Source organism: Ursus americanus, chromosome 15, assembly GCF_024610735.1.
Source record: "Ursus americanus isolate L20-20 chromosome 15, mUrsAme1.1.p, whole genome shotgun sequence".
NCBI classification, from domain to species: domain Eukaryota; kingdom Metazoa; phylum Chordata; class Mammalia; order Carnivora; family Ursidae; genus Ursus; species Ursus americanus.
In genome coordinates, this window is record NC_142141.1 from 55,466,938 (window position 1) to 56,611,001 (window position 1,144,064).

General features: G+C 41.2%; 1 protein-coding gene across 2 annotated transcripts; it reads left to right on the forward strand.

Annotated features, from left to right (window-relative positions):
* The first annotated feature begins 80,550 nt into the window (after positions 1–80,550).
* CTNND2 (catenin delta 2) lies at positions 80,551–966,859 on the forward strand. 2 transcript variants are annotated; one of them, XM_087867974.1, is made up of 23 exons: positions 80,551–80,793; positions 227,312–227,448; positions 407,434–407,546; positions 557,939–557,973; positions 558,365–558,481; positions 573,702–573,874; positions 587,150–587,714; positions 607,584–607,778; positions 618,546–618,801; positions 720,725–720,857; positions 755,775–755,988; positions 798,798–798,981; positions 835,253–835,370; positions 840,398–840,583; positions 855,317–855,490; positions 867,644–867,718; positions 868,801–868,951; positions 918,238–918,448; positions 923,913–923,997; positions 948,298–948,424; positions 952,230–952,361; positions 958,118–958,191; positions 965,678–966,859. In XM_087867974.1, exons 1-23 carry the CDS (start codon positions 80,757–80,759, stop codon positions 965,936–965,938), a joined length of 3,753 nt encoding a protein of 1,250 aa, XP_087724100.1. In that variant the 5' UTR covers positions 80,551–80,756; the 3' UTR covers positions 965,939–966,859. The 2 variants fall into 2 exon arrangements, with proteins under 2 accessions (XP_087724100.1, XP_087724099.1); XM_087867973.1 differs by lacking the exons at positions 80,551–80,793; positions 227,312–227,448; positions 407,434–407,546; ... (2 more) ...; positions 573,702–573,874; positions 867,644–867,718 and having other exon boundaries at positions 587,438–587,714.
* The last annotated feature ends 177,205 nt before the right edge of the window (positions 966,860–1,144,064 follow it).

Sequence of the window (1,144,064 nt, forward strand, 5' to 3'; positions counted from 1 at the left end):
AAGATAGTCATTTGGAAATAGAATTATGTATGCATTGCCAGCTTCAATTACCATCAGAACAGCTGAATAAGTGGACACAAACAGTGAGTGAATTTAACTGCAGTTCCTTCCAGGGACAGAACTCAAAATTTAGAGTCAAAGGAAATGGGCTTACCTTGAACCGGAGCCACTCAGAACATGGACAATGATACAAATATCACTAATCTGAGAAGCAAGAGTTTGCCCAACTGTTAAAAGTAACTGCAATAATGCCTTCTTTCCTATCTCACAGCAGGAGTTCCCGGGCGTTTCAGGTAGGGAAAGTTTCCAAGGTAGTCGGCCATTTTGAATTTCTCTCTGGATCCCTGTCCCTATCTTCTGAGCACATTAGTTTATATCTCACTTCTGTTGATAATCAATTATGTTGCAATAATCTGTGAATGTTTTCTCTGTTTTCAGTATTTTGACACTTACCAGGACACATGACAAGTAACGTTTGTGCTTACGTTAGGACATATGCCATTTAAACTTCCCATCTAGGAAGCACTTCTATTCTGCCGATGCTGTTTTGTCAAAGCTGACAGCCACTTCAAGGATGGCCTCAGCTGCAGAATCACCTAGTTCAAGATTTTGGCCGTTATGCGCTGGTCCCTATCTGAAGACTTATGAGACAGGGCTATTAAGGCTGGACTATTTCATCCAACATGGAACAACTCTTGAGGCCATTGGAGCCTCAGAGACACCTGTGAGAGTGACCAAGCTTTCATCGGTGTTCAGGGCACCTTTACCTCTCCCTCTGCCCAAGCCTGCTTCCTTCCCTTGTCGTAGGTGATGTTGAACCTACAGGCACTCCCTAATAGGCATCTTACCCCCTTGCCAACTTCTTGGCTCAAGAACCTCTCTGGGGAGCCCTGCCTGAGGCACTGCTGCTTAGAAAACCTAAGTAGGCAAGGATAGCATTTTGGTCTTTTGGTCTTTTGGTCTTTTTTGTTGTTGTTGTTGCTTTAGGTTTGCATTTTTTTGTTTTGTTTTGTTTTCATTTATTTCCTTCCTCCTAGTAAATCCCCTCTAACAGTCTCTTTTAAAAGTATTCCAGTGAGTTGCCAATTTAGTTGATGGTTAAGCACTTCCCAAGAGTGCATTTTAATGAAGAGATTTTTGAAGATGTTGTTGACTTGACAACCCAAAGGAATGAAGCATAAATAATAGAAAAAAAAGAGATAGGGGACTAATATTTTGATCCACGCAACTTCTTAATATCAACTCTATTATGTCATAAAAGGAACATGTAAACACCAGGAAAACCAATGCTCAGGAGGTCTCTGACCTCAAAATTAACTTATGCAACCAACCAAGAGCAACGTAATAGAACGCACAGGAATACACCAAATGAGTCTATATTCATGGATCTACTTATCTATTCCCTAAGTATTTGGAAGGAATTACACCTAAAACCAGTCATTCACTAAACGCTTTACCACTCTAACCTCTTTCTGAAACATACTCATGAGGGTATTCTATGCTTTGTTTGGAAGTTTGACTGGATCATGGGTGAGAGAATGCTTGCCCACTTCCATCCTTCTCATCAACAGCCTTCCCAGAACGGTCACCAGTAATGACCAGAAATTCGACCATGGGGGCAAGTTACATGGTTCCCTAATTTGGCCTGTACCAAATGCCGCTTATATACTTTACAAACATCATATAAAAGTCACTTGAAGTTAAAATGATTTTGGATTTTTTTCAAGAGCTTTGTAAATATTTCCAGTACGTCTAACTTTCCCTTAAATTCAAATATGTTAAATTCTCCCTAACATCCCAACAGATCTTTTAAAATCCAATCCTGGGTAATCATGGATCAACCATAAAAAGAAAACTAACCCCAAACTAGTGTTTTGTTTTGATTATTAATTTATGAATTCAAGGCCATAGGAGTGGAGGGAAATTTAATTTATTTCTGTCACTGTTTGTTCTTTCTCTAAACAAGAACCACCTCCTCTTATATCGTTCCTTTCATCTTTTTACTTTTCCTTCTGTTCTCTCCTCCTTGGTCTTTTTGCTTCTTTCTTACCAGGCCACAGGTGCTGGGGAGTTGGTGGTATGGCAGAGCAGTTAAAATTTTTTTTTTCATAACCCAATATTTTCTTACACAGGTTGTGAATGAAAACACATGCCTGCCTTTCTTTCCATGTCCCAATTAACTACATATATTGTAAGTTCCTAATTCAATTAAGCAGAGCACAGGTGGGTCCTAAGTACAGGAAGAATCCCCAAAGATTTGCCTAATACTTAGCTTCACAAACAAGGTCAGTGGCATATTTCTTTGAAAAGGCCACTGGAAAATAAAAGAACTATAACTGGTAAATATACTTGAAATTATTTGTAAGCAGTGGTATCATGGTAGCGTAAAAGAAAAAAAAAATCACCCTCTGGGATGCCTGGGTGGCTTAGTTGGTTAAGCGTCTGCCTTCAGCTCAGGTCATGATCCCAGGGTCCTGGCATAGAGCTCCATGTCAGGCTCCTAGCTCGGCGGAGAGCCTGCTTCTCCAACTCTGCCTGCCTCTCCCTGGGCTTGTGTGCGCTCTCTCTCTCTCTCTCTCTCTCTGACAAATAAATAAATAAATAAAATCACCCTTTACTGAGGCTAACTTATAGTTCACAGGGTTGTATTTACAGCCTCTCTATAACGTATGATAAAACTCAAATACAGCAAATTCAGAGAAACTTTTCAACCATCTGACACCAGAATTATGTATATTATCTTTCCAGGAATATGATTAGTTTTATATTGTATTTTATTTATTTCTTGAGAATTCATGGACAATATTTAGTAATGAATTTAAATAACTTTGGGGATGTTAATAATGTAGACAAAAGCAACAGTGGAATATTTTATCACACAATCATGCGTGTACTTATGTATACTTTAGGTTTGTATCTTTAAGTAATATAGTTTAAAGTATTTAGGACTTGGTCTGTTATTTCAAACTGATATTTATCCAATTATTTTTACTAACAACAAATCATTTACCTTAGTGCAGAGTTAGCCCCAATGTGTTATAAGCTATCATAGAAATATGCTTTCTTTTTTAATATTTATTTTAAGTAATCTCTATACCAAATGTGGGGCAAAATATGCATTCTTTTTTAAGATTTTATTATTTATTTATTTATTTATTGAGAGAGAGAGAGAGAGAGAAGGGGTGGAGGGAGAGGGAAAGAGAGAGTTTCAAGCAGACTCTGCTCAAAGCTCGGAGCCCGATGTGGGGCTTGATCCCATGACCTGAGATCATGACCTGAGTCAGCATCAAGAGAGGGACACTCAACTGACTGAGCCACTCAGGCACCCCCAAATATGCTTCCTTTTTAAATAAAAATTACTCTTGAGAATAGTTAGTATGTCAGACACTACTGAACAGCATAATGAAAAAAAGCCAACGCTAGAAGGCCAAGGATTTTATATATAAACTCTCAACCTTAAAAATGTCTCTACCTCTTCATCCTTTTTTTTTTTCCCTACAGGCTCAAATATCCTCCTCAGTACAATTTAAAATTTTTAAATGCATAAAGTGAGCTCTAAGTTCCCTTGGTTGCTTCCAAAAATGTCATTATTCAGTGCACCATTTTAATCTATTTTAGGATATTCTAAATATCTATTGTTTTTCAGATCTATAAATAAAATATGGAAAGTAGACAGTTTGTATTCAGTGTGTTACATGATATCCATGAATACATACAGCTCTTCAGTGAAACACACGCTGGCTATCTGGAATAAAATGTTTATTATTATAAAAAATAGCAATGTTTCTTTTATTTTTATATTGAAAAGAATGTGTGATCAAGCAATAAAAATTCATTACATTTAACCACCTAATTTTTCATGCAATAACTGTTAAAACACTAAGCTTTTTATATTGGCTAGCATGTGAGTCAAAAATTTTTTGTTAAGTTCTTTGATATTCTTGAAAAACTATAAGTGGCATATATATAACTGACTGAAGCCACTTAACTTTCAAAAATATGTCTAACAGATGTTTTCAAAGAACGCATGCTATAAGCATTTTTCAATGTAAAAAAAGTGAAATATTTGCTTTCATGTGGCAAAAAAAGAACAAATTTATTAAATTATTCCACATCATACCATTTTTACTTGAAATGTCAAAATTCCAAGGAACAAGACAGATTTTTCCCCCTATGGTTATTTTATTTGCAGCTGATATACTAAAAATAATCAGTTGGACATACATAGCAAGAGGAAAGTATGTCATATATCATTAAAATAGTATTCTTAGTGAATTTAGGGATAGAATTATATTAATTTCATGGTTCTTAAAGTAACGTAAGTTCTACTAGTATAATATTTGTTGTTGAAGAAGTGAGTCTTATCTATTTCCAAGGTAAAAAAAAAAAAAAAGCATGGAAAAATTAATCCAAAATGTATTGAAGATATTTTTGAGGTTTTATTTTGGAAACAGAAACGATATCAAGCTGAATATACAAGCCCAGTAAAATCCAATGATAAATAACCAGCAGGTTGAATAAGCAAAATTACTGATATAATCATGAAACACATTTTTTATTGTTTTGTTTACTTTGTGTCTCCTGTTGCCCATTTACAATGTATATATTGCATGTAGTTTCCCTCTGCTCATGGATAAAACCTTGGCTGGGCCCCATGGCAATTATGTTCTTAGTTTGAAGAATAGTTCATTCTATGCTCACTTTCAGTCATTTAATATAGTCTATTCGGTAACCAGAAGGATCATTCCAACATATTAACAAGCACAGGGATAAAGGAAGCTCTGAGCCCTCTCCCATCCACCTCAGAAATCAGCCAGCTTCAGGCTGAAAGTCTTGGGAAATGGAAGGAAGTGGTCCATACTTGAAATCCTCTCCTCTTGTCTCTCCTCCTTCTTACACCCACCATCAGCTTTGTTCACCCTCAGCTTGGTCCTCAGGGGTCCACTCAGACCCCTGAAGATCTCTTGACCTGGATGGTTACATATTTAATCAAGTGACCATATCTCTATTCTTGGGTTGTCTAGAATATTCCACACTCACAATGTTATACCATCCTGTAAAATCCTCTACAAAGTCTTCAACCTGAGTGGGTTGCCAGAGTTCTCTGACCACTGTCCTTTCAGGAGACTCTATTTTACCAAATCTTAGCCATCACTATAGTCACTTCAGTTAACCCCATAAAAAGCTACCCCAATGGGTTTGAGAGGAGGGAAATGCAGGAAGCAGGAGAGTAGAGCTCATGGCACGGCTTCCTCTGAAGATCTCCTTACAAAATCCCCACTCTCCACCATTTAAAATTATATACACATAGAGAGAGAAAGAGAGGTGGATATATCATTATGTACTAAGTTTATTACTATGTAGCTATTATTATACTAAGTTTAATTTATATACACATACACACACTAAGTACAAGTGTTCAAGTGTCCTGGGACACTTTTTTATATAATATTCCCCCCATGATGATTTGTATCTCATACACTTTGGAGTCTAATATCTTTCTCATTTAACCCTAGCCAAAACTAAAGCAAGGAGACCACTTCTAACACACTGTATCAGTCACCTATTACTATAATAAAGCTGCATTAGAGACCACCACAAAACTATATAACTTAATATAATCATGTTCCCATTAATGCAAGTATGCTTTCTGGGGTTCGGCTGATTTTTGGCCAGGGCTCCTCAGGGCTTGGCTGTAAGCTCCAGGTAGATGCCAAGTCTGTTCCATGTGCCTCTCTCGTCTTCTTGGGACCAGCAGACCAGCTGGGGCATGTTCTTGGTATGACAACATACCAAAGTGCAGGAAAACCAGCCCAAATACTCAAAGCACATTTCAAGCCCTTGCTCATGCAGTGTTTTCTAACATTCAATTGGCCAAAAGAAGTCTGCATCAGGGAAATATCTCCACCTCTAATAGGAGGGACATCAAAGTCACATGGAAACATCTCCACCTCTAACAGGAGGGACATCAAAAGTCAATGGGGAAGAATGAAGTATTGTGGATGACAATTCAACTTACCAGTAGTCTCTGAAAGTTGTGATCAAGTCTTAAGTGTCAACTCAGCATTCACTGTCAGTTCAGTAATATTCATGGCTACTGTCTTCAGAGAAAATCAACTGTAGACATTAAGATACTCTACTACTATCTTCAGTTTCCCGTAATGCCGTCATTAGTGCAAATGAAAACGTTCTGCTCTAGAAATTACTCTGTTTCTACCTTGAATTCCATTTCCTCCCTTTCTCTTAAATGTTACTCTCTGCATGATGCACCAAAGCTAGCATGACCCTAAGAACTTGTGTTCAAATTTAATAAATTTCTTTGTTAATGTTCTACCTTGTAATGCAAGAACATAGCAGCTCTCAAATTCAGAATTTAATTAAAATTACTGTTGCCTGCATATAATTACTTTTTAGCCTCTAACCACTCACTATGATCCATTCAGGATACTGTATGTCTTTCCTACAAATCTTTTGTTTTCCTTGTACCTTTTATCCATATTTAATATGTACTATTTTAAGTCCTGGACTCAATCATTATGTTACCTCATGGCAATAATTTGGACCATCCTTTTTTTTCAGTTCAATTTTTAGGTGGAAATTAAAAATTCATTTAGTGTGAAGAAACAATACACTTCATCCTAGTTCCACAGGTATTTTGCAAATGTTTACTTTTGTAAATGTTTAGTTTGAAATAATTGTAGACTTACAAGAAGTTTGCAAAAATAGTACAGGGATTTCCTATATAACCTTTATTCGGATTCTTCTCATGCAACAGCTCGCATTCACGGCACAGTTTTTAAAAGAAGCAAACATTGATGCATTATTTCTTTTAAGATTTATTTATTTATTTCAGAGAGAGTACATGCCTGGGGGGTAGCAGGGAGTGGGCAGAGGGAGAGGGCAAGCAGACTCCCTGCTGAGTGTGAAGCCCACTTGGGGCTCAATCTAAGGACCCTGAGATCATGACCTGAGGCAAAACTAAGAGTCGGTTGCTTAAAGGACTGAGCCACCCAGACACCCCACACTGATAAATTATTAACTAAACTATTGACTTGATAAAGATTCCCCCAGTTTTCCACAAATGTCCTTTTTCTCTTCCACAATTCGAGGCAGGATATCACAATGCGTTTAGTTGTTTCTTCTGGGTCTTCTACAATCTGTGATAGTTCCTGATTCTTTCTTGTCTTTCAGAACCGTGACACCTTTGAAGAGTACAGATCAGGTCTTTTGTAAAATGTCCCTCAGTTTGGGTTTGTCCAGTGCTTTCTCATGATGAGACAGAGGTTATAGATTTGGGGAGAGAACATCACAGAAGTGATGTGTCCTCCTCATCACTTCATATTAGGAGTACATGATATTAACAAATCTTATTTCAGGTGATGTTAATATTGATCACGTGGTAAAGATAGTGTCTCCCAGTTCCACTGTAAAATTAATATTTTTTCCTTTCCATCTCCATTCACTAGAAATGGGTCACTAAGCCCAGTCCATACTCAGAGGGAGAGTAATTAAGCTCCACCTCCTGGAGGGAGGAATATCAAAGCATCTGTGACATGTATTAAAACCATCACAGAGGCGCTGAGGTGGCTTAGTCGGTTAAGCATCCAACTCTTGGTCTCAGCTCAGGTCATGATCTCAGGGTCATGTGATCAAGCCCCACGTTGGGTTACATGCTCACCTGCGAGTCTGCCTGAGGATTCCCTCTCTCCCACTCCCTCTGTCCCTCCTCCCTGCCCCTCTCTCAAATAAATAAAATCTTTTAAAAAATTCACAGTAAACAATAAATATTCGGGAGAAGATACCCTGAAACTATACAAATATTCTGTTTCTCCTTAAAAGTTAGCTTAATGATTTTAGCATTCATCAGTAGATCTTACCTGCTGCAATTGCTATTGTAATGTTCTCGTGACTATTTTTATTTCCCTTATTCCTTCTACATTCATTGACTGGAAATCTTTTGTAAGGAAGAGTTGTTCCTTCTCTCCTATTTATTTTTTTATTTATTCATTCAATCATTAATTTATGTCGGTACAGACTCATGAATATTTATTGCATTTTTTGGGTTAAAATCCAAATACTATCATTATGTAATTTGTCACTTAACTTGTTCCACATTTAGTCATTGACAGCTCTTTCAGGTCTTTTCTTATGTCCTTTGGACATGCCCATCTCTATTTTCTCTTTCCTTCCTTCCTTTTTTTTTTTTTTTTTTTAAAAAACACTTTCTTTCTTTCTGGTACCGCAAGACACTCCAGGCTCCTTTTGTACTCTCCCTGACTCGACTTATTTCTCCAAGAAGCTCTTCTCTCTTGAATTTAAGAATGGTCTTTAGAAACCAAAATCAGTGGACTCATTGTTAAACATGCTAGTATTATATAGAATAATTATTTTCACAAAATCATGACATTTCATTACTTTTATAGCCTGCTTGTTTTTCTTTTCCATTTCTTTCTCTTTGTCTCTGTACTACTCATTCTTCAATATTCTCCCCTGATATGTGATTCCAGAGCACACTAATACATCTTGTTAAAATAAAATAAAATGGAGACCAGGCTTGAAAATCCAAGCAAGCAAAACCATTTAAGGTATGTAAGCAAAACTATATCTAATTTATTTCATGAACATAAACAAAACTTAAGTCATTTTTTATAAATACCTATGGTAATCATAAAAGAAACTTAAGTCATTTTCCTAAGAAGATATACAATAATCATTTTTAACCAATGTCCCGCCATCTGGACACACCTATTGTAATAAGAAAATCATTGTAAAGGTTCAATAACTTCCTCATTTTCACTTTATGAGGTATCCTGTAATGTCATGCCTCTAAGTGTCAACTTAGTTTTGGATTTGAAGACCCCCCAGTTCGCCAACTGTTCTTTTATGTGCAATAAACCTTAGCAAATACAATGTTACTGATCTGGTTTTAATTTGTATTGTTTCTAGATTTTTGACAACCTTACTTTTGGATTTACTTTAATTTCTTCTGTCTAAAAATTCTGTACATTCTAAAGGGCTCATCCTTCCCTACATGTCTGCTTTTTTTCTCCGTAGTACCGATCTTAGAAAGCCTAGCCAATCTCACAGATGCACAATCCACCTATAATGTTGACCTCCTCCTGTTCCCAAATCGCCTATCAACTGATCCCTCCTTTCATGCCTTAGTTCGTTCAAGTATAATATTTTCCATATCCATCCTCATATGTCTTCAATAATACTCCATTTATTATCACTAGAATTGCCATGGTGATACAAAGGAAGGCTATCAAACAGTAGTTTGAAAGAGGGCCTTGCAAAGGATTTTTCTTTTCCTTCCGCTTCCTTTATATTCTTGCATGATGTCAGCTATCAATAAGAGAATAATAAATCTGCCTACAGCTGGATGAAAGCCTTCTCTCTATAACCTGGGTCTTCAAGAAAGCCATACATACTAGAAAGAAACAAAATCCTGGCATTGTTTCACATATAAATGTCACGTTAGTCAAGATATACATTCAAATACCACTTTACCAAAAATCCAAGCTAACAATGGTTTAAACTAGATAGAAATTTATCTGTCTCTTACATAAATTTTGAGATTCAGGATTTTCATATTTTTGGGTTTAGAACTTGGCTACTGGCTAAAAATTCTATATGGATATTCACTCAACCACTTCTTCCAGCCTGTAACGGTTATTTTCTATGTCTGAACTTTTATTTGGACTGCATTGTTTGCTCACTGGCAGAGAGGTATGCAAAATTAGCCTCATGGAATGTCATACTTGTCTTTCAGCAGCCATCCTACTTCTAATTTTCCACGTCAGTCCACCAACTAAAGAAATGCATGCTTCCCTACTGAACCAAGACACATAGCCCTTTAATAAATCCCAGGGTTTTTTCCCCATTGATCCCAGAAATTTTTGTTTGCTTGCTTGCCTAATTTTGTTTTTCCTATATTCTGAGCTGCCAATGGCCTTACCTTCCTCTCCAAAGATGTCCTGCTGCTTAAGGTAGCATATGAAATAGGAAGATAATGGTAATATTTTTCCCACCTATCCATTGGCCTTTATCATCTTCATATTAATAGTCAGAAAGATTTTCCCACTAAAAATGCTTTCTGTTTTTCTATATTTTGATGTACATTATGAGTCAAGGTATCATACAACAGGGATTAGATTTATGTAAAGATAATCTAGTGGAAAACATGGTTTACTTCTTACTTATGATCCTTTGTGGAATTTTAAACATTCAGCATTATTCAGTCCCTAATTGGATTAAACTAGAAATCATATTCATCTTCAGTTTGTCTCAAAACAAAACCATTTAGTTACATCTTTACTTTAATATTTTCTTTTTAAGTTTTACTTTCCATATTATTTTTTCATAAGCATCACTATGTCCTTAAACACCTGCATACATATCACTTTGGTTTTACTTTCCCAAATAAATAACAGAAGGTTTGAACCAGAGGGTCCATATATACATACATTTGCACTCGCTGCCTATCACCTCTTGCTTCTTCCCAAAGCTTATCAGGAGCTGCTCCACTGCGGTTGCACTACTAAGCTTGTCATGTGTCATTTTTCAGTTGCCTTTCATAATATGGCACCATTTTCTGTATTAACACTTAACTGTCAAGGTATTATGCAATATAATCAGATTCCTCCAACATAAAACTCTCACTTCAACATCCAATTTACAACAACAGTGTCAGATGGGGGGCCTGAGGCTTGGTCTGGAAAGAAAGAAAGAAAGAAAGAAAGAAAGAAAGAAAGAAAGAAAGAAAGAAAGAAAGAAAGAAAGAAAGAAAGAAGAAAGAAAGATGAAAATTAGACATCCTGTGTCCAGCTGTAGAATTAATGTACTTGTATTCCAAAGCCTATTTGGCAAAATATAATTATCTGTTAACACTTTCCAGGATCCCTCTGTCCATAGTCAAAGTCCAGTAGCATTCCAAGTTATCTCCAAAATGGAGGATTTAGATCAATCATCTGACAGTAATTTAAAGATGTTATTTTGCTCATTGGAATCTGCAAAGCCTATATAATCCATTCATATAATTACATAAGTCTACAATCACCATCAATTTATCGTTGTTTCAAAGCCATAAACACCTTTATATTATCATGCTTGGGTGGAAGATGTGGAATCATTTGGAAGAGCATTATAAGAAAGGTAGAATAAATCAGCTTGCCTCTGTAACATCTGCTTGTTGTCTTGGAAATTTCTCCCTAACTTCTACCTGTGATCTCCTAGCATTTAATGACCTTCACCACAAGCATCAAGGTCTTTCCAGGCACATAACACCAAATATTTTGAATCATCCCCATATCTAAAATTATCAGACCTAATGAATATTAAGGCTACATAGATCCTACATGAAATCATAGGGAGAGTACAAACACTACGAGAAAATAAGAATATAGGAAAACCACTTTCACACATATTAGATAAGGAAATACAAATTGATGTTCCCCTCTAATGGTTTAAAATCCTAGGAACCTTATACATTTAAACTTCTGAGGCTAAGACAGGACTCTCAGAAAAAATGCCACAATCCAATTAAACCATCGAATGCTGACTATTCTCAGAAATAATATAAGTCAATAATCTCACCGTCCAGGAGGAAATGACACAGAGGTGACATCCGATGGATGGTTTTCAGAGATTAGTAAAGTCAACTGGCAACACTTTAGCATATATATTAAAGTTCCATCTTACTCTTGATTGAGACAAAGAACAGATTTGGGGTTTTGTGGGACTTTTATCTAAAATAAAAACTCAGTGCAAGACATAGGAAAGAGAAAAAGTAGCCTCTGGAGAAGAGAAGTATAAAAATATAAAAAGGGGAGGGTTGGGTGGAAGCTTGTAAAAATGAATAGAGCAATGAAGCTAAGCAATAACACAGAAAGATGGTAAATTTTGATATATCATATTTTGGCCAGCAATGGAAGTCGGCTTACTGGGGAAGAGACAAAGATGGCCCTGGGGAGTAATAGAAGCAAAGAAGCGGAGAAAGAAAATATGCTGTGTATGGTCTCATAGTTTGGAATCTGAGTTTAATTTTTAAAAAGTCAGGTTTCATAAGACAGAGATGTACAAAAGCAAATAAAATTTTCTAACATACAATCGAGTGTATCTGAAACTCTGCTACTTTTGTTTTTTATTAAATCCGATCTTGAGTTAGATATTTAATTCCAGATTTCACTACACAATACAAATTTTTAAAGCAAAAAACAGTCCCCTCAGCATTTTCTGGAAGACTTAGGAAATGTATATGAAGGTACTGTGTGGTTATTCTTATTAATTGAATGTGGATGAATCTGAAGAGAAATTCATGACTGTATTATCCAATCACTCCGGTTCAGCACTAAGAAATAAAATCTGTGGAATTTCTTAATACAGAATAACCATCCTTAATGTTCAGATTGCCAATTGTCAATAGCTACACAACAGTAAGTGTACCTACCACTGCTGTTGCAATTCCTACATTCCTCACTTTTTTCATCTGCAAGCCCTATCATTATATGAGTTATTATTCGAGGTTTCATAATTGTTGAAAGTCAAATGTCATAATCCACGTTTGTACCTAACTATACACCAGGAGTATTATTCCATTTTGTAGTGACTTTATTTCCTTATCACCTATGTTCATTATCTATTGTTATATAGCAAATTACCATAAAATTTAGCAGCCCTAGAGCAACACGTATTTCTTATATCACAGTTTCTGTGAGTCAGGATTCTGGGCACAGGTGTTCTGGGTGCCACTGACTCCATTTTTCATTAGCCTGTAATTCGGGTGTCAGCCAGGGCTGCAGTCTCATCTGAAGATTCAACTGGTGGAGGATCCGCTTCGGAGCTCAGTCACATGGTTGTGGGTGACATTCATTATCTTTTGGGTTTTGGACTAAATGTCTTAGTTTGTCAGGCTGTTGACTGGATGTCTCCCTTGTGGTCTGTGGAGCACTACATAGGGAAGCTAACAACTGGCAACTGCCTTGCATCGGAGTAAGTAAGTAAACAAGAAAGAGAGAATTCAAAATGTCTCTTTATAACCTAACCTCAGAAGTAACATTCTTTTTTTTTTTTAACCATATTCTAATTGTTGCAAGTGAGTCACTGGGTCTAACTCACACTTGAGGGAAGGAGATTACACAAACACATGACAATCAAAAAATGGAGATCTCTGGGGGGCATCTTAGGGGTTACCTACCACATCACAGTTAACCACTGATTCCCCAATTCCATGTAATGGACAAAAACTGAAATGACTCCAATGACTTCGGCCTGTGTAACTTCCTTCCCTTTGAATATGGATATGATATGAGATAGCAATCCTGTGACTATGTTCCATGAAAGATTTGAATATAAAGAGGGAGATTATTGGCATGGACCTCTCAATCACATGAGCCCTTTTAAAGCAGAGAGTTTTCTCCATTTGGTGGGAGAAGAGGAAGTCAGAGAGAGTAGAAGTTTGGGAGAGACTCAAAGCAGAGGGGAGTACTTATTGTTGACTTTGAAGATGAAGGGGGCCACATAGAAAGGACAGAGAGCAGTCTCTAAGAACTGCAAGGAGCCCCAGGCTCACAGCCAGCAAGAAAGCAGGGATCTCAACCTTCTTGCTACAAGGAAATGATTTCCTTCAACAACCAGAATGAGCTTTGAAGCAGATATTCTCCAGAGCCTCCCAATGAGAACTTAACTCAGTCAACATTTTGATTTCAACCTTGAGATAGCCACAGAGCAGAGAACCAACTCACATGTGCCAGACTTTTGACTTGCAGACAATGAGATGATAAATGGGTCTTGCTGTAAGCCATTTCATTTGTGGTGATATGTTATGCAGCAACAGAAATTAATCTATCCACATAAAGAACGTTACCTCCCGCGGCAAGTTCTCCCTGAAGATTCTTGGGTGTTAAAATAATCTTATACAAATATAAGCATCTGTGTAGTAGTGTTGTCCTTTTGGATGCTTTTAACAGTAAGTATTACTGTTATACACATACACACACATATATATACACACATGAATATATAGTGTGTACACATATATGACAATATACTATAAATTATACAAATACATATATTTAATTATTTTTTTTATTTATCTCTAAGAATTGCTTGTTCATTTATTGCAGCTTGGCCATTCCCCCAAGTTCATAGCTAATAATCTAAATTAGTATTTCTCTAAGCTCTGTGGGTGGTTGACAACAAAGTCAAAAATATTTTCATAATAATACAAAGACTTTACTTGCTCTCTTCGCTCTCATTCTCTCACAGCAGAGTTTTCCAAAAGCTACATAAGGTGTGATGTCACAAGAGACTGAATGTAGAGGAAGCTATGACCGACTGTCCAGGTGTCTTCGATTATGGCAGGCATTGCAAAGATTTCCAAAATGAAAACAAACAAAAAAACAAAATGAAAATAATGCCACTCTTCTTGCTGTTATTTTTCATTTTGAAAAACAGTTCTTTTCTATAAAAATACTGTTTATCTGAACAATATTTTTGTAATGGGCTTACTATTATTTTTAAGTTTACTATTATTATTCAACTTTTTATCTGAATGGTTTATCTGAACAATTATTTTCGTAATGGGCTTACTATTATTTTTAAGTTTACTAATTTAACTTTTTTAATTAAAAAAATTTTTAAGATCTTTTTTTTTAATTTATTTTAGAGAGAGAGAGAGAACACAAGCCGGTGGGAGAGGGTCAGAGGGTTAGGAAGAGAGATAGGAAAAGGGAGAAGCAGACTCCTCACTGTTGGGGTTACTGTAGAGCATAAAACCAGCCATGATACCTGGCTTGCTAAAGTGTTACACAGAGGCCACTGAGAGCAAGGAAGGTTTTCAGAGAAGGGTGTAGGCCTTTGGAATGCCGAGGCCTACATGACCAGTCTGCCGTTGGAATGCCGAGGGGAGTCACCTTCCAAGCCCAAACCCTCACCCTGTGATTAAGAGAAGTAGGCATTGTCCTTTAGGCTATGTTTAATAGAACATGCCCAAATTAGCATATCATATTTTCCGGGTAAACGGATCCTCCCAGTTTCAGTAGGACCCCTTGTCAACATCATGTCCTTGAGGAACAGTGATAAAGGATTTGTGAGTATCTTGAAGGACCAATAAAAGCAGGAGCAAAGAAGAGAAAAGGGTCTTCACCTCTAAGCATTGACCCCCTTGCCTTCTACTCTCTTTCATGGCAAAGTTTGGAGTCATCTTTTACCCATTGGTACAGGGATTGCTGGCCATTCCCGGCACCCCACTGAGCAGGGATTCCCAAAGCAGGTCTCAATCTCAGGACCTTGGGATCATGATGAGAGCCAAAGGCAGACACTTAACAAACTGAGCCACCCAGGCACCCCCATAATTTAAATTTTTACATGAATTAATACATACTGCTTTTGATGTTTCCTCAATATTAACTGTTTATATGGTAAATATTGAGAGCTATAACACATTTAAATGAAAGCTCTTTGGGCTTTCCACAATTTTTAAAAGGGTAAAGAAATGCTGAGACAAAACATTTGAGAACACCTAATCTGCAACTTTCCTTTTTATAGGTGCTTTAATAGTTCACTGAGTGGATGAGCCACGTTTTGTATCATGAAAGGCTTAAGTTACATTCATGCAGCATGTCTGCAGTGAGGCAGAGGGAATTTAGCTCCATAGGGACCAAGAAAAATTAAAAACTATTCGAAGTATTAGACAATGTATTTTTAAATGTATGAGGTCAGTTGGGCAAAAAAATAAGACACTAACGCACTTACAATTTTAAGACAATACTCAAATATACCACATTAGTACTGTGATAAAATCTAGGTTATTTTATGTGGCAAAGACTAGAAAGAAAGTCTAGAAAAGTATTTGAGGAATTTTTAAAGACCGTTTAAGGTGGAAGTCTACATTATTGTCAACTCCTTATTCTCTTATTTCATCAACCTAAATATCTTTTCTTTCTTTTTGCATATTATCCTGCAAATTGTACCCATACTTGTCTTTATATCAGTTAAATTTTAAGAGAAATACACTTTAGACAGAAGGTTTTGGATGACATTCAAAAATAACATTTTTGTAAAGTTGCTTTGACAAATAATTAAATTTGAAATGTGTATTTAAGTTTCAGATGGGCAATTGCTGCCTCGCAGATTTTTTTAGGCCAATAAAACACAAGTAAATTGTACAGATGACAGATCTAAAAGTTCATAACTTTTTTCATCTAGGAGCCTATTGCAGATACAAGGAAAAGTGGTTGAAATATTTTTGAAGAGTGGTAACTTTTTCAGAACATGAGATTTTCAATTATTTTTCAAACTAAAATTCCACGTTTAAAGTTGAAAAAAGATACCAACAAGGTGTTTCCTGAGAATTTGAGTATATGAATTAGCTGCTCAAATCTGAGTAATCCATGAGCCAAACTTACATAACCCCCAAATAATGCTAGATTCCCAAGTTAACTTTTATATCAAATTACCCTTATCAAGGAAGATTATTGCCTTCTCATTGCGGGGAAATAAATGTGGAGCTGTTGTTCAAGGAATATAAAGTTTATGTTATGGAAGATGAGTAACTTCTAAATACCTGCTGTACAACATTGTGTTTTTGGTAACAACAGAGAACTTCACACTTAAAAATGTGTTGAGGGTAGATCTCATGTTTGTCTTATCCCATTAATTTTTTTTTTAATCAAGGCTACAGAGAAACTTTTTCTTTTCTTCTGTAAAGCAACCAAAGCATTTCTTTAGGAGTGTTAGGGATTGCAATCCGGAAGACACAAGACTGACCAAAATGGAAATTGAGCTCTGAATTGTGAGCAGGGAGTACAAGCTTATAAGGGCAAAATCTACAGGTTACGTAAGTTATTTTGAAAGAAATATGATTGGTGCTGGCAGAGTTTAAACTGATTATCTAATACACCATTGGCTACAGAGAAACTCTCTTAAACATACAAGAACATACGGAATTCTACACCCATGAGTACCTCTTGAGGAATCCACGAGATAAGGAGCTTCATTCAAACACGATGTAACAAAGAAACTTCAGCAAAAGGCCTAATAGTGAGCAATTTAATTTATATGTATATAAGATTAAAACAAAGTGGTATAGGGGCACCTGGGTGGCACAGCGGTTAAGCGTCTGCCTTCGGCTCAGGGCGTGATCCCGGTGTTCTGGGATCGAGCCCCACATCAGGCTCCTCCGCTATGAGCCTGCTTCTTCCTCTCCCACTCCCCCTGCTTGTGTTCCCTCTCTCGCTGGCTGTCTCTATCTCTGTCGAATAAATAAATAAAATCTCTAAAAATAAAATAAAATAAAACAAAGTGGTATAATAGTGGGAAACTAGCATAACATAGTTTCACATTGTGGCAAAGTAGTAATAATGGAATCAAAAATGAGAGCAGAAGTAAGGAAAAAAGAGGAAATAAAAATATGGTAATTGATTGTTGTACAAGAAACAGTGTTAAAGAATGTCATTAAATGCTGTTAACCCAGGTAGTAAAGCAGTAAAAAGCAAATAATTCTCAACTCATAGAGACAGAAACATAGCAAATATAACATAAGACCTATCTACTGAACACTATGTCCTTCTGAGTTCCTAGACCCAATTACAATGTGGGGGGAAGGAGTTGTCCCATACAGCACCAAGCAATTCTTAGACACCAGCAGGGTGCCTGAGAATTAAACCCACATCTGTCCAGAGGAAGCATCATATCCCACAGGTTAAGGGCTCAGTCCTACAAGACTGTGCCCTTCCTGGGTGTTATACACAACTAATGAATCGTCGAACTTTACATCGGAAACCGGTGATGTACTGTATGGTGACTAACATAATATAATAAAAAAAATTAAAATAGAAAAAAAAATCCTCATCTAAAAATAAAAAAAATTAAAAAAATTTAAAAAAAAAAAGACTGTGCCCTTCCCCTGCCCCACCCCATCTTCAGACACCAGTCACAAGCCCCTGGCTGTTACCTGTGCTTCTGACCTACCAGCTACAGACTGGAGGTTTCCACGGCCTCTTCCTTGGGTTCTCTTAGTTTGCTAGAGTGACTCATAGAACTCAGGGAAACATTTACTTACATTTACCAGTTTATTAAGAAATATGATAAAGGATATGAATCAAGAGCCAGATGAAGAGATGCAGGAGATACGTGGGACAGGTATGGGGAAAGGGCAAGGAGCTTTCATACTCTCACCAGGGTGCCATTCTATCCAGGTTCCACAGGTTCATCAACCCTGAGGCTCTCCAAACCCAGTCCTTTTGGGTTTTTATGAAGGCTTTCGTGCATAGGCATGATTGACTAAATCCTTGACCATTGGCTGATTCAATCCCTAGTCCCTCTTTCCTTCCCAGAGGTCATGGGTTGGGAACTGAAAATTCGAAACCTCTAATCACATCCTTGGTCCTCCTGGCAACCAGTCCCTATCCTTGGGTGGGGTCCAACAGTCAGTTTCATCAGTAACAAGACACCTGTATCACTTTCATGGCTCTGAAGCCATTTCAGAAACTATGAATGAAGACCAAATATACCTGAGAAATATGTTTTGGACATAAGAATGACCAAATATATATTTCTTATAAATCATTATATCACAACATGGAATTATAAAACATAATGACACAATTGAGGTGATGTATACACATCATACATATATATTTATAAAGGGGATCAATTCATCTATTAAAAGAAAAAAATTTCAATTTCTCTTACAAAGGAAGAGCTAACTATACTTGCTATATGCAAGAGACATACTTCAAACAAAATAGTTCAGAAAGGAATACAAAAGGTCATTATCTTACTCAATGGGGAAACGGTAGAGGCATTTCCACGAAGATCAAGAACAAGGCAAGAGTGTTTGTTATCACGACTACTATCTGACATTTTGCCGAAGATATTAACCATCACAGACAAGAGAAATTCATTAGAAGCATAAGAATCAACAATGGAGAAATAAAACTACTTCTATTTCCTGTTGTACAGTTAAAACTCAAGAGAAGACAACTCTAGAGAAGGAAAGATAAAACTAAATTAAAAGAAAAGAATTTAATAATGTAGCAGTTTATAAAAATTAACATATAGAAATCACTAGAAATCATAAATGCAAATAATAACCGGTTTGGAGATGTAAAGGTAGAGTTAACCCCATTGACAAAACCAAAAGGGGATATCGAAGTTAAGAAGAAATGTACAAAACATATGTAAGGAAAACTTTGACACATGCGAACAAGGATAAAAGTTGTAGAAGAGTATGGGTAGTTCTTGGATTGGATGTTTCAACATACTAAGGACAATAGTACTTTCTAAATTTCACACAATTCTGATAAAAACACTGCCCTTTGACAAATGCTGAAGTAATATTTATTGCGGGCAAAAACAGTGGATGCTAACATTAGTTGAGTTAAAGTATTATGAGAGTTGGAATATTTACATAGTCTCAAAGTATTTCTCCACAGATCTTTACTGATTAGAAAGAAAAAAACCCAATTTTGTTAGAGTGGTTAAACCTGACAGACATCATCAAGCAATAAAAGGTATTCAGTAATAAGTGACATTGTGTTCTTCCTGATATCATACCCTGAGAAGAGTACATATCATTTTGTGGCATTCATGCCAAAAATGCATCATCTGAATTTAATTATAAGAAACTATCAGACAAATGGAAATGGAGAGACATCCTACAATTAACCAATATTCTACAGACGTCAAGATCGTGAAAGACAAAAGTGCAGGATAGTTCACATTGAGAGACGTGAAGGAGAAAGGACAAGTAAATGCAAGACAAGATCCTTGATAAGAATCTGGACCAGTGAATGGATATAAGTGGATCAATGGTCGAAACTTGAATAAAATCTATAGCGGAGTTAGAAGCACTACGTCAAGGTTAACTTCCTAGTGTTATTAATTGTAGTATGGTTAGGCAAAATTTTTAACATTTGGGAAAACTGGGTGAAGGGTAGAAGGAAAGTCTTTGTAACTTTTTGTAAGTGTGAAATGATTTCAAAATAAGGAAGTTCGAAAATGTCCTTATTTTGAAAAAAAAATATATGATGAGGCTACAACAAATAAATGTGGAGCAAAGAGAAGAACAATGAAATGGAAACAAACTCAAACACATGGAAATTGAGAATATGAGGAAAATGCTATTCAAATCAGTGGGGAAATGATGATTTCGCGGTGTTTGGAAAATGCACACTTGCTGTTCAGAAAGGACAAAACCAGATCAGTTACTACAGGATTTAGATTTATAAAAATTAACCGTAATTACACAAAGTATTTATAAACGTGAAGTGAAGAAAGCCTTTCACAGCAGTACAGAAAATTAAAAATAAAACCAGAAAATATGGAAAGCAATCAACAAAAAATGAAAGACTACAAGAAAAAAAACTAGCAGCCAGATAGAAGGTAATACGAGACTACAGGCTATGAACAGGTAGATCATGGAAGAATTAAATGGCAAACCAATTTATGAAATGATGTCCAAATTCACTCATAGTTAAATAAGTGCAAATCAAACTAACTAAGCTGGTTTTAGGAATCAACCTAGCCAAGGTTAAAAATGACCATAAATCGAAGTGTAATTGAGGTGCTGGGAAACAGGCACTCTCTTACATGGCTGATTAATTTGTCAACAGGGGTGACCATTTTGGAGGACAATTTAACATTATCTAGCAGAATTATAAAAGCACATACTCGTTCTTTCAACAGTTTCCCTTCTAGGAACTTTTTGTCTATTCTCAACAGTACCCTAAGAATGTTTATTTCCTGAGAGCAGAAATTCCCTGGGCGAGGGATTCTGTCTATTCCCCGCCAAGGTCCTCGAAGAGCCTGGCACGTACTTTTTTGTTAAATCAATGAATCAGTCAATTGTAGCATTGCTTGTAAAGCAAATCTAAAAACAAGTGTTGAATAAATAATCTATACTTCATGCAACATCATACAAATATTTTGTTTTCTCCTTTAGTGGGAAAGATCTGTATGACTGATCTCCAAGATCTTCAAGTTAAAGGCAGAGCAGTATATTAACTATTTATTGAAAAAGCTTTACTCAATCGTGCGCCATCAATAACATTTCTTTTTATTGTTTCTCCAACCTCTAATGCGGGCTGCCTTCCCCCCGTGTTGGATTAAAACTCAAACAGGTTTTCATAACTTCTCCAGTCACTCGCAGATAATGAAAAGGCCTCAGGTCATTTGTGGACTAGCCACACTGTTGTTTCTGAATTAAAATCCCCACTCCAAAGTCCTACTGAGCTAATTCCACAATTTTTCCATTTGCAACTCCCTCTCTCTTCTGTCTGGAAGTCTTGGGAGTCTATGCAGCGAGGGGTTAGAGCAGCCCCAAAGCCTGCTCCCTCTCCTCTCCTCCCCACTTCACCTAAGGCGCCTGTGCCCTCCTTCTTTGCTGGAGCCGCCAGGAGGGAGGGAGGGAGGAGGGGCGAGGGGCAGACGCAGGTGCAAGCCCAGGCTGTGCCTGAACTTGGCAGGGGCCCCTGCAGCTCTCCTCTCCTGTCTTCCGGGAAGCTCCCTAGTGCTCGCCCGCACATGCGCAGGACCAACTCCCGCTCAGAGCTCCCTGGGTGCTCCTCCCCCTGCCAGTGAGTCTTATCCCTGGAAAAGCGCTTCTCCTGAAACATCTCCTCCCGCTCCTCATCTCCGCCTGGGGGTCCAAAGGGTCCATTACTTGCTTTGTCAAAGAGACTAATGAAACGCCTCATTGAATTAAATCTTCATATCCAGATAAAGTGCGAGAACGAAGAAGTTTATTTGGGGCGTTTCAAACCATCTGACATTAAAAGTGGTGTAGGACTTGCTTGTGTATTGCTGAAATACAGGAAGTCTCACTTAGATAAGTTCCTTTGAAGCCATTTTTCCTATTTCAGGCTCAGTCAGGTTAAAACAATTGTTAAATATAACATGTTTAGACAGTGCTGGCATTTGGGGTAAAAATCCATATAATAATAAAAGAATGGAGAAATGCTGTATTTTAGCTCTCCATTTATACTCTAAAATATAGGTTTTGCTTTTTAAATTAATAATAAGCACCATGCTTTATATAGCTTTATATTTTTATACATGGTATTTTGATAAGGGGTTTATAAAAATAAACACAAGCACATTTTATAATGCCAAACATTAAAATTTGGCATCCTGTCTAGTGGATATAGCTACAGACAGAAGTGTAGGATGGTGTATGTTAAAAAAAAAAAAATACTATTTTTAGCAGCACTGCAATAACAAACAAAAAAATATGTCTGAAACTCTTCCTTCTTCTGGATAATCCCAGCCTAGACTTAACTCTGATAGATCGTGTGTGTTCCCCTGGTGACAGGTGTGTAAGACTAAGTAGAGATTTACAATTTACTTACACTGAAATTTTTCTTTCATTTGTAGAACAGTCTTAACAACTAAGGGACAGATTCCATTAATTAATAAAAGGACTGATTGAATTTAGCAGCATAAAAATACATAGACCTAGGGTAAAGTATTTAGCAAAAGAGTCAAAATATAAAACAAAGTTAAGTAATTTACAGATTTTTTTAAATTTTATAATATTTTTCTATAAATTGCAAAATTTGTGCAATGAATATCTGTTACGTTATTCTAAGGATAACTTTTTCAAAGATTTATTTGATAGCTAATGTATAAGGAATAATGAAGTGGGCATAAGACCAACACTCATGCACCTTGAAGAAAAATATTACTAGGTAAAAAAGTAAAACCATTGCAAAGTATTTTCTTCATATTTTGTTGCTATTGATTTAATACTAACTTTTAATTTTTTAAAAGTAATCCCTACACCCAATGTGAGACTCAAACTTGCAACCCCGAGATCAAGAGTTGCATGCTCTATGGACTGAGCCAGCCAAAAGCCCCTAAAATTAACTTTTAATTTTAATTGGCTCTCGTGTGTTAATGTAAAATGTTCTTCCTATATAAATGTAATGTAGAACTCCTATTTCTAGCAAAGTGTCTGTCAGGTGACATATCCAGAAAATCCTTTCCAGAAAAACCCTGTCCTGAAATGCTGGATGATATGTTCAAACATGATTTTAGCTGCAGAGCTAAGAAAGTAGAAGAAATTATCATGTACCAAAAATGCATAGGAATTAGATACAGGAAGTGGGAATCTGAGGGTGATGTCCCTGCACCCATTCTGTGACTTCATAATTAAAAGGCTGGAACTCAGGTGCCTCCAAATGTAGGTGACATATCTTTGGGTATGCAAAATGAGGACTTAGAATTGGAACCCCCAAAAGTTGTTCTCTTAGGAAACTATATACCTCAATGAAAGGACGGGTTATAAGAAGAAAAAGAAGTCAACCGTCCAGAAAAGGAGATAAGACTTTTTTTTTTTTTTTTTTTTTTACCTCTAGGTAGAAAAACGAAATAGAATCCTTGAGATTTCCTTGCCATATGCAAGTGCTCACACCGGTCTTAACACCTAATGCAAAGCCCTTTGTGCTTAGACAGCCAAACGGGCCTCTTGGAGGAACACGTTCTAGTGTGGCCATACAGGGTTCCTATGGATGAAACTCCAGTGAAAGTAAGATCACAATAAAAAAAATGAAATGCAAAATGTGGAAAATGTTTTCAAAAATAAAAGTGAAAAACGTTTTTAAAAAATACTGCCTGGGGCGCCTGGGTGGCTCAGTTGTTAAGCGTATGCCTTCGGCTCAGGTCATGATTCTAGGGTCCTGGGATCGAGCCCCACATCGGGCTCCCTGCTCAGTGGGAAGCCTGCTTCTCCCTCTCCCACTCCCTCTGCTTGTGTTCCTTCTCTCGCTGTGTCTCTCTCTGTCAAATAAATAAAAATAAATAAATAAAAATAATAAAAATAAAAAATACTACCTTATTTGAGTTGAAAAAAATTGAGCAAATGTTTGCTATGACCCACAAGTCATTCCAGCATCAACTCTAAGGGTGAAAGTCCAAAGTCTCATCTGAATATCATCAAAATCAGGGACACCTGACTGGCTCAGTTGGTAGTTTGCAACCTTTGATCTCAGGGTTGTGAGTTCCAGCCCCACGTTGGGCACGGGGCTTACTTAAAAATAAATATCTTAATCAGATATGGGTGAGACCCCAGGTGTTATTCATCCTGGGGCAAAATTACTCTTCGTGAACCTATGAAAACGGACAAGTTAGATGCTTCTAAACACAGATGCAGGATAGACCTTCCCATTCCAAAAGGGAGAAATAGGAAAGAAGGAAGGGACTGTGGGTTCTAAGCAAGTCCAAAATCTAGCAAGGCAAATGCCATTGGATCTCAAGGCTCAAGAATAAACCTGTTTGGTTCAGCGTCTGTCCTACAGGCCCTCCGAGGTGGCAGCAACCCCCCATGGTTCTATGTAACCATCCAGACCCTTCACCTCAACAACGTGCCTCCCTGTGTCTCTCTGTGAGGGCCTTGTCCCTGAGGCACTGGGTGAGGACTTCCCGGCTCCCCATATCCCAAATCCAGAGAGGCAGTCCCACCCTTTTAAACCAAGGAGGCACTAGCCCTCCCCACCGGACCCGTGCTGGGACTAGTCTGATTATCCATGAACCCACTTACACATCGTTCTTGCATTTTCCCAAGGAATAGTGCATTTCACAACCAAGTAGATTCGGTCCTGCCATGTAGAATCCAAGAAGTCCAACAGCCTGCCTTCATTTTGTCCCACTTGCTCTGCGCCTTTAAGTCAAAGGGGCAGTGTCTCTGCTGGTATAATCTCATCTTTATTTCTGGCTTCTGCTGGGAACAACATAAAACTAAGGAGGGATAAAAGTTCAGACGCAATACATTTAAAACTTGAAAATACCCATTATCACCGCTTCTATTCAGGACTATTCTTAAGATGCAAAGAAATGGAATTAGAGGGAAAAATGGAATGAAATAAAAGTGAGGAAAATGAAACTGGAGCAACATATTACCATCATTTGTGGATGCTTGACTATAAAACTGTCTACACAGAAACTGCAAAAGTTTCTAAAAATAATAAGATAATTGAGCAAGGCTGTTGGTTAAAAGATATATATGCTTAAAGTAATAGCAGGTTATGCTATTCCAGGTCATGAAAACCTGGAAGAAAAATTAGAAAAGTATAATTTAATTTTTTAGAACAAATATAGAGATAATTTTTAAAGATTTATTTTGAGAGAGAGAAAGAGAGAGGGTGCAAGTGGGGGGGAGGGCAAAGGGAGAGGGAGAGAAAGAATCCTAAGCAGACTCCCCACTGAGCATGGAGTACAATTTGGGGGTTCAATCTCATGACCCCGAGATAATGACTTGAGCTGAAATCAAGAGTTAGACGCTCAACCGACTGAGCCACCCGGGTGCCCCTAAAAATAATTATTAAATGCCACTTACAAAAAACATAAAATAACTATGAATAAACATAACAAAAGGTCTGCATGCATTTTATGGAGATAAATCACACATTTTAAAAGTACTAACATGAGCACCTGGGTGGCTCAGTGGGTTGAGCTTCTGAATCTTGGTTTCCACTTAGGTCATGATCTCAGGGTCCTGGAATCGAGCCCCACATCAGGCTCTGCCCTCAGTGGGGAGTCTGCTTGAGGATTCTCTCTCTCTGCCTCTGCCCCTACCCAACCCCCCACTCCTGTGCACGACTCTCTATCATGAATAAATAAATCTTTCAAAAAATAAAAGTACTAACTTGAAAGGTTGCCATATGCACAGATTGGGATACTAACATCTGTAAGATACCAGCCAAGCACAAATCAATTCATAATTATAGACAAACTTCTGAAAAAATTAGGATATGGATAATATTTTTATGGCCTTTAGATAGGAAATGTTTTTTTTTAAAGAACTCACAGGCAAAACATGAACAATAACAATAAAATTAAAAACATCTTTGCCTAAAAAGATGTCTTTTTTTTTTAAAGATTTTATTTATTTATTTGACAGAGATAGAGACAGCCAGCGAGAGAGGGAACACAAGTAGGGGGAGTGGGAGAGGAAGAAGCAGGCTCATAGCAGAGGAGCCTGATGTGGGGCTCGATCTCATAACGCCAAGATCACGCCCTGAGCCAAAGGCAGACGCTTAACCGCTGTGACACCCAGGCGCCCCTAAAAAGACGTCTTTAAGCAATGTAAAAATGTAGCCTGCTTCTAAGAGCGCCTGACTCCGGGCTTCCAAACAAGGCCAGGTTTGGCCACCCTCTGCTGACAAAATCCAAAGGCAGGGCAACGAGTGGTGGCAAAACAAGAAAGGAATTTATCTCCATAAGGTCAACACCAACAAATAACATCAGGAAGATGGCCCAAGTGTGGAAAATACTTGCAGGTTTATATAAGGAAAATGAGGAGCAAAAGTGGGTGGGTCCGTGCAAGTAGGCAGAGAAGGTTAAATGGATCATTGTGTTGGAGTCAATCACAGAAGGAGTCTTGCCGGCTCTGGGCAGACCCTGTTGCTTGAGGGATAGTTTCTGTTGCCATCAGGGGATGCTTTGCCCACAGGGTCTTCTACCTGAGCTGAGGCCCAGCTGGAAAGGAGAACCCAACTGGAAAGTCCAAGGTCAAAATGGAGGCAGCCAAAGTCCTCTTTCATAAAGGGAACTTTCAGACTAAAATATTCATAATGTACTTCAACAAATAATTTATTTCTCAAAATAATAAAGAACTCCTAAACAGAAAAATAAACAATCCAATAGAAAAAAAAATAGACAAAATATTCATCAATTCACAGAGAGGAAATTCAAATGACTGATAAACATTTGAAAAGTAGTTCCATCCCTCAGTAACCAAAGACGAGCAAGTCCAAACTAGAGAAACATAATAATTTAATGCTAAATAGATTGCCAAAGATTCCATGTGTTAGTGAGGATATAAGCAATGCGATCTCTATGTCAACTGTTGGGAGTATTAATTGGTACATGATCTTTGAGGGCCAATTTGACAATATCTAGAAATTTAAAAATGCTTATACACAATAACCTCAGGAATTCTAAGACATTGGTATGACCTAAAGAATCTCTCAGTCATGTAAACAAATGACATGTATACAAATGCTCATAACAGCTTCGCTTGTCTTTGGAAAATATCAGAATCAATATTAGTGCTCATCAGCAGGTGAATAGGTAATAAAATATTCTTGCAAAATAATAACATACGCTGAAAGTTAATATATTACAGCCACATGCACTCACATGAATAAATATAACTTGAGAGGTAAAACAGTAGAATACAGGAAAAAATATATAAAGCTTTAAGATATGCAAAAAATAAATGTACATATGAAAAACTAACACCAAATGTAGGAACCGGTTATCTGTAAGGAGAGAGAAGAACTTCAACTGTCACATAATGTTTAATTCTCAAGTTGGGCCTGAATTATTTCAAACTATAACTCAACAGAAGTAAAGATAATGCAACCTACATAAAATTAAAATTTAATAGACGATTGAACTTCTTTCTAAATATATAGAATACATGCAAGAATTTAAAGTTCTTTGAAATAGATAACCTTAAGGCGTCACTTTGTCTTCAGATATAAAAATGTTGTAGAACTCACCAAAATTTTAATCATTATTGTTATTTTCTTCCAACAGAAGCCGTGATCGCTCATCTTTTTTCCACGGATATTCAGGTATCAAAAGAGCAAAATGACTTCACTGTGAACACTACGGAACATGACTGAAATCAGGCTCTACTCTCGCTTCCTGGAAAGTAAATAAAACGCCCCATGATTTTGACAATTGCAAAATGGGAATTATGCATTCCTGGAAACCAATAAATGATTACAAATTAGAGCCATTTTTGTATGCAAAGTAATATAATTGGGTATAATTTTTATAAATTTAAATTAACATCTATGAATTATGTAAATACTGATTATTTACGCACTAGCTAAATTTGAAGTTTAAAGTAACACGTGAGAGAAAAACCTTTAAGATATTAATTAAATGACATAATATTCTCCTGAAAGTCCATTTATGGTTTTTCAGCCAAATATGGTAAATAGAAAGCTGTTGCTTTAAAATCAATAAAACAAGGAGGCCTGTGTGGCTCAAATTGTTAAGTCTGCCTTCAGCTCAGGTCATGATCTTAGTGTCCTGGGATTGAGTCCCCTGGCAGGCTCCCTGCTCAGCAGAGGTCTGCTTCTCCCTCTCCCTCTGCTCCTCCCCCTGTTCTCTCTCACATTCTCTCTCTCAAATAAATAAAATATTTTTAAAAATAAGTAAATAAAATAAAACCAACAAAACACCAATAAAATGATGAAATTATTCCTAATGAGTAATTCAGCAGTAAGTATGGTCAGAGAGTATGCAAACTAGTAAATCATTGACTTCACTTTTAAGTGCATACATGACATTTTCTTAGATTAGTAAAGAGAGATGAGAATCACCTTACAGTAGATGTTGTTATAAACTGTTATGGATTTACTGTTATAGTCTATTTTATTACTACAGTTTATTCTCAGTTTCAAATAATTTTAAAAACACTTGAAATAATTTTGGTATCTTTACTTTTACTTTTGCAATAAAATATTTATGATTCCAAATTTATTCATGTAGCATTTACAATATCCTATTTAAAACAGTTTATTAATTCAATTTTTTTAAATTATTTTTAAAACGCAGGGAGCCAAGAAGACCTCTCCTTTTTCTGGACTTTAGTCATATACTTCCAAGTGATTTGTTGATGAAGTGTCTGCAGGTAATGAGAAGTAGCTGGGTATAATATTCTTAGTATAACACTTTCTTTTCCTAAGAAAGTGGGGTGGGCACATTAATATTAGCTGAGGTTATATGCAGGACAAAGGCTTTAAGCAAAACATGGAAATAAGCTATTTAATGATAAATAAGATGCTGTACAATGAAAATCAAGGAGTATTATCTATTAAATGCAATAATATTTTTCATGAAGTAGAAACTTTAGGAAATATAAAAAGGTAACATAAAGAGGCAAGACACATTTGTATCATTTCTATAGGACAAACTATGGGCAAAAACAACCCATATCAAGTAATTAATTAGGCAAGCCTCATTGATGTATACATACTAACGACTATTTGTGTTCATCTGTACCACTTCCTAGCAATTACCCATGAAACATTTTAAAAGCTTATCAGTTATTAAGCCAAAACCAATACTTCATTATGTTCTTCAATAAAGTAGGAAACTTAAAAAATGTGAAAAATTAATTACTGTGCCACTTAGAGATTTTTTTAAATGTGAGTGAAGGAACTCTAAGGCCAAAGGGACAAATCACATTTAATGATGAAGACATTACCTCTTAGAAATGATGGAATATCAACAAAGAAGTGCTCAGAGTATTAGGGCCCAAAATGCATTCATTTCTTGGTAAAAGTGAATTAAAATAACTCAAGCATTTAAGTTTAAAAGTTAGATGCTGAGGGACGCCTGGGTGGCTCAGTTGGTTAAGCATCTGAGTCTTTTGATTTTGGCTCAGGTCATGATCTCAGGGTTGTGAGATGGAGCCCCGAGTCAGGGTCTGTGCTGGGCTTGGCACCTGCTTAAGACTCTCTCTCCCTCTGCCTCTCCCCTCTTTCCCTGCTTGTGCGCACACGCGCTCTCTCTCTGTCTCTTAAAAATAAAAGTTAGAAGCAGAACTCAACTAAACCTGAGAAAAATGTAAGGAATGAATTAGTAAAGATTAAAGCAGAAAGTGGTAGAAAAATAAATTTTTTTTAGTACGAACAATACAAAATTCCAATGGTTATTTCTTTGAAATCAAACAATAAAATAGATAACTAATCAAAAACTTTTCCAGAAGAAAAACAAACATAAATTCACATATTATAGTCAGAGTCTTGTGTAAAAATGGATTCAAGAAACATAAATTAAAATCAAAAAGCTACATTCAACAATGCACTTTTTACTCTAAAAAATTATATGAACAAGTTAGTTTATTCCAGGAAGGCAGAGGTAGCTAAACATTTAGCAATCTGTTAATGCAATTCATCCTAATAACACATTAAATAGAAAAAAACTCATGAAAATAATCATAATAAAACCCCCATAAGAGGTGCGGAAATTACTCAGAAAGACTCAACACACATTTATGAGAAGTTGCAAACTAAGAAACTAAGAAACTTCCTTATGACAATAAGTATATTCATCAAAATCTATAGCCAGCACTGTCCTTAATGGGAAAATGTTGGAAGCATTTTATTTTGAAGTCAGGACCAAAACAATGGGGGAGCACTCTGGCCAAAGTATAACCATGAGAAGATAATAAAGACTAGCCTGTACAATAACATTTTAAAATTGATAAAATATTGGAGGCTAGAGAGAAAAAAAATAAAACCATCACCATTAAGAGAAAATATGTTTATTTAGGAGTGTGTTAGAGGCGAACTGAATCAATCCTATGCTTCAATGCTGTTGCTGGTTACGAGATCGATATATAACAATAGGTAGTGTTTGATGAATCAACTGTGACAATTAGAAAATTTGTTTAATAAAATAAAAATCTCGGGGCACCTGGGTGGCGCAGTCGTTAAGCATCTGCCTTCGGCTCAGGGCGTGATCCCGGAGTCCTGGGATCGAGCCCCACATCAGGCTCCTCCACTGGGAGCCTGCTTCTTCCTTTCCCACTCCCCCTGCTTGTGTTCCCTCTCTCGCTGGCTGTCTCTCTCTGTCAAATAAATAAATAAAATCTTTAAAAAAATAAAATAAAATAAAATAAAATAAAAATCTCATTCCTACAGCAACATAAAATAGAAGGTACCTAAGTGTACATCTTAACAAATGATGAATAAAACTCCCATGGAAGAAATTATTAAGGCCAAGTATAAATACAGATGAATTTGATATCAAAATTTGTACTATTCTATGATCTTAGAATTAGAAAATGTCTATTTAAAAAAATCAGACTGCACTCCTTGAGCGAGTTTGTATTGTAGCTTTTTGCTGCTGGTATCAAAACATTTTAATTGTGTTTGCTCTTAGAAAATCAAGTATGTGCTAAGATTGAAAAAAGTAGTACTCCAAAGGGAACAGGTTAGATATTGTCTAATTATAGTCAATATACAAATTTAAATAAGAAGTATGTTATTTAATTTATAAGTGGCATAGCTAAAGGACCTTAAAAGCAGCCCAGGGGCACTTGGGTGGCTCAGTTGGTTAAGTGTCTGACTGCTGCTCAGGTCATGATCTTGGTTGGGGTCCTGGGATCAAGCCCCATGTCAGGCTCTCTGTTCAGTGGGGACTCTGCTTCTCCCTCTCCCTTTGCCCCACCTCCTGCTGCCCCCGTTCATGTTCTCTCGTGTTCTCTCTCTCAAATAAATGAATAAAATATTTTTTTTTAAAAAAAGAAAAGAAAACAGCCCAAAGACTGCAAAATGTTTCCTGCTGACAGGCAAGCCCACAAGCACTAATTTCTGTTGTCTTTCTGACTCTATTCCAGCATATTCCTAGATCAGACTGACATCTTTCATGATGCTGGGTAATCTCCAGCATACAAGTTGTGTGTTCACAATTCTGTACTCTTTATTTTAATGTTTCTTCTTTGCTTTTTTTTTTTTTTTTTTTTTTTAACGAAGTTCCAAAACCATAGATTTTCCCAGGTTATGGCTTGCTGTGGACTTGGCTACTGCTCTGCAGGGCTTCACAAACCTCTCTGAAAAAAAAAAACCCCACTCTCTCCAAATTGAATTCCACACTTAATGAGCAGAACTTCACTGGTCCTAAGTACTTAGGCTTTAGATATGATGTTCACAGAAAATATATAGTGTGGTTTTATGCATTGGTTTAAAAGCACAGGGTTCAAAGGTAGCCAGTTTGGAGGGGACAAGGCTTCAGATGGGTCATTTCACTCCAGGTCAACAAATATTTGTGGAGTGCTTCCTGAAGGAAACAAGTAAAAAATTCTTCACCTCAGCTGAGTGTCATTTTAAAATACATTACCTTAGAGTCGCCATTGATTTTTGTTCATTTAATTATTTTTTAAAATATTTATGTGTTCACATTTCATTGAAACCAAGGTGTGCTTATTTATAAAACGACATTTTGCTGCTACAGAAAGAACTTGTGCATACAGAACTGTGACTTTTTTTAAGTAAGCTTAATGCCCAACATGGGGCTTGTGACCTGGAGATCAAGAGTCCATGCTCCACCACCTGAGCCAGCCAGGTGCCCTGGAACTGTGATAGCCTTAAGTCAAAAGTCAACTTGAACTAAAATCATGTATTATGGAATTAAAATATCTAAAGTAGAGTCAATTCCAATATTGCCATTCATATCCTCCCCCCTCTGGATGATTAAGATATTCAGAGCTCTGAGTTCAACTAAGGGAAGCTTTGGAGGGGAAACAGGACAGATGAAATCCCATGAGGCTCCTTCACCAATGGGACTTGCTGAGGTCTGCAAACCATTCCCCTAGGAGATCCTTCTCGAGAAAATTGCTTCTCATTCGCTATTCCTGGTATCCCTTGCAAAATTTTTTATCCAAATAAAGAGAAATAAATGCTCTAGTTGACTGGCTAATCCTAAACAGTAAGGAACAACAGAAACTGAAATAAATGAACTATAAAGAAAAAAAAAGTAGTATGTATGTGGTTTCAGACCCCTGACATCTCCAGTTTTTAACAGTCCTTTAAATGTTTTAATGAAAATAAGGAAACTTTTCGCTGGAAATGGGGTGTCTACAGTTTTATACACTTGCAATTCTATGAAAAACAAAATGCATGATTTTAGACTAAAATCTAATATAAATTAGAAAACAAAGTTTGTATGGATATACATTTATTTACATATGTGAATACTAATACAGCTCTCTACGCCAAGGGATCATAAACATTTAATGTGTGGTAAGCCAGGGGATTTTCAAATGATTTAAAACCAATTTTGAATATCTTTGAAAAGAATAGTCTTTAAAGTTAGAGTGTTTTTCTTATTGTTTGTAGAAGAGAACAAATTCACTCTTCACCATTGTGGAGTCTAAATTTTTTAACAAAGAATTCTCTCAAACACTAACTCTTTTAAAAAATGTTCAGAATGGTGAATATTCAAAATAGTCCAGAAAGAGTTGGGATAATTGACTTTTAAATTTACATAAATGACTTTTTAAGATTCCTTTGGCATCTTCCCCTGGTAATGCCTTACTGTGCTTGCACCCTAAGTAATACATTGATGTCGACTTGTACAAGAGTTCCTTAGTTTCGAATGCTCTTGCTCAAAGTTTACAAATGACATAATGGCTTCACTAATTCTTTTTATGTTCAGTTTTCCTAATCATGTAAATATCATTTTTTTAATTGAAGTATAATTGACATATAACACCGTATTAGTTTCAGGTGTACATGATTCATTATTTGTATATATTGTGGAATGATCACCACAATAAGTCTAGTTAACATCAGTCATCATATATTGTTACAAAATTTTTTTCTTATAATGACAACTTTTAAGATTTGCTGTCTTAGCAACTTTCAAATATGTGAAACAGTGTTATTAACTATAGTCCCCATTGTGTACATTTCCTTCCCATGACTTATTTCTTTTGTAACTGGAAGTTTGTACTGTTTGACCCCTGTACCCATTTCACCCCCCACCCACTCCCACCTTTGGCAACCACTAATTTGTTCTCTGTACCTCTGAGCTTGGTTTTTTGTTTGTTTATTTGGGGGGGGGTGTTCTTGTTGTATAGATTCCACATAGAAGTGAGATCATACAGTATTTGTCTTTCTCTGATGAGTTATTTCACTTAGCTTAGTGCCCTTAAGGTCCATCCATGTCGTCACACACGGCAAGTTTTCTTTATTTTTTATGGCTGAAAGTATCCCCTTGTATACCTACCACATCTTTATCCATTCATCCATCAAGGGACAGTTAGGTTGCTTCCATATCTTAGCTATTATAGGGGAGCATATATCTTTTTGAATTGGTGTTTTTGTTTTCTTCGGATAATACCCAGCAGTGGAATTGCTGGATCATAAGGTAGTTCTATTTTTAATTTTTTAAAAAAAGATTCTATTTATTTATTTATTTATTTAGAAAATGCGAGCAGGGGGAGGGGCCAGAGGCAGAGGTTTTGGGAGAGAGAGAATCTCAAGCCGACTCATGCTGAGCACAGAGCCCAATGTGGGGCTCCATCTCACGGCCCCAAGATCATGACCTGAGCCCCAACCAAGAGTCAGACGCTTAACTGACTGAACCACCCAGGAGCCCCCTATTTTTAGTTTTTTGAGGTTTTCCATAGGGGCTGCACCAATTTTCCACCAACAGTGCGCAAGTGCTTTCTTTGCGCACAGCCCTGCCAGCGCTTATTCCTTATCTTTTTGATGATAGCGATTCTGACAGGTGTCAGGTGATATCTCACTGTGGTTTTGATCTGCCTTCCCCGATGATCACTGATATTGAGCATCTTTCATATTATCTGTTGGCCAGCTATAACTCTGCTTTGGAAAAGTGTCTACTCAGATCCTGCATATTATTTTTGAAGCTGTGAAAAATAAAACTTCTTAAATAATTTATTATCTTTTCACAGATAACCTATAAAAATAATGAGAGCTAAGGGCACATAAAACATGCATACCTCACACATAGATTTGACTGACTGATATTTACTCTATTGGTTTTATAGTCCTCTGATCTGATTTTTAATTTAGAGATAATTTTGGTTTTCTCAAGAAAAGAAAGAAATGAACAATATTCTCTTGAGATCATCTGATACCTATGATCTATTGCATTTTATCTGGTATGTGTGACCTTTTTATTATAGCAGCAGGAAAATGTTGTAAGGTATTTTCATGGATCATATATCTTAAAAATCAGAACATTCGTATGCCAGAAATAGTGACACGGCCCTCCATAGCACAATCCAATGGAGTTCTCTGTGGCTTGGAAACATCACAATGATACGAAACTCATTCAAAGGGAAGCTTATAGGTATCTGGAATATTAATTTAAAACTATTATAATCAAATTGAAGGTATATTAAATAGCGATGAAATACTATATTTCTAGTTGATTCTGAAGCAGATGAGTCCTGTGAAAATTCAGGGAAGAATCTTCACAGAATCTTAGCATGAAGGAAAAAAAGTTTCATTCGCATTATCTTAAAAAACGGTGCTTTATCTCAGTAATCTTTTATTTTATGGACCATTTATGAATCCTCTCATGTCTGTACAGAATCATATCAATATAGGGGCGCCTGGGTGGCACAGCGGTTAAGCGTCTGCCTTCGGCTCAGGGCGTGATCCCGGTGTTCCGGGATCGAGCCCCACATCAGGCTCTTCCGCTATGAGCCTGCTTCTTCCTCTCCCACTCCCCCTGCTTGTGTTCCCTCTCTCACTGGCTGTCTCTATCTCTGTCGAATAAATAAATAAAATCTTTAAAAAAAAAAAAAAGAATCATATCAATATAAACCTGGGATTTTTAAACAATAAAATACTAAAGCCATAACATTATTAACAAAGACAGTAACAATTCTACTTTTAAAACATGATATTCTGTAACTTGGTCAAATTAAAATGGTATAATAAAGGCTACAGACAGGTATTCTTATTTTAATGAGAGCACTTTTTGCATAACAACAGGATAGAGACAGGTATAGGAGTAAACAGACATGATTCTGATGGATAAGCTGAGATGTAAATTGAGAAATATAAAATGAATAGAATATAAGCTCTGTGAAGAGGTTAGTCACATCTCTTAAAATGTGAAGTAATGGTATGTTTTGATGATATTAAGAAAAAGATAGTTTTAATAAGCAGACATCTCTAATAAAAAATAGCAAAACTGTGTTAACGGAGCACCTATCAAGCATTCTAAAATGATAACAATTTTACTTTGGTTAGCTATCTGGAACAACGAAGTGACATGTTCCGTCATCTCCTAACAGGATGCTGGTGGTCCGATCCCTAAAACCACACTTCGGATCCACATCTGTACTGCCCAGTTGCTTGGGGTACACAGACATTATGTGACTGGCCAGCAACTATGAAAATCAACTCAAAAACAGAAATCAATTTTTTGAAATACAGAAAGGCATGCCTTCCAGAAAGTATGCTGCTTCAATGATTGTGAGTAAATTGATCTTTTTTTCCACTGTGAAAAACCAGCTTAAATCCAGGCTTTTCTCTAAGGATGCTATCATGAGAAATGTACTTCTCTTTTTTTTTTAAGTACATATTTTAAGCCAATCTGGAAAAAAATTTTTAAGTGTAAAACCTCCATCAGTTCAAGTATATAATTTTCTCGATAATTTCATTCAAATCTAAACCTTAAAAATATTCTTCTCACAAGGTATTTTTAAGGTGAAGTTTCAAAGAAAAAGTTGGGGGGGAACTATCCACAAGAGCATAAAACTTAGATTTTTAGTGTTTTCCCTCATGCTTCTTTTGCAGGAAGGAATGAAGTAGAGGTGGTGGAGTGTTGTTTTTCTGTTGAGAGCTCAGGTATGAGATTTATATATTTGTTTCCTTCCTTTGAGCAGTAGCGATAGAAGGAAAGCTATCGAAAAAAAACTCTTCGTGCAGGGTTTCATGGGAGAGAATTTAATCTGAGTACCAGATAGCATCAGGCTTGCACGTGTCTGACATCTCTGCACCAGGTTCTTTTTAAGTAATCTCCCTTTCCGTTTCAATGAAATTTGGCATCCAGCCCTACACGCCCCTTATTATGAAAGGGGGGGTGGTAAGTGAAAAGCATTTTCCCACCTAATTAGATGCCAAAGGTGAAATCACCAAAATAAAGCAAATCCTGACTTCCATGCAGAAAAAATGACATTTTCAGGTGAATTTTGTGATATTTAGACTCCCATTCTCCATAAAATTAACACTGTACACGCAAATCATGGATTGGGGTTGTTTACTTTTCGGTGAATTATCTAAGTTCTGATGTTTTCCCTTATAAAAATGTGTGAACATTAGCAGTATTGGAATTTTATCTTTAATAATATTTGCAGGAAAAAATATTTAAATTCCCTGATCTCTTACGAGGGAGGAAATAACACAATGGAAATGGATCCATCTCACGGCCCATATATAAAATACATGAATGACTTTCAGAAATGACTCTAACTAAATGTTTCTAACATTTTAAATGGGGCCCCTAAACAGAAAATGTTCTTTATCGGCAAAGACAAGTATTTCTCTGATATTTGTTTAAAAACACTTTTTACTGGTTTATTTCAACAGCAGGTTGAAGTTTCCTAAAAAACATCCTTTCAACTAATGATGAAACCTAGTTAATTATTTGCTATCAGCTCTGATTGTTTATTAAGACACATACTAAAAGGGTTTCTGGACCCAATTTCAACACTAGTGTTGGGGAGACTTCCGCACACCAACAAGCAGTTCTTGGACACTAGCTCGGTGTCCTACAATTTAAGTCGATCCTGACACTCTCTACCCAGAGATGGCATCAAAGCCCACAGATAAAGGGCTCATTCCTGCAAGACTGCCCTTCGTGCACTTTGGATTCCCGATCCCAAATGCACATTGTCAACTGTGCTTCTGACAGAATGGCTATGGATTGGAGGGTCCCGAGACACCCTCCTTGAGTTTAATTAATTTGCTAGAGCGGCTCACAGAACTCAGAGAAATATTCTATTTACTAGATTATTGGTTTATTATAAAAGGCTAGAACTCAGAAACAGCCAGCTGGAGGAGATGCACAGGGTGAGGTCTGGGGAAAGGGCATACAGCTTCCATGACCTTTCTGAACACGCCACTCCCCCCAGAACGCCACATCTTCACCAACCTGGAAACGCTCCAAACTCTTCCTTTTTAATGAAGGTTTCATTACATAGATATGATTGATTAAATTGATTGATTAACTGGAGGTGATTGATTCAACTTCCAGCCCCTCTCTCCTCCCCAGACGTCAGGAGGTTGGGACTGAAGTTTGCAACTCTGTAACCACTTGGTTGGCTCTCCGGGCAACCAGCCCCTATCTGCCTAAGTTACCTCATTAACATATCAAAAGACGCGCTGATTGCTCTCAACCATCAGGAGATTCCAAGGGTTTTGGGAACTGTGAGCCAGGGACTATGGACAAAGACCAAATACGTCTTTCTGATAAATCACAATATCGCATGTACATATATTCACACATAAACACCACAGATGTTGCCCTCAAAATAATTTAAAACCATCATTTTATTGATAGGAAAACTGAAGCATACGAGACATTAAGTGACTTGAACTTGCATCCACAAGATAGCTGCTCACAGAGATTGAAATACAGTTCTAGTACAATGTTTGCTTTACCGTTCCAGGATAAAATATGGCCTACCAATGCAATACTTGCTAGTTTGGCAAGTGTCAACTGATAAGTATCAGTGAGAATAATCACAATAATTTGTTTTATGCTGTTTATCTTTTATAAGGTAAACTATATCACAAACATCCTTGAAATGAAAATGTAGATGGTCTAATGTCAGAGATGGAAAAAATAAGACAGGGAAAAATTACAGGAAAAGGAAAGCAAACAACTAAGGATTCAAGTAAGAATTACAACTTAAATCTCTTGAAAAGAAATTTAATTCTGAGCTTCCTATAAAATAGTGTCACTGTCTATAAAATTATTTTTTTAATATCGCCACTATGAAAGAAACTCATTTGCCAGCTTTGCTTTCCATGGATCGTACCATTGTTTTATTAAGGCTTCATACAATAATAGATGCAAGGACCATTAAAATAAACATTGCTTCTGTCTCATTAATTTGTTTGATAACTCCTTTTATGCATATCAGACTATGTGACCTTTCTTTAAAATGAAATTTTAAGTGTGTGAACCATACTGACCCCTTTCACAAATACTGGCATGACATTAATGGAATTAATGGGATTGTTCCGTGGTATTATTATCATTGTTCCAGAGTATTCATACAGCAGCACATTAAGACAAGAGGTTACAGAGATCTAAAAATAATAGTCAGCAATCAGTACAAAACCATATTTAGATTCCCAGGTGTAACGCAGCAATATCTTCTGAATCCAATTCCTGAAGGGGTAGGACACATTTACAGCAATTAAACAACACTCCCTTTTATCTCATGAAAGGGTGAAAATCTATTTTCGCAATCAGCTGCAATTATTGGTCCATTATCCTATTTTCCCTCTGAGGATTGTTCATGATCTTAGACCTTTAAACACATGAGCTCCCAACACTTCAGCCGTAAGGGAATAGCTATCCCCGTGTAAAGACAGCTCAGCAATGGCCAGTGGTGAAATAAAGATAGAGCTCTCAAGACAGGTTGCCTCAGAATATTCAAGCAAATATGTAAAATTAGTAAAACCATTCTGAAAATGCACACCATCAGATATATGAGCAAACACGTACTGATTATATCAGTAGAAGACGTATTCTGGAAAGTCGTGAGAGAAACGGTAAGAGTTCAGATTTGATAATCCACGCATAGAAAATACAGGGAGTGCCTATTATGTGCAAAGCATTACTGTGTACTGGGGCTGCAGTAGCCTCAAAGTTAAATGCAGAACTCTACCCGCCAAGAGATTTAGTGAGGAGGTCCGACAGGTAATGACTTCAAGGTGAGATGTGATTAACGTCCTATAAGTGGGGCAAACCATGCTGGACAGTTATAGCCACTTAAATCACTCCTGGCCGGAGTAGCCAGGGAACATTTAATAAAAAAAGGAACATTTCATCTGACTTTTATCCTTTCTGGGGGAATCTCAAAGATATCTGGACAGGTAAAATTTATGCCAATGTATTTTCTGATCCAGGGCAGGGTGGAAAGGCATCCCTAAGACTTGTACGCTTCTCTGTTCCAGGCTATTATGAAAAAGTATTGAGACATTAATCTTAAGAAGGTTGCATAGCTACAATTCTCAAGCCAATAGGTGTATGATGGTAAATAACATGGTATCCTTTGGTGGACAGAGGCCAAAAGATTGTTCTGTCCTCCTGATATGCTGTATTATTTGACCCATCTTGGGACAAAGGTGAGAATGATTGCTTGAACCATTTCTTACCTCTAGGAAAAGTGATGACATTTTTCATGAAATAAATTGAGCCATTTGGGTAAATGCTGTCTGGGTTCATGTGAGTCATAGCTATTTCCACATTTCCTGAAATGTAATCCCACTGGTTAAAAATTCCCAAGATGGAAAAACAATCCCAGATATCACAGCTATACATTTTGTGTTTACCCAAGAGCTTCCTCTCCAGATATTGATCCAACTGGCTTCTCATGTCTCCCTTGAGCCAGCAGCGTTCAAAATCATTACAGGGCACAGTAACAATGGTTTACAGCACACATGAGAAAGCAAGCGTTGTTAGGAAGACTAAAAATTCTCTTATTTTCATGGTAATATCAAGCTTGCCCATTTGTTTTTCCAAGGAATATTCTGGTTAATCAAGGTTTACTGGAAGAAACCTTTGCAACATTAACTTCTTATTAAAATAAAGAAGAAAGAAGATGGGGCCAATCTTGCTTATGTATTTTGTTTATATCAAAGTAGAACACAGATCTCATCCGAAAAACTCTAAAGTGATAACTTAAAAGCTCTTCCTTACAATATTCTCCCCAGTAAACAAGTTTTTACGCCATTCTTGAACTTAGGTCAGGAAGAAACATGTTTTTTTAGATCCTGCTTCAGTCTCTTTCCATCACTACAGAGTTAACGTTATTTTTACAAAGACTTTAATTACTAATGTTTATCACATTTAGTGCAAAATATTTCGATTTCAGTCACATGTTCAAATTATTGTACCACCTAATTTATACTTTATTCTTCACAGTTTATTGTGGAGTTTTTGTTTTGTTTTGTTTTGTTTTTTCTATACTCATTTCAGTACTTTAGAAGGACACAGTGCAAGGGGGGAGAAATAAGGGATTCATTCAGTGATAATCAAAATTTTCTGTTACCTTACTAGAGTAACCTGCTCATTATGACTGAACATCAAAAATTTTCCTGAAGTTTCTTCCTCTCACAAGCATCGTGTTTTCCCCTTTTCTTGTGTAGAAATTCCTATCATGCATTCAGTATTCATTTCAAATTCAAACTCTGTTCCATATCTTTATAGAAATTAACTACTATTTAAAAAAAAGAAATTAACTACTGTGATACCAGAGCATATAATTTTGCCACAATCATAACATTTATCAAAGTTTAATTTGGCACTATCACTGCATTTTTAATTATTTCTACATATCTACTAATGTTTATTGACTCAATTATTCATTTTGTGTTGTTTAACAAATACCATTCATTATTCCAAATTCTGTAAAGCAGAAAAAATGAGTCAGAAATGGATATGGTTCTCATAAATCTGTCTGTTCAACAAGAAAGATGGGACATGTACGTCGGTATCTTTCATGTGGAGCTGAGCATTTAAATTAACAAGGGAGGCCCAGGTTAAGAATTATAGGAGCTAGTAAATAGGAAAAAGGAAGTATTAGGTGATAATGTAGAGTACACCGTACCACAGAGCTAGAAAGTTTGGGCTTTACTCTGTATAATAAAAGAAATAAGTGAAGGTTTTCAACAGAAGAGTTAAATGATCAGATCTCGCGTTAAGGAAAGTTTACCTACTGGCAATGGTTACATTGAATCAGATTGAACGGCTGGGATGTGGGAGAGCGCTCTCCTACCTGAAATTGGAAAGAAGAAGAAACAGATTTAAGATTTATTTTAAACGTAGGCTTAGTTGCACCCAGGCGCTGACTGATGGCAGTATGGGAGGTAGGAGTAGGAATCCATGGTGCCCCCACATTTTGGGAACTGAATGACTGAAAGATTTGGAAAAGGAATCAGACATGCAAGAAAAGAAACCTGGAAAAGAAGGCAATTTCATCCAAATTTTAGGAGATGTGTATACATTTCCACCACAATAGATAAGCAAGAATTTAAAATTTATGTAGAGAGATGTGAAATCATGCTATAAGGAGACTTTGAATGATATATATAGAAAGAAAGACGAAGTAGACCAAAGATACCCTTCCTGTCGAGGGGAATTACTACAAGGGAATTTATAGCAAGTTACGGTTACCCCTGGACTGAACTCCTGGATATCAGGGATGCATAATACTGACTTTTGAGAGGTCTTTATTCGCCAGACTTTCCAAACATATTTATGATATTTGATTATTCCTCAATCTGTGCCAAGAATTTTATATATGTTGTTAAAGGGCAAATTAAGAGGAGTCAATGCATGCTTCAGAAATTTCAGCTCCAGGGGCGCCTGGGTGGCACAGTGGTTAAGCGTCTGCCTTCGGCTCAGGGAGTGATCCCGGCATTATGGGATCGAGCCCCACATCAGGCTCCTCTGCTATGAGCCTGCTTCTTCCTCTCCCACTCCCCCTGCTTGTGTTCCCTCTCTCACTGGCTGTCTCTATCTCTGTCAAATAAATAAAATAAAATCTTTTAAAAAAAAAATTTCTGCTCCAATATTTGCTTATTTCTTTGCAACGAAACTTACTTTCTTTGTAACATAATATCTTTATGATAACTTTACTCATAATGATGATTGAGAGGCTAATTATACAAATGGACGGTGGCCAGACCGTGTATGACGACAGAACTCTGAGTCACAAACTCTACAGAAATCTGTTCAGAAAGCCAAACACCAAGTCCTGCAGCATTAGACCCAGAGAGAGCAGACTTTGGTCACTGACTACTAGCTTTTTCTTGTGCCTGCTTCCAACTTGGGACCAACTAGAGAAAGCCAGATATATTCCCCAGCGAATCATAGAAGATGCCCCACTTCTAGTTAACCTGCCTCCAGCTTCCCCATGCCAACCATCTCCAATTAGAGCATACCTGACTTCTTTCTTTTTTTCATTATACATCTTTCCCACGCCCCTTCCTGCCCTTGAATTTCTGCCAAATCCAAGTGATAGTGGCTGACTCTTTGCTCCAGCAAGCTCTGAATAAATAGCTTATTTCTTTGCTTTTTGTTTGTCCTTTTTTTTTTTTTTTCATTTGGGTGGACTTTGTTTATTTCTGGGGCTTTCCTGGAGAAATGATCTGCACTGCTTATCCTTGGCCCCCAGCCTTCAAGGAGGTGTAGGACCCATAGAATCTCTTTGTGCCTTGCTATTTATGGTTTGTCAAGTCTGTACCAATATGGTAGGTCAGCACCAGGTCTGTAGTCTGCTCTCTTTGTGTTGAGCTCTTCAACTATTCTCAAGGTACCTGCATATATTATAACCAAAGAGACAGGAATAAAGATGGTCCTACCAGTAGGAAAAAAAAAAGAAAGGGGCATCAACAATATTGTTATCCATCACTTCCTCGTGGTATCTAACCCAAATATCATCAATTTCTTTTGAACCACTTATTTCATTAAAGTGGATTGTGCCTTTTTCAATGCGCCTATGTATCAGTCCCATGAAGACCTTTTTGGCTTCACTGGGCAAGGATAACAATGTACCAGGATAATTATGTTCCATGGGTTCGCTAAAGGCCCCTCTTATTTTTCCCAGGTCTGCAATCAAGACATAAGAGATCTAAATTTCCTTTGTGATTCAGTTCTGGTACAATATGTAGACGGTCTCCCACTATGTTGAAAGAAAAAAGAAGCCTGGAAAAAGGATGCCATTTACTTGGTCTCAGCCTTAGATGAAAAAGAAAATAAAGTTGCAAAAGATAAATCACAGTTTGACCAATTTTACAGTCCATGATTTAGGTGATGACCTATCTATGGAGAAAAAAAAATTCCGTTTTGATAGGATAAAGACTACTCACACTTCTTCAACACTTACAAAAGGAGAAGTGGGAGGATTTCTAGGCTTATCTAGATATTGCAGACAGTGGGAGCCAATGGTTTTCTGAGGCTGCAATACCTCTTTATGAACTAAGTCCTCAGTAAGAGTACCTCTGCTTTGGGACCCAAACATGAACAGGTCTCCCGGGAACTGAAGAAGTTTCTTCAAAGGTTTCCTAACTACAAAACACTTTTTTTGGTCTATTTGTGCATGACTGATTTCGACAAGCTTTTTTTCCCTTTTGGTGGTTTATGGGAACCATCAAAAACTCATCACTTACTATAGCCTTACCTTTAACTCAGTTGCGAAGGCTTATCCTTCTTGTATTAGGGGAATAGCTGCCAAGGGAAAATTTGCTCATAATTCTTGTGAACTAGTTCTAGGCTCCACACTTGACCCCATGGTTGTCAGACGACTGACGGAGAACATACAACACTTTTCAGCTAGCTAATTAGCTCTGTAAGATTGTGTTACTTCCTCCCTCTCACCTGGCTCTTCACCTGGACGATACCCTGAATCCCTCCCCTGTCTGAAGAAGAGGAACCTGGGGATTATTTTACATCAGTTAAGGAACTTTGGGTACCTCAATCAGCTGTGTTAGAAATTCCCATTGGGAACCCTGACCTAATATTATGTGTTGATGGATCATGCCTCACAATTGAAACTGAAGGTAATCAAGCAGGATATGCTATCTCTAACTTAAGCTGCCCTTTGGGATATAGACCTCTACCTGAACGCAGCCCAGATGGCAGAACTTACTGCACTCACTAGAGTTTCTCAACGAGCCAAAGTCTGGAAGGTCCACATACATACTGATAAGCAAGTATGCTTTTGGAAGCAAAAGTGTTTCTCCTTAGCTAGAGCCCCCTTCATATATAAAATGGTCTGCAAGTTAAGGAACTTTCATGCATTCCTACTTCTAGAAAGCAGACTAGTAGAAAGCTACAAACCGATGTAAAAGGTAACACGGACACTAAAAGAAATTCTCTAGCAGATCACTGCACCAAATAGGTAGTCTTAACCAAGGTTATCTTTTTTTTTTTTTTTTTTTTGAGAGACAGGGCATGAGCAGGGGGGAGAGGGAGAGGAAGAAGGAGAAGCAGACTCCCCACTGAGCAGGGAGCCTGATGTGGGGCTCCATCCCAGAACTCTGGGATCATGACCTGAGCAGAAGGCAGACGCTTAACTGACTGAGCCACCCAGGTGCCCCCAGCCAAGTTTATTCTATATAAAACCTCAAAGGATAAATCTCTGGAGGGATTCAAAGGGGTCATTATAAAACGCAATGCTTAATCTCTGACTTTGCAAAGGAACAATTGAAGCCATCTGGTTGTACCCTGTACTCAGATAATTTCTGGCTTTCCCAAGATAGATGCTTCGTAGCATCAGATGATTTTAAATGGATATGAACTAAATGTCTCCATGAAACTGCTCATGGTGTGGACAAATTGATTACCATCTTAAATCAATGTTAGTGGAGAAACTTTAGAAAGACAGCTGAGGTTATTTTCATGGCATGTGTCACCAGGCGACAATGTAACTCTAAAGGCAACAGACACACGGCCAGGAACCAAAGATTTGAGGTCCCTTTATACACCTTCCAGTGGATTTTTATTCAAGTTCTATTCTCTGTGGGAGAATATGTGTAAATATAAGAATATGTTTTAGCAATTATAGATCTATTTTCAGGATTGGTTGAAAATTTTCATTTCTGAAGATCTACAGCTATTATAGTTACTAAAAAGCTGCTGGATTTTGTTTCCAACCAGAGGCATGCCAACTTTTACATCACCTGACTGAGACACACACTTCATAGGACCCATTATAAAAGAACTCTGTGAGGCCTGAGCACTTTCTCGAAAATGACACTGCCTTTATTTCCCACAATCTTCTGAAAAGGTTGAAAGAACAGGTTATATCCTTACGTTAGAACTGGCAACACTTACAGAAACCCTTGAACCTCCTTGTCCAAAGGAAATCCCATTAGCCTTTACTGCCACATGTCTCACTTTCTTGGAGTCGCATCAGTTATCTCCCCATGAATTGGTAACTAGAAGGCCTGTGTCCTCAGGGATTTCACCTACAATACTAGACTCTTTCCTGCTGCATGAAGACATGGCAGAATACTGCAAGGGACTCATGTACTATACCCAGCCCAATCAACCAACATCATGTCACCTTTCCCTCAAATCTTCCTAAAGAGCCTCATCATAATCTTCAACCATAAGATTTCACAGATTGGAAGAGACATCAAACAAAAATTTTCTTAGAACTCATTGAAAGGAATCTTTGAACACCTTCAAATGGATTTTACCCACCTTCTGTTCTCTATGGGATTTGAATTTGTTTTAGTAGTTGTATCTTTTCTTTTTGCCCCCCACCATTATACCCCTTCCTCCTGGGTTCTGCCACCCCTCATTCCCCACTCCCTTTCCAGGTTTCATTCCCCTGACCAGTCAGCTCTTGCCTTTTTTTCTAAGTTCACTACATCTCTGACTTCTCATCCTAGCCCAGGTAGTGCTGCCTAGAGGGGGAGGAGCTGGGATTGAAGCCCAGCCTGTCACTCTTAGTTATTATGTACTGTCAGGTACTGTCTAGAAATACAGCACTGAAATTCCAGGGAGTCAGTCCTTAAGTTCACATATCACAATTAAAGAATCAATTTGGAATTCCTTACAACTGGGAGACTATTCAAATACGGGATCCCACACTGAAGATGCTCAGAGATCACTGCCCTCAATTTTAGACTACTGGATGAGCCAGCCGTCACCATGATAAAATTGCCTCTGAGGAATTCTGGTCTCATCAAATGAGGCCACAGGGAATTACAGCTGATGACATTTCCACTTGCACCTCCATGGACAAATGACTTTAAACAAATCTATCTATAACCAGAAAAAGAGCAAATTATTACAATCCATTTATTTACCCTTACTTGTCATCCCAAAGACACTAACGGAGATCCAAATCTGTAACCCAGCTAACGTAAGGCCTTGGTTCTGACCTTGTATCATAAATGTCTTTTGTCCTGGGTATCTGTGTGCCCCTACCGAATACTATTTCCTTTGTGTCCAAAATGCCTGGACCGATTTTTCTCAGACTAACACCTCCTGCACTTAGGATAGCATTTCAACATTTGTCTGTACACAGAGACACTAAATCCATAAATAACCAAGGCTGGAAAATTCAGCTCAGACATGAGTTGCAAAATAAGGCCATTTTTGATTATTCAGGAACTCTACCTGGGAGAAATACTGATTCATCGTTTATGTGAATGATCAGAGCAGTATTCCCAGTGGGGGGTGGGAGTGATACACATAGAAAAGACTAGGAAATGTATTACTAACTTTGGCAAACGTTATTGACGATGACACTTTTTGCCATAGATGGAATACAGATCAGTCTCAACTTGTTGGCAGAAGTCATGATAGACAATTACGTTGCTCTAGAGTTCTTGTTGGCTAGTCATTCATGGTGGCATCTGTGCCATTGCTGATGTTTTTGTTGTGTTTGGATCAATGAAACAGGAGAGGTAAACAGGCCGTACATCACTTTAAAGAAAATACCTTTGGGCCCTCTAAAGTTGATCCTCATGCCCTATAAGATTTGTTCTCTTGGTCTGGGTGAGGCAACTGTTGCTACTGGTTCCAAAGCATCTTACAGAGAATGGTGTCTGTTCCTATTTTTGTCATAGTGGTCAGAATGCTGATCTGTTGCATTCTATCCCAGAATCTTAAGTTCTTCTGTGTAGTTGCTCTCTCAACAGGTGATCACCATGATGATATAACAACAGAAAGGTCAAGCAAATCTCAAAATACAGTTGACTGAGGAGACACCTGCACAGCCCATACACAGTAAAGATCTAGATCTTTAGCCTGCCCTGAACTGGCCAACTGGTTGTAAGCTAAAGGAAGTAACCTAAAGGGAAGGCTGAGATTTGAACACGCAAATGAATATTTGACTATACCAATAAACAGTGACAGTTCCCTATATAACACTAGCCCTCTGACCCACCACCTCTGGAGCTACCAGCCCAGGAAACCAAACCATTCCCTTTGAAGCACTTAGCCCAGAACAGTCAGGATATGTTCAATACTTCCAGCTTCCCTACTGTTTCCCTCCATTTCTAACTCAGAGTCAATCACTTCTAGTTCACTGGCCTCCAGCTTCACCCTGCCCACACCTCCAATCAGAACACACCTGAACTCTCCCCCTACTTCTCTATGGCTTTCCCATGTCCATCTCTAACTCTGAATCTCCACCAAAGGCAGCATATGTACCATGGGGCAGGCATCATTTTATGCACTGAATTAGTCTAGACCCTCTGAGAAGCAGGTGACAGAATGGAGTTAGATATGTAGGAGATTGATTGGGGGAAACACCTATGCAGGAAAATAGCAAGAGAGCTGGAGCTGGCTGGGAGAGTTCTCAGACAGTGCCACTGGTCTGGCCTCTGGGAAGGAAGGCAAGAAGCCAGAAGACCAGAAAGAAGGATGCAAAGGAGGGAGGGAGGGAGCGACAAAGGGGGGGAAGAAAAGAGGGACAGAAGATTAAGAATATGCCAAGCTTGTAGTTCTAGAAAACTTAGTCTTGAAACAGTGGCCTTCCATATTCCTGCCAGGAGGAGCCCCCCTGTGGGAAGCGTAACCTCAGAGTGAATGCATTTTGGATTTCAGACTGCAGCGGCTTGGGCTGTTGGCCAATGATACTCCACAAGGCAGGAAATCCAAGTGGCTTGTTATGGGCTGAATCATGTCCTGACAAAATTCGTGTTGAATTTCCAATCCCCAGAACTTGAAATGTAACTGTGTTTGGAAACAGTGCATTTAAAAAGATAATTAAATTTGGATGAGGTCAATAGGATGAGGCCCTAATCCCATGCAACTAGTGTCCCTATATGAAAAAGAAGAGACACTTGGGGATGCCGCATGCTCAGGGGGACAATGATATCGGAACACAGGGAGAAGGTGACTGTCTGCAAGCAAGCAGAGATTCGCAGGAGAGACCCAACTTGTTGACACCTTCATCTTAGACTTCCAGTCTCCAAAACCGTGAGAAACAAATTTCTGTAGTCTAAGCCGCTCAGACTGTGCTATTCTGTTACGGCAGCCCTAGCGAACTAACACAAGGTGCGTTTTCAGGATTGCCACAAACCCTATAAAATGTGGGTGTGTTGGCAAGGCTGTGGAGAACAGAAACCCTCATGCACTGCTGGTGGGAGTGCAGATCAGTCCAGCCGCTATGGAAGACAGTATGGAGGTTCCTCCGAAAGTTAAAAATATACCCTATGATCCAGCAATTGCACTAATGGATATTTACCCAAAAATTAAAAAAACACTAATTCAAAGGGATACATGCATCCCTAAGTTTGTTGCAAAATGATTTGTAACAGCCAAATTATGGAAGCAGCCTGTGTCCATTGATAGATGAATAAAGATGTGGTATGTATATACAATGGAATATTATTTAGCCATTAAAAAGAATGAAATCCTGCCATTTGCAACTACATGGATGGAGCTAGAGAAAAACAAAACAAGTCAGAGAAAGACAAATACCATATGATTTCACTCATATGTGGAATTTGAGAAACAAAACAAATGAGCAAAGGAGAAAAAGAGAGAAAGAAAGAGAAACCAAGAAACAGACTCTTAACTCTAGAGAACATGCTGATGGTTACCAGGGGGGAGAAGGGGAGGGGATGGGGGAAAGAGGCAATGGGGATTACGGAGTGCACTTTTCATGATGAGTACCGGGTGACGTATGGGAGTGTGGAATCACGATATTGTACCCCTGAAGTTAATATAACACTGTATGTTAACTATACTGGAATTAAAATAAAAAACTTAATTAAGGAAAAGAAAGGGAGAAAATGTGTGTGTGGTTGTGCATGAGTCTGTGTATATGTGAATGTATGTGTGTGTAGATATTCATTTCATCCTCACAAGCCCCTATGAGATAGTTACTATTATTATCCTCCTTTCTGAGGCAAAGATAGCTTAAATTTGTCCCACTTCATGCTGCTCATAACTGGTGAGAAGATTTGCACCCAAACAGTCTGGCTCCAGAGTCCTCTCAAGCATATGGCACTGTGCTTAATGTCACTGCATTAAATCTCCAAACCCCAGCATCCCTCCTCCTTATATTTTATGCTCTGTATAACTAACTATAGGTACTCTTATTTTTCTGCAATTAATTTTTTTGGAAAAATTTAGGATATAAATAACAAATAAATGATTCTTTTTTAAAACTTTTAAAAATTTTTTAATCATATGAAAAACCTGAAATATTAAAACTAAATTATTTGATTTAGCAGGCCAGTTTGGTTCACTTCCATGCTAATCGGCATACACATGAAGGTATTGATTTATTGCATTACCAATGCATATCCGTTCCATGCCTCTTTTTGTGTGCTACTCAAGAAGTCTTTATTCTGTTTAGATCCCTCACATTTCAAAATATAAAATAGTATAAAATTTATAATTGTATATATTTGTATATAATATATTTATTTTAATATCTTGTAAAATTCATTAAATTAAATTTATATAATTTATATATAATACACAATATAAAATTAGGTATAATTTATAATATACAGATAATATAAAAATTAATGTCACGTTAATTTCCTTTGCTTCAACCATGTTTCTCCTGCTAGGAGCTAAAGCAGCTAGTGGTTTGACTATTTGTACTTCTCCAGCATTTATTCTAATCACAGACCTTAGGCTTTTATAAGATGCTGCAGCAAAAAGACACTACACTGGAAGCAGGCCCCCAAAGTTCTCTCACTAACTACCTTCTCTTTCAAAAAACATTTTAAAATATTTTATTTATTTATTTGAGAGAGAGAGTGAGAGAGAGCATGAGCAGGGGGAGGGGGAGGGGCAGGGGCAGAGGGAGAAGCAGGCTCCCGCTGAGCTGGATCCCAGGACCCCAGGATCATGACCTGAGCTGAAGTTTATTAAAATGAACTTGTCCCTTGCTAGTGATCCAGTGGGCATTATTATAGGTATAAATTTTTGCCATTCATTGTTCACTGGTGTCAAAGATTGCTTGATTGACTGAGCCACCCGGGCACCCCTAAGTACCTTCTTGTCTCTGGGAAAATTCCATCCTTCTCTAGGCCTCAATTTTTTTTTTTCATCTGTAAAATGAAGAACTGGGGATAACAGGGCCTTAACACAACACAAATGATGGGCCTAAGCCAGAACAACACCTTCCCAACCGATGCTACCAGCACATTTTCCTACGAACTTTCTATCACTTGACAACCTGTAATTCTCACTGCTGACCCACTCATTAGGCTTTTGCAACTTACACAACTATCTTGGTTTAAACAGGAAAAGATGAGCTCTTTACCAAGGATTTCAAAAGAGCAGGGGCTTCAGTCAGCACAGAAAGCTCGTACAAAGGAAAAATGACTCTCAGGTGAATATTTCCTAATTAGGTATTAAAGATAAGGGGGAGTCAGACACATTTCTGCCAAAAAAAAAAAAATCCAAAAAGCCCTAGCGTCATGATATTTGAAAACTATTGTCTCTATAGTAATAAACTAATTTTAAATATGGATTTATAACATAATTATCATGTCGATATTACAATTTTATTTATTAAAATATACTTGTACCTTGCTAGTGATCCAATGGGCATTATTATAGGTATAAATTTTTACCATTCATTGTTCACTAGTGTTAAAGATTACAGAAACTGCTTCTGAAAGGTTCTGTGTCACTTAGTGCTCATTTTTAGTTATTGTGACTACTTTACCAATGTATATTGGAACAATAAAACTGCATAAAACCTAAAAATAAATTTCACGTGAAAAAAAAACTCTACTTAAAAACTGTCATAGTTTTATAAACCTTGGTTTAGTATCCATGTTAATAATAAACGTCTGTATCAAATATTTCCTTTGCTTTTAGTAATCACATTTGCTATAGAATTGAGAGCAAAAGTACAATACTAACTCATTTACGATTTGTTCCAAGTGTTCCTGTTGATTGCGTTTCTTTCCGTGGTAATTTACACTGTACCGTGGTAAAATAAAAAGATACTAAAATTCAGCAGCTTTTCTTTTTCTGGTTGGATTTTTTTCAACTAACCCAAAAGCATAATTAAATCCATTTAAAAAATATTTCCTCACACAATAATTTTTAAAACGTGAAATGTGATCTAATTTTCATTTTTTATCAAGTTCAAATATATGAATGCAAAGTATGATCTTCCAGATTTTCACCAAGTTTTGATCATCTGGAAATCCTTATTCCCAAGCTAATTTATATGGATGGGCTATAAAAGGTGATAAACACATTAGGATCTGGTAAATAATTCCTTGATAATGACACAATAATGTTATTGATAATTTGTGTACAACTTAATGTGCACTTACCATAAAGCACTGTTTAAAGTGTTCCACTCATCGAATCCTCCTACCATGATGCGATGAGGTAATACTAATGTTATTCTCTAAAAATTGAGAACACTAAGGTCCAGCAAGAATTTTTTTAGTAAGTTGCCTGTGGTCATGCAGCTGGTCTACATAGTGGAGCCCAGATTTTGACCTGGGTAATAGTAGAATTAAAGATGACACTTGATGTCTCTATTGTGAAGCCTATTTACCTGTATGATTTAATTTGAGCCTCACAAAAACATGTAAGTTAGATGAGGTATTACAAAAATCAGGAATGTTAGGTTCAGTTTGAATAAGTTTGTTACTCACAGGTATTAAAAGGCTCATTGAGAATTGCAACATCTGGCATCTCTTGGATTAGTTCATTCTAGTTTATTTTAGGTTCAAAAGAAAGATCCTGATGAAATGGGATTAGCAAAACTGGCATTGGTTTCAACACTTGCTTAATGGCTCCAGCGTCCTTAAGGCTTTCAGATCTCCAAAACTCGTTTAATCTCTCCATTATTTAAAATCCACATACAGGGGTGCCTGGGTGGCTCAGTCCGTTGAAGCATCTGCCTTCGGCTCAGGTCATGATCCCAGAGTTCTGGGATGGAACCCCACGTCAGGCTCCCTGCTCAGTGAGGAGTCTGTTTCTCCCTCTGCCCTTCCCCCAGCTAGTGTTCACTGTCTCTGTCATATGAATAAATAAAAATCTTTACTAAAAAATAAATAAAAGACACACACACACACACACACACACACACACACACACACACACATACACTTGGATCTTTTCTGAAGTTACTTTCCAGTTGCAAACACTTTTTATTTGTATTAAAAGTGTAATCTATCTTTATAAATAGTAACAAAGTCACCGTATAATTTCTGATTATGCCAACGAAGCAAATAATTTAATTTTTCTTTGAATTATTGAATATTAATACATGTTGTTTGCTTTAAATAGCACCTGTTACAGAAGAAACACAAAATATAATTGAATCGCCGTATTAAATTCCTACAAGTGTGCTGTGATGCTTTCGATTTCAACATAAACATCTCCTGACACAGGAACAGAATTTTTCTTTTAATTATAAGTTGCCCATTTGCTCTCCCATCAGTTCAGGAGAATCATTAACCCTAGTGTAATCGTAGCTTATAGAGATAATTTCAAAATTTTGGTTTGTAATTCCCTCATTATAATAGTTGATGTAAAGCCACAGTGGTTTCCAGTTTTGTATCACAGCTTCTTTATACACCACCTTTCATTCTGTTTCTCAGAGACCTATGTTAGAAATGCCCAACTGCCTCTTGCTGGGGAGAAGGTGTTGTCCCTGGGGACACAGCTCCGGTGAGCACAGATCAATCAAGGCTGCATTTGGGAGGACCTAGATCTCTATCTTAAGAATGTTCTAGAAGATGCTCTTTGGAAAATGCAGACATAGAAAGGAAGGGGTAATTTAAGGGAATAGATACCAATCCTGTTTTCCTATAGGCCCATTGAGTTGTACCTTTGCAGCCAGGGTGTTATACTATATACATACATTTTCTTAAGATTTATTTATTTGTTTTAGAGAACTGCCAAGCACAGAGCCCTATGTGGGGCTCGATCCCACAACCCTGAGATTGTGACCTGGGCCAAAATCAAGAGTTGGATGCTTAACTGACTGACAGGTGCCTCTATCCTATTTTTGTAAACAGCTTTATTGAGATATAATTGACAAACTATAAAATATACCCATTACAGTATACAATTCCATGGTTTTCAATATATAACAAACATTTCATTCACCTCAAAAAGAAACCCTGTAGCAGTCACTTTGCCCTCATTGCCCTTCCCTACACCCAAGTTTCCTCTTTAGGCAGCTAGTAATCTAACTTCTTTCTTTCTGGATTTCCCTATTTTTTCCATTTTAAATAAAGGGAATCATACAACATGTGGTCTTGCTTGTCTGGCTTGTTTCTCCTAACACGTTTTCGTGATTTGTCCATGTTGTAACATGTACCAACACTTCATTCCCTTTTACTGCTGAATAATATTCTGTTGTATGTATATACTACATTTTGTTTGTCGGTCAATAGGTATTGGGTATTTCCACTTTTTAGTTATTATGAAAAATACTACTAAGAATATTTCTCTCCAGGTTTTTGTGTAGACACATACTTGCATTTCTCTTGGATACCCAAGAGTTGGTGCCCTTTCCTAGAGTCCTAGGCCTCTGGATTGAGTTGCTAGGTCATCTGGTATTACATGTGAGACATGTATGAGTGTGTATGTCTCTGTATGTGTGTGTATACCATGTGTTGGGGAGTGGTACCCAGGGGTGTAATGGGTTGTCTTATGAGATAACAGGAGTAGAAGAGAAATCAATGGAATTAAATATAAATATAGTCATATACGTTAACAACAAATGTGTTTCTTTGATGTTCCTTTACACCCAAACTAGACTTACACGCTGGGCATTAATAGTTTGTGATATTTTTTTAAAATATTAAGTTAAAAGCATAATTCCTAACTTCCGTTGCCTAAACAATATCTCTACTTTAAATTCCACTTATTCCTCACTTTAATGAAAATAACAACTTCGTGACATTGAAGTCTTTCTTATTCTCTTATACTATACATGTGTTTGGTATTCAACAACAATTATGCCATTGTTTCCTTTGCCAGCTCACAATTCATTCTTGCTCACATGCATCAGTGTTTGAGAAAGAGCAGCCTGCCAACTGACTGTGTAAGATGAACTGGAATCATATCAGAATCCATTCGCTCCAGAGCAGGCATGGCACAGCAAAGCTTAGGAAGGAGAACGCACCTCACCCGAGAGCTTGTCTATCAGCGGTTGCCAAGACTCACTTAGAGAGTACTGTCTGCTGAGGACAGAGAATACTTGGAGACCAGAGAGTGGTTAAATTGTGGATGAGGAATTAGCTAAGGTACATTAATATGTTAGTAAATTCCCCACATCAGACAGCAGGTCAATAAATAAATTATATAACAATCCCATTCAATTTAAATTGCGAGCAACAATAGGCAGGTTTTTAAATGATATGTTTCTTTAAATCCTTTCACTTACCTGTTAGTGGAAAATGCAAATCCAAGTCACTGATGCTTTTAACTTAGCTTCCTGTCTCTTAGGGTGTTCTGCAAAACTCCATTTCTGTTCACCACCCACTTTGACTCTATTTTCCTACTTCAACCCCCAATTCATGTTTTCCTAGTTATTGTTACATAATATAGGAAAGGAATTCATGAATTCTAAGTATGAGAAAATTCCTTCTACTTGAAAAAAGGGGACTGATATTTGCCCCATAAGTGAGAGATTATTGGTCCAATTGCTCAATTATTCTGATTATTCTGAAAGAAACCTGTTTTATTGGCTCTGACTGCCATAATAAAATCACACAGGTTGGGTGCTTCAACGACAGAAACATATCTTCTTAAATTCTGGAGGCTGGGAATCTCAAATCATGGTCCAGAGACGTTGGTTTCTGGTGAGTCTTTTCCTGGCTTATGGACAGCCGCTTTCTTGCTGTGTCCTCTCCTGGCCTTTCCATTGGTCAGGTGTCGGTGTGCACCTATGAGAGAGAGATTGGAGAGAACTCTCTAGTGTCTCCTCCTTTTATAAGAACATGGATCCCATCAGTTCAAGACCCTTACCCATGACCTCATCTAACCTTAATTACCCCCCAAGACCCAATCTCTAATTACCATCGCATGGGGTTAGGGCCTCAACATATGAATGGGGGGAGGGGCACAGATCAATCCATAACAAAATGCAAGAAGTTTTGGGTCATTATATATAAACCAAAATTGTGAATTTTCATTTTCATTGATCACAAAATATCAGACAAATATAGTAGCCATCTACACATTCTAACTGTGTGCTGATTATCTAATTAAGGAGACTTCCACACATGCTGATACAGTAGTATTCATAAACCCACATCAGGCTTTACTGGTAACCTAATTTTTAAAACCAAGATCGTAGGCATAGTTCAATGAAAATAAAATAAATTGATTTCCAACAGGTCATATGATAGAATTGAAAAAAATCTTCTTTTGCATATTTTGGGTTCCACATCAGATATGTTTGAGTAGGTTTAAGAGGGAGATTATTAGGACTACATCAAACTAAAAAGCTTCTCAACAGCAAAAGAAACAACCAACAAAATGAAAGGGCAACCTGTAGAATGGGAGAAAGTATTTGTAAGCCATCTATCTGGCAATATTCAAAATATATTAAGGAACTCATACAACTCAATAGTAAAACAAAACAAAACAAAACAAAAAAACCCCAAATAACTCAACTGAAAAATGAGCAAAAGACCTGAATAGACATTTTTCCAAAGAAGACATATAAAAGGTATGTGAGAAGGTACTTAACGTCACTAATCATCAGGCAAATGCAAATCAACCACCATGAGTTATCACCTCATACCTGTTAAAACAGCTATTATCAAAAAGACCAGAAATAACAAGTGTTGGTGAGGGTGTGGAGAAAAGGGAACCCAGTGTACTACTGGTGGGAATGTAATTTGGTGCAGTCACTGTGGAAATTAGTATGGAGTTTCCTTAAAAAATTAAAAATGGAAATACCATATGACCCAGGAATCCCACTCTAGGTATATATGCAAAGGAAAGAAAATCAAGATCTCAAAGAGATTATCTGCATTCCCATATTCATCGCAGTATTATTCACCAAGATATGGAATAGCCAAGATATGGAAATAACCTAAGTGTCCAATGATAGACAAATGGATAAAGAAAATGTGTGTATATATATATATATATATATATATATATATATATATATATATAATACTATTCAGCCACGAAAATGAAGGAAATCCTGCCATTTGTGACAATATGGATGAACATGGAGAACATTATACTGAGTGAAATCAGCCAGACACAGAAAGGCAACTATTGCATTATCTCACTTACATGTGGGAGCTAGAAAAGTCAAACTCGTAGAACCAGAGAATAGAATGGTGGTTGGCAGGGGCTAAGGGGTGAGGAAATGGGGAGATACTGGTCAAACGGCATAAACTTTCAGTGATAAGGTAAATAAGTTCTCGGGATCCAACGTGGAGCATATTATGTATAGTTAGTATTGTGTATTTGAAATTTCCCACCACAGTGGATCTTACGTGTTCTCACCAAACAAAGAAAAGTAACTATGTGAGTTGGTGGATGGGTTAATGTAATCTTAATAATCATAAATGTAACATAATGTATACATATTAAATCATCAAGTTGTTCACTTTACGTACATACAAGTATTATTTGCCAGTATCTCAAGAAAACTGGAATAAATAAATAAGACGAAGGTATTTCCATGAGTATCATTAATTTTGAATTTTTAAAATAAATAATATGTTAGCCCTGCCAGACTGCTATTTATGAAGTCCACAATTATTCCACATTTTTTATGTATGAAGTATATGCATTCTTAGTTGTTTTGTACATTGCTATTGTTCAGAATTGTAATCAATGTGTTCTTATTTTGCTTTTTAAATGGTGGGCAATGATGGAGTGCCTGGGTGGCTCACTGGGTTAAGCATCTGCCTTCAGCTCAGGTCATGATATCTGTGTCCTGAGATGGAACCCTGCCTTGGGCTCCCTGCTCAGCAGGGAGCCTGCTTTTCCCTTTCCCTCTGCCCCTCCCCCTGCTCTCTCTCTCTCTCTCAAATAAAAAATAAATAAATAAATAAATAAATAAAGTCTTTTAAAAAATAAATGATGGGCAATGAAAATGACCATTCGAAATATCTGCCTTGTGGAAAACAGTATTTGCAAAGATAAATCATATCTGATACGGAGAAAATCTCTACTCAATTGCTGCTTGATAATCAAGACAAAGTGGCTTTCGTGAAGCTGTCAGCAATATTCAGAAATATCTGTTTATGCATGCACTTTCCTTTTTTCAGCAAATTTAGACCACTTACTATTTACAGAACTTCTGGTGATATTTTGGTTTTTGAATATGATGTAGATGCATGAAATTTCAGGCTGAAATTTGTATTATTAACAGCAAATCACTATTATTTTCATAATAACCTTCTACCGTCATGACCACATTTTAAATTTTTGCATAATCTTTTCAACTGATGGCAGATTTAATTCAACATGTGACCCCTATTATTCAATGGCGGATCTATATCAATAACGGGAGATCTGTCAGTATTGGTGTGGCATTCTTAAAGCGTACTCACACTTATCTAATTTTTTAAATTAAAAAGAAGTTATAATTAAAGTATAACCTTGGGTCTGAGGTTTCTTCCTAACTTTTGACCTTGGACAAATAACTGTCTTCTTTAGGTTTCAGATGCAAAATAATGGAGTTTACCCAAATGATTTATAATGTCCTTTTTAGATAAGATATTCTAGGATAATGACGTGAAATTAAAAACTAATTTTCTTTAGGCAACAAACATTTTAATCAGACTGATAAAAAATATGTTTAATGGCAATCCTGACAAAAAAGTGATTTTTAATTCAACCCCTCTTCCCTTTCAAAAAAAAAAAAATCATAAACACAATCGCTTAACCACACACACATATACTGGATTTAATAAAAATGTCAGTCTAAAACAAAAAAAGAGTAAAGTTTGATCTGAAACACGCTTGCAATGTCTCTGTCCTGCCTCTTGTGGTGTGAACAGGAACGGGGGAGGGGTGAAGCTCCAAGAGCTCCCCTGTTATCAGCCTTAGGTAAGAGGCTTGGAGTGAGCTTCGGATAGCTTTCTTGTTTGGCAACTTAAGATATTTTTAAATAAGTATATCTTTACATGGGATTTTGCCTAAATGCAGTGGAAAAAATGGATGGCACTATTTCTCTCATGGGGGTGCTGTCAGAGGATCCCCTGAGAAACGTGCTTAAAACAGCACAGGGTCAGGCACACAGCAAATGCACCCTCAAGTGGGTTCTTCTCGTCGCTATGGTCAGTGTATTTTCCAAAACGGCCACAAAAATAATTGATTCTATCCCACAGCTCTTGTTAGGGTTGGACAGGCACTTCCCGCCACAGAAAACAGCCAAGAGAGAGACAATTATCATATGATTTCTCTCATCTATGGAACATAAGAACTAGGAAGATCGGTAGGGGAAGAAAGGGATAAAGAAAGGGATAAAGAAAGGGGGGGTAATCAGAAGGGGGAATGAAGCATGAGAGACTATGGACTCTGAGAAACAAACTGAGGGCTTCAGAGGGGCGGGGGGTGGGGGAATGGGATAGACTGGTGATGGGTAGTAAGGAGGGCATGTATTGCATGGTGCACTGGGTGATATACGCAACTAATGAATCATCGAAATTTACATCAGAAACCAGGGATGTACTGTATGGTGACTAACATAATATAATAAAAAAACATTAAAAAAAAAAAAAAGAAAAAAAGAAAACAGCCAAGAGCGGTCTGTTTCCTCTTCCTAAAACTTCTTCTAACTCCCCAGACCTTGGCAGGTCAGCGGAAGTGATGCCACTTTCCCTCTGATGCAAGGTCATTCAAGAGCACAGCCCCGCCCTGCCCTCCCTCGCGCATGCGCACTCTCCCTTCTTCCAGGCTCTCCGTCAGAGAACCAGCCACCGTCGTGTGAGGAAACCCAAACCACGCGGAGGGAGGAGGTGGAGATGTTCGAGGTGTGCGTGCCAGCCAACAGCCAGTGTCAAACCTGAGTGAATAAGTCTCACACTGTCCCAGCTCCAGCATTTACTTCTTCCATCAGAGACTTCACGCCTGGAGCACAGATGAGCGGTCCTCCTGTGTCCCCTCCACTTCGTCACCTGCAGAAACTGTACCAGGTCAGTAAAGGATTACTGTTGTTTTAAGCCACAAAAGATTGTGACAAGTAGCTCTATAGAAAGAGAGAACTAATACAACCGATTTTATTTTCTAAAGTGATAAAACTTTTCAAATGGACAATTCCCCATCCCCCCGACACCACTGCCACTTAATACACGTCGACTGACTTGAATTAGAGCAATTTTCATTTCCCAAGCAGAGATTAGAGTGTCCTCCCTCCACTGCGACCGGATAAAACTCTGGCTCTAATAGTGGGTCCCAAAAGGGGGCGTAAACATAGGCAGGCTATAATAAGACAACTAAAGTCATAATGTAAGTGTCTTATATTTTTTGTCAAAGGTCATTGGAAACACATCTTATGAAAATCATGTTATTATTTCTCTGGAAATTGTAATTGGTGCAAAAAACACTGAATATATATGGTTCATTTCTCCTATTTTTTGGGGGGGGTGCATCCTTCCTGAGCCTCACCCAGTACCCCTGTAACCACCCGAGACCACGCAGAGTGGGATCCACTTTGTAACAAAGGGGGTGCAGGAATAGGGCCGTTTCCATGGGATTGACCGGGCTTTATCGCATTCCTCACCCCGGAGGTGACTGGTCAGATGGACTGATGGAGTGGCTTGGTAGAGGCCCCGCTGGCGTGCCAGCTCTGAGGTGGTATGTCCCAAGGATGGGTGCTCTTCTCCCAGGACATGGTCTAGACTGTGAGTCAAAAGCTTTTATATACTGCTGCGTCCCTAGGAAGAAGAAAACATGGGTCGGGAATCAAGGATTGAAAACGGGGTAATCTCAGCTCTCAAATTGCGCTTTCTGTCCTTGTAATGCTGGGCTCTTCAGGTTTAGAAACCCTGGTCCCCAAGAGGGAACTCTCCCACTAGGAGCCACAGCCAGCTGTCACTGTCTCCGGGTTCTTTGGGGACGAAGGGAAATGTATTAATTTCCTCACTTTGCCATGGCAAATTACCGAAAACCACAGAAAAGTAGCCTCTCACAATTCTGGAGTCTAGAAGTTGATCAGGGTTTCTGCAGGGCCTTGCTTCCTCTGAAAGCTCTAGGGAACAATCTCTCCTTCCCTCTTCCAGCTTCTGATGGCTCCATGAAATGCTTACGTTGCAACTGCATCTTGCTGACTCTCCCTCTGTCTTCCCGTGGCCACCTTTCTTGTGCATGTGTGGGTGTCCTTTCCTCTTATAAGGGCAATAGCCATGGGATTTAGGACCCACACTAACCCGGTCTGACCTCACCTTAAGTTAATTGCTTACATTTGCAAAGACTCTAATTCCAACTAAAGTCTCATTCTCAGTTTTCAGACAGATGTGAATCCTTGGGGGACACTGTTCACCCACTGCAAGGAGTCACTATTGTGACAGGGGCCATTGACTTTGTTAGCAGAGTTAGCAGATGGGTTACACACCCAAACTAGGAGTAACATAATAGTAATTAGAAAATCCCGAAATATGTAAGCTGTGGTTTTAGTACTATGTTGTGAATATTGATATTTTCTCAAATATGTTTAACTCTTCTTTTTTTTCTATTAAGATATAATTTACACTCAGTAAAATTAATTTGGGGGGTACAGATCTATGAGTTTTCATACAGTCATTTGGAAAAATTTGTTAGCTCAAAGAGGAATCTAACTTCCAGGATTATATAGGAGCACAACTCTGTCCTAAATCACCTTAGTAACCCATATGGTGTTTACTCTGGCGGCACATAATATTTCAAGACAGGAGGCTCATATTTCATATTGGTGAAGACTGCAAAAGCCATTTTCCAAATTACAGAGAATTGGTGTTAAAAACTGCATCCGCACATGGAGTCAAGCTTCCAGATAATCCTGCCTCCAAGATAAGGGATAGCGTTACAAGTTCCCCTTCTACGTTAGCAGAACGATGAGTTTGGATGTCATAAATACACTCCCCTTTGCTCACAAACGGGAACTTTGTCAACAAGTTGCCTGACCCCAATATCTTCAAAATAATGTGTTTATACTCTGGTACTGGTCATATTAGAGATGTGCCCACTGTCTTCAGTGTAGCCTGGAAACAAAAACCCCTTCCAATGCAAAGCGCTAGAACCAGTTCACCCAGAAGTTAGTCTTAGAGGCATTTAGTCTTACAAGTAGCCGCTCTACTTAGCCACAGTCTAAGCAATATTTCTTTGCTCTATGATTATTCATAGGGGCCAGAGATGAGTAAGGTTTAAAGAGAGAAGTTTCAGGATGCCTGGGTGGCTCAGTCAGTTAAGCATTTGCCTTTGGCTCAGGTCATGATCCTGGGGTCCTGGGATTGAGTCCCATATCAGGCTCCTTGCTCAGTGGGGAGCCTCCTCACTCTGCTTGTGTTCTCTCTCTTTCTCCCTCTCTCTGACAAATAAAATCTTTAAAAAAAATTTAAAGAGTGAAGTTTCTTTAAAACAATTTTGTAGAAAAAAGTGTGAGGAGAGTGTTACTAGAGAATGCATAGGCTTTTTTTTTTCCCTCTTTCAACTCTGAAAATCCAGAGTTTTATTTTTCAAGCCCAAAAGAGAAATGACACAAAACAATACAAAAGAACAAGGTCATGTTTCAAAGTCCTGCTGGCTGAGAAGTGGAAAATCTACCACCCACGTGCCTAATTATCCTGAGTATTATACCCCTACTCCCAACAATGCCATAAGGCACTAAATGCAACACTGTACACAAATTCCTCATTACCCTCACTCAACAAGTATAGGTAGGAAGTTTATTACTGCATTCAGGGACTCTTCTGGTTTCCAGGAACACAAACATAAAAGGATGGAGCATATTGCTAAGAATATTAAATGTATATATTTAAAAATTAGTTAACATTTTTAATTTTTAAAATTAACAAACAGGATTTTCCTGAAGATAGCAAGAAACACTTTGCGAAGGAAAAAAAAAAAAATAGAACTTTGTCCTGGATCCTAAGGAAATGGGAGTATTGGCCCAGACAACCAAATCAGGAGGAGCAGATCAAGTTGAGGAAGGACATTCTATACAAAGAGAAATGATGACAAAGAACAGGAGAAATTGTGACCCTGTAATGCAAAATCTTTTTTTTTTTAAGATTTTATTTATTTATTTGACACACAGAGAGAGTACAAGCAAGGGGAGAAGCAGGCAGAGGGAGAAGCAGGCTCCCCACCCAGCAGGGAGCCCACTGTGGGGCTTCCTGGGATCATGATCTGAGCCGAAGGCAGATGCTTTACCCACTGAGCCACCCAGATGCCCCTGTAATGCAAAATCTGATAGGAAAATCTTACAGAGAACATCATACTTAATGGCAAAAACTTAGAAGTTTTGCAATTCAGTGCAATGAGATTCAAAAAAGATGTCTACGAATTCAAAAGGGAAGACACCAAACTGTGATTATTTGTTAACAATACAATTGACTACTTAGAAAGTCCAAAGGAAAGATCCACAAGCAACTATTAGAACTAATTAGAGAATTTAGGCAGGGTACTCTTCCCTGCTGTTACTGTGTGATCCGTGGTTGTTGGTAACGTTCTCTTTTCTAATTTGGATCCTCCTCTAGTTCACTGTCTTCCCTCAGCACATTACCTGATCGCTAAAAGCTCAATTTTCCCCTATAGAGTTCTATTTGGATATCACCATTACTCTAACTTTCTGTACATCATGTAACCATTTGTGGGATTTATGAATCCATTTTTCTCTTACATAAAAGTGAAATTACCATGCCCCAAATTATAAAGATATGTGCGTCATTACTTGACTTCCCCAACAGTTTCTACTTTGTCTCTTGTGCCAAATAGCATTTGTTAATGGGGTTCTCAGTAGGAACCATTGCTCTGCAAATCTGCATTTCACTGCAAATGGAGAAGGAAACACACTGAGTCAAGATTCAGCTTGACAGAACTGAAGCAAATATCCGCTTCCCATTGGGCAGTGCTGTCCTACTCCCAACAGAATCTGTTCTAAATCCCATGGGTTAATCAGAATGTTTCAATTGGGTGAATGAAGGATCGGCTTCAAAACAATCCATGTGGGGAACATTCTTACATAAAAAATCACATCCAGTTTCCATCATCCAGAGATGCCCTGCCTTGTTTCAGGGGTCCCAAACTGTGCTGTGCATGAAGTTCAGAACATCTTGTTCTTTCTTTAGGGTTTAGTGACCTATGTGGAGAGAACATAATTAGATCTCTGTGCAATATATTCTCACATATGCTATATTAGTTCACTAGGGCTGCCATCACCAACTACTACAGACTGGGGGACTTAAACAACAGATATGTGTTTTCTCATAGTTCTAGAGGCTGGAAGTCTGAGATCAAGATGCCAGCAAAGTTGTATTCTTCCCAGACCTCTCTCCCTGGCTTGTAGATGGTCATCTTCTCCCTGTGTCTTCACATGGTGTCTTCCCTTTGTGTATGTCTGTGTTCTAATCTCTTCTTCTTATAAGGACCTCAGTCATATTGGATTGGGGCCCATCTTAATGACCTCATTTTAACTTTAATTACCTCTTTAAAGATCCTGTGTCCAAATACAGCCACATTCTGAAGTGCTGGGTTTAGGACTTCAACATATGAATTTGTAGGGTTGGGGGGGTACAGCACAATTCAGTCCATACCATACACCAAGCATCCCCCAAAAGTCTTGTATTGTACATGAACTTATCACAGACTGTCATCATGTTGACTGATTCCTATACATTCTGTACACTTCATTTTCCAATCTGCTGGATGTTTCCAGGTGTGTTTTGCTCACGATCTGGAAGAGAATGAACAGTGATTACTTATTAGACTATTCCCAGCCTATTCCCAAGGTACAATGAATATATCATAAGTATTTGCATTGAAGGTGGTCCTCAATGATCATTCATCACTGTCCATCCAGATTAGCTGAATTGAATTTGTCTTCATTTCAAAGTTTGGTGTTTTGGAGGCATTTTAATTCAGATGAATCACCGTATGAATTGGTTATATTTTTATACCTATATCTATTTATCCTGATAAGAAATGAAAGGAATGAAGTGAAAGCAGTCTTAGTGCTGGTTTCCCATGCCCCCAGGGTGATGCAGTATTGGCAATATCACCTGCACACAGGAACTTCCAAGTTATGAAACCCAGAACACATATAGGCAGCTATCCTACCACATCTCTCCAGAAAGAAAGAGACAGACTCTGGCTTTAGAATGTAAATAGTGTCTAGGAAGAAGAGGAGAAAGTCTCTAACTTGGAAAGTAAGCAGATAACTCTGGGACAATACAAAATCACTAATTTCTAAATCATGTTTTCCATTCAACCATCCTTTAAGCCAGGTCACCAGTAACTTTTGTTCAGAAAGCCTTGATTGTGTAGAAATATGTAGATTCTTGGAGAATTGTTTCCTAGTGGTAATGCTTCCCCATGTACCATCAGCCCCAGACAATGATTGGAAATATCATAAGGTCCCAAAGGAACATCACCTTACCGAACCCATAGCAGGATTCCAGCACCTTTGCTGCCACAATTCGGTCAGTTTAGTTTATGTTCTTTCCCCCACAGAAGGAAGAGTTTTCAGGTCTAACCTACTGCTGCAACACAAGGAATAGATGAAATACGGCCACTGTCTTAGTTGGGACTACTATAACAAATTACTATAGTTCAGAGAGAGCTTAAAAATAAACATTCTTCACACTTCCTTTGCCTGGAAGTCCAGGATCAGGATGCCAGCATATTTGTGTACCTGGTGAGTGTCCTCTTCCTGGTTTATGGATGACTGTCTTCTCACTGTGTCCTCATACAGCAGGAGAGAGCTAACTAGCTCTGTGGCTTCTTCTTATGAGAACCTTAATTCCATTCAGAAGGGTAAAATCTGAAACTTGCCCCCATATATGGAAGGCGGGAAAAACCAAAGAAAAAGGCAGACCAGTCCAGATGGGTGGGTGACAGGTTTAACAAGCAAATTAACTTACATACGATGCCTGTCTCGGGGCCACAGGACAAGCAGATCTCCACACTTGCTCACCAGAAGCTTAAAGTTTATATACAGGCCTTAGCTGTGTTTGGTTATGTATTCAGTCCATATGGTCATAACAACATGCTCGCTCCAGGATGCATCTTTGAAACAGCTCCTAGTGTAGGAACGGTGGGCAGAGCTTACATTCCAAGACGGGAGAAGATAGGGAACCTCTAATTGCTAAGTCCAGCTCATGGGTCAACCAGTGGCCATCTCCTCTCAATGACCTCCCCCTTTCCATGACCTGAATACTGTTCCTTATTTCACCCCTGGCTGCCACAGCGGCTTTTTCGCCATTTTAAAAAAAAGATTTTATTTATTTATTTGAGAGAGAGAGAGCGAGCTAGAGAGCACGAGTGGGGGGAGGGGCAGGGGAGAAGCAGACTCCTGGCTGAACATGGAGCCCAACATAGGGCTCAATCCCAGGACCCTGAGATCATGACCTGAGCCAAAGTCAGATGCTTCACCGACTGAGCCACCCAGGTGCCCCTTGTCATTCCTTACATTTGCTATGAATGCTCTTCCTCAAGGCTTGACTGTTGCCACGCTCTCGGCTTCTAGGCAGATACACATACGCTGATACAAAGCTTTTTCTCTGACTGTATTTAAATCTGCATTCCAATGGCACCTACTAAGAGAAGTGTCTCCTGAATACTCCTTCAAAAGCAGTACTCTTTTCATCTTTCGCACCATTTCCTTCTCTGTTTTTCCTCAGAGACCTTATCATTTACAAACTGGTGATATCATATAGAAAAATGAATTTCTGTGTTAACTGTCTTTCTCTCCCTCCAAAATATCCATTCTATGAGGGAACTAATATTGCTGTATCCTCAGTTTCTAGAACATGACCTGTCACTGCATAGTAACTATCTGATGAGCTGATGAATGAATGAGTGAATTAATGGTCCAAGGAAATGAAATTTGGGAGTGATGGCTGAGAGACAAATAAGCCCCCCGAGTGTCATTGCAAGCAATTGGTAGGTGGTAGCCAACTTGAACAAACCCAGAATTAGTAAAAGAGGGCCTTATTTAGAAACACAGAGGCGAACACACTAAAAATAGATGAAGGAAATACACTGTTTGGTATATTAGGCACACTGAATCTAAATTTAAAATGTAGGCTCAAAAACTTTTTAATGAATTAAGGAAATTAAAATTCCAACAAAGTTTTACCCAGAAATACGAAGTTTCTAAGAAAAAGTCATATTAATGACCTATTGTTAAATTTTGATGAAGTTTTTAAAAGATTTTAGCTTTAAATAAAGTGGACTGAATTATGGAGTGACTGGATGGCTCAGTCGGTTGGGAGACCAAGTTTTGATTTAGGCTCAGGTCACCATCTCAGGATGTGGGATTGAGCCCTGCATTCCGCTCTGCGCTCAGCACAGCATCTGTTTGGGATTCTCTCTCTCCCTCTCCATCTGCCCCACCCCCTCTTGTGCTTTCTCTAAATAAGTAAATAAAGAAATATATAAAATCTTTTAAAAGAATAAATAAAGTGGACAAAATTAAATAAGCACAAGCACAATTTGGTCGAATATTCCCGTGTTAGAACAGTAGTCACTATAGATTTATTAAAGCTGATAAAACTTAAGCTTTTTCCAAGAGTTTAGTATACTGATAGTTAAACAATGCTGATAAACAAAGGTAATTTATGATTAATGAGAAAGAATCAAAACAATTGAAAAGAGTGAGAACTACAAAACCTAATGTATACATGTCAACCTGAAAAGTCTCTTAAAAATTGGTATAAATTAATGAATTTTATTAAATTTATTTTATTAAATTTAATTAATTTAATAAATTAATTAAAAAATAATATTAAAACTAATTTAAAAATAATGTTATAGGAGGGTTTGATTGTGTTAAGCTGAAAATTCCAGAGGAGTACACTGAATTATGAGAGAGTGACAATTAATGAGAAGCCAAGTCACCAGCAAGCTTGGATTTTAGGTGGTGGCCAGAGATGGCAGGGCTGAGAGTCACCACCAAGATAACTCTACATAGGGTTCCGGGTGGTGTCAGAGGTCTGATGGGCACAGCAGACTGTAATTGGTGCTTAATTTTCATGTCCAGTGATATGAGGATGAAGTTAGCTTTCCAGGAAGGTGGGGCATTAGATTAGCTGGAGTCACTGACGTTCCTCTCTGAAGAGGCTAGTGGTAGCTTCCAATAGTTAGGAAGTCCAACCTTCCCTTCCAGGCACTGGAAGGAAATTTCACTATACAGATCGAATGGACAACAAGCAACTGGTTCCATGAACACTTATACTCTAAGGACTGGGAGCAGTGAATGCAGCCCTCATACAGGGGGATCACTGTGCAGGATCTGTGGCCGTCCAAGCAAGGAACTCGTTTGTGCCATTGTTTTAACCTAACGAAAGGACTTTGCATTTCTCTTCACTGAATTTCACTATGTTAATTTTAGAACACTGTGCTCATGATCTGAAATAGGTTTTGAGACTCCCTCCTTTACCTTCCAGTTATCTGACTTTCTTTCCTCGCATGGCCAACCTGATATTACGCTCTCTGTGCCTTCACTTAAATTTATCAGCTTCAAGTATCCAACAAGGCAAGGCCACTTACAAATCACCAAGAGGCCTCTTTTCAGGTTGACTAAACAACCCTACAAGTCCGTTTCACAGCAAAATTCAACTGCTCAGTATCTTTCATACTTTTTTTTGGTCTGGAGGTGGTTTGCAAAACATTTTATTCTATGTCCTGCAAAAAGAAGGGTAGAAAAGTCCTAAGGAAGCTGCCTGATCTCTACTAGTGCAAGGACTCTGTTACAAAAGGAGGTAGGGATCATGATTTTCAATGTATGTGTGTATGTGTGTGCACACGTGCATGTAGCATGAAAGTGAAGGCACCAAGTAACCGATAGAGATAAGCTCTTGCTTGGAGAGGGCTAAATAAGGTCAGAGGTCAGGGTCATTCAGTCTGGGGCAGGAGGTACTACCTCTTGAGATACCTGAGACTGTCATGGCATCTTAATGCATTAACATTTATATTATCACTCTGAGTTTTCATCAACTGGGTTTCCCATGCTCTGCTTAATAAAAAGAAAATAGGTCTTTCAACCATTTTGCATAACATAGATGAAGTTGGGAATGTTTTTCAATATCTTGACATATATTGCAAACTAACCACTAAAAATGTTATAATATGCAGTTCATTCTCATTTCTCCATATTAACCTACACTGAATAGTAAGTGAAGAAGACTTAGCAAATTTGATAGGGGAATATTGGCCTTGCAAAGCTGTTTTAATTGTTATGTATATCATTATGAAATTCATCTTTATGATTATATTTTTCATATTATATGTATTTACATATTTACATGTAGGTATTATAAAGATTTCATAATCACACACGATCAATATAAAATTAATCAATATATAGCTTGTTCATAAGTTAAGAAGAATAAAGTAATAAACATGCATCTACCCACCAACCAGCTTAGGAACTGTGACCTGAGAAAAGGCCACAAGAGCTCCGTGGGCAAACCAGTAGGCCCCATCTGGGATCCCTTCCTGGTGGTACACACTGACTTACCTAGGGCACCATTCAGTTTAAGGATGCCACTTGCCCTATAATCAATTTCCATATATGCTTTTTTCCCTAAAATTTATATCCCCCATAACAAGACTATGATATCAGAAGAGATTTTTCTTCTCTGTGCTGTTTCCAAATTCCCACCTTCACCAACCTTACAACAAAAGGCATATCATGCATTCAGTTCTTTTTATCATCGTGAAATATCCCCCTTTATCTCAGCAAATTCTCTTTGTCTTGAAGTTTTTTTGAATCTGAAATTAATATCGATACTCCAGCATTCTTTTATTTACCTTTGGCTTGATAGATCTCTTTCCATCCTTTAATTTTGGTACATTTGTGTCTTTATATTTAGCCTCCAGTAGGCTAAATACCTAATGTGCTTTTTTATTATATTCTGAAAATTTCAGATAATATTTTAAGGAGACACTGAGTTACATTATTTTTCCTCAAAAAGAATTGAGTTTTATGTTGGCAGACAGTAAAGTACCAAAGGAATACATTGATCTGTCAGGCCTTGTTTTAGGCTTTCTTTAAAGAAAGCTATTAAAGTTTTGTGTTTTTGTTTTCCCTGTATTTCTAGGTTGTGGCCATCAGCCCTAAAGTGTGGCTAGCTTTTCGTTTTAGTTTTCTAGGGCTGCTACACAAAATCCCACAGACTGGATGGTTTAAACAACAGACATTTTTTTCCTCATTTTTTCCTTCTTGGAGGCTGGAAGTCCAACATCAAGGTGTCAGAAGGGTAGGTTTCTCTGAGGTCTCTCTCCTCGGTTTGCAGTTGGCCATCTTCTCACTGTGTCCTCACATGGCCTTTTCTCTGGGTGCACCCATGCCTGGTGACTCTTTCTCTTCCTATAAGGACACCAGTCCTATTGGATTAGGGTCCCATCCCTATGACCTCATTTAATCTTCATCATTTCTTTAAAGGCTCTGTCTTTAAAAACAGTTACACTGAGGGTTAGAGTTTCAACATATGAATTTTGATGGAACACAATTCAGTTTACACAGTCTTGCCAGATGGCCTTTCTGAGATATCGACTCAGTCTTTGACTTGTTCGTAAGGATTCTCCACTCTGGCTGGGCCTGACCACCAAACTCTCCATAGCATTGAGCATGTTCCAGAACTGCTCAGCCCCCTGCCTCCCAGTAGTTATTCTCTGCCTTGTTTCTTGTGTCATGGTGGAGACCTAAGGGGGATCTCTATGTTAACTTCTGAATTTCCCTCTCCATGGCTCCTTCTTCTCCAGTACCTTCTCTCCTAAATCCCAGTCACCTTAGTAACCCTAAACTCTAATCTCTTCCTTCTCTGTCTAGTAAAACTACTGTTCTTTCTTGCATTCTATATAAATGCACCATAACCCAGAAACGTTCCCAGGGAGAAAGCCTACATAAAATTAGGCATCCTTTGTGTGCCTCCTCTCTCTCAAGGATAATAGCTTTACATTGGATGCTGTCCAGCGGCTGCAACTTGTTGTGTTTCTTATATTTTGTACATGGCGTAATAGATTTTATAGATATTTTAAAAACTGTTTTAGTTGTATGTCACAGGTTTTGATATATATGTTGTTTATCATTTATGCAAAAATAATTCAACTTTCTTAAGTAGATTTATTTTGAAACAGTATAAAGTTCCTAACAAGGTGAATTTTCTATTCCTTTTTAGTTATTTATTGTTATTATTATTTTTAGAGATGCAGAGAGAGAGAGAGAGGAGGGGAGAGGGGCAGAGGGAGAAAGAATATTTTAAGCAGTCTCCATTCCTAGTGTGGAGTCCACCGCAGGGCTCAATCCCACAGCCCTGAGATCATGACCTGAGCTGAAATCAAGAGTTGGATGCTTAACTGACTGAGCCATCCAGGTGCCCCTAGTTTTTCATTTCTGATTTAATTCCACTATTGTCTGAGAATTTACTCTGAATAACTCCAATCATTTCAAACTTGCTATGGTTTGCTTTATTATCCAGCATACGGTTGGCTGTGTCAAATGTTAACCAGTGCACTCAATATTTTGTGTATAATGGGTTAAATGACGCTTACTATTAAAATTAACTTCCGTTATATTTTTAAATTCTGTAATTCTCAGTGGATTATTTCTCATAGAGTTCAATTCTCAGGCAAATTTCTCCAACCTCTTTTTTTTTTTCCTATCTCTTCCTACACTCTTTAACTCTCTTGAACATATTAGTATTACTTCCAGTATGTTAAGCATATGCTAATTCCAATATCTGGATTACCTGTAGGTCTATTCCTATTATATATTTGTTGGTTGGCTATTGGTCATTTGTTCCTATCCCTGCATAACAAATTTTATGTTGGACTCTGCACATTAAAGAATTGTGGAAGCTTGCCTGAAAGGGTTCACTTTTTCCTGTTAGGTACATAGATGACCTGGTTATCTCTAATCCAGACAAGGACTTAGCTGAATTGAGCTGAGGCCATAGTATTGACAAATGTCCATCTACCTTTGTTTTCCCCAGCTCTTAGGGAATAAGCTTCTAGGGATTTTTACTGAGAACCTGATGAGTTTCCTAAGGCCACTATCTTAGGAAGGTCCTGAATGCAAATGCTTTTCTTCTCTGTATAGCAAGACCATTAAAATTATATTCTGATTTTCAGAGGCTTTTTGCTTAGCTTTTTAGCCCTGTGCAGCTTCAGAAATTAGCAAAATTTTGAAAGGAAAACGAGCCATGTGTCAGGCTCAGTTCTCTGCTTCTCCCTTCTCACTGGAATCTTGCTCAAGTTTCAATTTGAAGCCCTATGAGACCAACAAAACCTCTACTGGCATCTGTCTCAAACAGTGGCCCTCTGCCCAGGAAGAGAGTCAAAACTCAGCCTCTTTCCTTGCATCCAAAATTGGCAAAGGTTCCCAGGGAAGAGGAGATACACAGCATTAGTTCAAGGTCCACATCCTCTTCTGTCTGGAATCTTGGCTCCTCTAGTCCTTTTTGCTTCCGCAGGTTTCTGATACTTTAGAGAAATATTTTTGTTTATTGTTTAAGAATTCTAATTATTTTTAGCAGAAGCGTTGGGCTGCCAAAAGCTATTCCATTCTACCCAGAAATAGGAGTCTGGTCTACTTTTCAATTGAGATGTTTATAATGTCAAATAATTTGAGAAAACAATCTTCATTAAACCTGTATTTATCATGGGAGAATTTATGTAATAACAGCCAAAATGTATAAAATGGAAAATTGGCTGTATAAAGAATGATCTAACCTTAGAAAAGGAGGTGTAGTCATGAAAAGTGGAATGGGAAAATCACAGAAATATAATTCTAACTGAATAAGAGGATGTATTTTTATGGATTATAATTAAACCAAACTATTCTGGTTCTGGGTGATGAGATCATATTTTTTCCCCATAAATTCCTGCATTTTCTAATTTATTTATGATTGAGAATTTGTTACTTTTACAATAAGCAAAACTAAATGTTCGTCCAAATATTTACACAAACATAATGTTCAATTATTTGGAAGCTCCCTGAAGAAGTCCTCATTCCTGACACTATTGAAAAGATGAAAATAAAATGAATGTGATTGCAAGAAACACAAAATATAGCTTGCCATGTACATATTCCATGTACACGGAAAAAACCAGAGGAGATAGAAGTTATTTGATAATGTTAATATCAATGGATAAGTTGTGTGGGACAGCCATACAAGGTAAACAGCATACTTCATAAAACAGTACGCTTTACAAAGCATGTAAATAAGTATGTCATCGTGAAATACAGCAGATAGGAAAGCCACTTGACGTGGTGTGGATGCTATGTGTCTGTGAATTCCCAAAAACTCAGTGAAAACAGTCATCAGAACCAGTGTACAAAGTGAAGATCAGTGTAAACTCTCGTCATTAGTCTGTAAGATATAATTATTTGCATATGAAAGTAATTTGTTGATGCTTCTTAGGAAAAAATGAATACAGAAAGTATTCATTGGCAATGTGGTATTGCCTCTGTGTCTTGATAACTGAATAAGATATGCACAATCAGATAATACGAGAGCTAAAACACAGAAGAAAGAGGGCGTTTTAATGTCATCACTGATATTAACTGTAAGTTGCGAATTGCTTACTATGTGCCAGGCATGGTGCCATTCTTTTTTTTTTTTTTAACCATAGATTGATTCACGATTTCTTACAACAGTCTGAAAGGAAAGATTTTGCTTATTTTATTTTATTTCCCATTTTGCTTAAGAAAATGGGAAATTTAAGAATTTTATTTATTTGAGGGAAAGAATGAACGAGAGAGACAGACAGAGAGAGAGAGAGTGAGCATGAGTGCAGGCAGAGGGAGAGGAAGAAGATGACTTCCCACGGAGCAAGGAGCCCAATGTGGTACTCGATTCCAGGACCCTGGGATCATGACCTGAGCCGAAGGCAGACACTTAACTGACTGAGCCACCCGTGCACCCTGGAAATTTAAGTGTTTTAATAAGCAAATTGATTTCAGAATGTATACCCTGTACAGCCTTGAGAGGAACATTAGACTGAGTGGAAATGAGTTATTCACTTTGGAGATAGTATAAAAGTCAGCAGTCACATAGGGAGAATGCAAAGCTTTGAACTGATTTCATTTATCAGTCAGTGATGATACAAGTCTCCTCTTGTATTGTTCACTGATTTATCTTCTAGTATAGATGATTTTAGAGCATGTTCATGTACTCATTTCATTAAAAAAAATTAATTTTCATAGAATATATGCTGTGAGGGAACTAAAGCGACACAGCTGTAGTAAGCAGAGGGGAGCGATTATAGACAAACCAAGAATCAGAGATTGTGTTTGGCTGCACGTAATAGAAACCAGCTTCTAAGGCTTGACCAAATACAGGTTAATTTTTATCCCATAATAAGCTCAGGGAGCACAAATCCCAAGCTGTTGGTGCAGTGGTTCCAGGAAACTCTCAGTATCCTGGGCGCCTTCTGTCTTGTGTTCCATTGGTGGCTCTTATTTTCATGGACAGTTCCTATTTGCAATATGGCAGGTCCAAGTCCAGCCTGCAGTGTGCATTTCAGAGCATAGGAAGAAGGAAGGAGCAAGCAGTAGTGGAGACCACACCTTTCACAAAAGCAAGCCATGCTCTGAAGCCTTCATCAAACCCTCATGTTTGTCTGACAGATTACACATAGCAGCAAGAGAAGCTGGGAAGTCAGTGTTTTATAGCTGTTCACGTGTTGCTTGGGACAAAATTTGGGTCTTGTACAAAAGGAAGATAGGGAGGATAGACATTGGAATGGCAATCAGCAGTGATTTGGGCTTTAATCAAAAACTTTTCAGCTTAATCATAAGAGTGAATTGAGAAAGTAGTGGATAAATGAATCTGAAAAGCCAAATCAAAGTTCTAAAGCAAAACAGCACAATAAGCTGGTGATACGGACAAATATTTATAATTAAGGGAAGAAGCTCAGCCTGAGTATGTAAGACTGAGGAAAAAAATCAGCATTAATCTGTAGATTCATCCTATGTGTGCAGACAGATTTTGAGACCTGCATATGTGATTAATTATTATTTTTTACAGGCTACCTGATTCTAAAGACTTGGCTATGGGATCCAAACTTTTGTTACTAAAACCAGGTTTTCTTCTTGGAGCTACAGTATAAGTGATCATAATATTGATTTTCTTAAGTGAATCATTTAGGTACTTCATTCTTAAACCTACTGAAACCCCATGCCTCACTTTTATAACAAATAGCATGTAATGCCCACTTTGCTATCCTGAGAAGAGGTTTAACTGGTTTTTGAGGACCTATACTGTACCCAACCTAAATATAAAGCAGAAATAAAAGGAAAGTTATTTGAAATAAAAGATTATGTTTTCCTTCTTGGTAAGGAAGAAAACCTTGCCCCTGTATGTAGGTAGCATCACTGTGATGGTAATGACTATAACAACAGACTGATACAGGAGTGTTGTTTTGGTGACTTGTTGCTCTGAATTTTGTGAACAAGCCTTGGTCAATTTCTGATCAAAACAATGCTAAATCTTTCTGTAATTTATATCTTCATGGCATTTCCATGCAAAAATGCTTCTTGTAAAATGTAAAATGGAGTAATGTTGCAGGCTTACATACTCTGAACAGGCTCTTAATACCCGCAGATGACTGTGGCACCTTCAAAAGACATGAAGGATACAGGCAGAATGTTTAGAATGCATGGCTCGCGGCCACTAAATGTTAATGACAATAAGAAAAGATACCCTTTCACACATTTCTAAAAATACTTCCTGAGAAGGCAGTAATGATTCCATTAAGAATCACTAGCCTAGATGTTTGGTGTAAAAACTGAAATTTTGTTGATGAATTTAATACTAAATCAGCTCTGCCTTAAAATTTATCTAGAAAGACTGGATGCATTTGATAAGAACTCCCCTGTTCCATACTTTGGATCTCATTTTATGCAGTTGCTTCTTCCTATTCCTGTCTATAGGCCTCAAGCCAATTAATGTGAGGAGTCAGTTTCTTCATTCACTAGGAGAAACTCATTAAATCTATAAACATTGCTGATACGTTAAGTCGTAGCATAAAGTTTATTTCTCCTTGTTGCTAATACTTGTTATCAAGAGTCTGTGCCCAGCTCCATCATTTGATGTGTTCTTTCTGTACTTGCAATTTGTCAATGCCTGTCGACTTAGACTTCTGACCCACTGTCCATTTCTGATCAATAATGCTTGACTTTTTCTTTGCCTGACCAGTCTATGTAGAATTTAGATGTTTTGGTACCAGCTCGTGACTTTTGATACAGGTAGGGGCCTTCACTGGACACCTCACTGTTCCCCGACTCCTTAATTTGGTCTGACTCCTGCTTCTATTGTGTCTCCATAAACTCCAGCTGTCACCAAACATACCCTCTGTGTCCCTCTCCTTGCTGTGCTTCAGCATTTAGGGCCTGTCCCCTCACCATGCTACCTCTGTCCTGACATAAAAAAACTAAATCCCTTGAAGAGGCAAAAACCAATGAGAAAACATTGAGGAAAAGGAACCGAACAAAAGAATCATCAATACCCTAAAGCATACAGACAACCAGAAAGAAATAACAATATTTGGGTGTGGTTACCTCCTCAGTGTGCTTCCTCTTCTCTTATCCCATGACCCCAAATTATAAATTCCCCGAGGAGAGGGATCTGTCATTTTGTCTGTTGTTTGCTATTGCGTCTCCAAATTTTGCCTGGTGTCTGGACCACAGTAGACATTAAAACATCTGCTGATCAATGAATGAATAAATGACTAGTAATATCATCATGAGTGGCAGCAGTAGTAAAAAGTAGTTTGTGTGAAAGTGGGAAGTTGCCAGTCAAGTCGTGAAATGACCCACACGTTGATCTTAACTAAAACGGTTAAATCGAATCAGTTAACTACTTTGAAAGCCTTTAAAAACAGAGTTGTCCAGTAACAAATGCATATTTTTCATGATCAGCAACAGGCAGTGTTTACTAGCCCCTTAAATATGTATATATCATGTATACAATGGCATTACTTCTTTTTAATTTTTTTTTATTTTTAAAGATTTTACTTATTTATTTTTCAGAGAGAGAGAGAGAGAGCAGGAGCAGGGGGAGCGGCAGGTATAGGGAGAAGCAGGCTCCCCGCTGAGCAAGGAGCCCTTGCAGGACTTGATCCCAGAACCCTGGGATCCATCGGAGCAGAAGGAAGAGGCTCAACCAACAGAGCCACTCCGGTGTCCCATAATGACATTACTTCTAAAGAAATTCTAAAGAATTTTTGATTTAAAATTTAAATTGTAAATTTTAAAAGACTGTCATACTTTCCCTATTTAAATTCCGGACAGCAACAGCAATCACTCACATAGTTTAATTTTCCAGCTTAAAAAATTTCCATTTGTTGGGGCGCCTGGGTGGCACAGCGGTTAAGCGTCTGCCTTCGGCTCAGGGCGTGATCCCGGCGATCTGGGATCGAGCCCCACATCAGGCTCCTCTGCTATGAGCCTGCTTCTTCCTCTCCCACTCCCCCTGCTTGTGTTCCCTCTCTCGCTGTCTGTCTCTGTCTCTGTTGAATAAATAAATAAAATCTTGAAAAAAAAATTTCCATTTGTTTAGCAATGGGCAATTCACTTTAAAAAATAACAGGAATATTATCTTTCTATTTGAACCTCAACAACAAAATATAGTGCTATATTTAAATTGCTTTGAATCAAAACATTTCACTCTCCTAAAATTGGCATACTTTGAACTATAAAATATAATATGTGCATTTATAAAAACATTTTGAATTATTGGGTTTCATGCTTAAAAATTAAGTAAAAGTTCCATATAAAAACATATTTGTAACAAATTTTGATAAGTGATTTGAAAAATCAAGAGATACTTAGTATTTAGTATTTACTTAGTATCAAGCACTTAGTATTTAGATATGATTTCTGTATCCTATAACTCTTTTGATACATAAACAGAAAAAAACACAATAAAGATTTCTCATTTAGTGTTGAGTGCTGTAATTTGAAAATAATAAGCTAATAATTTTCTGGTCTCCTAGTGAATTGGGAATTCAGAATGTTCCTTTGTAGGGAACTTTCAGAAGCAGGAGGCAAAAGATGGCAGCAGTGAGTCGTTCCAAGATCTAACACCACACATGATGATTTTACTTTGTATTTCGGTATTATCTAATTGTGCATTTAATAACATCTTAAGTTACAAATTATTTTAGGTGAATAGAAATCATAAATGTTCCAGTGAAATTTGGCACAGAGCAAAGCAAAGTAGTTCAGGGCATCACTGCCCTTCTTAAATGCCCACCTCACCCACGCTCTAGAGATGTTTATCGGGACTGCCTGTGGGGCATCTCCAAAGATTACAGCTAGTGAAAAGGGTTTGCCACTCCTCATTTCCAAAATAACTGTAAGAAACTTTAGAAAATTATTTTCTTAGATCTATATAGGCATAAGAGACACATATATTTCCCATGGATAATAACAATGCACGTACTTCAAATTTAATGCAAAGTGTAACTAACCTCCCCTGAACATCTCCCCCACCATGACTTCTGAATAAAAAGATGTAAAGAGGAAGAGGAGGGCATGTAAAAAAACAAAAATAAAAACAAAAAAACAGCCCCCCCCCCAAAATCTGACCGAGGATAAGGTGAGACCAGAGCATCCTTTAAAATATAATGTGGCCTAATGGATACAGGGCTGCTAATTTGTCTTGTAGCAAGTACTCCACAGTAATTGAACTGCCTTTCTGAGGACTAGAATAAAAAATATAGTTTAACACGTGCTGAAAAATGGCCTTGCAGTGTCTTCTCTCACAGGGATCAGGAGTATTTAATACGGAGCCGGCTTTAAAACTTGAAGCCAGGCCGGAGCACTACTTTTGGGGGTGACATCAATCCTGTATGTGCACCTCCAGCCCTGCGGTAGGAAGATTAAAAATGAACATTTGCACTGTTGTCAAAAGTCCTTGGCTTAATACGCTGTTCCCTGCATTTATTTCTACCTATTTAACCTGTCTAAAAGTTTTTTTCCTTTGCTTGTACTTCAAATTATAGTTTAACATACTCCAGAGTATAACAGAGAATAGCCCCGGATAAATACTCAAGTCATTTAACTTTCTTGGATAATCTCTTCTGACACAAAAGAGAAGCACTTTGTTAGGAAGAATCATAAGCCCCCAAATCCCTCTGATTACAGTTTCCTGTATCCTTTCATGCTCATCTCTGTCTCAGAAACCATTTCCGGGGAGGGGTGGAGTGGAGATCACAACCTCAGACAGTCTGGGATCTACAGGGTCGGGGATAGTGACGGGAGCATTTGCCCCTGGCCCGGGGCAGGTGCACTCCCCCTCCCATGTCTTCGGAATACACTAGGGGAGAGAGCCGTCATGATTTCTCAAACAGAGGGACGCGGGTGAAGGCCCAGAGGACTTCCTTGGCACATGACATGGGTCTTGTTTTCTAACAATTCTTTCACCGTTCACTATGGTGATTCTGCTTGCTTTATTTCACAGCAAGAGAGGCATAGAGAAGTCTCAATGGAGTCAATGAGCTGTCAAACCACGAGGTGATAACAAAACCAATCTGAAAGTGGAGACAGCAATGCAGGATCTATAGGAAAAGTGTGCAGAAGGAACAGGTGGAGGTTTCCATTCTAGCCTGGGGAAGGGGGAGGAGGGGGAAGAGAAGGTGCAAACGTGCAGAAGTAGGAAGACACAGGATGGGGCGCAAGAGGAGAAGAACTTGTCGTCTATCCAAGTTCCAGACTGGATAAAGGTCCTTCTTGCAGTAAGTTTACATACATTCCAGATTAAAAACCAGAGGAACTTTAAGAAGAAAGCCTCTTCATTTGCGGAAAACATGTTTAATCTAAGTACTGGAGGTGACCAAAACTGGACTGGCGCTGTAGGGAAGATCGCAGATGGGTGTCCTGCCTTCCCCTCTCTAGAACTACAGGATTTCAGACCATCCACCTCCACCCAGTAGCCTGCACATTCAGCCTGCCCCCTGCTCCCCCCAACGCACACCCAAGCTGTTCTAGAACCCCCTCCACCCCTGCCCCTTTGTTTGCAGGCTGACATCTGCCCCATCACAATAAACTGTCAGCTTCTTGCATGTGAACGAAGGAACCGGCCCAACCCGGGGTTCCAGGCCTTTCCCGGGTCCCTTCCAGGTTTGCCTGGTTGCGAGCATCCACCCATCTCGAGGCCAGGCAGTGCGTTCCCAAGGATGCTCGGCCCTCTCCCAACCCGCGGCCTCCTCCCCTCTCCCCTGCTGCTGCTGCTGCCGCGAAAACCAGGAGAAGTGGAATGCGCACGGCGAAGCGCCGCGCGGTTGCGGCGGCACTGGGCATGCTCGGCACCCAGGGCAGGTTTGGGCGGCGGGGCGGACGCTTCCTCACTAGCCGGGCGCCCGAGCCGGCCGCTGAGGCATAGGTGGAGGCTGAGGCTGCCGCGCGCCGCGGGAGGAGCCTCGCCTTCGGCGGCGGCGGCGGCGGCGGCGGCGGCACAGGTGGCGCGGGCCGCGCGCGGGGCGCAGCACGCGAGCGCTCGGCGCCGGGCGCCGCGGCGGCCCCAGGCTCGCGCCCGCGGCGGCAGCCGGCCGAGCGGAGCGGCGGGCGCGGCGGCGGCGGCGGCGGCGGCGCCCGGAGCCCCGAGGAGCCTGGAGGAGCCCGGAGCCCGTGGAGCCCGTGGAGCCCGCGGAGCCCGCGGAGCCGGGCAGGGGGCGCTGCGCTCGCCGCGCTCGGAGGGGCCGCCAGGCCGGGCACCGCGCACTCGCGTCGGGAGCCGCCTCTCCCCCGCGGCGCTCGCCCGTGCTCCCCGCCAGCATCGCCTGTCCCGCGGCCGCGCTCAGACAACAAAAGCGGAAGATGCTGCAGTTGGACAAGGTCAGGACCTTGCCCTGAAGCCGGGCGGCGGCGCGCACGCCTTTTCCCGGACTGAGGAGCTGTCGCTGGTAGCGGGTGCATGTTCTCCAGGAAGCAGTCGGGCGCCGCGCCGTTGGGTGAGTTGCTTTCGCTGGGCTGCTGGGGCCAGGCGCATCCTCCTCGTCGGCGCTGTCCTCCTCGTCCTCCTCCTCCTCGCCGCCGGTGGGGGTTGGTCCTCTGCTCCCGGCCGGCTGGCGGCTACTGCGCGGTCCTGCCAGCCGGGGGAGGACCGCGATCGCGCCCCGTCCCCTCTCGGAAGACAGCTCTGCTTGGAATGGGGACCGGGTTAGTGCCTTTCTTGGAGCGGTTAGCAAGTGGCTTCTTGCGTGCTCCCCCTCCCTGCCACCCCTCTTCCCCGGAGGAAGCGTATATAGGGCAACACCAACAATACTGCTCCCCGCCACCTTCAAGAACATACCCGTTGCCTTCATGACGTCCCTAATATACAGAGAAGACGGGGTGGGGGTGGGGAGGACTTTCCTCTAGTCTTTTGCCCTTATGTTCAATGTCATTACGATGTTTGGCTAGAAGAAAATGGAAATACTTAGTCATATGCGTCCATGGCCGTTTCTTCTGTCTCCCGCTGCTTGCCAGACCCAGAGCCCCTTTGGTCTATATTTAGCGGTTTCAGAGGAAGCCTTTTCAGCTCGATTCACAGGTTTCGGGGGCTTCTGCGTCCTGACAATAGATAGCGAGGCTCTGGAAAGCGCCTCCTGAAACCCAGGTTTGGAACGCTGTGCATGTGTGTGGGAGATTGCGATGCGATATTTGGGTGATGGGTAATTAATGGCTGAAAGCAAAGCTGCTTTTCTTTTTCGCCGACCTTCCTCTTATTATGGTGTGTAATGTGTTTTCATCGATTGCTGCTCAGCTGCTTCGAGCCACTACGTTCAGAATTAAATCACTGGAGAGGTGGTGCAGCCTCCCTGGTCGTGTGGTAGGAAAACAGTCTTAGCGATTTTTGGGGGGTGTGTATATGTGTGTGTGTATGTGTGTGTGTGTGTGTGTGTTTCCAACAAAGAACAGCTACTTCCAAAATGTCTAAAGTTGTGTTGAGATGTAAATGGAGGGGAAGTGAAGGGTGTGGAAATACGGAAAAAGAGGGGCAGGTTGTGGTTCCAAGATGTTTTGTTCCCCTTGTGTGCTTTGGTTGAACTGATCTGATTTGCTTTGGCCCTGAAAGGTGTTGTTAACATGCATGCCTAATGTTATCAAGCAAATAGGTTGGTGTAGAAAAGGAATATGTTGTAAGCATACTGTCGGGCCTGACATGCATCGATTTTTCACTTTTTGGAACTATGTGACCAATATTTTAAGATGCTTGCAATTTTCTGCAACGACTTCCATGAAAATAGGGAGGTGGTCAAACTACCCAAGAGTTCTCTCATTGTGCATCTTTCCATCAGAAGCTTGGCGTCCGGTGGTAGTCCAGTTCATCTTTTTGCAGTTAGTAATTCACCTACAGGATTAAAAGGCTTTCAAGCTGCACCACTTCTAAAATCCCATGGAGAAGTGTTTGATATGACTCATGTAGAATTACAGGGATGAACCTGTGCATGATTTTGGGGGCTCATGCTGTGAGAATGAACAGGCATCCTCAAATAGGGACTGGATGCTCTAAACTGCCCTAAATTCTTTGCCATATGCAGAATCCATTTTTAATGTTTCGGGGGAAATGGTGAGTGGCATCGTTACGGCTCTGCGGGTCACAGGATCTCAGGACTTGAATGAAGATGCTTGCATTTGGAGTTAGATGGTGAAATTTGGGGGGCCTGTAATTACACAAGTAACAAGTCTCAGCGTTGCAGGAAGACTAGCAAGCTCTCTAGGGCTTGAGTTAACCGAACAGTGTGATTAACTCTACCTGTATTGTGTTAGTTGCACCTTATTCACAATTAGAAAACTTTCCAAGAGTGCTTTGAACACACTGTTGTGCTCCCTGCATTGTTTTAATATAAAATTTCTTTGAAAAAGAATCAATAAGTGAGGTAGATGTTCCTTTCTCTTTTTTCTCCCTTTTGAGTCTACTGTTCGGTTTTAAACATGACTCTTAAAGGACGAGTAGTTATTGTTCTGTGCTTATGTGTGAGCGCAGAGAGCAGCCGAAGAGCATGAGCAAAACTATATGGGTTGTATATGTGAGTTTTGTGTTATATTGTGGATTGAAAGTGATAGTACCTGATTGAATGGCAATTGTAGTAAGTACATGAGGTTGTTGCTCTAATAAAATTGTCATAGTCTTGCGGAAAGGAGTTATTTAATTTGGTGAATGTTTGTGTAGTTGTACAACCTAATCATTATAGATGTCACTAATGTTTTCATTGTTTGTAATAAAAGTCATGCACTGTCAAATTACGATATTTCCATCAACTTCACATCTTCCACAGGAGAACACAAGCCAAGTTTTTCTCCCAGTGAAATGGTTCATCAGGGAGAAAATGAAATTCAAATGAAATTAGTTGGAAAATGCAATTTATAGTTTTGTTAAATAATTTCTAAGGATAATGTCACTTTCATAATGACCTTTGAAATTAAAAATGAAGTTATCGTATTCTCAAATATAACATTACTTTTGACATATAATTGAAAATGCAGTGCTCTCCTGAAAATATTATAGAACTTGTTACTTCCCGTGGTGCTTTATCAAAGTTCTCTTTTATAGGTATGCATTTATGTGGGATTGTTGGTGAGTTCTCTAGAGTAATTTCATCAGGTTTTCCTTATGTAGGAAAACAGTAAAACTACATTTAAAACCATTTATTATAATTTGTCCATAAAGTCAGGTATTCTTTGTATGGACCATTGTATCTCGTTGTAACAAGCCAGTTGGACTAAAGTGGGAACTGTTGCATTGTGAACTGCCAAAAATGTTTTTTTTCCTTTTCTTTTTCTAGCCACAGAAGATTTGAACACCCATTTATGATTGTTTCTCTGTAGGAACATTATTTTTACTTCTGTAGTGGGGAATTAGTGAGGCTAGTCTACTCTTCCTGAAAGGTGTTTTTTTTTAATAAAGATTTTTATTTTAGAAGATGCCACATAGTTGAGAGATTTAAAGTGGACCACTGAATTCAGAGAGTGAATTACCTCTGAATGAGCATTGAGAGCATGAATACCAAGAGAAGTCAGGCAGATATTTTTAAATTCAGGACTGCTATGGAAGGTGTGGTACAAGGGGTCTTTGCTGGCTGATTCACAGGTCAGAAATACGTTTTCCAGCCACATTCTTTGATTGGCTTCCATGATGGCTTTCATCATCCATATTCCAAAGGTGTTCTCAGGACTTTGATGGCTTTGTGATAAGTGTTATGTGGATGTGGGCGAAAAGTTACTTTGAGTGGGAACAGTTCACGATACTTGTTGCTGGCTTCAGGTTTATCTGATTATATGCCAAAGCAACAGCTTTTTGTATTAATGTAAAATATTAAATGTGTCATAGATAAATAGTTTCTATCACATTGTCTGCCAGTCTAGCCCCCTGATTTTTTTTTTAAAGATTTATTTATTTATTTATTTATTCAACAGAGACAGAGACAGCCAGCAGGAGAGGGAACACAAGCAGGGGGAGTGGGAGAGGAAGAAGCAGGCTCATAGTGGAGGAGCCTGATGTGGGGCTCGATTCCATAACGCCGGGATCACGCCCTGAGCCGAAGGCAGACGCTTAACCGCTGTGCCACCCAGGCGCCCCCAGTCTAGCCCCCTGATTAATACACTGCCTGGTTGGGTTTCATGAATCTAATTATGTTCACAAACAGTACCTCTAACACAGGAAATTCACAGAAATATTTTATCACACTGTGCTTTTAGTCCATTAAAAATATTAAGACTCATAACAAAAATGTGTAGTGATGACCCTTCCAGTTGTTTATCTTTTGATCACATAGCTGTTAAGTATGATCTCAAGGTCCATATCACAGTTAATTGATTTGTAGGAAACGTCTCAGCTATATTAGGATATTGGAGTTACACTCTATATCAATTAGTTTCTGACAAATTGCAAACAGTACTTCCTAGAAGCTTTTCATCTTAGACACATATTCGCATGTATCCCTTGGTGAGGTTCCTGAAAAGTTATCTGTAAAATGAATTACATCTATTGAAACTTACTATTATGTTATTGTCATTTCATGTCAGAAATATATTTCTAGAGGAAACAGTTGGGCTCCGACCTATAATGAATATGTGTGTGTGTGTGTGTGTATGTGTGTGTGTAATACATATCCTGTATATTATATGTAAAATGCATGCCTAAATAATTAAATATGTTTATATTATAGTGTAATGCTATTTGGGATTCTCCTTTGCGTAGGTGTAGATAGAGATGTGGAGAGAGTGCTAGCTTTGGGTGGATCCCAGCTCTGTCTCTTTGTAGCTGTGTCCTTGGCCATTTATATGATACTTAGAATTTCGCTCAGTTTTTTTTTTCCAGCTGTACAATGGGTACAAAAGGAAAGGACAGAACATCTGAAGAGATTGATTTCAGGATAAAGTAACTAAGAGCATAAATGGCTTGTAAATTATAAACATTTATACAAACACAGGAGATACATATCTGCATATTAAGAGGGATACTTATGCTTCATTTATGTATTACTAAATATGTTATATAGGCCTCCACCCTCTCTAACAAAGGCTAGTAATGGATATATTCTCTCCCTACTCCTAGTGTAATATTACTTTATTATGTAGATTTGCATATAAAGTATATCAGGTTTTCTAGTCTGCAACATACCAGTCCTTTACATATTAAAATATATATTAGTTAAGCTAAAAGAGAAGTAAATTATATCTCTCAGCACCATTATTAAAAAAAAAAAAAGATTCTAGGGGCACCTGGGTGGCTCAGTCGGTTAAGTGTCTGCCTTTGGGTCATGTCATGATCCCATGGTCCTAGGATGGAGCCCCGCATTGAGCCCCACATCGAGCCCTGCACTGGGCTCCCTACTCAACAGGGAGCCTGCTTCTCCCTCCTCTCCCTCTGCTTCTCCCCCCAGCTTGTGCTCTTTCTCTCTCTTGCTCACTCTCTCTCTTTCTCAAATAAATAAATAAAATCTCAAAAATATTGAAAAGATTCTAATCAGAGTCAGAAATTATAAAACTTTGATATTCTCTATTAGTGTTATTCACCTGATTAATATCACATTTTCTACAAGATTCATACAAAGAATATTATAGACAGTGGAAGAAACATGACTTCCCTTTTGATGAGGTCACATTTTAAAACATGTGCTCTGTTGGGAACCACAGGGCGTGAATCCCATCGTAATATCATTGTAACAAAAAAGAAACCTTAAAAGGCTAAATTTATTATGTAAAGAGAAGACCCAATCCCTCCATTAAAATCAACTTTTTGAAATAAAAGTGTGTGCACTGGTACCTTTTTGACAATAAATGGTGATTTTCACTTGTTACCTCACTCTGAGTACCTTCGGTCAGGTGCCCAGCTCCTCCGGGTTTGGTCATGCCCAGCTCCTACAAAGGAGAACCGTGATCTTTAGCAACATAATTTTTACAAAAATAGTGTTTGGATATATCTTAGAATATGTTACAGAATGTGACCTGTGTAACAAGAGACTAATTTATCTTAAGTCAGAAAAACATTTTGACAATAAATACGGTTATTTATATTCAAATTTATGTGTTGTTGTGGGAACTGCCAATTATAAGTCACCAGAGTAAAATACATGTTATAATAAAAGACCTTTCTGTTTTTTGGCTCAAAGTAAGTGGTGAGCCAATTATGTTTGGTTAAATAAATATAAGTGTCAAAATTTCTACAAATTTTGCATGATAACGTATTACTAAATGGGATGCTTAATTTGTTTAATTCTGTCATTGAAATTAGCTAATACATTTATCCTGCATAGGTAAGGGCTAGAGTTTTCTCATTAATAACATTTTTTTGCTTAATAGATGCGATTATCACAGCTGTCTTTAGAAAACTGATACATAGGTATAAATTAAGAAAAATGCATTTTGTACACATGTTTTATATAGCTTATTCTGGTTTTGGAGGTTTCAAGTAATCTTACAGTGCTTATTATAATCTTTCTTCCTTTAAATATGCAACAACATAAATCACAAAAAAGGCATACATTTATATTAAACTATAAAATGTGCCAAAATGTGGATTTTTGGTGTCCTTAGGAAACACAATAAATATCATCCCAGAACCCTTATAGTTTCTGAAAAAAGTTGGTATTTTGAAAAAAAAAAAAAAAAAGTAAAGAAGCAGCCACCATGGGTGAAATAATATTGATTAGATGTAGCTTGATGTCATGCCAGATGACATCCCAGGACCTTGGCCTTCTCCCTTCCTCTCTCCCCACAGGGACAGAGCTGTCTCTAAGCTCTAGAGCCTAGCCTTGCCTTTCTGCAGGAAGGTAGATCTCTGGAGGAAGAAGGAAGGAACTAGCCAAGATGTTTCCTTTATTTTTCAGAATCAGAGAAAGCGAAGGGTTGAAGAGAGGCCAAAGTGCTACATGAATTAAGTTCCCTTTACCTGGAAAAATATCAGAAGTAGGCAAGAAGTGTTCCTCATTGACGTGGTTTATAAAGAATGTTGGCTGTAGAATTCTGGATATAATAGCTTCCACAGTATTTTGCTTAGAAGTTGAGCTCTTTAAATATTTTATGGTATTTTGACACTATATCAGGAATTATCAGGGGAGTGTCTAATGCCCTGGCTGATTTATAGAGAGTGTGGTCCATGAAATTCAGCTGATTTATGTATTGCCAACTTTAAAATAACTCATTCTCCGTGTTGCCTCCCTACTCTCTACGTTAGACATTGACTGCCAATAATTGGATGGCCTTGTAAGTGGTGAGAATTGGGCATAAAAGGGACAGTGTCATAATCTGACTTCCCAAACCATATATAAATAATGATCCGTGCAAGCTGTTATCTACAGCACTTTCTACCTCAGTGTAGATAATTAGAGGTTGGTTGGCATTTAATGTTTTAACTTTGAATAGGAGCAAAAATGGACACAGTCAAGAAAGAAGAAAAAAGTGAATTTCTAAGTAAACGTGATGTTTTATTTGACTCCGAGCATGACTGCTCAACCTTAAAAAAGCTCACTTCTTAAAATAAATTTCATTCTTCTCTCTCAAATATTTTGTTTGGACTCTCAAACATTAGAGTAAGCTAGCAGTCATTACCTTCAGAAATGCAATAATTTAATTTCCAGGAAGAGCAACTTCTTTGGCAGCAAACCAAGTCTTCCAAATACAGAAAAGCCAAAATTCATCTCTTGTCTCTAACACAGTCCTCACTGGTGCTGACTCTGGTGTGTTTTTGTTTGTTTGTTTGTTTTTTGTTTCTTTGGAGTTTTTTTGTTTTTGTTTTTGTTTTTTTGAGTCACTGGATAAGGAGGTGGAGAAGAGCTCCAGAAAAGCAGAAAGGTGAAATGGGCATCATCTGAAAAGTCTGAGACAGTAGAAATCATGTCATGTTTACCCAGGTCATGGAAGGTGGTGCAGGAAGCCTGGGACTTGTAGTGTGTAGATCAGGCTGTTTGGTTTGAGTTGGGTTGCAAAGGCGAAATAACGTTAAGTCCACCATAGTGCATAAATATATTATGACATCTCTATCCAAAGGAACATACAGTTAGGACTTATCTCTTCCAAGAAAGTAGGAAGTGTTCATGATACTGGAGGTTACAAAGGTTAAGCAGAAAACTATATTGAATATGATACCCAGCACACATACCCATACACGCACCCATACAAACACAAGAACATAGTGTTAATGACAAGGTTTCAAGTGTTTTGCTCTTTGTGTATTATCTGCCCACCAAATACATAATTGTGTGTTACGTGATACAACATTACACAGAAAAAAAAGCATGCCTCTAAATTTTGAGAAGAATATTATATTTTTGCTTTGGGATAAATTTCATTACTTAAATTAGCTGAATGCCTGACTGAAATTAACAACATACATCCTTTGAGTGTATATTGTATATATCCTATTCAGTGCTACAGCTAGATTTTCTCTGTTTTTAAATTTAAGAGATGTATTGAGTAGGTTTAGCAAGTTGGTGTCTTCTTGAGAACTGCACAGCATATTAGTGAAATATTTTCTCTTTCCTGAATAATGTTTTATTCTTTTTTTGTTTTCAAAAGTAATGCACGATCATTAAAAATTTGAAAATACAGGAATGATGAAAGGAAGCTAAAGTTCATGCATGATCTCAAGTCTCAGAAATGACTCTATTTTTAGTAGAAATGCTAAGCCATATACATTTTTTTAAATTTAGAAGATACCTCATATTCTGTTTTGTTACTGTTTAACATGTAAAGTGGCTTTTTTCATATAATTTGTATTCATTTTTAGTGTCTGTTTTCCATACCTTTATGTAACATCATTTACTTAAATAACTTCCTATTTTGGGAGATTGATGGCATTTTCATTTTTAGGTGGGATATATGATGCTGTAATTAAAGCTAAGTAGTTTTCATCAGACTATTTTCTGTAGATTACTTCATAGACCTGGATGTTTTCAAGGCTGTTGATAATGTTGTCAGTTTGTCCTGCAGAGAGGTTACATAATTTACATTTCTTTCCGAAAGAGAGGAGTGTACCAATTTCCCAGTGATTTCAACAACTGGGTATTATAATTAAAAAAAAGACAAAACCCAGGCATTCCATTCCAGTTAGGGGGAAAGTTGTGTTTTCCTGTGATTTAATTTTCTTCTCCGTGAATATGGCTGAGGTTAAATATTACATAAGTTTATAATGCACTCATAATTCTTTTGTGAATTGTCTCTTTGTATCTTCTGCCTGTTTCTCAGTTGGTTTATGCCTCATTTCTTTTTGATTTCTATTATTTGTCTAAGGTAGTTATATTACCCTTTGCTATGCTTGATCAGTTTATTTCTCATTTTATTCTTATTTTTAAAACATAATTCTAAAGCTTATAGTTAAATGTATTCCTTTTTCCTGGGGGGAGGGAGGGCCTTCTTTAAGGGAGCATTCTTTTGTTCCCTGATTTTCTGTGTCTCAGTAGTAAATATGGCAATGGAGCAAATGGTGGTGGGAGTATTTAATAGTTGTATCCTGACTTGATTGAGTTCATATCTCAACTTTTCCTTTTTTTTTTTTTTTTTTTTTTAGCAAGTGGGTAAGTTACTATTGAGTGTCAATATTGATAAAGGGGAGATAATTCCTGTGTTTTCAGGTTGTTTTGAAGGTGGATTAAGAGACTGTGGATCTTGGAGTGCCTGGGAAGGGCTCAGTCAGGTAAGCCTCCGACTCTTGGTTTCAGCTCAGGTCATGATTTCAGGGTGGCGATATTGAGCCCCGTGTCAGGCTCCGTTTTTAGCATGGAGTCTGCTTGAGATTCTTTCCCTCTCCCTCCACCTCTGCCCCTTACCCCACTTGCACATGTGCATGCCCTTTCTCTCTAAAATAAATAAATCTTAAAAAAAAAAAAAAAAAAGAGAAACTATGGATCTTACCTACATAGCAGAGAACGTAGTGTATTTGTGAACCTCAAACACCTTAGCTACTTCTACTGTTAAGTCATGAAGATGACATATCTTATTTTGGCCTTTGCTTTCTCCACATGAAACATAATTATACACCTGCACAGGCTCAGGGACCTATGTGTGACAGGCCAGCTGTTTGCCACACTCTGGGGCTCACAGGTGGAAGCTCTGTGCGTGTACTATAGTCAGCCTCCGTGTGGCCTCGAGGAAGTATGTTTCAAGTTGTTTGGGAAGAGTAAGTTAGGATGTCATTCTTAGGCAAATATATGATTTTCTGTTTCACAGATCCAATATAGATATATATATATATATATATATTTCTTTTTTAAAAAGATTATTTATTTTAGAGAGAGAGAAGAGAGAGAGCACAGGGGGAGGGACAGAGGGAGAAGAGAGAGAGAGAATTCTCAAGCACATTCCCCACTCAGCACAGAGCTCCATGCAGGGCTTCATCTCAGGACACTGAGATTATGACCTGAGCCGAAATCAAGAGTCAGATGGTTAACTGACTGAGCCACCCAGGTGCCCCCATACATATATTTCTATATCATATCCTATGTGTACCCCCTAGGTACATCGTGTACCTATGTCTCTGGTCCATGGATCACATGGGACCATGCATCTCTCCACCCCCACTCCATACTGGTCATCTGTCTTTTTATCATTGATCCTTAAATCCTAGGACAATAATTGGTGCATAGTAAATACTCCGTTAATCATTATGGACCATGTGTACATTCTTGTTTTCATTGTCAAAACTGGTTCATGAACGAGGGCTTGTTTGGTTGCATTTTGGGTACTGGGCACTGTGGCATTCTGGAGGGAACACTGAATTAGGATTCTGAATTCTGGGATCCAAATCACGAAATCATTTGCTTTCTCTTGTGACCTTGTACCTGGACCTGTTTTGTCATTTGCTTGTTAGGATCAATCAACATTTACAGTATTTTTGTGATTGTGATATGATAATAAATGTAAAAATTCTTTGGGAAGCATTGTCGTAACAGGCATTTAAGTATAAAATAGATTCCCTGAAATTTGTGGTGTGCTTCAAAAGCAAGGTTTTTTGTTTTGTTTTGTTTTGTTTTGTTTTTTTGATAAGCTGGAGTCAAAAGATTTTCTTGTCTGTAAAACTAAATCTCTGACCTCCATTATTAATATGGTTATGAAATGCTCAATCCCCTAATGGTTGTAAAGATACTGCTACATTCCATGCCATTGGGTATCTCTTAGAGGAGGAGTTCTCTTTTATCCATCACTGGAAGTAATTCCTATTATTTCCTTATACCACTTCAAAAATTGTGTCATACCAAATTGGCTCAAAAAAAGTTCTCTCTCTTTTTTTTTTGCACAGATATGTGCTGCTTAAAAGAGTAGTAAAAATGAAGCCCTATTGTTCCTCTGGGATTGAAGTCTGTAGAAATGTCCCCAGAATATTATTTTTTCTCCTGGTGGGCTGCCGAGTCTGGCGCCTGGAAGGCTTTATCAGAACAGTTTTAGAAGTGTGAACTGTAGCTGGCTTCCATTTTTTGAGCATATTTCCTTAAATACTTTTGAACAAAATTTCAGAGAATTCTTATCACTCTAACTGTAGGCTGCCAATAGGAAGAAATCGTGTGTAAAGTTATGAAAAAAGCTTTAATTTGTTCCCTATTCTCAAAACTTTTGAAGGAAGTGCAGAAGGGAAGTTCGTATCCCCTCAGTGAGTGTGTTACACAGTGAGGAATAAAGTTTTAGGGACTCAAGCAGAGATGTTAATCATGGTATTGCTTGTGCTTATAGCAATTTCAGAGACAGTTCTATTTTTTTTTTTTAATTTAGCTTAGGGCAGGCTGTGTAATGAATTGTACAATTATTCTGTGTTTCTTGTTGTAGCAGTTGAGAGGTTCATGGGGTGCTCGTAGCTTGTACATGTGAACCCCTGAGGGGCAAGAGGATTTGGGGCAAGAGGAACCTGACCCTTGGGGAAAGTGACTCTTAGGTGACATCCCTCCTTGGTCCACAAATATGGATGGTGGAGACAGAAGACTGTGTTCTGGTGACTCTGATAGAGGGGTAAGGGGTTAGTAACGCCTGAGAAGAAGTGTGGAGATTTTAAGAAGTGAGAGGGAGCAGGAAGCTTAAACTAGTTTTGGCAACAGGATGTTTTGATGGGCTGGCCAGCTGGTCATTGATGAATCCTTTCAGTCAACAAACTGGGCTGAGTATGAATCGCGAAGAAGCAATATGTTTTAAAGAGTAGCAAATGGCAGGCTCCTCCAGGGCCAGACGATCGCCCCCGCCCCCCACCTTGGAGGGGATGAGCCATTTTCTCCGGTTGAAGAGCTGATGCTGCATCTGCCCTGTTCCGACTTGGATTTCGAGCTCAGGTTGCCACACCCCCTGATTTCCTGTCACTTCTCTGAAATCCTTCCCTCCCTTCTGTGTGCCAACTCTGTTAAAATGCATTCTGTAATTGCGACTAAGACTCAAGATCTTTCAGTACCAAACATAAATACTTTACATTTTCACAGTGAAATAATACGAGTTTATGTGGCTTCCCGGTGGCTTGTCAGAATATGCATTTTCTACCAGTGGTTATACCTCCAGAATGGCAGGTGAGCGCTGCAAGTGGGAGAGAGCAGGGTGACAGCCTGATGAAGTGCTATCTTGCGTTGAACAGGGTGTGGGAGGAAATATAAGCAAAGCTATTCCTTTGAGCTTTGTAGCATGTTAGTCATTACAAGTGCTTCCCCATATTTTATCTTTTGAAAGTATGGCTGAGAATTTTGAAAACAATGTAACAGATTTTGGAACCAATAGTAGATTTTGTCATTTTTTGCTTGTTCTCCGAAGCTCCTTAGGTGACATTCATTGGAGTTTGAGTATACATGCTGTTCCTTGCAGTTTTTTACCATGTGAGCTAATTGAGATGTGGCAGATTCAGGATTTGGTGGCCAGGAGAGTTTTTATTTTTTATTTTTTTTTTAGCTCGACCCGAAGAAGATGCTTTTGAACTCAGTTATTTTCAGTTTCTTTCACCGTTCTTCATGCTTACACAGCTATGTTTGGTGCCCTTGCTTGTTCTTCTTCTTACTTTTTAGAGCGAATCGCTTTGTGGACTGTGAGGGATAACGCTGTTTCCTGTTTGGTGTACCTGATTAGTTTTCAATATGTATGCCCATGATTTACATTAAAAGGCTGCCTGTATACTGTAGGCGTAATTTCAGTGTTTCTGCTTCATAGTTTTCCCTGTTACCCATGTGTTTACCGCTCATGAATCTTTGAAGATGGGTATCATTAGGTGTTTGGGAAAAGGTAGGACTGCTTCTCCGTGCATTATGAGGCAGGACAGTGCAGGCAGGTGGGTCATCCTGGTGTATGCAGGTGGCGCCCAACCCTTGGCACTGATTCTGGTCGCGCGTGGAAAAAGTGTGCCGTCATCATGTTAAGAAGCTAAGCTGCACGTGCATATTAAGCTAAAAAATTCAGATGCAGTGTGAGGTTTCGGGTGTTGTGATACGCAGACGTGTACGGTATTACAGAGGATATCGTGATGTCCGAATTCGTGAAGCTGCTTGTGGTGCAGCAGGAGGAGATGGTGGAACATTTTGACAGCGGGTCTGTAGGCTGCTCTGCAGCCCTGAGTATGCACCATGGCGTACATATTACCTAAGTACAAATGTAAGAACATGCCACGTTCCTCTCCATCATAGAAGTTAGGGAAAATGTCCAATGGCTTGTCTGATGTGATGGGGGAAGGACTTCACTAAATGAAAAGACTACACAGGCAGTCTTTGCCCAGGCTGCCATAACAAAATACCGTGAACTGAAGGGCTTAAACAATACACATTTATTTCTCACGCTCCTGGAGGCTGGAAGCCCAAGCTCAAGATGCCTGCTGATTCGGTTCCTGTGAGAGCTCTCTTCCTGGCTTGTAGATGACCGCTGTCTTTCTGGGTCTTCACATGGCATTTCCTTGTGCATGTATCTTTCTGTCTTCCTCTTCTCATAAGATCTCTAATCCCTCCAGGAGGACTCATGTCATGACCTAATCTAACTCAATTACCTCCAAAGCCCCAGCTCTAAATATCATCACGTTAAAAGAGTAGGCCTTCAACATATGCATTTTGTGGGGACCCAAACTTTCTATCCGTAACAGTGACCACAGGGTAAAACCAGCAAGGTCCCAGTGCCCAGGAAGGACCACCTCTGATGGTAGATTTGGGGTGTTTGATAATGAAATAGTCTCTAAGTGAATGGGAATCACTGACTGTTAATCGGGGTCATTATTTAAAGTCTGGTAAAGGATTTTTTTTTAGTTCACTTTAAGTGTTTTTCTTTGATTTATAAATTACAGAATGTGACACATGGAACAGTATGCTAGATAGAATACCTGGATACAAATTTGCATATTTACTAACATACGGCATTCCAAAAGTCTTTTTTATAATATTTTAAAAAATTACATGGATGGTCCTCACCTTGGTTGAACCTTTCACTTTTATCATCTTCACTCTTAAAAATGCTGATCCCAGGGGCGCCTGGGTGGCACAGCGGTTAGGCATCTGCCTTCGGCTCAGGGCGTGATTCCCGGCGTTGTGGGATCGAGCCCCACGTCGGGCTCCTCCACTATGAGCCTGCTTCTTCCTCTCCCACTCCCCCTGCTTGTGTTCCCTCTCTCGCTGGCTGTCTCTATCTCTGTCGAATAAATAAATAAAAATCTTAAAAAAAAAAAAATGCTGATCCCAGCCCCTATCACCTCTCACCAAGATTTCTGTAGCAGGCCGCTGGCTGGCCACCCTGCCTTTCCTGTGCTTCTTTGAAGTACATCACCATGGTCACCTGAGTGGCTCAGTCGGTTAAGCATCTGCCTTCAGCTCAGGTCATGATCCCGGGGTCCTGGGATCAATCCTGTTGGGCTCCCTGTTGAACGGGGAGTCTGCTTCTCCCTCTCCCTTTGCCTCCCGCTCCCCCTGCTTATGCTCTCTCTCAAATAAATAAATACAGTCTTTTAAAAAAATACATAAATGAAGTTCATCTCCACAGCAGCCGGAGAGCTCCCTCTGTATCCACTCGCATCTTGCCTTTTTGCTTAGAACCCTGGCAATGATACACAGAAAAAAGTTCAACTCCTTCCTATAGTAACTCACCTACATCCTCTCCCACTGGTTTATTGGGCGACAGCCCCTTGGGCTATCTTGCTGTCTGTAGTACACATCTCTCTAAAGCTGATCCTCTCTCAAGTTTCTCACCTAATACTTACCCTGTTTTATTTTCTTCCCAACATGTAAGAGAATAGGAAATCATCTCATTTATTTATCAGTTTGCAAGTTTATTTTCCCGTCTTCCCCTATTAGAATGAAACCTCTTTGAAGGTTGGTCATTAAAAAGACTTTGAAATTCATCCTGTACTGATCTAGTAAAAGTAGGAACTCACCAGGATTAATGCCTACCTGGCTTCAAGTAGATATCTTATGCAGGGTAAATTTTTAATATGCAATAATCATTGAATCATATCACGGATAGATGTTGAAATGGGAAGACAAGAGAGAAGACAGATCATCTATCACTGAATGAATGTCAGAGACCAATATGATGATTAGTTAGGAAGAGCTGATGTGTTTCCATGTGCGGATCTAATACAATGCTTTCACCTACCAGGTCAGCTGTCATATGATTTCCTGGCTTTCTCTGTTTTTCAAAGGCAGATTATCTCCTAGTAAATGGAATATAAATATGCCAGGAATTTTGTGGCAGGAGGACATTTACTTTTTCATGGAACAATATTCATCTTAAAGCAGAGAATATGAAACACGGAAATGTTTAGATAGAGGAGAACTATCAGGATATTCGTTTGTCAAGACATTATCTTAGGGGAAAGTATTGATGAATGTAGGCAAAAATGGGAAAAATGATCATATATGATTATCAGAAGTAGATTTGTTTTCTTGTGGTGCCTGGGTGGCTCAGTCGGTTAAGCGTCTGCCTTGATTCAGGTCATGGTCCTGGGATCCTGCAATCCAGTCCCACGTCAGCCTCTCAGCTCAGTGGGGAGCCTGCTTCTCCCTCTCCCCCCTGCTCATGCTCTCTCTCTCTCTCTCTCTCACTGTCTCTCTCTTTTTTTTCAAATAAATAAAATCTTTAAAAGTAGATGTATTTTCTCAGGGTGAATTTATATTACATTCCCCATTATATGTAAATTGAAGATACTACCTATGATTTGGAATATTGTCAACTGAGAGAAAAGTAAATTAAATTATGAAGACATTATCTAAATGTTACTCTTGGCATAAGCCCTTGAATGATATATGTTGGAAATTTTATGACTTTTTTACTAAAGAATACATGTTAAAATGTCATGAATATGAATTTTTTAAAGCTGCTACATATTAAAATATCAGAAGCCAATTTATGTGACTTCAAGAGTGATAATTTCATAATTGCGTATTTACTCTTATTTCATCTCATATAGGAAATGTCTGTACCTTGGAGTTATTAACAGAAAAATAAGTTTTTACTTTTATAAACTTTCGTGTCTCATGTTTGGACCCTGCTACCACAAAATCCCCTTTTTATTTAAATTAGCTATGCCTTTAGTCAAATTATAATTTTGAAAATATAAAGCCTCCACATAGAAAATTAGCTTAAAGTTATTAAAGTAGGGTCATCAGATTGAGGAGGTTCCTCTTAACTAACAAGAGTATTTTAAAGTTTTTTTTTTTAATGTTTAAATTGTTGCTACCCACTTAAGCAAAAATATGGATTCAGTTGTTTCTTATTGTATTGGCTACTTATGTCTGCACGTTTAGCTTTTGAATCTGTCTGTAAATCATGTCTGAAAGTAACTGACACGGTTTAGCCTTGGAGAGCAGTTTGGGGGTTTGTAACCAAAAAGGTGTCATCTGCGTGCTTGCCTAGATACTGGTCTCCTCTGGAGCTCAGTGGAAGTGGCATTCCGGCTCCTTCTTACATGTTTACCTGTGGACATTCAGCATGCTAATAATTTCAGCTTTTCGTTTTGAGTCTTATTCAGGGAGAGAAATGGTACCTTCACCTGATTGTTTACACGCCTTGAGAAGGGTTTTATTTATGAGTCATCCTGGGAAGTCCAGGCCTACATTGCCATATCCTTGAGAGTATTGGGTAGAACCATGTGAAATTGCTGATGTGCAACTTTCTTTGACCTCCAAAAATGGCAATTTAAACCTAACCATTAATCTCCTTAATTGAGGAGCTAATTAATAATTGCAAAATAACATGTATACTTTTTTCCTCTGCCATTCACCATTTAGTAGGTTAATAACAAATAAGAGATTCAAATTCTCTTGTGTTTTCAAGTACTAGGGGAGATGTGCCAACACTTGGGTCATAGGGGAAACCACTGATTGGATTAAAGTTGGCAGGGCTGGAAAGAATTAACTTAAATCCCGGAGAAATTTACAGAACCGTCAGCGGGTGTGTTTGGCCCTGGGGAGTGGGATACAGGCTGTCACTTTCTGCCTTAGACAGTTACTGTTATCTTCATCAGCGATTGTACCTCCTCTGGGTTTTTTGTTGTTCTTGTTGTTTTTATTTTGGTTGTTGTTTTGTTCAGGCTAGCTCTAAGCTTGTAGTTTTGGATTTTAAGCTATATAGGATTTATTTTTTTATAACATAAGTTAATGTTCTAATATTTTCATGAGACTCTTTTCGAAGTTTCAATGATTTTTTGTTCTTGAACTTTAAAATGTCATATGATCATTCTAAATTATGTTAGAATTCATGTAAAAATGCCGTTGATTTATATAATTGAAGCTCCTGAGTCTTGTCCAAATGTTTACTTCAAACTGGATATGCTGGTAATACTAAATTGAGGGCATTAAAATATAATTTAGTTTCCAAGAATATAAGTAAGCAATTTATAAAAATTGTCAATTAAAAAAATCCATCTTATACACTTGGTATGATGGCTTGAAAATGGCTCTTGATGTTTGTGACTTCATTCCTAAAACCTACAGTCCCAGTCTAATCATGTGAGAAACATCAGGCAAATCCCAAATGAGGGACATTGTACAAAATATCTAGTTCAGTTTTCTTTAGAACTTTCAAGGTCATCAAAAACAGGGAAAATCTGAGACAATGGTCAGAGCCAGGAGGAGCCCAGGGAGACATTAGACTAAACTTGGTATGGTGTCCCGGATGGGATCCTGGAATAGTAAAAGGATGTTAGGGAAAAATTAAGTAAATCTGAATAAAGTATAGGCTTTCGTTAATAATAATGTATCAATACTGGCTAATTAGTTGTAACAAATATACTAATGTAAGATAATCATAATAGGGGAAATCAGGTGTGGATGGTATATGGGAATTCTTCCTACTGTCTTTGCAATTTTTTTGTAAACCTAAAATGATCCTAAAACAAAATGGTTGTTTTTCAAATCTAATTTTTAACACTGTAAGTTTTTAAAATGCCTGCTCAAAGATTTCAGTAAAGAATGATTTTTTTGATTTTAATAGGCTTGGACGATGTCCTAATATTTTGAAATTGTTATTCAGATTGATTTATTAACTATGAAATAGTAAATCACAAAATATTTTTTATCATCTATGTTGTGGATTTATGGTTAAGGTGAGGGAATTTCTCAAAATTACAGAAAAAATAAAAAAGAAAACTTTTTATTTGATAACGGCTTACAGTCATGTGATATGGGTAACACAAATTGGCAAAATTTCTTGCTTAATGTATTTTGTTTAGTTTATGGCTTTTATAGGAGCTAAGGGCATTGTCATCATTTGTTTTGAAAATATTTTAACAAATGAAGATATTTTAACAAATATTTTAATAGGGAATCTTTGCTTCCTTCCATTTACAAAACCAGGAACAAATATAATTAGTATTCATTTTATGAATTGTCTTAGTGATAACTTAAATGCCTGTCCCTGGTCATTTTACCCAACGTACACAATCTCTAGGATGTACCTATTTACCTAGAGTTAGAGTTGCCAGATTTACCAAGTGAAAATACAGGGTGCCTAGTAAAATACAGATTGCAGATAATCAGTAGTTTTGTTTTGTTTTGTTTTCAGTATAAGTATATCCTAAATATTGCATGGGACACACTTATACTAAAAAACCCTGTTGTTTTTCTGCTGTTCAGATTCAGCTGGACCTACCCATGCGGAATCTGTTGGTCATGATAAGACTTGCAATTCTCTTGCTTTAGTAATATTAACTATAATAATTATCATAGTTCTTGAGTCTTTAATATATGTTTCAGACTCCCAACACTTTCCTTGTGATAGAAGGTCTTCTTTTGGGTTTGCTAATTCTTCAACGTCACTATCTTTTTCTTTCTTTCTTTCTTTCTTTCTTTCTTTCTTTCTTTCTTTCTTTCTTTCTTTCTTTCTGTGAGAGCGTGCAAGAGAGAGTGCACACACGAGTTGGTGGGGAGGGGCAGAAGGAGAGGGAGAGAAAGAATCCTAAGCAGGCTCCATGCTCAGTGCAGAGCCTGACATGAGGCTGGATCTCACAACCCTGAGATCATGACCTGAGCTGAAATCAGGAGTTGGTTGCTTAATTGACTGAGCCACCCAGGTACCCCTCAAGGTCACTATCTTAAATCCACTTTCCTGTGCTAAGCCTTTTAGTCTAAACTTTACCCCAAAGTGAACTCTTATAGAACTTTTGTTTTCATTCACTATGGAATATTTCATATTTTGTCCTTTATAGTAATCACCTGCTAACTTGTCAGACCATGACCTTGAAGAGAGAATCTGTCATAATCCCCTAGACACCTCATACAGATGAGCATAATGTATTAAAATTTTTATGATTGCATAAGGAGATTGTGTATTCATCAGGATAAAGTCAGTTATGCTGCTTTAACAGATAGCACCCAAATTTCAGCAGCTTAAAAAGAGTAAAAGTTGGTACATCTTCAGCAAGGGTTGGTGAAAGGTGAGAATGGAGGCTTGTATAATCCTGGGTACTCCGGGACCCAGGCCAATGGATCCGGCGTCTTGGTGAATTCTTCCATGATCATAGAGGTAGGGAAAGGGGAGTGGAAAATTGAGTCATCTGTCACTCAGTTCTATATCATCAGGCAGAGTGAGTTATGTGGACATGCTCAAGTTTCAGCAATGAGGGAAGCCAGTCCTACCATATGCCCTGAGGACAGGGAGAATCGGGATATTGGTGAACAGCCCTAAATACAGCATAGAAAAAATTATCGGCCGAGTATTTGAAGGAGAGTTGGACAGCTTAGAAATACTTCAATTTTAGGAGTTATTCATGAGCCTACAGCTTTTATTGGTGAAACAAGTTTTGCTTCAGAATTCTTTTTTTTTTCTTTTTTTTAAAGATTTTATTTATTTGACAGAGACAGCGAGAAAGGGAACACAAGCAGGTGGAGTGGGAGAGGGAGAAGCAGGCTTCCCGCTGAGCAGGGAGCCTGATGTGGGGCTCCATCCCAGGACCCTGGGATCATGACCCGAGCCGAAGGCAGACACTTCACGACTGAGCCACCCAGGCGCCCCTGCTTCAGAATTCTTGTACATAAAATAGGAACTGAGGGATTTGTATTAAAGGAAGAAAAAAAATGTCAAAGTCTCATTAATGGCACAGAATAGGGCATGAGTCATGATTGGGGATAAATGTTATGATAATGTGTTCAAATGAGAAGGTAGCACACTCCAAAGTGGCCTTGCTGTTTTTCAGTATTTCCACAAAAATGAACTTTTCTGGAAATGCTATTCCCAGATGTTAAGAGAAGACAGATCAAACTTTTCCTATCTACACATACATATGCACATGCACATATATATGTATGTATATGCAAATGTATGTATATATAGTTTTTTAAAAATAAACTTGCAGACCTGATTTTTACATTTCATTTTGGTGGGAACATCGGAGACAGTTGCCAGTTTCAAATGTCTCTCGTTCTCATCTCCGTTTGTTTTCTGTTGTGTACTGCCGCCCGGTCATTTCCCCGGGCCCTCCTGCCCTTGCTGACGCGTCTGTCTGTCCCGCGGACCCCAGGAGTCGGCGGCGGTGTGGTCAGGTTCCGCAGCTCCACTTGGCTCACGTCTGGCGCTCCCCTCGGTGTGCGGCACCGTCTCCATGGAAACCGCAGGCTGCTGGGCGGGCAGCTCGGCGGGGCCGGGTGGCTGGAGCTGGCAGAGGCAATCAAAGAGGGAGGAGGCCTTGAGGAGCCCTGGAAAAAGCTTCCAGTGTAATTGCGAAGACAGGACCGAAAAATGTTATTAATTTGAGGCATCCAGGCTCGTGGCGAAACTCCCAGGGGGCCCCATCTCTGCTCACACCTTGCGGAAGTGTGCTGCCACGTGCACTGGCTTCGGGCTCCCGTGGGCTGGGGTTCTCTGTCGGGGTCTGAGAAAATTTGAGGAGGACCACGGGAGGCTCAGTGTTGGGCAGGGGCTCACACGGAGCGGACTGCTCTGGCTCTTATGAAATAAGAATTTGGGAAAGATGTAGACACCGAATGTCCTGGTCAGTGGTTTTCAGGCTGCAGGCTTCAGCTCAGGGTTCTGCAAATAAGTTCTAGTCACTTTTGCAGATTCTCAAGCGTCGGAGGAGTTTTCTGGTGGAATGGTACTATTTGAGATCTGGGTGGTAGAACACTGCCAAACATTTGCTGCTTCTGTCTTCTCGAAGCATCGCTCTATCCTGAAGATGGGAAGTAAACAGAAGTACAAATTCCTTCTGTTTCTTGGGTTGCAGTGAATCCTGCCCTCCTTGGACCTGACCTTTTCTCGGGGGAGCTCATCCCCGAGACAAATGAGCAACCTTTTACAAGAAATAGGCGTAGTGGTGTGGAGAGAGAACACAGAAGACAGAGAGGAAATTCTTTAGGGAAGAGAACTGAGGAAAATATGTAATATTTATAATAGTTTTTATAACTCTGTTATACCACGTTTATTAATACACATCGATGTAGTTTTTCAAGTATAAAATGAAAATTCAGAAAAAATGTAATTGCATTTTTGAGTGTCTCTTACTGTTTCCAAAATTTCTGTTTCTTTGTGTGTGCCTCTGTGTGTATGTAGAGGCCAGGGATGCTGCTAAGCATTCTGCAAGGCACAGGACATAACAAAGAACTACCTGGCCCCAAAAGGTCAGTAGTTCTGAGATTGAGAAATAGTGGCCTTGAGGGAGAGGAGAAGGCAGTGCCACCAGGATCCAAGGCCTGATTTCCCAGAGGGAGAGGACTATCCAGCAGGACGTAGAGCCATGGAGGCGATGTAGCCTCTGTCAGAGAGGCTGCTGGAGACAAGAGCAAGGAAGTGATATTCTGTCTCTTCCCTCCTTCCTTCCATTCAGCCTCTTGGCAGGGCCTCCCAATGGCTGAACTCAGCTGCAGAGAACACTGCCTGCAGGGCACGGCGGTGCTGGACAGAGTCAGGAAGGCAGAGGGGTGATTCTGAGGGCACAGGGGAGGAGCCAGCCTGCAATTCCTGTAATTCCCAATATTAACTGATGGAGGAGAGACCAGTGATCATTTCAATCAGTGTTTAAAAAATATCACATTTCAGGGGCGCCTGGGTGGCACAGCGGTTAAGCGTCTGCCTTTGGCTCAGGGCGTGATCCCGGCGTTATGGGATCGAGCCCCACATCAGGCTCCTCCGCTATGAGCCTGCTTCTTCCTCTCCCACTTCCCCTGCTTGTGTTCCCTCTCTCGCTGGCTGTCTCTCTCTGTCAAATAAATAAATAAATCTTTAAAAAAAAAATCACATTTCAAAACTAGGTCATAATTAACAATCTTTAGTAAACTAAGAATTAGGGAACATTCTTAACCTTAAATAATACTGAAATCCTAGGTTTATAGTACCATTTTAATCACAAAAACAAAAGAATCTTTGCTCTCACCACTTCTTAGACCTCAGATATCACAATAAGACAGGAAAAGAGAAAAGAAGCAAGGGATTAGAAAAGAAGAGGAAACATTTAAAAGTTATTTGCAGATAATATGAATGTTTAGATACAAGTTCCAAAGGATTCTGAGGATTAACTATCAAAACTACAAAGCTATTTCAGCAAGTTTTCTGAGTAAAATACCAGCATGTTAAATATGGCTTATTTCTTTCATGCTTGATTTATGGTGATAATTCAGATTACTTGTAAAAGTTAACTGTGAGACACCATAATAAACTTTAGAAATGTTTGTAACTCATTGCCAGTTAAAATGGAAAAAGTGTGAAGTAAAACAATGCTAGCTTTGAACGCTCGTTCAAATCATAGCATTATTTTTTTTTTTTAAGATTTTTATTTATTTATTTAACAGAGATAGAGACAGCCAGCGAGAGAGGGAACACAGCAGGGGGAGTGGGAGAGGAAGAAGCAGGCTCATAGTGGAGGAGCCTGATGTGGGGCTCGATCCCATAACACTGGGATCACGCCCTGAGCCGAAGGCAGACGCTTAACCGTTGTGCCACCCAGGCGCCCCAAAACCATAGCATTATTAAAAGCTCATGAATATATGGTGTGTTTTTCAGATCACCTTTTATTCAAATCAGGACTATTTCTCTCAGCTTCACTTTCCATGCGAAGTTATCTTTCTATTTTGTTTAAGTCTTCATTTACATTTTAACATATATATGTGTGTATGTATGTACACACACATACACACATAGTTTGTTGAAGGAATATGATTATATTGATTTTAGCTCTGTGATGAAATGTTAACCTTTTAGACCTTTAAATGGATTCTTCCCTATGAAATGCATTTGTAATTCGAGTTACCTTGTTGAAAGGTTATATATGCAATCTATAAATTCATAAATCCATATATTTATAAATATATCATTATACACATGACATAGTCTTTCTATTCTTTCAGGGAAATAGAAAGAGCAAACTCTTGCCTGTCTTGTCTTCTGTTTCTCTATAGGAATAGCACTGAGTTAAATATTTTATATAATGTTATTCATGATATGGCTGTTATAAAAATGGAGAATTTATATACTTTAAGATTTGGTCTGTTTAATTTTTTATCAAGAATGCTCCCTTAGGACCATTGTGGAAGCAAAAACATACCTGACGGAGAGCCAGCATTTGGCTTTGATGATCTTGATTGCTTTTCTTGCTAATGTTCGTGGATTGGAAACTCAGTGTGCTAGTGATTCTAGTAAAACCCAAAGTCTGTTCAGTTAGCTAATCCCAAGTGCTGAGGTGCTTTGGCCGCATTTTTTCCCTGCGAAACTTTGAGGATTTTTGGTTGAGTTATGTATTCTTAGAGCCAGAGCCATAAGAAGGGGGTTAGGAAGTGAAAATTGAGGCTTCAGGGTAAAGGGTGTATTCGTGAAGCTGGAGAACTAGATACAACAATAGGCTAATAGCTAATGTCTATCGAGTGTTTGAAACTCAGTAGAACATAGGTTTCTATCAGAATGATTTAACAATGTGGAAACCTTTGTTCCTAAATGGGTAAAGACTTAACAGTTCTGTAGGAAAATTATGTCCAAATTACCGAAATAGAAGATCAAGCCATGAATAGTGTAAGAGGTTAAAAATACTTTGTTTTCCACTTGTGCAAACCCCTTTGGGATTAGATAATTTATAATATTTTCGAATTTGTTTGAAAGTATCTACTTAGTCACCAGCACAGACATATTTTTTCATATCTAACTTAAAAGGTGTCTGGGTTATACTTTACTTTGAAAACAAATGATGGGATTTACCTCGATTTAGTACAGGTTATCTGGGTGAGGGATTGTGGTGCTAATTTCCTAGAGTAAATGTTACTACACTTCACTGGCTCAATGACATATGATATTAATACCATGTTTTCGTGCATTCTGGAGATTTTGATAAGTTTCTCACACAGAGGTCATAAGAATGAGAGAATTTTATCATTAAAGCTTGCTGTTTTAACTGAGAAATAGGGTAGGGCTTTAGTGTATAGCTAATGAATTCCAAAGTTTGCTTGCTCCCCCTTCCTCTTAAAGCAAGTCTGTAAAAGTGCTCAACATTCTATTTACCACTGACTAGCAGAGCTTGAAAATCTGTGTCAGTCATGATATGACTGTCATGAAAATGGAGAATTTATACATTTGTACACAAAATGACAACTGAACCAAACTTGTGATCCTTTTCCCACAAGTAGGGAAAAAATACTGAAGTTGTTCTCTTTGGGACCCAGATATCATCAGCAAAAATGAAAATGCGAGAACTCTGATTTTTACAATTTAGAAGAAAATAGCACTGTCAGATGAAATGAGAAATGGGGGGATCTTTTATGTAGTTCTTATACTTTGGCTATGAAAGGGTTTCCCTGCAAAGAGAAGAGTCTTGTGTTGTTACAACATGCTGGGGAGTGCAGAGGCAAGGTAGAATGTAAGATAACTGACCTGGTTAACAGCATGCGCCTTGAATGTTAGCAAACATGAAGGTAATAGCTTGTAAAGAACACGTGAGATGTAGAAAAGAAAATAATTTTCATATACATCAGAATTTAAAACAATGCGTTAAATTCTTGTTTAAGAATTTAATCCGAATAACAAATTTCAGACTAGTTATCAAATTTAAGACTAGCTATCAAGTTTAAGACTCATTACTATGACCTGAATATTAAATTTAACCTGAATATCAAATTTAAGACCAGTTACTGTTACCATAGTTTTCCCCCCCACATATAACACACACACACACACACACACACACTCTTAAAAATAATAAAACACCTTCATATTCTTAAATCTAAATTAGTGAAATATTTCTCTAGAAATCTGCAAATGAGTAGCTTTAAAAAAGGAAGACTATCTTAAGTCTGTGTAAGTTTTTCCATCTCCTACGCTCCTACAAGGGGACTTGGAGGGGGTAAGAGTGGATGTGCTCCTGTGGGCGCTCTATTGCCTGTAGTTCTTCCTTGCCACCAGTGGGGGCGTCTCACCTGCTGGGCCTTCTAGGGATGGAACAAGTTTTGTTGAAGGCAAATACTCCACACAAGGCTGTCAAACTGCTCTCCTTCTCCTTCTCCTCACCTTCATCTTGAGCAGGTGTAACAGGGGTAGCCTCTGTTCCCTATCCTTGCCGAGTTGCTGGAAGTTGGGGAGTGGCTGGCTGTGGCCTCCAGTCCAAGTGGACCCTTCAGCTGTGGCAGCGGTGAAGCAGGAGCTGTATTTTTCGTTCTATCCAAGTCTTTCTTAATTGGTTCAGAATGGGGAGGTAACTTACATGCAACATGTTTATATTGACTTTAGCTTTGTGATAGAGTGGTAAATTCATAGTCAGTAAAATCTCTGGTGAGCCAATTTGCCTTGAAAGATAAATATATAGGGGTTAGCGAGAGGAAGCCTCAGCACCCCCAGGATGCAGCTCTGTCCATGACTTGACTGGGAGCAGATACACTATAGTTCACCTCCTGCTGGCTACTGGTTGGTTTGGTTTGGAAAAGATGGCCACATTTTAGAGTAAGCGTTTCCGTCTTAAAGTGGCAATTCAGGGCATTTCAGGCAGTATCATGATACTGAGTAACTTTTAATAGTTGTGCATGAGTGTCCTCAGCTATAAACACTGTAAACATCTTGGAACTACCTTTTGCTTTTTTTGTTATTGCCTAGGAGTTTTGGACAGATATGTGAGACTGTTGAATAACTATTTTGGCATGAATAGATTTCTGTAGGAAATATTCAGAAATGATCAAATCAGACTGTACTACTTCTTTCCCCACCCTCACCCAAAATGTTTAATCATTTCTCCTTCCCTATAACAGAATGGGAATTTTCCAGTGAAAACTCTTACTTAGCATGGTTGTCTCTTATTTTTAGCTAATCTTAGTGCTCAAAGTGAATTGTGAAGAGTTGCTGCGTTTTAAATTCCTAAGATATTAAGAACATCACGAGGAGGAACCACATAGTCTGTGGAAATCATGTAGACACACACAAGTAGAGCCTCTAGAGGGTGCCAGAAAGTCTTCAGTACAGTTGATGAGATAAACTGTCAGTTAAGTTTCTAAAGATTTCATCATTTTTTTCTTTTTTTTAAAGAAATAGTTGTAAATCTGATACTCCTGAAAGGAAATTAGACAGTAAACAGAAAGAAGGGAATCCATGAAATGAGCCCATATTGAATTCATTTTGTGTAGGTTTGCTTCAAAGTCATAAAGGGAATGAGCTATTTGGAGGTTTTGAATGTAAATGTCACAGTCATGAATCCAACACTACAATCAAATGACTAACTTAGTCTTGTCCTATCACTTTATAGTGTCACATCCACTTTACTCACGGGTTTGAGAATAGAGGCTATTATTTGGCCATAAAACTTTAGAGATACTTGTTTGACATTGACAAGTTTAGTTAATTGTTTCAAATTACTGTGGGCTTAACTCTGCTTGTGCATTACATGCACTATTAATATTTTTGATACAAAGGGAAGAACATTTTTAATGTTGGAATATTTCTTTCCCCCGAGTTTTCAAATCTCCTTTTCCTTCTTGGCAAGAATGCTTTGAGTGTGGTGATGAATGTTCAGTTTCTGGCCACCCAACATTTTCGTTTTAATATTGGCTACAAATAATCTGTGGGAACTTGGGCATCACATTCAACTTTTTGGGGGCCTCACATCCCTTTTGTCTAAAACGGTGCTTTTGGCTGCCTCCAACATGAGGGGCTATTTACAGTCTTTATTTTATTATTACAAATGTAGGACTTTTGATGTGCCAGGCATCATTTGTAGTCATTCACGTAATTAACTCCTTGAATCCCACTAACAACCTATGAGGTAGGCACTATGTTTATCCATTTTAGAGATGAAGAACTGGAGGCAGACGCTATAGAAACATAAGAGGTGGTGTTTTAGTTTGAGCTGCTGTAACAAAACTACCACAGACTGTGTGGATGAAGCAATAGACATTTATTTCTCACAGTTCTGAAGGCTGGGAAGGTAAGTGCTTGATGAGAGCCAGTTTCCTGGTTCATAGATGGTTATCTTTTTGCTGTGTCCTCACATGGCAGGAGGGGTTTGGGAGCTCTCTGGGGTTTCTTTATAAGCCCCTCCATGAGGCCTCCACCTTCATGGCCTGATCACCCCCCAAAAGTCCTACCTCCACATACCATCACATTGAGGGTTAGGATTTCAACAGATGCATTTCGAAGGGGATGCAAACTTTTAGTGCATTGTCAGTGACTTAGATGGAAACCTCATTCTTGATTCTCCACTGAGGGTTCATTTCCCACTAATGGATGATAGGGAGTTCTGTCCTGATCAGTCAATAGTAAATTCTCCCTCTGTACCTGACTCGGAATTTGTGGGTTTCCCTCTTGGCACCAGCTTCCATTTTCCTGCCAGTTCTTGCATGAGCATGTCCTGGGACCAGCTCTGCACGACTGGGTTGAGTCAGCACAGGGGGAGGTAGCAAGAGGCAGAGAAAAACATCTTCTGCTCCTCATAGAGATGTGGAGGTGACAGATTTTTCTTGCTCTGCCTTGAAAAAGCAAGCTTAGCACACTTCATGCATTTTTAGCACTTCTTTTTTTACAGGGAATTGAGCTCTGGCAACTTTTGTTTATCATCAAGTTTTTTTAAGTCAGGGACCTTTGCAAAAGCATCTTCCTTCTCAGCAGCTCGGGGTCTCCAGAATTTCTGCCTGCACAGAGAGGTCATGAGTACCGCTGTCTTCCCATCTTCACGGAGAGAAATGAGCACCGAGGAGGGTCAGCTTTCACATGGAGCAGGGTGTCTCCACCGCAGCACCGTTGTTACCATGAGCCGGGTAACTCTTCATTGTGGGGGTGTCCTGGGCACTGTAGGATGCTGGGTAGCAGCGCTGGCCTTACCCACTAGATGCCACTAGTACCCCACCCTGCCGTTGTGACAAACAGTAATATCTCTAGAGCTTGCTACATGTCTCCTGGGGTGGAGGCACCACCCATGGATGAGAACCAAGATGCAGATTAATGGGGCTTCCAGTGGACCCACCCCCACACTCCTTAGCAGCCCCATGCTCTCCCGCTGCTCCCCGCCATGAGGCTGTTAACACTGGGTGCAGCAGATTCCAACATGGCCACCTCTCCTATTACAATCACCCTGCGTCTATTTGCCAGGTGGTTTTGTAGCCCATCAGGGTCTCCCCAGTGTTCTCAGGGTGCAGACATCTTGAGGTTTTTATCCCCAAAATGATTAGCTGTTCTGTCAGAAAATGAAACCAATTTCCTGCTTCCTTATTTTTTTTCTCATTTTGTTCCTCATACCTCAGTGCCCCTCTTCAGGCACTAGAAAAGGAAGTAGGCTTGTATTGGACCCAAATTCCTTTGTCTCTTTACCCTCAGGTGCACCTGTTGGGCAAGATACTTTTTAAAGGTACTTTTCTATTGTGGCAAAATATGTATAACATAAAATCTATCTTTTTAAATATTTTTAAATGTATAGTTAAGTGGCATCATGTATATTCACAGTGTTGTAGGACTATCTTAACTATCCGTTTCCAGAACTTTTCATCCTCCCAAGTAGAAGTTATGGACCCATGAAACAATAATTCCCTCTGCCCTCCCCGTGCCTCCCTCTCCCCGCCAGCCATGGGCAATCATCATTCAACTTTCTGTCTCTGTGAATTTGGCTATTCTGGATACCTCCTATAAATGGATTCATACAGTGTTTGTCCCATCGTGTCTGACTTATTTCATTTCATGTGATGGTTTCCAGTTCATCCATGCTGTGGCATGCATGAGAAATCCGTAGGTGAATAACATTCCATTGCATATATGGACGATATCTTGTTTATACATTCATCTGTTGATGGACACTTGGGTTGTTTGCACGTTTTGGCTGTGGGGAATAATGCTGCTGTGAACATGGGTGTATCTCCTTGAGTCCTTGCTTTTAGTTATTTGGGTATATGCCAGGAGTGGAATTGTTGGATCATATAGCAATTTTAACTTTTTGAGGAATTGCTGTACTGTTTAACGTAGTAGCTGTACCATTTTACAGCATTGTATGAGAGTTACAATCCTCACCAACACTTACTGCCCATTTTTAAAAATTATAGCCATCCTAATGGATATGAAGTGGTCTCTCATTGTGGTTTTGATTTGCATCTCCCCAATAACTAATGATATTGACCATCTTTTCCTGTGTTTCTTGGCCATTTGTATAGCTTCTTTTAGAGAAATGTTTATTCAGGTCTTTTCCCATTTTTGAATTTTGTTGTCATCATTACTAGATTGGATACTTCTAAAGAACAGATAAATTCCATGATCTTGATTCTGGATATCTCATCATTTAACATTAGAGGCCATTAGTTTGCTTCATTCAGTCTATATGGATTTCATCTCGTATTGGAAGGTATCATGACACTCAGACTGGCAGCTCTGTCCCGTCTGAGTGTTTCCCACCTGAGACTGCTCTGAAGTGGGAATCCCCACCAAAACCCGATTACAGTGGGGGCACACGAGGGCTTGACGAGCAGTCCAGCTTCAGGGCTTCTTGGTGGCCAACGTGATCATAAAGCAGCACTCCAGAGAGAGTGGCCACAGGCCAGCGATACCTGCTGCTCATGCTTCACTTCTGACTGTGGCCGTGCCTGCGCTTGGCATCTGGCCTTTGTTTAGATGGGGGGGCTTCTACCTGCATTCCCACTCCCCTTGAACCCAGTTGTCTGTGATGGTGTGCACCACAGCATGATAAACCTTGACATGAGTCATACTTTCCATTTTATGGTGAAAACTGAACTAAAATAGGAGTCACCCTAATCATTTCTCATAAATATGTGGGTGGAGGGGTTCTCAAATGGAGGAACCCAATAAAGCTGGAAATCCTGTGAGAATGGAGGCAGCCCTTATGATATCAACAAGAAGAAAAGGATAGTGATGGCGAAGTGACTCATGAGAGGTCGCATGTGATCCTGAGTCTCAGAGCCAGTCCCCACCTCGGGACTGTGTCCGTGCTGCTGCTCCTTCTGCACCGCTGGTGTTTCTGGGTTGATTATAGATGGCACGGAGGCCCTGCATATGGTGCCCGTCCCGTGGTGGTTGGGGAAAAGAATCTGATGGGGGTAGACCATGAAACAAGAAATTTTAGATGTCCAGCACTGCGTAGCATATATATTCTTACAATTTATAAAGAGTAGATTATCTTCTGTCACCACAGTATAAGTTGGCATTTTAATAGGTATACCGATTGCTCTGTGAAGATTCGTGTTTTAGGATCACGGCTCTGCTCCTGATTTTCTGGGTGATTCGGGGGTCTGTGTCTGACTCTTTGAGACCTGCACAGGTACTACTGTTGAATGAATGAGTACATGGGGAGTCTCTCTGTCTGTCACTAAGGGCAAAAGTGATTGGTCTTTCAAGTTACCCCCCCGCTCTAATACAAAGTAATTCTAAGTGTGATGATTGTTTATGTAGATCATTAACCTTCATGTTTCTTGCAGTGTGACAGAGCATCCTGTTAATGGAACAGAATTGGCATCTCCCTAGAGGAGTGAGAGAAAATCTTTTTTTTTTTTTTTTTTAAGATTTATTTATTTATTTGAGAGAGAGAGCAAGAGCATGAGCAGGGGGAGGGGCAGAGGGGGAGAAAGAATCTCAGGCAGACTCCCCACTGAGTGCGGAGCTCAACGCAGGGCGGGGCTTGATCTCAGGTCCCTGAGATCATGACCTGAGCCAAAATCAAGAGTCGGACGCTCAACTGACTGAGCCACCCAGGCACCCCTGAGAGAGAGAAAATCTTAAACAACTCATTAAAGTTCTGATTGGCTGATTATAATAATCTGAGATGTTCCTCTTCATCTGTAATGTTTTCTGTGATTTTGTATTTTCTTTCCCCGAATAAAAACAAAAACAGCAATTATTTCTTGCCTCAAATAATTATTGGACTTTTTCCTGAAATCAGTACAAAGTATGAGCAAAGGGCAATTTTCCTGGCTAGAATCAACATGATATAAAATTAGCACTGCAGTCTCTAGCAAGTTCATTCTTCTGCGGAATAACTCAACTTGTTGAAACTATCCCTGGCTTGACCATATATTTTGCATGAGCCAACCAGCTGGATATTCTAGGCAAGGTCATTATGCCTTGGCAGTCCAGAAGGCATTAAAAAGAGAGCTTAAATCAGAATCGTGGTATCACATACAGACTTGTGATATTAAAACGAAGCTGGGTAGAGAAAATATAATGCCCTATCATCCATTTGTCACAATGATAGATGTGGTTGCAGATATCCAGAAAAATTGTTACAGCTTATCTACTGCTCCTGATAAGGTGTCAGGGAGGCAGAGACTTAGAATGAGTTCATGATGCCTGGAATCATGTATTGATCGGGACCACACAGAATAGCACGCAGTTATTGATCATTCTAAAGATTCTAAGAGAGGCCTAACGGCACGTGATTTCTCTCTCCCCCTGTGCATTTTTCATGAGTGGTAGTATAACTTGCTATTAGGCCAACACAGGAAATACTATTCCATTGTGGCAAAAGCTTTTCTATTTGTCCACAGGCAAAATGCAGTAGATGTCCATGGTAAACATGTATTTACCACTTAGAATGTGCCAAGCACTGTGCTGGACACTTACATATAAAATCTCCTTAAATTCTCCCAGTGGGTCTCTGAGATGATTTTGCTTTTTAATTTCCTGTGTCATAGAGGTCAGCTAGGGCCTCTTGATTCTCATATATGATTAACTTTGGCCCATATCCCCATTTAATGGCCATCGAGATACGGGCATCTTCCACTATGCAGTTCCTGTAAATTCCAGATAGGTCAGCGGCTCGGGCTTCGCTGTAAGCCAAGCCCTGTGTCCTCGTATGCTGTATCAGTTATAGCTGACTGTGTTAGTTTTCTGTTGCTCTTGTAGCAAATTACCATAACTTTAGTGGCTTAAAGCAACACAGATCCATTCTCTTACAGTTGCAGAGGTTAGAAGTCCAACATGGGTCTTGCTGGGCTACAATGAAGGTGTCAGCCAGGCTTTGTTTCTTTCTGCAAGCTCTAGGGGAGAATCTATTTCTTACTTTTTCTGGCTTTTCGAGGCTGCCCACATTCCTCGGCTTGTGTCCTCTTGTCCCAGCTTCAGAGCCAGCGATGACAGCAGGCTGAGTCCTCACATCACTCACCTTTGACTTCCTTTCCTGCTTCTTTGCTCCTTTTTCAGGACCTTGGTGATTACTTTGAGATGATCCAGGATAATTTCCCTATTTCTGGATCAGCTGATTAGCAACCTTAATTGTCTACAACTTTAACTCTTTTTTTTTTTTTTTTTGCATGCGACATAAAATATTCACAGGTTCCAGGGATTAGGATGTAGACATCTCTGAGGGTTTTTGTTCTGTCTCCCACAGTGATTTAACCTGGGAGTGAAAATCGAACTCCATTGGTGGCCTCTATTAATAAGCCATTTATCTTAATTATAACAGGAGTTTATTTGGTTTGTTGAAGGCTAAAGAAGTTGAAGATTACACCCCTGTCTTCCTCTTTCTCTTTTTCCCTTTTTGGTTTTATTAATAAATTACCCTCCTTTTTCAAAGCAGATAGTTTTTTGCATCTCAGCTCCTGGAAATCTCTTTAGCCTAGTAGCAGCTGAGCTACAAAACAAAACAAAACAAAATAAAATTAAAAAAAATAAAAATAAAGGAAGTTCAGAACAATAGAGAACCTGTCCAGACAGAAACATTATGAATGTGCTTTTTGCCATCTCCTGTTCATCCATTTTTCAGATTAACAACCACAACTGGGCCTGGACAGATTAGTGATGCACAATAGACCAGTGGTTCTGATCTGGGGATGATTTTGCCCCCAGAGGATACTCAGTACTGACTGGAGACATTTTGCTTGTCACAGCTAGGAGATGGGGCAGTGATGTTACAGGCATCTGGTTTGTAGAGTCCAGGGATGCTACTCGATCCTTCCACCCACAGGAGAGCCACTACAATAAAGAGTTACCTGATCCATACTGTTAGCGGTCCTGTGGTTGAGGAACTCTACGGGAGACTGTATGGCTACACAGGGGATCCGGGAAGGCCCCCTGAGTGCCAGTCCAGCTCTGCCAGGCAGCTGTGGTTCCAGCAAAGAAAGATGACGCTTTGTATAAACTTCTGATTTTTCTTAGTTGCAAGATTATTGCATTTGTTTGAAATGAATCATGTTCAGGGGATTTGGAAATATCCAGAATGCAATGTTTTGCCTATGTTTGGTGTGGCTCCCAGATTTCTTGGTAGTATGATGATGATTTCTATGAAATAGCTGCAATAGATGTTTCTTAGAAGAGCAGCATTGTTTGTCTGCCTTTAAAGTTAAATGACTATTTGTCTCTCTGAATTAAACCTTCTTTCCTTGAATTAGAGGTCAATGAGGGCCCTCGCTGGTGGGGGCCCTGGGTCAGCTCTTGGAGCCATACCTCTCATGTGGGAGGAGTGTCTTTCTGTGAATGGTGAAGACAAATGAAGTCACGGAATAATTAGGAAGTGGAAATGCTGACCTGAGCAATGCAATAAAAAAATAGCCAATATTCACGATCCGTTTATGGTGAACCTAGAGAGAAGGCCCAAAGCAAGGAAAGAACTGAAAAATGTTTTAGGTTGACCATAAGGTAAACCTTAGGTAAGTGGATATTAGCCTTAGTTATACTTCTGCTGATCTCAAATATCTTTCATACCTATTTTGAAGAGAATGTTGAAGGGAAGTCTAGAATTTAGAGGTATAAAACCATCCCATTGTCTCAGACAAGCATAAATCTGATTATCTTTCATTGTGTATTTTCTTTTATATAATATGCTGCCTTCAAAAATATGATCATGATATTCTCATATTCAGTTTGGACAGAAGTGTTGCTTTGATAGAAGAAGCAAAGTATGGACGGAGATGACAGTGTTGTTCTTATTATGTACTTACAGCACATTAGTATTTACCTAGCAATTGTTAGGTTGAGCTTCCAGTGCTCAGATTTTGTTATTTTTGTAAAAATCAGCACTAAAAAGGGAGAGCCTTTCTCCCCTCCTGCTTTGTTCATGTAACACATACATGAGAACTGTTGTTCTAATAATTGAATTTACTGCTGGAAGTTATTAATAATTTCATTGTCCTAGTAGCATCCTTCCATGTCATGTTCTTACCAATCAAAAATAATTGGTTTGGAAGCTAGGGAAGCTATTGTGTGTGGGATCCTGTTGTGATATATCTGGCCCCATAATTTGATTTATGCCCGTTGAGTAAAATCCTTTGAGATCTATAACCCTCAAGTTGTGAAAGAAAATGTTTTCAAGATGTATCATTTATGCTAGGAAACAGCAATTGTTTCGCAGTCCCAAGAATTTTATTGACTATCTCGTTGCATAACAATGTGCTGGGTACTTTGGGGAATGTGTGTGAATATCAATATATGATTTGTTCTCTTTAAGAGAAAGAGTTCAGCTCTATTAGGAAGACATGATTTACACGTGAACATTTTCATATAAGTTCAAGGGTTAAATGAAATATGAGAAAATAGATGTGATCAGGTTGCATTGCTGAAATGGGGAGTGCTGGGTACTATGGAGTCTCCCAGTCATATCTGAGCTGTCCCGCAGAGTCTTAAAGTCTCACTAATTTTTATGCTTTATTTTAGCCCTAGTCTTTCTATTGAATGGATACAGAAGACCTTTTATTTTTTTATTATTTTTTATTATTTTTTAAAGATTTTATTTATTTATTTGACAGAGAGAGAGATAGCCAGTGAGAGAGGGAACACAAGCAGGGGGAGCGGGCGAGGGAGAAGCAGGCTCCCAGCAGAGGAGCCTGATGTGGGGCTCAATCCCAGAATGCTGGGATCAGGCCCTGAGCCGAAGGCAGACGCTTAAGGACTGAGCCACCTAGGTGCCCCAGAAGACCTTTTATTTTTATCTTATGCATATTCACTCTGTGTCATTCATATTTCATTTTGATATTTAATACTGCCCTTGCTTGTATCACCTTACATTTATTCAAAAATGGATTAGCAATAAATAGAAAGGAGTTTGAGAATCATCAGGAAGCAAAAAATGGAAGAGTTGGTTACATGTCAAAGGAAATAGGTTAAAGTATAAGCAAGGTACAGTGTTCTAATGATCATGATAAAATGAAGACTCCTTTTTGAGGAAAGGGTGGAGAGTAAGAAGAGGAGGCGGCAGTAAAATGAGTTTTTTTTTTAGTGACTCTTCAAAATGTCAACTAATTAGGATTTTAAGGTAGTGTGCTAAAACTTCTCTTTTGTACTAATTTTTAAAAAGATACATTTATTTTTTTCTTTGAGAGAGAGAAGGAGAGAGAGAGAGAGTGCACAAGTGGGGAGAGGAGCAGAGGGGAAGGGTCAAGCAGACTCCCCACTGAGCGGGGAGGCCAATGGGGGCCTATCCCAGACCCCGAGATCATGACCTGAGTTGAAGTCGGATGTTTAACTGACTGAGCCACCCAGGCAGCCCTCTTTTGTACTAATGTTAAGAAATTTCTTCAGTTTCCTAATGCCCTACTTTACCAATGTACTTTTGGGGTGAGCTCTTTGAAGAGATGGAATATAAGTTTACTTCAAAACCATAGTGCCTTCACAGTAGGAAAAGGTCACGTTAGTGACTACTTGGACAAATTCCATTATTTGAAAGGAAACCTCTTCAAAATGTAACCAACAGTCCTTGAAATACCATAGCAATCATGAATTACCTTAGCAAATAAAAAGTACTTTCCTATTCACTAGTTTATATTGGCTAAAATAGAACAGTCTTTGAGAAAAGTTTTATAACGATTAGTCCATAGTTTTATGATATAAATGTGGATATTTGGTTGTATCAGCAGTTAGAAGAAATCTTAATTTTTATTTTCTGTTTAATCCCATTTCACCTAAATATAAGAAGTGATAAATGCTATGAGAAAACATAGAACAAGGCCAAAGGATTTTTGGGTATTAAAAGATAGGGTGCATTATCTTAAATTCTAAATAGGGTAGTCAAGGTAGCCTACATGAGAAGGTATCACGTGATCTGAAGTTTCAGGAAGGTGGGGAGATGGGCTGTGTGGATATCAGGGTGAATGAAAATCAAGGAGATAGTTAATGAGGTCCCTAGGTGTGAGAATGCCTAATGTCCTCAGAGGCTAACAAGGAGGCCAATTGTGACTGTAGACAGGAAGGATAAATCATAGGAAATGTAGTCATGACATCAGACTGGCATTGGAGAGACCAATCCAGTGATTTTATAGACCACCATGAGTACACTTTGGCTTCCACTGTGCGAGTTTGGAGAAGAGAAGTGATATGATTCAGTTTACATTTTGAAAGAATTCTCTGATTGCCCTGCAAAATTGTGTGCGGGCGGGGTTGGAAGCAGGGAGCTCAGGTAGGAGGCTCTTGTGGGATCCAGACAAGAGATGTGGACGATGGTATAGAGATGGGGAGAGAAGTGATCATATTTGGGATATGGTCTGAAAGTCAGAGGATTTGCTGGCCAGTTGAACAAGGGTATAAGAAACAGAGGGATTATAAATGACGCATCAACTGGAAGGATAGGTGGAGTTGCCATCTAGTGGAAGGGGAGAGAGGGAAATTGGCAGGGGGGAAGGTCAGTAGATCACTTTTGTTATGTTATTGTGTTGTGTGATGACATGTTGTGTGGCAGCAGTGTATCAGACATCTTGGTGGAGGTGTCTCGTGGGGAGTAGATTATAGAAGTCTGGAGTGGAGCGTGGAGGTCTGAGTGGGAACCAAAAGTGAAGCATGAAAGCATGTAGTTGGTAATATTTTGTAGGTATAGAAGTAGACTTCATGTATGTTGAGAATGTGTGTTGAGAATGTGTGTGTGTGTGTGTGTGTGTGTGTGTGTGTGTGTGTGTGTGGTTTTCTGTTCAAGTAGTTTTCTGTGGTTTACAGCTTAGAGGGCAGTAACAGTAAGAATGTTCCAGTACCTTTTAGAATACTGTTCTTAAACAATGCTAATTAGATTGTGATTTGGAATAGAGCGATTTCTGAAGAATCTTTATTCTTTAGCAACAAAAAAAAAACCCTCGTGTTTTTTGGAGAGAAAAATTCTACTGTGGTAGTAAAATGTAAATGATAATTTAGGCAGACTCGTCACCATGCTTTGTACTTAAATACTTATAGAGATGTCATGTTTTATGTGAGATCTTGGATTAATGGGGATTTTCCAGTCTTCTTCAAGAACCATGCATTTAGATGCCACATCACAGTCGCTGAGGTCACTGCTTGAAGTAAAATAAATTAAAAGTTCTAATTGGTTTCCAAATTACTTGGTTTAGCCTCTTTATAAATGTGTTATAAAATAAATTACAGCACTTGTTACAAAAATAAATAACCAACCAACCTCTGGTTTCCATGGGATGTAATTGTTACACGCAGTGAAGTTATGTGTATGTTTTTTGCTTTTTCCTATTTTGTAACTGGAACACATCTTCTGTGCATTATGGAATTTTAGATGCAATTACCAGAAATCCAATTAAGATGCTAGAACAGTAAAATTTACAGATGAGCTTAAAAGTACTTAGCGCTAATAGGGAATTAGTTATAAACCTCTGTGTTAAACATTACTGATCATGTATCTTTTGAAATGTTACCAAGTATGATATTAAAACCATGGCATTCACAATTGAGCTCTAAAATGTACTAAAAAGGAGTTATCCAACAAATGTGATTACAGAATTGATTAGCGGTGAAAATATTACTAAATCTGTAAAAAGTAGTTTCGTAGCAGGAAGTGCGAGTGTTATTTTGCTTAAGACTATGTAGCACTTCTTACCAGAAGAATTGAACATGAGATTAAAATAGCTGTATAGCTAGTAAGTCTTGGTTACAAACCATTCTTATTTAAAAAAATCTTTTTGTGTTATTACAAATACACCCTCTATACATTCACGGTCACTAAGGATTCAAAAGCATCACCATGCTCTATAATACTTAATTCACTTGCTAGTTAATTCCACTGTGAGTGAGCAAGTATAATAGAGTAAGAACACTGCTTTAAAAAAAAAAAAAAGCTTTAGAGCCAGAATTGTTTGCAAGAGGTAGCAATTTTTTCATTCTCAGTCCTTGTGCAATTTCTATTTTCATGGGAAATTGAAGTGGAAATGCTGAGATGCTGCTAGAATCACCGTTGCTCTGACGTTTCCTGGCGGATTAGAAACCCAGGACATACAAAGCAGAGTCCAGGTTTTGAACTTCACCTTTACTGTCCAGTAAAATTGTTTGAGTTTTTACATCGTTTATTGTGGCATAATCTGATTGAACCATAAATATTTTTAGAGACTTAACCCGGTCAGTTGTGATTTATATGGTGAACCAATGTATGGTTGACATTTGTGTAAACAGAGCAACAATTCAAACTAGATTGTTTTTTTTTTTTTTCTTATTGTGGTAGTTCCTTATACATATGGTGAATAAAGGACTTGGGGAAAATCTGTTTGCCTATTTCTGGTAGTCTCTACACTGTGCTTATGCTGTGGTAAAAGTTGGTATTGAGGACAGAGTGCTTAATACAAAATACATATGCCACCTGTCCTTGTGGCGCTTGGTAGGGGGAGGCAGATGTGTTTATGAGAAACAGCTGGGAAAGAAGCAGGGATGGACAGTTCTGGGGAGAGCATGTGCGAAGACTCCAAGAGAAAACTTGGACCCTTCCCTGAATTGAAAGAAGGCCAGTGAGAAGCAGGAAGGTGACCAACAGAGCCCTCCAGGGCTGTGTAGAGATTCAGGAGGGCCAGGTTGTGCCAGACCCTGTTTTCTCCTAAGAACTGGGAATTTACTCTTCCTGAAGTATCTTCATGATCACTGGGTCTGGTGGTGGAAGGAAGGGTGTGTTAATTACTGTCGGCTTTGTTGTTGTTTAGTATTATTTTGTTTTGTTCTGTCTTTCCAGACCACTTGTTTTCTGGGGGTCTGCATGTGGATCTTAGCTAGTGTGGCGTTAGTGCGAGTTGCGGGACCACGAGCCATGTGTTAATTGTGACACCTGTGGCACAGAAATGAACTGCGTGACTCATTTGCAGGAAAGAGAAGTCAGTGGTTAAAGGAAAAGGAAGATTCCATACAGGGAAGGAGCTCGGGCCGTGTCTTAGCAGACCGTCCTGAAGGAGACACTGTTGCCGTGGATCAGAGTCTGAGTCTAGAGTCAGGTTGGGAATGCCATGGATCAGAGTCTGAGTCTAGAATCAGGTTGGGTTCCCAGCCTGTTAGCTTTGCAACCTTGGAGACGGCCTTCACTGTGAAACATCACAGAGCCTACTTCATTAGATTTTTCTAATAAATGAGATAATACATGTAAAGCTCTTAACCCTGGGGTGGCGTACCTAAGCTTATTGAAATTATTAGCTCTCCTTGTTGCTCCTACTACTTTTATTATTTGATTAAGTTGGTAACAAGAAGGGTGGACAGGCACAGAATAATTAATGCCTTGGAGCTAAGAATATGCATCCATGATAAATAGATCAGTAAGCGGGATTCACGGTTCATGTAGAGCAATACTAGTACATAAGATCAGAAAAATAGGATGAATATTAATATTTAATTGCTTACGTCATAACCTTATACTTGCAGACAGCGATTCTGGGTTTATTCACTCAACAAACACTTCATGTTCTCAATGTCACCCAACCCTCTGCTCCCTTACCGCCCCCCCCGCCCCGCCCCAATCAACTGGGCATTCAACCGTCTGTAGAATTGTGGGGATTTCTTTGTGTATATCTGTAATGACATCCTTATAAGGAGATATTCAATAGAATCAACCATGCCATCTGTTTATATGTTGTTATTAGAGTTGAGAGTTGTTCTTGTAAATGCCTAAGAAGGCTTTTGAGGACTGTATTGGTAACTAAGAAGATCAAATGAAACATGGAGACAAGCGTGAGGAACAAGCATGAGCAAGTCTAGTATAAAGCTGAGTTTGAGCCACGTAGTCTGTGATTTTTTTCCATCACAATCATTTGGAGGGAATAAGTCCAGCCAGCAAGAACACGCTGTAAGGAGTCCCAGACTAGCTGTGGGCCCCTAAAACAGGTGTTCCCGGAGAACCCACAATGTGCATTTTTCCAGCAGGAAAGCTCTCTCCCCCTTTCAGCACTGTGCTGACCGCCAACAACAGGCCTTGTCAGCCTTTCCTGGTTCCTGGTTGGAAGATTTGTGTTGAAATCGTAGTGTGTTACATTGCGTCTTCCTCCTTTTCCTATATGCTCATGTACTATCTCAAAACACATAAGAGGGCAGACAGGCATAATATCTCTTATATGGAGATGATATTTTTTCATTAATAGCACAGGTAGTGATTAAATAGTCACATTTGTAGCTTAGCTCAAATTTATTGAATATGACACTAAGTAGGTTAACCCATACTTAAAGTATATTAACTCTTCTGCTCATTGACCCCAAAGATCAAAGATACCCTTAGGAGTCAAGAGCTTTTTACATTCTTCTGGGTCCAGATGACAAGATTTGCATTATTCATTAGAACATACGTATTAAACTGGTTGGCAGAGGGTAGCCGGATTGTATTATTCTCCCTGGCAATTCTGTGTACTAGGAAGAGCATCCTCACCGTGGTCGACAAGGACACGGGCCCTTTGACAGCTGCGTGCCAGCCACACTCAGCATTTCCTTGTTTCACACAGACCAGGTGTGCCTCAGTGCCTTTGAATGTGACACATGTTCCCCCACAAACATCTTTGACAGAATCTTGTGCCAGGATAGGGCAGGCCTGTCCTTATCATCTTGGGCTCTACGCCATTGGAAGACTCATTTCTGTATGTGTTTTCTTGTAAGAGATTTCATCATATGAGAGTGGAGAACACCGACATGAAAACCGATGCTTTTAATATTTAGAATGAGCTTTAGTATTTAGGAATTTAGCCCTGATGTCTGTAGTACGGGAGTCTTTTTTTAAGTATAACTCTCAAGTGAAGGATGTGAAATTTTAAAAACGCACATTCTCACATCAACGAATCTTTACTCACTGATTTCAACTCTATAAGTAGATTGGGAATTTGATAAATTTGAGAATAAATAGTCTTACATAATATGAAAGGGATTTCCATCATCATGTTTACGTTTTGGTTTGACCCTCTAAAGTGCTGTGATTTTGATTTTGTTCCTTGTGCTGGTAACTTGCCATATAAAGCTCAGATGTACTGCAGTCCAGACATACCTTCTAAGTATGTTATGCGTAGCTCTGCTTCAGCCACATTATCAGTAAATGCATCATATCCCATGCCACGTACGAGTGAAAGGGAGGTATATTTTAGGGTGTACTTCTTTCAACCTGGGACTGTATTTGACTCACCCAGTAATTCATTCTGCAGATCTAGTCACTGCTACTCTTTTAAGCTCTATCCTAACTATGCTTTGCAATTTTTACTCCCATCTCCTGCTCCTCCCCTGTCTTCTCCGGGCGGGTTGCCTGCTCTTCCAGGCTCTCTTTGGCCTCTTTCCTCTCTGGGACTCAAATTGCTGCTGACTATCATCCAGAGCCAGGTTTGGGGGATGTAGAGAAATACGGCCTTTCTCAAAACCTCAATTAATGTACAGAGAAGGTAATAAAGACCAGTTCCTCAGGGCGACACTCAAGTCCCAATTACGTGTCCAGCCTCCTCCCCAGCAACATCCCTTGTTACATCCTTTCCTCCCGCCATCCCTGTCCAACTGCTGCCATTATCATTCCCTGTGTGCTTATCTTCTAGAATGGGGCTCACTTCTTCCTTATTTGTCACAGCAGGAGCTACATTTGGCTTCGTATTTTTCTTTGTCTTCCTGGGTCTGAATACCTCATAATATGACACACTCCTGGGGGTTGAGGTCCGTGTGTTCTCTGTGTCTCTCCTGGGTTCCAGCATGGTGGCTGACGCATCGCTGTTGCTGGGTAGATCCTTGTGAGTTGAAAGATCTTGTGTGTTGCCAAACCAAACGCTATTTCTCAGTGAACACTGTATTCACTCAGTGTTATCTGAAGATATTTTCTTGCAGCCAAACACTGTGAATTCATCACTTAGCCAAAGCATTGAAGAGTCAAGTGCGATTTTCTGTCCAGGGAGTTGATGGCTGAAGATAGTGGTTCTCTGACTTTGGCTCATGCCCCCAGCATCTGGGGGCTTGTTATAATTCAGATTGCTGGGTCCGGACCCACAGTTTCTGATTCAGTTGATTGGGGCTGACGCTCAAGAACGTCTATGTCTGACATGTTCCCAGGGGATGTGCCGAGTCAACTGAGTCAGAGAATGCGCACTCTGTGGAAAACCTCAATGTTCAAGTGAAATATTAGCATTGAATTGTGTATATTTCGGAGACCCCTTTGCTTTTAGGTTTTGTCTTTCCACCTAATGAGAGAAGGGCTTCCCTACTGCCTTTCCACTGGCCTTCACTTCATTGGCTGGGAATTTGCTTTAATCTGCTGGAGCCGTATATCGAACTGTGTTTTGTTGGTTTGCCTACGCTTGGTTGCCCAAAAGAATTTCTGGTGCTCACAGGTTGTTCCTGTGTCCTCCAGGTAGTAGCTCGTTTAATTCTCACAGTAAACCTTGGGTTTGTCTTCATTTTTCTGATGCGAGGCGGTTAGGCAGTTGGTATGAGGCCATATACACAGTGACGGTGGGCAAACCAGGGGTCGAACCTGAAAAGTCTGGCTCCAGAGCGCAGGCACTTCGCCACTGTCCTTGGGTCTCTCTCTAGGTGTTAAACAAAAACAAAAACAAAAACAAAAACAAAAACAAAACAAAACCAAAAAACTGCCTTCTCCACATATCCTTTTGGTATCTCCAGTTAGTCCCTGGTTTAAGATTGCCTTCTGGGCATCTTAGGATTTTTTATACTTGAATGGGAAAACCTTAGTAACCATCACTCTTTAAGGGCCTGTGTCTTAATCAGATATAGTTTGGTCTGTGAGTACAGCTGCACATTACAATTACAGTATATTTTTATCACTTGCTTTATAGAAAATGACAGCACACTGCAAATGGCCCAGTTCAGAAGGGAATAGTGTGGGTCCTCTTATCATATGATCTTGCACTTCTGATTTTATAGTTTTACATTCATCATCATGTTTGGTCTAAAGCATAAAAGCAACAACAAGAAGCCATGAGACATTATCCTGATTTTATAGAGAAGGAACTGAATCTCAGGGAGGTTGAAGACATTCTTCCAGACCAAGTTGCAAGAATGGGATCCAGGCTCAGCTAGATTTTTGAGTATTCTTTTGTTCAACAAGTGTTTACTGAGCCTCTTGTTTGAGCTAGGCGTTCTTCTAGGTGCGTAGAATATATTAGCAAACAAAATACAGAGACAGCTGTTACTGTGGTGTTTATACCATGTTGCTGGGAGACAACAATAAGCAGTGAACATAAATGAGTAAATTTATTGTATGTTAGAAGCTGACAAGTGCTGTGGAAAACAAAAGAAAAGTAAAGCAAGGCAGGGAAGAAAGGAGAGCAGGAAGAGGATGTCATTGAAATTTTACACTGGGTAGTTAGGCAGAGGGGCAGTTAAGGAAGAAGTAGAGGAGGTGAGTGAGTTACCCATGGACCTGGCTGGGAGAAGACTGGTCCAGGGACAGAGAGCCATGGGGGGGGGGGGACAAAGGGCCCCATAGGGGAGTGGGTTTTAGGAATGGCCAGAAGGACGATATGGCCATGGGGAGAATAACAGGGGAATACTTTAGAGAACTGATGCTCACGCAGATTTTCTAGGGCTCCATATGCCATTGAAGGTGTTGAGCTAAGGAGTGAAATAATCTGATATAGACCTAGTCTGGTACTCTGTTAAAAATAGACTGTAGCAATCTACAGTGGAGACTGTATCAAGCCAAGTGAGTGATGATGGGTGCTCAGACTAAGGAGAGAGAACAGTGTAGGTGTGAGAGGGGACCAGCTAGATATGCCCAGGAAGTTGAGGCAGCTGGATTACCTGATGGATTGGGTGTAAGGTGGGAGAGGAAAAACTGAGTCAGGGGTGATTCCCAGGACTTTTGACCTGAACAACTGTGAAACATGGAGTTGGCATCAAATGAGAAACAGAAGAATGTGGGTGGAGCATATTTGAGAGGTAGATAAGCTTAAGAGATCAGTTTTGAGTTCCCTTTGGATGCTTCTTGGCATCCAAATGTCAGTGTTGCAAAAGGCGGGGGGGTGGGGGGCTAGGCGTGGGGTCCTGGCTGGATATGGTGACTTGAGATTCTTCAGCATCTGTTGCTATTTAAAGCCCTCAGGATGATCCCCAAGGAGGTGAGTGTAATAAAGAAGAGGATATAGGACCGCTGAGCCCTGGTACAGGTCTTAGGGGGTCAGGGAGAGGAGGTAATGAATGCCAATGAAGTAGGAGGAAAACCAGCAGAGTATGATGTCCATGAAGCCAGATAAGAAGATTGGTCAAAACTTTGCTGGTAAAGAAACCTGAAAACGCTGTAAAGAAGGCACGGCTGAGAATTGCCATGAGTTTAGCAAAGGGATGGTCACTGGGAACCCTACCAAAGCAGGTTTAGTGGAGTGACAGGAGCAAGACCAGCATGGGGTATCTCCTGTAAAATGGGAGACTCTGGGAGAGGTTGGGGAACAAGTAGATCCTTCAAGAAGTTGACTCAGTTCTCAATTTTGAGGTGCTTTGATTAGGTTTCCTACGTTGGAAAGTGTTTTGATGATGTTCAATAGAAAAACAAGTTCAAAAAGGAAAAAAGTTCAAAAAGAAAAAAAAAGACTTTGCAAGAAAGACGTAGAGAAACAGGTGAGACAAAGACACTCACAGTGGAAAGAAAGGAGACATGGCAGGGACTCTCAGAGAGATTTCCTCCTACTTCACTGTCATCTGTGAGAGCGCACGAGTTAAGGGCAGACGCATGATCAAATCTGTTCCCTGTTTATTTCCAGCTGCCTCTTTTCCTTATAATGAGTAATTAATTGGGTCTTCTGTGAACAAGTAATCACAATGCATGTTTTGAGCCCTCCATTACGTCTCTTACCCGCCCGTGTTGCAGAGGTATCCCATGAGCTGTTTCCAGAGAGGGTCAGTGCAACTCCAAGATCTAGGAAAGATGTTTTCAAACTCCATGGAAGCAAAAATTTTGAAGGTTTTGAAATTTATATGTACAGTATCTTTTCACTAAGTGTACATTTTTGAACTCTGTCATGTTTGTATCACCCCAGGGTATGTAGAACTTCTCCTGTAGCTTCTCTGAGCTGTGATACTGTTGCAGGCTCCTTCAGGACAGGGAGCGCTCAGCCCTGTTCTCTGCACAATCCTGTATACCTGGAAATGCCCCATGTTTACTCAAAGAAGTTTCTCGTACGGGCTTCTCAGTTGTCTGTTGATTCTTGTTCTTGTTCTGTATTGCCATTAGACCATCACTTAGTGTCAAGGGAGGAAAATAATGGTTCGAAATTGTACGGATCGAGCATTGTCTATTACTGTTCAACAAGGATCCCATTATTTTTTTTCCTAACTTAAAGAATGCACTTTTCTTTTTAATGCCTTTTGGACTTTTATAATCATAATCCTTTGATTATAATGAATGGCTTTACAGGGAGCAATATTGACGTTAGTTGCTGGGTGACATTCTTGGGCTGAGCCCCGGGGCCATTGCCCTTGGTGGGCACTGCAAAATATGTAGTTAATGACTGAAAGCTAATGGATCAAAGAGGTAAAGGAAAGGGGGAACAAACAACGAATAACTTTGGATACAATTAAGGAGGGAGCAAGGTCAAGGTATGCAAGCTGGAGAGGGAGAACAGAGAGGGGGAGGGAAAGAAAGCTTATGCCTGACTTGAGGTGGGAGAAGACATGCTGTGACTGTCTGACTAGAAATTGTACTCACTCAAAATATTTTACTTGTCCTTTCTGGAAATCATGGAATGCATTCAACTGCCCTCTGTCCTAAGCAATTATGTACCACTGATTAAAATACAAATAAATTTTTCTGGTTAGGCTTTTGGGTATAAAGACTTAGATTTTTGAGTTTACTTTTATGATCAGCACCCTATGAAACATACTGTGTTTACCGAAATCACAAATGGAGCTGTCCACTGCCAAAATGAAGACTTGGCAGCAACATGTAGGCCAAGCAAACTCCCAGAAATATAAACACTATTGCTAGTTGATTCAGTCCTACAAGCAGAATACAGCACTTCTATGAGGAGGTCCTGGTTAGACTCTGTTGAATGACTTTAAAAGTGGGATCACCACACAGGCTTCGTGTTGATTAGCAAGGCAGCAGAAAGCCAACTGCGCCTGTTGACTTTGGATGGATGACGCCAATTACCATCAGGCCCCAGAGTACAGTTAGGAAGTTCCTTAACGAAATAACTAGAGCTGAGGAAACAGAGCACCATTTCTTTCAATCATGTAGAGTAAAGACTTTTCTTCTCCTGAAAGGTAGAGTTTAAGCCAAAATCTTTTTGATGGCATTTAAATATTGTAATAAATCTGCTCCATGATAAACCATGTGTACAGATATTTGTTGTATTTTATCCTTAAAGATGTGCATTGTCATTCGTAAATGTATTCGGGTTCTCCTGAGAAACAACACACACATACATACACACACACAAACACACACACACACACACACACAGTTGACCCTTGAACAACATGGGGGTTTGGGGCACTGACCCCCTCGCAGTCAGAAATTCACATAGTGTGTTGATGTGGGTGATAAATTTATTTTCCTAAACAGCATCATCAAACACACTGTACTGATGCTATTAATTTGAATCTTACTTATTGTGGTTTATTTTATAATTTTATTTTTATTTTTATTTTTTTTTAAAGATTTTATTTATTTATTTGACAGAGATAGAGACAGCCAGCAAGAGAGGGAACACAAGCAGGGGGAGTGGGAGAGGAAGAAGCAGGCTCATAGCAGAGGAGCCTGATGCGGGGCTCGATCCCATAACGCTGGGATCACGCCCTGAGCCGAAGGCAGATGTTTAACCGCTGTGCCACCCAGGCGCCCCTATTTTATAATTTTAAAATTTATATCCATAATTGCTGTAAATTTAAGAACAGATAGACTAGTTGTGTATCATTGTGTTTAGGCAAGTTTACAATAAATGTGTTTAAAATTGGAGGTCATTTTTTTTGTTTTTTTTTTGTTTTTGAAGACATGCCATTTTAGACTATGTCATGTTTTCTTCTCTCATCGAACCTAACAGAGTTTGAACACAAAGGAGCAGTTTGGTGAATAGTTTACCATTCATTTTTGACCAAAAGAAATTAAAGATAGAAAGTACAGAAGGCAGAATTTTGCCTTGCACAGGATGAAATCTGTGAAAATTATGTGTAGAAGTATAGAAAAGTTCTTATCACTAGAAGAACCTTAAATTGTCTTTGGTATCTTAAAATATATTAGCGATAAGCATTAACTAATGGAATTCTTCACAATAGCCTACTTTTAAGATAATATTGTTATTGAAAGTTTTTTTTTTAATACATCACAGTGTAATGCACAAGTATTTCATTGAGGAAGGTATCTGTGGATTTGTTGGCATAGTTACGCTTTTCATTTAAAAGCTTCAGTAACTGCTTCCACATTGTTTATTTCTGATTACCCCTTAAAGACACAGCAACTTTGCCTTTTGCACAGCATGAGGCAAACATTTGATAAATTGTTCTTTGAAATGTTAAAATTTTTTTGTCATTGGACTTGTATTTTTCCTCAAGCTGACAACATATGGCGTATTTCTAATTTTTCTACTAGGATTTCTTTTTTAGTGACTGACATACTTGATTTAAAAAAAATCACAAAATTCTTCAAGTAGAAATGGTAAAAAAAATAGTAGCTTTTTATATGAACCTATTTCCAGTTTAGTTTTTAGCATTTGATTAAGCATGTTCACCTGTCTGCCACTGTATTTTAAATTGTACTTTCCTGTATTAGCCATTCATTCATTCATTAAACAAATCATTGTGGTTTATGGCCATAATGTTGCTAGACTGTATTTTAGGTACTGGGGAATGTGTCAATGTACAAAATGAAGTTTCTTTTTTCAGAAGCCTTTATGTTCTAGATGTTCTCATTTAATTTAGTTGATCATCTGTTTGTGCTTATCTAAATATAGACCAGATGCAATTTTTAGGGATCTAAACATTAAGTATAGAGAGAAACACCCCTTAAATTTTTTCTTGCCTTTCATATTCTGTTGAATTTATCCATATTTAAATTTTCCATATTTATTTGTAAGTGTCAAGTCGTAGGTTGTGTTGGTTACTGTATCAGTTTGTATTAGTCTTATAGGGCTGCTGTAACAATTTATACAGACTGGGTGGCTTACATAACAAATTTATGATCTCACGCTCCTGGAGGCTAGAAGTCTGAGATCCAGGTGTTCTGAGGGCTGTGAGGGAGAATCTTCCACACCTCTTCTAACTTCTGTGGTTGCTAGCCATCTTTGGCTTTCCTTTGCTTCTACTGCATCACCCTCATAGCTGCCTTCACTGTCACGTGACGTTCTCTGTGTATGCATGCCTTTTCTAATGGAGTTCCATTTTGAAGGACACCAGTCACATTGCATTCGAGGCTCACCCTACTCCAGTATGACCTCGTCTTAACTAATTACATCTGCAATGACCTTATTTCCATATAAGGTCACATTCTGAGGTACTGAAGGTTAGGATATCAATGTAGGAATTTGGAGGGGGGAAGATGCAGTTCTATCCCTAACAGTCACCATGGAGTGGATGAGAACTTTTTATTTATCAAACAAATATTTATTATATACCTACTAAATTGTAGCATTGTGGTACAGATAAGCAGTGCAGCAGTTATTTTTTGTTTTTTTAAGGCCCTGATTTTATAAAGCTGACTGGCAAGTCATAATTACAGTAGTAGTAAGACCAGTGTCGATGTCCCTGGTAATTTCATGTACTAAAAGTTGGAACAGAAAGCTGGTTTCCATCTTGGAACTGCTCTCCTAATATAGCAGTGACTCCTTTGCAAATCCTTAGCCATCAGACCATTGGAGAGTCAGGTTTTTGCCATGCCCCATTAGGTGACCCAGTTCTGGGCACATTCCAGCTCTGGTTTGCCAAGGCAATAGCTCCCTGGGCACTCAGTCAGGTGAAGGATAGCTCCCTCATCCCACCTGCCTGCTCTTACTTACAGTAAGCCTTGTGACATGCAAATTTGACTCTGATGCTTACCATGCAGCTTGAGTGAGACACTAGTAAGACTTACCATACATGAGGTTTAGTGGTGAAAAAGTAGATTCCTGGGTGAATATAATGATTAATAAGAAAAAGGACTTAGCGCTTGAGATTTTTTTTTTTTTAAAGAACCATCAATGCATCAAAAAGCTGGCAACAGGATAAACATGGGATCTCTAAAATAGCTGAGATTAAAGTAAACAACAGGTGCTCCATGAATCCATCAGTTCCACAATTAAAAACAAAGTGATATAGACATGCTAGGTTATGCTACTTTATGCTAAAACCGATTTCCCAATTTTCAGAATGAGTGAAATAATTATAGCTGGGAGATTGCTTTCATTTTAATGGGAATCTGCAAATGCAAATCCTTATTTGCTTCAGGAGTTGCATTATTAGACTTTAAAATCTGGCAAGGAATGTTTGTGTGCGTGTGTGTGTGTGTGTGTGTGTGTGTGTGTGTTTCAATCCATTCCTTAGGAAGATTCATAATGCATTCAAGATAGATGGCTTTATAAATTTTAAAAAGTCTTTGGGGAACTGTTACACATCCTTCCTAGAAATTTGTATTAAAATATTTCTATAAGGATGTTCTTAAATATCATCTAGGTTTTATTTGGATAAATGTGGGTTTTCTCTGGTTAAATAGGAAGTCTTATTCCCCCCCCCCCCCCCATTTACATTGAAATATGGAAAGTTAGAGCCAGGAGGAGAATGGCAGGACAACATCAATGCACTCATTAAGCTCTGAGCAAATGAAAATCTCAGTAATTTGACCATGATGAGAACTAGGACTCAAATGGAATTCTCTAGATTCTAAATCTAAATGAGACAGCAGTGTATGAACCACTTTGGGTTATAGATATTTCATAATTTGAAGTTAGATCAAACTGCTATTCTTCAGATTATTTGTGTCAGATCAAATAATACATTCCTCTTTTTTTCCCTTCAAAAACCTTTGAAAAAACCCTTGAATAAATTTACTTTTTGAGATTTCATTCATCCATGTAGGGCGAGAGTCCATCTCTTAGGACCACAAATAATCATTTAGCATTTTTAATGGACATCTGGAAGATGAACTACTTAGAACTAGTGAAATGTGAACCCCAGGTTTACATTGGCATCAAGATCAGATAGTTATTTTCTTCGCTATTATCCGCAATATCATAATGGTGAGATAGATATTTTTTGCTAACCTCTGTTGTCAGTCTTGATTATATGTTGTTGGGATCAGTAGTATGGACACAGAAACTTCACTTACTTATTTTTTCCTTTTGCAATACTGACGCAGGCTGGCTGGATAGCTTGACAGTCTCAACGTGGCGGTATTTGTTCTAATAGATGATGTGTAATTTGTCCATGAAGACATTTAGCAAGGGTAAGTGGCATCTTCAGGAAAGTGTTCATCTGCAATCAGGGATGTCATTTCTTTTGCTCATGTTATTGCCTGGACTTCCACCCCACCAATCATTCTCTAAAGAGAAAATAAAATGAACTGCTGTAATTTTTCTCTGGAAAAAAGAGAGAGTGTATTGGGAACTGCTCATGAAACAATGTTTTTTGATAGGTAGTTAGGTTTTCTTATTTCTTTTTCTACGCCATATTTTCAGATTCTTTTGTAAGACAAGAAATGCAACCTTTTCATGACTCTCAGATTCAGTGATGAATCTATGGGGGTGCTGACATTCCCTATTGGGCATTTTGGAAAACGAGAAGATTCTTTGCCAGCCCTTGATCATATAACAACATTAAAGCCTGGTTGTAATCCTTGGTTTCAGATTGAGCCAAATTAATATTTCTCACATACAGTGGTGCTCCACGTTTTGAAGAGAACTACCTGCCTATTCAGGTTGTCGCTAAAGAAGTACTGTCCAGTAGAAATAAAATGGGAGCCACACAGGCAATTTAAAATTTTTCCAGTAGCCATGTTAAAAAAATGCAAGTAGAAACAGATGAAATTAATTTTGAATTTGAATTAAACCAACACATCCAACGTATTATTTCAATATATTAAATATAAACAACTATTAAAGAGATACTTCGCTGTCTTTTTTTTTTTTAAACTAAGTTTTTGCATGCAGGGGTGTATTTTACACTTAAAGACCAGCTTCATTTTTACTGCTGAATACATACCGCTGACTAGTAGCTGCCAGGTAATGGATAGCACGTTCTGAACTAAACATTCCCAGTGCTTTTGAATAATCTTGATAGTTTTAGAGGTTTAAGCCTGTCCTCTGTCATGATCTAACTGGTCTACATCTTATTAATGGTATTCTTACACGGCTGGTATGGTCTCTCTAGGCTAGACTGGAGACTCACTTGGTCTGACCTGGTTAAGAGCCTGGGGTGGTGCGTGCAGAATCACCTGGGGATCTTTTTAATCTCCAGAGTCTGATTGTGAACATCTGGAGTGGATCCCAAGAGTCTGCATTTCTAACCAGCTACGAGGTACTGATGATATATAGCTGGTCCAGAGACCACATTCTGAGTGGCAGGAGCCTTGGGTGAGTGTTTGGTGGAACCTGTTATTATTGGTTATTCCAACTTACACTTGTTACTTCTAAAATTTGTAAGATTTTCTTTGTGTATATTGGCACCAAGCTTCTTCATGCCCTCTTGTTCACTTGTTTTGCTAATCCTTGGTATAGAATTTTGCGTTTGTACTGCTATATTTTACTAGATTCAGCCCATCAAACTGGGCTTAAGAGGTCACTGTGGATCCTAGATCTTTGATTGATGCATTCAGAATCACCCCCTCCTTTTACTAATCCCTGTTCCTGATACCATTTACTCAGTATCATTCTTCATGTCATTAAAAAAACCCAAAAAAACCCAAAGTCAGGGTCTAAATTGAAATTGATTTCATGAATTGGTATTTTTCAGGTTATGAGAGTTTGGGCAGTAAATAGTTTACCAAATTAGATATCTCTGTCTGGTTAACAAGATAAACCAATGTGGAATCTTCAAAAGTCCTTGGCGGTGTTCAGAAATATGTTGTCTATGGTGTTTCTTCAATAAATGGTGCTGGGAAAACTGGATAGTCACATGCAAAAGAATGAAACGGGGCCACTGTCTTTCACCATACATAAAAATTAACTCGAAATAGATTGAAGACTTGAATATAAGGCTGGAAACAATAAAACTCTTAGAAGAAAACACAGGTGGTAAGCTCCTTGATATCAGTCATGGCGATGATTTTTTTGAATTTGACTCCAAAAGCAAAGGCAACAAAAACAAAAATAAACAAATGGGACTATGTGAAAAGCTTCTGCACAGCAAAAGAATTGGTGAGCAAAATGAAAAGGCAATCTACTGAATGGGAGAAAATATTCGCAAATTGCATATCTGAAAAAGGGTTAGTTTCCAAAATATATAAAGAACTCCTACAAATCAACAGCAAAAAAGTCCCAAACAGTACAATTAAACAATGGGCAGAAGATCTGAATAGACATTTTTCCAAAGAAGAATACGAATGGCCAGCAGGTACGTGAAAAGATACTCAACATCACTAATCATCAGGAAAATGCAAATCAAAACTACGATGAGATATTATCTCACATCTATTAGATTGGCTGTTATCAAAAAGACAACAAGTGTTGATGAGGGTACGGAGCAACGGGAACCCTGTGCACGGTTGGTGGGAATGTAAATTGGTACAGCCACCATGGATAACATTATGGAAGTTTTTTAAAAAATTAAAAATAGAACTATCATATGATCCAGTAATTCTACTACTGGGTACCCAAAGAAAATGAAAACACTGATTTGAAAAGATAACATGCGCTCCTATGTTTATTCCAGCATTATTTACAATAACCAAGATGGAAGCAACCTAGGTGTCTGTTGATGGATGAATGGTTAAAGAAGATGTGGTACCTATATACAACGGAATATTATTGAGCTATAAAATTTGAATATTTGGTATTTGTGACAGTATTTTTGGGCCTTGAGGGCATTATGCTAAGCGACATAAGTCAGAGAAAGAGAAAGACGGTATGACCTCACTTATATGTGGAATCTAAAAAAAAAACCCAAAACACCCCCAAACCAAGCTTGCAATACAGAGAACAGGTTGATGATTGCCAGAAGTGAGGGATTGGAGGTGGGTAAATGAGTGAAGGGAGTCAAAAGGTATAAGCTTCTAGTTATAAGTAGGTCATAGGATGTAAAAAAAAAAAAAGAAGAAATATTATGTCTATTGAATTAGAGTATTTACTCTTTGAACACCCTTCTTAGATGAAAAAAAAAAGAGAGCAGACCTTGCTTCTAGAGGGGAAAGATTCATAAGGGAATGCAACATGGCGATAGATTGATATCGTGGTTCCACTGGAATGAGGGGGTCTTCAGTTTAGCCAGTGGCGTAAACTCGTCACTGTAAGGCTTACTTCTGAATAAAAGGTCTCTGAGTCGTAGAACTTCAGAGTTTGAAGGTGCATTAAGTGCCATTCTAGGCCAATCTCTAATTTTACAGGTCAGGAAACTTGGACATGAAGAAGGTATGTGATTTGTCCAGGGAAAGCAGCCAGTGTCAAGTCAAGCCGTAATGTGTAATGTCAGCTCTGCTGAAATGTCACCACCCCAAGGAGGCCTCTCCTGCCAGGGTCTCTACTCAGCGTGCCCTGATTCATTTCCTTTTTTAGCCACTATGACTTCACTTTGCTCTTTGTTCTGTCTTCCTCAGTCTCTAGAATGGAAGCTCCAAGAGGATAGGCATTTGTTGTTTTCTTTTGTCCTGGAGTCTACCACATGGTGTCTGGTCAGAAAATATTTTTTACTGATTTAATCAATTCAAGGCTTAAATTCAGTGACCTGTATTCTGGGTTTAATTCATTCTTTCACGGCAGTATCTTCCGGGGCTCGTGGATGGGGTGTGCAGTGTCTCATTAGTCTCTTCTTGTTATTTCGTCTGGGATGAATTAATGCTAATCTGGGAGTCAGATGTCCTATCAGGCTGATGGTCATGCTGACACTTGATAAGGAACTGGCATGGGAAGAGAGGGGTTTCTAAAATGAGCTAGCAAGAAGTGAGAGGGTGAAGTTTGCAGGTTGGAAGGTTATTTCACCTTTTCTTCCATTGTTGTTTGTTGTGAGGAGCTGAAGTGATTCTGTGAGTGTTTGTAGAAAATTGGGTGATTTCTGGAGTAGGGTTCTCAGATCTAAAGTTGAGAGGGTGTCATTGACCTTACAGGTTTGTAGTGAGAATTCAATGAAATCACATATTTCAGGTACTCAGGATGGTGCTTAAAATAAGGTTTGTTATATTAATACCATTAACGCGAAAACATCTTAAATATTTCTCTAGGACGGTGAAAACATTTTTAAGGTTTGTCAATGGCTGCCTGCTGGGATACATATGTACATTTAAAAAGCGAACTGTCTAAATAATTTTAATCCGTAGCACATGGACAACCAGACAGATTTTGGGTGGTTCTTGTTTTAAAGTTGAATACATTTTTTCCTGACATTCCCTCCCATTAAATCTGTCATTTCCCCTTGTGCCCACATCCTACTGAAAATTAACCTCAGAATATTACCTCTGAAGATGCTTTACCCAAAACAGTGTGGCTTCCTAGGCACAGGCACCCGTGATTTTTAAATAAGATGAAGTGACACCGAATTATTTTGATGGGTCCAGTTTGCAACATTTGAGTCCAGATGTTCAAGTCTTTAAAAGTGAGTCCAAATTAGAGAATCATCTGCCCACTTAGTGTTTGTTTCATTGGAAAATATCAAGCATGTAGAGCGTATTTAGTGTTTTGATTATTCAAGTCAGTAGGCCTCACATTCTTTGGATGCAGTGCACAGATAAGAAATAAAATCATCTAGTAACCTGAGATAATTAATTTCAAGGGACACATATCCTTTCATAATGCATTTTAAAAATGATCTTCCACTCACGGTAGTAAACAATGAATATTTCATGAGGAAACATTACTTATGATTTTTAAGCAAGTTTTGTTGAGAGATTTTTTGTATTGATCCAGTTGGTGTTTGGGAAAAACATGCATTGTGTATCTGCGAGTTGTGGTTTTTTTTTTTTTAAGGTTGTTTAGAGTTCTGTTTGTCTCAGCAGAATACTTACATGTAGTTAAAATTTTTTCCTATTAATCAAAAATATTGCAGTAACTTTTGTAACTTTTTTAAGAATAAAAATATCAGATTTTTCAGTGATTAGTTTTCCCAGTAGAGATTATGTAAAGTGGAAGACTTCCGTATTCAGAGAGTGATAACTTATATTTAAAATTCCTCTCTTTCCCAAATGTCCATTGACTGATGAATGGCTAATACATATATATATTTGTTATATATATATATTTATGATTCTATATATGTGATATATATACATAATGGAATATTACTCAGCCATCAAAAAAGTGAAATCTTGCCATTTGCAACGATGTGGGTGGAGCTAGAGTATATTATCCTAAGCGAAACAAGTCAGTCAGAGAAAGACAAATATTTAAGACACAAAACAGATGAACATAGGGGAAGGGAAAGAAAAATAAAATAAGATAAAAACAGAGAGGGAGGCAAACATAAGAGACTCTTAACTATAGAGAATAAACGGAGGGTTGCTGGAGGGGAGGTGGGTAGGGGATGGGCTAGATGGGTGATGGGTATTCAGGAGGGCACTTGGTGTGATGAGTACTGGGTTTTGTATGTAAATGATAAGTCACTAAATTCTACTGAAACCAAAATTGCACTACATGTTAACTAACCAGAATTTAAATAAAAACTTGAAACAAACTAGTAAACATAAGTAAATAAGTAAAATTTGTCTTTTTGTGGTAGTTTTAAAACATATCCACAAATTTAGTTATCTTTCTCGTGAACAGAGACTGGCTTTAGTAACTCAATTGTAACAAATATGTTGCAGCAAACTCGTCACTACCTAGGCTAGGTCATAAAGAGCCTAGCACTTTCCATAGGCTCTCTGTGTCTCTCTGTCTCTCTTTCTTTTCTTTCACTCCCTGGAGCCACCCACCTTTGGAGGCCTGAGCCTGCATGTTAGAAATCTGACTGCCCTGAAGGCAGCATCTTGGAGAGACCTCATGAACAGGCCACATAGATTGAGAAAGGTGCCCTGGGAGTCCAAATATTCCAGATCCTAGCTGTCCCGTCCCAGACATCAGATCTGTGAGAGGCTGCTAGACACAGTCACTCAAGATCTGACAGCAACCCCCTCTAAGAACCTGAATGAACCCCACCTAGTTGAACCCAAGTAATCCTTGGAGCCATGATAGATAGAAATAATTTAAAAAACCATCACTGATTTATACCACTTAGTCTGGAGTAGTTTTTTTTTTTTTTTTTAAAGATTTTATTTATTTATTCGACAGAGATAGAGACAGCCAGCGAGAGAGGGAACACAAGCGGGGGGAGTGGGAGAGGAAGAAGCAGGCTCATAGCGGAAGAGCCTGACGTGGGGCTCGATCCCATAACGCCGGGATCACGCCCTGAGCCGAAGGCAGACACTTAACCGCCACACCACCCAGGCGCCCCTGGAGTAGTTTTTTGCATAGAAATGGACAACTCTGGAACACTGTTTTCTGAAAGGTTCTCATGATGAACCTGAGTTTGGTGACCACAAGTCAAGAAATCCAAAATGGGAATGTGGTCCAAGCCCCACCCTTCCGTGCTCCTAAGCAACCACACTGACTCTTGGAAGGAAGGACTTCACTTCTGTAGGCGATTCGATACTAGATCGCCATGATATTGGATCTTCCTTTATACTTTTATATGTAAATATTCTGGACTGAATTAAATCACATCTTTTAATATTATATCATTCTATTACCTTATTTCTGTAATATTAATTGGATTGTAACTTTTACATTTGAGTTAGAGTAGGATTTTCTTATTTTTAAATTTTAAATTTTAAGATGCACTATTCAGTGCTAATGTGAAGGAAAGATGCCGACAAACATTTTCGAAATGCAGATTTTAAGGCATAATCCAATATCAAAGACATTAAAAGGTGAAAAAATGTATCTCATAAATGGATGCAAGATCATATTTAATATTGATACTCTCATTCCAGCAAAGAATATTAAAAATAAACAAAATTTCAAGATAGGCTCAGGATGTGAGGCATGAGTTGGGTCAGTCTGTTCTAGGGCCTGATATTTATTCTATAACATAGGACTTAACTAGTCATTTACTCTAAACTTTCTGAAGCAGCTGAATCATAGCACCCCAGATCCATCTCAGGCTCTTTCAGATGTCCCCATGTATCAGAATCTTTGCTGGAAGAGCTAATAAATCATAAAAAAAAAAAAAAAAAAAGGCCGATGTTTCATGTAGAGGGCCCACGTCTCTGCATTTTCACCACATCCCCTGCTGACTCTGATACACACCTGTTTGAGAACCGTTACTCTGGGACAGGTTTTCCTTCATATTAGGCAGAGAAAATGCAAAATAAGCATGCCTGTGCCTTCAAATTCCTGCAAGGACAGCTAGGGGAATCTAAAAATGTGGAGCTGGCAGAAAAGGAATCCCAGGAAGCATGAGTGAATCTCAGGAATTACGGTGTCGCGGGAAGTCAAGGCCTGAGTTGTGGAGAATCACGAAGCTCCTCTATGAGGAGAGGAGGATGTAGGAGACCCGAGGCCCCATCTGGGGTGGTGGGAAGCACAGGTTCTCCTGAGGAGGGAACATGAGGACACAAGGGTGAGGAAGCACCAGGAGCATGAGTGGGTGTTGTTTTCAGGGCAGAAGCTGTGTGTAAAAGGGATTGTCCCCCACTCGGTGAGGGACCGGGGTCAGGAAGTGCCTGGAGGAAGCCCGGGCTGAAGGCGGTGAGAGCAGATCACAGATGGTGGCCATTGTAAGGCCCAAGGGTAGAGGGCCTGGAGTTATTACTTAGAGCAAAAGTACATACATTGGATGGTTTTCAGAATTGATTTCTTCTCAAACTATGACCCAAAATGCCAGTGGCCAACTGGACTCTGAGGATATTCTTGATCAGAAATTGTGTACGTGATTTTCTCACACTAGGACGTGTTCTTGAGTCTTGGAGCTGAAAAAAACAGATTCAAGGAAAGATGAAAAACACTTTGAGAAAAGCAGAAACAAAAACTTCCTACTTCTTGTCCAGAGTATCTGATTGGTCTCCAGAGATCCTTGTACTATAAAAAAGCTGAGGAAACATGGGCAGATCCAGTTACGAAAAACCCAGCAGCGAGGTCAGTGGTGTAAGCGTTCGGCTCAGCGTTGAGATTCCAGATTGCCACATCTTCTAGTGACCAGTCTTCCCTCCCTTCTCATCTGCAGGTTGAAACAAAACATAAATAACCTAATTTGCTAAAAGTTCCATAAAAGCATGGAGGTCATGAGGTGTTATCAGTTTTGTTCCTCAAATATTGATCACTGGAAACAATGTCCCTACTGCATATTTACAATTTAAAAAGCATTTTAGAAAGAAGCCAGTCTTAAAAGGTTACCTATTGTTTGGCTCCATTTATGTGGTACTTATGAGAGGATAAAACTGTGACAGAGAGCAGGTCAGCGGGCGCCGGTGGTTAAGGGTGAGAGAGAAGGGGGTTCAACAAAGGGACAAGGGCATTTATTGGGGGCGGATATGTTCTTTGTCTTTACTGTGAGTGCTGGAGGCTACACAAATTTGTACATGTGTTAGGATTTATAGAACTGTACATAAAAGTTAATTTTACTGCCTGTTAATTTTAAAAAATGTGAAACCTAAAAGGGAGAAGACGGACTAATGGCAAAAGTTACACAAAAAACTTATGCTACAGAGGGGGATAAGGATGCCTCAGGGGAAACGCACAACAGTGAATTTCCAAAGTTCGCTGAAATGACAAAAACAGTGTATTGTGTGTGTGTAGAATACATACGTATATATATTGCACGTACATATATACACATATGTGTATATGTATGTATAGTTGAATTACAGCTGATAAAAAGGAACGTGACTTCTGAAAGTGAAAAGTGTACAGTCCTTATCATGTAAAGAAACATAACACTTCTGACATGATCACCTGCTCCAGAAGAGATACCGTTCATATGTTGTGGAAGAATGAGTCTGTGGCATGAAATCCGCTGTATTCGGTGGTAAACAATCTTACAAAAATTCTTCACTAATGAAGAGGGACAATACAAGGTGTAAGTGTTGCAGAAATTCTAGCAACCGGTTCTGGTGTTACTTCTACGTAAGTCCATAAGCTATTCTTCACGGGTTTCTATCTTAAATATTAGATTAGCTTAATGTAATTTAAATGAGCCCCTGTTAGATATTCTGTCAGAACAATTGGCTGGAAATGAATTATTTTAAACAGGTAAATTAATTTATCTTCCAGGGGTGGTGGTGTCTTTTCATTATTATCAATTACTGATTTTAAATTGCCATCTATTATGTTTAGTGGGCCCTGTGTATTGAGCGACTCTGTGAGTGGGACAGGCTCGCTGGAGGGCGAGGAAGTTTGGTGGCGGGGGTGTGAAGGATGACGGGGACACTGTGCATAGGGTAGGATAAGCCCAGAGCCCAGCCCAGAGAAGGTGCTCAGTACTTTCTCGTTCCTCTTCCTCTCCTCATCCATCTATGCTAAACTGCCCTTTAGTTCTGTTTCCTACGCGGGAGCTTGCCTGAAAAGGGGGCAAGGTGAAAGACCTGTGAAATGAGATTGGGGAGGTCTTGCCACCTGTATCTGTTGTTCTGGTTTCCAGTGTGGAGGTCAGAATTTCTTTCCCTGTGATGTAATGAGAGGCCACTCACAATGATATCCAACCCAAGGCTGTGAAGGATACAGGGGTTCATGTATTCCAGTTTCACTGAGGCCTTTCTGGTCTCTTGTCTTATATTTGGAAATCAACACTGGACAGTTACTCGTTTTGGCTTCTCGTGTTATCCAGGGAAGGAAAATGAGAAGGCACAGGAGAAATCGATAGATACCGGGGCTCGCAGGTGCTGTAGGTAAAGGTAGACAACAGGCGACGTGGGAGAGAGAGAAGCAGAGGGAGAGATCATGGTGTTATTTTGTAAAGCATTTATTTTCAAATGGATAGGTTTACTAAGGCGGCTGTCTTAATATTTTTGCAAGCATTTTGCTGGTGCAGATATTAAGATTGTTAGTGTTTTGTCACTGTGCCTTATTTTATTCCCCGCAGTCTTCTTTTTCTTAGATTTTACCTCAGGCTACTCCCTGGCTGCTCCGAGAGCAAACCGTGCCCTTCCCTCCTCCAGGCTTCCCTGTGTCTCCCATACATGTTTAGTTTGTGCTGATAGTCCTTTTGATCTTTCATGTGATGAATATTTTTTAAAATTCAAGTTGTTTTTCAGGGTGCATTGAGGATGTGGTATATAACATACATACAATAAAACTCGTATTTTAGGTTTAAATCCAGGGAGTTTTGACAAATGTGTACAGTCTTTTTCTTTTTTTTAAGACTTTATTTATTTGTCAGAGAGGGGGAGAACACAAATGAGGAATAGCAGGCAGAGGGAGAAGCAGACTCCCCACGGAGCAGGGAGCCTGATGCGAGACTTGATCCCAGGATCCTGAGATCATGACCTGAGCCGAAGGCAGACGCTTAACCGACTGAGCCACCCAGGTGCCCCAGAGTGTGTACGTTCTTACTGTATATGCACTCTTAGGAGAAGTCATCAAGTCTTTAATTATTAAAAGTGATTTTAGCTATAGGCTTTTTTCTAGATCTTTGTTAGGTTGAGATTGTCCCCCTCTATTCTTAGTCTGCAAAAAACTTTTATTATGATGTTGAATTTGGTCAAGTGCTTTTTCATCATCTGCTTCCTGCAGGTGGTAGGATGGAGGGTTACCTTTTCTCTCCCTCCTCAAAGAGACACTTTTTGTTTCTATTACTGGTATCTACCACCCTCCCGTCCAACCTGGAGTGAAAGCATTTGCTGATCTTCCTGCAGTGCTTTTGCTTCCTATGTGAAAAAAATCTGGGGATAAGGGCTGTGTTGTATGCCTATCGATTGAATTTTTAACTGTGATACTAAGGACATTTATGGAGTGACTTCCCACTGGCAGAAACCATACTTATGTATAACTCATTTCCGTTCAAGCCTGGATGGATTCTGAGGGACCTGGTGACAGGAGCATCTGTTTAATAAATATTTCTTTATTTAAAAATTACCAATATTTATGAATATGTTTTCTGAAATTCCAAATTTTATATATATATATATATATGTATATATATATATATATATATATATATATATATATATGTTTTCTAAAATTCTGTCTCTATATAATTGTGACATTATACAAATTTTGTAAGACTGTTAAAACTTACAATGAGACGTATTTATAACCTGAGCATTCCTTTTTCCCTCTAAGGGCAGTGTAACTTCTTCCTTGAAGTTAGGCAGCTTCTTTCCCTTCCTTATCTGTTCTGAACTCTCCACCAAGCTAACCTGATGTATTTTATGCTTCTCTGATGCTGCAGGTTTAAACACCTTTCAGGTACTTCCCTATCAACAAAATCAGTGTTTTAAAAATTTATCATTTTAAGCATTATTTAAACCATTTAGTCTTACTTGCTGTACTTAGAGATAACAATTATAACTCACCAATTAGCTATCTAAAACAGGCAGACAAACAATACAAACAAAAAACTCACTAATGCCTTTCTGTCAATGTGTCAAGTAGAGGGATTCTATATTTAGCTTGTTTTGCTGAATATCCAGGTTGGAATACGAATGCTTGATGGCTTAGTAATTTTCTTTTTGATGATACCAAAATTTATTTAAATTGCCAGTACTGTTTTTATTATTTTGCTATTGATGTTATTGCGAAAAGTGCTTAGGGTATGAAACTGTCTTTATTTGACTTTGCTTAACTTTATGTTCATGTGTGTATCCAGTAAAGAGATCTGTGATGAGGATGCTGGTGAAGAGCATAGCATTTTTGATATTTGGAATTTTGTATTTAGAAGTGCCTCGCATGATGTATTACACTTTTCATGTAAGCATTTCCCTGGACATCATTCTTAATTTCTACCAAAGATTGAATTTTTGATGTACGGTCATATAATACGGCACTAAAGTAGGACCAAATAGCCTAGAAACCTTTTATATATTATTATGAATTATGCCTTCATCCAAATTTATCACTGGTATGGAAATATTATTCTACCTTATGAAATTTTTATCATGTAAATATATAACTTTAATTTGGTTAATGAAAATGAGCCATATAATGGCTAAAAAAATTCAGTGGTTTTATAATGACTGGTGTTTATACTTTTGTTTTTATTCTCTTCCAATATGGAAATATCCTCAGTGATTAATAATCTGGGTAGGCTGCTAGTGTGTTTCAGTAACCGTGGCTGAAATGCTTTAGAAATAAGCTAAAAAATAAATAATTAGTTATTTTCTTTGAAAATATTTGAGAACAAAATTGAGTCAATAAAATTCCTGACTGTAATAATCCCCCTAATGTAACTCAACCCAAACTCAAAAACACAGTAATTGGGGAAAATTGCATGCTTCATTAGTGGTTTCCCTTAATGTGATCTTTTCATCTTCCTTTTGTAGGGCACTAAACATCAAAGTTTGAAATCTTCACCGTGTGTAGCTCTTTAATCCTTCTCATATTAATCAGTGTTTTACTTCTGAACATAATCCCCATTAATTTAGTTCAATATATATTTGGATTGTTGATACAAATATTAAAATTATGCTTAGGATATGGATTCATGGAAATTAGAATTAAATATAATTATCAGTAGTTAGAATAATTGAATCGTTTTAACAGCAGTATTGCATGTATCATTATCTATTGTTTTATAACAAAAAATGCAAAACTTAGCAGGTTACAGCAATATGCATTCATCATCTTATAGTTTCTGTGGGTAAGGAATTGGTCATGGCTTAGATGGGCCCTCTGTTTCCTAGTCTTTCACAAAACATGAATCATGATCTGCAGTTTCATCTGAAGGGTTGACTGGGGAAGGATGAACATCCATTCTCAAGCACTAGTTCTTCATAACATTGAGTTCCTTGCAAGTGTCAGATTGAGGTCTTCATATCCTCATTGGCTTTTGGCCAGTGACTTCCCTCAGTTCCTTGACATGTTGGCCTTTCCAGTCGTGCAAGCAAAGAAGCAGTAGAGAGTCTACCAGCAATACGAATTCACAATCTTTAACCTACTCATGGAAATGACATTCTATCCATGTTGTCTGTTTTTGGTTAGAGGAAAGTTACTCATAGGACAGGAATTACACAAGGCCATGAATACTAGGGTGTGGGGCCCATCATAGAGGCTTCCTACTAAATTGAAATTAATCATTTGTTACACAACCCAGATATTGTTTGAATCTTTTGTTAGACTGTAATTCTTTATTCTAGAATTAAGTTGCTTTGAATAATTTGAAAATCAAACTCAGTTCATCACTTTTTTTTATGATGTCACCAGAATTTGTTCTCAGCCAAATTTCTTCTCAATTCAAATTGTACCATAATTTATGACATCCTTCCAAGACATAGTGTTAGAAATACAGACCTAGACAGTTGTTAGGAACTTAATGGAAGCTGTATAACATAGAGGTCAAGGTATGATTTTATTCATATTCTGTTTCTGCCAGTTACTACACATCTCTGAGACTCATTTCTTCTTTTTGGAATGGAGATAACAGTGCCATCCTGTTTGCTAGTTTTAAAAGTTTACATAAAATAATAAATATAAAGCACTTAATGTACACATTAGGTGCTACATGAATGGGCTTTATCAGTAATATACATATCATTACTTGAAGAATGAGGAATTCTTCCTATTGAGGAAAAACTATTAGCTCACCATTAGTAAACTCAACTTGTTTTCTTATTTTGGGTCACTTGGTTTATTTAAACTTGTATTTAAGTGAAAATAGAATTTAAATGACTATTAGCTACTGAATTGTGGTCTACAAAGGAGCCATGTTTTATGGAGAAGCTTCCATAGATCAAATCACTACGGTCATATATTCAAATTTAATGTTGTTAAAATTTCCACACTATCCAAAGTGATCTACAGTTTCAGTGCAGTCCCTATAAGAATCCCAGTTGCATTTTTTTGCAAACACAGAAGAAAATCCTGCAGTTTGTCTGGGACCACAAAAGACTCTGAACAGCCAAAGGAATCTTGAGAAGAAAGGCAAAAGAGGGAAGCATCACATTACCGATTTCAAACTACTTTACAAAACTATAGTAATCAGAACAGTATGGTACTGGCATAGAAACAGATGAATAGACCAACGGAGCAAAATAGACAGCCCAGAAACAAACTCACACTTACAAAGTCAACTAATCTTTGACAGAAGTGTCAAGAATACACAACAGGGGAAAGATAGTCTCTTCAATAAAAGGTGATAGGAAAAGTGGATATCTGCATGCAAAAGAGTAAAATTGGACCTTGTCTTACACCCTATGCAAAGATCAACTCAAATGGATCAAAGACTTTAGGACTGAAACCGTAAAACTCCTAGAAGAAAACATAGGGAGGAAGCTTTTTGACATTGACTTGACAATGACTTTTTGCATGTGACACAAAAACGCATGCAACCCAAGCAAAAATAAACAAGTGGGACTATATCACTCTAAAAGGTTTTGTTCAGCAAAGGAAACCATTAACAAAATGAAAGGACAACCATATATCTAATAGGGAGCTAATAGCCAAAATGTATAAGGAGCTCATCAACTCAGTACCAAAACAAACAAACAAACAAACAAACAAACAAAACACAAAAAAACAAACTTGATTAAAAAATGGTTAAGCACCTGAATATACATTTTTGCCACAGGTATATGAAAAGATGCTTGAAATCACTAATTATCAGAGGAATGCAGATCAAAACCACAATGTGACATAACCTCCCATCTGTTAAGATTACACCTGTTATTATCAAAAAGTCAAAAGGAAACAGGTGTTGGTGAGGATGTGGAGAAGGGAAACCTCTGTTCACAGTTGCTGGGATTGTAATTTGGCACAGCCACTATGGGAAGCAGTATCAGGGGTTCTCAAAAAACTAAAAATGAAACTACCATGTGATCTAACTGTTCCACTTCTGGTTACATAGGCAAAGGAAATGAAATCAGTACCTTGGAGAGATATCTTCACCCTCATGTTCATTGCAGCATTATTCACACTAAGATAAGGAAACAAGAAGTCTCCATCAGCAGATGAGTAAAGAAGATGTGGAAAAAATGTACATACACACATAATTAAATATTACTAAGTCTTAAAAAATAGAGGAGTCTTGCCATTTGTAGCAACATGGATGAATGTAGAGAACGTTATGCTAAGTGAAGGAATCCAGGCACAGAAATTCAAGTGTATGATCTCACTTACGTGTGGAATCTAAAAAAGTTGAACTCAGAGAAACTGAGAATAGAACCGTGGTTACCAGAGGCTGGCTGGCAGGAGGGAGAGATGCAGGGACGCTCGTCAGAGGCTACCAACATTCAGTTACAAGATGAGTAACTTCGGGAGATGTATGTATATAGTATGGTGACTATAGTTAATAAAAATGTATACTTGAAAGTTGCAAGTAGATCTTAATGTGTTTTTACCACACACACACAAAAAGGAAGCATATATAGAAAAAGAGATGGTTTAGTTTAGACATAATCTTTTCTAAAATTTGTTACTGTTACTGGAGACAAAACAAAATAATAAAGCAACTCACAATAAAGAAAAAGTAAATTGTGGGTATTAAGTACCTATATTCACTATATATTGAAATACTTGTCAACTAGTGTTTAATGCTAGTTACACCATCGAGTAGAACTTAGTATTTCTTTATGGTTCTTTCTTAGGTAACAGTTACATAAAATGGCATGAATAAACTTAAGTGTCCCATTCAGTAAGTTCTCTCTCTCTCTCTCTCTCTCTTTAAGATTTTTAAGTAATCTCTACACCCAACGTGGGGCTCGAACCCACAACCCTGAGATCGGGATTCTCCTAGGCTCCCCCAATTGAATAAATTGTGACAAATGAATTTTAGGCCTTTAGTTTATATGTTACATTTTTTAAAAATCAATATGAAAATAATAGAGAACAGTATTTTGACAACTGGCCAAAATTATATTATCCACAAAGAATCTCCTATGACTTAAAGGTATAAATAGAGATTTGATTTTCATAGTATGTGGAAAACATTGTTAGAGAATATCACAGACACTAGTATTTTGCCCAGTACATGGTGGTTTATTTGTGAATTGTAAATCCCTCTGAAAGCTTAATTTACCATGGAGGATAATTTCTGTTACTGTGGTAATCCTGGGGCTGTCAGACTTTATTGCCAAATAGCTCATGAATGAACTGAACTTGGAGTTAGTGCAAGTTCAGAGAGTGAGCATCTTTTAAAACCCCCCTCACCCAATGCCTGAAGTTTTGAGTAATTTCCTCAACTTGTGTAATAGAAATACAGCAACTATTGAAGTGAATGCCCCAGTCACGGAAGACTTTATATCAAAGTAGCACATTGATTTAGAGGCCATGTAGAAAAAATCCAAATGGGAGCAATTCTATAAATTGGGAAAGTAAATCCTGTATGTAGGGAAGATGCCCAGGAGAATGTCATTTGAATATCTGAAGCCCTTTAGGAGCACATCTAGTTGGGACTGCTGTCCTTATACTAATTTTCCTTGGTGCTTTGTAAATAAAGGCTGTGCTATTAATTTTGGGACAAAACAAATGTCATATGGATAATATTTTACAGGTACAAAAGTAACACATTTTAATTTCTTTAATTTTCTTTTTATTGAGGGGAAGGGCAGAGGAGAGGGAGAGAGAGAATCTTAAGCACACAGGGCTCAGTCTCAATGACCCATGAGATCATAACCTGAGATGAAATCAAGATTCGGGCGCTTAACTGACTGAGGCACCCAGGCGCCCCTCCTTATGAATTCTTTGCTTCACCTCTCCCCACTCCTCAGTATGTCTTCGGGAAGACTCTAATGGACAAGAAAGTAGTAAAAACTTATTAGTTGCTGCCTCATAGCTGTAGAACCCTGAACATTCCTGGATCCACTAGACTCCGTTCCCCAAAGGTATCAGGAAAGAAAATTACTTGAGGTTTTGTAGTTCTTTTTCTTCCATTAAGAAAATAAAGACAAGTTTTGGTTTCTTTTAAATTCTATATTCCTTCCCCCCCCCTCATATTCACAAAGCCTGGTTTAACACGATTAGTTAGCTAGTATTTATTGAACTCCTACTGTATAGACGTTGTTTGAATAGGATCTCTGAGTAACGCACAGCCCTTGCCCACAACCAGCCAACCATCTATGAGGAGAGAAAAAACTTAAGCTCCTTTATAAGCCTCTGCACAAGTTCTAAAAAGAAAAATAGGTCTTGGGAACAAATTGTATCTCCTTCCCTCTGCTCATCACCTCCTCGTCTGTAGTTACCGCTGAGGAGAGAAAACACGCTGTACCAAGTCTCTGGCATCTTGATTTGTAAGTTGACCATGTGTGTACTCACGGTTAGTTTTAGCTGGCATATGAGCTTTCCCTAGCTGATGTGTCTGATACACACACACACGTACACACACATACATACACACTCACACACATTCTTTGGTACACTCATTTTGTTAAATTTGCTTTTTCTAGTACTTTCTTGCCACTTCAACCCAACAGGACTTTGAGGTTAAGAATGCAGATGCTGCACCCAGTTGGCTTGGTTCATATGAGATCCCCCCACTTTCTAGCTGTGGCAACTGAACACTGGCTCGTGGGACTCACATAGTTGAAGGATTTAATAAATTCCGTTAGTGAATTAATGAATTCGTCGGTATCCCTGTGTTAATGCTAAAGCCCTTGCAATCATGTCTAGACACATCATCATCAATACATTTCCTTATCTCCATCTATTCACCCTTCCCTCCCTCCTACTTTTTCATGATTGTTAATTGATTTGCATGTTGTTTAATTTGTCAGCATGGGTTTAAGAACCATGATCACCTACCAAATTTATGATGCTCCTGTCCTCGGGAAGGAAACATCATGTACAGTTTTGATACTGGATGGAGGAAAAGTGGAAAAAAGAAAGTCCCATAATATATACCTTTCCTTAATCAAATTTTGAAACTCTCCCGAGAATTCTTTGAATGAAGTTATAGTTTAGTCTGTGTCCTCAATTTCTGTATTCAGATTATATGCTTCTTCCCAAGCATTAATTTTCTTATGTTATAGTAGTGTTTTTAAGTGAAAAGAATGTGTTTCCACTGCCATGCTACATAAGGCCCTAGCCCTGTTTGAGCTGAATCGTGGTATCCAGCATAGAGCAAGTGCCTCTCCATAGCCTCTGCCCTCCAGCATGTCCTGTGGAATCCCCTGACCTCTCTGTGGAGACACAGCATGGAGATTCCCAATCCCTTTCATAGAGAAGGTGTCTGATTTTATTTTATTTTATTTTTAAAAAAATTTAAAAGATTTTATTTATTTATTTGACAGAGCAAGAGAGTACAAGCAGGGGGAGTGGCAGAGGGAAAAGGAGAAGCACACTCCCCACTGAGCAGGGAGCCTGATGTGGGGCTTGATCCCAGGACCCAAGGATCATGACCTGAGCCGAAGGCAGGCGCTTAACTGACTGAGACGCCCAGGTGCCCCAGAAACTCTCTGATTCTAATAACCACACACAATTTTCATGTTTTAATTCCAGCTTGATTCTGATTTTCCATCATAGCTACAGGTCAAATCTCCCCCCTCCCCTGACCAATGGGATGGAGCTGTGTTAGTGAATCACCAGCCCAGCTGTCTCCTCACTCTGTGCCCTTTGCTTCTGCAGTGCTGGGCTACTGGGAGAAGGCCTTAGGGGCAGAGCAGTTGTATTAATGCCGGCTTGCTGCAGGCGTCTGGAACGGCCAGCATCCCAAATGCTAGTTCTGCATGAACCCCTGACCCCTGTAGTTTTCATGCGTGACATACTCTTGAACTCCTGAGATTCTCTCCTCTCGCTAAGCTGCTCCTGTGCACAGAAAACCCTTGGGCACATCTTATTTCTGTAGTCTCCTTGCCCCAGCACTCAGCCTGTGGGGCAAGATGCCACCGAAAGGCTCGGGCTCAGTTAACTTTTGTGTTCTTCAGGAAGCTGATGGGAACTTCACACTGAACTTTTCTCACCAAAGAAAAGATGAACAGACTTAGAATCTAGTCTTGCGCTCTCTCCTTACCCGGCCCGTGATGGCTGCTCCACGCTGTATATGTTTTCAGATTTCTCCAGACACGGGGCATGTGCCAACCCCCAGGTGCCTGTGTGGCCCCTAGGCCCTCAGAGCACTCTGTACGGGAGTACCAGAGTGGACTCTTGGGCTGATGCGGCTCAGCTGGCCAGCAGGGGGCAATGAGAAGCTGGCTCTCCTCCTCTCAGACACTCCCTTCATCTCAGTGGCTGTCTTGGAGACCCCATCAGTGAGTGGCATGAAGGGTAGGACGGGAGACTTCCTCTCTGCTCTCCCAAAGCTAGGACACGCCATCCCCTAGCTAGTCTTGGAGGAGGCTGATGGCAGTTCTTTTCAGCTGCTCTCCTTAGAAAACCTGCTCTGAGCTTCTGCTGAAACGCCCAGAGAGCAGGAAGAGCTCTGTTCTTTGTCCTGTGTATTAACAAATTGCCGGCACAAGCCCCGTTACCTGTATGACATACTTGATTTGGTTTTAACTAACATTTAATGTTAATTTTAATTCATTGGTACAGAAACTTCACATTTTTCTATGGTTTTGAATTAATTTAAATTACATTTTCATTTTCATTTCATTCATGGCAACGTTCATGTCATTTCTACATCTGGCTGTATATCACTCCTTCGTGATATCTGTCCTCTCTTAATGAACGTTCATTTTGTAGGGATTTGGGTTTTTGTATATAACTCACAGGCATAATTCCTTTAGCAAGTAGGATCCTGGCATCCACAAAATTCTCATTAATGACAATCCTACAAAATGAGAGAAAAGCTTAAAAATGAGTTCTTAAATAATGTTTATTTTTTATAATATAACTCTGCTATTAAATCTGCCCTGGTCCATTATAACGTAGCTCCGCTTGATCATAATAGTGGAAACACCAACTCACTTATCTTGTTTAGAAATCTTAAATATAAATCTACATCATAATCTCACAACCAAAATTATAGTAATATTGCTGCTATACTTTCATCTGGTATTTTATTTTCTTTTGATCAAGTGGAGAACACTCTATATTTGGGCTGCATTGAAGACTCCTTTTTAGAATGAGACCTGGGGATTTCTAGCAAGATCCTTGACATTTGCCCATTAAAACTACAGCTTGGATATGATTCAAAGTAGCTTAGCCTCACCCAGCGGTAGCTCGTCATTTGCTGCGTAGCTTCCTCTTTCCACCTGGCCGAGTGCCATTTACTTTCCTTTTCCGCAGGTGCTATGCAGTTCTCCATCCCATGAGCCTACAGTGCTGTCACTATTGCTTGCAAACTTTAAGATAAATTTTAGACAAATCTGTCTTACTGTCCTAGAACTATTTAAATTAGCCGTCCGTTATAGCGTTAGTACATCTATCAGTGATATCCCACCCACGTGGACTTGAACTGCCGTCATCTGCCACGTCTTTTAATTAAATGCGTGTCCACTGGGAACTCAGTGTTCTGCAACGTCAAGATGTCTTCACGCTTACATATGAGATTTCTGGTTGCTCTCCGTAGATACGCAGTAACGCATTCTATTTCAAAGCATAGACACATTTTACACACTTTGTAAAATTTGCGTTGGCATGATTTTAAGTGTTTTAGGTAGCACCTATTTGAACTTTGAAATAGTTGACTTTCATCAGTGTTAAAATGACATACGCTGGCATCGTAGATATACAAAATAAATAAAACTCATAGATGATGAAAAAAATTCGGATACATAACAAGCATAAATTTAAAAAATCAAAAATTATAACAATAGCATGATTCTATTAATAATTTTATGGTAGCTGTAATAGATTACACTTCTCAAATAATTATTCAAATTATTACTGGATTTACCTGGAGCAATGAATAAGTTTGCCCATCAGTTACTTGTGGGAAAGCATGCAAATTATAGCTTCATTTTAAAGCCTTGTTAACATTTTGATTAGAACACTTATTTAAATGTTTGTTCTAAAACAGATGTGGACTATTCTAGAAAGTGGGTGCTGACATAAAATGAAGTGTATGTATCACCAAAAATATCAGTTGCTAGGGAGGTATTTGGATAGGCATGTCAGTTCATACAAGACCCAATTAAGAGCAGAACTAGTTGAATATACTTCTGTAACAAGTGGTAGGGGATGAGAGTTATTCAAGCTATTAAAATGATAAATTAAAGAGGGCACTTCAGATTGTAAAGACATTCCAGGGTTTGGGTGGCTAAGGAAGAGCTATGCTATTTCATTTTACTCTAGAAGAATGTAGTACAAATGAGATCCTAAAAAAGCCCAATTATGTGGCTTTATTAAGATATACATTCGAGTGTGTGTGTATTCTTTTTCTTTTTTTTCCAGCGGGTAGATAGCAGTTCAGGTTGCTTTGGCCTGGTAAGCAGGAAAAACTTCACCCAGAATTAAGTAATCCTAGGAATTTATTGTTTGACATACCTGAAAAGTCTACTGGCATTGTGGGTTCCAAGCACGGTTTGAACAGGGCTCCAAAACATGTCTATGTGATTGCCTCCACTTTTCCTCTTCTAAGAGGAAGCTTGATTCCAGGCATCTTCTCTTATCATAAAGCAAAGGGTACAACAGTTCCGAATGTCACATTTCCAAATCTATCTACTGGAGAAAGGAATCTTCTTTTTCTTGACTACCAAACAAAAGTCCTGAGCTTTGCTTTTATTTTTCTAGCTTAGGTTTTGCCCACATGTGAGTTGTTGACTGAGGTCAGTGGAATGACCTGCTTGGATTAGCTTTGACCTGGGTTACTGACCAGTTACCACCCCAGGTTTTGTCACAGTGTGGCGATCAAGTCAGTTCATCACAAAAGCCATGGCCCCCGAAAAATGTACTAGGAAAGGAATAAGTGCTGGAGAGAACCCTATAGTGTCTGCTCATGGGAAACAGGAAATAGGAAGCTGGAAAGGTAAATAGGGGCCATGTCATGTCAGCCTCAGAGTATGTTCCAGGCTTACAGTTATGGAAGGACAGGAGGGATTTGGTCTATTTCCACATCAACCTCTAAACTAAAGAATATGTTTTTCACAGAATTAAGAAACATTCTAATAGAACCTAAGAATAGAAATCAGGCTGGAATTGCTGCAAGGATTGCAAATACAGAGTAATGATAATGACATGCAGTTCTAATTAATGTAATTAATTTGATTCCTGCCCCTCAGGTGCCTTCTCATCTTTATTTGGATGCTAGTGATCTCAGGGAGGACATCTTGATCCACTCCATTTAAGAGAGCACCATCTCACCCAGCAAGTCCAATTCACTTTCTCTGCTTGGTTTCTCCTACACAGCTGGACATCTCTAATGTACTAGTTTATTTCAGTGTTTAGTGTTCATTTCTCTCTTGTAGAAGATATGCTCCACAGAGGGTAGGGACTGTTTTGAACATTTAGTTGTAATAGTGCTTCCATTTGGTAAGTGTCTAATAAATACATCGAGTATAGATCGCTGCATTACCACGTAGCCCTTTATTATGTTGCAGTAGCACTTCAGGTTTATGGGGATGGCCATTTTCCTAAAATTTTTAAAGAAGATAATGAAATAGAAAACCACCCACGAATCTTTCTGACGATGCCACGTCTGATGCTGTTCCTAATCTAAGACATACCAACTTCTTCTGTCCATCCAAGGACAGTATGTTAATTGACTCTGGCCGCTGTAACAAAATACCACAGACTGGGGGGCTTAAATGAGAGAAATTTATTTTGTCAAAGTTCTGGAGGCTGGAAGTGCAAGATCAAGGTTTTGGTCAACTCAGTTCCTGGTGAGGACTCTCTTCCTGACTTGCAGATGGCCACCTTCTTGCTAGTCCTCACATGGCCCTTCCTCAGTGCATGGGAGCTCAGAGAGAGAGAGAGAGAGAGAGAGAGAGAGCATGCACATGTGAGCTTCCTGTCTGGTATCTCTCCTATTAGGGATACTGATCCTATCAGGCCAGGGCCCCATGCTTAGAACCTCATTTAACCTTAATTACTTCTTTCTTTCCTCTAAATACAGCCACCCTGGGTTAGGGATCAACATATAAATTTGGGATGGAGAGTTGAGAGGCACAAACAGTCCATAACAGACAGCTTACGTTTGGATCCAGTGTCTAGAAAGAAACTGGGCTATCAAGCCTTAAATTATATGTGATTTTACTAATCAAACCCTCTCATTATTCAAATGGGAGAATTTATGAATACTTTATCTTTAAATGCCAAAATGAAAATAGATCAGAAGCTTAATTGACTTTTTAGCACTTAAGCAATGCATAATATAAAACTAGGACTCAGTTGGACCCTGTCTAATACAAATTGAAATTGGGTCGATCTAGTTTTTAAAAGCACAAAATGGAAGCATTTGCCACCTTACATCTTGACTTATGCAAAGAGAACTTCTGATAGCCTATTACATTTGTTTGTGTTAATACATCATCTTATTTCATGACAGTCTTTACAAAAAAAAGTCTAGTCAAGGATCAGTCAGTTGTGCTAATATGTGCAGTCAGGATGGCAATAAAATAGCCAAATCCTATCAGCAATTCTACTGACCCATTATACCTAGCATTGGCGATGGCGTTGTAAGTTCCCCAAGCAGTATTTAACTACCTTCTCTGTAGTTAATACCATCTACTCAGTTGTCAGTTAAGCCTTGTGCGGTGGAGAGAGCATGGCATGTGGAGTTGGAAGGCCAGGGTCAGATTTTAGCTCAGCTGTCAGCTGTGTGAGGACATTTGTACATGTGGTTCAGTTTCTTCCACATCTCAGACCCCAAGGGTGCCCGGTTCCTAGGAAATCCAACAAGTTATTTGTTGGCTGAATATAAAATCCTCATATATTTCTAATAATGTTTTTCAACATTTTTTTTAAGGATTTTATTTATTTATTTGACAGAGATAGAGACAGCCAGCGAGAGAGGGAACACAAGCAGGGGGAGTGGGAGAGAAAGAAGCAGGCTCCTAGCGGAGGAGCCTGATGTGGGGCTCGATCCCAGAACGCTGGGATCACGCCCTGAGCCGAAGGCAGACACTTAACCGCTGTGCCACCCAGGCGCCCCTCTAGTAATGTTTTTTAAATGCAAACTTTTCATTTTTAAGATGATTTCTTATGGCTTAATGTAATCTAACAGCACACATTATGGTCGAGTTCAGATGATCCATATAAAATAGAATGCTGTGGATACAGATCTAAGAGCCATTTTCACCACTGCATGTCACAAAGCATGTCTTTGTTTAAAAATAGGTCCTGCAGTACTGACTCCAGGTGTTGGCTAATTTACCCTAGGATTTTAGGCTCACATTTAAAGTGGTATGACAGTACTTAATTAGCTGATTTAAGAGGTTCATTGCTTTTCATTTTAATCAATAGCATACCGGTATACACACATACACCCACGTACACACACCAGTAATTTGGTTGCTCTCCAAATTACAATCATGCCTTATAATAAGCGTTAGAAACAAAGTTGTTTTTCACGTTAATGATTTTTCTGACACAACACAATTGATGTAATTGCAAATTATATTTTATAGTAAATAAAAAAATGCTCATTTTAAATTTAGAAATCAACATTTGTTAAAAGTAGCAATCCACATTTAAAAATTTAATGCGATGCACATTTAATTTTCAAAACATTGCTTCAGGCAGTGGCTTGACATTTCTTATAATTTATCAGATTGCTTTTCAAAATTAAGCTAAAAATTAATTTACTATAGTAAATCCTTGAAAAAATTATGAATATCATCCCAAACTCCACAGCCATCCTTAATGAGGGCCTTTTTTTCTTTTTCATCTCAGTGTCATGCTTATTCTTAATTGCTTTTTAAGCTTATGTCATAATCTTAGCAATTTAACTCAAATTAACATGATAGCTCAGATGGCAGCTTTAGCAAATGCTCAGGAAATGTACATAATACCATTTAAAACTAGAGTGCTGGATACTAGATAGGGATTTTCTGTACAAAACATACTATATTATATGCAAATATTTCATATGGTAAGGAATATGAAGTTCCACTTGGGTGCATATTGTGTTGCATTTGGTTCTTATATTTAGGATACCAAATTTCTCTGGGCCCATGATTTTCTCGATACTTAAAAAGTAGGGTACTGTCAGGTTCCATGCTTTTGCTTCAGAGACTGAGACTTTCTTTGATCATTTACTGGGTCGTTGATGCCGGTGTTTATAGCTGATATTATTTCTTAAGTTCTACCCTTCCATTGACAACTAGTGCAAGGTCTCTCCTCCTGCCCTGCCCTGATGACATTGACTTCCCTCATAGCCTGAGCTCTTCAACCATCATTGATTGTACTGTGCATTTGATAAAAGATGCCATTGTTTACAGTTGTTTTTGGTTGTCCCCAACTGAATTGTGAGCCTTCAGTGAGCTGTGACCCATTCCTGTATGTTGGTATAGAACTGATTTGGTGATGACGACGAAATGTCAGTTGAAGTTGGAGACCTGAGTCTATCCTGTCTCACTTACTTGTGCCTCCTTTCCCTGGCATAAGATATGCATTTCTACCATGGCTCACTCTTATCACTTGTTAGGCTCATGCTTTAATGGTATCCAAAGGAATTGAGTCAATTCAGTGATAAGTAATGAAATTAGGAGCATGTTCCTTGATTTTTGAAATAACCTTCTCAGTATAGAGTCTAAGATGATTAAGTTTGAATCCTGCTAGTTTATTGTGTGACACACATGTCCTTTTAGAATTTAGACTGTCCTGAAAATTCATGTGATTGTGTTATGTATGGCTTCCCATCACTTGAAAGTGATGTGATTCCATGGAATGCTGGAGTCAGTGGATAGCTCATTTAGAATTCAGTTGTGATAAGAGGCTTAAAATAAGGTTGCCACAGTTAAAAACCTGGTCATGGAAACCAACCTCCAGATTTCCTGTCTTATCACCGCAAGTTTGTGCTTTCACGGTTTGCATAAACATTTAGAAATTAGCTCAGTTCTCAACCTGCACCATTCCCAGGGAGTTAAATTCTGGAAATCCTCCTTCCATGAAAACCACAGATTGAAGTGTTCCCAAGCAGTCTCAGTGGTGATAATTCCAACAGCTTTCCCTTATTGGACTTGGGCCATTAGTGGCTCAAGTTAATTCCCTTTGAATCTTTTCGGATGTTTTATTGGTAGTCGTCAATACTCTCCTTTCCACTTTCAGTGTCTTTTGTAGTAATACATATAATGCAATTTGTAACCACTGAGCTTCTGGTCATGTAAATGTTGTGACAAAAATATGCTTTGTATTTTAGTACAAATCAGTTCTGCTGAAATGTTTATAAACCATGGTCCAGTGGATCCAAGTTCTGATGGGTTGGAATAAATCACTGAAGAAGGGTGAAATCATTTTAAGAAATCTCAGTATCAGATTTGGCATGTGTAGGTGAACGTTCAAGGGCCAACTAGTCTGATGAGTGAAAGTTCTCAATATCTTCCCTGTAATTTGGAGATGCACAAGGCTCTGAAAACTAAAGGTTCTTTCATGTGTTCATGGAAAAGTCATCAGGGACAACATCTCATGTGGACTGATACACAGTCAAATACAGCCATTTTTTATCCTACTTAATGCAAATACTCACATTCTGGCTCAGAAATATCAACAGGTTTGGTTATGAGTACCACTCTAGACCTTGCTGGGAGTGGTAGATAAAAATGGTAGATGCATGTTTCTAAAGCCAAAAGCAAATGGAAACACATCCAATTCCAAGGATACAGATAACCACCTGGGGAGCCTGTAAAAGAAGAAGGTTAGTAATGGGTTCTGCTAAGAAAATGATGGCGTTGTGATGAGGCGTACGAACTGTTGCTGTGGTTAGGGAAATGCAGAGATGTTGGTTCCTGTTGCTAGCTCTGCAGGGAATGGCTGTGATTTAGATTTTCCTTAGTGTTAGTGCCTACAATAGAGAGGTGAAAGAAACCAGTGCAGGGGAGTCTGCGGCGGTGGACATACCAGTGAGGAAGGGAAGATATTCAGGAAAAACGTGCCTAATTGTAACAGAAAGCAACTTCTGGTAGCACTGAAAAGTGCCACACAACAGTTGGCACGAAACTGTTTGAAGGCCCAGAGCTGCAGAAAAGTCCTGAGAGGATCCCATTCTGAATTGGAGAATTCCCAGTGAGAGTTAGGGTTAGTTTAAGCAGTGATTGATCTTAGTACTTATTGCTGTGTTGTTATTGCCAGTTTATATCTCTGTGCCCCGCTAGACCGTAAACTCTGAGCGTAGTGGTTTCCATCTCTGTTGTTGAGGGAGGGGTTCTCAGCTCCTGGCACGTGGCCTGCCAGGTGGTGGGTGTTCAGGAAATGCTTGGAAATAAGTGAATGAAGTATGTTAAGTTATGCTCCGGTAACTGGAAGTCTGCACATTATGTTTTAAATCTCTGATGTTTAATGTGGTGCAGTTGTGTAGGGAAAGGGAGAAGAGTGGCCACACGTGCTTCTAGAATCCCTTGGACAGAGAGGTGGGATTTATTTTCAGACTGCAGGGCTTATGCAGGCCCATCTAAATTCTCATATGGCATGGGACCCCACATCTGATGCGAATTTCTGTTGTAAGGAGCCACTATCACTAATGGAATATTTCCTATTTTTCTTTTGTGCCAAAGTGAAACGTAAGGGTGAGAACCACTGTGGAAACCAGCATATAACCTACTCAGACACAACCGTGAATAATGCAAGTTAATTTATAGGTTTAGCAGTTTTAATAATAATGGCTGTGTTAATATGTATTTGATAGGAAAAACATGGCATGCATTTCCCTTTGGTTAAGTAAGCCCATGGGAGTACACAGACAGTACCGCCATGCCTTTGTTCCCGGGTCTCGGTGCATGCCAATTGCAGACCGAGTCGCAAGGGGAAACATAAAATGTTTTACATTTGGCTTTGCGCACGCAAATCTATAATGATCACACGGTTGACAATTTTAAAGTTACATTAGAGATGAAGCCTGTGTTTTCCTGGATTTCCAATCAATTCTCCATGTAGATCACAACTCTGAACTGTATATCCTCATTCCTCTGGACTTGGTAACCTCAGTACCATATTTGTTGAAGTAATACTGGGCAACATTGATGGCAGTCTTTTTTTTTTTTTTTTTTTTTGAGCACTCCTTTATTTTCTGGCACTACAAGATGCTCCAGGCTCATCTTCTACCGTCCCGGCCACAGTCCTTAGAATCAGCCATGTCTCCAGAGAGCCCCCATTCCTTTTATAGGAGAGTGGTGTCTGCTCAGTGCTCCTGGGGTACCCTTGTTTTAGGCCCTTTCTGCTGACTGGGCAAGAAAGTATATGTGTGTATACTGAGTGTTTATACCTATCTATAAATGTTTCCATATGTAACAGTCTGTATCGACATGAAATGATACATTAGCTCCCTTTTTGTCTACAGCCCTACTCCTTTACCATCCAGATCATTCTACTTCCTCTCCTTGCTTATGTGTAACTTCCCACTCCAAATATGAGAAATCCTCCAAACCATCTGCTGTCCATTTACTTAATTGTTCAATTACAGTTTACATTTACAGCAGGAGCAGAATTGTTAGCCTGTAGCCCTGCGGAAAACAACAGCTAGATTACAATGCTTCCGGGCAATTGATTTTCCCTTTAGTCCTACAGTCTCCACTCACTTCCAAAGTTACTTAGGTCACCGTGTCTTTACCCTGCTGCCTTCAGTGAGAGTATTCCACAGCTATGACACTGGTAGATTGCTTTGTCACATTCAGCATTCTGCTCTTAGATTCCCTCATCTCCTAAATGAGTTTTAAACTTCGCATACACTGAGCATCCCTCTTGTGCTGTAAAGTTCTGTGAGTTTTGAAAAATGAATATTATCACATCTCCATCATCATAGTTTCATAGAGAAACTGCTTTAAAATATCCCCTGCGTTGCACTGTTTAGCTCTGTTTTCCTTCCTCAGAACCCTTGGCAACCACTGATTTCTTTACCATCCCTATAGTTTTCCTTTTTCCGAATATCATATACAGATCTTCCTCAACTTATGATGGGGTCACATTCCGATAAACCCATCATAAGTTCAAAATATCCTAACTTGAAAATGGATTAAATATGCCTAACCTACAGAACACCACAGCTTAGCCTATCCTACCTTAAACATGCTCAGAATACTTCCATTACCTTACAGTTGGGCAAGAGCATCGGACGCAAAACCTGTATTGTAACAAATTCTGGCTATGTCATGTAACTTACTGAACACTCTACTGAAAGTGAAAAGGAGAATCGTTGGTCGGATGCTGGTGGTTGTCAGTTTATCAGTTGTTGACCCTCGTGATCACATGGCTGGCTTGCTGCCGCTGCCCAGCATCATGTTAGCTTGGGAAACGATCAAAATTCCAAATTCAAAGTATGTTTTCTCCTGAATCCGTATTGCTTTTGCACCATTGTAAAGTGTAAAAATTGTAAGTCAAACCATCATAAGTCGGGACCGTCGGTATTTAGAATCAAAGTATGTAGCCTTTTCAGACTGGCTTTTTTCCTGTAACAATAGGCATTTAAGATTCAGCCATCTCTTTTCATGGCGTCGTAGCTCATTTCTTTGTATAGCTGAATAATAGTTCATTCTGCGGATACCCTAGTTTGTTTATTCGTTCACCTCCTGAAGGAAACTTTGGTTGCTTCCAGTTCTAGTAACAATGAATGAGGCCGCTATAAACATTCACATGCAGCTTTACTGAGATTTGGCTGACATATAACCTCTTCTAAATTTAATGTGTACAATGTGATGATTGGCCATGTTTTAAACATTCACATGCAGGTTTCCTCCCAGCTCTACTGAGATACAGTTGCCATAAAACATCATATAAATTGAATGTATACAATGTGTTGATTGGCCATGTTTTCAAATATTCTACCTAGGTAACTAGGAATGTAATTGCTGGATAGTATAGGAAGACTGTATGTAGCTGCCAAATTGTCTTCCAAAGTGGCTGAACTATTTTACATTCCCATCAGCAATGAATGAGAGTTAGGTGGTTCTGTATCTCTAAAAGTAATTGGTATTTATTATTTTTGAAGCCATTCTAATAGAAGTATAGTCACATCTCATTTTTGTTTTAATTTGTTATGTATTTTTTAAAAGGAGCAATGGCATCTATCTAGGAGTCCCTGAATCAGAATCTTGGCCAGTCTTACCCCAGAAAGTATGAAGACTTTGAAGAAGTGGAGAGCTCATAAGAATCTTTGGCATAAAAATTAGCAGTTAAAGTGTAGCTATATATATATATATATATATATATATATATATATATATATATATATTATAGACTAGATTGGAGCAGAAAAAAAATGTGTAAGAAAAAACCAACAGCAATATAGCGGGATCAGATATGGGGAAGGGTGGACGCTGGCAGTAAAACGATAAATTCTAGGAGGACTGGTATAAAATTGTAGGAGTCCTGAGATCTCTGTGTCACAGAAACAGGTTGTAGAATGGGAAATAAACTCGTCTCATATTAGAAGGACACTGGACAGTGACAGCCATCAATGCCCTGGAAAATGAGCTGTGGGAGTCACATGCTACAGAAAAGGGTCATTTCCATAATGTTTCACTAGCCTTCAGGTGGGTGGCTCTTTCTCTCACCCCGCAACTGTGGAGTCACCAAGAAGTCCTGCTGAGCCCACCTCTGAAATACCACTCAGCACCCATCCCGTAACTTGATGATGACAACAGCTTGTTTACTCAGTCTTGTACTTTTTAGGTCCTTTTCCCCATTGGAACCAAAATAACCTTTCAAAAACACAAAGTCTAGTTACTCAGTGGCTCTTTGTTCTGTGAATGTTGGGATGTGTTAATTTGACTAAAAGCCTTGTGTGAACTCATAGCCTTCTTTATAAACTTTTTGTGTATCAGAATTCCATCTTCCTTCTCTTTATGGTCTAAGTATCTTGAAGTGTGTCAAGGTCCCTCGTATTTGGTGCTTCAGGGTAAATCAAGGCCATTATACTACAAGTTTTTGAGAGCAAAGGTTATATTTGATATGTAATTACCCATACCAAAGACTCAAAGGTTGCTAGTTGAATGAATACGTATTTGATAAAGTAATATTCATTATAATACAATTAATAATAAAAAGTAAAATCATCCAAGTACCTAATCACATGAAGTTGCTGAATAAGTTAGGCTAGAGCCATTTAGTGGACTACTGTGTACTATTAAAATTATATTTGGGTTGTATCCAACTTGGTAAAGTATATACACTTTAACAAAACAATAAATAAAGCTATTTATATAGTATTCTAGTATCAGACACATATGGATATAGAGGTGAATTTGGAAAAAAAGTGTTAAACATTGACAGATTCACATCTCATGAGGGTCAGGATTATTTTCCTTTTTGTGCTTCCTCTGTATTTTCCAATAGTCTATAATTAATCATGGAATTGCTTATTTTTTCAAAATTTGTTATAAAATACATTTTCATTATTTAGAACACTAAGTTCAGCTCAAAATAACCGATTATGGTCTAGTGATTTGATATCATCGGATTGCTTTTAACTTTGACAACAGGAAAGTACTAGTTTGGAATGAAAGTTCCGCTTCTAAATATACAATACAGTTAAGGGTATATAAGCAGATGTGAAAACCAAAAAAGCCAAAAAATAATTGCTGCCTATGGAGATAACCCAATTATATACCTGGAATGTGCCAGCCACTCTCATTTCAAATGCTTTTAGATACATTGTCCCCCCCCAGAGCCTTGCAAAAATGGAAGGTATAATTGCTGAATTATCATAGGTACAGCTAGCACTGAATTTAGACATCTCTGTACCTGCTCAAATTAGGTTGTTCGCAACTGAGCAAAAGCCCGGGTTTTGTTATGAAACTCAGAGCCGAAAACAGATGTGAGATTTCGAAGAGATCCAAAAGCAACTGTATCATCGATTCAATGCTTTGTACTTAGTAAATGCAGTTATCGCTGTTCCTCACCCTAGGTGAGCAAGAGTTCGCTCATTATTACATTTGTTCTGTGTTGGCTCCGAAAATAAAACCACTGTGCAAACTGATACAAAAGCTCCATGCTTAACTGGTACCTATCAGCTACCAAGACATTTTGCCAGTGTGCTGTTTAGCTCAGGGAATGACAACAAAGAAAGAATGTGTTCGTTTTGGAAGATAAAATAGTAAAGGGTAATTATGGAAGAACACCCTTGAAAGTGTCTAAACCATATATTATTCCTGTAGGAAATTAGCTTCTTAAATACCTTCTTTCTTTTTAGCGCCGGTAGATACAAAGAACACCATCATGAAAAACAGTCACAAAGCACTTCTTCCTCATTAGGTAATTAGTGTGTTACTCCTAGTCAATAACTGTATTTTCTGAGAGTCAGGAAAGTACAAGAAGGGAATTCCAAAATGTGTTTTATGATTGATAAATACTACAAAGTGGCTACTACTTTATCTCTGAGCTATAAATATAATACATAATTTTAAACAAGAACGATCAGGCTTCCTCTTAGGTGAAGGTATTATGACAATGTTCTTCTGCTGTTTCTGCCTGATTATCTCAGTTTATCCCATTTTTATCAATCGTTTCATATATTGAAGAAGAGTCAAGTGAAAATACTATTATAAAATCTTCTTTAGGTGCCTGAGGCTAATGCCATTTTGTTCACCGTAACCCAGATACAGCAGAGTGTCTGGCACACAGTAGGACCACAGCAAGTGTCTGATGCATGGATGAATAAACTGAGGAAATTATGCTGGTCAGTTTCTTCTTATTAGTTCTGCTAATTAGATCATCAAGCTCAATAAAGTCCTTAATATGTATTATGTGATCCCGTGATTACAATACTTACTGTGTCCTATCCAGATTGAATTTTGAAGTGTATGTCTCCAGGTGTTTTATGTCGTTAAGATTTTGAACCACACAGAGAGTATCCAGTATTAGAGCCCAGGTATCTTTATGCCATACCACATTGAATCATCTTTGCTTTCAGCTCTGCTCAAGAATTCAATATTCGCTAATAGGTGGCTACATAGGGAGAGCCCAGACTGATACTGTGTTATGTGAGTAATTATTTGAAGATTTAAATTCCATTTGACATTTACTCAGCATCTATTATGTATCAAGCTTTTCTCACCTACTTTATATCATTAAGTCATCTCAGTAGCCCATGAAGTTGATATTATTACTCAAATTTTGGGGAACACATTACTGAGGATAAGAAAAATGAATTCAGTTGACTTACTAAGTAGCCGAGTGTGCAGCCAGTCCAACATTCTTTAATATCAAACTCTACCACCCTGGTCTGTCCCTCTTGGAAGTAATTTAAAATGGAATTTGAGGTAGTAAAAAATGTATGCAGTGTTTTGATATGAGTCTGAATCCCTGATTTGCTGTTCATTCTATGACTTCGAGTAAATTACATAAGCTTTCTCAACCTCATTTTCTTCGTCTCAAACCATACCTTGACTGGCACAATTCAAGTGTCACATAAGTAGCATCTGTTACTATCTATACTGTTAGGATATTGTTTCTTGATAAAGTATCACTGGCACGTAAACAACATTATCAGTGTTGTTTATGATCATGTCATAAACATAACATAATCCCGGGGTCCTGGGATCTAGCTCCACGTGGGGCTCCCTGCTCAGTGGGGACCCTGCTTCTCCCTCTCCCTCTGCTGCTCCCTCTGCTTGTGCTCGCTCATGCTTTCTCTTTCTCTGTCAAATAAATAAATAAAATCTTAAAAAAAAGAAATTAAAGATAGCAACACAGAACGGGAAGCTAAATCAATGAAGTAGAAGATAAAATCATCATGCACCTGGAAAATATGGGGAAACATTAAAGAAATAGAACAAGTATGTGACAGATGATGTAGGATCCAAAGGGAAAAGCACAGAAGTCTAAACTGGATATACTGGTTTCCAAAGTGACAGAACATATGTCACATACTAAATTGCTAAATATTTCCCAGGCGAAAAGAGGAATTGAGTTTTCAATTGGAGAGGCATTATAGAGTCCTAAGGAAAAAAAAAAAAACCACAAATCAGTACAAAGAGAATTTTTCATAAAATTTACAAACATTAGGAGAACATTAGTATATGGTGTAAACTGGAAAGTGTGCAGTGTGCATAAATCAACTATTTTGATTATTTTCCCTACTAACTGAAAGGTGATATATATATATATATACATACATATATATAAATTATTAGTATATATTATGTATTTCACTAAGTAATATATACACATATAAGAGTATATATAAGTATGTATACATACATATATATTTACATATATGTATATATATACACATTCCAATATTATTTTACTGATGTTATAAAAATGAAAAATTTACCTAAATGTTTCTCCACAGATTCAGGACCACTTTTATCCTTGAGTGGAAGGCTGTGGTGTTGCTGTGGAAATGTAGGAATGATGACAATGAGTGATCTGGGCTGCTTTTACGAAGACACCATTCATTATATAAGCATCTGGGGGCACAAGTGAAATACTTCACAAACAAAACCAAACCATAATTTAGTAATACCTTAAATGTTAATGCTCAACAGTAAGTCCGTCTCATAAGGAAAAAAAAGGTGAACATTCAGTGTGCTACCCTGATGGACTGAATGCTTGTGTCCTCCCAGAATGCCTGTGTTGGAACCCTGTTTCCCCAGTGTGATGGTATGTGGAGGTGCGGCCTTTGGGCGGTGGTTGGGATTAGATGGCGTCCTGGGACAGAGCCCTCTGGAAGGATTGGTGTCTCTAAGAGAGATCTTAACTGCTCTTTGCTCTCCGCCATGTGAGGAAACAGCGGAGAACCTAGAAGCCAGGAAGCAGGCTCTCTCCGGACATCTGCTGCCACCAGGTTCTGGGACTTCCAGCCTCCGTGAGAAGTGAATGTTTGCTTAAGCCCCTCTGTCTGTGGTATTTCGTTCCGGGGCCAGAACTGACTCAGACAGTCACTGGAAGGGGTTTGATGGCGGCATAAAACAAGCACACAACTTCTTCTGCAGGGTCCGCTGTGAAGTCGTGTGACTTAGTAGAGGTGTTATCTGTGAAGGAAGGAAAGACAGCTCATTCATAGTGACTAAAGTGTGAAGTAATTGGTAAGAAACTTTAATCCAGTGGGACGTGTGATCTACCTCAAGAAAACTAAAATTTTATTTGAAAATATGTGTGTCCTTTTTTTGTTTTGCTGGTGATCATACTATCTGTACCTGTATGTGGGTACACTGTACTCCAGTTATGTGTCTTGGAGAAAAGCTGTAATGTCGTGCTCAGGAAATATTTCTTGACCGCATGAATGACGGCTCTGAAGCAAGGTCCGTCTCTCCAGTGAATGACATTTCGGTCTCAGACTGCGTGGGTTCATTCACCTCTGAATTCCTTGGAACACATTTACTTGTGGCACACATTGAGTTCATTCAAGAACGAGTTATTGTCGTTGCTGTTAAAGTATCCTCAATAATAATGACAAAACTATAAGTACCCGTGTTTAGGATAGTGAAACAAAATGGAGATCTCACATATTTAAATCTTAAAACATGAATTGCATTGAAACCTAGGCTTGCTTTTTAGGGAAGAATTGCATCTTTACTATGAATGTAATCACCTTGAAATGTGCAATAATAGTTTCAATGTGTAGAGTGCTAAGTTCCTTAGGGAACAGTGATAAAACTAAAATGGATGAGGGGAGGCTAACCAACTCAGATTTGAACGCTGCTGTTTATATTTTAGGAGAAAGTTTGTCTTCAGTGTTTTAATAGTATATCAGTTTTAACAAACTTTTTTGAACATAAACTTCTTTTTCTGTGGCAATGTGTTTCTAAAATAAAAGCAAGTTTGAAAATATGCTGTCCAACTTTTCAGAAGTATCTACCATAAATTGAAGACTACTTCTGTTGGATTTTATTTAAGAAAAGTTGCTTTTGTTTATCTATTTTCTTTTTTTAAGATTTTTAAAATTTTAATTCCAGTGTAATTAACATACAGTGTTATAGTATTTTCAGGTGTACAATATAGTGATTCTGCAGTTTCATATATTACTCAGTGCTCATCATGATAAGTGTACTTTTTTTTTTTAAAGATTTATTTATTATTTTAGAGAGTGAGTGAGAATGTGAGTGAGGAAGGGGAGAGGGAGACAGAGAATCCTGAAGCAGACTCCACAATGAGCGTGCAACCCGACGGGGTGGGGGGTGCTTGATCCCAGGACCCTGAGATAATGACCTGAGCTGAAACCAAGAGTTAGACGCCCTAACTGACTGTGCCACCCAGGTGCCCTGTGGTAAGTGTACTCTTAATCCCCTTCACCTATTTCACCCATCCCCCTACCCACTTCCCTTCTGATAACCTTCTGATGATTCTCTGTAGTTGAGAGTCCATTTTTTTTGGTTTGTCTCTCTCTTTTTGTTTTCTTTGTTTTATTTTTAAAATTCCGCATATGAGTAAGATCAAATGGTGTTTGTCTTTCTCTGACTGACTTATTTCACTTAGCATTATCCTCTCTAGATCCTTCTATGCTGCTGGAAACAGGAAGTTTCATTCTTTTTTATAGCTGAATAATGTTCCATTGTGTGTGTGTGTGTGTATGTGTGTGTGTGTGTGTGTGTGTGTGTGTGTTTGTGTGTGTATTTACCACATTTCTGTCTCCATTTACCTATTGATGGACACTTGGGCTGCTTCCATTGTTTGGCTATTGTTGATAATCCTGCAGTAAGCAAAGGGGTGCATCTCTCTCTTCTAATTAGTGCTTTCTATTTCTTTGGATAAATACCCAGTAGTGCAATTACTGGATCATATGGTAGTTCTGTCTTTAATTTTTTGAGGAACCTCCATATTGTCTTCCACAATGGCTGCACCAATTTGCATTTCCACCAGCAGGGCAAGAGGGTTCCTTTTTCTCCACATTCTCGCCATCACTTGTTGTTTCTTGAGTTTTTTATTTTAGCCATTCTGACAGGTGTGACATGATATTTCATTGTGGTTTTGATTTATATTTCCCTGATGATGAGTGATGTTGAACATCTTTTCATGTGTCTGTTGGCCATCTGGATGTCATCTTTGAAGACATGTCTGTTCATGTCTTTTGCCCATTTTTAATTGGATTATTTGTTTTTTGGATGTTGAGTTGTATTAAGTTCTTTATATATTTTGGATTCTAACCTCTTATAAAGTATGTCATTTGTAAGTGTCTTCTCCCAGTCAGTAGGTTGTTTCCTTTGCTGTATAGAAGCTTTTTATTTTGATGGAGTCCCAATAGTTTATTTTATTTTTTATTTTTTTATTGTTGTAATTTATTTATTTGTTTGTTTTTACTTTTAACAATTATTTACATATACTGTATTATTTGTTTCAGGGGTACAGGTCTGTGATTCATCAATCTTATACAATACACAGTGCTCACCACAACACATACCCTCCCCAACGTCCATCACCCAGCCACCGCATCCCTCCTACTCCCCTCCACTCCAGCAACCCTCAGTTTGTTTCCTGAGATTAAGAGTCTCTTATGGTTTGTCTCTTATGGTTTTGTCTTGTTTCATTTTTTCCTCTCTTCCCCTATGATCCTCTGCCCTGTTTCTCAAATTCTACAAATCAGTGAGATCATGTAATTGTCTTTCTCTGATTGACTTATTTTGCTTAGCATAATACCCTCTAGTTCCATCCACGTTGTTGCAAATGGCAAATTTCATTTTTTTGATAGCTTTATTTTTTTAAAGATTTTATTGATTGATTGATTGATTGATTTGGAAGAGAGGAGGGAGAGGCAGAGGGGAGGGGGAGGGGGAGAGAATCCCAAGCTAGTTCTCCACTGAGTGCAGAGCCTGATGTGGGGCTCGATCTCATGACCCTGAGATCAAGACCTGAGCTGAAACCAAGAGTCAGACAAGCCACCCAGGCACCCCACTCAATAGTTTATTTTTGCTTTTGTTTCCCTTGCTTCAGGAATCATATCTAGAAAGATGTTGCTACCGCCTGTTTTCTCTTCTTAGGATTTTTATGGTTTTAGGTCTCACATTTAGGACTTTAATCTATTTTGAGCATATTTTTCATATGGTGTCAGAAAGTAGTCCAGTTTCATTCTTTTGCATGTAGCTGTCCAGTTTTCCCAGCACCATTTGTGGAAGAAACTGTCTTTTCCCCTTTGCATTTTCTTGCCTCCTTTGTAGAAGATTAATTGACCATGTATCTGTGAGTTTATTTCTGGACATTCTATTCTGTTCCATTGATCTTTGTGTCTGTTTATGTGCCAGTATGATACTGTTTTGATTACTATAGTTTTGTAATATAACTTGAAGTCTGAAATTGTGATACCTCCTGCTTTGCTTTTCTTTTTCAAGATTGCTTTGACTATTCAGGCAGGGTCTTTTTTGGTTCTGTACAAATTTTTGAGTTGTTTTTTCTAGATCTGTGAAAAAATGTTATTGGTATTTTGGTAGGGATTGCATTAAATATGTAGATTGCTCTGGGTAGTATAGACATTTTAACAATATTTGTTCTTCCAATCCATGAGCATGGAATGTCATATTTTTAACTTGATCTCTTCCTCTGAGCTATTCTCTAAAATCCTATACTTTAAAATAAATAGCTTATCCACATTCTTCTGGGTGAATAATTTATACGCTAGCCTGCTCATTTGCCATTTGAATCTCCATACAAATTTCTGTGGCTCATACCTGTCAGTGATATTCTAATTAGTGCACATATTTAAGATGAATTGTATGAAAATATTGAATCATAAGCATAACTTCCTATTTAATTTAATATTTTAGGATAATATATTTCATAATTTATATTACCTAGAAATGCTCCCTTGTAATGGTTTTACATTATTATTCAAATTTACAAATAAATGGTAGTACATTGAAAATTTTACAGATGAGTGAATTGAGGTTTATAGAGGTTAATTTACTCAACACTCAGCAAGGAAAAAAATATTGGAAAAGCAAGAATCAACCTCAGGTATTTCCGATTTTTGAGACAGCACTCTTATCTATGAATGAAACTGCCTGTTACCTCCTTTAAATTCTGCAGATTAAAATAGCAAGTATTGATACTGTCAGAGATACGAATATATTCTAACTGATTTATACTATATTTTAAATGCTGCACTGAATGTATTCAGTATGTTTTATGCAGAACCTTTTAAAGCAAAACTTTTCTGCTGAATACTTATTGCAGAAAGATGTTTGCAACCATATAAATCCTCTGTGTTTGTAGAAAATGTAATTGAAACAGGTGATGTGAGTTTACACACACACACACACACACACACACATACATCCAGAGACTAGTGATTTTCACAGGAACAGAAGGATTCTAACATACAAGAAAATAGTTCCCAGTAAAAGAAAGTAGCAATTAAAATATTTAAAGAAGTAAGTTAATGTCTGCATTGTTTTCTGGAAGTTCTAGTGGGGAATGTGGTTCCTGCCTTTTCCAGCTCCTAGATGCTGCCCACATTTTCAATGGCTTCTTGTCGCTTTTGGATAAAATCACATCCACTTCAAGCACGGTAAATCTTGCTTCCAGACTTCCATTCCTTCCCTGTGGTTTGTGTCCTCACCTGTTAGTTTGGTGACTCTATTGTTCTCTTCAGAGTTCAGCTTAAATGTCATTTCCTCCAGAGACCTTCTTTGGCTCTTTAAATAAAGATGATCTTTGCATTCGTTACCTCTGTCTAATTTCCCAGAATGGTGGGCATTAGGTTTATGTGGGCACCCCTGGATCACAGCCCATGGGGCATTGTCTAGCACAGTGGGATCACCCTGTCTTTGCTTCAAAATTGAATGAGCTAATGAAATAATAGTGAACATTTATCTTCCTTGAAGAGTATTTGGTTTGTTTGTTTTCACCCAGTTGAATGAGTTTGTGAAAGAAGGAAGTAAAAAATACGTGAGAAAATATGAGACTGCTGAAATATATGAAATATCGTGGTTGGAAAGAGAATAATAGTGAATTTGTTTTCTCTGGGGCTAAAGACATGAGTTTTCCGGCGTTGAGCCTACTAATAATGAATACAGACGTTCAAGCCATTACACATGCAAAAGGGCACCCAAGTAGATATTCTTTACCCAGAAAGACTTGGCGGCCACACAGAGAGGGAAAACCCACCTGCTTGGGTCCTAACATTTATTTCCTTTCCTCTCAATCATGAATACATTGGAGAAAAATCTAATTTTGTAAATGACTGATATTTATAATTCTTGCTCTCCCTACTGGTTTACAATTCATCATCTTCCTGTTTATCCTGTTGAAAAATCAGCATCCCTTGTGGACAAAGATGTTAAAGTATGGTTCCATACCGTAATTAATTCTAAATACTTTAAGATATTCTGAACAGAGATGAGTCTACAGATGACAAAGCAAACCAAAGAGAGAAATACATCCTAACACAGCAAGACTCGAGTCCTCTGGCATACTTTCATTGATCTAGGCTCCTCTGATCTGTTTTAGCACGTAACATCCGTACTTTGTATCCATAGCTGTTGTATTTCCGGTTCACAAACTATTTTTTTCTGTTTAGCTCAGTTACTAAAATCTCAACAGGCTGATTAAAAATATATATAAATGCAATGGATATATTAAAATGCAGCGAGAAGTGATAGTGCTTAATAACTTTGAGGACTGTATTTGACTTGTTTGCTCATTCCTATTTGAGAAGGAAAACTCTTTGGCAAACAGAATTAATATTGAAAACTTGACTGTGAATAAAGAGGGGTGGGGTCTCTGGTGGACTCATGAAACCACAGTCTCCCAAAGGTGGGATCACCTCGGGGTATTGAGTTCTGCAAATGGGAGGACAGGCTTCCCTGTGGTCCGCCAGTGAGGGTGGAGGATATAAAACAATAAGCGTCACACCTTTTATTATATTTCTGATCTGTCAATTTAAAATAAGTATTGGCGTCAAGGTGAAGCTAATACTGTTTCAATGAAAACTTCCTCCTGGGAAGTAAAATCTAGGAATAACCCTAGTGTTTGAAGAAAAAGATTTGCAAGTAATTTTATAGGATTGTGGAGCCAATGGGATTGGCTGATGGGTTGAACACTCTTGGTTTGTTAGGCCACTGGAGCAAAGTATCACATACTAGGTGATTTCAAACAACAGACATTTATATTCTCACAGTTTTGGAAGCTAGACGTCTAAAATCCAGGTGTCACCAGGGCTGTGCTTCCTCTGAAGTATCAGGGAAGGATCTATTCCAGGCTTCTCTCCCAGCTTCTGGTAGTGCCTTGGCTGGTGGCAGAATTATTCCAGTATTCACATGGCATTGTGCCTCTGTGTGTGTGTGTGTGTGTGTGTGTGTGTGTGTGTGTGTGTGTGTATGTGTGTGTGTCTGTGTTCACTTTCCCCTTTTTGTAAGGACCCCAGTCACATTGGATTGAAGGCTCATGCTACTCCAGTACGACCTCATCTTCACTCGGTATATCTGCACTTGGCCCTTTCCCAGATAAGGCCACGTTCTGAGATATTGGGGGTGAGGAATTCAACATCTGAATTTTGGAGAGGGTTACAATTTAACCCATAACCAGTACTGTGTGTGAAATAAGAGTCAAGAGTGAGTCTGGGTTTTTCGGACTGGGCAACTAGAAGAATGGAATTTGCCATTCATGTGAAAGGAGAGACTGAGAGGAGCAGTGGATGGGCAAAATTGGATGTGGGCCTTGTAAAGATAGGTTTCGATGAGCCCTTGGTGAAGAGTGTATGTTCAGATTGGGGATCAAGTGTCCCATACACCAATAAGACAAGAAATCACAAAATTGTGATTTTTCTAATTTTCTGTCTCAGGAAATTTATATCAGTAACTCATTGTGTGGAAAAAAATATATGTTGATTGCATAAAATAAGTTTTAACTCTCCAAAGCATTTATAATTTTCCTTAACGTGCATCATGGGTTAATCATGATATGTATTAAAGAGTTCTGCAAATGTGGACTTTTTTCTCCCTCTAAATAAATGTAGCTCATGCATTTTATCCCTGAGTTAGTTTATCATTTCAAGTCTTGGTTGGCAAGAGTTCATTGGCTGTGAATGGGATCTGGCCAGGAAGCTTTCCTTAGGGAATGAGGAAATGGAAGCACAAAAGAAGTATTGTGCACTGCTAGAATATTCTTCTTTTAAGAGGACATTGCTGTTTTATTGGTGGAAGTAACCATGGAATTTGATAATTAAAAGAAAGAATAAGCAAAATTCCAGGCGACAAGAAGTGAGAATTTTATAAAAAGCCATGTCAAGCATGAATAATATCTCGAATACTCAATTCATTGGCCTTGATATGCTTCTTCTTAGACCCCTGCTGTAATTATATTTAAATTTCTGAAAGCTTTCACGCTTGTACAAAAATATACAGGGAAGAAGTGTCTCAGGACTTTCTCTCTCTCTTAGAGTCACATACCCTGCGCTAATAAAATATTCATGTTTTCATTGAGTTAACCGATACTTTTGAATTATTTGAAAATGGAAAGCAAAATACATGCCAGAACTAATTTGATGGTACCAGGTTTGTGCTAATAATCATTAATGATGGATTTTTTAATAGACACACATTTAGACAATTAAAAAATATGTGCATATATGTTTTAAAGAAAATTGAGTCTTGGTATTTGAATCAATCGGCACTCCTCTACAATTTTTGAGGGTAGAACAGTGCAATAATGATTATCAGTTCTTCCTAACTATGCAATTAGAGCATTGAGTTTGGCAGGAATGTCTCTCATTTAAATTGATTATCATTGGAGAATAAACACTTTGAGACTGCATGGTCCGGAGAAAACTGATGGTGAGAAATTCTGGTTTCATTCCCAGTTTTAGAATTGCTCCATCATATGACTCGGAGAGCAAGTCAATTAATTCTATTTGTAGAATGTCAAATGCAGTCACTCACTTTCTTGGCATGCAGTGCACATCTTTGATCCCGTTTGACCAGACTGAAACCAGCATGACTGCATTTGCTTCTCTAGAGTGGCTGATCAGATACACTAATGATCAATTTAGCTTTCGTCATCAATTATAAAATGGGGAGCGATGAGGAAGATGAAATTCTGCAGGTTGAGATGGGCACTATCCAAGAAATTCCAGATCGGAAACTTTGGCAGTAATGAATTGATAGGACAAATGGGAGTTACAAGGCAAGGGAGTCTCAGTGCCCGAGATCCTTTCTCATGTACCATGTTTGTGGCAAAGTTATATTGGAGATTATGACGTGTTTAGGGTTACCATGCCCCAGAAAGTTGTGTTTCTTTGGCAGTGTTAAACACATCATCAAATATATTCTAGCTGTTAAAGTTGTACCTGTTACCCAGTGAATTAATGAGCATCTGATACAATTTTAGTTACTCTTGACTACAGTTCACCATATGGCATAAATGGCTGTATTCTCTGCCCCCTTCTAGACATTTCCCCCTTTGCTCTGCTTAATGCACTGGTCAGATCATGTTCCTATTTTTGTCCTAGCTCAGATCACATTTGACTTAAAATCAGCATTTTCTTGTTGTTGGTGCTGTGCCATCTTCCTCTTGATTTAGTCCACTGTCAGCCTGAATTTCCAAGTCATTCCCTGATTCTGATCCACAAGACGCCCGTGGGGTACCATTACCAAGTAATTGCAGCTACGTGGCTTAAAACAACGGAAGTTTATTATCTTAGAGTTCTACAGGCTGGAAGTCTGTAAATACAGGTTTTGGCAAAGGCTCCCTCGGAAGTTCTAAAGTAGGATCCTTTCTTGTCTCTCACAGCTTCTGGTAGCCCCAGGTGTTCCTTGGCCATAGACGCATCACTCTAGTTTCTGTCTCTGGCATCTGGTATTCTCTCTGTGTGCTGTGGTTTTCACATCACCTTTCCTCTTTTTATAAGGATGCCAGTCATATTGGATTAAAAGCCCCCCTTACTCCAGTGTCCTTATCTTAGCTAATTATATCTGCAAATATCCTATTTCTAAATAAGGCCACATTCACAAGTACTGGAAGGGATAAGTTCCCAACATATTCGTTGTGAGGTGCACAATTCAACCCAGAAAAATTGCCTACTTGGGCTGTTGGCCCTACCACATGGTTTTCATTCCCTCCACCACCCTAGGATCTAAATCTATTTTCTGGCACCAATTTATTCTCATAAGACTACCAGGAAGCTTTCTTTCATGAGTGATATTTGTGCATTCCTGTGTCAACCCTATGCATCACTCGACATGCAAAGATAGAGACTGAAATATTCAAAGAAAAATGTCTATTTTTGTCAACATTCATCAAAAAAAAAAGACTGTCATTATTTATAGAAAGCCTTGTATATATCAGATCCTCCATGAGCATTAACTATTCAGCCCTTATAGTGGCATGCAGAAAAGGTATATCCATCCACTTTACAGAGGAGAACATGGATCTCAATTCACATAGTAATAGACCACATCAGATTGGACTCAAAAAATGGTGCTCATTTTGCAACTTGTGACATTGCCATTCAAACCAGAGGGCTTCAGGACTGCATATTAAAATGTTCTTTGAACAGGCAGTGATAAGCATATGGTGGGCACTAAGTGGGTGAAACATAATCTGGGTGGGGGAGAATGAGAAGGCCGACCAGCCAGTAACAATGTAACTTAAGTTGGTTAACCAAAGAAAAATTATTTTTAAAAAATTTAATTTTATATAAGCAATATGGGACCCCAGTACCCACACCAGAAATGGAAAACAGTAAATGAAATTACAGCTCAGCTTCACTTTTAAGCATTTGGAGCAAATCCTAAATAAAATTCAATCATATAAGTATAATATAATCGTACAAAAGTGAGTTTTATTTCAGATATGCAAAGATGGCTGACCATTAAAAAGCTAATTAATGAAACCTAGTATATTAATATTAATCATAAGAAAAGCCTATGGCCATCTCCACAGATGCCCAAAATATACTTGAAAAAGTACCCTAACATAATTAAAAGAGAATTCTCTTACAGCTTTCAATTATGGATTGAATAAGTCACAGGAATAAAAGGCCCAGCATAGGGAATATAGTCAATGATATGGTACAAACATTGTGTGACAGCAGATAGTACTACACTTGGGGTAGGGGTAACATACCGTACAGAGATGTTGAATCACTATGTTGTACACCTGAAACGAGTGTAACATTGTCTGTCACCTATGCTTAAATAAAAAAATTAAAAATAAATACAAATTCCTAAAAAAAAAATCTCTTAGCAGAACATAGAAGGGACAGACATTCTTTAATTTCTCAAGGAGTTACCAATAAGAAGTATCATATTTTGGAGTGCCCTATTAAAAACACTTCCATTAAAATCTGGAATTTTTTGCCTTATTTCACCTGAAATATTCAAAATTATACTTGAGATATTAAGCAATCCTAAACACAGGGGATAAAAGAGGGGAAGAAACAAGAAACATGCCATTATTTGTAGACTTCACAATTATACCCCCAAAATACACAAGTGAATAACTGGCCAGCTGTTATAACTCATAGACTGAGTCTATTAAGATATCCAGATCCAATCTCAAAACACAAAAAGCCATAGCTTTCCTGTATACCAGCCATAAATGGCTAGAAAATATGAAAAGAAATGCAATGCATTTGCAAAAGAAATGACTAGAAAATATGAAATGCAAAAGAAATGACTAGAAAATATGAAAAGAAATGCAACCCCATCTATAAAAGCAATAAAATGATAAAGATACCCATCTGTAAAAGCAATAAAATGATAAAGATACATAGAGTAAAATTCTAACAAAAATATGCAAAAAAATATTTTGGATGAAAAATACTAAATTTTATACAAGCTCAAAATGACCAGAGGAAAAAGAGACATGTATTGAGCTCACGAATGAGAATGTTTCACTATTGAAGCCTTGCATATGAAGGAAAGAATGCCTCCCAATATATACATTTAATGCTCTTCCGTTCAAAAACTTCAATAAGATTTTTCAGGAGTGGCAAAAAATTGATTCAGAAAATCACATATAAATAAAACAATGCAAGACAATTACCAGGATCATTATAATAATAATAAGACAGCATACACAAGCACTATGTTTTTTTTTAACATGAATTACCTTAAGTTCTTAAAGCAATAATATAAGTACTAGAAATAGACTCCTACATGTATGAGAATTTCATATTTACGAAGGATAGACAGAAGAGACTTATCAGTTAGTGCTATTGTGTGAATGTTGTAAATGACGTAAAATTAAATTTCTATCTGCACACCATAAACAAAATCTGAGTTGAATAAAGGTCTAGATGTTTTAAGAGTCTAAAAGTTAGGTAAAGTTATGGAAGCGTTTATTAACTTTGCATTTAATGTCTTTCTGGGCAACAAAATGAAGTTTGAGAAATTTGACGATATTATTCCTTAAATCTTCTGGAGAAAAAAAGTCTTCATAGCTAAGGTTAAACATCAAGGGATGGGGCGCGTGGGTGCCTCAGTTCATTAAGCATCCAACTCTTGATTTCGGCTCAGGTCATGATCTCAGGGTTGTGGGATCAAGCCCCATGTCAGGCTCCACGCTCAAGGGAGGAGTCTGTTGGAGATTCTCTTTCTCTCCTTCTGCCCCTCTCCCTGCCTGTGTGCACTCATGCACTCTCTTTCTCGCTCTCTAAAATAAATAAATAAATCTTAAAAAAAAAGTTAAGGGATATGCACATTAAAGCAACAGTGAGATACCACTACACATCTATTAGAATGGCCAAACCGAAAATATTGTAACCCCAAATTGTGACGAAAATATAGAACAGGAACTCTCTTTTATTGCTGTTGGGAATGCAAAATGGTACAGCCACTTTGGAAGACAGTTTGGTGGTTTCTTACCAAACTCAATATGCTCTTACCATAGGATCCAACAACTGTGCTCCTTGATGTTTACACAAAGGAGATGAAAATTATGCCCATGCAAAAACCTGCATGCAGTTATTTGTAGCAGTTTCGTTCATAATTGCCAAAACTCGGAAGCAACCAAGATGTCCTTCAGTAGGTGAATGGATAAACTGTGTCCATCCAGACAATGCAACATTATTGAACACTAAAAAGAAATTGAGCTATTGAGCCATAAAAAGACATGGAGTGAGTGTAAATGCATATTGCTAAGTGAAAGAAGCCAATCTGAAAAGGCAACATACTGTATAATTCCAACTCTGATGTTATGGAAAAGACAAACTATGGGGACAGTAAAAAGATCAGTGATTGCCAGGGGGACAGTGATGGGGGGGAATGAATAAGTGGAGCATTGAGGACTCAAAAGTCAGTGAAAATACTCTGTATGATATGATAACAATGGGTACATATAATTATATATTGGTCAGAACCCAGTGAATTTATAACACCAAGAGTGAACCATAAGGTCAACTATGGACTTTGGGTGATTATGGTGTGTCAATCTAGATTCCACCATTGTAATAAATGTACTACTTTGGTGGGGGATCTTAATGGGGGATATGGTTGTATAGGGCAGGAAGTATATGGGAAATCTCTATACGTTTCTCTCACTTTTACTGTGAACCTAAAACTGCTCTAAGGAAGTAAATTTTTTATATATAAAAAAAGCTAATGGAAGTACATACTTACAAAAGCAAAGAATAAATACCATGAATATGTAAAGAACTCCCATGAGTGAATTTTCAGAAGTCAGATATACTAATAAAACATCATAAAATGTGAAGAGGAAAGGAAAAGAAAACACAAATGAACAGTACACACAAGAAGAGATGTTCAACCTTGCTTACATTCATAAAGTACAAATTAGAAGGATATACAGTTTTCCAGGCATCGAGTTGGCATTAATTAATGTTGGATGATATAAAGATTAGCTTTAAGTGTGGGAACTCTGGGACTCAAAGTGCAGAATAGCCATTTGGAAGGGCACTTTGGCAATATTATTTTAAATTTCAGGTTTGTGGGGGTGCCTGGGTGGTGCAGTCAGTTGAGCATGGGACTCTTGGTTTCAGCTTAGGTTGTGATCTCAGGGTTGTGAGATCCAGCCCTGCTTTGGCTTCACACTCAATGTTGATTCTCCTTAGGACTCTCTCTCCCTCTCTTTCTGCCCCTCCCCTCCCCACTCTCTCTTTCTCTCTTTCTAAAATAAATACATCTTTAAGAAAATAAATTTGACGTTTGCATTGCTCATCCTCCAGCAATTTCCTAGGTCAATGATTCTAAAAGTGTATCTCCGCTCTGGTAGCATCATTATCACCTGGGACTCTGTTAGAAATGCACTGTTTCTGGCTTTCAGCAGGTCTTCCAGGTGATCCAGATGTCAAAATTTGACAACCACTCTTGTGACCATTATTAGGAATATAAGGGATGACAGAACCATGTGATGGCATACTGTGCTGCAATTAAGAAAATATGGGGTAGATCTATATGCCTTGCCACACCAAGATATATTGTTGTCAACATGCAAGCTACCGAGCAGGACATGGAGGTCAGCCATTTATGTAAGTGGTTCAGATAAGACTTGAATCTTATCTGAAATGATTCCACGTGTTACAAAAGAAAAAGTATTACGTACGAGATATGCACATTAAAATGGACAACTACAAAAGGCCTTACTGAGAATGACTAGCCAGTGTAGACCAAATAGAACCATCATTGCCATCTGGGCCATGTCGTCATGATTTCTAAATTGGGCTATGCCCATACCATAAAGTACATGTTGGGCTTTTGGAGAATATATTAACTATACTGCTTAAATGTGCAGTTTTTATACCCCCAAACCAGAAAAAATAGAAGTTTATTAGTTTTAATTATGGATTGACGCAGGGGCCTTTGCTTGTCCTGTACATCCGATGGCTTGTGGAATTGATAGTGCGCATAGAACCTGAAGGAGTTTGAATTCTTTAATGCAATAATGTGCCTCACTGATTGTACATTGCCTTCAATTTATTCAGTTTAAATGGTGTCATAGAACGTGTTCTTTTATTATTACTGAAACTTGGTGATACTTTGTAGTGGCTGCTAGGGTTAAAAAAATTATTGCAGATAAATGTCAACAGGTTAAACTATCACTAATGGAGAAAGTTGCAAACTTCAAATAATGGAATAAAAAGGTTTCAAATTTTCCTCAAGTTTCCTGTGATGACAGGTGGCTGTCCACAGTATGCTACATATTTGAAAACATATTTGAAAAGAAAACACATTTTAAAAAGTGGGTAAGGGTTGCCTTTAAAAGTGAAGAGCAAGTTAATGCTTTTATAAATGAATTATGCTCTAGAAAGAGCGTTTTGAATGTTTGAAAGAGCTTAGAATGTGCAATTAACCATTACGTGATTTTGTTGCTAAAATCATGTAAGCCTTTGTGTATTTTTTTTCTATGTTTGCTTACTTAACAAATCCTGAAAAATGAATGTTCTAAACATTTTTGATTACTCAAACAATTTTATTGGAATTTGGACCCATTTGCTTCAAAATACTAACATGAAACAGCTAGACAATTGGATGACAGGAGCGGCAATAAAAATTACTACCTCAAGTTTAGCAAAATATTCCTTAATAATAATTAACTTTGGTCAACTACAAATGTAGTTTATCAAGCAGATGCAAAAAGGAGCACCCCATTTCTGACTGCTGCACGGTTTCCTCCTTCTTTGCTGTTCAACTCTTTCTCTGCTACCCTCTTTGAAGATAAGCCCTATAATTCTGTGTTTAGTCTTCCAAAAGCTGCCTTTTACTTTCCTAGCCTATCCTACTCATGCGTCTATCATTTTGGATGACTTTATGGAAGTTGTAGAAAGGGCATTGCTGTCCTGTGTGTAAGTCTAGTTCAAGGAGCTGACACAACAACCATGGTCACCTCTTAGGACTTCAGAACATCTTGTTTCCTGTGCATTTGCTATAGAATGCAATAATCATTTTTTCATGAAGCTTATTTCATTCAGATTTTCAACAAATACAAATACCTAAGATGAACAAAATATAATTCTGTCGAAGAACTGGTGAACTAGGGAGAAAACAGTTAATACAAAACGGTAGACAACTGATGGGGAAAGCCTGGGATCATATGGCTTGTCTGACCAGCCAGGAGGAGAAAGGAATTAAGGAACATTTTCAGCAGAAGTAATATTGGCCAGGAGGAAACAGAGGACATTCTAGGAATAAGCAAAGGCAGGAAAATGTAAAACAGTACAGTTTTAAGGGAAAATTACTACACTTTGCTTTGCTATGTTAGAAAGTCTGTCAGCAGCTGATGAAGCCTCTTGGTTTTAGGAAATTTTTTATTACTAAATCATAAATTTATGGTTCTCAGCCCTGGCTATGCATCAAAATTGTCTGGGACCCAACCCCAAGACTACTGAATCAGTACTTTAGGTTGGGAGCTCAGGCAGTAGATTTTTTTTTTTTTTAACAAGATCAGTTAATTTTGAGGGGCTGAGAAATTTTTGTATAAAGTGTCTGTATTTAATATTCTTTTAATGTTGCGAGACCTTCCTATAGTGCACTATGTTTATCTATTTCAGTAAGTAATCTGCTGCACTGAACAGAGTACTAAGGGTTCTTAGCACTGTCTTGAGCATAAAGTTATAAGGCTAATTTAATGTGGAGGAATAACATTAGTAACCAGATTGTGGAAATTCTGAATACCGTGCTAAGTTATTTAAAATTTAAGTTAGTTAAAAAAGTGGATGATTGTTGAGCAAAACCAACTACAGTTAAAAATCAGATGTGGCCCGTGGAATACTCTCCATGATAGATCACATGGTAGGTCAGAAAACAAGTCTCATAAATTCAAAAATGTTGAAATCATATCAAGCATCTTTTCTAACCACAGTGTTATAAAACTAGAAATCAAAATTATATGAAGAAAACTGGAAAAACCACAAATGCATGGATATTAAACAGCATGCTACTGGACACAAGTGGGTTATTGGAGAAATCAAAGGATAAATTAAAAAAAAAATACCTAGAGACAAGTGAAAATAGGAATCCAACATAGTGGAATCTGTGGGATGCAGCAAATATGGTTCTAAGAGGGACATTATTAGCAATACAGGCCTACCTCCAGAATTAAGAAAAATCTCAAAAACTCTAACTTTACACTTAAACTAAAAAAAGAAGGGAAAAACCTGAAGCTTAAATTTATTAGAAGGAAGGAAATAATAAAGATCAGAGTGGAAATAAATGAAATCAAGACTAAAAAGACAATAGAAAAGATCAGTGAGACCAAGAGCTAGTTTTTTGAAAAGATAAACAAAATTGACAAATGTTTAGCTCGATTCACCAAAGGAAAAAGAAAAGGTTCAAGTAAATAAAATCAGAAAAGAAAGAGAAGTTACAACTGATACCACAGAAATACAAAGGATTTTAAAAGACTAATATGAACAATTATATGCCAACAATTGGACAATCTAGAAGAAATGGATAAATTCCTAAAAATGTACAATCTGTACAAGGCTGAATCATGAAGAAATAGAAAGTCTGAATAGACCGATTACTACTAAAGGAGATTGAATCAGCAATCAAAAACCCCTAACAAACAAAAGTCCAGGACCAGATGGCTTCATTGGTGAATTCTACCAAACATTCAGAGAAGATTTAACACCTGTACTCAAACTATTCCAAAAAATGGAAGAAGAGGGAATGCTTCTAAACTCATTTTATGAGTCCAGTTTTAACCCTTATACCAAAACCAGACAAAAACACAACACAAAAAGGAAGGAAATTATAGGCCAATATCCTTGATTAGCATAAATGTAAAAATCCTCAACAAGGTATTAGCAAACTCAACAGTACATTAAAAGGATTGTATACCCCACGATCAAGTGGGATTCATATCAGGGATGGAAGGATGGTTTATTTCTGCAAATCAATCAATATAATATACCATATTAACAAAAGGAATGATCATCTCAACAGATGCAGAAAAAGCATTTGACAAAATTTGAAATCCATTAATGATAAAAACTCTCAACAAAATAGGTATAGAGGGAAGTTACCTCAACATAATAAAAACCATATATGACAAACCCACAGCTAATATCATACTCAAGGGTGAAAAGCTGAAAGCTTTTCCTCTAAGATCAGGAACAAGGCAAGGATGCCCACTCACCACTTTTTTTCTGTTGGAAGTCCTAGGCAGAACAATTAGGCAAGAAAAAGAAATAAAAGACATTCACATTGGAAAGGAAGAGGTAAAACTGTCACTATTTACAGATGACATGTTACTGTGTATAGAAAACCCTGAAGACAACCAAAAAAACTGTTAGAACTAACAATGAATTCAGTAAAGAAGACACAAACAGACATTGCTCCAAAGAAGACATCCAGATGGCCAACAGACAAGTGAAAAGATATCCAACATCACTTATCATCAGGGGAATACAAAATGAATATACAAAAGTCTGTTGTGTTCTGATACACTAATAGCAAAATATTTAAGAGAAATCAAGGAAACAATACCATATTCAATTGCATCAAAAAGAATAAAATATCTAGGATAAATTTAAGAAGGTGAAAGACTTGTACACTGGAAACTATGAGACATTGATGAAAGTAACTGAAGAAGACACAAATAAATGGAAAGATATTCCTTGCTCATAGATTGGAAAATTAATACTGTTAAGATGTCTATACTACCGAAAGCAATCTATACATTCAAAGGTATCCCTATCAAACTTCCAATGGCATTTTTCACATAGCAGAACAAATGAATAAAAAATTTGCTTGAAACCACAAAGATCCCAAATAGACAAAGCAATCTTGAGAAAGAAGAACGAAGTTAGAGGAACCATGCTCTCAGATTTCAAACTATGATACAAAGCTATACTAATCAAAACAGTATGGTGTTGACATATGCTCAATTAGTTGTGACAAAGAAGCCAAGAATACAAAATGAGGAGAAGTCTCTTCAATAAATGGTGCTGAGAATATTGGGCAGCTACAAGGAAAAGAATGAAACTGGACCACTGTCTTACACCACCTACAAAAATTAACTTAAAATTGATTAAAGGCTTGAATGTAAGACCTGAAATGATAAAACTCCTAGAAGAAAACTTAGGCTGTAAACTTATCAGTCTCAGTGATGTTTTGTTTTGCATCTGACTCCAAAGGCAAGGGCAACAAAAGCAAAAAGAAACAAATGGAAGTATATCAAACTAAAAAGCTTCTCATAGTGAAGGAAATCAACAAAATGAAAAGGCAACTTACAGCTGTGAGTTCCTTTCTGGGTTTTCCGTTTTGTTCTATTGATGTGTGTGTTTTTTTTTGAGGCAGTACCACACTATTCTGATCACTACAGCTTTGTAATAAAATTCGAAGTTCAGAATTGTGATGCCTCCAGCTTTACTTTTCTTTTTCAGAGCTCCTTTGGCTATTCCTTTGTGGTTCCGAACAAATCTTAGGATTGTTTGTTCTAGCTCTAGCTGAAAAATGTTCTTGGTATTTTGATAGGGGTGACATTAAGCGTGTGGATTGCTTTGGGTAGTATAGACATTTTGATAATATTTGTTCTTCCAACCCATGAGCATGGAATATTTTTCCATTTCTTTGTGTTATCTTCAGTTTTTTTCATCAGCGTTTTATAGTTGATTAATCTTTGACAAAGCAGGAAAGAACATCCAATGGGAAAAAGAGAGTCTCTTCAACAAATCATGTTGGGAAATTGGACAGCAATATGCAAAAGAATGAAACTGGACCATGTTCTTATACCAAACAAAAAAATAAATTCAAAATGGATTGAAGACCTAAATGTGAGACTTGAAATCATAAAAATCCTAGAGGAGAAGACAGGCAGTATAGTAACCTCTTTGACATCTCCATAGCAACTTCTTTCTAGACAGGTCTCCTGAGGCAAAGGAAACAACAGCAAAAACAAACTGTTGGGACTTCATCAAAATAAAAAGCTTCTACACAGCAAAGGAAGCAATCAACAAAACTAAAAGGCAACCTAGGGAGTGGTAGAAGATATTTGCAAATGACATATGTGATAAACGATTAGTATCTAAAATATATAATGAACTTCTAAAACTCAACACTCAAAAAATGAATAATCCAGTTAAACATGGGCAGAAGACACAAACAGACATTGCTCCAAAGAAGACATCCAGATGGCCAACAGACAAGTGAAAAGATATCCAACATCACTTATCATCAGGGGAATACAACTCTAACTACAATGAGATATCACCTCATGCCTGTCAGAATGGCTAAAGTCAACAACACAAGAAACAACAGGTGTTGGAGAGGATGTGGCAAAAGAGAAACCCTCTTGTACTAGTGGTTGGAATGCAAACTTCTGCAGCCACTCTGGAAAACAGTATGGAGTTTCCTCAAAAAGTTAAAAATAGAGCTACCCTATGACCCAACAATTTCCCTACTAGGTGTTTACCCAAAGAATACAAAAATAATAATTCAAAGGGATGCATGCACCCCAGTGTATATAGCCACATTACCTACAATAGCAAATTATGGAAACAACCCAAGTGCCCATCAACTGATGAATGGATAAGGAAGAGGCGGTATATATACACAATGGAATATTATTCAGCCATAAAAAAGAATGAAATCCTGACATTTGCAATGACATGGATGGAGCTAGAGAGCATAATGCTAAGCAAAATAAGTCAGAGAAAGACAAACACCATATGATTTCAAACAAAGGTATAAAAGAACAGAGTGGAGGCAAACCAGGGAATAGACTCTTAACTGTAGAGAACAAAGTGATGGTTACCAAAGGGGACGTGGATAGAGGGAATGGGTAAAATAAGTGATTATTTCATTTGTTGTGGTAAGCACCAGGTGTTGTATGGAAGTGTTGAATCATTATATTGTACACCTGAAACTAATATTACACTGTATGTTAAGTAACTTCAATTTAAATAAAAACTTAAAAAGAGAAAAGGCAACTAACTGAATGGGAGAAGGTATCTGTAGGTCATATGTCAATAGGGGGTTAATATTCAAAATATATAAGGAATACTTACAACCTAAGTAAAAAAACAAACAATTTAATTAAACAATGAGTGGAGGATCTGAATAGACGTTTTTCCAGTGAGCAAATACAGATAGCCAATAGGCACATGAAAAGGTGCTCAACATCCCTAATCATCAGGAAAATGTAAATCAAAATCACAAAGGGATCACCTTATACCTGTCAGAGGGGCTAGTATCAAATGGTAAGTTATAACAAGTGTTGGTGAGGATGTGGAGAAAAGGGAATCCTTGTGTACTGTTGGTGAAAATATAAGTTGGAGTAGCCACCATGGAAAGCAGTATGGAGGATCCTCATTCACTTAATTCTACACCCGAAAGTAATTTACACTGTATGTTAACTAACTGGAATTAAAAAAAAAAAATTAAAGAAAAACGAAAAAATATCCCACCTAAAAACTATTGTATGATCCAGTAATTCCACTCCTTGGTATCTATTAAGAAAAATGAAAATGGTAATTCAAAAAGACTTATGTACCCCTATGGTCATTGCAATGTTATTTATATTAGCTAAGGTATGGAAACAATGTAAGTGTTCATGGATGGACGAATGGATAAAGAAGAGGTGGTATATATATATACGGTGGAAAATTACTCAGCCATCAAAAAGGATGAAATCTTTTTGCAATGACGTGGTTGGATCTAGAAGGTATTATGTTAAGTGAAATAAGTCACAGAAAGACAAATACCACATGATTTCACTTGTATTTGGAATCTAAAAAACAGAACTGAGAAAAACCAGACTCAGAAATAAAGAGAGCAGATTATTGACAGGCAGAACAGAGGTGAACAGGGAAGTGGGGGGATGGGTATAGCAAGAAGTACAAACTCTCAGTCATAAAATAAAAAGCCAAAGGGATGTAATGTGTAGCATAGGAAATATAATCAATAATATTGTGTAAACTTCATATGGTGACAGATGGTAACTAGACTTATTGAAGTTATCATTTCACAATGTATACAAAGGTCAAGTACACCTAGAACTAATGTAATATTGTATGTCAACTATACTTCAATTAAAAAAAATTAGATGTGGCCATCAGGTAATGACTGCAGCTTTGAAATCTTCTGAAAAATACTTTTAAATATGGTTTGAACAAGAGAAATACCACTGCATTTTCAGCATATCTTCTTCAAAAGCAGTGATCTTGAAGTTGTACACGTGAGTACCTACTGTATATTTTTTTGGAAATCAGTCATTAATCAGAGCCCTGTCAATACATATTAAATCTTTATAGTTCAGTGTGAAAGTATATTAAAGATTGAGCACATTCTCAGTAGGAGTGGCAAGTGGAAATCCTCCCCCAACAAAATACAACTGCATTATAGGATTTGCTTTCACTTTTTTTTATTGAAACTCAAAAGATTGCTGCAAAAAATAATCTTCCTTGAAATAATCTTTCTTAACCCATCTTAAAACTAGTGTCCCTATTGTTCAGGCATGCATACACATGCTTGCACCCACATATGCACACATACACTGAGAACCCTTTATTATGTGGTGGGAATTTGCGCTAAATCCAATGATTTCTAATATAAACAGTCAAAAATTTTAAATGGAGTTTCAATGATCCTTTCTGTTAATTAAAAACCTTAAAATGCTCCAAATCCAGCCTACTAAGAAGTAAAAAGTAAACTTCACAAATGCTCTGCATAATTAGATCGTTTACAGATGAGGTTAGAAATGGCATAACTGGGGAACCTGTTTCTTATTGTGGCTATGGTGGCTAAATGGTGGCATATAAATGAGTCCCTAGAAAAGTGGCTGGAATAAATGAGTAAATAGTGTTTAATAAATCATGAATTGTGGTTATTAGTATTGTTGCAGTTATTTTACTTATGATTTATGTTCATCCTCAAATCTTTTTCTAAGTTGGTATTATGCCTGAAAACATTTAGCATGTCTTCATTATGGACAGACTTTTTAATCTAGGTGTACATATGCATAACAGTTTCGCTTAGTTCTATTTAACCAGAACAGTATGTAAAGATACTGTTGTTGAAGTTAAGAAAAAAATACTAGTATTAATAAAGACTTGCATTTTAAAAAAATTTCAAGGTCTTTAATAACTTGCTTATTGTTCCATAGTCCATAAGACCTATATCTGGCCCCTGGGATCATTCCATCCCTAACATTCTACAAATTGATAGGTGATTTCAGCTCTGGAGGAAATCTACGTTGCTGCTCTGATTGTGACTTTATTGTCTAAGCTATCTTTGTGGCAGCCAAGTATTATGAGGTTGAAGATTCTCTTCCTCTGGCATTTTCATGATCTGACTTCTGGCTCCTGACTTTATTCTAATACTTAGGATAAGTATTAGAGACAGTGACACTCTTGTGCAATAATAAACCAAATCTTGGGTAAAGCCTAAAAATATCACTGAGAATCACAGGCTCAGCATATTGGTTAGCACACTGTGAGAACTTTGGACAATTGAAGACAAATGTTAATGCACGAAAGTTATTAAGGAGAATATGCCCAACTTGGAGAGAGATTTTGAGGAGAAGTTCTTCATTTTTTACTTTAGTCCAAAATAAACTAACTTTCAGTAATGGTACTAGGATAGTATTATTTTTATTTATTAAGCACTGAAAAGTCAGGTTATTTTTACATGATTTTTTAATATTACACATTTTCCATTTCTGTTATTTTTCCATTGTTTCTGACTTCCATGAACATTTGTTTGATGTCCTATATGTTTCTGAGTGTGTCAACTCTTTTTTTAAAGTGTTTCTTTTATTTTCAGTTAGTTAACATACAGTGTTATATTAGTTTCAGGATACATTATAGTGATTCAACACTTCAGTTCATCACCCGGCGTTCATTATGACAAGTGCGCCGCCTTAATCCCAATGACCCATTTCCCCCATTTCCCCACCCACCTCCCCTCTGGTAACCATCAGTTTGTTCTCTACAGTTAAGAATCTGTTCCTTGGTTTGCCTCCACTCTGTTCTTTTATACCTTTGTTTCTTAAATTCCACATATGACTGAAATCATATGGTGTTTGTCTTTCTCTGACTAATTTTGCTTGTTAGCATTATACTGTCTAGCTCCATCCATGTCATTGCAAATGGTAAGATTTCATCTTTCTTTATTGCTGAATAACGTTCCATTGTGTATATATACTGCATCTTCCTCATCCATTCATCAGTTGATGGGCACTTGGGTTGTTTCCATAATTTGCTGTTGTAGATAATGTGGCTATATACATTGGGGTGCATGCATCCCTTTGGATTAGTATTTTTGTATTCTTTGGGTAAATACCTAGTAGTGCAATTGCTAGGTCATAGCATACCTCTGGTTTTAACTTTCTGAGGAAACTCCATACCGTTTTTCAGAGTGGTTGCACTAGTTTGCATTCCCACCAAGAGTGCAAGAGGGTTCTCCTTTCTCCACATCCTTACCGACACCTGTTGTTTCTTGTGTTGTTGACTTTAGCCATTCTGACAGGTGTGAGGTGATATCTCATTGTAGTTTAGAGTTGTATTCCCCTGACGATGAGTGATGTTGGATATCTTTTCGTGTGTCTCTTGGCCATATGGATGTCTTCTTTGGAGAATGTCAGTTCATGTCTTCTGTCCATTGTCAACTCTTGTCATCATTTCGCCATAGGTTATGTCATTTTCAACAAGGCAACAGTAAATGTTACAGTATCAACTCCATATTTGTCCATTGATCCCCAGAGAAAGTCTACCTGTTCCCCAGTGATGTCTGCAAGCTGTTCTGCACAGCATCAGATTTGTGGATGTGGTATGTAGTCCATCTACTGAATATGGCTGTGATGCCCTGCTGTCTAAGGGGCCTTGCAAGCCTCCTCCCTTGCGCTTCCAGCTTCTTCGCTGGTGTTCTCTCCCCCAGGGTGCCATGGAGAGCCATCACCCAGGAAGTCCTAGGACTGGGATGATGACACTGGTGCTCAAGGTCTTCACTCCCCCTGGTGGCCCTGGGAAGGAAACTAGGAATCCCCTGAGCAGTAGGGCAGAATATTGTTTTTTTAGAAATGAAGCAGAAGACATAATTGCAGGTGGCAAATGGGAAGAGCTGCCAAGATGAAATAATAGTGCATATTTGGCAGTTACTAGTAGAGATCATGACCGGGACTGCAGTATACTTAATATGTGTGTGCAGTGGGGGAGAAACTTCTTTGTCTGGCTGTCTTTTGCCACAGGGAGGCATAGCAACTAGACTTCTTGTGACTTCTCTCAGCTGCCTCTCTCTGTCCCCTTGGGCGACTGGGGAGCCTGGGAGAAGGAACTGAGCACGTGGATCCCACATCTCTCTTCCATTTGGGATCTGCCTCTGCTGGCTCTGCGTCATCATTCATCAAGTTTGCCCAAGGCAGCCTCCATTGTTCTGGCTGCATGTGCGCTTCAGCGTTAGCCTTCCTTCTGGCCCACAACTGTAAGCCACATTCTCCAAAGTCCACTAGACTAGCACCAAGTGAATTTTTTGTGTCCATTTTCCAGAATCTTGCATCAATCTCTTCCTTGGTTCTAAAGTTAGGCATTAAGCAGAAACATGATTTCCTTAGCCCCCTAAATTATTAACATCATAGGTATTGGGGGATTGGGTGTAATCAGAAGAGGGATCAGCACGTAGAAGAGAAATAAACTCCTAATATCATAATGGAGTGTGATAACAAAGTATTGAAGATACTGAGCTTTTCATGGTGAACCTGGATAATCCAAAGGTAAGGGGGGGGAGGTGGGGGAAGGTTAAATTAGGCCCAAGCAAATGATTCTTTTTGAAATGTGTCTGGTGGTATGTAACCATTATGAAAATAGTCCAGCAGTAGGTAATAAAGCATGAAAATTTATATGGAAAACACACATATACATATGCTTGATTTTATGTCTCCATGCGAACATAGGGTGCACTTGATAGAGAGTTTAGATGACTCTGCCACAGTCATTTTATTTACCTCATGAGTGGATGATTTAGGTTTGGTCTTCAATGTCATTAGTTTATAAATTTTTTTTTCATAATCACTGGTAGCCTAACGCTGCACTTGTAGTGCCTGAGTCAGTCCCCTCGATTCGTCTCGTCACGTAGGCATTTTATCATCCCACATCATTATGAGAAGAAGACCGGTGAGTGCGGTATAAGAAGGTATTTTGAGGGAGAGAAAGACCACAGTCCTATAACTTATATTACAGTATATTATTGTAATCAATTTATTTTATTACTACTTGTTGTTAATTTCTTACTGCATTAATTTGTAAATTAAACTTTATGGGAGGTATGTATGTATAATAAAAAAAAAACATAGCATGTGTAGGGTTCAATACCGCTGTGGTTTCAGGCATCCAGTGGGGGTCATGGAACATATCGCCCATGGATAAGGGGGACTACTGTAGTACATTCTGTTGAACAGCAAGCGTTTAGAAAGTAGATAGAGATGTGTGTACTAATTCCATGGCATATGATCAGATGTGATCATTCTGATACATTGAGTGTCATTCAGTGGGGAGAAATTCAAAGGAAAAAATTGCAAATAATTTTTTTTTTAAGCACGGATGAGAAATCGGTTGTAAACCTGTGGAAATTATTGTGTAAATTATCTGTTAAATTTTAGAGAAAAGGAGATGTTTGCTCTTATATGCCTCTCTTCATTTCAAAACCCATCTTAACATAGATTATGTTCAGAAAGCACCCTGCAGTTTTATCAAATATTGCTCCAATTGTAAAATTTACTGCAAAAAGAGGAAGTGCAATGAAAAGCAAAAGTGAAACCTTGGGGAAGAGAGGGGTTCTCAGCAGTGGATTATAAGCTGCCTGAGGGTAGGGCTCAGTATCAATCATTTCTCCTCATTCCTCAGGATCCTCTGTAGTTGGTTGTGGCTTTGGTTAAACTGTCAATACTCAGGAAGTGATCACGGTAAGGAATTGGTGCATTAGAATGATGTAGTGGAAAAAGGCAGCCTGAAACTGGAAAGGCAAAGGACTTTTTAAATTCAGCTGGGCTGCAGTTCAACAATGGTTCTACTGAGTTTCCTCCCCTGTAAATGGGATTAGTGTTCTCTGTCTTACCTGCTTGCTGGGAAGGTTGAGATAGTGTTCATAAAACACCTAGTGACGGCGATAACAGGTGAATATTGACCTACTTCTCCTCTTCCACACCTGTATTGAAAACTGTTATTATCAGTGTATTTAGTTAAAAAAAGAAGTAGTTGGCTTGCAACAAGATTAAGGAGGTTATAACATTTAAATTTGAATGAAATGGTGAGCCGTTTCTTGGTTAAAGAAATTCTTGTAGAAATCCGTGGCTTCAGGTACCTCGCCGTCCTTGTTCTCCTCCTAGTCAGAAATGACTGGCCAGCTTGTGGGGGGCTCCTCAAGTCATTGGTGACAGGGCTAGCCTGTCTTCTCGAAGTGCTGGCCTTGGTGAAGTCATAGGGAAGGAAGGCACCACCTGCTTTAAACACCTCTGGTTTCAACTTTTTGTGCCACCTTTATTGCTCCATGAAAAGCCCATGCCGTCCATATGCCTCCCCTTGTTGGATGCATTCATAGATTGTGTGTATAACTGGGGGTAGATGTGCTTGGTGGGATCTTCTCTGGACTTGGGGATGGAGATCCATGGATTCACTCACATTCTACCTTCACAGGTTTGCTAGTTGTGGGCTCTCTCATAGCCTCAGCACTCCCCAAGTGAGAGGGCTGGGGGAGGATGCATAGTGGCTTTGGGGGCAGAGCAGTGTGACCAGAGGCAATCCCTCCTGTCTTCTCTAGGCAGAGGGCAGCCCGAGGGAAGACTGGAGGGTGTTCCCTTTCTGAGATCATGACAATCACTGGCAGCGTTGGGGAGTGCTAGCACACAGTGGAGAACCACATCTCCTTCCCCAGGCTTGCTGAAGGTCACTGTGGGGAAGAAGTGTGGTAGATGGCTGGCATTGCATTGAATTTCTGGTTTCCGGGGGGTATGAAAGATAGGTCCAGCCTGTGCCTTGGGGCTCCAAATTGTGCTGCGAGTGGCCGATTAGGTGGGAGCTCTCAGTTCCCCGGTGGACCCTGTGGTGTTATGTTCCCAAGTGTGTGACTTGAAGGTCTAGAAGGTGTCATCTGGAGGACTTGGCCCTGACTCCAAGGGTCTGCTGTTGCCAAAGGCAGATGCTCTGTTCTGAGCACTTCTCACATGGCACAGGAGAGCTTTATCTTTCCCAGGGCTTAATGAGTGAGGTCCCTTTCCAGGAAGGAGACATCACACTCAACAGGGAAAGTCACAAGAAGGCCCCCCTTTTTCTTTATCCTTCTTTATCCTTTCCCAAATCCTAAAGAGAAAAAGAGAGATGAAATGGGTTATAGGGTGCAGCCTCCACCCTTCATATACCAGAGAGAGGGAGGTTGACTTGAGGATGATGTTGAAGCCTTAAAATCGACAAGTATTAAGTCCTATTAAGTGAAATCAGAGTGTTGTATTAACGAAAAGTCACTAAATGTTTAATAAATTTAGACTAAGCTATTTTTAAGGAAATCAGCTACCCAGCAGGAATGGGAAGATTGACAAGTCACAGCAGGTAGAAGTTACTGGAAAAAATAAAACTGTTCCATATTGAAACATCAAGTGGTGATTCCTCATATAACCAGAGAAGATATTTTAAGTCCAGGAGAAGCTGTGATAACAGCTGACCTCCATCTAAGTGACTTGTCAGGTCTACCAACTCATAACTGATGTTATAACCCGTATTACATATGGACTGATGCCAGCAGCTTCCTGGGGGCTGGCTCTCTGCGAGGCTGCCTACCATTCTTCCCCGAGGGCTTGTTTGTCCTGTTGGGTTACCATGAATAGGTAATTTAGCTAAACAGCATATAAACCAATGGAACAGGAAGGCAAAGTGAAAGCCATTGTTTCCGTGAGAGCTACCATAAATGCTGGAAGGTGAGACTATAGAGAGAGCTGTTGGATTAGGGTGTGTGAGAAGGCAAAAAGAAGTATGGTAAAAAAAATCATACGGGTCCAGAATTGGTCTGCACTCAATCTGTTTCACAGTTTTGATGTTTAATTTCCCACACCTCTTACAATTAACTAAAATGTGAGCTCCTAGAGGATGCACCTTGCAACACAGACCATGCGTGAGGATTATGTTGCCTTTTTGTTTTTTTTAAGATTTATTTATTTATTTATTTATTTATTTCAGAGAGAGAGAGTGAGCATGGGGGAAGGTGCAGAGGGAAAGAGAGGGAGAGAGTCTCCAGCAGACGCCCCCACTGAGTCCAGGGCTCCATCTCCGACCCTGAGATCATGACCTGAGCCTAAGTCAGGAGTCGGATGCTTAACCAGTTGAGCCACCCAGACGCCCCAATGATGTTGCCTTCTGATCTGAGGTTCAGACTCCAAAAGGGCCTTTCCTTCCATGAAAAGATGGGAGATTGAGTGTATATCATGTTGTAAGCTTAAAAAAGAAATTAAAGGATGTATCAAAATCAGTCATTTTTTTGCTTTAACTGATTTTTTGTATTTTTAGCTTTTTTTTTTTTTAGTAAACTGTATTTTAGAACACTTTTAGATTTACAGAACCGTGAGAATACAGTACTGAGAGTTTCCATACACTTTACACTCAATTTTTCCTATTATTAACATCTTACATTCCTATATTTCATTTGTCACAATCAATGAACCAATATTGGTACATTATTACTAACTAAAGTTCATTATTTATTCAGAGTTCTTCAGTTTTTTTCCTAATGTTGCATTTATGTTTTGGGGTCCCATCCAGGATATCATATTACATATAGTAGTTCTGTCTCCCAGTCTCCTCTTGGCAGTGCAGTTTCTCTGACTTTCCTTATTTTTGATGACCACCGATGACCGTGACAGTTTTGAGGAGTGCTGGTCAGGTATTTTTTAGAATGTCCCTCCATTGGGGTTTTTCTGAAGTTTTTATCTTGATTCAACTGAGGTTATGGGGTTTGGAAGGAAGACCACAGATGAAGTGCCATTCCCATTAAGGTTACTTCCTGTCAACATGACTTATCTCTAATGTTGATTTTGATCCCTTGGCTGATGTTGCTGTGCAGAATCACCTGGAGAATTCACTGAACATTCACATTCTTGGCCTAGAGATTTTTTTTTTTTTAAGATTTATTTATTTGAGAGAGAGAGAGAGTGAGAGAGTGCAGGGGCAGAGGCAGAGGGAGAGAGAGAATCTCAAGCAGACTCTGAACTGAGTGTTGAGCCCGATGTGGGGCTCAATCTCACAACCCCAAGATCATGACCCGAGCTTAAACCAAACCAGATGCTTAACCGACTGAGCCACCCAGGCACCCTTGGGCCTGGAGATTTTGATTCCAAAATTAAAAGATATCATTTGACAGCTGGTTGGTTAAAATAGTGCAGGTAACCACCATTAAGATCTTTGAACTCTGAAATTCTTTTAATTCTAGGACCTCCTTAAAACCAAATATCAGGTGCTAAAACTTAATTTATCGTGTGGACCAGTAGTTCTCAAATACTTAGGTACATCAGAATCAGAATCATCTGGGAGAGCTAGTAAAGAGTGCACAAGAGCCTGAGGTCATTGAGAAAGGCAGGGCTTGTTTTTCACCAAGGTTTTAAGGAGAATTCTGAAACAATTGACGTTTGAGAACGAGAATAAAAATGTTGGATGCAGGAACCTTTTGCTGTAGAGGATTCCTGTTTTGTTTTTTGTTTTTTGTCTTATCAAGCATCGAATTCTGATTTCAGGCATAGTCACTAATACATGTGAGAGAAGCCTGTCCTTCCTCAGTTTTTGTGGTTACTCCTATCTCAGATTCAGCAGTGAAGCTTTGACTAAACCATGGCCAATGAACCAACTCCATTTTCCTGGTCTCAGAACTTGATGCAGGGCTGGAAACATGAACCAAGTTAATCTCATTAACTGAAGAGAAGCAAATGAATGGGAAATAGGAATATAAACATTGCATCTCACAGATTCTGTGCTTTGAACGTTGATGTATGAAATGCCAAGGTAAACTTGACTCAAGAAGTGTTTTGTAATCAATAGTCAATGAACTGATTATCTAGTTATGGGCAAAATGCCATCTTTGGGTTAATGATAGATGGCTGTTGTTAGAGTAATTGTGTACAAAGGCCCTGTTTATTGAAGAGAAAGGTGATTCATGTGTAGCTGAGAGGCGAATTCACATGCCAAGAGATGTTTCTTGACATTTTGCTCATGTGAAGGTCAATTATGGTAATTTATTTGAACAATTCATTGAGTATATTAAAACAAAGTAATTGAAAGTGAAGATGTGCTTATACAATTAAGTTTTTGAAACAAAATTATAGCACACCTATGTATGTCATGAGTGTTACATGTTTATTGAGACTTACTTAATGAAGGAGAATGCTTTTTAACAAATAAGCATCCCTGGATTATCCTTTTTGACCATGTAGATTTTATATACTGTTTTTATTGGAAGCACCGATAGCTAGTAATATAACTTACCTAATTTTTTATTATGGAATGCCTTCTAGTTCTCAATTATTCCATTATTTTGATCATTATCATTAAGGACTTAAAACTACAGAATGTTTAAAAATTAAAAAAATTTTATCTTCTGATGTTCAAGATTATGACTCCCCACCCCCACTTTTTAAGGACACATGCAGTTTTTTCCCCCCTACATGATTACCTCGGGAATATGTCCCTGGGATAAAGCATCATGTCATAGCTACAATCAGGTATGTTTTGTGGGGAAGTCTCAGTTCAGTCACTCATCAGCTGTTAGTGAGGTTGATTATGTTAACTCATCTTTCTAAGTCACAGTTTTCCCATCTATGAAATGATTGGGATTTTTGATACTACATTTCTGATTCTGTGGATAAAAATAATACACGAATAAGCCTATCACATAGTGTATGTTCAAATTATGCTGGCTGTTTTCGAGTCTCATAGGCTGCATCTGTTACTTTTCCCCAACTCTGTTTCTGCAGAAACATTTGCATGCTCAGCAGAGGCTTGTGATTTGGAATTAAGTGAACAGAAAATATTCTCTAAAATACATTGTCAGTAGAATGGAAGGTGACCATTTCAAGTCCCCGTGTTTTCAACTGCCTTTTTCTTGCTAACTGGCTGACGAGGGGGATGTTTTCCCTCTGTGCTCTGTCCTGCGTCTTCATGACCACAGCAAAACCAGGATGTGGGTACCCTTCCCACTGCCCAGGTATATTTGTTTCCTAAGGTGGCTAGAACAAATTACCACAAACTGAGAGGCTTACAGCGGTAGAAATGTGTTTTCTCTCAGTTCTGTCGGCTAGAAGTCCTAAATGAATGTATCAGAAGGGCCAGGCATTCTCCCTCTGAAGACTCTAGGGAGACACCTTCCTGACCCTTCCTGCATTTTTGGTTGCTTGTAATCCTTGGCATTCCTTGGCTCGTGGCAGCATACTGCAGTGTCTGCCTCCATCATTGCATGGCTTTCTTCTCTCTCTGTGTGTCTGTGTCCACGTTTTCCTTTAATTAAGGACACCAGTCATTGGATTAGCTCCCACCTCAATCCAATATGACCTCATCTAAACTTGATTATATATGCAAAGACCTGGGGCGCCTGGGTGGCTCAGTTGGTTAAGCATCTGACTCTTGATTTTGGCTCAGGTCATGATCTCAGGGTCATGAGTTTGAGCCCGGCATCGGGCTCCATGCTCAGTGGGGAGTCTGCTTGAAGTTCTCTCTCCCTCTCCCTCTGGTAACTCCCTCTCTCTTTCTCTCTCTCTGTCTCAAAATAAATAAATAAGTCTTTAAAAGAATATATGCAAAGCCCTTATTTATAGATGTCACATTCACAGGTTCCAGGTTGACATAACTTTTGGGGGCTGCTACTCAAGACAGTACACCAAGGCTTCAGGCACATGCTCCATCCCTAGTCCCTTCTGGAACCAGGGCTTCTCACATGAGAACAACCCATGGCCCTCCATGACATTCGGTAGGAATGGACAAGGCCAAGCTCTACTTGTGATATTATCCGTATCAACTTATTAGGGAAAATATCACAAGCTGTAAATCTTCCATGGGGCAATATTCTCCACGAGGGAGTGATATCAAATAGGAAGAGGATCGGGGAAGGTGCAATGGAAGGACGCTCATAACAGGTATCAGGTGCTCACCGGTATGATGATCTAAACCCTCCTGTGTGATTGATCTCATCTCAAGATGGTACTTGGTGTTCTCTCAGTTTTATGGATGAGAAAGTGGATGTTTAAGTTACATGACTTCCCCAAGGTCCTACAGATAATACGTGGCACAGGAGAATTTATGTTCAGTTTTCTCCAACTCAAACGTCCAAGTTCCTTCCTGTTTTCCAAGGATTTAGGATATGTATATATTTTTTCTCTTTTAATTGCCCACTGAATTTCTGTCATCTTTTGTTATGTGAAGTTGAAATGGTGGAATAATTCCTGAAAAGACAATGTGGGGAAAACAACATTTTTCTCCACTGTTTAAAGTGGTATTTGGTACTCACGCACGTCCTCCTCATCCTCTTTCTTCTGCTGTCTTTGATATAGGCCCTTTCTGACTACTACCTAAAAGTCAGACAAGATGTGCATTTTAAAGGACAGAAGGCAAGCTTGAATGGCTTTGGATGTAAGAAATGAGTTGCTGGTAGGGGTGCCTGGGTAGTTCAGTCAGTTAAGCATCTGCCTTCGGCTCAGGTCATGATCCCAGGGTCCAGGGATCGAGCCCCATGTTGGGCTCCCTGCTCAGCGGGGAGTCTGCTTCCCCTTCTCCCTTTACCACTGCCCCCTGCTCGTGCTCTCTCTCTCTCTCTCTCTCTCTCTTGCTCACTGTCTCAAATAAATAAATAAAATCTTAAAAAAAAAAAAGAGTTTAAAAAAAAAGAAGTGAGGTGCTGGTGATTGAGTTTCCAGCTAAACAATGTTGTAGTCAGAAAAGCTCAGCATTTGAAGTTCATTGTTAAGGACCATCTCTTCTATATTCAGAAAAAGAGTGTAAGGTAGCACAAAATAGACTAGTATTCTACAGCTGAAAAAATACATTCCTTCAATCAAGACTGAGATATATATTATTTCCACTTTGCAAGTGACAATATATGTGATTACTCATCAGTATGGCCCGTGTATAAACGAGTGATTCAGGGAAATGATGACATTGTTTTGTTCTGTCTCTACAAAAGAGCAAATTGATTTAGACTTGAAGTATATTCCAATGAACTGTTCTGTGTATTTATTGAATAATAAATGACACAGTATCATTAAGGTTTATTCAGTTGTTTTTTTTTTTAACTATTACTTACATTTCCTTCTGTTCAATAGTTTTGATAACCAGTTTCAATCCTGTAGATTAATGCACTATCTCTTCTTGCTTGACAACATATTCAGTATTTTATCTCCTCTAACAAACTGTTTGGAACAGCAAATGCAAAACTGAAAAGATAATGCCTATGGATCAACCCTATTGTTCATTCTCGTAGTATTAAAAAAAAAAGAATTTAATGGCTTCTACATAATGATTTCCTTTTAAAATTGATTGGGTATAAATTTGCATGTTTTTCCTCTGGTCCTTTATTAGGTCCTCATATGTGAAAACTAGCTGTAAAGCAAAACAAAATTGTCAGAGCTCTGTCCTTAAACAGCATGTGGGGCTAAGGCTAAGCTTGGCATAACTAATTCTGCATTGCAATAGTTTTTATCAATTTTTTAAAAAGATTTTATTTATTTATTTGACAGAGAGACAGCCAGTGAGAGAGGGAACACAAGCAGGGGGAGTGGGAGAGGAAGAAGCAGGCTCATAGCAGAGGAGCCTGATGTGGGGCTCGATCCCACAACGCCGGCATCACGCCCTGAGCTGAAGGAAGACGCTTAACCACTGTGCCACCCAGGCACCCCTGCAATAGTTTTTAAATCACATGGCTATGTTATTCATAAGATAAAAATTAACCATTTTGAGTAATATTAGTAGTGCACGACATAGGAAACCTAAAAAGAACTGAATTTTACTGCTTGAAAAAAATTATTATATTTGTGTGGACTTAACAGACATATTTAAATGTACACTTGGATGCATCGTTTTTCCTATTACGTTCTAAAATGAGTGTGTAAACGCTAACGAGATGATCGAGAGAAAGGGGGTGGTGTTCAGTGGCCGCCACTGCTATTTGGGGTCGATTTCATGGTGGGCAATCACTGTTGGGCACAGAAGCTCCCCTGTGATACTCTGAATCCAATGTGGCACTCATGCCAGAGAGTCTGATAGAGGATGATGACTTGGGTCATCTTATATTCAGCTCATTGAGGCAAGGGTACATCTTCCTTAACCGGTCCACTGTGTAATTTATTTCAGATTCTGTAACTGTGGCAAATTTGAGTTATGATAAGTCATTCTGAGAACATCTGTTGAAAGAGGTAGAAGATGAATTCATGAATGTATTTTGCCGCCTTGCTCCATAGTCTAATAAAATATTTTAAAATTCTGCTGCAGATTTCTAGGCGCTCCAATTCCTGATTTAACAGAACTTTGCTGTTATCTGTTGGGCTTTGTGCGACATTTCATTTAACCAAAGGATTCAGTGGCCAAAAGATCAGACAACTGTGTCTGCTCTTCTGAAATTAAAAAGAACTTACCACCTTTTAAAAGAAAAGGACCGCTGTGTGTTTAATCTGTATTTTACTCTTTAAGGCAGATTTCTTTACCATGTAGTTTATATACCTCTTTGAGAATTTTATGTAAGTTTGAGACTTCTTAGTAAAATTTACAAATGCATAGGTATGCAGATTTTCAGAGACAATTAAAAATATTCAAAGTTTACTGTAAGCCCTGGGACCCCAAGTTAAGAACTCTTATCTAAATTTTATGTTGTTATTATTATTATTATCATTAATTCTACCACCAGAAAACCAAAACAAAAAGCCCTGCCACTTGACTTTATATTCGTTATCAAAATGAATTCAATAGAGATATAATTTTAAGTCTAAAAATAAAGCTTTAGAAATAATTAAGAGAATGTTGGTATTTATCAAAGGCAGAAATCACAAAAAGAGTCAAAGATTGAATAAAGATTAAAACTTCAAATTTCTAGGGCAACCCTCTTGGATCCCCTCCCTCCTTGGGAGCTTTGTACTATCACTTTGTTATTGCTCAGTAAACCTTGCGTTGCTGCCCACCAACCCCCCCAAAAAAAACCCAACCAAACAAAAAAGCTTCAAATTTCTATATAGCAAAATCCTTGTGAAATGTACTGTCTATGACAGATAGGAAAAAAATAACTTGCTGCATAAATATGCTAGTTAGAAAGTTCATCTTTCTCCAATATAAGGAGCAATCTATAGGAAAATGAGTGTCATGGTAGTAGAAAAATGGGGAAAGACCATGAATGTGCAAACAATAAAATAATAAATAAAAATGTTCAAGAAAATGTTCATTTGCCCTAGTATTTAAAGCATAATGTAACTATTTGTTCTCCAGATCAGCAGACTTGACCAAAAAACCCTGGGTTCCCAGCATGGCATTCTGATATGCCCCCCGAGCCCATACATCGAACAACCTGCCTAGAGTGAAATTTTTCAGTATGTTTCAAAAGCCCTGAAATGGTACATGGCCTGAGGCAGTAATCCCATCTCAAATAATTTATTTAAAAAAATGGACAAGAAAGCAAAGGTTTCTGTAGAACCTCTTCTAATAGTGGAAAATTGGAGACAGTTTAAATATTCCATAAAGCAGATGGAGTAGGTAATTACAATACGTTAGTTCATTAGATATGATTGAGTCATTGCAATGACACTGCTTCCAATGATTACTAATATAGAAGGGGGTCAGGAAAAGATACCAACTGAAGACTGCACGTTACAGAGTAACTGTAGAATTTTGTTTTTGTGTAGTTGTAAACAATATCAGATATATATCTCAACATACTAATATTGGTTTTCTTTACATGGTGTTATTTTAAGTATTTTAACTCGATATTCTTTAAAATTACATTGCTTATTTGCATTTTCTGTTTTCTCTTGTCCTGTGCTAATGGGATTGTTTTTAAAGTTTAATTTTAAATTTAATTCGAATTCTAAAAAATAATGCCAAAGATGTGTATGTATGAAAAGTGTGTTCTTTCCAAGACGATAAGAAGTTCAGACCCCTTTCCTTTTTATATTGTAAAGCTTTTAATGATGTGATTCATATATGTGATTTTATATATCATATATATGTATCATGTATATATAGTGATTTTATGAGTATATTAGTAGGGAAATTTGATTAGAATCCAGCTCATACACGTTTAAGAAAAGAACAGGTTCTTGTTTTGTTTTTTGAGGAGACAGCTGGGTCTCCCATTATCCAAGAGGAGGAATGTGACTTTCTCAGGAAACTAATGAAACGAGTCTCCTCTCTGCTCCTTTTTGGGTACTTGCCGTGTTCTCTCTTTGTCTCTTTCTTATTCTTTCTCTCTCTCTCTGTCTCCCCCCATCTTTCTCTCCATTTCTCTGCCTGTCTGGTCTACGTGATGGGAAACTCAAGCACTCAGTACTCTCAGGCTGTACAGTCTTAGAGCTACTGCCGTTGGAGAAAGATCGGGTAACCCCTTGGGCACCAAATCTACAATCCCAGGTCGGGCTGTGTCTGTGGCAGCATGGGTCAGATGCCCGCGGCCAGACAGTTGGCTTTGGGGAAGGATGCAGCACGGTCCAAGAAGAACCTGTCAGCTTCCTCCCCCTCCCTGTGGATCACAGTTGCACACACGAGCGGTTCCTTGATTATTGGGGAAAATTACACCAAATTAAAAATGTGTATCCACCATATTGAGCAGTCTTTTTGTTATTTATTTATTTTTTGCAGAACAGCTGACAGACTAAATCTGAATCTTCACTGGATTTCAAGATCCTTATATGTTCCAATTATGTTTTATTTTGTGTAGTATTTGTTCAGTACCGAACATTCAGATTTAGATTAAGTAATAAGTTGCACTTAACATTCCACACATACTAATTCTGTGTTTTGAAAAATATGAAGTCCAGGATTCAGTGCATCTCTGTCTCCCTAAGTCTGGATGCTGGCGAGGAGCTCTGTAGCACCAGGCAGGCTCTGTTTCCTTCTGCCTAATATGGGACTGTGGCTTCTCCTCTCCAAAGACTTCATCAGCTCTGAAAGAGTAAGGTGTTCTGAACAATTTATTTAACCTGTGGTGGTAGTTTACTTGAACAGTTCTTGCAGGCTGATGACGTTCTTTAAAGTTTTTAGCTATTTACAATTTCATAATCTTCCTCCGAGTTCCAGCAGAATATAGTCCTAAAAATATACAGAAAGTTATTAAACCTGGAATTAGACTGCCAACATATTTTCAAATCGAATGTTTAATTTCATAATTGGGAAATGATACATCTGTCTGGAGAAAATCAGTGGGGTTGGAAAACAAATTATGTGTCGACAGTGTTGGTACAGAGAAATTATACATATTTATGAATGGCCAAATCATCTTATTACTGGAATTTGAAAATATAATTATCAATCATTTATGAGGTAACGATCTCAACTGAATGCCTTATCCTGGGGCATGTATTCTAGTTGTGTGTGAATTGACACATATATACTATTCGTGTGCAGTATCTCTAGCTTCCATCTCATTTAATATTTAAATTTTTATTAATGGAATTCAGATTCTAGGGAAATAAGTGTCTACTTCAGTGCTACAGCAAGTAGATACTATGTGAAATGATGAGTAAAATAAATTTCCACTTTACGTTTTAGAAGAATGCTATGCTTAATAGTATTTTAATATTTATGGGTAATGTACACTTTAAGTACATTGTGTGATTTGTTCAGAGACCATATTAAACAGATCCTTTAAGGATTTAGTTTTGCCGTCATGAATGTGAAAGGACTGTCTTCTGTTAATATGTTGTTATTGTAGTTCATTATAAATATAAGTGTATTATCCATGTCGTTTTATTTTCACACTCTTGGGATCGGATGACATCAGCCTTCAGAAAGATACTCTGTAGGTACCACCACTGCCCCCCACAAAGTCGCCGTGGAGACAGCCTCACTGCAGTTTCTGTGTCTGGGTTTTTGAGGCGAGGTGCAGGGCAGGAGGTTCCTTCAGGGACCCAGGCCTGGATCCCTGAAGGAATCCCAGAATTTATAAATCAGATTTCTGGTGTGCTGCCTGGAATTGTACATTGTTACCAAAGTCCCCTGTGACTCTGCTGCATACGGACATTTGAGACCCCCTGACTGTATTCAGAGGGGAAATGCATCCATTATATAATGTATGAAAGTGAAAGCACAGAAAATGCTCTTTCTTCCCCTTTAAGAGAAATTGACTTTATTATGTTAGCTGAGTGAGCACTTTCTGGAGAAACATAAATCTGGACATAATAACTCCATGCAACATTCTATCACTGAAAGCTCTGAATGTTGGGAAGACAGAAAGGACGCAGGCAGGATCCTAAAGAAAAGGGAGTCAGGGCTTTTAGGGATAGTCTGTTTCTCTTGGGAGCATCTCAGTGATTCCTCTCTGGCACTGGTTTGTCCTCACCAGTGATTGCAGATAGTTTTTGTCCATCAACTGGAGACAGTGTGTGTTTGCAAGATGCAGGTTGGTGCGTGCTGCTGAGAACTCTAAATGCGTAGCCAGGCAGCCAGAATTTGAGGTCTAGCTTAGTCTCGCACTGGTTATGTGAACTTTGGAAATTCTTAGGACCCCAGATCCCTGGCTCTTTACTAACATTCTGATTGAGAAGGAGGATTCTGGGTGGCCCTCGCGGGCCATGATTTAGTATAGTACATGCATAATATAGTACAGTTGTTGTTAGACAGGCAATAGACTAAGAGACCACAGAAAACCTAGTTCGTTGAGTTTTGTGGAGCTTCGTGCAAGAGCTTTTTCATGCTTCATACTATAACTAGGAAAAAAATTGGTATGACAAGTCACGTCAACCTCCATTTTGGGTTATTAGTAGAAACGAAGGAATCTGTAATTTCAACCTAGGGTTTTTGTATTTTAGTTAAGAATTTAGTGAAACATTATTGGAATGTTCTTCTAATTGACCAATAAAACTATGGGTTATTATGCATAATATCTGTATCTGTTATATGTTTTTCTCTTTTCTTAATTAGACAAATATTATCCAAAGAATGTACAATGAAGTAGGTGGGGGTACAGCAACAAAGACACACACAGTGTGGTTTAGCAGATGTTTGCCAAGTGAGCTTGCTTCACTCTGCCTTTGGCACGCCTACCAAAGTGATCATCGGTGCCTGGGCAGTGGGAAACTAGTGCAGACTCAGGGAGAATTGTACTTTATGGCAAGCTGCCTTGATTTGCATCCTCTAGGAATCCATTTTCAGTATTACATAAAGAGAGGCTAAAACCATCTTGGAGGTTTACCAAAAGACAGTAAGATAAAAACGGGCATTCATCTGACTCACTCTGCAGTGGAGATATAATTCTTATTTGTGGCTCACTTCTAAATCATCTCTTGACTGTAGCATATACCCAGTAGTCTTTTGTCTTAGAGGCAGAGGTGCTCAGGCACAAGCTCGGCATTTTTGGAAGCACAGTTGGAGAAATTCACTGGGTCTCTATGAACAGACAGAGACACAAAGCGCACACACACACTCTCGCACCTACAATCTTATGGCATTTTAGGAATTAACAGTTATCGTGTAGCCATTGGTTTTCCTGCCATCAAAATAGTTTTGAAATAGTGGCGGTGTTGGGGCTGCCATATACAGCTGCACAGGGTGTACACTGTACAACTCTAGGGGATGCTGTTCATCTACATCTGTGCTTCTCAGATATGCTTGTAGTCTTGTTACAGTGCTGATTTCATTCGGTTTCGCATGGTAGCTGGTGCTGCAGGAGTACTGACTACATGAGTAGTGAGCACCCAGGTAACAGTGTGGATGATAACCGACAGAGTTGCATGGCGGGGCAGCCCTAGGGCTGAGCTAGGCTTGCAGTGAGACTCCACACTCCTGGCCACAGCTGCATGCTACAGAGATTGGTCAATTTCTTGGTGTTCTCACTGCTGGTGCACATTACTGTGAACATTTCTAATTAATAAACATTGCCCTAAAATACAGGGTAGGTTTGAGATTTTATGTTACCATAATTTAAAAAGCAAGGAGAGAAGTAGAATTTATAGCACATCAGTCCATGGGTGACAGGACTAAACAGCTTTCCCCCATGATTTGTACGGGGCTCCCAACAGCATCCTGGTCTGAACTGAGGGTCAGGTAAATGGCCCCCAGGCTTCCCACTCTGAACATCAAGGAGCTCTGGGCCACTACTACTAATATCACTGTAAGTTGCATTATCCCCCCTATGCAATGCTTTCCAGTCCTTCTCCCTATGGGATGTGCATTCTTTAGCCAGCCAATGACATATTGAATACACAAGTATCTGTAAATAATTGGTTACTGGAATGTGGTTTAGTTATTCAAAGTAAGTGTAATGGAGAAATAAAAATCATGTATAAGTTGGGCTCTCATGATAGGAGTGAAATAGTTAAAATGCCTGGGAATATACGCTGTGGGATTTCCTAAAATTGAATCTTTATAGTGCTGGCTTCATGATAAATCTTTTTTTTTTTTTTGAGACTTTTAAAATTTATTTGACACAGAAAGAGAAGGAGAGAGCTAGCACAAGCAGGGGGAGTGGCAGGCAGGGGAGAAGCAGGCTCCCCTCTGAGCAAGGAGCCTGATGTGGGGCTTGATCCTAGGACCCTGGGATGATGACCTGAACCGGAGGCAGTTGCTTAATCGACTGAGCTTCCCAGGTGCCCCCCTGGTACATCTTTTTGAAAATCCAAGCCTTTGTTTCTGTCTTCTGTGATGACTCTAGTTATTAAGAAATTGTGTAAAATCTGCCATGTGTAATGGATCTATTCTGATACAGTGACTAGATAGCACTTTACTATTTGAGTTAATTGTTTTTAATGGAAACATTTTAATAACTGACTGTTAATAAATTATTTAAATCATTATCTGACCATAAGTAGTTTCAACTCATTTTGAAAAAACCCATGTCCGTCAAATGGGCTTCTTGGTGTTGATTCCTGGAACCTCCCATCTTTCGCCTTCTCTCCATCTCATTCAAACCCCTCATATACACAGATGGCTGCAAGAGTCTTCTAACTGGGCTCTGTTACAATCCTACACATTTTGTTAATATAATAATCTTCAGGCTGCCTTTAGCATACAGTTTTCAAAAGATTGGAATCCGACCTCGAAGTTCATCACCCCATGTATAAGAGCCTCTAAGTCACTGCCAGGTTCTTTAAGATATCTACAGAGTGCAAGCTCAGAATTGTGGACCCCAGAGCCTCTGGGGCCTGGACTTTGCTTTCTTTCCAGTCATATCTTCTACGATTCTTTTCTGTGGGCCCTCACTCCACTCTTCTGACCGCGTTGGCAGCTTGGAAACTTGCTATATGTATGACTGCCCTAGACCAGCATGCATGCTCCCCACGACTGGAGCTCCGTCCTCTCCACCCTCACTCAACCTGACTTCTGTCTGTCCTGCAGGACTCAGTGTCGTGTTCCCCAGGCATGCACTTGACCTTGCCATCCTGCCTAGCCCTGTCAGAATATTTGTCTCACTGCAGTGACTGTCTCTCTATTCAGCTGCCACCACTTAGGACCATAGAACTCCAAGATCTTTTGACTTTGCTTCTGTGCCTGCTATTCGCTATGCTCCGTGCATAGAATAGGGGCTTCATGAACACTGGCTGCATGAGTAAATTGGAGGGAAGGAGGGAGGGAGGAAGAAAGGAAGGAGGAAAGAAGGAAGGGGGGAAGGAAGGAGGGAGGGGTGGGAGGAAGGGAGGAAGGAGGGATAGAAGTGAGGAGGGGGAGAGGGAGGAGGGAGAGAAGGAAGGGCCCTACCTGAAGAGAGATTTAGTGACTCACTTCTGGAGGATGGATCTTACAATATTCACAGTGACCAAAAGAATCTTGACAAGCTTACAGTCTTGGTTTGTGCCAGTTAGATGAGATTCCTTGTTTTTTATCATATATTAGTGTAAATATAACTTTTATTTACGTGAATTGCATCTGTAATGTTGGCTACTAGATTGGAAGCACTTTGTGTACAAACTGCTTTTCTTGTTGACTTCTTGACCCTCAGTGCCTAGCACAGTGTCTGGCCCTTGGAAAATAAATTTGCCATAGCAGAGTCCACCAGTTGTATTGCTACAACCAGGTTAAGTAGCTGACTGAATGAAATGTATCAGTTGGGATCATTGATTGCAAGTCAAAGAACCACTGATTTACTTTAAAGGGAAGAGGCATTTGTTCGAACTGTGTGAGACGCTCCTAAATGAAAAAGGAGACTTCAGAAAGCCAGGGTTTACGAAGGTCAGGATCCGGGAGAACTCCAGGAATAAAAGCACCAGGGACTAGTACACAGTGACTTTGGAGTGTCCCCAGTGACAGCATAAAGTTCAACTCTTTTCTATCCTTGGTTCTACCCCAAGAGGAGCCCATTAGCTTAGAGACATTCCCACAATTGGCCAGAAAAGCGTATGGTATGTTAGCTTCCTATGGCTGCTGGAACAAATTACCACACATTTCATGGCTGGAAACAACACAAATGTAATATTCTATAATTCTGGAGGTCAAGAGTCTCAAATGGAGGTGTTGATAGAGCCCCATTTCTTCTGGAGGCTCCTAGAGGAGAATCCATTTCCTTGCCTTCTCTACTTCTGGAAGCTACCCACATCCCATGCCTTGTGGCCCCTTTCCATCCTCAAAGCCAGCGAGCACATCATTCCATCTTCTTCTATTGTCATCTCTCTTCTTTGACTCTCACTTTCTTGCCTCTCTCTTCCACTAGTAAGTATCCTTGTGCTTACACTGGACTCACCAAGGTAATGCAGGATAATCTGCCCAATCAAGGGCAGCTAAGTAGCCACCAGACATCCATTTGCACAGATCCCCTTTGCCATGTAACATAACATACTCACAAGTTCGGGGGAATTGGAATGTGGACCACTTTGGTGGCCATTATTTCGCTTACCATGGATGGGAACCCTTCATTGTGAATCCAGGAAATTTTGTGCAACCTAAGATGGATAATTCCCTCCAGGAAAATCAAGGTTCAGTTAATAAAAGCAGAGAGAAGGGCTAACGAGACAAAGACAACAGATTTTCATTACATGTGTTGAAGATCATTATGTGTTTATTTTTAACACCAAAAAGTACATTCTAAGGATGTCTCTCCTTGCACTGAGGATGTTTAAAGTTAGATGAGTAAATTTGCCTTTATGAAATGATTGAAAGAGCATTCAAGTAAGTCATTGCCCTCTTCTTTATTCCTCACTTTGGAAGCTTTTGTACAGCCAGTTGGCTAAATTTGGCAGACAATTACAGCTAAGTCAGCATTTCTTCTGTTTCTTCTACAAAAACATTGCTCTAGTCATTTGACCCATAGATTGTTGGGACATTAATAAGCCAAATAACTTGCACAGAATGGCCACCATCCTACAATGAAATAGCCTAAAGGATTTTTAATCAGTTTACTTCTTTCCATAGGATTGCCTTGGCTTGGGTAATTGGGCAGAACATAATAGCTCTAGAAAGTGTGTTTCTCTCATTTCTGTTGCCTTTTATGAGCCTTTACTAATAGCCAGTGGAAAGGGCTTCTGTACCCTAAGTTAAGAACAGTTGTCCAGGCATAATTCCATTGATGAATACTCTTCCTTTTGCAAATTCAGATCTGTGATTTCAGATTCACAGATAAGCAGGAGAAAACATGACACAGGGCAGTGCTTGGAGTTGACTGGCCCAAAAGAAGATGTACTTTCTCTATGGACTTGCTCTTGGTCATTCCGAGACCGCTGAACTTGTAATTTCTGATACCCTACATTAAACTCACAAGGTCGTTGCAAAGTACAAGAATAAAAGCAAGCAAAGGAGAAATATGTTTGAATACTGTCATTTATGTTAAAGCAAGCTGTCATTTGGAAATAGTAATGCACCTTTATTTTTTCTTCCATTTACTTTTTGAAATAATTCTTTTTTGGATCATTTCATGTCTTGGATAAGCAAATGTTTCATATTACGCTTACGAGGGTTGTATCGTGCCAGGTACTTCCTTTTGGTTCATTGTGCAAGAGTGGAAGATTGGGAGCTTGCTCTGGACATTACAGTATGTATCTAATAGCCAAAACTTATGGTTTCATTCTCTGCTCTATTAAAGTCTCAGGGTCTGACCTTGAAAATGTTACTTAATTTCTATATGCCTCATTACTCTCCCATTTATAAAATGTATCTGCAAAGAGTCCTTGCTCTCCCTTGGGCTACTTCCTCAAGGGCTGCTCCTGTGCCTCTGTACTTTCCGCTGCGTGCCAAGAAGGACATGTAGAATGGATATCCTTATTGCAGAGGGCTCTAGAATTGAGGCAGTGAAATCCAGATTTCACCGAGCTATCCCAACAAAGACAAGTATATTTTTTTTTCACTTTTAAAGGGGCAATTTATCGTCCTCATAACAGCAACAAAAAATTAAACATATTAGAAGTCACATATGCATGCGGATACCACTGTTTTTCCTGTTATTGAGTTGACCAGTACCACTTAACTCTCTTTGTGATTCAGTCCCTTGATTTCCAGTTCCCACATTTTTCTAATCATGGTAGAGTCCAGTTGTCCAAATTTGCCTATAATGTTAAGTTATGTGGTCAGTTTGAATTTTAAATTGGAGGATCTTGGTGACCAGTATCAGCTACACTTTGTGTGTGTGTGTGTGTGTGTGTGTGTGTGTGTGTGTATAAAACTCTGTCTGTTGAAGACCTTGGTTTTAGATCCTGTGCGTGTTTAGATAGCAGCTTCACGAGGTTTCTCCAGCCCAGAACAGCTTGTGTTCAGAAGAGGCTCATCATCTATTCTGAGGTGGTTTTTTCCTAAATTGTTATATCATGACTCTAATAGCTTGACCTTAGGTATCTGTGCGGTATGATGCAAATTCAAATATATAAAATTAAAGTTCCATACTTAATTTTCAGTTTTTTCTAGTTACCTATACAGTGATTAAAGCATAACTTGGTATTGTATACTGTTAAAAATAAGATATACAAATTAATTTTTTAAAAGATTTTATTTACTTATTTGTCAGAAAGAGAGAGTGAGCCCAAGCAAGGGGAGTGGCAGGCAGAGGGAGAGGGAGAAGCAAGGAGCCCGATGCGGGTCTCGATCCTAGGACCCGGGATCATGACCTGAGCCGAAGGCAGAGGCTTAACTGACTGAGCCACCCAGGCATCCCTACAAATTAGTTTTTGATTAATGTTTTGTTCAATTCATTCAATATATCAATGGAACTTTAATCCTGTGTTCAAAGTTCAGAGAGGTTTTTTTTTTTTAACAGTTAATTGAGAGACATTTTTTCTCGATTGTGCAAATTATATGTGTGGTACACAGAAATTAGATAATGATTTTCCAATAAGATGATGTGTAGATTTGTTATTCTAAATTGAAATTCAGTCACTTGTATAATTTAAATTTAGCATCGTGCTTAGAGTATTTACTGTTTCATAAAAGCGGTCTATCAGTCTGCATTGCCTCATGCGGATGCCAGGAACAGGCATAAAGTCACAAGGGAACAGAGGCGGAACCCATGTGAAACAAAAGGTTCTTTCAAAACCCGGCATCGTTTTCTTTGGTGGAATTCCTGACATCATCAAGTCTCAGTAGCCACTTATTTCTTAATTAAGTTAATAAATGACTAATTGATCCAGTAAGTAAATGATTCCAGGCAAAGCAAATGCTCATACAATGTAAAGACCAGCTAAATAATCACATAACAGACAGGATAGGTTAAGAATGATCAACTTACTTACTACTCATTCACTCATTCATTCATTCATTCATTTACTCATTCAACAAATAAGTACTGAGACACTGGTTGGTAAAAACTCTTAATCAACAGATTGAGAAGAGTCCGTAAAGAGAAGTCATTTAAAATACGGAATCAGTTTTTTTAAAACTATTTAAAACTATTAATTTGGTTTCAAGTTAATTGTACCAGTGTTCACTAGCCTTACAGAACCTGGGTCATTGATTTAAAAATGGGTCTGCTCATCAGAGTGCCAAGAAAATATTCGTTTAGAGCCCTGCCTATCCCTAGACTCTCTTCCTTGCATCCTCCATGATTTCCTTTTTTTCATTTCTTTAAAGTGAGTAAGGAACCTAAGACATCTGTGAAGCATTTTGAAGAAACAAATCCTCTGTGTACTTATAATTTATCCCTAGCCCTTTATAATTATCTCATCCATAATTAATCACATAACCCTTTAAAATGGGTTACCATGGGGCGCCTGGTTGGCTCAGTCGGTTAAGTGTCTGCCTTTGGCTCAGGTCATGATCCTGGGGTCCTGGCTGGGATCCAGCCCCACATCAGGCTCCCTGTTCAGCAGGGAGTCTGCTGTCTTTTCCCTCTGCCCCTCCCCCATGCTCATGCTTTTTCTTTCTCTCTCTCAAATAAATAAATAAAATCTTAAAAAAAAAAGAAAAAAGGATTACCATAAAGGAGTTTCACCAAAGTGTTAAAAAACCAAAAATTTATTCTTCATGCAGTTATATCTCCTTGATTTACATATATTTATTTAAATAATATAATTACAAGTTAAACTGGTGTGAATGGATTTGGAGACAACTTAGCTAGCTTCTGGTGAGGGAAGGAGGGCTTTGTAGAGTGGGCAGATGACCATAGATTCAGTGGGAGCCAGTCAGGTAGGGTTATGAAATAAAGCCACTTACAGAAGCTTCTAGAACTAGCATGCTGGGCATTGTGCTAGGCACTGGGACACCACAAGAAGTCTTCTGAAGACATTCTTACTTATAAACTTCCACTCTTGACAGCAAAGATCCACATTTTATTTATTTTTGTGTTCTTATTTTTTTATTGAGGTATAATTAACATACAGTGTTGCATTAATTTCAGGTATACAACATAATGGTTCAACCATTCTATCCCATACTCCGTGCTTACCCCATAAGAATAGTCATAGCTGTTACTAGACAAGGCTGTTACAGTGTTCTTGACTGTATTCTCTATGCTGCACCTTTCATCTCTGTGACTTATTTATGTTGTAACTGGGGGTTTGTACCTCTTAATCCCCTTTATCTATTTCACCCCCCACCTACCTCCCCTCTGGCAACCACCAGTTTGTTCTCTGTGTTTAAGAGTCTGGTTTTTTTTTTTTTTTTTTTTTTTGGTCTCTTTTTTCTTTGTTTGTTCATTTGTTTTGTTTCTTAAATTTTACTTGAGTGAAATCATATGGCATTTATGTTTCTCTGACTTATTTCACTTAGCATTATATCCTGTAGGTCCATCCATGTTGTTGCAGATGGCAAGATCTCACTCTTTTCCATGGCTGAATAATATTCCATTGTGTATATTTACCACATAAAGATCAACACTTTAGATCCAACTTTTATTTTCATTATTTTCCCCATGACTCCTATTCCTCCTCCTATTAATCTTTTGCATCCAATACTCAATGCTTAATACTGAGCCTGGCCCACACTTTGGTAAGTGAATTATTTTTAAATTAATCAATTATTTTCTAAAATAGTATCAGTATTAAAAGGTGTTCTATAGATTAGCAGCACATAGTGATTGAGAACCATAGGCTGTATGCCTTTAAACAATAGTTCTTCCCTTGTTACTTAGGGGAGGTTCACCTCTCTGGACCTCAGTTTCATTATCTGCAAAATGGGGATAATAAGTGCAGCGCAGTTGTTGTGTTAGTTGTGTTAGTAATGGTGAAGAGCTTAGAAGAGTACATAGTAAGTACACAATTAATATTATTATATTGTCTTGTAAAAAATATTTGTTCAGTTGTAACTTAAATTTTCAAATATACCGCCATAGCTAATACCTAATTTGTTACAACCATATATTCATAGATACTATTCTTCTGTATAACTGTGAGGACAGGTATGACACTGCTACTCATTTTTTATTGTTGTTTCATCTAAGAAATACTTGATTGTGGGAAAGGTAAATATAAGAGAACATTTAGGATTTTTCTAACCAAAATTTATATACTTAAACAGTGTTTGGATATTTGGGATTTTTATCAAATATGTTGATTTATCTTTGACTATTATTTTCTTAAGTTCCTTGAACATTTGTATAAAAAAGATTCAATCTCAAGTGCTTTTTACTGTGCTTTTAATAATCCCTGCAGGTTGCTGAGATTTTGTTTTTGTTTTTTGTTTTTTTTTTTAAAGATTTATTCATTTATTTATTTATTTAGGGAGCAAGCGGGGGGAGGGCAGGAGGAGGAGGAAAGACAGAATCTCAAGCAGGCTCTGCACTGAGCATGGAGCCCAACACAGGGCTCGATTCAGGACCCTGAGATCATGACTTGAGCTGAAACCAACGTCGGTGTCTTAACCAATTGAGCCCTCCAGGTGCCCCACTAAGGTTTTTACATTAGAGAGATCTTTAAACCTTTTTTCCCCTTTAAAAAAAAAAATATCCTTAACAAATTGAAATTTCATCTTTTAGAGGTCACGAAAGCTCGTCAACAAAATAGAGACATAAAAAGTAGATATAATTCAGTTTACTTTTGGACCTCTCCTTCCAGAAAGATCAATAACAATACCAAAATACTGCTTCCTACTTAATTGGCAGAAATTTTATTTTTCTGTTTGGACACAAAGCCACAATTTCTTTTTATAGGAGTTATGCTTATTTTCTTTAAATTTATTTATGTATTTGAACTCTTATAATTGGCTATTTTATAACTAAATATTAAAATATTTGACCTCTTGTTAAGGAACAACTTGTGTATTAGAGAGTGATGCCTGCTGATTGTGGGAGATGTTGTAAATATTTAGAAAAAGGAGAAAGAAGAAAGTGGGAGGTGGGAAGCCCAATGTTGGAAAGAGATTTTTCTCAAACTTAGAATAATCTAATTGTGAAAGAAATTATTTTATAAAATAAAGTAGAAACATGATACAAATGAACTTTAAAATGATAAATATTATTTTTAGATCAGAAATATGATATTATAAACAGACCCATTTACTCATGTCTGAGATTTAAAATATGATATAATTGTGTAGAATAACTGGAAACATTGAGAAGTTTCTTTTTCATACAGCTTTGCTGTAAATTGCCTTTGGAGATCCAAATAAGCTTGATCTCCTAGAGGATGATGGACTTCACAACACAGGAAAAAGATGTTGGCATCATGATGACTTAGAAAGAGGGCTCCCTCTCTCTAAGATCTCAAAAGTAATTAGTGTCTTACTGACAAAGCCTAAGGATTTATGTAAAATTACCAAAAAAAAAAAATCTTTCCTGAAACACATGAGTGTTGTTTTGTAATCAGATTTGCAATGTCAAAGAACTATTACATTCAGACACTGAGAATCCCGAGGTCTCATCAAAATAATATATGTCAGATATTTGGTTGCAAATCCTTGACCACTGTTGACTTTTGTTTTCTGAGACTTGGTTTGCTATTTTTATTTTTTCCAAGTCTCATTGTTGTCCACTTGTAAAATGAAGTTATTAGTAATTACTTTTTCTATTTGATGGATTAGAATATTTTTATTTACAATTGCAGTAAAATGAGTAAAGTGCTGTAAGGAAAGCATAACACCCACTTGACAAGTCATAGAAAGATGACTTGCGTTTCTCTGTGGTTGGAATCAGCTTGTCTGATGGATTCTTTTTTTTTTTTTTTTTAAGATTTTATTTATTTATTTAGATAGCAGGCGAGAGACAGCATGAGCAGGGGGAAGAGGCAGAGGGAGAGGGAGAAGCAAGCTCCCCACTGAGCAGAGAGCCAGACATTGGGCTCAGTCCTAGGACCCTGGGACCATGACCTGAGCCGAAGGCAGATGCTTAACCGACTGAGCCACCCAGGCGCCCCCTGTCTGATGGGTTCTATAGTTTAAAATGTCATTTGATGGACATAGGAACTGAAACACATTTTTCCAAAGAAGACAGACAAATGGCCAACAGGTACATGAAAAGGTGCCAGCATCACTAGTCATCAGGGAAATGCATATCAAAACCTCACATCTGTTAGAATCATCATCAAAAAGACAAGAGATAACAAGTGTTGGCAAAGATGTGGAGAAAAGGGAACCTTTATGTGCTGTTGGTTGGAATGTAAATTGGTGCAGCCACTATGGAAAACATTATGGAAGTTTTTCAAAAGATTAAAAATAGAACTACCATATGACCCAGCAGTTCCACTTCTGAGTATATATCGAAAGAAAATGAAAATAGGATCTTGAAGAGACATCACTCCCACGTTCACTGCAGCATAACTTACAGTAGCCAAGATGTGGAAACAACCTAGGTGTCCATCAACGGACACTTGGATGAGTGGATAGAGAAAATGTGGTGTGTGTGTGTATGTGTATGTGTGTTGTGTGTGTGTGTGTGTGTGTGTGTGTGTGTGTAAAATATTACTCAGCCATGAGATAGAAGGGAATCCTGCAATTTGTGACGACATGGATAAACCTTGAAGACATTTAAGTGAAATAGGTTAGACAGAGAAAGACAGTTATGATACACTATCACCTATATGTAGAATCAAAAAATGCTTAACTCACAGAAACTAGTAAAACAGAAAACAAATTGGCAAAAATCAGAGCTAGGGATTGATATCACCTTTTCATAATATCCAGTCATTTATCTATTTAAGATTATTTATTGATCACATACCAACATATTTGAACTCCCAACATGTATTTAATATATATATATAATAATATATATATATCTTATTTTTTGGAATATATGTATTTTTTGGAATATATTTAGAGAGATATAAAGAGAGATTCTTTGCTATATAACCTTCACAAATACAATGAAAGCTCTTTACACACATGATTTAGATATATTTTCTAAGCAAAGCTTTACCTTTTTCTTGAAGTGTGTGTTGTAGTAAGCTAATTGTATCACTTAAAATGTCAAAATTTATGTGTGCATAAAAATATCAGCATATCTTGATAACTATCAAAAATTATTATGGCTCTATTTAGTTTTTGCCTTATGTATGTTTTTCTTGTAAGTCTAGTAGAGAGATTTATTTCAAAGATTTCTAAGTCTGCAATAGCAACTGGGGTTGTGTAGGAGTAGCTGAAACTCTGTTCTAGAATTAAATTTAAAACACTGATGGGCAGTTTCCCTGCTTCGATGGATTAAACATGTTTTCTAGGGAGTGCAGATACTTACAGTGCAAGATTTTGTCCTTGACTGCCCATTGATAGTAATTCTGGAAAAAAAATATTTGTGGTTGAGGTCTCCTATCTTGAGAAGTTGTCAAGTGGCAGATACGTGTTTGGAATCAATATAAGGGCAAATTGCCATAATTTGAATGGACACTTTCAAGTACGATGGAGTGAGAACATGTTACAGGCCAGTGTGTGGCTGGCATTTGGGGACTTTTGGTTTAATAGATTGTGACAATCTGTGTTGGTCGTTCACAGTAGTAAAATTGTTGTGGACTGGCTTGAGATCATGATTTTTTTTTGGTACCGGGTTTTTATCCTGTCACTCTGTGATTAGGTAGGAGAACATAAAATGGAAACCTGCATATTTGTTTCAAGTATTGTTAGGGAGAATGTTTGAGGAGGCACACTTTTTCACTTGCAGGCTTAGATGCTGTTGTTTGGCATCTTGCAAAGACACAATGTCAGAGATGCTGGTGAGGCTTTAGAAGCTGTGTGAAGGGGGACTCCAGTGCCTGGGGCATTTGGCCGTGACAGCGTGTTCTGGGCAGTCACTGTGTGTGACCAGCACTGTACTGGGAGCGGGGCTAAGCATGCTGCTTTGAAGTTTCAGCCAGAAGAATAGTCAGGCTACCGCTGAGCCTCTATTATTGAATGTTTTAGAACTTTTCCTCCTATTCAGGGAGAGCCAACATTTAAGGTATTGTGCCTGTTTCAGTTTCTCTTCAGCTTACTGTTACTGTGATGGATCTGTAATTACAGAATCTCAGACTTTATTTCTCTGGCATAAGGAGAAATGTCCCTCTAGCTTAGCAAACCCATGAAATCGGCTGGTGAAAACAGCCTTGTCGTGTCTGGGGAGCTAGGATGGTTATTGATTTCAGAAGTGGGTCACTTTTTTTTTAGTGATGATGAGCCCTGAAACTTTATATTGTTTTTGTCATCATCAATAATTTCATCCAGATACATTCCCGCTGTAAAAGTAGACAGAGGTAGGATTAGTAGAAATACGTATGTATGTTGACTACTTTAATATTATATGTTACCCATAGTCATTACTTGGACTATTTCTATTTTCATGGTCCCACACCTTCATTTCTTCTTCTCTGCAGTCTTTTTAAACAACTTGACAATATCACTCCCTTCCTCCTCAGTGTTGCCTTTGTAACGGGAACCCTCCTCAGACAGTGCATTTATCATGATGAGCTCTAATGATTATACGTCTTCCGGGATTTAAAAACCTTTTAATGTTTTTGAAATTGGGATGCTTCTTAATGTGACCGTTGCTCCCCTTTTTCTTTAAGCCATTTGGGATGGATTTTCTGCCACTTGGAAATGAAAGCATTATTAAGTCCCAACAGCAGAGCAGCCACCCCCGTGCCCTCCCTCTTGGTGTTTCCAGGCTCGCCCCTGATGCTCCCTGAACGCCAGCCCGGTGCTGCCTTTCCTGCCCTCCTCACCTCACTTTATAGATTTATTCTGATTCTTTCTCTCTGCCAGTAACCCTCTGCCTTTCCAAAGTCGGCGGGTCAAGCCACTGTCTTCTCTCAGCTTTTCCCTTCATGCAGGTTTGGGCGCCCTGATTGCAGTCGAGGAACCTGTGAGATCCCACTATTTTTTTTTTTTTATATCATTGTGCAATGTGATATTTTATTTACTGGATTCATGCTTTCATTTTAAAACAATCATAATTTTAAAAGAAGAGCACATTTCAATTTTTAAAGACAATGTTCACATTAAGATATTTCACGTATGAACTAAAATTTACACTTAACAAAAACATGGTACCCCAGGTTTACTAATGTCATTGTTTCACATTTCACTATTAGCAGCGTACCCATCGGGATCGGACCTTGGCTCTGGGTGGTCACAGTACACGCCCCTGTTCCACCTCAGGCTGTAAGCGTGGCCGGGGCAGGAGGGGCAACTCCTCACTGTCCTCTGCTGGCTCCTTTTCCAGAAGCACCACCTTTTCAGTACTTCTTAAAGATGGATATATTATTGATATAGTGTCATATATAATGTCATAATGTCACCGATGAAAATGCCTGAGATCATGCTTTAGGAGACAGGAGTGTGAGACACCGAGAAGACCCTCTTCTGTCCTCACTGTCCCCATATTGTCAGCTGCTTACACATCTGTGCCGAGCATGAGCGCTGCTGTCCCCTCCTGCTCTGTAGTCTCTACAGAAGCTTCCTCTTTATTTTCAGACACAGTTTATGTCACTAAGAATAACATTCAGGTGGGCCTTACGTCTGTGATGATGTTTAGGTTGGTCCCATCCTCCTCGGCAATTAATGGCTCACGGAACAGCACGAGGTGGATTTCCTGGCTTTCCATGTTATGTTCAACTTTCTACCACTCCCTCTTCTCTCAACACATGAGTAGAACAGTCATCCCCTTGTGTTCGACATGGGACTCTAACACTCAGATCCCGCATCTCTCCACCCAGTCATCATATCTTCCACCATAGCCACAAGTGACCTGGTGTCTCTGATTCTGTGAATAACATCTCTTGTCTCACCGCCAAACTATCAGGTAGAATTGGACATGCGTCTGCCTCCTGGCTTTGCCTTGTACTTGTGTATTCTGAATATGGCTTGCATGGTGCTTTCCATAAATATTGCCAGATGCTGTTTGTAAGTTGTGAGTTGCAAGCATCAAGTTCCAGAAAGTCTCAGATCCTACTTGATTGATGCCTCTACCCAGGAAGCCAGGAACCCAAGGGTATACATTCTCTGGCATTCGACTGAGGCCAAGCCATACAGTATTCCTCATAAGGTTTCAAAAAAGCAGCTTTCTCGAGTTGAAATTAAAAGGTGTCATAACAAATACCATTCAGAGAAATGCTCCTAATGCAAAGCCCATTTTAGTTAATGTTACATGCTCTACTAAGCGACCATTATTGATTTTACACTCACAGTTCGTATATTACCTCAACAAATATTTATTAACTGGCTGCTCTCTATTAGATAGTGAGCTAGATGTGGGGAATTGAACATAGACTGAGACAGATTGAGTTTTTGCTCTAATGATATTGAGTTTTGATGGCTATTAATTATTATATTCTAATATATTGTCCTAATATATTATTAGGACAAGCTGTAATTTTAAATTTCTCTTTAAAAGGAAGAAGCACGATGGATATACTTTTATGTGTGAAGAGTGCATCTGGGAGACAACAATGCTGTGCCTATTTCTCTGTGCCTATTTTTCTGCCTATTGAGTTGGGTTTTGATATTCATGACATCTTAGTTGCAAATACTGAATTGCAATTTTGGTGCAGAGTGATTACACAACTGAGGTGTTCACTACACTATTGTGTTTTTCATGTCACTAATTTATACGAATCTATGCATTCTCTGTGACCAATATTAATAATATGCTTATGCTTCTTCAGTTTTACATGATCATAATCTTACACATATCACCTGTGGAGTGAGTGGAAGGTTATAAAAATCCCATATGTTCAATTATATTCAACGTTAGAATATCAAATTGGATACATAAATGTGTGTGTGTGTAAATGCATGATTGCATATCTAAATGTGACAGTAATATTTGGAGTATTCTAATGACCAGTTTCTTTACTCACTTGGGTGCAACCATAATGGAAAATTATGAAAGTGATGCCTAATGATGAGGTAAAGCTAAAAGTCAGTCTATTGTACTAATATATTTGTGTTTTAGCACATAGGATCAAGAACAGGGAGGGGCACTGTCTTGAAGAGGATAGACACATGAGGGAAGTAAATAACTTTAGATGTGGCCACACACACGTGGAGTTTGTTAGTTTGGTGTGAGAGTCAAGGAAGTTAATGTCTTAGAGTCTTAAGTTGAAGCCATTGGCGAAAGCTAAAGGAAGATGAGAAGAGTTCTAGAAGTTTCTAGCACCTCTAAAGTGAAAGATAAAAAGGGACCTGCCTAAAGAAAAGGAAAAGGGGAAAAAAGATGTGATAAGCAGTGTTTAGAAGTCCTCAATATTTACATTGCCTAATTCATGTCAGAGTGTAGTTTCTGACTTGAGCTCGGCTCAGCTGCCTAGATGTTAACAGCAAAGAAGAGTAGTCACAGATAGGTGTGTTTTGGGTTGTAAGTTTGCATGTCAGATCATCTTCAATCACCTGAAATATATTTTACTCACAGTGTCAACATTTTGGCTAATGGCCAGTCACTCAGACCAAACCCTGGAATCATCTGGACTCTTCTCTTTTTGTCTCACTACCACATGCAACCTATCAGTAATCCTGACAGTTCGCTTCAAAATATGTTTATAATCGGACCCCTTCTCATGATCTACTGCCAAGGACTAAAGATGCAGATGAAAGATTACATCAAGGAATTGACTGTTGGGTGCAGATCAATAGAACTTTCTGCAATGATGAAAATTTTCTACATTTTTACTATCCAGTACAGTCACCACTGGCCACGTATGGCCATTGAGCACTTGAGATGTGAACTAATAAACTGGCTTTTTAATGTTACTGAGATTTACATAGCCATATGTTGCTAGAGGCTACCATATTAGACAGTGCAAGTCTAGCTAGTGGAATACTTATTGAATCCCACAGTGTGCAAGGGATTTGGAGATCCTGGAATTTGAAGTAGGTGGGACCTGCTTACCTGGGAGAAGAAAGAAACAGGTCTCTGTGACAACATAGCATGAGGGCCTGGGAGTGATGAAATGAGAAGACACTTGACAGGATAAGAGGTCATGGGTTACAGATTGGGGGCGGGCAGCTCAAGAGGAGCAAAGACCTCATCACAGCCAAAGGAGCTTATCACTGAACCAGAGAGGAGGACATCAAATTAATGGTGGTATAAGAATGCTACGTGGGTCATTGAATTGAATGAGTGTATGACACCAGCGTCCATCAGTTAATTTTTTGAAGATGACCATATCTGATGTCAAAGTCTATTGGTTTGCAAACTGGTCTCCATACTCAGAGGGCAGGGAGAGACTGAAGAAAGAAGCAGACACTCTAGACTGGTAGGTGGCGGGTTGGCAAGTGAACTTATTTACAAGACTCATCTTGGGTGGCTACAGGACAAGTAGATTTCTGCAGCCAGTGGCCAGAATCTTAAAAGTTTATATAGGCCTTGACCAGGTTCAGTCACATACCCAGTATGAATAACCCCGACGCCACATTTCTACCTCAAGGCTATATTCTTAGAGCAGTTTCTGGGAGGGGGAAGGGCAAGCAGACGCACATCCCAAGGACAGAGGAGGGAGTAGGGAGCCTCCAGTGGCCCCAGGTCTAGCTCCAGGGTTAACCAATCGTCATGTCTTCTTGATGACCTCCTCCAATAAAGTTATCCATTGCTGGGCAGAAGTGGCTAAAGAAGGAACAAATTTGAATCATAAAATATAAAATAAGATTTGCACTTTCATTTTGTGGGATGGAGGTCAATAAAATAGAGCATTGAATGAAGTTCTTGAATTGGGAGCAAGAGAGTTTGGCCTTTTAAAGTGCACATAAGATTTTAACATGTTACCAAGTATAATGTAAGTTTACAGTGATTCATGTTGGGGAAATAAACGTTTAGAGTATTCATGAAATCTTATCACATATGGACATAAGAGTTCAAATTGAGAAGGACACTCTGTATATGGGGGCTACCTGCCTTTGCTATTATCATCATCCTGGCCAACTTTCCTGAATTTCTTATTGCATCATCTGTGAAAGTACTAGGGACGTCCTTTAGATAGCATTCTGTCCCTCTGGCTTACTTCACATCAGTGGGGCACAACCCTCTTGTAAGCTTTGATTTATCCAGATTGCTGATTTGCAGCAGCACGGGCCTTTCTCTGACAGCTGTGGTTCATCCCAGATGCACGTGTCAACAGAGCACTGGACGTGATGGTACCGCCCTGCTACCATCAGTTCCCAGGCTCCCCCATAGTCGCCTCACGGGGGAATAAGAGACGGAAGCTGAGACTAATCCAGCCCTGCTTGTATTAGTCTTCCCAGACTGCCACAGTAAGATGCCACAGACAGAGGGGCTTAAACAGCAGAAACGTCTTTTCTCACAGTTCTGTAGGTCAGAAGTTCAAGATCAAAGTGCTGGCTTGGTATGTTTTTGGTGAGAACACTCTTTTTGGCGGCTAGCTTCTCTCGGTGTCCTCACAGGATGGAGAGAAGGAGCTCTGGTCTTTTCCTCTTTTTGTAAGGACAAGAGTCCCTCCCTTATAAACCCTGCCCTAATACCCACATTTAACCTTAATTACCTCCCTAAAAGCCGCATGTCCCAATGCAGGCACATCGGGCATTAGGGCTTCAGCATATGGATTTGGGGTGGGGTTGGGATCACAGATGGGTAGGAGTCCGTATAGCTGCTCATGCATGTGAGGGTGTCGAACAGTATGGTTTGTCGTTTTGTATTTTCTGGACACAGAACTCGTAATTACCAAGTCAAAATTTCAGTGCAGGAATTAGCAGACTAGCATTCCGCTAGCACTAGAAAGACTTCATACCCAGTAGTTGCATAAAGAGAATGAAGAGGTGTTGTATGTGAGAATCTGTAGGAAAATGTCCACTGTACTCATTGCCAAAGGGAACCCATATCAAAGGGATGAATTTTTCTGTATCAAATTGGTAAAAGCAGAAGAGAATAATAAAGGCCAATGTTGTTAACATGGCGGGGAGGGGCCACGACCACGGCAGTGCTGGTGGGCAGCTCTGCTGCAGGGGAGGGGACGTGCCCACGGCGGTGCTGGTGGGCAGCTCTGTTGCACCAGCCTGGAGGCAGGGACATGTGTTTGGGCTCTCAAAAGTCTGAAACAGGCACCATTCCTGCTTCCATCAACACCACCTCTAGGAACTTACCTATGGAAAATGTCACAGTAAAAATGGGATAAAAATGACAAATAAAAGATATGTAAATTTGGTGCATTATGAATGCTAAGTATTCATTACATTTTTAGGAAATGCGCTGCCCAGGTGAGCACTTCATTACATTTTTAAACTGTAGAATAATTTTTGTTGACGTAAGAAATAGTTCATGATGCAGACGCCTGGGGGGCTCAGTAGGTCGAGCATCTGCCTTCCGCTCAGGTCGTGATCTCAGGGTCCTGGAGTTGAGCCCCCATCGGGCTCCCTGCTTAGTGGGGAGTCTGCTTCTCCCTCTGCCCCCCCCCAACTCATGTGCATGCTTTCTCTCTCAAATAAAAAAAAATAGTTCACGATATGTTGCTGAACAGAAATTAAAAAAAAAAATCAAAAAGCACTACATTAGTAGTACTCCATTATGTAAATCTCATTATACAGAGTGAGTGAAATCAGAAAAAAAAAAATCAAGTCCTATACCAATCCTATCAAGAAACCTATACCAAATCCTATCAAGAAACCTATACCAAAATACCGAAGTAAATATACTTATCTGGGATGCCAGAATTACTGAAGATTGCTCTTCCTTTGTTCTTTTTTTTTTCCTTTTGTCTCCCTACATTTTCCAGGTTTCCTGGATTTAACACAGATTAACTACTAATTTTAGTGGATTAGTTCTCATTAAAACTAAAGTGCTTGGCCATTTACTGCAAAGTCAGAAGGCTTACAGCTCTTTACACTTAGCATGCGGCAGCCCACGGCTTGCTTCTGGTGGCTTCACGTGGTGCTCCTTCTTTTTCTTCTTTTTTAGTGCTGGGAGCTTAGAGGATCGGCAGTGGAGGTTGGGCCGTCTTAGCCATTCACACACAGGGATGGCCAGTGGTTGAATTAAGTCTGGATGTGAAAAATTATGAGCCATGAAAATTATTCCAAGTCATTTCCATTCAGGCCCAGAGGTTGTCTTGAGTAGCCTTAGCTCCGTACCGTGGGCTAAGCTGGAAGGTTTCACTTTTGTTCTGAATTGCTATAAGGAGAAAGGGGGGTAGATAAGCAGACTTACTTATTCCGTATAGTGTGTGGGTCAGAGTTGTCCAGTGCCCAAGGATATACCTAGATTCATTGCTTATTAAATCCCATATTTTATTATGATAGGTTTCTCTCATACATTTAAGAGTAGCATTTTATAAAAATTGGTGTATAGACTAGCATTTATGAGGCAGCAGCCCAGATTATGGGAAATAGGCCAACACATCAAAGGACTCTAAAATAGAAATAAAAAGGGAGAAAACCTGAGTTCTAGGCCCCATTATATAAATACCTTTGGGACTGTAGACAATTTCTTTGTCAAAAAACAGGTTGGCAATCATACTAGTCCAGAACCTGGATTCACATGGGCCCAATAAAATTTAGAAAACATGAAAGTGAAAATAATGATTTAAAACATGCAAGACTCCTCCTTTCTCGGCCTCAGGCTGTCCTTGTGTAGAGTCCCCTTTGGAAGCCACTGACATAGATACAAGTGGAGATGGAGGGTTGGGGAGGGGAGTGACATCGCACCCAAGAGCTGCCATTTCCTTTCTTCTTGCTTTCTGCCCTTGTCCCCTTCCCCCCACCTCTCAAACCTTTCCTAATTAGAAGGGCTTGGCTTTCAGGCTATGTTACCTGGGCACAATGTTTGTTGATCTGTTTATGTAAATCCTTATAATTATGAGGCTCCATCAAATAGTACATACGAAAGCAAGTGGAATACGAAACTGTACTTTATTCTTCTCTTCCCAACCCCACCACCTTCATTATTTCAATCATTTCATCCTGTTGGTATCCATCACCTAAAATACCTTCTGCTCTTTAGCCAGGGTTGCATTTTGCTAGACTATGTTTACTTTGATCTTTTTTCTTTGCTCACATCCTGATGACTAATATTGTTTTCCCAAGCCCTCCTATAAGTTCTCTTTGTAACACATGTATCATTCCAATGCTACTCTAATCCTTATTGGTAATATTATTTTAAAAATTTACTTAAAAAATGAAGACAAAACTAAGTTTCAGTGTACAACGAGAAAATTAGGTGACACATCTTGTCATATACTTGAAGAACAATTCTGGAATAGAACCCTTTTCAGTCAGCGTAGCCCTAAATTATTAACTATTAACAAATGTATCAGAGCACTTAGAGTCCTATGGAAGTTATATTGCTCACTGTAAAACCCAGGCTGCCCAGTTACAGTATAATAGGAAATACTTTTTTTTTTTTTTAAAGATTTTATTTATTTATTCGACAGGATAGAGACAGCCAGCGAGAGAGGGAACACAAGCAGGGGGAGTGGGAGAGGAAGAAGCAGGCTCCTAGCTGAGGAGCCTGATGTGGGGCTCGATCCCATAACACCGGAATCACGCCCTGAGCTGAAGGCAGACGCTTAACCGCTGTGCCACCCAGGCGCCCCAGGAAATACTTTTTAATATTCACATAACACTGATTCCTGGAGGGACACGTAATATGATAGCTTTAGGCAAGAAAACAATCTTTGTTTATTCCCAGACTTTTATATGAATAGTGATTTTGTAGAGCCCTGGTAAAAATTGTCTTTGCTTAATTATTATTTCCCCTGCTGATAAGCATCTCTAGGTAATATATGTAACAAGTACTTTGGTATTACTTGTTTGAGAAAGATAATAGGAAAAAAATAACTTTTAGGATGCTCTTTTCAAGTTGTACCTGTGTGTCCATTTATGAATTGGGCTGAAGCAAAATGGTAGTTCAACTGGCTTCTTTTTTTTAGACTCAGTATTTCTTCATTTCTTTACTCTTTCTTATTATCTTACTTGCCTTTTGCTTCTTATTATCTCTCCTTCCACTTAACTCAAATGCAAAACATGCAGTTGTGAGTATATCCTGGAATTTGGTTGGGGTGGTAGAGGAGAAACCATTCCCTTTACTTGTATTCTTTCCCGTTCTATAATGATGTCATGTGCTTTCTCTGTAGTTCATAATTTTCATTTTTTCCAAAGGGTACTGCTTAAAGTTGCCTGATGGTTATGTCTGTGTACAGTGGCCACATCCTATCACATTAAGCATGTCCTTTTGCATTGCAGGAGCTATGCCTGTCCCAGACCAGCCTTCGTCAACCTCAGAGAAGACCAGCTCCCTGAGCCCTGGCCTGACCACCTCCAATGGGGATGGCTCTGAAACGGAAACCACCTCCGCCATCCTGGCCTCGGTCAAAGAACAGGTAGAAACATTCCACTTTTGTGACCTACTTATGGGAACATATTAGAAATTGTTCTTTCAGATGAACAACGATGACTCAGTGACATTGAAAGAAAATCATGATTTTCTAGCAGAATGTTGGTATTTATTATAAAAATATTAAAATGGGATTATAGTTGCTTTTGACTTTATGTTTTTATTCATGATTTAGCCAGTTTTCCTTGAAAAAATATTCCACTGGGGGGGGGAAAAACTTTAAAATTCCCAGCTGGGTGAAGTTTTGGTAGATTTGGTGATGGACCTGACATTTAATACTGTTATATGCATGAGGCCAAATAATTGGTCTTTAGGAAATATAAAGTCTAAAAAAAGAAAAGAAAATATAAAGTCTAATCAACAATCAAAATATATTCCCAAGTATAAAAAATTAGTATGGTGACAGCAGATGAATACTGTGTTAGGTCGAAGCAAATTGGTCTTTCTACTGTTTCTGAAATGGACCTGGAAGAAGGCATTTTAGAATTTTCCCTATAAAATGAATTACAATCTGAATGATTCTTTCTCCAGCATTCCTTTTCCTTTAAATGGCTAAGTAAATAAAATCTGAAGTCGTAGATTTAAAAAATTATTTCTTAAAAGTCATGTGTTTTGTAACGAAAAGGTGGTAAGTAATCAAAGAAAGCTGGAAAATCAAGATTTTTTTTCACTTCTTTTAGCATGTGCCAAAATATAAATCATAATTTTAAAAAAGTTGAGAAAGCGTCCTGTGTTTGGGTTACATGATTCGAGGGAGGCTGAATACGCAAAAGAAGTCAGTGGTCCAGCTCTCAATAGAGTAGCTGAGGGAAGATCCATTGACAGAAGGGATCAATGATGCTATCAGTCAGACCTGTGTCACCGGGGCAGGAAGTGTGCTGCTAAGTAGGTACACAGAGGAAAGTTGAATAGATTAATGGATAATCTGGTTTGTGAAAATGGTCAGTAAGTAGGGAATTGGGTTGAGGCACAGGCTGTATTGCTGGATTAGTTTGCTTCTGAAAGCCCACCCCTGAGTTTGCTGATTATTTTGGAGGGGGAATAGAAGAAAGGAACAAAGATTCATGTCAGTTCCCATAATCAAGTTATCGTTTTGTGAAAGCTTGTTTATGTCATGGTTTCTTATTCGTATATCTAGAAGTCTTGCTGAGCCACTAACTTTAGAGTATGGACAAAATATAAAACAGAAGGAGTAAATTTAACAAGAAAATGACAGGACTTGTCTGATGAAAACTGTAACATTTTATCAAAAGACATAAAGTAATTAAGAATAAAGAACAAGGCGTTCTATGATCCTATGTAGAAAAAAACCTTGGTTATCGTAATAATATTACTCTCTCCCAAATTAAGATATAAACTTGAGGCTGTTGTAATAAGACCTTGTGGCTGATTGTTTCCTTGGCAAACTGGATCAAACAAAATAGATCATATTGGAAACGTAAATATATGGGAGTTACAAGGAAATTTTAATAGAGAGGTTTGATCTTACCAAACATTCTCATCACTGTAGTGTCCAGTTGGTCTAAAATGGAAAGAATGTTCTCTCTGTAGGACATGACTGAGGGTTCAGAATCACAAGGACATATTCAACGTAAAATAGTAGAAAAAATAGGCCAAGAGAAAATATGTGCCAAAATATGACAAAGTGTTGATATAGTTAATATATTAATGCTTCCTAATGTTGATGAGAAAAAAAGAAAGAAACAAAATAGCAGAATAGAAAACTAAGCAAAAAATGTGAACAGGAGTTCACAGAAGAAAAATGCAAAAAAACCCAATGACTATATGGAAATGTTTTCCACTCTACTGTAGTAATCAGGGTTATAAAATTCAAGATGAATATATGATTTTCTTTAATCTATCACATAGACAAACATTAAAAAATAGTATATGTTATAATCTAGCTAAGGTTAAGGTTTAAGGAAATTCATAATCTTTATCACTCCATACGGGAATATGCAATGCCGTAATCTTTGTTTAAAATGATATGTTGCTGTGAATTGGCATGTACAGTGTTCAGTAACCTTTGGTTAGTCATGCTTAGCATATGTAGTATAGAAATGGGTGATCTAGACCATAAGATTTTATGTATATGGATGTTTATTGCAGAATTATCTGGGATAGTAAAAAAGTCGAACAATATTCATTGATGAAGAATTGAAAAAAAGATATATCTTTCATATAAAACTATATCCTTCTTATGTAGTTATTAATAAAAATGAGTTAGAGCTATATATTACACCTTTGAAAAATCCATGAGGATTTTAGAAAGGAAATGTCATAGCATTATATTATCCTGTTTTTAAAAGACAATAATAAATATTTTGTGTTGTTTACAATGTTTATGAACATCTAGAAAAGTGCAGGAGGAAATAAATCAAGCTGTTAACATTGGGTACTGTACATGTGTACAATTAGATGGAGGTAGGCAGAGAATTTAGAGGCTAGGGAAGACAATCCAAAATGGGAGAAAGAACTGGGAGACTGGAATAGATACTGTTGGATTTGGATAATAGGAAATACCACTTGAGCTGAGATAGTGATGTCTGGATAAGCTACTTACAGCAAAAATACATTACTGTAAATAAAATGGCCTCTCCAAATCCTTGATGAGGATTTAATAAAAATCTACCGTGAAGAGTTTTTTCTAATAATCAAAATAGGTCAATTGTCCATTTTTGGATGGCAAAGGAGAGATTCCTTGTGGCTGGTAATGTGAGCAGGCATGAAAGTCTGTCCGGGAAGGTGAGTAGAGCAGCTTGAAGCACCTTCATTAGAGGCTCAGGCATCAGGTCCTGCGCACAGCATCTGCCCATGTGGCAAAATCAACAAGCAGCAAGGTCGCTGGGCTTCCTTGGGGTAGCCTGCTGCAGACAAGCAATTTTTTCCTTCACTGGGGATTTTTGTCATAAACTATTCTTAAGGTTTCCATCATCTCTTTTCCTGAGGTCTAGACTATTATCTGTGGGGCTAAAGCTAAGATAAATGTATTTGAAAAAAAAATTAGCCGAGATGAAAGAAAAGCGACTTTGAAAGTTAGTATCTTTTATGATTTTTAATAATTATGTACATAATATATTTATAAATTTTTTCATTTGAATATTGCTTGCCTGGTCCTCTTTAGGTACTAATGAGAAGTAGCTTTTTTTGACTAAAAATTCTGTTTAAGTTAGAGAATTTCAAGGAAGAAATTTTATGGCATTACTCTTATGTGTTACCCTAGTCCTGTCTCCTTGGACACCAGTTCTGTGGGAGAGAAGTCATTCTTTATCAGAGGAGGCATATAATCTGAGCTAACTGCCAAGTAATAGGTTGCATAATTTATTTACTCATTCATTAAATGTATTGAACACTTTATATATGCAAAGTACAATAAAGGGTAATAAAGAAAGTACACGTATAAAGAAAACTCATTTTGACAGTTTATTGAAATAAAATGTTACTGAGACTAAAAACGTAAGTTTTTAGGAAGGCAGTTAACATTGCATAGAAATAAATTCTGGTTTATAACCATAGAATGAGTTTAAGTCATGACAAGCCCTAAGTCATGAAACACGTCCACATGACATGTATGGCATGACTGAGATATTTGTAAACTGAGTCCTAGAGTCCTTGAACCCAGCAGCCATGGATTGCTCAATGAAAAGATGTTCATTGATTTTTTTTTCTTTGTTCTAATTTGCCATCTTGATTGCTTTTTAACTGGTGACATTTACACTTCTATATCAGCAGAAATAGAACCTTGATTTATGTTATACTCTGTGGGTAATTTTCTGTATTTCAGACATATCTGTCTCATTAGTTTCAGATGTAGAAGTTACCAAGTTTTTCTATGGGGCATTAAGAGAGAAGAACCTAATTCCTTTTTCCTCTCCTGTGAGTGTCCTTCACCAGAAGAGGAGGGGAGGATGGAGGTCCGGCATATGATGACTCTGGTCATGTGATTTGGATAAATAAGAGGAATGATTGACAACCATTCGTTACACACAGCAGCCCATAAGGTGGGGTGGCTTAAAGGGGTAAGAATGGTGAAGGGATTCTATTTTAAGGATGGGAGATATCCCTATGATGATGCCAATGGCCCATAGAAAGATAAATTAATGATGCTCGAGAAGGAGGGAATAATTTCAGGGAGAAAAGTCACTGGGTAGATGAGAGTGAGTGAGATCCAGTGTATCAGTGGAGAGAGTGGCTTTTGGAACAAAGACAGTTCATCTATGAGAATGGGAGAGAGGCAAAGTACATGGTCTTAGGTCCACCAATGGCTTGGCGTTAGAAACTGTGGTATCTCTTCCCCTCTTATCAGATGGACATGGTCCACCTGTTTGAGTTGGACCTATTAGGAGTCTGTGGTGAGCTGGGCTGAGCAGAGGTGGAGGGGGGAGGCATCGGAGGTGAGGGTTGGAAGACAGTGGTTATATGATGGATCTTGGAATTGAAATGGAGTGGAAGTAGGTAAAAGAAAAATTGGTAACGACAGTGCATTCGCAGTGTGTATCAATAGTGATAGCTTGGGAGCTTTGTGCTTAAAATCCAGAATTTAAAAGTAATATTGTTATTGTTGAGACCTAGGTGTTATGACTCTGGGAGATGATATCAAAATGAGAAAACAGAGAGAAACCTTGTTGACTCTGTGAAAGCTGATGGCGAGTGATGATGATGCCACAACGTTGGTGATGAGCAGTGACAGCTCTCCAGTTGTCCTTGGTGGAGAGGGGGGCTCGCTGTTGCCACATGCCTGTGAGAGGACACTGATGTTGGCTTGTGGGTGGTTTGGGACTAGTCATCCTGATCTTCACCTCTGTGTCTTCATTGTTTTTAACTGTTACGATGTTGGTCTATACTTTTAGACAGGGATTTACATTCTCTCACATTATGTAATCTTTGTCTTTGTATTTTGTCTTAAATCAACATGGTGCTACTTTGCTCTTAAGAAAACCATGACTTTCCTAAAAATATATTTATTTCACAACAGTATTTCTTTCCCTTCAGTTGACCATTGTTTGGTTTGATCATCACATATTTCCAAAGTTGGCATCTAAACAATCTTCTCGTGTAAGTTAGAAAAATTACGGGGCATTTTAAAAGACCTTTAGAACTCATATAGTTTACTGATGTTTATAAATTATTATGGCCCAGATAAATATGCTTTTTTGTAATAATTCTACCAGCAAAGCAAATTTGTTTATTTATTTTTATTTAAATTCAATTAGCCCACATGTAGAACATCATTAATTTCAGATGTAGTGTTCAATAATTCATCAGTTACGTATAACACCTACTGCTCATCACATCATGTGCCCTCCTAGTGCCCATCACCCTATTACTCCATCCCCCCACCCACCTCCCCTCCAGCAACCCTCAGTTTGTTTCTTATGATTAAGAGTCTCTCATAGTTTGTTTCCCTCTGATTTCTTCCCATTCAGTTTTCCCTCCCTTCCCCTATGGTCCTCTGCACTGTTTCTTATATTCCACATATGAGTGAGACCATGTATTTGTCTTTCTCTGATTGACTTATTTCACTCAGCGTAATACCCTCCAGTTCCATCCACATCATTGTAAATGGTAAGTATTCATCCTTTCTGATGGCTGAGTAATATTCCATTGTGTGTGTGTGTGTGTGTGTGTGTGTGTGTGTATACATACATATCACATCTTTATCCATTCATCTGTTGATGGACATCTCAGCTCTTTCCATAGTTTGGCTATCGTGGACATTGCTGCTATAAACGTTGAGGTGCATGTGCCTATTCGGATCATTACATTTGTATCTTTGGGGTAAATTCTTAGTAGTGCAATTGCTGAGTTGTAGGGAGCTCTATTTTTAACTTCTTGAGAAACCTCATACTGTGTCCCAGAGTGGCTGTACCAGCTTGCCTTCCTACTAACAGTGTAAGAGGGCTCCCCTTTCTCTGCATCCTTTCCAAACTGTGCTGTTTCCTGACTTGTTAATTTTAGCCATTCTTACTGGTGTGAGGTAATATCTTATTGTGGTTTTGATTTGTATTTCCCTGATGCCGTTTGGATGTCTTCTTTGAAGAAATGTCTGTTCATGTCTTCTGCCCATTTCTTTCTTTCTTTTTTTTTTTTTTTAAGATTTTATTTATTTATTTGAGAGAGAGACAGCCAGCGAGAGAGGGAACACAAGCAGGGGGAGTGGGAGAGGAAGAAGCAGGCTCCCAGTGGAGCAGGGAGCCCGATGTGGGGCTTGATCACGCCCTGAGCTGAATTTCTGCCCATTTCTTGACTGGATTATTTGTTTTTTGGGTGTTGAGCTTGATAAGTTCTTTATAGATCTTGGATACTAGCTCTTATCTGATAGGTCATTCTTAAATATCTTCTCCCATTCCATAGGCTGCCTTTTAGTATTGTTGGCAGTTTCCTTTGCTGTGCAGAAGCTTTTTCTTGATGAAGTCCCCATAGTTCATTTTTGCTTTTGTTTCCTTTGCCTTTGGAGACATGTGTAGCAAGAAGTTGCCATGGCTGAGTTTGAAGAGGTTGCTGTCTGTGTTGTCCTCTAGGATTTTGATGGATTCCTGTCTCACATTTAGGTATTTCAACAATTATGAGTTTATCTTTGTGTATGGTGTAAGAAAACGGTCCAGTTTCATTCTTCTTGCATATGGCTGTCCAGTTTTCCCAGCACCATTTGTTGAAGAGGCTGTACTTTTTCCATTGGATATTCTTTCCTGCTTTGTCAAAGATTAGTTGACCAGAGAGTTGAGGGTCCATTTCTGGGTTTCTCTATTCTGTTCCATTGATCTATGTGTCTGTTTTTGTGCCAGTACCATACTGTCTTGATGATTACAGCTTTGTAATATAGCTTGCAGTCCAGCATTGTGATGCCACCAGCTTTGGTTTTCTTTTTCAACATTCCTCTGGCTATTGGAGGTCTTTTCTGGTTCCATACAAATTTTAGGTTTATTTGTTCTAGCTCTGTGAAAAATGTCAGTGGTATTTTGATAGGGACTGCATTGAATGTGTAGATTGCTCTGTGTAGCATAGACATTTTAACAGTATTTATTCTTCTAATCCATGAGCATGGACAGTTTTTCCATTTCTTTGTGTCTTCCTTAATTTTTTCTCTAAGTGTTCTGTAGTTTTTAGAGTACAGATCCTTTACCTCTTTGGTTAGGTTTATTCCTAGGTATCTTATTACTTTTGGTGCTATTGTAAATGGATTCAATTCCTTAATTTCTCTTTCCTCTGTCTTAGTGTATAGAAATGCAACTAATCTCTGTGCATTGATTTTATATCCTGCCACATTGCTGAATTGCTATATGAGTTCTAGCAATTTTGGGGTGGTTTGTTCAGGTTTTCTGTTTTCTGTTTCTTCCTGTTTCAGTTTTGGTAGTTTATAAGTTTCTAGGAATGCATCCATTTCTTCAGATTGCCTAATTTGTTGGTATATAGTTGCTCATAATATGTTCTTAAAATTGTTTGCATTTCCTTGGTGATGATTGTGATCTCTCCTATTTCATTCATGATTTTATTAATTTGGGTCCACAAAGTACATTTAATAATGAATGCATTAAATATAAATTTCTAGGTATATAACAGTATATGCAAATGTATCATTTCATTGTATTTATCAGGTAGTGTTTATCAAATGCCAACTACATGCATAGAACTGTGTTTCCCTGGGCGACAGATACACAGATTTGAAGTTTACCTTCAACTATTTAGCAATGAAGTTGTAAATAGAAAACAAACTTAAATAAAAAGGTATAAAATATTTTTAAAAATTGTAGATGAAATTAAAAGAAAACTCTCCAGTTACTTTACTTAAAAACTCAAAGTGCTATATATTGATAGAAACATTCCTTAAGTTGTCAGTATTTATAACCCTAGACACTCTGTTGCTACCATAACTTCTCTTGTTCTCTACATTCCACAAGGATTGCAGTCAGGTTCTTGATTTTAGAGGAATTTTTTAGTACCATTATTTAAACTATCAATGATTTCTAGGTAGTAAAATAGAAGTTTTCTTGCTTTTAATCACTTCTGTTATTATACTTAATAGAGGAAAATAGGAGTAAAGGCATTTCTGAGCTCCCACTATGGGCAAAACTACTGCACAGAGTACTTTACATATGTTATATCATATGAAAACGTTAAGAAAGCATTTTAAAAAATTCGTCTTATATAAAATCTAAAGAAATCTTGATGTTTTACATCAACTCATGGTGAAGATAGTGTACATTTATTTTTATGTAGCTTCTACAAAATTTATAATGTTTAAATTCCATTAGCTCTGTATAAAAATAATATGATTGGAAAGGAGCACATTATAAAATGCTCCTTTAATTAGTCTTCTTCCAGGGTAACATATCATTGCCATATCTTTCAGCATTATTAGTGTTACTGTAATGTGCAACAATAGTTTCTGATAACACAATGTGGAAAATGACCTATAACTATTAATCACTTTCCAAACTATGTCTTGGAAAAGCATTTCATGAAAGTAATGACAAAATTATCAGCCATGAAAAAGAGGAAATTAAAACACCTTTAGGAAAGGTCAAGAAGATAGGGAAGGATTATCTTCAAAGACTAGTGAACTTTATATTCATTTAGTCAGAGAAAAAAGAATTATATTTATCATAGTGCCACAAGTTGAACTCTTTCCATATATTAAAATTAAAATGAGAATTGCTTGTTTGATGATTTTTAATATATTTCTTGACATAAATCCTTGAATTTATTTTTTTTTTTTCATGAAAAAAAGCACATATTTTTCCCTTGCTTTCATTGTGAGAACATGTGGGAACTGTGGTGGCCTTTTTCAAGAGGTGGCCTGAGGTATAAAGGTGCAAGCTAGGAGTCTGTGGAACTGGGTTCTGGTAGAAGGTGTGATTTAGAACAAGAAAGGGCAGATCTTGGAGTCCACAAGAATCAGAAAGCCTTGTAGATATCCCATATACTGACAGGGTGCTGATAGACTGACCAAACTGGGTGTTTAGACTTGCAACAAGGCAAAGAAAGAAATCAAGTGGTGTCTGTAGAACCATGGCGCTCCAAGTAGGAAAGATAGGGAATGGTCAGGAGGCAGCAGACTGACTGAACCCGCTGGGTTTGAAGCTGGTCTGTTTCTTTGTGTGTTCTGAATCTTTCGTACCACAAAAGTGATGGCTGAAGCTAGAAATAGAGGAGAAACAAGGGTTCTAAACCACTCGTGCAAGATCTTGGAATTAGTGCTAGGAGTTGTAGTGATGAGCGAAGAATACTGGAAGTGTGGATGGATCATCTCCCTCCCTTCCACCCCCCACCCCCGCCGTGCTTCTTCATGTGTGTTCTGTTCTTGCCTGTAAGTTATTTTGAATTTTTTCCTAAAACTTAATTTTCCCTTAAAATTTGACTTTGTAACTCTTCTCAAGATACATGTATACGTATCCACCTTTTTAATCACCCCATACTCTGTTCCAAGAATTAATTCACTTGGATGCTGTCTGTTCTCTTCCCTTTGAAGCTGTTAGGAGTTGGGTTTTTTTAGGGACTGGAGGCTATGATGAGAAAAATGGACTTAGCTTTTATATGCTGAATTAGGAGATAAGCTTTTAATATGTGTGGTTTTGTAACATGACATTAGAGTCCATTTCTAATGCATCTTTTATATTCAGCATTAGAATTCATTGCTAAATATTCATATATGAAATCAATTTCTTTTAAATATTATATTAAACATTAATATTATGTTATTAAATATTATACATGATATTAAATGTTGTTATTCTTTTGAATATATTTTAAAAATTTCTATGAATTTTCCAGTACAAAGTAATTCATACACATTGTGAAAAGGTTTAAAAACTCAGTAAGGAGTGAAGATAAAAATTTTATTTGAGGGGCGCCTGGGTGGCTCAGTCGTTAAGCCCCTGCCTTCGGCCCAGGGCGTGATCCCAGGGTCCTGGGATCGAGCCCCACATACGGCTCCCTGCTCCGCTGGGAGCCTGCTTCTTCCTCTCCCACTCCCCCTGCTGGTGTTCCCTCTCTCGCTGGCTGTCTCTCTCTCTCTCAAATGAATAAATAAAATCTTTAAAAAATTATGAAAAAAATTTTAATTGAGAATAGTATGGCAGCTAGAGGTTGTTGCAAATATTTGGGAAGAGTTCCTTCTAAGATTTTTATATGAATACATAATTATTTGTACAAAATTTTTATTTTCCTTTATAAATATTTTGTAGTTCTTTTATACTTAATACTCTATCAAGAGTATTTTTTCATATCACTGTTATATAAAAACCTTTCTCTAATGGCTATGTAAGTAGATACACTGGGAGTTATTTAGTATTATAATTTTATTGAACTTTTGCATCTTTGTCAATCTCTTAGGTTGATTGAATTTTCTCAGAATGAAACATAAATGACATGTCATACTTCCCTGTACATAAATCATTGGGTCTACTTTGACAGATGTTGCCTGGAGCGAAGTTTTGAGAAGGAATTTAAAGACCCTTACAAACTCACTGGGAAAATATGTCATAATTAGTTACTGTTAAGAGCCACAGGCAGGACATATGAAGTAGGAGCTCCAGGGGTATAATAGTCCACACCCTTGCACAGGGTTTGCACAGAGTAGGAAATTGACAAGTAGAATATCCTAGAGGGTATAAATGGGGGAAACATGTTCAGTATTCAAAACAATTAAACCGAATATGGTAGAGATAGTGAAGATAACATATGAAATATGATAGGACAGAGGTAACATTATTAAATAGTATCTCAAAAGAACAGAAATGGTTTTAAAAGTGTTAGATATTAAATTTCTTTAAAATGTACATATTTTTATAAAATATACATGACCTATTTCTATAAACTATGTAAAACTTATTTCATCAGATATACAATTAAAAATGACTATGTATCTAGTAATTATTTTCTTCAATATCTTTGGTTTATGACCAAAGAAACTCAACCTTTAAAAAAATATTTAGTTTACTTACCTAAAGCCATATAAGAAATTGCCATGGAAGTGAAATGAGAAAATGAGCTTGTTTTATTCTGAATCCAGTGCTCTTTTCACTAAACTACACTCTCTCATAATTTAGGTATAATAATAGGCTTCAGTATATTGTCTAATATATTTCCCAAGAGAAACATTTCTCTATGAACAAGGTTTGCTGAGACCAAGTTAAATGATGCCCCTGCCTGTGTAGCCCTTTATTTAACTAGGAAAAGAGAGGCAGATAAGTTCATACCAAATTGATCTTCAATTTAATTTTGAAATCTGAAGGAATCATTAATGAGACTTTGAACAAAAAGAATTCTAGGAACTTACACAGCTCATTGATAGTTGATGTCTGTAGAATAAATGTGGGAGGAAAGCGGCACTGTGAGCCGACTGCCACAACATTGTTTTCATTGGATGTTCTGTTTCCGAGAGTCGTTGGTGTGGCTGGAAGTTCTCTCCAGCATGCATCAGCGACACAGGTAAACAAGCCCGCAACAGCCCATGGATCATGTTCAAGCTGCGGTCACTCACAGCAGTCATTAAAGTTATGTTCCAGTTCATGTCCCGGCCTCTAAATGAGCTGGTGCTATGGCCTGCTGCCGTAAAAAAAAAAAAAAAAAAAAAAAAAAAAAAAAAAAATGTCAAGACCAGCATCTTCCTCTTTGACTGATGTCAAGTTCTGACTTTCCATTCTGCTCAGGGGCTCCAGAAGTAGCTGGACCACTTATAGTTACTAGGAGACAGAAGGACTCAATATTAACAAGACCAAAACAAAAGTCCCTTTGGACAGGTCATCCTGAGCATTTAGTAGCCAATACTAAGTGGCTGCATTCACCCCCTCAATAGATTTAGTTATCTAATGGGGTGCATTTTGCAGCTCTGCATCCCGGAAGTTCTGCTAGATGAAGAAGTTATGTTCAAAACTGAAACTTAGAATTATGTAAAATTCAATCCAAGATTCTTTCATAATTGTAGGCCAGTCTGTTCTATTTTGGGAAGTAGAACTCTGAGGTGTCAACCAAGGGTGTTTAACTTTTTTGAGTTGATTCAGAGCTTTTAGAGTTCCCTTGGAGCCCTATAGGTTAACACTCATACCCACCACCTCTACCTGGATGAAATATCAGCTTCGTACTGAGCCCACCCATTAGCTAATAGAGACACTTTTAAAAAATGATGCCACATACTCCAAATACTTGTCAGAGACCTGCAGTTACCTGCTATAGACTTCCTGTCAAAAGCTAGAGGCAATTTATTCTTAAAATTAATAATCTAGAGTGTAAATTCTTTCTACTTTGGGAACTCTGCCCGTATCAGGAACAGCATCTCAGCCCTCCCTGGGAATGCCTTCCAAAAACATTTGGCTTTAATAACACTGCAGTAATGTGATGACTCTGCCTTTATGGAGACCCAAGATAAGAAATTAGCGTCCTGGGAGCTTTTCTGGACTGTGTGGAAAGCTGATACTGGAAACCCTTCCCACGCTGTTGTCACTTGATTTAATGTAAATGAAATACTTTAGTACTACATGCATGCTCCTACTATCATAATAATGATGATAATAATGACAGTGATAATTACTAAAAATTATAGTTCTTTTTCTGAAAAACACCTAATTAATTAATTTATCGAATAGGCTTGTGGCTGGGTCCCCCGTCCTTACTGTTGCATTGCTGGCCCCCAGAACAGGGCCAGACATAGAGGAGGAGTTCAAAGCATTTGTGTTGAGGGGACGAGTTCACTAATGAACTTAATTGTGTTTTTCTGTTCTGTTTCAGCTGAAAAGCGAATGCTTTGCTTAATCGTCATAAAAGGCTTTAGCTGTGTGGTACAAAGGTCTCATCTCCAATGCTGCATTGATCATAGTCCTTTTACCGTTATTTTCATGGTCATGTGGGATCCGTGTCTTCCCCTTGAGCTACCTGCATATCATTTCAGAATTAGCCATTTACTTTGTTGAATCCCAGGTTCCCAAATTGCAATTTCCTCTAAAAACAACCCAAATTGAGACTCATTAGATCAAGCGGAATGTCATATATTCAGTTGAAGATGAGGGATATTAACTTAAACATATCCTTCATTAATAAAATGTACAGATGTTGTTTTTTCTTGAGCTAGAGTGTGTACCTTACTTTAGCCAAGGACAAAACAAAACACTCCCTATTAGTACATGAATCTGCATGTCCACCTACAAAAACACAAATATCCAATTTCTTTTGCTTATGTGCAGCTAGCCCAAATTTAATCATTTAAAAAAAATTTCATTTCCTCTAATGATTTTTTTTCAATGATTTTTAATTGTTCTTTGAAAACATACTTTTCCCAAGTTTCAAGCAGTTCGACTGTGCTTATTATTATTTGCTTATCTTGTTTTCCTTTGTGTTTGGGAGGTTTTCCACATGTTTGTAGTTGGTGAAACTTTTAATATTGTAATATTAAAAATCTAATTATGATGGATTTTGAAGTTTTCCTGTAGTTGCTTTTCATTTGTATGTTTGTTTAATGGTGGTGTGCCATATGTGTTTTATATTTGTGTGGTGGTTTTTGCTGTTGTTGGCTTTTTTTTACATTTTAGCGTAAGATAGATCTTGAGCATATTTATGTGGAAGTTTCTGGAGACATGGAGAGCTTACTTCTCCATGACTGTATAAAACAATAATTCCAGCCTTATCTACAGGTTACAGGAAATAGAGTGTTCCTATAAAAATGTAAGGATTTCTGTTGAATAATTATAAGTGCTATTGTAGCAAATCCTGTAATATGTCCCCCAGCTCATTTGAGGGAGTCCACCTGAGCTGGGGTGGGGTGAGAACAAAGGGAGAGGGAGGGGGAGGAATCTCAGGCAGACTGTGCTCTGAGTGTAGAGCTCCATGCAGGGCCTGATCCCAGGACACCAAGATCCAGGCCTGAGCTGAAATTAAGCATCTGTCTCAGCCGACTGAGCCACCAGGCACCCCTAAGCAAGTTATTTTTGTTAGAAATGTGGACCCAATATAAACATTGCTGCTTGGTGGATTGGAACAGGTGAATTTTGGCAATATGTTTACCCTAATAGTCACTGTGGCAGCTTATTTATTTTTTTAAGATTTATTTATTTGAGAGAGAGAGAGAGAGAAAATGGGACAGAAGGGCAGAGGGAGAGGGAGAGAATCCTCAAGCGGACTCCCCTCTGAGCATGGAGCCAGACATGGGGCTCAATCCCAGGACCCTGAGATCATGACCTGAGCTGAAATCAAGAGTCGGATGCTTATCCAACTGAGCCGCCCAGGCGCCCCTGTGGAGATTGCTTTGTTGAAAAGTGGCTACAGCGTTATTTCCTATCTCCTGACCTTCTTTGTTCTGATGTGAATGGGACACTTCCCTGTTAATAGGTGGGTTCTGTAATTCCCTCTCCCTCACTTTAGGGAGTGACTGTGGGCGAGTGACACCATATGACTTTTGAGACTTAGGCATGACAGGCAGTGTATCTTCTCTTTGGTTCTCTTGCCGTACTCATTCTTAGAAACCAGCCACACGAAGTAAAAGTGGAGAGACGCTCAGTCCATGGGCACCATCTGAACTCCCAGCTGACGCCAGTATCAACTTGCCAGTTGAGCCATTGGTGGTCCCCAGTCAAGTGGCCCCAAATGATGCCATATAGGACAAAGACAGTTGGTTCCCACTGATGATTGGAGATTGATGACCAAGATAAATATTGTTGTAGTTCTAAGCTGGTAAGTTTCCAAGTGGTTTGCTACACAGCAGTGGGTAACTGACTCATGCTTATAAAAACTCAGTTGTCTTAGACCATTTCTGTACCTTAATCTACTTCTAAGTCTTGTGATTCTATACATCCTGAAGTTACTCTTACAAAATCAGCTTATTGAAATATAATTCATGTGCCATACACTTCACCCATTTCAGTGGTTTTCAGTATATTTATTCAGAGTTGTGCAACCATGTGCACAACCTAATTTTGATACACTTTTTTCCCCTCAGAAAGAAATCCTGCACCCTTTCACAGTCGTTCCTCATTTCCCCCAAACCTCACAGCCCTGGGAGACAACTAATCTACTTTCTATCTCTATAGATTTTTCTATTCTGACTATTTCATATAAACAAAATCGTAAGTGTGTATGGTGTTTTGTGAATGACTTTTTTCACTTACCATGTTTCAAGTTTCATCCATGTTACGGTATACATCATTTCATTCCTTTTTATTTCCAAATGATATACCATTGTATGGATGTATCTCATTTCATTTATCTATTCCTCTATTGGTGGCCTTTGAGGTTGTTTCTGCTTTTTGGTTATTGAGAATAATGTTGTTATGACTAGTTGTATTTATTTTTGCATGTTTGTATTTCTCTTGGGGAAACACCTAGGAATGGAAATGCTAGGTCATATGATGACTCCAGGCTCAGCATTCTAAGGAACTGCCAAACTATTTTGCAAAGAGTCTGCACCTCTTAGGGTTACAGTGTCTTCACATCCTTGTTCTTGTATGTCTTTTTTACTCTAGTCATCCTCATGGGCTCAGGTAACTTTTTGAAATGAACTGCTAGGACTAATGACACATGCCAAAACATTCTGTAGCAGATAGAGAATAAATTTCAAAATATTTGAATATTATATTTAAAAATACTTAGCAGTGTGTTTATGCAATAGACAAAATAATCTCCTAAACACAAGTTGTCATAAGCCCCACCATTCCTGGGATAGCATACCAAGACCTGTGAAGAGTCTAGAAGCCAAGTTGTGTGAGTGTCAGGTAGAAGAGCCATTGATGTTTGGTTTGTGGACTGTGGTGGTAGGGTAGGATGGGAAGGAGGGTGGGAAGACTTGCCTTGAAATATTTGTTATGGAGAAGGAGAAAACTTCTATTAGGTATTATTCAACTGAGAAGAGAATAGGATAAAGGATCAAAATTTGGGGGTGGCAGCTTTCAGTTTTGTGTCAGAAATGATTCTTAGTTGCAAACTTAGGCAACTTTAAGCTGAAAAGGGATAACTCAATGATTTAAGTAACTTAAAATATTTGGAAGGTCCAAAGCGTCAGGCTTGGGGTTCCTATTGCTAAGGTTAATGACCAGTTTTGTTGTAAGACTACCTTGGGGATGGGTTCAAAAGGTGGACGTTTTCAAACATGGAAGAAATGTTCTCAGTGATGCTGGCACATGACAAATTTTGGAAAGTACCAAAAAGTATAAATAATTACTTCTTTCTGTCTCCAGGAAATTCAATAACAATGATCAGTGGTAGACCTTTTGACCAGTGGGTGGCAGCACAGAAATGTACCATGGCTGTGTATAAATGGACTGGTATCTCATGCCTGCAGCCTTGGATGGGACTGGGGGGACTTTTTCTGCCAGCTTCCTTCATTGCCTTTACATAGGATGCCCTAAATATATTATTCTTTTTCTGACTAGGATATGAAACTGAGATATGGCAATCCTAGGATACTAGCATATGAAAAAGTTGGAAAGGCTATGTACTGTTAACATTACCTAACAACAATAAAAAAATAAATAAAAATCAGAGCTGCCCCAAAATTCAAAGAAAGAAATAGTGAATTTTTAGTCATTAGAATTAAGGAGAATCTGAATGAATATCTGTCAGGGTCTCACATTGGATAAAAAGTTTAACTAGATGAACTCAGGTCTCCTCCAGATATTAAATATCTTTGAAGTTTGGTGTTCAACTTGTTAGTAAATAAAATCTATTATTAATATTCCATCACTAAAGATAAATATTGCAAATTATTTTTTTAAATATTGGCATAGTTTAAATACATGCAGATTTTTTATTCCTACCGAGAGTCCTTTCTCAGTTGTCTGAGATGTTAATAGTTTCTAAGTATTTGGTGTCTGTCAACGGACTATTATTATGAGCATTAGAAACTATTGCCTTCATAATGAGTCCAGTTAAAGACTGGAGCGAAGATATTTGATGAACCTTTGATAATTTGGGGAAAAGGCAGTAGGCATTACCAGACTGAAAATGTTTCTTCCAGTTTCAAGGACAAGTTAAATTTTCAGAGCTTCTGCCATGGCCCAAGGTAAACTAGTAGTGGCTCCTGAAGGTAAAGTGGGTCATCTTGTTTTAAGCATTTATTCATAAGTGGATATGGAATTTGGGCCAATATTTGGTATGATGGGAAAAGTGATGTTTGGCATCAGTAGATTTGATTCAAATTCCTCTAGCATTTTCTTATTGAATACCCTCAGTTAAGGTATATAATATCTCTCCAAAACTAAGGTTGATTATCTACTAAAATGAAGAGAGTTATATCCCAAAGTTATGATGGAATGTATGCAAATTATAACACAAATGATACAAATATGTTAGTTAATAAATTTATCATCCCATGGATATCTATGCTCCTTACTTAGTTTATATTAGCCTGGTGACTTGTTCTTCACCAGTCTTTCTTTGACAATTAAATATATATGCAATCTCAAACTTTGAATGAATTCATGAAACCCATAAGTAAATTTGGGATTTTCTGTGGTTATTTATGAACTTGTCAGAGAAGACGATACTTGGCTGAGGAAAAACAATAACAAATAAGCCTTTAGAGTTTTACTTATTATCAGATTATTACATGTGATGTTGTATAAATGTAATGCTGGAGAGAGTGTGAGAGGTTTTTTGCAGCTCCTGATTACACTTAATTATGTTAAATCTTAACTTTTAGGAGACTATATATAGATCATTTTTCTCTGTCACTTTTCGTCATAATTAAACTCTTTATAAAGCAATAAAAAACAAATTGGTCTAGAACTCTTGAAAATCAGGTCATTTGTATTTCCGTGTTTTAAAATCTTCTGAAACCACAGGCATGCAGGCATGGCCCGGCACAGGTCAATGTCTGATATCAAGGAGTCTGGGTTAAATCAAAGAAAGCAAGCTGTGTTTCTCATCTTGGTCTGCTCCTGAGTCAATTGTTGTAATTGAGAGAAGAGAGAGGTCTTTCGTGTAGAAGTAGAAGCTTAGGGCCAAAGATTACTTAGAAGAACATTAGGCCCCAGGGTTCGCATAAATCTTGGGACAGTTGGGATTCTCACAAAATGAAATAGGAGACTCCCGGTAGTCCTAATTAAAATTCAAGGACATTAGCCACTGTTTGAATTATGTTATGAAGAGTGCTTCTGTGTCCCTTTGATGTGTCCTCCTTTTGTGTACTATAGGAAGGGCCTTCCATAATGCCTGGAATATGGAAGCTACTTATTGTGCAGTGGTTATTTTAAAAATGAAATTATTTTGTCAATTAATCATATGACTAACAGTAGTAATAAATTTCATTCTTAACCATGAAAGTTGATTTGCTTGTATAAAATCCGTTCCAGGAGTTCTGATGTTTTATTGCTATCAGACTATTTTATGTAAGTGAAAGGAACCCACCCATTTTATTCAAATATTTGGAATATTTAAAAAAGTGTTAATAGTTAATGAAATTTACTTTATGCGTTTTCAAAAAATCTCTATTTGTTAACAAAACTCATACTATTAAGACTCTAGTACTTTCCAATTTCATAACTGGTGGTGATTTAACTTTAAGTTGAATGAATGAATGAATGGTTAAATAAATAACAATGGTTAGGGTTGTATGTAGAGAGAAAATAATAAGATGAAGTTTAATATATTTAGATAGAGTAAAAATTGCAAGCTCATGATATGAATATTTCAGTAGCAATAATCCCTCACATTTAATTATAAAATACTTTAACCCAAGTAAATTATCTTCTTTATTCATACTAATGTGATATGTCTGGGTATTTGCTTGAATTTTACCTTTTTATACTGTGTACATAAAGGAATGAGTGAGAAATTGCATTTTCACCTTGTTAACTTTCCTCATTTATGATTCCATTATTTAAACTAATTAGCTATGTGCATGACTAAATTGCTATTCTTTTTGTTGCTTAGAATTTACATTTTTTTAAGCATTATGACTTTATAATGGTGCAGTGTCACTTCAGGCCTGGGATAAAGGAATCTAGAAGTATACTACAGGAGATGAGACACCTTGGGGGTCCTGCTAGGCTCACTCTAAGCCCCCACTGTGTGTACAGTCCCAGATACCTAATGTTTGTGCTGTCCACGGAGGATTGATGGCTTTGGAGTGGTGACTTGAATGGATGTGTACACATCAGCACATTTCCCCGGGTCTTTTTGTCCTAGCAATACATATTGAGTAGAGTCTGATGGTCTAACAGGAAATTTGCATAATTGGTGGCCTTGTTTTCTGACCCGTGAAGAAAGAAAGCCAGAATGCTTGGTTCAATTTCTTGAAAAATTCAGTGAGATATTTCAAGGTCATTCCAATAAATCACTTTTTTTTTTTTTTTTTTTTGTCATTGTTGCTTGCATAAACTCATTCTCTTTGAGTTTCTGTCACTTACAACCCAATGAATCCTGGCTAAATCATGTATTTGGGAATTGATGGGTAAACTTTTTAAAGGCAGGCTCATAGTTTTTTGTTTTTTGTTTTCACTATCATGCCATATATAACATGGTTTTAAAAGACTATTTATGAGTTGAAGCATTCCAGAATGTTGACTTCTGGCAAGACCTCTAAGAACTGAATTCCTAGTAAAAAGCAGAGTAGAGAAATCTACTCTCCACATGCAGCTGTGATTTGGACAACCCTCTTTAGTTGGTCAAAGGACATTTTCCTTAGGTGAAAAGACAGGATCGATCAACAGGAGAGTTCTTGAATTAGCTATTTAAGTCAGCTACTTGTGAATACTTGGGGGAAAAAAAAAAGTCATCACAAGGAGCCAGTCAAGGTTCACTTGCAGTAAAGCTTCCAGTATGCCTTGTTTTTAATTTTTCTTTTTTTGAAAAAGTAGATTGCCATAGAGAGAAGAGCAGTGACAGTCTGAAGATGTATTGCTTCATGATGTCAATAAAGCCTTCGGCAGTCTCTTGTGCTATTCTTATGTAAAATGAGGAAAGGAGGAGTCTGTGCATAATAATAAACTGTTAGAGAGTTTTGGATGTTAAATTGGGCCCTTTCTTTTTGTTTAAAAAGAAAAAAATCAGTCTGCCTGGACTTAACAGCAGTGGAGGGAAATTCAGTTAAGACAGAAATTCTGTCTCCCCAAAGCTTAAGATACCTTATTTTTACATGGCTACTGTTCTTGCTCCTACTTGTGATAATGGTAATAGTAATAGCTAAGACTTACATGCCATGATTAATACTAGTGAGTTTTTATTCTTTATCTTCTCGAATCCTTGCAATTTACATGTGAGGAAGATTATATTATCCACATGTTAAGAGGAAGATGAGACCATGAATGATTTTGAAACTTGCTCAGGGTCTGTTATATTTCAAAGAGGGATTCGAACTAAATTGCCTTGCCTTTGAAGCAGGTTCATTTGCATACTGCCCTATAAATGTACATAAATGAAGTAGGTGATCAAGGCAACAATGTTATGCTTTGTCATTTGCCTGAGTAAGGTATTAGAGAATCCGAAAGAGAGAAATTCAGGCAAGGATCTTTAGAAAAATTCAGGGGTTTTCATTAAAAACTGTCATTATTCTAGGAAGATAAAAACATTTAGAGACTTGTTGACGCATTTGTTTCTTTGTCTGGAAGATTGATTCCAGTCAGTTTTTGCTGGGGTTTCAAACCTTTTTCATATTGTGTCAATTTTAGCTCCACAAAGGACACTCCTCCAGTCAAATCCATTCACTTTGTTTTCGGATACAGTCACAAGAAAAATCTTTCAAGTTCTCCTTAAAAATAAATTAAGCCATCACTCACAGCAAACATGACCTCCCCACATAAGGAAGTTAAATACAGAGGGTAATTTACAATTAAGCTAATATTTAACTTGCTGTCAGAGCTATAGCCTTTTTACAGATTGAAGTATTTGAGTGGGTGTAGCTCAGAATCCCCACGGTGCCCCTGGGTCTCCTCTGCCCTGCCTCCAGGAGAGCAGGTGGAGATGGCAAGGTTCAGTGTTAATGATTGAGTTCATTAAACCATTTATTTCAGTCATAAAACCTATCCAAATTTGCTTGTAATTCGTACCCTAAGAAAGATGTGGAATCGTACCTCTATGTTAAATTGTATTTCTCCCCATGGAAATGGAACTGATTTTTAAATACTCCAATGATACTGAGGTGGTTGGTATAGAAGCCTCATCTTCCCAATGGAAGTAGTAAGAGATGAACTGCTTCATGTATGTGCACGTTTGTATTTCTTACGCATCGAGACACGAAATATCTCCACAAAGAATAAATAATTTGAAAGCCAACTTTTCCAGTAAACAGTAGTAATAATAATAACAACAAATGGTGTTGGTGAAATTGTTCATTCTAATTCATTTCTCTCATCCTAAAATAAGAAAATAAAGTACTAACTATGTTTACTCTTTCTGTCTGGTCACAGCCAATATTATTTTTCAGAGAAAGACAAAAATATCTGAAGTTCTCATTTGTCTCTTCTGTCCAATTAGCAACACTATGTACACACTATTTTTGTAACAAATGGGATAATCACTTTATTTATCTTCAGTATGATTCCTAGGCTCATATAGAAGAATTTATTATCCAGAAATAACCCTACTTTCATATGCTCCTGTTCACTACCATTTCCCCAGTTTCCCCATATAATTAATAAAAAAATGATCTTATACAAACTTTCCTTCTCAAACTAGTATTTTTTTAAGCCTGTTTTATTTTTTTTTAATTTTTTTATAATGATATTTTTTTATTATATTGTTAGTCACCATACAGTACATCCCCAGTTTTTGATGTTAAGTTCCATGATTCATTAGTTGCGTATAACACTCAGTGCACCATGCAATACGTGCCCTCCTTACTACCCATCACCAGCCTATCCCATCCCCCCCCCGAAGCCCTCAGTTTGTTTCCGAGAGTCCGTAGTCTCTCGTGGTTCATTCCCCCTTCTGTTTACCCCCCTTTCTTCTTCCCTTTCTTCTCCTACCTATCTTCCTACCTCTTATGTTCAATAAATGAGTGAAACCATATGATAATTGTCTTTCTCTGCTTGACTTATTTCGTTAAGCCTGTTTTAAACCATTAAATATGATAATTGTGGGAAGTTCCTATATTCCAATTTCCAGAGTGAATGTTTAGTGTTACTTTATTCTGTTTGCTATATGCAGAAGCAATCCTTATTTCCCAAATTTATAAAAATATTATTCAAATTATATCCGTTTACTCAGCATCATTGGAAAATGAGTTTGAAATAAATGAGAATACATTTATTTAGAGTTTGACCTTTATTCACACTGTATATTTTTATTTAAATTATCTTTACAAAGTTTTGTTTTTTTTTTAAGAGAGGGATAGGAGGGGCAGAGGGAGAAGGAGAGAGAGAATCCCAAGCAGTTTCCATGCTCAGTGCAGAGCCCAGCGTGGGGCTTGATCTCATGACCCTCAGATCATGACCTGAGCCAAAATCAAGAGTCAGATGCTTTAACTGACTAGGCCACACAGGCATCCCTATAAAGTTATTTTTATCCTAATATTGCTCTGTCTTTTAGCAAATTAAGAATGAACACTAAAAACCTTTCAATGTTTTCTTGATATCTTGGTGTTGTTACTGGGAGTGCTCAATTTTTTGAGTTTCATCGGTAAGTATAGAAGAGGGCTATGAAACTTTGGAGAGATGGGCCTGTATCTCAGGAAGATCTCTCGGAGTTGCTTTGTTGAAAAATTCCTGAACGCTTTTTTTTTTTTTTTAATTATCTACCATTTTGCCGTGTGTGTGTGTGTATAGTGAAAAAAGATATATATAGTGAAAACATTTAGCCATGTGAGCTTCAGGTCCCTGAAACTTTCCGAAGTGGTAATTGCAGAATAAAAGGTCAAAGCAATTTCCTCCCAGGTGATTTAATAAAAGTGATAGTTTGTATGTGTATAGTTCTTTACAGTTTACAGACAACCTCTGCAAACATTGGTAGGCTCTTGCACTACATGATATGGTTGGCAGGGGACATTTAGCTCATCTTCCTCTACAGGTGAAGAAACTGGAGAAGCACAGGGCTTACGCATCTTCTCCAACAGTGCAGAAAATACAAGCTCCAGATCCAAGATGAGAAGTTAGTGTTTGGATTCCTAGTAATAATAATATTCACTAAGAATCATGGAGGGCTTGTCCTGAGCCAGGTACCTGTGTGACATACATTATTGTAGTCCTCTCCACAAGGAAGCATCCAGAGTCATAATGCCCATCTGACACAGGAATAAGCTGAGGTTTAATGAGGTAAGTTAACTGGCCTAATGCCAAGTGGCTAGTATGTGGCAAAGCAGGAATGCTTAAGATGTAAAGGTTCTCCATAACTGAAAGCGTTGTAAAATATATTTTGTTACATTATTTAACCTCTCTATTCTTCAGTTTCCTTATCTGTTAGAGTTAATAATACAGCCCACCTCATAGGGTTGTGAGAATTTTGAAGTTAATATATGAAAAGAACTTAAAACAGTGCATGATATATAATAAACACAAAGTAACTACTAGCTTTTTAAAAAAATATTTTATTTATTTATTTATTTGAGAGAGAGAGAGAGAGATAGCATGAGGAGAGGAGAAAGGCAGAGGGAGAGGGAGAAGCAGGCTCACCTGCTGAGCAGGGAGCCCGATGCAGGGCTTGATCGCAGGACCCTTGGATCATGACCTGGGCCGAAGGCAGACACTTAACCAACTGAGCCACCCAGGCACCCCAATATTAGCTATTATTTTTATGTGATATTAGCGTAAGAATATCTGCTTATTTTTTTTTTTTATTTAAAAGGCAATAGTGAAGCCTGAACATTTATGTAATATTCCTTGGTATTGAACCAACTGAAATTGACAGATATGTTTCCATATGTAAGTTTCATGTAATAAAAGTATCCTACAGGTTAAAATTAGGACTTTGCCAGTGAAACTAAAGCCAGTGTCATCAAAATAGGACTAGGCGTTGGTAAGAAGAATGTGAATCTCAGTGATACCCCTTTAAGAACTAAGTCAGTAAGAAAGACATTGGAAGAAAAAGAGTACTCTCTGTACAAATAATGTGGAATAAGAGGGGATTAAAGCTTGTTTTCCTTATTATGTTTGTTTAAAGCTAAGAGACAAGGAATCAGATTGCACTGTATTTTGTTTTTCCGTGACAAAGAATAAGAGTAATTTAGCAAAACTTTAATGCTCATACTTGGCTCAGCTCTAGCCTTCTCCTGTCCGCTGATGCAGCTGCTGTGGTGGTCCTGTCCTGAACTTCACCTGTAGTTGCTGAAGGAGGGAGCAGGCTAGGGCATCTAGCAAAAAGACTAGGTACATAGAGTTAAAGTTTATGATTGATCATCATCAGTTCCTCTTTCCCAGATCTACCCTGGAGGAATTCTATTTATAAGTCCATGCAGGAGAAAGTGTAGACACCTTTCGTGTTGTTTTTGCTATGTGTGAGATCACTTCACAGGAAAACTGTTTCAGGCTCTTTCACAACTACTTAACCATCAACTCCATTTTTAAAATAACTTCCAGGAAGTATCTAGCTTTTCCCATAGACAGTTCTGGATTCATATCTCAAAGCTGGAGAATAAATTCTTTAGAATGGTTGAAGTCTCTACCCAGTTAATATTAGACTTAACCCCTATAATCTCTTCTGATTTATTGGGCTGGGATTTTGAGAAGATCAGCTGAGGAGCTTTGTAAGAAACATGCTGATTGATATCATTTGTTGTATCACATAGGAAAAAGGATAGCAAGTTAAGCCTTCAAGAGGGTCTTGAGAAATTTATTTTTTTCATTCAACCATCTATAGATTCATCCAATCAACAAACCTGTATCGAGCTATTGTATGCCAGAACTGCAAAGATGAATGAAAAATTGTGCCTCTTCAAGAAGTTTAAATAGTTGAGCAGGAAAGATTGTAATGACTGACAACACCGTGGGATGAAAAACTCTGAGAAATGGGTTATATGATAGCATAGAAAGGGGATTGTGAGACTTAGCCTGGATGGGTGGGGAGGAGAGAGTGCCATCATGGAATCTGAGTCTTGAAGATATAGTAGAAGCAAAAAGTAAATGTGGACAAGGAACAAAGCAGCCCACATACCTCCCTAAATTGTTTCCCCTTTAGTCACCATAGAGATCATAAAGATTGGGGTTTCTTTTGTATGGGTTTGCTGAAATCAAAGAAATAATCCTAAAAATACTATTTGAAAGAAGGTTTATTACTTTTACCTGTAAGTGAACCTGTTATAACAATAAAGCCATGCCTGTCCCTGATGGATAATGTCCCCTTGAAGTAGAATCGGTTGACTATGAAGTTTCCCCCAAATAACCCTCTCTTCTTGTCATGATCTAGTCATTAAGGTTGCAGTGTCTGGCCTTCAGAATAGAGGCAGTGAAGCGAGCTCACAGATTGGTGATCTAAGGATAAAATCCATAGCCCCTAGAGAGCAAGCAGTCCGTCTGAAGTTGCCAGCAGGAATGGTGGAGTTTGCTCTTGGCATCAGGGAATTTCTGGGACAGGCGATGCCACCATGGTGTCATGGGGACCAGAGAGATACAATTACCCAGGGATAGAGGGCTTGGGATCACTCTTCCATTTTTGTATCTTAGTTTTCTGGGCCATCCTCTCTATCACTCCAACTTGAAAATTGGGCCACTTCCCTGGTAATAGAAAAAGAAAGTGGGTTCAAACAGAAGGAATTTTGATTTTGTTTTGTAGACAGTGAAAAATCATGTTTAGAAGTGTTGATGGCGGTGATGGTGGCAGTCATTGGTTTTAAAGCAGGGAGATGCTATATAATCAGATTATCCTTTAGGAAAACCATGACCCCAGCAGCTTTGTTGAGAATCATATCAAGAGGTCAAGAGCTTTCACAAAGCTCCAGGAGAGAGAAAATGATAGTCTAACCAAAGGAGGTAGCCTGGGGGATGGAAAGGGATGTGAGAGAGCTGAAGGCATCAGGATTTGGTCACTAGTTCGATGTGGACAGTCACAGGCAGGAGTTAGGGCATCCTTCTAGATTAAACCTTCATGTGATTTAGGAAATGGAGACAAAGCAAAGCTGTTCGAAATCCAAATTAATTGTTCTTGGATCTGTAAAGCCTCTCCAAGGAGTAATCATCTCTCCTTTGCCAACACCTCTCTTGGGACCCTTAGCACTTTTAACTGGTCTGGTATTAGAGTTATCTGTGTATCTCTTCCTCCTAACTAAAGTGAAAGATCCCTATGGGTTTCGCTTAATCCCTAAAATGAAAATGTTTTTATATTCCATATATCACAGAATACATAACACTCACGGATTTTGAGTGAAACATTATATGCATTTTTGTAAATAACCTCTTGGTAATAATCTACCAATATGATATTTTTGGTATCTCCACTTATTTTTATTGAAGTGAGCATATTTTTTATTTTTAAAATAACTTAGATGACAGTTTCATTATAGGATGTTTTGACTAACAAAACATGATTTAAAATACTAAAATATCATTCCTTATAAAATCTTTCTATATTAAAAAGAACCCATCTTATTCTTACATTATTTGCATTCTTTTTACATAACCTGACTATTTTGTCTACCATTTCAAACACGATGGAAACAACTCTCTCTATGCTGCACCTTTTGCTTTCTGCATAACTTTTAACTTTGTACATTGTTTCTACAGTTCACCGTATGTTCTTAGTAAGCAGGAAAAAAATAAATTAAAATCACTCAGAAAGTGCTTGGCATTATTGTGTACAATTTTAGAAGACGGTATTAGTTCATCATCTTATTTTATCTGACGTTTTGACAAGTGTCTTAGCAGATCAGAGAAAAGAGAGGCTTTTACATGATTAAATTATACTAAGAAACACACACAGTATGTCACAGTGCAGTTGAGAATTTTCCCAGAATCAGTACTCATTGAAGAAGAGATAATTCACATCTCTGTATAACTGGGCCTGGGAGTTATCTCTAACTGCTAATGTCCTAAAAGAGTAATGACCGTAAAAGCATTCTGAACTTGTAACGTCTCTGCCAGACACTGCAGATTGGCCAAGTTCAACCACCTTCTCCCTTCCCTACTTCTGCTATAAAAACAGAAAAGCTGAATTTTATCTTCCAGCCTCTTCTGTAGCCAGGTGTGCCCTACGGCACAGATCTGATAAAGAAAAGCTAAAACCTACTGAGTTTTTGAGACAGTGCTTGCTTTCCTGAAAGTGGTTGATGCTCTGCCCTTCCCCGTCATCCTCACCTCAAATGTAGACCAATGCCTTGAATTACAATAGCAGCTCATGGTCCTTAGCTGGCCCGCAACACGCACAGGATAGGGAAGCATCCAGAAAGACGGAGCCTGAGTCTTGAACATCCTTGAACCACACCACAGAAGTCCTGGACCAAACACCTCCAGATTGATCATGCAAGAAAAATAAACCTCTAGCTTCTAGACATCGTTACTCAGATTGTACAGATGGACGCATCCTAACAAATACAAGATGATGTGAATAAGAGTCACGTGAGTATTGTAATTATTAGAAGTACTCAAATCTCTGTAATGTCTGGAGAGAGCCACAATTAAACCCTTGCAGCAGGATGTAATCTTTTCTTAAAGCCTTTCACTGTGGGAGACTTTTCCGCCTCCTTTGGTAATGTTTAATGGCTTTCTTTCCTTAATAAGCGGAGGCACATTTTATATTATTCTAAAAATGAAATACAGCTGATTATGTTCCACGTGCTGTTTTCCCATTTCACCACTGATGAATCTACGCAGCTGTTTCTTAGGTTAAACAAAAAATGATCATTTAAAACATATTTTTAATCATGTTAATGTATTTCCTCTGGACATATATGAGTTATTATTTATTATCATAATTAATGTCCTCCTAGCAAAATACAAAACTTTAGAGTTAGAAAGTTCTTAGACGTATTTATTTCTGTCTTTTTGCTTCCCCTTCTCCAATAGTTTATATACTTCAAAGTACCTATGATTGTCTACTTGTCTTTTCTTGGGGAGTCAGTGCCAAAGTGATCAAAGGTGAATCATCTAATCACATGATGTCTCATTTTCAATAAAAAATTAATTCATATTGTAGAGATGCTGAGGATTCAGGAGTTCTAGCTCTGAATTTAGAAATATTATATTAAAACTCTAACTCACTTTTATTCATGTAGATCTGTTAATATAAAATATAAACAATAAATTGTGATATTGTAGAAAAGGGGAAAACTTATTTTCTTTAATTATTTTGTACCAACGTTTACAACTGCCACACTTAGCAAAAGCAGTAGGTAGGTTTTGTAATAAGCTTCAACGTTTACAAAGTTCTTTCCCATAAATTGACTCCTTATGTCCTCACAGTAGCCTTATATCCATTTTCCAAATTAAAAACTGCTCCGGGGCGCCGGAGTGGCTCAGTCAGTTAAGCATCACCTTTCAGCTCAGGTCATGATCCCAGGGTCCTGATCGAGTCCCGCAACGGGCTCCCTGCTCAGCGGGGAGTCTGCTTCTCCCTCTGCCCTCCTCTCTGCTTGTGTTCCCTTTCTCACTGTGTCTCTCACTCTCTTTCTCAAATAAATAAATAAATAAATAAAACCTTTAAAATAAAATAAAATAAAAACTGTGACTCAAACAAGTTAAATGATTTGCCCAAAAATAAATCACAGAACTCATAACTGACAGATTCCAGTATCTGTACTTTTTTTTAACAGTGTTACTGACTATGCTTACTGTGTTTTACACCTGATCCTAGGCATTATATATCTTATATCTGAAAATTTGTGTTCTTTTACCAGCCTCTCTTTTCCCCACCTCCAAGCCTCTGGTTAACTTTTCCACTCTCCATTTCTATGAGTTAGAAGTTTGGGTTTAAAAAAAAAAATTCCTTGTATAAGTGATCCCATGCAGTATTTGTTTTTCTTTGTCTGGCTTATTTCATGTAGCATAATGCCCTGAAGGTCCATGGTGTTGCAAATGGCAGGACTTCCCTATTTCTCATGACCGTCAACCCGGTAGTTGCACCCTTTAGCCTATCCCTTCAACAGAGATGAGCTTCAAGTTGTTTTTCCACAATGGAGATGAATTTGCTGGTCTGGCCAGTTCTCTTGCCAAAGCTCCCTGGTAACGACAGCTTCTATCAGAGCTTGGTGGCTACCACAGGGCTGAGGCTCTGCAGCTCCTCCTGCAGGTGGACAGAGAAATGTTGAGAGCATCGGCTACAGCCTGTGATGTGGGTCCACTGGCACCTGCTCAGGCTTGCAGAGCCTCTAGGGCAACATCTGGAGCACCAGGCCCCCTGTAGTCAGGCCTCACAAGTTTGGCTGGAGGCTGGTGGTATTTTCATCTCTTAATCCCTGTCCTGCACAGGCCCAGGACTTTTCACTCAGCCAGCTCACAGGGTGGGGATTCTCAGCGCCAACGAGAGTGCAACTCTTGCCCTCTAACAAGGTCCCGGGGTGAGGATGCAATGGCCCAGGCCCCTCGCTGCGCAGAGAGACAGGCTTGCATAGAGCACCGGAAAGCCAAACCTATGAGCTGTCTCTTTACTTTTCATATGTAGAAATGAAGGCTTCAGGAGTTTAAGGAAAGTCAAACAGTGAGAGTTTTCTACAATGATAGCATTTGAAGACCTTAACGGCTTTTAGGAAGATTTTCTTCTATTTCTTTTTCCTTTCCTTTCCTTTCCTTTCCTTTCCTTTCCTTTCCTTTCCTTTCCTTTCCTTTCCTTTCCTTTCCTTTCCTTTCCTCTCCTCTCCTCTCCTCTCCTCTCCTCTCCTCTCCTTTCCTTCTCGTTTCATTTCTTCTTTCTTTCTTTCTTTCTTTCTTTCTTTCTTTCTTTCTTTCTTTCTTTCTTTCTTTCTTTCTTTCTTCTTCTTCTTCTTCTTCTTCTTCTTCTTCTTCTTCTTCTTCTTCTCTTTCTTCTTCTCCTCCTCCTCCTCCTCCTCCTCCTCCTTCTTCTTCTCCCCCCCCTTCTTCTTCATTTCTTTTCTTTTCTCTTCTTTTCTTTCTTTCTTTCTTTCTTTCTTTCTTTCTTTCTTTCGGGAGGTCCCTTTTCAATTCATAGACTTTGTAATCGTAAATTGTTGCTAGTCTAAAATACTGGCTTATAAAATGAGATTCTATCATAGGATGAGTGGGGAAAAATATTAAAACTTGTATTTATATTTAGGTTTAATCTTGAAAATAATTGAACTTCTTCCGTTTACTATATACAGTGGCAGTCACTTGTCCTTTGTTCCTGGTTTGGGGCAGTGGTCCACATTTGAGGCGGACGTAAAGAAAGGAGAAAGGGATATCCTACTGTACTACAGAGACAGGAAAGGTAAAAATACATTTTCTAGATTCCTTTTCATTTAGACTTTGAATTTGTTTGAGGTTTTTACCAGTTGGATTGCTTACTTGAGATGAAGACGGCAGAAGTGAGATGGGGGCCATCCTTTTGCCTTTGTGTGGGGATTGGGAGATTTTCTGCAGGCCGTCATTAGGTTTACGTGCATCAAGAGGAGGAGAAGTCTAGCAGGCCGGATCTGTTTCTGAAGTCATGAGTCGTCACAGGTGACAGTGGTGGGATGCCTGCTTTTCACCTTCTTACTATAGTGGCTTCCCTAGTGAGCAAGTTCAGAAATCAAAAGAAACTAGTTATCAGTCCATGCAACAACTGGATGAATCTCAAAAGCATTATGGTACATGAAAGAAGACACACATACAAAGCTACATAATATGTGATTCCACTTACAAGGCATTCACAAAAGATAAACTATGGACAAAAATCATATTATTGGATATCTGGGAGTCAGGGGACATATGACAAGGGGGCAGGAAGATACTCCTTGGAGGAATGAAAGTATTCTATATCTTGATTGTGGTGGTACTTATACAACTCTGTACATTTCTCAAAGAAAATTTTTAGATTTTATACCTAAGAAGGGTGAATTTTGTCAAAAATTCTTAAATTTTATGCTAAGAAGGGTGAATTTTACTGAATGTAAATTTTACCTCAGTAAACATGACTTTTAAAAAATGTTTGGAGAACACAGGTCTTAAAAAATACTTCTCATCCCTATTCCCTGCCCTGCCCATGTTTAATCACCATGAATCAAGTCACACTAATGGACATGGTCTTAGGGTTTCACTTTTATTTTGGTTTTGATCATACACATGATTTCACAGTTTCTGTGGGTCAGAAGTCCAGACATAGGTTAGCTGGGTCCTCTGCTTAGGATTCCACATGGCTGCAGTCAGAGTGTGGGCTGAGTTGGGCTCTCATCTGAAGGCTCAACTGAGGAAGAACTTGCTTTTGTTCAGTCAGGTTATTAACAGGATTCATTTCCTTGCACCTGAGAGTCTGAGGGCCCAGGCTACTTACTGGTTAGAGGCTGGAGGCTGCTCTCAGCTCTTAGAGCCCACCCGTGGTTCCTTGAGATTTCACACAGTCCCTAGCCATGTGGGCTGTCCCATTGCAGCTGCTTATCTCATCAAGCCAGCCAGGAGTCTCTCAAGTGAATCTGTTAACAAGATAGACTCTTAAATAATATAGTGTGAACACATGACTTTACTTTGCCATATTCTGCTGGTTAGAAGCAAGTCACAGGTCCTGCCCATGCTCAACAGGGTAGGATTACACAAAAGTGTGGGCACCAGGAGACAGACCTCATGATGGGCACCCTAAAGTCTGCTCATTACAGTCAGGGGAGACTAGTGAGTGTTCACTAGTTACCATAGAGGATTAGTTCTGGGCATGATGGAAGTGGTTGGGAAATGGGGGAAGGTGGGAGTAGGAGCTGGGGCAGGAGCAGGGAAGTGCTGAGCACATGAGGATGAGTGTTTAGCAGGGGATGGATAGGGTAAAGGTTCAAGTTTGACACCACATTTCAGTATTTTCCTGGAGAGATGTTTACTCTCTCCAGAGACCACCTCAACTCAGATTTTTTTTTGTTTAATGGTATTTTAAGAGAATCAAAATGTACCTAGATAAATAAAAAAGTAGAAAGTAGAAGTTTCACATTTCTTCTTCTATCTCACAACTCAGATATATACTGGTTAGATTTTCAGATATCTCATCCCAGATATTACAGTATTTATATGCCTACACATGCATATATTTTTACACAAATGGGATCTGGCTACATATGGTTTTATAGCTTATTAAATTATTTCTCTCCTGTGCCTTTTTGCTTTTTCCATTTTATATTACTTAGTCTTTTCTTTTTCTGATAATTATTCTTTGGATAGGATCTGGCCCATGATTAGTTCAAGAATGGCACTGGGTGGTGGAAGTAGTGTTGGCTATGTACTGCTCAGACACATTCTCCATACACAATCCGTAGCATCCTTGGATGGGAGGCTAGGGAACTGACCATCCTGGCAGAGGGGCAGTGTGGTATTTGCTTCTCGTAGGCATTGATTATTTATTTGAGGACGATTTATTCCTTTACCATTGACAAATGCCAGCTCTTCAAATGCTCGCAGCTATTTTCTCTCTTCTCCCCTCTGGCTTCATCTCTAGACAATTTCTCTAGATTAATTGCAGAAAATGGATCATTCAGTGATACACTGAGGATTCTCTCATTTAATTCCAGAGAAATCTGCCTTTTGCTTGAGCTCTGGAGAGAGACACACTGGCTTTGTGTATTCTCAGTTGAGGTTCATTAGGTTTGCATTTTTACGAAATTTTCCATTTTTATTATATGTGGTTATATTAATTGTCTCCCTTCATTTTCATCAGGTTGCACAGTAAAGGGGCCAAGTAAATAAATATATTTTTTTAAAGGCAGCTTTCCTCCTTTTCCTAACTCTGAGCCTCAACTTAAACCACAACGGCAATATCATAGGCAGTCTGGACAGAAGGTTGCCAAAGGAACAAGCTGAACGTATATTCATTTCAATGTGAGCTTAAGTGCATTTGTATTAAAGGTTAGGACATATCCATTAGAGCTGATACAAATGGACTCCTCGAGGAGCAACACCTTCAGTTCCAAGCCTAAATGACCCCCACTAATGTTTGCTGTCTTCTGGGAACCAGAGTTTGAGCTGTGTCCCTGAAGTTCAGGGCCTGGATCTAGGATCCCTCTGTGTGACTGAGGTGCCTTCAACTCCCTACCATGTGAGAACGCAGATGAACTCACTCATATTTTCCTCAGACCCATGTTAAAGTTAACCATCTGCTACTCTCTGTCATCTATCTCTTGACCTAAGTGAAAAATGGTATGTGTCACTTTAGTTCTCATTAGGTAAGCATCTGTACTCTGAGAAGACTTCTTAATTAATCTTCATGAAGTGAATGTCAGCCAAGGCCATGTATGGAATTGTTCTGAAGTGTGAGCTGTCTTCACACCTTTGTAGGTGGTCCTTTGAGGTCAAGCCTGAACAAGATTGATAGGAGGAATGCTATTGAGGCTTCTTAGATAATTAATTTCAAAGGAGTTTGACTACATCTAGTCTTCTGGTCTTTGCTATTAAAACAGCATGTTCAAATTTCTGATTCAAAAGTCTTTTCCTTTCTTCTTTTATATCTTCCTCATGAAAGATGCAAAAATTGTAGGATTGTGGCCTAGGGATGGCTTGAGATGAAGAGTCCGGTACATGTACTAAGACACTATATATTGTCTTTTAAGATTCCATGACAACCCCTCAGACAAGACATGATTCTTTTAATTTTCTCCTTTGAGAATAATATTCCTTTGCTACTACTTAACTATTTCAGTCACTAATTGGTTCTGAACAAAGACACTTGGGTCTGATGATCAACATAAATTCTGCATATTTATTCTGAATTCTGATTCTTTGGCAAATATACAAGATATCGAGATAAATAATTGAATCCAATCTTTAAAAAAAATTACCTGTATCAGACCTGGAAGACTGAACGTCATATTTATTTATTTATTTACTTCCTCAATACTCCTATGAAATTATCTGTCTGCTCCCTGAGGGTGGAGACTATGTTTTATTCTACTCTAAATCCTTGAGACAACTAGAGCAATACCTTGAGTATAGCATTTGCTCAGTAAACATTAGAATGAGACTTATTATATTATTTCTGGATACACTTGATGTTGGTAGGAGATGGCACTCTACAGTGACAACACAGATTTGCGTGGGTAGTCGGTGAGTGCCTCTGGGTTACACTCTGACTCTACAAAACCCATCCATTTAAGGGCAAGATGGGAGTGTGTTGCTCTCAGTAAATAGAATTATTCCGGTACCTCATGAATTTCCTGACTGTAAAGAAACTGTTTTCCCGATGGAAAAATGCACCAAATAAATCAAACCTCTGTGGTTATCATCTCCTGATTCGAAGTTACCAAAACTGTAGCCTGTATAAATATATACACACACACACACACACACACACACACACACACACACACACACTTTGGACTATGTTAAGATTTTTTTTTAAAATTAGTTGCCAACTACATATTTTTTATATCTTTTGAAAATTCGTAAGGTTCACACTACATTCTTGGGAAGGATCAACTCGAGCTGCGTAGCTCTTACCACTTTGGATGGAGCTTGCAGATTTTATGTAATTCCAGTTCCAGCCAGCCCCTTACGCTCGTGTGCATTTCTTACCTGAACCCGTAAGAATTTGCTGTTGTGGTTCCTGAATGCTTTATCCTAGAATTTCCCTGTGCAGGTTTCTCCTGTTGCCATGTTTTGGGGGTAACATTGAAGCATCTGTGTGTCAGGGTAACTGGTTACTAAATGCTTTATCCTAGAATTTCCCTGTGCAGGTTTCTCCTGTTGCCATGTTTTGGGGGTAACATTGAAGCATCTGTGTGTCAGGGTAACTGGTTACTAAAGTTGACCTGATCAGGTACCCAGGCTCTTCTCCAAGTTAAGTAGGGAACTTGGCTCTCTGGCCCAGTGTGGGGTCCTGAAGTCAGGACTGGTTTGCATTTGCAGAGATTAGATCAAGGAGAAATGGAAGAAACATCCCAGGAAAAGGGGGACTTGGTACCTCTGAGTAGAGAGAAAGAAACTGAGTTAACAACCTCATTGTTTTGGAGGAGTACTGAATGCAAGGTCCCACATATAAAGGGATTGTATTCACATTTAGGTGAAAGAGCCAGACAAGGCCTTTCCCTCAGCTTTCCACATCCAGGAGCCAATTTAACAGTCTTCGACCTTTGGAAACTGCTTGAGGGACGGTGACATCCTATCGTCTTTGCAATTGTGTGTGGAAGGAGGAAGGGAAGAAGGGCAATGTGGGTGGGTCAGTAGCACTAAATGATGTGGAAGAAGAACAGAAGTGGGTCAAGGAGAATGACTGGTCTTAATATGTGGCATTTTCTTGGCAGGAGACACAATGAAAGAAGCACTCTCTGAATACTTCTGTCATGCATTCCATGTAACTCTTGGGCTGTGGATTAGGGAAGCTGCCATCTGTATGTAGGCTTGATACTGATTTTAAATAGTATCCATCAAAACAGGGAAATCAGTTAGGAAGTACAGTCAGACATCAGGGGATTGATAGCTGTATTAGTTATCCCCTACCACAGTAACCATGTGTAACAACGACCACAAAACCTCAGTGGTATACAACAAGAAGCATTTATTGTCTGCAGCACTGAGGTGGTTAGCTCGGTTCTGCTTATGGGGACTGTACTCAAGCACATGTCTGGGTGCAGCTGGATGTCACTCAGGGCAACTGGGCACCCAGGTTCTACTCACTGTGCTTTATTATTTCATAGGCTAGTCCTTGCTTATCCTCATAGCAATGTTGAGGCTCAAGAGAGGACAAACCCAACAGTGGAAGTGCTTCTCAAGCCTTTGCTTGTGTCATGTGTGCCATTACTAATTACGTGGCCAAGCCCAGAGACCCAGTGGGAGGGCACTGCAAAATTAATTCTCATTAAACTCTTGTGGAATTAAGCCATTAAAATTTTTAGGGTATTTTTACTGCAGCATAACCCAGCATAACCCTTTAATGGGAAAATCATTAAGTATTTACTCAGTATTATTTTTGCACCACGGATGAAAAATTACACAGATGACAAATACTTATGGTCATATATTTCTCAAGGATCTATACACAATCACATATAAAACTTATCAATAATAATTCTATATTTACTAGTATAGTTTCAACAGTTGAGCTCAAAGTTAAATAAACAGAAATATCCAATACACAGAAATTCCTTGAGATGTTTATATAATCACTTTGTGCAAGATGTCTATTGACTGATTTTGATATTATCATTAGGCTGTCAATAAAGTTCAGTTTGGATTTATCTATACTTCACAAACTTTTATCTTGTGCGTTCAGCTATCAGTACCCTGTATCTACCCAGCAGGTTGGTTGAAATGCAGCCATTGTCATTGATATCCATTGATGATGGAATTCTTTACATGGGAGGTTCCTAGATGTTGGCATTGTCCTGGGAGCTCTTCTTAGGAGATTTCCTCATGGGAACTTAGGTCCTATTAAAGGAATAGAAACTGAGAAGCTCTGCTGTACCTTCACATAAAGAGGAGAAATCTTTACCCATGGCCCACGATGTTTTTAAAAGCCCCCTTTCAGACTTTTGACAATGCAGTTAGACACCACAGAAAATTATCCATGCAGAATGGTCTCAGTTCATCACAGAATATTTAACCAAAATGAATACTTGTTTAATAAAACAACTGCCATTTGGTAGTGTATGACATCAGCGAAACAAAGATCTTTTTAGAGTAGTGCTGAATTTGCACATTCGGTTTTCACCATCTTCCTAAGTATTCTCTAAGCAGAATAAGTTGACAGCGAAGCCCTGATCCTCTCATTTCAAGATCACTTGTTTTAAAAAGACCTTTCTCTCTCTTTAGCTCAGTTGTTCAACTGGACTCTTATTTTGTGATCTTTTCTTCATCTTTCTGGCACTGTTGCATTTTCTAGAAATTCCTGAGGTCTGAGAATAATCTTTCAGCTCAACCAGTACCTCTGTTGACCCTTGGCCCCAGCGAGTAGATAGGTAACAGAAAAAAGAATGCTGGTCCAAGAGGATGCCACAAAATCCAACCGTGGAGTGCATACTGAAAGCTCACAGATGTGCGTCACTGTGTGGTGGATTTTCACCATAGGCTGTCTTCCAGTTACACTTAATAAACCAAATAGAGGTTTGGCTCTTTATGTCATTCATCCCATAGCAGTAATCTCCTGAAGGTCAGGGGACATCCTTTTAATAATTAAGTCTTCGAATCAAAACTTAACTTTCAGTACATATTGATATGATGTTAAACACACACACACACACACACACACACACACACACACACACACACACATTTTAAGACCCAACACATAAGTGGTTTGGATTTGAACAAAACCTCCAGGATCAGTAAAATGGAGTTTCTACAAAGCACTCAACTCCCTCTGCTATAAAAGAATGAGGTTGTACCAAAAAGGGAAATCACTGTAGGAATTTGATTAAACTTACAGTCTGGTGTATTGTACTCATTTCATGCTCACTCTTATAATTTCTAACTTTGCGAAGAACTAATTAAAATTTTGCTTAAGCAAATATTTTCATTTTGGAAAGAAGCTCATGGACCATACATTTGTCCATGTGGCAAGAATTTAAAGAGATAGCAATAAGAGTAAGAGGAAGTGGTCCAAAGTATTTTTTTGGAGACGACTCTTTCTCTTTTTGTCCCTTAAATATTCCTTTCATCTTGGCCCTTTTCTGTTCCTCTCATTGTATCTTTAAGAAATGTTACCTCTCCCCCTGTTTTCACTTAACATTGCTGAAAATCTGCAAAAGTTTGGCCCAAAACTCTCTTCAGTGATTTAGACTTTTTCACTCAATTGCTCATGCCCCAAGAACATCCTAAACTTAGCACACCTGTAATTAATCTCATTTCCCCCTTGTCCCCAACCTCCTCTTGTTGTCCTCACTGTAAGTCCTTAGATGACTCAGACATCCTCCCGATTCTCAAGCAGAAGGCCCAGGGCCATGCTGCATTTGTTCCTTCATTGCACACAGCCAGTGAGTTACTGATTCTTCCTTCTTATCTGCCCCCCTCCATCCCTCCCTCCACTTAGTTCATGCTTCTGTGACTCCTTACTCTCTACTTTGTTTTTCAGTGGGCTCTTGGCCTCTACTCTGATTTGTTCCAACCTATCCATAGAATGACAGTGATGTTTCTGAAATGTAAACCTGACCCTACTGTCTCAGTGCATAATATAATATAATGTAATATAATATTATTAATATAATATAATATAATATTATTAATATAATATTATTAATATAATATAATATAATTTAATAGACTATTCCACAGATACTCATTTGACAAATATTGACATAATTAGTGGCAAGTTTTAAAAGGTTGGTTTTTTTTAAAAAAAGAATAATTATATACTTCCAAATCATGCATGGGTCAAAGAAGAAATCTCAAGAGAAATTTTAAAATACTTTTAACTAAATGAAAATGAAAACAATGTACTGTACTTTATGGGATGCAGTGAAAACAGTGCTCAGAGGGAAATTTATAGCATTGAATGCAACTATTATGCATATATGTATATTATGCATGTAATGATCTAAAATCAATGATCTAAGTTTCAAATTTGGAAGATATAAAAAGAAGAGCAAAATAAATCAAAGTAAGCAGAAGTAAAAGAGTAGTAAGAATTAGAACAGAAATCAATGAAATTAAAAACAGGAAATCAATAGAGAAAATCAGTGAACCAAAAACTAGTTCTTTGAAAGACAATAAAATGGATAAGCCTCTAGTCAGGCTAAGATAAGAAGTGAGAGGACACGAATTACTAATAACAGAAATGAAAGAAGGGACATCACTGTAGATCCCATGGAAATTGAAAGGATTATAAAGGAATACTATGAACAACTTGATGCCTACAAATTTGATAACCTGGTTAAAATGACACACAATCTGCTAAAACTTGCACAAAAAGAGAAAGATCATCTGAGTAGGCATATATCTATTAAAGAATTCAATCAATAACTAAGAACATTCCAAAACAGAATGTCCCAGGCCTGTAAGGGTTCACTGGTGAATTCCAGTGAACACTTAAAGGAAGAATTTATAGTAATTCTCTACAATCTCTTCCAGAGGATGGAAGCAGATAGAATACTGTGTAAATCATTCTGTTAGGCCAGCATTATGCAAATGCCATAACCAGACAAAGACATTCCAAGAAAACTACAGAGCAGTATCTCTCATGAGCATAGATGCAAAAATCCTCAACAAAATGTTAGCAAATTGCATCCCAAAAAGTATATAAAGAATTATATACTATGAACAAGTCTGCAAAGCTGGTTCAATATTTAAAAATTAATTAATGTAATTCATCATGTCAACAGGCTAAAAAAGAAAAGTTACACGATAATATCAATATATGCAGAAAAGTGTTTGACAAAATCCAAAATCCATTCATGGTAAGAACTACCAGTAAATTAGGAATAGAAGAAAACTTTCTCAAATTGATAAAGACTATCTACAAAAAAATCTACAGCTCACATTGTACTTAATGGTGAGAAACTTGAAGCTTCTTCAAGATAACTTAAAGCTTCCTTGTTCCTCGTGGAAGGGCGGTCCTGGTCACCACGCAGTTTCAATATCATGTTGGAAGTTCTTGCTAATGCAATAAGTCAAGAAAAGGAAATACGAGCAATACAGATTGCTAAGGAAAAGACAGAACTGTCTTTATTCAAGGATGACATAATCCTCTCTATAGAAAATTCAAAGGACCCTACAAAAACATTCTGAAACTAGTAAGTGATTACAGCAAGGCTGCAGCGTACAACATTTAATGTACAAAAGTCAGTTGCTTTCCTATACACTAACAATAAACATGTGGACTTCGATATTGAAAACACAATACCATTTATATTAGCATCTGGGAAAAATAGAATTTATTTATTTATACCTAAGTATAAAATTTATACTTAGGTATAAATCTAAGACAATATGTACAAGATCTCTATGAGGAAAACTACAAACTGATGAACAGAATCAGAGAAGAACTAAATAAATGGAGAGATATTACATGTTTATGGATAGGAAAACTCAGTATCATTAAGATGTCAGTTCTTCCCAAATTGACGCGTAGATTCAGTACAATCCTCATCAAAATCCCAACAAGTTATTTTGTGGATAGCAATGAACCGATTCTAAAGTGTGTATGGAGAGGCAAAAGATAAGAATAGCCAACACAATATTAAAGAACAAACTTAGACTGCCATACTTGACTTCAAGACTTACTATAAAACTACAGTAATCAAGATGGGATGGTATTCGTGAAAAAATAGACAAATCAATGGAACAGAATAGAGAGTCCAGAAATACGCCCTCATAAAAATAGTCAGTTGATCTTTGTCAAAAGAGTAAAGGCATCACCGTGGAGCAAAGACAATCTCTTCGACAAATGGCACTGGAATAACTGGACATGCCAAAGGATGAATCTAGATACAAACCTTACACCCTTCACAAAAAATAACTTAAAATGGATTATAGACCTAAATGTAAAATGCAAAACTATAAAGTTCCTAGAAGGTAACATAGGAGAAAGCTCAGATGACCTTGGGTATACAATGGCTTTCTAGATACAAAACCAAAGACATGATCCATGAAAGAAATCATTGATCAGGTGAACTTCATTAAAACTTAAAACTTCTGCTCTGCAAAGGACAATATCAAAAGAATTTGAAGACAAGCCATAGACTGGGAGAAAATATTTGCAGAAGACATACCTGATGAAGGACTGTTTTCCAAAATACATGAAGAACTCTTAAAACTCAACAATAAGAGGGGCGCCTGGGTGGCACAGCGGTTAAGCGTCTGCCTTCGGCTCAGGGCGTGATCCCGGCGTTCTGGGATCGAGCCCCACATCAGGCTCCTCCACTATGAGCCTGCTTCTTCCTCTCCCACTCCCGCTGCTTGTGTTCCCTCTCTCGCTGGCTGTCTCTATCTCTGTCGAATAAATAAATAAAATCTTTAAAAAAAAAAAAAACAAAACTCAACAATAAGAGAACAAACAATCCAATTAAAAAATGCACCAAAGACCTTAACAGACACCTGTTTTTCATACAAAGAAGATATGTAAATGGCAAATAAGCGTATGAAAAGATGCTGCACATGATATGTCATCAGAGAAATGCAAATTGAAATAACAAGATACCACTACCCCCCAGGTAGAATGCACCAGTTCTGGAACTCTGACAAAACTGACAAGAATGTGAAACAGCAGGAGCTCTCAGACATTGTTGGTGGGAATGCAAAATGGTGCTGCCACTTTGGAATACATTTTGGTGTTTTCTTACTAAACTAAACATACTCTTACCATAGGATCCAGCAATCACACTCCCTGGTATTTATCCAAAAGAGTTGAAAATTTAAGCCCTTACAGAAAACTGCACATGGATGTTTATAGCAGCTTTAGTCATAATTGCCAAAACTTGGAAGCAACCAAGCTGTCCTTCGGTAGGTGAATGGACACATGGACTGTGATTCATCCAGACAATGGAATCTCATTCAGCTCGGAAAAAAGAACTGAGTTATCAAGCCTTGGAAAGACATGGAGGAAGCTTTAATATTGCTAAGTGAAAGAAGCCAGTCTGAAAGGTTACACACCACATGATTGAACTATGTAACATTCTGGAAAAAGTAAAACAATGTAGACGATAAAAAGGTTGTCTGGAGCAGAGGTCAGGGAGAGTTAACTAGTTAGTACAGAGGCCGTTAGGGTAGTGAAAAATACTCTGTACGATAATATTATAATGGTTACTGTTTTTCCAAACCTATAGAAAAACCCAAGGGTGAACTATATAGTGTAAACTATGGAGTTTGGGTGATTATGATGTGTCAGTGGAGGCCCATCTTCGGCAGAAAGAAAATGTTCCATTTTGGTGAGTGATATTAATGATGAAGGAAGATATGCATGTATGGGGGCCAGGGGGTTACGGTAAATCTACGGATCTCTCTACTTTGTTGTAAGTCTAAAATTACTCTCAAAAAATAAAGTCTTAAACAATACAAAGTAAAAGAATAATTAGCTAGCTAGCAAGATATAATTATGTGCATGCATATTATATATATATATACACACACAGACATATATATGTAGTTAGCTAAACCATAAATTGTAATATATTTTAATCACATTTTATAATAGTGCAGAATAATACTGTGGCAAAAGATAAAAGATGGGAAATATATCTATTGATATAAATTATGCTTAAATAATTATAGCATTTATAGTTTCGAATGAATGATAGAATATATTTATAAATTCTCTAAAACTTTAGTTTTCCAAAAATAAATAACCTGCATAATAGATTCTATTTGACAGTTCTTATTTTAAACTTTATTGTGATACTAGCTCCATTGTTTTTGTGATGTATTAAATGAATTTATGTCTCGCTCAGTAGGCTAAGAAAGAGAAATTTGTTCATATTAAAATCCTGTCCCTTATTCATTTCCAGGGCTCCTTGGAGAGGGAGGTGTAACCTCAAGACAAAAAAGAAGTGTGTGATTTAGTTTAGAATTATGCATTACTTTAATATGAGAAATACAATTATTTATCCTCAGCATCAAGTAGATTTCATGGAGGGTTAGGTCATGGAGCATTGCTTGGGAGGTTTTACACTGTTTCTTAAATATGTTCTGGTGGTTTCTTTCTAACCTCAGCATTTATCCTTTATCCTGGTTTAAACTCTTGTTTATGATCTTCTGCTTACCTCACCTTTTACGCTCTCGTCCCCAACCCTCATTATCAGTTTCTACATAGCAACCAAGAGGCATTTAAAAATATGTGTGTCTCCTGCTTTCAACCCTCCCGTGACTTTCCATTGTCTGAGAATAAAAGGGGAGCTCCTAACCATGGCGTTCCATGTTTCAGGGTATCAGTTTCCTTTCAGTTACAGGACAGAGAAGGATCCTTCCAGACTAGGCTGTCAGAAGAGCTCTGTTTGGAATGCTTGCCTTTTTGTCATGGATGATTGCCTCCCAGCCCTCGGGCTTCCGTTTAAATTACCCCTGCTGGAACAGGCCTTCCCTGGCAGCCCAGCGAAGTCACCCCACTCCCCACCCCAAAACTACTCCACCATACTTGAAAAGTGCAGAGATTAAGATCACAGACTCTGGCTTCAAATTACCTGTGTTAAAACCTAAAACTCCCACTTTAAGGTTGTATTGTATCAGGAGATTCTGTAATCCCTCTGGCTTTCAGTTTCCTCATGTGAAAGGAGGGGATCATATCAGAGTTATCTGATAAGGTTGAGGTTTTTAAAGGGTTGAGATAATGTCAGGCACTGAGGACAGTGCCTGGCACAGAGAAATCCTTATGTTAGTGATTATTACAGTACATTGTTACAGTCTTATAAAATAGAAAAGAATTTTTAATGCATTTTAATTGCTTATTTTTTATTCCCTCTTCTCTAATAACAAGGCAGGAACTATATCTGCCTTTTTTCCACTACTATGTTCCCAGCTATTCCTGGCACATAGGAGAACATCAGCAAGTATTTATTGAAGAGCTGTGAATTGGGATCAGACTTTTGCAAATTAAATTAAACCATATTGCTGAGGCTCAACTTTTTTTTTTGGGGGGGGGGGAATGGTAGGCAGTGGAATGGCAGCCACTAATAGTTAAAACTGGGCAAGACTTAGCCCCTTCCTGACAACCTCTATATAACAGCTTAAAGTGAAAGCAGTTCTCAGAACAAATTCTGCCAGGCCTGCAGCATTCATAAGGCAAACATTGATCCTTAAGCAGATACAAAAGATGTATCCAGCTGTCTGTGAGATCAGACGGAATCCTTTCAGGCAGGGCTGATCTTCAGCTAATACGCACGGTTACAACCATATTGGTTGTTAAATACTAGTCCTTCCTGCTGCTTGGTGTATAATTCCTATCCAGATTCCCAGAGTGCCTCTGACCTTCTCTAGGATCCGCAGGAGCTCAAACTGAATGCCCCCACAAAAGGTTAAAAGCTGGCTGTGTATACCACTAGTTTTACCCATGAACACTCATTCTGATTCAAATTACTGAAAATAGCTCCTGTGAATCAGATATAAGGATAGCTCAAACTCCGGCAGTAGCATCCCTTCAGAGGGAGGGGCTTCTCATGGGAAAGGAAGTTGACCAGTCCTGGAGCATGAGGTCCTCATTAGTGCATTTGACTAAATTTGCACTGTGGCTTATTCTAGGAACCTGCAAACCATAGCCCCTGGGCCAGACCTGGCTGCTGCCTGTTTGCCTATGGCCTGTGGGTAGAGAATGCTTGTTTACATTTTTAAGTGATTGGGGGGAAAAAAAACAAAAGAAGAATAATATTCTGTGACATGAAAATTTTGTAAAATTCAGATTTTAGCATCTATCAATAAACTTCTGTTGGAACACAGAACGTTCATGTTTGGGCATTGTGTATCACAGCTTTGGCATTGCTGTAGTGGAGATGAGTAGGTGGGATGGAGACATTGTGACCCAGAAATCTAAAAATACTTTCTGTTGTCCCTTTACAGAGTTTGTTGATCCTGGCTTAACCTAGCAAATGGGCTATCTGTGCTCAATAATTCAACATATACTATAGCTATCTATAAAAAGTATAAAAATACTAGGGGCGCCTGGGTGGCTCAGGCAGTTAAGTGTCTGACTCTTGATTTCGGCTCAGGTCATGATCTCAGGATCCTGGGATCAAGCCCCACGTTGGGCTCCCCACTCAGCGGGGAGTCTGCTTGTCTCCCTCTGCCACTCCCCTAGCTGGAGAGGATCACACTCTCTCTCTAAAATAAACAAATTTAAAAAAATATGAAAATATTTATAATAAATATTGCAAAAGGTTAAATGATTCAGCCATTACAGGTAATATGAACTGTTTTATATTCAGTGACACTGGACAATATTCATATATTATATGTTTAAAAACAACTCAAAACTATATAATAATACAATTTTAATATTTGATACATGTATATATAATATTGCATAGGTTTATTATGAGAAAGAAATGGAGCAGATTAAGGGCTTATAGAAAACAGTATTTTACTCCTCTGTATTTATTGCCTAAATAAACCTATATTTATCCTAAATAAGCTTGCATCAGTTTTAAAATAATAAGACTATATAATAATATAGAACATCAGACTGATGCCAAAGCCAAGCAAAAGGACGTTTGCATAGTCTTCTTCATTAGTGAAGTAAACATGAATGTGTCATAGTTAAGGACCGAAAATATTTGTTATTCTCAAGAGATAGGAAAGCATCATTATAATATATAAATAAGACCGTGTCTCTTCATCGCTTGTTATTTATCCATTCCATTATAAAAGAAGAAAAGAGAAGTGGTGGGTACTCTGTCCCTGGTTCTTAGTGATTCATAGAAAGTAATTCTACTCTTGAGCGTCTAAGGAATGAGATGTAAACCAATACACAGGACATAGTGCTGTCAAGACAAAGAAATCTTTTCCCCTCATTGCTTGCCACCGAACAATAGCTTGGGTGGATTATGATAGGGTATTAATCTCCTCTAAGGCCAATTGCTAGATATTTGTCTTGAACAATAAGCATGTGACAGGATTTGACAGAATTGGCATTTTTAATAACATACTACTTAAGCCAACTCTGTGCGACCCTCTTCTTCTGGGCTGCCTCTTCCTGATCTGACCTTTTTATGATTATAACCTCCTATAGCTCCAAATTGAAGCCAGTGATTTTCTATCAACTTTCTATTTACTCAACCTCATCTAACACATTTCAGTTTCTTCTAACTGTTCTGCAACCCAATACCATTCATTTAAGGCCAGGCCTTTGTAAGTAGCATCTTTCAAAATGACGTGCTCTGTACAGTATCTTTTGAATGACTGCTCCACCAGCTACATTTAAGATGGTAAGAAAAGTTGTGAGGTTCTTAGTCCTGTGGTGTGTTTGGTTTCCACTGGACTGAAAATCCCCGAAAACGTGCTCATTTTCCTATTCGGCAAGCTGTGATTGAGAAAAACAGTATTCAGGACACTGTCGAACAAAGCGGGGTGGGGGGGGGAGGGGGAAGAGATCCAAAATTATAAAGTGTAATCCTTATAGGAGTATCTTATGTTTCCTGTTAGATTTACGGTCAATCCTTATTACTTGCAGATTCCATATTTGTGAATATGGCTACGTGTGGAAGTTTATTAGTAACTCCCAAATCAGTGTTCACGTGTCTTTTGCAGTCATTCATGGAACTTGCCGCAGACGGGCGCGTGACTTTACCTCCCTGACATGCGCATCCCCAGCTGGGCTCAAGCAACGCAGCACACTGCCCTCTCGTCCCAGCTGTCCTACGGTGAACAGGGGTCCTTTTTGCAGTCTATTTAGTGCCCTTTTCTTCACTTCTGTGCTTCTCTGTGTGTGATTTTGCTGCTTAAAATGGCCCCCAGGCCTAGTGCCGAAGTGCTGTCTGATGTTCCTCAGTGCAAGGCTATCCTGTGTCTTATTGCGAAAATACGTGTGCTGGAAAAGCTTCAATCAGGCATGAGTTATGGTGCTGTTGGTCGTGAGTTTGATGTTAATGCATTGACCATTCATGTTAAATAAGGTGTCTTTAAACAGAAACACACATGAAGTTGTATACTGATAGGTTGATGAAAATGTGTGGCCAGAGGCTCACAGGTACCATACCCTTTCCTTCCTTAGGAGTAATGCTTCATGGTTTGCTAATGCAGTGCTCGTGTTGACTTCGCAGAACATAGCTAAGAGTGGGCATCTACTGTGTTATGTGTGGGCGGGCACTTAAGTTTAGAGAGAGTTCTTAGAGTACTTATTGATAATAACAGTCATTCATTCAACAGTTTGTTACTGAAAATTTCTGCGTGTTTTTACTGATCAAAAGACACAAACATTCCTGCCCTCAGTGAACTTGCATTTCAGTTCATGTTTATTGATTTCTAAAGGCCTGTGCCACGTGCTTCATGTGAATCATGGAATCTCTTTAACAGTATTGTCAAGTGGGTAGTTTAAGCCCCGTCTTAAAGAAATGAAGGTGTAATTCAAATGATTTTAAATAAGTTGCCCAAGATAAAAGCGTATCTCCTCAAACAGGGTTTCAAACCCAAGCTGACTTGATCTATATAGTCTCTTAAATACTACGCTACTGTCATTATTTATTTTTAAATGACCTAACACAGTGTCCTGAGAATACAGTCATAGAAAACCCACAGGACTACTGAATACTTACGGTTCACGTATTAAATGCTACAGAACAGCAGTTTTTCAGATTCAGTGATGTAGGTGAATATTACATCATGGTTCTAATTTTGTTTTGCCTTTGGTAGATTCTTTGTCAGCTTGCTCTTCTTTGGAAATTGGAATTAACTTTTAAAAATATTCATGGTTTCTGGACTCCTGTGAGTGTGCATATAAGCAGTGTGTGAAAATAGTCAAGCCAGCCATTTTTAGGATAAACCTTGAAGAGGGAGGGAGATTTTTTACTGGAGTTTTAGGGCGATATGAAGAAAGGATTTTATCAAGCATCTCACGGTTACATTCTGAAAATCTTGTTTCAACATCGGCCTAGTTTTCCAAATTTCGCTAGTAGCGTTTGTCATCTCAGCTTCATTGTCTTTTGTTCCTGACATCTCCCAGGCCTCTCTGGAACTGTTGCATATCCTTGGGACCCTCCTCAGTCCTTATGGCCTCTTGCCAACGTTTGGTTTGTTGGCTACCTGGTAAGACGGTCTAGACAGACAGATTTCAGCAGAGCTGATCTGTGTAGCAGCAATCTCATTGCGCCTCTGGCTGGTTTCATTTGAACACACTATCCTTCACCAATCTTCTTGCAGTTCTGGTTTTACATTTTTAAGATTTTATTTGTTTATTTGAGAGAGAGAGAGAGCATTAGTGGGAGGAGGAGCAGAGGGAGAGGGAGAGAGAATCTCAGGCAGACTCCCCTCTGAGTGTGGAGTCCAACATGGGGCTCCATCTCACGACCCTGAGATCATGACCTGAGCCAAAACCAAGAGTTGGACGCTTAACCAGCTGAGCCACCTAGACGCCCCTCAGGTTTTATGTTTTTAAGATGGCTTAGGAATTGCATTTTCTTATTTTAAAAAATAATTAAAATTTTGGTGGAAATTTTAGAAAAAAAAGTAAAGTAAGGGAGAAAAAGTTAAAATCTCGAGTAATTACATGCTCAACATTTGACAAGATTAAAATTCAAAAATATATTGCAGCCATGTTTCCAAATCATTAAATATTCATCTTCTAAGACATGGTGAAGCAGAAAAATATACTTGTGTTTTTTTGAGATATTGGGTAGAATGAACATTTTTTTAACCAAAGTTTCACCGTATACTTTTTAAAATTATTATTAGCTACATCAACTTTAGATTGTGGAGAACCACTTTATTTATTTTATTTATTTATTTATTTATTTTTAAAAAAGATTTTATTTATTTATTCGACAGAGATAGAGACAGCCAGCGAGAGAGGGAACACAAGTAGGGGGAGTGGGAGAGGAAGAAGCAGGCTCACAGCAAAGGAGCCTGATGTGGGGCTCGATCCCATAACGCTAGAATCACGCCCTGAGCTGAAGGCAGACGCTTAACCGCTGTGCCACCCAGGCGCCCCGTGGAGAACCACTTTAAAGTAAATGTTAACATAGAGTGTGGAAAAGAGCACTGAGAGCATTTAAAAAATATAGTTGCATGATTGGGAACCAAAATATTTCTTACCTTTTTCATTATATGCTTAAAGTTTCCTTCAGAAACAATAAAACTTGTATCTGAACTGTGTATCTTTAAGATAAAAGACACTTCTCAAAACATTGATGCTTCTGTTGAGGGTTTGTGTGTTTGAGGAAACTATACTTTTCAAAACTCACACTAAGGACCACATTCTGTGATGTGTTAGCTAAACATACCATTTCCTTGCTGATATTTACTTTATGCACACTCCTTTGTCCTTATCCTGTGAAGACCCCCTGTCCCATGGATTATAAAAATATATATATCAAAACAATGCAGCTGTTGTTATGGTCAGAATCCTTACATATTGTTAACTAAAGGGTACTTTTTCTTTCCAGCATGTTTTCAGGTTAGTAAGCTGCGATTGTTCTATGTGGAGTTACTAATTTCGTATTAACCCATAGTGCATAGAGCAGTGTTTTTTGTTTGTTTGTTAAAGATTTTATTTATTTATTTGACAGAGAGAGACAGCGAGAGAGGGAACCAGGCAGTGGGGAGCTGGAGAGGGAGAAGCAGGCTCCCCGCTGAGCAGGTTGCCTGATGTGGGGCTGGATCCCAAGATGCTAGGATCAGGACCTGAGCCGTAGGCAGAGCCACCCAGGTGCTCCTAGAGCAGTGTTTTATGTCACAATTATAAATAATCAAGCGTAGTGTTTTGGAAAGGGATTACAGAATTGAGGGCACAGATTCCTTTCTTTCTTTTTTTTTTTTTTTTTTTGAAGATTTTATTTTTTCGACATAGAGACAGCCAGCGAGAGAGGGAACACAAGCAGGAGGAGTGGGAGAGGAAGAAGCAGGCTCATAGCAGAGGAGCCTGATGTGGGGGCCCGATCCCATAACGTCAGGATCACACCCTGAGCCGAAGGCAGATGCTTAACCGCTGTGCCACCCAGGCGCCCCAAGGGCACAGATTTCTTAAGGCAGAGCCCCTCTTGCTGGAGTGAGTGAGCTATTTGTGCTTTCGTACTTGGTTTCACTTCTCCGTGTTACCGTAAAAATGGAGCAATACAGGAGAACCATGCAGTTTTCCATAAATGGGCTTCCTTATTCATTTGTAACCTTTTCTGACAGATTTTTTGAACGTTTAGTTGTACTTTTAAGCTTGCTGTGTTGCTGCGTAAATATTTGTCAACAGTTACACGATTTGGAGCTGACACATCGGATTCCGTTCTCTTCCAGCTCACTCCTGGCACTGGTTTTTATTTCCCCATCAAAGTGCAATTTTCTTTGACTTTGGCATTTTCATTTAAGTCATTTTACAATTGCGGCAATTTGAAAATTGCCCCGTTTGGAATGATAATCTTTTAAAACTTACACTCCGGTTATAAATTTCCCGCTGAGGTGCGAGTGGTGCTAAATATTTTCACAATTTTGTGTGGGAAGGAAGAAAAATGGCGATTCGCTCACATTGTTCGTTTGCTATCCTAGGCTCAAGCCAGGGATTGTAACTCTGCTGTGACAAAGTAACTTCACTATATTACAGTATGCACACTGTTGGAAAGAGATGATAGGATCAGTCATTCTCATAGTAAGTTGGAGGAAATAAATTTCCTTCCTTTAGCTTTCCAGATAATTTGATGGAACTCTTCCCTTATTTCTTTATGATCACAAACTCTTACAGCTTCTGCTTGTCAAATGTTATGATATCACCATAATAAAAATGTAGAAATGGTATTGCTGAATAACATACCTGTTAAGACTATTTTGGTAATACAGTGATTATTAGCTACATGAAATTGTGGCACATTATATGCGGGGGGAAAAAGTAGGTCTCACTGTTTTCTACAATGACATTCACAAATTGATATATTTACTCAAAGGCAACATTAAGATATGAATGGGAGTGGAGTATATTTCTGGTTTTAGGTGTTCATAGTTATTTAGATGGTAGAAAAAATCTTTAGTTTGTATTTTATAATAAACTAAAAACTTAGTAAAATATCACAATTTTTAAAAAAGATTTTATTTGTTTATTTAAGGGGGGAGGGGCAGAGGGGAAGGGAGAGGGACAAGCAGACTCCCCACTGGGGATGGAGCCCATGAGGGGCTCTGATCTCAGGACCCTGAGATCATGACCTGAGCTAAAATCAAGAGTCAGGTGTTTAACTGACTGAGCTACCCAGACACCCCAAATATCACATAATTTTAAGACAACATCATCCACAAATATACAGGGAGAGAGATTTTTATTAACTCTGACCTTCATGGGACACGTCATTGTTTTTAATATTCTACCATATAATTCATCCACTCTTTAGCATAGACGCTGTCATCCCCACTTTACAGATAAATAGGCATGTTCCAGAATCTCATAGGTAGTAGATATAGAGTGTCTCTTGGATCTGAGCCCCATGTTCATTAGCCTTTCATGGGTGCAACGGCTGCTCTGTGTTATACTACAGACGGTCCTGCTATGGACATGTTACAAGCTGATGAAAATACAATATAATAAAATGGAGAATAGACACTGCTGGTCGTAACTTTGGTGTGAATACTGTTCTTTCGAGTCTTCTTGGGAGCTCCTGGCAGCACCTCTTGTTTTGTGGTCCTCACGGTCTCCTGCATCCAAAGAGTGCGTCCGTCTTTGATCAGTGAGTGCAGGATGGACTTTCTTCCTGGTGACAGTCTCCCCTGCCCCCACCCCCAGGACAAGCCTTGCTTCGTCATCTCAGCCTGTTGTCGGGGTTTTTGTGCCTCACCTCAGCTCGCCCTTCTGCTGTGACGCTCTGCCAATGGCGTCCCTGGGCTTAAGAAGCTGCGCTGTTCCCTTAAAGGCTCAGGGCCCCCCTCACAGGTCGGGCTTCCTGAGATACAGGACTGAGTCCACCATCGGCTGCTTGTTTTGGGGAGGGGGCTCAATTTTCCTATTTGGAGAATGGAGATACTTAAATAGGAAAAGCACGGGGTTATTTTTGAGACAGATTTAAATCATGCATGCAAGAATTTTGAAAATTATAAGAGGAAATAATTTTAGCAGAGTAGTCTAGAGTCTCTGAACCTCATTGCTGATCAAGCTGAAAATTCAAACATGATGACGGAAGGGAGACATATGCTTGTTTTCCATCTCTGTCTTCCGAATCTTCTACAGTGTAACCACGTCACTATGGCATCGACACTTTTCATGGGTCTTCTGAAAGTGCATTGCTTATTTCATTTCTTTCTTGAAGTTAATTCATTCTTTGTTGAACTGTCCCTGCATGCTTGTGCGCACCCCACAAATCACTGGGGATACTTGTGCAGCGGGGAGGGCTGCCGTAGTAAGTGCCATGGAGGAGGTACCGGTGCCCCATGAGAGCAGAGACAACGGACTTCCCTCCCAGCCTGGAAGATTGGGCTAAACCTTCCCAGAATGATTAAGTGATCATATCTGGCAGTAGAGTAAAAACGGCATCCGTAACATGGCCCTCAAACCACAGCATGCCCCGCGTGACCACAGCCTTTCTATCTGATTTCATTCTGACACTCACCCAGGCACGCTGGGCTTCAGTCTTGCTGGTGTGCCTGCCACTACCCAAACTTGCCAGCCACATGCCCACTCCGGGTCTTTGCTTTGCTCTCTTCTCCGCTCGAATGCTCTTCCCCAGGCATCCATGTGGCTCACCTTCTTGTTTCCTTCATGTCTCTGATCAGAGGCCACTTTCTCCATCTTCCCTGCCTGCTCCACTTAAAATAACACCCCTAGCTAGCCCTATTTTGCTTTTCTTCATGGGAGTTTTTACTTCCAGACTATCTGGAAGTAAAATATCTATCTTCACTGGAGTATGTGCTTTGTGGGTACCTCCCCACACTGTTAACAGAGTTCACAGGGTGAAGTATAATGCGTTCTTAGCTCTTCAGAATAGGGACCTACAGTATTACCAGTGCATGGGCCAAGCACCGTGTGGACAGCTTTATGTGCATTCTCTCATTTGATCCTTAGAACTGAGCTGTGAGCTAGGTCTAATTACCTCCTTCATGTTGCAGCAGAAACTACAGCTCTCAGAGGCACAGTACCTTGCCCACGCCGCAGCTGGTGAGCAGTAGAAGTGGGTTTTGAATCTTAGTAGACTGCTGCTAGAACCCGTATGCTGAGTCTTTACCCTTGAATCTAGAAAGGAAAGAGAACATGTCATATTTGGGGCGCTGCTACAGCTCACTGTGATCAGGGTGGTGAGTGGGTAGGGTGCCAGGAATTGAGACTGGTGAAGCAGCAGGAGGAGGCCCTTTGTCGGCTTCGTGACGCAGTCTGGTTTTTATACGTGACAGTTATTGAAGGATGCTAAGCAGGGGGTGATGTGATCAGACTTGTGTTTTAGGAAGATCACTCCGACTGGCTACAGAATGAAGAATAAATCAGTGTTGCATTTGGGAAGCCAGTTTGGAGGTTATCAGAGTAGCTAGGCAAAAACGTGACAAAAAACTTGAGCAAGTAAATGGCAGTGAAAATGGAGTGAGAAGTTGGAAGACAAAATGGACTGCCATGTGTAAAGTAAGTATGCAGGGCAGGTGGGAGAGTCTTGGATGGCACATTTCTAGGACGGATGGGAGATGAGAGGCGCCACTTTCTTACCTTACCTTACTAAGTCTTCTGCTTTCTTTATATTAAAAAAATAAAAATGTACATTACTAGATTATATATGTTATTATATAATGCTTAATATTATATATATATGTGTGTGTGTGTGTATATATATATATTACTATAATAAACCATGTTGTGAAATCTGTGAGTGTGCTAATTTTGGAAGATATCACCCTTACACAGTTCACTAGCTACAGCTGCGTCTTGAGGAGGAGCCAGAGATAGTGGCTCTGTGAATCCTGTCTGGAGCTCACAAATGCTCCCGGGAGAGCCCTTTGAATATGGCACACACAAAAATAAATTTAGTTTATTCATTAGTGATGGTATCATCATTATTATTACACATGTAATAGCACACCCTCCTTCTCTGCCACCTGTCTGTGAACAGCTCACCCCTCCCTAAGACTGTTTCCCTAATTCTGCCTGGAAAAGAAAGATCTCTGAATGGGAAGGCACACTGTTGACAGTAACAACGCAGTGGCCTGATGTTGGCAAGTTCTTTTGCTTTGCCTGGTAAAGTTACCCACAATCTCTTATTATATACCTTGTATTATATTTTACAGAAGAATTCTCCAAAGTGCAAGCCTTTGCGTAATTAATTCTTTTTTTTGGTTAAGCTCCTTTACATAATGGATGTAAATGTTAAGGGGACTTCTTTTTAGGGAGGGTGGGGATTTAAGGATAAACACTTTTGATCTTCATTACCTTATTGCATCTTCAAACTAAGGAAAATAACCCCAGTGAAGATTTGATGTGTGGGAATTACATGAGATAATGTTTATAGAGTTTCTCGGAACAGAGATCAATAATATTGCAAGTGTTCTTCAAATAGCAGTTAATAGTAATAGGATTGATATCATCATTAAAATGATTATTGTATTATTTATTGATGTAATGTAACCCAGAAAACCTTTCAGGGTCTGCATGCAAAGCTTGCTGTCTTCTAGAGTTTTTATATTAGGAAGTAAAAGGTTGAATTTAAGAATAGGATCTTTGTTTAGTCAGTTAAGGCATAGTTAGAATTTATTTGAATAATCTAAAACCCAGAGCCTATGTTGTACCAACTAGGAGGCCATTATGCTCCTTGTCTGATAGTTTATATGTGATCAAATATGACCTAGCACTTGAGTAACCAGAAAGCTCAAGTAATTATAAATCTTTTGTAACAAAATTATGAGGGATGAGATTGTGAGCTGTCCATGTGTTTATTATGATAGCTGCCATTTTTATTTCATTTTTTATGAAATTGAACCAGTTTGGGCTACCCATATGTTCCTCCGGTCACTTTGGTCCCTGTGCCCGTCCACTTCATACATATACTTCATCGGCTCTCTTTGTTTGTTACGTGACTCCAAGTTTAGTGAAAAAAAATGTCTGAGGGGGTCGGCATGGTATTGATACTCCTATATACTGTCCTCTGGTTTTTGTAAAAATCTGCTTTTCTAAAAATAATAATCCACTTACGTGAAACCATACGGAATTGCTGAACTACAGTGTTTTAGACCCGCAGAATCTCACTTTTATTAGATTCCATCACTAATAAGATGACGGCAATAAGTTACACACATTAGTCTAATGATGGTTTCATGAGAGTGAGCAGTTGGTGATCAGTTAATAGGGAACAGGGAGGACGGAGTGGCTCATTCTCTCTTCCTCCTTGCTGAACTATAGATAGTAGCAAATATTTTTAAAAAAGGAAATTCAGGGGGTTTCAGAAATGTGGAAAATCTTCCTCTCTGTAAGGCAATTCAATAAGATGATTCACATAAAAATCTTGAAAAGCACAGGTAAGGTGCCTTACCAGATTGATGCTTTGAGCACACGGTAATGAGAGGAACAACCAATGGATCGTGTTAAGAGTACTACAGTAAAAAAGTACTATGGTACCATCATACTCTGCAACATCACAACTTTTGTCGCACATCTTGATTGTATTTTGTCTGGACATTTATGATAAGCCTAACACATTGTTTCTTCTTTTTTGTCTTTATGTAGTTTGTTAGGTTGCCTACTAGGGGTTCTTCTCCAGTCTTCATTCTGTCCTTTGGTTCTGGTGTCCCACTTAGCAAAATCAAAACTGCGACTGTATAAACAAGTTGTTAGCTACTCCTCCTGACATCCTTGGTCAGTCTAGTAATCATTAACTGTGGTTTTGAAAGCGATCTCAGCCTTTCTGGGGGGAAGATCCTTCTACCTGTCTATGCATTCGAGTTCTCCTGACATCACACACAGATTCTAAGATAACAATGTCTCTCTGAAAATGGGATTGCCGTGAAAAGCCCTTCACTACCTGGGATGTATTCCTTAGTGTTCTGAACACAGGTCGGTGTGAAACAATCAAAGAAACAAACACAAAAACAAAGGCAATATTCCTTTTCCTTTGCCTGTTCTTTTCCCCAGAGGTGGCAGAGCTGCAGAGACCCTTTAAACATTCTCTTCCCTGAATCATGCAGTCCTAGCACTTTGACTGTCATTACATGTGAGACCCCCTGAGAGCACAGAGTTTATTTCCCCCAAGCCCTTCATGTTACACTTGAGGAAATGGAGGCAGACGCAGGAAGTAATGATTGGGGCTTTGACCTAGAGTCATTCCAATCTGTCGCTCAGTCATCATGATGGAAATACACCGTCATGCTGCCAGGAGCTCTGTACGTTGTTTCTCCATGGGGTCTCAGCAGAGATTTCTAGTTTACCCTAGGTGATTTCAAGCTTTTTGAAGGAGAGAGATGGGAAGTTCACTGCAGCTGGTTAGGGCGATCTGTCTCCTGCACCATTCTAGCTGTGACACTTCCACTTCCTGGCATGTATTTACCCTGAATGAAAAATTGAAGAAGGTACATGCTTATTTTCCCTTTGAGCACTCTATAAAGAATAGCCTTGTAGAAAAGAAAGGAAGAATACTAATTATTGGCAAAGTATTGTGTAAATGCAAAGCAGTCTTCAATAATTTGAGGACTGCTAAATTAGGTTTTGCTATGAACCATTAAAAAGATAAACATGGGCTTTGGAAAAAAAGAAAAACATTGTCTTTATACTGGATTTTAAATATTCTACTGATGATTTTATCATGGATTATAAATTAGTGACCAAGGAGAAAGTAAATCTCAGGAGTACATGAAGCCCGTTCATGTTCTACAGCTTGATAAATGGTTCGTACAATGCTCATAATATTTAAAATTGTTTCAGTGAATTTTTTTTATCATCTCTTTAGAGTTCACATTTTTAAAGATTTTATGAATTTATTTGAGAGAGAGAGAGAGCAGGGGGAAGGGCAGAGGGTGAGGGGGAAACAGGTTCCCCCTGAGTAGGCAGCCTGACAAGGGGCCCGATCCCACGACCCTGAGATGGTGACCTGAGCCGAAGGCAGACACTTAACTGACTGAGCCACCCAGGGGCCCCAGAGTTCACATTTTGACATGAAAACTTGATATTCTATTTAATACATTGTATTTAAAAGAATTTTTAAATGTCTTGAATCTCCATTATGTGTCTGTGGATTTCTAAGTGATACACAGCGAAGGTTAATTAAGGTATGTTAGAAACTAGTTAGATGACCCATAAGCACGCGACAAGTTAGCATTGCGAACTAAACCATAGGACATCATACGGTGACATTATAAATCAAAGCATGATTGATTGGCAAATAAATGATGTGGGAATGTGTTTTGAATTGTGTTGTGTGGCTGTGTATTCTGGTTTGAGAAATTTACTAGTACTCCTTATTTAATCATTACGTTTTCTACACATTTTCTCTGTAATTTTTTTTTTTTTAAAGATTTTATTTATTTATTTGACAGAGACAGCCAGCCAGAGAGGGAACACAAGCAGGGGGAGTGGGAGAGGAAGAAGCAGGCTCATAGCGGAAGAGCCTGATGTGGGGCTCGATCCCATAACGCCGGGATCACGCCCTGAGCCGAAGGCAGACGCTTAACCGCTGTGCCACCCAGGCGCCCCAATTTTCTCTGTAAATTTTAATGCCCCCTCCCTTTCTTTTCTTCCTCACTTGTAGGTGTTCATTTCTGTGATATTTCAAGTTGGTGGGGTTGTGTTGGTGGTTACTTTTGAATCCTATTCTGAACATCAGACTATCTGTCAGCATATTGAGGTTCTTAGTCTGGTTATTTGTTGTATTTCTGTCCAAGAACAAGGACCGTTTGTCTTACCTACACTTAGCACAGTTCTGGTGCATTTTAGCTGTTCAGTAATTTCAGTGGTGCCTCTGAGTACAGGGCCTGTCTCCTTATAGTGTTCACCTTCTGTTTATTGTGAAATGGGTTAGGATTTCCATAACACCGAAGTTGTTGACCTTAGTAAATATAAAAAAAGGATTATTGAGAAAGAAATTAAAGGAGGACCCTTATTTTTTCTGTGACTCTTACACACACATACACACACACACACACACACACACACACGAAAATCTTTCCAGTATACATCCCATGGGATCTTCTTATTTTGAACGTGTTCACCATCCAGAGTAGACATGCTCACATTTTTATGGGTATATCCAGATGTCACTGGTATCATATGCAAATGGTTCTGAGTCAGTTGTGTTTGGATCATTCACGGAATATTGCATGTTGGGGTGCAAGGGCAGCCGCAACACCTGGGCCTGTCTCTGTCGTCTTTCCCCATCTGTTGGTTCTGATAAATATTGTCCCCAGCCTGGTAGAAGAGCCCAGGGCTTCAGGTGCAGAGAGTAGCTTTCATCTGAAGATCTGACTGTCTAGGAGGAGAAATCAGAACTGCCATATGCTGAGCCCGAGTGCAGCCTCTGCGTGTCTCCTCCACAGAAACCACAGAGAATTCAGATGCGACACGACTTTGTGCTATGACTCAGTGACAGGAAGTCACAGTTAGGCCTATGTGCTGTTCCCAGGTACCTGGGGGAGAACAGGCAGAGTACTTACCTGCACAGGAGGATAGCAAGCTGTTTCAGTGATTTCAGATGTAGACAGCTTGTCTGTTTCCTACTAAATTGTGATAATTACTTCAAATGGTGGCCATGGGAATGCTGCTGAGAAAAATTAACCCCTTCCTGATAGGTCAGTAGATTTTCATAACAGGTAATTAGTACCCTTGCAGGTAGCTGGCAAGATCAGCCTTTCTGATGAGCTTAAGCTGACTTGTTTTAAGGAATTATGCATCAAATTATAACATGTATCTACGTGGAATGGTCAATGGTAATTACCTTGTGATAAATGACTCTATCATTATGATTACTGCGTAGTCATGAAAAATGTTGGCTTGTTCAAATAAATCAGTCTTATGTTTTCTGTTGCATTTATTTTTCCTTCATTAACTTTCCCTGTTGGAAATGGAAGGAGAATGTTCTGTTTCCTGAAGAGCCGGGATTGCTTAGGGAGTCCTTTAGCAGTTGCAGGGCAGAAGCACCGTGGAAGGGGAGGTAGCAAGATCAGGTTTGTTTAAGAAACCAAAGCGGTTCTGTATGATCTGCCTTCTGTGTGGAATCTTAGAAAGACAGACACACAGAAACAGAGGCTATGGTGGTGGTTGCCAGGGGCAGTGGGGTGGGGGGAAATGGGAGATATCGGTCCAAAGGCACAAACGTCCAATTCTAAGATGAAGAAGTTCTGGGGATCTATTGTACAGCATAGTAATTACAGTTAATCATACTGTACTGCACATTTGAAAGGTGCTAAGAGAGTAGATCTTGAATGTTCTCATCACAAAAAAGAAAAGGTAATTATGTGATGGGAAGCAGATGTGAGCTAAAGCTATGAAGGTAATCGTTTTGCAATACATGAATGTATCCAGTCAACACATCGGACAAACCTTAAACTTATACCATGTCATAAGTCAGTTATTTCTCAGTAAAGTTAGGGGGAGAGGGAAAGAAGCCAAGCCAAGAAAGAAAAAGGCCACCAAAAAAGGCAGGACTTCCAAGTCGGTGCTTCTGATGCAAGCTTTTGATTAAAAAAATAAAAAGTAAAGTTTTTATTAAGGTCTGAAGTCTGCAATGACTTAGATTCATTCATCTGAGTACTTCCTGATGTCAGCCATGGACATGGTTCCCTTCTTGTTTTACTTCATCTGCAGACTCTCTTCTATACTATCGGACACTCCATCCTTCTTGAAAAACTTTCCTTGTTGAGTACGAGTAATTCTTTTTCTCTGCCTTTCCTCTTCCCCTCTGGCTCTTCCCTCTGTTTCCTTGGCCGGCTTATTCTTCCCAACCCAACTTCCAAACGTGGAATGAACTGCACAAGGTTCAGCGGGAGGCTTTGTTTGCACCTTATCCTGCCCTTCCGAGATGAGCGCATTCATGTCCTTCCCTGACGTCTCTCAGTTGCATCAACAGCCCGGCCTTTCCTACCTCCTTTAAATCTTTACTGTTTCACAGGCACCTCAAACTCAATGTGTCCAAAACTGAACATGTGGTGTTCTCTCCAAAACCTGGTCCTCCTTGAGCACTGGCCTTGTTAGTGCATGGTATCTCTACCTCCCCAATTATAAAAGCTAAAAAGATGGGAGTCATTCTTGGAACCTTCTCTTTGCTTGCTCTGCATGGCCAATGGTGAGCAAGGCTGTTGGTTTTGCCCATGGCATCTCTTGAATATGCCCACGCTCACCATCTCTATAGCCACCACGCTCGTCTGTGCCATCAATTTGCCCTGTCCTCCTGGAGTTTGACACCCCTCCCTGTTGGACATCCCCACATCCACTCTTGCTTTCTTCCCCATTTTCCTTGTAGGAGCCTCAGTACTTTGGTTGTTTGAAGTGCATGTTGTACCTATTTTAAGGGTCTCTTAACCAGACAACTCTGTTGTGCTGTCCTGTGAAATGTGGGGTGCTTGCATCATCCCTGGCCCCTACCCATGAGACCGGGGTCAGTAGCACCCCACCCCTACAGTTGTGACAACCCAAAATGTCTCTATTCCACCAAATGCCCTAGGTCAGGGAGGGACGGCATGGGAGGAATTGTGGTAAAATCACTCTAGTTGAAACCACTGCTCTAGGAGTAAAGAAAAAAGCCTAGGCACAACCCTAGTTTCTTGCATTATGTAATCCCTGCCTTGGCACCTCAAACTTATTTCCTGCTACCCCCTCACTTTTCCCGCCCTGGCCTCCTCACTGTTGCATGGCACACCATGGTCTTTACGTCTCAAGATGTTTCCTTGGCTGTTTCCTTTGCCTGGACCCTTCTCCCTCACTCTCCCACCTCCATTTTTTTGCCTTAGGAATTCCCATGTTTCTTTCACACCACACTTTAAACACTGCTTCCTCCCTCCAAAATAAACTTTCTCTGACCTCCAGAATAAGTCCTGTACCCTTCATTGCCCTTCACAGGTAATTGTGTTTTCTACAAATTGAAGATTTGTGGCAGCCCTGTGTCTAGCAAGTCTGTTGATGCCATTTTTCCAACAGCATTTGCTCACTTCATGTCTCTGCATCACATTTTAGTAATCCTTGTGATATTTTACACTTTTTCATTATTATTGTATTGGTTATGGTCATCTGTGATCAGCATTAGAAGGCACTGGAAGCTCAAATGATCGTTAGCACTTTTTAGCAACAAAGTATTTTGTATTTAAGGTACATTTTTAAGGGATACCTGGGTGACTCAGTCAGTTAAGTGTCTGCCTTCGGCTCAGGTCATGATCCCAGGGTCCTGGGATTGTGTCCCACGTTGGGCTCCTTGCTCAGTGGGGAGCCTCTTTCTCCCTCTGCCTGCTTCTCCCCCTGCTTGTGCTTGCATTCTCTCTCTCTCCCTCTTTGGCAAATAAATAAATAAAATCTTTTTTTAAAAAAGGTACATTTTTTTAAAAAGACATAATGGTATTGCACAGTTAATAGACTATAGTATAGGATAAACATAACTTTTATGGGAAACCAAAAAATTCATTTGTCTTGCTTTATTGCAATATTTGCTTTATTGTGGTGGTCTGGATCCAAACCCATGATATCTCCAAGGTATGCCTGGATTGGGATTATACTCTTTTATGAACCCTGTAATTGTACTTAAGAACATTCACCACAATGTAATTAAATTATTATATCGCTGTTGAATTTCTACCTCCCTCACTGGAATGCAGGATCTATGAGGGCAGGACCTGGTCTTTCCTGTTTCACCAGTGCCCGGAACACCATGTGTTAGAAATATGATGAGGTAGAATTCAATCAATCATTATCAAGTGTGGTAGACCGAATAGCCATCCCCTGACTCCGCCAGGGTAGCCACATCCTCGTGCTCAGAACCATGAATATTACTTTATATGGCAAAAGAAGCTTTACAGATGTGATTAAGGATCTTGAGCTAGGAGATTATCCTAGATTATCTGGATTATCACAGCATGTGTTTATAAGGGGGAGGCAGGGGAGATCTGAAAGAAGAAGGCATGTGCTGGTGGAAGGAACACACTACACTGCTGGCGGGAGAGACAGGAAGGGCCGTGAGCCAAGGAGTGCAGGTGACCTTTAGAAACAAGAAAGGCAAGGAGATAGAGCCACCTCTAGAGCCTGGAGGAACCAGCCCTGCTGGTACTTGGACATTAGCTCACTGAAACTGATGCGGGCTAATAGCCTCCAGCACTTAGACTATGGTAAGCCACCATGGTAATTTATGACAGCAGCAACAGCACATAATGCATCAAGCAAGGCAGAATTTCTAGCCATGACGTGATCTATAGAGAGAAGATAGTTTTTGGATCAAAGACCTCATAATCTAAAAGTAAAAAATATGCATAATTATAGGACGAGATAAATGGATCATAATTGAGGTACAAAGAATGTGCTGTTCTGGTGCAAAGGAAGAAATTGCGATATCCTGTTAGATCAAAAACGGCTTATTAGAATGTTTGCCATTTAAAGGGGGCATAGAAGGACACATGGTGTTTGGATGCACAGAGCTGATTTGAGGGAAATTCAGGCAACAGAAAGAGCTCGCGTGAGGGAGGGATGACGGAAAGTGTGAAATGCCTTTGGGAAAAGGCCTAGTTTACCGTGAGTGTTGAATGCACTGGAATCAATTGAAATTAGCCCAGTGATCTGAGTTTGGTAAGGTAGGCTGGGACAGATGACAAAGGATCTTGACTGACAGCTAGGTAGTTATTCACATTGTTCGGTAGTCCGAGAAACATCACCCAAGTGTTTGACCAGGAAATGAGATGATGGAGCTCTGCTTTGACAGTAAACCTCGATGCATGGTGTAGTGTGCACTTGTTTAGAGAGAGGTTGGAGGCAGAAAACCAAAGTAGGTGTTTTATCAGTCTCTAGGTTAGAGATAACTAGACCACGAAGAAGGGTGGTAGCAGAGAATAAAAACCAAAGGAGCATCTTAGAAATGATTTGGAAGTAGGAACCACAACAGGGTAAAGGAAGGTTAGGGTTTAAGGAGGTGGTATGCGGGGGTCCTGAACAGATCTGGGCGCAGAAAGTAGAGAGGCTGCTGAGTATGGGGATCATCAGATTAGCCCCTTTGATTGTAGCCAATACACAATTATTTTAGAGTCGAGACCTAAAACTTTGGGTTGTCCTTAAAGTTATTAGGGCCTGAGAGAGGGAGATCCCACCTGGATGAGAAGTCCCTGACTTCATTGCAGACTTTTTACAGAAATACCTGCTAATAATATGATCCAGCATCATGGACCTAACGATGGTATGAAAATGAGACTGCAGTTCATTACAGTTCTTTAATTGTGACACGAACGAAAAGTAGCATCAGTGTTAATTCCTGTGCTTCCGGCTTCGTAGGGCTTAGCACGAGGCCTGGCCCATACTAGGTACTGAACAAATACTATCTATGTTGATGGAAAAAAATAATTTGTAGTAGAAATATAGTATTTGTGCCACCTCTTTGTGTGGTTCTGTTGGGATGTTGACTCCAGGGTACGGAGCTGACTCCTGAGTAGCCAGGCCAGGACCTCATCTCCCTGACCAAAGGGTTTAGTTCCTGGGTGGGCATCATTCTGGGAAAGGCCACTCAGACCCCTCCACGGAGTGTGATACAAGGATGCTGAAGACCCAGATTCCCTCTGAGATAGACGAAATGTTTGGATACTCTGCAAAATTCGTATGTTGAAACCTAAGCCTCAGTGTGATAGTATTTGGAGGGGGAGCCTTTGGGAGGTGAGTGGGCCATGAGATGGAGCCCTGGTGAATGGAATTAGTGCCCCTGGAAGAGTCTCCACAGGGAGCCCTCACCCCTTCCATCATGTGAGGACCCAGTGAGAAGGCGCCAGCCTTGAAGCAGGAAGAGGGCTCTCACCAGAGCCTGACCTTGCGGACATCTTGACCTTGGACGTCCCAGACTCCAGAACCGTGAGAAATGAATTTATGTTGTTTTTAAACCACCCAGTCTCTTCCTCCGGGATGGCAAACTTTTAGAATGATGTGATCGCAGAAGCATTGGGGAGCATCTTGCTGCTGTGTGCAGTATATATGGAATAGATGTATCTGTCAGCGTGTCCAGCACAGGCCAGTCAGGGGAAGAAACAGTAGGCAGGTTGTGGGGAAGGAGGAGGACCACACCCACATGTCTGTCCTGGAGCCAGCCATGCCGGTAACTGGTGGAGTCTGGGCTTCCCATTTATGTGAACCAGTAAATATTACATTCTTCTTGGGGCAGCTGGGTGGCTCAGTTGGTGAAGCATCTGCCTTCAGCTCAGGTCACGATCGCTGGGTCCTGGGATCCAGCTGCACGTGGGGCTCCCTGCTCAGCAGGGAGTCTGCTTCTCCCTCTTCCTGCTGCTCCACCCGCTTGTGCTCTCTCTCTCTCTGGCAAATAAATAAATAAAATCTTAATTTTTTTTTTTTACTTTCTTCTTTAATGTAAGCTATAACTTGCCATAGTCTTTAAGATAGTGTTACTTTTAACTATTTTCATAATCTGCACGGTTTGCATTATTTTAGCCAGATTAATTTGTGGGGCAGTTGCTAAGGACACGAAAGCTCATGTTAAATGTAATCCACTTGCTCCTATCAGTGGTCAGCAGTGCTAGAGGGCTTTGCCTTAATAATATTTAATTTCCTAACCGAGGCTGATGATTGTTACAGCATTAACAAATCCTGCTTATTTCGTTGCGGCCCCCTGAGCGGTCCAGATGAAGGATTGCGGGTCGGGGAGTTTTATTTTAACTCAGCTCAGCAGGGTTCCATAAGCTCTTGCCAATTCTCTTATTGTAAAATACAGTTGTGAGGTTCGGAAGTCACCACTCAGAAAACCCAGTCTCCTCTTGATGGACACTGGATTTGTTAAACTGCAGCTGTTTGATTCGTAAGTGAACGCACATCCCTGCGAGTGGGAGGGAACTCCAGGCTGGCCTACAGAGGGTTGGTCTGATACACTCATTTTCTAAAATATCCATCCAGATTATTTTCCTGATAGTGAAGGGAATTGTGACATTACAGATTTGCTCAGGTAATGTGTACGTGCTTATTGTCAAAGTTCTGATGTGATATTTGTTACTCTCCAAGGGTCTGTGGTACAGTGGATATTCTTCCTGCTCGGATGAAGAAATCTTTCTCCTTAGTTTATTACTTATTTCTGGGATGTTGGACCAGAGTAATATTTTGAAAGGGTAGAAAATAAGGACAGAAATCCATTTGGAAAATCAGTAAGACCCTTGACGTGTCCTGCTCCACGCTTCCTGGTTCAGATTAATTTGACCTTTGCTCCAGATCTGGACTTCTTGTTAGAAAGGTCAGTAATGTCATTGGACAAGCACCTCCGAAATTTACGTGTTTTGTGAGGAAACTTCACCTGTGATCCAAACAGAATTTACTTATATGTTCTCTTTCACATTTGTGAACAACAGCAACAGAAGGAAAACACACACACACACACACACACACACGCACACACACAACCAAACTTGAATACAAGGATTTTCATGAGACCATATGTAGATTTTTTAATTGTCCACATTTCTTAAATACATTATTATACATCAGAGTTCTAAATATTCTACTCAAAGCCATTTCCTTTTCTGCCTCTTGATGTGTCTTCGTATTAAGCTCTGCTTCTAGGGAATGGCAGTCACTATATGGTCTGTGGGATGTTGCTCTACGGAAACCACTGCCAACCGAAAAGCAAGCGCAGAATCAGTTAGACAAGCTGGTAGAGAAACAAAGATCTGTTTACACTGGAAGCAACTAACTGAGCACCAAGTTTTGAATTATCTTTTAGAGAGAAAGAGATAATTTTGAGAAAGTGAAATGTCTGGTAAGCTTAGTATCATTTTCAGGTTATATATTAATTTACACAAAAGGGAACCAGATTCAGTATTAATCGGAGTAGTACATTTCATAAGAAATGTTTTGGGATGTAGAATCAGAAGTCGAGAAGAGCAGAAGAGTAGCCAATTGGTAGAAAACTATTAATAGAAAACTTTGAGAACATAAAATACAATGTATCTGTACCGAAGGAGACTGGCTCCAGAGCCTTCTAATGCTAAGATGAAAGTTCTATGAAGGAATGATGAAATAGGCACAGATTCATTTGGCATTAAATGTTTTTTCAGGTCCTAAAAACCAAAGCTGGTTGGGAGAGACTTGAAAGATGTAGACCTTGTTTCCTTTCACTTTTGTGAGCATGCCAGGACTATTTGGACAGTTCAGTATTCTAATTGCTGTCCTAAAACTTTGGAGATTTACATCACTCATAAATACCCATCCATTCTCAGATTGTGGCTTCTCACTGATGATCTAATCACATCATTTCTTCCCTCTCTCCTCCTGACCTCCTGTCTCCCATAAATTGGGCTCTAAACCTGCAGGATTGATGTTGCTGAGAATGTGGAAAACATTTATTTTGCCACCGTGTTTTATGAGTCTCTAAGAATTCCCCGCCTCTTTTCTCAGTGACTGTGACCCACTTGAGAGGAACACAGCAATGGTGACAATATTAAGCCATGATGTACACTTCCTTGCCACATCATATAAAGCCTGTCTCTTTAGAAAGCAAGCTGCTGTTTAAAGCTGTCATTATACCTGAAAGGCAATAGAGGAAAAAGGGGAAATTGTATGGAATCACTTGAAAAATGTATGTATATGTAGGATTGCCATTCTTTTAAAAAAAATTCATATTTAGTAGATTTACGTGTATTTAATGCACAGGGAGAAGTTTTGGTTGTTGCTACATCAACAATCTCTTAAAAATCAGTCTCATTAAAAATCTCATTAAAAATCAGGGTCACCTATGATTTGGACTGACATGCAAAATGCAAGGGAGGAAGGGAGAAAACGAATACAAAGAGATACAAATTGGAGGGGTATGATTACGCAGAGGGGGGAGAGAAAGATGGGGCTCTGGAGGACCAAGGACTGGTATCTCCACTTGTGCTCTGACCGCTGGTTTCCCTCCCTTCTGTCTGTCCCACTCCCTTGGATCCAAGATGTCTGTACTTGCCTGGCGAACACAGGCTCTATTTAGATAAGTCTTTCTTGGCCATGCCAGTGAATGCTTCCAAAATGGGATAACAAAATTAAAACAGGGGCTGGGGTGGGTACTGTGAAAAGTTTCTATCCTGCTACACTTCATTTTACCTGATTGGTTTATTTCCCATTTCAAGTAGGAGTGTGGCCGATCAAGTGCTCCTCCTCCCCCTTCTTTTTTTAGTAAATGCTATATTTCCTTCAGTTCTCTGTTGTACAGAATAGTTCCATCTGCAGTCTTACTTTGAATATTTGAATCAACTCAAAAATTCTGCTTTCCCTATAAAGAACTTAATGAAACTTGACCCATGTTTTATCAAAGAGACCCCTTTGAAAAACTCAGTATAATTTTTAAAGCTAATGGATTGTTTCATTAAGAAAAACAAGCTCTACGTATTATTTCACTTTAAAATCTCCTTTACTTTATATTTGGTATTCAAAAGACACCCAAAGAGTCAACGCCTAGACTAACCAGACTGTATAATTGGAACTTAAAGAGTCATTTACTCGTTTTAATTTACAGATGACTTTTTCTGGTAATTGGATGCTCATATCCGTTTCTCAAACTTCTGAAACAAATATGGATTCATTTTTTAATGAGAATGAATATACTCAGGTCTGGTCAGTATGGTTTAAATTGAATTGCTCTTCCCCAGATCTTGAACTTATTCAGTCTTAATTATGGTCTGGGGGAGATATGTGAAGCAAAAACCTCACCCCTGAGCCAGCACCCAGGACACTTCACTTACCCTTTCCGTGGCTCTGATTTAGAATTTGTGTTGATCAGTGATAGAGCCTCCGACTAACATCAAACCATATATATATTTTTTTCAGTTTTATGTCCCATTATCTCTCTATTTGAAGTTATGAATAATGTCCTGCCTAAAGTATCACTTTCCTTTTAATGTAAATATCAGCTAAATTCCTGATATTGAAAAAGTAAATCAGCATGCTAATATCAACTGGAATTCTTGATGCTTCTGGCTGGAGGCTCTGACAAAACTTCTAGAACAATAAAACACAGCCTTCAGAATAAGATTTTAAAATATGAGAAAAAGAAGATTAAACTCCATTCCCAAATGTAAAGCAACAGCATCCCAAGTTAATTTTAACTCATAAAAACGAAAGCATCTGCATAATTATTTACTGTAATTTGAAATAAGTCTTTGCTCAACGTTTGAAGCAACTTTAAAAAAAAAAAAAAGACTGCAAAGCCCCAAATACGTATTTGTAATAGAGTGGCATTTATATCTGTATCTCTATATATAGTGAGAACTGTATCTATAAACAGAGAGATAAATATATAGAGATAACTACAGGCAGTAAAGAGCAAGTAGCTTCTTCTCTCCTGCTGCTTCCTACTTCAGTGGGAAAATCAAGTTGATCCTACCTTGGACTGCATAAATTCCAGATTTTCTGGAAAATTTGGAAGGAGTGATGTGCTCTCAAAACAGAAGTTCTAGGCTTCCTGATTGTATAACCTGAGAATATTGAAGGAAGCAACTAACAGGTTAGAGGAGATTCAGCTTTCTTGGCATCCCAGATTTGTGGACTTCATTTCAGTTTCATAGAAATCCGATTCTCTCAGTTTGAAGGGAAGAAGAATTCATGCACTTTACATTACAAAAGAGTAGTTAAGGCTCTTCAGTGCTTTCCTTCTTTTGTACGGCAGGAGCAGGCCTTGCAACAGTCTCTGTCTCTGCTGCTCAGATGCAAAAGAGAACAATTTCAATAATGAGGCACAATTAGCTCCATTTTATGATTGCGTTACAGTGCACTTTTATTTTTACCCAAACATATTCCTCCAACTTAATCTGGGAAAAACTCTGTTTATTTTGTAATCTCTGACTATTGAAATAATTCCACTTACGAAAAATCTTTATAAAACTTCCTCTCCGAAGAGTAGAAGGGTATGGTGATCTTTCTAGGCAAAAGCAGTTCTTAGTCTTTGTCTCTTTTTTAAAGTACTTGTTCCATTCTGGGCCTCTTAAAGTTTGTCTTCCCCTCTGAGCTGATAAAAGCCCACTGATTCTGGATGTTCCTTCTAGAAAGACATAGCCCTAGACCAGGGTGCATAGTTTAGCCAATGTAGTTAGGGTCAGATTTCAGTCTCTAATTACCTATTCTTCCATTTGCTTTCTTGGCAGTGCACGAACTGTGCAGCTGGACCTGGAGGCAATAATTTTATCTCAGGTTGCAATTTGTGTACCTGCCTTAATCTCCCTAAACCTTAGGTTTGAGACTTACCTCTGGTCTTTCATCTCTTTCCTTCTATAGTACAAATTCAGTGTTTGAAGTAAATTTAACAATCATATGGTCACTGCATACAGGTTTGGTGAAGAGCTCAGATCTTTAGAAATTGTTTATATTTCTTTGCTGATAACACGTGTGATTTCTAAGTGGTGATTATCTAAGACTGTATGCTGTATTTTGTTTTCTTCTGATGTATTTCAGCTGTTAAATCTTCAGCATGACACCGTATTTGTGAAGCAGGAGGGTAACTGGTCCATGTGGAAGGACAAAGCAAAGGGATTGAGCCAAGGTTAGGCAGTGAGGTTGAGGGGATTGACTGCCAAGAGTCCTCTTGTCGCTTAGCTGGTCCCGGAATACACTTTTTACTCAGTTCTCAATTTCGCATCAGTATTAAGATAGAGAAAAGAAGAAGCTGATATTTTTTTATTTAACATATATGCAGTTATATAATCTTTCATTATGGAACATTAAAAGTATTCAGGTAATAGCCACATAATAACACATACAGCATTAAAATATAAAACCCTTATAACTCTGGAAAAGAAAGAAAGCGCTTATATCACTTAGTCTACTTTCCCCTCAAACAAAATACCTAAGGACAGCAAAATTGTGTTTGTGGAGGTGTAGTAAGAATTACACACAGGTCTCAGGAGTTCTCTGTTTATTAAGTGACTGGCTGTATGCTCTGCGGAACAGTCTGTATCAACCTGTACAATAATTCTTTAATTATTGTAATTAAAGAATGTCATTATCCCTGTTGTAGCAATGACGCAGTTCGGAATGGCTTGCTCACCATCTCATAGCTGCTAAGTGGTGAAGCTGAGATTCACAGGCTAAGATCCCAGCCAGTTCACATACTCATTATCATCTCTGTAAGCCACATAATGTCACTATTGAGCCCTAGACTGAGATATCTTATACACTGTTGGAAATATAAACTCAATGATGACATTAGTATTTAAGAGGAAATCTGGTTGGGGTCATTCATTTCCAGTTCACCCTCACACTCATCTAAAGAGGGCCAGCCCCTTGCATAGTAGAAAACCAGGTGACATCAAATATAAACATCTCAGTGATTTCTCAACCATGGGAACCATTCCTTTAACTGGGGTTTTTCCTTTAAAGCAGTGATGTCGCAATGCAATTAATTTGCTTTCAGTCCAGTTACATATTTAATCCTACAATGAAGAGCGACTTCATAATTCATTCCCTGAACAAGATCTTTTGGAGCAGTTCATTCTGTGGAGAATGGGAAACTAAGTTGTCAATTCCGGTTTTGCCCGATAAGTATCCATGGGGGGAAATAGCAAGTCAAATGAATTAGAGCTGATTATTTGGTTGAAAATGATCTCAGCCATCTGAGACCCAGGAAATGAGCAAATGCTTTTCAGTGATAATTTTTGTTAATTCATTCATGAGTTTATGTTGTGAAATTTAAGGGAAGGTATCTATCTTTATTTTTTAAACATTTCCTTAACACAGTCATGAGAGTTTTTTTTTTTTTAATTTTTCTCCAAGTATGACAAAGAAGTGATCTTTTTCAAACACTGTTTTGATAATGATATGTACATAAGTATTTGATAGGCATGACATTTTGAATAAAGATACTAATGTTAGCAACTGATTTCTATTATTAAGGAAGAGCATTTTCATTAGCAACTTCAACTGAGGCCGCATCTCAATGAATTTCAAGACTAAACCTTTTTAATTAACTACTCTGTAGCTTTGAGATGTGTTGGCAGCTAATGGAATTTGAAGAAGGAATGGCATCTGGTCTTGAGATGGTTTCTACCGTCTTGGCTCACTAAGAAATGCTCCTTTGGAATGCTGCCAGTCAAATCCTTTCTACCATCATTAAAATTAATTCCACAAACTAATATAATTCAAGGACATAATAATTTAAGTTATTTAATGTTATTAGCCATGAATATACTGGTAAAATAAAGAGTATTTTTAAATATTATTATTCTACATATCTATCTATTATCTTATTATTATTTTCTTATTCTTCCTTAGTCAAATTCTGACTCCTTTTCTAGATTATTTTTTTAGAAATAAACTTTGATTTACACAGAGTCTTTGAATTGAATATACATGTTTTAAGGTGTGCAAGTTGAAAACTCAGCTTTATTAGTCTCCCATTTCTAAATATGGCACTAGAATATACTATTTTAGGATGGTAATTAATTAAGAATTTTTATCCTGTGTTAATTAAAAATACATTTTATACATACACACATGTAATATTAATTCACAGTGTTATGAACACATCTTATTTCAATGGTTTTCCTGATTGTCATTGTAAAGAAAAAGACCATTTTATTTTCCAGGAATAGATATCTTTTCTTCCACTAATATCTTCACCCTACCTGTTAAGCAACTCACTTGCTAATTTGACTCTATTTTCCATTGCATATATTGACAGGTTATATATATATTAAAATATCAGTTGCAAATGGGAATGGAAATGCAATTTCAAGTTGGATATTTTCTTTTTGCTGGGAAAATGTGATTTTCTTTTCATTATAGATTAGTCTACAGATAGAGAACATTAGGGTAGTGGAGAATATTAGGATAATCTAATTTTTTAAAGTTTATATTTCAAATCAATCATGTAGACACATTTTCTATAATGTCATGATCATTCTATTTCCAGAAAGTCCAAATACATGGAAGGCCATCTGCGATGACTTGAGGGGTGCTGTGTTTGAGTCTTGCCTTAGTTAAGAACCAAATTTGAGGCATTTCTTTAAAATGAAAATCTTAAAAATAGCTAAGTACCATTTGGTGCCTTCCTCACTTCTATAACTCCCATTAACTCATGCCTTAATAAAATCTTAACATAATGCTCCAGTGTTTTCCTTCTCAGGTGAGTCTAGACTGGAAATATTTTGGCTAATTTATTTGTTTGGTGATGGCTTTTATCTAAGCAATTGTCTAGTAATCATGTTTAGGCCTGTAGGATGGATTAAAATAAAAGCCTTAATTTGCTTTTCTTATTATCTACATCAGTTAGAAGGACTTACCTTTCTCTCTGAACTTATTTCTGTCTCCAGAAAGTAATAAGAAAAGAACAAGTATGTTTTTTTTTTTCATCTCTGAACTAGAAATCTAAAATCCTTTCTTATTTGGTCTTTCTAATCAGAAGGAAGTAATTGCTTTCTAAAGAGAGGGGAAACAGCTCTCTTTCCATTTTTAGTATCCATAACGACTGACTTTCTTAATGGCCTGGCAAAGAAAAGTTTGCTGGCAAATTTAGATATGTACTTTTATAAAACTCTCCTGTTTGCATATTTTTCACAACACATAAAAATAATTTTGAAGTGGGAGGTGGTCCAAGATGGCCACACGGAAGAGCCTGAACTCCCTTCCACCCATGGACACACCAAATTTACAGCTACATATGGAATAGTTCCCACTGAAAAATAACTTAAAACTGGACTAACAGCTTCTACAACAAGGTATAAAAAAGCCTGTATGGAGACAGGTAGGAGAGACAGGGTTGTGGTCCTGCCGAAAGCCCCACCCCCATGCAGTGACACACAATAGGGAGGGATGTCATGAATCCTGAACTTCCCCTTAAGGAGTGAGGGGTTTATGCCCCACATCAGGCACCCCGGCCCTTGAGATCTGCATGAGAGAGATGAGGCCCCCAAAACATCTGGCTTTGGAAACCAGTGGGGCTCACACCAGGAGTTCTGGGGGGCTGTGGGGATCTGAAGTATTCCTTTTCAGGTGCGTTCATATGGGCTCATTTCTCTCAGGACACAGCACAAAGGCAGCAGTTTGAGAGGTGACTGGATTATATGTGAAGGAGATTCATTTGCTAATCTGAAAGCATCTTTGTAAGGGGCAGGGACCAGCTGGGACTTTCTTCAGAGACAGAGGGGCTGGTGAGTGCCATTTTTACACTCTCCCTTCACCTTTCTAGCACAGGTGGGTGGGCATGGACAGAAACTTACTAAAGCAATGGGCATGCCCCTCCCCCAACACTCTTTTACATGGTCAAAGCTGAGGGAGTACCGCACCTGCAATGTACACCATGAGCCTTGCTAGGATAAGATTCAGGTTTATCACCCATCCAGATGCTCCAGAGTCACTCTAAGGAACTATAGGCAGGGAAGTGCCGTCTTGTGCTCTACCTTGGCCTCACTACAGCTCACTGGTAATTCCCAGAAAGATGTTTATACACTCGTCCAAAGCCCTGATTCTTGCTGCTATCTCCCAGGCAACACATCCAGATCTCGTCTGGAGGTCTGCAGGGTCTACAGCTGTGGTTCCATGGGACTATATATATTTACATACGTTAAAAGCTGCTGCCTGAGAATCTGGCTTCCAATCAGCCTGAAATCTAGGTACTGACTGAGGTCACTCCCTTTGGAACAATGACACGTCTTGGCACATTCTCAATAATTGGGGCCTATCAAGCATAAATCAAGACCACTTAGAGAATCCCACAGTTTTGAGAGACAATCAAGAGCTAGAGCAAGGTTGAACAATGAAGTTCATCTGCTACACAAGACCATTTCTTCACAGCTGGGAAAGGTAGCTGTTTCACCTAGTACATAGAAGCAAACACAGAGTCAGGTAAAATGAGGAAGCAAAGGAATATGTTCCAAATGAAAGACAAAACCTCATAAAAAGACCTTAATGAAACAGAGATAAGTAATTTACCTGACGAAGAGTTCAAAATAAGGTCTCAGAGAACTCCAGAGAAGAATGGATGAAAATGAGGATAAGTTCAGCAAAGAGATAAAAACTGTGAGAAAGTACCAATCAGAAGTCACAGAGGTGAGGTGTACAGTAGCTATACTGAAAAATACACTAGAGCGGTTTAACAGCACACTTGATAACACAGAAGAACAGATCAGTGACCTGAAAAGAGAAGGCAATGGAACTCACCCAAACAGAACAGAAAAAAGAAAAAAGTAATTGTAAAAAGTGAAGATAGCTTAAGATACCTAGGAGAACAGACCAGCAGAACTACATTCTCATTATAGGGGTCCCAAAAGGAGAAGAGAAAGAAAAGGGGACCGGCAATTTACTTGAAGAAATAATGGTTGAAGACGTTCTCAACCTGGGGAAGGAAACAGACATACAGGTCCAGACAGCACAAGAGAGTTCTAAATAAAATGAACCCAAGAGATCCACACTAAGATACATTATAATTAAAATGTCAAAATTTAAATATGAAGATAGAATCTTGAAAAAAGCAGGAAGAGAAAAACAACTTCTTATATGTAAAGGGAAACCCCTAAGACTATCAGCTGATTTTTCAGCAGAAACTTTGTAGGCCAAAAAGGAGTAGCATGATATAGTCCAAGTTCTGAAAGGAAAAAAAGGAAACAAAAAACTTCCAAACAAGAATACTCGACCTCGCAAAGCTGTTATTCAGAATTGAAGGAGAGTTAAAGACAATTATCATATAGTTTCACTCATATGTGGAATATAAAACAGGGCAGAGGACCGTAGGGGAAGGGAGGAAAAACAAATGGGAAGTCATCAGAGAGGGAGACAAACCACGAGAGACTCTTAACTCTAGGAAACACACTGAGGGTTGCTGGAGAGGAGGTGGATAGGGGGATGGGGCGACTGCGTGATGGGCATTAAGGAGGACATGTGATGTGATGAGCACTGGGTGTTATACGCAACTAATAATTTATTGAACACTACGCCTGAAACTAATGATGTACTGTCAGTTGGCTAATTGAATTTAAATTAAAAAGAGTTTTTCAGACAAGCAAAATCAAAAGGGAGTTCATCACCACTTAACTGGCCTTATAGGAAATGTTAAAGGGACTTCTTTAAGCAGAAAAGAAAAGGTACTAACTAGTAACAAAGAAACATGTAAAAGTAAATATCTTACTGATAAAGGTGAATGTATAGTAGAGGTGGTAGGTGAACCACTTCTAAAAGCAGAATGTATGGACACTATCAAATCATAAAATCAGGCCTGACTCTGGAGTGTTTTCTAACCGCAATTACCAATTCTCTGATTCTCTGGATACCAACTGGGTATTCAGTAATTCAGTTCTGACACTAACAACCCAGAGTTAACATAGACCCCATCAATTAAAGACTCAGTCCAACAAGTCTGCTCCTTACTTCAGATGCCATTTGCAAGCCCCAGGAGCCACCTGTACTGCTGGCCAACCAGCTATAAATTAGGGGTTCCCACAACCCCCTTCCCAGATCTCATAATTTGCTAGAATGACTCACAAAAATCAGGAAAATGCTTTTTTTTTTTCTCCAAACTGTTACTGGTTTGATATAAAGGATACAACTCAGGAACAGCCCAATGGAAGAGATGAGTAGGGCAAGGTATGAGAGGAGGAGTGAAGGGCTTTCATGCCCTCCCAGCCTGCATCAACTTCCCAGCATCTCAATATGTTCACCACCCCAGAAGCTTTCTGAGCCCCATCGTTTAGGGCTTCAGAGGGTTTTGTTGAGGTTTCATTACATAGGCATCATTGACTAAATCATTGGCTGTTGTTGATTAACTCAATCTTTGGCACCTCTCCCGTGCTCCATTCCCCCCACCCCCATGTAGGGAACTGGGGCTAAAATTCCAAGCTCCTAATCAAGGCTTAGTCTTTCTGGTAACCAGCCACCATCCTGAAGGTATCTAGAACCTGCCCATGGGTTGCTTCATTAGAACAGTAGACACTTCTATCACCCTTATCACACAAGAGGTTCCAAAGGTTTTAGGAACTCTGTGCCAGGAACCACATGGAGAGAATCAAGATCTTCTGATTGGCAATTCAACTCTCTGTTGGAGAAAGTTAACGCAATTTATTGGGACACAACATAACTCACTTCCTACAATGAATCATCAAAAAGAGAAAAAGATAGAAATATGGAAGATTAAATCCAACCTTATTAAGAATTATGTTAAGTGTAAGCGGACTAAACATTCTATTTTAAGGGCAGAAATTGTCATATTGGGTAAAAACAAGACTGAACTACAAGAGCTATGCTTGAACTATCATGTCAGAGATATTTTGAAAAAAAAACTGAGAAAGTTATGTAATACAAACAATAAGCATAAAAAAGCTGGTGTCAGGTCACTTGTTTAAATAATTGTTTAATTATTGACAAAGTAGACTTTGAAGAAATAAGAATTAATAGAGATAAAGGATACTTTTACATAGATACAGAAAGATTTAGCAATCTTAATGTGTATATGCACAATAACAGAACTTCAAAATACATGAAACAAAAACTGATAGAACTAAAAGGAGAAATAGAAAACATAGTTGCAGATTTCAATACCCCTTTCCCCGTAACTAATACAAATAAATGAAAACTCAGTATGCATCTTGAAGGTTTGAACAAGGCATGTGGTTTTGTTGTAAAAGCAATATATCAATGAAACACGATGAAGTTGAGAAATCCGCTCTACCTTCATAGTCAATTGATTTTCAAAAAAGACACCAAAGTATTTTGATGAGGACAGGAAAATCTGTGATAAATGGAAGAGGAAAAATTGGATATTTGTATAGGAAAAAATCTGACTTGATCATACCTCACACAATACCCAAAAATTAACACAAGGTGAATAATAGATTGAAATGAAAAAAACTAATAGTGTAAGGTTTTTGTAGCTTTTCCATGATTTTCCTAACAGTGTTTTTAATATGTGTATGTAAAAAATTAATAAAATCTAGGGGCACCTGGGTGGCTCAGTCAGTTAAGTGTCCAGCTGGTGCTTTTGGCTCAGATCATGGTCTCAGGCTCATAAAATCAGCTTTGTATAGGGCTCTGCGCTGGGCATGGACCCTGGACGTGCAGTGTACTTAAGATTCTTTCTCCTCCTCTCCCTCTGCTGTTCCCTCTAACTCTCTCTCGCACTGTCTCTCTCTCTCAAAAAAAAAAAAAAAAAATCTAAACTGGCTTTTTAAAAATTTATCTATTAGGGCTCTTCTGTTCTCTATAAGAAATCCTTTCCTATGATAAGATTATTCTCTTATGATAAGGATAATACAGCAACTGGACTTTTCATAGATTACAAGTTGGAGTCTAAATGGCATAACCATTTTGAAGAAAACTTTGGTAATTTGTAATAAACTTAACCATACATCTACCATATGGCCCAGTGATTCTACTCTGAGATATTTACCCAGGAGAAGTGGAAACATAGGACTAAAAAGATAGTGGTACCAGCATGTCACAGTAACCTTATAATAATAACCCCTGGCTGAAAAGAACAAAAATACCTGTGATAGATAAACCAATACATTGTGGTAGAGCCATAGAATGGAGGATTGCCCATCAATTAAAAATACACACTTCTGAAACATACAACAACATGAATGAATCTAAAAAATCATTTTGCTGAGCAAAAGATCCTGGACACAATTTATTTATGATTCCATTGTATGACGTTTGAAAGCAAGCACAACTATATCATAGTGACAGAACTTAGTCGTTAAGGGTTATATGCAAAGGGGCATGAGGATACTTCTAGAGGTGATAGAAATGTTCTCTATTTTGATTCAAGTGTGAATTACCTGGTTGTATGTATTTAACAACTGATCAAATTGTATACTTAAGATACGTGCATTTCACTTTAGGGAAATTTTATCTCAGATTTAAAAAAAAAATCTACTTCAATAAATTCACTTTGACCTGTAAAAAAAACAAAGAAATGAGAAAAAATACCTTTGAACTTCCCTTCTCTGCATTTTTGTCTTATTCCTTTTAATTTGTTTTCTCCCATTTAAATTTTACCAGTCTTCCAAGCCCACTTCGGATGCCCGCTTTGGGAATTACCCTAGATCTAGATGTGTGCATTCATGTAACTCTCAGGAATCGTTGTGCCTTACAGCTGTTTGTGTGAGTGATATATCTGCAAATGTGAATGTACACTAGTTCAGGCACGTAATATACCTGCTATTCAAGAGAAAATGATTAAACCAGTCCTTGTGTTCAGAGTTGTAGAATTTAAGAAGAAAAAATACTGTCTTAGTCTTTAAGTCTGTTTTCATTTTGAATGATTCTGTTCAGTGAATGAATCTATTATTAGAATTTAATCCTCGACATTCATTTGACAAACATGGAAATATTACCTATTATACTCAGTAAAATGTTCCCAGGCCATAAGAATAACAAAGAACTTATGCAACTCAACACCAAAAAACCCAAACAATTTGATTAAAAAATGGGCAGAAGACATGAATAGACATTTTTCCAAAGTACAGACGGCCAACATACACATGAAAAGATGCTCAGCATCACTAATCATCAGGGAAACGCAAATTAAAACCACAGTGAGTTATCACCTCATACCTGTCAGAACGGCTAAAATCAAAAAGACAAGAAACAACAAGTGTTGGCAAGGATGTGGAGAGAAAGGAACCCTCATGCACTGTTGTGAAAATGTGGGTTGGTACAGCCACTAGGAAAAACAGGATGGAGGTTCCTCAGAGAATTAAAAATAGAAATATCATGTGATCGAATAGTTCCACTACTGGGTAATTACCGAAAGAAAATGAAAACAGTAATTCAAAAAGATACATGTACCTCTGTGTTTATTGCAGCATTATTTACAATAGCTACAATATGGAAGCAACACAAGTATCCATCAATAGATAAATATATATCACATCTTTATCCATTCATCTATTGATGAATTATAGTGGAAGATTAATCAGCCCAAAAGGGATGAGATCTTGTCATTTGTGATAATATCGAGGGGCCTGGAGAGTATTATGCTAAGTGAAATAAATGAGATAGCAAAAGAAAAATACCATATGATTTCACTTGTATGTGGGATCTAAAAAACAAATGAATAAACAAACAAAAAGCAGAATCAGACCAATAAATACAGAGAACAAGTTGATGGTTGCTAGAGGGAAAGGAGGTTGGGGATGGGTAAAATGAGTGATGGGGATGCAGGCTTTCACTTATGGAATAAAAGGTTCATTATATGGATTATAGTCAGTGATATTGTCACAGTGCTGTATGGTGACAGAGAGCAGCTACACTTGTGGCGAGCATAGTATAGAGATGTCGAATCACTATGTTGTACACCTGAAAGGTAGTGTACACCTGAAACTAGTGTAACATTGTGTGTCAACTATACTCAAATAAAAAATTTCAAAAAAAAAAAAAAAGAACAATGATGTCTGATAAAATTCGGCTCATGACTTTATGGCACTCACAGTTAATGTTCAAGTCAAACAACTGAATAAATAACTTTAAAAAATCCAGACTAGTGTCAAATGATGCGTAAGATTAAAAGAAGCAGAATGGGAGAAAGTTCTGGTTGAGGTGGATGGGTGGGGGGCTTTAGGTGAGACCTTATAACCTTAAGGGCCTTACAGTATTGCCGAGATTCCATTGTTTGACATGTAGAAATGACAGTTGCATGTGGTTCAAGCTAATACCTGTGAGAAAGGTGTTTCCGGCAAGAGGATATATGGAAAGACCCCAAGGAAAAGAAAGTGTGATGCATTCAAGGAATGGAAAATTTAGTTCTGTTCCAGTAAGGCTAAACCATGGGGTGAGAGCAGAAACTAGAACAAAATACAGAGTCAAAACCAATGAGAAGAAACAAATGTTAGAGAAAGAGAGAGAGAAAACCCCTGAAAGTTCAGGCCCCAGCATAAGCTATGATGGCTGTACTCAAAGCTTCATTTGGCCTTTGCATGTCTCGAGCTTGGTATTTTGGAGATGCCACTACACCCGTTTAGGGAGAATCCCCTGAACAGGCATCACGAGTCCTCGTTCCTACGTTCCTTGATCCAGTTCTCATTCCAGTCGTGGAGGTATTTACTGGCTGGTGCTCTTGCGGTAATATACATGCTAACACTTGAAAGCTACAATGCACTAAAAATTTGAGAATTGTGCCTGGATATCTGTAATCCACACCTAAACTTCTACAGGAATTAAGGATCCAGTCTAATAGCATGTGCTATATTAGGAATATTTGCAAAAAAAAGAAAATAGCCTACCATTTGTATACTATCTACTGAAATGAATTTTAATATTTTTTACTGAAATGTTAAGTGATTCCTAAATGCTCATCATTTTATAATATCTAATTTATTATAGCTGAGTTCTTTTTGGTTATCCTTTATAAACTAAATAAAAATGTGACTTGTTTTTATTACACAAAGCCTCAGTTTATAAAATTTCAATTTCTATACTCGTTTTTGAAACACCAGGCAATAATGCCAAATGTCAGGAAATGTATTCATATGGCGCGGTGTAAATTTTTAATTCACTAATTTGTCACTTCCTCCTGTCAGCCATCAGCCATCATTTATGGACAGTTTACAAGCTAAGTGCTTGGAGCCAGAGGGCTTAAGTGACGTCAAGACATTGGCTGTAATGTTTTTAGGACCTTGACAAAGATGAAGGATGTCAGGGTTTTTCAGTTTAGTCAGTTTCCCACCGAATATAGCAATATAGGATAGACTAGGGAGACAGGAAATAAGGGCTCTCCAATAATGGATTCTGTTTTTTTGTTGGTTGTCAGTAAGTTGACTTGACTCCTTCCGATCCAGACTAGAATGGCAAATGAACTCAGAATGAACCATCGCCATCAAGCTAGTGTAATATCCATGATGTTCGGACAAGCTTTTCTTGATGCATATTTATTTGTTTCCTCTTTTTGCTATTCGTCTTGACCTACGCTTCCAGTCATCATACTCTTTGTCATCTGTGGAAGGTTAGTTAGACCAATTTCATGTGGTGAAGGCGTGTGTCAGTGTGAACATCCGTACCTGCGAAAATATTTTCAGTAAATAGGAAATATTTTCAGTAAATAGGTGTTATTTTCACTTGATGAACAGATATAATAAGATTCACAATCTTTATAAAACTTGAAGAGGAAGTTTACTATAATTTGTGGTTATAGACCAGAAAATAAATGTTGCATAATGAATAAATAAAAGATGGATAATAATTTTTTGAAGAAATAAAAATTTTACTTTAGTCATAAAAATAAACGTTCTCCTGGATGATGATTCTGAGATGATTTTCACCTACTTTAAAGAGAACTATAAACATCTATATGACAAAAGTCATAGAGTTAATAAGAAACAACCCAGGTTTTTATGTCACTTAAAATGTAAAGCATTAAACTTATGAGTATTTGAATTTTATGTGCAAGAGGCTTATCAAAAGGACTTTTAAAATATTTTGATTAGTATGGCAATGAAAATAAAGGCATTTAAAATGTACTTGTGAAAAAAATATACTAATCTGAAAAAAGGCTTTTTGTATTGTCAGTCTTTAGACTGATTATCACTGTGTGTGACTAAATGTCAGAATCACAAACACTATTTAAACTTTTGCCAAAGTCTGAGACACTTTAAAATTAAGGCACACCGTTATTTTCTGTACCACTAAGAGAGACAAGATGAAAGGAAGAAAGAAGGAATGAAGGAGAAAAGAAAACAAAGAAAGAAAGGGAAATAGGAAAGTGGGGTAGGAGGGAAGGAGAGAGGGAGGAAAGGAGAAAGAAAGAGGGGAGAGAAAGAGAGGAAGGAAAGGAAGGAAGGAAGGAAAAGAAAAGAGAAAAGACTAGGACACAAAGATTTTTTTGTTACTTAATTTTTTTTCATTTTATATCTATTGGAAAATCTCTTTTAGACTCCTCTAGATACACATTTTTCATTATCATGTCACACACTCTTAAAAAACGGAAGGCATTATTGCACGTTCTTAAAAAATGAAAGTCCCGCTTCAATAAGTTGGTTAAGTATTCCCAAAACTTTTCCACAGTCTTTCTCTTCTGACTCACTTTTGATGGTGTGTCATCAGCATCTCTGTTTTCCACACACTACCGTCCTCAGTGACACACAAGTGGTGAGCACTCAGAATCTTTTTAAGAAGTGTTTCACAGTTGCCCGGGTGATTATCTTTTGAGCTGTTGTGACACATTCTGCAAGTTTTGTTTTCTTGATCTCACCAGAATATGTCACTGGAAGGTTTTCAGACAACAGTCAGAACTGCTATTCCTTCCTCAAAGTCCTTCAAGAGCTCTTAGAGTGAAACAGAGGGGCCACTTTCCCACATGTGCTGGACTTGAGAATAGCACCATGACCACCGTCTGCCTAAAAGGGATTGTAAGAAGCTGCTGTCTCTAAGAGACATTCTGATTTTGGAGAGCTTAGAATCTGAAGAAGTGAGGTTAGAATCTGAAGAAGTGTGCATCTCAGAATCATTGGAATGAACTACTTTCTCCCTCTTCTGTTTGTCGCTGTGATTATATATTTAAATTCAGAGATGGTAGTGGTTTATCTTAGGAGGCTCTGCTTTAAAGTTCATTTGGGTAGGAGAGAGATGGAAGGCTTTTCCATCTGTAGGTTTCCACAGTTTATGGGTCAGTAGGGGTAAAAATTAGCCTTTGAAATGAGGCGCTGGTGGCTTCCCTGGCCATTAGAGCACGATGTAGGTTTGGAAGAACCTCTGTGGTGACTGAGACAAGGAATCCAGAACACAAAACACCTTTAACAAATCCTCTGAAGACCAAAACTGGGGTTGTGTAGTGGCTCTTGTCCACATTAGTATGGATTATTTCTGTGGCAGTGCCCTCAGAGAGTATAGAAGCAGAGATGGTGTAGGGTTGACTAATCAAAGGTGGAGGTTTTCACCAGCAAGTGCAGAAGGAAAGTCTGAAGTCCCACACTCCTTTTACTTCTTGAATGTTTAATATTGTTATTGCAAAGGGTAACATCGCACACAGAATTAGGGAAAGAGCAGACACATAAAACTACTTATTGATTATATTTCTGTGTAACATGTATATGGATTAAAACTGAGCAGGGGTGCGTAAATGCAGATTAGAAAGATCCAGATTCATCTTGCTTGAAATGTTGATCTTCTTTGGCTGCAATACTCTTCGTGCCAATTCATAGGTGTTTGTCTTTTCTGTAATTACACCTAAGTTCTACAGTCCTGAAAAAGATTTGGAGTGGAATGATTCAGAGCTACTTTAAAAACAAATGATTTTTTTTTAAACTGAATCAAAGAGGAACCTGCTACAGATACAACCTTTATAATGCCGATACAAAAATAAGTCAAAGATCCTTGACTCAGTACCTCCCATATTCAAAACCAAATGAGTGTGTGTCATCATTGAAAGAACAAAAAAACAAAACCCAGAAACTTAGAAACCTTGGAACCACATTAGCAGCCATTTCAATTACTGAAACCACAAGTGTGTGTAATGTTTACTTCCTGGGTAACCATACATGAAATGTATAAAAGCTGCTTAGGGTTGCTTCTAGTGCTTTTGGATTGATCTCATTTGATTCCTAAGCCCTGAATGAAAATAATCAATGGGTATAGCAAAGCTTTCTGCCATTTGAATTGTGATTTATTTCAATAAAAAATACGTGACCTTGAACTGAATGATGCATGTCTTTCTTAAAAGTACCAATTAGTATAATTTATTATGGAATGCTTTTAAGTGAACTTGGAAGGATTAATCATGACAGAGATAAGAGGCATAAACCCTCCCTCACACTTCTCCTTTTATTTACAAAATACAAATTGTGCATCCATAGTGTGGCAAACAGAGCCCTACTGGGTGATATGTAGCTGTCTTCTCAATTGAATGGGTAGCATTCTTTTGCAGAACATTGGCGGGGGTGGGGGGGGCTGTTGTACTCTTCCATAATAAAATGTCCGGGGAATGAAATCAGTAACTGACTGAATGTAAGACTCTCAGTGCCTAGTGTTTCCTTAACAGGTTAGACAGTACCCACCTGATTAACAACAACAACAAAAAAAAGCAGGAGCTCTCTTACTAGAGGCATCCCCACTGAAATGGAATATAAGACAGGTATAGGTATGCCTAATACAGAATCTAGTTAAAATTGTTCAGGAAAAAAATTGTTCAGGAACTGCCAACCAAAGCATTTTTTAAAAAAGAATATAAAATGATAAATTTTGGATATAGAGAAACAAAATCTAGATTTATTTTGATGACTTTCCTAAATAATCTAGGATAATTAACTGATTTATCACTGGGATTTATCACTTTTCAACAGGATAGCAAGATAATATACAAAACCCAATGAATGCTTTCCTGTACACTAGCAATAGCAAAATACAAACGGAATGAGAAAAGTCCCCAGTCACAAATATCAGTGGTATATGAAGAGGTAAAATATACTTTATCTGTGACTTGAGCAATAGTTGAAAGCTTAGTGATCAGAAGTCTTGGGTTCTGGAACCAAGAAAGTATAGTAAAAATACCAGCTTTGCCACTCAGCAGCTATGTGATATGAAGTCACTTAATTTAAAAAGACATCGCTGTGCTTTCATTCCCTCTCTGTGAAATGAAAATGGTAACAATAAAGTTAATGCCATAGGGTCATGGTGAGAATTAAATTCATTAATATTTGTAAAGCATTCGAATAGGTGCCTATAATGTAGTAACTACTCTATTAGTTATATTAACAGTATAAATTTTAAGGAAGAACATAAATAATTGGATAAAGAATGATCATAATACTGAATAGGAAGACTTAGTATTCAACACTGTCAGTTCTCCCCAAATGAATATGTCAATTTAATCTAAATCTGAGCCCAATTTCCACAAGAGTTTATACAAAAGAAGCGAGGCACTGTAATCATACAGGACACATATTTTAGAATCAGTTGACATGGGTTCCTTATTTAATGGTTCCAATTTCATTCTTCTAATCTATAAAGCAAATGTAATAATAAAATATACCTCATTTGATTAAATGTGATTATCCGTGTCAATAAAGCCTTTATACAGTGCCTGACTCATAAACAGCAAGCTACGAGTAATAGTGAGCTGTTGTGTCCAGTATGTTAGGGAAATAAAGATTTTGCAAAAAAAAATAATGGCACAGGAGTAGCAAAGTGTTTGTTTTGTTGTTGTTGTCGTTGTTTTTAATAAGAGGAAGTGGGGAGAGGGGTGATAACTCAGGGAGATTATTCTCCTAGACATGAAAATGTGTTAGCCTTCCAGGGCAATTAGAACTGTGTGGCACAGGTTAAACAGTGAAAAAGTGAATGGAACTGAGGGTAAAAACAGAAGGCAGTGATTAATACACGGTGGCATTGCTTTATATCAGTACTCCTTTAAGCATTTTACATGTAAATTAACCACAGAAAGTAGTGACTATTGTTACCCTGAGTTACAGAGGCACAGGGGTTAAGTGACCTGCCCAGGGTGTATCGAGTGTCAGAGTGGGATTAGACCTGGGCATCTGGTCCTGGAATCCACACTCCTCTTTGAGGCACTAGGAGATTTTATTGTTTAGTAGAGTCGAAATTTTTAATCGTTGGAGAATATTTGAAGAGTTCAATAATTAGTGCCAGGATAACTAACCAACTGGAAAATAAATATATCAATATAGGTATGTCTAATGATTAAATGATTATCATGTAACAATATATGTGTAGACTAAAACTATATATAAAATGTAGCTATATAGAGAGAGAATGTAACTGTCTATGTACAATGTGACTGTAGAATGTAGCTATATGTGGAATATAACTATATATAGTTATATATAGTTTTATATATATAGTTACATTCTAGGAACACAAATTCCAGATCAATAAATGATTTCAAAAGGCTTAAATACATGTAAATAAACTTGGGGGGGGTAATCCTAGGGAAGACTTTCAAAGTGTGGCAAGGGGTTAAACTGAACCCAGATGGACCTGTAGATTACTTTTCTCTGAAAACTGGATAGGTCAGTGGCTTCATCGGCATCAATTAGCAAGAATTGATAACCTTGGAGAAAGTGGCTTTTGAAGAAGATATTTGAGCAACCATCCCTAAAAAGTGACAGCTGAGATATGGAGATTAACAGGGCAGGTCAAAACAACCCAGCTTTTGTGGCCTATATTTAGAGAGAGAACCCAGGCAGAACTTAATTCTATTCTGTTCAGTTCATCTCAGTGATATGCACACCTGCTGTGTGCACTGTTCAGTGTTGTAAATACAGTAGTGGAAAAAATTAGTGTTTTCTCTGTCCTCATGGGGCCGTTTACAGTCAACTGAGAAAGACTGAAAATTGTATAGGAAAGTATAATACAGTGTGCTAAGTGTTATAAGAGAAGTCCAGGGTGCTGTAGGATAAGAAGGGCACTTAATCTAGATTTTGCACTTGTAGAAGGCTTCCCATAGAAAACAGTATCTAGGATAAGATCTAAGAGTTAAGTTAGAGGGGCACCTGGGTGGCACAGCTGGTTAAGCATCCGACTCTTGGTTTTGGCTTAGGTCTTGATCTTAGGGTCCTGAAATTGAGTCCAGCATCAGGCTGTGCACTCTGCATGGAGTCTGCACTGAGCATGGAGTCTGCTTGAGATCTCTCTCCCACTCCCTCTGTTCTTCCTGCTTGTGCTCTCTCTCTCCAAAATAAATAAATCTTTTTTTTTTTTAAGCTGAGATATAGCCAAGAACATCTGCTGCTATTACTATGTCTGTTCATGAGCAGAACTCTATTTTATCCAAGCATTGAAGATAGAGACCTGGATTTCTAAGGAAATAGGAAAATAATCAGATATATGGGCTGAGAATCAGGAGTAAGATCTTGGCTGCAGGTGTGGAACTGAGGTATCATCAAGTAAGCAAACAGTGATGGAAAACATGAAAAAAATTGTCAAGGGACAGAGTGTAGAGCTAACACAGGTCCTACTGCAGCACCCTGGGGATTACCAATAGTAATAGGTGTTAAAACATAAAATTCAACTGAGAAAATCTTAAAGATCTTATTGGCTTTATTCAACAGTTCGTGAATTAGGTACCATCCTACCTAAAAGATAGGAAGGAGCTCTAATGAGCTGCACAAAATGGAGGCTTTTTATAGGCAGTAGGAAGGGGGACAAAGAAATTGCTGGCACAGAGTGGATTGTTTTAGGCAAGGTCACCTTGCTTTGGACAAGCACAGGGATCTGTCAGGTGGATTATCTCACTGGTGCTAACCAGAACATTCTAGACTCACTGATTAAGCTTCCATTTCTGGGAGAGACCCAAACTTCAATTAAGTTAGGTATTAACTCTCAGTTTAGCGATGTGGGCTTCGCACAAGTGACTCCATTTTGGGTCTGCTGTTTCTTTTTTAATATGGGACAGAGAAACCTAGACAATGATGTGAGAAAAGGGGAAAATCATATTAGGAGAACACTGGGAAAGTGGGTGTCATGGAAACCAGTGGAAGAGGATCTCATTTGTACAGGGCAGCTGACATGTGATCATCCCTGACAAACATGGCTGGTGTGAAGGCTGTCAGCACAGTGGTTTACGAAGGAGCCAGACGACAGCGGCCAGAGCAGTTGGTGGGCTGGGTGACTAGAGAAGTAGAAGGACGGTAGGTGGAGTTGGGGTTGGACTCTGTGAGCATGCCTTCTCAGAATAGTAATCTGTTCAGTCAGGCTATTTTTCCAGCAGAAATCATGTTGTTGGAACTCATACATGAAGTCGGCAGATAGTGTAATTGGATTTTTTGCCAGACTAGTAATGAAAGGAGAATTGACAAAGGAGTTGGGGGTACTTGAGAAAAGTCAGCTGAGTTTTTTTTTTTTTTTTTTTTTTTTTTTTTTTTTTTAATACAGCCTGGGGTCTAGCTAAGGAAGAACAAGTGTGAATAGCACTAGAGTTTGCTGGATGAGCAGAAAAGGTGATGGGCCAGGGACAGTAGTCATGGGTCAAATGCCCCATAAATACAAGAAGAGTTTTATTAGACAGAATGTACTGGCGGTTCTGGATAAATAGAAGGCTGAAAGGGAACAGAACACAGAAGAGGAGAAGGCTCTTTATGAGAATCCTCTAGAGACTTTGTGGCCTGTGCACACTCTGCTGCTTCAGTGTCCTGGAAACATTGTGAGGCATACTGGGGAGAAGAGGAGGTGAATGCCCCATGTGCTTGAGGCTTGAAGATTCCCCGTGTCAACGGTTTTGTGAATGTGGAGGGCCAGCCCCCTGGAGCAGTTTGCACTTTTGCAGTTGGGGGTTGTGACTGAGGTAGGAGGCCAGGCAGCTTCGGGAGACTCACTGTCCTCAGACGTCCTCAAGACGGCTGCGTCAGAAAGCTTGGTCCTCTCACCTGCTCAGGAAGCAGAAGATAGAGAAGAGGATTCTTCCTTAGCAGAATAGGAACAAAAAGACAAATTGAACAAAATATTGTAAAATATTGAATAAGCAATATTGGGTCCTAAGAAGTGGAAAACTAGGAATTTCCGTGCATTTTTGGCAGAAAGTTAATTGAAGAGAATTTGGAAGTATGAATCAGAATTTTAAAATTAACATATGAGTAGAGCCATTGATGGGAACTTAATTCTAAGGAAACATTCAGGCAAGAGGACAGTGCCACATACTGAAGAAGGTGTGTTTCAGGGTCTATCATGGTGAGGTGGTGAAAGGCCCTAGCTCTAGCAGCTGCGCCTTCTGAATCTGGATCTCAGCTTTGCTATTATTCTTGATGACTTTGGGCAATTTCTTTACATCTCATTTCAATGATCTGTAAAATGGGTGGACTGAGAATGACTACTTAGAAAGTTGTGAGGGGGGCTGTGATGATACCGGTAAAGCTGAACACAGAAACTGGACATAACATGGTGAATGCTCAGTCTACGTTAATCAGGCTAAAAAGGTGAGAGGGAGAGGATAGGAAGTGAGAAAAACGTAAGGACAAGGACAGGAGGAGAATAAGATAAATCTCAGCCAGCTGGTGAAATAAAATATAGTGTGTCTCTACAATGGAAAACTGTGCCGCCGTTAAGAGTTGCATTCTGTGTTTACGCATATTGACAAGAACAACTGTGGAAGAGAGGTTCTTTCCCCCACCATTTCAGTTTATTTATCATATAAACACTGCTTTTATTTTGAAATTGCAGTCCATCAGCACTAATTTTTTTCTTTGTTTTTTTTTTATCTTTTTAAATCAATTGACCGATGTATAATTTACACGCAGTAAAATGACATATTTTTTGTGTTATTTGTTTCTTTACTTTTTAAAAAATTGTGGTATAGTTGCCATATAGCATTATGTTGTTTCAGGTGTGCAATGTAATGATTTGATGTTTGTACATATTGCAAAACGATCACCACAATAAGCCTAGTTAACATCCATCACCACACATAGTTACAGTTTTTTTCTTGTGATGAAAACTTTTAAGATCTACTTTTCTTAGCAACTTTCAAGTATGCAGTACAGTTATATAAACTATAGTCACCATGCTGGACATTACTTCCCCAGGACTTCTTTATTTTATAACTGGAAATTTATACCTTTTTAAAAAAATATTTTATTTATTTATTGAAGAGAGAGAGCATGTATGCACATGAGCTGGGGAGGGGGAGTGGGAGTGGAGGGGGAGGGAGAAGCAGACTCCCCGCTGAGCAGGGACTCAGACTCTGGGCTCCATCCCTGGACCCTGAGATGATCACCTGGGCCAACGGCAGGCACTTAACCGACTGAGCCACCCAGGGGCCCCTGGAATTTGTACCTTTTGACTTCCATTTTTCCCACACACCCCCCACCGCTGCCTCTCACAAGAACCAGTCTGTCCTCTGTATCTATGAGCTTGTTTTTCTTAGAAACCATGTATAAGTGAGATCATACTATTATTGTCTTTCTCTCTCTGACTTATTTCACTTAGCATAATGCCCTCAAGTTCCACCCATGTTGTTGCAAATGGAAAGATTTCATTCTTTTTTATAGTTGAATTATATTTCATTGTGTTATATGTGTGTGTGTTGGAACATATATTCCAGTATTATATATGGAATATCATTTATATATTCCATGATGCATATATTCATATTATATATGTATACATGTATGATATGTAATATATATGATATGGCACATATATAGTATGTTATGTGTATATACACACACATTCACACACATGCACACACATACCACATTTTCTTTATCCATTCATCCACCAACGGACATTTAGATTGTTTCCGTGTCTTGGCTATTATAAATAATACTGGAATGAAAGTGCGGGGGGTGCTTTATCTTTTCTACTTAGTGTTTTCATTTTCTTAGGATAAATATCTAGAAGTAGGTTTGCTGGATCATATGGTAGTTCTACTTTTAATTTGTGGAGCAGTGTCCATACTGTTTTCCATCATAGTTGCACCAATTTATATTCCAGTTTGACACTATTTACACAATCGTATGAAAAGGTTCCCTTTTCTCTACATCCTTGCCAATGCTTCTCTCTTGTCTTGGTACTAGCCATCCAGACAGGTGTGAGATGATAGCTCATTGTGGTTTTGACTTACATTTCCCTGACAATTAATGAACATTTTTTTCATTTGTTGAACATCTTTTCATGTGCGTTCTTTGAATGTATCTTCTTTGGAAATGTCTATTCAGATCTTCCGCCCATTTCTAAATCAGATTGTTTGTTTTTTTGCTATTGAATTGTATGAGTTCCTTATATATTTTAGGTATTAATCTCTTGTTTCACATATGATTTACAAATATTTTCTCTCATTCAGGAGGATGCTTTTTCAGTTTGTTGATGGCTTCCTTTGCTGTGCAGAAGCTTCTTAGTTTGATGTAGTCCCACTTGTTTGTTTTTGCTTTTGTTGCCTTTGCTTTTGGTGTAAAATCCCCCCAACCCCCCCCAAAAAAAATCATCACGAAGATTGATGTTAGGAGGTGAGGCTTTTAAAAAAAAAAAAAATTTTGTAAAACAAGTTTTACAAAAGCCGATAATAAAACTAAATAAATAGCATGATATCATTTTTTAAGTTTTTATTTAAATTCTAGTTAGTTAATATACAGTGTAATATTAGTTTCAGGTGTACAATATAGTGATTCAGCACTTCCATAGATCACCTGGTGCTCATCAAAAGTGCCTGCCTTCATCCCTGTCACCTAGTTCCCCCATGTCCCCTGCCACCGTCCCCCTGGTAACCATCAGTGTGTTCTCTATAGCTAAGCGTCTGTTTCTTGCTTTGTCTCTCTCTTTCTCTTTCTCTTATTTTTTTCCCCTTTGCTTGTTTGTTTTGTTTCTTAAATTCCACATATGAGTGAAATCGCGTGGTTTTTTATTTCTGACTGACATACCATTTTTTAATTTGAAAATTAATTTTTATGAAATATTAAATATAAATACAAATGAAGTTGTCCACTGTGTTTTTTCAAGCGATGTAATGCTTATTTTCCTTTTAATATTTTTTATTTTTCTGACTATTTTACAGTAAGAAGGTAATACTTGGAATAATCAGTAAGCTCAAGAAATTTTTATTTTCCTTTTTTTAAAGGAAACACCTAAAAGTGCACAAATAATACAGAAAATGTGTCTGAAAGTGTTATTAACTCTTAATTATTGCACCAAAAGAGAGTCCCATTTTGCTTAAAGGCTATAATGATTATTGCTGTATTCAACTATCTAAGTAAATAAAGGTTAATGTATGGATTAATTTATCATAAAAAACTACAGAAAATGATTTTAATGTCTTGTCTTTTAAAAAGTGCTTTGACAGTGAACAGAATTTCTGGTATAATAGTTTTGTGTTATATAACCTGTTTTGTATTCCATTGGGTCATAATATAATAAATATGTGGAAGGAATCATTATAACTTAAAGCTTTTATATCAGAAAAAATAAATAGTTCGCTACTTGCTGGTTCAAAAACACGTCTACTAAGTTTCTGCCATCAAACAAAATTACTTCTCTCGTGTCTGTATTCAAAAAAGTATCCATTCAAATGTGTTTAGTACTTATTCTCAGTTTGATTCATAGGCGTCGAGCATCAGTTGTCTAATTTTATGCATGAAAGGGCAAAGTCATCGATCGATCCTGTGGTGGACAATTGTGATTGATTTCCTCTGTCATTATGCTTTTGTAAAACCAGAATTTAAAAAAAAACACATTGCTGGATATCATTCACATGATTTGTTACTGTAGGTAGAAATAACAATTCCAGTTGTTTGCCTAAAACCCCTCTAGCTACTGAAAGCAAGAAAACAGATCAGTTTATTGCCATAAACACAGATCAGGTGACAGCGTGGTCCCTGTGTCCTGCTTCTGGCATGAGGGCTCCTATCAGGCTCCCACTGTCTGTTATCTATGCTGTTTTCACTTTTTCTTATTGATCCATTTATTGATTCAGCTATTAATGAAACTTTCCCACTGTGGCCAAAAGTAATGAAGTCAGCCTCCAGACTAAGTGATTTTATTGTACTTCGTGCACTGAATATTTGGGAAAGGAAAGCAAGGGCTTGCTTCCAGTCATTGGCCTACCTGGTGTATTTGACAACTGAAACGGGTCATTTTTTTAGCATTTCCTTCTCTGTGCAAAAAGTTATCTTCAATAATAATTATGAAGTCAAATGGATATAATGATTTAAAGAAGAAATGGAAATGAAATTTTCTTTGTACTTTGTATGTATATTCAGGCTGGTAAAAACAAATATTACAGTAGAAAAAAGAAATAGCAATAGCTCAGTATTTCTTAGTACTTTAGAACAATTTGGGGAAAAAATTAGAGGACATGTTGGCGGCTCCCTTGGTTAAGCGTCCGACTCTTGATCTCAGCTCAGGTCTTAATCTCAGGGTTGTGAGTTCCAGCCCCAAATTGAGTTCCATGCTGGGTGTGGAGCCTACTTAAAAAATAATAATAAAAAAATAATAAAAATGTTCTCCATTAAAAAAATTACTTTTTGGTGTGTCACAGTGATGAACAGCATTACAGTTTAATAAGAAGTTACAATTATTTAAGAATAACAATTGAAGGGGGTGCCTGGGTGGCACAGTCGGTTAAGTGGCTGGTGGCTTCAGCTCAGGTCGTGATCTTAGGGTCGTGAGATCGAGCACAGTACGGAGTCTGCCTGAGATTCTCTCTCCCTCTCCCTCTGCCCCTCATGCTTGTGCTCCCTCTCTCTCTTTCTCACCCTCTCGCTCTCAAATAAATATAAAAAGAAATAACAATTTAAACATTTTCTATTGTAAAGTGGTTAGTGAAAACAAGTAAAATACTACATGTATGACCTGAAATCTTCACACACGCACAAAACATTACACCTTGTGGTTTGCAATCTGCTTTGCTCTTTTAAATTTGAATTACGAGTAAAATACAAAGTGCTGCCGAATGTAACTCGATCAGTTTCTTTGCCATTATGGTAACTGAACCGTCCTGAATGAGTCCAAAGGCAGGACTGTGGGTTCCATAAGGTGTGGGAGATACAGCCTTCACCCAACGCAAGTTCAGACCGTCTGGACCCTGACAAAATTCCTCTTGAGATGAAAGCACGTAGCTGAGTCTGCAGATTTTAAGGTTTTGTTTTGTTTTGTTTTGTTTTAAATTTTATTTATTTATTTGACAGAGAGAGTGAGAGAGCACAGCAGGGGGAGCAGTAGAAGGAGAGGGAGAAGCAGGCTCCCCACTGAGCAGGCAGGAGGTCTGATGAGGGGCTCCGTCCCAGGTCCCCGGGATCATGACCTGAGCCAAAGACAGACGCCCAACCATCTGAGCCACCCAGGCGCCCCAGGTTTTAAGGGTTGACTGTATGTCAGGAAGTACACAGATTACACGTGATGAAAATTTTACAATTATTTAGAACTTAGACCAACAGAAAATTTAGGGGTTGAGTATTTTATCTGTGATGTTGTGTGGAGTTGCTGGCATGTGTTATAAAAGAAAAGCAGACTGAATTCCAGCTATCTTATCATTAAATTCCCCAGGGACAAAGCATATCCTTATTGCCAGTGCCCAAGTGCTTTGCCTGAAGTGCCCCAACCATGGGCACCCTGCTTCCTCCCTCGTTATACCAGGCAGTGGCATCTGGCCCCTGGTCACCTCTTGGTCTTCACCTCCCAGCCCTCCTCCTCACTCACTGTACCTAATTCCACCACCTGCCCTGTACACATGAGTGCAGACCAGTTTTGTTCTACCTCAGGGCCTTTGCACTGCTCCTTCCTCTTCCTGGAAAGCACATCCCTCAGAAGCCCACAGAGCTGGCTCCCTCACCTCTTCCAACTCCTTGTTCCATGCCACCTTCCCAAGGACACCTACTTGGACCATCCTGCTGACATGTGCAACCTCACTGTCTCTCACACTCTGCTCTTCTTGTTTAAAATACATGATTGGCAACTTCCAAGAGAATATATAATTTGCTTATTTATTGCAGTAATTATTAATTATTTTCTGCCTCCTGCTGCTAGAATCTAAGTTCCACAAGGGCAGGGGGTTTTATATGTTTTCATTGCTGATGTAGTCCAAACATCTGGGCAGGATTGACACAAAGTAAGTGCTCAATCAGTATTTGTTTTTAAAGATTTTATTTATTCATTTGAGAGAGAGAGACAGAGAGAGCACAAGCAGGTAGAAGGGCAGAGGGAGAAGGAGAAGCAGACTCCCTGCTGAGCTGGGAGCCCAATGTGGGGCTCGATCCCAGGACCTGGAGATCATGACCTGAGCCAAAGGCAGACGCTTAACCCACTGAGCCACCCAGGTGCCCCTCAATCGTATTTGTTGAATGGCTTCACCTAAATGTTTTACTCTGTGGCATTGGGGCACAACGTTGCTTCCACAACTTTGTGCCTTTTTTTCACTGTTAAGAAACCATTTCTTTGATTTTACACGCCAAGCCCAACAGGTACAACTTAATATCCACTGAGAACAGCAAACAACGGTTATCACCTTAAGCCTTACGGGAGAAGGACGCGAGTATGTTATGCAGCATCAAGAAGAGGCTTTGGGGAATGTGATGGAATCAATGAACAGCATTATCATTTTTAAAGACATAAATTGTTTCATATTACCTAAATGAATTCTTTCGATAACCTTGTGAGCAAGGCAAAAATAAAGATTTCCTTTTGCTCTTGTTCTGACAAGGAGACAGATGCTGCAAGAGATGAAGTGCCTTTCTGATGGGAGCGACATGGGCCCTGATAGCAGAATGGACAGTGTAGTGCTAGTTCCCTTGTTCCTAGACCAGTAATGTTTCCAGTGTATGAATTTCCCTCTTGCGCTACAAACATTAAAGCAAAATGTCGGAGAGAACTAAAGTGCACCTATCTGATGATTCCGTGCTGTTAGGGAAACAAAACCATTCTATAATTTCACATGGGATCATGAGAGGTGATCACCTTTGCCAAAATTCTGTACTCAGGGTGGCCTTGAGAACATGCATGGCAACCTTTAGGAAAGCCTCTCCCCAACACCTAGAACTCACCATTGTGAGTTCATAGTAAACCCTTGAATTTTTTTTTTTAATTTTTGTTTTTGTTTTTTGTTGTTGACATTGTTCTTCAATGAATGCCACACTAAGTAAATATGGCTCTTTCGTTTATCCCTCCATTGATCAGCAGAATTGATTGGGCCCATTATCCCTTAATCGCACCATTGATTGGCAGAGGTGATGGGGCTCATTATTTCTTCGAAGCTCTGTCCAACAGAATGACTTGGATAAACTGAAATGACCGTTTTTTCCCAGTGATATTGGGGTGCCTGGGTGGCTCAGTCGGCGGAGCGCCTGCCTTTGGCTCAGGTCATGATCCTGGGACCCTGGGATCGAGCCCTGTGTCGGACTCCCTGCTCAGTGGGAAGTCTGCTTCTCCCTCTGCCCTTCTCCCTCTCCCTGTCATTTTCACCCTCTCTCTCTCTCTGTCTCTCAAATAAATAAAGTCTTAAAAGTAAATAAAAATAAAAATGTAAATATTACATATAACAATAGTAACTGCTGGCAGGACAGTGCCATATTATGTAATGTCTGTAAGCCCCTGTGCTCTGTTTTTCACGTGTCACATGCCTGGTGTCACATTCTTCACAAGTGTTTGAAGAGGAAGGCACAGCTCTTCCCAGCATGGTCATGGGGATGGGAGGCATGGGGAATTTGTAGGCCTTATTAAGTTAGGGGGGGTGAATCCAGATATGCATGACTCCAAATCCTGTCTCTTCACTATTAATCACAATTAGAAAGTGACATTTCTTTCCTTGATAACGTAACACTATATCTATTTCTAGATATCTACATAGCAACATTAGATGCCAGGGCTTCGAACTCAGTCTGTTGCAACCCCAAGGCTTGTTAACTGCTAAGGAGATGTTTGTGGTTTTGCAAGGCTGTCCACACTATGGCAATTCTATTCATTAAGGGAATCTTAAATAACTTTTAATATAATTAGTGAGGAAAAGAGAACAGTCTGTGACTCCACATAATTTATGTGCATAATAAAGTCACCAGTGACATTGAATTACTTATGTTTTTTTTTTCTTTCCGTTTCACAATTTGTTCCCAAAAAGTGCTTGTTAAAGCACTTTTTTTTTCTTATTGCATATCACAGGAAGTGTTGCATCGCTAAAGCAGTCAGATAACGTGAGGGAAGCATGTATTTTTTTAATAAGATTCCTGAATGAAGAGAACTCATCTTTAGGCTCAAACGTTGTCCTTTCAACATACAACAGTGCCCGAGAGATTTTTCTGGATTTTTTTCAAGATTTTTGTGTGTAAGAAATTCCCTCTGCGAAGTTCTGCTTGGGCATGGACTTGGCAATGTTTTTCCCTTGCTGAGGTTCTATGGGATTCCAGTCAGACTCCCATTGTCAAAACAGGCTGTGGGCTTTGCCTTTTGTTGAAGCCAAGTGTGTCTCAGGGAATAACTAATTCAAGACTGTATTGAGAGAGGTCTGAACTTTAATCAGTTCCTCCTTAGTTCCTATGCTGAGAGAAGTAAAATGTGTTCTGTGAAAACTTAGACCTATTAAAGGCTCTGAGGAAAAATAGATCCCGTAGTGAAATTATTTGGAGAAATGATATATACGATAGCCTTTTCTGGGAGATTCTTAAGGTGCATTATCCTGTTAGAGGTTCCAGTGCCCTCAAGTGTTCTTTATATAGAGTTTTCCATATTATTGAGCAATGGATTTTTTTTTTTTTGTATGTAACAATATAATATCCAGTGGAATTACTGGTAATAACAGTAATATTGAAGTAGAGACAGGATGCTGGAACTGTGAGCCTGTTATTAAGTTAGGGGTATTCTTTTGGGCTATAAGATAGATGATATTTTAGAACATGCCAGGATTGTCTAAGTGTTACGTAATCTGTGCTTCTCAAATTTGACGGTCTACCCGAATCACCTGGCCACCTTGGTACAGATCGATGGGGCTCAGGTTTCTAACAAGCTCCTGGAAGAGGCCAAAGCTGTCAGAGACAACAGTCTCAATAACAAGAATTTAGATCAAGGTTCTTGCCCTCAGCACTATTGATATTTTAGACGGGATAATTCTTTGTGGTGCTTGGTGTCCTGTGCATTATAGGAAGTCCGGAAGCATTGTTGGCTTCTGTCCATTTGATGACTGTGTGGCTAGCTAGCACCTCCCCACTCCAGTCCTGGCAACTGGAAATGTCTCTAGACGTTGCAAATGTCCCTTGGAGGCCGAATCACCTTTCTGGAAAACCAATGACTAAAACGGTTTATATTGAGACGTTCTGTCTCTTTGGTTTTCCAAGTATTCCTTCTCACTTCTGGCCTAAACCAGAAGAATATTTAAATTTTCATAGGTCAGGGAAATTTTTCCTTATTCTCATAAAGCAGTGGGAAACTAGCCTTCTTCCCAAGTTGGAGCAGTGGGAGCCCATGCTTCTATTCAGTTATAGGACTACTTGGTGTGCACTTGTCGACTTTTTCCAGGGAGCATTTTTATGATTCAAAGGGACTTTCAAGAACCAGAGAACATAATGAGTACCAGACAATTTAAGGGCTTGTGCAGAGCTGAGGAGGAGAATTCAGACACCCAGTCTATTACTGGAGTAGCAGTGATTTCTTAGACTAATACTAATGCTTTTGGCTAATTTTTTAAGCAAAAGTAAAATTAAGGCATAAAAAAAGATGAGCAAACATAAAAGAAAATACCTAAAGCAAGTGTTGCTAGCTTTCTGAGGAGCTGACTTTTCTAGTGAAAGAGCCCTGCGCAGAATGTTTGGGAATGGATCACTCGGTCTGGGGGCATGTGCATTCTAGCTTCGCAGAGAAGAACATGCTAGAACCAGGCCTGGACATGAGCCAGTAATCTCCTGGAGGGCAGCTAGTAACAAGAAACCTGCACCCCCTCATCTGGATCAACTAATCTAAAGTTCTAAGAATGTTTTAACAAAACTTAAATAAATCTGAAACTAATTCATTTGACCAAAAAAAAAAAAAAAAGAAAAGAGGTCATTATCTTTTCTCATTAAATTCAAAGACTTTGGAGACTAGTTCTTTACATAGATTTTACATTTGACTTGTTGTAAGGTATTATTTTTCTTAAGCAGATTAAACCTGTATCCAAGTTACGTTACTTGTCTGAGCCCCAGTGGTCTTACCTGTAAGGGAGGCTGTAGATGAGATGATCTGTAAGTATCCCTCGGTTTCAGGATAACATGTGTCAGTAATTCTGTAATAGGTTCTGAATGGAGGAAGGAGAAACCTGAGTGGGTGTGAAAACTAAATCATAAATAATAATTTTTAAAAACAAAAATGTGTATATGTTGCAAGCAGTTATTATTCGGTGAATAGATTGGCTGGTTTTTAAGGTATATCATTTTTTTACGTTATTAAAATATAAAAGTCATGATAATTTTCAAAATAAGGACTGAGACTCAGTGAGTTAGAAATTGACACTGCCAGACACTTTGTGCATGCCCGTGTCCTTCTCCGTAACATTGTTCGGAGACTAACGAGGTGGAATTGTATACGAAGATATTTTGATAAACGAATAAGAGGCAGTTCAAATGCGAGCAACTTGTCATAAACAATTTTGCAGAAAAGTCATTGGGAGAAAATTACATGCGAGGTATTGATTTGCATATTCTCAAGATGAAAATATTTCTAGAGTTTGAGCAAAAGCCAGTCTCTCCATTACTTTGGGGCATTTGTAGTTTTTTCAAAGAGGCTATTACCAAGATGGTGTTTTAGTACCACTCTTTACTCATGACTTACATGTTCTGTTAAAATGGTTCGTTGACAAGAACTCTGTTTAACACACTTTATATTAGTTAAATAAAACTCAGTGGGAATTTAGAAATAGAATTAAGTGTGCCTGGGTGGCTTAGTTGATTGAATGTCCAGCTCTTGATTGCAGCTCAGGTCATGATCTCGGGGTTCTGGGATTGAGCCCCGCCTCTGGCACTGTGCTAAGTGGGGAGTGTGCTTCTCTCTCTCTTTCCATCTGCCCCTCCCCTGGCTCCCTCGATCTCACTTGCTCTCAAATAAATAAATCTTTAAAAAAAAAAAAGAAGGGGTGCCTGGGTGGCCCAGTCCTTTAAGTGTCTGCCTTTGGCTCAGGTCATGATCCCAGGGTTCTGGGATCGAGTCCCACATCCCCACCTCTGGCTCCTTGCTGAGCAGGGAATCTGCTTCTTCCTCTGCCTGGCGCTCTCCCTGCTTGTGCTCCCCCCCACCCCCGACAAATAAATAAAATCTTGAAAAAAATAAAAAATATATTAAAATTAAAAAAAAAAAGAACTAGACAGAATTAACTAAATGTTTTCCTGGGTCATGATTGCATTTCGAAGGTGTTATTTCGGTTTTAAAACTTTATAGCCACCAAATGAAAGGCTGTCTTATTATTCTGAAATTGCTGCTTATTTGCGCTAATAACTCCTTTTTTTTTTGTACTGGATCATGATATTATTTATTCCTACGACAATCCACCTGTACCTTGGAACCCAGAGAAATAAATTCTACATGCAGAGAAGCCCATGTGAAGAATTGCCTCCAACTTCCAAACGGAAGGTCATTGCTTGATATTTATGTGGTCTCCGGTGCTCGCTCTTCATGCCCCATTCAACGCCAGCGTGCACGTCTTCAGCTTACTCTCTGCGCATACTGAGAAATAGATCTGCTCCAAATGGTTGCGCTCCAGCTGGTTGCCAAGATGACACACTTTATAATGTTTCAGACGTGTCTTCCAGACTCGAACATTGGACCTGATTTTCTTTGATTAACAGTGTTCCACTTTCTCAGGCAGTAGGGGTAGCTTGCCAAGTTGTACCGGAAGATGGGAAATAATCAAGAGGGAGTAGAAATACTCACTGCAAGTTGCCCGCGCTATCTTAAAGGCCTGTTATTGGTGCGTATTTGCCATTTGTACAACTTCTCCCACCCCAAGTCTATATTCTTTTTTTAGTAAAAGGCTTGTTTCTATAATTACTGAGGACTTCAAGTCTCTGCTATAACCAGGATCTGGATGGATATAGCAAAGCACGGGCCTCCTTCACAAAATTTATCCCAGAATAGGACCAAGGGGAAGACAAAGCTGGTATTTTCTGTAGAAGGATCCTGGGGCAAGAATAGGTTTGAGATTGGCAGTAATTACAGCTATAAAATATTCTGTTGTTTTTTAAAGTAGGCTCCACACCCAAGGTGGGACTTGAACTCATGACCTTGAGATGTAGAGTCACGTGCTCTACGGACAAAGTGAGCCAGGTACTCCAGCTCTAAACTATTCCACAGCCATCTTATAAACAGGTTGACTTTGTGTGTGTGTATGCGGTGTTTAATTTCTATTGGAAGTATAATATACATACTAAGTAGGTTATTTTCAAAGGATTATCTGTACTGTTCAATTAAGAGGCAGGTTTTTCTCATTTTTCTTCTATCCCCTTGAAAACTCACTGAAGTGACAGCAGAGTCATGAATGAATGGGGATTCAGCTCCTAATGCTGGAAGGCTTCAGAACACGAGAAATTGAACCCATTCCTAGAAGACTACAAATTAATGTGAGAGCTTTAATTTTATGATATGACGTAGAGGGAAGAGAAAGTCATATTCCGTGCAGAATGAAGCTGGCATGGAGGGGCAGCGGGCGGGGGGGTGAAGGCTGATCAGTTGGCAGGACCCAGAGAAGCTTCAGTCCTGGGAGGCGTGTCTGCAAAGCCAGACTGACAGGAGGCCTGAAATCACGCAGTTTAAAAAAACAGGAACAGAAACAAACAAACGAACAAAAGTAGCCAATCTACATTATGAGAAAAAGAGTATCCTCTTTCCTGTGAGGGATGCAAGGGTCTGATTTCCTATAGTACAGTTATATAAACAAAACAATCAAAGGTAGAAGTAACACGTGCATATGGAGTGTTGAGCTGTGACTGGGAAATTGTGGCAATTCTGAAAAAGAATCTGGAGCAACGTGGAAGGCCATGGAAGTTAATAGAAATATCTAATCCCTAACATGACTTCAGAAATTATGAATTTCTCTTTTCCAATCATAACTTATCTCCTAAAGCTCCCATGAGATTATTTCAGGAAATAATAAACAGAATTCCTGGTGAGACTTATATCTCTCCTCCATATCCTATCCCCCCCCCCCCCCCCGCCCCGCTCCCCTCACACTGAGGAGATGAACCTACGACTCCACCTTCTCACTTTTCGGTCCAGTCATCACCCTCTCAGCGACTGTGCCATCTTCTCTCTGAAGACAACATTTTACCACACTACTCCCACATTCCTTTCTGTTCCATATTCTTGTGACTCTTGCTTCATAACCTATTTTCCTTCTCAAAGTTTTAATAACTGTCTACCCCTTCCGTATTTTTTGCATAAAAACATGCCCAAATCATTCCGTCATTTTAAATTTGCAAGGGGAAAAAATCATTTATTTTTTTCCTTTTTCAAACTGTCCCTTCCTTGCTGTCACCACCACGTGTCTTGAAAGGATGCTGGGTACTCTTCATCTCTAATTCCTCATTTCCTATTGATCTTTTAACCTATTGGCTCTGTCTTCTGCCCACACACAACATGACGTTGAAATTGCTCAAAAGGCTCATGAGCTCCAGGCTGCCAAAAGAATAGCGTCTTTGTTTATTCTCCCTTTCCCAAGATTCCTCTCATTTCCATCATTGGCCCATTTTCTTCCAGTTTTCCCTTAAATATCAAAACTGCCCTGTATTTCCACCCTGAACTCTTGTCACTTGTCACATACTTTCAGGGCCATTTCATTTTATCCTGTGTTCAACTACCACCTACTTAAAATAGTAAAATATTCAACTTTCCTGATCTGTCTTTCAAAATTCAGTGTGAGATTGCATAGAAAAGGCAACCTGTTGAGAACTCAGATTCTCTTGCGAGGAATCCCTGGTTGGTCATCTCTCCTCCCTCCAGAAAAAGAGTTCGAGAAGAAACACAGGAGCTCGTATATGCCCTTCACATCTCCATGGAACCGAAGGGAAAGATGCTTCCCTGGTTTCTGCTCCCCAGAGTCCTGAAATGTGAATTCACAAGAGAATCAATTGTGAAGTTTCTGATTCACAAGAGAATCAATTGTGAAGTTTCACAGCCCACCTGCTCTGTGCTTGTGTGAGTGTGGTCCTCCTCCGGTTCCACTGAGGCTAAAAAAGTGCATTGGAAAAATATGGTGCTAGGTACACCCAGACTTTCTTTAAAAAGGTAAAATTGTCTCCTGGCAAGTGTATGGTTTCTTGAAGGTAGAGAAGCTTGATCCTTTGGATCCCAGGAGTTAGGAAAGGAAGCATGGAAACTGTGTGGGGATAGAAGCACGAGCCTGATTCTATCTATCAGCAGGATGTTGGACTAAGAACATAACGGATTTCACAGGGCACTCCCAGGGCATGGCACCCTGTCCCTTACAAGCTCTCAGCATCTGCCAGCTTGCATGAAGACGTTTCTTAGGTTGCTGGATGTGCCATGATGACCAGGACAAAGGGGATAGCCATCTTTCCACTATCATGGTGAAATTGTTCATGTGCTTTACATATGACTACCCACTTTCAATGACAGCCTCATAAAGAAACATCTTTCTCTTCCCCTACACCTGCTCAAGGAGAAAGATCAGATATAATAAGCAGACTGACTACAGGGGCGCCTGGGTGGCTCAGCTGGTTAGGCGTCCAATTCTTGATTTTGGCTCAGGTCATGATCTCAGGGTCCTGAGTTTGAGCCCCACATCCAGCTCCACACTGAAGATTCTCTCTTCCTCTCCCTCGCCCCTGCCCCACTCACACATGCATGCTCTCTCAAATAAACAAACAAACAAATCAAAAAAAAAAAAAAAAAGAAGATAGACTACAGCCCTATCTACTGAAAGTCACAGAGCCTCAGATCCAGCCCTCATTAAAGGAAAGAAATTGATTCTCAATGAAGATTTTTAAAAAACGGACAAAACATTAATGGACAGAACTTAAGGTGAAAGAGACTGTTTTTAATAAGCCAACATAACCGGACAGTTGTGTAATAAGACTAAAATTCTTTAAGAAAGTCTGTTAGCTAACAGAAAAGTGTTTTATAAGGAATTCCAGTGCTAACCATAAATGTACAGGTTTGTTTCTGGGCTTACAGTTCTGTTCCACTGCTCTGTATTTCTAGCAAGTTAGTCTCTCCACTACTGGAAGTGGGATATTGAAGTCTTCAACAAATATTGCCATCTTTTCTGTCTGCCTTCAATTCTGTGTTTTTTCTTTGTGTTTTTTGAGGAGCTCTGCTGTTAGCTACATGTATTTTTGGAAATTTTGTATCTTCCAGATGAACTGACCCTTCCTCATTAAAAATGTCCTGCTTTATCTCTAGTAACCTTTATTGTTGAAAGCCTATTTTGTCTGATACTAAGATTGCCTCTCCAGGTTCTCTCTTTTTTACCTGTTTGCACAGCATACCTTTTTCCCATCCACTTGCTTTCAATCTATTTATATCTTTCAATCAAAGAGTGTCCCTCTAGGCAGCATATAGTTGGATCTTGTTTTTATCTTCTCCAGTATGATCATCTTTGCCTTTTGATTGGATTGCACTTCATATATATTCAGTGTGTTATAGTTGAATCGATGTCCAATGCGCTTTTTGTTTTGGTTTGATTTCTGTGTGTCTCATGTTTTTTTTTTTCTTCCCCACCCTTCTGTTCATCTTCTCCACTTCTTCATGCAGTAAGTGAATGAATATTTCCTAATGTAACGTTTTAATTCCTGTAATGATTTTCTCACTACTTATTTATGTATTTATTTTTAAAGATTTTATTTATTTGAGAAAGAGAGAGCAAGAGAGAGAGCACAAGTAGGGGTGTGGGGGAGAGAGAGAAGCAGACTCCCCACTGAGCAGGGAGCCTGACATGGGGCTCCATCCCAGGACCCTGGGGATCACAACCTGAGCTGAATGGAGATGCTTAACCGACTGAGCCACCCAGGTGTCCCCTTACTACTTTCTTAAAAGTTATTTTCTTAGTGGTTGCTATAGAGTCCAAATATACATATTAACTTACGAGATTTATACTGACTTAATTCCAGTGAGTTGTAGAAAAGCTATTCTTATAGAGCTTATTTCCCTCTTCCTATTTTTTGTGCTGATATTGTTAATGTGTTACATCTATCTACATTCCACCACCAAACCAACGATATATTGTTATACATATACTTTATACAATTTGTGTCTTTAGAAGAAAAGAGAGAATGAATATGCTTACAGAATTTGTCATATTAATCTTTTTTTAAAACAATTTTTGGTTCTCTTTATTTGCTTCTGAGTATTCGATATTCCATCTAGTGTCATTTCTTACTATAATAATGCTTTCCTCCCATCTTCTTCCTTTGTGCTGTTTTTGTCAAATAGACTATATTTATGTATGCTATATATTAGCAATATTGCAATGATATACATATTGTTTTATGCAGTCGCTTTTAAAGTCAATTAAAAGAACAAGGGGGAAGAAATAAGCATTTATGCTTTTACAAGTACATAATTACCTTGACTGGTGATCTTCAGTTTTTTCATTTTGATTCAGATTAACGTCCAGTGTCACCTACTCTCATCCTGAAGAATTTTCCTTAGTATTTCTTGCAAGGTGGGTGTGCTGGCAACAAATCTCTCAGTTTTTGTTTGAGAATGTATGTATTTCATTTTCAGCTTTGAAAGGTGGTTTTGCTGAATATAAGATACTTGGTTGCAAGTTTATTTTTCTTTCCGTATTTGGAATATTTCATCTCACTGCTTTCTTGCTTCCATTGTTTCAGGTGAGAAGTCAACTGTTAATGTTATTGGTGTTTCCTTGTAAATGGGGAGTCATGTTTCTCTTGCTGTTTTCAAGACTTCTCACTGTCTTCATCTTTTAACATTACAACTAAGATGTGTCTGGCTGTGAATCTCCTTGGGTTTATCAAGATTCTTGGATTTATAGATTAATGTTTTCCATTGAATTTTAAAAAGTTTAAAATAATTATTTGTTTGATATTTTTTTCTATTTCATTTTATCTTTCCCGTCCTTCTGGTACTGCCTTTACATGTATGATGGAATGCATAATGGCGTTCCCCAGTTCTCTGAGGTTCTGTCCATATTTCTCCATTCTTTCTTCTCCTGAATCTTGGGTTGTGTCATTTTTATTGGTCTGTCTTCAAGTTTATTGCATCTTACTTCTGCCAGCTCTGATCTACCATGGATCCCCTCTAGTGAATCTTTGATTTCAGTGGCTGTACTTTGCAACTCAAGAATTTACACTTGGTCCTTTTTGATAATTTCTATCTATTGATATTCTGTATTTGATTAGTCATTAGTCATACATTCCTTTTATTCTTTAATCGTGGTTTCCTTTAGTTCTTTGAGTATATTTGTACCAGCTGCTTTGAAATCTCTGTCTGCAAAATCTACCATCTGGACTCTTTCAGCTGCAGTTTTCCAGTATCTGCTTTTTTTGTTCTTTGTATGGTTCCCTGTTTCTTTGTATGTCTCATAACTTTTCTGTTGAAAACTTGACATTTTAAGGAATATATTTCAGCTGTTTTGGATACTGCACCCTCTCCCCACCCCCAACCCCACGCACCTAAGTTTGTTGTTTCTTTTGTTTGCTTGTTTATTTCTTTAGTAACTTGGTTGGACTATTTCGGAGAAGTTTGTTTTCCCTATTTAGCATCTCATGTTGTTCCTTAGAGGCTGCATCCATAGACATGCACATTTCACCCTCACATTGTGGTCCACTGTCTTTGATCTCCCTAGACTTTGAGATTTGCTCCAACCCCAGGAAGTGTCTTCATAGCTGTCTCTTTCCTGGATTCTCTCTGGAAAACTTCAAGCTGGTCTACCACTTTAACTGCCAGCCTTCTCTTAATTGCTCACCACCAAGTTCTTCATTGTTTTCAGTAAACCCTTAGGCTTGAACTTCTCCATGCTCTGTTTCAAATATAGTCAGTCCCTTTAGGGAGAACACTGGAGCTCTCTTGTTCTTATACCTGCTTCTCCCTTGGTGCAGAACATCTGCACCAAAGCTCTGGAGGTGGGGTCAGGAGAATGGACAACTTCTGGAGTGATGCTGCTGCTCTATGAAAGGAGCACTAAGCTGGGATGGTAAGTCGTGGTCTTCTCAGCCTGCCTCTCCCAGGATGGAACCTCCTTCTTACAAGTGAGCTGGGACAGGCCAGTCAGAGCCACACATAGGCAGCTTGCTCCAGCTGGGATAGAGCTTCTGCCCTACAAATTGAACTGGGTGAGGGAAGACAGCTCCAGACACCTCGGTCACATTTGCCTGAGATAGAGCTTCTGCGAGATACAGGTGCAGGGATAAATAACGCCGATACTTCCCTCTTCCTAAGAAGAAACTATAGCCTTGGACTTGAAGGTGATGAGAGAGGGAATCCTGTCTTTGTGCCCCAAGCATTCAGAGTAGAGCTTCCGTCACACTTACCTGCAAGGAGGGGAGCGTGCTGTGGTTCAGATGCCACAGAGTCTTTTCTTACTAAGATTTAGTTGATGATCTTGAGTAAATGTTTCTCCATTTGTGATACGCCTTTAAGACAGTTTCCAGAGACTTTAAATGGTTGCTGATTTTTAAAAATCCTTCTCACCACTTGTGTTTGTTTCACTGGGGAAGGGGCTCCTGGAGTTCTTCATTCTTCTATTCTTAGAAGTGCTTCTCTACCACAGTCCAGTTTTACAATCTCCATTACCCTAAAATGTTCCCTCATGCCCTTTTCCAGTTACTTCCTGTTCCCAACTTCAGTTTTAGGGAATCGCTAATCTGCTTTCTGACTCTATAACTTTGCCTTTCCTAAACAGGTCATAAAAATGGCATCATACCATATGTCATCTTTTGCCTCTGGCCTCTATCATTTGTCATAATACTTTTGGGAGTCATCCAAGTTTTAGCATGTATCGATAGTTCATTCCTTTTAATTGCTGACTAGTATTCCATTGTATAGATATTCCACATTTTGTTTACCCATTTGCCAGTTAATGAACATTTATATTGTTTCCAGTTTTGGTTTATTATGAATAATGCTTCTGTGAACATTTGCATGCACATCTTAGTGTAGACATAAATTTTCATTTTTCATGGGTATGTTCATAGAAATGTAATTTCTGGGTATGGTGAGTTTATGTTTAATTTTTAAGAAACTGCCAAACTGTTTTCCAAAATGACTGTATCATTCTGCATTCGCACAAGCAGTGTATGAATGTTACAGTTTTTCCACATCCCAGATAACGTTTGTCATTATCTGTCTTCATCACAGCCATTCTGGGAAGTATGTAATGTTGCCTCATTTTAAAATTGTGATAATGAAATGGATACTTTAATGCCCCGAAGTAAAGTCTTTTACATTTTTGAAAACTATAGTAGATATCCTCTAAAGATATGAAGAAACTAAATTTGGTCTAACTGGGAAATTGGCATAATTGTAAGTTACCAGTATGATCTTAAGTGATATTACATATAATATCATTTAAATAATAATATGTACTAAAAATGATGTACCATTCTCTTCAAGATCACACAAAGAAATATTTCAATTAAATGTTCTGTAATGTTTAGACATAGGAGAGTATCTTTTTACCCTTACATAAAATTGATTCTTATGAACATATTTGGGCAATACCATTTTAGAAATACCACTTTTGTTTGATGAAGTGTATCTAATTCTCTTAGCTCATATTTTATTAAATTGCTCATCTTAAACATGTTATATTAGTAGGTATTAATTTAACTTAAAATTTCTTTGTCCTGTATTGGTTTTGCTTTTAATTTTTAAATAACCTATTTGGGAATGAAGGATATTTTTCTTTTTTTTTTTTTAAAGATTTTATTTATTTATTTGACAGAGAGAGACAGCCAGCGAGAGAGCGAACACAAGCAGGGGGAGTGGGAGAGGAAGAAGCAGGCTCCTAGAGGAGGAGCCTGATGTGGGACTCGATCCCAGGACGCTGGGATCACGCCTTGAGCCAAAGGCAGACGCTTAACGACTGTGCCACCCAGGCGCCCCTGAAGGATATTTTTCTATAGCTTCAGTTGGTCTACATACAATCTTATGTTTGACACAGGCATGAAGGTGAATGCATGAGGAAAACCTACCTTCTAGGAAATTTGTCTAGAAATAGAGACAGGAAATAACCTTTTTTTTTCACTAAAATTTTTATTTGGGTGATTTTTATAGGCTCTTAAAATTTTTAGAGCTTAAACAGACCTTCAACATCATCTTGTCCATTCCTTTATTTTAGAAATGAGAAAACTGTGACTTGGCATCAGATTTTAGTTGTAAGAAACCTTGAACCTTATACAGCTTCCTCTTATATTAAAAATAAGTGTTTATGCTTCAGTGTAAGCATGGTGAACAGAGTCTTTACCCATGGTAATATGTGGATGCCTTGGTGGTAACCTAATAATGCGTTCCTTCATCTAGTTAGAATATTGTCAAGAACTTAATGTTTCCATTTGCTGTTGTAAAATATAGACTGGAATGTTTTAAAATTAAATATCTTATCTTCAATATATAATTAAAATAGTAAGGCCTCTCTTTACCATGTAATAAGATCAGTTTCATAGTAATAAACCTATGTATACTTATTCAGGAAAATACAGACAGATCATTGCTGCAGAGGATTCCAGAAAGATCTCCATGAATATATGTGACTTTGATATGTGATCAAAGTAGTATAACTTGCAAGGAAACTTGACTTACTATGAGTAGAACATATAAAACTTCCGATGTTTTAAAGACTAATTGTGAGAGAAAATCCTATAAAATTATAGGATAGAATGTTGGAGAATAGCTTAATGATGTCAGGATAGGAAATGCTTTCTTGAACAACCTAAAAAAAAAGTACAAATCATTAGAGAAACAATAAGACTGCATCAGAATTAATATTTCTTTTTTTAAGACTATTTTTTTTTTTATTTTTAGAGAGAGAGAGCATGCAAGTAGGGGGAAGGGGCAGAGGGAGAGAATCTTTCAAGCAGACTCCCCGCTGAACGAGGAGGCCCATATGGAGCCCGATGTGGGGCACGATCCCATAGCCCATGAGATCATGACCTGAGCCAAATCCAAGAATCAGATGCTTAACCAACTGAGCCACCTGGGCACCCCGGAATTAGTATTTCTATTCAATGAAGGACAATGTGGGAAGGTTAAGAGATGTATGAGATAGGTGATTGGGAGAACACGTGATTATTTACCAGAAGAGAATTAATATCTAGAATATATAAGGAAATGATATAAATACAATTTTATTTATTTTTTAAGATTTTATTTATTTATTTATTTATTTGAGAGAGATCAGGAGAGAGAGCAGAGAGCACAAGCATGGAGGGGGTGGAGAGGGGCAGAGGGAAAGAGAGAAGCGGACACCCCGCTGAGCAAGAAGCCTGTTGTGGGGCTCAATCCCAGGACCCCAGGATCCTGACTTGAGCTGAAGGCAGATGCTTAACCAACTGAGCCACTCTGGTGCCCCTGAATAAAATTTTAGATGGAAGAGTTTATTCTAGTAGAGAAATGGACAAAACGAGTCACCAAACAAGTTGCAGAAGTAGAAACTGGAAAACTTTGTTAGTAATTTGGGCATGTAATTTAAGAAAAAGATTACCAGTCAGTTTTGCAAAAGTCACGTGCTACCAAGTGCCATCAAGAGTTTGGGAAACAGAATCCCACCTGCAGTCCTGGCCGGTGGTTGTGTTGGTCACTCCCTCCAGAAGCCAGGGGTCTGAATTGGATTCCATGCATGTCACCAGCGTCTTGCACTCCACCCTCAAGTACATTACCAGGAACATTCTCCTGGATCACAAGGAGAGGTTTGGAGAGATCCCTGGGAATGGATTAGCCAAGTGTGATATATGGAGAGCTCTGCGTGAGCCCAGAGTAATGAATTAAATCTCTATACAAGCACAGGGACTCAGAAGCATAATGTTGGGTGAAAAAGGGAAACAATTAGAATTAAAAGACACAATACATCTTTTTAAAAGATACACATATAAGTAGATAACCACATGGAGAATGGATTAGAAGAACTATATTAAATATCCTTCTGTGAGTTACTATGAGGGAACAAGGATTGAACTGAGACGAAGGGGAAGATGACCAGAGCAAACACACACACACACAAAAGCAAACATCACAAAAAGAGCGACCTTTCATAGACCAACAAGAAGACTGTAACTGGGGGGAAAATCACACAGATGCATTTCCATTTTTTCTTCTATAAAAAAATGAGGTTAACTTTTGATTCAATTTAAGTAGCTTTTTCAACAGTTAAGTTAAGGCATTGCATATCATAGCCTGTTTGATTTGGGGACCAACCGTCTATTCAAACATATATGATAAAGTATATATTGAAAGTTGAGTGAGTGTTCAGATGTAAACAGTGCATGCCTACAAATACACCATACAATGGATAACGCTGTGAATGAGCAAAAACAGCCAGTAATTCCTTGGTGCTTGGTCACTATGTTATGATATCCCCTAGTTGCTGCTAGCTTTTACTTGGTAAGTTCAAACTGTTCTGTTTTAGAGGTGGAAATGCGTTTATAATTTCTAAACGAATACCATTATCATTTTTAGTGATGTGAGCACCCTGGAGAATTTTAACAAGATGCGGGAGGCTTCAGAACCACCTGTGGAGAACAGCTGTTGGACTGTGTACCCAGCAGATCTGTCCCATCGCCTTCTGTGCCTTTATTGGCTTCAGGCTTATTGACTCTCATATGAATTTTTCACTTTTCCAGGTTAGGTGGTGGATGTATAAAGTTCAGCAATTCAAACAAATGTTTGATACGCATTTTTTAAAAATATTGACATTGAGTTTTCAAATCATAGTTTTTGCATTTTCATTTATTCTGCTAACTAGGGGATTGGTGGCTACAGAACTGTAGATCCTTAGAGTGGGAAAGGAAGTTTGGGGTCACCTGGTCAAATTGCCAGCCAGGGGTCTCACACTATGGCATTTTACATATTATTTGTGTTACCTTGGGCAGGTTGCTTAAGCCATCCCAGTTCCAAGTGCCACATCTTCTAATTGCAGATTCTGATATTGCTACATATGCTGTCTTACGAGGATTGAGCTAAGTGATACTCGTAAAGTGCTTAGCCCTCAGCTGATGCTGACCAACTGCTCCATGAATCTTTCCCATTAATTGTGGTCTTCTCTTCATGTTATAATATTAAAGCTTCAGTGTCATGATCCTGGACTGTAAAATATTTTAATCTAAAACTGTTCTTTTTTATTTATCCTGATGAAATGTCATCTTTGAGGATTTAACAGTCATTGTCGCAGCATGGTGAAAACTCATTGATTTCTTCTGTCATCCAAGTAATACCCACCCCTATCGAAATCAGAAATTAAATTAGGAAGTCACCTGGATGCTGTAAGCTAACTCCCTGTCATTTGAAATTGTAAATACTCTTTCCATGTTCTCATTAAGTATCTACCTCTGTCTACTGTTACCCATAGTAAACTTTCTTCATTTTGTCTACGGGACTTCATCTACAGCTCTCATCAAGTATTTATTGATACTTTAATGCAGGCCAAACATTACGTCATCTTACAGATCACATTCTAGTAGAGGAGGCTGGTGTTCAAACAAATTGTTAAAAGCCCTGTGATTCACACTTAATAAAAGGGCACAGTAGAGAACATCTGTTCCATGGAGCCACAGAACAGCTGCAGGTGGCTCTACCTGGATTAACTAGGGTCTGCTTTGCAGTGTTGGTGACATCTGGAGAGGTCTTGAAGAATAATTAGAAATGATGAGAGTTGGAAAGGCATTCCAGGATACTACGAATAGTCTTCACAGATGCCTGACCAATGTCCAGAAGCATTGCTTTCACACAGTTCCCTAGTTCTTCCAGAGCTAATAAATCTATCAAAAAGACAAAAGATCTGCCTTATGGGACTTGCTCTTCATGACCCAATTTTGGAGCCTAGCGATCACCAGTAATTTTTCAAATGCTTTCCAAACACCTCTGCAAATTAACCCAAATTTTATTCACTGTCTCTCCTCTACCTGGAAGCTAAAAATAGATGAAACAGGTTCCTAGCTTGGCAGAAATAGTGAAGGAGCCTGCAATACACCAAATAGGAGAAAGAACACCTGGACATAGTTTTTTTTTTTTAAACTTAGATTAAAGCACCAGTGGGTTCTTCAGTGGTTGTGTGTGTGTGTGTGTGTGTGTGTGTGTGTGGTGTGTGTAAAGCTCATACTTCTTTCCTATTTGCGTGAAAACCTTAAGGCAGAGTCTAGAGCAAATGAAAAGCATGCGCCAGTGTATTTTTGTGAGTGGTAAACATGATGTCATAGGCTCCTGTATCTGAGGTAGTGTTGATCCTGCTGCCTTTGCTACTCTGAAGAGAGAACATTAATTACACAGTGGCGGCCACCAGAGACAAAGTCAGAGAGTCTAGCAAAACTGAAAACGCATTCTAAGACCCAACCACTTAACAACTTGTTAAGTGACTTAAACACCCTGACTCTTCAATTTGTGTTGGTTGATGGAATATAATTTTGTAATTAGCAATGTGTACATTCCTAATATGAAGGTGTTTTATATCATCTCAATGAATTATGTAAATGCCTTACCTGTAAGATTACATTTTAGTTTTTACCTCATGACTAAATATCACACATGCTGCACTGTTCACTTTTAAGACCATGCAATTAAAAACTTTAAATAAGGTGGTCAGGAGGCCACAGCAAGCAATCAGCCTGAAATATGCAGTCAAGTGACATAAGAGGTAAACACTGCTGAGTGCTTGGGGGAAGATAGACAAGTTGGTATTGCCATGTAACAAAGGATGTGGGTGGAAGAGATGTCCCTTTGCTGTGCTTGGGAAGCTCCATAACCATTCTTGGATTTTAGCTGGGTTGCATTTCCATTATGGACTCAAGGTTTATTTCGTATTAGGTATCTGATACACTAGCACTTTGTACTCAGTCTTTTAAAGAGACTGATAATATCATTCTATACTAGTTAGCAGAATATTTTTAAAAAAATTAGATCCTTTGGCTTCACATTGTTCTGTATTACTAGATTTTGGCTTTGCGCTCATGTTTTTTTCTGACTTCTGACACCTGTGACTTGCACAGGGGTGAGTCTGGGTGATTCCTAGGTGGTCAACATACTTGCATTCGTCTCTTTCCATGCTATACCTGGACTGTAAATCTGGGGCTAATTACTTCAAAGAGACTGGTTCCTAGTCCGCTAGTACTTTTATTTTTCCCTTGTATTCTCTATTGCTGAAAGAAGCTGCACTGACTTTTTGTATTGCTCTCCTTTCTTTGGCCGTCGCAGAATTTCGATGATCATGTCAGTGTTCACACAAATGACAGTGTTTTACTTGGAATGTATTCAGCTGCATTCCTTGTACTCCTCTGGGGGGAAGGTGTATTTAGAGTGAAAAGAATATGCTTGTAATGTTAGGGCTTAAAAATTAATTTATAGTCTGTATCTAAACTCTTAGCAAACATGCAATTTAATTTTTTTGTTTGCTTTATGGAGGTACAATTAACACATCATAAAACTGCCTAATTTTGAAAGTATAATTCCATGAGTTTTTAACTCATGTATTCAGTTCTGTAACCACCACCCCAAGCTGGATAGGAAACCTTGCCATCATTCTGAAAAGTTTCCTTGTGCCCATTGGCGGCAGGAGTCCCGTCTGCCTTCACCCTCTCGCCCCTGGCAACCATTGATCTGTTTTCTGTCACTCTACTTGTGTCCTTCCTGGAATTTCATATACATGGACTCAGAGAGTATTTGATCTTTTGTGTCTTATTTCTTTTAGTTAGCATAATACCTCTACATTACTGAGTATCTCAGTGTTGTATTCTTTTTTTTATAGTATTTTATTGTATTTATTTATTCAGCCACAAGATGTGTCCATTTTTTGTGAATTATGGATAATGAAGCTGTTAGGAATATTTAAGTACAAGTTTTCATCCCCTTGGGTGGACACCCAGAGGTAGAGTGCCTGTGCCATATGCTAAGTGTTTTTTGTTTTTGTTTTTGTTTTTGTTTTTTAGGAATCCACCAAACTGATTTCTAACATGACTCTCCCTCCTTGCTTTCCCTCTGGTAGTCTGGGAGCTCCAGTTGCTCCAAATCCTTAGTGGCACTTGGTCTTACCAAACTTCTCCATTTTTTAGCAATTCTAGAGATTTGTTAGGGTATCTCACTGTGGTCTTAATGTAAATGTTACAAATGTTACCATTTGTTTAGTGACTACATATGTTGTGAATCGTCTAATATGCATCTTCTGTACATTTTATTTTTTAAGGCGCTCATTCAGATAATTTGCTCATCTTTTTAATCAAGTTGTTCTGATGTTCTTACTGAGTCATGAGAGTTGTTTTTATATTTTGGAGACAAGTCCTATAGTACATGTGTGTTCCAATGTGTGGCACCCCTTTTCAATTGTTTAAGTGTTTTTTGAAGGGCAAAAGATGGTAATTTTGATGAATTTCAACATATGCTTAATTTTGTTGTATATTTCATGTGTATATGTCATTTTATTTTTTTAAGGTTTTTATTTATTTATGAGAGAGAAAGAGAGAGAGAGGTCAGGGGAGCAGAGGGAGAGAGACCAGGGGACTCTGCACTGAGCATGGAGCCTGTTGTGGGGTTTGATCTCACGACTCTGAGATCATCACCTGAGCCGAAACCAAGAGTCAGATGTTTAACTGACTGAGCCAGCCAGGCACCCCTGTATATGTCATTTTAAAGAAATCTTTGTCTAACCCATTGTCACAAAGATTTTCTCATATTTTCCTGTAGATGCTTTATAATTTTTGGTTTTACATTAAGTCTATGATTCATTTCAAATTAACTTTTTTAAATGGTGTAAAATACAGTAGAGATTTATTATTTTCCTTTTTTTTAATTTTTGAATATGGTTACTTAGTTGTTCTAGCACCATTTATTAGAAAGAGTATCTTTTCCCCATTGAATGGGATTGACCCCTTTGCAACAACTGACTGTGTGTATGTGGTCCAAGTTTTACATTAACATGTTTTCCCCAATCATTTAAAAAAATTTTTTTTAGTTTTATTTATTTTTGAATTTCAGTTCAATTGCCAACGTACAGTACATCATTAGATTTTGATGTAGTGTTCAGTGATTCATTAATTGCGTATAATACCCGGTACTCATACCACATCACATCACGTGTCCTCCTTAATGCCCATCACCCAGTTACCCCATCCCCCCACCCACCTCCCTTTCCATAACCCTCAGTTTGTTTCCCCAGAGTCAAGAGTCTCTCAGGATTTGTCTTCCCCAATCATTCTAACAAGAAAGTTGGTAGAATGAATTTTTGAGGCCCAAGTCCCTTCCCTATGAAGACTAAAAGCAACACATAAAGGACAAACTGATTCATAGCTGTTTTGTAAAATGTCACTGATTAAATATTTTTATCGCCTTTTATGTTCTAACAGTTTCAGCCACGTGGCCATTTCTCTGCATGCTACATACAATCCATTTTTGCTGAAGTTTATTGTAATTTTGGTTTTTTGTTGTTGCTGTTGTTATTGCTGGATTTTTTGCTTTTGTTTCATAGTTGGATGCTTCTAAAATACAAACCATAAGTTGTAGTAGTTCATGCAGCTTCAACTATAGTACCTGGCATATAGTAGACTCTAAATAAATATCTGTTGAATGAGTGCACGATTGATAGATACAATTTTAATTACATTGTCCAATTTCACTTTGGAACTTTTTTGGTAAAAGTTTGGAACACCCAAACTTTGGGAGGAGGCAAAAGAGCTGTCGTGAAATTCTCATCATTAACTTTCCTTAACTGGAAAAGAATCATTATATTTTCTTTTCTTTTTCTAACATCTTATAAACCAAAATCACACAAAAAATACTTTTTAAAAAACATTCTTAATAATTTTTCCTGAATATTGCTTTTGCATTCAAGTCTCCCGTTAGTTTTGTATTTGAAATTAAATCTGTTTAAGAAAATAATATCTGAAATTAAACCTCTTTAACAAAATACAACCTACACAGTATATTTTGACTACTTATTGTCGGTGAATAAAATGACACCATTGTCACCAGCTATTAAAAGGAATTCCATGTTGTTTTATGGGAATGAAAACAGCAGGATCATTCAATATTTTTACTCTTCCCTAGAGAAGCATTTTACATTTGTGCCTTTTCCTTCTCAATAAGCCAGTTGATGTGAGCTGTTTCTTTAGAATAAAATAGATAACCAGGAGCTCCCATATGGCTGAATGTTCAGTCTTGGTAAAGACGTAACCTTTTTCTTAAGAATTGTTAACAATGTATTCTTCCATACCATTCCTACCTAATTGATCACAAAATTATATTCCAAATATATATGCTTTTTGTTATACCTTATTATATTTTCTTTCAGTCTCCTGAGCTCCAGGGTTTGTTTGTTTGTTTGTTTGTTTGTTTGTTTGTTTTGTTTTGGTATTCATTCTTAATTTCTCAATTCTTTTTTTTTTTTTTTTTAAAGATTTTATTTATTTATGTGACAGAGAGACAGCCAGCGAGAGAGGGAACACAGCAGGGGGAGTGGGAGAGGAAGAAGCAGGCTCCCAGCGGAGGAGCCCGATGTGGGACTCGATCCCGGTACGCCGGGATCACGCCCTGAGCCGAAGGCAGACGCCTTAACGACTGCGCTACCCAGGCGCCCCTAATTTCTCAATTCTTAATTCCTATCGTAACTCTCGTCCATATTATCCCTGCACACATGGGCACAGACACACATGCACACACGCACGTGTGCGCGCACACACACACACACACACACAAGTATACATGGTTTTGCAGCACGAGAACTAACTAATACAGTTCTAAACTGGTGGAAGGAGGCAACATATTCGCTCCTTCTCATCTTTTAAAACTCAGTTTAAATGCTAACTCCTCAAAAAACTTTGCTAAAATAAATCCTCTTCTTATTCTACATCACAGTGACTTAATGACTTTCTCCCTAAAGTTATTCAAATGTGTGATTTTGAAACTGTACTTAGTTTTTTTTTTTTAAGATTTTATTTATTTATTTTAGAGAGAGCAAGGGAAAGAGAATGGGAGAGCACAGAGGGGGAGTGAGAGGCAGAGAGAGAGGGAGAAGCAGGCTCCCCGCTGAGCAGAGAGCCTGACAGGACCCTGAGATCATGACCTGAGCCAAAGGCAGACACTTAGCTGAGCCACCCAGGTGCCCTTTAAAACTGTATTTAATTGTTTTTTTTTTTAAGTTTTTTTTTTTTTAAGATTTTATTCATTTATTTGACAAAGAGACAGCCAGCGAGAGAGGGAACACAAGCAGGGGGAGTGGGAGAGGACGAAGCAGGCTCCCAGCGGAGGAGCCTGATGTGGGGCTTGATCCCAGAACGCTGGGATCATGCCCTGAGCCCAAGGCAGAGGCTTAAGGACTGTGCCACCCAAGCGCCCCTGTATTTAATTGTTAATCTGTTTCTTCCAATAAAATGTAAACTTCCTGAAGGTAAGGACCATTTGTCCTTCTTGCTTTGTTATCCCCATGGTACAGAATTGTGCCAAACACATTTAGAGGTTTAATAAGCATTAATGAATGAAATTAAAAACAGAGACGTGTGAGCTTTCTGAATGTTAGCATCCCTGTCTCCAAAAAGGAAAGCATGATAGAGTCATTCTGAGGATCCAAGGGGATCATACCTACAAACCCTCAGCACGGTATCTGACACATAGCAAGTACTCAGTGCGTGTAAAGTCACATGCCCTTTTCACTTCTTTACTTCTGTAATGAAATAAAAATAATCCAGTGCACATTCATGAATGCATGTTTGCCCTAATTTGATATTTTCCCCTATAAAGTAAAAAGCAGTCTGCTCAGAGGTCAAAAGTCTCATTCACTGTATGGAAGAAGGAATATTTCCACTGGCAAATTTTCAGAGACCAACAGGGTAATTTACATTTTCTTATTCTCATTCAGTGGGAGCAATTTGCCAGCTAATATTCTCCTTATGATGCCAAAAATAAACCTGTCATTTTGTTAATGTTACTTTGAAGGACATAATTGTAGTAGACTAAAAATTTCAACAATGAGGGGAAAAAAGGTTTTAAGAAGTGGAAATCTTACATGTTTTGGAGTAGAATGCCTGTTTTAATCATGTGGAAGCTAATGTGAAAGGTATCAGTGTTATTTACTAGTTTGCTTTTATCTCTTCAGAGGTTTTTTTTTTTTTTTCTCGCTTGATATAACTGTCTCAACTCCATTTTGAAGGACAGAATATAAATAAATGTTTCAGAAGATACTGTTGTATGAAGGTGGGAAAGTTTTCAGAGCCATGCTTTTGTGGGGACAGTTTTGCCTCTGTCAAGGCCATGTTTTTCTAGAAAGCACTGGAAAGAGCCATAGGCAGTATTCCCATTTTAGCCATTTTAACTGCAGGGTCAATTCAATCAATTGTGCCATTTAGAATGATTGGAATAAAACCATATCAACAGAAACTTCAGTTTATGAGCTGTCATGAATACAACTGACATCTCTATTTTAGACAAGGACTCTTTTCAAGAAAATAGTCAAGTATCTTATTATTATGGTAACTACAAAATTTGTTAGATGTATTTGCTTTCTGTTAATGTTTTATTTTAAGCTGGCTAGTCTTTTATCCCCAATCAGTGATATAGTCATCATGTTTTATGTTGGTAAGAAAATAAGTTCATTTAATTTTGGTCTTCATTTAAGGTAAATCTTTGATTGGGAAACAGAATCTATTCAATATAAATTCCTAAAAAAAAAATCATAATTTTAAAGCATATTTAGAGCTTGAGGAACAAGTTACATATTCCTTGGCAGGATTTTATGTTGGGTAATAATTGATAAATCTGTAAGAAGATAACAGGTGTTCTTTTCTCTTTTCACTAAGTGAGCATGATGATGTAAACCCAGTATTTGAGGCCACATTACTCCTATTTAAAGACTATTGGATTTTAAAATATCCCTTTGAAAAATTAGAATTTAGTTTTATTTTTAAATGATGATGAATAGTTCATTTTAAAAGGATTACATTTTGTTTGTAGAATATATGTGCAAGCCACAACGGCTTTGGGATAAGGGATGGGAAGGTGCTTAAAGGTGGTTATGGAACAAGCCAGCTGTGGCAGGAAGAGCTTAATATACATATAATCAACTTGAAATTTTTATGTAACAGATTTTTTCCACTGCCAAAATATAATTACCAGCAGTTATCCACACACACACACACACACACACACACACACACACACACATATCACAAAATTATTTTCTAAAGAAGTGCAAATACGGTAGTCTGAAATCTGATATTTATTTTATATAATTTCCTAAATATCGATTTTACATGTTTGCATATAGTAGAATTAGCTTAGAAAGATACATGTGGCTGTACATATATATGAATGTGTGTATGTATACATGCATGTAGACACACATCCATGGGGACTTGAATAAATGACAGTGAACCAGGACCTAGAGCTGGCCTTCACCCCTGGCATGGGGCATTATCAAGTGGACCAAATATTGGCTAACAGTCGTGTTTTCTATAGCCACAAACAGCTACATTGGGGCCATACTGGGATTAATAATTAATAAAACTGGAGCCCCAAATGCTGGCTTTCTGCATCAGGAAATGCCAGCAGAGCCACCAGGCTGCATGTCATCTGGTATTAGGAAAAGCAACTTTGGGGTCCAGATTCAGAGGGTCTGGGATGTCGCAGGTTACAAACACGGGACTTTGCAACAGATACTAAGACATGGGCCCAGTGACCTATTGTTTTAAAGTGTGGGTTTTATTATTATTCAGGTATGATGAGTTCAACAGATCAGGAGTTGCCTGTCACTGAAAAGATACTCACACTTAAGATAGTTTTGCGGAGGAGGGCGTGTTCCATGACTTGCCTTGCAGGTAAAGGCCAGGATCTGTCAGGAGGCAGATGGAGCAGCAGGTAAATGTGAGCAAGAGCCTTTGTTGTGGTTTCTGTGGTGAGGAACCAGGGAGTCAGGGTATGAGCCTGATTGCCTAGCTTCTAGAATAAAGTCAGTGGGCTTTGGGGTGCAGGGGCTGTCCCAGATTGTCTGGTTTGAGGCTCTGGGGTAACTAAGGCAAAAGAATTTCAGACCTGAGTAAGAGAGCCTAATAGAAGAGGTGGTTGGGTGTGTGGACCCAGGACTAGTCAACTTTCCTATGAAAGGCACAGTCCAGGGAGAGTCATTTACCATCTCTAGGAACTGGCTGGCCCTGGGAGAGGCAGTCTCTCCAGGCTCTGAAAGGTGCCAAGATGTCAAAACATCAAATTACAGAAAATAAAAAGACCCAGTTAATTCACCAGTGATCCGTAATACTCTCAGGAAGAATAACAATAATGTAGAAGCTACTATTTTCAAAGATTTTATTTGAGATTTATGAAATTTAAAAAAAAAATCTAGAAATGCGAAGTACCATTGATTAAACTTTTTGTTGTTGTTGTTGACATTAAAATGCATTTGATACATTATTGTAATCATTTCTTGGAAGCGTATTTAAAAACAAATATAAAGCTCAATGTTTGGCCTAAAAGTCAAATTAATATAAAACGAAAATGAGTTATGCCACCAAATAGAGTGCACCAACAAAAAATGAGTCCTGTGTTGTAAGACAGTATAGAAATGTAAGACGTTGGGAAGGGTGGTATGATGAGCCTTCAAAATTCAAAGATAAGGTGAGTCATGTGATTTCTCTTCTGTGAAATACCCAAATCACCACCGATTTGGATGCCCATTCCTTGAGTACCAACAGATGGCACCAGCCGTTAATGGAGAAGGATTGTGATTCTAGCTAAGGGAAAGATTAGAAGTTCCCAGCTGCTTGTGCAGCATTAAAAATGTGGATATTCTGAATAGCATTCTTTTTCTATACCTGCTTCAGCCAAAATGCTTACACCTTCTGTTTGGAATGTTTGCCTACACTTCTCTGCCATCATGGAAACAAGTGCAGAAATTTAAAATATATTAATTATGACCCACATCGAGAGGGCAGACAGGTTCTGATCAGCAGAGACTCTTGTGCATGAGATTAAAGAAAGGTAAATGAAGAACCCACCAGGACCACAAATGAGCTGTAGTTTCGGACCACACACAGGGCAGGGCAAAGGAAGGAAAATACACTGAGAATGTATTTTGAATTCTTTTCATTTTTCAGATTAAGTTTGTAGTGCTTATAAATACAAGCCATACCCCAGAAAACTCCAGAAAGAAAATATTGGCTTTTTAAAAAATGCTTGTCTATTAATTTTGCCAAATTCTTACTTGGATTTAAACATCTCCTGAAGTTACATAGTTGACTAAGAAGAAGTTGGAGGGAAGCATAATATAGTTTCCGGTTAATCAATAATATGTTCACTAGAATTGATTTTACTTTTAGCAAAAAATAAATAAATAATAATAATAATAACAATTGATTGGTAAAATAATGTACTGCTAAAATGAGGGTACAGATGATGCCAAATATATGTGGAGGCTCATCCAATTCCTGAAAGCATGTTTGGGTGGTAGTTGTCATGTTCCTCTTAACTAGAACAGGCTAGAATGAGTTGATCATTAAGAAATGATTTACCTGTTGTAAATGGTGCTACTGATCAAGATGGTTTTCTTGTTAATAACATCTCAGATGGTCAGAATATGGAAAAAGTGAGAGATTTAAGTAGTGTTTCTACCAAATTATATGCATTATTCCTTAAGATCAAAATCTATGAGGGGCGTGTGTGAATGTAGATATATGATGACTGCTGCATTGTGAGCATAATTCCTGGAAACAATTCGTAGTATACCGTCAACAAGGTGTTAAGGAGAGAAGTGACTAAAAGCTTCTAACCTTTTGAATCTAAACATGACCCACACTAACACGAGGCTGTGTATCATGTTATTAATGATGGTAAATGTGAGTGATTGCACGTATCTTTGTGGAAACTTTAATGTGTTGATTCTGGGTGCTTCTCCTTGACTCTGTAGTATATTACGTAGTGTCTTTGTATTCAGAAATTCTTAATTCAGAAGCACATCTAGGTCCCAGGGTTTTGCATAAGGGATTGTTGAGCTGTGATTGGTGGAGAATGCTTTAACATTTTTCAAATGATATGAAATGAACATCAAAACCTAAGTACCTGGTGTAGTCAGATATGAATAGGAAAAAGAAAGCCTGATAGGCAGGGTGCCTGGGTGCCTCAGTCAGTTAAGAGTCTGCCTTCAGCTCAAGTCAGGATCCCAGCATCCTGGGATCAAGCCCTGCATTGGGCTCCCTGCTCAGCGGGGAGTCTCCTTCTCCCTCCCCTTGCTCTTGTGGTCTTGCTTGTGCTCTCTCTCTCCCTCTCAAATAAATAAATAAATAAATAAATAAATAAATAAATAAATAAATAAAATCTTAAAAAAAATAACACTGACAGGCTAAAGTAGAGAGGAACAGGAAAGAAAATGGAGATATAGGGTAGGTTTAAAAGTCTTACATATGTGCAAAACAAAGGAGCAGAAACTTTTAGCAGACTTAAAAGGAGATATATTAGTCACCGTTTTATAGTCTATTACTGTTACGTAAGTTCTGCTAACATCAGTTTTCCCATCCATAAAAAGTCACATCTACTCTACCAGTCTGAGTTGTTTCTAGGTGCCAAGGGATAGAAACTTTTGTCTAGTATAATAAGTTAATGGTTCTATACCTCACCTCCCTTTCTAGAAAATTTACAATGTCCACAGCATATTCATGGTTCTGAGAATCATATAATGAAGACCTTTATTTAACTTTGACCCAGTATGTACTGGAATTATTTCCCTATACCACTTATGGAAATATTATTCTCTAGCAGACAGTTTGGGAAATGGCTCACATTCCTTAGCCAGCACACACAAGAACTAAGGTCAAGAGTCATATTTTATTCATATTCATATTAATGTGCTCCTGGTCCTAAAAACAAACAAACAAACAAACAAACAAAAAAACTAGCATAACATCAGCACCGTAAATGTTTGTTGAGTGATTGCATGAAAAATATTCTTGTCAAAGTACACATTTCAGTATACATACTCCATAAATGATGAATGAATGATAGATGAGCTAAGAAATGGCAGCATAGACAGCAAAAGATGAATCAAGTTTAGGGACTGTGATATAAACCACCTTGTGGGTGTTAGATGAGATGAGAATGAATCCGGCTAGTGAGAAATGCCCAGGAATGTCTCTGCAGGGGTGAGGAATAATGAAGATGGTGTCACTAGAGGTAAATGAAGGGTTATATTTGACAGACCCTCTTGAACTTGGAAATAAATGTAGGAGACAAATGAATGAGAAGAGTCAAAGCTAACATCATGGTTTTTAGCCTGGGTGACAAGAAGAATGTAATGTTATGAACCAGGATAGGGAAGCTAGAAATAGGAGCATTTGTGTAAGGACAAAACACATTGCTATGAATATCATTTTTAGTAACCCCTTGGTTATCCATGGAGGTAGTAGATGACTGGAAATATATTTCTGGGATTTTATAGAAAATTGGGGACAAGAAATGATCAGAAGGCTGATACACATAGATATGACTGATGATGCTTTGGGAACAGACAAAATAATGGGAAAAAATGTGTGAAGAAGAATCAGTTCTTGTAAGCACTCTCAGAAGAATGCCTGCGTTTAAAGGCAAGCAGGAAGGGATAAGAAGATTGGCAAAAAGAAGTAGCATAGAGGTAGAAAGTAGGATAGTATTAATATCAGGGCCAAGGCGTATGAACTGTGTCTAGAAGGATGAGTCATCAACAGTTAGGTACTGCAGACACGAAGTGTCTAAGAAGACAGCCACACTTGGGAATTAGGAAACCATTGGTCATGTTCGACAAAGGGTTTCTGTAGAGTAGCAGTGGTAGAAACTTGCAGTGGACTAAGATAGGGATGGACAAGAGGGATAGAAGGAAAGATTTTGAGATGCTTGGCAAAAGTTGTAGTGGAAAGTGTTTTGACAAAAAAACCAAACAAAAAGCATCACATTAAAGATAACTGTAAAAAGTGAGCATTTTTATAGAGAGAGAAGGGTCCACTGGTGAGCATGCAATTAGAAATGAAAGAAAAGATAGGGTTAATTCAGTAAGCCCGGAGGCCAGCAGAAATGTGAGCACAATCCAGAGAGAGGGAGGAAAAACTTTGGGCTGTAGGAGGAAAGGAAGGGGGCTGTCTGAAGACTCAGGTGGATTTTGAAATGCAGGGAAGTAAATTGTTGCTGAGTTGATCATCTGTTGAAAGTAGATGTGAGTTTGTAGAGGGTAGGGGTTGGGGAGGTAGTTAGACCTCCAAGAGACTGGAGGTGCTCCTCAAACCCTTCAGAAAGAGTCCCAGCTCAGGGTCTTTGGTAGGCTGGACTAGGTACCTAAGAAGTTCTTCCTGGTGATGTCTGCAAGGTTGTCTCTTTCCTCCAGGATGTTGGTACCTCTTCCCATCAACCGCATGGCTCTCTGTCATAGGACAGGAGGTCAGTGGTCTCACGATTAGCTTGCACAGCTATGTGTTACCAGATATATTTTTGTTTAAAATGAGTTTAATATGCCCTACTAAAAAGAAAAGCAACTAGCAATCAGAACATACATTTTCCAGTTACTGCCCTGTCCCCAACTCATGTGACTTTTTTTTGTATTATTTGTTAATTTCTCTGGGTCTCAGTTTTCCTCATTTACTCCAGTTTGGAATTTTTAAAATATTTTCCTGAGAAATATCTTTGTCATTTCTAATTTCAGTATTTAAAAATTTATAGTCATGGGGCATCTGGGTATCTCACTCGGTTAAGTGTCTGCCTTTAGCTCAGGTCATGATCTCAGGGTCCTGGGATCCAGCCCGGTGTTGGGGGCTCCCTGCTGAGCAGGGAGTCTGCTTCTCCTTCTGCCTCTCCCCCTGCACGTGCTCTCTTTCTCTCTCTGAAATAAATAAATAAAATCTTTAAAAAAACTTATAGTCATGCTAAAGTGCTTTTTTGATGAGTAACCTTACATTATTTTTAAGAATAGAGAGTATTTTAAATATTAATCCAATTAGGACTAGAAAATGCTTTCTATTGAGTGCCTTCTTGTTTTTTTTTTATTGTTCTAGTTAAATATATATCTAACAATTTAGTATGTTAAATATAACAAATATAGTTATGCTGTGAGAAATAGATTTGATCTCTTATACATGTGTTTAATGAACATTAACTATATTTGAATTCTTGTTCAGATCCTACTGTATTCTAGTAAATGGTGTAAGTAGTGAGAGAAGCACATATACGTGACATTGCCCATTCTAATTGCCTGTGTATAGTTATACTCATAAATTCTCCCTATGACCCGGTGAGCCAGGTATTATCCTCCCTCTAGAGATGAGGAAATGGAGGACAGAGAGGTTATAGAATTTTCCAACGTCACACTGATATTAGTGCCAGACCTGTTCTGGTTCCCTCATCTGAACTTTCAACCCCATGTTACTGCCACCCCACAAAATGATGAAACACAGATTTAGATACCTGTGTGCTGTGTCTAGCTGTACTTCATTGAATTCACTTCCCTTAGACTATTCCATGATGTAACAGTACCACAGATCCCTCCAGCTTCTCTTGTTGGGCATTTGGGTTGCTTCCAAGTTTTTGCTATTATGAATAGTACTACCAAGAAGAGTCTTGTATATGTCTCTGGCTTTACATGTTTCCAAGAGTTTTTCTTCATTATATGTTCGGGAGTCAGAGTTCATCTTAAGAAGTTAATGCCTAATTGTTTTCCAGAGTGGCTGTATAAATCGTATGCCTATCAGCAACAGAAGAGCTTCTGTTGATTCTCGTGTTCTGCATCACTTGGGTTTCTTAATCTTGACTGAAGTGGAAATCATTCATTCGATGGGAAAAAGGGAAGCAGTGTTTGGTACAGAGGAAAAATAGAGCCTTAGTGTCAACAGAATTTTCTATTTGAAATCTTGGTCCTTCAGACTCACCGGAAGTCATAGCTCATGCACAATTTTTAACCTTTCCGAACGTCATTATGTACTTTTGTAAATTAAAGATATTTTATTTACTCTGTTAAACATAGTCACTGCATAATAGGCAATCAGTATAAATTCACTAAAAATGTGAGTGGCATGCAAATAATCAGAAGGATAATTGTACACACAGTATGAAGGAATTTACCTCCAAAGTAATTACTGTGTCCTCTACAACAAACATATGGGAAAAAAAGGTACGTCATCAAGCAAGAAATAATCTAAACTTTTTATCAACGTAGTCAAACTTTTCAACTGGCATGCATTTTGTTTTTGTCTCCAAAAATTCATGTGTATTTAAAGTACAGCCTGGTAAGCCGCTGTAGATGCAAAGATGAACAAGACTTGAAGGGATTGATAAATCCAGTGAAGTGGAAACGGGGATCCTGTTGGTGAGTCAGAGAAAGAGGTGGGGCAGCAAAAGTGTTGATACCCTGGGTAGTTGATAGGAAGACAGATGGCACTGACTGTTGTGGAAACACAGATGAAGGTCTAACCTAATCCTCTCACCCTCCCCAGTCTGTGAAGAATAGGGGAGCTGGTGGGAAAGAGGTGATGGGAACTAAGACTTCCATGTCAGGTATGGTATTTTTGAATCCCCAGGTTGGATCTCAGATTCATCTCACTACTCAGCTCCTAGCATTCTTTTCTCTTCTGGATTCTGTATACCATGGCGGTCTTCATGATTTTTTCTTATCATTATGAAGGAAGCATCAGGGTTTACTTATATTTTTCACAGATGTCATTAAGAAATTTTAATAAGGACTTTTAAAAGATTATTTTAATTTAAGCTTCAAGGAATGACATAGACATACACAAGCGAATGTCTACACAATTATGGGAAAGAACCAAGTTGATCCATAATTTCATCCCTTGTATGAGCTACTTTAAACAGGACAATTGCTATGTGAATGCCATGTTGACATTTAAATAAAAACAACTCCAAAGCAAAATGGATTTTGATTAAGAAAACTTGACATTGACAAAAATTTATTAGAAAATATCAGGTTGGTACCATGCTGCACATGTATCTCATTGATAGCGTCATTGAGTTCAGAGGCAAAAAGGTGTGCTCAGAAAACTGATGTTAAACCCAGGATGGAAATTCTGTGACTCTGTTAAATATGGGACTTAATGTTAAGTTTTTGTTAATGTACCCTTAGAGAATGCTGAAAGTTTTTTTGTATTTGTTTTGTTTTTAGAAATAGGAAGAGCCTTAGTTTTATTAAGCATTATAACCTCTTTAAAGCCATGCTTTCTATGAATAATTACCCTTTATGTTCAAATTTACTATATAACATGTTCCTTGAAGAAATAGAAATATGAGTAGCTGGGATTCAGCGTATCTTGACATAAATCTGCTTTTTTAGGTCATTAGTAATTTAAATATATTTTAGGGATACTGAATTGTTTAATATTTTTAAAAGATGATTATTATTTCTGGAAATTTTTGGTTTCTATAAAGACAAAATTTCGAATTCAGAAGGATTGAGTAATAATATGCTAAAAGATAAGATTTATATTTAAACAAAAAGTTTTATTTTCAAGTGTTCATTTTATAAAATCGCATCTCTTAATGCCCAAGGTTAACACCATTTAAGTGATAGAACAGAATACTCACTCTCTGGGATTTGGGATTTCCTACCATGAGTGTTCTTATGTACACATTGTTAGATATGAAGCTCTGTATCTCCACTTTTTGTGACTTTCCCTTGTAATCTAGGCTTGGAGAACTCCTACTATTGGGACCTATGTCAATAGAAATAAAAAGGGTATGTTTTTCCTTTAATGTCAGATATTCCTTGATCACTTATTTGTGTTAAGAACACAACTAGGAATAAGATACAATCCTTGCCCTCAAAGAGCTCCGAGTTTGGAGGGGACTGTCAGTTAGAGACAAATGTTTATCATACAGTGGAGTGAGAGTCGCAATGGAACATCTGCCTCGTGAGCCTGAGGTGATCCCTTTCCTTGGGAGGACGAAGGAAGTCTCCTTACAGCAGCTAACCCTTGAAATAGACAAGAGCTAACATTTGCCAAACTGGCAAGGGGAGTGGCTTGTTAAAGGGTTCCAGTTGAAGGAACTGAACCTGCAGAGGCCTGCAAAGCAGGACTGAGTGTTCTTGTGAGTGATGTGTCATCGTGGAGACATGCTAGGTACTTACGATCTGGGCGCTGGACAGGACACGGGAAGAGAAGAGCTGGTCGAGGTGTCCACCTCATCTGTTCTGGGTTCAAGAACACCTTTATCCTCGTATCCTGATACACACTGTATGAAATGGAGGTGCTATGGGATCGTTGAGTGTGACAGTCAAGAAAGAGTTTTTGAGAGGTTTTACGGTGCATGACGACAGGACCCATGAGCAGTAAGAGCTGCACTTTTGCTGTACAAAGCTGGTGGTTATATGCTCAGTGCTCAAGCAGGGGGGGATGTGCGGGGAGTATTAGATCATAAATGTTTTCTTCAAATTTCTACTCATAGAACTACTTTCATAGGATTTCTCTGATGCTTTTCCTTCAGCTTGATATTAACTAGGGGTGAGATGGACAGGCCCTTTAAGAATGTAGCCACCAGTACATATTTGATCCTTATCAAAATTATGCAGGCTATAGGTCAGCCTTCTGGGCTAAAGGTGAACATTTTTCTGCTTCTGTCCCTCATCAGAAGTACATAGACTCCGTGATTAAGTGCAGGCTAACAATGTTAGTCCTAAATCTTGCTTAAAATGAAGCTTTGAAAGGGGATAGAATTGACCGATTTTGTTGTTAGAGAGGATTTTTCTACCAACTTAGACCCTAGATTTGTATCCTAACTCTCAGGTTCAATTTCTAGTCCATCTCTAATCTATGTGCCTTAAATGTCTTGTTTCAGACAGGAACTTCCTTTTGTAGCTTGCAATAGCATTTTCCCTTAACATGTATGCCGCTAAAGCTCAAGGAGGGAAGAATATAGCAAGATCTGTGCTGTCATTCATATTAAAAACATGAATTTAGGGGCGCCTGGGTGGCTCAGATGGTTAAGCGTCTGCCTTCGTCTCAGGTCATGATCCCAGGGTCCTGGGATCGAGCCCTGTGTATGGCTCCCTGCTCAATGGGGAGCCTGCTTCTCCCTCTCCCTCTGCTGTTCCCCCTGCTTGTGCTCTCTCATTCTCTCTGTCAAATAAATAAATAAATCTTAAAAAAAAAAAACATGAATTTATCATACTTCTTTGAGATATATAGAACTCTGGATGATCAACCTATTTCTGCTCTGATTGATTCAGGCAGCATTTATGATAGTAATATTCTATTGCTCAAAAGTTACAAACCCATCAGCTAGAACCCAAAGGGTTTGCTTTAATAAGCAGAGGAAGGAAAGTGTCTTATTGGGGGATGGGTACCCTGGGCTGAGAGTAAAAAGATGGCTCTCTGGCATTAAGATTTAGTGATTTATAACCCCAGGAAACTCAACTTCTTTGGGCGTGTTTCTCTTCTCTGAAATGGGAACGCGATTGCAATCCCAAGTGCTTCATGGGGTTGTGAGGAATATCACATCTGACGATCACCAGCTTGTCTTGTAAAGTGTTTTGGAATGTTCAGCTATTCTTATAACTAAAATTTTCAACTCATCTTTTCAACTCAACAGTTTGAAGTCTTTAGTATTTTAAAATATACTGTACAAAACAAGAATGAAGCTTTGGAATATCATTTCCTTGAAATGTTTGTTCCTCCCAACCTAAACAAGGCATTGGGGTTTTGCCTAGGATCCACCTCGGGTTGGCTGGCCATTACTCAGCTCCACTCCAGTTATGGCCTAGCAACTTCGGTGCGGGCATTTAGAGGGAACTGTGTATGGAGAGCTAACATAGGACTTTGTGTCCAGAACTAGCCATAAAACTCTTTGTCATCAGCACTTCTGTTGTTACCATAAATCAACATAACAAATACTAGGACTAAAACCAAATTGCTGTCAAATAAATCAGTTGTAAATTTTTCCTCCTGTTTAAAGGAGGTCATTGTGTAGGTTACAAGATTCTCAAAGTGATTTTGTTAGGAAGAAATTGTAATGATAAAAGGTTAGTAAGAGTCCGGCCAAATGTAGGAAGGTTATTATGACTAGGTTGTGAGGTCAAGATCCTACCCCTGAGGGTGAGGGTGGGGGTCTCTCAGTTCAAGCCTCCCCTCAGAAGTTGGCTTCAAACTTAAGGACACCTGGGTCCAGGCCAGGTTTTGTCTAGACACATCTTCTCCGACTCGAACACAGCTAGACCCACAGACAAGGCTTTCCTTCCTCTCGTTTCACTGGTCAGTGTGGGGCACTACCTATCTCTGCTGGATCAAAAAATAAGTTTTGAAATTTTGTCCATTATTGGTATTATAAAATAGACTTTCATTCTCCCAAAAGTTCAAGTGATGTTATTCTCCCATTAGGATGTCAGTGAGGGATTAATAATTCTCACTCAGGTAAGACCATCATAGTGACAGAGGGTCAACTGAGATCCACTGATTTGGAAAGAAATGCATCTCTTAAAGAGCACACACTAGAAAAAAAAATAGCTGTAACCTTAGTCCATCTGTTCAAAATATTTGGAATATTCATCCAAATGGGAAAACCGTTCATATTTTGTGAAAAGTAAACAGAAACTAAACTATAATGATTTACTGGGGGAGACAGACAATAAACATGCAGGCAAAAACAACCACCAAAGATAAAAAATAAATAAGTAATACGTATAATTTCAGGTCATGGTCTGTGGTATGAAGAAAATCAAACACACGGGGCAACAAAATGAAGTGTGACAAGGGAACAGCTAGTCAAATTTAGCTGAGCAGAGCCTTTTCTGGATAAGCAACGCATTTGTGCTAAGGCTCAGAGGAAGAGAAGGAAACAGCCAGGTGAGGGCCTGGGGAAAGAACGGTCCAGGCTAATGGAATGGCTTCAGGGGTCTGAGGAAGAACAATGCCACATTTTTAGAGCTTAGCCAAAAAATGGAATGGTGGAAGCAGATAAGTCAGGAAAGTAGACAATTTGCAGGTTCTCTATGAATGGGCTCAAATCCAGGTTCTCTTATGAATGAGATGATGGTGATGGTGGTGATGATGATGATGATTTCATGGGAAGACCATTGGAAAATTTTAAGCAAAGGAATGAAATGGTGTAATTAAAAATTGGAAAAACTCTGGATGCTCTGGAAAATAAGATTCTGGAGGCAATGGGGGAGGGGGCAAGAAGAGAAAGAGGGAAACCAAGAGAGATGCTGTTGCAGGTATGCAGACTAGAGATGATGGAGTGGGTGACATCATTAGGGATGATGTGAAGTGAAGGAGTTCAAGGTACAGATTGCAGGAGAAGACAACCAACAAAAACTCACCGATGTCTTTTCATGGGGTATAGGGAAAAGAGACTGGTCCAGAATCTCTTCTATGTTTTTCTCCCCAGGGACTGGGTTGATGATGGTCCCATTTACAGAGATGAGGAAGGATTGGGAGTGAGGGGATGGGGATAATGGGAGAAATAAAAAAGTTTTCTTCTGGGCTGTGAATTTAGAGAAATCTGGTGAATGAATACCCAGTGGAAATGGGAAGTAGGTAGTTGACTAGATGTGTCTAGAGCTCAGTGGGGAGGGCAGAGCTGGAGATCAAAGCATTGGGAATCATCAGCCTATAGATGATGTTTAATGCCTTGGGCCTGGGTGCGATAACATGGTATTAATTCGCTCTTTCCAGTCATGTTGTTTTCTGGGTTTTTATGAATCACAGTTTTTCAGAATTTACCCAGGACTCTTCATAGCTTCCATTGCTCTGGGTGGGTTCAGGTTTTATTTAGCATAATACATTAAGCTGGCAGCTTCTATTTCTAGGTTTGTTGCAAATTGTTGATAAAATTCGCAAGTGCTGTATTTTATGAGTATTTTTTCCCTGGGTTCTTTTTTTTTACGGTTGTTAATGAGCTTGAGAATTTCTTATACTGCATAGTGTCAACTTTAAGCACAATTCTTGCATGGGACCTCATTATGTTTACATTTCTGCTTATAACAGAAGGCATGCTCCTTTTAAAGTTGGAGGAGATTTGATACCTGCTGTGTTCATAGACTTTCAGCCCAAGTTTTGAGTTTCTTCCACTTGGGACCTTGACAGTTTGACATTTTTAACAGGTCTAAGTTAAATAAAAGAGTATTTGAATAAATACAAAAAATATCATGGAGAAGTGGGCTCATAACTAAGACTTTTGAGCACCTTTCTATCCATAATTTTTCACAGAGGATTAATATTCAAATACTTGTAATTTGTGGCAATTGAGTTGCAATCAATGTTAATATCTAATAAAAGAAATTTTAACTTCTAAGTGAATTTATATGTGTTTGTTGATTTTTAAAAAATGGAATGATTATAATTGTATGATTGCTGTTGCAATTATTATAATAGATCATTTTTCCTGGACATATTTTCATCTATTTTATTTTAAAAGGGGTGGTAAAATATTATATATGCCAGCTATGGAAACCATACTGCTCAAAATATATCTGTACAGTTGCCTGGGGCCAACTCCACAATGTTATGTATGTGTGACTTAGTTAGGGCTGCTGTAACACAGGACCACAAACTGGGTGGCTTAAACAACAAAAATTTATTGTCTGTTCTGGCGGCTAAAAGTTGACAGTCAAGGTATTAGTTCCTTCTGAGGCTGTGAGAGAGAACCTGTGCTGTGTTCTCTCCTGGCTCCTGGTGGTTTGCCAGAAATCTTTGGTGTTCCCTGGCTTGTGCAAGCATCATCCTAATCTCTGCCTTTGGTCTTCAGTGATGTTCTCCTGCTGTGCATGTCTCTGTCCAAATTTGCCCTTTTTATAAGGACCACAGTCATTTTGGATTGGGGACCACCACACAGGCTTCATTTTAACTTGTTTAGATCTCTAAAGATCCTATCTCCAATTATAGTCACATTCACATGCTGGGATTAGGATGCCAGTATGTCTTTTGGGGGGAGCAGGGTTTAATTCAACCCATAAAAGTATGTGACCTTCTTTCCTTCCTAACATTCCTAATTTTCCTTAGACATTGTTAATGAACAAATCCTGAGGATGTTCTGACTCTTTCTGTGTATATCCCTAGGGCACATGTGTAGCCCCATTTATACGTTTAGGACACGTTTATGAAGCCAGTTTACATCTCTGGCCCTGACCACTTCTCTGAGCTCCAAATTTGTATTTCTACCTGCCTACTTGTCACCTCCAACTGGACGAATGACAGATACCTCAAGCTTAAGATGTTCAAAACAAAATTTTTGTTTTCTGTCCCCTCCTCAAATGCTCTTACATCATTCTTTTCCAACTCAGTAAATGATCCCTCCATTCCCCTTCTCTGTCCGAAGAGCTGAGTCATCCTTACATGTCCCTCTTCTTTATTGCCATCTAATATGTGTTCCATTGCTGTTTTCGTTTCCTATTGCCGTGGTAACAAATTACCACAACTTAATAGCTTAAAACCATGCAAATTTATTTTTCTCACTGTCTCAGAAGTCTGACACAGGTCTCATTGGGCTAAAATCAAGGTGTCAGCAGGGCTGCATTCCTTCCTGGAGGTCCTGGGGGAGACTCTGCTTCCCAGTTTATTTCTGTTGTTGGCTAAATTCAGTTCCATGTGGTTTGTGGGGTTGAGGTTTTCATTTCTTTGCTGGTGGCTGCCTGTAATTTTCAGCATCCGGCGTCCACTAGTGTTCCTTGACTCAGGCCTTCCTCCTCCATCCTCAAAGCCAGCAGCGGTGCCCTTGAATCTCTCTGACCTCCTTTTCTGCCTCCTCTCTTGCTTCTTCTGCCTTATCTCTCAGACCCAATCCAGAGAAAATTCTGGGCTTTTAGGGGCTCATGTGATTAAGTTGAGCCAACCTGGATAATCCAGAATAGTCTGTGTATTTTTAGGTCAACTCATGTATAACCTTAAGTCCCTCTTCAAAGTTCCTCCAAAATAGAACTTAGTTGAAGGTTGGATTGAATAATCAGGGCACAGGAATTGGGGGCGGGGGGGTGGGTGTCTACCACTTGTCCTGTTAGCTCCACTTCAGGACATTTTTGCTTTTCTTCCTCTACTACTACCACCATATTCCCAGCTACCGTTACTGTTCCTGGATTGTTACCACGTTGTCCTCACTCGATACCCCACATGATTTGTATGGATCATCGTCTATCAAATCCAAACAGGATTATTTCTTTGTAGCTTGTGTTGTTCAAGGTAGTTTTGCCTTAAATTTAGCATAATATATTAATATAATATATTAAATCTTTTTAGCATATTATATTAGATCTTTTTTAAAGAAATACTTGTCAGATAAGGTCACTTACATCCCTCCAATGCCTTTCTTTAGAATCAAACGCAAACCTTAAAATGGTTTTACAAGTCCCTGTTTATTCCTGTGAAGGCCTGATCACTTCATCGGACAATTTTATTTTCTTCATCGCACTTACCACTGCAAGAAGCCATCTTTTTCATTTATTGTGGATGTTAATAGTCTGTGACTCTTCATGAGAATGTAAGACCCAGTCTGTTTTCTTCAGCATCGAGTCTTCAGCTCTGAGAATATATTGACACTATGGTCATTCTCAACGTTTCTGTCCCTGTACAATTTAAATTGCTTTCTTATGTATACATTTATTCCATAGCATGTGCCTGTCTGTTCTGAGGGTGTCACTATGCTTGGTACCCTCTTATCTGAATAGCGAAAGGAACTCCTCTTGATGAGATCTTCCTCTAGACACCATGAGGAATATATTAGACAAGCCCTCAACCCCCCCAAAACTTGTGGCTTTAATCTCATTGTATTTCTATAACCTTTCATTGAACTACAGTGAACAAATCCTATTCTAGTTTTATAAATAAAGGAATGTCATTTAAGACAAATTGAGTAATGGAGGAAACCTGGTGCTTAACTAGAACTCCAAGCTGTTGATCCATATTCCTTTCTGAATCATACCAGCATTGGGATTTATCCCAATTTCTTGAAGCACCTGTAAATAAATTAATTATTCAACATTTGTTTCCAAAAGTGAATATATATCATTTTGGTGTTGCTGTTTAATGTTTCTCTTTGGCACTTTCATCACCATCAGACATTGAATTATACAAATGATAATGTGAGGCCATGTGACAGAAAACTTTTCCAGGGCAATAAGGAAGGGAAGTTGGAAAGAGGAGATGATGTGCTGAAGGGTACGGAGTCAGCATCTAAGGCTCCTCATTCCTTTCTCTACTTCACTAGGACCCTAAGAGGAAGCAGGGATGTATTTCTTTCTCTTTGGGACCCAAACCTGACTGTGGCTTCTCCACTTCCCATTCTACATTTCCTAATCCCTGGAAGAACAAATGTAGGACTCCAAGCTAAGAAGCTGACCAAAATGCTCATGAAAATCTCCCTGTCATCCCTCCGTGGGTATACATGGGATTATAAATGCTTCACTTCATTTCCTGCTCGATGTGATAATACTAAGTGACTATTTTAATCAGGCCCTCTCTAGGATTGGGGACATGAATGTTTAATTGGGGTCCAGGTAATACTAGTGCATTGCACCCATCTGGAGAAGGTTAGCCCCAGATTTTCTAGGGGAGAGAGGAGGAACTAAGATTTGGAAAGCCAGAGAACATCAGAGCAGGGGGCAGGAGAATAAAGACTCTATGCCGAAGAGGGGAGGAAGCTTGCAAAACTGGGACTAACAAGCTACAAGGAAGACTCAAAGCTTGAGAGCAGACTTGTGGAGCCCTTGCTCCACCGTATACCAGCTTGATGCCCACCACAGTCCCTCCCATTCTCGAATCCTCTCATCTTGAAGAGAGGAAAATAGCATTTAGTTGCAGTGGTGAAAGTAGTTGTTGATATAGGTAAAGAATTTTGCAAGGTCTCTAGGTCCTGGTTACCGTCCAGCTCATGGTAACAACTGGAGCATTTATAAATTTCCCAGGCCAGTGGGATGGCCGTGAAGACCTGGAGCACAAATTGCTGCAGCTGAATGCTACATACATGAATCACTGCCTTTATTTCAAAATCCAACCCAGCACAAATCACATTTTAGCAACTGACTTCAGTGGTAAAAAGAGAACCAGCCTATGAATGTGAATGCTCGCCAAACATGCAATAGTGAATTTCTGTGTTCTCATTTCTACCCTCTATGTGAAATAGTAAATTAGCAAATAACTTTAAAGCTTCAGGATATGATTTAATACTGTACATTTATCAGTTACAAAGGAAAATGCTAATTAGTCCGTCAGGTCATGACTAAATTCTTACTGTATGTACACCACTACAGGAATAAGTAAATCGATTTGTTTAAAAGAAATAAAATTGCACTTCTGGAAGAAGCAGGAGCAGATACCAGATGGATAATGAGTGTTTCCACAGTAATGGTAGACTGTAAGCTTGGTGAGGGTGGGGGTACGTCTAATCTATTTTCCTGCCTCTCAGAATAGTGCTCAGAACAAAAAAGCCATTTAATAACTACTCATTACATGAATGAATGAACAGTGAATGAATGAATGATAAAATAAGACTGCTCAAATTAATAATTTGTTGGACTATATAATAGATTTCTCTGCAGTATTTATCTGTCATATATTCAACTTCTGTCCGTCTACAGTGCCTTTTACTTTTAGGGAAAATCATCGTCCTGGATTTTACATTTTACATTACCATAACATGATACTAAACACAAGTGTAGCACCTCTGTAATTAGCCATTTACTCTGGACTCTTCTGGGGCCTCCAGTCCTTCCCAGCAGGTCTGTGGCAGGATAATCTTGGCTACTTAAGACCACGCTGGGTTTTTCAGGAGTCCTAGTGCTCTGTATGAAGTCCTGACAGTAACGCCAAGAAGGGATAGTAAAACTGAAACATACCAACTGCTGTAACTATAATATTTCAAATTGTATGTGGGTAAAGGAATCATGTTTGTTTCATGGTGTGTTCTTGTATTTAACAAGATAGATACTTAGACTCTGTTTTGGAAACTAGAATTGACAACTTTCATATTTGCAAAAGTAGGCAGCCACCTTATTAATATGTTAAATGAAGGCAAGAGTGTGTTCAATAGGTTTGTGAAACTGTGGCATTTATGCTTATATCCTGATGGTGAGTTCATGTTAGGTTTTCGAGGTGAAGTCATTCAGGGTCAACAGTCTGTTCCGTAGTTATTAAGATGCCCGTTGTGAAGTGCCCTCTTTGAAATGCTTCTTTACTCTGAAATAGGGTAGAGAATGTCCCAAGAAGCATCTCTACTTTTAAATGAACAAATGACTAATTTATATCATATTTATCAAAATATTTTAGTAAGTCATCTCAATGTGTTGTAATGTACTGGATTTATCCCCTCATTGATTCTAGGCTGCCACTGGCACAGGAGAATTCTAGAAGGATTGCTTCAATCTACCACTAATACATTAATTTTATTAGCTTGAAAAATGAAAAGCGGTATGCTAGATTGTTGGTTTTGTTGTTGTTGTTGTTGTTACTGTTAGTATTTAAAGAGAAAGTGAAACTGTCTCTTGGTTTCTGTCTCTTTCAAACCGGAATGTTGTAAGGTTACTCCATTAGTGCCCTCACTGGCCCAGCATGTCCATCTGGACAGACACTGGGTGAGATGCTCCAGTCTCCATGGCCAGAGGGCAGTGCCCTTGTTTCTTGCTGTGACTGCCAAGGAGGTGTTTGAATCATGCTGTCGAATGTCATCGTGTTTATTATGCACACTGACACACGTCCACCGGGAACTTGTCTGAAAAGAAATCCTCATTCGTGTTGCTTTGGATTCTCAAATCTTTCCAGATGACAGAAGTCATGGAGTTATTCTTGGTGCCAATGATGACAAAAAATATTCTCTAATATATTTCTACCTATACTTTCCTAATTATGATAATATTAATATTGAAGCTGTGATGTAATGTTATGAACCATTTGCATTGTTAAAATTAAATTATGATGGCGTATTTTATAAGAATAAAATAGATCAAAAAAGAAATTCTATCATTAATTTCCAGAGGAAGAGAAATTGAATCTCATGGTGCTTTACATCCCTTTATTATGAAGGGACTTAATTATTACACCCTTAGAGGAAAGTTCCTGCCTGCCGAAGCCTTAGGAATAAAGGATAGTACAGAAGGAGTAGGTCACTGTTTGCCATTGACAGAACCTTCTAGAGAGTTGGGGGTTAGGGGAGAATGGAGGTGAAGGGTTCAGGTGAATGTTTTGAAACATAGCACTAAGTGCTTTCTTTACCGAAGTATATTTTAATATGTGCCTGAGCACTTTTTTATAATTAGCTTGGTGAGTTAACTTCCCAAATAAGAACTTTGATATAAATTAGCTTTCTGTTATTAAATTCACAGTATCTTTCTGGTTTTAGATATTAATATCTAATTGAAAGATTATTAAGATCAAAAGTGATAATTTATGGAGCGCCATTTTGTAGACTATAAGGCAATAGATGTTTATGTGGTTATCATTATGATATATTTTCTCATTTAGGAAAGTATGAGTTATTAAAACCTTAATGAGTTGTGAGAAGTGAACAAACAAATATTAACAATTAAATCTAATAAAATAATTTCAATAACCTTACAATGACTAAGGGTTTTCAAACAGATCAAAGTAGAATTTAGAGATCTACATTTTATTTTTTAATGAGCTGAATTAAATCTGTTCGAATTATTTATTGCTTATTATGTTGCCTCTTCCTTTCAGGGACATTTTCTGCAGAAGAAAATAAAATTCATCTCTAGCAATATACCATTTTCCGTAGTATTGTAGGAAAGATTCTCTGCCAAAAAAAGTTGAGGAGTGTATCTGGTAATGCCAATTAGGTCACAAACAGAAAAAGAAAAGTGAAAATTATTGCTGTGGAAAAAAGAAGCAAAATAGTTGTGATACTAGGGTTTCCTGTCGTTCTCAAGTAATGTCTTGCTCAACATTACGTGCATATGAAATGTATGTACGCGTGTTCTTGTTCACCATCTGGCCATGGATAGTCACGTGTTCCTCAGTCGTTCTTTCATGTCAGAGATGAGATAATCTACAATATTTCTACACACTGTACAACTCTAGAGAAATGTGTCCTTGCTGCTTTACACAAGTTGAATTGTATTTGTTGGATTTAGAATTCTTTACGTCTTTTCATTTACTTCAGCTGTTTGTCTGCAAGCTCTCAGTCTGTCCAAGAGACAGGCGTTCACGGATGCCTTCACAATGTTGTTCCTAGTGCATTTTTATCACCAATACTCTCATTACCTTCGACTTCTGTGCTATTACTGCTGAGTTAATTGCTGACATTTCCTTCCAGATCAAACCTTTCATTACCAACATCATTGTCTGGAAATGTTCTGCCCAATAATTTTGAAATACAATTTCCTGCGCTCGTCTTCATTTGAAAAGATATGCACATGTATTGGTTCAGTTGTCGACATAATTTCTCAAGTTAGGAAAATAAAACACACAGTGTACTTAATATATCTGTAGAAAATATTCAGTACTTTTATACATGGTTAGATTTTTTTAATAATTTCAGGGTGCCTCAAACATTGCTTAAAATTTAGGTGGCAGCAAATGCTTTTCACATGTTGATTTAAAATACACACACACACACACACACACACACACACACAACAGTATTGTGCCCACATACTGTTATTTAATGTAGATAGTAATCCTCTAAGTAGATAAATACTTCAGTGATTGTCTTGGACATCCAACAATGCCAGGGAGGAAAATAGAGATGGGAGATAGAAGACTGGAAGTTTGAGCCACATATTTCAGTTACGAGTCTTTTTTTTTTTTTTTTTTCAGATGCATATTTACATCTGTGCTTCAGAATTGGATAACAAACATTTATGGTCCTAGTGTTTGAGATTTCCTGAAAGTAGTTACAGTGATGCATTTTTGAGCTATGTCTTAACTTCAGAATTCAGTAGCATGTACTTCAAGTATCAGTTTGACGGTAATAGAATGTCATCAGAATATCAGAAGAAATTTGTACCTCTGAGGTCCCTGGTATGCAGTGAGTCTCAATAAATTGGATAACCATATCCAGGTGTCATTTCTCACCACCACAATAATAAACCCTGTGCCCTATGAACCTTAGTGGAAAGTCTACATTATATTTCTTTTATTTATTTCTTTTTGTATTTCTTTTAAAAAAAGGAAAGATTTATTTATTTGAGAGAGGAGAGAGAGCATAAGTGGGGGGAGTGGCAGAGTGAGAAGCAGAGTCCCCACTGAGCGGGGAGCCCGAAGCAGGACTCGATCCTGGGACCCTGAGATCATGATCTGAGCTGAAGGTGGACGCTTAACCAACTGAACCACCCAGGTGCCCCTAAACTATATTTCATTAATCCCTTTTCCGTTACCCAGATTCATCACTGAATTGTACTCCCAGGCATAAATCTCACCTTTGGTACACATTGTCCTCATAGATAAGTAGAATTTCCAACCATTTTGGATTTTAGGAACTAGTGGAAATAAAACAACAAAAAAAATCCTTTGTGAGCCATGCATATCACATATGGGGGAAAAAGCTGTGTTTGGTAATAACTACTGTTGACAAGTTCAAGATTTCATATATTGGGGATACCGAAAAATCAAAAAATGGCATTAAATTAGTATATTTAAACATGCTGATACCTACAAAAAAGTTACAGAAGACACAAACTCCCCCAAGATCTATTAAGTTAACTTTTTTTTAACATTATTTCTATCGGTTTCCTAGGAAATATCACTGTGTCTTCATGATCTACTAAAGAAGATTGTTCCATACATTTTTGCTGTCGTTATAGGCACTGTACTTATTTTTGATGTTTATGAGCCAATCCTTAATGGATATTAACTTGCACTTATTGGTAAAACGTTTTGGGTAAGTCCTGTACTTTTCATAAATTACCATGGTGATTGAAGATATGTTTCTTCAGCTCTTGGTCTTCAATTCATGTGTTGAAAGTCTGTAAATAATAGAAGATTCCTCTCTCCCCTCAACTTGCAAACCTCCCTATAGGAGTCTTATTAAAGGGGGGAAGTGATATGTGTTTCCTTTTATTTAAGGAAGTACAACTAATTCATTCAAATGTAAGCAGATAAGGATTTTCTTTTAAAGATTTATTTATTTATTTTTAGAGAGAGAGAGAGAGAGTGGGGAGGAGGGGGCAGTGGGCAAGAGAGAATCCCAAGTAGACCCTGTGCTGAGTGCAGAGCCCAGCACAGGTCTTCATCTTACAACTGAGATCATGACCTGAGCTGAAATCAAAAGTCAGATGCTTAACAGGCTGAGCCACCCAGACACCCCAAGCAGATAAAAATTTTTTAAATTACTATATACAATATCAGCCTTAACAACGTTTGAAATGACAGGCAAAACCATAGTTGGTGAAGGATTACTTAGTAGGTAGACTAGACTGGGGGCAGCTCTGGAGTGCTGGCTCCCCTAGGAACCTGGCTGAATTTTAGGAAACGTGTTTCTCATCAAAACTTCCTTCCTTGGTAGGGAGTAGGGGTGGATGATCCAATTCTTCATTGCTGTGCAAACCCCGAAGAACGTGATGACGCGATGGCCTTTACACGTGACTCCAGAGGACAGACTTGTAAAGGATGACGGGGATCTCTAGTAGTTAAGAACACAAGTTCCTTTTTCTTTTTTTTTTTAAGATTTATTTATTCATTTTAGAGTGAGAGAGAGAGAGCGCACACATGTGAGCAGGGAGAGGGGCAGACTCCCCGCTGAGTGGGGAGATTGGATCCCAGGACCCTGAGATCATGACCTGAGCCAAAATCAAGAGTTGGACGCCTAACCGAGCAAGCCACACAAGCACCCCAAGAACACGAGTTCTGAAGTTAAACTGCTTACATTCATTTATCTTCCGATATCTGTTCACGGATTCACGGCTCCCCACCTCGTACCTCAATACTCAGCGCTGGAGACGTTTGTTTGTAGAGATCCAGATGTATCTTCCTGCATCTCAGGCTGATTTCGTGGGTGTTCGTGGTAGATATCCAGCTCGATTCAGGGGACCAGCTGAAAAAAAGGGTCCTCTACTCCTCCGCCACCTTTTCCCCCTCCTCTGCTTCTATTTTTAACTTTTTGAGGAACCTCCATACTGTTTTCCAGAGTGCTAAGCTGCTTACATTCAAATACAGATTCTATTACTTAAAATCTCTGTGATTTGTGGCATATTACTTAGTCTCTTAATCTCTCTCCTGGTCTTTATTATTATTTATTTTTATTATGTTATGTTAGTCGCCATACAGTACATCACTAGTTTTTGATGTAGTGTTCCATGATTCATTGTTTGCGTATAATACCCAGTGCTCCATGCAATACGTGCCCTCCTTAATACCCATCACCGGGCTAGCCCATCCCTCCGCCCCCCTCCCCTCTGAAGCCCTCAGTTTGTTTACCACAGTCCATAGTCTCTCATGGTTCCTCTCCTTCTCTGATTCCCCCCTTCACTCTTCCCTTCCTTCTCCTAATGTCCTCCCTGCTATTCCTTCTGTTCCACAAAAAAGTGAAACCATATGATAATTGTCTTTCTCTGCTTGACTTATTTCACTTAGCATAATCTCCTCCAGTTCCATCCATGTTGATGCAAATGGTGAGCATTCATCCTTTCTGATGGCTGAGTAATATTGCATTGTATATATGGACCACATCGTCTTTATCCATTCATCCGTTGGTCTTTAAAATGAGATAGTAACTTGCTCCATTTGACTTTGTGCAGAAACAATGGCAAAATTCCACTCTGTGCTTAAGCTGCTGATTTTGTCCAAACAGAAAGCCAGCTGTTCCCTATCACATGAGCGTATGGACAAAGGCAGTTCCAGGGGTGCTGAAAGTGAGTTCTTGTTAGCCAGGGGTGAGTTACCTACCCAATAAAATGTCAGCTCTTCTTATCCTCATTATTATTTTTTTTAAGGTTCCACAGTCCAATTGTGGATTGAGGGAAGCATATTTTTGGAGGCCACATTTTGAACTTAGAATAAGAACAAGAGAACATAACATAAATCTACAGAGCTAGGTGAGCCTCGGTTTTTCATCCAGTCCATTGGATGACAAGAAGCTTTGAAAATGCCAGGGAATCATTTCATGCCAGATGGGTTGCCGTTATGAAGAGAGCAACCTGGAATTTAGGAACTTTGCAAAGCTTATAGGTATCCTAACACACTTACTTCAAAAAATGCCGTACCCTTTCTAGAACCAGCTGTTGTAGCATACAGTCAAGGCCTTCTTTGTTTGGATCTCAGTATTTGGGCGATGCTCAGAAATAGAGACGTATTCAAAACATCTTGTAGAAAAGTCTTCAGAATTCTCAAAAGACAGTGTATTATTTCAACAAATGATAAGGCACTAATCCTATTGTGGTATAGGATGTTACAATATCTTCAAGCAAAGTCCTTTCAGCAACGATCAGTCTGGACTTGTTTCGGCCGGCTTCCTACCCTGCTCCACACACACCCAACCCCACCATAGGACGAACAGCGAGCTGAGAGGTTGTTCTTCGTGAAGAAATGGAGCATAAAATACACTACAGTTCGTGAAAGATTGCCGATCAGATATTTAAATGCTGCTCTCAGTTAAAACAACAACAACAACAAAAAGCTGACAAGCAAACAAAAAGCTCAAAGAGGACCTAGCATCCTAGAATTACAGGAATTTCATCACATTGAGCCTCTATGTCCCTGTGTAATCCCCGTCTCGGTGACAGAGCCCTGGCCTTTGTATCTTAACTTTCCAAGACACAAGTTAAATCTTAAGTTAGAGGACAGAATGTTCCAGGCTACATATAAGAAAGTGTGCTAATACTCAGGGAGAATATATACTACAGGGAATAATTATACCAAAATATTTATATAATTCTGATTTGATATGTTGAAATGTATAGTTTCAAGAATTTACTCATTTGTTTTAAATGTACTCCTCCAATGTCTTTGAACCTTAGTATTTTTCTTTTTTTTTTTTTTTGCAAAGAAATATTTCTAAAGTGTTCTCTTTGGGTAACGTCTTAGCCAAACACATTGTGGGAAGAACTTAAAATGCTTAGTCATGCGCGTTTTCTTGTTGGTATTCCTTAGGCCCCTCAGCCTTGGGCAATGACGTAATACCCAAGTCGGCCCAAGAAACAGGGCCCACTCTGTTTTGACAGAGTATTATTCATGATCACCACTTTACATAAATGTTGGAGAATATCGAATAAAGACGGAAGCTAATTATGCAAAAAATCGTAACAAATGCTACTCTTAATACTGGGAGATTAAGATACAACACTCTTAGTCCTCAGATAAATTGAGTTATTTCTTAGAAAAGAATGTCTTAAATATGTGCTTGAGATATGGTCAAGAGTAAAACATCATAGACATTGTCTGTTCTGCCATAAAGAAACTCTTCTTTGTAATTTAAAATGTTGCCTTCTGCAAGGGGTGTGTGTGTGTGTGTGTGTGTGTGTGTGTGTGTCAGAGAAAGCGAGAGACTGCTTTAAAAATGGGAACTCTACATTTAAAAGTGAGAATTCTGTGTTTATTAATATTACTTGGAAAGTGCATGTATTCATAGTAAAACTGGTACGTTGTGGCATTTTAGGAGTACTCTATAGAACGGATGTGTTTCTCCCTCTAATTAATTAATGCATTAAAAATCGAGTTCTAAATTCATTCTTTCGGAGTCATTGCAGTTGTGCATTGGGTAACTGGGGATTCCTGTCTCCAAGCTTTGTGTATGCCCAAAATATAAATTCACATGAATTTCATGGACTGATAGTTGGACGGCATTAAGAATGCCAAGGGGCTTGCTGAACCTTTACCGGATGGTCAACTGCGCATCCTATTTGAGAAACCAAGAGTGCTTTGAATATAGTGAAATTAATTTCATGCCAGGGTAGAGCGCTGCCTCTGAAAATCCTCTGGTCTTCTTAATCCCTCATTGCATGAGCTCTAATTTAAGGCATAGAGTGAAGGAAGGCATGTGATTTGTCCAGTGTTAAAGGTCCCAAATAAGAGGGTTATATCCTAGTTGGGCAAATAAGCACCACAATATCTTTTATTAAGGGCATTTAGTGTATATAGCCTACATTCCTAGTGTCAGAGTTCAAATTTACCCTGATTTGCAATCATGAGCTAGTGTGTGATGTCATGCGTTTCCAGCCTTTAGTACCCAGTGTCCTACTTCTGAGTGTGTCTGACACCAGGTAGCAATGGTTGAGCAGCGGCAGGGAGCACAGGCTTTCAATTTTATCCAAGTAGCTGTCACCACCAAGGCCCTAGGCAAAAGTCCAGCATTGTTTGTTTGACTTGCTTCCTCTTTCTTTTCTCTTCATTCCCTAACACGTCCTGCAATCCATTCTGGCCATGGGCTGCGGCGATAACTGCAGACTACAAATGAAAAAAAGCTGAACTGGCTCTAAAAATATTACTCCTTGCAACTATTTAATTGCCAAAGAATCTTCGTGCTAAAGCCTCACCATGGCAGACTCAGTAATTTGGCTGTCAATCATTTGTAATTTTATACCTTAGAGTCTGGAGGGATAATAAGTAGAATTACGGAGTTTTATACTGGAATGCTGATTCCGAGAAAATAAAAAGCCAAAATGGCAGGAAAGAGTCAAGTCTTTAAAAAAAAAAATCTCTTCTAAAGATAGTTTTATTAAAAGTATAAAACTGTTCATATTACACTTATTTGGAAATCACTACAAAATCCATCACTTGCTTATAATGTTAAAACTTTCCTCTATTAATTAGTGCTACTTATTCTTTTATCTTGCTGTCAGTGTTAGTAGGCAGAAGTGGCCAGAACATTAAAATTCTCAGAGTATTTTCATGCAGTTTCTCTCTTTTTGGCCCAAGAAATTAGATCATTTGTGTAGAAGGGCACAACATAGTGAATTATTTTAAAACTGATGATGCCGCACCAAACAGTGATTCCTTCTTCATTCTTTAGTTCTACTTTTATTTTGTAAGACTTAAAAAGTTTTTATTTTCACTTAAAATAAATTGGTAAGAATATTGCTGAAAACCTCTGAGTTTGAAATGGTATTTTTTTTTTTTTAGAAACTCAAAAACAGTAGTAGGTAAATATGTTACTGTTTTCATTCATGCCTAATATCTAGGATGGAAAATGATTTAGGACTTTATTTTTTAAGAATAATATACATTCGGAAAAGTGCATGCTTAGGGGCGCCTAGGTGGCTCAGTCATTAAGCGTCTGCCTTCGGCTCAGGGCGTGATCCTGGAGTCCTGGGATCGAGCCCCACATCAGGCTCCTTTGCTGGGAGCCTGCTTCTTCCTCTCCCACTCCCCCTGCTTGTGTTCCCTCTCTCGCTGGCTGTCTCTGTCTCTGTCAAATAAATAAATAAAATCTTTAAAAAAAAAAGTGCATGCTTAATGAAGTACGACTTGCTCAAGATCATGTGTATAAGACTCAGCTGTACGCTGTGTTTGGTTATTGGTTTATTTTTTTGCCGAGTAGTATCTCATTGTGCATAGATATCATGCTCCATGTATCCTTGTTCCTGGGCATGTCAGTAGTGACCATTTGGGGCTGACCTGAATATTGCTAGTGTGAGCATCATAGCAGATGTCTCTGGTGTAGGTATGTGCACCTTTCTGTTGAGTGCATGCCTAGCAGTAGGATTTCTGAGACCTGGAGGATCCACGTGAAGAGCTGTAGAAGAGATTGAAAACCATCAAATTAGTTTTACCATTTTCTAGTTCCACGCACAGTCTGTGAAAGTTCTGATAACACCTGATATTTGTCGGTATTTGGCATCTTGTCACCTCTCTTTTTTCATTTTAACCATTCTAATGAGTGTGTATTGGCATCCCATGGAGATCTTAAATTTGCATATCCCTTACGAGTAATAAAGTCGATCATCTTTTTATGTGTTTGTTGCCTGTGTGGACAGCCTCTTTTGTGAAGTGCTTGTTTACGTATTTTGACCTTCTTGATACTGGGTTGCCTATCATGTCCGGCATTTTGGACTTTGGTTGATGATACAGATATATACACAGACACACATAAGGAATGAGGATATTTTTTTCCCACTAGTGTCTCTTCACTTTCTTGATGGCGTCTTGATAAGTAGGATTTCCCAATTTCACTATGGCCCAATTTACGCCTTTTTAATTCCCCTTACAGTTGGCACTTTTTGCATCCTGCTTAAGAAAGCCTTGGTTTCTTTAAGGCCATGCATGTGTTCTGTATTTTACTCTCAAAGCTTTACTGTTTAATCTTTCACATCTAGACTGATGCTCCAAATGTCATTGATTCTGTGTATTTTTTGAGATGGAGTCAAGGTGCATTTTTCACCAGAGAGATACCCAGGGGAAAGCACCATCTTCCCACTGTGTGGCAGTTCCATGGTTCTCATAAATTAGGTGTAAGTGTGATTTGGTGTCATAATTCTCTCCTGATCGACGTTCTGTTGGATTCTTCTTATATTAAGGATGCCCTGTGGTCTTAACTACTACCACTTTGTAATGTGCCCTCCTGTCTGCAGGTTCAGTCTCTAGATTTGTTTCTTTCCTTCAAAACCACTTGCTCTGCTTGGCCCTCTGCGTTTTCATGTAAATTTCAGAATCCACTATCCATTATTTCAGTGCCTCCCAGCCCAGAAAAAAAAAAAAAAAACAGTAGGCCCAGATTTGGATTAGAATATTATTTAACCTATCACTTAATCCGAGGAAGTTGAAATCTTTGCAATATTAAATCTGCCAACCATAGCATGGTGTATTTCTGTAACACCATCATTTGGGTCTGCTTTAATTTCAATAGTGTTGTGTAGTGTTTAGTGAGAAGGTCTTATATCACCTTCACATGGATTTATTCGTAAGTATTGGATGTTTTTCTGTGTTATTTGTAAATGTAATTGTTATCTTAATTTCTTTATTGCTGATATCAGAAAGAAAATTGATGTTTTTGTGTATTGGCTTTTTGTTTTTACTTTATTGCTGAACACCTTCAGTGCAATGTTAAATAAAAGTGATGATAGCAGTGAATACTATCTCTAAGAAGTTTTCAATATTTAACTCTGATTGTAATGAGGTAGGTTTTTTTTCATTATCCAATTGAAGGGATTCCTCTCTATGCCTAGTTTGCAAAGATTGCTTTTTAAATTATGAATACTGTTGAATTTTGTGAAAGACACATATTTAGGCCTTTTTAGGATTTAGTTTAAACTATTAATTACAGATATTCCACAATGTTCAGTTTATTTTGTTTCTTTTCTGGAAACAGTAAAAATCAACCAAAAATGCAATAAATTCCACTTACAATAGCAGTAGGAACAGAATGGCCACAAACTCATATAAAGAAGGGACACAAAATGTAGCTATCACTTTTCAGATACCATACATTGTACAAATTTCTGTTTAAAAAAAGAAGGAGGAAGGACGGAAATTTGGAAGGGTAGGAAGGAAGAAGAGAAGGAGGGAAGAAGCAACAGCCATGACTCAGAGATCTTCCCTGGAACACTGAGCTCTGAAGACATGAGGGGGCATAGAGAAACAGGAAGCCCCATGGAGGACAAGCTCCAACAAGAGAGAATCATGTTGAAATCGGAGATGTTACAAGCATGGCATCTTTAACCTTCACTTCACTCATACTCTGCACCCCTCTCCTCCTCAGTCTGTGATTAAGCAAAAGCCAAGGCAAGGTGACATTGTGGTAATTCCCAAGGAAGTAATAAACTGAAGAGTTTAAATATAAGACAGTGGATTGACATTATCACAAAAAAAGTAAGAAACAAATCAGAAAGAGGAGAAAACAACATACCAGCAATATAACAAAATGCAGAGAAAGTGTAACTCCAGGAAAATTAAATTACCCCCAAGTAATATAAGAGAACATTAGGCATATTCTTTTTTATAGCCTGAAGATAGTGAGAATCATGAAAAAAAAAAATGAAAACAAAGAAATGATAAGACAAAGAAGTCAGGAAAGGAATCATAAGAGTAGGCAACACTGATGGAAAAATAGCAAAAAGTAAAGCCATCGCTTAAATGAAACCTCATTCAAGTCATGAAGAAGCATCAATATTGCAGAAATAAAGAGGACTGGTATGAGGAAATAAAACAGAAGAGAGGGGAAAACAAAAGCAACAAGAAAGAAGGTGATAGATGTGAAAGAGAGAAAACTGGAAACTAACGTGGGTGGTGGTGATTCTTGCCCGGAGAACTCTTCTCTTAAAAGAGAGTAATGCTAGTCTGCTTTTAATTCTCTTGTTCAGTTTTCAGTGTCAGAAGGTATCTGAATGATTTATTCGTAAGAATTGTATAACCATCTAAGTGGGGCCATGAGTTGTGCAAGTCAGGGTGCATTCTCATGGAAAATGAAGGTCAACCGTGCTTCTGGAGGCACCAGGAACACCCAATTTTGGGAGAATGATGCCCCCAGGAGGTTTGGGTATTTGCCTATGTTGCAGGCAACAGAAAATCTCATCAAATATGTACTCACAGAAAATATGGGCATCCATGGAGCCATCCTTGCAAACTGTGTTAAAGACAACATTGAGTCAACCAAGACTTAGATCAAGGTGCGTGATTTAGGTCTAGACATACAACTGTATTAAAAGAGATTGGTGTGGGGAGGCTGTAGGATAAGAACTGCCCTTTATAAAAGTAGGTACTGTTTGAATTTTTAATAAGCTTAACCTGTTATGAAAATAATCAAAACCTAATTTTTAAAAGTCACCTTGTTTAGTTCTTATTTAAGCTAACACCAAAAACGATCCTTTTCAAATGAGGACTCCCAGCATTTCCTTTCAACATCATCAAGTATTATCCTAACAATTATAGTTGTATATTGTTTTAGAATTGAAGAAAGTACTTCTTCAATAGAATAACATCTTGTTAATACAGTACCTCATTACATCGGGGTGCTATCTCACTGTTTTAAATAATGTGCCCTAGATCATCTAATTATAAAATATAGACCTAGGGTCCATTGGACACACAGCTGATAAAAATGTGTTTAAAATACATGGAAATCATGGCTAAAGTAGAATCAAGTGAAAGACTCTAAGGAGTTTTTTGAGGTAGTGTAATGGCTGGGGTGGGTAGGGGTGGATATTAGCATATAAAATTTAACTTTAAAGTCAGCATCTGGACAAATTCTCTTCGTAAGCCTTCGGGTTTGCTAGAGTTTGCCATATTTTATAATTCTTTTGAATTTCAATCTCCTTTCAAAAATAAAATAATTTGAATAAACTTATGTTTTTCAAACTGTCCCTTTTGAAATAAAAACTAGACCAGCTTTGAGTATGAACTCTAAGCAATCTTGAATCTATCTCTTGCCTTTGAATTCACCAAGGAAACAAAGTCTAGATTCAGTCTGAGACTAATTTTATGATTCTACGGGTTCTTCTTTCTTTTCTTTTCTTTCTTTTTTTTTTTTTTTCCTTTAATGTTGAGGTACGGATAGCTAAGGATCCAGATACGATTTAGGGCAAAGGAATGGAAGATCAGAAAACTAGAATTTGCTAGGCAGGCTAGTGGGAGGGTCCTTTTGTGATGAAATGTTGCATAAATAATGCCGATGGGGGTCTAAATTCACTGTTGCCATGGAGACCTTTGTGCCTGGCTGAACTCAATTCTTTTCTCTTTTAAGAAGGCTACCACTAGGCTGTGTTGTCTGTGATGTGTCTTGCTTTGCTTTCTCTTAAACTGTTTGCGAGTGAAAGAAGAAATTAAACTATGATTATTTGGCATCCTGACTTTTTCGACACCATTCTTCTGCTCCCTTCGTGATTTTTGAGCTCCTCTGGGGTTCCTTTTCGCCCTGTTTCTGGGAGGGAGGAGCAGGTGTGGGAGTGCCTGGAACCCCTGCACCGCTGCCGGGAAGGAGGGAAAAGTAACCCCTCATCTTTGTGACTAGTCCACTTGTTGGCCTGGACTACAGTTTTGAAGTATTTAAGGACCATTTGTTTCCAAAGGTAAAAAGAAAAAAGTGAAAACGGAACGTGTTTATTTTTTAAATGCTTTCGTTATTGATGTTGCTTGCGTGATGATTTTTGCTGAAGTTTTAAAACTGCAGGTTGAGAGTTATGTGTGGACAACATGGGTAGAATTTATTTCTGGCCTCATGGTTGCCAGTCAGTTTATTTCGTGTATTAATGTTGAAATTGTAAAAGCCAAATGACTGAATTCAACAGAACGCAGTTGTAGGGATCCATGTGCCGTTTTTCTATCAGCTAACCATTATAACTGCTTAATAATTGTTTTGAGTAAAACTTGGTGTGTTATAGATACACCCTTTAGATTTCGTGAAAGTTATGATTAGCCATGTAATTACAAAAGCCATTTGTAATTGAGAATTAAGTAATTAAAAGTTGACTTGGAAATTGTGGGCCACTCTTTTTCCCCTCTTTGGCACACAATTAAATAGAGAACCTCACTCAGAAAGAAATTAGGCGTAAAAATCACCCAGCCAGTGTCGCTATGTAAAGTAACTAAAAATTCAGTGTATTGGATGGCTAACTTGTTGCATTGCATTTCCTGTCTTAACAGAGTATTTGGTTCTCAGTGATGAGCTTTGTATTAGAACTGGAATACAATAATTGCATGTTTTGATCATCCTAAATGGTGTAAAATGGGATGCACAAATCCCATAATTATAGAAAACCTTTACCATGTAAGTATTTCCAGATTGCTTTTATTCACATAACTCAATGAGAAAATCATTGAGCAAAATTTACAATGACTTTGTAGATTTCACCTCTTTTGCCACTAGAGTTTGGAAAATATTTTTTTACTCAATAGGTGAAAGAACAAATTGATTTCAGAAAGCCAGGGGATTTCACAGATAGCAGTCTGTGGGAATTGTGTGTTAGATTGCTATATATTTATGAGATAGGCGTACACTATAGAATTGTGAGTAAAGTAAAATGGAATGAGGACTCAGAGTATTTAGGTTTTTATCTTTAGTGTTTTCAAATGGATGATAAGAGCAACAGAATGATTTCCAACTTAATTGTGACAATCACAAGATAGAATTTCTACCTGGTCAATATTATTTGAAATTTGAATGAATTTGTAACTCAGATGCTGAGGGCAAATAATGACCAAGTTGACATAAAGAAATTATTTATTTTTATCAGGAGCATGTTATAGCACATCTTTTAATATTTTAATTAACTCACATGGGTATGTTTTATTTTAGAGAAGCTAACAAAGATTTGAAGACTTGAATGTACTCTGGGGGTACCTCTTAGTAAATATTTCATTTCAATTAATTAAAGGTAAAATTTATTTTGATTATATTAAGGCTAAGAAATCTTTTCATTTTTAAGTTATGGATGCAAACCTCCAGGGTATCCATTGAGAATAGCTACTGAAGAAAACTTTGACCTTTGAAAGTGTTTTCCATGCCTTCATCATTGTTTAATAACACTGTCTAAATGTAAAGGTGAATGACCATGAAGCTTTACTTTGGGATACAGTGTCTAGGCACTCACCCTTTGTGGAACATTGCTGTCGTGGATTCAAGAGACATTAAGTCTTCAAACTATAGGGCACAGTATTTGCAAGTGACCCAAATAGTTTTTAAATAAATAACAAGTTAACTAACTCCATGGCGTGATTGCCTGTTATCTCACATTGCTGAGTATAAATATTTATATGGGAAGAAAATTTAAACTATTTTTAAATTTATCTTTTAATCCAGGTATTTATATGATGTGAATTCATCTGACAACGTACTAAATTGGGTTCTTCAGATGCTATCCTAAGGCATAAGCAGAGATCAAACAAAATGTGATTTAAAAGAAAGATGCATTTTGAGGATATTCAAAGGCCAACTTGCAAAATCTTTCCTGGACTATTTTACTCATAAGTTTTGTGCACATAATTAAGAAGAGTTTTAATTGTGAAAAAAAATATATATGTATACACTTACCCAGGCAATTCCAGGTTTGGCCCAACTCAGGATTATATTGATAGGTTACAAAATTATAGCTAATACATTTAACCAAAAGTTCCAGTTAAAATGGTTTAGGAACAAAGCTTTGTGTTTGTGTTTCTACAAGAAGCTTATTAACATGTGAATTCTGATTTAGAGGTCTTTGTAATTCTTGTATCTTGCTGTACCTTATATTCAGCAAATCCTTGTTGAGGCCCTCCTATGTACTAAATATTGTATGCCATGTACAGAAATGGAAGGAGGTATTCCCTGGAGTCCGTGACCTAAAAAATCTGGTGGGGATGCCGATGTGAGAACTCCTAACTATAATGCAGTAAAACACCTGCTTTAATGGAGTCATGGCCAAGGAGAGCATGCCACAGCGCTGTACTTTATACAGTGCTTTAAAATACGGTAATTCATCCTCCCAACCTGAGAGGAAGGAAGGTTAAGTGACTTGCATGATGTAACTGTTGGAATGACTGTTAAGGATAATTTCTAAATAGTAGCCAGAGAATTCCTTTGAAAACATAAATGCCATCATGTCACTACTCTATGCAGAGTCAAAGTCAAAGGCCATGGCAGTCTCTGAAGCCCCTCAGTGATGTGCCCCCTAGCACCCCTGTCTCTCCCACATTTCATAAATCTTCCATCTTGCCCACTTTGCTCTAGCGTAGAAGACGCTTTACTCCCAGTGCGTGGCCTTTGCATTTGGCACTTTTCTCTGCTGAAAACAGTGCAGCAGCCCCCCATCCCGTATCCAGCCCAGATATACACACAACCCCTGCCCCTTTTGTCCCTCCTGCAGAGGTCACCTTTTCAATGAATCCGGTCTCGACAACCATATTTAAATTGCCTCCCCATCTTCTTTTCCTGAATTATTTTTCTCCAGTGCTCTGAGTAATCCACTGGTCCATCTTGTTCAATGTCCATTTTCTCCACCAGAATGTAAACTCTACGAGGGCAGGGATTTTTGTCTGTTTTATTTTTATTAATGCATTCCCAGCACCTAGACCCATGCTTGCCTTATTTATTGAATGAAAAAATGAAGAACTAAATATAGATTTCCCGGTGCCAAATACACAGTGTTCTACTTTGTTGTTGTTTTTGCAGATTGTAAAAATAAAGTGGAAGATATTCGAATTTACCACTGGCAACCCATTATTCTAGCATAAGTGTGAGAGAAAGTGGTCAGACATGAGAGGTGGGTTCATAATTGCTAATGTACCAACACTCAGCCAAGTATCACAGAAAAGGTGTTGAGAATTTCCCTTCTAAGGCATGGTCAGTGGCGTCAGATAGATTCTTAGTGAGAAAGCCTAGGGTGGTCTCCTGCTCTTGCCACCCTCTAGCTGTGGAAATTTGACCAGTGCCTTTGGCTTCCGTGGCCATCTGTTGCTTCCACTATAAACGGTATGGCTGCTACTCCAGCTGTCTCTAAGGTTCTGTGATTTATCTGCATATGCTCCGAAGTATTTTGTAAGGAACACACAAAGAATTATACACAATCTCTAAAATCTTATATCATGTATTTCTTTGTGTTTGTAATGTTCATTAACATGAGAAAAAAGATCCAGTGGCCTGGATTATTTATGTGATCATATTCAGTCAGCGGTTCTGTTAAATAAAGTTCTACCTAAAAATCAAAATACGTTTTCGGGATCCTAGGAATTGGCCATCGATATTAATTATGCCCATGGTGGTGTCTCATACAGTGGCCATCCCTAACGCGGGGTCATCTGGAAAGCATCACAACAGTGAGCATGTATTTGCCATTTGTGCATCCGATCACCCGCCTCTATACCGTCAAGTTGTTCCTACATTTGACAAGTTTAATTAAACTTAGCACTTGTGGTTTTAAAAATAAACTTTGCAAGCTCTAAGAATTTAATAAACACTACAGTGCAGCTAATTACATAGTAACCTTCTCCAGTGTGCAAATATTTTTTTTAAAATGTGAGAGTTACTTCCTCGAGGAATAAAAGTGTTGAGTTAGTCTGTGGCTTCCAATAGTACTGGCTCATTTTTAAAGAAGAAAAGCTAATTATAAGCGTTGGTCAACTGTCTCCTTGTTTCTGTACAAGGCAAATAGATCGTTAGAACCTTTCTGTATCCCTTAAGCCTCAGCTGCTGGTTGTGTGTAGGGTGTAACATTTGGCTCCACAGTCCTCCAATGAGAGTAATTCCAAACAGGATTATTTGTTGCCTGGCTTCCACATTATTCACACATCCCTTCTTTGTGAATTTCAGCTGCTTCAGTTCATTAGATGCCCTCATGCTCTTCTGAACCAACTTCTGGCAATTTTCATCATCATTAATAGAGTTTCTGTGAGAGATACTATATTCAGCGTTGAAATGGAAGGGCAATTAAACGTGGGTGTTAAGGTTGAGGCTTAACTGCACCCACATTATCATGCAGCACTTCTGCCAGAAAATAGAAACCATAAATGTGGAGGTGAAGGTGACAAAGACTTATAGAGGGACACTTTGAGTGAGCTGTGGGGCTGTGTCTACATACATAAGCCCATGGGTTGTTGGGCCATTTGGTTTGTTGGCCCTTGTGTTGCTGTGGACTGGACATTAGTTTGTGGACTCTGGCATATTCTGGCATGTATTTGGCAAATGTAGTGCACAAATATTGGCCAAATGTCATACATTTCCCTTTTAGGGACTTACCTAATCTCTAGGTGTATGGAATTATATAGGAACTTTGAATTCTTTCATTTCAAAATGTATAAACCTGGGGCACCTAGGAGGCTCAGTCGGTTAAACATCTGACTCTTGATTTCAGCTTAGGTCGTGATCTCAGGGTCGTGAGATTGAGCCCTGTATGGGGCTCCACGCTCAGTCGGAGGTCTGCTCGAGATTCTGTCTCTCCCTCTCTCTCTTCCCCTCCCCCCGCTCATGAGCTCACGCTCGCTCTCTCTCTCTTTCAAATAAATAAATATTTAAAGAAATAAAAATAAAAATTTAAAAACCTGGGGCACCTGGGCGGCTCAGTCAGTTGAGTGTCTGACTCTTAAGTTTCGGCTCAGGACATGATCTCAAGGTCCTGTGATCAAGCCAGCCACAGGCTCCGCACTCAGTGGGAAGTCTGCTTGAGGATTCTCTCCCTCTTCCTCTGCTCGTGTACACTCGTGTACACTCTCTCCCTCTTTCTCTCTCTCAAATAAATAAATAAGTCTTTAAAAATAAAAAATAAAAATTCATAAACCTGGAGCAGAGAAGATTAGCTAAGGTGGGTTTTTCTCTCTCTCTCTCTCTCAAATAAATAAATCTTTAAAATAAAAAATTAAATTTATTAAAAATTTATTTAAAGATTTATAAAAATAAGTTATTGCTCTGAAATAATAACTGATACACTTATTGCACAGCTAGTATTTGCTTATAACATCTCGTTAAATCCTCGCAAAGGCCCTGTATGTTAGATACTGTCCCTGGCCTGTACAGGGACTCTACAGCTCCCTCCCCTTCAGACTTCGTCCAATGGCACTGTTCAGTTTAACCATCTCACTTAGATTCTGGAGAACCTGTGTAGATTTTTGCCTGTTTGTAGATACCCCCTCCCTGCATTGCATATCTCTCCTTGTTTTTCTTCACTTTTCACCTCTAGCCATGTGCTCCATGCTGTTCTCCCTTTTACTATAAACGGTTGGACCCGCTAATCAGCATGTTCTTATTTAGAATCCTGCAGGGCACAGAGCTCAGGGATTGGTAATGGGGTGCTAGGGGTACCTCTATCAGAATCAGCTTGAACGCATGTTATAAATGCAGCTTCTTGACTCAGAGTCTCAGAGGCGGGGTTGTACATCTGCAATTCTAAGAGGGCCCGTAGAAGACTGCTGGACCCAGGGGCATTTGAGAACCACCTGTCTGATCTTACAGATGAGGAAACTGGCTGTGAGTGAGGAGGTGGGGGTGGGAAGACAAGTTCAAGGTGGAGCTGAGAGTTCTCTGCCCAGAATTGGGGGCAGGATAGAGATTGGGGCAGTCCCATCTGCCACAGTGGAAACTCATGTGGGTTCAAAGTGATAAAAGATTGGAGGGGTCAGTGGTATCTGGTTGATCTCAATCTTGTATTTTTCCAGGCCTACTCTCTGCCATGCTGTGTTCATGTATGCATATGGCGGGGGTAGACAGATGGAGGGGGAAGGACTGTTAGCCTGGTCTGGTGATGTCCTCCCCATTCCTCAGTGTCCTTCCTTCTCCCCTCGCCGTTGTGTGGCTCAGTTGATTGTGCAGCCTTGTGACTCCATGCGGTAAGTCTGTGGATGCTGCTATTTCCAGAGCATCTCCTAAGGATGTTTTAAATGACATGGCATAACATAGTTATTAATACAGCACCATCGGCTGAGCTGCTCCTACTTGCCAGTCCCTGTCCTCAGGTCTAGGAATAAGGAGATGCGAATCCACTGCTTTCATGGAGCTGCCGTGCTAGTCGGGCCCAGAGGATATACATCAATGACCGTCACTGCTCTCACTCCTCCTTTCAAAAGAACTACAGTGTGGGAGTAGAGTCCCTTATGGTGACCTAGAGGCTCTGCCTATCCCATGAGACCCGCCAAGTTTATCCCGGGCAGTGCTCCATGAGACCTTTCTCTTTACTCTTGTTTTTAAAAGGAAGCCAGGCCAATGACTTTCTTACCATCCTTGTCTACAGGTGATGTTGATGTTTGGGGCAATTTTGAGAATATGGGCTTTCAGTGGAGACAGAATTCTTAATGTATTTAATCAGATGTGAAACAGGCCTCTTAGCTGTGGGGTAGCGGGAAAATATATGGGCTTGGGGGCCAGAGGCTGAGTTTTATATGCCAGCCCCAGGGCACTCCAATTGTAGGATTCTAAGGAAACATGGGCATACTTTGTGCATAACTTTCTCTCCCAGAAGAGTGACCTTCATCACTGTGACACAGGAGTGATGGGATGTCATTCATGAAGCATAACTTCGTATGGTAACTTCCTTTTCTGTCTGTGGAACACCATTTCACTGGCTCGAGATGATGAGCGGGTATTCCTGGACTGTAAGCGTTTAGTTATTTTTGGTAATGTGTTATTCATTTTAGAACAATATGGATGTTCCCAGCTTTTGAAGGCAGAATTCTAAAGGGCTTTCAAGTGAGGAGGTGACTGCGTCACCCTGAGCCATGCAGCCGATGGTCAGAACGTCCAGGCCTGGCGCGGCTGCCCTGTGCATGGTGGGGTCACTGGAGAGTCGGTCAGCCTGAGTGTGCTGCCAAAGGTGGTGTTAGGTGACTGCCACTGCCCAACCCTTTCTTTTGCTTTCTTTTTCTGTTGTTGCTTTTGGCTTTTGGTTTGTTTGTTTGTTTACTTCTTTATTGGGATATATTTTTTTAGAAAGAGCATTGGAGTGGAATCAGCTCCAACTCTGGTATTGATTTTATTTCATTTTCTTTCCTTTCCCTGGTGTGTCCCCAAAGGGCTGTGAAGCTGCTTCCTCTACTTACTTAATCCCTCTGCACCTGAGTTTCCTTACCTGTAAAATTAAAGGCTTCAGCTCTGTGATCCCTTCCAAATGAATAGGATTTTATTATCTCTCCTATTGGGGTTTCCTGGTGCCAAGGTTAGGGGTACAGCTTTTAGCTGGGGAGCAGAGAAGATTAGCTAAGGTGGGCTCTCATCTGGGTCCCTGGCCTAGCCTGTGTGTGTCTTCACCCAGGGGTCTCCAGCCTTTGCTAATTTTACTCCTCTAATCAGTTAGACTTCTTTTGAGCAAGAACATCCATTATGTGTCCATTTATTTGTACATGATACAAATGTACTACTGTACCAAAGTTCATATGTTAGAAAACATGATAAAATTCTCATTGAGGTGAGAGAGGTGAGAACAGGAATTTGAAACATAAGGTCATACCTGTACTTCCCCTACCCCGGGGAATTGCCTTGTGCACCCCACTTCAGAGAAGCGTTGCCACGACTGAGCTGCACAGCTCAGTGGTGGCAGGAAGCTAACAAGCATTCAAATTCAAAAGGTGAGATATGAGAAATGGGAACATTTGTTCCTAGCTCAGCCTTCTGTCCTTGTAGTAACCCCCTCCCCCATCTTGATTACAACCAGATTTGAGGTCATTGATAAAGATGATCATACAGTCACGAATCATTGTTCCTAATTCGTAAATGAGCACATAATTACCTCCAGGCATTCTGCGGATAGGGAGCCAATCAGGCAAGGTTGACATCACAGTGCATTGCATCTAGGTACTGGAAGACAGTCCAAGGCTTATGTTGATCTTTGTATGCCAATGACAGGTACCAGGTATGCGCTTATATATCCCTTTGGATAGTTATCAACGGGAAAGGAGACTGTGGTGGAAAAGCACTGAGCTATGTACTTTCTTTTCAAAAACTATAATCAAAGGATTGGACTGGGCTAATGTCTTCAGAGCAAGCTATAGAATTTGCAGGTTTTCAAGGATAATAAAATACACATACATTTGGTACAGAATTAGATGTCAAGAAAAGTCTAAAATCCTGAAAAAAAAAAGGAGATAAAACAAAAAGTTGAAAATTTGGGAGGCATGTCTATTCTTGTCTATAGGCTCAAAGGTAGCAAATGCAGAGATCTATCATGTATGAACATCTGGTTTTGCAGCAGTGTAGGACAAAAGTACTAAAGGTTTAGTTGAATTCAAATTTCAAATAAGGAAACTATTTGACAAAGTTACAAAAGCTTATGCAATCTTATGTTATATTAATGGAAATTCTATGTAATTTGTAAATAAGCACATAATTAAGATAGAACGAGAATAGGGAATTAGATTATTCACTTAAGTATGTATTCATCCAGTACATAAAACTCAATGGACGTAACCTGACTATATTTTGAATGTCTATTCCCTTAACTTAACAACCAGCTAACTATGGGCAATCTATTCTTCTTTTTCCTCATCTGTAGAACAGAAAATAATCGTCATTATAATAGTGATATTTTTAATATTATTAGGAGTAGTATTTCCTAGATGCCTAAAAGATAGTCACTCTACTGTGGGAAGAGAACGAGGACGTTGCTTTTCCAGGAAAACAATGGCCTAAGTTTATCAAAATGGGAAGGTTCTCCATGCCTCCTTTAGTAGGATATAATTCATTTTTCTTAACTAAATACAAGTTCTGCAGTATTTATTAAATACACAGGTTTTGTTGACTGTTTAATTTCTGACTGGACTATTGCTTTTCCACTTGAATAGCAAGGGGAAAATGTTTGGGAGAAAATTGGACTAATATGTACGAAACAGCTGCTGGAATCATAGCGGCTTGCTGCCTGGCTCTGCAAGCCAGGGAGGCTGGTATTCATTAGCTCTGCCCTCTCTATCAGGTAAAAACTGCAGCTGATGGAAATTACAGTCCCCAGTTTCAGGGGACACAAGGATAATTTGGCTGTTCCTAAAAAGGCATAAACAAAATATTGGCTAAGCACAGACAGATGTTAAGGTTATACTCTGTACATGAATTCATGTACTTGAATTCACTTTAATGGAGTTGAGCTTATGGTGTAAGATCTTGCAGCTCATTATAACTAAGTTGTTATGGGCTGCTAATTTGCTAGAAGCTGCTGTATCATGAGCTAGCCCAACTGCCTTGATGGGTCTCCTGGTAGTTAATATGGATTAAATGTGAATCTTTTATTTTTTCCCCTGTGGTCTCACATAATGATATTAGCTTGTCTACAGTGTGACAAATTCAGTGTACCAGGAGCATCTGGTACACTATTCTTTATGACTGAAAATAAGCCTGCAAACTTGATAACACACATCCATTAAGACACTTCCCCATATTGGGAAGATGTGGAAGGATGATGACCATGGAACGGATTTATTGGTCACAGTTCATTTTGCGCCAGCGTATATAAACTATCTCAGCAGTGGTACATTCATCCATGCTATGTTTCTACAAGTTCCTGCTTGATTATCAGGATGTAAATATGGATATATTCCTTGTTAGACTGAACTTAATTTGTTCCCAGCAGAGGAATTTCAAAAAGGAGAAAAAAATTAAAGGAAAAGAAACTCAAGTTTTACAGCTTAAAGATAGGTTTAAACGCAGTCTTTTGAAGTTGATCTGGGAATGGACCACACTGAAATGTTCAAGTCATGAAGCTACTTTAGTAAAAAGGGTATTTTTTTTAATCGAATGCATACTATTGTAAGAAATGAGAAGTAGAATCAGATCCTGTTGTGCCGTTTGGATTGAAACAGTTAATATAAGAATATTCATGTTTTGAATATGTCACTACCTAAGCAGTGAGGAAATGTGAAACAAAGAGTTGACATACAGATGCATATTATGTAACTTACCAAGAGTAGGGAAGACCATTGGACTAGCTGCTCCTGTGTTATTATCTCTGCTTTTGCACTAGCTGAGTAATCTTGAATTATTCACTTAACCTCTCTGATTGCTAGTTCCCTCCTCTACGCAAAAGGATTATATTTCATATCCTATATTCTTCACTGGGACATTTGAAGATAAAATAATTAGAGTAACAATACAGCTGTTATTATCCAAAGAGTAAAACCGTTATACTATTATATTAGAGTACAATTATAATAATAACTCCCTCTTACCTATGTGAGCCCTCTGGTAACCTCAAGCCCCTCAGTCAGTGGTAGATGTGGCATTAGCAATTAAAAACCACTCTGGAGGCAATGGAGGTACACACACACACACACACACGCAAAATCACCCGAAAGAAATGTCAACAATATAAATGAAGCAGAAGAGAAATGAGACTATTTCGTTGGTTGTAGGAGCCAATAGCTGAGTGTGTCCACAGTGCCAGAGGACTTTACTGTCCCCACCTAATTACAACAAAGCTCTGCGGTAGACAGGGACATTTAAGGACAGGCAAACAAACATCCTAGCAGGGCAATGTCCTTGTAATGTGTAGAATAGGATCCATGTTAACACTAAAGACCTTCGGCTTTCGAAAAACAGTTCAATGGTATTAATTATTTTCTTATCAAATGAATTCAGTAACATTTCAAAGGGTCTCTTAGTTAGAGTATGGAAAGAGATGAAGTGATGCATCATGTTGAATGAATGAGGAAAGTCAGGATCATTGTTGAATATTAACCTGTTACTAAAGTCAAAACTTCCGGTGTAATTTGCCTGGTATTCTATCTGGTCCCACATTCCAGTCAAACTGCACTCTAATTACTCCCTGAAACACTTACACACAGTCAATATATGTGTAATTCCATAATTTAAATCATGCTGTTTCTTGCATTTGTGATGCTTTTCCTCTACCTTTTTACATGGCCAAATAGTAACCTCTCATTGCCCACCTCAAGTGCCACCTTACGCATGTACCATTATCCTTGAATTCCTTCTCCCCACCCTCTCCCATCTTCCCTAACCGGATGTTGCCTTTGAAATTCATTTGTATCCATCTCATCACAATTTAGCATTTTACTTTGTATTCTAGTTAGCGATGCACAGATTTTAACTCTTTTGCTGGACTTAAAGCTATAAAAAAGATCTCTATTAGGGTTCTCCAGAGAAATAGAAGCAACAGGATATATAGAGCTATATAGAAAGAGATTTATCATGAGGTCAGAAGGCAGTGATTGGAGGAGCTCAAAAGTACTACAATCTGCCATTGGCAAGCTAGAGGTCCCTGAAAGCTGATGGTGTAGTTGCAGTCCAAACTCAGAGACCTGAGAATGGGGAGTCCATGATGTAAGTTCTGGTTCAAGTCCGAAAGTCTAGACAACCAGGAATGCCAGTTCCTGAGGGCAAGAGAAGATGGATGTCTCCTACAGAGAGAAAAACTTTGCCCTTCCTCCACCTTTTGTTCTATTCAAGCTCTCAGTTGATTGGATGATGCCCACAGCATTGGTAAGAGTGATCATCTTAGTCTACTAAGAGTCAAATGCCAAACTCCTCCAGAAACACCTTTACAGACATCTTAAGAAATAATGTTTACAGTGATCTTAAGAAATAATGTTTACCAGAAATAATGTTTACCATCCCTTAGCCCAGTCAGGTTGACAGATAAAGTTAACCATCACAGGGTCCATACCTGAACTAATTTTGTACCCGTGTCTTTCCTATCTTTGTCATCCAGCACCTTGCAGAATGCTTTGCCCATAAATATCAGCTGCCCTACTGTTACTTTATTCATTCATTCCATAAGTACTTACTTGGCACCTACTGTGCGGGTGGTATTAGAGATTTGGATGAAAAAGGTAGCTCTGTTTTTGCCTTGGAATTTAACATCATAAAAATAGAAACTCCAAAACAATTGAGACTTGTGGTTCGCTGGCAGGCAGGTAAGTATTGGTGGCTCAATCCCCATCTATGGTTGGTGTTAGTGAGAAGGCGGTATTACTTTTGCATTTCATTTATGTACCACAGAAATCTGATACCATAGTACTGAAAAGATACTAAGCAGCAGTTTTGCCATACTATTTGGGACAAATTTGTATTTCCAGGGATCAAGAGAACTCCCTGGAATGTTGGAGCCACTGAAGAGATTTAAGACATCTCCTAGTCCTGAAATACTGATAGGCACTCAGCTCAAAGAGCTACCACTAAAATTCACTTGAGAATTTTATGTTAGGAAGATGGTAAATCATGGGAAAATGGATTATTCTACCATGTAAATGTCATAGCATAACAGTACGTGAAAATGCCAATTTTATATTTGAGGGTTTTTTATGTAAATTTTTTAGTTTGGCAGGAGAACTTTGGGGGCTAAGCCAATAGAAAGCAAGAATCTCCTGAAGCTTTTCTCAAAATCAGAGAGGGATTTGCTCTGAAAAGTAATACATTCTTTTCTTGGTGGCCAAGCAAAAGGAATAATATCTTTGAACATGGGAGTAACTAGGTGGCAATTAGCATACAAATTGTTTAATTATAATTAAACACGAGTAAAATTTGGAAGAAAATGAGGGGAGAGGATTCAGTTTTTGTTAATTATTTTAGGTTATGTGTGTAATTTCAAATTAATAATACTCTGTGTTTGTGTAAACAACAAAAACATATGAATAGAGACCACCAATCAGATTATCTCAACACAGTCAATTCCTCAAATTAATATCAAAACTTAATAGAGAAATCATGATGCTTGTGGCAATAAATATTTCCTTTAATGTTATAGAATGTTGAGCCAATGAAAGATTAAATGTTAAAAACTATTAATTTTTATTCTTAGGAAATAAGGAGTCACTGAAAGGTTCTAAGTACATGAATAACAGAATCACATTCGTTAATTTTTTTAAGGATGACTTTTGGCTGTATTATGGAGAACAAATTGAAAGCAGGTATGAACAGGGGCAGACACTTTAATTAGGAAAATGAGTTCAGGTCTCCAGGCAAGAGATACTGGTAGTTAGAATTGGAGTGCTGACAGTGGAGATAATGGACAGATTGGAGAGGTAGAATTGGTGGTTACAACCCTGCTCTCAATTCCAGTGTGCATTTTCCTCCCACACTAAGCAATTATCTGATACCACCTGGGTATCCTGCAATTCTGACACTGTCTACCTGGAGATAGCATCAAATCCCACAAGTTAAGGACTCAGTCCTACAAGATTGCCCCTCTCCCCTGCCACATGCACACTTAGATGCCAATGGCAAGTCCAGGTTGTCACCTGTGCTTCTAACCAACTGACCAGCTATAGACTGGGTTTAGTTATTTTCCTAGAGCTGCTCACAGAACTCAGAGAGGCATTTAACTCACTAGATTACTGGCTGATTATAAAAAGATATAACTAAGGAACAGCCACACAGGGCAAGGTATGGGGAAAGGGCTCAGAGCTTCCATGTTCTCTTTGAGTGCATCCCTCTCTCCAAATTTCCACATGTTCACCAACATGGAAGCTCTTTAACCCCATCATTCGGGGGTTTTATGGAGGCTTCATTACGTAGGCACAATTGATCAAGTCATTGACCATTGATGATTAAACTCAATCTCCAGCCCCTCTTCCTTTTCTGGAGGCCCCGGGGTATGGGACTGAAAATTCCAACCCTCAAATTACATTGTTGGTTCTCCTGGCAACCAACTTCCATCTTTTGGTGTAGTTCAAAAGTCATTTCATTAGCATAACAAAAGAAACCATGCCATTCTTACCACTTAGGAAATGTCAAGGGTCTTAGTAGCTCTGTGACAGAAATGGGGTTGAAAAGCAAATTATATTATTATAAATTACAATATCACAGTGATTTAATGATTTATTGTGTATATCTGGAGTGGACAAAGTTCAGAATCAGAAACACATTTGGGGATTAGGTAACTTGAGTAAATGATAGTATTGTTGACCGAGATAAGAAAACAACAGAGTGAGAATAGGTTTGCAGGTTGTCTGTGATGTCAGTTTTGGACATGAACCTCTGGGTTTTCCAGAATGGATGTCAGTGGCCAGTTGTATATACACCATTATGGATTACTGAAGCTGTGGGGATTAATTGGGAGATTATTTAGAGAAAGTCTAAGAAGATAGAAATCTTTAAAAATCTCAGTGAGAATAGTAGTTTAAGAGAGTAGGAGACATCCATAGAGAATAAGGGCAGCTAGAGAGGTGGGAAGAAAAGCAGGAGAGGGATGTTTTGAAAACCATAAAAAGAATTTGTTTCGGGGGCCCTTGGGTTTTTCAGTCAGTTAAGCATCTGCCTTTGGCTCAGGTCGTGATCTCAGGGTCCTGGGATTGAGCCCCGTGTTGGGCTCTCTTCTCCCTCTGCCCCTCCCCACTGCTCTCATTCTCTCTCACTCGCTCTCTCAAATAAATAAAATCTTAAAAAAAAAAAAAAGAATTTGTTTCAGGAAGAAAGGAGAAGCCAACGAAGTAAAATACTAACAATAGGTCAGTTAAATACTGATGGCGTATGGTGATGAGCTCATCAGAATTATTCCGCTGCTATGAATATTTAGCTATTTAAATTTCCACAAAAGCATCAAGTGAGAAAAGGTAAATGTTGGCCCTTTGTCACTCAGACATTTCTGTTCTAAATAGAATTATTACTATAAATCTTACTCTGTAATTCAAGTTAGTTATACAAAAGACATAAAATATGAGAGAGAGCAAGCACAATTCATGGAAAAATATCACAGAAATTTTACATTGGAAGTACCACAAAAGTAATTTAACCTCATCTTTTACATTTTGTCAGATGCCTTAGTGAGTTGGCTCTATGCCTATACACTTTCTCATATTGACCCAAACTATATTTTTTGAGGTCATACATTAAGTCATCCATCCATCCATCCATCCATCCATCCATCCATCACCAGGAAGGTGATGATGTGAAGGAATGGCCCTTGCCATCAAGACATGTATGTGCTAAGAGAGAAAGCAAACATGTAATTAAGTGAATTCAATAAAGCATTGTTGTGCTATGAGAGTGGTGGTCATTTCTTGTTATGTGCTGGGAGTGAGCTTGAGGCCAGGAATGTACTCATATAGAACAGATGGTAATGAAATAAATCAGTGTTGAGATTCAACACCATAAAACTGAAAGGCAAAACCATTTTTCCTAAACTTAAGTACAGGGGAAGAGTAGGGAGGAGGAAATGGATATTTGGAGCAATGGGCACAGAGCGAGCACATGCAAAGTCCATTTGAGGGAATGCAAGTCATTGATCTTGGCAGAGCCTAGAGTTTTGGTACTTCCTCTTTCACCCTTTAAATACTGGAAGTCTGCTTTCTTCACTGTGGTGTAAACATAGGCAAGGACATTAGAGTATAACTTTTCACCATCCTCATTGCCCTCACTGGGTATATCTGAGTTTCACAGTGGCTCTCTTTAGAAGTTAAGGATCATTATTAGAAGGAAATATTTCAGTTGTAGTGTTAACTTGAACAGTACAATGAGGATAATTCTTCCAATGGTTGGACATAATAATTCCAATATTTTATTTCTAGGAAGGCAAGGAAAACTAAAAGAGCATAAAATGATAAGCTGTAGTCACTCCTCACTGAGGAAGTTTGTGTTGTTCCTGATTTTGTAGCCTCCATTAAAACAGTGAGAACAAATAATCCTAGATTTTTGAGGCAGTGGAGTTCTGAACAGTTAGAGCTGGCCTTTGAGTTCTACTCCCATCTAATCTTTGGGGAAGCTACTTAATATCTTTAAGGTTGAGGTGTCTCAGACAATAAAATGCCTTATTGGATCAGTGTGAGGAATGAATAATTAATGCTTATAAAGCACTTAACAGAGTATGATACATGGAGAGTAAATACTTAAAATATTGAGTGCTGTTTTTATGTGCGACTCTCATAAATAGAACGGTCATTCCCAAGCAGATATGGGCATAAAAATCACTAGTAGAAACTTTTCAAAGTGTACATGGCAGGGCCCCATTACTTACAAATTTTTATTCTGTAGCTCTGGGTTATGTACCAGACATTAAAAAATTCTAGGGGTTCCTGGGTGGCTCACTTGTTTGGTTAAGTGTCTCTTTCTTGATTTTGGCTCAGGTCATGAGGTAGAGCCCCATGTTGGGCACCGTGCTGAGTGTGGAGCCTACTTAAGATTCTCTCTCTCCCTCTGCTCCTCCCCCTGCTTACAGGCACATGCTCTCTCTCTCAAAAAAAAAAAAAAATTCTAGAAATTATCATGATCTAGTTAAGAGTCACCAGTATAATACATCACCCATTTTTTTATGAATCCCAGTGGATTTTTACATCATTTTAAACTACCAAGAACTATGACCTTCTTTATTTCATGGAGCCCTGTCATGTAGATAAATTAAGTAAACTGTAGTAAACATGCTTTATTTGAATAACAAAGCATTTGGTAAAATAAAATGTTAAGACAAAGCCGGTAGAATTCTATAGATTGAAGGAGTTGGTCAGAAAGAGGTGTTTCTTTATATTTTTATTTTATTGCAACTGTTCTGGAAAGATGCCTATGATTCTGCTTCGGGTGCTGATTCCTGTCATCTGCTGTCTTGCTAGGTGACCCAGAATGACACCGTGGTTGTTTAAAACACTAATCTGTCAGTTCTGTAAACTTTCGCGGACAGCTCTTTGCCATAGTTTTCTACTCATCAGTGAGGTCTACACAGCCGTACAGTTGACATTGATTTGTTCCATTCCATCCTGACATCATGGCTTTGTTCTTTCCAGATTTGTTGGACACTTTGCTGTAGGCTTCCTATCATTACCCTGTCATTTGTGCCACCTTCCCTTCGATTTGGCTTCAGAACATGTTTCAATGGGATGAAATTCACATTGCCAGGAGTTTGTGGGTATGAAGTCAACTCATTCATGTGAAATGGGAATTAAAAGTGCCGTGGAAAAAAGGTCACCTAGGATTATCTGATAGCACAAATTCTTGATGGAGGCAGAGACGGGAGATACTAGGAAGCAAAAACTCATCTACACGCTGGAAAACTGGCCAGGGGACAGAAAAATACCATCCTGGAAATTACTGCATCTTAGAGCCCGAAAGGAGAGAGCAGTGACCTCCCCTTCTCTCATTTTATATAGAACTAGAATGATTGTGTTGGTGTTGGTGCTTCTGAGAACCAGGTCTTAGAAACAAGTGTGGTATATGGTTATGCCTGGGGGAAAGCTGGAGGACCAATTGGTACAACTTACAATACTCTTGCTTAGGGCCTTCAACAGATGTTATGTAGAAAGGCCAAGGGCATTTTAGGCTCACTCTTACTCTAGTTTGTACTCCTTTGCTCTGAGGTTTCGAATTTCTTTTAGAAAAAGGAACTGACATCCAAGTAAAGAAGGTAATTTGAACTCTGCGTTAATATCTGCTCCCTCGCCAAAATGGCAATGAGACTTTTTAAAAAGGATAACCCCATAAACTTAGAGAATGGGTAAATAAAGAACTATATTTCACCATGTTTGAATGGCTATCAACTCGGAATTACTTCATGTACCATTGAAGAAAGCAACAGTGCTTCTAATTAAACTATAACATACTATCAAATGTAAGTCATCCCAATTTAACAGAGAGTAACCCAGAGGCATTAAAATGTGAAAAATTTTAGAACTGATCAGTCTTAGAACTGATAAAATATGGTACAGAGACAAAGTGTGGTAAATCACTTATCATAGCTAAGAAAATAAGTTGTAAGCAGTAAGAGAAGAAAAAAGCATAGGCTATTTTATAAGGACTCTTGCAGAGGTTGGTAGGAGTGGGGATATGGGGCATGAAGTATGTAGCTATACACACAGGAGATTGTTTGCAAATCTGTTTAAATATTAGTCAACCACCAGACCCCTGCACCGCTCCCCCCCCAACACTGGCAAAGACTAGAAGTGTATTATCCAGAGGTGATGAAATTAGAATCTCTTAACTCAGGGGTATAAGGAAGAGCATTAAAGTGGGTATTGAAAGTTGGCAGGGGGAGTAAGTGAAATTTTACATACTAAATTTTGAACCTCTCCCCTTTACCCTGCCCCCAGCCTCTACACCTACACAGTTTTCAGAACAGGGGCAACCACATTCATACTCAAAGCTGGAGCTTGAGAGAGCCTTCTATGGGAGTTGTGCATGGACATGCCCAGTGATTCTCCTAGAAGAGCACAGCTAACCAGCTCTATTCACCTGGAGTCTGATCAGCTCTCTGAACTCCCACTCAAATAGAAGAAGCTTGCTGGGGAACTTGATAGGTTCAAAAGCCTATAACATGAAAGACTCTAAAACAAACTGAAAATCATCATAAAATAGGAACTATGCAAAGAGAAGAAAACATAACATTAACATCATGGAGAGAGAAAAAAAGACAATTTTACATAACATACATACTGGATGATAATTAAAAGGAATATTCAGAGAACGAAAAAGTAGGTCTTAGAAATTTAAAGTATAATAACATGAATGGACCAACCACTTGTTAGAGACCTATATAATTAAATTGAGGAATCTTTCTAGAAAGTAAAAGCAAAACATAAAGAAATGGGAAACTGGAAGAGGAATAGATTTAAATAAGAAACCCAGGCAACTGATGTAGATCTTAACATCTGAAGAGTTTTAAAAAAAACAGCAACAAGAAAAATTTTTTTTAAAAAGGAGAAAAGCATGAAAAATTTTTCAATAGAATTGCCTAGAACTGAACAATGTAAGTTTCTGTATTGAAAGGTCCCACTAAAGGTTCTGAAAATGTCTAAAAATAGATTTAGATCAAGACATATCACAATAGAATTTTAGAACGCTAGGGACCAAGAAAAGGTACACTTTTTCTGGGGAGAAGTGAAAGCAGATTTCACACAAAAAAATAATAAAAATTCAGAATGTTTCACACTTTTCAACAGCAACACCTGGAAGGCAGGAGATAATGAAGCACAAGCTTAAAACTCTAAGGGAAAATTATTTCCAACCTAGAATTCTCTACTTCTTTTTTTTTTTTTTTTTTTACAATTTTTATTTTGTTAGTTAGAATTCTCTACTTCTACATACTTCTATAACCAGCCTTAGAACTAAGTTTGAGAGTAGAATAAAAACATAGCAGATATGTGAGGTCTCAAAACCTGCCTCCCACTCTTTCTCTCTGGAAAGGCATTTTCTACCAGAAAAGGAAATAAAGTAGGAAAATGAAGAAAGCAGCAGGTCTGGAAAGAGGGAACCACATAAGAAAAGGACAAAGGAAATCCCCAGCATGGAGTTGAAGGGAGAGTCCAGGATGATAACTGTGTAAATGGGCCAGGCTAGAGCAGGTTGGAAGGCGCCAGAAGAGATTTCTTCAGTGGATAGAACTGATATATTATTTCCTGTGTTTGATTTACTGAGAGAAGTTTATATCAATCAAGGGAAGTTTTTGGTTGGATTCATGTTAAGTACATAGGCAGCTGAACAAATAAACAACAGTGACAAAAAAGACAAAAAAAGACAAATAAAAAACAGTGACCAAAAAAAGCCATTCATTTAGAGGAAAAAAATGTTGTATATTGATGTTAAAAAAGTCATGGTATGAACCACATACATTGTGATATTGTTCTACTGGACATCAAAGTTTAGCTGTATGGGGGACACGGGGGGGAGATGGGAGAAGTGTCTACGCACGATGGCAGATACGGAAATGGAGCGAAATCCTCATCTTCTGCAATGGGAAATCAATTGATGATGCCTGTAACTGAAAACTTAAGAAATAATAATATTAGAGAGTTAACGGAGATATGGATATACAAATCAGAAAAAGGAGTTAAAAGTGCTTGCCTCGGAAGAAGAGAAAATTTGAAAAACAGTGCTGCTGTTTTTCAAATAAACTTGGCAGATATTTTACCCATTTCAATTTGTATATGTACATATTGATTTAAAAACAGAAATGACAATTATTTTCCCTTATACAGCTAGAAATATAGGTGGCCATTAGATTCTCTTTCTATATATAATTTTTAGTTTATATATTTTATATATTTATGCATTATCTAATACATAAATATATATTATATGTATAATTATATATATTTATTATGTATAAAATGTATAATTATATATAATACATAAATAAATATATTTTATATATGTATAAAATCAGGGAGGAGCTGATTAGAAGGATAAAAAGCAAAACAAAGAAAATTTAAATGAAAGAAACATCACTTAGATAAACCTTTAACAGCTCTTTCAAGTAAGGATTGCACATTTTTATTACAATTGATGAGCCTACTGAGTTCTAAGAATAGCACTATGATGGAGACATTTCACAGAACTGCTGATTTTTTTGAAGTCCTCTGGAAGTTTTCTTACATTCACTTGTGATCATAAAATACATTCTTAGAGAAAAATTGTTTTGTGACATTCGGTTTGGCCATTTCATTCCAGGAAGCTTGATGCCAGGATCTTGGGTCATTTATTCATCAACATTTACCTAGTTCCAATGTATATCAGACATTTTGCTCACAGATAAAATGATGACTTAGGACCTAGTTCCTTCCTTAAGAAATTCACAGTCTAGGAGGGATGCAAACCCTTGAAGAGATCATCATAATAAAATACATAAAGGATAAGAACAAAAATATAAATGGATTATTATTGCATCACAAGTAATAGCATTATACACTCTTGACAAGTGGAGATTGGAGCAGCTGGCCATTAAAGGGAGGTGGACCTGTTGCTCATTTATAGGTTTTCTGTTCTCATCTAGGTTGACCTAGCGGGCCTTCTTTGAGGCCTCATTTAGGAGAATGCTGGAGCCTTCACTACCATGATCAGACCTTTCAAATCCCATCGCGTTTCTGCTCCTCACCTTCATGCCTACCACTCTTCTGTTACATACTTGAGACTACTCAGGACTGCCATTTTGTGTCTGGGTAGGTGCTGGTCCTCTCTAGTTTTTACCTCTACAGGAGAAGAGGTTGACAAAGAAGTCTTGATGGCTGAGCCTATGTAGTCTACACAGTCTCAGGGTATGTCCTGAGTCCATGTTCCCACTTCATGTGGCTAGTATGATCATTTTGAATCTTTAGTCATTGGATTCTAGCAATCAGATCTACTCTGTAGAATATGTCTTCCACTGCCTAGAAACTTATCCATCTTCTCCGTTCTCCACATCTGTCCAATCTCTTCCATCTTCTCATATTACTAAAATTAATGGTAAATCCATATTTACTAAATTCACTATTCAGTCTAAACTTTTCTACTTCCTCAAATCTAGCTTGTATAGTCCCAACTGATGCTATGGTACAATGTTAAGTGAATTATTTATTGATGGAATTGATAAAACTCTGAGTATATGATTTCTGATTTCAGTTTTCACACTGAGTTAGCTAAGCCCCCTTGAGAGTCTTTATATGCTTTTATCCTTTTAAAAATATTTAATAAACTACATTTAATTAAGCTGAATTAATTATTAATTATTAATTTAGGCTCTTTAGGAAAAAGTTATAAAACTATATGATAATTTTTCTTATAATCCTAGTGTGTTATGTGACTCAACGATGTGCTATTCTAAGAGTGAATATCCTTTAGATCTGGCTCTTGGTAAATTTTAATAAGCTTTGGTATCATATATCTGCTACTGTTATAAGACTTTATCTCTAAAACAAAATAATTTCTACAGAGTGGGGAGATTTAGGTTCTCTAACACTACTTTGCTTTTTCTTCAAACTTCCTTTACCAAAGGATGTCTTCTTTAATCCACACCCTATTGTTAATTCCCACAAAATCCCAATTTCTCTGGGTAGTTTCTGAATCACATTTTTGGGTACAATTTTACTTAAGCATAATTGATATTTAAAAAAACTGCCTATATTTAATAGACACAGTTTGATGGGTTTGAACATATGTGTACACCCATGATAACCATCACCACAATGAAGGTGATAAACATATCCATCGCCTCCAAAAGTTTGGGTCTCTTTTATTTATTTATTCATTTTTTTGGTGATAAGAACACTTAATATGGGATATACCATCTTAACAAATTTTTAAGTGTACAACACTATAGGCATCATATTGCACAGTAGATCGCTAGAACTTGTTCATCTTGTATAACTGAAACTTCATACCCATTGAACAACAGCTCCGTATTTTCCCCATTCCCTAGCCCCTGGCAACCACCATTCTGTTTTCTGCTTGACTCTTGCACACACCTCATATAAATGGAGTCCTATGCTTTTTCTCCTCTGTACCTGACTTCTTTGACTTAGTATAATGTCTTCTAGGTCGATTCATGTTGTTGCAAATGGTGCAGATTCCTTCTTTTCTAAGGGTAAATAATATTTCTTTGTAGGTATCTGCCATATTTTCTTTATCCAGTTGTCTGTTGTACATTTAAATGGTTTGCATGTGTTGGCTATTGTGAATACTGCTGCAAAAGGGGTGTCTGGGTATCTCAGCCAGATAAGTATCTGACTCTTGATTTCAGCTCAGTTCATAATCTCAGGGCTGTGAGGTCGAGTCCCACATTGGGCTCCACACTGGCACCTGCTTGGGATTCTCTCCTTCCCTCTCCCTCCGCCTCACCCTCTCCACCCTCTCCCTCTTAAAAAAAAAAAAATAGTGCTGCCGTGAACGTGAGTGCAGATACCTCTTCTAGATCCTGATTTTAGTTCTTCTGGATATATACCCAGGAGTGGGATTCCTAGATCATATGGTAATTCTATTTTTAATATTTTGAAGAACCTCCATACTGTTTTACATAGTGGCTGCAGCAATTTACATTCATACCCACAGCATACAGGCATTTGATTTCTCTACATCCTTGCCAATACTTACCTTTTGTCTTCTTTGAGAATAGCCATTCTAACACGTGTGAGGTGATATCTCATTATGGTTTTGATGTGTATTTCCTTGATTAGTGATATTGAGTACCTTTTTGTATACCTATTGGCCATTTATATATCCTCCTTGGAGAAATGTCAATTCAAGTACTTTGTCCATTTTTTTTTTTCTACTGAGTTGTATGAGATCCCTATGTATTTTGGAAATTAACACCTTTAAATATTTTCTCCCATTCTATAGGTTGCCTTTTCACTCAGTTGGCTTTTTCCTCTGCTAGAAGGAATGGAAGCTTTTCAGTGTGATGTAGTCCTGCTTGTCTATTTTTGCTTTTGTTTCCTGTACTTTTGGTGCCATCACTTTTTAGATCCTGATTTACATCACCACTTCTGCACTGAAACTGCCCAGGAGAACACCATGCTAGTGGTCTTTGTCCCCACATTATTCTTTTATTTATTCTTTTATTTATTTATTTATTTATTTATTTATTTATTTATTTAGGCTTCTTTTGTTCCTTCTACACTCCAAATCCAAAACCTTCAAAGATCTTCTTTACTCTTTTTTTTTTAAGATTTATTTATTTATTTGAAAGAGAGAACACACATGCAGTGGGGGAACAGCAGAGAGAGGGGGAAAGAGTCTCAAGCAGACTCCACACTGAGTGCAGAGCCGGACACGGGACTCGATCTCATGACTCCAAAATCATGACTTGAGCTGAAACCAAGAGTCAGACACTCAACCAGCTGCGCCACCCAGGCACCCATTTCTTCACTCTTCTTATCTTTCATTAAAGTCTCTCCTTCACTGAATTAATTTAATAACATATATTCACTTTCAACCAGTCTACAAATTTCACTAAATATATCCACATAGTTTTATTTTTCCAGTTGATTTCTTGAGTACCCCACTTGGCCTTATTAGCAACATTTCTCTCATGAATATTCTTCTACCTCAAAGTCTCTAAGAAACCCAGGGAATTATTCAATCCTGAGAGGTCTGTCATCCCTCCAAATGTCAGACTGAGTAAGAACTGGAGAATGTCGTCTTTCCACCTGCACCACAGTTTAAGTAGCCCCAGTGGAGTGGAAGCTCATTCGTTGTTGTGATGATGCCCTAGATGGTTCTGTGGATGCTGTTAGGCCATATACGCGTCTCTGAGTTTGAGAACAGTTGCAGCTCTTCTAGCTCCCAATTCTAAGGTCAGTTTCTAATTCCAGGCATAAAAACCACACTAGGCCCAGCTCCGGTCCTGAGAGTTCTCAACCCTAGTGATATGCTATGACGAGATCAGCTTCCCCATGAGCTTTTAGGCCCTTGAGTTGGAGTAAAGTAGAAAATGACTGTAATGTGAACAAAAAGCAGAAGACATTTCAGAACTTGGTCTCTAAAGTTTGAAGAAATAAAAATTATTTAAATAACAAGTCTTAACACGAATATGAATGAAATTCATAGTTTATATTGGCATCACATGCCCTCTTTGTTAATGGACTGCTATGGCCTCTAAAACAAAAGAATTGAATATACAAGGAAGATTTAGTCCATCCAATATTCATTAGCTTCTTTAATGTTACCCCTTCTCTCTGTCCAGATCTCCTAAACAACATCCTTTGTCTCATTCTCTTTGTTGCTCTTGAAGGAAGAATTTCTTTCTTGGCCAAGGCTAAGCCTTTCATCTTAATATTTTCGTTAGGTAAGGAAGAAAAAAAAAAAAACCAACAGAACTTAGGAAATAGCAGTGTTATGATGTATACACAGGGCAATGCATGTACAGCACTTAGCTCTGTGCAGACACATATATTTAACAGATATTTATTGAGCACCTACTATGTGTCAGGACTGCTCTAGATACTAGATACATTGGCAACACAGCAGGAAAAATTTCTGCCTTATATATGGTCCTAGAAATTATGCATGCAATAGTGAGTACTCAATAAAAAATTGTTTCCAATTTTATTTTTAGGTTTTATGTTGTTATATTAATAAAACATAGGATTTTAGATGAAGAAGAGAAACTTCCTTGCTCCTTGAGGACCTTGACATTTACTATGTATTCCTTAGCAAAGCACAGGGGGAAATTCACTAATTACTTTCTTGGATCATATACACGATGACAAAGTAAACATTTATTGAATGGACATTTTAAAAAGGCAACATATTGATACCCATTTTCTTAATAAAGAAAATGTCAGTTCAGTTGAAAAGTCATCATGTAAATAAAACAAACAAGTCACCCAAAGATAGCCATTTGTTTTTAATCCTATAACAGTGAACAACATTGAAGAGAACATGTAAAAGCTTAAGTATTTGCCTGGTTAATAGTTCATTTAATATGAGTTTTAAATATGGCAGAAAGTATGCTTTTACACATCAAGCACAGAGGAAAATTGTTAATTCTTAAAAACCTTCCAGCTTTCAGCTAAGATAGAGGAACAGAGCCTAGCAATACCTTCCCATCTGAAACAACAACACATACAGACAATATGAAATACGGCTTTCAAGATTCTGAGCTTTAAGTAGTAAAGAAAGGTGGTTCCTAAGAGACACAAAGCAAATAAGGTGAGCCTACAATTTCCCCAGCTACAACAGTGTAGAAAAGGGGACCCGCAGAGTCCAGGGGACTCCCTGCACTGGGGAGACCAGCACTGACAGTCCAGGGAGGTAAAAGGGACTAGAATTTGTGGGGCAAAATAGAAGAAGGGTGATCACTGCTCAGAAGGAGAACCCTGGAGATCTACGAGGATCCACTTGAGCTCTTCAACTGAGACCTGAACAGCCTGTGGTTTGTAAGGAAACCACCAGGGGGCAGGGAAAGAACCATTTGAAAGAATGGAAGGAAATAGTACCAACCAGGGGACAGAAACAGGTGCCCAAACCTACCAGCCAAACTGGGAAACCCAGAGTCCATTGGTCATTGAGTACTTAGAAGGATCTACCTAGGTAAAGTAGAGTAATTAGCCCTGGGCTAAATGCTGTTCTGTCTCCACTATCAAATCTGAAATGCAAGACTCAAGTATATCAGATTGCATCCAAGTAACTGTGCCCTGGAACAGAGCTTAAGATATCTGTAGGAATATGAAGAGAATAATAAGAATAATAAGAGCACAATAAGGTAAAATTCAAAATGTTTTATGTTCAACCAAGGATCACCATACATGAGGAGGAGCAGAAATAGGGCCCATACGGAGGGGAAAAGTCAGTCGGTTGAAACTGACCCAGATGCTAGCATTAGCTAATCAGGACATTAAAACAGTTTTTTTTTTTTTTTTAAATGTGTATTCCCTGTGTTCATGAAGTTGGAGACACTAGGTGTAACTTCTAGAGATGTTTGATTCATCAATGTCTGAGATAAAAACATACTCAACAAGATTAATGGTGGATTAGACATTGCAGAGGAAAAGATTAACTCGACACCAGTGGACACTATTCAAAATGAAACACAGAGGGAGAAAAAAAGAATCTTAAAAGTGGGAAAAGAATCCATGAGCTGTGGGGCTATTCCAAGTGGCCTAATATATATGTAATTATAGTCACGGAAAGAGGGGAGTTAGTGGGGAAACGATTCAAGCAATTAATGACTAAAAGCTTTCCAGATTTGATGGAAACTAAATCCACAGATCCAGGAAGCCCAGTGAACCCCAAGCATAAGAAACATGAGTAAAAGTACAGCAAGGAACTTTATAATCAAGTTGTGCAGTGCCAGTGTTAAACAGAAAATCTTAAAAGGAGGCAGAGAAAAAAGACACTGTGTAGACAAAGAAACAAACACGTAAGTACCATAGTTTTTTGTCAGAAACAAATGCAAAATGTCTTGCAAAAATGAGGGCAAAATAAAGTGTTGTGAGGTATGTAAAGCTGAGAGAATTCATCACCAAAAGAAACCACATTCCAAGAAACATTAGAGGGAGTCTCTCAGACAGAAGAATGATGCCAGATGCAAATAGAGATCTACACAAGGTGATGAGGAGCATGAAAATTGAGACTGTGTTTGGAAGGCAGCTTGCATGAGAAAGAATCTCCTGGCACCTCCCTCCATAACTCGGATGTGGAGGAAACATGCAGTGAGGCCACCGCCTTACACAGGCACACTCAAGGGCAGTGTCTGTCCTCGCAGAAGCTTAAGGTCTGTGATTCGTGACCCAGATTGTGCACTGTCTCACCGTATTGCACAAATAACAGGCACAAATTGTGCTACTTATAACAGGTGCATATATGCGACTAGTGAAAATACTTTAGGTACTACACGTAATGAATTTCCGTCTACCTATGAGGAATTCTCTATGATCTTTAAAGATTATGTTTTTAAGGTGATACCAATCCAAAGGTGGATAGCTTGGTTTTCTGTTATGACAGATTCGAGATAAAAGATATTATAAAGCCTGGAAATGAAAATCTTCTAGAACTTGCATAGTTTTGTGGAAAGAACTGCCCCCCCCCCCCCAAAGGCAGTAGAACGTTCTGGGAGAAGAAGCAGAGGTTAGGTGTACAACATGCGTTCTGGCAGAGGTCTTGGTACTTGTTCCTTACAGATAATCTTTGCTGTCCTTCAGAATATGTAAGAATAAAGATGTGAACTCCCATAACATGCTTCCTTAGTTTTAGCACTTTAAAGGAAACAGTTGAGCTCTCATTTGTAGCATGTTTCCTTTTTTTAATATTTTATTTTTTTATTAGAGAGGGAGAGAGGGAGCACGAGTGGGGGGAGGAGCAGAGGGAGAGGGAGAAGCAGACTCCCCGCTGAGCAGAGAGCCTGAAGAGGGGCTCCGTCCTGGGACCCTGGGATCATGACCTGAGCTGAAGGCAGATGCTTAACTGACTGAGCCACCCAGGCGCCCCTTGAAATGTGTTTCTTACTTAGTTCCTCAAAATACTGTTGACAGAAAAGAAATCTGCTCTTGTGGAAGAGAGCAAGGGGATTTTTAATATATGTGGAAGACATACCAGATCCTACTTTTTAAAGGTATCACCCAAGAGTGTCTCAGGGTAGCAAATACAATAAACTCCTCTTTCCTGGGAAGACAAATCTCTGCAATGTTGGGAGTTTTCATTCTCCCACACTGACCTGTATTTTCAGTATTTTCCAGCATTTTTGTTTTCCCATACCCAAACCTAACTGTGCAGATAATTTATTTTTTTAAAGAAATCAAATGTAATTTGATTATGTTGTAAGAACTTCTTCTGAACTTTTTAGTTCAAATACATGCTTTGCTATAATTACATTTATTAAAAAACTTAAGTGCATGGGAAAATAAAACCAAAAGATTAAAATGTGGTACAAACGTCCTATAATTGGAACAGTAAGATACTTGACATACTGATTGAGTTATTTTTCATTAAAGTTGATCCTTTAACCGTGGATTTCAGGCAGATTTGTAGAAGCATTCTTCATTGGTTTAATTGGGGCTTTTTTTTTTTTTTTAAGGCGATACAGCAAATATCTCAAAGGATATTCACTTAGTAATTAGGCTATAAAGGATCAGTATCATTCTCATTTGGCTGGAATTTAAAGCCTACAGAAGTATAAGTTTAAGCATGATTTCTCTTCAGTCTACAATATGTAATAAGTAATATTAGGGTCGAATTAGTACAGAGAAGCAGCTAGAAGGCCAATAGGGAATAAACACAGTACTCCAAATGATAGAAAAACGCTTTCTTTTAACATTTTACTGACTGTTAAAATTTTAATGGCAGGAGAATTAATAGCTGTTGGGTGCTGGCTATCTGCCAAACAATAGCTCAGGCTCATTTGTCATGGTCAGTGTCTCATTGAATCCTCACCCCAACTCTAGGAAAAAAGTATTGTCAACCCATTTTACAGATGATGAAGCTGATATTTAGAAAGATCAAATAACTTATCGCAGGCCCTGCATCCAGTGGGCCCCAGGACTATGATACAAACTCAGGTCTGTCTGAACCGCAAATCCTTCTTTGATTTCACAACGACATCCCCTGCTTTGCACATCTGACATCTTGGCAAATCTCATTTTTTCCCCTTGACCATCATGTCATTTTGATATGAATTCCACTTTGCAAATAGATGATAGAATTAATCTTTTTGGTGGCTTTATTTCAGGAATTACAGTTTGAGAGACTGACCCGAGAGCTGGAGGCAGAACGCCAGATCGTCGCCAGCCAACTGGAGCGATGCAAGCTTGGATCGGAGACGGGCAGTATGAGCAGCATCAGGTACCGGGCAGAATGCCTCCTTACACTTCTGTGCTTGGAGCTGCCGGGGAAAGTAAACTGCGGTGTTTATCTTCTCCTTACAAACCTGGCAGGGGAATTGGACCATTCAGTGAGACGTTGGAAGGGAATTGTAACCAATCTGATTTAAGATGTTCCAAAGGTGTCCGAAATGGCCTGATTTGTACTATTTACAAAATTAGCACCGCCCCGAATGCAAATTATGCATAATTTTACACAAAGGAAGGCTTTGCATTGAGTCAACTCTCTGGAAATCAGGAGATGACATATCGCAGTCTCTCAGTTTGGTTTTTGTTTTGTTTTGTTTTTTGTTTTTTTTGTTTTTTACTGATCCAGAGTGGCCGGTTCCTGAAGTGAGAGAACATTTCAGTGTAGCCTCTATTGTTTGCTAACATGTGATGCTAAGTTGCAAAATCGCACCTCAGATATCAACCACACATGCAATGCTCCTGTGTAAAAATATTTCAAATTCATAGGTAGAATAATTGTTCAATTAGGGGTTCGTGTGAGGTTCTGAAATGTTTAAAAACAAAACATAGTCACTTGACCATGAAATAAATTATCCACCGTAGGGCCATGTTTTCATGTTTAAAAATATGTGTGTGTATGTGTGTGTGTGTATGAATATGAGTATGTGATGTGTGTGTGTGTGAAAGAAACAAAGTTCTATAAGACAGCTTTCATCTCTCAGTAATGCACTGTACTTTCCTATTACCTTGTGCTACAATGTGTTTTTGAGATTCTGCATTTTTAGGGAGGTGTCTTCATTAAGGAAACAATTCCTGTGGCAAGTCCACACCAACATTATAGTGACTTAATACAGAGCTGCTTGTGTCTCATTCATGCAACAGGTAGAGGCAGTGGGTGCTAGTCAGGGGGCTGCTTCTCTGCTTTCCTACAATTTAAAGGACCCAGCGTTCTCTCTTGAGAGTCTGCCATCCCCTATGACCTCATTGTCAATTGCATTGTCAATTGCATCACTGCCCACAATCCATTGGTGAAAACCAATCTCGTGGCCTCTCATAGAGGGAAGTTGGGCAGGATTCCTCCTCCTGGTGCCTACAGCCACTCTGCTCAGATAGGAGCGTGAGTCTGGTGATCTCTTAGCCACCTGCTGTGACAAAAGAATTAAAACGTCCTTGTTTCTATTGCTCTAAAATATTTTATCCTTGTAAGAGTACATTTGTAGTCAGAATGTTTCCTGTTCGAGTCATTTGCTATCAGTCTTTTAACATTGTTCTTTTTTGTTGTTGTTTAACAATGGTAAATCTACATGGATATCATTGTACTCTTGTTAGACTAGTTTACTTGGATGGAATATCATTTTCTATTGCAAAACATTATCTTGGGCCTGTGGGAGCATAGCCACCTCTGCATCAAAGTACCTAGGTTATAAGTAGCTGCAAATAGGTACATTGTGATTCCTCAAACAGACTTGCCAAACACCCAAATTAACCAAAGCAGAATGGACCCCCAAAAAAGAAAAGTGAATTGTGTTTACTTGAAATTGTTTTCAGAAGGTTGAGTGGTTGAAGATGATGAGACTAAGGTAAGAAGAAAAATAATGTTTATAAACGTGTATTTGATACAGTATATGTGGTTGTACATATTTGAAGAGCTTTTTTTTTTCCTTCTTCAAATTTTTATTTAAATTCTAGTTAGTTAACATATAGTGAAATACTGCCTTCAGGAGTAGAATTCAGTGATTCATCACTTACATATAACACCCAGTGCTCATCACAAGTGCGCTCCCTCACTATATGTTGGCTAATTGAACATACATTTTTTTTTGAAGAAAAAGTATTAATAATTTGTAATAACCAAATTGCAGCTACATTTTGGAACAAAAACTGTGCAAATCGTGTCTTGAATTCTTTTGTACTCCAAGGCACAGATTATACATCTTTTCCCCCCCCGAATCTTTTTTTTATTTGAAGAGCTTTTCGTTAAAGGTGGGTCTTTTTTTCTACTTCCTGAGAAGCTAAGACTGTCAGGTTCCTAGGTCCATACACACCACTGAATTGACATCTGTTTTAGTTTGAAACTCATTGATTCACTATTGGTCAGATTACCTTTTCAATTCGTATTTCTGCCTTTCTATGTGATATTTTTGCATACTGGACATCTTTTATTTCATTTCATCCCCCCACCAGCCCCAGATAGGCACAGGTCTAGTGGACCATGTTGTATCCCGTGCCTCAATTCCCAGCTTCTGATTGGATCAGAAACAGATAATCTGATTCCTTCAGTGGCCAACCTGTAAGAAATCAGTCTTACTCTTGAGAATGTGAAGTAAGTGGCCCCAAATCGGTGACATCTGATGGGAGGTAGTGGGGGATGGTGGCTGTGTGGGTTATGAGCCAGTGGAGGGATCTGTGGTGACAGAAAGTAGTCCCACAGAGAGACCATATTGTTCCTGAAAGGCAAACAAACGTTTCAGAGGTTGCATCAATGAGACTACATTTCCAATTCCTAAAAACTTTCTGCCTCCCTCATTTGATTTGATTGAATTGATTTCTTTTCTTAGGTCCAAGGTAGCTTGAATGGAACACCTGTTGAAATACCGAAGTAGACAGAAAAATTATCCCCTGACAACTTTTGATTCTTTATACTATATCCTGTATCCCTGGCTCTTAGCCCATGATACACAATCAATAATCCTGTGTAAAAAATGTATTAAATGGTAGTGTTAAGTGCAGATGACACTACCTAATTATTTCTCCTTGCCAGATAGCTATGTAATGTCAGTTTTCGTTAAGCCTGATTATTTTGTATATTGGAAATCTCTAATGTATGAATCTGCACTTGAATATTTACTGACAATTCACTGGGGGAAAGTCTAATACATAACTTCCACTGTTCCTTTTTATCATAACCTAGTTGTTAGCTCGGCTTCAGAAAAGCTCCTTTGGAAATTCAAGTCTTTATTAAGCACGATAGACTAACCTAGTTAGCACATCAAAAAGAATATTTTTTTTTAAATTTAAAAATAGAATATAAACAATTTGTTTGAAAAAGGAGAACAGGTAAAGAAGTCTTTGATAATTTAGATGTTGTTTCCTACTTCTTAGGGATACTAGGGAGGGGTAAGAGAATTCTTAGAGGAAATGAAACAAAATCAAGTATCTTTCAGGCTTTTTATGTAAGTGGTAAAAATGACTAGTAAATACAGTTTGGTATTTTCCTGCCTTTTATTGATGATAGGAAATTCTCCATCTGATTCCTAAGACCTTCTTCCTGCTCATCACATTGATAGTTGAAACTCTTTGAAAAACTTTTATTAGTATGCATTCGTACCATTCAACATTATAGTAGTCAATCGAAGGATGCAGGAGAACACTGAGAAGTTAGAGAAGGGGAGGCTGGAGCTAATCTGTTGTTAGAGCTCGTCAGCTCCTGCTTCTAGGCAGCCAGGGCATAAGTAGCTACAGATAGGAACATGGTGATCTCTCCAACTCTTCACAGACTTTGCTAACCATCCACATGGGTACCGAAGCTTCCAGAATTCAGATCAATGAGCGGTTAAGTATTATTATTCTTCTACAGAGGAATTATTGCTGCTTCTTACTGCAACTACAGATCCACCATGTGTGTACCTTATATCCTTCCTGTCTTGACTTTCCTCACTGTTTCCAGCCCAATCCTTTCCTAGCTGTTGGAACCTGCTCTCTTCCCATGAGAGTTTGGTTCCATCCTTTCTCCCTGATTCCTCAGAACCAGCCAGACCTGAGTCAGGAACATTACTTGTACAGATGATACCCTTTATTTGGGGTCATGATCAAATCCCCTTTGCTAGTAGCTTACTCTCACCCCCTGGCCAGCTGTGATTACTTGGCTCATGCCCATCCTTCGGGTCACGGCCTGTCAGTGATCTTGGTCTGGCAGCCCTATGAGCCATCCATTCCCTATGAGGCTGGGGGCCATGCATTGCTCTTCTCAGTCCCATGGTCTAGGGACTTGCATATACCTATGCCCTTGCCATATTCTCCACAGGCTGTAGTAACAACATATTAGCGCATCCTTCTGCCTGCGGTCTGCCCAAGTCTGTCCCTCATGTGGGGTGTGATTGAGCTGCTTAATACATAGATCAGAACCATGTCCCTGAAGGACTCTCTCCCACTTCCAGAAACACACCAGTCTTTCCCATCTCAGGGCTCTGACCATGTTATCCCTTCTATCTAGAATGTCTTCCTTCTTTCACCTGGTCACCTCCTCCTGTGGAAACAGTTACCCAGTGAGGGCTCACATCCTTCTAAATGTCTTCTTGATCAGTCCAAATTGGCCCACGTGTCCCCTATTTGGGGGTCATTAGAACTTATCAAAGCACTGGGGATAAGACTGTATTGACCCTTCTAGGAGTTCCCTGCCACAGAATGTTTAACCTTCACTCAGAGAATGTGTGGGGATTTTCTTGAGTACTACTGAAAATTTAAGACATCAAAATAGATGATTAATCATATTCCTGATTCCCATGGGCAGCAAGAATATGATGGGGGAGATCTTGAGCTCAAATCACAGTTGGACCTATGTTATGGACTCTTAGAAACCTGACTGTCGGAAACCATGATGATGATGATGGTGGTGATGATTTACAATGATCTAGAGCTCAGAAACAAAGTAAGTCAAAAATCCAAAACTAGATAGATTTGACATGTAAGAAATTCTCCACTGCTGGCTTTAAAGATGGAAGAGCTATGTGACTGGCAATGCCCATGACTTCTAGGTGCTAAGAATGATCCCTGACTGACAGCATCAAGAAGAGGATCTCAGTGCTAAAACCAAAAGGAATCAAATTCAGCTCATAGCTTGAATGAACTTGAAGCAGATTATTCCCTAGAACCTCAGCAAAGGAAAGTGGCCCAGCAGAAACTTGTATGACCCTGAACAGAGAACCCAACCATACCACACACCTGAATTTTACAAAACTTACAAAAATGTTAGCTAAAAAATAGACATTATTTTAAGCTGCTTAGTTGGGGATAATCAGTTATACAGTAATTGAAAAATATACAAGGCCTTTCAAGTGGTTGTGCTACATGTATATTACAATAAGCTGAATTATGAATGTTTTTAGAAAAAATAAGTCTTATTCTGTGCCTGTCAGTATTTCATTCAAAAGTTTAATGTGTATAGCCCATTTTATTTTAATTTTTTTTTGCATACATGTATGCATTTGGATTCACCTGTGAAAATAATCTGTGGCTTTGATTCTAAGAAGTAGAGGTGTTTGAATGTGGGGTCATTATTTACTGTGGAATAGGACTCCCAAATAAACCAATCATCGTTAGCCTCACCATTTTCATAATCTAGATACCCAAGACTCTGATTGGAGTTATGTAAATGTAAAAAGACAGAATGTCATACATATAAAAATTGCTTGCTCCATATGAGAAAATGCTCTTTCTTCCCCATAGATGAACTTTTGAATTTCTTGCAAACAAGTTTTCACGAAAGCCTGCCATTTTTTGGAGAGTAGATGCAAAAGGAATTAATGTTGTACATGTTACCAAAGGTCATTCTCTTTATTAACTAACTCCTGTGAGCTGAAATGCCAACAATTCTATAAATGGAGTCTAAAAATCTTGTCCACACTTACAAAGAAGTCAGGCTTATTTTAGAGAAAATGCTGATTTCTGGTTAAATTAGTTAGAGGTGAAGAAACATTAGTCAAGTAGTCACATACCTTTTGTCAGAATGAAATGTATTTATTTAAAAGCATGATCCCTGAATTTTCTTAAGGAAATAAATCATATATGAATATAATTATAAGCAAAATGTGCATTTTTTGTTATCCTGCAGGATATGATATTTAAATAAGTAGTTCCATTTATAGTTTTAAGATAAAGAAGGAATAAATTTGCCAAAATATTTCATTTTGGAAATCATATAGCTTAAATAATTAAATAATTACTTTAAAATGTTTTTCAAATGAATTTTTTTATTATGTAGATATTTCTACATATACACATATTCCCAAAGGAAGTCATTTAGGCCAACATAAAAATCACTCAAAGCCATAGGATTCTAGATTCTTAACACTGGTGAATACATGTTTGCTAGCAGGGGGGAAAATAATAATATTGAATCACTTTTAAGTGTTTTTTTTAGAATTTTATTTTTTCATTAAATATCATTTGTGTTAGTTTCCATACTAGGAAATAAGCATTTCTCACGTGGCCGAAGTACCACTCCTCCAATAAAGTCTGGTGATTTATTTGAACAGGACATTTAATTTATTGAGTTGGTAATCAGAATTAGCATTTCAGTGGTATTTTCTAATTTTTTAGAATATCTTCCTCATATGAAAAGAGAAAAAAATACAGGGACTATAGACATATTTTTGAGGTTTTTCTTTTTCATTGGTAATTTCTTAAAAACAAAAAAGTATTTTTCTGTTTCCTTCCAAACTAAATTCCAGAGCAGAAATCTACCTCGAAAATGCTCCCAATTTTCTCAAGTTCCTTTGTGAACCCTGTACTTTTCTTAATCCTTGTACTACCATCTTTCCCCTTAACCTATTTTTTCCCCAATTTCCTAGCCTTGCCTTTTAATGCTAACATTATTCCTTTAGGATTTCCTATTATAGTCTCTTTTCCCCCCCCTAAATAAATTAAGAAGAATATTCTAGACCACTTTCTGTGCCCTCAGGAATCACCTCCATGCAGTACCATCACATTTCTGCTCAGGTCTCTACTCCAGAAAGGGCAGAACATTTACAGTTGTTGCTCGTTTAACGGGGAAGCACTTACCCCTCTTTTTCTCTTAGTTGGCAGCCCTCTGAGCCTTTCCCATTCTTGCCTAGAGTCCAAGTTCACTATGCTGAGCCACCTCCAGACAGTCCCCAGTGTCCTGTGAATTCCTGATCTTGTACGACAATTTACAAGGTGAATTAAAGCTACTGCCTCCTCCTCACCTGCACTGAGACTTTGCTGAGCCTTCTCAGCCACGAGAAGTAGAAGGAGGTGCTGTTCTTCCTCGTTCCTCCACTAGCCTCTAAGTAATTCCTGAAGGGCAAGGGCTGGGAGGATATGCCAAGGCCTTGGCCAGCACGTCTAACCCGTCAGTCAATACTGAATGAAGAAGTGAATGAGAGGATATGTAGTATTTCTCTTACTGTTCTTATTTTCATTGCTCTTGTTTTGGAAAAATCATCAGTCTTATTAATCTGTAAGGATTTCTATTTCTGTATATTCCAAAATACACACACACACACACACACACACACACACACACACACACATATCAAATGGTTTATATTATTCTGACCATACCAGATCAGAATATCACATTTCAGTATTCATTCTAGCTGGTTTTCACATTAAAATAGTACGCTGTACTCTAGGGCCTTTGGGTTTGATGTACTCTATGCATGGTGTTAGGGTTGACTTAGTCTCATGCTTTTACTCTGATCTCAGGAAGATGATGGTAACAGTGATAACTTTAATAATATTAATGGTAGTATTTGTTGAGCAGTTTTTATAGACCAGGCATGGAAATGATTTACATAGATGATGCTATTTACTTTGAGTTAACCCTATGAGGTAAGTCTTAGGATATCTTTTTGTAAATAACAACACTGAGATTCAGAGAGGGAAATTCACTTTCCCAACATCCAATAGCCAGGACCAGACACTGATTTTTGAACCCAGGTATCTTTACTCCCCAAGTACACATGTTAATACACCTCACTGTTATTCAGTCTTAAATTATGTTATAAATTATGTTGTTATTCAGTCTTAAATTATGTTATGAATTATGCATGTTGTAAATAACTATCCAAATGTCTCCAGTCCATTTCATCCTAGGGATACAAACATTTTGGACTGATTTTGTGCTTATTTTTTCTCTACCCCCCACCCCCACCCCCGTGATTACAGCTATTTTGAATTCGTTCATCTGAATATATTTTTGAGATTCATTCTTACACAAATGAGGTAAAGAGTGTTAATCGTATATGTTATTATTGCTTTTAATCGTATCCAGACTGTTTAGCATTCTCTTGCAAATTGCCAATGGACAAATTATACTAATATTTATGTTTATAAAATGCTAGTTATATTGTCTTAGTCTTTCAGGCTGCTCTAACAGAATACTATAGATTGAGTAGCTTATAAACACCATAAATTTATTTCTCATGCTTCTGGAGGCTGGGAAATCCAAGGTCAAGGGCACTAGCAAATTTGGTATCTGATGAGGACCTGCTTGTTGGTTCATAGCTTTCTTTGTGCTGTGTCCTCACTTGGCAGCAGGGGTGGGGGGGCTCTCTGAGGCCTCCTTTATAAAGACATGAATTCCATTCATGAAAGCTCCACCCCATAACCTAATCACATCCCAGAGGCCCCACCTCCAAATACCATCACAGCGAGGATTAGATTTCAACATATAACATGAAATTGGGAGGGACATGAACATTCAGTCTATAGCACATACTAAACACGGTTTTCTAGATTTCTGTGGGATAACAAATAGCCGGCTATCCTGAGGATTTAATAGAAACAGTTCCGTACATAATATTTATAATTATTTACTATATTTCTTATAGCAACTACCATATTTAACACTTTTGAATCAGTTTTAAAGCCTGACTTCTTTCCAAAATGACATATCAAAAAATGAATATTAATTTTACATCTAAAAACAATATCCCAGGAGTGCCTGGGTGGCTCAGTTGGTTAAGCATCTGCCTTCGGATTAGGTCATGATCCCAGGGTTCCGGGGTCCTGGGATCCTTGGGTTGGGCTCCCTGCTCAGTGGAGACTCTGCTTCTGCCTCTCCCTCTGCCCTTCCCCTTCTCTCTCTTTCTCTCTCTCAATAAATAAAGTCTTTAAAAACAAGAACAATATACCAAATTTTATTTAGAGGTTTTGCATTGTAAAAGATATTTTGGGAAAAAGAATTAATTTTAAAATTTAATATTCTGATTGGTATAGAACTGGAACTATTTATAAATTTAGTCTAGAATATTCTTTGTATTTTCTATCATCCTTAGCATTTTTTTAACTCATGAATCTGAAAGGTGAAATTGGTAGTTTCATAGTTTAGAGCTAAATTTCATCATTGTGTTTTTAGATACTGCCTAGGTTTGCTAATTTCTTTGAATTTCATGTTTTTAAAAATCTACAATAGTGGGGCTAACGCTTTTCGGTAGTTTTGCGAAGGTTAATGAGAAATGTAAGTAAATGAGAAATGTAAGTAAAACAACATCACTTCGCACATTGTTACTAGCAAATCCTATATATTTTTCCTTCTTGATGAATAAGCAGGTAAACTTTTTTGTTGAGTCTCTTTCCTAATTCTTCTACCAAAGCTAGTAGAATGTTCCTCGCACTATAGGCCAAAGCAATGTGTCAGGCTAGCACCACATTTGTCTCCTTCATTTCATAGACTAGACAGCCACACAGAGATTGACATGATGGAGTGGAAGAAACCTTTCACACGGCGCACTTACTATGTCTCTGCACCTAGTGCTGGAGCTGGGGCTGAGACTTTGGATATTGTTTGGCTGTAAAATGAAGAGCAATAATGCAGTGATTACACGTGGGACAGGAAATGTTCAATAAATTAAGATCTAGAAGCCAGTGACTTTTTGAATGGATATTTTTCAGACAGGGAGCAGCGAGAGATGAATGCATTGACCAAAATGTGCAAGCTGAGTACTTTCTCTGGTTGTGTAAATATGATGAGAAGTAGGAGGGCCTGTTGATGAAGGTATTGGTGTGTCCTTCTGCCTTTGCTCAGATGCTGTGTTCAAGAGCTTTTACCAACGTTTTTTATATTTATATTGGTTTATGCTCTTTTCAGAGGATTGGAAACCAATGATATTTCAGGTGACAAAACAACAATGCACATTTGATTCACTTAAGAAGAAGGAAGTTCAGTGGTCATCACTGGGATGGCAGCAGCTCGCTGCACACCATGAACATTGTATGTTCAGATTTTTAGGATGGAAAGGCAGTGGAGAGATAGCAGGAAAAGTGTTGTAGTGTGTGTGAGGAGATCGATGGTCTTGGCACCAACACACTCAAGAGTTGCCTCAGGGCAAGTCATTTGGGTTTTCTGGGCCTCCGTTTCCTCACCTGTGAAATAGGAGACATTGGGTTTGTTCCTCCTTTTCACTCTTGTGCTCTTCATCTCATTGGCACCTTTCATTGTGGGTGGTGAGTCACATCGGACTGTTTTAAGATGGTGACATTATGTGAACTTGGATAACAAATCTAATTAAGTAATGAGGATAGCAAGATGTTACCAGATAGACTTGGTGCTTCAGAGGAAGGCAGATAGATGTCTGTATGTCCATCTAAATAATTTTTTCATTATAAGAATTTCCAGTTAGGCCAAGGCATTGATTTTATATTTGGGAAAGCACAGTCTAAAAGAAATGTGTCCATATGTAATGTATAAACTGCCTCAGATGCTCTCGATGTTTTCTAGTTTGGCTAAAACCTGGGGTGAAACTATGGAATTAGAACAGAGTGTCTCACACTGAGAGGGCATGGGGAGTGGGCCTTTTAAGAAATAATCACTGGTCCCATGGAAAAAAGTGCTTATGAGGTAATTCTTTTTTTTTTTTTTTTAAGATTTTATTTATTTATTTGACAGAAATAGAGACAGCCAGTGAGAGAGGGAACACAAACAGGGGGAGTGGGAGAGGGAGAGCAGGTTCCCAGCAGAGGAGCCTGATGTGGGGCTCGATCCCATAACGCCGGGATCATGCCCTGAGCTGAAGGCAGGCGCTTAACCGCTGTGCCACCCAGGCGCCCCCTTATGAGGTAATTCTAAGGGCCTAACAAGTTAGTAAGTGCTCCTTGTGCTTCAAATATGAGTAAGACAAGGCTCTCGGCCTCCAGGGGTTTACTCTCAAATACAAAGGCATATAAGCAGGTGAAACATGATAAGATATGTTGGTGCTGTGAAGAGAACAGGAGGTAGCTGTGGGGATAGTTTTACAGTGTAGGAAGAATGTGAAACGGTGGCTGGAAATAAAATCAGGTAAAGGCACTGGTCAGAGGTAAAGTGCAACATCAGAAAGTCAGGAGTGTGAACTTGGAATCCGTGTGGTTGGAGTAGTGAGGCCATGGCCTAGATGGGTGTTGGATGAGGATGCCAGACTGAATGACCATTCTGTGAGTGGTCGTATAGGTCAGGGTAGAGACTATAGGTTGAGTTGTCAGCATGGAAGACAGCTTTGTCCAAGGAAGTGATCGCATCATCTTTGGTTCTGCCAGCTGCATGGAGAACGGTTTGAAGCCTGTGGAGGCTGACGATAGCAGCACGAGTTAGAGATGACTTGTCCGGGAGATAAGTCATGAAACTTAATCCAAGGTCATGAGCACATATAGCGATGTCAGAGTTGGGAGGGTCTGGGGACTCACTTGTGTTGTCAAAGGAGACAGAATAGAATTGTGAAATTATTATTATTTTTTTTTTAATGTAAACATTTGGTAGGCTAAACCAATGCTGAGCTTAGCTTCTATTGCGAGCACTGCCCATTTTCAACAAGGATTCTTTGATTTTTTTATTTCATGGACTGTGAATGTATTCTAATTCCCCTTTATCCAGGAGAAACTATCATAGAATTTTAAATTTAAGAGATTGCTGTGTTAGCAGCAGGCAGCAAAGATGTTGCCTATTTGTTGACAGTAAAGCTGCTTTCATAAGCCCCAGTCTTCTCAAACATCTGTGTGGTTAGTACCTCAAGAGCTGAGGAAGTTTAAAAATTGTTACACATTGTGGCTTAGTCTTATGCACTTATTTGAGAATGTAACTCTCAGCAAGATTTTATTGAAAAGATCTGTCTAAGGAATTGACTGCCATCTTTACTCAACATTTAGCAATTAACCTTTTCTCTCTAATGTGTGAGTGACGGGACCCACCTGTTGAGACTCTGTCATTTTGACACTCTTCATTTACGGTGAAGAGTTTCATTCTGTCTTTTGAAACCCATGTGTTCCTGTCATATCGTAAATGCCCAATAAACATTGAAGCTCTCATTGAAGCAGGTGGCCTAGGGTGGTGGTTCACGCCATGGAGTTTGGAACCAGTAAGGTTTGGATTTGGATCTCAGCTCTGTCTATAGCGACCTGTGTGACATTGGAAATGTCCTCTAGACACTCCATGTCTCTATATGTAAACCGGGGAGAATAATACTTAGAAGTTTGTAGTAAGGATTAAATATGAAAATGTGTTTAAAGCAAATAGTGTAGTGTTTGTCACTGAACGAGTATTCAATATGTGAGGGCTCGTTCTCTTCTTATTAATTTATTAATTTACATAAGTATTGCAGTTACGACTCACTTGTCACATACACAAATAAGAAATGTCCTCGTTTTTATAGAGAAATGTTATTTGTTTATACCTTCTCTTCTTTTTCGTTTATTTAGGGGGCGATTATGATGATACCAAATTCACTGCAAACAGTATTCTAACAATTGTCAGTCTCTGCCAGGGAACACCACGGTAAAGTGATGTTCTTACATTAATGTGCGAGTGATATGTATGTGATAATATGACCATAATGCACTGAGATATCACACTGCTCAGGACATAGCCTCATCACCATTGGAGACTGTATTTGCCCTCAGGTGGACAGTTGCTCAAGGTCACTGTAATTTTGAGCACCTGTGTTCTACTATTTATGAACTTTGCTTAATACCTTTGTAACCTAGTACAAGAAGAGATGAAGGTGAGAATAGAAAAAATCCTTGATGTTACCTAAACACTGGAATTGTTAGCATTTTATTAAAGCATTGAGGGTCTTTAAGGGATTGTGGAAGCTAATGGTGTCCCTCTGAGACATGTGTCTGAAAGCTGAAATCTGTCTGTCTGGTTGCTAATTCAGAGAAGAATTGCCCATGGCCATGTGGGTAGGTTGCTAGAGTCAACAAAATAAGGACAACTGTATAGGGACATGAATTTGTGAAGTTGTCTGTTATGAAAGAATGGAGCTCATGATCTCATTCCATCCATCCATTCATCCATCCTTCCATTCATTACACATAAATTGTGGACCTAATGTATGTCACACAATGTAATAGACACTAAGAGTATAGCCCTGGATGAGGAGAGCAAATTGCCTGTTGTCAGATAGCCTCCCGTCTTCATACTGCCTGAAGGATGTAACTTTACTTGGTAGGGAGAATAACCAGATCATGCCTGGTTAAAATTGCTCTCCTTAGTGTCTGTAACAAAATGTGTATCAAACTCGCCTTTATGTGCGCGATCGACCATTTAACACTAGGATAGCACAGCAAATGCAAGATCCAAATTCAAGAGAGAGAATTAAGTTTGCTCGATTCTATTTAAATTACTCTTTGGGGTGGGGGATGCAGAGGTGTATTTGAAGCTTAGGCCTGACCATTTCAAACCCTTATTATATTTGGATAATGAAATAGCATTCCAGAGGGAGAAAATTAATCAGAACTTCATTTCGTGTGCAATTCACAGAGTCAGAACAAAGGAATAATAAACTAATGGAGAAATAAAGCTCCATAGAATATTTTAAAGTTTTTAAATAAATATTAAAAACTTCAAAAAAGGGAATTTTAAGAAATAAGATATAAAGGAACTGGTAGTGTTTCTGTCAAGGGATTTGATTCGTCATTTTTCACAGAAGTTTTAACTTGGATTATTATTCCCAGGGAGAATTCTTTCATTTTCAGTGAGAAAAGTTAAAAAAAAAAAAAAAACTAAATAAAACTCTGAGATGCTAATTGAGCACAATGATAAGATACTTCCAAATGAAAGTATTCGGTTAAAATGGACTGATGGCCTATTTTTAAATAGTTATCATTTATTTTATTTTTTTACAGATTTATTCATTTATTTGGTACAGAGAAAATGAGCATGTGTGAGCAGAGGGAGGGGCGGGGGGGGGAGTTCCAGAGTAGACTACCCGTTGAGTGGGGAGCCCAACACAGGGCTTGATCCCAGAACCCTGAGATCATGGCCTGAGCTGAAATCAAGAGTCGGCCACTTAACCGACTGAGCCACCCAGGTGCCCGAAAAGTTACCGATTTATTAACAGAACTTTAGTTATGAAATGAAGTTTTTTGAGATTGTTATTGTTATACAGATATAATTTTCAGAAACAAATCTTATATTTCAAGATAGTGGCATTTATGGGTATAATGAAATATATGATATATAGAACCAGAGAATATGTGGTATTTTTACGTGCACGATTTAAAGAATGCCGCAGCTCTCTCCTGAGGAAATAGAAACTGACCAGTAGTTGATGAAGACTCTTCTCGCCCCTTCTCTTATTACTTCTCTCTCTATCTCAGAGAGAAACACTTGACTGCATTTTGTGTTTAGTCATTCCCTTGGATTTCTTTATATTTTCCCATGTGTATGCATCCAAATATGCAAAATGTTATTTGGCTTGCTTGTTTTTGATTCTTCCATAAGTATATTACCTATTTTTTGCAACTTGCCTTTTTTACTCAATCATTGTTCAGATTTATCCCTGTTGATATGGGTGCTTGTGATATATATACTATTTTCACTGATGCCTCCTAATTCATCATGTGAATATGCTGTAATTCATTTATCCTTTCTCTTAAGGAGAACATTGACAGGGTTTGCAAGTTTTGCTTTTAGAAACATACGGCTTGGGACATAATTACATGGACTCCTAGTGTAGGGATGCAAGTGTTTCTCTCGGTCGTGCACAGAGAGCAGCGGGTGCTTGTAGGGTTTGAACATCTTCAAATCCCTCTGTACTGCCAAAGAGCTTTGAGAATTTACATTCCCATCAGCAACGAATGATCCATTGCTCCATTTACTCAGCAAAACTTGCTGTTTCCCAAGTTTTTCTTTGTCCTGCTGTTGCAGATGTGGTGGGTTTGAAGTTTCCATCTTCCTGACTTCTGCACTGATAGAACTTTTCACACATTTATTAGCTGGTCATGTTTATTCTTCCATTAAATGTATATCCGTGTCTTTTGTACATTCTTCTAATGGTGGTTTTCCTTTTTCTTAGTTACTGTAATTTTCAGTATATTTAGATATTCATCTTTTGTTAGTCAAATGTGTTACAACCAAGTCCTCCCAGATTGTATTTTTTCGCTTCCTTCTGGTGTCCTCTGGTGAACAGAAGGGCTTGCTTAGTGTAGTTAGTTTGATGACTGTGTTTTAGGATTCATGCTTTTTGGAATCTTGTTTAAGGAATCTTACCTGCTGAAGCAACATTAAAATAATTCCCTGTGTTTTATTTTAATAATTCTAAAGTTCTACCTTTTCACATGAAAGCCTTTAATTCGTTTGTAGCTGATTTTTTTTTGACATGACAGACAGTAGAAATTTGATTTTCTTTTTTTCCATGTAAATAACTAATTGTCTCAATACCTGCTATTAAGTAGAATGTCATTTGTCCCATAACTTACTGTGTCATCTCTGTCATGTGTCAAATCTTCACATATGTATGGTCTACTTCTGGGAAGTTGGGGGAGAATTACAGCTGTATTATTTTGAGTCTTCCTGTCCGTGAACTTGCTGTCAATCCATTTTATTTACCGTCTTTCAATGACATTTATGCGTGTCTTCTTAAAGGCCTCACACTGTTCTTTATTTCATTCGTTCTTAGGCTCTTTAGAGTTTTTGTCGCTCTTGGAAATGTTATCTTTTTTATAGAGTGCATCTGCTAAGAATTTCTTTTTTATATGGAAGTGCAATTGATTTTTATATACTGATCGAATACTAAGAAAACTCGCTAAAGTCTTTTAAGTACTTCTGTAATTTGTTTGTAGATTCCTTGTGGGTTTTTATATGAGTAATCTGTGAAGATTACTGTATTTTGTCTTCCTTTAAAATCTTTTAACTTTCACTTTGTTTTGTTTTCTTTTTGTATTGGTAAAAAGTGGGGGAGAGTAGGCAGCCTTTTTTATTTGATGGGATTCCTTTAATCTCTATCACTATAAGAACTGCTGCAGGGTTTTTTTTTTTTTTTAAATAACAACTTTATTGAAATATAACCCATATTCCATTCAGTTCACTCATTGGAAGTGTAAGATTTCATGGCTTTAGGATATTTATAGTCTTGCAACCATTGCCACAATCAGTTTTCAAACGTTTTCATCACCCCCGAAAGCTCCCCAGCTTTACAAATTTCTGGACATGCCATATAAATGGAATCATCCAATATGAAATCTTTTACAATTGGCACTTTTAGTTAGCGTAATACTGTCAGAGTCTATCTATGCTGTACCATGTATCAGTACTTCATTTTTTTTATTGCCCAAGAAGAGTCGGTTGTATGGATATTACACATTTTCTTCATTAATCAGTTGTTGGACATTTAAATCACGTCCTTTTGGGTATATTACAAATGGTGTTGCTATGAACATTCATGTACAAGTTTTTAGGTGCACGTATGTTTTTTAAACTTCTCTTGGGTATATAGCTATGAATGAAATTGCTGTGTTCTTCTGTTTAATGTAGTTTTTTTAATAGACTCATTTTATCTATCTAAGTTCATTCCTTTTCATTCCTAATTTGCTAAGTGTTTCGTTGTAAAGAACTATTAAGTTTTAACTGTTATGGTTACCAATACTGCATTCCTTTTTGTTGCTGAGTATTATCCCTTTGTATGAATATGTCACCATTTGTGTATTCATTCACCTGTTGCTGGAGATTGGGATTGTTTATAGTTTTTGCTATTTACAAATGAAGCTGCTATGAACAATTCTTATATACAAGTCTTTATATGACATATACTTTCTTTTCATTTAGAGAAATTCATGTAGAATGGCTGGGTCCTATAGCAGATAAATATTTTACTTTTCAAGAGAATGCCAAACTATTTCCAGAGTAGTTGTTCTGTTTCTAATCCTATCAACAACATATGAGAGTTCTATTACTCTATTTCTGATATGCTAATTTAAGCTGTATTATCACTTCTGTAAGTTCAGTTTGTCCTTACTTAGATTTGTCTTGGAATACTGGATGATCTCTTCTAAGTATTAGTTGCAAAGTCCCCTTTATATCTTTAAACATATTAAACATTCTTGCTTTTATTTTCTGAGTCTGACAATTCCATTATCTTCATTCTTTGTGAATTGTATTCTGCTTAGTGTTTCCCATGAATCTGGCTCACGGGGACTTATTTTCTCTTGTGTTTGATTCTTCTGACTGTGGGTTTATGTTCCCAGCAGCTCCTATGTGTGAATTATTTAAAGTCTGAGGTTAAAGTGTGGTCTTCCGAGGAAGGTGTGTCATTTCTTCTGCCAAGTGTGGGAACCCCTACTGACATAAGACCACCTCAAACCAAATTATCGCCCTGGGTTTGGGGAGAGCATCATACGTAATAAAAACAGCATTAAACACCTGTGAGTGAAGATGCTTCTGTTTTGTAATGCTCACCGTTCTTTATGTTTAGATTGAGCTGATCAAACATGCACGCCATACTTGTTTTGATAGCTTCATTCCAACCTGTGGCTTTAAATCGCAGTGGTTGACATCGTCCATCGTTTTATCAGTGCATGAGCAAAACACAACAAACTAAAACAAAGCAAGATGGGACAATAACAAATCCTCAGGCTCTTTAGTTATTACAAGCATGAATTGTACAAGTAATAGAGGGCTGGATTTTAGTTGTAAATATTCAGTTAAAAGAAATACCTTCTGCCCGAAACCCCATTGGCCTGTTTTGTCTTCTTTACATCAGAGAAAGCTTATCTATGTGGAGAACACTTACCTTGAGTGGAAAGCCCATCTCATCACCTTTCTCATCAACTCCTTTATATTTCAATGTAAAGAAGCATTTTTACAAGCCTGGAATGTGTACAGGCTTAATCTACATAGAAAAGGGAAAGAGGACCCTGCCCATTTGGGGCTGTCACTGAATAGTTTCCAAAGTTAGACCTGAAGAGAACTCAGTGATTCTGACAGCAGTTGACTGTATAGTCTCATCGGCAAAAGGTGATTCCCCTTACTCGCAGTACCTGCTTGTAGCCCCAGAGCACAGGGGAGGTGTGTGTCTATTTATCAAGTTCTGCAGGTGCCAGATAATTACGTGTCTTGCTTATCCTGAATTTTGATGTGAAAATCCAATGTTCATAAATGAGAGTGCTGGAATTCAGGAATAAGCACAGGGAGGTTCTGTGCCCCACCCCAAATGTTTTGCCTCTCTTTCCCCTTGCAGTTGATTTTGCAGGACCCACATAAATCAGAGGGAGGGTGATGCTTTCTTATATTCCTATAGATAAGGCTTTGTGATATTCTAGAAGGGGCGTGGGGTTTGAGTCACAGACATTCGAAGAGTAAAAATCGAAGGCATGTCTTTTGTAAGTTTATTGATAAGTTGCCTGAAGTAAGGGTTATATAAGTGACTTTTTCATTTCTTTTGCAAGTATAATTATAAAAACTTGATGGGATTATATGCCTTCTTAAGTATATTATTAAATACATAACCATTTCACTATCTTCCCATTATTTAAAGAAGGTAGTGCATGCAAAAGCATTTTTAAATAGTGAATCACAATGTAAATGAAAGTTGTTAGGGATAGCAATAAAACATTTTGCCTAGCTAGCGGCTCTGTATCACCAACTTATGCGGGCAGCGGTAACAATCAAATCATGTATCTTAAAACTAAACCAAATCAATGCTCAAAATTCTCATTCTGAGCATTTACTCAGAAAAGAAGCAGGAAAATCTGGAATGTTAGTTAAACGAATGTTTGAAATAATGAATAAGTAGAGTCAATTACCCATCTATTTCCCTGTCCCTCAGTCAAAGGTGGTTTTCACCAGACAGTGTGTCTCTGCAGCACTATACAGGGCGAGGACTTAGAATTTGACACAATTCATTATTGGTTGGATTTACTGATTCTGAGACAGGAGGGTATCCTCTTGGGTTTCCTCTGAGGCAGCCTCTGACAGCTCATGCTCTCAGCTGACAGAGCCATTGAAACACAGCACGCATTCTTTAACAGAGGGGCAAAAATGCTTTTCTGTTGGGGAGGGCCAAAAAAAGGTAGATATTATAGTGGCTTATTGTCCTCCAAAGGCTACAAAACACAACCAGTTATATGGTATATCTATGGTCCTAAAATTTCAGTGGGTGGGTTGGAGGGACAGTTGGTGGAAAGGTCTAGAAAGACTTCTTAGGGTGTTGATAAATGACAAAAACTGGACAGATATGGCTCATGAGGGTCTGGAGATTTGTCTCATATGAAACTCAGCTGCTGGGGCCTGATATCCATTTGGGTTCATGTACCCTGAGAAATGTTTACTGTAGTCAAATAAAGAATCGGTTGAGCGTAGGGGGCATATCCAAATGCCCTCATCCATGGTAGGAGAACCATTTCCTGCCCCTTATTTCTAGCTCTTCTAGAAAAGTGTAAACATATTTGTAATTCTCTAAGGTTAGAAGCTTAGTTACACTTTTTCCCTGACCCGGAAACTCTTGTCATGAAGTCTCAGGCACTAAGTTTAATTTGGCAAATATGTCCTATTCCTTGATGTCGTCTCATGATGGTGGCCAAAGTTTGAAGAAATAAAAGAAACAGGAATGGTGATACTTTCCTGATTAGGCGTAACAACCTTGGGAAAGAACTTCTACTTTGAATAACTTTTCTTTACTGTTATTTACCATTAGCCCAGATGACTGCAGATAGTAGTTTAGTGTGGCCCAGGAGTGTTTTATGTTAGTGGTTCTCGGGCCTGGCTGTGCTATTAGAATCACTGCGAAGCTTTTAAAAACACTGGCTCCAGGGCCCCAACCTCAGGGAGTCTGATTTCATTGGTCTGGGAAGGAGTCTCGGGATCCATAGCTTTGGAGGTGCCCCAGCTGAAACCACAGGAGACCGGCGACATGGGTCCCTGCTCTTGTTCTGAAGCAGCCTCGCCCCTTCGTTGATGACGTCACTGCTATGCACATTGCTCTTTGGATCAGACCAGCAGCTTCCTGTTCTGTGATTGAGCTCTCAGTATCCCCATGAAAGGGCTAGACCCGGAGTCTGCAAGAAATTCTTTGCAGCATTTGTCGTTTTGAAATAATGCAGTAATAATAATAATAATAGTACCTCCTATCCATTCAACCCTTGCCTGTTCTGAGCACTTACTGTTAACTTATTTCATTCTCATACCAAACCATGAGGCAAGGATAAGGTATTATTATTACCATTTGCAAGCAGGGGTAAACCAGTAGGGAAAATTACATTGGATTTAAACATGGGCATTACGACCGCAGGTCTGGGTCATAATCGTTTTCTTCTCTTCTGAGATTCTCAATGACTCTTGCAAATCATTATAAAGCTCTTACTTAACAAGGAGCAAGGGGATCTGCAAGGCACAAAGCTGAAGGGAAGGGGTGCAGCCCTAAGGAAGACCTACACTCCACAGCCTAATGGCGAGGTATGCGTCCTAAAGTGGTAAGCTGGCGACTTAAAAGTGCTCGGAAGAGGGACTTTGGCCAAGGGAGAAATTTCTTGTAGCTAAAGTGAGCGGCAGGACTGCAGACATGGAAAGCAGTTCATTGTAAACTGGAGCCACGTTATATAGGGAGTAGATTTGGAGCAATATTAGGTCGAACATAGGAAATTGCTATTAACTAGCCACTTGACCTACAGCCATAACAATTGTACGCAGTTCAGTCTATGAGCGAGTGATCTTGGTCGAGAGACTAGCAAGTCCCAGTGTCGGGAATGTCCCTGCAGATGTTGATGTGATAGGATTGGCTGGAGAAGGGCTGTGAATTCCACTGGCCATTGGCATCATCCATGACTTGCTAATTTTTTCAGCATTACAGGGAGGCCATTCTTGCAGTTGAATGACTTGCTTGTCTAGACGGTGAATCTATACTGACGGTGTCCCAAACAGCAATAGCACAAAGTGACTCAGATATCACTAAGCCGCTTGTAAAGAACAAGTTAAAAGAGGTGGTCAGAAGAGGATGGAGACAATGCTTCCTTAGGGCTGAGTGCCTGCTACTGCCAGGAGTGTGGGAAGGACTTACAGAACTGAACCAGTGAAGGCAGGACACGGGCTGGGCCCTCTTTCCCAAGGCAGCGGTCACCAGGGAGGGGTAAGGACTCAAGCATGGGTACACTCTACCGTCAGCCAGAGTAACATCGAAGTGAGCGAACAGTTTTTACAGGTCCATAATGTTTGAAGAATCTCGCATCTCACATCTGCCCTGTGCACACCTGCAGAGCAGGGATCCACACGTTCCCATCTTGGAATCCCCCCACAACCGAACAGAGGACACCAAGGGGCACTGTAGTCTTGTGAGTTGAATTGACCTGAAGTATACGTCTGCCCTGAACTATGCATCTAGGAAGCAACAATTAATGTTAAAAACAATATAATTAATCTTAATAGTAACTCTAGGGTTTAAAAAAATCGGAGTGGACATGCTACACATCATTTCTATAAGAATTATTCGTGACTTCCTGGTTCCATTTAGCTGACATTATAGACAGCCAGGTGAATACCGTATTAGCCTCCTGGAAAGCTATCGAGGATTGTTCCGAAGAGCTTTGTCATTAAAGATAACATCCTGTGCATTTCTGGAGAGCTCTACAAAACAGAATGCGCAGGCCTAAGTGTTCCCAGCCAGTCTGGTTAGGAAAGGCTTTTCACAAAAAGTAACTAACGAGACACCAAGAAATAGATTACTTACATTTCTCTTCATTAAGCATCTATATCTCAAGTAGAATGTCACAAAGATAGAATATATGGAATAATGTTGCTCAGCTGCCACGTGACTGGTTTTCTTCGGATCCAGAAAGTGTTGGGAAAACAGCAGAAGCAGCACCATTAATGGCAGCGATTAATCTTTGAAATTAAGATCAGGGAAAAAAATTATTATAATAAATCTCTTTGCCCTGTTTATACGGCATTCCTTCCTTTGATATGCTAAGAATACTAATAAGGCTAGTGGCCTTTGGTTAAATGAGCAAACCATTAGGTTGATAAAAGTGTTTGAACGGAGTTTAAGTTGGATGAGCATTGCTTGTTGATGGCAAATTATTACACAATAGGCATAATTTGTCTGCTTTGCTGAGGGCCCTGAGAAGATCCAGTGCACTTTTATTCCTTTCCCTGTTACATTAAAATCCTGACTTCTAGAAGATTCTGATTTAATGGGAGACTAATCCTAATGCTTGTTGAAATCAAGGCTGTGGTGAGTCCGTTAATCCCGAGGAAGGAATGGGTGTCTGGACCCACTGCTAATTTGCTGCTTGGAATAAACCAGAACAAGGATGGGTAATCTGCTCCAGAATGGTTCTCATGCAGGAAGAGTTTCTCTGGATTCAGTCCAAATGGTAGATGGGCTCTTGAGTTGCTTTAGAATATTCTAGGGACATTATGGATGAATATAGATAAATTGGCGATTAATGAGCTCAACAGCATTTCTGATCCCACACTCTATAATATTATTTTCCAGGAGAATGTAATGAAGAAATATTTTTAAAAGCTTATGAATATATATTTTAAACAGTTTGCTTTTTCTTTATTTTTATGTAGGATGTTAAGATACACTTTCCATAATCGGGTTTACTAAAGTTAATACCATGCTTTAAGTACATATCCCACCCTTGTTCTCGCTCTTGGGATGAGTACCTCCTTCTGAATCCCACCCTGGAAGGGAGTGTCCATTCCACCAACCTAAGTGTAAATATTATCACTTGATCATTACTTTCCTTTTCCATGTCAAAACAAAATAAAAAGGAAATAACACTTTCAGGGTAACTATTTACTTTGTAGGGTGCTAATGCCCAACTCAAAAGAATCATCTACTGTCTGAGAAGGAGTAGATTTTCAACACTATGAGGTGTACAATGTATGTACATTCTATTCAATGCCATAATGCTTTTTGATGAAAATAAAAATTTTAATGCCAATATTTGCTCTTAATTTGGTATGGAGTTACACCAAAAAAGGATAATTTCAGTATTATTTTTTAGATACTTATTAATCTAAGGACATACTTTGTTTTACAATGCCTAAGTGTCATAACTACCATTAAAGATAATTGGGTCATCCCTAAGTAGTGCTTGATAGCTGTTACCCAGCCTTTCCCTCACCACCTCAAATTAATTAATGCCTAAAACAAGGCAGAAAACCATTGGAAATGCATATCAATTAAAAGGGTGTGATCTCTTCTGCCTTTATCCCTGTGGTTTGCAATCTTGAGACTGCATCAGAATGACCTGGAGAGCTGATTAAAGACTGATTGCTCCGCCCACCCTTCAGTTTCTGATTCAGTGGATCTCAGATCAGGTCTAAGAATTCGTATTTCTAAGTTCCCAGCTGATGCCAATACTGTGGGTCTGGGAGCCACAGTCTGAGAACCACTCCTTTAAATTATTAAATGTATTTTAAAATAATAAGGGCTGATATTTATTATAAGAGTGTTACTATGGATCAAGGGCTCTTGAAACATTTTACATATAGAATTGCATTTCATTATTACAGCAAGACCACCCACAAAGTTCTGGTTTTAGCCCCGTTTTACTTGATGGTGGGGAAATGAAGGTCACAGAGTGCAGGATGCTTTTCTAAGTCACCCAACCAGTAAGTAGCAGACCTGGCATTTGAACCCAGGAATGCAGGTCCAGAGCTCATGCTTGTAATACCTGGAGAAAAATGCCTTTGTAATTCAACCCTTTTATATATTTTACTAATTGTGTAATTTTCCCACTCTACATTTTTCGTATGTCACCAATTATATTTTTCTGACATGTGTCAAGCATGGAAATACCATTTTTATAATATTCTGTGAGCCTACAGACAGTAATGCTTTTCGTTTTCTTTCAATCTATAAATATTCAAGGAATAAACAAGGAAAAAAAGCTGCTTTTCACAAGATTACACTTGTAGAAAATGCTCGTGTTATAATGGAGAAGAAAGAAAGCAGGGCAAGAAAGTTCACACTCAGCATGATGCTACCTATAGGGAAAAATATGTATAGGAAACAAACAAATTTGAGAAGAAAACATACCATAGTGCTGACATACACACTATAGAGTGTTATACGATATTTAGGGATTTGGAAGCACATTTTATACCATATTGTAGGCCGATTCTTGGACAAGGCAGTATAGTTTAGCAAATCATTTTATTAGAATTCCTTTTGCATTTTAAATTAGTGCAAAGTAACTAATGTTCCATAAGAAGTAAATATAGTTGTTCATTATTATTATTATTATTATTATTATTAATTACTTGCTTCAGTAAAAGAACAGAGAGAACGGATTGTCACAGAAGTCTTTGAGGAAAAGCTAGCTTATGAGTTTCTTAGAATATTGAGCTCACGAGCAGGTCCCCATACTTCAATTCATTTTATTTTGATAATGACCTTCTAAAGAAGGTATCACTCCCGTTTTTGGACAAGGAGCCTGAGACTCAGATTTTAAATGGATGTTAGAACCCGTGGTGGAGAACCAGTCCTGGGATCTCTGCCTCCTATCCTAGGAGATACACTGTTACCCAAATCTCTAAGCGAATGGGACTCTAGTGCCTACAAAAAAACTGGGGAAACCATGGATGTCCACGGTTATATGCAAAAACCTTGGGATTTTCAATTTTTCCTAAGATGTTCAATACTCATCGAATTAATTAAGGAAGATGAAATGGTTTGCAAACTAGAAACAATGGGAAGGTGAAGGGAAATGTTGTTTTTGCATTCCTGCCATTTGAGACAAAAGGGTGACTGTTGATTGGGAGCAAGGTGCTAAGGGAGAGGACTGTTTGGGTAAAATGATCCTGTAAAGTTCTCCGCTGTGCTGTAGCCAGCATGCTGTGAATGCATTCATTCTTCCTAACAGTATGAAGTCCTGGAGTTCTCTGTAATGATGTGCAGAACTCCCCTCTCTACAGTCCAGATTGCTAAACCCTTGCTTCTCAAATGAAGGTGCCAGGCCCAGGAATATCTTTCCTTGGGAGCTTATTAGATCCATAGAGTCTCAAATCTGGGGTAATGTGAACACACAGCAGAGTTTGAGAGAAGCTGCCATTGATAACACTCAGGTCTCCATGAAGCCAGAGTAGTAGAGCTGCCTTGGGTGAGGGTGTTGATGTTGGAAGGTGAGGCCTTTGCTCAGTAGAGGAAGTTCACGCCCACTAGGGAGAGGGGAGTTGTGCTGGGTGTCAGGGCTTAACCAGGGCTGTGCTTCTCTGCCTCCTGGCTGCAGCTGGACCTCTGTGGTGTGGTCAAGGCCAAAGAGTGCTCACCGCCTTAGGTCCCGCTGGCTTTTGCTCATGCGTCCCAATGGATCTGCTGGGAAAACATGTTCTCCCTGTGGCAGCTGTGGGCTACCCAGTCCTACCCCACGTGGAAGAAGTCACCAAGGCCAAGTCCCACTGTGACACCCACCCTGAGTGTGATTTATGAGGCCATCATTAACTGATGGCTCAGAAATATGAGCACGCCTTAGCATGTGTTCCATGTTAAAGATGCTTATCTGTGTAGGCATTAAAAATCTTACATTTGATGCAAAAAATAATGTAAATTCAATATTTTTAGAAAAGATAGGTGACCTCTTATGCACATGAATGTGAGCTCTTCTTGACTCCTCTTAGCTCCCAGTGTCTTTGTGAACTTGGATTTCCACCTTTCCTCTTCTCAGCCCCCTGGGGCTGCCACTTCTTGTAAACACTAGTGGCTGGTGTTAAAGTTTCTACTAATTGCCTTATCATTTCATAAAGAGGCATTAATTGCTAGCATAATTTCCTCTTTTCCTCTGAATTGCATACTCCTTTTATGCAAAATGACTACTTCAAATGCTTTTCCATCCCCCTTCTTCTTCTTTTTTTTTTTTTTCCTATCTGTGGAGAAAAACAGCAAACCTTGGGTGGCTGGAGGAAATCTTTTGCTTCAGCATCAGACTCTCTTGATAACCTAAAAATTTATTTTGTGAAATATTCCTTGAAGTTTTTTTCTTGAGCTAGATATCCATTTTCCTCAAGCCCCTTCTTGATTTTTTTTTTTTTTTGCTATTGTGGGACTCTAGAAATTATTTGAAATGATAGAATGAAATATTTTTATATGTGATTACTTTTCTTCCCATTAATTTTACCACTTTCTTTTGTTTTTATAATAATTTTTTATTATGTTATGTTAGTCACCATACAGTATATCTTTGGTTTTTGATGTAATATTCCATGATTCATTATTTGCTTATAACACCCAGTGCACCATGCAATATGTGCCCTCCTTAATACCCATCACCGGCCTATCCCAGTCCCCCACCCCCCTCCCCTCTGTAGCCCTCAGTTTGTTTCCCAGAGTCCATAGTCCCTCATGGTTCATTCCCCCTTCCGTTTACACCCCCTCTTCATTCTTCCCTTCCTTCTCCTACCGATCTCCCTGCTATTTCTTATGTTCCATAAATGAGTAAAAACATATGATAATTGTCTTTCTCTGCTTGACTTATTTCACTTAGCATAATCTCCTCCAGTCCCGTCCACGTTGCTGCAAATGTTGGGTAATCGTTCTTTCTGATGGCTGAGTAATATTCCATTGTATATATGGACACATCTTTATTCATTCGTCTGTTGAAGGGCATCTCGGCTCCTTCCACAATTTAGCTATTGTGGACAATGCTGCTATGAATGTTGGGGTGCATATGGCCCTTCTCTTCACTACGTCTGTATCTTTGGGGTAAATACCCAGTAATTTCACCACTTTCATACCATGATTTAAATTTTTCTGTTCTCTGTAGACTACTCACCTCAACTCACATATGCATGTAGAACACATACAACGTGCCACACATCACATGCACACACACGCCACATACACCCCACACACACCCCATACCACTTATTTCCACAGCCTCTACAGCAAGGACTATGCCTGTTTTATTCATGTATTTTCAGTACCTGGCAAGGTGGATTCTCTATAGTAGATGCTCAGTAGCTTAATGAAAGTTTGATTTATAATTCAAAGGTCTTTACATCCTTTTGATTAAAAGAGTCTTTTAACATTTTGAAATTGGAATTGTCTTGTTGAATGCTATCTCAAAAACAGTTGGAGATTAAAAATCTTGTTTTTCTAATAAATGCTAATCCTTCAGGTTGGGTTCCTTGGGAGGCTGACTCCAATATGAAGAGTAACATGCAAGAGGGATACTGGGGGTGCTCTTGGGGTCAGCACTGCAGAAGGGAAGGGAAGGGAAGAGTAGGGAAGGAAAAAGGACTGCACAGAAGGAAAAGTTGGCTGTGATGCAGTCATGACAAAGGCCCCCGTCAACCTAGGGGGAGCTGTAGGGCTTACTTGGGGCAAGAGGGCTGAACCCTATATCCCCATGGTCAACCAGTCAGGGGATGTAGACTGCTCCAGGGAGGGAGCTGGACTCCAGTTGAGCCGCTCCACTGGGTGGCTGACGTGGAGGGCTATCTGGCAGCTGCATTCCCAGCAGTTGGGGGAATAGAATGGGTCCTTCCTGAGGGACATCTGGGCAGAGCATCACAGCACCCACTACAGTTAGTTGTGTTTTACAGTAATGTCACTGAGCTTTATTTAGCAGACCAAATCAGTGATCAAAATCACCATTAAATGATATTAATTGTAATCTTTGGTGAAAACAGCATAATATGAAGTTCTAGGTCCAGAACATCAACTGTGTAAAATATTCATAGAAAAAAAGACTGGAAAAGCCTTTCTCAAAATGATAAATGTTGGGGTGACTGACTGGCTCAGTCAGTAGGGCATGTGACTCTTGATCTCGAGGTCATGAGTTCGAGTCCCATATTGGGTGCAGAGATTACTTAAAAAAAACTGTTAAACAAAACGATGAATGTTGTCTTTGCTTGGTTTTTATTTTATTCTTTATTCTTTTCTGAGTTATCCCAGTTTAATAATTAATGTTTATCACTTTATGGTTAAAAAAATCCATCTGGTAATGGCTCACCCGGACTTTTTGAGTTCACCTGCCGTCCCCCACTTCCTCATCCCTGCCTACCTAGATTTGATTAGTTTATTTAGTCCCCACTCTTGTTGTCTTTATTCTCACACTTGACATGTTACCATGGCCCTATTCCCATTTTCCGTGGCCAGCCTTGCTCTTTTGGAGACAATTGTACCATTCACCTTAGCCTGACCCCACTGGATTAGACCCTTCTTTTTAAAAGCAGAATGTGCTGTTCCAACAAGGTGCCAGCATTTTCTATCCCTACTCCTCCTGCGGCTGGAGTAAGCTAGTAATGATGGTTATGTCTGCAAGATGTTATTTTCATTGAAAGCCATGTGTTGTATTGTCTGTAGACTCATTTATTTTAAAGGTACTTCAGTGTAAGCAGGGTGCTGATTGTGTGTGTTTGCAGGTTAACTTAATTTTTCACCCTAAGTTTGGGTAATTAGCAGTTAGGAACCCCAGTCAGGAGTGCCTGATCTAGGAACAGTCACTGGGCCCTCCAAATATGGGTACCAAGACCCATACTAATGGGTTTTGCCAATAGAAAAGGGTTGCTGGAAACATGTAGTCATGGATGAGATGAAGAAGGTCAAGATACACCCTCTACTCCTTTGTGACTGGGGTGTCATGTTCTGGAAAGTCCTTCACTGTAGAACTTGGATTGCAGGGCTCAGGGCTTGAGGTCTGAAGCCCTGTGGGTCCCATACCTCCGAGCTTCTGAGGATTCTGTCTCTTGGGCTCACTTGGAGAATGGCTGTCCCTGCTGTGCGATGCTGCTGTGTCTGTCTTGCAGTGAATCTCTCTCTCCTGGGATGTGCTGGCCCCTGGGCCTGAAAGCAAAGAAAGGGGACTCTCCCAAGCCACAAACACAAGCTGTGTGACTTTTGTGTCTGCTGGGCAATTGATACTTGAATCTGAAGCCAAATCGGGTCTAAAACTGGATTACGTTAAACCACGTGATATGTGTAGGGACAGATTTATTGATCTCCCACCCATTTCTAAACATCTGAGGGTACTGATATTTATCAGAATCTCTCAGTCTTTCAATTGGTATATTCGGTTTGTATTTAGATATCATGAGCCATTCTGGAATTCCCATCTCACATTTCCTTCCAGGCTTGAATTGTACACACTGCTTTGATAAAGAAAACTTTGTGGTGGGCACCTAGGAAGTTAAAACTAAAAGAACTACTGTATTCTAGAAGAATCTAGGATGCCCATTTAGTAGAAACATTTTGGTATCTAAAACAAAGCTGAGTACAGGGTGCAGTGTAGCTTTAAGTATAACTTTAAAAAGGAGAATTACAGCAGATAGTATGTAATTTTCAAGATAAATTACTATTTCTAAATAATATAGGAATGATGGAGTTATCAGAACAAAAGGATTTTGATAATTATGTTCTAGATACCTAAATGCATATTGTTCTGAGTAATTTTAAAGACAATAAACCAAAGCAAGATCTTTCAAATCTGCGATTTTAGATTGTTTGAAAATACTATTAATCTCTTTACAACCCTTTTTTATGAAAATATTTCTAAATCTATTTGAAATTTTGCTCTGAATAAAGCCTAAGCTATCTGCATAATCTTGGGTTAACTCAGAAGTCCCCATTGGTATTCATGGTTCTGCTATAGGTCTGGTAAATCCATTGCATGCTTAGTATTTAGGAGACTACAAAACCAGCTTCCAAACTAAGCTTTATTTGATTATGCTCCCATGAGGATATTGCTTTTTATTGAATCATTTTTTTTCTCTGTAAGTTTCTCTTGAGCACCAAGGCAGAGTTAAAAATAGATCAGACTTGGCTGGAATTATGTAGAACCATAGTGTGTATTTCTTATTTATGAACTAGAGAAGAATTTCCCTTCTTTTTTGTCTCCTTTTTTTGAATATCTACAAATGAAATGCACTTCATTGAAAGAAGGCTCTGGCCTTTACGGAGCATTTGCTTTTTGAACAGAAATGAGATAGTCAGTTTACTAGCATTCTTAAACATAACAGTCTCTCCTTTAAAAAAAATCTGTTTTTACACACCTGATTGAACATTCAGGCTAAGCATCATTCCCTCATTTGGTGGTATGTACATAATTAACATTCCCACTTTCCCTTGGAAAGGCCCAAGAATGGAAATGAATGGAAACAAGTCAAGCCTTGATTTCCATCTGCTTCGGGACATGGTGAGGCAACCCTTACTTCTATGACCAGACATCCTTATTTATGCATTGCCATTTACTGCAAGCATCTCTCTGCCAGAATTAGCACAGTGTGAGCCCCGGGTTTCTCTTCTCAAATATTTTCATCACTTCTCTGATGTCAGCACAGGTCTGTTGCGTCCCTCCTGTCCAGGGATCAGAAACCCAGTTGTGTCCCTGGAAGCCAGCGACATAAGCTGCCAAACCCAGACAGCTCTGTTTGGTCCTAGTGATGTAGTTTTGGAATGTAGGTGAGGTTTGGTGGGGTGAGGTCTGGAGCCAATGGCCAAGAACGAATTCTTGAGACGTTTTTGGTGCAAAATGGTGATTTTATTAAAGCACAGGGACAGGACCTGTGGGCAGAACGAGCTGCTGCCCACGGTTGTGAGGAGCAATTGATTATATACTATGGGGTTGGGGAAGGTAAGGAAAAAGGAAGGTGTCCAAAAGGACTTTTATAAGGAAGACCCTCAGGATACTGGAGGCCTTGCTATTATTAAGCTAAGGTTGTTTTTCCCTCTAGCAAAACACTAACATTAAGATAGTTGGAAGTTTCCTGGAGCAGTGTTACACATGTCCCACCCAGGAGTTGGGGGGATGGGGAGGTTGCAGGGTGTCAGCTTGTACTTTGTCCCCAGCTAGCCTTCTGCTCCCTCATCACTAGCAGCCACTGAGGCCACCTCGGTGGCCTGATGATAAGAAGCTTCCTAATGTCCCCACCAATCTCAGGGCAGATCAGGATTAATAAGAAGCAACACCTGCCACACCCGAGTGTCATCTCCTACATGGCAAGTATGTCCATGCTCACTTCCTCTGTGGTCCTAGTTGAGACTGTGCCCCCGATTCAGGGTGGAAATGGCCATCTTGCCTGATGCAGGCTCGGAATGAGTTGGCAGGGTTTGGCATCAGTGTGGACATTGGGGACAGAGTTCCATGGGGGCTCTGGCCCTTCTCAGAAATCCCTATCACCAGCCATACATCCGTCACATCCTTTTTGGTGGTTTCTGAGGGACCTTGATCCCCACTCTAGTCTGACTGTCCCACTCCCTCCAATATATTTCAGTTACTTTGGCTTTCTAAAATCTCCAAACATGGAGGACTAACTCCTGAATATCATCAGAAATTTCATTTTTTAAATGAACTGTTGTGAATGACAACTGTTCATTTCATGGGTTGCTGTGTTTCATTTGATGAACCCAAAGTAAGTATACAGATGAAAAGCTGGCAAATTACTCTTTACAAGCATGGCTTTGAGAGGTGGAGAATAATCTGTGTGTTCCAGAAAGCCTCTGTGCATACAGCCCAAGGCAGGCTTGGCTTGAATTTACCATGATGTCTCCTTGATGGATGATGTTGTCATTTGACACCGAGTACAATTACAGGAGTAACAATACATTCATTCTTCCTGAGCCCTGGATGAGATGCCTGGGTTTAGAGACCAATTGTGAAAATGATAGTGATTGATAAGTCCCCTGGGAGCTATTACATGTGCCTTTCTTTGTATGTATGCCCATACTTTTTTTTTTTAACCAAATCTGTTAATATCACTGCATTATGATATCATTCTAGTTTATTTACTTTTTAGAGAAATCTGTTTACATCTATTTAGGAAAATGCATCTTGGTACCCAAGTCATAAACTGTTGCAGCTGTCCACATGACACCCTAGGGCACCTGTTAGGACGACATTCATACTGCAAATGTTGATTGTGCTTTTCTGTGCCCACTGTTCCCCTAAGTGCCTAGGGAAACACAAAGCATAAGATCACCCTCTCTTCTTTAAGAGAATACAGTGAAATTTAAAAGACAAGCTTATATGAAATGTTAAATATAGTGACATGGTAGCTTAGAAGAGTGTCATCCAGTGACAGAGTTCTTGGTGAGAAACAATAACTGATGGAACAAATTAAAATGTCCCACAGATGCATATTGGAGTGTCGTAGAAGGAGATGTTGGTGGAATGGCCAGTGACTCCCATCTGTGCTTCTATTGATCTTAAGTGAAACATGCAAGAAGAAAGTTGATCTTTAGAAACTGGAAATTTAGGGAATTAGCTGAAGTAAGACAAGGTCAAAGAGACTTGGAGGTGGGTGGCAAGGAGGGCGAGAGCCAAGGGCAGGAGCCAAGGGCACACTTGCAGGCGTCCTTTTCATGTTCTAGTTGAGACTGGGCAGGTGTTGTGCAACGTCACCCTTGTCCATTTCTAGAACATTCTCCTCTTATAAAACTGAAGCTCTGTGCCCAAGAGATAATAACTCCCCATTCCCATCTCCCGTAGCCCATAGTAATCTCTATTCTACCTTCAGTCTCTATGAATTTGACTCTTCTTGGTTCCTCATGTAAATGGAATCATATAATGATTCTTCTTTATTCCTTCTGTGACTGACTTATTTCACCTGTTTCACTTAGCATATCTTCAAGGTTCATCCGTGGTTGGAGCATATATCAGAATAGCATTCAGGATTAATAATATTCCATCCCATGGATAAACCGCATTTTGTTTATCCATCTACCTGTTGGTGGGTGTTTGGGTTGTTTCCACCTTTTGGCTGCTGTGAGTAATATCGCTGTGAACATGGGTTCACGAGTATCAGAGTCTCTGCTTTCCTTTTTTTTTTTTTTTTTTTTTGAGTATATCTAGAAGTGGAAATTGCTAGTTCAAGTGATTGTTGTTGTTTTTTTAAAGATTTATTTGTTTGAGAGAGAGAGAGAGAGCGCGAGCGAGCATGGGGAGGGGCAGAGGGAGAGGGAGAAGGAAACTCCAGCAGACTCCATGCTGACTGTGGAGCCCCGTGGGAGTCTCGATTTCACAACCTGGAGATCATGACCTGAGCCAAAACCGAGAGTCGGTCGCCCAACCGACTGTGCCGCCCAAGCGCCCCTCAAATTGTTATTTCTGTGTTTAACTTTGTACCTTAGTTTTCTTATGTATGAAACAGGGATAATCATAGTTCCTGATGAGCAGAGCTGTTTTTGAGGATTGACTGCTGGTGTATATGAAGGGTTGAGCTCTGTTCAGAGAGGAGGGAATATGGCAAGCTAGAGGTAAATGCTGGCTGGTTGATTTCACCTGAAAGCACAGCCTTGTGCACCTGTGTGGTGAATGGCTCAAGGTGAGATCTGAACATCAGCACTTTTCCCAGCAAAGCAGCATGCAGCTGCTGGTAGTTTGGGACAAATCTTTGGAGACACCTGCAGCTCATGGCAGTAGTGTTCTCGCTCTAGCTTTTGATCTTTCCTGTCCCTCACAGGGAGGTGATGGAATTTTGGATAACCTTTTCTATAAAGCCTGGGATCTTAAATCAAAGTTTCTAAATTGAACCTCTTCCTGAATTCTATGGGAAAAATCAAATATGATTATATGTTTTTAATTTGGAAATGTTATTCCTAGTACAAAAAGACAGTGTATCCATTTGTGCTGTCTGGAGATTGAACTCTGAAATACCGCATGTGTTGTTGGCAAGAGCCGCCTCGTGAAGAGGGGGGGATATCCGGAGAAGCAGTTCCCTGTCGGTAATTCAGCAATTACTGAGAATTGATAATCCAGTAGCCAATTCACATTGGTAATTGTGCTCTAAGTACTACAACTTGGGCTAAGTTTGAAAAATCTCCTTTGATACAAAATTCTATCACCAATGTTTGACTATAACCAAAAAGCACTAACGCCCTCACTAATGTATCTCTCACGAGGATGTTAGGCCCATCGATGTGTTCCTCAATCTCACCGGGAAAAGGTCATCTTATAATAAACACAAAAACCACTTTTAGCTTCGTTAGACATCCTGCTTTTTTCTAAATTATAATCAGTTACACATCCTGTTTAAATTTCTGTGTCAAATAATATCATTCAGAGAATTCTGAGCATTGTAAGGCATGCATCAAGGAACACAGCATAGGAAGGATTCAGGTAAAAAGTCACCATTGCAGTCTCGTTTCTCGTTCGTCTGCTCCCTTCCCAGGATGGGAAACAAAGATAGGTTTGCAAAGTGAATTAATTATGCATACCTAATTTGACATATGGTACAAGTTCTAGTGTGTTGTCATCAGAGAACGTCTATACTACGTTTATTATGTTATGGGCAGTAATTCTGCTGAAATGTGTAGGTGCTTTGTTGAGAAAAGAAAAAAAAAGCCTTTTTTAAGGGAGAGAAACTTGTTGAGAAAGAGACAGAAGCTATTCTCCCCCCATTTTTCTCTAGCACTTCTCTGCAAATTGCCGAAAATCCTCTGTAGGGGCTTTGTGGGAGAAAAACACTACTCGCAGGGTTCTCCATGCCTGCCATGTCACTGTTGGCTCCCTCCCACTAACGCAGCAAGGACTGGAGGGTCCTTTCCCTGGCCCTCTAGACCCAGAACAACAGTAAAAATCCTGTTTGCTGATGCTTGAAATTCTGTGAGCCAGAGAACAAAAGCTTTGCATTCCACAACTCACAACGAGAATACTTTTGGTTTAATGCCTTCTTGTGATTGTATGGAAGTCAGGGTGGAATAAGTCAAGAAAACCATTAAAATGACTTGGTTTTGTTAGGAAGTGAAAGGGCAGGCGTTGTGACTGAGTGCCTGGACTAGAGGGGGGTCAGGCAGAGGGAGCGTGGGAAGGTGGAGACCAGGAGTGGGGTTCCTGCAGGGTGAGAAGCCAGGGCAGGGAAGGGATTAGAGATTCCAGCACAGGGCTTTTCAGCTTCTCCTGTCTGTCATCTTTACCTTCATCTGAGACAGTTACCAAAGGAGCTGGCCCTTCAAGGGTTTAAAGTTTCTGCCCATCATGATGGGTGAGGATCACTTTTTAACCATGGTTGAACTTGTATAACCAGGGGATTAATTTGCTGGAGAATCACTGTGACAACAGCATAGATAAGCACAGGACTCAGGGGTGTGGGTGCAGGCCTGGGCTGCTCTCAGAGGATGTGCCTGTTGAAAAGGGAAATGTGCGGTGCAGGCAATCTGTGTCCTCCATTCACAACAAGGAGAGGCAGCGCGTGCTGCCCTTGTCCAAGGAGAGCCGATCTAGAGCTGGAGTACGGACCTAGCCACGAGAAGGGTGGATGGGATTTGGATTTGTGAAGAGGAAGCATTCCAGCCAGATAATGGAGAAAGAGAGGCAGAGAGAGGGGGAGGGAGACCGACAGATAGAAGGAGAAAGAGGGAGGGAGAGAGGAGAGAAAGAGGCAGACAGAAAGACAGAGAGCAGGTGGGCAGTGGGGATGGAGGTGGAGAGAGTCCATAGACACACAGATGCAGGAGGCCTTCCATGCATCAGATCTTTTCAGATACCCATAAATGGACCAGTCCATTCTTCTCATTATAGCCACTTGGTAGGTGACCTGGGATTGTCACTGGTTCCTCTCTTAAGATATGTGGACTCCAGGCTGTGGTTCTCTGCACCTGAACCATGAAATCTGTGATTAGCTGAGAAATGCCCTTTTGTACGTTTGGAATTATCTTGAAATACAGTGTTGAAATATAAATAGAGGATTGAAGTGTCCTGTGTTGGGTACTAAGGTTTAGGATCATTAATTGTCGAGGGATTGATGGTTATGTAATTAAATCTCCATACAGATACTCTATACATTTATGTCTACTGGGAAATTATTTTTCAAAGGCAAGAAACAACTCCAAAATAGAAACCATAAATAAACCCCTTAAAAATAATCTTATGTCATTTGAAAGTAACACCATTCAGATACTGTAGAATGATTCGCTTTAGAGCTGGAACAAGTCTTGGAGAAAACGTCGTGTTATCCTTCATAATTGTATTGTATATTTAGTTTTGAACAGGACTAATATTTGTGGATTAAGTGTGAAATGAGTACCAGTTGTGGAATTCTTTTAATCTACATATTCATAGCAAGTGACGTGGGGAAGCCAGGTCACTGCATATCATCATGCCAAATAGTTCCAATGTAACTTTTTCATATTAGAAAGATTGGAGAGTATATACTGAAGATGTCCTAGGTTTCCCACAGAAACTTGATTTTAAAAGGAATTAAAATGTATGTGTGTTTCTCTACAAAAATGTGTGTGTGAGTAGCTTCCAGAGATAGTATTTATCGTATTGAATTCTTAACGCTGAGAAATTTCTGCCTGCACCTTTATCATCCAAGAATGGTGCAGGTGTCTGTGGAGTAACAGGATTTCATTAGTCCTGAATAATGCAGGCTGATACCTGCTCTGACTCTGTCTGCCATCTTGTCTTGAGTAGGTGATGATGGGAATGATCTGGAAGTACTGGTTTATGGTATCTTTGGACTGCGTGAGAGGCTCATTCACATGGAGAAGGAGTTGGCTGGCTGCAGCGAATCCTCATTGTGAGTGCTGATTTGATATTGTCTCCCTGCAGATAGAGCCTGGATAGAATGTTGAATTCTAAGATGGAAAAGAGAGTTGATTGTAGCCTGTGGCAAATGCTTCCAGAGGGTGATAGTAGCAAAACACCAGATTGTAATGATGGTGTTATTATTGGAAACAGGGAGTTTTATAACTGGAAGGTCACGGACAGGTTTTAGAAGAAAACTAATTCCTGGATATGAGGCGACTTGTCCAAAATCATGAAGTCAAGATTCTACAGCTGGATTCCTAGAACTTCCTATCTAGGGCCCTTTCCCTTCAACCACATAGTTCAGAGATTGAGTAATAAATTATTACCTCCCTCAGTCTGTCACGCAAATTTTATAATCTTTATTCCAACACACACAGAGTCAAAACTCTGAGTGACAATAATAAAGAGACAACTCTTTAACACTTACCTATCTGTTTAATATTTAATATTTTTTAAATTTTCACAGTCTTGATGCCAGAATTACGAGCCAGCGGTCACACAGTGTGCCTGCTTGATTTGAGATGGATCTCTTCCTTCACTGTGTTTTAACATTGCCATGTAAGCTCACCTCATACAACTGGACAGACTACAGGTTACAGCAGCGTCCTTTATACATGAAATCAGTTATCAGTAAAGGGCAAGAAAGGAGACTTTATAAATTATTCTTATTGGGAGTGGATCTGGTGTCACTTGTCGTTGTAATGGAATATGTAGCTTTCCGCATCATTCCTTAATGGAGGTTTCACATTGGCTACGCACCATTCATTCAGTGAGATCCATTGTGTTTGCTGTCCCCAATACTATGCCCGGCCTCAGAAGGGATGCAACATGATCTTTGCCTCAGTGGAACTACAAAAGGGGATGAATCATGACCAACACTCAGGATACATTTACTGTATACCTAATTTCTTCCATATAGTGTCTCAACCAGAATACTAATAATGTGTGGCAGGCTATTTTGAAGAATGCTAAAGAAGTTCACAGTAAGTGTTGATGAAGTGTGTATTGGATGGTGGGACGCCTAGGCGGTGCAGTCAGTTAAGCATCCGACCCCTGATTTCAGCTCAGTTCGTGATCTCAGGGTCATGGGATCGAACCCCGCTTCCGGCTCCATGCTCAGCAGGCGGTCTGCTTGAGATTCTCTCTCCTTCTCCCTCTGCCCCTCCTGCTCGTGCTCTCTCCCTCTTGTTCTCTAAAATAAATAAATAAATCTTAAAAAGAAAAGAAAAGAGAAAAGAAAATACGTGTTGAGTGGTGCTGGCAGAGAGGATGATGATGGCCATGCATTGAGCGTTTACTATAAGTTAAGCACTGTTCTAAATACCTGACCTGGATTCTTTCAGTCATCTTCAGAAAAACTCTATTCCTTTGTAAGAAGGACAGGGAAGAAACAGAGGCTTAGGTAGATTAAATAAATTGCTCAAGCAAATCAAGGAAGGCTCAGTTAGAGAGAAGAGTCTTCTGGTAGGCACCTTGATATTAAGATAGGATTTATTTGACTTTGGGATTGCTGAGGGGCGGTGCAAAATTAAAAGTGCTGTTGGAAGGTAAATAACATTAAAAAATATATGGCCCTTTTAATTTTGAAGAAAAGCTTTTGTGTTATTTTTTCTGGAATGCCCAATTTTCCTTTGACATAAATATTTAGTATATTTCAAAGTGGCAGTAAATACATCATTTGCTTAAACATTCAAAGTAGCATACTTCTACTTCTCCATGAATTGACATAGAAAATACAGAAAATAGGAAAACAATGAAAATTACATTAAGTAAACTATAAACCAGATAGCACAGAGTTATAATTCCTTTTCCTTTATTTCTTTGGGTTGATATAATCACGCCATTCCATGGTGAAATGTACATCGTTATCATCATTAGCATTTCTCCTAAACAGAAATCCTGACTATATTAAGTCTGTTTATCGCAAACTGCTAGGTGCTGAGCTCTGGCATGTGGTAGATGAAATAGCTCAGCTTCCCCACCAAAGCTGCTGAGGATCAGCTGGAGATCAGGGCTGCCCATCTGACTAGGGAAAGCCGAAGGCATGGTGGTTGATGAATTGAACCAGGATGAAGCCAGTCAAAACTAGAAGGGCCACAAATTTAGGTCAGTCGACACGGCATCAGCCAGGATTCAAAGGAAATTAAATAAGGCCTCAGAGAGTCCTCTGGGTGACAAGTTGCTGTGACTGAAATCGAGGCCCAGTGCTAAACTGTAGGCTTCTCAGAAACACCTGTAAAAGGGATGCTGCTACTGTGGGCTGGATCACTTTCAGCTCACTTTGCCTCTGTGAATTTTGGCATCCCTGCTGGATGACAGAATGGTCAAATCCAGCATGATTTAGTTGTCCCGTGCAGGATTTATAGTCATAGGGAGCATCACCTCGTCCTACTCTTTAATTAAGGTTAACCCTAGGATTCAGTAGGGACAGGGCCATGATAATACTTGGAGTCAACAATTCTGACGTAGATTGGCCTACAAAGTGGAATGCAGTGGGATGCAAAGTGAGGACAGCCACCTAAGCTTTCTCAGCAAAGGTCATCCGTCCATGATGGTTCCTTATGCTGGCAGGTCACAGTTTCCCCAGGAAGGGGGATTAAAGTTTATGCCTGTACCATACTCTCTTCCTTCCTTTCTTCCTTCCTGCCTTCAGTGTATCCATTCATCCACCCAACCTTCTATCCAGAAAACATTTATTACATCCTTTCCTTGTGACTCATGGTGCTTATGTACTGGTGCGGGGAGACAATAAACCAATAAGCAAGGAAATAAAATCCAGATAATTTCCAACAGTGTCTCGTGTCTACCTCTGAAAGGACAGGTGCAGAAGCCAAGGTGCCAGTGGCCTAGGACTGTAGCACTCTCATATTTAGCAGTGGAGCAGAAGGAAGGAGCCTACAAAAGAGAATGAAAAGTAAACCATAAGAGCCTTTAAGTCACAACTGCGAAGAAGAGAGGATTTCGAGGAATCTGTCAGTCATGTTCAGTACTGCTTTGAAGATGTGTATGATAAATCAAGACTAGTAACTGTTGGATATGCCAACATGAAGTCCTTAGGACCTGGTCAAGATCAATTTCAGTGAGATGGGGAGCATGAGAAAGTCCAAGAATGGTACCCAAAGCGATGGAGTCTTTTTGAAAAACTTTGCTGTAGAAAGAAGTAGTAAATGGTTGCCGTTAAGAACGGACTAATCAAATGTGTGGTCTATAAAATTATGCTGAGTTGAATTCTGGCTCCACTGTTGATGAACCATGGTGCAATGGCCTGGTTGCCTAGCCTGACCCAGCCTCAGTTACTTCATCCACACAATGATTTTAATAAGGCCTATTAAGGAAGGATGCATGGAGCTAAATATTTTCTTTTTTCTTTTAATTACATTTGCATGTGTGTTTAGAGGTAGAGAAAGGGGCACAGAGAAAAAAAGCAAGAAGAAACACCAGTAGATGTTTTGGGGGTGACATTATATTATCTTAAAATTACTTAAGTAACACATAATTAGCATTACCCTATATTAGAGAGAAGACTTCTAGACATATTGAGAATTACCTTAACTGGATTTTATATGCAAGTAATTGCCCTCTGTAAAGGTGATGTCAAGGCTTGACTTATTTATATTTCTTCTTAGATTTATTAGTTAAGTATATATCTTAGAGTAGTTAAAGTAGATGTAAAATTATGGAAGATCAAATTAAGCCAGTGATTTACGGGCTAAGAGAATAATCGTGTGATCTGAGTGTATTTTGTTCTGGGAATTTGGCAGTGTGCACTTGCCATGTTTCGTATGGAACTTACACATGGCATACGTGTTGCATATACAGAAACTAGAACTTCCTGATATTGGGAATGTTGAAATTCCTTTCGATATTGGAAAGTAATTACGGTAATGTACTTTCCCAAGAAATGTGTATTTCATATTAAGTTTCACTTTAGGTTGTAGTCACGATGTAAATGTGGCCCACTGCGATAGTAACTACCATTAACAAGAGGAGTTACTGTGTTTATGTAAGAGGACAATGCCCCTAAATCAATCATGTTTTAAATTAATTTAAATTAATAGCATCTTTTTGAGATAGGAATAGTAAAAGAAAATCCCCACTTTTCACATGCCAAGTTTAGGTTCCTTGGTGTGATCGTTTGGTGGTAGGACACATGATTAAAAGCAAGGCCCTCTGACAATCAGCGTGGTACTTCCATCTCTAGTGAGGCATCTGCATAATTACATTGATACTGTGCAAGCAGGAAAATGTCAAACACAGCTCACAACATTGTGCAAGTAGTTAGTCTTCATTCTAAATGCTTTCTAATGGCAGCCAAAACATCGCTGGCTCCACTTACACAGTTTTTCAATGACCAGAAAATGAGTGTTTTAGCTCTAGCCATTCCTCCATGCCAAAGTGGAGGTGCGTCTGTGGCTGTTAAGAGGATTTTTAAATAAGAACTTTACTGAGATTAAGTTCACATACCATAAAATCTGTGCTTAAAAATGTATGTTTCACTGAGTTTTAGCATAACCCCACAGTTGTGTAATTATCACCATGAATATTAGAACATCTTCATTAACCCCCAAAGAAACGCTGGACCTATTACTTTTCACTCCTCCTTCTCTTTTCCTCCCACCCTTGGCACCCAGAGCTACTTTGGGTCTCTATGTATTTGCCTGTTCTGAACCTTTCATATAAATGGAATCATACGATATGTGATCTTTTGTAACCAGCTTCTTTAACTTAGCATAATGTTTTCAAAATTCATTTATTTTGTACACATATGGGTGGTACTTCCTTCCTGTTTATGGCTGAATAATATTCCATCAGGTGGCTAGACCACATCTTGTTACCTGTTCATCAGGTGATGGACATTTCATTGGTTTCCACTTTTTGGCTATTCTGAGTAATGCTATAGGAACATTCCTCCAAGTTGTATGTGGGGGTGTGCTTTCATTTATCATGGAATAGCCTGAGGACTAGAATTGTTGGATCATATGCTAACTCTATATTGAATAATTTGAGGACCTGCCAGACAGTTTTCCAAAGTGAAAGCACCCTTTTATATTCTAAGGAGCAATATAGGAGGAGGGTTCAAGAGTCTCAACATTCTTGCCAACACTTGTTAGTATCTGTCTTTTGATTTTATTTTAGCCATTTTGGTAGGTATGAAGCGATGTCTCATGGTGGTTTTGACTTGTGTTTCCTGAATGACAAACAGTGTTGAGGAACTCTTCATTGGCTTATTGGCCGTTTGTACACCTTTTCTGTAGTAATGTCTACTTCGATTTATGTCCAGTTTTCAGTTGGGTGGTCTTCATATTATTGAGTTGCAAATGTTTCCTCCCACTTTAGGGTTTGTTATTTCGCATTCTTAGTGGAGTCCTTTGAGGCACACAAATTTTTAATTTTGGCCAGGTCTAATTATCCAGTTTACTTTTGGTTGCTTATATGTTGGATGTCATATGTAAGAAACCATTTCCTAATCCAAAGTCATGAAGAGTTATTCCTGCATTTTCTTCTAAAAGTTACATAATTTTAACTGTTACATGTAGGTCTATGATCTATTGTGTGTTAATTTTTGCTCGTGTGAAGTAGAGGTCCAACTGCATCCTTTTGCATGTGGCTATCCTGTTGTCCAAAGACCTCTTTTTCTATTAATTTGCATGTCTACCCTTATATCAGTATGCCATTGTTATGATTACTGCAGCCTTTTAGAAATTTAGAAGTTGGGAAGTATGAATTCTCCACGTTGTTCTTTTTTTATGACTGTTTGACTATTCTGTGTCTTTGTTTTTTCGTTGTGAATTTTAGGATCAGCTTATGGATTTCTGCAAAAAAGAAAAAAAAAACAGCTGAGGTTGTGTTGTATCTGGTGATTAATTTTGGGAGTACTGTCATCTTAACGATATTAAAATTTCCATTCTGTAAACATGGAGTGTATTTGCGTTTATTTTTATCTTCTTTGGTTTCCTTCAACAGTTTTTTTTTTTTCATTTTCAGTTTTGCCTTTCTTTTGCTGTACTTATTCCTATTTTTTGATGCTGTTATAAGTGAGATTTTGTTCTTAACCTCATTTTCAAATCATCCGTTGCTACTGTGTAGAAATGCAGGTGATTTTTGTGTATAGATCATGTGTTCTGCAACCTTGCTGGACTTGATTATCAGTTCTAGAAGTGGTTTTGTAGATTCCTAGATTTTCTTGATGCAAGATCATACCATCTGTGAACACCTTATTTCTTCCTTTCTAATCTAGATCTCTTTTATTTCTTTCTCTCACCTAATTTCCCTGGCCATGACCTTCATTACCATGTTGAGTAGAAGCAGTAATAGTGGACATCCTTGTCTTATTCCTGATTTTAGGGACGATTTAAGATGTGATTACTTATAATGATATATATTGGTGGAGACTCTAAAAATTCAGTTACTCTTGCTCACTTTGCTTAATAATAATGAAATTATTGTACTTCATAAGTTAAGTAAATATTTTTGACTTGAGTCAGACTAGTAACTAGTTTTCTATAAACTATACTAACAGATTTCATTATAGATTCTGTAAGTATTTTACAACCCTTTAACTAAAAATTTTACCTTTGAATATTTATATTTCCCATGTAATTAACACATGCACTTCTGCTGAAATTCACACATGAGTGTTATTTTAAAGCCCAATGTGGTGCCATGTTCATAAAAAGACGAATTTTGTAGTGCTGTAAGAATTACGTAATTGCATATTTGTGTTTTGCTTTTATGTCCAGAATCACAAGATAAAAGAAAATCCAAGATATGTTATGATATAGAACATAGTATAACTAAACCTAGTTTGACCCTTGATAATAAACGTCTTGAAACTTCTTAACCAATCCACTAAACCAGTCCATACACTTCTATGTGCTGCCTAGTGAACTGGAGCCCCTGCTGGTTAAGATGCATCATACACTGAATTTCCATTGGAGACTCTATTCCTCTCTCTTCTAATTTTTCACATTGCATTACTATGGTCTTGTCAGCAGAAAGAGGATAGGAGCTTCATTTTGTCTCAGGGTTTCACATCATTAACCTTCCAGTGTCACTTTTATTATATGAGGGAAATAAATGGACTAGTATTTGAGGAAAAGCACCGCAGTATTCCCCGTGCTGAGAACACACTTTCAGAGTGTGATCACCGTGATGCTTCTGCATCCCTGTCATTAGGGAATTGGTTTTGTTGGTGTGAATTAATGAGATGCACAATTTTGTTTGTTTGTTTGTTTGCCCTGCTCTTAAGGAAACTTGATTGATTTCTTTTCATATTATGTGACACAAGCCTTAGAACACATTCTTTTCATTGCTGCAATGCAAGAAGTATTTGGATGAATTCCATAGAAATATCATTGCATACGATTTTTTGAGGAGCGTGTGTGTGCATTTGCAACTCATGCAGAAGGAAGGTCGGAGTCTAAGCAAATGGGTACTTTAGATGTTTGTTTTAATATTTCCTGTGCCTATGCCTAAAATGCCAACTTCTGTGCGTAACTGTCACTGTACATTCATGCGGCATTGCTTTTTGAGGTCACACTGTGACATTTAAAGATGAGGAAATTTTTGTATTGTAGACAGTTGAAAGGACACAGTAAAAGAAGCTTGACAGCTGATCATCCTTGAAATGTGTTATGCAATTATATAGAGAGAAAACGATTTTTAAATATTTGTATTGTATTCATACTCTTAAACATGTTAGTAACTCAAAATCCATCATGTGAATACAGCCAGCTGTCAGGGAAAGAACACAACTACCTTCTTTCCAGAACAAGACGTATGTATACAACAACATTTTTAAAGGCTGAATTACCTTGCATCTATAGCCATGTAGTAGGTTTTATCTCAAATCTTTTCAAATGTATCAATCAAAACTATTAGAGCTAAATACTGGTTCATTTCTTAAGTTATTTCTTTATTGTCAGTGGTGCAAATGGAATTGCTGCATCAATGGCATGTTTGTCTTTAGTGAGTTTGATACCTGTACGTAATTTCTATTGTCTTACAATTTATTTGTTAATATATCTCTCTCCCTTTTTTAGATGATTGAGTCATGTGTCTCTGGACCAAGCAAAATAGATGGTATGGACTTAATAAATGTCCAGTGAATGGTTCCACTTATAGTTAGACACATTTGGAAATTAAGATATACCCAATGAAATTAAAAAAAACTATAGAACTGGGGCACCTGGATGGCTCAGTCGGTTAAGCAGCTGATTCTTGGGTTCAGCTAAGGTCGTGATTTCAGGGTCATGGGATCAAACCCCACATCCGGCTCCTGTCCCACATCTGGCTCTGCACTCAGCAGGGAGTCTTCTTGTGGGTTCCCTCTCTCCGTCTGCCCCTCTCCCCACTCATGCATTCTATCTCTTTCTCTCTCTCAAGTAAATAAATCTTTAAGAAAAAGAAACTATAAAACTGAATTGCTAGAAAATCAAACCCAGAAAGATGTTTCAATCATTGGTACCTATTCAGTGATCACACATTTTTACTCATCTTCTGTCTTTTCTCTAATAGAGATGGTTTCTGGTTTAATTGTGAAAATTATAACTTTTAAGTGAAATGGTGAGATGCAGAAAAATGGAGTGCAGGTAAGTATCTAAGATAGGAGCCCAAGAATGTAAGTAAATGCTAATCCTTTCTGCATCACACTGACCAGACATTTTGCAGCCTATTTTCTGAAATAGATGTGAAAAGATTCAGAAATAGCAGACACGTTGAAATAGCCCATGTTGTCAAGGATTTCACTGTTTGTTGTTAGTTGGGACCAGTTTGTAGAACAAGCGTGGTGTCAGGTCATGAATTCAGGTGCATGGGTTCGGGCCCGTGGGTCCTTATAGAGAGAAAAGGAGAAGAAAGAGAGGGCGTTTTTGTGGACTTCTCGGACCCATAGCCGCATAAGAGATGAGGTGAGGCATGCACACGGCTGGAGTGTAACCCCGTGGGCTAGATTCTCCTGACACGAGTCTGCATGTGTTGCACGTGCCCCCTCCTGGATGCCTGGCAGCCCGGGTTCCTGTGCGGACCAGCAGCTTGGTGAAGAAAAGCAGCCATGAAAATGAAGTAGACCATGATCAGAAGTGGATGAGGTAGTGCAGCCTTCAGTGTGTTCTGGAAAGGAGGATGCACGAGTTTTACGGTGCAAAGAAGGAATGAAGTCAAGAAAAGAAGAACTTGGAATTTATATGAAAAGACTATAGCTTTCTGCAGTTGAGAGAACACACGGTTTGTTTTTCCCTCCCACCGCCTTGGGTGAAAGCCAACGACGTCATTAATGAGCTGAACCGCCCGTGTTGTCTCACACATTCTCATCATCATGCTGCCAGAAGAAACCAAGGACTGGAAGAGAGCTGTACTCCATCCCCGTGGGGCCCTCTGTAAATCAGTGGTAATCACTTCCCATGCCAATAGCGTGACCTGGGTGCAGGGTGTGAGGCCACCTGGAAAGGGTGATTAAAGGCAAAGGAGAGCCATGCATCACGTCAATAAAATTGAATCTTGAAGGATGAGTAAAGTGTGTCAAATACAGAACAGAGGAAGTGACTTTGGGTCCATGTGATATTGACAGAAACACATGAAAGCCAGCGTGGGTGGAGGTAAAGAAGCACGGGGATTTATGCCAGTGAACTGATAGCAGTCAAGGTCCAAAGACACTTATTTTACCTTTGCTCTTTGGGAAAATCGGCAAAATTTTAGCCTTTAAAAAAAATAATAATGGAGATACTAACTGCCTAGATTTGATTTAGGGCAATACTTTTGGCTAAAATGTGTAGAGGCAGGTTTGGGGGAAGAGGGACTAAGGGCAGACTTTATAGGATCGGGGGGTAGATTGCCATATAACCCACAGGGCCCAATTCAAATGTGGTGTGTGTGGTTAGAAAATTATTAGGACTTTCCAGATGGCAATGGAAGAGCATTAAACCAAGCATAGGATTCTATGCACCTGCATGGGGTCATGCATCCTTGAAGCCCTGGTTGGGGAGTAAGTGAGAGGTGAGATAAATCCAGGATACTTCTGTGCTTAGTTTAAATGTAAGGCATCATCATCGTTCCATAAAAGAGAACTGAATTCAGAAAGAAAATCTGCTTAAAGAGGATGTAAAATATATTTGCCTTGATGATTTTGAGCTGACTTCAAAAACATTCCTTGGTAATGTCCAGGGGCATTCAGAAGTATGAGTCTGGAGCTCAGAAGTGAGGTGAAATTTTAAGGTAAAGGGCTGTTAGCAATATAGAGGTGATATATGATACTGTCATGAAAACCGTGTGGAATGAAAATAAATGTGACCAAGGGCAGAAGCTTATGGGACACCGGAGTTCTAAATGGGGGAGGATTTCTTAGATGTCCCCCCCCCCAGTATTCCAGCCTCAAGCCCAGTTCTTAGGATGCAAAGGGGAAATTAATGGACAGGAGAAAAATGGAAGATGAAATAATTATTTGGGACAAGACTCAGGTATCCACTGCATTTCTAGAAATTAGATGATCCATCCATTAACTGGCCGCAAATGGGCTTGTTCATCAACCCCTGACTTTGGAAGAAATTTAAGTAAATGGGAATTCCTTGAAGCAGGGATTTTATCTTGGCTCTCCACTCACATCCATCCTTGGGGCCATCACTCACCTTTGCCAGCCGATACTTCCTCCTTAATACAACTTTGGCAGTAGCGTAGGAGTCCTGCCATCTCGAATCTTCTAGCCAGACTTGGCTGTAGCTCAATTATTCTAATTTCCTGACACATCCTGTGTTAAAACTTTGGTTTTGATCTTTGCCTACTACAGATAGAAACCAAATAGAATGATATGTCTGTGACTCATTAAATGTTAGATATTTTTTTCTTAAGAAAGTGAAATGACCTTTAACATTTTCTGAGAAAACATGACAGAAAGGCTGCGAGTAATGACTCCTTTGAAGAATAACTCCAATCAGCTCTCAGCAAGACAACGTGAAATGCCACAGGGCTTTCACTGAGCAAGGCCTTATTATCATAAAGTTCAGATTCTTGGACAGAGCACCACATTATCAAAGTTTCTTGTGTTGTCGCGTAGAGACTCTGCCACGTGTTCCTCTTTCAGGGTAAGATGATGAAAGCTGGAGACAGAATTTCTAGTCAAATACATTTTAATATGAGGCTATTTACTTTTTCCTTCCTTTGAGTTCTGTTTCTTACATAGCTTTTAATACCAGTCACAAGTACTATGTACAATAGAGAGAGTCCTAGTAGTAATTAATGAAAGAAAAGTACAAATGAAGGTTATCCAATTACATAAACATGACCACAGGTAAAGTTGTCATAACCGATACCTAAACAAACACAATTCATCTCTTCAAACAGTTATTTAGACAAGTGCTTCATAAACTCAGAATCATAGGATCCGAGGATCTTGCTAGAAGCTGATTTGGAGTGACTGGTTTAGGGATGGAACCTGAGATACAGCATTTTTAACCAGCTCTTTGGTGATTCCCATGTTCTCATCAATGACTGCGCAAAAGTAGCAAAGATTTCGGTCCTAGGGGAAAAATGCAGGACTTTTTTTTTTTTTTTAATTCTCTTTTTGGTAACTTACGAAGCTTTGATTCTGTTCCTAAAAATTACAGTAAGCATTTCTGGTTTGGTAGGAAGGGAAACCCTCTCTAGAGAAGGTGAAAAATTTAAACACACTCCCCAGTAACACCTGTTTGGAATGATAACTATATCTGTGCAAAAATTTAAATGTGTTTTTGCCTAAATAAGTGTAAAGGGATTATTAGATCTACTTTGATGATTTTTCCTACTTCAGAGATTACATTAAAAAAAATAGAACACTATTTTCTAATGTTAAAGGATAAACCAAAGCATATTAAGAAATTTAAAAGTTTGAGTAAAAATCCATTCCAGTAGGGCAGCACCAAAACAGAAGTGGTTAGTAATACTCCACTGATGTCAGCCAGTGGGAAGGAATAAAGATTATCAATTGGCTATAGCTTAAGGCTTTGTTGGCTGTTTGTGATTGGTTGTCCTTATGTTTTGATTTGAGAACCTTGAAGCATTTACAGGCTTGGGTTTTGGTTGGCTCGTGTAAGCCACCATGGCATTCAAGATTAGTCAAATGCCACCTCAGCCTAATGCCCTCCTTGTTTAATTAATTGAACACCTATTTATTTACCTTATATTTTATTTAGATATCTTTGTGGCCCCTTTTCCCTGCTGCTCAGTTTCTCCACCCTGTAATTATAAATATTTCTACCCTGGAATTATATTCTCCTGCTTCCAAGCTCCTCTTTCAGGGTCTAGTTTTTAAGCCTCAAACTTTCATTATTTTTCCCCATTACTTACTTTCTTTTCTTTCTTTTCCCCGAAGTCTACTCTTAGATGGGAGGAACGGGATAAAAATAAAGCTGTTTTGAGCTAGATAAATGTTATAAAATATCCTATGGAATGGCTTTTTAAATAGTTTTGATGTGGGTTTTTTTTTAATAGTTCCAGAATGTGTGTAATTTCTGGCATCCTCTCTCTGTTTTATAAGCACCTTTTATAAAGTCTAAATGCTTGTATTTACAGAGAATCATTCCCATTAGCCAATAAAACTCACATCTGTTCACTGATGTGATGCCTTAGGGAAACCAACAGAATACCGGCCTTTTGGAGTTACTGGAAACGTTGGTCTTTCTTATTAACAGTTACTTGATCTTCATAGTGACCTTTTATATTTTAAAGTAGCCAGTTGATTTTTGTCTTTAAAGAAAGTCAAAGGTATAAAAAGTTACCTAGGTCAAAAGCCAGTCATATTAATGTCACATTAAAGTCACACCCAAAAATGATATTTCTAGTGATTCTCTTCAGTTCTAATAATATTACCTGTTCCGTAGTTTTAATGACAACTTGGAAGCTGTGCTGCATCCTGGAGAAACTTTTTATGTACACTTATTTTTCTTTTGTAACTCAAAGTGGTTTTTTTTTTATTTCTGTATGAATATTAAGACTTTTTCAGAGTGCAACATAAAAGAGATTTTTTTCACTTGATAATGTGTTGATATACCGTGTTTGGGGCCACGTTAAAGAAAACCAGTTTTCTCCTTTGCATTATCATAGTGGAAGCAGGAGGGAAACAGTTTTCTCTCCAGCTCTCCATCTGTTGTTTCAACCTGAGGTCCCAGGACCCTGGTGATTGTTTGTTTACCAGACCATCAACATAAGTGCAAAGAGAAAAGCCAGGTCCCACATCAGCCTAAAGCTTTGTATTTAAATGTATATGTAGAAGAGAGAACTTTAGCTACAAAACAGACTTGTAGGTTGTCCCTTAGAAAAGGAAATGTTTATAAGCATAGTTTTTCTGGCCAGAGAAACCAGGCATTTCCAGTAGCAGAATTATTTCCCTAAAATAACTGCTCAGAGACAGTAAATATTTTTTCACATACTTAAGATAATTCTAAGTCCTAACAGCCATGATATAAAATTGAGGACCTCAAGACAAAGAGATACAGTAAATAATGTCACCTTTCTCTGTAGCTAATGCTGACAGAATGGAATTCCACTGTGTTATGTGTCCAGAGCATCCTACCATTTAAGACTTACCGTATCCTTACTTGCTGGAGGTCAGGTCCCCTAAGTACTCCTGAGCATTGCACCTGGGACCTCCCTGTCTTGGCTGTGGAACATGTCCTCCAGTGCTGGCCCTTGGACTCCTCTTGTCCCCAGGCCTCTGCTGCTGCTGATAATGCCTGGAAATGTGTCATCTGGGCAACTCCAGCTTGTGGGCAGAGCCCTCATTATCAAGTTCCCACAGTACTGATTGTTATAAAGTGTTGGGAAATCCCATGAGGAAAGGGCACACACCCTTTCCAGGCTTCTGGCTGGCTGGGAGCCCATGCTAGGCTTCTCGGCAGCCTTGTAGGATGGAGGAGGGGGAATGCACCATGTGCCTTTCTAACACTCCCCTGAGCCCATGTGGCCCCTATGCCAATGAGGAAGGAGGAATCCCTTCCCCACACGAAAACTCAGTTCCTTTTCTGTCTCTTTTGGATGGAGGTAGGACATTCACTTCCTTGAGTGAATCCTCTGCCCACTCTACAAGGTACATTCTGGATGCCGTAGCCTAGATGGAAGTGTCTCAGTCCATTTGGGCCACTGGAACAAAGCACCACAGACCATCTGACTTACAAAAAGCAGGAATTCATTGCTCACGGTTTTGAAGGCTCAAAGTCCAAGATCAGAGAGCCGTCATAGTTGGGTTCTGGTGAGAGGCCTCTTCTGGTTCATAGATGGCCATCTTTTGTTTTATCCTCATGGCAGAGAGAGGGGGCGTTAGTACCCTGGGGTCTCCTTATAAGGGCACTAATCCCATTCAGGAGGGCTCCACCCTCTTGGTCTAATTCACCTCTCAGAGACCCCCCTCAAAGACTGTCACACTGGCGGGTTAAGATTTCAGCATATGAATCTGGGAGAGACATAAACGTTCAGTCCATTGCAAAGACTGTCACAATACCCAGAGGGATTTTCATTGGGCTTATCTTTGTCTTAACCTCATGGGACTCCAACTATCTAAGACTGGTTATGTGGACCAAACTCAGTCCAATTTCTAGTTATAGGTTTTTGTTTAATGAGAGTTAAGGAGAGAATCAGGCCACCCCTGGTATCCGCTCACCCCGTACCCCCAACCCAGATTTTTTGAGAACTGGAGCAATTATGGACATCTGTCAAACACAGGCATATACCTCTGCACAGGTATCATCCAACTCAAAATACTTCCAGTCCATATTACTAAATGACATGTAAAGTCCTAGGCTCAAGCACTTGCAGGGTTCATACCTGCCTAGCACCTGCGTGACTGAAAGGGCTCCCCAAAGCTTGTACCACTCAAAGAGGGAAGCCCACCACAAAGTCAAATTTCATTTGTCAGTCATTATAAAATGCGGGACCTTCCATACTTAACACAGCACCATTCCAGGTTGGAATATTTTGAGACCCCTTCCCCAACAGAACCTCCATCATGATATTAGTCATAGCAGGAAAAGGACTGCTTCTCCCATAGGTCCCCAGTGTGTTCCCCAAATATGAATCAGCCATTTGGGGGGTTCTGGAACAATTGTCAGGATACAGAATAAGCAGTTATTTTCCAACTTGAAGTGCAGTCATTTAGATGGAATCAAGCCCTTCATTTTTCAGGTAGTCATTTCACAGACATTTCAGTGCTGATGAGTCTGTAGTGGGGATTTTGATCACAGCAGAAGATAAACGGCATTAAAATAGAAGTAGTTTTTATCCTGTATGCACTCAGGTGTCTCGGGGGTGGAGAGTCAGATGATTAATGCATAATGAGGTGATGAATACTAAAATAAAGGTGTGCAATAAAGCACGATGAGAGGAGCCTGAGAGTAGGTTGGAGACGGCTTTGGAAGACTCTTGTGTGAGGTGAGTGTTAAAAGGTCATAGGTCTCTGGCAGCAACCTGCAGACTTCATAGCACGTTGGTATCCATGAAGAGAATGGCAGGAAATGGAGAATCTACCCATCATATATACGTACGTGCATATCCATATACTCTAATCATGTACTGAATATTTTCTGAACCATGGACACAAATGAAAGACCATTCTTCTGCAGGGATCTCTTTGTAATGAGACTTTTGACACTTCTTGTCTACATGGCTTTTGGTAAGCAAATAATCTCAGCATTGCTTACTTTTTTCTTCTCAGAGTGGCTTTCTCATCCAGTTGTCCTATGTTGTATATGAAAGGGAGACCGTGCTCAAACGGCAGGCTGTTGATTTTTCTCACCAGAAACTTATATCATGTTAGTGGATTCCAGGTGTCTGTTAAGGAAAGAATATCAAGTTCTGGGAGAGAATTTGGTCTCTGGAAATTTGGATTAACAGTTTGCTTGTCCTACGAGTGCAGTATGTGGAGGCAAGGGGCTACATCTAAAGGGAAAGTCAAATTAAACTGCCAGGTGGCCATCTCTAGACTAAGTACCTAAAGGACTTACACAGAAAAAAACTATTGCAAACCCAGTAGGACTGAAAGTCGTAAGACAGTGGATGCTCCAAGTGGAGAGATGGAAGGACATGAGCTAATTCTCTAATAGGCACTGCTTCATGACTTTTGCCCAGAACAGGAATATGTGAGTAATCTAGTACAAAATGAGCCTAAGTCAACCTTATTGGAAGTCTGATCTTGATTTTTCAGCAAAAGGTTTATTTAAATTACAATAGGTATATAATACATAATAAATGAGCCAGTGTTGGCTAACAACTTTTGGGAGTATTTCCTGCCACACATTTTACAACACATTTCAAAATGCCATTACTCATAATTACATTTATATATAGTAGGATCCATTCATCCATTTATTCATTTATTTTTTACCCATCCACCACTGTGTTAAGTAAAATCAAGATAAGTAAAATCTGCAATGAGAATGCAGTTTATTAGATAGATAAGTCTATATAGCTATGTATTTTCTCATATAGATTTTTTTAAAGATTAATTTATTTGAGAGAGAGAGTGCAAGAGCGGAGGGAGAGGCAGAGGGAGAGGAAGAGACAGTCTCAAGCAGACTCTATACTGAGCTGGCAGCCCAGCTCCACGGGGCTTGATCCCATGACCTGAGCTGAAATCACGAGTTGGCGGCTTACCCCACTGAACCACCCAGGCACCCCTCCTGATATTTCTACTTGTAAAACTACTTTGGAAAAATTTCTGTGGTGCTTATCATTCAGCTTGATATTAACTCACATAGATATTTTTATATATTAATAAAGATACAATTATTATTAAACATAGAAAATACATCTTTTATGATAATTGTGAGAAAAGATCATGGAAAGATAGAGAACAAAGCTCTCAATTCCCAAAAAATTTATTAGGGAGAACATCAGGAAAGTGACACATCTTGAAATATAATTAGGACTTTCATGGTCAGAAATGGAAGCAAAGTCTGTTCTACGCCAAGGGAACGCAATGACTGGAGTACTGTAGATGTGGGAAGGAGCCACATGCAGGGCCTCACAGGTACCTGCCTGCATTGGGGTGAGGTCAGATCATTTGGTGCTTAGAAGCCTGGATTTGATTCTTCAGTGTGTGAAGAGCCACCAAAAGTTTCTGAGCCATTTAAAGACATTATTATGTAGGAACATAATTGGCAACCGTGTAAGGATATTTCAGAAGCAAAGGGGAACTATGATGGGCCAGTACTCTACAAGGCAGTCCAGGTACAATATCCCAGTGAGGGGCCAACTGCAGGGGTACAGATGAAAGACGATGAGAGGCCAAAGTAGGTCGGTGACTATGTGAAAATAAGGAACACAGCTTAGCTTTAAGATTTAATTTTTAGATATTGCGGGGGAGGTTGGGAAGGATTTGGCAACTGATTGGACGTGAGGATTGTTTCAGAAGTAGAAAATGACTCAGAAATTGATTGCTGGTCTCAGTAACTAAAGCTGTGGTCACTTTGTCACTGAAGTAGGGCACAGAGGAGGAGAAACGCTTTTTGAATTTAAGGTAATGGATTAAGTTTTGGCCAAATTAAAGGTGACATCAGTGAGGTGGCATCTAATGAGCAGTTTAACAGAGCTACGATATATGGAGGGTTTACTTCGAGCGGGGCACTTTGCCAAGCCCTCGACATGCCTTGTATTTATAACATAATGTTTACCATTTTTTATCATCTCTGATATTTTATCATTCATTTCTGGGTCCTAGATAATGGAAGAGAGTCTTAGTTGAGTAACTTTCCCTGAGCCACGCAACTTGCTAGAGTTGGAGCCAAAGTCTGACCTTGTAGCCCATCCCATTGGCTATTGCCCTATGCTAGCCCACAGTATGTACATTTGGAGCCTGGAGAGAAGTCAGGGCTAACAATGTAGAATTAAAAGTGAGCCATTTATTCACAGCCTTTTTCGGGTCCCTGCCAGCAGCCATGTGTGGTGCTCTGAGCTGGGAACACCCAGACACCACTGGCACCACCCTAAAAGTGTGAGGTGAAGTAAGAGGCGTGAATCAAAGACTTGTGAGCAAAAGGAAGAGAAGAGGATAAAGCAAAGCATCTTGGCAAGTTGGGTCAACAAAGCCATCACTGAAAAAGAGGGAAAACAAATAGTCAGGAAAACAGGAGGAATACCCAATCCAGAAAGCACAGGAAACAAGGGAAAATGGCAGGTGTCTATTAGTACTCCAGAAAATAACTTGATGAAAGAAGATTGTGAGAAGCTGTTGAGTTTTAATTTGGCGGTGTTTACTCTCATGGACTGCAGCCTATAGTGACTTTTTGAGGCCTGAGAAATAATAGACTAACATACTTAAGAATTCCAGGCATGAACAACAACAAAAACAAAACAAAACAAAACAAAAAAAAACAGATACAGGAGGACAGCTTAAGGAAGAAGTCAAATTGAGAAGAGGATTTTGTTTTGTTTTCTGCCTCAAGTTTTTGTTTTATTTTGTTTCACTTTTGTTTTCCTTTTGTTTTCTGACTCTACAACCTGAGGGAAGGGGACAGTACGACAATGGACGAGCTCTATTCTTACAAAGTCAGCAATGGGGAGTAGATGGCCAGGCAACCAAAAAGCTGGTTCAAACAGAAATGATAAATAGGACACATGCAAACATTGAACATTTTATTTTAACATGAACTGTGTAAATGTTGATTTCATTGCTAACTTTTTGCTGAAGAGCCAGACCTTCACTTCACATGTGGGCCTGCTTTTTGCATTTCCTCACCACATGTCCTTAGAAATTGCACCCCCTAATACAGCATCTGCCTCTCCAGCTCTGCTTTCTTTAAAGAGAAGGGGACTTAGAGTTACTTGAATATAGAGACTTTCTTGACTGTTTTTTTTTAAATTCTTTCCATCTTCTGCCGTTTCCTTTCTCACAAGTAATTCAACAGTTTTTGATAATGCTCTTCCAGAACATTAGACCTAGTTTTCATTAAATCATCAACACTTTCCTAAAGTATTCTTTCAAACTATTCCAAAAAAAAAAAAAAATTAGAAGAGATAGCAAAAATTCCAGATTCATTCTCTGAGGCCAGCATTACACTGATACCAAAACCAGATAAAGACACCACAAAAAAAGAGAACTATAGTCCAATATCTCTGATAAACATAGATGCAAAAATCCTGAACAAAATACTAACAAAGTGAATCCAATAATAAATTATAAAAAATCATTCACCAGTCAGCTGGGATTTATTCCTGGGATACAAGCATGGCTCAGTATTCCCAAATCAGTCAATATGATACATTGCATCACTAAGAGAAAGGATAAAAACCATATGATCATTTCAATAGATGCAGAAAAAGCACTTGACAAAGTACAACATCAATTCATGATAAAAATGTCAACCAAGTAGATTTAGAGGGAACATACCTCAATGTCATAAAAACTAATAAAAACTATGAAAAACTCACAATGTACATCATACTCAATGGTGAAAAACTGAGAGCTTTTCTCCTAAGGTCAAGAACAAGAAAAGGATGTCCACTCTCACCGCTTCCATTCAAAATAGTACTGGAAGTTGTAGCCACAGCAATCAGACAAGAGAAATAAAAGGCATCCAAATTGGTAAAGAAGAAGTAAAACTTTTATTATTTGCAGATAACTTGATAATATGTATAGAAAACCTGACAGACTCTGCCAGAAAACTAGTAGAACTGATAAATGAATTCAGTAAATTTGCAGGATACGAAACCAGTGCACAGAAATCTGTTGCATTTTTGTACACTAATTATGAGACAGCAGATAGAGAAATTAAGGTAACAATCCCATTTATGATTGTACCAAAAATAATAGAGTGCCTAGGAATAAACGTAACCAAAGAGGTGAAAGACCTATACTCTAAAAACTATAAAACATTGATGAAAGGAATTGAAGATGACACAAAGAAATGGAAAGACGTTCTGTGTTCATGGATTAGAAGAATGAATATTATTAAAATGTCTTTACTACCCAAATCAATCTACACATTTAATGCAACCCCTATCAAAATACCAACAGCATTTTCACAGACCTGGGACATACCATCCTAAAATTTGTATGGAACCACAAAAGACCCCGACTAGCCACAGCACTCTTGAAAACACACGCACACACACACAAACACACACAAAACTGGAGACATCACCATTCCAGACTTCAAGTTATGTTACAAAGTGTAGTAATCAAAACACTATGGTACTGGCACAAAAAATAGACACCTAGATCAATAGAACGGAGTAGTAAACCTAGAAATAAACCCACAATTATATGGTCAATTAATCTACAACAAAGGAGACAAGAATATCCAATGGGAAAAGGATAGTCTCTTCAGCAAAAGGGGTACGGGAAAAACTGGACAGCAACATGCAAAAGAATGAAACTGGACCACTTTCTTACGCCATGCACAAATATAAATTCAAAATGAATTAAAGACCTAAATGTGAGGCCTGAAACCATAAAAATCCTAGCAGAGAGCAAAGGCAGTGATGTCTCTGACATGGGATGTAGCAACATTTTTCTAGATATATCTCCCGAGGCAAGGGAAACAAAAGCAAAAATAATCTATGGAGACTACATCAAAATTAAAAGCTTCTCCACAACAAAGGAAACAATCAACAAAACTAAAAGGCAGCCTATGAAATGGGAGAAGATGTTTGCAAATGACATATCTGATTGAGGGTTATCATCCAATACATTTAAAGAACTGTTATAACTCAACACCTAAAAAACACATAATCCAAATTAAAAGGCATAAGACTTGAACAGACATTTTTCCAAAGAAGACATCCAGGTGACCAATAGATGCATCAAAAGATGTCCAACATCACTCATCATCAGGAAAATGCAGATAAAAACCACAATGAAATATCACCTCACACTGTTTAGAATGGCAAAATTAAAATACACAAGAAACAACAAATGTTGGGGAGGTTCTAGAGTGATAGGAATCCTCACGCACTGTTGGTGGGAATGCAAACTGGTGCAGCCACGATGGAAAATGGAGGTTCCTCAAAAAGTTAAAAAGAGAACTACCCTATGATCCAGTAATCACACTACTGGGTATTTACCCCCCAAAATACAAAAACACTAAGTCGAAGGGATACATGCACTCCTATTTTTATTGCAGAATTATTTACAATAACCAAATTATTATAGCAACCCAGATATCCATCAATAGATAAATGGATAAAGAAGGTGCGGTATAAATATATGCAATGGAATATTACTCAGCCATAAAAAGAATGAAATCTTGCTATTTGCAATGACTTGGATAGAGCTAGAGAGCATAATGCTAAGCAAAATAAGTCAGAGAAAGACAAATACAGTATGATGTCACTCATATGTGGAATTTAAGAACAAAACAAATGAGCAAAGGAATAAAAAAACAGAGAGGAAGACAAACCAAGAAACGGACTCTTAACTGAGAGAACAAACTGATGGTTGCCAGAGCAGTGGAGGGTGGGAGGATGGGTAAAATAGGTGAAGGGGATTAAGAGTACACGTATCGTGATGAGCACTGACTAATGTATAGAATTGTTGAATTACTATATTATACACCTAAACTAATAGAACACTGCACATTAACTATACTGGAATTAAAATTTAAAGTTTAATAAAAAAATAATAAAAAAGAAAACGTAAAGAAAAAAAAGGGAAGAAATGACTATATTGGCTCTGTTATGTGGACAGTGAGATAGCCCATAGGATAGAAATAGCAATCTGGTGTTAGAAAGGAATCCAGAGCTGCTGTCTGGAGACTTTTAAGAAATTACCCTCTTGCAGGTAAGTGGGAGATGCATGGTGTAGTGGAGGACGTTCAGCAGCAGCAATGAAGACAACAGAGGAAGCCCTGTGCTTCATGATGAAGTTGCAGGGCCAGAACCTTGATCAGAGCAAGGGCAATCAGAAGAAAATAACACCAGCTGATTTCAGCAGAAGAGGACTGTCAGGTCACCAGTACCTAAAAACAAAGATGGGCAGGTTGATAGGCAAGATGAAAATGACAGAGAGGATGAGGAAATGGGCCAGGAGGGTGACGATTTGAGTTGATCTCTTAGGAGTCTCAAAGGACCAACCCACAAATAGCAACAAAGTCGCCTGACTTTCCAGTCACCATCTTTGGCCCCATTAGATCCAACAATACTAAAAGAGAGCTCATTAGTCAGAAACAGTTCATAAATGACAAATTCAGGAAAATCTGTTATGAATTATAGTTCCTAGTGTTTTTCAAAGTTCGACCCAAACTGTGCTAGAGATATTTAGAATAGCATCATTGCATGAGGTCCCCTCTTCTATCAGAAATAGTTTAATGTGGACAAAGTTGGGCTTGGTGTAAGGAACTTAAGGTGTTTTTGTTTTTGTTTTTGTTTTTAAGTTATCTGAATAATTTGGAGTAATCAGCTCAATCCTGGAGAACACTGGTAGTTGCCTCCCTTCTTCCTTGTTGATAAATCCAGATTTTCTTCAGATGTTTACCCTTCTATGTGCTCATGGAAAAGAGTAAACCTCAGCGGGTTTATGGGTTTAGTACAATTATGATAACTGTTCCTCTGCAACATGTGACTGTATCCTGCTTTCTGGGGTGAGGAGTTTTGGAAAGAGTTTCCCTTGCTAATACAAAGAAGATCACTAGAGGCCAGCTCTTCATTCTCCAGACATTGTGAATCAACATGAGATGCCTGGAACTCAGGCAGCCATCTGGTATACAAGAGAATAGAGGCCTAAAAACCAAGTTAATATGCTCAACAAAGCATGCTGAAATTCCATCTTTTTGAGCCTGAATCCTGAATGATTTGTGTGAGATGGAGAATCATTCTGTAACTGTATTTCTGTTTTAGTAATAGGAGTCATATTTTTATTGGCTTTGTTATCATTACAACCATCTCAGTTAATACAAGAGGAAAACACTGAAAACACACACACACACATGACACAAGTCTCTTTCCGAAGAAATATTTCACTAGTTATAGGATGACTCAAAACTATCCCAGCCACCAGGGAGGACACGGACTATGTGGCTTATGGTAGCAGAGTGGAGGGAGATGGGAGAGAAAGGGCTCTTTGGACTATGGACTACAGGGTGAAAAGAAGGCCGGGTGTGGCCCCTGAGGGTGGGAAATGAGTCTATTTTTAAAGGAAGCCCACTCAAGAGACTTGCCAGGAGCAGGACACCTCAGCCAAGAAGGCTTCAGGGGCACTGTCAGATGTAAGGCCGGGCTTGGGGGTGGATCTTAGTGGGGGAACAGTGGGGAGATGTTGCCCAGTCCCCACATCTAAGACAGTGGCCCTCAGATGTTCTCTGGGAAACATCTCTCCCACGGGGGAAGGAATCAGCTGCCAATAGCCATCTCCATGGGAGAACATCAAGGCAGGGCCCCCACATTGGTCCTCAAGTCAAACTCTCCCCACTGCGGAGCTCACCCCCCTCCCACCCTCATGGACCCTGAAGGGATGGGAAGCCCTGACCAGTAAGTTTGGGGTGTGAAGGGAAAGAGATGCAAGGTGGGGAAATCAAAGAGGTGTCAAACACACCTCACTTTACTACAGGAGTCTCCCCAACTGAGGCCAGTCCTCACTTGGGAAGGGACTTGATGCAATTTTTTTTTATATATTTAGGAATTCGGACCCTTGAAAGAGACTGGACATTTTAATTGGTGAAATTATCTTGCTTTTATGATAATAGTGACCAAAGGACTTCTAAAATTATGATCTGAAGAGGAAGAATAGGAAGAGGAAGAAGACAGAGGAGGAGGGATAAGGGAAGGAGGAGGAGGCAGAAGAGGAGGAGGGAAGAGCTAACCTGCCAATGATTTTATCCAAGAAATGGATAAGAAGGTGGGGGTCGATGAAAGAGTCAAATGCTCCATTTGCACTCTTGTAGTTCTTTGATTCGCATGTGCAAGTTACAGATAGTACCCAAAATTTTGGTTCAGCTTCCAGAGAATGTCCATTATAAATATAATGGTTCTCTTTTCCTTCTCATTCATATCTTTTATGCCTTGATAATTATCTCTTAGGATGAGGTAATAGTAAAGTCATTTAAATGGAAATACTGATTTAATTCAGGCAAAATCCTTTCTCTGTGAGTGATTTCCATGTTGCACTACTCTCCGAATGGTAACCACTCCCAAGATCAGAGACTGGAAAAGGAGCTAAAGGAGAAAATACTTAGGTTTAGATATTTTTTTTCCTACTTCCTATTCATTATAACATCCTTATTTCTTCCAAAAATAGTCATCAAAAGGCAAGTACAAGGCATTTGTGGAAGGTGTAAGCATAGATAAGCCAGTTTACAAAAAGAAAAATAATGCCCGCTCCAACTGCAAAAATATGTTGAGTTCGTGAACTCTCTGGCTTGCCTAGTGTTTGGGTGAATGCTTTTTGTGTTTTCACCCTCATGACTAAAGCTGTCTTTGTGTGAGTTTAATAAAACTGCACAGACCTGTTGCTTTTGAATAAAAACAATATTGTAAGTCTTAGGTATCTCCGTATATGCCATTTGAATCCCTAATAAAGATGCATTTTTATTTGCTTATATTTGAAAGCATATTACCACATCGTTGACAGCTTATGAAATTCACCCAAAATAAAAAAGCAAAAGTTTAAGGTAATAATATGAAAACCTCAAAGATGTCACCGGTGACAATTGGGGCCACGTAGGCAATTGATCTTTCAACTGAGGCAGTATTCCCAAGCTAAGTGTAGTAGCCAAAAGATACAAAGAGCTTACAGTCATAGTAGTATATACCAAGGAACTAAAACTTGCAAGTCTTATTAAACATGAAAATATTTCTTACCTTGTTCAGACACTTAATAGTACAGGAGTTATGATGGGCTGTAATCGCCCTGCATGGCATATGCATTTGCAGGCTGTCTTTGTGTGATTGCTGGAGGGAGAGATGGCAGTCTGAAGATGCTGAGGGGACAGATGCAGTCTGACCCCTATGGAGTCATCAATACTCCCTGGCTGCAATTTTTAGCCTTATTTCTAATGCCATGTACAGTTTCATTCATTGATACTGTTTCTAATGTGAATGTCATAATCTCGATGACAATGAAATTTCTGTGCGCTAACAATGGACATCATGAAAACTTTCATTAGAGCTCAGATTTGATGTCAAAGTCCAAATCGACACTGGCCTTTGCATTTCCGGTACTCCATTCATTTTATTTCTGTGGTGTGAAATAACTCTTGGCGTCCATTTCTGACCACAAAATTTCTACCTGTATTTCCAGGTTCTCTCTTTCATGATGTATTCTCTATCACACTTTTGGGGGGGAGGGTTGAGAACATGGTAGAAGGGTTTCAGGAGTTGGCAAGGGTGGAAGACAGATTTAGTCAAGGCTCTACAAAGCCCCATGCGGATGATCTATTTGCTGACGGGGGACTCAGAGTTTCTGGGCTTTTTGTGCTGACTGATGTGAATAGGGTTGGAAGCACACAGAGTTACCCCTGAGGGTTTTCAAGATAGATGATGGTAGTGAGGCAGACATGCAGGTGTGAAGGGTGTGAAAAGCAACGATAGAAGGTCTTGTGTGTGTGTGCGTATGTGTGTGTCTTATTGAATACACACATAATTTATTTATATACCATGTATTTCTTATTTAGAAGTGATTCGTAGACATGAATGGTCTTCAGCGCTCAGCGTGATGGCTAAGTACCGAGCCTCGCCATTGCTTACATTCCACAACCAGCACCGCTGATAGTGAATCCCTGCGCCTGTCTCCCATTTCCCAACTCAAAGCAACTGTTGGCTAGAGCTAAACATGGATTATGGGTTTTATAGGATTCCATTCCCCCCGCTAGACTGAGTTTAGTTTCTTTGAAGAAACTTGTCATTTGGTTCGGCACAAAAGAAAAATGGGCAAGCACCTAAAAATATGCCTGGCACATAGTAGCTGCATAATATTTGTTGAATTGGATTGAACCTAGGAGTGTAATAGTGCCTTTCAAATTATGATAAAAGGCCCTTTTAGTGTTCAGAGACAGGGCTTTAGTAACTTCTGCTTTGGGCAAGCTTGGGTGGTCCTTAGTCAGGTAGGAGACGTGGCAGTCACTCTCCATTGGCCAGGAGTGGGAGCTCTTGCCAAGGACACAAAGAGCCCTCAAGTGTCATTCTCTTCTGGGGCAGGAGGGGTTTTATCTGGAGAGAATCAATCTTGGAAGCTCCCACCTTGTCCTTGGAGCACATGAAGCTCTGGGGCTTCCCCTCAACTCTCAGGAATGGGTTGAAGAAGGATTCAAAGAAGCAAGTCTGTTGGGGACAAGAGCTGTGCCTTTTCAGGTTTTCTCTAGTGTTAGCTGAGCTTGTAACCATAGTGATTTCACAAGTTGTTTAATGGAAGATAATCCCTTTCTTCCTTAAGTGACTGCTAGAGTAGTCTCTCCTTTCTAGGAGTTTCCAAATATGCTTGAGAGGCACAAAAAGTTGAAAAAGACAAGAAAATTCATTAGAACAGATGTTACAAGACAGTTGTTGATTAATTGCAAATTAAGAGGCGCTGACTGCTGACATGCCTGTGTTCTGCCTAATGCTACTCTCACATCAGGGTTCATTAGGGTTTGTCTATAAAATAATAATAATAATAACAACAACAATCATCATCATCATCATCATCATCATCATCATCTTTCGTTTTTTTCCCAGTAGCAAATTTTGACTCTGCCTGGAAGAGTACCAAAAAAATAAATAAATAAAATAAGTCTATTTATGATCTTCAGATAAAATTATCTACTCCCAGATACATAACATTGCATATTTCACGGTCTGGTGTGCAGTACATATTTTAGAATATGTAGCTACTGGAATGAGCAGCTCCGGTCAGTATGTGCAGTGAGAGACTGTGACAATTACATGGAATATTCATTTGCCCTGCAACCACGAGATGTGAAGTCGACTGAGATGTTTATTTCATCTTGCTAAGCTGTTATGTTTTGAGTCTTCAGCTTTTTGACTAGTTATTTTTGTTATTGTTGTTCATTTGTTTTTGATTATCAGTTTTTGAGTACCAGATAAGAACAAAATGCTCTAGAAGCTGAAATTTTCTGTGATGGTGAATAGGAAAGAGAATTCTTATTCCTTTGCCAATACAGAGAATGTCTTGGTTTATGTTGTGAAGGGTTGTAGAGGATCTGTTTACCTTAATGTTGAAATTGAGTATATATTTTAATGACTGATGTACTGTTATTTTGAATGATACATGAAATTTTTTTCAGTTCAGCTTCAACCAATATTTAGGACCTTGCCCATTTGTTAGGGTTTGTGCTAGATGCTTCCATGCATATTGTCTCGGTGCAGGATTTAGCATATGCTTTATTACAGCCTGCCTGCTATTTAGAAAAGGAACAAATGCTGGAAAAGGAGAGTCTCTTTATCAAAACAGCCTTGTTCCTTAGAAGAGAAATAAATCAGTGAAATAATGAAACAGCTCATATTATAGAACAGATGAGGGAAGGTCAGATTGAAAGATAAAAATATGTCTTCCATTGATCCTGCTCTTCATGGAATGAGGGGATTCTCAGAGACTCTTGCTGATTTTTACATTAAACATAATAGAACAAAAAGAAAGATCACCTTTCTCGATTTCTCCAATTTTAGGGCAGCATAAGCTGGAGGAACAAATTCATTGATAGTATAAGGGGATTATTGTCCAAACCCAGAATGTGGAAGACTTTTTTTCTTCAAGAAAAAAAAATTAAAAAAAAAAAAAAACCTCCTTTTAGAAACAAATCAATAAAAGGATAATTCAGGAAGGGACTATTAAATAGAAGAGACTTTAGAGATATAAAAGGCAAATTAAGTATGCACACTTTTTAGATCCTGATTTAAACAAACCAACTGTAAAAATAATTTTTTTTCAAGGTAAGAGAAGTTTTAATACGGATTTGGTAAATGAAATGAAGGATTTTTACTAATTGACCTGGGAATATCTGCTAATTAGGATAATGGCATGTCTTTATCATGTAGGGATGTGCGTTGCAATTTTCATGGATGAAATAGTAGGACACCTTGGATTTATTTTAAAATACTTCAGCCAAATAAGTGAGGGAGGAGGAGAAGATGAAACAGGGTGGCCAAAATATTGAGTGATTGAGAACAGCATGATGGATATAGTGAAGCCCTGGAAACTCCTCTTTAAATGCATATGAAAGTTGGAAATAAACCAGAAGCAAGCTGATACACGGGAATCCTGCAGTAACCCAGCCTCTCACCTTGCTTTTGGCCACCACTAGCCTGCAAGGCAGTGGGCAATTAGATGCATAAGACAGAGATAATGATTCTCATCTGGAATGAGGACAAGATCAGAGCTGTTGTTCTGAAGATGGGTTTGAGAATGATCTGCAGCCCCTGTATGAATATACCAGATTTTGATTTGACATTTTTTTCTGGCGAGATATTTCATAGATTTCACTAGATCCTCGAAGGTATTCGTGACCCACAAAATTTGAGATACAGTAGATTGTAGGAGTTCTGAAGCCTGTGTCAGCTCTAAACCTTATAAACCCATCTATCTAAGAACAAGATATTTAATTGTGCTATTTTAAGAACTTCCTGCACGGTGGAAAGGACTCTACATTTCACGAAGTCTGCATTTTAATGTATTTAAATTCTTAGGCTCTGAACATTTAAGAGCCATCAGATGCATTAAAGAAAAAAAATCACATCGAGGTCTTACACTGGTTGAACCATTAACACAATGGCCAAATCTATCAATGCAATTTTCTCTCTTTTAGATACCTTTCAATGTCATCCCAGAGTCTATGTAGTAAAACCTCACTGTTAAAAGATCTGCTTAAAAAAAATCCTTAAGAAGTGTGAAGCATTATAGGAACATAAAAATCCCCCACCTATACACAAGGGAGCGATGTAATCGCTTTAAGTGTCAGCATCTTACTGGCTGAAAAGAAAGAAACGTGCTAGGTGAAGTCTGAGATTTCCCTAAGCTGGAAACTGAGATCATGCATGTGCTAGCTGCTCGGTGCGTTTCTTTTATGCCAGTGCATGTTATTGGTGCTATTCTACCTTTTTTTTAATAAAATAATCTTGCAATAAAATAATGGGTTTATGGGTTTATCATGAAGCCTAGAGCAGCGCAGTCCGTAGCAGCAGCCTGGCTTAATTCAATTACAAAGTCATGGCCCAACCAGCCATCATGCAGTGTTGTTAGCATTAACACTGCGGTTCACATGCTGTGTAGGCTCCTAGCCATAACATTATTTGCCTGGTCCTTCTTGCTATTGTCCAGCCTGGTGATGAGCCAGAGTAGAACACACCTGAGCATGCCCGTGTGCGTGTGCATGCGTGTGTGTGTGTGTTCGCAAGTGTGTAAGTGCATGTTTTTTGGGATGAGGGCAGTAAAGAGAGCTATTTTTAGTGTTAAAACTTTGCATTAGCTGGAGCTGCAACAAAATTGCCTAATAACCCCCCCCCCCAAATCAGTAACCTATCACACCAAGCATTTATTTACATACTCAGAGTTGTGCCCATCACTCATGAACGAGGGTTTGTCAGTTCCTGGCTGGGTGGCCCTGATTTGTGCAGTTTGCTGGCTGGGCTTCCCTCCAGGCTACAGACAGGGCTCAGATCACTTCACCGTGCTGCCATTCTGGGTAGAGGAAGAAGGGGCATGGACCTCTCCCGGTGGACAGCCAGCACCTCCGATGCTCACGTCACTTACACTCCCTTCCTTGTGGCTGCATCAGGTTGCCTGGCCAAGCCCCAGGTCTGTGGGGCACAGAAGCCTATTCTACCACAGTGGGGAGGGGAGGAGCACAGATTAGCTGAAAGATAATCCAGTGTGTCCCAAAGCCATTTCTTTATAATATTATACAAGTGTATTATTTTCTTGCTCAATTCGTGGGTTATTTCTGACTTAGAAACACTAGATTTATGGGTGAGTCATGCATACAAATCAGTGCCCAATAGATAAAGCCCGTGGATCCAGTGTGGGTCACCTATCTTTTATTTCCTAATATAAAATTCTTCTTCCCTTTCACAATACTCCTTATCTCAGCTTTGCCTCTTTTGATTTTTCTCTTTTTTTTTAGGGGGGGTGGGGTGGGGGTGGGGAAAGGGGTTGGGGGGCAGAGGGAAAGAAAACTTATTAAGCGTGCTCCACATCCAGTGTGGAGCCAGCACAGGGCTCAGTCTCAGGACCCTGAGATGATGACCTGAGCTGAAATCAAGAGTCGGATAATTAGCCGAGGCGCCCCTCAGCCCTGCCTCTTTTTGCAAACTCTCCCCGTTACTCTTCATTCACTCTCCATCTCCCAGTCGGTCTTTCAGTTCTCCAAAAAGCACCAAGCTTTTTGGTGCCTCGGGGCCTTTGCTCATACTGTTCCCACCACTCTACCCATGATTCTTTGCCTCACAGAAGTCTACTTATCTTTCTTATCTCATCTTAAGCATTGCTCCCAAAGTGGTCTTCACTGACCACCCAATCTACTATGACCCCAGAATGGGTGCTCAGAATACTCTGCACCTTCCTTTGTAGCCTGTAATCATTTCTGTTTACATAGCTCTTTTGTGATCATACCCACCTTTCCCATTAGACCTTAAGTGTCATTGATGCAGAAGTGACATCTTTGCTGCCCATTTCGTTCAAGGACCCAGCCTGGAATTCAGGAAGAGAGCTGTCAAATGAATGATTGAGAACAGACTCCTGGAGTGGGGGATTCCTCTTTTCAAATGTACTGAGTTTGTATGTTTGGAGACACACAGACAGACCAGTATGAGTATGAACCCCAGCTGGAATGGCTACCTAGACTTTTGTCCTTCCACATGTGACCCTGTGAGCACGACATGGCACTCCCTCACTCTGACCTCTGGTTTGAGGAGTGGTGGAGTGGTGCATGCAAAGCTCCTGGCCCAATGGGAGAGGCAGTCAAATCCAGGAGCCCAGGAGGGGACGCTGTCTTTGTCTTCCCCTGAGTATGGAGTCAGGACCTCGCTCATTCCCTATCCCCAGCATTGTAGAACCACGGTCACACCTCCTGCGTCGTGTAATCAAACAGTGAGTGCACGGAGGTGCCAGAGGAAAGCGATATTACGAGTGGAGTGCGGAACTAGGGGTCGTGTATAACACTGTTTCTATGGGAAAACGAATTTGGGATTCAAAACCACTGGCTGAGTAAAGGGCTTTCAGAAAGTAGTGCATGAACAGAGGCTTCTATTCATGATACGCTCCCCTTGATTGATAATAACGAGGGAATTCTCTGCCCTCCCTGGTGACAGAGTCCTCTCCCAAGTCCATCAGGTAGGCATGCAGTATTTCAGCCAAGTTCCCGACCTGGGGACCAGGATGGGAGGACCTCTGAAAACCCTGACTGCATTTTCTGGTGGAATGCAGCAGAACCAGCAGCTGCTTGCGCCCAGACAGCCCTGCTGTCTGCACCACCAGCCCAAAGAACAGCTCTGATTGTCCCAGCCCCGGGAAGAAATCTTACAATAAAACACGGACCTGAATCAACCCTAGGATAAAAACCAATGTGTTCTCAGTGTAACATTTCTTACCATGAGCGCTTTGATCACAGGGGTGGGGTTGATGGTTGGGGTTGGGGTTGGGGGGTGCACAGTATGTATCTGGTACAGAAGACAGCGATATCTGGCCCGCTTGTTTTGCGGTCTGTTCATTCCCGATAGTCCTGAGGTTCACACATGGACTTGCATGGTCCCCACTGTTTTTCCTAACATATAGCAACAGTAGATAAATAAATTTTAAAAACAGCCTGGGCAGAATATCCGTGGTGCTTCTCCAGGTAAGGAGGTGTCAGTGGGGAGGCATTCTGGGGCTTGTTTCATGTAGCACTCTCAGTGCAGAATAACCATGATACAGCCTGCCGGGGACGTAAACTAACGAGGAAGAGTCCGTGCGGCAGGATATGGGTGAGGAGGGGAGTTATAATAGCATCATAGGAAATGGCTTAAGACACTACTGGCCTTGTGTTGCCCTTTCGGGGGAAGCATCTTTGGGACCCCAGGGCCATGGGAGCCATGGCCTAGATGTGGGGAGTCAGGGAGCAAAGGAGGAGCTGGGGGACAGGCTCTTTGTGTCCCCTCAGTCACCTGGAAGGCAGAGCGGAGTCAGAACTTGGGTGAGTTCCTGTGGCAAAACTCACTTAAATCTCCGTTTCCTTGAGTCCTTTGGAATTAGTCTGTTGCTTATAAGGCTGGGCCCTCTTCCTTTAAACTGCCCGTGCATTTTAGAAACTCTTTAATTTAAATCTTTGGCATGGGAAGTGATTGACTTGAATAAATAATTAGTTTAAAGGGATGGAAGAAATTCTGTGAATATCAGTGATGCTACTGAATATCCCTGAAGACAACTGTCCAGTTTGTAAAGTGAAATAATTGGCATTTAGTATACCACGAATAATATTCCAATTTGTTCAAATATTTTGATAAATTAAAGATAATCATTTGACTCAAGAAAGATTTCCAATTTCGAGACAGAGTCAGTTAAATGAAGTTGTTATAAAAGCATGAGGCCTACTCTTATTATAATTATTGATCAGACAACAACTGCAGTTACTACAGTTGGTAAATTATTTTCTTAAGGGTGTCTGTTCCTTCAGCCCAAAGGCAAATTAATTTTGGGGGAATGAAAGAAATTTTAAAGAGCTATACGAAAAGCAGAGAAGAGAAACTTAGCCCCTACTGTATTTAGAGAGTGAAATTAGTAAAAAGTTACTCACAAATGTGATAAATAATCAATGATGAGATGGGACATGAGTCTAAATAGAGTACTGAGAACAGAACATTTAAGAAGACATCTTTTCTGCTCCTTTGTTCATTGGATTAAAATTACTTTTTATTGCCTCGATTGCTATCATAGGCATAGTATTAATTTGTCTGAACCTCAGTAAACACAGACCATTTCTCCCTTTCTGAAATGGATCTTTTCTACTGTTATGTTAATGTTTGAAAAAATTATTTCATATCAGTGAATCTTCCTGAGACCTACCAAAGGTAGTGGGAGCCATCCAAATGAGAAGTACTGACATAATGAAGTTGCTTCTGATGCCAGTGTGTTTACAGTCTGTCGTTAAGCATTCCGCGTGACAGCGAGCTTTCAGAAATGAGTGCGTGCTTCTTGGAAGAGCAACCAAAAGGTGGCAGCACCTCTTTGAAAATTATTTATATTATTTCATATCAACATTTTTTTTGAATACTACTCATACATAGTTGAGCCGAGTTATAATAGGAATTTATAGATCAGAAAGCCCCCTTCCATTGCAAAAAAAGATAAATGCAGTAATAGCTATTGATAAAATGGGGCTTCAGAAAATGTTCGTTTCCAATGAAGACTGGTATTTATCTTTAACCAAATGGTCCATCATGTGTGGATTATGTAGTAACATACATTCCTTCTTCAGAGTCAGAAAATCTTCATGGGGTGACCTAATCATGAGGAATGACTGTGTTAGTTATCCACTGGAAAATTTAGAATCTTATCAGGATATTATGAAAGTTAATATATTCTTAAGAATCACAGATAGGGGGCGCCTGGGTGGCTCAGTTGGTTAAGTATCTGCCTTTGGCTCAGGTCATGATCCCAGGGTCTGGGGTCCTGGAATCAGATTGAGCCTTGGATCAGGCTCCCTGCTCAGGGGAGCCTGCTTCTCCCTTGCCCCTTCCCCCTCTTCCACCAACCCACACCACTTGTGCTCTCTCTCTCTCAAATAAATAAAATCTTTAGGGGAAAAAAAAAAAAAAAGAATCGCAAGTAGGTCTTTTATTCCTGAGGGGAGGGACACCGAATTAACAATTCTTTAAATATTTTTCCTTAAGCACAAATTCTACCAGAGTTTTTCATAAAAGAATTTTAATCACTGCGATACTGACACCCCCTCAATGTCAAGCTTAAAATTGTTTTTCAAAATAATTCAGACATTCATAATTCTAAATTAACCCAGCTACAAATCTGTTTATCCTAGATTAACCTTTTTCAGATCCTTAACCTTTCTCATATACTGAAAACTTAGAGAAAATTAGCAAAGCCAAATCCAGAATTTTTCTTAAAACAATAGTTTGCTTCTCTGTAATAAGACATTATGTAAAACCTCATTGATTCACATAAAATAAAGTCTGAGGATTAGCATTCTGTTTAATGGAATTTTATTACTCTGGAGTCCTTATAGTTAACTTAAATTAGGCTAAGCAACAGCCCCTATCAAAATTTTGCTTTGATATATAAGTTATAGATAAATATAAATGACTTTAGACAATTCAATTGTCAGGTCCATTAAAGCAGCAGTGCTGTACTTTTCTGTGTTTTGCACAGATGTATAAGACTGAAGATGCCATTCTCTGTAAGATCACAATAAATTCTAACATCAGGATGTCACTTTAAGGAATTAAATGACAAAAAATGTATAGCTCCAAGAGGCCTTGAAGATCAGAGGTTTTCACTTCTGTTTAAAGGTTAGAGATTTTCACATGTTTCCATCTCCGATTTCTAGTGACACCTTCTTCAGAAGTCTAGTTTAAAACTCAGCCCAGAGAGGTGAAGTTCTAGTTGCTTGCTGGGTGGGTAGGCTGTGGTCTCCCTCCCTCCCTGTGCAGCCGGGTCACCCTGGGATGGGAAACCAGGGCCTCTGAAGACCTCAGGCTCAAAGGCACTGACTAGTCCTTCCCTTTGTTTTCCAAATGGCACATCAGGATGCAAATGATTCAAAGCCATGGAAGTCACTAATTAAAACCCAGTAATTGTAAGAATAATTGTGTGAGTAAAAGCATATCTCTCATGTCATTGTACTGTATTTTATGTTAATCCATTACTTTTTTTTAACAAAAAAAAGGGCAGGTAGGAGAAAGTCTAGATATAGATACCTGAGAATCAGTTCCCAGAAGATATATATATATATATATATATATATATATATATATATATATATATATATATAGTCATACTTATATATGCATGTATACATTTTCTGTTATTTACACAGACGTACAAATATGTGTAAAGCACACCTCCATGCATCAGATGAAACTTTCCTAGCACTGAGACAGTAAGAAATGAAGAATGGACAGCATTCTCCAAAGGGAAGAATACTAGTCTAGAAGCTAGTTGGAGGTAAATAGCCAACTGGTATACCCAGTTTCCATTTCACACATAAAGATACTCAACAGCTTATTTCATGATTCCTCACATTGCAAAGGTTATGATCATTTTTGACAGCTGTCCTTGTTCTTTTTGAAAATATTTTTGCTAAGCAAGTTCTCATGCATGAAATAGCAGTGTTTTGGTGACAGCAGAGTGTCTAGAGAGAACCAAATGTTCAACGGTAATTAGAAAGAGTGCATCACAAGTAGTCGCTGAGCTCCTGGATTCCATCTCAAATATGTTATTTAAAACACCGACTGCTTGGAAATCAGACTTGTCACTTTAGCATCTTTCCATTTGGACATCAGCAACTGCTCCAAGGGTCCCCCACTCTGTCAGGGAACCAGAGTGCTTGCAAAGAGGAAGGTGTTAATGTGATGACGTTTTGAGAGCGCCTTCCATCTTTCCAGAGCAGCATCTGTTCTTTCTAGGACGTTCTGCATTTCCGTCTTCCTAGGAGGCAGGGCAGGGTGAAGATTGTGGACTCTGAAGCCACAGTGCCTGGGTTGGAATGCCAGCTCTGCTCCCTCCTGGTTCTGTGAATCCAGATAAGCTGTTAGACCTCTCAATGACTTAGCTTTCCCATCCATACATTGAGGCTGGTCTTAATAATGGTGCCTGCCTCCTGGTGTGTTGGAGAGGACTGAATGGCACAGTCTAGGGAAAGCACTTGAAATAGTGCCTGATGCACACTCTGTGCTATTTAACCGCTTGCACTTCTTATAATAAATGGTCCGTCCCATTGCACATTCCAAATCCTGCCATTTACGTGAAAATGGAGTCCTCATAGTATCAGAGCAGGTGGGTCCTAGGTAGAAATCATCGTCATAACTGTGTAGCACTGTGGAATTTAAAAAGTTTTAGGCTTTTAAACAAATTCACTTTTTCTAGCTTTTCAAAAATCAAGTAATTAATAGTCACATTCATCTTACTTGTTGATTTTTTAATGGTTACAGTTTCCATCATAAGCAGTGTCTCTTTTTTATGTGTTCTTTTGCATGTTTTATTTCAGGGAGGGAATTTACTAGAAATTATTCAAGACTTGTGATTAACTGTGGTCATGTCTCCTGGTATGTTTATTAACATTTAAGAATGTGAGGTTGCAGATTATCTAAGCAATGAAAATAATTTTTTTAACTCTGTGTGTGTGTGTGTGTGTGTGTGCGTGTGTGTGTGTGTGTGTGTGAGTGTCCATATATGTATATGTTCTATTTTGTTTGATTCTAAAGCTACCATTTGTTGTCAGGCACAAGAATTGGAATAGAAAACTCAAAATGAAAAGGCTTGAGATACTTATGTATTCTTCATTAAATTTGTCTGGCATTTCTTTTAGATCTTTTGGTTAGTACCTAGTCCATACTTGCCCAAGAGTAAATATGTGATAAATGTGCATTTAATTTCAAACGCTAGGAAAGAAATGAATATGATGGAAGCTAAATCTGTATTTTGTATTAACGTATATGGTTTATAAAGAGCACATAAAAGATAAAACTCAACATATTTCTCAAAATATATTATCATTTTTAATACGTGAAGCACAGTTGGGCAGTTTTCCCATTCTTCCTGAATATCTAGCCTCAAAAATGCATGTGCGTCGTTATTTTTTCATCTGGGAATTTTGAAACCCTCGTAGACTAGAGGTTTTGAAAATGCTGTTGCAAGCTCTGTGTAGCAAAAAGTCAAATACTAACACAACAAAGACAGGAAGGGAGGTTCTAACCAGAGGTATAGCTTCCGCTTTGTAGCTTGAGCTCCCCAGAACCACCAGCAGCATGAAAATTCCCATCTGGGATTTTATGACCTTCAGTGTGGGCTGGGGTTGATACTGGGCTGGCTGGGGAGCACTTTCTAGAAAATGAATCTGAGCCATTACTAGAGCAGGTGGAGCCAGGAGGCATTGGCATCCACACGATAAACCTAGAGCGGGGTTTGCAGAGACTGCCTTCTGTGTGTTCACTGTGTTGTCATTTCATACACAGCTGGGCCTGCAGATGATGAAAACGCTTTCCTAATAACAAATCTAGTACAAAAAACTATAAGTAAAGCGAATAACAATGGAATGTGTGTTAGGACACCTCGGTGAGCAAGCACAGAGAATAAATTTATGCGAATGTAAAAGTTGTGTGGGCAGCTGTGTGCCAATCACTTCATTATTGCTCATTAACTTTGTTCTTCTCTGCATATTTGGTTACATTATCCAGAACGCATCTCCCAACCCGTTCTGTTTTCATTTCACTCAAAGGAAGTAAAACTGTGTGTTGAAAAGCTCCTCTATTCACATGTTTATCCCTATTCAGTGATTTTCAGAGCACATTTATTGAATTTATAAAAGGAAGATGAGTTGACAGCATAAGAAATTCAAATGGATTGCCCAGTCTGGCCACATTTTTATAGCCTATACATTTTATCTAGAGAAATGACAAAGAAGAAGTATCGCTAGAGTTTAAAGGAAAAAGGTACAGGGGGGACTGGAGTAGACACTTCAGCCAACGGGACGGAAAGATGGCAAGTAAGCCCATGGGGGAACATCCAACATCATTAACCATTGGGGGAGATGCCATTGAGAACCATAATGAGATACCACTGCACACTTACCAGAATGGCTAAAACTTAATAACATTTTTTAAGCACTCTTGCAGTACTGGGTTCTGGTGAGAATCCAGCGGATCCAGAACTCTTAGACACTATAGAAAGGAATACAAAATGCTACAGACTCTGGAAAACGGTTTGTCAGTTTCTTATAATGTTAAACATATGCATTCCATAAGACCCGTTATCAGATTTCTGGGCATTTACCCTAGAGACTTGAAAATGTATGTTTATACCAAAACTATATATGACTGTTCTTGCCAACTCTATTTGTAATAGTCAAAAGCTGGAAACAACCCAAATGCCTTTAAGTGGGTAAATACCTAAACTTCAATGGTAGTAATCCACAGGAGGAAATACTCCTCAGCAGTAAAAATAGAACCATTGATACATGTAGCAACTTCAGTGAATCCAAAGACATTGCAGAGTGAGAAAAAGCCAGGTGGAAAAGATTACAAGTGTATAACTGTTTGCATAACATTCTCCAAAGACAAAGTCCTGAAGATGGAAAACAGATCAGTGACAACCAGGGGTTATGGGTAGGGGGAAGGAGTGGGTGAAGAGATTTCATGAGGAAGGGTTTTAGGATGATGGAGCTGTTCTGTATCCAGATGACATGAATCTATCTGTCTGCTCAAATTCACAAAACTATACACCACAAGAAAAAAAAAATCCTAATTTTATTGTATGGTAGTTAAAAAAAATTATTTTAAGTAAGCCCTGCCCCCGACACGGGGCTCGAACTCCTGACCTTGAGATCAAGAGTTGCAGGTTCTACTGACTGAGCCAGCCAGGCACCCCTTTAAAAATATTTTTAAAAATTGTGGTTAGCATATTTCTGTCTAAGCTGTTTAAAAGCTAATGTCACATATGGAAAAGGTCAAATCAAGGGCAGTTTCAGAAACTTTAAAATAGGTAATGAAATTATATTTTTGATAACATGTTCTTTATCATCTTTGTGAGAGAATAGCTACATCTCAGACATGGCTTTCTAAGTGGCGGGGGTGGGGTGGTGCCATATGGGATGGTTGCAGGTGGCTCATGGATGAGCATTTTTATTTTAACAGTTATATATTTATTTCCGTAGGTAAAGGCATAAGTAACATGTCAGACCCATAATCTCATGGATAGTGTGATTTAAGAGTCACTAAATGTAAAAGTGGTGGAATAATTTAAACCCATTGTGTGTGTGTGTGTGTGTGTGTGTGTGTGTGTGTGTGTGTGTGTTCAAAGATAGCCAAGAAAATTGGCTGAAATCTAAGAAATACTGAGCAGCGCATTATTTTTTTGGCAACTGGCCTTTTAGATCATATGTAGTAGAAAAGAAAAGGTTATAAGGAAGTGACCGTATAGTCAGATTTTGTAGTTACAGTAAAATAGTACTTTGTTTCTGAAAAAAGAAGAAGATGTTATCCTGAGTATTCCTGTTGTTCAAAAGCAATTGTTTGTGTCTGTGTCAGGGTGTGTTTTAAAGGCAAACTCTAAGTGCAAACTCTAAAGCACCTACTTTTACATTTGACAAAATAAAAACTAACAGTATAGGTAAGAAGGAATTCAAATAAATGTTTTGCCTCGGTTTTATCTATCTTAAATTATTTCTGACATAACCATTTATATCCTCTATTCCATGTGCGGTCATGGATATTTCAATAAAGAAAATAAACTCTGATTAACATACAAGTGAATAAAAATGTTTAACTGGTTTCATATTTTCACTGAACCAAGTAAAGAATTACTTTTATGGGAACATAGTATGGACATTAAAATAATTGAGCAATTTTACATGTTATCCAAAGCTTCAGGTTATTACTTCAATTGCTTCCAAATAAACTATGAGTATTATAAACTATATTTAGAATTACTAATAAGCAACAAGTAGGAAAAAAATAACAAGTTGATTATTTATATTCAATTTTAAATTATTTGGTACATAGCTTTGGTAAGATTTTCTCAAATTAGAGATGGCAAAATACAGTTTCAGGGTACCTGGGTGGCACAGTGAGTTAAGCCTCGGACTTGTGATTTCGGCTCAGGTCATGATCTCAGGGTCTTGGGATCGAGCCTCAGGTTGGCCTCCACACTCAGTGAGGAGTCTGCTTGGGATTCTCTCTCTCTCAAAAATAAATAAATAAATCTTTAAAGGATAGTTTCACATGGCAATCATATTAAGAGACTAAGTCTGGTATTACTGGGGAAGGACTGATGATGGTTCTTGAATTGCTCTTTTCTCAATCATTCTCTCCTTTATCACCCCCCATCCTCTTTTTTCCTCCTTGCTCCCTCAGGTTCCTCCTCATTTTCTCTCCTTTCCCTTCTTCTGTCCTTCCCTCTTTCCTTCTCTTTTGCCCTTCCTTTATTTCTTTCCTCCTTCTCCCTACCTTCTTTCTTTGCTTCCTAGGCAAGGAATTTCTGGATCAGAAAGTATACGCACTTTTTTTTTCTCTTCGGTGTTTACTGACACATTGATTTCCCAAAAGGTTCTGCCAACTTAACCCAATATTATGTGAGTGCCCACCCTCTGCCATGCAGGGGAATGCTATCAATCAAGGATACCTCATTCATAGATAAACTTGCATTTCCCTGATCACTACCCAGACTGAGCATGTTTTCTTCTTCTCTAAGGAATTTCTAACTCTTCTTTAGTGAGTTGCCTGATTATATGTTTTGACCGTCATTATACTTGGCATATGGCTTTTGCTTCTTGATTGACTGGGCTTCTTTCTGCACTATTTTTATTAACTGTCAGTTATATACTTTGCAAAAAATTTTTAGTCTTTTGTATTTTAAATTGTTTTTGTTCTCCTTGGATTTAGCAAAATCTTAATTTACTCTGCTTTATAACATCTGCCTTTGCATCTTGCTTAGGAAGACCTTGCCCAATGTAAGATTATAAAATAAAAATAATGGGCTCATATTTCTTCTACTGCTTTCGTAGTTACTTATTTTCTTGTTTGGGGCTATTTTCAGTATCATATGCGACAGAGATCCATGTTTCATTTTGTTTTGTTTTCCCAAAATGAGTATATAACATTCCTAACATTTTATTTACTAAGTAATATTATTTACTAAATGCTCACATGCTATGGGTTCTTTTGTTCCCATGGTTATGTCCCCATTAATGTGTATGTCTACATCTGTATTAGTAACAAGCTGCCTGAGTTATTGTCATTTGTGACTATAATTTAATTGATAGGGCTTTTTTGTTTTCTTCAAAACTGAGTTTGCTGAGGTTTGCAGTTACTGTTTCCGATGAATTTAGACTTGACTTTTCAAGTAAAGAAAGGCTCCAAATAGAGTTTTAGGAGATTGCATTGAATATATATATTCTAGTAAGAAGTGGTATTTAAAAAAATATTATCTCTTTCTATTTAGGAATATAATTTATTTTCTAATTGTATGAAATGTTTCCTTTTTGTTTTTTTCTACTTCATTGAAATATTATAGTCTAACTGTATATTTCTTACTTATACCTTTCTGTTACATCTATTTCTAGACATTGTATAATTTATACTACGGTAAACCCATCCCCCACACCCAGTAATGTGCATTAAGTTGTGTTTTTGCCAACATACAGAAAATCTATTGATTTACTGTATATGTCGTATAACCTACCATTAAACTGACTTTTTTTCTTTTTGGAGAGATAGTAATTAAAGTTTTTTTCAGTTGATACGTTTGACTCTTCTAGGTATGTGATAAACTCAAGTGTAAACAGCAAGGGTTTTGTATCTTTTTTCTTTTTAAAAATTTTAATTCCCATATAGTCAACATGCAGTGTTATATTTGTATTTTTCATATTATACCTCTTTTAGAAAGACCCTCTAAGAGAGGGCTAGATACCCCCGGTGAAGGTCAAGGTTGCTGACTCTGTGCACACACTTTTAGTTTACATTGCGCTTTTCATTTTATAAACTGCTCCATTTGGTTTGCTACTATTTGAACTAGAATCTTTGTTCTTCACAAATACTTTTTATTTGTCTGGTTTTTGTGAGTTCTTGCTTGCTCCATATAATACATGTGGATATTCTCTATCATTCTCTATGCTCTGGAATATTTAAAACAACAGAATATAATATGTAGAATTACCATGGATAAATAAAGTATCCGAGATAGGAAATTTCTCAGTAAACTGGAAAGTAATGGTTAGGAGCAAGCATATAGTCTGGAAGCAAATCAGGGTTTAAATTTCAAGTCTGCCATTGACTCCAATTTGATCTTGTACAGTTTACCTACTTACTCTCTAAGTGTAGGTCTCTAAAGTGCAGATCACAAATATATATAATTTCTTGAACTGCTCTCATGTATCTCTTTGGTAGCACATCCCCTAACACGTGAATAGGCTGACCTGCTATTCCACATCCATCAATTTTAATGTTCCGAATTAGATTATAAGAATCTTGAGCATTTTATATTTATTTTGAATCCCCTGAAACTTGTAACCTGCAGAGGCGGCAGGCAGTACATTGTCTGATTAATTGAATTTCAGAACTGTCTTACTCTTTTTCTTCTCACTTATTTCTCAGGTTATGATTCTTAATTTTGCTGGCACGGTACATTTTATTCATTTGCCAAACATCAGTAGACTCTGGGGAACTCTACTATACTAACCAAAATCAGGAAGCTAATCTTTAACCCATAGCTCAAATGCCTTAAATTTTGCCTCCTAGAAACGGAGAGTATATTTGTCACCAAATTCTTTATCCTCGTTCAAAGATGATCATTTTAGAGGGTCATGTAAGAAAAATTAATAAAAAAATTGCTTTGTGAAGATGAATCTCAAAAACAATGCCAGGGTGCCTGGGTGGCACAGCAGTTAGGCGTCTGCCTTCGGCTCAGGGCGTGATCCCGGCGTTATGGGATCGAGCCCCACATCAGGCTCCTCCGCTGTGAGCCTGCTTCTTCCTCTCCCACTCCCCCTGCTTGTGTTCCCTCTCTCGCTGGCTGTCTCTATCTCTGTCAAATAAATAAATAAAATCTTTAAAAAAAAAAAGAAAGAAAAGACAAAAACAATGCCAAATCAAACATGAGGACAGGACATAGTTGGTCTTAAGTGACATCATCTTGGCCTGTTAGGCGTCCATGGACTGCTGTCCCCAGGGTATAGATTCTGGCTTTCACGTGACTAACTGTTAGCTCCCTTTGGATACAGCACATTCCTATGGAAGACTGACCCTTCCTTATTTGTCAGCTTTCTGTTTCTAGATTCTGTCTTACATTAAATGCAACACACATTTACTAGCTCCTACAGAGGCTTTGTACTCCTGCCTCGGGTCTCTGTGAGCCAAATGACCAGTCTAGACCCAGTGTCAACTCTGCACAACACCATGGGACAGATTGTGAAGTTTGTCAGGAGTGCTGATGGGGCATGTTGCCACAGAGACACAACTCCTGGTGGGAGCTTCAAATACTGAGTGAGAGTTCACAGGCTGAACAGTAGAGGAAGTGAATGCAGAAGAGCAGAGTCAAAGCCGAGGAGGCACACAAGGACCTGGTGTGTCTGTGGAACATGGAGTGGGCCTCGGTTGGCTACTAGAACATGGAGAGTGTGGTTGAGATGCAACCGGAAATCTGTCTGCAGAGAGCCAGTTGGGGAAGCCACCATGTTGACACAGACTGATTCTGGTCTCTCATTCTACACCTGTCTGTAACTACCATTCTCAATTCCTCTGCCTTGAGTTACTAGTATTAATCCAGTTTTCCTTCCCCTGGGTCAGTCTGCCAGTGAAAGGTCCATTCTGGTCCATTTCTTTCTTCTGAGACTCTCTCCTGCCTCTCTTTCTGGTCTTCGAGTATACTCGTAAGAGTTGACTTTCCTTTAACCTTTGTTGCGTGCTTTCAGTGTTCTGCGTGAGAAACCATTCATTCGCCAGACATTTACTGAGAATTGACTCGGCCAAGAACATGCATTGCTGAACCATAAGAGCAAGACCCCTACTCTTGAGGAGCTTAGGGGGAACCACCAGCATCATGCCTGAGCGAAGGAGGACAGGTAGAAAGCAAGAGAATGATGTCGGGCATGGAAAATCAGGGGTTACATGCTCCATCTAACGACACACGAATTCTCTTTTTAAAACACCAAACAGCACAATGAGCCACGTCTTCCAGTTGGGTCCACTCCAATTTTAAATGCCATCTGTTCTCTGCCAACTGCCAAATGTCTGTCTCCAGCTCAGATTCTCCCTTGAACTCCAAATAGCCCAGAGTTTTCATTTGAACTCCGCATTCCCTGAACTCCAAGCTGCGAACTCTCGTGGCGGCCTGGATGTCTCCTAGGACTCTCACCATTCCCAAAAGGGAATGTTCCATGTCACCCATCGCAAACCTGTTCTTTCTGCACCATCTTCTCCCAGCTAGAGAATAACAGTTCCATACTTGCAGCTGCTCAGAGATGAAAACTCAGGTGTTATCTTTGACTCTTACTTTTTATCACATCTAGTGTTTAATTTATTAAACCCATTGGCTCTAACTTCAAAAATTATCCAGAATTCAGATCATTCTTTCTGCTTACCTGCTACCATCTTTCTGCCAGCTGCCACTGTCCTCCACCTGTTTCCATCTTTGTTCCTGAGCAAACTTATTACACTAACAGCCAGAGGAGCCTAGAAACATTAATTCAAACTATTTCACTCCTCTGACCAACATCTCTCTATGGTTTCTCATCTCAGGGAAAAGTCCATGACCTTACAATGGCGTAAAGGATCCTTATACACAATTCTGCTTTCTCCCTCCGCCCATTGCCATCTGACCTCCTCCATCTCTCCTCCCTGGCCCTGCCTCCATCCCTCTTCCCATCTTCCCCCACCTGCAGATAATCCATCTTCCAGCCAGGCTCCAGCATCAGGACTTCACACTTGCTAGAACTTTCTCCCCAACCCTCTACTTTTCCACTCACCCTCTCACCTTTTTCAGGTCCTTCTTCAAATATCACCTTCTCACTGAGACTTTTTTTTAATAACCTACCAATCTAAGGTGACACTGGCCCACCCCAGGCCATCTCTACCTTCTCCCACATCCCTGTTTCATTTTCCTCTCTAGCCCTTCTCTGTCTGACTCACTCACTGTCTGCTCTAGTGATATATCTACTTCTCGACAGTCTTTTCTCACTGCAGTGTTAGCGCCTTGAGGGCAGGGATTTTTCCTCTTATTCATTGCTTAGTTCACAGCACCTAGATTAGTGTCTGACACGTAAAAGGCACTCAGTTATTCTATGCTTGATGAATGAGTAAATGAATGCATATGGGAAACTTTGTTTTCATTGAATCGTAAATATTCTTGGGGTGGGTGCTCAGAATACTTTATCATTCAAATGTTGTGTGTAGGGGGGTGCATTTCACAAAGGGGCCTTCTTGCTCCCTATACTCCTGTCCACAGAGACATAACATATTGGGGGGAGGAAACCTCAGACTGAGAAGCTGCCAGAGGGATAGGACCTATAGCAGTAGGCAGAGGAAGGGCCCCGGGAAACCACACAAGGCTGATTCCTGCTGTTTTGAGGACATTATTATAGAGGCCAGAGCGGAACCAAGTGCACGAATGAGTCTATGCTTCAGGGACGGGAGGGAGTTCAACTTCTTAATTAATACCTTTTGAACCCCTATAAAGCCATGTTCCTCAAACCCGGGAAACTAGAGGCAGGGGTCAGCCACTGCCCCCACCCATTGAGGCTGTGTGCTGTTATTTACCCCTTATAGTCAAAAGACTGTGCAAAGGAATTCACAAAGAAATGACATAATTAAAATCTTTCCAAACAGTGCATTCTGTGGCTCACACAGGCTGCTTTATGTCAGTGATTCTAATGCCTGATTTTCATCTCCCTCAGCCAAGTGACTGTGCAACTTGTCTGTCTATGGCTGCAGAAAGTAATGCATTTTATAACCCAACCCTGTCTGCATAAATGTGACTGTTAAAACATAGAGGAGTCAGGCTTCCTATGTTTGAAGCACCCAGATAATTCCTATTTTGCTCCTTTTATTTTCTTACTACTATTTTCTTAATTCTGGCTGACAACCAGGATTAGGGTAAGGCATGTCAGGAACTACCCAAAGGCATTGGAACTTAAGGGGTGGGGAACAAAAGTCACAGTTAATCAAGACAAATACTATTTTAAGGCAATATTTGTAAAAATCCAAAATAAGGTGGGGGGCCTGGGTGGCTCAGTTGGTTAAGCATTAGACTCTTCATCTCAGCTCAGGTCCTGATCTCAGGGTTGTGAGTTCCAGCCCCACATCGGGCTCCACACTGGGAGTAGAGCCTACTTTAAAAAAAAAAAAAAAGTCCAAATTAAGGCAGAGAAGCCATGATCAATAACATATGGAGATTTTAAATAAAAACAGGCAGTCACATGTTCGACAACCCTGCATTAGAGTGCACCTTTACGTTACGGTGTCCTTGACAGTCAGCCACGCATATCATCTCTGGTAGGTTTATGAGGGTTGACAATGGCATGCAAATTAGGAAGCATGGGGCTTTATAGTCATGCTTTTTCACTGCAGAACTTTTTTCTAAAGGTTTTATTTACTTATTTATTTATTTGAGAGCTAGAGTGAGAGAGCACAAGCAGGGGGAGCGTCAGAGGGAGAAGGAGAAGCAGGCTCCCCTCCAAGCGGGGAACCTGATGTGGGACTTGATCCCACGTCCCTGAGATCATGACGTGAACCAAAGGCAGATGCTTAACCAACTGAGCCACCCAGGCACCCCCACTGAGGCACTTGTATTAACTTCTACCAGTTGGTTCAAAATATGGGAGTATATCCTGAAAAGTGGATCCAGGGGCACATTTCTCCTTTTGCCTCAGACTCCAGCATGACTCAGCACAACACTGCTGGTTGACTTGTCTCTCCCTTTGTTCCCCTTTCTATTAGTTGGAAAAATAACAGCCCTAGTCCATCGCCTGCCTTCCTAGAGTGTGTGGCTTCTGCCAGTGTGGAGAGTTCACCTGACATCAAGAGCTTCCCCTCCCACCGGTCTTCTGGACCACCTACCCCACTCACGTGCATGGGGCTCTGTGTAACTCCTTCTCTTCCAAGTTGTTTTTTATATGATTAATCTATCTAACTATACATACATATAAACACACACATTCACACATACTTTTGAATCACAGAGAAGGCATATTTTATTTTAGGTTTAGTTAACAGAACCACGTCTACGTAGTTCCATCAGAATGAAGAGCTATTACTGAATCAGCATTAGACATAACACACTGAGAGTCTGAAGGGAGTTAATCTGAGCACCTAACTTACATCAGGGGAGTAGCATGTGGGAGAAGAAAGCTTGATAGTCAGTTCCTTGAACTGACAGCATGGGAGATGCAAACTTAAGATGGTTTTCACTTTGCTGGTGGAAATCTTAAACCATGAAGAGATGACAGCCCTACCCAAGGCTGCTCAGAGACGCATCAGTGAATTAAAATTCCACGTTTGTTTCTTGCTCTATATTTCGTGTCATAGAATATCCTCTAGTGTTGTTGTTGTTGTTGTTGTTTTTGAAGATTTTATTTGTTCATTTGACAGAGAGAGAGAGCACGCACAAGCAGGTGGAGCAGCAGGGGAGGGAGAAGCGGGCTCTCTGCTGAGCAGGGAGCCCAATGTGGGGCTTGATCCCCTTAACCGACTGAGCCACCCAGCGCCCAATCCTTCAGTGTTTTTTAAATGCTGTCATTGTTAAGTTTATGAGGACAGCAGTGAGATTCGAAGCGAGGTAGACATGGAGCATAGGGTTTCTTCCATCCAGCATCTCCTGGCTGTGGATCTAACCATGCGTGCCTTTCTTGATGTTCAGATTTCGGCTTAGCAGATCTGCTGTGTTAAGCAGTTCCATATTCACAGTTAATTGCAGTAGTGATGACTGCCGTTGCTTTCGGGGAGCCGGAGTACTCAAGAGACCAGTGCGAACTACATGGGACTGGAGAGTAAAGTGCAAAATTATCGTAGGCCATTGCGAAGTTCAGCCCGCCCAGGGGAACACTGGCATAGACCTTTGGGAAGTAATCAGGCAGCAACAATGTGCCCGATTTAAGAAGATCTTAAAAGAAAAGCTGTTTTCTCTGGTTCAAATAAATGGACAGATGTGGCTGGTATGATGTGTTTTGACAAAGTGCTCCAAAGACACGGTGCTTAAAAGGCTGAAGAGCCACTGCTCCAGCAATTTCCATCTTCTCAGGGCCATGCTGCCAGATTTTTCACAGCTCTCACCCGGGGAAGGAAAGGAGTTCATGAAGGTGCAGGGGACATGGACACGTCCAGAGCCGTGAGTAAAGTAGAGGATTTTACATTCAATCAGCTGTGTGCTGATAACCAGCTTGGTAAAATAGAGATCGAATTCAGAGTCCCCATGCACAGCAACTGCAGTGGGCCCATGATGAAATGAATACAGATGGATAAAATAGGGTGGGAGAAATTGAGAAGAAACCACAGTCTTCTATGAAGTAGAAGAAAACAGAATATGCACACTGGCATTCATATATCCCTAGTGTGAGAGTCTAGGATGAGCAGGAAATGAAAAATAATTCTAGTAGACTTATTAAGAACAAACAAGTTAACTTTTACCGAATATATATATATATATATATATATATATATATATATTCACACACACACACACACACACACACATATATATATATATATATATATATATATACATATATTCTTTTTTTTTTTTCCCTGAGTTAATCTGAGTTAATTCTACTACCCCAGACTGGATGATTTAATATAATGTCTCACGATTTGACAGGAATCATATTTATTTGCTTGATTTAAATTCCCCCAAATCAGACAGATAGCACAAGAGTAGAGGGGCCAATTGCCAGTGGTTCTTTATCTTACCCATATTTTCTTTTTTGTTCCCACTTAAATTTTCTAAGGAAAAGTGAAAGGCATTGAAAGGCATAACCTAGTGAGAAGAAATTCCTCACAAACCATTGTAACCATAGTGGAAAGATAAACTTGGTATTGTCAAGAGAAGTAATGTGAATTCAAACCATCAACATTTTTCCTTACCCAAGGAAAAATGTCTACCTTCTGAAGAGGTGTCTGTCTACTCTAAGATTACCCCTCTTAGACTTGTCAAATTGTTACACTAACAGCAACAACAATACTTGCCTTTCAAAGAACAGGTCCTGCAGAGTTGAGAGTGAAAAATGGTTCACAGGAGTTAATTATCATAATTGTGGCATAAATCATGACCTGCTAATAAAACAATGAGATATAAAAGATCTGCTTGTAAAGCTGTGAGACAGAACCCGCACAAGACTCATTCAATACAGTCTCATTCTTCTTGACATTCAACTTACTCCAGCCAAGTCAGAAAAAATATCACTGAAGGCCAGTTATTTCCTTAGTCAACTATTCTTCAGTGTGACTTTCCCAATGTTCTTTGTTAAGATACCCTTACATAAAAAGAGGGAAGTTTCATCTCAGACCTTTCAGAGTTAACTAAGACCCATTCTGATCCTGTACAATATTGTAGTTTAGTTGGCAGGACAAGGCAAATGCAGAAATAATTCTAATAATACAACTATTACTTCAACAGTACACAACTTTCTAGTGTTATCTTTTTTTTTTTTTTTAAACTATAGTGGTAAAACCTTACACTTTACTAGGTTTCTGAAGTAAATTGGGCTATCCATTCATTTAATCCTAACAATGACCATGTGAGTTTAGTATCTATCTCTTGCTCTACCCAGAAACAACACCCTCTGGGCATATTCCTATCATGGGTAGGAGGTAGATGTTATTATTCACAGAGAAAGAAATTTGGGAGAAGCTGTGACTAGAAAGTTCATTGGCTATGTGGAAATGTGGGTTTTTGAATATATGAAGATGGAATGGAATAAGCCGGCTTTGTGTTTGTTTTTGCCTCCATCTGGCCGTGGGATCACTGGAGACTTTCCTTACCCATCTGAACCCTCTACTGGCTCACCCGAGAAACATGAATAATAATACCTTCCTTGCATTATCATTGAAAAGCTTTGAGTACAGTCGTGCATGGAACTCACACATCATGTTGCCTGGCACCCAGTAAATGGTCCAAGCAGTAGCTCTTATTGGTAATTATAGCTGAGCATGGAATGGTCAAGTGGGAATTTAAAGATATCCTGAAACTCTGGAAAGTCATTAATAATGTAAGACTATTGATAGAGTTACAAGTCCTTAAGTGGATTTTCCAAGTTAATTAGTTTCCTGAATCATCTGGTTTGAGTCCATCCAGGTCAAGCCACATAAAGTCATCTATTTCTTTCCTTTATGTGAATATAGGACATAAGATGCCCAAAACAATTCTGCGTTTAAATATAGAAAGTGGGAGAATATAAAGGTTTCACTGTGCCAGTCTCTGCTTTCGCGTATCCGTTGACTCTCTGCGCCATATTACAAATTCCACTGCACAGATTTCTGTGTCTCAGGTTCTCAGTTTGCCTTGCTGGCATTGGGAATCTTAACACATCAAAGTTTGGCCGTTCCTTCTGTCTTGATTGGGGTTCACTCTCTATAGTGTGCTTCCCCTAAATTTCTGAAAAATTCTAACCAAGCATTATGCACATCCAAATAAGGCACATAAGAAATACCATTGAACCCAAACTGGACATTTTTAGGCCCTCATTTGTTCTCTTTTAGGTTCTAGAGTGGATAGAAGGCAGTAAGAATTAGGCATGCAGCCTCTTGAGTATCTGGAATTTAACTTCTGGCAATACGGTTTCTTGAGCAAATTTTGACAAGTCATTTAGCCACTTGGTCTTATGGGAACAAAAAGGAAAAGCAAAAAACAACTGTTGTCAATTCTAAGTTCTCATTTTCTGCCAATATCCAGGCTACATATGTGAGACAGAGCTCAGGAGGTAAATTGGCTTCTTTGCGGTGTGAAGGGAGAATGGTGGTAATACCTGAAACTTGGCGAGATTTATAACCTCCACCTTAAAGACTTTCCATAGACGCCTACTGGTGGTTCTGAAAATTCCCTTTGTGGAGACAGCATAGCTTTGCTGATTGTACCTCAGCTTTGCTGGGCAAATGCAAAAATGGATGGCAGCTAGTTGGCACAGAAGCGTGGCTCTAGCACATGGAGCTGGTGAGAGAACACTTCAAGGGTACTCTGGAAGGTAATTTGTAGTAATGAGGACAAGACCTGGAAAACAGCTATAGGCAACTTGTTGAACTAGCGGAACTCAATCTCAGGGGCTCAGTTTGAACACATATAATGACTTCAAGACCGAGAAATCGCTGTTATCATGGTCTTCAAAGATGTCATAAGAAAAAATTATTTTTCCATCCAGTATTCACAGCAGTGCTTCAAACCAATCCATGATTTTTTTAGCAGACATATGCCAGGGTGCCTTCTATGTTGGTGCCCTCTAGGAAAACCTGGAGTCCCCACCTCTCTTTTGATAGCTGTCCAGGTTCCAAGACCAAGGTCAAGTCCTACCTCCTCCGAGGTGCTTTTTTGATTCTCACCTCTTCACCAGTTTCTGTCTTTTTCTGTTTGGGCTGCTGTAACACCCATCGAGTGGGTGGCTTATGAACAACAGAAATTTATTTCTCACGGTTCTGGAGGCTCTTAGTCTGAGATCAGGGTGTCAGGATGGTATGATTCTGGTGACAGCCGTCTTTGACATTGCAGGGAGTGGGTCAATATATGAATCTGGGGATGGACACAAGCATTCAGTCCATAACATTGAAGCAACTATTACCTTCTCTTCTTTCTGGACTCTCCTAGTATTATTTTTGAAACTTGATTCTTAGTGTTATAAAAATATTTTTTGAATGATGATATTTAAGTGCCTTTATGTGCCTCCTAAGAGATTGGAACATTGTTGGTAAATCTTGCTCATTTGGGGGAGATGGGAGAGGAAGACACAATACCTTGCCCAGTGCATGGAGTAGGAGCTAATAATTAATTGAATTGTTAAATAAATAAATAATAATTATCTAAACAAATAACCGATTGAAGTGTTTTTGGTTTTTTTTATGATATGTTAGTCACCATACAGTACATCATTAGTTTTTGATGTAGTGTTCCATGATTTGTTGTCTATAAACATACCACCCTGAACACACCCGATCTCATCCGATCTCGGAAGCGAAGCAGGGTCGGGCCTGGTTAGTACTTGGAAGGGAGACCGATTGAAGTCTTAACGATACAAACCATGCGGGATTGTTGTTGTTTTTCTAGTTTCACAGAATGTAAAAACCTACAGTTGTAAAGGTTCGGAGTTTTTCTATAGGCAAATGTCAGTGTAAATCAAATGATCATACGTGCATATCTTGTTTGTCTTCCCTGGACTCCAAGCAGCATGGATGCTTTTCTTAATGCTCTTGTTCGTTACTTACCAAGGAAGAAAGAGCTCTTGAATTCCAGTCAGACTTGGTCACGTGTGTGTGCAGAAGCTTAAACCAAATCTATGAGAGATCAGGGGTGTGTCCCAGCCTGTCACTGCACTAGGACCAGCACAATACTTTGCACCAGCAAGCCCACTGGAACAGCAGAGACTCTTATGAAATACTCTGACCTCCAGCCTTGCCCTGTTACTCACAGTTGTCCTTGTGAACTTTCTCTTCACTTCTTGATTCAGTCATTGGTCTTTTCATGGTATTTTGACTGTGTAGATATCTGCTGCATCCTCTCCACTGTGCTCCAGCACAGGGTTTTAACTGTCCCTTGCTATAAATGTCTTCTCTGGAGTGCTGATGAAGCTATCCGCAGCCCCTCCACCCCACACCCCTCACCAACCCCTACCACCTGTACTTGAGCATAGCAGTGAATTCTTCTCAAGGCAGTGAGAGCAAACTTGCTTGGGCTCTGTTCTTTGCTCTGGAAACCACTGGCAATGCCACTCCATCCAGAACTTAGTATCCCCTTCTCAAATGATAGGATGCCCTTGGGATGCCAGGTGTTGCTTATATTGTTATTACTTGGTCTAGAGAAAGCTTATTATTTACAATAAACCATGTGGACATTCAATGCCAGACTGAGCTAGAAGATGCTACAAGTCACATTTGCTTCTTATTGATTTTGCATTCGCTCTCTTCCCCCCTTCCCTGCCAATGGCTTGCTTCTGTTGGATGCCATAAAATCTTTGAGAATGTAATTGTCATCTCTTCCTCTTAAGTCCTCTACTCAAAAGATCTGGCTATAATATGAATCCCATTACTTTATTTCTTGAATTCTGGCAATCTGTTCTGTATTTTCTCCTGGAGATTTTGACTTGCTACTAAATTTTGAGTATAAGCGACAGTGCTAAAACTTAATCAGTAAAAGTCTCCTGTCTTCATTGAGACTAGGAAACATTTTGGTTTTATCCATTTCACTCTCTGTGCTGAACTTAATGTCACATACTTGCTGGTCATTCTAACACCTTCACACTGTACATATTTCCGAATTAGAAAATAGACTATAATATAAAAATCAGTAGCAGCCCTAACTATCTGTAAGAACCCATTAGAAAATTTAACAGTATAAGATCTCAAATTCATTAGCAGCAAAACTGTAACATTCTTGGAAGTTCTTTCCAACAAATGCTTGGAATCTAAATGCAGAAATTTACAAAAGCAATACACACGAACACTGAAAAGATGTAAGTTCTCCCAAAATACATTTACAGGTTAATACAATTCCAGTTAAAGAAACAATTCATTAGAGATGAGTCAAGAATATAGGAAAGAAAGATTAATCTAAGGTTTATCTGGAAAAATGAATGGGTGAAACTAAAAAAATTAAGTAAAAGTGTAATGAGAGGTAAAATTTCCCTTCATTATAATTGCAAAAAACTAAAATAATTAGAACTGCATGGTACTGGTGCCAAGAATATTATACAAAGCAATGGCAAAGCATGAGATAATTCTATTGAAAGATACTGCTGGTTATCCATCTATTGTAAAGTAAGGATTAGCATGTTAGTAAGGGTTCTGTTAAGTTCAGTGTTTTCCAGCAATCATAAGGATTAAATGAGAATCTACCCTAAAAAAAAATTGAGGATGAATAAGTCCTTATGTAAAAGGAGACCCTCACACAGTGACACTTTTGTTTTGACTGCACTTAATTTTAAAAGCAAGAAAATAAACAGGATTTAGGGATACCTTTGGACAATATAATGTTTGCCTCTGAAAATAACTTGAAGGCTGAATTATTTTATATATGGTAACAGGAAGGACAAGTGCCGTTGTCAGCCTGTATTATGGACAAAATGGAACCAGACATATAGACTTATTCACCTTAACAATTTTAATATTTAAATAGTACCAAATTCGAGTATCTTGTGGCTTTACTTTGGAACTACTTCTGTATTCGACCTAATTCCTATTCTTCTTGACAGTGATATTTATTGTTGTTGGCATTGGTAAGTCCTACTTGGAAATTAAGTCTTTACAATGACAGGAAGTTCCCATATCAATTTTTCTCAGAATGATTTTGGCACGATATTTAATGGACCAGTTTTTGGCCTTATAGAATGAACTGTCTGAGCTTTTAAAAGTCACAGTCAATATGTGTCTGTCAGATAGAGAGGGACACACTAATTAGTAGCATGTGCTCTCGATTTGTTTAGCATTTACTGTCGGTAAATACCTTTATCAAAAGCAATATTCTCTTCCTGGAATGTGTTATTTACAGACGTTGATAACATCACTAACTGTGTTTTAAAGACAGTAGGAAGGGAAGGCATTCTGAGTATAATCAGTTTCTCCTTAAAGAAAAAAATGGAAGAAACTTTTTAATGCAGTAGAGAAGCATTCCAATGTGTTTAACTTCATTTCCTAGACTAGAAAAATATGTATTAAGATGTTATAAAAAGAAAATAGAAAACTAAATTAAAATACATTAAAATTATCGATTTTGTACCAAGTAGTAGTTAAAATAGAAGGATTTGGAGCCTGAGAAATCTGGGTCGAAGCTTGGTTCTGCCCTCCTAGTCATGTAATTGGGGGGATTTTTTTTGACCCAGCCCAATCTCAGTTATTAGGAAAATCAGTATCTGCCACATCGGAATGATATGAGCCATAAGTGAACTTAAGCATCCCTCCAAGTGCTTAGGATAGGGCTTTGCAAAAACTTTCAGCCCTGACTACCAGGGAGCTATTATTATTTTCATGCTTTCTTTCAGATAAAGACAGTGAATTTCTTATTTCCCCTGTGGAGTGTTCCATCTATGCTAACTGTCACAAAGTCACCAGGACCAGCTGAGGCTATGAGATACTTTGTTCTCTAGTCCATAGTTTAGGAGTTGGACAAATAATAATTCCTAATCATTGAAGTAGACACCTCATAGTTGCACCTTGCTTCTCCCCATAGTCCTAACCAGGACTACAGCATAATAATAGAAGCACAGGCTTCATCTTTAGATATCCTGGGATCAAAGCCTTACCTTCCCACTTATTTATTAGCTGTGCACATTTGGACAAGCTTCCAATTTTTGTCTATACACTCAAGGGTAATCTGGGCTACTTCCTTGGCTACATGGAAGGTGTGCAATAAATGTTAGGCAATTCTGTTGTTTTATTGTGCCCCATAAGATGAGGAAACCATAGCTCTGATGGGCGAGGTAACCTGCCAGTGGTCATGCAGCTCGTCAGTGGTAAAGATTTAACCCAGATGTCTGAGGTCAGAATCTTTGCCCTTTCCTCTTTGCTTCTCAAACTTTCCTGGTTCAGTGTTGAAGGGAGGTCAGGGTGCTTGAACTTGCAGTGAGTTAAGCAGTTGAATTAAAGGGCATAATTGGGAAGGATCCACAAGGAGGTTGCATCTTGAAAGACAAGTAAAGTATGGATATAAGGATAAGGGAAAAACATAAGCCCATTTTACTATAACTTATATAAGTACATCTTTTATTAGAACCTGCATTGACTGTGATGAATATTCATGACAGATAACCCAACAAACAAACTTTAGAATTCAATATCAGACCTGGATTCTTAAGGGAAGTAATGTATTTGGTGGTCTTGGCATCATGAGTCACAGGCTAGAAAATGAGTAGTGTAGTGCATGATGTTGAAAATTGGCTCACTACATGGGGAAAAATTAGTTTCATCTCAATATCAAGTCCTATAATTTCATAATCTGGATAGTATTTTGATGACTATGAAGAAGATAAGTATTTCTCAAACAAGATACCCAAAGGCCAAAGCATGAGTAGAGAATTTGATGTATGAGACTACATCAAAATAAAAGATTACTAGTTTAAGTCAGGACATTATAAACAAAGGTGACAGCTGGGACAAGGTAAATTGTAACATGTAAAACTGATGTAAAGATTCACACAAAGAAGTTTCATACAGCCACTAGAAGGGCAAAAAATAACACACACACACACACACACACACACACACACACACACACACACCAAAATAAAAATGGACCAAGGTTATGATGAGACTCTTCACAATAGGAGGAAAATATATGCCAAGACCTGTAAAATAAATTAAGTCTTACTAATTGTCGTGGTTGATTTTATGTGTCAACTTGACTGGCCATGGGCTACAGGAACCCTGATACACCAAGAATCAGAAATGCAAATTAAAATGAGAAGGATAGTCCACTTTATACCTATCAACATGGGGAACGTTCAGAAGTCAAATAATATGAAATCCTGTCAAGGAGATGGGCAAAGAGGTAGTCACAGCCCATGAAAACAGGTGCAGCCACTCGGAAGCCAGATTACAGATAGTCCCAGCCACCCAGCGTATCCAGCTGTGGGTATATACAAAAGAGAAGTTCCCCCCACGGAACCATAAAGAGACTCATGCCAGGCATTAACTCCAGCATTTGGTGTGGACTCAGTAGCTGGAAGCATTCTAGGTCCCATTATTTGAATTGTGGATGAAAGAAAATATAGTTGATGTGCCCAAAGGACTGCTCAGCAGTGACCAGAATGTTCTCAAAACATAATGTTGTTTTAAAAAAGGTTTTTTAAGGGTATTATAGCATGCATGTGTTTTTAGAATTGTTTGTGCAAAAATACCACCTTTTATCTAATAAACAAGATGAATAGGATGGTTATATGTTTAATATATTAGAGTGTGTGGGGTTAGCTGTGGCAGGGATGTATGCGGGGATAGAGGAGAAGGGAAAAAAATAATGAAATAGAATGAAACAAAAGAGGGACCTTGCCGAAAGCCTTCTTAAGGGTATGCCATGAATCAACGTGTGAGCTATACAGGTCAGTGCACCAGGAGTCCTGAAAGGGGGAAAAAAACAAACAAACATTGCCTCGGCCAGGTGGTCAAGGTGAAATTCTACAGTGCTGTCATGACAATACCCTTTTTATGATGGGATGAACTTGCCACTTTACCTCTGTGGTCTTCCTCTCCAAATGCATAATCCCAGTCTTACCATGAGAAAAGTAAGTCCAATCCTAATAATGGGATATTCTGTAAAATGTCTGACTACCACTCAGGAAAACTGTCAGAGTCATCAAAGACAAAAAAAAGTCTGTGAAAGTGTCCAAGAAGAGCTTAAGGAGATGTGACAACTAACTGTAGAGTCCTGGTGGATAGGTTCCTGGGGCAGAAAAAGGACATTAGATACAAACTAAAGAAATCTTAATAAATTATGGCCCTTAGCTAGTGGTAGTGTACCAGCATTGGTTTAATAATTGTGATAAATATGCCACACTAATATAAAATGTTTATGTAAGGGGGAAACTGAATGTGGGTATATGGAAGCTCTCTATACTATTTTCCTAGTTTTTCTGTAAAGCTGAAATTATTCTAAAGTACATAGTCTAATAAATTAGTGGGGGCAAGATTAGAGTAGGATAATAGAATTATTATATGCTGTACTCAGCAAGTTGGAATATATTTTCATTGTCCTTGGGAGACTATGAAGAGTTGAGTCGTAAAATATGAATTCCAGAAGCCCTCTGAAGACTCATGTGCAGAAGGAGCAGTAGATCCAGTAAGTGACTTTAGAAAGCTAGGTGAGGTACGGCTGAGTGCCTGGACCAAGGCAACAGCAGCAGAATGAGTAAGAGGCAGGAGGCAAGACCATAAAGCATTGAAGTTAATAGCACTTAATCCCTGATTAAATGGGGTGGGTTGATGGAAGGAGGGAAAAGTCTCCCCTGGTAGTTTTCAAGTTGAAAATGGAATGTTGGGAAACATTGACAAAAGAAGAGAAAATGGTCTAAGGATGTATTTACACCACCAACAAAAACCATCTGGTGAGAAGTCCTGCTTGAACTCTGCAAAGGTAGAGAATATCTCACAGAACTGGACTGTGGGTTTTCTGGTCTTAACCAGACAGTACTTAGAAGCTGCATTTTGTCAGCTGCTGTGATGTGATCGTTTCTGTTTGTAATGAGCAGTGTCAGTTGATTGACTGGCTCCTCTGAAAATGCATCCAGGTTTCCGTCCCCTGTTGCTCCCATAAATGCAGTGGCTTTACACCTTTCTGTGCTGAAAGTGAATTAAAAGGATCTTGGGTGTAGTATGCTTGCTTGAGTATCGATTTATCCAACTTCCAGCAACATGGCTGACTGAGCTGATGTCGACCGGCCTTCTTTCTGCATACTAGAAACGCTTAGAAATCATCAATAAAATATGACCCAAAAATTAATACATAGCTTATCTCCAAGGAAAGAAAGGGATATCTCCTGTCCCCAGATATGGAGAAATCAAAGCCAGTGGAACTTCAAATCAAGGCTCTGAGTTTAAGATTCAGATAGAAACCGAGAGGGAAGAGGACCAGATGATAACAGGCTGAATATGTGTCCCCCGCCCCAGAGTCACATGTTGAAACCCAACGCTCTATAATGGTACTTGGAGGTGGGGTCTTTGGGGGGTGATTAGGTCATGAGTGTGGAGCCTTATGAATGGGATTAGTGCCCTTATACAAGAGACCCCAGAGAGCACCCTCATCTCCTCTGCCAGGTGAGGCTACAATGAGAAGGTGGCAGTCTTACAAGCCAAGACGAGGGTTCTCACCAGAATCCAGCCATCCTGGTACCCTGATCTCAGACTTTCTAGCCTTCAGAACTGTGAGAAGTAATTTTCTGTTGTTTATAAACAACCGGTCTATAACGCTTTGTTAGAGAAGTCCAGACAGGGCACCTGGGTGGCTCAGTTGGTTGGGCGACTGCCTTCGGCTTGGGTTGTGATCCCGGGGTCCTGGGATCGATTCCCACGTCAGGTTCCCCCTGCTGTGCAGGGAGCCTACTTCTCCCTCTCCCTCTGCCTGCCACTCTCCCTACTTGTGCTCTCTCTGTCAAATAAATAAATGAAATCTTAAGAAAAGAGAGAGAGAAAGAAGTCCAGACAGACTAAGATACCCACCCAGGGAGAAGGATGCCATTTTAGCCTGGATGAGGAGGGAGCTGGAACATCTCGGCACAATGCCTGGAGACCCAAAGTCTAGCCCGATCTGTGGAAAGAGCTAGAAACTCTCTGGCCACTGGTTTGCAATCAACAGAGTGGCCTGCCCACCTACGAGACTTGGGAAGACACTCTCCCAAACTCTAGACTTGTTGGAGGGTAGCATCTGAATTTACACCCTTTGTGTCATGCGGAAACCCCAGCTGAAAAGAGTAAACTGAAGAGCTTGTCCAGAGCCCTTAGGTCCCAGCAAGACAGTATAACACTTCTCTGGAGGGCCCTTCCACAACGCAGATCATGCAAGACTCTCACAGGAAGAAAAGAGGAAGTGCTGTTGAACGTGAGCTCAGAGTTAAAAATGTCAAGTGACAAGACAAATGAGTCACCGTGAAGAAGTCAGGTATTTCAACAAACAGAATGATTAGCAATCCAGGAATTTGAGTTACTAGAGCAAACTTAAAGAAACAATAAAATAAGAAAGTATAAAAATTGAAAAAGGACCACATAGAATGTCTAGAAATGAGCAAATATAATCACTAAAATTAAAGCCTCATAGGAATGTTTGAGTGACCCCAGTATTGTCAATACACCCATTGGACATTTCAGAATAGCGGTCAAGGGCATGACAAACATCTTGGAAACTGCATCTGGACACTTATTTGAACATTTGCTGATTTTTGATGAATTGCTGCTTCCTGGGTTTATACCCTGGAGCTGTTGAGATGGTTGCATGCTTTCCCCAAATTTTTATCCTGAGTTTGTGTTGATTGGAAAGTACCTCATAATCTCCTCATTCATTTATTCATTTTTATTGAATAAATTGGACATATAACATTGTGTAAGTTTAAAGCATACTGGGGGTTACTTTGGTACATGTATATATTGTAACATAATTGCCCATATAGGGATATTTATCACATTACACAATTATAGCACAATATTCTTGAGTACATTCATTACACTGTGCATTAGATCTCCATGGCTTACTTACCACTTGTTACAAGTTTGTACCCTTAAACACCATACTCTTAACCCCAACCCTCTATTCCCTGGTAAAATCACCATTGTATTCTTTTTTTTTTTTTCTTTCCTTAACCAGTTTATCTTTGTCTTTGATAGATTCCATGTATAAATGAAAAGTACTGCCTTTCTCTGTCTTCGTTTTCTTGCTTATTATAATGTGCTCAAGGTCCATTCATATCGTCACAAATGGAAGGCTATCCTCTTGTCTCATACCTAATATTCTGTACTGGATATGTACCACATCTTTTTTATCCATTCATCCATTAATGGGCATTTGGGTTTTTCCCATATCTTAGCTAATGTGACAAATGTAGGAATGCAGATACCTCATTGAAATCCTGTTTTCATTTGCTCCGGGTATATATCCAGGAGTGGGGCTGCTGGATCGTATGGTAGATCTATTTTTCATGTTGTAAGAAACCTCCATACTGTTTTTCCATAGTTGGTTGGACCATCTTACATTCCCACCAACAATAGGTAAGGGTTCTCTTTTCACCACGTGCTTGCCTGCACCCGTATAATCTCCCCTTTTAAGTCCAAAGTGTCATAAGTAGACTTACTGTTCATCTTAATGAATTTCCATTTTATGATTACACAGTGAAAAATCACTTCTCTCCTCTCACCTTTTTCTCCATTGGCTAGAAGACCTGACTGATATTTAGGAACTCTGATTCCAAAGGATCCCATAACCTCCCAGGTTGCCATAAGTCCCTTTTATGGACTGGGGACTGCCTTGCTCCCCGGATACTTGGCACCCTGGAAATATAACAGGACTAGTTTTCCGTTATCATTACCTGTGCTGTGAGTCTTATTCTCCCTGCTGCTTTTGCCATTTCTTGGTGTGGATTAGAATAATGATCCCAGCTTGGCATTTTACACTGAAACATTTTTAACTCTCTAATATGAATTAATAAAAGAAGACAGTGAAACTAACAAATACATTAGTAAAAAGAGGAAGAATAGCATAGTATCACTAAATGCTAACACACACTTTTTATCCTATTCTTTTTGTAAAGTAAATTTAAAGGCAGGTGGTACTTACTCACCTTTATGCCCCATAAAAGTACTATGCATATGTTAGATGTTTAAAGGCATTTACTAAAAGTTTTAAATACTTCTGCATATCTAAAAAAAATGGTATGTTAGTTGCACAATACAGCTAATTTGTCAGAATCGTTTTAAGGGTTTCTTCCTTAAATACTAAGATTAAATCCCCAGTAATCACTGCTCAAATAACATTAAAATTTCTTTAAGTAAAAAGATATTACCAGGAGCCAAACACATATTTTTTTTAAAAATCTAGTAAAAAGTACTTGTTCATTTAGTCTACTTACTTATTTTTTATACATACATAACACAGAGAAAACAAACAAAATTATATTTCAAAACCCAGAACATGTTAAAAAAATTTATGCTCATAAATATTCTGGGCAGCGTCAGGGTTGACACAATATCCACTCATCCCAGACATACCACAAATGTCAGGACCTTGGACATGTACTAAGACTAGCACCAACATGGAAGAAGGAGAAGGGGCATCTCAGGGTCAGCTCATTTGAAATCAAGCCAAGCCAAGCAGAAACCACCCCAAAAGAAGAAGGTGGGGGATGAAGAGGTCACATGGTCGATCTGGCCTATCATGTCCAGAGTAGGGGCAGGAAAGCCTGGGAGAGTCTGGCTCTCCTCGCTCTCTCGCTGGAGTCCGCAGCCTGTGCTGAGTCCGTGGACACTTGCTGCACATCTGGGCAACGGTGTGGGCACCAGCCTCCTGGATCAGCTTCCATGCTCTTTGCATGGCATCAGTGAGTCTCCTTGTGAGCAATGCTGCTGTTGGTCCTGGACAGCAGGACCCCATCCTGGGTTCTGTACCCCTGCTGTGTCCAGCCCTTGCTTCTAGACCACACTCAGGATACCTGGTACCCTGAAAAGATCGACATGGCACAGTTCTCTTTCATTGTTAATTCTACCTGTGTAACTTTCTGCTCCTGTACACTCACGTGCAGGAACCCGACCACATAGAACATCATTTCCCCCCAAAGGAGCTTGTCACAAAGAATCACTTGGGTGCGAGGGGGGAGGGAAAGTGCATGAGAAGGCACCAGTAACTTTCATACCGATGGGCTTACAGAACCACTGCTAAGAGGGGCGTTGGACGTGCTGTCATCTCCTCAGTGTCTCAGGAGTCTGGGGATAGGTATTCTCTTCAGCAAGTGATTCTTGTCATTGTTAGAGGCTTTTTTTTTTTTTTTAAGGACTTCAAGTTAGGACAAAAAGGGGTAGCTGACAATATTTAAAATTTTGGAAAAGGAGAAGAGAGAAGATTATTTATTGTTCTTAGTATTTTTTTACACTGGAGTCCGTAGACTTTCCTTTAAATGTGATGTGTACTAACCTAATGTTGATTTGATTGTAGAATTTGGCAGACACTAGCTAGTATGTTTTGCCGTATTTTCTTCCATTTTTTTCCAAAGACAGTAGATCTGAAGGAACTCAGTCAACTGACAGATGAGTTTCAAGATACTCATAGAAGGTCTGGAACTCAAGGGGAATCAGTAGCTCAGAAAAATGAGCTACCTTCCAGATGAATGGCTGTAGGAGAGAGCAGTTGGTTTTTGAACATTGTTTTATCTTTTTAAATTAGAAAATAGAAGTTCCAAAAATTCCGTTTTTAGTTGTACTCCTCATCTGTTTCCATAAAGTCTGCCATTCGGGAAGCTTTTCCAAGAATGGCCATCGGCACCTGAGGGTTGAAGTTGACTCCTGTCTCTGACTGCTCTCTGCATGAATAAGCCACCATGGCCGTGGCAGCACCCACGTTTTTATAATAAAATTCCAAGGAATAGTAAAAAAAAACTCCAGATGGATTTGGTCATCTTCTCGCCAGTATTTTTGGAGAGGCTAAACTGGACCAGCCTGCTAAATTTATTTAATCACCTTAATTGGTTTTAATATTTTTAGGGCCCGAACCATTTTGGAAGGGGAAACAGGTGTTGCATGATGGCTCTGAGGTTTTCAGGAGCTGCTGCAGAAATAACGACACGTCCGGAACCACACAGTCAAACGTGATCTTCCTTCGAGTCAGTGTGGCAAAAATAAAGGTGACAGGAAAGCTGTCTCACTTTTGTCTGCTTAGTCCTTTCGTTTCAAAATTGGGACACAGATCCTATGAGAATGCCCAGGTGCACGGTTGCTGCATTTATCATGGTTCAGATTTTTAGCATTTGCTAAAACATGCAAATTCATCTGCAGTCATTGAAAGCAACCTATTAACTGTGAAAGTAACAACATGGACCTGGAAGAGAATGCAAAAAAAGAAGGAAAGAAAGAAAGAAAGAAAGAAAGAAAGAAAGAAAGAAAGAAAGAAAGAAAGAAAGAAAGAAAGAAAGGAAGGAAGGAAGGAAGGAAGGAAGGAAGGAAGGAAGGAAGGAAGGAAGGAAGGAAGGAAGGAAGGAAGGAAGGAAGGAAGGAAAGAAAGAAAGAAAGAAAGAAAGAAAGAAAGAAAGAAAGAAAGAAAGAAAGAAAGAAAGAAAGAAAGGAAGAGTCCAGTTTTGGATATTTTGCACTATTTCAAGAAAAACTCTGAAATAGTGAAAGACTGAGAATTTTTGGAAAATATTTTTTTTAAAGATTTTATTTATTCATTTGACAGAGATAGAGACAGCCAGAGAGAGAGGGAACAGAAGCAGGGGGAGTGGGAGAGGAAGAAGCAGGCTCATAGCGGAGGAGCCTGATGTGGGGCTTGATCCCAGAACGCTGGGATCATGCCCTGAGCCGAAGGCAGACGCTTAACGACTGCGCCACCCAGGCGCCCTGTGGAAAATATTTTAATACGCTTAAAGGGAAAAGTTAAGGCATATTGATCACAATGTGAGCAGTAATTTTGTGAGAATGTAAAATGTTTTCAGTCACTTTTAACATCCTTATTTAAGAAAGATGTGTCTTTCAAAAGACAAAAAAACAGTAACGATGATCATGAAGTCTAAAGAAACAGCTGGGGGAGGGAAAGAAGAGAGAAGTATCTTTCCAGTTTGGAGACACAGGGCACACAGGGAGAAATCATTTGGGGATCTCCACCTGTACTCAAGGGTAACTAGAGAAGGAGTTTCCTCTTTCCGTTTGTTAGGTATTTGTAGTAAGATGGCCACAATGACTGACTGACTTTGTTAAAACCATGATTGAATATTTGCAGCATTTTAGTTAATAAAGTATGTGTGTCCATCTCAGCTCTTTCATCTCTTAAACCCCTTATTTCTACCCACCAGCCAATCCTGTCCCCTTCCCATCATCATCTAGCGGGATCACTTCGCATCACCTCCTTACCTAACTGGCCCACCGCCCTATCACACCACCCTATGACCTTCTGATGCTCAGCCGTTCCCTGGGGTGCTCTCTCCCCTGGGGGACATTGAAGATGCTCTTTCCTCTGCCAGGACTCCCTTTCCGTATCTCATCACCTGCTCCCTCTTAACACCTGCTTGTTGAAGACTTCCCAATACTTTATTTAGAACCGAACCCTTACCCTACCTATCCCTGCTTCCTCTTTCTCACCTTCCAACTTACTATACATTTACTAACTTATTTATTCCATCAAAGGTCCTCTCTCAACTACAGAAGTAGGAATTTTTGTCCGTTTGGTTAACCACCAAATTTCCCTAAACATACATAGAGGCCTAAGTACTTGGAGGGAATCGATAAATAGCTGGTGAATGAAATAGCCAGTGTATTTACAATTTAGTTTTTTAATCATATCATTTAGATGTAATCTCAGAAGTGAATTTTAGGTCTTAGTCACCACTAGCGAACAAAAGTTAAATCAACATAACTAATTAAAATTGCTTCTAAATGAACACATTATGCCAGTCTCTGTAGAACTTGCCTCACTGATCAGTTGAGAATGGAAAAGAAAGCCAGAAATCTGTCTGTCTCATTTACAGATAAAATCGCTTTCCCAACTGCCAAAGCTTAGCTGGACCTATAGTTCATGCACACTTGCCTCCCCTGCTTTCTAATTCATTAATAATAATAATAATATAATAGAAATTGAGTCAGTTTGCTTTTTGTATGACATAAAAAGGTCTTTAAAATATATTTTTTATTGAAAACACACCCAGTTATGCTTTTTTCGGGTATCTGGTACAACTATGACAAAGGGTTTTGTGCTCTAACTGAATCCTGGCAAAGAGTCAGTCAAAAGTTGAGCAAGTGGACGGCGATGCCAGCAAGTGCTTTCTCCTCTTACCCTGCTAGGACTGAGTCACCACAAGTGGTTCCTCAGAACACATACCTGGGAACCAAGTTCCCATTACACACATGTTCATAAGCCTGAAGTCTCTGGTGTACATTTTTTATTAAGAACACAAGTGAAAGATAGAAAAATGGTTGTACGAAAAACCAGAACACCTAAAGAATAAACAATTAGCCCTCCTTATGGATTTATAGGTATTTACTGCACAATTTAAGAGATGGATAGATGGATGGCTGGGCAGATAGGTAGATAGAAAGACATACAGATTGTCTTACCTCAGTATACACTTTAAGTGTACATTTTCAACTTTTGTGCATAATTTACATGAGAAATAGCCCTAACAGTGTACCATATACCAAAAATAGGATTATTATTTGAATATGTTTTCTAACTTGGCCAGAAGCAATATAACATAATTACAGTACACTTGAAATGAAATGTTGAAGCGGGAGCACTTAAATTGGCAAAGCTATTATGTTGAACTTGTGCGATTAATCTCGGAGAGGAATGGCAAACAGATTTTTAATGAGTTTTAAATGTAAGACTAAGATTGATGGATAGTCCGCACTTGGTATCAAGGCTGAGGATTGTGCAAATGCAGGGAAGGGAGGCATCCGTGCGAAGTCCACATGGCACAGAGGCAGTTTCTGGGCTTTCCCAGCTGCCCAGAAGTTGTGTTGTGTTGTCCTTTTGCTTGTTTCTTTACACTGTGGCCGTTTATTTGCTGTAGACCAAAGTTAAGAAGCATATAGGTTGGAATTGTAGCAGCTCATATCTTTGTTGACATCTTTAATTATTTAAACAAAACACTGTACGACATAAAAGTTACTTTTCAAGACGCCGATGATAAAGTTTATTTCCCATTTATATTTGTAACTTTACTTCTAAATTTTTTTAAACATTTTATTTATTTGAGAGAGAGAGAGAGCACAAGCTGGGGTGGGGGGAGGAGCAGAGGGAGAGGGAGAAGCAGACTCCCCGCTGAGCAGGGAGCACTATGCGGGACTCAATCCCAGGACCTTGGGGTCATGACCTGAGCCAAAGGCAGACGCTTAACTGACTGAGCCACCTAGGTGCCCCTATTTCTTAATTTTTTTTTGGTTTTCAGGTTTTGTGCTGATATTTTTTCTCATTGTACCTATTTCAATCCAGCTTATTATTCTGAAGAAAAAATGTCAGTAGAATATCTTTTCCGTCAGTGTTCTGATAATACCCTAAAACTGAAGTCTAAGGTCACACATGGTGAGCAAGTGTCCACTGCCACGGCAGGAGATGCGCCGTGAAGAACAGGGACGCCAAGTGAGACCAAGGCCAGAACTCAAGGTGAGGAGCAATGTCCGGCAGGTAGTTGTGCTTTTCAGTAGATCAAATCAAAAGCCAGTGCCAAGAAGCCAGGCCATCCCTGAAAGGTCACCCGAGTCCTCTGCCTGCGAGGTCACTGAAAGTGAGGTATAAATAGCCTTGAATTTAAAAGTAGAGCTGTGATCTCTCTAATCCTCAGCTCTTTGCTCTGCGCCAGGAATTACACTCTCAACTTTGAGTGAGCATACGCAACTTGCAGAAGTGAGTTCAGATATGTCCCTGGATTGTAGGGAAAAGGCGGGCGTTTGTTCGTCAGCAAGGCCAAATCCCAGTGGCCCTCCGTGGAGATCTCAAACCCCCTGCTACGATCTGAGTGTTGGTGCCCCTCCTCCCCCAAATTCATATGTTGGAATTTTAACTCCCAGTGTGATGGTATGAGGAGGTGAGGCCTTTGGGAGGTGATTAGCTGGGGAAGGTGGAGCCTTCATGATGGGGTCAGTGCTCTTATAAGAGATCCACAGAGGTCCTTCCCCCCCCCCACCCCGCCATGTGAGCATACAAGAGAGGTCTGTGACCCAGCAGTCCCGGCACTCTGGTCACATACTTCCAGCCTCCAGAACCGGGAGAAATACACGTTTGTTGTTTATAAGCCCCCCACTCTGTGGTTTTGTGTTATAGCGGCCCAAAGGGGCCTAAGACCCCCAGAGCCGTCTCAGCCCCTGGCGTGCTTTGTCCCCTCTGCCCTTATTTTCTTCTGTCTCTTTCGTTCAATTCAGACCACAGGGCTCCATATAATCTGGGTGTCAGATAATATCACTTTTTAATGATAAAAAAAAATTATATTGTTGAATTTGTAAGCTTTACCCAGCATTTACATGGGTGCTACACAGTATCTCTTAGAAGCAATGTGTTGGTCCTTACTTCTTTCGGATCTAAAATTATTTTGTCCCAAACCTTAAGTGCAAACTTTTGAATTGTTTAAAATGTCACTCTGTTGTTTCCTTGTCTATGAGAAACGTTGGCTCAATGATCCATTCCAGCTTTGAAATGCAGTGGTTTTATAATGCTTGCTCGTTGGAACGAGAACATGTTCAGGATGAGTTCGGTCAGTCCTATCGAGGGGCAGGGGTAACTGACGCCCGGTGACATTGACCTCTTGTCTCTGGGCTTAGTTCACACCAAGGAAAAGTCAATCACAGAGTTCTTGCAGCTAGATCAGCTAGAGATACACCTTGTTCTAATAGCTGTGAAGTTGATACACAATCTCTCACTCTGGACCTCCTTCCCACCTGGCCTGTTTCTCATTCCGTGGGTCTATTTTCACATTTAGTCTCTGTTTCCTGTAGAACAGGGTTGGGGCTGAGGTTGGGACTGTTGTACCTTGTGTGTTCTCTGTACATATTCAAGTGCACACGCAGATAAGGTCTGACGATGCTTCACTTATTTATCCGTGTTTATCTGCTCAACGCATATTTATTTAGTGATACTTTTGTTCCACACACTTCCAGGGGCATGAGATTCAGCAGTAAACAAAACAAGCAAAGTCTGTGCCTTGAGGAAGTTCACACCCAGTGAGGGGAGAAAGAAAATGGGGAACCATAAAAAAACAATAGAACAGAACAAGGGGGGAAAGATTGAAGGGATGGATGCCATTTTATATATAAAATAGTCAGCTGAGGTAAAATGTTATTTGTACAGAGCCATCAGGAAGAAGGAATGAGCCCTGTCTGAGGACAAAGTACTAAGGGTAGCAAGTGCAAAGGCCCTGAGGCACTTGAAGGAGAGCAGCCTGCAGGAATGGCCTGAAGGAGGGGGCAGATCCAGGAATAGGTAGAAAAATGCAGAGGAGCCACCTTTGGGGGTAGAATGGTAGTCAATTAATGGGAACAGCATAGTGGAAAACGACAGAAAGTGCAGGTTTGGGGTTCTTACACACAAACAAATGTCTGAGTACTAAAATATGAGTGAAATCTCATATGTCAACATTCAAGTTATTCTAGTATAAATCAAATTCAGAAATTGGCTGGACAATTAAAGAAACATAACAAATATTAGACATAAACTCAAAGCTTTGTTCTCTGCATTATTTTCCACTGAATTTCTTCATTAGGTCGTCTATTTTCTATTCCTTCCTGGGGTATGATCTCCTGGGGTTATTGTTTCCTGGGGTAGCCCTATGCTCTCAATGAGGTGGGAGACCGTTAGCACAGTGCATGAGGAATGCCGTGGTCTCACCTGTGTTGGAGGCAAAGCCTCCATTTATAGAAAGGACTGTTGGAGGCAGAATGTACCAGAAGCAAGACCATTAAATCTGTTGTCAAAAGGGCTCAAGAGCTCTGTCCATTCCAGTTGGGTGATCTTGTCAAAATGATGGGTAAACATTGTTTGAGAACAGTTCAGCTTCATCAAAATTCTAAGCATGAATTTTGCAGTGTAAGAATCGTACTTTATCAGATTGCTGGAGGTGTTGACCATTGGACCTTTTATTAGTACACAGACCAAAGGGTCTGTGCGAGGTGAGGAAGGAATGCAGGTTCTGAATTCATTTGCAGGTACGTGCAACGTGATACCAGCCTAAATGTGTACGTAAAATCATAAAATACTGAACTGAGATACGGCAGTGACTAAATACACCTGGCAAGTGTAAGCATAATGTCTTCCAGGTAGGCTAAAAATTACGTTCAAACGGTTTTATTGTCATTTGTTGTGAAGTTTTAAAGGAGCTATCTTGTAATATCTTTCTGCAAGTTTGGGAATTCGCAGTCTGTGGAGAAGAGGTGCTTTTTTCTGTCTGGTAGAGAAATAAAAGAACTATCTGGAAACATTTTCCTTTCTGAGGGCTGAGGTAGTTAGCGGTGTATGCTGATGAAGCCCGTGAAAGTCGGGCAATGTTAAGTCTATCACCTTATTCATTTTGCTCTTCTTGGCTTTTAGAAAAAGGATGAGTATCTCTATCTTTAATTTATTGTAGTCGGTCGGGTGCAGCAGTACCTTTCCCTCGACTGCCACCAAGTAGCATTTACCGTGCTGGGGTGTTAGCCCTGAAGGCACTACTTTTTCTACATGAAGTGGAGAATTTGAGACTGACGCACCGTTTATAGAGATAAGATCGAAATGACAATCCAGGACCCTGCTTGTCCTGTTTGAAAGACAGAGCTCTTTTTACCCCCAGCAGCATTGTTTTACTCAAGAGTTTAAACTTTGTAACTCTTTAACCTGTGTGGTAACACAACAATAATGAAAACAAAACTTGAAATAGCCAGCTGGGACCTGTGTCAAGTCCTCTACTGAGCAGGGTCCATGTAGTTTCATTTAATTCCCACCTTATTTATTTCTTCCTTATCACAAATCTGTGAGTGATTTGTGAGCACGACCATCCAGTCTTTACAGATGAATTCAAGGAGATGGAGTGGTGAAGGGGGATCGTCTGCTAGTCGTCTGGGTGAAGAGCTAGTTTTAGGAATGAGGAACCCAGAGTTTTTGCATTTCGCATATGAATCACTCATTCCAAAGGATCTGGGCAAAATGGGAGTTTCTAGAATTGCTCACTCTGGTAAAGGTCTTCTCTCTCATCCTTTGCTTTATCTTCTCCACAGTGACAATCTCAAGTCCGATCTCAGAGATTTGGGGGAAGATAAGATGAAAATAAGATAAATGAAAGTTGGGAAGAGGAGGATCGGCGTTTAACAGTTAGACCCACCGCTTTGCAGCAGGACTTCCAGGAGATTTCAGTATGTTAATGTGCTTTCTGAATCACCAAGAGGAAAGTAGAAGCTCTGGTGTTTTCCAAATGCACATGGCCACATCAGGGAGCACCTGTTCTTGTCCTGCAGTGCCCTGTTTCTCCTCCTGGTCCCAGTCAGAGAAATAATGAACTAGAGAGGCAGGATGCACTCCCTCTCTCTCTCTCTCTCTCTCTCTCTCTCTCTCTCTCTGGTTCCTTCCCAGTCTGTTCACTGTTTCTGCTGGGAAACTGGAAGTTTTCATCAAGGGTATTTCACATTCACAGATCTGCCTGGAGGTCCCACACCAGGCTCCTTGGGTGGGGGTGCGTGTTAGGACAACTCACCTCTGCTCATATTCTCTGGGATCACGGTGTTCCCAGTTTTCTTCTATCAGTCAGAGTCCCACAGCTATTTGGGACTTTGCTCCCATCCCGATACATATAAACTCCATCTGTGCCTCTCTCCGGGCATCCACGTTGGGTTATGGAATAGCTCTGACAGGAGTCACTCAAAGGGTTTCCACAGAGATGCTCTGCCATTCTCTCAAAAGTCCACAGTCACATTTTTGAGCTTTGAAGTAATCAAATTCTCAGGGATTTTTTTGAGTTAAACGCATTAGTGAAGACTGGAGAGAATGAAGGTCAAAAGTTGAAGGACTTAATCAGATGCTATTTATTAAGTCCTAAATGAATGTCAGACTCTTTGGCTTTTTACATGTATTAACTCATTTAATCTGAACAGCTCTTTGGGGACCATTCTCTTCCCATGATGTGAAAATTTGCCCTGCTAGTAAATTACAGAAGTGGAAATTGGCCAAAGTCCAGGGGCCAGATTCTAGAGCCCATGCGAGTAACGCTCTGCTGTTTTGTCTCTCATCAGTTAGTATGATTGTTGAGTGTCTAAGGGAGTTGGGAACAAAAGGGGTCACAGTCAGATAACAGTGGACTCCAGTGGGCAGCCAAAATGGAACGGAAGCAGGCATCCCAGCACTGGAGACAGACAAGGAGCCATGTTTTTGGGTCTTGGGGTGACCTAGAATGATGACAAGAATCTGGTAGGGATGCTATGAAACCGTGTCCTGTGAACAAATAGAAAGGCAGCCAAAAATGCCTGCATTTGGGGAATAGGCAAGCGCCACCCTAAGGAGGTACAGATATATTACCTCTTCTCTACCAATGAGGAATCAGTGAGCATTCCATGTCTTAAGAAGACCGTGTGGAAAGAATGCCAGCTGTGGAGTCAGGAGTCCTGGCCCCACCACTCTTTTGTGACCTTGGACAAATGTTGTCACCTCTTTTGATCTTAAAAATGTGGATGATCCTACAGAGGATGTCATGAATTAATGTGATGACATGGCAGTTGTCATGCAAATATAATGTGGTGAATTAATATTGTTTCCCCATTGTGCAGCTGCTATATATAGCAATTCTGCTTCTAGAAACTTTGTTTTGAGATTAACTGTGTAAAATTGTTCCTAGACCTTTAACCCTGGATAATATTTTTGGAAAAGATGAATTGCAATAACATTTTTAAATAACATATTTGAAGCTGCCTTCCCAGGTATTGGGGTTGAAATGTACAAGTGTACAACGAAGTGTGTAAGAAGCATTTGCTCTACTCACATGGGATCTAGCTGTCTGCTGGGTCTCAGCACTTAATGTCTAGGCACTGGTGTAAGATTATAATCTGTGCAGAATTTCCTGTGGCTATGAATAGAATACTCAAAAAAAAAAAATAACTTGAGAGATTCGCTAAAACGAGTCTCTATTACAACCACACCCTATCTTACACAACAAGCCTGCAGAGCAAGCATACTTCTACACATGGGTAAAACCAACACTGTCTCCTTGAAGCAGAGAGGAAAACCAAACACAATCCCTCCCTTGGGGCACATCAAGAAGTTGCAGAACCCATTAAAATCCATTGCCTAGATGATTGAATTAGATTCTAGATGAGGGATGGCAATCAGTGTGCATTTGCCCAAGTGGGTAAAGACTGAAATGTGATTTGCAGTTTTGGCTGGGCAAAGACTCATTCATAAGAGTAGATGAAAGTTCCCTTGCCTTTAATTGTATTAATTTAGTAGCATTCATTCTCTTGCAATATGAAGGATTCCATTTTTAATAAACAAACAAACTTCTCATTGCCAGTGGGGAAGATTTATGCCAACCAAATGTAAGAGCATAGGTAGTCTTGTGTTGTTTCTGAGAGGTTCCTAAACAAGCTGTCTTGGTTTTGATGGAAAGCAAAATGTTAAACACCTATTACATGTGATCACTTTAATTCTGAGCAGAACAAACCTTCCTTGATAAGCATTAGTTACCATTACTTAAAGTAAAAAGTCATCCTTTTCCATGCCCTTCTTTGCTCTCCTGCTAGAAATGTGTGATCACTTCTTGAATGACAAAATGATTGATTTTTAAACCAACACATCAAAAACTGAAAGGCAAAAAGGAGGAAGGGGGAGGGAATGAGACCCACAGAACTTTCTAAGCTGTCTCAGAAAAGAGACTTTAAAGGTCACCTCCTGCCATTTAATTTGAAAATCCCAGTGGATGCTTGGAAATCTACATCAAGACAAGCTCATCGTGAGAGAGTAGGGGTGTGCCAGCTCTGTGTGAGGCATCGTGCTTCACACAAATATACGGGGTTTGGGTAAACTGTTTTCACTAACGGGAGGACCGTGGTTACAACATGTGTGTCCCACGATAAGGTAAACTGGAAAAAATTAGAAGGGGGTCCAGAAAACTGTTTTTTATCTTTACATCTGGCAAAACAAACAAGGTTCTTTGCATGATGCTTTACCTTGAAAGCAAACAGAAAATAATACTGATTTTATCTTCCTTCCCTTCTTCCTCTCAGTAAAGCAACTTTTACGATCCACTTCAATTCCATATTTTAGTCCTACACTTGGCCTTTTTTACTACCCACGTTTGAATCGTTCCTGTCTACCCTGTTTAGCTTAGACCTGGAACAAGTTCAGTACTTCCAACTTCAATGTCATGATGCAAAATGGGAATTAAGTTATTTGCCAACGTTCAGTTTCCTAATACAGATGGTCCCCACCTTACGATGGTTTGATTTACAGGTTTTTTAATGGTATGAAAGCAATACACATTCAGTAGAAACCATACTTTGAATTTTGATTTGGATCTTTTCTTAGGCACACGATATGCAGTCTGATCCTCTCTTGTGATGCAGCCCCCAGTCGGCCACGCAGTCACAGAGAGCCACAGTCTATACACTGACAATCAACTGTCCCCACACAACCATTCTGTTTTTTCACTTTCAACAAACTACATGATATAGTCAACACTTTGTTATAAAACAGGCTTCCTGTGCGATGATATTGCCCGACGGCAGACTAATGTTAGTGTTCTGAGCCCATTTAAGGTAGATAGGCTAAGCTACGGCGTTCAGTAGGTTAAGTGTATTAAAATGCATTTTCCTCTTCTATTTTCAACTTATGCTGGGTTTATCAGGATGTAACCCCATCACAAATTGAGCAAGATCTGTACTCAGAAATTTTGCGTTTGTAACAAAGAATCCAAAAGACTACTCTTCTCAAAAAAAAAAAGGAAAAAATCAGACACACACACACGCACACACACACAAAATCCACAAAACTTTCTGTTCTAGATTTTCTGCTACATTGGATCTTAAGAGTCCATAGTATGGAGAAATCAGAAGATTTTTGTAAACCAAGGTTACATCTGATTTGAACATAAAGAAAATTGATTTAGAACATACAGAAGCAAAACAAATATTATGCTAACCATATTTTGTTAAGTTTTTGTCAGTAGAATCCTAATGTCATCTAAGAAGTGTTACAGAGAGTACAGGATAACCTGTATGGAGAGGAACAGAGTAAATAAGTTGCTAGTAAACAGTTACTTGGGGGTGGGGGGGCGCCTGGGTGGCTCAATCGGTTAAGTGTCCAACTCGATTTCAGCTCAGGTCATGATCTCAGGGTCATGAGATCGAGCTCCAGTGCCGGGATCTGCGCTGGGCATGGAACCTGCTTAGATTCTCTCTCTCTCCCCCTCTGCCTCTCCTCCCCACCCCACTTGTGCGTGCTCTCTCTCTCTCAAAATAATTAATTAAAAAATAAATGAATGAATAAACAGTTAATTTAGCCCCTGGCTCCTTTTCAATGTGTTGAAGCCTATGAAGTGTTAATGATTATAAGGTGAATTTCTATTTATTACAGTGCCCCCAGAAGCACATGAACCTCAATTCTCCATAAAACAATCCTATTTCCATTTATTAAAGAAAGTTATGTGTCATCCTATAGAAGATGACTTTCAAGCAGAGTAATATAATCCAGCAGAAACCACTACAGTGGTCCTCAGACGGAAGAGTACAAGTGTGCAAGGAGAGAGAAAAAGGAAATTGTGTTATATCTTTACCTAATGAAAAACAAAACGCTTAAATTGCACAAATGCAATTTTGAATTATTTAAAGATTTTATTTGAGAGGGGGGAGAGAGAGAGCAGGAGCAGAGGGAGGGGCAGAGGGCAAGGGACAAGCAGACTCCCCACTGAGCAGGGATCCCAACACCCACCTCTATCCAAGGAACCTGAGATCATGACCTGAGCCGAAGTCAGACGCTTAACTAACTGAGCCACCCAGGCAACCCCTTGAACTTGTTTTTAATAAGGTGTTCCTTTTTGAGGGGGGAAATAAATATACCGTGGCTGGAAATACTGAGTTATGTATTCCTTCGGTGCCATCCTAGAACCAGAATAGAGCCTTGCCTGGATGGAAAACTCTTCTATTTGTCATAAGTAAGTCTTATGTTCCCTGATACTCTGAGTCTAATCTTTGTGGTTCAAACTCCATATAATTTACAATAAGCAATGACGAATTAGCCAGTGATGAAAACATTGCAGGGTGAGGGGAAAGAAACTGCTGTCAGGTCTCAGTAAACCTAGAAATGGCATCGTTTCACCTTCTTCCAGTGTCCTTTCTCCAAAGAGAGCTCGGATGTTTGCCAAAACCATTGGGGCAGCTTATAGTGCTGGCGATGCTGATGTCAGTCTTGAGAAGACAGTTTTTAGTGTTGGAAATCAGCCTTTGATATGAGCTATCACAGACACCAGCACGTTGACTCATGACGGTGTTGAAGGCTTATTAGTCGAGTACTTGTGTCTGTTGTAAGTAAGAAATGGCATTTTTAGGAGAGAGGCACAGTGGGGAGGGCAGAAGTTTTGATGTCACTGGCATCTTGTTTTAAACTACAGTTTCCTTTATCACTTTCTAGCTCCGTAGCCTTTGGCAAGTCCCTTCAGGTCCCTAGCCTATAAAGTGGGGATGATGTCGCCTGCGCTTCAGGGTCATTGACAGAGTTGCAGTTGCATCTGTAAAAGCACCTGAACCAGGCAGGGACTCATCACTGCTGGCTGTTGATGAGTAGGAGACACTCGTGCAGATTTTTTCTCCAGGAATTTCTTTCTTCAACCCGAAGTTGATCAGTGTAATACACATATATTAGGATGGAGTTCAAACATGTGCAGCTCAAACAAATACATGCACATAGTCTGTGTATTTTAAACCACAGAATTCTTCAGATTTTCAGGTAAATGAGCTACTTCAAAAGAAGTTCAGTTTTCTCCTTTCAGCTTCCTTTTTTTTTTCTTCCTGAAGCCAACTGATACTGTGAGCATTTACTGGATACAGGTCAACATGCTTGTTGGCGTAACAGGCTACAGAAAATGAAAAGATAGCATGAATAGGACTTTGAATAATCTCATGTCATCATGAACATCTAGATATTTATTGCTTTTCTAAAAAAAAAAAATAGATTTTTTTGGTCATGCTATCTGTTACTGGAATCCAAAACAAAGTTGAAGTTTCCTTAGAGTTGAGCTGTAGAAAGTGAATTTCCTGGGGGAAGGAGCAACTTTACAATGATTTACCAGCTCCTCCCTAATTATCAGTATTTCCAGTCACATATATATATGTTTTTGGAATTCTGGAGTAAAATTATTAAAATGATATGACCTAAAATAATTGCATGTCTGAAAAACTTGAGACTCCCTGGCATTTTTAAAAGGTTAAATCACATTAGTTTTTTGTGTAGGGGATTTTTTTTAAGAAAAATCATAACTTAAAAAAAAAGAAAAATAAAAATCATAACTTTTAAAAAAATTTTGGGATACATTTTTCCAAAGCAACTCAGTTTCCCTTTGTAGAGCATGAAATGCATTTCTATTTACCAATATATTCTCTTCATTAATTCTGAGACTTGCGGTAAAACTGTATCAGCCATAATAGTTGAAAGACTAGGATAAAAAAAAAAAAGAGCAAATATTGAATTCCATTTGCTCTTTTTATTGATGTTCTACAGCCTGGCCTTTCATCCTGTCTGTGCCTGCGTTGGGTGCTTAGCCCAGAGGCACGCAATAGCTCTTATCCATGCAAACATGCAACATCACTAAAATAAGCTAATCCATTATTTTTAAAGTTTCTTCCTGAAGCATGCTTAGCTTTAGAATTTACAATTATGCCTGAAATTATCCTTGTAATCACCGTGGAAAGTATCACAATTGGGACAAACAACAGAGGAAAGCAATCTTTGGAATACTGTGACTGCCAGTTGTATTTATTTGCGTATAAATAACTAAAGGATAATGCTAAGTGGAAAGATATGCCATTAGACTTATTTTTTTAATGGAAGAATGTGTTATTCACATGTATGATTTAATCCGAATAAGTCTTAATCAATTTTCTGTTTCAGATTTAAAATAGGCATATTATGGGATTTAGGCAAAACATATTAGATCTCTAATGTGAGCATTATATAAAAATGAGTTGAAAATGTCTTTCATTAGAAATAATACACCATTAGAATTTAGTAACTTAGTCTGATGCCATTGTAATATTACCATCCCTAAGATAATTGTGATGGAAACTTTTCAAAGAGTACAAGGCCTGTATGTGTCTTTGGCGTGCACAGTGGGAGAAGAATTACGCTGTACTGGGATGTTTCTAAAGCCCTCAATTCTAGTGATAGCTCTGCAACAAAGGAGGGTGATGTTGGGAAGATATAACACCTCCAGCCTTCAACTCTTATATTAAATGTGGCTTTTGTATTAGATGAGCGAAAATACCTTTTTTTTTTTGTTTGTTTGGATCAGGTTAAAAGCTTATATACTTTAAAGCTATGACTCTTACACTTAAGGCAGATTTCTAATCCAGAAATGTGTTGGTATCCCATGCACAAACCTAATCTGTATCGTAAAAGAGACTGTGGTCCTAAAGTTAGTATTTTTGTCCTTTTTTATTAAGCTTCTATAAACCCCAGAGTTTTTGCAACAATAAAGTATTCTTTGTATTAGAGACCACTCTTCTATTTTTTTCTAATGTCTACCCTGTATGACAACTTGTAGCAATGAGAATAGTCTATTAAGACAAATGTTAGGTATTTGAAAAAAGAATAATGGATAATTAGTGTGTTTAATATAGGAAGAGTACTTAAAAATAATTGCAGAAAAATACAAAAACCTAATGGAAAAGTGTGCAAAGGACATGAACATGTAATCACCATGAGAAGAGTAAATATTTATAAGAGAAATACAAATGGGTCAAATTCTTAAAAATCAAAGAAACCAAAATTCAAAGAAGTGTTATGGACTGAATGTTTGTGTCCCTCAAAACTTACAGATTGCAATCCTGACTCCAGTGGGATGGTGCTGGGAGGTGGAGCCTTTGGGAGGTGATTAGGTCATGAAGGGAGAGCCCACATGGAAGGGATCAGTACCCTTAAGAAAGGGACCTCAGAGCTCTTGCTTTCTCTCTGCCAACTAAGGCTGTAAGAGGTCCCTCCGCACCCGAACCAGATCATGCTGGCACTGCAGTTTTTGATTTCCAGCCTCCAGAACTGTGAAAAGTAAATTTCGATTGTTCATCCACCATCCAGCCCTTATATTCTGTTTTAGCAGTCCAGATTGAGACAAGAAGATATACCAGTCTTACCTACAAAATTGAGAAATACATACTTTAAAATACCCAGTGCTAGCTTGGGTGCAGTGACCCCCCCATAACATTCATAAACTATAGGCGAGGAGAGAAAATTGTCTCAATTTTTCTTCCAAAAAAGTGGCACTATGTACAGGACCCTTAAAAATGGTTACAACCACTGACCATTTCATTCAGTTTGCAGAAATCAATTCGAAATGGATTTATATTTTAAAAATATATAAAGCCATCCCTCCAATAAAAGGTGAATAGGTAAAAAATTACAATGCATCCATTGATTAGAGCATTATGCAACCATTAATTTTTAATGTGATGATATAGGAAAAAATGTTGATAATAATGTTAAGGGACAGTACCACATATGCCAATTATAATACACTCATGAAAAACAGGCTCTCTCTACTTAGGTTGTATATTAATATAATTTTATATTTATATTTTTTAGCTGTGAAATACGGTTAATTTTTATCTTATCTATAAACTTAACTGTTCCTAAAATTTTAACAATAACGTACATTGAGTTGATAATCTGAAGAAAGGACAAAGCCTGAACAGAATTCCCTCTCTAATATCGATAAATGTTGGAAGACATTTATTTGCCCCCCCAATATGAAAGAACTTGTCCATAAAATGGCTGCTTTGGAACATATTTTTAAATTTGAATCAGTCTCTTTCCAGAAAGACATGTTTTGTCTCAAAGGTTTGATAATTCAAGGCCCCATGAAGAAGCCCGCTGTGCACTGGGTGTTAGCGGAGCAAACCAGAGGGTCTGCTGGCTTCGCTTCCCTGTACTAACGTATTGGTTGAATAGAAGTGATAATTGACGATATGCCTCTCTCCAGCAGTGTCAGTTGTTTTGAAGAGCTTTTAATGTTGCCCATTGACACCATCGCTGGAAGCACGACTGTCTGTTACAGAGCATGACAGTGCAGCCCAACACTTTAGTTCTAGAATGTTGTAGGGTAATAAGCAGAATAACGTCTTCTGTACATTTTATGACAGGACCTGGCAGTCCCATGTTTGACTGGTCCAGGTGACATATATAGTGACCCAAAGAAATATCTTGACAGTGAGATTTATAATACATGTCACAGACATGTAAGAAGCAACATTATAAAAATGGTATGTAGATTGAGAGAGGTGCTGAAGCCAAGAACTGCAGAAGGCAAGGAATGTAAGCATGATGAGACGTACCGTTCAGTGTAGACAAACCAGCCCTTTGTTCAGTCTGAGAAGGGATTTTCTATAACTTTATGTCATACTATCTAGCAACTGTAAAGGTAATGAATGCCTTGGAATGGCATTATATTCAGTGGATCCAACAGAAGCTATCTTATGTTCAGTCAGCATTTACCAAGTGTCAGTGTGCCAGATGGGGTCGTAGATATTGGGGATATGGCAGTGAACAACACAGAAACTGTCTTTATCTCTTCATCAAAATAAAAAGCTTCTGCACAGCAAAGGAAACAAAGCTAAAAGGCAGCTTACGGAATGGGAGAAGATATTTGCAAATGACAATATGTCAAAGAGTTAGTACCCAAAATATATAAAGAACGTATAAAACTTGACACCCAAAAAATACATAATCCAATTAAAAAATGGACAACTTGAACATTTTTCCAAAGAAGATGGCCAACAGACACATGAAAAGATGCTCAACATCACTGATCGTCAGGGAAATACAAATCAGAACTACAATGAGATATCACCTTCACCTGTCAGAATGGCTAAAATCAACAACATAGGAAACAATAGGTGTTGGGAAGGATGTGGAGAAAAAGGAACCTTCTTGCACTATTGGTAGGAATGCAAACTGGTGCAGCCACTCTGGAAAACAGTGTGGAGTTTCCTCAAAGAGTTAAAAATAAAACCATCCTCCAATCCAACAATTGCACTACTAGGACCCCCCAATATACAAAAATACTAGTTCAAAGGGATACATGTACACCAATGTGTATAGCGGCGTTATCTACAATAGCCAAAGTATGGAAGCAGCCCAAGTGTCCATCAACTGATGAATGGGATATGGAAGAAGTGGTATACAAATGCGATGGAATATTACTCGGCCATAAAAAGGAATGGAAGCTTGCCATTTGCAACAACATGGATTGAGCTAAAGAGTTTTATGCTAAGTGAAATAATTCAGTCAGAGAAAGACAAATACGGCCTGATTTCACTCATGTAGAATCTGAGAAACAAAACAAACAAGCAAAGGGAAAAAGAGAGAGAGAGACAAACCAAGAAAGAGACTCTTAACCCTAGAGAACAAACTGAGGGTTACCAGAGAGGAGGTGGGTGGAGGGATGAGTGAAATAGGTGATGGGGATGAAGGAGGGCATTTGTGGTGATGAGCACTGGGCATTGTATGGAAGTGTTGAATCACTATACTGTATACCTGAAACTAATATTACACTGTATGTTAACTAACTGGAGTTTAAAAAAACTTAAAAAGAAACTGTCTTTACTCTTGAGGAAAGTGTATTATAGTAAGAGTTACAGTTAATAAAATAATACAGCAATAAATAATATAATTTATTATAATAATGTTATTAATGAATTAGTATAATTTCATATAGAACCATGGAACATCTAAAAAAAGAATAATAACAATAGCGCATCAGTTAGGATGCTTTCAGCTGCAGGTAACAGGGAAACCAACACAACAAATGAATATCTCACTTTCTTGAAGTGACCATCCTGGCTTATTGTGACTCAGTGGAGTCATTAGGGACCAGGTGATTTCAGAGTCTGCTTTTGTGTTCCCTGCTGTCTTTATCCTCTCAGTACACAACCCCCACTTCCACAGATACTCAGATGGCTTCTAGCTTCTACAAGGCTGCCTGCTATTTAACCACCTTAGATTCCTGATGAGGGCTGATTCAACTCTTGTTGGCATCACAATGGTCAATAACAATGCGGTTTTGGCTGGAATGCAATAGCCACCTGAGCTCATTGACAAAGCCTAACGGTGCTGAATTCTTCTGTGAATTCACTATTCATTTGAAACAGTTGATCAATTAATTTGCTTTCAAGTACAAGGACAATGAAATGCTCATGAGACAAAAGCTTAGGTTTCTCTCGTAAGTAATCATATCATATCTGTAAGTAACCTTAAAATAAAGATGTGTATTTTTATAACAGTATCAAGACCAGTTGGTCTCACCATAAGCAGTAACAAGGAATTGTTTGTCTCTTTTTTTTTAATGTTTTTTTATTACATTATGTTAGTCACCATACAGTACATCCCTGGTTTCTGATGCAAGGTTCCATGATTCATTAGTTGCGTATAACACCCAGTGCACCATGCAATACGTGCCCTCCTTACTACCCATCACCAGTCTATCCCATTCCCCCACCCCCCTCCCCTCTGAAGCCCTCAGTTTGTTTCTCAGAGTCCATAGTCTCCCATGCTTCACTCCCCCTTCTGATTACCCCCCTTTCTTTATCCCTTTCTTCCCCTACCGATCTTCCTAGTTCTTATGTTCCATAGATAAGAGAAATCATATGATAATTGTCTTTCTCTGCTTGACTTATTTCACTTAGCCTATCTCCTCCAGTGCCGTCCATGTTGCAGCAAATGTTGAGAAATCGTTCTTTCTGATAGCTGAGTAATATTCCATTGTATATATGGACCACAGCTTCTTAATCCAGTCGTCTGTTGAAGGGCATCTCGTTTCCTTCCATGATTTAGCTATTGTGGATAATGCTGCTATGAACATTGGGGTGCATATGGCCCTTTTCTTCACTACATCTGTATCTTTGGGGTAAATACCCAGTATTGCAATGGTTGGGTCATAGGGTAGCTCAATTTTTAACTTTTTAAGGGACCTCCACACTGTTTTCCAGAGTGGCTGTACCAACTTGCATTCCCACCAACAATGTAGGAGGGATCCCCTTTCTCCACATCCTCTCCAGCAATTGCTGTTTCCTGCCTTGTTGATTTTTGCCATTCTGACTGGCGTAAGGTGGTATCTTAGTGTGGTTTTGATTTGAATTTCCCTGATGGCTAATGATTTTGAACGTTTTTTCATATGTCTGTTAGCCATTTGTATGTCCTCATTGGAAAAGTGTCTGTTCATATCTTCTGCCCATTTTATGATTTGTTTATTTGTTTCTTGTGTATTGAGTTTGAGAAGTTCTTTGTAGATCTTGGATACCAGACTTGTATCTGTAGCATCATTTGCAAATATATTCTCCCATTCTGTGAGCTGCCTCTTAGTTTTTTTGATTGTTTCCTTGGCTGTGCAGAAGCTTTTTATTTTGATGAAGTCCCAAATGTTCATTTTATCTTTTGTTTCTCTTGCCTTTGGAGATGTGTCATGAAAAAGGTTGCTTTGGCCGATGTCGTAGAGGTTGTTGCCTATGTTGTCCTCCAGGATTTTGATGGATTCCTGTCTCACATCGAGGTCTTTCATCCATTTGGAGTTTATCTTTATGTATGGTGTGAGAGAGTGGTCAAGTTTCATTCTTTTGCATGTAGCTGTCCAATTTTCCCAGCACCATTTATTGAAGAGACTGTCTTTTTTCCACTGGATGTTTTTTCCTGCTTTATCAAAGATCAGTTGCCCAAAGAGGGTCCATTTCTGGGTTCTCTATTCTGTTCCATTGGTCTGTGTGTCTGTTTTTGTGCCAGTACCATGCTGTCTTTGTGATCACAGCTTTGTAGTACAGCTCGAAATCTGGCATTGTGATGCCCCCAGCTTTGTTTTTCCTTTTCAACAGTTCCTTGGCGATTTGGGGCCTTTTCTGGTTCCATACAAATTTAAGGACTATTTGTTCCAGTTCCTTGAAAAATGTCATCGGTATTTTGATCGGGATAGCATTGAAAGTGTAGATTGCTCTGGGCAGCATGGACATTTTAACTATGTTAATTCTTCCAATCCTTGAGCATGGAATATTTTTCCATCTTTTTGTGTCTTCCTCAATGTCTTTCAAGAGTGATTTATAGTTTCTAGAATATAGATCCTTTACGTCTCTGGTTAAGTTAATTCCAAGGTAACATATGGTTTTTGGTGCTGTTGTAAATGGGATGGATTCCCTAATTTCTCTTTTTCTGAATCTGTTTGTGTTTTGATTAGAATTAACTTTCAGTGAAACGTTTAGATACCTAGACGATTGTCTTTCTTTGGGATTTATTAGCATCAGAACCCAAGTTCAAGGATTAAAAATTATGTTTTAGGCAAGATAAAAGTGTTTTTTACCTTTCAATGATGTGTTAGTATATGAAGTAAGAACTTAATTAAATTAGATTCTTTTACTTGCGTTTTTATAGTAGTACTTGTATCACTCCTAATTCTTTAACTTAACAAAAACAAAAACAAAGCAAAATTAAACACACTAATAAAATGCTAGCAAAGCAGTCAACCTAACCTCTCTGAAGGGATTGAAATTTCATAATATGGTCTTTCTTCTGTTTTTCTTGGCTCATGGTTAAGGATGGATGTAGCCTATCTGTTGCCTACTGATTTTTTTAAAAAAAAATTAACGAAATTTTAAAATAATTTTAACTAATCATTTAATAACTTTCACACATAAATCCATAAACTGAGTGTTCAAACTGATGGTATTCTAGTTCCCATATCAATCATTATTAGAGTACTGCATTGTTGTTAGCTATTATAAATCATTTGGTATAAACAATTCCAACAGCAGTAACAATTGAACAGCATGGTTTCTCTCTGACTGTGCACAGTTAAGATAAGTTTGCTATTTTGTGATTCCATCACCTTTTTTTAAAGATTTATTTTTATTTATTTATTTAAGAGAGAGAGAGTGCGCTCTCGAAGCAGGGGGAGGGGCAAAGGTAGAGGGATAGCGAATCTCAAGCAGACTCCCCAGAGCGGGGCTGGATCTCAAGACCCTGGGATCGTGACCTGAGCTGAAATCAAGAGTGAAGCTTAACCAACTGAGCCACCCAGGTGCCCCTCCATCACCTTTTTTTTTTCTAAGATTTTATTTATTTATTTGACAGAGAGGCAGCGAGAGAGGGAACACAAGCAGGGGGAGTGGGAGAGGGAGAAGCAGGCTTCCCACTGAGCAGGGAGCCTGATGAGGGGCTTGATCCCAGAACGTGGGCATCATGACCTGAGCCACCCAGGTGCCCCCAGGTGCCCCCCCTCCATCCCCTTTTATACCACCGTTAAGAAGATTCTGCCTCCTTCTTCCCTGGCTTCATCGTCAAGAAAATGGAATGTGATACAGTTGTGTATATCAGACCCTCTCTAAGCGGCTTACTTAGTTAATATGAATAACTAGTGCATCATACAGTCATGATTCCTGGAATGCAGTCACTAGCAATTTTATTTTGTTCTCACTGTTCAGTGGGAGAACTCTTTCCTTGGCCCCTGTTTTTAAGATAGCCCTTGTCAGCCAAGTGTCTGGTGAAAATATCAGCGCACTTCTCTTTGGGTTGATAGCAGCCATCTGCCCCGAGTACCCTTCACCCAGTCAGCAGCCAGGGACAGGCCACTGGTCTCCAGTGCAGCAGTGAGAAAGCACAGCACCGAGCCCCAGGGCTCTGCTCCAATATTCACACTGCTTCTTCTCAGTGACTGGGGCCCAAGCCATACTGGTGGTTAACTTTTTTGAATATTTGGATAATAAATGTTTTTAAAAGTTACTTTAATCTTTAAAACTTAATCTCATTTGATACTTGTAATATTGACTCTCATAATAGTCAAAACTTCATTCACAATCAGAGCTATTTACTCTCCTTCTAGGCAAGGTGTTCTGTAGGAAGGGTTTTCTCCTGGCTGTCTGGGAAGGGAGTGATGGAGCCCTGCAGAGGTGTCTATGGTACGTGTGTGATGCGTGTGTGCAATTGGGTGGGGGACCAGGGAGGAAGGGACACCAAGGAGCTGAGAAATGCAGGAAGGTCTCACACAGCTGGTTCCCAACATCGCACCCAGCACCCCCACTGCATTTGCAATTCCCATGTGGCAGGTGATGCTCTCCTGCAACCTTTGGTCTCTCTCTGTGGAGGTCTGCCTGTCGAGATGCCTCTCATCCCTGACTCACTCTCTTATAACCCACGTCAGGCCCAAGGAATCCACATCTCTTTCCCAACCAGCCCTGAAGTGCAGCTCAACTCCTATGCAGTCACCTCTCCTTCAGACCCTCCGTCAGCAGACAGACAGCCTGCCTCTTGCCCTTTTTAGCTTTTCCAGTTCAAAGTTAGATTATGAGTCTCTTGTTTACCCTTGAATAGTCTCTGTAGGCTTGAGGCATGCAGAAGCATCTTCTAGAAGGACTCTGAGCATGGCAGATCGTATGCTGGCTCATAAAGCTTTTACCCGTAGCACACAACACCCCCTACTCAATGCCATTGGCCAAACAATGTTACATGATGATCTTAACCATGTTGGGTATGAAATCCCAATCCTCTCATGTGCCTGAGAGGAGGACTGGAATACTTGTTAGCATCATAATGATTGCAAGTCACAGAACTGGGGCCATTCAAAATTTGCATCGAAGTTTGTACCTCACTTTGGTATCTGATTCCTGCCATTTTATGTCCGTGCCCAAATGTCCATTTAAATACTGTTACATTTACATTTAATTGTAGAAGACTGCATTTCAAACTGACATTTTATTTCAGAAAATTGGTTTTCTTGGTTTTATTTATAAAATTTATTTATAAATTTGTTTATAAAACTGCCTAACAAATAACCTATGTGTATTGTAGAAAACTCACTTTCTTGTTTCCAATTCTGTCTTCCAGAACTTCTGCCTTACCAACCCTGTTTGATTATTTTGCCAAAATCCTCTCCCCAACCTCAAGGGCCCCATATGTGGGCCTTTACTAATATTGTGGGGTTTTTTTTTCCCCTGTTGTTTCACCTGCGTTCGATCCTATTATTTGGTTATTTTTTTTTAAAGATTTTATTTATTTATTTGACAGAGTTAGAGACAGCCAGGGAGAGAGGGAACACAAGCAGGGGGAGTGGGAGAGGAAGAAGCAGGCTCATAGCGGAGGAGCCTGATGTGGGGCTCGATCCCATAACGCCGGGATCACGCCCTGAGCCGAAGGCAGACACTTAACCACTGTGCCACCCAGGCGTCCCTATTATTTGGTTATTATCAACATAGGGATCTTAGGAATGGAAGAAGAAAAGCAAACAGAGCCTGTGTGGCAAAGCCAGGCTGTCTGTCCCTGCAGAGCACCTAGAAGAAGCCTCTTTGGGACCCCAGTACCCTCACTGGTATAAGGGAAGGGGAGTCAGTCTGCCATTTAGTTTCTCTTATGCGTTCAGCTGTTCCCCCCCCCCCCCGCCCCAACGATATGTTGAAGTCCTAACCCCCAGAAACCGTGTGTCACCGTATTTGGAAATAGGATCTTTGCAGATGTAAACAAGTTAGGATGAGGTCATACTCCATAGGGCAGGCCATAATCCAACATGTGTGATGTGTTTATTGAGAAGAGGAACATTTGGACACAGAGACACGGAGAAGAAAATGCTGTGTGGTGACAGGAGGCAGAGATCGAAGTGATATCTCTATGAGCTGAAGAATGCCCAGGATTGCCAGCAACCACCAGAAACTTAGAGGAAAAGAGATAGGATCCCCCTCTAGAGTCTTCAGGGAGAACTTGGTCCTTCTGACACCTTGACTTAAGACTTTCAACCTCCAGAACTCTGAGAAAATACATTTCTATTGTTATAAGCCACCCAGTTTGTGGCTTATAACAGCCACATCAGCCCAAGGAAACAGTTCCTCTTAGCTTTATAGCGCAAACAGACCCTCACACTCAGAGTTGAAGGTGCTTCTTGGCCCTGAGCACATCCCTGCGGGGCAGTTCTTCACATAGTTCCCACCCCCTGGTCCCTGTCCCTGAGTACCAGAGCGGTCCACGGGAGCTCAGGGCAGATCACGGCTTTGCCCATGCTTTCCTCTCCCCAAGTCCCAGAGAACAAGAGCAAGGGCCCTATAAGATAACTACTGTTCCAGATACATGGACTGACCCCAACTTACACTTCCTTATTTCCTCATTGCTCTCGGCACAGACACTGGTGCCTGGTGCAGCTGAATTTAGTATGTGCTGAGCATTTCATCGAGCAGTGGTTTAGAGAATTGCTTTGTCTATATGAGGATCCACAATTCTCTCCTCTTATTTGCTTGAGTCATTTAAGGCAATTGTGGGAAAAATCATGTTTTTGTGAACATTTTTCAGTGTATATAGTTCTGAAGGAGAGAAAATGCTTTGTGTATTCTCCACATCAATCCCAAAAGTTAGCAGGTGATCCTAGTTCTCCTATAGCCCAGTAATTTATTTAGGACCCATATCACTTCCACAGTGCATTAGACCAGTTGTTGAGTTGTCTGTTACCTACTTGGAAGTATCTTAATTCTCCTGAAGTCTGGCATTAAGTCAATGTCAGGGTAGACCAGTTAGCTTTTTCTAGTTACTATTTCCGAGCTGAGTTAAACAAAGCCAAAATTCTGCACAGCAGTGATAGAGAGTAATTAATCACTTTATTTATCCATATGTGTAAATGAAATCATGCCATTGTTAAGCGGCCAATAAACAGTTGGTGTCAGTGTGGAATAAAGGAATTAAGTAGAAGGAAACTAATGTTTATCCAATGCATACTTTTTATTATACCCAGCCAATAAGGTTGATATTTGTAATTCTATCTCAGAAAAGAAATCTGAAACTCACAGCATGTTTAAAAATCTTACTCAAGTTATTTCTTACACTGTTGAGAAAGAACAGATTGAATTTGAACCTGATTTTATATGATTTCAAATGAAAAATGCTTCCTCTGGAGTAAAGTTTTCTCATTGTTTTGAGTGTTGGTAAACGTCACGTTTGGTTTAGTTTATCTTAGAGTTAAGAGTATATAACTTAAGTGAATGTAAAAGCAAGTAACAAAATACAAATCAAAATAGAGGAAAATAAAGATAGAAATTTGGAAGAGAATTTTTAACTAGAAAATCTTAATTCATCGGTATCTTCCTACACGTGCTTATATAAAGGTGCATATACATATATTTGGCGACTGAAGTCAAAGTCTGGAATTGCTGTTTTAAAACGTAAGTGGCCTGCATTGTACACCAATGCCCTCGTACCCATGCATTTTCCCTGGGTCACGTCAGTGGTTTTCATCAGGTGTACTTGTGATAAAATGTAGCTATAAACCAGTTAACTCTTTGGATATATATTTCGGGTGTATATTGTGATTGCAGTCCCATGAGATGGAATGTATCCCCCCCCCCATCATGCTGATTCTTCTCTTAAACTTCAGGAATGATTTAAGTTCAAAGCCAGAACACAACACATCTGAATTTACCCTATATTGGCCTCTTGGGCACCGAGAAAGCCTTCAGCAAAGCAAAGCACATTTCCCAAAACTGCTTGGGGTGCTCACAATAAGAAAATCTTTGAGTTTCTTCAAACTCACTCTTCCTTCTTCTGTAGAGGGTAAATGAATAATTTTTTAGCTAACATGTCATGTTTCCAATCAGTATTGACACAGTAGATTTTCTGTGCTTATTTGTTCGGTGTTGATACTAGTTGTGTTTTCATAATATTGAGCCACTAAGCCAAATCTTCAGGAAACTAATTAGATAACGCTTTTGTGTTTGCACAAGGAATTCTGATTTGTCAATCTATCTGATATATACCTGTATCTGTATCTATATACTTTTTGTTTTTAACAAAAAAATGAATTAGAGAAAAAATATCAATGCCCAACTTTTTAATAACATACATACATTCTGTTTCTCCATTATAAGTAGCAGAAATACTAGTACCTGTATAAAATGTATCTGTTTGGTAGATATGTAATATGTTTTTCATGGTTTTTTTCTTGGCAGATATAGTGGAGTATTGCATGGATATCTTTTCATTAAGATAAAGAAAGATTGGGGTGCCTGGGTGGCTCAGATCATGATCTCGGGGTCCTGGGATCAAGCCCCACATTGGGCTCCTTGCTCACTGGGCAGGCTGCTTCTCCCTCTCCCTCTGCCTGCTACTCCCCCCACTGCTTGTGTGCTCTCTCTTGCTCACTCTCTCTCTCCCAAATAAATAAAATCTTAAAAAAAATGAATATGTAAAAATGTAAAAAATAAATCAATAAAAAATATATAAAGTATAAAATAAAAAAATAATATATGCAATGAAACGTTCACAATGATTGTCCTTGACTTACAGGACTGAAAGTGATTTTATTTATTTATTTTTTTTTTACCTTTACTGAACTTTCTAACTTTTTACCATACATATGTAGTACTTTTATTTCTTTTTAAAAGATCTTAAGTAGTAATCAAAAAGAACCTGGATTAGAAGGTACATAAAAGAATGTCATCCCTGACAAGTTTGGGAAAAAACTAGATTAAAAACCGCATGGGCCTATTTGCTACTGCAATTTTTATGTCAGATATTTAAAGATGAAAAAAAGCATAAGGTAATTAGGGCCCAGAATTATGCTAATGGAAGCACATATTGAAGAAAATATCTTGTTAATAGTCATATTAACTGATGATTAAGGGAGAAGACAGTTTGACTGATAGACTTCCCTCTAGACAAGATAATGGAGCTGAGCTAATGCCCAGCAAAGTCCCTGAGTTCAGTTCGAGATGACTCCCATCCCTTGTTGGAGATTTCAACAATTTTCCTTGTTTTAATTGTAAATACAGTGAACTCAATAATAAAATGGCTTGCCGAGTAGTTTTCACATTTGTATCAACTGTTTTATGCAACTGAAATTATACATTGCCAGATTATACATGGTTGAAAGGAAAATTCTAAAATGTCCCTAGTTTATTCGTTATTAATGCTATGACAGATTTCAGTAACAAAATTAATTACCAGACATGATCCTAATGTATTTTTTAAACTTCACCTCAAAGCAAAACTACCATCCTTAAAAAAAAAAAAAAAAGTCAGTGTAATTACAATACATGATGTTTTCAGTTCTTCAGATGAACAAAAACATTCTTCTGAATCCAAAACTCTCTGTTTCTAACAACTATGGATATTTTCTATAAAGTTTATCTTTTCATGAAAAACAATCATGGGCCATTATATTCTCCCTTTACAGGATTCTATAGGCATTGTATTTGTTTGCATATGAATGTGCTCAGCACATAAAAGCTAAAGTATAGTTTGACAAGTTTGTAGATAATAGAGCTTCGAGAATAAATTTATCCATACTATCTGGAAGTTAAATTTTGATTTTTGGAGGGAATATACCTGTGTATATTTTCCTAAGGTGTGCTTTATCATAAATACGTAAAAATGTACATATTGGCTCTCTAACATTGAATATCAGTACCTGTATTTTATAATGTTGGTATTGTGAGCATTTCCAAATACTAGTTGCAAATCAAAATATGCTTTAGCGTTCTCACTTTCTGATTACAAGGCTAGGTTATTTCTCTGTAGTTCTCGTTTGGGGATTCCCAACGGTCAACATGTTCTCATCCAATAATAGTACATAAGAACTTGGAAAAACATCTTATTTGCTCAGAGCTTTTCATAGGAGTTCCAATATTCCCAAGGTAAATTGCCTGTCTTATTAAATAGTTGTTAAAACCTGTGCAGTAGGATCATAACATATCACAGTTAAAGTTCTGTGCCGCCAGGTGACTAAGAAAGTAGAAATTGAGCTTGAGAAGAATAAAAACCTACACAATTTATTTTTCAGTTTGAGATAAGATGCAGAATTGGCTGCAGAGAATTTTGATGCAGTGGACAGCGCTTCTCCATCTACTAGAACACTTGCCAAGTCTCTCCTTAGGACGCATTAAAATTAACGAGAGAATACGTAGAAATGAAGGGGAATATGTTACATTGAGGAAATCATCATCTAAATACTATTTTTACTTGAATATCAACAACGGAATCTTTGAAATACTGGTTTGCTGAGAACAGTATGTTTTATGGCAGTTGTCCTGGTCTAACTGTTGATAGACCCCCCCCTCTAATCTTTCTCTCAAAAAATGTCCCAGTTTGCACCATAAATTAAACTATTTATGGGAAATCATTCACTCTTCATTTACCCCACCTTCTTCCATGGAGCCTATGAACAAGATCTTAAAGAAATAAAAGGGAAAGAGTGTTTGACTTCTGCTTTTTGGCTAAGGAGCGTGCCACAGAGCTTTTAGCTAACTCATGGACAGAACTCATGGACCGTCTCTGCAACCAGTACAGTCTGTGGGAATTCCCTACCCCCGCCATCCCCAAGGAATCCTCTGTGCAGTCCAAGACAGTCCCTAAGAAATGATTTGATGCCACTTTAAGTGTATGGAACGGTGGCGGAATAAACATCATATGGCTTCACTTTGAGGTTCAGCAGTATGAACATATGGGGCTGGTCGCAGAGACCCAAGAAACCCGTGCCTTGCATCTCAGGCTTGCCTAGCACAGGAATTGAGACCTCGTATGGGGCTGGTGGCTTTTTCTACCAGGTCAGTTCCATATGTGGAAGAGGCCTGTCTGCCGCTAGTTGTAGATACACACCAATCATGGTGGTGTGATTTACACCTCAATATCATCACTGGATATTTCATGTGAAACTGTTTTAAGTCCTTGAACATGTGTAACTTTTAGGAGCAATCACTGTTTAGCAGCTATGTTCATTTCCTCTGGGGAAAGGAATCAACGATAAAGAGAAGAATTACGTGTAGATTATACTTTCATAAAAAAGGCATATCCCTTAAGCAGGACCATGTGTTGTATCTCTTATAAAAAGTTAAAATTGAAGCATGTCTCTTGGAAAGAACTAAATCATGTTTTATTAGACTTTGATTAAATCATCTGATCTCAACTAGGCTGTGTAGTAAGGACGTCGGTGATAATGCAAAGAAATCGTTCATCTTGTATGTGAGACTATCCAAACATTCTCCCTTTCTAAACTATAGATCACTAAGATTAACTGTTGTGTTCAATCTTGGTAGTTTGCTGCTTCTTACATTCTTTAAACCATATAACTCAGAATCCTTTATCCAGGGTGATTGTGAAATTAGGTACACATTTTTAACATAGGACCATATGTTTTTCTCAACACCGTGTGTAGTTCATACATGAGAACTTAGAAACTCCCTAACTCCTCCTGGAGCCTTTCCCAGACAGCGTACCCTATCCACCCATGTCGATTCTATATTCACAATGGCGCCTGCTTGTGTGTTTGTCCCCTGAATCCCCAGCCTCCAAAAGAGTACCCGGGACATTGTGGACACTCATACATATTTGTGGATTAAATGAATGAACGAATGAAATGGAAAAAGAAAACCAAAAACATAATTGAAAGTACTTTTGTAGTTGTATATTCTGCATGAGATTGCCTTTACCAAACCGAGAGCCCCTTGAGGATGAAGACTCCATTCTCCCAGTTTCACCCCAGTCCAACCATAGGCGGCTGGCTATTTTTGTGTACCTTTGAGATCTTCTTAATGTTCTTCCCCAGCCAAAACTCATTAGCATCAGTTATGGCTGAACTATGGGGTCTTCCTGTGTTGTCACACACACTGCACACACACTCTGGATTGTGGAGTTGAGACACTGCATAGCAGCTTGCGCTGAACCTACAGGGAGCCACACAGGTGCCGTGTTGGAGATCTACTACCTCCGACAAGGCTGCACTGAGATACTTGTGTGAAGGTGCCTGCGGGACAGTCTTCCCACCATCTTCTTTAATCAGGCCATTCTATGACTCAGAAACCTCCAATGGCACCCAAGTTCTTCCAGAATAAATGCCAAATACTGACACTTAAGATCACTCACAGGTCGGCTCCAGCTTATCATCTGGGACCATCTCCTACTACACCCCATCTTTTCCTTCTAGAAGATACCTCCTTTGCTTCAGGCTTACCAGCATATGGTCTTTGCTACCCTTGGGTTCACACGCATCTCTTTATTTACCCCCGAACTCTCTTTCCCACTGCACCCAACCCCAAATCACAGTCCCACTATTTGTTTTTCAAAATCCCCCTCAGCCGGTGCAGTCTGGCTCCCACACCATGCCGCCTTTGGCTATTTCCGTGGTCTCCTCCTCCACAGGTGGTCCTTCCCAACACTGTGCTTCCCATGCCCCGTGTCTTAGACTTGGTGCCCACCGCAAGCCAGTCCTCACCACTGAATCCAGTGCACCTCAAGGGCAGGACTGCCAGTTGTCCTCACCTCTCTCCAGTGCCTGGCACAGTGGGATGCGCAGATGAGGACGTGGAGGTGGGGCCGGATGATCATGAATCTCTTGAGTCCCCTCGATTTCTTCTGCAAAAAGTGGAGAATTGCTGTCATGAATGCACAGGGCTCCCGAAACCCAGAGTTCAATAAAACAAACATAAGCAGTTTATGGCTCAGTCTTCAAAGGGCCAAAATACATAATAATTCAGCCAGTTTGCTCTTGCATACGTTGATAAGTGCATTGTTGGGTTTTTAGGGTGCTTCAGGATTGCCAGTTGGCACTCCAGAACATTTCTTACGAAGTGGTGGGTTTGTTTTAAAATATTAGGAAAATACGTCTCAAACGTGCATAGGTTTAGTGTAATAGGCTGACCCATATTTCTAGATATCCATCATTTCCATTTGTAATTTAACATTTGAAGGTATGACTAATGAGCTAAAATAAAATACAATGTCAGTTAATTGAGATACTGTAGGTATTTAATTTGTATTACTTTTATCTTTCAATTTATAAGGGAGTCGATACCAGGAAACTAAAAGAGCTTAAAAGCAATCTGTGTCATTTGTGTCATTTTGAAAGTGTCCACAAAAAACAAGGGGTGAGATTTTGTCAAATTCCATTTTCTAAATAAGATAGCTTATATTGTAATCTTTGATCTGAGATAAAGGGACAGATGGTTTGCAAATGTTTCATTCTTTTTTATGAACTCATCAAACCTAAAGACAATTTAGTGAACACTTTTGGAGAGGGACTGACCATTGCAATCTGCTGAGTTCTAGATAAATGAAAAAGTAGGTATAGGTAAAAAATATTTTAAAATGCTGTGCACAATGAGTCACAAGGCCATGTTAGTAAATATAATCTGTATAATCTGATATTTCCTCTCTCCCAATACAAAATGCATTTGTCAGTTTTGACATGGTACATCAGATTCTGGGTTTAGTCCTTCTAAGTGAGGCATTGCTCTAATAAACATGCCTGACTGGAGATTATTTGCTTTTCCTTGGTTACTTCCAGGGATGGAGAACTTCCTCTCTCTCTCTCTGGAAATAAAATTCAACTTAGATCACTCTAATTATAGAAAGGTCTTTATAATGAGTGAATTTTTTCTCCCATTCACCTGTTGCCAATTGGTCCTGTAGCTACAAGTCACAAGCAGTGTAAATTCCTAAAGGCTGGGAACTGTGTCTTGGAAGTGCTTGACTTTCCCACCTCACGAGCACCCACAAGGATCTCAAGAAAGAGAGTGAGTCTTCTCTCATCTGCACAGTATTTGAAGGCACTGAGCTCTATCCTGCAGACTTCTCTGTCCTGCTCCCGTTCTCTCAACACCCGTCCCATGATACACTCATAACTTGGTTCATCTTTGTCATTATGCAGGGATACCAAAATCCCCCTTAGTAAGCACTCAAGGAGCCAAGAAATGCACTGCCAGTGAATTTGAGAGCAAGACCGCTCTCCAAAGCAAACCTGGGTCGAAAAACAGTCCTGTAAAAAATTCTTCCATCCCTAAAGTTATTTGAATTACAGGACTTGAAAGAAATAAGGTTGATTGACATACTAGTTGAATGTATGATCTGAAAGCAATATGCACACTATAAATACTGTGAAATCTGTGATGTGGGGTCGCACAGTAATTCAATTATGAGTACCCTTCCAATAGAACAGGAGTTGGCAAACTACAGGCTGAGGGCCAAATCTGGCTTGCTGCCTGTTTTTGTAAATAAAGTTTAATGGGAACCCAGCCGGGAGCGTTGGTTCGGGGGCTGTCTGCAACAGCCCCTGCACTAGGTAGTGAATCACAGGTGAGTAACTGCAATGGAGACCTTGTTGCCCACAGAGTCAAAAACAGCTGCCCTTTACAGAAAAAGTTTGCCAACCCCTAAATAGAAGATCAGCCAAAATAGACCTTGTAACACCAAATAGCTCAGGTATTTCTGCAGTAAAATAAATACTCCATTTTAGGTGCGTATTGGAAAAAAGACAATCTCAAGCATGTTGTCAGTTATCAGTTGTGTATATGTTACCCCTGTACATGTTGTATTTTCTATACAGTTACCCAGTTTGAGCAGGATATCTACGCTCCTGACTTAGGAAATTCTCATTTTCCATTCACATGTAAAGACAACATTTTTGAGCCAGGTATATGAAATGCATTCTTTTCCCAATTGCTAATGCTCTAAGTAATTGTTTTCCAGCATTTAATTATGAAAAAAATTAAACACACAGGGCACCTAAGTGGCTCAGTAGGTTAAGTGTCTGACTCTTCATTTCTGCTCAGGTCATGTTCTCAGGGACGTGAGATCGAGCCCCATGTCGGGGAGCCTGCTTGAGATTCTCTCTCTAAAAAAAAAAAAGAAAAAGAAAAGAAAAAGAAAAAAATTAAACAGACAGGAAAGTTGAAAGAATTTTCCAGTGAACATCCATATGCCCACCACCTACCTCCTACCACTAACAGTTTGATACACTTGATTAATCACATATGTATCCATCTATGTGCGGCTTTAGTGTATGCTATTTGTTACATTACAAATGCTATTTGTTATATAACAAATGTTATTTGTTGATGCTTTCAAAAAAAAAAAAAATCACAGACACTATACCACCCTCCCAGATACTTCAGCATGCATATCAATAACTAGAGTTTAATATTTATTTCCAGCTCCTATTTTTTCCCTTGGAAGTACAACTTAAATACAGGGAAATGCACAAATCTCAAATGCACCACTCAATAGATTTTAATAAAGGAACAAAAATGGATAACCCAAACCTCCCACCACCCCAGGAAGCTGATCTGTGCCCTTCCCTGCATACCTCACCCCTACTCTCTCACAGGCAGCTACTGTTGTTTTGGGCTTTTCTACGAAAAACTAGTTTTGCCTGCTTGAGAATTCCATATTAAATGGAACCAAGACTATGTGTCATTTGCTGTATTTTTTTCATTGAACATAAAGCTTTTGGATTCATCATGCTTTTGACTATGTGAATGGGCTTTTTGTTCACCATTTAGCAGCATCCTTGTGTAAATACAACACAGATTACTTACCCATTCTCCTGTTGGCGAGCATTTAGGCTCTTTCCAGTTTGGGGCTTTTATAAATAAAGCTGCTAAGAACATTCTTGTACAAATCTTTTTGTATATGTATGTTTTGTATTTCTGGGTAAATTATCTAGGATTGATATCACTGGATCATTGAATAGGTGTGTGTTTAGTTTTATAAGAAGCTGCCTGAGTTGCTAGAGTGACACGCTCTTCCAGCTGAGCCAGCCAGGCGCCCCCCAAATATCACCATTTAGTTTAAATTGTGCTCCCCACCCCCATCCCTCCATTTCACCACCACCAAGGGAAGAAGTATTTCTCTGGCTGAATTACATTCTGCAGAGCTTAGCTGTAGTGTTGTCTAGAGATGTTTAACTGACTTAAATAAGTTATTGATTTTTATCTTTCTTTCATCTTTAGTTCCTGTTAGAAACCTGCCATGTCAATATTCCCATGGGATTCTCCTCCATTCTCCTATTCAGTTGTCTCCCATCATTTCTTGCAAGATCAGGGTCAAATCACGTTTCTACCCAGATATCTTTCTTGGTGAAATTCACCTCGTTTTTTTTTTTTACAAAGCCTTTGGCATCTTATGCCCAGTTTATGCTAGCTTGTAACACTTTCTGTGTCACCTACTATTAATTTATAGTTTTACACAACATTTCCATGGTAAACTGTATTTGTTCTCAAAGTAGCAGGCCCTAAACATTTTACTTCTTCTTAAACCTCAACTCCAGAAACTCATGGTTTGGAGCATAGCTAGTGTGTATTCACTTTAATTCATTGAAGAATGAAATAAAATAGAAGATTAATTTACCCAGGATACAACAAAGCAGGTAGTTAAATGTTTCACACTGTGTTTCTTTTTTCAATATTTATTTATTCTAGAGAGAGAGCGAGAGCGCAAGAGAGCTGGGAGGGGGGCAGAAGGAGGGAGAGAGAATCCTAAAGTAGACTCCCCGGTGAGCACATAGCCAGAAACAGGGCTCAGTCCCAGGACTCCCGAGATCATGAGCTGAGCTGAAAGTTACAAAGCATCATTTTAATGATTCTGCTGCATTTTCATGGTCTAAGCAGGTCATGGCCAGTCCAGAATCAAGGGAAGGGGGAGAAAGAGACCCCTCCCCCTCAGTGAATGAAGTGGCAGAATTTGTGGCTAACTGTGATCCATCACATAAATTCCTGGCATAAGTATATCCAGTTGAACTTGCTAGACTTCTTTAACAAGGATTAACTGCTACATTGGCACTGCAGGGTATTATTTTAAGAGCTAAGGGCTCGCCGTCTCTGTGGACTTACAGTACTTGTTAGCTGAATTCCTCTCGAGAGCTCTTTGTCATTTTTACCTCAGCCTGCAGAGCACAGGCTTGGGGGAGACATGCAATGTAACACCTTCCACCAAAAGAGTGTTCAGGAAAAGAAGAAGAAATTCTGTAAAAATCTTTTCCAAAATGACATAATGTCAGTAAAGAAGAGCTGCCTAATACTATTTTACGTTATATAAAGCTGTTTCTACTGACCAATTCTCAATAGATACTGTATGTTTATTATTACTTTTTCAAGTAAAGAGGATATCTTAAGGACCCAGGCACGTTATACTGCTCAATCCCAATGGAATGTACAGCCCAAATTTATGGCATGACAGGGTAGAGTTTTTGACTTGAATCTTTGGAAAGGAGAAGAAAAGTATGAGCCCTATACTTACTTTATTTTAAATTCCAGTTAGTTAACATACAGTGCTGTATTAGTGTCAGGGGTACAATATAGTGATTCAACACTTCCATGCATCACCCAGTGCTCGTCACAACAAGTGTACGCACTCATCCCCATCACCTGTCTCACCCATCCCCCCCCCCGGTGACCTTCAGTTTGTTCTCTAGAGTTAAGAGTCCATTTCTTGATGTTTCTATTTTTTCCCTTTGCTTGTTGGTTTTTTTAAAGTCCACGTGTGTGTGAAATCATAAGGTATTTGTCTTTCTCTGACTGACTTATTTTGCTTAGCACAATACTCTCTAGTTCCGTCCATGTTGTTGCAAATGGCAAGATTTCATTCTAAAATTTACATTTTCCTATGTGATCCCTAAGGTAAAATACTGGCATTTCTGCTCTCTATTCTCACAAAATACTGTCTTAACTTCCAAATTAGGACAGAAAGAAGGTTGTTGCTGTCGGTGGTCGTGGTGGCATGGGGTGTGTTTGTGAATGCCTGTGTGTATGTGTTTGTGAATGCGTGTGTGTATGGATGTGTGCACACACGTGTATGTATACCGATGTTAATGGGAAAGGAGGTCTAAGTAGATGATGGCAAAATAAAGAAACATATTTTCCTCAGTTTTCTAAATTGACGTTCTGAGTCTAGCTTGCCTAGTCACTTTGGGCAAAAGCAAGTCATTTCCCAGGGTAGTGCATTAATTAAATAAAATTCTAAGTTTGGGAGAATTTGATTTTTTGGTATTTTCTTATATTTTGAATGTCAAAAAAGAGGAAAGGAAGTATGATTTTTATTCTTGTTTTGACTTTCAGCCTGTATGAAAAAAATCAAATTGCCCTTACTTAAACTATTATTTTTTCACTACTTATACAATAAAACAAGACAAGGGTGGTGTCTGGGTGGCTCAGTTGGTTAAGCGTCCAACTCTTGATCTCAGCTCAGGTTATGATCTCAGGGTTGTGAGATCGAGCCCAACCCCCCCACCGCCCTCAGACTGGGCATGGAGCCTGCTGAAGATTCTCTCTGTCCTCTGTCCTGTCCTCCCCTCATGCTCTGACATGCTCTCCCTCTCTCTCTCTCTGTATCTCAAAAAAAAAAAAAAAAAAAGGCAGGAGAAGTATGTCTTCCTGATTCTGGAGGAATCGGTTTCTTATATTTTATCCTCCATTCCAACATTTTACTTCTTTTTCTATTTTTTATATTAACTCATAATAGTAAAAAAGAAAAAAAAAAAAGGTCACTTTACTTTCCAGTGGTGAATATACAGATAAACACCACCAGTTACAAATATAAAAAATTACATTTGTTTTTCTGGTGATTTCTTTCTGAATAGGAAAAGAAAATGAAGAAAATTTCTACTCTGATTGGGGTGTCATTTTCCTCTGCATTGAAAATGACCCATGCAGGGACACCTGGGTGGCACAGCGGTTAAGCGTCTGCCTTCGGCTCAGGGCATGATCCCGGCGTTATGGGATCAAGCCCCACGTCAGGCTCCTCCGATATAAGCCTGCTTCTTCCTCTCCCACTCCCCCTGCTTGTGTTCCCTCTCTCGCTGGCTGTCTCTATCTCTGTCTAATAAATAAATAAAATCTTTAAAAAAAAAAAAGAAAAGAAAATGACCCATGCAGGGGTGTGATCACCCATTTTCTGGACTCTCATCATTTCACTTTTTAAAAAAGATTTTGTGTATTTATTTATTCATTTGAGAGAGTGCACACATGAGCAGGGGGAGGGAGAGGAAGAGAGAAAGAATTCCAAGCAGACTCCACGCTGAGTACTGCGCTTGATCTCACAACCCTGAGATCATGACCTGAGCTGAAACCAAGAGTCAGATGCTTAACTGACTGAACCACCCAGGTGCCCCTCATCATTTCACTTTTTTAATTCTTTTGGAAAAATCTATACAAAATGCCAAGGTCTAGTTTCTGTGTTGCATTTTCTGCAAGAGGGGATCATTAGAGTAATTTATCAGGGGCTCATATGACTTAGAAATGGGTCCAATAGGAGCTAAACCAACACCACCAACTCATTTCATTTAGACCATTAAGCACATTAGGTGATGAAGATTTTGTCAGTTCCTCTCTAGCCAGATTAAATCAACAAATTAAAAATGAAGGATGTCTTCACTGCCTATGAATTTCCTGAACTTCTCCATCAAGGCTCCCTCTGGAGTCCTGATTTGCCCTATTGCCTTAAACCAACATGGAGGCCTCAGAACAGGAACATGCTAATGACAACTGCCACTGATGAGTTCTGATTTATCGGTGTATAATTGTCCCCAATTAGAAACCACTAGGAACACATCATAGAACATTTATAAGTGAAAACAGTGTTTCATTTTACAGGAAGCTTGAGTGCATGAAATATGATCATAGGCTTAATTAAGAAGAGGAAAATTAGTTTGTTCAAGTCCATAGGATGAGCAGTATTTAACAATTAAAAAAAGAAATTCTTGTATAGTGGTATAAGATATAGGGCTACTTGAAAATGATAGATTTTCCCTACTCCCACAGAGGAATGATTTTCCCCACTGTGGCCTTCTCCCGAATCCAGATATATACTGTACTTAAGAAAAAAAAAATAGTAATATGTAAATTTAGGTACACAAAAATATAATTAAAGCTTCATTGCTTTTATAAGAAGATTTGTCATGGTGCACCATTAAATGATACATGCTTTGATAATTTCATATATAGGGTAAGTGATAGCCGCTGATTGGTGGGTGTTTTTATTCCAATCGAGGTTGTACAAATCAAAACACTTGGTAAATTACTTTATTCCACTGATGTTTTATGATCGAAGTATAATAAAAGAGTTTTAGTCCCTTTTTGTCACAGTGCAATTCTAAAGAAGAGAAAATTCAGTGAAACAAATAAAGGGACACCTAGAATATGAAGTGGACGTCTTGGCTTGGCCTGACTATGCTGATCTTCATTTATGAACAAGTATTTGATGAATGCTAGGCAGAGAGTTTTATACTGTGGAATACGGAGATGAATACTGTTCGGTTTCTTGTCCTCCAGGAGCTCACAGTCTGGCAAAGTATTAAAAACAAGTAATTAGGGGCGCCTGGGTGGCTCAGTCAGTTAAGCATCTGCCTTCAGCTCAGATCATGATCCTGGGGGTCCTGGGATCGAGCCCCACGTCGGGCTCCCTCATCAGGATTGGCTGATATTGTTTGTGCCTAGGACCTTCATGGGTATTTTCCTTTAATCCCCACAATAGCAAATGGTGGTAGCTCACGTTTAGAGCCAGTTATATAATTTTGCAACAATCGGTGCAGAGTGAAAACACAGAGTTTGTTGTTTAAAAATCAGGGAGTGGAATGTCATGAAAGGTACTAAAAAGATAACTAAAGCTTTTTCCTTTCTCCCATGCATTCACAAGCTCTCTCTCTCTCCTTGTCATGCTGTGTTTAATTTACTATGTAATGTCATTCTAAGTAAAGAAAAATTAAAATTTTAAACTATTGGCACAAATTTTACCATGTTTAGTGCACAATGCCAGATTTAAATGCAAATATAGGAGCGCTGAATTTGTATGCAGAATCACTGAAATGGTACAATTCATATTTCATAGCCCATACGTGCGTACGTCCTTCGTTCTTAGCAGATCAGTGGAAACTCTGCACACATTTACCTGGCTTTTTTTTCACTTTTCAACATGCACACATTCTACCAACATTGTTCTACTGAAGAGTAAGGAAGGACTGAAAGGAAATAGAACTGTGGGTTGCCGTATCTTTTCCTTTCCTTCTAGGTCATCATTTTCAGCATAAATAGTTGGCAGACATAGGAGAGTAACATGAGTAAGAAAGGGTGTAATAGGGTTCCATGATTGTTCGTGGTTCTTAGAACCTTCTTCCTTCAAAACAAGTTCTGGTTCGAAGGGTAAGCATGGCCTTTTGGGGAAGTCAGCACTCCTGCTTACTCAGTCATAAACATAGCATGCTGACCTGGGACTCACCTTGAGTCTTACTTAACTCCCACACACATCATGGGTCCAACAGGGCATTGCAAGCGTTGTGTGACTGAGGCAGCCCAGAACAGAACGATACACACATTGTGTGTATCCACTCCACTCGTGCGTGTTCCAGTGTTCCACTTGCAAAACACAGGTTCAAAGATAGGAGGCCCTCTGAGTGTGGGACAGTTGTAATTTGGGGCAATAGCAAGGTCTTATGCCCATGAAGCCCACCCTGGTAATGTTATCTCAGTACCTAGGAGGAGACTGAGGTTACAGAGGGATGTGACTTCGCATGTTCCCCTCGGGCTATGGAGAATCTGTGGTGGTAGTGGTGGTAACGAAAAAGTTACTCGGTGACATTTGTGAAAGAACAATATGGCGGACTTTATGTGGGGGGGTGCTGCTATAGTGGGGTGTTGCAGTAGGGGAGAAAGACGGCACCCGACTCCGAATACTACAAGGAAAAATGGGAATTTAAAGCCAAGGAGCAGGGTGGGGGTCACTGGATACAAAGTTACTCAGAGGCTCCATCAGGAGCAAGTGGGTTGGGGGGGGGGGGGGATTCTGCCTAACTGACTTAACAAGATTCATGCTGAAGGCAGGCCAGGTGAGCAGACATCACCTGGGGGATGATAGAGGATGGAGAACCAATCAGATATGGAGGGTCGTCAGACATCAAGCGTGGGGGATTCTGGTTAACCTGACTCAGCAGGACTCTTGCTAGAACAAGACGCTGCAGGGATAGTCGTGAGAGCCCACAGCTGGACCTAGTCAAAAAGAGCGCTCACAGGAGCCTAACTGAAGTCTGATCAAGGAGAGAATCTCTGTCGATGGGAAGCCACACCTGTCCTTCAGCCACGGAGCTCTTTATCGCACCAGGAAAGAGAACACGAAAAGCTCCAACTATAGCAACTGCAAAGGGAGTGGGTTTCGAGGCACGTTTACAATGGAGAACGGATAGGTAGGTGCTAAGGATCTCAAAAACGATTTGGGGGAAGATACGCTTTAAATATCTTAAGAACATTAATAGATACTTCAGTTCGTGGATTTTAAAATGGTTTTATACATTTGGCAGGCAGTACAATTGTTTGGTGAGCTCTCACATTCAAAACTCATTCTTTCTTAAAAAGAAGACTCAGGACAAATAAAGGCGCCCTGTGACGGGAAGATAGGGAGAAGACGGGGAGGCTGATCCAGCTTTTCGGTTTCAAACATCAGATAGTAAGTGCTGGAAGGAAGGCTACTTTTAATGTATGATTTTTCCCCCCTACTACCATAAATATGGAAAGCAACAGACAGATGTAACCAAGGAAACCAATTTTCAGGAGTCGGGATAGTGGGTAGGGGCTTGCGGAAGCAGACTGGCACTGGGGCGGCTCCCCTGTGAATTAGCAGGAGGAGCGGGAGCATGTCTGCCAGGTGCAAGCCCAACTTTAATGAATATGCTTCCAGAGAGCCAATGAGTTGTATCATGTGAAGTCTCTTGGACTCACATAGAATGCATTCAGACTTGTATTTTGCTCTCGTACTGTAAGCCAAAATACCATTTTTAATTTTCCCCCAAAACATATGGCAATGGAAACGAATACAGGGGCCTGATGAGCAGGGAGCTTAGATATAATGGATGAATTTTCATTCAGAAGCAGCACACTCCCTTGCATCTGATTGGCATTGGGCAGTATGATTGGTATATTATGCTCCAGGGATAATGCCTTCATTCACAGAACAAAGCAGGAAAGAGCCCAGGGCAGAGTCACTTGAGTTCTGCCTACCGAGAATGAAGAACAAAAAGGATAATCAGAAGTTCACAGTGGTTTCTTTTTTTCCCCTTATTTCTTCCTTCTGTCTTTGTTCCATCCTTCCATTCCCTTTACTCCAGTCTTCCCAATGTTCTTTGAATTCTAATTTAATTACTATATGGGAATAAATGAATGGCATATTGTATGTAGAGAAAACAGTTCAGGGAAAAGAAAAGAAAGCAACCAAACCCTACCCCACTATTTTTTTAACCTTTTTATTTTGAAATGATTATAGATTCATGGCAGTCATAAAATAAAATACACAGAGACGTGTCCTGTAACTTCTCCCAGTTCCCCTCAGCAGCAACATCAGGGGTGTAACTGTGTGGAACGATATCACAGCCAGGAAACTGACATGGGTACAATCCCAGACTTTCCCTGTCTTACCTGCACTCCTGTCTCTCTGTGTGCGTGTGTGTGTGTGTGTGTGTGTGTGTGTCTGTTTAGTTCAGTGCAGTCTTATCCCATAGGAGCTTTGTGTAATCACCACCACCACAAGATGCAGGGTGATTCCAGCCCCAGAAGGTTTCCTCTTACCCCTTTGTAGTCATACCCACTCTCACCCCCCATCCCAGAGCCCTGGTAACCACAGATTTAGTCTCTAGTTTTATAATTTTGTTATTTCAAGAATGTTATTCATCTTTTTCACTCAGTGTAATTCCCTTGAGATACCTCCAAACTGCTATTTGATACAGCTATCAATAATCCATTTCTTTAAATCGCTGCATTCTTCCCCTTGGTATGGATGTATTAGCGTGTTGAACCATTCACCTGTTGCAGAACAATTGGTTGTTTCTAGTTTGGGGCATTTATGAATAAACTATCAACATTTGTGTACCCATTAAACATTTAAACTGAACCTTCAAATGGTTTTAAAACCCACTGCTGCTCCTAAGGAAGTAAAGACCTGTAATACCATGAGAGTTGTTCACGAACGTTACCTGATTTCTGCTCTGTAAGGACATTGTAATTGAAACTTATTTTTACAAATCATCTGTTGCTACTTGAAGACAGAAAACAAAAGATCAGACTTCTCTTTTCTGTGAGACAGGCAATGGTTATTTGCATAAATTTCCATTAAATACCTAAGAGGTGTTAGCTTCACTTATATTAATAAAATCATATCACTTTCAGTCAAACTCAATACTCAGGGTTTGACATATCTGTAATAGACAACACACTTACGAAGCAAGAACAGATGAAAGAAAAGCTGGAGCAAATCAGTGCATTTTATTTATTTTTTTAAGATTTTATTTATTTGACAGAGAGAGAGCACAAGCAGAGGGAGTGGCAGGCAGAGGGAAACTCCCCGCTGAGCAGGGAACCTGCTGTGGGGCTCGATCCCAGGGTCCTGGGATCATGACCTGAGCAGAAGGCAGATGCTTAACCAACTGAGCCACCCAGGCGTCCCAAATCAGTGCCGTTTAGAGGAACAGAGGTGTGAGGGACACCCTCACACACAGTCTCACACATGATCCCAAGAAGCTAGAAAAACATAAACTTGACCTCTCCTTTTGTCCAGAGATGTCCCCAATGCTAAGGAGCTCCCTTCACTGAGGAGGACCCTAACAACAGAGGTAATTCTGGGAGATTGTATGCAAAAGACTGAAATGTGGAACATGTGAGGACCTTCAGATACGTACCACCTCTGTCAGCAAACAAACCCACTACTCTTCTCTTCTCCTGCCTAAGAAACCGGTTATGAATGATCACACTGCAAAATGCAGTTGAGCCCTCTATTCACTCTCAAGATGCAGAAGTGAAGCCTTCAGATTCACCGAAGGTCGAACCATGAGTTTCGAGGAACACCAAAGGGGATTATTAGTATAACACTGTAGAATGCACTAGTATACACTTAACACATAAACTGTATGAGCGATTCAGTTGCTGGTAGTTTGGGAGGCATTTCCAGATATTGTAAGATCCCAGAGTTATTTAACAGTGTCCCTGGTCATCTCCACTGCAATTTCCTGCATCCTGGCTTATGGAATGCTCACAGACAAAAATATTACAATACCTTTATTGTCTAACGTGGCTGGCATTCAGGAATTTTGCTTCAACTCCTGCAAAATTCTGATGTGCTAGTATAAGCATTTAAAAAACTGCCTAGCTCACGCATGAGAAATCTCCCAGAAAACTGTAGAGGGGGATATATAACGTGAGAATGTTCTAGTTTATAATGTACCAATTGTTCCTTTTTCTAATATAGAATTTCATACACAATCTGTCTCCTGTAATATAGCTACAGTTTACTCCCAAGCTAGAAAACCATTCGAAGAAGAGAAACTTGAAAGTATGTTTTTCCCAGGGTAAGAGCCTGACTTTGTGTAGATAGCGGGTTTACGGTGTTGAGCGGAGGGCTAATTCTTTGCGGTTGCTAGAAACCGGAGTATGTATTTTGAAGGAATTAAAACCAAACAGAATTTACATTAGTTCCCTGTTGTGTAGCTCTGGCTGGCCAGCACACAAACTGGACATTGTCGCGGGACTCTGTGACAAGCGTTGCGACCGTGTGTCCAGGCTACGGCGTGGGAGCTGCTCCCAGTTGTTCAGATAATTTGTCAGTCCCCAACTCCAGCAAAATTAACTTAAGAATGTGAATGTCCCCTGCCTCAAACTAAAAAGAAATTAATAATAGCAATTTGGGTCTGATTTATTTTCTTCCAAGGTTTTAAATATAACAAATGGACTTTAAATTTTGATTTTTTTTTTTTTTTTTTTTTTTTTTTACTACGGCAAGAACAGGAGGAGGTGCGAGCAGAGAGAGGCATTTGTGCAGAACTGATGGGCAGATTTATGGTTTAAAAGTGAATCATCTTTCTGTGGAAATCACAGACTGCCTCTCTTTCTCTACACTGTTAGTGTAGAAAAAAACAGAAGGTGGACAATTTAAATTGTGCAAAGCTTATCCCATACGGGTGTGATGGTATTTACTGGTCCCCAGCATGGACAAGTTGAATTTCATACGGTGGACCTATCGAACTTTCAAGTCTGAGTTGGCTATGCTCTCTCAGCCCATGTGATAATGAGAGCTTACTTTTTTTTTTTTTTTTAATGACTCCTATGCTCCCGCACTGTTCTGTGGGTTTTCATACATGAGTTTTCATGAGGTCCCTATGGGAAATTCTAGTAAATCTCCATTTTATAAATGGGGAAACTGAGGCTTAAAGAGATTAAGTGCCATGCTCCAGGTCCTATGCACCTGTGTGCAGCAACGCCTCGAGCACACTTTTTCATGTGATAATTCTCCCAGCTTTGAGTGCTGGTTTCCCACACCCCTATCGGACTAAAGTCCCGAGGAGCTGACACGCGTTCTCTGTTCTGTATACCCAAAGCTCCGTGAGCACTCACCCAGAATGTGTGGTGACTTTGTTTCCATTTTCTCCAGGACTGGCTGTGATCAACAGCCTAGGCAGAGACACCACTACGCCTGGGTATTTTCTTAATGCCCACTGTTCTCATTTCCCCATGTCTGTCCCCCATCCTGACCCTCCCATGACAGACTGCAGTGGGCTCCAAAGGATACAATAGAGTAAGCCATAACTTACAAGCCATAAAAACCATTCTAGCAATAAATACATGATAGAATAAGAGGTGATTCCATATTTGCCCAAGACGTGCCAGGCGCTGATCACCTGATGAATAAATCACTTGATACAAACTACTTTATTGAAGTCTCCTGGTTTGGGAGCTCTGTGGTCCTCTGGCTATCCATTGTAGTCCTATAAACATTTTTATAATAGCTGTGAAATTATATTTCTAATGAGAATAGGTAAAGCAGAAAGAGGATATAGGACCTAAGGAAGAAAGAAACATGCCAACTGCATGGAGGAGAGATTAGGACATTCATTTGGGAATATACCACGGACACATACAGAGACCACAACGCAGTAGAGTGAAGGGAAGTCCGTTTCACAGGAAGTTCTGGGGGAAGCAGAGTTACTCACCAATCCTACCGAATACGGTCTGGGTACAGGGCACTGACCTAAAAGGGCAGCAGCTGCCTCCCGCCCGGCTCCGCGGACTGCCCCTTCCCAAATATTCTTACTGAATATGTTACATTTCCACAGGAATTGGGACTTTTGACCAAGGTTACTTTGTCTTGCAAACCAGTGCCCGTTCTTGTGATGTGGTTGCATGTGAAGCTGTGTACGGAGAAGTGTTTTATGGTAGAGTACAATTTTAGGTCACACAGACATCATAAACGCAAGGCCCTTGGTTTCCACAGGCGACAGTCAAATATTAGTCCAGAAGCCGTTTACTTCGCGCTAGTTTCTCTGGCTTCTGTTTCAGTGACATTGCTTAACTTGAAAGCAAGCTAACATCAACAGCAAAAAACACCTCGTAGTTCCTTACCTTTATTTCATTTTGAATCATATTGTGAGCAGTCATATGCCACATGATACAGTGTAGAGATTGATGGTCTGGGCATCTGAAAGCTGGAAAAGAAAATCAGAAAAGATGTTTGTGCCGATTCATGACGGACAGAGAAGCTCTGGTACTGCTTTGCTTGGTATCTTTTCCTGACATTAAGCAAACTCTCTGAACTTTCATATATTTATTTATTTATTAGAAGTAGCCTGGAGGTGGATAAGGAAACTATCATGCTGGAAATGATGAGGGTGAAAATCACTTCTCAAGGATCTCAGAGGTTATTCTTCGGTTTAAACTAGTTTTTCCCCCGACATCATGCCCGCAGAACTTGAAAGTTATTGGTTGCTTACTTGAAATGTTTAAGCTTATATCAAAACAGCAAAAGGGATCCTGTCACTTTTATCAGCTAGACAATGGAGACAAAAGCAATTACAGCTCTGAATCCATTATTTCCCTCTCTGATTTGGACTTACATGTTTCAGATTTTTTTTTTTGCATTATTTGAATTTCAACTCTGAGTGATTCAAACAATGATGGGGATATTATGCAGAACTGAGTGATAAGGATTTACCTAAGCGTTTAACTAAACATAATTCTAAATGTAAGAATCATGTTTTCCTATTCCAAGTGCCTAAGGCATTCCGAAAGTAACGTGAACATTTTCACTCATTTTTCATGCAGTAAAACATTAAGGATAAAAGAGAAATCCCCTCTTTACCCCTTCTCAGGCATTTCTTTCTTTCTTCCTCAGAGCCTAGTACTATCATGAATTTTGGTGTCACTTTTTAATCTATGTTTATATGATTTCCCTTGATAGATAGTTGAGAAACTAGTTTAAACTAAAAAACTAACCTTTGTATATATATGTGTGTGTATAGATACACAATATTGTTTAGTCGGTGTTTTTAAAGTTCACATAATTGGGATCATGCAGTACATATGTGAAATTTGCATTTTCCCCTCTTAATTTTGCTTTTGAGAACTACCTGTGTTGATACGTTATGTATTTGGCTGATTTGTTTTAACTCCTGAGTAGTGTTGATCCCATATATATGTCCTGTACGTATGCAATCACATTATTGTATTTGTCCATTCCCTGTTACTACCTCTTAGGTTGTTGCCGTGGCTTTGCTACTGCCAACAGGTAGGCATGAACAGTCTCGTCCAGGTATCCCGGGCACAGGTGTGCACATTTCCCTGGAAGCTTTGCCTACAAGCAGACTACTGAGTGATTGGGCGTCTGCATATAAAAGCATTACCCCGTATTGCCTATCTGCTCACCCAAGGGACTGATGTACGCTTTCACCTGCAATGTACGAGAGTTTCTTATTTCCCCACCTCCTTCCCAACACAGAATACTGTCAGACTGTGTAATCGTTAGACAGCCTGTGGAGTATAAAGAACTGCCTTGTGTTTAGCTTATATTCTTTCAATGGCTAATAGGTTTGGGTATCTTTTAATATATTCAGTGACCATACATTCTTGATTTTTTTTCTTCTGTGCATCAGCTATATGTGTATTGACCTCTCTTCTATTTGACCTTTTAATCTTTATCTTAAAATGATTTGTAGCAGTAATTTTAATGTTCCGGGAGCTAACCTTTTGTAAGTTATACGCACTGCAAATATCTTCTCCCAGGGCATGGCTTATTTTTTCAACTTGGTTTATGGCTTTGTGTTTATGTTTTTGTCTTTATCACATAGGAGTTTAATTTTGATGTCGTCAAATGTGTGAATAGAATGGTAGTTTGGGATGTGGCCCCTAGAACAGGATACCCAGGCTCATAATCCTGCCTCTACTGCTTGCTGGAGGTGGGACCTCCAGCAAGTTCTTGAACATCTTTTTACCTCAGTCTCATTATCTGTAAAATGGGGAAATAGTACTTGTCTCAAAATTGTTGTCATGAAAGTTAACTATAAATCAGTTAGAATATTGCCTGGTTTAAAGTGAGAGCTATCTAAGTATTGGCTATTGGGATTTGTGCTTTAAAAAAAAAAAGATTGTATTTATTTACTTAGAGAGAGAGAGCAGGTGAGAGAGAGAACACTAGCCGGGGAGAGGAGAAGAGGCAGAGGGAGAAGCAGACTCCCTGCTGAGCAGGGAGCCCAGTGCAAGGCTCGATCCCAGGACCCTGAGATCATGACCTGAGCCAAAGGCAGACATTTGACCAGCCGAGGCACCCAGGTGCCCCAGGATTTGTGCTTCTAATATATTGTTTTAAAAACTCTTTCCTAGCAGTACTGATTTATGTACATATTTATGTATTTGTTTGAAAGTTTAATGTTAGGTAGTCTTTATTATAAATATGTATTTTGCTCATAATAATTGGGTTCTGGAACTTGTACATAGTTATATTTAAATACATACCGACTAATCTAAATTACATCTCTATTTTATTGAATTTAATTCTTTACAGATTACTTCTATTTCAAGAAACAGCATGTTGGTAGTAAAGCAAACTTTATTTTCTAAAATTTAACATGCATGGGAGTTACAACTGCTTCAAAAATAACTTTTATATTATACTAAATTGAATGATATAAGTGGGAGAAAGTTCACCATGAGTAATTCCTAAACAGCTGGAAGGAGAATGTGTGGGATACAGGCATCATCTGTGTTTATTGGATGAGTAAATAGTTTGGATGCTTTTTTAAAGAGCCTCCACCCAAAAGCAGTTTTTAAGAGAAGGGATCAAGTGTATGAGATACACAATTGCATAGAATCCCCTAACAGAGCGAGTAAAGTGTGCGCTTAATGGAAATAAAATCCAAACCAGGTTTCTCTTGGGACTTCTGTTTTCTGTGATCAGTCATACTTTTAATGCATTTTAACTGTGCTAAGGGAGTCAGGAAAACTTTTAAATGATTAATGCTCTTTATCTGGCCAAAAGGAAGGTTCCTCTGCTTTGAGAGGATAGTTTCATATTCACTGTGAATGGTATTCTTTCAGTTGTAATACAAAGTGTCTCTTCTTGTTTCTGTTGCATCATAAAACTGAAACCCTTTTGAAAGAGATGAGCAAAAAGTAAATATTATATAAAACTGGGGTGTGTCGTCTTACACATAAAATCACCCGTTATTGTAGATGAGCAGATACAGCTCGCAGGATGAGTAAAAGCTGTCACACCACCTTATTTGTGTTAGAGTGACCCCAGACATTTTCTCCCTGTGCAACACTGTGGAAATGAGAGGCAGAGAAGCAAGAAACACCTTACAACCTCAAATACTGCCACATTTCTGTATTACTCGCTGTGACATTTATTCTACAGAAACAAACCCCCCTCCAACTCCAGAGTTTTCACACAATAGTGCTCTATTTCTCACTCATGCTGTGTCTTCTCGGGGCTGGCAGAAATCTTCCTCCCTCCTACTCGGGACCCGTCTCAGCGAGGATCGGGAGAGAGAGAGCGTGAGGATCTCATGCCTGCCCTTCTGCACTTGGGGCAGGAAGTGGCACTTGTCACTTCCTCTCACAGGCTTTCACATGGCCCCGTCTATGTGTAGGGGGGCGTGAAGTGAGCTGTACAGTGTGCCTGCAAGGAGAGGAGTGGCGAGGGCAGCGTCTTTCATCGATTTCCTCTTATTGCTTCAGGTGGGAAGTCACTTGAGGGTGTTTCCCTCCATGACTTTTTATTGTGAGCGAGGCATATGAGCTTTGGAGTGGGACAGGTTAGTGGGACAGGTAAGTCCTGTTGAGCTCCTTAGGATCCCTGTGGTCAAGTTATTTAACACCAATAACCCTTTATTCACCATCTATCAAAAGAGCATTGTGGTTGACAGGAACTAGCAGAGCCAAGGTATACAGTAAGTACTCAGTGAAGGGCTGTGCTGGCCAAAGGAATGTAGCAGCATAGGGATAGTAGTAAATCCTGGAGGGTGTAACAAGAGACCGTTTGTATTGTATCAGAAAAATATTGTATCCGTTTCCTGGGGCTGCCATAGCAAATTATCACAGCTGAGTGGTTGAAAACAAAAGACATGTATTCTCTCACAGTGTTGGAGGCTAGAAGTTCAGAATCAAGGTGTCAGCAGAGCTGTTTCCTGTGAAGGTTCAGGGGAGGGGGGGATCATTCTTTATTTCTTCCAGGTTCTGATGGTTCCAGAACTTCTTTAATGGCTCCAGGCATTCCTTGGCTTATAGATGCAGAAATCCAGTCTCTGTTTCCACTATCCTATAACCTTCTCTTCTGTGTCTTCCTCCATTTCTATCTCTTAGAAGGACAGTTATCATGGGATTTAGGATGATCTCATCTGAAGACCTTTAACTTAATTACATCTGCAAAAATGCTTTTTCCAATAAGAGGCCACACACACTTTCTAGAGATTTAATGTGATCATATCTTTGGGGGGTGAGGGGCACCATTCAACCTACAACAAATACGAAAGCATTTTTATTCCTATTTAAAATGCCACTTACTAACTGACCATGCATGCAATTCTTAAACGATTGACATTAGGATTACATTTCTGTTTTAAGTGTGAAACTTTGTAGTTCCATATTACCACTCTATAGCACATACTTCTTTGAAACAAGAAGAAGTTGCGTTGGATTGAATTCGTAAAGTTATCATTTCATGTATCAATTGTGTCTATAGTTTTCACCATTGTGAAACCATTTCCCAGTTTCCCAAAACGGATGGGTTGAGGAGCAAGATACCCTGTAAAAGTCACGTGTCCCTTAAAGGACTATCCTTGCGTTCACGTATATCAATCACAGCTTTTTTGAACGCTGATTTATACCAGAATTCTCTTTCCCTTGTCCCTCTGTAAATGAATTCAGAAGCCATCTCTGAGGTACAGATTAAAGGTCTAAAACCCACTCGCTGTTATGCAACTGATGAGCTATTCATAGAAGCCGCTTGATCAGAGTAAAGGTTTTAGTGACGTAAGTGTAGAAAATCATTCTCAAAATGATACCTGTCAGTAACTGGCGTCTAGGTTTCTTACCAATACTGACATATAAAAAAGGGACATGTGGAAAGTATTTGCATATCTAATGAAAGAGTTATGGATATTTAGAAATTTTAAATTTATTTATCTATTTAATAAATCGTTCAAAAGTAACCTCTGTTGCTTCCATAGGTGAACTCTGTTAGTGTCTTTGGCGTATCGTGTATATGAACAACCCTTTCTACCTAGGTCATCTTATAAGATGTATTTGTAAAGTGAGAATTTGGGAACTGTATATTCAGTTGGTGGTAAAGTGTTATAATTTTTAAATTACTTAATTTAAAGTAATAATCAGCTGAAAGGAACTGCTCGTGTGATATGTCTGGAAGAAGGTATAGATTTTTTTGTATCTTTTTAATGAAAAAGGAGGCTTTATCTTTCCCAGACTACCTGACAAAGTCTGCATGAAACTAGTCAGCCTCATACTTTAAAATAACTGAAATTGTGCAGAACTTCATCCATGTAGAAGCTATTGTAAGGGATGAATATAATGGGTTGGGCTTTGTTAAAAAAAAAAAAGGAGCTATTCTCTGAAAATTACAGGAGAGTGTCCATTTATTACATGCTAGTATCTGTGATTCAAAAGAGATATACATCAAATGGATTAAAGTTAAGATTGCATCAGAACAGAATCTGTTTTCTCAGTTTAAATAAATACATACATACATACATACATACATACATACATACATAAATAAATAAGACACACCATGGAACCAGTAGTGCATTGCTACTCTAATGCACCTGTGTCTTATAGTCTAGGGTCCTTGGTTTTGATCCAGTGCATTATACCTGTGTATTCTCTTTTTTGCAGTTCAGCGGAAGAGCAGTTTCACTGGCAATCACAAGGTAAGGTACAACTTCCTGATGAAGCTTACACTTATTTCTACATTGTATCTTTATGATTAGTTTCATTGTGAACTTTAGAAAAAGACTGATAAAAATGGACATGATAGCACCACGACACTAAAATGAAATGATTTTGTGATAGCTCATGATTTCCTGAGAGTTAAATTCTCTCAATTCCCTAGAAACTTTTATGTTTTTCATGGATACATGGAGTTGGCTGGCCTTGGCTTTTGCTACTGGTTGACCAAGAATTACAATGTGAAATCTAATAAGAACTTCATGGAGGTAATATCTTTGGTTAGGATACTCTTTCATTATTAAAGAGTAGCCTAAAGCTTTAATAATAACAGTATCATGGGTTTATTCATCACTTGGAAATGTTGTATTTCAGATGGTCAAAAAGACATCGAAGACGAACTTACAACGGGTCTTGAACTGGTGGACTCCTGTATTAGATCACTGCAGGAATCAGGAATACTTGACCCACAGGATTATTCAACAGGTGAAAGTAAGTCACATGACAGTTATACTTGAACATAATTAAAATATAAGAGTATTCTTTATTCTCATATAATTAACGCAATGAGTCATATCTAATAGGACCTCAGCCTGTGTTTATACTTGTCTTATCTGTTTCACTCCACTCTCCTCTAATTCCTTCCCACATTACCCCACCCCAACTCACATTAGATCACAAGCTCTCTTACTCAGTAATTGGCATCTAGATTTCTCACCAATTTTCTAATATCCTTTTTGGCATCTATCTAGATTATCACACTGAACGAACTCAGCATATATTTGTTTAATCAATACAGTGTCTGCTTTAAAATTAACTGTACATGCATTACTTATACAGATCATTTTTGGTAGGGATCTTAAACAGTATGACAATTATATAACAAAATAGGAAAATTCAATATACTATATGCGGTACTAAATACTTAGTATAATGCTATAGTACTATGCAGTGACCCCTTATATTTCTGTATGTAGCCATCTTGCATTGCATATTAACCTCAGCAGAATATTTAAAAATTTCTTCATCTCCTCCTAATTATATATTTTTCAAGCATAGTGGTTGAGGCTTAGGAATAAAAGTGCTATGAATTGAAACGAGCTTCGCTTTAATAAATCATAAAATTCTCTTGACTTAGTTTAATAAAATCCCACAAAAAGCCAAAAATTAAATCATTAAAACATATATCACCCTGGTAATTTCTACATCAGAAATCATTGGAGCATTTTATTTCTTCATTTAAAAAAAATAAAATTTCCCTGAATACCCAGGAAGGTTTGTTATTTAAAAGGAAGATATAAGAATAAGATAGCATTCTGATCTTGAAACCATTAAATGTACACATTAGTTCACTTTCTCTACAATTTTTATAATACCACTACTTAGGAAAATATCATCACGAATATCGAGGTATATTTAAACCCATAGGCATCCCCTCAATAAACTTCTAAAATAAGATGCATGATTTGTAGTATCATTGTCCTCTGTATTTTATATTTAAAAATGTAGAATTATTACTTCTCTTTCAGAGTCAAGAAATGTATCTCCCTTACAGGGGTGGTTGCAGTTAGAATTATATTTAATTAATATTTGAGACACAGGTACTCACTTTGTTCGAGTAAGGAAAGCAGAGAAAAAATAAAATGTGTCTTGGGGAGGAGATGTTAGATACCACATTTTTCATATAATAATAGAGAAACATATTCTATTGTGAGTTTAGGAGAGGGGATAACCTTCAATACCCAGAAGGTACAGGAAAAAGTAAAACAAGAGGCAAACCAGTTAATGTAGAAGGGATGAACCAGGTGTATCAACCAGCACTCCAGGTGAGGACACTGAATTCTATGAAAAGAATAAAAATTAAAGTTTGTAATAAACGAAGCTAAAATAATTATGTGATGTTTATAAGGGACACACTTATATTAATGAAATAAATGTTGGAGTTAAAGGAGCAAAGTAGCAACAGCAAATACAACAAACACAAAGTGCGATCGGGAAGAATCTGTGAGATGAAGTGGAATTTAATGCAGAAGCCCTAAGCAGGGTCGAAGAGGAATTATCTCAGTGAAAATGTCTTGACTTATGAAGATGCAGTACACTCATGCTAACAAAGTGAACAGGCTGCACCAAACAAAATAGTGAAAGGATGTTAAAACAAAAATTATTAAGAATGAAAGGAGAAATTGATAAAAAATACTATTCCGGACATGTCAATGCACATGTCTCAGAATCAGACAGAATACTAGAAGAAAAAGATGCATAAAATTGGAATAAATAATTAATAAGCCAATGTAATAAACCTATCTAAAAAGTTAAATCCATTGAATGATAATATTTATTTGTTGTATATGTCCAGGGAATATTTATATAACTTGATCAGCTGTTAGACAGTAAAGAGAATCCCCAAAATTGAGAAGTGTAGAAAGGTCACATTCTTTAATAATAATCCAGTAAAATTAAAGGTAAATAAAACGATAAAATATATTCACATTAAAATTAAGAAACGTGCATTTGGATCTTCTGAGTAAAAATAGCGATAAAATAGAAAATCACATACTATTTAAAAGGCAAATAAAGTAGCAATATTTTATAATGAGAACATAGGGGTATGGGGAAAAAACTGCACTCAGAATAAACCTAACTTCATTATTAAAAACAAAGACAAGGTAAAGGAATGTTGTACTCATTTTGGTGAAACTGTAAAGAGAGCTAAATAAATCAAAAGAAACTAGAAGATGGGAATAATAAAAGTAATGTGGAGATAAAGTAATATAAAACAAAATAGTAGAAGAGATAAAGTGGTAGAAGGAATAAATCCATGAACTTTTAAATAACTTCAAATCAACTAATAATCCTGAGCTTTCCTAATTGAGACACTCTTGCACGTGAGAGAAATGGATGGATTTTTAGTGTTCACTTTTGTTTTCCTGTAATATGTGTTCAAAAGTTATCTACAAAAGATACAGGAAAGTTAAATACTCCAGTCGGGGCTTTTTTGGAATGTATTTGACAATTGCTGAATTTTTGTCTTTCAGTAAGATTAGTTACATCGTGTTATTATGTACTGGATTATCTTTTTGAAATTTATAGGATTTTAGTTGATTGTTTTTCTTGCATGCCCCTGCCTCCTTGTTTGAGATAGGAAAAGTAACAAAACAGACAGACAAACAAAAAACAGGTGACAAAACCACCACCCAGAAGTTTTATGCCAAAGGATCTAAACCACAGTGAAATGTGCAATATTGTTATTCTTATGATACATTTGTTCTTACCATTTCAGTCACTTTGAGACTGAACTAATTAAGTAAAATTTAGATTAATTTAAAAATACTGAGTAGGTAACTATCATTTTAGGGATCAGTTATGACTAATTTTAATTGTTGAGAAGGTCATAAAAGTCTCAGTTGCTTTTGTGTCAGGGTCCATCTGGGAAATAGATTCTACTCCAAAGAGTTATACTGAAGAGAAGTGAATTCCGGGACTATTTACAAAGGAGAGGGCAAGATTACGGGAAGAAACAATGTTTGGGGAGGGAGAAGAGTAGCAGCAACAGAGGGAAGCCCTTACCACAATCGTCCTGAAGGAAGAATCCAGGGAGTAGTACCAGCAGAGTCCTGGCAGGAGCAGAAGAGTAAATACCCTAACCTCTCTCCTCCTGCCTTCTGATGCTTCCTATTGGCCAAATCTGATCATAAGCCAAAGAGCAAGGGACCCCCGTGAGACAGTCTACGAGACGAGAAGGGCAGAGAATTATGGGGAGCAAAGCATATAATCAGCACAACATCCCATTAGTAGTAGAAGAGCATACCATGTTTATGCTCCTGTTTTATAAACTTAGCACATAGATAGGTAGTGACTTTTTGACACATTTCATATGATGAGGGCAAGCCCATCAGATTCCGATAGTCCCTTGTTTTGGTGATTACTCGATGGGTTCCTTACCGGAACCGACATGAAATAGCTGAAGTGAAATTGAACCTGACACACTGCCCTTGAGAGCCAGTCTCTTAGTCCTCGCTCAAAACAGCACTAAATACAGTCTAGAACCAGCTTGAAAGAGCACTGAAATGACACCCAGTCTCAACCCCCAAGCACACAGTGTTTCATTTGCTGTGTTTAAAAGCTTTTGTTATTTTTCTTTCCAAGGTCTGATTAAAATAAATTTGAGTCTTAGTAAATCCATCCTCTTGACCCTGAGGCAAGCAGTAACTGCTCTACTATACTGACTAGAGTGTCATGTACTTATCAGGGTTTTCTACCACTTTGCATTTTTTAAAAAGTGCTATCCTAAACAGTATGTAAATCGCGTGTACAACCTTTGCCACCCTGCCACTTTTTCATGACTGTCGGCTGTGTAATTTCAGGTCTAACAAATATGTGTCACAGAGTCACTGGGAGAATTGCTATTGCTTTACTGGGGGGAAAAAGAAAAAGTTACTGATAGAAGCTTGGGGCCATTAGGTTCTCACATAATGTACAGCTTGACTTGAACTGCCTTGGACTAAGTACCTTATTCAATCCACGCATCTCCGGATATAGAAACTCAGAGATAAGGGTGATTATATCGTATCCAAAAATTAAGAAAAATATTTGCCAGTCAAAATCAGAAATAGAATGGACAACTTGGGAGAAAATGACATGGCTATAGATAGTGTTAATTTGCTAAAATATTGTATTTGGAAATAGTAAGTATTTCTATCTGTAGCCTATAGACAAATTAAAATTCCACCATATTCGAGAAAATCCCAGCATTCAGGAGGAAAAACAAAAAAAACAATTTAGGAGCTTAATATATTCTGAATGTTATTGTAAAGAAAGAATGTTATTCCGAGTTTTCAAATCAGAACATATTCAAAAAATCAGGAATCAGTCTTGTACGTTACTATTCTGAGCAGATAGACTCCAAATAGAATAATCGTATGTAGTTGGACAGAGGTGAATATATTATTTACTGTTGATTTACAGTCTGTCATTTTTATTTAATTGCTGTGATTATACTTAATTGTTATGTAGTGAGAAAATTGTTGAGGGATCAAGTTATTAAGATGCTGTGGAATATAACTCCATATATTCTTAGGCAGAAATAATAATAAAGGTGAGAGACATCCTTATGAAATGAATATTTTCATAATTCCTAGTAAGCATGGCACCAAAGGATGCCAACGTGGTTTAGGATTATAAGGTTTTTATAATAATTAAAATAATCAAAATGATAAGTATATTGATCATGTGGCTTGCAATATTGATATGCTCCGGGAAGAAGAACTGGTTTATTTTATTTTCTGTTATGGCAGAAAACAGTCCTTAGTTAAACCCAATGTAGAGCCTCTGGCTAGGGGTAAAAGGTAGCCCATCCCATTCTTGGAGTCAGAAGACCTGGATTTAAGTCCTGGTGCTCCCCCCACTCTACCTGTGGTTGAGGACTGTCACCTGGACTCTGGAGACCCCAAGTCTTTTCCTGGAAATGCATTTATTCAAGTTAGTTGAGTTCATCCTTGGATTGCTCATTTCCTGTGAAATCACTTCATCGTATGCCTTTAGATTTTGAAATGCAAATGAGACAATCTCCTTTCCAGAAGTTTGTCAGGGTTCCAAGTCTGAAGTTGTCCTTAGATACTACATGCATCCATTTGTTTCCTTTCAAAATTCACTCACACTCACTTTCTCCACTACCTTTGGCGTTGTAGGGCCAATAGGGAGTTAACAATAGCAGAAATGGAAGATACGTGCAAGAGTCAAGGGAAAACACCCAGGTGGCACACAGGACATAGTAATACCCTCCTAGAAGCTATAATTCAATTTCTCTTCCAGATGCCACCTCTACCTGGTTTTCAACTAATGTTCAATTTATTTTTCTTTGATTTCTTTCTATCATATAGATGTTTAAAAGGCATATCTTTTCCAAAGAAGCAAATGTAGGAAGTAAAGGGATAGACAAAGGCATAAAGTACCAAGGGTTCCTTCTCCGTCCCTGAAGCAAGGCAGAACATGATGCAGATTTCTCATAAAAATATCATTCACAGGGCACCTGGGTGGCTCAGTCGGTTAAGCATCCAACTCTTGATTTCAGTTCAGGTCTTGACCTCAGGGTTGTGAGTTCCAGCTCCACGTTGGGCTCTGGGCTGTGTGTGGAGCCTACTTAAATAAAACAAAGCAAAACAAAACACAAAACAAACAAAAACCCCATCATCTCCACCTGTAGTAGCATGTCCTGGGATCAAGCACGAAGTTTAAAGCCTGATGGGAATTTTTAGTTAAAAAATAAATAAATAAGTTGGGTTTTGAAACTGTCAAAGCACCACAGGTGCCCAGAACACAAATGTGAAGATGAAAGTGAGGAACGTATCAGAACTCGCATGAGTGTGAGAAAAAGTAGAGAGGCTGGGAGCTCCCTGAGAGAGTCAGAGCAAACACACTTTTGCTCAGGGGACAGTGCAAGAAGGAGTATCCTGGGAATACTTTGTGGAGACGCCTTGTGGGATTCCCCCAGAAGTTAAAACATTAACGCTGCCCAAGATCGAGTCACTTCTACAGCAACTGATGCAATCAACTCTTAATACACTGGGTTTTTATTGCACCACTACAGGCACAGGTGGGTGTTACAGTCCTTCATTTTTAAATGTATGTATTAAATACTCATTAATAGCACAGAGAGTCTCTGCCTTTGTGGCATTTACACATTTAGTCAGAGAGGGCTGAAATCAATCTGAATTCTACAAGGTACAAGGTCAAGTACATAATTGCTATCAGTAATGACAAAGTCAGTAGGAGGTGGAGTAGAATAAGGTTCTCAACATGTACTTGGGAATCCTGGGGGGTCCTGAGACCCTTTCAGGGGGCCTGCAAAGGCATCAATTTTCACAATAATCCTACGATGTTACTTGCCTTTCCACACTCATTCTCACATATGAGGATGAAAGAGTCTCACAGAAGCAGAGTCAGCAGAGCTTTCCAGAAGCTGCATGTTGCGTGATGGCGTCATTGCCATCTGGTTTTAAACATTTTTCATTTTTAAAGCAGTAAGTAGCTTTCTGTATGACCCATACAAATAAAAGCTCTTTTTGGTCCTCGGTGATTTTTAAGAGCATGAAAGTGCTATGAGAACTCTAATTTTGGGAGAATATTTCAAGGGGCCAGGAAGACCTCCATGTGAGAAGATACTGGATCAGGGACCTGAACAAAATGTACAGCACGTCATGCAGATTTCTAAGGAAAAGTCTGTAATTTGTGGCAAATGAAATGCTGGTTCTTTAAGTTAATATATTCCACAAATAAATTACAGTGTTTTCAAGATTTAAGCTTTTATATTTTGTTTTCTTCTGAACTGATTTTTCTGTTTCTTTTCACAATTATTGATAATAAGAAATATGAATCTATTATCTTTAGACAATTAATTTATGAAGAAATATGAATAATGCTTTTCCTCTCTGTGCTACATTAATTTTTTAAATGGTAAATAGTCTGAAGATAAAACTTTACAAGGAAATAGTTGGAAATTGTAATGAGCTATAAAAAATACTGTTCTGTGATTATAACATCATGTAAAGTCCCATGCATAATAAAATTCTTGAGCTATACATTTTAAACAGAAGTTATACATTTGAAGTTCATTTTGTGATAAATGTCATTTTGTTCATTTCCCTCTATTGTATACAGCTGTAAAGAAACTGAGTTATTGCATAGTGTGAATGCAGTAATGACCTTCTATTTATCCATATACAATAGTCAAACTTGAAAAAGCCTACTAATTAAGCCAGTAGCACTGGTTGAATCTAAATCTTTAAGCTTAAAAACTAAATGAGTACTGCTCTAATCCTGGGACCACTAGAGTTTTAATTTTTACATAAAGCATTACACATTGAAAGCAGGTGACCAGACAAAATTGATATTCTGTAGACAGACTTAGAAATGAAGGATAGAAACACCCCTGCCTGTAAAACAGCCACATCACTCGGAGCTGTCTTGCATAACAAGCCTCTCAAGCTTTTTCCCTCGGTTAATTTTAGGAATGGTGGATGGACTTAACCACTATTTTCAGCAAAATTCCTCAGTGAAACTCCTACTTACAAGCTTTTAAAGTTAGTAATGAAGATTAGAAGAAAATAACCAGTTTAACATCACTAGCCACCTCTTAGTCCAAGTAAGTTTAAACTGATAAATGTATCCAGAAGCCATAAAGAAGAAATGGCCACTATAAATGAAAGTGATTAGTAGTAGTTTAATGTAAACAAAAGTCAAGGGGCGCTTGGGTGTCTCAGTGACTTAAGCTACTGACTCTTCGTTTTGGCTCAGGTCCTGATCTCATGCATTGTGAGATCGAGCCGCGTGTTGGGTTCCATGCTCAATGGGGAGTCTGCTTGAAGATACTTTCCCTCTGCCCATCCCCCCACTTGCTCTCTCTCTCTCTCAAATAAATAAATATTTTAAAAATGAATAAACAAAAGTCAATATTTTTACTCTTGCAGTTAGATATGACTAAAGTGCTTTGAGCTTATTAAAATCAATTTGGTAATCTGACAGCTTTTCTCATTGACCACTTTTCTCATTGATTTTGTGATCTTTAGCAGCCCATTTGTATATGTATATATAATTTCCACCAACTACTTTCTTTATTCTAATGCAATATTTTCTGTAAGAAAAAGATTTTCTGTTTATTTAATGTTGCTCTAAAAATTTACTCTCATTTAAAGCATAATAATACTTAACCTTCAATTTTATTTATTTATTTATTTATTTATTTATTTATTTATTTATTTATTTTAGAGAGAGTGTGTGCATAATGGTGGGTGGGAAGAGGCAAAGGGGGAGCGAGAGAATCTCAAGCAGTCTCCATGCCCAGTGCAGAGCCTGATGCAGGGCTGGATCTCACCACCCTGAGATCATGACCTGAGCCGAAATCAAGAGTGAGATGCTTAACCAACTGAGCCACCCAGGCGCCCCAACCTTCAAATCATTCTTAAAAAAAAAAAAAAAAGAAGGTTTTATTTATTTATTTGTCAGACAGAGAGAGAGCACAAGCAGGGAGAGCAGCAGGCAGAGGGAGAGCAGGCTCCCTGAGGAGCAAGGAGTCCGATGTGGGACTCGATCCCTGGGATCATGACCTGTGTCAAAGGCAGCTGCTTAACTGACTGAGCCACCCAGGTGTCCCAACCTTCAAATCGTTCTTAACCTTCCACAGAGACTGGATAGCAAGAACATGGAAACGAATGCAGATTGCGTCAGTTACAGATGCATGTGAATCTTGTTGGCGTTATTTTTCATGGTCTACGTAAAGATAAGTTTCTATATCATTCTGACAGAATCAATTTAACCTAAGAGTAAATGTTTCTAAATTTCCAGACAAATGTACGTTTAAACAAAGCTGCCAGTCAGGAGTCCAGTCCTGAAAGTGTCCCTCAGTTTGTATGTTTATTATTCCTTTGATAATCCTGAATTAACAGCCTCAACAAAACATTCATGGAGTCCCTGTTGGAGGCATTGCCTAATTCTAATAGGGCATTTTTGTTAGTAGCACTTTTTTCTTTAATGGTAAAAATGATCCTTTGGAATTAAATCAATAGCTTAACTACCCCCTTAGAGTCCCTGTCTTATTCTTGCTGCTTCAGCCCCCACTATTGGCAATTTTGGTAGCTACACCTTGTCCTAAAATTTCACTTACATAGAATCAAACTTTGGTCTTGGAAATTATGTAAGACCTAGGAAGATTAAGTTTGTCAGGTGATATTTGAGCCAATATTAAAATCAAGCCCTTTCTAACTACATAAATCCCCACCATCTCCTCCAGCTCTGTAATTTGAAAAGCCAGCCCATCTTTCCCCAAAACATCAAGGCTGCAACACACACCAATTTTTCTTTGGGAATGCCACATCATTGGGAGTTTCTGCTTTCCCATGCTCATTTGTGGCTATTCATTGGGTTCTAGGACAGGTGCTCAACTAAAGCAGACCAGAATTAGCAAGTCCCAGGAAATCACCTAAACACTTGTAGAAAGAGAAGGCATGTGCCTGATTATGACCACGGGGTCCTGTCTGCGGGGTTTTCCTGGAGGACTTACTCTGCACTGTGGGAACCTCCCCAGCTCCCCCTGCAGAGCTGCCAATCAACAGTGCAGTCATTTGGACTTTCCTTCATTCTTGCCCACTTAGTCACTAAGTCCCCGTGAGCTTTTCTTTTAAAATGTCTCTTAACTGTGCACCTTTCTCCCCCTTTCTAAAGTAGCCACCAGTTAAGATTTCCTCAATTACCATGGGTTTCCTTTCTCTGCGCGCTGTAGGAAATCCCTGGTCCTAGTCTCTCCAGTATCTGAATAGAGTCCTGCTGCCTTCATTGTAAATATTTAGAATTCTGCTTCCATCCTATTGCCCTCCTTCTGGAGAACTGTTGTGTAATATTTACAAATCTCTGTTAAAGCATTCAAATTCCTCAGAGTCTGGTCTGTTCAGAGGGTTAAAGCAGCATGGTGGGGGTAAGGTGAATTTTCTTTGAGCTCTCAGGCATCAGGTCAGGCTGCGTGGAGGAGGTGACATTTAAATGGCTCTTTAAGAATGAGTTTTGAGGTTGACAGAGAAAGGAAATTCAGGCTGAGGGGACAGAGAGAACTTCTGCTTTATCATCTTTTGGCTCTGACAACTAGGTTTTGTTTGGTTTTGTTTTTAATTTTAAGCAGGCCATTTTAATGATCTATCCCTCGAATGTCTCATTTGTAAAATGAAAGCTCACGAGGTGTTGAAGGAAAACGTTAAGTGATATATGGGGCAGTACTGTAATAAGGTTTTCAGGATAAACAAATCCCAATCAAGATTTTATTATGATCAGACCATGTGGCTATGTAATTAGATAATTAGATACTAATACTGAAAACTGACATTTGTAAAGCAGTTTATATTTTTCCAAGCACTTTCACATCCATTATCTCATTAGGTGCTCAAATTTGCCAAGATAAAAATCTGTAGAGGCAGAATGATGGAGTGTGGTTTAGAACGCACGCTCTGAAGCCAGATGCCTTGCTTGCACGCAGCCCGTTGTGTGGTCTCAGTTGGTGCAACCCTCAGTCTCACTGACATAAAGGGGGATGGTGGTACCTTCTTCACTGGGTCTTTGTGAAGATGCGGTGAGCTAACAATATCAGCTGCTCTGGACGGTTCCTGGAAGTTCGCAAGTACTCAGTAAAGGTCAGCTGGTACTATCGGTGCTTCAGCATTCTCATCATGTCCCTTCGTAAACATGGAGGTCTACTGAGTTCTAGTCCGGATTCTTTTCCACCACCCCATTGGCATGCTTGTGGCCTGCATAATGACATAGCAATGCCACATTGTAGGCCTTTGGCCTTTTCTATGTTACTGCAAAGTGTGTAGTTGAATGAAGGTTCACTATTTTCTGAGACCGATATTTAGCTAAAGCAGGCAAGAATTAGCAATTCCAGAAGTCTCTCTAAACCTGTGCCAACAGCATAAGAATGTATCATCATGAAAACTCTAGAATTTCTAGCTCAGTTAAGAAGAAACAGATGATATATTATAGTGTATACACTGATACGACCTGTAAGTGAGTCTGAATTTTTATGTACAAAATCAGCCTTTCAAGCTTTCTACCTGCTGAGGCTAATCTCTGTCCCACTGATGGTGGACAGCGAGCTTCCCCAGCCAACACCCAGAGTCCCTAAGGAGAGGTTCATTGGAGAAGTACCCCAGTCTAAAGCATAAAGATTTCTCCTGCAAACAAATTAGCTTCTCTTTACGGGAGAATTTTTGGTCTGTGTATAGGACTTAATGCTGCTTGGATGGCAAACAGCAGGGACTCCTGGATTTGGGGATAGAAGATGAGGATCCGAGTCTCATCTTCATTTTTCCAAGTGTGTGACACAGCCTCTCCACACCTCTGTTTGAATTTCTGAAAAATCATTAAAAAGACTCAAGGACACTTTTTTTCTCAGATTGCTCTGTGGTCTCTAGTCAGTTGATGAACTTGAAGACAGTGAGATATTACTGAGATACTGGCATTACACTCAAGATACATTGCTTCAAGTATCTTTCTAGGATCCATGGCTGGTTTTGTGTCCCTCAACTCTGTAGTTCCCTTCGATTTCTCCCCTCTGTCCAGCTGGGACTATTGTGTCTTGATCAGATCAAGGACACATACTGTCTTGAATTTTATCTGTTTATCAGATGATGGTTTCACCTCTTCTTCCTGGCCCTGGACTGAGTCCTGTTGAGCAGATCCCCGGGCTCAGCTTTGAGGACTGTTCCATGATGGGGAAGATCTAGAATGGGCAGAGAAATCACAGTGAATGCCCTGAAGGCATACACACACCAGAGGGTAACTGTTGCTTTCTGTGACTTAATAGGACATGGTGATCCACTGTTGCTCATAGTTCAGGTTTCTTTTGGAACAATTAATTACGCTAAAGGCAACGTTCCATTTCCCTTGGTGGAATTTTAAAGCCCAGTCTCTTCTCTCCACAACTTAAGAAACCCTCTTACAGCATCCTCAACCCCCAGCAGATAGGCTTCATATCCTCACGACTGTGGTCTAATATTACCTCTAGCCCAAGCCTCTAGCCAAGACTTGATGGAAAGTCAAAAGTTCTGGAGGAAAAACAATCATAATTTAAAGCCCAAGACTATAAATGCTTTCAAAACCTCTGGAAAATTTGTATTTTCTACCTCAATGCACAGTAATGTTAATAAAGGTAATCAAGAGTTAGTTATATGTAAATTTTACTTCCATTATAAAGTAATTAAGGATTATCCTATAATTTTAACCTTTTTCATATTCTCATATAGCTTTGCTCTCTAAAATTCTAATGAATAAATGCTATTCATTTGAAACCTAGTGAGCAATGGAAATCTTTCTACAAGGCACGTAGTGTTTCGGCTATTGTCCTGTTTCGCCCTTGCCAGGTGATATGTCAGTGCTGTCACATTATGATACATTGCTCATTGTTGCAATTACCTTTGTCAGACTGCATCTAGGTTTCATGCTTGAGATGTGTGAACGAAGTAATGAGATAGAGAATCTCGGTTTGTTTTCGTTGAGTATTGATCAAATACATGACTGATTGTATAAAAGATGAGCAGATCTGATTATTTCATGATGTATATTTCAGGAGCACATAAATCACATTTTTAATTGAAATCCCTTTGAAAAGGAACTTTAAATTGCTACCTTAAGATCCTGCATGGAAAGCATTTGTAGATTTCTGGTGATAATTTTATGAATCTATTCGGAATTTACAGAATTGTTGGACTTGCTGACTACAGAGGCAAGAAAGTTCATCAAAGCAGAGTCATGCAGTCTTCTTAAAAGACAAGTAACCAGGACACATGGTTCTCTTGCTTTATAGATTATGTCCAACTATTGGGGTATCTGGGTGGCTCAGTTGGTTAAGCATCTGCCTTCGGCTCAGGTCATGATCCCAGGGTCCTGGGATGGAGGCCCACATGGGCTCCCTACTCAGCGGGGAGCCTGCTTCTCCCTCTTCCTCTGCCCCTCCCCCTGCTCCTGTGCGTGCTCTCTTTCTCACTCTTTCTCTTGCTGTCTCTCAAATAAATAAATAAAATCTTTTTCAAAAATTGTGTCCAACTATTTACAGGAAATTAAAGATTTTGCTTTATTTTATTTCATTTTACTGACATTTCCAAAGATCTGTGCACTCTTGTATCTGTTTCAACGTTTACCGCCCTGGAGATGCACTATCATGGGGGAGGGGGCATGGCCAAGGAAAGCCATTAACTCAGGGTAGAAAGAAGTACCCAAAGGAAATCTCAGCAGGAAGGTGCCCATTGTCAGGTAGAGTGGTGACCATTGACTTTAAAGGGCCTTTGCTCTTTCACCAGAACTCACTCTCCTCTGCTGAGCTGTGATCATTAGTAGGGTAGTGACCAAGGAGAAAGCCTTTGGCCACAATTTATTGCTGGTCCCCCAGTACCTCCCTCTTCTTCCTCCTCCTTGCAATTAGTCGCCACCTCCCCCTGCCCCCATCACCCCGGCTCCTCTTCCTTCCACAAGCTCTCCTATATCTCAGCCTGCCCCTCACCTGGGCCTCTTGACTCTGTCTCTGTGCCTTAAAGTCTCCCGAGCAGCAGTGGGGACAATATGTTCCTGGCATCCACAATGAAACTTTAACTGCACTCCCCATAGAGACATCGTATTTCTGGTGATTAGGCCTATAATACCATCAGTATGGATTAAACGATTTTTTGCAGGCTATTGCAAACTTCACCATCTGGTATATACTGTTTGCTTGGGACTCTATTTTCTAAATTACAAGAAAAAGGATTACAATTGTACTTTTGTTATGCCCTTCATGATGAAATTGGGACTGGATGGGAACATTTTTATATCCTTGCTTGACTTTTTTCCAGATTTCAAAATAGCCAATCTTACCTGTATTGGTTAATTGGCTTATTATTCAATATCCAAGGGTGAGAATGTATGTTTGCATTGTTCAGAAGTCTCACTAGGGAATTAAAGGGAAGGTGGGGGGAAGTTCTTAAATGGCAAATGTTATAGGAACTGATGCTTTTTAAGGAAGACACAATATTTTTATACAAAAAAGAAAAGGCCATTGCATGTCGGATCTGTGGTTTCATTTGAAAGAAAGTCATGTTGTAGTCTTGAAAAGAAAGAAGTAAGGAACCTGAAATTTGCCCACATTTATTAGAAATGATACTACAGTCTAAAACAGCCAACAAGGGAAATTAAGGACGGGGTAATGATAATACCATAGTCTATGTGTATATAATTATGCTCTTTCAAAAAAGAAGTGACTGTACTATGGTTAAGAGAGCTTGGGTTGCCAAATCCTTCCCGCCCAACTTCCTCTACTCACCCCAGACCCCTCTCAAGCCACACAATGAAAAATAACAAGTGCATACACTCTACCTACTTCTTGGAACTCCCAGAGTGAGTCGGAAATGTGATTAAAGAAATTTGCTTAAAAAGACAATGGACAAACTCTTGCAAGGATCCCATCGAAGCAGGATGGAAGAAAATAAGGCAGAGTCTCTTATACAAAATATAATTAAATAATAAGGCCAGGCACTGATTCTCATTTCTCCATCACTTGTAATATCAGCCACATTAACAGCACCAATTTTAACACTGTGTCTTCTCATTGTTCTACTGTGCACTGCTGTGATGGCAAAGATAACCAGCCGTCGGGTATCATGTGAGATCAGGGTGAATTCTACATTGTTTGAAGACCTATTAATATTTTAAACACTGTCCACCCTTCAGGCATTGAGGTATTACATCACTAGACAATACAATTTGCCACTGATGGCAAGGTTTCGAGTGTTTTAGCGTCCTGATAATTAAGTAGGAGATATAATTATATTAACACAATTAACATGAACCGAAAGATAGACTTTTAAATTATTTCAAATGTTTCTGATATTGTGTAATCCAAAAATAACTACTTGATTAACTAATTTGTCTCAAAAGAAATGTCTCTATGTAGGTCAAGATGAGATCATTTGGGAAAAAAAAAAAAAAAACTACTCTGTTTGAGAACTTTTAAACCGCCAAAAAAAAAAAATCTCATTTAAGAGCCAGAGTCGAATTATATGGTCATTTTAGTTCTCAAAATTCAAAGCATAGATGGCTGGAATCGTGTGCGTGTGATAATTCTAGGCTACTCTCAATAAATAATACATGTCATTTCTGCTTCAGTGAGGCCATCACTTACAGCTCTAAATGACTTTCAATGCAGGGCCCAGCCTGCTCTCCCAGAGTGCACTTCAGCTCAATTCCAAACCTGAAGGGTCCTTCCAGTATCCGGCCAGCTACCATAGCAACCAGACCCTGGCCCTGAGTGAGACAGCCCCTTCGCAGCTCCCCGCCCGCGGCTCGCAAGCCCGAGGTGCGGGCCAGACCTTCAGCCAGGTACGTGTGGGGATGGGCGCCTCTGCTGTGTTGGTCCCTGGGCTCCGGGGGACAGGTGGGGAGCAGGGCTGTGAGCCGGCTGTGGTGTTCCCTCCTGCCTTTCTTAGGCATGCCCCATAACTTAGGAAAGATGCCTTCAGGGCTGTGAGCGTAGGAAATGAATAATAAAATAGGATTATCGAGTAACAGTGAATTGTAGATCTTTTCTTGAGGGATGTCTGTGAGTCACTCGTGCTCTATCCACTTTGTACATACTGATCTCCGTGAACGTGTGTCTCGTTACTCTTTCTGTGTCTCTGTGTGACATAAATATGACATACATTCTGAGTATGTGGGGACACCTGGAACAAATTTTTTTCTCCTAAAAATAAAATAAAAAGCATGAAATCATTCTTTGGGCTTCATCGTATCGAGGAACAGAGTGTCAATGCATAACCAAGCACACAGAACTCTTCTGAAGATAACTGAGATGGGTTTAGAAGTAGTTATTACACTTTGTCAAGTGTGATTTTGAAATGTGCCTCTAATTGTTTCTTTAAAGCATGCACTTACTCCTGTGGTTTCAGAGCAGAGATTTATCAGGTGCAGTGAAGATCAGCTCTTGGTAAAAAGAAGTAGCTACTAAGCTGATTTTTTTTTCCAAGAAAGATGTAAATGTTGCTTACGTGCTAATTTGGGCGTGCAGGTTATATCGGATCGACCCACCTGAATTAATATATTGATTGGAGGGCTATCTTGTTTTTTAAGCTACTTTGAATTTACTTTAATCTCTGTGTTTTTGCTCCTGGAATGAAGGACCCACAACCCTGAAAGTACCCCTATCAGCTGATGAGCTTCATTTCATACTTTCTGCACGAATGCACAGTACCTCTCCTGGGAACCCTTCCCTAGCCACTCTGTCCATCCTGGGCTCCTGTAACAACCAAACCCACCCATCTCTGTCACCAGTTTATTGTGACCATGCATCCAAGAATCTTTCCACCTCAACTAAAAGCTATTTGAGGGCAGGACTGTTTTTATCTTTTATTAGCAGCTCCTAGCCATCCCCACGGCCCCCAAGAAATGTCTGTAGACAGGTAGGAGGCCAGGTGAGCTAGCGTGGCATAGCACAGTCACCGTGAGATGCTTACTTTATGTGACATGGACACAAGTGAAGCAGAAACGGAAAGGTCTCAGTGCATTTCAATTATTAAATTGTCTCGGCAGCGTACTAAAAATATGAGTACCTTCTTCAAGCAACACTCTTGTCCATCTGAGGCTTTGTGATGCCAAGCTATAAGATATGTGAATGAAAGGGAGTGATAAATAAACCAGTCCACAGAGAAGAATGGCCTGTTCCCCTGTTGTGGTCCAGTCTGGCCCCTGGTTCAGGTGGTGCATCTGTATGGATGGAGAATGGGGGTGTGTGGTGCTTGAGAGGGCTGGTCCCTGAAGTCACTGAGGGCAGCTCACATACACAGAGGCGACCCCTGGGACTCTACTGTTTCCCAGGTCCGGGATCACTGTTCTTTAAAAGCACTGGTCTGTTCTACCTCCCTTCAAGAAATGTGAAACGATAGGTATAAAAACTTAAGCATAAAAACTAAAACTGGTCTTTAATTTATTAGAAAAAAATCGTATGTACAAATATACATGCATTTATCATAAACACAAAATAGTCTTTATTGTTTCATTACAGAAGAACATTATATGATGTTTGAAATATTGGGTGTTATTAGCATAGGAAATATTAGAATTTTTTAAAATCTAATTTTAGTTTATTAAAAGATGAAATGGAAGTTGTATGATTTCATTCGGTAGGTTTAGATTTTTTTTCTCTCAAAAGCATCCCATTCTTGAAAGGAAATATTTTTCTTCTTGCATCGATACTGACTCTTGGACCATGAGACAATGATTGTATAGAACAGGCACGATTTTGAATTCTTTGGAAGCACACAAGTGGATTATAGTTCTTTTATCCTTATATCTGGCAATACTTCTAGGTCCAAGAGACCACATTCAGAAAGAAGGAATATTTTATATTCAAATTAACCTATGAAAGCTACGATTTTAACTTTTACCAGTCTCCTAGAACCTCTAAGACATATAAGTAGTAAAACAATAAAGTTCTACCTTTAAAAAAAAAAAATCTTGAACTCACTTATTACTCTTGTGTGGCTTTTTTTTTTTCATAAATATCTAAGACCCCTGTAATTTGAGTTGAAAACATTGAATCAATTTTTTAAAAAAATCTGTGTTCCCATAGCCGAGCACCATGGAAAATAGAAATCTCAATACAATATGAAAAATCAGTTAACTTACCAACTCATCTGTGAGCATCTTATAAGCTCAATTTACACGTAGCTATGTAATGACTAGCTGTTAGAGCAAAGCTTTCTTATAAAATTAATAGCTACCATTTATTGAGCATGCAGAAGTGATCTGTTTTACATGCATCCTCTTATTTAATCCCCACAACAGGGCTGTAGTAGGATCTACACTTTAAAGATGGAGAGACTCAAGCTCAGCGCATCTAGAGACATTGTCACACACCATGTTAAGGCAGCAGTAGTGAAAATGGGCACAGAATCTTGACTGAATTGAAGTCTAATGATTCCAGCAGTGTTTCATATGTTTCCTTTTATTATTGACCATTTCAATTAAATTCATCAGCAGCTAGAATCTATTACCAGGTCTATAAATGTGGACAAGCAATATGGCAGTTTATCTACTTCCATGTTGTAGGAGTTCTTCTTGGAGCTAATTCTGTCATCTTCTAATTAACATGGGAATAAAATGGTAGAAGCTCAGAATGACAGGACGGGGCCTCTCGTTAAAAGTCTGTATTAAAGTTTAATCAGAAGGTGCAACAAAGTTGTAAAGATATCAAAGCTATGTATTTGAAGTCATCAGAGTTAATAGTTTGAAGACATCCATAAATGTTCACATTCAAGGTGATAACTTAAGTTTGAGGTAGAAGTGACCAGCATGCTCGCTTACCCTGGCGGGTGACTGCGTGGAGAAGTCTGAGCGTTCAAAGCGGGGGTTGTTCTAATCCACTCGAACAGGATTGAGGCTGTTGGCGAATATCTAAATCCTATTTATTTTAGTAAGTGGTGGGTCTTGGTACCATGATTTACTTGCAGCTTTCACGTGCTGCTGTATGAAAGACATGTTTTATTGAACACCCCATAGGGCTTGGGACTTCCAAATAATGTCGGAGAAGGGTTGAACAAGTAAACCAGTATTTTTATTTTGCATTTATACCTTGAAAGTAGGGAGGCCGCATCCCATTCCAATAACATCTCCTTTGTTCGGATCATCTTGGGAATCCCTCTATTCCAGTGGTTTTGCTGAGTCCAGTGACACTTTGTTTTCAACATTCCGAGTGTTGTGAAAGGTCATTTCTTCAAGGCTGGATTAATTTTTAGAATACCTTATAGTTAGAAAGTGCCAAAAGGGCTAGTGAAGTTCAGATTATTGCCAACAGATGCCAGATCAAGTTAATAAGGTCAATAATCAATCAACACAAAAATATTTTTTTTTAGTCTAAAAACTATGTGTAATTCTAAAGTAAAGCAAATGGTGTTCTGTCTGGCTCATAAATCATGTCAGAATGCAGTTTCAAAGGAGTATCATGCGTGTTCAAAGATTCTAATTTCAATTAAAAAAAAGCCTCTAGTTTATTCAGTATAATACATGTTTGTGGGGTGATCACTACCAGCTCTCCAGTAGGCCCTGACAATAAATGCAAAACTTACAATGGCCCCATCATATCAGTCTGCAGGCGAAACTATGAGGCACAAAAGGTGCAATAAAATAGTAAGTCTCTGGTGTTACCCGAACTAAAATCCTTGAAAGTCATTCTCCCCAGACTATAGGTTGAGTTCACGGGGCTGGAAGACTCAGAAGGTAATACCCTTCCCATCAGACCCCAAGGTCTTTCTGGGAAGTAACATGAGCCAATGTATGGCTCTTCGTTCCCTCACCCTACAGGCTCCGCACCCCAGCCTCAAAGTCTGTGTAGATCACCCCTCCTTCTCTTCCTCCTTCTCCCCGCCTTCTCCCTCCAAGTTCACCTTGGCCTTTGTGTGACTCTCGTGAGGTCCCCCAGTCCAAATAGAGCTGCTTTTCCAGATACATCTGTGTATCTGTGGGTTATTCTTTAATGCGTCCAAGATGCTTTGTGTGCCTGTTGCATGGCACGAGCTGTCATGTGTTCGGGATGAAAAAGTAAAGAAAAGAGATGCAGTCCCCATCCACAAGGAACATAATTTCTAGCAGCAGCCGGGAGAACTCAGGAGATCGACAGCGGGAATAAGTAAATTAGTTTGTGAGAAAGTGATCGTTTCTATGAGGAGGATAGGATGCAGACCAGGGTAAGCAGGATCCAATGTACGGGCTGGGGTGTGGCCTGTGGGGCCTTGTGCATAAGGTGACAGCTGGGAAAGACCTGATGGCAGAGAGAAGGGCAGCTAGTTGTAAAGCTGTTGTGGGGACAGCAAAGGCAGTGGCTTCCAGACGAGGCAGCCTGGTGTGTTGACAGATAAGCAGGGAGGCCAAGGTGGCTGAAGAGAGTGCAGGAGTCTCGAAGGGGTGGGAAACCCAGTGGATTATTGTGAGGATCTCGTCTTTCACTCGAGGAGGCACGGCATGGCCTGACTTAGGGGTTGAAATCATCATTGTGTCATATCACAGATAACACCCTATAGTTAGCTGCTTATGAGTTGCTTCCCGTCAGGTGGCCTTGCTGCAGGAGCAGAATCCAGACACCGTTGATCTCCTATCGCAAGGAACTGGCCCAAGGTTCACCAAGTGTTCCACAGGCTGCTGCCACCCCAGCCTTATTCTGTAGAATCCTACTGCCAAAGTTGTGGGTAGGGAGCAGATCGAGAAGCTGGCACTCCTGCAGGCTTTGTCTGCTTCTGCTCACATAACATGTCCTATAGATTGTGTGAAGCTGAATGTAAGACTTTGGGAATAGAGGAATCACTCTAGACATGTTGGACTCTCCCCACATCCACATATAAAGTAGTCTCACCAAGCATTTCTTCCCTCAAAGAAACAAAATATGCAAGAGATACGAAAGGATGCCCCTGTATATGGGGCACTGGCAGGAGCCTACAGTTTTAAAACCACTCTCTTACGTCCTTCAGCAGCATGGAAGTAAGTATGTACACATTTATAGTCCTAGAAAAATGCCTGCTTGCTACCAGAAATGAAGAATTGGATGACAGATTTGCAAAATAAAACTGGACAACCGTGGATAGCCTAGAAAAGCAGTAAGCTTTTTCAGAAGCTTTTTGATCTGGCCTACTTCTTTAATGTGACACTGACTTTTAGGTCTTAAAAGTGCTCATTTAGACTATGTCATAATTGTAAATATATCATCTGCTCACTGGTGCCCATGGCCGGGTGTTCGTTGAATTTGGAGCGTCACTTACTGGTGCAGTTTCACGCCAGGTCAATGTGAAGGTCAAGGGGGTGGAGAGCTCTGTGGATGGTGTATCAGTGGACAGAGACCCACATGGTGCAAAGGAGGAGCACATCCCCAAGAAACACCTATGTATTGGTTGAATGAAAAGGGTCGTATGGACAGCTGGGGTGACATCATTCCGGTTTGCTTAGTTATGAGTGAAGTTGTTGTTTGGTAATACTTAGGAAAGGAAAAGTCACCAGTGAACTTGGACAAAACACAAAATCACAGGGATGTACTTAGTCTAGAGTATATATACAGTATGTAGCACTTAGAGGAGAAACACACCATTTTATATACTTTCCTTTGCATGTTTGTGGGAAACGGGCGGTTCATTTGTTTTTAAGATCGTTTTCAGACAACCGCCTATTGGAAATCCTTTCCATTAGTCTACTTTAAAACCTTTCCCCTCGGTTTTCTGTTTCCAGTATAAATATATATAATCGGGCTTCAGTAATTGAAACATCTCTCATTGAAGGGAGGGTCTGCATGTGTTGTACTATGGCAATGCTTCCTCTAAGCAAGTATTTGGCTTCTTGGAGTAAATACTGAATGAACCTCTTGCTGAGATAAAAGTTTTTTGTAGTATATTTTTGCCTAGGCTTAGTTTTTTGGAAAAAGTTGCCACCCAGAATCCATCCTCATATATTCTTTAAGATAAATTTATATAATACATGTCATTATTTTCTTTTTTGTTTTCTGTTTTCTTTTTCTGTTCCCCCCCCCCATTCTTTTTTAAAAGAATTTATTTATTTATTTGAGAGAGAGAGAAGGTGTGTGAGTGGCAGGGGGAGGAGCAGAGGGAGAGGAAGAAAGAGAATATCAAGCAGGCTCTGTACTGAGCGGGGAGCCCAATGCAGGGCTCAATGTCAGGACCCTGAGATCATGACCTGAGCTGAAATCAAGAGTAGGACACTTAACCGACTGAGCCATCCAAGCACCCCTGCATTGGTAGAGCCTTTTAATGGCCATATGAAATACTCTTCTGAATATTTATTGATAATAACCCTAATCATAACTTTATTAAAGGGAGGACAGAGGGAGGAAAAACAACCACCAGGATGCAAAAAATCCATACCACCCAGTTTGTACTAGTGACTGGGAAACCCTGGGAAAATAGGTCCACTAGCACCTTCTCGCTACAGTGACGGTGCTGATAGGTTTGCAAGAGCACCTGCTTGCTTGCACTCTCTCTCTCTCTATCTAATTGTGGGACCCTCCTGCAAAAAGAAAGCAGTGGGGGTGGTCTCCATTTTTATCTCAAAGATTATAGCTTTGTGGCCCTTTGCGTTGTTCTCTTCTGGGGAAGGAACTCCTTCCAAACTCCTTGGTTTTTCAATTAAGTTTACTTCTGGGCACTACCTTTCATTGTTAGTACAAGGTCACCGCCAGGTGAACCCTGCCGTTCTGGCCTCATCCAGCAGTGATGACTCCAGGGACAGTGTGAACTGTGAATGGAAGCTGTATCTTTATGTTTCATGTTAGTTTTTTACCAAAACCAGTGCTCCTCGGGGGAATGGCTAGACAGGGCTCTTAATGATTTTATTTGGCTATTTCCAAAATCAAGCCTTCCTCACAGCACAAAGATTTTCTACCTTGGGACCTATTTTAAAGAGTGGCATTCCTTGTAAAGTTAACTTCAAAAGAGAAGATACCAAAATTGGGGGAGCAATGGTTGTAGTGTTCAAGCAAGTGCATTTCATCCCAGGGAGTAAATTCAGGGGCACAACATTTATTTGGGAATGTAGATTCGTTTTAATTGTGCTGTACTATAGGACCATTTCAGACAAAACCTAAATGAGATTGTTTTGCATTCAGAGGCATGGTTTCTTCTCATTTCCAAGCTGTGAGGGTCAATGGCTTTGTCCATCTGAGTGTGCAGCGTTACCCTAGGAAAGTTCTACATGCTCTCAGATGTTTTCATCAACACCGCGTAGCCAGTATTTCTAAATCACATTACCAGCTTGTCCTGGTTTAGAAATGTATTTCTTCAAAGATGTCATCTTAAAGGCACGTCCTGTTTCTTAGTATTTAAAAGCTATTCAGGCTTCTTAACTCATCAAACAAGTATTCTTCAGCCATTGCTTTTATTTTCTTAGTTGCATTCCCTCAAACAGCTGCCCACCCCCTTGCTCATCCAACCAGTGTCATCTCCCTGTGTTGCTGCCCCCGTGCCCGGCCTGGCTCGCCCTGTTGCCTCTGCCTTCCTTTGAAACACCCTCCAGCTTTGCCTCTCGGGACGTTGTTTGGGCCCGGGACCTCCTTAGCCACCACCACCAGGAATATCTGTAACATGAACTCTTCGCCTCACCAGTCTGATGGTAATCCCGGGAAAATGAAAGCGATGGAGACAGCTGGTGAGGTAACAGACAGCTGACCCCAAGTCCTCAGGCTCCCTCGGGGAAGCCATGGAACAGGGAGTCCAGTTCCCCATTCCTGACAGCGTCGGCCTGGCTGCCCAACATTCTGGGCAAAGATTCCTCCTGACCCAGCGTTAGGGGCCTTGCTGACAATTCCAGGAAGCTTGGCAGGTCTAAATGCATCCTCCCGAGGACTGCCCATGAATCATGGACCTGCTTTATAAAATGTGGTTTTGACCACGGTGACACGGCTGACTCATGATCCGAAGTCAAGATTCCTTAGACAGCCCGGCTGTCAAGTCTTTTCTTAACTGGCTGAACCAGGGTTTGTTGTCGTGTTTTGTTTTTTGTTTTGTTTTGTTTTGTTTGCACCGCCCAGTCTCCAAAGAATGAGGGTTAAATAAGTTTCTGAGTTTGGAGAATGTTTTCCCCATGTCACCCCATCCCCATCCCTACTCCCTTTACAGAAGATAAAATGCGAAGGGCTGAGGAAGCAGCTCTGCTCTGTGTCGAGGCCAGTGCCACATTCTGGTCCAAGAGCACCATATTTTCAGGGGCTCAGACTTCCAGAAAAGAACAATGTCATCATTGTAGGCCTGGTATTATTCTGTACCAATTCTGAGAGATCTCCAAAATAATGTCAAGGTAAAATATTTCGCCCAAGAGGATTGCAGAGAGGCTTTGTGCGTGGGCCGTAGCAGGTGCTACTTAATGGCTTATTGAGTTAATGCGTTAATGCATGGATCTGGAATACTGCTGGTTAGTGTGTATTGGGAATAATGTAAATATTGCCAAAACTCCAATTTTAACATTCTTTGCACTACACTTTGAAAATGCCTTCTCCCCTTAAACACTTTCATAAAGTAGCACTCCACAATTACACAGAGGCCTCGGTGCACGCATATATATACATAAACTCATGCAAACATACCATATACAAATCACTACAGTATATTCTAAATCTGCCCCATCTGAAACTTATATGTAAACTATTATGCAGATGAAATACCTAATTTATAAGAGCTTTGATAAGTTATGTGTATTGTTCATGTCTCATTTTTTTAAAAAATCTGTACTTTTTTTTTTTTTACTTGAGATATAATGTACATAAAGTATCCATGGGAACTGGAAGTAATGTTTCATTTTTCTCTTGATGAACTTCCATGAAGAGAAGCAAGGAAGGAAAGACGTTTAGTGTACATCAAACTCAGCCTATTGGAAACTTTTTAATTAGAGTGTCTGTCTACTTCCTTGTTAATTTCACATAGGTGGGCGTCCTATTTTGGAGGGGGTAGGAAAACCTAAGTAGCCCTTTGGGTTGGTCTGCTCCAAAGAGCTGAGAATGAAAACACCAACAGAAATTGTCCTTCTCAAAGGACAGGACAGTATTGGGGCACAATCTGCTCCAAGTATGTAGAAATTTTTATATTATTTTAAGGGTCTCATCGTAAAAAGATTATTTCAATTCTTATTGCATTTCCAAATATCCTTAGGGAAGAAGGTATAATAGTCATTAGTTTTTTGTTGATGTTGCTGTTTTGGTTTTTTAAGGGAAGTTTTGGAACTCTACCTTTAAAATAGGATTTACAGTTTCATAGTGTTAACATACTTTTAAGGTAGGATTGAGCTTCTATGACAGTAAAGTAGGTGACATTCTATGCATGTTAAATTCTGTTTATATTATTTTTAACCCAGTGACCTAGGTAGTAATAAACCTAGGTCTGAGGCACGGATTTTGTATGAATAGAATTACGTAAGGGAACAAAACATAACCACAAGAGTGGAAACAAGCTCCCCAAAGACTACTGCTTTTGTTTAATTGATGCTAAAAAAAACAGAGTTCTGTGTGTAACCAAAAAATCATTCGTAGGCCCTTATGACATAATCCTTAGCCATCCGAATGGAGCCTAACACCCCTGGATTATTTATTGAAAACTGCAGAGGGGCTTCTGTCATAGTCCAGTAAGGTGGGCCACCAGCTACATTTGCCTATTTAAGTTCAAAATAATTAAAAACTAAGTATGTCTTAAAATCCAGTGCCAATTTTAAGTTACCCAAGAGCCTCCTGTGTCTAGTGGCTACCATATTGGGCAGTGCAGATACAAAACATGTCTAACGTGAACAATACCAATCTTAAAGAGCATATAAAATTTTATTTCTTATGTTTTAATTTTTTTCATGTAAAAAATGGCAAAATTTCACCAAGATCCTACAATATTTAAAAGATTTTTGAATTGGCTGCTAGAGCCTGTCAAAATACCTGGAGCCAGATATGGCAGTACTCAAAACTTCCACAGAGTTGGGGACCATTTAAGGAATCTTTCAAGACAATAATACTTAGCACTTAGTGCCCCTGAGCCTAGACGTTCCAGCAGATTGAAAGGGAAATTAAATGTGTGCAAGTGTGTTCAGGGTTTTCCTGGGACCCACATCATTCTAATGTTTAAATCCTAGAGTTCTATGTGCATTGTTTTAATTCATATCATTATACTTTAGTATTTGTTTTATTAAAAATTATGCAACTTGGCAGTGGCATCATTAAAGCCACATAGGGTTATTATTAATGGTACATATCCAAGACATAACACAAAGTATTTGTTCTGTTATAAGCAGGGGACCCTCCTTAGAGCCTCTGGGGTTCTTTCTCCTCCTGCTTCTGTGGGAAAGGTTTAGAGAAAATTCCCGTCGTAGGCTTTTCTGCCAGTTGTCAGCTGGGTTCTGCACAGCTGAATGTAGCTCAGGGCCCAGGAGAGCTTCAGAAGAAAAGTGAAGGAAGAAGGTCCCTGTCTACAGCCTTAGTAGTGGTTCTCATATCAGTGGCATCTGCCTCCCCTGGAAGATTGTTAGAAATGCAGGCTCTCAGGCTCCCTCCAGACCCTGGAATCAGAATCTCTTCTAGATCGGGGCTTGTCAAGTAGCAAGCACCATAATCACCTTTAGAAATTGTTAAAACAGCTCCCTGGGCCCCTGTCCCAGAATCTCCGATTCAGTTAGGATGGGCTGATGCTGATTTCGGGCAGGGACCACACTTGGAAAGCCAGTGCTGGAGGGATAACTTGTTCTCCTATGTGGTTGCACATTGGAATCACCTGGAGAGCTTCCTAAAAGCCTGCTGCTCGAGTCCCACCTCCGGAGAGTGTGTGAATGGCTAGGGTATAGCCTAGATACTAAGATTTTTTTAAAAATCTCCTCCACTGATGATAATACACAGTCAGGTTCAAGAAGCCCAGCCTATACATCTCATGCTCAGAACTTCTAATGGGGTAGAAGCAAAATTGGAAGTAAGCAGCACCCTTCTGACTCTGGATGATGCCGGAATAAATCTTGGGGCTCAGGATGAGCTCACGGGTTCTATAGAGCTTCTCCACCATCCTCCACACATAAATCCCCCCACCCCCATTGCCAGACTTGGGACCAGCTTTATTAACTATTCCTTTATTCTGCAAATATCCATGGTATCTCTACTATGAATCAGGTCTTGCTCTAATGTCTGGAGACACCTTATTGAACAAAGGATTGGCGTTTACATTTCAGTCCTACTGTTAAATTCAAAATAATTACTCAGTGGTGTTGAAGGAAGACTAGAGCTGGATGGTAAAGTGGTGAATACAGATTTTATTCAGGGGGAAAAACTATAGTAGAGGAAAAGAGACCTTGGTAATGAACTAGGCGCAATCTGTACTTCAACAAGGGAAAGTGGGATTTAAGGCCAAGGAGCAGGGTGGAGTCAGTGGGCAGAAAATTGCTAAGGGGAAACATCAGGGGGAAGGGGGCTCTGACTAAACCTGCCTCACAGGATTCTTGCTGGAGGCAAGCCCCACGCTGAGAAGGCACCTGATGGGTGGTGGGGCACAAGGAACCAGATGGGACATGCAGGGTGATCCGCCACGGAGCGTGGGGGCTTCTGGCTAAACCGACTCAGCAGGATTCTTGCTAAAACTGGGCAATGCAGAGATGAAGACAGAAACTCCCCAAACCAGGGGCTGATTGAGAAGAGGGTTCAGAGGAGCCTGAGTAGAGTTTGGTCAAGGAGCAAATCTTTGTCAGTGGACTGACAGAAAATATACATCAATAGGTAAAATACATACGTCACATATGAATGCACACCCACGCATACACACACAGTGTCTTTTGACAAACCTTATCTCCTCTCATCCCACTGCCCTTAATAAAGGATTTTGATTTTACTCAAATAACTTCCTCAGACCTTCCCATGAACCTGACAACCAGATAACATTTGGAATGCTATGTGTGTGCGATGGAGGTGCCCAGGCTGTTATTTGCCAATTGCCATTCCAAAACCCGCGGAGACGCAGCACTGAAACTTTTAATGGATGGCATCTGCTGACTGTCTCCCCCCTTCTCTCCATCTTACCTACTTCCTCCTTCCCACTCAGTTCCCACCCCCAACTTCAAAACCTTCCTTCCCAGTTTTTCTCTCTCTGCACACAATCCTACCCCCTTTTCACACCAGCCTGCTCTCAAAAACCTTTCTGCTCCTCCGGGAAAGCCTGGAAGATCCCAGACCTCCTGCCCAGAAGTGGTTGACAATGTAGTGTTTTCATTCGAATGCAAATTTGTCTCTGGACAAGATTCAAGGAAAGTGCTTTCCCCTCCAATGGTCTCCCCAGCTCCACCCCAGCCCTTGTTGTCTTTTGTGTTCTTGTAAGTAAATGAGAGGCAACTGGCTTTCAATTTGAAGGCACAGCTGCAGGGGGCTCTTAAAAGCCAGCTAGAGAAAGAGAGATGCTGAAAGATTTGTTGCCCAGCCTTAAAATCTAGAAAAGGGAGGCTTTTTTAGTCTTTCATTTTCAATTGCTCTGATTCCTCTAGAAATGCTTTATTTATTTATTTATTTTAATGCTGAAAGACCAAGGGTGTTTATTTTGACTTAATATTTTTCCCTTTTAACTTTTCTGGTCCAAAAAGAAGAATCTACATAATAGCAACAGAATAAACTCTGAGAAGTATGTTTATTCTTGATGTTCTCCAGATAAGTATGCAACTTCGCCAATTTGGAGGTAGAAACTGTATCCAGTGAATGACCCTGGGGGTGGGGGATTTAGTGCCTTGATCTCTCATCAGAACGAAGGGATCCTGATTGCATTCAAGTAGATCCTGATGGCCCTGTTGGGTGGCCTTTTAAAATCTTGATGTGACTAATGCGATGCCTCTGCTATTCCAGAAACATCTTAGATATGTAAGCAGAACCCTGTCCCACTCCCAGCCGTGATTCCCACCCCCCCGTCGGCCGGCCTTTGCCGGCCAGTTGTCCCTCCTGGCGGAAAAGACGGTGCCCGAGAAGATCGAGGGGCGTCCCGATCTCCCGCGCAGTGCCGCTCGGCGGGCCGCTGAGCGCCCGAGTTTCCCTCCCTCGCCGGGGGCCGGGCCGCGCGGGGAGGGGGGGCCCCTTGCTTCCCGCTGGCTAAGCGCGCGTGTTCTCTCCTCTCCCGCGCACAGGGCACCACGAGCCGCGCGGCGCACCTGGCGGGGCCCGAGCCCGCGCCGCCGCCGCCGCCGCCGCCGCGAGAGCCGTTCGCGCCCAGCCTGGGCAGCGCCTTCCACCTGCCGGACGCGCCGCCCGCCGCCGCCGCCGCCGCGCTCTACTACTCCAGCTCCACGCTGCCTGCGCCGCCGCGCGGGGGCTCCCCGCTGGCCGCGCCGCAGGGCGGCTCGCCCACCAAGCTGCAGCGCGGCGGCTCGGCCCCCGAGGGCGCCGCCTACGCCGCGCCGCGCGGCTCCTCGCCCAAACAGTCGCCCAGCCGCCTGGCCAAGTCCTACAGCACCAGCTCGCCCATCAACATCGTCGTGTCCTCGGCCGGCCTGTCCCCGATCCGCGTGACCTCGCCCCCCACCGTGCAGTCCACCATCTCCTCCTCGCCCATCCACCAGCTGAGCTCCACCATCGGCACGTACGCCACCCTGTCGCCCACCAAGCGCCTGGTCCACGCGTCCGAGCAGTACAGCAAGCACTCGCAGGAGCTGTATGCCACGGCCACCCTCCAGAGGCCGGGCAGCCTGGCAGGTAACCGGCTCGCTGTGCACTTTCCGCGGCTCCGCCCGGGGGGACAACCTGGGCGCTTTGTAGGGGAGCGTGCAGGACGGAGCAGACCGCTGGCCTTGAGCAGAACTCAAGCTGGGCGTGTCTGTGGGCCAGTGTGAAGCATCTGCAGGAGGCAGAGAAAGCCGGGGCGTCCCTAGGCTACGTTAGTGTCTAAACTAAAATATGCCAGTTACTTCTTTGGGAAGTAATGCAGTCTCTCAAACAAATGTCTCTCCATCAGTCTCTCTCTCTCTCTCTCTCTCTCTCTCACAATTTCTCTCTCCCTCTCTCTCTCTCTCCCGAATCTGAAAACTAAGACATCCATAAAATTAAGTCAAATTTAATAAAGAACCACACAGACCTGTTGATGATATCCTGAAAAAGAGCAAAGCAAATAAAAAGTGCACAATCTCTATGATCAGCTATAGTTACCTACATTTCCTTGTAGAAAAATGTGAGATTTTCCCAAAGCTGCCATTCAATTTACATAGATTTCCATAGTAGTGAAAAAGTAACCAATGTTTAATTGCCTTGAATTGTTGCTATGTTGTTATGGCTCTAATTTATTCAAATTTTTTAATATTATGTCTAAATTTAGTTGCTGAGAAAAGGACTCCCCCCTACCCATCTCATTTACATAGATTCCAACAATGGGGAAAAAATAATGAGTAATGAAGTCCCTTGACTTTGTTACCTGCTTATTATAGGGACAGAGGGGTTGGGCTAGACTGGGTTTGTGATAAGAAACCTGCTTTTCTCTGCCAATTCAGAGGAGATGACATTTCTATGGTCGTTATGCCCATTAAAGACCAGGCTGAGCTGGTGATTCTCTGCTGGTAGCACCATCTGTTCAGCTTAAACAGACACTGTGATTGAAAGACTAATGTTTTGTCTCCTAAAGCACCTGACAACGAACCCAGATTTATTGTTGATTTTTTTTCCTCATATGAAAGTATTTGGTAATTGTGTCACTCTAGTAACAGATGCTGGGCTCATATGTTTCCTTTCTTGACATAAATAGATGACTGTGAAGATAAATAGGATTTAAAAAAAAAAAAAAAGGAACTTGTTGCATACAAGAGGCAGGTGTCCAAGGGCTGCTTTAATTCAGCACAGTAATTGCCAGTGTGGACTGGCCTGGGATAGCAGGATGCAAGCTTGAATTCCACTGCCCCCAAATTATGCTGGCTGTGTTTACTGAAATGAAAATATTCTCTCTCATTCTTTTTAAGAGAATTTTGGAGGTAGCTGATCATGAATGCCAACCCAGGGGCTGTGCAGTTCACAGTCTGGATGGCAGAGGTGGCCAGGAGACTTACATGGAAACTTTGTGTACATAAGTTTGGAAACTTTGTTTTATGCATTTGTGAAGTAAGTTACTAGGTCAGCCAAGGAGTGGGGAATCAGCTGCAGAGCTTGTAGGGGACTCAAACCCCTCCTCCTTGCCCTTCTCAGCCGCCACAGGGGGAGGAGCCTGAGATCCAGAGAGCCCTATGGCTTGCCAACAGCCATTTCATTTCCTGTGCAAACCTGGGGAAACAAACCAAGAGCTTAGCTTCCAGCTCTTTCTCCTGCTAATTATATGTCCTAAACGTGTGCTTGCTCTACTCAATTGTTTTAGTGAAAATAGGGATTATCAGTCTGTTGGAGGGTTTGAGAGTGTGAGTGGGGCAGAAGGAGAGCCTTGCTGCTCTTTATATCACTGAATTTAGGAAGAGGTTTTAAAAGTAAATATGTGGTGAAAATTCCTTACTCTCTGTAAAATCTTGAGAGAGTGTCTCTGAGGGTTTGATGTGGGGTGCGTGTGTGTGTTTGGGGGTAGGGAGGTGTTGGCCAGAGAGAGGAGCACTTCCCCTGAAATCCACACAATTCCATGTGCCTTCTCTTGCCTCTGCACTTCCAGCTGTTCCTCAAATTTTTCTGACCATATTTCATCATGTTACCTGGTAGGAAAAAAAAAAAATCAATGTGCCACTGATGATTCTTAATTTTAGAGCTACAATGAACACTTTAATGGTTGAATTATTTGCTCAAAATGCATGCTTTTAAATATTCATTTAAAGATTTTTCTCATGCAAATTGCTGCTGGTGAATTTTGAGTTTAAAATTACTCTATAACTCTGCATAAATACTTCAGTGGCATAAGATCATATTCCCCATTTAGAAATTAGAAGACTATGGCCTGGGAAAGGTATGGGGACAGACTCTAACATTTGCAAGAGATCAGAAATAGTGGAGCTTCGGGACGCCATACCTAATCTGTGTGCTTGGTACCATTCCAGGCGTCGTAAAGTTTGGAGCCACCTGGTTTGCTAATTGAAAGCACAATTAAAGTCAAGACTGAAAAATAGCTTTTGGATTTTCAGGGTTGTGACTTTGGAGATTTGTCACTGATAACTGCGAAGTACAAATATGGGCTAGGGAGTGACTTTCACTATTGAATGAGTTAATTCATTCAATAATTATTAAGCACTTCTTATGTTCCCACACTGATACAGACCCTGGGGATACAGCAGTGATCAATATCAACCAAAATCCCTGGCCTCGTTTCAAATGGAGAAGACAGAAAATCAGCAAGATAAATGGTTTTGGCATGGCCAGGGAAAGCTCTAATTAGAAGGTGACTTTTGAGTCAGTCATGAAGGAAGTGAGGGATCGGACCATATTCATATCTGGGGTGCTGCGTGCCAAACAGGAGTAGCAAGTTCGAAGGCTGGTAAATGGGGGTATGTCTGAGATGTTTGCAGAACAGCAAGGAGTCCACTGGGGGTGGATCAGAGAGAAGGAGGGCAAGGAAATGACATGAGGTCAGCAAGGTGAGCAGCCAGGTAGGGGTGAATGGGAGAGCCTCGTAAGTCTTGATGAGCACTTGAGGTGGCCGGCTGGGCCAAATCAATGGGAGCCATTGAGGATTTGAGCTGAGGAGTGACACAGCTGACTTCTTTGTAACAGGGTCTCTCAGGCTGCTGTGTGGAGAATACATCGTAGGGGATCGTGAGCAAAAGCCAGAGTATCAGTAGGGAGGTTATTGCAGTAATCTAAGCAAGAGAGGGTTATGGCTTGGGTCAGGATGGCGACAATGGAGATTATAAAAAGTAGTGTAGTTCTGGATGCTTACAGATGGTGGAGCTGACGGGATTGTCTCACAGACCCAACACCCAGAAGAACTGACTCCCTAAGGGCTGAGGTGGGGTCAGCTGCAGAGAAGTCTAGTCGGATTCGAGGCAGTGCTAGCAAATATTAAGATCTTGGTTTGAACATGCACTGTCTTTCCATCAGACTCAAAATACACGTGAACTTAGACAATTGGATCCATAGGTCAGGGTTCAGGGGTGAAGCCCAGGCTAGAGGTCAAAACGAGGGAGTCATAAGCAGGTGGATGGTATTTAAGACCATGAAGCTAGAAGAGATCACCTAGGAAGTGAGTGTAGAGAGAAGAGGTCCAAGGACAGAGTGCTGATTCCCCCCACAGATGTAAAGGTCTTGGAGTTGAGAAGAAGGCAGCAAAAGAAAGAGATAACCAGAAGTGTAGATTGGTGGCATTTCTGAGAAGCCAAGAGAAGAGCATGTCTCCAGGTAGAAGATCAAGATACTATGTCTAGAGCAATTAAGAAGTCAAGGCAAAGGAAGACTGTTCAGTGACATCGTGGAACAGTTGCAGTGAAGGGTGATGGGGGAATCCTGCTGAAGTCAGGGGGTGGTCCACAAAACAAGGGGAGGAGGAAAACAGGAGACTAAAAATGTGCAGAATGTTTCCAAGCAGTTTTTATTGCTTAGCTACAGTCATCTCCAGAGAGTCAAAGTTCTGTCTGAGGATTTCAAGCCATCAGTTGTAGCGGGCACTTGGTAAAGAACATTCCTGGACATTTTCCACTAGGTCTTCCCAGTGGCCAAACTTTGTAAAGTATAGCCAGGAATCTGGGAGTTCAGCTCTCTGGGAAAACAGCAAATTCAGATTAAACCTAGAAAAGTGTGATTTCTCAGGTGTTAGGTCATCAGGATCTGAAGACCTCTTAGAATGTTTTCTTTCTACCTCCTCCTCCTACTCTTTCTTGGTCTCTTTCCATCATATAATGGTGCCTGAGTAGAAACCCAGCTCTGCCTTGTCCAAGGTCCCTAATGTTAGGTGCGTTACAGACCTTCTTGAAATTGTTCTGTCATCTGGGGGCTCACAATAGTATCTATCTATTTGTATAATTTAGACATAAATAAGATAACGTGTATAAACTACTAGCACATTTCCTGGCTCGGTAAAAGTTAATTCATTGTATTTAATAATCCCAGTGTACTAACTGGGATGTGTATGGGAGAAGTCCTTCGTTTTTGCTTCAGACACAAAGGAGATGTTTTGAGTCTGAAAACGTATCAGTGTTTGTGTTGGACAGAGATGAGGGAGAGATCATCTTTGCCCTCCAGAGACCCAGTTTCAGAACAGACATGTGAGTGGACATCTTAACCCCCGTGCTGGGATCCCGTAGATTTTGCTTCTGTGGGAACATCCTGCAGGGGCAGCTTGCAGTGCTGTCAGATGTGTGCGTGGACGCCTCCGCGATGTGGTGGCCCCAGGGCCGGGTGGTGCGGATGGAACTAGTGAGGAATGGTAGCTGGAACCAAGGGCAAAGGTAGAGAAGCTGGGGAGTGAGGGGTGGAGAGTGTGATGGGTAGTGACTGCCTGCACATCAGGGTTTCCTGAGCCAGAAATGGATGGTAGAGGTGGTGAAGTTGACTGGGGGGGGGGGGGGGTAGAGAGCAGATGCGTAGTAAAGGGCGTGTAATTTCATCCCTCCAGCAGACAGCTGACATGATCCTGTTTGCATGTTAAAAACTCCATTCTGGGGACTGAGTGGAGGATAGATTTATAAGAAGAAACAGGCAGGGAAACACCTGGGAAGGCATTGGAATAGCCCATCCCTGCTTCCCAGGGCTAGTTGTTGAAACTCCTCCTGCCCCCGCCACACACACACACACACACACACTTTTTTTGCAATATGACTGGCAATTATGATTTCTAACTGGTAAAGGAAGAAAGCTAAATAAATGGCATAACTAGTCCTTACATTTTTCTCTTGACAGATAGGTTGCTTATTTTTTTTTCTTTTTTAGAGTTTAGAAGGTAAATTTATTCATTTTGTGCATGATGAATAAAATTATGTTTTAAAAACGCCATACTGCAGGACAGAGCGTTTGCTCCATGCCGGGCATAGTGCCAGACATCCTGCAAACTGCATCTCGTAGAGTTTCCAACAACTTAAGGAGGTAGGTGTGATGTTTGCTGCATCCTACAGATTTGGAAACTGAGGCTTCTCAGTGAGAAGTTCCTTGCCCAGAGTTAGTTGGCTGGAGTGACAGGATGTGATTTGAACGTAGATCACTTTGAGTCCAGCTTCTCTATCCTTTCAAACGTACATGATATAGGGATAGAGGCAGTATATTTTTGTTAATGAAGAAAAACACCAAGAATATAGAGATACAGTACCAGTTTTTAACTTATTTAAGTAACTAGTGATTTTGAAGAAAGCAAAAACATCTCAAAAATGTGTCAATATCCCATTGAATATGACTTTACCAGTACGTATTTTTTGTTCACTTTTGTAAAGGAAACAGCATGATCCTTTCATTTTCTGCTTTAGAGCAAAATTAATCCTATTAAAAGGAGAAATCTGAGTTGTAAATAGGTATTAAAGTTAAGTCAAACATCAGAAGCTTATTTCCAGGCAAAAATGAAATGAATTAAAGGCAGATTCTTAACCAATGACTACAGTCAATATTGGCTTCATGTGGACAAGAATTTGGTCAAGGCGTGTCCATCTTTAACCTCTGCCAAGTGGACTTAAACTCAGCATTTAGAGTGTATCACATACTAGAAATCCCCAGTTCCACATATTTGGTGATTTCAACTCCATTCTTTGACTTGTTAATGCTTCCAGGTGCACCTGTTATAAGAAAGAAAGAAGCCCCACCTAATCCCATATAAAAGCTTTGCAGTCTCTGCTGTCCGGTTCTCAAAAGAAACATGAACTCTACTCAAATAATGAGCGAGTTTGTTTAACACACAACACTGGGGATGTGGGCCTAATGCAACACGATATCTGTCTGCCACTCTCCTTTCAATTGCATTTCCCAAAGGTGATCTTTCCCTGCCAGTGGACAAACACTCAATCAGTTTTTGTGAACTTCTGCTCACCCTTAAGTAAAACAAAAATTTCTAGTTTAGATTTACTAATTCGAATGTGATCAGCCTGTGATATCAGTCAACACTTCAATCTTCTTTCAAAGGCGGCCTAGGCTGATTTTTCAACCAACGCTTCTAGGGGGGGTTGGAACTAGACCTCCCTGGGATCTCCTCCCAGGCCGCAGAAGTTCCATAGCATTCCTGGCTGGCCATGCCCCACAGGCCCAGCTTCTTCTTCAGAAGTTCTTGCTCTCAGAGCTCAGTCCTGGTCCAGGCTGTGTTCTAGATCAGCATATAATATAGTCTCTCTCCTGTATGTGGCATTCTGGCATCCTGCACCCCAGCGGCCAGTCCCTACACACCAACCCTCCCCTGCTTCTGCCAACAAAGTGATTGTTCTGTCAGCCATTTGCCTAGGATTCTGGAACCTCATTTTCAAAGCAGGGAGCTCACATCCAAGTGGTCCATGGAAACCCAGTCTCCAGGCTTTCCCTCCAAGAGGGCAGAGACTAAAATGTCTTCAGCAAAGCTCCTCTGTACTCGTTGACCCCCGCCTCCATCTTCCTACAGCCCAGGATGCACAGAAATGGTGATCAGACGTCCTCTGTAAAGTCACTCTTACATTGGTGTCTGATTTCTGTCTACTTTATGGCCATGCCAAACTCACGTCCAGGAGACTGTCATTGTCCATTACAGGAAGTGAGTGGCTGAATCGGGAACTAAATGTTTAGGATGCTAGGTGCCCAAAAGGCCTACCTGTTGCCCTTTTTGTTGATCCACAGAAGTTTCCCTTCCTGCCTCATGGCAGCCTTGCTAGTTAAAAATGGAGCAAACAGGTCTTTTTTGTACCTTTGTAGGAAAGTGACAGATTTATGTAGAATTCTATCAAAGCTGTTCCAGTATCACTGACGCTTATATGATTTTGATCATGCTTCAATTTAACTAGGAAAACGTAAATTAAAAAATGAAAGTGTATCTTGGACAGTGGTTCAAGATAGCATATTCTATCCACGCATTTGCCTCCCCTCTGTCCAGATCCTCAGAAAAATAAAGTGTAGAATTACAGTAGGTAAGCCATTAAAGAGACAACACAGAGGCCAGTGTGTGTGTGGGGGGGGGGGTCTCATCAAAAACCAGTGATAAATTTTCCAGAAAGCAAAATAGATCAGACTGATGAGCAGTTAAAACACAGAATTTTCTCCCAAGAATCTGCTCTGTCAGCCTGGTGGAGGTGGAGTGTTTAGTGAATTCTTGGACAGTCTCAGTTGTCAGAGTTGAGCTGGGGACTGGGGAGAGACATGGGGCTAAAGATAGAGAGATTCATTGGAAGTCGGTGCTTGACACAACTTTAAGTCAGCTTCTCCCTCCCACTCACGTACTCTCTCTGCTACCAAGATGGCGGCCCTGTGGGCCAGTGCCTACTCCAAAGTGAAGAACCCGAGTGGTCTCCTGAAGAAACTGAACAAACTGAGAAAGTTAGACTCTAGTTTGGCTGCCGGTGGCCTAGACAGAGTTTACATCACACAGCATGTGGGTGGTATGCTGGAACAGGGCCAGGGCTGCCCTCACCCTCTCATCCTCAAGGGAGAATGCCAGCCCATATACCCCACCTCCCCGTCATAAATTCTAACTCAGATTTATTTAGTGGGAAATACTTTCATTTATGTTGTAGTAGGAGAAAGGACTGTCAGGTTTTTCTTTCTCAAATATGATAAATTAATAGGGATTACTGAGGAATTGGGGAGAATTAGTGAGATGAAAAAAAATAGAAAAATGAACCGTCTCTCAGAAGAAACACATAATTTACAGAATAAAAGAGATTAAAGGAAACAAGGAAAAACTTTAGAGTCAGTACTGAGAAGGATTTAAGAAGATCTTGTGTTTATTAAATAAGAGCTGGGTGATACATGAGAGGATCAAAGAACAAGAAAATCTTTATAGGCTGTAAAAAGATCACTACCCAAATAAAAAATTTGATAGAGCGAGTGGGAACTAGTCAAGGAAATCGAGTACTCAGAAGGTTGCCATATAGGGAAGCAGACAGAAACTCTGAGAATAATGCAATAATCATGCATACAAGACACATCCAAGAAATCTAACACATTATTGAAGTCCCAGAAAGAGAATGGAGGGAAGCAAGCCACCAGAGAAGTAATATGGCCACAAGTCCTCAGAGCTGAGGGACCTGTACCTTTATAGGAAATGCCCCATGCTCGGAATAGGACATTTCCACATTCTGTACTGTGAAATTTCAGAGCACCAACATGAAGACCCTAAGACCACCGGAGAGAAATAAAACAGATGCCTCCTGATTTTCAGGAGCAGTATGGGGGGGGGGGGTGAAGAACAATCAGGTGATGCACTCAAAGTTCTAGGGGAAAGTTATTTTTAACCTAAAATCTATACCTAGCCAAATTAGCCGTATAAAGGCAGAATCAAATATTTTCAGTCTTGCTGGTACTGATAAAATGGATTTCCTATGCCCCCTTTCCTAGAAAGTTACAGCACTCGGTGGCTGTGTCCAAGGTGAATACGGGCATAAAACAGGAGGAAAACATGGTACCCAGGAAAGAGTGTATCCTGACCAGCAGGATGGTGCAGAGAAGTCTTAGGGAGAAAAGATAGCTGGGCAGTAAGCTAGAAAACAAGGAAAGGTGCGACTCACCACATAAATGCTGACAGTCATGAATGTTGGCATAAGTCCCAAGGAGTCTGGGTAATTTTAATATCTAAGGGCTGAACAAGTAAAAGAATGAGTAACAATAATGAGTTTAATTGCAGATGAGGAAAAAAGAATCGTTCTTGCATTGCTTTGAGTTCCACAAATACAGAAGACAATGGTTAAGAGCATGGTTGAGGCCAAACACATGGATGCATCTGTTACTAGCTTGGTTCCATCGGTTACTTGCTCAGTTACCTTAGACAGTTGAGTTCAATCAGCAAGTCTTTACCGAGCACCTGTTCTGTGCTGGGTGTTCTTCTAGGTGGTGGACACGCACCTGTGAGCACTAGAGGCCAACGCCCCTGTCTTCTTGGAGGTATGGTCTAATGTGAGTAGGATATTCTATAGTAAGAAGAGCCGTGGGGAGGAAGAGTAGGGATGTCAGAGGGTGGGGCAACCAGGAAGCTCTCCTGTCTCCATAGATAGGGTGTCTGTTGAGCAAACACTTGAAGCAAGGAGATGGGAAGCTACGTACATATCGGGGAGGAATGGCCCAGGCAGAGAAGATAGCCAGTGCAAAGGTCCTGAGGTGAAATCATGCTTGGCCTGTTTGGGGAACAAAATGGGCCTCCTCTGAGATTGTGTATCCTGTCGTGGGGATAACAATACGGTGACAATTATACAAGACATTACAAAGATCATATAAGATGGAGAACCTTCCTATCAATTGTTCATTAGCATGCCCACCTTAAAATGGCTCAGTAAATTATAACCATTATTACTGTGGAGAATCATGGCATCAACCAAGCTCTGCTGGAATGTCAGATGTAAATAAGATGGAGGTGAGAACTCCTGGGGTCTTGTTGGGCTGGAAGGAGGGTGGTGGTGACATGAGTTCTGAAGTAGGTTATAATACTGTGTAGTTGTGATAGGAGCTATGAGAGAGGCCCAAGGGCTGGAGCATCCCAAAAGGGGAGGCACATCCAGATGGGAAGATTAGGAAACCATTCTTGGTGGAGGCAGAGATCAGGTTTAACAAAATACCGCTGTGACAGGTGCAAAGAGGAGAAGAGGCATATAGCTTGGGAGGGGAGGGTCCCATATGAGTTATGAATTAGCCATCCAGTGGTGCCACGAGTCCTGGTGGCTTTCAGATCACGCTTGGGGCACTGACAGTGTGCTGGTTGCACATAGTCCAGGGTCTGCTCTCCTGAAATCACTCTGAGAAGGTATGACCACATTGGGGAGACACTGGGGAGCTAGGTACAGCTTTCCTGAGAAGGATTTCTTTATCCCACATTTTTTAAAAAAAATATTATTTTTTTAAAGATTTTATTTACTTATTTGAGAGAGAAAAAGCAGGAGCAGGGGGAGGGGCACAGGGAGAAGTAGGCTCCCCGCTGAGTAGGGAGCCCTATGCGGCGCTGGATCCCAGGACCCTGAGATCATGTCCTGAGCAGGAGGCAGACGCTTTACCGACTGAGCCACACCCCCCCCCCCGGTGTCCCTCGCTTCTATTTTTTTAAATAAGGGGTCATAAGACATTTTTTGAAAGCATCAATTCTCTGAATGGCCCTGTAAGCTTCTTTTCACTTGGGGTCAAGGATCCCAGAAGCCTGCGTGTGAATATTTGAGACATTAGGGATTGGAGGTAGGGTGAGGGAGTGTGAGATATTTGAGGAGAAGTGGATTAAAATGGGACCAGTTCTGTACCACCCCCACCCACACCCCCTAAATGAGCCAACTCACAGGCAATTCCCTTTTCCCTCTGAGAACCAGGCCAGGTCATGTGCAGCCAGATGTTTTGCTGGTCTTGAACGCTGAGAACCCGTCTGGTTTCCTCAGTGCTGCAGATCAGATAGGCGGCAAGTAGGAACAGGTGTCTACTGGGAAACTGCTTTTAGATACAATATGCCGTCAGGGAAGGAAATGACAGAATGCGAGGAGAGACGTGGAGACGCACATAGTAATTAGGTCTGGAAGCCAGACTGTACTTGTACCGTTCGCTCCTGCGCTGCTGAGCTATTGACCACACTGGCTGTGTTTTCCTGGCTGGGTCCCTAGCACGCAGCAATGGGGAAAGCCTGGTGATGTACGACCCGGGATGTGGGTTTCTCCCACTCTTCAGGCTCTGCACTGGTGAAGTTAAAGTCAACAGGGCATTGGAGGTAAAATATCCCTGGGTCTGTTTTCATTGATTACCCCTTGTAGGTCACAAGTGTTGGTTAATTTGAGCAAACGGGCGTCTGGCCTTGCCACTCACTTTACATGCGGGCATCAGTTCAATGGTGGTGGTGAACTGCAAGCTCTACCGTAATAAATACGATGCTGTTAAATATTTATTTTCTTTTTATTTAAGCAACAGAGATTATGTGGAGACCAGCTATTTTAGTAGATGTACAAATAACCTTAAATAATTAATAATGTAAAATCTCTCAAAATGCAGTCCATTTGCAGCCCAGGCTACGTCAGAATCCCTCCTGCCACTGTATCATTAACCAAGGTGCATTTTGTAGTTTTTCAAAATTTGTCATATATTTACTTCATATATATATGTTATAATACATACAATTTTTGATTATTGTATTTTGCATATTATATAAATATGACAAAAATTACTATACACGCATTTATATATGTATGTATTCATATACATATATGTATGTATTTTATATATACATATAAAATTTTGCATTTCTTGTGGAATAACTAGCATGAACTATCTGAAATCTCTAAAGGCTAATCCCAGATGGGTCTATAGGTATCTATTGTGGTCCTGTGTATTGCCAAAGAACTGATTTTGATAGAAAGCAGAAAGTATCTTGAATTATCTTGCGATCCAGGCAGAGCGTTTGAGTAGTGGGCATATGGGCTCCCTGAGGGAAGCTAATGAGACCCCTGCATATTTCAGAACTCCTCCCTCTTCTAGTAGGTATTCAACAAATACATTTTTTTAAGATTTTAGTTTTAAGTAATCTCTACACCCAACATGGGGCTCGAACTTAGAACCAAAGATCAAGAGTTGCCCGCTCTACCCCGACTGAGCCAGCCAGGCGCCCTTCAACAGATATTTTTGGCTGACCACTGTAGAGCTAGTTATGGGTGCATATGTTACATCCCATTGATAACCAGAAGTCATCCTTAGCAAGACGAGAGGAACACAGAGAGATACCAGGTTCTCCTTAGGATGAGTGAACCATTAAAACTACCAATAGCTGCCAGAAAGACGCAGTTCGCTGCATATTGATCATCTGTAAGATAAAGTGTCTGCTTCCTCACCTCTGAGTTTCCCAATTCTTTAGAAAGTGGCTATTTCTTGTGGAGGCATATTTTTTGGGTTTTGGTTGCAGCATTCCCAGAGGCATGGACAGCAACCCATGGGATGTCACAGCTAGCAGCTCTTTGTGTGTAGCCCTAGAGAAGAGATCATAAAATAGATAATGTCTATTCTGTGGTGTCTGTGTACTGAGGACCTGCCCCGGATCCTGCAGGGAGAGACGTGGCAGCAAAGGGAACCCAAAGAAAACCATTAATTGTTTTGGTTGAGTGGACTTTAGCGGTCCCTCAAATTTCTGCTTGCTGTGTAAATATCTCCAAATGATCTGATAAGGTTGATTTTTCCTGTTGGGCGTCCTAAAGGCACCTGGGCACATAGGTGCTATGCCATTACAGAGGTCCCATGCCCATTGAACCTCAAATGATGTCTGCATTTCCAGATATTTCTGACTTCAGCCTTTGAACTCTCCAAATGATCTGATAAGGTTGATTTTTCCTGTTGGGCGTCCTAAAGGCACCTGGGCACATAGGTGCTATGCCATTACAGAGGTCCCATGCCCATTGAACCTCAAATGATGTCTGCATTTCCAGATATTTCTGACTTCAGCCTTTGAACTCTCAGAGAATGGACTGACAATGCGATAAAGTCAAAACCTCCCTTACAAGATAAGCTTCCCTTTAATAATTGATGCAGAAAAGGGAAGTCTGTATACATTTGTCTTTAGAATGAAGAAAATACACACACACGCGCACACACACACGTACTTGGTACTCAGTCAGGTCTTATGCTCAGCTTGTTGGAAGCGTATAATACTACAGTCCCCTCCATGGCTGAGCCAGTTAGTTGGTTATTGTTGACATGACCACAAACACCCCCCATCACCTTGACAGCCTTCTAGCAAATAAGTAGTATTTGTTTCGCACTGCACGAGTCAGCACAGATCGATCTCTATACTGGAAAAGCATCACCTACGTCACAACTGAGCCATACGAATTGGTGGTTTAGTAGTAACTTCTTTGGATAAAGAGAATGGATGAAAAATGGGGTGGGGGAATTATAACTACACATAGGTCTCATCAGAGGTGCCTTGTATGAGGGAATTAATGTTTTAATAAATGTAACTGGTATTCCAGTGATAATTATGCATATATAATGTAGTTACTAATTGGATTCTAAAACACACAAATACAATTATTAAAGCCTTTAACCAGAAAAGAATCAAGGAAAAATTTTAATCCTTCTCAAAACTGTTTATTACCAACAGAATGTCTCTTCTCAAACTCTTTTTTTACATGCTAAATATTATGCCGAGTAAAATGATGAAAATTTAAGAAAGTGTTGATATAAGGAATTTATAATATGTAAATATAGAGCATGAGTAATCTGTGAAGCAGTTTACTTGCATTTCCCCCCCGTAAATTATGTTGAAAGTCAATGGTATCCTCTTCTGGAATTATCAGCAGAGCCTCTCTGTGGGTGTTAGTAAGATATATAAAGGAGTAGGAGAATGATACAGGGAGAATACATTTTAACTTTGCATTAGAAAAGCTAAATAATTTCTGAAAAGGAATTTGTACAGCTTATCTGTGGCGTGGCTAATACAGTCTGATTTTTAAAGAGGCCTGTGTTTGAGATGCTGGAAGCGGAACATCGTAGTTCATATATATTGCAAAATATTTAAACTGCTTAATGAAGAAAACTACTTAAGCCCACTTTTGTCTGATAAAGCCTTTCTCTTTGTCTATACATCGAGAATTCCACCCATGCCCTTCGATGGACACCTACAACAAAAATGAAAACTCAGCCTCACTTCTGAAGACTTCTGGTCTTTTGAAGCCAGAGTTAGTCTGTCCTGCTTTGCATCTCAACAACAAAAAGATGGATCAGGAGCACCTTGTTCTGGCTTCTCTCCATAGAAATATCCATAATTATCCATAGTAATTAGGTCCTGAAGCCAGACCACAGATGCACTGTTCATGTAGTGCACTGATGGGGTATTGAGAAGCAGCTGTCGAGAAATAAAATGGCACTCATTGAATTTTATCCGCCTTGTTGATAGAGAAGAGAATCTATGTGAATATGAGACTGGCCATTAAAAACTCTGGTAAAGTGACTAATTAATAAAGCACCAAATCATGGATTTCTCTGCATCACTAGTTAATTGGGACAATAAGATAGTGGTAAGCCTGGCTTCTGGTCCGGTCCACCCAGAAGACAGCTGCCAAAGCTGCTCTCAGGGCAGGGATAGAGTTAGACGCAAATTTTAAATAGGAAACCCCTCCTGGGTAAAAATTAACATTCGCCGATCAAACTTGTTTACAAATTAATGTCAGAAGACTTTAATTACAAGTCTGAAGTCAAATTATGTTACCCTTCTGTACAAAGATATTACAATTCACAGTTGACCCCTGCTAATTTCTTAGCAGCTCCGTGTCGGCTGAGAAGGACTTGAGGTGTCCGGGTCTAGTGTTTCTGGGAGTCATCAGCTGCTTCGGGACTGTCTCTTATTTGGATGGTTGTGGTTATAGTGAAGTTATTTTCAGAAAGATTCCTAAGTGTTCACAGGGTATGTGATTGTCACTGCAAGGACCCCACCCTCACCTGCGGTAGAAAATCAGGCAAGCCCCAGCCCCGTGTTCCTTCCCAGAAATCACACTGCATCGAACCCAAAGACATTTTCCGGAGACCCACAGAAACAAGAGGATTGGGAGAGGCTGGAAATGCCCTGCAGTCTACGCATGTCTACAGTCTGTAAATGGGGGGGGGGGGGGTACTTCCCAACAGGAGGTTAATTGCAGTGCAGTGAATAGCCCACCTGAGACACAAACTGTCTTGTACTCTTTCTATTCGCAAAGGTAGTTCTGCCTTCCTGCAAAGTTCAGAAACTGCACCTCCCTCCCCCCACATTCAAGAATGGGTATTTCTGTGAATGTTTTTAATCTCCAGCCTTAGGGGCTCTGCTGAGCACCAGACCTTGACAGGTACTCCCCCAGACCCCGAATCTGGCCCCAAATCTACCAGCCCTGACCATAACCATCCAGAGCTAGATCTCTTCTCAGAGATACCTGGAGAGTGTTTGAGCTCCTCTGTTCCCTGGGCCCACCCCCTCAGGTCCTAATTCAGTAGTTGGGAGTGGCTCCCCAGCATCAGTACTGTTAAAAAGGCTTCCAGGTGAATGCTGCGTATGTCCTCCCAGGGTTGAGAAGCACTGAGCTGAACCCTTACACAGGTGTACGCTGCGGCTGTGCAGGGAATCGAGACACCTCCTTCCCCAGAATCCACCTCGAAGCAGAACAATAGCAGCAAACACATTCCAGTCCACCCAGGTCCAAAAAGTCTGCCCTCTACAGGAAAGATGGTTTTTTCCCTAGAAGCTAGCCTGCTCACAAAGGCTCTTACAGGCCTCTTAGTGTCTGGGCCTTGGGCACCTAGAGCTAAGATCAGTGGCTCTGCGGCAGCCCGTGTGTGGAAGCCTGACCCCTAGGCCAAGGCAACCCAAGGCAGCCAGTATGATGCCCACATGCGGAGGCCAGCACAGCCGCACGCAGAAGCCAGGTTCCAGGGCGCCCGCTGAGGCCCCATCAGCATGGCCAGCATCTGGCTACAGCTTTGGCCTGCACCTTCGCTGAAGCACTCATGCTTGCTTCATAAGGCAGGGAGAAATAAGGAATCCATATGTCTGTCTCCAGGGCTCCAGAAGAATGCCAAAGTTGAAGTCCTCTCGCCACCAAGATATGTGTCCGGCTAACCCAGTACGCCCTGGCTTCTCAAAGGATGGTCTCTGGACCAGCAACACCAACATTGCCAGAGAACTTGTGAAAAATGCAGAACCTCAGGCCCTCCCCCACACCTGCTGAGTCAGAACTGAAATTTTAATCAGAGACTCATGCCAATGATGTTGGGAGAAGCCCTGAAATTAATGGCTAGTTCATTTGGAGCTGTTCGCCTACCCTGGCAGAAACCTAGAGCAGATAAGGAGGACAGGTGCCCAGCCACCCTGTTTAGCTAGTGTGTTCACTAGTATTGGTCCCCACCTTAGACAAGTGTGTTTCTGCAGGCTCTTCTTTAACTCGGAGTGGGGTGTGAGTTTTGCTCTAATGCACTGTCCACTTCACGGCAGACGCAGAAGCCACAACTGCAAATAAACAGAGAAACGGTCCATCCTAAGAATGCAAAGATATCAGACAGTACTCAATTATACCCCGTGACCACTGTCTCGCTACTTTCCACATGCCTGCCTGTCACAAGAGGAATTGGACAAAAGAAGCCTGTTTTTCTAACAGCTCGGGAAGAAATGCTCACGGTTAGAGAGGAAAATCCAAGAATGAGGGACACCTGCTGTTTGTTATAGGGGACCAGATCCCATGGGCACACGTATTGCTGCTTCCTGGCCAAGTGATTTTCACTTCTAAGTTCTTCTCCGTGAAAGGTATTGGAGTCCCAGTAGATGACAGTATTTGGTAAAAGGTGTGGTGAGGTTTCGTAATTACATTAAGTCATATTGGAAAGCTCATCATAAAGTGACAGGAGCAAATTCTATGTTTTGTACCGTGTCAGAGACTGCAGGAGCATTCCAGTTATTTGTGATAGCAGCAGAGCTCCCGTACTATGTGAAAATCTAGGATTTATGAAGTCGATGAAACCGGAGGGCATTTTCCAAAGCTTTCCAAAACAGACTTTTCAGAGGATCGACTTATATCATCAGATGGCCCTCTTACGTTGAAATTATTAGGCTCCAGCAATTCAGCAGAAAACTTCATAAGGCCAGAGAAAGAGCCGTACTGGAGAAAGACCCAGTGTTTCTCAGAGGGAACCAGCAGCAGGAGCACAGGCCCTCTGTAGGAGATTCATTTCGTGATATTTATAGAAGTGATTTTATTAGTACCTACTTAATCTATCTTGTCTTTAAAAAGAAACACAGTTAGTGTATGGACCCTTATGAGTTCAGATGACAATTGGTCATAAGAACTGAATGGGTTTCTTTTTAACTCAAAATTTCATAATCCCAGCAACCACATCTTTGCTGAAATGCCAGATGAGCCAAAAGAACTTTCTTGACCACCTTATCAACACAGTATCCCCCCACCAGCACTCTGTCTGCTCTCCCCTTACCCAACTTCACTTTTCTTCAGCACCGTTATCTCTGTACTTACTTGAATGTGATGACTTAATTTCAAGACCAGGGACCTTGTTTGGCTTAAGCACCCTGGTGTCCTCAACTTCTTGAAGTTGCCCAGACACCCAGCAAATATGTGTTGAATGAATGAATCTATTGATTAGTCAGGATTAACTGGTGCATGGAAACAACACATATAAAATGCAGCATGTAGAAATGTATTTGCACATCAGTCTCGAAGTGATAAATGTTTCATATTGCTGGTCAGAAGGAAAATAGTGCCGCCAGACTCTGACCCAAGGAAGGTGTGGTGTGGAGGAATGAGACAAAGCCCTTTCAGCGTCGTGATCATCTCCCGGGTCAAGGACTCTCTACAGATCTGTTGCTGGCTTTCTCCTGGATTAGCAAATGTTTGTTAGCTTTAATTTGCAGGCTTAATTTATGCTATATCCCTTTCTAAAAAGGCACCTCTTCTTGGACATTTCAATCTTTCTCTCCCTCTTGGACTTCATTCCTGCAATCTTTGCAGTCATCCATTAAAAAGCAGCACTAAGGTAGACGTCACGATTCTTGCTCCTTGCCTAGGACCCTTGGTCATTAATGTCTGATTCGTGATTCTAGTACAGAGTTCCTCATGTGCACGTAATGCTTGTAGAGAAGATTTCCACACGGCCCTTAGATCATGTCACCCTTCAGAAGATCATCGTGTCCTCTTGTTGCTCGTTGTTGGGTGTTTTTAGAGACTTAGAGTCATGGAATGGTGATAAAGTTACAGTAAATCTACCAGTGATGGATAACTTTCATTTAACTCTACAAGATTTGAATATAGACTGTTTCCTTGCTTTTACACTTGTAAGTCCTTGGCAATATTATCAAAGCCTCCAGAAGAAGGAAGAATTGACAGCAGGAACTCAAGGCATACCGTACTTAAATATATTCCTGGAAAATATGAACATGAGATAATATTCAGTGTTATGTTGGCATTTGATAAATCAGATGCAATGAACCTAATTATGCAAAACAGTTATTTTGAATCTATCATTCATCTGAACGCTGTCTAAATCAGAACTTATTTAATTACTAGGAAAGGGAAAAGTAAGGAACTCGCTTGCTCTATTCCTTCCCTTTCCTCAAAACACTGAGTAATTTTTATTAACACTGAATTCGTAGAATTCCCAGCACTATCTCTGTCATTCAGAAATGCTCCATTTTGTTTACTTAAATTTAAAACAACCTGTATAAAATATTCCGGTGAAACGGATTTATCTGCCAGCAATTTCAGAACTTTCGAATGGGTTTTTCCTCAGAGATTCTAGATGAGAGTATTAAAATCCTTGGGGTCACCTGATCCTGAAGAAGGAGGGCAGTCACTGAGCATTGAAGAATTTGGCTCTAACGTGGCCCCCAGGGAAGCCTTGGACCAGCAGACAGAGCTAGAGCTGCCCCCAAAATACCACCCAAATCAAGGAATTCCAAAAGCCCGTTGCTTTAGGCTGGAATGGAAAGCTCCGAATAAGGGCCGTTCCGAGACAGCTGACAGTTAAATCCCAGCATGCCATGTGGGACTCAGCTTGGAAGATGAGCTGAAGGGTCGGTCTTTCCTAGCGTCAGCTGTTAGCCGTGTTCGGTTCTCGTGTGTTCTCCGCTCACCGTCATTAGGTAACCGTCTCTCCTTGCTGCCCCGCATCCCTCCTGGTCCCTCGGTGTCCTCCCCCCAGCTGCCCCAGGGCAGACGAGTCTCCTGGCACTTCGGCTCCTGTGATTTTGACTGTACCTCGGGTGAAATACTGGCTCTCAGCCAACTCTTCTGTGTATCAGGTCGACCTCTTAGCCCTCACGGAATGCTCTGTGCCCATGTGTGCAGAGGCTCCCTGGTCCCCAGCATTGCCTCGAAGCCACACCTCGCCCCATACGATGCAACAAAATGACACAAGGATTTACAAATTAAATCAGGTAGCGACGGCCATTTGTACCTTTTGCAGAGGAGGCTGACCTAACTGCAGGTGCTTCGATTTGGAGGAGGGTGAGAGTAAAAGAAAATGTGACTTGAAAGTCTGTTTCTTTAAAATCTGCTTGTCTCAGGGATTTCGGCCGTGGTAGGTCCGGACATTTCAGTTCATGCCTTGTCCAGGAAGAAACTGCTGACGAGAAGGAATTCTGCTTCACTTTTCAGGAACAACATCAAGATGGCTTGCCATCGCGGCTTATGCATTTGCTCCTCATCTTAAATAGTCATTTCTGTGGCAGACTTTAAGGTGCAGGGACACTGGGATAATAAGAGGTTTTTAGGTCTGACTTGTCTGCGCAGTTCCTTTGGTGAGGAAGCCAGCCGCGTTGGTTCGGCTGAGAAAAAGGATGCCTCCCTGGCCCCGTGCAGGGTGGGCTTATCTCAGAATCACGATCGTCCTTACAGGGAGATCAGGTTCGGGAGCTGAGCAAGGCAGCTGGGTGACGCCAATAAGCCGATTAGCTCGACATATTGCTGCCATTTCATGTCATTCATTTGATTTTCTGCAGATTTCAACATTTCTGTGCAAAAGAAACAAATTCAAATATGGCTTTGATAAAGCAAGTTCTGTTTGGATGTCAGTCGGGGCTCAGTGTCGCCTGTTAATTTCTTTCAGCTGGGTCCCGGGCCTCGTATAGCAGCCAGCACGGCCACCTGGGCCCCGAGCTGCGGGCTCTGCAGTCCCCCGAGCACCACATAGACCCCATCTATGAGGACCGCGTCTATCAGAAGCCCCCTATGAGGAGTCTCAGCCAGAGCCAGGGGGACCCTCTGCCACCAGCGCACACGGGCACTTACCGCACGAGCACAGGTGTGTATTCACCATACCCCTCGGTGGCCTGTCCGTAGTGGGGGGGGGGGGCTGCTTGGGACCCCATGAAAGGGCTGTGTGTGTGTGTGCGTGTCCATCTGTGTCCTCTCTGCTCACAAGCGTTAGGGCCTGCTTCTGTCGTTAACGTCTGGGATGATAATGAGAGAAACCAAGTATGACTCATTTAGCTACCTGAGGAAATTTTAAATGGAAGAAGTTTAATGGGGTTGTAAGCTTATGTTGTCGAACAGGCAAATTGAAAGAAGGAGTGCTAATTTTTTGTCTGTCATCATTCACATATTTAATGAACATAAGTTCTCCAACAAAGCATCGTCATTATACAGGACATAAAAGGCACGCGCCTTATGCGGCTAAATGTTCTTTAACGAGAGCCTACCTACTTGGCAAACTTGGGGAAACCGTGTTCACTAAACACGAAGCATGTCTTGTAGGGCAAACTGAGAATTTACTTCAGAGACACTATCAGATTGAATCAGATGAAATTATTATTTAAAGGTCGAATATCGACAGTTGCATATGATTCGATCAACCACAGAGCCCTCCTGGGTTAAAAACATATTTTGAATTGAACACAGCCACAGGCTGCATGAAGAAAGGCAAGTGTTTTCCAGAGTATGTAGCCATTTAAAAAATAACTGGTCAAATGTCATGATTAAATGTGCTAGAGAGCATTCATCTAACTACAAAATTGATATAATTAAGATGTTGAGAACTACATTTATTATAAAGCCTCCCAATGCTAAGTAAACTTAGAAAATATGATGCTGCTGGCTTGCACACAACAGAGCTCTGTCCCTCACTTCAGATGACCCATGTTACCCTCCAACAGGGCCTCAGGCGTGGGAAAACTGAATCCCTGGTCCAGAACTTGGCACACGCCTCCCTGCATCTTCAGACCGTGGTAACTTCCAGTTACCAGGAAGTAGAGCATAGCAATTTTGTTAACTGCATTATGATACTAAATTACACGTTTTGAAATCCAGGCCAGCGAAGTTGCTTTTACGGCTGATTATTGATATGTACATATCAGTATTTTACTGCATCATAAGAAGAAAGGCACAAAATGCTTTCTTTTATTTGACATCATAAATGCCATCCAATGTTAATAATATGTATCTTGGTTCAGATGCAAAGGAATACCCATTTATTCTTCTGTCAGAATTCTCTCATCATCAGCCTGCTAGAACCACTCCTGTCTGAGGCTGGGCTATTCTAACGTTGCGTTGGTCGCATACTAGGAACCAACAGAATTTTATTTCCACGCACCCCTTATGAGAGACAAAGATACCCTTGGTGACAACAGAAGGAATTATGTTGATTCTCTGTCCTGTATTCATAGGCTCTTAGAATTCTCTTTTCTTAATGCGCTTCTGGCGGGTTCATAAAAATTTATCTACACTAAGAAAAAAATACTTCACTCTTCTATGTCAGATTAAAGACAGGGGAAGATGTTCACACTTCAAAAACCAGTGAAAACAAAACAAAACACAACTGGTATTTTCTCTGAGCCAGGGGTCTGCAAACTCTAGCTCTGGGCCAAATACAGATGGCCACCTATTTGAATACTGCTCATGAGCTAAAAATAATTATTACATTTTTAACCGGTTTATAGATAAAAGATGGATGTTTTCTGATATGTAGATGTTACATGAAATGCACATTTCGGTGTCTGTAAATAAAGTTACTGGACTCCAGCCACACCCATTTGTCCCATATCCTTTCTAGCTGCTTCCAGGCTAGCAGCTCAGGGGTAGTTATGGCAGAGACCATATGGTTGGTAAAGCTGAGAACGTTTGCTTTCTGGCCCTTTCTGGAAAAGTTTGCCGACCCCTGCTCTAAGCCGTCAGCAGAGCACCATGCTGAATGAAAGAACCAGGGTTTCATCCTTCCAGTGAGGTAAGGCAGCAGTGTCCTCTGAGTGCATCGGAGAAGAAAACCTGTTTGCCTGCGTTTTCTCAGTAACAGGAATCTCTGCCGTGGCAGAGAGCTGCTGAGGTTGTGACATCCAGATGTCCAAGATCCCATCCCAACCTGCCCTTTTGAACTTGAGGCACTTTTGAGGGATCTGCTGATTTATGCAATAATACGGAAATTTCCAGAAGTGCATGGATGGTCTTGTGGGATGACAGGTGGGAAGAAACCACCTCTCTCCAGCTCCTAAGTGTAAAGCCACAAGTTCTCTCTCCCCTGCACCTGCTCAGGTTACTCTCTGCTTCAACACTTAATTTATTTTATTTCAAATCCTTACACTTTCTTAGCTAACCCTGCAACCCCAGCAACTGTCTCTATCAGAACCCACATGTTCAAGAAAATGCCTTTAATATGGGTATATATCCTTTCCTTATAAATTATATATGCGTTAGACAATATTATTAAATTATATTTAGTACTAAAGTCAGAATTAAAAATTAATATCAAGGAACATTCTAAGATTGCTTTCCCATACTCGGGAGGCCATTTTTCACATCTTGTATTGTACACACTCCACACTCAAGTCCTCTGATGTAGAACTTTAAGAGGCTTCCAGGGCCAGAGCCAATACCCCAGTTTCTTGGGAGGAGAGGACAGGTTCTTATAGGGCCTGTTAGACTTGAATATTAAGGGCCACTGACTTCTGGCTCATTCGTGGGTGAGGTGGTTTGAGCAGCCAGTCTCATGTCTCACCCCTCGGGTAGCAGGACACTGGCTGGAGTTCCTTCAGTTTGACCCCTCAAGCACATCCAGATGATACTTCAAGGAGAGTAAGCCAAGGGGACTGAAGGTCAGTTGCTCTTGTTCAAGCAGTCTACACTCAGGAATGAAGACAAATGGACTTGCCCAAAAAATTAGGGAATTACAAGATGGTGCCCTAGTATCGAGCAGATGAGACAGGAAGACAAAAGCATGGCTTTCGGGGGTTGTTCCAACTGCTTTGAATGTATTTACAGATCCTGAGAACCACCCCTTAAAGGAGGTACTGATAAGAGGCTCACTTTACAGGACTGAGGCACAGAGTTGTTGAGTCCTCTTCTCAAGGTCACACAGGTTGTGCAGAGCCAGTCTTCAAACCTTCACACGCAGGCAGTCCTGCCCTGAATCCTGGGCTCTTCTTAACAGTCTTTTTGGTTGACACTGTATTTGTGAAAGTCATCATTTAAAAAGAAGATAAATACCCATCCATGTTCATCATGGTTTTTGTATCCTGTCAGTCAGGTAGTATCTGTTGAAGACTCACCATGTGCTAAATGCACTGGCAGAGCCAAAGAAGCTTCTGTCTACTCCTTGTCCTCAAGCACATTCAGGCTCCTCTCATGATAGGGCAGGAACATATGGAAAATTAACTGGCAATGGAAGGTAATATCTTAAGGGTTGGTACATTCCAGATAAAGCTGAAGACAAAGTATTAACAAAAACACTAAACAACACATAATATCTTTTCATTCCCAGATAACCCCTAACCCCTGATTGGGTCATCCATAATCCCCCCACCGCCCACCCTGGCCCAAGGCCACCTTCCTCTGTTTCTCGGCAGGAGGGAGAGGCTTGGCAGGTGCCTGTTCTTCATCCATAGCCACCCTTGGTCATTCAGTGCTGCAGCTGTGCTCCCTGCTGGCTCTGGTTCCTGGGCACTGCTCTCAGCTCCGTGGCCACTCTCCTCTCCCTGCCCTGCTTCGCCCTGTGCTGACCCTGTCCCTGTGTCTCCCTTACCCCAAACACCACGAAGGCTGTCCTGAGTAATAGACTGTTCTAGAGCTGAGAGATACACAGGGAGATGACCTCATGGAGACAATGAGAACACAGCTGTAGACATGAAGCTGAGACATGTCAAAGCTTCTAAACTTCCCCACCAAAGGGGGTTGGGGGATTCCTTAGTTAGCTTTTCCCCTCGGACTCAGCCTGCCACCATCCTCATCCATCCTCCTCTCTGCCTGCCTTCTCCATGTCTCCTGGGCTGTCATAGTAGGCCACTCAGCCCTATTACTTACTGGGAAGACTATTTAAAATCTCAGACACCAACTCAGATGAGGACCACGATCTACCTTTGGGTATGCAAGAAGGTCCTCTAGGCTTTCCCAAACCAAGAAGCTACCTGACCATACTGTGAGAGGTCTTACACACATGTACTTATGTACATGTTAGGGAATCAGGGTGCTAAAATCCTACTTCTCACCTCTCTCCTGCTCCAGGCTGTGAAAGGTGGAACATACAGACAAGGTTTGCTACTCAGCACTGGAAATCAATAGTAATTTATTCCACTGAGCGGTCACTCTGTTGGCCTGGGCTGGGCCAGGGAACATGCTCCGAAGAGGGTCTTCTGCCCCCCACACTGACATTTCATGCTCCTGCACCCCAGCCTTTGTAAGACAAGAACCGCAGACCTTTTCCCCCACCCAGTTCCAACAGAAGAGAGCAGGCTCTGAGGATGGCCGCTGGCCTTCCTGGGCCCGGATATGCTCTTAGTAGGAGGGCAGAGGGCGAGCAGAGCAGCTGCTCGTGTGCCCGAGGACAAGATTGAGAGAAAACCCAGCACCGTGGCCCCGGAGATCTGCCAGCTGCAGAGAAGGTAAAAGAGTGGTGTCTGCTCCAGGGGCTCCCCAGAGAGCATCCCTCGCCAGACATTTCCAGAGCCAGGAAATGAGGGAGGGGGGCCACATCAGTGTTCACTCCGTGTGCAGGGAGGCGAAACTGTGTAAACTATAGCAGAAAAGGCAGGCCAGTGAGTCTGATGGTGGCACGAATATCCCCACCTGCTTTTACAGGACATCCCCCCAACATCTGACGCAGCTTTACTTTCTTGCATGATGAAAATTTAAAGAGGCACACTTTTAACTTGGATGTCTGTTTAAATAAAACATACCTTTCATCTGGGATAAGGCTTGTCAAAACCAGAGCTTATGTAAGAAGAAGTACAGCCAGACAAGGAATATGCGATCTTCGTGGATTTGCTGTTGATAAAGTCTATTAAGCAGAAACTAAGTAACATGAATTTTTATTTCAAACTCAAACATACCAATAACTGTCAAGTTAGGAATCACGTGATTAACCCAAATGCTTGACTCTGACACTTCCTCCCCCAAGAAAAACCCGTCTTTCTAAATTAAGGGAAATGGCCAATGTTTGCTGTACTGATAGTCATATGAATTCACTTTGGGATAAATGTGTTTCTAAGTGAGTGGAGAAAACAAGCTTTCTGTAACGAATCTGTCAGCTTGTAAGAAAGAATGAATTATCAAAAGTATGCTGCAAGGAGAAAATCTGCCAAATATTTTTGAGGTTGACAAATACCACAACAGAAAAAGAAAAAAAATGTGATGAAAATATTTGCACATGTGGAGAAAGTATTCCTAAAAAACTGAATTCTCTGCAGTAGTCGCCAGTGCTTAATAAAGTTATAGAGGCATTTCATCGAACCTTCATATTCACAAAATTTTACTACTGTTATTCAATAACATATAGATAACATTTTCAATTAAAACCATTTGACTCCACAAAAACGTGGAATATTAGCATTTATTCTTAAATGCTGTTACTTCGAACTGTAAAAATGATTGCTTCCCATTAGAGCAAGTCAAATTAGATCTTCCATAACCTCTTGGTTTTTTGGTTTTGTTTTGTTTTTTTTTTAACTTTTTTTTCAAGTCTAGAAAGTCAGGGGCACATTATTCCCCAATTGGAAATTTTTAATGAACCCAATGATAAATATCATCTTAAAACTGAGAAGAGCTTCCAGATGCTTCCTTGTACCAAGTCACCTGAAGCGGTGTTAATAGAAAGTCTAATTAAGCTTAGCCGAAGGAAGGCAGTGTGTTCGCTAGTAGAAACAGTTCATTGTCAAAATCCAGAAACATCAACATCCACACCGATAATAATGATTCTGTTACTACTAAAAATCCTGCAATTCCTCTCCCCACAAAGGTAATAATAGATGAAGTCAAACAATTATGTTACTAAATGAGCTGAGTAATATATAGAAGTGTTGAATCACTGTATCGTACACCTGAAACTCATATAATGCTGCGTGTGAACTATACTGGAATTAAAATGGAAACAAAAAGAGGACGTTAAATTTACCCTGGAATATTTCCCCACCAAGTTTAGCACAGATCAGCCTGTGCAGAGTGCAGAAAATTGGAAGATGTTTACAATTCAATTCTAGATAATAATACTGCTGGGAATATAGTGGATTGAGTGCCAAGGGCTCCTCATCCCTAAAATAAGAGTCGAACTCTCTTTTGGAGAGTTCATGGCCACGGTCTTGAACCTGTTGTCACCTAAGCCATCCTTACCATCTGAGCTTGCAGAGGAAATATTGTTTAATTAGCTTACTGTGTGCTTATTTTTTCTTTATATAACAGGTATAAACGTAGTTTATGTTTTCATATTTCTGTATATACAAATATATAGAAAAGCAAAGATTAAATAATACAAAGACAAAAATGAGTGTTTTTTTTTCTTTTTAGGTGAACCCTACTTTATATCCCCCCTCAACTTTGTTCATGTGCCAGATTCTTATATTTTATTCTGTTCTCTTTTTTTGATTGTCAGTAAAGAATGGATGTAATCATCCATCGTCATCAAAGTAGAATGCCTGATTTATTAAAAAGGATCCCTCTTTCAAGCAAATATAACACATAAAACATCTTTGTCCTCCCCTTTGTACAGTAGACCTTTATTTGTGTAGCTCTAAAGAAAACAGATAATTTCGTGAACAGCATAGATGTCAGCTGAAGTATCAAGTCAGCTGCTGAAGGGGCTGCGTTTAAAATCTCCCCAAAGAGACCAGCAGCATGGTTCGTTGAGCTCTAAGGGCTTATTGAGTGGAGAAGGGGCTGTTTGCAGAGCAGGTGAGGAGAGAGGGGGCTGTTTAAAGAGCTGATGAAGCGCCTTCCACCGCAATGTTTGCTGTGGGAAGGTTCCGTGGAATAGAGCCATCCTGTAACGCGGTGATGTGGTCAGCTGAGCTCTAAAGCTCGAATAAGAGAAAATGTGTAACCAGACAGAAATTCAGGAAACGTCGCGTTAAAGGGAAGTCTTTAATAATGTGACCAGTATCCGCTTATCCAAACTAATGGATAGCCGTGGTTTGCATGAGCCCCACTGAGGGCACAAAGGGAGAATTTAATGTATGATGTTTAAGTCATTTTTCTGTCCCACACTTAAAAAGATAGAAGGCATTGCATTATTACGCTACTGATGGCTCGTCTGAGATCTGTTAGGTTCTCACACATTTTCTTCAAGACGATCCCATGACCTGCACTTAAATATAGGGTAGTTTTCTGCCCATTTGTATTGCTACTTTACATTATTTTCATTGCCCTGACCAGTCTCAATTTGGCAGGACCAATTTGAATTCTAATTTGATATTCTGAAATTCTCATCAGGTATCCCACTTAGAGTGACTTAAAAGTTTAAACTGTGGATTCAGGAATGATACTTCTGAAGGGCCATTTATCAAGTGCCGCAAATACGACTGTGATTTTCTAGTAAGATCTTTTTGGAAGTTGTTCCCCCATCTTAGATTGCATAGTCCACTCTCTTTTTTGTTAATGTAGTGATAGCAATGATTAAACCAAGATTCAAAACACTTTAAAATTAGGATAACTATAGGTATCCCTATTCTTTGATTTTTCTAGAAATGAACAAAGTTAGATTTTTCTGTGTAAATAATATTTCTCAATATTTTTCCGCATATCCCAGTAAATTCATCTTAATGAGAAATGGTGTAAATTAACACCAGTTTTTAACATTTTTTTCAGTTTAATATTCATGTTGATTCCTATTATAAATCCACCTATCCTCTGTGCCTTTAGTAGACATTTCCCTTAATTTTAAGCCTCTCATAAATTTTCTCACCATGTAAGTACTTCATTAACATGCATTTTGAAGTTTTAAACCTTGGCCCAGTTTTTGCTGGTTAAAAGTATAAACTCTGGAAGCAGGGTGCAAGGGCTTGAATCCTTTCTCTAATTCCATACCAGGCAAACTCAGGCAAGTTACATAATCTTTCTGTGCCTCAGTTTCCCCTCTGTGAAGTGTGAATGACACGTTCATTCTCATATAGGGTCACTGGAGGAAAAAAAGCCCTCGCAGGAGCTCTAAACTCCGATACCCGGTGGCAAGGGTATTCACCCCAGTGCAGTGTGGACAGTCTCTTTTTCTAATGTTAGTTGATTTCAGTATTGTTAATGGTAAAAATAGCAATAGCTCCTTTGGTCAGCAGTTTGTACATATGAGATGTTTAATGCCTCTCATGTCTTTAAAGCAAATAATGATCCCATGAGGCCGTTTTGTTCTTTTCGTGCCACAGTCAGGAAGCTGGAGCTTACAAAGCTCAGTAACTCACTCGTCTGATCCCAAGAACTGCCCACAAGGCCTGGATGTGAACCCCATACTCTAACTGCAGAAGCCAAGCTCTGAATACATTTCATGACACTGACCCCAAACCGGCCAAAGGGAAGCACACAGATGAGCCTCCACTGTTCATAAACTCACCTCCACCTTTTCTTTCTCCTCCTGTACTGAGATGGTGCCTTCCTGTTTCTGCTTGATAAACTGCATCTCACACCCGCTCTCCCATTTGAATCTAGTGTCCTTAGTCTTCGCTGCTGGGAGTGTCTTTGTTAAACAACTCTCATAATATCCTCTTTCAATCTAAGGTCCCTTGAGAGATTTTTGGCATGGCTAGTCAGGTCGTTCACCTTACCTACAGACTATTTTTTTAACAAGTTTTTTTTGTTGTTGTTGTTTTGTTTTGTTTTAGATTTCAGTATTGTTTCCTGATCTGTGCTATGTTGTCCTCTTTTCTTGTTCATCATTGTACTTATTGTATTTATGATCGTATAGAAAAGGATTTGTTTTCTGATATGAAGAACCATTTTCAGCAAGCTTAAATGTAGATATTACTTTCCTGAAGGAAAAAAAAATGCATTTATCTGGAAAATGTCAGGTGTATTTAGTTTTCCCCTTTTGCCCTGGATTTGCTGCCTAGCTTGTCACAACTCTTCTAGAAAATGAAATTTTGTTTGCCTCTGTGCGTTTGTTCTTCCAAAAGCAAGGTTATGCCTGGCCTGAATTTTCAGCCCTTGTCACCATAATATAAAGTACATTGTGCGTAAATTTTTAAGACAGGAATTTTAATTACACATATTTGTAATATTTTGGAGAAACTATAACTCCTTCAGAAATTGCAAAAAAGATGTAAGACACATTTTCTTTTTCCAAACTTAATGTTCTTAGTCTCATCTGATCATTTTGAAACTTAATCCATGAGGACAACCGTCATCATTTCAAAGGCTGTGCCTCAGTATTTACATACATTTGTTGCTTAGAAAGTTTTTCTTGAAGTTTTTTCTGCTCTTCACCTTGCGACAGTGGCTCTTCTCCTAACTTGGATTATTGTAAGGTTAAGTATTACAGTTCACTGGAAATGAGAAGCCTTGAACTCTTAACTAAAACTCAGTTCTCGGCCTGACAATGTTTTCCTCCAGTTCACTTCACAACTCTTTTGTCATTTGACACACTTTCCTTAATGTCTTTTAAAAATTGTTTGCTCAGTGTGACATCATTTTTTGTGTGTTTGATTTGGCATATGTCCCCTAATGTGAGAGAGGACAAAATAAGTTCTGTCATCCACTAATAATAAGCGTTCAGGAAGTCAGAGTTGAGAGGTATGATTTCTAATCGAAACCTTATTCCACACAGAGCCCCCACCGTGTAAATGGTTGCATCCAGACCCTGTCTATTTTGGATCTATTCTGATCTGCAGCGCCCGAAAGTAATCGTACTTTCTAGGATTGGTCAGGGCTCAGAATTGTTGCAGCAATTAATAACTGGTCACATTCTGTTAACATGAAAAATGTTCTTTCCATTGTATATGTTCATTAAACCTTAGACGTCAAATATTTTTGAGAACCAGATAAAAAGAATGCCATTAAACAAACTGAAAAGAATCCACGCAGCAAGCAGAATTGAAATTCAGTTTGGAGCTAGTCAAACTGACTTTAGTAACTGGTGCACAAAATCTTCTCAAAACTATGCAGACATTTTGAAATGATGCAGATACTTCTGGAAAAGCCAAGCTGGCTCATTAGTTTGTCTGTGCTGCACTTGGGCTGGTCTTCACCTTCTCCCACACGCCTGTCCTTCCGCACAGCTTTAGTTGAAGAAGAGGCCTATGAAAATCTTGGGGGAGTTGCTTTCCAGGAGCAAGAGCAGTCCAGTGTTTAATGCCCCAGGACTAACTGTGGAAATAGGAGACTTGCCTCTCTCTCCCTCCACCCCCACACGTGCATTTTCTTTTTCCTTTTATTCGGGAAAATTAACTACGTTAACTAACTTTGTTTTACACTCTTAATAAAATTAGTGTAACATCACCTGAACGAACACTTCTGGATTTTCTCCACTTGAACAGTAAAGAACCAACTATCCATGATTCCTCATAAAAGATTCCCTATGGATCCTCTGCGTTTGGGTTTTACACGGAGTTTACATGTGAGATTAACAAAACTTCTCATTGGTAAACAGTCAACATGCAACAAGCATTTCCCCCTATGGCTGAACGGCTTATTTCTGGAATAGCATGCTAATTATCATGATACTGGATAACATTGAATGTATTGGTTCAGATATGACAGATTATTTTTTTATTCTTCTGAACCCCCCTTTTTTTTTTCTTATGTGTGTAATTTTCCCCCTGCCTAGACCTGGTTAACCGTTTCTGTGAGCAGGTCCTCAATTTTTTACTTTGTCCCTACTTTCCTGTCGTAGCCCCATCTTCCCCCGGTGTCGACTCCATCCCCTTGCAGCGCACAGGCAGCCAGCATGGTCCGCAGAACGCCGCCACGGCCACCTTCCAGAGGGCCAGCTACGCCGCAGGCCCTGCCTCCAACTACGCCGATCCCTACCGACAGCTGCAGTATTGTCCGTCCGTCGAGTCTCCCTACAGCAAATCCGGCCCTGCCCTCCCGCCCGAAGGCACCTTGGCCAGATCCCCGTCCATCGATAGCATTCAGAAAGATCCCAGGTGGGTACCAGACCTTTTCTTTTCCAAACCATGGCACTGTTATGGCGTTTTTTTCATGGATGTCACGTTGTTGTATTGGTGTCACTGGCTGAGTATTAAAGGGTTGATTTCAGGTTGGGTTTTATAGTCTTTGGTGTGGAGTATGGGCATTGATCAGGGACCTCCTGTGTCTTCTGTGGTTCAGCAGCAAATAATAATCCTTTGATCAGAACATCAGCAGGTGCCTGAGAGAGATATCACTATTTCCTAAGATCAGTGCAGCTCTCTTTTGTACAGTGGAAACTGAGAATTTGGGGATTACGTCACTTGACCTCAGATGTCTCGGTCTAGGTGCTCTCTTGTCTCAGTAGGACCATGCTTTGTCGCCATGCATACATCTTTCTCCGTATCAGAGTGCAAAGTGGTACCTCTTCCAGGTTATGCCAAAAATTGAAAATTTAGAAAATCCAACTACCTTTATTTTTCTGTGTCTGAAAGTAAACATTAGGTTGAAGTAGTTCGGGTGTTGATAAAAAACTTGGGCATAATGTGTCAATGAAATTCTTACCGAGCTGTGTTTCTCTTTGCTTTCTTTTTTCCAGCAGTGGCGAGAAATTTAGTGGCGCTCTGCTTCTGAAGTTAGAATTGGTTAAATGATGTTTTATTCATAGCCGTTTGATTTATGCTGATAGCGTCCCATAAATCTATATCTGCATCTGTGAATATTATAGATATGTCAGATTTTTTGGTATTTCTTTATAGAGGGGCATGTCACTTGGCTCTGGGAGTATACTTAAAATTCGTCTCAAGGAATTTTCTCTGATAGAGCACACAAGTGCATAGGTACTGTATTGAAGGGTTTCATAGATTCTTTTGTGAAAAGAAATCACTCCTACAAACATAAAAGGCCGAAAGGGACCATTTTATGGTATTTTCTGAGGTAGGTACTTTAGCACTATTCAAACTGGCTTGGAGGGTCCATGTTAAATATTATATTTAGTGGAACCTCCATTATTATAAGAATAACTTGTAACAAATACTCACTGTTAACTACTAGAAATAAGAAGTATACCTATGTTTACATTGTGCAATGTCCGCCTATCCAGGTTTTCAGTTTCAAAGTTCCTGAAATCTGCCCCAAATCCTTAAGTACTTCCGGCTTACGTAGATAGAATGTTCTTCAGGTAACAGCTCAGAACTCTCTATTTTTAAGTAATTTTTCTCGACGTGCTACTGAAATCGTACAGAAATAGAAGAATAGTAAACTCAGGAAACGTTAAATAGAAAAATACATACTAGAATTGGCATTGCTGTATTTAACTTTGTATATTTAAATTAGGATAAACATTTTATCTCCGCTGGAAAGATCTTACATTTTCATAATAGGGGAATTTGGCTTAGGAAGAAACCAGGTTTATTTCTCTAGACACAGCTTAGCCCCTTTATTTTTTACTGTATATTAAATGCATTTTATTTTATTATATCGCGTATCCTTTCCATTTCATATTACTGTCATTTTTATAAGCTTTTTTCTTCTTTGAGTGTGTTTTCATAGCTCTCTTACCTTTTTAAGTTAATTACATCACTTATATTTACTGTGTGCCCACTATCAAAAAAAAAAAAAAAAACGGTAATAGTAGTAAGAAATGTTATCGTAAATAAGAGAATATTGGCTACTGATTTTTTGTATGTGTAAAATACATATGCAAGTCATTGCGTTATATGAATTACAATTTCACTGTTACTTTCAGGAGTGCTAGTCCTTAGCCTTAAATATGTGTTAAATCTGAAAAAAATCATACCACCATCCTAAGCCCAGAAATCCAACAAAATGGAACCATATCTAGAACCAGAACTGTATTGTTGTGACTTAATTAATACAAAAGGAACTAATCCTCTAGCATCATGAAAAATGGATGGAGTTGAAAATACAATAATGCCCTAAGAGTTCTCTTAAAATGAAGAAATATGCCAAAGTGTTCAGATTTAATTGACAAACATTTCAAATATATAATTCAAATCCAAAATCTAATGCTTCTTTTATGGCAAGATTTTTGAGTCTTCCTTTGAATAATGAATTTTTATTGTTATCAGGTGACTATTACCAGAACTAATAGGTTTAACCTCTGGGGTTCAAAATGTTTATTTTGGCGTTGTGGCTTATGAGTAACACCTTTTCAGTCTTTACACTTCTTTCAGGCTTCAATTTTTAAAGAGAATTTGTTGAAGTTTTGTTTATCATTAAATACCAGACCATCTAAGCCTCTGCTGTTCCCAACATATGTTTATACCACATTATAATTCTCAAAGCACTTTGACTTACATCTTTGATGTAATTCTCCTTGGAGGAAGGGAACTGATAGGTTTAGTGCCTTAAATAAATGGAGAATTGGAGTGATAAATGACACGGAAGATCGCATTGCTGGCGGGTGGGTGCGTGGGCTCGAATCCATACTCAGGACATGGCAGCCTGTATTCGCATGAACATTTTTATTTTTTTATAAAAACGAAAAGGAAAATGAAGGAATAGACTCCCATCTTTTATGATTTTTTTTCAGAAGGTGAGTGAATGGTAGTACAGGCGTTTGTGTGTGGGACTTTGGAATGATAAAGGAAATGATACCAGTTCCTCGCTCTGCTGATTGCATATTGGAGGTGTGGTCTTTGTCTTGCTTTTCATGTCTTTGGCTCTCTTGTCTAATACCTGCCTTAGGCATCTTACTGCAGGTCAATATGTTTTCTCTATGGAAGAGTTTTAGTATTACTCAATGAGATGCTTTCTAGAGGGTAGTGTATTTTAACATAAGAATTTGAGATCAACAAGATAGCCCCAATTCAGTCATTAGACTTGAAACCAGAGACTTCATTAGCTCTTAAATCTCTAAGCCACAAGATGCAAAAAATTGGTTCCAACGGCTTGGATTTTTCTAGCTTGTTTGGCTCAGTCATATACAGGGGTAAAACTTCGGTCTTTTTGCTTTTAGGCTGCCCCCATGGTGTGCTCCAAGAAAGAATGCATAGAAACCATTTTACACAGAGAGATGATAAAATCTAATTTTCATTTTAAAGTCAGCAACCACTGAGGAAGTTTACGTACATATACCTATACATATTATATATAAATTTTGCACATTTGCCGAGGAGTTTTTATTTTTTAATTGCATGTTATTTTCCATAGAATGTGAACCTCTTGAAGATTGTTGACACGGCTAATATATTTTCAGTGCTACACCAAATACTGAATTTTATATACTATTGTTTTTAGACATCTAGGTCAAATATAAATCTTAACATCAAATTATATGAAAGAGGTTTCAGTGATGTTGGGAGTGAGAAGTCATAGCATCCTTATTTTGAATCTGATTGATGAAATAACTAGAAGAAACATAAAGCAAGACCTAGGTACCTGGGTGTATGGAAAGTACTATAAGGGGCACCTGGGTGGCTCAGTCAGTTGAGCATCGGACTCTTGATTTCTGCTCAGGTCATGATCTCTGGGTTCTGGGTTCGAGCCCTGTGTTGGGTTCCACACTCAGTGCAGAATCTATTTGGGATTTTCTCTCTCCCCTTCTCCCTCTGCCCCTCCTCCTCCTTGCACCCACGCTCTCTCTGAGTAAGTAAATAAATAAATAAAATCTCTAAAAAAATAAAAATAAAAAAATGAAGGTACTATACATGTTCTTGACTATGAAAGGAAAGTTATGGCTTAGACTTTTACCGACAGAACGTCATGTGGGTTGTAGATTGTAGCAAGAATAGCATCTTTTAATCATGTGTTTAATCCCTTTTCGAGCTATTGTAATTCCTGATGTGCACTCTCTTCAGCGATTTTGCAAACATGCTAAACGAGTCCACCCTATTGCAAACATGGTTTAAAGTTAAATTCTGTCTTCTTTTTGTTATTCAACATAACAGAAATAAATACAGTGGCGTGTCTTTAATGCTGAATTGGGGCCGATTTGCAACTGCGTGTCCGTTGGTCCCATCAGATTTGTAGTCCACACAGTTGTTTCGTTTCAAGTCACAATATTGGAAAAATAATATAAAAATACACATTGTCTAAGGAATTATGTAGTGCATTTCTACTATATTTTATCTGCTATTCCCAGATATTACTAAAGTTATTTTACTATTGGATGTTATATTAGTTAATATTACTAAGTAATGGTGCTTACAAATACCTCATCAGTGAGTAAACCCAGGGTAAGAATGTTTTCCAGTTACTGTCTCTTCACTGCCCACTGCAAAACCAACGTATAGCATACTGTGAACGAATACTCAGGAAACAAAATAGACCACAACAATGCTTTATAAAAGGTGAAGATTTGAAAAAATATCTTCAAAATCTTTATTAAAGTTCAAAGCATTATTAGGTCACTTAAGTAACATAGCTGAAGGGTTTACAGTAAAACAGTTACATGGTGTTTTCCATTGCCCAGTTCTCTTGAATGGTGGCATCTCTGGGGAGCTTGGTTTTCACTTCGAATGCTCAATAATCATTTATTTAACTGGGGGAAGATACAGCATTCCCAATTTAAAGACCATCAGAGTGTAAAGAGCACTTGGAAGCCATTTATCCAGTTAGGCTAAAAGCAAGCCTAACAATTGGCTTGAATGCCTCTAGCCACAGGCCACTCACCATCTCTTGAAAGCATCTTATGAATTCTTTGAGTAATTCAAGCCCTGTAAATTAATTTATATTGATATAGAATCTGCATCTTTTCTAAGCTCATGCTCTGATCTTGTTTTTGACCTTTGAAATCACATGAGAATATGCTGCCCCTTTTCCCAAGGACACCCCTGAGGCCAGTTCCGTCCCCTCCACAGTGTGCAGGCCCCCGTCCCTGTGCTAGCTGCATCCTTTCCCTGTGCAGTCGTTTCTGGGGCCCTCCTCTGGGAGTCGTGCCATGGCCTTGCTAGCTGTCGCCTGCATCACCAGAAGTGCAGGAAGGGAGCAAGTGTTCCCTTGGGACAGCCGATGTTCCTAGTACGTTTTCTTGAAAGTGAGATGAGAATGATGCTGGTGACAGTGATAACAATGATGTTAAAAATAATATATTTTATACTCAGCGTTAAACGTTTTTTGGTATTTATTTTATCTAAGCTTTTATTTAAATTCCAGTTAGTTAACATGCAGTGTACTGTTAGTGTCAGGGGTACAATATAGTGATTCAACACTTCCACACAACTCCCAGCGCTCATCACGACAAGTGCCCTCCTTCCTCCCCATCACCTACTTGCTCATCCCCCCACCCACGTCCCTTCTGGTGACCATCTGTTTGCTCTGTATGGTTAAGAATCTGTTTCTTGGTTTGCCTCTCTCTCTTTCTTTTTTCCCTTTGCTCATTTCTTTTATTTCTTGAGTTCCACACAAGTGAAACATATGGTATTTGTCTTTCTCTGACTGACTTATTTTGCTTGGCATAACACCCTCTAGCTCTATCCATGTCCTTGCAAATGGAAAGATTTTACTTTTTCTGGCTGAGTAGTATTCCTCTGTGTGTGTGTGTGTGTGTGTGTGTGTGTGTGTGTGTGTACACACATGTATATACACCACATCTTTTTTTATCCATTCATCAGTCGATGGACACTTGGGCTGCTTCCATAATTTTGCTATTATAGATAATGCTGCTATAAACATCAGGGCACGTGTATCCTTTTGAGTCAGTATTTTTGTATTCTTTGAATAAATACTTAGTAGTACAATTACTGGATCATAGGGTAGTTCTATTTTTAACTTTTTGAGGAAACTCCATACTGTTTTCCAGAGTGGCTGCACCAGTTTGCATTCCCACCAACAGTGCAATAGGGTTCTCCTTTCTCCACATCCTCGCCAACACCTGTTGTTTCTTGTGTTGTTGGTTTTAGCCATTCTGACCAGTGGGAGGTGATATCTCTTTGTAGATTGGATTTGCATTTCCCTGATGATCAGTGATGTTTAGCATCTTTTCGTGTGTCTGTTGACCATCTGGATATCTTTTTTGAAGAAATGTCTGTTCATGTCTTCTGCCCATTTTATAATTTATAATTAGATTAGTCATTTTTGGGGTGTTGAGTTTTATAAGTTCCTTATACGCTTTGTATACTGCAAGTATCTTCAGATATGTCACTGCAAATACCAGACATGTCATTTGCAAATATCTTCTTCCATTCCATAGGCTGCCTTTTAGTTTTGTTGATTGTTTCCTTCACTGTGCAGAAGCTTTTTATTTGGATGAAGTCCCAATAGATTGCTTTTGCTTTTGTTTCTCTTGCCTCAGGAACATAGCTAGAAAGAAGTTACTATGGCCGATGTCAAAGAAGGGCCTGTGTGTTCTCTTCTAGGATTTTTATGGTTTTAGGTCTCACATTTAGGTCTTTAATCCATTTGAATTTGTGTGGTGTAAGAAAGTGGTCCAGTTTCATTCTTCTGCATGTTGCTGTCCAGTTCTCCCAACACCATTTGTTGAAGAGACTTTTTCCCATTGCATATTCTTTCCTGTTTTATTGAAGATTAATTGACCATAAAACAGAATTAAACTTTTTAATACTCATTGTTTAATTTAATTCTCCCTAAATCCCTGTGACATGAATCTTTATAGTGCCCATTTTACATATGGGGAAAGTAAGGCTCAGAGAGCTAGAAATTGAATCCATATCTGTCCAAATTCGAATACTATGTTTATAACCACGATGAATATTGATACCAGTTTTAACTTTACAATGAAATAAAATGCAGTCTTTTCACACGTGAGTTCTGCAAATCTACGAATTAATTATCCTTACCTTGAATTTTTAATTTTCTTTTTAACTTAAGTGAGGGCCTTTACTTTCACTTCTTGTTCAGTGATTCCATTATTCAATACTTCAGAAATCTCTGGGTTCCAGTATAATTACTATAACACACTCCTCCATGTCACTTGGAAATATGGAAGACATATATGGATGTCCTCAGCAAAGTTTTACCAAGACATGGCTGGAGCTGGCCCAAGGGCAGAACCTTGTAGCTCTCATTCCTTGGACCCGGGTCCATCTGAAGGCACCTGTGTTCTAGGTGACTTTCCACTGGAATATTCTAGGATGAGCTCTGTAGGTGTGGGGACAGCATGAAAACAGCTTCATTTTTTAAGGAGCTTTCAAAGTTACATGAGAGAGAGAGGTATATCCAGAAATGACTGCAGTGCCCTGGGTAAATAAGACAGACACAATTAAAGAAGCGTGAAGGAGAAACTGAGTGTTTGGCTCAAACCTTGAGCAAGAGGTGATATTACATAAATGTAGCAGGAAGTTTTGAGATAGAGAAAACAACTGGAAAGAAAAGAGGGCTAGTGATGGAGGGGCAGGGCCTGGGTGGGTTGGGGTATAAAGTCTCCACAGCAAAGCTATCTCTGAGTATTCCCATCTACCCACCCAATCAGAGTGGGATATTAGCTTGCACCCCATATGTGGATTTGTAAAGTATAAATACAGTGTACGAATTTCCTGTGGCTGCCTTAACAAAGTGTCACAAACTGAGTGGCTTACACCAACAAAATTCATTCGCGCATGACACTGGAGGCCAGAAGTCCAAAACCAAGGTGTTGGCGTAGGTCCCCAGGCTCCAGGGGACAGTCCAGCAACTTGTGGCCCCTGCTGTCCCATGGATTGTGGCAGTATCCCTCCAGTCTCTGCCCCAGTCCTCACACACGGTCTTCCCTCTCTCCCAGCCTCCTCTGCATTTCCTGTAAGGACACCAGTCATTGTATTTAGGGCCCACGCCGGTCCAGTGTGGCCTCATCCTAATTACATCCTCCAAAACCCTATTCTCAGATAAAGTCACATTCTGAGCTTCTGAATAGACAGGGATTCTGGAGGACACTTTTCAACCAACTACACATGCTTTAGTATACATTTATACGATTTACACTAAAATAGTTGTACACTAAAGATAGAACTTAAGACAGGCTATGTTAAAGATAAAAGCTTTTAGGTTGGTTTATGGTTTTAATCATAAAGACATTTTCTTCAGGAAGAGCGATATGGCTGAATATGTAAGGTCTGAGCGTATGATCTCTGTTGTTATGGGTGCTGATGGCTGGTGTTCACCACTCCAGGGACAGATAGATGGGTGAGCTGAGCCATTTTCTCGGCTTTGGGGCATGCTTGAATTATTAGTGCACCTTGTTCATGTTGTGAGAGTTAGTTTCAAGCCAGATAATAAAATCCAAAACTTCACATGGGCCAGCACACCCAACAGCAGCAAGGGGCCCTGAAGAAGGTGCTGGAATAAGCAAGGGTGTCACCGTCAGCCCTGCCACGGTATAGCTTCCAATGAAAGACACACCATCATTGACTGTAGCTCCAGTGAGAGGACCAATCCCTAGTAAATATGATAGTTCATTTTATTTTGTTTGGTTAAATAAATGAGTAGAAATTCGTGAGAGATTCTTAATGCCAGGAAAGAAACTGAGGGTTGCTGGAGGGGAGGTGGGTGGGGGGATGGGGGATGGGCATTAAGGGGGGCACAGGATGTGATGAGCGCTGGGTGTTATATGCCACTGATGGAGGATTGAACTCTACCTCTGTAACTTACGATGTACTCTATGTTGGCTAATTGAATACTTTTTAAAAAATAGAAATTCAGATGTTCTCCCCTCTCAGCCCCGTGGATGATCTCATGTAGCCTTGCGGTGCGGACTCTCACCCCAGACGGGATAGTGGGGGGGAGGTCTGGGTGAACGGCAGCCCACACGGGGAAAGGGATTCGCAGCAGATTGCGATTCTGGGAGTCGTGCTCATGTGCTCTGTCCTCAGCGTCCGTGTCCGTAAAACAAAAATGACCAAAGAACCTTCCTCGTGAAGTTGGGAGATGAAATGTGTTAAGACTCTAATGTTGGAGGAATATTTCCTCACGAGGGGAAGGGCCCATTGTCAGCCGCCTCAGTAAGTCTGTCTCCGTGCTGCAGCCCCTCCCCACCCCCCTGGCCCTCCACCCCCTACCCCGTCATCAGGACACCCGAGGATGGAGTCAGAGCCCTGGGAAACACGGCTGAAGGCAGAGAGGCCAGGGCTGTCTGGTTGGAAGGACAGAGAGGCCTAGGCGCTGGGAGGCCAGCGTGGGAGGGCGTCTGCTGAGCCCAGAGGGAGGAGGCAGGGTCATTGGGAGCCCAGTCCTTGTGGCAGGAAACAAAATTGGAAGATGGAAGGGAAGATTTCACTGCAAAAGAATTTTTTTTGTTTGTTTTACAAAAGCCTCCTTTTCGGGATTCCTTTTATCAGTTTAAAGGAAAGCAATGTGCTCGCACAATACTTGCCTGTGCCAGTATTGATTCCCCACAGCCCAGAATACTCATTCTGCCTCCTGTCTTAAAAATCACTTGTAGGAGTAAACAACTGCATTTTTAAAATAGCAGCTCGTTTCTAATACTACACCCCCGCCTCCTTTATAGCGAAGCACATTCCGGCCAGGGTCCTGCATGGCCTTCCGCGGTAAAGAGGGTTGGAACATCGTCAGTCGTGACTGATGAGTGGCCTCACGCAGTGTGCTAACGAGTTCATCCTTAGCAGATAGACCATCAGTTGCGGGATGGAAGTCTCTGTGCTTCTCTGGTGTACAGGCTTGACTCTTGAGAACCAACCTCATCTTTCCCCTCCTTCCATGTGCTTTTGGTGAAACAGACTCTGCCCCAAGTTCAAAGAAGAGCATGCAGCCCACACCCTGCTGTGAGAGCTGACGGCCTGTAGGGCCCCCACCGCTAGCAAGGCCTCCAGGTGTGTGGACAAGTTGGAGGAACCCATCTCTCTAAAGCGGGCTATTTGCATTCTGGGCTTTCCTACCTCATTTGGGTCAAAAAGCCAAACCCAAGCTAGCTAGAGCCAACAAACAGGAGCAAAAGCTATTATACACGTTCTTCTTCTCTGTGAAGTTCCCTGCCCCCTACCCAGTCTCTCTGTGATGGGAGGAGCCCTGGTCAGGGAAGAGAAACCAATAGAATTCAGAGTGATGGAATTAGCTGAGCAGGTCAATCATTTCTCAAGGACTGTTATCTTCCAGGGGGAATCCTGATACTCCTGGGTATGCTTCATACATTACGTATCTGGGCATACATAGATAGTGTGTATGTCTATAGACACAAGTAGATATGATTTATGTGTGTGTATATACACACACATAGTACATGTGTATATACACAAATTATCTATTTATTGGCTCTGCACACATTTATCCAGAGATAAGACCTACAAAATTTACATAAACACACACCATTATTAATGTGACAAAAAACACACAGTAACAAGGTACTGATTTTCCTTCTTATGGATCTGTGGGTCTGTTCTCTCAGCCGTGTGTTTTGCTTTTATTTTGTTTTATCACTTTTTTTTGTCATTCTAAAAATATTCTATTCTTTAAATCAAACACTGTTGATAGAGTGTTAAAAATGAAAAATATAAATTCACAAAACCAGAGAAACTCAGGATTTGTTTCCCTTGCAGAAATATGGGTCTATCAGAGTAGCTATGAGAACTTTGAAAAACACATGCTGGTTGTTTGGTTATGTATTTAATAGGCATGCACATGGCTATGGCCAACCTCTTGGAATTAGGCACCGTTTAAAGCACTCTATGCTTCTCAGAGAATTCGACTAGTTCTTAATTAAATGAACTCTTTTTTTTTTTTAATCTTCGACTTACACTGCCATAACTATGCAAAGCCTATTCACTTTTAGCATATCTCAATTAATCAATCCTCAAGCCTTCCTTGTTGATTCCACTGCACGCAAAATCTGAAATCCCCTTTGGTCATTTCACGTACAAACCAGTTTTAATATTTTTCTTGAAGTCATAAGTCACCTTTCTTCACCATCTGACTTTAAACATTTAATTGAGGACAAAAAGGGAGCATTCAAAACTTTGATTGTCTTACAAGACACGTGGTAGTTGTCTGTCAGTTTGTAACTAATGAGAATTAATTTTCGTTGCTTCTTGAGATATTTTGCAGCTAATAGCACTCATTAATTTGGAGGCGCTGACATCGATAGAGATAAAATTAGCATTTTATAGTAAGAAAGATACATTTTAAGCCGAATTTTCCACTGCTCATGATACATTCCAGCTTGACAAATCTAGTAACTTAAATCCTTTCATCTACCGATGATCGTGTTCAACTGTCTTAAATGGGTTCCTGTGCCAAGTTATGTTCTAGAGTCGAAGTAATTCTATTACGAAGCGTAGGAGGATAAGGAGGAGGAAGAACAGGAAGAGATGGAGGAGAAGAAAGAAACCGAGTGGGAAATCAGAAGGAAATGCTCTTGCAATACAGAATATTTTATGTACTAAAGTGCATTTCATTGAGTGAGATGAAACTTGTATCCTCACTTAAAATTTCATCCTAAAACATGGCCCCTGGGCCACCAGTTTTGGGGTCCTCTTTACAGATGAACCCACTATACCAAGAAAACTCTGACTGTGTTTGATAGCTGGGCCATTTGCAGAGCAGCCCCTAAAGCGAGGGCCTCAGTCTACCGTCAGCTGCTTTATACCGAAGGATGCCACAGTGAGACCCCAGGATGTTTCCTGTAGACTTCGAAACCCGGCTCAGTGATTCCCAGCATTTTTGGAATTCATACACTAGTTCATGTCAGAAGACATGTGGGTACCACCTTAGGGTGGCCAGTCTTTTACTTTGTATCTTCCAGCCACGGCTTAATACATAGGAAAAGCCAGCAAGGAATAGCCTCAGAATTCAGGACAGTGTTTTCAGTCAAATAAAAGGGACCTTATTAAAAAAAAAAAAGCAAAGTTGATTTGTAAATACATGTTTGTAATCATTGGCTTAGAAGCCACAGTGAGAAAGAAATCACTTCTCTGAACATGTGAGCAGTATGAAATCAGCTCAAGATACTCATGGACCTCCCAGTGAATGTAGAACAGAAATCCTGGCTCTTTACCTTACATTGCCTATATGTACTTTTCTGAATATGTTTGCTGAATAAATGAATGACTAGACTTATGGTATTTTTTCTGAATATTTTCAAATATTTCAAAGCAGCAATAGTATTCTAAAATCTTAATCATTTCTGAAAAATCTCCATATACCTAGCACCGTCTCTGGAAAGAACAGAAATAAGGTTTGTGGTAACCAGTGTCCGGTCACCCCCGTTTCCTGGTTGTGCACACCATTGTGTGGTCCCCTCCCCACACTGAATCCGAGCTGGTCTGTGTGACCGGCAGAATACCACAGGAGTGACAGTGTGTGACTTCTGTGGGTAGGGAAGCCCGTTCAATATCCTGAGGCACTGAAGCAGCCCTGTGGAGAGGCCCCCGTGGCGGGGAGCCAACCTGCCCGCCGTGTGAGTGAGCCACCTTCCAAACAGATCCGCCAGTGCCCATCATGCCTTTGGGTCCTCCAGCTTAGATCCCAGACATTGTGGAGCAGGGACCCATCACGCCTGCTGTTCCCTGCCTTGAACTCCTGACAAAGAAAGCGTGAGATAATAACGATTCTCATTTTCAGCCACTGAATTGTGGGATGATTCGTTACGCCTAATGGGGCTGGTCATCTCACCAAAGTTAGCTTTCCTCCCAGTATCTCCTGCGAAACTCCCTTTCGCCCTTTCTGGTTGAAGAGAAAGAAGCCAGGGGCACCTGGGTGGCTCAGTCAGATAAGCATTTGCCTTTGGCTCAGGTCATGATCTCGGGGCCTGGGATCAAGCCATGAGTCTTGCTCCCTGCCCAGCGAGGAGTCTTGCTTCTTCTCCCTTCTCCCTTCCCCCTCTCGTGCTCTCGCTCTCTCTCAAATAAATAAAATCTTTAAAAGAAAAAGGAAAGAGCCAAAAAGTGGAAACAACCCAAACATCCATTAACAGATGAATGGATACACAAAATGTCATAACTACACATGCAGCGGAATATTATTCAGCCTTAAAAAAAAAGAAATTCTGGGGCGCCTGGGTGGCACAGCGGTTAATCGTCTGCCTTCGGCTCAGGGCGTGATCCCGGCGTTATGGGATCGAGCCCCACATCAGGCTCCTCTGCTATGAGCCTGTTTCTTCCTCTCCCACTCCCCCTGCTTGTGTTCCCTCTCTCACTGGCTGTCTCTATCTCTGTCGAATAAATAAATAAAATATTAAAAAAAAAAAAGAAAGAAATTCTGCCACATACTACAAACTGGATGAACCTTGAAGACATCCTGCTGAGTAAGCCAGTCACAAACGGACAAATACTGTATAATCCCACTTAGAGGAGGTACTCAGAGTACTCAAAATAATAGAGACAGAAATTAGAGTAATGGTTACCAGGGGTTAGGAGGAAGGGGACATGGGGAGTTAATGTTTTGGTTTGGAATGATAAGGAACATTCTGGAGATGGACCATGGTGATGGTTGCAGAGCAATGTGAATGTATTTCCCGCCCGTTAACTCTGTACTTAAAGTGATTGAAGTGGTTAATTACATCTATACTTTACCACAATAAAAAGAACAGAAAGGAAAGGAAGAAAGGGAAGAGCCCCTAGAGGCTGTGCAGACACTGCTTCTGATATCTGGAAACTAAGGCAGCAAATGGGGGCCACGGGGAGGGAGACAGAGCAGGAGAGGCCCCGTGGATCGTGAGCATGACTGCTTTCAAAACAGTGCCTTTCAGGGCGCCTGTGTGGCTCAGTCAGCTCAGCGTCCCAACTCTTGAGTTCGGCTCAGGTCATGATCTCAGGGTCCTAGGATTGATGGAGCCCTGTGACCCAGCTCCCCACTCAGCAGGGAGTCTGCTTGAGATTCTCTCTCTCTCCCTCTGCCCTCCTCCTGCTCCTGCACACACTCTCTCTCTCTCTCTCTCTCTCTCTCTTTTAAATAAATAAATTAATTAATTAATAAGTAAGTAATCTTTAAAGCAAAACAAAACAAACAAAAAACCCGGTGCCCTCCACTACTTTATGGGCTCTCAAACCCATTTTTTAAATTTATTTATTTATTTTTTTTTTTATTTAAATTCAATTAACCAACACATAGTACATCATTAGTTTCAGATGTAGTGTTCAACAGTTCATCGGTTGGGTATAACACCCAGCTCATCACATCACGTGCCCCCCTTAATGCCCATCTCCCAGTTACCCCATCTCCCCACTCTCCTCCCCTTCAGCAATGCTCGGTTTGTTTCCTAGAGTTAAGAGTCTCTCATGGTTTGTCTACCTTTCTGATTTCTTCCCATTCAGTTTTCCCTCCTTTCCCTTATGGTCCTCTGCACTGTTTTTTATATTCTACATTTGAGTGAAACCATATGATAGTTGTCTTTCTCCAGTTGACTTATTTCACTTAGCGTAGTCCCCTCCAGTTCCACCCACGTCAATGTAAATGGTAGGTATTCATCCTTTCTGATGGCTGAGGAATATTCCATCGTATATATATAGCCCATCTTCTTTATCCATTTTCCCAAGCCCATTTTTAAATGGAACACACGCAACATCCTTATCCCATTTATTATTTGCCAAATATGTTACCTATGTAAGATATTTAATCTGTCCACATTTTCTTCTGATTAAATAAAATAAATATTACCTAATATATTAGCTATAAGACTTGGTTAAAATAATGAATATGAAGTAGCTTTTTCAATTAGCCGACACAGTATTATTCCAGAGAATAAAAATAATTGTCAATATAATTTGAGAAATAATACCTTATGGTGATCAGTTTTAAATATTTTTGTTCATTTTTTCTTACATTCAGCAAATATCTATTGAGTACCAACAGCCAGCCAGGCAGCGTTCCGGACACTAGAAACTTGTGGATAGGAGATGAGATGGCAATATTAACTAAGAAATAAGTAGGAGATTATCTTATTTAAAATCATATAAACTTAAACTAAATCAAATTTAAATGAAAACTATCTGCTACTTTTTATTAAAAATTGCCCTTAGTAACTGATTATACAAGCTACCACATAATTCTATTGTAATAACCTCAGACACTCCCACTGTGCTTTTTGCTTTCAGAGCCCAAGTTCTATTTCACGACTTCTGCTGGGGTTAATTTCCCCTCACACTGAAAATGAAAGCAGGAACTCATACTCAAAGGCCCTAAATCAGGAAGCTTTCAACCAACGTAAAGAAAGCAGACAGGGAAAAAGCATCCTGTTTCTCCCAAGAACCAATGGTATTCCTGTCCCTATCTCTCTTTGACAAAGAAGTCTGCTATATTTCAAGCCAGGCTATTTTATATTAGAAAAGAACTCATTAAGATAAGTGGCAATTAACATCTACGCTGCAATAAAAGGGCTTCTGACATTAAAGAAGAAAATACAAAACATGGGCTCTTTTAGATAAACTGAAATGTTTCTGCAGGGGGCCGTACAATTTATTTGCTGTGCTTTGTTTTGAAGATGACGAGAACATTAACAGATTCAAGTTTACTATAAATCAGCTTGAAAATAACAGGCAATATTGGTGATATTGTAGAAGTGGCCATCAGGAAGAACGCACAAGCGCTGGGTCTGTCTGCTCCTCAGGGCACGGAGCACGAACATGCACGCACACGTGCACACACACACACACACACACACACACACATTGGACCTGTTCTGTTTAAGTAACTGCGAATCCTTAATGACTATAGATTTCCACTGCTCCCCGTTAGAAAGGAGAGGAGTTCCTGTTTGATGATCCCATACTTGCTTGCATGCAACCTATAACAGGACCCTTCCGTACATCGTCATGGAATGTGCCTATCGTCCAAGCCGCCTACTGAAGCGCATGCAACATTAGCTCATTCACTGCAGTAAGAACGTACAAATTGCATGAATAAGAATGCACTCTGGTTATCTCGGTCAATAGGAGCTTGTTGTAAGTTTCCAGAGGGGTATGGAAGAGACAGGAAGCTGTTTCAACAGGCTCAGCCAGCCAGGTCTCATTGAGAAACAGATCACGGTGGTGGATACAAAAGCTGCTTTGGGGCCGTAGCAGGAACTCTGAGCAGGGCGCTGAGAAGTGTTTGCTGGGCCCTCGCACAGAGCTTTGCGGTGTGGGATCTTTCTTCCCCTGTCTCCGCTTCCCCCGACCTCTTTTCTCCTCTCCTTCATGACTCAGGACTGACTGCCAGGGCTGCTCATGCCCCAGCTTCTGCACTTCTGCCCATCTTCTCTCTGCATCTCTCTCCAATTGTGTGTCACTCAGCAGTGCCTTGAATTCAGACTTGCTCAGGAGAGTTGTTTTAGGCTGAAGTGGGCGCCCCCCCCCCACCAAGTCAAATGTTGAAGTCCCAACCCCTCAGTAGCTCAGAATGTAACCACACTGGAGAGAGAAGTTCATTGAAGAGATGATTACGTTAAAGGGAGCCATCAGGATGAGGTCCTAATCCAGTATGACTCGTGTCCTTCTAAGAACAAGGACCATGTGAGGATGGAGTGAGGAGGTACCATCTGCAAGCCAAAGAGAGAGAAGCCTTGGGGGAGACCAAACCTTCCAGCACCTCGATCTTGGATTTCTAGTTTCCAGAACCGTAAGAAAAGAAATGTTCAGGCTGTGGTATGTAGTTATGGCAGTCCAAGCGGACTAATGCAAGAGGTTATGTTTGGAGCCACGAGTGGGTGTCCAGGATAAAACGTGCTGGACAGAGCTCACACGAACGGGGCAGATGAGGCCACCCCTCGAGGCAGAACTGCCTTTGGGTCAGTGGGAATCCCAGTGGCGTCCATCTGTGCTGGGACTCTACAATAACCTACACACGTGTGTCCTCAAAGGAGGGCCTTAGGGGTGTGATAGCTGCTGTCAGCCCAGAGTTTGGCCAATCATTTTGCCTATGTAGGTGTACCTTTTCCGTAGGTGAGTTTTGTAGAATCTTTCGAATATAACTTGCAAGTCAACAAATGTGTTTATCTCCTCTAAATTTGAACAGGTTTGTGTAGATTACAGAAAATGAGATTCCAAAAGAAAAGAGTAGTTTCACTAGTTTTACACATAAATCATTAAACATATGAATAGATTAACGTGATATAATAAATAACTAGTGCTTTGATAAATTGGACATACCCACTCGTGAAAATGGAGTCATTTCTACAAATTGAGAATCACTGTCTTTTCTATTCCATTTCTTTAGTTTTCAGATCATTGAAATAAAGTATTCGGTCTACCACACTCTGAATTTTACATTAAAATATATTCATATTTTAAAAATTGCCAACACTAGAATAACCAGAACTTCAGCTTTCTAGCACCTTCTATAGAGCTTTGCCATCTAACGTGTGGTCCAGGACCTTGATGCTGGTTGGAAGTGCACATACCACAGAGGAATCTGCATTTTAATAAGACACCAAGATGATTTCCATGCATATTAAGATCTGCATCACTAATCTGTAGTGAGAAACTTCTCGCAAATACCATGCCTAGTTTATTGCAGAAATTAGAAATCAAGCTATGACATTAAGGTGCTAATCATATTTGACCTTGCAAATGTGCTTTTTATTATATTGTAATCTTAGTGGCATGATAGGATCATTTGACTTTTGCAGACTCGAGTTTTCTGGTATTTGCTCAAAAGTCTGAATTTAGGAACGCAGGTGGTCAATACAGTTGACAATGTGATCGGCAAAATGTAAATTCACTTTCGCAATGTCGCAGTATAGATTTGTGAAAATACCATCTACTTCTTGAAGTTCCCCACCAGGATCGATTCCCTTTATTTTTATTATTACAGTAATTGTATTACATCTTTAGTATTCTGCAACTTTCTTTTATTCCCATAATATGTCTTGGTGATCCTTTCTGTCCGAATGTATAGACTGACTTTATTCACTTCACCACCACATCTAAGTGTAAGATGTAACACGACTTACGTTGTCATTGCCCCATGGATTGTTTTCACGAGCTCTTTTCAGGGAGCGGTTTTCTTTGGTCGTTTATTATCCGCGCATTGGAATTTATGAGAGGCTGCTGCTCCCTTTAAAACATCAACATTTTCAGTTTGTCTTTCAAAGATAATCAACATTTCTGCCCCTTCCCCAACCATAGCCGGATCCCGTAATGTCTCCTTTTTCTCCTACCGAACCTGTCTCAGCTAGCAGAGGTCCTCGGAAAAGATCGTGCCACAATTGTTCAGACTTGCTCAGCGCCTATTCTTTCCCCTCCCTTTGCCCTTGACCTCCATCAGATCTAACGCAATACTCAGCCACATCTGATCCCTGACTCACTTCAGTGGATGCATCCCCTTCCAGCCCGCGACCCCTCTGCATATTCGTAGGCCCTTCGTGCTCTGTCATGAGCCAGGAACAGCTTTGATGGTGTCTTTGTGAGGGGTCCATACAAACCAGGTGGGCACGCCTCGGTACGCTCAGCCTTGCACACCTCTCCGGCACAGGGACTGATGCAAGATCATTCTCTGTGGCCAGAGCGCATCCCAGAGAATGCCTCCACATCACTTTGCAGCGTGGAGCTCCTAGAAATGCAGAGCCCCTGACCTCCTGACCAGAATCTTCACTTTAACAAGCCATCAGTGATGCAGGTCATATTAAAGTTTCAGGAGCCCTGATCAGAAGGTCAGTGTCATCCAGCCACTTTCTTTCTGCCTCATTAAGAAAAGGCCTTAATATTTCTTACATATGGTTGCAGAGGCTGCACCCCAATGAAGAATCTGGAGTTTAGCTGTTAGAGAGCTTGGGGCTCTGGAGGGTGGGGCCACACAGCTAATCGGGGCCCTTGGGAGGGAGGAGAGAGAAAGGGAGATTCACCTAGAAAGAGGCAGTAGTTCCATCTCTCTTGTCATGATGCTTTCTGAGCTTCAGAATAGGAGTCGTATCCCCCAGTTCTGGGCCATTGCTTTCAGGCTGAGGTGACGTGTCCATGGGGTGAGTTCACCGAGCATTCCAAGGCAACCAATTTCAAGACACTCACTTTTCGCCAACATCTATCTGCTCTTCACCCATTCTCCCTTGCACTCTCCCTCTCATGGTTTCTCATCACTTTCTTAACAAATAAAGGCCAAACCTTCCCCTCATTCGGAGCCTCACGGCTCATTTCTGTGAACAAGGTTTCTCCATCCTTGCATCTATAAAAGCCAACAGTAGAAAGATTGGTACTGACCTGTCTCATTCTAGCAAAAAAATATTCATTTGTGGATTCATAAACTACTTTTTAAAACCCCACATCCATCTCATTAAGGGTTGCATTTCCAAAAAAGTTATGTTTCATGTTTAGTAACAACCTATCAGATTTTGTACGCATTAATAATCCTTTGTTTGGTCAGTTGTGTACTAACAACACCCATGGTGACTCAGAGCCAAAGAAGAAATTCATAGTTAGATCTTCATGGTCATAGAAAATAAAGGATATAAGGATATCTGGGTAGCGTGGATGTGTTTATGTGCTGTTTCAATGAAATATCAAGGCGCTGTCTTTTAATGTCCGATAGATGGTTCTTTTGAAGGGAAAGACCACAGAGGTTCCTTCAACAACGGAGGGCGCTTCATAATCTAAATTTTATTGGGTCAAGCCCAGAGCCTTTCATTAAGCCTGCAAAGGAAAATAAAACTTCTGAAGACTTCCATTAGGCTTGACCTCTGAACCAGTTTCTCAGAAGAAAGGAAATGCCTAGTGTCGGCTCTTGTTAAACACCAGTCCAGGCAAAGAGGGTGAGTTCTTGTGCTTCAGACTTTGATTTCCATTTAAGCCTTTCACTCTTTAGAAAAAAAGGATAATGTGTTAGGTTGAAAGCTGGAAAAATTAAACTTGGCCCCGAGTTTTCTGAGAAATCAGCACCCATTCCCTAGCGAATTTCAGAAGCAAACTATTTTAGCCACAAAACAAATGGTTTCTTTCAATTAATACACAGCAAATGAGGGTGTCTGGAGTTCTTTTCAAACAATGGGCCAACTATACTTCCCCCATCCTGTTACCCATTCCGCGGGCACAGCAGTGGCCGGCTGCCCTCAGGCTGAGAAGCGTGGGGCATTGCATCTTTTCAAGAAAGCCAGAATTCTCCCCTGCCAGTAACCTGATGTGCCCCCAACCCTGTTAGGATAGACAACCATTTGAGTTTTCTCATCATTATGAGAAAAAGAGAAGCATAGGGAAATATTCTCAAATCCTTCCTAGACTGTTAGTGCTGGTAGAGAGAATGTTTTCTTTATGTGATCGTTGCAATTGATGGGAAAAGTCTCTTTGGTAAGTTTCAACAACAAAAAAGAGCATATGATTACTTTTTAATATATGCCCTATAAGGTTTTCCATACTCCGTGTCACATCGCAGAGAATGACAAGCGGGCTATTGACTTGGAAAAGGTTTGACCCACGTAGGGCGTGTAGGATTTCAACCTAATGGGGAAGATTACCTGTGAAACGGTTCCAGCATTAGTCTTGCTGCTCTTCCGGATCATTTTCATTTTGCATAAATAGCAGCATAAGAAAAGGATCCCCTGAACTTGTCCAGAGTCCCTCCTGCCCCTACTGGGAGGTTTAGCCTCCTCCAGACCCTGTGTCAGTCTAGTCCAAAGTCAGAAAATACCTAAGACAGTGCTGCTCGTATTCCAAGGACCCAGCATCTTGCTGGTGCACCTGTCACCTAGGACCTGGCCTTCTCTGCATTGCCCGTTTCCATCTTATCCCCTCCTTCCAAAAACCAGATGATGGCATGCTTCCCTGGGCCTGAGCCACACCTTGAAAACACACCAGCACAACTCAGCACCCCTAAGGCAAGGTGCTTATGCTGCTCGGGTGTCATTCTTTCCTGGGGGCTGGAATCCTGTCCTTGGCTAGGACCTTGATCCTTGCTGGTCAGGATTCTGTGCTGTACTTCCTGGATAGTTTTTGTCCCAGGCACCTCGAAAGCCTCGTGTTTCACCTCTAAACACCCAAAATCTGTTCTGCTTCCTTGAGTCTGCACCCTATGCAGCCTTCCACTTCCTAAGCTAAAAACTTCAGCACAGTCTTCAAATCGTCCTCCTCCTCTTCTTCCTCCTCCGCGTCCTTCTCACAAATGACAACACTGGCCATGAACTTCATCTCTGAAATATTTCTAGACTTCCTGGTCCACCTGCACTGCCTTCCCTTTAACACAGACGCTTGCCTCACCTGGAAAGTTGCGAAGGCTTTCACATGCTCCCACTGACCCCAGCTCCCTCAGTTCGAGGCATCCTCCCCCTGCCACCGGAAACACGCAGTCCAGCATACTGCCATTACATGAGGTGACATGCCCTCACTGCATGCCTTTTTCACATGCTCGTCTCTTGACTGTAATGTTCCTTCCCCTTTTTTCCTTTTTTTTTCCTTTTTTTCTTTTTTTTTTACTTCTGGAAGATTCAAATCAGCCTTCCAATTTTAAGTATAATCTCTTTTGCCTCTCTCTGTGCTCCCCCTGGAGGGTCTGCCAAAATTTGCAGATGTGTCTGAGGGAAGGGAGAGAGGAAAAGGAAAGAGAAAAACCCACAGCCTACAGGATTTGAGAAATCTTGAAGCACAAAAAAAATGTTCCAGAGGAACGGAGACTTGGCAAATGCCCGTTTTTTACACAAACACACACAAAATTTGATTCTAGAGACAAGAGATCAATATGCTTGAGATTTCTCTTTTAGGGAAAACATTCAGGAAAATATTAAGAATGTTGGTCAGAAGGGGTGACTGGGTGGCTCAGTCAGTGAAGTGTCTGCCTTCAGCTCAGGTCATGATCCCAGGGTCTTGGGACGGAGTCCTCCCTCAGGTTCCTTACTCAACTGAGAGCCTGCTTCTCCCTCTGCTCCTCCCCCTGCCCATGCCATGCGCTCTCTCTCTTTCTCTCTCTCTCTCTTTCTCTCAAATAAATAAATAAAGTCTTAAAAAAAAGAATGTTGGTCAGCACACTGAAAAGACAGACCATTAAAAACCGTCATATTTTTACTGAGATTGCGTGATGACAAGCTAATATAATTTAGGTTTCTAATGAAGTAATTTGATTCAAACATTAGGAGATGTTCATAGGTATGCCATATGTTTATTTCAAAAAAGCCCTTGAAAAAGTTTTTTATGTGTAAGAAAAAGTGTACAGGAGGCATAAACTAGTGGTTACCGAGTGTGATCATTCAAGAGTCTACATTATATTCTTTAAATTACCGTGGTCTCTGCTAAGAATTCACTTCTTGCCACTGTCTGGGTCCATTTGTAATGGTACAGGCAAGTTTATAGTTTCTTTTGTACGTCACTTTCATCAGCCTTTTATCTGACAACACTCGTAATTTTTAACAGTAGAACAATATAGAGAAATTGTGATTCTCTTCTCTAAATTCACCATGGTTTCCCAGGCATGGGGAGTTTGAGAGGACTTTCAAGAACCAAATGCTCACAGTCCAAGCTGACAAGAAAGACCTTTGTGCAACAGTTATTTCTCGTACAGAAGAAAAACCGAGTGGTCATTTAAAAATATTTGAATCTGAAGATAATTTTCTTTATTGTCTCACATCTTTTAAAACTCTCTTAAAGATAACCACAAAGCAAACACAAAGCACAAAGTATTTGGATGAACCACAGGAAATGAATGTATCAACCATGAACCTTATTCATGGCTCTCTGGAAGTTGCCAGGATGTGAGGTTTTCTTTCTGGAGGGTGAGTTCAGAAACAGTGAGGACGGATTCATTCTAAATCCTCCCAGAATGGCGCCCCATGGAGGGAAGGGTAAGCGTGGTCAATTACCTGTTGTCTGTTTCTTTCTGATGGCAGAGTGATTAGTTAGCTCACTAGTTTGCCTTCATGGATCATGTGACTCATTGACTTTCGAGATGCTTTGAATTTAAGAGTCAGTGTGTGAAAAAGAAATCAGAAATGAATCACGGGTGCTAAAGTGGTATCTCACATATCGGTGAAATAAACTACACCCCAGACACAAGCTGTTGACTTAGGATCACCCCTGCCCACAAAACTACAGACTGTGTTGCTTTGTGCCCTCTAATTTCTAACTGTACAGGTTTCTCTTTAGCAGAAAACTCTGTAGCCTTCTCTTAGTGCAGAAGAGTAGGTACATACACAGAGTAGGTTCACAGAGGACCTTTTTGAAAGTATTTAATTCACTTAAAAAAATACATACATGCCCTTTGTTAGCAGCCAAAGGAGAAGACTCATACTTTGATAGAAACTTATTTTGACTTTGAATATAAATTTTGTTTTCTACCGTGCACATTTTTAAGTCTCTTGTAGTAAAATACCTTTTTATCCTATAGCTGTCAAAATGAAAAGAGCGAACATAGTAAATGCGTTCAAGAGGCCACTCAAAATACGTATCATTGAGCAATTCCATAAAATATTGAAAACATTAATCACCCCAATGTAACTTTGCTGCTTTTATATATACACAAATGACACTTCAACGAAACTCTCATGTGGGATAATGCATTTATGTCTGTCGCCAATCTTTTTGGAAGCAATTCACAAGTGCTTATTATATAATATTATTATGCAACTGTGCCTTCATTGTGTCAAGAGATTCTCTGCAGCAGATACTGTGATAACATTAAAATTACAGAGATGAGTAAGATGTATCCACATCTTCAAGAAACTTCGGGATGTCTGTGGGAAATGACAGGTCTGCAGCTTCAGTCCTGTAATACATGCTGTGAAAATGCTAAGCACGGATGCTCTGGGAGTTTGAGCAGGAGCGTTAATGAGCAAGGGGGTGGGGAAGACATTCTGGAGCTAACTGCATGAGGAAGGACGATTCCTAAGTCAGGCTCATGATGAATTTCACTCCAAAAGTATGATGCAGGTAGGGAACAGAAGTTATCTAGGATGGGAGATGCAGATGTGTGGAGGGGAGGGGCAGGACAGGACACCACCAGGGGGCGCAGTGTGTGTGTGTGTGTGTGTGTGTGTGTGTGTGTGTGTGTGTGAGAGAGAGAGAGAGAGAGAGAGAGAGAGAGAGAGAGATACTGTGCCCGGCTCAGAAGGGCCTGTAGCTGGGGGAGGCAAGATTTCTTGTGTCTCCAATCAAGGCCACAGAGGGTGGGGAAATGGGGTTGGAATCAGGAAGCTGGCCTCTGCTTTAGGATCAGACAAGGGAGGACAGTGCTGTGAGCCAACCTTCCATGTTTAGAATCTCTTGACCAATGACCGCATCCTGCCCCAGTGCTTGTGTGTGGGGGGGGAGGGGGCGTCTGTATTTCTGCACCATCTTGGAAGCAAGGCAATCTGTGACCTCATGCTTCCCATCATTTCCCTTTCAACTGTATTCCTTTCCAGGTTTTACGAACTTCTCACAATCCAAGCTTCCCATTTTTATTACATCATTATCAAAATGTCTTGTGTCGATCAGGCCGTAATTTTGGATGTCTTTTGCAGTGATTACAGGACTTTCTTAAACGGCAGTAGGTACAGGCATGATGGAAAAGGATGTAATGTTGGCAGTAAATCGCAGCTGCTTGTCTCTGGCTTGACGACTGTTGCTTAAGCCTTTAAAGATGTGTCCAGAAGTCGCTGTCCCCTGGGCAAAGCAGGGAGGTGGACTGGACGATGCGCGGGCCGGCCATCACAGTGTCGAGCACAGTGGACCCTCTGTAGAGTGTAATGCTGGTTGGGTGTAACAGCCTTTATTATCACACACGACGTCGGCGAGTGACAAAAATGGAAGAGTAAATACCTTTTTAATGCAGCAACAGACATTATAGAAAATCATAATTTTAAAAATATTAACCATTTTTATGCCAACTTTTCTGAGAGCTCAAACTGTTTGAATTCTCTTTTGCTCGGTGGTGGGCCCGTTACCATTTTAGTTTCCTGTTACATGTATTAGAAAGATAACGAAATTGATTTTTAGGATGCATTGCTGATCCCTGCATTTATTTGAGGGGGGAAAAAAGGGATCGTAGATATGAATTTTCACATGGAAGATATAATTTACTGCATGAGACTCAGAAGACATCTTCATTTCATCAGGCTAAAAGATAGATTGCATAAAACTATGTTAAATTCTGTTTCTTTCATCTTCAGAACCGATGCCACTTTTCAGAATTTTTGAAGATCAAAGAGTATCGTTTTTAGGTTCACCTCGAGATACTTTTCCATTTCATTTCTTGGGCCGATTAAACGTTCGGTGTTGTGTACTGTCTTTTCCACCCACGCAGGTTGTTTAAAGTCGTAGCTCAGTCACTAGTTTATATGAGGGCAACAATATTTAGATAAAGAAAAAACCTAGCAAAAAAAAAAACAAAACAAACAAACACCAAAGCGACTTCTCTTATGGGGGCAGAAGTGAAATATATTAATATTCCCCCCAAAACTCTTTTCCTGCCCAAACCTGTCAACTGAATTTACAAAACCAAAGAAAAAAGAGTTTCAGAAAATGTATTTGAACATGAATGTAGCTTCCTTTTGAAATTTGCTTCTCTTGTACGTGGACCGTACCAGTTGAAGGAGATTTAGCAACGCCTGTGACTGAGGGCCTTGAATATCAACTCCATGCAGAACACTGCAAGCCATTTGTTTTGTTTACATTTTTATTATGTTAGTCACCATACGGTACATCCTTAGTTTTTGATGTAGTGTTCCATGATTCATCGTTTGCGTATAACACCCAGTGCTCCATGCAATATGTGCCCTCCTTACTGCCCTTCACTGGGCTAGCTCATCCCTTACCCCCCCTCCCCTCTGAAACCCTCAGTTTGTTTCCCAGAGTCCATAGTCCCTCATGGTTCATTCCCCCTTCTGTTTACCCCCCCCTTCATTCTTCCCTTCCTTCTCCTACTGATCTCCCTGCTATTTCTTCTGTTCCACAAATAAGTGAAACCATATGATAATTGTCTTTCTCTGCTTGACTTATTTCACTTAGTATAATCTCCTCCAGTCCCGTCCATGTTACTGCAAATGTTGGGTATTCGTTCTTTCTGATGGCTTAGTAATATTCCATTGTATATATGGACCACATCTTCTTATTCCATTCGTCTGTTGAAGGGCATCTCAGCTCCTTCCACAGTTTGGCTATTGTGGACAATGCTGCTATGAACATTGTGGTGCATATGGCCCTTCTCTTTGCTACGTCTGTATCTTTGTGGTAAATACCGAGTAGTGCAGCTGCTGGGTCATAGGGTAGCTCTATTTTTAACTTTTTGAGGGACCTCCACACTGTTTTCCAAAGTGGCTGTACCAGCTAGTGCAAGCCATTTGAATGTGAACAGTGCTCTGAAGGATCAGGTCAGCATGTGTCCGTGTGCGTGTGTGTGTGTGTGTGTGTGCACGTTTGTGTGTGTGGCTTCTGTTTAGTGGGGCTGCAGACCCGCCGGCTTTGTGGAAATAAGACACGTACTACCCAGGTTGGAGTAAAATACAATATCCCAAAATATTCCGATCATCAATTGAAGAAAATCCAAATAATAAGAAATGAAATAGAACTGTGGACTTATTCTGTGATTTGTCACACAAAAATAATTTGCAAAGGGCTTGGTAGGATTACTTTTAAATGTCATGTCCATTGAAAATACATTTTAATTTATAAAGATTTATTTTGCATACTCTTAAAAGTATGGTTTATCACACAGAATCAGGGTGTAAGTCTTTAACTTTCGTATTTGACAGCATCAACCACGGACCTGGCATTGTTCCAGGTATTGGAAAATAGACACAGTTTCTGTTCTGCTGGAGTTCTTACACAGTAGTCTGGGGAAAGCGACATTAAACAAAGAAATACAAGTAGAGAGAATGTTCTGAGGGAAATAAACTGAGATCAGGAGGTTGAGAGCGAAGAGGTTTGCTACTTCACACGAGGTGGTAGGGGAAAGCCTTTCTGTGGAAGCGGTGTTTGAATAGAGGCCCAAATAAAAGGTGATATCATCCAGCAGGTATCTGAGAAAAGAGTCTTTGAGCTGGAGGGACAGGGAGTGCAAGAGTCCTGAGGCACAAACCTGGTTGGTGGATATGAACTAAAGTTTATTGAAGGAGGAACCATAGGATTTGCCGAAGAATTGAATTTGGGGCTTTAGAGAAAGGGAGAAGGCAAGGACGATTGGGGTGGTTTTTGTCCTGAGTGGCTGAGAAGAACAAGGGTTTTACTTGCTGAGATGGGAAATTCCAGGAGATCTGTGGGTTGGGAGGCAGGGGCAACGGAGAGGTAGAAGCAATTTAGGGCTTGTGCATTTTGAGATACTTCTTTATATCTAAGTGGAGTTGGGAAATTGGAGCTCAGGGGATAGGTTGGACAGAGAGAGAAAATATGGGGAGTCATCAGCATGTAAATCCGAAAAGACTAGAGACTCTCCTGGCAAACAGGGGAAGAGCCAGCTCTCAGCTTATAAAAGTTTTGAGGAGAAGAGAATCCAAACAAGAAAACCCCGAGGAGGTGCCCAAGGTGAAGGAGGAGACCCAGGAGAGTGCTGTATTCTGGAAGGCAAGAGAAGAAAAGTAGCTAAGGGAAGAGGAAGTAATCCTGAGTGCCACATGCTGCTGGTGGGACCAGTATGATGAGGACCAAGAATCAGCTGTTTGATTCGTTGTCGTTGTTGTTGTTTGTTTTCTTTTTTTTTTCTTTATTTTTTATTATGATTTTTTATCATACTTTTTTTAAAAAAGATTTATTTAGTTATTTAGTTATTTGAGAGAGAGAGAGAGCCAGAAAGAGAGGGAACACAAGCAGGGGGAGTGGGAGAGGAAGAAGCAGGCTCCCAGAGGAGCCTGATGCAGGGCTCGATCCCAGAACGCCGGGATCACACCCTGAGCCGAAGGCAGACGCTCAACGCTCAACGACCGAGCCACCCACGCGCCCCTATCGTACTTTTTTTATTATGATAAAAAAAACGTTTGATTTTGCAGCATGCGGGGGAGGGGGTTGCTCGGGGTGCTAAGACTCTCATTTCTTGGATTCATCAAAATATAGGTAAGGAACACAGGCATCAAGTAAAGATAAAATCCAGAGAGACAGTGGAGTGTGTGGCTGAGAGTATGTGAGCCACCTTGGTGCAGTCCTCAGCTCATCTGGGTCCTGCCTGGCACGATCTTGGACTGGTCATTTCATCTCTTTGTGATTCGGTTCTGTCAAATATAAAATGAGAATAATAACAGCTCTTACTTCATTATGATCCCTTATAGGATTTTTGTGTGGAGTATTGAAGTTAATATATGCAAAGTACTTAAAACAGTGCCTGGCATTATATAGGTGTTTGCTGTAATTATTGATATTATTACCATTATGGGCATTTCTAGGAATTCTGCTCTAAAGGAGGGCAAAGAAAAGGAAATGGGACAATACCTACAGGGAGGCATGGGGTCAAGAGTGTTCATATGTCTGTGTGTGTGTGTTTTCTTGCTGTGTTTTATTGCAGGTAAGATATTTTACAGCATGTTTTAATGCTGGTGGGAATACCCCCAGAAGAAGGATTAAAAATTAGCAGTGCAAGAGAGAGAGGGGATAATTGTAGGTATGGTTCTTGCATATGGGAGAAGGGATGTATTTGTGGAATCAAAGGAAACTGGGATACTTTATCCATTTTAATGAAAGAAAAAGCAGAGTTCATGGGTATAGACACAGTAGGGTTGGAAAATCTGTTGAAGAGAAGGAGACTGCTTTTATTCTCTCATTGAGAAAAAAAGCCAGGTTTTCAGCTGAGCCTGAGAAGGGGGTCTAGGAATCTGGGTGATCAAAGAACAGGGGGGTGCATGAACTGGAGAACAGATGGGAGAAAAAAGAGGAAAAGTTGAAAAGCTATGTATTTTCATTGCTCAGCTATAAAAATCTATTTTTCTGAATAGATCTCCCTGAATTTTCTGTGTTTCCTATAAATATGTATCTTTGTATATTTATATATTAAAAATACTTTTAATTGAAAATAGTATTATAATTTCTCACTCTTCGAGGTTGTGCTAACAATGAGAATTCTAAGATAAAAACTGCCTTGATAACCATTTTTGTGATGAAAGTGAAATGCAAAAAAAAAAAAGTAGTATATAATTATTTATAAATTAATATTTTAGAATCATGGAGTATAAAATAATTTAAGGTTTCCACTAATCTCTAAATTGTATTGTCTTGAAACTAGTAAAATGATAAGAAAAAGCTATACTCCTCTATTAAAGAGATTGCCATGTGGGATCATCCATTTATCTGCTCTACTTTTTAATAGTTCAATGTGGTATAAAGAGGACCATGATTTTGAAAGCATTAAACTGATGTATCTCATTCCTGGTGAACACTCAGCTATTAGAGATTCCTGTTTTTACTTAGGGTTCTCATTGTGATCACAACCGACCAGAGAAACTGGGAAATTAGAATTAATAATTATTTGTGTTAATACATTAAAATATGTGACATCTAGTTAAAGTCAGATTTCAGATAAATGGTCAATTGCATTTAGTATTGTATGATCCATGCAATATTTTGGACATACTTATAGTAGAAATCAATCCATTGTTTATCTGAAATTCACATTTAACTGGGTATCCTGTCCTGTCCTTTTATCTGGCAGCCCTGCCAGGCACACACTGGTTGCCTCCTCCCCTAGGACGGCCAAGACATTTGTTTCTGCAGGGGCAGACAGGGACCCGGAACGAGGAGATCATTGCTCAGCCTTAAGTGTCAAATGGGCATTTAAAAATGGTTAGTGGCTTTGGCTATGCCAGCAAGATTCTTTGCTTTTAAAAAGCCAGGCTGTGATGTAGGTGGGCAAAGAAGACTCGTGGGGTCCCCAAACCACAGTTTGGAGACAGACCAGAGAGCAGGCAGGAATCCGGAGAGAACCCAAGAGCGGATTTCCTGAATTTCCAAAAGAAGTGTGAGGATGGAGCAGGAATCAGAAAGTTGAGAGATTCAGAGGGGATGAGTCTGAAGTTTGCTTGCTGTTTGCTCCCCCCATGAAAGTGCCCAGGAGGCTCCACCCCCCGAGATTCAGCCAGGGTGGGTAAGAGTTGAGACATGAAAACCCCAGGAAGGGATTGGTGGCTGCTTCCATGTGGAATTCTGGGGGTGGGGGGGAGGGGGGACCCAAGCCACTGAGTAGGAAATCTGCATGGCAGCAAGGAACCTCCACTTCCCCTCAGCCTACAGGACTTCCAGATGTTTCCACAGCATTCCTGCAGAAGGGCCAGAGTATCAGAGGCTTGGAAGAGGGCCTCAGGACCAGGAAGACTGAGAAGGGTGTGGACCTTATTGCTTAGAGCCTTGGACTGCCCTTGACCTGAGCACTGTGGAGCTCAGGGGGCCATGCCGAGGCCAGCAAGACATTAGCCCTGCTTCCTGCCAATGACCCAGGTTCTGCTCGGGGAGAAGATGCTCTGAACAACGTGAGGACTTTCCTCTTGGGGACAGGGTTGACTCTAAGAGAAAAAGCACTAGACTCTGAACAAGATGGAAGAAAGTTTCAGGCCCAACAAATCGAAGCCCTGGGACAAATGGGAGCTTGTTTAGAGGGAAAAGGGAGTCAAGTTTCTGCACCAAGGATCACAGTGTGTAGATTTCAACTGCCGTAGTAGCATGTGATAAGGACACAGGAGCTGCAAACCACAGGGGCTAACAGGACGCCGTCACTCTCCACCGAGGAGGTGGGGGGAAGTTGATGGTATTGGTGTTTTGAAATGGAGGTGAAATTCACTTATCAAATACTCCAAGTCTGTGAAAAAGGCAAGTTGTCCTGGGTAGTGTGGGAGGATTTTGAGAGAGAGAGAGAGAGAGAGAGAGAGAGTGTGTGTGTGTGTGTGTGTGTGTGTGTGTCTCACAGGGTTGGAGGGGCATGGCAGGGACCCTGCTGGGACCAGTCACAGGGGAAAGTCAGAGAGACCGCGAGGACAGGGCAGCCTGGGCCCTGTGGATGCTGCTTTCCACTTCGAAGAGCAGCAGGCTTTGCTTGTGAAGGTAAAGGCTGACTCGGCAGGTGTTATGAGCGAGGACTGACAGAATCAGACCTGAGTTGTAGGAAGATTACAGTGATTATAACGTGTAGGACGGAGTGAAGAGATGGATCCAGGAGCTGTCACAAAAGATGACTTTGGGGTTTTCAACCTGAGAAAACAATGTTATAAATAGAAGCAATGAAGGCAGAAGGAGAAATTAAGTTTGAGGGGAAGATAAGGATTCGCTTTAGATGTGTCAAATATGACGGAGTGATCCAGTCAATCAACGAAGATGTTTTGAACACCCCTAGGCACTGGGCCTGGCTTGGTGCTGGGGTTGTAGTGACAAGGCAGTCACAGTGTTTGGACTCTGCTGGAACAGGAGCCCCAATAGGCGTTAGCTTGATTTATTTTGGCCCAGCCACTTCCCGACACAAGTCTTAGCCCATTGGAGGGCTCAAATATTTGTTAATGAAGAGACATACGAACAGACTGGTCCATCCAAATGGAAAGGTCTAAGCAATTACAAATGTTGCCTGGATTGGCATCAGTATTAATCACTTCTGATTACCTTTGCTTTGAATGAAGCTACACTTATCTTTCAAAGTAAAAGTGAGACCAACACATATTTTCAAAAGTAACATAGGCTTCACATTGCATGCAGTCCATCACTCATTTTAAGTTTGTAATGAAAGGATCCTGGGGACAAGAGCGTCTACGTTCCCTAAATAAGGATTAGCAAACTACAAACTACAGGTCAGGTCCAGCCCACAACCTGTTCTTTAAATAAAGTTTTATTGTAACACAGCGACGCTCATTTGTGTGTGTATTGCCCCCAGACAACAGAGGAAGGAGTAATTGTGAGAGACTGCATTGCAAAGCCTAAGATGTTTATGGTCTGGCACTTTAAAGAAAGTTTGCTGACCCCTGCTTCTAAACCAATATGTGATAAGTTATGGGTAGGTTTGTAAACGCAGTAGATTGACAGCTTTCTTTAAAAAAGAAAGTGTGATTGTAATCTAAGCAGAGGGTAATGTTGCTTAGGCATACAATTTAAAACGCTAATTACACATCTGTACGGTAATTAAAACAAGGCTTTTAATAAGCAGCACTCTGAATCCGGTGTAATGAATGTACTTAAAAGGAATACATTTTCTTTATTCTGAAAAATCTTCTATAATTCACATTTTTTTTATATATATAAGCAAACCAAACTACTGATGTCTTCTATGGAATCATGATTCTTTTCCCCTAGAAAATTGTTCGGTGAGCTCTAGTTAAAATGAGCATAAAATGATCCCCTTAAACAACGAATTAATATAGTGCAAATTGTTGTCAGTAAGAACATACTTAAAAATATAGACAATACTCAACTAGTTGAGCTTTGAGCTTCCCTCAGCCCTTTGGCCCCTTTTCTTTCTTTCTTTTTTTCTTTTTTCTTTTTTTTTTTTTTTTTTTTTTTTTTTTGACAACAGGTCTGTTCCAAAAGTTGGTCTCACATAGTCTGTCTCATGCTGGGGATAAGAGGGCTTCCCTTCCAGCAGGTTGCCCCGACCAGTTGGCCCCTTTCTTTCGTGTTCCATGCTCATGAACACACACACGCACACACTTGCACACACACAGACACATGTAGACACAGCCCTTTTGAGGTTTGGGTGTGATCAGGGCCGTAGGCCTTTCATCTCTCACTTCATTACTGACCCAAAAGCAGAGGGGAAAAGGCATAAAAACACTCTGAGTGTAGGACGTGGAAAGAATTACTCTAGCCGTGAAGACTAATTTGATCCAGGGCCTTGATAGAGAACTCTGGAAGGCGGTTCAGAAAAGGAGCTTCGAGATCCCCCCTTTGAGCAAAGTAGCCTCATTTGACGAGCAGGAGGCCTCCTCAGGGGACAGCGGTCACGTCCATGTGCGTCTCCCAGTCCATCGCTCAAAACTCTGCTCCCAGGCTGCAGAGGTGAGCCCACACTCAGACCATGAGCCTTCTCCTGGAGTGACCCCCAAAAGCGAAACAGGTTCCCAGTGAAGGTGGCAGTCTTTCGTTTCAAGGCAGAATGTGGGAGTTGTCACTAAGGACGGAAGACTGGACAGTGTGAATTGAAGATCAAACTTGGTTCCCCATGTCTTTCATTTGGCACAAAGCAAGTCAAAACTTTTGAGGTGTTTTGGCATTTTGACTCAGGGATGTGGTGAAAGATCAAAGCGTCGTGCAGTGCTGTGCATGCATGTGGGTAGAAAAGCACACCTTCCGGGGCCCAAGGTGAACCTGTGCGTTCTGAGAAGATAGCAGATCAAGAAAGCTAAATTCTTCTGTTTCCAAGGCAACTGAATGACAAATAGCTTGAGTCTTAATCCAATAGATGAGATGATGATTCTGGTACATTTTCAATTAGAAAATGACTATAAGAAAACAGACATCCCTGAATCTGCCCCATGCTGGCCCAAGGAGCCTATTTTCCTAATAGCCTTGCTAAAAGATGCCCTAACAACATTGATGGAACATTGATTCAGCCTCTGATCTGTTGCAGAAAATGAGGGCAGGAAAAATAGAGAACACGATAACTATATGCATTGCGTTCTCACACTCATTTTATGGGACTGGTTGCAATGTCCCAGTGCCTTTCTTCATCAGTTTATATACTCTTGAGAAAATATGCTGCTGGACGAAAGAGGAGACTGGCGGATCAGAACGGCTCCAGATCAGATATTTCCACCCAGCCTTGAAGGGTGAGTAGGCTTGGACGGGAAAGAGGAGGGACTGCAGTCCCAGCAGACAGGGAGTGAGAGAGATGGGTGGCGGTGGTGGCAAAGGGCTGCTTTGAGGAGGGCTACATGACTAACTGTGGTGTGGCCGTGACAGGGGAGAACTGGGAAGCTGGAGGACATTGCTGAGGTTTGAGAGATCATCACTCTAGGAAATGTGGCTGTTATCTTGCAGGCAGGGTGATAACGGTCACATTTTAGAAGTAGAAATCCAGCAGCTTGGGTAAAAGGAGGAGATGAGGCAAAGAGGCCATTCTTTAATTCACATGCGCCTATCAATCGAGAACGTTCCTTTGTTCAGCTCTCCCCTCCAGCTATCGCTTGAATCTGTTCACCTCCACGTCAGCTAGCATCACCGCCCCCCATACCTGTACCCCTGTGACAGCCTCCTAGCCGCACTTCCGGGCTCATCCCCTTCTCCCCCATTCTTCTCACAGCAGACAGAATATGTATTTTTCAGTTACAGAAGTCAGCATGCCCCTCACCCATCCATCCATTGTAGTCTTCCCATTACATTTAAGATCAGGTCTCATCTCTCCCCTCGTGTCGCATACCCCTAACTACTGTGCACTGGGGGCCAGCCCAGGGTCTTCTCTCAGTGCCCTGACTGGGTCAGCGGGGGGCCACCTAATGGCCTTCCCACAGACACAGTCCTCTGCCTTAGACACACTCCCTCTCTCTCACTTGTCCAACCCTACTCATCTCTCTGCGTGCACAGAACCATGTTCCTGACCCTCACCACCCCCTGCCCATCTTAATTGGATTCTTTATTAAAAGGCCCCCGGCACGTGTAACCTTTCCTTCTTGATACTTAGCATAGTTTGTAAATGTGCATTAGGTGTGCGTGTGCTTGTTGATGTGGGACAGTCTACGGCATCTCTATTCCAAACGTGTGTCCCCAGCTCATGGCAGATCCTGAGGAACACTAGTGGAAGAAGGGAGAGTGGGAGAGAGGCCGCTGAGCGTGGGGAGATGCATAAATCACCAACAAGGGATTCCATAGTCTGTGATAAAGGAGCAGGCTCGACCAGGAGGGCACACGGAGCGCTCCCTGAGGGCGGGCGTGCAGGAGGTGACACGGGGGCTTCGTGAGAAGCTGATACAGTATTAGCCGCACAGCTGGAGCCACCACCCTCCACTCCGGAAGTAAGGAGGGAGTGAAGGAGGGAGAAGGGGCCAAGCACCGGGGTCAGAAGGCAGGATGGGGAACTGTGATGGCATCCTGGCTCCGCTCCTTCCTTGCTGCGTGATCCCGGAGCATGCACTCAAGTGCTGTGTGCGCCGGGCTCCTCCTCTGTCAGGTAGAGATGGTGATGGCAGTACCTGCCTCGTCGTGCGGTCATGAAGGTGAAGGAAGGTCGCGCTGGAAAGTTGCTCGGAACAGTGCCTTGTCTGTGAAAAGAGCTATATCCGTGTGTTAGATCATCAGCTCTGGGAGGGAGCAAAGATGTGAGGGAGGGAGGTGGCCAGGGCGCGCAAACACGGAGACCACTGCTGAGCGGTAGCTGGGTACACTATGCTGAGACTCATTCATTCATTCATTCATTCACTTGGCAAACCCATAGCCCCAGCATACTGCAAGGAACTGGGGTTCCCAAACTCAAACTCAGTTCTTATCCTCACCATTCGGGCTGGTGGGGAATGCACGGGGCGTCCAGCAGATGGAGGGAAGGGCTGGAGGCAGGAATCATGTTGAAAAAGAGGATCTGATTTCTGACCTCAGTGAACAGGAGGAGACACATTCACCTGCCAAGAGCGGAATGGACTAAGGTCGGGGGGGCGGCTGGAAGAAAAGGGGTGATGGGCCTGTTGACAAGGAGTGAGGGGTAGTTTTAGAGCTGCGGCTCCTGCCCCTCCCTTGCAAGGAACCCTCCCCCCCACCACTACTCCTTGCCACTGTTCTCATTGTAAGTAAATATCCCTGCCAAAAACCTAGTCTTGTATTTGCAGTTTCATATTTTTATAGAGGAACCCAAAATTACTATATAAGTTTAGATCCACAAAATCTTTGATTTATCTGGAGATGAGAATGTACAGCCTTGAGGGACTAGAGGGGGAAGACCAGCCTGTGTGGCCAGGAGTGGGGTGTGTGGGGCATCTGACCGTGTTTGTGTGTGCACATGCATGTGGGAGAAAGGCCGATTAAAAAAATCCAAAATTGCCTGTTCAACATTTCACAAAGTATTTTAGTAAAGTATTAATCCTCAACGAGAGTAGATCGGGTACCATTATCTCTATTACCTCATTCAGTCCTGCCAACAACCCATGAAAAAGAGTCATTTTATCATCCTCATTTTCTAGAAGGAGAAAACTGTGGCTCCAGCAGATGGCTGACTTGCCCAGGGCCACAGAGCCAGTGGGAGGAATTCTGGAATTCGTGGAGGCCATCGGCTTCCCGAGCCCACACCCATCGTCACCATGCTGGGCTGTCCTTCCTGGGTTTGCAGAGCAAACCGTACCAACAAGATTGAATAATTAGGAATTAACTTATCCTGAGGTCAAGAGTAGGGCAGACCGTCCCCAACCTATAATGGTCTGACTCAATGATTTTTCGACTTTATGATGGTAGGAAAGCAAGACCCATTCAGAAGTAAAATACTTCAGATTCTGGATTTGGATTTTTTCCCAGGCTAGCACTGCGCGGGACGATGCTCTCTCGTGATGCTGGGCCCTGTAGCACAGCTGGCAGTCAGCCACAAGGTCACCGAGGTCAACAGCCCCCACACCGGCAACCTTCTGTCCCCACACAACCATTCTGTTTTTCAGCCTCAGTTCAGTATTCAATAAATTACACGAGATAGTCAACACTTTATTACAAAATAGACTTTCTGTTAAAGGATTTTGCCCAATCAATGTAAGGCTAATGTAAGTGTTCTGAGAACATTGAAAGTAGGCTGGGCTAAGCTGCAGTGTCCAGTAGGTTAGGTGTATTAAACACGTTTTCAATTTACAGTACTTTCAATTTATGATGGGTTTATCACGATGTAACCGCACCATAAGTATAGCTGAAGTCTTTTTACCCACACCAGTCCCAATTTATATCCCTAATACCAAACTAAAGCTCAGGTCAGCTGTATTTTTGAAAAGCTGCTGAATACCAGATACTATACTAAGCATTGCATGGAAAAGAAAGGAAGTTTCTGGAACATTCCCATGGCTTCAAGGTGTTCACCGTCTTGAAGAGAGGACGGAAATGAAACATAGTAACCTGTACCACCTGCTGAAAATTGAGTGATTAAGACATCACGTTCAACCAGGGCTCAAAGTAGCCATCCCTGCAGGTGTGGACACACAAAGACGACTCCATGGGGCAGAGAAGGGGAGGGACAGGGGTTTCTGGAGAGAAAGGGCATCTGGAATGGACTTCCTGACTCCTTTCTACATTGTTGAAACCCGCCAGCTGATGCCTCATGAAGCAGGTGACATAAGCTGGGCGTGTTTACCTACTTCATTTGCCCAGATTTTCCACCCTGCTGCTATCAATAGTCCGAAGCAGCTTCCCAGAGCTGGGATGCGGAGGCCACATTCGCGCTGGCATGGTGACCCTTTAGCATGGTATCTAACCCGCTGTCAGGAGGGAGCAGGTGGGAAATCACTGGAGCACCTGGGAAGCCTTGCTTTCCTCTGCTGCCTTTCTCTCAAGTATCCTGAAGCCGGTGAGCTTCTTGTTCCCACATTTAGTATTTGTAGGGTTTGTCATGCGGCTCTAGCATTGCCCCTAAGAAGTCTGTGCACCCTCTGGACATCCCGTGGCCCCATATAAATAGGACTGTGCAGTGTATGAAAACAATGCCTTTTGTTGAAACAAGCACTCATACCTCCAGGATTTCAACCAAGGGGAGCTCCCGGGGGGAGAAGAGCCACCTCCAGGTAGTGGTTTTTCGTCTGATTAGGGGTGACGGTCATACCTGGCTGCTGGGAAGATACCACTTACCCTGAGAAATATAGCCCCGTCCCTTCACCCTCTCAGAATAGAGGAGATGAGCCACTCTTTGGGGAAGATGTTTTCCCAAAATGACAGGAAACAGATACTGACTAATTACAAAGCAAAAGCCAGGCACACAGTCTAGGAAAGTCAATTTAGTGTAGATTTCTGATTCAACAATAATCCGATTTCCCATACAAGTCCCAGCCACAAATGCTGTATGGATCCAGCTCCCACGTTCCTACTTAGGATATTCCCTGCCCTCCTCTGATTTGACCAGTTTGCCTGGGGACACGTTCCGTCATTCAAATTGAAGCCAAGACAAACTGGAATATAGCAGATCAGTAAAGGGTCAATGTGTTCCAAGAGAAGTGTCATTTGCATAGAGAGATGATAGAAAAATCTAGGACAGTTGAGTTTCCAAAATGGAATCCTTGCTTTTTCCCTGGGGTATGAGGGGGCAGAAAAGGGTAAGGCTTCCAATGGACATGGATGTGATTTGAATACAAAAAGTGTACATTTTAGAATTAAAACAAAAGTGTTATAACCCATTCCCTGTCCGTCTGCAAACTGTCCTTTATATTACAGTGCTGAGCAAAGAGTAAGGGTTTAGAAGTGTCATTTCTTCTGTCTCAATGACTCTTAAGAGAAAAAAAGTGCTTTATATTTTTTGAGGTGTTGAAGAAGAGCAAGAAGAGGGAAAAATCATAAAGTTTGAGGAATTCCTTTAAAAACAAGCCGCTTGTGGTTGTTTGTGTTAAATTTTTTAAATGGTTGTTTGTGTTAAATTTTTTAAATGAGACAAACGCTTCATGGTCCTCAGTCCCCGCATAATCTTGCAACTACACGCTGAGGAATCCATTGTGTTTCTTTCCCAGTTCATGTTGGTCACTCCAGTTGAGAGGACTGACGTGGTGTCTGTTTGCTGGACCCCAGCTAAAGGAACAGGTGTGGGAAGTCCATATACTAAGATGTGAGTTCCTGTTGAGTTGTTTTCTTCTCCTGAGGCTTCAGCATCTTTTGCACTCCGACCTCATGGGGAGACTGCCCTGCTGACCCGTCTGAGGACAGAGTCCCTTCTTGCTCTCCATCTCTAGGCCTGCCCCTTTGTGGGGATGGGACAGGAGTTGGGCGTCTCAGAAAAGGAGCTGCCCAGCAGAGAGTGGGGTGGTGCTAGGGCTGCCAGATAAAATTCTGGACATCCGTTAAATTTGAATTTCAGGTAAACAATGGACAGGACATGCTTCCTTGGTTTGTGTGGTATTGGGAATTAAAAAACTCACGTTCTGTCTCAATTCTGCTACTTGAAGCTTTGTGATTCACCTTGTTAAGCCCCATCTACTTCAACTGCAAAATGGGGGTGATGGTATCAAGGTCTTAGCTTGTTAAGATCAAATATATGACAAGAGCTTGGAATATGCTTGCAAATGATAAATACACAAATGGTAGCGAAGCTTTTCTAAGTTGAACATTGAAATGGTACATTTAGGCAAAACACTGCAGGAAGTCCAAACCCTAGGAATGGGTGGGTAAACAAAACATAGTGAGCCCTTGAACAACATGGGTCTACTTCCAGGCAGATTTTTTTTTTTTCGATAAACACAGTACGGGACTATAAATGTATTTTCCTTGTGATTTCCTCAATAACATTTTCTCTAGCTTCCTTTATTGTGAGAATACAGTATATGATAAATATACAAAGTATGTGTTCATTGATTGTTTATGTGATGGGTAAGGCTTCTAGTCAACAGTAGGCCATTCGTAGTTAAGTTTCTGGTTAAGTCAGAACTGACGCATGGATTTTCAGTGGCGGAGGTTGGCACCCCTAGCCCCAACATTGTTCAAGGTTCAACTGTAGATAATAAGTTAAGAAAAGAGACAAGTGGAAAGACAAGTGAAAGAGTTGACTGGGAGCCGGCTTACACGCATCGCTATCATTTTGTTCACTAATAAAACAATTCACTGAAAAGACTCCTTAATTCAAATCCAGGGTGAGCACATACACATTTGTACCACGAGAGTTTCTGTGCACTGGTGATAGGAAGATGACCCAAGTAAATACATTCACCAAGTGGATTCTAGGAAGTGACCAAACACCGGGCAGTGTTCTAAAGTGTTAACCAAATACAACTCATTTTAATTCTCACAAAACTCTGTGAAGTATATCCTTAGCTCCATTTCACAGCTAAGAAAACTGAGGCCCAGATGTATGTGTAACCAACCGGCTGAGCATCATCCAGACATTGTGTGGTGAAGCTTGGGTTCAAGGTTGCAGTCCACGTCCTGAAGCACATCATCTGTGCTCACTGTGCCCATAGTGCTAAGCAAGGGAAAAGTTCCTTTTAGGGAACATGTTGGTAGAGACAGCTGCCAGAAACCAGGATCATAGAATTAATAGGACTAGCTCAATGAGAGATGTAACTAAATGAGTGATGATCCAATTATTTAGACATTTTTCTTTTAAAGCAAAGCATGAAGGGTTCAGGAGAAAAGGAATTCTATTTTCCAGACATACACATTCATTTCCAAGCTTCAGCGTCAAATTGTGAAACAAAAGACAGCCATCCATTTCCTGAGGATTTCGTTATAATTTAAAAATTGTCACACTTGGGGCAAGGTATGAAGTTTTGATGACTGGGTGTGGTTACAGTAGCCTAGTTCTTTATGTAAAATTTGCTGACTTTGAAATGTAGTGTCATTGGAGAAAGTGAAGAAAGGGAGCACTGTAGGGCTATGCCCACTGCCGATGTATTTTATTAGCGAACTTGTCCAGCATGTAAGGTGCTAACTGGTATCGTAACATGAGGACAAGGGAGTTTTCATTTACTCTCAATTATCACTGTGAATTTTGAGGTGAGAATAACTGAAAATGTGATCCTTGGGACATTTGTTAGATGATGGCAGGTGGAATAAATTTCTGCATCTTGGGGTAAAATCCAAATTCATGCCTACTTGGGCCTGTCAATCCCTCATCCCTGCCCCTCCCACTCAAATCCTCTGGGACAGCAGTTCTCAAACTCCTTGGTCTCCCATCCTCCTCTCACATGCTAGTTACAGAAGATCTCAGAGCTTCTGTCTATATGAGTTACATCTATCCATACTGACTGTATCGATGCTACAATTGAAAAGTGCTTAAAAATTTAATTTAGTATATTCATGAAGAGTTACTTTTAAAGTCATAATAACAAACCCATTACCTATTGATATAGATATTTCATTTGAAATAACCATTTTGATCATAGCTACACTTGTGAGCTTAGCTTAAAGTATCAGCTTATCCAGTCACTGTGTTGTACACCTGAAACTAATGAAACTGTGTGTCAAATAGACTTCAATTAAAATGATAAAAATAGAATAACTGTTTTTCCAAATACAGCATTCTTTTATAACTTTGCAGATCTCTCATGTCTGGCTTAATGGAAGACAACTGCATTCTCATATCTGCTTCTTTGTTCAGCCTGTTGTAAAACATTTTGTTTGAAGTATATGAAGAAAATCTGGCCTCATACACATATGTCATTGGAAAAGGAAGGAGGAGTATTTTCATAGCTTTTTGGATAATTGTGGATATTCTTTCATATGACACAAAACTGTGAGTCGTAGTTTCTTAAAGCTTAGTTGAAATAACTTAAAAATACAGCAGTGAACTTTCTGAGGTGTGTTGCTTAAAATCCATGGCTCTGTCTGAGTAGATTTTGAATGCTTTGAATAGATCTTTTACCCTCGTGTGATGCTGGCATATATTGTGCTGAGTTACGCAGATATTCTGCCTGTTGATATATTTCATTAGATGATATATTTTTATATTCACGCTATAAAGTCAGATTTGTCAGTGTCACCAACAGTCTCATCAGAAAGTCTTCAAGTACCGGGGGATTTTTAAATGCAAGTTTTCCCATCTTCTCATGTTTTTCATAAAGTTGAAACTTTATCACTGGCAGCAAATAGTGTCAGTCATTTTCCTAAAAGTGAGAAGCTCACTTTGCCCACCGTTGTCCTTAAGAAAATGCCTGCAAATACCCAAGCCTCAATGACCACAGTTTGTCTGTCAGTCTTTTTTTTTTTAAGATTTTATTTATTTGAGAGTGTGGGGGGGGGGGCGGAGAGAGCACAAGCGGGGGGAGAGGCAGAGGCAGAGGGAGAAGCAGGCTCCCTATTGAGCAAGGAGCCCGATGTAGGACTAGATCCCAGGACTCCAGGATCATGACCTGAGCTGAAGGCAGACGCTTAACCAACTGAGCCGCCCGGGCGCCCCTGTCTGTCAGTCTTTCAGGTAAAATTTGTGCCCCATGAAAAGGCAGGTAGTTCATTTCACAACTCAACACACACACACAAGTACTCTCCCAGGAGAAGCCTGGAAGACGTAAGTGCTTTATGTGTGTTTTCATTTTATCACCTAGAATATTAAGAAGATGGGCAATCAAGGGCCAAGCTTTAGTAAAATTAATAATTTTTACTGCTAGGTCAAGGACATTCTTAATTGGAACTGGCCTTTTTTTTTTTTTTTTTTAATTGTGAGTGTGTGACAGTAAAGAATATACTGCCTGGGGAAGCAGTTGGATCTCACTGTCTTGATTCCTTCTAAGACCCCAGCAGTTTTAACCCCCACTGCTCCCGCCACTTCAGTGCCCGGGTCAGCCAAGTTGAAAGCACAGATAACATCTTAGTATCTTTACGAAAATCATCTTAACCATGTGGATGTCTGGAAGGAGTCCAGCGGTGCCTGGACCAGACTTTAAGAGCTGCTGCTCTAGATTAGCCCTGGTCTGTGCTGTTCCATGGCTACTTTGGGTACAAGGAGAATTTTATAGAACAATTCACAACGCTGCCCTAGGAAAAAAAGAAAATACATATATATATATATGTATATATATATATGTATTTTTTTTTTTTACAAATACCACACATTTCTTTGAGTGTAGTGTGTACCTTTGCTTAATGCTTAAGGAAAATGGCAGTTATGTTCTGTGTTCAGTTTACGTAATTCCTCTTTGAATAGCAGGGAAATGTTTGAGCTGTCGGTTGCTTTTTCACTCGGTTGCACACTACATATTAAGAATAAATACAAACTTTGAAATGTTTTCAGAATTTAATTTTTTATTTTTGCACAGTGTGGTCTACAACTTTAGTTTCTTGGAGCAATAGTAATACTTTGTTTGAATTATAAAATAAATAGTACAAAATGTGCAGCCAAGCATGTTAGATTTGTTTATGAGTCATTTTATTTTAAATAACACATCTGATAAGTTAGATAAAAACAAGGTCCTTCAGGACTTTTTGTAAACGGTCTCGTCTAAAATAAAATGAATTATTTTATTCAAGTTTCTCTTTCCATCGAGTGTGCCTTAATGGGTATTTTGAACTCCTGCGGCACACAGCAATTGTGTGAGAGCCAACTGTGTGACCTCGTCCCAGCCTGCAAAGGTGTCAGAACAGACCCTTCAGAAGAAATGAGTAGAGTGGTCATGAACTTGGGTTTTAGGATCACAGACATTTTGGGTTGCGCTGCTGTTTATTATCTGGGTGACCTTGGACTTAAGTATTTAATTTTTTAAGGCTTCGTTTTCACAGCTTTAACATGGGGTAATACCGGTATGAACCCCTAACTCCAGATGACTCCATAGCTACTCTGAGCATTCAGTGACTATGGGTCTGATAAGGGTTTTAGCCCCTTAGCTGGTCCTTGGCTTATGAGTTTACTCAGGCTGCCAGAACTAAGGACCACTAACTGAGTGGCTTGTCCAGTAGAAATACAGTGTCTCACAGTTCCGGAGGCTAGAAGTCTGCAGTCAAGGTGTCGGCAAGGTCCTGCTCGTCCTGAAGGTACTCAGCGAGGATCTGCGGCAGGTGTCTCAAGGAGTTCTGGGAGTTCCTGGGCTTGTGACAGCAAACCCCAAACTGCACGTGGCGTTCTCCCTGTTTTGCAACTGCCCCATTATTAGAAGGACCCCAGTCATTTGGGGTGAGAGGCCCACCCTGCTCCAGGATGACCTCGTCTTAACTAATCATGTTTGCAATGCCTCTGTTTCCCATAAAGGCACCTTCTGAAGACCTGGGGGTTAGGATTTCAACATCTGCATTTTGGAGGGATACAACTCAACCCATAACATTTAGCCAACCCTCAATACATGTAAGATTTTTTTCTGTTGTTGTTTTCTTGTTATGTTCCATGCAAACATAATTTGTTTAAATGGCGAGTAGGAGAAGGTGGAACTGATTCTCAGGTTTCTGGTTCGGACGGCTGGATAGACAGGCCATGCTGCCATGAACCAAGATAGCAACTGAGAAGGAGGAGCATGGTTTGTGCTGGGTGTGGGGAGGAGGCAGGGTGTGCTTTTTTTTTTTTTTATTTATGGAAAGTTTGTATATGTGGTTGGTGTATCAAGCAAAAATTGTGAACTCAAACATGGGGATGAAGATACAGTTTTGCCAGTCATCAGAAAACAAACGTTCTGTCTGTATATTACATACACATGCGTGTCTTCATCCCACACACATTTATCAGCTGCTGTTTTGTACCAGGTGTTCAGGTAATTTTGTCCCAACTTATCGGGGATTTAGGAGGTTTGGGAAGCTGACAAGTCACAAAACTAGAGATGCTTTTTTGGGGAAAAAATGAATAGACTCGTCTGACAGCAGCCACAAGGAAATTCAAGAGACTCATGTAGAGACAGGTTGGAGCCAGGTAGAGGAGGACCAGGGTTTTTTTAAGTTTAATATTTGTTTTTCCTAAAGGCAGTGGGAAACTGTTGAGGGCTTTGAGCAGAAAATCGGCATGTGCTAGGTGATGTTTGAGGAAGACTAATCTGGAAATAACTGTGTAGTGGACTGGAAGCGGTGGGCATTGGCACGGGGAACTCAGAAGATGAGCTTCACCCACAAGAAGGGTAAAACTTGGAGCCAGGGGATAGGAGAAAATCCGTGGAGGAAATCATGATGCTGTGTGGGGACAACATAACAGGGAGAGGACAGTCACCATTTACTACAAGATTTGTAGCCTAGGACAGTGGGAAAATACAGTATGTCTGAAGAAAAAAAGGGAAATTGGGGGGGGGATTGGGGGGAAGAAGTGGCTCTCAGGGTTAGACAGCTCGTCTCAGCTGACAGCAGGTGCCAGTGGAGGAATCTTGAGACAGGGGTGAACCCAGGTCAGGAGCAGTGGCAGAGTGTCAGGAGAGCACGTGACACCAGCCAGGAAACATTGCTGTGCCCCGCAGATGGTTAATCCCCGCTTACTTTATCTTAGCGGCTCTGCAGGTATCCTGCTTCTCTCTTCCCAGTAGCTTAATCTGTCAAGACTCTCATACAGGTGAAATGTTAATGCCCTAGGACTCTGCTAAAATCAACAGTTTAATTAAACTTCACAAAACCAGCTGCCGTCCCATGTCCCTTGTTAGGGGCCCCGTGTATTCTGCTTTGCTCTGTTAAGTTAAAGAAACAACTAAGATTGCTTTCTGTTAAAACCATGAGGATCTTTTTTAAAAGACCCAGATTCTGATTCATGTCTTAATGTAAAAGAGGGATCTGAGCATGAGACTCAGACCAAAGCACCAGGTTGACTTGAGAGATCATGCAGAAGGACTGATAATGGGGAAAACAGATGCTCTCAATGAAAGATATCCTTTTATATAATCCTTTTATAGGTGTTTAAAGGTCCTCTTTGAAGTTAACGATAGTTGCATTCAGGATTATTTATTCATCTGACTCCGTGAAATTAGAGGTGTTTATTCATAGGAGGTCATTCGTATATGGATGAAACATTCTCAGCATGAAAGTGACGGTTATTGAAAGGAATAAAAACATGGTGGACGTAGAAATGGTGAAAGGCAAGCAGTGAATGTTCTCGTTGGCTGGAAGGCGAGTGCAGAGTGCGCTGTCTGTGACTGTGTGAGCAGATCGCAGGTGCTGAAAAGATACAACCACGTGTGTCTTCAGTGTAGCTCTTCTTGCGGAATGAGCTCCCTGCTACACAGCTCACGTGTAGTTCTCAACAAAATTAAAAACCTACTTGGTTTTCCTATAGCTTAAAACATAGCTTAAGAGACATGGGATGCCCAACCAGCTCTGTGGGTAAAGTACTCAACTCGATCTCAGGGTTGTGAGTTCAAGGGCTATGTTGGTGTAGAGCTCACTTAAAACACACACACACACACACACACACACACACACACACACACAATTTAAGAGACAGGATGCAAATTTAAGTTTCTTAAAGAGACTTATTTTGCAACAGTGAGTCATTGCTCTGCGTGGGGGGAAAATTGCTACAAATTAATATTATGGATATAAAAAGGAAGATATGCTCAAGAGCATGCACTTGACCTCCCTGAGCTCAGGTGTCCAAAGTAGTAGCTCCTTTCCTTCTGAAAAGTCATGTTTCTCCGTACTCTCTCCATGTGGCTTTAATGGGAATGGCCATTTTCTGAGGCCACGTGGTCATGGTGATTTTCCAGAGGTGACCCCTCGTACCGTGCTCTGGAGACAGTGACCGCACCAGGATGCAGCACCTCACCCGGGCAGAGCCCCTGAGAGCCCTTCCCTGACCCTTTCAGTCTCGGAACCAAAGAGGATGGTCTGCTTTTATCTCTGGTGGTGAAGGATGAGGGGCTGGAGCCCAGAGTGGCCTTGGCAGACATGAGAGAAGCAGAGACAGGAGCAGGAGAGAGGGGCCCTTGGGCTCCTTCTGAGCCTGCTCTTCGTAGGTTATGGACATGCAGGGGCTCTGGTGGAGCTGCTGTTGTTCGCTTGTTGCTTTTTCGCATATTATTTTCACTTGGATCTGTACTCGTGAGATAGAGCACTGTTCTTTTTTTTTTTTTTTTTTTTTAAGATTTTATTTATTTATTTGACAGAGAGAGAGAGACACACAGCCAGAGAGAGAGGGAACACCAGCAGGGGGAGTGGGAGAGGAAGAAGCAGGCTCATAGCGGAGGAGCCCGACGTGGGGCTCGATCCCAGAATGCCGGGATCACGCCCTGAGCCGAAGGCAGACGCTTAATGACTAAGCCACCCAGGCGCCCCGACAGAGCACTGTTCTGATGGCGAGGAATTGCTCCATTGTCAGTAGACTGTGGATTACTTCCCCAGTCCTCCACTGTTACTCTGTTAGCCACCTTTAATTTGATAATATGCAGTCTAATTAGAAAATGCAGAATGTTTTCATCTGGGCTACTAAATAGTTGCTCTTTCACGGAGAAATAGCATCAGAGCCTGAGGTCAGGATATGGGCATCTATGACCCTCTGAGGGAAAATAGAAGAGGCAGAATAGATTTTGTACCTGTCATGGACGTTCGATGATCCCTTGCAGGGCGGGGTCAGGTACTGTGTTCGGTGCTCTGCATACTAAGAAGAATAAAACAGGTTCTGTCTTGAGGCCCCCGGAGCCGTGGAAATAAATGACAGCCGAGGGGGATACACTGGAGCTGAGACTGGTGGCTTGTGTGCAGCTACACAAGGGGACCATTAAGTACAAAGGCGTGTGGTTACTTGTGGGGCCGTAGAGCAAGGAAAATGTGGTGTAAGGAGCAGAACTGACGAGTGGAAGGAAAAAAGCTTCACGTCTATAAGGGATAAAGAAATGGAATTAAAGCTATAGCCCTGCAACTATTTTGACTTTTAATTTGTATTCCAATTCTGAATATGAAAGTATAATATTACTGAAAAGATATACAACATCGTAGTAAACGTTTTCTGGAAAAAAATAACAGGACACACCATCTTTTACTTAAATTGCATCTTCTGTTAATGACTCTCATAGGATCTGACACTTTATCATGAACCTGACGTAGAATCATGGAAGTCTCTGAGAGGGGGGAGGTTTTCCGCCCTCATTCATCTCTACTTCATTATTTTACCCCGTAAGATAGGGAGACGCAGAGAGGGGGTTTAGGTTCTCCAAGTTCCCATGAGGGCTGGTGTAGACTAGTGATTTTTAAACTGCAGATTTTAACCTAGTAAGTAAGGGTCTTGAAATCAGTTTTGTGAAACACAGTGAGTGTTGAGAGAGAGAGAATATGGCAGAATGGGAGTGTCAGATTGTATCCCATGTAGGAAGAATGAAGTTTTATGACCCTTTTGTTCATTTATATATCCAGTAACGATCTAGTAAATACAGATAAACATATGTGTATGCATGCACATGCCTGTGTCTCTGACTGACAAATAAAATGTGTTTTTTACCCTAGGTTGCCTCAAAAGGGGTGGGGAAAAAAAATGGCAGCCAGGTGCTGTAGCCAGAGTCCCAATGGAACTGTGGTCAACTGACCACTCAGCTGCTTGGCAGACATCAGGACTCTCAGGAGTCCAGGCTGATGTTCAGTCCACGGTGAACCCTCACCCCCTTCAGGCTGGCATCTCCTTACCTCACAGGCTCTGATTTACCCTGCTTCCTTGACGGGGCCCATCCTTTCTTCTCCTCTGTGAGCACCCTCCTTCCGCCTTGCAACCTTGCGGATTCTTTGATGGTCTTTCCTCTCTAGCTCTGTCCTAAGTTTGGACCCCTAATAGCAGAACCTGAGACAAGAATTTGGGTGCAGGTGGTGCCTTTACGAGGTGATCCCAGAAAGCAGAGAGTGAGACAAGGAAGGGGGAAAGGCTAGCCTAAGGGTCCATCATCAAGGTCACTACCAAAGGCGTGGAGTGAGGGCTTGATCTGCTGGTCGTTCTCAGCAGCATGAGCAGTGCCTGCCCTTGTGGTCCGGTGTGGGGGTGGGTGTCTGTTTACCACCATCTTCCAACGGCTGCAGGTTGCCTGGGGAGCATTAACTTCCTGCACTTCTGGGCTGTGTGTGTACTTCTGGCAAGGTGCCTGGCGTGGTTTTGCTCAAGGCCCTCGGCAGCAAGCTCCAAGATCACGGCAGCTGCTCACGTGTTCCTCTGAGCTCATGGGAAATGTCCCCTGCAGCAGCGGCTGAAATCAGCGGTGGCCATGAGGCACGAAAACGCTTCTGTTATGCCCCCATGGCACCCAGAATGTCTGTCACACAACTGGGACTTGGGTGCTTTCGACCCTAGTAAAAATGAGAACGACCAGAGGACGATCAGGATAGGATCCTGAGTCCTAACAGCCTGTTCCTTCTGCTGCCCCCTCCTACCACCACTGCAAATTCTGGTTTACAGATTTTTTGGCATATTCTTCTTTCGTTAGACTAATTTGTCTGCTCTTCCCTCGAGTGCCCTTGCTTCATAGTATAGGAAACTGTATTTACAAGTGAAAATTATTTGTTTTCTACACAGAGAAGCCATTCTTTCTATCTCATTTGAATTATTTATTTTTCTTTGAAGAATGCTGAACATAAAGGTTCATTTACATCCCCAGCTTCTCGCAACTGATCACTTCAGGAATCCAGTGGTAAAGGCAGCCTGGAAATTATGTGCGCTGCTGACAGGCAGGATAAAGCACCAGGAGCGCCAGTCCCTCGTACAGAGGAGGCCCGTGCTCAGATGGGCTTTCCCAGGGCACTCATACATCAGCCTGTCTCCCGAAAGGAGGACTCAGACACAAGTGTTTTCGTAAATGTATGAAGATTTAGTGCCTCAGAATCTGCCTCTGTTCTTGATTAGGTTTTAACGTTTTCTTCTTCCCCTGGCAGAATTCAGAGGTGCAAAATCCTACTTACAGACTTTTCAGATTTGTAAGCAAATATGTGCCGGGCAGAGCTGTCCAGAGCTCACTTTTTAAACACAGATGGGTTTACTACTTGTATACATATAATGGAGAAGCGGGGGAGTTTGGTTACCCCTGTGAACCTTCATGTTTCTTGGGACTCATGACAAGCTGATGTCTTACCCTGATTTCTGCCGTGGATGTAAAAAGAAGCATTTGGCCATCCACTGGCATCCCCAATCATCCAAACCAGGGTTCTGTTTTGGAGAAGCCAGCCACTCTTCTCGTTCCCTTTTCTTCCTGCACCATGAAGATGACAGTTTAGGAGCCTGAAACCAGGTGTCACTTCTCTGGACCCAGGGGCCATCCCTGCCTTACTGTGCCCGGCAGGCAGCATCGTACTCTAAGGCAGGGTCTGTGTCTCATTTAGTGGTGTCCCCAGAACCCAGCACAGGGCAGGCAAGTAACAGGGATGTTTCTTTCCACTTTCAGCAGCGGGTGAAGTCAGAGCATCCTTGACATTCCCAAGTCACCCTTCTACCTTACAGCACAGACGCTGCTATAGTTTTATATTTGCTTTTATTGTATGATCACACGTAATCAACCTGAAATATGATGGTGTCCAAATTGCCCTATCCACTTTTCCATAGTCCCTTTAAAAAGCTAATTTTCAACCCTCAGTCCCTTCCTGCCTTCCAGGCTGTTTCATTTCCATAATGAATATCAATTAGCTTACCTTTATGGTGCCTTAAATACTAGGCTACCTCCATTAATTTGTCCAGTGCTTACGGCAGACGGAACTAGGTATGTCAAAAGATCCATACACCACCAAGCCCACTGCATAGGTTCATGATAAAGTTAATATGTATCTGATGGCTGCCAGCCTATATAATAATTAACACACGTGCACTCACACAACACACAAAGAAAGACTGATTTACATCACAAGGATTTTAATTAGAATTTTATTAACATAATTGACATGGTGTTAAAATTAATTAACAATTGTTTTTCCCAAGTCATCTTTAAAGACATTACTTGAAGGCAAACTAGAAAATATTTTATGAGCTGTTTCTGTACAAAAGAAGAACGTGAATATAGATGATTTTCAATATATCAGTGTCATTTAGTGTTTGTATTTCTTTTGGAATCCCGATTTCATAGGACCTTAAATATAGAGCAGGCGGTCCCCATGCCACATCACCTTAAAATATTGGTATAATACTTTATGCAAAAAGAGAAATAACCTGCAGCCATGGATCTGCCAACAGTAGCCTAATAACTTTGAATGCATTGAATTATTTGTCATACCTGAGTGATGTCTGACATGGTCCACAAATCAGTACAGCATATTTTTCTCTAATTCATAATGAAAAAACACATTGTAAATTTTAATACACATCAGAATGTAAATTATTTTCTGTTGCAAAATAAAAATAAAAAATGACATCCCGGGAAAGTGGGTAATTTGCATTTATTGTATCAACTGACTGATAAGGAGTTTTTATTCTGATATAACACTTCTGTATAGTCTTCAGAACTGGTCCAGTGATTCAAATTATAATTGAGGAAAATCAACTCTTCTTATGCTAGAAAACGAAGCATATTCACATTCTTAAAAAATGAAACTCGCTTTAAATGTAACTCTCAGAATTGTCTAAGTCTGTCCCCCAGCACTTTTTGCACGTTAATATGACTTTTTAAACTATTCCTGACAAGCGCTGTCTTTAAGCACACTGCCAGCTAAGCAGGGCGCCATCTTGCACAGATCTAGTCATGTCATTCACACCTATGTGTGCCCATTTACTGCTTTGTGCATTTTAAGCATTTACATCTTCAACATTTCTCTATGTCAGTCTTCTTCAAAGAAACAGAAGCAACAGGATGTATGGAGAAAGAGAGAAGGACTTTTTATTTTAGGAACTGGTTCATGCATTTGTAAAGTGTTGCCAAGACCCAAATCTGCAGGATCAGCCTGGAGATTCTGTAGGTTGGAGACCCGAGAAAGAGTTGCAGCTTGAGTCTGGAGGTAGTCAGCTGGCTTAAGTCCCTCTTCTTCCCAAAATGTCAGTCTTTTTTTTCTTTTTTTTTTAAATTATGTTAGTCACCATACAGTACATCATTAGTTTTTTCCTGTAGTGTTCCATGATTCATTGTTTGCATGTAACACCCAGTGCTCGATGCAATACCTGCCCTCCTTAATACCCATCACTGGGCTAGCCCATCCCCCTACCCCTCCTCCCCTCTAAAACCCTCTGTTTGTTTCCAGGAGTCCACTGTCTCTCGTGGTTTGTCTTCCCCTCTGATTTCCCCCCCCTTCATTTTTCCCTTCCCTCTCCTAATGTCCTCCCTGCTATTCCTTATGTTCCACAAATAAGTGAAACCATATGATAATTGTCTTTCTCTGCTTGACTTATTTTACTGAGCATAATCTCCTCCAGTTCCATCTGTGTTGATGCAAATGTTGGGTAATCATTAGCCATCAGAGAAATTCAAATCAAAACCACGTTGAGATACCACCTTACGCCAGTTAGAATGGCAAAAAATGACAAGGCAAGAAATAACAAATTTTGGAGAGGTTGTGGAGAAAGTGAAATCCTCTTACACTGTTGGTGGGAATGCAAGTAGGTACAGCCACTTTGGAAAACAGTGTGGAGGAGGTTCCTCAAAAAATTTAAAATAGAGCTACCCTATGACCCAGCAATAGCACTACTGGGTATTTATCCCAAAAGTCAGTCTTTTTAATTACTCCTTCAGTTGATCAGATGAGCCCCAGACACATTATGAAGAACAGTCTGCTTTACTCATTGTCTCCTGGCTTAAATATTAATCCCACACACACACACACAAAATACTTTCACAGAAACATCTAGAATAATATTTGACCAAATATTTGACTATCCTGGAGTAGCCAAGTTAACACATGAAATTAGCCAACAGCACCATATTACATCAGTGTGGATATAGTTGTAGATACAGATCCACTTGAAACTTCCTTTTTTGATTTGACACTGTTATTGTGATTTATCCACATGGATATATGTATGCGTATTTCATGCATTTTCTTTGCTTTGTAGTATTTCACCACATGCATAGACCACGATGCATTTATCCATTCTTTGATAGATATTTGGATGGTTTCCATACTCTTCTTGGTGGACACTTAACAAGTAATGACTGTCCTTGCCTGTGTGTCCTTGGATAAACATGGGGTGTTAAAATCGCTGGGCCAGAGAGATGTGCATCTTCAAATTTAAGAGTTACATTTTATTTGTTGTCTAAAATGGTTGTGCCAATTTTCACTCCTGCTCTCAGTTTACAGCAGTTCTTGTTTCATCCCACATGTGCCAACTCTTGCTTTTGTCAGCCTTTTAAATCTTTGCTGCCTTGATGGGTCTGTTTCAGTTTACATTTTTCCAGTTATCCCCGAAGTCTAGCATGTGTTCAGAATTGTCAGTTGTCTGTGTATTGCTTGTTTATATACTTTCCCATTTTACTCTTGGATTACTTGTGAGGATGCTGGAATCAGGCCAGCTGTTCAGATTTAATCTTTATTATCTGTTGTTTATTGAATCTTCAAAATAAGACTAATACAGTTATCTACTTTGTTAGAACTGTTGTAAATCCTTAATAAATTAATATATATAAAGTACTTAAAGGGGGGTGGTTCAATAAATGAAAGCCATGATTAATATATAGAGGAGATATTTATACGTTCTTGATGTTATCTAGATTCTAACATATTCTTCCAATCTGTGACATGTGTTTTTATTTTTTTTATACTTTTAAATTTTAAGGTAATTCAGATTTTGTTCTTTATATATTCTTTTTAAGAGATCATACCCTTTGCTAAATTCATAGTATCATCCTCCTTTATTTTCTTATTAGGATATTTAAGATTTAACCCTTCAGATTTGTTCTCTAATGTATCTCGATCTTGTTGGGTATGGTGTGAGGTAGGGATCTAACTTTTCTTTCACATGAATATCCCTTGCTAGAAAAACATTTTTTCTGCACCTTTGCCTCTTTAATTCATAATATTACTTTTGCCTTTATGATGTGCCATCATTATCTATCTGCCTCCACCTATGATGTCTTATACACACTTAAGTTAAGGTGATTTAAAAATCACCTTGGGTTTAATATATCTGTGGAGGTCCAGCCACCCCATTCCCAAAAATACACCCCTGCCTGTTTTCAATCTTCAGCTACCTTCTTCACTCCTGTGAGGGGGAGGAAAGGCCCCAGGGCTCATAGAAGCCGAGGAGGACTCAGGTTGGAAGGGGAGAGGGAGATGGAGCAAGGAAGGGGGGCTCTCTTTCATTTAGTTCTCATGCTGACATGCCAGCTTGTTGCATGTCAGACCCCAGCCTGTTGTCTGAAGGGAAGAGCAGAAAAACCCCTGCTGTTTAGGTCCCTAAACTTAAAGGGGGGGAGGGGGGAGAAAATGCAGGCTAGCACCTCACACTAGCATCCATATACTCCTGGTATTCTCCTCTAGCTTTTCCCAGAACTCTTCTCCCGGTCCAGAGTTCTGGTGTCCTCCCTCCCACCTTGAAGGCAGCCTGCATTCCTCCCACTCCTGCGGCTCTTGGTAACTTCTCTAAACCAGGCTTGTGTTTGATTTGCAAAGCCAAGTTTTTCTTTAAGATTCCAAATTTAAGAGTTGGGCCTTTTTTTTTTTTTCCTGTCAGAGCTCTTCTTCCAACAAACACACTACACCTTGACTGTCAGGCTAGTGTCTTTACTTCAAAAACTCCTCTTTGAAACCCAAAGCAGGTTGTGAGCATACATTGCACAAAGGATGTGAAGTGTGCTCTTCCTTAATACTCTAAGTACCTACCTTCCAATATTTCCTAATATCAGGGATGGCCAATGCAAATTACCCTAAAATTAAATAATAATGACACTCATAAGAATATATTGCAAGGGGGGAAAAAGGCATGCTAGAAGAGTATTAGAAACAATACAGATTTCATTTAATAAAGGAATCAGACTAAAAAAATTATTACACATTATGTGCTTTCCAATTCTAATTCTTACAAGCTAATTCTCAGATAGCATCTTCTGATTTAATCCACGTGGACCAACAGCTACTTTACACCTCGGTAGTTGTGTTTAGGCCCAATTTAATTTTTCCTTCCAGCCACATGCATTAACAATAGAAGGAAATACCAGCGTGAATAGTCATTCCTTTTTCAGAGTCATATTGTGAAGTTCAGAGGAGAGAGCCGGGTGAAGCCCGGAACTGCAGAATCACTCGGCAGATAGAAGGCATTCCTCCCTGATTGAGCGGGGGGCCTCAGGAGGTTGTACAGGTGTGGGTGTTGAATAAGTATATGGTGCCTGTGAGCTTTGGCCCTCCTCCGTTCTTGTTCAGGAAGGCTTTTAGGCTGGGGTCTGTCAAAGGGAACCAGGGCTGGACTGTAGTCAAAGCAGTCCAGCTTTTATCCAGAAAGGATTGTAATAGGGGAAGAGAGGCCCGAGTGTAGAACGTGGCTCCATTCTAAGTGCAGCCTAGACAAGTGGGGATTATGGCCAAGGAGTGGGGCTGAGGTCGGGGGACAGAAGGTCACTAAGAGCAGGAACCTAGGGTAGGGAGCTTCCTGCCAAACTGACTCGGCGGGAGTCTTGCGGAGGTCAGCCAGGGTGCTCAAATCTCACCTGGGAGGGGGGTAGAGAGGAGGAATTTCATTAGGTATCAAGGGTGGGGTGTTCTCTCCAAACTGACGGCAGGCTTCTTGCCAAAACTGGACTCAGCCAGGACGAAAGCCAAGATCAAGGCCTGCCTGAGAAAGGACTCAGAGAAGACGGACTTGAGTTCCGTCAAGGAGAGTCTCTGTCAGTCCTCAGACGCTTGTGACAGAAAGGCAGCCCAGTTCTAGTTTCTGCTGTCACCCCGCCTCAGCCAGCCGGTGAGAGAGGCAGCGTTCCCACCAAGGGCGCGCGTGCGCCTGTCTGCTGGGGCCTGAGTGTGAGACCTGCCCTGTGCGACCTCACAGAGGCTGGCACACCCACGAGGCCTGCTCCCTATCTGGCCAGCACCCCACCCCTACCCCCGTGGCTCCAATCATCCCCCCCCAGGGCACACCCCTGTGGCCCCACCAACCCCCTTGACCCACACCCCACCGTGTCCCACCCCCCACCTTGTGGCTGACACTGCACAGCCCACACCACCCCCACCCCCTGCCTGCACCACACCCCCTCGACCCGCACCCCCTCTTTGGCACGTGTGCCCTCAGCCAGCCCTGGTGGTAAAGGCTCTGCACTGCCTCTTCCTACCATCAAACAGTACGAAGGGCAAACCATGTACCACGTGCTCTCCACGAGGCCGAAGAATTCCCACACCAGCTGACTGTCAGACACCCCCCACTAGCATTGCCCACAGTGGGGGAGAGAGGGGGCCCAGGCCCAGCTTCTGCGCTCTGCTCTGTGGTGGGAGCCTGTGGGGTTTTCTTCCATGTTAGAGGAAGAGTTCTATGGTGCAGCGTCCTAATAGCCTACATCCCCAAAACTTCACTGGAGACCAATCAGACAAGGAACACAGCGCCATACTAATCAGAAGTGAACAGGTGCATGAGGCCAGTATTGTATAACTGCCAGGTTAGTCTGAGGAATTCATTTTCCTTAGTTTGGTAGAAATCAACTCAGTACTGAATTTTTTAATATGTGATTTAATTATTTTCTTCATCTTCGTCATCGTCTTCTTCTTTTAAAGAAATCACTAAATAGCCTCAGATGTAGTTCTTTAAATTGGCCTCTTTATTTTGAGTTACAAATTTATTGGTACCCTTCTCCCCTTTTTCTCCCATGTTTACAGTGTCGGGAAGCAGGTACTCCTCTTTGTTTACTAACACTCTTTATTACAAAAGGCAATACCAAGAGTTTCTTTATCTGTGCGCTAGGCACGGCCAAGCTGTTACAGTTCCAGTGTAGGAGGGAAACAAAATCCATACTGCATCTTTATTAAAAACACAGGGTTTTTCTAAAAGCCAACTAATGGATTAAGCAGTCTGGTTAAAAATTGCTCAGAATTTCTCAAGTAAACGTAGTTAAGAATAAGGGCTGTTATAAGAGCAAATAACAGTTGTAAAAGTAGCAGCATTTGGGGAAGATTTTAAGGCTGGCTAGCTTTTGAGGACTCAATTATTAGGTGAGCTTGTTGGGTTGTCTCTAGGGCCTTAAGTGATTGCTCTTTGATCTTGAAAAGATCTGACGAAAAGGGAGTGCTAGATGGGGCCAAGATTTAACATGGTTTTCTGAGTTCCAAATAACAGTTCCCTGCAAAGATAAGTTACATGTGGATGGCACAGTAGCAGAGACATGAAGTGTTGTTAAAGGTTGTGGGTAAACCTGTATAACAAAGATGAAATAGTAATAATTTGTGAGTATTAAATTTACTCATGGTTCATTGTTATATAAATATTAAACGCAAGACTTGGGTTTACTTATGAAAGCCTAGTTTTTATACCAATTAATTGATTTAAGAAAGAGATGGAAATCGTATCCACCTGGGTGACCTAAGTCAATGTTAATTCCTAGCAGTTATACCTTAACAGTGTGCGTGTCTGAGTGCTCACCGCCAGGGCTGCCATCGCTCCTCTATAAACAGAGGCCACAACAATCATCTGGGGGCTTGGAGCCTATCAGAACCACTTTTTAAAAGATGATTTTAAAAAGGGTGCTTTGCGAAGGGACACATGATTCTCTGGACCATACCAACCCTCAGATCAGATATTTCTTTCAAGTGGGAGAAGGTATCAATGCACAACCCTTTTGAGTCTCCCTGCTATGTATACCTTCTTTGGTCCTTTAAAAACCAGTATTTTTAGGGCAGCGAAATTAGTTTGTATAAAACCGTAATGGTGGTTACATGTCATTATACGTTTGTCCAACCCCACAGACTATATATAACCAAGAGTGAACCATTTTTTTTTAAAGATTCTATTTAATTCTTAGAGAGAGGGAGAGAGAGAGTATGTGTGTGCACAAGCAGAGGGAGTGGGAGAGGGAAAAGCAGACTCCCCACTGAGCAGGGAGCCCGGCACAGGGCTTGATCCCAGGACCCCAGGACCACAACCCAAGCCGAAGGCAGACACCTAACCAACTGAGCCACCCAGGTTCCCCAACCAAGAGTGAACCCTAATGTAAACTGTGGACTTTGAGTGATTATGGTGTCCCGGGATAGGTTCATCATTTGTAATAAATGTATCACTCTCGTGGGGGTGTTCATAATGCTATGCATGTGTGGGGGCAGGGACTACAGAGGAAATTTCTGTACCTTCTACTCAATTTTGCTACAAACCTAAAACTGCTCTAAAAAATTAAGTCTCTTTAAAAAATCAGTATTTGTTTAGCAACTGCTTCATGCCAGTCCCTCCTCTGGGTGCTGGGGTAGAAAGGTTAGAATCCTCAGGCAAGAGGCCTGAATTGCCTCCTTTTGTGCTCACAAGAATGTGGACTGATGATAGTGTTAGGCACTGAGATCCTTAGCCCATAACCCTCTCACGCACATCGAGTGTCCAGCTGACGACCAGCCACACCAGCTTACCAGCTGTGACAGTGAACCACCTTGAGATTCTCCAACCCAGCCAAGTCTCCCCACATTATACAGCCTGGAGCAGAGGGGAGCTGTCCCTGCTGAGCCCTGCCCATTTAGGATTTGTGAGCACAATAAGTGATTGTCATTTTAAGCTAGTAAGTTTTGGAACAGGTTCTTAGGCTGAATGTGTACCCATAAAATTCATGTTTTGAAGCCTTCACTCCCGGTTCCTCAGAATGCGACTGTATTTTGAACATAGGGTCTTTAAAAGGGTGATTAAGTTTAAATGAGGTCATTAGGTGGGTCCTAATCCAATATGACTAGTGTCCTTATAAGAGGATATTTGAACACAAGAGAGGCACCAGGGATGTGCATGCATGAAGGAATGGCCGTGTGAGGACACAGCAAGAGGTCAACCATCTGCAAGCCAAGGAGAGGGGCCTCAGAAGAAACCAACCCTGCTGACACCTTGATCTTGGTACTTTCAGCCTCTGGAACCATGAGGAAACTGTTGTGTAAGCCATCCAGTCTGTAGTATTTTGTTATGGCAGCCCTTACAGACTAATACTCATGATTGCAAAACAGATCCAGTCTCCAGGTGTTGACTTTATTCTTAGAATCCTTCAAGTTTTCGCTATTGGCCATTCATCTCCTCTTGCCTCATAGAATACTTCATCCTAGGATGGTCTGGTTTTGGTAACACTAACATCTTTCATGGGGATAACAGTGTCAGTCAGTTAAAAGAACATTTTATAAAAGCTGATGGATGTCATGAACTTCTCCTAACACATGGCTTACCCAGGCCTCTTTCAGTCTGCAGTGTAAACATACATGACCTTTCCTTTTACTCTCTAGCTTATCTTCTCTGGAATTTACTGGGCTTGTGTAATTATTTCTGAAAGGTGAAGAAAACATTTCCCCCAAGGAGCAAAGAGCTGCTATTACAAGGCCAAAAAGATAAAATGTTTGATACAGTGGTTTTTTTGGGGGGGTGGTTGCAGTTGACTAGCTACAAGTCCACTAATTCTGATTTATCTCGGTGATTTTGTGTGTGGCGGATATGTTACCTGCTATTTCAAAGAAGATAAATCCTCTTCTTTTTTTTTTGTTTTTTGTTTTTGCTTTTCTCTTCTTTTACCATCACTTTTTGGACAATGCCAAGCTGTTGCACCTGCTCCCACCTGGGTCAGGAGTGAGCCTTTCTCCACCCACTGCTATCCACATCCCTTCCCTGTTCGCTCATTGTTGTATCTAGGGAGCTAAGACACACCGTTGAAGGGGTTAAGGGTGGGAGGAAGAGACTGGGCTGGTTAATTTCACAGAGCGTAATTTTCAGGGAAAAACTGGGGAAAGATGAAGCCCAAGGGACACAACCGAAAGCATCTGGTGATTGCAGTGGACGGTGTAAGAGATATGGGCAAGTAGGCACTTTATTGCTATGGACTGAATCGTGCCTCCCCAGAATTCATGTGTTGAAGCCCTAACCTCCTCCAAGTGACTGTATTTGGAGATCGAGCCTTTGAACAGGTGATTAGGTTAAAAGAGTTTAGTAGGGTGAAGCCCTGATCTGATAGACCAGGTGTTCTTTAAAAGAGCAAGAGATTTCAGAGCTTGCTCTCTCTCTCTCTCTCTCTCTCTCTCTCTGCCTTGTGAGATCACAGCAGGAAGGCAGCTGTCTGCAAGTCAGGAAAAGAGCTCTCTCCAAAACCCAATCATGCTGGTGCCTGATCTTGGACTTGTAGCCTCCAGAACTGTGACAGATTATGTCTGTTGTTTAAGTCACCACGACCAGGGTGCTTTGTTATGGCAGCTGGAACACACTAATGAATATCTGGCCTGCCTTGGGTGAATCAGTATTAGTCCTTGCTGGCCAATGTTCCTTTCTATTTGCAATAAGAGATGGGTGCATTGTAAGTATTCTGAAATTCACAATGAATTCTGATGAGAAAGGAAAAAGCAGGGGCGCCTGGGTGGCTCAGTCATTAAGCATCTGCCTTCGTCTCAGGGCGTGATCCCGGAGTTCTGGGATCGAGCCCCACATCAGGCTTCTCCGCTGGGAGCCTGCTTCCTCCTCTCCCACTCCCCCTGCCTGTGTTCCCTCTCTCGCTGGCTGTCTCTCTCTCTGTCAAATAAATAAATAAAATCTTAAAAAAAAAGAAAAGAAAAAGAACTTAATTACATCATTGAGGGCATCAGACTTTAAATTGAGTGTGGTTGAGGCACGGACTTTGACTCTTCTCCAAGTGAGATGAGAAAGCATCGCAGGGGTTAAGCACAGTAGCGGCAGGGTCTTACTTAGCTCTGAGGTGAATCGCTCTGGTTGCCTTCTTGAAAGTGGACTCAGGGGGCAAGATTCAAAGCAGGGAGACGAGTAGGAAGGCTGTTGCAGTAATCTGGGATAGAGGATGGTGGCTTGGCCAGTGTGGTACAGGGGCGGAAGTAATGTGTGGTCAGACTACAGACATATTTTGCAGGCGGAGGTGGCAGAGTTCATTGACAGGTCAGTGTAGGCGCTCAGCCCACGGTACCGCAAGATGGAGTAGTCGTTAATTGAGATAACAAAGGTAGTAAGAGGAATAGTTCTGGAGGTGATGTCACAGCTGCAGTTTGGTCATGTTAAGTTTGAAACATCGTAGACATCTGAGCGGAGAACCATAGGGGCTCCGGTAGCCAATTCAGGAAGACGGCACAGTACAAACCAACAGGCATTTGTACGTAGACTCAAGCAACCTTATGTTCTCATATAACCAAGACAGTTTGATGTCTGCCTTTTTCCCCAGTGTAATCATCTACATCCCCCCACTCCAGTCTTAGAAGTGTCCCAGTTTTGACCCCAAATTATATCATCACCTTAGTCTGCACCCTAGTGTGAATGAAGTCATGGGACAGGTTGTGAGTGGGTGAAGGTGAGTGCCATCATTTAGGAGACAAACAATGAGAGAGAACTGGCTCAGGAAACAGAAGGTGTCTGTGAGCAGAATAGCAGCAGAGGACGGACCCCCAGAAGCCACATAGACCTCTTGAGAACGTAGATCGGTGTAGGAACGTCCCCGACACAGGCCTCGGCCTCTTCTCTGTCCATCTTCACTCATTTCCCTGGTGCTCTCACTCAGACTCAAGGCTTTAATCACCGTCTGCATTACGGTGACTGGTGTGCATTTATCCCGGGCATCCTCACTGGCTTCCTTACTTCAGCCATGCTCCTGTCCCTGGCCCCTCTCTTTCTACCAAGTCCCCTCCTCGTCCAAGTCCCCCCAGAAAATAGCTTTTATATTAGCACGCCTTTCCCCATCTCATCTCCCTGCTCATTCCCTTGAACACTCAGGACAACCGAGTGTACTTATGTCTTTCCTGTTGCTTGGTCCATCACAGAATGCAAGCTCCATGGAGGAAGGACTTCTTTCTTTGTCCCATGCCGGCACATCTAGGTGCTCCATGACTGTTTGTTGAATGGATGAATGGCAGAAAAGGAAATAGGCCCCGTGAGCACTCAGAGGCAGGAGGGAGCTGAAGATAGTTTGGAGACAGACACTCAAGAGGGGAAGCTCGTCAGTGTTGCCAAGAGGTTGAGTAGAATGACAACTGAGAAGCAGCACTGGCTTCATATGTCGCCTGTGACCACCAGCAGACATGTCCAGGGCCAGTGGCACAGAGACACCTGAGCTCACGGGAAGCTTGGTGCAGGATGCGGGACCTTCTTGAGAAAATGCTGGTGCAGAACAGAGGCATTGAAGTGGAGGTGAAGTTGGTAAGAAAAGAGACAGAGAAGGGAGAGCAGTGGCTTTGCAGCACAAAAGAGGATGTGAGAGCTTGCTAAGAGGGAGAAGAGTTTCAGCAGCATTGGGAGTCTCAGAAAGAGGGCATGCCTGAGAGCCAGTGTCCCCCCATCAGGAGCCTGGAAACAGAGGGGACCAGGACAGCCTCACCACACCTAAAGCAGCATCTGGAAGCTGCCCCATGTAGTTTCTGGAACCAAAGGTGTTCTGCAGTCCTTTTGTTTTTTTTAATTAACAAATGCAAAGAGAATGTTTTCTCTTCCAAGTCATTACTTACTCTTCTTTAAAGAAAGACATCATAAAATCAGAAAAAAACAGTGATTTCTGTTCTTAATAGTTTTAAAGGCTTCCATTTTCTTAAATGCTAGAGAACCAGAATTTCTTTTGAGCTGTGCTTAGATTGTGCTTTTAGGATTATTTTTTTAAATCTTTGCTCTCATTGGTCTAGAAAGGAAAACAAAAAGCAAGGGGGCACTTTCAAGTTGTTCTTACATTAAAGAGGATTTTCATCCCGCTTTTCTCTTCCTCCTCAAAAACATAGTGTGTTAATATCCTAGGGCTGCCGTAACAAATTGCCACAAAATCTGTGGCTTAAAGTTACACAGTCTTTCCTCTTACCTTGTGGGGGCCAGAGATCTGAAACCAAGGTGTCAGAGGGGCTGCACTCCCTCCGAGGGCTCTTGGGGCGGATCCTTCCTGCCTTTTCCAGCTCCTGGTAGCCCCAGGTATTCCTTGGTTTGTGGCTGCATCACTCCCAGCTCTGCCCCATCTTCTTGTGTCTTCCCCTGTGTATCTTTGTGTCCACATTCCCCTTCGTTCCTCTTATAAGGACACTAGTCCTTAGATTGAGGGCCCAAGATCATCCAAGATGATTTCATCTTGAGACTCTAAGTTGAATTACATCTGCAAAGACCCTATTTCAGATAACATCACATTCACTTGAAAATATATAAAATATATAATATATAATAATTAATTATAATATAATATGTATAATATAAGTTAGGGGACCACTTTGCAACCCACTGCATGTAGTTTTGTAATTTGGGATGGGATTTATTTTCGGGGCCTGTCATTATTTTGTGTTCTGGAAAGTCACTTCACTTAAAATAATTATATAAATAAATAAAGTTGTTTGTGTTTCAAAGAAACAATGGAGACCATTCTTTAATTGTATTTTTTAGATCATGCACAAGTAATGGATGACTTGGGAATTAAAATCAGATATTCAGCAATCTACAAATTGTATGTTTCTCTTGCTGACATTAAATCGACTAGAAAACACAATTAGTAAAATGTCTTTTGAAGAAATACATTTAGTTCAGTGCATTCCCTCATGGATCGGCACAAAATAGAATCCTGATTAATTTGAAGTCATGTCAAACTTTAATTCTAGTTGTTTGAAATGATTGTTTCCCTTGAATATAGAGCTGTAGGAGTTTATGAATAAGCGAGGAACAGAGAAAAGTTGAAGATATGGGTGTAAGGCAGGAAAATGATGTTCGTGAAGCATCTAACTCGATTAAAACCCTGGAATCTCATTGGAATCAAGGGAATTCATTCATTAGTAGACCAGCCCAGACGGATGGATTAGATATTACCTGTCTTATAGTTGAAGGCACTGAGAAGCAGGACACGCGCATAAAAAAAAGTGCAGCACACAGCTAAGAATCGGTGGAGGCAGAATTTGAACCCAGTGCCTTTGTCCCACCCATGTCTCATTATGTTCATCTTACTGGCTTGCAACGTGAAAATAGAGCAAGAGTCAGGAGCCTGGCTCTGCTGATTTCACCACTAAACCCGCGTTAATCCTGAGCACTGGTCAGGGGCTAGTTCTGCACTAAGAGCCAGGGTTTAGGGACACCTGCTTCAATTAGTGGAGCATGCGACTCTCGATCTCGGGGTCATGAGTTTGAGCCCCATATTGGGCATAGAGATTACTTAAAAATAAGAACCAGGGTTTGAATCTTTCTTCTGCTGCTTGCTAGCGGCATGACCTGGGGTCACTTACTTGTGCCTTTGTGCCTCAGTTTCCCCATCTATAAAGTGGGGATAATATTAGCATCTACCTCATAGCATTTTGTGAGGATTAAATGGAGGGATTTATACATAAAGCACTTGCTGAGGTGCTTACGAAGCCCAGTGGAGGAGACCTGCTCCTACCCTCGTCTCACCCTGTGTGAGACATTTATTTGTGTAGCTGGACTTCTGTACTCTCCCCCAGCCCTACGCCATAATGAGATTGCTGATGGTGCTGAAATGCCCCACAAAGGCCAATGCCGCTTAAGCCCAAAAGTCGTATTTTGTTTTCCCCCAATAGAAAGATTTTTGAAATGTGCATTAGCTATATAGGCAAAGAAATTTTTGTTTGGTTTGGTTTTTTAGATTTTCTTGTACATCTATGGTTCTAGCTTTGCCTCATGCTTTGTCCTTGAAATGAAATTCTTTGTTAAACAGAAATAATCTTTGCTTGGAAAAGAAAAAAAAAACCACTATTTCCATCAGAGGCTTAAGAGCAACAGTGAGCTATAACTTTTATTCAAGGAGAAAATAATCATTATTAGACTTGATTATTTGAGCTTCTAATCTATTTCCAGATAGATCGTATATTATTTAATCTATGTGGCAAGAGCATGTTAAATAAACCTTGTTCCGGGGAAATTCTTAACATGCTTTATTACTGTCTTTGTTTTTTAATGAGGCGGCTTTTTGTGGGAATTGTTTTATTTCTTTCTGCATATTTGTTTTCTAATTAGTCTCCAAAATATGTTTGCAATTTGATACTGAACATTTTTTTTTCTACCTTGGGCATGTCTAACATTTTTACTGATGAATGCTCTTTATTTCACTGTGTGTTCACCTGAAGTGGGGATTTAATAAGCTAGTAGTTTCATGAGAAAACGTTATTATTTATAGCTAGAGCAGACATACAGTCAACACAAATTTCGTGTGTGTGTGTGTGTGTGTGTATATATATACAAATTTCATGTGTGTGTGTGTATATATATATATATACACACACATTTTTTAAGTAGCCTCCACACCTATTGTGGATCCTGTGCGGGGCTTAACCTCATGACCCTGAGATCATGACCTGAGCTGAAATCAAGAGCCAGATGCTTAACCGACGGAGCCACCCAGGCACCCCAACAGAAATTTTAAAAGGGCCCAAAGCAGTCATACACACTGCCCCACATTAACCCAAAGGCTTTAAGAACAAGGCTTTGGTTAATATTTGTTTTATGAAAATTAAGCAAGATTTCCAAAAATTTGTAAAATATTGTCTAGCGGGTAAGTAAAACCATCAGTGATTATACAGGAAGGTGACCTTGGCTCATCTCCCAGTTAACTTGAGAACTAGTGATGAGCACTGATGGGGATTATGGTTGCCTAAGCACGGTCTACAGAGAAGTATTATGGGAAAGGAGAGAGGAGAAGCAGGGGTGGTCAAGCAGGGAGGTAAATCATGGTAAAAGTGAAAAGCAGAAGACATCAGTATTCCCCAGAAAATCTGTGTATTCATCCAAACTATGTTTTTCTCATGCTAAATTTGAAAGTCTCAATACCCAAAAGGGCAAAACCGCTTTTTTAGGGAAACTCACTGTGTATCAGAGTGGAGTAAAACTTATTTTCCTAGTGGAAAATATACACAGAGAGCTAAACCGTGCTGCGTTGTGTCAACCTAAAAACAAATGAGGGCTTCTTAAATGTAATAGATTCAAGGTTTTGCAGTAATACCGTTTATCTGTGCCCAAAAGTGGCGGTTACTCAGAACACAGTAACTGTTGCCGGGAAGACAGGAGCTACTCATTTTACTGAGAGATGCTTATTAAGTCGAATGTCTCCCACTACAGCTCGGCGTACCTTCCCATCATACCGCAGGAATGAGGTAAAAAGCAATTTCATTGAATGAAAAGCCCAATTTTCCACTGAGCTTATGGCTCTTAATAAAATAAAAAGCAAAGTTATTTTTAACAAAGGCATCTGAGCTTCCTTGGCGAAGGAGAGGGACTCCTCGTCGGAGGAGCAGCTCTCCCTGGAATCATGGGGACAGTTTTGCACCTGGAGCAAGGAGGGAGACTCCTGTAGGTAACTGTCAATCACACACCTGCTGGGTATATCACCTGCGTGTTCCCCTGGTCACCAGAATGTGGTTAGGGTTGCAGCCAGATGTCTACCTGAGCTGACAGGTGTCCATATTGATAATTATAGCAATTTAAAAATGATGCTTTAATGAATGCATGGGTTGGCAAACCTCTGTAAAGGGTTATATGGTAAATGTTTTAGGCTTTGTGAGCAAAAGGCAGTTACTGAATATTATGAAGCTACTACAAAATTATTATTAATGAAGTCTAAAATACAATAATCAAACATTAATAATGTTTATAATATGGGCTTTTCAGAAGAATGAGGTCATTTAGGAGAGACAACATTTTGCCTAATTTAGGTTCAAAGTTAGTGTTCCCTATCATCAAGTCTATTGTAAATGTTCATTTGTAAAAATCATTTTTACCTTACAAGCCATACAAAAGCAGAAGGTGGCCGCGATTTGGCCCAGAGGCTGACCCTGCTCTAATATGTTATTGATTTTATGTGTTCACGTGTATAATTCGAGTATTCTTCCCTGAAATACAAAGATAGATTCTTTACCTAAATATGTTTTAGTGAGGTAGCCCTTTGAGTCAGTGATTAAAATGAATTTCTATGATATTTTTATGAGATGCATTCTGTCTCATAGATAGAATTCAGGCATCTGTGGCCTGACTGGATCAGCACAATTTTATTTTCGAGCTGGGACCACCCATGAGTGAGTAGTAAAATCAATTGAGAGCATTTTGACCAGCAACTAAAAGAATGACTAGAATAGAATAGAATAGAATAGAATAGAATAGAATAGAATAGAATAGAATAGAATAGAATAGAATAATTACAATTCCTATAGTAAGGAAAGTTCGGTTTGCGGTTTTGGAAAAGGAGTGCCAGATTTGTGTGTGTGTGTGTGTGCGTGCACGTGGGCATGCACGTGGGTGTGCATATGTATATATGATTTTATTTATTTGTTGGAGAGAGCACGAGCAGGGGGGAAGGGCAGAGAGAGAGGGAGAAGCAGCTCCTAGTTGAGCAGGAAGCCCAACGTGGGGCTCGATCCCAGGACCCTGGGATCATGACCTGAGACAAAGGCAGACGCTTAACTGACTGGGCCACCCAGGCGCCCGTTTATAATATATTTTTAAGATGTATGCAAACCACTGACAAGTATTTACCTTTTCCAAAATAACATGTTAAAAAAAGAAAATAAAATCTCCTAGATGCTGACAGAACATTATCAAACACCCCCAGCTATCAGATGCTAATGAATTACATCGTCATTGATGGGTATAAAATATTTTGAGTGTCTGTGGAGTACTGTTTTCCACTGTAGATGGTGAATGATCAGATGAAGAAATAGTATATTTCTGTCAGGAAAATAATCTCACATTGCTGTGAGTATTTTCTGAATTAACGCACAAATTTTAGCGCAAAAACAATCTAAACTCTTTCTCTGTTTGTCAGGAATTGATATTTTAAAAATTATAACCACTTATCTTTTTTTAATTTTTTTTATTATGTTCAGTTAGCCAACGTACAGTACATCATTAGTTTTTGTTGTAGTGTTCAACGATTCATTAGTTGCGTGTAACATCCGGTGCTCATCCCATCGCAGGCCCTCCGTAATACCCATCACCCGGTTACCCTCTCCCCCCACCTCTCTCCCCTCTGAAACCCTCAGTTTGTTTCCCAGAGTCCAGAGTCTCTCATGGTTTGTCTCCCTGTCTGATTTCTTCCCATTCAGTTTTCCCTCCCTTCCCCTATGGTCCTCCCTGCTATTCCTTATGTTCCACATATGAGTGAAACCATATGATAATTGTCTTTCTCTGCTTGACTTATTTCACTTAGCATAATCTCCTCCAGTTCCATCCATGTCAGTGTAAATGGTGGGTATTCATCCTTTCTGATGGCTGAGTAATATTCCATTGTATATATGGACCACATCTTCTTTATCCATTCGTCTGTTGAAGGTCATCTCGGCTCCTTCCACAGTTTGGCTATTGTGGACATTGCTGCTATGAACATTGGGGTGCATGTGCCCCTTCCTGTCACTACATCTGTATCTTTGGGATAAATACCCAGTAGTGCAATTGCGGGGTCATAGGGTAGCTTATCTTTATTAATAAATGGAAATTATAGCTGTAAAGAAAATAATTTTTATAATATTTTAGCTTACATTCTGAAAACAGCTTAGGCACTGGTTGTATTTACACAATTTATCTCCTTCCCTTAAGTAAAAGTTGTTTTCTTCTTATGTTGAGTGGCATGGTTCATATCTCAGAATGAAGTCTTTTTTCTCTGTCTCTGTATTTCAACCTCTCATTCACTTCTCGTTCAGCCAGCCATTGGTAAGGACACACCTGGTAATTGGACCCAAAGGTGCAGATGACATGAGATGCTCAAAGGGACAGCATCATCCTTCCCCAGGGATAATCTAAGCCAACTGTTCCCTCTTTATTTGAGCATAAAGTATTTCAGAAGGGCAGTAGACCCACCTGAGAATGGAGTTGAGCGTCCAGATGGAAGTGGACAATATTATCAGTATCACTGTTACCCTCATTATCTTCACATGGATCTGAAAAGTAGATCATATGTATGGAGAAAATGAAAGGGGGAAATGTTGAGTAAAGCAGGAATTTAAATAAAACAATAAAAAGACCCTTTCCCCCCAGCCTAATTTTAGCCTTTAAAGCTAATTTTATGCAAAGTGTCAAATAATTCATATTTGATATGCAAAATTTTATATGTGATAAGTGAGTATGCATGATTATCTGGCTCTCTTATATTAATGTATACACATACATATGTACACGTACTTGCATATACATACGTAATTCTGTGTACATACGTGTATAAATACATAAATTTTGTTATATACATATAAAATTTTTTAGACTGCAGATTGTGGCACCTTAGTGGATAGTGGATACTTTTGTTGGTCAAGAGCTGTGTTTTGAAAATAATTTAATGGAGTAGAACAGAGTAGAATAGAACAGAAAAGAACATCTATCAAAAGGCATCAACCTTAGTAAGGACAGCTTTCTTTCCCTCTTAATTATACATACATTTATGTGTGTCCTTGGGTCTGTGCGAACTGAATTGCAGTAGAAATATTTCGTATGGAGGCTCATTGCTAAAAATTTTTGAAAAAAATGGTGCTAAAGTCATAGTGACAGCAATGCCTCGCATGTTCCTTTCGTTCTTGTAGATATTTTATATTTTATTGCCAAGTGCCAGAGCATTATAATTAGTAGATTACTTCCTGGAAATGCATCATACAATCTAATTGAGATAAATATTTTTATGTTTGGTTCCACATGGCATTCACACAAACTATTACTTGGTTAGCTTTTTCTATCTGCTGGTTATTGTAGCTTTCTTATCTGCTATTTTAAGCTTTCTTGCAGTAAGGAGGCTGAGAATTGGATTGCCATCATCCAATAATGCCAACCAAAGAAAGTCTAGAAGTGTAATATTAGGCACTGATTTAGGGAGAAAAGAACTTGATCCCTCTCTGATACGGCTTTGAATGGCACCATATGTTAAAGCAGGGATCCTGTATTTTTTATGAACATTACATAATCTATTGTCTCCCTGTTGAATAAAAATCCAGCCAGCCAGAAATCTGACACTGCAAAAACATGAGAATGCTCACAGTTCAAATGTCACAGTGGCTGGATTTTTTTTTTTTTTTTTTTTTACCATATCGTTTTCCTTGAATGTATACAAAGAGAGGGCTTGTAAAAATACAGTAATGCACCTGACACGTTGCAAAGTTGTTATGTGTGGTATTTCACCAGTTGTTGTTAGCTAATATATACTAACTACATGTAAATGCATTACTTCCTCTGTGGGTCTCTGGATATATAAATTAGTAGTTGATTGCTAGAACTTTAGAAATAATGTAGTGGCGAAAATCCTAACCGTACTTGCACTTTTGTTGTTTTTAAGCAAAATTAAAAAGAGCCCCATATTAAGGAAGTTCTTTTAGTGGGAACAAATTCTAGTACATTCCAGCATTCATGGAAGGTAAACTCAAAATTGAGGGTTTAGATACAAATTTTATTCACGTTCATCATGAAGAATTTGTGGCTTGAAATTCAGAAGGGGAGAAATATAATGTTTGTGAATGCCCATGTTTTCCAAACATGGCAACTTTTGAAAAATAATTGTTATGAGATTAACATTCCCAAGATTAACATAATCATGCAGTTCAAGGGTCCATGGTCTGTAATTTACAATCACTAGTATAGTTTTTGTATTCTGTAGTTCATAAGTAGACATCTAACTTTTTGAACATTTCTGCCCTTTGGTTTATGTTCTGTGAGTGTAAATATTGATGATGTCCTGCGTATTCTGAGGGGAGGGCTTACTCCTGTAAAAATCATTCTGCAAGGTTCCAAAGTGCAAGTCTAGAGAGGAACTCTGGCAGCAATTTCAAAAAGAGGCACATTTTTTGTAAGTATTTACATTTATGCCAAACATATATTGTGAACTTCATGGATGTATAGTCATTGTTAAGATCAGAGCATCAGTTTCTTTGTATTAAGCATACAAATCCATGTCAATTCCTTTAAGCCTCTTACAATACCAGGAGCTAAATATGCACTGTGATTCAGTTAAATATGAGGTATGGACACAATGTATATTTAGGTTGAAATTCTTAAGTAAAGAAACAGTGTGCTCTTTTCAAAATGAAAACTATCTATTTTGGCCAAGATCAATGAATCGGAGAAAACACTTTTCCAACTTTCCCTTTATAGCACACAATAGATTTCAAATTTTGCAGACTTAAGGGCCCCAAGGTGTTATAAAGTCGTTTTCTTCTATCTGTCAAGGCTTGGGAACAAGGAAAGGTGAATGAATCAGCATCGCTTGCTGGGATGGGCATCATTCTAAGCCTAAGCCCTTTCCCTGCCATACCTCCTTCACTCCTCTGCATCCCTGTGGACCAGATGCTAGTATGTCCCCACTTTGCAGGTGCATAAACTAAGTCCCTGAACCTTGCTCATGGTCTCACAGCCATTAAGAGAGGGCCTGAGCTCAACCCAAGGCAGGTTGCCTTCAGAGGTCATACTCTCAGCTATGATGTATTTTTTAATGAAACGTTTTGATAAAAGAAAAGGCACAGAGTGAGCAATAATGCCGTGATCAAAATGGAGACAGGTCAGTTCTGTTAACTAGCGTCCCGTACGTCTGCAGACACCCATGAGAATACTACTGGAAAAGGTTTGCAACGGTATGAAGGTGGAAAAGAGTCGATATGCACCTTACTCACTGTTATGGAAATCCTATTTCAAAAAAAGAAAGTAACCCATAATTTTGAAGAAATCAGTAGAAATCTAAGTAGTCACACAAGACATATGACCTCTAAGTGGTTGAAAACTGGCACTATGGAGAAATGCGTATCGTGACAATCTAAATGAGCCTTCATTAAATAAGTTTTATTCCGTTCCGTGTAAATAGTGTGATGATGCTCTGCATGTCTTCATTGTTAGTGTCAAGTTGTACCTTTGGTGACAGAGAGAATTGATTAGGGACTTTACTGAAAGGACTCTAAGCTCACTCAGAATTTGTTTTGCTTTAAGTTTCTGATATACATCTGAAGAAGGAAATATGGAAATATTTGAGATAGGAGAAACACATCCTGTGTCTCATGGAATACCCGAAGTTTCCAGAAAGACACTGGTGTCAGGCATGTCTAAAAGCCCCCACTTCATGCGGGGTCCCTGAGTCCTGCACCTGTCATTGGTGGGAGCACGTCATGAGCAGCGTTTTCTTGGTTTTCGCGGCCATCGCTTTGATCCATCTGCTTCCTTTATGGTTATCTTATGTTTTTCTGCCCAACAGCGGCCATTTCTCACACCCCTCATGGCTCATCTTCTTATCCCTTGTGTGATGCTGTCACTTCCCTCTCCAGGTTGCAAACTCAGAACAAGCAAATACCTCCGAATAACAAACAGAAACAGTGAAGGGCTTGCTTGGTTAAAATATTAAACCAAAAACATGGGCAGACCTTTCTCGTGAAGTCATCGTAATGGTTAGATGTTTATGCAAAACAGAATGAGCTACTAAAACTGAAGATTTTCCTTTAAATCAGATCATTTTTGTTATTATCAGGGCAGATTTGCAATACTTGCAAAATGTGTCTAGTCCCATTAAATCACACCATTAAGTATTTGCCATTTCGGTGCCAGACCAGTAGGATGGTTCTCTCTCACTGTTAATTGGTCTCCCACAAGGGAGCTCTGGAGGAGGGTCCTCGTTACTTAAGATCTTTCAAGTTAGTAAAAAAATCTCTAAAAGGTTTCATCTGTCGGTGTCCCAGTTAATCACTAATGACATCTAGTGGTGGCAGGATTTGAGGCACCCAAGTGGCCATCCCCTGAGGATAGAGATCCCAGATAAACTGGAGAGATGTTTTCACACCTCATGCTAGACATTTGCAGACTAATGAGGTCAACCCCCCAGCACCACATGGCACCGTTGACCTATCACCCGGCCCTCGGTAATTACGGAGGGTGAGCCCCCTGCTGCTCGTGCCCTCCCTGGACAGTGGGGGAGTGGGAGCTTTCATGACGTGGTTTCCCTAGGAGGCATGCCCTTTCCAATATGCTCATTCATCGAAGGTAGACTTCAGATCATCTGCGTGCATTTGTGGCAATTCATGAGTAGGAGGCATTTGTCTCTCCTTGTGGTGCTCCCTGGAAGAGTTTCGACATGGGAAGCCAACCCATAATGGCAGCTTCTTTATTGAAATATGTGCAGTGGAAATTTATGCTAATTAAGCTGGAGTGTAATTATAGAGTAGAAAGATTCTTTGCAGGCTGAATTGCATTGTTGTAGATAAATGTGCATTAACTTAATAGTGTGCAGCTAATTATGAAAAGTAAAGGAGGGGAAGAGAGGTGATCAGTTACGCGATGTTTTAGAGATGCCGCTATCCCAGGCGAACTCTCCCATTAAAGCCCAGGTAACCCGGCGATGAGAATTCTTCTGCCATTTGTTTTGGATTTTCAATACCACAATTAAAATAGCCACCGGTGACTAATTAACCCATTTAACTCTATTTGTCTGTGGCATTTATTACAGCAGAGTTAAATGCAGTGACACTCTGCAGCTTTATGTCCTATTCCAAGCATATTCGTGGAGTTAATTCTTTATTCTTTATTTATGCTTTTGTGTGCATTTATAATAATTATGAAAATGAGGCAGGGATCCATCGTCCCAATGTGATTTGCCATGCTCAACTAAAGCTGCATCCTGGGAAATAAATTCTTTTCACTTAGAATTAAAATAAGTTCAAGTGGTAGTCATGGGTCTTTTGTTCCAAAGCTATCAGCTCAAACAGTCTGAGAGAGACCACTGTGATGCTGTGGTTACGTGAAGAAAAAGTTGGTCATTTAATTCTCTCAGCTACGAATTTCTGACGTCTAGCAGTAAGGCGGGTTTCCTGTGTCCATTCCTCAGTGCCCCTGAAACAGCTAAATGAGAGGCACCTTTTATAAACACGGAGAATCCATTCAGTGATGCGGATTTTTTCAGTGACTTTCAGAAAATTTGGTGTCCATGTGTCTTCTGAGCAGAATGGCTTGACAGCCACTTGAACCAGAGAGTTCAGAAAAGTAAAGACCCAGCAAAGCCTGAGAATTAAAAGGTCTTTACAGAGGGTATGAGTGTCTACTAAAGGGGGGGGGGGGCTCATGTTCTGGGACATCACACCTCACTGTTTCTTCTGTGTTTCCAAGAAACTTTTAAAAAACCGCTTTAATTGCATTTTTTAAGCTAGAAAACCAGCGAAAATGTGGAGATATGCATCAAGCTTTTCTGATTCCTTAAACTTCTGTTTTCTCCTTTTTCTCATTTACATTACGGCGGTGGTCTTACATGTGGATCGTTTGAGACACAGCCAATAACCCTGAATTTTACGTGGGAATTCCTTAAATCTTTTCATACATATCTGTCCTTCAGAACATTTATAGCTATTTCTTTTTTGACTTAAATAAATTCTTGCTTCTAATATGTTGCTACATTTCTTTTGCCAGGATAGTATTTGTATCAGAAAGTTTCCTGAAGCTCATTATTTAATTGATACTCTTTTGAGGAAAGCATGAAGTTGTTCTTGCTGTGAGAAGAGACAGTTTTGCCAAACGATTACGAACCTGATTTCTGCAGACTTGGTCCCAGGTTGGAACGCCAGCAACTTTCCACCAGATGTTTAACTTTTAGCCTCAGTTCCCTCACCTGTGCACTAAGTGAAAACCTCGTTATCTTTCTTAAAGAGGTACAGCAGCAGTCAGCAAACTATAGCCCACAGGCCAAATGTAGCCCACCAACAAGTTTTGTAAATAAAGTTTTATTGAAACATAGCCACGCCCATTTTTTACTTTTGTTCTGTGGCTGCTTTTGCACTACAGTGGCAGAATTAAGTCGTTCCAACAGACACTATGTAGCCAGAGAAGCCGAAAATATTTATTTTCTGTCCCTTAACAGAATTTGCTGAGCCCTAGATTAGAATGTTAAATTTGTATATTTGTATATAAAACATATAAAACACACATGTATATAATATAGGACCTGTATATGTGTGCACATATACCTGTGTAGTATGTATATAAAGGTTTTAGCATAATGCTGACACCTTGCAAGCATTCAAGATCTATTGACAATTTTAAATATTACAATTTTGTTAAATCCAGTTTTACGTCATTGTTAGAAAATTAGCTGTGAAGAAGATATTAGATGAGATAGCGTTAGGCCTTCAAATTAATCACAACTGAAATATTTTTCTTTCAAAGTATTTTCTAAAGTAAAGACTTTGTTTATAATTTAAGCAGATGTTGATTATAAGAATATATATCATGGCACTTTTAAAAATGTATTAATTTCCTAGAGCTGCCATAAAAAAAATTATCATCAATTTAGTGGCTTGAAACGAACTTATTTTCTCAAAGTTCTCGAGGCTAGAAGGCCAAGAGCAAGGTGGCAGCAGAGCCAAGCTTTCTCCAAAGGCTCTGGGGAGGATCCTTCCTTGCTTCTTCTTAGCTTCTGGTAGTTACAGCCCTTGGCATTTCTTGGCTTATAGACACAGCCACTCTATTTCCTGTCCCTGTGTCCATCTTCACATGGTCTTCTCTCTGTCACTATCTCTGTGTCCAGATTTCTCTGTTATAAGAACACCAGTCATTGGATTAGAGCTCACTGTCATCCAGTCTGAACTCATAATTGTATGACATCTGCAGAGACCTTATTTCCAAATAAGGTCACATTCATAGGTTCTGGGGGTGAAGACATCAGTGTATCTTACCAACATATCTTGTCAAAAAATATATTTTCGGGGACCCCATATATTATAATATCAAGTATTTTCAACCATAATATCAAGTAACTATCCATTGGAAAATTGATACTTACCCTTCTATTTCAGAATATATTTGAGATCAAAACAAATGATTGAAATAAATATTTCAATCAGTCATTTTAATGACTGGAACTGAGAATAAAAAGACTGATCAAAATGCTATGAGTAGCACATTTTTTAAAGGAACACGTATGTGTATTGTTTCAAAGTAAACAGGGTTTCAGGTGACAGGCCGCCAGAGAGAACGTGATTTCAGGCAGATGGTAGACAGACCCCGTCCAGGTCAAGGGAGACCTTACCCACTCCACCGGAGGTGGTCCCGCCACACCTGGGACACTGTGTCCAGCAGCTGGCAGTCCCTGGGAGAGACATGTGCACACACTGAAGCGTGTTCAGCGGATGAGGCTAATAGTCACAATCAAGCCCGGTGAGGAACCCCTGGTAGTTGGTGCAAGCAGATATGAGGAGTGTGGGCTGGGCGCAAGGACAGAGGCACAAGTAATTGTAAAGGTCTGAATCCAAGGCTCGTATTGGAAAATACAAAGAAATATTTTAAAAGCAACTCATGATGCTACCATCGATAATACTCTTGACACGTTCGTTTATTCTCCCAGGCTTTTAAGATGCTCTCCGTTTTCCTGTCCATTCTTTCTTTGTTGTCTCTCATCGCGCCCGCCCTCCTTCACACACGACGCACTTACACTCACATTGTGATCCTATTTCCCGCAGAGATTCGTATCTCGTTTTTTTCCCACTGAATATCTGTTTATGAACGTCTTTCCACGCTATTAATTCTGTCGTCTAAACCTAATTTTTAATGACTTTATTCTGCTCTCTAGATCTAGCATTCTGTAACCATTCGTTTTGAAGGCTGAGTTTTAAACACGAAATGAGAAATCATAGAAAAGATATTTTCAATGTCTTGTAAGGTTTCAGAAGTCAGGGTCAAAGCTAGATGGGTTGAGACGCAGATGTGGAGTCAGTGTGAAAAGGAACAGGACAGTCATCGTCAAACAGAAGGGGGCCTGCTGGGAAATGGATTCGCTGGTCACACGCACATATTTAAAATTCCACAACCTGGGTTCACATATCGGGTGAAGGTTGGACTGCTCGGCCATCAAGGTTTCTTTCTGGAATGGTCCGTTTTTGTAGGAGCCACGAGAAATTCCTTCTGAAGTGTGGCAGGCTGTATGCAAATACATTAGATGAGTCTGACAGGAAAGTCATTTTTCCAGAAACAGGTTTCCTAAAACCTATGTTGTTGAAAGGAATAGAGAAGGAATCCCGAAAAGCAGCCTGTAATGGTCAAGTGCACCTGTGAAACTGGGTGGCTTTCCTAAATGTACTTGATTTAGCTAGTTTATACATGGGATACCTTCTAACACACCTGATTTCTTGGTTAACTTGGGCCTTTGATGTAAGACTTTCATGTTAAATAGTTGTCTACTGTTGCTGGTGTGGGGAGTCACTGAGTTGTTTTAAGGCCTGTCATCCTAGTATTTCAACTTCAGGTTGACTTTCAGGAGGGAAAATTGTGTGCCCATTTACTTGCAGATAAAGCTACAAAATCCAGTGGATTCCACACCACTCTCCCTTTCCTTTCCATTTACCAATGCTAGTTGTGGGCTGGAACGAGCAAAGCCCACAGGAGGCTCCCAGCTTTCTACCTAGGCCTCAGGGCCTCCGGAGCCCAGAGGATTCGCCCTTGGGGAGTCCTGCTGTCCAGAGATAGGGGAAACAAATATCTCTGGGTTTGTTCAGCAGGGTCCTGAGAGGCTGTTAATATCTGAGATGAAAGCCAAATAAAAATGCTAAGTGATTCTGTCCTTGGGAGAGTTCACTGCCTTTTCAGCCGGTGGATTTTGTAACTATGTATTTGTCAGTCTCCATTGCACCCCCCCCCCCCCCGGAGGACACTGGGTAGCTTGTCAGCTCCTCAGCACAGTGTCAGCCTGCAATAAATACCAGAGTATTCTGGCAGCAGCAGGTTCCGGTGGGGGAACTCCCAGAATATGAAGAAGCTCACGCCCGCCCCCTTTTCCTACTTTGGGGCAAAACCAAGAGACCTGGTCTGCATACATAAAAAGCCAGGAGAGAACACATACCCATAACCCTGTTTCTTTCTTCTTTTTTTAAAATTTATTTAAGAGAGTGAGCACACACACGCATACACACACACACACACACGCATACACACACACAAATGGAGGGAGGGGCAGAGGGAGAGGGAGAAGGAGACTCCTCGCTGAGCAGGGGACTGAGGTGGGGGGCTAGATCCCAGGATTCCAAGGTCATGACCTGAGCCAACTAAGCCACCCAAGCACCCCCCCCCCCAATATCCTGTTTCTAATGTGTAATGGGTCACTTTGCCTCTGTATAGAGCCTTCATTTTAAATAATTTTTCATTTTTTTGTCATAGAGAAAGAAACCACCTTGAATCCCTTCTGGGCCAAGGTGAAGTATAAGTACATACATGCACATGCATGATTGTGGCTGTGTGTCCTACTGAAAACGTCCACCCCTGCCTGTATCAACTCGCATACAGAGCAAGACCCATCTCTCCAAGGTGTGTGAGCCGGTGACAGTTCAACTATTTAGAGTCCTGGTCTTGGGCTAGTTGTAATTAGAGAAATGTCAGAATTGATTTAATAACCTTTGCACAGATTAATTCTTTGCCTACTAACTCATCCGTTACACTTTTCGGTAACACCAAATTTAATGTTACTTCCTTAATGGTGGCCAGCAACGTAATAATCTTTGTCACCTTTCCTTTTTTCAGATTATTGACTGCCCCCCTTTTATGTAAGAATCCAAATTACATGATGTTTGGAAATATTTTTATATTTAAAACAAATTATTGTATCGATTCTCATAGGGTTTTCGCTTAAGACCTTGTGTTTTTTAACATTATAAATTATAATGCGTAATCAGGTTATACATTGTGGTGGGAACTTGTTATTTAATAGCATCTTATGGACCAGACCTTCCAAAGAGGTCTAACTACCAGGAAGTATCACTTTGTACTTTTAACCTCTGCTTGAGTGAGTCTGTTTAAAACACATTTGTATTCTTGCTCTGTTTTCTTTTCATTCAGATCTTTGTTTTCTGCTCTTCACTCCTAACGATGGCACTTCAAATGGTAAATATTAGACATGAACATGTCTCCCAAGGAAGGGCTGTCTCGTCTTGCAATGATATAGCCCAATGTAGCAAAGGGCCAGAGAGTGGCACGAATAAGGGAGGTAGTATTTACAGTATCTCTATTTGGGGGCAATTTCCAAGTGGCTTAAAGGGTGTGTGTTTTGTATTCTTTTATGAGATATTTATTCATATGTGGCCACAAGAGGAAACAGAGGAGAGGCTCAGGAAAACAAAGTTTATTATACTCACAGGTCTGAGGGACAGGAGGCTTGGTACCCCATGGGGGGAGGGGAGCATGTGGGAGAAACCAGAAGGTCAAGAGGCAGAAGATGTGGGCGGAGCGTAGCACTTAGGCTGTGGCCTTTGTTAGAAAACGAAATTCAGCCAACTAAATTCAAAGATTCAATTGGCTTTCTTAAACAATTCATGAATTGGGTGGCATCCCCCAGCAAACAGAAAGGAGCTCCCAGGAGCTGTCCGAAATGGAAGGATTTTATAGGCAGAACAGGGTGCAACAATTAGCAAAAGAAAAGAAAGGATTGTATCAGACAAGGTCAGCTTCCCCATGGGGAAGTTCCGGGGTCTCATTGGGTGGATTGCCTCATCGTCCCTTGGAGGATAGGGAGGGCCCATGTGACAGATTACCTCATTCGTGCTGACCAGAAATTCCTCTCACCTGTTAGGACTGCATGTCTGGGAGAAGTCCAAACTGCAGTTAGGTTAGATACCAAGCCCCAGGTTGGTGACTCTATTTTGGAGCTGTGGGGTTTTTTCTTAACACCTTTATTGAGGTTTCTGTGAGAAAGTTAAGCAGGGTAGGGTGAACAGTTTACAGGACTAGTTTGAACAACTCCGGTGGGTTCTAAGCTTCTGGCTGCCTGGTACCTGGCCCTGGGATGATGAGGTAGAGGAATGCTGCCCTAAAATTAATATCCTGGGGTAGACAGCCCAGATAGAGGAGGTATGGCCTTGGACTGGTTAGTTTGCCTATCAAAGCCACGCTCCAGTCTCCGCCATTTGCTTTCTCTAAGAATGGGCTAGCTTCACAGGAAGGAGCAGTCTCTCCCCAACCAGAAAGGTTGAAATCTTAACATCATAATATACAGAAAAATTCTTGAATATGCAGTACAATGCGTTTACCCCTTTTAAAATATTAGTGAAAAACATCAGAGGTGAGCTCCCTGTTCTGCCCACAGTCTTAATGCAGATGAGTTAGAACCATTCAACACTGCCCTGGGGGTCTTAACAACAGTGTCTCAAAATGGTTCTTCGAAGACCTTTTGTTCCTGTCTGGTGGGAAAGAATTTAACAAAATCACTGAGTCATTTGGACACATTGCTTTCTCCATAGTTTGAAAATTCTTGTTGGGTGGGTGTTTTCATTAATTAGTGTGAAGAGTGTCCTTGGTTGAAACACATACAGGGGCCTTAGAAACAATGTAGCAAAGCTATTCCTTCAGGCTGTAGTTCTCTGTTCCCCTACAACCATCACCTCAAAATGTACTAGCTTCAAACAGCAATGTATCATAACGTGTTGGTTCTCTGGGCCCTTGGGGCTTGGCCGGGTCATCCTCCCTTGGTGTCTGCACAGGATGTGTAAGAGGTTGGCAGGACTGCAGTGAATGTGATGGCCTTACAGAACTGGACATTGTAGGGGAGGAAAAATAATGTTCCCTCTACCCTTCTGAGTTATTGGCTGACACACCCCTCCCACCCCATAATAAAAGATAGATTAACAAGAGAAAAACAAACAAGTGTATTAACATGTATACTCATAGGAGATGCCCGGGAAAACTAACTCCCCAAGATGGCCCAAGCCCCAGTCTCACCTGCTATGTCCAGCTGAGGACAAGGAGAGATGAGTGGTGTGGGGAGAAGAGCCTGGGAAGCTGTGGGAGGGTACGAGGAAGAGCATGCTAAGCAACGGGAAGGTTTGTGCTGTGGGTTTAAGTCCCTGTCTTCTCTGTTGGTAATTGTCTTGTAATTTACAATCATCCTCTCTTCCTGGTACAGAGAGGGAGACTTACAAAGGGGAACTTCCCTTCTAAATGTAAATTTCCTTCACAAAAGGGTAACTTCTGCTCTTGTTTTCCGACCTTCTCCAGCATCTGTGGTTGCTCCAGAATAATCAGCTCAAGTCATCCTTATGCCAAGGAGGCCTATTCTGGGGCCTCTGAGATGGTGCGGCCTCGTGCAGGCCGTTGGCGGTGGTCACCAGCCGGAAGCTCAGCTGGGGCAGGTGACCCGAACACCTGCTCCGTGTGGCCGAGGTCCAAGGGGGACAGTCACAGAGTAAATGTCCCATGAGACTGAGGAGAAAACTGCAAGGCTTCTGTGAGTGCAGGCAAATCACTCAGCCCAGCCAGATTCATGGGGAGGGACTCCACTCTTGATGAGAGGAGTAGGTGTGAGGACTGGGCAGGAAAGGAGCTGGAAGCTTCTTACATATATATGTATATGCATATATGTGTATGTATGTATGTAAGTTTGTATATACAGGTATATGTATACATATATGTATACACACTGAAGAGAGATTTTCAGAAATTGTCTCCTGCGAATGCGGGGGTTAGCGAGTCTCCAGTCTGTAGGACAGGCTAGTAGGCTGGACTCTCAGGCAGGAGTTGATGCTGCAGCTCTGAGACGGAATTTCTTTTGGAAAGCTCACATTTACTCTTATGGGCTTTCAACTGCTTGGATGAGGCCTATTTACATTTGGAAGGTAAATCTGCTTTCCTTAAAGTCGGCGGGATTGTCCGTGTTAACCACATCTACACAGTACCTCAAGGCAACACCTAGGTTAGTGTTTGGTCAAATAACTGGGTGCTGTTGCCTCATCGAGCTGACATCTAAAACTAACCATCACAACGTCTGTAAAGAGGATGCACTGGTTCATAGAGCAGCGATACATGAAGAAGGGGAGAGACACCCAACAGTCTTCTCGTTGGCCGATCTTTTGTATGCAGAGGGAAATCAGAAGCAGAAAAGGAATAAATGGAAAGATTATAGAGAACATAGAGAATATTTCTGTTTAAATACACCTTGGTCAAAACTTCAGAAAATATCAAAATAGGAATGCTTTTAAATATGACCTAAAATTCTTGGGGTTGTTTTATTATGTTTCTAACTTCCCAAACTTTAGAAGCATGACTGCTCTTTATCCTGGTCATGGTGAAGATGATCTTCCTTCTTTCTACCTTTCCGCAGATGCAGTGACTTCAAAGCTGAAAAAATAACTGAATGGTTTTTATAAACTCTTCAATTTAAAAAAAAAAGTGGGGGGGGGGCGCATGAGCACACGCATGTGAAAGTGAAAAGAGCAAAGTGAAACTTACCGTGATGGGGTCACTTTATCTCCACAAGGAATTAGTGATTACCAGATTCTCTTGCCTTGGAGGAGGAATTGCTGCCTTTTTCAGTTTCTCTAAGGTTTTCCTGTGTGACCTTGAATAATTTGACTCCCCACCTGGTGCCTGAGCATACGCTTGTTGTGCAGTGTTGACGAGTTAATGTTTTAAGGGGGTTTGGGGTGACCAGATGGAAGCCGCTGTGTTTCCGAGGAGAAGGGAAAGGAGAGCAGGGTCCAAGCCAGCCCCTCCAAATGCTCTCGCTCTGCCAGCTCTCCAGCCCCTCCTCCGCACTGCATGTCTGTCACCTGCCTAGCCTGTGGACCTTGTTACGATGCAGCATATGCCGGGTTCCCTGATGGGAAGGGTTTTGCACCGCTCTGATGTCTGGGGCTTATTAGAGAAAAATCTATTAAGCCTGAGGTATGAGGCTGGCTTCCTGCCGTCACGGTGCTCGTGGAAGCAGCTCTGAGAAATCTAAGTTTGACTGAGACACCAGATCAGTTGAAGAGCATTATTCACCCCAGGAATATAAGGACTGAAAATGCTCCACCAGCTCTATTCTGTGATAGAAGAGCATCTGGCAGGGTAATAGGAGAATGACGAAGATGTTAAAATACATGAGAAGAGTTATTTCGTACAGGGATTCCCAGATACCTCTTCTTGCAAATGTGTGCACGGTCTGCAGAGTGACGTGCAGGGAGCCAGCATAGAATCGTCATCCATTCTCCCAACGGTTTTATCGAGCACAGTTTTATCAACTTGCCGTAGAAGGCTTGCCAGCCAGCAGTCTGCACTAGGGTGGCTAATGAACTTCTGGAATATTCCACTCCGCCCACCACCAGGTTGCACATGGTCCTCTGTGCTTCATGCCGGGCTGACAGCTCTTCAGCCACTTAGGTGCCTGTCGCACAGGTAACAAGTGGGAACCACTCTGCACCCTCGCCACTCTTTCCTTCATGCTCACAATTCTAGACCACAACTCACGGGAATCCTATCAAGGAAACCTACCCGCCTTCTGGCAGCATTATCAGCAGCAAAGGAGTCGGCAGAGCCCATGTGATCCGACCAAAGAACATCTGTTTCCCTGTAATCTTTCTTGGCACCATCAGAAACAGTTCCCCCAGCAGTAGTTCTCAACAGGGAAGGGTATTTGGCTCCCTACCCCCTGGGGATATTGAGTCATATCTGGAGACATTTTTTGGTGGTCACAACTGGAAGGGGGATGCAATTGGTATCTAGTTGTTAGAGGCCAGAGATGTTGCTAAACATCTTAATAGTTTGGGGAGAAGCCCCCCTTTTTTCCAACCAAGAATTATCCAAAATGTCCTTAGCCCCAGGATTGAGAGACCCTGCTTTACTTGTGTGTCTTTTCCCTCTGAACTCCACCCTCAGTCTCCTACATGGAAGCTTCTAGGACCATTATTCACTGGGGTGAATAATGCTTCATTGACACTCAGTAAATACTCAGTGAACAAATGAGTGAATGAATAGGGTCAGGGAGGGATGGTAGGCAAGAGAGCAAATAACTATTAAGTTAGCACTTATGTGATATTTGCATAAACAGTGTGTGCTTTCTGTCATTGTTACTGCTTTTATCTTTGAGATGTTTTTATCCTGGAATATTTTCATTTGTTCACTGAGTACCTGACAATAAAAAAGCCAGTGTGCTAACCGCCAGGAGCGTTAGAATGAGTTGAACATGGCATGACTCCTGCCCCCTGGAGTTTACTTCCCCAGTGGAGAAAACCATCATTAACCGATTAAACAGATACGTGTAAAATTTCAGTGGGACCTGTGCCACAGAGTCTGCTTGCTTGCCACAAAAGAGGCCTGAGAAATTTCCATAGTGCCAAGAACTAGACAGCGTTTTCTCCAGAATGTGGTGCCCCACAGACGGTATCTTGAATATCTGTGTTAACATACCAGTATCATCTATGGATATTATCAACTACTTTGTCATCGGGAAAGAGCTTTTACAGGTCCTAATTCTTAAGCAGAAGAGTATTTCCCAGCAGATGGGAAATGACCCACATTAGCAATGGAGGAAGTGCCAGACCCATGTAGGGACCTACACACAGTGCAGAGGGAGGAGGGAGGAGGCAGGGGCCAGGATACGGGGTCCGTCGTAGAGCACAGGTCCGTGAGGGACAGAGTGCAATGGAGAATTTCTAGAAGGTCAGTAAGACATTCTAGTTTGCTTTAGAAGCATCATAGCAGCAGCGATGTGCAGGATAAACTGGAGGTGTTGGTTTCTCCAGCCTGGAGTGAGAGAGCCCATTAGGAAATATCACAGTTTTCAAAGCAAGAGCTAATGAGTCTGTGGAGACGGGACTGCCTTGGAATTTGAGTTTACAGTTCCCGTGTCTGATTGCGTGTGACATGGTGAGGAGAGAGGAAGGAACTTAAATATCATTCTTTTATTTGCAGTGTTATTTTTTGCCAACAGCTATTGAAGAAGCGGTCCCTTATAAATATTTGTGTTCTCCCGAGATGACAGTGCCCATCCTTCCCTCCACCAGCATCCTCCCAGATTGGGTCACCTTTATGTTCATGCATTTGAGAGAAAATGAGACAAGATTGAATTTTTCTTTATGTTCTAATATGGTGATTTTCGTTCCAAGAGTCTTTTCCCAAAAATATTTGATACCACCACAACTGTGCAACGGACACGAAAAATGCCAGGATCCGAAGATGCTTCTCTGTCACTCACTTGCCTGGCTAAAGTTCTGGTGGGGTTGTTTGCGCAACCAGCAAATACAGATTCTCCTTTCTGGGAATGATGTTCTGCAGTAGGAGGAGGCCCACCTGTAGCGGAAAGGACCTGGGAGTCCTTGCTGCGGTGGGACGAGGGCACGTTCCCCAGAAAGTAAGGTTGTGTTTCATCCCCTCCCCCCATTGCTAATCCAGGCCCTCTTTCCCCTCTTCTGCTTAACCATCAAGGAAGTACTAAATCACACGCTAAGCAGTAAATTAAAGTCTCAGATGTAGCAGAGACTCAGAACAGAAATAAGTCAGAGGCATATCTAGAAGAACTCACAGATGACACGTACGTGAGAGGGGGTGAAGGGAAGGTGTTTAAACCGTAAACCTCTAGCTCCAGTGTCATCCAGAATAAAGAATTTACCAAACTCAACAACCAAAAAACAAATAATGCAGTCAAGAAACGGGCAGAATACAAATTTTAAAGGACAACAGCAACCCAAGCCACTTGACACGACTGTGTGAAATGAAGATACTCAGCTGAGTCGGCAGTGTTTCTCACCTCGAGTAGTGCCTTCTGTACTTTCTATCTGGACTTCCAAAATGTGTGTAATATTTTAACCAATCATAATTATTTTCAAACCTGCAAAGGGGGATGATGCCTGCTTTTCCTAACTCAGGAAATATTTTATAGATCTTAAACACTTCTACTTGAAGTTAAAAAAAAAACAAAACAAAACTGGCCCTAATCTTCTGCTTTCTTATTTTTGTATCCACCCGCATAAAATGAATCTGAATGGTCTCATAGCTTGAAGAAATACGCACTTCCCATGACCTTAGTGAAAGAAAGCCTTCCTTGAGATCTTGCCTCTGAGAAGTCTACACCTCTGATACTTAGAAGTCAAATACTCCCTGGAGAGCACCAGAAAGTTCAAGTGTGTTCAGTTCTGTTATGGCAAAGAGTGTTCTATGCACTATGTATGGTTAAATTCCTCCTTTGTGCTCACACGGATTCCGCCTTCCTTACCCAACCCTGAGAAGCACAGCCACGGATGGGATGGGCTCTGCTTCATGCAGCTAGCCCAGGGTATGGACTCACTGAAACCAAGGTGACCCTCAGGCTTCCTTCCAACAAACTGGGCAAGTCTCTCAAGCTCTCTGAACCTCGGTCTCTTCACCTGTAAAGTAGAGATAATCATGGGCCCTGCCTCACAGAGTCATGGGGAAGAAAACTTAATTGACCACCAACATTTATTGAGCAGCGACTAAGGCTTATCACTCTGTGTTAAAGCTGGGTGATGTATGTACATTTTAAAAATCCAGTCAAGATTTTAGCCTATTAGATTTATACAGGCATTATTTTCTGAATTCACTCAATGGAAGGCATTTTTCTGGTCATTATGGGGGATCTTGATAGAAAATACCAAATAGTTTTGGGACAAGGTAATATATGACACCAATAAATACAAATGAATGTAGTATGAATACACTGAGGGTATTATATCAGACCTTGTTTAAAGAAAATACCTGTTTTTAATTCCAACCAGCAGATTTTGATTGGCATAGCAAATCCCTGTGGGAAACTTTAAACAGGAAAACACTAAGGTTAGAAGAATAATACAAATTAGGAAAATGTTTTCTATCTGGAAGGTGTTATTTATTGCACTTCAAGCAGCATAAATCTTTGCAGACATAAACCTCCAGACGGCCTATTGTATTTGACATCATCGTCATTAATTGAATGAATCCCATGGGACTTGCAAAAGCCAGAGGAATGCAGAGCGTAACACGTTTGGAAGGAATTTGGAGGAATGGGCCCCATGTGGGGCCAAGTAAAATTTAGAGACCAGGTCATGAAAGAAAAGGATTGTGTTTAAGAACTGGTGGAGAGCAGTGATCTTTCTCCAGGAAAGACCTTTCCTTTTCTGTCCCACCTGGCTCTGGGTTCTGGAATCCTTGGAATGAGGCTGCCTGAAGCCGTAAATGGACAAAAGCATAAGAGAGATGTTTGCTTAAACATAACGTCATTGCTTTACAAAAGTCAGTCGCATAAAATGTCTCTGTGTCTCCTTGATAATTTTCAAATGATACGAGTCTTGATTTAAAGAAAGAAAGCCATTGCCATTGAAACATACATAATCAACATGGGGTTGGTCCTAAAGTAAATGAATTTTACCTTCTTCTAATGAAATTTCCGAGGGATAGACATGCATTCTAACTTCTAGTTGTTTGTAAAAATAATAACGAGAAATGTTTGGTTAGGGGCGCCTGGGTGGCACAGCGGTTAAGCGTCTGCCTTCGGCTCAGGGCGTGATCACGGCGTTATGGGATCGAGCCCCACATCAGGCCCCACATCATAAAAAAAAAAAAAAAAGAAAGAAATGTTTGGTTAGACAGGGCAACAGCTTGGTTAGGAGGGTGGGTTTCATTTTTTTTTTTTTAAAGATTTTATTTATTTATTCGACAGAGATAGAGACAGCCAGCGAGAGAGGGAACACAAGCAGGGGGAGTGGGAGAGGAAGAAGCAGGCTCATAGCGGAAGAGCCTGATGTGGGGCTCGATCCCATAACGCCGGGATCACGCCCTGAGCCGAAGGCAGACGCTTAACTGCTGTGCCACCCAGGCGCCCCTAGGAGGGTGGGTTTCAAAGTGAGTCTGCCTACATTTAATTCTGGATCCATCACTTGATTGTCTCTGGGATCTCGGGAAAGTTGCTAAAGCTTTTTGCGCCACAACTGCTGCAGCTATAAAATAGGGGATCTAATGGTACCGCCCAGATGGGAATATGGTGGGTATGAAGTGGGTAAGGCACCCAGAGCTGTGGGGGGCACACAGGGCTCGCTCACTAAATGGGAGCTCTTGCCAGGCTGACTTCTGCTTGTACAAACCAAAGTCCGTGCTATGGTAAAGTCACGTAAGGAGATATTCTCCCAGATTATTAATCTATGATTGTCTCCAGAAGTAGTGGATAAAGTTTATCTCTGTACAATCTCTGATTACTCCAGGGCAGGTAAGTCTAGAGTGCCTGTTACGTTCATCTGAGAACGGTCTTCAAGTCAAGAACTTGTTTGCTTTCTGTGGCTCTCCTGTTTCTCACGGGACCTCTCTCTCTGCAATCGAAGTCCATAGAGCCCAACACACCCTAGGGAAAAGGTTGGAAGTGGGTATGAAGGAGGTCCCTTAAAATCAAGTTCAAGAAGGAAACCCTTGGGGCTCCTGGGTGGCACAGCGGTTAAGCGTCTGCCTTCGGCTCAGGGCGTGATCCCGGCGTTGTGGGATTGAGCCCCACATCGGGCTCCTCTGCTGGGAGCCTGCTTCTTCCTCTCCCACTCCCCCTGCTTGTGTTCCCTCTCTCGCTGGCTGTCTCTATCTCTGTCGAATAAATAAAATCTTAAAAAAAAAAAAAAAAAAGGAAACCCTTAACAGTCATTTCAGACAGTGAAGGGCATGCCGAATATAATAAGCGTTTCCAGTAACGTCCTTGCCACCAAAGTGGTATTTTTGTCAGGAGCATCGCATCCCGTTGTACTCTATTCTTGCTAAGGTAAAAAAGAGAGAGAGAGAGAGAGAGAAAGCAAGCTTAAATGTTGGTATCTTCCCCAAATTCTGTTGTAAGCATTTTTTTAAATACGTAAGGAATGCTGTGATTTTGGTCTTTAAAAGTCCTAAAAAAATACATTTCAAAACATTTACAAAAAGAAAAGCTGTTACAGAAGAGGAAGAACATTTTCCCAAATGACAAGTGTTTATTCACTGAACTTAACTACTGTGTCTCTTCGTTGAAATTCTGAGTTGAAATCTTACAAGATAAAACTTGCGGCCAGAGCAGTGGCAAGGACCATTCATTTACCGCTGCTCCCACACCACGTTCCAAGGTGGCCCAGGACGACAGGGCAAACTCAGGGGCTCCTCCCGCTAGTTTCCATTTTCAAGAGAAATAAACCATCTGTCAGACACCAAGAGAAGCATGAGCTTGAATTGGTTCAGTTTCAAAACTGAATTGTGTCACATTCCTTTTGATGACGTCATAACCGTGCAGACCTGGGTTTTCAGAGCATTGGCTTATAAAAAGCAAGCAACATGTGGAAATCAGCTTTGAGAGGAACTGAAGGCCCTGGCGTCTGATTCTGAGGTTGGGGAAGCTGAGCTGCGCCCCAGAGGCATTAGCTGGTTAGGGCATGGACAGTTCTGAAGTTGTTCGGACTTGGCCACTTGATAAATGGAGCTGTCAGGCATTTCTTTTGGCCCGGGGGCACCATGAGCAACTTACAGAGGACCCCGCGGGCCAGCAAGGCTTGGGAGCGTCTACAGTTATATGAAGTCAGGCTCTGCCCGGTTTTTGTATTCAGTCCCTTCCCACAAAGGAAAAATAAATGTGCTCAACAATTAGATATTAAATTAGCATTCTTTAAGATCCAAATGATTTGTTTCCTTGTGGCTTCAGTTCACAGCTGTGGATAGAACTTAAAACGTTCTGCTAGTGAATAAAGAAATACTTAATGAAGAAATCATAATTCTTAATTAGCGAAAAAGATAAAAAGAAATGTTATGCACTTTTATTATTTGCATAAATAAGACTATACTTCTCTGCCACTTGCTCTTTTTTCCAGTAATCAGACATATTCCATCAGCCTTGTCGGCCATCCTGCCCGTTAAATTATAAAAGTCTATGGCAGCAGTAACAGAAAGTATCTTTAAACTCATTGCAAACTTTTCAGTTAATTTTCACATTAATCACAGCCGTTCTACTGAGAGGTAGACAGACACAGAGGTAATAAAAGCCGAGTCTAAGACTTTATCAATGGATAGAAATTAAAGGTAATGGGACACTGTTATCTGGAAATGAATAGCGTCTTTTTTTTTTTTTTTAAATGATGGCACTTTTAACAAGAGGCTTGCTAATGCATTCAGTTGCACAGATATGGAATCTTCCAGGATAATGGCAGACAACTGACCTGTCCATACCTTTTTACCCATGATCTGCGGGGACTACTAATAAATACCCATTGTTAGCTATCTTATTCAAAATGAGGGGTAAAAATATATATATCCCCTCCACATTTTATATTTAGAAAAATCCAGACACAAAAGTAATGTGAAATATGGTAAAAGAAAATGCCTGTGCAGGGAATTCCTTTGCATTTAATGTCTAGTGATGAGGGATACTTATGAATGGCCGCTAGGACATAGCACTTCTCTTTTTCTAGTATTAAGACTGTGCCCAAGTAATCATAGCTTCTTTATACTTCCTTTAAGGGCAAATTGAAACAAACCTAGCTACGTGTGTTTGGGTTGTTTTGTGACATAGTCACTAGTGACTGTTTAGAGTTGTCTCCTTTGTTTTTTCCTTCTCTGGCAGCTAAACAGCAACTATACTCAAAAGCTTTCCTCCCATTCCTGATGCATTTCAGTAGCAACAACAACAGAAAAATTCCAAGAGATGTAACCCACGAACTCATTCATCAGTGCTTACTTTCGAGTGTCAGACTTGCTGTCTCTGAGATTTTAAAATAACCAACCCAAGTATACAAAAAAAAGGGGGGGGGGTAGACAGAATGTAGCTTCATGGGGACAAAATACAACTGGCTCCTTCTCTTCTCTTCTCTTCTCTTCTCTTCTCTTCTCTTCTCTTCTCTTTTCTCTTCTCACTTGTGGTTCTGGTATCACATTGACAGAGTTTAACAACACTGCTTTAACCCCCAGAATGCCGCTTCTCCAGAGGCAGAAGGGAACGTTGATCTCTGGCACGTTCCCTTCCCTTTCTGAGGCCCCGTGAGTCTCCTGACTGGGCAGCCCCAGGCTGGGTGGCCAAGAAGGAGAAGAGCAGCCCCTGGCAGCCAGGAGCTGGCCCGGCACCCACAGCTGGCCTCGGTGTTCTTTTGAGCATAAACAATGTCACAGAACGTCAGCATCACACAAGACCTCTCTGACAATGGTGGGTCAAAACAGAATGAAGACCCCTCCACAGTCACGTCTGAACTCAGACAAAACATGAACGTTGTCCACATCACAAAACTGATGGAAACAGCCACCTGTCCAGGCTGATGGCGATGACTGCTCTTTCTTCACTAATCACAGTTGGAGCCTTGCTTTAGTCTTCCCTCCTAGATCTTAAGAATCTCGAAGATACCGAGTTGCATCCCGGCAACAGCCAATCCAGAACCAGGCCCTGCCCCCGAAGTGCCTAACACAAGTCCAGATTCCATAAGTCTGCTCAAATACCATCTTATTAAAATACCCCACAGTTCCATGGGGGTGGGGGGTTCTTTCTTGTTGTTAGGAGCAACGAGGTCAGTTTTGTTCAACCCCAGGTGTGGTCCTGATGGTCTTGGTTGGATTGCATTGACATAGCTAATGACATGCTTTTTAAAGTTTACCCTTCTTGGAGCACCTGGCTGGCTCAGTCAGTACAGCATGTGACTCTTGATCATGGGACTGTGAGTTTGAACCCCTCATTGGTTGTAGAGATTTTTTAAAATTAATTAATTCACTTTTTTTTTAAAAAAAAAAAAAGCTTTCCCTTCTTGAATACCATCCCCTTCTACTATATGACACTGTGCTTCTCAGGAAATTAATCTATAAGGCCATTAGAATAAGTGTTCTCTTCCTTCTTAAATAACATCCTTTCTCTATTAGGTAATTCTACTCCCACATTATTGCCCACTACAAGTCATGGCAGAAATCAAGGTTTGGAACTAGAGTCCGCGTGCGTTGCAGAGCAGACTGAGGGAGGAGATATTTTTTAGTGTAACTTTGAATGTAACTTTGAATAAGCTACGAGCCTTGATGATTGACCACCAGGTTCCATGCACTAATCCACTTGTGACCTTTGTCAAGTCACTAAATAGTCTGACCTGAGTTTCTGAGTCTATACAATAAGCATGGGAAATGCTAGATAAAGTCCCTTCCAATTAAATGCATATATAAAAATTTTGGAAATTATGAGGCATCATTATGATTTTTCATGATGGTATAATTATTTAGTAAAAAGTTAGTAATAATTATTTCTGCCATCCTTTGGCTTGATTGAATCCAGCACTATCCAAAAGGAAAGAACCAACTAGATTGGCTTTAAATGCTGCTCTGGCTTTTTTTTTCCCCCTCTAGAGAGAGGAAGAGGAGGAGGAGGGAGAAAGGGAGAGGGAGAATCCCAAGCAGGCTCCACACTCACCTGATGTGGGACTTGACCTCACAACCCTGAGATCATAACTTGAGACAGAATCAAGAATTGGACACTAACTGACTGAGCCACCCAAGCGCCCCAGTTCTGGCATTTTTTGAATAATATCTTTTATTTGGTATACGGTTCTTGCTTATTTAGAATCTGTCTTCTCAGCTAAAGTATAAGCAGTTTGAGGTCAGGACTCAATATTCGTATCCCCAAGACCTAGAACTTTTCCTGATTCATGAAAAGCCTTCTCAAATACTCCTAGAAGGAGACAATGCACGGGTGCTCTTTTCAGATGATTTGTTACTTCATTTTAAAGAGTATCTTCAAACATCTTTCTCACCTGCTACCTCTTCTGAACCAAATTTTGTTAGATTCTATTGAGATTTTCTTTAAAGGAGGCATCTCTGTTCAGTGTTACCTGAAATAAATTGAGTTGTCATTCTTTGGAGGACTAAAATAAGGTGACAAAAGATGAAATTGCATGTGTGAAACACGCTACCAACATTTGCAGGACCAACACCAACGAAGGATATCACTAGATACCAACCCTGGACCCTGCTTAGCAATCAGCCCTCCAGTACAGCCTCACAGCTTACATTCCGAAGACACCGCGACAGGTGCTGAGGACAGTTTCTCACTTCCGCAGACAGGGAACTTAGCGTGCAGTCTTTGGAGACGGTGTTCTTGCTTTTAAAATGTGTTTACCTGTGTAATTATGGCTTTTATCAGAAGTTCGGAAGTTTTCATAAAAGGAATCATTAAAAGCTCTTTTTTTAAAGATTTTTTTTGACAGCGAACTGTCAGATGATATCATTACCTAATTTATAAGAAAGCGTGTTCCATTCTGTAATTTATACGCAGTATATTTCTAGGCCATTTTTAATTTTATTTCATATTAAGTTTCTTTTAATACACACACATATAATAGAACTTTCTGGGGGTGATCAAGGCCTTTTGGCTTTTTCTCAAATTCCTAATCTAATCGTGAGGCAAAATCCTGATCTCTGCCGCTATTGACAAAGTAAACACTGTTGCTCTAGAATCCTAGAATCTTGCACCCCTCGCCTGGATTGTGGGCATCAGATCCCTCCCTCTGTTCCCACTGAAGGGTCACAGGTCCAGGTGATTTTTCTACAAAGCACCACAGACTGTTAATTTTAAAATGGGTACATAGGCATAGAATATAAACATTTTCCATAAAGTCGTTATGGCTTACAAGGAATAGTTTATGGGTACTAATTTGTCCTTTGTTCCCTTGGGCTATTACCACCAAGCACAGCCTTTAGAATTTCCAGGGCAACTAAATGCTTATATGTAGGAAGTTGATTTTTCATTGTTGAACATATTTTATTGAAAAAGTCTAGTTGTATTAATAGATAAAAAATAGTATTTTGAATTTTATTGATACTGAAAGGTATTACAGTATAATTGATAATATTCTTTGCCATCTAACAGATTTTTAGAATATTGAGGCCCTCAATAGAAGCAGAAATTCACTGGTACTTAAAATACATGAGATTTAAATTGATAAATAATAGCATAAATTTTTGCTAATCATTTTTCATTGTTTTTCCCCCTTGGTCCTAATCAACTGAACTCTGAGAAAAAGCTCATTGCTTGGCTAAGATTTATTTAAGGCACCCAGGACCTATAATAGTTGGGAAATGAGCCATTTCCTCATGATTTTATTGTTTCTGTGTCTCCGCTCCAGCAGCCAGTAGGAAACTTGCTAGTTGAAATTGCTTGTCCTTATTCTGAAATCATACATGCCAGTGCCCCAACGTGGGTCCTAGCCTGGCCAGTCCACCCTGTTGTCCCCAGGCAGGGCATGATGGATGAGGTGACCTGTTAACGGGAGCACTGGCGGGAGGAGGGCTGATCGTGGTGATCCACAGGGCATCTCTTGCCCTCACACTCCGTACACCACCCATCATGACACGCTGCTGACCCAGCCTCCAGCTTGCATCCAGACTCCCTCCAGGGCTCAGCACCATCACCCTCACCAGGGTCCCTGCAAGAACTGTTTCCTGCTCCATCCTGCCCCCTAGAGTCTGTTCTCAACCCTGCAGCCAGAGGGACCTCTTGTAAACTCCGCTTCATCAATGTATAATTTATGTATGAGAAACACGCCATTTTAGGCCTGTAGTTTCTAAGTGACAGATGTATACATCCATGTAACCATTGCCAAAGTGATCCTCTAAAAATGTGAATCCGATCACAGTGTTCTGATGGTTCCCATGTCTCTCAGAGCGGAAGCCAAGGGCCTGCTGTGACTGATAAATCCTGTATAATCTGGGCCCCCAATGCCTCTCTCAGCATGGCCCCAGGACCCCCTCCACTTCACGCACTGGCCTTCTCACTGCTTGTCTGACACGCCACGCACATTCCTGCCTCAGGGTCTTGTCCCTATTCTCCTTTTCTGGAACATTCCTCCACCTAGCACCACCTCCAGGTCTATGCTCCAGGGTCACCTTCTCAGGGAGCTGTTCCATAGCCACAGTATTTACAATAACAACCCCCACGTAGCCCGTGGGTTGTAGCGTGGGTGTGAGTGCACGTACACCAGAATTGCCTGTGTTTGCTTTATTTTTCCTGTTACGCTTGTGTGAGTCCTGTGGTTGCCGTAACAAAATACAACAAACAAGGTGGCTGAAAACAGCAGAAATTAATTCTCTAATATTTGAGGAGATCAGAAGTCAGGTCAAGGTGTCAGCAGCGTTGGCTCCTTCCAGAGGGTCTGAAGGAGAAACTGTTCATGCCTCCTTGCTTCCCGTGGCTGCAGGCAACCCTTGACACCCCCAGCTTGTAGCCACATCACTCCAGTCCCTGCCTCTGTCGGCACATTGCTTTCTGCTCCTGTGTCTCTCTGTGTCCTCTTATGTGTCGTATAAGGACCCCATCATTGGATTTAAGTCCCGTCCTCATCCACTAGTATCTCATCTTGATCCTTAATTACATTCCGAAGTCCCAAGTGGACATGGATTGTTGAGGGGTCACTGTTTAACCCAGCACATGCTTAACACTATCTGACAAATAATATATTTTGTGCTTTTAGTAGTAATTTGGCAATCACCATTAGAAAGTTGTTCCCCGAGGATGGGAACTTCCGCTGTGTTCAGTACTGAGTCTCCGACAGGTGCACGGTGGCCACTCAGCGAACCTTGACTGGAGGAGCGAGTGGTTTATAGCTGAATCCTTGGACAAAGCAGGAAGCCAGGCAGCCTGCAGGAATATGGTGAGAAGTGAAGGCTGTTCGTCCTAACAGAAATAAGCCGCGGGCCAGAGAGGCAGCAGGTTCAGATAGATAACCAGGAGCTGCTGGTTGGTCGGTCAGAGTGAGTCATAGATGAGTTGACCCGATCATCAGCCATCACAGGGAGGACTCCCAGAGGCAGGAGTTGGGAGGTGGAGCCTCTTGGGACAATCTGAGCAGCTCCCCGCACCTCCCTGGAGTCTGTCCAGTGGTCTCTTGTCAGCTTCTAAAGGCCATGTCTGCAGCTGTTTCCTGTGGCTCTTCTAACAAACTAACACAGGGTTAACGAAGTACAGTAACACACATTGATCCTCTCGCGGAGCTGAAAGCCAGAAGTCTGAAATCAGGTTCCCTGGGCTATAATCAGCCTGTCAGTGGGACCACGCTGCCTCCAGAGGTTCTAGGGGGAAAGCCTTGTCCTTGCCTTTTCCAGCTCCTAGAACTGCGTTCCTTACATTTCTTGGCTCATGGCCCCTTCCTCCATCTTCAAAGACAGCAACATAGCCTCTTATTTCAGTGGTATGTTGCCTTCTTAGTCTATGCAAAGTCCATGTTGCCAAATAAAGTAACATTCGCAGGCTGCTGGGATTAGAACCTGGGTACCTTTGGGGCCTTCATTCAGCCTACCACGGTATCCTCACCAGAGACCAGCCACAGATAGAGAGTCCCAGATTCTTCCTTCCTGATTTCCCAGGGCAGAAAGTGGTGGGATTCTGTGCTTTCACTTAACTAACAGGAATGGCCCCGGTTCTCTCCTGTTAATTTCTCTGCCGATGGCAGGGCTACTTGTAAGGAAAGTCACGTTTGAAACAAGTATACGGACCTTACGCTCGTAACATTTGAATTCTTTCTCTTTTTTGTACTTGATTTTTCGTTTGTTTTATCGTATCATCATAGATGATTTGGGCGAGTTGCCCCAATAGTTTGTGAAAAGGGAGGGCATAATTAGTGGCGCAGATTTTAGATAAAAAGGGGATCATCCCCAGGAGAGAAGCCCTGGCTGGGTGGTCCCTGAGGGCATCTAGTCCCTGTGAGCTGAACACGTCTACAAGCTGTACCATGGCTGCTCCATCTGGAGAGAAGTCGAGACATCATGGCTGAGTGAATTAATGCTTATGATGCAGTTTGGGGAATTACATGCTCCCAAAATGTAAAACTTCGAGAGGGCCATTTGTTCCTAAAAACTAAAACAATTAAGCTTGTTTTCTAGACAGTCCTAATTCCAATACTGCTGTTTATATAAAAGCAAAGATGTGTAGTTTAAATACGATAAACCCCGTAGGGCAGCTTTTGGTTTGGGCCGTAAAATATCCAGGAATGAGAATGAAGGCTCTAGTGCTTCCATGTATTTCTCACTGGGTAAGCTCTCCTTCGTCAGCAAGAGTTAAAATATCTCTGTTTTGCCATTAAAATTTCCATCTATCTAACATTCTTACGAGCACCAACCCTGCATCCCCAACTTTATCAGCCAGACCAAATCGAAAACAAAACAGCTCACCTCATGGCTTTGGGTGCAAAAGTTAAAGCCAAAAGGGTCTTTAAAACTTTTCGTGAGAGTTCAAAAGTTTATAAATGGTGGAGATTTTCATACCTTTAAGTAATGTCCATACAGCCCTGCTCACACGAAAATTATCAAGGCTGCAGTGAAAGTGAGCGATGTCCGTCCAACACAGAGTCAGATCAAATCTTGAATTCCCAAAGACTCTGGTTGTCCTGGGGCTCTTTTCAGTGCAGAAGTAAACTTGATAAAATGTTGTGACAGTGCATGCAGCCTCCGGTCTCTGTGCCAGCCCTAACGTAGTAACAGGTTTCAAACTGTTTGCTATTTAGCTCTGAGCGGAGCGCTTATAATTTTAACAACTCAGATAGTCCATATAAGAGTGAGGATTTTGTCACAATATTGTTGGTCTATGTGACAAGCTTTAATGGAGAAAAGGTTACATTTGCATATTCTCCAGTTGCATTAACATTTCTAAAGTGAAGCCCAGTCACAAAGGAGAGAGAGTTAGGAGTTCGCTCTGGTAGAAAATGGTAGATAGTTCTTATTTCTTGTTCTCTTCTTCCTCTAGTTATATATAATACTGGACGTTTCTCAAGGGTCCACAATTCGTGCCCGACATTGGTTCATATATATTATTTCTGATCATCCTACCAATACTCGAAGGTTGGAATTATTATCTCATTATGAGAGATGGGCTCAATGAACCTTTACTCCAAAGAAAGAACATGCCAGCCAATGGAGACTCTGCAGCAAACCAGACACAGAGGGGAGGAGCCCGAGGCTGCAGAAAGGGTTCATGGTAGAGCAGGATTGGAACCAACTCTGACCGCAGCCAAAGAACCTTTGCCCACCAGGGTACTCTGCCACTGGAGGGGAATAGGGGGAAAAAAATCGTTTCCAAATGGCACATTTTCATTAACAATTTTTACTGTAAGCCAAAGCTGTGTCTCTCTTTACACTTACGTTCCTTCGTGTAAGTATCATGTCCAATATCAATAAACACATCAGTAAATGGTTAGTTTTAAAAAACTCAATGGTATTATATAAATTTTCAAAATACAGACATATTTCCTTTAGCGCAATCTTAGGGTAACAATCTCTAGTATATATCCAGCTCTTAATGCCTTACCAACCACTTTCACATTTATTATTTCACGTGTCATCTAAAAACATATCCCATGAAATAGGTGGTACTGTTTGCTATATTCGATCCCTGGAAGCCAAGACCAGCAAACACTGGGGGATTATGCTGTATTTATTTATGGGCTAGAAGGGGGGGAAGCCAGATGTTCATGTTCTAAACACTTACCCAGTTAATTTTGACACCACATCCTGTGTCCATTCTACTAAAATAATCAAGGAATGAGAGACTTATCACATGCTTACTCAACACCAGGGATCAGATCCAGTTCATGGCTCTAATGGCAGTTTGGGGACAGATCATTCTGTGTTGCAGAGGACCGTCCTGTGCACTCTAGCATGTTGGGTCTCGTTCCTAGCTTCTCCCCGCTGGACGCCAGGAGCACCTTCCAACCCAAAATGTCTCCAGGCATTGCTGCACGTCCCCTGTGGACACTGTTTTAAACATATTTATTTTTGAGACATTGTGTAAAAAAAAAAAATCCCCCTTTTGGACATTATTTCAAGGCAATGATTGCAGCAGGCATAGTGATCTGGTTACATTTATCTATTTGAAAGCAGACAGCGAGAGTCTGATTTTGGCTGTACTACTTAAGTTCGTACCATCTGTAAGTCAAATTTCCTCCTCTGTAAAATGAAAATAAACCACATAAGGCTACTTAAGGATTAAAGACTTAAAGTGTGTGAACAGGGAACCATGGCAACTGACGTTTAGTGCACTCACATTATTACTTAAGGTGATTTTTCTGGCTGTTCTGTAAACCCAAACAAATCTAAATTCTCTTAATTTCTTTTTCACAATCCCGACTACAGACCAGAACCAGAATTTTTGTAGTTGAATGAAAGGCCCTTCATGATCTCATCCCAGACTTGCTTTCCAGCCCTGTCTCCACCATCACTTCTCCCAGGCAGCCCTCCTTCCCACAGCCTGTTTTTTAACCATTCCCCAGCCAGGCTGAGCACACACCTTTCCCAAATCCGCCAACCCCTCCATGACCTCATGTCTCCACCCGCACCGTTCCTTCATTGGTATTTGTCTTTTCCAGAACTTCTTTGTCTTGTGAGCTGTTCCTTCTCCTTAAGATCAAGACCTTATGTGAAGAAAGCATATCATATACCAAATTCTGGCCCTCATGAGAAGGACATTTTATTTCCTCAGGGCCCCTAGTCCTTCCTCTGGAGTCTATCTCCATGCACAACAAAAAAATACAACAGTCTCCTCTGAGTGAAGCAAAACCGTTCCAGAAGAAGAGACTTCAATATAAATCATCCCCCAGACTTTAGCGGGGGGGTCGGGAGGTTGCTCCTTTAACATCTCTCTCGTGAAATTGAGGAAAGCATTTGAAAACATTAGCATCCTCTTCGATGGTACCCGCTGCTGTGGCTGAGGCTGGGGAATGCCAGTTAGAAGAAACCAGAAGCAAACGCCTGGACACACTGTCCACTCCAGCCCAATTCCCGGAAAGCTGGTTTAGGCTGGAAAACATCAGGTCGTCTTAAACACTAACTTACTGTTGTCTTCAGTCTTAAACCTGGATTTCTGAGCTCTCTGACGCCCTTTCACTCGGTCCCAGAGTACCCCCTGGGACTCCACTTTCACATGATCAGGACACAGCGGCTCCAGGAATTTCTTCACGCTGTAGGAAAAATCATTGTCCCCATGGAGCTTATAAGAGAGAGAGTATGGGGCGGTGGGGATGGGGGAATAAATAATAGTCATAAAAGCAATGGAAGAGAATTTCAGACAGTCTTAAGTATTGTGGATAAAATAGGGCAGTGGGTAAGATGACTCAGGGAGTCAGGCTTTCTTGTCTGGAAGCTTCCAGGAGCTGCCCTCCAAGACATATGAACTGAGACCTAATAGAGAGAAGACAATACCATGCAAAGTCCTGAGGGTGAAGCCTCCCCAAAAGGACCAGGATCTTGAGATGGGGACAGGAGTCCTGTTTTCAATAGGAAGGAAGCAGTTCGTGGAGGTTGGTGCAGGCAGCTCAGAAACAGGGAAGAGTCCTCGGCGTGGGCCTCCCAAGCCCAGTGGAGGAGTTGGCTGTTTTCCTAGGTGCAGTAGGAAGCTGCTGGAGGGTTTAAGATACAGAGTTATAAGATTGATGCATAGAAAAGACTGCTCAGATTGGCAGCATGGAGAACGACTCTGTGAGTGGAGGTGGAGGTGTGGCAGAGAAGGGGAGAATATTCCAGAATGACCATTTGGCCAGAGAAACGACCTCAGTAGAACAGAGGAAACATTTTCCCTGCCAAGATGCTTTCTTCACTCATTCCTTCGTGCCTTCCTTCTTTCAAAGCACATTTATGTAATGTTTATTATGTACCAGGGATATTGTACGTGCTGGTTAGCAAACATGGCCAGAAAGTTGTGGCTTGGCCTCCCAGAGCTTACCACATGTGGAGAGGGAGGTGGTCATGGGTCACAGTCCACAATGCAGTGGACGCACTCCCCCTAGGACCACGGGATGGGACTCACAGAGGGCTTTGCTGAGGAAATCCCAAAGAACCCAAGGCTCTGCATATGAGTGAGAGGCCCCTGGGCCAGGACCATTCCAGGTGGCAGGAGCAGAGGTGGGAGAGAGCAGGGCCGAGCTGTCAGCCAGTGTGGCCAGTGCAGGGGGCCCAGGGAGGCCGTGGGACACAAGGCTGGAGAGGTGTTGCTGGCGAGCCATGGACTATCCCGGTCTTTACGCCAAGGACAGTAGGAACCAGTGAAGGGTTTTAAGCAATGAAGTGGTACAATTAGGTTTGTGTTTGTGCCTATTTAGATGCCTCAGGGAGGAAGAAGGGTGGGTGGGAGGTGGCTTGGTCAGCTGGGTGAAAGGTGCAGAAAAGGTCTGGGGAGAGAGTAATGGGGTAGAGAGGATATCTGGGATTCCAGAGGTTTCAAGGGGAGGCTGACAACAGCCTTTCTTTTGACCAAGAGTGAAGAGCTTGGATCCCTCCTGGACTCATGATGCCTTAGAGAGTGCACCTGTTGTGAGTTTGGGCTGTGTGTGTGCGTACGTGCACACGTGTACATACAGGCACCCACACAAACGAACCCATGTGAGTGCATCTGTGCAGAATTCCTAAGACTGTTCCCCTAGAGATCTTTTTCAAAAGACGTATTGATATATGCCATATAAGCCTAATAGAGCAGTCACTAGCTGGTTAATTATATAGGCTGAATTTAATTCTTTACTAATCACTTTCCGATAGCACAGGCTCACCTGACTTCATCTTAGCCATCGAGGGTCTATATGACACTGCTAATCTTGATTTATAGGTGTTCTGTAGATTTCTATTTTATGTGAACAAAGAACAGAATTTTAGTTGGCTGCTATTATAAGCAGAGGGACTGTGCTCCCTTGATGTTGCTGAGGTGGTTTAGAATCATGCAAGAGAAGGAACTTAAACTAAGAAGAGAAAGAGGCTTCCTGTGTTTCGATCCCTAATTGTTTTTCAGTTTGATCACATAGCAGAGCATTTCAGTAGTTTGCTGACTGTCAGCAGTCACTTACGGATATTTTGTAGCAGAGATATTACTGTACTCTGTGTCCTTTTTGAGAATATGTGTGGCTGTCTAAAATGTTATGTAAATTTATTAAATACTTAATGCACAGTCCATCAAATGCTTTCTCTTAAAAACTGAGCCAATTCAAAAGGAGTCCTACTGCATATTGTCTTCAGAGCCCACAAAGGGAGTGCTAACATGTTCCAAGGTTTGCTTGACAACCTCTACTAGTTGTGATAAAGGGAAGATAAAGAGAACAGGTTAGAATCTACGAGGACACTTTCAACCTTTGTCTGTTCCTTCTCTGCCCCATTTTTCATGACTGCTCTTCTCAGATGACAGCACCGACCTGGTACCAACAGGGTGTATGCTTTTGAGTTGTTTTTCCAGGAGTAGAGTGGTTATTGTAAAGCCACCTCATTTCTCTTCACCCTATCCGTTGGATAAATAGTACCCTTTCGTGGCATGTGGGGTCAAGTTTTTATCTGTGGTCTCAGAGGTTGCTTTTTTATTTCTCTGTTAAAAATTGGTTCCCTGCTACAGGAATAGAATCCATACAGCTGGCCCTGTTAGCTCCGTGTTCTAGCTGGTTGAGCTGATTGATTTCATAAAACAATATCCATTTGCATAATGGTACAATCAATCTTGTGTTTGGGGGTGGACTTAAATGTCTCAGAGCATATTTGCTAAAATGAAATAAACAACCAGCTTCTTGGAGTATCTCAGATGTGAAAAGGGGATTACAGAAGAAAACTGTGCAATGCAAAAAACTGCTTATTAACATTGTATGAATAAACCTAACTCTTTAATTTCCTTTTATAAAGTCTTCGTGTTGCTCTCCGTTTATCCCCAGAGAATCGTTTAGGGAATCTGTGTATTTTTCAAGAAGAGATTATGATAACAGTAGCAACAATACCAATCATAAAAATAATAAAAATGGTGTCAAGTCCTATCACAGCGTTTCAGATTGGAGCCATCCAGTTATATTTTCTCTGGTCTGATAATTTAGCTAAACGCTGTACCTGGAGCAGACCATTGAAAAAATACATTAGAAAACCAATGTGACCTTATAAATTCTCCACTTAAGCCCAAATCAAAAATGTATATATTCATAAAATCATGTGACACTTGAGGTCATTTTTTGGTAATCTTTCTAAATGTGTAAATTCAGTTGATGCATTTAAGATTATCTATATATATTCTGCATACGATAGTATGTGTATACACAGATTCACTTCCAAGCCATCTACTTAGGAAGGCCTTTCCAGTGCTTTTCAGTGGATATGTGTGTAAGAAGACCAGAACCGTCATTTGTGAAATAGTTTCATGTAAACCCTTAAGTGCATTTCGTAAATAGGTTATCGGTGTGTTGACACCGTGGGATGATTTCTCTCATGTCCTCCTGCCTTCCTCTTGTTCAGAGAATTCGGATGGAGAGACCCGGAACTGCCGGAGGTGATTCAGATGCTCCAACACCAGTTTCCTTCGGTCCAGTCCAACGCTGCAGCCTACCTACAGCACCTCTGTTTTGGAGACAATAAAATTAAAGCTGAGGTAAGCACTCCTTGGATTCTGAAGGGCCTGGTGGCAGATTCATCACCCCTGAGGTCTGTAGTATATGTTGAAAGGGGAAAGAAATAAAAAAACTCAAGCTGTGTGTCCAAAGTTTAGCTCCATATTTAAGACTGAAATGGCACTTTCTCTCTAATTAATTGGCATGCATATGCATATAGTCTTCTTTTTTAATATTTGAGTGCTGAGGAGTAGGTGACCAAAGGTCCCTGCTAGTGTTAACACTAGACTTTTCATGGGACTTGCCTTCCTCCTCCCAATTCCATCTCTGGAGTTATCTCTGCCTCGAAATCTTCAAGAAATACAAAGCATCTTACTTTACAAAATCACTCCAATCAACCTATGGTATCATCTGTCCTTCCTGGAAAACTCACTTCTAGGGTGAGAACTTTAGGCAATAAACAAGTTCTGTGCTATAATCAAGGATTTTGAGCCATTTACAAAATTACCAGTGAATGTAATACGGATATGTGTGGACCATGAAAGAGCATATTGTCTGTGTCCATTATGTAAACAATGTTAGCGTGCTGTGGTTCTTGGAATATTTTGTATATACATTTTGCTGCGTGATATTTCTGGAAAAGCACAGTGGTCAGCATAGCTCACTCTGATTTTTTTTAGACCAGGGACAAGTGTTTGCATATAGGCTGCTGAGTAATCAAATTTTTAAAAAAGATTTGATAAGCTATAAAGAGTCATCTCCATTGCATGGAAGTAATTTTGAGGATGAGTTGAAATTAGTTTAAGAGTGGAAAGAAGAATTTTGGAGATATAATTGCAATTTATTATAAATGTTGCTTGCTTGCACTGGGATAGATATAGCCTAGCAGCTTTTCATCATTTCTTTCTGTCTTCCACTGGGACTCAAAGGACTTATCAGAAAAGTCACATGTCTTTGTGGATTGAATATAGGACAGTGGTTTTCAGCCAGGTGCTATTTTGCCTCCCAAGAGACAGCTGACAACATCTGGAGACATCTGTGGGTGTCACGATTGGAGAGGGCTGTGGTGGTGCCATCAGCGTGTAGTGGGCAGGGTTAGGGCTGCTGAGAACACCCTGAAATTCACATGCACAGGGCAGCACCCGCAACAAAGAATCATCCAGTCCCAAAGGTCAACGGTGCCAACATTGAGATAAAGACAAATATTGTTTATCTAAGATACGTTTAAAAGGTCAGACAATACTACTAAAATTACATTAAATGATCTAAAAATAAATTAAAGTTATGTGGCTTCTGTCCCAAATGGAAATTATCTCAATCCTTCTATGCCTTTAATAGAAAACAAAAGAGCCACTCAAAATGCTGGACAGATTTCTGATTAGGGGATTACGTACCACCGTTTTTGCAAGGTTTCAACTTTGACGGCTTCTTTAAAGGCCAAGGAAGCATTTGATTCCATTGTTAGCATAAGGTTGGATCCAGAGTATTGTGATACCCCCACAAAAGTGGGATCGTGGTTCTGAAGTGAAGACTGATGCCACCACACATACACCCAGAAAGTACAAAAACGTGGATAACTCACATAATGAGCTTCTTGGGATGGTCAGCGCGGCTCCGGAGCAGGACCGAAAATGGCTTTAGAGCAGGAAAGGAAGTCAGTCAGCTTGGGTTTTTATGGTGATTATGGTAATTATGGGGTGGAGCCAGGGTGAGGTTCTCACGTGTGGACAGGGGCTGGTGTGATTTGAACTTCCTGCGATGCCACGGAAGCATCAGGCTTTCTTATCACCTGCTCAGATGTGGGCAGAAAGGGAGAGGGAGGCTTGAAAGTTGCCAGAAGCCAAACATCTAAAAAGAGTCTGAATCTTTATTATAAAGAGTCCTGTAGTCAGTACAGCCAGTGCAAAGGTCGTTGCCCTGGGCAGTGTGAAGCCACTGGCCCCACAGGCTCTGTCTAGAGGATCCTTGGACTAACCTTGAAGCCTCTCAGTGGCAGTGACACCCAGCGATGGGCTGTGGACTTGGGTGTGGACTTGGGTGTGGCCGCATCAGAAGCGCCCCGCGTCCCAGGGCAGACAAGAGGAGGTGCGGTTGGTTGGGGGGGAATCGGTGACGGGCCCAGAGTCCCTGTCAGACGGAGGCTGGTGCTGCTGTCCTGCTCTCACCAGCTGTGCCTCCTCCAACAAGCTGATTGTCCTCTCAGTCCTTAAAATAGAGCTGCTGATACCTCCATTGTGGAGTCTTTGTGGGGACTAAACAACTTAATGCATGCAAACTGCTTAGTGCTCACATACTCATTCCCTCATTCCTGTTCTTTTTTGGGTCAAGAACACAGAACATTCGAGTTACTTTGTATCTTTTTTATGTTCATCTTAAGTTCCTTTCTTTTACTTTATTTAAAATACCAGTTACTGTATTGTATGTCTGTGTGTGCACAAGGGCTTATTTTTCTGAACTCCTTCACCGGGGGTGTCCTCGAGGCTGCCTGTGTCCTCTCACTGCCTGCAGATTCTTCCAGCAGTCGGCACGTAGCACAGTGGCTCATCTCATAGACATCCGTCCTCCACTGCACACACCCCACTCCACCCCACCCCACCCCAGGTTCCAGGTGCGGCCAGGACCTCATGGGAATGTTGTCCTGGTTCTTGGGAGTCTGGGATTAGAAAAAGGGGAAGAATGGTGTAGGACTGAGGGCACCTCCTGATACCACATTGATAAAATGAGACCAAAGTTGGCAAAGGTAAGCTGAAGGGACAGGGATGGTGCACACGCCTAAAGTTTTTTATTTGGGAGAGAGAGGGGGAGAGAAAGCAGGAGAGGACTGGGGGATGGGGAAGAGAGAGAGGCAGACTCCCTGCTGAGCAAGGAGCCCGATGTGGGGCTTGATTCTGGGACCCTGGGATCATGACCTAAGCTGATGGCACAGACTTAACCGACTGAACCACCCCAACACCCCACACATGCCTAAATAAAACACCGAGTGAGCCACCTGAAGTTTTCCTTTCTTGCTCCTTCAGTCACATGGGGAGCACACGTGTGTACACACACACACACACACTCACGCTTATACACACATAACCTCTGATAGGGACTTGGCACAGTTGTGTCTTGAGTTCTCGTCCTAACTCAGAGCCCAAACCATTAGTAATGGTTCTCCCTTCGTGACGGATGGCTGCCTGTCATGTTTTCATACACAGGTATTGATTTTTGTAATTACCTGTTGTTCAAATACTAATCCTGCAGGCGCTCGCCTTTCCAACGTACTCCGGCTCCTAGCCTTTCGATTGCATTTTACTGAATTGATTTAGCTCTTCAGTCTACATTTCACTATTGGTATTGACTTTGCTCACACAATGGATAGACCATTGAACAAAAGGCAGAATTAAATCTCCTCTATGTGGAAGGTCATAAATCATGCCTTTCTACATTCCTTATTACGGTGCTTTGTACGGTTTTCATGTAATGAAGCTAAGAAATTCAGCTCTGTTCCAAATGATGCCTGATCTCATAGGTACGAAGTTGAGAATTCATGTCCATAAATCAGCAGGTGAAAGCCCCTTCCCTAACTTTTCCTCCTGGTCTGGTGAACGTGGATTTGCAGCAGGCTCCAAGGAGCAGGTGGAGCTAGGAGGAGAGACCTGGGGTGGACAGTTGGCAGTGACTGAGGTGTCTGCGGACACGGGGTGCCCGGACCCAGGCCAGAATAGTCAGTTACAAATGAGACAGGAGGGTTTTCCACGAAGAGCTCAGAGCCAGACTGAGATGCGATCAGAACAGGAGCAGTTGAGGAACCACTGAAGAGGCCTGGCGAGGGGAACGGGTCAGGATAGGGTCTGGGCTCTTGCTGCAAACACGCCGAGGTTGTGCAGCTCATTCTCACGGACCCAACGAGCATCTGCTACTTCGGCGTCCTCCTGCTGTAGGGCAGAGGCACCAGTGGCACCGACGGGAGTCAGTAATATCTGAGCTATGTCTGCTACCACGCTGTCTCCTAGATGGGTGGGAAAGTCACAATAAATTGAGCTTTACATAATCTACAGACTTGTTAGACATGAAAAAATTTGGAGGGAAAAAAAACAAACCTCGAAACACTCAAAAACAAGACAAAACAAAATAAAACTTGCTCACATGTATGTACCATCAGCATCATTTGAGAAGTGCCTACATGATGATAATCTTTTAGTATTTTTCATAAGTCCTTTTCTTCATTCCTTCTGGGAATTCCTCAGTTAAGAATTTTAAATATATCCATTGACTTGGGGATAATCCCAGGTGCCTCTCATGGGTTGTAATGCGTTGAGTTTATTTATGTTCCCCCTCGTGCTTTATGCCCCGTTCTGCCCGTGCTCACGTTAGGGGAGGCACACGGGTGGGCACCCCATACTCACCCATGAACAATCATACAGCAGCGTTCAAGATCATATGTCTCCTGGAAATTTTTTTTAAAAAAAGTATTTTCACAGTTTCAAGTGAGAAAGAAGATTCTTCTTAAAATTCAAAAACTTTAGCTGTTTTGATTTACTTTATAATAAACGTGTAACGGGGGCGGCTGGGTGGCTCATTCAGTTAAGTGTCTGCCTTTGGCTTAGGTCATGATCCCGGGGTCCTGGGATCAAGCCCTGTGTCCAGCTCCCTGCTCAGCGGGGAGCCTTCTCCTCTCTCTCCCTCTGCCCCCCCACCCTGCTTGTGCTCTCTATCGCACACTCTCTCTCTCTCTCAAATAAATAAAATCTTTTAAAGAAAATAAACTAAGAAATGACATTTAATGGAAGTTTAAAATTAATTGAATAAAAATTTAAATTTTAAAATAATTTTTAAATGCATTTTCTTTTAAGCGGTAGCACCATTCCGTTAAATAACATGCCTTTTCACAAAAACGGGAGGTGTATTGTAGGACTTTGTTATTAACCGTGTCCACTCACCTGTGATGGAAGTGGCCGCTGACCCTTGCTGATGAAGATTTTTAGGATTTTGACCTGATCACCTCTTCTTATAGGAGTTTATTAAATTAGCATTGGCTATCAAATTTGCAGCCAAAATGTGTGAAAATCTTACATAGTAAACTGATGTATTGCAGTGATGAGCGTGATTGCTCGAGGAAACCAGTACTGATTTTACTTTCCTAACTCCCAGCAAACCTCTGGGGAGTTGCCTTAACATCCTAAGGCCCACAGAGCATTTTTTGTTGTTGTTTTTAAAGAAATGGTGTGTTCAGTTCTAGTGCGAAGGAAGTTGTTTACCAAATCCCATTTTGAGTTAGTAGGGGAACGGAATACTAATAATATATAGATCCTGTTTTTTAAGCGATTTTATTTATTTATTAGAGAGAGAGAGAGCATGGGGGAATGGTGCAGAAGGAGAGGGAGAAGCAGACTCCCTGGTGAGCAGGGAGCCTGATGCTGATGTGGGGCTCGAGCCCAGGACCCTGAGATCATGACCAGAGCCGAAGGCAGGTGCTTAACCCCGTGAGCCACCCAGGTGCACCCAGATCCTATTTTTAAGGAATCCACACCTGTGGGACACACAGCATAAAGCAGGTAATATGACACCGTGTGTTAAACACAATGGAGGGGCGCCTGGGTGGCACAGCGGTTAAGCGTCTGCCTTCAGCTCAGGGCGTGATCCCGGCGTTCTGGGATCGAGTCCCACATCAGGCTCCTCTGTTGTGAGCCTGCTTCTTCCTCTCCCACTCCCTCTGCTTGTGTTCCCTCTCTCGCTGGCTGTCTCTATCTCTGTCAAATAAATAAATAAAAATCTTAAAAAAAAAAAAAAAACCACAATGGAAACACAAATCCCCAGCCTCTGAGCATGTTAACAAAATGCTCAAAACCCAGCCTGTGGAGTCAGAGAAAGTTCCCTGCTTCCTACAGTGGTGACCCTGAATTTTTAATTAGAAGCTACCAGAAAAATATAGCCTAAGCCATATCCCCTTAGAATTAATGGAACAGGGCTTGGATTTAAGAATATCAGTCCTTGCGAGTCTGTATTTGTATGTTCGTGCCCATGTCCATATAGTTTCAGTGTCTTTGTACCATTTACACTAATCTGTTTTTCCAGATTAGTGTTTCTCGAGTGATAATAACAGAGATTGCCTTCTTTTCTTTTTTCTTTTCTTTTCTTTTCTTTTAAGAAAGAGTGAGGGGTGGGGGTTGGAGCAGAGGCAGAAGGAGAAAGAGTTCCAAGCAGACTCCACACTGAGCGTGGGGCTCAATCCCATGACCCCGAGATCACGACCTAAACCGGAACCAAGACTCAGATGCCCCCTGACTGCGCCACCCAGGCGCCCCAGAATTTTTCCCTGTGTTTATGCATACGATCCCCCTCCCCCATGATTTTTATTTTATTCAGAGTGATTTAGAACATTCCGTACGTTAAAAAAAATTGACTTGTTCCTGTCTACTACACTTAAAGAGCTTCATAATTTCTATTTTATCTTGGTTCTTTCTACCTCATATAGTTCAAGAGAAGGTGCTATCCATCTTTTCAGTTGATTACCTTGGAGCCATTTCTTCTCTTTTCATCATCATGAATTGTTCTGCATTGTGTAAGATAGAGCCTCTATTAGTTGCTAGATGCGAGTAGACAGTATAGCACTGAGTGTACAGCATGGGCTCTGGGGCCGGGCTGCCTGCCCTCGAACCCTGGCTCTTCTGCTCTCTAGCTCTGGGATCTTGGGCAACTTTCTTTACCTCTCTGAGCCTCAGACTCCCAGACTATCAAATGACATGGAGAACCCACGTCATTGCAGAGAGAAATCACATAGGCTGCCAACCAGAGTAAGTGCTTGAGGAATGTGGGTTATCGTTAGTCTATGTTGGAAATATAAGTTGAGGAACTCTCTTCCAAGACATTAAATGTAAAAGCAGTCTCATAGTGTTAGAGACAGAATGGTTTATGTGTTCTGCTTTACTTGTATTTTTTGGTTTTTGGTTTTTTGGTTTTTTTTAAGATGTTATTTATTTATTTATTTGACAGAGAGACAGCCAGTGAGAGAGGGAACACAAGCAGGGGGAGTGTGAGAGGAAGAAGCAGGCTCCCAGCGGAGGAGCCAATGTGGGGCTCGATTCCAGAACGCTGGGATCACGCCCTGAGCCGAAGGCAGATGCTTAACGACTGCGCCACCCAGGCGCCCCTACTTGTATTTTTTGAAATCTACTGTTGTCAACAAAAGACATTGAAAGCACGCGCTGTGTGTGGGTCTCTGCAGGGCCACTGTTCAAACAAGTAGATTCAACCACAGGCCTCTGGGAAATTAGAATCAAGAAGACATTTTTGTATGCCAACGGAGCAGAACACAGAAACAGGTCCAAATGCTTAATATACTGATATTTTATGAAGGTAGGATTTATGAGATTTTCATTCAACATCTAGATATTCACTAATTAGCTTCAAAGTTCCAGGCTCTGGGGACGCCTGCGTTGTTCAGTTCGTGAAGCATCTGCCTTCGGTTTAGATTATGGTCCCAGGGTCCTGGGATCGAGTCCCATATCGGGCTCCCTGCTCAGCAGGGAGCCTGCTTCTCCCTCTGCCTGTTCTCTCTCTGTCTTTCCAACAAATAAACAAATAAAATCTTAAAAAAAAAAAAAAGAAGAAGAAGAAGAAGTTCCAGGCTCTGTTCTTAATCCTGACATTACAGCAGTGAACACACTAGACTTAGGTGAGCAGCAGGGACGCAAGAGTAAACAAAAGCAGAAATGTGTGACGTGCCAGGTGGTGTCCTGAAGAAAACACAGCACAGGAATGAGGGTAGAGGGTGATGGGTATGTGGAGGTAGAGATCATCGCTATCTTCTCTAAGGTGATTGGGAAGGTCATCACTGAGAAACAGCGTTGGAGCAGTGCCCGAAGGCTGAGAGCGAGAGAGAGCACGGAGTTCGTTGTCTGAGCAGGAGTGACCCACGCACAAAGCAAACACACCCAAGGGGGGAGTGTGCTTGCTTGTGCAGCGAGAGTGCCTTAGTTTCTTGTGGCTGCTGTAACAGAGAGCTACAAACGGGGCGACTTAAACAACACAGAGTTACTCTCCCGTAATTCTGGAGGCCCAAATTCAGAGATCAAAGTATGGGCGGGGCCAGGCTCCCTCTGAGACTCTGGGTAGAATCTGGGTAGAATGAATACTCCCTTGCATCTTCCAGCTTCTGGTGATGGCCCTTGGCTTCTAGCTGCCTCCCTCCAGTCTCTGCCTCTGACATGACAGGGCCCTCTCCTCTGTATGCACGTCTGTCTGTGTCTCTATTTCCAGATAAGTCCCATTCATAGATATGGGGAGTTAGGATAAACCTATGTTTTGGGAGGCACAATCCAACCCATAACAAAGAGTAACCAGGAGTGTGGTTGGAACCTAGAGCTCTGTCTAGGGGTAGGAGATGAGATCAGAGAGGTCAGTGTCCACGGTTGGATCATGAAAGCCTTGCAAGCCAAAGGCCTTATCATCAATGTGGACAAATCTGGACCTGCTTTTTGGCCACGTGGTTGAGAAAGTAGCGCATTTCAAGAAAGAATGCTTAGAGATTTTCTGGAGTCCATTAAATGGTCATCAGAGAGGGTAGCTGGTGATATGAACGATCAGGAGAAGGTGAGTGGGTAAATGAGGTGGGTAACACTGCCCCAGTGCTTCTGAGGTGCAGTCAAAGAAGGAGGAAGGTAGATCTCAGGTAGCCTCCTGTAGTGATCTCAGAGTGATAAGAAAGTGTGATAAAAACCATGTGGCTTATTAGGTCTGAAGGAAATCTGGGTAGTTTCTGAGAGGACATAGAAGCATTTGGAATGACGCTGGTGCAAAGGAGAAAGACAGAAATGAGAAAATCTCAGTGAATGGGAGGGGTGGAGGGGCTGAAGCGTGTGACTTTCTAGGACAAGGCTGTGAGAATTGGCCGGGAGGCAGGAGGCGGAAGAGGGGGACAAGGAGGCTTTCCTCAGAGGTGGATGACGGGGAAAGTAGTAGTGTCCTGTGTCCGCAGCCAGCAGGAAACTTCTAGGTGACAGGTGACAGGTCTGCATAAAGAGAAGGAAGGAGGCAGTGGCTCTAACACACAGAACTGTAAGACCTGTTTCCAAAGTGCTTCGTGATCTTTTATGTTTAAATACCATCATGGCAGAAGGAGGAAGAATGCAGAGTGATAAGGGCCAGGCATGCTGGTCGGAGGGGAAGATTGACTCTGGGTCCTGGGGAGAGCTTGGCCATGGGGAAGTTAGGGCTTCCCAGGGCTTTCAGCTCTTGCGAACTCAGGAGAGACAGTATGTGATCCGTGCCGAGCATCACCACAGCCGGAAGCGAGAAGTGAAGGAATGAAGACAGCCCAATATATATGTTTTTCATTTTCGTGAAGGCTTGGTCTTTCACACATGAAAAGTGATAGAAGAGGTGGAATCACGAGTTATTGGACCAGGGCTTCCAGCGGAAAGGGCCATGAGTCATCGTCAGTGGAGGATCGTAAGTAGGCATTATTGCTAACGGGCCGGGACGGAATTACAGCTGAGGAGGGCCGATAGGGTTGCACGGAGGTATACATCACCCTGGTGCCTAGGTCCCCATGCTGTGGGAGCTAAGTCAGAATCACGGTGTTTTTGGAATATGTGGGCAGAAGCAGAGACAAGGGCATCCAGAGACACCAAATGGTGGGAAAGCAGTGACCTTCTTTACTTCAAGGGAAATGGGACCTGGTGACACGGCAAAGATGTCTGGGGCTTGGTGGTTCTCCGTCAGTCCTGCCATGTACCTTTCTTTCTTCCACGTTTCACACTTCCATCCCTCTGTCCTGTCAGCTCCAACTCTTGCCCCTTTTAGCTTTTCTCCCTCCTCCTAAACTTGTGCCTGTCATGGCATCTGTCAACTGTCCAGAGGTTTGTCCTGGCCTTGGTGACTTTCTCCAAGTGTTGAGGAGACTGAGGGCTTCTCTGACAAAGGTCTCTCCTCCACATTGTCAGGGGGATCAGACATTAGCATGACAGCTCTGTGTGACACACCAGATAAGTGTCTTCTCCTGGCCCCAGAGGTCACTCAGTAGACACATCAGCAGGTGTAGCTCCCCGTGGGGAAATAAGTTGATCGTTACCAGAATCCAGTTGAAAGAGAGCCCAGTTCTTGACAGGAAGTGCCAGCAGTAGAGACCTCACTGCTTTAAGGGCCATGACCATTGAGAAGTTTCATAAGAGACCTGGGAGAGAGAAGGAAAGCATGTTGGGAAAAGACTGGACATGGGACAGGAACAGCCCATAGTTTGTAGGTGGCAGCAAAAAAGGAAGACTCACCTCTCATTCCCAGGCTGGCTATCCGCTCGGCTTCTGAGCTGGCAACTGGCCTGATGCCACCAAAGCACAGGGGAGAGAGAGCACAGAGGTTCCGCAGATCTAATGAGCAAGAATCCTATTTCCTCAAGTTTAAGGTCTCTTCAAGGAAGACCAACTGTGCCAGGAGAGCAGAGGCAGCATCAGAAGGTGCTGCGGGAGCTGGAGCCCCCCCTGCACCAGTTCTGTAGGTGTGGGCCACGAGGCAGAGACCGACATCAGAGACAACTTGGGGCCTGCCTTTGTATGAAGAAACCTCTCTTCTCCCCTCGCCCCACCCTCCAACAGCAAAAGAGAAAGAGCAGGGAGGCAGGAGGAAGGTGGGAAGCAAGCCAGGAAGCTGGAACTGGGTCCAGCCCTCACGGAGAGTGGGATGTTGGGGGGGTTGTAGATGGAGGTTGTAAGGTGGACAGGCTTCATTCTTTGTAACTGGAATGAGACTATTTTCATAAACAAAAATGAATGAAAGTTGAGAAAACAGACCGATGTGTTGAAATGTAACCAGCCTACAGCGAAAGTCCTGATTAAAACCACCAGGTACAGAAGGTTCTCTTTGCAAGACAGCGATGAGCCAGAGAGCAGGCTCCCATGACTTGGGAGCAGTGATGCCTCAGTTGTTTTTTCTAATCTCTGAAGGTTCCTAAAATTCACTTTGGGTTATCTGAACTTTCTTTCTTCTTTGGGCCATGCTCTCCTGCTATTTTAGTGGGTTATCTTCTCATCAACCCACCCCCTGAAATGGTTCATATTCTTTCCAATAATGGAGGAAAGAAACGAATGACCCATCTAAACGTCAGTCCGCGCCTCTTTGAATCACAGGTAGGGGACCGGGTTCTAACGTGGAGCTGCTCACCATGCCTTTTTTTCTTGGCATATTTCTGAATGGAATCTACTGTATCATATTTTAGAGAAGAAGACCTGTAGCTGAAGAACCAGTCCTTCCTTCAGGGGCATAGTCCCGAATAACCTCAACCGCAGCTAACCTTTACCTTTACCCTAGCTCCCTTTCCTTCGCTCCTAGGAGAGGTCGCAGAAAAACCCTGACCTTTGTCCTCCTGCTGACACCTGACTCCTCAGGGCTGCTGATTTGCCAGGATTAGCCTTGTTTCCGAGTCAGAAATCTCTCAACTGTTGAACCAAGGAGGAGAGATCTTGTTGATCTGTCATCCTTTTGATTTTTCCCTTCCAGTCTCCAGGTTTTCCTGGCACACAGACTAGAGAGAACATTTTGTCAGAATACTGATAGGAACAACACAAGAACAACCCTCCACGTCATGTCTGTGCAGACACGGATTTTAATGCACACACTTCTCCCTCTCCAGTTTTCATGGCAGCTCTGTGCTTTCCTGTATGTCCGCAACCTCTGTGGCATTAATCCACTGTGAGTAAATGATCTTGCACTCGCCCTTTGTGAGCCTCTGGCCACTTTTCCAACTTCACCAAGGCTGTTTTTCCTTTTCATTCTAAATCCAAAGTTTTGTATCTCCCCACAGTGGTGTCACTTATAAATGTGTTAATGACGCACTCTCTGCACGCTTGCGTGCACCATCTTGGAAATCTTTAACACCGTTGGAGCCAGAACCCGTGAAAGACAAGAATCCCTTGACTTGAATTAGAGCCTCAGTTGACTTAAGTGTAAGCAAATTTCTAATCACCCACATTTCAGTCGTTCAAAATCAGATTCTTATTGGAAGAAATGTGTCTTTACACCCAAACTCTCCTGTAGATGTTTTGCCGTGTCTCTTTCCTGTTAGGTGCACTTCGTCAGTACAAATGTTTTTTTAAATGTTTCAAGAAAAGCTCTAGGTGATCATTATATGATGACTATTCCTTTTTGATAGCTCCAGTGCACTTTTTAACCAAACCTCTAATATAAGTGAAAGAAAAAACATCTATTTTCTTAAGAGCCCTTCAAAATTCAAATTGCTCTCTTGCATTTGCAATCCTTTTTAATTAATTTGCCTCTTGAATAAAAAGTAAAACACTGAGTAGGCATTAAGTCTTTTGTTATTCGTATTTAATTTTATGTATGGAAAGATTTCTGCATTTCCTTTGTATCTATACAGGCTGTCTTCAATTCCAAAGATTGCTTGAAAGAAATAATCCTACAATTGACAATACATTTTCCCTGGAAACAGTGGTATATAAGAAGACCAGGCTCCCCAGGACAGCTCACAAAAGCTTCATTAACCCAAAATGTCCCTAGACTATAGCAGTGGGTGAATAATACTATAATATCCAGTCTCTTTGTGTTCATGGGGGGAAGCAAAAAGTGTTCCAGTCAGAATGCTGAGAACTCATCTCTATTGTTTTACTGCTTAGAAGCCAGGGTTCCCCCACACAGTCCCCGTGGGTTCTTGGGTTAGAACGGAGACCATCCTTGCTACAAACCACAGGTGATGGAATCTGCTGTCTGGGGCAGGGGCCCAGGGAGGACAGAGGCAGATAAGAGGGAGCAGGGGGACAATGACAGAGCCATTTTTGGAAGGGGTGGGTAAGCTTTGAGAGACTCCATTGTATGGACTGAATGAAGGGGGACTGGGGATGAAGGCCAGAAACTGGAGCCTGGAAAATAAAACCGTGTGAGGTGTGGGAGCTCCTAAGTGCATTACCCACAAATCCCACTGACCCTCCTCAGACCTCACGGATGCCCTGCTACTCCCTTCATTTAATTCCACTTTGCCTACTGTCTTTTCTGTTGCCTCCGCCTATAGCTTTTGAGCCAGTTTCTCTCTCTTCTGGTCCACTAGGGAAGAAAAGAGTTACCTTCCCGGCCGTCCTCTATTCTTTTACATAAAATGTAAATGCACTTGATTTTGATGTTTTACAGAGATTTTTTTACTGCTTTCACAGGTGATAATAGTCATACCGGGAATAAAATGTTTCCCTCATAAATGTCACCCTTCTATTTTTCATTTACATCTTGAAGACACAAATGTCACACTGGTAAATGGTAAAATAGTGGCATGTACATCTGAACAGAAAGCTTCCCTCAGATTGTCTCATAGAGTTCTCCCTTCAAGGTGGAGCTGTCCGGGGACTCCTGGGGGGGAAGATGGCGCCAGGGAGGAGGGGTGAGAACTGGCCCCCTATTCTCAGGCTAGAATCACCCCCACCCTATTCTAACGGATACTGAAATCAGGTCACAGGAGAAAGAGTTCTATCAACAAAGACTCTGAAATTCCATCAAAGTTCTTTTAGTAAAGGGTGAATCTGAATTCATGTGCACCAGCTATGCTTTCTGCCAATGAAGACATTCCAGAGTCACCCCTGGCCCCTCCGCATATACAACTAGTTCTTTCCAGTGGTCCCCTCGAAGGCATCTTCATTCAGAAACACACCTATCAGCTCTGGCATGGGAGGCACTATTTCTTTCCTCTCTTGCTGCTGATGAGCACTGTGCAGTGTAGGGGCCTCATACCCATGGAGGCAATGATGGTGCGCACAAGCAAGCTACAGCTTTTCCAGTTGCTACCTCCTGGCTCAGCCTGCCAAGTACATCTGACACTCTCTATCACTGGATTTCACCAAACTCTACACCCTTGCCAGGCACCATTGCCCTTTCTAATGGGTACCATCATCCCCTTGCATCAACCATCACTTGTATGGCACATGTGATCTTTCAAAGCCTAAGAATATCCAAAGTGGTGAAAACGTCTCTTTACCACTCCTGATTTCGTGTTTGTGTTTTTTTCATATGAACCAAAAAAATCAACAAAATAAAGCAGAGACCATTTATTTTACTTATACCTTCCACATTTGTATGGTCCAGGTAAGACTCCAAGGGAGACTGATCTAAGAGTTAAAAACCATGCTCTGCCTAGAATGATCCCTCTTCCTAACCAGTAAGGCTTTGCTGCTGGACCCAGCTGCTTGGCTCTCCCTTCTCTCAATTCCTCCTACAAACACATTTCTGGAATCTAGCCCCCGAAGCTTGTTTTGCGTGCCCAGAAAGGTCTCAGCAACAGCAGTGCACCATTTAGGCTCAAATCCCTTGCCATGTACTTGGATTTACAAGGAAACTTAGCTATACAAAGCAGAAGAACATGTCTCATCTCCAGTAGGCCGTGATTGTTGCTAAGCTCCCCAGCCTCCCAGTTTCTTATGGGGGAACACACAGCACTATCAATATCAACCATGCGGATAAGTGTCAAAGTGGGATTGATGTACACACTCCAGACTCTGTTATAAGATGGTTTTGGGCAAACATGGAAACTGGAAGGGAAGGAGGTGATTTTGTAATGCCATCTTGGTGGCCCCATGATTCTTAGTGTGAGACCATACAACCTTGTATCTATAAAGGAAAAGAACTATTTCTGTGGAATATGTCCATTATCCCCTGATTGTGAGTGGTTTGCCACATTAAAATGTATGGAAATTATAATCCAAAGAGGAAGTGTTGCTTCCATTGGCTCTTACCAAACAAGCAGGGATATCTGATGCTTGTTAGCAAGGAAATAAAATCTGACATATAAAAAATATGAAAACTCAACTTGGCATGCCAGTATCTGCGTTGCAGACAGATGGGTCAGAGATGTGAAGGGTGAACTTGCCTCCAGGTAGAATGCTGTCTTTAAACAGTAATCTGTCTTCCTTTACTCTCACCTGTCATTATTAGGCATGACGAGAGGGCCATGGATGTGGAAGTCTAGAAGTTTGAGGGCAAAAGAACTGGGTGATTTTTCCAATGATTATAGGCAAGGATTCAGGTAAAAAGTATTGTCAGGGATAGTGAGACAGAGTGAGTCAAAGACTAGTAGTCTCCAATGAATAGTAGTGATATCAGAGCCTGAATGGAATAAGAACTAGTCACAGGTGGTAGCTATGTAGCTGCATGCCTTTGCATCTAAACTAAGGCCCTGTCCCTCTGATCTGGGTAAAAATTGTGGTAGGTGTGACTTACCCCAACAGGTAGAATTATCTGTATTATCTTCAAACTCATCATTGCCCCTAAAGAATGGCCATATCGAGAACTGAAGCCAACTTGATTGGTCTGTCACTATGCCCCAAATCAAATGGGAGCAAATATCTTTTTGCCTCAAACAATGGATGGTAGGGTGTTTTGGGGAGACCTCTCTAAGCTGACCCTCATACTTCTTAATTTTGTAACTAGTTGAAGATTGTCCAAGAGAAAGTTAAGGCACTCTAGCCTGACTTAACCATAAAGAGGGAGCGTGTGGATCCTGTGGTTAAAGTGGCTTAAGCAGCCATGAGAAAATGAGGAATCACACACTGTGGAAAATGGGCAAAAATGAGGCAAGGCAGCCTAGGACAGATTGGATTAGGGAGCTGTTTATATAGTCATTAAAGAAAGAAATGGAAAAACATTTGGTCAGAGGACACTGAATATAGATTGTATTAGTTTCTTCTTGCCACTGTAACACATTACTACAGACTTAGTGGCTGACTACAACAGAGTTTTATGATCTTACACTTCAGGTCAGAAATCTGAAATCCAGGGGCACCTGGGTGGCACAGCAGTTAAGCATCTGCCTTCAGCTCAGGGCGTGATCCCGGCGTTGTGGGATCAAGCCCCACATCAGGCTCCTCCAGTATGAGCCTGCTTCTTCTTCTCCCACTCCCCCTGCTTGTGTTCCCTCTCTCGCTGGCTGTTCCTATCTCTGTCAAATAAATAAATAAAATCTTAAAAAAAAAAGAAATCTGAAATCCGTTTCATTGGGCTGAAGTCAAGTCATGAGCAGGGCTGTGCTGTAGTGCCCTATATAGAGAACCAGTGTCCTTGCTCTTCCAGCTTCTAGAGGCTGCCCGTATTCCTTAACTCTGTGGCTTCTTCCTCTACCTTTTCAAGGTCATTCCAGCCTCTGTTTCCATCATCACATGTCCTTTCTCTGACTCTGACCCACCTGCCTCCCTCTTATAAGGACTGTTGGGATTACATTGGACACACACAGATAATCCAGAATCATCTTGCATCTCAAATTCCTTAATTTAATTGCAGCAGCTAAGCCCCTTCTGCTCTGTGGGGGCTTTATATGTAATATATTCACAGGTTTCAGGGATTTTCACATCTTTGTGTGAGGGAAATTATTTAGCCTACCACATAAGTCCTTGTCCACTGATAAGGTAAACTTAAATGTCTTGGAAGAAAAAAAATCAGAATAAGTGTTCTTCCCCCTCTTAGAACGTTCTAGAAAATTTCAGGTATTTATGCTTAACTTCACTGATCTGAAGAAATCCTGATGATGAAAAAGAAAGATTTGAGACACAATAATCTTGGAAAAAAACTTGGATTCAACTGTTGTAGTGGCATAAAGAGCAGATGTGAGTGGAAGGAACCATAGTGTGAGGAGGGGTGAGGAGGACCTGGTAACGAGGTGACCCCACTGCAGGGAGGGGAGGTTACTCTTGGCACATTCCCAGCAGAAGAGTTGAGGCCATATGCTGAGCCTTGTTTGACTGGCAAGAGGCTGGGAAACCATATTTTCGGAGCTTAATCAATGCAATTTTACCTGGCCATTATATTAAAGAATTGGAGGTTGTTTGAAGAGAGAATGGAAAGGTAGCTGTTCAAAAACAAAAGGTAACTTTTCAAACCGCTGGCTCAGACACACCACATGTGCAGACCACAGTGAGTTTATGGTCCCATAATATATGAGGGGAACAGCTGTGATAAAAATGGTGCCATTAAGCCAGTTGTGATTGTGTAAAGTAATGAGAGCCCCTCGGCCAGCCAAGAGCCAACATTCTCAAAACTAAACCAAGGAAGATTTTCTGGCAATTTCTTTTTTTTAATTTATTTTTTATAATCATATATTTTTATTATATTATGTTAGTCACCATACAGTACATCCCCAGTTTTTGATGTAAAGTTCGATGATTCATTAGTTGCGTATAACACCCAGTGCACCATGCAATACGTGCCCTCCTTACTACCCATCACCAGCCTATCCCATTCCCCCCTGAAGCCCTCAGTTTGTTTCTCAGAGTCCATAGTCTCTCATGTTTCATTCCCCCTTCTGATTACCCCCCTTTCTTTATCCCTCTCTTCTCCTACCGATCTTCCTAGTTCTTATGTTCCATAGATGAGAGAAACCATATGATAATTGTCTTTCTCTGCTTGACTTATTTCACTTAGCATTATCTCCTCCACTGCCATCCATGTTGCAGCAAGTGTTGAGAAATCGTTCTTTTTGATAGCTGAGTAATAATCCATTGTATATATGGACCACAACTTCTTAATCCAGTCATCTGTTGAAGGGCATCTCGGCTCCTTCCACGATTCCGCTATTGTGGACAATGCTGCTATGAACATTGGGGTGCATATGGCCCTTCTTTTCACTACGTCTGTATCTTTGGGGTAGATACCCAGTAGTGCAATGGCTGGGTCATAGGGTAGCTCAATTTTTAACTTTTTAAGGGACCGCCACACTGTTTTCCAGAGTGACTGCACCAACCTGCATTCCCACCAACAATGTAGGAGGGATCCCCTTTCTCCACATCCTCTCCAGCAATTGTTGTTTCTTGCCTTGTCAATTTTTGCCATTCTAACTGGCGTAAGGTGGTATCTTAGTGTGGTTTTGATTTGTATTTCCCTGATGGCTAATGATTTTGAACATTTTTTCATGTGTCTGTTAGCCATTTGTATGTCTTCATTGGAAAAGTGTCTGTTCATATCTTCTGCCCATTTTATGATTTGTTTATTTGTTTCTTGTGTATTGAGTTTGAGAAGTTCTTTGTAGATCTTGGATACCAGTCTTTTATCTGTAGTGTCATTTCCAAATATCTTCTCCCATTCCGTGGGCTGCCTCTTAGTTTTTTTGACTGTTTCCTTGGCTGTGCAGAAGCTTTTTATCTTGATGAAGTCCCACAAGTTCATTTTATCTTTTGTTTCTCTTGCCTTTGGAGATGTGTCATGAAAAAGGTTGGTTTGGCCAATGTCGTAAAGGTTGCTGCCTATGCTCTCCTGTAGGATTTTGATGGATTCCTGTCTCACATTTCTGACAATTTCTGCATTAACGATGGAGGCAATAGAGAGCCTGGCTCACAACACCTCCTTATATGAAAGACTTACTTGACCAAAGCACCCAAGTTTTCTAGGTTGGCTGTATAGATTATCAGAGTCTAAACAGAATGGCTCTCCCACTGGCATTGACAGTATCCAATATAGTTCAAGCTAATAAGGAAGCTCTATAGGCACTCGGGATTTCAGTGCTGTCATTGATCTGGATTTTTTTTTCCAGTCCTAGTTTTTGAGAAAGAGCCGATTTGCCTTTACCTGAAAGACCATGTAATCTGTTTTAACAGCTCTCACACAAGGATATGTTAATACCCTTACCTCTGACCAGAATTCCTATGAAGGGACTCAAACTTACTGATATAAAAGATATTCTCATCTACAACGTTGATGATTAATGATTCCTGGGCTTATAAAAGAATGGGCTGACAAGAGTTGAAACTGCTGTGACTCATGACACAGTGAGACTGGCTTATAAATTCTGCAGAATTATAAGGGATAACCCAACAAGGAAAATTTGAAGAATCAGGGATCTTTTCCAAATGATGAAAAATATTCCCCCAAACGTCCCCCTGAAATGAATAAGAAATATAATACTTGGTAAAACTCCTTGGGTCCTAGAGAAGCCATATCTTATATTTGGAATATTAAGGCCTATTAGGAAAAAAAAGAAAGAAAGAAAGAAAGAGAAGAAGGGAATTGAAAAGAAAATAAAAAAAGATAGAAAAATAAAGAAAGTCGCTTTTGAAGATGATCCCAAAGAGCAAAAAGCTTCTCAGATCTTCATTGGATAAGAGTATGGAGCATGACCCTGAATGCCTAAGATCCACAGCTGCTTTACCCAAACACTGACACATACTCAAAGAGGTTGGGGTTCATGGCAAAAGCCAGCAGGGGCAACAGAAAAACAACTTCAAGACTGAACATACTTACTAAGTCTCTGCCATTAGGTATTTACTTCTTGAAAGGCAACCAGTGGCTTGCCAATAGACATTGCTTGCATCTCTGAGAGACATTTGAGGCCTAAAATCCCTGTTAGGCCTTGGAGAATGTCAGAAAACATGGACATAAGAAAGAGTCTGTCCCCAAGACTCTGATTAAGTTCAGGTATTCGCTTAAGAACACTCTTGAGTTTGGTTCTACCAGAGGTGTCCACCAGATGCATGAAGAGGATCCCTCAGACCTGAGATTCTCCTGCTTTATCTCTTGTGGTGCTTCATCCTCTGTGGAAGAAATCCCAACCCAGGATTCCTTATCGGAGCAAGTCCAGCAGTAACAGGACTTTCAGACAAGAGCACGAAACAATGGAGAAGGAACACCTTTGGAAGGCTGCTTCCTTCCAACCTCATTTATAGACGAGGGCATAGTAACAGAACAGAGATCAAAACCACGGCACCTAGGGCATGTCTTTGCTAGTTGACCAGGCTGTATTTTTTTTTTTTTTGAATGATCGTTTGAAAAGGTGCTGGTAATAGTGAGTCATTCATGACTCATAGACGGGGTCAACCATCCAGTGTGCAACTGCCACATTAGGATGACTTTTTCCCTTAACTAGTTGGTTGACTTTATCCCATGGGTCCATTTCATTGTGATGACCACTTGGCCTCGAAAGCAAGTGCGCTGGTCATACGGTGGGAAAGCACCAACTCTCATGAAGATCTCCTTTCAAAATTTTCAAAGTAAATCACAGTTTCCTTAATTTCCTCATTCAGATTTTCCATTTCCCCACCCCTATGAGCATGAATATCTATATTAATAAATACCACACAATTTTTCATATTATCTTTAAGAGTTTCCAAAGCTAATATTCCCCCCCTTTGCTAGTCTCCAGGATCTAGATTTAATTTTTCTGCAATAAGAAATGAATCAATAGATGATAATTTGTTTTGCAATTTAGATTTTTTCATTTTAGTGTCCTAAACCCTGAAGAGTGACAGCAGAATGTGAAGATTTTGAATTATGAATAATCTCCCTCATTGTTCTGACTTATATCTGTCTCTCCACCACTGAGCCCAAGTTCATCTAATGGAAATTGGATATTCAACCATGGGCCTGAGTACTACACTATTTCACATGATTTTATATCTTTTTTGCATTAAGGAAAACAAGCCATCTGCATATCTATAATTAGCTAAAATATTCAGCATTGGCTCCTATAAACAAGATGCAGGTGTAAGGAGTGCTGAGACATTTTGTTCATAGTGTTGGCTTTTACTTGTGGGAAAAATTACTCTCACTTCATGAAATAAAAAGATAAAGTTATAAGAAAAACATTTTAAAATATGTATAATGTTTGCTGAACTAGTATCCTATTTATAGCTGTATAATATTCTAAGGCTCTCAGATCTCTTCTTTGGCACCAGAAATTTTTGTTCTGAAGTACTAATTGGCTTGGCACATGAGATTTGTCCTAGAGAGTGGACTGTGAAAATTGGCTTTATTTCAAAAGTTTAAAGTTTATGGTCAAAACTGCGTTCTGTCAAAAAATAATATGGTACACCTACCATGTGCCACGTATCCTCTTGGCCCTGGATGTTCAGCAGTGAGCAAATTAGGCAAGATCCCTGCTCTCACCGAGCTTATACCCCTTTAAGTGGGAGTGGGACAGAAATCAACAGATAAGTGTGTGAGATTTATCAAGGGGTAAATGGGGTCAAAGGAGGAATACCGAGAAGGGGAGGTAGGCCAACAGCATAGAGGATGGGGCACAGAGTGGATGGGCTGCTTTTGATGGTTAATCAGGTTAAGTGGACACCAGAGTGATGGAAAGGAAGCCATTCTGTGGAGTCTGGGAGAACGCATATGGCCACTCAGGAACTTCTAGAAGCCCAGAGGAACAGAAACCAAAAGTAGATAAGAGAGAATGATGAACAGTGGAAGTGGAAAGAAGACGGGGACTGGTTTCATAGGACCAAAGGCCAAGGTTAATTATCTTCTCAATGTGATGGGATCATTAGGAAATTTTTTTTTAAAGATTTTATTTATTCATTTGAGAGAGAGAGAGAGAGCGCAAGCAGGAGAGACAAAGGGAGAGGGAGAAACAGACTCCCCGCTGAGCTGGGAGCCTGATGTGGGGCTCGATTCCAGGACCCTGAGATCATGACCTGAGCTGAAGGCAGACATTTAACCATCTAAGCCACCCAGGTGTCCCTCATTAGGAGATTTTGAGCAGGAGTGACATGGTGTTTTAAAACATGTATTTAAAAAAAAAAAACAATAAATGATTCTGCCTGCTGTGTGTGCAGAATTTTAAAACAAAATTCTTCCCTATGTCCCCTACCTCTACCAGCCTATTAAAAACTGAAAGTGTAATCATCACCTTCCTTTTAGTCTGGAAAAAAATTTTATGCAAATATACACATAATTCATTTGAAAATTATTAAGTAATTAAAAATGCAAACCAAAGCATATATGTATTCAGACTTTTTAAATGCATAATAAGAAAATATTGGAAACTTGGGGGTGCCTGCCTGGGTGGCACAGCGGTTAAGCGTCTGCCTTCGGCTCAGGGCGTGATCCCGGCGATCTGGGATTGAGCCCCACATCAGGCTCTTCTGCTATGAGCCTGCTTCTTCCTCTTCCACTCCCCCTGCTTATGTTCCCTCTCTCGCTGGCTGTCTCTATCTCTGTCGAATAAATAAATAAAAAATCTTAAAAAAAAAAAAAGAAAATATTGGAAACTTGAATTTTTTAAATCTGGGATTTCATATGTTGATTTTTTTAAGGTTTATTTATTTACTTTAGAGAGGGTGGGGAGGAGCAGAAGGTGAGGGAGAGAAATCCTCAAGCAGACTTCCTACTGAGTGGGGGAATGTGATGCAGGGCTCAGTCCCAGGACCCTGAGATCATGACCTGAGCCAAAACCAGGAGCCAGATGCTTAACCAACTGAGTAACCCAGGTGCTCCGTGTTGGAGATTTTTAAAAAGAATTTAAGTGAGAAACTCTGCTGAAAGCTAAAGTCTGAAAATAGAGTAAAATCAGAGTATTTTATTATTTGTAATTGGGATTCCAGCCATCTAACCTGCTGTGCTCCAGGACTCAAGATATTTGAACTGAAATTATTAATGTAAAGAAATAACAGTCAATCTCTGTGGCTGTTTATTGGAAGGGGTAATATCAACAGGGTAGGTCCTTTGAACCCACAAGTCTCAGTGAGTTATAAGAAAAAGAAAATTATTATTGCTATACAACTTAACACTGGAAGAAAATAATTGAAAGAACTGAATGAATCACATTTTTGTGGGAGAAGGAAGAGGAGACATTCTGAAATACTTTCTCTTTTGAATATATACAAATACAGCACACTTTTTTATTTATACACACTTATTTAATCATACAGATATTTATGCATACATCTATTTATTATTACGTGTGTGTCACATTATAATATATGTGCATGTAGAATTACAGACATGCGTGATTTAGAACTACTCACTTACTAAAATCACCAGGAGAGAATTTCTGAGCTAAGTGCCCATGTGATACCTAGAATATCTAAGTGTCCTTCTCCGTTAAGGATGACACGAAGGTTCCAGATGTATTGCACTGCACTTGATGGGATTTCTTAGAACATAATTTTTTTAGATTCAAAGGTCGCAGGTGCACCAAAAACAAGTGTATTTTCTTATTATGCCAAGATCCAAGTGTCATATAAATGTTCTGCTTGGGCTGATGGGCAAAATGAAGAGTGAATAACATTTAATCCACAGAAAAGTATCACCAAATAACTCATATTTCAAGATGCCGTGTTGCAGATGGATTTTCCTGGTAACAGCTTTCTTTGTGTTCCGTAGAAACATGTGAGAAAATAAGGTTGATGTGGTCCGGTTTGTGGATTCTCAAAAGAGCTGGTCACAGTGGTTGTATCTGACAGACAACTGGGGGGAGTTCCAGGGAGCTCTGAGTGGGGGAGCTTATGGTTCTCCCTTTTGCTCAGCTTCCCAGATCCCCTGCAGCCTCCACCCACTGATTCTGTAGGGAGAGCTACCTGGAGAATCATGAGATGGACTTCCCCAGTCACCTTGCCAGGGCTCAGAGCACAGAGCGGTTGGAATAAGAAAAGCAAAGTAAATTTAAACAAAGGACCGAGCGTTGTGGAACACCTCATAGTCATGTCAAACTATCGATGAATTCCCCAGTGCTGGGAAAATGCTTGAGAATGTTTCACATACAGGATACACTTCTCTACGACCCAAATGTCTTCTTCTGTACTGTCTCTCAAATTAATTCTCTTGCCTCATTGCCACCACCTCCCATTTCATTCTTCTGCTCAGAAACTCTGAGTGGATCCTCATGTCCTGTCACCTCAACCGTTTCCTTGTGACGGGGAGTTCCTTGCCAGCCCCAGTCTGGTCTCTTCCTGGCACACCACAGTACTCCCTGCGTCCCGCCTCTGGGGGGCGCTCTGTGCAGGCAGAAGCCATTCCCCGCATGCCTCCTGTCTTCTCCAGCCTCCCATGCTGATCCACCTTCAGAGCCCTCCTCCACGAGGACCTCAGCAACTCTGGACTGTTGGCCAAAGAAGATTTCTGCATACATTCTCTTAAATTCTGTGCTTTTTTTCTTTAAAATTCCATAGATCTTGGGGTGCCTTGGTGGTTCAGTCGGTCAAGCTTCTCACTCTTGATTTCTGCTCAGGTCATGATTTCAGGATCTTGAGATCGAGCCCTGCATGGGGCTCTGTGCTCAGCGGGAAGTCTGCTTGAGATTCTCTCTCTCTTCCTCTTCCTCTGCCCCTCCCCCTGCTCACGTACACACGTGCACATGTACGTGCTCTCTAAATAAATAAATAAAATCTTTAAATGAATAAATAAAATCCCATAAATCATATATTCTATTCCATGAAGTATCTAAGTCCGATTATAAAAATAATAATAATGCCTCCACTCCCTAGTCTTTGGGTAAATTTAAGGGCAAAGAAGATGTCCCACCATCTAATGCACCGATGCGTCCTCTTTTCCCCCAGCCCTACTGTACATGTACCGTAGTTTAAGGAGCATGGACCCATTGTGTCTCAAACATTTTAGAGTTTAATCATGTTCTAATTATATGGTACACCAGTTTTCAAACTTCTTAAAATCAGTTTAGCTGTTATCTCTTCCAAACTAATTAATTAGCCCACTCCACTTCCCAAGAATGCTTGTTTGATGACCTATCTGTGGGCTTCATAGGAAGCCTTATTTATTATATTTCACCTTATTTGTTCCTGTGAGTTTCTCCCTTATTAGCCCATGAGATCCTCAAGGAACACAGAACAGTGCTTATTACTAAATATCAGTTGAGCTGAACAAGACTGAAATTCTTTCCTCAACCAGTGTTTAGTCCAGTAAATATTGGCCATTACTACCACAGAAGAGTGTATGAGCAGATATATCTTCAGAACATATAGGGCATTTCATAACCTAAAATTAAAAAAGGCATTTGCATGACAAGAAAACACTTAAGCAAATGTTATATTCTGTACAATTTTATAGGTATAATGAAAGTCTTTAAAGTTTCAAAATGTAGGTATTTAACTTAAAAATAAAATAAATGCATAGGAAAGTTTTCTCTACTTATCTATCATAACTCCTTTTGGAGAAATATATTACATTTACTTTAATACTCATTATTTGTCATAACCATAGGCTATCTAAGATACAAAATTTTTCTATTACTTCTATGTCTAGATTTAGCATAATTTTATATTTTAGAAAGGTGTTATTTTCCATTTTGCAATAACAAAAGAATAGCAATGTTTTAAATGTGTGCTTTTATAATGCCAATGAAATAGAAATTTACATGAGGGGCTGTGTCTTTCATAAATGCTTTGCCATCTGTCAGTCAGATAAAAACTACTATGTGATGATTATCAACACACTTGTTTATTAAAATTAAAGGCCAATAGTCTTAGTCAATCATGATGCTTTCAGTTATATTTTCCTCCCTACCTGAAAAACAGAACTAGAATTTGACCATTTCTTAGCACTCAGACTCCCATCACTCCCACCCAAAGCTACCATGTTTCTTGCCCCTGGACCATCTCAGTGGCCCCTACTTGGTATCTCTGCTTCTGCCTTTGGGCCCCGGCAATCTTCTCTCCACATGGCACATACAGGTGTCTTTAAACAAGTGTGTTCGTCACCCTTCTTGGTCTCATCTTCCTCAGGGTCAACCCAATGCCCTTACAGTGGCTAAAAGCCCCCACTGGACCGAGCCCTGCTCTGCCTGGCAAGCCCTCTCATCTCCTCTCTCTCCTTTGCTGAACTCTAGCCACCCTGCTCTCCTTACACTTCCTGGGGACTTCCTGTCACTCCTTCATGGTCTTCAGTCCCTGCCTGAATGTCTCCTGACCGTGGTACCCGGACCCACCCCCTTCACACCGTCCCGCACACTCCATCATTTTCTCCTGCTGTCTCTTCTTCATGGTTCTTATCACTGGGGAGGATTCCAGTTTTTGAGGAGCTTAAACCGTATACATTGTGGTGGATCATCTTAAAGGTTCCAAATTATAACTAGAAAATTGCGAGGTCCTTCTTCAGATAAAGCTACCTCTGCTCTTCACTACTGAAATTGTCCCATTGGCTGGTTTCTTTACTTCACTTCTAATTCCTCTCTAGGTATGTGGGCTCCTTTGAGGGAGGGGCTTCGTTCCTCTCATCTACCTCTGGGCCCAGCTCCTGACAGACTAAGCGCTTCATAAACATTATCCAATGAGGGACTGTCTCATCAGTATAGCAATGACAGTTTTGGGGGTAATATATGTGGGCTTCTTATGTGCACATTTTAAGCTATTTTTAATAATTTCCAAATAGCAAAGTTGAATATCTGCCTTACAGGGTTTGCATTTTCAGAACTGTTGTGTTTATCTAAAATCCTCTTTGAGATGCTGAACAATATATGAATTTAGCTTTGTCATTCACAAGCATGTTGATGGAGTTCAATCGGAAACATAGTAAGGGAGCCTTTTATTGCAGGCATTCTCTGTGATTGCCCCTCCTTTGTGACGTTGTATTCTGTATCTACAAGGACAGCACAAACATTATGCCGGATAATAGAAACCATTAGACTTCTTTGACCATGGCGAGTGTATCTGAGTGGGGTCTTCAGAGAAGGAATGTGTGGAATCGCTTGAAATTCTTTCTTGTTAAAAAAAAGAGAAGTGGGGGCCTTTCCTGAGTGCTCTTGAAAAGGAGTGTTGAAGCTTGCTTTTGGCACGCAGCCGTTCTGAGAACCGAGTCGGGATGCAGGGTGTCAGCCCCGGCTTCCGGGTGGATGCTTCCGAGGCTCATTGGCCTCCGTGCTGGCTTCATTGGGGGGCGGCAAGATTTTCAGTGTTCGTCCGTGTAGACTGACTGTATTTCATTCTGAGACAGGGAGATGTCTAGAAAAGTTCACTGTTCATCATCAGTTAGCAAAAGGAGGGATGGAAATGGCCAAGGACTGTGGAAAAATGTAATGTTTGTGGTGTTTCAGGTAATTTTTTTTAAGTGTCGCATAAAATGCATCACTCTGTGGAATCATGGTCCACATGCAGACTAAAATAAAGGTCTTTCCCCCTCTTTCCTTTATTTCTTTAAAGAATGGGATCACCAAGGTGATGAGAAGTGGAAATGTTGAATTGCTATAATATAGATCATTTCAGAGATTTTCATGAGAAATGGTTTTCTTTAGCCAGGGTTATGGCCAGGAACCTATTACCAATCCATAACCCAATACAATATCAGCTACTTTTCTAAAATTGAGGGTAGTAAAAAAGGAAAAATGTCCAGAATCGCCCTTCAAGATGTTCGTGTTGTTATAGGTATAGGCAGTTGCCTTGGTGATGGTCCCCAGTGCCAGCTGAGGACATGTTGAGCGGAGCGGGAGCTGGCTTTGGAAATCTGTACAGGGCGACAAAGATTCTCGGAATGTGGGGGGTCTTTACACTGGGAAAAATAAGGGAATTCAAACAACAGTAATAATGTATTTGCAGACTTCTTCATCTTTTCCATATGTTCAAAAACCAAGTAGCTTTCTGCTAGACACGGAGATGAAGCCAGAACTCCTGCACAGCCTACATCAGACCACATGTAGGAAATCTTCATGAGACCAGAGCCTTCCAGTCATTTAATTTGTTGCCGGTTAAATCTTTAGTTATAGGTTGCATCATTTGCTACAAGTTGCATTTTCAAATCTGTTCGTTAGAAGCTAATTTGTTTTTTTTTTTTTAAGATTATTTATTTATTTATTTGACAGAGATAGAGACAGCCAGCAAGAGAGGGAACACAAGCAGGGGGAGCGGGAGAGGAAGAAGCAGGCTCATAGCAGAGGAGCCTGATGTGGGGCTCGATCCCATCACGCCGGGATCACGCCCTGAGCCGAAGGCAGACGGTTAACCGCTGTGCCACCCAGGCGCCCCAGAAGCTAATTTGTTAAATCAAAACATGGTCTTTCTCTCTTTTTGCTTAATAATTCTCTCTATATTTCAGAAAAGTTTTTTCTTTTTTTTTCCTAATTAGTATCACCTTAAAATTATTTTTCAATGTGTTTTTTTTTTTGATCAATTAATTTACCATACCAAGAAAAACCACTGCCCTTCTGTTCTTTTTAAAACTACAGATTAATTAATTCCTGTACTTCCTTGGAAGTATAGCTAGCAACTGCACCCCTTGATATTTTTTAAACGACAACAGAATGACTACAGCTCATTCTAGAGTAAATATATTCCTTATTTAATCTCATTAGCTATACACCAGATGAGATTAATGATCTATTAGATAATAAACAGTCTACACACTAAACAAAATTTACGAAGCTATAACTCTGAATTGTATACCTTTCACTGACTCTCATATGCTATATAATAACTCATTAGATTACTAAGTTAATTCATATATCGACCAGGCAATAAGTCAATTATGAATAGCCTTTTAACAAGTTAATACAATGGGTAGTTCCTTGACAGATAATATTTGTTGAGCTCTTTGTTAAATAATTCACATTTGAAGTTTCATTGACTCCAGAAAACAACCCCATGAGACAAGTTCACGTTTTGTTCATGTGTTACAGACATTTAAGTAACTTGCCTCAGGGGACACAGGTTTCAGGGAGGGAGAATGATTTGAACCTTGTTGCTTCTGCCTCAAAGCCAGCTCCCCCCTTCAAACACTGCAATACACTTGCTGTCTAACACGTAATTTAAAAAGAAACATAATCCATCTTGGTTCACCTATGGACTGGAGAAAGTAGATCATTCTGCACAACTACAGAGATAATATTTTCTCTCAAAATTCTCAAAAATAATTTCTACCTTAAAACTAAAAAAGACTTTGGCCTTTATCAATTGTACTTCTGGGTTGCTCGGAGACAACTGTGGGTACCCACATCAACTCAAACTATCTGGAAACACTGGTTAACTGGCTTTACTCTGAGGGAAGGGATAGAATTCAGTGAGGAAAGATATGTATTTTACAAACTGATACCTTTGCAATTTCTACATTAAAAAGGAAAAGTGAGTTTCACTTACCTCTGGTTCAGCTTCTGGCTTTAGATCGACAAACGCTGTACCTAACAGTAGCTTTTTAAGCAGAGAAAAGTATTTAATTTTTAAACCCCATAGGGAACAGAAAACAACTATACCTATTTTTTCTTGTTTAAACCAACACCATTGAAAACTAACATGAATTAAGAATTTGCTAAAATCGCGGAGTCCAAAGCACCTGTTTTTAGTCTGCTTTCTGTGAACCATTTTGCAGGCATTGTGAGTTGATTGCTTACAAATACGTGAAGTGAGAGAGGTGCTGCGTGTTATTAATCCTGCGATCCATTGTTAAAATTTGCAGGTCCAGCTTAGTTTCTCTTAGCACTCAACCAGAAGCGCAAAGATGTATCCACTTTGCTTAAAACCAAGTAGATCCTGGAGAGGTATGGAATGTTTACCCAGGTCCTTAGCTATTTAAGGATCTGATTTCATCACCAATAGGTTAAACAAAAGGCTACTCCAGCCTCTTCCTTCTTCTCTCCCCAGTTCTAAATTCCTCCCCATTTCAGTAGCAGAGTGGGTGAGCAATTTCTTATTGCCAAGAACACCTGTAGCCCTTTCGTCAGCATCTCACTATCCTCAAAGCCACTTTTCCTAGCATTTCTCTAAATGAAAATAGGTACCCCCAAGAGGAATTCTATTCCCTGGTAAAGTACTCTGTAACCCACTATCCATCATCATCATCATTATCATTTTATGAAGACTGTCATGAGCTCACAAACCCTGCTGTAATTGGATATGTTCTAAATTATTCATTGATGTTGATATCAACTTAATGATAATAGCGAATTCATTGGTAAATATATTTTATTCTACATAAATGCAGATAATGTTAAGAGTAACAAGTTCACCTAGTGGCAGGGCCCCATTTTTTTTGAAATGGGTGATATTGCATTACCTGCATTTTTCTTGTATTTAATTTAATTGCCCATCCATTTGTTTCCTGATTTTAAAAGGCTTATATATATTCTGCCTTGTAATGAAAAAACAAGGAAGAAAACCATTGCATCTTACTCTTGGATGACTTTAGACAGTTCTAGTTCCAGAGTTTAAATTGTGAAAACAGCGGGTTACTGTGTGACAAAGGCGTGGAGGCAATTTTCACTCTCCCCTGATACAAACTGGGTGAGCTTCACTGATTCTGCAACGCACGCATCCCAACCTTCATCCCCAGAGACTGTCTGTGTCGAGTTGAAGAATGCCGTCTCTCTAAACGACCTGAAAGGACAGGCAGAAGGGCATCGTTTTGCTTTGTTTCATTGGTTGATCTTTTTACTTCTCCTGCTGAGGGGTTCATCAGCCTCCATCTTCCTTACTTCTTGGAGACTATCTCTCAATCTAGATACCTGAAGTTTACAGCAAAGCATAAATGTGAGCTCTTGACATAGAAACAACTGACTGAAGTGGACCATCTATCAAAGAATCATTTAGTTAATGAATTTATGGTTGTCTACTCAAGTTATGAATGAAAAGGCCTTTCCAGTCATTCCTTGAGTCTATCAAGTTCAGGAAAGTAGCAGATAGGAAATTGTTCATTCCAGATCTGATTCAGGCTATTGTTTTCCCTGTATGTAGTTCAACAAATGATGGTTTTTATTCAGTCATTGGTATTAATGTAAGTAAATCTGAATCACAGGTCACTTTTAAAAGAGAAGGCAACACAATGAAACACCACTATAAACTATTAGAATGGCCAAAATCAAAAAAACTAACAACACTAAATGCTGGTGAGGATGTGGAGCAACAAGAACTCTCATTCATTGGAGGTAGGAATGCAAAATGGCACAACCACTGTGGAAGACTGTTTGGCAATTTCGTGTAAAACTAAACATACTCTTACTATACAATCCAGCAGTTGTGCTCCTTGGTATTGACCCAAAGAATTTGAAAACTTTTGTCTATACACTAACATGCAAATGATTATGTATAGCAGCGTTATTCATAATTGCCCAAACTTGGAAGCAACCATGCTGTCTTTATGGATATATAAAGTATACTACATCCACATAATGGAATATTATTCAGCTCTAAAAAGAAATGAGCTATCATGCCATGAAAAGACATGAGGAAATCTTAAATACGTAGAACTAGGTGAAAGAAGCCAATATGTAAAGGCTACATACTATGTGATTCTAACTCTGTGATATTCTGGAAAAGGCAAACTATGGAGAAAAGAAAAAGATCGGTGGTTTCCAAGGTTAGGGGCAGGAAGGGATGAGTAGGTGGGCACTCTTCAGGTCTTCAGGGCAGTGCAGTTATTCTATATGATGATGGATACATATCATTATACGTATTTCAAGACCCAGAGAATGCACAACACAGAGAGTGGACTGTACTGTAGACTGTGGACTTGGGGTGATTATGATACGTCAATGGAGGTTCATCATTTGTAACGAATGTACCACTCAGTACATGTGCTAAGGGGGGAGGCTGTGTACGTGTGGGGGCAGGTGGAACATGGGAACTTTCTGTACTTTTTGCATAGTTCTGTTGTGAATGTAAAACTGCTCTAAAAACAATGTCTGCTTTAAAGTGGTAAAAATAACAGGGGGAAGGAAACTAACATGACAGCCAACCACACTATTCTTCCATTCGTCTGATAAATATTTACTAACTTACTACCATACGGCAGATGTTTTTCTCGTGCATTTTATTTTATTCTATTTTACATATATTAGATCTGATATTATATGACATTTGATTAGCACTGTTTTAATAAATATTAAACATAGCCTTCTGAAGAACTCTGCATGAAGATGATGAAGGGAGAAAGGGGAGAAGGCAAACTGGCCTGGAATAATAGCATGTGGGCTGGAACATGGGCCCCACCTGCTGGGTGTGGAGTGCCCAGTGGGGAGCATAAATGGAAAAGAGATTGCTGGCCAGTTAGTAGGAGAGATGGTAAAGGAGTTATTTCAAAAAAAAGAGTTTCCCCTGATCATTTTTCAAAGAGAAGTTATACTTTATTAATGTTTAACATAGGTTTGTTTGGAGTCTTATAAGAGTTTATGGTTGGATATAAGAAGGAACAAGAAGAACTGGGTGCAGGGAGAAGTTAATGGGAGGCAGGATCCAGGAGAAAAGCAAAGCAGGGGGGAAGTGCAGAGGACAGCACCCAGACCCGTCCACGGCAATCCATAGCGCCCAGAAGTCCTGCCATCGATAGACACCCTGCAAGAGAACTGAGGCTCTCCACCTCTCGCCTTCTGTCCTGGTCCTTTTATGATGGCGGAGGCAGCAGGAGGAAGCCGAACCAATGGCCTGACCATCACATTTCATGTCTGTGAGCTCAATTCTCACTAAGGTTTGGCTTTGGGATTCCCAAATTCTTAGATAAAATTCAAGCCAAGAAAACAAAAGTTTTTTTTATATATGATCCAGGGATGCCCCCCAAAATCAGAGCAAAAGAAAAAGCTTATCTTAGTTATGTTTCTCTAAATAGATTAAAATAAAACTTTAGATTGCATTATAAATTCAGATATATGGCATTAATTCGGGTCCCACTGCAAACACTGTGTTCACATTGTACCATTAGGAATTGATAACGCATTTGTTTTGAATTCCTTTTTCTTTTAATGTTTTGAAATAATATTTTAATAGCTTAATGCATTAAGTTGTATGAATGAGAAAATAAGTTATAAATTAGAAATACTAATTGTAAGATACAATATAGCTAAATATATAGATAAGATGGATGGATGGATGGATGGATGGATAGATAGATTTACTGCACCATCTGCTTTTAATATATAACCAATTGGTTAACTGTAAAAATGGCTTCATTGCCTCTTTTTAAATGGTTTCATCATTATTAAGATCATTAAACCCAAATATTTTTGACTAAAGCACACACATGCAAGTACACACAGAGAAAACAGCATTCACAGTTTAAACTTCTGTACACATGGACATCCTTTCTGAAGTATTATCTTGATGTGGGTGTGGTTATAACCCAGATTCATGTGTGGGACTCGTGAATAGTGATTACAAACTGCATCTCTCTTGAGTGGGTGAAACACTGGTAAAACTCTGTGTTGGGGAAAAGTTGTTTTCTGCCTCTTTCTCACTTGTTTTAATGGACTCAGTAACCCCCATAGCCACTTTCCCTGCGTGTACCCACCCCCGCAGGCTGCGCAGACACCTCAGGGAAGCTAATGCCCTCCTCCACAGCCCTGTCCTCCTGTCCTGGTGTCTGTCCTCCCCTCTTCCATCCCTGGTCCCTCCCACAGGATGTGAGATACGTGAGCCACCACACTCACGTTCCTCAAATGAGGGACTCTGCACCCAGGAATTCTGTGAGAATTTCAGCTTTCTCTGTTTTCATGATGAAAGTCATTCGTATAGACAGATTCTGAATTATCGGAGGGCCCACCTCATGGGGATGATGCAGGCCCTCATTTTATCCAGAAGCCACGTAGGAAGTGGTGGGGTAGCCCCCTGGAGGCATTCCTAACCGTTTCCAGAACGGGGGGTTCCTGAAAAGAGAGCGATTACCCGGTTTTGAAAAGCCAAGTTCTAACAAATCTGAGAAACACGACTGTCACGGATAATAGTCTCCCTCCTCATCCACCCAACAGATTTTTGTTCAACATCTGCTGTGGGACTGGCGTTGCGCTTGGCGTAGGAACAGAGATCTAGGAGCGAACAAAAGCAGGCTTGCCCGCCAAGAACAGACGTCCTAGCAGACAGTCAGTGACAATACACATAATAAAGAAGTCAGGGCATGGCAAGGGATGTGATGAATTCTGTTGTTTCAAGAATGCCGAATTGGGGAGGGGCTGGTTCAGGGTGCAGTTTTAAATAGTGCGGTTGGAGTAGCTTCACAGAGAAAGTCGCATTTTTGCACCTTTGAAAGGGTAGGGGTGTAGCCACGTGTCCAGCACATCTGTGGGACGAATGAGTTTTCTGTGGTAAGAAAACTAAGTAGGGAAATGCCAAATTATAACCGTTCGCAGCAAACCATAATTCATCAGTCCCTGAGGGACAATGGAAGTTAAAAAAAGAAGACAGTATTACTGAATGAATCATGTAATTTTTTCCATATAAATGCAGAAATGTTCAGGGGTGCCTGGGTGGCACAGCGGTTAAGCGTCTGCCTTCGGCTCAGGGCGTGATCCCGGCGTTATGGGATCGAGCCCCACATCAGGCTCCTCCGCTATGAGCCTGCTTCTTCCTCTCCCGCTCCCCCTGCTTGTGTTCCCTCTCTCGCTGGCTGTCTCTATCTCTGTCGAATAAATAAATAAAATATTTTTAAAAATAAATAAATAAATGCAGAAATATTCAAATACGGCTTTGCTGATGAAACTCCATGAAATGGTCTATATGGTAACTAGCCCATTGGTTTTCTGTTTTAATTTAAAATTTAGTTTATACGCAACTAATGAATCATGGAACTTTACATCAAAAACTAGGGATGTACTATAAGGTGACAACATAACATAATAAAAAAATATTATTATTAAATAAATAAATAAAAATTAGTTTAAACATTAAAAGACAGCAAGGAGAAGACCCATCTAGAGACATATTGCAAGGTGGTTTTTTTTATTAGTTTAAGAAATCAAAATTCTTTTGGGTAAAAGAAACATCAAAATGTAATGTGATTTTGTTGGTATTAGTCAAATACCTGAGTTAAGCGTAACATGTATTGGTCTTAGTGTTCTGACTAGCTCTCGTGACTTTCTTATCTTCCTGGGCTTCTTAGATGAAAATCCTTGCGTCAGTTCTTTGGGTCTCTCATCAGCTTCTGGTTTCTTTAAGATGTTGGGAGAGTGTTCTGATTAAGCATAATTTTAACATTTTGTCCATCAATCCCGCAGCCCTTTAAGACGGTGGTTAAGTTTAATAAGTCTCAGGAGTGAGAAGCTTCTCTTGCTTCTCCATCTGCTTCATGCCATGAATATGGGCCATATTTTTCTAGAGAGAAATGTCGAAGACCTCTTGTATGTAGTGAAAAATCACCTTTCCAAAATCTATAACTTGAAAGGAGGTATGTTTGCAATGTTATCAGTAGGCTATGAGAGCAAGTAAACACAATCAGATCTAAAGAGAACACTTGTTTTCTTTTTTCCTCTGTGTGCTTAAAGCCAGTTCAGTGACATTAACTGTAGCAACTAGTCCAAAGAAAAACCTGTTTTGGTCTAAATAGTGAAAGCTTACTTTCTAAGGCAAAAGTCGTTCCCTGTGCCCTTGCAGATAAGGAGACAAGGAGGCATCCAGCTCCTGGTGGACCTGCTGGACCATCGGATGACGGAAGTCCACCGTAGTGCCTGCGGAGCCTTGAGAAACTTGGTATATGGGAAGGCCAACGATGACAACAAAATCGCCCTGAAAAACTGTGGTGGCATCCCGGCACTGGTGAGGTTGCTCCGCAAGACCACCGACCTGGAGATCCGGGAGCTGGTCACAGGTTAGAATCCTTACGAACAGCACACCTGCCTCTCAAGATAGAGTCTCCATGATCCAGCATGGTAGCAAAAATGCTAACCGAGGAGGGTGGGCACGGGGCCTCTGGGAGGCTAACACTATGGGCAGTCCCAAGACACATGAGCTGAAGGAGCGAATAAAAGGATATCTACTTTAGCACCTGTGGATTGACCAAATGAGATCATTAGAATCCAGTAAACATAACCCTTCTAAGATTCGATGACCCTATTTCAGTTTTGTCACTTGATTTACAAGTAGCTCAGCATCTTACAAGACCCACAGGTGATCATTAAAATGGCATTAAGTAAGAATTGATAATGGACAAGATATGTGAGTTGTTATTAATGAGGTATATATTCTGGTTTATAATGTGATTAAGAACAGAGATCTCATGCTTAACAGTTAATTTCTTGAAAAAAATATTTATGCCTACTAAAAGTCCCTAGGTTATAGGATTACATATTAGGAAATTTCTCTTAACATATATTTATGTATTTATATATTGTATATTTACATATACATTATATGCATATATTATATAATTACATATACTTTATATGCATATATTGTATATTTACATATATCATATGTATATGTTATATGTTTACATATTTACATGTAGGGAATTTCTCAGACATGAACATGAGAGCCAGCCTTTCTGTGAACACAGAACTTTTGAGTTTTGTAAAGTGGAGATCACTAGCATAGCACCTGCTAGCGCCATGAGGGTTTGATGAAGGAGAACATTGAAGCATTTAGCCAGTACCTTTCCTGGCATCTGTGACCATTGGAATAATGGGTAAACATTAGCTTGCACTCTTATCCCTCACCTTCTAAATGTGCACTTTTCCTTGCTGGAACGCCAACAACCTAAGGGACCTCAGTATGGGCGTTCGGAGTACGCTTCTTGATTATCCACATTGTTTTAGGTGATATTTGGTTTTTCGTTCATCAGAATTCCCCTTCAAGCATTTGGCAAATGGATTGCAAGGTTGATTCTCAAAAAAGGATCTCATAATTCTCTGTGATACCGCTGATCTTCTGTCTTGATTGCGTAACCTCCTTGAAGCTACACTCGTGAGACACGCGTAAACTTGTGTTTTTAAGAAAATACATTGCTCAAGCTGAGAGTCATAAATATTTGTTCAGGCTGAGGTCAGGACTCCCAGCTTCAGCCTATTTTCTTAAATTTACACCCTTTAAGGTTATCGTCACATCTCTTTCCCACTCTTAGCTAAATTAGTACTAGACCCCAGTCGCTTTTCTTTTGCTTTCTTTTTTGCATTTCTCTAAGTGGAGAATTGTCTTTGTAGAAAAAAAAAATCAGTTGTTAAGGTTACAGTGTTATTAAAGTGATGTTTCACATTAAACTAATACGGATCGGGTAAGGTAAAACTATTGTTACACACATATTATGACATGTAGGATAGTTCGGGGGGTAAGGTAAATAATTGGAAGTATACCCTACCATTACAGTTAGGAGACCCCATCCCTACTTTCAGGTTGAGGGAAAGGACTCCGTGTATGTGATGGAAAGCAAACATCATGGTGCTTCTGTGCATTAAGGCCTTGCCAGTGGACGCATGAGGCCCACAAAACTAAAGGACACCTTCCACTATGCATGATATGCATGCATTTCATGATTTTAAAAGAACTGGATTTTGCTAAAATTTCCATTTGGCCCAATGCAAAACCCTCTGGGGTGGCTTATCTCATTGCCAAGGAAACTCGGCCACATGCAAAAGGCTAAGGTGATTGATGGCTTAAACCAGAAGGAAATGGCAACAGTAGCTCTGTCCCCTGACCTTGTCCGCTGCGCATGCCCATGCTTCTTCTGATATTCAAAGCTACTAGGCAGCCCGGCTTCTGACAGATGCTGGGTGTCTCCCATTTAATGCACCCGGGGGGCATCAAATACTTCTATGAGAGCCTCATTTGGAAACATCAAAGGCAGGTAATCTCTTCAGAATGTGGAGAAGTTTCCTTTGGCTGTGGGAAGGATGTATTATTGACATGCAGACAGTACACATGCCCCTTCTCCTGCTCCTTTGTACCCATTGTCATGTCATGACCCAGTGTTTCTGCATCAGCATGTGCTGGTGGCCAACAATCATTCCACGTTCCCTCCTGGAAGAAATGCTGACTTCTGTCATGGCGCCATCCAAGCCATTGGCGCTGACTGGTTCCAGAAGGATAGTGCTTGCTACTTCAGTAGATGTTTTCGGCCATTCTAGAGTCACGGTCTTATTGTGCGTGGCTGCACTCCAGGCATGAATTTTAAGTTTTTCAAAGAAATACATGTTGTTAAAACATTTCGATGGGTTGAAGCTCATGGTTTCTGGGGTTGCCATGGTGGATACTATTGAAACACGGTAAGCCCCTTAGCCAAGCTACTACTCTAGAAAGGGAAATCAGAAGCAAGCACGTACTAGAACATAACAGCGTGGAAGGAATTGCTGCTGCAGGCCAGTCTGCAGTAATAAAGCCTTCTGAACTCCCTTGCTGGCAGAAATCTGAGGGTGTCTGGAAACCATCAAGGTTCTGCTAACTTCTTTGTAGACATAGCATGAATGATACAGATCAAGCCAGCGCTGACTGCCCTGCCTGAGCAAAAGTAAAATGAGGCCAATGAATTCACCTCAAAGAGCCTTAAAGTGTTGTGTTCCTCTTCAGCACCAGCCCAGCCCTCGTCTGCCAGAGCGAGCTGTGAAAGCTTGCATTCTGTCGGCTCCTGGGCAGCTTTGGGAATCCAGTATTTTAGTACAGCTAACTGATTTAACCTCGAGGACATCAAAATCCCCCATTTGTCTTATCTGCCATTCTCTTTCCACTCCTCCTCTGAGACTCTTGTCTCCCCCCAAGTCTGGTAAACGCTTTGCTACGCTACGCTCGCGCTCTCCATTCATCCTTCATCATTCATTGTTCAAGTGCTTTGGAATTTCTGCGGGTGTCAGGTGTGCACTGATCCTTGGACGTCTGCATGCTCAGGGTTGACGTTCAGCGGACCCACACGATGCTTCCACCAGCGTCCACTGGGATGTTTGGTGACTCTGTTTGGAATTGTCCCACCCATGCCTTGCTGGCTGCTAAATGTGAAACTTAATTAGATGAGCACTGAGGCTCATGGTGGCTCTGGAGGATGGAGCCGTAAGAGTACAAAGCCTTTCTTCACTGCTGTTGTCACATTGTCACGAGGACCCTCCTCAGAGCCTTTTCAGAATTAGGTTAGATAGGTATGCATGAATTAATAAAACAGTGATTTCAGTGAAACGACTATACCCTTTACTTGCATTGTAATTCTGCAGCGGACCTAATAGAGAGTCCAGCAAGGACTAAGGGCTTGGTGCGTGACAGAGCCCCATCAGTACACGGGAGCTTTCTCTCCTGCAACTTCCTCCCTGAACATTAGCAAATGCATGAACAACAAGGTGTGTTAAAAATCTGTATGTGTAGGGGGAGGGAGGGTGAAATACCCTTTGAATTCGTCTTTTAGATATTTACAAACTAAGATGTCTTGTAAGCAGGTATCGAAAAGAACAATGTTAGTTATTTTTAAAAAATAATAAAGCATGTCTCTAAACGAGATTTTAGATCAGACCTAGGCTGTATAACCAGAAGGATGTAGAGCACCAAATTATAAACAATAAAAGACTAAAAGAAAGAAATGTTCTTGCAGAGCTTTAAATTATTTACTGAGTATTCCTTGGCAAACTGTTTGAACAATAATAAAATGTTAAAACAGAGCTATTTACATGCATTTACATTCAACACATAAGCATGCATGCTTAAAAAAAATCTGCCTGTTTGCATGGCAGTATCTATTCACAGCAGAATGTATTTTGCTTCTGCCTGTTAGGCCTTGCAATAAATAATTTTCTTCCTATGCAATAATTACTATGAGATGATGATCAGAATTTTATTTAAATCCAGTTGAAGCTATTATATGCTAGCCATTACTTGAAATATCCTAAGCAAATAAACTTAGGTTACAAATGCTGCATGTCCTTTGGGCTTGACTAATATAATTTTTCTCTCTCTAAATATGGAAATAATCAGCCTGAATTTTGAAATGCCCAACTAAAGATTTCAGAATGCTTTACATATCATAATAAACCACTATTTATTAAACTATAAAACTTAATAAATAACTTTTATTTCTGTTGAATGCAAGTGTCCTTAAGAGTTCTGATTCTCCAAGAGCAGAGTATATTCTTGCATCTTGTGCTACAGATTCCCAAATAGTCTTAACCTTTCAGTTAAAGAGACAGGCCTCAGTTTAACAGTTTTACTTACCAGCATTAGGTCAGTTGATTTAATGCCCAGTCTGTTATAAGTTGAATTGTGTGCCCCCCAAATTCATATGTTGAAGCCCTAACCCATAGCCCTTCAAAACGTGACTCAGATGTAATTAGTGAAGTTAGGATACTAGAGTCGGGTGCGCTGTTAATCTGATATAGCTGGTGTCCTTATGAAAAGAAGAAATTTAGACACAGATACACACAGAGAGAAGGCCATGTGAACATGAAGGCAGAGATGAGGTAATGCTTCTTCGAAGCAAAGAATGCCACAGTTTGCTCAAAAACACCAGAAGCCAGGAAAGACGCTGGGAGCAGATTCTCTTCACAGCCTTGGCAGGAACCAACCCCGGTGACATCTTGATCTTTGACTTTCAGCCTCCAGAACTGTGATAGTAAGTTTCTGTTGTTTTGGTCACTTAATTGGTAGTACTTTCTTATGGCAGCCCTAGGAAACTAATACAGACCCGGGTCTAGGGTGTTAGGGGGTCCTTCATCTTTTCCCAGATGTGAGCAAACAGATTTGTTGATCAAGGAAATAAAGCAATGCAAATAAATGTAGAACCATAAGGGCTTAATAGTGTTGCTTAATCAGTTGGCCTGATTTCTTAATGCATCTTTTTAAAGCATTTACTTGTGAAGGATTGGAAGTGGCAAAGATGATAGTTAGATGCATTTTAATATTTTCAATCAAAGTAATGGCTATATATGGTCAAAAGATGAAATTGTATAAAGACGCTTACGATGAAAATAACAGTCCCCTGCCTCATCTGTCTTCTGGTATTAGACACTCCCAGTCCCTCAGAGGCTTTCAGCCTCAGCTTTTCTTTGTTTTTTTTTTTTTTTTTTTTTTTTTAGTTTTCTCGTGGTTATTCCATGTCTTTAAATAATATGCTTATTTCACTCTATGTAATCAGTTACCACAGTCTTTTCATATTGACTTTCTACTATGATGGAGAAGGATTTTTCACATTTTCACCACTCTGCCTTCTCCTTTCCAAAGTGATGGGGTCATTGCCTTTGGCTGCTCAGCAAATGCATCGGAAAATTCAAAGTTAAGCTTCTGTCTTTTCCATCTAATAAAAACATTATCTCATCACCTGTTTTATAAGATAAGAATATTAGTGCTCTGTGTCTTCACCTTCTTCACAACCTCTGTCATCGTACTTGACTTTTACATTGTCAAGCTTGAATATATTTGCAATCTATTCTGCAACCGGAGTCCGTTTTGCAAGGTTTTCTATAGCTCAGCTCAGAAGTTGAAAGCCAGAGAGGAGCCTTCGCATTACGAGGGAAGAGCAGACCCATGTGGTACCCAGTCCTCACATTTCTTTCCCAGTGGGTCCAAAGTGATGATCCTCATCAAAAGAGTACATTTCTAGGCTCAGACCTAACAGATCCTTCATCATCTACAACACCCACCGACTCAACCTTGCCTGTGGTTTTGATCATCAGTTCCCTGGTTTTCCAGAAATCTCATGAGCAGAATCCTCTATTTGGGGGCAGAATTTGATGATTGCTCTCTAGAACTGCTGCATTGCTCTCCATGGTTGGGACGTCTGTCTCCTAGATCCCAGGCCCCCCTCTCTTTTGGTTTATTCTCTTATAAGTTTCAAATATTAATTAATTAACTAAGGTCCTTAGGAGATGAAATTCTGAAAATGTCAGTTTTAAATTATCATACATGATTGATATTTATTAGATATGGTTAGATAGAAATTATTTTTCTTGGAAATATTTTCTATAACTTAATTTTATCCCTGACACGTAAAAGTCTGTGATGAGATATCTAGGTTTGCGCTTTTTAAAAATTCATTGGAATTGAACATTTCCATGTTAAAGAGTCATGACCTTAAGTGCCAGAAAACTCTCGTTTCTTTTTAGTTCATTCATTTTCTCTATCCTCTTTTTAGAATTGTTGGTAGTCAGATTTTGAACCTCTTGGACTTTAACTTTCTCTTCTATTTTCATATATAATTTGGAGCCCTTTGTTTTTTTATCATGAGAGGTTTCTCCAGTATCCAAAATTTCTCTCAATCTATCGATGAGGGTTGTTTTGTTTTGTTTTGTTTTTTGCAGGGATCTAGGGAAACATTATTATTATTTATATTAATAGTATCATTATTTTAATTCTGAGAACTCTCTTTTGTTGTTTTAATAACCCCAAATCTTATTTTATGATGTAAACTATTCTTGCTTTTCTGTAAAGATATTACTTAGAACCAAACTTTGTTTTCTTTTATCATAAATCATCTCACCTTTCTCTGGTGTCATTTCTTTTTATTTGTTTTTATGGGAGTCTTTCTCATTAATTTTGCAGGCTTACTTTAAATGTGGAGAGATCCTCAGTTCTCTGTTCTTTTTTTTTTTTTTTTTTTGGATGAAAGAAAATGTTACTTTAATGAAGGTTTATATATAGTGTAGTTTCAAGCAGTTGAGCACATGGCTATTCCCATATGCTTCTACACATAAGTTTATAAAACCGTGTATTTTAAGGAACAATACACTTGAATGACGGTATATACACAGTGAACTTTCAAATTATAGAAACAGCCCAAGTGCTCATCGACTGATGAATGGATAAAGATGTGGTGTGTATATATGGTATCTATATGGTGTTATATAAGATGTGATATATATATACACACACACGTGTATACATGTATACACACACACACAATGTAATATTACTTAGCAATAAAAAAGGATGAAATCTCTGCTCATTTTTAAGACAGAAAGAGTAGAGAGTTGAGCTCTATGCACATCAGTGAAGCTTGTTAATTGTGAGCTTGGCTTCAGGTGAGCAGGTAGGCATGAGCTGTTGTGATGGGGAGCCCTTCAAGTATCTTGTTGAGGAGGCGGACTTTCCTGTAAGGCTTACATATCCACATTAGCTTTTCTGTTCTCCCCTACTGTGGTCAATCTCTTTGGAGAATAGTCTTCTGAGTTGTTTATATGTCTGGCCTATAGGGAGGGGCCAGTAATTTTCTGGCTGTCAGGTGTTCTTTCCACCTGGGTAGGAGTGGACAGTGAGAGGGCAGGGTGTTCTCTGCGCACAGGCAGGAGTGGAGAATGAGAGGGTGGGCAGCTGCTTCCTTTCAACCAATCACCCTTTGGTAGCCTCCCTTCTCATTTCTACATCCCCTGTGCCTGCCTTCTCTGAGCGTGAATCTTCCCTAGGTTCCACTAGGACAGTCAGCCACTTGGATTATCGGAATGGAGTCCCCTCTGTGTTTATCCTGGGCTGTCCTGGCTTTCCCTACAGCTTCACCAGCCAACTCACCTCCATCTGTTTTGCATATTACAGAAATAAAATAAAATGTCTCATCTGCTGGATACTCCTTCCATTTTCTTCTTTGTTCCATTATGTTCCCATTAATAATCTCTTGCCTGCATGAGTTCTGAACAGTTTCACAGATACCGCAAAGTGTAAATATTATTAGGTATTGCCTCTATTACTGATAGAAGCCAAGTTGGAGGCATTCCTTTAGGTCTATGAGCCAAGTGAGTTTACTATTTCAAAAGAAGTCTAGGATGTAGCATTAACTATAAACACCCTTCATGGAAAGAGGCACTGGAACAGAGGGGAAGCATTTTCCCTACTGGCATCCTCCAGTCTGTTTTCTCTTATCCCTTTTGCTGTGATCACCTAGAAACAGGGCTCATCTCTCCAAAGCAGAAGCTAAGCATTTTGTCAAGGTAGCCTCTCCTCTTTCTTCCTGAGCTTTTTGGTGATCACCTGGGACTTCTGTTAGGCATTTCATATATTAAGAGGTGCTGAAATGGGTCCAGATAGCACACCATTTACCTAATTCAGGGTCACCATGTTCCCAAAATGTAAAATTAAGTCCCAGGTTTATTTCATATCCCAAATAATGTCCAGCCATGTTGACTAACATAGCATATCAGAGGTTCTGCCATAAGATTAAACAGCATCACAAAAATAAAACTGAATGGAGACATTCCTATAATGAAATGTCAGCAACATAGAGATACCTCAGATGTTAATATGAACCCCACCAAATATTGAATTGCCAAGGAGAAATTAAAAATCAAAGTTTCATATGAAGAAGTCCAAAGACTTTAATGTTCAAAGGAGCTAAAGCCTGAAAATCAATCTCTTGCCCTCGGGTGTTGAAGTTCAAAGTCCACAATTCTTACGTTAACTACAGTACAAAAATCATCCTCCCCAGCTTTTCTATTCTGCATGGCCACTTCCAGAAGGTTCTCTGTCCCTCTGTCCCTCTTTAGGTAGCCCAGGGCTACCTCATGCTGGAATTGTTGACATACTTTCGGGGCCTCAACCATACCTTCAGTGTCAACTGCTACCCATCTCATTGTCCAGGAGTGTGAACTCTGGCCCATGGCCATCACCTGTAGAGAAGAAGCCATCCTAAGCCCTAAGAGCAGTTATCCCAGACACAGGTGTGTACCCCAAGGCCAGCCCCAACCAAGGCCATGGCAGCCACTCAGTGAAGTCTGTAGTGGTTACGTATTTCTGCTACAACATATTTCCAAAAATCTAGCCATGTAGAACAGTGCAAGTTTATTACCTTCCAATTCCGTAGGTTAGACATCCAACATAAGTCCCACTGGGCTAAAATCAGGATGTCAGCAGGGCTGTGCTCCTTTCCGGAGACTCTAGGATCGGTCCTTGCCTTTTCCGGCAACTAGAGCTGCCCACATTCCTTGACTGGAGCCCCACTTCTACTGTCTTCAAAGGCAGCAGCATTGCATCTCCAAAAAATCTTCCATAGGCACATTTCCCTCTGACTGCCGCCAGGAGTGGTTGCCTGCTTTTAAGGACCTATGTGATTAGTTGGGCTCACCTGGATAATCCAAGAGAATCTCTAAGATAATCTACCCATTTAAATTAATCACATCTTCAGTAAAGGGTCACATATTCACCGGTTCTGGGGATTAGGACATGCACATTTTTAGAAGACCATTATTCTGCCAACCACTGTATTTGAGGGAAGATGAGTAATTGGAGATCTTTTTGGATTTAATCAGTTAGGAGAGGCCAGTCCAGTGGTGCCTGGCTTTCAGAGTCCACCATTGGTGAACTTAAAATGAATCAGGGGACAAAATCCCAGCAAAAGATTAATTTGATATTATGCATTTACCAGTGGAAGGGAAAATGAATCCACCCATGGAATTGGAAACATTGCCACCATTTGCAACATTTAAATCCTGGCAGTGGAAGCAACTCCATTACTAGGCGTCTCAGCTGGGCTTTGACCAGAAAAGCATGAGCAGTATAGGTGATAGGGTCAGGGGGACTTATTATCAAGCTGAGACCTACTACCATGGTAGGAGCTAGTAAAGAAGTCCGAGGAAGCCTTCGCCTATGTCTGGTGCTGAGTGGGAAGTTGACATAGGTCAGGAGGCAGAGATCAGGAAGACAAGCTGGATATGAAGCAGGGGAGAGCAAGGACCAGCAGGCACCCATGAGGATAGATGGGAACCCTCTTCTGCCTTTCCTTGGCTACATATTGGCCACGTGAGAGAAACACAAAAGCTGGCTCCCTTGGCCACAGTGTTCCACACACGCCTGGCCCAGGACACATGGAAGCTGGATAAGAAGTGGTGGGAGTGGCAGCTCTGCGGCCACCATTGCCCCACCCCAGAACGTGAGGCAGCCGACAGACCCGTGACAGTGCCCACAGCCTGCGGCAGGGCCTGGTGCCCTGGGCCTGCAGCTGTCAGAGTCCAGCGCCTACTGCTTCCCTAGCACCTGCCACGTTGCCTGCAGATTTCTCCTGTGGACATCCTTACCCCGGAAACCAGAAGGGAAGGGAATTCAGGAAGGCGTAGTCCCAGCTCAGCTAGGGTGACACAGTACAAACCCCCGCACCGGCTCTTACTGAGGTGATTTCTTTCCCTCCACAAAGCCTGCAGAGTCCCCCTCAACAGCAACTTGGGCATCCATGAGCACCTCTGCTGTGTGCCACTCAGGTCTCCCTGCTTGTCCATGTTCCAGGCCCCAGGATCCAGATCTTCCGTCGGCTCTTTCTGCTGCTCTGACTGGAGGTGCTTCTGTGGTTCATTTCCCTCCGCTGCTCTGCTACAAGTTTCAGGAAGGCTCAGTTGAGCTGCCACCTGCCGACCCTGCTTCTGCATTTGGACTCTGCTCTTTTTGTCTTCAGGAGAGCAGTGTTTGCTGGCATTGAATCCTGCCTGCCTTTACTTTTCCTTGGCTTCCAAACCTGAAAGCATTGCTCTGGCAGCAACATGCCTTTCCAACATTTCTCTAGATTCTAGAATAGGAGTTGGCAAACTTTTCCTGTAAAAGGCCAGATGATAACTATTTTAGCTTGCAAACCATAGGGTCTCTGTTACAACTACTTAATTCTCCCTGTATTGGGTGAAAAGAGCTATCAACAGTACATTTAAAAAATTGGTCATAGCTAAGTTTCAATAGAACTTTATGTATAGAAGCAAATGGCTTGTCCTCAGGCCATAGTTTCTAGAACCCTCACCTGAACCCTCTCTTCCACACAAGGTCTGAACAAAAATGAAGAGGGAAGCCACATTATCAACTCATTATTCTTAGAAGTCATGTTGGAGGCCAGGCTCTAGGCCTGTTTGCCAAGCGGGTTGGCTAATACCGAAGCCCAGGATTAGGTGGACGTGTCCACCATTCCACAGACAGCACTTGGGTCAGGGAAGGCTTCCTTTTCCTCTACCAGCCCCGCAGGACACATTCTCATGGAGACCACGGGAACCAGAGTTTCCTCTGGCCACTCATTCCCGAGAGGAGGAAGATAGAACTGAACCAAAGCTATGCATGCCTGCTGATTATTTGGATAAGTCTCTCCTCCTAGCACCGGAAGAACGAGTGAGGGCTTGTGCTCCACGAATTGTGCTCTACCCACAGGAAGGAAACAGCAGGCCTGAGGAAGAATCATTCCCCAACACCCCACTGAAGAGGAGAAGAGATGGGTGTCTGTGGTTGGTGTGCCTCTTGACCCCAACTCATTTCCTAACCAGCTACGTATCACACATTCTTTACAGAGATGTCTGCTCTTATCTCCTCTAAATGGTCATTTTAACCATTTTAGGGTTTTTTCTCTATAGCAGGTAGCCCAGTTGTATCCAAAAGTAGATGACAAGACTTAGAACCCTACACAGAGCACCTAATTTCCTCCCCAGCCAGGCCAAGTCTAACCAAATTAGAAAATTCACACCACTGACTTCCTGCTCACCCCATTCTTAATTCTAGAGTTTAAAACCACTCTGTAGGCTATAAGTCTCATTCATTCATTCGTTAAACAAATGATTGTTGAGCATCTACTGTGTGGCAGTGAGGTTAGGTGCTTGGGTTACAGGTGCTCGGTGAACACCCAGGTATCTTCTAGCCATGGACCATCCCTGGGTATGGCACTCATTCCTAATGGCCATGATGCTGGTGCCTGGAAGCCAGATGGAGGAAGGAAGAAAGAAAGGGCATGGTTGGGAGGGTCCTGGATTTCAGTTCATTTACGTGGAAAGAAGTGGACTGTATCAAAACTTTGAGTGATTTTTAATATCCATTGACAGAACCATTGTGGAATGGTAGGGCTTGTGTTAATGGTGGACAACACAGACAATAAACCTATAATTTCAGGGAGTGGCAAGTGCTATGATGAAAAATGGAGCAGGCTATGGAGATGAGAAAGTGATGGTAATTTATTACTAGAATGAAGCTCAGGGTCGCCTGGGTGGCTCAATCGGTTAAGTGTCCAACTCTTGATTTCAGCTCAGGTCATGATCTCAGGGCTGTGGTATAGAGCCCTGTGTCGAGCTCTGTGCTCAGTGCAGAGTCTGCTTATCCTTCTCCCTCTGCTCCCCCTCTCTGTCTCTGTCTCTCTCTCTCTCAAATAAAAAAACAAAATCTTTAAAAAAGAAAAGAAAATGAAGCTCAGGCTTAAAGAAGTGAAAAGCCCCAAATAATTGTGTGCGTCAACTTAGATGGAAGTTTCTTTCTCTCTCCCAAAATGAAGTCTGGACGTTAAGTGTCCCAGGATGAAAGCCCTGCTCTGTCCACAGTCTTCATAAACCCAGCCTCCCTCCAATCATAGATTGTCCTCTTCTAGGTTGTAGGTCTTTTATTAATGACCAAGATGGTGACTCCTGCATTCCAGTGAGCAAGACATTTTGATATGAAGTATTTTTAAAGAGTTCTCCTTTATGTTATGGTACGATATAGACTTGTTGACTGTATAAGTCAGTGTTATAACCCTTTATTACATATGCCGCAGAGTAGGATACCAGTGGATGTTTGTGGAGCTGATATGTTACATTATGTCCTCTTTTTACTCTCTCATTGCTCCCCAGTGTGCCTAACCTGAAAATCAGGGTATTCTCTGCATTCCTGTATTTCAAGAAGGGGTAGACAAACATCCCTGAACACCTACCTTTTACCAGTCATCATGCTGCCGGATGCCCTGGATCTTCCCAGAGGACCCCTGAGGCCGGATTTAAATTGCTCAGTGTCACAGTGGAAATGCAGTACCTTCCCTAGTCCTCTGTTCCCAAAGCCTGTGTGCTTTGTACCAATGATTTCCCCATTTCCCCAATCAAATAAAGGTTTCCGGGCCCCAAATCTCTAAGATAATAGCCCAGGAATCCATATTTTTGACGAGCCGCTCTGGCAGTGGTCGTGATCATGCCTGTTGGAGGAACATCACTTTCTCCCCTCTCCAGGCCAGCGGTTAACCAGTGAGCAGCAGAGTGGTGAGGGGTGAGGAAGTGCAGACACGTTTTGAGAGATGCCAGAATCATTTGTTGCTCACGGTAGCCAAATTATCCAAAAAAATATCTGGCTCATTTGTCATTTTTGCAAATTAGAATGAATTCGAGGTTACCTCTTATTTCAGTGTGCTTGCTTGCTCATGTGAGAGAGAGAAAGTGAAGTGACTTCTAACAAAGATAGCAGCAGTGGCCTGTGACAGCCCCCCGCCTTACCTCCAGCGCTGAGCAGCTGTTCCTGATGGCGCTGTTGACTGGGGCGGGGCTTGCATCTCTCCTCCTCTCTAATTCCCTGCAAAAGCCGCTGGGGTTTCACTGGAACCTCTGCACACCCATCCCCGCACGCTATTTGGCACGCCGCCAAGGTCAATGTTGGATGTTCCCGGACTGCCTGAGGTTGCCTTCATCGCTCACCTCTGCGATCACGGGTGCCGATGATGTAAAACGTACCTGTGCTTCCCTACAATTAAGTTTCAGAGCACGCCCGAACATTGTAAAGGTTCAAAGGCAAGTATTGCCAGGGGCGTTTTGTTCTGTTTTGTTTATGTGCCCGGATGGAAATGTACAGCGCGTTTTACTTGTTAGGTCTGACAATGCATAACTGATTTGTGGCTCTACTTTGCGACTCACGAGTTACAAGGTAATTAGAAACACTTTTCCCTAATTATATTTGAGAGTTTGCTCTATTTGCTCTACAATTATCACAAAAATTACATTAACTAGTGTTAATGAACACAACATGGAAATCCCCACTGGATCCTGGAGGAAAGGGGAGAATTAAAGAATGTGCGCATCCCTTGCCCAACACCTGGCTTCTTTTTCAACAGATGTTTTTATTTGTTATTCCCAGTGAAATGTTCAGCACAAACTTCCTTCCTAGTTGTCCTTTAGAGGATGAAACTCAGCCTGCCAGGGGAGAAGCTGCAGTTTTGTTCTTGTGCTAACCTGTTCCCTTAGCGACTCACTCTCCCAGTGGTCTGCCCATTGTGACCGGTGGCGTATTTGCCTTCCCAGAAAGCTGTGTGCCATCATGGCGGTGCCCTCCCAAGGGAGTGCTCAGAAGAATCTCTGTGGAATGATTTCCTAACTCAGGGACCTGTCCCATAGAGACCGACACCAGAGAAATAAGGACGTTGTCCTTAGGAGATAGCCTTCCTGTCCATCTCCTTTCTTTCCTATGTTCACCAGTATGTGTCCTAGCAACACCATTTAGAGGGTGGACTGGATGTTATAAAACAGAAAAGTGATGTCGACATGAGCTCTGTCCCCAAGGGGTTGTCATTATGAGAGAGGGTACACGTGGATCACTGTTCTGCGAAGTAAGCACTGAGAAAGGGCTGGGAAAGCTTAAAAGGGGAAGGAGAATTCTCAATCAAGGAGATCAAGAAAGGCCTAATGAAGAAATTAATGTTTATAGTGGGTTTTAAGGATGGACATGAGTTTGGCTTTCAGATAATGATAGCAGGAGAATAAAACATGTTATTCATAGAATCGCTCCTCATTTCATAAGAATGAATTCAGTTGTGTCACTCCTGTGCATGTGCAGTCTTGCACACATGCTCCAGCACAAAGTAGGCGCCTTCTGCATATCTGCTGTTGCTAACCTTCCTTGAACGCTGCCGGCTTCAGACAGTTCTGGGCTTCTCTCTCCATCCATATTTGCCTTTTAATCTAATAGCCTTGAAGAAGCCAAGTGCCTTTTTAGGGGAGGCAGTCATGGGGATGGTGCTTTATAATTCTCTACACAACTTGATTTGCTTCACACAAATATGACTGGAGGTACCCCCCGAGGGTCACATGCTATTAATTCACCGTAGTGAGCAAGAATGAACTTATTGTACAAATGACAGTTGTCCAACTTATAAGTTTGGAAATTTTCTCAACCAATTTTAAAAACATAGACGCTCAAGCAGAAAAGTATTAAGCCTTCCACATACAGCAGCTCCATAACCAACACATTTGGTACTTAAAGTAATGATACATGTCAGCTCGAAGAGCCACCTGCCCGACACTCCATTTGGCTTTCATGCTTGTTGGGTCTTTGTGTGTGTGTGAGAAAATGGATTTTAATTCATAAACTCAATTCCATTTTCAAGTGGCATACCTGCTCCGTTCACAAATATCCTTTCTGAAGGCTATCTTTGCAGTTACTTAATTAAAAAAATGAACATGGACTCAAATCTGGTTTCCAGCTATATTTAATAGTTAAACACATTTGATATTCATTCAGTATCAGTAGTAAAGAGGCTACTTCCGTTCCTCACATTTTATGTTGAGATTTTTTTTTTTTAGATTAAAACACATTGTCTTCCATATTTTATTCTTCCCTCAAAATTCTTTCCCTTGATTGTTAGTGAGAGGACAGTAATATGCTCAGAAATCTAAGGCTGGGAAATACTGATTGTAAAGCGATCAGAAAACACTTTTATTAATTAAAAGAAGTTTTCGATATTAACTGTAGTGGCTTTTGTTTTGTTTTAGTTTTGTTTGCTTTTTAAGTGATTTTATAGGCTGGATGGAGCAGATGCTTAATTTTTTTCAGTTTTATTATTTTTATTGAAGTATAAGTTAACATACCACGTTATGTTAGTTTCAAGTGTATAAAACGTGATTCATCATTTCTACGCTTTACTCGGTGCTCATCAGAATAAGTGTGCTCTTGGTCCCCATCACCTGTTTCACCCATCCTCCACCATCCTCCCCTCTGTCAACCACCAGTTTGTTCTCTGTATTTAAGAGCCTGTATTTTATCTCTTTTTTTCTTTGTTTTATTTCTTAAATTGCACATTAGAGTGAAATCATATTGTATTTGGCTTTCTCTGTCTGACCTGTTTTATTTAGTGTTAATCCTCTACATCCATCCATGTTGTCGCAAATGGCAACATTTTGTTCTCTTTTATGGCTGAGTAATATTCCTGTGTGTGTGTGTGTGTGTGTGTGTGTGTGTGTGTATCATATCTTCTTTATCCATCCATCCATGGATGGACACTTGGGTTGCTTTCCTATCTTGTAAATAATGATGCAGTAAACATGGGGATGCATATATCTTTTTGAATTAGGGTTTTTGTATTCTTAGGGTAAATAGCCAGTAGTGGAATTACTGAATTGTATAGCAATTCTATTTTTCATTTTTTAAGGACCCTCCATACTGTTTCCCACAGTGGCTGCACCAATTTGCATTCCCACCAACAGTGTGAGAGGGTTCCCCTTTCTCCGCATCCTTGCCAACACTTGTTATTTCTTGTCTTTTTGATCCTAGCCATCTGACGTGGTGTGAGGTCATATCGCATCGTGGTTCTGATTCGCATCTCCCTGATGATTAATGTTGAGCATCTTTTTATTTGTCAGTTAGCCATTTGTATGTCTTCTTCAGAAAAATATCTTCAGGGCCTTGACCCATTTTTTAATCAGATTATTTGTTTTTTGGGTGTTGAGTTGTATAAGTTTTTTATATATTTTGGATAGTAACCCCTCATCAGGTATATCATTTGCAGATATCTTCTCCCATTCAGTAGGTTTCCTTGTTGTTTTGTTGATGGCTTCCTCTTCTGTGTAAAAGCTTTTTATTTGGTGTACTCCCAGTAGTTTATTTTTGCTTTTATTTCCCTTGCCTGAGGAGACTTATCTAGAAAAATGTTCCTATAGCTGATGTCAGAGAAATTACTGCCTATGTTTTCTTCTCGGAGTTTTATGGTTTTAGGTCTCACATTTAGGTGTCTGATCCATTTTGATTTTATTTTTGTGAATGGTTTAAGAAAGGGGTCCAATTTCATTCTTTTACATGTAGCTGTCCAGTTCTCCCAGCACCATTTGTTGAAGAGACCGTCTTTTCCCCACTATATATTCTTGCTTCCTTTGTCATAGTTCAATTGACTATGTAAGCATGGGTTTATTTCTGGGCTCTCTATTCTGTCCCATTGGTCTGTATCTATTTTTGTTCCAATATCATACTGTTTTGATTACTACACCTTTGTAGTGTATCTTGAAATCTACTATTGGGATACCTTCAGCTTTCTTCTTCTTTCTCAAGATTGCCTTGGTTTTCGGGATCTTTTGTGGTTTCATACAAATTTTAGGATTATTTGTTCTAGTTCTGTGAAAAATGTTGTTGGTCCTTTCACAGGGATTGCATTAAATCTGTAGATTGCTTGGGGTAGTATAGACATTTTAACAACATTGGTTCTTCCAACCCATGAGCCTGGAATATCTTTCCACTTGTTTGCATCATCTTTAGTTGCTTTCATCAGTGTTTTATAGTTTTTGGAGTGCAGATCTTTTACCTCTTTGGTTAAGTTTATTCCCTAGGTATTTATTCTTTTTGGTGCCATTATACGTGGAGTTGTTTTCTTAATTTCTCTTTCTGTTACTTCATTATTAGTGTATAGAAACGCAACAGATTTCTGTATATTCATTTTGTATTCTGTGACTTCACTGAATTCATCTATCAGTTCTAGTAGTTTTTTTGGTGTAGTCTTTAGGGTTTTCTGTATGTGGTATCATGTCATCTACAAATAGTGAAAGTTTTACTTCTTCTTTACCAATCTGGATGCCTTTCTCCTCTTTTTCTTATTCGATTGCTCTAGCTAGGACTTCTAGTACTATGTTGAATAAAAGTGGTGAGAATGGACATCCTTGTCTTATTCCTGATCTTAGAGGAAAAACTCTCAGTTTTTCACCCTTCAGTATGATGTTAGCTGTGGGGTTTTCATATATGGCCCTGGGTTTGGCACACACGTACATCCCCTACTCAGCCTCGTCCGCCTCTCTGCCAGGCATGGCCTTTACTCTGTTGAGGTATGTTCTCTATAAACCTCCTTTGTGGTGAGTTTTTATCATGAATGAATGTTGTCCTTTGTCAAATGCTTTCTCTGCATCTATTGAGAAATCTGTTGCGTTGCTATACACTATTGAGATGATACACAGTTTTTGTCCTTTCTCTTGTTGATGTGATGTATCACAGTGATTGATTTGTGATTATTGAACCACCCTTGCATCCCTGGAATAAATCCTACTTGATTGTGATGAGTGATTTCTTTAATGTGTTGTTGGATTCAGCTTGCTAATATTTTGTTGAAGATTTTGGCATCTATCTTTTTAAGTGATTTTATAGTCTGGATGGAGCAGATGTTTAATTTTATATGAGTTCCAAGCTTGCTCACAGCAATGAAAGAAAAGAGACTTAAAAGAGAGAGAGAGAAGAAAACTAAATGCATTTGCTTTCCGTGGCAGTGGAGCCTCAACCTTGGGGTATCTTTCTCAGACACTGTGTGTGTAGAAGCTTTCCTCTTTGCTTCTGACCCTGGAGGCATTTTCTGATACATGTAATCACGTTTAACACCCTCTCACAGGTACCTTTCGTTAAGAACATTCATAGGCAGGACAGTGTTAATTTGTTTTACCTCCCATGCCACTTTCAGTAGACTTCCTAATGTTTTGTTAAATTAACAGGAAGTAGAAATTTGTATTTAACACACAGTTGTGGTTATGAGATGAACATGGATCATTTAGAATTTTCAAGCAGTTTATCAATTTAATAATTTTCTGCAAAACTGCCCTTGCTATTAACTTAGCTATTGGAGTGTGCAAACACAGATGTGAAATTTTATTGTCATGTATAAACTTCACATTGAGCACAACTAAGTATTTATAACTTGAAGCCAATGAAAATGGGATTGCAAAGGAAGGAACGATCACGTGACCCCGGGATGGGCGCTCTCCCACAAGCAAACAAGTCTGATTAAGTAAGCCACGCAGTCAGTGAAAGGAAAGGAATTGCTCTCTACAGTTCGCTGATGAACCTCCAAACACCAGGGTCTTATTAAAAGTCCTTTTACCTCCAGGGAGTCTTCTCACCATCTCTAGGTAGCTTTGCTAAATGTAACACTATCTGAGTTGCTAAGGAAACAGCTATATCTATGCAAATTACTTTTTAAAAAATCATTAGGCCACCGAAAGTCTGCCTAACATATGAAATTTGCAGGGACTCCAGCCCACAGCTACTCTTGGCATCGTATCTCCTCTCTAACTACCTCCAGTTTCTTTTGCTGCACTTGTTTTCTACAAATATTGCTGAATCCTTGAGAGAGATCACTAGCAGTAAGAGTCGAAGGTGGTAAGTGGAGTGCTGTCCCTTGCAGTCAGAGTTTTGAGGGTTGTGGGTTGTGGAAGAATCAAGTTACCCGGACACGGATGGGGGAAGAAAGAGGCTGAAGGTAAATCTGTTTAAATGCCAACTGTCTCCCATCCATCTCTCTCCTCCAGTAAATAGAAGGCCCTGGCATACACATGCAGGCATTCCTGTGGAACGCAAGTGTGCCCGCACGTTCACACACACGCTGGTATGCTTACACACACACACAGCATGTGCATAGCCCCTGGGTTCGGCACACACGTGCATCCCCTGCTCAGCCTCGTCCGCCTCTCTGCCAGGCGTGGTCCTGCACTAGAAGGGCTGCTGTCCCCAGCTGCCTTTTGTATATCTGTTTGATACACGGAGCTTGGCAGGAACCTGCATCGTGCTCCGACTGGGCTTCGCAGCTTACCCCCGCTGGTCCACCCACCGCCGCTCCCCTGAGCATGGCGTGTCCTGCTCTGCTGGCTGCCACAGTGTCACCTGCTGCTCCCTGGGCAGAGTGCCTCCACAGGTATCTGCCCTGAGCCCCCACGAGGCTATAGCTAGGAGGTAGTTTGTGACCCAGACAAGAAGCATGGCCCGCTACCCTTTGCATTATGGGTTGTTCTGGAGTCCATCAAGAATGATTCTTATGCCCCTGGCATTGTAAAAATAGCCTTTTCCTCGTTACCCCTGTGCCTTTCTGGTCACTGGGCTGGGGGCAGATTCAAGTAACAGCTCCCATTCTGGTCCTAAGTCCACACTTCCCATCACTGCACTGTGCTCACGGACCCTGGGTTTCACTTCAACCAGCTCTCTCCTAGAGGGCTTCCCCACCCCTCCTGTCACTCACTGCCTAGCTCTCCTGACCTGCCCGGATACGTCCAGATCCCCACAGTGTGCAGGGCTCGAGCTCTTCCCCAGGACTGCCTGGACCCACATCCCGGCAGACCCCGGGCCTCCGGGCTGCCGGGAGTGCCCAGTCCTGTCTGAACTCAGTGTGGACGGAGGGATTAGCTCAGATTCCAGCCAGCAGTCCTGCCACTCAGGAGTCCTTTATGGTGGTTGTCAGTTTCCATCATTACAAGTGTGCATATTTCAGTTTGGTTCTCAGAGGAGCCAACTCTCATTTCTGTGTTCGCTGTGGTGTCGCGGGACCGGAAAAGTCTTGCTCACCTGAGCTCTTGAGTAAAGATGGAGAAGGGACAGGAGCCCCGGGAATCAGCCCAGCTCCTGTGGGCAGCGTGATGCAGACTACAGTAGAGGAGGCACACGAGGATTATTTATACTTCAGGATGTAAAATTTGTAATTGAGTTCTCAACCAATCACAATTATCATTTTTTCTTTTAGCGCGTTAACGATTAACCTGTAATTCTACCTGCAAAGTAAATGTGTTAACATATGAAGGCCATATTTTCCTAACTTCTTTTGCTAGTTACAAAATTAGTGCCCTAGGCTCAGCCTTCCTTCCATCAAGGTCAGTGTTCTAAATTTTTTCCTAAAAGACAGGCATAGGTCTTTCCTCAAGGAGCAGAGCCCTTAGTTCATTATTCCCAGCAAGTGAAAAGTGTGTCATGGTCATTACCCCCACATAGGAATGAGAAGGAAACATTCAAAGGCTAGCGTCATCTGTCCCAAACCAAAATTCTTCTGTGTTCCTGGTTTAAACAGAATCCATTTAGGATACAAATACGTGCTTTCTCCGTGTGTGTGTGTGTGTGTGTGTGTGTGTGTGGGTGTGGGTGTGGGTGTGGGTGTGGGTGTGTATAAAGTTAGAGGTTATCCAGGCTTACTTATTCGAGCAATACTTTAAGCTTTTAATGAAAGGGTGTAAATTAGATGAAACGTCCCCAGACCTCAAATTTACTTTCAGGAGTAAAGGTCAGAGTGTATTTTTAAAAAACACATCTCCTATAATAAAAAATCCCTTTGTGAAAAGAATTGGAGGTATCATAGATTGTCAGTGTTATATGTGGAAATGCATATATTGAAAGGCAAAGTCCGTATTTTTTTTTAAAGATTTTATTTATTTATTCGACAGAGATAGAGACAGCCAGCGAGAGAGAGAACACAAGCAGGGGAAGTGGGAGAGGAAGAAGCAGGCTCATAGCGGAGGAGCCTGATGTGGGGCTCGATCCCAGAACGCCGGGATCACGCCCCGAGCCAAAGGCAGGCGCTTAACCGCTGTGCCACCCAGGCGCCCCGCAAAGTCCATATTTTAAATGATAGCCTTATCTTAAGAAATATAGTCTACTGGTCTGCTTTTATCTCCAAAAAGAAACATTCATGTGATTTATCTTGAAATGTTTATGTGCAGGAAAATGTGGCCATCTGAAACTGAGAAAATTTAATCAAGCCATGAGATATTGCTCATTACCAAATATACCAACTCCATAATTAATAAATAATTATAAAATATATGTTACCTCTATGAAAAGAATTTTTAAATAAGAATTTTTGAGCTATGAACTATTGTAGTTGTGTAGTCTCAAAGAGATAAGTAAGGCATAGGTCTTTCTTTTTTAAGAGATATGTTTTTCTAGCAGATAAATTTAAATATAAGATCTACAATATATTGTATTTATCTTCCTTGTATGCCAAATTGATGATCATTTTATTCTTTCCCAGGTTGAATTGATTAAATATGATTCCTCTGGGTCTAATTAATTTTAATGACCAAAGTTTATATACTATAAATTTCTAATTTTACATACACTTCTAAAAATAGTAAAATTCTACTAGGCTTTACTGACTTTTCTCATCCCAAATAGTCTAGGCTTCCTCATTTGCTCTTCCCTTCATTTTGTTGGTACATCTTTCATCACGAGGCATATTAAGCATACTCCCCTCTCCAGGATCGACATGACAGATTTTCCATTCCTGTTATATAACAGATATTTGATATCTACTCCCTCTATCATGAATATTAACCCATAACTCCTTAAGGGCAGGGACGGTGTCTTTGTCTCAGTGATGCTCCGCCCAGTACACAGACAGAGTTCGGTAAATTTCTCCTGGGTTAAGCTGTTGGAAACTTTATTCCAGTTTCCCTCTTATATATTGAGCTGCCTATCTAGTATCCAGGCCTCACACATACTCAGATACACAGCTAGCAACCACTGTTGTGTTCCCCTTCCTGCTTACTGAGAGAGAGGATGACAACAGTGGCCGACTTGCCTATTCTTGAGTGCTCTCCCATCTCTGATTTCATAGTGAGAGCTTATGTGAGTTGTCCTGGGGGGCAGTAGGTTCACACTGCTGGGGAGAATGCCAGAACACGGTTGCAAGGCTCAGAATGGGCAAGGCGAGATCACTTTTCCTTCTCAAACAGTATGAACCCATCTTGAATTCTAGGCCAATTTTTTGTCTTTTTCAACTCTTCCTATTCTACTTTATTATCTTCACCTCCATTAACACCACCATTACTGCCTCCACTACCATCTCCATCTCTACCTCCATCACTACTGCCACCTCCACCATTTCTACCACCACCATCATCACCACCATCCCTATCACCACCACCATCACCATCGCGACCTCCACCACTATCCCTATCACCACCACCATCACCACCTCCACCAACATCCCTTTCACCACCACCATCACCACCTCCACCATCATCCCTATCACCACCACCTTCACTACCACCATACCAGTAGCTACCAGGAATTGATGTGTTACCTTATATACATTTATCTGATACAAACAACTTAACATAGTTTTTAAGTAATTGATACATGTTTTCCTATACTAGAGTTGAGGATACTTTTCATCTAATGATATACTTTCATCACAATCATAATTCAACTGAAGAAATAATTGACAGTGCTGTCTAATTATTGCCATAAAGAACAACTCAATATTCAAGATCACAAAGATTGTTTTTGCAAGATATTTTTCAAGATTTTAATGGATGATATAAGCATTTCTACCTAATGTCCCTCAAACTCTTACTTCCCCTGAATGTGTTTTTTTCTTTTCTACTCTCTGGGAGTTGATAGGTAAAAGCTGTTGGAATCACTTGTGTTGCATTTATTTTGCACATGCGTGTGTATGTATGTTTTGATTAATTTTTAATTAAAAAACTCTGAAGTCTTAGTGCCTTAGATTCTTGAGTAGACCAAGAATTCTTTGCTGTTTTTTAAAATAGCAATGTGAATCCTGTCTACAGATAGTTTGTTGGATATCACCATGTTGTAGATACAAAATTGGTAGGAAACTAAAAATCAAATTCCTTGAATTTTTAATTGAATATCAGTTTTCCTGTCCAGACAGAAACAAAAGCACAAGGATTTCCCTTGAGTCTAAGGCACAGAATATCTACAACCTACTTTCCACTTGGAACCCTAACTTCAACTTATATAGTCCTCACTGAAAATCGAAGTGTTTGGGGATTTGTTGAGGTTAGCTAAGGGATATAATACTGATCCATCTTTACAGGTATTACAAACCATCTGTTTATAACAATTCAGTCACAGGAATGGGTACCTAGACCTCATTAGCTCAGACCCAGAAGAGAAGTTATACTTTAATGTTACTATCCTTACTCTTAGTAAGAGTTTATATAACAAACTTATTTGAAAAACGTATCAGCAAATCCTACCACCTTGGTCTTTGATTATGTCCTTTGTTCTCGTTGGTGTCATTTATTCTTAAATCTGCTGGTTATGAGGAGAAACAGATGGTTGTTGAGTAGGACATGAATCCCTACTGTCGGGTGAGAACATTAATCTGACAGCAATGGCATGATGGATTGGAATAACTAGCCTGGTTTGGGATAAACAGAGGTGGTGAGAACAGTCAAGTTATTGTGGTATTTCAAGCTAGAATTAATGCTTCACAATCATGACAACAGAGTCCAATTAGGATGATATGAATCCTGATTTCTTTTTATTGCAAGCTAAGGAAACTGGGCTTTCACAGTAGTGTGGTTGGAGAGAGGGGTGGAAATTACTAGATAGATAAGAAGGAGCTCATTCCTATCCATGTTACTACCCTCAGCCAACAAACACAATGTGATGGATACGCTTTGAAGTGGTTGGACAGAGCTCTTAGACTCTGGTAACAGAGAACAGAGCTTGCCTTTGAAACTGTGTAAATGTTAGTATCCATTGTCAACAACGTATATGTCTGTTAGCTACAGGTTTCCAAAGCCTTTATATACAATCTGTTTATAATTATTTAAGTTTTCTCCTACCAAGAGACAAGGTAGAGGTGGGAAATAGCAAAGACAAATGTCACCTAGATTTTAAAAGGCAAGATTAGTCATAGGAAACAAATTAATTAAAAGACATCATTAAAAGTGAAATGTAGGTGTCAGTAGGCAAAGAGTCACACAAAAATGAAAATTAGAAATAGGAAAAAGTAGTAATGCTTGTAGCAGCAATACTGGTTCTGATAACTTCTGAATTCTTCAGGGTCTTCCTAACTTTGCAACTTTGAATAGCTTTATTTATGTGTTTATTCCCATGCATGACCCAACTGGGAAATAAAATTAAAAAAAAAATATGAACTGGAATTTCAGAAAACAACGTGCAAGCAGATAATATGCTCATAAAAAGAAGTTTAATTAAAAGGAATGCCAATGGGAAGGAGGCCCCATGTTTGGCATTAAATCTGCAAAGATGAACACGGTTGCTGGCGTGCAGCATTGGCTGGGGACCACAGATCCATCCTGTTGGCGAAAGTGTCATAGGTTCTTCCTGGAGAGCATTTTGGCAATGTGCCTCAATATTAAAATGTGCAGACTCTTTACCCAGCAATTCAAGTTTTAAGAATTTATACCGAGCAGCTATTTAAAAAAAAGACCTCCAGAGCAAAGGAATTAATATATGGAAAGCATTTAAAACATTCTCAGGCACCCAGTAAGAGCTGATGTTGGCAAAATAAATTAGATACAACCTAAATGTATATCAGTCCAAAATGGGTTAAAAGAGTCCATCAAATAGAATACAACCACACATTAAAAATTACGATGTAGCTATCTATGTGTTGATATCAACATATATCCATGGTGTCTGTTGAATGCAAAAAGCAAATTAAACAGCAAGTGAACTGCAGTTCTGTTTCTGTAAAATGACACACGTAAGTGTACGATAAGCGTAGAGAGATATACAAAAGCATGTTCTTTGGGTGGATTTCTTTTTTCCTTTTTTTTTTCCTTAACTTTTTTGTCTCTTTTAAATAGACTGAGGATTTTAAGGTTATCATGTGTTAATTTTATAATCAGAAAAAAATAATGCTACTAGAATCTCAGAGAATTTTCAAATATATACCAGAACATTCTTTGGGGGAACTTAAAATTTGATAAAAATTAACTATATAATGTAAAAGGGAGTTTATCTCATACTCTGAATCCACACAGAGAAATTGTTGATGTCAAAAAAAAAAAGATGTATTGTAAAATTTGATTTAAAGTAAAAAATAGAAATTCCAACCTTTTGGGGTGCCTGGGTAGCGCAGTCGTTAAAGCGTCTGCCTTCGGCTCAGGGCGTGATCCCGGCGTACCGGGATCGAGTCCCACATCGGGCTCCTCCGCTGTGAGCCTGCTTCTTCCTCTCCCACTCCCCCTGCTGTGTTCCCTCTCTCTCTGGCTGTCTCTCTTTCACATAAATAAATAAATAAAATCTTTAAAAAAAAAAAGAAAAAAGAAATTCCAACCTTTTGACATAACGACTAAGTAAAAGTCGCCTTCAATTCTCGGGAAAGAATGTAGTTTTTATACTAACCTAAGGGTTAGTCAACAGATAAATGCATTACATGTGTTCTGCATATTCAACAATATCTCTAAAAGACATTTTATCAATTTTGTAATTTACCTAAAGGAGCAATGCCGAATGTCACATAGCATTTAAATAAGCAAGATTGTCACTTTTCCTAAATTGTTTTCTGAAAATCCTATTACACTTTACATTGCAATCATAATAGAGGCTTTGCCATGATGCATGCTTCGCCACGCTCTGCTTATGTTGCTGCTGCTTTGATTCGGGAAATACCTAAAATAAGTGATTTTATCCTCTCATGTCATTTGTTCAGCTTATAGTCACTGAATACAGGCTGTAATGATCAACTGGATAGCTCCTTTTCATTTGTCCTCAATCAACGCATTGATGGGCCTAAAACATGCTTTTAAATGAGAACCTCAGTGAGGCATTTCATGAATGTGAATAAGAAAAGGAGAACTTAACCTTTCTGATTACCTGTGGTACAAAAAAGTAAATAAAAATAAAAAATAAACTTCAGCAGCTGATAGGAAGGTGTCAGCTCAGACTCCAGAGGAGCCGTGTTTCTCAAGGTTAACAGTTTGTGCAGCTTAAATTTTTATAGTGCTTTTCTTCTTGATGCCAACCCGCCTTCAGCACCAGACTCTAAAAGGACCAGCCCTGGGCTTTTGGTTCTTTATTGGAATTGTGTTTCTGTGACTACATCCCATCCCGCAGCTCTGAAGACCATCTAAATGCAGAGGGCTTTAAATTTCTCCCTCTCTGCTGCGCCCCAGACTGGAGTGTCTGGCTGCCTCTTGACATCGCCTTTGGCTAATAGGCATCTCAAGGTCAACACATCCCAAACTGCCATCCCCGATTTCTCTCCTGATCTCTTGTTCCTCCAGGCCTCCTCCCCTCTGTTGTTCAGCTGCTCTGTTTCCCGCCAACCCTCCATCCAGTCTGTCTAGCCCGGCCAGATGTTCTGTGTCATGCTTGACCCCTTCCCTCTTTGCAGACCTGTCAGCTCACTTCTTCCCTCATTTCAACCTGTTCTCTCCCAGAAGCCTCCAGAATGGTATCTTTAAAAACTAGTCACTCTTTTTGGGGTGATGGAAATATTTTGGGACTAGATAGAGGAGATGGTTGCACATTCTAGCAATGTACTAATGGCTACTGGTTTGTATCGTTTAAGATGGTTTATTGTATGTTATGTAAATTTCTTCTCAATTTAGAAAACGGTTTTTTCATGAGAGACTATGGACTATGAGAAACAAACTGAGGGCCTCAGAGGGGAGGGGGTGGGGGAATGGGATAGGCTGGTGATGGGTAGTAAGGAGGGCACGTATTGCATGGTGCACTGGGTGTTATACGCAACTAATGAATCATCGAACTTTATATCGGAAACCGGGGATGTACTGTATGGCGACTAACATAATATAATAAAAATCATTAAAAAAAACAGTTTTTTGTTTTTAAGGCTACTCTTGTAACTGGGTGACTAGTTGGAAATGTATCTTGTACTTTGTTTTTAGTGCTGTGGATGCATCAGGAAGTAATGAAACATAATAAAACATGTTGTGACAGTTACCTGCTTAATGTTACCCCACTCCACTTATGGATAAAACAGAAACTCCTGACCACGGCATCTGAGGCCCTTCTTAGGATGCTCAGCCACTTTAATCAGGGTTTCGGCAGGACTTGTAAGGCACACTCAGCTAGGATTCTGGAGAGAATTTAATGAAGAGCCTTTTTCAAGGTGTGGGCAGAGCAAAGGGACTGAGCCAGTGGTGGTCAGGCGGCTAGTGACTCTCACCAGCGGAAGCAGTGAAGAGGAAGCAGTATTTCCAGAGTTAGGAGTCATGGAGATGGGGTGCTATAGCCACAAAAGGTCTCAGCCCTATGGGCATAACTGAAGATGGGGAGCATGGGGAGCAGAAATATCCCAGCACTCTCTCCCTGTGCTCTACCACCAGTTCTGCCATTGGCTGAACCCAGCTGCAAGCCAGAGGGCGTGGGTGCCTGGGCAACTCAGCACAAGGGCACGGTTGGGTTTTGGGGGGTTTTGTTTTGTTTTCTAAGAACAATGGGAGGGGCACCTGGTGGCTCAGTGGGTTAAATGTCTGCCTTAGACTCAGGTCATGATCCCGGGGTCCTGGGATCAAGGCCCACATTGGGCTCCCTGCTCAGCGGGGAGCCTGCTTCTCCCTCTCCCTCTGCCACTCCCCCGCTTGTGCTTTCTCTCTCTCTCTATCAAATCAATAAATTCAATCTTTAGAAAAAAGAGCAATGGGGGTTGATAGGAAACTGGAAAAATCAAATGCCTTGAATTCATCATTGAACATCAGTTTTCTTAAGACACCTAGAAACAAAAGCACAAGGGGTTCCCTTGAGGCTAAAGCATAGAGTGTCTACAACCCACTCTCAAAGTCTTAACTTTAACCTTGCTGAAAATCCAGCTAAGCATGGAGGGAGTGTGTGGAATGCCCATTCCACCACCCCACACACTGTCTGGCCGTGCAGACCTTCCTTGTACTTCCTAAGTAGAATGTTCTGTCTGCCTGATTTAACTTAACGAGAGCTTTTGCTGTCCTGGTCTCAGCAGCCCCACGAAAGTTCGTTGAGACCTGAGACCCCTGCCCCCCTTTCCCACTATCCCCCCAGCTGTGCAGAGGAGCTTCACCAAAATTGCCAAATGTTTGTGGAATTGAATTCTTGGGTGGCTTACTCTCTCTAAGGCTTGAAACTGTTCTGCTAGACAAAGAACTAAATGGATGAATAATCAAATCAATGAACAACTAAAGAATTGAGTGAAGTAGTTGGGTCATGATGACATCAAAGCAGAAGATCTCAGATCAGGAGCTCACTAATCACTTTCCTTCTATCGAAACAGGTAGTTTTTCTGTGTTCTTCAGAAAGAAGTCACAGTGCAAGAAGAGAACATTGATGAACTCAGTTAAATTCTCCATAGCTGAGATATAACTTCCACCGGTTCTTCACCTTGCTAATCTTACCCCCCCCCCAAAAAAATGCTGGTGGCAGAGCACACTTAGACCACTTATACTTGAATTCCCAGAGATGGGGCCTGCACATAAATATTTTTCTTAATTTTCCTATGGTGGATAGGAAAACTACCATTCTGGCGAAAGACTATGATTGCCCAAATGATATTTCCTTTTTACTGTTGAGAAATGCATTTTTTTACTCAAGTAACTTTTTAGTGGGCATCTACTATTCAACTGATGCCATGAACATCTAAGACTGTCTTCATATCTGTAAGTCTTTGCTCTCTCTCTTTCTGGATAACTGGATGCCTCACTCCCATTCCATGGCTAATTATTCTCAACCTTCAAGGGCCAACGAAAGACCCTCCCCTCTTCCAGGTAGACTTCTGTGATCCCTTCCCTTGGTGATCTTTTGATCACTGAATTCTCATGGCATATCATTTCTGACGGTTGGTGGATTTTATCATATACAACCCGATAATGCAAGTTTCCCTTTTCACTGGGCAAGTGCCCACTTTCTCTCCCCAGGTAGACTCTGCTGTATTCACAGTATGTTACCCAAAGTGCATAACAATTCTTTGTTTTCACAGGCATTTGTAAAATATCTGCTGAAAAATTAAAACCATAGAAATAGCACAAGGAAATGGAAATTTCCCCAAATCTCTAATTGGGTGGTAGATTAGCTTGGGGAATATGAGGTGGGAAGGAAATATGTTTGGAGGAAAATATGCAGTAACAAATGTTCAAATGTGGAGTTACAGAAATGAAACTCAGAAATACAAATTTGAGAATGGTCAGCAGAGATAATAGTTGAGTCTTAATGTTCTTATCCACTGTCATCATATTTTCCATGAAAAATAACCCCTGAATAGAGTGTCTCTAAAAGGCAAGATAATTTGGACTATGAGAGCCTATATTTATATCCCAGCTCTTTCTCTCTTGTTTGTTACTTGTCCTTGGGAGATTTTTGTAACCTCTTAAATCTTTAGTTATGAATCTGTAAAATGAAATCAATAGCAATACCTCTCTCCCAGGGTTGGGGTAAAGAATTAATAAAACAGTTCATGTGACATGGTAATGGTTCAATAAATGAGGGCTTGTGATTACCATTGGCATCATCATGAAGGAGCAGCAATATGAAAGTTTTGATTTAATGGAAAATAAGACCTTGTTTTAAAATGAGTGTGGTGGATAGGGAAAGGATTTGTTTTAAATTTGCCCTTCATCTCAATCTGGGTTTTGTTCAATATTTTCTCCATGGAAGACTATAGCTGCAAATTTTCAGTAGAGGTCAGGAGAATTAAGGTGTGCAAGAAAAATTATTTGTAAAAGTTGTTTCAAAGTAGAATATTCTTCGTACTATGAACTCGTATGACTTCTTAAAATTTCTCAAGCTACATGACCCGAGGCTAAAAAGAAACTGGCCAAAGATGAAAAGCAGAACATTCTCTTGTATTCATGTGTGTTGTGCTTCAAAGGACTGCAAACCACATCACCTCTCTCCAATTTCAAGTAGCAGATTTCCATGCCTGACGTCTGTCTGATTGTTCCTGTGCAGCATGGCCAGACTCCTGACCTTCACTTTCACCTACGTGTGTAATGCCCTTAGATGAGCGATTCAGCTGCTCTGTGTCTGAGTTTCTTCATCGGTAAAATGGAAACTGTTGAAGGTTTACATGCGTTAATACATGCAAGATGGTAGCAAAAATCCTGGTGTATAACAAGAACTAAAAATGTTAGGTATATTTGGCTATTTTTCTTCTTTTTTTTTTTTTTCCCTGTGTGCTCTTATTTTGGATGCCCAGCTCAGTCATGCTCTGAAAATCTGAGATCCCTGTACATGAACATCAGCACGACTCAATAATGCCATTCATTCTGTATTCTTTCATTCAGTAGGCACCAATGGATAGCCCACTGGGAGCTAAGCGCTTTCTAATCCTGATTGTGTGAGAGCTGAATTACACTTACAGCCTGATTCCCAGCTCCTGCTCTTCTCATTCTGCCACCATGTCTTCATCAAGGCAGGTTCTTGGTGAGAACCATAGGAACCAAGGTTGCACTTTAAAATGGCCCAATATAGAAAAGTGTCCGCAGGTATCTTCTTTGCAGGGATTCTTAGCTGAGGATGCTCCCACAAATTCAGTTGGAGTCTTTATGCCGACTCTTGGCAGGAGAAGTGAAGAGGATGTGCTTGCTACCTGTAGTATAACAAAGAAAACCTCAAGGAGGTGGCCATCCTTACTTTTGTGCAAGGTTCTATAATTCATATTTGCCTACTTACTCTAAGCCCAGAGAGTTTGGAATGGTGGCCTGGGGCCCTACCAAGAAGTGTGTGGAGCTTTGTAACTTCTGGGTTGTAGTACTGAATACAGGTGCAAACAGCTTAATACCCACTGTCATCCACACAGATAAAGTCATGGCTTTATGGTCAGCAGATGCCCTGCAGTTTCAGGAATTTCCCAGGCTCTGTGTTTACCAAAGATGAAATTAACTTATCTACTCATTTTCAGTAATTCCCATGGTTTGCCAACTATCAACTTCTCCAAAGACCACCAGAAAATCCTACAGATCAAGCAAAGCTAAGTTTACTGGATTTACTACAGTAAGGGAGAATACCACCTTGTAGGAATCAAAAGGGAAATTGGGCAGGGTATTTATAAGGCTGTAGGTCCTTGGCTGGGTGTTTTTAAGGTGGGTATTCCAAGGTGGAAAATAACTGGGATTGGGCAGAGTTTATAACATAATAGCTCTAGACTGGTGGCACAGGGAGGCAGGGGTCATGAAGTGAGTTTTGACAAACAAACTATTACTTTTGATAAGCAAGCTGGTAGTTCACAGTCTAAACTTCCGGAGGCAGGTATTTTCTGGAGCAAGCAGTTGGATGAGTCTGTCCCCATATCACTTAACCCAGGGCCCAAAATTATGGTGCTTTCACCTCCCACATTCTGAAAAATCATTATATCATGGAGCTAATTGTCTCTGAATCTCTCTCTTCCTCTCTCTATCTTCTCCCCCTTTTTTTCTTCCTTCCTTCCTCCCTCCCTTCTTCAATCATTTTTGAAAGAGACAAACTTAAGTTACTTTATTTAATACATGTGATTTGGGCTATACAAAACTACACAACCAAAGTGTAAGAAATCATCTTTATTACTACACAGAAGACTATGACAGTTGTCAGATAAAAGAACATAATCTTTAACTGCAGTCACTTTTAGAAAAAGAGGCCCAGGGCCAGATTCCAGAGATTATAAAACTCAGCTTGGGTACTTTGGTGACATTGTTTTCAAGGTCTGGCTTACCCAAGGTCATTGAGAAAGGCTATAGTTTCAAGCAAGCCCAATTTTTTATTCCTAACTCTTGGTAATTGAAAAATAAAGAATTCTATGGTTCATTTACAAAATGCTGTGTTCAAACATGAACCCATGACTTTCACAGATGGTTACTATCAGACATTGACATCTTGTAGGGGAGGAAAATATATCTTTTTTTCCCTCTACCCCCCTTAGGTTCTCTGGCTGGGGTCCTGTAATTTAGACAGGCAAAAGACAGATTAACGAGAGAAAAACAAGTTTATTAACACGAATATGGCACATACATGTGGGAGCACCCAGTGATGGGTAGCTCAAAGAGGTGGTTAGAACTTGGGCTTAGATACCATCTTCAGCTAAACAAAGGAAAAGGGGCTTGGGGCTGCTGGGAGGGGTAGATAGGTTATGAGAAGGTGACTAAGAAAAGTATGGTCAAACATGGTTGTGTGCTAATGTTTGTTTTACAGATCTAAGTTGGTGCTTTCTTCGTTGTTAATAACGAGTCATTAAGAGTCCTCCTCTTCCTGGTACAAAAGAGGGAGACATCTTGACAGATGGAAATTTCCTTTATAAATGTAAATTTCCTTTACAAAAGGACAAGTTGTGCCGCTGGAGAGCTTTTTCCATCTGGTGGTTGGTGCTCAGTGGCCTTTCACTCAAAATTATCTATATGCCAAAGAGCTGTATTTAGGGGTGGAATATTTTGGTACCCTTCACCTCCAAATTATTTTCAACTGCAATTACTTAAAAATAAAGTACTGTGGGAAGAGCTTCTTCCTTCTTAGATCTTAGGAGCTGTACTGCCTGGTCCCAGGTGAAGATAAGCCTCATTTCTGATGACTCGAATCTGGCTTGTTATTCCTTTATTGTAAACATTTACTATAATTCAAAAAAGCTTAGATCTACAGAATCCAACTTAAAATGGAAAAAGATATCATAACCACACCCAACTTTGGTTCTTTCTTCAAAAAACCAGTCACCATCTTTTGTCTACAAAACTACCTCGTTTTCATCAAAATTAGTTCCAGCTCTGAAAGCAGTGAAGATCATTTCTTAAATTATTAATAAAAAATTTAAATGAATATGGGCCTCTTGCCTGTACTAATCTATACTGGCATGTTCAATGCTTTTCATGTGCACTACTGGTGCTAAAATTAGAACATCAGAGTGTTGCTGGGATCAGTTTTGGCATTGGAACAAGACAGCACCTCAACATCCATGTCTGTGTCAATAACCAAGTTGTTCTAGAACTTTGAGAATTAAAACCTCGCATCAGGGCCCGGGTAGGTGTAATCAGCTCAAACCAGAATTTGCCTCGTTTGTAAAAGGAAAGATCTGATTTACTTGCTAACGTGAAGAACAGCTCATTCTTCATCCATTCTGGAGTTAACCAAGTGCTGTACCTGTTTTGAAAATAAGCAAGGATAATTCTGCTTGATTCTCAGCATTTAATGCGTATGTGATGCTTTTAGAAAGAGTTGTGTATTGGGGCTAGAAGCCGTCAGTGGCAATAGTAGGGTGGCAGTTTATGGTTATTGAGTCTGAAACTCCAGTTCTTCTGCCTGCTCGCTCCACGCATTTATCAGCCCCTGCAGCCCTCTCTCATCTCATCACCACCTCTGTGAGACTCTCAACTCAGAAGGATTGGGTGAGTTGAATTCTAAAAGGATTAACCTTCACCTAAGCCCCATGGTCACTGCAGTTTCTTCTCCTGGAATATTAAAGAGGAGAACTTAGAGGTCATTCGTTCTGATCAGCCCATTCCTGGAACTCCAGAAAGAAAACTTGAGAAATTTTGGCCTAAGGAATTACCCATTTTCTTTTCATTTTTAAAATTATATTTAATGGCCTAAATTTAGGTTCTTTACAAATTGGGTGGTGGGAAGCACTTAGCACCAAAAAAACGGATTGCTCTTGGGGAAGGGTGTGCAAAAGTAAGACAAAGCTTCCAGTCCTAACAAAGAATTTTTTTTGCCCACATAGATCCCAGAAATACTGATATTCCATTGATAAAATCCACTAAGGCTCTGTCACACTATCCAGCATCCAATCCTAATTCCCCAAAACAATAATATACAATTACTTACAAGATTTCCTATGATGCATGACACTAAGTGTTTAAATTAAATTCTTCTCTATAGCACTGTTACATCCATCTTTATTACATGTATTTTAAAACACTCTTCCGCACGCGTAACAGAATGACTATCATATCCACTTCCTCACATTACTCTTCTCAAAGTGGCATTCACATAGCACATTTTTTAAAAATAATTTTTATTGTCTTTGAGATATAATTGACATAATGCATTGTGGAAGTTTAAGGTGCATAAGGTGTTGATTTGATACATTTGTATATTGCAAAAGGATTACTGCCTTAGTGTTAGCTAAGGCACCTGTCATGTCACATAACTATCTTTTTTGTGGTGGGAACAGTTAAGGTCTAGTCTCTCAGCAACTTTAAAGTTTATAATACGGTATTGTTGTGTATGATCACCAAGCTGTGCATCAGATCCCCAGAACCTATTTATCTATTCGTTGCATTTTTATACCCTTAAACAATACCTTAATTCTCGTACCTCCCAGCCCCTGATGATTATCATTCTACTCTCTGTGTTTATAAATGTGGCTTTTTAGATCCCACATGTAAGTGATATCATGGTATATTGGTTTCTGTCTGGCTTATCTCACTTAGCATAATGTCCTCAAAGTCCATCTATGTTGTCACGAATGGCAGGATTTCCTTCTTTCTGTGGCCATGTAGTATTCCATGTATATATGCCCCATCTTCTTTATCCATTCATCCACTGACAGAGGTTAAGGTGGTTTTTATATCATGGCTATTGTGAGCAATGCTACAATAAACAGAGAAGTGCAGATATCTTTTCTGTATCCTATTTTCATTTCTTTTAGATATATACCCAGAAATTTGATTGCTGGATAGTATGGTATTTCTATTTTTAACTTTTTGAGGACCCTCCATACTGTCTTCCATAATGAACCCACCAATTTACATTCCCTCCAGCAGTGAATTAGCGTTCCCTCTTCTCCACATCTTCACCAACACTTATCTCTTGTCTTTTTTATACTAGCCAATCTAACAGGTACGAGGTGATACCTCATTGTGGTTTTGATTTGAAGAGTGGTGTCAAGTATCTTTTCATGTATCTGCTGGCCATTTGGGTGTCGTCTTTAGAAAAATATCTATTTTGTTCCTCTGCCCATATTTATTCAAATTATTTATTTTTTGTTAACGAGTTGTAGGAATTCCTTACGTACTTTGGACATAACCCCTGGTTCAATATATGGTTTGCAAATACTTTCACCCATTCCTAGGTGGCCTTTATTTTTTTTTTCTTCTCTTTTTTTGATGCGTAGAAGTTTTTAGTGTGATTTAGTCCCATTAGTTGCTTTTTTACTTAACCCGTTATTATACCAACATTTTGGTAAAGTTTATCATTGACTTAAGGTCAGTGGTTTTATCTTGAAAAGCATTACATGAGGTGGTGTGCAAATCTTGTTGAGGCTATCCCCTATGTCATCTGGGAGAACTTTCAAGACAGTCCTAATTCACAACCACACCTTGAGGGTCACGACTTCTCAGGGATAGTTGGGAGTGTTTCTGTGATGCACCCAAATACTCAGATGCAAACACATAGACACCTGCATGCACACTTGCACGTGCACACATGCACACACGCACAAATGCACACACTTGTGCACACAAGTGCGTGCACACATGCACACACATACACACATGCACACAATCATGCACACAGCATAGAATGAGTGTAGGGTGTCATGGGCCTCCAGATTTTGGTCAGCCATCCTGCACCCACCCAGGACTCCAAGCATGAACAGGTGGGGATAGAGGAAGTAGGTAATCATTTGCCTGCATTCTTCTCTCTTTTCTCCCTTCTCCAGGTGTGTAAATTTTCACTCTCAGAATAAGATGAATGACAGATTCATTTAAAAAGAAATCCTCATAAATACATTAAGTTAATTTTTATTTAGTTGATGAATTAAAAGTAAATGTTTAAAGCATTTATTTAAAATGAATTCAATACAACTTGTCTTTAGTTTGAGCCTTACCCATGTTCAGGGATTGTGTTTTAGGTCTAAAGATTAAAAGCGTATGAGGGGTCATAGGAAAGACTTGCACAGCCACAGGCAATGTTTGATTTTATCATGATTTAAGATTTAAGATTATTAAAGTACATTTTTTGTCAAACTGAGTTTTTTAAAGATATCCTTTACCTCTTTTAGGGAGAAAAAAAAAACCAAAATTACCCTCTATTAAAATAAAGTAAAGGATCCAATGAAAGTAATTAAGATTTTATTAAAGAAATTTTAATAAACCAATTACTGCTCATGAATATGGATAATCTCAAGGAAAAGAGCCACCCTGTGCCTGAAATAAAAATAAACTATATTTTAAATATATTTAGTATACATAATTAGTTATTTAAATGTCTTCTCAACTAAACCTACTGTCAAAATTATATTTGGAACAGTAATAATTTTATACTGTAAGGGAAAGCTATTGAATACATATAATTAAAGGAAAGATGCTATAAAACAATTTTATTGGAGATTTTAATCTCAAAGAAATTAGCATATTTTCATTGGGTAAATTAAAATTTGCTAGTGACCATCAACCAAAATACTAAAACATCTTTACGTTACTTTCAGATCAGAATAAATGAAGTCGGTTGCGTCGATGCTAAATACCAATGTGAATTCAGTTTATTCCACTGTTTTTTTCACAAATTGACGTTTTAGTACTACCTTGGCTAATTCAGAATTATCAGGGACTTAATAGAAGATAATTACCCAAGTGAAGCATTAGAGATAAGCCTTCTAATGCTAAATTGACTAATGTTTTCTAGTGACACAAATTTTTCTCTACTAGCTGAAAGGAGAATTTCTGTAGAGTCAAGGGTTATAATCTCATTGAAGTAACATTTTGTATTCTCATTTGGATCTTTATTTGTAATCTCTGCTGTTTTATTTCTTTAAATCATGACTTCATTTTGCCGCACTGTAATCCTTACAGAGTGTCCAATGCTTGGAGCACATGTCATCTTATAAGGGTCTATCATTCAGTTGTTAATTCTTGTATTTATTTAGCACCTGTTAGGTGAGCACCTAATATGTGTCAGAGCATATTCTGTGTGTTGGATGTATTCTGTATGCTATGAACACTCAGACCTCTTGCTTTCACGTCGTGGCTAGGACCTTGTTGTGGCAAAGAACAGTGAGCAAAGGGCAAAAGATCAAATAATGAAAAGGCATGGGAAATAGGAATTAGTGATGAGGTCTCTGCTGAAAATTAAAATAGGAGATCTGATAGCAAGTGTCTGGGGAAGTAGTTTAGAATGATCCAGAAAAGTTTCTCTGAGTTTTTGCACATTTAAGGTACTTCTGAGCAGAAAGAAGGATCAACCTTGGAAAGGTCAGGAGAAGAATATTCCAGGCTAAGAGAGTAATAAGTCTAAGATCTGAGCTACACATGAGCTTGTGTGTTCAAGGAGGAGAAACATGGCCATGTTGACCAAAGCAGAAGGACTGTGACAACAATGGACCCTGAGGGTAGGGACTTTTTGTTTTGTTCAGTAATGTAACCTCAGCATCAAACAGAACCTGGCACCTGGTCCTTAATATGCATAGAGTGAATAAATGAATGAGTGATTCAAGATGAACTTAGAGATTTAGGGGAACGCCTGACCGTAAAGCTATAATAAAAGGTTTAATTTTATTTGAAGCTTAGCAATATTTTAAGGGGTTGTGTGGTACTAAATGTTGGCTCCCCAAAGGTGTCCATGTCTTATTTCTCAGAGCCTGTGAATCTTAGATAGCAAAAGGGGCTTTGCAGATGGGATTAAGTTAAAGATCTTGAGATGGGAAGATTGTCCCTGATTACCCAGGTGGGCTCAGTGAGATCCTAAGTATCCTTTTAACAGGGAGGCAGGGGGGTCAGAGTCCAAGAAGGGGATACGATAATGGATGCTGAGGTCAGAGTGAGACAAACCTCAAGCCAAGGAGCACAGGCAAGCCTTTAGAAGTCAAAAAAGACAGGGGCACCTGGGTCGCTCAGTGGGTTAAGCATCTGCCTTCAGCTTAGGCCATGATCTCAGGATTCTGGGATCCAGCCACATGTCCTCGCCTCCCCCCGACTCTTGCTCTCGTACTCTCTCTCTCTCTCTCAAATCAATAAATAAAATCTTTTTTAAAAAAGAAGTTAAAAAGACAAGGAAGTTCTCTTAGAGCCTCCAGAAGGAGCGCCACCCTGCTGACCTATTTTAGACTTCAGACCCGCAGAATTACAAGATAATAAATTCGTGTTCTTTTAAGCACTAAGTCTGTGGCAACTTGTTATAGCAGCCATGGAAAAATAAAACAGGATTATTCCACATTAAAGAAAGTGGCCATTTAATAAATTGCGAACATGAAGACGGATACATTTTTTAAAAGTTAATCACTCAGAGTGCTCCCTTCGGCAGCACATGTACTAAAAAAAAGTTCATCATTTATAATCTAAATTAAAATGCATTTTTTATTTAGTGTCAGTGTTCAGCTGGATCCTCCTTCCTAGATCGTCTGTTCTCTCACAGTATGCTTTATGAAGAGGAAAAGAGAACAAGTGGACCTAAGTTATAAGGACAGGGGTAACTAGGAAAAAACTCTTGTAGAGGGGGAAAAATGAGTCCAGAGACAAAGAGGAGAGGGAAGAGAAGGAATCCCATACAGTGTCTGAGTGTCAGGAGTCCAGGAGTGGCAAATCTGGGTGGTTCTGGCTCAGCGTCCCTCGGGGGGCTGCAGCATCTGAAGGCTTAGCTGGGCTGGAGGTTCCACTCCCAAGGTGGTCTTCCCATGGCTGTTGGCTGGAAGCCCTAGTTCTTTGCCACATGGTCCTCTTCAGGGCAGCACTTGAAGGTCCCCACAGCATAACAGCTGGCCTCCCCTCAACAAGCAATCCGAGACAGGGCTTGGAGGAAGCCACAGTGCCTTTTCTGTGACCCAGTCTCAGAAGCCACCCACCGTCACCTCCACCATACTGTGTTGATCAGAGCAAGTCTCAAAGTCCAGTGCTCCCAGGGAGAAGGATTGGGTTCCACCATTAGAAGGGGATGTGAAAAGAGAGAATAACAAAAATGTTAAACCAACACAGAAGAAAGGAAGGAGTAAAGAGAAATGTGAGCAGAACAACCGTGTCTCATTTCTTTATAGAGAATGCCATATATGGCTGTTTTTCTCACTAATCTCTTTCTGTCTACCAGGACTAATAGGTGTGTGTGTGTGTGTGTGTGTGTGTGTGTGTGTGTGTGTGTGTGAGAGAGAGAGAGAGAGAGAGAGAGAGTATAGGTGTGCATATGTATATGTGAGGGTATGTGTATGTGTATCTGTGTGAGTGTGTGTCTGTCTATAGCAAAACAGCTATAGAGCTCCTGGCTGTTACCCACATTTGACTTCGGCCAAGAATGTCAGCCTTTATCTCCAATGGCCCAAGAGACTTGTGGGTCTACACTCAAGCTTGTCTCTGTCTCCAGAGTTTTGAGGGCTCCCTGCAACTGGTTGACTGAACTCCCCCCCGAAAAAAATTCTGCCACATCGCATCTGCTTGACCAAGTTGTCATCCAAGCAGAGGTGATAAAAGCTGCCTCTGATCAGAGGTCCACTGTAGCTCTCATGGGTCAGGAAGCACTTGGGGGTTGCAGATGTGAATTAATATAAGAAGTTCGGAGCCGGGGTCAAGTGCTGTGATGAGCTCTCTGGAATGTGAAACACAGATGGAGCCAGCCTGGAAAGGTGCAATGAATGGGGACTAAAAGACTTCTGTCCATGCTCGGTTCTGAATGAGGTTACACTAATTAATGAATTAATGAGGAAGGTAATAGAGAGAAGAGCCCAATAAAGAGTTATCTTGGACCGTCTCCTTTCCATCTGTTCACTTCTTATCAGATGTTAGATTAGGCCCTTATATTTCCTTTGATTTTCCCTTCTTCTTACCTTTTTTTGTGATTTTTGGAAACCAGTAGGAGTGCCTGCGTGGCCCAGTCAAGGGTCTGACTCTTGATTTCAGCTCAGGTTGTGATTTCAGGGTCATGAGATTGAGCTTCGCATTGGGCTTTGCGTGCAGTGGGAATTCTGCTGGAGATTCTCTCTGTCCCTCTCCCTATGACCTCACTCCCACCACGTTCACACTCTCTCTCTCTCTAATTAAAAAAAAAAAAAACAATAAAAATTGCTTTATTATCACAGAATGCTTTTAGATTCTTTTAAATTAATTGCATGTAAAAATGCAAAAATCTCTCTTTTACTATTTAGCTTTTAGAGAAAATATATTTTACAGCAAAACGTACCACATTAGAACATTTACATGCCCCAATTGTATTTTTTTTAAGATTTTATTTATTTGTTTGAGAGAGTGAGAGATCATGAGCAGAGGGGAGGGGCAGAGGGAGAAGCAGTCTACCTGCTGAGTGGGGAGCCGGACATGGGGCTCTATCCCAGGACCCTGAGATCATGACCTGAGCCGAAGGCAGGCGCTTAACTGACTGAGCCACCCAGGTGCTCTGATATTAATTTCATTTTAATGTGCTTTTTAAGTTTGCAAATCTATTTTATTAGAAAAAAATTCTTATTAAGATTGCAAATGAGTGTATTTTGAGTAACTAAAATTTAATAAAATATTTAATACAATGAATACACAGGTTTATATATTATTTAAGACAAGGTAATTGTATATGATAATATTGCTAGCATTTCAAAAGCATCCAAATCAGAATATATTTTGGGGTGCCTTCTGTGTACCACTGAGCATTTTTTGTGTACCCAATTTACAATACTAATGGCAATGCAAACCTGCACACAGAAGTTTATAGAAAATGGTCTATATGCTAAAGCAGGGTGGGAAAAATCTTTCTATAAAGGGCCAGATAGTAAATTGTTTAGGTTTTGTGGGTCATACAGTCCTTGATACAAATATTCAGCTCTTCCTTTGTAGGCCATAGACCGTATGTAAATAAACAGGCAGAGCTATGTTCCAATAAAACTTTATTTACAAAAACAAGCAAGCAGGATTTGCCCTCAAGCCAACCCTCTATACTAAAGGATTGTTATACATCCTGGGCACCAAAAACATTTTATTTCCCTTGCATTTACCTCAATAAAGTTCCCAACAAATGTTATTTTGTTAGACAGTTGAAAAGAGTTTGTCTGCAAACACCTGTGTGGCTCAGTCGGTTAAGCGTCTGTCTTTGGCTCAGTTCATGATCCCAGGACCTTGGAACCAGGCTCCTTGCTCAGTGGGGAACCTGCTTCTCCCTCTGCCTGCTGCTCCCCCTGCTTGTGCTTGCTCTCTCTCTCTGTCAAATAAATAAAGTCTTTTTAAAAAAGGAAGAGTTTTGTCTGTACAGTCAAATTTTTATAGAACCGATTTAAAACTGTCCCTTCAGTTGCTAACAATCCAACATTATCAATTTTCAGATTAATATTATTAATGCCCTTGTAAGTTCAACATATGCCATGAAAGATACTAATAAATTTCAGAATACTTGTGTTTTGTTTGTTCTATTCATAACACAACAAATGAGACACAATCTCGCCTTAAAATTTATTGAAAGCTTATTTAAAAAGTAAGATGGAAGTCGTATTTCTAAGGACAACCATGATAGTTTATTCTCAGTATCTGCAGTGATGATGTCTATTTAGATTAGTCTTGAGAGAAAATACAACCTTTCTTTCATAACAAAGTAGAATATAATTCTGTTTCTTTTACCTTTGTGTGTTCTGTTTCGAACAATAACAAAAAATACTTTAAAAGCATTTTCAAATATTAGAACTTCTATCCAATACTGATGACCTTTTCTAAACTCAATCCCATTTTAAGGTTTTGCTTAAAAATATTTAAAAGCCTAAAAAATTCCACCTGACCTAAGACTTTTGCTTTTGCTCTGCCTACATTAATGACTGTTATAGTCTGTCCACTGCAGACATGCCCTCCACTTTCTACTGCTCTCTGTCCTTAGTTACATAAGGAAGACCAATCTCTAGGTCCTCCATGAGCATTGCTTTCTGAGAAAAATTGACAAAGCTGTCACAAGTGATAGTAAATTTAAATGCCTTGTTGAGCCCGTTGTCATCAGACCCGGTACTGGATTTTCATAAGGTCCTGCAGAATGGTGGCTGGGTCTAGGTAGAGGCCAAGTCAGTCAGACGGTCCATATGTGCATATTGAGGTCTAAGATAAAACCAAGATGTCCTACTGGTTCGTAGCTCAGATAACTTTCACCGCTCTTCTGTCCTGGTTAGATCTTCGATACTTGGTCCCATGGTATTAATAGTAAACAGAAGTCTGGTTGGTATCCTCCATTCAGATCAGATCTCAACCTGTTACTCATCATGATGGCACAAAGACGATCATAACACAAGTCTTCTGCCCACTTGTCAGGTTTTCACAGTGCCCCTTCAGTGGGTTCTCACACGGGTTCTAAAATTAAGAGTGTGTTCTAGGACATGTGCTCATACTCTCTTTGTCCGTCCTGCCCATGCTGTTAACTTGATGAGGGAAGACACTTTGGGGAGAAGAAAACAAGAGTGGCCATCCCAAAGCTCTGTGTATGTGTGTCTTGCAGGAGTCCTTTGGAACCTCTCATCTTGCGACGCACTCAAAATGCCAATCATCCAGGACACTCTGGCAGTGTTGACCAATGCCGTGATTATCCCCCATTCGGGCTGGGAAAATTCACCTCTTCAGGATGATAGGAAAATACAACTGCATTCCTCACAGGTGCTGCGAAATGCCACTGGATGCCTAAGGTGAGTCCCATCCTGGCGGCCTCCTCCTGCTGTCATACACTTTCTGTTTCTATAATTTCAACCGCTGTTTCACTGAAGATCAGAGTGTCCCAGAAAGATGAGTGTTGACATGGTAAAGGAGGATAAGAAGCTAGTAAAGACCATTCTAATGAGGTACTAAGGGAGGGGTAGGTATCTTCCACTGTAAGTTTTTTACTTACTTAACGTGTTTTCTTGGGTCTTGAGCAAAAAAGAAACATTTTCATTCCCACCAAAAATTATTAGTTTTTTAAAGACAATAGTTCACAGTAATTTGCCATGTTATAATATATTATGCATATAGAATACCCAGGTAGGCCAGCTGGTTGGGGGACAGTCTATGGCATACACAGAGGGATCTAGTTAACTGTCATCGCTAGTTAGTTTTGTTTTTTATTTTTAAAAAATTTTCTGTGTGACTGCCAGAACCTCTAATTGCTTAGAGGTAACTTTTTAATAAAGCCTGTTGCATGAAATTTTTTAAAATAATAAAAGTAGCAAATATGTTCTAATTTTCTTTCAAGGCATTTTTACAAAAATCATCCCCCAGAAATCTCTTGAGAAACCTTAGAATCATCTTTACTTTTGTTTAATTTTTGCTCTTAGAAAAGAATGTAATAATCAAGATACAGTTTTTCCAGTCTCTGGAAATTGTGCTCCCAAGAATGCTGTATTTTGTACCAAAGTTGGAAATCTCTGCTGGATAAACTTAATGATGAGATGAGGGCAAAAGGGTGACTCAGAAGAACACCCAGTCAAATAATCTATATTTCAAACATAAAGTGTGCAAGATTGTTTTAGCTGGGCTGCCTCAAAGCTGTCATTTCTCCTACAGTTGATTGGTTTCTAGGTGCAAAAACCAGTCTCTCCTGAGAAGGAACAAAATCACCTTGGTGACATTAATAATAATTATCTCATGAATATTTATAACAATCCTCCCAACCTCCAGTCTTGAGAGGAGAGGTGTGTTTGTGTAAATGTGCGTGCATAGCGGGACATAAAGTGAGTCTGCCTCCATAAATATCAATGTGTGTTCACAGACAGGAATAGGAAATCCTCTAACGATTTTGCTTTTTCCTCAAGGTCATGAAATAATGATCTTTGGACATGATTTCTCTGGCAAAGCTTTACCATAAGCCAAATTTACAGTTCTCCAAAACTCCCTGTTGAGACATTTATTTTATAACCTCTTACATTCTGTTATCCTTCAGAAACCTCCTGCCCCACCAGAAGAAATATAACTCCTTCCAAAGCTGAAACTGTAGGCACTTCTCACTTTTTATACCTGATTTTTCTAGTTCAGTTATTTGCAACTATTATAGGTAGTTTTTCCCCCCTTCTGGGCATCTTTGACTTACAAAGAGAGGAAGGAAGAAAGGGAGGTAGGGAGGAAGGAAGGGAGGGAGAGAGGGAGGGAGGAAATGGTCTGTTGTTCCTAATCATGGAAAAAGTGCCTCAGAATCAACTGTAGAAGGATGGTCAGTAAAGACCTGGTTAACTGTCAGTTAAATTTTTCTCTGAATGATACAGTAATGTAATTATACATTCAAGATGTCTGGCTTATGGATGTAGGCCACTGTCATTAAGAGCATACATTCAACACCATTTGATGAAAAGTCAGGTGAAGAAGCTAGACTGCATAGGTTCTGGGGTCCCCTTGGTTAGGTCATCTAGCTGAATTCAGCGTCTGGGTTGTGAACTAGAGCGAAGGTAGGTCAGATCAAGATGATCCTCCATTCCTCTCTGTTCACACACACAGAAGCTTGGCCCTAGTGCTTTAGCTGCTGAATATGGCTGGGAGCAACCACATCATAGGAAACAAAAAAGGGGGACATCTCATTTAGAAACCATTTCATGTAGCCAAATTGGGTTTCCTTGATCAAGATGGAACCAGGTTTAGGGATTTTTTTTTTCTTAGTTCTGAGTTACCTTGTGATTGGCAAAGCAAAACTCGTCAATATATGGTGAATACTTCCCCCTTAATTCATTGACCCTCTGCCCTTCTACAGAAAGAAATAGTAATTTCTCCCCTCAGTTGAATGTGTTCGTGAATCATTCCACAGTGATGAGCAGGTTGAACTAGAGAGGAAGAAAATAGCCTTGGGAAGGGGGCTAAAACGCATTTATCAAATACTCAGTGGATACAAAGTTTCCAGAAATTTCTACTAATACTTGGCACTTAACTTACAGCCAGTGTTGGCAACACACCAGAATAGTCACAAATGTTTTTTATCATGATAGAAGATTCTAGATTTAAATTTTTGAGGTTATATACATTCTTGATTTTTCCAAGAAAGCCTAGCTTTTTATTTACATTAAAGAAATTACTTCTTGTGTTGTTCCTGCCTTTCAACAGTATTAACCATGAGCATTTGCTGAGTGTCTGCTATGTGCCCAGGAGGGACCCAGGAGGCAGAAATAAATAAGGCCCAGCAAAAGTTCTCCTGGAACTGCAGAAATGATTTGAATATACTCCTTAAAATGTAAATTAACAACCAGATTGTCTCAATTTATAAACTAGATCTGGGCTTGTGCCTTTGCAAGGAACATTTTCTTCTACCAAAATATTTAGAAAGAGGGGAGCCTGGGTAGCGCAGTCGTTAAAGCGTCTGCCTTCGGCTCAGGGCGTGATCCTGGCGATCCGGGATCGAGCCCCACATCAGGCTCTTCCGCTATGAGCCTGCTTCTTCCTCTCCCACTCCCCCTGCTGTGTTCCCTCTCTCGCTGGCTGTCTCTCTGTCACATGAATAAATAAAATCTTTAAAAAAAAAAAATATTTAGAAAGAATTTGGTGCTTCTTAAAGGAAGGAAAAATCATAGCAATTGTCCTTTTTTGTGTTACTAAATGTATATCGCATATAAAGTGACACAGTGAATTCGTACACAAAACGATATAACAAGTTTGTATAGCATTCGCATACTTTGCTCTGGTCTAATATAGCTTTGATTTTGAAAGTTGCCTAAATTGTATAAAATGCCAAATTTACATGTTATAATTCTTTTCCAATGCATCATGAGTACCACTATCATATTCCATGAAATCTGGCTAGAATGTTAAGTGGTATGATTCAGGACCTTGTTTAGCTGGTAACAGAGAACCAGCTGCATTTGGCCTACAAAATATATCTGCCTGCTCATGGGCATGTAAGGAATTCAACAGACAACTCTGAGAAGAATTGTGACTAAGTTGGTATAAACCATATTAAGTGTCACAAGCGGCAAACAATTCATTTCATTTCATGTGATTTCTGGATATTTCACTGTGAAGGCAAACCTTCAAAAAATAATATAAAGTATGCACACAATATTTCTTATTCCTCCCTTTTTTATATCTTATTCCTTATTAGGGAAGCATTTTTAAAACTAAGGCATTATTGTTGAGGACCATCCTGTTGTATTAAAATTCTTTTCAGGTATTTATTTTTATGTATTTCAACTTCTAGAAATCCTCCACAGTCTTTAAGGATCAGGAGTTACACATAATTCAATCCTTGTCATAATTATACATTTTATAAATTTATTTTGAGAGTGTGATTTTCTCATTACCATTCATTATCAGATAACACTTGGAATTTAAAAAATTACAAGTAGCAACGTACATGAGTCACTATTTAAGTATTTCTGATATGTGAGATTTCAGTTAAATTTAATTCACTTAGCTGTCCTCAGGTGATATTTTCCCTAATATTAAGTTGGAATGGAAACTCTCCTTTCTCATGAATTCTAGAGAAATTGAAGAATGGAGCTGTGTGTGTGTGTGTGTGTTTGTGTGTGTGTGTGTGTGTGTGTTCATTCATTTCAAGGTTTGACCTGGCAATATAATGTTTATTAACTAATTCTATGCATTGTCAATAGAGACAAGATTTTCTTTTCTTTTTTTTTTTTGAGGAAGAAATGATATTTTTTATAATAATATTTTTATTGTATGTATATATTATATATTTTATTATGTTATGTTAGTCACCATACAGTACAACCCCAGTTTTTGATGTAAAGTTCCATGATTCATTACTTGCGTATAACACCCAGTGCACTATGCAATACGTGCCCTCCTTAATACCCATCACCAGCCTATCCCATCCCCCCTGCCCCGAAGCCCTCAGTTTGTTTCCCAGAGTCCATAGTCTCTCATGCTTCATTCCCCCTTCTGTTTACCCCCCTTTTCTTCTTCCCTTTCTTCTCCTACCGTTCTTCCTACTTATGTTCCATAATTGAGTGAAACCATATGATAATTGTCTTTCTCTGCTTGACTTATTTCGCTTAGCATTATCTCCTCCAGTGCAGTCCATGTTGCAGCAAATGTTGAGAAATCGTTCTTTTTGATAGCTGAGTAATATTCCATTGTATATATGGACCACATCTTCTTAATCCAGTCATCTGTTGAAGGGCATCTCGGCTCCTTCCACGATTTAGCTATTGTGGACAATGCTGCTATGAACATTGGGGTGTATATGGCCCTTCTCTTCACTACGTCTGTATCTTTGGGGTAAATACCCAGTAATGCAATGGCTGGATCATAGGGTAGCTCAATTTTTAACTTTTTAAGGGAACTCCATAAAATTAAATGAACAGTTTGATTCACAAAATCTCTGTCTTCCAAGGACCAGAAATTTCTGTTTCAAATATATTGTTTATTCTTGTATTTATTGTATGTTTGATAGCTCATGGTTGGTAGGTTGGGAAGCCAGTACTTAAACTCACACCCTGATTCCTGGTCCAGACCACTCCCACTATTCCACATGGAAAGGCAATACAGTGTCCTATGAGATCGGTGCTCAGAGCAACACAACCAACTGAGCACCCAGCTGTGGATGGACTCACTCCCCTTTGTGTTGGCTCCTTTACTTTGCCTCTCGACAGCTCCTGAGTGGCATCCTCTCAGCCAACATTCATCCAAATTGCCTACAGTTGCCAACTGTCTTCCCCCTCCTCCCTTTCTCACTTCCCATTCTCCTCTCCTAAGGGCTCAAGTATGGAGTGGGAGGCACCCTGGAGAGTTAGTCATGGATCCCCCACGTCAGCCTCTTCTCTCCGCCTCCACCTTAAACCTTAATTTAGCAATTAGTCAGAGCAATGGATGCCTTTTTTTTTAAGATAAGACTATGTTTTAAGACATACCCTAGATAATAAAGTTGACATTATTTTTCCAGTACTCAGACTCCTCCATTCTCTTACTGATCACTTAATTCTCTTTTACTGATGGCTCCACTCTTTTCCCAGGGTAGTATTTCCTACTCCAGGTGGCTTGCAGCTCCAGTAGGAGCTTTTGATAGGTAAAAGTAAATTTCTCTGATCACTAATGGAGAGCATTATTCTAAATTTTTGTTCCTATCAGGATTCAAACTTGTTTATGTCATTTCAGGGTGGGAAGCCGAGGTTAAGAATTTCAGCAATTACTATTCTAAAAGAGATCACCTTTTCATCTTTCAGAAAGAAAAAAAATATTATAAATGCAAATTGTACCACTCATAAGTGTTCAAAAGCTTATCAGAGGGAAATTTAAGTTAGAAAAAAAAGCCTAAGCCTTCCTAAGCTAAAATCTGAAACACTAACACTGTCCAACGTTTAGGTAATTCCATACAGTCTTAATAAACTCTGTCCAGTTTCTCAAACCTTCTCTTTGGCAGTGATATTGTACCAATACTGATGGTGGTACCAACCCCTCCTGCCAGCCTCATGCATGGAGCACACTCACGGGGAATGTTCCAAAGAGAAGAGACTCTTACCTTTGCCTTCTCTAAAAAAGCACAGTAAATCTCCATGGAAAGATGTTATATCATGTTGACATAGCAAAAATTTAAGCACATATGAAATATAAAATGGAAAGTTAATGCCTTTAGTCCTTTTCCATTTAAAATTCATTTTGTGGTAGGAAATGGAATTTTTCAAAAGTGAATCTCTATTTGTTCCTGAAGTATCTATCTGTCACTGGGGAAAGGGGATAGAAATGGAAAAAAAAGAAATCTCTTAAATTTTGTTGGAGGAGTGAGTTGATAAGAATGATGGTGGCTGGATGGTGGGGCTCCAGGCGGCAGTGGCAGGTGGGGCCAGTGGACATTGGAGCTGCTGGTGATTAGTGCATGTCAGGCTCTCTCTCCACAAGCTTCCTTCTACCAGTGTCCACCCTGGACACACACTTACATTCCCCTTCTTCCTCATCCTTCCTCTTTTCTGATGTTTGTCTTTTGCTCCAATGCTGCGCAATTTAAGCTTTAATTTTTGATAAAAGCCATTTTAAAATATGGCCTAAAATAAATGTGATAAAATGTTAGATAAGGCATAGGCCATAAGTATTCATGAAGTTACTAGATTAGTTCTTTTTCCTTCATATTATGATTAAGGAGTCCTCCAGGAAACTACTCTCCTCTGGCCTAAATCAGGCAAGTCAGACCTTGAAAGAGATTCAGTTCTTTACTCACAGTTGTTTGATTGTACAATGTATAATCAAATACGCTTCCTAACTTGTGGCCAAAATAATCATCTTCACCCAAAACATGTATTGACCAACCGCAGCCTGAGTGCTGAACAGTGAAGGTCAGACTGGCTGAGACTGTGAACAATCTCATTTTGGCTGAGATCATTGTAATGGGTTAAATAAGTGCCCTGACCACCAAAAAAATTTATGTCTACCAGGAACCTCAGACTGTGACCCTATTTAGAAATAGGGTCTTCATAGATAAAATTATTTAAATTAAGATGAGGTCATACTGAATTAGGGTGGGCCCAAATCCAATGGATGGTGTCTTTATAAGAAGAGGACATACACACTTGGGAGAAGGCCATGTGAAGACAGAAGCAGATATTGGAGTGAGGCAGGGATAAGCCAAGGAACGTGCAGGCATTGCTGAAAGACACTAGAAGCTAGGAAAAGGCAAAGAAGGATTCTTCTCCAGAGCCTTCAGTGGGGGCATGGCCCTGCTGACACCTTGATTTTGGACTTCTAATCTCTCAAACTGTCAGAGAATAAGTTTCTGTTGCTTTAAGCCCCCCAGTTTGTGGTACCTTATTCTGGGAGCCTTAGGAATGTCCTACAGTCACCCTAGGAAGTAGTCCAGAGGGGGCCTTGAAAGCCAGTGAGCCACCAGAAAACACAGCAGGGGAAGGGAAAAAACTGCAAATAATTCAGAGAAACTGCCCATCCCCAGTGTTCACACACAGGAACAAACCACCCAGATAGGGAGCTGTTTTTTTCTTTTTGTTTTTCTCTAGGCCAGCATCCTCCATAGCTCAGGTGCAAGGCCAAACCGTGGGATCGGGCTCTGCAAGCCCAGGTGTGGCGGCCTCAGCCAAAGGAGGTTCACCTGAAACCCCTCAACTGGGTGGCAATTAAATAAGCATCTCCTCACATGTGGTCTCACTTCTGTATTCTGTTTCTATTGATGAGCCCACCTCCCATTTCCTCCAGTCTTTAAACTACCTTCCGAAAGTTCTGCAGAACTCTTTGATGCTCTAGACAGCCAGAAGTCATTCTGGTTCTCAGGCAGGGCACAGGACATGGTAGAAGGATCATCGAAGGAGGTTGGCTCCTACAGCTGACTGCAGAATGAGTGCTTTCTGGATTTCGCATAAGACATGACTGTGTTTCCCATTTAGAGTATCACAAATCAATATCCTAAAGACCCCTGGCATGGCCATTATCATCATTTCAGAGTGAACTATAGGTGAAGCCTTGCTGAGTATTCTTTTTTACCATGTAATCTGCCAGCTCGGTACGACAGCTCCAATCTATTACTGTACGGCTGTGTCCCATTTAGTCATGCATACTTAGGACTCTATCTCCAGCCAAAGTATTTGCATAAGGCTGGCTTTGCTAACTTCCACAGCTCATTTCCTAGAGCCGCTGAGTCATTTATTTATTTTTATTATTCTATTCCCACTTCAACATCTTGTCCTGAAGGACAACAATATACAACCCTAATTTTTCCATCTATCTTGTGTACACGAGAATGTTATTAAGCCCATCAAAGGAGCTGCACTGCGCCTTTGCTTATGAGTATAATTAAACTCAGGCCCTCGATTAGTCATTTTAACCCATGTAATGGATGAGCACTTGGTCCCATGGAGCCACTAATTCTGGAGTGACCTTGAGAAAGCCCGTTCACGGAGCAATACTAGTTATAATCACACTCGGGCTGGAAAGCTCCAAGGACATTTATTTCATCTGGTTTACATCTTGCATTAGCCACAGGTAAGAGGAGGAATTATTATCACTTTCATGTTAAGTTCAGGTGGTTGCCAATATTATTCGACCATTAAAACAATCTGTTTTGTCGCCGTGACTTATTCATGCATAACCGAAAGCCTCTACCTCCCTCTCTCCTTCACCTGTTTTGCCCATCCCCCACACCCTGCCCTCTAGCGACCATCAGTTTGTTCTCTGTATTTATGGGCTGGTGGCTTCTGCTCTTTTTGTTTGCTTGTTTGTTTAGATTCCACATAGAAGTGCAATCATAATGGTGTCTTTCACTGTCTGACTTCATCATAGGGCTTATGGTCAAGAAAAAAAACCTGTTTTAAAAAGTTTTGTTTTTTTTTTTAACTCTTGTATAACGAGTTCTAGATTTATCCCAGTCTTGCGTTGCAGCTGAACCGAGCGCTCTTTATCCAGGGACTTAAAACAGGAATGGCCTAGTCTACGTGGATGCTGTAAACAGAGGAGAACCACTCACTCACTCACACTGGGTTTTCCCACACCTGGCCCTAAAGCAGATACTGTTCCTCACCTGGGCAGCTCTCTACTTCTGATCACTGTGCCTGTTATGGATGCAGAGCGAATGGTTTTCTTGAGTCATGACTCAGCAATGAAGGTTCTCTTTGAAGGAAGGGAACACAGTTGGGGGTGGGGAAGCAGCAGAAGAAGTGGGGGGGGGGTCTTAGGGCCCCATCAGAGGGGACAGTAGAGCTGCCCATCTCAGCAGCTCCCTTGGTGACAAGGGCTTTGGTCTCCCATGGAGACCCCAAGCTGCTAGCTCACTCCATGCCACCCAATGGGGTGGTTTATACTATTAGTTTATAATAATAGGTCTATATTCTACTAATAGGTTACAAGAAGTTTATATTGTATTAGTTTGCTAGGGCTGTCATAACGAAGTACCACACACTGGGTGGTTTAAACAGCAGAAATATATCTTCTCACGATTCTGGAAGTTAGAAGTCTAAGATCGAAATGTCAGCAGGACTGGTTCTCAGAGGCCTCTCTCCTTGGTTTGCAGATGGCCGTCGTCTCCCCATGACCTCACATGGTCTTCCCTATGTGCCTCTGTGTCCTGATCTCCTCTTCTTATAAATCTCCAAGTTGGGATCTCCAAATGAGGCATCCCTAAGTGGGGCATAAGCCTAATCCTTTACCAGTGCTTTCATTCTCTAGAGACTAGCCACTAAGAAGTCACTGTACAATCAGAAGTTGCTCAGTGATATAGAATCCAAACAAGACGAGTTACATTGACTGAAAGTGTCATTCTCTCAACATCTGTTCTTTTGAGTACTTACTTGTGCTTGGCCCCATGGTAGGCATGGGGCTGTAATGAAGAGCAGATAGACACAGTCTATGCAGTGTGCTGTTGAAAGCAATGCATAATGTCCTTGAGACACCTGATTGCACCCAAGTCCCATTCGGCTGCCCCAGAACTGGAAAGATTGGAGTGTGTCTCTCCTAAATAATGCCTCAGAAGGCCATAGTCTTTTTTTTTTTAACCTACCTCTCTCATACTAATACATTCTTTCTTTACATATAAAAAGCTGCTTACCGTTAATTGATTTATTGTTATATCTTGTAGTCTTAAGGCTCTCTCTCTCTTTAGGATTTTGCATTCTCGTATCTTTTCTATTAGGAAAAGTCTGAAAAAACTTCATTTTTTTAATTCTTTCAAAAGATATTTCTATCCCCCAGAGGGCTAACTATAATTTTGCAACGTTCTGTCTGGCATTTATGTTCCATGAAATAGTAATAGGGATCATTTCTCCCTAAACATTGTTTTGTTTCCCTAAGCTAGAAGAAGTGAGACTATAATGATTTCACCTTAAATATAAATTTTTAATATAAGATACCCTATCATGCTATTCCTTCTTAAAGTTTCCACAACTTATTTCTGTAAAATTTGATCTACTTAATTATGAAAATTTGCAGGATCTAACTAAAACTTGTTTTGAATTATTTATCCTATAATTTGATTGCAAATGTGGGCTTCTTTTAAAAGGACAAGCAAATGTTAAATTTTATCTTTTCAGTATGAGTAGTCATTCTTCCTAATAGAATATGAATATTCAAATCTTTCCACTACTATGAACAAATTACTTCCTTTAAAAAAAGATTAGATAAAAAAGCTTAGTTAATCCCCAATCAGTAGACAATGGTGTTTAATATTTATCCCCATAAAACATTGGGTTGTAGGGTGTTAACTCCCTGATAAATAAAAAGCAAATTGCAAGAGCTGGATTGTTCTTCAAATCCTTCATAACTTCCTGATATTAAAAATATAATTTTTCCTCCTGCTGCCCTCCCAAATTATATTACATTGCATCAGAAGTAGCTTCCCTGGAGGAGAAGCAAAGAAACAAGTCTATTATCCATAAATTGAAGAAGAAAGAGCTCACCAAACAGTTTCACTTACAGGCTAATCCTCTCCAGTATTTCAACACACCTATTTTCAAACCATTTCTCCTTTCCCTTTTCAAAGTGGCACTTATGTTAAAATACATAAAGCCAGCGTTTGCCAGAGTTGTGACAAAACGAGAGAGATGAGGACAACTCGTCGGAGAACAAACAGAGCGTGCATGGAGCTTAGCCCACACCCGGTGGCAAAGTTAACGAAGGTCTCCAGCTTGCAGTTCATATTCCCCTTGGAGGAAAGAGGGACATAACCAACGAGAGCCGTGCCTAGCGTTCTCCAAAGTACCAGTGCCCTGACCATGCATTCCATCCCCCATCCTGGGAATTCCAGATGTGCAACTCTGCTCTCCACAGCCAGCTTCTAAACTCTTTTATTCCTCTCATTCTTTTTTTCTTTTTTTTTTAATGTTTTTTTATTATGTTAGTCACCATACAGTACATCCCTGGTTTCTGATGTAAAGTTCAATGATTCATTAGTTGCGTATAATACCCAGTGCACCGTGCAATACGTGTCCTCCTTACTACCCATCACCAGCCTATCCCATTCCCCCACCCCCCTCCCCTCTGAAGCCCTCAGTTTGTTTCTCAGAGTCCATAGACATTCTCTTTTTCTTGAGTCTAGGTGATTCTTAATTGACCAAGAATACTTGAAGTAAGTTTCACTTGTCCTTTAGTTGACCAAGGAACTCTTTGAAAGAAAAGAGTAGGAAGTGTTTCAGTCGCCATCCTGTTCTCCCTGGCCCCCTTTCCTGGGTTAATGACTTCCTCCTGTCACCGAGCCAGTGCATTTGCAGCCGTCCATGACTGTTCACTTCAGAGCATTTGATAGGCAGCTGTGGGTCGAGGCTGACCGGGATGGCCCATTCCCCGGGTTCCTCTCCATCACTCTTCCCTTCGGAGCTATGACAGGGAGGGGTGACAAGTGGGGTCTCTGACTCGGAATGCTGTAGCAGGGAGGGGGATCACAGGAAACAAAGGTGCAGGTGGGGTGAATAGACGCACCTCTCGGTCCCCTGCACTAGATCGTATATCTCTGGTTGCCCCTCTGTGGCGGGACCTTCACTATCTCCTAGCAAGTTGCTTATTCTAGAAATAGAGAAATTGGGGAAGCTACTACATGGAAAAATCATTTCTTCATCCTTATTGGAAAGTTCTTGTCTGAGCTGGCAGAAGATTCTGGAAGTACTCACTCCCATTTTTCCTGAGGCAGAGAAGAGCCAAAGGAGGGGCGGGCAGCCCTACCTAGATCTCATGCTCGGTCTACATTTTCTTGCCTCCGTAAGATTTAAGCAAGAGAAGCAGTCGGTCGTAACTGCTTCCATGCACTAATGGATCGACAGCCTTCAACACTTGATTTTTAGGATACGGTGCTTCTTTTGTCTGTGTCATAAATTCTTTTTTCAGTTTTTCAGTCTGCTAAGTAAAAGGACAGACATGTCAGGACTTCAGATTAACCCTACGTCCTTCACTCTTGTCCCGTGGAGGTACAAATACATCATTATTCCCCATTAACAAGCACTCAACCAGCAAGGAAGATGCTGTGCCGAGAATGCACTGACTGGAGCTAATGAGTCCCAACAACTAATTACATTTCTCTTAAGGTAACTTATTACCAGAAAGTAGCTGTGTTAGCACAAAGATTCCATGTGAGAGTGGCAGTCCTCAGGAAGAAGCCGGCTGATTAATCATCCCCCATAATTCTCCATAATAGTCCTGTCTGGACCTTTGTGTCCAGACCATTGTTCTTCCCAGGGTTACATTTGCCCTGACCTTATTTTGGACCAACAATGTAATTGGTAATTGCAGACTAATTTATATAAACAAACGAGGGTCCTGCTAAATGAAAGCATTGTCACTGTGATTGGTACTTACTGCGCTAAGAGCTCTCTATTTGGTACAAGTTTGGGTCAAGCGGTTGGAGCCAATGGAGCTTACTGCAAAAAAAAAAAAAAAAAAAGATTATTTCAAGTATGAAAAAAACATCATGTCCTTTGAAGGCCTGCCAGGAAGCAGGGTTTATGGTCTCTTGCATGGAAGGAGTGTTCACATATTTTGGAGAAAACTGGTTTTCTCCTTTGTTTAGAATCTTGACAGGACCCGAAGGGTCCTTCTCCTTAGCATCTAAGAAAGCAGCACCAAAAAGTCTCTTCCTAGAACAGAAAGGAACCTTACTTCTTTCTCCTCTGGAGGCCGCACTATCATCCTGACTAGCAAACATGATTAAATGTCATTTGTCCTTGACCTCTGTCCCTCCTAAGCAGCCGAAATGGATTAAGAGGCTAGTGCTTCCCAAATCAGATGGGGCCGAGTCTCCTCAGCCCAGGCGGGCAGTAATAGCTCACAGAGCTGGTGCTGGGGTTTATTACCGTTTTTCAGGGCTCGTTCCTATTTGAGGGGAAATGAAACAGATTATCATGTTGTTTCCATTCAAGCCACCAGCCAGGATCCCCTGTAGGCTTAGAGGGACACCTTCAGAAGGGGGGTGGACAATATGGCTCACGAAGGCAAGGCTGTCTGAGGTAAGGACAAGAACCCTGCTGGAGAAGCGCAATCCCTTCCCTCTCGCCTCTCAGGGCCTATCAGCTTCCTCTTTTCTTTAGAAACTTTTTACACTCTGAAGGCTTTAATTCAAGTGAAGCCAAAGGCCAAGACGCACAATGGACCATGAAGATCGGATTAACCTGACCCATGGGTCAGTCTGTCTGGCAGCAAAAACATGTCCCTCCACCAAGGGGCCGCTTCTCTCTGACACTCATGGGAACCCCCACCTCCCCGGCATTTTCTCCCCTATTTTTTTTCTTTCATTTAAAAAAATTTCAGACACAATGCATGTAACATAAAATCCACCATGTAAAAGCGAACAATTCAGTGGCATTTAGTACATTCGTCACATAGTGCCACCACTTCTGTCTAGTTCCAGAACTTTTTTCATTTCCGCAAAAGGAAATTCTGTATTTATGAAGCAGCCACTCTCTGTTCTCCCTCCTTGGGGCCCTGGCAGCCACCAGTCTGCGTTCTGAATTTACTCTGCATATCACATTGACGTGGAATCATGCACGATAGGGCCTTTGGTCGCTGGCTTCTCTCACTTAGCATAACACCTTCAAGGTTCATCTGGGATGTAGACTCCCTTTCAGAGCAGAATCGTATTCCGTTGTATGGATGGACTGCATTTTGTTTATGTGTTCACTCATCAATGCACAGCAGGGCTGTGTCCACACTTTGTGTGTTGTGACTAGAGCTGCTGTTGACATGTGTGTACACAGAGTGGTCTGAGGCCGTGTCTTCAGTTCTGGGGGGGGTGCACTTAGGAACAGAGCTGCTGAATCATGTGGTTCCTCTATGCAGAACTTTTTGAGGAACAAACTTTTCCACAGCCCTGCTCACATTTCGTGCATCTCTCTCTAGTCTGTTTTCTGGCCTAGGTTATTTATTTTCTTTCTCTCTTTCTTTCTCTCTTTCTTTCTTTCTTTCTCTCTTTCTCTCTTTCTCTCTTTCTTTCTCTCTTTCTTTCTCTTTCTTTCTTTCTTTCTTTCTTTCTTTCTTTCTTTCTTTCTTTCTTTCTTTCTTTCTTTCTCTCTTTCTTATTTCAATTCCAGTGAGTTAACATACAGTGCAGCCCTGGTTTCAGGAGCAGAATCTAGTGACTCGTCACCCACATACAACACCCAGTGCTCATCACGCCACGTGCCCTCCTGAATGCCCATCACCCAGCTGGCCCCCCACCCACCTCCCCTCCAGCAACCCTCAGTTTGTTCTCTATAGTTAAGAGTCTGTTACGGTTTGCCTCCCTCTCTATTTTTATTTTATTTTATTTTTCCTTCCCTTCCCCTATGTTCATCTGTTTTGTTTCTTAAATTCCACATAGGAGTGGGGTGCCTGCATGGCTCAGTAGGTTAAGCATCTGCCTTCGGCTCAGGTCATGATCCTGGGGTCCTGGGATCGAGCCCCACGTGGGGCTCCCTGCTCAGCGGAGAGTCTGCTTCTCCCTCTCCCTCTGCCCTTCCCCCCACTCATGCTCACTCTCTCTCAAATAAATAAAATTAGATTAAAATTTTTTTTTAAAGTGTCAACTCTTGGTTTCCACTCAGGTCATGATATCAGGGTCATGAAATCGAGCCCCACATCAAGCTCTGTGCTCAGCGTGGAATCTGCTTGAGATTCTCTGCCTCTCCTTCTCCCTCTGCCCCTCCCCCCACTCTCTCTCTTTCTCTCTCTCTCTCAAATAAATAAAATCTTCAAAATGCAGTTATAAAAATATTCCACATATGAGTGAAATCATATAATATTTGTCTTTGTCTGACTTATTTCTCTTAGCCTAGTACTCCCTAGCTCCATCCATGTCATTGCAAATGGTAAGATTTCATTCTCTTTCATGACTAATATTCCATTGTACATATATGCCACACCTTCTTCATCCATTCATCAGCCAGTGGACATTTGGGCTCTTTCCATAATTTGGCTATTATAGATGATTCTGCTATGTAAACATCAGGGTGCACATGCCCCTTTGAATCAGTATTTTACTATCCTTTGGGTAAATACCTCATAGTACAATTGCTGGGCCATAGGGTAGCTCTATTTTTAACTTTTTGTGGCATCTCCATACTATTCTTCAGAGTGGCTGCACCAGTTTGCATCCCCACCAACAGTATAAGAGCGTTCCCCTTTCTCCGCATCCTCGCCAACACCTGTTGTTTCCTGCATTGTTAATTTTAGCCGCTCTGACAGGTGTGAGGTGGAATCTCATTGTGGTTTTGATTTGTATTTCCCTGATGATGAGTGATGTTGAGCGTCTTTTCATGGGTCTGTTAGCCATTTGGATGTCTTCTTTGGAAAAGTGTCTCTTCATACCTTCTGCCCATTTATTAACTGGATTATTTGTTTTTTGGGTGTTGGGTTTGATAAGTTCTTTACAGATTTTGGATACTAACCCTTTATCAGATATGTCATTTGCAGATATCTTCTCCCATTCCGTAGGCTGCCTTTTAGTTTTGTTGATTGTTTCCTTTGCTGTGCAGAAGCTTTTTATCTTGATGAGGACCCAATAGTTTATTTTTGCTTTGTTTCCCTTGTGGCCTAGATTATTTTCTTTTTCTCAGATGATTTGCCTTTTCTTTTGTCTTTTCATTGTAGACAAGTTTTCTCTCCAGCTGCTAGATTATTAAGGCCATTTGTCTTTATATCACTCTGCATGAGTCCTTAGAAGAAAGGTACTACATGAATGTTATGGTTTTGCTTTAAAATTCTAAGGACTGATATCCACTTGTTGCAGCTTGTGGTCAAAGTTGGCCAGATCCTCCGAGTCTCCAGCCCTATGCTGGGCCCCTCTGGCCTTACTGTGTTTGCAATACTGGCCTTCTTTCCATTGCTCTGTACACTGGGATCTTTGCTACCTCAGGACCCTCACATGTGCCTTCAGGCACCTGGAGAACTCTATCCTGTCCACTTTACCTTTAGATCTCAGCTTAAAAGTGTCCTATCCAGAGAGACCTCCCTCAACACCCTGTCCTCCCCAATGCTTTTACAAAGCATTCTGAGCTTTTCATCTGACCTTCTGATGATCTGGAATGACATCCTTGCCTATGTGCTTGTGTGTTTAAGGCCAGAGGGCTACATTCTCATGAGATCAGCTGTTTATAAGCCTGGCTTACTCAGCCCTAGAACAACAGCTGGCAGCCGGTGGCCCCCTGAGAAATAGCTCTCCAATGAGTGAGTGAATGAGAACCAGTGAGCGGCCCTTCCCTGGATGCTCTTCTGTGTGCCTCTTAACTGTCCTGTGCTAATTTTCACCAAAGCAGGGAACCTTTTCATTCTCCTGATTACGAATAAGATCTTCCCAGTAACACAAATAACGTTACTGTGCATGACCTCCAGTGTCCACATGAGACTGATTTCCTGGTTACAGCCCCATGCCTTCTTGTTTTCCTGTGGGTGTGTTTGTGATATTTCTGCTAAGTACAACCACCACCTCCATGAGTGTTACCGCTGACAGCAGAATATCTCTTTTCTTGGAAAGTTGTCAGTGGCCCCTGTAGTAGGTTCTGTCCTTGCCGTTGGCTTGTATTGCCCTTGGTTCTCATGATACCGAATTTGTCATCCACCTCATTTGAAGGAAGCTGTTGGACTCTTGATTTATCAGCACAGTTAAATAATAAATGTGGACAAAAACCCTTTAATACCACCAACCAGCACTTGATTCTCATGACAGCTTTATAAGTGAGAGGTTATTATGGGGTTCCCCCCCCCCCAATTTTAAATAAGAAGAACCGGAAACTTGGTGAGGTTGAGCATTTTGTCCCAGAGCCCATGGTGGGAAGTCGTGAACCCAGATTCAGGCCTGGGCTCTCAGAATCCAGATGGAATGCTGCTCGATGGCGTCATGTGCCTCGGAGTCAACCTGTTAGCACTAAACCCTGCAGCCAGTCTGCCCTGTTGTAAATAATGAGAACAGCCGTAACCATCACGTCATCTCCTCCTTGGTCTGGTGCTAAATCAACACCGTGGTAAAATGGTTGACATCCCTTAATCCACACAAATATACAGGGAATTTCTGTTATATGCCCAGGACTCTGCTAGGTACCAGAGAAGCAAACATGAATGAGACATGATATTATGGCCTAAAAGCATAGAAGATCTGAGCCATGGGGCATGATGCACGTACCTAGTGCTTTCATTTCTTTAGCCCAAAAGGATGAGCCCCAAGGTTTCCACATCTCCTGTGTTCGTTACCTGCAAGAACCCTTACTCTTACTCACTCAATCCTTCCTGCCCCAGGATGTACGGAGGGTAACAGGCGGGTCCTTAGAGGAAGCAACAGCCAACACATCTGAGTGGGAAGAATGAGGCTCCCATTCGCAGCCTGGACTTGGACAGGAGGTGGTGGAACCTCCGGCAACCTCCCAAACCTCCCCGGCCCTTCACAAGGCACCCTGAGCCCCCGTTGCCTCACCAACACCTCCTAGAGGGTTTGTGTTGGGACGTGAGGGCCCAATAAACATAACCCTTTTTTTCTCCCAAGTTCAGAGCCAAATGAAAAGTAAGACCAGAAAAACTGATGGACGGAAGCCGAACAGGCTGTTTACCTCTGAGAAGGCTGAGTGGAGATCCTGCCTTCTTATCTGCAGCCAAGAAGCAGGCTAAGGATTTACTGATGGCACTGTGTAGATTGCCAGTGTAGACTGGGGGATTGACCCCATGGAAAAGTCGAGATCTGAAGAGCTGATAAACACAGCCTACATCACTGCCTCCCAGTCCTGGGGTGGCCTGTAGGTGGACTAACTCCACCAAGTAAGAAATCTCAGCCAGAGCTTTGTCACCTGCCAGTCAGACAATTCACTCTCTCTGCTGGGGGCTGTTATGGGTTAAATTTTTACCCCCCCCCCCAAATTCATATATTGAAGTCCTAACTCCCGGTACTCCAGAATGTGACCTTGTTTGGAAATAGGTCATTGCTGATGTGCAGCAAGTCCATCAGATGTACATTAGATGTGGTCATTAGGGTGGGCTCTTGTCCAAGATGACTGGTGTCCCTATTAAAAGGGGAAATTTGGGGACACAGAGGCACACACAGCAAGATGCCATGCGTAGGTGAGGACAGAGATGAGAGTGATGCTTCTCCAAGCTGAAGAATATCAGAGATGGTTGGCAAACCCCAAGAAGCCGAGGGGAGCGGGAAACAGATTCTCACAGCCTCAGAAGATACCAGCCTTGCCAACACCTTGATCTGGGACTTCTGCTTCTCCAGAAGTATGAGAAAATAAATTTCTGTTCGTCAAGCCACTCGGTTTGTGATCCTTTGTTACTAAAGCAGTCTGAGCAGACTAATACAGGGGAGAAAGCATGTGGAAAGGGGAGTAGAAATGCTGGGGAGTTTCATGGAAAATTGAAGCCAGGAAAAGAGGCCCCCCTTCTTCCAAAAACAAATCTAATAGTCCTCCTATGCACCATACTAGAATCTTCCTGTGCTTTGTTCTTTTTTTCTCTTTGTCTGTCCTTTGCTTCAAATACCTGTGCTCAGGTATCTGTCCTTTGCTCAGGTATCAATGAGCAGATGTCCAGGGGAGAGGGTGGTGGGGGACTGTAGGTCTGGGTCTTATGTACTGCACGGACTTGGCCTCATCTGATCCTTCCAAAACATTAGCCCACTTTACAGATGGAGAAACTGAGGGTCAGATATGCTAATGTGCTGCCCCAGGCCAGGCTGATAAAAATAGAGTTGAAATTGGACACCAAAGCTTTTCTACTCACCTACGCGGTCTTTTGGAGTATAAGATACTTCCACTCTTTACAAGTGAATGCAATACTCACAAACATTATATTACACAAATTAGGACCTGCAAAGATGAGGGTGTGGTAGTATCTCTGGTATATTCTTCTCACTGTTCCTGTCCTTCTCCCAGGCTCCTCAAGAATCCCCATTGCTTTCAACTGCAGAGTCTCTTGCTTGAAATGCCTTTAACACGCTTGAGACCAGAATGTCATCTGATCTGTCTGTAAACTCTCTGTGGAGTAGGGCTGGAGAAGGAGCAGGCAATAGGAGGCTGTTCTGTCACTGGCTTCGAATTGTGTTTCCTTCCATGGCAAGGTCCGTCAGTATTGGTGTCCCTTAGTCCTTCTGTCTCCTTGCATTCTAGCAAGTTATAATCTATCTGACAAGCAAAGAAATCAATCACAGGCAGCCGTGCCTATTGATTTGGTCACAGACCAAGATTGGCCCTGGATGAAAATGTGGGACCAGTCTGGGCTCCCGAGTGCAGACTGCTGGCCTCAGGCATCTGTCTCGTTCCTCCTCCCCCTAATTTGAGTTAGCCCTCACTTTGTCCATTTGCTCGGCTGCCCATTCGCCCCACGGCTTGCCTCCTTGCCAGCCAGCTGCCCATCCTCTATCCCCTCCCCCAAGCAGCATGATGCTCTGTGACCAGAGCACAGAATGCCGACGGGCAGTAAGCAAGTGATATGGGTGGGTGAGAACATGCCAATGAACCTTGAGTGAGCATAGGACATAGAACCTGATCAGGGGGACAGGGAAGCCTTCCTCTGAAAAAGACATGGAAAGATGAGTAGACGTTGGCCAAGTGAACAAGAGAAATATGTCTCGTGCATGCGCTCTGCTCAGGACTTGGAGTCTGAGTGAAATGGAAAGTCTTGGAGTGGAGGACTGGTGCTCTGATGCACATTTTAGAAGAATCACAAGAACTTGCCTGGGAGGTGGGGGATGAGGGTGGAAGCACTGGGACCCAATGAAGACACAAGACATGGTGGTAATGGACCTGTCAGTAGCCATGCAGGATGATTCTGGAGATGCTTTGTGGTCGGAGCTGCCTGGGTGCCAACTGAGCAGATGCAGGTGTGAGAGAAAGACTGAGTCCAGGGTGAGTGACACCGTATTTGACACCGTATTTCCAGTTAAGTCCATCAAAGTGTCTCCACGCACAACAAAATAGCCTTTAAAGGAAACTCCCAAAGCAGGTTCCAGCAAGCACTACTTTTCTTTTCCTCCATTCACTCTTACCTCTTTTTTGCCTTTTAAATTTCCTTCTTATTCGCTTCTCTTGATCCTTAGGACCACAACTGTACTTTGTGAAAGCCCCTTGTCCCCCTCATCATCGTTCCCATTCTGGTCATCTCCAGGAGAACTCAAGGACTCCGTGGTGAGAGGAATCCAGCATTGACACCAAACCAAAAAAGCTAACCAACACTCATTTAGAGGCTGGCTGGCTGTAACTGCTTGAGCGGCAGCCCACAGCATCTCACCGCATGGCGAGTGGCCGGCACTGCCAGGAGAGTGCCAGGCGCCGGCATGTGTCCCACACATGTGACCGTGTGGTGAAAGCAGAAACCATGTTCCTAGACCGCAGCTGTCCAGAGGTTCTTTAGCATTTGAGTGAACTAACACTGTGATACTGTATGTTTGATTTTCAGCACGTTCTGTAGAAAACACTCCATGGTGAGTATTTGTGATTAAAACTGAAATAGTACGTTGTATCCCTGGGGGGAATTTTAGGGAACTAATGGATTATTGGAAATAGTGGATTTGATCAGTGGATCCACTGGCCTAGTAGCAGTTTGCATACTATATAAGGATCCTCTTTCTGCTTCTATTTTGTACAAAAATTGAATCATCCTTTCTACTCCATCTTTTCCGAAACTTGTTTTCTTTATTGATGAACAGACCTCCGAACCTTTTCCTATTAGCACATATAAAAGGATTGATAATAAGAGTAATTGTATTAAGATGAGCTTCAGAAAAACCTGGCATTTCTAGACTACATCTTCCAGATAATTTTCGTGGTGCATTGGTACCTTGACATTTCCCCTATGAAGTCATTTTCTGTGGTCTGTTCCAGAGCTTCAGAAACGGTTATTATTCGTAAAGACCCGTGAAGCCTGCAGGATACATGCACCCTGGGCCGATGGTAGAGACACAAGCCTTCCCTTTTGTCTTCTGCTTATTCTCAACGTGTCCACCGAGCTGGTTAAGTGCACAGTTTTTAAACTCAATCTTAACACTTGCTCCACATCAAAGAGTAACCCCAGTCCCATAGCAGGTGAGAATGCTCTTATCCCAGCACTTACTTAGCGTGACAAGGATAAACCATGAAGCTAAACTCTTCGTGGTCCAACTTGTGACCTGGTTTTAATGATGCCGTGAGGCTCCTCAAAGTGTCCTTGTTAGGTGACCTTCCTATGCAGCATTATTGTTCTTAGATGTTTGAAACCTTATTCCCTCCACAGCTAAAGCAGTAAAAGGAAATTGTGCACCCAGTGGTGCCGTTATCCTACACTCGTGTGTCACGCCAGCCATCTGGTCGTAGTAAAGGAAGAGCAGTCGCTCTTAGGTTACCTGGAGTCGGGGAGAAGCGCGTTGCGCTCAGCATTCCTGCAACAAGAGGCAGCTAAAAGTCCTAATGACCACATTTTATCTTGTTTCTCGGAGCCTCTAAAAACACCTTCATTTGAAGATGCAGAAAGTGTATCTGAACGTTTTGAAATACGTTAGCAGACATGTTTAAAATGAGCTTTGATGAGAAGATATTACCGTGAGGCTTTTTGGTCTTCTGTGGATGAGCCCAAGTGGTTTTTCCATTGCCGCCATCACAGTACCGGAAACTTGGTGGACTCAACAGCGCCCGTGTCTCACAGTGGCGTACATCGGAAGTGCAGGGGCGTGGCTGGTCTCACAAGTTCAAAATCAGGGTCTGTGCTGGCAGGTTTTTCTCAGGAAGTTCTAGGAAAGGTCTGCTTCCTGGCTCATTCAGGAGGTTGGCCAAATTCAGTTTCTTGTGCTTGTAGACTGAGGACTACATTTCCTTGTTGGCTCTTGTCTGGGGGGTGTTCTCAGCATCTAGCGGCCACCACATTCCCTGGTTTGTGGCCCCTTCCATCGTCCTGCAGAGCCGGCAATGTCAGGGTGTCAGGCCCTCTCCCCTCACCTTCCCTCATCTCTCTGCTCCCTCTTCAGCCACATGTCTTGGACTCATTTTTCTGCTTTTAGGACTCATGAAATGCCACAGGGACCCCAGATAATCCAGGATCATCTCCCTATCCTTAAGGGCAGGGATTAGTACCTAATTCCATCCGCAAAGCCCTTCACGGCAGTGCCAAGATGAGTGCTTGACTGAACAACCCCAGGTCAGGAATCTTGAAGGGACATCTTTCAAATTCTCCCTTCCAAGACAAAGAAGAAAAAGTCCGCTCATGACAACAGTGGAGACACACAGTTAAACCAGGTGCTAAGCAGCCTTGGTTTTAAAACACAAAGATTCTTTAGACAGCTTTGACTTTTCCAGTTACTCCTAAATTGCGATTCAGACCAATGCCTAAGCTGCTGCTTCTTACAGAAGCTGGCACCCACTTTCTTTCAATAAGTTCCAGAAATGTCCTCCAAAATGTAAAAATATATTTCAATAATTAGGAATAAATGTATACCCTTCTCCCTTTCAGAAAATAAAGAGGCCAAATGATCTTAGTGTTACTGAATTCTCTATTTTTTCTTATAGAAGTTTATATGGATTCTTACAGTTTCTCCATCTGGTCACCCAGCACCCCTAACACTAGATATATTCCTTTCAAGACAGAGAGAGAACACAGTTGTCCACAGACACCCTCTGCAGCTTTAATTCATCTTTGGCCAAACAAAAGTTGGCTTTCTTTGTTTGTTTCACCTAGCTAGAACTACACAGTAATCTCTGGCCAAAGTAATTGGAGTCTGGATTTCTTTTTTTTTTTAAATCATTTATCATGTTCTTTGATCCAAGTAAAAAAACTACTAAGTGAGCCGTCAAAACTTTAAGTTCCCAGGACAGCAGTTAGGAGAGGTGGGAGCATTTATAAGAGATTCAAAGAAAGGTGGTTTTTATTTTTAATTATTTCCTTCCCCTTTGCTCACAAGGCTTCAGCTGTTTTGATCCAGGGACTATTTCTATTAGCATTGTGGCCACAAATTTCAGGAGACTTTTTTCAAAGAAGAAATTTAAGAAGGAAGGAAGGAAGGAAGGAAGGAAGGAAGGAAGGAAGGAAGGAAGGAAGGAAGGAAGGAAGGGAGAAAGGGAGAAAGAGAGAAAGAGAGGGATGGTTACCGTAGTAGAATGACAGGAATTTCCTCTTCACCCTTCCTTACCCTGTGGCTGCCTGTTGTGATCACTCATCCTCAAGCACCTTGGGCAGTCAGCTCAGAGAAATGCTGCTGGGCTCCGCCCAACAGTGAACCCCCAGAAGAAAATGCCATGTGGGAGGGGCTGGAGAATTGCACAGAGCAAGATGGGGTAGAAACAGGGAGGGGATGAGACAAGAGAATAAACGCACTTCTTTCCTCTAAAGATACTTTCAGACTCGGGGTTGTTATTATTGGTACCCAACAAGGTATCAGCGAGTGATCAAAGGCATCATGAAAACAAGAAATACACCTTGAGGACAACTCATCATCTAGATAAGTGAACTTTTAGAAATAACATTGATTCCCAGCTTTAATAAGCCTTTGAAGTATGATTTGTTAAAATTTCCTGCAAGTAAATAAATTGAAAGATTACATGAGTGCATATAGGGAATTAGGTGATGAATTGAAATGAAGGTTTGAAGGGTTACTCTAGTAATAGCTATTAATAATGCAGAACATAAGGCCAAATCTTGAAAGTCTTCAAACCCACAATCTGACATTTAAAAGGCAAGTAGCCAATTACCTATAATCCCTTATTAGTCAGGTTTGTTCTACTTCTTAGAAGACAGAGGTCTGAAAATACAAGGAAATGGATGGATGGCCTCAGGATTGCTCATTATTTATGTAGTCACAGTGCTTGTTTTCCTGGAAGCCCCCCCATTAGTGAAGTGAATGTTGCCTTTCTAGTTTGCAGTGTTCCCTAGCATATTAATTTATTGCATGTATTTTTATTTTATTTTTTAAAAGATCTCATTTATTTGTCAGAGAGAGAGAGAGCACAAGCAGGGGGAGCGGCAGGCAGACAGAGAAGCAGGCTCCCAGTTGAGCAAGGAGCCTGATGCAATGTGGGACTCGATCCCAGGACCCTGGGATCATGACCTGAGCTGAAGGCAGACACTCACCCAACTGAGCCACACAGGCGTCCCTATTGCATGTATTTTTAAAGCTCAGGTTTTGTGACTTCTATTCAGTTTTGTCTGGGTTGATAAGGAATAATTTGGTCTAGCAGAAAAGGGAAGAAAACACTGTGTTTTTATTCCTTTTTTTAACGTAATTTGCATTTTGACCATGATACTTGCTTTTTGCTGTTTCTTTTGTAATCGGGCCATGGCTGGCGAATGGTTTTGTTCTGGGGGAATGCCTACTGCGGGCACACACACCTGACGGAAAGCCCCCTCGATGGCAGGCAGAGGTTGGATGTGGGGCTCGCAACGTGAGATGCTCCCTGGTTCTGAGTCAGCACCAAGGGCCTGCCACAAACGTGCCAGAGTGAATGGTTTGGGGCATCAGTGGACTGTGGGGCGGGGGGGGCATCGGCTCAGAAGCTTGGGCCGCGTGGCAGTGCTCCGAGCTTGACGTGTGGTCTTGGTAACTCCAGACTCAAGGCGCAGTGCGCACAGCTCACTCCCGAGGCCTACAAGTTAGGAAACAACAGTGGGTGTTTGCGGAGCACGAAGGACCACAGGCACAATTAGGTTCACAGTTCCCGGCGTTAGCCACGCAGCACTCACTTTTTTTTCCCTGTGATTTCCTTATAATTTAGCCCGATGAGAAACATGCAGCAGACATTTCATAGCGCAGTTAACTCCGCGGCGTCCATCAATTTTAATTGGAATCATGAAGCTAAAACCCTAGGTAGTACTTGACAGCCGGAGGGCGTCTTTGAACTCAGGTATTTCTGGTCCCACTCTGGGCGGCTTTGGAGCAATGTGCCCTGATGCATGGCTAGCTCCAGAAGGCATGGATCTAGGCATTCTTAAAAGGGACAGTGTTGAATAGCCAGCGAAAGAGCAGCTTATCCATCCCTCTCTGCTGGTTTACATTTACGAGGGTGGGTGGGGTGTCTACGCGTAGGGGCCACCGCTCTGAGGACAGCTCGGGAGCCGTGTTCACTGTGGGCCCAGTAGGTAGTTGGTCTTTAAGCCACTGAAGTGTTCTGTCCCTGCAGCTCAACAAAGCAATTACCAAGCCATCACTGTCCTGATTTATAAAGAAATTGCCTTCCTTGAGAGAAGACAGTAAGGTGCATAGCAGGAATCCAAAAGCAAGACTGTGCTAATCTTTAAAAAAAAAAAAAAAAGGAAAAGAGAAATGTATTTCTCTGGAAATTGTCCTGACTTGGCTGGGATAAAGTGCCAGCTTAAACCCATATGTGTAAAGAGAAGTCAAGAGCTTTTCAAGTAAATTCGGCCTTCTGTTATTTGTACCCAGTAAAAATGTACGGAGGTGTGGCTTATCCGAATACAGGTGTCCCTCAGTTTTCGAAAGTTTGCATCAGGCCACTTTGCTTTTACAAACAAACAAAAAGAAAACCTACATGAGTAGCTGTTTTCACAAGCAGAAAGAAATCCAAAGAGGATTTTTGCTTTTACAGAAAAAAGCTGAAAAGCAGAAAGAGCACCGTGCGTCGGTTTTGCAGAGAGCTGGGCTAGAGGCAGGGCACCCAGAACAGCATGAAGGGCTCGGCCAGCTCCTTCCCTGTGCCAGACCCTGCGTCTCAGCATCCAGCGCCCAGAGCTTTGAACTGTGTCTGTGAGCATGTGAGCATCTGGGCTTTATCTCCATGTACTTTGTGCGTCCGTTAGCGCTGTGCCCTCCGGCATCAGGAGAGCCTAAGAGAGGAGATTTGGGGGTCTGGGAAGGCTCAAAATGTTTCCATATAAATTAATAGTAATTGCTTCTTTGCTTTACACATGTCAGCTTATGGAAGGTTTCCTAGGAGCCCGCTACTTTTTGTAGCAGAGGAAACCTGGACCATTCACACCATTTGGTATTTATGGTGGGCATTTCAGAGAATGCTCCAGGAATTCACTGAAAACAATGAGTCCCCACTAAAGACTGCACTCAAGCAGAGCTAGGACAGCGCCCACTTCTCTCCCTTACAATCCAGCGTGCTCATTATCCCCCCAGAATAGAATACCACCTGCTTCCCTCTCTGTTCACTGGAAGCTGGGAAGACTGAGGCTTTCGGGAGCCCATTCTGTAGTAAGAGGACTGGCAGAAGTGAAAGGTACTGACCAAGCAAGAGAGCAGCGTGGTCCAAGCTGATGCACACGTATCCGGTGGCTCTCTTGTGGCTAATCAGATCAGGGAGAGGACAAAACCACTTTGCCTCAAAACATGCATCACCGCCTCGCACCAGTGTTTCTTACGCGGAGCGCTTTAGTCTGCTCGGCGGTAGCTAGAGTATCACCTGGCCTTGCGTGGTTGAGGGCAGATGCTGTCTATGTCACCACCTCACCCCGCCCCCTACACACATGCCCCAAGGAAGAATTTTGATTCTCTTATATACGTGGCATTTTGGTCTTGATCAAAAAATACAAGTATTTGATCATTTAGAAGTATCTTCTTGAAACTTGCATGAGTCCACTGCAGATAAGTAGTTTTCCAGGAAAGGCTGGGGTGTGGAACGCATATGCGTGTGTCGAGAAGATTTTCCTTTACCCTTGAGTAAAACAAGTGAAAGGCTCTGTACTAGTTTCCTATTGCTGCTGTAACAAAGACCACAAACTTAGGGACTTAGGATGACACAGATTTATTATCCTACAGTTTCTGTGGGTTAGAAGTCTGACACCGTTCTTACCCATTTAAGATCAAGGTGTCGACTCTTGGGAGAAGATTTATCCAAGCTTCTGCAGGTTGTAGCCTGAATCAGATTCCTTGTGGCTGTGGGACCAAGGTCCCTGTTTCCTTGCAGGCTGTCAGCTGAGAGCTAGCAGCCTCTCTTTCAATGTTACATTTGGCCCCCTCTGTGTCAGAACCAGCCATGGGGAGTTGAACCCTCATGCCTGAGATCTCTCTGACTTTCCCCTTCTACTGCATCTCACTGACTCCACCCAGAGATTTCACCCTGCTTTTAATGCTCAATGGGGTCCACAGGGACCATCCAGAAAAATCACCCTGTTGTAAAATCCATAACCTTCATGCCCTCTGCAGAGTCCCTTCTTCCATGTAAAGTAAACTATACACAGGTTTCAGGCATTAGGAATAAACATCTTGGGGGGCCATTAATACCAAAGAAGCAGCTTATCTGCTCCCAACAAACACTGGTGGGATAGGTATAGGATGATAATTATAGACATGCCAGTTCAAGAAGGGGAGAAATGGAAAATAAAATAGAGGACTGGTTCCAAGCAGCTTGGAAATCAAGCCCAGAAAACCCCGTAAGGTTTCAAGGCCAGGGACTTCTGTCATCCTTGGCTCTGCACTCTGGGTAAGATGTCAGAAAAAGACAACGGTGGAAAAGCCGTTTGAATGACTTGAATTCACCAGGCAGGTGAAGGGAACTTTGCTTTGGTTCCCTCTTGGTAGCTTTGGACCTCTTGGTAGCTAAAGGTCAAAAAGGACTTAGCACAGGTCATGTGGTTTGGTGAAAGAATCAGCAGGATTTACCCTGGTGAACCATTAGCCTGCCGTGGTTCTACTAAGCATGAGAGGCTGGCTTACCATGCCAGGCTTAGTAAAAATGGACACATACATGCCGGAATTGGCATTTGCACAGACTGCCACTTCTCCCTATACGTCCTATCCCCTGTTCAGACCAAGAGTGGCCTGGAGCCTCCACCGCTGTATGGTTGTACTTGGTTGGTATTGACACAGGCTGTTCTCCGGAAACCACTCCTAAGCCTGTATGTGTAGTTTACGCCTTGCCCTTCAAATTTGAAGGTGCATTCCACTAAGTATGCAGAAAATGCTTTCTTGCTAAGAACACATTTATCGTACTCTGTGTTCTTAAGTCCAACCCGTGGCTTGCTGCTATAGATGTTAAGGAAAACAGTTGATATCCAAATTTACAGAAGTACAACCTCAGCCAAGATTGTAATTACAACTTAAAGGTGAGTAGTGAGACTGCCATCCATCCGAGCCGGGGTTGATTTTCTAGGCACACCCAGCCATCGCTTGCAAGGGAGATTGGTTTCCACATTCTTCATACTGCTTATTCCACGAGGATGACATCAGATCTCGGCACATCAGATATGTGTCTGCTTTACCTTGCTAGACTGTGAGCTTCGAAGGTCAAGGGCCAGGTGTTCTTTTCTTTCTATCCCAAGACTTGGCCTTGGGTGTAGAGCAGAGTCAGTACCCAGGCCAGCTGGGTTTGTTTGTTGCTTTGAACTTATCTGTCTGGGTCCCTTTCTTCTGGTTCCATAAGGTCCATCTCACAAACCCCGTAACTCCTCCAAATTTCCACTCAATGTTAATTATTACAGCAAAAAATTAAAGGTAACTTGGATGTCCTTTAATAGGGTAATCATTTCTTAAATTATAAACTGTGATATATTTCTACATGGAATACCCAAAGTCATTCATTGAATAGGGTCAATAGGTCTGTCATGGAAAGAGGCAATGATAGGCTTTTAAAGGATAAAAGCAGGGACGCCTGGGTGGCTCAGTCGGTTAGGCATCTGACTCTTGGTTTTGGCTCAGGTCATGGTCTCAGGGTAGTGAGATTGAGCCCTGAGTCAGGCTCCACACTGAGCATGGAGCCTGCTCGAGATTCTCCCTCTCACTCTGCCCCTACCCCACACCTACCTCGCTATCTCTCTCTCTCTCTCTCGCTCTTAAAAAGAAAAAATAAAAAAGGATAAAATCAAGCAAGGTGCCTGACCACTACAGTGAAAAACAAAAACATACCTACGTAGTTTATTTATAGGAGTAGAAAATCATTTTGAATGATAACCACCACACAGTCACAATGATTGCCTTGGACAGAGGGGAAGAGAAGAGTGAGGATGTTCACTTTTACTCATATATGTTCTCCGTTGTTTGAGTACTTTTACAATAGTTTGAAATTTTTTAAAAATTAGTGATGAACATGTATCAATGAGGTTGTCATTGTGGCCATGAAATGTTCTCGTCTCTCCTGTGCTTGCCCCTTATCCTCTCCGCGTGTCTGCCGTCCACGTTCCAGGTGGGACAGCAGCTCCCTTCCTGGTGTCTCTCTCCCTCTTGCGTGGGAGTCTCTGGGGGAGAAGCAGCTGGAGTGGTTCACATTTACTGTGAAGAGCCCTCACTAGGCCCTGAGCACTGGGCTGTGTGACCGCACGAGCTGGTGATTCAGATATCCCCATCTGCACATTACAGATGAGTAGACCCAGCAAGGCACGTGCCTTCACACCTAGGGAGCCCCAGCAACAAGACCGTGGCAGGTGCATGAGAGAATCCATCTTCGTTGAAGTTGTTGAATAATAAGGAGGAAACAACTCTCCCTTTCTGCAGAGAAGCTACAGAGTGAGGATGAGCCCTAATGGTTTCTGTGGTAGTAGCCCCTCCTCTATGGTGGCCCCTCTGAGACTGAGCAGGGCTCACACTGCCCCCATGGGCCCTGTAACCACTGACCTGGAGTGAAGGGATCACGCTGGACAGCTGTCGCTGTGTTGACCCAGCTGGCTGGACAGAAGACCCCTTCCTACCCAACCCTGCACATTTGACTTTCCCACATGGAGGAAGAGATTCGGGGTTTCTTGGTCATTGATTTTGGAACCCACAGGCAAGCTCTCCCAGGGCTTTTTGTAGGCGAGAATAAAGAATAGTTGCTGTTCATCCATGGAGACAAATGCATCTGAATCCTGACACCTGAGCTCTAGAATTAGGAGAGCAATGTTCCGCTCAGACCAAGGGCGCTGCTGGTTTTGATTGGAGGTTCTTGGGTTTTTTGGGTCCTGGCCTCAGAATACAATGAAAGTCCTATTCCTTTATTGCAGAAAAAAACCACACACATAGCATATATATATATATAACTACATGAAATTTTGAGGACAATATCAGGGGTTCAGAGACTCCTCCTGAATCCGGGCTTCAAATGAGAATGTAGGTCAGGGGTTGGCAAACTGTGGTCCATGGGCCAAATCCCACCCATGACCTGTTTTTGTATGGTTGCAGGTAAGAGTGAGTTTTACATTTTTAAAAGGTTGTTAAAAGGAGGAGGAGGAGGAGAAGTTACAGAGACCCTGTGGGGTTCCCAAACCTGAAATATTCACTCTCTGGCTCCTTACAGAAGAAATTCTGTACTCCTGATTTAGCTATGTGGGTAGAAGGATCTCTTTAAATTGGAATGTTTTTAACTAAAGCAAAAGCAAGCCTGCTTCATGGGAGAATGGCTTGAGCGTGATTGCTACCATTTCCCTTCCCCATGCATACTCAGACTGGGTAATTTACGAGAAGCTACAAATTTCATTGGTAATCACGTGGTCAGGAAATTGAGATGATGCACATTTGTGCTTTGCTTAGATTTCCCTTAACAAACTTAGTGTTAGTTCCAAGGCTTTCACAGTCTGCCTGTTGGGAGCCTATGGCAATTGGTCTAAATGCATCGTTGCTGGAGGGGAGGTGGGTGGGGGATGGGGTAACTGGGTAATGGACAGTAAGGAGGGCATGTGATGTAATGGGCACTGGGTGTTTGATGCAACTGATGAATCACTAAACTCTACTTCTGAAACTAATAATACATTATGTTAATTAATTGATTTTAAATTAAAATGAATGCATCATTGTTAGATATGAGGCCATGATGTCCCCACCCCCCCCACCCCCGCCCCGTTTAGGAAAAAGAAACCGAGTAGTATCTTTAAGAGTTTATGTATCATGTAGCTCATGGTGGACAATTACTTGGTCATTTAATAATTATTTCAATTTCCTGCTGTTGGATTCCCTGCTAAGAGAGTGGTTCTCACACTCTGGTGTATAGGGCATCACCTAGAGGGCTAAGAGAACGCGCTGAGTTGGGTAAGGGCCTGGGCCTCTCCATTTTAATCCAGTTGCAAAGATGATTTGGATGCCATGGAAGTTTGAGAACCTCTGGGCTACACACGGGTGTGGTGTTAGAAAAGATACCTGCAAATTAGACCCTCAAGGAGCCCAGCTAGCTAGAGCAGGCTTCTCAGCGTCCACACAGGGCATTGTTAGGGACGCCTGTTGGGAGAACCACAGTGTTCCCAGACACCCAGACATTGGCATATGTTCCCGGGTAACCACATGGCTCCAGGTAAGAGCCCCTGGTTCAGAAGGAGGCAGGCAGGCCTGTGCACCATTGCATTTCGTCATTATCCACTCGGTTCCTACTAAGTGCTATACAGCGGGAAGCGAGGGGCAGACAGCAGAATAAGATGAGGCTGCCCACCCCTCCCCACATCACCGAGGGACCAGCCTCAAACATCAGGTGTTACAGGTGCCCTCAAAGCTTGCACCTGGAACAACAAAGAGGGGGGTGAAGGGGCCGAGGCAGAGGTCTGGCCAAGCCTAGGCAGTGGGACTGCTCAAAGGCCGTGGGCCTAGACACAGAAGAAAAAGCATTGCAGGTTTCAGGGGGCAGGGAGGTCAGCATAGCCTCTGATCCCCAGACAGACTCTCCTTATCTGTGGTTGAGGGTACAGAGTCTCGAGCCCCTGGGAGTTCCTGGAATCCCCAGACCCAGGTCCGGTACCCCTGGTCTATCTGTGCTGTCATCCATGATGGTTTCTTCCTCTCCTCTTGCCTGCCCTGCTGCGTTCACATCAAGACCTTCCTGAGTTTGTGGCTTTGTGTTTCAGCTTTGGCTTGGGACCATCTGTATTTCTTGAAACAGTCCAAGCTCTGCTCTCTGAAGATCCTGGCAACCCCATCCCACTCCTCACATTGGTGTGCAGTCTCAGAAGCTCAACTCAGGGCCCCAGGGACCCAACATCTGGGCTCTGCTGTTGAGATGAGACAAAGAAGCTCAGGGAGCCCCAGCCCAGAGAGATGCAGGAAGGACCCAGGGCTCAAGATGATGGGGATGGACCTGGTGTGAGTTGACCCCAGGGAGGGCAGATCATAAAGGCCAAGGAGCAGGGAAGTGGAGAGGAGAGGAGGTAACAGAGAGCACAGGAAGAGAAACTGAGCCAGAAATCTCTTCCTGCAAGCCTGGGGTGAAGATAGCCATGGCTCGGGAATACCTGATTGGCTCCAGGCAGCAAAAATCCTGCCGTTCTCTCCAGCACTCAGCGTGTATGATCAATGTCATCAACAGTCGTAAGAAAGCTTCTATCTCAGACCTGCTTAGTTTGAGATACGACACTAGCTTGAGATACCGCATGCTGTGCTCAGTTGTTGTTTTTTTTCCTTTCTTCCCAAATTGAGGCTGACCTGAATAATCCAGGATGGGGGCTGTAGTGGCAGAGCCCAAGAAGCCTATGTTCTTGATGTAACAGACATCTCATGTCATCCAATGAGTATGGAGGGCGGAGGCAGATCAGTCACACGAATTCCAGTGCAACAGAAGAGCCGCATGCACACATGACAACCAACTCACACCGAGCACCCAGGTGGTGTGGGGCACTCAGGTGCATGCTGGGTATACAAACAACCGTGACATGCCCTCTCCCCTCCAGAAGGTGCCCATGCAGCAAGAAGGTCACAGCCTAAATAATTCTAATCCAGTAGTGACCAGTAAGAGAGATTCAAAGAGCTAAGGCAGGGCAGAGAAGAGAGAGGCTGATTTCAGGTTGATTAATTGCTAAAATCCTCATCCATGGGTTTTCTCTGCAGTTTCACTGTCCGTATCCTGGCCACGTGAGGTAGAGACATAGAAGATATGGTCTTTCATGTCACGTGCAGCATTCATTCCTTTGAACATAGGGTCCAAGGGCCACTTAGGATCCTACGAGAGCTGCATATATTGAATTTGTTCTAAATAAACTCAGTGAGTGATGGAAGCTCAGAGAAACGGATGTCAAACATCACTGAAGATAGGAACATAAAGCAGTTTAACGAGTTATATTGGAACAAACGAGATCATAAGAGATTTTATATCTTTTAATTGTAAGAAGTAAAAATAAATTGTTTCATTTTTTATCAATTAGGTAAAAAGATTGTAGAAACTACTTTAGGCAGAAATTTCCAAATAACATGTAAACTGATAATTCAATCAAAATTATGAAGATTATTTCTAAGGAAAAGCTGTTGTACCATCTCTGTGCTTTTACAAATAATCTGTGAAGTATTTGTTTTAATGTTATGTTTACACGTAGAATTTTGCCACACCAGTTTCTCCTCCGACATGAAAATCACCTCTATCAGGAAGGGCAGAAGAGGGTTTTAAATGCAGCTGGAGGGAAGAACGTCGTAGCTTGAACACTGGCTCTTTGTCATGTACTTAGGACCGTAATTACAATTAATTGTTACGGTGACCAACACGCAAAGTTGTTGGGTTTATTTTTAACCAGTGAAGCATGAATTATATAGTAGATCTTGTTTTGTGGGGGAAAAGGAGAAAGAGGAAACTCTCCTCTCCTCCAGAGTGAAAAACCAGACGTACTCTTTAGATGTGTTTCCTCATTCAGGAGTAGTTGCTTACAAGTGAACCCAGCCTCAAGGACTTCTAGGACACCACTGATGAAGAGACGTGTGCACACCTCATTCTGTTTAAAACTGTATACTGAGCATCTTCAGACACTGTGGTAACTCCCTTCTCCCCTCTGTATCATAGAGGTGTGTGTATGTGGGTGTTTACTTGTGTATGTCTGTGTGTTTACACATGCACGTGTGTGTGTGTGTGTGTGTGTCACTCATTTCTCCTCCTCTACGGGAACCCTAACCTATTAGTCTTTCTCATTTCTCAATATCTTATACATTTTTTAAAGATTTTATTATTAAGTCATATCTACACCCAACGTGGGGCTTGAATGAACTCACACCCCCGAGATCGAGTCGTCTGCTGCATTGACTGAGCCGGTCAGCCGTCGGATGCCCTCAATATCTTGCACATTTTAATACAGCAACCAGTTAATAACTTTTTAATTTTGGAGACTAGACTAGAATCCAACAGCTAGAATAAAGAAAACTGCTTAGATCAATATTCACAGCTTGTAATGTTGACAAAGTTGCGAATTCCTGATTTTTCTTACCGTTGCCCTGCCCGTTCATTGATTACTGGTGAACATAGGCTGATCACTTTGAAGTGTATTTGTGAATCAGGATGCAATCTGTCCTCATTATCGTAAAGCTACTCAGGAGAAAGACTGAGCACTCATCAGCCAGGGAGGAGGGCAGAGGATTTCAGACTAGGGTGTGCAAAGCTTCCCCCTACGGCACTTTCAAGACTAAATTCCATCATTCTCTCATTGGAAACACGGCCTCTTCGAAGTACAGAGGCAAGATTTGAACACACAGGCACACAGTGCCACCCAGCATTCTTCTGGCCAAAGAAGTCTGATTGGAATTTTTGACAAGCCTATTACTCTAACAGCCTCAAAGCTCGACCTGGCAAAAATCATTTCAAGGAGGAATGGTCTAAAAATGTTCTCGCACAAAGGCCATCCTTCCAGTTTAGAATAATACTCTCATAGCAACTTCCTGCAGAAGTAGGTTCTTCCTCCCTCCCCAGATCCTGTCAGAGATGAGGGTCGGCCACCCCAAGAGGAAGTCATAACACTTTACATAAAAATACCATCAATATTTGCCCAGTTATATTATCTAAGGAACTGAGAAATTTTGTTTATATTTTAAGATCAGCAAATGCCAAAAATACTAATTTGAATTGAATAACCTTTCCCCGTCTTACTTTCAAATGCGGAAAGATCCTATTTAAACACATCCTACAGAACCTTCTAGATAATCGAAGAGAACATTTATGTTCGGTAGCATTGTAGCATTTGGCATTTTAGCATTAGGCCTATTTTACTTTAATTCCTCAAAAAGGCGGTGCATCCCTATTGCACATCAAGCCTGAAGGCCTCGCCTCCCTCTCTCTCAGAGACCTCGTTCTGTTCCAGCCGCTCCACGTACTGCCTCGGTGCCCTCTGCGCCTCAGTGTTCTCGTCTGTATAGTAGAACGAAATGTAACTTTGAAGGATATTTTGGAAATGAAATGGGAATACTTGTATCAGTTACAGTGTGAGCATGACACTCATTCTATTGAGTGTCTCCTGCAGGCTCTGCCCAGAGCCGCGGATTCTTGGGCTCTGCCGCGTGGCAGCGCCCAGCATCAGCAAAGAGTGCTGCCCTCCCCGACTGAACCCTCTCCCTAGAGCCAGAGTCAGAGCGGTAGCTCTCAACCTCAGTGTCACCGAACAGGAAGTTATCCAGCTCCGCCCAAGAGCCCAGAGTGGGCCTGGCAATCTCTTCCAGGTGATTCCGCTACTAGCCAAGTTGGAGAGCCGTTGTCCTTCCGGGATCATTCTTGGGAGAGCACTCTTCCCCATCTGAATTCCTTCAGCCCCTCCGCACCCTCTCTTAACTCACCTCCAGCATCCCTCCAACAAGCTGTGTTTTCCATGAGTTGCTGCAGAAGTTCTCTGCCTGAACCAAATCCTAACCCTGGGTAGGAGAGGAAAAACAGGCTGTCAGGTGGTGGGGTCACTAAAAAGCACCCCCACCCTTGACTAGGCTTGTCTCATGTCTTCTGTGGGGTGGAAGATCTCTCTGCTTCCCTGCTGCATGTTCCCTGACCGTCCCCCCTTCTGTTGGCTTCAGTGCAGCCTGCGCCGGTACAGGAAGGAGCTGGGGCCACTCCTGCCCATCAAGGGTGCCATGGGCATCCCGATGACTAAATTTTCACAGAAACCCCTCCCTATGTTCTTAGAATAAATTTCTAGAAGTTTACTTCTGGCGGGAGCAAGGTAGGTATAGTTTGGAGGCAGGTGAAATTAGTTCACTAAAATATTTCGGTAAGTTGGAAGTTCTGTCTCTGGAAAGCATTCTTTCCTATTTCTCAAAGAAGAAGCCTTTGATTGGAAGGGCTTCTGGTTCCCTCTTCAACTGTCAATGAAGTAGACCTAGAAGACTTTCCAGGAGTCTCCGTTCCCAGCGGTCACAGGACCTTCACAGAGCACACATTCGGAAATCTGTATCTCCGTTTCGCAAGTTGTATGGCAGATGCCCGCGACTCAGCTGGGGTCTAGGATGCGTTTGTGCAAGCCATCCCTACTCATTCAAACCGTGTTCTTGGTGAACATTCTGGAGGCAGGCATGGAAGAAGGTTCTTTTGGGGACCCTCGCGGAGGTAGCTGACGCACTCTTTTGCTTTGCAGGAATGTTAGTTCAGCCGGAGAGGAGGCTCGCAGGAGGATGCGGGAATGTGATGGGCTCACAGACGCACTGCTGTACGTGATCCAGTCCGCGCTGGGGAGCAGTGAGATCGACAGCAAGGTTGGTTGTGTTTGCAGAGATTAAACATCTTAGTGCATAAAGATGCCCAAGGGACGAAGCAAAGGCCCACAACAGCGGAGAGCTAATGCTGGGCTTAATACCGTCACCCCGCAGTCTATCCTGGTCTCCCGGTAGGATTCCAGTGTTTTCTAGATGGCTTCTAATCCTAGCCTAGAACCAGACACCTAAGTCTCGATTAATAATGAATAAAAAATGTGTATTGTTTTGAGTTACTCAAACCAGATGAGTGTATAAACATTCACACACCACATTACCCACAAGCTTTCAGTTTGTTTATAAAGTCTGCTTTCAAAAGGAAGAGGAACATTAAAACGACCTGAGCTTTGAATAATTCTGTATTCCTACAAGTTAGCTTTTTACAGATGTTAATTGTATCAAATGCCATTTTAAAAGTGCCTTATGAAGACTGAAAGAACCTTGGTCAAAATCTAAAGAAATGGGACTGTCTACATGTTTGTCCTCAGAGTCTAGTCAGTGTTTCATAAACCAGAATAGAATTGGGTGGGCTTTTCCCGTGTGGAAGGTATTTTGTTTCGCCTTAATTTGTCTTTTGTTTAGTTTTGATTCAATCTAAAATTGTCAAGTAATATCCTGATATAAACACAGACTTTACTGCTGCTTTTTAAGTGACCTGTGTGAAAAATGTGAGACCTTAATGAAACTTTCTCCAGAGCCACACTATTGACATTTTGGGCCAAGGTATTCCGTGTTGTGGGGCCGTCCTTTGCCTCATCCGCAGCATCCCCGGGCTCTCCCTACTGGATGCCAATAGCATCTCCCTTTCCGGTGGTGACAAACAGAAATGTCTCCGTACATTGCCCGGTGTCCCCCAGGGGAACAGAACTGGTCCTGGTTGTAAACCACAGCCATGTGCCTAGACCGCATCACAGCCTCTGACTCGGAATGTCCACCTCTGGTCTCAGACGTGTGTTCCTTTAAAAGTTCATCAGGTGATTTGATGCACGTCCTCCACTGAGAACCCACTTCAGTAGATTAGCTACAGCTTTGAAATGGACTCTGATCAGAAAGACGATGAAATGTAATTCAGTTATAAAGTCAGGTAAAGAACAGGTAACAGTGGTTTTAGCCCCTTAGTTACCAGCGGGCGGGGGGTGACTTAGCAGTTCTCCACCTTGCCTGCACAGGGGAGTGGCTGAGAATAGCCGTGGATGCGCACGCCTTCGGGAACTCCAGCCCTTGCAGTACTAGTCTGCTGCCGCTGTGAACGCGGTTTGTCATCTGATCACCGCCGCTGAGTTATGCAGGCGTCCGTTACTTTGCTCTGTAAGTGTTATCCATTTCGAAGACGGAATATGAGATGCTGAAGATTGAATCAACCCCTCTTATAAACACCCTTAATGGCCATTTTAAAACTTTTAATATCATTGATAGGAAGATTAAGTCCCTAAAAAAAATGACCAGCCAAGATGTCTTGAGTGTTTACAGATGCCTGTTAATATAATAGACCAGTGATTTTTAAAAGAGCTGCCGGAGGTAATTCGCAAAGGCTGCCGTGCGAAGATCTGCTCATTCAGAGCAGTAAAGACTACAGCATCGGGACACGAAGCCTCCTACTATAATGGATACAGAAAGAGCTTTGATATTGTGTGGGCCTTGCAGTTGAAAATAAAACCAGAGTCCACAGCCTCTTGCCTTGGCCAAGTGCCCATGCCAGCCCTGGTGGGAAGGTAGCCTTTAGCAGCATGGGTCCAAAACAAAGTGCTGCGAGCCCCACACCTCTTTCCTGACGTGGCCGATGGCTAGATCCCTGGAGCCCCTGGGAGATCCCCTCTTTTAATGTCCACATTGTATTCAAAAGAGGAACCTGGAATCACTGGGAGTGTTGAGGGCGGCAATGAGAAGACACGGCAATTTCTGGGGACGGCGCAAGAGCACCAAGCTTGTGTAGATGCACCACCCTTCGCGTTTGCTCACTGGAGGACGGTCCCCGAGTACCCCCGACTTCGGGACGAGGACGATCGTCATAGCTTCTGAACGGATCAGAAGTCACAAGTGACTTAGCAGGGCCTGCCTGGCCAGAACATGCCATGGAGCTTTACCGTATTATGGTCCCGCAATGTCCCGCTTGGCCCTCTGCCTGGTCCCCCCTGAGCTTTCACGAGGACAGGGTAGCAAGGGGAGGAGTGCACATTCTCTTTACGGCCAGGTAAATGCGTAAAAGGGCCTGGAATCCGTGCCAGCTCTCAGCTCGGCGCCTGTCATTGGGACAGTTTGTGGAATGGGCCCCATATGGTAGAGCAATCTACAGACAACTTCCAAATTAGCCCTTTCTAATAGAAAATAAGGAGTCAAAATGACCCTCGTGGCCAAGAGGAGCGGCTAAAAGCACTGGTGACAGCGATGGATGTCAACTGCAGAGCCACCAGGTGCCACCCACCTTCTGCTGGTGTCCCAGAGAAGGGCAGTGGCCGCCTTTTTTTTCTGTCCTCTTTCCACACTCCCATAGAGGGAAGAGCTTGAATGGGTGACCCTCCCACATCAAGCCTGGCTAGAGGGACGAGGTCAGTCCCAGTGACTCCCTCGCCCAACCCACCCTCTCCTCTGCACCCCCGCTGTCTGCCAGCCCCTCTTTCCCTCCCCCTCCGGCTTCTCCCCAGTCATCCCCCAGCCACAGGTAGATTATAAAGCATTTCTGGAAACTGCCATGGATGTGTTCCCCGTAGTCATTTGTTAAACAGAGGCATGGAGATGCCCCCGGGGAAGATGAACAGCAGGATGACAAAGAAGTTGATTCTCCCAAGTCTTTCATGTAAGAAAAATCAGTTTGAGCTGATTTAAAAATCGTTCTGACTTATGCCATAACATTTTCCTTTCAGGGAGAGACTTTTCTCTCTTTCATGCATCGTCCTGTGTTTACCTGCTTTCATGCCGGTTCCTTTTTTGATGCTGAGAGGATGCTTGAAATAGAAAATCAAGTTGACTCAAAGCCTGTGGGATTAGCAGCCATGAAACCTTGAAAAGCTGACAAGAGAGGTCTGGAATGGCAAAGGCTTCAGAGACAGAGCCTGAAAACCGGTTTTCCTGCTTGATTGTCATGCCCCCAGTAGTCAAGTCAAAGACACACGTGCAGTCTTTTCCCGGATTCCCGTCCTGGGAGGGGAGCAGTGCAGCCCCCGTCCCTCCCAGGCATGACCGAGGACTAGAGAGAAGGGGCCCAATCTGCTGGGAGTCTCAGCCCCTTCGTCTGTGAAACGGAGCCATGATCCCTGTCTCAAATGCTGCTGTACACAGCAGGTGCCTGAGAAGCCATAGCCAAACTGGCATCCTTTTAAAAATAAAACAGGTCTGTTCAATTTTTCCCCCATTATCATTTTTTTAATTGGGTATATTTTTCCTCTTCCCACTGTTCATCAAATGCAGAACAAAAGTCAAAATTGATCCAAAATTCACGTGTGAAACCTAGTCTCCAATGTGATGACATTTCAGAGGAAGGGTCTTTGGGAGGAAATGGAAGCACAGAGAGATTAAGCACTTTGCCCAAGGTCACACAGCTCCTGAAACAGCAGAGGCAGGACTCAAACCTAGACTGGCTGGCCCTAAGTCCCATGCTCTGGACTTGTCAGCAATGCCGTCTGCACCACTGTTCATGGTCTGAACGCTCGTATAGTGTCTCCCGTGGGCCAGGCACTCTGCTCAGCACATACATACTGTCTTGGTTTCCCATTGCTGCTGTAACAAGTTGCCACAAACATGGTGGCTTAAAACAACACAAATTTGTTATCTTACTGTTTTACAGATCAGGAGTCCCAAATGGATCTTGTTAGGATAAAATCAGTGTGTCGCCCTGGCTGCGTTCCTTCTGGAATCTCAGGGGAGAATCAGTTTTCTTATCTTTTCCAGCTTCTCGAGGTGCCCACAATTCCTTGGCTTGTGGCCCCTTCCTCCATCTTCAAATCCAGCAGTGAGAGGTCACATCTTCTCACACAACTTCAGTTCACTTCTTTTGCCCCCTCTCTCACTTATGGGACCCTCATGGACCCACCAGGATAATCCGGACAATCTCCCCAACTCCCCAGCAATCTCCCCAATCTCAGCTGACGAGCAGCCACAATTCTGTCTGCAACCTCCATTCCATCCCTGGCCACGTAACCCAACATTTTCACAGCCTACGGAGATTAATGTGGACATTCGGGGGTCAGGGAGCATTCTACCTACCTCATCCGTACACGTGCATGCTCAGCTCCCCTGATCCACACAGCAAGCCAAGATAGGGGCACTGGTGTGATCATCTCACAGAGGAAGTTACTGGGTCAGAGAGATCCTGGGTGTATTGCTCAAGTCACACAGCCAACAGAGATCAAGGGCCTTACAGGTGTCCAGCTGGTCAACATGTGTCCTCAAGCACTGGTTAACCCCCACGCTAAGAAAACAGGAACACCAGCCATCTCCAAACAAATCAGTAGCATGGGAACATTTAAGCCCCCAGGTGATCCCAGCACTCGGCTTGCCTGGGACCCCCTGGCTTTATATCTCTTACCTCATTTTACTCCCAGAAAGTGCCCTGGTGAGTGGGAAATATTAGGGTCTCCCTCCCGGAGCTGATGGAAATGTGAGTATCCACGCCCTCGATGATTCTGAGCGGTGTGGGCATGTGCTGTATCTGGGACCTCTCCCAAGTTGTGGATTCTTTCCTGCTCACTAGTGCACTTCAATCAGCAATGACAGCTGTTTATAAAAGTAACTAGTGTGGATAAGAAAAGGTTTTTAAGACCTTCTCAGGCTTCTCTCAGTTTTTTCCACTGTGGCTGTCAAGGGAGCCTTAAGGAGCCAGCAGCTAAATGTATCCAGAAAGAATCGGGGATGTGGAAATGACTGCTTTCCGGGGTGGAGGAGTGCTGGTTAGTTTTTATTCATTCCGCCTTTGTTTTCTTTCTTTTTTTCTCTTTCTTTCTTTCTTTCTTTCTTTCTTTCTTTCTTTCTTTCTTTCTCTCTCTCTCTCTCTCTCTCTCTCTCTCTCTCTTTCTTTCTTTCTTTCTTTCCTCCAGACCGTTGAAAACTGTGTGTGCATTTTAAGGAACCTGTCGTACCGGCTGGCAGCAGAAACGTCTCAGGGACAGCACATGGGCACGGATGAGCTGGACGGGCTGCTCTGTGGGGAGGCCAATGGCAAAGACGCGGAGAGTTCCGGGTGCTGGGGCAAGAAGAAGAAGAAAAAGAAATCCCAAGATCAGGTAATGCCGGCGACTGGCAGTGGCACACAGTGATCCCCTTCCCCAATGGCAACATTAATATTCTGCGTAGATAGGTATGGGGCTCCGTACTTCCCATGCGTGGTAAAATCACTCATGCATCTGCACAGTTTTCCCATGGGGCTCTCACGGCTCAGACGGGGGAGCATCGGATGACTTCCGCCATGCCCTGCAGCCCAGCCAGGATAGGAACTTTGAAAAAGAGAGTCTCGTGAGTCCCAGGCAGGCTCTAAGATACCAGCTTGTAGAGTCTGCCCGGGGTGCTGATTCTTCTGTGTGTCGATCCGCGCATTGATGGAGGTCCTTGCCAGGGACAGGCCGGATGCCTTGCAGGTGGTGCAGATGCGCACAGTAGGTGTGGTGTCGGAAGGGAAACTGAGGTGTGGTGTAGGAAGGGAAACGGAGCAGAAATGCACAAAAACCCAACACATAGTTTACTGTGTGTTTTGAAGCATTTCCATATGTAACCTTGCACTTACTGTTAGAAATGGGATGGGGGGCAGGGCTCAGATTCACAGTTCTCCAACAAAATGGCATTAGGAGCTTGGCCTTGGGGGACAATTCTGATAAATTCAGAGAGGTCTCTTCAAAACGAATGGACTTTACCTCGAGCAGCTGTGAGTAGGCTGCCTGCAGTGAAGTAAAGGCCAATAGGCAGCCACTCTTGGCCTTGCTGGAATCAAGACACCTCCAGCCCTCTGCCCAGAGCCTCTGGGAGGCAGAACCCTTCACTCATTGGGCCCCCCAGGGAAGGGTGTAATGTGAGTAGTAGCTGCCAGCCCGATTCCCCTGCTACTGAGGTTGTTGCATCTCACTGTGGTCTGGACACGGTGGTCATGCATCCAGCTTTCCCTGACAGTGTGGTCATGCATCTAGCCTTCCCTGACAGTGCGGTCATGTGTCCAGCCTTCCCTGACAGTGTGGTCATGCGTCCAGCCTTCCCTGGACGCTGTGATCATGCGTCCAGCCTTCCCTGACAGTGTGGTCATGCATCTAGCCTTCCCTGGATAATGTGGTCAGGCGTCCAGCCTTCCCTGGACAGTGTGGTCATGCGTCCAGCCTTCCCTGGACAGTGTGCTCATGCGTCCGGCCTTCCCCGACAGTGTGGTCATATGTCCATCCTTCCCCTGGACAGTGTGCTCATGCGTCTGGCCTTCCCTGACAGTGTGGTCATGCGTCCAGCCTTCCCCTGGATAGTGTGCTCATGCGTCCAGACTTCCCTGAACAGTGTGGTCATGTGTTCAACCTTCCCTGGACACTGTGATCATGCATCCAGCCTTCCCTGGCCAGTGTAGTCATGTGTCCATCCTTCCCTGGACACTGTGATCATGTGTCCAGCCTTCCCTGGACAGTGTGGTCATATCCCAGCGGCTAACAGTCATGCAGACCCAAGATCTGACTGTCCTCAGGAGTGAACAACCAAGAAAGCAGGACAGAACTCATAACACTCTCTCTTAGCAGGTTTTAATTCAAAATAAATATGCAGAAGTGTCTGTTTAGATCACAGCACATCATTTTTCAAAGTATTTTCAAAATCATTTTGCTTTGAGGAAGGATTAGAGAAGCTGTTTTGCTTGGAGTAAGGATTCATGGGAATGCATTCTTAAATATAATTCCCAAATTTAACTTGAATGCACCAGTGTTTTCATTTTTTAGGCTTTAGTTCTCTTGCTGTTTGTGGCCCCTGAGGGCTGCTCCAGAAATATCTACAACTTCTAGATCTGTATGTTCCAGCATAAACACGCCTATAATTTTAAAAAAGATCTTATTTATTAATTTGTCAGAGAGACAGAGAGCACAAGCAGGTAGAGTGGCAGGCAGAGGGAAAAGCAGGCTCCCTGCGGAGCCAGAAGCCCGATGTGGGACTTGATCCCAGAACCCTGGGATCATGACCTGGGCCAAAGGTAGATGCCTAACCGACTGAGCCACCCAAGCACCCCAACATACCCATAATTTAAAAGGTACGTGCTGCTTGCCTTTTTGATGGTGACCATCCCTCTTAGAAGCTCCCAACCCTGCTTTCTCTCCTGTTGTGGATCAGTGCTCTGTGTCCACTGTCTCCCCAAATAGCAGGAGCCTTTTACGATGATTGAGCCATAGTTCTTAATTCAGCCACTTAAAAACCTTCCATCAGGTAAATGCAATGGTTAACTGGCAGGTATTTATTGAATGCCTACTCTGTGCCAGGCATTGTACCGAATAATGTCAGATACCTCAGTTTTCCTTCCTTCCTGGTAGTACCAGATTCCTGGTACTACCCATACCATGATGGCTTCTGAACTTTTTTAATATCAAATAAGCAATACATGGCTTAACAAAAGTATAATGGGTCCTTCTCGTGGCTTCCTGCTGCAGTACTGTATCCCAGAGGACCCTGTCCCTTCACTGCTTCATCCCGGAAAGTGAATGAGCATAATAAAGATTGGAAACAGCATAGGGGCAGGAATGTGGTGCTTCCCAATCTGTCCAGTGATCTTAAGCCCCCGGGGTCTCACCGACCACCTACAGACCCAGAACCTCCAGGATGGGTCCAGGCAGCTTTGGAAGGCAGGTTTGGGAAATTGTATTAACACATTAGCCTTGGTTTAAAAAAAACAAAAACAAAAGTTTGAACTGAGCTTAAATTCACTCTGATTTCAAGGTTTTCTCTCCAGGTTGTTGTTTGGATTCTCAAGGGATCCTTCTGATGACCCCCACATCTGTCACTGGAGTCCCATCAGTAACAGCAGGCCCCAAACCCTCAACCCATTTTCCAACTTTCCAATAGCAAGGTGTGTTCACGTGGCTTGAAGCCCTTCAAGTGACAGGTGAGATTAGGTATTGATTGGATCCAGAGAAGTCAGGAGTCAGAAGAGAATATTCATGGACTTCCCCCAAAAGACGCCCTCCTTTCAAGCTGTTAGCTGCTTCCATGGAACCTTATGATGAACAATTGCCCACCTTAGAATGTTGTCTTTTTGAACCATATTTTATGACATCGATGAGCTATTTTCTAAGTTGAGTAAGATGAAGAGATTAATACAGTTTTATCATTTTTACCCAAAGTCTAAATTAAGATTTATAAGGGTCATTTGTCCCGTCTCTTTCTCATGATATTCTTTAAGGAAACTAAAAGGATTTCTTGAAGAAAGTTTTGCTGAAACAACCATGTTAAAATACAGTAGAACACTGTTGTTTATAAAGAAACTTCAAAGTTATGGTTTTGGTCAGGTGATAGTTTTGTAAAAGACTTTTAACTGTGCTCTAATATAATACAAACATATTTTAGGAAAAACTTTAATGTAAACAGTAGTTATGTTTGTTTGCAATGTCTGTCAAGTTCAGTATATTTAAAAACAGTCAAGACTAAAAGCCATCTTGCATTTAAAACCAGTGGAAGGGAGGCACAGCGGAAAGGTCTGGCGATGGGGGGGAGAGCATCAGACATGAAGGAGCAGGATAGGATAAGGTGGCCCATCCCTTGGCAGCGCTCCCAGCCTGTTGACTGGTCCCCTGGAGGGAACTGAATCTAGATGGCGCCACCTGCTGGGGAAAATGGGCATTTGCGCCAGCCTGGGGTCAGCAGGGAGAACGTGCTTCACCCTGAGGAATGTGCTTTGCACCTGCGGGAAACCAGGCGGCCATTGCGAATAGTCTAAAGGAATTAAAGGCCAGCTGTCTCAAGTGAGAGGAGAAACCAAGGCCTTGATTCATCACTATTAACAGGTTGCAGCAAGGTGAGAAATGGAAATGTCCCCAGGCCTGTCTAGAACAAAGCATCCCCATCTTTGCCTTCAGAGCCTGCAGACTGATTTAACTCACCTAGAAGCTTCCGGAAAGTTCTAGGTTTACAGCTTTAAAGATGGTCAGATATCCATTCTCTTGAGTCTCTGTTGCTCATAAAGTCAGGTTTTCAAAAAATATATAATGATTAGAGAGAATATATGATACAAAGTGAGGTGAAGAAAAATAATAGAAAAACAGGAGTGTATATAGAGTTATAGACATGCTGTAGATAAAACCTGGCTGATTTTGCCAAATGTGTGTCACATGAAAATATAAAATATGTGTATTTTTATATATTGGTAATTGTAAATATACATACGTGTTTCTAGAGAAAGTACAGTAACATCAAAGACAGAGGATAATGATTCTCTTTGTACTTGGCATATTTACGAATTTTCTAATAGGCATTACATTTGTAATCTTTTCAAATACCATTTAGAAAATAACATTTTAGAAAGCATGAACTGATTAAGTCATCATTTGCTTATAAGAATGTATTCGTTTTCTTCTCTTAAATTTAAGATGCCCAGAGAAAGGTGTACAAGGAGCTGTGTAAGATGAAAAGTTGTCTAACCCACAACACATACTTCCTAAAACAGAGGAACCAGAGATTTTACCAGGAAGTCAAAGTGATAAAAATCGTAATTGGTTTAATGATTGCCTGTGGAGCTTGCTGTATCCCAGAAATTTATGTTGACTCTTACCTTTGGCATTGTTATTCTCCACCTGAGGAAAATGCTATGATACTGTAAAGGTCAGATTCAGTTACAATAAACATCTCAGAGGCTTCATCCTTTAGATTCTTAATTGGAATAATTCAAGGAAATACATGATACAACAAGAAATGGTCGCTATTATTTCAAGAAATCGTTACTGTTAGGGCACCTGGGTGGCTCAGTCGGTTAAGCGTCCAACTCTTGATTTCAGCTCAGGTCATGATCTCAGGGTTGAGAAATAGAGGCCAGCATGGGGCTCCCGCTCATTGAGGAGTCTGCTTGTCCCGCTCCCTCCCCCTGCTTGGCGCAGGTGCGGGCTCTCTCTCTCTCAAACAAATAAATAAAATCTTTTTTTTTTTTTTAAAGAAAGAAATGGTTGCTGTTGAACCATGCTGGAACCGTCAGACTATGAGCCTGAGTGTAGAAGTATTTAACATTTCTGAGCATCATATTCTGATCCAAAATGGCTCTGCAAATTTATTAATTACTGACTCTGTGTTCAGTGCCTGTTGCCAAATTATAAGAAATTGCTGGTCTCTCTGGCCCTTTTCAGGCAGAACCCTACCCCTGCCCCATCAAACAGTCTACACATCACATACCAGGAGGCCCATCTCACCTGTCAGGGGTTCCACCGCCGTCTAACAGGGCTCTGTGCCAGTCACCGGGCACAGTGGGACAGGGGCAGCACTACGAAGATTGGGGTCCAGGGAAATGCAAGTAGACAAAACTGCTGTATTTACTTTTCCACCTTTTGTAGAAATAAGCATCTTTTGTTTTTCAATTTGGGATATGGCCAAGGTTCCTGGGATGATATCCTGGGATCGGTGGTACTCAAAAGTGGATTTGTGCTAAAGAATACCACTGGCTGCAGGCCAGAGCAGACCTGAGCCTTCAAGACCCACTCAGTGTGAGCTTGACAGTGCAGAGGAACTGCTGAGAAAAAAGAAAGAACAAAGCAAGACAAGCAAGATGCCCAGAACTCAGAACTTCTCTTTTCTGCTTCAATATCACTTGTGAATGTTTAGTTCATGTGGGTAAATAGGTATCCACATGGGTGAGGACATTAAACCTATCAGAATTCAAAGATGATTCTAATCTGGTATTTTCATATGGTCGACTTTCTCCCAGTAATCTTTGTTTCACAGTCTAGTGAGTTGTGATCAATTTAAGAGTAAGTATTATTGTTCTTTTCTACCTCTTGCTTACATTGTAGATACTATGCATGGAACAGCAGGAAGTTTCATTTATGATATCACCATGATATTTTAGACACAAAAGCAATAGTAATGAGATTCTGCATAGCACCTTTAATGCCCTTTTATTTCTTCCATGATAATGAACATGTCTTGGCAGAACGTCCACCTACACGTTTTCCTGGCCCGCGGGCCAGCCTCTGAGCTTTTGTTCATGCTTTTCCTCTGTCTGGCCTTCTCCTCCCCTTCTTCTACTACTTGGAAAATTATCGTCTAAGACCAAATAAAACATCACCTCCATCCTTCCAGGACCTCCTCCAAGTAAAGAGTTACTCATCCTTTAATCTACTTTCTCCTGGTTTTATTGAAACTTCTCGTCTAGTGCTGATCTGGTGCAATAGCCCGTCCCATAGAGTGGGGATCTGCCGAGGAGAAGGACTGGGTGAGTCCAGTTTCTCATTGACTTCTAGCCCAACACCCAGAACCAGCTATGCTGAGTGACTCCCCGTTTTGAGTCCACGGCAGCCTCTGCCCCTTGCTGGGGAGGTGTTTCGAGGAGATGTTCTCAGCCGTGACTTGTCCCAGCCTCATCCATTTCTTTCTTGGTGACACTCTGCCTCCACTCTTGCTGTGAGCCAAGAGTGTTCTGTAGACCTTCTCTTTCCATTTTTGGTTCAAACTGTTACCTGGCTTCTCATGAGAATGCTGCATTTTATCATGTTAGTCAATATTCTGCATCTGCAAAGACCACCAAACCTGACAAACGTTCTGTCTTACGATAGTCATCTGAGAGCTTGGGATTCATGTCAACAAGTGTGTACAGGTGTGTCTCATAGTCCCCCGGAGAAGCAATACTTTTTTTCATCATGCCTTGTTCTGAAGGTGTTCACACGTGACACATAAATGGTATTAGATGTCACGAAATCCCATTGCCCGAAAGGTTTCCTGGGATTTTCAGGACTTTGTGAGCGTCAGACATTGCCCACTGCATCATATGGATGCTGTTGGCCCAGAAACGAGACTCTGACCCTTACTAGTGATCAGTATCCCAAAGCATACAATGAATTTTCTTGGTGGTTTAAATCACATTGGAGATTTGAATTTTAAAGAAGTTTCTCCTTATTTCGGACAAATTGGATGTTAATTATAAGCAAGTGTAAATATGCATATATATACATGCATATTTAACATGTAAATTATATATGAGTAAATTAGCAATAAGGTACAAGATGAAAGGAATACGCACACGTCCACCACCGCCTCCTAGTCAGAGCCATGATTGCAGTTTGTAGCAGGCACATATCCTTTCAGATCTTCTCTCTCCACGTTTATGCACAGCTTTGTTTAACTCTTCAAAATACAGGTTGACGACCTTGATGTGAGTATGAGTTAGGGCGCATGTCAGACAGCCAAACTCTTAGAGTGTATAAGTGTCCTGAGAGTAGATAAGTGTCCTTCCAGCTAATGTGAAGGTCGATGCTGCTGGCAGCCCTGATCTGTAGTCTTCAGAGGCTCTGAGATCTATCGTGTTCTCCTCTTTGGGATAATTCCTCCTTCTCATGGCTCACGATGGCTCTCCGTGTCCATCGTCCAGGAGCAGGAAAGGCACAAAGACGACAGGGGAGGGGGGGAGTGTCCTTCTCTCCAGGGCCCGCCTAAAAGTCACATACATCACTATTGCTCACCCCTTCTTTGTTCTGTATCGGGTCATGTTAAAACCCAAAGTGCAAGGGGGGCAGGGAGTGTAGCATATTTGCGGGCCAACTGTGACCCCAAGGCATTCTCTTAACTAAGGCAAAGGGGGTGCCGTGGCGTACCTCAGGGGGTGCAGCAACAGCTTTCTGTCCCTGTGAGGGGGGAATATTTTATTACTGAAATTGTTGAAGAGTTGTCTGCACACGGTAATGAAAAGTTCACTTTTATTTATTTCACTGTTGGCAAATTCTCTGCCAACAGTGCAGCCCCTGATTACTGGCCCTCGGTGAGCGCCCCCGCCGCCCACCTTGGCACAGCACGGCCGGGGAGAACAGGTGTGGGCGTGACAGCCACTCGTCTCCCTCTGCGTATTGTTGGACGCTAGGGTATCCCGTGACTCAGCATGACCTTTTTCCTTGCCAGCAAATTGTCGCCAGCAGAACGGAGAGAGGGCTGCCGGGAATCGCACTGGAGGGGTGTAGGGGTGTACCGTGATGTGTGAACCGGACCCCCGTGATCAGAAAATGGGGCTGCTTCCGAATCTTAACTAATGTAAACTGTAATAAACTTGCGGAGCTAAATCGCGCCCACACCCTTAATCGCGCTTCAAAGAGAAATTCTTAAAAGTGAACTCTCGAGACCACAGGAATCTGGGCACGTAAGCCAGAATTTGTCTTCATCACGCTGGGTGGTAGTGGCAGCTGATGCGATTTATCGTCCCGGATGGGTCTGCCCTTCGTGGCTTTCCTGGTGCTTTTTAAGTTTTCATTTGTTAATATCGCAGGTTGCCTTTCTTCCAGTCTCCATCTTATTAGTAAGCATGCTTTTTCGCTTGCTGCTTATTACCATTTCTTTACGAACCATCTGCTATTTGAGCTGCTGCTCATTCCTCGTGGCTGGCCTCCCTGTGCCTTCACCTCACCATATGCCGGGAGCCTGGTGACTCAAGACATGATATTTCATGTCCTCAAAGCAGCAGGTCACACGAGCCTGCGAGATCACGGCTGTCCATGTTTCTGCAGCGACTCTCCTTTGTCACTGCCCATGAATGAATGAGATTCTCCTCCTACTGCTGCTCCTGTCCTGTAAAATATATCCCCTCACCTAAAAATGCTGCTGTTCTCCTTTCAGCGACTTTACAGACTTAAAATCCAACGTAGGCTTCCCATTTGCTTTCCTTATTGACATTTGACCATTCCGTGCTTCATGCCATTAATTAATACTCTGTGCCTGCATAGCTCTGTCGCTTTGGCATCTGACCCTTGATTTCCACCTCAGGGTCATGGGATCAAGCCCCACATCGGGCTCTGCACTCAGTGGGGAGTCTGCTTGGGATTCTCTCCCTCCTCCCTCTGCCCTTCCTCCTCCTCTTTCTCTCTCTAAAATAAATAAATCAGTCTTCAAAAAAGATACTCTGTGTGTTATACTACTAGATCAGGGTTTCTCAGCCTCGCTACTCTTGACATTTTGAACCAGATAATTCTCTGTTGTGGGGACTGTCCTGTGCATTGTAGGATTTTATCAGCATTTCTGGCCTCTACCCAGCAGATGCCAATAGTACCCCTTCCCCTGGTTGTGGCAATCAACAATGTCTCCAACATTGTCGGTTGTCCCCTTGGATGATAAAATCCCTTCAGTCGAGAATCACTGTATTAGACTGGCTTTGAGGGATGGATCACCAAAGATATAAACAAGACTACAGGATTACCTGAGGGGGTTGGCATGTCAAGGACCCCTTTAAAAGGTAGATAATGGAAAAAATAAGTAAAAGATAGGTCCTGGACCAGGTTACAAAAGATGTGGATGAGAAGTTAGGAGCAGAGAGAATTCTAGAGGGGTGTTCTGGTTGGTTCCATCACAATGACTGGGAGAAAGGGCAGGCAAGCCTGGTGGTGTGGAACAGCCTTGATAACACTAGTCTTGGGGCACAGCACAGTGGCCAGTCCTTGGAGTAGGCAACATCACCGACCTCCCTTCCACCTCTTCCTGAGGGATGTGTGCCCCTTGGCTCCACACCCACAGAGATGAATCAGCAAGGCTATCCCTGAATCTCCCTTAGTCTGGTACTTGATTCAGAAAATATATCCTTCCCCTTTAACACAGGTTTCTGATCTCTCAAATGCAAAACCCTTCATATCTTCTTCAAGGAGAGCCTAGAGACAATGTGTGCCACAGAAATACAGCTCGTTGGCCACCACCTGTGTCCCTTCTTTGCACAGGCTCACCCCTACCCCCCATCATTGATTTCTGAACAGTGCCCAGGGGACCTCACATACCTAAGCTACCCTCTTCTTCAAAATTCCTAAGAGTCAACACAAGAATCATCTCACTCCTGGCTTTTTATAGCTGCTCAGAGGGTCTTCATCACTCCTATTTCCTGCCTCCTTTTCCTCATCCTCAAAAATGCTGCAAGTGATAATGAAACTCTGTAGGGGGAAAATCTATTAGTCACTCTGCTGTTCAACCCAAGCCAAGCCAAGATGGCAGACAGAGGATGGACATGTGTGTACGTTGTCACTTATTAAAGGATGTAGTACAGGCTGCAGCCTGATTAAAACAAGCCCTGCATGAGAGAACATTCCCGACAGTTCCCATCTTCAAGCCGTCTTCTCTTCTGACATGGTGCGAGGTGCAACTGCAGCTGGGAGGGAAGAGTGGGATTTGAAAGTCCAATGTCTCCCTGTTGCTACAGATCCACACCCTTTATCTTCCAGTTTCCTTGGTCTGTTGTTTATTTCACCAAAATTCCTTAACAATGAACAGCCTGCACATGGGTAACGACAGCAATGCCCCCTCATTGCTAGAGAAATACGGGCAACAGAGTTGCATTGCACTGGTGAAGATGCCTTTTCTAAGTGTGTTCTGAAGACACAGCTGAGCCGGAGAAGTTCTCCTTACATGGCTTGTGTGGCTGCGACACTTGTGAGGGAAGACCTGGGTCGCTCGGCACCTCTGGGCTGTAGATCCTTCCCTTGGATTCGGGGAACACTCCTTCTCTGCATCTCCGTGGTACCCAGTCCAGGGACGGAGGTGTAAGCCTGATAGAGGGGAAGAGCTGAGAGTCTCTTGTTAATTCTTCTTATTAGTAGGGGCTTTTATGAGTGCAATAATTGGAGCACTCCGAGAGCCACCGTCCCCAAAAGATCCCCATGTTTACCTAGTCTCTTGGTGTGTGGGTATCTTCACTTTCTGGTTTGGGAACTTCCTGATTTTTGTCCATACCGTACATCTTTCTCTTCTTATAAGGAGCAAAAATGGCTTCCACTCTTCCATCCTCAAGCCAACTACAAAATCTTTTACATAGAATTTAAGCCGTGTGGGGAAGCAAGAGAATTAAAAACAAGTCTAAAGAAAGACTTTTTTCTTGTTTGTTTTTTTGAGCCACACATTATAACACGGCCCCATACGTGTGTAACTTTCCTCCCAAGCAGACATTTCTTACCAGTGGCCAGCGTCTCTCTCCTCCCCTGACTCTGACCAAAGCAGAAAGCATCATGTCCAGAATTGGGCAGCTCCTAGGCTTCTTACATGGAGGCTTGTATCCTCTTCCTTTCTGAAAACTTTGAGAATTTCCTTCTTGAACAGAGAATACCTATTTTCAATCCGATACAATTTTAGAAAGTGAATGATTCAAACTGTTGACTGATTTGTTTTATTGCTGTTAGGCATATAGTTATACATTTAAGACCAGAAAGAAAAGTGCTCGTCGTATGTTATTGAGCGTGACACTATTTGGGGTGACAAAATCAATTGATTTGCTCTATGATTGACTGTCAACATAATCCCGCCACACACTCTGCTTGCTTTGCTGACAGGCTGCCCCGAGAGAGAGCTCCATGGCAGAAAGGTCGTTAGAGTAGCTCGAGGACCCTACTACCCCGAATTTACTTAGTGCTTACAGTGATTACTGCTTCGTCGGCTCAGGCTACCATAACAGAAGACCACAGACTGGGAGGTTTAAACAACAGACATTTATTTCTCCCCGTTCTGGAGGCTGGAAGTCCAAGATCAAGGTGCCAACAGATTTGGTATCTGTTGAGAGCTCTCTTCCTGTTTCACAGATGACCTCCTCTTGCTGGGTCCTTACAAGATGGAAATGAGAACACTCTGGACCCTTCATTTCAGATCTTAGGATAGATGCGTCTTGTATTTACATTTATAGATGGCGCATGTCCACTTTGCTGAAAAAGTGGACATATCCCATGACTTCTCATGGATCCTCACTCTAGAAGAAGCTTAGCCCTAAAAGCTCGCATGTGCAAAATTTTCACCACCGAAGTCAGATCCCGATGTCACCTTCACCCTGTGGTCCTGTTGCTGTTGGTTTTCCAGGCAACATAACGTTGAGCATGCTAGCACTCTCTTCAAGAAGACTTCTGGTCTTTTTATAGGTGGTGAAAATCTATTTTTCATGGACGATTGATAATTCTTTCCCTGTTAACTCAGTAAAAGTTTGAAATAACGTACCCAGATAAAGGCCAGATACATTGGCTGGCTTTGAAATAACTCTTTTTCTTCAGTATTGACATACCAGGGTGCCATCAACGTTCTGAAATAGCAGAGAATCCCCTTTGAACTCCATTTCTAGTTGCCATCAAAGATTATCCATATTCACATCAGTTTTCCTTTTATTTCCTTCAGATTCTCTCTGTAGCCATTAAGAAAGGATTGTAATAAAAGGTATTTAAGAGCTACATAGATCACATGTCAGAGCAGAAGAAAATTGTCTACTGATTTAGCCATTTATCCTATTTTATTGAGCAGAAGTTAGGAAAGGAGAACAAGATGAAACTCAGCAAATGATACACAGTTGCTTTTTGTGCTCTTGGAGTTTAGTCCTCACATTTTGTAATGACATGAAAATACTGCTTCTGCGCGCCTCCCGCTGTTGCGTTAGCTTGCCCTGCAGGAGCCCGAAATGCCATCCCTCCTGAGTTCTAAGTTGCATAGCCTGATTTTTCTGAATATTATCACATCTTTATATGAAAACGATAGCCTAAAAGTTTTAAGGAGATGACAAGATAAACAAGGGAAAAACTCACATGAAATAACTTACCATTCCCGGTGCGCCTGGGTGTCTCAGTCTGTTAAGCGTCTGCCTTTAGCTCAGGTCATGGTCCTGGGGTCCTGGGATTGAGTTCTGCATCGGGCTCCCTGCTCAGTGGAGAGTCTGCTTCTCCCTCTGCCTCTCCCCCTGCTAGTGCTCTCTCTCTCTTTCAAATAAATGAATGAATATAAAACCTTAAAAAAAAATAAAGAAAGAAAGAAAAGAGAAAGAAAGAAAGAAAGAAAGAAAGAAAGGAAGGAAGGAAGGAAGGAAGGAAGGAAGGAAGGAAGGAAGGAAGGAAGGAAGGAAGGAAGGAAGGAAGGAAGGAAGGAAGGAAGGAAGGAAGGAAGGAAGGAAAGAAAGAAAGAAAGAAAGAAAGAAAGAAAGAAAGAAAGAAAGAAAGAAAGAAAGAAAGAAAGAAAGAAAGAAAGAAAGAATTTCCCATTTCCTGTTGTGCCAGCAGAAAGATTTAGCATCAGGCTGGTTTCCCTGAACAAGCTGGTATTAGCCCTGCTTGATCCAGTGTAGTGAGCCCATCTCAAAGAATGAGCCAAGAGCAATGTGAGAAGACTGTTCACTTCCCATTTTGTTATTTTTTGTATTTAAAAGAGATGTGCTGGTGTCACGCTTGCACAGGTGCAAAGTCATTTCGGAAGGGTTTAAAAGTGGCTTTGATTCAAAGAACAAGCAGATTCCCCCACCTTGAGTGTCCTTGTTACAGAGTTAAAATTGAGTGACACTCTCATTGAAAATGATCTTCCGTGGGATGTCCAACATCCATCCATGGGATATTATTCATATCTGAGCTTTGGCCTTCACTTAGACTAAGCTGTATCATAAATGAGAAAAAGAAGACATGAGTTTTAAATTTTTCTCTTGGAAAATAATGAAATTCTTGAAATGACTTGTGATAGTTAAGTAAGTTTACATTTTCACCATCGGACTTCCATTTCAATGTTACAAAGATATGAAGTAAGCCTATATTCCAGTCAAATTGTCAGAACTAAGAAACACAGATTTTGTGATTTTTGTATTTATATACATACACACACTTGCACGTATATGTATGCACATGGATATCTGCAGGAAAGGTTAGTGTATGTCATTTAGACTATATCTTAAGTAACTGTTAATAAACACTAATAAGCAGTTAAGTAACTTGATGCTCCCACCCTGAAATTATAAAGGATTATTTTCTGTTACTATGATTTTTCTCAGAAGTGAATATGGGAGTATTTTTTCTAAACATATAGTTTGCTTCATTTCTACCCTCATTATATTTGCTGGCTTCATTTTTCCCAAAAGACAAAGGCTGTGTGTGATCAAAGATCAGAATCACTATTATAATTTTTAACGTTTTTAAAAATATAAAGGTAACAAAATTTGAAATGTAGAAAAAATGAAAGGCATAAACATTTTGTTAATAAGTTTTTATTATCATACATGTTTTCCTGTTGCATTTTACGTGGTAAAAAGCACAAACCCCTTACTACTTCTCATCCTGCTTTGTTCATTTCACTTTTATCATAATCATTTGTCCACGTTGCTATACAGTCTTCGTAACTATCATTTTTTAATGGTCTGCTGATAACTCCCTTACGCAATAAGTGATCGTTTTTTAATTATTTGCGTTAATTATTAATTACACGTTCTCCTGTTATTCATTAGATCCAATTCAAAGCAAACTGAACTATCGGAATCACCATAAGATCTAAATTTGCCTTTAGCTAGGTCAATGCATCTAATAAACCATGGCAATTTTCTCCTTTGTGTCCATTCTGACATCTGTTTGATGCCTCTGATCCCATGATAGAATTCAAAAGCAAACAAATATGTATTTTACAAGTTATATAAGAATTAATCAGTTGGCACTGAGGCTTAAGAAGTGAGGGTGTTTAATTATTAATCTGTCCTGTGTTATGCTAGTTGTATGCTAACTGTGAGACATGCTACCTTGGTCTTTAACCCTCTTCCACTCTGCCCATCAAAATTAATATATTTCTTCTTCCTTTTTCGAGTAATGTGCTACCACCATTCTTAGAGAGCTTATACATTCTACTGTCAATTACATTCACTTATGTACACGTTCCACCACCCTCCACTTTCCATCATAAGCTTTTGGTGGGCAGGAGTGGCTATCCTGTTTTTGGTCTAGTAAGACATTACCCTGTATGTAATAGATGTTCACCAAATGTTATGACACCCTGCTTTTGTTTTTGTCTACAACATTGACAGAAGGCAAAGTTGGGAAACGTAAATGATATTAAAGCTGTTTACTCTCTTATTTTTCTTCCACCAGTGGGATGGAGTAGGACCTCTTCCAGACTGTGCAGAACCACCAAAAGGAATCCAGATGCTGTGGCACCCATCAATAGTCAAACCCTACCTCACACTGCTCTCTGAGTGCTCAAACGCAGACACGCTGGAAGGGGCGGCAGGCGCCCTGCAGAACTTGGCTGCAGGGAGCTGGAAGGTATGACTAGTTCATTACCTTAAAGAAGAGATCTGGAATTATGAGCACGTCCTTAGAAAGGAGTCGAAGCCTAGTTTTGAGATGTGCAATTCTAATGCAGGTTTTGAGAATGTAAGGGAAAGACCAGGTACGTTGGACTTTTGGACATAGGAAGGTATTCCTTTTAAAAATTCGCAAGGGCTCAGGGTCCTTGAAAATCACTACAAAATACAGATGAATAGATATAAGTATAGTCATTGAAAATGCTGTGATATGCTTTCCATTCTATTTGTGTAGCTGAGCTATTTTGTTTTCAAGGGAGATTGTGACATGTTGATGCTTTTCAAAGCAAAATGGTTGACTCTTAGGGGCACTGACACCCAAGCACCATGTATCAAAACCCATGTGAATCCCTATAATGTTGTAGTTGGTCCTGTCCCAGAGGAAAAGAACCTCTTTCATTTTGAGCCTATGGGCTTACAGAGAAGAATTGTATTCCTGGGTCTCTTTGGCCAGAATGTTAAAGTAAACCAAATGTACAATGGGGAAGGCGATTAGGAGGGCCTTTTTCTGTGTTCTTCTAAACACACGCTATCCCTGAAAATGTCCATGACCCTCAGTTTGGGTAGAAAAGGATTCACCACACAAAGAATTCTTGAGTTTGGTCACTCACCATTACATGAGCTAACTTGTCTTATTGCATAAAAAAGTGTAATCACCTAGAATGAGGGCATATGGAGAAAATACCAGGAGAGGAAGTTTGGACCTCTGCCATCCATTATTCACTCATTTAAGTCAAAGCCTGGGGTTTGGGATACGCATAAATCACGATCTAGCATTCACTTTCTTCAAAACAATGTTAATAAGACACATGGCGACAGAGAATTCTCAGCTCAGGACCATAGGCATCGCACATACTGTCCTCAGCATTGTCATACAACTCCATCCTCCCTTCTTAGAGCTTCCAACATTGGCCTTTGTGTCGCCTCTCACTTGTCGTTCTTTTTCCATTGCTATGGGCCCAGCTACAGCACTGCCTTCTTTCTCAGCTGGGACATGGCCCCAGCTTTTGGGGCCCAGCCCTTCACAACCCTTTTCAGGAGCCGGCTGCCAGTGTATGTGCAGGCCTGTCCCTTCTTTTGAGAGTCCTAGGAGTGAACATCATTGTCCCTTCCTGTCTGTCCATAGGTGTCCCTAATGTTGTACTGAAAGAATTCGGGTTGGGCGAGGCTTGAAGTGAAGGTATCTCTTGCTTTCAACCAGAGAAAAGCTTCAAAAGCAGAATCTCATCAGGTGGAATTCCAGAATAGGGCCTTGCAAGACAAGGAAAGAGATAATAATGGAAAATCACTTCCTTGAACTAACCCTTAGATCTTATCTCCCTCTAAATTTAAGAGGCTTTCATTCAAATCACAATTCAAACCTAGTCTCTACCTTTTCTGAGCTCTGTGACCCTGAGCAAATTATAGCACCTCATTGTCTCAGATGTGTCATCTTTAGACAGAAAAGATTGGGCCCACTTCATATCACAGCTTGCAGATCAATCATGGCACTGGATGCAAAGATGGGAGCAGAATGCCATAGGCCGATGGGTTGTCATTACGTTGGGCCAAGAGTTTTGTCAACCTTACTGTATAAGAAGCATCCGCCATCCTAATAACTCTGGAAAAGTGAGATAGTCCTCAGGCAGGGCAAGGGGCTGCTAAAGAATATTCGTGTGTGGTTATAAATAAATAATAAGAGTTTTCTTATCAAAATACAAATACACAAGCATGCATAATAGTCAATCACATTATCATCATTTATTGTATACTTTATTACCATGCCTCATGAAATGGTAAAGAAATATATGGAAAGGAAAGATAGACAATCCATTAGGGATGTTTCAAGAAGATTATCATTAAGCCAAACACTGATAAATTGTTATAATTTTTTAAGATTGAAAATAACTTGTACAAAAACCAAGCAGACAAATCCTTCCTTTTTTAAAAAGAAGATTTTATTCAAGAAAAAATCTTGACTGATTGGAAAATTGATTTAAGACACACGACAGCATCAAGTTTCATGTGGACAGTGCTATCATTTGAAATCTAGAGTACTAAGAAGGTATTTTTATAGCAACTGTTGAAATTTAGTGGCATTTTTTTTTTAGTGTCCTTAACTTTTTATGACCCAAACAAAAGCACAAACGTGAAGGTAAAACCAGAATTTTACATGGAGGCAGCTTTTTATGCACCTCATCATCTGAAATAATAACTGCTCTTTATAGGAAGATCATGCACACTGTTCTTGCAACAAATTGACTGGTAAACTAGATCTTCATAATGGTCTTAAATACTTTTTAAACTTTAAGAGACTCATTACTTGGATTATGAACACCAGAAAAACATAATGGTATTATGGCAGAAGCAAAGTAATGCATTTTTTTCACGGCCAACATGGACTTCAGTTACTTTTTTTCTCATTTACAGTACAATTATTTTGTTTGTCACAGAATATTAAAATAATTAGCTATCGTAGTTTGAAGATTTCCAAAATGTGAGTGAAAGCTCTTTCAACTCCCATTTTTGGTTATTTCTGTTGTAATTGAATTTTATGAAAACCTAGGGTTTGAACTATAGAAATATATCTGTACTTATTATTAAGGCAGATATTTTAGGTGTCTTTGAACAGTCCATTTTCCCCTATAACATGACCAGTTTCAAAGAATCCATTCTTTGCCCATGTACTTTTAAAACAAGATAGAATAAAGGGACATTTGGAAATTAAGCTGTTAATATTTAATGAGGTAACATGATAGCAACCTAGATGCAGTGAGGAAGGAAACAGAATCTCTGGCCATGTGGCCAATATGAATAAAAAAACCAAGAGAACTGGGAAATTTGAGACTTGTCCCTAGAGTCAGGGGCAACAGCCTTGAGAAGGACAATGAATTTAGCGTAGCTTAGCGGTTGAAGAACCATGTAGGAGTGAACCAGGGCATCAGTGGAGTGCAACAAATAAAAGTAGAAATCATCATTTGACAGTTGTCTTTGTTTTAGCTAATGGTGTGATGTAAAACATAAGGTTTAAATAAAAAGACACACATTTTGAAAAATTATGGTGAAAATGAACCCTGCAGCATGATCACTGGTGGGTTAGGAATTGGGTCAGAATAAGCACAGAGGTTATCTGAGGATCCCACCCCATCAGCAGCCTCCTAGAGACAACACACCCAGTTGGACATGATGACCAGCCTGAGGCAGGACAGGGATGGGCCCAACCTAAGAAGGAAGAAATGGAGAGGATCCAGGTCATAACCAAGTCACTGGCCCTAATCACACGTGACTTAGTGATTTCTTCCCCACAAGACCCCAGTGAGTAGTCCTGATAGCAAGGACTGCACCTGTACTATAAATGCCATATGTGTCCAAATTGACTCTAGAATAAACCTGGTTTGGGGTAGTTTGGCATTACTTTCATCATTGTCATCGAATAATCTGGTTTCCAGAGCCCTGAGTTCTAGAACTCCATTCTGAAGCTGTAGAAACAGCTAAACCTGAGGGACCCCCACTTCCAGCCAAGATGCCAAGATGGAGGGACAAGGTCCAGATTTACCTCCCTTGAAGAAAGAATAATAAAACAATAAAATAACCTAGAGAAATATAAGAAACAATGGTTTTTAAGACACCAAGCATTAGTCAGTAAAGGACAGTGATCTCTGAGAGACAGAAAACAAGCAAGACGAGCCCTGTAACCCCAGCTCACTGCCTTGAGTGAGTTTGCCCACCATGGCACCAGGACTAGAAACCCCAGAGGAGCTCGGCAGACTCTGAGCTAAGGAGATGGGGCTGGGAATCTGGGGAGATGAAGGTGACTGGAGTTCATAGGACAGAATACCAGAGAGGAGAAAACCCTGCAGAGAGAGAACCCTAGAGCTCTGCAGAGGATCCCCCTCAAATATTCTGCAGGGAACTATCGGAGTGCATGTATGTGAGAGAGATGCCCACCTCTTCCAAAAGAGCCTCCTGCAATTAGAGAGAATAAAACTTGGTGCTCATATAGGGATGGGTATGGTGTGCCTTCCTGAGAACCAGACAGGAAAACCTCGTAAGTCATGGGCCGCTGGCTGGTGTGCTCAGGTGGGTCTTGCTTCCCAGTACTCAGCATATAATTAGCCCTGTACTAATATGATCCAGTCTTTCCTATCAAATCTTAGAAGTAAGATCCCAAAATAGCGATCATTTCCAAGCAAATTAACTGAATTCTAGAACAAAGCTTAAAAATATCTAAAGGAATACAAAAAAATGTGCAACACCCAGCAGATTAAAATTAAGAATGTCTGGCATCTACTTGAAAATAACTTTACAAGCCAATAAAGAAAATGTAATTCATAATGAGGAGAAAAAATTAATCATTCAAAATCAACTCAGAACTGACACAGATGTTAACATCAGCAGACAAGTGGTTGCTATAACTGTATTTCTTGTGTTCAAAAGTTAATTAGAACATGGAAAATAAGTAAAATGTAAATAAAACTTCTAGAGTTTTAAATACAATGTCTGAAATGTAAAGCACGTGGGATGAGACTAGTGGCAAGTTAGACATTGCAGAAGAAAAGATTAATGAACTGAATGGAAACTACCCAAAATGAAGCACAGAGAAGAATGAAGAAACCACAAATTATCAGAGAACCTCAAGTGGCCTGATAGACGTGTAATTTGAATCCCCAGAAGAAAGGAGAGAGAAAGGAGAAAGAGAACAAACAAACAAATTTGGAGTCTTAATAGTTGAAAATTTCCCAAATGTATTGAAAACCATAACCTCAGAGATCCAAGCAGCTCAAGGAAACCCAAGAAGAAAAAGCATGGAGAAGCCGTACTAAGGTACATCATAGTCAAAGGGCTCAAAGTCAGTAGTAAAGAGAACATCTTAAAGTCAACCAGAGAGTAACATCATATGTCAACTGTACTGAAAAAAAAAATTTTATATATATATATATATATATATATATATAACCATATAACCAGCGAGAGGAAAAAAGACTTGTACATACAAAGAGAAGGGTGACCGCTGACTTCTCATCAGTGGCAATGCCAGTGAGAGGACAGTGAGGCAGCATACTGAATCTGCTGGGCCCCATTACAGATAAAGTGGATTCTGGTTTGGTATCTAGCAGGCACAACCTGTTCTTAAAGGAACCCCTGGGGCACATATCATACCTACAGCAGTTGTAAAATGATCTTTAAAAAAAAAAGAAAAAAATCCCCATTTGAGCTCAAGGTAAAATATGGGCTAATCTGGGAACTGGCATTATTAATTACCTGAGCAGTTGGGGCAGAGGGGATTCAAACATAAAAACTTCAGGTTAACTGTCCCAGCCTGATCACAGCTATGGGGCTGAGGACATGCCACTCAGTATTCTCTTCTTCCAGTCCTGAGGACAAGCAAGTGTTTGTAGGCTCTGCATTGGGTTCTAACCCCACACACGGGAACCACAGGATTAAGGGGTTAGTTTGGCTTTAGAACAGACTAGTCAAGGAGCTTGTGATCACTTCAAGCCCTAACAGCATTTTTGTAGAAGTGGTTAGAACTTGTGGTCCTATCAAAAATCTCAGTGGCTTTGGTCCTTTTTATATAGTTCATTTCAGTGGAGAATGCTGTTCTTAAATAATAAGCATGGATTCTAGAAATCAACCTGATCTTATCTTTTAGTTTGGGGGGCGCCTGGGTGGCTCAGTCGTTAAGTGTCTGCCTTCGGCTCAGGTCATGATCCCAGGGTCCTGGGATCGAGCCCTGTGTCGGGCTCCCTGCTCAGCAGGAAGCCTGTTTCTCCCTCTCCCACTCCCCCTGCTTGTATTCCCTCTCTTGCTGCCTCTCTCTCTCTCTCTCTATCAAATAAATAAATAAAATCTTAAGAAAAAAAAAAAGAAGAAGAAGAAAAACTTGGTACCTTCCCCATGGTACCTTCCAGTACAAAAGCATGAAAACAGAAAGTTCAAAAACCATTAGAGATGGTATAATAGGAATATATATATACAAGGGCATGTACACACACACACACACACACACACACACACACACACACGCGGCAGGAGGGTGTCCCTGGAATCATTTTTACAAAGAAGAGGTCAGGAATGAGGAAGCACACTTCCAACATCATAGCTAACACCTTAGGGCTTGGAGTCAGTGATTAGAGAGTTCATTGTAGTACACTAGCATATCTCATTATTTAGAGGAATGCTGATGGTTGTAGCAAAAAGGCCCCAAATATTCAAGGACTAAAACAAGATAGAAGACCGAAGTTATTTTCTCTGATGTAACAGGTAAGGGGAGGTGTGTGAGGAAGGAAGTTCCCCTCCATGAATTAATTCACCTATGCTCACAGCTGTTCTGCCATCTTTAATACTGATTTCCAAGCCTATGTGGTCATCATCTACCAGCAGGAAGCAGAAAAAGAACACAAATCCCAACCAGAAATATTCTCTTATGGGAGTCAAGGTCACATCTCTCACATAATCTGGGCTCAACTCCTAGCCTCCATCAGACAAATGCTTTGCATACACTCATACACCACTGACAGTGAACAACAATTCTCAGGCATAAGGTAGTCTGAATCCAGATTCAAGAAAAGCAAAATTCTCCATTATCAAGGGACAGAGATTTGCTAATATATTCAATTTATGTTACAAAATAAAACACTTACTTTCCTAGTAAAAACCAGTGGCACTCCCGTTACCTTACTACCCAGGGCTTTAACAAAAGCTATACCTTGTATATGCAAGACTGAAAGGGTTTATATCAGCATGGTCCCTCCAGACTGTGCGTAATATCCCTGGAATGATATGTTTTCTAGCTCCAAAGGAAAATATGAGATGTAGCTCCCTCTCCCCATGAGGCACCCATGTTTATGTAGAAAAAAAAAAAAAGGGAGGGATAGATTAAAGGAAAGGCTTTCTGATTTGGGTCTAATAAGTGAGGATGAAAAATAATTAAATTACTTTTATTTTCTTACATTGAATAAAGAATCACTGAGTCCACCCTGCCTACACTTCCCCATCACCATCCTCATTGTCAGAAAAGCAGGGGTGTAGGCAGTTTCATTTGAACCCCCATTCCTGTGCATCTCCCCTTCTCCATGGAATGTTTACACAGCCCTGTCACTAGAGAATGTGCAGGAGTCTCAGAAAAAGATCTGTGGCATCCTTCCTCTCAGACATGCCACACTTGGGATCTAACAGGGTCACATTCTGTTGCCCAGAAGGCATTTCTAAATGCCATTTACACACAGAGAAGACATATGTGATAATGTTCACCCAAAAAAAGAAAGAAAGAAAGAAAGAAAGAAAGAAAGAAAGAAAGAAAGAAAGAAAGAAAGAAAGAAAAAGAAAGAAAGCCTTTCTGTGTTCAGAAAGGTTCGTTCTTACAGGTCTGTTTTTTCATTGAGAATTACTGATCCTTGAGATGGTTTGAGAGTTGGGGGGACAGGTGTACATGTTGCTGTTGGTTGAATGAATGCTTCCTCTACATCACTTTTACGTGAGCTTGACCTTCATTATTTGTTCCTACAGCAAAAGTATATCTAAATGCTTTTTCCCCCAGGAAGTTCTCTTCCTTGGACATTCATATTTTCAGCATTGCATAAACACTTGCAATAAAATTCAGTCTTTGCACTAACCTGACTTACATTTTCAAAACACAAACACTTTAGACATTCAATAGCTGCCATTACCTTCATTAAAAATTTTACTTACTAAACTGATTTACTGGTGTAACAACACAAGGGAGTTCTTCTCTAGTCCTCCTTATTACAGATACAACTTTTTAAAATGGATTTTGAAAACAAAAATATGTAATCCTACAACAAGATCTGAATTTAAACAGCAGCACCTAAGTCCTGTGTCTACTGCAACAGAACCGAGCATTTGAAGGGCCTTGTGGTAAAGTTGCCCAGTTGCTTCATAAATCCTGTTGTAATCACCAACCATAGTCCTGGATGAACACGGTAGTTCAGATGAAGATCCACACTAGAGAGAATAATGTGAGGCATGCAGTAAAAGCCACCCCATTTCTGAATATTTTGAACGTTCTTGTTATAGTAAACTGTTAGTTAAAATGAGACTAAGTAAAAATTTTTTGGTACTTTATGCCCTCTTACCATGAGAATGAGACACCATGGTAAATAACATGGTATCACAGAGGAGTTCAGAAACAAATTTCAAAATCTGTGTAATCTGTGTGAAATTCATTGCAATGAATTACTCATTTTACAGCTGTAGGATTTTAGCACATCCTGGTCCTGTGACTCTACAGGATGCTAAAATGGCTCTGAAAGGTGAAATTATGTTTGGAAGAGTTTAGTTTGAAAATATGAGTTTTCTTTGCCAATCAAAATTGGGGAATTTGATAAGGGAATTCAATGGGAAAATAGTCATGCTACAGAAAACCACTTAATCGTGGACTATACTTCTAAAGCAGGAGAACTTGTAAGATATTAATCAAAAATATTAATATTTAATATGAATAGAGATGTTAATCAACAAATTCAGAAGCTTAGCACTATCATGAGTTCAACCTCTTAATAGAATATTTAGTACTGAAAAGAGAACACTGTCCCTAGTTACTTAGCAAATCATTGGAATTTCAAGAGGGAGAAGCTAATTACATTACAGTGTTGATCTCCTTTTAGGAACATGAATCAGCCTTAACCGAATCAGCTTAAGCAGGCCAGAAATCTTTTTCCTGTTTATGGCTGGACCTGCATAGCTCATTCGGTTAAAAGACTGACTCTTGGTTTCAGCTCAGGTCATGATCTCAGGGTTGTGAAATCAAGCCCCATATTGGGCTCCATGCTCAGCTGGGAGTCTGCGTGAAATTCTCTCTCTCCATCCCCCTCTGTCCCTCCCCTCATGTGAGCATGCTTGTGCACGCACTTTCTCTTTCTCTCTGTGTCAAATAAATAAATAAATAAAATCTTTAAAAACAAACAAACACCTCGGCATTCACTGCTTTGTGCTCTGTCCCATCCTGACAACAGCAGTTGTCATTGGGCCAAATAATGGTGGAGTCTTTCTCCAGGGACAGCTATGAGCAAGGAGGAGGATGAAAGGTTTCCAGTGGCTTGAATTGCTGTCCCATCGCATGTGTACAGGTGATCCTTTCCTGACACAAACAAGGCCTTTCTCTTTGTAATTCCAGTTATAGACAACTTCTTGTATCAGGTCTGCTAAATCGGGGCAAGCTGTTTCTCAAGACGAGGTTGAAATGTCCAGTAGCTCCACTGACAGCTCTCAAAGGCTCTTTAACTCAGGAGTTTCGAGGTGCACCAAATAGGATATTGCAAGTCCAAAGTAATAACATCAGTTATTAAACCAAGATTAATTGGTGCATTTGTAAGGATCATATCAACTGTGAGTGCAGATGTGTCTGACTTCCACTCCCTTTCTCAGAGGCGGATGACAATGATGGTCAAGCACACCAACTCTGGGATGTGCTCTCTAGGTTCAAGACCTGGCCGAGCATCTGCAGGCTGTGAAGCCTTGCTGTGCCTCCCTTTCCTCATCCGTAAAGGACGGAAGTGACTGTAGTGCCTACCACGTAGGGTTGAGATGGGGATTAAGTGAGTTAATACATGTAAAGACATTAGAGCAGCACCTGACAGTTGGTTTAAGTGTTAAGTTTGTTTTTGTTGAAATATTTTGAGGGCTCATATCTCTCCTGAGATCATCATTGGGAAAGCATGTCACTGGGAACAATTTGAGACATGTCTGTGCTCTTTTTTCCGGGACCGGATCCTCTTCCTTTTCTTCCTCCTCCTCCTCCATCTTCTCTTTGTCATGCTTCTCCTCCTGTTCCTCCTCTTCTTCCTTCCCATCTTCCTACTTCTCTTTTTGAATAATGAAACATCCTCTGTTCAGCTCACGGACCATTTTTCTCAAAGTCGTCCTGGTCCATGTCCTTCCCTCTAGAGTGCTCAATCCATAATGCTCCCATTCCACTTACAGAAAGGTAAGGTCCCATCCAAAGATTTCCACCTCAACCACAATGAGATGTGATACATTTTTCTCTCATGTTCAGCTATTTTTATGCCAGTGATACTACTTTTGTTTCTATTACGAAACTCTTGGCAACCCATATACCTTTCCACCACCACAGTTGCCGTGCTTTCCAAGGCAACTCACTTCCCCTCTGGAAACCCTGTATATGAGCTTTGTGTTTCTGTGTTGAGTGCACCTGTAAAACATTCCCCATTTCCTGAATACTTTTCTCTGTTTCAGCCCCTGTAGGCTTTTACTTTTTCTTGCTGGATTTCATGTAGGTTACACACGTGGGTTACACGTGACCCACTCCAATACTACTTAGAAACCATCCCTGTCACATAGCTTTGCATGTCAAGAAAACTTTTGGGAACTTGCAACATGTCTTGAGTGAAATGTAAATAATTTATTCTGAGTTGTCTCACACTGAGCCAATATTGGGAATTTTCCATATACGGTTGACTCTTGAGCAGAAGTATGAACTGTGCAGGCCCACTTAGTCATGGATTTTTTTCAATAAATTCAACAGTCCTGTAAATGTGTTTTCTCTTCCTTATGATTTCCTGAATAACATTCTCTTTTCTTTAGCTTACTTTATAATAAGAATACAGTATAAATACATAGAACATACAAAATATGTGTTAATCATTGTTTACATTTTTGGTAAGATTTCAGGTCAACAGCAGGCTATGAATAGTGACATTTTGGGGGAGTCAAAAGTTTTACACAGGTCAGTGTCCCTAATCCCTGTGTTGTTCAAGGGTCAACTCTACCTGCTAGCCCACAGAATTTAAAGTTTGAAAATAAAAGTTACTGTCTGTGTATCACTAATGTAAGATCAAATCCATTGTCTGATTATCTTTCCCCTTAGGGAGAACATACCACACTGTTGACCATTTCCTCATCCCAAAAAGGGATATCTGTACCTCATAAACATTTTCAGCCATACACAGACATTTTTTGTTACTCAGAAATCACTTCGCAGAAAGTTAAAGGGTTCTAAACACCACGTCATCTTTCCATCCAACACGGGAGGGATGTGTAGCTGAACTTCTAAGAAGAAAAGACAAAATCAGAGCCTTCCTTTCTTGGCTCATTTCAGATTGGCCAGGTTTCCCTCTGTCTATGTTTGGAAGGATGGAGGGAAGGGCAAGGCAGTGTCTGGGAGTCTGAGCACAGAGGATTAGGTAAGGGAGAGGTGACGGCAAAGCGAGGAGTATCCTCAGCATCATTAAGAGAAGCGAATGTGGAGTAACAGGCCCAGGCACAGGTGACCCCTGTGGGCAGATTATGTAACACGTTTGTGTCTTGATTTCCTCATCTGTAAAATAAGACTACTAAAGCCAACCTCCCTGAGCCTTGGGGAACTAGACAAGATCACTGATACACAAGCCAGCATCCCGGGCCTGGAGGGAAGTGCTACTGCAAAAGAGGTCCTCTTAGGGCTTATGCTTCAGCCTGCTCAAGTTACCAAGAACATTCCCCATGGTCTCTTAAAAGGTCCCGAATATCTCCCCAGAGTTAAAGTTTATGTTTCATGTTCATCTTATGATATGCAGACATTGACCCTACATCTGATTTCCATTGTCCTCTTCTTCTTTTTTTTTTTTTTTTTTTTTTTTAGCTTCCCTTCTTAGTTTTAGGGAAGAAAGCCAACCATGAGTGGGCTGCATAAGCTCAGGTTTCTAGTCTTTTCCAGGCACTGGAGACAAGAAGGTTCACAGACAGTGGAGGAGGTGGATGAAAATCATCTCTCAGCATGTCAAATTGCCAGTGAAATTTCTGATGACACTAAAAGAGGTTTTGTACTGTCTTCATGAAGGTCCTTCTTCCCTCGGAGGGGATATCCCATCCAGACACCCAGATTCTATTAAGCAGCTTCCAAACCTCGCGGTTTTTCCATGTCTAAGACTTTCTGCTTATGGATCTCTTTGCTCCCTGAGAGCGGGGCTGTGAAATAGTTCATTGCAAGCAAGAGGTGCTTTAGTGAGTTCTCTTGGCTTCCCCACCCCCTCCGGCTTCCTAGAGCTTGAGGCAAGAGTGGGGGCAGGAGAAAAACGACAGAATGAGTTGATGGTGATAAGAAACTATGTGAATGTGACTTCTGACGTAGGACAGGATGAAGTTGTGTGTTTTTTTAATCTCATATTTCATGCAGGGCTGGGCTGAGGATGTGGCAGGCATGGCGTATGCCCTACGTTCACTGCCAGAGGGGGCTCCCTGCCTGCCACAGGTGAGAGCCAGCTCTGGGGTGCTTGCCCCAATGGGGAAGGGGGATGGTGGGGCCCGGTGGGGGAGGGGTGGGGATGTTCCTCCACCTTCAGTGGTCTGCTGGAGGACTCTGCCACAGAAGAATCTAGAACTTCATGTCGTGAATGTCATTTTCTTAGATTGTAAATGAATTTGCAATAGACTAAAACCCTTATATTGCTTGACTTTTCTAGTATACACTCTTCTCTGGAACACCGTACAACAGTATAAAGTATATATGTCAGTGTCCATAAAGTCCGGGCCTACCTGCATTCCATTAAATGAATCTGAATGCTTTATCATCCTGATGGTGCAGGTACATTTCAGTAGTAAGATGAGCTGTGTTCCATTAAAGCCAACCACCACCAATCCAAAACAAATTGTCTTACTGTAAATAAACTGTCTTACTTTATAAATTGGACATTGAATGATGGCCCTAGACATAATACATTTTGATCAAAATGTTTTCTTGAAATTCTCTTACAATTTTTACTCTTGATTTTAAAATTTTAAATGTCATATTTACCTCCTGTCGCCGCTACCTTTTTCTGACTCCCTGCCTTCTTGTTATTCAGCCAACAACGTATTGGCAGTATGCTCGCCAACTCACCTCCATGTCCCACCTCCAAATACAAGTCTCTTAGGGAAAAAAAAAAAGTTATCTATTCTCAGCCTTTCATCATTCTCTACCTTTTCTGGGCTTCTTTTTTATTCCTCTTCACACCCAAAACCAGCCTTTCCTGTCTTACACCTCTGTATCTGAATGCATCAAGCGCGCACATCACGCAAATGGTTCGCCAGGTCAAGGACAGCAAAGGCTGGTGGCAGAGATGAAGTGTGGTAACTGATTAACCCAGAAACCTCTATCATATCCTGAGGTCCGAAAATAAAGTTAAGTCATTTCAGTACATGCCTAACACATTAAACCCTTCCTACCACAAGGTTTTGATAATTCAACCTTTTTTGGCTCCTGTAAACAGCAGTCTGAAAACCCACACGTGCTATTTGCTTATAGGGTTTTTCCCCCTTCAGCTTCTAAGGTCTTTGCCTTCCCTCTTGTTGCAGTGGTCAGTATACATCCGAGCTGCTGTCCGAAAAGAGAAAGGCCTGCCCATCCTCGTGGAGCTGCTTCGAATAGATAACGACCGTGTGGTGTGTGCGGTGGCCACGGCGCTCCGGAACATGGCCTTGGACGTCAGAAACAAGGAGCTCATTGGTACGTTCTCTCCCAATCCACAGCATCTCAGATTTTAAGTAGAAAATATTTCCTGGTGGGGTGCCTGTGGTCGAATCGACAGAACATCTGCTCGTGCAGAAATAGTGCGTTTATTAGAGGCCGCGTTTTCCCAGCTGTCCCTTCTACTTTAAATCCAATGTGCTGATTTATCCTTTAAAGGAAAATGCAATGTTTGTTGACATTCCTAATCCTTGCAAATTAAAAACAAGCACAGTGCTTAGCACTGGATACCATTGTCCCGAGCCCCTGAATCTCTGTCCCGTTGTTTGTCTGCTTTCCATATGGTGAACTGTAACTGTAATGCATACACACCACACCTCTTCCCCTGTTTCAAGATTCATTTTGGATTAGACCACACCGGCTCTTTAATCCTATTTTAAAAGACTCATCTCCCTCTAATCCGGTATTCGAGAAATAGGAAGGATCTTTCATAATGAAACATTCAGGAGGTCATATATTCATCTGTTTATTCAGCAGGTATTTATCCATGACCTCCTTTGTTCCAGGCCTGTTCTGGGCCTATCCTAGGCCTGGAGCGTATATCAGCAAGCCAGGTAGAGAGGAAGCCTTGCCCTTGTGGGGTTTACATTCAGGAGAGGGGAGAGGTACAAGGAACAGAATATACACATGAACCCCATGCTGTGTTAGAAGCCTTCCACAGGGTAAAGGAAATTATAATTGTGAGACTGCAAGTGTTTTTCATTGAGAAGAAATTCACCTAACATTACATTCACCACTTCGGAGTGCTCCATTTCCATGGTATTTCGCTTTTTCACAATGTCCTACAAACACTATATCTATCAAGTTCTAAAACATTTTCCTCACCCTAAGGAAAACCCTACAGCCATTAAGGAGGCACTGCATTTTCCCTCCTCCATGCCCCTGGCAGCCACAGTCTCCTTTCTGTCTCTGCAGACATCCCAATTCTGGATCTTTCATGTAAATGGAATCATATAATATGCACGCTTTCGTGTCTGGCTTCATTCACTCAGCCTAGGGCTTGTGATTTTAAGTGGAAGGTCAAAGGCAAGATAGGAGTTGTGGAAAGGTGACAGTAGAGCAAAGACCTGAAGGAGGTGAGAGTGGGTCATGTGGCTCTCTAGGGGGAAAGTGCAAACAAACCAGAGGAGTAGCTTCTGCTGGGAGCCCCCGGTGGGGGAGCTGGGAGCCGTGCAGTGGGTTCCAGGTCTTCAAGGGGTCTCGTGTCTGGCGCAGATGGAGTGGTAGGAGCCCAAGTCGGAGAGGCTTCCTGGCTTATCCCCCTGCAGGTGGGAAGATCCCAGGCCAAGGCCCGTGGATGCTTGGAGAAGTGGTTAACCAAGGGACCCGCCCAGGGAGACACAAGCCTCCCCACAGACATTTGTCCTCCTGGTAGGGCATCTAAGATTAAAGAGATGATTCCAGTAGGGTCTGTGGTCAGTGCCACGTGAAGCCTGGCAAGCCTGCTTGCAGGTAACAGGTGTCAGTGGAGTTCGGGTGGCAGGGAGCTGGACTACCCACCATGCCAAAGGTTTACATTATGCAGCTCTGGGCTGGGGGCAAGGGAGAAAGCAGGTGAGCATGGGCAAAGGGGGCAGTTGGAGTACCATGCGTGGGTCCTCATTTCATACACAGATTTCACATAAATATGTGGGTCTAGTTCTGCTGTCCTCATTCCTGAGCATGGCATTCTAAGCCCTTTGTGATCTGGAAACCAGCCATTTTTTCCTGCCATTTCATAATACCCATGATATCCTCCAATAAAAACAAAAATATTTGCAGACCTTCATCCATTTATTTATTGACAGGGAAACCAGACTTCAAATCTGTGTGTAATAAATGCAGTGATTTTGTTAAGCTCACAGTATATGATAAGACATGAAAGATAAACCCACAATTTGATATTTATACTTACTTTGACTATAACTTAAAAATTTTTGTGGATTTTGTATATTTAAACGAAGTCATTAACTCAGAAGGCTACCTTCTCCGTTTCCACTTTTCCTTTCCTTCCGTAGTCGTTTCAGACGGGACAGAACCGGGGCTTCCAATAAAATCGTAGTGCTTCTGCGTAAAATAGAGGGAAGAAAATCAATAGCTAATCAGTCCACTGTCTGGATACTAACTACTAGGTATTGTGTGTTTGCGTGTTTTATTTCTTTTGGTGGATTAAAATATAACAAAATAGGGAATTATTGATTGCTTTTCTAGCTTGCAGGCATCTCTTCTTTCTCAAAAGCCAGTTATCTAGTGCTCTGTCTGAGGCAGGAACATTTGGAGCTCCATATTGCCCGTGTTAAATTAAGCCTTTACTATCAAATGTCACCAGACAGGAAAAGGGAGCCAGCCATTTAAAAATAGAAGTGAAAATATCCAAGTCACCGACTTTATGGAATCAATAACTTTTTTCTTGAATGAGAGAAGCAGAATTTAACAAAACAACAGCACACCTTTCTGTTCTATCCAGGAGAAAGGCAGTGTGACCTCTGCCAGCCCTTTGACTTGAAATACTGTATCAAAGTCGGGATTTTTATAGGAAATGCTATACAGAACTTTGTATATTGAAAAGGAAGCTGCAGTGTCTTTGAACAAAGAAGAGCAGCAGTGACAAAGAGTTGAACTTGAACCTCTCTTTTCTATCACTTCTTCCCCAAAGCTTTGGTTTCCGGGTGTTAAAGATCGTCTGTATTCTGACTCTGTCAGATGGATTTCTCTGTGCGAATCCCACACCTCGGGGTCCAGTTGTCTGTTCAGCATCTCCACTGGATGTCCATCAGGCATCCCAGATACATCTCCAGACCTGAGTTCCTTAACTTTCCCTCCAACCCCAGTCCTTCCACAGTCTTCCCCTGACAGCAAATGACAGTGTGTCCTCGCTGTGGGCCATGCTAGGCACCTTGCAGGGCCCTTTGACCTTCAGTCCCCGTATCCTGTCTGTTAGCAAATCTGATCTTGCTTCTGCATTCTCCCAGACCCCGACACTTCTCATTTTCATTGTTTTTTTTCCCCGTCATCGCTCACCTACCTCGTTATTTCCTTGGCACCTGCCCAGTCTCCCTGCCTCTGCTGTCGCCCCCTACCGTCCACTCTCAACACAGCAGCCAGAATGGTCCTGTTAAAACCTTAGCCAGAGCGTGTCACTTCTCCTGTCTGCCCCAGCGTAAGTGAAATCTTTGCCAGGCAGATCCAGCTCTCTGGTTCCCCTCCACACTTGCCTTCTCCCCTCGTGCTGTCACTAACATGCTGTGGTCACTGGTTCACTGAGGTTCCTTTATCACGTGAGCCGTGATCCTGCCTCAGGGCCTTTGAACTGGCTGCTCCCTCTGCCTGCAGTCCTCTTTCTCCAAGTGTCCACGTGCCTCTGTTCTCATCCCACTCAGGCTTTACGTTGCAGTTTCCGGCCCCCGTTCTTAAATTCTACCCCCTTCTTCACTTTGCTTTTCTCCACAGCACCAATCACCTCCTAATATATAGCATAACACTTTTTTATCTTGCTTTTTGTCCATCTCCCTGCCACTGGAATGTATGCCCACTAAGGGCAGGAAGTTCTGTCTTGCTGGTCCACTGGGGTAGCCCACGTACCTAGAAGTGTGCCTGGACCCATAGTAGGGACTTCATACATTTTCGCCGAATAAATGACAAAAGTAAAATTTTTCCTGCCTGGCCATCATCTTAAAATGAACCCCAATCAGCAAAACATTAAGTAAAGCAAGTTAAATTAAACTTTAAAGAACAACATTTTGTACTAATAAAGAAAATCATTTCAAAAAACTAGTTCATTTTCCTACTAAAATTTACTAGGTGTATGCAGACACTCACAATTTCGGAAGAAACCCCATTTTTCCCATCACTGGTTTGGGGTTTCAGTTTAAATTGCGACTCTTTGGAGATGGTTCTTTAAGTCAGGGTGGGGGAGGAGCTGCTGCCACATTTCGGTTAAGTCATGGCTCATCTTCCGTGATCCATTATTGGGAAAACTCCCAGTGAACTGTGGAACAGCGGTCCTCCCACCCCCTCAGCTCTAATGAGGACATTTTTTTTTTTTAAGATTTTATTTATTTATTTGACAGAGATAGAGACAGCCACCGAGAGAGGGAACACAAGCAGGGGGAGTGGGAGAGGAAGAAGCAGGCTCCTAGCGGAGGAGCCTGATGTGGGGCTCGATCCCATAACGCCGGGATCACGCCCTGAGCCGAAGGCAGACGCTTAACTGCTGTGCCACCCAGGCGCCCCTCTAATGAGGACATTCTAAAAGGAATGTCCTCTTCCCATTTGGGTTTCCGTGGCTCTGTGTCTGTCTCTGCCGTTGGGCAAGAGGTGTTATCTACTTCTCTCTGTCTGTCTACAGATAGACCTTCTTATTCTTCTCAATGATCCAGCACAGCCGTCCAAATTAGCGCACGTGCATACATTTCTTTGCCGCCTTCCAAAAATGTTAATTATCCTTCCGAGTGAAGTGTTATTTCATCATTCAGAGAGGTTTTTATAAAGAATGGTAATAATTAGCTTCAGTGAAAAGAGCAAACAATATTATATCCCTTTAACAAGTATAATAAAATGCCATCCATTCCAGCGTATTGCCAGTCCCGATAAAGATGGCAGATATTTATTTTAGCCAAATCTCTACCTTCTCTGCCAACAAACAAAGGAAACTCCAAAAAATAAAAAAACTTCAAGCATGTATAAACACTATAGACAAGAGAGAGAGCGATCACCTGGCAAACATCGGTCATTAACCCATTGCTATCCATCCATGGAAAACAATCCTCAAGAGAGTAATTGCATCGAATGTGCTGTTTTGTTTTGCTGCATTTGCAGACAGCCCAGAAAATCAAGACTACATCAAAACCATTACTGTGGATAACGTGGGCACTGCAAGTAAGTTTCCCACCAGGCAAGATCATCTTGTCTGTGAATACCTTTGTGCCGCATTCGAGGCCCTGCCCATGCCACCCCTGCCTCTTATTTCTAATGGCTTTTCTTGAATTCTTCGGCCATGCCAGCTTTCGTACCATCATCCCCACTTCAGCACTTTCGGACTTCCCACCCGCCACTCATAGCTTAGCTCGGGGTGGCCTTCCCAGTGAAGGCTGTGCCATGAACTCAGAGCAGACGTGGGTAGTACCCGTCAAGAGACGTTTTCATTTCTCTTAGATTTCCATCGTGTAATTTTATGTTTGCAGTGTCTTTTAGGTTTTTGTGTGTATGCATCTTCCCCTAATGAGATAACAGACAGGGATCAGGTACCATATTTATTTTTATGTCCTATAGGGCCTAGCACTTTGCTGTGCCCAGAGCAGGCACTCAGTACATATTTGCTGAACTAATTCACTAATGGGTGAAAAACACGGGTATTTATTCTGAAGAATGATCTGGAAGAGGTTTGGGGAATCCCAGAGAGAGAAAGGAAGGGGTAGGAGAAATGTTTGTTTCGTCTTCTTTCCACGGCTTCCAGGGAATCGAAAGAAAGCTTAGATGCTCCCTGAAATCCAGGACTCTTGTCAAGCTCAGACTCATTCTGCTGCCTCCTGGGAAGAGGCTTGAGATGGGGAAGGAAACAGTAACGTTTTCTGTGTGTGCCTTGATCATTGCCAGAAGTTCGTGCTGGCAGAGTGCACCCCCTTTGGGTCGTATTGGCAGAGCTAACGCAGCACCTCCCTTCACTTCCAGGCGGTGGCTGCTTGCCACGCTTTCTGGCAGGCGATCTGGAAGCACCCTCCCCGCTCCCCCACATCCCTCCCAGGACTGAAGAGAAGGACATTTCGCTGCCTCATGAACCTGGCCCCTCCCTAGTTTACCTCATCCTTTGCGTGATCCTTTCCCTTGATTATCATTTGGATGGTTGGGTCACCACATCCGGAATGATCTATAAGAATGTTTCTTTGACTCATGGCCCCGCACATTCATATTATAAGATCGTTCTTCTCATTCAGCTAACCTTCTACCCACCTCGTCAGCTCGCTGAGCTTCTGTCTAAGCAACACATTCTCCATCGGTTCCAAGTTCTGAGGGAGCACCAGACACAATTTGACTCTCTCCAAATTCCTGGGTGTACCTAGTGATACTTTCCCACACTAATGAAATCATGAACAAAGTAAGGGTAGTTTCTTGCCTGGGAGTTAATTATTCTTTAAGCAGTAAACCCACTGCCATTTCTCTCTCTTTTCAGATTATCCTTTTCATTCATTTGGGGAAGTAGGGGCCAAGGAACTGGGGGCATTCTCTTCCTCGCTTTTTTTTTTTCCTTGCCACAATGTTTTAAATATTCAGGTGAAAGATTTTCTCTGACCGCTGTAAAGACTGTTTATAGACAGTGGTTGCTGGTTATATTTAAAGGACAACATAAAAACTTCCTTTGAAGTGAGAATAAAGACTGAATAAAGAAAAACATAGTCCATTCTATTAACAGAATGACCTCTTCCGTGCCAGATTGTTACCTAGGGAGCAGTGTATTTTCTTTTGGAGAACTAGAAGGAGAAAGGGGGAGTATCTTCATTATATCTCTACCGTCCTGAATGTTGCATAGCTTTGTAAACATTTTCTTTCATTTAGTGATCTCACAGCTGAATTCCTTCAGATGTCTATCCATGGAATTGTCAACCTGGCAGTACGGATCTTCATCCAAACTTTGGGGTACATTTTTACTCAATTCTGTAATCATCAGAGCATGTTCTCAGGGAAATAAAGAGATTCCTAAAGCAGGGTCTCCATCTCCAGAAGAAGCATTCCAAATATTACTCAGGAAGTCATTCCTCAAAGTTTGTCTAAATTCTTTGGCCCAGGATTGAAACACACCTTGGTAATCATCCCCTGTGTACTGAAAATATCACTTTGCAACCGCAGTGTCTCCTACCAAAACTGGAGAACAGAGGGCTCTAAAACTGTATGGCCCACCCATCAGTCTTAGTGTGTGGAGGGGGCACTTGGGTGGCTCAGTGGGTTGAGCATCCAACTCTTGATCTCAGCTCAGGTCATGATGTCAGGATCTTGGGATCAAGCCCCAAGTCAGACTCCACACTGAGCCTGGAGCCTGTTTAAGATTCTCTCTCTCCCTTTCCCTCTGCCCCTCCCCTCCCTTCTCTATCTTAAAAAAAAATTTTTTATAAGTGTGTGTGTGTGTTAATTTCTCATCTCATGTAGATGGCTTGCATTTGGCAGAACATTCTGGGATATGGCCCTCTCACAGGTTAGTCATCACACAGCACTGAGGGCATCTTCTTTACCCATGTTCTTGACCCTGGGGAATCCCACCTTTGCCCAGGGAAAGACCAGAAGCTCTGGAGAACTCAACTGGGAGGCCATGCATTTTTTTCATTTCTGGGCATGTGTAAGACTTACTTTATTAAGTAGGTTTGAGGACATTTTAGAGACACACCTTCTCTACTTTTCAAAATGTGTTTCTTCAGACCCTGGCAGATGTTTTAATTATAAAACACATGCAATTTCAATTAGTATTTTAAAAAGAAGCCTGGTTTCCTGGATGAGGTGATTTATCAGAGCACTCTTTGACGGCTCTCTTTAATAACTTGATTTCACAAGCCAAAATCTAGGCAGCAGGGAAGCTGTGTGCTTTGGCCAAAACTTGGTATCTTCAGATTAGGTGCCTGTGAGAGCCCCCAAACCCGAGAGCCTAATCTCGTGAACACTGCCTTCCTTTCCGGCTGAACCATGGGTTCTTCGTTAATTAACTTTGGACACCTGTTGGGGAATTTTGGCGGCTGGGTCTGGCAGATAAGAATTGCTTGGAAGGGGAGTTGTAAATAAATTGAAGAGCCGATAATTATTTTATTAAACAAGACTTAATGATTCACCCCTTGGAAATACTCCATGTGGGGAAAAGGCAAAACTGACTGAAATTTCCAGTTGATCCACATTTCAGGACCTCTGCTTAAAGACCTCAAAGAAAAGAGGAAATAAAATCCACCTAACTTTACTCTGACTGGTTAGGTATTCATTTTATGCCTAACCAAACAGTTTCAGAAGAAAATGCTTTCAAGAAGAGAATACCTGAGAAATGAAATGGGTCTCCTCAAATACCCCAAATCTTGAGAATCTAAAAAAAGAAAAGAGGGTTTTAGCAGGATAATGTTTTTAAATGGTATTTTTTCTGTATGTACACTACCATCTTCTCCCCTTTATGCCTTCCAAAAAAAAAATTTTAATCGAGTGGAAAGAAATTGTTTACTCTCTAATACTAAAAATGTCAGATTAGAAAATAGTTTAAGAGCTTAAAGATGAATACTCTTTTAGCCATTCGGGCTTATGTTTGGTTGTGTATATCGCATTGGATGTTGAAGAATTACAGAGCAGGCAAGGACAGCCATAATTGGGGGTTCTGCTAAAGAAAAGGCGTGTGGGCTGGCACCAAATATTGAATGTGCTAGTGGTTCTGCCCTTGAGGGCACCTTAGGCAATAAAGGAAGGAGAAAACGGACAGTGTAGCAATGGGGCAGCCATCCCAGGTAGAAGAACACGGCAAGCCCCAGGCGAGAGGCTGGGGACTCAGGAGGCAGATGGACGATGGAGATGCCACGCCTCCTAGCGTCTGGGCAATCTGTGGAATGGCGTAAGCAGATAGAGCAGAGTTTGCTCCTTGAAAAGAAGCAAGCTTGAGAAGAAAAAGCTCATCTGTTCATCCTGTCAGACTAGAATCAAAAGTTTGCTTGGTAAGAGGAGAGGGGAAGCAAAGAATCATTCCCAGCGCCTCCCTGCCGAAATATCCTGAGTGGTTTCTAGAAACTTAGTTGAAATTCAGAGATATCTTCTCTTACAACCAAGGAAGTTCATGAAAGTTCATTTATTGTCTGTCAGAAAAGACTGGGTGTTTTTGTGGGGTTTTTTTTCAAATTTACAATGAAATTTTTCTATTCAGTTTTGTGCGTTCTGGTGTCTTTGAACAACGTCACATAAAATAAATGGCTTTGGAGAAGGGTGATAAAGGACAAGTGGCTTGTCTCCCAAAACACAAAATATCCTTTGAGCACCAAATTTTATCATTCTTATTCTTGAATATGGGCAACTGAACTTGATGCATTACCAGCCAGGCTGGTGCAGGGATACGGTAATGTGCAATGTGTTGCTTTTAATTAGGAATCACTAGTATTCTAACATCAAAACGAAAGGGTATTTGATGTATAAGATAGATCAAAGATAAAAAATCCCCATGGTCCTCACATGGAGACTTGAACAGTTTAATTTGCTCATCAGAAAAGAAAGTTGTAGCCATGAAACAGAGAGTGGTGGTGGGGTTAAAGTTTTTAATTGAGTGTTAATTAACTCCACAGACTGATACCACCTAGCATCTGTGTGAGAGTCAGGTCCATTTCAGGAGTGACCTTGTTATTCTTAAAACGTTAGAATGCAACGTGGTTGTGAGAGATGACCCACAGGCTTCTTTCACCAGCAGATAGTTATGGAGGGCCACTGTGTGCTGGGACCACTGGGAATTCTATGGTGAGCAAGGCTTCACCTTGCCTCTTTGGACCAGAGTTCCCATGTGCACCATGAATGGGTAACAAGTATGCTGAAATTGTGATGCCCTCCACCCCCAGGAAAGTTTGGGGGTTACCTGAGTCCGCCCACCCTCTTGGATCTATGGCCTCCAATGGGGCATAGCTGTTGTCCAGCAGAACTCCTACTCTCAACACACTGCAGATACTGTGTGTTCTATGTGTGCCAGGCCGAGGACACCATTGGAAAGTTCTGCCCAAGACAAGAGTCCCACCTTCACACCCCAACACGAGACATCTTTACCATGTAACTCTCTCTGGGGCTCAAAAGGGTAGGCTTTCAAGTCATCATCAACCCAAACCCTAGTCTTTTACCTGCCTTCCTGTTTCCAGTGATAGAAATGGATAGAGAAACTTTGGCGATTGTTTTCTTCTTTGTCTTCCTCTCTCTAGATGCATCACAGTGCCTTCTTTGTACTTCTTCGGGGAATTTCTTGAATTCTCTGTGTGATTCCTGTGCATCTTGCCTTTGATTTTCACCCGTAGTGTGACAGGTCCAGTGTATACCATGACTTCCTACCTGGGGCACCTTGCCCCCCTCAGCCTTCCTGTGCGCCCACCCCCGCATCCCTGTTCACCTTGAGCTCTGAGCAGTTACTCCAGCTAAGGACTCTTCAGTGTTTCCATGATGTGATTGACACAAAATGAACTCTGCTACCTGACTTTTTTCAATAAAACAGTTTTTATTAAGCCCCCCAGAAGACTCCATTTATTCTAGCGTGGGCGTGTCTCTCTTCTGTTCTTGCTCGACCTTTCCAGGAGCATTTGATGTATTCCTTTGTCATGGTTTCTAGGATAAAACTTTCCTGTTTTTTTTCCTCCTTCTTCTTCTTTACCCTTTGGCTCTTTCTCGTCTACTCTCTCTCTCAACTCTGTCTTTGGTCAATCTTCTATAAAGCCCATCATATAAATTATTTATTTCTTATAATGTATTTTCCAATTCTAGAATTCCCATTTGGCTCTTTCTTGTAGTTTCCATTTCTCTGCTGAATTTATCCTTTTTTTTTTCATGTACGTTGTCCATGTTTCCCCTAGATAGTATATATATCACAGATAAAGTCCTTGTCTGCTTATTCTACCACCTGGGTTATTTGTAGATTTGTCTGTACAAGCTAGCTTATCTCTTAGTTGTGAGTCACATTTTTCTGCTTCTTTGCATGTCTATGAGTTGTTATTTATGCCAGACATTGTGTGTTGACTGAGGTAGATAATAAAAAAAGAACGCCGCATTTCTATCAGGTTGCTAAAGGTGGGGGACTGAGTTAATCCCATACACACTTTAGCAATATCTGGGCTTTAAATTCAGCTTAGTTGCAGCTTTTAGTTAAATTCAGTTTTCACCACTGAATTCAAGTATTTCAGGATGTGATCAGTATTTAACCTATAGTTGGGCTAGGAAGCTGAGCACCTGCAGAGCCCAGAGAGTTCTCTCTAGTGTTACGGCCCTGACATTAGTCTCCTGAATCAAAGGATCTCTCTCTCTCCCCTTCCCATCCCTCACTCTCCCTTTTCCCCCTTTCTGCTATAAAGCTCAGCTGCCAGCTATTTGGATCCTTGCATCACCTACATGTTTCAGATCATTTTACTCTCACTTTCTCTCTCTATCCCCCTACTTGCTGTTCCTAAGTTCACAACTTTCCTTCCAGTTGGGCACACTCCCTACGGTTCCTACTCTTACCTTTCTCTCTCCAACTCCATCCCTTCAGCTGTTCTCCACCGGCCCCCACCCCCGTTTTTTCACTTCCTCCACTCCTTACCCATCTTCCAAGACAAATGCAGCTTCCCCCGCCACCCTTCCCAAAACTTCCCTAAGAACTCTACATTTATTTTGTTGCCCCACTGGAACTCTTTCATGGTTATCTGTGCACCCCCCGAATTTAACAAATCAGGAATGCGTGTACAAGATCTGTAGTAGCACGTAATGCACCCAGTGAAGTTGGGTTATCTCCTTGGCTGAGCTGATAGCTCTTGAGAAACAAGAACAGCTTTCTCCATTTTCTCCTTTTATGCTTCTTTTGAAAGCCCAGACAATGCCTAGTGTTGTGTTAATGGGATGGCGGTCACAGGTAGGTGTTACATCGTTACTGTCCTGTGACAGTGGGAGCTCTAGGGGAGGGTGGACAGTATCTTCCTTGTTTGCTGCTAGCACCTGCAGAACAGTGCTGTTTTGGCATCTAGTAGATACTAAGTTTTATTTGAATGAATAACAGGTTGAAGTCATATATTGCGGTTTCAAAAACCAAATTCCCATGGTCACGTGTAGACTTTCCTAATTATTCAAGATTGGTTTGTAGTTTTAACCTACACCAGACATCTTTGACAGTTGAGATCTACCTACCCTCCTCCTTCTTTCTCGCCTAGAACATACCACCACCGACCACTAAACCCCTAAAAATAGAACTGTGTGCCTTATTTTTATTATGCAAACCAAAGCAGATGAGAAGCATTTTGTTAGATCATGGTTCTGATCTCGGTTGTACCTCGAACTCACCCGAACCCATCCCCAGAGAAGCTCAGGTATTTCCATTTGTTGTGAGGCTTCCTGGGGGACTGTCATAGATAGCCAAGGTTGAGAACCACTCCTCCAGAGTCCAGTGAGACCCATCGTAAATAAAGCAGCCCGCTGACCTCCTGCAAAGCTGTCTTCTCTCAATTTTGTAATATTTTATAATGGCGATTCTAACCCTAAGTGTTTTCCTCCAAGACATCCCATTTCTTCGATTGGAACACAGAATTTTTCTCCAGAAATTATTCTGTTCCGGACTTTTCCTTACAGTACTGTATGTCATGAATAATGGCTTTGAAATAGCCAATTTCCAATAACATCGCCACGAATGGCATTGACATCTAGAGTCAAAACCAAGCATAGGAACATCCAGTGGGTATTATGACTCCCTGGTTTCAGTATAATTTCTCACAGCACACTTAGATGAACATATCATGAACTTCTCCAGCTTGGCAAAGCGTTCTGACTACCTTTTCACTTAATAAAGGTTTTTATGTTTAAAGACAGATGTAATCAAGAGGACGGGTGTAAAGAGCTTGTTGGAAATTTCACATGCAAGGGTAACCTGACAACAGAGGTCAGCACTTATACGACCACAGGGAGTGTCTCAAATCGTCTCATGGGGGGGTGGGGGGACGCCTAGGTGGTGCAGTGGGTTAAGCCTCCAACTCTTGGCTTCAGCTCAGATCATGATCTCAGGGTCATGAGATCAAGCCCATGTCGGGCTCCGTGCTGAGCATGGGGACTGCTTGATATTCTCTCTCTCCCTCTCCCTCTGCTCACCACCCACCCCCTGCCCTGTTTTGCGTACTCTCTCTATAAAAAAAAGAAAAGTCTTGTAACAGGGGACAGGGTTTTCCCTTGATGTCACCCTCACTCACTTAGGGTGGCCGAGCTCCCCACTGTCCAGGCAGCCTGCACGCCTCTGGCATGGGCATAGTGAGCTGGGAGGACTGAAGGCACGGCACTGCTCCCTAGCGCCCCCTGCCCTTGGCTCCAGTCTTAGCTAATCTCTGGAACCTGAAACCCTGATCCTTCAAGCAGAATCCAGGTGGTCCCTCTCCTACTCAGGTCCATGGCTTCTTTGAGATTTGTGTCTGCCTAGGTGTGTTGGTTGCGAAAGAAAAAAAATGCCCTCGGGGTACCTGTTAGCAAGCAAAGGAGAAGAAAAATAAACCGTTTTTGGCTGCTACCTTATACCTTATGCCTGAATGATTTTTAAAGTGTGTTCTCCGTGATACGCAGAGGGGATGCTAGGCAGTGTGTGTTTTAAGTTGCTTTTGAGTCTGTTGTGACAGGGTTTCTCAGATGCCTCTCCATCTGAGTAGCAGAGTATGTTGTGTTCGGGGTTCTCTGGGGTTTCGTGTGGAGGCTGCATCAGCTATGGGGAGAAGTCAAGGTTCCCTTGAGGACCAAACTTTTGACCTTGCTTTTCTGGCAGGATGCTAATGAACCCAACTGAGGAATGGCAGACAGTGGGGAGACCCAAGGAGTAATTCCCCTGGCCATACCGAACCTTCCTCAGTTGACCTGATACTCAACACCCCAGTGTGAGTGTCACCTCCCTCTGTGACACCTCACTTACCCAAAGGAGAGTGATACTGGAATTGTATTCCATTGTCACCAACTCTCACTGTTGGTCCAGGCTGGGGGACAAGAGGTGGTGGTTAAAAAGAGGTAGGGTAGGGGATGAATATCGGCAAGGATATTTGTTGATGAGGGAAAAGGGTGTTGTTTCCAAAGCATCATCATAAGGGAAAATGCAGAATTTTCACCCACCTGCTTCTATGAGGCAGAGGGCCAGAGCTAGCTGAAAACATTGAATTACAAAGTAGAGGGCCTCCCCTGGATCACTGTGTCCCATGGTAATCACGTGACCGTGCTACCCAATGGGGCAGTAAGGCTCTATGAGCAGCAACCAACCAATACCAAGCACTCAGTAATTAAGTACAGTGGACAACAAAGTGCACCTTAAATGGGTGAGCGAGCCCACATGTGTAAGTATGATTGCATCCACAGTCATTGGGCACCCATGGAAAGGGGCAGACTACCTGAGTCATGCTTGGCCAGTTCCCACCTTGGCTTAAGGCAGCCTGGCAGCAACCCTGTTTTCCAGGTTCCCACTGGCTCCAAAGGCAACCCCAGGCAAGCCTGCTGGGCTTGAGGCAGAGACAGAGGGAAGGTTTTGGGGGTGTTGGAATGGGAGCCATATCTGGAGAACAGTGCTGGGAAAACAGGAAACCACAGACAAGAGACAATATTAATGACAGTAACAGGCACAAACAGTGCCCCGTGGTTAACCTGCGCCCGCCTGCTCCCTGAAGCCCGTGGTAAACCGCGTGCAGCATACACAAACAGCAAGCCCCTAGAATCCCAGGCTAACTAGACTAACAAATCCGCTAGCTGGTCTTACAAGGACCAAGGGGATTGAAATGTATCCAGACTTCACTATAAACTTGATGAATTCATAATTTTTCTCTAAATATTCTGCTGAACTTTTTGAAACAAATACTGCATTTCTGTGTGGCTTTGGTAAGAGATTTTAACTCATGGGACTGACAAAGCCCGGTGGACCTAGGCCTGGGGTGGGGATTCTGTCAGCTACGGGCCAGCTGCAGTCTTGTCCTCTGGGAGATGGAGTAACGTTCCAGGGGTCTCCTACTTCATGGGAGGGGGAGCAGAGGGAGTGGGGAAGGAGGAAAAAGGTGTGTGGAATGGACCCGCCCATCATGGAGACACATCTTCTGGTGACTTCCATGCTTCCTGTCATGACCGTGTCTTCTCATCTTTCCACGGTTCTCTGCCCACAGATGGTGGGAGCCAGCCTCCATGTTGTTTGGAAATCTCCAGGCTCAGGACATTTCACAGATTATATTTGTTATCTAGTCTTTGCTCAGTCTTTTTTTTTTTTTTAAATACAGAGACCTGTGAGATTCTTTACTTGAAACATAGAAAAGACAGGGTTCAAATATGTGCATAAGGTTAGCTCCATGACTGGGCTGAAGCAAGCTGGTACTGTTACTTGGAGGACGGAAGGGGAATGAAATGGGTTCCTCTTAGGCTTCGTCTTTTCCCTGATGTTCCCTAATGTGTTCTCTCTCTCTTTCTTTCTCTCTCTCTCTTTCTCTTTTTCTCAAAGAGTATATGGGATTTTATTTAATTTTAAAATTTGGAAATTTAACAAATTATAAAAATTAACAATTCGTCTTCATTCTCTCAAGTATAATGGTCATGGCCCCAAATAAACCATTATAAGGCTGTTGGAGACAGCCTGACAGTCCTTGATTCCATTAGGTTAGGAAAGGCTGTTTATTTTGTTGTTGAATTGCTTAAGGAAAAAAAAATTTTTTATAATAATATTTTTTATTACATTATGTTAGTCACCATACAGTACATTCCTGGTTTCTGATGTAAAGCTCCATGATTCATTAGTTGCATATAACACCCAGTGCGCCATTGCAATACGTGCCCTCCTTACTACCCATCACCAGTCTATCCCATTCCCCCACCCCCCTCCCCTCTGAAGCCCTCAGTTTGTTTCTCAGAGTCCAAGTCTCTCATGCTTCATTCCCCCTTCTGATTACACCCCCGCTTAAGGAAAATTTAATTTTTTTTTTTTTTACAAAAGCCATCCACTGGTATTCATTTGTCTACCTTTCTTGAAATATAAGAGAATGTACTTCTTAATTGTGGTTCCCTGAAGTTCTGAAGTCATCTTATTCTGTTTCCTAATGCCACTGGCATTTCTAGGCTCTGCTCTCCTCACCCAGCCTGGTAGACTCCCTCACGGGAGGTTTGATCACCGGACCTGGAGGAGATCAGCTTATTGATAGAATCGATGAGTCAGAAACATTACTAGAATTACTCAGAGTCAGGGGTCTGTTATTTATTTTTGCTTGTGAACTTTCTAAAAGGCTTTTGGACAACAATTTACCTCCCTCACACTTTTAAATTTAAATTGTTGCCAAAGATGTTTATTTTAAAAATAAAATTGACACATCCCTCTTTTAAATATAGCTAAGAAATCTGAATGCCATAGTGGTTTAATATCCACCATTACCCTTTTTTTAAAATATTTTTTTATTATATTATGTTAGTCACCATACAGTACATCCCTGGTTTTTTGTGTAAAGCTCGATGATTCATTAGTTCCGTATAACACCCAGTGCACCATGCAATACGTGCCCTCCTTACTACCCATCACCAGCCTATCCCATTCCCCCACCCCCCTCCCCTCTGACCATTACCCTTTTTAATAATATACAAGCAGGTTCCTCATTAATGTTAGAAACTGAACATCATTCCTTTGCTCTTTAAACATGTGGCCATTCCACATTCCTCAAGAATTTTACCCTGATTGATGTATTTTATGCTAAAAAGTCTCTCATTGAGCATTCTTTCTGCAAATAGGATATATACAAATTAAAATGTATTTTTTTAAATATCTTTATGGTATTCGGTTTTAAGTTACAATTGTCTTATGGATTAAGTTGTTACTATAGTTATTAGTGGGATATAATTGATCAAAATAACATGTATAATAAATCTTGGTTAAAATTTTTAATATAAAAAGTAAAATCCTATTGGAAATTTATTCCTTAGATGGATGAGCCCTTTATCCCAATCAATTCACAGAGTCAGAAATGAAGATTACTTATTGCTTAAATGAACAAGATTCAGTATCAGTCATTTCTCAATTTTTTAAATACATTTCAATACCGAGAAACATCACTCACACACATAAGGTGGAGGGAAGAGATCTTTCCTTACAGCAATATCACTCGATTCCTTGACCTTCTTACACATTTTAATTTCAAAAATCTCATTGGGATTTATCATCAGAAGTTATCTTTAATCATCTATGAAATGACAGCTTCATTAGGTTCTCCTTCAATGTTGAAGGCGGTAAAAAATTGGAAGCTACCTTGTTGGGAAAAAAGATGAACTGCCCATCATTAGAGTTGCTTCCTTCTCAACCCAGACACGACACTTTGCAAGCACCTTGATCTGGACTCTGAAAATGTTGGTTGCTCTAGAGCAGGGAGGGATTTGACTTGGTTTGTGTTCATGGGGGGAAGGGAGGCTCTAAATGTAACGTGGATGTGTTTTCAAGCCGGTGAGTTTTGTTGTAACAGTGCGTAGGGAAGACGAGGGGCTGTAAATGGGTTCCCTGAAAACTCCAAATCCTGCATCCCCTCGCTTCCTGAAATGACAGGGTGCACAGGGCCCAGTATGGAGACCACTGTCCCAAGGTGGCCTGACCCTGACAGAGCTCTAGCTCTGACCTTCACGTTGTTCCCGCGTGACCGGGGGTCGATGTTAGAAGGATGTGCTTCATGATGGGTTGGCTGTGTTTCCACAAGCTGTTTCTACGCGGACCAATTCTGAGCCACGGTTCCCCAGAGGGAGCTTACCGCATTGAGAAAAGCAGCCAACTGTGTGGTGAGAAACACCAGGCAAGATTTAAGGATTACATTTGAAACTAATTAAGACTACAGTCCGAATTTTATGCTAGACCATAATTTCTTATCTACATATAAAGTATCATTACTGGGACAATGAGTAGCGTATTTAAAACTTCCTGGGGACTAATTAATATAACGAAGTCCAGCTTTCAGACTGGAAGCTTCATGATTCTGTTCTCATATCGTAAAAATCTAACATGATTGTTTAATACAGTCACCAAGATATCATAGTAAGAAATAGCTGGATATTTTAAGAGGTTAGCATCATTTGCTCCTTGTGTATTGACTTCCAAGTGTAGAATTAATTTATCTCCTTATTCATTCATTTGACCAATAGTTGTTGAATGCCTACTATGTGCCGATCGCAGTAGGCCATCTGAGTTTCTGCTTTGTGGCTTGTGGTTCTAGGGGTGGAAAAAGAAGCAAACAATGTTTACTTAGTGCTTTGGCCGTGAATAAACAGGTCTAAGGGATTGGAGTGTGAGGACGGGAGGTGGTCAGGAATGATTCTACCAGGAGGTCACCTTCAAGCAACTCCTGGGTGATGGACAACAGCCTGACCTTAAGCCATCTAGAAAAAGGGCTTTCTGGGCAAAAGGAACAGCCACAGCGAAAAGTCTGCTGCCGGAGGGAGCTCAGCCTGCAGCGGAGACAGTGGTAAGGTCAACGTTGTTGCAGCCAGCAAGTGAGACAGGAAAGGTCAGAGAGGATGGTGGTGAGGTTAAGATCCCTTGAAGCCTGGATAAAGAGTCTGAAGGTTTTGGCAAGGGAGAGCATGGTGGGATTTACGTGATTCAGGGTCCTCTCTGGCTGCTGGTTGGAGACTGTAGATCTTGGGAAGGCCAGTGGGGGCTTGACTTCCACAGTCTGGAAGGAAGATCATGCCGCAGGGTGCCAGAGCTGTAGCAGAGGGCTGGGGGAAGCCTTTCGAAGGTGGAGCCAATAGGATTCGTTGATGGATGGAGTACAAACTAGGAATAATACTAACAGATAGGAAAGGGACTAACAAATCGGCTGGTAGAATCAGGAGTTTGGTTTTGGACTGCAAGTTTGAAAGGAAAGATACCTCGTAGGGAGTTGGAAATACACGTTTGAAGCTGAGGACTGATATATTAATTGGTTCATCATCAGTGATGATAAAACAAAAGGGATATTTAAAGTCACGGTCCAATTATTTCAATTCTCTAAATACAGAAACAGCTACGGGAAGCCTCATCTTAAAATAAAATGCCTAGCCACAGGTAGAAAAGCATTTCTTGGCTCATTAACCAAAGAGAGGTTTCTTACATAATTTCATTCTTCTTTTTTTTCCCCCTTTGAATAGAGCAGACAAGAGATAATGTTCTTTCTTTGCATGAGTGCGACTGAAAAATATAAACCCACATATGTTCAAATAATTTTAGCATTATCTGTAGGTCATACTGTGAAGCACTTTTAAGTTTGTCTTCCTTGTTCAAGCAAAGAGCTCATTCCTACACTATAGGAGAGGCGACTGTGCCTGTTCCTCTCCCCCAAGGGAAAAATATAGGGACAGGAGTGGGGGTGGGGTGAGGGTCAACGGGGTCAGACTGACGAGCACCCTGGGTTTCCATCCGCTGGTCTAGACTCTCTTCTCAGGTATTATTTGGTTTACTTTTCTCTCCTGAGGTTCGTTATTCTGCACAGTCCTATTTTACTACTGAAATCATCTTTCAGGTCAGGTGTGCACGTGAAGTCGTCCCCTATTATGCTGCTCTGGGAATTCGCGAATCCCTGGCAACAGGACCACATACCCTGTCATCCTGTCTTGTTCGGCTTTCCACGTGGCAGAAATTGTTTTCGGGGCTCTACTCATTATTTATCCCAGGAATACATTCTGAGGGAAATGCTGCTCGTATATTTATAAATGCGGCAGGGGTAGCTACCTCCCCTTGACAGCACTCGTACAAACGCTGTGGTCGTCAACTTATCTTCCATTTTTCAGCTGTGCGCAGGTCCTGGCAGGAAACTTCATCAAACGTTTAGAGGTGACGGTAGCCTGCAGTGAGGCAAAAGCTTGCAGGAGATACAAATCTAATTGATAGAGGACCATTCGAGACACCTTGTCGTCAAACTCGCCTTATTTGGCAGGAAGAGATATTTTGCTGCCTTCTTCTTTTTCAGTTTTAGGGAAGACGCCACAAAATGACAATTTCACTTGTGTTGCTGTCTGTGGGTATAGATGCAGACATAGGTGTAGATGGGATAGACCAGTGATGGGTAGTAAGGAAGGCACGTATTGCATGGTGCACTGGGTGTTATACGCAACTTATGAATCATCGAACTTTATATCGGAAACCGGGGATGTACTGTATGGTTACTAACATAATATAATAAAAAATCATTAAAAAAAAAAAGAAGAAATTGGGTGCAGAGAGTTGCGGTGATACTTTTTCTTATGACTTGAATACTTTGCTTTTTCCATTCAATGGGATTTTGGTTGGTTATAGGTGAATGGTTTTCCTAACCTTATATATACCTGGGTCTTTGTATGCCACCAGAGTTTTTATAAGCAGTGTGATTTTTTGGCCCAAGACATTTTTAGAGATGTATGTGACTCATGTGCCGTAGAAAATCATGGCAGTTCTGCCTCCATATTCACAGCAGATTGTTCATGTCTTTTCCTTCACGACCGAGACCCAGCTCTGTGGTTGTACCGGGGTACAGACCACCCCGGTAAACAATCAGCGTACCCCCCCGCAAGCTTCCTGCTTCCTCTCATTTCCCGGCTGCTTGAGGACTGAAGAGTCTTTCTGGTTCTGATAACCCCAGATGTCAGCCTTGGGAGAGCTGTCCTATACTTAGAGGCATGAGCCGGAAGAGGGATGTTGGCAAAGGCATGCAGTTTTCTAGAATGCAGATTAAAGGACAGGCGTAATTCTATCGATAGACGTATTTCACAGCAATATAACACAAAGCAGGGATTCCACACATAGAGATGAAGCGAAAAATGCTCAGCAGGAAATGACCTTCAGAAATCTTCAGAATGGTCCATGTCCTGACCTGACCCCGAGGCCCCTGAGTCTGAGTCTCTGGCATGGAGCCTGAGCGAGCATCTCTGTGTTTCCAGAGCTCTGCAGGCAATTATGATACACAGTCAGTTTGAGCATCATACCTGTTGTTTTGTGCTCGTTCTTAATCGGCCAGCCACTTCTGCCTATGAACACGTTCTGCCCTTTCCACTTCCTGGGCTACTTTTACTGAGCTCTGAATTGCTGTTTACAGAGAGCATTAGCACCTTCAACAGACTCAAGTCAAGTGCCATGAAGACTGTGCAGTGAAGCCATGGATTTAAATTACACAAGCAGTTTGGAGGAGAGACGATGTCATTCTGAAATAAGTTATGTGAACCTTACCAGGTTGCATTATACACTAAACGTAGGAATACAACTACAATGTTTTCCTGGATTTGTTTAAATTCATTTATTCTCCATCTCCTTCGTCAATATTTCTTTAGGGGGCGTCTATGTCATTTCGCTCAGTGAGCGTGAACTGAGTGATGACCATGTTCAAGGCATCATGCTGGGGGCTGTGATTCGGGGACAGGTGTTTATTTAGATTCCCCAAAGAAGATTCACGGATAGTCCTGCGATGGGAAGGACTTGTTCTCAGAAATGAAAGCCATTGTTCACGCATCGAATTTTAATTCAAACATGTACCTAGCAAAGGCCCAGTAGTGGGAGACACCCATGTCTCACCTCCATCATCCAGAGTCCCAGCATGAGACTCAGTCCTTCTGAGTGGGTGCATCTGAGATCCCACACCACCGTGTGGGCGGTGACCACAGAGCCCACTTCTCTCTGCCACCAGGAAACCTGGTCAAACCCAACAGGATTGCAGGTTGACGTCCCCTGTCTGGCCACGTAGCTTGTGGCACTCCCCACTGGAGTTCCCGTCACACCCCCTTAGCCACAGCAATCTCACATGAGGCACAACTTACCTCAAAAAGCCAGTGCCAGCTACTTGGAGCCATGCATGCCCCACTCCTGGCTTCCGATGGTCTAGAGGAAGACTTTCGTCTGCCGACTTAGGTCGCAGTGATGGAGTGACGGGGGCAGGGAGGGGTGGTGAGTTCACTGACAATAGACCAGTTAACAGGAGAAAAGACCAATTTTATTCACATGCGTGCGGGCTATTCAGTAACCTGAATCATTCACTGAACAGCCAGGAGTAATGATTTATATACCAGCTTAAAAAGGAGATTGGGGGAAGGTAAAACTTCTAGGGGACACGAGTGGTGGGTGTGGTGGCTTCCATTAAGTTTATTTATGCAATTTCTCATCCCAGTGCTAATAGCCTTCTTCTTGGGGGAAGCTTCCCAGGAGGACGATTTATGGCATCTTCCTTCTCAGAAAGCTCTGCCTTTAGTCAGATAAGGGAAGCTCGGAAAAGGCTTCTTTCTCCATCTGCTGTATTTCACCTGACTCCAGTTTAAAGTAATTTCTATGTCATTCTGCTGGGTCCCTTCAAGAGTTCGGGAGTTCTTGTTTAGCCTTACTTATGGCTACAGTTCCAATGTCCGTAACTCCATTTTCTCAGACCTTTTTACTCTTTTCATGCCTCAATCAAGCCTGTGGTGTAAAAGAAATGGTTTAGATCTTGCCAGACCTCCAGAGAGCATTCACGCGACAGGTAGAAAATAGGAGCGTTCACACCACTGAACTTCAGCTGAGCAAAGAGCTGCTGTGAAGCCCGTGCGTTGTTCTGAGAAAGCAAGTCAAGGCTTCTGGTCTGCTGTTAGACAATGGAGAGGGTACCAGAAGAAAGAAGCTAGAAATAAACAGGCCATGTTCGAGGATGAAAATGTAACACTCTCCATATAGCTGTCAACACAGAAGTGTCTGGGACTGCTTAGTGGAAGGCACAGAGCGCTCCATGAGAACAGGATTATAAAACAGAAAGCCAAATGATGCCCCCAACAGAAGCCTCGACTCCTCTAGAAAGGGTTGGATTATGTTAACTATCCCGTCTAGGAAGCCTTCAACTTTAACACAGAAGAGGCTCTAAGGCTTCACATACAGCAAAAGGCAAGTGGTTCTTTTCGAGGACAAGCTGGGGATGATGTGTGGGGAGGGAGGCAAAGACTGGGACAGGCTGCAGGGCTGGGGGCTGAGGGGTCATGCAGGTGGGTCTGAATCACAAAGTAGGGTTTGCAGGGAATTGAGGACGGCAAGAGGAATGTGTCTCCTATCCACTTCCATGTTACCTTTGATATTCCTTTTGTTTTATTTATTTTTAATTATTAATCCTTTTTTTAGTGCAAGAGAGAGCATGAGTAGGGGGAGGGGAAGAGAGAGAGAGAAAATCTCAAGCAGGCTCCATACTCAGTGAGGATCTCACAATCCTGAGCTGATATCAAGAGTCAGACACTCAACTACCCAGGAGCCTCACTGATAGTCCTTTTGGTATCTTTTTCCTTTGCTTATCTTTTATTTCTGGCTCAGGGACAGGTGGTGGTGTACATTTTCTAGCTTGAATCCCATTGGGCAGATTATGTGCCTGTGCCTGTGCCTTTGTTTCTTCGTGGAGATGAGGACCGTGTTGGCCCCATAGAGCTGTCCTGAGGAATAAGTGAAGACATACAGAGTGCTTAGAACCACACCGGCAACATGGCGGCCCTCACAGTCAGCAGTTCCTCCTCTGCCTCAGGACCAGCTCGTTCTAGCTCTAGTAGCACTTTCTTACTTGCTTAGGCTCCTTCATAGATTTCTCTGGGTTTCGTGCAGGCTCCCAAGGCGAGGTTGTTCAGCGCCTCTGTTCTGTGAGAAAGAGATGAAGAACTCGCAGTGTGAGGTTATTGCACGTTGATCGTGATGAGGCCTTTCTTCCAAAGCACATTTTTCATTTTAGTGTAGCACAAATCTTTGTTTACGCAGATGCTTAATTTTTCCCGAAAAGAAATGTACTCCTTTCCCCAAGATTTTATATCTGGGCATCATCTCTCTATTCTTCCAAGCAGCCCCCTGGTAAATAATGGAACAGGGAGAGGAAGTGTTGACAATAATGAGCTCTCTGCAAATGACACAAGGAGCTGGAATCCTAAGTACCTATAATTATATTCTCCTGCACATGTGCAGACTTTGATAAAAAGAGGGAGCCCGTTCTGTTATTCCTTAATTTTAAGAGGAAGAAACTGCCAAGAACTCCAGGTGTTAATTACCAGAACAAGCTCGCTTGAAACAAATCCAGCTATGTGGACACAAACTAGAAGATCAAATACATTTTGTGACCTGCTACGTGGACCCTTGTCAAGGGGTTCTGTCCTTCCACGTAACTGTGTCTGACTTTGATACGCCACGAAGGCCGCACTGTCTAAATGGCGCGCCAGAAGATAGCCATCTCTCGGTGTCTGCAATGAACCATGAAACACCTCAGGTAAAAAGTACATTTTTAGGCAAATCCTTTGAGATGAGGATCCTGAGGAAGGATTTGAGGGCATGATCCAGTGTGGTTGAATTCCTTCTTTGGTATTAAATACGCTTTGCTTTAAACCAAAGAGCTCAGACTCTTCCTACAGACGTTGCAATTCATCTATTTTACTCGTGGCACCGTTTTTAAGTTTTTCTCCCCCCTCTGGAACTTCTCTGATAAGTTTGCCTCCACTTACAAAAACATCAAAGCCTAGAAAGAAATTATTAGAAAAGACGAAAGAAAAGCACCTTTAGTTTAAGCTTCAAATGAGACCAAATTGATTAGGCCTCTGAAGTCAGGTGGCCCGGCAAGAAGCTTACAGCAAATCACGTCTGTCATCCTCTGCTTCTTCTAACTTCTCTTTGAAACTGTGAGGAAACTGCCTACATCTGTTTAAGAGAGGCTGATGAAATCTGAAACCAAACTAGCTGTTGCTCTATTTGAGTCTTGTTTATTCTAAATAAGATGAAAATCAACACAAGAGAAAAGGCAGTGTAGGCACAGACCAAAGGAATGCCTCCTTAATTAAAATATACCAACCTCAAGTGTTATACAGTAATTTTACGGCATATCTAATGAAGGGCAAGCACAAAAGCCTTGTTGCCTCGGATGCCCTTACCTACTTGCATTTCTAGAGAGAAAAAAATGGTCCTCAGTGGTGTATCATGCTGGCTCCCCAGATATCATCGACACAGCCTGTTGCAGAAACAAAGCTGAGTTTGCTGCACACCACGGTGAGGGATGACATCACTCAGTGGAGCTTTGCCTGTGTCAGAGGGGCGAGGGGCCATCCAATTTTGTTGGGAATCTGAGTTTGATGTAAGGTGGGTCTTCTAAGGCCACGACTTTCTGACTCGTAGAAACAGGAGTTCAGAGAGTGGTAGAGTACAAGGCCTCTGTTGATGCTTTCAGTTGAAACTTGATGGGTCTTTCTGCAAGTTTCTGTGTGGAGCAGTCAAGTTCATTGCCTGGGCAAGATTCTCTTGGAATGGTGAATGCTATTCACGAGGACAGTGAGATAATAAGGTGATGTCAATGCTTGTCTCCTTGTCCAGGCTGTTTGTAGGTAGGGAGATGGGGTGAGAGTAGGGGGAGGGGGTTTCAGTTCTCCGTGGCCTGAAAGGGGGCATGCATCTTGAGAATTGCTCTGTTTCATTATGGACAGATAGCCAGGTGGCATGGAGAACTCACAGAGGCACTGATGTTGCAAAGCTATGATGATACAAATTCATTTGCATTTAACTTTAACAGCATTTGGGCTCCAGGGTCACCACCTCTCTACCCACACTCAATTACTTCCTCCCAGATTGGTGTGAGGAGTGTGACTAGGGATCTCTGCTCTCAGAAAGTGGGTCACTCAGCTGGGGACCCAGCACCAGCCCATTTCAAACCACACCTATATATTCACAGATGTTCAAATAAGGGTGCACACTTCAAGTGTTGTTGGAGTTCACAGAAGGTAAACAATATGGGGTGATGTTGCTGATTAAATTCACAGCTTTAGGTTCTGAAACAATAAACTGAAATTGAGTATTCTTAAGTAAATTTTATTTTGAAGTTTATTTTCCCTTTTGGGAGGAACCATAGGTCTCATCATGTCATTCCTATTTGCCTGTTGAATAAGTCCCAGATCAACAAAATCTCAGATTATCAATAAATATCTGTCAAATGAACAAATAGTTGACATTCATGCTTTAAATTCATAGAGAATAGACATTACAGAATCTATAGCTTTAAAAGATCTATTTCTTAAAAAGCAGGGGAAAATGTCTCAGTTCTCACAGAATCTTTAGCAATTCTGACTTCCTAGGTATTAAAACATTTTCATATATCCTACAAGCTTATTTGTTAGTGTCAAATATCTATATTTCTCTCTCTCTCACTTCTTTTCTCCTGGTATTAGGCATGCCAAAAGAAGTTCCAAATGCACGGATTGAATCAGTGGCTCACAATGTAGTTAAAGCTCCTGCCAGCCAGAGTTCTTGTCAATTCATCCTAACTCGTTACCAACGTTGGTGAAATTAACTAGGGAGTCACGCCTCCATTTTTCACATGCTTGTTGCCCTGGCCAGATTTCAATATGGCTGATTGCTTGTCCCCCATCCAGAATTCTCTTAAATTTCAATTAGCTTGTGTATCTCTCTGCGTATTCTACTCTTCGTGGGTGCCCACTGGTGCTCTTAGCCATTGGGTAGATATCGTGTTGCATCCTAGAGATGGCAGCATGTCTTAATAAAGAGCCTCCCTGAGACCCATGAGCAGGAATGCCACCAGCCAATCTAGACAATTTATTTAAGAATGCACACATTTTCATGCTGGTGGTGGCAGGAGGAAGAGGGAGGTGTGGAAATAAACAGAGACCAAGCAAATGGAAAAAAGCAAAGTCTATCTATTCTGAGCTTCCTATAACAAAGGAGTCAGCCACCATCACCTACTTGCATTTGGCAAAGAGTCAAAGCAGGCAGCAGAATGGAAAGCTTCATAGTAGAGAAAAGGGAAGGTTTTGGATGTGCCCTGGATTGCCTGTTGGCATGGGGAAGTTGAAAGACTATCCAGAGTGCTTAGTGAGGGGTGCATATTTGGCTTTCTCTACTTGGTCCAAAACTGATTCCTAAATTAAGGAACCTGCCAGTTATTAATCAAGTACTGACCATTTGGAGGCAATTATTATAAAAGTTATTGCTCAGCTTCCTAGATTATCACTGGAGATAGCTCCCTGCAAGTCTGACTTATAGCAGGCTGGCTTCCTGGTCTACCGAAGATAAGGGACTGGTTTTCTGGGCAGGCCGTTGCAGGATGTGGATCAAGTTCTATTTCTTACACAGTCTGGCCTTTGTCTGTTCATAGATTCAGTCTCTCCATGGTAATATATGGGGAAGTTATAATGTAACAGAGCTCTGATTCTAAAATAGACTTTATTGTAAATTAGTCTTTAGAGTTGTAATAAAATTAAACATAGCCAGGTTATTTGGAATCAATTATCTACTCTAGGTTTTTCTCCCTCAGATATTAAGTGCATAGGCCAGTCTGTAGCAGTGGGCACTAAGTGGGCAGTGAGTTGGTGGATACCTCTAAACGTGTTTCCTGCTTGGAAATGTTTGTGAGCTCTTGGTCAAAAGGTCTAGGAGACCTGATTGGAGAAAGAACCTGGCTTCAGAGAAGAAGGAAATACATCAGATTGATAGGGAAGGAAAAGGGAAGAGCACTGAGTTAGAATTTCATGGACTAAATAACACATACCGAATTCTCTAGTGTATACCATTTAAATAGCAAATTGCTAAGAAGAGATCATTGAAGTGCTGCTTTATTCAACCTGATAGACTCCTTCATTGAACACTTGTTGGGCCCTACTATGAGTCTGGCACTAGAAATATCTCCTCTATTATCTGTGAACAGCTGTTTGTAACCACACGAGGAAAATAGTATGTATCTTTGTTAAGACAATACATTGCTCGTGCCATACAAATTTAGTATTTAGCCGGAATGACCAACTCCTAGAAGATATCAGTGGTGAGCGATTTCCTCCTTAAGCAAAAAGCACTTTTGATGTTACTTTTGCAGAGGTGGTATTGAAACCAGTTATTTATTGACTACTATGAGGCACAAGGGACTGGACTGGGTGTTTGAAGGATGGCAGCTATTTCCGGACTTGAAAGAATATGGGGAAGCCTCGTAGATGAGGGAAAGACAAATATATCTTCAATGCGTTGGTAGATGGTAAATATGGCTCATGAGTGATGTAAACTCAAGGGCTCCCTGGGCTCTCCCTGGGGAGGGTGCTGTTTCCTTGCCGCTGGTGAGCAGGGGAGTCTTACGTTTTCATTTGTCAGGTTGAAAGTTAGTACACCACCCATGCCAATGCATGTTTAGACATTTATTTTTTTCTACGTGCATGTTCCCACCATCGCACTCTGCAGACAAGTGAGAGAGGAAATTTGACAAGCAATTTGTATTATGTCAGTTACACCAAATCACATCCCGCGTCTGCCCCTCTAATCACACAAAAGCTTCCCAAGGCCCATGAGGTGTGAAGTTCCAGGGGCTTATGAGGTTCTTGAGGCAAAGTGAGAACTACAGAGTAGACATGAGGAGACTTCAGCAAAAAGAATCCTCCTTTCAGCCGCTTACTACAACTGTCCTGTGACTTCCAGAAAGTGACTTACCTCCACCTATTTCTAGCCATTACCTGGTGTAAATGTTCGTGTCCCCCCCACAATTCATATGGTGAAGTCTTAACCCCCAGTGGGATAGTATTTGGAGGTGGAGCCTTTGGGAGGTGATTACGTTTAGAGGAGGTCATGAGGTTAAGACCGTTTTAATGAGACGAGTGCCCTTTTGTAAGAAGAGGACGTGTGTGCACTAAGAAACAGCCACGTGACCACCCAGAGAAAAATGCTGTCTACAAGCCTGGAACACCAGGAACCTAAGGTGCTGTATCTTGATCTTGAACGTTCCATCGTCCAGTCTGAGAAACAAATGTCTGTTGTCTACTGTTTGAGCCACGCAGCCTGTGGGACTTTATTATAGCCGCCCAGGATGACAAAGACACCTCACTGTCAATCTCTAGATCAACAGCTTTCAATGAGGGACAGTTTTGCCCCCCTACCCCGGGGGGATGTTTGGCAATGTCTGGAGAAAGTTGTTCTCTGTATCGTGGGTTTGCTCGTGAGTAGAGGCCAGGGATGCTGCTAACCATCCCGCAGTGTGCGGGACGGCCCAACAGCCCCCTTAACAAAGCAGGAGGCAGGCAACATATCAGTGGTGCCGAAGCTGAGGAAACCCCCTCCAGATCCTCCACAGCCTTCTGCCTAGAAGCCTTGGAAACCTGAGCATTCCCATCTCTCCCCAGTAGCATGTTATTTCCTATCTTTCTCTGCTATTCTGAAAAGCACCCCATCAAAGCATGACTCTTGGCAGGCCAGATCACTTTATCCAGAAAAAGCCCAGGTGAACCTCTCCAGATGATTGTGCTGTGTCCTCTTGTACACGCTGGGGCCCCACACCTTCCTGTCCCTGCTGGCTCACCATGGAAACTGTGCAGGCCGGGGGGTCCCAGCAACTCACGAAAGGAAGATGTGCATCCTGGGGCGGATGCTCCCACTATGAGAGAATGGTCCAAAAACACTCTGTGGCCAGTTTGCTCCAAACTGTTTCTCTCACTCTGCGTAGACCCTTTTGGTTTCCCAGGCAACTAAATTTGTTACTGAAAAATCCACACATGCAAGACTTTTATGGTGAAAATAAAACAAGCAACTACTTTCACTTGGGGAATAGCTTAGGCTTCAGTTTTAAATACTGTCTTAGGATGCCTGACTGGTTTGGGTTGGGTGGTTGGGTGAGGTTCTGGTGTGTCTGTTCATGGCTGCTTTCCAGATGTAGAGATTGGATTATGCATTGAAGGATGCAGTGCAGTGTTTGTAGAATCAATGCCTACCTGGATCCAGGCCAGTCCCAGGTGCTAGGAACTTGGGTGATAAGCACCTGTACCCCTTGCCTCAAGGAGGTGACTGAGGTGAACAGACCCTCATATTCTGCTAGGGATAAGCCTGCGTTTGGGGTGGGGAGGGGGCCTCTAAAGCAGCTTCAGGAGAAGGGGAAATTGGAATGCCTTCCTAAATGACATGACCCTGAGCTGAGCCTGGAGAAGTTGGAGTTAACCAGACAAAGGAGCAAACAACGCAGGAAGCAAGAACAAAGGGAGTTAAACCCCAGCACCGATCTCCTGTATGATATTCGCAAAATTACAAGCAGGGCCACCTGGTGGGAGGAGAGAGGCTCCCTCCACCTGCAGAGGCCCCAGAGAGCTTGTGTTTTGTCTGATGAGCGAGCAGAGCCACAGATGTGGTCAGCAGGAGAGTGACACACCCAGGCCCATGCTCCCAGTTCACTTCAGCTCAGATGAAAACGTAAGTTATTTGCATACATTAGGGCACATTCAGACCCATACTACAGTATCACACAATGAAATAGATTGATTTTTCTGTTTTTATTGACCTCCCAGTGAACAAAGTCACAGTATTTATGTATGTTTTCCATTTTCTCCACACACCTAAATCTACATATATTCTGTCCTTCCCTCAGGTAGACAAGAAACCCCTTGGTGGATAATTGCTTGCCTTGTTATAAACCCAGAGCCCAGCACAATAGAAAAAACCATGGAAAAGAACCCAAAGCATTTTTTTGTCGTTGCTGTTGGTGGTAGGCTGTGTGTTACATGACTTATTTCCTGTGTTCCTTCAGAACCAATGTCCCAGCCCCCTTCCCCTGATGTCATCTTCCCGGACAGGTAGAGGGGCAGGTAGAGATGCATCCTGGTTTCTCGGAAGCATGCAGAGCTCTGCGTGCCAGTAATCTTTGATTTCCAAGATAGCTCCTGTGCAACCACTCACTTCCTGAGAGAATCACGGCCTTCTCTGCAGAGATGTTAGCAGTGAGGACACCTGTCGAATTAACCCTCCCAAAATTCACGAAGAGACTGTTGAAAGGAGTAACTTATTTTGACAGAATTTTAAGCTTTATGTTCTGTTCCGAATAACGTTGGAGATTATCCCCATAAGACTCCTGGACTCTATGTTGCTGTTCAGGACTTTCTAGAGAAACTGGTCTTGAGCTTGCCAGTGCATCAGCGCTGGGTCTACGTGTAGTTGACTCTGGGGAATGCAAAGCGAGTTGTCTTTTTAACAGGTTAGGATGAAGCAGAATCCAGTGGTGTGACAGGAGTGTGTTGCAGCTGATGTTATTGGCTGATCCATCCTCATGTTTATTTACTTCTGTTATTTTGTCTTAAACGCTAATCTTAGAGACCTAGGAGGTGGGGATGTCACTCAAGGAGAGCCCGAAAGTGCTCGATGCAGAATGACAAATTACATGCAACTGCCTGTGACTGATGACGCATGAATATTTGTCAAATAAAACAAAAGCTAGTTAACCGTTATTTGTGGTCTCTTCAAAGTCGCTGTTCTAAACTTGGACCAAACACAAGTGTTGAGCAGCATATCGGTTGGCGAGGGCAGCCGTAACAAAGCCCCACCGACTCGGTGGATTAAACAATGTATATTTCTTGTTTCAAGGTTCTGGAGGCTAGATGATTTGGGCAGGTGTCTTCTGGGTCTCTGCGGGAGAATCTGTTCTGTGTCTCCCCCAGCTTCTGGTGGTTTTCCTTGGTTTCTAGAAGCATCACCTCATCTCTGCCTTCATCTTCACATGGGAATCTCCGTGTGTGTGCGTGTGTGTGTGTGTGTGTGTGTGTGTGTCCAGTTTCTCCTTTGTATAAGGACACCAGTTATATTGGATTAGAGACCTACCCTGCTTCAGTATGCCAATTAATGACATCTGCAATGACCCCATTTCCAAATAAGGCCACATTCTGAGACAGTGGGGCCCAGGACTTCAACATATGAATGGGGGGGCACAATTCCACCTACAAATAGCAGCATCCCTGTATTCACCTCCATTCCACACCAAGTAAACCATCAACTGCTCTTCACCACAGAGTGGGGTGAGCCACTGAGTTTCTCTGGTTAAAACCATCAAGGATGACAGGCCTGAGTCTCTGACTCAAGGAAGAAGAAAAGGCGAGAACAAAGAAAAGGGAAAAGAATGCTCATTAAGAAAAATGAAGGGTCAGGGAAGGGAAGGGAGATAGAGTGAGGTGAGTGGTGCCCCAAAAACAGATGTCTGCATTCAAATCCCTTGGACGTGTGAATGTGACCTTCTTTGGAGAAAAGGTCTTTGTAGATGTCATTAAGTTAAGGATTTTAAGATAAGCTCCTCCTGGATTACCCAGCTGGGCCCTAAATCCCAGGATAAGCGTCCTTTTAAGAGACAGACCTGGAGCTGACGGAGACGCATGGAGAAGATGGAGGCAAAGACCAGAGTGGTGCAGCCCCAAGTCAGGAAATGCCGGAAGCTACCAAAGCTTGAGGAGGCAGGAAGGAGTCTCTCCCAGAGCTGTCAGAGGGGGTGCGGCCCTGATGACACCTTGATTTCAGACTTCTGTCGTCAAGAACTGTGGGAAAATTAATGTCTGATCTTTAAAACCACCCCATTTGTGGTGATTTGTTAAAGCAGTCACAGAAATGAACAGAGAAGGAAGGAAAAAAGCCCCAGGGAGCCAAGGTGTCACCGATGGTGGCTGAGGGGGCTTCCCCCTGAAGTCCCCAAACCCTCTGCAGCTGTGCTCTGGCCTGGCTTCCTTGAGGAAGAGCAGATCCACCAGAAGATTCCGTGCCCCTTCCTTGAACATCACTGTTTATTCCAGTCCCTGCCCATCGCTCCACCCCTGTACTTGGCCTTCACGGTCAGTCCCCGGAAGGAAAGTAGTTGCTGTGAGAACTCTCGGTAGCGTCATGGAATTACGTTAGGCCAAACAAACACCACTGATCTTCCTGCTTTCAGACAAGCTGACAGCCCATACATGCTTAGAAGCGTACTCGAAGTTTCTGTGGACTGGGAAAGGAGGTAACAGAGACTGCTCATAGCAGTTACGAAATGTACACAGAAAGCATTTTTATAATAGGAAGGCTCCTCGTTTTTGCTTGACACTTGGTTTAGATTTGCATGGTTTGGATCGTTCTGGTTTGATCTGGTGATGCTAACCATGATCCTTAATAATAACAATTAAACTGTTTGTAGACCAGTGTGTAAGCTCGTGGGTGAGCCTTTTGGAGCAGGCTGAATTAGGCTTAGCGGGGGTGCCTGGTCAGAGTCTACGGTGCATGCGTCATGTCTCTGTTTTAGAAGGTGACACTGCCGAGAAGTCATCCCTACCAAGTGAACGGGCCCACATCACCAGACCTCACTGCAGTGAGAGCAGACAGCCAGGAAAATCACATTCCTGCCGGGCGGGGGCTGCTGTCCGCGGTACAGCCCGGGAGAAGATGGCAGGGCAGGTGCCTGAGAGCCCGTCGCCTCTCTCCCCTGCCTGGGCTCCAGAGCCGGCTAAGGCAAATAGGCAGTTAGAGTCTCCAGAAACTAGGACAGTTTAGACAAGAAAACTCAAATACCGGCCACTTTGCTGGGCTTTAGGGCCACTGACCGGCTGCAGCTCTAGGTGGGATAGTTCCTGCTTTTTTAAACCTTTGTACAATCTCTTCCGTTCGTTGTATCTTTCCCCTTTGCTACAAATGAAATCCTGTGACAAGAAAGAAATTGCCAAAGGACTGTCCAGCTTTTTATTTCCTTTCCTGGAATTTTACAGTATTAAATGTTGCTTGTTATAAATATGTCATCAGCTGGATTCAGATCTAATAGTGAATTATTTTGATTGAGTGAGATTCACAGAAACAAATTTGGTCCATTTTCAGTTTTCTAGGCTCATTTTTTGCTTCCGTCTTTATATCTCTTTTGTCTTTAATTCTTTATCTTCATATCTCATTTCTTTTCTGTTTATCACCTTGTGAATAATCCATATAATAGTTAATGTTTTCTTAGTATTGCGCAAGCACACTCACCGAAGTTTTTACACTCGTGAAAGTATAAATCCTTTAAGTTTCAGTTTTACACACACAACGTAAGCCTACAATATGAACACTGGCGTTCTGAATACATTAGAAATGCTGGTGATCCATATTCAGTGTTTGCTGTGGTTAGTTAATAAAGGAAAAGAGGCAATAGTAGATAGCCCAGGATATTTTTACAGTTCATCAGAGATGTGTTTTCACTACCCAGGGAATTTAGAGAAATAGCTAACACACAAACCGATTTTTATTAAAATAATTTGTCAATATCTTTGGGTTCTGATGTTCTTTCTCTTGAAATCGGAATTCTGGGCACAATAAAAATACAAAAGATGCCACATTTCTTTACTCTGAAAAAAAAAAAAATCCACAGGCAGAAATGAGAAAATAAGCTCCAACCTAGACATCAATTTTGTAAACTAATACTATTAAAAATCAATCTCAAAGTGAGGACAAATGATGAGAAGTTTTTTTAAAGAAAAAGTGTTCTTACTTTTGCTGGTAAGGAGTGCTCTGAATCTTCTTGTATCTGATGAAGGACATTGTCTCCTAAATATAAGGGAGGCAGGAATTTTATAAGATCTGGAACATATTCAGACCCGGGCATATAATTTAGGGCCCATGATGTGTGTTGGAGGGACAGGCTGATTGATGATCCAGACAGCCGCAAGCTGTCTCAAGTTACTTGTCGTCTGAGGTTTATTTCAGCTATGAAGGCAGATCATCTAAGCAAAGTCAGACCCTAGGGAACCCACCACCCAAAGCCGCGTAAGATCCATTGGCATCCAAAGCTCAGCTCAGTAATTTAAATTAGAATTAGAATTGCATAGTGGAAATCAGTACTTGGCTTGGCTGGTTGGTAGTAGGAAGAAAAGCAACTTGGGAAACAGAATTAAGTGAATTTCAATCCACGAACCTCCTCTGCTTGAGATCCTATACTGGGAATTCCTCCAGAAGCAGCTCATTGGTTAATAGAGAAGGTGGATTATACCCAAAGAACTGCATATCCTCCTTCTGTGACATTTATCTCTCAGGTCTATGAAGTCCTCTGTGAACAAAATATGGGGTTAAGGGGAGTATGAAGTCAGACCAAGACGATCGCAGTTAGGAACAAGGTGTATTTAGGGTGAGCTGCTCCAGTCAGCCAATACTTAAAATACACTGCTGTACGTTGTCTCTCTCTGGCCATCTCTTTTGTGTAATCAGAACAATTCTTTAGTTCTGATCTTATCTACATTAGATCAAGTTGTTCTGAAACTGGGATTTCTTTGGTGCTGAAGATCTGGGGGTACCAGTCATATGTAAGCATAGTAACAGGAGCAGTAACGTCACTGCCCTTACTCGACAGGGCCACCCCCCGGGTGAGTCCCCCAGCATCCCCATTCTCTGGGAAGGGAATGGGTGGCATGCGCAAAAAGATTTCCTTATTCAGATACATTGGGGATACTCTGTGTTAAACTAAGTTCACCCAGTGGCTTCATTTTATCTAATGGCAGGACCAGCAGAGACTTGACTTTGCAGACATACATTGTAAATCTCTGAATTGAGTGTCAAGCACAGCATTTCCCACGCAGTGCTACAGAGAAACCCTTTCTAGAACACAGCATCCTGTAGCACAAGGATTCCCAGGCTCTGTCATAGAGGAGGTAATAAGAGCAGGTTGGGTGCGAAGCCAAATCCCACCCCCCCAAGCACTGTTGTTGCATCTTCTTACATTGTAGAGTCAAATGTAAATTGTTTGTTGATGCATCAGTAAACATGTCGTTAGAGATCACACGGTCCTCGGTTTATGTTAACACTGGAAAGATTGGTTACATGTGTAAGCTAACTAGACACAACTCCAATGAGTGTGTGTAGAATGGCTGAGTAAATGAGTTTCAGGGCAGGTGTCACACAGGTGGCGAAGATTATACCTGCGATTATACCTGTGTATTCACCTGTAGTAGGTATAGCCTAACAGAGAGACGTTGAATCACTGTGCTGTGCACCTGAAAGTCATGTAATGTTGTGTGTCAACTATATTCAAATTTAAAAACTTTTTGAAAAGGAAGATTACAGGATGGCTGGGTGGCTCAGTCGGTTAAGCATCTGCCTTCGGCTCAGGTCATGATCCCAGAGTCCTAGGATCCAGTCCCACATGGGCTCCTTGCTCAGCGGGGAGTCTGCTTCTCCCTCTGCCTGCCACTCCCTGTTTGTGCACACTCTCTCTTTCTCTCGCTCTCTGCCAAATAAATACATAAATCTAAAAAAATAAAAATAAGTCTAAAAAGAAGATTATATCTGTGGAAAGGGTTCCAAGGCAGGAGGGAGGAGAGCCAGTCCGAGAGAGGAATTTCTAGCCAGGTACCTCTAACCACAGAGAGATACCAACGCCAGAAGACAGCTCTGCAACCTTACCCACGTTGTCTAATCTCTTTGGACTGCCTTTGTCTTCTCCGTAAATTAGAAATACACCTTCTACGTAAATTAGAAATGCCCCTCTCCTAGGGAGATGCAAAGCAGAAATGGAAACAATAGATGTGACTTTTCTTGAAAAAGTTAAGCTCCCCTAGAATGTAACCTATGAGCAGTAGCATGTGAAAAAAACCTGTAGCTGATTCCCTCTCTTTGTGACCTTTATTGAGACAAATTTTTATTTTGGCACAGGGGTCAATGAATTTGAGAAGGCAACACCAAGGGAATGCAGTATTGTAATTCGTCAGTATCTACATTAATCGATGTATTACTGTTATTCCAATGTGCTAATGTCAGGTAGGAGGACTACCTTCAGCTTCTGTTCCTGAACACAAACTTCGCTTACGAAAATGCCGAATTCAACTTGTCTCACACTATTGTCTTCTGAAGTTTTCATCCTGAGAGAGTTCTCGGGTCTTTGTTGGATAACAATCTTGACCTAAAAATTAAACGTCCTCCTAGGTTTGTCTCCTGAGGCTAGAATCAGTGGGTTTAAGTTTTCACCTTTACCTCCTTTCTGCTAAAATTAGACAGTGAATTGAGATAAAAATTTTTTTGTCTATCATGCTGAATATTTAATCAAATTACTTAAGTCCTGTTATAATGTGTCATATCAGTTACTTGACTAATTTTCAATATTTCTCAAAAATCAATTTATTTCTAGTTCAAAAGGTGCTTCAGCAAACTTCCTGTTAATTAACTGCCATTTTTATTTTTAGAGCAATTCTTATACAAATTAAATATGCTTATCTTAGCCACCTCCTTTTCCGTATTTCTACTCATTACCTTACTTCTCAGCAAGTATGAGAATTTCTCAAGATCTAATTCAGTGAAATCCTCTGGATAAGATCTCAGGGTGCTAAAACGTACAATTCCTTTTGTCTTTCAAACAGATGGAATAGGTTATTTATTTGGAGGTAATAACTCTTGAGAGAACTGCACACCATACACTATAAACCTGTAAAATTCTGCTTTGTTTAATATTATTTTCATTCAGAGGGTTGAGTTTTCATTTGAATCATTTTCTCAGACCAACTGCTTACCAATCCTGGCATGTGACATTGGTCCTTATATGTGTTATAAGTCTGTACTTGATTTTTAAAGTCACAGTTATTAGGAAAAAGCATAAGGAATTTTTGTGTTTCTTCCAGAATTTGTCTCAACCTCTGCCCACAACAAGCACTGATTCCTTGGCTCCCAGATCCCGTTCTGCTATGCCTTTTCTCTCTCTCTCTCTATTTAGATAAATCTTTAATCAATTAAAGCAACTGGCAGATCCATAAAAGAAGGTTCATTATGGTTAATTTTTTAGAAAATCAATGCATCTCATTAAATATGTATTCTAACCCAGCAGGAGTAAAGGTACAGAGGTGGAAATGAACAGGTCCCATTCTGGGAAAAAGGGACTGACATGATTAGACCAGAGGGCTGGTGTTGCCACAGCTATTTTCCATTCTGTGCAAGGAAAACATAGAGGCAGAAGCATGAAGCCAAAGGAATTTTTTACTCACACAATGTTGCAAGGCATCCAGACTTAATAAGAACCAGCCTTCCACATTTAAAATAAAAAAGCACAATTTTACCATTGTTTATAAGGTTAGGGCTGGTCACTTCATGCTGGACACACAGTAGTGTTCTCACAAGATAATCGTATCATCTGTCGCACGTTGGTAATTGCGAATCTCAGAGATAAGGTTGACTCAGGAAGTAAGCAACTGCTAGCAAATGACTCAAAGATTCATTATTTGGGACTAGGATTAAAAGGGCCATTTTCTTTTTTTGATTTGTTTCCCTGAGTTGATTTTTTTGGTTTTGTTCTGTTCTCCCAATTCTCCGCTCTGACAGGCTCACGGTGAGCCCTCGGTCACGATGGAGGTGGAATGAGGCACTGTGCTCCTTCACGGTGCCTCCTGGTGTGGAAGCTCTGCCCCTAAGAGGCAGATGTTTACGTAGCTGGTTTCTTATTTGTGACCATCAGTTCGATGGTTGACTTTATTTGACGGTTTGTACGGACCTAGGTACAGCAGCATGGATTCATTCACCAAGACCTCCGGGCGCAGTTATCAAAACTAGACCTCTATGATAATAAATCTTGAGAGTTCATTTTTGTTTGGTTTGTAGAACTCCTGGTTTTGTCATTTTGGTTGCTTTACGTTGCAGAAATATTTTATTCCCTTTCAGCTCATTGACTGGAATCAGTGACCCAGGACCATCAGAGTCCCTTCCACCAGTCTTCACCCCCACTACCTAGAACTTGGATTATTCCATCTGTCTGAGCTGTAACTCTTCAGTGCTCTGGCCATGCTACCTGACGGCGGGGTTCCTTAAGTCATACAGCACAAGCCAAGCCTGGGAGGATGCTGTAGACATTAATTCCACCTACAAAATGCACTTGTTTTTTTAATAGGCTTGTCATGCCTAATTAAATTATATTTCCCTTTCAATATGACATCTATGGCATGGTTAGGGATACAGATTTGATTTTTTCAATTATGTTCTACTAGAAAGAAGGATAGATTCTAGTTTTGTCCATGAAAACCTAGGGTCAAAGAAAGTAAATGGATTAGTCAAGGCATTTTTTATATTATTTAACTACTGTTGTAAGTTGTGTCGACAAGACCAGTCAACATATGTTGTTATATTTATAGGATTATCTTAACTTTCCCTGATAATTTATTAGCTTACCTATTTTAAGAATTTTTAAATATGTTTTTCTGAATTCTGAAGGATTAATTAGAATAAGATTCCATTTAAAGAATGTTTCATCTAGTTTTTATAAGCATAACCTGTTAAATCAAGCATTAAGGACAGAGGAAGTGGAAAGAAGGAAGCTTTTGTAACATGCCCAATTCAAAAATAGAACATTAGCCACAATTAAATTTGTTTCATTTAGCCTAAGTAATTAATCCTTGTTCTCTTGATCTTGGGTTAGTTAGCAGCCTTTCAAAGTGAATGAGTTCTGGAAATCCTGACTGAATCTCTTAGCAGTCTGAGAGTTGTTCATCTGTGGTGATGATAACGCCTCTACAGGGGTACCTGTAGCCAACAGCCTATTTTTTTATTGTCTCAAGTGTTACGAGTACCTGTTGGAGTTCTTTAATCAGGCTATTTTGATGTTTCTTCCAACTGACCCAATTATAGATTTGTGGCTCTGACAGGGTTCTCCAGGCAAGCATGAGAGAAAATCAGAACCCACCTGTTGATGATAAGGCTGAATGGCTCTGATTACTCATCACAACCAGTAATAACAAAATTGAGACAAGTTTAGTTTTATAAAGAGTTGGTGACTAGCATGAAAGTAAGTACACATTATGGACAATGAGGCACTGAAAATCTCCAGGATCTCATTATCTATCCCGTAAAGATTGCATTAGGATTACCACCAACTGAAAAGTCTCTTTTAAACCCAGAAATAGAATCTTTCCTTCAAAAACTTGTTGACCATTACTGTGCCATTCTTTAACATGAAAGGGAGCATGCTTTTAACCAAAGTGGAAGGTTCATGAGGGCTGAGGCATAATCATACTACCTGCCATGATTAAGTGGAGCTGGAGTTTCTCTTGTTTTCATTTGCCAGGTTTTTTTGTATTGGAAGCTTGATAAATAGACCATCTCTCACGCTAGTATTAAACTAAATAAAAACCTGCAGAATGCCATTTCTAGTACCTGTATTTCATAAGGTGAGGAAGAAAACTCTTTGATATTACCCAGCAACAGTCCCTAAGATGGTTTTAGATGTAAAAGACACTTTTTAAAGATTTATTAGTTTGACTATGGGGTGTAAATTTGGAGAAGGCAGTTTCAAGAAAGAGTTCTCAGGGGACACAAGATACGAGTATAAGTCCTTAGTGTGTAAAGACAAGAAATAACTGCAGCTTGGTTCAGAACTATCCCATGTGAACAATTATTCAGACTTTTTCAATAGCCAAGCAATACCATCTTGAATGTTTCACCTCTTGGTCTGTAAGCCACATAAATCAGTTTTAAAATATAGATTTTTTTCTGTGTTTTCTCCTCTTTTATAATGAAGTGTTTATATTAGATACCCTTATAGTTACACGATGACAGATTCTTATGATACATTGGCTCCAGAAGTTCGCTCAAAAGAAAGAAAAGGTGCTAGCCACATTACAGAAGGAGTTATGGCTATTGACAGAGCATTTTAAAAAGACTAATAATCTCCCTCTGGCAGGGAGCAAAGGCTCTTTTCACATTTACCTACAGACATACAATTACCTGGAGATCAGTACTTCACTTTTATATCTTCAGCCACTGATCAAAAGTAACTTCAGACTGGGGAGAGGATTCTGGTGAGATGACAGAGTAGGTAGGAAGCACCAGGTATCTGGTTTCCCACATTGGCAGAATGTGTCTGATGTATTTCGGAACTCTGGAATCTAATGAAGGCTTGCAACTTTCAAGGGAAAGCCTGGAGGGTAGATAGTGATTAATTTCAGTCAATTTCAGCTCTTAACATAGTAGCAGCTTCCCTAGATCAACTTACTGGCAGCTCTGTGTGTGTTCCTGAGCAGTTTGCATGCAGCTGATGGGAACCAGGGTGGGGAGCAAGGACCCTGTCCACCAAATAGGGGAGATCTGCATTCTGATCACTGCTGCTTCTGATCATGGAGGTGCAGACACAGAGGTGAGACTGCCATTTTTGCACACCTCTCATTGCTGCAAGCCCCTTCTCCTCTGGCTGAGGTGACTTCCAGGGGAATTAAAGGGTTGGCACCCTCACTTCTCCTTTGGTTCCTTTTTCTCCCCTTTTGGAAACCAGACTTTAAAAACTAGGACATTCAAAAGCAAATGGATATGCAGAGGAAAATAACAGTACCCCATGTGCCCAGAGAAAGGTACAAGTTCTGAAGAGACCTGAGAGGACCTTAAGTTTATACCTCAGGCCGATCCTCTGCACAGAGACAGCTTACAACAATCAAAAACAGAACAAAAACCAAAGAAACAGCAAACTTGGGGAAGGGGAAGAATCTGATTTCCAGGATTACATTATTAGATTCCAGTATCTACTTTTACACACACACACACACACACACACACACACACAATCATAAGGCATACAAAGAAACAGAAGTATGGCTCATGTAAAGGAAAAAAAGAAACCAACAAAACTGTCCCTGAGAAAGACCAGATGGCAGACCTACTAGACAAAGACTTTAAAACAACTGTCTTGAAGATGCTCAAAGAACTAAAATGCGATGTAGAGAAAGTCAAGCAAATGATGTCTGAATAAAATGGAAATATCATTGGGGCACCTGGGTGGCTTAGTCGTTAAACGTCTGCCTTCGGCCCAGGGCATGATCCCAGCATTCTGGGATCGAGCCCCACATCGGGCTTCCTGCTCTGCTGGGAGCCTGCTTCTTCCTCTCCCACTCCCCCTGCTTGTGTTCCCTCTCTTGTTCGCTGGCTCTCTCTGTCAAATAAATAAATAAAATCTTTAAAAAATAAAATAAAATAAAATGGAAATATCATTAAAAAGATAGAAAACCTAAGAGGAAATTTTTAAAAAAGAAATTCTAGAGCTGAAAATGACAGTCACTGACATGAAAAATTCACTGGAGGGATTCAAAGGCAGATTTGAGCAGGCAGAAGAATCCATGAACTTGAAGACAGGACAGCTGAAATCATCAAGTCCTAGGGACAGAAAGAAAAAAAATTAAAGAAAAGTGAACAGAGTCTGAAGTATCTGTGAGTCACCATCAGGCAGACCACATACACACTGTGTAAGTCCAGAAGGAGAAGAGAGAGAAAAAGGGTCAGCGAGATTATTTGAAGAACTAATGCCTGAGTACTTCCCAGATTTGATGTAAGATGTGAATGTAAATATCTAAGAAGCTCAACCAGCTCTGAGTAGGATAAACCCGAGGGACCCACACTGAGACACATAATCAAACTGTCCAAAGACAAGGACAGAGAGAATCTTGAGATGAGCAAAGGAGAAGTGACTCATTACATTAAAAAGATCCCCAATAGGATTAGAGCAGAATTCTCATCAGATACTTTGGAGGGCAGAAGGCAATGGGCTGTATATTCAAGTGCTGAAAGAAAAAACCCTGCCAATCAAGAATCTTGTATTACAGAAGTGCGGAAGAAAGAAAGACATTCCCAGATAAATAAAAGCTGAGGGAGTTTGTCGCTAGGATTTTCCTGCAAGCAAAGATAATCCTGCAGTTTGGAATAAAGTCACTAGAACCATATGAAGAAACATAGATCTCAGTAAAGGTAAATACATGGGTAATTGTAAAAGCAAGTAATATTGTCATGACAGTTTGTAACTCTTGTTTTCCATGTTTTCTACATAATTAGAGATGGATGCATTTTAAAAAACAATTATTTTATGTTTTTAGACATATGACATTTACAGAGATGGAATTTTGTGACATCCATAACTGAAAAGGGTGGGGATGGAGCTATAAATAAGCAGAGTTTTTATATGTTATTGAAGTAAAATGGTATAAATTTAAATTAGAATTTTATAATTTAGGATATTAAATGTAATTCCCATGGTAGCCATAATGAAAATAGTTATAGAATAAATATGAAAGGAAATGAGAAGGTAATTTAAACATTTCACTACAAAATATCAAACACAAAAAAATAGGAATGCAGGAAACAAGGGACAAAAAAAGCTACAAGGTATATACAAAACAAATAGCAACTAACAAGTAAGCCCCTCCTTATCAGTGGTCTTTTTCTTTTTTTCTTTTTTTTTTTGTTTTGTTTTGTTTTAGATTTATTTATTGCTTTGCGAGAGAGAGGGAGCAGGGGAGGGGACAGAAAGAGGGGGGAGAGTCTCCTAAGCAGGCTCTGCACTGAGGGGCTCAATCTCATGACCCTGAGACAAAAACAAGAGTAGATTCTCAACCAACTGGGTCACCCAGGCGCCCCAGTAATTATTTCAAATATAAATTGATTAAACTCTCCAGTCAAAAAACAAAATGGCAGAATGGATTAAAAAATGTGATCCACCTGTATGCTGTCTACAGGAGACTCACTTTAGAATCCAGATGTTACGGGTGAGAGAGAGTCCGTGTCATATAGATGGAGGTCTTGATCCTTGGGTTCCCCAGGAGATTTATGTGGGCATCGGTGCTCAAAATAAAGATAGCCAGAGGGAAAGTAGCAGGCACAAAGCAGTTTATTAAAGTGAAAGTACACTCTCAATGTGGGAGAGCTGGACAGGTTCCATGAGGTGGAAATGGCTCCTAGGTGGCTTCGGGATTGGATATTATTGGGTCTCTCTGGGCTGGCCAGAGCTGTGACTTATAGTGGGGTGGTCTCTAATGGAGGCTATTTCCAATCATTTGGGAAACTTCTCCCACAGGTTGGGAGGGGGAGTTTTTTTTAACCCTACAAGGTTTGTATGGGAACTGTCATGGCAGCCTTCCTCCGCCCGTTGGGGCTGATACCACAATGCAAATGCATTATAATGAGTCTAGGGGTTACCCTGGGGCAGAGGTGGAAGAGGAGAATGCGTACTCCGCCCCTGTGGCTCTTTGGTTCATCAGCTCCAAGGTCTGGGAAGCCATAAGGTCAGGATGTTGTGCTGACCAGGCTTCCAATGTGTAGCTTATCACCATCCTTGCCTCCAGTTCATGTCTCTGTCATTCCCCTTCAGAGACTTGAGACTCTGCCTTGGGGTGTTCCTTCCACCACTCCTGTCTAGCGTCTACTTAACACGAAGACACGAACAGATGGAAAGTGAAAGGATAGTTGTACACCCATGTTCGCACCAGCATTATTCACAATAGTTAAAATGAAGGAGCAACTCAAGTGTCCATCAGCAGGTGAATGGAGAAGCAAAATGGGCTATATGCATACAATGGAATATTCTTCTGCCTTTAAAGGAAAAGAAATTTTGATACACAATATGGATGAAGCTCAAGGACGTTTTATTAAGTGAAATGAATCAGTCACAGAAAGATATATACTGTATGATTCCACTTATATGAGGTCCTTAGAGTAGTCAAAATCATAAAGAGTGAAATGTTGGTTGTTTGGAGGATGGGGAGGATAGGGAGTTATTGTTTAATGGTATAGAGTTGCAGTTTTGCAAGATGAAAACAGTTCTGGAGATGGATGGTGGTAATAGTTGCAAAATACAGATTTACTTAATATCACCAAATTGTGTACTCAAAAGTGGATAAGATGGTACATTTTAGAATATGCATATTCCACCACACTAAAAAAAAAAATTGAAAAAGGAAAGAGTAAATTTAGAGCTTCTCCGCAAAAACTCACAGGCCAGTTGTAGCAGCCCCAGAAACAAAGAAGCCAAAGAGGTGCTAAGGTCTCAGAGACAAAGGGGCCATGATGTTTCTGACCCAGCACTGCTCCCCATTCCAGCCTTTTTAAAAATTATCTTTCCTCTAAAGTTGGCTTGAGAGATTTAAGTTTACAAAGACATTTGAGTCATCCCAAAGACCAGCTATACAGAGGACTCTTATCAGTGATCAAAAGAGGTACATAATCGGAAGGGACTCAAGTGACTTCTCTATTGTCTGCCACCTTACAGAGCACCAGGTGGTTAGACCACAGACCACTACTCAATATCACTGCCACCAATGGAGAAACTAAGTGGGCTCAGAAATAAGTTTAGTTCTGAACTAGAAATAGAAACAGAGTCATAAACAAACAAATAACAGAGAAGTGAAGAAATCAGCAAGAGCAGGGCCCTGTTGCACCATCCTGAAATTTCCACCAGCTCTTGTCTACGTGAGAGCTCTGCTAAGAGTGTCCTTCTGGGGCGGCACAGTTGGTTAGATCTCCTGAGGCCATCTGCACCTTCTTTACACAGAAAACTCCAGCAAGGAGCATTATAAAGAGAAAATAATTGTTATTTGCAATTTTCCAGAGGTTCTGAACTTAGAAAACTGGCTCAATCAGTCTTACATACAAGTATTTAAAGGACACACACACACACACACACGCACACGTGCACCCAGAGGCTAGAGTACAGAGTTACAAGGTTACAGTTAGTCTATCATTGATGGAAACACAGTATGTTCTTCACACAATGACAGTCTCTCCACTGGTCATCGCATACCCGTATTGCATATCAGAAATAAAGTTATTTTCATCAGAGACTAAGTAACTTAGAAGAAAGGACCCAAATATTCATTTCTGTTGGGAACTTGAGCAAAACAGTGATCTGTTGTTGGCAGTGATGCCGGTGGCGGCAGAGTTGTTCTGTTTTGTTTCCATCTGAGTGAGCAGCGTGCTTTTCTTTTTTTTTTTTTTTTTTTTTTTTTTTTTTTTTTTTGACATGTGATTCCATGACACTGGATGGTGGAGAGCACATTTCTTGCAAATGGAGGCAGGCCAAGGTAGTCACTTTCCTTTCACAAATCTAGGTGTCTTTTGAACCTGATGGACAACTTCTTTCCTTGATGGCAGCTTGCTGTACTATTCTCCCATATAAGGTTCACTAATTTTGCATGTTTTTTTTTATGTGGGACTAAATACAATAGAAATCCAACTTGCCCATTATTATTAAATTCTAAAATTCACTTGGTTTTCACCACCCAGCTCATCACCCCAGTTAGAGAGGCCTGAATCCTCTTTCTTCCCTCACGCCCAGCATTTCACTTGTCAGTTTCATCTTCATGGTTCTCCATCGTGGCTGCTATCCTGTCCCTGACCCGCAGCCCCCTCCGTGGTCATGAGTCCTTGTTTTCGTCCTGATATACTACAGTTGCCTGTTAAATGGCACGAATCATTCTATGACTTTCAGTCTGTGCCATACCACTCCCTCATTTTTAAACCAATTAAATCCAGAGAAATGGGGGAGTGGTTCAGTCTGCAGTGGGTGCTGGCACTGCTGGCCTTTCTGTGGGCCTCAGCAGCTCACCCTAAGACAGGAAGCTCCTCTGCTTCCTCCAGACTCAATCCCAAGATGAGGCCTGTCTGCTTAGGATCTCCTCTGCATCCACACAGCATCCCAACACACCACAGGGGCGCTGCAGGGCTCCAGGCACCCTTGATATCCCGGGCCCCATGCACAACTCTAGCATTCCTCCTCTGGGTTCCTGAAAAGATGGCATCCATCTGGGAGTCTGGCCACTCTCCTCCTTAGCCCAAGAAGAACCTTACCTCTATCCATAACTCTCTGAAACCAAACCAAAACGAAACCCGATTTGATCCCCTTCATGGTGTTAGGCTGTGAAAATTGCAGTTTGGCTCACCCCCCTTCAGACTTTTTCTCATCACCCCTGTGGCACAACAAGGGAATTTGTTCCTAAAGAGGTTGAACTCGGAAATCTCAGACCTTAGAGATCCCAAAGCTTGAAAGCAGGAAGGGGGATAGAAAGGAGAGGGTGCCAAGATTCCTCTTATCGGTAACAAGAATGGCTTTTTCATTCTTTCTGTTGTTTAGAAATTTAGGGAACAAAGACAATATGTGACATAGTACAATTATAGGCACAAATCACCCTGGGTTGTAATGCTTACAATTTCAGTAGAAGTTCAGAGACAGCGAGTTTTATTGTCAAGAAAGAGACTATGTGTTTCTCCAACCTTCAGTCTTTCTATTCTGAAACCTTCCTTCTTTTTTTTTTTTTCTTTTGAGAGAGAAAGAGGGCACATGAGTGGGGAGGGGCAGAGGGAGAGGAAGAGAGAGAATCTTAAGCAAACTCCATGCCTAGCACAGAGCCCAGTGTGGAACTGGATCTCATGACCCTGAGATCATGACCTGAGCTGAAATCAAGAGTTGGACGCTCAACCAACTGAGCCACCCAGGCGCCCCTGAAGCATTCCTTCTTGAGGCATCAGAATTCTCTTTGTCAGAATATCAGGTGGATCTTGGGGCTCCCCTGACCTATAGAACAAATCCTGAATGTTCACTTCCTATATCAAGCCTTCCGTGGCAAGCCCAGTGCAACCTAACGTCTCCCTTCCCTGGACTCCGTTATTAGCCTGCCACAGAAGGTTGCTTGCGGCTGTAATTATTCTATGTTCCTGTTTTCTTTTTTTCCCACCCAATTAGCCTCCAAGTTTATGAACACAAGAAAAAAAGAAGCTATTCTTGCTACCCAAATTTCATATGAAGATAAGATTCCATTTCCAGTCTGAGAAAACAGCTTTTCTCAGCAGCAGAATCGAAGGCTAAAATGATTGTATGCCCTTAAAAGAATGAACAGACTTTGTCCGGAGGTCTTCTGCTCTATGGAATAATTTTACTTGATTTGTTTCTCCAGTTGGTGGGTCAAAAATATAAATTAAAATGTATCTTTCCAAATAGGCTAATAAAGAAACTAAATGAAAAATCTCCACTTGTCCAGTAAAATGTCAGTGCGCCCTATTGGAAATATTAGAAATAAAATCATTCCAGTGGGTTTCCTTGACAGGTTGTGGTTGGTTATATATGGTCGTGACTCCTGTCATTTTCCACGCTGTGGAGTCCATGGAAAACAACAGTGTTTGTGCAGCACCCCGGGGCAAGTCGGAGAGGCCGCTCCGGGGAGGGGGGAAGCAGCTGTCCGCACCCCCCTGAATGTGATGGGGACGCCTCGCATTTCATTCATGACTCATGGATTCAGAAACCATGCTGGATGAATTCACACCTTCAAATTTATCTGATATAATTTTTTAAATGGTAGTAACAGCAAAAAGTGGAGAATGCTACAGCCAAATCTTCTCTCTCTTTTCATTTTTGCTTTCAACCTCAGCAATGTCCAAGGTCACAGACCAGTTCTCCATACTCAGTCGAGAGTGTGAATGCCCCGGATGCATAATGATTGAAATAGTTTTCTGTTTCCTTCCTCTATCATTTCCCTTAGGAAGAAAAATTTTAAGACCCCATTCATCCGTCTCACATCTGTGGGACTCACGTTTGCCTAAGTTGGTCTGTGCAAGTTAATGACCTGGTGAGGTCTCAGTGTGCTGAGCTCAGCAAAAGTTAACTCTCAGCCAGAGCTGAGTATGAAATAATGATAAGTAAATACAGCAGGTTGCGCAGAGGGCTGTCCAGGCACAAAGGATCTTCTCAAAACTATATTAAGTATTGTCTTTAGGAAACAAATAGGCTACATTTGGAGGTTTTCAGGCAAACCATTTCAGGCAAACTTCTCAGCTGTCAAGTGAACGAAGACACTTTCCTATTTCAGTCATTTAGACATCAGCATTTTTTTGTCCAAGCTAAAATAAGCCACCTAAACATAGGATAAGAGCAGATACCAAAATTACAAAGGTCTGTGTTTTATTTATTAATGCCTGGAATGAAGATATCACTGCCTTCGCCCATGAGTTTCCTCTCCTTACCCCCGGGCACCACACATCAGAGGATTAAACAGCCAGAGGGTCTGTCCTTTAGAGACATGTATGGAGCCAAAGCATTTCAAATGGCTTTCAGGAGCTAGCTAAACATGTCTGATTGGGGGATGGGAGACAGGGAAGGAGTTTAGCTTTGGACACATGCCAGTTCCATCTGAAAAATTTCAGAACAGCCAACTTTGCTACAGGTACTCATTTACTTAGTTCCAGAAGTAAATTAATGGAACAGAATTGGAAGCTGCAGGTGGGATGAATTAATGTGTTGCAGGGTTATTGGTAATGCCCAAAACGCTTGGTAAACTAAAAGTACTCCATAAAGATGTCATTATAAGTACCTTTATCATTGGGAGTAGCAAGATTAATAATGATGAAGCAAGCCAAGGAAGCAAAGTTGGATTTTATTTTCTTTGGTTTTCACGCAAAGGAGAATGTGTCAAATTAGTAAATGTTATATGGTAGAGCCATGAGATAAATTTCATCAGGGAGACAGGCGGATCACTGGGTTATCCTGGTTCAAAGGACACCTAGCTAGCTACACATTATTTGTAAAGCTTTTCTCCCTTGCTTTAAATGTTTCTCTTTGCTTGATAAGGGCCAGAGCTCAGGAGTTATGTATATGATCATGGTCCCCATATATTTGTGGTTTGACTCTTACTTGTTAAATAGTTCAAGCCCCAACATAGTTCCCACAGAGGTAGTTTTGAAGTTACGTCAGAATTACCATATGTTTTCTTGCCTTCTGTGACCGACGAGCAGGAACTCACTGACAGCTGACACCTACTGAATCCTGTGTCTTCATTAATCCTCGTGGGTTGCATTCTGTCCACACATTTACTCATTTAATCTTTGCAACAGCCTTGTGACATAGGTACCATTTTTGTTCTTGCTTTACAGGTTTTAAACAGCTGAGGCTTACAGGCATGAACTAACTTGCCCAGAAATTCCATCTCACATCCATCTAGCACCAAAAGTCCATGCACTTACTGTGAGGAAAATCTGTTCTGTGTTCTGTGTCCACAGCAACCCAACAGAGAATATTCAGTAATGGGAAATGGACAATATTGCATTCATGTGACCTCCTGTGGCCTCTTTTTCCCCCCGCCCCTACCTTCCTCTCTGCCCTCTTTCTCCATTTTGGCCTCATTTCAACTCTTCCCTTGACTTTTTTTTCCCAAAGGCAAATATGCCATGCGAGACCTCGTCCACAGGCTTCCAGGCGGGAACAACAGCAACAACGCGGCGAGTAAGGCCATGTCAGATGACACGGTGACAGCCGTCTGCTGCACCCTGCATGAAGTGATCACCAAGAACATGGAGAACGCCAAGGCCTTACGGGATGCCGGCGGCATCGAGAAGCTAGTTGGCATCTCCAAAAGCAAAGGAGATAAGTAAGTCGGACAGTGACTTTGTATCACAATAGAATTGGTCCGGGTAGAAGTGGTTCTAAGTGTGCCCAGCATCCACTGGGCATGGGTAACACTACTGAATGCCATTGGAAGGCATTTGTCTCTGATAACCTAGAGAAGGGAAATAGCACATAGTTTCCAGTCTTCCCACCCCACGATGAGAGTTGGTCTTCCTGATAATTTCAGTTTGAATAATGACTTGGTGACTCATGACGTGGTGACTGCTGTGTTACTGGTAAGGTAGACTTGACAATCCGGTGTGCACACACGAGTGTGTTCCTCCAACATAGACTCCACCACCAGCTTAACCTGTGAGTGTGAAGGTATTTTGTGGTTGCCGTTCCTTTGTGGTTGCAGATCCAAGGATTGGTGGCAGGTCCACATCCTTTGCCCTTTGCCCCTTCAGCTGTGCATAGTGAGTCATGCAGGGGGGGTGGGGGGAGCAAACGGAGTGCGGGAGTCAGGCCGATCTCAGTGCTGACCCACCATCCTCCCGTGTGAACTGTACATTTGGAGCAAATTGTTTAATGGAACAAGTCACTATGCCTACACTTTCCAGTCTAAACTGAGGAAGGGGCCATCATAATATCCTAGAAGAAGTGATAATCGTGTCTTAAAGGATGAATAGGAATTTTCCAGGCAGAGGGGATGGTGGTGAGGAAGGACTTTTATACAAGCAGCATGAAGAAAGACAAGGCTTTGTGTCCAAGCAACTGCACCGCCAAGAATGGAAATGCCCACAGTTTGATTTAAGAATCAGTGATATCTTACTGCACGCAACCAAAACATATCTTCAGCAGCCAGGGTGTCATTATATCAGCAAGCTGTCAATGTTACAGAAACATTCGCAAACCTTAATTAAATTTTGCCTCCTGGAAATCCCTCAATGTAGTCAATGAGATTAAGAGGGTAAACCTTTTGTTATCAGAGTTCTACTGCTTCACTTTTCATTCCCCGCCTCCCCCATTTCTTTACCTCTAAATGCTAAATAATTTTTCTTCTATTGTAAAGGCTGTGAGGGAGGTACTTTGAGACTTCTTGGAAATCATCTCATTATTTCATTTGATTCAGGATATTACCATTGTATTAGAAAAGAAGTCTCAGGTTTCTCTGTAAGCACCCTGAGACCTCCCAATAAGTTCAATCAACAATTCAGTATTAGTATTTGAATACTTTTCTATATCAAGTAGAGGCGCCCCATTGGACTCATGTAATAATGGTGCAAGGTAGATGGTTGGCTTGAATTATACCTCATTATATTGGACTTCAGATAAATTGCTCTTTTACATAGAAGACCACATGGTCTTCTTCTTCTTGTCGTTTCAGTAGAACCTTGGAATCCCTAATTGCAATGCGTCCCTGTTTTGAGCATTAAGAGCTTAATGTGTTAATGCTTTTGTAAGCAAACACACACACGCAATGAAACCATCATCCACAAAAATACTCTGACCTATTTGTGCATATTGGTGAGGTGATCAAAGATTGTTTTCTCTGAAGTGTAGGACTAGAGAGTTTGAGGGGTGGTCTGGTGTATATTAATTTCTTCCACCTGTACGAGCATCCCTATTGCAGTAAACATCACTCAATGGGCCTTAAAGAGAAGAGATGCTTTTATCAGTCCTGTGGTCAAAGAAAATTACTTGGTGAAACTAATTTAAAAATCATTTGAGGAAACCATCCGTGAAAGAGTGTATATCCATGTTGCCAATCCAGAAAATGGTCTTATTAGGTCTTGTCCAATCTTGATTATTGTTAATGGGAAGTTGCTTTCACTATGGATGATCTCATAACTGTCCATTGATTTGACTGGAAGTTTCTTTATGGAAGAGTGACATGTTTCATCTCAATGTTCCTTGACCTTTTTTTCCAATGTTAATAGTCAAGATTTACATCAAGTTTAGTAAGAAGTGTTGAATTGGATGGAGTCAGACATCTTCCCAGTTCTCCTGCTTATCTCATCCATTCTCCCATGTGGCTTACCTCTTTTTATTTATTTAGATTTATTTATATATTATTTTAGAGAGAGAGAGAGAGCAGGAGGAAAGGCAGAAGGAGAGGGAGAGACTCCTAAGCAGACTCCACAGCCAGCTCAGAGCCAGACTCAGGTCTCGATCCCACAACCCTGAGATCACAACCTGAGCTGAAATCAAGAGTCAGCACTCAACCAATTGGGCCACCCAAGCACCCCTTACCTCTTTTTTGTATAATAACTAATTTGGGGATCAAACCAGGGTTTTTATAACTGCAGATAGCCTCATCTCCCACCTATACTTCAATTTTGTTACTGCTTCTCAACACCCTTAAAAGGAATCCAGAAGAATTATTCTGAATGTTAACAGTAAACTCACCACTTCACTCAATTCTGTTATGACATGAGACACAGAGATTCCCAAGGCCTCTGGGCATGTTTCAACAAAATAGAAATTCTTTATTGAAAAGAGAAATTATGATTCGTTAATAATTGGAAAAGGGAGGGATAGCAGTTTGCTCTAGTTAATTTATAGTATCCTTGCAAATCTGTCCTCCCTAAAATGTCCTTAAAACATTATTACCAGAAATAAGTTTATTTCAAACCTGATTTTTAAATTCAGATAGCATAAGAAAACACAGGTGGAAAAACATGCCTTTCTGTGATTCTCCATTTTTATGCATTTATATGTTTCATTTCTAAATATGCACAAACTGAAACATGTCATGCTATTAATGAATCAGACTGGTGAGTTGCCAATCACAGTCTCTTTGAACTATACAACCCACTGTAGCTTGCTAATAACCACAGGACTGGGGTTCTGGGGTCCTACAGCTTGGAGTAGCTGTGATGAACACCCACAACCAATTGCACCAACTGACATCCTCAGTCACCCCTAATTTCACAACTTTAGTGAGGATCAGACATTGTGTAATCATTAATGACTACAGGAGTCTTAACACTTACTATTTTCAAGTCTTGGTAACAAATTATTCTTTTCATATCATTTTAAACATCCATTATGGACGTTCTGTCACATCCATTTATTTCAAAAGTACATTTGGGTTTTTTTTTCTAATTTTAAAAATTATATAGGAAATAGTGTGTGGAATGTGTCACTGTATTTTGTCATAAGACAGAAAAGCTGTTAACAGTCTCGACTGTGACTAGTCAGTGAGAAACTGTGTATTGTGGCTTAGGCTATAGTCACTTGTCACATTAGAAACACTCAATTGTCCAAGTCCTTCAATCAATAGTTACAGTTGTACAACTGGAAGTTGCTATGGGACCAGTCTAGTGATGGACTTTTAAAGTCTAAACAAAGCAATGTCTGTTTGACCTTCACGTGTTAAGACATTGTAATATATTGACATTTTAATTGAGAGGTTAAAACCCACTATTACACAGTCACAGTCTTTTTCTATTTTGTAACTAAGCAAGAAGTAGAAAAAAAATTACACTGTTTCCAAGGAATTTTTGCATACTAAGTATGTCTCAACTACCTTACCACACTCCCTGAATATTCATGTATGTTCCTCAAGAGTTGCTTGGCTATTGGCATGGACAAATATCTAGCTAACAATGATAAAATACAGCAAAACATAACATTTAACCTTTGTTCAGCATTGATTACATAAGATTAACATGTACCTGTGACCGCATCCATGAAAAGACTTAAAATTCTGTCTTTAAATCAAAGGAATTTAATGACGTTTAGAGCACGACACTCTTGTAAATTTTGGAATTTATAAGAACTCTACTTTTTTTTCCTTTAAAAATATACACAACTGATGAATTGTTGAACACTACATCTGAAACTAATGATGTACTATATGTTGGCTAATTGAATTTAAATTAAAAAAAAAGAAAACCAAAATAAATAAATAAATATGAAAATACATGATATGACTAGTATTTTCAAACACAGCCAAATTCCTATTCCAGCTCGGTAATAAAAATAGTAAGAATGATTGTTACTGTTACCGGTAAGCACATGGATGAAGGAGCCTTAAACTTACTTGGTCTAAATCACAAACGTGAAGACCCAGGAACGTAGCAGACACGTAATGGACCGTGTATTAATATCCAATAATTCCATGACAACATGCATGTCCTCAGAACAGCCACTGTCTCTGGACCTCGAATCCAACCTCAACTTCATCCCATCTCACCATCTGCTCACATTCTATTTCAAAAGCCATTTTGTTTCAAAGGCATTTTTGGTCTCAATTCAGATTTTCTCTTCTGGGCGTCCTTGGACCACCGCAGCACTGGTCAGCTCCAGGGGTGGACTTCACCTTGGAGTCCTCCTGAATAGTTACATCCTGCCCGACTCCAGGAGTCACCGTACACATAGACCAGGGGTCAGCCATCCATGGCCCAGGGGCCAAATCCCACCTACCTCCTGCGTTTGTAAATAGAGTTGATTGGAACACAGCCACATCCACTCGCTGATGTATTATTTATGACTCTTCTCATGCTACAGTTGCAGAGCTGAGTAGCTGTGATCGAGACCATATGGCCCCCCAAAGTGGAGAATATTTATTATCTGACCCTTTAGAAAAAAAATATGCTAGCCCCTGAGACAGTCCACAGGGTCACTGGCAGCCACTAGAGTTGTGCAGCTGCTTGTAGAACGAGCCATTAGAATAAAGAATCTATGGGTAATAGTCTCCCTCACCACCGGCCAGAATCACTTCCAAGAATTTGATCAAATTAAATCAACACTGATTTATGGACCTCATGTCTGTTTTGAGACACAGATGGGCACTGACTCAAAATTTGAAATATTTAGCTAGCATTGCATAGCGATTTTAAAGCCATGACTCAAGAAAATGCTAAGAACCACAAGTCCGAAGGTTTATGTGATTTTAGTTTCTCACTATGGTCCTGAGGATGGAACTGTAATTGTTCGCAGGTCTTTATCTATTGATGCTGATGCGTTCCTCTGTGTAAGTGTAAGAGCGGATGTGCACACCTCTTGCTCCACTCCCAGTCTCCTGGGCAAATGGAGAGCAGCTCCTGTCATCACGCAGGCACGTGGAGCCAACACTATATACACCCTCCTGCTTCAGTTGAGAGAAGGCATATTTTTTTTCTTCTTACTACACGGGTGTTAACACAACACTGCCATTAAAACTCCCGACTCTGGCCCTTCCTGATGGCAGGTTTTCTCTTCTTTCTGTTCCACTAAATCTGCATTCAGACTCAAGGCTCTGCTCTTCCTTTTGCATTTTGAAAATTCTTTGCCAAGTTGAATGCATTCCTGCTTCCTGCTCTCATGGGTGTGTTGAGGAGGGTTAGTTGGAGACTTGTAGACCATCCCTTGCACGCCCCAGGCTGAGAGGGGAGGAGCTGGAGGCCATGAGAAAGGACGTGTATTCCTGTAAATGCTGTAAATTCCTGACGAGTCGGCGTCCGTCTGAAGCCCAGCTGCCCCACTTCACCACCTTACGTGTCTTGTCTTTTCTTTATCAGACACTCTCCAAAAGTGGTCAAGGCCGCATCTCAGGTCCTAAACAGCATGTGGCAGTACAGAGATCTGAGGAGTCTCTACAAAAAGGTAAGGTTTGCTCTACCTTCTTGCTTCATGGTTCACAGGGGCCCTGAGCCCAAAGACCCAGTATTGGATCATAACAAGGGGCACCATAGCCATGGAAAGGACTTGTCCAACAGTCTGAGTAATTGCAACACAACTAAAGCAAGACAGTCAATGAAGAAGCAGAAGAGAAGGGTCACCAAGTGTCCCCGGACAGACACTAAGATCCATGAATCTTCTGGATTGGACAGACCCATGTTCATAGGGTCTTACCCTAGATTGTCCTATAGAAAAGAAAATAAGCTTGTTTTCCTGAGCGTCCATATTGTACAGTAGACTAAAAATTAATGAACTGAGTAATTTTGCCTAAACAACAACAACAGAAAAGCATAGATAGGTGTTGGCAATAATGGTGGAGAGAAGACAAAAAAATATATATATATATATATATATATATGTGTGTGTGTGTGTGTGTTTGTGTGTGTATATACACACACATACATACATATATGTATATTCAGGAAGCCAAGGTGTATCACAGCCCACGAGCAAGGAGGAGAAGACCCGACAGCCTGCCCTACGTGCCTAGCCCCGACTGTCTCTGAGTCACTGCCCGGGGGGAGAGGGCTGCTATGTCTGATGACGGCTGTGGATCAGGAGGAGAGGCTGGGCATTTGTCCACCACACTCTCAGGAGGCAGGAGGGAGTTTATATCATACATTTCACAGAGCTGTTCAACCCCAAAATGGTTTAAACATAAAATCAGGGGAAAATGTCACATGTAGACACGTCGATTGTATACCTCATTTCCAAGGGATGCCAAATAAACGGTGTATAACTCTCCCTCTCTGGTTAGAAGGGGAGAATTTTTTAACGGTGTATCCCAGAAGTTGTTTTTATTGTGACCGGGCCAGCAAATGTGGGTAGTTCAAGTGATTGATGATCCCACGATAGATTTGAGAGAACAGATAGGCGTGGAGCGAATCACTAGTCCAAAGGGAGCGCACCTTAGGCTTGGGTCTCGGTAGGGATTCAGACAGCCTAAGCAGGACGGTGGGAGGGGGCCTGCGCTTCCTCAGAGCCCCTCCTTGCAGCCCCTGGCCGCCCGTGTGGAGGAGGAGAGGGAGTGGAAGTCACTGCTCCCTTCTTCCCCAGCCTGCCGGTCTCGGGTTGGGCAGGCGGGACCACAGCAAGAGGTTCGCATCACGGAGCCCAAGACCCATCTTGCCAGAGGGAAAATCTATCTTTTTCTAAGCTGATGGGGAAAAGTAAATATTTAATAACTGGTTCTACTAAGTTGTAGTCTGTTTCTAGACTTCCCCCAGGCCTTTCTATTTCCCTTACGCTCTCATTACTTTGCACTTTTTTTACAAACGTTAGCCTATATATTTTTCTTCCAAGACTTTCCTATTTGCTAAGAGCAAGTATGTTTAAGCTGAAACAGAGATGGCAAAATACAGTGTTTGGAGAGTGTTGTAGATGGATTATATTCTTTTCTAAATATTTTGCACGTTGGGATAAGCCCTTCTCTCAAATGTTTTGGGTTACATTTTGTTTTGCTTGAAGTTCACATCCCAGCATCCCTACTTAGTTTCTTCATGGACTCCTCCAGGAGCTGAATGAATTCTCTCCCGGGGCGGGATCCTTCAGCTCAACAGGCAGCTGGACACGAAGAACACGCTATAAATTAGAAGGGAGCTGGTGGTTCTGAGTCAGTGGTTCCAGAAGCTCGATGAAATATTACTGCCTCAAATAAACTTCACTTTCCCTTGGATCCTGAACATTTCTTTGCTGAAATACACCTTCCCCTACTTATGTGCATTGAAGGGAAACTGCTTTTAGAGAGTAGTTGTTGAATGGTAGTATGAGTTTTCCATCTTAGTTTTTTCCTAGGTTGGTAGTAGAGTTCAAAAAGTGTAATTGTCTTTTTATTTTCATGAAGGAAAAGAATGTGTTGACAGGAATTTAATGGAGCTAAAAATCAAGAGCTAAAGATGCTCTCAAATGTGCTTCGTGTGAGGACGTTCAAGGAGGATGGTCTGGAGAAACCGATGCTGGTGTTTTCAGTTGACCCATGGTGATGTTTTTAGTTGACCCATGATTTAAAAAGGTTGAGAAAAACCCGTCCCTAATAATTTCCAAATTATGCAGTTGCGAAATGAAATGAGGACCTTTATGCTCAGTATCATAATAGCAAAGCTCAAAATTCACAAAAGCTTTTCTTTTTGAAAAATCCTTTGGTGAGAAGACCGAATTCATTCATCCTTATGAATTGTTGTTAATCAGTGAGGAAATAGATTTCCTTTCTGTTCTTCCTTGACAATTTACATATCATTGAAAAAATGTCTGATCCGTATCTTTTAATTCTCCATGCTTCAAATCTGTTTATTAAACATCTATTATAGGCTTAAAGAAAGAAAGAAGAGTTTCAGGGAAAACATAAGACACGGGAAGCAGCTAATGTGGGTAAAAATGAAATATGGAATAATTACTGCTAACTTCATTAGTTTCAGAAATATGTGCTACAGATTTACTGGATGAATTAGGGGTAGGAAAATTATAGAGCAAAATCTCGAAGAATTCATGGAGTCTGCATAAATTAGGAGGTAAAGCTTAAGGGCATATGTATAACAGGAAAACAGGAGTAGGGAGAGAGAAATTGAAATGAAAACGGCATATCTATGGGACAGAATTAAAGGTCCATCTGTCACTGGCTAATTTCCTCCCAGGACTCAGGCACAGTGGCCAGAAGCTCATTTCATTAGCTCAGTGACTTTATTTTACTTTGAGAGACACGTTTAATAAATCAGAATATTCTTCCAACTGGGTGTGTTGACCAGTAGAAAATGACATTTGATTCCTGAGACACGGCGAGCCAAAACATATTTGTGTTATCTGAACCTTCAACTTCAGGGAGGCCTGGACTTTTGACTTTTTTCCCCTAAAGGAAAATAAAGAATTCCAGAAGAACGTTATCACATGCATCATGCAACACCCTTTTTTTTTTTTTTAGACCAGTCCCTAAGTTTGGATAACCACAAATAGAACTTTAAAATTTCTTTATGAGCTGCATCAACCCAGAGACTGCTTTCTAAAGGAAAAGAAGATGACCCTTAGGAGCAGACTTGGTATAGGGATGGAAGGGAAGCTGGGGGTCAACAGTTCTTGACTTTTGGGAGCCTCTGTACTTTAAGAAAATGAGGTCACTGGGGCGCCTGGGGGGCACAGCGGTTAAGCGCCTGCCTTCGGCTCAGGGCGTGATCCCGGCGTTATGGGATCGAGCCCCACATCAGGCTCTTCAGCTATGAGCCTGCTTCTTCCTCTCCCGCTCCCCCTGCTTGTGTTCCCTCTCTCGCTGGCTGTCTCTATCTCTGTCAAATAAATAAATAAAATCTTTAAAAAAAAAAAAGAAAAGAAAATGAGGTCACTGACATAATGGGGTGCTTATGTTTGACCATGGTGAGGACTGTTGGGAGAGCTGGTTTTGGAAGAAAGGATACAAAATTCGAGGAGGGGGGACATAGAATTATAAGATTACAGAAATCGTTGTTTACATACCTTGGTAATCTGTACAACGTCTCCCAGAACTAGTTACATTGGTTAGGATACAGGCTATGCTGTTCTAAGAGAAAGAGTCAAAAATGTAGAAGCTCGAACCAAGCAGGTATCTCCGTCCCACTCATGGGACTGTACCGTTGGGCAGGTGGCCTGGGACCAACAGGGGAGCCTCGGAGCCATCTTGTTGCTTTGCCTTGTTGTCCTTGCATTTGTAGGACAAGTTCCCTAGCTCATTTATCTCTCATTCCAACCCACAGGAAGAGAGAGGGCAAGTGAGGCCAAGTGATGTCCTTGTAAGCAAGCGATACAAAAAAGGGCTGAGCTCCTGCTCACATCCCAGGACCAAGAACTCAGTCACGTGGCCTCACCCAGCAGCAAGGCAGGATGGGAAAAGTGGGCAGCCAGGATCCTTGCTAAACTTTATGGCAGGAGGAAGGTGGTTTTTTTACTGAAGGAAGAAAGGCTGTATCAGCTCCAGCAGTCATTGCCTTGTGTTCAAATACCTTTAATAGCAATTGCATTCACCATCTAATGAGGCATATTATTTCATTTCGGGGTGGCTGTGGTTATTCAGAACTTCCTCCTTGCATTAAGTAAAAATCTCTTTATCAGCAACTTCTGCCTTCCAGTGCCATTCTGAAAAGTCTAATTTTTCTCCTCTGTGATAGCCTTCCTGTGTTTGAAGCTAGCCATTCTGTCTCCATGAGGTCATCCCTGCTTGGGCCAGCCATGCTCGATTCTAATGTATCGGCTTTTCCACAACCTTCACCAGACTCTCACATTTTTCTACATGCATGCAAGTTTGTCAGGATCGCTTCTGTAAAGTAGCACCCCAAGATGAGACTATTCCTCCAAGTTTAGTTCAAGCAGAAGAAAGAAAGTCACACTATGCTTCCCTGGTACTGGGCACTCAACAGCTAATAAGGCTTGAGAGCAAGTTAGTGCCTGGGAGGCTCATTCCACTATCTGGTGAAGTACAAAGAGCATAGGACTTAGAATCAATGGCCAGAGATTCAAGGTGCAGAATGACTAGGCAAGCTCCTTGAGATCTCCCTGTCTATCAGGTAGGGGCTGACTTTGGGCGGCTTTGCAGTGACTTCCTGCTGGTGGACAGCTGGTAGACCTTTGGTTCACTGGGTCTCACTGTCAATGCTCACAGATGTGCTGGGGCATCTGGAATGTCCTCAGAGCCCTATGGATTTGGGAGGCTGGGGCCTCCTTGATACCTGCCTTCTGCTTTGTGTTCCAGTCTGTAACTTTCCTCAGCCCTGGTTGGGACCCTTCACATCCTTTCATGGAGATGGCGGGCGTCTCCCCATCGGTCCCATCCCCGTCCCTTGCTTTTCTCAACCATGAAGTAAATGCCATGACACGTGCCCAGTGGGATCGCTGATTGTGCCCAATGGAACAGTCATCATCAAAGAGCATTGTAAACCAGAAAGTCATACACCAATGGGAGTTCCTGCTGTTAATTCTAAAACATCGTTCATGCCATTTGGCTGCCAAATGCTCTCTGCCATCCTGTCCACAGGCAGCTGGATGTTTGGATGCAAGGGTTTCATTTTGTCATCGTCATCACCATCATCATTATTCACTTCCACATTTTCACAGCTCTCTTCCCCCTTGGTTTCTCCACCCTCTCTCCCCCCCAACCCCTAGATACCTTTCCAGTGCCCCTGCTTGCACTCCAGGGATACAAGTAAACCAGATTACATTGGCGTTTATAGGAAGGCCATTAACAACAATGCAAGTTGCCACGGTTTGAGAAGAGAATTGAATGATATTATTCTATTTAGTGCTAATCTGTGTGTGTGCAGGTCAGCTGTGCCGAAGACTAGGAAACATCTAGGACCGCAAGAAGCAGACATGAGTTCAAGCGCTGACTTAGTAAAGGGCATGCCATGTGTCCCTGATGAGAGGCCCTGCTATGATCCTGTATGTGTCTAGTCTGAAAATGATGTAGTAAAATCACCTCACTCGCAGAAATAGTCTTCTGGCGACTCCTGTGACATCACTGTCCCCTGAGTCACCTCAAGTTGTTCGATTGCTGCTTCTCCATCCTTCTTGGGCTCATCTTCCTGTTCATTCTCATGTTGATGTGCCCCAGGTTCTGTATCTAGATCTATCTTATCTCACACACGACCTCTTCCCTTGGCTTCAATTACCACCCACATCTACCACTCTCCCCAGTTTGTTTCTCTATATATCTGGTACCTGCCAGATAACCTGCTCACATTCCCACAGCACCTCAAACCAAACCAGATCTCAAACTGGCCTGCTTTGCTGGGTTCAACTCCTCTTCCTGCAACCTCCCTCACCTAAACCCATACCCAGGAAACATCGCTGGCTCTCACCTCTCTTTCACGTGGCTGCATCCAAGCCCCCAGAAAGCCCCACACGTCTGCCTCCGTCCACTTCTCTCTATGATCATGGCCAGAAGCTGACTTCTTTCCTCTGGATCATTGCCACAGACCCCTAACTGGGCTCCCCACCTTTGAGATACCTCCTCCCCAGGCCATTCTCCAAATGGCAGCCAGGGGGAACTTTCTGAAAAGCAAATTTGACTAAATGACTCTTTGGGACCATACCTTCCTGTGGCTCCCTTTGCCTCAGGACAGTCTGGAGATCTCAGCACAGCCCATGAGACCTTCCAGGAGCGGCTCATCCCCAGCCTTCTGCCCGCATTTAGCCACCAGCTGTACTGAACTTCTGTGTCCCTGGTTCAATTTCCCTCCCTCTCCCCCCACCCTCCAAGGCCTCTCCATGGTCTGTGCCCTACCACTACCCCACCCAGCACCGTACTTGCCCACCTAATCTTCTTCATTTTTCCTAAGTTTTCATATCGCCTCCCCTGAAAATCATCTTCCTGTCCTCTTCCTCAGGGCTGCATTAAGGTCATTCCTTAGCAATCTAAAACAATTGGAGGGTAGATTCGTTCGAATGAAAAAAAAGTTTTAATTCAAACTTGTAAAGAATGATTTTTAAGCATTATGAATGGTTTGAGCTTACAGCTAAAAATGTCTCAGCAAAAGGTGCTATAATATTTAATATCTAGATAAGATTTATTTGTACTTTACTAGAAAACAATTTTTTCCTTGGTTCAAATATTAGTTGTGGAGGATTTGAATTATGAACTTCTCTTACAGGTCATTTCTTAATAGAAATTGCAATGAAACTTGCCTCCAACTCTAGTACAATTAAAATATCAGCTCCTAATGAGCAAAATTCTGAATTCCACGCAAAATGAGCAAACACTGCCTAAAAGGGACTGCTTTACTATGTGCTAGAAAATAGGAGTAAAGAAAACGAAAGAAATCATATCTATCCCTCTGGCAAAAATTTAAGTAGATGGCTTAACTTTTTTAAAACTTGAAGTTCGTCGTTTACTTGAACTATTTTGATTACTCCATTCTCCAACCTTCCCGTTCCCCTCTTGGCTGCCAGTGTCTGAAGGTTTTGAATGTAACACACAGCTTAATGACATGGAAAATTGGAATTTATCTCATTCCTAGCCAGTAGAGATCATTGTGTTATTGGTCTTCATGAGGCGTTAGGTCCAAGACCAATTTGGTGGATCTTCCAGAACACAAAATTCAGTAACAGGGTTTGGCTTTAAAACGTATGTGGCCCGTCTTGCTATCAAGGGTTATTTACGTAGCCATCACTTAAAACATTAGCTTGTTGACCACCGGGACCCAAATTTGAACGAGATTCAGCACATTGTTTTTAGGCTTTGGATCCAAATCTTCCTTCAATTATAGTCAAAGAGTCCTGTATTAATATCTAATCATCAAAAATGCAATGAGATCTTCACGTTTGCGCTTATGTTGGGGCAAAATTACCTCTTCATAAGAAATTCCAGCTAGCCAGCCTGAATGTTTCACTGGCTGGCGATGAATTCCCACCTTGGTTGTGGTTGGCCCCTCAGTCAGGTTGCCAGCCAGGTGGTTCCCTGCCACCTGCCATGACATCTGTCTCGTGTGGGACTCGTTCCTAGACCCCCAACTCAGCACAGCCTTTGTTATTCTCCGGTGTCTGTCTGCACCTCCGGGCCCACGTGCTGGATTCTGCATCTCAGTGGGGCTCAGCTGGGCAGGCTGCCCCGTAAAGGCTGTCCCACGGGGTTCTGAGAAAAGCATCAGTAGCAACCTGGAGTCATCCCAGGCCATCCTGTGTGATGCCCGGGGACCCTCCTCAGGGTCATTACTCAGTGAGACATCATGGATCTCCAGGTGCAGTGGCCCTGTTCTGTCCTCTGAGGCACAGACGTGTCCTGAGATGAAGAAGAGGTAGCAGGAAGGTTCAGGGCTCCGCAGCGAAAATGCCTCTGAGTACTGGCTACTGAAAGTAGGGGATCAGGAAGGAGGGGACTTAACGTCTGTCCTTCCATTCCCTTGCTTCTGCCTGGACTTCTTGCTGAGAAAACATGCTAGGCTCTTAAAATAGACCCTGTAAAGTTACCCTGGAAAGGGATAGGACAGTCCCTATTGGCAAGAAGGGGGTCACAACTTGTCCAGTCAAAGCAAAGCCAGATTAAATGTCAGAATCAAACTCTTGCTGATAATCATCTGGGTCTTCTCCACTAGTATTCATTACCTGGTGTTTTTACAGCTGTGCTGCTATAGCGGCCCCCATCCGAAACATCAGTATCTTTCACAGTAAGCTGGTGTCTCAAAGAATGCCAGGCTGCTTGGGCTTGAGACCGAGTAAGGTTATGTTTCTCTGGATAGAGATTTATTGTATTCATTCTTGCCATTTGGATGAAAGAAACAAAACATAAAACTAATCTTTAAACGCCCTTCCTTTTATTGTCGGAAAGATAGACTCAGGTTGCGCGCACCATTCAGCCAGTGACTAATGAGCTTGGGTAGGAGTGGAGTCCTGCCCTTCACGGCCTGTCTCACGCAGGGCTCCCTTCTCTTACTGCTGCTATATTCGTTTCATTGGCTCTTGCCACCACTGCACTCACAAAACAAGAAATCAATAAGTAATTATGGATAGGTGAGGGATGCCTGCAGGTTTCCTCCAATGTCCAAACCATAGAGGATGAGAAAGAGTGGACACGACCCTTGTGTTGTTTTTCACTGCTTTCGGAGGCCACTACGCACAGAGGAGCCCGCAGTCTTGATGCCCACAAACGGAGGTCAGAGGCTCATGCTTAACATCCTTCCATCACCCTCATCTGCTGGAGATTTAAAAATTAGTACTGAGTCCCAGTGAGAACTGGACAGGTGTTTTGAAAGATGGTCAAGAAAAAAACACAACGTGGTCAAAATTCAAAATTTTGATCTTTAAGCTTTGTGGTAAAAAAGGGCTTTTGCATGTTGCCGTTTTGAGAATTAATAGATTTTTGCTTTGTGAGTGTCTAAGATGGTGATGGAGAAGCAGTAAATCCTCTATAGACATAAATTAAACCACTGAATGTAGAGCTGTCATTTTATCAAGGAAATTGCTTGCCAGGAATTTATTAATCTTTCTCCTGTGCCCAAAAATTCTTCACCAAGAGATGACTGGAAGGACATAAGGACTTTCAGCCAGATTCTAAAACAACCCAAGTCCGGTGTCCTCAAGACTTATCATGGTAACTTCTCGGGTTCTTTCTTTTCTAAATCACTTGATGTCAAGTTGGGGTAAAAAACAAAAAGGCGGAGGTTAAACTCAGCCATGGTACTGTCTCCTCCATAAATCTGGGCGTTTACTTGTTGACGTTTGTATCGACTTGTTTCTCCATGAGGTCCCCTGACCTCTCTGAGACACTTCTCAGACACTCATCATATGATATCTGTCCAAAAACAAAGGCACAAATGGGAACAGAAGCAAAAATCAATTGTGCAAAAGTGGAAATCGATGCACATGGCAGTTGCTAAACAAGAGGTGACTAAGTTATAGCCGTTCCTGGGATGGATCTCCACGTCGGGCAGTCCTGCAGGGCAGCACCCAAACTCAACACTTCCTCCGTGCCTCCGCTCTTCCACAAAGCTTTACCCTCAACGTTGTAAATCAAAGCCTACGAAAATACCCCAGAGACAAAAGGCAGGGCGAGAGGATTGACTCAGGAACTAGGAACCTCACAAAGTTTAAGGTAAGTCTACAGGCATTCTTGTGTCAGACATTAAGCAATTAGCTGAAACGTGTCCCCCCTTTCTCAGCGGATGGCAGTAGTTGGGATAACGTTATATCTGTGCAAGCCTGCATTGCTTGAGCAGGAAGAGTGTGGTCCGTTTCTTCCCCCCTCCCAATCTCCCCCTCACCTAAGCTGTTCCTTGCCAAGTCCTGACCCTACCCAACTGCCAGGCTCTGGCAGGGAAGAAGAGAGGAGAGCAGAGTCGAGCCTGCCCAGTGTAGTTGTAGCCTGATGTTGGTCCACTCTGCTTCCAGGAGATGCTCATGTTCTAGTTCCTTCTCTCATGGGAGCAGTGGTGTGGTTTGCTCAGAAGTACCACCTCCCAACTGAGGACGCCTGGGCTGGTCCTGGCCTCCTGCAGCTAACTGTCCCAATTTCTCATAGCCGCAGACTTCCGCTGCTCCGCTGCACATAAGCCGGGGTGGACGCAGATCGGGTGCCCCTGTGCCATAGGTAGTTTGGAAAGCCTGGTTGAAGAAGAAAAGTACACTTTGTGAATATATAGTTCTTCACAGGCCTCAGAAGGGGTCCAGGCAGTGGATAGGTCTGAAACCTAAGGCGTTTGAGCTCCATAGTCGGTCCGCCCCTGCCACGGAGTGTGTGTGTCCCCCTGCCAGTGGCACTGAAGACACCAGTCCCTGCAACCCCCACCCTCCAGGGAGTCCGTTGTCATGCTGAATAGGTAGTTCACTCCCCATTGTTCGGGAGAGGGAAGATGGGGAATACCAGTGTATCGACTACCTCCAAGGAAGCTGTCCCCTCTAGCAAGCCCTTCCACCCTCTAGTGAATTCTCAGCCCGATCTTGTGGAATCTAGAGATGAGACATGTGCTAATCCCACAGACTTTGTTTTGTCTCTTGTCTCGTGTAAGAGTGTCACAGTCCTTGTCCGACGTCACACCTCCCAGATCAGGGATTCTAGCTCCTTCTATCAGTATTCACCGTCTCTGTGCATTCTCCGGCGTTGGCAGGCACTCTGTCCACGTTCCAAGTGGCTGGAAAGGAAAAGAGCAGAGGAGGGCAGAGCTGAAATACTCTCAGGTCTTCATCATGTGGCCAGATCTCCCTGCAGGGGAGCTGAGAATGAGCCTAACTGAAAAAACAGAGTTTTTATTGCAAAGTGGAAAAAATGAAAGAAAGGACCACCGAGATGCTTACGCCTACCACGTTCACGTGATGTGGGCACCAAACCAATGGTCCTCTTGGTATCGGTTTTTATAAAAGCCACGCTCTTGAGAGATCCCCCAGGGCTTTCAGTTAATTGAAAATGCACCTACAGTAACTTCCAGTTGGCTTCAATTATGAAAACCGTCCCAAGTCTGCGAGTGTCCTTAGTCCGTGCAGAGAGACCAGTTCCATGGGGAGTGAGGAAGAACTGCAGGGCTTCAGATTCTTTTTGTCACTTGAGCAGCAGAGGGTACATTAGCGGCTCCCAAGGGAAGAAGTGAGGAGGTCGCAGGATGGGGGCGCACCTCGGATGTGTCCTGTGCTTGCTGCTTGATCTGCTGTAGTACAGAGCCCCTGACGGGCTGTCCGCAGTCCCCTGTGATGAGACTAAAACCCGCAGCATCGGAAATATAACGTACACATCAGTTGTTTCTTCCTCTGTGACAGTCTGTACTCAGATACCCCCATCGTCTCTCCCTCCTTGTATAATAGCATGCGATTCCACTTGGAGACATCTTTTTTTTAAATTTTATTTAAATTCAGTTAATTAACATATAGTGTATGATTAGTTCCAGAGGTAGAGTTGAGTGATTCATCCGTGGCGTACATCACCCAGTGCTCGTTACATCACGTGCCCTCCTTAACGCCCATCACCCAACTACCCCATCCCCCCCCAGCAACCCTCCGCAACGACATGGGTGGAACTAGAGGTATTATGCTGAGCAAAATAAGTCAATCAGAGAAAGACAATTATCATATGATCTCACTCCTATGTGGAATTTAAGAAACAAAACAGGATCATAGGGGAGGGAGGGAAAAATAAAATAAGATGAAATGAGAGACGGAGACAAGCCATAAGAGACTCAACTATAGGAAACAAACTGGAACCATCTTCTTAATCCTATTAGCAAATGGTCATTCCTAGTTACTTCATTCATGTGTTTATTGAGCACCTACTCTACCCTAAGCTCCATTTTCCCTACTGGAAATACAGAATATCTACATATTTATTGGATTAACTTTTCCACATACATAATGGCGTTTTAGCCATTATTTCTTGGTTGTTTTATTTCATGCTTCTCTTTCTTGGGTTCTATTCTAAAATGTAAATATACGAATGTAAGTATATATATATATATACACACATACACACACACATATATATATTATATACACACACACATATTTTTTTTCTTACTTAATATCCAGGTTTTTTGTTAAGTCTTCGAGTGAGAACCGTACTTGTTGATTTTCCTCTTGTTTCTTCCACCTCCCCCACTGGTCACTCCTCGTCTGTAGGGACATGTTCTCTTTGTACTTCTGTCTTAAAAACGGGAAATGTCCTCACCTGACCATCCTCCTCCATTTCTGCCTTCCCACTTTCTGTCTTCACATTTCTGTCCTCACATTCCCCACACTTCACGTTTCCAAAAAGTTTGGAGTTCTCACTTTCCATTTTATGCTTCAGTCCCTGCAGTCTGACATGATGATGCCTGTCCCCACGCCTCTGTTGAAATCACTCCTAATTGCGGTGTTCAGCTAGCTCCATTGTCTCTATTAATCAGGGAAGGCTTCCAGCTGTAACAAGCAGACCTAAACGTCCAATGATGCAGCGTGATAGAAGTTTATTTTCCTGCTCATGCAACTGTTCCGGACAGGTGTTCACGTGGGCAGATAGCTCTTCTCTGCACATTCAGGGGCTCAGAGTCCCACTGGCTGGTCTAAGGCCCACCACCATACCTGGTGATGGCCCATCCCCATCCCCTCACCCTCCACGGGCTGGACCTCCATCACATGGCCATACGGAGCTGCAAGGGAAGCCAGGACGTGGGGTCTGGGTGTGTGTCTGGGAACAAAAGGAAATGGATTTGGAAGAGCAGTGAGCAGTCCTGGCCACATCCTCGTCTCTTACGTGATCTCCTCCAGGCTTCTTTCCTGCCTGGTTTTTCTCCGACCTTGCAAGGCACTCCACCTCAGTCTTTTTTGCAGACTCCTGATCGTCTTTGCTTTCCACCCTCTGTCGTCTGCTGTAGATGCTCTCATCTGCCCCATGCTCTTAAAACACATTTGAATGCCAGTGGCATCCACGTCGATTTCTCTATATGGTCTTCACACCTGAACTCAAAGCTTATATTTACAACTGCTGTGTGATGTCTCCACTTCAGGAGGTCACTAGCTCTGACAGTGCACACACCTGACAAGCAGCTCTCCAGACCTTCCCCGAATCCGTTGTTCTCGCTTCATCGCCCATCTCAGTAAACAGCATCTAACCCACCTGGTTGTTCTTTTCAGAAATCCGAGAATTATCTAAGTGTATGTCTTCCTCCCTTACCTCCACTATATTTTGCACCAAGCCCTGTGGAGTCTACCTCTCCCATCTTTACTTCTGTCATTATCTATCACTAGTCCTGGTCCAGTTGCTGCCTGATTGGTTTTGTGGAATCGACGTTACCATCTTTAATCTATTTTCCATTAAGCATTCCAAATACACTTGTATGAAATCCAAATCTAATCTCGTCAGTGTCCTGATTAAAACTCTACGGTAGCTTCCAGTATCTCTCTTACCCATCTCTCCAAGTGCACCTCCCTCTACCCTCCCCTCAGTCACTTTCTTTCAGCCACACTGGCCCCCTTGTTCTTCCTGGCAGGCAAAGGGCTGCGCCAACCTCAGGGCCTTTGCACTGCCTGAACATTCCTTGGCGAAAAATGCCTTCCCTCCTCTCCTACCAAGCCTGGCTCTTTCCATCTCAGTTTAACTGTCACTTGCTCAGGGAAATCTCCCTCTCTCCAACCCTCCAAGGCTGGTAAAGAGCCCTTACCATAACTTGTACTTTTTCTTTATGGCTCTTACCGGAAATGTAATGTGATATGATCATATTTTAAACATCCATCTCCCCTCCATCTCCCTCTCAGGAGTCATTCCTGCCTCCCTCTGCTCTAGTCCGGTTCCCAGCACAGTGCCAGGTACTTATTCCTGTTGATGAAATAAATCCAATAAGGTCACTACCCCAGAGTTGAAGCTCAGCAGTGGACACACGCAGTGACTCTGCTTCCGTGTCTGTGGTCTGTGGCACTTTCAAGTAAGGTGGGTTGTAGAGACCTTGAGGTTAGGCTCTGGGGTGAGCTTTGAACTCACCGACCACTGATGGGTACAGATATAAGAGACTTGGCTTCTCAGAAGTCAGAATGGGGCATTCTAGAAGTGAGATGTTTGGATTCGATAAGCCTAAAGACTGGACTTCTTCTCTTCACCCCGATTTAACTTGGCGGCACTCACTGGAACACAAAGGGCATTGGTAAAGACCATCCACCTCCGGTCTTTGTCTTAAGGCCTCAGGAGTGACACCGGGGAAACAAAAGAACTGAACTGGTCTTTTTTCCATTTCCTGTGTGTTTTTTCTGCATTGGTACCAGCTAACTCCTGTGTGTTTTTTCTGCATTCCGTTGGTACCAGCTAACTCTTGGTAGTAACAATGGTTTGCTTTCTTGACCAAATTACATACATTTCTTTCCAACTTGTCAAATCTTCTCGGTGATATCGATTCTTTAGAATTAGGCCCATGGCAGTAAATTGAATTCCTGAAATGGATGTACTTGGGATTTGCTTGTAACCGATGGTACAGGTTTCCCCCACTATGCAAAAGTGGAGTGCTCCTATGAAACCTTTTATAAGTGGAATCATGTAAAGCGAGGGACCAGTTATCATTTCATAAAAGCCAAAATCCTCATCAGATTTCCTTCAGTTACTGAAAACAAGGACTAAGGTAGGTCTTTTGCAAGGGAAAAGTGGCATAAAGTGACCTTTTGGATAGTGGGGGAAACCTGTACTACGGAACACTCTTTCTGTGTTTACTGTACCTTTAAGCATCCGAATCAATTTAATTAAATTCCATTAGAAGCACCAGAGCTGAAGCAAAGTAATATGAAAGCAGCCCGTGTGTCAGGAGGTATTTATTTCTGTATTAAACTGCAAATACTCCCTTTTGGCCCTTAAGATTGCGTTCCAGTATTTAACTCTACTAGCTTTTGTTGTAGAATTGTTGATGGGATTCGTTTTAATGAATCTTTAACAAACACTTTACCTTAAAAAGAGATGGAGGCTTGTTTTATTACAGCAAAGGGAAGCTGAGGTTTCATTGACTCCCAAAATCTGACTTCGGTTTCAATCACACAGACCGTGGATGCCCTGTTTCCGTTTTTTCTACCTAATACCTTTTATTGAGATGGGACGCGTGTATGCATAACGACCACTAATTTGGAATCTCTTCTTTCTCTGCTTCATGTGTGATTACATTAATAGGTTTCGTCCACTTAAAAATGACTAGAAAACCAGCACAAATTGTGAGCAATCAAGTTTTTCATAAGTGAGCCGTAATATCTTAGCTGGTTACCTTTTTCAGAGGATGACAACATGTCTTGTTTTGACTTTCGTCGGAAAAAGAGGTTTGTGATGAAGCAGCCCGTTAGTGAACGCCAATAACAAGCTCTAAGTGTTCTCGTTTGAATGAGTGGATGAGCTGGGGTTGCTGAAAGCCCGAAGGATTTCCACCATGCTTTCTTTCTATCTCAAGTCACTCACAGCAAATTAGAATTGACAAGCTTTATGGACTGAGAGCCTTCAAGGACAGCTAACGCCAAAAACTTGTATTTGTTACTCCAGAATCAAATAGTCTCTGTGTGCCTACTGAGAAATTCTCGTCTAGAGGCCGAGAAAATCTCACCAGATTAAGGGGGTTCCGGAGCCGTTTTCAAAAAGGAGGAAAAAACGCCAGTGACCATATATAGACAGGCTAACGGTGTCCTAGTATGTATTTTGGGTTCCAGTTGAGATCTGTCTTGGCACAAATCACAACTCTTCTCCATTTTCAAGGTTAATTATTTATTGAAGCTTTTGTCCAAGTCAGAGATGTCACCTAGCATTAGAAAAGATTTGCTAGCTCTGAATCCTAAGTGTAGGAGATAAAACCTTCAGAACGCACTTTAGAAATGGACCTGTAAATGGGAACATCGCATTTAACGTATCATTAAATGGGGGTTCACAAACCCCATCACCCTCCACTCGGTGCTGTCTAGTCCCCAAAGGGCGCCCTCTTCCAGAGGTCGGAGACCAAGGGGGAACTCAGGTGAAATTCCATTTCCTTCCATCGCATCTCCTGAAGCACGTGACTGAGGTTTTAACCCCTTTCTCTCTCTCTAATCACCAGAGCCTCTCCACAGCCCCTGAGAGGTTCACTCGACCTCTTCACCATCTCTGTAAACCCCAGTATGTACATGGAACAACCTCTCCCCCTCATCCTTTCCCTCCTCCCCCATCCACCAGTGTCTTTCTGTCCCTGTGCCTCACTTCTCTGATTCAGCGTGGGGGCCAGGGGGCTGGGGGCTCAGCTGGGTGACAGGATGCTCCCTGACAGTTCGGGTTAGGGGGATCTAGGGGGTGGGCAGTAAATCTGTGAACATTCCCTCGTGGTTCCACATCATTCCATCTTACCAGACTGCTCTCCACGCCTCCTGTCGGCCTGCCCTGCATCCTGATTTCTTTCTGGGGCAGTGACTCTGGGCTCCAGTCTTCCCTGCCCAGGAATGTCCCCACCGGTGACCCATTCAGAAACCAGCCCTTCAGGCTGGGGGGCACATTCCGGCAGTAGGCGTGGACTTCTGCCCCCAACTTTAAAAGAAATTGGAGCAAAGCTAATGGAAAACATGAGTGCACTCTGCCTTCTGCCCTTTCTTCCCAGCTGTCGGAGGGATTTCTGTTTGGGGAGGACGGGGCGTCTGTGCTGTGGGGAGGAGCGGTGGTGGGCTCGGAGCTGCAGGATGCGGGTAGCAGTAGAGGTGGGGCGGGGGGCCGTACGTGCTCTGAGCGCTGCAAGGGGAATCAGCGCGATCCAGGCCAGATGTGGCAGGTATAATGATGCTTCAAATTATCTACGAGACTGCTTAAAGAGGAGGCACACTGAACAGCAGCAGCTGAGGGGAAAACATTGCCATTTAAAATGGAGCAGGCAAGCCGTAGGCCATTTTTTTTTTTTTAAGGACCATTTTACCTAAACTAACACAGCTTTCAGCCCAGCGGTGAGCATGTCATAAAAGACAGATGCACCCACAGCAGAAGAGGATACTGATGAAGTTGCTCTAAACTAAAAAAAAAAAAAAAAAAAAAAATCGTAACGTTGTGACACCCTTCATTTGTTACAGGACAATCGGGTGTAAGAACTGCAGAGGCTGGCTGCAAAGCCTGTGACATTATCACTTTGTTTTCCAATAATTAATGCAGTCATCTTAAGTCACTGGATCCAGTGAGCATTTATTAGGCACCTCTGTGTTGCAGGCACTCTGCCAGGGACCAGGGCTTCAGATATAAATAAGGCCCAGCCCTGCTTCTCGGGCTACAGTGGTCTATACTGTGATCTCAAAGTGGGTTTGTTCATAGTGGGGGAAAAAATCCAGAGTAGCCATGCTAAAGCCCCCCTAAACCTTGCAGGCGTGATTCTTTCCGCAATACTGATTTAATGAGCATGTGTCGCCTGCCACCTGTTTACCTAGCACCAAAGTGGGCAAGATAAGTAAGATTCAACAGGAGGCAGGAGGAAAGGGCCTGTGCCAAGTGCTGCCTGGTCAAAGGTGTAGACGTGTGACACTGAATCGCATCACCAGTGGTTGCTGGGTAATCAGGTATGATTGGGGCTGGGGGTGTGTGTGTGTGTGGCACCTCTCTGCTCTGAGGTTGGGACCTGTTTTTGCTCCTGTGGAAGTCAGCCTCGAGAACGCCTTATCTGACATTCCCCACTGGAGTCAGACACTTCGGGGCCTCCGAGGACTTACCACTGGAGAATGCCTTCTGCTCCGTCCTCCGGCAAGACGGCCTGTGCATAGACTCCAAGCCAGCGGTTCACCTCCAAGCTCTTCAGTCCCATCACCCCGGGGCTTTTGAAAACAGAAACTCAGACCAACTCAGACAATCTCAGGGCCTGAGGCCCAGCCATTACTGTTTTTAAAACTCCCCAGGCTGGTTGAGTATTTTTGCCCTTGATTTATGGAAAGACATCAAGGGGGAGCTCACCAGTAATTGTGATACGGACATTGAGGGGGCGGGGGGGGGGGGGGGGCTGACTCCGGGCGGCCTTCTCATCTCAGCTCTCTGGCCACAGAGAGACCAGGGGGAAAGCGGTGTTCAGCCTTGACCCACAGCTCTAGCTCGTCTGCACACGCAGACCTCACAGATCCGCGTGCCGATCTGCACTTTCCAAAGTAAGAAGCTACAGGGCACGTGTGTGTTACACTAACCTCTCGTGGACCAGAGTGGAAGCCGCTTCGTCCCTTCATCTGGGATCTGTTCGTGGAAGTCTCTCCCGTAGCACAGTCTTCTGGGAGATGTTTCCAGGATGGGCAAAACATCACATGCAGGTCACTGTACAGAGACCTTCCAGTACTTAAGGGGAAGATGCGTAGGGATAGAACAGAGTGACCAGCAGGTGGAAATACGGTGAAGACCAGACGGTTTCGAGCCTGTGAAGAACGTTACCTTGATTCTCACGCCCTCTGGGCCCCGTACCGATGCCGAGGACAGTAGCTTTGGGGAATAATACAGTTTCACAGAGAAAAGGCTGGGAACTTTAACACAGATGCTGAAATGGGTGGAAGGACAGTAAAAGGAGAAGATAAAGAAAATCAGATTATTCCTGGCGGCAATTTAAAGTTCAATGACTTTGAACTCCTCTTCTCTTTCGGATTTCTATCTCTATCTACTTGGAACAATTTAACAACCTCCAGTTTTAACTTTAATGTGTTAAAAATAAAAACCAATTTGAGGCGCAGATATCATATCACATTTTTGACAGTTTGGCTGGGTCTTGAGCTGAAGGGCACCAACTTCTCGGTCATTCTGCTGGAGGTGAAAGATAGGTATTAAAAGGGTCCCTTATTGTCCGCATTAAGGATTAACGGCCCTCTCCTAGGTGCTATGGCTATTCTTCATTCTGTTTTTCTTCCCTGAGCTTTCTTATCGGACCCCTAGAAGGCAAAGGGATGAAGCGAAGGGGGATGGTCGTTGAGCACCTGATAGAATAAAATTCAGGGAAAAATTTCTGGTCTACTGTGAGTTAAAATTTTAAGAAGAAAAAATAGTGATCAAAGAGGCAAATGATGTAAAAAAAAAAAAAAAAACCCCTGTTCAAGTTGTCTTTATTTATGGAAACCACTTTCAAGCCTTCCTGAGTGACACTGGGAAGTAAATGAATAATGAATTGATTGCAAGCTGGCTAGCTAACAAGTATGTACATGGCTAGTGGGATAAAAGGAATGTTAGCTTAGCAGTAACTTCCCAAAGAAAATACATCTTCATGCCCCTTCTTCTTGGGAAAGCAAAGCAGTTTTTTTCAGTTGAATGCCAGAAAAGTTCACACAGGAAAAGATGGGGAGGGTCATGAGACTCATGACTCAACTTATTGATTGATCTGTACCTTCCTGTCTGGCATCGGATACACTGCTTTCCATAACACTGGAGGATTCCTGCCGCAGAATTAAAACTGTGGGGCTCCTCCTGGGCAGCGTTGAGCGTAGTAGCGACATGGGAGTTCCATGTTTCAGTTATGGCACCTCTCACTCTGCATCAGTGAAGGAGAGGGAACATGGACATGAGCAGGAACCAGGTCGCCTCTCCTTGCTCATGCTGTGGCTCAGGAAACTGCTGTCATCAAGAGCTTGCATTGGGTTTCCACTTGGCCCTGTTCTCCAAGCTCCCCTTTCCCACCTCCATTAAAAGTCTCTGTGCCCACATGCATGCAGTCAAGGGCCGTATGCGGAGGTGTCAGACCCTGGGTGACAGTCTCGCTGCCTCTAAACCAACTCTTCATCATCCTCAAGTTTGTGCTGATCCCATCACCTTCAGACAGGTTACCTACACGGTCACCTCTGCCGTGCCTGTGTATGCCAGGAATTGGGTCTTATGAGGGATTCGAGAGCTTTTTTTGGTGCATCCTTATAAGGGTTTCTTCCTTCGTAAGCAGTGTTAGTATTACATCCACTTTCCTGACATTTCCAGAGACGTAAGTACTTATGGTCCCACTGTAATCTAAGCCTCATGGAATCTTAACTGCTGAGCAAAACATATCTCCGATCATCTGCATAAGAGATGCTGACTAATCCATTGCCATCTCGCCAAGTAAAACCAAACCCATCCTAGAGTCTTGCCACGTTGATGTCTAGCGTCTCTTTGGTCTTAGAACATATGAAATATTAGCTGATGTTCTTATTGTGAAATACTTTGCCCTTAATGACATATGGAGCACCATGACTTATTCATGCCCAGAAAAGCCAAGGTTTTGATTAAAGCAGTTCCCTGAGCCATTACTTGGAACCCCAGAGTATATCTTCTAAACTGTGAGACAAACATAACATGATCCACTTCTATGGGTCATGTTCAAGGATTTTTTGAGGTCAACAAAGCATTACTTTCAAAAGAAAGGAATGCCTACTTAAACAATTTTTCAAATTGTTCCCAGATATGAATAATGGATGCACATATACTTTTTTTAAAAGATTTTACTTATTTATTTGACAGAGAGAGAGCACAAGCAGGCCAAGTGGCAGACAGAAAGGTAGAAGCAGACTCCCTGCTGAGCAGAGAGCCCGACGTGGGGCTCGATGCCAGGACCCTGAGCTCATGACCTGAGCTGAAGGCAGATGCTTAATTAACCGTCTGAGCCACCCAGGCGCCCACATGAACACTTCTGAAATGGTTCCTATCCTGCACATGCTTTAGTAAGACTGCTCCTTCCGCACCCTTGTCACCACCCTCGAGGGTTGAAGGGAACTGCCCAGAATTCCCGTGGAGACATTTTCTCCTCCTGTCCTGACACCTACCCCTTAGCATGGCACTCTCCCACCTTTCCCTGAGGAGGACTTATGCCTTACACCCCTCGTCACCTCAGTCAAGACTCCTGACTCGTCTGTGGTTACTGGACTTATTTAAATGTTCGGAATAGCCAGTAATCTGCTCCCCCCCCCCAAGTATCGCACCTTTCTTCTACCTGCCTCCCATTCGTCTCCCTCTTTAACCCATGGTCTGCTATCAGCAAAATCCCTACCCCCACCTCCCTGCTGCCCTCTTGCGTGGTAGCTGTTTCATTTCCCATCCTTCTCCCCAGAAAAACACCAGCATCTGTGAAGAACCCTCCCCCCCAAGGCCTATGATCCTCTTAGGATCTGCAGCCCACCAACCAGTTGTCATTCTCCGTCTCCTCCCCCACATCTTCTCTTGCCTCTCTCCCTGGCTTGGATTCCATGGGCTTCCATGACATTCCATTTGTAGTCCCTGTCTCCTTCCAGGCTACTTTCCCAACCACTCTCACCCAATTCCATCTACTCCACACCTGCCACAGGGTAGCTGAACTTGGCTGGAGAAAAACAGGCAACACGCTGACCTGTTGCCTCTTTCTGAATTCCTTGCCATCTGCCTCAAGTCACCTCTCAGCATCCTGGCTGCTAGACCCCTGGCTGTAGTCAACTTGCTCCCCCAAGAACCATTTCATACCTTCCCTTCTTCCTCTCTTCTGTCCCCCTCCTCTCTCCTATTCTCTGCGCTCCAACTCTTCCTCACACTCAGCAGATGACCTCACTTCTCACCACCCGGAGAACATGCAAGAAAATACAAGAGAATGTCCTCATCCTCCCGCCACCAAATCTCCCACAGTCTTGCTACAGCTGTGGCCACACAGCCCGGCTGTCCTCCCTTTTGTTCCATGGCCCACGAGCCCATTGTTCCTGAATCTTCTCAGCACTCCTCCCTGAAATTCCCTCCTGCAACTGCTTGCTTCCTCTGTGGCATCATCAGCTCTTTGCTCGTCTCTGTTGAGTCACTCCCAATGGCAAATGAAACATATGCCAGCCTGACCAAAGAAAGGATTTTTGTCCCCTTCGTGATGGCTTCCATGTTCCCCAGTCTGGTGGTCAGTTCCTGGTCCTGCCTATCATCCAGTCGGTCTCCTTCTCCTTTATGCATCTGCTTTCCTGGTCTCGCCTGACCTCACACCCTCCTGGCCCTCCTTCTAGCTCGCTCTGTCCCTTCTGAGACTCCTCTGAATCTTATTTTCACACCCTCTAAATATTAGAGTGTCCTTGGGCTCAGCCCTGTGTCTCCTGCTTGCCTTTATTTACATTCATGTTTCTGTCTGTTCTCCTTGTTCTTTTTTTTTTTTTTTTTAGATTTTATTTATTTATTTGACAGAGATAGAGACAGCCAGCGAGAGAGGGAACACAAGCAGGGGGAGTGGGAGAGGAAGAAGCAGGCTCATAGTGGAGGAGCCTGACGTGGGGCTCGATCCCGTAAGGCCGGGATCACGCCCTGAGCTGAAGGCAGACGCTTAACCGCTGTGCCACCCAGGCGCCCCTGTTCTCCTTGTTCTAAATAACATCTCTATGCTGAACTCCAAAATTTTATCTCCAGCCCTGACACCCAAATGACAGTATTGGTTTCACCACCTAAATCTACTTCTCTCCCAGTATTCCTTATCTCAGTAAATGGCACCTCCAGTCCCCTGTGGTTCACACCAGAAGCCCTGGGGGTAAAGCTTGATTCCTCTCTCTTTCACCCAATAGTCAAGTCATCAGCAAATCCTCCCAACACAGATGCCAAATCTGCCCATTGTTCATCATCAGCCCCCATCCAAGCCAGGATTGTGTCTCCCTCCTCCAGAATAGCTCCTTACCTGGTATCCCTGGTTCTAGTCTACTCTCCCCAAATTGTTCTAGATACTCAGAAGTCTTCTTGATTTCCTGGTGCCCCTCGATCACTCCTCAGCCATAGGGACTTCTGGTGGCCCTTCTGTGTGCCTAGCCCATGTCCACCTGCCTTCACATCTACTCTTCCCTTGACTTGGGAACCTCAGAATCTGGGTCCTTATCATCCTCCAGGTCCCTGCTGCAATGCTGACTGTTCCCAAGCGACACAGATTCCATTACCACATCCCATAAACTAACGACACCAGCATTCCCCGCCTGTATTCCTCGATCCCCTCACCTCGCTTTATGTTTCCCTTCAAGTACTTACAAGTATGCCACATTTCAGTATCACTATTTCTTTATTTGCTTAGTGTTTGACTTTAGGTGTCCTATTAACTGTCTAAGGCTCAGGAAAATGGGATACTAATAGCATCCAGCCCATGAGACTGTTGAGGAAAGACTGCGTTGTAGTAAGTTCTCAATTAAGTGCTAGGTAATAGCTTTTAAAATAGCATACTTCTAACCTTGGCTTTATCCTACCAGCCAAACAGAATAGGAATCAGAATTAGAGAAACAAAGACACAAATACTGAAATGAGTATGACTTTTGTTCTGCATTAACTTCCATCTATTTCTGTCTGCCACGATTCTTTATAGAACGTGGAATCCCTTAAAAGCCTAAGTATCACCAGAAAAAGAAAAAGCCAGAAAAGTTGAACTAGTTGCCTCTGTGAAGCAGGAATGGGGAGGGGGGGACAGGTGTCTGCTCTTTGACATATGTCAGTGCCATTTGACATATGACTTTGATACAAATAAACTTGAATTAAAAAGAAGAAAACACTGGAAGGAGTTACTGTGGCATGTGAACAGGAGTTCTGGGGTGGGATGAACTATTGGCAATTTGTTTCTTCTTTCTGAATTCATGAAATGATGCACAATGTCTTTGGTTTTTATAATGAAAAGTGGTGGATGTGTCCTTTTGCATATATATGAGCTATCAGAAGGCTTGATGGAGGGGCATCTGGATGGCTCAGACAGTGAAGCGTCTGCCTTCGGCTCAGGTCATGATCCCAGGGTCCTGGCATCAAGTCCCACATTGGGCTCCCTACTTAGTGGGGAGTCTGCTTCTCCCTCTCCCTCTACCCCTCCCTCCTGCTCGTGCACTCACTCTCTCTCTCTCTCAAATGAATAAATTTTAAAAATCTTTATAAAAAAGAAGGCTTAATGGATGATTAATTGGTAGGACACGTTTCGAATAGACTCTAAAGTGAAAAATGCAGTTCCTGGATTAAACCAGAGTACATACCTATGTACCCAGCTGCGTGTGAATAGTCTTGCTGAAGGTGACAGTCTTGCTGAAGGTCCTTGGGGGAAAAATAGAGTAACGCTTTTGGAAGACTTGGAGGCAGTTGAGAAGAGGGCCAGGCAGAGCTGGAACAAGGAATAGGCAGTTTCAGGGTCATCTCACATTCTGAGCATCATATTTTCATTTAAATAAAGAGACACTTTATTCAACATCTGGAAAGGAAAGCCAGCCCTGAAAGCAGGCCCTCCCCTTGTCAGGCCGTCTGGAAGGAGCGAGATGGATCTCAGTTCACGCTCCTCTCTGCTAACCTTGCTGATTGAGCAGAACTTCGTGATCTCTTTTGACAGACTGTAGAAATGTTTTGCAAAATCAGATGTTGGGAGCTTCAGAATGTCAGGGGATGAAAAATCACTCCGCCTTCCCAACTTAATGGGAGCATGCTGTTTATTTCAGGACGGGTGGTCACAGTATCACTTCGTAGCCTCATCGTCAACCATCGAGAGGGATCGGCAAAGGCCCTACTCCTCCTCCCGCACGCCCTCCATCTCCCCTGTGCGAGTGTCTCCCAACAACCGCTCAGGTAAGAGACGCCTGGAGCCAGCCAGGCCTGATTTCCCTTGGTGCCAGGGCCCTCCGTCCAGTCCCTTAGCTGACCCCCCCAGAAGGAGAGCCATCTCAGTTTGGACATTTACTAGAAATATCACGTGGGTCTGTTTTCTTTTCTAGCAGTGGTGACTTTGTGTTATGTTTACACAGACTCAGAACAAATCTAACGGATTTCTAAAAATCTCAGACAGGTGTTATACGCATGAAATGCATGTCACAGACCTACCTGCATTCAGTGAACAGTGAAAATAAAGACAGATGTCAGATGTCTGCCAGTCAGATTTTCTGTGGATGTTTTTCCAACTTACAATAGTTTGTGTTGCATTGTATCGATTAGAATTGGAATAACGGAGTAAGGAAGAGAGGGCCTGCTGTTTCTTGCTTTAAAATGACATGCATTTGAAATATCCCACTGAGGCTTCCATTACTACTCCATATCTGATTAGCCTGTTATTATTACCTTTAAACCAGCTGATAAATCATTGATAAAGTCTTATCACAACCGCCTGGAACTATTAAGTCACTCAATTTAATTTTTTTTCTAATTTTGTCATGTTTCTATTGCTTAAATTTTCAACTAACTACCTTATTTACTTGTAGAAATACTTTATTTTTATACCCTTTTTCAGTCACATTATATAATGCCTAAGATTAAGAAAAAATTAAAGGCAAAATATGAGCACATCATTTAATATGTAAGTGATATAGTCTTCATTGTTTTTATTCCAAGTGTAAGTTTAAAAACTTTTGATTTCTGCATTTTGGATTTTGTTGTGAGAAGGAAGGATGGATAAATAATTATATATAAATGGATAAATAATTATATGAAAACCTAGATAGGGGTGTGTGTGTGTGCATGTGTGTGCGTGCACACACACACACACACACACCCATCTAGGTTTTCATTTAAGAAGAGTGTCTCCTTGCTCTTTGCTGGCCTCCATCTGCGGGGGAACTGGGTCTCAGAAGGCACGGTGGGAGAGCACTCCTCTGCCCTTGAGATTGTTGGCCATCAAACTTTACACCACACTTGACTGTCAGAATGATGAGGAAACCAGACATGAGTGGGGAATATTTGACTGAAATAAATTACTCTCTCCCAGCCATGGGAGAAGCATGCCCTGCCCGGCTTCCCACGAAAGCTTCTATTTCTAGGGTGGTGTAACCGCTTGTAATGTTTGGTCCTCCACTAGACGAGAATTGGACACCACCACGGGACAGAGGAATTTCCACCTTCGGAAGCACAGGGGTGGCCTCTCATGCGTCTTACCTCCATTTGTCTTAAAAAGATAAAGCATAGTGAGTCTGGGAAGCACGAGGATGGTGTCTTTTTAAAGCCCTAATTATTGCAAACACAACAATGTTAGGAAGAGGAAATGACACAGTAGATGAGAAGGTGCTGGAAAGAGAAGGGGCAGAGTGTCAAGAGGCTACCGCGGCCATTCGGCGAGGACACTGCCTGCCGTTTCCTCCTGAAGCACGTCGAAGACACCTAGTGAACACTTGTTTGCGTGATTTGATTTTTTTTCAGGAGCATAATCTTAGTTTACTGAGACTCAGACCACTGTGTGTGAGGTCTTGAGAGATAATTACACACTTGACATGGTTTAATAAACCCCACCATCTGCACGCTATTAGGTGCTAATTTTGAAAGCTTTGGTCAAGAGGCTCCAAAATACCGTCTCTTCGTGGTTGCCTGGCAGTGAGTCATAAAAGGCGAGCTGATATGCAGGAAGACCTAGAAGCACAGGAGCAAAGGGCAGGGAAAGGACTCTCCCAGGAGAGGACGGCAGAGAACAGAAGAGAGGAGAGAGAGGGGTAGAGAGTGGAGGAGGTGAGGGAGAGCCCGCGGCCGCTGTTCTGAGAACATGCAAGAACCTGACACACAGCCCAGTCCAGTTATGTGGAGGAAATGCCATTTTCTTCCCTGTCTTCCCAATAGACCTACACCCAGAGATTCTGATCCAACTGGTTCTGGGTGGGGCTCAAGTATCAGTATTTTTGAAAGTATTCTAAGGATTTAATTCTAATGGGAAGCCGGGATCGGGGACCTCTTAGGGTTTTGAGAGCTGAGCAGCAAGCCTGGATTTTGTTTGGGTAGGTTTGAGAAGTAGGTAGGCTGCCCCTCAGAAAAGCGTGGGCAAAGGCTCCCTCTGTTTCTCTCGCCAGCATTTGGCTGAGATGTCTACCAAGCCCTCTGCCCCGATTCTGTTTATTTGTGTGTCCATTTCCTGACATCCACAAGCTCAGAAAGTGACATGATTCGTGTTTCTGTTCCCCAGTGTCTAGCATAGGAATTTACCCATAGAAGATACTAAACTTGATGAAATGCATCAGGTGGCCCAGACAATGAAAAGAGAGGGACATTCAGGGAACAGGCAGGCCCCGTGGGCTGGAGCTGAGGGATTTTGCAGAGGGTGTGAATGGTAAGCCGAAAGGTAAACGGAGGTTTGACTGGGGAGGGGCATGGATACTAGCAAAAGAGGGCTTTATCAAGAATAATAATAATAATAATAATAATAAAATCGGAGTTCTCCTAGCCTTACTAATCAGCAGATATGCTTGTTAAATATGGATTCTTAGGCGCATCCACTGAAAATTCATATTCAGAAGGTCTGGGCCAGGAGGCAGGGGGAGGAGGGCCAGAATCCCTGAATTCTCAGATGAGTCTTTGGTTAACTGGTTTATGAAGCACTGCCCTTGGGCACGGAGGCTGGGGACAGCTTTGGGGCAGAAGAGTACCACGCCCAAGCCCTACTGACATAGGGGCAACGGCCTAAGCTCTGGACTTGGGTCTTGTCACTGAGGAGCGCCGAGATCAGTGTGAGGCCAGCCAGCTGCCTCGTGCCAGCACACACACTGGAACCCCACCCCACTGACGGGCTGTTGAGTTGCTACCGACCCATTTGATCACAAGGAATCTAAACCTCTTTTTGTTTGCTTCCCTACCTCTAAGTTCAGTTTTCCCTCTATTCTGAGAGCAGTTTAAAAGAATCGTGGAAATCCCATTGGGTGCTCTAATTAGAACCCATCATTTTAGAAATGGGGACCCAAAAAGATGATGGGTCTCCCTCCCCAGGTCCGACAGGCAGAAAGTGGCTGCGGTGCCAGGTGTTGGTGAGAGATTGCTGGGGGCATTCATCAGGGGTATCTCATCGGGGAATGGGCTCTCTGCGTGCCCTGCCCAGCCCACCCCATGGGCTGATCTTTGCAGGTTGGGTGACTTCAGCCCCACAAAACATCCTAGGTGCTCATCTGGCTTCCTTTAGGACAGTTTCCGGGTCACTCAGTATTTAAGTAAGACTGCATGTATTTTAATCGGGGATTCTCCAGATCAATAACGGCTCCCTGAAACACATGTAATTTTAAAAAAGGAACAAAGGAAGGAAGGAAGGGGAGAAGGGAGAGAGAGTGGGAGGGCGGGGAAGGGAAGAGAAAGAGAAACAAAACAAGTTTGATCTCATTCTTAAAACTGTCCCATACGCCTTTGGTGGGTCACGTCCCCATCAGGATGTCTTTCTAAAAAAGATGGCCCCAGGAGGTAGTCTTTAATTACCAACCCCCAAGCTGAGTGCCCCCTTAACTACAAAGCACCAAATGACAGGGAGTACGGGAAGGGGTAAAGACAAGAGCCAAGAGAACAAAGAATCAGCAGGTCCACGCACACGTATTGGTATCGGTTGAGCCACGTGTCTTCGTGACCTTAGCTGTTTGTGTGAAAGGCTATCCATGCTGTGGAATGAGACACAGAAAGTCTTCCTTTTGATTTCTTCATGTAGCAAGTGCCCCAGCTTCACCTCGGGAAATGATCAGCCTCAAAGAAAGGAAAACAGACTATGAATCCACTGGCAGCAATGCCACTTACCACGGAACTAAAGGAGAACACACTTCCAGGAAAGACACCATGACAGGTGAGCACAGCCACGTGCCTTCTGTCCTCAGAGTTGGTGACGTGATCCGGGACAGGGCCGAGGGCCGGGACACGAGACTTCGAGCCACGTTCAGCAGCTAGCGGATCGCTTGAGAGCTGACAGTAAGGGTTCTCGGGAATTGGGGACAAGGAGATTAAGGCAGAGGAATAAAAACTGAGTATCTTATACCTGAAAATAACTAAGAGAAAATGTTCTCTCTGCACATTTTATTCTGTCTTTCACCTCTCACCTCCCCCTGTCCTTCTTGCTTGCCCAGCTCATCATATTCCCTCAAATTAGAGAGAGGGGTCAGGATAGCTTTCTTCTTAGCTGGCATAATCCGGAGTGGAGAGGACTCAAGATGGTGGGTGCACTGTAGCCAAGCTTTGCCATCATGAATAGAAGGAAGGGGAAATGGATAAGAAAAGAAGGGGAAGCAAGGAGAGGGGGACAAAGAAAGAGGACTTCAGGGCCCACAGAACTCCTGCTGAGACATTTTCTCTTCTTGACATGAAACCCATCTCTTACCATGACAGACTCCCAAGAAGATGCATTAGAACCAATAATCACAGTATTTGTGTGGATGCATTGATGTTTTACGCCCTCCATCCCTCACTGCCCCAATCGTATCCCTTGTCTCTCTCTTCTCATCAGCTGAGACTCCAGCAAGGCCACAGTTGGCGCCCGTTGCCACCCATCCAACATGCACTGCCCGGCCTTTCTAATAACGAGTCTTGCCCTTAACTCCCTTCTGTTCTCTAGAACTCTCCTTGTTCCCATTCATCATCCCCTCCTGGCCCGCCATACACTTTCCCCTACCCTGCTTTTCCCTTCCTCCAAGAAGCAGGACTTGGGGGTGTTGGTGTGGAGGGAGTTATGCCTTGAAAGCCGAGCTGCAGAGCCAACAGGATCTCTAAGGGGTCCCACCACCTCTCTGCCAGGTGGAAGTGTGGATGGGTCCCTTATGAAATGGGCCATGAAGAATAGGGTTTTAACCGAGCATAGCCAGAGGAGGCCATTCATAAAACTGGGGTGTGAAGGCCATAATCCTAAACAGACACTGAGACCTTCTTATCAAGAGGATGTTAAAAGTGTGAGTTTCTCGGATATTATTTAGGTGTAGACCTGAAGGGAAGCAGAATAGACAAATTGGATGATTTATTAAGATGTCTTCCAGACCCAGGCCATTTAAGATAAATTTTTCTAATGGTAAATGCATTTACCCCCTAGGCAGTGTTTTCCATGGTAACTCAGCACGACTGCAGAAGAGAAAAGCAGAGTAAACAGACACTCCTGATGCCCACCCCCGGGGTCAGCGCTCTGCCCTCCCCGTACACACCTACCAGGGAATGTCTCCGCCTCACGCCTGCATTCATTACACAGGACATATCTTATTATTCTTAGTCCCTGCTTTTCCTGCCCTCAGTGTCGCCCCAGTTGTAGACGAGCATGAACAGAGGAAGCTGTGAATCTGAATGCCAAGTCCCTAGAGTCCACACATTCAGCAGAGAATCTCATTTGTACCGGTTACTCTGGAGGAGTGACAGCAAGTTCACCTGGCCCATTTGTTTGGGGATTACGATTGCCCTAGGTAGCCACATCGCTGGCTCTCTGGGATGGCCAGTTGAGATTATTATTACAAGAATAATTCTGAAGTTGACTGCATTATTATTTAACTTTTCTCTCTTGCCCAGTAGAATCATTCAAAAGGCTATTGAATGTGGGTGTGTTTATGTTGAAATAGTTCCAATGGTACATAACCATGCCCTGCACACATAAGAAAAGAAAAAATAAAATCTAACATGTTGCTAGATGTTTAATGACAGGGATCTTGATAATTCCAGTATTGAGATATATGTCATTTTTTGAACTTATTTTAGAGGCTTAAACATCTTTGCTCTGACTTACTTTAAAAAGCAATTCAAAAAAAAAAAAAACAATTCAAAACTATATTGTCGACCATCTAGCAAGCCTGAAAGAACATTGAACATATGTTTATACAGGAAGATTCCCTTTAAGCCCAACAAGTACTGAGTAGAAGTTATTATCTACAGTGCTGGTGGTAGTGGTGGTGAAGGTGTTGGTGGTAGTGGAGGTAGTGAAGTTGGGGGTGATGGGGAACTAGTGGTAGAATGGTGGAGGTGATGGTTGAGGCAATGATGATGGAGGTGGTAATGGTGGAGGAGGTGATGGAGGTAGAGGAGGTGATGGTGGAGGTGGAGGAGGTGATGGTGGAGGTAGAGGTGGCAATGGTGGAGGAAATGATGGAGGAGGTGGAGACGGTGATGGTGGAGGAGGTGATGGAGAAGGTGGAGGAGGTGATGGTGGAGGTAGAAGTGATGATGGTGGAGGAGATGGTGATGGAGAAGGAGGTTATGCAGAAGGTGGTGATGGAACAGGCGGTGATGGTGATTGTGGAAGAGGTGATGGAGGAGGAAGTGATGGAGGAAGTGGTGATGGTGGAGTTGGAGGTGGTGACAGTGGAGTTGGAGGAAGTGATGTGGAAGTAGAAGTGGTGATGGTGGAAGGGGTGATGGTGGAGGTAGTGATGGAGCCGATGGTGATGATGGAGGAAGTGGTGATGGTGAAGGTGGTGATGGTGGAGGTATAGTTGGTGATGGTGGAGGAGGTGATGATGGAGGTGGTGATGGTGATGGAAGGGGTGGTGATGGTGGGGGAAGTGATGGAGGAGGTGGTGATAGAGGCAGCGGTGGCAATGGATAGGTGGTGATGGTGGAGGTGGAAGAGGTGATGGTGGAGGTAGAGTTGGTGATGGCAGAGGTGGTGATGGCGGAGGTGGTGATGGAGAAGATGGTGGTGGAAGAGGTGTTTACTTACCACCTTCCCCCGTGGCATGAGTAAGTCCCCAGCTAACCCGGGTGGAAGCCCGTGTCTGCATGGAAAGGGTGAATGCCCAGCTCTGGCTCTATAGCACTTTTGCACGTGCCCGTCATTTCAGCGTTGACCTGCAGATCAGATTTCTTGTGACTCCACATCAAGAGCAGTACTTGCTCTCGTTCACACTTATCCAGGGGATGCTTACAGGATGGTACATTGAAAAATACCTGAAAACTGCCATCTCCCTTGTTTCTAAGACATCAGAGGAGAGCCTCCCATTCCCCCCAAAGAAAACACTCCCTCTGCTGTGGGAAAACCATAGGAAGCTTCACCCTCAAAACGCAACGTGGGACGGCTTAAAGGGAAAGCAGGTCCTTGCCTGGGTTGAATGTCCTCTACTGAACCCTTAGACATGCAGAGCTATCTGGGCTTTTGTGCCAGGCTCCCCCCACCTGCCTTTTCTGGATTCATCATGTAGCTGAGATGGAGTCTTCTAAAATGTCTTCTCCCTTAGTGTTCTCTTGCCACCATGGAGCCCTCAGAAAGCCAGAATCAGCCGTTCACTCCGGCGTGCAGGCCGGCCATAGCTATTTCTTGCAGTCATGATTCCCCAGGAACGTTCTGTGTTCAGAAGCATGCATCCCAGGAGGGCTGTGTGAGCCCAGCGGCCACGTGGCCTGACTTTAAGATTCCCCCAGGAGATTTTGCCCTCCCATCTGAGCTTCCCAGATGCCTTTACATCAAACGGTCTAGCACGTTTTGGTTAGTCTCTCTTGTGCCTTTTTAAAGCCATTCTTATCTTCCATGTGTTGATTCCATTGGAAACTGGGGTCCGTACAAAAAAAGAAAGGCATTTCCTTAGGAGTCTCCTCTTAGGTCAGACGTAGAAGGGCTGAGCATCCACGAAGACACCTGCTTCGTGTGTCTGCCAGAGCCACAAGTTCAATCTCGGCTACACAGCCTCTTTTAAACAGGTGAAGCGGACCAAAGAACAGGAGGAGAGAACTTCCAGTAGAAGCATCTTTAGCTCAGAAGCCACCAGCGTGACCGGGAGAGGAGCGTAGGCTCTAACAGCTCATGTTCCAACAAATAAAAAATGAATTTTGTTCCAAGTAACAGAAAAAAAGAAAACCCAAAATTTCACCCTGCAGTGACATTTTTCTTCAGCAAACCGTAGCTCTGAGGGCCTATCTTCTCAGGGTTACTCTTCATTCATTCCCTCAGCAGATAAAGCCCCGACTCTGAGCGCCTGCCGAGGCCGGGCGCTGTCCCGACGCCCACACGCCGGCGAAGGTGGCAGGACAGACCGATCTCTGGCCTCACGGCGCTTCTGCTGTCGTAGGTGAAGGGAGGTGCCACGCAAGGTAGACAATAGAACAGGCTCCCCAGTGACGTAGTACCCCGCGTGGTGTTGCATATGACAGAGAAGATAAAGGGGCTCAGGAGCCGCGGGGTACCAGGTGGGCGGGCTTGCTTTCACGTGGTCGAGCAAGAGACTGAACACCAACGGGGAGAGGCAGTCCAGAGCCGGGGGAAATGAGTTCTGGGGAGAAGGATCAGCAGACACAACATCCCTGAAGACCAGCTGCACACTCTAGCGAGGAAAGAGGGCCGGCGTAGCTCGGGCTCCCTTGACAAGAAGGGAAGGAGACACAGCAGAAAATCACCCAGGGCCCCGATCCTGCGGCTCGTACCATGGCAGGGCCCTGCAGTGACCTCATCCAGCCTGTCTAGCAAGGTGGCTGGGCTCCTGGAAGTGGCGAGGGTGGAGGAGCGGGGTCGGCAGCTGGGAAGCTGGGCTGTCAGGGAAGATTCTAGAGCAGGGGTCCAGGCAAAAATACAGACGGGAGCAACGCACACCCAACCGGAGACGATGTCAGGGTGGCCTTTAAAATTCAGAATAGGCTCTCAGCTCTCACGTTCTTAAGCACAGTTTTCCAAGGGGACTTTTCCTGCACAGCTGTTAGGTGCTTTAATTAATAGTCATGGGTGGGGTGATAGGTATTACTGACTTTGGGTCTAGAGTAACTGTACCTATAAGAGAGTGGCTATGGTGTGTCATGCTATTTTGTTATTCTGTAGATGCTGGAAGCAAAAGATAAGGCTTTTTTTATTTTAGAGTGTTTTATACCCCATTGACACCTGACAGTTTTTTCCAGAACTTCCTTAAATCATGACCCTTTCACGGCTATGAGGGGAGTGGCACCCTGGACCCTTCCTCTGGGCCTGTGGCATGACCCCGAGGGTTCTAAGGGAAGTGGGCAGATGCTGCCCATGTCTTTGAAAGCTGCTGGCAAGCGGAGACCTTCCTTCCCTTCAGCTAGCCTACAGGCTGGTCCCAAGAGAGGCGGAAGGGCTCCTGTCCCCAAGTCTAGCCGGGTTCCAAAGCTGCAGCCACCCAGACATGCAGGACAGATGCAGATGGTGCTTCCTGCCTGGCCTTCGGGCCTTTGAGAAATGAACTGTCTGCAAGATGATTAAGCATTCTCTGAGCCCAAATTAGAAACTTCATTCCTGTCGTTCTCTAGCTCAGCACTAAGCTGTTCATCCAGAGGCCTGCACGCCTCAGTGCGGGAGACAAGCTTTTATTACCCGCCGGTTCTCACCAGAGAAGGAGGCAAGAATCCTGGCAAGATGCCCATCTGCTTGCTGCCCTGCCCCTGTCTACAGTCTGAATGTGATTGCAAGGAACTCCCACGCCGTGGGGATTTGATAGAATACCTAACTGCTCCTCTTTCTTATATCTGCATACAAAACGAAGTGTCCAGAGCCAAAGGATTCTTCCCCGTGGCATGGCACTTGGAATGCGCCCCGAGAAACCAAGCTTTGTTAGGGCGAGAACTTGCCTCGATCGCCATTATTCCTCACTTGAAATCTTGCTTTCTTTGCTAATACTTTTGTTTCCCTCTTGCTTTCAGCTCAAAACACTGGAATTTCAACTTTGTATAGGAATTCCTATGGTGCGCCCGCTGAAGACATCAAACATAACCAGGTAAAGGAGACGCTCATGTTTGTGTTCATTTTCCCCTTCGACTCGCATGAAATATCCTGGAATTGGAAAAAATAAATTAGCTTCTACAGAACACACGTGAAGGACTGAAAAAAGAAAATAACATTCCCTGCTGCCGTCCACTCACACGTAACACAGCGTCTGTGGGGTGGCGGCAGTCATCAGAACGGCCTCACATTAGAAAACAGTCTTTGATTTCACTACAACCACTCGCTTCATTCGGTGGTAGCAAGTTCTCTACTATGATCCCAAACAAAAAGCCTCAAATACATAAGTAGAAGATTCTGGTTACTAGACAATATTGTGTGATTACTAGACAGGGATTCGGTAGCTCCCGTAACTCGACTGGTTCTCATCTGGAAGAAAGCATTCTTTCTACATGATAGTTACCAATAAAACAGAGACAACTGTTTTAAGTGGGGTGCGTTGAGGAGTGCCCTCCTGCTCAGTCTAGTTGGGGGACCGGCAGCATCAGCACCCCACGGGAGCTTGTTGGAAGAGATTCTTCTCGGACCCCTGCCCCAATCCGTCTGATGCAGCAAACGCATCAGAGTTGCATTTTATCAAGACATTTAGGTGCTTCGTGGGCATGCTCACGTTTGAGGAATGCTAAGCAGTAGGTCCTTCAAGGACTGGGCTAAGTGTGTGTGTGTTTGTCCTCTTCGGCAAACATTCGCTGAAGGCTCCTTTTCTCTGTGGTTTTGTGGGAACTGCAGAAGCAAAAGTAGAGCCTTTGCTCCTTCACTGATTGATAACTTCATAGGTTTGCCCCCTATAGGAGTCACTACAGAAAGACGGGCATTCCTCCTAACCGTTGGCTACTAATAACCATTGCCAGAGCTGGCTTCTGAGGCTGCTCTAGATTCCTGCCCTAAGTCAGGAAAGTTGGGCTGGAAGATAGATCTGAAAGCTGTTTGTTTGATCGCAATAACCAGATGACAGTAAACGTCGGGGGAATGTGCTGGTTTTGAACATTTCTCAACACCTGGCAAGGCAGCATCTTTGTAAAGGAAAGGGACCCACTCCTAGCAGATAGAATATCTTGTGCAGGACCATTTCCAAGAGAAGGAGGAGGAGGACACGAAAAGTATCCCCTCGGCCTTAAATTACCTTTTTCTCTAATCACCCGTCATCAGGAGAAATGGTAATGGATAGACAAGTTATCTCATTGCTCTGAATGTTCCAGGCCATGTGCAGCCACTCTGGAAGACATCTGGTGTTGTTAGCAATCCCCTGGTGAATGCCCAGTCCCCACGGCCTGCCTGACATGTTGCTAACATCTACTTCACCTCCCTCAGTTCTGGTCTTTGCTAAAAGCAAAGGGGTCAGTGAGTAAATAAATAAGCGCGTGCGTGCTGAACAAGTGATCTCCGGGGTGGCCAGCAGCTCCCCACATATCAACATGTCTGCTCAAACACAAAGGAAAATGGAAACAAAATGTATTGGAAATGCCAACTTCAGTTATGGAAACCAACCTTTATCTTTCAGCAAATACCGGATACAGTGAGAACTGTCTGTAGCTCTTAATGATACTGGTCAGGATGTGATAGGACCCTGACTTTGCATCCCAGAGCATAGGAATAGTTTTTAGTCTCTGCAGGTTCAGAGAAGCTCATCACAGGAATTGGCTTATTCTATACCAGCCTTTCTCTCCCTGGATTGCACTATTGTTGGCGGTGAAGAAATGCCCTGGTGTGGCCCAGAGGTCCTTGGCATCTTACAGGGTGGCTGCTGTAGTTTGCTTAGGACAGCTTGCGATCTAGATTTACAGGATGGTCCACAGTGGCTCTCAGGGGCACATTCTTTTCACCTGAGCCTATTCTGAACAATTAAGCAAATTGGAATTAATGCGCTAAGATGGCACCCCTGCTGGGAAAGTGAGCACAACCTAGTGTAGCCTTTTCCCCAGCGTGCCCCAGAATGTACTCAGCCTCCATGTGAATTGTCAAGGCCACAGTGCCCCAGGTGAATGCTGGGAGACCCAGCCTGGATGCAGTGCAAGCTCGGCGCCCCTTGTCAACACAGGGGAGATGCTACCAGCAGGCCAGCGGTTGAGCTGAGTCCCGAGGTGGCAGCTCACGGCCATCATCATTCCCTGAGCAGTCCAGCATAGGGAAGTAGATGAGTGGACTATTAACCTCATTCTAATATCAAGCAACATTTTAAAATACCCACTAGAAAGAGCTGTTTTTTTCCCCAAAAAAATTCCAAGTAAATCATTACGACACTGCAGGCAACTCTAGTGTTACTGGCCTAAACTTTGGCTCCCCTTGCAGCTTTCCTTGCTGGGAACTCAGGAAGGGGTGGCCATCCTAACCATTTGAAAGAGGAGGAGATTCGGTTCTCTTCCAGTTGGGTAGTTCTAGAGACAGCCTTGTACACGGCCTTCGTGATTTGGATTTTCTGGCCGTGTGGGCGTGGCCGACAGTCCAGATGGATGGAATGGTTTCATTTTTGGAACTTTCCTCAGTTAAAAGTGACCTCACAATCTCGCAGCTAGCGAAAGACCAGCTTGAACAATGTAACCAGGAGGGATATGCCAGGGTCCATTCCATTTCCATGCTGATGCTTGTCCTCTCCTGAGCGCTCTTGTCTCCTGGCTGTCTCAGTCACCAGCTGGGCCTCGTGAGCTTCACAGAGGAAGCTAGACAGTGACTCATCTCCAAGAAGAAGCATTTCACGGAGGGAAACTGGTTTGAGGTAGGTCTCCAAGGGGAGACGAAGGCCATGAGAGTTGGAATGAGGCCCCAGCCCAGGACGCAGGGCCAAGCGAGGGTCCAGGGCAATAGCCGTGAGCCAAGCTTTCCATGACTCAGTGGAAAGAGAGCCGGGCGGCTACTCAGCTATGGCACTCCCCATGAGACCACCCGGGACTCCAGTCTCATTTTCATTGAATTCCAAGCCTTGGTACTTCTAGAAGAAACAGCCATCGGTGTGCAGTAAGGTTCGTGGTCCTCAGTTTTTATGACTCCAGTCAACTGGTTGCAGACGTCATTTTAATAGTTAACTAACTATACTCTCCAAAAATCCTACTGAGCTTCTACTAGTCTATCCCCTATATAAAGAAACTATCTATCTAGCAACAGACTTTTGTATTCATGAACTAAGATAAAGGGGTTTGGTGTTTTGATGGCAACCATCAAACTATTACATCAAAACAGCATCTTGAGGTCCTGGTCGGTGTCCTCAGTTTCATTGCCAAGTGAGCAGAGCAGGTAAAAATGTCCCCAGAGATGAGGAGGTAAGGGAGGATAAGGGTTTGCTTTTGGTCACCCAGCTCAGAAAAGGCGAAGACGCCAACCTGGTTCATTTGCCTTCTTGTCCCATTTGCCCTCCTCCATACCAGTGGTTCTCGATTTTGAGCACAAGTCAGAATGCCCTAGATGACTGCTAAACACAGATTACTGGCCTCCAACCACAGAGTTTCTGACTCAGCATGTAGTTTGCATCTCTAACAAGCTTCCAGGTGATGTTGATGCTGCTGGTCTCAGGACCAGACTTTGAGAACCACGAATCCTTAACACGTGACCTTTTCCATTGTATGTTAACACTCTTGAGTCTTCAACTTTTGCTGTGTGGTGAAGTTTGAAGATCTGTAATGGGCAGCTATTTCCCTTTATTAGAAATCAATCCAGTTTGTCGGCAAACCCAGTGAGGAGTAAACAGTTTTCTCATTATGCTCACAGAGTTGGGGGGTGTGGAGAAGTGGCCCTGTCCTTCATAATTTAAACTAAACATACTCCTATTGGGGAAAAAAGTTCAATAACAAAGACTTTATGGTAGCCAAAGCCACAGGAAAGAGCACCAAGAACATGGACCCCAGCCAGTATCCCCACGTGAGCCGGCTGGTGGCACCCCCCACCCCAAAAAGGACGCTGCCTTAAGGCAAAAGCAGGCAGCAGCCTCAGGGTCCTTGGGTGTGGTGGGGCTTCTCTGAACCACACAGACACTCAGATTCAGAATACACTGCTGCTGCACATGCACCTCGTTCTGCTTCCTTCATGGAAGTCTGCTTTATGCGAACAGTGCGACAGAAAAAAATGCATTTATTTTTAGCTCCTCTATGGGGAGGGCTTATATTTGGGAGCATTTTATCTGTCTAATTTTGAATACTGTCAGATAACCCCTTAGAGTAAATTACAAAATATAGCCAACACTCCCAGTGCAAGTGTACGTCCATAGTCCACATCTGCACCACGAGGCCAGTGAGCAAACTTAATCCCTCCAAGCGCAGCATGGCCACCCGTCACCCATCCCGGAGAGTCATTTACACACACTCTCCGAACTGCAGGACTAAACCTTAGAAGGGGTTGACATGAGACTTTATGACCAATAGAGATGAATTGAAAAAGGCAATTCCGCAAGGTAAGAGACTAAACTTGTGCCCAACCTAAAGACGTCCACCAACCAGAGGGAACCTGGTGACAGTAAGAAATTTGAAACAGGCCATGCAAAAGCCTGAAAAAAGCAGCGGCTGTGGAGGGGAGCCTGTGAGTGATTTCCCCTTCAGATCTCCCCGTCCCCGGCTACTGGGACCAGCACAAAGAAGTGAGAGCTCTCCTAGGGTTCCTTTGTCCATTGGCCTCCATTCTTATTGTAGAATGTGGAGTTAACTCAGTGAGGCTGCCCTCTGAGGATGGGCCACTTGGACGCAACTGAAACTGTGTTCGTGTGGGGTGGAGAGAATGCGGGCTTTAGAGTCAGCCAGACATGGGTTCAAATCCTGGTCTCACAACACCACTAGCCATGATCTCCTGGACTACTTTCTTAATCTCTGAGCTTCAGTGTCTTCATCTATAAAGGGGGAATTGGATGGATGGATGGATGGTTGGATGAATGGATGGATGGATGGTTGGATGAATGGATGGATGGATGGTTGGATGAATGGATGGATGGATGGATGGACAGATGGATGGTTGGGTAGGAAGATAGAGAAAGAGGGAGGAAGAGAAGGAGAGATAGATGATAGATGATAGATAGATAGATAGATAGATAGATAGATAGATAGATAGATAGATATAGATATGTTTCTGGCTATTTAAAGGTTAAACAAAGAGGAATTTGTTAAATGTTGGACATAGTCCCCACTGACATAGAAACACAGTAAACTCTAGCTCCCTCCCCGTGTGATTTTTCTAAACCACCCAGCTCCAGCCCTTTGTATGCTTGATGCTTAGGTCACAGAACAGTGTTGGAGTGCAGAAGTTCAGTGTAGCCCCCAGCTCTTCAAAGAATAGCACAAGGCACCTCAGCCTAGCCAAGAATTTCATATACCTGGTCTTGTTTAATTACAGATGCTGAAGATTAATTCCAAATGTCCTTCTCACGGCCAGGCTCCTAGGCTAACAGCTGTTTCGCAGGTAGCCCGACACATCACTTATCAGCCACCACTAACTGGAAGTGCGGGACAGAGTGGATGGCAGCTCTGATGAAGTTCACCACTTCTTTGAAGAATAGGTCAATTACTAGTGTAAATCAATTACATGTAAAAGAGGGAGTTTCACTTACTTGAGAGAAGAATTATATGCAGGTCATTAGAAGCATTCATTTACACACAACGTGCTAATTACAAATCATTATCTATTAACTAGGACCAATTTCTATAGGATGTTTCCATGCTGAGCCTTAGTTAAATTAATAGGGAGTTACTGAATCTGCTTGGAGGTGATCAAATGGTGTTTCTTTGAGAGTGTTCCATCATTCACAGCAGATCTCTTCCCCAATTATTGCCATGAGCAGAGCTTCATGCATGAATGTGTGCACTAGCTTTGGGGGGGTGAGTTCTGCTCACTTTAGCGGCACAGTGCTCCAAAAGGGATCCCAGAGGCAGTCAGAAGGAAAGGGAATAGGCAGTGCCCCACATACAAGTGCTAATTATCAGCCCGTGAACACTCTTGGTCTTACTATCCTTAAAACCAAGCAGAGGGAGCTAATTCTTGACTTTACATATCTCAAGAAGCTCCTGTGACCCCTTTAGCCTTTCAAGTCCCCGACACCAGACAGGAATGTGCAAAGGACAAGAGGGCAAACAATGAGTACTGGGGTGGGCTGAGGAACACCAGAGAGTACTGAAGACCCTTCCCCGCTAACCAGAAGCTTCATAATCCCACAGCATGCTCAAGTTCAATCAGTTCTTAATTAAACCGAGTTGGGAAACATGTCAGTTCTTCTGAGTATATTTGGAGTGGATCCCCTCTTTTCATTACATGCTTTTCTGTGTATCCTTTTAAGGCTATGGTCCCTGATCACTTAGGCAGGTGCGATGGAATGGCCCTACCAGTGGGAAGCCTCCATCCTCCAGAGAGGTATTGATCACAGCCCACTGCACTGGCAGGAAGATCCCCGAGTGACCATTAGACCTTGTACATCTTCCCTGTCTCTTTGTCTGGGATCGCAGCACCCAGGTGTAAGAGAACAAGTGCAAGAAAGAAGAAAATCAACTACTTGTGTTCTATAATGTCTAGTCTATACCTCTTTCATATAAACAAGGTAATCTAGAGCACTGGGTTTTATACGCAACTAATGAATCATTGAACACTACATCAAAAACTAATGATGTACTATATGTTGGCTAATTGAGCATAATAAAAAATTAATAATTTAATTAAATTTAAAAAAATTTTTTAAAAAGGTTATCTAGTAACAAGTCCAGTGATTAGGTCAGTTTGGCAATTCCTTGAAGAGTTAAACATCGAATTAATGAAGGATCCAGCAATGCCATTTCTAGGTACCTACCCCCAAAACTGAGGTACTGGTGCACCCCCATTCATGACAGCATTATTCACGACAGCCAAAAGGAGCAAACCACCCAAGTGGCCATCAACAGGTGAATGGATAAACAAAATGTGGTCTACTGATATAATGGAATATTGTTCAGCCTTAAGAAGGGACGAGATCCTGTCCCATGCTACAATATGGATGGCTTTTGGGGACATTATGCAAAGTGAAAGAAGCCAGACACAAAAAGACAAATATTTAATGATGCCACTTATATGAGGTGTCTAGAATAGTGAAATTCAAGAGAGACAAAGTAGAATGATGGCTTCCATGGGCTGAAGCAAGGAGGAAGATGGTGAGTTATGCTCCATGGGTAATGAGTTTCTGTTTGAGGTTCATCACCTCAAAGTTCTGGAAATGGATACTGGTGATGGCCGCGCCGTACCTTAAATACGCTTAATGCCACCCAATTGTACATTTAAAAGCGGTCAAAATGGCAAATTATATGTTATGTCTGTCTTCCCATAATCATAATTTTTAATAAAGATTGTGTAGAATGCTAGCGTGTGGACCCAGGAACCAACTTTTAAGAGGAAGGGCAATCAGCAGTTGGCGGTATTTGGAGACACGCCATGCTGGCCGACGCACAGGTGGAGGCCCAGCCTCCCTAGAAGGCTCGAGCGCCTTGGCCCTGGGGAGGCAGCATCAGGGGAAAGCAGACCAGCCCAGGTGGACCTTCTTTTCTGTGCAGGTTCCAGCACAGCCAGTCCCACAGGAGCCCAGCAGGAAAGATTACGAGACCTACCAGCCGTTTCAGAATTCCACGAGAAACTACGACGAGTCCTTCTTCGAGGACCAGGTCCACCATCGCCCTCCCGCCAGTGAGTACACCATGCACCTGGGACTCAAGTCCACCGGCAACTATGTCGACTTCTACTCCGCTGCCCGTCCCTACAGTGAACTGAACTATGAAACGAGCCACTACCCCGCCTCCCCCGACTCCTGGGTGTGAGGAGCGGGCGGCACGAGGCGCTCCGGGAACAGTGCATGTGCATGCATACCACAAGACATTGCTTTTTTTTTTCCCCTGCAAATTTAGTTTGTTAAAGCCTGTTCCATAGGAAGGCTGTGATAACCAGTAAGGAACTATTAAGAGCTATTTTAGAAAGCTAAATGAACCGAACGTTAACTTGGAAGTCAGTAGGAAGCTGAAGTGATTCTAAACATGACGTCGTACAACACCTTTCTAGTTGGAGCTCTAGAGGATAAAAAGTGCTTTATCTTGAACGTGGCGGGAGGCAGCAGAGGAGACGGGCGGGGTGGCGGGGCGCGAAGGTTACCGTTAAGCACAAGGGGCAGTGTAGTTCACACACTTTAGAGGGACGGCTTCTCACGCTTTGTTTACTCTCTTCATCCGTTGTGATTCTAGGCTTCAAGTTGCATTGGGGTTCCTCTGTACAGCAAGATGTTTCTTGCCTTTTGTTAATGCATTGTTGTAAAGTATTTGATGTACATTACAGATTAAAGGAGAAAAGCGCATTGTGTATATTACACCATGCGGCAGTGTTTCCTCATCTATGGTTCTAAATATTGCTTCAATTTCAAACTTTTGAAAGATGTATGGATTTCCAGTTTTTCTTTTCTTTTCTTTCTCCCAGTATGTTTTAACAAAAAAAAAAAATGGGAAAAAAAGGAATATTTAGCAGTATTGTTCGTTCTGATATGTGAGTTTGTTTGTGGCAACTAAGCAAAGCATTCAGCAGTTTCTGACAATTAACATACATCATTCCACACTCCTTGTCAACAAAGTGCTTTTTCACTGCCTAAAATTTTAGATGTAGATATTTGAAATAGATTTTTTCATTTATACCAGTTTTCTTTATGATGATACAGTGTTAAAAGAAAATAAATTACAATTGATCTGTCATCCATATTTGCTAAGAATGTCTATTTCCAAGGACCTATCTTACAAAATGCACATTCTTGCTTGTGTGTCTGTGTGTGTGTGGGTGTGTGTATGTCCCCGTATGTATAAAAATGACCTGTGTGAGATTTTATTTTGATAGAAGCTATTTCATTTGCTGTCCATCTTGTACAAGCTTTGTTTCTGGTTTTGGGTATAAATGTACATCCGTTTATTCCTCTTGTGCTCCATCTACTCTTCTGACCATCTAGTGACTCAGGATATTAGGCCAGTTGAAGTGAAGTTATAGGATTTTCACACATTCACACATTCTTGGATACCACCTCTTTCTACAGGTCCATTTCCTTCCACGTTTTATGCCCTCAGAACACAATAAACCATGGCCAACACAATAATTTCACTTTGGGGCCAATTACTTGAAGTATCAACAGAAAATGTAAACTGCTCGCCTTATTACCCCCAAACTTTTTGTTCATGTGGCAGGGAGCAGTGGACCATCATGGATTAGATTATTACAATTGAACTTGAAGCTAATGTTAGAATAGTGGTTAACAGAGCTAAGAAATAAGGCTAACCATTTAAAAGAACACGGGCTGTGGGTAAATTAGCTTTGCTCTTTAGATGCAAGTGACTGAGGCCAATAGGTGCCTAAGTAAATGTTAACTGTTCTTGGAAAAAATAAAAATTAAATAACAAAAGAAATTGGCTGCCATCTTCCTTTAAAACTTGCTCCCCTTCACGCTACATGGTTTAATTCAGCTCAAAGTCCAAAATCAGCGGTTCCTTCTCCAAATTTAACAACAATCAAAAGATGTTTTTGTTCATCCATATTTTTGCAAATGAAAAGCTAATTTCCCGAATAGAGCAGGAGACGGAAACTTACATAGGAATTGTCCTACAGATTACCCGCAAGCTGGACCTTGTTGCACTGTTTACTCCAGGACTCCACATTTGTGGGTTCCCTCACAGGAATGCTCAAGCCCCTGTGGAGAGAGAGAAATCTACAGCACTGAGAACAACGTGTCCACTTCATGCGTGTCATAGAACGAACTAGTGAAGTTCATCGAGGCAGATAGGACTTACGGATAATCCAGTAGCTGGTTGAACTTGTCCAAAAGTAGACAATGGGACTCCTTCCCAGCTGGGGTTGTGCACAAGGGAATTCCTGCACGTGCTAAAAAGTTCTCCTAGTAAGAATTTCATATTGCCTTGATGTTTTTGAGTCCGTGCATTCCCTGCATTTGTGACCTGGGAAGACCAAAGATGCTTCCGCTGCCCGTGACTCCTTGACAGCACGTAGTGCGGGGCTGGGACGAACCAATTCAGTTGGGAGCCTCTGGCTTCCGAGGTAGAGGTAGGAAAAAGAAAATAAAAAGTGTTTGTTGTGATTCAAAGCAATCCTTTTTTCCTTTTCATACACATACACACGTACATACACACAAGTAATTAAGGAGAGAGTGCGAAGTGATTGATAGAAGATGATAGACGATATATGTAGGTGAGAGATAAGTAGGTAGGTAGATAATAGATAGATGAGATTTTACATAAACCGTGAAATGACCCGAAAGCCCCCACAGGCTCCCTTGGCAGTAAAGGTTGATCAGCTGGTGATTTGTTATTCATAACGAGGGCTGTGGGGTAAGAGCCCCCAGTGGCAAGAAACCTTTGTTTGTTTTTGCTTTCACTGTATTGAAGTGACCGAGGCCGACACCCCCACCCCACCCCAGGCCCCCGCAAATAGTTACCTCTTGGGTCTACAGGAGCCTCGAGCTCTTGGATTATCTACTGAGATGGGAATGGTGTTTTTCAGAGCAAAGTAGGGAAGAGAAGAAACTAGAAATTTTTTCCTCTCAATCCCTATACTGGACCATATATATACGCCCAATGCGTTTGACCCGTATTGTTTCGCTTGAGATTTTGATCACCAGGAACTGATGAAACACCCACACTATTACCAACTTGAATCATATTAATATTTAAAAATAAGATCTTTTAATATTGATTCAGGTTTCATACCACACATTAAATGCTTTAATCCAAATTATCGATTGTGAGTTAGACAATCAAATATCAAACAGGTTTATAAGAAATCGGGTGACATAGATGTCACATCACACTTGGTGTTAACTAGTGAAGGTAAACCACTGATGGGCCATCTCACGGTGCGGGAGGCACAGGTTACAGAAAACTGCTGTTTAAAAAAAAAAAGTAGTGTTAAATTCAGTAGCAAAATAAATTTCAATTTATCCGGTTTGCTTGTTCTGCTTACACAAGCTCCTCTCTAGGGCCTGACACTCTCCCCCCATCTTCGAGAAGTGTGCCCCTGAGAAGTGAGGTCTGGCTGTCTGAAGACACTGAGTACTTTATCTGGCTTTGAGAACCAATATTCTTCCCGCCTGGTGATTCTGTCCCTTCAGAGGGAAAGTGGCACCTCTCGCGTCAGGATCTTCATTAAAGTGCACTGGTCTCCATTCCTTGGAGAGAGCTCGTCCGAACACCTAATGCACATCACTTCCACTTGAGGCAACAGACTGTTTTGCAAGCTGTAAACAGGAAGAAGGATCTGGGATGTGGGGACAATCCTTGGCCTTACGAAGTTGAGAGACCAAGACCTCCAGTTACTTACAAACAGCAATGACAACACTCCCACGCAATGAGTCCATGGTCTTCTCCAAACCAGAGAACTAATACAAATACCCAGTTCAGGTCTGGCAAGGCAGGCACTTGACCTCAGTGTCTCCCATCAGTTCAGTAACAAGCCACCGGGCTGCCCCTGCGGTCTCATCAGCCACAGAGGAGGAAGTAGCTGAAACGGGAAACAAAGCACAGTAGGAAAGGGGGAAAGTGGGGTTTTAAGTCAAGAGTCTGATCGTCAGTTACGACAATGGAATTCTTGACATAAACTCCAACAATGGCTACGTTAGCTTCACACATTTAACATTTTTCACCATATTTCATTCCTTGGTTCTTCAATCAAATGAAGGCAAAAGCTTTGATGAAGCGCCTGGTACTCTGTTCTAGAATGTGCATGCGTCACAGAGATGTCACTTCAGGTGGTGCTGATGACCGTCATGAGAGATGCTAGAAGATACGGGTAGTGCTCTAGAGCCATTTCTCCACCAATGCACTATTGATGTTTGGGGCTGAATCACTCTCTGTTTGGGGGAAAGGGTGAGATGCAGGGTAGGATACTACCAGCATCTCTGGCCTCTATCCACCGAAGGGCTATAGAACCACGCCCTGCAGTTGCGACAATCAAAACTATCTCCAGATTTTGCCAGATGTCCCCTGGGGGGCTGAAGTGGCCCCGGTTAGAAGCCCTGCTCTCAGGCAGTGCACAAGGTGTTGGCCACATCCAAGCACAAGGAAGGAAAAAGATGCACTCCCAGTTGCGTGACCTGAGAACACAACACGAAGGAGACGGTGTTTGGCTAGAACTTAAAGAATCGATAGGCTTCTGATGAGCAATAATAGAGGCATTTCTGGAAGATCACAAATGATAAAGATGTGGGACGTATAGGGAATGGACAGGGCACAACATGCAACAAAATTAATTCTAAAATGAACAGAGAGCATGGAGAGAGAGAGAAGTCAGGCAGCGAACAAAGTTGAGGCTCTTGAAAGCCATATGAAGCCAAGTGAAACACTAAACACTTTTCATAGCATCTTTGCAGACATTCTGGGGCTGTATGGTGGTTGTAAAGGTAAGGTCTAGATCAATGGTTCTCACACCATGCGTCAGAATCACCCGGAGCACATCACCTGAACAATGGGTTCAAACATTCAGTTTATGTTTGGACAGAGCTGGGACTGGCTGAGAGTTTTCGTTTCTGGCAAGTTCCCAAGTTGATGTTGATGTTACTTGTCTGGGGACTATACTTTGAGAACCCCTGGTCTAAAAAGACATCAGATCTGCAATGACTAAAATAATCTAGAACCTTCTTACTCAAGGTACAACCTGGAGACTAGCAGCATCAACACCATCCAGAAGCATATCAGAAATGTCCCACTCCATCCTTTCTGCATCAGAATCTGCATTTTCATAAAATCCCTAGGTGATTCATAAGAACATTGAAGTTTGAGAACAGTTATCCAGAAAACATAAGAATCTGAGCTAGGAGGAGGGCAGAGAAAACGAACTAAGATGAAATGTTGCAGAGGTAAAATCCACAGAACTTGGTAACCCCTTGACTAGTGATGGAGGAACCCAATGATTCCTCTAAGATGGGAGCTTGGGTGACCAGAAACCCAGCAATGGATAACCCACTGGTAAGAAGGAAGAAAGATCTTTTTGGCAAGGAAAATCCACTCCGTTTTGGACATGTTACAGAGGTTAATGGTAGATCCAGGGGGAACATTGTTGCAGGCAGTGGAAATGCAACAGGGACTCTGAACTAGAGGCGCAGAATTAGGCATCATCTCTTTGGGGTGGAGAGGTGAAAAGTGGCATGGAACGAGCATCCATAGAAAGGGGGATATAGAGAGCCAAGTGTCCTGGGGATGGTGAAGTCTCATGAGCAACCAGCATGATGCAGAAAAACACAATAGCATACTGGAGGTGGGGTGTGGGGAGAACAAGACCAGTGCACCGTTGTCAAAATCAGGGAGAATGTCCTGCGAAGAGCACGGAAAGTGTCACTGGTGATCACAGAGAATGACAAGCAGGAAGACAACTGAGAAGAAGCTGTTGAGTATGGTCATTAGGAGCCCATGCAGGGCCTCCGTGGGTCGTTCCAATAGCAGGTTGGGGAGAGTGAACAGCAGGGGTGGGGCACAGGCCTAGGAAGCTTAGCAATGAGCTATTGATTATGATGAGCCGCTGGCCTGAGACAGTCACAAATGGAATGAAGGACTATTTTAGGGCAGCGCAGGAAACTTGTAAAGCTCAGACAGAGGGTTTCAAAACAAACCCTTCTATGTGTGCAGCATTTGCTTGTGTTTTAATGGTCATTCTGCTTGTCCTACTCAACTACAGGTAGGCTCTTATTATAACCCGCCCTGTTTTTGAAATGAGGGGAGTAAGATGCAAATACACGTAGCTGGCAAATTTTGCTGCTGGTCATGAAACTGAGGCTTTTCGACTATAGACCATAATACCAGGATGCCTCTTTCAGGGACAGTGATCTTTAAGCAGTGGCTTCAGACAGGATCAGGAGTCCATAAAGCAAAGGGGCGGTGGGGGGAGGAAAGCCAGATTCCCCAGGATCCGCCCTTTACTCAGCACCAGGCCCACCACGTCTCAGGCAGTGGGACTCCACCATCCGAGAGGAAGGGTGTCTGTGTGCTGATCCCAGAGTCTGTTTGTTCACCGTACATCCTACACAACCAGTGCCTCCCATGTCAGTTACTGCTGCCATGGACTCCGCTTCCGGATGTCCATCCTAATGCCCCACCCACCTCCATCTGCTCCAGGCTATCTACTCTCATGTCTCATGCGCCCAACCTGCGCTAAGCTCAAACTTCTTGGAACCAAGATGCTTTTTTTTTCAGAAATTCTAGTTCAGGAGCATGGCTGCTCCAGGACCACAGACTCCCTTAGTGACCACCTCAGCAGAGAAGCCTGGAGTCCATTTCCAAATGGCCGCACGTCTTCCTGCTCTCATACTAAAGAGCAGGCAGCTATGAGATAACCACACGGTTCAGTCACAGAGCAGACGAACGTGGACTGGCCTTTATGGGAATTAAACCCACATCATTGGCCATGTGAAAAGTGGGATTTGAACTACATGAACTAACTTGTCATCAGTGGAAAGAGTATCACAATACCACTGACTGTGTGTATGTATGACTAACTCTTAGTTATGAAGGATAAAGTTGAAAATCACACACATAACAATTGAACAATTGAACTAAATCACTCCCAAAAGGTAGTGTTTTTTTTTAAAAAGAGTGAAAGAGAGAAGGATTTACTTCGTTCCAGAATTTGCAGTCTGGACTGGGCTCCATGAAGACAGCTCAGCTCCATTCCACTCAGAATCAGCCACAGAGGCTCGAAGGCTAGGCTGGAACCACTTAAAGGCTCAGTCACTTAAGTATCTAGCCCTTGTGCTGAGAAGACTCAAGTAGCTGGGGGCAGGGAGAGCTGCAGCTCCTCGGGTGTCCTGGGAACTATCTCCACATGCCCGTCCAGCAGAGACGGCTCATGGGGCCACACTTCTGTATCATCTCAAGTTCCCCGAAGTCTGTCCCAAGAGAAAGAACCAGGCACAAAAGTCAAAATGCATTCCATTAGTCAATATAGCAGCAAAATATTGCTCAATTCTAGAAGGTGGGGAGGAAATAGACAATATCTCTTGATGGGGGGGCAAGATTCTGGAAGAGCATGCCGGGTTGGAAACACTGTTGTCGCCTTTTTGAAACACTCTCCCACAGAGCTGATAACACTTTACCTTAACAGGTTCAGCTTCTATCAAACTTTTGTATTTCTTAATGGCAAAAGCAATGAGTTTTACTATAAGAAGTTAGAAACAATATAACTCACAAAAATGGGATGAAACGGCCATGTAATCTTGTCAAAAGGAAGGGTTTGGATCTTGGGTTTGTGTTTCCTCCAGCTGAATGAAAGCAAGAAAGAATGTGGTGACTCTTTTTCTGGCAGCCGTGTTGTGACCATGAGGGGCCTGGAAAAAGCTGAAGTTAAAGCTGAGGAAGGCAGAGTAGATACATAGAAAGAACCTGGCTCTCTTCTCAGAGCACAAGAGAACCACCAAATTCTCCAGAATATTCCACAACAGACAATCATTAAGTACTCATGCCCGCATTCTAGAGACTTCCTCCTGCCCTCACCTAGAAAGTAACCAAAGGCTGGACTGATGAAAGCAATCTCATGGTAAAGAGTTAAATATTCACATCATCATTTCCTCAGAATAGAAACTTACTTTCTCTAAAATGTAGTAAAATAGAATTGATAATAAGAAAAACGCCCACGTACCAATTTTGGTAAGCATAAAGGCATTCCACAGACATGTTTTCTAGCCATTGTCCTAACAGATCTTATTTTTTAACCACTAGTAAAATACGCTACAGATTCATCATTGAAGGGGTCTGACATTATGTCGTTGCCTCAGTGCACTGTCAATATCAGATGATTTGGGGTTTTTAAGCAATTATGTTCTTCACGTGTTCGTGATCTATAACAAAGAGAGCAAATGCAGGATGATTAAAGGCTTGGAGAACTGAGGACGAGCACAGGTCCGGCGTACTGAGCAGTGACGCAGCTTTCCTCTGGCTTGGGTCGTCTTGGGGAATGCACAGTTCGAGAACGGGAATGTCTCCAAGCTACATGGCGCTTTACCACTTCCTCTTCTGCTGGCACGCACCCCCTCCAGTATCAATGCAGTGTAATTACCACCTTCTCTGTTTCCACAATCTCCAGCCCCATACCTTCTGAGATGAGCTCAGTAACACTGGTCCTTGGGACCCTATGAAGATAGCCTCCAGAGCATTCGTAGCAAACGAAACATTGATACGGATGAATGACTTCAGCTTCTAATTGCCAGGCGCCCGAGGACAGGTGCTCCCCTGGGTCCACCAGTAACTACTTCCCTGGTCCTGATACATTCAGAGAAGAATTCCAACCAGATTTCCTGTTCACTCAAAACCCAAGATTCTGAAGGGCAGCTTTACTTGTCTTCCCAAGAATTTTTAAACTTAAAAAGCAACAGCTGGCGATAACAGGACCAATGCCAGGGTGTGCTAATGGCATTGACAGGGTGCTGTCAGAACCTAGGAGAAAGGGCCAGTAGACCGTTATGAAATGGACATAAGTGGGAAGGGAAACTGTTTTTAAGTGGTTCTATTCTGTTTTAGACTGTTCCAGAGATGTTGACAAAGTCAGAAACGAGACTGGCAGTCCCTTTTAGGTGGAAGTTCACTGGGAGTTCAAAGTCACTAGCCCAGTGAGTAAGTAATCCGAGCAATTGTATGCCATTAATGTTGACCCTAGTAAAGTTGGAAAGATAGAGCTGCCCAGAGTAAGTAGGAGAGAAGATCAGATTTTGTAAATAGAATTTAATAGGACAATAGCAAGAAATCTTCCAATCTTTTTAATATGTATACATACATAGCATTTAATAGGGTTCCCAGATTCAGCCAATAAAAATACAGGGCACCCAGTTAAAATTGAATTTCAGTAAAGCAGGCAATAATTTTTGAGTATGTCCCAAGCAATATTTGGAACAGACTTATACAAGACAATTTTTTCATTGTTCTCTGAAATGCAAATTAATTTCAGCCATTATTTTTCTAGGGAAAAATACTTTCTAGAAAAAGTAAAAATAAATTCAAGAATCGATTACTTGATTAATCTCAATCATCATAGATGTGGCAAAAATATACATATATAATGGTGAAGAAATGGGAATAGGACTCAGAAGCCCTATTTGTGTAAAGTAGTTAACTTCTGGGTCACCCTTGCCCTATGAGTACATTGGGGGGGATAATACCTGTTCTGCTTCCATTTTGCAGTTTTTGTGAAGATCAGATCAGGCTTATGACCAATGGCGTAAGTCTCAAGTCTCAAGGGGTGCCTGGGTGGCTCAGTCACTGAAGCGGCGGACTCTTGATTTCAGCTCAGGTCATGAACTCAGGGTCGTGAGATTGAGCCCCACGTGGGGCTCCCCGCTTAGCGTGGAATCTGCTTGAGACTCTCTCTTCCTCTCCCTCTGCCCCTCCCCCAGTTTTTGTGCTCTCCCTCTCTCTCTCTCTAAAATAAATAAGTAAGCTTAAAGAAAAAAGGCCATGGAGTCTGAAAAGAAAGAAAGGAAAAGAAGAAAGAAAGAAGAAAGAAAGAGAGAGAGGAAGAAAGAAAGAAAGAAAGAAGAAAGAAAGAAAGAAAGAAAGAAAGAAAGAAAGAAAGAAAGAAAGAAAAAGAAAGAAAGAAAGAAAAGAAAGAGAGGAGGGGAAGAAGGAAGGAAGGAAGACCTCCTTGATCTATAGAACTTTCTGCAAGTGCACACACCATGACCAATTTCAAACTGCCGATTTGTTGCCACTGAATGTGACCTGGGAAGTGGTACTCAGTAACAAACCAGCACATTATCTCCAGGGTACAGTAAACTGTGTTATGAAATGGACATAAGTGGCAAGAAAACTTCCAAGACACAGGTAATAAAATGTAGTAAAAGTAATCAGACTGTGTAGGGTACTGAGTATTTATTACCTTTATTTCTTACCTTTATTACCTTTATTTTCTACTATAATTCATTTAACCCCAAGTTTATGTAACGTGATACTTAATAATGGCTGTATTTAACAACCAGCTTGCACATGCCTGAAAACTCAACCATCTGGTCTTACGAGCTGAGCTCTACAGGCCAGCCCGTGCACAGCACTGCGATGATACCAGAACGGCTGTGCGATTGTACGTTATTAACATTCCCTCATGCAGCCGACCTTTACTGAAGTGGCCACATGAGAGGCACAATACCAAACTCCTTGGCGGACAGATGTCACCAGAAAAGCAGGGCTGTGAATAACCACCCGCAGCTCTCTAAGGCGGCAGGTCCGGGCCCAGGAGGAGAGCGCTTCTCGACAGGTGGGGGGGCAGTGCAGTCATCACCCACACTAGTGCGGAGCGGGGTCATGGGCAGACGTCCTCCCCCGAAGGACAAACCGAACTGGGGGTGAAGGCTGGGAGCCCTTGCAGTGGGGGCAGACCAGTCAGCAGGGCTGCAGGCTCTGTGGGGGACAGAGGAAGGGAAAGGCTTCAGGTGGTAATATGGGAAGAGGAACTCAGGAGAGGCTCCGTATGAAAGGACTGGCAAAGCAGAGGGCAAGGTGACAAAGCCCTGGCACACCTCCCTGCCCCCCACCCTCCTCCCCACCCAGGCCAGCAGCAGGTGGAACAAGGACCAGCCCACTGCCTGAGCCCATCCATCCTGCAGGGCTTGTAAGCCTCGGATTCTGGAACAGCAAGCAGAAGAGAAAGTAGCCGTGAAAATGACATGCCACATTCTTATTTTAGAAAAATAAAGAAGTAGAACAAGGCTTGCAACCTTGAGTGTGCTGTGGCAGCTGTTTGCGTTACCCACAATGATGTTACACGGTTACTTCTGGCTGCTTGGGTAAATAAATTACCCTGGTGTATTTGTTTCCTACGGCTGCTATAACCGTCACACATTTAATGCTTTAAAACAACAGGTATTTATTAGTTCTGGAAGTCGGAAGTCCAAGATGGGTTGACAGAGTTGTGTTCCTGTGTTGGGGGTGGGGGGCGCGGGTGGTTACTGGAGAACCATTTCCTTGCTCTTTCCGACAACTACAAACCACCTGTATTCTTTGGCACTGTCTTTAAAGCCCACAGAGTGACATCTTTAATCAAATCTTTCCTCTCTCTCTCTCTCTCTGTCTCCCACCTCCCTCTTTTCTCTTATAAGGAACTTTTTGATGACACTGATAATCTCCCCAACTCAATCTCTTTAATTTACGTCTGCAAAGTCTGTTTTGCCATGAAAGGTGACATATTCACCAGTTCTGAAGATTAGCATGTGGACATCTTGGGGCGGGGAGGGGGGGGGGCGCCTTTATTCAGTCTATCATACCAGGATTTTGCTATATCATCATAAAGTGCATGTAAAAAAATAGTCTTATAATTGTTTCTTGCTGTATTGATCCCTAGATTTCTAGAATAAGGCCCTAAAATAATCTAGTTTATATTAAATTCTTGGGAAGGGAGATAAACATTTATTTCCTATAGTAGTTTACTTCCAGAATCCTTTAACAGGTGGCAATTCTCATACAAATTTCTGGTTAAAAAAAAAGAAAGGTCTCTTTGGCTGAATTTGTTTACGTTACTTAATGACCATGCATCTTGAGGTGAGGGTGCAGGATAGGTTAAATGCAAATAAAACAAAAGGAACAGGAGGTAGACAGAAAGGGAAGCCCTTGCATAAATGTAACAAAAGGTCCAGCATTTGAATTTTTTCCAGTGTTATTGAGATGTAACTGACAAAATTCTAAGATACTGAAAGCGTCTGAAAGTATATAATGTCATGATGTGATACATGTATCCATGTATCTTTTGTGAAAGGATTCCCCTCCCCCATAGAGCTGACTAACATGGCTCCTATTAAATTCTGCTCAGAACTGGAATCATAACTATAATGAGGAGTCTTACATTTTTAAGTGTCAGGTAATGAAATGGCTTATTTACAATCTGGTCTGCTGACTACTGAGGTGGATGAAAGTTCTCATCATGGGCAGAAGTCCAGGCATAAATGTCCCAAGGGGATCCCTAAATCCTGGTTCTCGAAGAAAAGATGGTAAGGAGCGGGTCTCACAGCATCCCGACGTAAGCCCCCGCACCCCCCACCATTCCTGCGGGCCCCTGTGCTTTCTGACCGGAGTCATGGCTCTGAGGACTCACTCTGGCTTTGCCTCATCGCCTTGCCATCTCATGTCTACATGCTTCTTTGAAGGACAACAGCTTTCGTGAGAGAAACATGTCAGCAAAGAAAGGGGAGGGATGCATTTGGCTCATTCAGCACTGCAATGTGAAGAAGACGGTTTTACCCTGACACCTGCCCCCCATTCATATACTGAAGCCCTAAAGCCCAGTATCTCGGAATGTACCCTTGTTTGGATATAGGATCGTTAAGGAGGTAAGTTAAAATGAGTCCTTGAGGTCGACCCCAATCCACCTTGTTTCTTACGACTGGTGTCCTTAAAATGAGAAGAAACGGGGACACGGACACGCACGGAAGGGGGATAATTGAGCCCCCAGGGAGAAGATGGTCATCTGCAAGCCACGAAGAGAAGCCGCAGAAGAAACCCACCCTGCTGTCACCTCCAAATCCCAGCCTCCACAACTTGAGAAAATACGTTTCTGCTGGTTAAGCCTCCGGTCTGTGCTATTTGGCTATGGCAGCCCGAGCTGACTAATGCAGGGATCAGACGTGGCAGCAACAAAGCCCTCCAGCCTGTGGAAAATTCTAGACCGGAACATGCCCTCGAGCAACAAATCTTAGTCTTGATGGGGAATTCGCCAGGAGAACGGTATCTGAAGGCACTGTTGACGATTGGTCCTGAGGCCACTCAGTGGGCAGCAGAGGAACATGCCAGCTTCCCAGACTGGGCTTCCTGATGCTTCCCCAAACATCACAGCATTTCCTGACTCAGCCCGTGTCCCTGCTGAGAAGCCAGGCCAGAAGGGTCACCGATGCTCTCCACCCCAGCGCTAGGTGAGCTCTGAGCAGATGGCATCCCCGTCTCTCCCTTTCCCCTTCTGCTCTGCCTCTGTGAAAACCCTTCCATTAGCCCCCAGCCCTCTCCAAGGATCATGCCTTTCCTGGGGACCCGGGGGCCTGTGAAGCTTCTCTCCAGTCCCATTTGGGGATGCAGAAACTCAGCAGTTGACAAATGTGATGAAGAATGTGATTTTTGTAATTTGGTAATGAAGGGCCTTAACTTTGTGTACTGAGCTGAATAGTGCCCCCCAAATTCATGTCCCCCTGAAAGTTCAAAATGTGACCTTATTTGGAAATAGGGTCTTTGCAGATATAATCAAAGTCAGGATGGAGATAAGGGCATACAGAATTAGGGTGAGCTCCAAATCCAAAGAGCATGTCCCTTTAAAAGATAAGCACAGAGAAGAATGCCCACAGAGATGGGAGGGACACAAGCCAAGGAATGCCAGCAGCCCCCGGAAGCTAAGCAGAGACATGGAATAAATTCTTCCCCTCGGCATCTGGAAGGAACCACCCTGCCCTCACGTTGATTTCTGATTTCTAGCCCCCAGAACGGCAAGAAGACACATTTCTGTTGTTTGAAGGCACTCGGCTGTGGTCATTCCTAACAGCAGCCCCAGGAAACTAAACTACTTTGTTTAGGAAAGATTACATCTAATTGTAAGGGAGAGTCTGACCTCATTCTTGACCTTTCACTGCTGGCTCCCTGGTTCAGTCTTACCCATCCTTCCCCTTTGGTGTCGCACTGGACAGATCGATAAGAAGGCCCTGAGCTCACATGCTCCTTTGGAACGATGGGAAATTTAAACCTCCTGTACTTGGGAAATTTTCTGTAGTCCCACCCCTCAGCCACTTATTATAAAGGCCCAAACCCACTCCCTCTGCTCTGCGCCAGTCGACCTGAACCTGCCTGCGCCCACGCAGCTCTCCCCGGAAGTCCTCTGAGTGAGTAATAAGCCTCTCAAATTCTCTTGGTGCAATGGGAGTCATCGGCCTCAATATCCAAGCCAAATGTGGGGTGGGGGTCCTTGGTACTTCTGCAGGGGACTCTACAACACTAACAGAGGGGAGAGGCTTCTCTAGGGACGACACAGGCACTGAGTGACTGTCATGTGCTGAAACCAGTAGGATCCTAAAGCTTTTTCTCCTGCACCTGCACCATCAACCTGCAAGTGCAAGTCAACCAGCAGACCTCCCTGTCTCCTCAGAGTCCATGAGAAGCATTCCAGAGGCCATTAAATCCAGCTGATACCGGGAAGAGCCGAAAGAGGGACTCCGACAACCTTGCCCAATGATGACAGCACAGATCTGGTGTCAAATCAGTTTTGACAAGGTCAGTTCAATTAGCAAGCAGATGATGGCAGCAATGTGACATTAAAAGAAGAAGAAGAAAGAAGAAGAAGAAGAAGAAGGAGATGGAGAAGGAGAAGAAGAAACAAAAAGTCCTGTGAATCGACTTTGTGACTGAGCAGATCTCAGCATTTCTGTTTTTGTTCCAAATTTGGCTTGCCACGAGACCCAGACTTGGCATTCTCCTCTTTGGGCCAGATGCTAAATTAAGTTTGAAGACATTTCAGGTATTCATTATTGATCGGGCTTTTTGGCACCTGGAGGAGGAACTAAAGAAGCAGCAGCTGTGGTTTCAAAGCTACCATCTCTAAGCTAAGAGTCGCCAAAAATAACAAGTAAATTTTTCAGGTCTATGCGTCCTTGGTCCTTGGTGTGTCAAAGTCAGCTGCCCTGGACTCTAAGCAGAGGGAACTGCATGGAAGAAAGGAGTGGCTGCCACGTTGAGTCTTTAAGCAGTACTACTCAAACTATAAAGGTGCAAGAATGTTCTCTCCAGGAAGGCACCTGTCACAGACATCTTGTTACCCATGACTGAAAACCTGACCCAGGCTTCAGTAAGCAAAATGGAATTAATTTATTCATGTAAGTGAAAGGTCCAGAAGTCAGCAGACTCCAGGCACGGTTGGATTCAGGGACCATATAAAGTCATCATGGGCCCGTTTGTCTGGATCTCTCCACCGTCTCCACTTGCCCTGGCTGTCATATCCAGGTTCGGATGTAATAAAACTTCCAGGAAGTTTGTCTTCTCGGCTTTAAATCCATTAAGCAAGAATAACTCTAAGAAGCCACAGCAAAAGTCTTGGGGCATCTCCTTAGCCATTATGGGGTCACATGCTCATTCCTGAATGTGTTATTATAGATGGAAGAATGGAAAGTTCTGGAGACACAAACTGTTTAAAAATTATCATGCCCCCCCATTGGCAAAATAAAACTGTGCTAGACAAACATCTAAGGTCCCTTCCCATGAATTTATTCTGATACCTACAGTTTTGCTTTTCACACAATCAAAACCTCAACAAAGTGTTCGCTTCTTGCTATAATGCCTTGGTTTTGAATTCAGACACAATTTTGAAAACACTGTCAATTTCCTGCAAGCATACACAACTGTTAGCTCAGTGCCTCACCTAGCATGTTCACAGCCCATCCATTTATTTGCTTGTTGATTTTTTTATTCTCTCTCACCCCCTTTCGAAGCTTTGCATAACAAACGTAACTTCTAGCCTGTCCATAAAAATCTCACCGAGTAATTCCTGGGGGTGAGTGAAGTGTACCATTCAGACATTTGAATATATCCCTCTGCTCTAAGCAGTTCACACCAGCAACTCCAAGTGCTATGCTTTCGAGTGCAGGCCAGAAATAGGTTATTTTCTGTTAAAAAAGAGGAAAAAGTCAATGGTACTTTATTAAAACAGCATTTCCTATCTTCCATGACCACATCTTGTCTACTTGACTCCTGGGAGCTGCTTTCCCCACCCGCATCCTGGCTCAGTTGACACACTCGAGAGTCTGTCAGGATTTCCATTATAAGCCACCACTTCCCACGCTGTCTTCAAAGGATGAGCATTTATCCATAAAAATGGCCCTCGTCTCTGCCATGCCGAGTGTGCTCATCTTTCAAAAGAATGAATTACAAGTGCAGTGGGCACATGTTCTGAATGTAAAGGAAGGAGAAGTTATAAAATTAATGAAACCAGATGCTGTTTCAAATCTCCTATTAGAGAAAGCCATTTGTCAACTGAATCGGTCCTATACCTTGATTACGAATGTCCATCTATGGAAGTGTTGATGAAGCCTGGAAACTTGTTCAGAAAATATATGATTTGTATAGTGCTGACACAGTCATTAAAATATCCAATAACGATCACTAACAAGAGGTTTTATTTCAAACAGAAAAATTCATACAGTTGACAAGACCATGAGATAAGATGCGGAATAAGTAATGCCTTCGCTTTTTTCCGGTCTTCTGCAGTAGTCCATGACATACATAGATGGAAGTTAGGTAAGGACTCTGATCTACTTGGAAGAAGCTATTTAAACTTAGCCTTCCTTTATTTGATAAAGCGATACCCAATTTTTCATGTACATCTTTGGTGATAATCCACTGCTCGATCAAATAATAATACAATCAAGACAATGAGTTTTGCAAAAAAGCGTAGCTGATTCTGGGCTTTGGAGGAGAAATAGGAGGTGTTTGCAGGACTGTTGGGAGGGATAATGAAACAGAATTGCAGGTAAGGCTTGGGATGCGAAGCCTAAAACCCAGCCACCGAGCTGCCTGGCAAGGAACCCCTGCTTCTGCTGCTGCCTCTGGGCATAGAGGACATGGCCGTGATGGCACAGTCCACCATGCAACTTCTGCACCAAGGAGGGACCTTGACGGACAGCTGTGCAACCCCACCTCTGAGAGGATGGGTTCTATCCAGAGCCTCCCTCCTTGGGTCACACGCTTCCCAACTGAAACACCCCACGGCAGAGGCTGTTGGGTTGAACTCAGGTCACATGTCTACACTGCCTCCTCAAAGACCGCTCAGGGTTCTAGAGTTTGGGTCTCTGCTTAGGAAGGCTTGGACTTAGATTAACTCCAAGGAAAGCTGTCTTAATAGTTCAACCTTCCAGAAAACAGGACAAATGCCCGCATTTACCCACAGGCATTCATCAGTGAACCAGGAGAAGCTCTGAGGACGACATCCCGTGGTCAGAACTCTACAGCCAGCCAGATCCTCCTGCTGCTTCTGTCTATTCCATGTGTCTCCTGAGGCCCAACCTCCCTCCCAGCCAGATGCTGTGGGTCCGCTGTAAATACCCAGGGTGGAGAAGGAGTAACAGGGGCTGGATTTCCCACCCCCACTCCCAACCTTAAACACCTAGAAGACTGGACCAAATATATGCAAATAGTTTGGACAAAGGTCTGCACAGGATTATGGTCCATGAGAAGGAAGCAGGGGGAGCCCAGTGATGACATCAGCACACTGCCAGGGGGCAGAGAGGAAAACAGGACCTTGCTAAGTGGAGGAGAGCGTCAAGTCTAGGCCTGAATTTGTAGGGCAGATACAGGAGAGAATGCAGTTTCCGAAAAGTTCTAGCCCTTGTCCTCCCTTCCTAGACTCCTTCTAGATCAGTCCCCTTATTTTCACAGTCTTCGGACATGTTAGGAAACAGCTATTAGGCTAGAGATTTCCTCAATTAGCACGGCGTGGTCCAAAAACTGTATACTTTTGATTGGACATGGGTGTTTCCCAAGCATCTTAAGACACACTTTCAAAAAAAGACCATCCCTCGAGTTACTTCTTCAAATGTGTTCATTAATTCAGTCTAAAACGGTCTTCTGGTCAGCCCTTCTGTGCCAAGCATTATGCTAAGTGGAAAGATTGAGATAACATCCTTAACCCTTAAGGAAACCAGTTTAGTAAGGAGCATACACAGTCTATGAAGTAATTTTTGGGTGGTCATATTTGCAGAGGGGATCCTTCACTCCATATCCTAGGAACATCTTCTTTCTCTAGCATTTTCTGATAACTTCAGGCATCTTGACTGCCTGCAGCACCCACCTGCTAATCCACTCTGGGAATTTTCAGGAACCACTTTGTACTCATCTGTACAATTGAACTGCTTTGAATACATACAGACAAAGACATGTGCTGGCCAATGTTTTCCTTTCCGGTGCAGCAGCTGTTTGTCGGGTTCTGGCCACCAAGCACCCACTCACTCTGCTTCTGGTAATAAGAACACAGTTTTCCTGTGGGGCACCACTTCCTCCCCCACCCACTGACGGTGCGCACTGGGTGCAGTTGGCCTGGCCCAGGCCCCGGGACTCAGATTTGACCAACTAGAGCATGATATCTCCCTGGTCACTGTGATTGGCTCAGAAATGATCGCATCATCCAATCACAACCAGTGAAATGCGAGAAGACTTTCCTTGAGTGCTCTTAGCAATAAGGAAGATACTCAAGACCGTTGCTGGCAAAGATCACCACACAGAGTCCTGAGGATGAAGCCAAAGTGGCCAGAAGTCAGAGCCAGAGATGACGAGAAACCTCACCCTTCTGGCCATGTTAGAATGCCTTGGCTGGGATGCCTAGGTGGCTCCTCTGATGAAGCGTCTGCCTTCGGCTCAGGTCATGATCCCAGGGTCCTGGGATCGAGCCCCATGTCAGATTCCCTGCTCAGCAGGGAGTCTGCTTCTCCCTCTGCCTGCCACTCCCCCTCTTGTGCTCTCTTGCACTTTCTCTCTCTGTCAAATACATAAATAAATTCTTACCAAAAAAAAAAAAAAAGAATGCCTTGGCCAAGCCTCACCTTGGGTTTTTTAATAAATGACCCAATTATACCCCTTTTCTGGCTTAACTTTGAGTTGCCTTTTTTATCACTTGTTATTGAAGAGCCAAGCCCCACCTGACATGGGTCTAACTCTTCAGTTTTTTAATACACGAATGTATAATTTCCCTTTTTCTGCCAAAATTTGGGTTGTGTTTCCACAACTTGCTATTAAAATCCTCCTAACTGACACACCAGGCGAGTCACTTCTCTGCCTCATTTTGTGCTGATTCTCCCCACAATGCTTCACTGCCTGCTCATCATTGAGGACGACAGCTCATTTTTAAAGATCTTTTAAGTGTGATCTCAGATTGTCCCTGGTTCTTTAAATAATATGCTGGGAGGTACTGAATAACATTAAACAAGTTATTTGGGGTATTTTGTTTTCACATGTGCCAATGTACATCATGAATTTCCAAGGTTTATTTGGCAGCTAAACATATCTTTCACATGACAACGATCACATGCTAGGAAATTGTGTTCTAAAAAATCCTAGTTAGGAACATCTGTGCGGCTCAGGTGGTTAAGCATCCGACTCTTGATTTTGGCTCAGGTCAAGATCTCACCATCGTGAGATCAAGCCTCGAGTCAGGCTCCATGCTCAACGTAGAATCTACTTGGGATTCTCTCGCTCCCTCTCCCTTTGCCCCTCCCCCTGCTCGTGCTCACTCTCTCTCTCTCTCTCTCAAAATAAATATATAAAATCTCAAAAAAAAAAAAAGAATCCTAGTTAAGGTATTATATTTCCAGCCTTTCCAGAAAGAATAACGGAATAAGGTACACTGACTAAACTGGGTTATAAAATATGTGATAACTGGAAAGAGTTTGACAACACTGCTCTCAAGGAAAGATCTTCAAAGCTTCATGGAAGATGCTAGAGGAGAATCCAGGGGAAGGGAAAGCCCAGGTGAGGCTCTATCAGGTGGCTTTGGAGAGTCTAGGAGCTGCATGATAATATTAGACACCTGATAAAGTGGGAAGTACAGTAAATAAAGAGTCATAAAAAGCAGGAAAGGGAAGGTGGGGAAACGCTTCACGTTATGCTTAGAACAATCTTTAAGAATAACAGATGAATGGAGATTTTCTTGTTCTATAAATACTTGTTAGTAATAGTACCAGCATCTCTCTTTTTGGACTTAAATCTCATTAAGTCCAAGTCCTTGGACTAAAAGACTTATTTTTAAAAATTTTATTAGCAAAAGTCTTTCTCATCCCCCTAGAAACTCTGATAAATAATTGGCACTCTCAAATAATCAGTGTGGGAAGAAATGTCTCCAGCAACAAGCTTTTGCATGATTTTAAGAGTTATGGCCCTTAAATTAGAGCACTTATGCTGTTTACTAAGAAATGGGAGAAACAGGATGGATAGCTGAGAAGTCCACTGGCAGATAGTGATACAACTTGCCACTTCTTCTTCGAGATATTTTAGGACTTGTTTTGTCTGTAGGAGTTTAAACTTATTTCAGTTGTACTTGTAACATTAAACATGCTACTTGAACAGATGAGATTTTTAAACATAAAAATCAATAAATGCACTTGCTGTGGGACTGCAATGGAGATGTGGCATTGTGCTGCTTGTCATGCCTGCTGCCGAGTGCACAACGGGGCATTCATCAGGCTGCCACGAACCCCGTATCCTCCCCTATCTTGTCTCATTACTCAACCAGATTTGAGAGTTCATGCTATCATGTACAGGCTGTATATTCCCTTGAAGTATTGAAGGTATATAATCATTATTCCTGCTTAGGTCCTCTTAAAATGACTGAGTAAGAACAGAAGACACATGTGGAAGTGGAAGGCAGAAGGGGAGAGAGATGGAGAATACGGTTGGCCTCTAGAAGCTAGAAAAGGGAAGGAAATGGATTCTCACCTAAAGCCTCCAGAAAGAATGCAATCCTACTGATGCATTTTGTCCCTGTAAGGCTCACTACATGCTTCTGACCTCCAGAACTGTTAGACCAGCAATTTGTGGTGTTTTCAGCCACTGGGTTTATAGTAATCTGTTATAGCAGCAATAGGAAACTAATACAGACTCCAACTCACCTCGGCCCTCTAGACTTCCTCTCGTGCATGCCTATTTCAAAGAGGGAGAGGAGCAAGAGAATCCACAAACAGACTCCCCAGATGAGTGTGGAGCCTGAGGCAGGGCTCACTCTCAGGACCCTGAGATCATGACCTGAGCCGAAATCAAGAGTGAGCCACTTAATCAACAGAGCCACCCAGGCACCTCTTGTACGTGCCTATTTTAACTAATAATTTACCTAGAGGACATCAAAGCACACTGAGAAGCAGCGGGAAATATTTTTCTACCTCTATTTTGAATTTTATTTAACTCACTCTGTTCAGGTTAAATACATTGGAATGGGTAAGTTTTCTAAAAGGGACAGAACTATCTTTAAAATAAGACAGACTTGCAAAACAGTTAGTCCTCTATTGTATCCAAAAACAGTGAATTTTAAAGATGAAGGTCAACACTGATGTTTTTTAAAAGTTTCCAATGAGGGGCGCCTGGGTGGCACAGTGGTTAAGCGTCTGCCTTCGGCTCAGGGCGTGATCCCGGCGTTATGGGATCGAGCCCCACATCAGGCTCTTCCGCTATGAGCCTGCTTCTTCCTCTCCCACTCCCCCTGCTTGTGTTCCCTCTCTCGCTGGCTGTCTCTATCTCTGTCAAATAAATAAATAAAATTAAAAATAAATAAATAAATAAAAATAAAAGTTTCCAATGAGAGCACAAACTTTATAACAATTAGTGAAATTTGTCTGGGGCTCCTTTCTTATCAGAAAGGGGTCTTCTCAAGGTGTTCACATAAACCACTGGATCTTAGCGTATAATTTTGTTATTCTATCCCTGCTTGGGCTAAAAATGAACTACGTGGCAAAAAAAGAATTAGACTCTTGGGGGGGGCAACCATTCATTGCCCTGATAAGTTGTCAATCAACTTATTGATCAATGTATCAATATATATTCATTGACAATTTCCAGCAAAGAAGGTTTAGGAAGTAATAAAGAAGCAAAATGCCTGGTCTCAAGGAGTTTGCATATAATGTACTCAGAGCTCCTTTGACGCAGTACAAATGGAGGCAAAAGAAAGGCTAAGGGCATTAACACCTGGAAAATCTGGTTTGGGGTCTTTCAATAAAAGACAAGTGCTAAGGAACAAAACCATATCAAAGTGAACTGATTCTTCGTAAATGTGTATGAAAAAAAGTACCATACTGAGCGGTGATTGACAATAGTTACGCAATAAGGTGAGATGTATTAAGGCACATTAAGGTAAACTGTGCCTGAGTATTTTATTTGTTTAAATTTCCCCTAAACGGTGCCCCATTCTTTAAAAATAGTTAGTGGTGATCCGAAATGTGCCCGCCCAGTTCGTCCCTGTGGAAGGTAATTTTAATTACATCCCGAGTCTAAGAAGGTGGCCTTTCTTCAGGCATAGAACTGAAGACCTACGTATTCACCAGGTCATTGACAGACAAGGCCTATCATGACAGAGAATGTTCGCCAAATCTGAGGACTTGTACAGTGAAAGGAAATATTCCCGTGTTCTCGAGGAACTCACAAGAGGAAAAGAAACAGAGCTGTCCTCAGTGGAGAGAAGCACATCAGCTCCACAGGGATGCATCTGGGATATGAAGTGAAAGTTCTGGAACAATCCTGGTTATCCCTCTAGCTCCCTGACAACTCCTTTCCTGGTGTTGCCTTGGATTCTTCTTCCTCCATTTGCTTCCTAAATGTTGTTCATCCTCAAACCTCTCCACTTCTTGTCTGCACCCTCCCTTCATATAAATCAATAATTCCAGCCATCGGCTGTTTGCTAAGTACCCGTATCTGCACATCTCCAGTTAAGACCTGTACCACGAAGTCCGGACTCAAATATACGGCTGCCTTCATGACTTCTCCCCTGAATTTCTTGCACGTTCATGTTGGTTTGCATCCCTCCAACCCCCTGTAAATCACCCCTTCTCTACATTCCCCAGCTCAGAGGATGGCCCTACCACCCAGGCAGCAGTGGGAGTCATTCTAAACCCTTTCTCTTCACCCCTGCCCACATCAGTTATCTATTCAATTGTCTTACTATTTCTCAGTCCTACGCTTTCTTGTTCTTCTACTGTCTCTGCTTTTGTCAAGACCTTATTCTCCATTGGATTACTGAAGCAGCACCCTCATTGGCTTCCCTTTCTCTAGAATGGTTCCCCTTCCCTACCTATATCCTATGATTTGGCTAGATCAATCCATCTGTGACATAAATCCACCCGCATCGCTGCCCTGCTTCAATTGCTTTCTGAGAACTTTCAGCATCAATTTTGAATTTCAAGACCCTTCACACTCAGCAATTGCCTCTCTAGCAGCTCCTACAACTTCCTACCATACCCGTCCCTCCATCCATCCCAATCAATGGCTATTACACAAAGTCTTCATGACCTGCTGTCCTTTGCATCTGGAATGCACATCGCCATTCAACTCCCACACATTTCTCAAGGTTCAGACTAAATACCATCACCTTTAGGAATGATTCTCTGATGCTATGATCTGATTTGGACCCCCCTCTTCACCTCGTATCACACCTACTGTATGCCTCTAGTATGTCCTCCCTACTCTATATTGTAATCATTGGTTTGCTTTGCTGTTTCCAACAAAGAAGGCAACTTGAGGTCCAACCTGGGCACGTTGATGTCTTGAGCTCCTGGCACGGTGCCTGGTGCATAATGGATGCTCAGTTCATGTGGTGACACAAACCTGCTGTGTAATTCTCAGGCAGGGAGGTTCCTGAGATACTGGACAGTTACACAAAAACAATGAGGTGAGTCTCTGCTCAGAAACTCTCACACTTGGAAAAGACTTGGACCTATTGAAGGAACCAACCAGCAAAGAATTTTAGTATTGTTTACTTGGAAGTGGAGTTTCTAAACTTCGGGTAACAGGAGCATCCTCTGACACACAAATTGGCCAGGCAACAGTTTGTGGTTCTCTAAAATAGGGAAGATTTTAAGAGAGGTAACAATCTGAAAAAAAAATGATGATTTAATACTTCTGTTCATTTCTTTTTTGCTTATTCTCCACTTTATTCATACCAACTCTCAGAAATCACATGTGGAGGTAATGCCAATAAAAATGACTTCCATTCTATGAACGAGGTTTTTTATAAGATTCTATAAAGTAATAAACAAATCCTATGTGAAGTCTTCTCAAATAAGCCCCAAATACTACTGTTTCTATTTGAAGGACACAAAACTCTCCTTTGAAGATACAACATAGCTCCTATTAAAAACCATTGAAAAATTCCATTTTCTATTGTTTCTTGATTTACAAGGTATTGCCATCCATAAGATCTTTATTTCTCCTGCCATAAGCATTTACCCCAGAATATCTCAATGTACACTAGTATGAAGAAACCCAAAAAACCCGATTGCACTATGGGTCCTGATACAGGTTTGGTAGTTTAACTGTTTCTCCATTAGTAAAGAAAAACTTGCAAACCTTCCAACCTTCGGGGGCATGTTCCAAACTCCCATAACCACCAGGACATCCAAGCCATTTCTTTTACGCCGTTGGTAACCTCACACATCAGCACAGAAGAGTTCAGACATTAAAACACCATTAAGATCACTTTGCCTGGAAGATTCCCACAGGCTCAGCAAATCTGGGCCTAATTACTGCCACCTTAAATGTGAAAGGAGGATATTCTGAAGTTGCTTACAGGAAGGTCTTGCACAATTAAAAAAATGAAAATCAACAGTGAGACAGTGGACAACCTTAACTTAATTAAAAAATAGCTCCTGGTGAGAAAAGCAACATGTATGCAGAAGTGCTGACACAAAAAACGCAGAACCACCGGAAGTGGCCTCGTAATTAGGCCAAATCAAGGCTCTTTAGCAATCCCGTCTTCTTCCTCTACCTTTGCAGGAGAGTGACGCACTTCTCTCTCTCTTTTTTTTTAATTTAAATTTTTATTATGTTATGTTAGTCCCCATGCGGTACATCCTTAGTTTTTGATGTAGTGTTCTATGATTCATTGTTTGTGTATAACACCCAGTGCACCATGCAATACGTGCCCTCCTTACTACCCATCACCGGCCTATCCCAATCCCCCACCCCCACCCCTCTGAAGCCCTCAGTTTGTTTCCCAGAGTCCATAGTCTCTCATGGTTCGTCCCCCCCCTCTGTTATCCACCCCCTTCATTTTTCCCTTCCTTCTCCTACTGATCTCCCTGCTATTTCTTATGTTCCATAAATGAGTGAAACCATATGATAACTGTCTTTCTCTGCTTGACTTATATCATTTAGCATAATCTCCTCCAGTTCCATCCATGTTGATGCAAATGTTGGGTAATCATCCTTTCTGATGGATGAGTAATATTCCATTGTATATTTGGACCACATCTTCTTTATCCAGTCATCTGTTGAAGGGCATCTTGTCTCCTTCCACAGTTTGGCTATTGTGGACTATGCTGCTATGAACATTGGGATGCATATGGCCCTTCTCCTCACTACGTCCATATCTTTGGGGTAAATACCTAGTAGAGCAATTGCAGGGTCATACAGTAGCTCTATTTTTAACTTTTTGAGGGACCTCCACACTATTTTCCAAAGTGGCTGTACCAACTTGCATTCCCACCAACAGTGTAAGAGGGTTCCCCTTTCTCCGCATCCTCTCCAACACTTGTTTCTTGCCTTGTCCATTTTTGCCATTCTAACTGGCGTAAGGTGGTATCTCAGTGTGGTTTTTATTTGAATTTCCCTGATGGCTAATGATTTTGAACATTTTTTCATGTGTCTGTTAGCCATTTGTATATCTTCATTGGAAAAGTGTCTGTTCATATCTTCCCCCCATTTTTTGATTTGATTATTTGTTTCTCATGTATTGAGTTTGAGAAGTTCTTTATAGATCTTGGATACCAGCCTTTTATCTGTAGTGTCGTTCGTAAATATCTTCTCCCAATCTGCGGGTTGCCCCTTTATTTTAATGACTGCTTCCTTTGATGCACTTCTCTTAACAAATAAAGAGGAACAAAAGAAAGAACATGACCCAATAAAAATGAGTTTTAGATAGGAGGGGTGGCCGGGAAAAGAGCCTATGAGGAAAATGTGTGACCCTTTTCAAGGCAGTCTGGAAGAGACCACAACTGAGTTCTGAAACCCACAGCCTTCTTCAGTCTCCCTCAATCCCATAATAGACCTGTCTTCTTTCATCCCTTCCTCTTTCTGATCTTTGCATTTGCACCTACTGACCCCTTCATTCCTTCCTCGTCCCTTCCCTCTTCCATCACTGTTTGTGCTCCGAGTCCCAAGGTCGGGAGCTGGAGTGCAGAGGTAAGTAATGTGAATCTTCCCATGGGAATGTTGCCTTGAGAGGAATAGCAGAGTTTGAGTCCACATTCTCATACAAGCCATTCTCTCTTGGTATATTCCAAGTACATTGCACTTTGAGTTGGAATTAAGTTAGATGTAGAGAAACAGTTCAAAGGACATTTGATTAGTGTGTCAAATCCTCTTGGATCTCCATTTCCAGACACCTCTGTGTGTCTCTCATGTAGTCAGGTTTAGGTTTGGGAGAATACACAATTCCTGTACAGCCTAGGCATTGCTGAAGAAGCTGTGATCCTCTCTCTCTAGCCCCCAGGCCTCCTCGAGACCTCCTCTGTCTCTTCTACGTGGGGCTCAGATTTATTGCAAACAGTCATGCAAGGGTCCATGTTGTAACTCACCCACGGGGCCAACACTTCCTATCGACTTTTCCCTTCTAGAACCTAGAAGCTCGGTGCACTGTAAAAGGCCCACCCCTTCATGGACTACCAAAACCCCCACAGCCCGCACAAGAGACCACTATGTAGATAGAGATGGATGACCTAGTCCATAAGCACGGGTGTTCAAGGACTGTAACAGTTTTTCTGCATCCAACCTGATTTCAGTTCAAAGTGCCCTGGCTTCCTCATAGGTGGTGGTGGGGGTGGCCTCAGTCTTTGCGCTGCAGAACATGGCTGCTCTCTAGTCCATCTTGGGGACAGTGGAATCAGAGGCAGGAGTGGGGTGGGGGAGGAGAAGAGAGCGCCAGATCTAGTCCCGTCTGGCTGGGGGTGAGAACTGCACGCAGGCTCATGCCTTATAGGGCGATCAGTGAAGGAAGCAGAGCCTGCAAGACCACTGCGGACCCTACAAGCACAGCAGTCTGGTCCTGTCGCCATCTTGCGGGACGGTCCCAGGCAGCATTGGCCACAGATGAAGAAGGATGCCACTAAGGGGAAGGTGGAAACTCAGGTGTAGGGGAAATCCGAGACTCTCTGCCCGAGAGGTCTTGCAGGGGCCATGAATTGTGGCTCCTCCGGCTGGCTGGGGCAGTGTCAGGACTAATTCACCAAGTGCTGCATGACCACTGTGTCTGGCTGGCCAACTCCAGCATCTCTGCTTGAGAGGAAGGGCCAGCCCCAGGCTGTGGACAGGCGGCCACTCCTGCGACACTGTAAGGGTAGGGGTGCTCCGGCCACCACCGACCACCACCGACCACCACAGGTGCTTACAACTTTTTTTTTTTTTTTTTTTGATAGAGATAGAGACAGCCAGCAAGAGAGGGAACACAAGCAGGGGGAGTGGGAGAGGAAGAAGCAGGTTTCCCAACGGAGCAGGGACCCTGATGCAGGGCTCGATCCCAGAACCCTGGGATCACGCCCTGAGCCGAAGGCAGACACTTAACGACTGAGCCACCCAGGCGCCCCAGCTTACAAGCTTTTGGACAAAAAAAAAAGTCACTTCACAGAGCAGTTAAGAACAAGGACTTTGGAGGCAGAAAGACTGTGCTCATATCCTGTCTTGCACTCATGCTGCAGTGACATCAGGTCCTTTCCTGCATTACTTTTTATCTTGAAGCCTCAGTTTCTCCATCTGATAATAGTATGTACCTCTTAGATGCAGTATGGGATAATTAATGGAAAGTGCCTAGCATCCAACTAGTAGTAAACACACAATATATAAATTATAGTTGTTCTTAATAAAAATGTTTGAGGTTACAATAAAGATGGATACAACTTTTATATTCCTTTTAAATTAACTTTGAGGTGTGATTTATATACAGTAAAGTTGTACTCATCTAAGGATACAGTTGAATACTTTCAACCAATATAGTCACTCACGTAATCACCACTCCAATCAAAACATAAAATATCACCCCCCTAGATACCCATCTTGCTCTTTTGCAATCCAGCCATCTGTCATCGACCCTTAACCCCAGGCAACCACCGATCTGCTTTCTGACACCATGGGTCAGTTGGCCTATTCTAGAATTTCAAGAAATAACATTGTACAGTATGCACTCTTGTGTCTTTTGCTCAGCTTACTGTCTCAGACACACGTTGGTCCATGTGTGGGAAGCAGCTTTATTTGATAGGAATATTTTGTTGCTTGAGAAACAAGGATTGGTAAATAGGGAGACTTCCAAGCGGAGAGTGCGAGAGCTGGCTCTTCCTGGTCCCAGCTCAGTTTATAAAGCCTGAGCGAGAAAGCACGTGTCTTTCCACTGTGACCAATAACCGGAAACTGGCATTCCTCTGGGGCAGGAACACTGCATCCACTCACTTGCTTGTAGCCAGTCGGCCGGGAAGCTGCGAGGTCACGCCGACATGAAGAAAGTGGAAGTTTAGTTGAAGGTCAGAGTCAGCATTGTGGGGAAATCAGAGAGTTTCAGTTTTGGAGATGTGGCTCTGGGTGGTTGGCTTAGGGGCACACTTGAACTGTGGCCTCCGCTTTGGTTTCTCTTTAACACGTGCCTGAGACTTCATTCTGGTTGTCCCGGAGTAGTATCCCATCTGCAGGACACACCACAATTTGTTTGCCCATCACCTGCTGACGGACGTTTGGCATGATTCCCGTTTGGGGCCATTATGAGTAAAACATTTATGAGCATTGTGTACTAGTGGGTCTTTGGAGGGCGGGGGAGGGTGAACGTATTTTCTTTTCTTGGGGGTAAACACTTAGGAATGGAATTTCAGGGTTCTATTGTAAGTACGTGTGTGACTTCAGAAGAAACGACCCAATTATTTTTTACAGAGGTCGCTGGCGTCTCCAACCACCAGAAATACCCAAGAGCCCCAACTGTCCCGTTTCCTCACCAACATTTGGTATTGTCAGCTTTCAAGTATTAGCCTTTCTAGTAGGTGACTAGTCATATCTCATTGGGGTTTTAATTTGCTTTTCCCTGATGAATAATGATATCGAGTAGCTTTTCACATACTTCCTGGCTCTTCTTACGATACCTTTTTCTTTTCTCTTAGGAGACGAATGAAGTATTTGACCTTCATTTTATTGGGTTGTTTATCTTTTTGTTAGTGAGTCCTCAGAGGGCTTTACAAATTCTGGACGCAAGTCCTTTGCTATGTATATACAAACAAATATTTTTAACAACTTCGTAGTTTGTCTTTTCATTTTTAAATAGTGTCTTTTGAAAAGCAAATTTTTTTAATTTGGTAAAATTTGTCAATACTTTAATTATGTGATTAGTGTTTTTTGGGTCCTTGGAAATCTTTGCCAACCACGAGGCTGTGCAGATTTTCTCCCATGTTGCTTCTCAGGGTTTTACAGTTTTAGCTATTAGATTTAGGTTTTTGATCCATTTCAAGTTGTTGTGTTTGTTTGTTTGTTTGTTTGTTTGTTTGTTTGTTTGTTTTGAAGGTTTTCTTCCTTGTTTGTTTGTTCATTTGTTTTAGGATGGAAGTCAAAGGTTAAAGCTTAGCTTTTCCGTCTCGGGTATTCAGTTGTTTCAGGACCTTTTGTTAAAAAGACTATGCTTCTTCACTGAACGCGGACATTAGAGATTCCACTTTTAACCATGATGGAGTAATAGGGAATGAAGTTACTCTTAAATAATTGAAAAACCAGACAACATAAATGAAAGAACAGATGGTAGGCAGTTCAGGATCAGGACCATAGGAGAAGAACCCTACGATGGCACCAGCTCACTGCCTAGAAAGCTTCCAGTCTGCCGGAACGGGGAACCCAATAAACCCAGCAGTCTCCCTGAGTTGACAAGACCACGGGTCCGGACCAGGAAGCCAATGCAGCTAGAATTTACAGAGCAAAATATGTTAAGTCACAAAGAAGTAGAGGTATTTGTCCTCAACTCTGATCCATCATCAGCTGAGAGCTGCCCCTAGAGTCCCTATTCCCAGAATTTCTGACCTGCACAGGGAAGCCGAGAGAAAGCCCTCAGGCTGAAACACACATGCTCACTTGGGGCCCCTCCAGCATGTTCTGGAATGGTAAAGATTGAGTTCATATGGGCAGGAAGCTAGCGGTTTTCTTGGGCCACGTCTGCAGGGAAACCAGCCCAATGAGCACACCCTGATGAGTGAAAACTTCAGGAGAGATCAGACCCCTCCTGCCCCATCATGGCAGGGCTGAATAGTGGAGGCAACATTTTCCCTAGGAACATGGTAGGCCATAACATGGGCAGGGGGAGTCGGAGCCGTAACAAGAAAGGCAGAACTGGGTAAATTTGGTGTGGGGATGGCTGTTGAAAACAGTGCAGACATCTAAGAGGCATTTCAAGGGTCTTGCACCCAGAAATAACTAGGTGGGGGCACCTGGGTGGCTCAGTCAGTTAAGTGTCTGCTTTTGGCTCAGGTCATGATCTCATGGCCCTGGGATCAAGTCCCACATCAGGCTCCCTGCTCAGTGGGGAGCCTGCTTCTCCCTCTCACTTTCCTTCTGTGCGCACTCTCTCTCTCTCAAATGAATAAATAAAAATTTTTTAAAAAAGAAAAGAAAGAAAGAAATAACTGGGTGTATTTGGAGGAAGTGACTGAGGTTTGGTGACTATCAAAGCCAGGGCCATGGAGCCATTTAATAGGCGAGTTCCCTGAGTGGAGCCCGAGTTCCTTGGCCCAGCATGTAATGGCCCTTCACCATTGGACCCGTGATACTTCTCACCTGTCTGGTACCAAACGCTTCACACTGATTAACAGTCTCGGAGCACTGTCACTTGAAAAGGACCTCCAGGAAGGTAGGAATTTGTTCCTTTAATTTGCTACCGTGTCTAGAGTTTAGGATGAGATCTGACGTATAGTAGACCACGATAAATATTTGGTGAGGGAATAAATATCAAACAGCCCCACATCCATGGGCTTGTTCCCTCTGTGATGTATCTTCTCCCTCCCTACCCTGCCCCTCACCCTATCTGAGTGAAGCTCATGTCAAAAGTTGCTCCCAGTTACCATTTACCTCTTGTTCAGGAGAGATTATAAACCCCATCGCTGGTCACGAAGCTACTTAAAGATGATGCATATCGCTCTCAAGGCAAAGAGTCTAAACCTTGATTGGATCTGCCTCCAAGATGTGCCGCCATTTTAGACCCTGACCGAAGTGTTCTGTATCTCTACGCCAACAGCCAACAACTGATGAAGGATAACTGCGGGGAGAATAATGAATATGACAAGTCTCCTTTTCCACCTCCTAATTAGTTAATGATTAGAGCGGCCTTCAAGTGACTGTAAGTAACAACTGTCACCTGGAAGTAACGTCTTGGGGAGTGTTTCGCTCCCGGCTCCTGAAAGAAAACATTTCATTACTCAAAGAGCTTCTAGCGATAACCCAACATATTAATTTCAAAAGCTTATTCTCAAAAACCTTATTCTGTTGGATCCTGTGTTAGGCTGAATAAAAGGCTCATAAAAAATATAGAAATTTTAGGAGGAAAAATAGCTAAGTAGTCATGATTCCCACCCTTTTTCTTCAGGCAAGACCTGTGTTAGCCTCTGTGAACGTAGGAACCGGCTCCATATGGTTCTTAAAGGCCTTCTGAGCAGAATATGCCAGCACTTGCTCTAAGCCCTATTTCAGTGATAACAGGGCTTCTCATATCAAAGTAAAGCCCAGTCGTCTCTTCTTGTGCCGTGCTGTTTGGTTTGGGCACTTTCATTCATCACAAAAACTCCAAATGCTACCAAACTAGGGAACTTCAGGCTCATATATTTGAGACAATCACCAAGACTCTGTAAAAATCCACTATAGCCCGATTCAAGAAGCAGATATACTATTGTCCAAGACTTAGGTTGGCCTAAAAGTTCCAGAATAATCCTAACGTAATTCCATTAGGCACATCCGCACAGCAGTGGCATCCAGGGTCTCAGTGAGGGTGCAAAACGTGCAGTCGGCCATGTCCCAGGACGGGTTACCGGAGAGGGAGGAGAGAGGAGGCACAAATCCGCAGACACAGGGTTCACTGTCACACTTGACCAATAAAGTCCCCACGGACAGAAACAACAGGGAGGTCACCTCCTCCTTACTCCTTCTTCTTTGACTGTCCTAACTACCTCTGATGTGTCTCCATCAGATGCTTCTGTGCAGCTCTAGGGAGGCATTCTCCTGTGCTGAGCCAAATCTGCTGTCTAAAAAAAAAAAAAGATTTCTTTAAATTTAGCCTGAAGTCTCCTAACTTCATGTCATGATTTCTTTGTGGCCTGAAATTAAAGAATCAATAACACGTTCAATTGTCCTAATTGGTAGATACAGATCTTATCTGCACTTCATACAGGCGCTCTCCCCCGGCATATCTCAGAGTCAGCTTCTATGGTTCACTGTGTAATTTGCAGAAGAATCTTTAACTAACAGTTGTTTTGCCTTGGTTGAGGCCTTTATCATGTCTGCTCCCGATCCTTTCAAACCCTCCAGCTCACTCAGCTCGCATGCTGGCCAGTTCCTACCCTCCCTGTCCTCCGTGGAACAGACCAGCCCGAGCGGCCGCCCTGGTTATGGTCCTTCAGTGACTCCACTCAGACCTGGGGAGAAAGTCCAAGCACCTTCTAAGGGTCTTCATCCCATTGTCAGCCCCTCTCCCACCCTCCCTTCTCACCCCTGCCCCTTCTTTCCATCTGGATCAAAGACTAACTGTTGCCTAGACATCACACGCCACCACTCTCTGATCTCCTCCCTATGCTCTGGTCTCTGCCTAGATTTTCTTTCTTCAATTCGAAGTCTCAGATTAGCCTGCATCTTCTCCCAGGATCGGTCCTCCGCATGGTACCTCCCAACGTTCACGCAGTGACAGCCAGATGATACTTGACTGATGCCACGTCGCGAAAGGATTGCGATGAAAGGAGGAGCCAGGAAGACCAGACTCTGCCCCCACCCAGTCTCTGCAAAGGGGAAGAGGGCAGTGTCTTAGTGCCCCTGCCAGCCAGCTGGCATCGGCACACTCCCTGGGAAGCCTGCACTCCACTGGGCGCTCCTCCCCAACAGTACCTGTATCACACACGATGAAGCTGTTGAATCATCCATTACAGGTGACACAAGGGGATCCCTCTGTACACGCCACGGAGGCAGGGGCTGTGGCCTTTGTGGGCAGCACAGTGACCCTCGCAAAGTGTCTAGTGCGTCGTTGCCTCCCAGTAAGTGTGTGTTGGCCGCTTTGCCGGCATGAACAAATGCTAATGAGGAACCTGGTGCCATCCGTTTGCAGTCGTGCAATTGCACACATATGTGACAAGGGGGACAACTTAGCAAAGCAAACCTTGTGGCTGTTGCTTTTCTTGTTGGCTACAAACCAGCTATTCCCCTTGCTGGTGAGCGGGGGCAGGAAGAATTCTAGCGGTCTCCGTAGCAGGTGCACACAGCATTCCCTTTACATTGTAAATAAGAGAGTTCTCCCCTCCACAAAGAGGTTGATTTTATTCCGCTTTTTTTATATTCAGCAGACTCAACTTCTCTGAATGTGAAGAGTCTTCTACAAATTGCCAGAGCTGGTTGTGATGATTTTTCTTGGACTACCGGGCTGCTAAGCAATTCCAAACCCTCCCTGGGACGTCCGCTGCCACTGGTTCTATCTGGAAGCCTGCCACCAGCATCCCGTGCGGATTTCAAAACCGAAATACAGCGGCCTCATAATTACACAGAAATAGCCTCACGATGTATTGTCACGGCATGTTCTGTCGCAGTTGTAGTGCCAAAAGTATTTTTTTGAATCCTAGGGACCACTGAATGGACATCTTACTCTACACCCCTCATTTTCCCACAAATTATTTTTTTCCTGAGAGCTTTAATTTAAGAGTTAATCGCAAGGACATTTATGTTGCTCCCATGCAGCCAGAGCCCGTATGAACAACAAAACTGAGAAGAAGAGTTTGTCAAAAACTGAATGTATTCAGAAGAGACAGATGCTTCTCTCTCTCTCTCTCTCTTTTTTTTTAACTTACCTTAAACTGAATGCTATTTCAAGAACTAAAATTACAGACTTGGTTTGCTGCAGGCCAGAGCAGCAAAAGCAAACAAAAGCTCTCCTGGCAGCCCCAGAGCCAGCCCCTGACCCCAAGTGCCCATCGCTTCTGTGGGTTGTCATTATCACTCTTTTCCCCATAAAGAAGTAAATTTAGGAAAGGACAAAAATAGGCAAGGAAGGCTGTCAGTCATTTTAATTCTTTATTTTTCTGAATAGAATATTTTTCTTGGTCTATTAAAAAATACATGACCACTCATTTGGAATCCCTTCATTTATATAAAGCAGTAAGTCTAATCCATTTTGCCTCTTTGAAGAACTGTCTTCTGCTCATTTGAAAGACTGCTCTCGTGATAAGGTTAACACCTACCCCTCTCAATACTGTTTCATTTTGCACACACTCCCGACTTCCGTTATACAAGGCATTTTTATTATGTCGCCATAATTTATTTTTGAGCAGAGCTCATATCATATCCAGGAGATGAATACATGTGACAGCACTTTAAGCTCCAACGAAGAATACAGGCGTTAGCTCCCTTTATCATGCCTTTGGCACTTAATGCATAGTAAGAGCTCAATAAAATGTCTGCAGAATGAACTCAAGTGGGGACAAAGAGGAATGAGAAAAAGGAAATGAGGATGATGATAAATCCGAAACACAGAGTCTCCCCCAGTGCCAGCATTGCCGACCCTGAGCGTTGGTTGAGGGCTGAGGGGGCTGCTGAGGCTGAATGTGTGTCCGCAGAGCCAGACATGGCTGTTGTCCAGCTCAGACTCATCTACCTGAAGTGGTCTTCAGTGGTCACATTCCTCGTAAACGGAATTAACCACGAAGACATTAGTGAGCAATGAGATTTTACTGAAGATTTCACAGGGAGTCTGAGGATATCAATTGCATCGCACACTACCAGGAATGCTCTTCTCCCCCCACCCACCCTGCTCCTGCTGGTATCCTATTCTCGATGCAATACTGTTGTTGGAGAGGTACATGGCAGTCACAATGAAGATGCTTATCAAACAGGGGTTTCCAAACTGGGGATAGAGAAAAGGAGTTACGGTAAGAGAACAGGGACAGAAAGGACAAATTCCATCACAGAGCTATTGCACAGAAGACAGACAACATGGTAAACCTTGCTAACGGGCTCAGAATGTTGCAAAGGGATGACAGGCAGCACACAGAAAAAGCACCAGAAATACCCACACCCTTTGCGTCATTCCAGAGAGGACAATCCAAGAACGTATTTCAGCAGAAGAATGCGATGTGCACAGGACGTGGTCCGAAGCATTATCAACACTGGGAAGAAAGACAGCTGGGTGGGGTGAAAAACGTAAAGACATGTTCCTTCTGTTAAGTGATGAAGCATCTGCCAATGAGATCTTCTTATCTTTTATTTTTTTATTTATTGTTTTTTATTTTAATTCCAGTATCTCTCACATACAGTGTTATATTCGTTTCAGGCGTACAATATAGTGATTCAATAATTCTATATACTATCAGTTAAAAATAGAACTACCCTACAATCCAGGGATTGCACTACTGGGTATTTACCCAAAGAGTACAAAACACTAATTTAAAGGGATACCAGCCCCCTATGTTTACTGCAGCATATTTACAATAGCCAAATTATAGAAGCAGCCCAAGTGTCCGTCAATAGATGAATAGAATAAGAAGATATGTATATACAATATACAATGGAATATATATACCCAATATATATACAAATATACAATGTATATATATATATATACATGCAATGGAATATTATTTAGCCATAAAGAGATATTCTTCTTTGATTTAAAAATGTAATTAAGATGGCCACCTCCAAATACAGAAAATCTTTGTAATAATATTAAGTGAAAAAAAGAAATAAATAGGCCATGATGACAGCTCCATTAAATATATGTGTGTAGACAAAGGTTTGGAAGTGCTATTAGAATTTTTGAAAAGATCTATTTATTTATTGTAGAGAGAGAGCAGGGGAGGAGAGGCAGAGGGAGAGAGATAGTCTAAAGCAGACTCTGCACCCAGCTCAGAGCCCAAGGTGGGGCTCAATCTCAGGATCCTGAGATCGTGAACTAAACCAAAATTGAGAGTCTAAGGCTTAACTGACTGGGCCACCCCAGCACCCCCACCGCAGGGTTTTGAACCCATGCCCTAAACTCTTTCCCCTGGAGACCATGTAGTCATGACACAGGTGTAAAGCTAGGTGATTGGATTATTCATTTTGAGTTTTCTGAGCAGCTCTTTGAAACTTGAAGCTTCTGATTCCATCAACATGGAAATACATTATTTCACACGTCAGGCAGGATGTTCATCCAAGTCCAAATAACAATTAACCATCTGCTTATGTGTACATTTTTTCTTTCTGGGGTAATCCATCAAGGTTGGCTTGAATCAGTAAAAACAGTTCTATTTGGAATTCAGAGGAAAGCATACAATGCCAGTTTTTCCGAATCTTGGTTGAAATTTGTTTCCTTAAGACCTCTAAGAGAACTCAGGAGTTAGTATGTCAAACTGTGCTTATGGGAGCTCCAGAGGTCCCACCTTCAAAACCTTGAGCAGTCACCAAAAAAGCATGTTAAAGTTATTGGTGCCTTACAGATTTGATGAGAAACATGCCTATTTATGAGAACTAAGGGGGGCTGGCTGTGTTCATACACTGCTACACTTGGCAAAAGGAATGTTCTGGTAAGAGATCGGAATAGGAGAGCTCCCTTCCCTGCTTCTCCCAAGAGCCTTCAGTGAAGAAGGTGCACTTACTTCTCTTTGTGGTGGGTGTAGATACACCCAGAAACAAGGAGACCTGTCCTTTCATGTTTCTTCTCCATTCCATTTCCATCTATATAATGATTCATTGTTAGCATTTCAGTATGATTTCAGTCACTACATGTTCTCATGTGTTGTGTCTGGTTACAGTGGGCCAGTAGCTAACTGTTCTTCATCAGTCCTTACTCCTTTTAACCAAAGATTGGCTTCCCTCTGATCTTGCTTCATCCTATTTCCACCGTGCCTGCCATTCATCAAGGGAATCATAACTTGTAATAAACACTTTGTCTTTCATAGAAATTTAAAAACAGTTGAGATCTCGCTTTCTACTGGTTCACATTAGATGCTCCTTTAAGACCACTTTTGGATTGCCAGGTGCATATCCTGACAAAGTGGTATTATTCTAGAATAAATTTTCTTGAAAGGCAAAATGGAATCTGAGTCTGAAAATGTCTCCACTGCTATTTTCCTTTAGACTGGTGGGTTCGCTGATCTCCAGGGAAGTTCAAACAGAGAATTTGTCCTTAGAACTTCAAAGCCTCCATGTAAAAGCATGTCTTTAGAACATATGTGTACATCTTGTCCCTGGGTTATTTCCTGTGCCTATTTGTTGAGTATCGCCATATTAAGTTTGAGATAACTCTTACATGTGGAAAATGTTTTCCTTTAAGTACCAAGTAAAACTGAGATGTCAAAACTTGTTTGGGATCCATAACTAAATAGGGGGAAAAATCTTTTGCAGTATGGTCAAATATGTTTGCTCTTTTTTAACACCAAAGTTTGTGAAGTAACTATTAGATAAGTCTTCTAAAACAGAAACAAAGCAAAACTTAACCTGACAGTCTTTTCATGGTCACCATTCAAAAATTCTAAAAGTGAAACAGGTAGTGCATTTAGTTTGCCATTTTTTTTTTCTGGAAGCAACTATAAACCACTGGAAGCCTTGCCTAAATCCAACTTTCAATAAATAACATAGCAAGATTTGGATTGTTTTAATTACTCGCCTCTCTACTGGCAAACTTATCATTGGCAGTAAGAAACACCCTTGCGGTGTTTTTGGAAATTTAATCTATGGCATGAACTGTGCAAAATTCCCTCATTTCAAAACCGGTGTAATTTGTTAACCTCCAGAATTACAAATGCATCCTGAGCCTGGGTAGACATTCTTCCACTTCTTCCATTCCTGGAGAGATGGGCAAACAACATGCTCGGGTGACCACTGGTAGAATAGCACCTGGCAAATCCCTGGCATCATGCCAGCAATGAAAACCTGTAGCTCTATCAGAAAAATAAGCCTGAATGACTAAAAAATGTAAAGCATGGAAAATATAGCTCTGTCTGTATGTTTTTGAACATTTATTATTTTGCCATATAATTCTAATGACAAAATGCATTACTCTCAGAATTTGAAAATGAGAAATGTGCATGTGATTACTTTCTGAGGGCTGCTATCAGAAAATATAACAACCTAAGTGGTTTAAAGGACATAAATTTATGTTCACAGTCCTGGAGGCTGGAAGTCCAAGATCAAGGTGTCATCAGGGCTTAGGGAAGAATCTGTTCCATGCCTCTCCCAGAGCTGTTGGTGGTTTTCCAATAAGTTTCATGGTCCTTGACCTATAGAAGCGTCACCTTGATCTCTACTTTCATTTTCACAGAGTGTTTATTCTCCCTATGTGCATGTTTATCTCCATATTTCTTCTGTTTATAAGGACACCAGACACGTTGGATTAGGGCCCACCCTAATGACTCATTTTAACTTGATTGGCTCTGTAAAGATCCTGTCTCCAAAGAAAGTTACATGCTGAGGAGCTGGAGGTTAAGTCCTCAACATGTGAATTTTGGAGGGACACAATTCAACGCATAGCAGTAGGTGTTTACAAGAGATAGAACGGGAGGTTGGGTTTTGCCATTCAGCCAGGCCTGGGGCTTGCCAGTCCCTTTACTTCTTAGATGAAATCACTACATTATGCAACCGGGGGTGGAACCACCTCAGGTTCTGTGGGGAGCCATCATAGTTTGCATTAGATGGGGCTAAAGAAGTTCCTCCAGCTGATGTGAGACCAGCCTCTTCGTTAAGTTAAGCTTGGTAAAAAATTAAATATTGTCCAGCACATTTTCTATCAGACACTTTCAAGCTGCTATGAACAGTCTAGGGAGGATACGATTCTTAGGCACATGCCATGTTCTTCCAGTGTAGCATGGGATGGCACATTTGTTGGCATAGATGTTCTATAATTTGCTACACGTTTGTGAAAGTGAGTTCTGTGGATTGAAGAGTATCCCCAAAAATGATATGTTCAAATCTTAACCCCAGGTACCTGTGAATGTGACCTTGTTTGGAAATAGAGTCTTTGCAGGTGTAATTAAGTGAAGAATCTTAAGATGAGATTATCCTGAATTTATGGTGGGCCTTTAATTCAACAACTGGCATCTTTATATGAGGAAGAAGGAGATTTGACACACAGGTTTACCAAAAGAACCAGTACTTGAGAGACCAAGATCCTGGAATGAAGGAAAGTAAAGACAGCTTAGCACAATAACCTGAGCCACTTTTCCCTCAAAACACCTCTAAATGTAAGAGGTGCAGGCAAACAATGTGGGGAAGCCAGGGTGACCAAAAAAGCCTGCAAAAGGATAAAAAGTCAAGTAGGGCTGTTGGATTGTATTGGGGAAGTAAAAACCAGGCATGAAACCTTGCCCAAGTAGAGCGGTCCTGGAAAATATTGCAGGGTTTCAGTTGGGACCACTGAGGGACTACACCCTAGAAGTAAGGGCAAACTAGAAATAGACTAGATCTTAACAAGACTGAACAGTAGACTATAATCAATTAAGTCCCCAATTGGATAGAAGCGATATGCTCCTATCCTCATTGCATATCAAAAAACCTTTCTCCAGAATAATGTAACATCATTCAGAGTCTCTAACAGTTTATCATAATGTGTATGAATGTATGTGAATTTTCAGCATTCAGTAAAAAACTAGAAGGTGCATCAAGAGCTAGGATACGTCAAGAGGCAGGCCAAAGGGAAGAAAACAAAATAAAAACATACCCACTGGTGACCCAAGTTAAGGGGAGTTAAGAGACCTGAATTCTAACTGTTAGGTTTCAAGAAAACAGATGACCATATGGAGAATCTCACCAGAGGACCGAAATTTATTCAAATAATCAGATAGAAATTCTAGAACCAAAAAATGCAAAAATTGAAATTAACAATAATGGGTGTGTTTCAACAACAGACACAGCTAGAAAGAGTATCTGTGATTTTGAAGACATTCCACTTAAAATGTCCATCTTGAAGCCCAGACAGGGAAAAAAGAGCAAACATAAAAAAGAAGAGTGAGAGTTGTGGGATACAGTGAGAAGGCTTGTCATATATGTACCTGGAATCTCAGAAATGGAGGAGACACAGGAAGGGACAGAAGTAATATCTGACAAAGTAAAAGCTGAAAATTTTCTGAAATAGATAACAGAAATATAGATTTGAAAGATAGTATAGGTCTGCATCAGCCCAGGGCCGGGGGAAGCTAGAGATTGCTGGGTTCCGTGGCCTTCTAGTTGGGGGTAGAAACACACTACCGGACTGTGTCTTCCAGAAAAACAAGGGACATGATGTGGGAAGCTCAGGGGGCACCTGACCCAGGCTTTCTGGGGAAGGTGACGTCTGAAGACTTGCTAGATGAAAATGGGGATGTTCTGGGTGGGAGGAATAGTTCGTGTAAAGGCCGAGAGAGTAGTAAAATGCGTCAGCTCAGAAAGTCATGTGTGTGTAGGTTTGGTCTCTGTGTCCTTTCTTGGGACACAACTCATCCTTTTTTTTTTTGTAGTCCTCAGTATGTTTTATTATGAATATTTAAAATATACACGCTAGGGGCGCCTGGGTGGCTCAGTCGGTTAAGCGTCTGCTTTCGGCTGAGGGTCCTGGGATCCAGCCCCGCATCGGGCTCCTTGCTCAGCTGGGAGCCTGCTTCTCCCTCTCCCTCTGCCTGCTGCTCCCCCTACTTGTGCTCGCTTGCACTCTGTCAAATAAATAAAATCTTATTTAAAAAAATGCACAACATCAGAGAAGAATATAACAAACGTCCAGTTACCTCTCAGCAATTACTAATATTGTACCCTTTTTGTTTCACCTATACTTATTATTTTGCTGGACCATATTAAAACAAATTCCAGACATTAATAAATTAACCCATAAATGCTGCATGATGTATCTCTAACAACAAAAAAAAAGATAGTAAACTCAGCAATAAAAATACACACAAAAAATACATTTAACTACATCACAGTTGAAAATCAAAGACAATGGGAAAATCTTAAAAGCAACCAGAGAATGAAAAAAAAAATTATCTTCCAAAAAGCAAGAAGATGGATTGGAGGTAAAGAGCAACATTTTATAAGAAAAAACATCAATCCATGAGGAAAATAAAGTGAATAAAATAATATATACCTGATAACGCAACTTCAAAGCATATAGAGCAAAAATTGACAGAATTGAAAAGAAAAATAGACATATGTGCAATCATGGTGAGAAATTTTATTTATTTTTAAAGATTTTAGTTATTTATCTGTCAGAGAAGGAGAGCAAGCACAAGCAGGGGGAGAGGCAGGCAGAGGGAGAAGCAGGCTCCCCGCTGAGCAGGGACCCCAATGCGGGAGTCGATCCCAGGACCCTGGGATCATGACCTGAGCCAAAGGCAGATGTTTAACAGACTGAGCCACCCAGGCACCCTGATGGTGAGAGATTTTAACAACTTCTTTCAGTAAGTGATAGCACACATGGTGGGGGGCAGGATACGAAACTAGAAACAACATGATTAACAAATATGAAGTAATTGTCGTATAAACTACGTTACACTACACTACTGTATTTATGCGCTTTTGGTGCACGCATAAGAAATATTTACCAAAAATGTTCATACGCTGTGCTATAATGAACATCCCAACAAAATTCAAACCATCAAAAGTATATAATATGTGGTCTCTGAACTCAGTGAAGTTTAACTAAAAATCACTAACAACAACAACAAAATAACCAGAAAGTCCCAAAGTTTAAGAAGTTAAGCAACATATATAAATAATCCATGGTCATCACTTTGTGCTGTGTGTGCTTTTTATCCTGTACTCACCTAAGCTATGGAGCTACAGGCTTTTTCTAAGCTAAGAAAATCATAAAGTCTTTTATTCACACCTTACCAATAACAAATATTTAAAAATCACATGAAAGCACTGCAGTAACATTTACTAAGCCATACTTTGGAAATCTCTCTTTTCCTTTAGCAAAGTTAAAAGATAAAGGTTGTAGGGGCGCCTGGGTGGCACAGTGGTTGGGCGTCTGCCTTCGGCTCAGGGCGTGATCCCGGCGTTGTGGGATCGAGCCCCATATCAGGCTCCTCCGCTGGGAGCCTGCTTCTTCCTCTCCCACTCCCCCTGCTTGTGTTCCCTCTCTCGCTGGCTGTCTCTATCTCTGTCGAATAAATAAATAAAATCTTTAAAAAAAAAAAAGATAAAGGTTGTAGTACAACCTTTACAGGATTGCAGTGGAATTCTTCCAGAAATAGATCTTTAATTTTTTTAACAAAAAAAAAAATTCTACATTTTCAAGGACACCCTGAAAGGAATACCAGTAAGTTGGCAGCTGGAATAGATGACCTCACCTCTAAGATTCTGGTTATTCCTAAATCCTGATTTGGCCTATTTCTATTTTTTTCTATTAATAATCAAAGTATAAAATACCCTAAGCCCCATGCTAAAACTATGTGGCAACATGAGGTTAAATTTCTTTGTTTTAATTTTATTTAAATTGCAGTTAGTCAACATATACTGTGGAGTATTAGTCCCAGGTGTAGAGTACAGTGAGTCAACACTCCCACCATCACCCTGCGCTCATCACAACAAGTGCCTCCTTAATCCCCATTGGGGTTAAATGTCTTCAAGAGCAGACTTGGAGAGACAAGAGTTTATTCTTCATATTTGAATATAGAAAAGGGATTAGACTTGATCTAATCTTAATTTCATTGGGCAAAACTAGAAGCAAAAGTGGCAAATAATGGGAAGAAGATTTCAAGTCAAAATTAGTTTCCCTTAATTTTAATGTAATATTAAATATAATTACATTAATTTAATGTGATAATATAGTAACATAATATATTAATATGATTATACCTAATTATATTATAAATGATTAATATTAACATATTATATCAGTATTATTAGCATAATATTAAAACACACAGAGCCTGCAGTTGGCAAGCCCTGTGACCAGACCCAGTGTTTCTGAACTTTTGACAGCCTGAACCGGGAACAAATTGGTATCTGGTTAAAATGCCAGCAATGTATTTCCTATGCTTCTAAAGGTAAAGATAGAATTTATCCATAGGAAGAGCTCTCAATGTTATTTCTGTAAGTAATTTTCAGGCAAGTACCTATTTGTCATCCTTGTGCTAGCCTTCAACTTTGGGATGTATCCCAAATGCAATGTTTCAAACAGAGATGTTAACTTTTCTACTTATTAATGTTTAAAGCTACCTTCATTGTAGACATCTTAAAGAGATTCTTATAATGGAAGTGAGGGGAGAGATAGGGAGTGGTAACTGTGGCTTCTGGGACTCAGGGAGAACAGGAAATGATGAACTGAACTTTAAGCAGGAGAGCTGGGCCCAGCAAAATGGCAGCACATGGGAATTAATGAAGGGCACAGCCAGTAGGGGCCTGAGAAATTATAGGAGTAGTGAGCCATGGCAATCCAATTTTAAGTTGTCCTTCCAGCATGCTAATTCCTTTATGTCATTCGCGAATCCTTGGTAAAGTGTTTTAAAAACAACAGTTTTGATGGTACCATGTCTTGGGGATTAAGGAAGGGTCAGCGTCCAAATATGAGGTGGAATGAATCCAAGAGAGCTGTAAGCATGGACAGGAGCACCAGGATAGTATATGGAAAATGGTGGAAGAGGTCAGAAGCAGGTCTGTGAAGTAGAAAGCGAGAAGTGAAACGAAAAGAATGTGCACAATCCCAGGGTTCCTCAGAAGTATTTGAGGAAGGGATAGGACTCTTGCTATGAGCCAGGATAAAGTCCTAGATTCCAAGTATGAGGTGATTACAAGGAGGGAGGTTCCCTGGGAGGCCGGAGACCTTGAGAACACTGGGGCCTCTCTTTTAAAAAAAAAAAAATTGTTTACTTATTTTAGAGAGGGGGAGAGGGGCCCAGGGAGAGGGAGAGAGAGAATGTCAGGCAAACTCCATGCTGAGTGCAGAGCCCGACATAGAGCTCAATCTCTGGACCCCAAGATCATGACCTGAGTTGAAACCGAGTCAGATGCTCAACCAACTGAGCCACCCAGGTGCCCCTGGGGCCCCTCTAATGCTGAATCTCACGTGTGTGTTTGGGGAGAAAACCTTCTAACCATAAAATAATAGACAGACTTCCTCAGCAAGAAAGCGGTTCCTGCGATGGTAGCCAAGCAGAAACTGATGGCTGCGGGGAGAGGTTTCCCAGGCAAGCTTTTGGGTCCTATATGCTCAACATTAATAGAAGTCTAAGAAAAGCATTTCTGAAATATAAAAAGGTCAACTGCATGCCTTGAGAACTTCTCCGAGACTCATCTAGCTCTCTCCAGCCCCATGACCCGGGGACATCATTCCGGGACTTCTCCACAATGGCACATGTGTAAAGACCAGCTAATGCGAGGTGTATCAAGACAAAGGGCAAGACCCCAGAGCAGCTGTTATTCTCTGAGGCGTCAAGTCCAGCCCTTATGTGTCCAAGGAACACTGCCACGAGAGATGAGTCAATTAGAAGGATATGTCACAGCTTTTGGACACAGTGGTTCTTGAATATGGAGGAAAGAGAAGATTGGTAAGGCCTAGGAGAGCAACCCTCCTTCTCCAAATACAAGGCCCTATTTATTTTAGAACACGTCCAATTTCAGAGATGGTAATTTAAAAAATAAACAAATACACAAACCAGGCATCCTTAAATTCTACTTTCAATGGCCTAGCCTATATTTTGGAGAAAATAAATGGATAAAACGAAGAACTAATTGAGTTGATATTAATGGAAAGAAAATTTATCTACACACAACCATATTATTGAAATAGACCTGATTTTCTACAATTTCTCACCAGGAGAGCAGGACTCTAGATTTTAGGTTTTTGCTTGGTGCTGCTTTTGATTGGTCTTCATGATTTTCCAGCTAGGTTCCTCAGAACCCCTCATTTCGCCCTAGTGTTGCAATGGAGCACGGTTATATTTTGTGAAATAAATTGCCAATCTGCCTTGAATTACTCTGAGAATGGTTGATTTAGTTACTCAGAACTGTAACATCGAGAACCATACCCCAAAAGAGAATTTTATCAGGCCTGTATTTTAGGTAAGAAAGAAATTTCTTTTTTGCTACTGGCCTATAGTACACTAATGATGACTCTTCATTCCCTTGAAAATAAAAAAGATCCTGGGTGGTTTTCCCTGGATGGTATGCCCACAGCCAAACAAATTTTGAAGATAACTATTTGCCCGTGTCTTTTTCAGCCTCTGCAATGAATCACATCATCTGACCTCCAAGCCAGAAAGTACTAAATTCATCTCCCTCCCTGTATCCCCCACCTCCTAGTCAAGTAATTAGCTGCCCTGGCAAAATTGTGAAATAAATGAATTGTGTTTCCGTGGGCCTTTTCTCCCCCGTTTTCAAATCTTCCTTCTTGTCAGCCCTGACTTTCAACTTCGTCTTCTAGGACCCCTGATGGCCCAGAGTCATGGGCATTTTCCCTGCTTACTTTCCTGCTCAATTCTCCTCAACCTCAACCACCTGTCTTAAGGAGCCCTAGGCCTGTCTCCTGCCAGATGCTTCCAGCAAAGGTATCAGTGATTTTGATGACTTACAGTGACGTCATATGTTTCCTCTGCCAGAAAATGTTTCCTTTTAACAGAAGAGATTAATGGAGTTCTCAGCCCTGCACATTAGAATCACTGGAAGCACTTCAAAAATTATCAAATGCCTATGCCCTTCCATAGATACTCTGACTTAATAGTTCCAGGGTGGGACCCAGACACCAGTATATTTTTAAAAATCCTCTCCACATGACTCAAGTGTCAAGCCGGGGGGTTGGAAATCACTGCCTATCCCAAGAGGGGGAGAACTGGGATAATTGCAGGGCCTGTGGTGAGTGGACAGGAGGAGACACGATCAGGAGGAGGCCTCTGAGCTCACCATGTTGACAACTGGCTACTTCAGCCAAAATCTAGTTGTATCTTTGTTTATTGATAGAAATAATTACCTACATGTCTCATCTAATGAGAGAAAATCAAACAGCTGTGCAGAAATTCTCTTTTTCTGACCAACTGCCCCAACCAAGACCTTTGAGTTGGCAAAGTATGATCAGTCCCAAGACATGGCACCTCCCAAGATTTCTGTCAGTTCTGAGACTCTGGCCATTCCTTCTCTCATCCTCAGAGGAGCACAGACCTTTCTATCTTCTGAGGTCCAAAAGAAGCAAATGACAAATATTTTTGTTTATCTCTCTCTTTCCAGAAGTGGGTATAAAGACAGACACCTGTTCAGGGTAAGAGAAACCAGTATGTCTCAACTGGCATCCCTGAAAAGTGGTGTATTAACAACAGGACAAGAAATACGGTAGAGCAAAAGAAAGCTTAACCTTCTCTGCATCTCTATTCCAGCAGGCATCTACAAACTCATGTAAGTAGACTCCCTACTTTCAGGGACCTGTCATCTTTACTAATAATTAGATTATTTCTTATATGCAAGATGCCTGTAATGTCTAAGTCAGCCCTACTATCACGATATGAATGTAAAACATGGTAAAGCTGAATTCTTTTTTCATATAATCTGAACAAATTTTGTGCTCTGGATTTCCCACCTAATGATATTATTTCTGTTTCATACTGATGCCCTTTTAAATCAAAATTACACACCATCCTGGATCAGCATGAGGTGGCAGTTAGTGACATGGCATACCACAGTCCTGAAATGTCTCATGGCAGGTGAACTTGCTCAATGGCTCCAACTGGGAAAACATGATGGGTGTTAAGTGATCATGTATTAAGTCCATGTATCCAAAAATCTTCATCTGTAAATATTAAGAACAGAAATAGTTCCCGCACAAAATAAGAGAAAAAAAGAAGGAAATTTCAAAGGAAAGAAAGAAGAAAGAAAGAAAGAAAGAAAGAAAGAAAGAAAGAAAGAAAGAGGATTTCAAAAACAGAAGAAAAAGCCAGCCACTGACTGACTGCTGTCCCCAGCATTCTCCTCAAGCAAGAAGCCAGCCAAGTACTGAATTGGAACTAAAATCTGAAGCCATCAATTCCTTAGGCCAAATCTGATGGGCGAGACATTTTGGCAGGGGTATGTCAAAACCTTACTGATGTCTTCCCAGACCCAGCCATGTTCTTTGATACTTACTCTGGATGTGTATTTTTGGAATCCCAAGAAGCTTCCTAAAAGACCTAGTATCTCCTTGGCCAAGAAGAGCACCTTCAAACATATCCACAAATTCTGTAGGGTTCTGGGGCCCTACTGGAGAGGCATTTCCAAACTCTAAGACTTAAGAGTTCTGGGGAAAAGGAGAGGAAGTGAAGACTAGGGTAACTCATTCCCACATTTGATCACTGCACCCTACGCACATAGGCTTTTGCTTTAAATATATGATCTTTAACATGCAGATTAGAGAGGAAATCAGGAATCCAAATAAATGCTGAGAACATTCATTAAAATAGCTAGCAGACAAATCAGACAAATGATCAGGGATTGATGGTCCCCTCATTTAAATCTACCAATTTATGCTGAAATGCATCCTTTTGAACAATCTTCCACTCTCCCCGCGGTCTGAAACCTTTTGGCTCATTTTCAAATGTTTTATGAATTTCTGAAAGAGCCATTTTCTAAAGAACCTTTTATATGTTATTGCTGTACTATGTCTTATTATGGCCATACTGTTGACTTGGTACTAGAAACTGTCACAAAAATATATGTTTGTATCTTCTCTTAAAATTTGTGAAGTTGCGCTGAGTGAGTTTGGGGAAACTTAACTGTTAAGAATATTGGCTCTAAAAAATAATAGCGATAATAGCAATAAATTGTCCAACTTGTGAGCCTAATTAAAGTCAACGGAATGAAAAACAAGACCCTTACAATATCTCATAGCTTAAGGCCTACGAAACTTGTCAAAATATGATATGTGTTGTGAGGCAGGCATTTGCTTCGTGAGTCTATTTATTGTTCAATCTGTCCCACTTTTCTTCCATCCTCCCTGAAGTTAAGGAAAGGGGAGAAACACACTTAAATTACAGCTTTCACAGTTTGGATTGGATATATGCTTTTCTTCTGCATCCTCGTGGACTCTCAGGGTCTCCCTAGTTGAAGAGAAGAAGGCATAGGGACAGATACTCAATCACTTCATGCCATGTGGACAAACACAGACTCTGAACAGAAAAACAGGTGCCAAAGGCCTCCGGACAAACCGCTTCTATCGCTCTGATCATTTTTATGTATTGGCTTTAGTTCTTTGCTTACTTGACCTACGCCTTGTCCTCTTTCATCCGGGTCCTTTTCCTTGCAAGCGCTTAGGTTGTTAAAGCTTTGTATAGGTGTTTCAGTATTGAGTAGTAGGGAGCAAGCTACATTAATGAGCTGTAGGGAGGATAAACCAACCGAGTTCAAAGGGAAGGGAAAACAGCAGAGTCTATTTGAGCACCAAGAAGAGAAACATCAAGCTTGGCCATTATTCTGACTACCAATACTCTTCCTCTTTGTTTCAGTGAAATATCATCAAAAAGACTTACCAACTTCCAGATTCCTGACACCATACACTGATTGACCCAAGAGCTTCTGATTGCTCATCCTTCTAACAGTTTCTTTCTAATTACCAATCTCCTTTTTGTCTTTGATTTGAATTTTCTTCTTTTCTTTCACCTGAGCTGACTATGTCATCCATTTAAAATGCCCTTTTGTAAGCTTGCGAGTCAATCCCGTGTGAAGGTGTGCGGGCTCTGAATAAGGAAGGTATTCTTAGAGTTTCTAAGTAATAAGCCTTGACACTGGAATAGCAGATTGCAGTTTGTAAAGTACTTTTACCCCCACTGATTCTCACCAAAACCCTACGAAATAGACAAGGGAGCCACCAGAGGAACTGAGGCCCGGGGAGGTTTGTCCAGGACCATGCGGCTGACTGATATTACCAGTTCCTGGTGCCTTTTCTGTTGTGCCAGTCTCCCAACATAATAAGGCAGAAGTGTCGGAATATTTGTCAGCTGCTATTTATTAATATCCTGCTGAAGGCCCGAGATCGAGACAAAGTAGACCTATGAATGACTACATCAGAGATCTTTATCTTGCTTTCTCTGAACCTAAGAGACCTTTTCATTTCTTGGTAATGGATAAGAATGTTTAATTAAGATTTAAAAAATTAATTTAAACTTGTATTAAATTAAAAAGCACACACAAACATCTTTAGAGTCAGTCATCTGTAAAATAACACATTTCATCAATGTTTCCTTTACAGCCTTCTAAAAGTCATTGCCCTCACGAAAATTCAGTGAGCTCACTCCACATATCTTGCCAGCAAGACTTCTAACAATTCCCATCGTCATGGGCAGAAAGCACAGAATCTGCTTATGCTAAATGTGCTCTAAGTTCACCAGAGAACAAAGTTTCCTCTAGAAAGGTAAAATTTAGGAGAAAGAAAGAAACTCGAGTGTGCTTCCTACTCAGCTCCTTGGCCCCCTTTCACTAGGCCTGTGCAGGGCTGCAGAAGCACAAACCCTGTTTGTGCTCATCAGTCCACAGGTGTGGGCAAGTAGCTTGACATCCAAGTCATGACCCAAAGGGCCCACATCAGGATAAGACCACAGACTGAGCCTCAGGATGAGCTGTCATATAGATAAATATAAGTTCCAACTCTGCAAAAGAGCAATTGCTCAAATACAGGACAAGAAGACGTAAATCCACAGGAGTAAATGGGAAAAAATCCAGACTTTCAAGTCAACAGTGAAATCACAGTCAGAGGCAGCCTCCTGTGAGCCAACACAGCATTAGCCTGTCTAGACAGAAGTCATATGTCCTGAACACGGAAGGCGAGTGTTCTTTCCCCATATGAATTGTGCAAACTATACTTGAGCCTGGACTCACTTTTAGATGTATCTCTTAGGAGCAGTATAGATAAGACAGGAGGCATTCAGGGAAAGAATCAGGCTAATGAGGTCATTCAGGCTGTGCCTGGCATGTTGGAGATTAAATAAATGTTTGTCAAATGCCTGATGCATGAGGAGTAAACATGAGGAATTGTAGAGGGAATTGGGCCTGCTTATTCTTAATACAAGACTTGGGGAGACTCAATAAAAGAACAGTGCTCTGGGTCCTCTGAGAAGCTGATGTCAACACAGGTGTAACATATAAGGATCTGTTTTGACACACTTCGATGTGTGTTTTTTCCAACACCGCCAAGCAATTAACTCAATTCTGACATTATCTACCTAGAGATAGCAACAGGTCTCACAGGTAAGTGTTCAGATCTACAGGACTGGTGCACTCCCCTACGTCAGACACCAATCAAAAGTCTGTCTATGGTTTGGTTTCCACAAACCTGTCCTTGGGTTCAAGTAATTTGTTAGGGCAGCTCACAGAACTCAGGAAACCAGTTTACTTACTAGAGTATCGGTTTGTTATAAAAGGATATAACTCAAGAACAGCCAAGTAGAAAAGATCCATAGTGGAAGGTGTGGGGGAGGACAAGGAACCTCCATGCCCTCTCCAGGGGCGCCACGCACCCTAAATCACTACATGTTCTCAAACTCAGAAACTCCCCCAACCCTATCCTTTTTGGGATTTTATGGAGACTTCATGACGGAGACATGACTGATTAAATCATCAGCCAACGGTGACTAAACTCAGTCTCTAGCCCCTCTTCCTTCTCAGGAGGTCTGGGGTGGGAGTGCAATTTCCAAATCTCTAATCACGTGGTTGGATCCGCTGGCAACCAGCCAACCAAACTGTTCGGTTACCTAGGAGACTCCCCAGCGCACCTCATTAACATAACAAAACACACCTTTACTGCCCTTATCACTTAGGAAATTCCAAGGGTTATAGGAACTCTTGGCAGGAAAGGGACTTGACCAAATACGTATTTCTCATAAATCACAACATCAGACCCACCTTGGGGAAAGATCCTTCTACAGCCTTTGCCTTCCTCCTCAATTTCCCCCTGGGTAACAGACATCTCCACCTGGATGTCTCCAAGGTCAGAGCAGCACTTCTCCAAACGCTGCCCCCATTAATTCCTTACAGCAGAAGCAGAGTGAATTTATAACCCCTGATAGTCCGAGTCTGGAACACAAAAAGTCCCAAGCCTAAAATAAAATTTTTTGTAGTCTAGTATTTTATGTTAACATTTCATGCTCCTAAGATATTTGTGACTGTAATAGAATAACAATGTATTTTTCCCAAACTTTGATCAAGATGAACTCCCCAGAAATGTGTCAGATTTATCTGTAACTTCCTATGTCTCTGCACAATGCTAAGGGTTGGCGGCCATAGTTTGAAAAGCATGGAAATTGGGAAATTCATTTCTCTCTCTCCTTTTTTTCCCTAGTTCCAATTTCTCCGTGACAGTTTCCTATATTATGACTTCAACTCATCACTGTCTCTTCTCTTTCCAGCCCACTTCTTCTTTTTTTTTTTAATTTTTAAATTTTTTTATTTTACTAAGTAGGCTCCACACCCAGCATGGAGGCCAGCAGGGGCTTGAACTTACAACCCTCAGATGGAGACCTGAGCTGAGATCAAGAGTTTGATGCTTAACCCACTGAGCCACCCAGGGCCCCTCTAGCTCCAGCCCACTTCTGAGTCTCTGCCTCCTGCCTAGAGGGCTGTCCCTCTGCCCACTCCTTGTCATGACTGTCTCTGAACTGTATGTATTCTAAATACTTTCCAATACAACAATCTTCTCAAGTCCTATTACTCTACTCCTTCTAGGGGAATAGAATTTTGTTTTTGGATTCACCCCACTATCCAAATAATTATGCTAATGCCTGTATTTATTTTATTTTATTTATTTGCAGAGAGAGACAGCCAATGAAGAGAGGGAACACAGCAGGGGGAGTGTGAGAGGAAGAAGCAGGCTCTTAGTGGAGAAGCCCGATGTGGGGCTCGATCCCAGAACGCCGGGATCACGCCCTGAGCCGAAGGCAGACGCTTAACATCTAAGCCGCCCAGGCGCCCCTAACACTTGTATTTATTAACCTTGGTAACTATTATGCAAGTAACTATTGCATAAGTCCAAAGATTTTTGGCCTAACCGCTTCATTTCGTGTCTAAGATTTCCTTTCAAAATTTACTTTTGTTTACTCTGAAATATTCAGATTGGGTGCAGTGCATGCTAGGGGCTAATGCTATGCATGATACAAAGAACAAGATGGAGCTTATGACAGAAGAAGGACCATGAAATATGCACACAGGTCACTCTAATTTAAGATGAGAATTACCAGTGCTTTAGTGGAAGGACGAACATCAGACCAAAGGGGCTCCAAGAGGGACGTCTTATTTCTGGCTGTGAGGACAGTAGTGAGCTCTGGGAGGGATATCAAATTTCGAACATGCTCTGAAGGGCGAGTAAGATGCAGGCAGACAAAGATTTGGAAAGAGGGCCAGTGTGACCAATAACACTCAAGTACGAAAGCATATATGCAGACTAGTGAATTCTACGGTTCCGCTGGGCTGAATAGAGAACACGAAGCGCAGTGATGAGCAACAAGTTCAGAGAAGCAGGTTTGGGCCAAATCCCAGAGACCCCCACACTTGTCTTCTCATGGAAGGAGACCAGCCAGACAGCACGTTCTCCTTGCCAGCACAGACGCTCTGTCCAGACCATGCCTGGGATACCCTCTCTCTCTCCCTGGCTTATTGTGAGACTCTAAACACACTCACCAAGCCACTTTGCCCTGTGGAATCTTTGCTAGCTGCTCCAATGCATGCTCCACACTCAGGGGAAGGTGCTCAACCAGCCTGGCCTGCTCAGGCAAGCTGCTCAATCTCCGAGCCTCAGTGTCCCCATCTGTAAAATCCAACGGTACCTCCCACCTGGGGCGTGAACTTTGCATGAGATTGTTGTGCTCCATTAAAATACAGAAAAAGTCTTCTTTTCAGGAGTGATATTTAAAATATTTGACACACAGATTAGTACAGGCACCAATTAATCAGAATAAACATGAGCCGTAAATATCTTACCTGCTATAGCAGTCCATCCCAGATGAAGGCCAGCCCAGGCTGTTGATATTACCGTCTCCACCCCATTATACCAATCCATCACTTTTCTTCCTTTCTCTAAACTCCCAATAAGAGTTCTTGTAGCCTCGCAGTTAAATTACTATTAGGTACAGAAATTTTGAGGTGTGCGAGGGGTAATCATACCTTGCACAGCTTTGTGTTTTCTAAAATTTTACTGTGATGTATGGAATTATTCAGCAATTAACTTGAGCCAAGAGAGATTCTATTCCCACAAAGGCCCTCAACTGGTCTATATTTACCTATATCAAGTCCACAATATTTGCCAAAAAGAAAAAAAAGATTAAAAATGAACATACAAGTGTTTTCTTAAGTAAAAACCACACAGACCTTTGAGCCAGCATGGCCACTCCTGGACATGACCTGTTAGAAACGAAAGAGTCGGTGTACAGGAATGTAGGCAAACAGGTGATGTTACAACTTTGTCCAAAATGGCAAATGACCAGCATATCCTTCCAAACCACTGAGTGCACTGTGGAGCCTCTCTCCATGGGCTCCTATGCACTGCTAAGAATGAGGTCAACCACATCCGTTATTTTCAAGGACGCTATTTTAGTCTGTTCAGGCTGCTGTAACACAATGCCACAGACTGGGCGGCTTAAGGCAACAAACATTAATTTCTTACCGTTCTGGAGGCTGGAGGTCTAAGGCCAGAATGTCAGGTCTGAGATCAAGGTCAGGTTCTTAGTGAAGATCCTCTTTCTGGTTCAAAGATGGCTGCCGTCTCACACAGTGGAAAGAGAAACTTATGATCCCTTCATTTCCTTATAAGGGCACTAATCCCGTCATGAGGGTAGAGCCGCCATCAAAACCTGACTACTTCCCAAAGGAGTCATCACATTGGGGGTTACGGTTTCAACATAAGATTTTTAGGGAGACGCACCATTCAGTCCATAGGAGATGCCTACGAGGTGGTCAAGTCACCACATTAATGAATACCGTATTTAGTGTGATGCAGTAAACATAAAAAGAATATGCGAACATATGTTTGTATGAGCAAAGTAAAGAGTATGGGAGGAAATGCATTTTATTGTTAATTATTACATCAGGGGTAGAGCTAGAAGGAGGGTTGGGGCCATTTTCAGTTTGACTTTAGACTCTTCTGCAGTGTTTGAGTTTTTCCTGGGAATCTGTATTGCTTTAGAAATTCCAGGGGTGCCTGGGTGGCTCAGTCATTAAGCGTCTGCCTTTGGCTCAGGGCGTGATCCCGGCTTTCTGGGATCGAGCCCCACATCGGGCTCCTCCGCTGGAAGCCTGCTTCTTCCTCTCCCACTTCCCCTGCTTGTGTTCCCTCTCTCTCTGGCTGTCTCTCTCTCTCTCTGTCAAATAAGTAAATAAATCTTTAAAAAAAAAAAAAAAAAGAAATTCCAATAACTGACTAAGAAAAAAAAAAAAAGCAACATAAACCTGTAATTCACAACAACCGTGGTGCGCAGGCCCGAGACGTATACAAGTCCTATATATACCACCCTGGAGATGTGGCCTCTTGAGAATGTACTTCAAGAGCAGTGGCTGAATAATGTCTATACTCCAAGTACCATGATGGGGGGCCAGGGAGGTCTGATCCTCCTGCTTTGACCAGAAGGCCCATCATGATTCCCGTCCTGAGGTGACGCACCCTGCCCGTGCCGGCGTTAGCGAGCAGACTGCAGAGCCGGGAAGTATGGCTGCACATCTCGAAGAGAAGTATCCGCTAAAAGTTGAAAGAGAGCCAGTGATGAGGACTGTCAAAGTAATTACAACCTTCCAATAAGAGCAACTTAGGTAATTGCAGTGGGTGAACCATTCTATTTAGATTCACAACTGACTCATGATTGGAAATGGTTGGCCACATAATTACAAAGTTTGGGTTCCTGAATGATTAATTAGATGCAGTGGCTTCTTTTTATGTAAGTCCTTCTTAAAGCCACATTGCCTGAAATAGAGCCCCTTTGAAATGAATCACACTGTACACTAGAGACTGGAAAAATAGATTACATTGAAAATGAATCCAAAAAACCCATTTTTTTTTCCTTCTGACTGAACTTGCCAAACTTAAAAACTGGTATCCATGTAGGGCTTTTGAAGTGCTCTTGGTCTAAACTCGAAATATAGGTTACAAAACATGTTATAAAAAATCCTTTTCATTAGTTGAATTCTTTTCAAGAATGACGAAAGAATTCTAACATTTTACAGATCAACAGAACTAGAAAGGACCTTCAGAGGACATCTGTAGAATCCCCTTGTCCCAATGACAACTTGACCTTCCCAGGTCTTCCCAGAAACATAGCTAGCTAACATTCTCCTTCTTTCTTCTTTTTTTAGATTTATAACTGTGGTAGAATACACACAACCTAAAATTTACCATCTTAACAATTTTTTTTAGAGAAAGAAAGTGTGCATAAGAGGGGGTGGGGTGGGGCAGTGGGGCAGGAGGGGAGAGAGAAAGAATCTTAAACAGGCTCCACACTCAGCACAGAGCCCCACTCGGGGCTCGATCTCACGACCCTGAGATCATGACCTGAGCCAAAATCAAGAGGCAGACACTCAACTGACTGAGCCACCCAGGTCTTCTCCATCTTAGCCATTTTTAAGTGAACAATTTGGTAGTATTAATTAAATTCACATTGTTGTGCAAGCAATCTCCAGAACTTTTTCATCCTGGTAAACTGCATGTTCATACCCATGAAACAATAGCTCCCCAATTAGCCTGGAAACCACCATTCTACTTTGTTTCTCTGAGTTTGCTGTAGGTACCTCGTGAGTGGAATCATATTATCTTTGTCCTTTTGTGACTGGGAGATTGCATTTAGCATAATGTCCTCAAGGCTCATCCATGTTGTAGTATGAGTCAGAATTTCCTGCTTTTTTAAAACTGAATAATATTCCATGGTAGGTGTGGACCACATTTTATTTATCCATTCATCCATTGATGGACCCTTGGGTTGCTTCCTCCTTTTGGTCATTGTGAATAATAATGCTACTGTGAACATGGGTCTACAAATATCTGAGACCCTGCTTCCCAATATTTAGGATATACACCCAGAGGTGGGATTGCTGGATCATAGTGTAATTCTATTTTTAATTTTTTGAGGAACTGCCATTCTGTTTTCCATGCTTCTTTCTTTTTAATAAAAATAGATTTGTTTGGCTTTTATTCTGGCAATGAAAATAATATATGCTCATGGAAAAAGTTATCAAAAGTGGAAAGTGACTATGACCAATAATACCATTACCCGGCAAAACTACTGTTAATATAGTATGTAGCCTTCCAGGTTTTATCATTTTTCCTAGTTTATTACCTTATTCCTCATAATCAATATATTTTAACCATAAAAATCACTAATGAAATGACCACTTATGAAATTGGTACTCACTGAGCTTCCCTCCCTAATAGCACTAACCGTCAACGAGAATCTTTGCTGGGCAGTCTCTCACTGGTTGTGGGATATTCAAATGAAACGCAAACTGATTCTAAAGTAGAACTAGAAATATGGCAAAAGTGCCAAATTTCATTACGTTAATGCACTGATTTAAATGACCTGAACTGTGGCTGAGTATAGATGTTTTTCCAAGTCCCCTGTGATTCTAATGTGCAGCCAGACTTGAGAAACGTGGTAGGTGGACCGTCCATGCTCTCAGCTAAGGCAGCCCATGCTGGGCTCTAGATCCAGTCCCTCCTTCCGCTCTAGGATGTGGCTCCAGCTGTGTTCTTCCCCAAGGTCAGCATTTTCTTCCTTCTATTGGATCATTCCCATCACCATGACTCAAACATGCTGCTATTTCTCCTGAACATCCTTTCCTTGTCTTACCATTCTTATCTCCAGGTTCTGTCTTATTTCTCTGCTCCTCTTTATAGGGAAACTCATTAAAAGAATTATCTACTCTTATCTCCACTTCCTCTCTCACTGCAATAAATCTTTCTTCACCACCTCTCCACGGAAACTGGCCTCATCCAGTGACTTCCAAGTTACCAATCCAATGGTCTTTCTCAGTCCTTAGCTTACTTGATCTCTTTCCCTTTCCCTTCTGCCTGAGACACGTCCTCCACTTGGAGGCCAGGTGGCCATTCTCTTTTGGTTGTCCTCCCTCACCGACCCCTTCTTATTTTATTATGTGCGTTCCTCCGAGTGTCCCCAGCACTGGTCCAGCCATTTGGGTGCCATTGTTGGTCCTGAGACGTGTCAACATCAATGCTGGCCCCTGGTCTTTGCACCGGCATTTCCCTCTGCCCAGAGGCCCCTCCCCATAAGCACCCTCCTCACTTTCTGTAGGTCTTCTCTCAACTTCCCCTGATCAGAGAGTCCTTTCCTTTCCACTCCCCAGGGACTCTCTGAAGCCCTCACCTGGATCTATTCTCCTAGCATTTACCTGCTTGTTTGCTGATTTGCTCCTGTCTGTCATCCCCTCTAGAAAGGAGATCCAGGTAAGCCTTTGTTTTTTTTGTTTTTTTTTTTAAGATTTTATTTATTTATTTGACAGAGAGAGAGACAGCCAGCGAGAGAGGGAACACAAGCAGGAGGAGTGGGAGAGGAAGAAGCAGGCTCCCAGTGGAGGAGCCTGCTGTGGGGCTCGATCCCAGAACGCCGGGATCACGCCCTGAGCCGAAGGCAGACGCTTAACGACTGCGCCACCCAGGCGCCCCCAGATAAGCCTTTGTTTTGTTCACTGTTTGCTGTATCCTCTGTGTTTACAAAGTGTTGCACGTAATAAATACCTAATAGTTATTATCCACACACACTTTGTAGGGAAAGTTATGCCAATACATTCCAGTATTCAATGTTTTAAAAATTACTCTTTAGTTACCCTTCTATTTTAAACTTTTTAAAGAATAAAATAGTAAATTTGTCAACAGTTTTAGGTTCAATCATTAATATAAAGTCATAAAATACCTTTCTTTATTTCTCTTTTTCACTCCAAAAATTTTTACAGATTTAAATAGGTTTATATCATACGGCTACTCTCTAGTATTCCTTATTCTGATGTAGCAAGATTTTATATATTTCCAAAATGTATTTTTTAATAATAATATTTTTCATTATATTATGTAAGTCACCATACAGTACATCCCTAGTTTTTGATGTAAAGTTCCATGATTCATTAGTTGCATATAACACCCAGTGCACCATGCAATACGTACCCTCCTTACTACCCATCACCAGCCTATCCCATTCCCCCACCCTCCTCTGCTCTGAAGCCCTCAGTTTGTTCCAAAAGGTATTCTTATTACAAATGCTGTTTATAAATTGCATTTGCACCTAATAGTATATCTTAGACATCTTCCTGTGTCAATGAACACAATTTTGCATCATCATTTCAGTGCCTGAAAGGCTGTACAATATGATTACACTTTAATAGTAATGACAATGACAGTAGCAAAAATTTATAGAGCACTTATAATACATCAGGCATTTTTTTAAGCATTCAACGTGCATTGCTTCATTTAATCCTCACAGCTGTAAGATGTGATTAACGAGATCTGTTGTACTCATGAAGAGACCAAGGTTTAGAAAGTCATGGGCTGGGATACAAACCCAGGCCTGTTGACTCCTGGTGTCCACTCTTACATACCCCACTCTGATGCCCACATATTTACTCCTGTCTTGGTTGCCCTGGTGAAGAATTTCTAGAAATAGAATTTCTGTGTCAAGGCTATACACTTTTGGACTTTTGAGGCATATATAAATTTTCCTCAAAAAGTGAGTTGTGAGTTTATATTGCTGATTTTCGATAACCATCTTTGGTTATCTCATTATTGCTTTAATATGTATTTTTTTACTGAAATTGTTATAGTTCTTGTTTTATAAATTGCTTGTTTGTGAACTTGGCTTGGTTTCTTTGGAGGGGGGCTTGTTTTCTATTGAAGCATATATTTTTCTTATATCCATAGAAACTCTTTATGTTTGGACTCAACCTATTCATATTTTTCCTAGCTTGTTTTTCTTTACATGCATAGGTTTTATCATTGAACTAAAGATTTTCGTTTTGATATAGTTAAATCTTTTCCTTGGTGATTTCTAGTTTTGAGCCCCTGAAGTTTTTTTCAATCATTTCAGTCCTATTTTTTGTATTAAAATGTTCAATTCTTTTGAATTATGTGTTCGTGTGTGTGTAAAAATTGTGAGGTAAGGATCCAAATTCGTTTATTTCTAAATTGTTAGCCAACATTCCCAATTAACGTTTATAAAGTATATTTGAAATGCCATTTTTTTCACGTATACTTGAGTCTTTTTCTAGAGTCACCGTTCCGCTGATCAATCTTTTTTTGCATCAGCAATGTACTCTTCTAAATGTGTAATAAAATAATTTAAAATCTGGTAGGACTAGTTTTACTCCCCCTCACACTTTTTTCCTTTAAAAAAAATCATGGCTACTTTCTCATGTATATTCTTTTTTTAAATTTTATTAACTTTTTCATTTTAATTCCATTTTGGTTAACATACAGTGTTATTACTTCCAGGCGTACAATATAGTGATTCAACAATTCTATACATGACTCAATGCTCATCATGGTAAGTGTGCTCTTAGTCCCCGTCACCTATTTCACCCATCCCCCACCCACCTCCTCTCTGGTAACCATCAGTTCATTCTCTGTAGTTAAGGACTTATTTCTTGATTTGTATCTCTCTCTCTTTTTATTTCCCCTTTGTTTATTTGTTTTGTTTCTTAAATTCCACATAGGAGTGAAATCATGTCTTTCTCTGATTATTTATTTCACTTAGCATTATACTTTCTAGCTCCACCCATGTTATTGCAAATGGCAAGATTTCATTTTTTATGCCTGAATAATATTCCATTGTATATCTATACACCGCGTCTTCTTTATCCATTCATCTCTTGATGGACACTTGGGCTGCTTCCATAATTTGACTATTGTAGTTCATGCTACTATAAATATAGGGGTGCATATATCCATTGAATTAATGTTGTCGTATTTGGGGGGTAAATTCCCAGTAGTGTGATTACTGGATTGTAGGGTAGTTCTATTTTTAAGTTTTTGAGGAACCTCCATACTGTTTTCCACAGTATACACTTTCAAAAAATTTAGGAGGAAATGACTTTAAGATCTGAATTTATAGAATAATTAAGATAAAAATGTTATCTTCCAATTTAGGATCTTTGTAGCTAAGGAAAATACATTTATCATTATTTACTCAAGTCTTTGTTTACAATCTTTAAATAACTGTTTTAAGGGGCATCTGGGTGGCTCAGTCGGTTAAGCATCTGACTCTTGGTTTCAGATCAGGTCATGATCTCAGGGTTGTGAGATCCAGTCCCGTTTCGGGCTCCACACTGGGCGTGAAGCCTGCTTGGGGTTCTCTCTCTCCCTCTCCCCCTCCCTTCCCTCTCTGTCTTTCTAAAAATAAATAAATAAATAAAAATTAAAAGTGGTTTCATTTTCTCCCTACAAATCCTGTATGATTTGTTGATTTTATTCCCAAGAATTATATCACTGCTATTGTGAATGAGGCCTTTTATTTCCATTACATTTGCTTATTTATTGTTGATATAGTAAAACCATGATTGATAAAGCAAGCGTTTGAGTGAGGATGTGAAACAATGAGAACTCGAATATACAGTGATTCAAACACGCATTCAGCACAATTGGCCTCTGTTCAGAAAAAGTGAAGATATGGACTTCTCCCCAACTTTTAGTGCATACTCTAGATCCCTGGGGTCCATAGAACCACTGACATTTGTAAAAAGAGAACACGTACATGAATGTTTATGACAGCAAACAATGGGTTGCGTAGAGCTACAACCATGCACTGGAATATATACAGCCATGAAATGCATGTGCTATGAAGAAGCCCATGAACCCACTCAAGTGAACCCCACAAGCATGATGCTGTCCCCAGCAAGCAAGCCAAAAAAGGGCCCTTTCAATAAGATGCCACCTTGACAAGGCATCAAACAAACAGTAAGGAACTTAGGAATACATACATATTTCACAAAAGTGTTAAAAGCCCCACAAAAATAATACACATCAAATTTCTAATGAGGATTACCTCTGCGGGAAGGACGTGACTGGTGAGGAACACACAGGCTTCAACGGCATCAGCAACGGTGTATTTCTTAAGCCAGATGGTGGATACGCAGGTGTTTATATAGTTTTCCTATACTGTTCTGTGTGTCTGAACTATGTAATATTAATTTGTAAGTCAGGATGCTATTGCTTTTTACCCTCTTTTTGTATCCAGACAGCTTATTCGGGTTTCCTCTTGTTTCTAAGGAGGTTTTCACTAGATTTTGTTGGATTTTCCAGGTAGATAACCATATCATCTGATAATATTAACTGCCTTTGTCTTACCAGGATATAGAACTCTGTTTTAAATCTAAAGTATGATGCATAGACATGTGACTGATGTATGTGTGTAATCAGATATGCACACATGTGGGTGGCGTGTTGTTGTATGATGTACATATGATTGCCATGTGTATAATATGATCGCACATACATGTCATTGGTGTGCATGTGATGTGCTGTGTCACACATGTGATTGGTGAGTTTGTGTTATGATGTGCATATACATGTGATGTGTGTTTTGTGGTGTGTACCCATTTATGACATGTGTGATATGACATAAACTTACATGTGGTTGTCACATGTGTTGTATAAGCTGCTCACATAGGTGTGATATGGTGTGTGCATGAGGGTGGTTGATATGTTTGATATGTTATACACATGCATGTGATTGGTGTGTGTGTCACATGTGTGTATTATTTATTGTTCAATATCTCATATCTTACCATAAGGCATCTGTCATCTATTTTAATGAGAATTTGGGACCTGGTATACATGTTAAATATTTTTCACATATAATATTAATTAATCTATTTAAAGGGTATACTATGTTAATAGATTTCTCATATTAAACCATACTTACACTCCTGGACCCTGATCTCTAGGCATTTTTTTTCTAAATATGCTGCTGTGTTTTTTGTTTTTGTTTTAAAGATTTTATTTGTTTATTTGAGAGAGAGAGAGAGACAGCCAGTGAGAGGGAACACAAGCAGGGGGAGTGGGAGAGGAAGAAGCAGGCTCCCAGGAGAGGAGCCTGATGTGGGGCTCGATCCCACAATGCCGGGATCACACCCTGAGCCGAAGTTCAGATGCTTAACGACTGAGCCACCCAGGCGCCCCTGCCGCTGTGTTTTATCTGCTCACATCACAGTGAGGGTGTTTGCTTCCACATTTCAGAGGAAATCCAGTATGCCCTCCCCATTGGTGACAGGGTTGAACTGACACCAAGAAAGAAGAGAAAAGCTTTGTTCTTTCTGTTCTAGAACAATTTACATAGCCTATGAATTGTCAGTTCCTTGAAGATATGAAAGAACACTCCAAGGAAAACATGTACTCCGAGGTGGGGCCTGGGGGAGTCCTTCTCTGACAGTATCTTATTTTCTCCTTTCTGTGGTTGTCTTTTCATCCTTAGGAATGACATCTAAAGGCAACATTGTCTTACAGAGTAACTGCCCTTACAACACCCCACAGTCTGCTGCAGAGAAAATCACTCCTGTATAAATTGAAGGCATATTCAACCTCCACCTTACAATGTGTGTTTTATTTGTGGAAACTGTTTTTTTTTTTTTTTCCAGACTTCCCTTCCATAAAATAAAACCACCTCCTTCGGTCTTCCTGTTATGATTACCCAAGTTAAAGATACCAGAGTGGGGAGAAATTGCCAGTCTTTTATTCGAGTTATGACAACCTCAGTACGGTTAACAATATATTTTCAGCTGGTCACAGAACCTTAGAGTGACTAGCTGCTTTCTTGCTAGGACAGGAAAACTAGGGGCGCCTGGGTGGCACAGCGGTTAAGCGTCTGCCTTCGGCTCAGGGCGTGATCCCGGCGTTCTGGGATCGAGCCCCACATCAGGCTCCTCCGCTGGGAGCCTGCTTCTTCCTCTCCCACTCCCCCTGCTTGTGTTCCCTCTCTCGCTGGCTGTCTCTATCTCTGTCGAATAAATAAATAAAATCTTAAAAAAAAAAAAAAGAAAGGAAAACTAATGAAGAGGTTTCAGGGGGAAATACGATAAAGTACAAATAGTCTTCTTTACAGCAGAATATTAAAAGGGTGATGGTAATAAACCTCACAATTTAAAAAAATGTTTCAGATGTACACCTTACAATTTGACATCCGTGTGCCCTATAAATTATCGCCACCTCTAGTTACCATGCATCACCGCAGAGCTGACCCTCTTCATCGCCGCCCAGCCCTGTTCCCCTCTGGTAGCCACGAGTCTGTTCTCTGTAGCCACGAGCCTGTTCTCTGTAGCCACGAGTCTGTTCTCTGTAGCCACGAGTCTGTTCTCTGCAGCCACGAGTCTGTTCTCTGCAGCCACGAGTCTGTTCTCTGTAGCCACAAGCCTGTTCTCTGTAGCCACGAGTCTGTTCTCTGTAGCCACGAGTCTGTTCTCTGCAGCCACGAGTCTGTTCTCTGCAGCCACGAGTCTGTTCTCTGTAGCCACGAGTCTGTTCTCTGTAGCCACGAGTCTGTTCTCTGTAGCCACGAGTCTGTTCTCTGTAGCCACGAGTCTGTTCTCTGTAGCCACAAGCCTGTTCTCTGCAGCCACGAGTCTGTTCTCTGTAGCCACGAGTCTGTTCTCTGCAGCCACGAGTCTGTTCTCTGCAGCCACGAGTCTGTTCTCTGCAGCCACGAGTCTGTTCTCTGCAGCCACGAGTCTGTTTTTGTTTTCTTGTTTCTTTGCTTTGTTCTATGTTTTTAAATTCCACATATAAGTGAAATCATTGCTATTTGTCTTTCTCTACCCACTGACTTCGCTTAGCATAATACCCTCAAGGTCCATCCATGTTGTCACAAATGGCAAGATTTCACTCTTTTCTATACCTGAATAGTATTCCATTATATAAATACACCACATCTTCTTTATCCATTCACAGTCATATTTCTTTCTGAATGTTGACAAGTTCCTGCCATGAGGTAGACAGTAGAAGTCAACTGAGATCATTGGTTGGAGAAGTTTCAGGCAGAGGAGTAAAAAAATCCAATTATCTCAGCCACAGCAACAGGGTCAGAGCTAACCTGTGGCACATGCTGAACAACGACTTTCTGCGCAGTAGCAGAAAAACATTGATGTAAATACTTCTTAACTTTTTACAGTGGCCTCATATTGTTTTACAAGATAGCCTTTGTTAACAGTAATTATGATGGCTATTATTATTTTGTAAATTTCCCAGTTAATATTCACTAAAAATCTTTATCTTGTTGTTTGGTAATTCCAAGAAATGATAATAAGACCTAAGCTTCATGTAATTGGAAGTTCATTATCACTTTTCAACATGTATTTCTAGAATACTGAACTCTGAACCTCTTTAAGCCTGAATGAATATTAGATGTGCTTAGAATTGCATTAAGATAATCAGCTTCTCCTTCGCCCTTTGTTTTAATTCAAATCTGGGAGTTCAGCTTTCTTGGGCCCAGTGCTGTGGGGTAACACGATGACTTTCCTGCTAGTAGGGAAAGGCCAAATATGACAGAGGAAACAGGTTCACTGCAGTCTTGAAAACCGAATTATCTCTGTTCCCACTCTAAGGGAACCATCCCACTGTCCCTTCCAGGGAAGACACCAGAATGATGGGTGAGAGCTATGGCTTTGCAGGCCACTACCTGGAGATTCTTGGTTCTTCTGCTCACTTCAGTGATGTTTGGCAGATTAATCTTTAAACCTCAGTGTGCCCATTGGAAAGATATCCCCACAATAAGATGATTCTGAGGATTTAAAAAAAATACCATTTATAAAGGGCTTAACATGGTGTTCAGCATTTTGAATGGTACTTAGACAATATTTCAAAAGCCTTGACTAATGAGTCTAAACAACATTTTCTGCTCTTTGCCTGAATTCCAGGAACAGTGTATTTCAAACAAGGTCCACAGTCTGAAAGAATTTTATGTTCTTGATATGTTTATCATCTTTAAAAGAGTAATATTATCATTACCTGGAGGAAGATGATGATGGAGGACCACATGATCTTAGGCTGTGCACCTGTTCTTGTGTTGATATCTGTGCAAAGTGAGGACCAAATCCCTGCACAGAAGACCACACAGAGATTTCACAGTAGTTTGAACAGAGAAACATGGGGACAGAACGGGATCAGGTTCACCTTCTTGGGACAACTCATTGGCAATGAGCATAGTGACAAATATGCAACAATGACTTTTTCCATTACATGGCTTCTTTACTTTTCATCATCATATTTGGGACCACTTTTTCATTAATCGGCTTACCGAAAGAATGCATCATTGATATAAAATAAGATCATAATTTAAAAAGAACATTTAAACAATCATGATTGATACCAAGATAGTGCTCTGTACCCGACACTCTTCCATGTGCTTTGTACAATAATTTATTTACACACATACTTCACATCCTTTAATTCTGACTAAAACCATAAGGGGTAAGGCTTACTATTTCACCCTTAGTTTGCACATGAGAATAGCAAGGAACACAGAAGTTAAGCAGCCTGTCCAAGCCCACGTAAGTCCTGAGTGGAAACCTCAGGCTTTCATCCTCATGATTTTAATCACCACGCAACCGACCTTCCACCATGACGGTCACTCAACCAGTAGACCATCTTGGGGAAAGTCATCAGACGGGTTGACAAGAAAGAACCATAAACCCATTCTTAAGTCCTTTGTAAGCAAATTAGTTTCAGGGAAATATCACCCATCAAAAAAAAATTAAGTTAAAGGTGAACGTTATTTGTTTCATAGTTAGGTCCTATATAATTCATAAATATGCTACTCTATAATCTTTAAAAATTATACTTGGTTTTGTGTTTATACTTGAACAGTCTTATAATAAAAATAGTTTGAGCCAAGTCTGGAGGGGCAAAATATTTTACAGGGTCCATCCACCCCAAATTTGAGAACATGGTGTTATAATATTTCCCATCTCACTCACTCACTTGGTCAGTCATGATAGCCCTCCTGCTCCAAGGCCAGTAAAATTCTTTTTCTTCCCATAAACCCTGGCCCTAAAATAATGTGGAAGAATGTATTAGCCATGCTCAGAGTAGAAACCCAGAGTTTGGGAATCCAGGTGTCCCCACCCCCTCAGTACTTTTCTTTGCCTTTCGATTCCCTCCCTTGCACCATGAGTGTGTTTATCTCCTCAACAGTGTTCACCGCAGTGAGGACAAGGACAACTCCCTCCTCACTGGTTCATTCCCTCTGGAAAGACCACACAGGGTTTGGGAAGTAGCAGGTGCCCAGGGAATGTCTGCTAGTTAGAAAGACACCCAATCAAAGACTGAGACCACTGTGCATTGTTAATGCATCTGTTGTGTTTTTCGCAGCCTCCTGGGGGATGAGGGTGAGAGTTTTGCAACCTCACCGCAGCATCTCTACCAAGACCCAGCTGCTCTGAGCCTGAATGCCTGCAGGGATGAGAGCTCACTGCAGGGTGAAGCAGCAAGCATCTGGCAGTCACCCTGGATGGCTAAGAAGCCCCTCCCGAGGCTGTCCTGGAGAATCTGCCATTTTGCCCCATTCGGTCCGGTTCTGCTCTCTGGTGCTGACTGCCTCAAACATGCTCTGCCCAATAATTCAGGGAGCCACACATCACAGCTGGGATTGGGTGTTTTTTTAGTGTTTTTTTTTTCCCAGTAATCTCTATACCCAACATGGGATTCGAACACACAACCCCAAGATCAAGAGTCGCATGCTCTTCGCACTGAGCCAGCCAGGTGCCCCATCACAAGTGTTTTAATCTCCATTTCACGGAGGAAACTGAGGCCCAGATGCTTTAGAAGATCTGCCCGAGGTCACACTGCTAGTGAGGATGGAAGCAGAGATGGTTTCCCATATTTCAATGTGAACTAGTCCATCGGATCAGAAGCTACTAGAAGATAGAACCCTGTCTCAAATCTGTTTGCATCCTCCTTACCACTTGGCCTAGTCCGTAGTAGATTTATAGTGTTTCTTCAATGAGTGAGTAATTGCATAAATTAATTATTCTGGGACCATAAATACAAGCTAAATCTCAGATACGGTACCCTACAGTTATCATAGAATGCAGCAATTAGCGTGTGCTGCTTTGTGGACCAAAGCCACAAGGTGATTCATGAAGCTGTTTGGAGATGATACAGGACTCTGGCAAGAACCTTGCCAAAAACAGAAGACTACAATATGCTTTGAAAGAGGCAGCAATTGATATGTTGGCTCATGAGGCATACAATATGGGAACAGCCTGAACTACGGCTCGGCTCGGTGCTGGCAATCTTCCTAATTCTCTAAATAAATGCAGCAAAAGCTCTGAGAGAACAGGGGTGAGATCTGTCCTACTCAGGCTCAGGTCACAAACACCCCGATGCCTGAGTTCCTGGGAAGTCAAGTGGGCAAACACTAAAATGGTGGGGAGGATGACTTTTTGTAACCTATCCTGGTGGAGGGAAGGGAAAGCCCAGAAGAGTAGAGGCATCGTGGGCTGGGTGAGGGACAGTCCTGTCCAGTCCAGCACAGGTGGCCACAATGGCACGGTGGCAAAACTGAAAGCAGGACTGGTGCCAGCAACAGCAAAGGCCAAGCACCCAGGCAGGATCAGGACTTGGCCATGGCTGATGGCAATGGGGAAGCAACCAAGACTTGGTCATGCCCACAAGGGCCGTTAGTTTGAAGGCTCCCCAAAGCAGAACAGAAAGGGGCTCAAGGAAGAGGACTTGGCAACATTTGTCAGAGGGCTGGAGGCTAATGCTCCAGCGGGCAGCACCATGTGGACCACTCCCCTGGAGAGCCCTGTCCCCTTGACCATGAGCCACCAGAGGGCAGCACCTATGACTTAGTCACCCAGATCAGGCTCCATACCAGATGCATCGGCAGGTCAAGTGGGCTGGGAGTGGTGAAGCACATAAACCCACTGGCTTCCATGGCTGGGCTGGCCATTTGCAACCATTGACAAGTCTTCATAGTTGGAACTCTTGAGACTAAAATGAGAAGACTGAGAGGATCCCAACTTGAATGTACTTTTGAGGGTAGACAGCCCTTTGTTCCAAGGTATCCTCCCCCACACATCTCTTGGCTAGGCAAACACAGAGCTTGTCCCCTTATCACCATGAAGTCCTCAACTACAGATGCTTTACAAGGAGAAGTCCAAGTGCTCCTTTTGGGTATGGACATGTTTGTGATGTTCGCTGAACTCAATCTCAGCAGATGCTACTGCTCCTCTGTGTGGATTCAGACTTCTCTGAGATAACCATCACTGGTCCTGCAGGGCAGTGTGTGCCCACCTTCCAGCTCAAGAAGTCCCCCCTGGGGAGAGAGAACTCCAGGCCCAGAGATACTGGAATGAAGGAACCAGTCTGAGCTTCACCTAAGGCCAAAAGAGAGTCTACAGAAAGGAAACAAGTAGACTTGGCTGAGAACAATTCAGGCTGATGTCCTACTAGTGAGGTCATTCTAGATTAAATAATACAATTGGAGAAATGCTGACGATAGATGATACCATTTAATTGACATTTCTCTAGGGAAATATGAAGTAACACTCAAAGAGCAGTTGGGGGCTCAACAATTCCTCTGAAGGCAGCTGAAGTTGCCACTGTCACTGGGGTATGTGTGTGTGGTGGCCAGGCACCTGCAACTTCAAGAAACACTGGCTAAAGGTCACAATGGATGAGAGCCTGAGGAAGCGGGGAAAGCAGCAGTAGCCAGAGAGAAGCTCTCAGCACCGAAGGAGGCAAACTGCAGTAGAGCCAACGTAGATAGCGGTTGGAGCAGATCGCAGAAGGAACAGACATTCCTAAGGCCTCTCAGATATTCTTGGGGAGAAGAATGGATTTTCCTATAACTGGGCAGAATAGGGGGTTCAAGTGATTCTAATTTGGAAAATTCATGGGGTCCAGTGAGACCCGCACGGGGAGGAAAACCTGAATCCGTAGCATCCAGCAGACTGCTTGCCGGAGAGGAGACACCCAGGAAGTGTTTGCACCCCTGAATGGACCTCCCTTCCCACGGTGGTGACCCCAGAACCAGCTGTTACCTAAGCCCGAGACCTTGAGGCTTCCTGAACCAGCTGGGTGACTGAGCAAGCTTTTGTCACTCTGGCTTATGCAAGGTGGCACTCCTTTGGGATCATCAAAAAGAGGGGATCGATGTTTTATTCATTTGGTTGCCCTTGTTCAACACAAGCTGTCCATGTCTTAGGAGTGAGGGCACCACCCTCAGACCCAATGCGTAATCATAAAATAAAGAGCCTCTAATTTCCTCCCTTCCCGTCTCCTACGTTCCGCTTCTTCTATTTCTTAGCAGCTTACTTCATTTGAAACAGTTTCAGAAATGTCTAAAAGTCATTTTGAGTGAAACTATCTCCCTGTAAGATGAAGGAAAGGACATCTTCTTTGATTTATTTTTCCTCTCTCCCCCAGTTTTCAGTATGCTATCACACGATGGTAGAGATCTGCGAACTTATTAACGTACATCTGAGGTATGACAAATCAAAGGGACAGGTGAACAAAAAAACCCAGTTAACCAATTGCCTGGTTTCTCTTTGGCCTCATTTAACTGGTCAGTTGCTCCTCCCACTGCTAACCCACAAGGCCAGTCGCGATGGCCTGCTCAGCAAGATGGCGCAGGACAAGTCGAGGTTTCGAAGAGAAAAGACAGCTTTCATTGGAATGAACACCTTTTCCTTACCCTGATCTTCTTTTAAAGTGGCTTCTTTCGGTTTTCTTTGCTGAAGAATAAAATGTGCAATTGAACTAAAGCAGAGCACCACTAACAGTCGCATCTGAGAATCGTGGACTCCAGTTGAATCCAGGCTGATGGCCGCCTGCTGCTCTTACCTCTTTCATTCAACGGGAAGCCCAACTCTCAAGTTTCTTTCTGCAAAAAACTCCTTGTATCTGGCTGTTTAAAAGAATCTCGTTAGCACCTTTTGTCTTCCTTTAAGAATGTTACTGAGTGTTAAACATAGCAAAAGGAACTCTGTAATCAGCCACAATCTTTGAATATTCTCCCTTAGCGTGTAGAAGGAATGAGATCCTCAAAACAATCCTTCACACACACACACACACACACACCCCCAATAAGAAAAAAACCACCAACCTGAGCAGAGTAGGAGAAATGAGTCTGGTGGGGAAGTTTCCCTGAGTCATAAACAAATCAATGATCCTCCATTAAAGAAAAAAAGATCTGAATGGTCTCCCGATTTCGTTAGGGAAGAAATCATTACACGCGCAGGCGTGGGCCCTTCTCTTGTCTTTCAACAAGCCACTCAAACGCACTGAGACGGCTGGGAAGTGTTCTTTGCGAGAGCATTATCGATGTGCAGCAGACCTCCCTGGGTCCCAGACAAGGTGGAGTCTTGGCATGGCCACTCTTTGCAAGGCTCCCTACTTCCATGCACTCCGTTGTCATCCAAAGAATTGCACCATCTGTGACCTCAGAGAAAGCGCGCCACATGTGGGGAACACATTTCAGTACATTTCTAGAATGAGGAGATGCCCCTGAACAGCTACTAGACTGTGGGCAAGGAGATTAGAGTATCCTGGCCTTTTCTTCTCCGGGCATCTCCAACTCACCAGATCTCATTACAGCAGCCAATTCAGGATCCCAAACTATGATGCCGTGGGGGAGTCATTCCTTTTGTGGGGGGGGGTAGTCATTTCTTTCCTTCTTTAAGAATTGATGTATATGAAAGATGGACACGTTTCCGTTTTCACATCAGGTGTGTTTTATTTAACATGTGAGGGAAAGCCCAATCTATGGTAGCTGAGTATTTCAAAGCACTCTGTTCTTTTGTTTGTATAGGAAGTAAGTAAATTTGGTGGCTGCAACACAAAATTGAAAAAAGAAAGAATTTTATAACATTAGAAGTAAAGTTTCCCCCTCAACCATCTCTTCCTAATCTCAATCCCCAGAGAGAAGCATTGCTAACTAGGTAACGGGCTTTCAGTGAAAAGGATGAAATTGCATCAGGTTAAGCCTGTCCCCCACCTTTGGGTCACTGGGAAGTAAAGAAAGATATCAAGATGCAATTATTGATTTGCCACCATTCTTGTCCTGCTTTCACCTTCACATTCAATGAAAGGGTCGTACTTGTCACCACAGGATTGGTTCACATTCCAGGCACCTGGCTCGGCAGCGGTGTTGCCCAAATCTTACACACATTCTGGGTGGACTCACTTACCCTCATACTCAGGTTCCTATGGGCTACGATTCCCAGCCCAAGCCTTGCGTGCCTACCAGATAGACAGACACGCCTCTCTGGAGGAGACATGGGGCTTCTCAGACACATCTTGGGACTGACGCAATGGTCAGTCCCACTCCCGTTTATGGCTCCACATGCCCCTGTCTATCCACCTTAGGAAGCCAGAAAACCAGAAAGCAGCCTAGGCTCTGCCCTTCATGACCCACCTCCCGTCCCATTCATCATCAAGCCCTCTGCATCTTCCTCTCTAAACCTCTTTCAAATCCACGCTGCCTCCCACCGAATTGATTCATAGCCTCATCTCTTCTCACCCAGATTGCCGAGATTCTGCCAACTTTATCTGCAAAGCACATCTCAGATCAGCTGTCTGGCCCACATTTCCCACACCACTGCCTCTTCCTTGCCAGGGACAACTGAAGCAGCTCCTCAGCAGATTTCCCTGCTTCCAGGCATGCTTTGCAGACTAGCCAGGATGACTGCTGCTCATCCTTTGGTCCCCGGAATGTCACTGCCTAAGGAGGCCTTCCCTTGGCCACCCGTTGAGGTGGAGCCCCTCCCCCTCCATACTTGCCTGGGACATCGTGGAATTCCACCCGGGGCACTCACCACAATTTGTAAATATATACTTAGTTTGGTGTCTATTTATTTAAACTGGACTCTCTCTGTAAGCTGTTTCGGTCACTACTATATCCCCAGGACCTCGGCTGTCACCCGGCACATGCTCGTCATCCAAAAAGTATTTGTTGAATGAATGAATGACTAGTGTTCCATTACCGCTCTCCCTCTCTTGTCCTTCTGTTAGTCTCAAGCTGAAAAAGGTTTTCTAGGTTGCGAATATCACCTCATCATCTACTGCTTCAAATTTTAACAAGGGAATTACAAGGGAATTACAATTCAAACTCCTTTACGCTGTCACTGTCTCAGACACAGCTCATGCCACACCGGTGCTGCCTATACTGACCACCCTACACCCATTCCCCAAATGGGCCCCTCTCTTGTGATCCTGTGTCCCCTTTTCCTTCCTCAGCGGTCCCACTCACTGTGTCCTGGTCTCAAAAGCCTCCCTTGGTTCTTCAAGCACTGGGCTCGGTGCTACTTCTCCTTCTATCAATTTTAAGCTTTTTAAAAAAGTTATGCGGCTATGTTCTCCCTCTTCCCCCGGTTTGTCTGTTTCTTGAGGATAAGCACCAGGCCATTCATTTTATACTTCCAGTACTTTCCATCGTACTTGGAAAATAGTGGGTGCTTCACAAAATTTTATTAATGGGGCAATCCTCACAATAATTAGCACCTGGTAAAGCAAAGACAGCAACAGTCAGGACAGACCCATCAGACAGACGCTGGCTACAAACAGTGGTCACCCACATGGCCGTATGCTGGCTGGATGTCGGCAGGTCTGATGAGCCAGGGAAGGAGTGAATGGATGAGAAAACACCGAAGACCCTCCCTTCTGGGTCTATCCCTCCGCTTCTCCCAAGGACAAGCAGCCACAGAGTCCCCCCCTCTTGGTTCAGACCCGTCACAGTGGCTGTTCTCGAACGTACCCGCCAGCCTGGCCGTCCGCACCAGCCTCCAGACAACCCTGTCTGTACATGTTTGAATTGTAACCACAGCACTTGGTGCCATTTGTCTTGAGAGAGGTTCCCTTGAAACACATTCACGCCCCACGTTGAGCGAACACAGTTCAGCCGCAGAGTGATTTATTGTTCGGGGAGTAATTATCAGAACTTCTGTCAACTCCGCTCCATTTCATGGAGGGGGAGAAAAGATGTATTTGGAACAAAACAAGCCCAGGACACAGCACTTGTAGGAATTAGCTGATGAATGAGAGATAGAAGGCACAATGCCGGCCCTAGTGGGGGACGTCATTCTCGCCAGATGAACTCAAGCCAGCCTGCTTCTAAATAATACGACTCTCCGCAGTCGGCACAGCGCTCATCGGGCTGACTCCGCCGTTTGCCCGGCTCTCCTCCCCTGGGCAGGCGTCCTGTCAATGGAGATCGGAGTAGCTTTTTCCCTTTTCCCTTTTCTTCATTTGGCTCGGCTCAGCCAATGGGCCTGCTGTACATAGGCTACCCTCTCCCCATCTCTGGGAAAGGGTCAGATCTGATCTCTAGCATGACTCTGTCCTACACCCCAGCCCAGGAAATCCCTGGAATAAATCAAGTTCCCATTCCAGAATGAGGAGGACGTGTGCTGTCCTATACCGGCAAACAGCACGGAAGTATACGTTGTGTCAGATGGTGACAAGGGATATATTTGATATTTGATACATGTCCCATCAGAGACACCAACATAAAGTTGAAATAGGATTCTGTAATAAACTCATGGGATTGCTAATAATCCAGAGAACACAGGGTGCAGGGAGCTGGATGGTAGTGCAGTCCAATGAGGTAACATCTCTGTGTCTGACGGTTTACAATCCAATTTGATGCCCAAATTGGATTTGATCCACTTTGCAGGAAGGAAAGGAAGATAAATCAGAAATTGGGAGTAGAGAAATTATACTTTGTTTGGTCTGCTTAGATCATGGGCATTTTGCCTCTAATGTTATCTTCACCGCAATCCAGAGAAATCCCCACATAAGCCAGGCATCTGTGTTCCAAGTTCACAGATCGACAACATGGGATCCAGAAGGTCAGGGAGCACGCCACACACACGGAACATCCGGGCAGAGCGGACGCTGGGCTGCAGACCCCAGTGTGCTGCCCCAAAGCCCTTTCCACTGAATCCTGTTGCTTCTCAGTAAAATGGGCTTCAGGCTCTCTGAAGCGGTAAACATAATAATAGCAACTAAAGTCATCACATCTCTGTGCTCGGCACTGTGTCAGGACTTTATATGCATCCGTTACCCTAAGCCTCCCAATAAATTTATACAGTAGAGTCTACCTTCCTCCCATTCTGCAGATCGGCAAACTGAGGCACCAAAAGGGAATGCAACTGATAAGTGCTTGTAAGAGGTAGGGCCGTTCTTTGGAACAAGACAGGTCTCCTCCCAGGCCTGGGCTCTGCCTACCACATTACCGAAACTTCAACACAAATTGGTCCTACATATCCTGGCTAGAAGTTCAATGATCCTACTTATTCCAGAACTCCCCAGCACCGGTTTCCAGGATGAGCCCTGGTTACTGACCTCATCGCTGACCTCCGACCCCCAGGCTGATGGAACTACCCACCTTGGCCAGAGAGAGGAGAACCGAGACCCTGCACATCTTGATTCTGGACGAGCATAAGGCTGACCTTTGGGAAGGACGCTGTAATCAGATGGAAGAAAAGAGGCCATTCTTTGGAGACAAGCCATGAGCGCTGAGGAATAATATTTTCAATTTCTTTTGCTTCTGCCTAGCTGACGAATCATAGGCTATCTATTCTCATTTTATTTTTAATGTTTGTGTGATGGGTTAGCTGAGCTATTCCTCCCCCGACCTCCCCAGCATGGCATTATTTCTTCCATCCCTTCCATTTCCCTGAGGGAGCCTTGGGTTGAGCTGTGTGCTTGTTATCCAGAATGTATTAATAGCCACCTCTGTCCGACAGCGTGCTGTTGTTCCTCCAACGTGAATATGAGGAGAGCAGGGAACACAGTATTCTTTTGGGTTAAAAAAGTAAATAAAAAGACAGTGTGTGGGAAGTGTGGAGAATCGGTTAAGGAAGGGAGAGTGTAATGCATGTTATATGGAATGGGAACATGCTGGTCTCCTCCCAAAGCAAATAAGGCTGCTGTGGAGCATGGACGCCCCCTCTGCCCGGCAGAGGGACAAGCGCCCCGGAAACTTCTTTCCAACCACTCATTTCGGGATAGGAGGCAAAATCTAGAAATACGAATTCTGTTCTGTAGAATTTTGTGGTAAGCATGGTTTCTAAAATAGAATCAAGACACAGGGCTGTGGGCAATTTGCAAGTGCCAGGAGTAGTCCGAGAGACCGTGGGAATTCTCAAGGCTGGGACCCCGAGATATTTCTGTGGCTTGTGGAGATGGGGAAGAGGACTGGAGGGGTCAGTCCTGGAGGGTAGGTCCCAGCGTAAGGGTTCTGCTACCTGAGTCGGATGCAGTGTGATTGAATTAAGTGAATGAGTGGAAAGTGTCAATGGCAGTACAGAGAGTATCTAATGGCGGCATTTCCGGCATGGTGTGAGCCCAGATGGAGAGCCACTGGTAGGTGGGCAGGCTGCTGGGACCGACGAAATCACACCTCATGGCTTCGTAGTTGTGTTGTGCTGCTCAGCACAGAAAGTGGGGTAGAAAACACTGAGTTGTTTATTACTATTATTGTGAATTATTGTTATTGTTCTTATGAATGAGAATTTCCTAAGTGATTCTTAAAGGAGATTCTCTCAACTCACATTTCCATCCAAAATGAATAGACAGCTAAAATACTTCCAACCATTCATCCCAGCCCACACCCCACAGATACCAACAGTTCCTGAATTCCCATTTCCTCCTGCCCAGGCCACTGCCGGGGGTGTGAAGGGGTGGACACAAACAGAGAATTGCACCCAGAAGTGACCACGGACATCCCCATGACGTTCACCATCTATACCCTACAGATAGTCTTCTTAACTGGCGTGGCTTGAAAAAAAGCAAAGCTTTCCCAGTCTGTCGTATGTCCCTCCCGCACTGTCCAGAACACAGCTAGTGAGATCTCCAACTTACCCCCCCACCGAAGGGCCTCAGAGCTCTTAACTGGCACAAGATTCTGTTTTCTAAGGAGGTTGCTGATGACTTAGCTAAGCATTCTTTGTGATTGGTGTACCTGACGAGAGCTCATTGTCTCTCCAGTCTGCTGGAGCCGTGGTTCCCCAACCCCAGTACAAACCAGAAGGACCAGCATTCTGGTTCAACTGTGGACTCCCGAGCCCCACCTCCCAGACCTGTGGAAGCAGGTCCTCTTGGGGCGGGGCTCAGCCATTGGCATTTTACATGACCTCTCCAGGTGATTCCTTGTGTCATCAGATTGGGGACCATTGACGAGAGGGGGAACCTTATGCTAGGGGAGTAAGACACGCCTCAGGTGGGTTAAATGAAATAACGTGCCACCAGTAGGAGTTGGTGGAAAGACCCAATGGAGGTTCCAGTAAGTGACAGGACAATTATTGAGGAGGTCTGGGGGCACTGAGGAGGGCATTTGGGCATTTGGGCATCAAAATAAGGAATAAGGTGATTTGAAATCCAAAACACCTACTCTACGGTCCTGCCTCTGAGCAGTATGGCCCCTACAGACAGCCTTGCTGTGTTGGCCAATATGGACAGGACTGTTTTTCTCCCAGCAACCCTGTTCCTGCTGGAGGCCAATCCTAAAACAAGGCTGATCCACAAGCAAGGCATTGTGACTCTCCCTTTCTGGATCCCCTCACAAGGACCCTGTCCCAACCATTCCGCCTTCATTTCCTGAGCTGATGAAGTCAGAACCAAACCCATCCTCAATGACACAATGTATTCACACGACCTTTGCTTTAGTGCCCAATTGTTCAAGAACCCTCCACTGGACCCACCTTGCTTTTCACTTTGAGTTGTACAGAGTTGTACGAACAGCTGAGTTCTTAGCCTTCAGTTTCCTGACAAGTCCAATTATCACATAAGAAACAGCCCTGACCACAGTGACTCTGGCAAGACGAGCCCCGAGACGCCAGAGGCAGCTTCATCAGCCAAACTCAACTTTGCTTTCTGGGCTGTACAAGAAAGCCCTTAGGGAAGGCTCCCCAGGCCCATGACTTTTCAGCCACAATGGCTCCCGTGCATTCCTGCATCCTGGAAAAACCCTCCATCTCCTGCTCTTTCAAGACAACAGCAGTAGGCATCTACCCCACGTCTTCCACAAGCCAGGCTCTTTGCCCAAAACTTCATGTACATTATGATTCATCTTGATCACAATCCTGCAATATATGCATTTGTTCCCTAGCTCAGAAAAGCAGGTTTCAGAGAAATTGAGAGTACCTCCTCCCAAGTCACACAGCCAGGAAGTGGGCCTCTTGGTGTTCTAATATTCCAAGAAGCCGGGTATGTTAATAACTGAGATTTGAGTACCTTTGTGATTATCAAAATGATTTTGATATTTTGAAAACTACGAACTCTGAATCACTTATGTTTTCTGCTCAAGATCAATGACTCAATTACTCCATTTAAAAAAAAACAACAACACCTCCTATCCAAACTGTAGGTCTAAGCAGGGGTCTGCCTGAGCGGGCCAGATATTGTGGTATCACAAGCTTTCTCTTTCAAGAACGAATCATACTCTAGTTTTAAATTTTTCCAAACAAGTGGGATACGAAGATGATGGGGTGAAAGTTGATAAGTTACCCCACACTGGATTCATTGTCTATACTTGATAGAGCAAAGGGACAAAGACCGAAGAGCGTGCTCTCTTAGAAATAGCAGTGAAAACATATAGAGCCCCTGTATCAGTGAGCTCGGGTTGCTGTGACAGGACACGGTGGACTGGGTGGTTACAAAAACAGAAATTTCTTTCTCACAGTTCTAGAGGCTGGAAGTCCGAGCTCAGAGCACGGGCAGGTTGGTTTCGTGTGAGACCTCTCTCCTTGGCGTGGAAATGGACATCTTAGCACTATGTCTTCACATGGTCTGTCCCTGTGAGAGCATCCCTGGTGTTTCTTCCTCTTCTTAGAAGGCCACCAGTCATATTGGATTAGGGCTGCATCCTCTGACCTCATTTAGCCTTCCTTACCTTCTGGAAAGCCCTATTCCAAATACAGTCATGTTGGAACTTCAGGCTTCAAAGCACGACTTTTGAGGGTGACACAATTTAGTTCATAACAGCATCTTATCAGCTAGAGTGCAGTCCATGAAAAGAAAATATTCCCACACGTCTCTCGTGGTGCTGTCTTATGTAACACAAAAACACAACTTGCGGGTGTCAACCCCTTCTTCATTTTGGGGCACTTCGCTCCAGATTCTGGGCATGTGTGTTTCCATTTTAATGCAGACCTACTTGCAGGCATTTTTCCTATGAACATTATGCAATAAACATTTTCCCATAAGTTAGTTGCTATAATTTTAATCTCAATGGTTTCATATTTTTGCACACAACGTGGCACATTAAGAATTAAACGTTCTTGGGGCGCCTGGGTGGCACAGCAGTTAAGCGTCTGCCTTCAGCTCAGGGCATGATCCCGGTGTTATGGGATCGAGCCCCGCATCAGGCTCTTCCGCTATGAGCCTGCTTCTTCCTCTCCCACTCCCCCTGCTTGTGTTCCCTCTCTCGCTGGCTGTCTCTATCTCTGTAGAATAAATAAATAAAAAATCTTTAAAAAAAAAAAAGAATTAAACGTTCTTAGGGAGAGAGAGACAAAGCTACTCTGGAAGCTGGCCTGGGAGGGCTTGAGGAGAAAGGCAGCTGCTGGCAGGCCCCCCTCCCCTGGTCCAGCCGGGGGAACAAGATGGAAGACTGAGGATAACCCTAGGGAGGCATAGGTCTTCCCAGTGAAAGACAGATTTTTGTAGGAAGCAGTATTTCTCGTTGGACACACTTGGATTTTGATCTTCTCATTAGTCACTTCCTAGCAAATGATTCTGGTGAATAACCTCTGCTCTGAGGCCTGGATTCTCACTGGGAAAGGAGAACGCCTCCCTCACAAGGTTCAGCATGAAATGTCACGGTATGCAAGGTGTCTAGCATTCTGTAGGTGCTCCAGAGACCTTAGATGAACAGCTGAGGAGAAGAGGATCATTAGAATCCCCTTCAAACACACTGCACACAAGCGTTTGGGATAAGATAGACCCAAATTTCAGTGTCTACCCTGTTCCCCCATTTCCTGAGGGCTCAACCCAGATCACCAGTTAGCTGGTAAGAGACCTTAGGCAAATCTTCACCTCTCTGCACCTCAGTTTGTGATAATAATACCTAATAATGGGGTTGTTGTGAGAATTAATGTATGTATCTAAAGTGCTAGGACATGATACTTCTTGACAATTGGAAGATGGCAAATGGTAAATAGTATATTGTGTAGTATTTCATTTATCCAAAGAGGATACTGGAAACCAGATCTCAGATCTGTTCTGGCTGTGTGACACTGAGAAAATTACTTAACATCCCTGAGCCGCTGTTTGTTTTCTCACAAATAAAGTGAAATGATAATAATGATTATTATAGGATATATTATGGGGTATATAATAATAATAACCATAGGTAATGGATGCTTAAAAACTAAATAGAATATCCCAAATCCTGATACAGTGCCTGGCACATGGAAAGTTTCCATAAATCTTCGTAAATGAAAGAGGAAATAAAGAAGCCTTGAGGAGTCCCAATCCACTGATGAACAGCATGGAACCCCCTGTGTAGACAAGTAAAGTGATATTTTAGGAATCAAGAATTCAAGGATCCCTTCACCAAAACAGACTGTCTGGGCTCTCTTTCCTATGCGTTCATCACCAGCTGGCAATGCACTGTGCGTTCCTGCATCTGACATTCTGAGTCTTGAAGTCGTTTCCATCGTTCAAGATGGAAGTCCTCTCCTCAAGAAAACAGGTGAGGAAGAAGAGTAATTGCCCTGGAAGCCCTTCCATGTGGAAGAAAGAGGAGTAGCTCAGATATTAAAACATCAGTTCCATTTTCAGCCCCCCACATCTCTGATTCCTCCGACACAAACTGGTGGCACATTCATCTTCCTAAACCCCAACCCCAAACAAGGCACTCTCCAACCTAAAAATATCCTGTTTTCTTATTTAGTGGAGCAAATTATGTTAAAAAAAAAAATCCTCAGACTCAGTATTCAGAACCCTCCACTCCAGAACCTGGTCCCCATCCCTCTGGTCTTACCTCCCACAAATCTCCAAAGTTATCACCATGTGCTGAGGCAGGCCCATTGCTTACTGAGCCTGGATCACTTGAGTTCACCCCTCTACGTCTCCGATTGCACTGTTTTCTCCACTTCATCCATCTCCCTCTGTTAAATCCTGTCCAACCTTCATGAGCTATCTACTCTCGGGACACCTCGCTGACTCCTCCCTATCTGTTGTGCTTTCTCGTTCATTTTACTCCAGTCACCTCCTAATTGCTCCTCTCATTTGATATTTAACTGAAACAGTTGTTTTATGTCAATTCTCATCCCCATTTGCACAGCCCATATTGAATTATAACATCCTTTAGGGCCAGGAAGACCATGCCTAGCCTCACACTTTGCAGTGTACACATTCAAATACTTGTTGAATTCAATTACACTTGCCAGAATCCAGAAGCCAGGACAAAGGATTTTTTTTTAAGTGGTTTGCATTTTTTTTAAAGATTTTTTATTTATTTATGTGACAGAGAGACAGCCAGCGAGAGGGAACACAGCAGCGGAGTGGGAGAGGAAGAAGCTCCTCCCAGTGGAGGAGCCCGACGTGGGACTCGATCCTGGAATGCCGGGATCATGCCCTGAGCCGAAGGCAGACGCTTAACGACTGCGCTACCCAGGCATCCCTAAGTGGTTTGCATTTTTAAAAATCCAGTTCAAATATTTATTCAGCAATCATTTTCTACACATTTGCTAGATGGCAAGAGCTAATTTTTTTTTTTAACTATTCTTGACAAGATTTCAAGATGACATTAGTAAGACCAATGTAGGGACTTGACTGAGGTTAAGAAGTCAACTTCCCAAGTGCAGAATGCAGGGAGCCCATAATTCCATCAGTCCACCTGAGGAACTTGAAGAGAGTAAGCAGAACATGTGGTCCCTCTTGCTGCCGTGGCAAGATGGCAAGCTCCTATCGCCTAGGGAAATGCTCATGGAAATGGTCACCAGATCCAAAGACATGATCACAAAATGGCATCAGATCATTTGTGTGTGTGTGAGAGAGAGAATTCATTCCCCAATGAGTCTGACTCCTTTTTTTCCTTACAAATATTAAGAGCATTAATGTTGCTTAGATTTCTCTCTGGTCGGGACTCAGCCAGGAAATTGCAGAACTCTAAGAACTTTTATGAACATCCTCACGAAAGTGAGAATTTGACTGGGTTACTTTCTGTTAAGGCCTGGATATGAAAACTGGACCCTTCTAGAAAACAAAACAAAACAAAACAAAACAGATCCACCAAATATGTAACTGATGAGTCACTAAACTCTACCCCGAAACTAATAATACATTATATGTTAACTAACATGAATTTAAAAAAAAAAAAAAGATCCACAAACCAGAACAAACCACACTGCGAAGACGTCCTAACTAGTGACTCTAATACACTTGTATTAGAGCAACAGTTTATGACGGGTAATAATTGGCCAAAATTACAACTAATCGTGAAAACATTTTACATTAGAAAAACGAAAAAAGCACGTACCTTCTTGAAAGATGGCCTCTCTTATAGGTTGGTAGATACATCATGCAAAAGCAAAAGGTATGCAAAGAGCAGGGGTATGTGTGTATTTCTGTGTAAAATAAATATTTTTTAGAATTCTACTTTAATCTATCTATTGGTTTTTAAATCATTTCACTTTGAATTTTAAGTAGTTTTTATAGGGCTTGGAGCATACATCTCTATCTTTTCACAGCTTACTTATTGCTGATGTCATACCACTTTACATAAAATACAAAGAATCTTGCAAACTTATGCAAATCTCTGTATGCTAAAGTTGTCATATGTGTTACATTTATATGCATTATGCATCTCTCAAAACCATGATATAATTTTTGCTTTCAATTAGTCATGTGTATTTTTATTTTGAAGATCTGTCATTTGGACATATACACTTCTGATTGTTTGGAAGCATACACATTTCTGATTAATTGACCCTTTGTCATTATGAAATGTCCCTCTTTAGCTCTAGTAATACCTGTTGTTGTGATGTCTATTATCTGACATTAATATAGTTACCTCAGTCTTCTTATGCTGTTCACATGGTGCATCTTTAAATACCCGATACTTCAACCTGTCTATGTCTTTACATTTAAAAGCACATCTGTCATTTTGGGATGGAATTTTGCTTTTTTCCCTCTCTTCTGACAATCTATCCCTGTTTTTTTAGAGATTTATTTATTTCAGAGGGAGAGAGTCCATGATCAGGGAGAGGGGGAGAAAGGGAGGGAGAGAGAGAATCCTCAAGCAGACTACTGAGCATGAAGCCTGACACGGGGCTTGATCCCATGACCCCACAATCATGACCTGAGGTGGAATCAAGACTCAGACACTTAACCAAATGAGTCATCCAGGTGCTCCTAATCTATCCCTCTTAATTGGCATGTTTAGTACATTTACAGTTAGTGTGCTTTTTGATATGGTTCGATTCAGGTCTACCATTTTACTATTTGCTTTGTGTTTTTTCCATCTGTTTTTGGTTTCTCTGTTCTTCTTATTTTTCTGGGATTAATTGGACATTTGTTAGAACTCTCTGTATTTTTATGATCATAGATGACATCCCTGATTACCTGTCACCCTCATCATCTCTGGTTTCCTGCTTCTTACAGTTCTCTAGCTCTAGCCATAAAGTACATCAGATGCCCAGAACTTGAGGATTTACACTTTATATGACCCAGTAATCTAATTCATCTAATATAGTCAGCTTGTCAGACTGAGAAATATCTGAACATCTGCTAGGTTCCATGCAGATGCCACAACACAGGATGCTTTCATTCAGTCCCTCTCCTTCAGCAAGTTTAAGGAATCTTCCTTCCAGGAGATTCCAGTCGTCCCCTACCTTTAATGATAACATGCTTCCTCATGGAATCAAGTGTTTGTTCACTAGCCAAACTTAGTCCATCCTTTAGGTCTAGTCAAGTGATTGCCTTTGCCTGCCTAGGGACTATGGAAGAGGTGACCTTTCCTCTTTCTGACTCGATAACCCTCACTTGGCTTCTGACCCAATCTGAGTCAGTTTCATGTCTTTCTCCCTCATAGGAACCAGATGTCTACTTCAGCTTGCCTGGAAGCCCTGGTTGGTATCTCTCAGCCTACTTTTTAGTCTAAGTTTTCTTGAAATGTCCCACAGAATCACAAAACTTCAAGTCATCATATTAGATCTTCTCCTCTCCATCCCTTTTCCAGTTAGTTCATTCTTTATCCTGTGACTTGCTTTCTTTCTTTCTTTTTTCTCTTGAATTTTTCTCAACAAATGTCCTTTAGTTCTCAATGCTGTGACCCTGAGCTTTACCAATTTCATTCCCACTTAGGGACCTCTTTCAATTAACCATAAAAAAGGCTCAACCCGTGAGAAAAGCAGGTCCCAATACAATCATAGTTGGGCTACTCTGTATTCCTCAGACGATCTCCTTCACTTTCTTAGCAAGCAGGTAAGTGCGTGTACATTTGTCTAAGCAGAAGGGAGATTCCTGAGCAGGGGAAGGAGAAGTGAAGGGGAGGGGGCGGGCTTCGGAGCCACACGTGGGGCTCAGTCCCTCCCTGTGGTGGGGGAGGCATATTTATCAAGAAAGGTGAAGTGGTCACCTCAGTAGCACGGCTTACAGAGTCCAGGTTTTGGGTGCAACAAGATGCAAAGCCAACACAGTTGGCTGCAGGGCTGAGCACCCCCTGCCACAGTGGGCCTCTGTCTGTGCCCTTCATCTTGGGTTCTCAGCCCCATCTACATGTTAGTCACCTAAGGAGCTTAAGAAAAAAATACACTGATGCAGGGCACATCCTCAAACAAATTAATTCAGGATCTTGGGGCTGGGCTCAGCCTGTGCATATTTCGTGAAGATCTCCAGGTGATTTTCACATACAGCCAGGGCTGGCAAGCACTGAGGTCACTAGTCTAGGTTCTCAGCAGAGACTGTAGTGCCCCAGAGTCTATCTTCCTGGTTTTCTCCCCGCCATTTCCCAACTCTCTCTGAGAACTTCCTTCCACTCAAGGAGCACAGGAATAGAGTATCTAGAGTTGTTGTTTTCAGTGGGAACAATCCCCTCCCCCCGCAGGGGACAGTTGACAATGTCTGGAGGCATTTTGGGTTGTCACACTTGAGGAGGCAGTGAACAAAAGCCAGGGCTGCTGCTAAACATCTTACAAAGAACAAGACAGCAGCGCCCCCAACAATGAAGAATTATCCAAGGCCAAAGTCAATAGTGCCGAGGTTGAGAGACCTTGGTCTGTAGGGAAGGACGATGGGCTGCAGTGGCCTTAGGCCAGTGGCTTCTCACCGTGGACACAGGGAGCAGAGGGGATTCTGTGCAGCCCTGGGCTCCAGGGCAATGCACCCGTTGCTGACTGTAACACTGGACCTCATCTGCAAATCATAGTCCAGGTTGGGTAGTTGATCTGCTCTTATCAAAATAAGCCAGATATGTGGAAAGGCTAAAAGCATGAAAAACAAATTCCAGAGAGACCAAGGATGGTGAGAGAGAGAGGAGAGTAAATGTCATTTGCAAAGTCCATAAACTCAGCAGGTACACTGTAGCTGTGCAAGACCATTGGCCCATGAAAAATTAATTCTAGTTTTCATTCAGTAGTAACTGGCATTTAAAAAAAAAAAGACAAGTAATTTTGAACGGCGCCATCCCAACCAATGCCAACTAGCTGTCTATCTGGGGTAAGGCACTGTCAATCACAGAGTCTGCGAAGCAGAAAAACAGTAATTTCGGAGAGCTTGCAAATCACCCAAACAGCAGACTGTGTTCAGTTCTTTTTTCCATTTAAAAGCATTTGAGAACCAGCTAGATGGAAAGCACTCCTCTGAAAATTTGAAGATAGAAGGTTTATTGGTTCTCTTCAGACCAAAAGAGGGAAAATAAGGTAGTGGCCACAAAGAAAATGAAGTGTGCATTTCTCCCACTTCACGTGTAATGAACGGAATAGTGAGACAGTCAACCTCAGCTGAGGAGGGAGAATGAGCTGTAAATCACTCCATTCACAAGCTGTAAGTAATGGGTGCCAGAGTCGGAGAAGACTCTGATTCCTCAACAAATAAAAACACCTGCCTTTAGAGAAACATTGATATCTGTTAATAAGGGCTGAAATTGTTGCTATGAAAATGGGGCCTTTAATTCATAATAACCAAGAACTTCCAATTCCCACAGGGAGCTTGGAAATGGCGGGAGGAAGAAACTCTAGTTCTATTTTGAAGCCAGACCTTTCTGGTTTGACAAGTGTTAACAGTGTGAATGTTTTACGAGGAGCACGGTCATTAACGTGTCACCTTTTGAGATAGAATGGGAGCCCCTTCCTATAAAGAAAATTTTAGAACAGAGTCAAAAACTATGTCATGCTCTTTTTATCTCTGCAATGGAACACATCTAAAGAAGAACGATGAGTTAAAAATGTCCGAACTTTGGGTTGTTTTTTTTCCCTGTGTCTAACTGCTTGGTGTCACTTTCTAAAGTTTTTGTTCTCATTCCATCTTACCAGAGGCCATTTTCTCTTGAGACTCCAAAAAAAAAAAAAAAGGGTAATTGAACACCTCGTGAAACCTACATGATTCTCTACATTTATAACCATCCTAAAGTTAAAATCAGTGGTTATAACTGATCACTTCATTCTCTCAGTGCTGGGCCCCACTGCACCTCTTCTGAGTTTCCTCTAAGTGAAGAGAAGGAGGACCCAGGATTCCTGGATTCTTAATCCAAAATTCTCACTGAACATTTCCCTCTCTGCTCCCCCTTGGACAAGAGGGCAAGTAACCAGAGCTGGTCCTGATGAGGGTTCCACCAATCCAGTATAAAATTCAACATGGGATTAAGAGCTACACTTTTGAGGTGTTTTCTGACATTGGCTCTCTACTCTATGGCCTTGGAACAAATGAAGTCAATCTGATCCATATAAAGATCAAATCCGGGTTAGACGCAGGTAGCATTTTAAAGAAATTATGTCTCCCGTGTACGGATGGAAGGGGGATGAAGAGATGCATGGGTGAATGGAAAAGAAGTAAATGGATGGGCCAATGGGTACAGGAAGGAATGGAGTGCTTACTCACTGGATGGATGATGATGGATAGAGACACAAAGATGGGGCTATTATACAGTTACATGGTTAAGAGAACACAGACAAGAGGTCTTAATCCTGTCTGGCAGAAGGCAGCACAGATGCAGAAAACTTCAAGGTAAAGCCTTTAAATGTTTCCAGAAGGAGATCTCTTAGAAGCAAAAAAGGTTTGAACCAATACGAGAAAAGGCAGAGTTCAAGCTGCAGTCAGAGTGATGAGTGGTCCGGGGTGGCACAAGGTAAGGGTAACAGGAGATGAGGTTTTGTGCAGGAACGGATGATTTGCCAGCTATTTTCATCGCTACTTGAACGAGTTCTGTGGATGTCTATACCTCAGCACAACCGTATTGTCTTTGTAATGATACCCCATTAGCTTTTGCATTTCTGTCTGTTGGGAAGAAAACTTTTCCAATATCAACTTATGTTCGAGTAGTCAGGGGCCTTGGAAGTAACTGACAACAGACAGATACCAGGAGAAAAGTTGCTCGTGAGGAGTGGCTCCAACAACAACCAGAGTTAAGGGTTTATTGGTTCACTTAGGGTGTGGATGGGTCAGGGACCGTACCGCCTCAGTGGGAAGTACGGGAGGTTCTGATCCTGGACTCTTTTACACAACGTTCTTGAAATATTACAGTGTTAAAGGTCAGTTGCCTCCCTGACTGTAGATTCCCTCGAAGGCAGGAGGACGTATGGCAGCTGAATCCCCAAGAAACCCTTATTTAGTCAGGTAAGGGATGTTCCGATAAGATTTCTTTCTGCATCTGCTATAACCTAAATGTTTTCAGTTTAAAATAATCTTTAGCCACTCTGGTCCCTTTGTTTCTATATCTCTTGTCTGGCTCTTTTACCATTCCAAAGTCACACTAAGGACCTTGGATTTTGTCTAGGGATGAGGAGAGCTTCTGAAGGGTTTGAGGCAGGGTGACTTGTGGAGAACTGGAACTGAACTTCCAAAAGCAAACCCCAGCCTCAAGAGCAGTGCCAGCAACAGCAAGACAAATGGCCCCGGAAACAGAGGCACATATCCTTGCCCAACACTCAAGGCCCGTAGGAGTGTGCAAGAGGAGGCTGACCACCATGCAGGGGACGCAGAGCAGGAGCATGGCAGGCAATGGGCTCTCTTCTGCCACCTAGTGGCAGCATGGTGCCTAGCACAGGCTTTGATGCCTGCAGACTTAAGTTCCTGTCCTGGCGCCATCCTTTCCTGTCCGTGAAAGCTACTTACCTTCTTCGAGTCTCAGTTTTGCCAATCAATTACAAGGAATAATATTTATTTTATGAGATTACTGTAAAGATTAAAATGAGAAAAAAATTGCAAAGTATAGGACAGAGTGCTTGTGGCATGGTGGATATCCAACAGAGATTCTTTTCTCACCCTTCTTCCCCATACCTCTCCTTGAGAGAAACAGTAGTTTGGGGTTTTTTTAAGATTTATTTCTTTATTTATTTATTCGGTTTTTAGAGAGTGCATGCATGAGCTGGGGAGGGGCAGAAGGAGAAGGGAGAATCTCAAGGAGACTCCCTGCTGAGAGCAGAGCCTGATGCAGGGGTTGATCTCATGACCCTGAGATCATGACCTGGGCAGAAATCAAGAGTTGGCCTCTTAACCAACTGAGCCACCCAGGCACCCTTTGAGAAACAATAGTTTTCGTCAGCACAGGACCACTACCTTCCTCACCTGATCCCATTTGAGAAATGTCTTTCCTCCCTTTCTCCATACTTCTTATGAATAGCCCCTCCCTCCACCTAGATCCTAGAGTTGCTCAAGGACACCAGTTTATAAGTTACTTCTTGGTTTTTTCAGGAACTTCCTGAAAATCCATATGCCCAAGCAATAGACTACACAGCTAGCCCTCATCAGGGTGGGAAGCCCTTTCTCAGAAAAACAGATCACTCGGGGCACCCGGGTGGCTCAGTCAGTTAAGCGTCTGACTCTTGGTTTTGGCTCAGGTCATGATCTCAGGGTTGTGGGATCGAGCCCCATTCGGGCTCCATGGTCAGCACAGAGTCTGCCAGGACCCTCCCTCTTCTCTCCCTCTGCTCCTCCCCCTGCTCAGGCTTGCACTCACTCTCTCAAAATAAATAAATAAAATCTTAAAAAAAGAAAAGAAAACCAGATCAATCTTTTCAGGCTTATCGAATATCTCTTTACTCTCTTAGCCTGGTTCAAAACTCCTGCTTCATTGTGCCCACCGTGCCTGAACAACGATATCACAAATTCTGCCAATCAGCATCTCCCTTTCTGGTGTTGGAAGACCTACCTTGAACTAACTGTAGAAACTCTATGAATACCCTGCCCTTGGCCTCCGCCCATCTCGAGCTAGCTCTAGCCCTGTGGATGCAAGGGCTGCAGTGACCCACGGGGCTCTGCCTCATCACCAGGCTAACGTGGCACAGCTCTCAGGGAGCTGGCGTCCTCCATCCACATGGGAATGGCTGCTGAGAGCAGCCTGGTTTCTCCACCCCCGAAGGAAGTTACTGAGGAACCCTCCGCCATTCGACCTTCTCATCTCAGTGGGGTGGTTATCAGATGCCTCCCATGATTGCTTTATAACCAAAGATCCTAAGTCACCAGATCTGTCTCAAAATCACCCCTAGCACATTCTGTCAGCAGATCTGCACTCTTTGGAAGAGTTCATATTAGGGACACGTGACACCTGTGGTCTGGGCTGGGACTTGGGTTCTGAGCCAGGACCACAAGGAAGCCTCAGGCTTGGGCCTGAGTGAAGAATGGGGACATAGTTCGTCGTCCCCTTTTTCAGCTTTTAGGGGAGGCAGCCTCCTCTGAGGGCCCGCTTTTCCTGTTCACATACAGATACTACCTCTTGGGGAACCCGCCCCTGGGGTGACATACTCCATCTGGACAGATGGGAAAGCCATGCACAGCCTGGGATCCCCCTCTCCTCGGAGAACACCGGGGAGAGTTTAACTTCAGACCATTGAGTCTTGAGGATATGCTGTGCCATGTAACTTAACTCCATTTGTCTCTGTTTGCCACCCACGAGAGATCCAGGAGGGCGTGAGAGTTCCCCGGAATGCTCCCATAGCAAACAGCAAACCCGCCATCAGCAGATGGGTGACTACACAGGATCCCAGGTGCTCCCTAAAACCAGACCAGGGGTTTTATTTTCCACGGCACACTTGTTAGAAATCACCAAATAAGAAGAGACGGGGGTGGCAATAGTTATTTTCTCAACATTTCAAGTCTTGGAAAATGTTTTTAAAAAGGGATCCTCGACTACGGATAGATCGCCCCTTCCGTCCTGCCAGAACCGTCGGGGAAGCTAAGTGGAGAACAACTGTCAAGACCCAGGGATGAAAATCTAAACACATCTGCCAGGAGCAAGTGACACAAATCCCCGCCAACCGGGGTGTCATTGCATATTTGTCTCACTTTCCCTGCACTCCCCAGCTTTGCCTGCCCACATAGTTCATCATGACATGACGTTGAACGCACGTCCCAGCGATCCTGTTTAACAGCTTCTGAAAGGACGGCCCAGCCAGCAGGTGCATGGGTTTGTCTCCGCAGACCACTCTGCTTGATGGTGGTGTGGGCCCAGCCCCCGTGTGCTGACGGCTTCCCTGGTCACAGGCTTGCTCTCAGATGGAAGGAGAACGTCAGTGTTGCTAAAACACTAGAAGGAATCTGACTCCAAACCAAGGTACCCTTTCGCTCTGATCGTTCTCCACTCTGCCCCATGAGAGCTGGTGTCCTTCCGACGAAGTGTTCGGGAGCAGGAAGCCAGGGTCCGGGGGGTTCCCAGTCAGCTGACACCAACGTGAGAAGCCTAGGATGGCCAGGCCTCCAACATGGGTGAGGGGGGACTCTGAATCCCCTGAAGGCAGCTGCCCTTCTGCTTCTCGGCATCCCCAAAGCAGGTGGCTCCTGGTTGCCCTGAACAAGGCTTCCTCTGTGCCCACTCTCCCCTCCATCTAGGATGAAATATTTATCAAGCAATGCTTTGAGTAAGAGAGGGGCTTTGACCTCCCTCAGAGCTGGGCTTCCAGCTTGAGAGACAAGACAAACATGTTTGAAATATTTAGTAATGATAACAAAGGCCAAAACAAGTGATTCAGAAATAATAGCAGCTCTAGGGTTCAGAGGAGAGAAAGATCAATAAGGGCCGGCACGATTAACAGAGGCTTTCTAGAAGGTACCAGAACTGAGGGATAAGCTTTGTAGAGACCCAAAGCAGCAGAGGCACCTGGAATGGCCACGGTGAAAATGAGATGGGGTTTTGAAGGTGGCTTGGTGAAACATCGATCGGGGTTACCTTGAGGCAGGGAGGAATAGGCAGGCGCATAGCGTCAAGAGGAATGCTGTAGAAACAGGCCAACAGCCACCACAGGAACCCCCTTAGTAAAACGGGCCCACCCCTCATTTCCCTCCAGCAGAACCTCTCACAGGACATTCAACTCCAAAACTGTCACTGGCTTATTCCCTCCGAAGACCTGGAAAAAGGATAGGGAATTATTTAGGATTAACTGAAATACTCATCTTACTGAAGAGAACAAGTAAAAATACTCAAAATACTCCTTAGGCGTGTTCTGCCGAAAACAGAGTTATCCTAATGGTACAAATCTGTTCCAAGGCATTCACAGGCAACAAGGGTAGCAATTCTTTATTTTTCCTAAATCGAATCATATGGTGAGACAAAGTAGAGATCACAGAACAGACCCACAGATACGCATTCACTTGATTTATGAGAAAGGTGACCCTAAAGAGTCATGAGGAAAAGATGGTCCTTTTCATAAATATGCTGGGTCAATTGAATAGTCATATTTTCAAAATATGGATCTTATCCCTTCACATCATACACAAAATCGATTCCGTGTGTTTATATACAAGGACATTCAGAGAATGTCCATCCGAATTTGAAATAGGCAAAGATTTGATAAAATAACTCAAAAGCACAGAGACCATCAAGGAAAATTTTGATAAACTGGAATAGATTAAAACTAAGAGCTTTTGTTCATGAAAAGCCACCATTAAGAGAGTGAATAGGGGCCCAAAGAGAGGGAAATAATATTTTCAATGCATATACCTGATAAAGAAGTTGTTTCCAGAATATGTAAAGTACTCTTACAAATAAATAAGAACAAGACAGGCAACAAGAAAGAAAAATATGTGAACAGGCCACTCATTCATTAAGAGGGTAACCAAATGGCCAATAAACATATGAGAAGTCACTCAAACTCATTAATGTCAGGGAAATGCTCATTGAAAATACGAGATCCTTTCACACATCCTCCAGCATGTCTAATATGGAAAAGGTACAGTGCCGTGAGTTGGCAAGAACGGGGAACAACTGGCATTCTCACACAGTGCTGGTAGGTGAGTCAATTTATAAGCCACCTAGGAAAACTATTTGACAGGATCTACTAAAGTTGACCATACACGAACCCCATGACCCCCCAATTTTAATCCTGGTAGTTACCCAAAGGAAGCGACAATATGCTCACACAAAAACTTATACTCAAATATTTCGAGCAGCCTCATTCATAACAGCTAAAACTGGAAACAAATGTCTATCAAAGGGAGAAAAATGAGCAAATTGTACTTTACTGATACAATGGAATGCTGCTCAGCAATAAATTCCTGACATATATATAAGGACAGAAATACACATACGATGATGTAGACGACATTGCGATGGCAAAGGGAATCCTGGAAATAATCTAAACGTTTATATTTTTAACAGGGAACATTTAAACAAATTATGGTACATCCATTCAATGTAATAACGTACAATAGTTAAAAGAAGTGCCATAAAATTGGATGTGATGATAAGGAAAGAGCGCCAAAGTGAAGTAACTGGAAAGTTCAATTATGAAACAACACGTATAGCATTTTTCATTGGTGTTAAAAATATATATTGTGTAAGTGGAAAATCTCTGGAAGGGCACTGAAGAAACAGGTAACTATAGTTAGCTCTGGGGAATGGGGCTGGGACTGGCGTAGGGTAACCAACCGGTCACTGAGGTCGACTTAGTCTGGAGTGAAAGGCCCAGTTACTTTTCATTGCACACCTTTTGTCCTGCTTGGATTTTTTTTTTTAAAGTAGGCTCCGTGTCCAGTGTGGAGCCCAATGGGGGGCTCCAACCCACGACCCTGAGATCAAGACCTGATCGAGATCAAGAGTCAGGTGTTCAACCAACTGAGCCACCCAGGTGCCCCTGCTAAGATGTTTTTTTAATTACAAGCATGTTATTTTCTCAGTTTATGAGATTTGATTAAATGAAATGCAAAGTGCTTTATAATTACTTTTTTTTAAAAAGACACGGTGGTGACCCTGGTCAAGTTTAATTGTTTGTATTACAGGATGGGGGGTAAGGTGATGGCCCGTGAATATAGGCAATCCTAACTCCTAAATCTACAGATGTTACCTTCTATGGAAAAGTGACTTTGCAGATGTGGCGAAGTTAAGGGTCTGGAGAGGAGGTTATTACCTGGGTTCGCAGAGTGGGTTCTAAATTTAATCTCATGTATCCCATGAGAAGTCTCCCAAGGAGAAGGCAGTTAAAGGTAGCACAGGCATTGGAGCGATGCCTTCGAGTGGAGGAAGGAGCTGCAGCCTGTAGGAAGGCAGGTGGCGACTGGAAAAAGGCAAAGAAACGCGTTCTCCCCGAGAGCCTCCGGAGAGAGTGTGGTCCTGCCAACCCTTTGACTGCAGCCTGCTGAAAGCTCTGCAGACTCACCTCTAAAATGGCAAGGGGATAAATGTGTGTCATTTGAAGCCACCCCGTTTATGGTAATTTGTCACAACATTCGTAGGAAATTAATACATAAGATCATACGCCAGTCAGAATGGCTAGCATCAAAATGACAAGAAAGACCAAGGGATGGCGAGGATGTGCAGCAGACGGGAACCCTCGTGCCCTGTGGGTGGGAATGTCAACTGGTGCAGCCACTGTGGAGAACTGTATGGGGTCCTCAAGGGATTAAAACCAGAACTACCCTACGATCCACCAATTCCACTTCAACTAGCACTATTTATCCAAAAAAATGAAGACACTAATTTGAAAAGGCATACGTCCCTTTATGTTCATCGCTGTCGTTTGCGATAGCCAAGATATGGAAGCAACCTAAATGTCCACTGATAGATGCATCGATGAAGAAGATGTGGTATGTGGTGTATTTATAGACATAAGTCAGCCCTAAAAAATGAAAGCTTGGGACACCTGGGTGGTGCAGGTGGTCAAGCATCTGACTTGACTTCGGCTCAGGTCGTGATCTCAGGATCACGGGATTGAGCCCCGGCATCGGGCTTCAAGCTCAGAAGGGATTCTGCTTAAGATTCTCTCTCCCTCGCTCTGTGCCCCTCCCCCTGTGCTGTGCTCTCGCTCTTTCTCAAACAAACAAATAAATAAATAATAAAATCTTGCCATCTGTGACAACATGGATGGACCTCGAGAGCATTACGCTGAATGAACTACACCAAGAAAGACAAATATGATACAAATTCACCTATATGTGGAATCTAAAAAACACAGCAGAAACAGACTTAGAGATACAGAGGATAAACTGAGGGTTGCCAGAGAGGAGGAGGGTGAGGTGAAGGACAAAATACATGAAGGGGATTAAGAGGTACAACCTTCCAGTTTATAAAATAAAAATCAGATTTATTATAAAATAATAAAATAATAAAAAAAGACGGGGGTACAGCATAAGGAATATAGTCAATAATACTGTAACAACTTTGTATGGTGACACACGGTAACTTATTGTGCTGACCGTTTTGTGATGTATATAAATATTGAATCTCTATTTATATACCTGAAACTATGTTGTGTTCACTTATTCTTCAATGAATTTTAAAAAAACGTAAGATAAAATTCTCAGGGGCGCCTGGGCGGCACAGTCGTTAAGCGTCTGCCTTCAGCTCAGGGCGTGATCCCGGCGTTATGGGATCGAGCCCCACATCAGGCTCCTCCGCTAGGAGCCTGCTTCTTCCTCTCCCACTCCCCCTGCTTGTGTTCCCTCTCTCGCTGGCTGTTTCTGTCAAATAAATAAAATAAAATCTTTAAAAACAAAAACAAAACAAAAACAAAACAAAAAGATAAAATTTTCAAATGTGAGGAAGTATTCTTTCCAGACAAGAATATGTGGGCAAAGCCTTGCCATGTGAAGAATCCAAGTGTCTAATGTAAAGTAAATTCATGAGACCAGGCTAGCACGAGATCACGCTGCCCGCTTGTCCATGATGGGGACATTATCTGTATGGCCCATTACCTCCACCACTGACATTTACTGGACTCTGGATAGAGTTTTGGAATTCAAAGATTGAATTCTGCTGCTGAATACAATTTCTCTGTTCAGGAAACAATCCAACACAGGTTCATAAATCAATACATCCACGCTATGACTCAAGATCAAACTTCGCCCAATGTCTGCAGATCATTAATACATGTGGGTCTTAATGAGGCCATTTTTCATATCAGCTAAAATCACCTCTGTGTTCAGACTGAGATCTCCTTGGTTTATTACCTTTTTCACTCTAAGTAAATGAAAAATAAGTGGCAAAATTTTCAAATATGTGTGAATTAAGCAGTGTACATTCCTAAAATTACTCTTAATTTGATAGAATAAATCAATTTGAGGAGTACTAGGAATTGTCCTGTTTGTGCCACTAGCTGTAATTGATCATTCCCCCAACATCCGGCTATCCAGAGACGCGAGACCCACACCCATTCACTCGAAACACCAGCTTCGCTGCCATCAGGGGAGGGGTGCGTACATGCTCTAGATTTCCCTCCCTGTTTAGTTTGTAGATTCTCCCTTTCAAGTACCATGTTTCAACCTCTCTTTTTAAAAAATTGAATCTAGAAAAGGGAGAGGCTTAAAAAGCCGGACTTTCCAGTGGTGAGTTTTTGCTGTTTTCTCAGTGATTCATGTTTCAGTCCTCCCTTCCCGCCCCACCATCCTCTCTCTCTCTCTCTCTCTCTCTCTCTCTCTCTCTCAGGTATTTTAGCGTTTGAAAATTTCTCCCTAAGGAACAAGGACACGTGAGTTTGCAGGGCATTCCTTTCTGGAAAGCCTCTGATTTTTACAAAAGCAAAACAGGGGTGTGTGTGTAAAGGGGAGTTAAAGAAGGAGAGGTTTGCCAAGAAATTCACTCCAGCAATAATGCCCTTGTGGCATCCACCGTGAGGATCAGAACACGCGTGTGTCAACGGTGTGTGTGCAAGAAATTCCAACGCAGCTTCCGCACTTGGGACAAAGCTCCTTCCCCCGCACCCTTTCATCTTCCCGGGTCTTTATTGTTCTCGCCTCCAGCTCAAGACAGCAAGACTCACCCTAAATCCCCACACAGGGGACACAACACATAATCTGCTTTTTCAGATGCTGATCCCCGACTGCAGACAGGACAGAATGAGATCACACAAACGCACACACACACAAGAAACAAAACAACAACCACGCTGTATCCTGACCTCCGGAGGACGGTCTGCTTCACAGTCTCCAATGGGCACTTGCTGATTCTATTTGCAACAGGGAGGACTACGTTTAAAATAGTTCCCTGAACTACAGGCCCATACAAAAAAGGAGAAGGAGGAGGGCTGGACTGGAGGGGACTGTGTTTAAGAAGAAAACGGTTGTTAACGTTGACTCCTTCCTTGGGGTGCAATCCAGGTGGGCAAAAGGGAATCCATGTATATTGGGGGGATTTCTCCAACACCCCTGAAGGGTTGACCCCAGACACCTTTGTGCTAGAGGCTGGGAGAATAATCGCCACCCACTGAGCTGGTTCTTCCTGGCCAACCCCGCCCCTCCCAGCCCCCCACATCCGCACATGCTGATCTCTCCCTACAACAGACTCAAAGAAGCCATTTCAGTGCCTCTTCAAGACTACATTTTTTAATCCCATTTTCCCCCAGTTTTCCCTTTCCTTTCCCCTTCCAGCCCAAACTTCTTTGTTTACACAAGTTTGTCTAGTAATAATGCCTATCGTTTATTAAGCTTAGTACAGAGCTAGTTTCCATGCTAGAGCGTTATCTCTTCCCTTTCCACCACCCACTGCGGGAGGGATAATTATCTCCTCTTTGCATCTGAGAAAGTGAGATTCATAGGCTTCAATTTACCCAAAGTCAGATCGCAAGTGAAGGGCCAGCACTTGCTCTCTGCTGAAAATCTGAGCCTTTAACACTCTTGCCTCCTGGCTGATAAGCAGTGGCATGGGGCAGTTTTATGGAAGAGTTTACAGAGTTGGGGTTCCAACTGATTTTTTTAATTTTTACAAATTCACTTCTGAATTCACACTAAACTTCACACAACTTATAAAACTATAGTCAAATCCAAAATAGGAAGGAAGGAAGGGAGGGGATAGGAAGTAGGGGGAGAGAGGGAGGAAGGAAGGAAGGAAGGAAGGAAGGAAGGAAGGAAGGAAGGAAGGAAGGAAGGAAGATAGAAGTTTAAGTATTTGGGGCGCCTGGGTGGCACAGCGGTTAAGCGTCTGCCTTCGGCTCAGGGCGTGATCCTGGCGTTGTGGGATCCAGCCCCACATTGGGCTCCTCTGCTAGGAGCCTGCTTCTTCCTCTCCCACTCCCCCTGCTTGTGTTCCCTCTCTCTCTGGCTGTCTCTCTCTCTGTCAAATAAATAAATAAAATCTTTAAAAAAAAAAAAGAAGTTTAAGTAATTATTATTTTAAACCCAAGGAAATTCTATCAATGGCCTGAATTTCTACCCACCTTCCCCTGTAACGGATCACTGATTTGATGATAATTCCTCCAAATAAACAGAATAGAAGGAAAATCAGCCTGTTGTAGGTCTTCCCATTGACTTCACATCTCTGAAGCAGAGGCTGTCAAACTGGCACAGGATCTATATTTTATGGCCGATTGAGCCTGGGGCAAATGGACCACAGTGAAGGAGAGCATTAAATCAAGCCAATGGCCAGCCTCCAGCCACGTTTGATGGCAGCCAGGATGTCACCTAAGTGGCAGAAGACTCCAGAATGAGTAGAGGAGCACTATCTGATTCTGGCCCCTGATCTCCACAGGCCAGAGCCAAAAAGATAAAATAACTATCTAAGACAATAAAATAACTATCTAAGACGAAAAGTTCTCGATTTACCGCCTTTTTTTTTTTTTCATATTCACAGAATGGGGGGGGGAAGCCTTGGAGAAATTGCTTCTCATTGGCCTTAGGAGGTGGGTTTATAACATATCACTCTGCAATAGTAAGCAAAGTACTAAGATATGAGCCCAGAAAAGCTCCAACGGGCCAAGTGAAAGCTACGAATCAAAGAGAGGAAAGGGGTGATTTGTCATGTGGATTTCAGCAATCTCCTTCTATTTGCCCCAGCCCACTGCCCCACTCACTCAAGCCGCAGGGAACGTTATTCAGGTTGCTGATGGGCAGGGGGAGGAGGAAGAGATGCCGAGGAAGTTCTCAAGGCCTGTTTTGAAAGATAGTGATAAATCGAGAATATAATTGCTAACACAGTAAAAACAATTTCTGGTTTACAAAGTGTTTTCACATGCGGTATAAATTCATTTGATGTCATATTTATGATTTCTGGAACATTCAGCTGCTGCAGCCCTCCCCAGAGCTCCCGTTCTGCTGTATACCATCTAAGGCAGGGTTCTCCCAGGACAGCCTGAGCCAAGGATTCAGGCACAAGTGATGCACTGAGGTGTGGTGCCACAGAAACCCATAACAGGGTAGGGAGAACCCACCAGGGAGGACAAGCCAAGCCAAGATGTAATTGCAGCTAAAGCCCCCAATTCAGCCTGATTCCAAGGGGATCCTGGAAGTGCACGCTATGCCTCAAGAATTATCCCACCTTTCAGCAAAGCAGACTGGCTCTTATACTAGGGGCCGTCTTGGAGCACAGGGTGGGGATGGGGGGGAGGGTTGCAGCTTAAACATCTAGGTGCTTCCATCTTTGTTTACAGACAAGAGAAGACAAGTGCCCTGAGGAGGGGGCAGCGGGTAATCATCTGAGGGTCTCAGAGGAGCCTTAGCTATGAAGTACGAGGTTGCAGACGTTGAGCCCATGTTGCTGGAAAGGGGTCCTCCTTACTGAAGAACTCCTACCCATTCTTTAAAACCCTGTCCAGGTGCTAGTGATACATTCTCCCGATAACTGGTAACCCAAGTGGGCGACTTTTTCTTTTACACTCCTCCATCACCTGGAATACCCTTCTGGAGTAGTACTTGTCATTACAGTTTAATGACTCTTTCCCCAAGAGTCAACAGGGATCCCTGTTAGTAAATCTGATCCCAGGGAGCAGATATTAATGCATCTCCCCAAGACCCTAATTATCCCCAGGGAGGCGATGAGAAAAAGCTAGCACACTAGCTGTGATTTACTAATGTAGTGCTAAATGACTCCAGCTATATAACTTTGTTTGCCAAGCCATTCTTTTTTTTTTAAGATTTTATTTATTTATTCGACAGAGATAGAGACAGCCAGTGAGAGAGGGAACACAAGCAGGCGGAGTGGGAGAGGAAGAAGCAGGCTCATAGCGGAGGAGCCCGATGTGGGGCTCGATCCCATAACGCCGGGATCACGCCCTGAGCCGAAGGCAGACGCTTAAACGCTGTGCCACCCAGGCGCCCCTGCCAAGCCATTCTTTGAAGATATAGAAGGGAACCATATGAACAATTTCCTGAAAAAAAACAAAAAACAAAAACAAAAAACTCGATAGCAAAAGCATTCTTCAAGGAATGTGTTTCAAGAATCCTATAGAGAGAGTTTCTCAAAAATCTGAGATTTCCTTATTTTCAAAGATAATTATGCAGTGATCACATCCATTATGGGGACACTCTAGGAATATTAGGGCTTTCTAGAGAACATAAAATACCACAGATTAAAGCAGTGTCACGGTCAAGAAGATTCACTCACTTTGACCCCATATTTAGGTGTACATTCCACTGATGCTCAAAGCAGAAACACATTTAGCAAATCATTCAGGTCTTTGAAGAAATTCTCTTCTCAATTTCATCAGGCAAGCTCATGGACATGTTTTACAAGGCACGTAGAAAAAAAAAAAGATCAATTCTACTGCTGAGAGAGAATCTGGGTCAATTTTATAGATTCACACCCACATGAAATCCACATAAGTACAAAATTTGGGAGACATTGGTTAAAAGAAAAATCATACCAAGTATCAAAATAAGTTAAATTGCTCTATGTTTACAGTTCCATAAATGGCAAATATCCTAGGTCTTTACCCAAATCAATTTCAAAGGCATCTTACAAAAGCAGCCTTGAGATTCTAGTAGTGCTTTAAAAAATCTTACACAACAGCGTTCTTAGGAAAAGGGAGCAAAGACTGGCAGCCAAAATTTCCATTTTTGCTCATCAAGATTTCAATCAGTTTTACTGAAAAGCTGTTTCGTTCAATTTGCACTGATTAACCTTAGACCAGTCACGGAAAACTTTGTGGTTCTGGGATATGGGTTTTAATTGTCTTCATAATATACTTGGAAGGTCACTGGGGAAATTAAGCACAAAAGGTTTCCTGCACAATGCCGACAAAATGAGGAATCTGGGCAGTATGAACCTCAGGAATTTCAGTGTCTAACTGACCTTCTTTGTGCCGCCTCTTTCCTGTTAGAGTATATGTCTCCCAATTTTTTTCCTTCTTTATTTTGCCAATATTTATGTAGATGTGGGCTATATCCTTATCTCTCACTAAATATTGCTTTTCTCTAGGGCTCTAACATGAAAACAAAATTTCTGTTAAGTCTCTGGTACTTTTAATCCTCCTTCAATGCATGCATAGCAAGGAGGGGACTCAGCTACAGAATTGATAGGGGTACCAAAAAGCTCAGTAATGAAAATAAATAATGTCTTAATGCAATCTTTTGAAAAATAAAAATGAATATAAAAAAGAATACATGATGGATAAAACATTAAAATTTTTAAAACTCAGCCACATTACTCTACCCTAATCCCCGCCCTGATAGCGACTTTGGGATGATCCTAAGTGGTTATTAGCGCTTCTGGGAACATGGTGGGATTGTGGGTCCTGGCTCCCTGGTGCACATGGGTAAGGCCATGTGACAGGTTCTGATCAATAGGGTCTGAACAAAGTGATGGTTGCCAGCTTTGAGCAGAAGCATGTGATTGCCAGTTTAAGCCCCTCCTGAGTGCTCTTTTCTCTCCCTCACAACAAATGGCAACCGTCCAGGCCACAACACTGTACTGACCAGGTCCCTGCATGACTATATTGAGCAGAGGGGCCCTACAAACCCACAATAGACATGTAGCATGAGTGAGAAATAAACGTTCGTGATCTCAAGATGCTGAGGAGTGTTTGTTACAGCAGCTGACTGAGCCTCTCCTAACTGATGCAGACTAAAAACAAGGCTCTCACTACAAGAATCCTCAGTTTTTCAGCTGAAAGAAACAACACTGTCATTAACATCCAGTCTTATAGCTAAAACTCTTCTTGCCTTGAAAAAGCAAACTGCTTATTTTCTTTCCAACTCTCCTATAGATTTTATTCCTAGAGCCCAGCACTTTGTAGATGGACAGATAGAGATTTGAAAAACTGTTTCACTTCCTACAATCTCATGATTATAAAGTTGAATTGCCAGACCTGTGAAATAAGGTTAGAAATACCTCCCGTGCAAAGTAGTTATGGGATTAAATGAGACAATGCACGATCACACCTGGAACATAGTAGATAATGAATGCCGTTTAATCTAAATGTGCTCAAACCATACCTGAGATGTTCGCTAGCATACAGACTTCCACATCACCCCAACTCAGGAGACCTACCCAGGAGTCTGGATAGCCATGCCTCCTGGGTTTTGCAGCGCACCTCACCTTTAAAAGCCCTGGGTTCCTCCTTTACCCCATGGTCATTACTATCACGCATACCCAGTAGCCTGGCTTTTTGTCACTTATGTAAACTTACTTACTTGTTAAGAATGATTCAGAAAGGAGAATCACTATCAAGTTAGTTTGTAACAACTTTAAAAAGTGGAGGAAAAATCAATGTGGCTTTGGAAAAAATGAGTTCTGCCAGGCTTTATTCCTTACTAATTGTAATGCATCTAAAGTAAAGATAGATCTAAAATTCCTGAGATCAGGGGCGCCTGGATGGCTCAGTTGGTTAAGCATCTGAGTCTTGATCTCAGGATTGTGAGTTCAAGACCCACATTGGCCTCCACACTGGGCGTGGAGCCTACTTCAATAAAAAATAAAAAATAAAATTCCTGAGATCAGCAAAGTGTGTGGTTTAGTTGGGTAAAATCTCTCTTTCTCATTAAGAAGCCCACACATCTAAAAGGTTGGTACTCAACTTTTTAGAACATCACGCTGGTATAAAAGTATCACTTTTCCATGTTGAGTCAAGGAGCATGAACATTCTGGTGAATCGGAGCCACAAAGGGGCATCCTAGGACCTATAGACTTTCCTTAGTAAGTATCACTCAAACGTTACCCTAATATGGGTAATCAAATCCTGCCTTCCTTCAAACAAAAGCACCTTGAATATATGAAGAGGATAAGAACTGACATTTACATGGATTTGCCACAGTAATATACAGTGCACTATGGGGCACAGGGCTGCACACCAGGAAGACAGAGCATTGGGAAAGGAGTCAGTGGGAGATCGGAAATGGGGGATGGGAGATACCAACTTAAGTGACAAAGTGCTAATGGAGAGCAGAAGCAAGCCTTACGCCAACGGGTTGGAGCCATCTCTCTCATTGGCCATTTTGGTCAAGATCAACTGTTGCAAATTCCTTTCCATGACCCCAGATACCCTACTTATTCTTTCCCGTACAACTGGTAACTCAGGGGTAAGAGTTCAGGCACAGCTAGGGGATCGTCTCAGGTTTAAGCCTTGGAAGAACCACCTGCTCAAAGGAAGGAGAGGTACCAGTGTCTGTGCCCACCATCCTGAGAGCCTAGTGTGGGGGTTTCTTGCAATTATTTACATAGGAAACCACGGTCGTCCTCTCGAGTCTCCTTCCTCACAACATCAACCTACCAGTGTACCCAGTCAACTGTTGAGATCCTACCAGGAGTCCCCAGAGCAAAATAAGAAACAGGGAAAACCTTTCTTCTCAACGCTCGGAATGTAGCTGGTGCTGAGCAGCGTGGCGTATCCACCTGGGTGTTCGCTATAATATTGTTTGCTTACTGTAAGAGCAATGGCGTATGACTGGGGACCTATTGAGACGCACAAAAATGAAAAGTTCCTCTCAGGAGGGTCTGTCGAGGAATTAAACTCATATTGTTGACGTTGTGGAGCGGAGACCAGCTTAGCATGCTAACATGTGTTTTCTGTGCAGCTCAAGTAAGTCGAGGTACCTCTAGGGTTCAGAGGGGTGGTCCATCAGGAGTCCCCATGCAGGAGGGACTAGAAAGCTCCAGAAAAAAGAACTCAGGCTCATGGAGGAGAGGGTCAGGGTGCAAAAGCTGGATTTAGGGGTCCATATAAAAAGTGTCTGTGATTTTGTGTGAAAATGGTCTCCGTAACTCCAAGCATCTCTTAATGTAGGTCCCTATGGATTCATGCCCGAGTCCTGGTTGGAGGGCTGCGACCGAGGGCAGGTAAAATATTTTGTGAGCAATTTTGTCAAAATCTCTGTACAACAATGAGAGCATAAGGCAGCATCTCTTAAGGATTTCTGCTCAATGAGGGATGCCATAAACAAGGAAAAGAGACAGATGGCCCACTCAAAAAGGATACTTTCACTGTATAAAACAACACGAGATTAATGTCTAGAATAAACAAAGTTCTTTAAATTAGAAAAAAAAGATTGTAGATGGTTCGCAAAAGGGAAGGCACCGATAGCCACAGGCGCATGCAGAAATGCTAAAAGTCCCGAAGCAATGATGGAAAGCCATCATTAGAATGGCAAAAAAAAAAAAAAAAAGGAAAAAAAGAAAAGAAAAGAAAGACCATCCTTCATGTTGGAGAGGATACAGGGACACAGGAACATACGTGTGTCACCACTGGGCATGTGCAGCTCTTGGGGAACGAGTGCAGCTCCAGGGGGAACGTGTAAGACGGTGTACAGATAAGTCTGCACGTGCCTGGGGCTCAGGACCCACTCCCAACCGTCCAACCAGAGAAACCATCACACAAGTCCCAGGGGCCACGTACAAGGATATCCATCGAGGTTGCACCTATGGCCACACAGAGGCAATCAAAGTGTTTCTTACTGGGGAAGTGGCTAAAATGTGGGGGCACACACGATGGAATCCGCATGCAGCAAGAAGAAGCATCTTTCTCTCTTTTCCCCTTAGCTTCATCATATTTAATCTTCACACACTCTCATGAGGTAGGCATTATTGCCCCATCTTACAGATGAGGAAACAGAGGCTCACAGGTGCCCGGGGCAATGTCTGCAATCCCAACACCAGGGGTAGATCGTGGGTAGAGAGCGCTACGTGAGAGCAGGAGCAAAGGGTGTGAGCTGGTAGAGCAACACTGTCCAAGTCAGCTAAAATACATACCCACACACACAACACTCCACATTCTGTGTGGACACTGTCTTATGTGGGTCCCTAGACGCAGAGCCTGAGACAAGCTGCAGATGTACCCGATGCTTTGAGGGAGGCTTTTGGGAGAAGAGGGGGAGGAAGCAGGATCACGCAGGGGAAGGAGCTCAGTGAGGATATATATGGGCTTGGGGAAAGTCTAGAAAGATCCCGGGGGGGGGGGGCAGAGCTCTGGGGCACCAGGCACACCCTTGAGGCAAGGGGCTGGCCTTTTGCACCCCTTTTCGGACAGTCATTGGCTGGGGCTCCCCCCACCCCAGGGGTGTGGGAACTCTCACCAGGGAAGTTCCCAGCCGGAGAGCAGCTCTCTCTCGCTCGGGGACTGGGCAGCCGGAGCTCTCAGCCGCCAGCAGCCAGCGCTCACCTCAGTAAGGGGTCAGGTACCCCACCTGGCAGGGGGTAAGGGGGGTGCCATTAGCATCCACTACAGATGCAAACACTCAGGAATACATTAGAATAGGGACCTACAGAGGGCGGGGGACGGAGGGGGGTTGGCAAAGAACGAGCAGCTTCTCAGAGTGACCATGAGAACCTGCCGGAAATAGGAATATGATGACCTCAACCTCTGAGCCTAAAGGCCCTGCTTTGTGATTCGTCAGAAGAGAAGAGGCCCACGCAGAGACTGACGCACTCCGAAGCACACCCTTAGAATCCGTTCGGAAACACCAGCAGGACGGACACCCTGCCACCTGCTGGCAGGCAGACAATGCGAAGGCCCGGAGAGGTGGTGGCTCCGGCCCAGGTTTGTCTGGGAACAAAGCATCCGAAGAATTCAGATCCCCTCTCTGTGAAGTGGGATATCTGTAGCCAGGAAACAAATGATCAGAGAGGCGAACAGAACAACAAAAGCAGTGAAGGTTTCAAAACGTCCCTCTGTGTCATCGACAGGGGGGAAGGCAGAGCGAGATGAAGCCCTGGACTTCGCTGGACTGGAGAGCGAGGTGGGAGAGCGCAAACCCCAACTTGTCGGAACCACCGATGAAGACGTGAGGGCTGTCATACCAAAACAGATGCTGCCCAGAAGGAAGAACTCCGGCGGGAAGGACTAGCGTGCGTGTGTGTGTGTGTGTGTGTGTGTGTGTGTGTGTGTACGGAGGGTCTGTGTGTGTTGTGTCTCAGGGTGGGGCTGTCTTGCCCTTTGTGCTGGGAGCTACTGCTATTGGTGGCTGGGTCTCGCCCGGTGAAGCAGAGCACTCCACAGCCTGGGACCACATGTGTGCGTGCACATGCACGCACACATGCACATGTACACACGCACACGCATGTGCACATAAGCACACGCACGCGTACACATGCACACATGTGCGCGCACGCATGCACACACGTGTGTGCACACACAGGTGCACAGTCACACATACACACATGCACATACATGCATACACGTGTGCACACACGCAGGTGCACAGGCACACGTGCACACACATGTGTGCACACATGTGCACACACACACATACACGCAGATGCACAGGTGCACACACGAATGCTCAGCTCCTCTTTTCTAAGCTAAGCTAGTCTCTCCTGCCCAGCAGAAGTGTTTGGGGGACCCCAGGTCTCACAGAGACCTCCAGCTTCTGCCCACAGCTGTTCATGCCCCGAGGGCTTAGCCCAGGCCCAAACCTTCCAAATCACACCAGACAGGCTTCCTCACCTCCTCCCAACCTTCAACCCATCACGCAGACTCTTTTCCATCCTTTGTGAGCCCAACCTCACAACCCCCACATGCAGATTAGCTTCTGCAGGCCTGCCCTGGTGGCCTCGCCCTCTCAGGCCATCCGTCTTGCCCATCGACCCACTCAGCTGAGGTCCGCGTCTCAGGGTGCGGTCCCTCGGTCGGCAGCAGCCACAGCAACAGCAGCGGTACCTGGGAGCTTCACAGAAATGCTGATTCTCAGGCTCCACCCCAGACTTACTGAATCAGTCTCTGGGGTTAAACCCAGGAAACTAAGCAACTCTGCAGGTGCCCCTATGCCTGCCACAGCTTGAGGATCGCTGCCCGGGGCCATGCCTCACCCAGTGCTGGCCAGAGCCACGCGGAGGACAGTCTGCGCCCTCGCGGAGTCCTGATGGGCTGTCTGGGGACCGCTTCCCTGGATGCCAGCCTGAGACGGGATTGGGTCACTACTCTCAAGGGGAGGGAGGAGGGCAGCAGGACAAGGTCAGAGAAGCAAACAGGGGCGTGGCCTCTGACCCCAAGGAGGGGGGTGGGGGGGCAGGAATAGCACCACAGAGCCAGTCTCATTCGAGGCAAGGGAGTGCAGCATTGCTCCCCACATCAGTCACTGCAGCTGGGAAGTGTCCTCCCTCCAGGGATGGTGCACCGCCCCCGGGGTGAGAGCCACAGATGCTGTTCCGGGGAGGACAGTTTTCAGAGAGCAGAGTGGCTCTGAGCCTTCAGCAGCCCGGACTCAGAGCACCTGGGGGAACCAGTGCCCTGAAGGGGATTGGGGTGGGGGTCATTCTCTATTTTGCCTCCTCTAGATCCCTGAAATGTCGCAGCCTTCAGAGTATCCGACCCTGGGAGCAAGGAGAGGGAAATGGGGCAGGAGGGAGAGGCCGGATCGCGTTCCTTTCCCAGGGCTGCTGGATCAAAGCAGCACAAGCTGGTGTTTCTGTTGAAACAACAGAAACCTACTCTCTCACCGTCTGGAGACCAGAAGTCCGAATCAAGGGGTCGGCAGGGCCATGCTGCCTCCAACATCTCTAGGGGAGCGTCCTGTCTGCCTCTCCCTACTGTCTGGCGGCCCCAGCAACACTTGGCGCCCCTGGGCTGGTGGGCACACCACTCCTGTCTCTGCTTCGGTCACTGCAGGGCCTTGTCCCTGTCGTGTCTCCAAGTGTCTCTCCCTGTCCCGTAGGGTTACTGGTCATTGAATTTAGGGGCCACTCTAAGCAGCTGTCATCTCATCTCGATCCTTAACTACGTGCATCTGCAAGGACTCAATTTCCACATAAGGCCACCTTCACAGGTGCCAGGAGCCAGGACTTCCGCATAACTTCTGGGGGCCACAGTTGAACCCACAATCCACTGAGGATGACTTGGAGTGCCCCCAAGGCCGCCACTCACCAAGCCGACTCCACAGGGAACTCAGTATCGATTCCTTGAACAGCAAGCTGCTAGTGGAAAATATGAGGGCCACCTTCCAGAAGTTGAAAGAGCAGTGACCAACCGGAGACCAGTTGGCCTAAAGGAAAAGAACACTCTCACAGCCTGAAAAGTTCCTTCTGTGGCTTGTGCTTCTCAGTACACTGCGTGGCGTTTGGCCCTGGCCAAGGAGTCAAAGTGCCAGCAAAAGTGGCAGCCAATGACTGTCCCATACCCCAGGGAGGCAGACAGGACCCTTTCGTGGTAGAGAACAGCCATGGTGCTCACTGAACCAGATTAGGATGTGAAATAGTCCCTGAGCGCCTTTCCTTCCCTGTAACTCTGCTCTCTGGTTTTGCTTTTTTGCCCTGTAGTCCTTCCTCCACCAGAAACACACTGCGAGCTCCCAGGGAAGAGCTGGTCCCAAAGAGGCATCCAGAACAAGTCATGGGACTCTCCACCTGGGAGCTCTAGGCTGAACATCTGGGAATCAAGAACAGAGGCTGGTCCTGGAAATGATAGTTTTCTGCTGTAAGAGCCAGACAGGTGAGAGAGGAGAGGGTTTTCATTATTATTCAAGTAACATCAAGAGCCAGGCTGGGGGTATCCAGAGCAAAGGGCTTGACCCACAGCTCACAGGGAGGACAAAGAGCCCATCCTGAGCAGGGCGCAGAGCTCACAGAAAGGAGAGCAAGCCAAGGAGGGGAGTGTGAGGCTCCGTACCGGCTCTTGAGAGCAAACTACCCGTTGCCCCGCAATGGGTTTGCAGCCCGACTACAGAGCGGGCTCACCTGAGAATGGGAGAAGCTACTCCCCACATGTTCTTTACCACATGCGTGGTTCTTGTAGCCTGGAAATGGGGGCAGAGCTGGCTTAAAAACGTGAAATGCTGAGCTATCCCCATCCCCTGGTCTCCCTCATGCCTGCAGGATGTGGAGGAGTCAAGGGTCCTCGAGGGCTGCAGTGAGATGTCGTGAGGAGCTGAGTCGAGAGCTGGCATGCATGCAGGGAGGCGACTGTGCCATGGGATCAGGGACCTGTGGGCCGCCCAAGCTGGGGACTGGACAGACGGCGTGACCGAGTTTCTAGAAGCCGAGCTGAGAGCTGGGTGTGGACACAGCCAGCAGCAGTGGTTGCCCAGCTCAGCTGGGTCAGTCACAGAGGTCTGTGCCAGGTCAGAGGTCACTCCCAGACCAGACACTTCGCCTCCTGAACATCGTGGCTAGAACGCAGACGACTGCCAAGGGAAAAAGATAGGGGTGAAGGCATTCGGAATCCTGAATTGACTAGGTATGCCCTCCAAAAGATACCAAGTTTTAAACCAGGACTGACAGAATTGCCCGGCATCAGCAAGATTAAGTTCTCTGTCATTAGCAGAAATGAGGGTTTGTGAGCTAAATTAAGCTCAATTATAACACAATAAAGAAAGTTATATTTCTGCACACCGGAGTTTTATGGTTGTGAAATTTGTACCCACCGTATGAGAACTGGAATTGCAATTCAAGGCAATATGTGATATATGCCATATTGATTGTAGAAGCAAAGTGTTTTATGATTTCAAAGAAAGGAGAAAGCATGCCTAGTGGAGTTTTAGAAGCTGTTTGTAGCTCAGCCCCTCCCAGTTTGTAGCTCGCCTGACACCTAAAACCCACCTTCCAATAACTGTATTAGTTATGATACTCTCGCTGCAAGTGACGAAAACTTTAACTCAAACCCGCTGAAGAAAAGGAAAAGGAATTCATTTGCTCACAAAACTGAAGAATCCAGAGGGAGCTCTTACTTCAGGTATGGTTTGATCCAGGTTCAAATGATTTCCCTGAAATGGAGCTTCTGTCTCTGGATTTCTCAGCTCTGCTTTCCTGATGTTCAGTCCTCACTCGGGACCCATGGGCTCACATATGGCTGCCACAATTCCAGCGCCATCATCTTGTCACCTATGCGCCAACAAGAAAAGGAAGTATCCTTCCCTGATGACAACAAAAGTCTGGGAATTGAATCTCCTTAGCTGTGATGGGCAGAATTTGTGTCTTGTGACCATTAGGAAGCCAGCTATTCTGATCACAAGGATGGAAGGTGCCTATCAGCTTACACATGGAGTCGTTATGGAAACCTGACCCAAAATAGAGCATTGGAAAATGGTGGTTGCATGGGACAAAGAGCTGATGCTGGAGGCCAAAACAACAAACGTCCAGGATTCTGTCTCAGATTATGGCATACCGTTTGATCACCTTTCCTGCCAATGTGGACAGACTGTCCTGAGGCTGGGAAACATTCCATTTGTCAAGGGTCCTCACAGAGTATGAGCTTGATGAGCTCCTTGGATTAATTAATGTCAGTGGCTGCAAGTAATACAAACCAATGTCTACCTGTCCATTTGGGCTGCTATAACACAATATACCATAGACCACCTGGCTTAGAAACAACCAACTTATTTCTCACAGTTCTGGAAACTAGGCGTCTGAGATCACGGTGCCAGTAGCATGGTTTTTAGTGAGGTCTCCCTCTGTCCTCAGTCTGCACAAGGTGCCTGCCCACTGTGTTCTCAGTAGCCTTTTCTCTGTGCGTGCAGGCACAGACAAAGACATCTCTGCTATCTCTGCCTTTCCTTACAAGGATGTCAGTCCTATCAGATTAGTCCCCACCCTTATGACTCAGTTTAATTACCTCCATAAAGGCCCTATGTCCAAATATAGACACACTGAGGGTTAAGACTTCAATATATGAATGGGGGGGGATAATTCAATCCATAATGTCATTCTAGTGACACACATAGATCAAGTATCTCTCGGTGAAAATCCAAACTCCAACGAAAAAATAATTTTCTTGGCTCAGCTTAGGTCATGTTTCTAAACGTGGTCTATCCAACTGTTGCCAGAGGGTTCTGTAATACCATCATGGGTATGGGCATTTCCACCAGAAGGGGCACCATGGAAGCCAGGCAAACGTAGTCCATATGCAATTTATCCCAGTATGTCAATGCTTAGTTGCCTTCCCTGGCCTTTCCGGAGGTAAAGAGTAATTCTACTTGGTTTATGTTCTCAGTGTGTCCATGAGCCTTGCTGCACCTAGAACTGAGAATATAATATATATCATAGGGGGTCGTGTCAGGACATGTCTCTTTGACAGCACCTCCACTACCAGAGAATATGGTTGTTTTTCTTTGCAAGGTTGCCGTGTTTCACTCTGAATCATCAGCATGCTGTCCACTAGTGTCCTTGGTTTTCTTGGCCTCCTTCTTCATGGGGACGCTTCGCAGCATGTGATGGGATCCCCATCATGTACAACTAAATACTACTGATGGAAAGGCAGCTTATGTCAGCCTCAGGGACTGTGGAGGAGCTGCAGACAGTCTTTCTCCAGTCTGACCCATCCTGTACCTTTACAGCAAGCAGAGTATACTTTCAATTGTCAAACTCCAAACACGCTCAACCACGAATAAACCTGTAAACCCTGCAAGAGAAGTCTTTAGAGGTTAATAGGGTTTGTTTTTTATCTGTGTTATGGACCGAATGTTCATGTACCCCAAATTCATATGGTGAACGCTAATCCCCCAATGGGATGGTATTTGGAGGTGGAGACTTTAGGAGGTAATGACGTTTAGATGAAGTCGTGAGGATGGGGCTCCCATAATGGCATTGGGAGTCCTTATAAGAAGAGAAAGAGACCAGTCTTCTCTTTGCCATGTGAGGACGCGTCCAGAAGGTGGCAGTCTACAAGCCAGGAGGAGGGCTCGCACTGCCATGCTGGCGGCCAGATCTTGAACCCCCAGCCTCCAGAACGGTGAGAAATAAATGTCTGTTGTTCAAGCCCCCTCCCCGCCCCCCCATGGTATTTTGTTACAGCAGCCTGAGCAGACTGAGATACCTTGGCCTAAAAAGTTGGGAGAAGAGTCATCCAAGGAATGAAGATAAACAAGCGAGCCTTTTCCTCAATATGAATATTTGCCAGGTCCCCTGGGGATATAAATCTATTCATACATACTTGGGAAAGTTTTCTCAGACACAGCTCGTATTCAAAGGTTATTTACATCATCAAAATGTATTCAGATTTCCAAATCGGTGAGGACTGCAGCGAGACTAATATAAACAGGGGACAGGTGCAGGACGCTGAGCGATAACCAGAGGCAAGTGCCTGCGCGCGTGAGTGACGAGTGCAGGCGGTGTGAAAGGAAACCCACGGCACAGACTGGATCCCATCGTGTGTCAGTTTTGTTGCCTCTAACCTTAATGATACAGGTGTCCTGAAGAAGTCTGGCCCATCATTGCGGAGCTAAACACACGCTAGCCCAGAAGCGCAGACGCAGGCCCCACAGCAGCCTCACACCAACGAGCCAACACATCAGTGGCAGCACATGTGAGCTACACGTGGCTGTCACTTCACACACCCCTGCCAAACCTTCCAGGAGAATCTCTCTTGTGGTTCACCCTGACCAGAAACGTACAGGAGGGGACTTCTGACACGTGGCAGATGACCTCACCATGGTGCGTAATAAACCCCCTAAGCCTTACTCCTGTAAAACAACCATTTGTTACTTTTTTAGTGGCTCAGAAATTCAGATGAGGCACAGTGGCTATGACTCATCTCTGCTCTGGGATGTCTGGGGTCTCAAAGGCTGAGGGGCTGGAGCAATGCAAAGCCCTGTTCACGTAAATGTCTGGTGTGGTGCCGGCTGGAGGCTGAGCGCCCCGCTCCTTTCTTCTCCTGCGTGGGCCTTGCTCACAGAATGGTGACTGACTTCCACGGGCAAACATCTGAAACAGTGCCAGGTGGAAGCCACAACCTTTTTATGACCGAGCCTCAGAAGTCATATAGCATCACTTCCACCATATTCTCTTGGCTGGAGCAGTCCCGAGCCAAGCTTCTCCCAGGCTCACCAGGAAGAAACTCAGGTGCCACCTCCCAGGGGGATGACAGACGATTGCAGTGTAATAACAGGCTGCGGGGTGGCATATACGCATACATACAGCTGTTGAAAAACACAACCACCACAAGGTCATTGGCCAGTTGTGACTGTGATTATCCCACATTATAAGGAAAGCCATCCCACTGCCATTTTGATGAATTTTAACATCAATTTCATTCTGACAATGTAGGATAAAAAACAGAATCAGGGGCGCCTGAGTGGCACAGCGGATAAGCGTCTGCCTTCGGCTCAGGGCATGATCCTGGCGTTATGGGATCGAGCCCCACATCAGGCTCCTCCGCTATGAGCCTGCTTCTTCCTCTCCCACTCCCCCTGCTTGTGTTCCCTCTCTCGCTGGCTGTCTCTATCTCTGTCGAATAAATAAATAAAATCTTTAAAAAAAAAAAAAAAACAGAATCAACTCTTACTGAGGGCTCACCGTACTCCAGAACGTTCTAGCACAGAAACTCTCCAAAACTTTCAGAGGCCACAAGAGGTCAAAAACTAAAGATTATACTTTGCAGATTCATCAAGACACTTTTTATAGTCAGTGTCAAATACCCAACTCAAAATGGCTTCAAACGCAAGAGAGACATTATAGGCTCATATAACTAGAAAATCAAAGGAATACTTTTGAGTAGAGCTTGATCCAGGGAATAAGAATTGCGCTTAACTCTATAATTTTCAGTGATGCTTCCATCCCAAAACATCCCATCCCAGTCTGCACTCACGTTAGGACTTACAATGCCTGATAAAAGGAGCGTTTTTCCTTATCATGATGGCAAGTTCCCTGGGAGCACTCAGACTAGTCTAGTGCGGGTTATATGCTCATCACTGACCTAAACTCGGGACCAGAGAAATGAAGAACTCTTATTGGAGTTCCCTGGGGCTAGCTGGAGCTCACAGCTTCACCCACCTGACGGGGACAGAGCAGAGATTATCCTGTGGTTCAGGAATGCTTCCAAGATGAGGAGATGGGGAGCAGACCAAAAAGATCCCAAAGCAGAAAGGTGTAATCATTGCTAATATTGCACTGGTCAATAGCTAATCACTTGTGTTCTCTAATTAAATTTTCATGTGGATATCTACAGGATTCACTTTAAAATAAAAGAGCCAATCAATTTAACTCCAAAAAGAACTCAAGGGAAAGGCTCCTTAAGTAAATATATGGAACACTATTTAGTTCTCCGAAGGAAATTTTACACTACATTAGTAGGAAGCTAGTCAAAGAGGAAAATTACAGCCCACACCTTCATGCATTTCAACTCAAGAACTTGGCCCGGGTGTCAGTTTCCCAGGACTGCAGTAACAGGGTACCACAGGCTGGGCAGCTGAAACAGCAGGCATTTACTATCTTCTAGTTCTGGGGGCCAAAGTCTGAGATCAAGGTGTTGGTAAGGCTGGTTCCTTCAAGGGCTGGGGGAGAGCACTGGTTCCATGCACCTCTCTTGAGTCTCTGGAGGTTTGCTGACAATCTTTTATGTTCCTTGGCTTGTAGACACATCTCCCTGATCTCTGCCTCCATCACCACATGGCATTCGCCCCGTGTGTATCTCTGCGTCCTAATTTCCTCTTTCTCTAAGGAGAGCCGTTACATTTCATTAGGGTTCACCCTGATGACCTTATTTTCACTTGATATCCTTCTGAAAAACCCTATTTTCTAAAAAAAGATCACATTCTGAGGTACTGGGGCTTAGTACTTCAATATATCATGTTGGAGGGACTCAATTCAACCCATAAAAACCTGATTCTATATCAGGTATTTTAAGAACACTCAAAATCCAGTTGGTACTCCCCAAAATTCATGTCTTTTGGTAACATCTTAGCAAAAGCCATTATTCCCTTTTGGAACACTTCTGCTATTGATGGGGTTTTGGAATACGGGCGAAGTTCAGTGGGGTGAGGTCTGGAGCCTACAACCAAGAAAGAATTCTTGAGACATCTTTGGTGCAAAATGGTGGTTTATTAAAACATTGGGACAGGACCCGTGGGCAGAAAGACCTGCCGCCCCACGGTTGTGAGGGGTAGCTGATTATATAGATGGCATTGGGGAAGGTAAGAAAAAGGGAGGTTTTCAAAAGGATTTTCACATTAAAGAGGACTCACAGGACACCGGAGGCCTTGCCATTGTCAAGTTAAGGTGGTTTTTCCCTCTAGCAAGACATTGACATGAAAATAGTTGGGAGCTCGCTGGAGGAACATTACTCTCAATGGTCTGCAGGTTATAAGGACAAGTAATTGTAACTACATTTCCTTCCGGAAGCTAGGTTATTGATAAAAATGCTTTGTTCTTGTAGATTGCTTAGACTTTTACAAACTGAGGGAGACTCATGCTTTGCAGGATTGCTATCTCTGTAAGTTAACTATTCGTTTTTGCTTTCCTTAGCTTTAGGGCACCCAGGAGTGCCTGAGGAATGTCGCATATATCCCATGGGGGGGAGGAGGGGTGCTGGGGTGTCAGCTTCTGCTTTGTCTTCGCCTTGCCTTCTGTTCCCTCATCACTATGGTTCAGCCTTTCCGTGAAAGCAAAACGAACACTTCTAGTACTACCACAAGATGACTATTGACTATTTCTTGGTCATCTGGATATTCTTGTATAAAATGTTGCATAATATTTTCCTCTCTCCACGAAATTTAGGAGATGACCAAACACAGTTCCAAACCTGAGACTAAAGAAGTAAACATTACCTCAATCAGAGACAAGCAAATATTAATCATTATTATAAAAAGTAATTTAAAAAAAAATCCTGTCATTAGCAGCACTATTGTCAGGCTACTTAATCAAATATCATCAAATACTTGGAGGAAAATCTGGAATGTTGGAAAACTTTATCCACACAAAAAATTTTGAAGCCCTAATTGACTTGGAGGAAATAAAAATGAAGCAAAATTTACACATTATTTTTTAAAGATTTTTAAAGTTACACTTTTCTGATGTCAGCAAAAATAGAGATTTCTTTCATAAATGGGAAAAGAAAGCCATAATCTGTTGCTAGCTCACCGATATAATTGAATCTTTACTGGTGTACAGTGTTGAAAATGGAGGTTGAAGTCCCATTTGTTAACTGTTAAATTCTGGACCTATGTACGGCTTCTTTATTAAACTGTTAAATCTCTTGGCTAGGGATTGCATCCGTGAATTATTGATTAGCCCTAAATTAAGCTGGACTTTTTGGGGAAAAATCCAGTGTTCTAATCCATAGAGGCTCAAACTATAACTTTCTGTCTTAATTTTCCCAGTCATACCAGGGACATGTTCCAATTTGCCTTAGTAAGAGAGTGAGTTCCAATTTTCAAGCTATTAAAAAACCAGTCTCTCTTCCCATCGAAGTAGCAAATGCTTTCCAAGTAAAAACAAAGACTAACTACAGTATTTACACACCACTAAAAAAATATAGAATGCTAGATTGTTTGAAATTCAAAACGTTTTTCTCTAAAAGAAGAAGAAGAAGAGGAGGAGGAGGAGGAAGAAGGAGGAGGAGAGGGAGGAGGAGGAGGAGGAAAGGAAACAAACCATAAGAGACTTTTAACTCTAGAGAACAGACTGAGAGTTGCTGGAGGGAGGTGGGTGGGGGATGGGCTAGATGGGGGATGGGCATTCAGGAGGGCACTTGTGATGAGCACTCGGTGTTTATGTACATGATGAATCATTGAATTCTACTCTGGAAACCAATATTGCGCTGTATGTTAACTAAGTAAAATTTAAATTAAAAAATATATATATGTGTTTTTCTCTATGGTCTTTTTATTAGTCAAATAGGGATAGAGAAAAAAGACAAGATGTGTCCAATTTTATCGTTAATTTTCTTGGGTGTGATAACCGTGTTGTGGTTATATAAGATATTGCCCTTATTTTAAGAAGGTGCTTGCTGCAGCACTTGGGGATGGAAAGTCAAGATATTAGCAACTTATTGCAAATGAGTCAGCAAAACCACATGTACACATATACACACACGGCAGTTGCATATACACGTACAGAGTATCAGCAATTGTTGAACTTAGAATTTACATCTTATTGTACTATTCTTCCCAATTCTCTGTGTATTTGACAATTTTTTATAATAAAATGTTGCAAAGGAAAGGGAATGGCAAAGATGGGGAAAGTTTTCTTCCTCTGGTAGATTTGTCACTTAACACTTTTCCTGTCCCTACCACATCCACGCTTCAACTCACTGCTCCCCCCCATCCACCACCCCAAAAGAACACAGTATGGCTCAAAATAAAATACTGTCGAAGAGTGAAAACGTTTACATTTACAAATTATTGTCTTCTTAATGAAGTGTTTTGAGGGTAAGATGCTTAGGATAGTACCTGGCACAAATTAAGTACTTAATACACTCTTGCTGTTGTGATGGTTATTATCTAAAAATACAGTGCCTACTGATTGCCTGGTGCTGGCAGTTAAGTACCGCAAGTGCCATTCTGCTAGGAAGTGACAGGCATCAGTAGGAAGAAAAGGTCCCTACTGGCTCTGGTGGATAGGGGAGGTGAGACAGGCGGGACTGGGATTTCCATGCGCAGGGAGGTTAGAATTCAGAGATGTGGAAGGCAGGCACATGTTCACATGCACACACACACACAGGCACACAATCAGTAATTCAAGAAGGGGAGGGGAGGGAAGGGAAGGGAAGGGAAGGGAAGGGAAGGGAAGGGAAGGGAAGGGAAGGGAAGGGAGAAAGAAGGAAAAAAGGAAAGACAAGAAAACTTTTTTTCTTTTAAAGATTTTATTTATTTATTTGAGAGAGAGACAGAGACAGAGAGAGCAAGAGCACGGGGGAGGGAGAAGCAGACTCCCCACTGAGCAGGGAGCCTGACATGGGACTCAATCCCAGGACCCTGGGATCATGACCTGAGCCAAAGGCAGACACTTAACTGCCTGAGCCACCCAGGTGCCCAAGACAAGGACATTTTCTATTAAAATGTGTCTTTAATTGGCCTTACCCCGACTGTAACCTAAAGAGGCTATGGTAAATCACACTTGCGATGGTTAAGCGAGGATACGTCGAACCAGAGAAACTACTCACTGCAAATGTTTGTTAACTTATGTCATTACTAATATCTACCTTTCTTTACATATGGAACTTCAAGATTTCTTTGCAAAACTTTAAGAAGTTAAAAGTTGCTGTGTAAGCCATAGGACATCAGTAGGTTAGCATTCTATTAAACAAAACAGGACTACATTGTTACGATTAATATGCGTGGTACAGTACAATGTAGAAAGGGATTCTCCAAATATTATCTCCTTTGAGCCGCCGACATCTTACAGGACTGTCAGGGTATGAGCCCAGGCTGTGCGATCCGCCTTCTATGGGGAATTAAGGGAAAGGCAGTGTGTTCTCTAAACTTCTAGTTTGAACATCTGGAGAATGATTATAATCCAGTCCGGAGACGGATTCCATCTGTGAGCTCTCTTAGCTGAATAACCTTGTGTGAAATTTTCACATTTCTGAACCTCAGTGTTCTCATCCTTATTTACCATCCAGATTATCATGTTGATCAAAGAAGGTATATGAAAACACTTTATGAATTTTAATGCACTATAGGAATGTTATTGCTATTGTTCTAAATGACTGATCTAAATGACCGAGTTCTAAAGAACTTACAGAGCAAAACTTAATAAAGAGCAATTAAGAATTTCACTCTCCAACTCAGCGTATAATACAGGCCACCAGTTTACTGAGTCCTAACTACAGACTAGGTGCTGTGCCAGAAAAGTTCTATAAGGGATGCCTGGTGGCTCAGTCGATTAAGCTTTCGACTCATGATTTTGGCTCAGGTCATGATCTCGGGGTCTCAAGATCAAGCCCCGAGTCGGGCTCCCAGCTCAGCAGGGAGTCTGCTTGAGATTCTCTCTCTCCTTCTGCCTCTGCCCCTTCCCCTGCTTTCTCTCTCTCTCAAATAAGTAAATCTTAAAAAAAAAAACAAAAAAAAAAACATGAAAAGTTCTATGAGGTCGGTGTTATGATCATTCCCATTTTTCAAATACAGATGATAAAGAGGTCTATAAACACCCTACCCAGAACCATGCATCCCAAAGATAGGGAGCCAGGCTCTGAGCTTCAATGTTTGGGGGTCCAGTTCCCTGCTGTGCCTCCTTTAAAGTTAGCATTCCCAGGTTATGAACATAGATTTATAATAATATGATTAATCTTACTAAGTTTACATCTCACAGAGTTACCTCTCCAACCACCCCAGACGTGCGGGCAACAAATACTCATTGTTGTACACCGCTGTGGCTGTGTGGCTAGTTGTTACACAGCATTATGGTGGCAAGAGATGACTGCTGTACCAGGACATTGCAAGGTGCAGCCAAAGGGGAGAGTCCCTGCCTGGTTCATCTAGAGTATCCCCAACACGGCCTTCTCTGCCCTGAGCACGCTGGCTAATTCATACCCCCCCCCACCATTGCATTTATACCCACTCTCTAGGTTCTGTTTTCTTTTTCTTTTTTATGTAGGCTCCATGCCCAGCATGGCGCCTAACAGGAGGCTCGAACTCCTGACCCTGAGATCAAGACCTGAACTGAGATCAAGAGTCGGACACTTAACCGACTGAGCCACTCAAGGGCCCCCCCACTCTCTAGGTTCTTGATCTAAAAATCACTCTATCTGGAAATACCTTCCTGCATGACCCCCCTCCCCCGCCTCCTGGAGCGACTTTAATGCCTCTCTCCTGTGCTCCCGGAGCACCAGATTCTTTTCAGAATCAGCGCTTCTCCCAACTCACTGTGTAGCAGATGGAGAAAGCTTTATTCTCAGGAGGTGGCAGAAGAATTGAGCGCCTGGCTTCGTCAAGAAAAAAGAACTCTGCTAAGCCAAGGGGCTGGGGAATAAAGAAGGGCGAGAAACAGAAGGAGGGGTTGGTATTTGGTGAGAAAATGTTGGGAATGGCTGCAGTCTCTGTTTGCCACTCTGCGGAGGAAGCATTTAGAAAAGAAACTGGTGGCAGGAGAGGAGAGGACACTCCATGATCACTAATAACTATCCCAAACACAGCCCTTCACAGTTTACACGGTGGCTTCCGTGCACTAATTGCTCAATGAATATTTAAACATGGTAGGGCTACCTTATTACCTATGTCTTTCTTGATTAATTGGGGGAAAGATCTACATGCTGATAAGTGTGCTGTGCTTACACACTAACTGGATTTATGACTCTAGGCCAGTGCCACATCTAAATCAGATAATTTGAAATGACACAATGTAAGATTATTTATAAAAGAAATTGTCAACTATATCAAAGTACCGCCAACTCAGACCCACTAACAAAGTTTATTATTGTAAAGGACATTTCCTGAGATACCTTGCTTTTATTTCTGGATAAGATCTGTTTGCAATTACCTTACAAGTTATGTATTGAAATGTAGTTTCTAGAGTATCTGATGACTAGATCTTGAGTCTGAAATGTACTTCTCATATTGAAATATTAATTGACATGACTTGTGAAGAAAAGGCTTGCTCAATAAAAGAGATGTGGGTGGAGTTCCAGCCTGAATGATTGCAAAGTTTAAACTGATGAAGTCTACATAAATGAGGTATGTTTGCCATCAGAGATTTTAACTCTCCAGAAATTATGATTTAAATTATTAACATAAAATATATGAATGGAAAATTATATTCTTTATATATTTTTAGTTATGCCAGTAAAGGAATGTCAGGGATCCAAGACTTGGGTCATATTTACCACAAAAAGCTGTGTACTATGTTCTTCATTAAACCTGTTCTAGAATGTTCAGGTGAGGACTATTAATAATAGGCCAAATGGGAAACCACCCAAATGCCCATCAAGTATGGAATGGATGAATACAGCTATTCTAGAATATTTGTCTAGTCTATTAGTTGGGACTATTAGTCTATTAGTCTATTACTTGGGACTCCACTACAATATATTTTACATATAATAATAATAACATTGTAATAAAATAATGAAGCCCACACCATGGACTACTATGCAGCATTGAAAACAAGTCTTCTACAACTACATTCTACAGCACAGATGAGCCTCCCAAACATATTATTGAGCAAGCGAAGGAGCCACGAGAAATTTCATCACACGAAGTATGCGAGTAGGTAAAGCTAACGTGTGCCGGGGAAGTCGGGCAAGTGATTACCCTGTGAGGGAGTAGTTTCTGAGAGAGAACACAGGAGGGTGTCCTATGTGCCAGAAACTTTCTGTGTCTTGCTCAGAACCCCAAATACAGGGGCGCCCGGGTGGTGCAGTCATTAGGCGTCTGCCTTCTGCTCAGGGCGTAATCCCAATGTTCTGGGATCAAGCCCCACATCAGGCTCTTCCGCTGGGAGCCTGCTTCTTCCTCTCCCACTCCCCCTGCTTGTGTTCTCTCTCTCACTGGCTGTCTGTCTCTGTCAAATAAATAAATAAAATCTTAAAAAAAAAAAAAAAAAAGAACCCCAAATACAGCGGCATGCCCCATTGTTAACAGTTTATCCTGTGAAAATTTTCTGTATACAGAGTATACTTTGAGAAATTGGTTTTCTTTCTTTACTTGGAGTGATAAAATAAAATAATACCCAGAGAAGAGGAAGGTAGAGCTCGCCACAGAAGATGTTCATAGTCTCCTGTCATTGAAGCTTAGAATTCTGCCTGATAAAAAACAAATTCAAAATCAAAGATGGTAAACAAGTGCTAGGATAGCTGGGGGACCCCACACCCTGTAAAACCCTGATGGATGATAATGGCGACCACTCACGTGGCTTTGCCAACCATTACAGAGAGGAAAATGCACAGACAGACCTGAAGAAGCCATGTGTACGGGGCCCTGGAAACCACTTGGGATATGGTAATGCACTTGAGGTCCAGGGAGGAATTCTGCATTTGCAAATTATATGGCCCTGGGGCAAATCATAATTTCTCAATTCCTTCATTGATCCAATGAGGCTAAGAATACCCACCACATAGGTTTATTCTAAAGATCAAATGAGGGGTGTCTGGGTTGCTCAGTTGGTTGAGTGTCCAACTTTTGATTTTGGCCCTGGTCATGATCTCAGGGTCATGGAATCAGGCCCCACGTGGGGCTCCATGCTGAGCATGGAGCCTGCTTGAGATTCTCTCTCTCCCTCTGCCCCTTCCGCTCATGCACACACTCTCTCTCCCTCTCCAAAAAAACAAAAGATCAAATTAGAGAAAATGTGGGAAGATGTTGGTCAGCTTCAGGGTCCTCCACAAATGGAAGTTATCAAGTTGATCAACTTTGAGTGTTTTTTTCCAGCATCTCGTACAAACCAGCCGTGAAAGTATTGCCACTCCTGGCCACAGTGAGGCTACAGTCTGAATACAGGGGTGCGTCTTTGCACCTCAAGTCACAATTATTCATCCAGCCCAACCCGGTGCCAGAAACTGGAACCCTGGTCCATTATTCATTTGTCAAACTTTTAGCAAAAGCACAAGACCCAAGAATTCAAAACAACTCCATTTTAATTCAGAATTATCCTTCATTATCCTTCATAATCCTTCAAAAAAAAAAAAAATAAGACATTGCCTCATTATCTAGCACTATCAGACTGGTTTTATCACTTTGTGATCAGCTACTGCTGGCACTTTTCATTTTTATGAGGCCTTCTTTCCAATGCATGTGGCACCTAAGCCTAATTTGGTCTAATTTTGGATCCACAAATATAAACTTCACATAGCATTTCACTTATCTCTGAAATAAAGTTATCACTCTAGGTTTAAATGCCTTCCTCTAACACATTATTGTTTGTTGAATTATTGATCTTACATGGAAAATTAAAATATTAGCTTTCAAGTCCTTTACATTAAAATGTCATTTGTTAATTTGCATTAAATAGCTGGCATTATGGGCCCACTGAGAATTAACTTTGCTTCTAGCTGTTACTAATTATTAACATTTTTTATCCTTGGCCTTCAAGTATTTGTTTGGATACCCTACTTTCATAGCTGTTCCAAGTCGTAAGTCATCAGGGAGGAAGCAATTAAGCCACCAGATTGCCCTAATGGCATTCATCCTTGGAGACCATTCATAGTATGAACTAGAGTTTGTGTTTTAACAACTGGTAAAGATCAATCTGTTTAAATATTAAGAATTAAAATACAAAGACTTCCCGATTTTATGTATAAAAATCCAGAGTCTTCTTGACCTTGGACTTCCGGCAATGAGGGGAGCCGGACTGAGGAGGACGTCTATTTCTCCCTCAAACACAGAGGAATCCTGGGTGGATACTACCAAATACTTTGAAGTACATTGTCAAGTGCAAACATAAGAGACATTTTCCCAGGCTGTCAGGAACTAAGCGGGAGCTTGCAGAGACATGATGCTGTGTGATGCGGATCTTGAACATGGACCCTAACGCCTGAGGTCAAGGCTCTAATGATCGTGTTGGGACAGGCAGTGGGGCCTTGGGCCCCTGGGGGCTAGAGATAATGGTAAGTACTAGCACCTTCGGAGCTCTTCTGCTCCCTCAAAATGTTATTCTGTTATCAGAAGTGGGGTAGAATTAGTTACGTGTGGCTGTCTAACACATTTCCCCAAAACCTCTTAGCTTAAAAAACAACCAATATTTATTATCTCACAGTTTCTGTAGGTCGGGCATCTGGGTGTGGCTTAGCGGGGCCCTCTGACTCAGGGTCCCTCACAAAGCTGCAACGGAAGTGTCAAGTGAGGGTAGATCTGCTTCCGAGCTCACACATGCGGCCGTAGGCAGGATTCAGTTCCTCATACACTGTGGGCTTGAGGGCCTCAGTTTATTGTGGGGTATTGGCCAGAGGCCTCTATTCACTCCTCATCCCTGGGTCTCCCTTGACAGCCTACTTCCAACAGAGAGGGAGGGAGGAGAGGCAAGATGGAAGCCAAAATCTTTCTATAACCAATCTCAGAAGTGGCATCTCATCATTTTTGCAGCACTCTGTTTGTTTGTTAGGCCCAGCTCAGGTTCAAGGGGTGGGAATTGCACAAGGGCTTGAGTACCCGGAGACAGAGAGGATGGGGAGCCATCTTAGAAACTGCTTATGTCGTTTGTGATCTGGACCCATATGTTCTTGCCCAGAAGTGGGGTTATTAGAGCCTAGAGTTTTGGAGGAAGATCCTTGCAGACCTAAGACCTGGAGGTCGAAGGAAGAAGTGCTACCCAGCTGATATTGGTATCTGGGTGCTGGCACCGGTGGGAGAAAAAGAAGCTAGAAACTAGAACAATTGCCATCACTGGGATGATGAACAATTGCCAAAATGATGCTTCAGAAACAGTGAGCAAACAGGAAACCTTTTCTCTCTCTCCTTCTGCCTTCTATTCTCCCTGTGAGGCCCCTTTGGCAAAAGCTGAAAGATAGCCAGATGGCAGAGGGGACTGGAGCTTACAGAATCCCATCCCTGGCATCAGAAACAGAGTACGGAAGCAGGAGGTTAAAGCCGAAAGCCCATACCTGAATAACCAACATAAGTGGCAATAAAGAATATCTTCCTCCTGGTCTCACAACGTGGCAAGGCTTGTGGCACCTGGGTGGCTCAATCAATTAAGCATCCAACTCTTGATTTTGGCTCAGGTCATGATCTCAGGGTTGTGAGATTGAGCCTTGCATCAGGCTAAGCACAGACTCCACACTCAGCACGGAATCTTCTTGAGATTCTCTCCCTCTCCCTCTGCCCTCCCTGCCTCGAGCTTGCTGGTGTCTGTTTTAAACTAATCTCTTGGCTTGGGAGTCCTCAACCACATGAATAGTGTATGTTTGGACGTTGTGTCTGGCCACTTTATGGAAAAGATTGACTTACTCTTAGGAGGCCTATTATTTCTTTCGATTCCCCACGCAGACGCCCAGGCTGTGTTTCAAAGATGAAGGAGTGAGTAACTATGGAAAATACTGTTGAAATTTGTGGAAAGGTCAAGTAAGAGGAGTCTTGAGACCATCGGTTTACCAGATTTAGATTATTGTTGAACTTGTCCAGCAAAAGCCTGCACATACAGAAACTCTAACATAATATAATATATGATAAAATATATAGTTCGGAAGGAAAGGGATGGAAAAGACACACCAAGCTAAAAATAAGGGAAAGGAAGTTGGCATGGCAATGATAACATCAGAAAAGTAGCCCTAAAGTGGACTTCTGTCCTGAAGACATGGATCGCCCAAGAGCCCCAGGAGATGGGAATGCCCTCCATTGATAATCCAGCAAGTGTTGGTGGTGGTGACCTGGCCAGCTGACGAGCCTGCCCCTCACTCCCAGCCGGGTCTCTCTTCCTTCTCCCCTCTATCTGCACCACTCCCCTGAATCCCCACACCGAGGCCTCATGCTATTAAATACGACAGCCATTCTTCCTTCCTTGTCTCATCTGTCCTGGAGGCAGGGTTTCACCATCACCTTCCTCTGTCCTCCATGGGCTTTGGAGACTCCACTGTCTTCCCACTTTTCTCCCTAGCTCTCTTCAGTCAACTTCCTTGGATCTTTTCCCCCCACTGGCCTCTTCAAGGTGTTGCTCAGAGCCCTTTCCTGGAGCCCTCTGTGCTCAGGGGAAGAATTCCGCTCAAACCCAGGGCTTCGGTGAGCTCTGAACACTGGGCTCTCCCAAACCTGGATGTCTGTCCGGGGCCTCGCCAATAAAACCCTCTTCTCGGATGTTTTAGCAAATATTCAAACTGACTACACTGTTTCTGTCCCCCAGCCTAGTTCCCACACCTTCCTCCCCAGTCCTCCGGGTCCACCCAGCCTCCAAACTGCTCTCCTTTCTGTTCTCTGTTAGGAAATGTCCTACCTTCCTCCTAGCGACACATAAAGTGAGGGACCTGGGAGTTCCCCAAACTGCTTCTTCATCCACCCACATCCAAGCCGTGGGATCGGATCCTTACAATCTCCCTAGCTATAGCTCTTACAAATAATACATAATACAAATAAACAAATAATATTAAAATAGAAAATATGAAAACCCAACAGAACGAGCATGATTAATTTAATTTTTTTAAAGATGAGGGAGAGGGGCTTTCATTAATAAATATTAAAATACATTTTAAAGCTATAATAATTGAAAAGCATGGTATGGTGCAAGAATTAGACAGATGAGCGGAGAAGGAGAGGCGAACCTGAAACAGATCCTGGAAATATACAAAGGGCTATTGATTTTTCAATAACTGGAACTAGAAGAAAATCAGTACAGAAATCCTCATACCGAAATAGGTTGCTGATGTCTTCAAGAATTAAATATGCAAGAGACATGAAACTCAAGAAAATATGGGAGAAAAATTTGCGCCAAGGATCACTTTTTAATCAATGAGAAAGCAATTGAAGAAGTTTCAACAACGCAATCCACAGATCCGACGTCATAAAAATGTAAACCCAGCATATCAAGAAGTGAATAATATAATTCACACATAAACAATAAACTGGTTGTTAATAAATAGGAGCCAAGGGCTAAATACGCCCAGCTCCATGTCGAAAAGACCTGCCCGTGGGCATCTTGCCTGGTGGGCATGTCCTTCCCTCTGCCTATTCCCCCCCTGGCCCCGGTGGCGTTAGTGTCAAGGTCTCCAAACTAAATGCACAGGCTGCCCTGCAGAGGGCGAGCCCAGAAGACAGATTGCCCTAATAACGCTGAGCCGGCTTCCCTTGGGCGTTATTCCCTCCTTTCCTCGCTGAAATGTTGAAGCACTTTCACGCTGGCTTTTGGATCAATGTTTAAAACTTCTCAGCCTTAAGAAAAATACAATCAAGATAGCAAACGAGGATCTTCTTTCCTGAAAGCTGGCGGGATACCCTTGACCCCCTCCCTCTGCCTCGAGCCCCCTTCAGGCAGGGTCAGTGGTTCCATAAGCCCTGGGACTCCCTCCCCATGTCATCCCCACCGCCCCTGCCTCAATGCCAGTGCCCCCACCTTTGTCCCTGGCTCCGAAAGCCTTTCTCCTGCCTCTCCCCATTGCTGACAGGAGCCGGGTTAATGTGCACTCCGCACGATTACCAAGTTCATGGGCAGCATGGTGATTAAGAACATGGACTCCAGACTAGAAAGTGAGAGTTCAAATCCTGGATCTACCTCTTACCAGCTGCTACTGAACCCCCTGTGCCTCAGTTGGATGATCTGTGAAACGGAAAAAATCGTGCCTGCTTGGTGAAGTCATTGTGTGGGTTAAATGAGCAAATACTTACAAAGTGATTAGAGGGGGCCTGTCACAGAGTATGCCATCGCTACATGGGGTATGTGAGTCTATGTTAGCCATCACTGATTCTTACGGTGCAATTGCGACAACATCAACCCTCTGGTCCAGTTTAATCTCCCCAGTCTGGCACCCACGCCTTCACCATCGGCCCTCCCTTCTGACCCTAAACCCCCAAATTCCCACACGAGTACATCTTCTGCCTCAGTGAACTGCCCCGCCAAGGGCCTTGTCCTTAAAGACAGGTTAGGTTCCCAAAAGCACATACTTGCTCCTAAATCCATCTGTCTCCAGGAGCGGGGGGCCAGAGCGCGCGGCTACCGGGACCACCTGCTCAAGGCCAACAAAGCAGAGGCATTCCTTTCTGACATTCATCAACTCTGTCCATGCTATAAAAATTCAAGAGTGGAAAGCTCACACTTGGGGCGCCTGAGGCTCCCTGAGGACATCTAGCTCTTTCTTACCCTCAGACCTTCCTGGGCGCTGTGCCCTGGCCCACACTGCCATCTCCCCTCACTCAGATAACTCACACATAGACAATGTTCCCAAGGTTTATTGTTTATATTAGTGTTTATTACTTATGTTACTGTTATCCGATTCAAGCAAGGAGCACCTTTTTTAGAAATGTCCCTAATTCCTCCATTCACTCACTTACTTGCTCCCCAGTTCGTGAGATCCTGTGCGAGATCCTGGAGACAGGGGGGAAAAGAGACAACCCTCATCTTCAAAGGCTTTCACGCTGACTGGGCTGCCCCCTCCCTTCGGGGTACCGGACCCAGAATTTAAGGGTCTGTCTGCCCTACCGAGCTGTGAGTGCCTACGGGCATTGGCACAGGCCCTACCTGACTTTGCCAACATGCGTCTAGTTATCCTGGTTAACAGTTATCAGCACCAACACATGATAACCCCTCTGTTTCACGTGCACTGTTTTATGTAGCTCTCGTGACAAGCCTTGGCAATAGGTACTATTAGGAAGCCCATTTTATAGATGAGGCAACTAAGTCATAAAGAAGTTAGTTAACCTATTTGGGAAGACAGAGAATATAGATCCAGGGTTTGAATCGAAGTCTCTCCAGGGCCAAAGTTGACAGCTCATCTCAATCAGGGTGGCTCAGCCTCAGCGCTACTGGCATTTTGAGCTGGATCCTGCTTTGCTGGGGGCGGGGGGTTCTGCCCCGGGCACCGTGGGATGTTAAGAGCATCCTTGTCTTTGGACCCTCAGATGTCAGGGACCAATCGTGGCAGAAACGTCTCCAGACATTGCCAAACATGCTGAGGGTAGAGGGGCAAAAAAATCCCCTTGATCCGGGCCACGGCTCTGGAGTATTTTCCTATATCCCCAAACAAAAGGCTACAGCCGTCTCCTTGAATCCATGGAAAAGCCATCAGGAAACGGGCTCGGGGGTGAGGCCCGCGGCTCTGCGGTCTCCACAGGACTCTGAGTCTCTCTACACCTCCATCCGGCAGGCTTTAAAATGAAAGTGGATCAGCTATCATCTGATGATCCTAGCAACTCCGAAATCATGTGCCGCTCTTCTAACATGGAGATAACGTTGGGGGTGGAGACCCAGAAGTGGTGTGTATCTCAGAGGCACGAACTACAGCTGCCTTCTCTGCTCTGCCCCTGGTTTGATGGGCTCATCACGATGGCCCCATCACGGGAACCCCTGGAACAAAGGGTCAGTGAAGCAGCTTGTTTGTCCTCTCATTTGTGATCCAGTGAATTGGCCAGCTACTCCATAGCACTCCATCAATTTACTCAATATACTGCAACACCCAGAGGAATAGAGAGCAATAAACAGTATTCTAGCACTCAATTATACTCGGAGAAGACAGAGGATAACTAGAGAATTCTAAAACAGGACCGTTCTCCGAATGGTGGGATATCTCATTTTTTAACAACATGAGTTCTTTAAAAAAAAAAAAAAGCTTGTTTTCTAAAATACAATCTGTGTTAAATTCAACTGTTTTTCCACAGACCTTTGAGCTTCTCAGAGGATGACCACGTAGGATCCTGTTAGGCAGTGCCTAGTATTTGCACAGTGCATTTTAATGTGTGACCCTGTTTTGATATCTACATTTTATTTTCCCAACACTGAGTTGAACAGAGTTCTCTGAGCTATTATCATTCTTTGATGAAGAGCCTGAGGTCCAGAGAGTGTAAGCCGACTGCCCCGGATCACATGATGAAACAGCGCCAAGGGGACAGCCCCCTCGGGAACCCCTACAGAGCCGTCCATCGTTTGACAAAGAGAGGGGTCTTGCATACGTCCTCCATGGTGCCCAGGTCTGCACCGATTGTCGCCGGATTTCGAGAATGCTACTCAACAGAGACCTGGCTGGGTGGTGGGGAACTGGTGGATTCCAGCTGAATTTGAACAATGGGACCTGACAGAACACCTTAGAAAAAAGAAAGATGGGGAAGATAGGCAGAACACAATTGTCCAGACAAAATCAGAATTAAAAAAAAAAAAAAAAACTAGCTACCACAAATATCCCCCAATTATCAAATCTAGACCAGAATGAGAATCTTGACAACGGGAAAGTTTGCCAATAGGGCCACATTAAGCCCCCAGCAGACTTGTAGATGCAGGGTCCTGGGAAAGATTCTCAGGAAGAAGTAGCTGGGGGACAGGTGATAACGCATTACCCCCCACCCTGCCATCCCTGTGAAGGGCTCCACCCTCTGTGCAAAGCTTTGACAGGTAATGTGGCCCCTGGTGTTCATGTTGCCTCATGGACATTGGAAACGACACATTGCAGTGAAAAGAGCACAGGATTGCAAATCAAGATTGCTGTTCCTTGAGGTACCTTGCCATTGACCAGCCTGACGACCCTCGGCAAGGCATTAACCTCTGGGGGCGCACGACCCTCACTTGTGAAATGACTGTATGGAACCAGCTGGCCTTTAAGGTCACTTTTTGCCTTAAACATCAATAAAGCAGGCCAGACGAAGAGAGAAGAACTAGATCCTTGAAGTTTAACTGAGATCCCTACCATCTCTACCTTTTCTTTTCTCCCTCTTTCTGTCCAGGCAGTGCCTTTACTTTCCCCTATTAAAACAGGATAAGATCCGATTTCATCATTTGTACCTTGGCATGATGCCTTTTATACCAACCCATGGTCTCCCATTATATTTATACAATAAGGTTTTCTGTCTACTCTAGTCCAGATGAATGGAGTTTCAGTTGAATCTAAGAGTGGAGATTTGATGCCCAACCAGAACATTCTTTCAGCACTTGTTAAGCCATGTCCTTGGATAACCTGGCTGGAGTCATGTCAGAAAGTCTATGTGGTTGGGTCAAAAGAGGAAATGTGGAAGATTGCTCTTTCTCCCTACCTCCCTATCCTCCCGTTCTCTTAACCCCCTTTCCTTCCCAAAGGCTTCGGAGGAGAGGACATGTGGGTGCAGTTCTGGATATGTGAAGAATCTTGTTGTCCTTGGACCCTGAGCCTGCAAAGTCCACCATTCCTGGGGTCCACCCATTTGGGAGACTCTGCGCTTTTCCACACACACAGGAGCCAGACGTGTATAGAACGTTCTCCTGTCGACAAGTAAATTTGCTGCAAGGTAAATCTAATGCACTACACCCATATTTGGGCTTCATGATACTTAGGAATAAGCAGTAAGAAATCCACTAGTTTAGCTGTATTCGTTTTGGGTAGTCTGGAGCCCCTCATTTTGCTGGCACTCTGGTTTCTCAGTGGACAGGCACTCCCACACCCCCGAACACACTCAGGGGATTTACCTCCGTGCAGCAGGTGTTTCCTTCTCCTGCAAATCTGCTCCGTGAAATGATCCAGGTCCTGCCTGCAAGTCTCACCCTTCACCTGCCCAGATCTTCAGAACACTGCCCTCACATCCTCTCTGGCCATCCACTCGCCTGGAGGGTCCCTCATCACCACCTGAGCTGGAGGCTCCCCTGAGAGCAGTGAGTGTGGGCTTTGATTACTGGATGAAGCAGAAGAAAACAGTAAAGCTCAAGAGAGAGAAGGGAAGACCCCACACATTCAGAGACACGCAGTGTTTCATTTTCGACGATCCCTCCAAAGCCACTCCACTTCTCAGTTTATGTCTCTCATTGTTCTTCTGAATACAGTGGTTAAAAGTAAACTGAGGAAATCTCTGAAGCAGAAACACATGAATAGGTAACAAGAGCATGAAACTGAGACCCCACCCTACCAGCGTCTGAGGATTCCTGTGAACACTGTCCCTAACCGGGATTCCTTTTAGACACAGGGGCTCAGCCGCGCCGAGACGTTCAAAGCCCCTCCCGTTGTGCATGTTTCCAATGTCCTTCTGCACAAGTAAGAAAGAAGAGGGACACAGTTTGCAGCCCAGATCAAGGTTGCTCTGCAGGAAACCCAGAAAGTCAGAGAAGAAAAAGAGAAGGAAGCTGAAATTTCCAGAGGAGGTGTTCCTCACCAAAGTCAAGCAACTGGGTGTAGATTCCCTTGTTGGGCCTCGTTAAGAGAAGCGCGGTGACAAATATGCCCGCGGACGCTGCAGGTTGGGCGCACAGAAATCTTACCAATGAACAGCAAGCAAGACTTCCTCTGAACATTGGTTTCTTCCTCCTGCTAGAAATAGACTGTCCAGAGTACCTACACTTACAGCAGGAGGGAAGGGAAAGAGAGTGGAGGAGAATGCGAATATTCAAGAACCACGGCCCCCCACCGGGACGCCATAAAATACAGCAAAAATATTGAGTCGGTGTATTGATCACGTAGCGGAGCAGCCCACGTGCAATTTCCCAAAGAAGAGGTAGTTATGGTTACTGCTCTCTGGAAAGCAGGAGTGGAGGGGAAGTGTCACTTCAGATAACCGCAATGTAAGGAAAACAACAGCTTAATAAACTGGCAGCGGTCCCTCGCAGTTTAAAAACAGATGGGCTTCACTACCCGGGAAGGAAGAATTTTTAGCCGCGCTGCAATTTGGAGAGTCTGTCATCGCCTTTACTGAATCGTTAAAACTCTGAGAAGCTTCAAGAATGATAAAATTTCGCTCCAGAAACTTGGGTGCTGTATATCTCATGTGGCCAGCAGTAGAAAACCTTCATCACTTTCAAATCATGATGCAGAGAACAGACGTTTATGTATTTGCAAACTTTGAACAGGATTTCGGCTCAAGTATTTTTAGACTCTTTTTCATGTTTTTTGTGATCCAGTATCTAGGATGCTAACAAGCTGGCTAACATTCCAGGGTTAGAGCCATGAATCATACATGTGTGTGCATGTGCGTATGTGTGTATTTCCAATGCAAAATGTAGATTTCCTTCCTGCCGCAGAGAGGGTGAGCAGCTCGTCCCAGTATGTCCAGAACTTTCCTAGTTTTAGCACTGGAAAGTTCCAGTTTCCTGGGATATTTCTCAATCCTAGGCAAACCAGGACGGGTAGTTACCCTAGCTGCAGGAGCCTTAGAGTCAACCCTTCCAGAAGCTACGATAAGTGATAGTAGAGTCTTTTTCCTATTCTTTTTCCAACTTTGTTGAGATACAATTGACATAAGCATTGATTTGATACATTTATACATGGCAACGTGATTACCACCACAGCGTTAGCTAACACCTCTGTCCTGTCATATAATTGCCAGTTCTTTTTTTGTGGTCAGAACATCTAAGATCTACTCTCCAAGCAACTTCCAAATATATAAATACAGTGTTCCTATCTATAGTCACAATGCTGTGCATTAGATCTTCAGAACTTACTCATCTTCTAGCTGAAAGTTTGTACTTTTTGGCCAACATCTCCTCATTTCCCCCACCCCTGGTAGCCACCATTTCTACTCTGTTTCTATAAGTTTGGCTTTTTAAAATGTAAGTAGTGGTACACAACAATCATCTTTCTCTGGCTTATTTCACTTAGTATAATGCCCTCTAGGACCATCCACATTGCCCTCAAAAAATGGAATGACCATACGACCCAGCAATCCCACTGCTAGGTATACCCCAAAGGAAGTGAAGACGGGATCTTGAAGAGGTGTCTATACCTCCATGTCTATCACAGCATCATTCACAATAGAGCCTTTTTTATTGATAGAAGTCTCTGGCACCGTAAGGAAGCCATGGAAACCCATTTATCCCTGATCTTGACATAAGAACCTTGCTTACTTCCCATTTGGACCTGGAAACCAAACCATTGAAGACAGAATGCATAGTCCGTAAACCAGTCCCACAAACAAACTTGGAATTAACAAGCCTTCGAAGTGTTCTTTCATCACAGACCCTGTAGGATGTTTAAGAGGAGTGACCATAACATTTTTTTTAAGGTGGAAGCAGCCCTGGCTAGGTCAGGAGACCTAGGTTCTTGTCTGATGCTGCTCTGATGGGGCTGCGTAACCTTGAGAAAGGAGCTTCACCTATGTGATTGACTAGCCAACTGGTTGACCAGCCAGCTGGTAGTTTGGGCTGGGGTTCTTTTCCCAAGGGTCCAACACTCTGTATTATCTCCTCCCAGCTGCATGCTGTTAACCCCACTCCTCTCTGATAACCTTCACAAGCTTGTGTGTCTTGGGGCAACATGAGTCAATGATACAGAGCTTCAGTAGGACATTTTTCTTTAGGCTACCGATACGATAAGGTAGTGAACAATGGTTTTCTAGAACATTTACTCCCTGATAGGCTTAACATCTCTCCCCAAATTCTGAAACCCTTTTAGAAATTCTACCACATGGAAGCAAGTTGCTAAATGACACTACACCTTTATGTCTAATTACTAATGAGAAGAGAACACTACAGCATCATTTAATCAAACCAATAGATAAGATGCCTTTATGGAATAGAAGAAACTATGCTACAGATATGACCCGTCTCCTTTAAGTGGAGAGATCGCACGTATTTTTATCAAACTGTTGTGCCTGTCCTCCCATTAACACGTGATTCTCGTTTTTTGGTTGTTAGTCCCATAATGGCATTTATTTAAAAAGTAAGATCTTTTCATACCCACAGAGCCATAATAAGATCATAAGACAACATTGTGTCCATTGTGGCTCATTATGAAAGTTTCAGAGCCTCACACAGCAAAGCTTTGTCCCAGGCTGAAAGGGACAAAATTCATCTCCCTCCTCTTCACCTTTTCACCCTGTAAGGCCCTGTCAACAAGCCCTATTTTTTATATGCTCACACTTTTTTTTTGTTAAAGGAGGAGTAGGTCAGTAAAAATTAATTAAAAGAGTTGCTTGAGCAGAAAAAAGAAATTTACCGAGCAATTTCCCACTTCTTGGTGAAAAGCTCATCCCAGGCCATAGTGTCTCCTGAGCAAGTGGCTTTATTTCTGATTTAACAGTAGGATATTTCTTAACTTCCCCATCCCATCTGCATCCATTTCACAATGACTGAACAAATGCAATTAGCTTGCAGTGAGCCAAGTAATGGTTTTCTTAAAGGACTGGGAACACTTTCTTAGACTAGTATGTACGGACGTCTGCTGCAGCTCCTTCCAGACAGGCTCCCATCAGCAGTAACCACTTGTGTTTCTCTCGTGCACCAAAGTGGACGTTTTTTACAAGAAAACAATGCCAGGGCCTTGAAGAGCTAAATGAGAGTTTGAATGGGGAGAAAAGGGCCTCACTGCCATTTCTAGCTTGTGAGCTCTACCTGGAAAGAAAAGTAACTAACACTGCTGGCATTCCTACTCAATGCTGGGTATTGCACAAACGCTTTTACATGCATTACGCAGCATTCTGGAACTTCAGTTCCAAGATAGCAGAGACGTCCTCTGTCTTGCTCACCACTGTATCCCTAGCACACATGCGAGGCATGCAAAAAATATTTGCTTGAGGAAGCAACCTGAAGACCCCGAGGAGTCATCTCCATCCTGGGATTGAGTAGAATCCCAGGTGTTCTCTCCCTGCTGGGTGGTCCCAGAAACCAACTGGCTTCTCAGGAGTCATCATACTGGGAATTCCCTGAAAGCTTGAACAAAGGCTCTCGGAGTTAGGGAAACGTGGAAACATGATCATGAGTACATTCTATTCAATGCCGAGTCCATAAGTGGATAGTCCATGAAAGACCACTTCCGGACAAAAGAATTTGAATGAGACTATTAATCTACTCTAGGAATGGCCCTCTATCTGAACGAGTAAATTAGCTGACACTAATCTCTAGAGTCACTGGTCATCTGCTGTTCTTCAGGTACAGTTCTTCAGTATTTATATATTAGAGTCTCAATAATACCTACTTGAGACTACTATGGGTGTGTAAGGCACTGTGCTACGGACAGTGGGAATTCCAAGCCGCATTTGATCGGCTGGGCAGCATTAAGACTCCTGCACTCCAGGGGCACCTCCAACTCTTGATTTCGGCTCAGGTCCTGATCTCAGGGTTCTGGGATAGAGCCCCACGTCTGGCTCCCCACTCAGCAGGGAGTCTGCTTATCTCCCTCTCGCTTTCCCCCCTCCCCGCCCCCCACTCTCTCTCTGAAATAAATTAATAAATCTTAGGGAAAAAAAAGTAAGACTCTTACCTTCCAGCCCACTGATAACTGTATTTCAACAAATCTAGGAAACGTCAATTATAAGACACATTCTGATTCCAGAGATGGTATTTTTTTTAAAGATTTTATTTATTTATTTGACAGAGAGAGACAGCCAGTGAGAGAGGGAACACAAGCAGGGGGAGTGGGAGAGGAAGAAGCAGGCTCATAGCAGAGGAGCCTGATGTGGGGCTTGATCCCATAATGCCGGGATCACGCCCTGAGCTGAAGGCAGCCGCTTAACCGCTGTGCCACCCAGGAGCCCCCAGAGATGGTATTTTTAACTCTTCCTGCATTTCGTTCCATTCTGTTCTGTCTTCTTTCACTACACTGCCACTGACACACACAGAGGAACAGGATAGGAAATCTGAAAGTGCTTGCTGGTTCAGGGCAGACCTGGGGCTCTTCTCCCTGGTAAAGTATGATATAGTGTGAATCCCATTAAACTCTTCATCCCAAGCCTCCGTATACTTCTATTACCACAATCTACTCTATCACTTTCATTTGAATACACAGTTTGCACACACACACAATTTAATTTAAATGGGAATTGACAGTAAAAATACATTTTTAATGACAAAGTGAAATGATATGAAAATTGAAGGAAAACCAGATTCTTATGCTTCTACACTCTGTGGTAGATCCATATTTAAATTCAATTGCTACACATTAAAAAATCTAATGTTTTCATAATCAGTGCAAAACTATTTGTCAGGCTCAATTCTGCATGCTTCAAGTGTATTGCCAACTAGTTACTATAATATTCATACCTTCAGGCTTATTTCAAAACCTGAAGCCAATATTGCTTATATTTTTGTAGCCAAGAGAAACTTGCCCAAACAACATACTTTAGAAAAAAAAAAAAAATTACATGCACCTGGGTGGCTCAGTAAGTGTCTGTCTTCAGCTCAGGTCATGGTCCCTGGATCAAGTCCCACTTGGGGGGGGGTGTCCCTGCTCAGCGGGGAGTCTGCTTCTCCCTCTCCTGCTGCCCCTCCCCTTATTCCTTTTCTCTCTCTCTCTCTCTCACGCTCTCTCTCTCAATTAAATAAATAAAAAATCTTCTAAAAAAATTAAAAGTAATTATAAAAAATCATTTCTATCTATTTTGGTTTGGAGGAGGAGGAAAGAAAATTTACCATTGCTAAGGAGATTTTCCCCTACAAATAAATCAAGACTTCCTGATTGCAATGACTTCTAATACTGAATCTTGGAGAATTTCTAACATATGGAAACTTGATCAGTAAAGAAAGCATAGTTCCCTGGGAGACTTCCTGTTTTGTAAACTTACCGTAACAAAGACACTCTAAGGAAGCAAAGGGCATAAGTATGAGTCCCCTGAACCATCAGCCTCCCAAAGGGAAGGGATGGATACCCGGTTTCATAACACTTGGCAAGTAACAGGCTCTTAATAAACGTTTATTCATTGAATGGATAGAGAGATGGATGGATGGATGACTTGCATAACCATGTAAGAAGCAGCCATGATAAGCAAAGGACTCCAGGTCTATAGGACGCTAAATAACAGCTATAAGAAACCAGTGTGGAGATCCACTTACTAGGACACATTCCCTGAGAACAAGTTAGATAAGATGGAGATTGTTGTTCGTTTCCAGTAGAGGTCATGGATGTGCTCCGATCTGTAAAGCTAGAGAGGTTGTGCACCTCTACGCAGAGCAGGGAGGCAAACTCCAGCAGGATCTAGATGGGCTTTCTAAACTGAGATCTTTTAAGAGCTCCAGAGCCCAGGTACAGCTCTGTTGGCTTCGCATTGTGGACTCTGCAAGACCTAAATAGAGCTCCTGTGGGTTACTTGAAAAATTGAATGACTTCTTTAAAAAACTGAATGACTTCATGAATCATTTCTTGGAGCTCACACAATGTAGGGGCAGAATGCAGGGGCAGGAGACCTCAACCCCTTGCATGCTCAAGCTATATCCGGAGCTGGTTCTCTAAAGCATGATGCTTTCTGGAGTCTCCAGCAGGAAGGCCAGGGGCAGGACTGATGGATTTATGTCCTGAAAACCACGGATACAGTGGCCGAAGGTACACGGAACAGTCATTTGACCAACACTTGCCTTGTCACATCTTCTAATCAAAGTGACTAGAAGGGCAGATTCTGCTAATGAACATTTTTGCCCGCTGTGATTGAAGCTCTTCCCACCGGCCCCAGGCGAGGGGTGGGGGGTGGGAGGCAAAGGCAGCGCAGGGAGCACCTCGCTTTGACTCACACTCTGCTTTGCGCAGCTCTGGGCTCAGGGCTGCAGAGCTGCTGAGCTGGTTTTTACTTTGCCTCAGGTGTCACTGCAACATTGTCAGTGGAGCAGGGGTGCTGAATCTTTATTCCCGGCAAGACGTGAGAAATATCAAGCGCACAGCTGGATTTTCTGATCACAGGTTGGGGTGGCGGAGGCTTAGGCTTGGGGACCGGGGAAGTCATCTTTTCATGTGCTAACTGGGTAGTCAAGCTGGAAGTCAAAATCTATAAAATCGAAGAGGAAATCCTATATCTTGTCTGTTTCCAGTTCTCAGATGGGGCTATTCTTTAAAAAAAAGAGAGAGAGAGAGAGAGAGAGAAGAAGAACAAGAAGAAGAAGAAGCAGCAATTTTCTTTTAATGATTACATGAAACAAGTAAGAAATCCCCCCCAATAAAAATCATTGGATTTAAATAATTTAAATACAAAATCAGTCTTCTCTTTACAGCTTGTCTATAAACATCTTGTGAGTAGAGACCTTGTCTTCTACCCCTTTTATGCCCCACAGTACAATTTATGGCACCATACCCATGACAGGAAGTGAAAAAAATACTTTTGGAAGGAGTGAAAGAATCCAGACTTAACACCACTTCACTCTCCATCAAGCAGAAATATGCGGGCCTGAAAGGAGGCATAAATGTGACACGTAGAATAAAAACTTTGCAACTGACATGTTTGGAAGGAAATACCCCTCGTAGAGACAGCAAGGACTTCCGAGCGAGAGCAGCTGGTTTCAAGTCCTGGCTCCACCACCTTCTCTGTGTGTGACCATCAGGAAATTAGTATATTTCTGGAGCCTGAATCACTGACTTTGCAGGGTTGCTCTGATCCTGTGAAAAACTTAAGTCCGATTAATGTCACCCCTCTGTTCTAAGACCTCCACCAATGGTTTCCCATCTCATGCCAAACAAAAGCCAGTGTCCTTGTGAGAATATTCTCCCTACCCTGGACTCAACCTTTCCTTTCTAGAGGAGCTGAGTGAAGATGGATCTCATATATTTTGGTGATTTATGTCGTTTATTTTCAGTCTTCCTCCTACAGTGTAAGTTCAGTGAGGACTGAGAATTCAGACTTTATCTACAGCACTTTGAATCGTTCCTAGAACCCAATAAATGTTTGTTACATGAATAGATGAGTTCCTAGCACAGTATCTGGCCCGTGGGAGCTGCCCACTAAATGGAGATTTTCACCATTATTCTTATCATCGAGGATCTTCAGGATAAGCTAGGCTATGAACCATGTGCTTTACATTATACACAAAAAGCAGCCTTTCTAGGAACAAAGCCTTAAACGTATACAGTAAAAAGTTTTCATATAATAATTTCAAGACCTCATTTCCTGGATGGGATTTTATTTTTTTACTTAGTCCTAATTACACTCCAATATGCTCACCAATGGAATTATAAAGGAGAAAATAGGGAAAATAAAAGCAGGAGACCAAAAGGGAGATTGAGAGAGAGCGATAAAAGGCATCGGAGACACAGGCTGAAGAGTAAAGAAGAGCTGTAGGAAGAAGCCTAAAGCAGGAGAAGGCTGTAAGGGTCTAAGCAGGAGGAACATTCCTGGATGTGTGTTATTATATAAGAAAATGGAGTCAAAGACAGAGAGAAGGAAAAGCTGTCAGAGAAGGAAGCGCTACTGGAGAAGAGCCATCAAAGAAGTGAAAAAAACACATTTCTGCAATGCCAAAGCCAACTTGATAACTTTGAGACGCCAGTTTTGAACACTTAAAAAGCTATATTTTCTTTCCTTGCAGATTTTCCTAGTTGCCAACAGGTTGTGGAAATTACGTTGGTCCCACTCACATGTTTGTCAGAGGCATACTCTCTCAGGAATTCGGATTTCAAACATTTCTTCAGAGTCGCTAATATTTAAAAAAGGTTGACTTCATAATTACATATCTGGAAAGCCGAAAAGAATCCAAGGAAAAACTACTATGACAATTAGAGACTTTTGTAAGGTAGTAGTTTTTTTTTAATTAACAAAGAAAAATAAACACCCATTATACATGATAAATAAAAACTAGTACAAAGATGTAAAAGAAGACCCCATTTATGATAGCAAAAAGAAGAGAAAATATTTAGGCATAAATCTTGCAAAAGAATGTCTGAAACCCATGTGAAGAAAACTAGAAAACACTCCTAATAGATACACAAAAAAATAGCCTCGAACAAATGGGAAGACATTCTACATTCTTGGAGAGGAAGTTTTGGTATTAAAAAGGTATCAGTTTTCACTAAACTAATGTATAAATTTAATGTGATTTAAATATGAAAACTCAGATTTTTTTCTCTGGAGAGACAGGTTGATTATGGAATAATGAAGAAGCAAGCAGAACACTCTGAAAAAGAACAGGGATGGGGGAGGGGAGGGTGGGCCTATTAAATATTAAAACACACTAGGAAGCTTCTACGATTTAAAAGTCTTCCTAGGGGCGCTGGGTGGCTCAGTTGGCTGAGCGACCAACTCTTGATTGAGGCTCAGGTCATGATCTTGGGGTCCTGGGATTGAGCCCCACATCTGGTTCTGTGCTCAGCACAGAGTCTGCTTGTCCCTCCCCCTCTGTTTCTCTTCCTCTCACTCTCCTTCTCTTAAATAAATAAATAAATAAATAAATAAATAAATAAATAAAGGCTTTCTATTGGTGCTTGAATAAATATACATGACACAGGATACAAAATCCAGCAACAGACACACATGAATATGAAAATTCAGTATACAATAAAGACAACATCTTAAAACGGTAGGAAAAAGATGGACTTTTTCATAAATGGTGTTGGGATAGTTGCACAACCATATGAGGGGGAAATTCTCTACCCGTGCTGTACACCAGGATAAATTGCAAATGGTATTTATTTAAATGTTAAAAAAATAAAAACACAAAACTCTAGAAGAAAAGATGGGTGAACTCCTTTTTAATCTCAGAGTGAATAAAACTTTCTTCATTATGATTTAAAATCTAGAAGCAATAAGTGAAAAGACTGATTAATCTGATTATAAAAGGAAAAACTTTTTATGACAAAAAAATAAGCATAAGCAAAGTGGAAAGACAAATGACACACCCAAAAACACATCAGAGAGTCAATAAGTCTAATGTATAAAGAGGTTCTAAAAACAAGGTTCTAAAAACAAGGCCAACAACTCCACCAAAAGGTAATCTAGACATAGAAATAGTTTACGGAAAAATAAATGTGACTGACTCTTATTAGACAGATAAAAGGATGTTCGACCTTGCTCATAAAAAGGGAAATGCAAATTGAAATTATACTGAAATACCACTGGACTGAAACGCATCAGATACAGTTACATCTATATTTGTAACAACACACACAGGCAAAAAGTCTTCGTTGTTCCTCCCTGGAGGGTGCCTGAGAAGCAATTCATTACTGGGAAAATAAGCAAGTGAAGAGAACGAATCAAGCATTTATCCTGCCTTTCCTAAATGGACTGTCGTTCAGTATAATCAAAGAAGTGATAAAGGGAATTTTCTCTTTACAGAACTGTCCCAGCTAATACATGAAGAAGGATGGAACTGAAATACCACTCTTTTGCAACCTCTAATGAATTAATGTATTGGCAAAACTCCCAAATTTGACAATATGTGCTTCTCATTTACCCTACTTATCCCACTTCCGGGGTCTAGCCTAATGATGCACTGGCAAAAATCTGAAAGCCTGTATTCAAAAGGTCATTACAGCACTATTTGTGAGATTGCACAAAACTTGGAGGAACTTAATTGTCCATCAGTTAGAAGCAAGGTGAATTAACCAGATATATCGACAAAGTTCTAGGATACTTTTCAGTATTAAAAAAAGATTAAAAGAATGAGAAGATTTCCATCATGAAGTGATCTCTAGGATGTATGGTTAAATGGAAAAAGCAAGGTGGAGAATGGTAAATAGGATAGGCTAAGAAAAAAGGGGAAAATAAATATATCTAGTGATTTGCTTAAAATTAAAAAAAAAATAGTGGTTGCCTAGAGAAAGAAGAAGAAATAGGATAGAGGGGCTAGAGATTAAAGCTAGACGTCTTTGACTAAATCTTACTGTTAGACTTAATCTTAAGAGCGTAGTTACAAAACAAAATTAACTTTAAAAAACAGTCCCTAATGGGGCGCCTGGGCAGCGCAGTCGTTAAGCGTCTGCCTTCGGCTCAGGGCGTGATCCCGGTGTTCCGGGATTGAGTCCCACATCGGGCTCCTCCGCTATGAGCCTGCTTCTTCCTCTCCTACTCCCCTGCTGTGTTCCCTCTCTCGCTGGCTGTCTCTCTGTCACATAAATAAATAAAATCTTAAAAAAAAAAAAAAAAAAAAACAATCCCTAAGAATCAAATCAAAAGCAAAGCGAACCAAAAGAACTTAAGTGATACTGAGTAGAAAGTGTAACCACACAAAGGAACTATTCCATGTGCTGTTAAAACACATTCTCAACTGCACATCTCCAGCGACAGCTCTCTAAGGCAAAAAGAACTTCCAACAGATCTTGAACTGTTTTCGGTAAATAAATTGCTCCTGCAAATGTTGATATTGTGATTTGTATGTGTGTGCTATGGGATAATGCAAATGATTAATTGCATTGGTGTCACTGAGATCCTGAATTGTAGCCTTGAAGAAAAGATCCCAATGTAAGACTGTTGAGGCTAACTAAAAACACTGCGGCCCTAGCCTTTGAATTGTAAGTTTCAGCATGAACTCTGGGTAGAGTTTATCTTAAACAGCAAATAAACACACAAGAATATTTCCTGTCTCTGTGTACTGCAACCCAGAATCAGTGGCCAGCCCAACAGCAGTAAGAATCCCCAACGCTCTGATTTGGGTCTTGACATCAATTTTGCCACTTAAGAGAATAAGTGTCACTTGGAAAATGGGCCCTTACAGGTTTGGGGCAGAAATGTATGAGATGAGTCCAAACATCTTATCATACCAGAAAGCAAGGAAGCTATCAAAGATGGCTAGGGTTCTATCAGAATAACTTGGGGTCCAAGAGGAAACAACCCAACATCCATCAAAGGATGGATGGTACATAAAATGTGTATACCCATAGAATGGAATATTATTGAGCAATAAAAAGAAAAAAGTATAGATATCTCTTCCAGCATGAATGAACTTTGAAAACATTTTACCAAGTAGAAGAATCCAGGCACAGGGGGCGCCTGGGTGGCACAGCGGTTAAGCGTCTGCCTTCGGCTCAGGGCGTGATCCTGGCATTCTGGGATCGAGCCCCGCATCAGGCTCCTCTGCTATGAGCCTGCTTCTTCCTCTCCCACTCCCCCTGCTTGTGTTCCCTCTCTCGCTGGCTGTCTCTATCTCTGTCAGGTAAATAAATAAAATCTTTTAAAAAAAAGAAGAAGAAGAAGAAGAATCCAGGCACAAACAAGCACGTATTGTGTCATTCTATTGATATGGCCTGTCCAGAATAGGCTTATCCATGGAGACAGAAAGTCAAACAGTGGTTGCCTCGATCTGGCGGGGGTGAGGGAGGAGCACCCAGGTGGAGGGAAACTGGGAGTGATTGCTAATGGATATAGGGCTTCTTTCTGGGGGTGACAAAAATGTTCTAAACTTGATTGTAATGATGGCTGTGCAGCTCCGAATATACTAAAAACCATTAAATTATAACCGTTAGATGGGTACATTGTATGGCATGGGAATGGTGTATCTCAATAAAACTATTTAAAAAATTCAGGGACCAACTGGTCAAAGTCAACCAAATTCGATTTTCAATAAGGACAATCAATGTACTGAATTAAAATATGTGAAATATGGCTAAACCCAGAAATCCATAATGATAGTAAAGCAAGTGTTGACTGTCTTTGGGGAAAAAAAAAAGTCTAGGAACTCATTGTTATTAAAATCAGTAAGTAAAGAGAAAAAATTCAAGCATTTATCCTGCCCTTTCTAAATGAGCTGTCCCTTGGGGTTATTAAATCAGTGATAAGGGGTAACTTTTACTTTATAGAAATAACCCAGCTACTAAATGAAGAGTGAAGAGTGAGACCATCACCATTTTGCAATCTCTAATAAAGTAATGGATTTAGTTAATTGAAAATTGTTTCGTATAGCCCTCAAGCTAAGACTGGTTTTATACTTTTAGAGAGCTGCCAAAGAAAAAAACAAGAAGAATGTGTTCCTCCACAGTGTCCAAGACCGGAGAGAGTCAGGTAATTTTTGCTTACTTCCTGTGGAAAGGAGCTCACTGACCCAGCACACAGGAGCAGCCTTGCCAAATAAACCAAATCTGAACCCCATTCTCCATCCTCCTACATTTCGTAGGAAGGACAGCAGAAGGAGGATGAATCAGCAAAAGCCAGACTGCTGAAGAATCTACAGGATAAACCCTAGTGGCATTGGCAAAGAACCGCAGGGAAACCCTGCGGATTAAGACCGACCTAAGAGAGATGTCACCCAGAGGGCCTTGTTAGCCTCCTGATTGAAACAAACAAGAAACACACATACGTAATACACACGGGGGTGGGGGGAGGGATGCACAAGGAGCACAAACTAGGAATTTAATGATACTAAGTCCTTCCTGATACAAAGTCATTCCTGTTACTTTTGTTTAGGTGTAATGATATGTAATATATGACACACACGCATACACTTTACCTGTTTTAAACACTTAACGAGTAATTGAAGTTGCTCCAAAGCCAACTCTATTATAGCCATGAGCACCTCTGCACCCCATCACCCCGTCTCTGTTGGTCTCCTGCTGCCCTTTCCTGCACTCGCACCCACAAACCCCATCCACTGAGGTCTCCTTTTCACCAAATAGGAAGAGAAAGGCCCCTGCAAAGAGAGTTTTTTTCTCTGCAAGAATCAGACCGCTCCCAAGACTAAAGAGTTTTCAATCAGAAATGCTGCTCCTTTTTCTTCTGAAAGAACAGGGAAGCAGTTTCTACCTGCTCAGCATCTAACAAGGAGCTTGTGACAATCTGCTTGTGCCCACTGTGCCTAATAACTTCCCTGAGACCCTCGGAAGTGGCTGTGGTTCCCGGGGGCCCCACGTTTATGAACTTTATCCTGTGCAGAGCCCATTAGAAAGCGACATCTTGGGGCGCCTGGGTGGCACAGCGGTTAAGCGTCTGCCTTCGGCTCAGGGCGTGATCCCGGCGTTCTGGGATCGAGCCCCACATCAGGCTCTTCCCCTATGAGCCTGCTTCTTCCTCTCCCACTCCCCCTGCTTGTGTTCCCTCTCTCGCTGGCTGTCTCTATCTCTGTTGAATAAATAAATAAAATCTTAAAAAAAAAAAAAAAAAAAGAAAGCGACATCTTCCTCGGTCACCACCCCGGGGGGTCCGAGGTTCCTGGGCAAAGACAGGAGCCGAGGAGCAGTCAGCAGGTGGGATTTGGGAGCTGAGCAGCTCTACCCACGCAGGGAAAGAGGTGATGCCTTGCTTCCCAGACTCCAGTCCAGCTCACCCCTCTGCTAACATGGATCCTCAATTTTCTACCTTTTTATCTCCACGATGACACTGTTTCTCCCTAAACCCAGATTTTCGCCGTCCCTTCCCATCGGAACACCAGACAGCTTCCCGACCCCCTCAGCTGACCTGAGGCACCCTGGGGAGTCCCAAAAGCCTTGTCCTGTCCTCCCACCTTTGCCTCCCCCTGCCCCCACCCACCCACCCCCCTACACACAATGGCCCACGCTGCTTCTTAGTCATCTGGTATCTTTGGGGAGAAAAGTGCTCTTCCAAACCAAACCGACGCTAAGATATTTGTGTTTAACAGCTGTTAGTGCTTTTTACAATCATCCACAGAGGCTGCAGCATTTGAAAAGCAGGTGCCAGGGGAAACCAGGGGTCGAAACTGAAATGCCCCAGCTCTGGGGCTTGCTTTCCAGGCTCTGGGTGGAGGGAGAGCTGGGGGGCCCAGATCCTCCTTGCTGGCTGGTGATGCACCCACCCCCCACTGCTGAAAAAATGCTGGCTAGTGTTAGGGGTTGAACTGTGCTTTTCCCTTTCCCACCCCTCCCCCGAAGTTCCTGTGTTCAACTCCTAACCCCAGTAGCTCATATTGTGACTTTATTGGAAATGAGGTTCTTACAGAGATAATCCAGTTAAAATGAAGTCATTAGGGTGGACCTTAATCCCACATGACTGGTGTCCTCTAGAAAGGGGAGATTTGGGCGCAGACACACAGAGAGGGAAGAGGAGGTGAGGAAAGGCAGAAGAAGACAGTCATATGCAAGCCATGGAGAAAAGCCTGAAACAGATCCTGCGTCACCGCCCTCAGAAGAGATCAACTCTGCCGACACCTCGATTTGGACTCCTGGCCTCCAGAACCAGAGATAATACATGTCTATTGTTAACGCCCCCTGGTCTATGGCTCTTTGATGACAACCCTAGCACACGAATATAGCGGGTAGCTCGCCCCTGCCCCTTCCCTTGAGCATCCCTGTTGTCCCAGCCAATGTTACCCTGCCACCCTCCCTCTTGGCCAGTGATCAGTGACCAAACATGGAAATACAAAAGGCTGGCCTTCTTGCCTCAAAAGAAAACAATCGTGTGGCTTGACTCATGCTCCAGAGTCTTCCACGGGATCAGGTTGAAGCTGGCCTCCAGTGGAGCCCACATCCTTGCTTAGCTGCCCCTTCACCCCCTTCCCTTCCCCGCTCCCTCCCTTCCTCGTCCTGAGAGCCCTTCTTCAATAAACCCCTTGCACAAGTTTCCCTGTCTCAGGTTCTGCTTCTGGGAGCCTGACTTTAGATACTTAGTAACTGCATAAGAGTGTCTGGGTGGGTGGGGATCTTTCTGGCCCCCACCGCCACTTCACAACAGCGGTAGGTCCTGACTCCACCCCCATCTCCTTGTCTCCAGCTTGACTTCCTTCCTCCCAGAAACCTCATGGCTTTGACAGCTGGGACACGGGGGCACCCCATAAATCCAACACCATCAGGTGTGTTCCAGGGACACGAAGTCCCCCCTCCTCTCCACTGAGCTGCAAAGCAGAGCCCCAGGGACACCAGCCCATATTATTCCCTACTGATTGTCACACCACTGCTAGGGCTCCCTCCCCCTGTGCTTGGCTTCTCGATGCATTTTAATGTGCTGCTGTGTTGGGGATGCCTGGGGATCGTTATAGAAGCTGTTCAAGTCCTTGTCAGCAAGCCTCACTAATGTGACGGATGAAGGGAGAAAGAACGAAAAAGAAAAGAAAGGGAGGAAAAAGCCTTACTGCTTTAAGATTCACTAGAGGGAAAATCCCACCCATTTTCCCACTAGATTTCCCGTGGCTAACAGCTTCATCTCCCAGTTTTCTCTTGCAATGAGAAGAAACTATTTTTCTCTCATTTTGCGGGGATCTGGGGGGAGAGGTGGGACTCTTGTGTTTTGTTTTCCTTATTTATTTTTAAATCTTTGATTGGGTTCCTCACTCTAGGACAGCCCCAAAACACATGGGAAGGGAAAGATTATACAAATCACTTTCCCTTCGAGCATGTTTCAGCAGGTCCAGGAAAACCCATGCTTACAATTTATAAATGGCTTCCACATGTTTGCGTAGTAGATGGTTTCGAGGGCGTACGCTTGCTCTTGGAAGACTGCTCCCTGCTGAATACTGCTGTTCGCACTTTAGCCAAGCATCTCAAAGGCAAGTCAACTCCAGAGTAGAAAGACTTCAGAAGCTCCTCCGTCCAGCCCGCTTTCCAAGGCAAAGCTACTGGGGAGTTGTCTCCAGAGAGCAAGTGTTTTCCTTTCAGAAGACATTCCAGAATATTCATCCAAAGTTCTACTTAAGTCATCTCTATTTTAAAATACAGCTGCAATATCAGAAGGAACTCGGGCTTCTTACTGTTCAGGTTTCTCTCCGCCAGGACTCACTCTTCCTCGGGGTCCTCCCCCCAGTCGACACCATTTTAGTCTGTCTTTTTTATTTCTTATTTTAATGGACATTGTGCCCTCGTTTGTGCCCTAATTTTGATCCTATTTTTCAATCTGGCCTGTCATTAGAATTCCACTCATGTTCGTGAAAATACGCTACTTGTCTAACCGTCCTGAACTGAAGACTGAAAGACGAGCAAGGTGGGTACCTGTGCCCGACAATGTTACAGTCAAAGAGCAGGTAAATAAAAAATCCCCTCAGTAGAACGTGGGGCAGAATACGATGCTGATCATGACGATTTTACAAAGTGATGCAGGGGTGGATGAGAGACCCACTGGGGGCATTCGGGCTGGGTTTGAGGAATGGCCGTGATTTCAACAGTTAGAAATGGGAGGAACGTGGTTGGGGAATGCAAACATGTTTTCCAAGGAGGGAGAACCTGTGCAAAGGCCCAGAGGTAGGGGGACACAGGCCATGTCCACTGCATGGAAGCCAATCCAATGTGAGGAACGCATGGAGGATGGATAGATAAGCAGTGAAGACAGCAAAGGTAGGTCAGCTTCGGGTCATAAGATCCCTTAAAGGCGTGGGAGAAGAACTTTACCTCAATGTTATGAAACTAGAAGCCATTAAAAACTTGAACAAATGAGGGACTTGATTATATGTGGTCTGTGTTTGTTTTCTAGGCCTTCTGTAGCAAAGCACCACCGATTGGGTGGTTCAAACAATGGAAACTTTTCTCACAGTTCTGGAGGCCTGACGATTAAGCTGTGGGCAAAGTTGGTTTCTCCTGAGGCCTCCCTCCTTGGCCTTTCTCCAGCCGCAGATGGCCGTCTTCTCCCTGTGTCTCTTCATACGCTCTTCCTTGTGTGTCCCTCTCTGTCTCCTAATCTACGCTTCTCGTAAGGACACCGGACCTATTGGATTAGAATCACCCCAACAGCCTCGCTTTAACTTAATCACCTCTTTTAAGACCTAATTTTCAAACACAGTCACATTCTGAGGCACTAGGGGTTGGGGCTTCCACGTGTGAATGGAGGTGGGGCACAATTTGGCCCATGACATAGTCTGTGTAAAAAACGCCCTTAAAGAGGATGGACACAAAACGGAGCAAGAAGGCAGCGGAGCGCGGGAGGCTGTTGGAAGCTGCACAGAGGGTCAGTGAGGAATGATGAGTGGACCAGGGAGGAGGACTTGAGAAGGTTTTGTAAAGATCAATGTTGGGGAGGGTGGTGAGGAACCAGAAATAACCCCATGAATCTCCATGAGCAGACTTGAACCTGACATGGACCTTTTCATATAATAGCTCATCAGTAAGAAGGAAGGAAGGAAGGAAGGAAGGAAGGAAGGAAGGAAGGAAGGAAGGAAGGAAGGAAAGAAAGAAGAAAGAAAGAAAGAAAGAAAGAAAGAAAGAAAGAAAGAAAGAAAGAAAGAAGGAGGGAGGTGGAAGGAAGGGAATAAAATAGTGAGAGGATTTGGGCGAAGATTAGGGTGGAAGGCAAATTTTTATTTTATTTTTTTAAAGATTTCATTTATTTATTTGACAGGGTGTGGGGGAACAACCAGGGGGAGCAGCAGGAAAAGGGAGAGAGAGAAGCAGGCTCTTTGCTGAGCGGGAAGCCCAATGCAGGGCTCGATCCCAGAACCCTGGGATCACGACATGAGCTGAAGGCAGACACTTAACCAACTGACCCACCCAGGTGGCCCCGGAAATTTACTTTTCACAGTACTTTTGTTTTGCTTGGATTTTATAAAAATTATCTGTATCAATTTTAAAAATCAAACACAAAAATTAAAAAATCAATAATTGTGCAACTGCAAAGGACTTTCCATTGTGGGCTAGCTTTCCATATTATTGGACTCCCTCCCTGACACTCAGGCATGTAGACTGAGGATGCCACCCCAGAAAATAACCCAGGGAAGAAATCATTATGGTGAAAGGTGAGGTCAACTTCCAGAAGGAGAAGTTGCAATTCGCCAGAACCACAACAAAACAGTTTCTTAGAGCAATTTGATATAAGAAGGGTTAATCCTGAGCTCTCCCAAGGAGATTCAGTTACTAAAGTTCCCTCCCTCTTCTCCCAAAAAAAGTTCATTTCAAGGGGGCTTCGGGCTGTTGGGATGAGTGGATGGAACCACCCTCTACAGTTGTTAGCACTCTCCCAGTTTAGAGTAACTGCCCGATACATGGCAGCTGTCATTGTGGCATTGACAGCTTCTATCTGTCACGGGTCACACTTTGAGGAGCCTTGTCCATGGGTCACATGGACCAAAGGGTACAGCTGTCTCTGGCTGATGCTCCCAGCAGCTCTTCCCCCTCCTTACTGGCCATCAGAATCCCAACTGTGTTTAGGGGTTAGAAGGGCTGTGCTTCTGAGGACCAGGCTCTCTCTCCAGTCCCAGGATGAATCTTGATTGGTCTAAGCCAGTCACTACCATTTTATACCCCTTGTAGGTGACTGATTCAGGTTGGAAAGGATGCAGTCCTGGGCAAGTGCCATGGGAGAGAGAAACTGCTGGGAAATATCTGGGAAATTATACCCTGCTCATAAAAAAGGACAGAGCTGCCATCTGGATGGCATGGCTGGAATTGTAGCAGCCTTCTTTGAACAGTGAGGGAAGCCAGCCTAACAGGACAAGCCAAGCCACCAAGGAGAACAGGGAGAGCAGATGGGGTAAAGTGAGGCCCAGCTGATTTTGTTGTTAGTTTATCTGTGGCTGAAGCCAAAAGTACCCTAACCCGTAGAACTCTCTTTGGTCCATGTGCAAGGGTTTGGCTCCTCGTCATCTGGCGCATCTCTGTTTCCTTCACCCAGACTAAGAGCGCAGTCTGGCGGTCCCTGGGCCTGGCTCTGGACACCAGCACTCATGCTAGAGCGGGTGACCTATGCCTGAAACAGCTCCCTCTTGGAAGAATCTGGGGAAACAAGTGCAAATTCCTGGTAGTCAAAGCTCACACATTTCATGCTGACTCCCTCCTAAGTTGGGCCTTCTGTTCTGGAGTGACTCACATTGATTTTCCCTGGACTCCTTCCAATGATTTCGGCATCCTGGTGCTCGTGTTTCTAAACCCCAATGCAGAATTCCAACTGTGGGCTCGTCAGCTTTCTCCAGACTATGTTCTCTGTGCTTGCCACGCTTCTTTTCTGATATGAGTCACAATGCTTTTCCTACTTTATCTGCTGATAAAGAAACAATTCAGCCTCTTCACCCTGCAACCCTGGGCTTTCTGCCATGTTCCCCAGATCCAAGCTCCCTGCTGGACCTGAAATAGTAGCCATCATAACAGTGCCTTACATCACACGACACAGTTCTCCATAGTTTACAAAGCATTTCCACACACGCCATCTAATTTAATCCTTGCAATGGGGTATGAGGGAAGTAGAGCAGATGGAATTATTCCTAGTTTATGGAAAGAGAAACACATTTAGAGAGGATGACCAGTTGGGCCAAGGTCAACTGGCAGATAGCTGACACAGGTAGGATCGAAATCCAGTTAGACTAAGCGTCTCTCCATCTAATTCAGCTCTGTTCCACAGGTATTTACTCAGTCTTACCTTTGTGCTTGGCACATTGGGGCTTGCCTGGGACAACTGTGAGGATGAGGTCTACATTTATGCTCTGCTTCAAAGACAGGGAAAGAGGTCAAATTGATGCCAAATACCAGTGCCTGGAAGGACACACAGACACACACACACGCACGCATGCATACACATGCATGAATGCACACCCTCGTGCACACACACAGGCTCAATCACATGGACTCACACATAGGGACACACGCACGTTCTCACGCCCACACAGGCTCACACACACAGGCACAGCAACGACCTCCAGGTGAGGGATGGAGGAGATGGTGACAATAGGAGTGTCCGGCTTACTTGTCTGCTGGTAAAACCCCAGACCAGGTTCCCGGACAGTGACTTTCTTTCTTGTTTTTTTAAAAATATAACTCATTTATAATTAGTATCCTTTTGACCAAAATATTTCTGATGAAAACCAAATATTCCAATCTAAGCCTACAGCTACTAAATTTAAGTAATATTCATCTGTGTAACAACTAAAAAATACCTTTTTATTTTTATTTTTCTGTTTCAAGTTTTTATTTAAATTCCAGTAAGTTAACATCTAGTGGAATATTAGTTTCAGGAATAGAATTCAGTGATTCATCACTTCCATACAACACCCAGTGCTCATCATAACACGTGCCTTCTTTAATGCCCATTGCCCACCTAGCCCATTCCCCACAGCCCCCTCCAGCAACCCTCAGTTTGTTCTCTATAGTTAAGATGATTTGTCTCCCTCTCTGCTTTTATCTTATTTTATTTTCCCTTCCCTTCCCTGTGTTCATCTGTTTTAATTCCACATATGAATGAAATCATATGGTATTTGTCTTTCTCTGACTGACTTATTGCCCTTAGCATAATACTCTCTACTCCATCCACGGTGTTGCAAATGGCAAGATTTTGTTCTTTTTTATGACTAAGTAATATTCCATTGTATATATGTACCACATCTTCTTTATCCATTCATCTGTTGATGGACATTTGAGCTCTTTCCATAATTTGGCTACTGTTGATAATGCTGCTATAAATATCAGGGTGACCTATTTAAATCTGTATTTTTGTGTCCTTTGGGTAAATACCCAGTAGTGCAATTGCTGGGTGGTAGGGTAGCTCTATTTTTAACTTTTTGAGGAACCTCCATACTGTTCTCCAGAGTAGCTATACCAATTTGCATTCCCACCAACAGTTAAGAGGGTTCCCCTTTCCTCACATCCTGCCAACATCTGTCATTCCCTGTGTTGTTAATTTTAGCCATTGTGACAGGTGTGAGGTGATATATCTCATTGTGGTTTTGATGATGAGTGATGTTGAGTATCTCTTCATGTGTCTGTTAGCCATCTGGATGTCTTCTTTGGGAAAATGTCTGTTCATGCCTTCTGCCCATGTCTTAACTGGATTATTTGGGCTTTGGGTATTGATTTGATAAGTTCTTCATAGATTTTGGATACTAACCCTTTATCAGATATGTCATTTGCAAATATCTACGACAGAATGGGTTGTCTTTTAGTTCTGTGGATTGTTTCCTTTGCTGTGCAGAAACTTTTTATCCTGATGAAGTCCCCATAGTTCATTTTTATTTTTATTTCTCTTGCCCCTGTTGATGTGTCTAGTAAGAAATTGCTACAGCCAAGGTCAAAGAGGTTGCTGCCTCTGATGTCCTCTAGGATTTTGATGGTTTCCTCTCTCACATTTAGGTCTTTCATCTATTTTGATTTTACTTTTGTGTATGGTGTAAGGAAGTGGTACTGTTCAATTCTTCTGCATGTTGCTGTCCAGTTTTCCCAGCACCATTTGTTGAAGAGACTGTCGTTTCCATTGCATATTCTTCTCTGCTTTGTTGAAGATTAGTGGGCCATATAGTTCTGGGTCTATTTCTGGGTTCTCTATTCTTTTCCACTAATCTATGTGTCTGTTTTTGTACCAGTGCCAGACTGTCTTGATGATCACAGCTTTGTAATAGAGCTTAAAATCTGGAATTGTGGTGCCTCCAGCTTTGCTTTTCTTTTTCAGGATTGCTTTGGTTATTTGGGTCTTTTGTGGTTCCATACAAATTTTAGGATTGTTTGTTCTACCTCTATGAAAAATGTTGGTGATAATTTGATAGGGATTGCATTCAATGTGTAGATTGCTTTGGATAATATAGACATTGTAACAATATTTGTTCTTCCAGTCCATGAGCATGGAATATGTTTCTATTTCTTTATGTCATTTTCAATTTCTTTCATCAGCATTCTACAGTTTTCAGTAGAAATTTCTATCTACAGTATAGATTTTTTACCTCACTGGTTAGGTTTATTCCTAGGTATCTTATGGTTTTTAGTGCAATTGTGAATGGGATCAATTCCTTGATTTCTCTTTCTGTTGCTTCCTTATTTGTGTATAGAAATGCAACAGATTTCTTACATTGATTTTGTATCCTGTGACCTTACTGAATTTGTGTATCAGTTCTAGCAATTTTTTGATGGAGTCTTTCAGGTTTTCTACATCGAGTATCATGTCGTCTATGAATAGTGAAAGTTTGACTTCTTCCTTACCAGTTTGGATGTCTTTTAATTTTTTTTTTTTGTCTGATTGCTAAGGCTAGGACTTCCAGTACTATGTTAAATAGTAATGGCGAGAGTGGACATCCCTGCCTTGTTCCTAACCATAGATGAAAAGCTCTCGGGTTTTGCCCTTTGAGGATGATGTTAGATGTGTGTCTTTCATATATGACTTTTATGATATTGAGGGATGTTCCCTCTATCCCTATTTTGTTAAAGGTTTTTATCAAGAAACGATGCTGTACTTTGCCAAGTGCTTTTCCTGCATCTCTTGAGAGGATCATGGTTCTTATCCTTTCTTTTATTAATGTGGTATATCACATTATTTGATTTGCAAATATTAAACTACACTTGCAGCCCGGGAATAAATTCCACTTGATCGTGGTGAGTGATTCTTTTAATTTATTGTTGGATTCTATTTGCTAGTGTTTTGTTGAGAATTTTTGCATCCATGTTCATCAGGGATATTGGCCTGTAATTCTCCTTTTTAGTGAGGTCTTTATCTGGTTTTGGAATCAAGATAATGCTGGCCTTCTAGAATGAGTTTGGAAGTTTTCCTTCCATTTCTATTTTTTGGAATAGTTTGAGAATAGATATTAAGTCTTTTTAAAATGTTTGGTAGAATTCCCCTGGGAAGCCATCAGGCTCTGGACTTTTGTTTGTTGGGAGATTTTTGATTACCGATTCAATTTCTTTGCTGATTATGGGTCTGTTCAAATTTTCTATTTCTTCCTGTTTCAGTTTTGGTAGTTCATATGTTTCTAGGGAGTTATCCATCTCTTCCAGATTGCCCAATTTGTTGGCATATATTTTTTCCATAATATTCTCTTATAAGTATTTGTATCTCTGTGGTGTTGGTTGTGATCTCTCCTCTCTCATTTGTGATTTCATTTATTTGGGTCCTTTCTCTTTCCTTCTTGATGAATCTGGCTAGGGATTTATCAATTTTATTAGTTCTTTCAAAGAACTAGCTCCTAGTTTCATTGATCTGTTCTGCTGGAGGGTTTTTACATCATTTATTTCTACTCTAATCTTTATTATTTCCCATCTTCTGACTTCAGGCTTCATTTGCTTTTCCTTTTCTAGTTTCTTCAGGTGTAAGTTTAGGTTGTATATTTGAGATTTTTCTTGCTTCTTGAGGTAGGCCTGTATTGTTATATACTTCCCTCTTATGACAAGTTTTGCTGCATCCCAAAGGTTTTGGACCATTGTGTTTTCATTCTCATTTGTTTCCATGTACTTTTTTTATTTCTTCATTTTTCCTTGTTAACCCATCCATTATGTTTTTTTAAGATTTTATTTATTTATTTGAGAAAGAGAGAGAAAGCACGAATGGGAGGGGCAGAGGGTGAGGGAGAAACAGATGCCCTGCTGAGCATGGAGCTTGATGTGGGGTTCCATCCCAGGACCCTGAGATCATGACCTGAGCCGAAGTCAGACACTTACCCGACTGAGTCACCCAGAACCCCCCCCGCCCCCCCATTCATTCTTTAGTAGGATGTTCTCAACCTCCATGTATTTGTGGTCTTTCCAAATTTTTTCTTGTGGTTGACTTCACATTTCATAGCATTGTGGTTGGAAAATATGCATGGTATGATCTCAATCTTTTTACACTTATAGAGGCCAGACTGGTGACCCAGTATGTGATCTATTCTGGAGAATTTCCCATGCACACTTGAAAAGAATGTGTACTCTGCTGCTTTAGGATGAAATGTTCTGAATATATCTGTTAAGTCCATCTGGTCCTGGTTGTCATTCAAAGCCATTGTTTCTTGTTGATTATCTGCTTAGATAGTCTGTCCATTGCAGTGAGTGAGGTGTTAAAGTCCCCTACTATTATTGTATTATTATCAATGAGTTCCTTTATGTTTGTTATTAATTGTTTTATATATTTGGGTGCTCCCAAGTTAGGGGCATAAATATTTACAGTTGTTAGATCTTCTGGTTGGATAGTCCCCTTTATTATAATACAGTGCCCTTCTTCATCTCTTGTTACTGTCTTTGGTTTAAAATGTAGTTCATCTGATATAAGTATGGCTCTTCTGGCTTTCTTTTGACGTCCATTAGTGTGGTTGGTGGTTCTCCATCCCCTCACTTTCAATCTACAGGTGTCTTTAGATCTAAAATGAGTCTCTTGCAGGCCTGGATGGTGACTTTCTGTCCAACATTTATAATGTGGCTTCTAGGGTTTGTCACCAAGATTCAATAGCCATAGACACTGGAGAACCATAAATATTTAACAATGGGATCTCAGGGTGGGAAAGGGGCAGGGAGAAGGCCTTGGTTTGTAGGATTTGTCAATTTCTGTGGTGTAAATACTCCCTCGAGGCCGGTTTCAAGCTGCCAACATGGCACTGCTGAAAGGCAGGTTGGGAAAGACGCAGCACGGTCGGCTCTGGTGAGTCCCATCAGCCGCTCGGCAGCTAGGGAAGCAGCAGTGTGAATCATAGGAGCAGCTTACCTTCCCAATCAAACCTCAAGAAGAAACAGAACCAAAACATCTTCCCAATTACAGGCCAAAGTGTATTTGTTCATTTGACAATATTTACTCAAGCAAACTAAAACTACAGAGAAATATTAGTCAAAATTTCCTTTTGACTTTTGGAGAAATGTACAGTTAACAAATGCAGAACATTTTTCTGTCCAGAAACTGGCAGAAAAAATATTACTGGGCAAGCCCCAGCCGCCATCACCTTTCATGAAATGTTTGTTTTGTCTATTTGGGTTTGGTTTCTATAACGTCAAATAACGCATGGAGTCGGAAAAGAAGGAGAACTTACTGGAAATGCACCCCAATCTACGTGAAGCCAGTGTGAGAGGATCCTCTGCCTTATCCCCCTTGAGGGATGAAGGGTTGTCAGAATCTTCGGGAATGACTCCCTGGGGTGAGCAGACACAATGCCCACCTTCCCAAGAAGCTGCCAAGTCCTTCTGCAAGGACGGCTCTGTGCCATTATTCTGCAAAATCCTCATCAAACAACTTCTTTTCGTTCCTCTGCTTTAGCTCAGTTGTTTGCTGCCCACATTTTTATTAGTTTTTCTGAATGTAAACCTGAGATGACTCCCAATGCAAACAGAGAAGCTTCTGTTACAGTCCATTTCAAAAACTGCCCACTGGAATAGAGAAAGAGAAAACACATTTTCGTATTTATCCAAAAGCAATGGTGCCTCAAACAATAAGTTAAGATTATAATATTCTGGAGGGAGGCAAAATTCTCAATGCCAATATAAACTGTACAATTGGTTATCTCTATACCATTAAGGAAGTGTCCCAACCGAATGAGCTAAATACACTCTCGACGGCCGAGATCCTTTACAGAATAACAATCAGAACAAAGGCAAAAGAGAGATAAAAGTAGAACATCTCCCCCTGACAGCAGCCCCCAAGCAGAAAGCTATAAACCTATTAGGAGTGTGGGTTTAACATCTCTTCCTCAGGAGTTTATTAACGAATCTGTATGATTATGAGAGCCTGGGTTTATGAGGCTTCAAGACTCATACCTGGACACCAGGACTCAGACAAGTGAACTTTCAGCCACGTTACCACTGCAGGTATGTGCAAGAGTGAGGACTAAACCTTCGTCCTTCTGGCTTCAAGATAAATTCTCTTTCTACCAGATCAGGAAGGCATGGGGAGACCACACAACCGAGGCATTCTTTCCATAGCACCCCCTTTAAAAAATAAAATTCCCCTTGTGAATTTGAAAAATACAAGCATCCCATTTTGTGCCCTTTCTAGAAACTTGTATGCTGAGTGAACTGAGGTGCACCTGTTTGGGGAGGTAACTGGGAGTAGAGGAGACGTAGAGGAAGGTGTAGTGCAGTATTCACCAGAAGGCTGAGGCGTGAAGGCCCTGGAGTTGATTCTTTCCTCCAACATTGTGGAGCTCTGCAATCCTGGCCAAGTTACTTAACCTCTGAATCTCAGCTGTCCTCATCTAAAAAATGGGGATAATAATATGTATCATTGCATGTAATAGGCATCACCCCATTGAAAGTGCTCAGTGAGATAAACTGGGCATGTGGTAAAGACTCAGAGGTTTTCAGATATCATTTCTGCTCTTCACTGATCCTAAGATGCACATTTCTCCACACTTTAGCATTTCTTTAGTGCATCTGACAGTCTACAACATCCTAGCATTGTGTCAAATTTTAATGGCACATCTTACAATCGATGGAATCTTGCTTTGATGAAATATGGTGTTGTAATTATCAGTACTATTATCACCAGAGATTTGACCATAAAATAATAATGAGACTGCTTCCACGAGCTGTGGACAATAGCAGCCTTATTATTTTATAATAGCACGGCAGATTTCCCAGCTAGAAGACTCTCCTGGGGGCTGCTGTACAATGGCTGAGACGGATGAGTGTCGCCTTCTAGCAGGAACAGACTTTCAACAGATCTGTCCGACTTGAAGCAAGCTCAAGATACGGAAATCCACCTTTCTATTGAAAAACTAATTAGAAGGTAATATTATAAAATAGAAGAATAGGAAAAGTACCCACTTGGGCAGTGTTTCTCAACCTTTTTTTCCATCCCCCCGCAGTGAGCCTTTTAAGACGTTTTAAGACATTTTTGTCCAAATCCCTCTCCCAATGAAATCTTAATATTAAAGACATACTGTATAGCTACTCACGTATTGTACGTGTATCTATGCTTTACACATAAAAAGCTGTATAAACAGGAGTATGATTTTTATGCTCTCTTGAGTACAGTATTGTCCCTTTGAGAATTCATGCTTTAGAGACAGATCTTAAAGGACATTTGAAATATTGTATGATGGGAAATTTTTATTTGCACTCAATTTTTCCATGATGTGTCAGCTATGGAAAGGAGGAAACACAAGTAGCCTGTTTGAGAAAATGTCCACAGTGGGGTGCCTACTCCACGATCATTACAGAACAGTGTCTCTCTGGCTGTTTTTTAGACCAGGTTACCCGAACACACCAGGAAGGTGGCACACGTATGAGCCAGATTTGACTTTATAATTGAGGAAAACTTGCCTCTAAGTAGACTTTTTTAAATGTGCACGAGCGTTTATCTGCCCCATGACAAATAGGCACGGGTGATAAGTAGTTCGTTCAAGTAACAGTGGAATTATTTCTACAAGAGCTCTCAGTATTTTTTTTTTTTTTTCTTATCTCATACTGCTATTTCTCTAGTAGCTGAAATCAGCATCCTGGTCAACAACCTTCCTGAATATTCTCTACAGGTTAACCCCAAGGGCAGGATTCTCTGCATTGCTCCTCTCCTTGCCCCTGAGCAGGCTGAAGTTTCCTGGACCCCAGAGAAAGGACACTTGAAGCAACACAAATAACTGCTTTCTGCTTCCACTTCCTGCTTGCCACTTCCTGCTTCCTGCTTCAGTTTTGGCCAAAAGTCCAAAGCACCAGGAATGATGGACTCCTGGCACCTCTGCCTCAGAGTAGATGGGAAACCCAGGCGGAGGCTTGGAAACAAGATGCACAGAAGGTTCACAGGCGAGGAGCTCTGCAAAGCTGGAAATCTTTACCCAGAGGGAGAAAAGAATAGGGGCTAAAGAAAGGTTAATAAGGGGAGCCCCAGCTTCTGTGATGGCAACAAAGGGAGGGAGCCAATGGGGAAAGCCCGAAAGGAGGCGGCCAGCTCCCAGGGCAGAGCTCCAAGGAAATGGTGGGCTCCAGTCCTGGGCTGCAGCAGAGGGAGCCCAGCTGCCCCCAGCCCATGCTGGGGACATGTGCACAGAAGCTTAGAAGCAGCAATGGCCCACAGGTGAACGTGACCTGCATCCAGGGGCCACTCAGGAGCAGGCTGGGAGGTTCCTTTGAGGACTGCTCCAACCCAGGGTAAGATTTCAGAGGGAACTGAGGCTGTGCTCAGAGCAGCACCCATACCCTCACCCCACCGCCCAGGAGAGAGGCCATTCAGTCTGCTAATGCCTGCTTAAAGAGGCCAGGACCTTCCACTTCACAAATGAGATTGTTTGCCGAAAATATGGAAGGAAGGGGGGAGGGAAGGAAGGAAGGAAGGAAGGAAGGAAGGAAGGAAGGAAGGAAGGAAGGAAATAGGAATAAGGAAAAGAGAGTCTGCAAGATTTTCTACCTCAGGGTTCCATCCAAGAAGTTGGGATATTGAATATGGCCATCAGCCCCTTCCTTCTGAGCCTCAGGAAACCAGGGACCAGGTAAGAGCCATCTTTCCTCCCAGGGTCTGAGGGCCTCTTGCCCCTTGGGATGACAGTGTTCATTCTGATACGGATTCCATTCCTGCCTGTCTCCAAGCCTCACTCATGGCTCCTCTCTTCCCACACAGTGGCATATTGGAGCCCCTGACTCAGTGGGCCCACTCGGAGTCCCCAGGAATGAGAACTATAGAGGCTCCAGGAAAATGTACCATCTTGCATTTCTGCATAGAGAGTCCCAGGCCTAGTACACCTGACCCCAGTTTTCCATCTGACCAGTGATGACCCTCTCTTCTTATTTGGGTAAGTGGAAGAGACCAAGGATGAAGAGCGCTGGAAGGGGAAAGTGGGTCTCACTGAGGAGACAAATGGCAGGGAAACAGGAAAAAAAAAACCCTTGCTCAACTCCACAACTTCTCCTGGCTCCGCTTTGCTCCCACTGCCGCTCACATGATAGGTGCTTTCAAACAGGTCGTTTCATACCCAGTATCCACAATCACGCAGACTCCACAAGAGCACGGCGAGAACCACGCACAACTGTCAGTTGGTTGAGCGCATATTTCATAATTCTAATTCCACAATTGGGGTAAATTCCAAGTTTACTTTGCATGATCCTCACCTGGCAAATGGCGGGAGGTGACACAGGGGACCTGGTGCTGACATAAAGCTGTGCCAAGAGACCGTAGCTCTGCTAATGGTGCATAAGCCAGAAACTGGAAAGATCAGCACTGGAGGAACCTGGGACGAGGCGGCTCACGGGCACACGTGCACACACACGTGCACACGCACACACGTACACACACACACGTGCACACATGCCCCGTTGTCCTGTCTACTTCGAACACTGCTGTTATCACAACCTGAACGTACTTTGTTGGCTTACTTGTTTGTCACCATCGACCCACCATTAAAATGTCCCTGAGAGCAGGAATCTTGTCTGTCTTGTTCAACCCCAGGATCCCCAGGATCTAGAAGGATGCCTGGAACCAGAGCCCATCACTGTTGGCGACGGAGGGAGGGAGGGCTTAGCAGCCGGGCACCTGTCCCATAGTAAATGCTGAGCCCAGCCGGGCTGTATGGCCACACTCAACGTGGTGAGGTCAATCTCTTCAGTCATTCAGGAAGCCAAGTAGGAACCCACGGGTCTGGGACAATAACCATCTGTCGAATTCTAAAGCTATCTAACGGGCAACTCCATAAGCTAAAGTGAGACAGTAAGATGGAGAAAAGGAAAGTCCTTCCTGATTTCAGATACACAGGAGACTTGCAGCCACTGAGGGGAGGGAGAAAACCAACACACCATCGACAGAGCCTCGCTGCTGGCTTCTTGCCATGAGAGGCCTACGTAAGGGGGGAGTTTGATGTTGGCACAGTCTCGTGAGCTGGAAACGTGCAGAAGGGTCCCAACAGTAGGGCCTTCAATCTGTCTGGAACACTAGGGCTTACATGCCTCGGTTTATAACTTTGTCCTGGTCTAGAGAGTGGGACACGGTCTTTCTGTTGTGACCAAATGGGCATAGAGTTCTGGCTTACGATGTGTGCTTAGCCTCTATTCTGATGCACTTACACAGAAGGGACAGAAACTGTGTGTCATCTGCCTTGATGAGACACTGTACCCATGTAGCTGGGAGAGCATAAGCCAACACCTGGAGCAGGACTGTGTCCAAACCCAGTTCTAGTCTACACTGGGGACACCACTTGAAGGTGCTCATCGGCAAACTGGAGAGGTCCGAGGAGAGGCGGCCACCATGGTCAGAGGACTCGGGGTGTGTCACCCAGGAAAGAAGAAGGGTGTGCACCTCAGAAAAGTGAATGCTTGGAGGGGCCTGGAAATCTTCTACAAGCTTCTGACAAAGAGGAGGAATACAGTTACTCTGCCCCCCAAAAAAGGACAAAGGAATTAGACCAAGGGCATAGGGGAGCAAATGCCGGCTCAAAGCAAAGGGACTTGTGTGATGGAGCCTCTGACAGCTGAATGTACAGCAGAAAAGAGCGTGGGGTTCGGCGTCTTTCCTCCACTGCCATCTGCTCGTGGTGGGGCCTTGGGCAAGTTAGCTAGTCTCTGTAAGCCTCAGTTTCATTGTCTCCAAATTGGGAAACGTAACAACATCTTCAAAGTTTGCCATGAAGGTTAAAATTAAACACTGGGCGTTATACACGCAACTAATAAATTAGTGAACACTACATCTGAAACTATTGGTGGCTAATGAAGATGTTGGCTAATTGAATTTATATACAAAATAAAATAAAATAAATAAAATTAAATAGTATATGTAAAACACTTAGCACAGGTGGTAAGTAGCCCACAACATTAGCTCTGATCATGTTATTATCATGGGATGCTCATGACATCGTCATCTCTCACGGAAAGGAATACTGTTACGGGTCGAATTGTGTCGCCCGGAAAAGGATATGTTGGTGCTCTAACCTCCAGAATCTCCGACAAGGACTTTATTTGGAGACAGGGTCTTTACAGAAGTAATCCAGTTAAACTAAGGTCATGAGGGTGGGCCCCAATCCAATATGATTGGTGCCCTTATCAAAAGGGAAACTTGGATAAAGACACACAAAAATGGAAGACGGGGGGTGCAGAGACCCAGGGAGAAGATGGCCTTTGTCCCGCCACGGATCGCAGCCTGGAGCAGACTCTCCCTCCCAGCCGCAGAAGGGACCGACTCTGCTGACAGCTTGATCTTGGCCTTCCAGCCTCCGGACCTGGGAGACGATACATGTCTGTGGTTTAAGCCCCCCACTCTGTGTTTCTTTGTTACCACGGCCCTAGCCAACTGAAACAGGTCTCCACTCACCAGAGGCACCCTGGGTGGGAGGTGGGGGAGTGACCAGATTAGCATGTTATAAATAGACTCCCGGGCCCCACCTCCAGAGACCCTGACTCAATTAGGTCCGGTCAGGACCCCAGATCTGCATGTTGAAAAACAGCCCCAAGGTACAGCAAGTGGATGCTTGCTTTAGAGCCTCTGGCTGCACAAGCCTCAAAGTATTCTTCAGCTCCGTTTGCCATCCACGTGAAGCAAAACACGAGAAGGAGAGGTGTGTGCACCCACATGAGTGTGTCTGTGTCCGTGTGTCCACACCTGTGTCCCTCTAAGCAAATGTCTGTATTCAGAAAGGAGCCTCATTTCACACAAATGTAAATGAGAAAAGGTAAAGAATACAAGTCAGGTGGATTTGTCTTTGCCCAAATTGGCTTCCATCAGACCCTAGGAGCCCCCCAGTGGTCCTGCCCCAGGGCAGCTGCCGAGCAGGACCAGCCAGGGCAGCCACAGCCGGTCGGCGCCCGCTGCTCACCGCTCCTCGCCGGACTGGGGCCGGTTCTGGGAGCGGCCAGAGCAATGGGGCTCTTCCACAGCGTGCGTACAGATCAAAGGGTAGATTCTTACTAAGTCCAGATTGTACTTGTGATATGCCATAGTTTCATTTTCAAAGAAAGAACTAGCAGCTCAATACAAAGTGAGCATTTTCTGGCATCTTGGTTTATGTTAATATTGGCCAGTTCGGATATATTGAGACCATTTTCCCACATGAGGTATGGTATCAGCTCTGTGCATAAAGATGGGTGGAGATCCAGCTGCCACGTCCTGCCCGCCCAGAGCAGTAGGCTAACCCCCAAGAGGACACATAGGCTAAAGGGGGAGGACATCTGAACTCATGGAAAATACCAGTACGCTTGGGAAGAGCACTAATTTACCTGTTGCGTTGTATGGAAGGCGGTTTCTGTGATGTGGCCCGCATAACCCGCCGCCCCGACCCGCACGGAGGCAGGCAGGCTAAAGCATGTTGTTTGTGGGACTCGTGCTGCATGAGTGACCTCGGGAGCTCGGTTAGTTGACATTAGCTGGCCTCCAGGTCAGAAATGGCCCTTCTGGTCTGGACGCCGAGAGCTGTAAATCTCGCCTTCCATCCCCTCCAGCTCCAGGCTGGGCTGGCCTCCCGGAGTGGACTCTAGGAAGGCAAGCACACTTAGCCCAGGCTCCTTGAAGATATCAAGACATGATAGCATAGGAATGCAGCTCACTCCAAACTGCACGTCAGCAAACAATTAACTTAGATCCCATCATTTACCCTATAAAAAAGGCCCATATGGAGATGGTCAGTTCGAAGTCTCACCTGAGGGGAGGACGCTCCAGCCAGGCTATCTCCATGGGGGAGGGGGGGCTTGGGGGGGAGGGGGCTTCCCCAGCTGATAATATTGGATGTTGTAAGCATCTGATCTGATGTGACTCTGTCTTATTCCTTACTGCTGACGGTGGCCCTCATCTATGCGCAGATTTCCCTTTTCTTCTGTTTCCATTAGATTTTTATAACATCGGTGAAGTGTTTTTCCCCTTTGAAACTGAGAGTATGGCTGCTGTGAATCTTGTCTTCAGAACACCTGTGTAATATTTTCCAATTTCGTTTAAGTTAAATAAAGCAGACTGAAAAAGTTATATCTGCCTGAAAGTTTTATCATTTCTTAATTCAGGTCTGGTGGTTTTTTCCTGAGTAATAGTTACCTGTAGGTGCATACCAAGTTACCCCAAAATATAGTGGCTTAAAACTACAAACATTTATTATCTTAGATCCAGCTGGGTAGGAATCCAAGGGAGCTTAGCTGGGTGCCTGGGGCTCGGAGTCTCTCAGGAGGTTACAGGCAATCTGCCAGGCAGGGCTGGGCTCTCATCTGCGGTGGCGGCCATGAATCAGCTTCCCGTTCACTCACGTGGTTGTTGGCAGGGCCTAGTCTCTTGCCCACAGGTCTCCTCACAGGACTGCTTCATGGGCTGGCTCTCTCGAAGGTAAGCAAACCCGGGGAGCAAGAGAGAATGAGAGACAGAAGTCACCGTCTTTTTATGATGTAATCTCAGAAACAACATCTATCACTTCTGCCATGTTCTGTCCGGTAGAAGCCAGTCATCAGATCCAGCCCACAGTCAAGGGAAGTGTGTTTATACAAAGACATGAGCTCAAGGAGGAGGGGATGGGGGGCGTTGTCTGGGAGGCTGCCTCCCATATTCTGACTCAAAGAAGAGTTTCGACATGGCCCCTAGGACAATGTCTTCCTGCATTCTACCATAAACTGTTCTTTACAGCTCCTATCACCATGTCACAGGTAGGAAAGATGGCACTCCCTGGAAGGATCTACCTATGTCATGTTTCTATGCACATAAGAAATAAAGGCTTAAAAATAAAGCATGGAAATTTATTGGGTGGCAAATCTCTTTGCTTCCACTATTTTTCCCTGCAGTCTGTCAGGGTTGGCAAACTTACTGCAAAGGATCAGACAGTAAGTATTTTCTGGCTTAGAAGGCCACATGACCTCTGTCACAACTACTCAACCTTGTCATTGTAGCACAAAGGTAGCGTTCAGCAATATGTAAGCAAACAGGCATGGCTGTGTTCCAATAAAACTTTACTTACACAACAGACATCAGGCAAAATTTTACTCACAGCTCGTCGCTTGCCAAGTGCGTGGTAGAAAATAGCCTGTAGTCTCTTTGAGAATAAAATACAGAAATTAGCAATAAAAATACACTAGAACTAGCATGTTACTATTTCTGACAAAGGCATTCAGGTGACACATGTATAAAATGCTTCATCATAAACACATGCAAATAATATTGAGTCCATATTGGCAATCACCATCCAAATAGAGAACATATGACCTGCGAAGTCTCCTGTCGTCTGGAGTATTAGCAGTTGTGCGACTGTTGAGTCCGTGGGGTGAGAGTGGAAGGTCTGAAATGAACTGAAATGTTTCTTTTGCGGTCCTAACGAGGAACTTCTATCTAATCACCTAGAACAGCATTTGCATTCATTTCTTTTGTTTAATGACACAACAAAAGAACTTTGGGCTGACCGTGAAAATCCCATCTGTTGGGCGGATACAGATAATCTATATGAAAGGAAAAGCTCATAAACATAATTTCTGAACCTGAAGAGAAATGGAAGAAGAGTCTTCCTCAGGACGATTTTTCAAGTCTGAGGATCTGGAAACCAGAGCCAGACCAGCCACGAGTTCAAGGGAATTGGATGAAATTTTTTTCGCCCGTAACTGATCCACGTTCTGGGAGAAATTACAAACAATGGGTTGAGGGCTCCAAACACTTACCTTCTATTTCATCATTGTCAGTGTTGCAGAGATCCCAAACATTAAAGCTTCATGTGCCGCCTGGTCAGGGTTTTTTTCTCTTTAGAGGAGGGCAAGAGTGGGCAAAAGTCAGCAGCACCATCAGGTACCGGTACCCCAGGGAAGATGGGCAGCCGCGAGCACGTCCTTCCTGCGCCTTGCGTGGCAGTCTGTAAGTGGGGCCCCACTTGGGAAGGTACAGAGAGTTGTTTGTAATCACCATCCACTGCCACATATAATCAGTCAGCATCTTGTCCTCGACAGTGGTCAAAAATTAATTTAAAGAGATTTAATTTTAAAAGGAACATTGATGTGATGTTCCTAAATCAATAAGCTGAATATCAGCCCTCCAAAGTGTTATAAAATCAGTTAATGCTCCTTTGTGTGGTGAACATCACTCTTAATCATCAATGCCATTTGATATGGCTTCTCTTAAAATGTCTCAGCCAATGCATCTCCACATGCAGTGCTCCTTTCCTAAGCAGTCACATGGGAAGATAAGGAGAGATCAGGAATTTGAAAACTACTGCTGGGCTTTGACTTCCTGGTAAGCTATGTATATGGTTTCCTAAAATTATAGGGGAAATTATATGTTTGGTGATCTTAAACTTTAGCTCGAATCAGAATCCCCTTGGAAGGCTCACCAAAGCACAGGTTACTGGCCCCATCTGACTTTCCGATTGGGTAGATTTAGGGTGAGGTGAGAACTTGCACTTCTTTACAAGGTTTCAGGTGATGCTGATGCCTCTGGAATGGGGCCCGCACTTTGGGAACCAATGCTCTAGAGAAGGAGTCTGCAAACTTTCTGGAAGGGCCAAATAATGAATATTAGGCTTTGCAGGCCAGACCATACCCATCACAGCTACTAAACTCTGCCATCGTAGCAGGAAAACAGCCAGAGATGATACACAGATGAATGCAGGTGGCTTTGTTTCAATAAAACTTTATTTACAAAAACAGCTGGTGGGCTGGAGTTGGTCTGTTCACCACCGTTGGCCCATCCCTGCTCCAGAGGATGAAGGACTCCCACCACCAGACTTGCCCTAGCTCCCAGGGCATAAGCAATGCTGGAAAGGGGAAAGGGGGATACAAAGACAATCTCTCCGACCCCACATTTCTTTCTCAAGAATCTTACCTGCAGAGGAACAGAGAAGCAGGAATGATACGACACCTGAATTTTGTCTTTTAAAATGTGTTTCAAGGAACTCTATGAAGTATTTGTTCAGAAACAACCCAGGATATTAACATTGCAAAGCTTCAGAAACCAAGGAGTTATTCAGCATTTCAGCCTGTTTTAGTGGAGAATATCAGGACCCTACATCTGTTGCCTGTCACTCTGCACAATTTCAGCCTCCAATAGACTACAGTGTAAACTCTGAGAAAGCAGAGACCTTATCTTCAATTTCTAGAAAAGTGCCTGGCATCGGGTAGGTCCTCAAAAATAGTCGTTGAATAAAATAAAGTCTTTGAAATCAATAAACCCCTTCCTAGTTTTGAGACTTCCAGATTGACCCCCAGAGCCTGGTAGCCAACTGCGCTTCTCCTGGGATGGTAGGAACAGGACAGGGGCCCAGGAGGAATATGTCTCCCAGGATCACCACATGAGTTGATGATAAGGACAGGGCTCCTTTCCGTCTCTCAGCTACCGTAGCAGACCCAGCTTGCTACTTAGAGTCTCATGGAACCCTCAGTCCTCCAGCCACCTCAGTGAAAGTTGGAGCAGTTGGAAATGAACCCCAGGAAGCCCGAGGTAAAAGCAGAAAGCCTAGGGACGTGCATGGAGAGAGCTGCAGTGAACATTGGGTCTGATGAGATGGCACAGACTTTAGTATCAGAGGGAAAGAGCAAGGTAGAGTAGGGGGAGGAGGCGGCAGGGGCGGGGGAGGGAGAAAGGGGTGGAGAGCAAAACTTCCTGTTATGTAAATAATCCATTAGAGGCAATGCTTTTTATTTCTGGGCAAGTTGTAAGTGCGCAAGGAAACACTAGACCCCATGGTCTGAGAATCTTCTGACAAGCAAGAGAATTTATGTAAGATATATATATTCTATGGCGGTGAGTTAAACTGATACAAGGCCAGTGAGGTCATTTTGCAGCTTGAGTCATTAACAGTAGGCATAATAATGATATTCCCAGCAACGGGTCGGTTTAGAACCTGATGCAACTTGCTGTTACAGGAGGTATGGGATTAAAGGGTTACAGTTACGGTGAACAAACAATGGGTAACAGGAGTGCTCCTATCTCTTGACATCAGATTCCAGAAAAACCTGTCAGAGAAGATCAGTAACCTTTTATGAAAGATAACAGGGCAGAGCCAAACTTAATGTTACTTAAGGTCTTCTCAGCCTGATCAGTCAGTTAACAGGGCTCCTCATTTTAGCTCGCTGGGTTGGAAATGTTCTATCCCCTTCACCTTATTTAACAACACCCAGAAAGTTCTTTTAAAACATAGCACCTGAATTGAAGCAGTTTGAGACCTAAGGATGTGTCATGTTCTCTGAATCAGATCTCGAATGGAGATCGAGAATGAAACAGTTGTAGCTGAGTGTATTAGTCAAGGTTCTCCAGAGAAACAGAACCAATAGGATGTCTCCCCGTCTCTCCATAGATAGATGATAGATAGATGGATGGATAGACAGATGATAGATAGGGACTGAGGGAAACAGAAAGACAGAGAGAGTGAGACAGAGATTTATTTTAAGAACTGGCACGCACAATTATGGGGCCTGGCGAGTCCAAAATCTGCAGGGTAGGCCAGCAGGCTAGAGACCCAGGGATAAGTTGCAGTTTGAGTTTGAAGGTGGTCTGTTGGCAAAATTCTCTCTTCCTCCTGGGAGGTCAGCCTTTTTTCTATTAAAGCCTTCAACTAGTTGGATGAGGCCCATCTACATTACGAAGGGTGATCTGCGTTACCCACAGTTTACTGAGTTAAATGCTAGTCTTATCTAAAAAACACCTTCAGGGGTGCCTGGGTGGCTCAGTTGGTTAAGTGTCTGCCTTCAGCTCAGGTCATGATCCCAGGTCCTGGGATCGAGCCCCATGTCGGGCTCCCTGCTTACTGGGGAGTCTGCTTCTCCCTCTCACTCTGCCCTTCTCCCACCTCCCCACTCGTGTGCTCTCTCTCTCACTCTGTTCTCTCCCTCTCTCTCTCTCAAATAAATAAAGTCTTTTTAAAAAATAAAATAAAATGAACCACAGCTTCACAGAAACATCTAGAATCATGTTTAACCAAATATCTGGGAACTGCGGCCTAGCCAAGTCAACACACAAAATGTACCATTGCACGGAGTCAACCTCCCCCAGCAGCCCAAGCAGGTCAGCCCCTGGTGGGTCCAGAGCTTCCCTGCTCTGCCTTCCTTCCTGAGGCCATTGGTGCCCTTTCCTTAATCCCATGAGCTCCGCCATATTCCCTAAATGTTCTAATAACTATTCAGACTACGTTTCTCTTTCTGAAAAGAAAAAAGAGAAGAAAGCAGAAGGGTGGAAGGGAGAATAACATCCTTAGGTGATGAGGAGCAATAAATAAGCCAAAAACCCACCCGAGCCCAGCCCAGCATGTCACTCTCTGGTATTTGTGGGTGTGACGTTACATCAAGCTTCACCTTTTCCACAGACACTGCAAGGAATAGCTTAAGTGTAACGTTTCTTTACCCAAACACTCCGTGGTTCTTTGTTAAGATGAATGGCCATGTTTTAAGTCTCCAGCGAGCTACTGAGGCTTGTGTATTTTCTTTTATCTTTTCCATGGCCAAAGGCAGTTTATTAATTTATGTCAGTAAAAAGCTCTGAATGGTGCCCCAGAGGGTCCCTCCAAGCCTGAAGGATGGACTTGGGATTCGTTCTTATCTGGATTAATCGCAATTGTATTTCCCAAGCTCAGACCCTTTCCTGAAAATTGAGCAAGAGCAGAACTGGTTTTTCTGCAAACATGGCAAGAACCAGGCCGCCCACCGAAGTCCTTATTTACAGCCTTCTCCAGCCTGCAAAGTCACACACAGATACTCCAGCCCGAATGAAAGAATTAATCAATTTTCTTAAATCACTTCACTGAGAAGAAAAATGGTTTAAAAAGAAACCCAGGTAATTTCAGCAGGGAAACAGGCTTTAAGTTTGTTAGGGAAATTATCTGCCATCTCTAACCTCTGAATAGTGAGAGAGAATAAAACTCACTCCCTTTCACTAGTGAGCGAGAGAGAGAGAGAGAGAGAGAGAGAGACAGAGAGACAGAGAAGTGCCCAAAGGTATCTTCCAGAATCATGGACATGTATTTGCTTATTGATACAAGCTCATCCCTTGAAGGTTACGACGCAAATAACTTAGCCCCTGATCACGCTGATTCCTAAGAGCTGAAATCACCAATAAATTAACTTAAATCCATAAAATAATCATACTTAAAGCCCTTTCTATCCGCAAGGTAATCCAGGTTAACATCACCCACAATAAGTCATATTGATAACGTGTGCCCTTGAAATTATGTAAAGAAAATGGCATTTCGCTTCTGTGGTCTTTTTTTTTTTTTTTAAAGATTTTATTTATTTATTTTGACAGAGATAGAGACAGCCTGCGAGAGAGGGAACACAAGCAGGGGGGAGTGGGAGAGGAAGAAGCAGGCTCAAAGCGGAGGAGCCTGATGTGGGGCTCGATCCCATAACGCCGGGATCACGCCCTGAGCCGAAGGCAGACGCTTTACCGCTGTGCCACCCAGGCGCCCCTCGCTTCCGTGGTCTTGCCTCTAAAAACCCATAACCCCTATTTAACAATGAGGGAAACACTAGACAAGCATAAACTGAGGGACACTGCACTGAATAAGGTAGTTCACAAGAATCTTTATCTACTTTTTCTGGAAGCCAGATGTCATATGTGGTAACTCTAATGCTGACGGGATTACTGAGAAGTGGTAACGTGCTTTCTCCTGTGGATATCGCGTTATTCAGTTTTTCCAAAGTATATTAATTTTATTTTTCAAAATGTATTCATAAAAAGTGCTTCTTACGTGAAAGTAATCCAAATATCTACTATGGAGCAGTCAAAACATCTATGCTTATTGAGATAAGTCAAAACACGCAGCTTTGGAAGGGAAAGAAATGGCCAACAGCCTCTTTGAGATCTTTTGCCATTCCTCATTTAAAAACGCGTGAATTGTTTTTTCTATTTCTGTGAGAAATGCCATTCGAATTTTGACAGGGATTGCATGGAATCTATAGATGGCTTTGGGTGGTAGGGGGACATTTTAACTATATTAATACTTCCAATTCATAAATATGGGCTATCTCTTCATTTGTTTGTATCTTTAATTTCTCTAATCAACGTCTTGTAGTTTTCATTGTACAGAACTTTTACTTCCTTAGTTAGGTTTATTACGAAGTCTTTTATTGTTTTTGATGCTATTGTGAATGGGATGCTTCTTGAGAGCGTTATGCTATGTGAAATAAGTCAGACAGAGAAAGACAAATACTGTATGGTATCATTTACATGTGGAATGAAAAAAACACTGATCATAGAAACAGAGAGTAGATTGGAGGTTCCTAGCAGCTAAGGGGTTGGAGGAACTGGGAGATGTTTAAGAATATAAACTTGCAACTGGTAGATAAATACGTTCTGGAGATCTAATGCATAGCACAGTCATTACAGTCTATAATTTCATATTATAAATCTCAAAGCTGCTAAGAGACTAGGTCTTAATTGTTCCCACCGCACACAAAAAATGATAATTTTGTGACCTGATAGTTAGCTAATGCTAAGGTCATGATCATATTGCAATATATAAATGTATCTCATAAAAGCCATCTATGAAAAGCCTACTGCAAATATTATTCTCAATGGGAAAAGCTGGAAGCCTTTCCCTTAAGATCAGGAACTCGACAAGGATGCCCACTCTCGCCACTATTATTCAACATAGTACTAGAAGTCCTTGCAACAGCAATCAGACGACAAAAAGGGATCAAAGGTATTCAAATTGGCAAAGAAGAAGTCAAAATGTCTCTCTTTGCAGATGACATGATACTCTATATGGAAAACCCAAAAGAAGCCACTCCCAAACTATTAGAAGTTATAGAGCAATTCAGTAACATGGCAGGATACAAAATAAATGCTCAGAAATCAGTTGCATTTCTATACACGAATAACGAGACCGAAGAAAAAGAAATTAGGGAATCCATCCCATTTATAATAGCACCAAAAACCATACGTTACCTTGGAATTAACTTAACCAGAGACGTAAAGGACCTATATTCTAGAAACTATAAATCACTCTTGAAAGACATTGAGGAAGACATAAAAAGATGGAAAGATATTCCATGCTCATGGATCGGAAGAATTAACATAGTTAAAATGTCCATGCTACCCAGAGCAATCTACACTTTCAATGCTATCCCGATCAAAATACCAAGGACATTTTTCAAAGAACTGGACAAACAGTCCTTAAATTTGTATGGAAACAGAAAAGGCCCCGAATCTCCAAGGAACTGTTGAAAAGGAAAAACAAAGCTGGGGGCATCACAATGCCAGATTTCGAGCTGTACTACAAAGCTGTGATCACAAAGACAGCATGGTACTGGCACAAAAACAGACACATAGACCAATGGAACAGAATAGAGAACCCAGAAATGGACCCTCGGCTCTTTGGGCAACTAATATTTGATAAAGCAGGAAAAAACATCCGGTGGGAAAAAGACAGTCTCTTCAATAAATGGTGCTGGGAAAATTGGACAGCTACATGCAAGAGAATGAAACTTGACCACTATCTCACACCATACACAAAAATAAACTCCAAATGGATGAAAGACCTCGATGTGAGACAGGAATCCATCAAAATTCTAGAGGAGAACATAGGCAACAACCTCTACGACATCGGCCAAAGCAACCTTTTTCATGACACATCCCCAAAGGCAAGAGAAACAAAAGATAAAATGAACTTATGGGACTTCATCAAGATTAAAAGTTTCTGCACAGCCAAGGAAACAGTCAGAAAAACTAAGAGGCAGCCCACGGAATGGGAGAAGATATTTGCAAATGACACTACAGATAAAGGACTGGTATCCAAGATCTACAAAGAACTTCTCAAACTCAATACACGAGAAACAAATAAACAAATCAAAAAATGGGCAGAAGATATGAACAGACACTTTTCCAATGAAGACATACAAATTGCTAACAGACACATGAAAAAATGTTCAAAATCATTAGCCATCAAGGAAATTCAAATCAAAACCACACTGAGATACCACCTTACGCCAGTTAGAATGGCAAAAATAGACAAGGCAAGAAACAACAATTGTTGGAGAGGATGTGGAGAAAGGGGATCCCTCCTACATTGTTGGTGGGAATGCAAGTTGGTACAGCCACTCTGGAAAACAGTGTGGAGGTCCCTTAAAAAGTTAAAAATTGAGCTACCCTATGATCCAGCCATTGCACTACTGGGTATTTACCCCAAAGATACAGACGTAGTGAAGAGAAGGGCCATATGCACCCCAATGTTCATAGCAGCAATGTCCACAATAGCTAAATTGTGGAAGGAACCAAGATGCCCTTCAACAGATGAATGGATTAAGAAGTTGTGGTCCATATATACAATGGAATATTACTCAGCTATCAGAAAGAACGAGTTCTCAACATTTGCTACAACATGGACAGCACTGGAGGAGATAATGCTAAGTGAAATAAGTCAAGCAGAGAAAGACAACTATCATATGATTTCTCTCATCTATGGAACATAAGAACTAGGATGATCGGTAGGGGAAGAAAGGGATAAAGAAAGGGGGGGTAATCAGAAGGGGGAATGAAACATGAGAGACTATGGACTATGAGAAACAAACTGAGGACTTCAGAGGGGAGGGGGGTGGGGGAATGGGATAGACCGGTGATGGGTAGTAAGGAGGGCACGTATTGCATGGTACACTGGGTGTTATACACAACTAATGAATCATCGAGCCTTACATCGGAAACCGGGGATGTACTGTATGGTGACTAACATAATATAATAAAAAATCATTAAAACAAAAAACAAAAAACAAAAAAAAAATATATAAATGTATCAAATCAGCATTGTACTTGTACAATGTTATCTGTCTCCCTTTTTTGAAAAGACTGTGAAAACAGCTTTTTTGAAAACTGGTGTCTGTAAGACTATCAAAACTCTAAGACTGCTCAAACTGCCTTTTTGAAGGCAGGCAGCACAGCAGGAGGGCTCTGTGGATCTGGAAACAGCTGCGGTAAGCAGGGAAGCCCAGACAGTAGGGGCTGCGGCTGTCATTCAGGAAGACGATCCCCCACCACCCTCCCGTCTGACCTGGCTGGCCCAGCACCTGCGAATCAGCCCAGAAGAGGGAGCCCCTGAGTGCCACCTGCTGAGCAGGACCACCACAGGGCGGGGCGGGGGTGGGGGGGATGCCAGATGGCACGCAGTCCAAGTCTACTGTAGGGCTGATGTCCCCACTAACGACAGTGTGGTGGTTGTTTGTTTTTAACCCCAATTCTTTTTTATTCTTAATCTTAAATCAGTATGTGCCTAAACAATGATCTTGAACAGCAATCTTTAAAATATGGTCCAGGGACTTCTGGAGGCTCCCTATACCCGTTCGGAGGAACTGTGAGGTCAAAACTATTTTTTTTATGATACTGAAATGCTTTTTGCTTTTTTCTGCTTTCACTCCCTCTTGAGTGTACAAGAAAGTGTTCCAGGGGCTACAAGATGTAGATATTGCAGGAGACTGAATGCAAGAAGCAGAGATGAGAATCCCACCGTCTTCTCTTAGGCCAGACCTTAATCCGGGACCTCCTGGTCCTCCATTACCTTTCCCTGCTCAACCTGCCCTCAAGTCAGACTGGAGGAATCACTGTTTTTGGCATACCGACCACTGTCTCTCACTGCCAACATTCTCCTCTGCTATTCCTCCATATGGTATGTCCTCCTTCTGCCTCCTGTTGACTGGAAAGGCATTCTCCTCAACCTGCAAAGCTCGACTCCATGTCCCCTTTGCCTTGAAAACAGTTCATTATCACCATTCCTACCCATCCATGAACCAACAGGAACCTAGTATTATTCCAGAATATTCATCATGTTCTGTCTTGTGTATTATATACAAGACAGACAATTGTTCTGTCTTGCATGTGTATATCTTGAATATTCATCATGTTCTGTCATGTTTACTTTGCTGTTTCTCTAAAATCTCTAACAAGTAATGTGCTTTGGGTAGACTTGTATTTAGTTCCTTAAAGTCTACCCAGCATCCTCAACACGCTGTCACATACGCTTCTTGTAAACATTCTAGAAGGGTCCATTCTTACTTCCATTTTTTAAGGGGAAAAAATCCCATCCTCTCTGAGTCTCAATGTCTCCCACCCCTTAAAAAATGGGAGTAATAATGGACCCTTCTAGAATGTTTACAAGAAGCGTATGTGATAGCATATCGAGGATGGCATTTCCCCAATGTCACTTATCCGTGTGATCAGGCTGGGTCTCAAACCTTGGTCTGGAGACCCCGAGACCAGTGCTCAGTCATTTGTAGATTCACCTTCGCAGGCTGATCCCATGTGGAAAGTGTGAGCAGAGGCTCACAGCTGAAAGGCAGAAGCAGCCCCTCAACATCCTGTTTGTCTTTCACTTTAGCTCTCTAAAAATGACATACTCACCCCTGAAGAAACTTTCGAATGTTTTTAATGGGAAAAGGGTAAAATAATGTCCTAGTACCACTGAATCCTGGATAGATTAAGAAAAAAAAAAAGCTAAGCAATATATGTTGTTCTTCAATTTCAGACTCCCTTGAGATGGTTTTATCTTGCTGAAAGCCTCTTTATTCTTGATATCTTTGTCATGTTTATTTTTTATACATAGAGCAATTCATATACCCTTGTAAGAATTTTATATAAGGAGATAAATGCTAAGACTAATATTGAATAACTATTTGAATCCCTGAGTAAGATCCCTATTATTGCCTCCACTGTGGAACTAGAACCCCAGAATGTGCAAGTAGCTTCGCGCAAGGTCCAAACATGACTCCGTGAAAGAGCCGGAAACAAAATTATCCGTGCCCCCACCGCAAGTCTCTCTGCTAAGACACATTCTCCATAAACAGCCTCCATGGCGTGTGCAAGCCCGTGGGAAATCAGCATCCATGGCTAGGGCCCGCTCATCTTCTTCAGTTTCTGTCTCTCACTTCCAAAGACAGGTAAGAAGGCTGTGTTGCAAGATTCAGGCTGGTTATTTTTTCTCCAATATCCTTAGCTAAAGGGTAACCTCCTATGTGACCAAAACTGACCTCCATGCCCTTTATTAGCTGTTGAATTACTTTTGAAAAATGCCCCAAAGTGCTTCTAGATTATCCTGTGACTGACAAGTTGAAGCCCAGTGAAATCCCAAAGGATTCCTCGTGTGTGTGTGTGTGTGTGTGTGTGTGTGTGTGTGTGTAAGGCACGTGATATTCTATTATTTTTATTTGACTCTAGCGTATGTATATTCTCGTCAAGTACTGTACATGCATGTGTGGGTGTCACATAAATTATCTTTAAGTTAATATTCTTTAAAACGTCCATAATATAATAAGAAATCTCTTGGATGTTACGAAGTCGAGAAGGCTGCCCTCCCTTTCGGAGCAATATCAACAACGGAAGAGAAATTCTGTGCAGTGAGTCAGAATATAAAGATCCTCATCCGTCAGACAAACAGCACAAGAAGACAGATCATATGGGCCAGTCTGCAATAAGGAAGCAACGTTCATCAAACGGACTGATAGTGGGGCTCTTTCAGTACAGCGTAGGCCAATTCATGTATTTCCTGAGTGCTAATGAAAACTCCCTTCACAGCAGCAACACTAGTTTCCAGAGTAGGACGGTGACAAGCACAGGGTTCTCTCGGGTCTCCCATACCAGCCACCAATCCCTGTGCTTGGCCTTTCACAGGCTGGGTTTCTCCATCAGTGAGGATGGAGAATCCCTTGGGTCTCAGGATCTTGTGGACAGTTAACGTGACCGCGAAGGGCTACACAGCTTGTAGGCAGCACTCAATCCTGATTCCCGCCAGCCCTGGGGAGGTGAGTGTTCACATCCTCGATGTATCATGCAGGTAAGGAGACAGGCTCAGAAGAGTTTCCACGCTGTGGCCCAGGGTACAACATACTCATGTGCAGGAGAGGATCTGCACCTTCTGTTCCTTCTCCAAATACTCTTTCCAGTGCTTACAGTATTCATATTCAGAAGCATCTTATATTCGGCACCATTTTTTCTAGCACCGTTTGGGATCGGATAAGTCTACTTAGAGAAGAAGGGGAAACAGCTCACAAATCTCTATTTAGAAGGCAGCCAACAGTGGGAGAAAATGGGATTGGGGCTTCAAAAAGCCAGTTTCTGGTCCCAGCGTGCACTCAAGAGTCGTGTCCCATATCAGCCCAACAATCCCTCCTTCTCCCTTGTTTATTTTTCTTTTTCTTGATAAAATAAGTGAAACTGCCTTGCTCTCAGAATCATAGTGAGCTTCAAATAAGATGAGTCACTCGGCAATTCTAATAATATCTGGGTGTGCTTGGCCACATAGAAACCTTCCAATGGGCAGTGCCTGGCATTTATCCTCAGCCTCTGGGACTGGTGAGGCTTGACACATCGCGCGTACACACACACGTACATAAACACACACACGCGCGCATACACACATGCATACACAAACGTGTGCACGGTGGAAGTAAACGTTAGAAAGGCTACGTGGCCATCTGGACTGATGGCACCTACATATTAGGATATTTTCATTCTCTGTGTAGTCCTTACTTGCTGCTCTTCATTTTGGTAACAGTTATGAGAAATTAAAAGTATCCATGCTCTGGAATTATGGGGGAGAATATCCACAGAACGCTTTTTACATGCCCGCTTTGGTTTTGGAGGCTGCCCATGCAGTGGGCAAACTGGACAAGGTCTTTCCCCTTGTGGGACTGACACTTGACCAGTGTTGGAGTCAGAGGAGACAGACAGTTAATGCCCAGAAGATGGATGAGGAATTCTGGATGAGGATGAAGTGCTGTGAACACAAAGGGATGAGAGTCAGGTACCTGTGCTGGCTTCTTCAGGTCTGGAGGGCAGGGTAGGCCCTACAGAAAAGCTGACTCAGAGTAAGAAGGAGTGAGTCGTGCTAGAATCTGGGGGAGCTGGTTCCGGGTGGAGGGAACAGCTAACGGTAAGGCCCAAAGGGAAGAACTGGCTTGGCATACTAAAGGAGTATCAGAAAGGCCAGGGTGGCCAGAGAGACCCTGAGACATGGGTTCCTAGAGGTGGGCATGGCCCCCATCATGCAGGGCCTGGGAGGCCATGTGTGTTGGGGGCTGCATTTGACTATATGAAAAGACGCAAACCACGGGGACTTGATCTAATAGGGGTTTGTTTTCCGCACAACAAAATAGTCTAAAAGTGGGGTCCATTGCTCTGCAGAGCCTCCACAGAACCTCAAACTCCACATGCCTCTGATCTTTGTGCTCTGCACCCTTAGCATTTGGCATGCATACCTGTACTTGCCTCATGGTTGCAATGTAATTGCTCTGCCTTCCACCTTCTGTCTGAATTCAAGGCAATATGAACAGCGAAGTCAACGAGAGGAAGAGCAGCCTTCATATCAAGCATGCAAAAGAATTTTTTAAAGATTTTATTTGAGGGGTGGGGCAAGAGAGAGAGAATCTCAAGCAGACTCTGTATTGAGCACGTAGCCCAACCCAGGGCTCAATCCCATGACCAGAGATCATGACCTGAGCCAAAATCAAGAGTCAGACATGCAACCAACTCAGCCACCCAGGCGTCCCTCAAGCCTGCAAAATTTTGCCAGAAACCTCCCAACAAACTCCCACTTACATTCCAGTGGCAGAACTTGCCCCCCAACCCCAGCTGCAATGGAGCCTGGGAAACACGGGTGGTTTTTCCAAGCCAACTTGCTTACACAACCACATCTTCTTCAGTAGCAATGCTAATGATTAGGCAAGTATCCACACTGTAGTTTGGATGCTATTCTAGGTGGATGAATCAGGAATTCTGCTTTGAACAAGTAAAATTAGACATGACTATCACACCAGAGTGTCCCAGTATAGTCCCAGAACAGGGCTTAGGCAAAGATTTGGATCCTCTGAGGCCTCAGGGCAGTCCAGTGGGGCCACCAAGGCCCTTGGGTAGCTTGCCTCCCTCCCAGAAGCCTCCTTTTTTTTTACCTTAGGATTCTAGGAATGCCACATGCCATAGGATAGAAAATGTCATCACTCTTACCATGCAACATTAATACCACTGAAAGCAAAAATGCTGACTAAACTATAACACAATGTTTTCTAACCTAGAAATTTTATACTTCTCAGAAATAAATGGTTCTTTTAGACTTAAGACATGAGTTTTTAGCCATATAGCATTCATTATGTACATAAAGAAGAAAATATTCATACAATTAATTGGTAAGGTATCCTTAAAGATTCTTTCCATTCAGAATCCAAATCAACAGTGTCCTCGGATTTTCTCACTCTGTTCCATTGAGCTTAGTGATGCAGCATCTCTTAAAAAGAGCGCTCTGCCATTTATTTCGGATTTTCTTCTAAGCTGCTGACACCTGTCTGCGAGTTTTGATGTGAATGAATGTAAGGGAATGACAAC

Coding starts and splice junctions, on each gene's coding strand:
- CTNND2 (XM_087867974.1), top strand. CDS start 80,757: ATGTTCTCCAGGAAGCAGTCGGGCGCCGCGCCGTTGG. Junction 720,858..755,774: donor ACAATAAAATTAAAGCTGAG/GTAAGCACTCCT, acceptor GTGCCCTTGCAG/ATAAGGAGACAAGGAGGCAT. Junction 798,982..835,252: donor AATGCCACTGGATGCCTAAG/GTGAGTCCCATC, acceptor TTTGCTTTGCAG/GAATGTTAGTTCAGCCGGAG.